Source organism: Patagioenas fasciata, chromosome 32 (genome assembly GCF_037038585.1).
Source record: "Patagioenas fasciata isolate bPatFas1 chromosome 32, bPatFas1.hap1, whole genome shotgun sequence".
NCBI classification, from domain to species: domain Eukaryota; kingdom Metazoa; phylum Chordata; class Aves; order Columbiformes; family Columbidae; genus Patagioenas; species Patagioenas fasciata.
Window position 1 is genome coordinate 2,179,679 of NC_092551.1, and position 1,084,171 is coordinate 3,263,849.

Sequence of the window (1,084,171 nt, forward strand, 5' to 3'; positions counted from 1 at the left end):
CTATGGGGATAAGGGGATAATGGGCATAATGGGGACAATGGGGACAGTGGGGACAATGGGATAATGGGGATAATGGGGACAATGTGGACAGCGGGGGCAATGGGATAAGGGGGATAATGGGACAATGGGGACTATGGGGACAATGGGATAATGGGGACTATGGAGACTATGGGGATAAGGGGATAATGGGGATAATGGGGACAATGGGGACAGTGGGGACAATGGGATAAGGGGGATAATGGGGAAAATTAATGGGATAATGGAGATAATGGGACAATGGGGACAGTGGGGACAATGGGATAATGGGGATAATGGGGACAATGTGGACAGCGGGGGCAATGGGATAAGGGGGATAATGGGGAAAATTAATGGGATAATGGAGATAATGGGACAATGGGGACAGTGGGGACAATGGGATAATGGGGACTATGGAGACTATGGGGATAAGGGGATAATGGGGATAATGGGAACAATGGGGACAGTGGGGACAATGGGATAATGGGGATAATGGGGACAATGTGGACAGCGGGGGCAATGGGATAAGGGGGATAATGGGACAATGGGGACAATGGGGACAATGGGGACAATGGGGACAATGGCGACAATGGGATAATGGGGACTATGGAGACTATGGGGATAAGGGGATAATGGGGATAATGGGGACAATGGGGACAATGGGGACAATGGGATAAGGGGATAATGGGGATAATGGGGACAGTGGGGACAGTGGGGGCAATGGGATAATGGGGATAATTAATGGGATTATGGGGATAATGGGACAATGGGACAATGGAGACAATGGGATAATGGGGACTATGGAGACTATGGGGATAAGGGGACAATGGGGACAATGGGGACAATGGGATAAAGGGATAATGGGGACAATGGGGACAGTGGGGGCAATGGGATAATGGGGATAATTAATGGGATAATGGGGATAATGGGACAATGGGACAATGGAGACAATGGGGACAAAGGGATAATGGGATAATGGGGACAATGGGGACAATGGGATAATGAGGACTATGGAGACTATGGGGATAAGGGGATAATGGGGACAATGGGGACAATGGGATAAGGGGGATAATGGGGACAATTAATGGGATAATGGGGATAATGGGACAATGGGGATAATGGATAATGGGGACAATGGGGATAATGGGGACAATGGGGGCAATGGGATAAGGGGACAATGGGGATAATGGGATAATGGGGATAATGGGGACAATGGGGACAATGGGATAAGGGGACAATGGGGATCATTAATGGGATAATGAGGGCAATGGGATAATGGAGATAATGGGGACAGTGGGATGTGCCCCACAGAGCCCCATAAGTGACCCATAGAGCCCCATAAGTGATTCATGGAGCCCCATAAGTGACTCTTAGCGACCCATAAGTGCCCCACAAGTGCCTGTTAGTGACCCCCAGGTGCCCCATAGCGACCCACAAGTTCCCCAGTACTGCTCCATAAGTGCCCCATCGAGCCCCATAAGTGACCCATAGTGCCCCATAAGTGACCCATAGAGAACCATAAGTGCCCCATAGCGTTTCCACGGTGCCCCAGTGCCCCACAAGTGACACATAGAGCCCCATAAGTTACTCTTAGCGACCCATAAGTGGCTGTTAGTGACCCCCAAGTGCCCCATAGTGACCCACAAGTTCCCCATAAGTGACCCATAGTGGTCCACAACTAAATTATGGAGCCCCATAAGTGACTCTTAGCGACCCATAAGTGCCCCATAAGTGTTTGTTAGTGACCCCCAAGTGCCCCATAGCGCCCCATAAGTGAGCTATATTGCCCCATAAGTGACCCATAGAGACCTATCACTTACTGATGGAGCCCCATAAGTGACTCTTAGCGACCCATAAGTGCCCCATAAGTGTTTGTTAGTGACCCCCACGTGCCCCATAGCGACCCACAAGTTCCCAGTACTGCTCCATAAGTGCCCCATTGACCCCATAAGTGACCCATAGTGCCCCATAAGTGACCTATAGGGCCCCATAAGTGACCTATAGTGCTCCGTTAGTGACCCATAAGTGACTCATAGTGCCCCATAAGTGACCCATAGAGACCCATAAGTGACCCCTACAGCCCCATTAGTGACCCATAGTGCCCCATAAGTGACTCATAGTGCCCCACAAGTGCCCCACAGAGCCCCATAAGTGACCAATAGTGCCCCATAAGTGACCCATATAGCCCCATAAGTCACCCATAGTGCCCCACAAGTGACTGACGGAGCCCCATAAGTGACTCTTAGTGCCCCATATGTGCGTGTTAGTGACCCCCAAGTGCCCCATAGCGACCCACAAGTCCCCCATTGGTGCCCCATAAGTACCCCATAGCGCCCCATAAGTGCCTTTTAGTGACGCCCCATAGCGTCTCCCCAGTGCCCCATGGTGCCCCATAAGTGACGCATAGTGCCCCAGAAGTTTCTCATAGAGACCCATAAGTCCCCCATACTGCCCCATAAGTGACCCATAGAGACCCACAAGTGCCCCATAGCGTTTACCTGGAGCCCCACAGTGCCCCACAAGTGACCCATAGAGCGTCATAAGTGACTCTTAGCGACCCATAACTGCCCCACAAGTGCCTCATAGTGCCCCATAAGTGACTCACAATGACCCATAAGTGACGCACAGACACTCCTAAGTGACCCATGGTGACCCATAGAGCCCCATAAGTGCCCCATAGAGACCCACAAGTGCCCCAAGGCGTCTCCCCAGTGCCCCACAAGTGCCCCACAGAGCCCCATAAGTGACTCATGCAGCCCCATAAGTGACTCTTAGTGACCCATAAGTGCCCCATAAGTGCCTGTTAGCGACCCCCGAGTGCCCCTTTGCGACCCACAAGTTCCCCATTAGTGCCCCATAAGTGCCCCATTAAGCCCCATAAGCGACCCCCAAGGTCCCAATAGCGACCCACAAGTTCCCCATAGGTGCCCCATAGAGCCCCAGAAGTGACCTCTAGTGCCCCATAAGTGACTCAGTGCCCCATAAGTGACCCAGAGAGACCCAAAAGTGCCTGTTAGAGACCCCCAAGCGACCGATATCGACCCACAAGTTCCCCACAAGTGCCTCATTGAGCCCCATAAGTGCCCCATAAGTGCCCCATAAGTGCCCCATAGAGCCCCATTACTGACCCATAGTGCCCCATAAGTGACTCATGGAGACCCACAAGTGTCCCATAGCATCTCCCCGGTGCCCCATAGTGCCCCATAAGGTACTCATGGAGCCCCATAAGTGACTCTTAGCGACCCATAAGTGCCCCATAAGTGCCTGTCAGTGACCCCCAAGCGACCAATATCGACCCACAAGTTCCGCATCGTGCCCCATAAGTGACCCAGAGAGCCCCATAAGTGTCTCGTAGAGGCCCATAAGTGACCCATAGCGACTCCCCAGTGCCGCACAGAGCCCCATAAGTGACTCTTAGCGACCCATAAGTGCCCCATAAGTGCCTGTAAGTGACCCCCACGTGCCCCATAGCGACCCATAAGTTCCCTATTAGTGCCCCATAGGTGACCCATAATGACCCATAAATGACCCATAGTGCCCCATAAGTGACCTCTAGTGCCCCATAAGTGCCTGTTTGTGACCCCCAAGTGCCTCATAGCGACCCACAAGTTCCCCATAAGTGACTCATGGAGCCCCATAAGTGACCCATAGTGCCCCATAAGTGACCATAGAGACCCATAAGTGACTCATAAAGCCCCATAAGTGCCCCATAAGTGACCCATAGAGATCCATTAGTGACCCATAGCATCTCCCCAGTGCCCCATAAGTGACTCTTAGCGACCCATAAGTGCCTGTTAGTGACCCCCAAGTGCCCCCTAGTGACCCACAAGTTCCCCATAAGTGCCCCATAGCGCCCCATAAGTGCCTTTTAGTGACGCCCCATAGCGTCTCCCCAGTGCCCCATGGTGCCCCATAAGTGACCACTAGTACCCCGTAAGTGACCCATAGCGACCCATAACTGCCCCATAAGTGCCTGTTTGTGACCCCCAAGTGCCACATAGCGACCCACAAGTTCCCCATTGTGTCCCGTAAAGCCCCATAAGTGATCAATAGTGCCCCATAAGTGACTCACGGAGCCCCATAAGTGACCTATAGTTCCCCATTAGTGCCCCATATGTGCCCCACAGAGCCCCATAAGTGACCCATAGAGCCCCATAAGTGACTCTGAGCGACCCACAAGTGCCCCATAAGCGCCTGTTTGTGACCCCTAAGTGCCCAACAGCGCCCCACAAGTTCCACATTCGTGCCCCATAGCGCCCTACAAGTGACTCATGAAGCCCCACAAGTGACCTCTAGAGCCCCATAAGTGACCATAGAGACTGGGTCCGTTGGGACTTGTGGGTCTCTATGGGTCACTGATGGGGCTCCATGAGTCACTTGTGGGTCGCTATGGGGCACTTGGGGGTCACTAACAGCCACTTATGGGTCGCTAAGAGTAACTTATGGGGCTCTATGTGTCACTTGTGGGGCACTGGGGCACCGTGGAAACGCTATGGGTCACTTATGGGGCACTATGGGTCACTTATGGGGCTCGATGGGGCACTTATGGATCAGTACTGGGAACTTGTGGGTCGCTATGGGGCACGTGGGGGTCACTAACAGACACTTATGGGGCACTTATGGGTCACTAGGAGTCACTTCTGGGGCTCCATGGGTCACTTATGGGGCACCATAGGGCACTATTGGGGAACTTGTAGGTCGCTATGGGGCACTTGTGGGTCTCTATGTGTCGTTTATGGGGCCCTATGGGTCACTTATTGGTCTCTATGAGTCACTTATGGGGCTCTATGGGGCACTTATGGGTCACTATGAGTCACTTATGGGTCTCTATGGGTCACTATGAGTCACTTATGGGGCTCTATGGGTCACTTATGGGTCACTATGAGTCACTTATGGGTCACTATGAGTCACTTATGGGGCTCTATGGGTCACTTATGGGTCACTAGGAGTCACTTATGGGGCTCTATGGGTTACTTATGGGTCTCTATGAGTCACTTATGGGGCTCTATGGGTCACTTATGGGTCACTATGAGTCACCTATGGGGCTCTATGGGTCACTTATGGGGCTCAATGAGGCACTTATGGGGCAGTAATGGAGAACTTGTGGGTCGCTATGGGGCACGTGGGGGGTCACTAACAGGCACTTGTGGGGCAGTTATGGGTCGCTAAGAGTCACTTATGACGCTCTATGGGTCACTTGTGGGGCACTGTGGGGCACCAGGTAAACGCTATGGGGCACTTGTGGGTCTCTATGGGTCACTTATGGGGCAGTATGGGGGACTTATGGGTCTCTATGAGAAACTTATGGGGCACTATGCGTCACTTATGGGGCACCATGGGGCACTGGGGAGACGCTATGGGGCGTCACTAAAAGGCACTTATGGGGCGCTATGGGGTACTTATGGGGCACCAATGGGGGACTTGTGGGTCACTATGGGGCACTTGGGGGTCACTAACACGCACTTATGGGGCACTAAGAGTCACTTATGGGGCTCCGTCAGTCACTTGTGGGGCACTATGGGTGACTTATGGGGCTATACGGGTCACTTATGGGGCACTATTGGTCACTTATGGGGCTCTGTGGGGCACTTATGGGGCACTATGGGTCACTTATGGGGCACTATGGGTCACTAATGGGGCTGTATGGGTCACTTATGGGTCTCTATGGGTCACTTATGGGGCACTATGAGTCACTTATGGGGCACTTATGGGTCACTATAGGTCACTTATGGGGTCAATGGGGCACTTATGGAGCAGTACTGGGAACTTGTGGGTCGCTATGGGGCACGTGGGGGTCACTAACAAACACTTATGGGGCACTTATGGGTCGCTAAGAGTCACTTATGGGGCTCCATCAGTAAGTGATAGGTCTCTATGGGTCACTTATGGGGCACTATAGGTCACTTATGGGGCGCTATGGGGCACATGGGAGTCACTAACAGACACTTATGGGGCACTTATGGGTCGCTAAGAGTAACTTATGGGGCTCTATGTGTCACTTGTGGGGCACTGGGGCACCGTGGAAACGCTATGGGGCACTTATGGGTCTCTATGGGTCACTTATGGGGCACTATGGGTCACTTATGGGGCTCGATGGGGCACTTATGGAGCAGTACTGGGAACTTGTGGGTCGCTATGGGGCACGTGGGGGGTCACTAACAAACACTTGTGGGGCACTTATGGGTCGCTAAGAGTCACTTATGGGGCTCCATGAATCACTTATGGGGCTCTATGGGTCACTTATGGGGCACTATGGGTCACTTATGGGGCCCTATAGGTCACTTATGGGGCACTATGGGTCACTTATGGGGTTCAATGGGGCACTTATGGAGCAGTACTGGGAACTTGTGGGTCGCTATGGGGCACGTGGGGGTCACTAACAGACACTTATGGGGCACTTATGGGGCGCTAAGAGTCACTTATGGGGCTCCATCAGTAAGTGATAGGTCTCTATGGGTCACTTATGGGGCAATATAGCTCACTTATGGGGCTTTACAGGGCACTTCTGGGGCATTAACAGCGAACTTGTGGGTCGCTATGGGTCTCATAGTGCCCCATAAGTGACTCACAATGACCCATAAGTGACGCACAGACACTCCTAAGTGACCCATGGTGACCCATAGAGCCCCATAAGTGACCCATAGAGACCCACAAGTGCCCCAAGGCGTCTCCCCAGTGCCCCACAAGTGCCCCACAGAGCCCCATAAGTGACCCATAGAGCCCCATAAGTGATTCATGGAGCCCCATAAGTGACTCTTAGCGACCCATAAGTGCCCCATAAGTGTTTGTTAGTGACCCCCACGTGCCCCATAGCGACCCACAAGTTCCCAGTACTGCTCCATAAGTGCCCCATTGAGCCCCATAAGTGACCTATAGTGACCCATAAGTGCCCCATAAGTGACTCATAGTGCCCCATAAGTGACCCATACAGCCCCATTAGTGACCCATAGTGCCCCATAAGTGACCCATAGTACCCCATAAGTGCCCCACAGAGCCCCATAAGTGACCAATAGTGCCCCATAAGTGACCCGTATAGCCCCATAAGTCACTCATAGTGCCCTACAAGTGACTGACGGAGCCCCATAAGTGACTCTTAGTGCCCCATAAGTGCGTGTTAGTGACCCCCAAGTGCCCCATAGCGACCCACAAGTCCCCCATTGGTGCCCCATAAGTACCCCATAGCGCCCCATAAGTGCCTTTTAGTGACGCCCCATAGCGTCTCCCCAGTGCCCCATGGTGCCCCATAAGTGACGCATAGTGCCCCAGAAGTTTCTCATAGAGACCCATAAGTCCCCCATACTGCCCCATAAGTGACCCATAGAGACCCACAAGTGCCCCATAGCGTTTACCTGGTGCCCCACAGTGCCCCACAAGTGACCCATAGAGCATCATAAGTGACTCTTAGCGACCCATAACTGCCCCACAAGTGCCTGTTAGTGACCCCCCACGTGCCCCATAGCGACCCACAAGTTCTCCATTACTGCCCCATAAGTGCCTCATTGAGCCCCATAAGTGAGCCATAGAGCCCCATAAGTGACTCATAGAGACCCATAAGTGACCCATAGAGCCCCATAAGTGACTCATAGTGACCCATAAGTGACCCATAGAGCCCCATAAGTGTCTCTAGAGCCCCATAAGTGACTCATAGAGACCCATAAGTGACCCATACAGCCCCATAAGCGACACATAGAGACCCACAAGTGCCCCATAGCGACCCACAAGTTTCAAATAAGTGCCCCATAAGTGGCCCATAGGGCCCCATAAGTGACCCATAGAGCCCCATAAGTGACTCATGGTGCCCTATAAGTGACCCACAGACCCCATAAGTGCCTGATAGTGACACCCAAGTGCCCCATAGCGACCCCCAAGCTCCCCATAAGCGCCCCATAGAGCCCCATAAGTGACCACTAGTACCCCGTAAGTGACCCATAGCGACCCATAACTGCCCCATAAGTGCCTGTTTGTGACCCCCACGTGCCCCATAGCGACCCACAAGTTCCCCAATATTGCCCTATAGTGCCCCATAAGTGATCAATAGTGCCCCATAAGTGACTCACGGAGCCCCATAAGTGACCTATAGTTCCCCATTAGTGCCCCATATGTGCCCCACAGAGCCCCATAAGTGACCCATAGAGCCCCATAAGTGATTCATGGAGCCCCATAAGTGACTCTTAGCGACCCATAAGTGCCCCATAAGTGTTTGTTAGTGACCCCCACGTGCCCCATAGCGACCCACAAGTTCCCAGTACTGCTCCATAAGTGCCCCATCGAGCCCCATAAGTGACCCATAGTGCCCCATAAGTGACCCATAGAGAACCATAAGTGCCCCATAGCGTTTCCACGGTGCCCCAGTGCCCCACAAGTGACACATAGAGCCCCATAAGTTACTCTTAGCGACCCATAAGTGGCTGTTAGTGACCCCCAAGTGCCCTATAGTGACCCACAAGTTCCCCATAAGTGACCCATAGTGGTCCACAACTAAGTCATGGAGCCCCATAAGTGACTCTTAGCGACCCATAAGTGCCCCATAAGTGTTTGTTAGTGACCCCCAAGTGCCCCATAGCGCCCCATAAGTGACCTATAGTGCCCCATAAGTGACCCATAGAGACCTATCACTTACTGATGGAGCCCCATAAGTGACTCTTAGGGACCCATAAGTGCCCCATAAGTGTTTGTTAGTGACCCCCACGTGCCCCATAGCGACCCACAAGTTCCCAGTACTGCTCCATAAGTGCCCCATTGAGCCCCATAAGTGACCTATAGTGACCCATAAGTGCCCCATATGTGACTCATAGTGCCCCATAAGTGACCCATAGAGACCCATAAGTGACCCATACAGCCCCATTAGTGACCCATAGTGCCCCATAAGTGACCCATAGTGCCCCATAAGTACCCCACAGAGCCCCATAAGTGACCAATAGTGCCCCATAAGTGACCCGTATAGCCCCATAAGTCACTCATAGTGCCCCACAAGTGACTGACGGAGCCCCATAAGTGACTCTTAGTGCCCCATAAGTGCGTGTTAGTGACCCCCAAGTGCCCCATAGCGACCCACAAGTCCCCCATTGGTGCCCCATAAGTACCCCATAGCGCCCCATAAGTGCCTTTTAGTGACGCCCCATAGCGTCTCCCCAGTGCCCCATGGTGCCCCATAAGTGACGCATAGTGCCCCATAAGTTTCTCATAGAGACCCATAAGTCCCCCATACTGCCCCATAAGTGACCCATAGAGACCCACAAGTGCCCCATAGCGTTTACCTGGTGCCCCACAGTGCCCCACAAGTGACCCATAGAGCGTCATAAGTGACTCTTAGCGACCCATAACTGCCCCACAAGTGCCTGTTAGTGACCCCCCCAGTGCCCCATAGCGACCCACAAGTTCTCCATTACTGCCCCATAAGTGCCTCATTGAGCCCCATAAGTGACCCACAGAGCCCCATAAGTGACTCATGGAGCCCCATAAGTGACTCCTAGTGACCCATAAGTGACTCATAGTGACCCATAAGTGACCCACAGAGCCCCATAAGTGACCCATAGAGCCCCATAAGTGACTCATAGAGACCCATAAGTGACTCATAGTGACCCATAAGTGACCCATAGAGCCCCATAAGTGACTCATAGTGACCCATAAGTGACCCACAGAGCCCCATAAGTGACCCATAAGTGACCCATAGAGCCCCATAAGTGACTCATAGAGACCCATAAGTGACTCATAAGGACCCATAAGTGACCCATAGAGACCCATAAGTGACTCATAGAGACCCATAAGTGACCCATAGGGCCCCATAAACGACACATAGAGACCCACAAGTGCCCCATAGCGACCTACAAGTTCCCCAATAGTGCCCTATGGTGCCCCATAAGTGACCCATGGAGCCCCAGAAGTGACTCCTAGTGACCCATAAGTGCCCCATAAGGGCCTCTTAGTGACCCCCAAGTGCCCCATAGCGACCCACAAGTTTCAAATAAGTGCCCCATAAGTGGCCCATAGGGCCCCATAAGTGACCCATAGAGCCCCATAAGTGACTCGTGGTGCCCTATAAGTGACCCACAGACCCCATAAGTGCCTGATAGTGACACCCAAGTGCCCCATAGCGACCCCCAAGCTCCCCATAAGCGCCCCATAGAGCCCCATAAGTGACCACTAGTACCCCGTAAGTGACCCATAGCGACCCATAACTGCCCCATAAGTGCCTGTTTGTGACCCCCACGTGCCCCATAGCAACCCACAAGTTCCCCAATATTGCCCTATAGTGCCCCATAAGTGATCAATAGTGCCCCATAAGTGACTCACGGAGCCCCATAAGTGACCTATAGTTCCCCATTAGTGCCCCATATGTGCCCCACAGAGCCCCATAAGTGACCCATAGAGCCCCACAAGTGACTCTGAGCGACCCACAAGTGCCCCATAAGCGCCTGTTTGTGACCCCTAAGTGCCCAACAGCGCCCCACAAGTTCCACATTGGTGCCCCATAGCGCCCTACAAGTGACTCATGAAGCCCCACAAGTGACCTCTAGAGCCCCATAAGTGACCATAGAGACTGGGTCCGTTGGGACTTGTGGGTCTCTATGGGTCACTGATGGGGCTCCATGAGTCACTTGTGGGTCGCTATGGGGCACTGGGGTGTTACTAACAGGAACTTATGGGGCGCTATGGGGCACTAATGCGGAACTTGTGGGTCGCCATGGGGCACTTGGGGGTCACTAACAGGCACTTATGGGTCACTAAGAGTCACTTATGGGGTTCCATGAGTCACTTATGGGGCACTATAGGTCACTTATGGGGCTTTACAGGGCACTTATGGGGCATTAACAGCGAACTTGTGGGTCGCTATGGGTCTCATAGTGCCCCATAAGTGACTCACAATGACCCATAAGTGACGCACAGACACTCCTAAGTGACCCATGGTGACCCATAGAGCCCCATAAGTGACCCATAGAGACCCACAAGTGCCCCAAGGCGTCTCCCCAGTGCCCCACAAGTGCCCCACAGAGCCCCATAAGTGACCCATAGAGCCCCATAAGTGATTCATGGAGCCCCATAAGTGACTCTTAGCGACCCATAAGTGCCCCATAAGTGTTTGTTAGTGACCCCCCACGTGCCCCATAGCGACCCACAAGTTCCCAGTACTGCTCCATAAGTGCCCCATCGAGCCCCATAAGTGACCCATAGTGCCCCATAAGTGACCCATAGAGACCCATAAGTGCCCCATAGCGTTTCCACGGTGCCCCAGTGCCCCACAAGTGACACATAGAGCCCCATAAGTTACTCTTAGCGACCCATAAGTGGCTGTTAGTGACCCCCAAGTGCCCCATAGTGACCCACAAGTTCCCCATAAGTGACCCATAGTGGCCCACAACTAAATCATGGAGCCCCATAAGTGACGCTTAGCGACCCATAAGTGCCCCATAAGTGTCTGTTAGTGACTCCCATGTGTCCCATAGCGCCCCATAAGTGACCTATAGTGCCCCATAAGTGACCCATAGAGACCTATCACTTACTGATGGAGCCCCATAAGTGACTCTTAGGGACCCATAAGTGCCCCATAAGTGTTTGTTAGTGACCCCCACGTGCCCCATAGCGACCCACAAGTTCCCAGTACTGCTCCATAAGTGCCCCATTGAGCCCCATAAGTGACCTATAGTGACCCATAAGTGCCCCATAAGTGACTCATAGTGCCCCATAAGTGACCCATAGAGACCCATAAGTGACCCATACAGCCCCATTAGTGACCCATAGTGCCCCATAAGTGACCCATAGTGCCCCATAAGTGCCCCACAGAGCCCCATAAGTGACCAATAGTGCCCCATAAGTGACCCGTATAGCCCCATAAGTCACCCATAGTGCCCCACAAGTGACTGACGGAGCCCCATAAGTGACTCTTAGTGCTCCATAAGTGCGTGTTAGTGACCCCCAAGTGCCCCATAGCGACCCACAAGTCCCCCATTGGTGCCCCATAAGTACCCCATAGCGCCCCATAAGTGCCTTTTAGTGACGCCCCATAGCGTCTCCCCAGTGCCCCATGGTGCCCCATAAGTGACGCATAGTGCCCCAGAAGTTTCTCATAGAGACCCATAAGTCCCCCATACTGCCCCATAAGTGACCCATAGAGACCCACAAGTGCCCCATAGCGTTTACCTGGTGCCCCACAGTGCCCCACAAGTGACCCATAGAGCGTCATAAGTGACTCTTAGCGACCCATAACTGCCCCACAAGTGCCTGTTAGTGACCCCCCCAGTGCCCCATAGCGACCCACAAGTTCTCCATTACTGCCCCATAAGTGCCTCATTGAGCCCCATAAGTGACCCACAGAGCCCCATAAGTGACTCATGGAGCCCCATAAGTGACTCCTAGTGACCCATAAGTGACTCATAGTGACCCATAAGTGACCCACAGAGCCCCATAAGTGACCCATAGAGCCCCATAAGTGACTCATAGAGACCCATAAGTGACTCATAGTGACCCATAAGTGACCCATAGAGCCCCATAAGTGACTCATAGTGACCCATAAGTGACCCACAGAGCCCCATAAGTGACCCATAAGTGACCCATAGAGCCCCATAAGTGACTCATAGAGACCCATAAGTGACTCATAAGGACCCATAAGTGACCCATAGAGACCCATAAGTGACTCATAGAGACCCATAAGTGACCCATAGGGCCCCATAAACGACACATAGAGACCCACAAGTGCCCCATAGCGACCTACAAGTTCCCCAATAGTGCCCTATGGTGCCCCATAAGTGACCCATGGAGCCCCAGAAGTGACTCCTAGTGACCCATAAGTGCCCCATAAGGGCCTCTTAGTGACCCCCAAGTGCCCCATAGCGACCCACAAGTTTCAAATAAGTGCCCCATAAGTGGCCCATAGGGCCCCATAAGTGACCCATAGAGCCCCATAAGTGACTCGTGGTGCCCTATAAGTGACCCACAGACCCCATAAGTGCCTGATAGTGACACCCAAGTGCCCCATAGCGACCCCCAAGCTCCCCATAAGCGCCCCCTAGAGCCCCATAAGTGACCACTAGTACCCCGTAAGTGACCCATAGCGACCCATAACTGCCCCATAAGTGCCTGTTTGTGACCCCCACGTGCCCCATAGCAACCCACAAGTTCCCCAATATTGCCCTATAGTGCCCCATAAGTGATCAATAGTGCCCCATAAGTGACTCACGGAGCCCCATAAGTGACCTATAGTTCCCCATTAGTGCCCCATATGTGCCCCACAGAGCCCCATAAGTGACCCATAGAGCCCCATAAGTGACTCTGAGCGACCCACAAGTGCCCCATAAGCGCCTGTTTGTGACCCCTAAGTGCCCAACAGCGCCCCACAAGTTCCACATTGGTGCCCCATAGCGCCCTACAAGTGACTCATGAAGCCCCACAAGTGACCTCTAGAGCCCCATAAGTGACCATAGAGACTGGGTCCGTTGGGACTTGTGGGTCTCTATGGGTCACTGATGGGGCTCCATGAGTCACTTGTGGGTCGCTATGGGGCACTGGGGTGTTACTAACAGGAACTTATGGGGCGCTATGGGGCACTAATGCGGAACTTGTGGGTCGCCATGGGGCACTTGGGGGTCACTAACAGGCACTTATGGGTCACTAAGAGGCACTTATGGGGCTCCATGAGTCACTTATGGGGCACTATAGGTCACTTATGGGGCTTTACAGGGCACTTCTGGGGCATTAACAGCGAACTTGTGGGTCGCTATGGGTCTCATAGTGCCCCATAAGTGACTCACAATGACCCATAAGTGACGCACAGACACTCCTAAGTGACCCATGGTGACCCATAGAGCCCCATAAGTGACCCATAGAGACCCACAAGTGCCCCAAGGCGTCTCCCCAGTGCCCCACAAGTGCCCCACAGAGCCCCATAAGTGACCCATAGAGCCCCATAAGTGATTCATGGAGCCCCATAAGTGACTCTTAGCGACCCATAAGTGCCCCATAAGTGTTTGTTAGTGACCCCCCAAGTGCCCCATAGCGACCCACAAGTTCCCAGTACTGATCCATAAGTGCCCCATCGAGCCCCATAAGTGACCCATAGTGCCCCATAAGTGACCCATAGAGAACCATAAGTGCCCCATAGCGTTTCCACGGTGCCCCAGTGCCCCACAAGTGACACATAGAGCCCCATAAGTTACTCTTAGCGACCCATAAGTGGCTGTTAGTGACCCCCAAGTGCCCTATAGTGACCCACAAGTTCCCCATAAGTGACCCATAGTGGTCCACAACTAAATCATGGAGCCCCATAAGTGACTCTTAGCGACCCATAAGTGCCCCATAAGTGTCTGTTAGTGACTCCCATGTGTCCCATAGCGCCCCATAAGTGAGCTATAGTGCCCCATAAGTGACCCATAGAGACCTATCACTTACTGATGGAGCCCCATAAGTGACTCTTAGAGACCCATAAGTGCCCCATAAGTGTTTGTTAGTGACCCCCACGTGCCCCATAGCGACCCACAAGTTCCCAGTACTGCTCCATAAGTGCCTCATTGAGCCCCATAAGTGACCTATAGTGACCCATAAGTGCCCCATATGTGACTCATAGTGCCCCATAAGTGACCCATAGAGACCCATAAGTGACCCATACAGCCCCATTAGTGACCCATAGTGCCCCAGAAGTGACCCATAGTGCCCCATAAGTGCCCCACAGAGCCCCATAAGTGACCAATAGTGCCCCATAAGTGACCCGTATAGCCCCATAAGTCACTCATAGTGCCCCACAAGTGACTGACGGAGCCCCATAAGTGACTCTTAGTGCCCCATAAGTGCGTGTTAGTGACCCCCAAGTGCCCCATAGCGACCCACAAGTCCCCCATTGGTGCCCCATAAGTACCCCATAGCGCCCCATAAGTGCCTTTTAGTGACGCCCCATAGCGTCTCCCCAGTGCCCCATGGTGCCCCATAAGTGACGCATAGTGCCCCAGAAGTTTCTCATAGAGACCCATAAGTCCCCCATACTGCCCCATAAGTGACCCATAGAGACCCACAAGTGCCCCATAGCGTTTACCTGGTGCCCCACAGTGCCCCACAAGTGACCCATAGAGCGTCATAAGTGACTCTTAGCGACCCATAACTGCCCCACAAGTGCCTGTTAGTGACCCCCCCAGTGCCCCATAGCGACCCACAAGTTCTCCATTACTGCCCCATAAGTGCCTCATTGAGCCCCATAAGTGACTCATAGTGACCCATAAGTGACCCATAAGTGACCCATAGAGCCCCATAAGTGACTCCTAGTGACCCATAAGTGACTCATAGTGACCCATAAGTGACCCATAGAGCCCCGTAAGTGACTCATAGTGACCCATAAGTGACTCATAGAGACCCATAAGGGACCCATAGAGCCCCATAAGTGACTCATAGTGACCCATAAGTGACCCATAGAGCCCCATAAGTGACTCATAGTGACCCATAAGTGACTCATAGAGACCCATAAGTGACCCATAGAGCCCCATAAGTGACTCATAGTGACCCATAAGTGACTCCTAGTGACCCATAAGTGACCCATAGAGCCCCATAAGTGACTCATAGTGACCCATAAGTGACCCATAGAGCCCCATAAGTGACTCATAGAGACCCATAAGTGACCCATAGAGCCCCATAAGTGACTCATAGTGACCCATAAGTGACTCCTAGTGACCCATAAGTGACCCATAGAGCCCCATAAGTGACTCATAGTGACCCATAAGTGACTCATAGAGACCCATAAGTGACCCATAGAACCCCATAAGTGACTCATAGTGACCCATAAGTGCCCCATAGAGCCCCATAAGTGTCTCTAGAGCCCCATAAGTGACTCATAGAGACCCATAAGTGACCCATAGGGCCCCATAAACGACACATAGAGACCCACAAGTGCCCCATAGCGACCTACAAGTTCCCCAATAGTGCCCTATGGTGCCCCATAAGTGACCCATGGAGCCCCAGAAGTGACTCCTAGTGACCCATAAGTGCCCCATAAGGGCCTCTTAGTGACCCCCAAGTGCCCCATAGCGACCCACAAGTTTCAAATAAGTGCCCCATAAGTGGCCCATAGGGCCCCATAAGTGACCCATAGAGCCCCATAAGTGACTCATGGTGCCCTATAAGTGACCCACAGACCCCATAAGTGCCTGATAGTGACACCCAAGTGCCCCATAGCGACCCCCAAGCTCCCCATAAGTGCCCCATAGAGCCCCATAAGTGACCACTAGTACCCCGTAAGTGACCCATAGCGACCCATAGCTGCCCCATAAGTGCCTGTTTGTGACCCCCACGTGCCCCATAGCAACCCACAAGTTCCCCAGTATTCCCCTATAGTGCCCCATAAGTGATCAATAGTGCCCCATAAGTGACTCACGGAGCCCCATAAGTGACCTATAGTTCCCCATTAGTGCCCCATATGTGCCCCACAGAGCCCCATAAGTGACCCATAGAGCCCCATAAGTGACTCTGAGCGACCCACAAGTGCCCCATAAGCGCCTGTTTGTGACCCCTAAGTGCCCAACAGCGCCCCACAAGTTCCACATTCGTACCCCATAGCGCCCTACAAGTGACTCATGAAGCCCCATAAGTGACCTCTAGAGCCCCATAAGTGACCATAGAGACTGGGTCCGTTGGGACTTGTGGGTCTCTATGGGTCACTGATGGGGCTCCATGAGTCACTTGTGGGTCGCTATGGGGCACTGGGGTGTTACTAACAGGAACTTATGGGGCGCTATGGGGCACTAATGCGGAACTTGTGGGTCGCCATGGGGCACTTGGGGGTCACAGGCACTTATGGGTCTCTTATGGGGCTCCGTGAGTCACTTATGGGGAACTTGTGGGTCATTATGGGGCACTTGGGGGTCACTAGGAGGCACTTACGGGGCACTTATGGGTCTCTTTGAGTCACTTATGGGGCTCCATGAGTCACTTGTGGGTCGCTATGAGGTACTTGGGGGGTCACTGACAGGCACTTATGGGGCACTAGAGGTCACTTATGGGGCTCTATGGATCACTTATGGGGCTCCATGAGTCACATGTGGGGCACTATGGGGCACTGGGGAGTCGCTATGGGGCACTTATGGGTCTGCATGAGTCACTTATGGGGCACAATGGGTCACTTATGGGGCACTATAGGTCACTTATGGGGAACTTGTGGGTCACCATGGGACACTTGGGGGTCACAAACAGGCACTTATGGGGCACTATAGGTCACTTATGGGGCACTATGGGTCATTTATGGGCACTATGGGTCACCTATGGGGCACTAATAGGGAACTTATGGGTCGCTATGGGGCACGTGGGGGTCACTTACAGGCACTTATGGGGCACTTATGGGTCGCTAAGAGTCACTTATGGGGCTCCCTGAGTCACTTGTGGGCCTCTATGGGGCACTGCATTGACGCTATGGGGCACTTATGTGTCTCTATGGGGCACTTATGGGGCGCTATGGCGCACTTATGGGTCTCTAAGAGTCACTTATGGGGCGCTATAGGTGACTTATGGAGGGCGAGGGGCACTTATGGGACACATATGGGGCACTTGGGGGTCACTAACAGACACTTATGGGTCGCTTAGAGTCACTTATGGGGCACTATGGGGCTCCATGAGTCACTTGTGGGGCCCTCTGGGCCACTGGCGAAACGCTATGGGGCACTTATGGGTCTCTATGGGTCACTTATGGGGCTCTAAGGGGGACGTATGGGGCGCTTGTGGGTCACTATGGGGCACTTGGGGGTCACTAACAGGCACTTGTGGGGCACTTATGGGTCGCTGAGAGTCACTTATGGGGCTCCTGGAGTCACTTGTGGGGCACTGGGGAGACGCCATGGGGCACTTATGGGGCTCTATGGGGCACTTATGGGGCTCTATGAGTCATTTAGGGGGCACTGTAGGTTACGGAGGGGACCCAGGCGTCCGGGAGGGACCCAGGAGTGCCCCAAGGGACCCATAAGTGACCTCTAGTGCCCCATAAGTGCCCCATAAGTGCCCCATAGAGACCAATAAGCGACCCATAGAGACCAATAAGTGACAACATAGTGCCCCATAAGTGACCCTGGTGCCCCACAAGTGACCCATAGAGACCCATAAGTGACCCATAGAGACCCATAAGTGACCCATAGAGACCTATCAGTTACTCATGGAGCCCCATAAGTGACTCTTAGGGACCCATAAGTGCCCCATAAGTGCCTGTTTGTGACCTCCAAGTGCCCCATTGTGACCCACAAGTTCTCCATTAGTGCCCCATAAGTGCCCCATAGCGGCCCATAAGTGTCTGATAGTGACACCCACCTGCCCCATAGCGTCTCCTCAGAGCCCCACAAGTGACTCGTGGAGCCCCATCAGTGACTCAAAGAGACCCATAAGTGTCTGTTAGTGACCCCCAAGTGCCCCATAGCGAACCTCCAGTTCCCCATTAGTCCCCCATAAGTGCCCCATAAGTGCCTCTTAGTAACACCCAAGCGCCCCATAGCGACCCACAAGTTCCCCATAAGTGACCCATAAGTTCAGGAGGGACCCAGGAGTGCCCCAAGGGACCCAGGAGTTCGGGGAATGGACCCAGGGTCCCTCTCGAACTCCTGGGTCCCTTTCCCGAACTCCTGGGTCCCTCCCGAACTCCTGGGTCCCCCCCGAACTCCTGGGTCCCTCCCCCGAACTCCTGGGTCCCTCCCGAACTCCTGGGTCCCTCCCGAACTCCCGGGTCCCTCCCCCGAACTCCTGGGTCCCTCCCGAACTCCTGGGTCCCTTTCCCGAACTCCTGGGTCCCTCCCGAACTCCTGGGTCCCTCTCCCGAACTCCTGGGTCCCATGTCCCGAACTCCTGGGTCCCTCTCCCGAACTCCTGGGTCCCTCCCGAACTCCTGGGTCCTTCTCCCGAACTCCTGGGTCCCTCTCCCGAACTCCTGGGTCCCTTTCCCGAACTCCTGGGTCCCTCCCCGAACTCCTGGGTCCTTCTCCCGAACTCCTGGGTCCCTCCCCGAACTCCTGGGTCCTTCTCCCGAACTCCTGGGTCCCTCTCCCGAACTCCTGGGTCCCTCCCCCGAACTCCTGGGTCCCTTTCCCGAACTCCTGGGTCCCTCCCGAACTCCTGGGTCCCTCCCCCGAACTCCTGGGTCCCTCTCCCGAAATCCTGGGTCCCTTTCCCGAACTCCTGGGTCCCTCCCGAACTCCTGGGTCCCTTTCCCGAACTCCTGGGTCCCTCCCGAACTCCTGGGTCCCTCTCCCGAACTCCTGGGTCCCTCCCGAACTCCTGGGTCCCTCTCCCGAACTCCTGGGTCCCCCCCGAACTCCTGGGTCCCTTTCCCGAACTCCTGGGTCCCTTTCCCGAACACCTGGGTCCCTCCCGAACTCCTGGGTCCCTCTCGAACTCCTGGGTCCCTCTCCCGAACTCCTGGGTCCCTCCCCCGAACTCCTGGGTCCCTCTCCCGCACTCCTGGGTCCCTCTCCCGAACTCCTGGGTCCCTCCCGAACTCCTGGGTCCCTCTCCCGAACTCCTGGGTCCCTCTCCCGAACTCCTGGGTCCCTCCCGAACTCCTGGGTCCCTTTCCCGAACTCCTGGGTCCCTCCCGAACTCCTGGGTCCCTCTCCCGAACTCCTGGGTCCCTCCCGAACTCCTGGGTCCCTCTCCCGAACTCCTGGGTCCCCCCCGAACTCCTGGGTCCCTCTCCCGAACTCCTGGGTCCCTTTCCCGAACACCTGGGTCCCTCCCGAACTCCTGGGTCCCTCTCGAACTCCTGGGTCCCTCTCCCGAACTCCTGGGTCCCTCTCCCGCACTCCTGGGTCCCTCCCGAACTCCTGGGTCCCTCTCGAACTCCTGGGTCCCTCTCCCGAACTCCTGGGTCCCTCTCCCGAACTCCTGGGTCCCTCCCGAACTCCTGGGTCCCTCCCCGAACTCCTGGGTCCCTCCCCGAACTCCTGGGTCCCTCTCCCGAACTCCTGGGTCCCTCTCCCGAACTCCTGGGTCCCTCTCCCGAACTCCTGGGTCCCTCCCGAACTCCTGGGTCCTTCTCCCGAACTCCTGGGTCCCTCCCGAACTCCTGGGTCCCTCTCCCGAACTCCTGGGTCCCTCTCCCGAACTCCTGGGTCCCTCTCTCGAACTCCTAAGCCCAACACGACCCCCCCCCCCCCCCCCAACCTCCCCTGTCCAGGGGACCCAGGCGTCCGGGTGCTCTGAGCCCCACAAAGTGGGGGGGGCACACGAGTTGGGGGGGGGGGAGGGGGTACGGGGTTTTTTGGGGGGTCAGGAGTACCGGGGGGTTTGGGGGTACAGGGGGGTACAGGGGGGTTTATGGGGTACAGGGGGGTTTGGGGGTACAGGGGGGTTTGGGGGAGTATGGGGGGTACATGGGGGTACAGGGGGGTTTGGGGGGGTATGAGGGGGTTTTGGGGGTACGGGGGGGTTCAATGGGGTTTGGGGGGCACAGCCCGGTTATGGGGGTACAGGGGGGTTTGGGGGTACGGGGGGGTTTTGGGGGTACGGGGGGTTCAATGGGGTTCAATGGGGTTTGGGGGGCACAGCCTGGTTATGGGGGTACAGGGGGGCTTGGGGGGTACCGGGGGGGTATGGGGGGTACATGGGGGTACGGGGGGGGTTTTGGGGTACGGGGGGGGGGGGGTCTGGGTCCCCCCCCCCAAAAAGACCCCACAGCCCCTCCCAATTTCTCTTTTATGTGAAAACCATTTCCCAGCAAAATACAAAAATAACCCCCCCCCCTTTATTTTGGGGGTCCCCCCCCCCCCAGGGACCCCCCCAAATGTGTGTGCGCCCCCCAATGTGTTCAGTGCAATGGGGGGGGGCAGTGTGTGACAAGGGGGGGGGGCAGTGTGTGACAGGGGGGGGGGGCAGTGTGTGACAAGGGGGGGGGGCAGTGTGTGACAGGCTCAGGTTGGCACCAGAATGGGGGGGTTTGGGGGGGGGGGGGGGCATATTTTGGGGTACACAGGGTTGCTCCGGTCCCCCCCCCCCCCCCAAAATTGAACCATTTGGGGGGGTCCATGGGGGACCCTCATCCCTCACCCTGCAGGGGGCGCTAAGGGACATGGGGGGGGGCTGGGGGGGGTACCCAGGGGTATGGGGGGGCCTGTAGGAAATGGGGGGGGGGACCCATATATGGGGGGGGGGGCAGGAATAAGGGGGCACCTGGTGCATTGGGGGGGCCCAGGATGTGGGGGGGTCCCCAAAGTGTAGTGGGGGGGTCCCCTAAATGTAGTGGGGGGGGACCCCAAAATGTAATGGGGGACCCCAAAATGTAATGGGGGGGGTCCCTAAAATGTAATGGGGGGGGTCCCTAAAATGTAGGGGGGGGGGGGGCTGGAGTTTTGGGGACACCCGGGTGAATTGGGGGGGGTCCCCAAAATGTAGTGGGGGGACCCCAAAATGCAATGGGGGGGTCCCCAAAATGTAATGGGGGGGTCCCCTAAATGTAGTGGGGGGGGGGGGGGGTCTGGAGTTTTGGGGACACTCGGGTTCATTGGGGGGGGGTCCCCAAAATGTAGTGGGGGGGTCCCTAAAATGTAGTGGGGAGGGGCCCAAAAATGTAATGGGGGGGTCCCCAAAATGTAATGGGGGGGGGTCCCCAAAATGTAGTGGGGGTGGGGCTGGAGTTTTGGGGACACCCGGGTGCATTGGGGGGGTCCCCAAAATGTAGGGGGGGGGCAAAAATGTAATGGGGGGGGTCCCCAAAATGTAATGGGGGGGGTCCCCAAAATGTAGTGGGGGGACCCCCAAAATGTAATGGGGGGGGTCCCTAAAATGTAGTGGGGGGGGGGCGGTCCCCAAAATTTAGTGGGGGGGTCCCTAAAATGTAGTGGGGGGGGGGGTCTGGAGTTTTGGGGACACCCGGATGCATTGGGGGGGTCCCCAAAATGTAGTGGGGGTGGGGCTGGAGTTTTGGGGACACCCGGGTGCATTGGGGGGGTCCCGGGGGGGCTGCGGTTTGGGGGATCCCTGGGGGTCCCAGGGGGTCTGGGGGGGTCTCTGGGGGGGTCCCTGGGGGGGTCCCAGGGGGGGTCCCAGGGGGGTCCCGGGGGGTCTCTGTGGTTTGGGGGTTCCAGGGGGGGTCTCTGAAGTCTGGGGGTCCTGGGGGGGTTTTGGGGGGTCTGGGGTGTCCTGGGGGGTCCTTGGGGGGGTCCTGGGGGGTCCCGGGGGGGTCCTTGGGGGTCTCAGGGGGTCTCGGGGAGTCTGGGGGGTCCTGGGGTGTCCTGGTGGGTCCGGTGGGTCTGGGGGGTCCTGGGGTCCTTGGGTGTCCTGGTGGGTCCAATGGGTCTGGGGGTGTCCTGGGGGGTCCCAGTGGCTCTGGTGGGTCTGGGGGTGTCCTGGGGGGTCCCTGGGGGTGTCCCAGGCAGTCCTGGGGTCCTGGGGGTCCCGGTGGCTCCGGTGGGTCTGGGGGGTCCTGGGGTGTCCTGGGGTCCTTGGGTGTCCTGGTGGGTCCAATGGGTCTGGGGGTGTCCTGGGGGTCTTGGTGGGTCTGGGGGCTCCTGGGGTGTCCTGGTGGGTCCAATGAATCTGGGGGTGTCCCGGGGGGTCCCGGGGTCCTTGGGGGTGTCCTGGGGTGTCCTGGAGTCCCGGGGGGTCCCGGTAGGTCTGGGGGTCCTGGGGTGTCCTGGGGGTCCCAGTTGGTCTGGGGGGGCCCCAGGGGGTCTCAGTGGGTCTGGGGGGTCCTGGGGTGTCCTGGTGGCTCTGGCGGATCTGGGGGTGTCCCGGGGGGTCCCAGTGGGTCTGGGGGGTCCTGGGGGTCCTGGTGGGTCCAGTGGATCTGGGGGTGTCCCGGGGGTCTTGGTGAGTCTGGGGTGTCCTGGGGTCCTGGTGAGTCTGGGGGTGTCCTGGTGGGTCCAGTGGGTCTGGGGGTGTCCCGGGGAGTCCTTGGGGGTGTCCAGGGGAGTCCTGGGGTCCTGAGGGTCCCAGTGGGTCTGGGGGGTCCTGGGGTGTCCTGGTGGGTCCGATGGGTCTGGGGGAGTTCCGGGGAGCCCTGGGGTCCCGCTGGGTCTGGGGGTGTCCGGGGGTCCCAGTGGGTCTGGAGGGTCCTGGGGTGTCCTGGTGGGTCCAGTGGATCTGGGGGTGTCCTGGGGGTCCTGGGGGTCCCAGTGGGTCCGGTGGGTCCTGGGGTGTCCTGGGGGGTCCCAGTGGGTCTGGGGGGTCCTGGGGGTCCCGGTGGCTCCGGTGGGTCTGGGGGTGTCCTGGGGGTCCTGGGGGTCCCGGTGGCTCCGGTGGGTCTGGGGGTGTCCGGGGGTCCCAGTGGGTCTGGGGTGTCCTGGGGTGTCCTGGGGGTCCTGGTGAGTCTGGGGGTGTCCTGGCGGGTCCAGTGGGTCTGGGGGTGTCCTGGGGGTCCTGGGGTGTCCTGGTGGCTCCGGTGGGTCTGGGGGTGTCCTGGGGGGTCCTTGGGGGTGTCCAGGGGAGTCCTGGGGGTCCTGAGGGTCCCAGTGGGTCTGGGGGGTCCTGGGGTGTCCTGGTGGCTCCGGTGGGTCTGGGGGTGTCCTGGCGGGTCCCTGGAGGTGTCCCGGGCAGTCCTGGGGTCCTGGGGGTCCCGGTGGGTCTGGAGGGTCCTGGGGTGTCCTGGGGGGTCCCAGTGGGTCTGGGGGGTCCTGGGGTGTCCTGGTGGCTCCGGTGGATCTGGGGGTGTCCTGGGGGGTCCTTGGGGGTGTCCCGGGCAGTCCTGGGGTCCTGGGGGTCCCGGTGGCTCCGGTGGGTCTGGGGGTGTCCGGGGGTCCCAGTGGGTCTGGGGTGTCCTGGGGTGTCCTGGGGGTCCTGGTGAGTCTGGGGGTGTCCTGGGGGGTCCAGTGGATCTGGGGGTGTCCTGGGGGTCCTGGGGGTCCTGGTGAGTCTGGGGGTGTCCTGGTGGGTCCAGTGGATCTCGGGGTGTCCTGGGGGTCCTGGGGTGTCCTGGTGGCTCCGGTGGGTCTGGGGGTGTCCCGGGGGGTCCTTGGGGGTGTCCAGGGGAGTCCTGGGGGTCCTGAGGGTCCCAGTGGGTCTGGGGGGTCCTGGGGTGTCCTGGGGTGTCCTGGTGGCTCCGGTGGGTCTGGGGGTGTCCTGGGGGGTCCCTGGGGGTGTCCTGGGGAGTCCTGGGGTCCTGGGGGTCCTGGTGGGTCTGGAGGGTCCTGGGGGTCCTGGTGGGTCTGGGGGGTCCTGGGGTGTCCTGGTGGGTCTGGGGGTGTCCTGGGGGGTCCTTGGGGGTGTCCCGGGCAGTCCTGGGGTGTCCTGGTGGGTCCGATGGGTCTGGGGGAGTTCCGGGGAGTCCTGGGGGTCCTGGTGAGTCTGGGGGGTCCTGGGGGTCCTGGGGGTCCTGGTGGCTCCGGTGGGTCTGGGGGTGTCCTGGGGGTCCCAGTGGGTCTGGGGGATCCTGGGGTGTCCTGGTGGGTCCAGTGGATCTGGGGGTGTCCCAGGGGTCTTGGTGTGTCCTGGGGGTCCTGGGGTGTCCCGGTGGCTCCGGTGGGTCTGGGGGTGTCCCGGGGGTGTCCCGGGGGTGCCGGGGTGCCGGGGTCTCTACCCCCGCCCGGCGCGGGCGTCCCCGATGGCGCCCCAGACGTCGAACACGAACTCGTCCGGGAAGGCGAAATCCCCGAGCTGCGAGTCCAGCGCCTGCGCCAGCGCGTCCGGGTCCCCCGCGTCACGGCCAAGGTCAACCATGGTGGCGGCTGGGGACACGGGGACGTGGGACACGGGGGGACACACAGGGGACACCCAGGGGACACCCAAGGGACACCCAGGGGACACCCAGGGGACACCCAGGGGACACCCAAGGGACACCCAGGGGACACCCAGGGGACACCCAAGGGACACCCAAGGGACACCCAAGGGACACCCAAGGGACACCCAGGGGACACCCAGGGGACACCCAGGGGATACCCAGGGGACACCCAAGGGACACCCAAGGGACACCCAGGGGACACCCAGGGGACACCCAAGGGACACCCAGGGGACACCCAGGGGACACCCAGGGGACACCCAAGGGACACCCGGGGGACACCCAAGGGACACCCAGGGGACACCCAAGGGACACCCAAGGGACACCCAAGGGACACCCGGGGGACACCCAAGGGACACCCAAGGGACACCCAGGGGACACCCAAGGGACACCCAGGGGACACCCAGGGGACACCCAGGGGACACCCAAGGGACACCCGGGGGACACCCAAGGGACACCCAGGGGACACCCAAGGGACACCCGGGGGACACCCAAGGGACACCCAGGGGACACCCAAGGGACACCCAAGGGACACCCAAGGGACACCCGGGGGACACCCAAGGGACACCCAAGGGACACCCAAGGGACACCCAAGGGACACCCAGGGGACACCCAGGGGACACCCAAGGGACACCCAGGGGACACCCAAGGGACACCCAAGGGACACCCAAGGGACACCCAGGGGACACCCAAGGGACACCCAAGGGACACCCGGGGGACACCCAAGGGACACCCAAGGGACACCCAGGGGACACCCAAGGGACACCCAGGGGACACCCAAGGGACACCCAAGGGACACCCAGGGGACACCCAAGGGACACCCAGGGGACACCCAGGGGACACCCAAGGGACACCCAAGGGACACCCATGGGACACCCAAGGGACACCCAGGGGACACCCAAGGGACACCCAGGGGACACCCAAGGGACACCCGGGGGACACCCAAGGGACACCCAGGGGACACCCAAGGGACACCCAAGGGACACCCAAGGGACACCCGGGGGACACCCAAGGGACACCCAAGGGACACCCAGGGGACACCCAAGGGACACCCAGGGGACACCCAAGGGACACCCAAGGGACACCCAGGGGACACCCAAGGGACACCCAGGGGACACCCAGGGGACACCCAAGGGACACCCAAGGGACACCCAGGGGACACCCAAGGGACACCCAAGGGACACCCAGGGGACACCCAAGGGACACCCAAGGGACACCCAGGGGACACCCAAGGGACACCCAAGGGACACCCAGGGGACACCCAGGGGACACCCAAGGGACACCCAGGGGACACCCAAGGGACACCCAAGGGACACCCAGGGGACACCCAGGGGACACCCAAGGGACACCCAGGGGACACCCAAGGGACACCCAAGGGACACCCAAGGGACACCCAGGGGACACCCAGGGGACACCCAAGGGACACCCAGGGGACACCCAAGGGACACCCAAGGGACACCCATGGGACACCCAAGGGACACCCAGGGGACACCCAAGGGACACCCAGGGGACACCCAGGGGACACCCAAGGGACACCCAGGGGACACCCAGGGGACACCCAAGGGACACCCAAGGGACACCCAGGGGACACCCAAGGGACACCCAAGGGACACCCAGGGGACACCCAAGGGACACCCAAGGGACACCCAGGGGACACCCAAGGGACACCCAGGGGACACCCAGGGGACACCCAAGGGACACCCAGGGGACACCCAAGGGACACCCAAGGGACACCCAGGGGACACCCAGGGGACACCCAAGGGACACCCAGGGGACACCCAAGGGACACCCAAGGGACACCCAGGGGACACCCAAGGGACACCCAAGGGACACCCAGGGGACACCCAAGGGACACCCAAGGGACACCCAGGGGACACCCAGGGGACACCCAAGGGACACCCAAGGGACACCCAGGGGACACCCAAGGGACACCCAAGGGACACCCAGGGGACACCCAGGGGACACCCAAGGGACACCCAAGGGACACCCAGGGGACACCCAGGGGACACCCAGGGGACACCCAAGGGACACCCAAGGGACACCCAGGGGACACCCAAGGGACACCCAGGGGACACCCAGGGGACACCCAGGGGACACCCAGGGGACACCCAAGGGACACCCAAGGGACACAGAGCTCAGGGACACACGGGGACACCCAGGGGATGTGGGGACACAGGGGCACTCAGGCCATGGGGGACACTCAGGGGACACACAGGGGACATGGGACACATGGGGACACATGGGGACACACAGGGACACACAGGGGACATGGGACACATGGGGACACATGGGGACACACAGGGACACACAGGGGACATGGGACACATGGGGACACATGGGGACACACAGGGACACACAGGGGACATGGGACACATGGGGACACATGGGGACACACAGGGACACACAGGGGACATGGGACACATGGGGACACATGGGGACACATGGGGACACACAGGGGACATGGGACACACGGGGACACATGGGGACACACAGGGGACATGGGACACATGGGGACACATGGGGACACACAGGGGACATGGGACACATGGGGACACACGGGGACACATGGGGACACACAGGGGACATGGGACACATGGGGACACATGGGGACACACAGGGACACACAGGGGACATGGGACACATGGGGACACATGGGGACACACAGGGACACACAGGGGACATGGGACACATGGGGACACATGGGGACACACAGGGGACACCCAAGGGACATGGGGCACTCAGGGACATGGGGGACAGGGACACATAAGGGCCATGGGACACAGGGACACTCGGGACATGGGGGACGCAGGGATGCTCAGGGGACACCCAAGGGACACAGGGCTCAGGGACACACGGGGACACCCAGGGGATGTGGGGACACAGGGGCACTCAGGACATGGGGGACACCCAGGAGTCATGGGGGACAGGGACACACAAGGGCCATGGGACACATGGGGACACACAGGGACACACAGGGGACATGGGACACGGGGACACTCGGGACATGGGGGGCACAGGGACGCTCAGGGGACACCCAGGGGACACCCAGGGGACACCCAGGGGTCATGGGACACAGCGTTCAGGGACACACGGGGACACACGGGGACACTCAGGGGTCATGGGACACGGGGACACTCAGGGGCACATGGGGACACAGGGACACCCAGGGGACACTCAGGGGACACTCAGGGGACACAGAGCTCAGGGACACACGGGGACACCCAGGGGATGTGGGGACACAGGGGCACTCAGGACATGGGGGACACTCAGGGGACACACAGGGGACATGGGACACATGGGGACACAGAGGGACACACAGGGGACATGGGACACATGGGGACACATGGGGACACTCAGGGGTCATGGGACACGGGGACACTCGGGACATGGGGGGCACAGGGACGCTCAGGGGACACCCAGGGGACACCCAGGGGTCATGGGACACAGGGACACACGGGGACACACGGGGACACAGGGACACTCAAGGGACATGGGACACAGCGCTCAGGGACATACGGGGACACACAGGGGCCATGGGACACAGGGGCACTCAGGGGACACGGGGGGCTCAGGGACACACGGGGACACTCAGGGGACACTCAGGGGACACCCAGGGGACATGGGGGACAGGGACAGCCAAGGGACAGCCAGGGGCCATGGGACACGGGGTGCTCAGGGACACACGGGGACACACGGAGACACTCAGGGGACACCCAGGGGATGTGGGGACACAGGGGCACTCAGGACATGGGGGACACTCAGGGGACACACAGGGGACATGGGACACATGGGGACACACAGGGACACACAGGGGACATGGGACACATGGGGACACATGGGGACACTCAGGGGTCATGGGACACATGGGGACATATGGGGACACACAGGGGACATGGGACACGGGGACGCTCAGGGGACACCCAGGGGACACCCAGGGGACACCCAGGGGTCATGGGACACAGCGTTCAGGGACACACGGGGACACACAGGGGTCATGGGACATGGGGACACTCAGGGGCACATGGGGACACAGGGACAGCCAGGGGACACTCAGGGGACACTCAGGGGACACTCAGGGGACACTCAGGGACACACGGGGACACATGGGGACACCCAGGGGATGTGGGGACACAGGGGCACTCAGGACATGGGGGACACTCAGGGGACACCCAGGGGACATGGGACACATGGGGACACACAGGGACACACAGGGGACATGGGACACATGGGGACACATGGGGACACACAGGGGACATGGGACACATGGGGACACATGGGGACACTCAGGGGACATGGGACACAGGGACACTCGGGACATGGGGGACACAGGGACACTCAGGGGACACCCAGGGGACACCCAGGGGTCATGGGACACAGCGTTCAGGGACACACGGGGACACACGGGGACACTGAGGGGACACTCAGGGGACATGGGACACACGGGGACACACGGGGACATGCAGGGACACACAGGGGACATGGGACACAGCACTCGGGGACATTCAGGGACACACAGGGACACACAGGGACACACAGGGGACATGGGACACAGGGCTCAGGGACACACGGGGACACACGGGGACACACAGGGGACATGGGACACAGGGCTCAGGGACATTCAGGGACACACAGGGACATATGGGGACATGGGGACACTCAGGGGACACAGGGCTCAGGGACACATGGGGACACACAGGGACACACGGGGACACAGGGACACTCAGGGACACACGGGGACATTGAGGGGACACTCAGGGGACACACAGGGGACACAAAGCTCAGGGACACACGGGGACACACAGGGGCCATGGGATCCAGGGACACTCAGGGGACATTCAGGGGACACTCAGGGACACCCAGGGGACATCCAGAGGTCATGGGGACACCCAGGGGTCACTCGAGGGACACTCAGGGGACACTGAGGGGACAGCCAGGGGTCAAGGGACACAGAGGATACCCAGGGGACACTCAGGAGATGTGGGGACGCGGGGACAGGGGACACTGGGACACTCAGGGGACACTCAGGGGGCAGCCAGGGGTCATTGGGACATCCAGGGGACACTCAGGGGACACCCCAGTGTCCCCATGTCCTTACCCAGCTCGCTGTCCCCGATCCCCATGGCCCCATTGTCCCCAGCGCTGTCCCCATGTCCCCAGCACTGTCCCCATGTCCCCAGCGCTGTCCCCATGTCCCCAGCTCACCCAGCTCGCTGTCCCCGATCCCCATGGCCCCATTGTCCCCAGCGCTGTCCCCGTGTCCCCAGCGCTGTCCCCATGTCCCCAGCGCTGTCCCCATGTCCCCAGCTCACCCAGCTCGCTGTCCCTGATCCCCATGGCCCCATTGTCCCCAGCGCTGTCCCCATGTCCCCAACGCTGTCCCCATGTCCCCAGCTCACCCAGCTCGCTGTCCCTGATCCCCATGGCCCCATTGTCCCCAGCGCTGTCCCCATGTCCCCAGCGCTGTCCCCATGTCCCCAGCTCACCCAGCTCGCTGTCCCTGATCCCCATGTCCCCATGTCCCCAGCGCTGTCCCCATGTCCCCAGCGCTGTCCCCGTGTCCCCAGCTCACCCAGCTCGCTGTCCCTGATCCCCATGGCCCCATTGTCCCCAGCACTGTCCCCATGTCCCCAGCTCACCCAGCTCGCTGTCCCCGATCTCCATGTCCCCATTGTCCCCAGCGCTGTCCCCATGTCCCCAGCGCTGTCCCCATGTCCCCAGCTCACCCAGCTCGCTGTCCCCGATCTCCATGTCCCCATTGTCCCCAGCGCTGTCCCCATGTCCCCAACGCTGTCCCCATGTCCCCAGCGCTGTCCCCATGTCCCCAACGCTGTCCCCATGTCCCCAGCGCTGTCCCCATGTCCCCAGCGCTGTCCCCATGTCCCCAGCTCACCCAGCTCGCTGTCCCTGATCCCCATGGCCCCATTGTCCCCAGCGCTGTCCCCATTGTCCCCAGCGCTGTCCCCATGTCCCCAGCGCTGTCCCCATGTCCCCAGCGCTGTCCCCATGTCCCCAGCTCACCCAGCTCGCTGTCCCTGATCCCCACGGCCCCATTGTCCCCAGCGCTGTCCCCATGTCCCCAACGCTGTCCCCATGTCCCCAGCGCTGTCCCCGTGTCCCCAGCTCACCCAGCTCGCTGTCCCTGATCCCCACGGCCCCATTGTCCCCAGCACTGTCCCCATGTCCCCAGCGCTGTCCCCGTGTCCCCAGCGCTGTCCCCATGTCCCCAGCTCACCCAGCTCGCTGTCCCTGATCCCCACGGCCCCATTGTCCCCAGCACTGTCCCCATGTCCCCAGCGCTGTCCCCGTGTCCCCAGCGCTGTCCCCATTGTCCCCAGCGCTGTCCCCGTGTCCCCAGCTCACCCAGCTCGCTGTCCCCGATCCCCATGGCCCCATTGTCCCCAACGCTGTCCCCATGTCCCCAGCGCTGTCCCCGTGTCCCCAGCTCACCCAGCTCGCTGTCCCTGATCCCCATGGCCCCATTGTCCCCAGCGCTGTCCCCATTGTCCCCAGCGCTGTCCCCGTGTCCCCAGCTCACCCAGCTCGCTGTCCCTGATCCCCATGGCCCCATTGTCCCCAGCGCTGTCCCCATGTCCCCAACGCTGTCCCCATGTCCCCAGCTCACCCAGCTCGCTGTCCCTGATCCCCATGTCCCCATTGTCCCCAACGCTGTCCCCATGTCCCCAGCGCTGTCCCCATGTCCCCAGCTCACCCAGCTCGCTGTCCCCGATCCCCATGGCCCCATTGTCCCCAGCGCTGTCCCCATGTCCCCAGCGCTGTCCCCATGTCCCCAGCTCACCCAGCTCGCTGTCCCTGATCCCCATGGCCCCATTGTCCCCAACGCTGTCCCCATGTCCCCAGCGCTGTCCCCATGTCCCCAGCTCACCCAGCTCGCTGTCCCCGATCCCCATGGCCCCATTGTCCCCAGCGCTGTCCCCATGTCCCCAGCGCTGTCCCCATGTCCCCAGCTCACCCAGCTCGCTGTCCCTGATCCCCATGGCCCCATTGTCCCCAGCGCTGTCCCCATGTCCCCAACGCTGTCCCCATGTCCCCAGCTCACCCAGCTCGCTGTCCCTGATCCCCATGGCCCCATTGTCCCCAGCGCTGTCCCCATGTCCCCAACGCTGTCCCCATGTCCCCAGCTCACCCAGCTCGCTGTCCCCGATCCCCATGGCCCCATTGTCCCCAACGCTGTCCCCATGTCCCCAGCGCTGTCCCCGTGTCCCCAGCTCACCCAGCTCGCTGTCCCCGATCCCCATGTCCCCATGTCCCCAACGCTGTCCCCATGTCCCCAACGCTGTCCCCATGTCCCCAGCGCTGTCCCCGTGTCCCCAGCTCACCCAGCTCGCTGTCCCCGATCCCCATGTCCCCATGTCCCCAACGCTGTCCCCATGTCCCCAGCGCTGTCCCCATGTCCCCAGCGCTGTCCCCGTGTCCCCAGCTCACCCAGCTCGCTGTCCCTGATCCCCATGGCCCCATTGTCCCCAGCGCTGTCCCCATGTCCCCAGCGCTGTCCCCGTGTCCCCAGCTCACCCAGCTCGCTGTCCCTGATCCCCATGGCCCCATTGTCCCCAGCGCTGTCCCCATGTCCCCAGCGCTGTCCCCATGTCCCCAGCGCTGTCCCCGTGTCCCCAGCTCACCCAGCTCGCTGTCCCTGATCCCCATGTAATTCTCCAGCAGATCGTCCACTTTGGCCACCGCTCGCTCCTCGAACGCCGACGGCTGGGACAGGGACAGGGGGACAGGGTCAGGGGGACAGGGACAGGGGGACAGGGACAGGGGGACAGGGACAGGGGGACAGGGACAGGGGGACAGGGACAGGGGGACAGATGGGGGGGTTCCCCCTGTCCCCCATGTCCCCCATCCCCTGTCACCCCCATCTCGCCCATCCCCAGTGTCCCCCATGTCCCCATGTCCCCCCCAACCCCCATGTCCCCCATGTCCCCCCATCTCCCCACGTCCCTGTGTCCCCCCATGACCCCCATCCCCCTGTGTCCCCCATATCACCATGTCCCCCTATGTCCCCATGTCCCCCCATGTCCCCATGTCCCCCCAATCCTCCTGTGTCCCCCATGTCCCATGTCCCCATGTCCCCATGTCCCCCACATATCCCCCCATGTCCCACATCCCCCTCTGTCCCCTCATGTCCCCATGTCCCATGTCCCCCAAGTCCCCATGTCCCTGTGTTCCCCCATGTCCCCCCGTGTCCACCCGTGTCCCCCCATGTCCTTCCCATCCCCCATGTCCCTGTGTCCCCCCATGTCCTTCCCATCCCCCATATCCCCGTGTCCCCCCATGTCCCCCATCTCCCTCTGTCCCCCCATGTCCCCCCCATCCCCCTGTGTCCCCCATGTCCCCCCAGCCCCCATGTTCCCCCATGTCCCCATGTCCCCCCAATCCCTCTGTGTCCCCCACGTCCTCTCATGTCCCCCATGTGTCCCCCATATCCCCTCATGTCCCCATGTCCCCTCATGTCCCCATCCCCCCCATCCCCCTCTGTCCCCCCATGTCCCATGTCCTCCACGTCCCCATGTCCCTGTGTTCCCCCCATCCCCCTGTGTCCCCCATGTCCCCCCAAGTCCCCATGCCCCCCATATCCCCCCATGTCCCCATGTCCCCCCAATCCCTCTGTGTCCCCCCATCCCCCATGTCCCCCCATGTCCCCCATGTCCCTCTGTCCCCCCATGTCCCTCTGTCCCCCCATGTCCCCATGTCCCCCTCATCCCCCTGTGTCCCCCATGTCCTCCATCCCCCCATATCCCCCAATGTCCCCCATGTCCCCCCCATATCCCCCAATGTCCCTCTGTCCCCCCCATATTCCCCCACGTCCCCCATCCCCCCATATCCCCCAATGTCCCCATGTCCCCCCCAGCGTCCCCATGTCCCCCCATATCCCCCAATGTCCCCATGTCCCCCCATATCCCCCAATGTCCCCATGGCCCCCATGTCCCCCCATGTCCCCCATCCCCCCATATCCCCAATGTCCCCATGTCCCCCTATATCCCCCATATCCCCCAATGTCCCCATGTCCCCCCATCCCCCCATATCCCCCAATGTCCCAAATGTCCCCAATGTCCCCATGTCCCCCCATCCCCCCATATCCCCCAATGTCCCCATGTTCCCCCCTCCCCTTATATCCCCCAATGTCCCCATGTCCCCCCATATCCCCCAATGTCCCCAATATCCCCCCATCCCCCCAATGTCCCCAATGTCCCCATATCCCCCTATATCCCCCATATCCCCCAATGTCCCCATGTCCCCCCATATCCCCCAATGTCCCCAATGTCCCCATGTCCCCCCCAATGTCCCCATATCCCCCAATGTCCCCATATCCCCCAATGTCCCCATGTCCCCCCATATCCCCCCATATCCCCCAATGTCCCCATGTCCCCCCATATCCCCCCATATCCCCCAATGTCCCCACGTTCCCCCCTCCCCTTATATCCCCCAATGTCCCCAATGTCCCCATGTCCCCCCCAATGTCCCCATGTCCCCCCATATCCCCCAATGTCCCCAATATCCCCCCATCCCCCCATATCCCCCAATGTCCCCAATGTCCCCATGTCCCCCCCAATGTCCCCATGTCCCCCCATATCCCCCATTGTCCCCAATGTCCCCATATCCCCCAATGTCCCCATGTCCCCCCATGTCCCCATGTCCCCCCCAATGTCCCCATGTCCCCCCATGTCCCCATGTCCCCCCCAATGTCCCCATGTCCCCCCATGTCCCCATGTCCCCCCATGTCCCCATGTCCCCCCCAATGTCCCCATGTCCCCAACGTCCCCACCTGCTCCTCCAGGGTGGGGGGTCCCCGTGAGCGCAGCCTCAGGGTCCCCCGGCCGCTCCCCATTTGGGGGGGGCCCCCCCCGCGCCCCCCCCCGTCCCGCGGGGCGATCCCGTCTGTGGGGACAATGGGGACAACGGGGGATTATTGGGGTCCCCCCTTGGGGTCCCCACCCCCCCTCAACCAACCGCACCCCCCCAGCACCCAAAAGGGGGAGGGAAAAGGTTTGGGGGGGGCCACATTGGTATTGGGGTCCCCCTGTGTGTGTCCCCCGCCCCCCATCAGGTTTTGGGGTCCCCCCCCATTTTGGGGGTCACGGCAGCACCGGATGCCTGGGTCCTCCCAGCTCTGGGCGGGCTCCCAGTGCTCCCAGTTCCCCCAGTTTGAGCTCCCAGCTCCCTCACTTGGTCTCCCAGTTCCCCCCGTTGGGCTCCCAGTGCTCCCAGTTCCCCCACTTGGGCTCCCAGTTCCCCTCATTGGGCTCCCAGTGCTCCCAGTTCCCCCAGTTTGAGCTCCCAGTTCCCCCAGTTTGAGCTCCCAGTTCCCTCACTTGGGCTCCCAGTGCTCCCAGTTGGGCTCCCAGTGCTCCCAGTTCCCCCACTTGGGCTCCCAGTTCCTCTCATTGGGCTCCCAGTGCTCCCAGTTCCCCCAGTTTGAGCTTCCAGTTCCCCCACTTGGGCTCCCAGTGCTCCCAGTTCCTCCACTTGGTCTCCCAGTTCCCCCAGTTGGGCTCCCAGTGCTCCCAGTTCCCCCAGTTTGGGCTCCCAATGCTTCCAGTTCCCCCAGTTTGAGCTTCCAGTTCCCCCACTTGGTCTCCCAGTTCCCCCCGTTGGGCTCCCAGTGCTCCCAGTTGGGCTCCCAGTGCTCCCAGTTCCCTCAGTTTGGGCTCCCAGTTCCCCCAGTTCCCCCACTTGGTCTCCCAGTTCCCCCAGTTTGGGCTCCCAATGCTCCCAGTTCCCCCAGTTTGAGCTCCCAGTTCCTCCACTTGGGCTCCCAGTGCTCCCAGTTGGGCTCCCAGTGCTCCCAGTTCCCCCAGTTGGAGCTCCCAGTTCCCCCACTTGGGCTCCCAGTGCTCCCAGTTGGGCTCCCAGTGCTCCCAGTTCCCCCAGTTTGAGCTCCCAGTTCCTCCACTTGGTCTCCCAGTTCCCCCAGTTGGGCTCCCAGTGCTCCCAGTTCCCCCAGTTTGGGCTCCCAATGCTTCCAGTTCCCCCAGTTTGAGCTTCCAGTTCCCTCACTTGGTCTCCCAGTTCCCCCAGTTTGTGCTCCCAGTGCCCCCAGTCGCCCCAGTGCTCCCAGTGCTCCCAGTTCCCCCAGTGCCCCCAGTCCCCCCAGACCCCCAGTGCCCCCAGTGCTCCCAGTGCCCCCAGTTCCCCCAGTGCCCCCAGTCCCCACAGTCCCTCCCAGTCCCTCCCAGTCCCCCCAGTCCCCCCAGTCCCCCCGCAGTGCTCCCAGTGCTCCCAGTCCCCCCAGTGCCCGGTGCTGACCGAACGCCCACCGGGGCTCGGTGAGCTCCCAGTCCCCCCAGTCCCTCCCAGTGCTCCCAGTCCCCCCAGTCCCTCCCAGTGCTCCCAGTGCCCGGCGCTGACCGAACGCCCTCCGGGGCTCGGTGAGGCTGAGGGCGAAGCTGCTCCCAGTCCCTCCCAGTCCCTCCCAGTCCCTCCCAGTCCCTCCCAGTCCCCCCAGTCCCTCCCAGTCCCTCCCAGTCCCCCCAGTCCCTCCCAGTCCCTCCCAGTCCCTCCCAGTCCCCCCAGTCCCTCCCAGTCCCTCCCAGTCCCCCCAGTCCCTCCCAGTGCCCCCAGTGCTCCCAGTCCCTCCCAGTCCCCCCCAGTCCCTCCCAGTCCCTCCCAGTGCTCCCAGTCCCTCCCAGTCCCCCCCAGTCCCCCCAGTCCCCCCGTGCCCGGTGCTGACCGAACGCCCTCCGGGGCTCGGTGAGGCTGAGGGCGAAGCTGCTCCCAGTCCCTCCCAGTCCCTCCCAGTCCCTCCAGTCCCTCCCAGTCCCTCCCAGTGCTCCCAGTGCCCGGTGCTGACCGAACGCCCGCCGGGGCTTGGTGAGCTCCCAGTGCTCCCAGTGCTCCCAGTGCTCCCAGTCCCCCCAGTGCTCCCAGTCCCTCCCAGTCCCTCCCAGTCCCTCCCAGTGCTCCCAGTGCTCCCAGTTCCCCCAGTCCCCCCAGTCCCCGGTGCTGACCGAACGCCCTCCGGGGCTCGGTGAGGCTGAGGGCGAAGCTGCTCCCAGTCCCTCCCAGTCCCCCCAGTCCCTCCCAGTCCCCCCAGTCCCCCCAGTCCCTCCCAGTCCCCCCAGTCCCTCCCAGTCCCTCCCAGTCCCCCCAGTCCCCCCAGTCCCTCCCAGTCCCCCCAGTCCCCCCAGTCCCCGGTGCTGACCGAACGCCCTGCGGGGCTCGGTGAGGCTGAGGGCGAAGCTGCTCCCAGTCCCTCCCAGTCCCTCCCAGTCCCTCCCAGTCCCTCCCAGTCCCTCCCAGTCCCCCCAGTGCTCCCAGTCCCCCCAGTCCCCCCAGTGCCCGGCGCTGACCGAACGCCCTGCGGGGCTCGGTGAGGCTGAGGGCGAAGCTGCTCCCGCGCGGCAGCTCCTTGAGCATCCGGGCCACCTCGAAGTGGCGCGCGCCCACCAGGCTGCGCCCGTCGATGGCCTCGATCATGTCCCCCACCGCGATCTGCGGCGTCCGCGCCACCACGCTGCCCTCGCGGATGCGCTGGGGACAACCAGGACACCACGGGCTCACCACAGTGTCACCACGGGGTCACCGTGACAACCGGGGTGTCCCCTGGTGTCCCCATGTCCCCCTATTGACCAGGAACACCCCTTGGTCTCCTCCACCCCCATCCCCACACCGATTGGCCAACGCCTGTGATGTCCCCATCCCCATGTTGACTTGGTCAACGCCTACAATGTCCCCATGTCCCCCTATTGACCAGGGACACCCCTTGGTCTCCTCCACCCCCATCCCCACGTTGACTTGGTCAACGCCTACGATGTCCCCATGTCCCCCTATTGACCAGGGACACCCCTTGGTGTCCTCCATCCCCACATTGACTTGTCCACCATCTCCAATGTCCCCACATCCCCCTATTGACCAGGGACACCCCTTGGTCTCCTCCACCGCCATCCCCACGTTGACTTGGCCAACGCCTATGATGTCCCCATGTCCCCCTATTGACCAGGGACACCCCTTGGTCTCCTCCACCCCCATCCCCATGTTGACTTGGTCAACGCCTGTGATGTCCCCATATCCCCCAAGTCACCAGGGACATCCCTTGGTGTTCTCCATCCCCACATTGACTTGTCCACCATCTTCAATGCCCCCATGTCCCCCTATTGACCAGGGACACCCCTTGGTCTCCTCCACCCCCATCCCCACATTGACTTGTCCACCATCTCCGATGTCCCCACGTCCCCCTATTGACCAGGGACACCCCTTGGTCTCCTCCGCCCCCATCCCCACGTTGACTTGGTCAACGCCTACGATGTCCCCATGTCCCCCTATTGACCAGGAACACCCCTTGGTCTCCTCCACCCCCATCCCCACATTGACTTGGCCAACGCCTGTGATGTCCCCATGTCCCCCTATTGACCAGGAACACCCCTTGGTCTCCTCCATCCCCATCCCCACGTTGACTTGGTCAACGCCTACGATGTCCCCATGTCCCCCTATTGACCAGGAACACCCCTTGGTCTCCTCCACCCCCATCCCCACATTGACTTGGCCAACGCCTGTGATGTCCCCATGTCCCCCTATTGACCAGGAACACCCCTTGGTCTCCTCCATCCCCATCCCCACGTTGACTTGGTCAACGCCTACGATGTCCCCATGACCCCATATTGACCAGGGACACCCCTTGGTGTCCTCCATCCCCACATTGACTTGGGAACCTTCTGAGATGTCCCCTCAACAACCAGGGACACCCCTTGGTGTCCTCCATCCCCACACTGATTGGTCAATGTCTGTGATGTCCCCATCCCCATGTTGACTTGGCCAATGTCTACGATGTCCCCATGTCCCCCAAGTCACCAGGGACACCCCTTGGTGTCCTCCATCCCCACATTGACTTGTCCACCATCTCCAATGTCCCCATGTCCCCCTATTGACCAGGGACATCGCTTGGTCTCCTCCACCCCCATCCCCACGTTGACTTGGTCAACGCCTACGATGTCCCCATGACCCCCTATTGACCAGGGACACCCCTTGGTGTCCTCCATCCCCACGTTGACTTGGGAACCTTCTGAGATGTCCCCTCAACAACCAGGGACACCCCTTGGTCTCCTCCACCCCCATCCCCACGTTGACTTGGTCAACGCCTACGATGTCCCCATGTCCCCCTATTGACCAGGGACACCCCTTGGTCTCCTCCGCCCCCATCCCCATGTTGACTTGGCCAACGCCTACAATGTCCCCATATCCCCCTATTGACCAGGAACCCCCCCTGGTCTCCTCCATCCCCATCCCCACGTTGACTTGGCCAACGCCTGTGATGTCCCCATCCCCATGTTGACTTGGTCAACGCCTACGGTGTCCCCATGTCCCCCTATTGACCAGGGACACCCCTTGGTCTCCTCCACCCCCATCCCCACGATGACTTGGTCAACGCCTACGATGTCCCCATGTCCCCCTATTGACCAGGGACACCCCTTGGTCTCCTCCACCCCCATCCCCACGTTGACTTGGTCAACGCCTACGATGTCCCCATGTCCCCCTATTGACCAGGGACACCCCTTGGTCTCCTCCACCCCCATCCCCACATTGACTTGGCCAACGCCTGTGATGTCCCCATCCCCATGTTGACTTGGTCAACACCTACAATGTCCCCATGTCCCCGTGTTGACCAGGGACACCCCTTGGTCTCCTCCATCCCTATTCCCACGTTGACTTGGCCAACGCCTGTGATGTCCCCATCCCCACGTTGACCTGGCCACCGCCCGCGGCGTCCCCGCGGTGTCACCTTGATGAAGGCGTATCCGGCGCCGTTGTCGGTGATGGTGAGCCCCAGCGCCTCCTCGGACTTGAGCAGCCGCACCTCCTTGCGCTGCCCGCGCGTGTGGGCGAAGATGAAATCCTCCAGCCCGATCTGCCCGCCCAGCAGCCGCTCCATGTCCACCCGGTGCGTGTTCAGCGTGCAGAACATCACCTGCGGCCACCGGGACGTCGGGGACGCCGCGGGGGACGTGGGGACATCGCGGGGGACGTGGGGACATCGGGGATATTGGGGGCATGGGGGATATTGGGGGCATGGGGGACAGGGGGATATTGGGGGCATGGGGGATATTGGGGGCATGGGGGACATGGGGATATTGGGGATATTGGGGATATTGGGGACATGGGGGATATTGGGGACATGGGGTATTGGGGATATTGGAGACATGGGGTATTGGGGATATGGGGTATTGGGGATACTGGGGACATGGGGTATTGGGGACATGGGGATATTGGGGACATGGGGATATTGGGGATATTGGGGATATGGGGTATTGGGGACATTGTGGACATGGGGACATTGGGGACATGGGGATATTGGGGATATTGGGGATACTGGGGACATGGGGGACATTGGGATATTGGGGATATTGGGGACATGGGGGACATTGGGACACCGCTGGGGATATGGGGACACTGCTGGGGATGTGGGGACATTGGGGATATTGGGGATATTGGGGATATTGGGGATATGGGGTATTGGGGACATGGGGTATTGGGGACATTGTGGACATGGGGATATTGGGGACATGGGGTATTGGGGACATTGGGGATACTGGGGACATGGGGGACATTGGGATATTGGGGACATGGGGGACATGGGGACACCGCTGGGGATATGGGGACACTGCTGGGGATGTGGGGACATTGGGGATATTGGGGACATGGGGATATTGGGGATATTGGGGACATGGGGATATTGGGGATATTGGGGACATGGGGGACATGGGGACACTGCTGGGGATGTGGGGACATTGGGGATATTTGGGACATGGGGATATTGGGGATATGGGGACATTGGAGACATTGGGACACCGCTAGGGACGTGGGGACATTGGGGATATTGGGGGCATGGGGGACATGGGGATATTGGGGACATGGGGTATTGGGGACATGGGGCATTGGGGATATTGGGGATATGGGGTATTAGGGACATTGTGGACATGGGGACATTGGGGACATGGGGATATTGGGGATACTGGGGACATGGGGGACATTGGGACACCGCTGGGGATATGGGGACACTGCTGGGGATGTGGGGACATTGGGGATATTGGGGACATGGGGATATTGGAGATATTGGGGACATTGGGGACATTGGGACACCGTTAGGGACATGGGGACATTGGGGATATTGGGGGCATGGGGGACATGGGGATATTAGGGATACTGGGGACATGGGGTATTGGGGACATTGGGGACATGGGGACATTGGGGACATTGGGACACCGCTAGGGACGTGGGGACATTGGGGATATTGGGGGCATGGGGGACATGGGGATATTGGGGACATGGGGTATTGGGGATATTGGGGATATGGGGTATTGGGGACATTGTGGACATGGGGACATTGGGGACATGGGGATATTGGGGATACTGGGGACATGGGGGACATTGGGACACCGCTGGGGATATGGGGACACTGCCGGGGATGTGGGGACATTGGGGATATTGGGGACATGGGGATATTGGGGATATTGGGGACATGGGGGACATTGGGACACCGCTGGGGATATGGGGACACTGCTGGGGATGTGGGGACATTGGGGATATTGGGGACATGGGGATATTGGGGATATGGGGTATTGGGGACATTGTGGACATGGGGACATTGGGGACATGGGGATATTGGGGATACTGGGGACATGGGGGACATGGGGACACTGCTGGGGATGTGGGGACATTGGGGATATTGGGGACATGGGGATATTGGGGATATGGGGACATTGGGGACATTGGGACACCGCTAGGGACGTGGGGACATTGGGGATATTGGGGGCATGGGGGACATGGGGATATTGGGGATACTGGGGACATGGGGATATTGGGGACATTAGGGACACGGGGACATTGGGACACCGCTGAGGACGTGGGGACAACGGGGATATTGGGGGCATGGGGGATATTGGGGATATTAGGGACGTGGGTTATTGGGGACATTGGGACACCACTGGGGACACTGGGGATATTGGGGATACGGGGGACATGGGGATATTGGGGATATTGGGGGACATGGGGATATTGGGGATATGGGGACATTGGGGACATTGGGACACCGCTAGGGACGTGGGGACATTGGGGATATTGGGGGCATGGGGGACATGGGGATATTGGGGACATGGGGTATTGGGGACATGGTGGATATGGGGACACTGGGGACAGTGGGACACTGCTGGGGATGTGGGGACACTGCTGAGGACATGGGGACACTGCTGGGGATGTGGGGACACTGCTGGGGACGTGGGGACAACGGGGATATTGGGGGCATGGGGGATATTGGGGATATTAGGGATGTGGGGACGTGGGGACACCACTGGGGACACTGGGGATGTTGGGGACATGGGGATATTGGGGATACTAGGGACACGGGGTATTGGGGACATCGTGGACATGGGGACATTGGGGACATTGGGACACTGCTGGGGACGTGGGGACATTGGGGGCATTGGGGATATTGGGGATATGGGGCACGTGGGAATGTGGGGACATGGGGACACCACTGGGGACGTGGGGACATTGGAGATATTGGGGACATGGGGACATTGGGACACTACTGGGGACATTGCGGACACTGCTGGGGACATTGCGGACACTGCTGGGGACATGGGGGCATTGGGGATATTTGGGATATTGGGGACGTGGGGATATGGGGGACATGGGGACATCACTGGGGACACGGGGACACTGGGGATATTGGGGACACGGGGATGTGGGGACATGGGGATATTGGGGACATGGGGGACATGGGGATGTGGGGACATGGGGACACCACCATGTTCTCCACGACCCCATCCCCCATGGGTGCCCCAAAGCCCTCTGCATCCCCCACCCCCCCCATCCCCATAGCACCCATGGGTGCCCCAAACCCCTCTGGGTGCCCCACCCCCCCAATCCCCCCAGCACCCCTGGGTACCCCTACCCCCCACCCCCCCATCCCCATAGCACCCATGGGTACCCCAAACCCCCCAATCCCCCCAGCACCCCAACCCCCCCACCCCCCCAATCCCCCCAGCACCCCTGGGTACCCCACCCCCCCATCCCCATAGCACCCATGCGTACCCCACCCCCCCCACCCCCCCCACCCCCCCATTCCCATAGCACCCATGGGTACCCCAACCCCCCCATCTCCCACCCCTCCCAATCCCCCCAGTACCCTGGGTACCCCACCCCCCCATCCCCATAGCACCCATGAGTACCCCAACCCCTCCACCCCCCCACCCCCCCCAACCCCCCCAACCCCCCCAATCCCCCCAGCACCCCAACCCCCCCACTCCCCCATCCCCCCAGCACCCCTGGGTACCCCAACCACCCCCACCCCCCCAATCCCCCCAGCACCCCGAGCCCCCCCCCCCAGCACCCATGGGTACCCCACCCCTCCCATCCCCATAGCACCCATGGGTACCCCAACCACCCCCACCTCCCCATCACGCCCACCCCCCCACCCCCCCAATCCCCCCAGCACCCCTGGGTACCCCACCCCCCCCATCCCCATAGCACCCATGGGTACCCCAACCCCCTCACCCCCCCATTACCCCCACCACCCCTGGGTACCCCAACCCCCCCACCTGCCCCCATCCCCCCCATCCCCATAGCACCCATGGGTACCCCAACCCCCCCACTCCCCCCAACCCCCCCAGCACCCCTGGGTACCCCCCCCCCCATCCCCATAGCACCCATGGGTACCCCAACCCTCCCCATCCCCCCATCCCCATAGCACCCATGGGTACCCCAACCCCTCCATCCCCCCACCCCCCCAACTCCCCCAAACCCCCCCGACTCCCCCCCCCAGCCCCCCCCCCAGCACCCATTTGTACCCCACGCCCCCCATCCCCATGGCACCCCTGGGTACCCCAACCCCCCCAATCCCCCCATCACCCCCACCCCCCCAATCCCCCCAGCACCCCTGGGTACCCCACCCCCCCCCCCCCCCCGGTCCCCCCCCACCTCGCTGGCGGGGATGCCGAAGGCCTGCCCGATCTTGCCGTAGAGCTGGCGCACGTTGCTGAAGCCCTCGACCCGGCCCGTGGGGCTGCCGTGCGCCAGCTGCGTGTGGAACACCAGGGGGGGCCGCAGCGCGGGGGGGGGCAGCCCCGGGGGGGGCCCCGCGGGGTCCCCGCCCCCGCCAGCGGCACCTTGGGGGTCCCCGGGGGTCCCCGAGCGCCCCCCGCCGGACTCTTCGTTCTCCACCAGGGGAGGAGGCTTCTTGCGGCGGCCCAGCCCCAGCGGCATGGGGGTGGTGGGGGCTGGGGGACACGGGGTGAGAGGGGGACACGGGGGACATGGGGGACAAGGGGGACATGGGGGACATGGGGGACATGGGGGACATGGGGGGAGTGGGGGACATGGGGGACATGGGGGACATGGGGGACATGGGGGGAGTGGGGGACATGGGGGACATGGGGGACATGGGGGACATGGGGGACACGGGGGACATGGGGGACATGGGGGGAGTGGGGGACATGGGGGACATGGGGGGAGGGGGGGACATGGGGGACACGGGGGACATGGGGGACATGGGGGAGTGGGGGACATGGGGGACACGGGGGACATGGGGGACATGGGGGACAAGGGGGACATGGGGGGAGTGGGGGACATGGGGGACATGGGGGACATGGGGGACATGGGGGACAAGGGGGACATGGGGGACATGGGGGGAGTGGGGGACATGGGGGACATGGGGGACATGGGGGACATGGGGGACAAGGGGGACATGGGGGACATGGGGGGAGTGGGGGACATGGGGGACATGGGGGACATGGGGGGAGTGGGGGACATGGGGGACATGGGGGACATGGGGGGAGTGGGGGACAATGGGGAAACTGAGGCACGGGGGTGCAGGGGGTGGTGGGTGCTGGGGGACACGGGGAGGACTGAGAGATGGGGGGACAATGGGGACAATGGGGGGAATTGAGGTACGGGGGGCTGGGGGATAATGGGGGACTGGGGGACAATGGGGGGGCTGGGGGACAATGGGGGGAGTGGGGGACAACGGAGGGCTGGGGGACAATGGGGGGAGTGGGGGACAGTGGGGGGCTGGGGGACAATGGGGGACTGGGGGACAATGGGGGAAACTGAGGCACAGGGGACTGAGGGACAATGGGGGGACTGAGGCACAGGGGGGTGGGGGATAATGGGGGGACTGGGGGACAATGGGGGGAGTGGGGGACAATGAGGGAAACTGAGGCACAGGGGACTGGGGGATAACGGGGGGACTGGGGAATAATGGGGGGAGTGGGAGATAATGGGGATACTGGGGGATAATGGGGATACTGGGGGATAATGGGGGGACTGGGAGACAATAGGGACTGGGGGATAATGGGGGGCTGAGGCACAGGGGGGACTGGGGGATAACGGGGGGACTAGGGGACAATGGGGACAATGGGGGACAATGGGGGGAGTGGGGGACAATGGGGAAACTGAGGCATGGGGGTGCAGAGGGTGGTGGGTGCTGAGGGGACATGGGGGGGAGTGAGAGATGGGGGGACAATGGGGACAATGGGGGACAATGGGGGAAACTGAGGCTCGGGGGGCTGGGGGATAATGGGGGACTGGGGGACAATGGGGGGCTGGGGGACAATGGGGGACAATGGGGAAAATGAGGCACGGGGGTGACTGGGGGATGATGGGGGGACTGGGGGACAATGGGGACAGTGGGGGACAATAGGGGACAATGGGGACACTGAGGCATGGGGGGGACAATGGGGGACAATGGGGGAAACTGAGGCATCGGGGGGTGGGGGACAATGGGGACAATGGGGGACAATGGGGGTCAATGGGGTTCAATGGGGAAACTGAGGCACGGGGGGGTGGGGGACAATGGGGGGGCTGAGGGATAATGGGGGGACTGGGAGACAATGGGGGGACTGGGAGACAATGGGGGACACTGAGGCACGGGGGGGTGGGGGACAGTGGGGGCAATGGGGGGACAATGGGGGCAATGGGGGGACCCTGAGGCCCGTGACACCACCCCGGCCCCGTTGGCCCCGCCGGCCCCACAGGGGGCGCTGCGCCCGGGACGCCCGCTCCCGCCCCTCAGGAAACACCGACGCGGGGCTCCGCTTCCCCCCCCATTCCCGGGGCCCGGGACCCCGCGTGGGTTCCCCCACCCGCCCCGGGCCCCCCCGGCCCCGCTTCCCCCCCGGATCCCCCCCGGTTCCCCCCGGTTCCCCCCGCTCACCGGCCGGACCCTCTCGCCGGGCTCTACTGCCGGAGCAGCACTTCCGGGAAGGCGGGGCCAAACCGCGGTCGGACCAATCACCGCCCCCACCCACGCAATGCCAGCCAATGGGAGACGCGAACGGGGGAAACGAGCTGAGGGGGCAGGAAAGGGCGGGGCCGCTCCCACACCCCTGCTCGGGGCATGGGGAGCGGCAGCCCGGCCGCAGCCAATCAGGAACGAGGATTCCGAGTGGCGGCGGCGTGGGGGTGTGGTCAGAAAGGGGGCGTGGCCACCCGGGGGGGCACGGTCATGCAGGGGGCGTCGCCAGACAGGGGGCGTGGCCAGGCAGGGGGCGTGGCCAGAGATGGGCAAGACCAAGAGGAGCGCGGGGGGGGTGCGGGGATTAAATATCCCCCCCTCCCACCCCGGAGTGTACCAGCCCCTCATTTTGGGGGTCACAGCCCCTAAGGCACCCCCTGGGTGGGGAGGGGTCACCCCCCGTCCCATCTCCACGGTGCCAAATGTGGGGGGAGCCCCCCCCCCCAGCACCCCCCGTCCCCCCCAAAAGACGCGGGAGCCGGCGGAGGTTTCAGCGCTTTATACAAAGCCGAACTCGTGCGCTCCTGTTGCAGGAATTGACCCTTTCCGGGTGGTTTTATCCCAAAGGATAAGAGGGTCCTGCCCCCCCCCCTCCACCCCCCCCCCACCCCCCCGAGCCGCCCGCGGCCCCGCCCCCCCCAACCCCCCCCCCCCCCCAGGGGGTCCCCCCCAGAACCTGGGGGGGGGGGGGGGCAAAATGGGGGGGAAGGGGGGGGCAGGTGGACCCCCCAAGATGATGGGGACGGGGGGGATGGGGGGGGCTGGATGGGGACACCCCGGACCCTCCCCGAACCCCAAAATGGGGGGGGAGGGAGTGAGGACAGGGGGACCCCCCAGACTCTGGGTGGGACCCCAAAATGGGGGGGGATGGGGACAGGGGGACCCCCAAGATGATGGGGACAGGGGGACCCGGGAGGGGGGGCTGGATGGGGACACCCCGGACCCCCCCAGAGCATGGGGGGGACCCCAAAATGGGGGGGGGGGGGGAGAGGATTGGGACACCCCAAGGCCACCAGAACACAGAAATGGGGACAGGGACACCAGGAGCCCCGAGTGGGGGGGACAAGGACACCCCCAGCCCCCCAAAACCTTGGGAGAGAAGGACGAGGTCACCTTGTCACCCCCAAAATGAGAGGGGGACACCCCAGGATCCCCAAAATGGGGGGGACACGGACATCCCAGGATGGGCTTGGGGACACCCCAGGACCCCAAGGTGGGGGGGACAACAAGAGGAGCTCAGGACCCCCAAGGTGGGGTTGGAGTGGGACACCCAGGACACCCCAGGGTCCCCAAGGTGGGGGGGGACACCCCAGATATTGGGGGACAAGGACACCCCAGGACCCCCAGGGTAGGGATGGGGACACCCAGGACACCCCAGGGTCCCCAAGGTGGGGGGGACACCCCAGATATTGGGGGACAAGGATACCCCAGGACCCCCAGGGTAGGGATGGGGACACCAAGGACACCCCAGGGTCCCCAAGGTGGGGGGGGACACCCAGGACACCCCAGGGTACCCAAAGACGGGGGGGGACACAACACCCAGGACACCCCAGCTAATGGGGGACAAGGACACCTCAAGACCCCCAGGGTAGGGGGGGGGACACCAAGGACACTCCAGGACCCCCAAGGAAGGGGGGGACACCCCAGATATTGGGGGACAAGGACACCCCAGGACCCCCAAAGTAGGGATGGGGACACCAAGGACACCCCAGGGTCCCCAAAGTGGGGGGGGACACCCAGGACACCCCAGGGTACCCAAAGACGGGGGGGGGACACCCAGGGTCCTCAAGGTGGGGGGGACACCCAGGACACCCCAAGGTTCCCAAAGACGGGGGGGGACACTCAGGGTCCCCAAGGTGGGGGGGACACCCAGGACACCCCAGGGTACCCAAAGACAGGGGGGGACACCCAGGGTCCTCAAGGTGGGGGGGACACCCAGGACACCCCAGGGTACCCAAAGACGGGGGGGGACACCCAGGGTCCTCAAGGTGGGGGGGACACCCAGGACACCCCAGGGTACCCAAAGACGGGGGGGGACACCCAGGGTCCTCAAGGTGGGGGGGACACCCAGGACACCCCAGAACACCCAGGGTCCCCAAGGTGGGGGGGGGGACACCCAGGACACCCCAGGACACCCAAGGTGAGGGGGGGGACACCCAGGACACCCCAGGACACCCAAGGTGGGGGGGACACCCAGGGTCCTCAAGGTGGGGGGGGACACACCCAGGACACCCCAGGACACCCAAGGTGGGGGGGGGACACCCAGGACACCCCAGGACACCCAAGGTGGCGGGGGGGGGGACACCCAGGACACCCCACACTCCAAGCCAGGGGGGACAAGGCCACCCCCAGGTCCCCATGATTTGGGGGTGGGCTGAGCTCACCCAAACCCCCCTCTATGGTCCCCAAATGGTCCCCAAATGGTCCCCAAACGGTCCCCCCAGGGTCCCGCCCCCCCCGGTGTGCTGTGGGGGGTCAGACGGGCAGGATCTGCTCCAGGAGGCTCCGCGAGGCCGGGGGGATCCTGTCGGGGAACTTGACCTCGAACTCGATGACCAGGTCCCCGCGCTGGTCGGGGCTGCGGGGCAGGGGGAGCCCCTCGCCCGGGATGCGCCGCTTCACCCCCGGCTTCAGCACGTCCTGGAACACCATGGGGATGGTGCGGCCGTCCAGCGTGGGCGTGTTCACCGTGCAGCCGCACAGCGCCTGCGGGGACGGCACGGGGGACGCCGCGCTCGCTCGGGTCACCGGGGATCGCCACGAGGCTCCTCAAGCAACCCAGGGGGTCGCCGGTAACCAGCATGGCCAGCGGTAGCGCCGGCCGTCATGGCCGCACATCAGCCATCATGGCCGCCACAGCCAGACCAACCACCCATCATGGTTGCCCATCGTCCATTATGGCCGCCCATTGTCCATCATCAGCCATCATGGCCGCCCATCATCCATCATGGCCGCCCATCATCCATCATGGCCGCCCATAAGTCACAATCATCCATCATGGCCGCCCATCATCCATCATGGCCGCCCATCAGCCACCATCATCCATCATGGCCGCCCATCAGCCAACATCATTCATCATGGCCATCCATCATCCATCATGGCCGCCCATTGTCCATCATCATCCATCATGGCCGCCCATAAGTCACAATCATCCATCATGGCCGCCCATCATCCATCATCATCCATCATGGCCGCCCATCATCCATCATGGCGGCCCATTGTCCATCATCATCCATCATGGCCGCCCATCAGCCACCAACATCCATCATGGCCGCCCATAAGTCATCATCATCCATCATGGCCACCCATCAGCCATCATGGCCGCCCATCAGCCACCATCAGCCATCACGGCCGCCCATCATCCATCATGGCCGCCCATCAGCCACCAACATCCATCATGGTCGCCCATCAGCCATCATGGCCGCCCATCATCCATCATCATCCATCGTGGCCGCCCATCATCCATCATGGCCGCCCATCATCCATCATCATCCATCGTGGCCGCCCATCGTCCACCATCAGCCATCATGGCCGCCCATCATCCATCATGGCCGCCCATCATCCATCATCATCCATCATGGCCGCCCATCATCCATCATGGCCGCCCATCAGCCACCATCATCCATCATGGCCGCCCATCATCCATCATGGCCGCCCATCAGCCACCATCATCCATCATGGCCGCCCATCATCCATCATGGCCGCCCATCAGCCACCATCATCCATCATGGCCACCATCATCCATCATGGCCGCCCATCATCCATCATCAGCCATCATGGCCACCATCATCCATCATGGCCACCCATCATCCATCATGGCCACCCATCAGCCATCATGGCCACCACAGCCAGATCAACCACCCATCATGGCCGTTCATCATCCATCATGGCCGCCCATCAACCACCATGGCTAATCATGGCCGCCCATCATCCATCATGGCCGCCCATCATCCATCATGGCCGCCAATCATCCACCATTCTCCATCATGGCCACCCATCAGCCATCATGGCCACCACAGCCAGATCAACCACCCATCATGGCCGTTCATCATCCATCATGGCCGCCCATCATCCATCATGGCCGCCAATCATCCACCATGGCCACCACAGCCAGATCAACCACCCATCATGGCCGTTCATCATCCATCATGGCCGCCCATCAACCACCATGGCCGCCAATCATCCACCATGGCCACCACAGCCAGATCAACCACCCATCATGGCCGTTCATCATCCATCATGGCCACCCATCAACCACCATGGCCGCCAATCATCCACCATTATCCATCATGGCCGCCCATCATCCATCATGGCCGCCCATCGGCCACCATCATCCATCATGGCCGCCCATCAGCCACCATCATCCATCATGGCCACCCATCATCCATCATGGCTGCCCATCAGCCACCATCATCCATCATGGCCGCCCATCATCCATCATGGCCGCCCATCAGCCACCATCATCCATCATGGCCACCAATCATCCATCATCATCCATCATGGTCGCCCATCACCCACCATGGCCACCAGCACCCACCGTTGGCCACCATCGCCCACCATTGGCCAGACCAAGACCAACCCATCCCTGACATCCCCACCACTACCACAGCCAAGCCCAACCAGCTCCCAACATCCCCACCAAGATCAAGATCAAGACCAAGACCAACCCATCCCCAACGTCCCCACCAAGACCAAGACCACAACCAACCCATCCTCAGTGTCCCCACCATGACCAGGACCAACCCATCCCCAACGTCCCCACCAAGACCACGACCACAACCAACCCATCCTCAGTGTCCCCACCATGACCAAGACCAACCCATCCTCAGTGTCCCCACCATGACCAAGACCAACCCATCCCCAACGTTCCCAACAAGACCAAGACCACGACCAACCCATCCTCAGTGTCCCCACCAAGACCAAGACCAACCCATCCCCAACGTCCCCACCATGACCAAGACCACGACCAACCCATCCTCAATGTCCCCACCATGACCAAGACCACGACCAACCCATCCCCAACGTCCCCACCATGACCAAGACCACGACCAACCCATCCTCAATGTCCCCACCAAGACCAAGACCAACCCATCCTCAGTGTCCCCACCAAGACCAAGACCAACCCATCCCCAACGTCCCCACCAAGACCAAGACCAATCCATCCTCAATGTCCCCACCATGACCAAGACCAACCCATCCCCATCGTCCCCACCAAGACCAAGACCAAACCATTCCCATCGTCCCCACCAAGACCATGACCAACCCATCCTCAATGTCCCCACCAAGACCAAGACCAACCCATCCCCAATGTCCCCACCAAGACCATGACCAACCCATCCCCATCGTCCCCACCAAGACCACGACCAACCCATCCCCATCGTCCCCACCAAGACCACGACCAACCCATCCCCATCGTCCCCACCAAGACCAAGACCAATCCATCCCCATCGTCCCCACCATGACCAAGACCAACCCATCCCCATCGTCCCCACCAAGACCACGACCAACCCATCCTCAATGTCCCCACCATGACCAAGACCAACCCATCCCCATCGTCCCCACCAAGACCAAGACCAACCCATCCCCATCGTCCCCACCAAGACCACGACCAACCCATCCTCAATGTCCCCACCAAGACCAAGACCAACCCATCCCCATCGTCCCCACCAACCCCAAGACCAACCCATCCCCATCGTCCCCACCAACCCCAACCCATCCCAAACGTCCCCACCAACCCCAACCCACCCCAAACGTCCCCACCAACCCCAACCCATCCCAAACGTCCCCACCAACCCCAACCCATCCCAAACGTCCCCACCAACCCCAACCCATCCCAAACGTCCCCACCAACCCCAAACCATCCCAAACGTCCCCACCAACCCCAACCCACCCCAAACGTCCCTACCAACCCCAACCCACCCCAAACGTCCCCGCCAACCCCAACCCACCCCAAGCCGTCCCCACCAACCCCAACCCACCCCAAACGTCCCCACCAACCCCAACCCACCCCAAACGTCCCCGCCAACCCCAACCCACCCCAAACGTCCCCGCCAACCCCAACCCATCCCAAACGTCCCCGCCAACCCCAACCCATCCCAAACGTCCCCACCAACCCCAACCCATCCCAAACGTCCCCACCAACCCCAACCCACCCCAAACGTCCCCGCCAACCCCAACCCACCCCAAACGTCCCCGCCAACCCCAACCCACCCCAAACGTCCCCGCCAACCCCAACCCATCCCCAACGTCCCCGCCAACCCCAACCCATCCCCAACGTCCCCGCCAACCCCAACCCACCCCAAACGTCCCCACCAACCCCAACCCACCCCAAACGTCCCCACCAACCCCAACCCACCCCAAACGTCCCCGCCAACCCCAACCCATCCCAAACGTCCCCGCCAACCCCAACCCATCCCCAACGTCCCCGCCAACCCCAACCCACCCCAAACGTCCCCACCAACCCCAACCCACCCCAAACGTCCCCACCAACCCCAACCCACCCCAAACGTCCCCACCAACCCCAACCCACCCCAAACGTCCCCACCAACCCCAACCCACCCCAAACGTCCCCACCAACCCCAACCCACCCCAAACGTCCCCACCAACCCCAACCCATCCCAAACGTCCCCACCAACCCCAACCCACCCCAAACGTCCCCACCAACCCCAACCCACCCCAAGCCGTCCCCACCGCCCCAAGGCGCCCGCACCCACCTCGCGCAGGCTGATCTTCGCCGGGTAGACAATGTCCGATCCCTCCCGGCGGAACACGCTGTGCGGTTTGTCCTTGAGCACGAAGACCACGTCGGCCGGGATGTTGTTGGGCGTCTGGTCGCCCTCCTTGGGGAAGGTGATCTTGGTGCCCTCCTTCCACCCCCTCTTCACCTCGATGGTCAGGATCTTGTCCTCGTTCCTCACCGTCTTCCCATCTGGGTTGAGCCGTTTGTGGGAGATCTTCATCTTCTTGGTGCACCCGGTGTAGATCTCCTCCAACGACACCTTCAGGTCGTACAGAACCGGGGGGTCCTGCTTGCGGCACCCGCCCTCGGCGCCCCCCCGGCCGCGGGGGAAGCTGACGTTGCCGAACCCCCCCATGTGGAAGGTGGTGAAGGTGTCGTCGCCGTCATCGTCGTCGCCGTTGCGTTGGACGAAGAAGGTGTCGAAGGGGTTGCGGCCGTCGAAGAACTCGGCGAACATCTGGTGGGGGTCGCCCCGGAACGTGTAGGTGAAGGTGGGGCCATTGGAACCCCCTTGGGTGGAAGTGGGGGCGCCCCCTTTCAGCCCTACAAGGAGGGGGAAGGTGGCGGTGAGGCCGTGGGTGGGGTGGGGTGAGGGGTGCGTTCCGGCGCAGGGCGTGGGGACGCGGGCGTGGGGAACCGGTTCTGCTCGGCGCCCCGGGACGCGGCGCGGCCAGACGCACCGGACGGGCCCCGACAGGCCCAGCCGGATCCGCAGCCAAACCGCGGCGCGCCCGGAGCGGCTGCGGCACCGCGGGACGGCACCCAGGGCTCTGCACCCATGGGTGCTCCCCGGACTGGGGACGGCACCCAGGGCTCTGCACCCATGGGCGACCCCCAGACTGGGGATGGCACCCAGGGCTCTGCACCCATGGGCACCCCCATGGGCACCCCAGGACTGCACCCATGGGCACCCCCTGGACCGGGGACGGCACCCAGGGCTCTGCACCCATGGGCACCCCCATGGGCACCCCGGGACTGCACCCATGGGCACCCCCTGGACCAGGGACGGCACCCAGGGCTCTGCACCCATGGGCGACCCCCAGACTGGGGACGGCACCCAGGGCTCTGCACCCATGGGTGCTCCCCGGACTGGGGACGGCACCCAGGGCTCTGCACCCATGGGCGACCCCCAGACTGGGGACAGCACCCAGGGCTCTGCACCCATGGGCACCCCCATGGGCACCCCAGGACTGCACCCACGGGCACCCCCTGGACCGGGGACGGCACCCAGGGCTCTGCACCCATGGGCACCCCCATGGGCACCCCGGGACTGCACCCATGGGCACCCCCTGGACCAGGGACGGCACCCAGGGCTCTGCACCCATGGGCGACCCCCAGACAAGGGACGGCACCCAGGGCTCTGCACCCATGGGCACCCCCATGGGCACCCCGGGACTGCACCCATGGGCACCCCCTGGACCAGGGACGGCACCCAGGGCTCTGCACCCATGGGTGCTCCACAGACCGGGGATGGCACCCAGGGTTCTGCACCCATGGGTGCTCCCAGACCGGGGATGGCACCCAGGGCTCTGCACCCATGGGCGACCCCCAGACTGGGGATGGCACCCAGGGCTCTGCACCCATGGGTGCTCCCAGACCGGGGATGGCACCCAGGGCTCTGCACCCATGGGCGACCCCCAGACTGGGGACGGCACCCAGGGCTCTGCACCCATGGGTGCTCCCAGACCGGGGATGGCACCCAGGGCTCTGCACCCATGGGCAATCCCAGATCGGGGACGGCACCCAGGGCTCTGCACCCATGGGCGACCCCCAGACCAGGGACGGCACCCAGGGCTCTGCACCCATGGGTGCTCCCAGACCGGGGATGGCACCCAGGGCTCTGCACCCATGGGCAACCCCAGATCGGGGACGGCACCCAGGGCTCTGCACCCATGGGCGACCCCCAGACCAGGGACGGCACCCAGGGCTCTGCACCCATGGGTGCTCCCAGACTGGGGACGGCACCCAGGGCACTGCAGCCATGGGCACCCCCCAGACTGGGGACGGCACCCAGGGCTCTGCACCCATGGGCGCCCCCATGGTCACCTCGGGACTGCACCCATGGGCACCCCCTGGACCGGGGACGGCACCCAGGGCTCTGCACCCATGGGCACCCCAGGATGGCACCCATGGGACTGCACCCCCAGCTGCACCCATAGGCACCCTGGGACGGCACCCATGGGCACCCTGGGATGGCACCCATGGGACTGCACCCCCAGGATGGCACCCGTGGGACTGCACCCCCAGCTGCACCCATGGGCACCCCGGGACGACACCCATCAGCACCCCCCATACTGCACCCATGGGCACCCCGGGACGGCACCCATGGGCACCTGAGACTGCACCCATGGGCACCCCCCTGGGACAGTGCCCATGGGACGGCACCCGTGGGACGGCACCCATTGGCACCCCCCACCAGACCTGGTACCCCACACCCCAAACCCCCCCAGCCCCCCATTCTCATGGCCCAGCCCCCCCCAGCCCCCCCCAGCCCCACATCACCCCAAACCCACCTGGAACTCCTCCCCAGCCCCATCCTTCTGCCCCCCCCACTGTCCATCTTCCCCCCACATCCCCCCACCTTCACCCCCTCACCCCAGCACCCCCAGACCCCCCGATCACCCTGACCCCCAACACCCCCAGCCCCCCAAACCCCCCCCACACCACCCAGCCCCCCAAACCCCGAACCCCCCAACCCTCCCCACATCACCCAGCCCCCCAAACCCCCCACATCACCCAGTCCCCCAAACCCCCAGCCCCCCAAACCCCCCACATCACCCAGCCCCCCAAACCCCCAGCTCCCCAAAACCCCCAACCCCTCAACCCCCCCACATCCCCCAGCCCCCAAAACCCCCAACCCCCCCACATCACCCCGACTCCCATCACCCCAACCCCCCCCATCCCCCAGCTCCCCAAACCCCCAACCCCCCCACATCACCCCGATCCCCCCCATCCCCCCAAAACCCCCATCCCCCCCACATCCCACAGCCCCCCAAAACCCCCAGCCCCCCAACCCCCCCACATCACCCCGACCCCCCCAGCCCCCCAACCCCCCCACACCACCCCGACCCCCCCCACCCCGTCCCCCGTCCCCCGTCCCCCGCCGCGTCCCCAGGGCTCGGCTCCGCTCACCCTCCTCCCCGTACTTGTCGAAGATCTCCCTCTTCTTGGGGTCGCTGAGCACGTCGTAGGCCTCGGCCACCTCCTTGAATCGCTCCTCGGCTCCCGGCTCCTTGTTCTTGTCGGGGTGGAAGCGCAGGGCCTGCCGGCGGTAGGCCCGCCGCACGTCCTCGGCCGAGGCGCCGCGGGGCAGCCCCAGCGTGCGGTAATAGTCCTTCCCCATCCCCCGCGCCGCCGCTCTGGGCCGCCGCACGAACCTTCCAGAGCCCGCCGACCGCAAGGACACGCCCACCGCGCCGCTCGGCCAATGGGAGAGCGCGGTGGAGGGGAGAGGGTGGGGAGATGGGGGACAGCGCCACGCCCACCGCGGAGCTACGCGAATCAGCGGGCGCGACGGGGGTGGGGAGGAGGGTGGAGCCACGCCCACCGCGGAGCTACGCGAATCAGCGGGCGCGGCGGGGAGGGGGGAGGGTGGCGCCACGCCCACCGAGCCGTTCGGCCAATGGGAGAGCGCGCTGGAGAGGAGGGGGTGGGGAGATGGAGGGTGGAGCCACGCCCACCGCGGCGCTACGCGAATCAGCGGGCGCGGCGGGGGTGGGCAGAAGGAGGGTGGAGCCACGCCCACCGTGGAGCTACGCGAATCAGCGGGAGCGGCGGGGGCGGTGGAGGGAGGAGGGTGGCGCCACGCCCACCGAGCCGCTCGGCCAATGGGAGAGGGCGTTGGAGAGGAGGGGGTGGGGGAAAAGAGGGTGGTGTCACGCCCACCGCGGCGCTATGCGAATCAGCGGGCGCGGCGGGGGGGGGGGGGGGGGGAGGAGGGTGGCGCCACGCCCACCGAGTTGCTCGGCCAGTCCGAGTGCGCGGCGGCGCGGAGGGGCGGGGAGAAAGAGGGTGGCGCCACGCCCACCGAGCCGCTCGGCCAATGGGAGAGCGCGGTGGAGAGGAGAGGGTGGGGAGAGGGAGGGTGGAGACACGCCCACCGTGGAGCTACGCGAATCAGCGGGCGCGGCGGGGGTGGGGAGAAGGAGGGTGGAGCCACGCCCACCGCGGAGCTACGCGAATCAGCGGGCGCGGCGGGGAGGGGGGAGGGTGGCGCCACGCCCACCGAGCCGTTCGGCCAATGGGAGAGCGCGCTGGAGAGGAGGGGGTGGGGAGATGGAGGGTGGAGCCACGCCCACCGCGGCGCTACGCGAATCAGCGGGCGCGGCGGGGGTGGGCAGAAGGAGGGTGGAGCCACGCCCACCGTGGAGCTACGCGAATCAGCGGGAGCGGCGGGGGCGGTGGAGGGAGGAGGGTGGCGCCACGCCCACCGAGCCGCTCGGCCAATGGGAGAGGGCGTTGGAGAGGAGGGGGTGGGGGAAAAGAGGGTGGTGTCACGCCCACCGCGGCGCTATGCGAATCAGCGGGCGCGGCGGGGGGGGGGGGGGGGGGAGGAGGGTGGCGCCACGCCCACCGAGTTGCTCGGCTAGTCCGAGTGCGCGGCGGCGCGGAGGGGCGGGGAGAAAGAGGGTGGCGCCACGCCCACCGAGCCGCTCGGCCAATGGGAGAGCGCGGTGGAGAGGAGAGGGTGGGGAGAGGGAGGGTGGAGACACGCCCACCGTGGAGCTACGCGAATCAGCGGGCGCGGCGGGGGTGGGGAGAAGGAGGGTGGAGCCACGCCCACCGCGGAGCTACGCGAATCAGCGGGCGCGGCGGGGGTTGGGAGAAGGAGGGTGGAGCCACGCCCACCGCGGAGCTACGCGAATCAGCGGGCACGGCGGGGAGGGGGGAGGGAGGAGGGTGGCGCCACGCCCACCGAGCCGCTCGGCCAATGGGAGAGCGTGGTGGAGAGGAGAGGGTGGGGAGAAGGGGGACAGGGCCACGCCCCCCGCCCACCGCGCCGCCGGGGGGAGGAGGGTGGTGCCACCCCCACCGCGCCGCTCGGCCAATGGGAGAGCGCGGTGGAGGGGAGAGGGTGGGGAGGAGGATGGTGGAGCCACGCCCACCGCGGCGCTACGCGAATCAGCGGGCGCGGCGGGGGCGGGGAGAAGGAGGGTGGAGCCACCCTGGGAGACAGCGGGTCCGTGCCACCCGGAGTGCCGCCCTGGCACCCTGTGTCACCCACAGCGACAGCCCGGCCCTGTCACCCACAGCACCTGTCACCCACAGTGACACCTTGTCCCTGTCACCCCGTGTCATCCACAGCCACCATCACCTGCAGTGACACCCTGTTCCTGTCACCCTGTGTCACCCACGGTGTCACCCTGGCCCTGTCACCAAAGTGTCACCCACAGCAACACCCTGTCCCTGTCACCCCGTGTCACCCACAGTGTCACCCTGCCCCTGTCACCCTGTCCCTGTCACCCTGTGTCACCCCCATTGTCACCCTGTACCTGTCACCAAAGCGTCACACACAGTAACACCCTGTCCCTGTCACCCAGAGCCACCATCACCCACAGTGACACCCAGTCCCTGTCACCCTGTGTCACCCCCAGTGTCACCCTGGTCCTGCCACCCTGTGTCACCATCACCTGCAGTGACACCCTGGCCCTGTCACCCCGTGTCACCCACAGCGACACCTTGTCCCTGTCACCCTGTGTCACCCCCAGTGTCACCCTGTCCCTATCACTCTGTGTCACCCACAGTGTCACCCTGTCCCTGTCACCCAGAGCCACCATCACCCGCAGCGACACCCAGTCCCTGTCACCCTGTGTCACCCCCAGTGTCACCGTGTCGCCGTCTCCCATGGCACCCGTCACCCCAGAAGGCGGTTGTCCCTAACGATGTCCCCATGGGGGTCCCCTGTTTGGGTGACACCCGGTGAGGTGACATGGGGACACTGGGACGTGGGGACACGGGGCTAAAGGGGCATGGGGGACATCTGGACACGGGGACATGAGGATGCTGGGATAGAGGGGACATGGGGACATTGGGGACATGGGGACAGGGGGGATGAGGGACAAGGGGACATGGGGGACATGGGGGTCACAGGGACAAGGGGACACGTGGCCATGGGGACAGGGGGACGGGGGACACGGGGGGGACAAGGGGGGAGGCGGGAGAGCCTGTGTGGGGACACAATCCCTGTCCCCCCGTGTCCCCTTGTCCCCCCGTGTCCCCTTGTCCCTCCGTGCCCGTCCCGCAGGCCCCGCCCCCCGAGGCCCCGCCCCTCTCCTTCCCCCGCCCAGCGCGCTGCCCGTGAGCTGCGCCGCAATCCCATTGGCTGCCGCCTCCGTCACTCCGCGCCCCGCCTCCGCACCCCCATTGGCCGCGCTTTCCCGTTACCGCAGAAACTGGGCGGGGCAAGAGCGGAGGGGTCCCCCGGGTCCTGATTGGCCACTTGCCACACCCGCGCGGCGCCGATTGGCTGCGGTGCGGGCCCCGCCCGCCAGGTGGAAACGCGTGGGTCACGTGGGGGGAGCGGGGGCGGCCGGCGGGAGCGGCGGCGGAGCAGCGGCGGCCATGAAGCACTACGAGGTGAGGCGGCCCGCCCGCCCCGGCCCCGGCCCCGGCCCCGGCCTCACCCTCACCCCGGGCCCGGCCCGGCCCCGCCACCGGCTCCTCCTCCCGGTCCGGCTCGCTTGACCCCGCTCTCCTCCCCGCGGGCCGCCGCCATCCTTCCGCGCATGCGTGCGGGGCCGCCGCTGAGGGGGGGGGAGAATATCGGTGTGCGCATGCGCAGGAGCTCAGCCCCGCCTTTGGGGGCGGGGCCGGGGCTTTCCGGCGGGAGCCGAACGCGTTCGACGGGGTTCGGGCTGGTTCGGAACGGCCCGATCGCGTTCGGCGGGGTTCGGGCTGCTTCGGAACGGCCCGATCGCGTTCGGCGGGGTTCGGGCTGGTTCGGAGCGGCCCGATCGCGTTCGGCGGGGTTCGGGCTGGTTCGGAGCGGCCCGATCGCGTTCGGCGGGGCTCGGGCTGCTTCGGAACGGTCCGATCGCGTTCGGCGGGGTTCGGGCTGCTTCGGAACGGCCCGATCGCGTTCGGAAGCAGCCCGATCCCGTTCGGAACGGCCCGATCCCGTTCGGAACGGCCCGATCCGGTCCGGCGGGGTTCGGGCTGGTTCGGAACGGCCCGATCCGGTTCGGCGGGGTTCGGGCTGGTTCGGAACGGCCCGATCCGGTTCGGCGGGGCCCGGCCGCCCCCTCGGGCTCTCCCCGCCGTGCCCGGGCCCGTCCCGGCCGCACCTCCCACGCCGGCGCGGGGGTGAGGGGGGTGACGTCACGGCAACGATGACGTCACCGGGTGTGGCACCGCCCACGGCGGGGAGAGGGAGGGGGTGACACCTCGGGGGGGTCCCCGCTTTCCCCGGGGGGAAGGACCCCCGTGTCCCGCTTTGTCGCCCCTTTGTCCCCCCATGTCCCCCAATGTCCCCCCCTTGTCCTCCCATATCCCCCCATGCCCCCCCTTATCCTCCTCTTGTCCCACTTTGTCCCCCCTTATCCCCCCAGGTCCCCCCCTTGTCCCCCATTGTCCCCCCTTGACCCCCTTATCCCCCCATGACCCCCCCATTGTCCCCCCTTGTCCCCCTATGTCCCCCTACTGTCCCCCCTTTTCCTACCCTTACCCCCCTTTGTCCCCCATTATCCCCCCCATGTCCCCCCTTTTCCCCCCATGTCCCCCTTTTTCCCCCCATGTCCCCCTCTTGTCCCCCCCCTTGTCCCCCATTGTCCCCCCCCTTGTCCCACTTTGTCCCCCCTTATCCCCCCATGTCCCCCCTTTTGTCCCCACTTTGTCCCCCTCTTATCCCCCTTTGTCCCCCCTTTATCCCCCCCTTGTCCCCCCTTCTTCCCCCTTTGTCCACCCCACTGTCCCCCCACATCCCCCCTTGTCCCCTCTTTGTCCCCGCTTTGTTCCCCCTTATCCCCCAATGTCCCCCCTTGTCCCCCAATGTCCCCCCCTTGTCCTCCCATATCCCCACATGTCCCCCACTGTCCCCCCGTGTCCCCCATTGTCCCCCCATGTCCCCCCCTTATCCTCCTCTTGTCCCACTTTGTCCCCCTTGTCCCCCCGTTATCCCCCCATTGTCCCCCCCTTGTCCCCCATTGTCCCCCCTTGTCCCCCACGTTGTGTTCCCCATTGTCCCCCCTTCTATCCCCCCAACTCCCCCTTTGTCCCCCCCCTTGCCCATCCAGAAGTCGAGGCAAGAAACACTGTGTCCCCCCCATAGTGTCCCCCCCATAGTGTCCCCCCCATAGTGTCCCCATGGTGTGGTGTCCCCCCCATAGTGTCCCCCCCATAGTGTCCCCATGGTGTGGTGTCCCCCCCATAGTGTCCCCCCCATAGTGTCCCCATGGAGTGGTGTCCCCCCCATAGTGTCCCCCATAGTGTCCCCATGGAGTGGTGTCCCCCCCATAGTGTCCCCCCCATAGTGTCCCCATGGAGTGGTGTGTCCCCCATAGTGTCCCCCCCATAGTGTCCCCATGGTGTGGTGTCCCCCCCATAGTGTCCCCCCCATAGTGTCCCCCCCATAGTGTCCCCATGGTGTGGTGTCCCCCCTATAGTGTCCCCCCCATAGTGTCCCCATGGAGTGGTGTCCCCCCCATAGTGTCCCCCCCATAGTGTCCCCATGGAGTGGTGTCCCCCCCATAGTGTCCCCCCCATAGTGTCCCCATGGTGTGGTGTCCCCCCCATAGTGTCCCCCCCATAGTGTCCCCATGGTGTGGTGTGTCCCCCATAGTGTCCCCCCCATAGTGTCCCCATGGTGTGGTGTGTCCCCCCCATAGTGTCCCCCCCATAGTGTCCCCCCCATAGCGTCCCCACACCCACGGCTGGCAGGTGGGTCCTGTCCCCCCCCCGGTGGCAGTGGGAGGGGCCAGGGGCGGATGTTTGTCGTGTTTGTCATAGCTGAGCGGTGACAGCGACGGTGACAGCGACGGTGACACCGCGCGGGACACGGTGGGGGGCGGGGGATGAGCCAAAATAAACCTCCCCCCCCAGCGGTGTCACTGTCACCGTTGTGGCGGTGTCACTGTCACTGTCACTGCGTTCGGGGCTCCTTCAGACCCCCCGGTGGTGTCACTGTCACTGTCACCGTTCTCAGGGCTCCCATAGACCCCCCGGTGGTGTCACCGTCACTGTCACCGTTCTCAGGGCTCCCATAGACCCCCGGTGGTGTCACTGTCACTGTCACCGTTCTCAGGGCTCCCATAGACCCCCCGGTGGTGTCACTGTCACCGTTCTCAGGGCTCCCATAGACCCCCCGGTGGTGTCACTGTCACCGTTCTCAGGGTTCCCATAGACCCCCCGGTGGTGTCACTGTCACTGTCACCGTTCTCAGGGCTCCCATAGACCCCCCGGTGGTGTCACTGTCACTGTCACCATTCTCAGGGTTCCCATAGACCCCCCGGTGGTGTCACTGTCACTGTCACCGTTCTCAGGGCTCCCATAGACCCCCCGGTGCTGTCACTGTCACTGTCACCGTTCTCAGGGCTCCCATAGACCCCCCGGTGGTGTCACTGTCACTGTCACCGTTCTCAGGGTTCCCATAGACCCCCCGGTGGTGTCACTGTCACTGTCACCGTTCTCAGGGCTCCCATAGACCCCCCGGTGGTGTCACTGTCACTGTCACCGTTCTCAGGGCTCCCATAGACCCCCCGGTGGTGTCACTGTCACTGTCACCGTTCTCAGGGCTCCCATAGACCCCCCGGTGGTGTCACTGTCACTGTCACCGTTCTCAGGGCTCCCGTAGACCCCCCGGTGGTGTCACTGTCACCGTTCTCAGGGCTCCCATAGACCCCCCGGTGGTGTCACTGTCACTGTCACCGTTCTCAGGGCTCCCATAGACCCCCCGGTGGTGTCACTGTCACCATCCCCTTCATGGTGTCACAGGGTGACAGTCCTCTGTCCCATGTCACAGGGTGACAATCCCATATCACAGGGTGACAGTTCCCTGTCCCCTTCAGGGTGTCACAGGGTGACCGTTCACTGTCCCATATCATAGGGTGACAGTTCCCTGTGCTATATCACAAGGTGACAGTGCCATATCACAGGGTGACAGTCCCGTGTCACAGGGTGACAGTCCCCTGTCCCCTACAGGGTGTCATGGGGGACAATTCACTGTCCCCTTCAGGGTGTCACAGGGTGACAGTCCCCTATCCCATATCACAGGGGGACAGTCCCCTGTCCTGTATCACAGGGTGACAGTGCCATATCATAGGGTGACAATCCCCTGTCCCCTTTAGGGTGTCACAGGGGGACAGTCCCATGTCACAGGGTGACAGTCCCTTGTCACTTTCAGGGTGTCACAGGGTGACAATCCTGTGTCACAGGGTGACAGTTCCCTGTCCCCTTCAGGGTGTCACGGGGTGACAGTCCCATGTCACAGGCTGATAGTCCCTGTCCCCTTCAGGGTGTCACAGGGTGACAGTCGCGTGTCATAACGTGACAGTCCCATATCACACGGTGACAGTCCCTGTCCCCTTCAGGGTGTCACAGGGGGACAGTCCCATGTCACAGGGTGACAGTTCCTTGTCCCCTTCAGGGTGTCACAGGGTGACAATCCCCTATCCCATGTCACAGGGTGACAGTCCCTTGTCCCCTTCATGGTGTCACAGGGTGACAATCCCATGTCCCATGTCACAGGGTGACAATCCCATATCACAGGGTGACAGTTCCTTGTCACTTTCAAGGTATCACAGAGTGACAGTCCCGTGTCACAGGGTGACAGTTCCCTGTCCCCTTCAGGCTGTTACAGGGTGACAGTCGCGTGTCATAACATGACAGTCCCATATCACAGGGTGACAATCCCCTATCCCATGTCACAGGGTGACAATCCCCTATCCCATATTACAAGGGGCACAGTCCCCTGTCCTGTATCACAGGGTGACAGTGCCATATCATAGGGGGACAATCCCCTGTCCCCTTCAGGGTGTCACAGGGTGACAATCCCCTGTCCAATGTCACAGGGTGACAGTCCCTTGTCCCCTTTAGGGTGTCACAGGGGGACAGTCCCATGTCACAGGGTGACAGTTCCCTGTCCCCTTCAGGGTGTCACAGGGTGACAATCCCATGTCATAGGGTGACAATTCCATGTCCCCTTCAGAGTGTCACAGGGTGGCAATCCCATGTCCCATGTCACAGGGTGACAATCCGATATCACAGGGTGACAGTTACCTGTCCCCTTCAGGGTGTCACAGGGTGACAGTCCCGTGTCATAACGTGACAGTCCCATATCACAGGGTGACAGTCCCTGTCCCCTTCAGGGTGTCACAGGGGGACAGTCCCCTATCCCATATCACAGGGGGACAGTCCCCTGTCCTGTATCACAGGGTGACAGTGCCATATCACAGGGTGACAGTTCCCTGTCCCCTTCAGGGTGTCACAGGGGGACAGTCCCATGTCACAGGGTGACAGTCCCTTGTCCCCTTCAGGGTGTCACAGGGTGACAGTCCCGTGTCATAACGTGACAGTCCCGTATCACAGGGTGACAGTCCCTGTCCCCTTCAGGGTGTCACAGGGGGACAGTCCCCTGTCCCATGTCACAGGGCGACAGTCCCGTGTCATAGGGTGACAGTCCCTGTCCCCTTCAGGCTGTCACAAGGTGACAATCCCATGTCATAGGGTGACAGTTCCCCATCCCCTTCAGGCTGTCACAGGGTGACAGTTCCCTGTCCCCTTCAGGGTGTCACAGGGTGACAATCCCCTGTCCCGTGTCACAGGGTGACAATCCCATATCACAGGGTGACAGTCCCTGTCCCCTTCATGGTGTCACAGGGGGACAGTCTCCTGTCCCATGTCACAAGGCGACAGTCCCATGTCATACGGTGACAGTCCCTGTCCCCTTCAGGCTGTCACAGGGTGACAATCCCATGTCACAGGGTGACAATCCCGTGTGACAGCGTGACAATCCCATATCACAGCCTGCCCGTCCCTGTCCCCATCCCGCTCCCTCCGGGTGACGCACACCCGTCCCCCCCTCGGTCACATTGAACCGCGTGGCCTCTTCCCAGCCCATCCCCTCCCTCGTGCCACCGAGGCCCTTGGGGACACCGTGGGGACACCCTCAGGGACACCCTTGGGGACACCCTCAGGGACACCCATAGGGTCCATCCTCACCTGCGCCGCGTCCCCGTGTCCCCCGGTCCCCAGCGACCCCGTCCCTCCCGTGGCCACCACCGGGGCCACCTCCGGGGCCACCTCCTTGGCCACCAGGGCCAAGAGCCACCCAAACCAGGCTGGGGGGTGGAAAGGCGGGGGGGGGTGTTATATTTAGCAGCTCCCCAGCACCCTATCGAATTTCGGCGTCCCCGCGCCGTCCCCGGTGCCATGGAGGGCGCGGGGGTGTCACGGGAGGGGACCCCCATGTCCCCAGCCCCCGTGTTGGCGTTGTGGCGTCAGGGCCCCCCCGCCAAGAAGCGTTACAAGGTGGTTTTGTTCTTCGAGGTGGAGATCCTGGACGCGCGGACGCGGGAGAAGCTCTGCTTCCTCGATAAGGTAGAGGGGACGCGGGGACGGGGGCGCGGGGTTGGGGACGGGGACGTGGAGGTGACACCGTGTGTGTGTCCCCCACCCCCCTGCAGGTGGAGCCCAACGCCACGATCGCCGAGATCAAGAGCCTGTTCAACAAGGCCCGTACGTGGGGGTGGGGTGGGGACACGTCGGTGGGACATGGGGACACTGCCACAGGGTGGTGGGGACCCTCATGGTGGGTGGGGATGTGTCAGTGGGACATGGGGACACTGTCACGGGGTGGTGGGGACCCTCATTGTGACCAGGGACCCATCACAAGGCCATTGTGGTCACCTGTGGGACCTGGTACAGGCCCTTGGGGACACACCGTGGGGTGATGGTGACCCTCATGGTGGGTGGGGACACATCGCAGGGTCATGGGGACGCACCATGGGGTGGTGGTGACCCTCATGGTGGTGGGGATGTGACAGTGGGACATGGGGACACTGTCATGGGGTGGTGGGGACCCTCATTGTGACCAGGGACCCGTCACAAGGCCATTGTGGTCGCCTGTGGGACCTGGCACAGGCCCTTGGGGACCCACTGTGGGGTGATGGTGACCCTCATGGTGGGTGGGGACACATCACAGGACCATGGGGACACTGCCACAGGGTGGTGTGGACCATGGTGTTGGGTGGGGACACATCACAGGGTCATGGGGACCCAGTCACAGGGTGGTGGTGACCCTCATGGTGGTGGGAATGTGTCAGTGGGACATGGGGACACTGTCACGGGGTGATGGGGACCCTCATTGTGACCAGGGACCCATCGCAAGGCCATTGTGGTCACCATTGGGACCTGGCACAGGCCCTTGGGGACACACCGTGGGGTGGTGGTGACCCTCATGGTGGGTGGGGACACATCGCAGGGTCATGGGGACGCACCATGGGGTGGTGGTGACCCTCATGGTGGTGGGGATGTGACAGTGGGACATGGGGACACTGTCATGGGGTGGTGGGGACCCTCATTGTGACCAGGGACCCGTCACAAGGCCATTGTGGTCGCCTGTGGGACCTGGCACAGGCCCTTGGGGATCCACCGTGGGGTGGTGGTGACCCTCATGGTGGGTGGGGACACATCAAAGGGCCATGGGGACCCACCATGGGGTGGTGGTGACCCTCATGGTGGGTGGGAATGTGTCAGTGGGACATGGGGACACTGTCACGGGGTGGTGGGGACCCTCATTGTGACCAGGGACCCATCGCAAGGCCATTGTGGTCACCATTGGGACCTGGCACAGGCCCTTGGGGATCCACCGTGGGGTGGTGGTGACCCTCATGGTGGGTGGGGACACATCACAGGGCCATGGGGACCCACCATGGGGTGGTGGTGACCCTCATGGTGGGTGGGAATGTGTCAGTGGGACATGGGGACACTGTCACGGGGTGGTGGGGACCCTCATTGTGACCAGGGACCCATCACAAGGCCATTGTGGTCACCTGTGGGACCTGGCACAGGCCCTTGGGGACCCGCCATGGGGTGATGGTGACCCTCATGGTGGGTGGGGACACATCACAGGGCCATGGGGACCCACCATGGGGTGGTGGTGACCCTCATGGTGGGTGGGAATGTGTCAGTGGGACATGGGGACACTGTCACGGGGTGGTGGGGACCCTCATTGTGACCAGGGACCCGTCACAAGGCCATTGTGGTCACCTGTGGGACCTGGCACAGGCCCTTAGGGACCCACTGTGGGGTGGTGGTGACCCTCATGGTGGGTGGGGACACATCACAAGGCCATGGGGACCCGCCATGGGGTGGTGGTGACCCTCATGGTGGGTGGGAATGTGTCAGTGGGACATGGGGACACTGTCACGGGGTGGTGGGGACCCTCATTGTGACCAGGGACCCGTCACAAGGCCATTGTGGTCACCTGTGGGACCTGGCACAGGCCCCTGGGGACCCACCATGGGGTGATGGTGACCCTCATGGTGGGTGGGGACGTGTCACAGGGCCATCATGGTCCCCTTGGGGACCAGGGACCTGTCACAGGCCCTTGGGAACCCTCATTGTCGTTGGGGACCCGTCATGGAGTGCTGGGGACCCTGTTGTGACAAGGGACGTGTCACAGGGTACTGGCGACTCTATTGTCACCAGGGTCCTGTCACGGGGCTGTCCCCAGGGACCCCGCTTGTCACCAGAGCCCATTGTGGCACCATGGGGACCCCCATTGTCCCCAGGGCCCATTGTGACCTTCAGGGGACCCCCTTTGTCCCCAAGGCCCATTGTGACATGGTGGGGACCCCTCTTGTCCCCAGGGCCCATTGTGGCACCATGGGGACCCCTCTTGTCCCCAGGGCCCATTGTGACATTCAGGGGACCCCCATTTGTCCCCAGGGCCCATTGTGACATCCTGGAGACCCCCTTTGTCCCCAGGGCCCATTGTGGCACCATGGGGACCCCCCTTGTCCCCACCGTCCGTGTCCCCACGGTGCCACCTCCACTGTCCCCTCTGTCCCGCAGATCCCCAGTGGTACCCAGCCCGGCAGTCCCTGCGCCTGGACCCCAGTGAGTGTCCCCCGGTGTCCCCAAGGTGTCCCCTCAATGTCCCTGGGTGTCCCATGGTGTCCCTGGGAGTCCCTGTGTGTCCCATGGTGTCCCCAGGTGTCCCTGTGGTGTCCCGTGGTGTCCCTGTGGTGTCCCCCCAGTGTCTGCTGGTGGCCCCAAGTGGCCCCGTGGTGTCCCCCGCTGTCCCCTGGTGTCCCTGTGTTCTCTCCTGCGTGTTCCTGTGGTGTCCCTTTGTTGTCCCCGAGTGTCACCGCTGTCCCTGCTCTCCCTGCTGTCCCTGGGTGTCTCTGGGTGTCCCCACTGTCCCCAGTGTCCCTGGGTGTCCCTGCTGTCCCTGGGTGTCCCTGGGTGTCCCCAGTGTCCCTGGGTGTCTCTGGGTGTCCCCACTGTCCCCGCTGTCCCTGGGTGTCCCCACTGTCCCTGCTGTCCCTGCTCTCCCCACTGTCCCTGGGTGTCCCCACTGTCCCTGGGTGTCCCTGCTCTCCCCAGTGTCCCCACTCTCCCCACTGTCCCTGGGTGTCCCCACTGTCCCCATTGTCCCCAGCATCCCTGGGTGTCCCTGCTGTCCCCACTGTCCCTGCTCTCCCTGCTGTCCCCACTGTCCCCAGTGTCCCTGGTGTCCCCACTATCCCTGGTGGCCCTGGGTGTCCCCACTGTCCCTGGGTGTCCCTGCTGTCCCCGGTGTCCCCACTGTCCCTGGGTGTCCCCACTGTCCCCACTGTCCCCACTGTCCCCAGCATCCTTGGGTGTCCCTGCTGTCCCCAGTGTCCCTGCTCTCCCCGCTGTCCCTGGGTGTCCCTGGTGTCCCTGGGTGTCCCCACTATCCCTGCTGTCCCCACAATCCCCGCTGTCCCTGGGTGTCCCCGCTGTCCCCACAGTCCCTACTTTCCCTGCTGTCCCCGGGTGTCCCCACTGTCCCTGGGTGTCCCCACTGTCACCAGTGTCCCGGGTGTCCCCACTGTCCCTGGGTGTCCCCACTGTCACCAGTGTCCCGGGTGTCCCCACTGTCCCTGGGTGTCCCTGCTCTCCCCAGTGTCCCTGGTGTCCCCAATGTCCCCACAGTCTCCGCTGTCCCCACTGCCCCCGCTGTCCCTGGGTGTCCCTGCTGTCCCCACTGTCCCTGGTGTCCCCACTACCCCCACTGTCCCTGGGTGTCCCCACTGTCTCTGGGTGTCCCTGCTGTCCCCACTGTCCCTCGGTGTCCCCGCTGTCCCCACTGTCCTTGCTCTCCCTGCTCTCCTCACTGTCCCTGGGTGTCCCTGCTGTCCCTGGGTGTCCCCACTGTCCCCACTGTCCCCACTGTCCCCACTGTCCCTGTTCTCCCCGCTGTCCCTGGGTGTCCCTGCTGTCCCTTCTCTCCCTGTTGTCCCCATTGTCCCCGAGTGTCCCTGGGTGTCCCCACTGTCCCTGCTCTCCCCGCTGTCCCCACTGTCCCTGGGTGTCCCCTCTGTCCCTGGGTGTCCACGCTGTCCCCATTGTCCCTTCTCTCCCTGCTGTCCCCACTGTCCCCAGCATCCCCGGGTGTCCCCACAGTCCCCACTGTCCCCATGTCCCTTCTCTCCTCAGTGTCCCCACTGTCCCTGGCTGTCCCTTCTCTCCCCACTGTCCCTGGCTGTCCCCGCTGTCCCTGGGTGTCCCTGCTCTCCCCGCTGTCCCCACAGTTCCCGCTGTCCCCGGGTGTCCCCGGTGTCCCCATGTCCCTGTCCCCATTGTCCCCATGTCCCTGTCCCTGCTCTCCCCGCTGTCCCGGGTGTCCCCGGTGTCCCCATGTCTGCATCCCCAGTGTCCCCATGTGCGTGTCCCTGTCTGTCCCCAGTGTCCCCATGTCCCTGTCCCCGCTCTCCCCGCTGTCCCGGGTGTCCCCGGTGTCCCCATGTCCGTGTCCCCAGTGTCCCCATGTCCCTATCCCCGCTCTCCCGGCTGTCCCAGGTGTCCCCGGTGTCCCCATGTCCGTGTCCCCATGTCCCTATCCCCGCTCTCCCGGCTGTCCTGGGTGTCCCCATTGTCCCCATGTCCCTGTCCCCGCTCTCCCCTCTGTCCCCGGGTGTCCCCAGTGTCCCCATGTCCCTGTCCCCACTCACCCCGCTGTCCCTATCTGTCCCCGGTGTCCCCATGTCCGTGTCCCCACCTCCCTATCCCTGCTCTCCCGGCTGTCCCCGGGTGTCTCTGGGTGTCCCCGGGTGTCCCCAGTGTCCCCATGTCCCTGTCCCCGCTCTCCCCGCTGTCCCGGGTGTCCCCAGTGTCCCCATGTGCACGTCCCCAGTGTCCCCATGTGCGCCTCCCCGGGTGTCCCCAGTGTCCCCATGTGCACGTCCCCAGTGTCCCCATGTGCGCCTCCCCGGGTGTCCCCAGTGTCCCCATGTGCGTGTCCCTGTCTGTCCCCGGTGTCCCCATGTGCGCGTCCCCGGGTGTCCCCAGTGTCCCCATGTCCCCGGTGTCCCCATGTGCGCGTCCCTGGGTGTCCCCGGTGTCCCCATGTCCCCGGTGTCCCCATGTCCCCGGTGTCCCCAGAGGGCCGCTCCCTGCGTGACGAGGACGTGCTGCAGTCGCTGCCCGTGGGCACCACGGCCACCTTCTACTTCCGGGACCTGGGCGCCCAGATCAGCTGGGTCACGGTCAGTCCGTCCGTCCATCCGTCCGTCCCTCTGTCCCCGTGTCCATCCCTTTGTCCCTTAGTCTCTCCATCCATCTGTCCGTCCCTCTGTCCCTGTGTCCGTCCCTCATCTGTCCGTCCCTCCGTCCCTCTGTCCCCGTGTCCGTCCCTCTGTCCCTCTGTCCATCCCTCTGTCCCTCTGTCCCTCTGTCCATCCCTCTGTCCCTCTGTCCCTGTGTCCCTCCCTCTGTCCCTCTGTCCCCGTGTCCCTCCCTCTGTCCCTCTGTCCCCGTGTCCATCCGTCTGTCCCCGTGTCCCTCCCTCTGTCCCTCTCTCCATCCCTTTGTCCCCGTGTCCATCCCTCATCTGTCCATCCATCCATCCCTCTGTCCCCGTGTCTCTCCCTCTGTCCCCGTGTCGGTCCCTCTGTCCCTCTGTCCATCCCTCTGTCCCCGTGTCTCTCCCTCTGTCCCCATGTCCCTCTGTCCCTCTGTCCCCGTGTCTGTCCCTCATCTGTCCATCCATCCGTCTGTCCCCATGTCCGTCCCTCTGTCCCTTTATCTGTCCGTCCATCCCTCTATCCCTGTGTCTCTCCCTCTGTCCCCATGTCCCTCTGTCCCCGTGTCCATCCCTCATCTGTCCATCCATCCGTCTGTCCCCGTGTCTGTCCCTCTGTCCCTTCATCTGTCCATCTGTCCGTCCCACTGTCCCTCTGTCCCCGTGTCCGTCCCTCTGTCCCTTCATCTGTCCGTCCCTCTGTCCCTCTGTCCCTGTGTCTGTCCCTCTGCCCTCTGTCTGTCCGTTCGTCCCTCTGTCCCCGTGTCCGTCCCTCATCTGTCCATCCATCCGTCTGTCCCCGTGTCCGTCCCTCTGTCCCTTTATCTGTCCGTCCATCCCTCCCTCTGTCCCCGTGTCTGTCCCTCTGTCCCTGTGTCTGTTCCTCTGTCCCTTCGTCCATCCATCCCTCTGTCCCCATGTCCATCCCTCATCTGTCCATCCATCCATCCGTCTGTCCTCATGTCCGTCCCTCTGTCCCCGTGTCAGTCCCTCTGTCCCTTCGTCTGTCCGTCCATCCGTCCCTCTGTCCCTGTGTCCGTCCCTCATCTGTCCGTCCATCCATCCGTCTGTCCCCGTGTCCATCCCTCTGTCCCTTCATCTGTCTGTCCCTCTGTCCCCGTGTCCGTCCCTCTGTCCCTTCGTCTGTCCGTCCGTCCGTCCCTCTGTCCCCGTGTCTGTCCCTTTGTCTGTCTGTCCCTCTCCCCCCCGTCACCTCTGTGCTCTGTCCAGCCGTCTGTCCCTCAGCTGGGCCCTCTGCTGTCCCTGTGTCCCTCTGTCTGTCCCTGTGTCCCTCTGGCTGTCCTTGTGTCCCTCTGGCTGTCCCTGCCTCCCTCTGCATGTCCCTCTGTCCGTCCCTGTGTCCCTCGGTGCCCGCCGCCGTCCCTCTGTCCATCCACCCGGCCCCCTGTCCGTCCCTCTGTCCATCCCTCCCTCACTGTGTGTCCCCATGTCCCCTGTGTCCCCCTGCCCCCAGTGTCCCCCCATCCCCAGTGTCCCCCATGTCCCTCCTGTCTCCCCAGTGTCCCCATGTTCCCAGTGTCCCCCCATGTCCCTCGTGTCTCCCCAGTGTCCCCATGTCCCCAGTGTCCCCCCATCCCCACTGTCCCCCTGTCCCCAGTGGCCCCAAGGCCCCCCAGTGTCCCTTGTGTCCCCACAATGTCCCCATGTCCCCTGTGTCCCCATGTCCCCAATGCCCCCATGTCCCCTCTGCCCCCCCATGTCCCCAGTGTCCCCCCATCCCCAGTGTCCCCATGTCCCCTGTGTCCCCCATGTCCCCAGTGTCCCCCCATCCCCAGTGTCCCCCTGTCTCCAGTGTCCCCATGTCCCCCCGATATCCCCAGTGTCCCCATGTCCCTCATGTCTCCCTAATGTCCCCATGTCCCCTTTGTCCCCATGTCCCCTCAATGTCACCAGTGACCCCTGTCCCCCCAGTGTCCTCCCATCCCCAGTGTCCCCCTGTCCCCCCATGTCCCTTGTGTCCCCCCGGTGTCCCCAATGTCCCCATGTCCCCTGTGTCCCCATGTCCCCTGTGACCCCCCAATGTCCCTAGTGTCCCCCTGTCCCCCCAGTGTCCCCCATGTCCCTCGTGTCTCCCCAATACCCTCAATGTCCCCAATGTCCCCAGTGTCCCCAGTGTCCCCCATGTCTCCAGTGTCCCCATGTCCCCCCGTGTCTCCCTGTGTCCCCGTGTCCCCCTGTCCCCCCACTGTCCCCCCATCCCCAGTGTCCCCATGTCCCCCCATGTCCCCAGTGTCCTCCTGTCCCCAGAGTCCCCCCAGTGTCCCCATGTCCCCCTGTGTCCCCAATGCCCCCAGTGTCCCCATGTCCCCTGTGTCCCCATGTCCCTCACCCGGTCCGTCCGTCTGTCCGCAGGTGTTCCTGACGGAGTACGCGGGGCCGCTGCTCATCTACCTGCTCTTCTACTTCCGCGTCCCCTTCCTGTACGGCCCGCGCTACGACTTCACGGCCAGCAGGCACCACGTGGTGCAGTGAGTGACGGGGGCACGTGGGGACATTGGGGACGTTGGGGGCATTGGGGGTATTGGGGACATTGGGGGCATTGGGGGCATTGGGGACATGGGGGACATTGGGGGCATTGGAGACATTGGGGGCATGGGGGGCATTGGGGACATGGGGGACATTGGGGACATTGGGGACATGGGGGGCATTGGGGACATGGGGGGCATTGGGGACATTGGGGGCATTGGGGACATTGGGGGCATTGGGGAGGTTGGGGACACTGGGGGCATTGGGTGCATTTGGGACATTTGGGACATTGGGAGCATTGGGGGCATTGGGGAGGTTGGGGACATTGGGGGCATTGGGGACGTTGGGGGCATTGGGGGTATTGGGGACATTGGCGAGATTGGGGACATTGGGGACGTTGGGGGCATTGGGGGTATTGGGGACATTGGGGGCATGGGGGGCATTGGGGACATGGGGGGCATTGGGGACATTGGGGACATGGGGGGCATTGGGGACGTGGGGGGCATTGGGGACATTGGGGACATGGGGGGCATTGGGGACATTGGAGGCATGGGGGAGGTTGGGGACACTGGGGGCATTGGGTGCATTTGGGACATTTGGGACATTGGGAGCATTGGGGGCATTGGGGAGGTTGGGGACATGGGGGGCATTGGGGACATTGGGGGAATTGGGGAGGTTGGGGACACTGGGGGCATTGGGTGCATTTGGGACATTTGGGACATTGGGAGCATTGGGGGCATTGGGGAGGTTGGGGACATTGGGGGCATTGGGGGCATTGGGGAGGTTGGGGACATTGGGGGCATTGGGGACATTGGGGACATTGGGGGCATTGGGGACATTGGGGGCATTGGGGAGGTTGGGGGCATTGGGGAGGTTGGGGGCATTGGGGACATTGGGGGCATTGGGGGCATTGGGGACATTGGGGGCATTGGGGACATGGGGGGCATTGGGGACATTGGGTGCATTGGGGACATTGGGGGCATTGGGGACATTGGGGGCATTGGGGAGGTTGGGGGCATTGGGGACATTGGGGGCATTGGGGGCATTGGGGACATTGGGGGCATTGGGGACATGGGGGGCATTGGGGACATTGGAGTCATTGGGGACATGGGGGACATTGGGGACATTGGGTGCATTGGGGACATTGGGAGCATTGGAGACATTGGGGAGGTTGAGGACATTGGGGGCATTGGGGACATTGGAGTCATTGGGGACATGGGGGACATTGGGAGCATTGGGGAGGTTGGGGACATTGGAGGCATTGGGCACGTTGGGAACATTGGGGGCACTGGGGACATGGGACGCATTGGGGACATTGGGGACATGGGGGCCATGGGGGGTATGGGGGACATTGGGGGCATTGGGGAGGTTGGGGACACTGGGGGCATTGGGTGCATTTGAGACATTGGGGACATGGGGCGCATTGGGGACATTGGGGACATTGGGGGCATTGGGGACATTGGGGACATTGGGGGCATTGGAGACATGGGGACACTGGGGGACAGGGGAGCCTGTACGGCCGCACTACGACTTCACGGCCAGCCGGCACCACGTGGTGCAGTGAGTGACGGGGGGACGTGGGGACATTGGGGACATTGGGGGCATTGGGGACATTGGGGACGCATTGGGGACATGTGGGACATAGGGGGCATTGGGGTCATTGGGGGCATTGGGGAGGTTGGGGACATTGGGGTCATTGGGGACAGGGGGGCCATTGGGGGCATTGGGGACACTGGGCACATGGGGGGCTTTGGGGAGGTTGGGGGCATTGGGGAGGTTGGGGACATTGGGGGCATTGGGTGCATTAGGGACATTGGGGTCATTGGGGACATGGAGGACATTGGGGACATTGGGGGCATTGGGGACATGGGGGACATTGGGGAGGTTGGGGACACTGGGGGCATTGGGCACGTTGGGAACATTGGGAGCACTGGGGACATGGGGCACATCGGGGACATTGGGGGCATTGGGGACATTGGGGACATTGGGGGCATTGGGGACATTGGGGACACTGGGGGACAGGGGAGCCTGTACGGCCCGCGCTACGACTTCACGGCCAACAGGCACCACGTGGTGCAGTGAGTGACGGGGGCACGTGGGGACATTGGGGACGTTGGGGGCATTGGGGACATGGGGGGCATTGGGGACATGGGGGGCATTGGGGACATTGGGGACATGGGGGGCATTGGGGACATGGGGGGCATTGGGGACATTGGGGACATTGGGGACATGGGGGGCATTGGGGACATTGGGGGCATTGGGGAGGTTGGGGACACTGGGGGCATTGGGTGCATTTGGGACATTTGGGACATTGGGAGCATTGGGGGCATTGGGGAGGTTGGGGACATTGGGGGCATTGGGGGCATTGAGGACGTTGGGGGCATTGGGGACATTGGAGGCATTGGGGAGGTTGGGGACATTGGGGGCATTGGGGACATTGGGGACATTGGGGACATTGGGGACATTGGGGGCATTGGGGACATGGGGACACTGGGGGACAGGGGAACCTGTATGGGCCGCACTACGACTTCACGGCCAGCGGGCACCACGTGGTGCAGTGAGTGACGGGGGGACATTGGGGACATTGGGGGCATTTGGGACATTGGGGACATGGGGGACATTGGGGACATGGGGGGCATTGGGGACATTGGGTGCATTTGGGACATTGCGGGCATTGGGGACGCTGAGGGCATTGGGGGCAATGAGGGCATTGGGGACATGGGGACGTTGGGGGCATTGTGGGCATTGTGGGCATTGGGGGCATTGGGGACATTGGGGACATTGGGGGCATTGAGGACATTGGGAGTATTGGGGAGGTTGGGGACATTGGGGGCATTGGGGAGGTTGGGAACATTGTGGGCACTGGGGACATGGGACGCGTTGGGGACATTGGGGACATGGGGGCCGTTGGGGGCATTGGGGGGACACAGGGGACATTGGGGGCATTGGGCACGTTGGGAACATTGGGGACATTGGGGACAGGGGGCACATTGGGAACATTGGGGGCATTGGAGGCATGGGGAACATTGGGGACATTGGGACCATTGAGGGCATTTGGGACATTGGGGACATGGGGACACTGAGGACATTGGGGGGACACAAGGGGCATGGGGACACTGGGGACACTGGGGACACTGGGGACACCAACCAGTGTGGCTGGGGACAGTGGGAAATGAGGGTGCTGGGGGGGTGTGTTGCCATGTTCCCCCCCATGTCCCCCTGTCCCCCCTGTCCCCCCGTGTCCCCATGTCCTCCCATGTCCCCACATCCCCCATGCCCCCCATGTCCCCATATCCCCCATGTCCCCAATGACCCCCATGTCCCTGTGTCCCCATGTCCCCCTGTGCCTCCATGTCCCCCCCATGTCCACCCATGTCCCTGTGTCCCCATGTGCCCATGTCCCCCTGTGTCCCCATGTCCCTCTGTGTCCCCATGTTCCCTCATGTTGCTGTGTCCCCATGTCCCCCCATGTCCCCATGACCCCCATGCCCGCCATGTCCCCATATCCCCAATGTCACCCATGTCCCCGTATCCCCCATGTCCCCAATGTCCCAAATGTCCCCCTATATAACTGTGTCCCCATGTCCTCTGTGTCCCCCTGTACTTCTGTGTCCCCATGTCTCCAATGTCCCCCATGTCCCAAATGTCCCCCCATGTCCCCCCAATGTCCTCCATTGCCCCCCATGTCCCCATATCCCCATGTCCCCCCATGTCCCTGTGTCCCCATGTCCCCCATGCCCCCCATGTCCCCATATCCCCAGTGTCCCTCATGTCCCCAATGTCCCCCATGTCCCCATATCCCCCATGTCCCCAATGTCCCCATATCCCCAATGTCCCCCATGTCCCCATATCCCCCATGTCCCCAATGTCCCAAATGTCCCCAATGTCCTCATATCCCCCATGTCCCCAATGTCCCCCATGTCCCCATATCCCCCATGTCCCCCATGTCCCCATATCCCCAATGTCCCCCATGTCCCCATATCCCCCATGTCCCCAATGTCCCAAATGTCCCCCTGTGTCCCCCCATGTCCCCCATTGCCCCCATGTGTCCCCCGTGTCCCAAATGTCCCCCCATGTCCCTGTGTCCCCATGTCCCCCTGTGCCTCCATGTTCGCCCCACATCCCCCCATGTCCCTGTGTCCCCATGTGCCCATGTCCCCTCATGTCCCTGTGTCCCCCTGTCCCTGCGTCCCCATCTTCCCCCTGTGTCCCCATGTCACCCCATGTCCATGTGTCCCCCCATGTCCCCGTGTCCCCATGTCCCCTCCATGTCCTTATGTCCCCATGTCCCCAGCCTGGCCTGCGCTTGTCACTCGTTCCACTACGTCAAGCGGCTCCTGGAGACGCTGTTCGTGCACCGGTTCTCGCACGGGACCATGCCCCTGCGCAACATCTTCAAGGTGACACCGCGACAGCCGCGTCACCCGCGAGCCGCCTGCGCCCTCCGCCTGTCCCCACCTGTCCCCAATGTGTCCCCACCGTGTCCCCACAGAACTGCACCTACTACTGGGGCTTCGCTGCCTGGATGGCGTATTACATCAACCACCCGCTCTACACCCCACCCGGTGAGTGTCACCGTCACTGTCACCGTCACTGTCACTGTCACCCCCTGTCACATCAACCACCCGCTCTACACCCCACCCGGTGAGTGTCACCGTCACTGTCACCGTCACTGTCACTGTCACCACCTGTCACATCAACCACCCGCTCTACACCCCCCCCGGTGAGTGTCACCGTCACTGTCACCGTCACTGTCACCCCCTGTCACATCAACCACCCGCTCTACACCTTCCCGGGTGAGTGTCACCGTCACTGTCACCGTCACTGTCACTGTCACCCCCTGTCACATCAACCACCCGCTCTACACCCCACCCGGTGAGTGTCACCGTCACTGTCACCGTCACTGTCACTGTCACCCCCTGTCACATCAACCACCCGCTCTACACCCCACCCGGTGAGTGTCACCGTCACTGTCACCGTCACTGTCATTGTCACCCCCTGTCACATCAACCACCCGCTCTACACCCCCCCCGGTGAGTGTCACCGTCACTGTCACCGTCACTGTCACTGTCACCCCCTGTCACATCAACCACCCGCTCTACACCCCACCCGGTGAGTGTCACCGTCACTGTCACCGTCACTGTCACTGTCACCCCCTGTCACATCAACCACCCGCTCTACACCCCCCCCGGTGAGTGTCACCGTCACTGTCACCGTCACTGTCACTGTCACCCCCTGTCACATCAACCACCCGCTCTACACCCCACCCGGTGAGTGTCACCGTCACTGTCACCGTCACTGTCACTGTCACCCCCTGTCACATCAACCACCCGCTCTACACCCCACCCGGTGAGTGTCACCGTCACTGTCACTGTCACCCCCTGTCACATCAACCACCCACTCTACACCCCCCCCACCCCCGGTGAGTGTCACCGTCACTGTCACCATCCCTGAACCCCCTCCCCGTGTCCCCATGTGTCCCCATGTCCCCAGGGACACCATGGGGGTGTCACCATCCCTGACCCCCCCATGTCCCCATGTGTCCCCATGTGTCCCCATGTCCCCGGGGACACCACGGGGGTGTCACCATCCCTGACCCCCCCCTGTGTCCCCCAGCGTACGGTGACGAGCAGGTGAAGCTGGCGCTGGGCGTCTTCCTGGTGGGTGCTGGGGGGCATTGGGGTGCGGGGGGGGGGGGGGGGGTCACATGGGTGCTGGGGGGTTTGGGGGGATCCGGGTGGGTGCTGGGGGGGTTGGGGGGGAGGTGGGTCCGGGGGGGTCCGGGTGGGTACTGGGGGGTGGGGGGGGTCCAGGTGGGTGCTGGGGGGGGGCAGGTGGGGGTGGGGGGGCTTAGGTGGGTGCTGGGGGGGGTGGGTGGGGGCACTGGGTGGGTGCTGGGGGGTGGGGGTGGGGGGGCACTGGGTGGGTGCTGGGGGGTGGGGGTGTGGGGTCGGGTGGGTGCTGGGGGGGGTGGGGGGGGGGCACTGGGTGGGTGCTGGGGGGTGGGGGTGGGGGGTCAGGTGGGTGCTGGGTGGGGGTTGGGGGGAGAGGTGGGGGGGGGATGCACTGGGTGGGTGCTGGGGGGTGGGGGGGGTCTGGTTGGGTGCTGGGGGGTTGGGGGGGGACGTGGGGGTGGGGGGCACTGGGTGGGTGCTGGGAGGGGGTGGGGGGGGCAGGTGGGTCCGGGGGGTTCAGGGTGGGTGCTGGAGGGTGGGGGTGGGGGTCCGGGTGCCACCCACAGCTCAGGGACTCAGGGACCCCCCCTTGTGTCCCCCCCCCACCACCCAGTTCTGCCAACTTGGCAACTTCTCCATCCACGTGGCCCTGAGGAACCTGCGCCCTGCGGGTGAGGGGACGGGGGACATGGGGACACGGGGGGACACGGGGGGACACGGGGGGACATGGGGGGACGTGGGGGGACGTGGGGACACAGGGGGATGTGGGGACATGGGGGGAAATGAGGGGATGTGGGGACATGGGAGACACAGGGACATGGGTGTCCCTGGGGTGTCCTATGGGTGTCCATGGGTGTCCCATGGGTGTCACACGGGTGTCACACGGTGTCACACGGGTGTCCCATGGGTGTCACATGGGTGTCACACGGGTGTCCCATGGGTGTCCCATGGGTGTCACACGGGTGTCACACGGGTGTCACATGGGTGTCCCATGGGTGTCACACGGGTGTCACACGGGTGTCCCATGGGTGTCCCATGGGTGTCACACGGGTGTCCCATGGGTGTCACATGGGTGTCACACAGGTGTCCCATGGGTGTCCCATGGGTGTCACACGGGTGTCCCATGGGTGTCCCATGGGTGTCACACGGGTGTCACACGGGTGTCCCATGGGTGTCACACGGGTGTCCCATGGGTGTCACATGGGTGTCACACGGGTGTCACACGGGTGTCACACGGGTGTCACATGGGTGTCCCATGGGTGTCACATGGGTGTCCCATGGGTGTCCCATGGGTGTCACACGGGTGTCACACGGGTGTCACATGGGTGTCCCATGGGTGTCCTATGGGTGTCCTATGGGTGTCCCTGAGGTGTCCCACAGGTGTCCCTGGGGTGTCCTATGTGTGTCCCATGGATGTCCCTGGGTGTCCCATGGATGTCACACAGATGTCCCATGGGTGTCACACGGGTGTCCCATGTTATCCCTGGGGTGTCCTATGGTTGTCCATGGGTGACCCTGGGGTGTCCCTTGGTGTCCCATGGGTGTCCCTGGGTGTCCCATGGGTGTCCCCTGAGTGTCACACGGGTGTCCCTGGGTGTCCCATGGGTGTCCCCTGGGTGTCACATGGGTGTCCCTGGGTGTCCCACGGGTGTCCCTGGGTGTCCCATGGGTGTCCCCTGGGTGTCACATGGGTGTCCCTGGGTGTCCCATGGGTGTCCCCTGGGGTGTCCATGGGTGTCCCATGTTGTCCCTGGGGTGTCCCGTGAATGTCCCATGGGTGTCCCACGGGTGTCACACATTGTCCCTGGGGTGTCCTATGGGGATCCCTGGGGTGTCCCATGGGTGTCCCACAGGTGTCCCATGGGTGTCCCACGGGTGTCACACGTTGTCCCGTGGGTGTCCCATGGGGGGTCCCTGGGTGTCCTGTGGGTGTCCCTGGGGTGTTCTGTGGGGGTCCCATGGGTGTCCCTGGGGTGTCCCATGGGGATTCCTGGGGTGTCCCATGGGTGTCCCATGGGTGTCACACGTTGTCCCTGGGGTGTCCTATGGGAATCCCTGGGGTGTCCCATGGGTGTCACACGGATGTCCCACGGTGTCCCATGGGTGTCCCATGGGGTGTCCCATGGGTGTCACACGGATGTCCCACGGGTGTCCCACGGTGTCCCATGGGAGGTCCCTGGGTGTCCTATGGGTGTCCTGTGGGGGTCCCATGGGTGTCCCTGGGGTGTCCCATGGGGATTCCTGGGCTGTCCCATGGTTGTCACACAGGTGTCCCTGGGGTGCCCTTTGTGTGTCCCATGGGTGTCCCTGGGTGTCCCACGGGTGTCCTATGGGTGTCACACGGGTGTCCCTGGGCTGTCCTATGGGGATCCCTGGGGTGTCACACGGGTGTCCCTGGGCTGTCCTATGGGGATCCCTGGGGTGTCACACAGGTGTCCCTGGGGTGTCTCTGGGTGTCCCACAGGTGTCGCACGGGTGTTGCTGGGGTGTCCTATGGGGATCTCTGGGGTGTCCCGTGGATGTCTCGTGGGTGTCCTATGGATGTCACACGGGTGTCGCACGGGTGTCCCTGGGGTGTCCCACGGATGTCCCATGGGTGTCCTATGGGTGTTGCGCGGGTGTTGCTGGGGCGTCCTATGGGGATCTTTGGGGTGTCCTATGGGTGTTCTATGGGGATCTCTGGGGTGTCCCATGGGTGTTCTATGGGGATCTATGGGGTGTCCCATGGGTGTTGCACGGGTGTCCAATGGGTGTCCCTGGGTGTCCCATGGCTGTCCCATGGGTGTCCTATGGGTGTCCCACGGGTGTCCCACGGGTGTTGCTGTGGCGTCCTATGGGGATCTCTGGGGTGTCCCATGGGTGTCCTATGGGGATCCCTGGGGTGTCCCATGGGTGTTGCACGGGTGTCCAATGGGTGTCCCTGGGTGTCCCATGGCTGTCCCTGGGTGTCCCATGGCTGTCCCATGGGTGTCCTATGGGTGTCCCACGGGTGTCACACGGGTGTTGCTGTGGCGTCCTATGGGGATCTCTGGGGTGTCCCTGGGGTGTCCTATGTGTGTCCCATGGATGTCCCTGGGTGTCCCATGGATGTCACACAGATGTCCCATGGGTGTCACACGGGTGTCCCACGGGTGTCCCACGTTGTCCCATGGGTGTCCCATGGGAGGTCCCTGGGTGTCCTGTGGGTGTCCTGTGGGGGTCCCATGGGTGTCCCTGGGGTGTCCCATGGGGATTCCTGGGGTGTCCCATGGGTGTCACACAGGTGTCCCTGGGTGTCCCATGGGTGTCCCTGGGTGTCCCACGGGTGTCCTATGGGTGTCACACGGGTGTCCCTGGGCTGTCCTATGGGGATCCCTGGGGTGTCACACAGGTGTCCCTGGGGTGTCTCTGGGTGTCCCACGGGTGTCGCACGGGTGTTGCTGGGGTGTCCTATGGGGATCTCTGGGGTGTCCCGTGGATGTCTCGTGGGTGTCCTATGGGTGTCACACGGGTGTCCCACGGGTGTCCCATGGGTGTCCTATGGGTGTTGCGCGGGTGTTGCTGGGGCGTCCTATGGGGATCTCTGGGGTGTCCTATGGGTGTTCTATGGGGATCTCTGGGGTGTCCCATGGGTGTTGCACGGGTGTCCAATGGGTGTCCCTGGGTGTCCCATTGGTGTCCCTGGGTGTCCCATGGCTGTCCCATGGGTGTCCTATGGGTGTCCCACGGGTGTCCCACGGGTGTTGCTGTGGCGTCCTATGGGGATCTCTGGGGTGTCCCATGGGTGTCCTATGGGGATCCCTGGGGTGTCCCATGGGTGTCCCATGGGTGTCCTATGGGTGTCCCACGGGTGTCCCACGGGTGTTGCTTGGCGTCCTATGGGGATCTCTGGGGTGTCCCATGGGTGTCCTATGGGGATCCCTGGGGTGTCCCACGGGTGTCCCATGGATGTCCCACGGGTGTCCCATGGGTGTCCCGGGGGGGTCCCACATTGTGGGGGTTGCAGGCTCCAAGACGCGGAAGATCCCGTACCCCACCCGCAACCCCTTCACCTGGCTGTTCCTGCTCGTGTCCTGTCCCAACTACACCTACGAGGTGACCGCGGGGACACCGCGGCGGGGACAATGCTGGGGGCACACCGCTGGGGTTGGTGACACCGCTGGGGTGACAATGCTGGGGTGACAATGCTGGGGTGACACCACTGCGGGTGACACTGCTGGGGTGACACTGCTGGGGTGACACCGCTGGGGTGGGTGACACTAATGGGGTTGGTGACACTGCTGGGGTGACACTGCTGGGGGTGACACCGCTGGGGGACAATGCTGGGGTGACACCGCTGGGGGGACAATGCTGGGGTGACACCACTGCGGGTGACACTGCTGGGGTGACACTGCTGGGGTGACACCGCTGGGGGGGGACAATGCTGGGGGGGTGACACTAGTGGGGTTGGTGACACTGCTGGGGTGACAATGCTGGAGTGACACCACTGGGGTGGGTGACACTAATGGGGTTGGTGACACTGCTGGGGTGACACCGCTGGGGTGACACTGCTGGGGTGACACTGCTGGGGGGACAGTGCTGGGGGGACAGTGCTGGGGTGACACCACTGGGGGGGACAATGCTGAGGGGGGGTGACACTAATGGGGTTGGTGACACTGCTGGGGTGACACCACTGGGGTGACACTAATGGGGGTGACACTGCTGGGGTGGCAATGCTGGGGTGACACCACTGGGGGGGACAATGCTAGGGGGGTGACATTAATGGGGTTGGTGACACTGCTGGGTGACACCACTGGGGGGGACAATGCTGAGGTGACACCGCAGGTGACACTGCTGGGGTGACATTAATGGGGGGGACAATGCTGAGGTGACACCGCAGGTGACACTGCTGGGGTGACATTAATGGGGGGGTGACACTGCTGGGGTGACACCACTGGGGGGACAATGCTAGGGGGGTGACAAGCTGGGGTGGGTGACACTACTGGGGTGACACTAATGGGGGTGACACTGCTGGGGTGACACCACTGGGGTGACACTGCTGGATGGGGTCACTACTGGGGGGGCCAATGCTGGGGTGACACTAATGGGGTTGGTGACACTGCTGGGGGTGACACTGCTGGGGTGACACTGTTGGGGGTGACACTGCTGCGGGGGACACTGCTGGGGTGACACTGCTGGGGGTGACACTGCTGGGGGGGGGACAATGCTGGAGTGACACCGCTGGGGATGGTGACACTGCTGGGGGTGACACTAATGGGGGTGACACTGCTGGGGGGGGACAATGCTGGGGTGACACCACTGGGGTTGGTGACACTGCTGGGGTGACACTGCTGGGGTGACAATGCTGGGGTGACACCACTGGGGTTGGTGACACTGCTGGGGGTGACACCGCTGGGGTTGGGGACACTGCTGGGGGTGACACTAATGGGGGTGACACTGCTGGAGGGGACAATGCTGGGGTGACACTGCTGGGGTTGGTGACACTGCTGGGGTGACACTGCTGGGGTGACAATGTTGGGGTGACAATGTTGGGGTGGCACTGCTGGGGGGGACAATGCTGGGGGATGACACTGCTGGGGTGGGTGGCACTAATGGGGTTGGTGACACCAATGGGGAGGTGACACCAATGCGGAGGTGACACCAATGGGGAGGTGACACCAATGGGGAGGTGACACCAATGCAGAGGTGACACCAATGGGGAGGTGACACCAATGGGGAGGTGACACCAATGGGGAGGTGACACCAATGGGCTGTGACCTGCGCTGCCCCCCAGGTCGGGTCCTGGATCGGCTTCACCATCATGACCCAGTGTCTGCCCGGTGAGCTCGGGGACACCGGGGGGACACCGGGGGACGTTTGTGACGGGGGGACCCTGTGGGGGGACGGGGCCACCCTGGGGTGTCCCCATGGCCCACCCTGGGGTCCCCATGTCACCCCCATGTCCCATGTCCCACCCTGGGGTCCCCACATCCCCTGTCACCCCCATGTCTCGTCTTGGTGTCCCCATGTCCCTTTCACCCCATGTCCCACCCTGGGGTCTCCATGTCACCCCCATGTCCCGTGTCCCACCCTGGGGTCCCCATGGCCCTGTCACCCCCCCATGTTCAGTCCTAGGGTCCTCCTGTGCCACCCTGGGGTCCCCATGTCACCCCCATGTCCCACCCTGGGGTCCCCATGTCCCATGTCCCACCCTGGGGTCCCCATGCCCTTGTCACCCCATGTCCCACCCTGGGGTCCCCATGTCACCCCCATGTCCCATGTCCCACCCTGGGGTCCCCATATCCCCTGTCACCCCATGTCCCACCCTGGGGTCCCCCTGTCACCCCATGTCCCACCCTAGGGTCCCCATGTCCCATGTCCCACCCTGGGGTCCCCATGTCCCCTGTCACCCCCATGTCCCATCATGGGTTCCCCATGTCCCCTCCATGTCCCACCCTGGGGTCCCCATGGCCCCTGTCACCCCACCTGTCCCACCCTGGGGTGTCCCCATGTCCCCTGTCACCCCAATTATCCCTGTTACCCCAATGTCCCCTGTTACCCCAATGTCCCCTGTTACCCCCATGTCCCACCCTGGGGTCCCCATGTCCCCTCCATGTCCCATCCTGGGGTCCCCATGACCCACCCTGGGGTCCCCACGTCCCCTGTCACCCCCGTGTCCCATCTGGGGTCCCCATGACCCACCTGGGGGTCCCCACGTCCCCTGTCACCCCCATGTCCCATCTGGGGTCCCCCGTCCCACCCTGGGGTCCCCGTGTCCCCTCCATGTCCCATATCCCACCCTGGGCTCCGTGTCCCCCCCTCCAGCTGCCCAGATGTCCCACCCCCTGGTGTCCCCATGTCCCTGACGTGTGTCCCCATGTCCCTGTGTCCCATGTCCCTGTGTCCGTGACACGTGTCCCTGTGTCCCTGTGTCCTGTGTCCCCATGTCCCTGACGTGTGTCCCCGTGTCCTTGACGTGTCCCCATGTCCCTCACATGCCCCCATGTAGCGTGTCCCGTGTCCATCACGTGTGTCCCCATGCCATGATGTGTGTCCCCATGTCCGTGACGCGTGTCCCCGTGTCCCTGACGTGTGTCCCCGTGTCCGTGACATGTGTCCCCTGTCCCCGACGTGTGTCCCCGTGTCCATGACGCGTGTCCCCGTGTCCGTGATGCGTGTCCCATGTCCCCATGTCCCTGACGTGTGTCCCCGTGTCCCTGATGCATGTCCCCATGTCCCCAACGTGTGTCCCCGTGTCCCTGTGTCCCTGATGCGTGTCCTTGTCCCTGATGTGTGTCCCCTTGTCCCCGACACATGTCCCATGTCCCCGTGCCCCTGACATGTGTCCCCATGTCCGTGACGCATGTCCCCACATCCCAGTGTCCGTGACGCGTGTCCCTGTGTCCCCATGTCCGTGACGCGTGTCTCCGTGTCCCTGACGTGTGTCCCCATGTCTGTGATGTGTGTCCTGTGTCCGTGACCCGTGTGTGTGACCCACGTCCCTGACGTGTGTCCCGTGTCCCCATGTCCCTGACGTGTGTCCCATGTCCCATGGTGACGTGGGTCCGTGTCCCATGTCCCGTGTCCATGTCCCATGTCCCGTGGTGATGGGTGTCTGTGTCCCATGTCCCATATCCATGTCCCATGTCCCATGTCCATGTCCCATGTCGCCTGTCCCGTGGTGACGCGTGTCCGTGTCCCATGTCCGTGTCCATGTCCCATGTCCAGTGTCCATGTCCTGTGTCCATGTCCCATGTCCGTGTCCCATGTCCCATATCCATGTCCCATGGTGACGTGTGTCCGTGTCCCATGTCCCATGTCCATGTCAAATGTCCCGTGTCCATGTCCCCTGTCCTGTGGTGACGCGTGTCCATGTCCCATGTCCTGTGTCCATGTCCCATGTCCGTGTCCCATGTCCCATATCCATGTCCCGTGTCCGTGTCCCGTGTCCCGTGTCCCGTAGTGACGCGTGTCCATGTCCCATGTCCCGTGTCCATGTCCCGTGTCCATGTCTCACGTCCCCTGTCCATGTCCCATGTCCCTTGTCCGTGTCCCATGTCCCGTGTCCCATGGTGACACGTGTCCATGTCCCATGTCCCGTGTCTGTGTCCCATGTCCCATATCCATGTCCCATGTCCCGTGTCCATGTCCCGTGTCCTGTGTCCATGTCCCGTGTCCCATGTCCATGTTCGTGTCCCATGTCCCGTGTCCTGTGTCCATGTCCCGTGTCCATGTCCCCTGTCCATGTCCCGTGTCCCATGTCCCGTGTCTGTGTCCATGTCCCGTGTTCATGTCCCATGTCCCATGTCCGTGTCCCGCGTCCCATGTCCGCGTCCCATGTCCCGTGGTGACGTGTGCGTGTCCCATGTCCCGTGTCCATGTCCCGTGTCCCGTGGTGATGCGTGTCCGTGTCCCGTGTCCCGAGGTGACGTGTGCGTGTCCCATGTCCTGTGTCCGTGTCCCGCGTCCCATTTCCATGTCCCGTGTCCTGAGGTGACGTGTGCGTGTCCCATGTCCCATGTCCGTGTCCCGCGTCCCATGTCCCGTGTCCCATGTCCCATGTCTGTGTCCCGTGTCCCATGTCCCGTGTCCCATGTCCGTGTCCCATGTCCCGTGGTGACATGTGTGTGTCCCATGTCCCGTGTCCGTGTCCCATGTCCCGTGGTGACGCGTGTGCGTGTCCCGTGGCAGTGGCGCTGTTCTCGCTGGTGGGCTTTGTCCAGATGGCCATCTGGGCGCAGGGGAAGCACCGCAGCTACCTCCGGGAGTTCCGCGAGTACCCCGCGCTGCGCTCGCCCATCGTCCCCTTCCTGCTGTGACACCGAGGGGACACCAAGGGGACACCCCCGACCGTCCCCTTCCTGCTGTGACACCAAGGGGACACCACAGGGACACCCCCGCATTGTCCCCTTCCTGCTGTGACACCAAGGGGACACCACGGGGACACCCCCGACCGTCCCCTTCCTGCTGTGACACCGTGGGGACACCAAGGGGACACCCCCGCATTGTCCCCTTCCTGCTGTGACACTGCAGGGACACCACAGGGACACCCCCGGTTCCCGCTGTGACACTGTGGGGACACCACGGGGACACCCCCGCATTGTCCCCTTCCTGCTGTGACACTGCAGGGACACCACGGGGACACCCCCCGATCGTCCCCTTCCTGCTGTGACACCAAGGGGACACCATGGGGACACCCCCATTCCTGCTGTGACACCCTGAGGACACCATGGGGACACCCGATTGTCCCCTTCCCCCCGCTGTGACACCACAGGGCCACCCTGGGGACACCCAGACCTGTCCCTGTCACCCTTGGGGACACCCCACAGTGACACCCTGAGCCAGCAGCAGGGCCAGGGACACGAGGACAAGGGACACGAGCGTGTTGTCCCCCCGCTGTCCCTTGTCACCCTTCCAGGGACCTGTCCCCTCTGTCCCCATCCCCAGTGTCACCCATGGGACCGCCGCGGCCACCCGGTGACACCGCGACGTGACCGGAATGACCCGTGTGTCACCCGCACGTGACCCGTCATTGTCCCCCCGCTTCCTGGTCCCCACAGGTGACAATAAACGGTGTCACCCCCCAGCACGTGAGTCCTGTCATTGTCCCACCCCATGGGGACAGTCCCTGTTGTCCCCAAGCTCGGCGGGTGTCACCGTCCCCCCCGGGTGTTGTCCCCAAGCGCGGTGACAAACCCAGCACGGAATCAACTCCATGGGTTTTATTGTGTGGTGGGTGTCTCGGTGTCACCGATGTCACCGTGTCACCAGTGTCACCTGTGTCCCGATGTCACTCGCTTGTCACCTCCTGCCGCCGGAGCCGCTTCTGGCGCTGGAGCAGCCGCCGCTCGCGCTCAAACTCCTTCATGCGCATCACGTAGCTGGGGACGTGGGGACAGGGACGTCCCCAAGTGTCCCCAAGTGTCACCGGGGCCAGCGCCGCACTGGGACACCCCGGGGGTGGGGACACAGGGAGCCCCAGGGGACACCACGATGTCCCCAAGCCCGTCCCCGCTTGTCAGCAGCCCTGTGGCCCTGTCACCTCGCAGTGACGTCCTGGTGTCCCCCATGTCCCGGTGTCCCCCCCAGGCCCCGTGTCCCTCTGACCCTCCCCTGTCCTCCTTGTCCCCATGTCCCCCATGCCCACCTGTCCCACCTTGTCCCCTCACGCCCCCGGTACCCCCACATCCCTGTGTCACTCCCAGTGTCCCCCTGTCCCTCTGACCCCCATGTCCCCTGTCCCCCATGTCCCATGTCCCCCTGTCCCCTGGGTCCCCCTGTCCCCCATGTCTCCCCTGTCCCCCATGTCCCATGTGTCCCTGTCTCCTGTGTCCTCCTGTCCCCCTTCCCCGTGTCCTGCTGACCCCCATGTCCCCTTGTCCCATGTCCCCTGGTGTCCCTGTCCCCCATGTCCCCCTGACGCTCATGTCCCCCTGCCCTTCTGACCCCCATGTCCCCCTGTTCCCCCCTGTCCCCCTGACCCCTATGTCCCCCAGCCCCCCTGACCCCCATGTCCCCATGTCCCCTGTCCCTTTCACCCCCCTGACCCCCATGTCCCCATGTCCCCTGCCCCTTCCACCCCCCTGACCCCCATGTCCCCCTGACCCCCATGTCCCCTGTCCCTTCCACCCCCTTGACCCCCATGTCCCCCTGTCCCCTGTCCCTTTCACCCCCCTGACCCCCATGTCCCCATGTCCCCTGTCCCTTTCACCCCCCTGACCCCCATGTCCCCATGTCCCCTGCCCCTTCCACCCCCCTGACCCCCATGTCCCCCTGACCCCCATGTCCCCTGCCCCTTCCACCCCCCTGACCCCCATGTCCCCATGTCCCCTGCCCCTTCCACCCCCCTGACCCCCATGTCCCCTGTCCCCATGTCCCCTGTCCCTTTCACCCCCCTGACCCCCATGTCCCCCTGTCCCCAGGTCCCCTGTCCCTTCCACCCCCTTGACCCCCATGTCCCCTGTCGCTTTCACCCCCATGTCCCCCTGACCCCCATGTCCCCTGTCCCCATGTCCCCTGTCCCTTCCACCCCCTTGACCCCCATGTCCCCTGTCGCTTTCACCCCCATGTCCCCCTGACCCCCATGTCCCCCTGTCCCCAGGTCCCCTGTCCCTTTCACCCCCCTGACCCCCATGTCCCCCTGTCCCCATGTCCCCTGTCCCTTTCACCCCCCTGACCCCCACGTCCCCCTGTCCCCATGTCCCCTGTCCCTTTCACCCCCCTGACCCCCATGTCCCCCTGTCCCCATGTCCCCCGTCCCTTTCACCCCCCTGACCCCCATGTCCCCCTGTCCCCATGTCCCCTGTCCCTTTCACCCCCCTGACCCCCACATCCCCCTGTCCCCATGTCCCCTGTCCCTTTCACCCCCCTGACCCCCATGTCCCCCTGTCCCCATGTCCCCCGTCCCTTTCACCCCCCTGACCCCCATGTCCCCCTGTCCCCATGTCCCCTGTCCCTTTCACCCCCCTGACCCCCATGTCCCCCTGTCCCCATGTCCCCCGTCCCTTTCACCCCCCTGACCCCCATGTCCCCCTGTCCCCATGTCCCCTGTCCCTTTCACCCCCCTGACCCCCATGTCCCCTGTCCCCATGTCCCCTGTCCCTTTCACCCCCCTGACCCCCATGTCCCCCTGTCCCCATGTCCCCTGTCCCTTTCACCCCCCTGACCCCCATGTCCCCCTGTCCCCATGTCCCCTGTCCCTTCCACCCCCCTGACCCCCATGTCCCCTGTCCCCATGTCCCCTGTCCCTTTCACCCCCCTGACCCCCATGTCCCCATGTCCCCTGTCCCTTTCACCCCCCTGACCCCCATGTCCCCCTGTCCCCATGTCCCCTGTCCCTTTAACCCCATGTCCCCCTGACCCCCCTGTCCCCCTGTCCCTTCCACCCCCCTGACCCCCACGTCCCCCATGTCCCCTGTCCCCATGTCCCCTGTCCCTTTCACCCCCCTGACCCCCATGTCCCCATGTCCCCTGTCCCTTCCACCCCCCTGACCCCCATGTCCCCATATCCCCTGTCCCTTCGAGCCCCCGACCCCCATGTCCCCCTGTCCCCATGTCCCCTGTCCCTTTCACCCCCCTGACCCCCATGTCCCCCTGTCCCCCACGTCCCCCTGTCCCCATGTCCCCTGCCCCTTTCACCCCCCTGACCCCCATGTCCCCCTGTCCCCCATGTCCCCTGTCCCCATGTCCCCTGTCCCTTTCACCCCCCTGACCCCCATGTCCCCCTGTCCCCCACGTCCCCCTGTCCCCATGTCCCCTGCCCCTTTCACCCCCCTGACCCCCATGTCCCCTGTCCCCATGTCCCCTGTCCCTCCCACCCCCCTGACCCCCACATCCCCCCTGACCCCCGTGTCCCCCGCGTCCCCGCGTACTCGCGGTGCTGGCAGCTGTCCCAGCGGTGGCGCAGGTGGTGACAGGCCCAGGGGACGGGGAAGGCGTCGCGGTGGCAGCGCAGCAGGCGCAGGAGGTGGTGGCCGCAGTAGTCGCGCTGCTCCAGGGGCACCCGCGCCATGGCCAACTGCTGCGCAGAGCAGCCCGGGGCTGCGGCACGGGACACGGGGACATCAGGGGACATCGGGACGTGGGGGGACATGGGGACATCGGGGGAGATGGGGACATGGGGGGAGATGGGGCCATGGGGGAGATCGGGACATGGGGGGACATGGGGACAGTGGCACCCGCGCCATGGCCAACTGCTGCGCAGAGCAGCCCGGGGCTGTGTCATGGGACACGGGGACATCAGGGGACATCGGGACGTGGGGGGACATGGGGACATTGGGGGACATGGGGACATTGGGGGAGATGGGGACATGGGGGGACATGGGGGGAGATGGGGACATGGGGGGAGATGGGGCCATGGGGACAGTGGCACCCGCGCCATGGCCAATGCTGCGCAGAGCAGCCTGGGGCTGCGGGACGGGACACGGGGACATCGGGGACATCAGGGACATGGGGGGACATGGGGACATCGGGGGACATGGGGACAGCGGGGGACATGGGGACAGCGGGGGACATGGGGACATTGGGGGACATGGGGACATCGGGGGGACACAGGGACATGAGGGGACATTGGGGGATGGGGGGACATTAGGGGGGCACAGGGAGGGGGGACATGGGGACAGGGGGGACACAGGGACAGGGGGGACATGGGGACACAGGGAGGGGGGGACATCAGGGGGACATCGGAGGGTTGGGGACACGGGGACACATGGTTGGGGACACAGGGGGTGGCCATCATGGGGACACGAGTGCCCCATGGGGACACGGCAGGGGTGGGGACACGGTTGGTGGCCATCGCGGGGACATCAGCGCATGTGTGACACGTGGGGACAACACGGCAAGGGAGGGGACATGGGGACAGGGTGGGGACCAGGGGGTGGGGACACAGGGGACAAGGAAGGGGGGACAAGTCCCCCATGAGCACCCACCCCTGTGTCCCCCATGTCACCCCATCCCCCTTGTCCCACATGTCCCCCTATCCCCTGTGTCACCCCCATGTCCCCCCTGTCCCCCCATCCCCCATGTCCCCCCTGTCCCCCCATCCCCCTTGTCCCCCCTGTCCCCCCATCCCCCTTGTCCCCTCATCCCCCCATCCCCCTTGTCCCCCATCCCCTGTGTCACCCCCATCTCCCATGCCCCCCATGTCCCCCCCATCCCTCTTATCCCCGTGTCCTCCATGTCCCCCCTGTCCCACATGTCCCGCCATCCCCCATGTCCCCTGTGTCCCACATGTCCCCTACATCCTCCCTGTCCCCCCGTGTCCCCATGTCCCTCGTGTCCTTGTACCTCATGTCCCCCCATCCCCCTTGTCCCCCATGTCCCCTACATCCCTCTTGTACCCCATGTCCCCCCCTGCCCCTCCGTGTCCCCCCCATCCCCCTTGTCCCCCATGTCCCCCCATCCCCCTTGTCCTTGTCCCCCATGTCCCCCCATCCCCCATGTCCTCCGTGTCCCCCATGTCCCTTATATCCCCCCTGTCCCCCCGTGTCCCCCCAGTCCTTGTACCCCATGTCCCCCATGTCCCCCCATCCCCCTTGTCCCTCATGTCCCCCCATCCCCCGTGTCTCTCCCATCCCCCTCGTCCCCCATGTCCCCCATGTCCCCCCATCCCCCTTGTCCCCCATGTCCCCCCATCCCCCGTGTCCTCCCCATCCCCCGTGTCCTTGTCCCCCATGTCCCCCCATCCCCCGTGTCCTTGTCCCCCATGTCCCCCCATCCCCCTTGTACCCCATGTCCCCCCATCCCCCTTGTACCCCATGTCCCCCCATCCCCCGTGTCCTCCCCATCCCCCGTGTCCTTGTACCCCATGTCCCCCCATCCCCTCTGTCCCCCCCACCCCCCTTGTCCCCCGTGTCCCCCATGTCCCCTACATCCCCCTGTCCCCCCGTGTCCCTCCATCTCCCATGTCCCCCGTGTCCTTGCGCCCCATGTCCCCCCATCTCCCTTGCCCCCCCCATCCCCCGTGTCCCCCCCATGTCCCCCTTGTCCCCCCATCCCCTGTCCCCCCGTGTCCCCCCGTGTCCGCACTGACCGCGCGGGGCCCGGCCCGGCAGCCCCAGCTCCGGGGGGAACGAGGGCATGTGCAGCGGGTCCGGTTCGACCTCCCCGTCCCCGAGGTAGCGCCGCGCCAGGTGCGCGCCCATGGCCGCCCGGAAGCACCGGCGGGGACCGGAAACACCGGCGGGGACCGGAAACCCCGGCGGGGACACGGGAAACCCCGGCGGGACGCGGGAAACCCCGGCGGGGACACCGGGAGCACAAAGCGCGACGGACCCGTGGGAACCGGAAGTTCCCCCGCACCCCTCCAGGGCTGGAGCATAGAGGCGGTGGCTAGAGCGGCGCTGGAGCGTCTGGCGCCGCCTTGTGGCGGGGAGGACTTGGGGGCTTGGCTGGGGGTTTGGGGACATTTGGGGACGCGGGGGGTGTTGCGGAGATTTGGGGACACCCGGGAGCACAGCGAGGATCTTTGGGGACATTTGGGGACAGTCTGAGGCGTCAGGGACCCTTGGGGACATTTGGGGACCATCAGGGACACTGGGGGTGTCAGGGACCTTTGGGAACATTTGGGGACCATTGGGAGTGTCAGGGACCTTTGGGGACATTTGGGGACACCAGGGACCATTGGGGATGTCAGGAACCCTTGGGGACATTTGGGGACACAGGGGAGCACGGGGGGGGGGTCAGGGGACTCTTGGGGACATTTGGGGACCATCAGGGACACTGGGGGTGTCAGGGACCTTTGGGGACATTTGGGGACACAGGGGAGCACGGGGGGGGTCAGGGGACCCTTGGGGACATTTGGGGACACAGGGGAGCGCAGGGGGGGTCAGGGGACCCTTGGGGACATTTGGGGACCATCAGGGACACTGGGGGTGTCAGGGAACATTGGGGACCCTTGGGGACATTTGGAGACACAGGGGACCACTGGAGGGGAGGTCAAGGGACCCTTGGGGACATTTGGGGACCATCAGGGACACTGAGGGTGTCAGGGACCTTTGGGGACATTTGGGGACACAGGGGACCATTGGGAGTGTCAGGAACCTTTGGGGACATTTGGGGACACCAGGGACCATTGGGGGATCATCAGGGACACTGGGGGTGTCAGGGACCTTTGGGGACCACCAGGGACAGGGGGGCTGGGGACGTTTGGGAGACTGCTGAGCACCAGCGGGACCTTTGGGGACATTTGGGGACAATCGAGCACCTCCAGAGACACCGGTGGCTGTTGAGGACTCCAGAGAGATGGGGTCACCAGGGTGGGGACAGGGACATGTGGGGGACATGGGGGCTTTTGGGGGGTCCTGGGGTCACTGGGGGGGGGTTGGGGTCCCCAACACTGGGGACAGGGACATGGGGACACAGCCACCATGGTCCCCGACACTGGGGACATGGGGACAAGGGACTCCAAGTGTCCCCATGTCCCCTGTGTCCCCCCAACACCCCCCATACCCACCTGGTCCCCTTGTCCCCATGTCACATCAGGTCCCCAGATGTTCCCCCATGTTCCTCCCTGTGCTCATGTCCCTCTACATCCCCCATGTCCCCAATGTCCTCATGTCCCAATGTCACATCATGTCCCCCACTGGCCCCAGATGTCCCCCATTGTCCCCATATCCCCCAATGTCTCCACGTCATGTTGATACCTGAGGTGATTCTGGCACCATTTTGAGCCCTGAGGGCCACCAAGGGGACAATGGGTGGTGTCCTGGGTCATGAAGGGACCCCAGTGTCACCAAGGGCCATCAGGATGACACGGGATGGGGTGAGGGACCCAAACCAGCCCCAGGATGTCCCCAAAGCTTCAAACAAGAGCCAAGAGTCACCAGGAGGGACAAGAGATGGTTTATGGTGACACCAACCAGCTCCAGTGTCCCCAAAGTCAACCAAGGGCCATCTGAATGGACAAGAGAGGGTGACACAAACCAAGTGTCCCCAGGAGACATCAAGGGTCATTGGGATGACAGGGGATGGGGTGAGGACACAAACCAGTTCCAATGTCCCCATAGGAGACCAAGGGCCACCAAAGGGACAATGGGTGGTGTCCTGGGTCATGAGGGGACCCCAGTGTCACCAATGGAGGCCAAGGGCCATCAGAATGGTCAAGAGATTGGCTGAGGGACCCAAACCACCTCCAACATCCCTACAGGAGACCAAGGGCCACCAAAGGGACAATGGGTGGTGTCCTCCAACATGAGGAGACCCCAGTGTCACCAAGGGCCATCGGGATGACACGGGATCGGGGTGAGGGACCCAAACCACCTCCAACATCCCTACAGGAGACCAAGGGCCACCAAAGGGACAATGGGTGGTGTCCTCCAACATGAAGAGACCCCAGTGTCACCAAGGGCCATCGGGAGGGACAAGAGATGGTTTATGGTGACACCAACCAGCTCCAGTGTCCCCAAAGTCAACCACGGGCCATCAGAATGGACAAGAGACGTGGTGAGAGACCCAAACCACCTCCAATGTCACCACAGGAGACCAAGGGCCACCAAAGGGACAATGGGTGGTGTCCTCCAACATGAGGAGACCCCAGTGTCACCAAGGGCCATGGGGATGACAAGGGATGGGGGTGAGGGACCCAAACCAGTTCCAATGTCCCCATAGGAGACCAAGGGCCACCAAAGAGACAATGGGTGGTGTCCAGGGATACAAAGAGACCCCAGTGTCACCAAGGGCCATCAGGAGGGACAAGAGATGGTTTATGGTGACACCAACCAACTCCAGTGTCCCCAAAGTCAACCAAGGGCCATCGGAATGGACAAGAGATTGGCTGAGGGACCCAAACCATCTCCAACGTCACCATGGGAGACCAAGGGCCACCAAAGGGACAATGGGTGGTGTCCAGGGGCATGAAGGGACCCCAGTGTCACCAAGGGCCATCAGGAGGGACAAGGGATGGGGTGAGGGACCCAAACCAGCCCCAGGATGTCCCCAAAGCTTCAAACAAGAGCCAAGAGTCACCAGGAGGGACAAGAGGTGGTTTATGGTGACACCAACCAGCTCCAGTGTCCCCAAAGTCAACCAAGGGCCATCTGAATGGACAAGAGAGGGTGACACAAACCAAGTGTCCCCAGGAGACATCAAGGGTCATTGGGATGACAGGGGATGGGGTGAGGACCCAAACCAGTTCCAATGTCCCCATAGGAGACCAAGGGCCACCAAAGAGACAATGGGTGGTGTCCAGGGATACAAAGAGACCCCAGTGTCACCAAGGGCCATCAGGAGGGACAAGAGATGGTTTATGGTGACACCAACCAGCTCCAATGTCCCCAAAGTCAACCAAGGGCCATCAGAATGGAGAAGAGATTGGCTGAGGGACCCAAACCAGCTCCAACGTCCCCATAGGAGACCAAGGGCCACCAAAGGGACAATGGGTGGTGTCCAGAGGCATGAAGGGACCCCAGTGTCACCAAGGGCCATCCGGAGGGACAAGGGATGGGGTGAGGGACCCAAACCAGCCCCAGGATGTCCCCAAAGCTTCAAACAAGAGCCAAGAGTCACCAGGAGGGACAAGAGATGGTTTATGGTGACATCAACCAGCTCCAGTGTCCCCAAAGTCAACCACGGGCCATCTGAATGGACAAGAGATGGTGACACAAACCAAGTGTCCCCAGGAGACATCAAGGGTCATTGGGATGACAGGGGATGGGGTGAGGACACAAACCAGTTCCAATGTCCCCATAGGAGACCAAGGGCCACCAAAGGGACAATGGGCGGTGTCCTGGGTCATGAGGGGACCCCAGTGTCACCAATGGAGGCCAAGGGCCATCAAAATGGTCAAGAGATTGGCTGAGGGACCCAAACCACCTCCAACATCCCCATGGGAGACCAAGGGCCACCAAAAGGACAATGGGTGGTGTCCTCCAACATGAGGAGACCCCAGTGTCACCAAGGGCCATCGGGATGACACGGGATCGGGGTGAGGGACCCAAACCACCTCCAACATCCCTACAGGAGACCAAGGGCCACCAAAGGGACAATGGGTGGTGTCCTCCAACATGAAGAAACCCCAGTGTCACCAAGGGCCATCGGGAGGGACAAGAGATGGTTTATGGTGACACCAACCAACGCCAGTGTCCCCAAAGTCAACCAAGGGCCATCTCAATGGACAAGAGATGGTTTATGGTGACACCAACCAGCTCCAGTGTCCCCAAAGTCAACCAAGGGCCATCTCAATGGACAAGAGATGGTTTATGGTGACACCAACCAGCTCCAGTGTCCCCAAAGTCAACCACGGGCCATCAGAATGGACAAGAGACGTGGTGAGAGACCCAAACCACTTCCAATGTCACCACAGGAGACCAAGGGCCACCAAAGGGACAATGGGTGGTGTCCTCCAACATGAGGAGACCCCAGTGTCACCAAGGGCCATCAGGATGACAAGAGACCCAAACCATCTCCAATGTCACCATAGGAGACCAAGGGCCACCAAAGGGACAATGGGTGGTGTCCTCCAACATGAAGAGACCCCAGTGTCACCAAGGGCCATCAGGATGACAAGAGACGTGGTGAGAGACCCAAACCATCTCCAACGTCACCATAGGAGACCAAGATGGCCAAGCACCCCCAAGGAGTCACCCACCCCACCTCCGCCATCCCCCTCAGCGTCCCTCCAGGCTCTTGTCCCTGGCGATGACGGCCTCCTCGAACTTGATCATGAGCGTGGTGCCCTTGTGCCAATGCGCGGTGACCTTGGCCGGGAAGCCGCTGGCGGTCAACACGGCCTCAACCAACCCGGCCGTGAAGGCGGCGCAGTTGAGGGTGCTGTTCTCCTTGGGCACCGAGATGAAGGTGTTGACCAAGGGCTCCTTCTCGATCACGTAGTACGTCTTGTCGTCGTCGTTGGCTTGCTCCAGCTTGTCGGCCTCCTTGCCGAACAGCGCGCGCCACACGGGGCCCTGGGGACACCACGGGAAAGGGTTTGGGTGGGGAGGATCCGCAGGGTTGAGTCCGGCGCCATTTTGAGCTCTGAGGTGGTTTGGGCGCCATTTTGAGCCCTGAGGGGATTCTGGCGCCATTTGGAGCCCTGAGGTGGTTTGGGCGCCATTTTGAGCCATGAGGCAACTCTGGCGCCATTTGGAGCCCTGAGGTGATTCTGGCGCCATTTGGAGCCCTGAGGTGATTCTGGTGCCATTTAGAGCCCCCCGAGGTGATTCTGGCGCCATTTTGGGCCCTGAGGTGGTTTGGGCGCCATTTTGAGCCCTGAGGGGATTCTGGCGCCATTTTGGGCCCTGAGGGGATTCTGGCGCCATTTTGGGCCCTGAGGGGATTCTGGCGCCATTTTGGGCCCTGAGGGGATTCTGGCGCCATTTGGACCCCGAGGCGATTTTGGGGCCATTTTGAGCCCGAGGGGATTCTGGTGCCATTTGGAGCCCTGAGGTGGTTTGGGCGCCATTTTGATCCCTGAGGGGATTCTGGCGCCATTTTGGGCCCTGAGGGGATTCTGGCGCCATTTTGGGCCCTGAAGTGGTTTGGGTGCCATTTTGAACCCTGAGGTGATTCTGGCGCCATTTGGAGCCCTGAGGTGATTTTTGGCGCCATTTTGAGCCCTGAGGTGACTTTGGCGCCATTTTGAGCCCTGAGGTGACTTTGGCGCCATTTTGAGCCCTGAGGTGACTTTGGCGCCATTTTGAGCCCTGAGGTGACTTTTGGCGCCATTTTGAGCCCTGAGGCGACTCTGGCGCCATTTGGAGCCCTGAGGTGGTTTGGGCGCCATTTGGAGCCCTGAGGTGACTCTGGCGCCATTTGGAGCCCCCCGAGGTGACTTTGGCGCCATTTTGGGCCCTGAGGTGACTTTGGCGCCATTTTGGGCCCTGAGGCGATTCTGGGGCCATTTGGAGCCCTGAGGTGATTTTTGGCATCATTTTGGGCCCTGAGGTGGTTTGGGCGCCATTTGGAGCCCTGAGGTGATCTTGGTGCCATTTTGAGCCCTGAGGGGATTCTGGCGCCATTTTGAGCCCGAGGTGATTTTGGGGCCATTTTGAGCCTGCGGTGATTGGGTGCCATTTTGGGCCCTGAGGGGATTCTGGCGCCATTTTGAACCCTGAGGTGATTTTGGGGCCATTTGGAGCCCTGAGGCGATTCTGGCGCCATTTTGGGCCCTGAGGGGATTCGGGCGCCATTTGGAGCCCTGAGGGGATTTTTGGCGCCATTTGGAGCCCTGAGGGGATTCGGGCGCCATTTGGAGCCCTGAGGGGATTCGGGCGCCATTTGGAGCCCTGAGGGGATTTTTGGCGCCATTTGGAGCCCTGAGGGGATTCGGGCGCCATTTGGAGCCCTGAGGGGATTCGGGCGCCCCTGGGGCCACTACTTCATGTTTTGAGGTGATTTTAGTACTATTTTGTGTTTTGAGGTGATTTTGCGCCCCTGGGGCCGCCATTTGGAGCCCTGAGGGGATTCTGGCGCCATTTGGAGCCCTGAGGGGATATTAAAGCCGATATTAAAGCTGACATTGGAGCCAATACTAAAGCTGATATTGGAGCTGATACTAAAGCCAACGCTAAAGCCGATACTAAAGCTGATATTGGAACCAAGAGTAAAGCCGATTCTCAAGGGGATGCTGGAGCTGATAATAAAGGGGATGCTGGAGCCAATATTAAAGCAAATGATACTAAAGCCGATGCTAAAGTTGATACTGGAGCCAATATTGGAGCTGATGCTAAAGCCCATGATACTAAAACCGATATTAAAGCCAATATTGGAGCCGATACTAAAGCCGATATTGGAGCCGATGATACTAGAACCAATACCGGAGCTGATGATAAAGCCGACGTTGGAGCTGGTATTAAAGGCGATACTAAAGACAACGTGAAGGTGACACTGGAGCTGATATTAAAGCCGATTCTAAAGCTGATGCTGGAGCCGATCCTAAAGCTGATTCTAAAGGGGATGCTGGAGCCAATCCTAAAGCCGATTCTAAAGGGGATGCTGGAGCCGATATTAAAGCCGATGATACTAAAGCTGATATTGGAGCCGATGATACTAAAACCGATATTGGAGCTGATACTAAAGCTGATATTGGAGCTGATACTAAAGATGACGTGAAGGTGACACTGGAGCTGATATTAAAGCCGATCCTAAAGCTGATACCGGAGCTGATACTAAAGCTGATATTGGAGCCGATACTAAAGCCGATTCTAAAGGGGATGCTGGAGCTGATACTAAAGCTGATATTAAAGCTGATGCCGGAGCTGATATTAAAGCCAATGCTAAAGCCAATATTGGAGCTGATATTAAAGCCGATGATATTAAAACCGATACTGGAGCTGATATTAAAGCTGATACTGGAGCCGATACTAAAGCCGATATTAAAACTGACATTGGAGCTGATACTAAAGCTGATATTGGAGCCGGTACTAAAGCTGATACCAGAGCCGATAATAAAGGGGGTGCTGGAGCCGATACTAAAGCCAATGCTAAAGTTGATATTAAAGGTAACGATGCTAAAGCTGATAGTTGAGCCAATACTAAACCCAATATTGGAGCCAATACTGGAGCTGATACTAAAACTAATGCTAAAGCTGATATTAAAGGTAACGACCCTAAAGCCGATACTGGAGCCGATATTAAAGGTAACGACCCTAAAGCCGATACTGGAGCCGATATTAAAGGTAACGACGCTAAAGCCGATACTGGAGCCGATATTAAAGGTAACGACGCTAAAGCCGATACTGGAGCCGATATTAAAGGTAACGATCCTAAAGCCGATACTGGAGCCGATATTAAAGCTAACGACCCTAAAGCCAATATCGGCGCTGATACTAAAGCCAATGCTAAAGGCGATATTAAAGCTAACGATGCTAAAGCCAGTATTGGAGCCGATGATACTAAAGCCCAGATTAAAGCCGATACTAAAGCTGATACTAAAGCCAAGATTAAAGCTGATACTAAAGCCGAGATTAAAGCCGATACTAAAGGGGATGCTGGAGCCGATATTAAAGGGGATGCTACTAAAGCCAATGCTAAAAACTTGATACTCGAGCCAATACTGGAGCTGATGCTAAAGCTGACGATACTAAAACCGATCCTAAAGCTGATACTGGAGCCGGTCCTAAAGCTGATACTGGAGCCGATCCTAAAGCTGATACTGGAGCCGGTCCTAAAGCTGATACTGGAGCCGGTCCTAAAGCTGATACTGGAGCCGGTCCTAAAGCTGATACTGGAGCCGGTCCTAAAGCTGATACTGGAGCCGGTCCTAAAGCTGATACTGGAGCCGATATTGGAGTTGATACTAAAACTGACATTGGATCCGACACTAAAACCGACCTGAAGGTGATACCGGAGCTGATATTAAAGCTGATCCCAAAGCCGATCCTAAAACCGGTACCAAAGGCACCCGGTCGTCCTCGTCCCGCCCCGGCTCACCTTGACGAAGAGCAGCACGTTGAGCACCTTGGTCTCGCGGCGGCCGCTCTTCTCGCGGGCCACCAGCGCATCCAGCACGCGTAGCCCGACCTGGTGGCCCAGGCGGGCCAGCTTGGCCTGCAGCTCGGCCACCGAGTAGACGCGGCTCTGGCAATACTGCACCAGCTCCGAGAAGAGCAGGGCGAAGGCGCTCAGCGCCACCTCGCCACGGGGTCGCGCCAGCCCCCGCTCCAGCAACGGGGATTTGCCCCGCGTGAAACGGGCGTCCATGCCTGGAAATGGGGGTACAGGGGGTTATAGGGGGGGTACAGGGGGTTATGGGGGGGTACAGGGGGTTATGGGGGGGTACAGGGGGTTATGGGGGGGTACAGGGGGTTATGGGGGGGTACAGGGGGGTACAGGGTCAGCCCAGCCCCCGCTCCAGCAACGGGGATTTGCCCCACGTGAAATGGGCGTCCATGCCTGGAAATGGGGGTACAGGGGGTTATAGGGGGGTACAGGGGGTTATGGGGGGGTACAGGGGGTTATGGGAGGGGTACAGGGGGGTACAGGGTCAGCCCAGCCCCCGCTCCAGCAATGGGGATTTGCCCCGCGTGAAATGGGCGTCCATGCCTGGAAATGGGGGTACAGGGGGTTATGGGGGGGGTACAGGGGGTTATAGGGGGGTACAGGGGGTTATAGGGGGGTACAGGGGGTTATAGGGGGGTACAGGGGGTTATAGGGGGGTACAGGACCAGCCCAGCCCCCGCTCCAGCAATGGGGACTTGCCCCGCGTGAAATGGGCGTCCATGCCTGGGAATAGGGGGAATGGGGGGGGGTACAGGGGGTTATAGGGGGGTACAGGGGGTTATGGGGGGGGGTACAGGGGGTTATGGGGGGGGGTACAGGGGGGTACAGGGTCAGCCCAGCCCCCGCTCCAGCAACGGGGATTTGCCCCGCGTGAAACGGGCGTCCATGCCTGGAAATGGGGGTACAGGGGGTTATAGGGGGGTACAGGGGGTTATGGGGGAGTACAGGGGGTTATAGGGGGGGTACAGGGGGTTATAGGGGGGGTACAGGGTCAGCCCAGCCCCCGCTCCAGCAATGGGGATTTGCCCCGCGTGAAACGGGCGTCCATGCCTGGAAATGGGGGTACAGGGGGTTATAGGGGGGCATAGGGGGGTACAGGGGGGAAAAAGGGGGAAATGGGGGCAAGAGGGGGGTCAGGGCCCCCGCTCCAGCAATGGGGACTCGTTGTGTGTGAAATGGGGGCCATGGCTGGGGGGAAATGGGGTTATAGGGGGGAAAAGGGGGGTCAGGAGGTACTAGAGGGGATGAGGGGGTTAAGCGGGGTACAGGGGGGGGAAAGGGGGTACGGGGGGGGAAAGTGGGGTACAGGACCAGCCCAGCCCCCGCTCCAGCAATGGGGACTTGACCTGTGTGAAATGGGCATCCATGCCTGGGAATGGGGGGAATGGGGGGAAAAATGGGGGAAATGGGGATTATAGGGGGTACAGGGGGGAAAAGGGGGGTGGCGAGGGGATCAGGGCCAGGGCAGCACTGGGGAGTCGTCCTGTGTGGAATGGGGGTCATGGCTGGAAATGGGGGGAAATGGGGTTATAGGGGGGAAATGGGGGGTACAGGGGGTGAAAAGGGGGGTACAGGGTCAGGCCAGCATTGGGGACTCGTCCTGGGTGAAATGGGGGCCATGGCTGGGGGTACATGGGGGGAAATGGGGTGAAAAGGGGGGTCAGGAGGCACCAGGAAGGGTTGGGGGTATTAGAGGGGATCAGGGGTACCTGGGGCAGTCAGGGGGTGAAATGGGGGGTACGGGGGTATTAGAGGGGGGTAAAAAGGGGGGGTACAGGGCCAGGGCAGCATTGGGGACTCGTCCTGGGTGAAACGGGGCCATGGCTGGGGGGACATGGGGGTTATAGGGGGAAAAGGGGGGTCAGGAGGAATTAGAGGGGATGAGGGGGTTAAAGGGGGGGACAGGGGGTGGAAAGGGGGTCAGGGTCAGGCCAGCATTGGGGACTCGTCCTGTGTGGAATGGGGGCCATGGCTGGGGGGACATGGGGGTTATAGGGGGAAAAGGGGGGTCAGGAGGAATTAGAGGGGATCAGGGAGGTAAAGGGGGGGTCAGGGGATATTAGAGGGGGGTGGAAAGGGGGGTACAGGGGGTGAAAAGGGGGGACGGGCCCGGCCAGCATTGGGGACCCGTCCTGGGTGAAACGGGGCCATGGCCGGGGGGACATGGGGGAAATGGGGGTGACAAGGGGACATCAGAGCGGGTCCGGGGCTGACAGGGGGTCCGGGGGTGACCGGAGAGGGACTCTGAGGTGGGGGGGAGACCCCACAGGGACCCCCTGGATGGGGGAGGGGTCACGGTGAGGAGGGATCGGGCCCCAACCCCGGTACCGACCGTCCGGTGCTGCTCCCGCTCCCGTTCCCGCTTCGCGGCCGGCGCTGTCGCAAAAGCGCCGCAAAGCGCAAGAAGAAGGGGAGGGGGGCGGGGCCGCGTCGCCCGGGGCAACCGGAGGGCGGGGTTAAGCAGCGGGGACGGGGTGGGATTGGGCGGCGGGGGCGGGGTCAGAGCCAGTGGAGCCACGCCCCCTCCTGCACGGCTGCGAGCGGCCACGCCTCCTCAACTGCCCCGCCCCCTCGTGGCCCCGCCCCTTTCACTACCTCCTCTCTCTATGGCCACGCCTCCCCGTGTGACCACGCCCCTCGCGGCTCCGCCCACTCCATGGCCACGTCCTCCGCGCCCACGCCCCCACCGGCAGCGCTTCAATGGCCCCGCCCCCTCCGTGACCACTCCCCCCGATGGCCCCGCCCACAGTGGGGACGAGGGGACGAGGGGGACACACGGGGGACATCTGGTGACATCTGGTGACATCTGGTGGCACGGGGGGGGTGACGGTGTCCGGGGTGGGGGGGCTTGGGGGCTCGGACGCCTGGGTTCCCCCCGCCCCTCCCCCATGGGACACCTGGGGCCGCCAGCTGGGCTGGGGGAGGGGCGGAGCCCGGACGCCTGGGTCCCCTCCCTGCCCCTCCCCCCACCGCTCGGGGCTCTTGAATGACGTCACCAGGAGCGTCATAGGGAGGGGGACTGGAAGGTGAGGGGGACCCAGGCGTCCGGGTGATTCCCCACCCCCCTACTCCCCTACCTGGGTGACCCCTCCCCACCCGGACGCCTGGGTCCCCTCCTGACCCCTGACCCCAGGTGCTGGGCACATCTGGAAGGGGTGGGAGCCCATCCCCCACCTGGGGGACGTGGGGACATTGAGGGGACAGGGGGACATGGGGATATGGGGGACATGGGGGACATGGGGATATGGGGGACAGGGGGACATGGGGATATGGGGGACATGGGGGACATGGAGGGGACAGGGGGACATGGGGGGATACGGGGGATTTGGAGGACATGGGGACCCTGAGGGGACAGAGGGACATGGGGGGGATATGGGGACATGGGGGGACATGGGGACATGGTGGGATATGGGGACATGGGGGGACATGGGGGGATATGGGGACATGGGGGGACATGGGGACATTGAGGGGACAGAGGGACATGGGGGGATATGGGGACATGGGGGGATATGGGGACATGGGGGGACATGGGGGGATATGGGGACATGGGGGGACATGGGGACATTGAGGGGACAGAGGGACATGGGGGGATATGGGGACACGGGGGGACATGGGGACATTGAGGGGACGAAGGGACATGGAGGGACATGGGGACATGGGTAGACATTGAGGGGACGGGGGACATGGGAGGATATGGGGACAGAGGAACATGGGGACATTGAGGGGACATGGGGGGACATTGAGGGGACAGAGGGACATGGGGACATTGAGGGGACATGGGGGGACATTGAGGGGACAGAGGGACATGGGGAGACATGGGAGGATATGGAGGACACAGGGACACTGAGGGGACATGGGGACATGTGGGGGACAGGGGGACATGGGGACACTGAGGGGACAGGGGGACATGTGGGGGACAGGGGGACATGGGGACACTGAGGGGACATGGGGACATGTGGGGGACAGGGGGACATGGGGGGGACAGGGGGACATGTCCCCATGTCCCTGTACCCCTCAATGTCCCCACACCGGGGGACACTGGGGAGTAACTGAGGACACTGGGTGGTAATTGGGGACAGTGGGGGGACACTGGGGGTAACTGGGGGACACTGGGGGGTAACTGGGGACAGTGGGGGGACACCAGGGGACACTGGGGGGTAACTGGGGGACACTGGGGGGTAACTGGGGACACTGGGGGGTGGGTGCCCCTTCCCCCCCCCGGGTGCTCTGGTTTCCCAGAGGCGGGAGAAGGGACCCAGGCGTCCGGGCGGCCCTTCCCGCGTGGGGGAGGTGCTGAGGGGACCCAGGCGTCCGGGCCCCCCCGTTGATGGGGTGGGGGGGATGGGAGGGGGAATTACGGTGCAATTAAAGCTCCATTTGGTTAATTGCTCGCGGCTGCCAGGGGGGGATTGGGGACACGCGGGGGCGGGGGGGGGGGGGCTCCCCATCCCCCACCCCCACCCACCCGGCACCCCCCGCTGGGAGCCGCGAGCACCCGGGGGCACCCACGGGACCCACAGACACCCATGGGACCCCACGGGGACGCCCCGGCACCCACAGGACTCCCCAGAACCCACGGGGACCCCCCCCCAGCACCCACGGGCACCCACGGGGACCCCCCAGAACCCACGGGGACTCCCCAGACCCCACGGGTCCCTCCAACACCCACAGAGCCCATAGGGACCCACTGGGACCCCCCAGAACCCACACACACACTACGGGCACCTATGGGACCCCCCCAGCACCCACGGGGACCTCCCAGACCCCCACGGGGACCCCCCAGCACCCACAGATCCCACGGACACCCACGGGGACCCCCCCCAGCACCCACAGGACCCACAGCACCCACTGGGACCCCCCAGCACCCACAGACCCTACAGACCCCACGGGCATCCATGGGACCCCCAGCACCCACTGGGACCCTCCAAACCCCACGGGGGACCCCCCAGCACCCACGGGCACCCACAGGGACCCCCTAGAACCCACAGATCCCACGGGCACCCCTGGGACCCCCCAGAACCCACGGGACCCCCCCAGAATCCACGGGACCAAAACAGCACCCACAGACCCCATGGGCACCCACGGGGATCCCCCAGACCCCACGGGGGATCCCCCAGACCCCACGGGCACCCACGGGGATCCCCAGGACCCACTGGGACCCCCCAGACCCCACGGGGGACCCCCCAGCACCCACGGGCACCCACAGGGACACCCTAGAACCCACAGATCCCACGGGCACCCCTGGGACCCCCCAGAACCCACGGGACCCCCCCAGAATCCACGAGACCAAAACAGCACCCACAGACCCCATGGGCACCCACGGGGATCCCCCAGACCCCACGGGGGACCCCCCAGCACTCACAGAACCCACGGGCACCTACGGGGACCCCCAGCACCCACTGGGACCCTCCAGACCCCACGGGGGACCCCCCAGCACCCACGGGCACCCACAGGGACCCCCTAGAACCCACAGACCCCACGGGCACCCATGGGACCCCCCAGAACCCACGGGACCCCCCCAGAATCCACGGGACCAAAACAGCACCCACAGACCCCATGGGCACCCACGGGGATCCCCCAGACCCCACGGGGGATCCCCCAGACCCCACGGGCACCCACGGGGATCCCCAGGACCCACTGGGACCCCCCAGACCCCACGGGGGACCCCCCAGCACCCACGGGCACCCACAGGGACCCCCTAAAACCCACAGGACCAAAACAGCACCCACAGACCCCATGGGTACCCACGGGGATCCCCCAGACCCCACGGGGGACCCCCCAGCACCCACAGACCCCACGGGCACCCACGGGGATCCCCAGCACCCACTGGGACCCCCCCGAATCCACGGGGACCCCCCAGAACCCACGGGCACCCACAGGGACCCCCCAGTACCCACAGGACCAAAACAGCACCCACGGGACCCTACGGGAGCACCCAGACCCCACGCGGACCCCAGAGCACCCATGGGACCCCAGAGCACCCACAGGGACCCCCCAGAACCCACTGGGACCCCTCAGCACCCACGGGCGCCCCAAACACCCACGGGGACCCCACAGCACCCACGGGGAGCCCACGACACCCACGGGCACCACAAAACACCCACGGGCACCCAGAGCACCCATGGGTGCCCCCACCCCGTGCTCCCATCGTCACCGTGTGCCCCCGTGTCACCCCTTCTTGTCCCCCCCGTGTCACCCACCCCGTGTCACCCCCCATGTCCCCCCCGTGTCACCCACCCCGTGTCACCCACGCCTTATCCCACCCCTTATCCCACCCCTTATCCCACCCCGTGTCACCCCCCGTGTCACCCCCCATGTCACCCCCATGTCACCCACCCCGTGTCACCCCCCATGTCACCCCCCATGTCACCCACCCCGTGTCACCCCCCATGTCCCTTCCCCCCATGTCCCCCCCGTGTCACCCACCCCATGTCACCCACCCCTTATCCCACCCCATGTCACCCCCCATGTCACCCCCCATGTCACCCCCCCATGTCACCCACCCCGTGCCACCCACCCCGTGTCACCCCCCATATCCCTCCCTTTGTCCCCCCCGTGTCACCCTCCCTTGTCACCCCCCGCTGGTGTCACCCACCCTGTGTCACCCCCCGTGTCCCTCCCATTGTCCCCCCCGGTGTCACCCACCCTGTGTCACCCCCCGTGTCCCTCCCATTGTCCCCCCCGGTGTCACCCACCCTGTGTCATCCCCCGTGTCCCTCCCATTGTCCCCCCCGTGTCACCCACCCTGTGTCACCCCCCGTGTCCCTCCCATTGTCCCCCCCGTGTCACCCACCCCGTGTCACCCCCCATGTCCCTTCCCCCCATGTCCCCCCCGTGTCACCCACCCCATGTCACCCACCCCTTATCCCACCCCGTGTCACCCACCCCGTGTCACCCCCCATGTCCCTTCCCCCCATGTCCCCCCCGTGTCACCCACCCCATGTCACCCACCCCTTATCCCACCCCGTGTCACCCACCCCGTGTCACCCCCCATGTCACCCCCCGTGTCATCCCCCATATCCCTCCCCTTGTCCCCCTCGTGTCACCCACCCCGTGTCACCCTCCCCTTGTCCCCCCCGTGTCACCCTCCCTTGTCCCCCCCACCCAGTGTCACCCACCCCGTGTCGCCCCCCCCACCCCCGCATCCCTTGGTTGATCCGGCCGCGAAGGGGGGGGACACGGGGGTGGGTGACACGGGGGTGGGTGACACGGGGGGGGTGACACGGGGGTGGGTGACACGGGGGGGGTGACACGGGGGGGACACGGGGGGGACACGGGGGGGTGCGGGGCTATAAGTGGCGGCGCGCGGCGGGGGCCGCACCCACCATGGCCACCCCGGGGGGGACACAGACGGAGCACGCGGCGGTGAGGGGGCACCCATGGGTGGGGGGGCACCCACGGGTGGGGGCACAAAGGGGTGGGGGCACCTATGGGTGGGGGGCACAAAGGGTTGGGGGCACCCATAGGGGTTGGGGGGCACAAAGGGGTGGGGGGAACGAAGGGGTTGGGGTGCAAAGGGGTGGAGGGAACAAAGGGGTGGGGGACACCTATGGGTGGGGGGCACCCATAGGGGTTGGGGGCACCCATAGGGGTTGAGGGGCACAAAGGGGTGGGGGGAACGAAGGGATGGAGACACCCACGGGTGGGGGGCACCTATGGGTGGGGGGCACCCATAGGGATTGGGGGCACCCATAGGGGTTGGGGGCACCCATAGGGGTTGGGGGCACAAAGGGGTGGGGGGAACGAAGGGGTTGGGGTGCAAAGGGGTGGAGGGAACAAAGGGGTGGGGGGCACCTATGGGTGGGGGGCACCCATAGGGGTTGGGGGCACCCATAGGGGTTGGGGACACAAAGGGGTGGGGGGAACGAAGGGGTTGGGGCGCAAAGGGGTGGAGGGAACAAAGGGGTGGGGGGCACCTATGGGTGGGGGGCACCTATGGGGGGGCACAAAGGGGTAGGGGTGCAAAGGGGTGGGGGCACCCATAGGGGTTGGGGGGCACAAAGGGGTGGAGGAAACAAAGGGGTGGGGGCACCTATGGGTGGGGGGAACAAAGGGGGGGCACCCATAGGGGGTGGGGTTCACCCATGGGTGGGGGGCACCTGCGGGTGGTGGGGGGCACAAAGGGGTGTGGGGGGTGTTGGGGGACACAAAATGGGGGGGGGGGGCACCTATGGGTGGGCACGCGTGGGTGGGGGGCACCCAGGGGGGGTCCCCAGAACAGGGGGAGTCCTGGATGGTGGGGTGGGGTCTCCATTAAAGGGGGTTCCCCATTTCCGGGGGGGTCCCATTTCCGGGGGGTCCCCATTACCGGGGGGGGACCCCATTTCCGGGGGGTCCCCATTAGGGGGGTTCCCCAGAACATGGGTGGACCCGTTCTAGGGGTTCCCCATTAGGGGGGTTCCCATTAGGGGGGTTCCCATTACCGGGGGGTGTCCCCATTACCGGGGGGTCCCCATTGCAGGGGGGTCCCCATTAGGGTGGTTCCCATTACCGGGGGGGGGTCCCCATTACCGGGGGGTCCCCATTGCGGATCCCCATTACTGGGGGGTCCCCACTGCGGGGGGGTCCCCATTACCGGGGGGGGTCCCCATTACAGGGGGTCCACATTGCAGAGGGGTCCCCATTACCGGGGGGTCCCCACTGCGGGGGGGTCCCCATTACCGGGGGGGCGTCCCCATTACCAAGGGGTCCCATTGCAGGGGGGGTGTCCCCATTACCGGGGGGTCCCCATTACTGGGGGGTCCCCATTGTGGGGGGTTCCCATTACTGGGGGTGCCCATTACCAGGGGGTCCCCATTACCAGGGGGGTCCCCATTACTGGGGGGGGTCCCCATTACCGGGGAGGTGTCTGCATTACCGGGGGTTCCCCATTACCGGGGGGGTCCCCATTACCAGGGGGGTCCCCATTACCGTGGGGGTCCCCATGGGGGGGTTCCCATTACCGGGGGGTCCCCCTTGTGGGGGGTCCCCATTAAGGGGGTCCCCATTACTGGGATGTCCCCATTGCAGGGGGTCCCCATTAAGGGGTCCCCATTACTGGGGTGTCCCCATTGCGGGGGGTCCCCATTAGAGGGGGTCCCTATTTCGGGGTGATGTCCCCTTGCAGGAGGGGTCCCCAGCACAGGGGGGGTCCCGATTACAGGGGGGTCCCCATTACCGGCGGGTTCCCTATTGCGGGGGGTCCCCATTACAAGGGGGGTCCCCATTACCAGTGGAGTCCCCATTAGGGGGGTCCCCAGCATGGGGGGTCCCCATTACAGGTGGTCCCTATTCGGGGGTGATGTCCCCTTGCAGGAGGGGCCCCCGGCACAGGGGGGCGCCCCGGCACAGGGGGGGTCCCCGGCACAGGGGGGGTCCCCGGAGCAGGGGGGGTCCCCGGAACAGGAAGGGTTCTTCTCGCTGCTGAGCTCGGTGCAGGGAGCGCGGATGGACGAGCAGCGCTGCAGCCTGGGGGGGGCCGGAGGTGAGGGGCCGGGGACGTGGGGACATGGGACAGGGGACATGGGGACATGGGGACAGGGGACAGGGGACATGGGACATGGGGACATGGGACATGGGGATAGGGGACATGGGGACAGGGGACACGGGGATAGGGGACATGGGGACAGGGGACATGGGACAGGGGACATGGGGACATGGGACATGGGGATAGGGGACATGGGGACATGGGGATAGGGGACATGGGGACAGGGGACATGGGACAGGGGACATGGGGACATGGGGACATGGGGACATGGGACAGGGGACATGGGACAGGGGACATGGGACAGGGGACATCGGACAGGGGGACAGGGGACATCGGACAGGGGGACATGGGGATATGGGGACATGGGGGCAGGGGACATGGGGACATGGGGACATGGGACAGGGGACAGGGGACATGGGGACATGGGGACATGGGGACATGGGACAGGGGACATCGGACAGGGGGACAGGGGGACATGGGGGCAGGGGACATGGGGGCAGGGGACACGGGGGCAGGGGAACATGGCATAGGGGACATGGGGGCAGGGGGACAGGGGACATGGGAACATGGGGACATCGGACAGGGGGACATGGGGATATGGGGACATGGGGACGGGGACATGGGGACATGGGGATATGGGGACAGGGGACATGGGATATGGGATATGGGATATGGGATATGGGACAGGGGACATGGGGGCAGGGGGACAAGGGGACATGGAGGCAGGGGACATGGGATGGGGGACATGGGACATGGGGACAGGGGAACATGGGATAGGGGACATGGGAACATGGGGACATCGGACAGGGGGACACGGGGATATGGGGACATGGGATATGGGATATGGGATATGGGACAGGGGACATGGGGGCAGGGGGACAAGGGGACATGGGACATGGGGACAGGGGAACATGGGATAGGGGACATTGGGGCAAGGGGACATGAGATGGGGACAGGGGGACATCGGAGAGGGGACATGAGACATTGGGACAGGGGACATGGGACAGGGGAGCAGGGGGACATGGGGATATGGGGGCAGGGGACAGAGGGCATGGGGACATGGGAAAGGGGACATGGGGACATGGGACAGGGGGACATGAGGGCAGGGGACATGGGGACATGGGATGGGGGGACATGGGATGGGGGACATGGGACGGGGGATGGGGGACATGGGGACATGGGACATGGAGACGGGACAGGGGTACAGGGGACGGGGGACATGGGACATGGGGGGGACACAGTGGAATATGACAGACATGGGGGGGACCCTGGCGATGCCGGGGGTGGCCGGGAGGTGGCGATGTCGCGATGTCGCGGTGTGTGGGGCGATGTCGCGGTGTGTGGGGCGATGTCGCGATGTGTGCGGGGCCGATATCGCGATGTGTGCGGGGGCGATGTCGCGATGTCGCGATCCCCTTGGGCAGCGGGCGGGGCCGCCCCCCCGGCCCCTCCCGAGCTGTCGGCGCTGCTGGAGCTGGTGGCGAACGCACAGGGCCGGCGGATGGACGAGCAGCGGCTGCCGGTGCCGCGCCTGCCCGGCTTCGGGAACGGACAGGTACGGATGGGGACACCGGGACCGATGGGGACACCGGGACCGATGGGAACACCGGGACACTGGGACCGACAGGGGGACACTGGGACCGATAGGGGGACACCGGGGTTCGGGGGACAGGGACCCGTGGCGAGCGCGCAGGGCCGGCGGATGGACGAGCAGCGGCTGCCGGTGCCGCGCCCGCCCGGCTTCGGGAACGGACAGGGACGGATGGGGACACCGGGACCGATGGGGACACCGGGACTGGGACACCGGGACAGGGACCGACAGGGGACACCGGGATAGGGGGACACCGAGGTTCGGGGGGACACCGGGACAGGGGGGACAGGGACCGATAGGGGGACACAGGGGCTTGGGGGGACAGAGACTGGGGGACAGGGACATGGGGACACCAGGGTTTTGGGGCACAGGGACCGATGTGGGACACCAGGACAGGGACAGCGGGGTTCGGGCGGACACCAGGATGGGAACAAGGACCGCTAGGGGGACACCGGGACAGGGGGACACGGACCGACAGGGGACACCGGGACAAGGGGGACAGGGACAGATAGGGGGACATGGGGACACCGGGGTTCGGGGGGGACAGGGACAACAGGGGACACCGGGACATCGGGACAGGGTGGACACCAGTGTTCGGGGGGACAGGGGGACACCAGAACAGGGGGGATAGGGACTGACAGGGGGACACCAGGACATGGGGACACTGGGGTTCAGGGGGGACAGGGTCCAAGGGACAGGGACATGGGGACACCGGCATTTGGGGGGACAGGGACCGACTGGGGGACATCGGGACAGGGGGTACAGGGACCAACTGGGGATGGGGACACCGGGGTTTGGGGGAGACAGGGACTGGGGAACAGGGACATGGGGACACCAGGACAGGGGGACAGGGACCGATAGGGGGACACAGGGGCTTGGGGGGACAGAGACTGGGGGACAGGGACATGGGGACACCAGGGTTTTGGGGCACAGGGACCGATGTGGGACACCAGGACAGGGACAGCGGGGTTCGGGCAGACACCGGGATGGGAACAAGGACCGCTAGGGGGACACCGGGACAGGGGGACACGGACCGACAGGGGACACCGGGACAAGGGGGACAGGGACAGATAGGGGGACATGGGGACACCGGGGTTCGGGGGGGACAGGGTGGACACCAGTGTTCGGGGGGACAGGGGGACACCGGGGTTCGGGGGACACCAGAACAGGGGGGTAGGGACTGACAGGGGGACACCAGGACATGGGGACACTGGGGTTCAGGGGGGACAGGGTCCAAGGGACAGGGACATGGGGACACCGGCATTTGGGGGGACAGGGACCGACTGGGGGACATCGGGACAGGGGGTACAGGGACCAACTGGGGATGGGGACACCGGGGTTTGGGGGAGACAGGGGCTGGGGAACAGGGACATGGGGACACCAGGACAGGGGGACAGGGACCAACAGGGGACACAGGGACTGGGGGACAGGGACATGGGGACACTGGGGTTTGGGGGGGACACGTATGGGGACATGGGGGGAAACTGGGGGGTCACCAGGGGACAGGGAACCAGTGTTTGGGGGATACTGGGGAAGGGGACACAGGGACACAGGGGGGACACCTGGGACCCTCCTGGTGTCACCCCCATGTTGGGGACACCCCCATTGTCACCCCCCCCTTCTCTCCACAGGACTGAGCCCCAGTCCCCGATGGTGTCACCGACCCCCAACGTCCCCAAGCTCGTGATGTCACCCCACGTGTGTCCCCCCCAAGCTGTCACCCCCCAATAAACCCCCTGAAGGCGTCACCGCGGGGCCTGGGACACGGGGGGGTGGGGACACGGGTGACATTGCCGGGGGGACAAGGAACATGGGGTGACACTAAGGGACACCCACACCAACGGGTGACACGAGGGGGTCCCAGGGCTGACACTAAGGGACACCCACACCAACGGGTGACACGAGGGGGTCCCACGAGTGACACTAAGGGACACCCACACCAACGGGTGACACGAGGGGGGTCCCATGGGTGACACTAAGGGACACCCGCACCAACAGGTGACACTAGGGGGGTCCCACGGGTGACACTAAGGGACACCCACACCAATGGGTGACATGAGGGGGGTCCCACGGGTGACACTAAGGGACACCCACACCAACGGGTGACATGAGGGGGGTCCCACGGGTGACACTAAGGGACACCCGCACCAACAGGTGACACTAGGGGGGTCCCATGGGTGACACTAAGGGACACCCGCACCAACGGGTGACACGAGGGGGGTCCCATGGGTGACACTAAGGGACACCCACACCAACGGGTGACACGAGGGGGGTCCCATGGGTGATACTAAGGGACACCCGCACCAACAGGTGACACTAGGGGGGTCCCATGGGTGACACTAAGGGACACCCACACCAACGGGTGACACGAGGGGGATCCCACGGGTGACACTAAGGGACACCCACACCAATGGGTGACACGAGGGGGGTCCCAGTGGTGACACTAAGGGACACCCACAGCACACAGGTGGCACAAAGTGACACGAGGTCCCCAGGACACCCCTGGTGGCACCAGGGGACACCAAGCCACCCCCTGTGTCACCCTCGTGTCACCGTGTCCCCCCACGCAAGCGGTGACAGTGACAATGACAACACCAGCGCTGTTTATTAGCGTTGGGGACACCGCGGGTGGCATTGTCCCCTCTGAGGACGGTGATGCCACCGGGGCAGGGACACGGGGACGGCCACGTGTCCCCGTGTCACTCACGTGGTGGCATCAGGACGCAGCCACGTGTCCCCGTGTCACTCACGTGGTGGCATCAGGACACGGACACGTGTCCCCGTGTCACGGACGCGGTGACAAGACGCGGCCAGATGTCCCCTCTGTCACGGCGGTGGCACCGGGACACAGCCGCGTGTCCCTTGTCACCAATGCGGTCCCAGTGGTGGCATCAGGACAAAGCCACATGTCCTCTCTTGTCACCTGTGTGGCCATGGCGATGGCATCAGGACGAAGCCACATGTCCCTTGTGTCCCCTCTTGTCACCTGTGTGGCCATGGCGATGGCATCAGGTGGTAGTCACTGTCCCCTTTGTCACCAACATGGTCACAGCGATGGCACGAAGACAAAGCCGCGTGTCCCCTTTGTCCCCTCTTGTCATCAACGTGGCCATGGTGATGACATCAGGACGAAGCCACATGTCCCCTGTGTCCCCTCTTGTCACCTGTGTGGCCATGGCGATGGCATCAGGTGGTAGTCACTGTCCCCTTTGTCACCAACACAGTCACAGCGATGACATCAGGATGAAGCCACATGTCCCCTTTGTCCTCTCTTGTCCCCAACGCGGCCATGGCAGTGGCGTCGGGACACGGCCACGGTGACAAATGTAGTCAGATGTCCCCTTTTGTCACTGCCACGGTGACGGTGACGGCACCAGGAGGAAGTCGCGTGTCCCCTGTGTCACCGCAAAGCCACGGTGAGCCGCCACGTGTCCCCGGTGTCACGGCCGCGGTGTCACACGCTGGGGGTGGCCGCTGTCCCCGTGTCCCCTCAGTCTCGGGTCCCCTCCCGCAGCCGCCGCTTCAGCTCGGCCAGGGCCCGGCGCTGGGGACACGGGGACAAAGGGGACACGGGGTCAGGGGAACATGGGGACAGTGGGGACATAGGGATGGGGGACAGGGGATAGTGGGGACAGGGGGACAGTGGGGACACAGGGATGGGGGACAGGGGATAGTGGGGACATGGGGACAGGAGACAGATAGTTGGGACATGGGGACAGTGGGGACATAGGGATGGAGGAGAGGGGTAGTGGGGACATGTGGACACAGGGACAGGAGACAGTGGGGACATGGGGACAAGGGGACATTGGGGACACAGGGATGGGGGACAGGGGATAGTGGGGACATGGGGACAGGAGACAGAGAGATAGTGGGGACACGGGACAGTGGGGACACAGGGATAGGGGACAGGGGATAGTGGGGACAGGGACAGTGGGGACACAGGGATGGGGGACAGGGGATAGTGGGGACACGGGGACAGTGGGGACAGAGGGACAGTGGCGACACAGGGATGGGGGACAAGGGATAGTGGGGACATGGGGACACAGGGACAGGAGACAGTGGGGACATGGGGACAAGGGGAACATGGGGACAGTGGGGACATTGGGGACACAGGGATGGGGGACAAGGGGATAGTGGGGATATGGGGACAGGGGGACGGGGGGACAGGAGACAGAGAGATAGTGGGGACATGGGACAGTGGGGACACAGGGATGGGGGACATGGGATAGTGGGGACATGGGGACAGTGGGGACAGGAGACAGTGGGGACACAGGGATGGGGGACAGTGGAGACAGGGGGACATGGGGACACAGGGACAGGAGACAGAGGGGACATAGGGACAGGGGGACAGTGGGGACATGGGGACACAGGGATAGGAAACAGTGGGCAATGGGGACAGTGGGGATAGTGGGGACAGGGGGACAGTGGGGACATGGTCACAGTGGGGACAGGGGGATGGGATAGTGGGGACAAGGGATAGGGGACAGTGGGGACATGGGGACAGGGGGACATGGTGGGTCAGAGGACAGTTGGGGACAGGGGGTCAGGGGACACAGGAGAAAGGAAACAATGGGGACAGGGGGCACATGGGGACAGTGGGGACAGTGAGGACAGTGGGGACAGGGGACAATGGAGACATGGGGACAGTGGGGACAGGGGACATGGGGGAGAGGGGACAATGGGGACATAGGACAGTGGGGACACAGGGGACATGGGGTGAGTGGACAGTGACAAACCGGGGTCAGGGGCCGGTGGGGACATGGGGTGAGGGGACAATAGGGGGTCAGGGGACAGCAGGGACATGGGGACACAGGGGAAAAGGGGACAGTGGGGACACCAGGGGGATGCTGGGGACATTGGGGACACCGCAAGGACATTGAGAGGGTTGTTGGGGACATCGTGAGGGACACTGGGGGGACATTTGGGACACAGGGGACACTGGAGAGATGTTAGGGACATGGGGTGACACAGACAGTGACACTGGGGACACAGGGGTGACACACGGGACACGGAGGTGACATTGGGGACATCGGGGTCACTCACCCGCTCAGGGTCGTCGGGTGGAAAAATCTCCCTCTGGGGACAAAGGCGGGGTCAGGGGGGACCCAGGCGTCCGGGCCCCTCCCCCACCAGGGGACCCAGGTGTCCGGGGCCCCAAACCCCTTTAGGGGACCCAGGCATCCGGGGCCCTCCCCACCAGGGGACCCAGGCGTCCGGGGCCCCAAACCTCTTTAGGGAACCCAGGCATCCGGGGCCCCAATCCCCTTTAGGGGACCCAGGCGACCGGGGCCCTCTCCCTCCAAGGGACCCAGGTGTCAGGGGCCCTCCCACCAGGGGACCCAGGCGTCCGGGGCCCCAACCCCCTTTAGTGGACCCAGGCATCCGGGGTCACTCCCCCCAGGGGACCCAGGCGTCCGGGGCTCTCCCACCAAGGGACCAAGGCATCTGGGGCCACTCCCGCCAGGGGACCCAGGCGTCCGGGGCCCCAACCCCCTTTAGTGGACCCAGGCATCCGGGGTCACTCCCCCCAGGGGACCCAGGCGTCCGGGGCTCTCCCACCAAGGGACCAAGGCATCTGGGGCCACTCCCGCCAGGGGACCCAGGCGTCCGGGGCTCTCCCGCTAAGGGACCCAGGCGTCCGGGTCCCCATGTCCCTTTAGGGGACCCAGGTGTCCAGGGCCACTCCCCCCCAAGGGACCCAGGTGTCCGGGGCCCTTATCCCCAGGGGACCCAGGCGTCCGGGTCCCGCCCACCTTGCGCTTGACCACGCCCCCCTGGAACGGCCCCGCCCGGTTGGAGACCCAGAAGACGCCGACGGGGAAGGACAAATAGAGGAACATCTGGGGACAACGACACTGTCACCTCCTGTCACCCCCCGGGGTCACAGCGGTGACACCAGCACTGCCACCTCTGCACCGGTGTCACCCGTCGTTCCCCATGTCACCCGTGTCCCGGTGTCACCTGCTGTCCCCAATGTCACCTGTATCCCAGTGTCATCCGCTGTCCCCAGTGTCACCCACTGTCCTCCACTGCCACCCGTGTCCTGGTGTCCCTCACTGTCACCTGTATCCCAGTGTCACCCGCTGTCCCCAGTGTCACCCACTGTCACCCGTGTCCTGGTGTCCCTCACTGTCACCTGTATCCCAGTGTCACCCGCTGTCCCCAGTGTCACCCACTGTCCCCCAATGTCACCTGTGTCCTGGTGTCACCCACTGTCTACAATGTCACCTCCTGTTCCCCTAATGTCACCCGTGTCCCGGTGTCACCCGCTGTTCCCCCAATATCACCTGTGTCCCGGTGCCACCCTCTGTCCCCCAATGTCACCTGTGTCCCTGTGCCACCCCCTGTCCCCTAATGTCACCTGTGTCTCGGTGTCACCCCCTGTCCCCCAATGTCACCTGTGTCTCGGTGTCACCCGCTGTCCCCCAATATCACCTGTGTCCTGGTGTCACCCACCATCCCCCAATGTCACCCGTGTCCCAGTGTCCCCTGCTGTCCCCAATGTCACCTGTGTCCCAGTGTCACCTGCTGCCCCCACTGTCACCCGTGTCCAGGTGTCGCCCGCTGTCCCCAATGTCACCTGTGTCCCAGTGTCACCTGCTGTCCCCCAATGTCACCCACATCATGGTGTCACCTGCTGTCCCCAATGTCACCTGCATCCTGGTGCCGCCCCCTGTCCCCCCATGTCACCCACTGTCCCCAGTGTCACCTGTGTCCTGGTGTCACCCACTGTCTACAGTGTCACCTCCTGTTCCCCTAATGTCACCCGTGTCCCGGTGTCACCCACTGTTCCCCCAATATCACCTGTGTCCCGGTGTCACCCAATGTCACCTGTGTCCTGGTGCCACCCTCTGTCCCCCAATGTCACCTGTGTCCCTGTGTCACCCCCTGTCCCCCAATGTCACCTGTGTCTCGGTGTCACCCGCTGTGCCCCAATATCACCCGTGTCCTGGTGTCACCCGCTGTCCCCACTACTGTCACCTGTGTCCTGGTGTCACCCACCATCCCCCAATGTCACCCGTGTCCCGGTGTCCCCTGCTGTCCCCAATGTCACCTGTGTCCCAGTGTCACCTGCTGTCCCCCAATGTCACCCACATCATGGTGTCACCTGCTGTCCCCAATGTCCCCTGTGTCCCAGTGTCACCTGCTGTCCCCCAATGTCACCCACGTCATGGTGTCACCTGCTGTCCCCAATGTCCCCTGTGTCCCAGTGTCCCCTGCTGTCCCCAATGTCACCTGTGTCCAGGTGTCACCCACATCATGGTGTCACCTGCTGTCCTCAATGTCACCTGCATCCTGGTGTCACCCCCTGTCCCCCCATGTCACCCACTGTCCCCAATGTCACCTGCATCCTGGTGTCACCCCCTGTCCCCCCGTGTCACCCACTGTCCCCAATGTCACCCATATCCCAGTGTCACCCACTGTCCCCAATGTCACCCATGTCCAGGTGTCACCCGCTGTCCCCAATGTCACCCATATCCCGGTGTCACCCGCCGTGCCCAAAGTCACCTGTGTCCCAGTGTCACCTCCTGTTTCCCCAATGTCACCCGTGTCACCCCCCGTCCCCCAACGTCACCTGTGTCCCCCGTTGTCCCCTCAATGTCCCTGTCAGGATCCCCCAATGTCACCAGCCCCAATGTCACCCCCGGGTGTCCCCAGGGGGGGATGGGCCCTTATTGCCCCCCCATCCTAACACCCGCCCACCTGCCCCCCAAGTTCTTACCCTCCCCCCCAGGTTCAACACCCCCCATTGCCCCCCCCGGTTATTACCTCCCAAACTACCCCTAAACTGCCCTCCCCCATTAATACCCCCCAATCCCCCCCATATTTGCCCTATTTACCCCCCCACGGGGTTAATACCCTTTACTTGCCCCCCCCACGTGCTGAGCCCCCTATTGCCCCCCCAAACTATCCCTAAACTGCCCCCCCATGATTAACACCCCCCCCTTATTGTCCCCACCCCCCTATTCCCCCTCGTTAACACCCCCCAAGTTATTGCCCCTAATTGCCCCCCCCACCCGGGGTTAATAACCCAAATTGCCCCCTATTACCCCCCTTGTTACCCCCCCTTATTGCCCCCCCAATCGCCCCCCCTTTTCGCCCCCCCTCCCCATTTTCCCCCCGTTTTCCCCCCCACACACCCGCAGGATCTCCAGCTTCACCCCCATGGCGCCTCCAGAGCCACTTCCACCTCCCCACCCCGCAACACGACGGCCGCCCATTGGCCGAGCATCCAGCACCGACGCCGCCTATTGGATGGAGGAGAGAGCCGGCCAATCAGAGTTGGGCGGGAGGGGCGGCGGGGCGAGGCTCGGAGGCGCTGGCCAATGGGAGTTAGGCGGGAGGGCGAAGGGAGGGCGGAAGTGGCGTCAGCGCCGGAAGTGGTGGCGGAGCGGGAAGGTATGGCGGACGCGGCGGGGATGGCGGAGCCGCCGGGGCTCGGAGCGGAACCGGGGGCAGAACCGGGAGCGGATCAGGGACCGGAACCGGGAGGAAAACCGGAGATGGAGCTGGGAGCGGCCCCTGGGCCGGAGCTGGACCCGGAGCCGGGGCCTGAAGCGGTGATGGAGTCGGAGCCGGAGCGGCCCGAGCTGAGCTTTGTGAGTGGGGATCCGGTCCCCTCCCCTTGTCCCCCCGCCGTGTCCCCCCCGCTTCCCCGTGTCCCCCCCCACGGTGTCCCCTCCCTCCCCGTGGTGTTCCCGTGTCCTTCCCCCCATGTTCCTGTCGCCCCCGTGTCTCCCGTGTCCGTCCCCCTGTCCCCCCGTGTCGCCATCCCCCCCTTGCTCTGTGTCCCTGTTGTCCCCCCTGCTCCGTGGCCCCGTTGTCCTCCCCCCCGCCATGTCCCCTACCATGTCCCCGTTGTCCCCCCTCGTTCCCCATTGTCCCCCCTCGTTCGCACTCCTTGTGTTCCCATTGTCCCCATCCCCTTACGGTGTCCCTTTTGTCCCCGATGTCCCCAGGAGGAGGTCCCCCCTCGTTCCCCGTTGTCCCCCCTCGTTCCCCGTTGTCCCCCCTCGTTCCCCACTGTCCCCCCTCGTTCTGCCTCCTCGTGTCCCCGTTGTCCCTGTCCCCTGACGGTGTCCCCTTTGTCCTCAGTGTCCCCAGGAGGAGGTTCCCCAGGAGGAGGAGCTGCTGTCCCCCTTCGTTCCCCATTGTCCCCCCTTGTTCCGACTCCTCGTGTCCCTGTTGTTCCCGCCCCCTGACGGTGTCCCCAGGAGGAGGAGGAGGTTCCCCCTTGTTCCCCGTTGTCCCCCCTTGTTCCACCTCTACGTGTCCCTGTTGTCCCCATCCCCTGATGGCGTCCCCTTTGTCCCCAATGTCTCCATGAGGAGGAGCTGCTGTCCCACCTTGTTCCGCCTCCTCATGTCCCTGTTGTCCCCATCCCCTGACGGTGTCCCTTTTGTCCCCAATGTCCCCAGAAGGAGGAGGAGGTTCCCTACGAGGAGGAGCTGCTGTCCCCCCTCGTTCCCCATTGTCCCCCCTTGTTCTGGCTCCTCGTGTCCCCTGACGGTGTCCCCTTTGTCCCCGATGTCCCCAGGAGGAGGTTCACCATGAGGAGGAGCTGCTGTCCCCCCTCATTCCCCATTGTCCCCCCTTGTTCCGCCTCCTCATGTCCCCGTTGTCCCCAATGTCCCCAGGAGAAGGAGGAGGTTCCCCATGAGGAGGAGCTGCTGTCCCCCCCTCATTCCCCATTGTCCCCCCTCGTTCCGACTCCTCGTGTCCCTGTTGTCCCCGTCCCCTGACGGTGTCCCCAATGTCCCCAGGAGGAGGAGGAGGTTCCCCCCTCACTCCCCATGTTCCCACTTGTTCCGCTTCCTCGTGTCCCTGTTGTCCCCGTCCCCTGATGGCGTCCCCTTTGTCCCCAATGTCTCCATGAGGAGGAGCTGCTGTCCCCCCTCGTTCCCCGTTGTCCCCCCTCGTTCCCCGTTGTCCCCCCTCGTTCCCCGTTGTCCCCCCTCGTTCCCCGTTGTCCCCCCTCGTTCCCCGTTGTCCCCCCTCGTTCCCCGTTGTCCCCCCTCGTTCCCCGTTGTCCCCCCTCGTTCCCCGTTGTCCCCCCTCGTTCCCCGTTGTCCCCCCTCGTTCCCCGTTGTCCCCCCTCGTTCCAGCTCCTCATGTCCCCGATGTCAGTGTCCCCGTTGTCCCCAATGTCCCCAGGAGAAGGAGGAGGTTCCCTAGGAGGAGGAGCTGCTGTCCCCCCTCATTCCCCGTTGTCCCTCCTCATTCCCTGTTGTCCCCCCTCGTTCCAGCTCCTCGTGTCCCCCTTGTCCCCGTCCCCTGACGGTGTCCCCTTTGTCCCCAATGTCCCCAGGAGGAGGAGGAGGTTCCCCACGAGGAGGAGCTGCTCCGCAACCCCTTCTCCGTGCGCTGTTGGCTCCGCTACGCGCAGGCCCGGGGGACGGGGCCGCGGCACCGCCTCAACATGCTCTACGAGAGGGCCCTGCGGCAGCTGCCCGGCAGGTGACATGGGGACACCGGGGACACTGGGGGGACATGGGGACACTGGGGACATCGGGGGGGACACGGGACAGCAGGGACATGGGGATGTTGGGGACACCAGGGGAACAGGGACAGCTCTATGAGAGAGCCCTGTGGGAGCTGCCCAGAAGGTGACATGGGGACACTGGGGGGACATGGGGACACCGGGGACATCAGGGGGCTCACGGGACAGCAGGGACATGGGGATGTTGGGGCCACCAGGGGAGCAGGGACAGCTCTGTGAGAGAGCCCTGTGGGAGCTGCCCGGAAGGTGACATGGGGACACTGGGGGGACAGCAGGGACATGGGGACGTCAGGGGGACAGGGACAGCTCTGTGAGAGGGCCCTGCAGTAGCTGCCTGGAAGGTGACATGGGGACACTGGGGGGACATGGGGACATCGGGGACATGGGGATGTTGGGGACACCAGGGGAGCAGGGACAGCTCTACGAGAGAGCCCTGTGGGAGCTGCCCAGAAGGTGACATGGGGACACTGGGGGGACAGCAGGGACATGGGGGCATTGGGGACAATGGGGGCATTGCAGGGGGACAGGGGACAGCAGGGCCATGGGGACACTGGGGACGCCAGGGGACAGGGACAGCTCTACGAGAGGGCCCTGTGGCAGCTGCCCGGAAGGTGACATGGGGACACCGGGGACAGCAGGGACATGGGGACATCGGGGGACAGGGACAGCTCTGTGAGAGGGCCCTGCAGTAGCTGCCTGGAAGGTGACATGGGGACATGGGGATGTTGGGGACACCAGGGGAGCAGGGACAGCTCTACAAGAGGGCCCTGCGGTAGCTGCCCGGAAGGTGACATGGGGACACTGGGGGGACAGCAGGGACATGGGGGCATTGGAGACAAGGGGGGCATTGCAGGGGGACAGGGGACAGCAGGGCCATGGGGACGTTGGGGCCACCAGGGGAGCAGGGACAGCTCTATGAGAGAGCCCTGTGGGAGCTGCCCGGAAGGTGACATGGGGACACCGGGGACAATGTGGGGACATGGGGACACCGGGGACATGGGGATGTTGGGGACACCAGGGGAGCAGGGACAGCTCTACGAGAGAGCCCTGTGGGAGCTGCCCGGGAGGTGACATGGGGACGTGGGGGGGCATTGGGGACAATGGGGGCATTGCAGGGGGACAGGGGACAGCAGGGACATGAGGATGTTGGGGACACCAGGGGAGCAGGGACAGCTCTATGAGAGAGCCCTGTGGGAGCTGCCCGGAAGGTGACATGGGGACACTGGGGGGACAGCAGGGACATGGGGGCATTGCAGGGGGACAGGGGACAGCAGGGACATGGGGACACTGGGGACACCAAAGGACAGGGACAGCTCTACGAGAGGACTTTGCGGCAGCTGCCCCGAAGGTGACATGGGGACAGCAGGGACATGGGGACATCAGGGGGACAGGGACAGCTCTAGGAGAGGGCCCTGCAGTAGCTGCCCGGAAGGTGACATGGGGACACCGGGGACACTGGGGGGACATGGGGACATCGGGGACATGGGGATGTTGGGGACACCAGGGGAGCAGGGACAGCTCTACGAGAGGGCCCTGCGGTAGCTGCCCGGAAGGTGACATGGGGACACTGGGGGGACAGCAGGGACATGGAGGCATTGGGGACAATGGGGCATTGCAGGGGGACAGGGGACAGCAGGGACATGGGGACACTGGGGACGCCAGGGGACAGGGACAGCTCTACGAGAGGACCTTGCAGCAGCTGCCCGGAAGGTGACATGGGGACACTGGACACACCAGGGGGACAGCAGGGCCACTGGGACATCAGGGGGACAGGGACAGCTCTGTGAGAGGGCCATGTGGCAGCTGCCCGCAGGTGTCACTGGGGACGTGGGGGGACACCGGGGACAATGCGGGGACATTGGGGACACCATGAGGACAAGGACAGCTCTATGAGAGGGCCAGGAGGAGACAGGTGACAATGACACCAGTGTCCCCATTTACAATCTGTGGTACCCGTACCTGCGACTGTGGGAAGTGCCAGGGGGTGATGTGGGGTGACAAGGGGTGACGGTGACACCGGAGGTGACGGTGACACTGGTGTCCCCATTTACAGTCTGTGGTACCAGTACCTGTGGCTGTGGGACGTGCCAGTGGGTGATGTGGGGTGACAGGAGGTGACAGGTGACACAGGAGGTGACAGTGACACCGGTGTCCCCAGTTACAAGCTGTGGTACTGGTACCTGTGGCTGTGGGACATGACAGGGGGTGATGTGGGGTGACAGGAGGTGACGGTGACACTGGTGTCCCCAGTTACAAGCTGTGGTACCGGTACCTGTGGCTGTAGGAGGTGACAGGGGATGATGTGGGGTGACAAGGGGTGACGGTGACACCGGAGGTGATGGTGACACTGGTGTCCCCATTTACAATCTGTGGTACCGGTACCTGTGGCTGTGGGACGTGCCAGGGGGTGATGTGGGGTGACAGGAGGTGACAGGTGACACCGGAGGTGACGGTGACACCGGTGTCCCCAGTTACAAGATGTAGTACCGGTACCTGTGGCTGTAGGAGGTGCCAGGGGTTGATGTGGGGTGACAGGAGGTGACGGTGACACCGGTGTCCCCAGTTACAAGCTGTGGTACTGGTACCTGTGGCTGTGGGACATGACAGGGGGTGATGTGGGGTGACAGGAGGTGATGGTGACACCGGAGGTGACGGTGACACCGGTGTCCCCAGTTACAAGCTGTGGTAGCGGTACCTGCGGCTGTGGGACATGACAGGGGGTGATGTGGGGTGACACAGGAGGTGACGGTGACACCAGAGCTGACGGTGACACCAGAGCTGACGGTGACACCAGAGCTGACGGTGACACCGGTGTCCCCAGTTACAAGCTGTGGTACTGGTACCTGTGGCTGTGGGACATGACAGGGGGTGATGTGGGGTGACAGGAGGTGACGGTGACACTGGTGTCCCCAGTTACAAGCTGTGGTACCGGTACCTGTGGCTGTAGGAGGTGACAGGGGATGATGTGGGGTGACAAGGGGTGACGGTGACACCGGAGGTGATGGTGACACTGGTGTCCCCATTTACAATCTGTGGTACCAGTACCTGTGGCTGTGGGACGTGCCAGGGGGTGATGTGGGGTGACAGGAGGTGACAGGTGACACAGGAGGTGACGGTGACACCGGTGTCCCCAGTTACAAGATGTAGTACCGGCACCTGTGGCTGTAGGAGGTGCCAGGGGTTGATGTGGGGTGACAGGAGGTGACGGTGACACCGGTGTCCCCAGTTACAAGCTGTGGTACTGGTACCTGTGGCTGTGGGACATGACAGGGGGTGATGTGGGGTGACAGGAGGTGATGGTGACACCGGAGGTGACGGTGACACCGGTGTCCCCAGTTACGAGCTGTGGTAGCGGTACCTGCGGCTGTGGGACATGACAGGGGGTGATGTGGGGTGACACAGGAGGTGACGGTGACACAGGAGGTGACGGTGACACCAGAGCTGACGGTGACACCGGTGTCCCCAGTCACAGTCTGTGATACCGGTACCTGCGGCTGTAGGAGGTGCCAGGGGGTGATGTGGGGTGACAGGAGGTGATGGTGACACCGGAGGTGACGGTGACACCGGTGTCCCCAGTTACGAGCTGTGATAGCGGTACCTGCGGCTGTGGGAGGTGCCAGGGGGTGATGTGGGGTGACAGGAGGTGACAGTGACACCGGTGTCCCCAGTTACAAGCTGTGGTACCGGTACCTGTGGCTGTGGGACATGACAGGGGGTGATGTGGGGTGACAGGAGGTGACGGTGACACTGGTGTCCCCAGTTACAAGCTGTGGTACCGGTACCTGTGGCTGTAGGAGGTGCCAGGGGGTGATGTGGGGTGACAAGGGGTGACGGTGACACTGGTGTCCCCATTTACAATCTGTGGTACCGGTGGGGGATGTGGGGTGCCAGGGGCTGATGTGGGGTGGCAGGAGGTGACAGGAGGTGACGGTGACACCGGTGTCCCCAGTTACAAGCTGTGGTACCGGTACCTGCGGCTGCGGCGGCTCCAGGTCAAAGGTCGCTGCCCCACGGACCCCGCGTTCGAAGAGGCCAACGCCGTCCACGAGAGGGCGCTCGTCTTCATGCACAAGGTGGGGACACTGGGGACATTGGGGACATTGGGGGTGGGGGGACGGGACATGGGGACACAGCCTTGGGGGCTGGAGGGGACATGGGGCCAGGGAGGTGGGGAGGGGACATGGGGATGCTAAGGGACACACAGCCCCATAACTGCCCCCCCAACCCCATGACTGCCCCATATCTGCCCCCCCCCAGCCCCACAACTGCCCCCCAGCCCCACGGCTGCCCCCCCCAACCCCATAACTGCCCCACAGCTGCCCCCCAAAACCATGACTGCCCCACAAGTGCCCCCAGCCCCACAGCTGCCCCCAAGCCCATGACTGCCCCACAGCTGCCCCCCAACCCCATGACTGCCCCACAACTGCTCCCCAGCCCCACAGCTGCTTCCCCAACCCCATGACTGCCCCACAACTGCTCCCCAGCCCCACAATTGCCCCCCCCCAGCCCCACAGCTGCTTCCCCAACCCCGTGACTGACCCACAGCTGCCCCCCCCCAGCCCACAGCTGCCCCCCAACTGCCTCCCAGGCCCACAACTACCCCACAGCTGCCCCCCCCCAACCCCATGACTGCCCCACAGCTGCCCCCCAACTGCCCCCCCAACCCCATGACTGCCCCACAGCTGCCCCCAAGACCCACAACTGCCCCCACAGCTGCCCCATAAGCCCCCCCAGCACAATTGCCCTCCAACCCCCCCAGCCCCATATTACCCCCCACAGCTGCCCCACCAACCCCACAGTGACCACTCCAGCCCCATATCTCTCTCCCCAGCCCCATAAGTGTCCCTTGTCCCCAGACGCCGCGGATCTGTTTGCACCACTGTCCATCCTGGGTGACACCGGGTCGGGTGACACCGAAGTGTCACTGTCCCCATATCTCACCCCCCAGCCCCATAACTCACCCGCAGCCCCATAACTGTCCCCAGATGCCGTGGATCTGGCTGGATCACCGGGGGACACTGGTGTCATTGTCCCCTGTGTCACTGTCCCCAGATGCAGTGGATCTGGCTGGATCACTGGGTGACACTGGTGTCATTGTCCCCTGTGTCACTGTCCCCAGATGCCGCGGATCTGGGGGAATCACTGGGTGACACTGGTGTCATTGTCCCCTGTGTCACTGTCCCCAGATGCCGCGGATCTGGCTGGATCACCAGGTGACACTGGTGTCATTGTCCTCTGTGTCACTGTCCCCAGGTGCCGCGGATCTGGGGAAATCACTGGGTGACACTGGTGTCATTGTCCCCTGTGTCACTGTCCCCAGATGCCGCGGATCTGGCTGGATCACTGGGTGACACTGGTGTCATTGTCCCCTGTGTCACTGTCCCCAGATGCAGTGGATCTGGGTGGATCACCGGGTGACACTGGTGTCATTGTCCCCTGTGTCACTGTCCCCAGATGCAGTGGATCTGGGTGGATCACCGGGTGACACTGGTGTCATTGTCCCCTGTGTCACTGTCCCCAGATGCCGCGGATCTGGGGGAATCACTGGGTGACACTGGTGTCATTGTCCCCCGTGTCATTGTCCCCAGATGCCGCGGATCTGGCTGGATCACCGGGTGACACTGGTGACACTGTTGTATTTGTCATTGTCCCCAGATGCCGCGGATCTGGTTGGATTACTGTCAGTTCCTGGTGTGACAGGGCCGGGTGACACCGGTGACACTGTTGTCATTGTCCCCAGATGCCGCGGATCTGGCTGGATTACTGCCAGTTCCTGGTGTCGCAGGGCTGGGTGACACCGATGACACTGTTGTCATTGTCATTGTCCCCAGATGCCGCGGATCTGGTTGGATTACTGTCAGTTCCTGGTGTCACAGAGCCGGGTGACACCGATGACACTGTTGTCATTGTCATTGTCCCCAGATGCCGCAGATCTGGCTGGATTACTGCCAGTTCCTGGTGTCACAGGGCCGGGTGACACCGGTCACACTGTTGTCATTGTCATTGTCCCCAGATGCCGCGGATCTGGCTGGATTACTGTCAGTTCCTGGTATCACAGGGCCGGGTGACACCGGTGACACGGTTGTCATTGTCATTGTCCCCAGATGCTGCGGATCTGGCTGGATTACTGTCAGTTCCTGGTGTCGTGAGGCCAGGTGACACTGTTGTCATTGTCCCCAGATGCCGCAGATCTGGCTGGATTACTGCCAGTTCCTGGTGTCACAGGGCCGGGTGACACCGGTGACACTGTTGTCATTGTCATTGTCCCCAGATGCCGCGGATCTGGCTGGATTACTGTCAGTTCCTGGTATGACAGGGCCGGGTGACACCGGTGACACGGTTGTCATTGTCCCCAGATGCTGCGGATCTGGCTGGATTACTGTCAGTTCCTGGTGTCGCAGGGCCGGGTGACACCGGTGACACTGTTGTCATTGTCATTGTCCCCAGATGCTGCGGATCTGGCTGGATTACTGTCAGTTCCTGGTGTCACAGGGCCGGGTGACACCGGTGACACTGTTGTCATTGTCATTGTCCCCAGATGCTGCGGATCTGGCTGGATTACTGTCAGTTCCTGGTGTCACAGGGCCGGGTGACACCGGTGACACTGTTGTCATTGTCATTGTCCCCAGATGCCGCGGATCTGGCTGGATTACTGTCAGTTCCTGGTGTCGCAGGGCCGGGTGACACCGGTGACACTGTTGTCATTGTCATTGTCCCCAGATGCCGCGGATCTGGCTGGATTACTGCCAGTTCCTGGTGTCGCAGGGCCGGGTGACACCGGTGACACTGTTGTCATTGTCATTGTCCCCAGATGCCGCGGATCTGGCTGGATTACTGTCAGTTCCTGGTGTCGCAGGGCCGGGTGACACCGGTGACACTGTTGTCATTGTCATTGTCCCCAGATGCCGCGGATCTGGCTGGATTACTGCCAGTTCCTGGTGTCGCAGGGCTGGGTGACACCGGTGACACTGTTGTCATTGTCATTGTCCCCAGATGCCGCGGATCTGGCTGGATTACTGCCAGTTCCTGGTGTCGCAGGGCCGGGTGACACCGGTGACACTGTTGTCATTGTCATTGTCCCCAGATGCCGCGGATCTGGCTGGATTACTGTCAGTTCCTGGTGTCGCAGGGCTGGGTGACACCGGTGACACTGTTGTCATTGTCATTGTCCCCAGATGCCGCGGATCTGGCTGGATTACTGCCAGTTCCTGGTGTCACAGGGCCGGGTGACACCGGTGACACTGTTTCATTGTCATTGTCCCCAGATGCCGCGAATCTGGCTGGATTACTGTCAGTTCCTGGTATCACAGGGCCGGGTGACACCGGTGACACTGTTGTCATTGTCATTGTCCCCAGATGCCGCGGATCTGGCTGGATTACTGTCAGTTCCTGGTGTCGCAGGGCCGGGTGACACCGGTGACACTGTTGTCATTGTCATTGTCCCCAGATGCCGCGGATCTGGCTGGATTACTGCCAGTTCCTGGTGTCGCAGGGCCGGGTGACACCGGTGACACTGTTGTCATTGTCATTGTCCCCAGATGCCGCGGATCTGGCTGGATTACTGTCAGTTCCTGGTATCACAGGGCCGGGTGACACCGGTGACACTGTTGTCATTGTCATTGTCCCCAGATGCCGCGGATCTGGCTGGATTACTGCCAGTTCCTGGTGTCACAGGGCCGGGTGACACCGGTGACACTGTTGTCATTGTCATTGTCCCCAGATGCCGCGGATCTGGCTGGATTACTGTCAGTTCCTGGTGTCACAGGGCCGGGTGACACCGGTGACACTGTTGTCATTGTCATTGTCCCCAGATGCCGCGGATCTGGCTGGATCACTGTCAGTTCCTGGTGTCACAGGGCTGGGTGACACCGGTGACACTGTTGTCATTGTCATTGTCCCCAGATGCCGCGGATCTGGCTGGATTACTGTCAGTTCCTGGTGTCACAGGGCCGGGTGACACCGGTGACACTGTTGTCATTGTCATTGTCCCCAGATGCCGCGGATCTGGCTGGATTACTGCCAGTTCCTGGTGTCGCAGGGCCGGGTGACACCGGTGACACTGTTGTCATTGTCCCCAGATGCCACGGATCTGGCTGGATTACTGTCAGTTCCTGGTGTCGTGAGGCCGGGTGACACTGTTGTCATTGTCCCCAGATGCCGCAGATCTGGCTGGATTACTGCCAGTTCCTGGTGTCACAGGGCCGGGTGACACTGGTGACACTGTTGTCATTGTCATTGTCCCCAGATGCCGCGGATCTGGCTGGATTACTGTCAGTTCCTGGTGTCACAGGGCCGGGTGACACCGGTGACACTGTTGTCATTGTCATTGTCCCCAGATGCCGCGGATCTGGCTGGATTACTGTCAGTTCCTGGTGTCACAGGGCCGGGTGACACGCACCCGGCGCACATTCGACCGGGCGCTGCGGGCGCTCCCCGTCACCCAGCACCACCGGCTGTGGCCCCCGTTCCTCAGCTTCGTGCGCAGTCACCCCCTGCCCGAGACCGCCCTGCGCGTCTTCCGCAGATACCTCAAGGTGACAATGGGGACAACGGGGCAACGGGGACGGTGGGGACAACGGGGACAGTGGGGGCAATGGGGACGGTGGGGGTGGGATGGGGTGTGGGTCATGGGGGGAGGATGGAGGGGACATGGGGCAGGGAGAGAGGGGACACAGGAGAGAGGGGACACAGGAGAGAGGGGACACAGGACAGGAAACAGAGGGGACACGGGACTGAGTGTAGAGGGGACACTGGGCAGAGACAGAGGGGACATGGGACAGGACAGAGGTGACATGAAGCCAGAAGTGAGGGGACGCAGGACAGGGACAGAGGGGACATGGGACAGGATATAGGTGACATGGGACAGGACATAGATGACATGAAGCAAAAAGTGAGGGGACGCAGGACAGGGACAGAGGGGACATGGGACAGGACAGAGGTGACATGAAGCAAAAAGTGAGGGGACGCAGGACAGGGACAGAGGGGACATGGGACAGGACAGAGGTGACATGAAGCAAAAAGTGAGGGGACACTGGGCAGGGACAGAGGGGACATGGGACAGGACAGAGGTGACATGTAGCAAAAAGTGAGGGGACACTGGGCAGGGACAGAGGGGACACAGGACAGGGACAGAGGGGACATGGGACAGGACAGAGGTGACATGTAGCAAAAAGTGAGGGGACACAGGACAGGGACAGAGGGGACATGGGACAGGACAGAGGTGACATGAAGCCAAAAGTGAGGGGACACTGGGCAGGGACAGAGGGGACATGGGACAGGATATAGGTGACATGGGACAGGACATAGATGACGTGAAGCAAAAAAGTGAGGGGACGCAGGACAGGGACAGAGGGGACATGGGACAGGACAGAGGTGACATGTAGCAAAAAGTGAGGGGACACTGGGCAGGGACAGAGGGGACACAGGACAGGGACAGAGGGGACATGGGACAGGACAGAGGTGACATGAAGCCAAAAGTGAGGGGACACAGGACAGGGACAGAGGGGACATGGGACAGGACAGAGGTGACATGAAGCCAAAAGTGAGGGGACACAGGTCAGGGACAGAGGGGACACTGGACAGGGACAGAGGGGACATGGGACAGGACAGAGGTGACATGAAGCAAAAAGTGAGGGGACTCTGGGCAGGGACAGAGGGGACACAGGACAGGGACAGAGGGGACATGGGACAGGACAGAGGTGACATGAAGCCAAAAGTGAAGTGACACAGGGCAGGGACAGAGGGGACACTGGGCAGGGACAGAGGGGACATGGGACAGGACAGAGGTGACATGAAGCCAAAAGTGAGGGGACTCTGGGCAGGGACAGAGGGGACACAGGACAGGGACAGAGGGGACATGGGACAGGACAGAGGTGACATGAAGCAAAAAGTGAGGGGACTCTGGGCAGGGACAGAGGGGACACGGGACAGGGACAGAGGGGACACGGGACAGGACAGAGGTGACATGAAGCCAAAAGTGAGGGGACTCTGGGCAGGGACAGAGGGGACATGGGACAGGACAGAGGTGACATGTAGCAGGAGTGAAGTGACACAGGGCAGGGACTTAGGGGACACAGGGCAGGGACTTAGGGGACACGGGACAGGGGCTGAAGTGTCACGGAGCAGGGAAAGAGGTGACACAGGTCAGGGACGGAGGGCACATGGGACAGGGACAGAGGGGACACAGGGCAGGGACGGGACAGAAGTGACATGAAGCATAAAGTGACACGGGACAGGGACAGTGGGGACATGGGACAGGGCGGAAGGGACATAAAGCATAAAGTGAAGTGACACAGGACAGGGAGAGAGGGGACACGGGGCAGGGATGGGACAAAGGTGACATGCAGCAGGGACCGAGGGGACACTGGGGGGCACTGGGGCTGTGGGAGGGGACCCTGGTGACACCGATGTCACCGTGGTGTCCCCAGCTGTGCCCCGAGGGTGCTGAGCAGTACGTGGGGTACCTGGTGTCCTTGGGGCACCCGGACAAAGGACACTGGGGATGTTGGGGACACGGAGGGACAGAGGGGACACTGGGAGGTGCTGGGGCTGTGGGAGGGGACACTGGTGACAGTGGTGGCACTGGTGACACTGTCCCTGTCCCCAGCTGTGCCCCGAGGGTGCTGAGCAATACATGGGGTACCCAGACAAAGGACACTGGGGATGCTGGGGACACAGGGGGACCGAGGGGACACTGTGGACATTAGGGCTGTGGGAGGGGACCCGGGTGACAGTGGTGGCACTGGTGACACTGTCCCTGTCCCCAGCTGTGCCACGAGGGTGCTGAGCAATACGTGAGGTACCCAGACAAAGGACACTGGCGATGTTGGGGACACGGAGGGACAGAGGGGACACTGGGAGGCGTTGGGGCTGTGGGAGGGGACACTGGTGACAGTGGTGGCACTGGTGACACTGTCCCTGTCCCCAGCTGTGCCCCGAGGGTGCTGAGCACTGCGTGGGGTACCTGGTGTCCGTGGCGGGGCTGGATAAGGGACACCGGGGATGTTGGGGACCGAGGGGACACTGGGGGGCACTGGGGCTGTGGGAGGGGACACTGGTGACAGTGGTGGCACTGGTGACACTGTCCCTGTCCCCAGCTGTGCCCCGAGGGTGCTGAGCAATACATGGGGTACCTGGAAAAGGACACCAGAGGTGTTGGGGACACGGGGGGACCGAGGGGACACTGGGGGGCGTTGGGGGGTGGGAGGGGCCACTGGTGGCACTGGTGACACTGTCCCTGTCCCCAGCTGTGCCACGAGGGTGCTGAGCAATACATGGGGTACCCAGACAAAGGACACTGGGGATGTTGGGGACACAGGGGGACCGAGGGGACACTGTGGACATTAGGGCTGTGGGAGGGGACCCGGGTGACACTGGTGGCACTGGTGACACTGTCCCTGTCCCCAGCTGTGCCACGAGGGTGCTGAGCAGTACATGAGGTACCCAGACAAAGGACACTGGGGATGTTGGGGACACAGGGGGACAGAGGGGACACTGGGAGGCGTTGGGGCTGTGGGAGGGGACACTGGTGACAGTGGTGGCACTGGTGACACTGTCCCTGTCCCCAGCTGTGCCCTGAGGGTGCTGAGTAGTACGTGGGGTACCTGGTGTCCGTGGCAGGGCTGGATAAGGGACACCGGGGATGTTGGGGACCGAGGGGACACTGGGGGGCACTGGGGCTGTGGGAGGGGACACTGGTGACAGTGGTGGCACTGGTGACACTGTCCCTGTCCCCAGCTGTGCCCCGAGGGTGCTGAGCAGTACGTGGGGTACCTGGTGTCCGTGGGGCGGCTGGATGAGGCCGCGCAGCGTCTGGCCCGGCTGGTGAACGACGAGCGCTTCGTGTCCCGCGAGGGGAAATCCAACTACCAGGTGAGGCACCCATGGGTGCCGGGGGGGCTCGGGGGCACCTATGGGTGCTGGGGGGGCTCAGGGTGTCCCTGGGGGGCTCTGGGTGACCCTGGTGCCACTGTCACCTCTATGTGTCCCCAGCTGTGGCGGGAGCTGTGTCACCTGCTGGCCCAGCACCCACAGTGGGTGTCAGGGGTCCCTGTGGGTGTCAAGGGTTCCCATGGGTTCTGGGTGACCCTGTGTGACCCTGGTGCCATGTCCCTTGTCCCCAGCTGTGGCAGGAGCTGTGTCACCTGCTGGCCCAGCACCCACAGTGGGTGTCAGGGGTCCCTATGGGTGTCAGTGGTTCCCATGGGTTCTGGGTGTCCCTGTGTGACCCTGTTGTCACTGTCCCTTGTCCCCAGCTGTGGCAGGAGCTGTGTGACCTGCTGGCCCAGCCCCTGCAGTGGGTGTCAGGGGTCCCTGTGGGTGTCAGGGGTTCCCATGGGTGCTGGGGGGCTCTGGGTGGTTTGGGGGTGTCAGGGGGGCTCTGGGTGTCCCTGGGTGACCCTGGTGCCATGTCCCTTGTCCCCAGCTGTGGCAGGAGCTGTGTGACCTGCTGGCCCAGCCCCTGCAGTGGGTGTCAGGGGTCCCTGTGGGTGTCAGGGGTTCCCATGGGTGCTGGGGGGCTCTGGGTGGTTTGGGGGTGTCAGGGGGGCTCTGGGTGTCCCTGTGTGACCCTGGTGCCATGTCCCTTGTCCCCAGCTGTGGCAGGAGCTGTGTGACCTGCTGGCCCAGCCCCTGCAGTGGGTGTCAGGGGTTCCCATGGGTGCTGGGTGTCCCTGGGTGTCTCTGGGTGTCTCTGTGTGACGCTGATGCCATTGTCCCCTTGTCCCCAGCTGTGGCAGGAGCTGTGTGACCTGCTGTCCCAGCACCCCGAGCGCATCCGCTCCCTGGACGCCGGCTCCATCATCCGGGGGGGCCTCACGCGCTTCACGGACCAGCTGGGCCGGCTCTGGGGGGCGCTGGCCGACTGCTACATCCGCAGCGGCCACTTCGAGAAGGTCAGTGTCCCCAACTGCCACCAGGACCCTGGCTCTGCACCCCAAACCTCCCCAGGGCCACCATGGTCACTGTCCCCAAACCTCCCCAGGGCCACCACAGTCACCGTTCCTTGTCCCCAGGGCCACCAAGACCCCGGTTCTGCACTCCAGACCTCCCCAGGGCCACCATGGTCACTGTCCCCAAACCTCCCCAGGGCCACCACAGTCACCGTTCCTTGTCCCCAGGGCCACCAAGACCCCGGTTCTGCACTCCAGACCTCCCCAGGGCCACCATGGTCATTGTCCCCAAACTTCCCCAGGGCCACCATGGTCATTGTCCCCAAACCTCCCCAGGGCCACCACAGTCACCGTTCCTTGTCCCCAAACCTCCTCAGGGCCACCACAACCCCGGCTCCGCACCCCAAACCTCCCCAGGGTCACCACAACCACTGTCCCTTGTCCCTAAACCTCCCCAGGGCCACCACGACCCCGGCTCCGCACCCCAAACCTCCCCAGGGCCACCGTGGTCATTGTCCCCAAACCTCCCCAGGGCCACCACGGTCACCGTTCCTTGTCCCCAGGGCCACCAAGACCCCGGTTCTGCACTTCAGACCTCCCCAGGGCCACCATGGTCATTGTCCCCAAACCTCCCCAGGGCCACCACAGTCACCGTTCCTTGTCCCCAGGGCCACCAAGACCCCGGTTCTGCACTTCAGACCTCCCCAGGGCCACCATGGTCGTTGTCCCCAAACCTCCCCAGGGCCACCACAGTCACCGTTCCTTGTCCCCAGGGCCACCAAGACCCCGGTGATGCACTCCAGACCTCCCCAGGGCCACCATGGTCGTTGTCCCCAAACCTCCCCAGGGTTACCACAGACACTGTCCCTTGTCCCCAAACCTCCCCAGGGCCACCACGACCCCAGCTCCACACCCCAAACCTCCCCAGGGACACCATGGTCCCAGGTTTCTGTCCCCAGGGCCACCATGGTCACCATCCCTTGTCCCCAAACCTCCCCAGGGTCACCATGGTCCTAGGTTCTTGTCCCTGTGTCACCCAGGAGCCACCACCACCCATGTCCCCAAACCACCCCAGGGCCACCAGGGTCCCAGGTTTTTGTCCCCGTGTCACCCGGTCCCCACAGACCGGGCCACCCCTGGAGCTCCAGCCAAGGTTGTCCCTGTCCCCAAGCCGCTGTCCCTGTCCCCAACCTGCTGTCCTCAGCCCCCTGTCCCCGTCCCACTGTCCCCAGCTCCCTGTCCCTGTCCCCACACCATGTCCCTGTCCCACTGTCCATGTCCTGTTGTCCCTTACCCCATGCTGTCCCGTTGTCCCCATGCTCTGTCCCCATGCTCTGTCCCCACACTCTGTCCTGTTCTCCCTGTCTTGTTGTCCCCATCCCTTTCCCCACGCGTTGTCCCCCTGCCGTTGTCCCCCTGCCGTTGTCCCCCTGCCGTTGTCCCCCTGCCGTTGTCCCCCTGCCGTTGTCCCCACGCTCCGTCCCTGTCCCATTGTCCCTGTCCCCACTGTGCCATGTCCCCATCCCGGTCCTCACCCTCTGCCCTGTCCCCTTGTCCCCGGCCCCACCGTCCCCTTGTCCCCATCCCCACCGTCCCGCGTCCCCGTCCCCACACCGTCCCCATCCTTGCGCCGTGTCCCCATCCCCCCTCGACCTGCGTCCCCATGCTGTCCCCACACTGCATCCCTGTCCCTCTCCCCACGCTGTCCCCGCGCCGTGTCCCCATCCCTCTCCCCACGCTGTCCCCACACCATGTCCCCGTCCCCACGCCATGTCCCTGTCCCCATCCTTGTCCCCCTTCCCACACATCCCTTATCCCTGTCCCCATCCTTGTGCTGCGTCCCCATCTGCACTCGGCCTGTGTCCCCGTGTCCCCGTCCCCGTGTCCCCGTCCCCCCGTGCTGTGTCCCCGTCCCCGTCCCCCCGTGCTGTGTCCCCGTCCCCCCGTGCTGTGTCCCCGTCCCCCCGTGTCCCTGTCCCCGCCCCCCCGTGTCCCTGTCCCCGCCCCCCCGTGTCCCTGTCCCCGTCCCCGTGTCCCCGTCCTCGTGTCCCCGTCCTCGTGTCCCCGTCCCCGTGTCCCCGTCCCCGTGTCCCCGTGTCCCCGTCCCCGTGCTGTGTCCCCGTGTCCTCGTGTCCCCGTCCTCGTGTCCCCGTCCTCGTGTCCCCGTCCCCGTGCTGTGTCCCCGTGTCCCCGTGTCCCCGTGTCCCCGTGTCCCTGTCCCCGTGTCCCTGTCCCCGTCCCCGTGCTGTGTCCCCGTGCTGTGTCCCCGTGTCCCCGTGTCCCCGTGTCCCCGTCCCCGTGTCCCCGTCCCCGTGTCCCCGTCCCCGTGTCCCCGTCCCCGTGTCCCCGTCCTTGTGTCCCTGTCCTTGTGTCCCCGTGTCCCTGTCCCCGTCCCCGTGCTGTGTCCCCGTGCTGTGTCCCCGTGCCCGTGTCCCCCCCGTGTCCCCCCCGTGTCCCCCCCGTGTCCCCCCTCGTCCCCGTCCCCCCGTGTCCCCGTCCCCGTGTCGCATCCCCGTCCCCGTGTCGCATCCCCGTCCCCGTGTCGCATCCCCGTCCCCGTGTCGCATCCCCGTCCCCATGCTGCGTCCCCGTGTCCCCGTGCCCGCCGTGTCCCCGTGCCCACGTGCCGGTGTCCCCGCAGGCGCGTGACGTGTACGAGGAGGCGGTGCAGACGGTGATGACGGTGCGGGACTTCACGCAGGTGTTCGACAGCTACGCGCAGTTCGAGGAGAGCGTCATCGCCGCACAGATGGACGGCGCCGCCGACGCCGCCCGCGGCGAGGACGGTGGGGCGGGGGGGTCCCCGAAACACGGGGGTGTGGGGTCTGTGCCGCAGTTTCCCCAAAAACAGGGAGGTTGGGGTTTGTGCCGCAGTTTCCCCCCTAAAACAGGGGATGTGGGATCTGTGCCTCAGTTTCCCCGGAGAAACAGGGAGGTTGGGGTTTGTGCCTCAGTTTCCCCCAAAAACAGGGAGGTTGGGGTTTGTGCCTCAGTTTCCCCCAAAAACATAGGGGATGGGGGCCAGGACTCAGGGTCCCCAAAACATGGGGGTCTTGGGGGTTCCTACCTCAGTGTAACCCCAAAAACAGGGAGGTTGGGGTCTGTGCCGCAGTTTCCCCTAAAACAGGGAGGTTGGGGTTTGTGCCTCAGGGTCCCCAAAACATGGGGGTCTTGGGGGTTCCTGCCTCAGTTTAACCCCAAAAACAGGGAGGTTGGGGTTTGTGCCTCAGTTTCCCCCCTAAAACAGGGGATGTGGGATCTGTGCCTCAGTTTCCCCGGAGAAACAGGGAGGTTGGGGTTTGTGCCTCAGTTTCCCCCAAAAACATGGGGGATGGGGGCCAGGACTCAGGGTCCCCGAAACATGGGGGTCTTGGGGGGTTCCTACCTCAGTGTAACCCCAAAAACAGGGAGGTTGGGGTCTGTGCCGCAGTTTCCCCTAAAACAGGGAGGTTGGGGTTTGTGCCTCAGGGTCCCCAAAACACGGGGGTCTCGGGGGTTCCTGTCTCAGTTTAACCCCAAAAACAGGGAGGTTGGGGTCTGTGCCGCAGTTTCCCCAAAAACAGGGGGGTGGGGGTCCAGCCTCAGTGTCCCCAAAACATGGGGGTCTTGGGGGGTTCCTACCTCAGTGTAACCCCAAAAACAGGGAGGTTGGGGTTTGTGCCTCAGGGTCCCCAAAACACGGGGGTCTCGGGGGTTCCTGTCTCAATTTAACCCCAAAAACAGGGAGGTTGGGGTTTGTGCCTCAGGGTCCCCAGAACATGGGGGGCTCGGGGGTTCCTGTCTCAATTTAACCCCAAAAACAGGGAGGTTGGGGTTTGTGCCCCAGTTTAACCAAAACCAGGGTGTTTGTGGTTCCTGCCTCAGTTTCCCCAAAAACAGGGAGGTTGGGGTTTGTGCCTCAGTTTCCCCCAAAAACATGGGGGATGGGGGCCAGGACTCAGGGTCCCCGAAACATGGGGGTCTTGGGGGGTTCCTACCTCAGTGTAACCCCAAAAACAGGGAGGTTGGGGTTTGTGCCTCAGTTTCCCCAAAACAGGGAGGTTGGGGTTTGTGCCTCAGGGTCCCCAAAACATGGGGGTCTCGGGGGTTCCTGTCTCAATTTAACCCCAAAACCAGGGAGGTTGGGGTTTGTGCCCCAGTTTAACCAAAACCAGGGTGTTTGTGGTTCCTGCCTCAGTTTCCCCCCAAAACCAGGGAGGTTGCGGTTTGTGCCGCAGTTTAACCAAAACCAGGGTGTTTGTGGTTCCTGCCTCAGTTTCCCCCCAAAAACAGGGAGGTTGGGGTTTGTGCCTCAGTTTCCCCAAAAAACATAGAGGATGGGGACCAGGACTCAGGGTCCCCAAAACATGGGGGTCTTGGGGGTTCCTGTCTCAGTTTCCCCCCAAAAACAGGGAGGTTGGGGTTTGTGCCTCAGGGTCCCCAAAACACGGGGGTCTCAGGGGTTCCTGTCTCAGTTTAACCCCAAAACCAGGGAGGTTGGGGTCTGTGCCGCAGTTTCCCCCAAAACAGGGAGGTTGGGGTTTGTGCCTCAGGGTCCCCAAAACATGGGGGTCTCGGGGGTTCCTGCCTCAGTTTAACCCCAAAAACAGGGAGGTTGCGGTTTGTGCCGCAGTTTAACCAAAACCAGGGTGTTTGTGGTTCCTGCCTCAGTTTCCCCCCAAAAACAGGGAGGTTGGGGTTTGTGCCTCAGTTTCCCCAAAAACAGGGGGGTGGGGGTCCAGCCTCAGGGTCCCCAAAACATGGGGTCTCGGGGGTTCCTGTCTCAGTTTAACCCCAAAAACAGGGAGGTTGGGGTTTGTGCCTCAGTTTCCCTGGTTCCCCTGATCCCCCTGTGTCCCCTGACCCCCTCATCCCCCCATGTCCCCTGACGTGTCCCCTGACGTGTCCCCCGTGTCCCCAGGGCAGCTGGAGCTACAGTTCGAGTGGCTCATGTCCCAGTGCCTGGGGGGATCCTGGTCACCCTGTGTCCCCCGTGTCCCCTGATCCCCCCGTGTCCCCTGTGTCCCTTGTGTCTCTTGATCCCCCCATGTCCCCTGATGTGTCCCCTGACGTGTCCCCTGCGTCCCCAGAGGAGCTGGAGCTGCGGTTGGAGTGGCTCATGTCCCAGTGCCCAGGGGGATACTGGTCACCCCTCATCCCCGTGTCCCCCATGTCCCCTATGTCCCCTGATCCCTCCATGTCCCCTGACGTGTCCCCTGTGTCCCCAGGGGAGGTGGAGCTGGAGCTGCACTGGCGCGGTTCGAGCGGCTGATGTCCTTGTCCCCCGTGTCCCCCATGTCCCCTGACGTGTCCCCCATGTCCCCTGTGTCCCCAGGGGAGGTGGAGCTGGAGCTGCGGCTGGCACAGTTCAAGCGGCTGATGTCCCTGTCCCCCATGTCCCCTGACCCCCCATGTCCCCCTTGTCCCCTGACATGTCCTCCGTGTCCCCTGATGTGTCCCCTGTGTCCCCTGACCCCCCGTGTCCCCCGTGTCCTTCATGTCCCCTGACGTGTCCCCTGTGTCCCCAGGAGAGGTGGAGCTGGAGCTGCGACTGGCGCAGTTCGAGCGGCTGATGTCCCTGTCCCCCGTGTCCCCTGTGTCCCCCATGTCCCCTGACGTGTCCCCCGTGTCCCCTGTGTCCCCAGGGGAGGTGGAGCTGGAGCTGCGGCTGGCGCGGTTCGAGCGGCTGATGTCCCTGTCCCCCATGTCCCCTGACCCCCCCATATCCCCCCTGTCCCCTGACGTGTCCTCTGTGTCCCCCGATGTGTCCCCCGTGTCCCCAGGGGAGGTGGAGCTGGAGCTGCAGCTGGCGCGGTTCGAGTGGCTCATGTCCCTGTCCCCCGTGTCCCCCATGTCCCCTGATGTGTCCCCCGTGTCCCCAGGGGAGGTGGAGCTGGAGCTGCGGCTGGCGCGGTTCGAGCGGCTCATGTCCCTGTCCCCCGTGTCCCCTGATGCCCCCGTGTCCCCCCTGTCCCCCGATGTGTCCCCTGTGTCCCCAGGGGAGGTGGAGCTGGAGCTGCAGCTGGCGCGGTTCGAGTGGCTCATGTCCCTGTCCCCCGTGTCCCCCATGTCCCCTGACGTGTCCCCCATGTCCCCAGGGGAGGTGGAGCTGGAGCTGCGGCTGGCGCGGTTCGAGCGGCTCATGTCCCTGTCCCCCGTGTCCCCTGATGCCCCCGTGTCCCCCCTGTCCCCCGATGTGTCCCCTGTGTCCCCAGGGGAGGTGGAGCTGGAGCTGCGACTGGCGCGGTTTGAGCGGCTGATGTCCCTGTCCCCCATGTCCCCCATGTCCCCCATGTCCCCCATGTCCCCCATGTCCCCCATGTCCCCCATGTCCCCTGACGTGTCCCCCGTGTCCCCTGATGTGTCCCCAGGGGAGATGGAGCTGGAGCTGCAGCTGGCGCGGTTCGAGCGGCTCATGTCCCTGTCCCCCATGTCCCCCGTGTCCCCATGTCCCCTGACCCCCCATGTCCCCCATGTCCCCTGACGTGTCCCCCGTGTCCCCTGATGTGTCCCCAGGGGAGATGGAGCTGGAGCTGCAGCTGGCGCGGTTCGAGCGGCTCATGTCCCTGTCCCCCATGTCCCCCGTGTCCCCCATGTCCCCTGATGTGTCCCCCGTGTCCCCAGGGGAGGTGGAGCTGGAGCTGCAGCTGGCGCGGTTCGAGCGACTCATGTCCCTGTCCCCCGTGTCCCCTGATGCCCCCATGTCCCCTGACCCCCCATGTCCCCCATGTCCCCTGACGTGTCCCCTGTGTCCCCAGGGGAGGTGGAGCTGGAGCTGCGGCTGGCGCGGTTCGAGCGGCTGATGTCGCGGCGCCCGCTGCTGCTGAACAGTGTCCTCCTGCGCCAGAACCCGCACAACGTGCACGAGTGGCACAAGCGCGTGCAGCTCTACGAGGGACAACCCCAGCAGGTGGGGACACGGGGGGTGGGGGGGCACAAGGACACTCGGGGGGCGATGGAGGCATGGGGTGTAGGGGGACATGGGGACACCAGGGACACAGGGACACTCGGGGGGTGATGGGGACCCAGGGACACGGCGGCACTCGGGGTGTGATGGGAATGTGGGGTGTATGGGGACACGAGGACACCAGGGACACTGGGGCACTCGGGGGGTGATGGGGATGTGGGGTGTAGGGGGATACAGGGACACTGAGGACGCTCGGGGGGTGATGGGGACACGGGGACACTCGAGGGGTGATGGGAGACCCAGGGACACAGTGACACTCGGGGTGTGATGGGAATGTGGGGTGTATGGGGACACGAGGACACCAGGAGGTGATGGGGACATGAGGACACCAGGGACACTGGGGACACTCGGAGGGTGATGGGGATGTGGGGTGTAGGGGGACACAGGGACACTGGGGACGCTCGGGGAGTGATGGGGACACGGGGACACTCGAGGGGTGATGGGGACCCAGGGACATGGGGACACTCAGGGGGTGATGGAGGCGTGGGGTGTAGGGGGACATGGGGACACCAGGGACACAGGGACACTCGGGGGGTGATGGGGACCCAGGGACACAGCGACACTCGGGGGGTGATGGGGATGTGGGGTGTATGGGGACACGAGGACACCAGGAGGTGATGGGGACATGAGGACACCAGGGACACTGGGGACACTCGGGGGGTGATGGGGATGTGGGGTGTAGGGGGACACAGGGACACTGGGGACGCTCGGGGAGTGATGGGGACACGGGGACACTCGAGGGGTGATGGGGACCCAGGGACATGGGGACACTCAGGGGTGATGGGGACATGGGGTGTAGGGGGACACAGGGACACCAGGTACGTGGGGACACTCGGGGGATGATGGGGACATGGGGTGTAGGGGGACACTGGCATCACAGGGACACTCGGGGGATGATGGGGATGTGGGGTGTAGGGGGACATGGGGACACCGGGGACACTCGGGGGGTGATAGGGACACGGGGACACCAAGGACACAGGGACACTCATGGGGTGATGGGGACCCAGGGACACGGCGACACTCGGGGTGTGATGGGGATGTGGGGTGTATGGGGACACGAGGACACCAGGAGGTGATGGGGACAGTCAGGGGGTGATGGGGATGTGGGGTGTAGGGGGACACTGGGGACACCAGGAGGTGATGGGGACAGTTAGGGGGTGATGGGGATGTGGGGTGTAGGGGGACACTGGGGACACCAGGGACACAGGGACACTTGGGGGGTGATGGGGACACAGGGACACGGGGACAGTCAGCGGGTTACAGGGACGTGGGGTGTAGGGAGACATGGGGACACTCAGGGGGTGACGGGGGCACTCGGGGAGTGACGGGGACATGGGGTGTAGGGGGACAGGGGTGGATGTGGGGTGACATGGAGACATAGGGGGACACAGGAACAAGGTGGGTATGGGGGATGTGGGGTGACACGGGGACAGCGTCGGTGTTGGGGGACATGGGGACAAAGGGACAGGATGGGTATAGGGGGACATGGGGACACAGGGTGACAGGATGGGTATAGGGGGACATGGGGACATAGGGGGACACAGGGGGATAGGGTGGGTAGAGGGGGACGTGGGGACATAGGTGGACAGGGTGGGTATATGGGGACACAGGGACATAGCGGGACAGGGGGTTATAGGGGGACATGGGGACACAGGGACATAGCGGGACAGGGGGGTATAGGGGGACATGGGGACATAGGGGGACAGAGGGGTATAGGGGGACATGGGGACATATGGGGACACAGGGGGATAGGGTGGGTATAGGGGGACATGGGGACATAGGGGGACAGGGTGGGTATATGGGGACACAGGGACATAGCGGGACAGGGGGGTTTAGGGGGACAGGGGGACACAGGGACATAGCAGGACAGGGTGGGTATAGGGGGACATGGGGACGTAGGGGGACAGAGGGGTATAGGGGGACATGGGGACATATGGGGACACAGGGGGATAGGGTGGGTATAGGGGGACATGGGGACATAGGGGGACAGGGTGGGTATATGGGGACACAGGGACATAGCGGGACAGGGGGGTATAGGGGGACATAGGGGGACAGAGGGGTATAGGGGGACATGGGGACATATGGGGACACAGGGGGATAGGGTGGGTATAGGGGGACATGGGGACATAGGGGGACAGGGTGGGTATATGGGGACACAGGGACATAGCGGGACAGGGGGGTATAGGGGGACATAGGGGGACAGAGGGGTATAGGGGGACATGGGGACATATGGGGACACAGGGGGATAGGGTGGGTATAGGGGGACATGGGGACATAGGGGGACAGGGTGGGTATATGGGGACACAGGGACATAGCGGGACAGGGGGGTTTAGGGGGACATGGGGACACAGGGACATAGCGGGACAGGGGGGTATAGGGGGACATGGGGACATAGGGGGACAGAGGGGTATAGGGGGACATGGGGACATATGGGGACACAGGGGGATAGGGTGGGTATAGGGGGACATGGGGACATAGGGGGACAGGGTGGGTATATGGGGACACAGGGACATAGCGGAACAGGGGGGTATAGGGGGACATGGGGACATATGGGGACACAGGGGGATAGGGTGGGTATAGGGGGACATGGGGACATAGGGGGACAGGGTGGGTATATGGGGACACAGGGACATAGCGGAACAGGGGGGTATAGGGGGACATGGGGACACAGGGACATAGGGGGACAGGGTGGGTATAGGGGGACATGGGGACAGGGTGGGTATAGGGGGACATGGGGACATGGGGACATAGGGGGACAGAGGGGTATAGGGGGACCAGGGGCAAGTACAGGGCAGGTGAAGGGGACACGTGCACCTGGGGGGTGACACTGGGGCTGTCCCCACGGCGTCCCCATTGTCCCCAGATCATCAGCACGTACACCGAGGCCGTGCACCTGGGGGGTGTCCCCATTGTCCCCTGTCCCTGCGGTGTCCCCATTGTCCCCTTTGTCCCCAGATCATCAGCACGTACACCGAGGCCGTGCGCACCGTGGACCCCCAGAAGGCCACGGGCCGGCCCCACGGGCTCTGGGTGGCATTCGCCCGCTTCTACGAGGACAACGGGCAGCTGGAGGACGTGAGTGGCACTTGTCACCCCTGGGGACACCAACTGTCACCTCCGGGGACACCCCCCCACCTGTGACCCCTGGGGACACCAAGTGTCACCTCTGGGGACACCCCCCACCTGTGACCCCTGGGGACACCAAGTGTCACCTCCTGAGACACCCACCCACCTGTGACCCCTGGGGACACCAAGTGTCACCTCCTGAGACACCCACCCACCTGTGACCTCTGGGGACACCAAGTGTCACCTCCTGAGACACCCACCCACCTGTGACCCCTGGGGACACCAAGTGTCACCTCCGGGGACACCCCCCCACCTGTGACCCCTGGGGACACCAAGTGTCACCTCTGGGGACACCCCCCACCTGTGACCCCTGGGGACACCAAGTGTCACCTCCTGAGACACCCACCCGTGACCCCTGGGGACACCAAGTGTCACCTCCTGAGACACCCACCCACCTGTGACCTCTGGGGACACCAAGTGTCACCTCCTGAGACACCCACCCACCTGTCACCTCCTGGGGACACCAAGTGTCACCTCCTGAGACACCCACCCACCTGTGACCTCTGGGGACACCAAGTGTCACCTCCTGAGACACCCACCCACCTGTGACCCCTGGGGACACCAAGTGTCACCTCCGGGGACACCCCCCCACCTGTGACCCCTGGGGACACCAAGTGTCACCTCTGGGGACACCCCCCACCTGTGACCCCTGGGGACACCAAGTGTCACCTCCTGAGACACCCACCCGTGACCCCTGGGGACACCAAGTGTCACCTCCTGAGACACCCACCCACCTGTGACCTCTGGGGACAGCAAGTGTCACCTCCTGAGACACCCACCCACCTGTGACCCCTGGGGACACCAAGTGTCACCTCCTGAGACACCCACCCACCTGTCACCTCCTGGGGACACCAAGTGTCACCTCCTGAGACACCCACCCACCTGTGACCCCTGGGGACACCAAGTGTCACCTCCTGAGACACCCACCCACCTGTGACCTCTGGGGACACCAAGTGTCACCTCCTGAGACACCCACCCACCTGTGACCCCTGGGGACACCAAGTGTCACCTCCTGAGACACCCACCCACCTGTGACCCCTGGGGACACCAAGTGTCACCTCCGGGGACACCCCCCCACCTGTGACCCCTGGGGACACCAAGTGTCACCTCTGGGGACACCCCCCACCTGTGACCCCTGGGGACACCAAGTGTCACCTCCTGAGACACCCACCCGTGACCCCTGGGGACACCAAGTGTCACCTCCTGAGACACCCACCCACCTGTGACCTCTGGGGACAGCAAGTGTCACCTCCTGAGACACCCACCCACCTGTGACCCCTGGGGACACCAAGTGTCACCTCCTGAGACACCCACCCACCTGTCACCTCCTGGGGACACCAAGTGTCACCTCCTGAGACACCCACCCACCTGTGACCCCTGGGGACACCAAGTGTCACCTCCTGAGACACCCACCCACCTGTGACCTCTGGGGACACCAAGTGTCACCTCCTGAGACACCCACCCACCTGTGACCCCTGGGGACACCAAGTGTCACCTCCTGAGACACCCACCCACCTGTCACCTCCTGGGGACAGCAACTGTCACCTCCTGAGACACCCACCCACCTGTGACCCCTGGGGACACCAAGTGTCACCTCCTGAGACACCCACCCACCTGTGACCCCTGGGGACACCAAGTGTCACCTCCTGAGACACCCACCCACCTGTGACCCCTGGGGACACCAAGTGTCACCTCCTGAGACACCCACCCACCTGGCACCTCCTGGGGACACCAACTGTCACCCCTGGGGACACCAGCTGTCCCCCTGTGTCCCCAAATCTGTCTGTTGCCCATCTCCCCAGCTCTGCGTGTCCCCCAAGTGTCCCCTGAGTGTCCCCAATCCCTAGGTGTCCCCCCATCTCCCCCAAACTGTCACTGTCCCTGTGTCCCCCAAACCTGCCCGTCCCCCATCTCCCCAGGCTCTGAGTGTCCCCCACTGTCCCCAGTGTCCCTGAGTGTCCCCAGTGTTCCTGGTGTCCCCAAACCTACCTGTCCCCCATCTCCCCAGGCTCTGAGTGTCCCCTGAGTCTCCCTGTGTCCCCAAACCCTGGGTGTCCCCCCATCTCCCCCAAACTGTCACTGTCCATATGTCCCCACAAACCTGCCTGTCCCCTGAGTGTCCCCCAAGTGTCCCCAAACCCTGGGTGTCCCCAAACCTGCCTGTCCCCCATCTCCCCAGACTCTGAGTGTCCCCTGTGTCCCCAAACCCTGCCTGTCCCCCCATCTCCCCCAAACTGTCACTGTCCCTGTGTCCCCCAAATGTACCTGTCCCCCATGTCCCCAGACTCTGAGTGTCCCCTGTGTCCCCAAACCCTGGGTGTCCCCAAACCTGCCTGTCCCCCATCTCCCCAGCTCTGTCTGTCCCCCATTGTCCCCCAAGTGTCCCCAAACCCTGGGTGTCCCCCATCTCCCCCAAACTGTCACTGTCCCTGTGTCCCCCAAACCTGCCTGTCCCCCATCTCCCCAGCTCTGAGTGTCCCCTGTGTCCCCAAACCCTGGGTGTCCCCCTATCTCCCCCAAACTGTCACTGTCCCCATGTCCCCCCAAACCTGCCTGTCCCCCGAGTGTCCCCTGTGTCCCCAAACCTGCCTGTCCCCCATCTCCCTAGCTCTGAGTGTCCCCTGAGTGTCCCCTATGTCCCCAAACCCTGAGTGTCCCCAAACCTGCCTGTCCCCCATCTCCCCAGCTCTGAGTGTCCCCTGTGTCCCCAAACCCTGGGTGTCCCCTCATCTCCCCCAAACTGTCACTGTCCCCATGTCCCCCAAACCTGCCTGTCCCATGTCCCTTGTGTCCCCAAACCTGCCTGTCCCCCATCTCCACCAGTCCCCCAGTGTCCCCCATTGTCCCCCATTGTCCCCGTGTCCCCAGGCCCGCACCATCCTGACCAAGGCCACCCGCGTGCGGTTCCGCCGCGTCGAGGACCTGGCGGCCGTTTGGTGCGAGTTCGGCGAGATGGAGCTGAGACACCACAACTACCAGGAGGCCCTGAGCATCCTGCGGGTACGGGGGGGTCCCCAAATCTATGGGGGGGGCCACAAACCTGGGGGGGGTCCCCAAATCTGGGGGGGTTCCCCTGGGGACAATGGGAATGCAGCCGGACGCCTGGGTCCCCTGGGGCTCAGGGAGATGGAGCTGAGACACCACAACTACCAGGAGGCCCTGAGCATCCTGCGGGTACGGGGGGGTCCCCAAATCTATGGGGGGGGGTCCCCAAATCTCGGGGGGTTCCCCTGGGGACAATGGGGATGCAGCCGCACGCCTGGGTCCCCTGGGGCTCAGGGGGGATGGAGCTGAGACACCACAACTACCAGGAGGCCCTGAGCATCCTGCGGGTACAGGGGGGTCCCCAAATCTATGGGGGGGGGTCCCCAAATCTCGGGGGGTTCCCCTGGGGACAATGGGGACACAGCCGGATGCCTGGGTCCCCTGAAGGGATGTTTAGGGTTCCCTAAGGGGACACCTGGGTCCCCTGTGGGCACTCCTGGGTCCCCTAAAGTGACACCTGGGTCCCTTAACAGGACATCTGGGTCCCCTAAGAGGATGCCTGGGTTCCCTAAAGTGACACCTGAGTCCCCTATGGGAACTCCTGGGTCCCTTAACAGGACATCTGAGTCCCCTGAAGTGACATCTTGGTCCCCTAAAGGGACACTTGGGTCCCCTAAGAGGATGCCTGGGTCCCCTAAAGTGACACTTGGGTCACCTAAGGGAACACCTGGGTCCCCTGTGGGCACTCCTGGGTCCCCTATGGGCACACCTGGGTCCCCTGTGGGAACACCTGGGTCCCCTAAAGGAGCTCCTGGGTTTCCTGTGGGCACTCCTGAGTCCCTTAACAGGACATCTGGGTCCCTCAAAGTGACATTTTGATCCCCTAAAGTGACACTTGGGTCCCCTAAGAGGATGCCTGGGTCCCCTAAAGTGACTCTTGGGTCCCACAAGAGGATGCCTGGGTCCCCTGTGGGAACTCCTGGGTCCCCTGAAGTGACATCTTGGTCCCCTGTGGGAACTCCTGAGTCCTCTATGGGAACTCCTGGGTCCCTTAACAGGACATCTGGGCCCCTGAAGTGACACCTGGACCCCCTAAACGGACATTTGGGTACCTTAAGAGGACACCTGGGTCCCCTGAAGTGACACCTGGGTCCCTTAAGGGAACTCCTGGGTCCCCTATGGGCACTCCTGGGTCCCCTGTAGTGACACCTGGGTCCCCCGTGGGCACACCTGGGTCCCCTATGGACACACCTGGATCCCATGTAGTGACACCTGGGTCCCCTGTGGGCACTCATGGGTCCCCTGTATTGACACCTGGGTCCCCTATGGGCACTCCTGGGTCCCCTATGGACACACCTGGATCCCATGTAGTGACACCTGGGTCCCCTGTGGGCACTCCTGGGTCCCCTGTATTGACACCTGGGTCCCCTGTGGGCACTCCTGGGTCCCCTATGGACACACCTGGATCCCATGTAGTGACTCCTGGGTCCCCTGTGGGCACTCCTGGGTCCCCTGTGGGCACTCCTGGGTCCCCTGTAGTGACTCCTGGGTCCCCTGTGGGCAATCCTGGGTCCCCTAAAGTGACACCTGGGTTCCCTATGGGAACACCTGGATCCCCTAAAAGGAACACTTGGGTCCCCAGTGGGCACTCCTGGGTCCCCTAAAGTGACACTTGGGTCCCCTGTGGGCACTCCTGGGTCCCCTGTGGTGACACCTGGGTCCCCTGTAGTGATATCTTGATCCCCTGTGGGCACTCCTGGGTCCCTTTCCCCCCACACCGGGAGGGTGAGGGGGGTTCAGCCGTGCGCTGTGGGGCTGGCAGTGCCACCGCTGTCCCTGACGTGTCCCCTGGTGTCCCCAGCGAGCCACCGCGCTGCCCGCGCGCCGCGCCGAGTACTTCGACAGCTCGGAGCCCGTGCAGAACCGCCTCTACAAGTCCCTCAAGGTCTGGGCCATGCTGGCCGACCTGGAGGAGAGCCTGGGGACCTTCCAGGTGGGTGACACCCCCGGGACCCCCCCATGGGGTCCCCAATCCACCCATGGGATCCTCAACCCACCCTGAGTGTCACCAACCCCCCATGGGGTCACCAACCCACCCCCTGGGTCTCCAACCCCACCCCAGAGCCTGGGGACCTTCCAGGTGGGTGACACCCCCGGGACCCCCCCATGGGGTCCCCAATCCACCCATGGGGTCCCCAACCCACCCTGAGTGTCACCAACCCCCCATGGGGTCACCAACCCACCCCCTGGGTCTCCAACCCCACCCCAGAGCCTGGGGACCTTCCAGGTGGGTGACACCCCCGGGACGCCCCCATGGGGTCCCCAACCCACCCATGGGGTCTCTAACCCCACCCCAGAGCCTGGGGACCTTCCAGGTGGGTGACACCCCCGGGACCCCCCCATGGGGTCCCCAATCCACCCATGGGGTCCCCAACCCACCCTGAGTGTCACCAACCCCCACATGGGGTCACCAACCCACTCCCAGGGTCTCCAACCCCACCCTAGAGCCTGGGGACCTTCCAGGTGGGTGACACCCTTGCGACCCCCCCCATGGGGTGACAGACCCCACCACAGGGTCCCCAACCCACCCTGAGTGTCACCAACCCCCCCATGGGGTCACCAACCCACCCCCAGGGTCTCCAACCCCACCCCAGAGCCTGGGGACCTTCCAGGTGGGTGACACCCCCGGGACGCCCCCATGGGGTCCCCAATCCACCCATGGGGTCCTCAACCCACCCTGAGTGTCACCAACCCCCACATGGGGTCACCAACCCACCCCCAGGGTCTCCAAACCCACCCCAGAGCCTGGGGACCTTCCAGGTGGGTGACACCCCCGGGACCCCGCCATGGGGTCCCCAATCCACCCATGGGGTCCTCAACCCACCCTGAGTGTCACCAACCCCGCCATGAGGTCCCCAATCCACCCGTGGGGTCCCCAACCCACCCTGAGTGTCACCAACCCCCCCATGGGGTCACCAACCCACCCCCAGGGTCTCCAACCCCACCCCAGAGCCTGGGGACCTTCCAGGTGGGTGACACCCCCGGGACCCCCCAATGGGGTCCCCAATCCACCCATGGGGTCCCCAACCCACCCTGAGTGTCACCAACCCCCCCATGGGGTCCCCAATCCACCCATGGGGTCCCCAACCCACCCTGAGTGTCACCAACCCCCCCATGGGGTCACCAGCCCACCCCCAGGGTCTCCAACCCACCCCCAGGGTCTCCAACCCCACCCCAGAGCCTGGGGACCTTCCAGGTGGGTGACACCCCCGGGACCCCCCCATGGGGTCCCCAATCCACCCATGGGGTCCTCAACCCACCCTGAGTGCCACCAACCTCCCCCTGGTGTCCCCATCCCATTTGTGGGTGCTGACACCCCGTTTTCCCCAGTCCACCCAGTCAGTGTACGAGGGTGCTGACCCCTGGGGTGTTTGGGGTGCCTGGTTTTGGGTGCTGACCCCTGGGGTGTTTGGGGTGCCTGGTTTTGGGTGCTGACCCCAGGGTGTCTGGGGGTGCCTGGTTTTGGGTGCTGACCCCGGGGGTGTTTGGGGTGCCTGGTTTTGGGTGCTGACCCCTGGGGTGTTTGGGGTGTCTGGTTTTGGGTGCTGACCCCAGGGGTGTTTGGGGTGCCTGGTTTTGGGTGCTGACCCCAGGGGTGTTTGGGGTGTCTGTCTTTGGGTGCTGACCCCGGGGGGTGCCTGGGGGTGTATTTTGGGGTGCTGACCCCCCTGTCCCCCCCAGTCCACCCAGTCAGTGTACGAGGGTGCGGACCCCTGGGGTGTTTGGGGTGCCTGGTTTTGGGTGCTGACCCCGGGGGGTGCCTGGGGGTGTATTTTGGGGTGCTTACCCCCCTGTACCCCCCCAGTCCATGCAGTTGGTGTACGAGGGTGCTGACCCCTGGGTGTCTGGGGGTGCCTGGTTTTGGGTGCTGACCCCAGGGGTGTTTGGGGTGCCTGGTTTTGGGTGCTGACCCCGGGGGGTGCCTGGGGGTGTATTTTGGGGTGCTGACCCCCCTGTCCCCCCTAGTCCACCCAGTCAGTGTACGAGGGTGCGGACCCCTGGGGTGTTTGGGGTGTCTGTCTTTGGGTGCTGACCCCGGGGGGTGCCTGGGGGTGTATTTTGGGGTGCTGACCCCCGTGTCCCCCCCAGTCGACCCGAGCGGTGTACGAGCGCATCCTGGACCTGCGCATCGCCACCCCCCAGATCGTCATCAACTACGGGCTCTTCCTGGAGGAGCACGGCTACTTCGAGGACAGCTTCAAGGTGGGGACACCCCCAAACCGGGGGGGGGCACCATGGGGACACCCCCAAACCGGGGGGGGACACCATGGGGACACCCCCAAACCGGGGGGGACACCATGGGGACACCCCCAAACCGGACTGGGTGGGGACACCATGGGGACACCCCCAAACCGGGGAGGGGACACCATGAGGACACCCCCAAACCGGACTGGGTGGGGACACCATGGGGACACCCCCAAACCGGGGAGGGGACACCATGAGGACACCCCCAAACCGGACTGGGTGGGGACACCATGGGGACACCCCCAAACCGGGGAGGGGACACCATGAGGACACCCCCAAACCGGGGAGGGACACCATGGGGACACCCCCAAACCGGACTGGGTGAGGACACCCCCAAACCGGGGGGGGACACCATGAGGACACCCCCAAACCGGGGAGGGGGACACCATGGGGACACCCCCAAACCGGGGGGGGACACCATGAGGACACCCCCAAACCGGGGAGGGGGACACCATGGGGACACCCCCAAACCGGGGGGGACACCCTGGGGACACCCCCAAACCGGACCGGGTGGGGACACCATGGGGACACCGCCAAACCAGGGAGGGGACACCATGGGGACACCCCCAAACCGGACTGGGTGGGGACACCATGGGGACACCCCCAAACCGGGGAGGGGACACCATGGGGACACCGCCAAACCGGACTGGGTGGGGACACCATGGGGACACCCCCAAACCAGGGAGGGGACACCATGGGGACACCGCCAAACCGGACTGGGTGGGGACACCATGGGGACACCCCCAAACCGGGGAGGGGACACCATGGGGACACCCCCAAACCGGACTGGGTGGGGACACCATGGGGACACCCCCAAACCGGGGAGGGGGACACCATGGGGACACCCCCAAACCGGGGGGGGGCACCATGAGGACACCCCCAAACCGGGGAGGGGGACACCATGGGGACACCCCCAAACCGGGGAGGGGGACACCATGGGGACACCCCCAAACCGGACTGGGTGGGGACACCATGGGGACACCGCCAAACCGGGGGGGGGACACCATGGGGACACCCCCAAACCGGACTGGGTGGGGACACCATGGGGACACCCCCAAACCGGGGAGGGGACACCATGAGGACACCCCCAAACCGGGGAGGGGGACACCATGGGGACACCCCCAAACCGGGGGGGACACCATGGGGACACCGCCAAACCGGACTGGGTGGGGACACCCCCAAACCGGGGGGGGACACCATGGGGACACCGCCAAACCGGGGGGGGACACCATGGGGACACCGCCAAACCGGACTGGGTGGGGACACCGTGGGGACACCGCCAAACCGGACTGGGTGGGGACACCATGGGGACACCCCCAAACCGGGGGGGGACACCATGGGGACACCGCCAAACCGGACTGGGTGGGGACACCGTGGGGACACCGCCAAACCAGGGAGGGGACACCATGGGGACACCGCCAAACTGGGGTGGGGGCACCTGGGGACATCCCCAGAGTTGGGGAAGGGGGATGGGGACACCCCCAGACTGGGGAGGGATGGGGACACCCCCAAACTGGGGAGGGATGGGGACACCCCCAGACCGGGCTGAGTGGGGACACCCCCAATCTGGGGCGGGGACACCTGGGGACACCCCCAAACACGGAGGGGGGGTGCCACCTGGGGACACCCCCAAAGTAGAGGGGGATGGGGATACTCTAGGGACACCCCCAAACTGGGGTGGGGACACCCCCAAACAGGGGGGGCTGGGGACACCCCCAAACTGGGGTGGGGACACCCCCAAACAGGGGGGGCTGGGGACACCCCCAAACTGGGGTGGGGACACCCCCAGACTGGGAAGGGATGTGGATACTCTAGGGACACCCCCAAACTGGGGTGGGGGCACCTGGGGCCACCCCCAAACTGGGGCAGGGACACCCCCGAACTGGGGTGTGGACACCTGGGGACACCCTCGAATGGGGGGGGGTGGGGACACCTGGGGCCACCCCCAAACTGGGGCAGGGACACCCCCAGAGCTGGGGGAGGGGGATGGGGACACTCTGGGGACACCTTGGGGACACCCCGGGAGTTGGAGGGCTGGGGACACCCCTAGAGCATGGGAAGGGAGATGGGGACACCCTGGGGACACCCTGAGAATGGAAGGGATGGGGACACCCTGGGGACACCCTGAGAATGGGGGGGCTGGGGACACCTGAGGGACACCCAGGGGGGGCTGGGAACACCCCCAGAGCATGGGAAGGGGGATGGGGGCACCCTGGGGACACCCCAAGAATGGACAGGGGGCTGGGGACACCCTGGGGACACCCTGGGCTGGGTGCAGCGGTACCGCTGCAGGTGTACGAGTGGGACATGGGGACACTGTGGGGACCCTGGGGACATTGTGGCCGTGTGTTGCAGGCGTACGAGTGGGACATGGGGACACTGGGGACACATGGGGACACGGCGCTGTTGGTTGCAGGCGTAGGAGCGGGACATGGGGACACTGTGTGGGGACCCTGGGGACACTGTGGGGACACTGTCACCGTGTGTTGCAGGTGTATGAGTGGGACATGGGGACACTGTGGACACACAGGGACATGGGGACACTGTGGGGACCCTGTGGACACTGTCACTGTGTGTTCCAGGCGTAGGAGCGGGACATGGGGACACTGTGGGGACCCTGGGGACACATGGGGACATTGTTGCTGTGTGGCAGGTGTACAAGCGGGACATGGGGACACTGTGGGGACCCTGGGGACACATGGGGACATTGTCGCTGTGTGTTTCAGGCGTACGAACAGGACATGGGGACACTGTGGGGACCCTGGGGACACTGTGGGGACGCTGGGTACATTGTCGCTGTGTGTTTCAGGCATACGAGTGGGACATGGGGACACTGTGGGGACACATGGGGACCCTGGGGACACTGTGGGGACATGGGGACACTGTCACTGTGTGTTGCAGGCGTACAAGTGGGACATGGGGACACTGGGGACATTGTCACTGTGTGTTGCAGGCGTACGAGTGGGACATGGAGACCCATGGGGACACTGTGGGGACATGGGGACACTGTGGGGACATGGGGACACTGTGGGGACACTGTCGCTGTGTTGCAGGCGTACGAGTGGGACATGGGGACCCTGTAGGGACCCTGGGGACACAGCGCTGTTGGTTGCAGGCGTACGAGCGGGACATGGGGACACTGGGGACACATGGGGACACGGTGCTGTTGGTTGCAGGCGTACGAGCGGGACATGGGGACACTGTGGGGACACTGGGGACACTGTGGGGACACTGGGTACATTGTCGCTGTGTGTTTCAGGCATACGAGTGGGACATGGGGACACTGGGGACACATGGGGACACGGTGCTGTTGGTTGCAGGTGTATGAGTGGGACATGGGAACACTGGGGGGACCCTGGGGACACTGTGGGGACCCTGAGGACACTGGGGGACATGGGGACACTGTGGGGACACTGTCACCGTGTGTTGCAGGCGTACGAGCGGGACATGAGGACACATGGGGACACAGCACTGTTGGTTGCAGGCATACGAGCGGGACATGGGGACACTGTGGGGACCCTGGGGACACTGTGAGGACACTGTGGGGACATGGGGACACTGTGGGGACACTGGGTACATTGTCGCTGTGTGTTTCAGGCATACGAGTGGGACATGGGGACACTGGGGACACATGGGGACACAATGCTGTTGGTTGCAGGCGTAGGAGCGAGACATGGGGACACTGTGGGGACCGTGGGGACACTGTGAGGACCCTGGGGACACTGTGAGGACACTGTGGGGACATGGGGACACTGTCACCGTGTGTTGCAGGCATACGAGCGGGACATGGGGACGCTGTGGGGACCCTGGGGACACTGTGAGGACCGTGGGGACACTGTGAGGACACTGTGGGGACATGGGGACACTGTGGGGACCCTGGGGACACTGTGAGGACACTGTCACCGTGTGTTGCAGGCGTACGAGCGGGACATGAGGACACATGGGGACACAGCACTGTTGGTTGCAGGCATACGAGCGGGACATGGGGACACTGGGGGGACCCTGGGGACACTGTGAGGACACTGTGGGGACATGGGGACACTGTGGGGACCCATGGGGACACTGTGGGGACCCTGTCGCTGTGTTGCAGGCGTACGAGCGCGGCATCGCGCTGTTCCGCTGGCCGCACGTGGCCGACGTGCGGTGTCGCCGTGTGTTGCAGGCGTACGAGTGGGACACGGGGACCCATGGGGACACTGTGGGGACACATGGGGACACTGTGGGGACACTGTGGGGACACTGTCGCTGTGTTGCAGGCGTACGAGCGCGGCATCGCGCTGTTCCGCTGGCCGCACGTGGCCGACGTGTGGCACACGTACCTCACCAAGTTCGTGGCGCGGTACGGCGGGCGCAAGCTGGAGCGGGCGCGGGACCTGTTCGAGCAGGCGCTGGACGGATGCCCCCCCCGATACGCCAAGAGTACGGACGTGGGGACATCGGGGACACCGGGGGGACATCGGGGATGCTGGGGGGACATGGAGACACCGGGACACCAGAGGGACATGGGGACATTGAGGATGCTGGGGGGACATGGGGGCACCGGGGACACCGGAGGGACATGGGGACAGTGGGGGGACATGGGGACATTGAGGGGACATGGGGACACCAGGGGGACATGGGGACATTGGGGGGACATGGAGACATTGGGGATGCTGGGGGGACATGGGGGCACCGGGGACACCGGGACACCGTAGGGACATGGGGGCACTGGGGGGATGTGGGGACTTGGGGACATTGAGGGAATGTGGGGACATTGGGGGGACATGTGGACACCAGGGACATTGGGGACACTGTGGGGGACATGGGGATGCTGTGGGGGACATGGGGACACTGGGGACATTGGGGATGCTGGGGGGACATGGGGACACTGGGGGGACATGGGGACATTGAGGGGACATGGGGACACCAGGGGGACTTGGGGACATTGGGGATGCTGGGGGGACATGGGGGCACCGGTACACCGTAGGGACATGGGGGCACTGGGGACACCAGGGGGACATGGGGACATTGGGGGGATGTGGGGACTTGGGGACACTGGGGGAACATGGGGACATTGTGGGGATGTTGGGGACACCACAGGGACATGGGGACATTGGGAGGACATGGGGACACCAGGGACATTGGGGATGCTGGGGGGACATGGGGGCACTGGGGACACCAGGGGGACATGGGGACATTGGGGACACCACGGGGACATGGGGACATTGGGGGGGCATGGGGACATTGGGGATGCTGGGGACACTGGGGACATTGGGGATGCTGGGGGGACATGGGGGCACCGGGGACACCGGAGGGACATGGGGACACTGGGGGGACATGGGGACATTGAGGGGACATGGGGACACCAGGGGGACATGGGGACATTGCGGGGACATGGGGACATTGGGGATGCTGGGGGGACATGGGGGCACCGGGGACACCGGGACACCGTAGGGACATGGGGACACTGGGGGGATGTGGGGACTTGGGGACATTGAGGGAATGTGGGGACATTGGGGGGACATGTGGACACCAGGGACATTGGGGACGCTGTGGGGGACTTGGGGACACTGTGGGGGACATGGGGACACCAGGGACATTGGGGATGCTGGGGGGACATAGGGACATGGGGACATTGGGGGGACATGGGGACATTGGGGGGACATGGGGACACCCATTACCCCCCCAGAACTGGGTGCTGACCCCCGCTATGACCCTGTCTGACCCCCCCATGGGTGCTGTCCCCCCCCATCCATTTTCCTGCCCTATGTGGGGCAGGAGCAGCAGTTTGTCCTGACCCATCACCCCATGGCCATATCCAACCTATAGCACCCTTGGGACACCCTGGGACACCCATTACCCCCCTGTACGCCCCTATAACCCCCCCAGAGATGGGTGCTGACCCCCCCTGCCCCCCAGCCATCTTCCTGCTGTACGCGGGGCTGGAGGAGCAGTTTGGGCTGGCTCGCCACGCCATGGCCATATCCAACCTATAGCACCCTTGGGACCCCCTGGGGCACCCATTACCCCCCCAGAACTGGGTGCTGACCCCCACTATGACCCTGTCTGACCCCCCCATGGGTGCTGTCCCCCCCCATCCATTTTTCTGCCTTATGTGAGGCTGGAGGAGCCGTTTGTCCTGACCCATCACCCCATGGCCATATCCAACCTATAGCACCCTTGAGACCCCCTGGGACCCCCATTACCCCCCTGTATCCCCCCATAACCCCCCCCAGAGGTGGGTGCTGACCCCCCCATGGGTGCTGTCCCCCTCATCCATTTTCTTATTGTATGTGGGGCTGGAGCAGCAGTTTGTCCTGACCCATCACCCCATGGCCATATCCAACCTATAGCACCCTTGAGACCCCCTGGGACCCCCATTACCCCCCTGTACCCCCCCATAACCCCCCCCAGAGGTGGGTGCTGACCCCCCCATGGGTGCTGTCCCCCTCATCCATTTTCTTATTGTATGTGGGGCTGGAGCAGCAGTTTGTCCTGACCCATCACCCCATGGCCATATCCAACCTATAGCACCCTTGGGACCCCCTGGGACACCCATTACCCCCCAGAACTGGGTGCTGACCCCCGCTATGACCCTGTCTGACCCCCCCATGGGTGCTGTCCCCCCCAGCCATCTTCCTGCTGTACGTGGGGCTGGAGGAGCCATTTGTCCTGACCCATCACCCCATGACCATATACAACCTATAGCACCCTTGGGACCCCCATTACCCCCCTGTACCCCCCCATACCCCCCCCCAGAGCTGGGTGCTGACCCCCCCATGGGTGCTGTCCCCCCCCATCCATTTTCCTGCCTTATGTGAGGCTGGAGGAGCCGTTTGTCCTGACCCATCACCCCATGGCCATATCCAACCTATAGCACCCTTGAGACCCCCATTACCCCCCCTGTACCCCTCCCAGAGCTGGGTGCTGACCCCCCCATGGGTGCTGTCCCCCCCCCCAGCCATCTTCCTGCTGTACAGGGGGCACTGGAGGAGCCGTTTGTCCTGACCCATCACCCCATGGCCATATCCAACCTATAGCACCCTTGGGACCCCCATTACCCCCCTGTACCCCCCCATAACCCCTCCCAGAGCTGGGTGCTGACCCCCCCATGGGTGCTGTCCCCCCCCCCAGCCATCTTCCTGCTGTATGCAGGGGTGGAGGAGCCATTTGTCCTGACCCATCACCCCATGGCCATATACAACCTATAGCACCCTTGGGACCCCCCTGTACCCCCTCATAACCCCCCCCAGAGCTGGGTGTTGACCCCCCCATGGGTGCTGTCCCCCCCCATCCATTTTCCTGCCTTATGTGAGACTGGAGCAGCAGTTTGTCCTGACCCATCACCCCATGGCCATATCCAACCTATAGCACCCTTGGGATACCCTGGGACACCCATTACCCCCCTGTACCCCCCCATAACCCCCCCCAGAGGTGGGTGCTGACCCCCCCATGGGTGCTGTCCCCCCCCAGCCATCTTCCTGCTGTACGCGGGGCTGGAGGAGCAGTTTGGGCTGGCTCGCCACGCCATGGCCATATCCAACCTATAGCACCCTTGGGACCCCCTGGGGCACCCATTACCCCCCCAGAACTGGGTGCTGACCCCCGCTATGACCCTGTCTGACCCCCCCATGGGTACTGTCCCCCCCATCCATCTTCTTATTGTATGTGGGACTGGAGCAGCAGTTTGTCCTGACCCATCACCCCATGGCCATATCCAACCTATAACACCCTTGGGACCCCCTGGGACCCCCATTACCCCCCTGTACCCCCTCATAACCCCCCCCAGAGCTGGGTGCTGACCCCCCCATGGGTGCTGTCCCCCCCATCCATCTTCTTATTGTACGTGGGACTGGAGCAGCAGTTTGTCCTGACCCATCACCCCATGGCCATATCCAACCTATAGCACCCTTGGGACCCCCTGGGACCCCCATTACCCCCCTGTACCCCCCCATAACCCCCCCAGAGCTGGGTGCTGACCCCCCCATGGGTGCTGTCCGCCCCCCCCAGCCATCTTCCTGCTGTATGCAGGGCTGGAGGAGCCATTTGTCCTGACCCATCACCCCATGGCCATATACAACCTATAGCACCCTTGGGACCCCCCTGTACCCCCTCATAACCCCCCCCAGAGCTGGGTGTTGACCCCCCCATGGGTGCTGTCCCCCCCCATCCATTTTCCTGCCTTATGTGAGGCTGGAGCAGCAGTTTGTCCTGACCCATCACCCCATGGCCATACCCAACCTATAGCACCCTTGGGATACCCTGGGACACCCATTACCCCCCTGTACGCCCCTATAACCCCCCCAGAGATGGGTGCTGACCCCCCCTGCCCCCCCAGCCATCTTCCTGCTGTACGCGGGGCTGGAGGAGCCATTTGTCCTGACCCATCACCCCATGGCCATATACAACCTATAGCACCCTTGGGACCCCCCCTGTACCCCCCCATAACCCCTCCCAGAGCTGGGTGCTGACCCCCCCATGGGTGCTGTCCCCCCCCCCCAGCCATCTTCCTGCTGTATGCAGGGGTGGAGGAGCCATTTGTCCTGACCCATCACCCCATGGCCATATACAACCTATAGCACCCTTGGGACCCCCCCGTTCCCCCTCATAACCCCCCCCAGAGCTGGGTGCTGACCCCCCGCATGGGTGCTGTCCCCCCCCATCCATTTTCCTGCCTTATGTGAGGCTGGAGGAGCCGTTTGTCCTGACCCATCACCCCATGGCCATATCCAACCTATAGCACCCTTGAGACCCCCTGGGACCCCCATTACCCCCCTGTACCCCCCCATAACCCCCCCCAGAGGTGGGTGCTGACCCCCCCATGGGTGCTGTCCCCCTCATCCATTTTCTTATTGTATGTGGGGCTGGAGCAGCAGTTTGTCCTGACCCATCACCTTATGGCCATATCCAACCTATAGCACCCTTGGGACCCCCCTGTACCCCCCCATAACCCCCCCCAGAGCTGGGTGCTGACCCCCCCATGGGTGCTGTCCCCCCCATCCATCTTCTTATTGTACGTGGGACTGGAGCAGCAGTTTGTCCTGACCCATCACCCCATGGCCATATCCAACCTATAACACTCTTGAGACCCCCTGGGACCCCCATTACCCCCCTGTACCCCCCCATAACTCCCCCCAGAGGTGGGTGCTGACCCCCCCATGGGTGCTGTCCCCCCCCAGCCATCTTCCTGCTGTACGCGGGGCTGGAGGAGCAGTTTGGGCTGGCTCGCCACGCCATGGCCGTGTACGACCGGGCCACGCGCGCGGTGCTGCCGGCGCAGCAGAGCGACATGTTCAACATCTACATCCGGCGAGCCGCCGAGCTCTACGGCGTCACGCACACCCGGCCCATCTACCAGAAGGCCATCGAGGTGGGGACACGGCGGGGTTGGGGACAGCACAGGGGGTTGGGGACATCCCATGGGCTTGGGGACATGGGGATACTGGGGGACATGGGGACATCCCATGGGCTTGGGGACATGAGGATACTGGGGGACATGGGGATACTGGGGGACATGGGGATACTGGGGGTCTTGGGGACATCCCATGGGCTTGGGGACATGGGGATACTGGGGGACATGGGGATACTGGGGGTCTTGGGGACATCCCATGGGCTTGGGGACATGGGGATACTGGGGACATGGGGATACTGGGGGACATGGGGATACTGGGGGACATGGGGACATCCCATGGGCTTGGGGACATGGGGATACTGGGGGACATGGGGATACTGGGGGACATGGGGACATCCCATGGGCTTGGGGACATGGGGATACTGGGGGACATGGGGATACTGGGGGTCTTGGGGACATCCCATGGGCTTGGGGACATCCCATGGGCTTGGGGACATGGGGATACTGGGGGACATGGGGATACTAGGGGACATGGGGACATCCCATGGGCTTGGGGACATGGGGATACTGGGGGACATGGGGATACTGGGGGTCTTGGGGACATCCCATGGGCTTGGGGACATCCCATGGGCTTGGGGACATGGGGATACTGGGGGACATGAGGATACTGGGGGACATGGGGATACTGGGGGACATGGGGACATCCCATGGGCTTGGGGACATGGGGATACTGGGGGACATGGGGATACTGGGGGACATGGGGACATCCCATGGGCTTGGGGACATGAGGATACTGGGGGACATGGGGATACTGGGGGTCTTGGGGACATCCCATGGGCTTGGGGACATCCCATGGGCTTGGGGACATGGGGATACTGGGGGACATGAGGATACTGGGGGACATGGGGATACTGGGGGTCTTGGGGACATCCCATGGGCTTGGGGACATGGGGATACTGGGGGTCTTGGGGACATCCCATGGGCTTGGGGACATGGGGATACTGGGGGACATGGGGATACTGGGGGTCTTGGGGACATCCCATGGGCTTGGGGACATGGGGATACTGGGGGACATGGGGATACTGGGGGTCTTGGGGACATCCCATGGGCTTGGGGACATGGGGATACTGGGGGACATGGGGATACTGGGGGGCTTGGGGACATCCCATGGGCTTGGGGACATGGGGATACTGGGGGACATGGGGATACTGGGGGACATGGGGATACTGGGAGGCCTGGGGACATCCCGTGGGCTTGGGGATATTGTGTGGGTTTGGGGACATGGGGATACTGGGGGACATGGGGATAATGAGGGGCTTAGGGACATCCCATGGGCTTGGGGACATCCCATGGGCTTGGGGACATGGGGATACTGGGGGACATGGGGATGTGCCATGGGCTTGGGGACATGGGGATACTGGGGGGCTTGGGGACATCCCATGGGGATACTGGGGGACATCCCGTGGGCTTGGGGATATTGTGTGGGTTTGGGGACATGGGGATACTGGGGGACATGGGGATAATGAGGGACTTGGGGACATCCTTTGTGCTTGGGACATCCCATGGGCTTGGGGACATCCCATGGGCTTGGGGGACAGCATTGGGGGTTGGGGACAGCACAGGGGGTTCAGGACAGCACGAGGGCTTGGGGGCATCCTGTGGGCTTGGGGACATCCTTTGTGCTTGGGGACATGCCATGGGCTTGGGGACATCCTATGGGCTTGGGGACATGCCATGGGCTTGGGGACATCCCATGGGCTTGAGGATATTGTGTGGGTTTGGGGACATGGGGATACTGGGGGGCTTGGGGACAGCATGGGGGGTTGGGGACAGTGCTAGGGTTGGGGACAGCATGGGGGGATGGGGACAGCACGGGATTGGGGACAGCACAGGGGGTTGGGGACATCCCATGGGCTTGGGGACATGGGGATACTGGGGGGCTTGGGGACAGCATGGGGGTTGAGGACATCAGGGGGGGTTGGGGACAGCATGGGGGGTTGGGGACATGGGGATGTTGGGGGATGTGGGGACAGCACAGGGATTGGGGACAGCACGGGGGGTTCAGGACAGCACGGGGGGTTGGGGACATCCCATGGACTTGGGGACATCCTTTGTGCTTGGGGACATCCCATGGGCTTGGGGACATGGGGATACTGGGGGACATGGGGATACTGGGGGACTTGGGGACATCCCATGGGCTTGGGGACATCCCATGGGCTTGGGGACATGGGGATACTGGGGGACATGGGGATAATGAGGGGCTTGGGGACATCCCATGGGCTTGGGGACATCCCATGGGCTTGGGGATATTGTGTGGGTTTGGGGACATGGGGATACTGGGGGGCTTGCGGACAGCGCTGGGGTTGGGGACATCACGTGGGCTTGGGGACATCCCATGGGCTGGGGGACATCCTGTGAGCTTGGGGACATCCCATGGGCTTGGGGACATCCCATGGGCTTGGGGACACGGGGATATCGGGGGACATAGGGACAGCACAGGGGCTTGGGGACATCCCCCTGTGGTCACCACTGTTCCCCTCTGGGTGCTGCTTTCCCCTGTGGTCACCACTGTCACCCTGTGGGTGCTGCTGTCCCCTGTGGGTGCCGCTGTCCCCCGTGTCACCGTGTCCCCCGTGTCCCCAGGTGCTGGGTGACGACGCGGCGCGGGAGCTGTGCCTGCGCTTCGCCGACATGGAGTGCAAGCTGGGCGAGGTGGATCGGGCCCGCGCCATCTACACCTACTGCGCCCAGATCTGCGACCCCCGCGTGAGCACCCACGGGTGGGGGCACCCAAGGGTGGGGGGGGGCACCCACGGGTGGGGGGGGCACCCATGGGTGGGGGGGCACCCGTGGATGGGGGGACACAGGGGGCACACGAGCTGGGCGAGGTGGATCGGGCCCGCTCCATCTACACCTACTGCGCCCAGATCTGCGACCCCCGCGTGAGCACCCACGGGTGGGGGCACCCAAGGGTGGGGGGACACAGGGGGATCACGAGCGCGTTCTGGCAGACGTGGGTGTCCCCATGTCCCCTGATGTCCCATGTCCCCACTGTCCCCTGATGTCCCCTGATGTCCCATGTCCCCACTGTCCCCTGATGTCCCCTTTTGTCCCATGTCCCCACTGTCCCCTGATGTCCCCTGTTGTCCCTGTTGTCCCCAGATCATGGACGCGTTCTGGCAGACCTGGGTGTCCCCATGTCCCCTCCTGTCCCCTGATGTCCCATGTCCCCACTGTCCCCCGATGTCCCCTTTTGTCCCATGTCCCCACTGTCCCCTGCTGTCCCCTGATGTCCCATGTCCCCGCTGTCCCCTGATGTCCCCTGTTGTCCCTGTTGTCCCCAGATCACGGGCGCGTTCTGGCAGACGTGGGTGTCCCCATGTCCCCTGATGTCCCCATGTCCCAGATCACGGGCGTGTTCTGGAAGACGTGGGTGTCCCCTGTTGTCCCCTGATGTCCCCTGATGTCCCATGTCCCAGATCACGGGCGCGTTCTGGCAGACCTGGGTGTCCTCATGTCCCTGCTGTCCCCTGATGTCCCCTGTTGTCCCATGTCCCTGCTGTCCCCTGATGTCCCCTGTTGTCCCTGTTGTCCCCAGATCATGGGCGCGTTCTGGCAGACGTGGGTGTCCCCATGTCCCTTGATATCCCCATGTCCCTTGATATCCCCATGTCCCCTGTCCCAGATCACAGCCCCATTCTGGCAGACATGGGTGGCCCCTGCTGTCCCCTGATGTCCCATGTCCCCGCTGTCCCCTGATGTCCCCTGTTGTCCCATGTCCCCACTGTCCCCTGCTGTCCCCTGATGTCCCATGTCCCCACTGTCCCCTGATGATCCCTTTTGTCCCATGTCCCCACTGTCCCCTGATGTCCCCTGTTGTCCCTGTTGTCCCCAGATCACGGGTGCATTCTGGCAGACGTGGGTGTCCCCATGTCCCCTGATGTCCCCATGTCCCAGATCACGGGCCCGTTCTGGCAGACGTGGGTGTCCCCATGTCCCCTGATGTCCCCTGTTGTCCCATATCCCCTCATGTCCCCCGCTGTCCTCTGTGTCCCCATGTCCCCAGATCACGGGCACGTTCTGGCAGACGTGGGTGTCCCCTGATGTCCCCTGATGTCCCTTGGTGTCCCCATGTCCCCTGATGTCCCCATGTCCCAGATCACGGGCATGTTCTGGAAGATGTGGGTGTCCCCTGTTGTCCCCTGATGTCCCATGTCCCCATATCCCCAGATCACAGGCGTGTTCTGGCAGACGTGGGTGTCCCCATGTCCCCTGTTGTCCCTTGATGTCCCCATGTCCCCTGTCTCAGACCACGGGTGCGTTCTGGCAGACGTGGGTGTCCTGATGTCCCCATGTCCCCTGTCCCAGATCACAGCCCCATTCTGGCAGACAGGGGTGTCCCCTGCTGTCCCCTGATGTCCCATGTCCCCGCTGTCCCCTGATGTCCCCTGTTGTCCCTGTTGTCCCCAGATCACGGGTGCATTCTGGCAGACGTGGGTGTCCCCATGTCCCCTGATGTCCCCATGTCCCAGATCACGGGCGCGTTCTGACAGACGTGGGTGTCCCCATGTCCCCTGATGTCCCCTGTTGTCCCATATCCCCTCATGTCCCCCGCTGTCCCCTGTGTCCCCATGTCCCCAGATCATGGGCACGTTCTGGCAGACGTGGGTGTCCCCATGTCCCCTGATGTCCCCTGGTGTCCCCATGTCCCCTTATGTCCCCTGATGTCCCCATGTCCCAGATCACGGGCATGTTCTGGAAGATGTGGGTGTCCCCTATTGTCCCCTGATGCCCCATGTCCCCATATCCCCAGATCACAGGCGTGTTCTGGCAGACATGGGTGTCCCCATGTCCCCTGTTGTCCCTTGATGTCCCCATGTCCCCTGTCTCAGACCACGGGTGCGTTCTGGCAGACGTGGGTGTCCTGATGTCCCCATGTCCCCTGTCCCAGATCACAGCCCCATTCTGGCAGACAGGGGTGTCCCCTGCTGTCCCCTGTTGTCCCATGTCCCCACTGTCCCCTGATGTCCCCTGTTGTCCCTGTTGTCCCCAGATCACGGGTGCATTCTGGCAGACGTGGGTGTCCCCATGTCCCCTGATGTCCCCATGTCCCAGATCACGGGCCCGTTCTGGCAGACGTGGGTGTCCCCATGTCCCCTGATGTCCCCTGTTGCCCCATATCCCCTCATGTCCCCCGCTGTCCCCTGTGTCCCCATGTCCCCAGATCATGGGCACGTTCTGGCAGACGTGTGTGTCCCCATGTCCCCTGATGTCCCCTGGTGTCCCCATGTCCCCTTATGTCCCCTGATGTCCCCATGTCCCAGATCACGGGCATGTTCTGGAAGACGTGGGTGTCCCCTGTTGTCCCCTGATGTCCCATGTCCCCATATCCCCAGATCACAGGCGTGTTCTGGCAAACGTGGGTGTCCCCATGTCCCCTGATGTCCCCGATGTCCCCATGTCCCCTGTCCCAGATCACAGCCCCATTCTGGCAGACAGGGGTGTCCCCTGCTGTCCCCTGATGTCCCATGTCCCCGCTGTCCCCTGATGTCCCCTGTTGTCCCTGTTGTCCCCAGATCACGGGTGCATTCTGGCAGACGTGGGTGTCCCCATGTCCCCTGTGTCCCCATGTCCCCAGATCACGGGCACATTCTGGCAGACGTGGGTGTCCCCATGTCCCCTGATGTCCCCTGGTGTCCCCATGTCCCCTGTCTCAGATCACGGGCGCGTTCTGGCAGACGTGGGTGTCCCCATGTCCCCATGTCCCCTGTCCCAGATCACAGCCCCATTCTGGCAGACATGGGTGGCCCCTGCTGTCCCCTGATGTCCCATGTCCCCGCTGTCCCCTGATGTCCCCTGTTGTCCCTGTTGTCCCCAGATCACGGGCGCCTTCTGGCAGACGTGGAAGGAGTTTGAGATCCGGCACGGGAACGAGGACACGATCCGGGAGCTGCTGCGGATCAAGCGCAGCGTCCAGGCCACCTACAACACCCAGGTCAACTTCATGGCCTCCCAGATGCTCCGGGCACACGCCAGCGGCGCCGGTCAGTGGCACCCATGGGTGCTGGGGGCACCCGGGGGGGCTGGGGACACCCATGGGGGCTGGGGACACCCAGGGGGGCTGGGGACACCCATGGGTGCTGGGGACACCCGGGGGGGCTGGGGACACCCATGGGTGCTGGGGCATTCATGGTACAGGGAGCAGTGATAGGTGCTGGTCTCCAGAAGAGACATTGGCTCTGGTCAGTGGCACCCATGGGTGCTGGGGGCACCCAGAGGGGGCTGGTGACGCCCATGGGTGCTGGGGGACACTTGGGAGAGGGGGCCACCCATGGGTGCTGGGGCATTCATGGTACAGGGAGCAGTGATAGGTGCTGGTCTCCAGAAGAGACATTGGCTCTGGTCAGTGGCACCCATGGGTGCTGGGGACACCTGGGGGGCTGGGGAGACCTGTGGGTGCTGGGGGACACTTGAGTGCTGGGGATCACCCATGGGTGCTGGGGACACTTTGGAGAGGGGACACCCATGGATGCTGGGGGGACACTTGGGAGAGGGGACACCCATGGGTGCTGGGACACCCAGGGGGGCTGGGGACACTTGGGAGAGAGGGACACCCAGGGGTGGGGAGCAGCCATAGGCGCTGGGAGCACCCACCAAGGTGGAGGAGCACCCATGGGTGCTGGGGGCACCCGGGGGGGGGCTGGGGACACTTGGGTGCTGGGGACACCCATGGGTGCTGGGGTAATCGTGATACAGGGAGCAGTGATAGGTGCTGGTCTCCAGAAGAGACATTGGCTCTGGTCAGTGGCACCCATGGGTTCTGGGGACACCTGGGGGGCTGGGGAGACCTGTGGGTGCTGGGGGACACTTGAGTGCTGGGGATCACCCATGGGTGCTGGGGACACTTTGGAGAGGGGACACCCATGGATGCTGGGGGGACACTTGGGAGAGGGGACACCCATGGGTGCTGGGACACCCAGGGGGGCTGGGGACACTTGGGAGAGAGGGACACCCAGGGGTGGGGAGCAGCCATAGGCGCTGGGAGCACCCACCAAGGTGGAGGAGCACCCATGGGTGCTGGGGACACCCATGGGTGCTGGGGGCACCTGGGGGGGCTGGGGACACCCATGGGTGCTGGGGCATTCATGGTACAGGGAGCAGTGATAGGTGCTGGTCTCCAGAAGAGACATTGGCTCTGGTCAGTGGCACCCATGGGTGCTGGGGGCACCCAGAGGGGGCTGGTGACGCCCATGGGTGCTGGGGGACACTTGGGAGAGGGGGCCACCCATGGGTGCTGGGGCATTCATGGTACAGGGAGCAGCTACAGGTGCTGGTCTGTAGCAACATCAGTGGCACCCATGGGTGCTGGGGACACCTGGGGGGGCTGGGGACACCCGGGGGTGCTGGGGCACCCAAGGGGCTGAGGACACTTGGGAGAGGGGGACACCCATGGGTGCTGGGGGACACTTGGGAGAGGGGACACCCATGGGTGCTGGGGGCACCTGGGGAACTGGGGACACTTGGGAGAGAGGGACACCCAGGGGTGGGGAGCAACCATAGGCACTGGGAGCACCCACCAAGGTGGAGGAGCACCCATGGGTGCTGGGGGCACCCGGGGGGGCTGGGGACACTTGGGTGCTGGGGACACCCATGGGTGCTGGGGCATTCGTGGTACAGGGAGCAGTGATAGGTGCTGGGCTCCAGAAGAGACATTGGCTCTGGTCAGTGGCACCCATGGGTTCTGGGGACACCGGGGGGGGCTGGGGACACCCATGGGTGCTGGGACACTCGTGGTACAGGGAGCAGCAACAGGTGCTGGTCTGTAGTAACATCAGTGGCACCCATGGGTGCTGGAGGCATCCAGGGGGGGCTGGGGACACCCAGGGGTGCTGGGGGCACTCACAGGGTGGGGAGCGCCCGTGGGTGCTGGGAGCACCCACCAATTTGGAGGAATAGCTACAGGTTCTGAAGGGCACCCATGGGTGCTGGGGAACTCACAGGGCCATAGGGAGCACCCATGGGTGCTGGGGACACTTGGGAGAGGGGAACACCCATGGGTGCTGGGGACACCTGGGGGTGCTGGGGACACCCATGGGTGCTGGGACACTCGTGGTACAGGGAGCAGTGATAGGTGCTGGTCTGTAGCAACATCAGTGGCACCCATGGGTGCTGGGGACAACTCAGGGATGTTGAGGGACACTTGGGGAGGTGGGAACACCCATGGGTGCTGGGGACACCCAGGGTTGCTGGGGACACCTGTGGGTGCTGGGGATGCTTGGGAGAGGGGACACCCATGGGTGCTGGGGACACCCATGGGTGCTGGGGAGCTCTCAGAGCAGCTGCAGGTGCTGGTCTGTGGCAACAGGTACAGCAGTGGCACCCATGGGTGCTGGGGGCGTGGGGAGCACCCATGGGTGTCATTGTCCCCGTCCTCAGTGTCAGAGCTGCCCAGGGCGGGGGGGCTGTGGGTGCTGTGTCCCTTGCGTCACTGTCATTGTCACTGTCATTGTCAATGTCACTGTCACTGTCACTGTCACTCTCATTGTCGTTGTCACTCTCGTTGTCAATGTCACTGTCACTCTCATTGTCATTGTCACTCTCATTGTCACTCTCATTGTCATTGTCACTCATTGTCATTGTCACTGTCATTGTCACTGTCATTGTCACTCTCTCGTTGTCACTCTCATTGTCATTGTCACTGTCATTATCACTGTCACTGTCACTCTCGTCACTGTCACTCATTGTCACTGTCACTCTCATTGTCACTGTCACTCTCATTGTCACTCTCATTGTCATTGTCATTGTCACTGTCGTTGTCATTGTCACTGTCATTGTCACTCTCATTGTCATTGTCACTCTCATTGTCATTGTCGCTGTCACTCTTATTGTCACTCTTATTGTCAATGTCACTGTCACTGTCATTGTCACTGTCGTCACTGTCACTCTCATTGTCACTGTCACTCTCATTGTCACTCTCATTGTCATTGTCACTGTCACTCTCATTGTCATTGTCACTGTCACTGTCATTGTCATTGTCACTGTCATTGTCATTGTCACTGTCACTCTCATTGTCATTGTCACTGTCATTGTCACTCTCTCATTGTCACTCTCATTGTCATTGTCACTCTCATTATCACTGTCACTCTCGTCACTGTCACTCTCGTCACTCTCACTCATTGTCACTGTCACTCTCATTGTCACTCTCATTGTCATTGTCACTGTCACTGTCATTGTCACTGTCATTGTCACTCTCATTGTCACGGTCACTCTCATTGTCATTGTCACTGTCACTGTCACTCTCATTGTCACTGTCACTCTCATTGTCATTGTCACTGTCATTGTCACTGTCATTGTCACTCTCTCATTGTCACTCTCATTGTCATTGTCACTCTCATTATCACTGTCACTGTCACTCTCGTCACTCTCACTCATTGTCACTGTCACTCTCATTGTCACTCTCATTGTCATTGTCACTGTCACTGTCATTGTCACTCTCATTGTCACTCTCATTGTCACGGTCACTCTCATTGTCATTGTCACTGTCACTGTCACTCTCATTGTCACTGTCACTCTCATTGTCACTGTCACTCTCATTGTCACTCATTGTCACTGTCATTGTCAATTCAATTGTCACTGTCATTGTCACTGTCACTCTCATTGTCATTGTCACTCTCATTGTCATTGTCACTCTCATTGTCAATGTCGTTGTCACTCTCATTGTCACTCTCATTGTCATTGTCACTCATTGTCACTGTCATTGTCACTCTCATTGTCACTGTCAATGTCAGTGTCATTGTCACTGTCACTCTGTCACTGTCACTCTGTCACTTTCACTCTGTCACTCTCTTTGTCACTGTCACTCTCTTTGTCACTCTGTCACTGTCATTGTCACTGTCACTGTCACTCTCATTGTCATTGTCACTCTCATTGTCACTGTCACTCTCATTGTCACTCTCACTCTCATTGTCATTGTCACTGTCATTGTCAATGTCACTGTCACTCTCATTGTCACTGTCACTGTCATTGTCACTGTCACTCTCATTGTCACTGTCATTGTCACTGTCACTCTCATTGTCACTGTCATTGTCACTATCACTGTTCCCAGTTTTGGATGCATCTCCTGGACAGTGCGTGTGTGTCTGTGGGTGCCATGTCCCCGCTGACGTCATTGTCATTGTCATTGTCCCCAGGTGGGGACGGCGCCCCGGCCCTGGACCGGATGCAGCAGCTGGAGCAGCGCGCGGCGCAGCTGGCGAGCGAGGAGCAGCGGGACCGGCAACCGGAGCCGCGACCGCGGGCCCGCGACGCCCTGAGATTCGTCAGGTGGGGGGGACAACACCGGGCACCCGGGGACACCCCTGGGACACCCCCGGACACCCCCCGGGGACACCCCTGGCACCCCCAACACCCATCATCCCCAACACCCGGCACCCCCCTTGGGACACCTGGCACCCCCAACACCCATCACCCCCCTGGGGACACCCCTGTCACCCTTGGGACACCCCTGTCACCCCCCACACCCATCACCCCCCTGGGGACACCCATGGCACCCCCCTGGGGACACCCCTGGGGGCACCCCTGTCACCCCCAACACCCATCACCCCCCTGGGGACACCCCTGGGGACACCCCTGTCACCTCGGGACACCCCCAGGACACCCCCGGGACACCCCTGGCACCCCCAACACCCATCATCCCCAACACCCGGCACCCCCTGGGGACACCCCTGTCACCCTTGGGACACCCCTGTCACCCCCAACACCCATCACCCCCCTGGGGACACCCCTGTCACCCTTGGGACACCCCTGTCACCCCCAACACCCATCACCCCCCTGGGGACACCCATGGCACCCCCCTGGGGACACCCCTGGGGGCACCCCTGTCACCCCCAACACCCATCACCCCCCTGGGGACACCCCTGTCACCCCTGGGACACCTGGCACCCCCCTTGGGACACCCCTGTCACCCCCAACACCCCCCTGGGGACACCCTTGGCACCTCCCTAGGGACATCCCTGGCACCCCGGGGACACCCCCCTAGGGACACCCCTAGCATGCCCTGGGGACACCCCTGTCACCCCTAACACCTGTCACCTATCTGGGACACCTGTCACCTCCCTGGGGTCACCTGTCACCTCCCCTGAGGACACCTGTCACCTCCCCTGGGGCCACTTGTCACCTCCCTGGGGTCACCTGTCACCTCCCTGGGGTCACCTGTCACCTCCCCTGGGGCCACTTGTCACCTCCCTGGGGTCACCTGTCACCTCCCCTGGGGACACCCCTGTCACCCCCTGGGGTCACCTGTCACCTCCCTGGGGTCACCTGTCACCTCCCCTGGGGTCACCCCTGTCACCTCCCTGGGGTCACTTGTCACCTCCCTGGGGTCACCCGTCACCTCCCCTGGGGACACCCCTGTCACCTCCCTGGGGTCACTTGTCACCTCCCCTGGGGTCACTTGTCACCTCCCCTGGGGACACCCCTGTCACCCCCCCGGGGTTACCCTGTCACCTCCCCTGGGGACACCCCTGTCACCCCCCCGGGGTTACCCTGTCACCTCCCTGGGGTCACCTGTCACCTCCCTGGGGTCACCCTGTCACCTCCCTGGGGTCACCTGCCACCTCCCCTGGGGACACCCCTGTCACCTCCCTGGGGTCACCTGTCACCTCCCCTGAGGACACCTGTCACCTCCCCTGGGGCCACTTGTCACCTCCCTGGGGTCATCTGTCACCTCCCTGGGGTCACCTGTCACCTCCCCTGGGGTCACTTGTCACCTCCCCTGGGGACACCCCTGTCACCCCCCGGGGTTACCCTGTCACCCCCCTGGGGACACCCCCGTCCCCCTCCTGGTGTCACCTCCCCCCACCTGCCAATGTGGTTCCCCCTCCCCTATTGCCCCTCCCCCATTGCCCCTCCCCCATGCCCCCTCCCATTGCCCCTCCCCCCTTCTCCCCTTTGCCCCTCCCCCATTGCCCCTCCCCCACCACTGACCCCTGGCCGCAGGGCGGAGGGGGGAGGGGCCCTGGCCGCCCTGTCCCAACAGGGGAACCCGGACGAGATCGACCTGGGGGACGAGGACGAGGCCGAACCCGACGGTGGGGGACAGCTTGGGGACAGGGGACATGGGACATGGGGGGGACATGGGGGCACAGGGGGGGACATGGGAGGACATGGGGACATGGGAGGACAGGGGACATGGGGGCACAGGGGACATGGGGACATGGGGGGACATGGGAGGACATGGGAGGACAGGGGACATGGGGAGAGCATGGGGACATGGGGACAGGGGACAGCATGGGGACAGGGGACAGGGGACATGGGGACAGGGGACATGGGGGGGACATGGGGACATGGGGACATGGGAGGACAGGAGACATGGGGGGACATGGTGGGACATGGGAGGACAGGAGACATGGGGACAGCATGGGGACATGGGGACAGGGGACAGCATGTGGACAGCATGGGGACAGGGGAGAACGGGGAGGGACATGGGAGGACAGGGGACATGGGGACAGCATGGGGACACGGGGACAGGGGACAGCATGGGGACAGGGGAGAACGGGGAGGGACATGGGGGGACATGGGGACAGCATGGGGACACGGGGACAGGGGACAGCATGGGGACAGGGGAGAACGGGGAGGGACATGGGAGGACAGGGGACATGGGGACATGGGGGCACATGGGAGGACAGGGGACATGGGGACAGCATGGGGACATGGGGACAGCATGGGGACAGGGGAGAACGGGGAGGGACATGGGATATGGGAGGACAGGGGACATGGGGACAGCACGGGGACAGCATGGGGACATTGGGGGACAGGGGACAGCATGGGGACAGGGGAGATGGGGACAGCATTGGGACATGGGGACAGCATGGGGACAGGGGAGAACGGGGAGGGACATGGGGGGACAGGGGAGGACAGGGGACATGGGGACAGCATGGGGACATTGGGGGACGGGACAGCATGGGGACAGGGGACATGGGGACAGCATTGGGACATGGGGACAGGGGACAGCATGGGGACAGGGGAGAACGGGGAGGGACATGGGGGGATATGGGAGGACAGGGGACATGGGGACAGCACGGGGACAGCATGGGGACATTGGGGGACAGGGGACAGCATGGGGACAGCATTGGGACATGGGGACAGGGGACAGCATGGGGACAGGGGAGAATGGGGAGGGACATGGGGGGACATGGGAGGACAGGGGACATGGGGACATTGCGGGACAGGGGACAGCATGGGGACATGGGGACAGCATGGGGACAGGGGAGAACGGGGAGGGACATGGGAGCACAGGGGACATGGGGACAGCATGGGGACAGGGGAGAATGGGGAGGGACATGGGAGGACAGGGGACATGGGGACAGGGGACAACATGGGGACAGGGGACATGGGGACAGAATTGGGACATGGGGACAGGGGACAGCATGGGGACAGCATGGGGACAGGGGAGAACGGGGAGGGACATGGGGGGACAGGGGACGTGGGGACATTGGGGGACAGGGGACACCATGGGAACATGGGGATATGGCGGGACATGGGGGAACAGGGGACAGGGGGACATGAGGGGGATATGGGGACATGGGACAGCATGGGGACATGGGGGGACAGGGGGATATAATGGGGACAGATGGGGACATGGGACAGCATGGGGACATAGGGGGACATCGGGGTACAGGGGGACATTATGGGGACGGAGCGGGACATGGGGACATCATGGAGACAGGGGCCATCATGGGGACATTGGGACATGAGGACGTGGGACATCATGGGGACGGCGGGGGGCATGGGGGACACCTGGGGACATCATGGGGACATGGGGGGACATGGGGACATCGTGGGGACGTGTGGTCAGATGGGGACGGTGCGGGACATGGGGACATCATGGGGGGGGACAGGGTGACACCTGGGGACATGGGGACAGTGGGGGATATGGGGACACGTGGGACATGGGGACAGTTGGGAACATGGGGGGACAGGGGTACACCTGGGACATGGGGGGGGGGACATATGGGGACATGGGGGGGACATGGGGACAATTGGGGACATGGGGACAGCGGCGATATGGGGGGACATGGGGAGGGACATGGGGATGGGGGGGGTGACATGGGAACATGGGAGGGTGTCCCCATGGGTGGGGGGACACCAGGGGACCCCAGTGTGTCCCTGACCCCCCCGTGTCCCCCCAGAGGTGCAGCTGGAGCAGAAACGCGTCCCGGCCTCGGTTTTTGGGGGGCTCAAGGACGACTGAGCCCCCAGGACCCCCCATGTCCCCCCTGTCCCCTCCCCACCGTCCCCACCCCGCACTGTCCCCTCCCCACATTGTCACCCCCCCCAGTAAACCCCGTTTTTATGCTGCTCTTTGGTGTCCCCGTTGGTGTTGGGGGGACCCAGGCATCCGGGTGGGGGAGGCAAAGGGGGACCCAGGCGTCCGGGTGGGGGGGAAAGGGGGACCCAGGCGTCCGGGGGGGGGGAAGCAAAGAGGGACCCAGGCGTCCGGGTGGGGGAGGCAAAGGGGGACCCAGGCGTCCGGGGGGGACCCAGGCGTCCGGGTGGGGGAAGCAAAGAGGGACCCAGGCGTCCGGGTTGGGGGGAAAGGGGGAGGCAAAGGGGAACCCAGGCGTCCGAGTCAGGGTGGTGGGGGAGGCAAAGGGGGACCCAGGCGTCCGGGGGGGACCCAGGCGTCCGGGTTGGGGAGGCAAAGGGGGACCCAGGCGTCCGGGTGGGGGGGAAAGGGGGAGGCAAAGGGGGACCCAGGCGTCCGAGTCAGGGTGGTGGGGGAGGCAAAGGGGGACCCAGGCGTCCGGGGGGGACCCAGGCGTCCGGGTGGGGGTGAAAGGGGAAGGCAAAGGAGGACCCAGGCATTCGGGTGGGGGAGGCAAAGGGGGACCCAGGCATCCGGGTGTGGGGGGGTGGGGGACCCAGGCGTCCGGAGGGAGCACCCAGCACCCACATTTCCCCCGCTTTGGGTGCCCCCAGCTCCATTGGGGGGGCAGCACCCCCATGTATGTTCTACCCCCCCCCCCCGCCAAGAACCGTCCCACAGGCACCTTTAAGTTACTTTATTAAGTGACAATGACACGGGGGGGACGCACGTGTCCCCCCCCCCAACACCCACCAGCCGTGCGACCCCTCCCCCCACCCCCCCTCCCCCATATACAGGGGGACACGACCCCCCCCCATGTCCCCATTTGGGGACATTGGCCCGGGGGGGGGGGCAGAGCCAGCAGCACCACGGGGACATTGGGGACATGGGGGGGGTGACACAGGGGACCCCAGGCACGATTTGGGGGGGGGGGGGTGACACAAAGCTCCGTGTCCCCTCTGTCCCCCCCCACTGTGTCACCCTGTCCCCAAGCACTTGGGGAGGGCACAGCCCAGGCACAATGTGGGGACCCCCCCCATGTCACCCCCACTGTCCCCAAACCCTGGGGGGGACACAGGTGGCACCACATTGGGGGACACCCCCCCCCACCCCGTAACTCTGTTCCCCCCCTCCCAATTGTCACCCTGTCCCCACCCCCCTTATGTGGCTTTTTAGGAGGTGACACCTGTGTCCCCCCCCATGTCACCAGTGTCACCTCCAATTGTCACCCAACCTGTCCCCAAACTGGGGACACACACACCCCCCCCCAAATTCCATGTTCCCCCCCCGCCCCAGTGGTGGCACCGTCCCAACCCCTTCATTGGGATGATGGTGACACTGGGACAGTTCCATTTTGGGAAAGGGGGGGGACAGAGCTGCCCTTTGTCCTTGTCCCCCATTCCCCCCCATTTGGGAGGCACCATTTCGTTTTGGGGGGGGGTTCTGGGTCAGGTCCAGCTGTGTCACCCTGTCCCCAGATTTAGGGTGGGGGGAGCCACCCCTTGTCCCCCCCACTCCCCCCTCACTTGGGAGGTACCATTTCTTTTGGGATGGGGGGGTATTTGCATTGGGGGTTCTCTGGGTGAGGTCCAGCAGTGTCACCCTGTCCCCAGGCTTGGGGGGGGGGGGGGGGGTGGGACACTGGGGTGACCCCCCCCCCAAAATGGTGCCACCATCCCAACCCCTTCACTGGGATGACGGTGACACTGGGACAGTTCCATCTTGGCTGGGGTGGGGGGGGAAACAAAGCCCCATCCCCAACCCTATCCCCAGATTCAGGGTGGGGGGAGCCACCCCTTGTCCCCCCCCGCCCCCCTCACTTGGGGGTGCCCTTCTTGGGGGTGGGGGGACCCTTTGTGTGTCCCCCCACTTGGGATGTACCATTTCTTTTGGGGGTGTGGAGGGGCCCTTTGTGTGTCCCCCTACATGGGATGTACCATTTCTTTTGGGGGGATGGAGGGGGCTTTATGTGTCCCCCCCCACACTTGGGAAGCACCATTTCTGTTGGCGGGGGGGATCCTGGGTCCAGTCCAGCTGTGTCACCCTGTCCCCAAGCTTTGGGGGGGGGGGACCATGCTGTCCCCCCCCATTTAGCTCCATGTGTGTCCCCCCCCATCAACGGTGCCACCATCCCAACCCCTTCACTGGGATGACGGTGACACTGGGACAGTCCCATCTTGGCCGGGGGGGGGAATGGGGGGAGCCACCCCTTGTCCCCCCGTCATCCCCCCCTCACTTGGGGGTGCCCTTCTTGGGGGTGGGGGGACCCTTTGTATGTCCCCCCACTTGGGATGTACCATTTCTTTTGGGGGGTGGAGGGGGCTTTGTGTGTCCCCCCCACACTTGGGAGGCACCATTTCTTTTGGCGGGGGGGTTCTGGGTCCGGTCCAGCTGTGTCACCCTGTCCCCAAGCTTTGGGGGGGGGGGGGACCATGCTGTCCCCCCCCATTTAGCTCCATGTGTGTCCCCCCCCATCAACGGTGCCACCATCCCAACCCCCTCACTGGGATGACAGTGACACTGGGACAGTCCCATCTTGGCCGGGGGGGGGAATGGGGGAAACCACCCCTTGTCCCCCCCCTCACTTGGGGGTGCCCTTCTTGGGGGTGGGGGGCTTGCGGGGGGGCCAGGGGTGGCTCTGGATGGTGAAGGCGTCCACGCTCATGGACATGGTCTTGGCCGGGATCTGGCTGAAGCGCTTCTGGTCCGAGTTGTACTTGAAGATGCCCTTGACCATGGGGAGGGGGACGGCGCGGGGCCCCCCCCCCGCCAGGCGGCGCAGCTCGGGGGGGTCCCCGGGCTCCAGGGTGTACAGCGCCCGGAACTGGCACCCGCCCTCCCGGAACAGGATCAGGAAGTGGTGGGCGCTGCTCTTCTCCACCTCCTGGAATGAATGGGGGGACACAAGGGTTAGGAGGGGGGGGCATCATGGAATGAATGGGGGGACATGGAATGAATGGGGGGACATCATGGAATGAATGGGGGGACATGGAATGAATGAGGGGACATCATGGAATGAATGGGGGGACACAAGGGTTAGGTGGGGGGGACATCATGGAATGAATGGGGGGACATGGAATTAATGGGGGGACATCATGGAATGAATGGGGGGACACAAGGGTTAGGTGGGGGGGGCATCATGGAATGAATGGGGGGACATGGAATGAATGGGGGGACATCATGGAATGAATGGGGGGACACAAGGGTTAGGTGGGGGGGGCATCATGGAATGAATGGGGGGACACAAGGGTTAGGTGGGGGGGGCATCATGGAATGAATGGGGGGACATGGAATTAATGGGGGGACATCATGGAATGAATGGGGGGACATGGAATGAATGGGAGGACATCATGGAATGAATGGGGGGACACAAGGGTTAGGTGGGGGGGGCATCATGGAATGAATGGGGGGACATGGAATTAATGGGGGGACATCATGGAATGAATGGGGGGACACAAGGGTTAGGAGGGGGGGGCATCATGGAATGAATGGGGGGACATCATGGAATGAATGGGGGGACACAAGGGTTGGGGGGGGGGCATCATGGAATGAATGGGGGGACATGGAATGAATGGGGGGACATCATGGAATGAATGGGGGGACACAAGGGTTGGGGGGGGGGCATCATGGAATGAATGGGGGGACATGGAATTAATGGGGGGGACATCATGGAATGAATGGGGGGATGACATGGAATTAATGGGGGGACATGGAATTAATGGGGGGGACATCATGGAATTAATGGGGGGACATAATGGAATTAATGGGGGACGTCATGGAATGAATGGGGGGACATGGAATGAATGGGGGGGCATCATGGAATGAATGGGGGGACACAAGGGTTAGGTGGGGGGGGACATGGAATGAATGGGGGGACACAAGGGTTAGGTGGGGGGGGCATCATGGAATGAATGGGGGGACATGGAATGAATGGGAGGACATCATGGAATGAATGGGGGGACACAAGGGTTAGGGGGGGGGGCATCATGGAATGAATGGGGGGACATGGAATGAATGGGGGGACATCATGGAATGAATGGGGGGACATCATGGAATGAATGGGGGGACATGGAATGAATGGGGGGACATCATGGAATGAATGGGGGGACATCATGGAATGAATGAGGGGACATCATGGAATGAATGGGGGGACACAAGGGTTAGGAGGGGGGGGCATCATGGAATGAATGGGGGGACGACATGGAATTAATGGGGGGACATGGAATGAATGGGGGGGACATAATGGAATGAATGGGGGGACACAAGGGTTAGGTGGGGGGGGCATCATGGAATGAATGGGGGGACATGGAATGAATGAGGGGACATCATGGAATGAATGGGGGGACATGGAATGAATGGGGGGACATCATGGAATGAATGGGGGGGCATCATGGAATGAATGGGGGGACATGGAATGAATGGGGGGACATCATGGAATGAATGGGGGGACGTCATGGAATGAATGGGGGGGCATCATGGAATGAATGGGGGGACACAAGGGTTAGGAGGGGGGGGCATCATGGAATGAATGGGGGGACATGGAATGAATGGGGGGACATCATGGAATGAATGGGGGGACGACATGGAATTAATGGGGGGACACAAGGGTTAGGTGGGGGGGGCATCATGGAATGAATGGGGGGACATGGAATGAATGGGGGGACATCATGGAATGAATGGGGGGACATGGAATTAATGGGGGGACATAATGGAATTAATGGGGGGACATAATGAAATTAATGGGGGGGACATACATCATGGAATGAATGGGGGGACGTCATGGAGTGAATGGGGGGACATGGAATTAATGTGGGGACATCATGGAATGGGGGGATGTCATGGAATTAATGGGGGGACATGGAATTAGTGGGGGGGACATGGAATTAATGGGGGACATCATGGAATGAATAGGGGGACATAATGGAATTAATGGGGGGACAGCATGGAATTAATGGGGGGACATGGAATTAATGGGGGGACATGGAATTAATGGGGGGACATCATGGAATGAATGGGGGGACGACATGGAATTAATGGGGGGACATTGAACTGGGTGGGGGGGACACCCCAACCTGCTCTTCTCAACCCCCTGGGGGGGGACATTAAATTAATGGGGGGGATGGGGGGGACACGGAATTAATAGGGGGACATCATTGAATTAATGGGGGGACATCATGGAATTAATGGGGGGACATGGAATTGATGGGGGGGGACATGGAATTAATGGGGGGACATCACTGAATTAATGGGGGGACATGGAATGAATGGGGGGGACATCATGGAATTAATGGGGGAACATGGAATTAATGGGGGGGACAATGGAATTAATGGGGGGACATCATGGAATGAATGGGGGGGGACATGGAATTAATGGGGGAACACCCCAACCTGGTCTTCTCCACCTCCTGGGGGGGACATTAAATTAATGGGGGGGGTGGGGGGGACATGGAATTAATAGGGGGACACCACTGAATTAATGGGGGGACATGGAATTAATAGGGGGACATCACTGGATTAATGGGGGGACATGGAATGAATGGGGGGACACCATGGAATTAACGGGGGGGACATGGAGTTAATCGGGGAGACATGGAATTAATGGGGGGACATGGAATTAATGGGGGGACATGGAATGAATGGGGGGACACAGTCACATTGGGGGACACCCCACCCTGCTCTTCTCCACCTCCTGGGGGGGCAAAGTGGGGGGGACATTCAATTCATGGGGGGGAGGTCTGTGGGGCACCCCAGGGTGTCCCCATGGCCCCACATGTGTCCTCCTTGTGTCCCCAGGTGTCCCCTTGGGGACATGGAGCTTCTGGGGCACCCAACCATCCCCAGGGTGTCCCCAGTGTGTCCCCATCGCCCTGTGTCCCCCTGTGTCCCCCCATGTCCCCTCGTGTCCCCCCAGGGTATGTCCCCCCATGGTCCCCTGTGTCCCATGTCCCCCCATGTCCCTGTGTCCCATGTCACCTGGAGCACGTGCAGCTTCTGGGGCTCCCAACCATCCCCAGGGTGTCCCCAGTGTGTCCCAATGTCCCCATGTACCCCCGGGGCATGTCGCCCCGTGTCCCCCCAGTGCTCCCCCACGTCCCCTGGTGTCCCTGTGGTGTCCCCCCATGTCCCCTGTGTCCCCATGTCTCCCCGTGTGCCCCTGTGTCCCCGTGTCCCCCTGTGTCCCCGTGTCCCCCATGTCCCCGTGTCTCCCCGTGTGCCCCTGTGTCCCCCCAGGGTGTGTTCCCCTGTGTCCCCCTGTGTCCCCCATGTCCCCGCGTCACCTGGAGCACGCGCAGCTTCTGGGGCTCCCAACCATCCCCATGGTGTCCCCAAGGTGTCCCCAGTGTGTCCCAATGTCCCCGTGTCCCCCATGTCCCCCTGTGTCCCCGCGTCACCTGGAGCACGCGCAGCTTCTGGGGCTCCCAATCATCCCCAGGGTGTCCCCAAGGTGTCCCCAGCGTGTCCCAATGGCCCTGTGTCCCCCGTGTCCCCCATGTCCCCCCATGTCCCCACGTCACCTGGAGCAGGCGCAGCTTCTGGGGCTCCCAACCATCCCCATGGCGTCCCGTGTGTGTCCCCAAGGTGTCCCCAGTGTGTCCCAATGTCCCCGTGTCCCCCATGTCCCCCTGTGTCCCTGCATCACCTGGAGCACGTGCAGCTTCTGGGGCTCCCAACCATCCCCAGGGTGTCCCCAAGGTGTCCCCAGTGTGTCCCAATGGCCCTGTGTCCCCCATGTCCCCCTGTGTCCCTGCATCACCTGGAGCACGCGCAGCTCCTGGGGCTCCCAACCACCCCCACGGTGTCCCGTGTGTGTCCCCAAGGTGTCCCCAGTGTGTCCCAATGGCCCTGTGTCCCCCTGGGGCGTGTCTCCCCGTGCCCCCCCGTGTCCCCCCGCCGTGTCCCCGTGTCCCCTGTCCCGTGTCACCTGGAGCACGCGCAGCTTGAGGGGCTCGTTGACGCGGCCGGCCAGGCAGCAATGGGCCAGCGCGTTGTGGATGATGTGCTTGTTGGACTTGGCGCTCGGCTCCTTGTACAGACGGGGACCTGCGGGAGGGGACATCGGGGACATTGGGGGACATGAGGACATTGGGGACATGGGACAGGGACATGGGACATGGGGACATGGGGATGGGGAACATGGGGACATGGGTACATGAGGACATGGGATATGGGGACATGGGGACAAGGGGACATGGGATATGGGGACATGGGACATGGGGACATGGGGACACTGGGGACATCGGACATGGGACAGGGACATGGGGACATGGACACTGGGACACAGGACATTGGGACATGGGACAGGGACATGGGGACACTGGGGACATGGGACATTGGGACATGGTGACATTGGGACATGGGGACATGGGGACACTGAGGACATGGGACATTGGGACATGGTGACATTGGGACATGGGACATGGCGACTGGGGACATGGGTACATGAAGACATGGGATATGGGGACATGGGGACATTGGGGACATTGGGGACATGGGTACATGAGGACATGGGACATGGGGACATTGGACATGGGACATGGGACATGAGATATGAGGACATCGGGACATGGGACATGGGGACATTGGGGACACTGGGGACATGGGGACATGGGGACATGGGGACATGGGACATTGGGACATGGGGACATAGGGACATGGAACATGGGGACATGGGTACATGAGGACATGGGATATGGGGACATGGGGACATGGGGACATTGGGGACATGGGGACATGAGGACATGGGGACATGGAGATGGGGGACATGGGGACATTGGGACATGGGATATGGGGACAAGGGGACATGGGGACATGGACATGGGGACATGGGTACATGAGGACATGGGATATGTGGACATGGGGACATTGGGGACATGGGTACATGGGGACATGGGATATGGGGACATTGGACATGGGACATGGGATATGAGATATGAGGACATCAGGACATGGGACATGGGGACATTGGGGACATTGGGGACATGGGGACATGGGACATTGGGACATGGGGACATGGGGATGGGGAACATTGGGACATGGGTACATGAGGACATGGGATACGGGGACATGGGGACATGGGACATGCGATATGAGGACATCGGGACATTGGGGACATTGGGGACATTGGGGACATTGGGGACATGGGGACATGAGAACATGGGACATGAGTACATGGGGACATGGGGACAAGGGGACATGGGGACATGGGGACATGGGACATGGACATGGTGACATGGGGACATGGGGACAAGGGGACATGGGGACATGGGGACATGGGACATGGACATGGGGACATGGGTACATGAGGACATGGGATATGTGGACACAGGACATGGGACAGGAACATAGGACATGGGGACATTGGGGACATGGGACACTGGGGACATGGGGACATGGGGACATGAGGACATAGGACATGGCAACATAGGGACACTGGGGACATGAGGACACAGACATAGGACATTGGGACATGGGACATGGAGACACTGGGGACATGGGAACACTGGGGACATGGACACGGGGGACATGGGGACATGAGGACATAAGGATAGGGGGACATGGGATATGGGGACATTGGGGACCTGCGCGAGGGGGACAGGGACATGGGGACATTGTGGGGGTAACAGAGGTGACATGAGCACACTCACCCATGTACTTGGGGACATGGAGGGTGACAGAGGTGACATGGGGGTGACAGAGATGACATGGGGACACTCACCCGTGTACTCGGGGACACAGGGGTGACAGAAGTGACGCGGGGGGTGACACAGGTGACATGGGGACACTCACCCGTGTACTCGGGGACACAGGGGTGACAGAGGTGACACGGGGGGTGACACAGGTGACATGGGGACACTCACCCGTGTACTCGGGGACACAGGGGTGACAGAAGTGACGCGGGGGGTGACACAGGTGACATGGGGACACTCACCCGTGTACTCGGGGACACAGGGGGTGACAGAGGTGACACGGGGGGTGACACAGGTGACATGGGGACACTCACCCGTGTACTCGGGGACACAGGGGGTGACAGAGGTGACACAGGGGGTGACACAGGTGACATGGGGACACTCACCCATGTGCTCGGGGACACAGGGGGTGACAGGGGTGACACGGGGGGTGACACAGGTGACATGGGGACACTCACCCGTGTACTCGGGGACACAGGGGGTGGCAGAGGTGACACGGGGGGTGACACAGGTGACATGGGGACACTCACCCGTGTACTCGGGGACACAGGGGGTGGCAGAGGTGACACGGGGGGTGACACAGGTGACATGGGGACAGTCACCCGTGTACTCGGGGACACAGGGGGTGACAGAGGTGACACGGGGGGTGCCACAGGTGACATGGGGACAGTCACCCGTGTACTCGGGGACACAGGGGGTGACAGAGGTGACACGGGGGGTGCCACAGGTGACATGGGGACAGTCACCCGTGTACTCGGGGACACAGGGGGTGACAGAGGTGACGCGGGGGGTGACACAGGTGACATGGGGACACTCACCCGTGTACTCGGGGACACGGGGTGACAAGGGTGACACGGGGGGTGACACAGGTGACATGGGGACACTCACCCGTGTACTCGGGGACACAGGGGGTGACAGAGGTGACGCGGGGGGTGCCACAGGTGACATGGGGACACTCACCCGTGTACTCGGGGACACAGGGGGTGACAGAGGTGACGCGGGGGGTGACACAGGTGACATGGGGACACTCACCCGTGTACTCGGGGACACAGGGGGTGACAGAGGTGACGCGGGGGGTGACACAGGTGACATGGGGACACTCACCCGTGTACTCGGGGACACAGGGGGTGACAGGGGTGACACGGGGGGTGACCCAGGTGACATGGGGACACTCACCCGTGTACTCGGGGACACAGGGGGTGACAGAGGTGACACGGGGGTGACCCAGGTGACATGGGGACACTCACCCGTGTACTCGGGGACACAGGGGGTGACAGAGGTGACACGGGGGGTGACCCAGGTGACACGGGGACACTCACCCGTGTACTCGGGGATACAGGGGGTGACAGAGGTGACACGGGGGGTGACACAGGTGACATGGGGACACTCACCCGTGTACTCGGGGATACAGGGGGTGACAGAGGTGACGCGGGGGGTGACACAGGTGACACGGGGACACTCACCCGTGTACTCGGGGATACAGGGGGTGACAGGGGTGACGCGGGGGGTGCCACAGGTGACATGGGGACACTCACCCGTGTACTCGGGGACACAGGGGGTGACAGGGGTGACGCGGGGGGTGCCACAGGTGACATGGGGACACTCACCCGTGTACTCGGGGACACAGGGGGTGACAGAGGTGACGCGGGGGGTGACACAGGTGACATGGGGACACTCACCCGTGTACTTGGGGACACAGGGGGTGACAAGGGTGACACGGGGGGTGCCACAGGTGACATGGGGACACTCACCCGTGTACTCGGGGACACAGGGGGTGACAGAGGTGACACGGGGGGTGCCACAGGTGACATGGGGACACTCACCCGTGTACTCGGGGACACAGGGGGTGACAGAGGTGACACGGGGGTGACACAGGTGACATGGGGACACTCACCTGTGTACTCGGGGACACAGGGGGTGACAGAGGTGACACGGGGGTGCCACAGGTGACATGGGGACACTCACCCGTGTACTCGGGACACAGGGGGTGACAGAGGTGACACGGGGGGTGACACAGGTGACATGGGGACACTCACCCGTGTACTCGGGGACACAGGGGGTGACAGAGGTGACACGGGGGGTGACACAGGTGACATGGGGACACTCACCCGTGTACTCGGGGACACAGGGGGTGACAAGGGTGACACGGGGGGTGACACAGGTGACATGGGGACACTCACCCGTGTACTCGGGGACACAGGGGGTGACAGAGGTGACACGGGGGGTGACACAGGTGACATGGGGACACTCACCTGTGTACTCGGGGACACAGGGGGTGACAGAGGTGACACGGGGGGTGACACAGGTGACATGGGGACAGTCACCCGTGTACTCGGGGACACAGGGGGTGACAGAGGTGACACAGGGGGTGACACAGGTGACACGGGGACACTCACCCGTGTACTCGGGGACACAGGGGGTGACAGAGGTGACACGGGGGGTGCCACAAGTGACATGGGGACACTCACCCGTGTACTCGGGGACACAGGGGGTGACAGGGGTGACGCGGGGGGTGCCACAAGTGACATGGGGACACTCACCCGTGTACTCGGGGACACAGGGGGTGACAGAGGTGACGCGGGGGGTGACACAGGTGACATGGGGACACTCACCCGTGTACTCGGGGACACAGGGGGTGACAGAGGTGACGCGGGGGGTGCCACAGGTGACATGGGGACACTCACCCGTGTACTCGGGGACACAGGGGGTGACAGAGGTGACACGGGGGGTGCCACAGGTGACATGGGGACACTCACCCGTGTACTTGGGGACACAGGGGGTGACAAGGGTGACACGGGGGGTGCCACAGGTGACATGGGGACACTCACCCGTGTACTTGGGGACACAGGGGGTGACAAGGGTGACACGGGGGGTGCCACAGGTGACATGGGGACACTCACCCGTGTACTTGGGGACACAGGGGGTGACAAGGGTGACACGGGGGTGCCACAGGTGACATGGGGACACTCACCCGTGTACTCGGGGACACAGGGGGTGACAGAGGTGACACGGGGGGTGACACAGGTGACATGGGGACACTCACCCGTGTACTCGGGGACACAGGGGGTGACAGAGGTGACACGGGGGGTGACACAGGTGACATGGGGACAGTCACCCGTGTACTCGGGGACACAGGGGGTGACAGAGGTGACACAGGGGGTGACACAGGTGACATGGGGACAGTCACCCGTGTACTCGGGGACACAGGGGGTGACAGAGGTGACACGGGGGGTGACACAGGTGACATGGGGACACTCACCCGTGTACTCGGGGACACAGGGGGTGACAAGGGTGACACGGGGGGTGACACAGGTGACATGGGGACACTCACCCGTGTACTTGGGGACACAGGGGGTGACAAGGGTGACACGGGGGGTGCCACAGGTGACATGGGGACACTCACCCGTGTACTCGGGGCCGGAGGCGGGGGACGAGGCGTTGGACTCGTTCTCCCACTCCCGTGTCGTGGGGACGCGCCCGGGGGACAACGGAGCCGACGGGGACACGGCCCGGCTGGGGACACGGGTCACACACCGTGACCTCTGACCCCACTGAGCCCTGACCCCACTGACCCCCCTGACCCCCTGAACCCCACTGACCCCACTGACCCCTGAACCTCCCTTGAGCCCCCTGGCCCCACTGACCCCCCCTGAACCCCCTGACCCTGACCCCCCTGACCCCCTGAACCCCACTGACCCCACTGAGCCACTGACCCCTGAACCTCCCTTGAGCCCCCTGGCCCCACTGACCCCCCCAACCCCACTGACCCCCCTAACCCCCCTGACCCCACTGACCCCCCCGAACCCACTGACCCCTCTGACCCCCCCCTGAACCCACTGACCCTCCCATCCCCACTGACCACCCTGACCCCCCCGAACCCCCTGACCCCACTGACCCACCCCTGACCCCCCCGATCTCCCTGACCCCCCTGACCCCCATCCTGACCCCTGATCCCACTGACGCCCCCCGAACCCCCGACCCCATTGACCCAACCCTGACACCACTGACCCCCCATGACCCCTTACCCCACTGACCCCACTGACCCACCCCTGACCCCACTGACCCCTGACCATCCCCGACCCCCATCCTGATCCCCACCCTGACCCTGACCCCACTGACCCACCTCTGACCCCCTGACCCCACTGACCCCCCCGACCCCACTGATCCCCCTGAACCCACTGACCCCACTGACACCCCTGACCCCAGTGACCCCCCTGACCCCCCCGACCCCACTGACCCCCTGACCCCACTGACCCCCCCAGACCCCCCCGACCCCCCCCGAACCCCCCCAAACCCCCTGACCCCACTGACCCCTCTAACCCCACTGACCCCCCTAACCCCCTCACCCCATTGACCCACCCCTGACCCCACTGACCCCCCATGACCCCTTACCCCACTGACCCCTGACGCCCCCCAAACCCCCTGACCCACCCCTGACCCCACTGACCCCTGACCATCCCCGACCCCCATCCTGATCCCCACCCTGACCCTGACCCCACTGACCCACCTCTGACCCCCTGAGCCCACTGACCCCACTGACCACCCCCAAACCCCCTGACCCACCCCTGACCCCACTGACCCCCCATGACCCCTTACCCCACTGACCCCTGACCCCCCCCAAACCCCCTGACCCACCCCTGACCCCACTGACCCCACTGACCCCCTCTGAACGCCCTGACCCCACCTGACCCCCTGACCTCACTGACCACCCCAATGACCCCACTGATCCCCTGAGCCCACTGATCCCCCCCGAACCCTCTGACCCCACTGACCCCCCCCGAACCCACTGACCCCCCTGACCCCACTGATGCCCTGAACCCCCTGAACCCCACTGACCCCCCTGACCCCACTGACCCCCTGACCCCACTGACCCCACTGACTTCCCCGAACCCACTGACCCCCCTGACCCCACTGACCTCCTGATCCCACTGACCCCCCTGAACCCACTGACCCCACTGACCTCCCCGAACCCCCCAGACCCCACTGATCCCCCTGAACCCACTGACCCCACTGAACCCCCGACCCCACTGACCCCCCTGACCCACCCCAACCCCACTGACCCCCCGACCCCACTGAACCCCCTGACCCCACTGACCCCCTGACCCCACTGATCCCCTGAACCCCCTGACCCCCCCTGAACCCCACTGACCCCCCTGACCCCACTGACCTCCTGATCCCACTGACCCCCTGAACCCACTGACCCCCCTGACCCCCCCGAACCCACTGACCCCACTGACCCCCTGACCCCTCCTGAACCCACTGACCCCACTGATCCCCCCGACCCCACTGACACCCCCGAACCCCCTGACCCCACTGACCCCTGACCACCCCCGACCCCCATCCTGATCCTGACCCCACTGACCCCCCCAAACCCCCTGACCCCACTGCCTCACACCGGACCCCACTGACCCACCCCTGACCCCCCTTGACCCAGCCCTGACCCCACTGACCCCCCGAACCCCGACCCCACTGACCCCCACCTGAACCCCCTGACCCCACTCTGACCCCATTGACCCCCATCCCAACCCCCTTGATCCCACTGAACCCCCCAAGCCCTCATCCCACTGACCCCCTGAACCCCCTGACACCCCCCAACCCCCCAACCTCCACCGTGACCCCCCCAGACCTACCCTGACCCCCCGACCCCTGAACCCCACCCTGACCCCCACCCTTACCCCCCCAACCCCCTGACCCCTCTGACCCTTGACACCCACCCTGACCCCAGACCCACCCTCACCCCTGACCCCCCTTGACCTCAGACCCCCCTGACCCCCACCCCTGACCCCCCCTCGAATGCCCCGACCCCCACCCTGACCCCCACCTCAACTTCTGGACCCCTCCTAATCACCCTGCCCCCCAACCCCCCCCACCCCAAACACCTTGACCCCCCCCAGACTCTCACCCCCCCACCCAAAAACCCTGAACCCCCCTCACCCCCCCCCATCCGGGTCCCCCCCCTCACCTGGGTGTGCCCCCCCCGGGCTCGTGTCCCACGGTGGACAGGGACAGGGAGCTCTGGGAATAGACCTTGGACAGCCGGGAGCCTGGGGGGGGGACACACGTGTCACGGGGGGACACGGGGACACACGGACCCCCCCGGACACACGGACCCCCCTCGTGTGTCCCCCAGTGTCCCCCGCCCTGGCCTAAGGAGCCACTTGGGGGTCCATGTCCCCCCCAACCATGTCCCTCCCCACATCCCCCTATGTCCCCATGTCCCCTCCCCATGTCCCCCCCCCTCCATGTCCCCCACATGCCCCCCATGTCCCCATATCCCAAATGTCCCCCCATGTCCCCTATGTCCCCATCTCCCCAATGTCCCCCCATGTCCCCAATGTCCCCCATATCTGCCCCACTTCCCCATGTCCCCCCATCCCCATGTCCCCCCAATGTCCCCATGTCACACATATCCCACATGTCCCCATATCCCCAATGTCCCCCCATGTCCCCACGTCCCCCCATGTACCCCATGACCCCATGTCCCCATATCCCCAATGCTCCCCCATGTCCTCAATGTCCCCATGTCCCCACATGCCCCCCCTGTCCCCATGTCCCCAATGTCCTCCATGTCCCCTCATATCCCCAATGTCCCCCCATACCCACACTGTCCCCATTTCCCCAATGTCCCCCCATGCCCCCCATGTCCACCTGTGTCCCAAATGCCCCCATGTTCCCCCTGTCCCCATATCCCCAGTGTCCCCATATCCCCAATGTCCCCCCATGTCCCACCATGTCCCCCATGTTCCCCCTAGTCCCCAAGTCCCACCCATCCCCTGTGTCCCCCATGTCCTCCCTGTCCCCAATGTCCCCCCATGTCCCCCCAAGTCCCCCCCCATCCTGTGTCCCCCATGTCCCCATGTCCCCCCCAAGCCCCCCATGTCCCCAGGTCCCCCCCATTCCCCTGTGTCCCCCATGTCCCCATGTCCCCCATGCCCGCCCTGTCCCCAGTGTCCTTCCCTATGGCCCCTTGTCCCGGTACCAAGCAGCCCCTTGGGGGGTCTTTGTCCCCCCATATGTCCCCATGTTCCCAATGTCCCCCCATACCCCCATATCCCCAATGTTCCTCCATGTCCCCAATGTCCCCCCCTGTCCCCATACCCCCATATCCCCAATGTCCCCCCATGCCCCCCATGTCCCCATATCCCAAATGTCCCCCCATGCCCCCATGTCCCCCATATCCCCAATGACCCCCATGTCCCCCCATATCCCCATATCCCCCATATCTCCAATGTCCCCCCATGTCCCAAATTTCCCCACGTCCCCATCTCCCCCCATATCCCCAATGTCCCTATGTCCCCATCTCCCCCCATATCCCCAATGTCCCTATGTCCCCATGCCCCCCATGTCCCCATATCTCCCATGTCCCTCCATGCCCCCCATGTCCCCCCATGCCCCCCATGTCCCCATATCCCAAATGTCCCCCATGTCCCTAATGTCCCATGTCCCCCATGCCCCTATGTCCCCATATCCCCAATGTCCCCCCATGCCCCCAATGTCCCCATATCCCCAATGTCCCCATATCCCCAATGACCCCCATGTCCCCAATGACCCCCATATCCCCATGTCCCCATATCCCCCATGTCCCCCCATATCCCCACGTCACCCATGTCCCCCACGCCCATGTCCCCCATATCCCCAGTGTCTCAATGTCCCCATGCCCCCCACGTCCCCATATCCCCATGTCCCCCCCAAGTCCCTCACGTCCCCCCCAATGTCCCCAATGTCCCCGTACCCAGCAGCCCCTTGTGTGTCCCGGCGTTGAGGGCGGAGTCGTCGCAGGCGCGGGGGCCGCGGGGCCCGCGGGGGGGCCGGGGGGCGCGGGGGGGGCCCCGGGGGGGTCTCAGCACCTTGTCCAGCTCGTCCATCAGCTTCAGCTGCTGCCGCCGCTCGTACTCCTGGCGCGTGAACCCCCCCCGGCGGGACCCCCCCTCCTCCACGGGGGGGCGCGGGGGGTCGGGGGCGTCCCTGGGTGGGGGGGGACATAGGGGTGAGACCCCCCCCCCACCTCCCTGCACCCTTTGGGGGGCACATGGGGTGAGACCCCCCCCCCCCCACCACTGCATCCTTGGAGGGGACATGGGTGATGAGACCCCCCCTCCCTGCACCCTTTGGGGGGACATGGGGTGTAGAGACCCCCCCCCCGCACCCACCCTGCACCCTTGGGTGGGACGTGGGTTGAGACCCCCCCACTGCACCCTTGGGTGGGGGGAGAAAGGGGTGAGACCCCCCCCATACCCCACACCCACCCAACACCCTTGGCGGGGGGGAACATGGTGTGAGACCCCCACCCAGCACCCTTGGGTGGGGGGACATGGGGTGAGACCCCCACACACACCCTTGGGTGGGGGGAGAAAGGGGTGAGACCACCCCACCCCCCCTTTACACCCACCATGGGTGACCCCCCTGCACCCACCAAGCACCCTGGGGGAGGATGATGGGTGAGACCCCCCCCCCCACACCCTGTCCCCTCACCCAGACCCCCCAGGGTGTCCCCAAGGTGGGGTGGGGGGGGTGTGTGTGTCCCCAGTGGGGTGTCCCCGAGACAGGGGGTGTCCCCAAGGTGGGATGTGTCCCCAGGGTGGTGTCCCCAAGCGGGGGTGTCCCCAGGGGTTGTCCCCAATGTGGGGGGGTGTCCCCAATGGGGTGTCCCCAAGCTGGGGTGTGTCCCCAAGGTTGGGGGGGGGGGTGTCCCCAAGGGGTTGTCTCCAAGGGGGGGTGTCCCCAGGTGGGGGGTGTCCCCAAAGGGGGGTGTCCCCAAAGGGGGGTGTCACCAGGGGGTGTCCCCAATGTGGGGGGGTGTCCCCAAGCTGGGGTGTGTCCCAAAGGTGGGGGGGGATGTCCCCAGGGGGTGTCCCCAATGGGGTGTCCCCAAGCTGGGGTGTGTCCCCAAGGTGGGGGGGGATGTCCCCAGGGGGTGTCCCCAATGGGGTGACCCCAAGCTGGGGTGTGTCCCCAAGGTGGGGGGGGATGTCTCCAATGGAGTGTCCCTGGGGGGTGTCCCCAAGGGGGCGTGTGTCCCCAAGGGGGTGTCCTCAAGGTGGGGGATGTCCCCAAGGCGGGGGGGGGGTGTCCCCAAGGGGGGGTGTCGCCAGGGGGTGTCCCCAATGTGGGGGGGGTGTCCCCAAGGCGGGTGTCGCCAGGGGGTGTCCCCAATGTGTGTGTGGGGGTGCCCCCAATGGGGTGTCCCCAAGCTGGGGTGTGTCCCCAAGGTGGGGGGGGGGGTGTCCCCAGAGGGTGTCCCCAAGGGGGATGTGTCCCCAAGTGTGTGTGGGGGGGATGTCTCCAATGGAGTGTCCCTGGAGGGTTGTCCCCAAGGTGGGGGTGTGTCCCCAAGGGGGGGGTGTCGCCAGGGGGTGTCCCCAAGGTTGTGGGGGGGGTGTCCCCAGGTGTGTCCCCTCACCTGGCCGGGTCCCCCCCCGACTGGTGTCGCTGTCTCGTCTCCTCCCGGTGCCGCTGGCGCTCCAGGAAACCCGCCCGGCGCGGGGACACGGGGACATCGTGGGGACACTCGTCCTGGGGACATCATGGGGACATTGGGACATGATGGGGACACGGTGACAACCAGGGGACCCTCATCATGGGGACACTGGGGACATGATGGGGACATTGGGGCACATAGGGACAAGGACAGAGGGGACCAGGGGGAGCCCAGCAATGGGGACACCGGTGGGGACCCGACCAAGCATGGGGACATCCAGGGGACATCACCCAGCAATGGGGGCACCCACCGCACCCCGTCCCCATGTCACCACCTCATTGTCCCCGTGTCACCGCGTCCATTGTGCTCCTGCCACCATGTCCCTCATCCCCATGTCCCCCCCACTGGCCCCATGTCCCCCCATTGTCCCCACATCCCATTGTCCCCACGTCCCCCATTGTCCCCATGTCCCCCCACTGTCCCCACATCCCATTATCCCCATGTCCCCCCATTGTCCCCATGTCCCCCGCATTGTCCCCACATCCCATTGTCCCCATGTTCCCCCACTGTCCCCATGTCCCCACATTGTTCCCACATCCCTCCACTGTCACCCCACTGCCCCCACATCCCCCATTGTCCCCACATCCCCCCTCTGTCCTCATGTCCCCCATTGTCCCCCTATTGTCCCCATGTCCCCCCATTGTCCCCACATTCCCCATTGTCCCCATGTCCCCCCATTGTCCCCCTGTCCCCATATCCCATTATCCCCTTGTCCCCCCATTGTCCCCACATCCCCCATTGTCCCCCTGTCCCCCCACTGTCCCCACATCCCATTATCCCCACATCCCCTCACTGTCCCCATGTCCACCCACTGTCCCCACATCCCCCTGTCCCCATGTCCCTCCATTGTCCCCATGTTCCCCCATTGTCCCCAGATCCCCCATTGTCCCCATGTCCCCCTCACTGTCTCCACATCCCATTATCCCCACATCCCCCCATTGTCCCCATGTCCCCCCAACCCATTATCCCCATGTCCCCCCATTGTCCTCCCACTGTCCCGCCATCCCATTGTCCCCACATGCCCCCACTGTCCCCATTGTCCCCATACCGTGAAGAAGAACCCCATGCTGCTCCGCGTGTCTCTGCCGCCCCCCCCTTGCGTGGGGGACCCCTCCAGCGAGTCCCCCAGCCCTTCCTCCTCCTCCTCCTCCTCCTCCTCGTCCTCGTCCCCGTGTGTCACCGTCACCTCCCGCCGCTCCCCGGGGGACGACGCGTCGCTGGTGCCATCGCCGGACACGCGCGGGGTCCCCATGGGGCGCGGGGCGTCCACCACCCCCCCGCTCCCCAACTCGGGGGGCTCAGGCGAGTCAGGGGGCGGCGGTTTGGCCACCACCGCCCCCGCTCTGTTGTCACCATCCCCACTGTCCCCATTGTCCCCAATGTCATCATCGAAGTGGATGGAGCAGCGCGTCTGCACGGGGACGCTGCTGGGGGAGAAGCGGCGCAGGTGGGGCAGCGTATCCACGTCGTGGGGGGGGGTCAGCACCCGATTTAAGGGGGGCAGCTTCAATTCAACGGGGCGCGCCCGCCGGGGGCTGCGTGGGGCCGGCGGGGGGGGCGGCGTTTTGCGTGGGGTCGTCCCCCCCGCTTTACGCGCCGGTGAGGGCGACCCCGGCGTTTTGGTAGCGGCGGGGGTCCCCCCTTTCGGCGGCGGTGGTACAGTCCCTCCTTGAGACTTCGCCACCGGGATGATCCACGCGTGGCCGGGGGGGTCGCGAAGCAACCGCTGCTGTTGGCGACTCAACCGCTCCATGTCCGACTGTAGCGAGTCAAGCGCCGAGCTCAATTTGGCAACAGCCGCTTCGTACCGAGGCGTCGGCACCGCCGGGGGGGCGAATGTCACTTGTTTCTTATCCTTGGAAGCTTCGCCCCCCCCCGCGTCGTCCTCATGGTCTCCCCCGTGCAGCTGAAGGAAGGCGCTGCGGCCCAGGCGCTGCCGGTGCTTGGCGAAAATGGCCTCGATGCGGCGCTTCTGGGCCTCGATGGCGCGGCGTTTCTCCTCCAAACGGGCCCCCAGTTGGCTCATCTCGGCGCTCAGGCCTTCAGGGGGACCCCCCGCGATGTTCTGGGGGGGGTAAGTTTGGGGGGACCCCCCGCTTAAAGCGGGGACACCCCCTATAGGGGTGACAGTAATGGCGGCCTCCTCCAGTTTCTTCTTGCGCTCGGCGAAATTGGTCATGGTGCGGGATGGGGGGGGGGCGGATATGGGGGTTTTGGGGGGGTCTGGGGGGTTTTGGGGGTCGGGGGTATCAATGAGGGGGTCGCTGCTATCGGGGGGGGGGTCCCCGATGTCGTTGGGGGGGTCTGGGGAGTGCAGGTAAAAGGCGTCGGGGGCCCCGTCGGGGAGGAGGCGCTCGGAGCTGTGGATGATCTGAAGCGCTTCCTCGATACTGGGGGGCGGCTCCGGGGGGCTGGGGGGGAACTTGTGGGGCAGCTTGTGGGGCAGGGAGTGGTGGCGGGGGTGGGGAGCGGCCAGGCTGTCGCTGCTGGCCGAGCGGGGTAAGGGGTCGCGGGACCCCCCCGAAATCAAGGGGTTCTTGCCCATGACGATGTCGACGTCGCTGTCCAGGCCGAAGGGGATGCTGAAGGACACGGCTTGGGACAGGGGGTGGCTGTGGGGCAGGGGGGGGTTATGGGGCTGCCCCACATCTTCCCCCCACCACACAAAACAGCCCCATGGTAATGGCTTTGCCCCCCCCCTCCCCGTATCCTGGTTTTGGGAGCTGTACCCACAGTTCTGCCCCATAGCACCCCAAATCTGACCCATGGCATCCAGACCCCCCACCCACCGGGACCCCCATATCTGCCCCCCCGCACCCTCAGACCCACATATCTGACCCCCCCAGAACTCCAGACCCCTGCACCCACTGGGATCCCCATATCTGCCCCTCCAGACCCCCAAGACCCCCATATCTGACCCCAGCACCCTCAGACCCCCATATCTGCCCCCCAGCACCTTCAAACCCCCATATCTGCCCCCCCCCAGACCTCCAGAATCCCCAAGCCCCCAGAACCCCAATATCTGCCCCCCTCCAGACCTCCAGACCCCCATATCTGCCCCCCAGCACCCTCAGACCCACATATCTGCCCCCTCCAGACCCCCCCACCCCCCGGGACCCCCATATCTGCCCCCCAAGCACACTCAGACCCACATATCTGCCTCCCAGACCCCCTCAGCTGCTGGGACCCCAATATCTGCCCCCCCCCAGACCTCCAGACACCCCCCACCCCCCGGGACCCCCATATCTGCCCCCCCAGACCTCCAGACCCCCCACCCCCTGGGACCCCCATATCTGCCCCCCAGCACCCTCAGACCCACATACTTGCCTCCCCTGATCTCCAGACCCCCCCCAGCCCCCCATATCTGCCCCCCAACCACCCTCAGACCCCCAGATCTGCCCCCCTCACCTGAGCGGTTTCTTGCTCCAGCCTTTGGTGAAGCTGTCGCCGTGGGGCAGGGATGGGGAGTGGGGCAGGGTGCCTGGGGGGGGCACAGGGTCACCCCATAAACCCCCCAAGACCCCCCAGTGCCCCCCTCCCCCAAACCCAGTGCCCCCCAAACCCCAATGACCGTCTAGAGCCACCCAGGGTCCCCCCAAACCCCAATGATGCCCCCAGGGTCCTCCCAGTGCCCCCCCAAACCAAATTACCCCCCACCCCAGGGTCTCCCCAAACCACCTGAGACCAAAGACCCCCCAGTACTCCCCAAACCAAACCCAGTGACCCCCCCAACCCCAATGACCCCCCAGTGCCCCCCAAACTCAGTGACCCCCAAACCCCAACAACCCCCCAGTGCCCCCCCAAACCCAGTGCCCCCTCAAACCCCAATGACTCCCCAGGGTCCCCCCAGTACCCCCCCCCAAAGCAAATGACCCCCCCAGAGACCCCAAAACCCAATGACTCCCTAGAGCCCCACAAGTGCCCCCCCATATCAAATGACCCCCCCCAGGGTTCCCCCCAAACCCCCTGAGACCAAAGACCCCCCCCAGTGCCCCCCCAAACCAAATGACCCCCTAAACCCCAATGACCCCCCCCAAACCCAGTGACATCCCAAACCCCAATGACCCCCTAAATCCCAATGACCCCCCAGTGCCCCCCCAAACCCCAATGACCCCCTAGAGCCCCCCAAGTGCCCCCCCAAACCTAATGACCCTCCAAACCCCAATGCCCCCCCAACCCCAGTGACCCCCAAACCAAATGACCCCCCAAACCCCAATGCCCCCCCATTGTTTGGGGGGGGGGCTCTCACCTGTGCTCCCCCGCAGTGAGGGGGGGCTCTGTGCCCCCCCGGCCAGCAGGGGGTGCCGGAAGTTGAAGCCAGGGGAGCTGGGGGGGCACAGGGGGGGTCAATGGGGGAGGGTGTCAATGGGGGGGGGGTCAGGGGGGTCCCTGCCCCCCCAAACCCCCCCCGCCCCCCGAACTCACCTGCTCTTGGGGGTCGGGGAGTCACTGGTAGCTGGAGACTCTGAGGGGGGGGGACACACATTGGAGGGTGACCCCCCCCCAATTTGGGGTCCCAGTGACCCCCTAGTTCCAACCTGGGCTGCCCAGTAACCCCCCCCACTTATAGTGGGGATCTCAGTGCCCTCCCCCCAGATCAGAACCCCCCCAGTGACCCCCATCCCAGTGCTCCCAGTACCCTCCATCCCAGTGCTCCCAGTGCACCATCCCAGTGCTCCCAGTGCCCCCTGATCCCAGTGCTCCCAGTGCCCCCCATCCCAGTGCCCCCAGTGCCCCATCCCACTGCCCCCACTGCCCCCAGTGCTCCCAGTGCCCCCTCATCCCAATGCTCCCAGTGCCCCCCCATTCCAGTGCCCCCAGCACCGCATTCCACTGCTCCCAGTGCTCCCAGTGCCGCCATCCCAGTGCCCCCAGTGCCCCATCCCAATGCTCCCAGTGCCCCCAACCCAGTGCTCCCATCCCAGTGCTCCCAGTGCACCCAACCCAGTGCTCCCAGCTCCCCCATCCCAGTGCTCCCAGTGACCCATCCCAGTTCTCCCAGTGCTCCCAGTGCCCCCCCATCCCGGTGCTCCCAGTGCTCCCATTGTTCCCAGTGTCCCATCCCAGTGCCCCATCCCAATTCTCCCAGTGCCCGCTCCCAGTGCCACCATCACAGTGCTCCCAGTGCCCCCCCAACCCAGTGCTCCCAGTGCCCCATCCCAGTGCTCCCAGTGCCACCATCCCAGTGCCCCCAGTTCCCCCATTCCAGTTCTCCCAGTGCCCCCCAATCCCAACGCTCCCAGTGCCCCCAACTCAGTGCTCCCAGTTCACCCCTCCCAGTGCTCCCAGTGCCCCATCCCAGTTCTCTCAGTGCTCCCATTGTTCCCAGTGCCCCATCCCAATTCTCCCAGTGTCCCCATTCCAGTGCTCCCAGTGCCCCCCCATCCCAGTGCTCCCACAACCCAGTGCTCCCAGTGCCCCATCCCAGTGACCCCAGTGCCCCATCCCAGTGCTCCCAGTGCCCCATCCCAGTGACCCCAGTGCCACCATCCCAATGTTCCCAGTGTCCCCCCAACCCAGTGCTCCCAGTGCCTCCTCCCAGTGCTCCCAGTGCCCCATCCCAGTGCTCCCAGTGCCCCATCCCAGTGACCCCAGTGCCACCATCCCAGTGCTCCCAGTGTCCCCCCAACCCAGTGCTCCCAGTGCCCCATCCCAGTGACCCCAGTGCCACCATCCCAGTGCTCCCAGTGTCCCCCCAACCCAGTGCTCCCAGTGCCCCATCCCAGCAACCCCAGTGCCTCATCCCAGTGCTCCCAGTGTCCCTCCAACCCAGTGCTCCCAGTGCCCCATCCCAGTGACCCCAGTGCCCCATCCCAGTGCTCCCAGTGCCCCATCCCAGCGACCCCAGTGCCTCATCCCAGTGCTCCCAGTGTCCCCACAAGCGAGTGCTCCCAGTGCCCCATCCCAGTGACCCCAGTGACCCATCCCAGTGCTCCCAGTGCCCCATCCCAGTGACTCCAGTGCCACCATCCCAGTGCTCCCAGTGCCCCATCCCAGTGCTCCCAGTGCCCCCCCTGTACCTGAGCCCCCTCCCTGGCGGGGCCGCACGAACGGGGGTCTCAGCACCTCAAAGCACAGGAACAGCTCGGCCAGGAATGCGCCCACGTTCAGCTGGACATGGGGACATCGGGGTCACCAGGGGATCCCCAGGGTCACCCTGTGTCCCCAAGGTCACCTCAGGGTCACCACATGGTCACCAGAGTCACCCCACATCCCAGTGTCACCACAGAGTCACCAGGGTGTCACCAGGGCCTCTCCATGTTCCCATTGTCACCTCAGGGTCACCAAAGGGTCACCAGGGCCACCTCATGTCCCCAAGGTCACCAGGGGTCACCAAAGTCACCCCATGTCCTCAGTGTCACCCCAAGGTCACCAGGGGGTCACCAGGGCCACCCCATGTCCTTAAGGTCACCACGGGGTCACCAGAGTCAACCCATGTCACCAGGGTCACCCCAGTGTCACCAGGGCCACCTCATGTCCCCAAGGTCACTGGGGGTCACCACAGTCACCCCATGTCCCCAGGGTCACCACAGGGTCACCAGGGTCACCCCACGTCCCCAGTGTCACTGGGCAGTCACCAGGGCCACCTCATGTCCCCAAGGTCACCAGGGGTCACCAAAGTCACCCCATGTCCTCAGTGTCACCCCAAGGTCACCAGGGGGTCACCAGGGCCACCCCATGTCCTTAAGGTCACCACGGGGTCACCAGAGTCAACCCATGTCACCAGGGTCACCCCAGTGTCACCAGGGCCACCTCATGTCCCCAAGGTCACTGGGGGTCACCACAGTCACCCCATGTCCCCAGGGTCACCACGGGGTCACCAGGGTCACCCCACGTCCCCAGTGTCACTGGGCAGTCACCAGGGCCACCTCATGTCCCCAAGGTCACCAGGGGGTCACCAGAGTCACCCCATGTCCCCAGTGTCACCACAGGGTCACCAGGGTCGCCCCACGTCCCAAGGGTCACCCCATGTCCCCAGTCTCTCCCCATGACCCCTCTGTGTCACCCCATGTCCCCAGTGTCCCCCATGTCCCCACTGTGTCCCTCATGTCCCCAGGGTCACCCAGTGTCACCCCCATGTCCCCAAGGTCCCCCTCATGTCCCCAGTGTGACCTTATATCCCCTGCGTCCCCCCATGTCCCCAGTGTCACCCCAGTGTCGCCAGTGTCCCATGTCCCAATGTCCCCCCATGTCCCCAGTGTGACATTATGACCCCAGTGTCCCCCATGTCCCCAGAGCCACCCCATGTCCCCAGGGTCACCATGGGGTCACCAGGGTCACCCCATGTCCTCAGTGTCCCCCCACATCTCCACTGTCACCTCGTGTCCCCCAGTGCCCTGCACTGTCCCCATCCCCCCATGTCACTGTGTCCCCCATCCCCCCATGTCCCCCATTCTCCCCCCATGTCCCCATTCCCTCTCATCCCCCAATGTCCCCCATTCCCCCCCGCCATGACCCCATTCCCTCTCATCCCCCCATGTCCCCCAATGTCCCCCTTCCCCCCCACCATGTCCCCATTCCCTCTCACCCCCCCATGTCCCTCAATGTCCTCCCATGTCCCCATTCCCTCTCATCCCCGCCGTGTCCCCCAATGTCCCCCCCAGTGTCCCCAGACCCGGTACCTTTAGGGCGGGTGGCATGTAGAGCAGGTCCTCCAACGCCAGGGGGCAGCGCGTCCCCAGGTGCCGCTGCCCGAACTCCCGCACCAGCCCCAGGTTGTGTAGCCGCTGGGCCAGCGACAGCGGCTCCGACAGCGCCACCTCTGGCCGGGAGGACCACGGGGGATACAGGGGACAAGAGTGGGACACAGGGGACACGGAGGAGACACGGGGGGGACATGGGGGTCACGGTCACCCCACAGCACCCCCAGGGAGAGGGACCCCCCCCAGAATAACCCCCCAAAAGAGACCCCCACCTCCCAAAAACACCCACTATGATTGTGCCCCCCCTCCCCTCTCTGGGACCTCCAACCAGCCCCACTCTGTGCCCCCCACCCCCTAAACCCCTATGTGCCCCCCCCAGAACCCCCCCACCCCATAAACCCCCATGTGCCCCCCCACCCCATTAACCCCTATGTGCCCCCCACCCCGTAAGCCCCCATGTGCCTCCCACCCCATAACCTATGTGACCCCCCAGAACCCCCCCCACCCCATAAACCCCGTGTGTCCCCCCCCAATCCCATAGTCCCCATACCCCCCGTGACCACTCCCAGTCCCATGTGTCCCCTCCATATGCCCCCCCCACAACCCCATGTGCCCCATCTCCCCATAACCCCCCAATGTGCCCCTCCTCACCCCATGTGCTCCCCCATAACTCCTCACAGCCCGCCCCATAATCCCATGTGCCCCCTATAGACCCCATGTGACCCCCATAAACCCCCATGTTCCCCCCCCCCCATGTCCCCCATATGCCCCCTATAGACCCCCATGTGCCCCTCCCATAAAACCCCACGTTTCCCCCCATGTGCCCCCCCATAGAGCCCCATGACCCCCCATCTGTCCCCCCATAGACCCCCATGTGCCCCCTCATAATGCCCCATGTGCCCCCCGATAGACCCCCCCATGTGCCCCCCCCATAGACCCCAGTGTGCCCCCCATAGACCCCCATGTGCCCCCCTGACCCCATGTGCCCCACCATAGACCCCCATGTGCCCCCCCCATAGACCCCAGTGTGCCCCCCATAGACCCCCATGTGCCCCCCTCACCCCATGTGCCCCACCATAGACCCCCATGTGCCCCCCCCATAGACCCCAGTGTGCCCCCCATAGACCCCCACGTGCCCCCCCTCAACCCATGTGCCCCCCTGATAGACCCCCATGTGCCCCCCCCATAGACCCCAGTGTGCCCCCATAGACCCCCATGTGCCCCCCCTCACCCCATGTGCCCCACCATAGACCCCCATGTGCCCCCCCTCACCCCATGTGCCCCACCATAGACCCCCATGTGCCCCCCCTCACCCCATGTGCCTCCCTGATAGACCCCCATGTGCACCCCCCCCATAGACCCCAGTGTGCCCCCCATAGACCCCCATGTGCCCCCCTCACCCCATGTGCCTCACCATAGACCCCCATGTGCCCCCCCCATAGACCTCAGTGTGCCCCCCATAGACCCCCACGTGCCCCCCCTCACCCCATGTGCCCCCCCCAAAGACCCCCATGTGCCTCCCCTCACCCTATGTGCCCCCCATAACCCCCCCTTGTGCTCCACATGTGCCCCCCATAGACCCCCATGCCCCCCCCATCCCCCATAACCCCCCATGTGTCCCCCATAGACCCCCATGCCCGCCCCCATGTGCCCCCCATAGACCCCCCATGTCCCCCCCCCCCGCACCCTCGATCCTCAGGGCCTGGGGGCAGTAATAGTGGATGGCGGCTGCCAGGGCCCCCCCGCTGGCCAAATCCTGCAGCGCCAGCACGGGGGGGGGGCCAGGGGGGGCTCGGGGGGGGGCCGCGTCCTTCCGGTACCGGATCTGGGGGGGCACGGGGGGGTCAGCACCAGCCGGGACCCTCAAAACCCCCCCCAAAACCCCCCAAATGGTTACATGCGGGTGAGGGGGGGGCACCCCCATAATGTGGGGTGGGCATGCAAATGGAGAGGGGGGGACAGATGCTCCTGCAGCCCCCCCCCAATATTATCCCCCCCACCCCTCATACCCCCCCCTCAATATAATGGGTCCCCAAGGGGGGGGCACTGGAAACATAATGGGGGGGCACAGATGTCAGTTCTCCCCCCCCAAATGTAGCACCCAATGAAACGGGGGGGGTACAAGATGATTTCCCCCCCCATAAGTCAGGGTGCTCATGCACCCCAATATAACGGGGGCACAGGGTGCCCCCCCCCCCAAAATAAATGGGTGCCCAAGCGACTGGGGGGGCACCCCAAATTAACCCGGGGGGGGCACAGGGGGTGTCCTTATATATGATGGGGGGGGCACCAATATCTCCCCCCCCCCCATTAAATCTGGAGGGAGACTCAAGGGGGGTCCCTATATATGATGGGGGGGGGCACGAATATCCCCCCCCCCCCCCAATAAACCACCCCTAGGGGGCCTATTTGGTGTGTGTGTGTGTCTCATTTTATTTGGGGGGGGTATTTGATGCCCCCCCCCAATTTATTTTGGGGGGGTCTACTTGGTCCTCCTCATTTATTTGGGGGGGGGGGGGAGGTGTCTATTTGGTGTCCCCCCCCATTTATTTTCCAGGTGGTATCTACTTGCTGCCCACTCCAATTTACTTTGGAGCATCCCACATTTATTTTGGGGGGGGGGAGTTGCTTATTTGGTGCCCCATTTATTTATTTTTGGGGGGGTGCATTTATTTTCGGGGGGGTGTAATTTACTGCCCCCCTCAATTTACTGCAGGGCTCTATTTCCTTTGGGGGGGGGTCCCACATTAATTTGGGGGTTCATTTGGTGCCCCCATTTATTTTCCAGTTGGTATCTACTTGCTGCCCCATCCAATTTACAATGGAGCATCCCACATTAATTTTAGGGGGGGGTGGCTTATTTGGTGCCCAATTATTCATTGGGGGGGGGGTGTGCATTTATTTTCGGGGGGGGTGTCATTTACTGCCCCCGCCCAATTTACTGTAGGGCTCTATTTCCTTTGGGGGGGTCCCACATTAATTTGGGGGTGTTATTTGGTGCCCCCCGTTTATTTTCCAGTTGGTATCTACTTGCTGCCCCATCCAATTTACTTTGGAGCATCCCACATTTATTTGGGGGGGGAGTTGCTTGGTGCCCCATTTATATATTGGGGGGGGGGGGCGCATGTATTTTTGGGGGGTGTCAATTACTAACCCCCCAATTTATTGCAGGGCTCTATTTCCTTTGGGGGATGGTCCCACCTTTATTTGGGGGGGTCATTTGGTGCCCCCATTTATTTTCCAGTTGGTATCTACTTGCTGCCCCATCCAATTTACTTTGGAGCATCCCACATTAATTTTAGAGGGGGGTGGCTTATTTGGTGCCCCATTTATTTATTTGGGGGGGGGAGTGTCAATTACTACCCCCCCAATTTACTGCAGGGCTCTATTTCCTTTGGGGGGGGGGTCCCACATTAATTTGGGGGCGTTATTTGCTGCCCCCCATTTATTTTCCAGTTGGTATCTACTTGCTGCCCCATCCAATTTACTTTGGAGCATCCCACATTAATTTTAGAGGGGGGTGGCTTATTTGGTGCCCCATTTATTTATTTGGGGGGGGGAGTGTCAATTACTACCCCCACAATTTACTGCAGGGCTCTATTTCCTTTGGGGGGGGGGTCTCACATTAATTTGGGGGCGTTATGTGCTGCCCCCCATTTATTTTCCAGTTGGTATCTACTTGCTGCCCCATCCAATTTACTTTGGAGCATCCCACATTAATTTTAGGGGGGGGTGGCTTATTTGGTGCTCCATTTATTTATTTGGGGGGGGGTGTCAATTACTGCCCCCCCAATTTACTGCAGGGCTCTATTTCCTTTGGGGGGGGTCCCACATTAATTTGGGGGCGTTATTTGCTGCCCCCCATTTATTTTCCAGTTGGTATCTACTTGCTGCCCCATCCAATTTACTTTGGAGCATCCCACATTAATTTTAGGGGGGGGTAGCTTATTTGGTGCCCCATTTATTTATTTGGGGGGGGGGGTCAATTACTGCCCCCCCAATTTACTGCAGGGCTCTATTTCCTTTGGGGGGGGTCCCACATTAATTTGGGGGCGTTATTTGGTGCCCCCCCTTTATTTTCCAGTTGGTATCTACTTGCTGCCCCATCCAATTTACTTTGGAGCATCCCACATTAATTTTAGGGGGGGGTGGCTTATTTGGTGCCCAATTATTCATTTGGGGGAGGGTGTGCATTTATTTTCGGGGGGGGTGTCATTTACTGCCCCCCCCCAATTTATTGCAGGGCTCTATTTCCTTTGGGGTGGGGTCTCACCTTTATTTGGGGGGGTCATTTGGTGCCCCCCATTTATTTTCCAGTTGGTATCTACTTGCTGCCCCATCCAATTTACTTTGGAGCATCCCACATTAATTTTAGGGGGGGGTGGCTTATTTGGTGCCCCATTTATTTATTTGGGGGGGGGGGGTGTCAACTACTACCCCCCCCAATTTACTGCAGGTCTCTATTTCCTTTGGGGGGGGTCCCACATTAATTTGGGGGCGTTATTTGGTGCCCCCATTTATTTTCCAGTTGGTATCTACTTGCTGCCCCATCCAATTTACTTTGGAGCATCCCACATTAATTTTAGGGGGGGGTGGCTTATTTGGTGCCCCATTTATTTATTTAGAAGGGGGTCCCATTTATTTTGGGGGGGTGTCAATGACCCAATTCAACCCGGGGTGGGTGGGGGAGGCACCAATATCCCCCCCCCCAAATAAACCACCCCTCTTTTTTTTTTTCGGGGGGGGGTCCCTGGGGTTTGGGGGTGTCAGGGTGGGGGGGTCAGTGGGTGCCCCCCCCCCCCCCCGCGGGGGGGTCCATACGTTACCACGGGTGGTTTATTCCCCGACTCCTTCAAGCAGAAGGCGATGGCGTGCTGCGGCAGAGAGAGCGTCAGCGGGGGGGGGCACGGGGGGGGCACCGCCGGGACCCCCCCCCGGGGCAACATGCGGGGGAAACCAAAGTGGGGGGGGGGGCAATATTTTATTTAATTATTTTATTAATTCACACACACACCCCCCCCCGAATATAATTTAATTCAGGGGGACCCTACTTTGTGCCCCCCCCCTCAATTTATTGGGGGGGGGGGGTTATATGGTGCCCCCCCCCCATTTATTTAGAGGACGTTTCTACTTGGTCCCACTCATTTATTTTTCGAGGGGGGGGGTCTATTTGGTGCCCCCCCCAATTTATTTTTGGGGGGGTATTTAGTGCCCCCCAATTTATTTTGGGGGGGGTGTATGGTGCCCCATAGATTTATTTAGTGGGCCCCCCCAATTTATTATTGGGGGGGGGTATTCAGTGCCCCTCCCCCCCCCCCAATTTATATTTGGGGGGGTATTGGATACCCCCCCAATTTATTTTTGGGGGGGTTATTTGGTGCCCCCCCCATTTAATTTTGGGGTGTATTTAGTGCCCCCCCCCAGTTTATTGGGGGGGTTATTTGGTGCCCCCCCATTTATTTTGGGGGGGGGGTCTATATGGTGCCCCCCCATTTATTTCCCAGGTGGTATCTCCTTCCTTCCCCCCCCCAATTTCATTCAGGGGGGGGTCCCACATTTATTCGGGGGGGGTCATTTGTTTTATTTTGGGGGGGGGTCTACTCAGTGCCCCCCCCCATTTATTTTGGGGGGGGTCATTTGGTGCCCCCCCCAATTTATTGCAGTGCCCTATTTCCTTTCTCATTTATTTTGGGGGGGTGGGGCATTTGGGCCCCCCTAATTTCTTTTATGGGGGGGGCTCTATTGGATGCCCCCATTATTTATGGGGGGGGTCGGGTCCATTTTATGCCCCCCCCTTACTTTGGGGGGGGTCCCATGTGTCCCCCCCATTTCATGCCCCCCCATTTCGTGCCCCCCCCCCCCCATGCAATTTCATGCCCCCCCCCCCATTCGACGCAGATGAGACAGAAAAGGGGGGGGATAAGGATGCTGGGGGTGCCCCCCCCAATTTGGGGGGGCTCGACCCCCCCATACCCACATTTATTACTTGGAGGGGGGGGGTGTTTGATGCCCCCCCAATTTATTCTTGGGGGGGTTATGGTGTCCCCCCCAAATTTATTGGGGGAGTTATTTAGTGCCCCCCCCCGATTTAGTTTGGTGCCCCCCCCCCCAATTTATTGGGGGGGGGGGTGTCTTTGTTGCCCCCCCCCCAATTTATTTTGGGGTGTCATATGATGCGCCCCTCAATCTATTTGGGGGGGGGGGAGTCTACAAGCAATACCCCCCCCCCCCCCATAAATTTGAAGGGGGGGGTCCCCACCATCACTCCCCCCCCCCCCTTTTGTTTTGGGGGGGTGCCCATTTTTGGGGGGGACCCTTTTTTGGGGGGTCCCATTTTGGGGGGGCATTCTGGGGGGGGGCATTTTGAGAGGGGTCCCCATTTTGGGGGGGGTCCCCTTTTTTGGGGGGGTCCCCATTTTTTGGGGGGGGGGTCCCCATTTTTTGGGGGGGTGGGCAGCACCCAGCATCCTTCATCCTGAAATAGGAGGTTGGGGGGGGGACCATGCTTAGCAAGCTGGGGGGGGCACAAGCAGCACCCCAAGAATTCAGGGGGGGGTCAAGCAGGGAGGGGAGAGTTTTGGGGTGCAGGGGGTTAAGATGGGGGGGGGGGGGTCACATTAATTTGGGGGGGGGGTAAAGAAAAGCGCCCACTTACAGGAACCAACTTCCAGTACCAGCGGGTGGGACACTGAGCAGGAAACAGAAGACGCGGATCAGAGGAAAAGGGGGGGCCCCAAAAAGAGGGGGGGGTCCCCAAAACCATGGGGGGGTCCCCAAAATATGGGGAGGTCCCCAAAACCATGGGGGGCGTCCCCAATATATGGGGGGGTCCCCAAGAGCAGAGGGTGAAGCAGAAAGATGGGGGGGGGGGTAAAGGTGAAGCTGCAGCAACTTGGGGGGTCCCCAAATGATCCCCCCAAAATGACCCCCCCCCCAAATTAATGAGTCCCACTAATTAAGGAGCCCCCCCCCAAAATTAATGAGGCCCCCACCATGGGGTCCCCAAGATAAGGGGGAGTTTCCCAAAACCATGGGGGGGTCCCCAAAACCATGGAGGGGTCCCCAATATATGGTGGGGGGTGGTCCCCAAGATATGGGGGGGTACCCAAAACCATGGGGGGATCCTCAAAACCATGGGGGGGTGCCCAAGATGGGGGGGGGTCCCCAAAACCATGGGGGGGTCCCCAAAACAATGGGGGGCATGGTCCCCAAGATATGGGGGGGGTACCCAAAACCATGGGGGGATCCTCAAGATATGGGAGGGGTCCCCAAAACCATTGGGCGCCCTGGAGATGTGGGGGGGTTCCCAACACTATGGGTGGGGGGGGTACACAATATATGGGGGGGTCCCCAAAAGCATGGAGGGGGTCCCCGAGATATTGGGGGGGTCCCCAAAACCATTGGGGGGTCCCCAATATATGGGGGGGTCCCCAAGAGCAGAGGGTGAAGCAGAAAGATGGGGGGGGTAAAGGTGAAGCTGCAGCAACTTGGGGGGTCCCCAAATGATCCCCCCAAAATGACCCCCCCCCCCAAATTAATGAGTCCCACAAATTAAGGAGCCCCCCCCCAAATTAATGAGGCCCCCACCATGGGGTCCTCAAGATAAGGGGGAGTTTCCCAAAACCATGGGGGGGTCCCCAAAACCATGGAGGGGTCCCCAATATATGGGGGGGGGGGTGGTCCCCAAGATATGGGGGGGTACCCAAAACCATGGGGGGATCCTCAAAACCACGGGGGGGTGCCCAAGATGGGGGGGGGGTCCCCAAAACCATGGAGGGGTCCCCAATATATGGGGGGGGGGGTCGCCAAAACAATGGGGGTGGTCCCCAAAACCATGGGGGGGTCCCCAAAACAATGGGGGGCGTGGTCCCCAAGATATGGGGGGGGTACCCGAAACCATGGGGGGATCCTCAAGATATGGGAGGGGTCCCCAAAACCATTGGGCGCCCTGGAGATGTGGGGGGGTTCCCAACACTATGGGTGGGGGGGGTACACAATATATGGGGGGGTCCCCAAAACCATGGAGGGGGTCCCCGAGATATTGGGGGGGTCCCCAAAACCATTGGGGGGTCCCCAATATATGGGGGGGTCCCCAAGAGCAGAGGGTGAAGCAGAAAGATGGGGGGGGTAAAGGTGAAGCTGCAGCAACTTGGGGGGTCCCCAAATGATCCCCCCAAAATGAACCCCCCCCCAAATTAATGAGTCCCACAAATTAAGGAGCCCCCCCCCCCCAAATTAATGAGGCCCCCACCATGGGGTCCCCAAGATAAGGGGGAGTTTCCCAAAACCATGGGGGGGTCCCCAAAAACATGGGGGGGTCCCCAAGATGGGGGGGGTCCCCAAAACCATGAGGGGTCCCCAAAATATGGGGGGGTGTCCCCAAGATCCATTGGGGGGGGGTCCCAAAAACCATGGGGTGGGGGGGGTCCTCAAAACCATGAGGGGGTCCTCAAACTATGGGGGGGATCCCCAAAACTACGGGGGGGGTCAACAAGATATGAGGGGTCCCCAAAACCATGGGGGGGTCCCCAATATATGAGGGGGGTCCCTAAAACCATGGGGGGATCCCCAAAACCATGGGGGGGGTCCTCAAGATATGGGGGGGTCCCCAAAATATGGGGGCTCCCCAAGATCCATGGAGGGGTTCCCAAAACCATGGGGGGGTCCCAAAAACCATGCAGGGGTCCCCAATATATGGAGGGGTCCCTAAAACCATGGGGGAATCCCCAAAACCATGGGGGGGTCCCCAGAACCGTGGGGGGGGCTCCCAAGAGCAGGGGGTGAAGCAGAAAGATGGGGGGGGGGGGGGGTAAAGGTGAAGCTGCAGCAACTCGGGGGGGGGGGGGGGGGGTCCCCAAATGCTCCCCCACTAAATCATGAGCGACGCACTTAATGAATTAACGACCCCCCCAATTAAGTACCCCCCCCCCCCAATTAATAACCCCCCCATGGTGCTGAACCTTGTGCGCGCAGGCGGGGGGGGCGGCGGGTCCATCGGGGTGGGGGGTCCCCTCTATTTCGGTGCTTTCCTGCAGTTTGCGGTTGACCTGCAGGAAAATAGGGGGGGGGGGTTAGGGAATATTGGGGTACCCCCCCCCAAAATAATACCCCCCCCCTCATGTATTTCTTACCGTGTCCAACCAGCAAAGGATCTTCTGCTCCCAGGAGTGGGGGCCGGGGGGGGCACCCGGGGGGGGTCCCAGCCCCCGTGTGGCCTCGGTGACAAAAGCGGCCATGAGGGAGTCGATGAGGGCCAGGTGGGCACCCTGGGGGGGTTTGGGGGGTCAGGGGGGGTTTGGGGGTGTCCTGGGGGTTTGGGGGTGTCCTGGGGCACCCTGGAGGGTTTGGGGGGTCAGGGGGCGCCTGGGGGGGGGTCCCAGCCCCCGTGTGGCCTCGGTGACAAAAGCGGCCATGAGGGAGTCGATGAGCGCCAGGTGGGCACCCTGGGGGGGTTTGGGGGGTCAGGGGGGGTTTGGGGGTGTCCTGGGGCACCCTGGAGGGTTTGGGGGGTCAGGGGGCGTCTGGGGGGGGGTCCCAGCCCCCATGTGGCCTCGGTGACAAAAGCGGCCATGAGGGATTCGATGAGCGCCAGGTGGGCACCCTGGGGGGGTTTGGGGGGTCAGGGGGGGTTTGGGGGTGTCCTGGGGGTTTTGGGGTGTCCTGGGGCACCCTGGAGGGTTTGGGGGGTCAGGGGGTGCCTGGGGGGGGGTCCCAGCCCCCGTGTGGCCTCGGTGACAAAAGCGGCCATGAGGGAGTCGATGAGGGCCAGGTGGGCACCCTGGGGGGGTTTGGGGGGTCAGGGGGGGTTTGGGGGGTCAGGGGGGTTTGGGGGTGTCCTGGGGCACCCTGGAGGGTTTGGGGGGTCAGGGGGTGCCTGGGGGGGGTCCCAGCCCCCGTGTGGCCTCGGTGACAAAAGCGGCCATGAGGGAGTCGATGAGCGCCAGGTGGGCACCCTGGGGGGGTTTGGGGGGTCAGGGGGGGTTTGGGGGTGTCCTGGGGGTTTTGGGGTGTCCTGGGGCACCCTGGGGGGGTTTGGGGGGTCAGGGGGGGGGTTTGGGGGTGTCCTGGGGATTTTGGGGTGTCCTGGGGCACCCTGGAGGGTTTGGGGGGTCAGGGGGGGTTTGGGGGTGTCCTGGGGGTTTTGGGGTGTCCTGGGGCACCCTGGAGGGTTTGGGGGGTCAGGGGGGTTTGGGGGTTCAGGGGGGGTTTGGGGGTGTCCTGGGGGACCCTGGAGGGTTTGGGGGGTCAGGGGGTGCCTGGGGGGGGGGTCCCAGCCCCCATGTGGCCTCGGTGACAAAAGCGGCCATGAGGGAGTCGATGAGGGCCAGGTGGGCACCCTGGGGGGGTTTGGGGGGTCAGGGGGGGTTTTGGGGTGTCCTGTGGCACCCTGGAGGGTTTGGGGGGTCAGGGGGCACCTGGGGGGGGTCCCAGCCCCCGTGTGGCCTCGGTGACAAAAGCGGCCATGAGGGAGTCGATGAGGGCCAGGTGGGCACCCTGGGGGGGTTTGGGGGGTCAGGGGGTGTCCTGGGTGGGGTTTGGGGGTTCAGGGGGTGTCCTGGGGGGGGTTTGGGGTCTTCGGGGGGTTTCGGGGGTCAAGGGGTTTGGGGGCACCCTGGGGGGGTTTGGGGCGTTTGGGGGTTCAGGGGGTGTCCTGGCTGGGGTTTGGGGGTTTAGGGGGTGTCCGGGGGGTAGTTTGGGGGCTTGGGGGGGTTTGGGGGGTCAGGGGGTTTGGGGGCACCCTGGGGGGGTTTGGGGAGTTTGGGGGTTCAGGGGGAGCCCTGGGGGGTGGGGGGTCAGGGGTGTCCTGGGGAATTTGGGGGGTCAGGGGGTGTCCGGGAGGGGTTTGGGGGGTTCAGGGGGGGGTTTGGGGGGTCAGGGGGTGTCCTGGGGGGGTTTGGGGGTTCAGGAAGGTTTGGGGGGTCAGGAGGTGTCTGGGGGGGGTTTGGAGGTTCAGGGGGTGCCCTGGGGGGGGTTTGGGGGGTTAGGGGGTGTCCTGGGGGAGGTTTGGGGGGGTCAGGGGGTTTGGGGGCACCCTGGGGGGGTTTGGGGCATCTGGGGGTTCAGGGGGAGCCCTGGGGGCTGGGGGGTCAGGATTGTCCTGGGGAGTTTGGGGTTCAGGGGGGTGTGGGGGGTCAGGGGGTGTCCAGGGGGGTTTGGGGGGTCAGGGGGTGTCCTGTAGGGGGTGGGGGGGTCTGGGGGTTTGGGGGTCAGGGGGTGTCTGGGGGGGAGTTTGGAGGCTTGGGGGGTTTTGGGGGTTCAGGGGGGTTTGGGGGTTCAGGAGGGTGCCCTGGGGGGGTGGGGGGGACTGCGGGTTTGGGGGTCAGGGGGTGTCTGGGGGGGAGTTTGGAGGCTTGGGGGGGTCTGGGGGTTCAGGGGGTGTCCGGGAGGGGTTTGGGGGGTTCGGGGGGGTTTGGGGGATCAGGGGGTGTCCTGGGGGGGGTGGGGGGGTCTGGGGGTTTGGGGGGTCAGGGTGTGTCCAGGGAGGGGTTTGGGGGTTCAGGGGGGGTCTGGGGATTCAGGGGGGTGTCCTGGGGGGGGTGGGGGGTGTCTGGGGGTTTGGGGGGTCAGGGGGTGTCCGGGGGGGGTTGGGGGGGTTCAGGGGGGGTTTGGGGGGTCAGGGGGTGTCCGGGGGGGGGTTGGGGGGAGCACTGGGGGGGGTGGGGGATTCAGGGGGTTTGGGGGTTCAGGAAGGTTTGGGGGGTCGGGGGGTTTAGGGGGTCAGGGGATGTCCTGAGGGGGTTGGGGCTTTGGGGGTTTAGGGGGATTTAGGGGTTCAGGGGGGCTGGGGGGTCAGGGGTGCCCTGGGGGGGGTGGGGGGTTCAGGGGGTTTGGGGGTTCAGGAAGGTTTGGGGGGGTCAGGGGGTTTGGAGGTTCAAGGGGCTTGGGGGGGTCAGGGGGCACCTTGGGGTTTTGGGGGGTCAGAGGGTGTCCTGGGGGGGGTTGGGGGGGTCAGGGCATTTGGGGGCTCAGGAGGCACCCTGGGGGGTTTGGGGGTTCAAGGGGGTTTGGGGGTTCAGGGGGTGTCCTGGGGGGTTGGGGGGTCAAGGGTTATGGGGAGTTTGGGAGGATTTGGGGGTTCAGGGGGGTTTAGGGGGTGCCCTAGGGGGGTTTGGGGTTCAGGGGCTTTGGGGGGAACCCTGGGGGGTTTGGAGGTTTGGGGGTGCCCTGGAGCTCTTTGGGGTTCAGGGGACACCCTGGGGGGGTTTAGGGAGTTTGGGGAACCCGGGGGGGGTGCTTTGGGGTGTGGGTAATGGGGGGGACATGGGGGACCCCAAAAGCCGGGGGACCCCAAAAGTTGGGACACATGGGGGACCTGAAAGCCAAGAGGGGGGGGATGGGAGGAACCCCAAAAGTGGGGGACCCCAAAATGGGTGCAGTTGGGGACCCCAAAACCAGGGGAGGGGGAGACCCCCCCAAATTAGGAGGAAGGACACCCCCAAATTAGGGGAGATGGGGGACCCCACCCCCCCCACCCCCAAACTGGGCCCCCCCAGTAGGGGTGGGGTTAATGGGATCAGTCTGAGCCAATTAACGAGGCCTCAGTGCTAACGAGCTTAATGGGGGGGTAACCCGCCCAGTGCTTCTCACTGCCGACCCAGTGCTCCCAGTACCTCCCAGTTCCCCCCAGTACCTGCCCAGGATCTCCCAGTGCCCCCCAGTGCTCCCAGTACCCCCCAGTGCTCCCAGTGCCCCCCAGTTTGATGGGGTGCATGGGGGTGTCCTGGGAAGTGGGGGGTAGCCCCAGCACCCCCAGTGCCCCCAGTCCCTTCCCAGTCCCTCCCAGTGCCTCATACTCTCTCCCCAGTATCCCCCAGTCCCTCTCCAGTATCTCCCAGTCTCTCCCAGTCTGTCCCAGTCCCCACCAGTTTGATGGGGTACACGGGGGTGTCCTGGAAGGTGAGGGGCAGCCCTGGCACCCCCAGTCCCTCCAGTTTCTCCCAGTCCCCCCCAGTACTTCCCCAGTATCTCCCAGTGCCCACCAGTTTGATGGGGTGCACAGGGGTGTCCTGGAAGGTGGGGGGCAGCCCCGGCACCCCCAGTCCCTCTCCAGTATCTCCCAGTCTCTCCCAGTTCCCCCCAGTCCCTCACACTCCCTCCCCAGTATCTCCCAGTCCCTTCCAGTGCTCCCAGTTCGATGGGGCACATGGGGGTGTCCTGGAAGGTGGGGTCAGCCCCAGTGCCCCCAATCCCCCCAGTGCCCCCCAGTCCCTCCCAGTGCCTTATACTCCTCTCCAGTATCTCCCAGTCCCTCCCAGTGCCCACCAGTCCGATGGGGCCCACGGGGGTGTCCTGGAAGGTGGGGGCAGCCCCGGCACCCCCAGTGCCCCCAGTCCCTTTGCAGTCCATTCCAGTTCCCCCAGTCCCTTCCCAGTGCCCCCAGTCGCTCCCAGTGCCTCATACTCCCGCCCAGTGCCGACCAGTGCTCCCAGTCCCCCCATTGCGCACCAGTTTGATGGGGCGCTGCTGCAGGTCGGCGGGGCGCACGGGGGTGTCCTGGAAAGTGGGGGGCAGCCCCAGCACCCCCAGTCCCCTCCAGTGCCCCCCAGTTCCTCTCCAGTATCTCCCAGTCCCTCACACTCCCTCCCCAGTATCTCCCAGTCCCTTCCAGTGCTCCCCAGTTCGATGGGGCACATAGGGGGTGTCCTGGAAAGTGGGGGGCAGCCCCAGTGCCCCCAATCCCCCCAGTCCCCCCAGTCCCTCCCAGTGCCTTATACTCCTCTCCAGTATCTCCCAGTCCCTCCCAGTGCCCACCAGTCCGATGGGGCCCACGGGGGTGTCCTGGAAGGTGGGGGCAGCCCCGGCACCCCCAGTGCCCCCAGTCCCTTTGCAGTCCATTCCAGTCCCCCCAGTGTCCCCCAGTCCCTCTCCAGTATCTCCCAGTCCCTCATACTCCCTCCCCAGTATCTCCCAGTATCTCCCAGTGCCCCCCAGTGCCTCACACTCCCCCCCAGTGCCGACCAGTGCTCCCAGTCCCCCCATTGCGCACCAGTTTGATGGGGCGCTGCTGCAGGTGGGTGGAGCGCACGGGGGTGTCCTGGAAAGTGGGGGGCAGCCCCAGCACCCCCAGTCCCTCTCCAGTATCTCCCACTCTCTCCCAGTTCCCCCCAGTCCCTCACACTCCCTCCCCAGTATCTCCCAGTCCCTTCCAGTGCGCACCAGTTTGATGGGGCACATGGGGGTGTCCTGGAAGGTGGGGGGCAGCCCCAGCACCCCAGTCCCTCCCAGTGCCTCATACTCCCGCCCAGTGCCGACCAGTGCTCCCAGTCCCCCCAGTGCGCACCAGTTTGATGGGGCGCTGCTGCAGGTCGGCGGGGCGCACGGGGGTGTCCTGGAAGGTGGGGGGCAGCCCGCGGTGCCCCAGCAGGGCCAGCAGGGCGGCGTTGTCGCTGGGCGTGGCCAGGGGCGTGGCCGGGGGCGTGGCCGGGCCCAGCGCGTGGCGCCAGGCGCGGCAGTAGATGTCTGACGTCAGCAGTAACCGGGTGACCGGTGGCTTCAGGTGCTCCTGCTCGTATTGGTCCGTGTAGAACGGGTCGCGCAGCTCCTCGGGGACATTGCCTGGGGACAGGGGGGACATGGGGGTCACCATGGGGGTCACAATGGGAGGACATTGCCTGGGACAGGGGGGACAAGGGGGTCACAATATGGGGACATTGCCTGGGACACAGGGGGAACCCGGGTCACAATGAGGGTCACAATGGGGGGACATTGTCTGGGACATGGGGGACAGGGGTCACAATGGGGGTCAAAATGGGGAGACATTGCCTGGGAGAGGGGGGACATGGGGTCACAATGGGGGTCACAATGGGGGGACATTGTCTGGGGACATGGGGGACGGGGGTCACAATGGGGGTCAAAATGGGGGGACATTGCCTGGGAGAGGGGGGACATGGGGTCACAATGGGGGTCACAATGGGGGGACGTTGCCTGGGACAGGGGGGACATGGGGTCACAATGGGGGTCACAATGGGGGGACATTGCCTGAGACAGGGGGGACATGGGGTCACAATGGGGGGACATTGCCTGGGACAGGGGGGACATGGGGTCACAATGGGGGTCACAATGGGGGGATATTGCCTGGAAGGTGGGGGACATGGGGGTCACAATAGGGGTCACAATGGGGGGACGTTGCCTGGGACAGGGGGTACATGGGGTCACAATGGGGGTCACAATGGGGGGACATTGCCTGAGACAGGGGGGACATGGGGTCACAATGGGGGTCACAATGGGGGGACATTGTCTGGAAGGGGGGGAACCCGGGTCACAATGGGGGGACATTGCTTGGGAGGGGGGGAACCAGGGTCACAATGGGGGGACATTGCCTGGGACAGGGGGGACATGGGGTCACAATGGGGGTCACAATGGGGGGATATTGCCTGGAAGGTGGGGGACATGGGGGTCACAATAGGGGTCACAATGCGGGGACATTGCCTGGGAGGGGGGGAACCCGGGTCACAATGGGGGTCACAACGGGGGGACATTGTCTGGGACATGGGGGACAGAGGTCACCATGGGGGTCACAATGGGGGTCACCATGGGGGGAACATTGCCTGGGGACATGGCGGACGTGGGGGTCACAATCGGGGTCACAATGGGGGGACATTGCCTGGGACAGGGGGGACATGGGGGTCACAATGGGGGTCACAATGGGGGGACATTGCCTGGGACAGGGGGGGCATGGGGTCACAATGGGGGTCACAATGGGGGGACATTGCCTGGGACAGGGGGGACATGGGGTCACAATGGGGGTCACAATGGGGGGACATTGCCTGGGACAGGGGGGACATGGGGTCACAATGGGGGTCACAATGGGGGTCACAATGGGGGGACATTGCCTGGGACAGGGGGGACATGGGGTCACAATGGGGGTCACAATGGGGGTCACAATGGGGGTCACAATGGGGGTCACAATGGGGGGACATTGCCTGGGACAGGGGGGACATGGGGTCACAATGGGGGTCACAATGGGGGTCACAATGGGGGGACATTGCCTGGGACAGGGGGGACATGGGGTCACAATGGGGGTCACAATGGGGGTCACAATGGGGGGACATTGCCTGGGACAGGGGGGACATGGGGTCACAATGGGGGTCACAATGGGGGGACATTGCCTGGGAGGGGGGGGACATGGGGGTCACAATGGGGGTCACAATGGGGGGACATTGCCTGGGACAGGGGGGACATGGGGTCACAATGGGGGTCACAATGGGGGGACATTGCCTGGGACAGGGGGGACATGGGGGTCACAATGGGGGTCACAATGGGGGCACGTTGCCTGGGACAGGGGGGACATGGGGTCACAATGGGGGTCACAATGGGGGGACATTGCCTGGGACAGGGGGGACATGGGGGTTACAATGGGGGGACATTGCCTGGGAGAGAGGTGACATGGGGTCACAATGGGGGTCACAATGGGGGGACATTGCCTGGGAGGGGGGGGACATGGGGGTCACAATAGGGGTCACAATGGGGGGACATTGCCTGGGAGGCGGGGGGACATGGGGTCACAATGGGGGTCACAATGGGGGGACGTTGCCTGGGACAGGGGGGACATGGGGGTTACAATGGGGGTCACAATGGGGGGACATTGCCTGGGACAGGGGGGACATGGGGGTTACAATGGGGGGACATTACCAGGGAGGTGGGGGACATGGGGGTCACAATGGGGGTCACAATGGGGGGACATTGCCTGGGACAGGGGGGACATAGGGGTCACAATGGGGGTCACCATGGGAGTCACAATGGGGGGACATTGCCTGGGAGAGGGGGGACATGGGGGTCACAATGGGGGTCACAATGGGGGGACATTGTCTGGGACAGGGGGGACATGGGGGTCACAATGGGGGTCACAATGGGGGTCACAATGGGGGGACATTGCCTGGGAGAGGGGGGACATTGGGGTCACAATAGGGGTCACAATGGGGGGACATTGCCTGGGATGGGGGGACATGGGGTCACAATGGGGGTCACAATGGGGGGACATTGCCTGGGAGAGGGGGGACATGGGGGTCACAATGGGGGTCACAATGGGGGGACATTGCCTGGGACAAAGGGGACATGGGGTCACAATGGGGGTCACAATGGGGGGATATTGCCTGGAAGGTGGGGGACATGGGGGTCACAATAGGGGGTCACAATGCGGGGACATTGCCTGGGAGGGGGGGAACCCGGGTCACAATGAGGGTCACAATGCGGGGACATTGCCTGGGACATGGGGGACAGAGGTCACCATGGGGGTCACAATGGGGGTCACCATGGGGGGAACATTGCCTGGGGACATGGGGGACATGGGGTCACAATGGGGGTCACAATGGGGGGACATTGCCTGGAGACATGGAGGACATGGGGGTCACAATGAGGGTCACAATGAGGGGACATTGCCTGAGACATGGGGGACGTGGGGTCACAATGGGGGGACATTGCCTGGGACAGGGGGGACATGGGGTCACAATGGGGGTCACAATAGGGGGACATTGCCTGGGACAAGGGGGACATGGGGTCACAATGGGGGTCACAATGGGGGTCACAATGGGGGTCACCATGGGGGTCACCATGGGGGGAACATTGCCTGGGGACATGGGGGACATGGGGTCACAATGGGGGTCACAATGGGGGTCACAATGGGGGGACATTGCCTGCGACAGGGGGGACATGGGGTCACAATGGGGGTCACAATGGGGGGACATTGCCTGGAGACATGGAGGACATGGGGGTCACAATGAGGGTCACAATGAGGGGACATTGCCTGAGACATGGGGGACGTGGGGTCACAATGGGGGGACATTGCTTGGGACAGGGGGGACATGGGGTCACAATGGGGGTCACAATAGGGGGACATTGCCTGGGACAGGGGGGACATGGGGTCACAATGGGGGTCACAATGGGGGGACATTGCCTGGGACAAGGGGGACATGGGGTCACAATGGGGGTCACAATGGGGGGGACATTGCCTGGGAGGGGGGGGACATGGATCACAATGGGGGTGACCATGGGGGTTCATTGCCTGGGACACGGGGACAGGGGTCACAATGGGGGTCACCATGGGGGGACATAGGTGTCACAATGGGGGGACATTGCCTGCGGACACGGGGGTCACAATGGAGGGACACAGGGGGGTCACATGGGGACATGGGGGCATCACCAACGTGGGGACAAAGCGGGGGTCACCAACACAGGGGACACCTGGAGCTGTCACCAACACGGGAGTGTCACCCACATGGGGACACGGGGTCACCAAGCTCTGGGGACACCTGGAGCTGTCCCCAACGCGGGAGTGTCACCAACATGGGGACATGGTATCACCACCCCCTGGGGACACCTGGAGCTGTCGCCATCCCCTGGGGGACACCCAGACTTGTCACCAACCTGGGGGATGTGGGGGTGTCACCATGGGGACACACGAGTGTCACCAGCCCCTGGGGACACCAGGACTTGTCACCCATCAGGGTGACACCCAGAGCTGTCACCTGCCCATGGGGATACCTGTCACCACCCCTGGGGACACACAGAGCTGTCACCACCCCTGGGGACACACAGAGCTGTCACTAACCCAGGGGACACGGGGATGTCACCAACCCAGAGGACGCAGGTGTCACCAGCACAAGGGACACTCAGACTTGTCAGCAACCCCAGGGGACACCTGGAATTGCCACCTGCCCATAGGGACACCCGGAGCTGTCACCAACCCCCTGGGGACACCCATACTTGTCACCAACCCAAGGGACACCCGGACTTGTCACCAACCCTGGGGACAGGGTGTGGCCTTGGGACCAGCTGTGGAGCCACCATGGGGCCACAGACCCACCATAGACCCACCATGGGGCTGTGGACCCATAGCTACGTACCCACCACAGACCCCTCATTGCCTTGGACCCATCCAGGAACCCATCACAGACCCATAGACCCATCTATGGACCCACCATGGGGCTGTGGACCCACCTATGGAACCACCACGGACCCACCATGGGGCTGTGGACCCATCTATGGACCCATCGATGGAATCACCATGGACCCACCGTGGGGCTGTGGACCCATCTACAGGCCCACCACAGACCCACCATGGGGCTACAGACCCATCTATGGACCCACCACAGACCCACCATGGGGCTGTGGACCCATCTATGGACCCACCACGGAACCCCCATAGGGCCTTGGACCCACCATGGGGCTACAGAGCCATCTATGGACCCACCACGGAACCCCCATAGGGCCTTGGACCCACCATGGGGCTACAGAGCCATCTATGGACCCACCACGGAACCCCCATGGGGCCTTGGACCCACCATAAGGCAACAACTTGTTCGTTGCCACAAGATCACTCCTGGACCCACAACTACGTACCCACCACAGCCCCATGGCTACAGGCCCTTGGACCCACCCATGGACCCACAATGACGGATCTGACCCACGGCAACAGCCACAGACCCACCATGGAATCATCATGGCCAAGACCAGAGACCCACAGCGATGGAGAACCCACAGCCAATGACCCACGGTCAAGGTCCCCCCATGAACCAATGACCACAGACCATTAAGGAGACCCCCAAGGCCACAATCCCATCATGGACCCACAAAGTCCCACCATGACTTGATGACCATGGATCCCACCATGGACCCAAAGCCATGGAGACCCCCAAGGGCCAACGAGCCAATGGACCCACAGCCAAAGCCCAACCATGAGCTGATGAACACAGACCCAACCCCACAGAGACCCCCATGGCCAATGAGCCAATGGGCCCACAGCCAAAGCTCAACCATGACCTGATGACCACGGACCCAACTCCATGGAGACCCCCATGGCCACAGCCTCACCACAGATTCATAAAGTCCCACCATGAGCTGATGACCACAGATCCCACCACAGACCCATGGCCATGGAGACCCCCCATGGCCACAACCCCATCATGGACCCACAAAGTCCCACCATGACCTGATGACCATGGATCCCACCATGAACCCACAGCCATGGAGACCCCCAAGACCCAACGAGCCAATGGACCCACAGCCAAAGCCCAACCACGAGCTGAAGACCACAAGCCCAACCCCATGGAGACCCCCAAGGGCCAATGAACCACCATGTACCCACCAACCCCACCATGAGCTGGTGACCACGGACCCAACCACAGCCGCACAGCCCCAAAATGGGCCAACAAGGGTTGGAGACCCCAGCAGCCAATGAACCACCACAGACCCACCAACCCCACCATGAGCTGATGACCATGGATCTCACCATGGATCTACGGCCATGGAGACCCCGAATGGTCAATGAGCCAATGGACCCACAGCCAAAGTCAACCATGAGCTGATGACCACAGATCCAAACCCCTGGAGACCCCCAATGGCCAATGAACCACCATGGACCCAACCATGGAGACCCCCAAGGGCCAATGAACCACCATGAACCCACCAACCCCACCATGACCTGGTGACCATGGACCCAACCATGGAGACCCCAATGGCCAATGAACCACCATGGACCCACCAACCCCACTGTGACCTGGTGACCATGGACCCAACCATGGAGATCCCCAAGGGCCAATGAACCACCATGGACCCACCAACCCCATCATGACCTGATGACCACAGATCCCACCATGGACCCACAGCCCCAACATGGGCCAACAAGGGTTGGAGACCCCAACAGCCAATAAACCAACACAGACCCACCAACCCTACCATGACCTGAAGACCATGGATCCCACCATGGACCCACAGCCATGGAGACCCTCATAGGCCAACGAGCCAATGGACCCACAGCCAAAGCCCAACCATGATCTGAAGACCATGGACCCAACCCCATGGAGACCCTCAATGGCCAACACGTCAATGGACCCACAGCCAAAGTGCAACCACGAGCTGAAGACCACAAACCCAACCCCATGGAGACCCCCATGGCCACAGCCCCACCACAGATTCACAAAGTCCCACCATGATCTGATGACCACAGATCCCACCATGGAGACCCCCAAGGGCCAACGAACCACCATGGACCCACCAACCCCACCATGAGCTGGTGACCACAGATCCCACCACAGACCTATGGCCATGGAGACTCCCAAGGCCCAACGAGCCAATGGACCCACAGCCAAAGCCCAACCACGAGCTGAAGACCACAAACCCAACCCCATGGAGACCCCCAGTGGCCAATGAACCACCATGGACCCACCAACCTCACCATGACCTGGTGACCATGGACCCAACCATGGAGACCCCCAATGGCCAATGAACCACCATGGACCCACCAACCCCACCATGACCTGGTGACCACGGACCCAACCATGGAGACCCCAATGGCCAATGAACCACCATGGACCCACCAACCCCACTGTGACCTGGTGACCATGGAGACCCCCAGTGGCCAATGAACCACCATGAACCCACCAACCCCACCATGACCTGGTGACCATGCACCCAACCATGGAGACCCCCAGTGGCCAATGAACCACCATGGACGCACCAACCCCACCACGACCTGGTGACCATGCACCCAACCATGGAGACCCCAATGGCCAATGAACCACCATGGACCCACCAACCCCACTGTGACCTGGTGACCATGGAGACCCCCAGTGGCCAATGAACCACCATGAATCCACCAACCCCACCATGACCTGGTGACCATGGACCCAACCATGGAGACCCCCAAGGGCCAATGAACCACCATGGACCCACCAACCCCACCACGACCTGGTGACCACAGACCCAACCATGGCTGGAAGGGACCCCCGGACGCCTGGGTCCCTCCAGATGGGGTGGGGACCCATTCTTGGGGGGCAGGTGGGGCCGTGGGTGCAGGTGGGTGCACCCAGCCCAGGGCCACGCCCAGTGTGGGACTGGGAACACGGCCCCACCCTGGGGACACAATGGGCATTGGGTGCACCCAGCACCCATGGGTGCACCCAGAGACACACCCAGCACCCACGGGCCCATCTGGCACTCATGGACTCATCCTGCACCCACACAGCACCCATGGGTGCACCCAGAACACAAAGACACATCCAGCACCCATGGGTGCTCCCATAGGCACACCCTGCACCCACGGGCCCACCTGGCATGCATGGACTCATCCTGCACCCCCACAGCACCCACGGGTGCACGCAGCACCCACAGACACATCCAGCACCCACAGGCCCACCTGGCACCCATACAGCACCCATGGGTGCACCCAGCACCCACAGACACATCCAGCAGCCATGGGTGCTCCCACGGGCACATCCAGCACCCACGGGCCCACCTGGCACCCATGGACTCATCCTGCACCCACACAGCACCCATGGGTGCACACAGCAACCCACAGCACGCACCAAGCACCCACAGCACTGACCCAGCACCCACAGACACACAGCACCCATCCTGCACCCATGGCACCCATAGACCCATTGTACTCACACAGCACCCACTCAGCACCCATAACACCCATCTTGCACCTACGGCACCCATGGGTGCACCCACAGACACACAGCACCCATCCTGCACCCATAACACTCATCCTGCACCTACAGCACCCATGGGTGCATCCACAGATGCACAGCAACCATGCTGCACCCATGGCACCCACGGCACCCACCTTGCACCTACAGCAGCCATGGGTACACACAGCACCCAGAGATGCACAGCACCCATAGCATCCATCCTGCACCTACAGCACCCCTGCAGCACCCATCTTGCACCTACAGCACCCACGGGTGCACCCCTTATGCCAACAGACCCACAGCACCCATAGGTGCACCCCCCAACACCAACAGACCCACAGCACCCATGGGTGCACCCTCATAGCACCCAGAGACCCACAGCACCCATCCTGCACCCCCCCAGCACCCATGGCTGCACCCCCAACACCAATAGACCCACAGCACCTATGGGTGCACCTCCATAGCACCCACAGACACACAGCACCCATGGGTGCACCCCCAACACCAACAGACACACAGCACCCATCCTGCACCCCCACAGCACCCACAGCACCTATAGGTGCACCCCCATAGCACCCACAGACCCACAGCACCCATGGGTGCACCCTCAACACCAACTGACCCACAGCACTCATGGGTGCACCCCCAGCACCAACAGACCCACAGCACCCATCCTGCACCCCCACAGCACCTATGGGTGCACCCCCCAGCACCCAAAGACACACAGCACCCATGGGTGCACCCTCATAGCACCCAGAGACACACAGTACCCATCCTGCACCCCCACAGCACCCGTGGCTGCACCCCCAACACCAACAGACCCACAGCACCTATGTGTGCACCCCCCAGCACCCACAGACACACAGCACCCATGGACCCACAGCACCCATGGGTGCACCTCCATAGCACCCACAGACACACAGCACCCATGGGTGCACCCCCAACACCAACAGACACACAGCACCCATCCTGCACCCCCACAGCACCCACAGACACACAGCACCCATGGGTGCACCCCCAACACCAACAGACACACAGCACCCATCCTGCACCCCCACAGCACCCACAGACACACAGCACCCATGGGTGCACCCCCCCAACACCCACAGACACACAGCACCCATCCTGCACCCCCACAGCACCCACAGACATACAGAACCCACGGGTGCACCCCCCCAACACCCACAGACACACAGCACCCATGGGTGCAACCCTCAGTACCCACAGACACACAGCACCCATGGGTGCACCCCCCCAACACCCACAGACACACAGCACCCATCCTGCACCCCCACAGCACCCACAGACATACAGAACCCACGGGTGCACCCCCCAACACCCACAGACACACAGCACCCATGGGTGCAACCCTCAGTACCCACAGACACACAGCACCCATGGGTGCTGGGTCCGCACAGGGGGGGTGTAAACCAGACTCCCCCGCCCCGGACGCCTGGGTCCCTCCCTCCCAGGATCGGGCCCCTCCCCGGGTCCAAAGGGCGCTGGGCTGAGGGGACTTTGACCAGGGCGGGGGAACTGGGAGAACTGGGAGGGACTGGGAAGGACTGGGAGGAGGCACAGGGAAACCCCCCCAAAATGGGATGGGGGGGGCAGGGGAGACACCCCAAAACAGGGGGGTGAAATATGGGGGGGTCAGCCCAATACTGGGGGGGGGACACACACATGGGGGGTCCCTCTATTAGGGGGGAAATTGGGGGGGGGGAATGGGGGGGTCCCCAAGAGCCAAGGGGGACATGGGGGGATCCATCTCCTTGAGGGGGGGTTCCTCTCCTGGGGGGGGCATATGGGGGATCTCCCTTTTTGGGGGGGACACATGGGGGGGGTCCATCTGCTTGGGGGGGAGGGTCACAGGGTGTCCCCCCATCACCCCTGGGCGGGGAGGGGGGGGGGGGGTTCACACCCCTCCCTCCCTCCCCCCCCCCAACACCGCATGGGCGGCGCCGCAGGGGTTCCCGCCCTGTGACGTCACACCGCGACGTCACACCCACCGCCCCCCCCCCCAACCCAGACTGCAACAAAAGCAGGGAACGGGGCGGGGAACCCCCCCAGGACCCCTCCCCCCCCCCGGTACCGGACACCCCCTACGATCCCCCCCCCCAATATAGAGCATCCCCCCCATAACCACGGTACAGCGACCCCCTCCCCAATATAGAGCATCCCCCCCATAACCACGGTACAGCGACCCCCTCCCCAATATAGAGCATCCCCCTAATTACACCGGAGCATCCTCCTCCGTGCACCGTGACCCCCCCGGTATTACATCCCCCCCCCATGCACCGTAACCGCGGTACCGGGACCACCCCCCCAATATAGAGCATCCCCCTAATTACACCCCGAGACCCCTCCCTTTACACGGTGCCCCCCCCCCCGCTGCATAACGACCCCCAGCACGCCCCCCATGCCCGGTTCACCGTAACCCCCCCCACCCCGGTACCGCCCGCCCCTCATCCCGGTACCCACCCCCCGGTGCCGGGCCTACCCGCGCCTCCGTAGCCGGTGGCGATGGCCCAGGCGAGGCTGGCGGCGCTCCGAGCCCTCGCCCCGTCGTACTGGTCGAGCGGGCGGATCTCGGGCACCAGGAAACCCCGGCGCATGGCCGCGGTGGCGGCGGGAGGAGCCGCCACCATCCCCGGGGCCGCGGCGGCCTCAGCGGCGGGGCCCGGCCCGGCCCGGTTCAGTTCGGTTCGGTTCGGTGGCGTTCGGGTCGCTTTCGGATACGTTCGGCTCCGCTTCGGGTGGGCTCGACGGGGTTTCGGGTGGAGTCGGAAAGGCTTCGGGTGGGTTCGGGGGGTTTCGGGTGGGTTCGGAGAGGGTTCGGGTGGGTTCGGCAGCGGGCGCGGCCCCGGGAGGGAGCGTGGCGCGAGCGCCAGGTGCGGGGAGGGGAGGGGGGGGGGGGGGGGCGGGGCCGGGGCACGTGACTGCAGGTGCGCCCCGCCCACTCCTGTTCCCGCGGGAAAGGGGCGGGGCCTGGGAACACTGGGGATACTGGGAGGGACTGGGGGAGCAGAGCCCCTGGGGCTACTGGGGACACTGGGGATACTGGGGATACTGGGGACACTGGGAGGGACTGGGGGAGCAGAGCCCCTGGGGGTACTGGGGATAATGGGGATACTGGGGATACTGGGGATACTGGGAGGGACTGGGGGAGCAGAGCCCCTGGGGGTACTGGGGATAATGGGGACTGGGGATAATGGGAACACTGGGGATAATGGGAGAGACTGGAGATACTGGGAACACTGGGGATACTGGGAGAGACTGGGGGAGCAGAGCCCCTAGGGATACTGGGAACACTGGGGATACTGGGAGGGACTGGGGGAGCAGAGCCCCTAGGGATACTGGGAACACTGGGGATACTGGGAGAGACTGGGGGAGCAGAGCCCCTAGGGATACTGGGAGGGACTGGGGATAATGGGAGCAACTGGGGGAGCAGAGCCCCTGGGGGCACTGGGGATACTGAGGATACTGGGAACACTGGGGATAATGGGGACTGGGGATAATGGGAACACTGGGGATACTGGGAGAGACTGGGGGAGCAGAGCCCCTGGGGGCACTGGAGGTACTGAGGATATTGGGAACACTGGGAGGGACTGGGGATACTGGGAACACTGGGGATACTGGGAGAGACTGGGGGAGCAGAGCCCCTAGAGATACTGGGAGGGACTGGGGATAATGGGAGCAACTGGGGGAGCAGAGCCCCTGGGGGCACTGGGGATACTGGAAGGGACTGGGGATACTGGGAACACTGGGAGGGACTGGGGGAGCAGAGCCCCTGGGGGTACTGGGAGGAACTGGGAGGTACTGGGGGCTCTAGTGGCACTGGGGATACTGGATGGACTGGGGATACTGGGAGTGACTGGGACAGCAGAGCCCTGTGGGGATACTGGGAGGGACTGGGAGGAACTGGGGGCTCTGAGCGGCACTGGAGTTACTGGGAATACTGGATGGACTGGCTGGGAACTGGGGATACTGGAAGCACTGGGAGAGCAGCACCTCGGGGAGGCACTGGGGATACTGGGGATACTGGGAGAGCAGAGCCCCGGGGAGGCACTGGGGATACTGGGAGCACTGGGGAGGGACTGAGGGCTCGAAGGGACATTAGGGACACTGGTTGGACTGGGGTGCAGCTCAAAGGGGCACTGGGGATACTGGGGATACTGGGGGAACTGGGAGGACAGGCTGACACTGGGGGTACTGGAGGCATCTCCCCATGTCCCAGTGTCCCCGTGTCCCCATCCCCTGTGTCCATGTCCCCCATGTCCCCCATGTCCCCCATGTCCCCATGTCCCCCATGTCCATGTCCCCCATGTCCCCCATGTCCCCCATGTCCCCCATGTCCCCCATGTCCATGTCCCCCATGTCCCCATCCCCTGTTTCCTTATCCCCCATGTCCCCCATGTCCCCTGTGTCCATGTCCCCCGATGTCCCCTATGTCCCCATCCCCTGTTTCCTCATCCCCCATGTCCCCTATGTCCCCTGTGTCCATGTCCCCCATGTCCCCTATGTCCCCATGTCACCATCCCCTGTTTCCTTATGCCCCATGTCCTCCCATGTCCATGTCCATGTCCCCATGTCCCCATCCTCCATGTCCATGTCCCCCCATGTCCCCTATGTCCCCATGTCACCATCCCCTGTCTCCTCATCCCCCGTGTCCCCCATGTCCCCTGTGTCCATGTCCCCCATGTCCCCTATGTCCCCATGTCCCCATCCCCTGTTTCCTTATTCCCCATGTCCCCCATGTCCATGTCCCCATGTCCCTGTGTCCCCATCCCCTGTTTCCCCATCCCCCGTGTCCATGTCCCCCATGTCTCCCATGTCCCCATCCCTTGTGTCCATGTCCCCTATGTCCATGTCCCCGTGTCCCCGCTCAGCCCCCTCGGGCCCCTCCCCGTGTCCTATTTTCCACCAGTGGCCATGGCAACGCGGGGACCGACACGGGACACGGGGAGGGGACACGGCGGGGACACGGGGGGGACACGGGGGGGACACGGGGGGGGGACATGGCGGGGACAGCGGCCACGGGGGGGCGGGATGGATGGGGACATGCAGGGGACACGGGAGCATTGGTGGGGGCACGGGAGGGACAGGGATGGGGACACAGAAGGGACATGGGGAGGATGGGGACACACAGGGGACACGGGAGCATCAGTGGGGACTTGGGAGGGACAGGGATGGGGACATGGGGACACGGGCATGGGGACATGGGATGGATGGGGACATGGAGGAACATTGGGACACAGGGGATGGGGACATAGGGGATGGGGACATGGGATGGATGGGGACATCGGGACATGAAGGGACGTGGGGACACAGGGGATGGGGACATGGGATGGATGGGGACATTGGGACATGAAGGGACATGGGGACACAGGGGATGGGGACACAGGGGATGGAGACATGGGGACACAGGGGATGGGGACATGGGATGGATGGGGACATTGGGACATGAAGGGACATGGGGACACAGGGGATGGGGACACAGGGGATGGAGACATGGGGACACAGGGGATGGGGACATGGGATGGATGGGGACATGGAGGAACATTGGGACACAGGGGATGGGGACATAGGGGATGGGGACATGGGATGGATGGGGACATCGGGACATGAAGGGACGTGGGGACACAGGGGATGGGGACACAGGGGATGGAGACATGGGGACACAGGGGATGGGGACATGGGATGGATGGGGACATCGGGACATGAAGGGACATGGGGACACAGGGGATGGGGACATGGGATGGATGGGGACATCGGGACATGAAGGGACATGGGGACACAGGGGATGGGGACAGGGGATGGATGGGGACATCGGGACATGAAGGGACATGGGGACATAGGGGATGGGGACAGGAGATGGATGGGGACATCGGGATATGAAGGGACATGGGGACATAGGGGATGGGGACAGGGGATGGATGGGGACATTGGGACATGAAGGGACATGGGGACACAGGGGATGGGGACATGGGATGGATGGGGACATCGGGACATGAAGGGACATGGGGACATAGGGGATGGAGACACAGGGGATGGGGACATCGGGACATGAAGGGACATGGGGACACAGGATGGGGACACAGGGACATGGAGGGGACACAGGAGCATTGGTGGGGACACGGGAGGGACAGGGATGGGGACATGGAGGGGACACAGGAGGGATGGGGACACAGTGTCATGGGTGGGGACATGAGGACACAAGGAATGGGGACATGGAGGGACATGGGGACACAGAGGGACATGGGGACACAGGGGATGGGGACATGGGGACATGGAGGGACATGGGAACACAGAGGGACATGCGGACACAGGAGATGGGGACATGGAGGGACATGGGGACACAGGGGATGGGGACATGGGGACATGGAGGGACATGGGGACACAGAGGGACATGCGGACACAGGAGATGGGGACATGGAGGGACATGGGGACACAGGGGATGGGGACACAGGGGATGGGGACATGGGGACATGGAGGGACATGGGGACACAGAGGGACATGGGGACACAGGGGATGGGGACATGGAGGGACATGGGGACACAGGGGATGGGGACATGGGGACATGGAGGGACATGGGGACACAGAGGGACATGGGGACACAGGGGATGGGGACATGGGGACATGGAGGGACATGGGGACACAGAGGGACATGGGGACACAGGGGATGGGGACATGGGGACATGGAGGGACATGGGGACACAGGGGATGGGGACACGGAGGGACATGGGGACACAGGGGATGGGGACATGAAGGGACATGGGAACATGAAGGGACATGGGGACACAGGGTTTGGGGACACAGGATGGATGGGGACATGGGGACATGGACATGAGAGGGATGTGGGGACACAGGAGTGAGACGGTGGGGACAAGGAGGGTGCACTGGGGACATGGAGGGGGGGACACAGCACAGTGTCCCTGTCCCCAAGCAGGTGACACCCTGGGGACCTCCCTGACACCCCCTCTCCCCCACCCCCAATCCCAGGGGACCCAGGCGTCCGGGACACCCTTGGGTGGGGGAGGGGCGAGGGTGTGGCCACAGGGCCCCTCCCCCCCTTCTCCCAGTTCAACCAGTTGAACCGGCTGAACTGGGACGGGAAGGGGGGGAGGGGAGGGGCCCCGGACGCCTGGGTCCCACGGGCGCTGTGGGGGAGGGGCAGCCCCGGACGCCTGGGTCCCCTCCCCACCCCCCGTTAATCCCCGGCACCGGCTGGAGCCGCCGGGGGCCCCTTAAGAGGCTTAACGGGCCGGGGGGGGAGGGGAGGGGGCACCCAAATCACCCCCGCACCCACCCCCCCATTGCACCAGCACCCACCTCTTGACCCCCCCCAGCAACCACCCCCCACCTCGTGACCCCCCCCAATTGCACCCCCAAAGCACCCAACCCCACCATGAGCACGCTGACCCCCCCATTGCACCAGCACCCACCTCCTGACCCCCCCCATGCACCCACCCCACACCTCCTGACCCCCCCATGCACCCCCCAAGCACCCAACCCCACCATGAGCACCCTGACCCCCACCCACCCCCCAGCACCCACCTCCCACCTCCTGACCCCCCCCATGCACACCCAAAGCACCCACCCCCCTATGGGCACCCAACCCCCCCATTGCACCCATCCCCCATCTCCTGACCCCCCATGCACCCCCAAAGCACCCAACCCCCCATGAGCACCTTGACCCCCCACCCACCCCCCAGCACCCAGCCCCCACTTCCTGACCCCCCCATGCACCCCCCAAGCACCCAACCCCCCCATGAGCACCCTGACCCCCCCTTTGCACCCACCCCCCACCTCCTGACCCCCCCCATTCACCCCCCAAGCACCCAACCCCCCATGAGCACCATGACCCCCCCATTGCACCAGCACCCACCTCCTGACCCCCCCATGCACCCCTAAGCACCCAGCTTTCTATGAGCACCCTGAACTCCCACCCCCCCTCAGCACCCACCCCCCACCTCCTGACCCCCCCATGCACCCCCAAAGCACCCACCCCCTATGAGCACCATGACCCCCCCATTGCACCAGCACCCACCTCCTAACCCCCCCAAGCACCCACCCCCCCTATGAGCACCCTGACCCCCCAACCCCCCATCTCCTGACACCCCCCATTTGCACCCCCCTATCCTATGAGCACCCTGACCCCCCCAGCACCCATCTCCTGACTCCCCCCTTATACCCCCCTACGGCACCCACCCCCACCATGGGCACCCTAACCCCCCCCCCATTTGCTCCCCACATCCTATGAGCACCCTGGCCCCCCCAAGCACCCTGACCCCCTCCCCCCCAGCACCCACCACCTGACCCCCCCCCGTGCACCCCCAAGCACCCCCCCATGAGCACCCTGACCCCCCCCCAGCACCCATCTCCTGACCCCCCCCTTATACCCCCCTAGGGCACCCACCCCCACCATGGGCACCCTAACCCCCCCCCATTTGCCCCCCCCATCCTATGAGCACCCTGACCCCCCCAAGCACCCTGACCCCCACCCCCAGCACCCACCACCTGACCCCCCCCCCGTGCACCCCCAAGCACCCCCCCATGAGCACCCTGACCCCCCCAGCACCCATCTCCTGACCCCCCCCTTATACCTCCCTAGGGCACCCACCCCCACCATGGGCACCCTAACCCCCCCCATTTGCCCCCGCCATCCTATGAGCACCCTGACCCCCCCAAGCACCCTGACCCCCACCCCCAGCACCCACCACCTGACCCCCGCCCCGTGCACCCCCAAGCACCCCCCCATGAGCACCCTGACCCCCCCAGCACCCATCTCCTGACCCCCCCCCTTATACCCCCCTACGGCACCCACCCCCACCATGGGCACCCTAACCCCCCCCCCATTTGCTCCCCACATCCTATGAGCACCCTGACCCCCCCAAGCACCCTGACCCCCTCCCCCCCAGCACCCACCACCTGACCCCCCCCGTGCACCCCCAAGCACCCCCCCATGAGCACCCTGACCCCCCCCCAGCACCCAGCACCCCCCACTTGGGTGCTCACGCGTGTGCAAGGGGGTGTTGGGATGTGTGCACACGTGTGCGAGGGAGCTGCACATGTGCAAGGGGGGGGGTGCGTGTGCAAGGGGGGGTGCGTGTGCAAGGGGGGGTGTGCAATGGTGCGTGTGCAAGGGTGAGTGTGCAAGGGGTCGCACGCATGTGGACACGTGTGCAAGGGACCTTTGCTTGTGCAAATGATGCTCACGCGTGTGCAAGGGTGCGTGTGCAAGAGGTGAACGCAGGTGGGGCCAACCCCAGAGCACCCTCAGCAGGTCCCACCCAGGTCCTGCACCCACCCCAGGTCCCACCCAGGTCCTGCACCCACCCCAGGTCCCACCCAGGTCCTGCACCCACCCCAGGTCCCACCCAGGTCTTACACCCACCCCAGGTCCCACATTGTCCCCAGGTCCCACCCAGGTCTTACACCCACCCCAGGTCCCACTCAGGTCCTACACCCACCCCAGGTCCCACATTGTCCCCAGGTCCCACCCAGGTCTTACACCCACCCCAGGTCCCACCCAGATGCCACCCAGGTCCTGCACCCACTCCAGGTCCCACCCAGGTCCCACATTGTCCCCAGGTCCCACCCAGGTCTTACACCCAACCCAGATCCCACCCAGGTCCCACATTGTCCCCAGGTCCCACTCAGGTCCTGTGCCCACCCCAGGTCCCACTCCAGGTCCCACATTGTCCCCAGGTCCCACTCAGGTCCCAAACCCACCCCAGGTCCCACCCAGGTCCCACATTGTCCCCAGGTCCCACCCAGGTCCGGCACCCACCTCAGGTCCCACCCGGGTCCCAAACCCACCCCAGATGCCACCCAGGTCCTGCACCCACCCCAGGTGCCACCCAGATGCCACCCAAGGTCCCACACGCACCCAGGTGCCACCCAGATGCCACCCAGGTCCCGCATCCATCTCAGGTCCCACCTGAAGACCCACCCCAGGTCCCAACCCCTCAGCAGATCCCACCCCTGGTCCCACTCAGGTCCTGCACCCACCCCAGGTCCCACATTGTCCCCAGGTCCCACCCCAGGTCCTGCACCCACCCCAGGTCCCACCCATGTCCTACACCCACCCCAGAGCACCTCTGGTCCTGGGTCCCAAACCCTCTGCAGATCCCACCCCCAGGTCCCACTCAGGTCCTGTGCCCACCCCAGGTCCCACTCCAGGTCCCACATTGTCCCCAGGTCCCACTCAGGTCCCAAACCCACCCCAGGTCCCACCCAGGTCCCACATTGTCCCCAGGTCCCACCCAGGTCCGGCACCCACCTCAGGTCCCACCCGGGTCCCAAACCCACCCCAGATGCCACCCAAGTCCCAAACCCACCCCAGGTCCCACCCAGATGCCACCCAAGGTCCCACACGCACCCAGGTGCCACCCAGATGCCACCCAAGGTCCCACACGCACCCAGGTGCCACCCAGATGCCACCCAGGTCCCGCACCCACCTCAGGTCCCACCTGAAGACCCACCCCAGGTCCCAACCCCTCAGCAGATCCCACCCCAGGTCCCACCCGGGTCCCACATTGTCCCCAGGTCCCACCCGGGTCCCAAACCCACCCCAGGTGCCACCCAAGGTGCCACACGCACCCAGATGCCACCCAGATCCTGCACCCATCCCACGTGCACCCCACATCCCCCACCCACTCCAGGTCCCACCCCAGGTCCCACATTGTCACCAGGTCCCACCCAGGTCCTGCACCCATCCCAGGTCCCACCCGAGGTGCCACCCAATCACCCCCCCTCCCACTGCAGGAGGGACCCAGGCGTCCGGGCACGGTCCTGCCCCCACCCCGTGGGTGTTCCTGGTTCTGCGACTGTCACCCTTGGGTGGCATTGGGGACACAGTGCTGGTGACACTGGGGACTGTCACTGTCACTGCCACCCATGGGTGGCACTGGGGACACAGTGCTGGTGACACTGGGGACTGTCACTGCCACCCATGGGTGGCACTGGGGACACAGTGCTGGTGACACTGGGGACTGTCATTGTCACCCATGGGTGGCACTGGGGACACAGTGCTGGTGACACTGGGGACTGTCACTGTCACCCATGGGTGGCACTGGGGACATAGTGCTGGTGACACTGGGGACTGTCACTGTCACCCATGAGTGGCACTGGGGACACAGTGCTGGTGACACTGGGGACTGTCACTGCCACCCATGGGTGGCACTGGGGACATAGTGCTGGTGACACTGGGGACTGTCACTGTCACCCATGGGTGGCACTGGGGACACAGTGCTGGTGACACTGGGGGCTGTCACTGTCACCCATGAGTGGCACTGGGGACACAGTGCTGGTGACACTGGGGACTGTCATTGTCACCCATGGGTGGCACTGGGGACACAGTGCTGGTGACATTGGGGACTGTCACTGCCACCCATGGGTGGCACTGGGGACACAGTGCTGGTGACACTGGGACTGTCACTGCCACCCATGGGTGGCACTGGGGACACAGTGCTGGTGACACTGGGGACTGTCACTGCCACCCATGGGTGGCACTGGGGACACAGTGCTGGTGACACTGGGCCTGTCACTGCCACCCATGGGTGGCACTGGGGACATAGTGCTGGTGACACTGGGGGCTGTCACTGTCACCCATGGGTGGCACTGGGGACACAGTGCTGGTGACACTGGGGGCTGTCACTGTCACCCATGGGTGGCACTGGGGACACAGTGCTGGTGACACTGGGGACTGTCACTGTCACCCATGGGTGGCGCTGGGGACACAGTGCTGGTGACACTGGGGACTGTCATTGTCACCCATGGGTGGCACTGGGGACATAGTACTGGTGACACTGGGGACTGTCATTGTCACCCATGAGTGGCACTGGGGACACAGTGCTGGTGACACTGGGGACTGTCATTGTCACCCCGGGGTGGCACTGGGGACACAGTGCTGGTGACACTGGGGGCTGTCACTGCCACCCCTGGGTGGCACTGGGGACACAGTGCTGGTGACACTGGGGGCTGTCACTGCCACCCCTGGGTGGCACTGGGGACATAGTGCTGGTGACACTGGGGACTGTCACTGTCACCCATGGGTGGCACTGGGGACGCAGTGCTGGTGACACTGGGGGCTGTCACTGCCACCCATGGGTGGCACTGGGGACATAGTGCTGGTGACACTGGGGACTGTCACTGTCACCCATGGGTGGCACTGGGGACACAGTGCTGGTGACACTGAGGGCTGTCACTGCCACCCATGGGTGGCGCTGGGGACACAGTGCTGGTGACACTGGGGACTGTCACTGTCACCCATGGGTGGTGCTGGGGACACAGTGCTGGTGACACTGGGGACTGTCACTGTCACCCATGGGTGGCAGTGGGGACATAGTGCTGGTGACACTGGGGCTGTCACTGTCACCCGTGGGTGCTGACACTGTCACACCTGGCTGGCGCTGTCACCCATGGGTGCTGGAGTGACACCCAGGGACTGTCGCTGTCACCTGTGGGTGCTGGCAGTGCCACCAAGGACCCGGTGTTGTCACCCATGGGTGCTGGGGGGGTGGCAGCGGGGACACGGTGCTGTCACCTGGGACATGGCACCGTCACCCATGGGTGCTCCACACTGCGACCCATGGGTGCCACCTCTCCCACCCAGGGCCACCCGTATCTCCCCCGGACGCCTGGGTCCCTTCCCCAGGGCTGGGGTGTCAACCACTGGTGACAACGATTTATTGAGGGCACTTGGGGACAGGAGGCACCGCCCGGACGCCGGGGTCCGTTCCAGATGTGGGGCTCAGCATCTGCACACGAGGTCACCACCCAACCAGATGTTTGGGCCCTGATCCAGATGAGCACCAACATCCATGTGCTCAAGGCACTTAACCAGATGTGGATTGACCAACCAGACAGGCTCAACATCCAGATGTGGAGAGCCCAGCCACACAGTAAGAACACATCCAGATGCTGATTCATCATCCAGATGTGGAGATCCCATCCAGATGTGATGGTCAATCCAGATATTGAGATCCCATCCAGATGATCAGATCTCATCCAGGTGTTGAGATCCCACCCAGATGCGACGATCTACCCAGATAACGAGGCCCCATCCAGATGTTCGGCACACATCCAGATGCCGGTGTCCCACCCAGATGTGACGATCAATCTAGATATTGGGATCACATCCAGATGTTCCCAGCCCCATACAAGGAACAGTGCTTGTGCTCATACGGGGTTCCACATCCAGATGTTGACACCCATCCGTGTGTGGGACCCAACCATCCATAAGCTTCATCCAGATGTTGGGAAACCTGTGCATCTGACATGGACCTAACATCCAGATGTTCACACAAACACACTCTCTCTCTCTCTCACACACACACTTTGCCCCCATCCAGATGTTCTATGATACCCATCAGCTATTTGGGGCCCTTCCCCAACAACTGAGCCTTGCCCCAGATCTTGAGCCCCACGCACCCCCAATGTCCCCACCCAGATTATTAAGCCCCATCCAGATGTTTCCTACGCGCCCTACAACCAAATCCATCTACCAGATGCTTTGACCCACACCCCTGCCCCCTTATCCACACCCCCTCCCCCACCCAGATGTGGTCCCTTCCCAATGACCCCCAATTCCCACCCCCAGGAATCACACCCCATCCAGATGTTGCTTCACCCACAATGACTGACCCCCCCCCACCTAGATACCAAGACCACAATCCAGATGTTTGATCAGCACCACCCCAATGACCCCCACCCCCATATTCACACCAACCCCACCCCCGATATTTGGTCAATCCCCAATAACCCCCATTGACACCACCACCCAGATGTTGTGCCCCCCTTCCAATGATCACCCCCCCCCCCCCATACTGACACCCCCACCCAGATGTTGGGTCCGCCTCCCACTGACACCTTCCCCCCCCCAGATTGCCCCCCCCAGATGTCGGGTCACCCCCCCCCCCCCCCAATACTGACCTCCCCAACCAGATGTTGGGTCACCACCCTATGACCTTCCCCCCCCAATAGTGACACCCCCCAACCAGATGTTGCGTCATCCCCCCCATACCACCCCATATCGACACCCCCAGATGTTGGGTCACCCCCCCCAAATACTGTCCCTCCCTCCAGACCTTGGGTCACCCCCCAATGACGTTGATTCCCCTCCCCTCCCCACCCATTTGCATCCCTAGGGATGCTCCTCCCCCCCCTCCAGGAACTGTCCAATGAGGTTTGCCAGGAGGCGGGGCTCCTCCTCGGGCAGCCAATGGCTGGCGCCGCGCAGCACGTGCAGGCGGGCCGAGGGGCGGAGCCTCCGGAAGAGGGCGGGGCCGAGGGCGGGGTCCAGGAATCGGTCCCGGGAGCCCCAGAGCAGCAGCGTGGGGGGAGGGGGCGGCTCGCGCGGCATCGGGGTGTCCCTGGGGGGAGGGGGAGGGTTGGGGGGCACCCAGTGGGGGACCCCGAGATGGGGGAACCCAATGGGAGCACCCAATGGGGACCCCGAGATGGGGGAACCCAATGGGAGCACCCAATGGGGACCCCTAGATGGGGGGATCCAATGGGAGAACCCAATGGGGACCCTGAAAAGGGGGAACCCAATGGGAGCACCCAATGGGGACACCCAAAATGGGGAACCCAATGGGGACACCCAATGGGGTCAAACAACGGGGGAACCCAATGGGAGCACCCAATGTATACTCCGAAACGGGGGAACCCAATGGGGACACCCAATGGGTACCTGAGATGGGGGAACCCAATGGGAGCACCCAATGGGGGTCAAACAATGGGGGAACCCAATTGGAGCATCCAGTGGGAGACCCTGAAATGGGGGAACCCAATGGGGACAACCAATGGGTACCCCGAGATGGGGGAACCCAATGGAGCACCCAGTGGGGACCCCGGAATGGGGGAAACCAATGGGAGCACCCAATGGGAGACCCTGAAATGGGGGAACCCAATGGGGACACCCAATGTAGACCCCAAAATGGGGGAATCCAATGGGGACACCCAATGGGGACCTCGAAATCGGGAACCCAATGGGGACACCCAATGGGGTCAAACAATGGGGGAACCCAATGGGAGCACCCAATGTAGACCCCGAAATGGGGGAACCCAATGGGGACACCCAATGGGTACCCCGAGATGGGGGAACCCAATAGGAGCACCCAATGGGGGCAATCAATGGGTGAACCCAATGGGAGCACCCAATGGGGACCCTGAAATGGGGGAACCCAATGGGGACACCCAATGGGGTCAAACAATGGGGGAACCCAATGGGAGAACCCAATGTAGACCCCGAAATGGGGGAACCCAATGGGGACACCCAATAGGGACCCCGAAATCAGGAACCCAATGGAGCACCCAATGGGGACCCCGGAATGGGGGATCCCAATAGGAGCACCCAATGGGGTCAAACAATGGGGGAACCCAATGGGAGAACCCAATGTAGACCCCGAAATGGGGGAACCCAATGGGGACCCCGAAATTGAGAACCCAATGGAGCACCCAATGGGGACCCCGGAATGGGGGATCCCAATAGGAGCACCCCATGGGGTCAAACAATGGGGGAACCCAATTGGAGCATCCAGTGGGGACCCCGAAAAGGGGGAACCCAATGGGGACACCCAATGTGGTCAAACAATGGGGGAACCCCCCCAAAACAGAGCAACCAATGGGGACAACCAATGGGGACCCCGGAATGGGGGATCCCAATAGGAGCACCCAATGGGGTCCCCCACCCATCTCTCCCCACCCATGACCCACCGATGTCCCCCACCCATGACTCCCCACCCATGTTCCCCCACCCAATACCCATCCATGATACCCCACTCATGATCTCCCACCTGTGTCCACCCACCCAATACCCACCCATGACACCCCCACTCATGATCCCCTACTCGTGTCCCCCCACCCAAGAGCCCCCACCCATGTCTCCCACCCCTGACCCCCCCACTTGTGTTCCCCACCCATGACCCCCCACCCCTGACCCCCACCTATGACCCCAATCCCATGTCCCCCTACCAATGATCCACCCATGACCCCCCCACCATTTTCCCCTCCCATGACCCTCCACCCAGGTTCCCCCACCCATGACCCCCCACCCATGTCCCCCCACCCATGACCCCCCACCCATGTCCCCCCACCCATATCCCCCATCCATGTCCCCCACCCATGACCCCCCACTCATGTCCACCCACCCATGACCCTCCATCCATGACCCGCCCATGTCGCACCACCCATGACCCCCCATCTGTGTCCCCCCACCCTTTTCCCTCACCCGTGTCCTCCCACCCATGACCCCCAAACCATGTCCCCCCACCCGTGACCCCCACCATGACCCCCACCCATGACCCCCCACCCATGACCCCCAACCCACGTCCCCCACCCATGTCCCCCCACCCATGTTCCCCCACCTGTGTCCCCCAACCAATGACCCCCCCACTCATGATCCCCACTCGTGTCCCCCACCCCTTTTCCCCACCCATGAGCCATCCATGTCCCCTCACCCATGACCCTCCCACTCATGACCCCCACTCGTGTCCCCCACCCACGACCCCCCACCCATTTTCCCCACCCATGAGCCATCCATGTCCCCTCACCCATGACCCTCCCACTCATGACCCCCACTTGTGTCCCCCACCCATGACCCCCCACCCCTTTTCCCCACCCATGAGCCATCCATGTCCCCCCAACAATGACCCCTACACTCATGACCCCCCACCCAGGTCCCCCACCCATGACCCCCAACCCACGTCCCCCACCCATGTCCCCCCACCCATGTTCCCCACCCATGTCCCCCACCCATGTCCCCCACCCATGACCCCACCGGAAGAGGTTGCGGTAGTAGTGCACGGGGGGGCTGAGCCCCCCAGGCTGTGCCAGCCCGAACAGGTAGCACTCGAGCTCGAGGTCCCCGAGGCGCCGCGCGGGGTCCCGGATCCCCGACCATGGGGACGTCAGCACCGTCCGGATCAGCTGGGGACACGGGGACACCCCAATGGAACAAGGGACACGAGGTCCCCGACCATGGGGACGTCAGCACCGTCCGGATCAGCTGGGGACACGGGGACACCCCAATGGGACAAGGGACGCGGGGTCCCCGACCACAGGGACGTCAGCACCGTCCGGATCAGCTGGGGACACGGGGACACCCCAATGGGACAAGGGACGCGGGGGGTGCTCCAAAAGAGGGCCTGGAGGAGCCGCTGGGGGGGGTGGGACGGGAGGGGACAGGGAGGGGACAAAGGGGTGAGATGGGGACCTGGGGATGAGGTGGGGACATGGGGATGAGATGGGGACTTGGGGACAAGGTGGGGACAAGGGGATGAGGTGGGGATATGGGGACAAGGTGGGGACATGGGGCTGAAGTGGGGATGAAGGGACATCTTGGGTTGGGTTGGGGCAAGAAGCGACAGGGAGTGGCCAAGGGGACAAGTTGGGGACATGGGGACAAGGGGGGGACATGGGGATGAGGGGACAAGGAGGGGACGCTGGGGATGGGGCATCTTGGGTTGGGTTGGGGCAGGAGGTGACAGGGAGTGGCCAAGGGGACAAGTTTGGGACATGGGGATGAGGTGGGGATGTGGGGATGAAGTGGGGACAAGGGGGGGACGTGGGGATGGGGCATCTTGGGTTGGGTTGGGGCAAGAAGTGACAGGGAGTGGCCAAGGGGACATGGGGGGGACATGGGGACGAGGCGGGGACAAGGTGATAAGATGAGGATGCAGAGATGAGGTTGGGACAAGGGGACAAGGTGGGGACATGGGGACAAGGGAGAGACATGGGGATGAGGTGAGGACTAGGGGACAACGGGGGGACAAGGGGACAAGATGAGGATGTAGAGATGAGGTGGGGACATGGGGTCGAGGTGGGGACATGGGGACAAGGTGGGGACATGGGGATGAGGAGTGGACATGGGGATGAGGTGGGGACCAGGGGACAAGATGAGGACGTAGAGAGGAGGTGGGGCCAAGGGAACAAGGTGGGGACATGGGACGGTGCATCTTCTTGGGTTGGGCTGGGACAGGAGGTGACAGGGGACAGCGTGGGGCCAGCGTGGGGCTGTGGGGCCAGCGTGGGGCCATGGGGACAGTGTGGGGCCAGCGTGGGGCTGTGGGGACAGCATGGGGCCAGCGTGGGACCAGCGTGGGGTCATGGGGCCAGCGTGGGGCCAGTGTGGTGACAGCGTGGGGCCAGCATGGGGCCATGGGGACAGTGTGGGGTCATGGGGCCAGCGTGGGGTCATGGGGCCAGCGTGGGGCCAGCATGTAGCTGTGGGGCCAGTGTGGGTCCATGGGGACAGCATGGGGCCAGCGTGGGGCTGTGGGGCCAGTGTGGGGCCATGGGGCCAGTGTGGGGCCAGCATGGGGCCAGCGTGGGGCTGTGGGGCCAGTGTGGGGCCATGGGGACAGTGTGGGGCCAGCGTGGGGCCGTGGGGCCAGCGTGGTGACAGCGTGGGGCCAGCATGGGGCCATGGGGACAGTGTGGGGCCAGCGTGGGGCCAGCATGTAGCTGTGGGGCCAGTGTGGGTCCATGGGGACAGCATGGGGCCAGTGTGGGGCCAGCATGGGGCCAGCGTGGGGCTGTGGGGCCAGTGTGGGGCCATGGGGACAGTGTGGGGCCAGTGTGGGGCCATGGGGCCAGTGTGGGGCCAGCATGGGGCCAGCGTGGGGCTGTGGGGCCAGTGTGGGGCCATGGGGACAGTGTGGGGCCAGCGTGGGGCCAGCGTGGGGCCATGGGGACAGTGTGGGGCCAGCGTGGGGCCGTGGGGCCAGCGTGGTGACAGCGTGGGGCCAGCATGGGGCCATGGGGACAGTGTGGGGCCAGCGTGGGGCCAGCATGTAGCTGTGGGGCCAGTGTGGGTCCATGGGGACAGCATGGGGCCAGTGTGGGGCCAGCATGGGGCCAGCGTGGGGCTGTGGGGCCAGTGTGGGGCCAGTGTGGGGCCAGCATGGGGCCAGCGTGGGGCTGTGGGGCCAGTGTGGGGCCATGGGGACAGTGTGGGGCCAGCGTGGGGCCATGGAGCCAGCGTGGTGACAGCGTGGGGCCAGTGTGGGGCCATGGGGACAGTGTGGGGCCAGCGTGGGGCCAGCGTGGGGCCATGGGGCCAGCGTGGGGCCAGTGTGGGGCCATGGGGACAGCGTGGGGCTGTGGGGCCAGCATGGGGCCAGTGTGGGGCCATGGGGCCAGCATGGGGCCAGCATGGGGCCATGGGGCCAGCGTGGGGCCAGTGTGGGGCCGTGGGGACAGCATGGGGCCAGTGTGGGGCTGTGGGGCCAGCATGGGGCCAGTGTGGGGGCACGGGGCCAGTGTGGGGCCGTGGGGCCAGCATGGGGCTGTGGGGCCAGCGTGGGGCCATGGGGACAGCATGGGGACAGCGTGGGGCTGTGGGGCCACCGTGGGGCTGTGGGGCCAGCGTGGGGCCATGGGGCCAGCGTGGGGCCAGCGTGGGGCCATGGGGCCAGCGTGGGACTGTGGGGCCAGCGTGGGACCAGCGTGGGGCCATGGGGCCAGCGTGGGGCCAGCGTGGGGCCATGGGGACAGCGTGGGGCCGTGGGGACAGCGTGGGGCTGTGGGGCCAGCATGGGGCCATGGGGACAGCATGGGGACAGCGTGGGGCTGTGGGGCCACCGTGGGGCTGTGGGGCCAGCGTGGGACCAGTGTGGGGCCGTGGGGCCAGCGTGGGGCCATGGGGACCCACCTGGAAGTCGGCGAGCGCCAGCAGCAGCTCGGGCAGCCATGGCAGCTGGAACAGGAACACGTAGCTGGAGCGCAGCAGCTGGCTGGGGTGGCAGGCGGTGAAGTCTGCGCCGGGGGACACCCGTGTCACCCGTGGGTGCCACCGCCACAGGTGACACCGCATGGCACGGCCGTGAGATTGGGAACCCAACGGTGTTGGCCACGGGAGGTGGGACCTGGTGGCATTGGCCGTGAGGTGGGATGTGATACGGCCAACTGAGGTGGCACCCAATGGCGTGGTCATTGAAGGTGGCACCCAACAATGGTGGCACCCAATGGCGTGGTCATTGGAGATGGCACCCAATGGTGGCACCCAATGGTGTGGTCAGAAGATGGCACCCAATGGTGTGGTCATTGGAGATGGCACCCAATGGCATTGGCCATGAAAGGTTGCACCCAATAGTGTGGTCATTGGAGGTGGCACCCAACAACGGTGGCACCCAATGGTGTGGTCATTGGAGATGGCACCCAATGGTGGCACCCAATGGCGTGGTCATTGAAGGTGGCACCCAACAATGGTGGCACCCAATGGTGTGGTCATTGGAGATGGCACCCAATGGTGGCACCCAATGGTGTGGTCAGAAAATGGCACCCAATGGTGTGGTCATTGGAGATGGCACCCAATGGCATTGGCCATGAAAGGTGGCACCCAATAGTGTGGTCATGGAGGTGGCACCCAACAACGGTGGCACCCAATGGTGTGGTCACTGGAGATGGCACCCAATGGTGGCACCCAATGGTGTGGTCATTGAAGGTGGCACCCTACAATGGTGGCACCCAATGGTGTGGTCATTGGAGATGGCACCCAATGGCGGCACCCAATGGCATGGTCATTGAAGGTGGCACCCAACAACGGTGGCATCCAATGGTGTGGTCACTGGAGATGGCACCCAATGGTGGCACCCAATGGTGTGGTCATTGGAGATGGCACCCAATGGCATTGGCCATGAAAGGTGGCACCCAATAGTGTGGTCATGGAGGTGGCACCCAACAACGGTGGCACCCAATGGTGTGGTCACTGGAGATGGCACCCAATGGTGGCACCCAATGGTGTGGTCATTGAAGGTGGCACCCTACAATGGTGGCACCCAATGGTGTGGTCATTGGAGATGGCACCCAATGGTGGCACCCAATGGTGTGGTCATTGGAGATGGCACCCAATGGTGGCACCCAGTGGTGTGGTCAGAAGATGGCACCCAATGGTGTGGTCATTGGAGATGGCACCCAATGGCGTGACCAAGAGAGGTGGCACCCAATGGTGTGGTCATTGGAGATGGCACCCAATGGTATTGGCCAAGAGAAGTGGCACCCAATGGTGTGGTCATTGGAGATGGCACCCAACAATGGTGGCACCCAATGGTGTGGTCATTGGAGATGGCACCCAATGGCATTGGCCATGAGAGGTGGCACCCAATGCTGTGGTCATTGGAGATGGCACCCAATGGCGTGACCAAGAGAGGTGGCACCCAATGGCGTGGTCATTGGAGGTGGCACCCAGCAATGGTGGCACCCAATGGTGTGGTCATTGGAGATGGCACCAAATGGCATTGGCCATGAGAGGTGGCACCCAATGGAGTGGTCAGAAGGTGCCACCCAATGGCACTGGCCATGAGATGTGGCACCCAACGGCATGGAGGTAACGATGGCACCCAATGGCACAGTGATGGCAGATGCCACCCAATGGCGTCACCAAGAGACGGGACCTGATGTCACGGTCACCAGAGATGGCACCCAGTGAGATGACCAGTGACAGATGGCACCCAACACATGACCAGTGACACCCAATGGTGCCACCAAGAAATGGCACCCAACGACACGACCAGTGACAGATGGCACCCAACACATGACCAGTGACAGATGGCACCCAATGGCATCACCAAGAGATGGGACCTGATGTCATGGCCACTAGAGATGGCACCCAACAACAAGACCAGTGACAGATGGCACCCAATGGCGTCACCAAGAGATGGGACCTGACGTCACAGCCACCAGAGATGGCACCCAACGACACGACCAGTGACAGATGGCACCCAACACATGACCAGTGACAGATGGCACCCAACACATGACCAGTGACACCCAATGGTGCCACCAAGAGACGGCACCCAACGACACGACCAGTGACACATGGCACCCAACACACGACCAGTGACACCCAATGGTGCCACCAAGAGATGGCACCCAACGACACGACCAGTGACAGATGGCACCCAACACATGACCAGTGACAGATGGCACCCAATGGCGTCACCAAGAGATGGGACCTGATGTCACGGCCACCAGAGATGGCACCCAACAACAAGACCAGTGACAGATGGCACCCAATGGCGTCACCAAGAGATGGCACCCAATGGCGTCACCAAGAGATGGGACCTGACGTCACAGCCACCAGAGATGGCACCCAACGACATGACCAGTGCCACATGGCACCCAACACATGACCAGTGACACCCAATGGTGCCACCAAGAGATGGCACCCAACAACACGACCAGTGACACATGGCACCCAACGCCATCACCAAGAGCTGCCACCCAATGCCACCAGAGCCACCACCACATCCCCACCCCCAGATGTCCCCAAGGCCGCGTCACCTGCCATCCACGCGCGATGCGGCGCCGCCATGATCACCAACTTGTCCACCAGCGCCGGGTGGCTCAGCGCCACCTCCCAGGCCAGGAGGCCCCCGAAGTCGTGGCCCACCAGGACGCACTTGGGTGACGCCGCGGTGTCCCCCGGCGTGGGGGGTGTCCCCAGGGTCTCGATGACCTCGCAGATGTCCCCGAGCAGCAGCTCCAGGCGGTAGCTGTCCCGGCCGCGGGGTTTGTCGGAGGCGCCGTAGCCGCGCAGGTCCAGGGCCACGGCGCGGAACCGGCCGCCCAGCTCCTGCAGCAGGAAGCGCCAGCAGAACCTGCGGGGACAATGGGGACACTGCGGGGGGGGTGGTGTCACCTCCCCTAGGGATGCTCGGTGGTGCTGGGGAGGTGGTTGTGGTGTCATCCATGGGGACAACTCAGTGGTTCTGGGGACACTCAGTGGTTCTGGGGGAGAGGACGGTGGTGACAGCCATGGGGACACCCACTGGTTCTGGGGACGTTCTGGGGACACCCAGTGGTTCTGGGGGAGGGGACAGTGGTGACACCCATGGGGACGCCCACTGGTTCTGGGGACACCCACTGGTTCTGGGGAGGTGGCTGTGGTGTCACCCATGGGGACACCCAGCGGTTCTGGGGGAGGGGACAATGGTGACACTGGGGAGGGGTCGGTGTCACCTCCCCTGGGGACACTCAGCGGTTCTGGGGAGGTGGATGTGGTGTCACCCATGGGGACACCCCCAGCCCTGGGGAGGTGACAGTGGTGACACCCCCAGCTCTGGGGAGGTGACAGCAGTGACACCCCCAGCTCGGGGAGGTGACAGCGGTGACACCATGGGGACACCCCCAGCCCTAAGGAGGTGACAGTGGTGACACCCCTAGCCCTGGGAGGTGACAGCGGTGTCACCCATGGGGACACCCCCAGCTCTGGGGAGGTGACAATGGTGACACCCCCAGCCCTGGGGAGGTGACAGTGGTGACACCTGCAGCTCTGGGAGGTGACAGCGGTGTCACCATGGGGACACCCCCAGCCCTGGGGAGGTGACAGTGGTGACACCCCCAGCTGTGGGAGGCGACAGCGGTGACACCATGGGGACACCCCCAGCCCTGGGGAGGTGACAGCGGTGTCACCCATGGGGACACCCCCAGTTCTGGGAGGTGACAGCGGTGACACCATGGGGACACCCCCAGTTCTGGGAGGTGACAGTGGTGACACCCCCAGCCCTGGGGAGGTGACAGTGGTGACACCATGGGGACACCCCCAGTTCTGGGAGGTGACAGTGGTGACACCCCCAGCTGTGGAAGGTGACAGTGGTGACACCATGGGGACACCCCCAGCCCTGGGGAGGTGACAGTGGTGACACCCCCAGCTCGGGGAGGTGACAGCGGTGACACCATGGGGACACCCCCAGCCCTAGGGAGGTGACAGTGGTGACACCTGCAGCTCTGGGAGGTGACAGCGGTGTCACCCATGGGGACACCCCCAGCTCTGGGGAGGTGACAATGGTGACACCCCCAGCCCTGGGGAGGTGACAGTGGTGACACCTGCAGCTCTGGGAGGTGACAGCGGTGTCACCCATGGGGACACCCCCAGTTCTGGGAGGTGACAGTGGTGACACCCCCAGCCCTGTGGAGGTGACAGTGGTGACACCTGCAGCTCTGGGAGGTGACAGCGGTGTCACCCATGGGGACACCCACCAGTTCTGGGAGGTGACAGTGGTGACACCCCCAGCCCTGTGGAGGTGACAGTGGTGACACCATAGGGACACCCCCAGCCCTGGGAGGTGACAGCGGTGTCACCATGGGGACACCCCCAGCCCTGGGGAGGTGACAGTGGTGACACCCCTAGCCCTGGGAGGTGACAGCGGTGTCACCCATGGGGACACCCCCAGCTCTGGGGAGGTGACAATGGTGACACCCCCAGCCCTGGGGAGGTGACAGCGGTGTCACCCATGGGGACACCCCCAGTTCTGGGAGGTGACAGTGGTGACACCCCCAGCCCTGTGGAGGTGACAGTGGTGACACCATGGGGACACCCCCAGCCCTGGGGAGGTGACAATGGTGACACCCCCAGCTCTGGGGAGGTGACAGCGGTGACACCATGGGGACACCCCCAGCCCTGGGAGGTGACAGCGGTGACACCATTGGGACACCCCCAGCCCTAGGGAGGTGACAGTGGTGACACCCCTAGCCCTGGGAGGTGACAGCGGTGTCACCCATGGGGACACCCCCAGCCCTGGGGAGGTGACAGTGGTGACACCCCCAGCCCTGGGAGGTGACAGCGGTGTCACCATGGGGACACCCCCAGTTCTGGGAGGTGACAGTGGTGACACCTGCAGCTCTGGGAGGTGACAGCGGTGTCACCCATGGGGACACCCCCAGCCCTGGGGAGGTGACAGTGGTGACACCCCCAGCCCTGGGAGGTGACAGCGGTGTCACCATGGGGACACCCCCAGTTCTGGGAGGTGACAGTGGTGACACCTGCAGCTCTGGGAGGTGACAGCGGTGTCACCCATGGGGACACCCCCAGCTCTGGGGAGGTGACAATGGTGACACCCCCAGCCCTGGGGAGGTGACAGTGGTGACACCTGCAGCTCTGGGAGGTGACAGCGGTGTCACCCATGGGGACACCCCCAGTTCTGGGAGGTGACAGTGGTGACACCCTCAGCCCTGTGGAGGTGACAGTGGTGACACCCCCAGCTCTGGGAGGTGACAGCGGTGTCACCCATGGGGACACCCCCAGCCCTGGGGAGGTGACAGTGGTGACACCCCCAGCCCTGTGGAGGTGACAGTGGTGACACCAAGGGGACACCCCCAGCCCTAGGGAGGTGACAGTGGTGACACCATGGGGACACCCCCAGTTCTGGGAGGTGACTGTGGTGACACCCCCAGCCCTGGGGAGGTGACAGCGGTGACACCATGGGGACACCCCCAGCTCTGGGAGGTGACAGCGGTGACACCCCCAGCTGTGGAAGGTGACAGTGGTGACACCAAGGGGACACCCCCAGCCCTGGGGAGGTGACAGCGGTGTCACCATGGGGACACCCCCAGCCCTGGGGAGGTGACAATGGTGACACCCCCAGCTCTGGGGAGGTGACAGCGGTGTCACCATGGGGACACCCCCAGCCCTGGGGAGGTGACAGCGGTGTCACCATGGGGACACCCACCAGTTCTGGGGGAAGCCGTGCAGCAGCAGCATCAATGGGGCGTCGGGGGGACCCCGAGTGACGTAGTGCAGACGCAGCCCCGATTCCTGGGGGGGCAATGGGGGTGTCAGTGGGTGTCCCCCCTCACCCTAAATTGTCCCCCCCCAATAACCCCCAAAATCCCCCAGAAACCCCCCAAATCTCCCCACCCCCTCCGGGGTCCCCCAAAAACCCCTGAGATCCCCCCAAGACCCCCCCCAAACCCCCAACCCCCAATTAACACTCAAGATCCCCCCAGGACCCCCCCAAAACCCCCAAGCCCCTCCAAGTCCCCTGACCTCCTCCAGACCCCCCCTTAAGCCCCAAGACCCCCCCAAGCCCCCAACTCCCAATGAACCCCCAAGACTCCCTCAAGACCCCCAACCCTCAATTAACCCCCAAGATCACCCCGGGACCCCCCCCAAAAGTTCCCAAGACCCCCCGGGATCCCCAAAAGCCCACAAGACCCCCCCCAAGTCCACAACCCCCAATTAACCCTCAAGACCCCCCAGGTCCCCCCTTAACCCCCAAGGCCCCCCCAAGCCTCCAACCCCCAATTAACCCTCAAGACCCCTCTGGGGCCCCCCAGAAGCCCCCAAGACCCCCCAACCTCCCCCAGACCCCCCATTAACCCTCAAGACGCCCCCAAGCCCCCAACCCTCAATCCCCAAGACCCCCCTTCCAGGACCCCCAAAAAGCCCCCAAGATCCCCCAAGACCCCCGACCTCCCCCAGGCCCCCCAACAACCCCCAAGACCCCCCCGGGACCCCCCCAAAAACCCTCAAGACCCCCCCCCCCGGACCCCCAAAAACCCTCAAGAACCCCCGGGACCCCCCCTTAACTCCCAAGCCCCCCAACCTCCCCCAGACCCCCCCTTTAACCCCCAAGATCCCCCCAACCCCCAATGAACCCCCAAGATCACCCCTGGACCCCCCAAAACCCCCTGGACCCCTCTGGGACCCCCAAAAACCCTCAAGACCCCCTGACCTTCCCCAGAGCCCCCATTAACCCTCCAGACCCCCCCAAGCCCCCCAACCTCCCCCAGCCCCCCTCTTTAATCCCCAAGCCCCATAACCCCCAAGCCCCATAACCCCCCATTAACCCCCAAAACCCCCTCAGGACCCCCCAAAACCCCCAAAACCCCCCCAAGCTCCCCAACCTCCCCCAGACCCCCCTTTAACCCCCAAGACCCCCCCAAGCCCCATAACCCCCAAGACCCCAGGATCCCCATTAACCCCCAAGACCCCTCTAAACCCTCAAGACCCCCCCAAGCCCCATAACCCCCCATTAACCCCCAAAACCCCCTTAGGACCCCCCAAAACCCCCCCAAACCCCCCAACCTCCCCCAGAACCCCCTTTAACCCCCAAGACCCCCCCAAGCCCCATAACCGCCAAGACCCCAGGATCCCCATTAACCCCCAAGACCCCTCAAAACCCTCAAGACCCCCCCAAGCCCCCGTAACCCCCCATTAACCCCCAAGACCCCCTCAGGACCCCCAAAAACCCCCAAGACCCCCCCAAGCCCCCCAACCTCCCCCAGACCCCCCTTTAACCCCCAAGACCCCCCAAGCCCCATAACCCCCAATGAACCCCCAAGACCCCAGGATCCCCATAAACCCCCAAGACCCCTCAAAACCCTCAAGACCCCCCCAAGCCCCATAACCCCCCATGAACCCCCAAAACCCCCTTAGGACCCCCCAAAACCCCCAAAAGCCCCCCAACCTCCCCCAGCCCCCCCCTTTGACCCCCAAGATCCCCCCAAGCCCCATAACCCCCCAAGCCCCCTAACCCCCATTAACCCCCAAAACCCCCTTAGGACCCCCCAAAACCCCCCCAAACCCCCCAACCTCCCCCAGCCCCCCCTTTAACCCCCAAGACCCCCCAAGCCCCATAACCCCCAAGACCCCAGGATCCCCATTAACCCCCAAGACCCCTCAAAACCCTCAAGACCCCCCCAAGCCCCATAACCCCCCATTATCCCCCAAAACCCCCTTAGGACCCCCCAAAACCCCCAAGACCCCCCCCCAAATCCCGCCCCCCACCTTGAGGCGCAGGTACCGGTGCTCCCCGAAGGTCCCATCGGCCAGCCCGGGGGGGGCTCTGTCCCGCAGGCGCCACCAGAAGGTGCAGCGGGGGCCGCGGCGCAGCAGCAGCAGCACCCCCCACAGCGCGTAGGCCACCCCGGCGGCCACCGCGGCCACCGCCACCCCCAGGCGGGCCAGCAGGCGCCGTAGGGCCAGCAGGAGCCGGGTGGGGGCCAGCAGGAGCCAGCACAGCGACAGCAGCATTGGGGACACCTGGGGACAGCAGCACTGGGGTGGCCCGGGGAAGTAGGGGCATGTGGCATCAGGGGGAGGTGGCATGAGGGTGGCCCCTGTGGGATGTGGCAGCAGGGGCACATGGCACCACGGTGTGACATCGCCATGGTGGCCCCATCACCAGGGTCCCATGGCACCTGGGTGGCCCATCCCCATGGTGATCGTGTCACCAAGGGCCCATCCCCATGGTGGCCCCATGTCACCAGGGTCCCATGTCACCAGGGTGTCCCATCCCCATGGTGGCTCCATCCCCATGGTGACCATGTCACCAAGGGCCCATCCCCATGGTGGCCCCATGTCACCAGGGTCCCATGTCACCAGGGTGTCCCATCCCCATGGTGGCTCCATCCCCATGGTGACCATGTCACCAAGGGCCCATCCCCATGGTGGCCCCATGTCACCAGGGTCCCATGTCACCAAGGTCCCATGTCACCAGGGTGTCCCATCCCCATGGTGGCCCCATCACCAGTGTCCCATGTCACCAGGGTGTCCCATCCCCATGGTGACCATGTCACTGGGGTCCCATGTCACCTGGGTGTCGCATCCCCATGGTGACCATGCCACCAGGGTCCCACATCACCAAGGTCCCATCTCACCAGGGTGTCCCATCCCCATGGTGACCATGTCACCAGGGTCCCATGTTGCCAGGGTTGTCCCATCCCCATGGTGACCATGTCACCGGGGTCCCACGTCACCAAGGTCCCATCTCACCAGGGTGTCCCATCCCCATGGTGGCCATGTCACCAAGGTCTCATGGCACCAGGGTATCCCCATGTCCCATGTCACCAGGTTCCCATGTCACCAAGGTCCCATGTCACCAGGGTGTCCCATCCCTATGGTGGCCCCATCATCAGTGTCCCATTTCCCCAGGGTATCCCATCCCTATGGTGACCATGTCACCGGGGTCCCATGTCACCAAGGTCCCATGTCACCAGGGTGTCCCATCCCCATGGTGGCCCCATCACCATGGTCCCATGGCACCTGGGTGTCCCATCCCCATGGTGATCATGTCACCAAGGGTCCATCCCCATGGTGGCCCCATGTCACCAGGGTCCCATGTCACCAAGGTCCCATGTCACCAGGGTGTCCCATCCCCATGGTGACCATGTCACCAGGGTCCCATGTCGCCAGGGTTGTCCCATCCCCATGGTGATCGTGTCACCAAGGGTCCATCCCCATGGTGGCCCCATGTCACCAGGGTCCCATGTCACCAAGGTCCCATGTCACCAGGATGTCCCATCCCCATGGTGATCATGTCACCAGGGTCCCATGTCGCCAGGGTTGTCCCATCCCCATGGTGATCGTGTCACCAAGGGCCCATCCCCATGGTGGCCCCATGTCACCAGGGTCCCATGTCACCAAGGTCCCATGTCACCAGGGTGTCCCATCCCCATGGTGGCTCCATCCCCATGCTGACCATGTCACCAAGGTCCCATGTCACCAGGTTGTCCCATCCCCATGGTGGCCCCATCACCATGGTCCCATGGCACCTGGGTGTCCCATCCCCATGGTGATCATGTCACCAAGGGCCCATCCCCATGGTGGCCCCATGTCACCAGGGTCCCATGTCACCAAGGTCCCATGTCACCAGGATGTCCCATCCCCATAGTGGCTCCAGCCCCATGGTGGCCATGTCACCAGGGTCCCATGTCACCTGGGTGTCCCATCACCATGGTGAACATGTCACCAGGTTCCCATGTCACCAAGGTCCCATGTCACCTGGGTGTCCCATCCCTATGGTGGCCCCATCACCAGGGTCCCATGTCCCCAGGGTGTCCCATCCCCATGGTGACCATGTCACTGGGGTCCCATGTCACCTGGGTGTCGCATCCCCATGGTGACCATGTCACCAGGGTCCCATGTCGCCAGGGTTGTCCCATCCCCATGGTGACCATGTCACCGGGGTCCCACGTCACCAAGGTCCCATCTCACCAGGGTGTCCCATCCCCATGGTGGCCATGTCACCAAGGTCTCATGGCGCCAGGGTATCCCGATGTCCCATGTCACCAAGGTCCCATGGCACCAGGGTGTCCCATCCCCATGGTGGCCCCATCATCAGTGTCCCATGTCCCCAGGGTATCCCATCCCTATGGTGACCATGTCACCGGGGTCCCATGTCACCAAGGTCCCATGTCACCTGGGTGTCCCATCCCCATGGTGGCCCCATCACCAAGGTCCCATGTCACCTGGGTGTCCCATCCCCATGGTGATCATGTCACAAAGGGCCCATCCCCATGGTGGCCCCATGTCACCAGGGTCCCATGTCACCAAGGTCCCATGTCACCTGAGTGTCCCATCCCCATGGTGATCATGTCACCAGGGTCCCATGTCGCCAGGGTTGTCCCATCCCCATGGTGATCGCGTCACCAAGGGCCCATCCCCATGGTGGCCCCATGTCACCAGGGTCCCATGTCACCAAGGTCCCATGTCACCAGGGTTGTCCCATCCCCATCCTGACCATGTCACCAGGGTCCCATGTCGCCAGGTTTGTCCCACCCCCATGGTGATCGTGTCACCAAGGGTCCATCCCCATGGTGGCCCCATGTCACCAGGGTCCCATGTCACCAAGGTCCCATGTCACCAGGGTGTCCCATCCCCATGGTGATCATGTCACCAAGGGCCCATCCCCATGGTGGCCCCATGTTACCAGGGTCCCACGTCATCAAGGTCCCATGTCACCAGGATGTCCCATCCCCATAGTGGCTCCAGCCCCATGGTGGCCATGTCACCAGGGTCCCATGTCACCTGGGTGTCCCATCACCATGGTGAACATGTCACCAGGTTCCCATGTCACCAAGGTCCCATGTCCCCTGGGTGTCCCATCCCTATGGTGGCCCCATCACCAGGGTCCCATGTCCCCAGGGTGTCCCATCCCCATGGTGACCATGTCACTGGGGTCCCATGTCACCTGGGTGTCGCATCCCCATGGTGACCATGCCACCAAGGTCCCACATCACCAAGGTCCCATCTCACCAGGGTGTCCCATCCCCATGGTGACCATGTCACCGGGGTCCCACGTCACCAAGGTCCCATCTCACCAGGGTGTCCCATCCCCATGGTGGCCATGTCACCAAGGTCTCATGGCACCAGGGTATCCCCATGTCCCATGTCACCAGGGTCCCATGTCACCAAGGTCCCATGTCACCAGGGTGTCCCATCCCCATGGTGGCCCCATCATCAGTGTCCCATGTCCCCAGGGTATCCCATCCCCATGGTGACCATGTCACCGGGGTCCCATGTCATCAAGGTCCCATGTCACCAGGTTGTCCCATCCCCATGGTGGCTCCATCCCCATGCTGACCATGTCACCAAGGTCCCATGTCACCAGGGTGTCCCATCCCCATGGTGATCGTGTCACCAAGGGCCCATCCCCATGGTGGCCCCATGTCACCAGGGTCCCATGTCACGAAGGTCCCATGTCACCAGGATGTCCCATCCCCATGGTGGCCCCATCACCAAGGTCCCATGTCACCTGGGTGTCCCATCCCCATGGTGATCATGTCACCAAGGGCCCATCCCCACGGTGGCCCCATGTCACCAGGGTCCCACGTCATCAAGGTCCCATGTCACCAGGATGTCCCATCCCCATAGTGGCTCCAGCCCCATGGTGGTCATGTCACCAGGGTCCCATGTCACCTGGGTGTCCCATCACCATGGTGAACATGTCACCAGGTTCCCATGTCACCAAGGTCCCATGTCACCTGGGTGTCCCATCCCCATGGTGGCCCCATCACCAAGGTCCCATGTCACCTGGGTGTCCCATCCCCATGGTGATCATGTCACCAAGGGCCCATCCCCATGGTGGCCCCATGTCACCAGGGTCCCACGTCATCAAGGTCCCATGTCACCAGGATGTCCCATCCCCATAGTGGCTCCAGCCCCATGGTGGTCATGTCACCAGGGTCCCATGTCCCCAGGGTGTCCCATCCCCATGGTGACCATGTCACCGGGGTCTCGTGTCACCAGGATGTCCCAACCCCATGGTGTCCCATCCCCATGGTGACCATGTCACCAGGGTCCCATGTTGCCAGGGTTGTCCCATCCCCATGGTGACCATGTCACCGGGGTCTCGTGTCACCAGGATGTCCCAACCCCATGGTGTCCCATCCCCATGGTGACCATGTCACCAAGGTCCCATGTCACCAGGATGTCCCATCCCCATAGTGGCTCCATCCCCATGGTGGCCCTGTCACCAGGGTCCCATGTCACCTGGGTGTCCCATCCCTATGGTGGCCCCATCACCAGGGTCCCATGTCACCAGGGTGTCCCCATGTCCCATGTCACCAGGGTCCCATGTCACCAGGGTGTCCCATCCCCATGGTGACCATGTCGCCAGGGTCCCATGTCACCAAGGTCCCATGTCACCAGGGTGTCTCATCCCCATGGTGGCTCCATCCCCAGGGTGGCAATGTCCCCATCTCCCATGTCACCAAGGTCCCATGTCACCAGGGTGTCCCCATGTCCCATGGCACCAGGGTCCCATGTTGCCAGGGTGTCCCATCCCCATGGTGGCTCCATCCCCATGGTGGTCATGTCACCAAGGTCCCATGCCACCAGGGTGTCCCATCCCCATGGTGGCTCCATCCACATGGTGACCATGGCACCAGGGTCCCATCTCACCAGGGTGTCCCCATCCCCATGGTGGCCCCATCACCAGGGTCCCATGTCACTAGGGTGCCCCCATCCCTATGGTGGCCCCCTCACTAAGGTGCCAGGTCCCCAGGGTTTCCCCACGTCCCCAGAGTCCTAAGTCACCAGGTGTCCCATGCCCATGGTGACCGTGTCACCAGGGTGTGATGTCACTAGTGTCCCATGTCACCAGGTGTCCCATTCCCACAGTAGCCATGTCACCATGGTGGCTGCATCATCAAGATGGCCATGTCACCAGGGTCCCATGTTACTCATGTCCCATGTCCCCAGGATGTCCCATCCCTGTGGTGGCCATGTCACCAAGGTCCCATGTCCCCATCACTAAGGTGCCATGTCCCCATGTCCCCAGGGTCCCATGTCACCAGCGTGTCCCATGCCCATGGTGACCATGTCACCAAGGTGGCCCCATCCTCATGGTAGCCCCATCGTCAAGATGACCACGTCCCCATGCCCCATGTCCCCAGGGTGTCCCCGTTGTCCCCATTCCTGGGTGCTGTGTCACTGGGCTGTCCCATTATCAGGGTGTCACCATCAGGGTGTCACCATCACCAGAGTGGCTCTGCCACCCCCGTGTCCCTCCCCCGTGGTGCCACATCACCAAGGCCACCCAATGTCCCTGTCACCGCGGTGTCCCATGTCACCAGGTGTCCCCTCACACCAGGGGGGTCCCATCATGGGGGTGTCCCTGTGCCCTCAGTGTCACCAGGGTGTCACAACAAGGGGTTTTCCCGTCACCAACGTGTCTCCGTCACCTCAGTGTCACCGTTGTCACCTCAGTGTCACCGTTGTCACCTCAGTGTCCCCGTCACCGCTTGTCACGACGTCGGGGTGTCCCTGGCACTGCGGTCCCACCACGGGGAGGTCCCTGCCCCGTGTCCCTGTCCCCATGTCCCCGTTGCAGTCCCCATCCTCCTGTCCTGATGTCCCTGTCCCTCTGTCCTGATGTCCCTGTCCCCCTGTCCTGATGTCCCTGTCCCGGTTCCTGTCCCCGGTTCCGTAGTCCCTGTCCCCCTGTCCCAATCCCTCTATCCCTGTCCCCCTGTCCCGTGTCCCTGTCCCCAAGTGTCCCTGTCCCATGTCCCTGTTCCGGGTCCCTGTCCCTGTCCGCCTGTCCTGGTGTCTCTGTCCGCATGTCCCGTGTCCCTGTCCCCCTGTCCTGGTGTCCCTGTCCCCAAGCGTCCCTGTCCCCCTGTTCCGTGTCCCTGTCCCCATGTCCCTGTCCCCATGTCTCGTGTCCCTGTCCCCCTATCCAGGTGTCCCTGTCCTTCTGTCCCAGTTCCTGTCCTCAAGTGTCCCTGTCCTGGGTCCCTGTCCCGTGTCCCTGTCCCTCTGTCCTGGTTCTTGTCCCCAGTCCCTTAGTCCCTGTCCTGGTGTCTCTGTCCCCATGTCCCCTGTCCCTGTCCCCCTGTCCTGGTGTCCCTGTCCCTCTGTCCCGGTTCCTGTCCCCAGGTGTCCCTGTCCCCCTGTCCTGTGTTCCTGTTCCCCTGTCCTGAGGTCCCTGTCCCATGTCCAGTGTCCCTGTCCCCCTGTCCTGATGTCCCTGTCCTGGTGTCCCTGTCCCCCTGTCCCTGTCCCTGTCCCCATCTCCCTGTCTCGTGTCTCTGTCCCCTGTCTCTGTCCCGGGTGTCCCCGTCCCCGAGGGTGTCCCTGTCCCCATGCCCCTGTCCCATGTCCCCGACCCCCTGTCCCATGTCCCTGTCCCCCTGTCCCGTGTGTCCCCGTCCCCGGGGGTGTCCCCGTCCCCCCTTCCCCTGTCCCGTTCCCCCTTCCCCTGTCCCCGTGTCCCGGTTCCTGTCACCGCCCCCCCCTCCCCCCCCTCCCCGACCTTCTCTCGCCGCTTCCTCCTCCCGCCCGAGCTCGGCCGCGCGCGGCCCCGCCCCCTCCCGCCCATTGGTCAGCACCGGCAGCGAGAGGGCGGAGCCGCACGGGCGACAGCCAATGGGACCGCGAGAGGCGTCACGTGAGGGGAGGGAACCACCCCCGGGGTGGGGTGGGGGAAACCGGGACCCGAACGCACCAATTTTTGTATATTTTTTTAATATTTTCCCTTTTTTTTCCCCCTTCCCCCGCTACTTTTCCCTTTTTTATTATTATTAATTAATTTTTACCCTTTTCCCCCACTTTTGTACCTTTTTTCCTTTCCTTTTGCTGCTTTTCTTCCCCTTTAAATTTCCCCGCGAAGTTTTAAAGCTTTTCAACGCCCATTTTGAATTTTAAATTCTTTTTTAAGCCTTTTTTTGTTCGATTTTAATGCGATGTTCCCCCTCTTCCCCTTCCCCCCCTCCCCTGTCGCTTGGAGGGCGGGGGGGAGCAAAGAAATGGGGCGAAACGCGGCGATTTTTGTACAAAACCCAAGAGCTGCGTTTAATTCGCGGCCGCGGCGGCGACTTCCCGGGAACGGCGGGAAACGCGGCGGCGGGAACGGCGGGAAACGCGGGAAACGCGGCGGCGGGAGCGGGGGGGGCAGTGTTGGGGGGGGGGGGGGAAGGGGAGGGGGAGGGGGGGGGTTATGGCACCGAGTGGGGACCAAACCGCCGGAGCAATAAAATAAGAGCACGGTAATAAAAGAGCGGCCGGGCGGAGGCGCCGGGGCCGCGGGAAAGGGGGGGGGGGGGATTGGTGGCGCTTTTATTTTTGGGGGGGGGGGGTGTTAAAAATCAACTTGAGGGGGAAAGGGAAAAAGAGTAAAAAATGAGCAAATGGTGGGGTTTTGGGGGAGGGGGAATGGGGGGAAAGGAGGAAAAGAAAATAGAGAAGAAAAGAAGAGGAAAAAGAGAAAAGAGGAAGAGGAAGGGAAGAGGGGGGGAAAACGGAGGGAAGAGAGGAGGAAGAGGGAGGAAGAGGGGAGGAAGAGCGGAGGAAGAGGGGGAGGAAGAGGGGGAGGAAGAGAGGGAGGAAGAGAGGGAGGAAGAGAGGAGGAAGAGAGGGAGGAAGAGAGGGAGGAAGAGAGGAGGAAGAGAGGAGGAAGAGAGGAGGAAGAGAGGAGGAAGAGAGGAGGAAGAGAGGGAGGAAGAGAGGGAGGAAGAGAGGGAGGAAGAGAAAAGAGAGGAGGAAAAGAAAAGAGAGGAGGAAAAGAAAAGAGAGGAGGAAAAGAGAGAAAAGAGGAAAAAGAAGAAAATGGAGGAAAAAAGGGGAAAAAGGAGGAAAAGGAGAAAAAAAAAAGGTGGGAAAAGGGGAAAACAAAAAAGGCGGGAAAAAGGGGAGGAACCGCCCCCAAAGGCAGAAAGGGGCGGGGCTCCGCGTGGCCCCGCCCCCTTCCCCCGCCCAACTCCCTCCCCCAGCCGCCACATGGGTGCAACCCCCCCCACCAACCCAGCCCCCCAAAAAACCCCCAAAACCGTGAGAAATCAACCCAAACCCCACCCCGGGTTATACAGTGAATATCAATATGGGGGGGGGGGCACCTTTTTTTGGGTCCGGGTCGCGATTTTGCCTTCAAGTCTGGAGGGGTTTTCTCGGCGTCTTTTGCTGCGAAATGAGGGGAAACTGAGGAAAACGGAGGAAAATGACCCAAAATAAGTCCGTGGGGGGGGGGGATAAGGCAGAGCCGCCGCTCCCTGCGCCGCCCGAGCTCCAGCCCGCAACTATTTCACCTCTTTTTTAACACTTAACGGAAAGTCCGAAGCTTTTTTTTTTCTCTTTTTCCTGCTGGGGAAAATGGGGGAAAAAAAGGAGAATTTTTGCTTTTTTTGTGTGTTTTTTTTTTCCATTTTTTCTTTTTTTTAAAGAGTCAAATCCGGAGGAAATGAGCCCAAAATCTCCAGGCGGCGCTAGAAAAGGTTTTCTTCGAATATTGCCAATAAATCGCTCTGGAAATTCATGTCGATCGTCGCCGCCATCTGCAATTCAAGGAAATTAAAGGAAATTAAAAGGAAAACGCATCAATTTGGGGGAAATTTTCAATTTTTGGCGCGTTTTGGGGGGAAATTTTCAGAATTCAATGGAATTTTTTAGAATTCAATGGAATTTTTTACAGGGGTCTTTTTGCATCCTCAAAGATTTTGTGTACTCAGCAATTTTTTAGATTTTTTTGGGAAATTCTTGGAATTTTTTGGAAATTCTTGGAATTTTTTAATTTAGCAGAAATTTTTCAGAAATTTTTCTAAATATTCCAAAATTTTTCAGCCCCAAGATTTTAATTTTGGGGGAAATTGGGGAAATTTTTTGCATCCTCAGCAATTTTTTTAAATTCTTGGGAATTTTTTTAAATTCTTGGGAGTTTTTTCATTTCTCCCAAATTTTTCAGAATTTTCAGAAATTTTTCTAAATATTCTGAAATTTTTCAGCCCCAAATTTTTATTTTTTTGGGGGCAAATTTTTTGCATCCTCAGCAATTTTAAAAAATTCTTGGAATTTTTCATTTCTCACAAAATTTTCAGAATTTTCAGAAATTTTTCTAAATATTCTAAAATTTTTCAGCCCCAATTTTTTATTTTTTTGGGGGAAATTGGGGACATTTTTTGCATCCTCAGCAATTTTTTTGAATTCTTGGGAATTTTTAAATTTTGCACAAATTTTTCAGAATTTCTAGAAATTTTTCTAAATATTCTGAAATTTTTCAGCCCCAAATTTTTACTTTTTGGGGGGAAATTGGGGAAACTTTTTGCATCCTCAGCAATTTTTTAAAATTCTTGGGAATTTTTTGCAAATTCTTGGAATTTTTAAATTTTGCACAAATTTTTCAGAATTTCCAGAAATTTTTCTAAATACTCTGAAATTTTTCAGCCCCAAATTTTTATTTTTTTGGGGGCAAATCTTCTGCACCCTCAGCGATTTTTAAAAATTCTTGGAATTTTTTGGAAATTCTTGGAATTTTTAAATTTCGCACAAATTTTTCAGAATTTTCAGAAATTTTTCTAAATATTCTGAAATTTTTCAGCCCCAAATTTTTACTTTTTGGGGGGAAATTGGGGACATTTTTTGCATCCTCATCAATTTTTTGAAATTCTTGGGAGTTTTTTCATTTCACACAAATTTTTCAGAATTTTCAGAAATTTTTCTAAACATTCTGAAGTTTTTCAGCCCCAAATTTTTATTTTTTGGGGGGAAATTGGGGAAATTTTTTGCATCCTCATCAATTTTTTGAAATTCTTGGGAGTTTTTTCATTTCTCACAAATTTTTCAGAATTTTCAGAAATTTTTCTAAATATTCTGAAATTTTTCAGCCCCAAATTTTTACTTTCGGGGGGGAAATTGGGGAAATTTTTCGCATCCTCAGCAATTTTAAAAAATTCTTTGGAATTTTTTAATTTCTCTCAAATTTTTCAGAAATTTTTCTAAATATTCTAAAATTTTTCAGCCCCAAATTTTTACTTTTTGGGGGGAAATTGGGGAAACTTTTTGCATCCTCAGCAATTTTTAAAAATTCTTGGGAATTTTTTGCAAATTCTTGGAATTTTTAAATTTCGCACAAATTTTTCAGAATTTTCAGAAATTTTTCTAAATATTCTGAAATTTTTCAGCCCCAAATTTTTACTTTTTTGGGGGAAATTGGGGACATTTTTTGCATCCTCATCAATTTTTTGAAATTCTTGGGAGTTTTTTCATTTCACACAAATTTTTCAGAATTTTCAGAAATTTTTCTAAACATTCTGAAGTTTTTCAGCCCCAAATTTTTATTTTTTGGGGGGAAATTGGGGAAATTTTTTGCATCCTCATCAATTTTTTGAAATTCTTGGGAGTTTTTTCATTTCTCACAAATTTTTCAGAATTTTCAGAAATTTTTCTAAATATTCTGAAATTTTTCAGCCCCAAATTTTTACTTTCGGGGGGGAAATTGGGGAAATTTTTCGCATCCTCAGCAATTTTAAAAAATTCTTTGGAATTTTTTAATTTCTCTCAAATTTTTCAGAAATTTTTCTAAATATTCTAAAATTTTTCAGCCCCAAATTTTTACTTTTTGGGGGGAAATTGGGGAAACTTTTTGCATCCTCAGCAATTTTTAAAAATTCTTGGAATTTTTTGGAAATTCTTGGATTTTTTAATTTCGCACAAATTTTTCAGAATTTTCAGAAATTTTTCTAAATATTCTGTAATTTTTCTAAACCCAAATTTTTACTTTTTGGGGGGGAAATTGGGGAAATTTTTTGCATCCTCAGCTATTTTTTTGAATTCTTGGGAATTTTTAAATTTTGCACAAATTTTTCAGAATTTTCAGAAATTTTTCTAAATACTCTGAAATTTTTCAGCCCCAATTTTTAATTTTTTTTGGGGGGAAATTGGGGAAATTTTATGCATCCTCAGCAAATGTTTAAAATTTTTGGGAATTTTTTAATTTTGCACAAATTTTTCAGACTTTTCAGAAATTTTGCTAAATATTCTGAAATTTTTCAGCCCCAAGATTTTAATTTGGGGGGAAATTGGGGGATTTTTTTGCATCCTCAGCAATTTTTTTTTTACATTCTTGGGATTTTTTTAAATTTTGGAAATTTTTAGATTTCTCACAAATTTTTCAGAATTCTCAGGAGTTTTTCTAAATATTCCAAAATTTTTCAGCCCCAAGATTTTAATTTTGGGGGGAAATTGGGGAATTTTTTTGCATCCTCAGCAATTTTTTTAAATTATTAAAATTCTTGCAATTTTTAAAAATTCTCACGAATTTCTCAAAATTCTCAGATATTTTCCTAAATATTCTGAAATTTTTTACCCCCAAGTTTTTATTTTTTGGGGGGAAATTGGGGATTTTTTTTGCATCCTCAGCGAATTTTTGAAATCTTGTGATTTTTTTGAAATTCTTGGAATTTTTTTGAACGTCTTGGGAATTTTTTAATTCTCACAAATTTTTCAGAATTCTGTTTTTCTAAATATTCCAAAATTTTTCAGCCCCAAGATTTTAATTTTGGGGGAAAATTGGGGCATTTTTTTGCATCCTCAGCAATTTTTTGAAATCCTTGGGATTTCTCTTAAATTCTCCAGAATGGTTCAGAATTTCCACTTTTTTTTGGTCAGCCCTGAGTGGTTTTTTTTTTTGGTGAAAATGGGGAATTTCTCAGCATCCCCAGGATTTATTTTTCGTGATCCCCATTAATTTCTCAGCATCCCCATCATTTTTTAATTATTTAATTAGTTCAGATACTATCAGGATATACTTGGGGAACATATATATATACATATATATCATATATACAGCCATAGCACCCTGAGAACGCCCCATCTGGTCTGATCTGGGAAGCTAAGCAGGGTCGGGCCCGGTCAGTGCTTGGATGGGAGACCAATGGGACCTGGGGGGGATTAGAAGGGGGTGGTCAGTGGGTCAGAGAGGTTCTCCTGCCTCTCTACTCTGCCTTTTAGTTCAGATATTATCAAGATATACTTGGGGAACATATATATGTATATGTAATACACAGCCATAGAGAATGCCCCATCTGGTCTGATCTGGGAAGCTAAGCAGGGTCGGGCCTGGTTTGTGCTTGGATGGGAGACCAATAGTACCTGGGGGGATTAGAAGGGGGTGGTCAGTGGGTCAGAGAGGTTCTCCTGCCCCTCTGCTCTGCCCTTGAAAAAAGGGTTTAGTTCAGATACTATCAGGATATACTTGGGGAACAGATATATATACATATATATAATCTATACAGCCATAGCACCCTGAGAACGCCCCATCTGGTCTGATCTGGGAAGCTAAGCAGGGTCGGGCCCGGTCAGTGCTTGGATGGGAGCCCAGCTGGGAATAGCGGGTGCTGTGGGCTGAGCCAGCACTGGGCCCTTGTGGCCAGGAAGCCAATAGGACCTGGGGGGATTAGAAGGGGGTGGTCAGTGGGTCAGAGAGGTTCCCCTGCCCCTCTGCTCTGCCCTGGGGAGGCCACATCTGGAAGTTCTCAGCATCCCCATGATTGATATTGACGCTCCCCGGGGGGTTTCCCGGCAGCCCTGTGTTCCCGTCCTCACCGCTTCCCGGCGCCTCCGTTCCTGCTCCCTCTTCCTGGCCATCTCCCGCTGCTGGTCCAGCATGGACTGGGAGGCCTGGGGCTGCGAGCTCTGGGCCTGCGGTGCCGCCGCCGCCGCCGTCACCGTCACCGTCGTCACCTGCTGCTGCTGCTGCTGCTGCTCCTGGCGCCGCCGAACCTCCTCGTGCGCCCGGCGCGCCTGCTCCATGGCGTCCTCGTCCTCCCGGCTCCTGCCCAAACAGACGCCGTCAGGCACCCAAATGGCGACGCGGGGGCTCGGGGGGTTTTGGGGCATTGGAGAGGGCGGTGGGGGTTTGTGCCGTGAGATCTGATTGGGTTTGTGCCATGAAATGGGATCAGATTTGTGCTGCAAGGTTTGATTTGGGCCATGAGATTGGATTCATGCCAGGAGATCAGATTTGGGCCATGAAATGGGATCAGATTTGTGCCAGAAGATCAGATCCGTGCCATGAAATGGGGTCAGATTTGTGCCATGAAATGGGGTCAGATCTGTGCCAGGAAATGGGATCAAATTCATGGCACAAGATCAGATTTGTGCCAGGAAATTGGATCAGATTTGTGCCACAATATCAGATTTGTGCCATGAAATTGGATCAGATTTGTGCCACGATATCAGATTTGTGCCACGAGATGGGATCAGATTTGTGCCACAAAACTGGATCAGATCTGTGCCACGAGATCAGGTTTGTGCCATGAAATGGGGTCAGATTTGTGCCATGAAATGGGATCAGGTTTGTGCCACGAGATCATGTTCGTGCCATGAAATGGGATCAGATTTGTGCCACAAGATCAGGTTTGTGCCATGAAATGGGATCAGATTCGTGCTACGAGCTCAGATTTGGGCCACGAGATGGGATCAGATTTGTGCCACAAAACTGGATCAGATCTGCGCCACAAGATCAGGTTTGTGCCACGAAATGGGATCAGATTTGTGCTACGAGATGGGATTGGATTTGTGCCATGAAATGGGATCAGATTTGTGCCACAAGATCAGGTTTGTACCATGAAATGGGATCAGATTTGTGCTACGAGATCAGGTTTGGGCCATGAGATGGGGTCAGATCTGTGCCAGGAAATGGGATCAAATTCATGGCACAAGATCAGATTTGTGCCAGGAAATTGGATCAGATTTGTGCCACGATATCAGATTTGTGCCAGGAAATGGGATCAGATTTGTGCCACGATATCAGATTTGTGTCATGAAATTGGATCAGATTTGTGCCACGATATCAGATTTGTGTCACGAGATGGGATCAGATTTGTGCCACAAAACTGGATCAGATCTGTGCCACGAGATCAGGTTTGTGCCATGAAATGGGATCAGGTTTGTGCCATGAAATGGGATCAGATTTGTGCCACGAGATCACGTTCGTGCCATGAAATGGGATCAGATTTGTGCTACGAGATGGGATTGGATTTGTGCCAAGAAATGGGATCAGATTTGTGCCACAAGATCAGGTTTGCACCATGAAATGGGATCAGATTTGTGCTACGAGATCAGATTTGGGCCACGAGATGGGATTGGATTTGTGCCATGAAATGGGATCAAATTTGTACCACGAAATGGGATCAGATTTGTGCCACAAGATCAGGTTTGTGCCATGAAATGGGATCAGATTTGTGCCACAAGACTGGATCAGATCCGCGCCACGAGATCAGGTTTGTGCCATGAAACGGGATCAGGTTTGTGCCACAAGACGGGATCAGATCTGCGCCACAGTATCAGATTTGTGCCATGAAATGGGATCAGATTTGTGCCATGAAATGGCACATCACATGAGGTGATTCTGGTGCCATTTTGAGCCCTGAGGTGATTCTGGCGCCATTTTGAGCCCTGAGGTGATCCTGGCGCCATTTTGAGCCCTGAGGTGATTCTGAGGCCATTTTGAGCCCTGAGGTGATCCTGGCGCCATTTTGAGCCCTGAGGTGATCCTGGCGCCATTTTGAGCCCTGAGGTGATTCTGGCGCCATTTGGACCCCTGAGGTGATTCTGGCGCCGCCATTTTGATCCCCGGGCTCAGTGGCCCAAACCCATCCCAAATACACACACCAGGACGCCGGTGGCCACCTCGTCGGCGATGATGGCGCCAATGTTCTCACCTCATCCTCTCCTGCTCCCGCCTCAGCCGCTCCTTCTCCCTCTCCACCTGCTCCGCCTGCGCCTTCAGCGCCTTCTCCCGCTCCTCCTTCTCCCGCGCCGCCCTCTTGAACTGCTCGAAGCTGTCACTGGAGGACTTGGCCGTGGAGGATGGCGTGGTGGGATGTTTCTGCACCAGGCTGGCCCAGGAGCCCATGTTCTTGATCTTCAGGTCCTGCGGAGAGAAGAACAGCAAGGTTCAGCAAGGCCGAACCCACCAAATCTGTTCCCCGTCATGGCGTCATCCACGCAAACGCTTCCCCAGGGTTGGAGAAGATGGTGGAGGCAACATCTCCTCCCACAAAACCCAAACGGGTGCGACCAGCTCCTTGTATTCCAAATCTTGGACCGGTTTGGGTTGGAAGGGACCATCAAATGGCACCCAGTGCCATCTTCACCAGCTCAGGTTGCTCAACACCCCGTCCAACCTTGACCTTGGTTGTCTCCAGGGATGGTTCATCCACCACCTCTCTGGTCAACCTGGGCCAGGCTCTCACCACCCTCAGCATCAAGTATTTCTTCCTTAGGTCAAGCCTAACTCTACGCTCTTCCAGGTGAAAACCGTTGGGCCTTGTTGCGACAGGTTTTTGGTTAAAAGTCTTTCTCCAAAAAGGTGAGAACCTCGAGTTCCTCAAACAAGCTCAAGATCTTCAAATAAAGGCCTTTGGGCAAAGTCTTTCTCCAAAATTTGAGACCCCTAGGTTCCTCAAAGATCTGAGAAGCTCAGGATCTTCAAATACAGGTCTTTGGTCAAAAGTCTTCCTCTAAAAACTTGAGAACGAGTTCCTCAAGGATCTGAGAAGCTCAAGATCCTCAAATAAAGGTTTATGGTCAAAGTCCTTCTCCAAAATTTGAGATTCTCGAGTTCCTCAAAGATCTGAGAAGCTCAAGATCTTCAAATAAAGGTTGGTGGTCAAAACTCTTTCTCCAAAATCTTCAGATCCTCGAGTTCCTCAAAGAAGCTCAAGATCTTCAAATAAAGGCCTTTGGTCAAAGTCTTTCTCCAAAATTTGAGACCCCTGGGTTCCTCAAAGATCTGAGAAGCTCAGGATCTTCAAATACAGGTCTTTGGTCAAAAGTCTTTCTCTAAAAAACCTCGATCATTGAGATCCTCAAGGATCTGAGAAGCTCAAGATCCTCAAATAAAGGTCTATGGTCAAAGTCTTTCTCCAAAATTTGAGATCAAGTTCCTCAAAGATCTGAGAACCTCAAGATCTTCAAATAAAGGTCTTTGGTCAAAAGTCGTTCTCCAAAATCTGAGATCCTTGAGTTCCTCAAAGCTCAAGATCCTCAAATGAAGCTCTTTGGTCAAAAGTCTCTAAAAACTTGAGAACGAGTTCCTCAAGGATCTGAGAAGCTCAAGATCCTCACATAAAGGTTTATGGTCAAAGTCTTTCTCAAAAAATTTGAGATCCTCAAGTTCCTCAAAGATCTGAGAACCTCAAGATCTTCAAATAAAGGTTTGTGGTCAAAAGTCTTTCTCCAAAACCTTGAGATCCTTGAGTTTCTCAAAGAAGCTCAAGATCCCCAAATAAAGGTCTTTGGTCAAAAGTCGTTCTACAAAATTTGAGACCCTCAAGTTCTCCAAAATCTGAGAACCTCGAGTTCCTCAAAGAAGCTCAAGATCTTCAAATAAAGGTCTTTGGCCAAAAGTCCTTCTCTAAAACTTGAGATCCTCAAGTTCCTCAAAGACCTGAGAAGCTCAAGATCTTCAAATAAAGGTTGGTGGTCAAAAGTCTTTCTCCAAAACCTTGAGATCCTCAAGTTCCTCAAAGAAGCTCAAGATCTTCAAACACAGGTTGGTGGTCAAAAGTCTTTCTCCATCTCTCTTAGAAGCCCCGTTTATAGACGGAAAGGCCACAAGAAGGTCCCCCTGGAGGCGTCTCCAGGCTGGAGAACCCCAAGTGTCCCCCCAGTCGTCCTCATGGCCTCCTCTGGACCTTCTCCAACAGCCCCATGTCCTGAGGGACCCGGAGCTGGATGTGGAACTCGAGGTCTCGTCAAAGCCCCGTGGAGATGAATCACAGAACAACGTGGGTTGGAAGAGGCCGAGAGATGGAGTCCAACCCCAACCAGCACCTGGTGAAGGTCCCAGCTCCACCAATTTTGGGGAGGTTCTATTCCCAATTTTGGAACATTCCATTCCCAATTTTAAGGAGGTTTCACTCCCAATTTTGGGAGGTTCCATTCCCAATTTTTGGGAGGTTCCATTCCCAGATTTTGGATGTTTCATTCTCACTTTGAGGAAGTTCTATTCCCAATTTTAAGGAGGTTCCATTCCCAGATTTTGGATGTTCCATTCTCAATTTTTGGGAGGTTTCACTCCCAATTTTGGGAGGTTTCACTCCCAATTTTGGAAGGTTCCATTTCCAAATTTTGGGAGGTTCCATTCCCTATTTTAAGGAGGTACCATCCTGAATTTTGGGAGGTTCCATTCTCAGTTTTGGGAGGTTTCATTCCCAATTTTTGGGAGGTTTCACTCCCAATTTTGGGAGGTTCCATTCCCAGATTTTGGATGTTCCATTCTCAATTTCCGGAGGTTCCATTCCCAATTTTTGGGAGGTTCCATTCCAAATTTTTACAAGGTTCCACTCCCAATTTTTGGGAGGTTTCACACTCAATTTTGGGAGGTTTCACACTCAATTTCGGGAGGTTCCATTCCCAATTTTTGGGAGGTTCCATTCTCAGATTTTGGATGCTCCATTCTCAATTTCCGGAGGTTCCATTCCCAATTTTTGGGAGGTTCCATTCCAAATTTTTGCAAGGTTCCACTCCCAATTTTTGGGAGGTTTCACACTCAATTTTGGGAGGTTTCACACTCAATTTCAGGAGGTTCCATTCCCAATTTTGGGCAGTTTCACTCACAATTTTGGGAGGTTCCATACCCAGATTTTGGATGTTGCATTCTCAATTTCCGGAGGTTCCATTTCCAATTTTTGGGAGGTTCCATTTCCATTTTTTGGGAGGTTCCATTTCCAATTTTTGGGAGGTTCCATTTCCATTTTTTGGGAGGTTCCATTTCCAATTTTTGGGAGGTTCCATTTCCATTTTTTGGGAGGTTCCACTCCCAATTTTTGGGAGGTTCCATTTCCATTTTTTGGGAGGTTCCACTCCCAATTTTGGGCGGTTCCACTCCCAATTCCGTGAGTTTCTTCCCCACTTTTGGGCGGTTTCACGCTCCCTTTTACATCATTTCCCCCCCATTTTTGCCCGAGCCCGTTACCTTTTTTGGGGCGACGGGCGTCTTGGGCTCCTGCTTCTGCCGCTCCTTGTCGGGCGCTCCGGGCTGGGGGGGGTTCTGCTCCGGGGGTCTGATCACGGGTCGGCCCCCCTCCAGGGGCTTCAGCTCCGGCCCTGGAACCAGCGGCTGCGTCAGACGGGGGGGGACCCCGGGACGCCAGAAATGGGGGTGACGGGGACTCAGACACCACATTTGGGGTGATGGGGGTCTAAGCAAGCAAAGTGGGGGGTGTCAGCCATCAAAATGGGGGTGATGGGGTGTCCGCCACCATTTGGGGTGTTAAGCGCCTCCACTGTTCAAATTGGGGGGTGATGGGGGTGCCAGCAAAGTTTGGAGTGATGTGGGGGGACTTGGTCAACAAAATGGGGGTGATGGGGTCTCCACCATCAAAATGGGGGTGATAGGGTCTCTGCCACCAAAACTGGGGTGTCAGACACTGAAATTTGGGGTGATGGGGGGGTCTCAGAAATCAAAATGAAGGTTCCTGGGTGGTCTCAGTAAAATTGGGGTGACGGGGGCTCAGCCACCAAAATAGGGGTGATGGAGTCTCATCAACTGAAATGGGGGTGATGGGGTCTCAGCCACCAAAACTGGGGGTCACAGGTGTCTCCACCACCAAAATGGGGGTGATGGGGGGCTCTGCAATAGAAATTGGGGGGTGATGTGGGGCTCAGCCACCAAAATTGGGGTGATGGGGTCTCAGGCACTGAAATTGGGGTGATGGAGGTGTCTCAGCCACCAAATTAGGGGGTGATGGGGGTCCCTACTACAGAAATTGGGGGGTGATGGGAGTCTCAGGCACCAAAACTTGGGTGATGGGGTCTCCACCATCAAAATGGGGGTGATGGGGTCTCAGCCACCAAAATGGGGGTGATGAGGGTCTCTACTATAGAAATCGGGGGGTGATGGGGGTGTCTCAGGCACCGAAATCGGGGTGATGGGGTCTCCACCATGAAAATTGGGGTGATGGGGTCTCCACTATCAAAACTGGGGGTGTCTCAGCCACCAAAACTGGGGGTGATGAGGGTCCCTACTATAGAAATTGGGGGGCGATGGGGGTCTCAGGCACGAAAAATTTGGGTGATGGGGTCTCAGGCACTGAAATTGGGGTGATGGGGTCTCCATCATCAAAATAGGGGTGGTGGGGTCTCGGAAACCAAAATTGGGGTGATGGGGTCTCCACCATGAAAACTGGGGTGATGGGGTCTCCACTACCAAAACTGGGGGTGATGGGGGTGTCTCAGGCACCAAAATTGGGGTGATGGGGTCTCCACCATGAAAACTGGGGGTGTCTCAGGCACCAAAATTGGGGTGATGGCGTCTCCATCATCAAAATGGGGGTGATGGGGTCTCCACCATGAAAACTGGGGATGCCTCAGCCACCAAATCTGGGGGTGATGGGGGTCTCAGCCACCAAAATGTGGGTGACGGGGTCTCAGGCACTGAAATTGGGGTGATGGCGTCTGCACCATGAAAACTTGGGTGATGGGGTCTCAGGCACCGAAACTGGAGTGATGGGGTCTCCACCATGAAAACTGGGGTGATGGCGTCTCCACAATCAAAATTGGGGGTGATGGGGGTCTCTACTATAGAAATTGGGGGGTAATGGGGGTCTCAGCCACCAAAACTTGGGTGGTGGGGTCTCAGGCACCAAGATTTGGGTGATGGGGTCTCAGGCACCAAGATTCGAGTGATGGGGTCTCAGGCACCAAAGGTGGGGTGATGGGGTCTCCACCATGAAAACTGGGGTGATGGGGTCTCCACCATCAAAATGGGGCTGATGGGGTCTCCACTATCAAAACTGGGGGTGTCTCAGCCACCAAACTCAGGGGCGATGGGGGTCTTGGGCATCGAAATGTGGGTGATGGGGTCTCAGGCACCAAAATGGGGGTGACGGGGTCTCCACTACCAAAACTGGGGGTGATGGGGGTGTCTCAGGCACCGAAATTGGGGTGATGGCGTCTTCACCATCAAAACCGGGGTGACGGGGTCTCAGACATCAAAATGGGGGTGATGGTGTCTCTACTATCAAAACTGGGGGTGTCTCAGCCACCAAATTTGGGGGTGATGGGGGCTCTCCTACAGAATTTGGGGGGTGATGGGGTCTCAGTCACCAAAATTTGAGTGATGGGGTTTCAGGCACCAAGATTTGGGTGATGGGGTCTCAGGCACTGAAACCGGGGTGATGGTGTCTCCATCATCAAAATGGGGGTGATGGGGTCTCCACTACCAAAACAGGGGGTGACAGGGGTGTCTCAGGCACCGAAATTGGGGTGATGGGGTCTCCACCATCAAAACCGGGGGCGGTGGGTTCTCAGGCACCAAAACAGGGAGAGACGGCACCGTGGACACTGCAATTTGAGGGGAATCTCAGCCACCGAACTGGGGGTGCCGGGGGGTTTCTCAGTCCCCCAAAGGGGACCGCTGGGGGTCCCAGCCCCCCCACTCACGCTGCGGGCCGTGCGCGGGCGCTTTGCCGCCCTCGGGGTGCTTGGGCGGCTCCTGCCGCAGCGGGGGGCTGAAGGTCTCGTTGCGCACGGCGGGCGAGTGCATCTTCTCCTCCTTCCCCACCAGCGGCTGCGCCTGCACCACCGAGGCGGCTCGCATCTCCTGCCGCGGGGAGAAACGCGTCAAAAAGCGGCCCGAAACTCGCAAAAACGGGCCGGAAAAAGGCGGCGGAACCCCCCGCCCCACCTCATCCCAGCTCCCCGATCCTCGGCGCGTTTCGGCGCCGGCGGCTCCGTGGTTTTGGTGGTTTTACCTGTTTTTTTGGCTGGATGGTTTGTTGAGGTGGCGACTGGTGGACCAAGCCCTGGAACGGCGGCATCTGTGGGGAATGCATCATGAGAGGGGAAGGGGCTTCCCGCAAGTGACCTGCGAACGGGTTTGGCATCCATCAGTTAAAGCGGCCGGCAGCGCCCAACGTCACCCGAAAACGCCGCGCGCCGCCGCGGGAACGGCCCCTCCTCCCGGCTCCGTATTCGGCGCCTCCGCGAGCGAACGGGGGCGTTCGTTTGGGGCCTTCTGATCGTTCTACGGCAACGTTCTTGGTGTCAAAGCGGTCCCGGTCGCATCATGGAGATTCGGGATCTCCGTGAAGGTTGAGCACCATGGGCATGTTGTTCTGGCTGGAGATGTTCTCCATTGGGAATGTTGGTGGTGGCACCATCAAGCCCGTGGACACCATGGAGATCCGGGATCTCCGAAACCAACCATGAAGGTTGAGCACCATGGGCATGTTGTTCTGGCTGGAGATGTTCTCCATTGGGAATGTTGGTGGTGGCACCATCAAGCCCATGGACATCATGGAGATCCAGGATCTACCAAGCCAATCGCGAAGGTTCATTTCCATGACTACGTAATCCTGGCTGGAGATGTTCTCCATTGGGAACGTCAGTGGTGGTACCAACAAGCCCATGGACATCATGGAGATCCGGGATCTCCGAAACCAACCATGAAGGTTGAGTACCATGGGCGTGTTGTCCTGGCTGGAGATGTTCTCCATTGGGAACGTCAGTGGTGGTACCAACAAGCCCATGGACATCATGGAGATCCAGGATCTCCAAAACCAACCATGAAGGTTGAGTACCATGGGCGTGTTGTCCTGGCTGGAGATGTTCTCCATTGGGAATGGTGGTGGTGGCACCATCAAGCCCATGGACATCATGGAGATCCAGGATCTCTCAAGCCAACCTTGAATGTTTATTCCTATGGTCACATTATCCTGGCTGGAGATGTCTCCCAAATCAACCGTGAAGGTTGAGCCCCATGGCCACGTTATCTTGGCCAGAGATGTTCTCCAATGGGAATGTTGGTGGTGGTACCAACAAGCCCATGGACATCATGGAGATCCGGGATCTACCAAGCCAATCGCGAAGGTTCATTTCCATGACTACGTAATCCTGGCTGGAGATGTTCTCCATTGGGAACGTCAGTGGTGGTACCAACAAGCCCATGGACATCATGGAGATCCGGGATCTCCAAAACCAACCGTGAAGGTTGAGCACCATGGGCGTGTTGTCCTGGCTGAAGATGTTCTCCATTGGGAATGGTGGTGGTGGCACCATCAAGCCCATGGACATCATGGAGATCCGGGATCTCCAAAACCAACCATGAAGGTTGAGCACCATGGGCATGTTGTCCTGGCTGGAGATGTTCTCCATTGGGAATGTTGGTGGTGGCACCATCAAGCCCATGGACATCATGGAGATCTGGGATCTCCAAAACCAACCGTGAAGGTTGAGCACCATGGGCATGTTGTCCTGGCTGAAGATGTTCTCCATTGGGAATGGTGGTGGTGGCACCATCAAGCCCATGGACATCATGGAGATCCAGGATCTCTCAAGGCAACCTTGAATGTTTATTCCTATGGTCACATTATCCTGGCTGGAGATGTCTCCCAAACCAACCGTGAAGGTTGAGCCCCATGGCCACGTTATCTTGGCCAGAGATGTTCTCCAATGGGAATGTTGGTGGTGGTACCAACAAGCCCATGGACATCATGGAGATCCCGAAGCTCCCGAACCAACTGTGAAGGTTGAGCCCCATGGCCACATTATCTTGGCTGGAGATGTTCTCCATTGGGAACGTCAGTGGTGGCACCACCAAGCCCATGGACATCATGGAGATTGATCCTGGATCTCCCAAACCAACCATGAAGGTTGAGCCCCATGACCACGTTATTCTGGCTGGAGATGTTCTCCATTGGGACCATCGGTGCTGGCACCACCAAGCCCATGGACATCATGGAGATCTGGGATCTCTCAAGCCAACCGTGAAGGTCGAGCCCCATGGCCACATTACCCTGGCTGGAGATGTTCTCCATTGGGAATGTCAGCGGTGGCACCACCGAGCCCATGGACATCATGGAGGTTGATCCAGGATCTCCCAAACCAACCATGAAGGTTGAGACCCATGGTCACATTATCCTGGCCAGAGATGTTCTCCATTGGGAACGTTGGTGGTGGCACCACCAAGCCCAGGGTCATCATGGAGATCCAGGATCTCCCAAACCAACCAACAAGGTCCCTGACTTCCTCAAAAACTTGAGTCCTTGAGTTCCTCAAGATCTTGAAACCTCAAGATGCTCAAAAACGAAATGGTCAAACACTCCATATTCTAAAAACTTGAGATCCTTGAGTTCCTCAAAGATCTGAGAACCTCGAGGTCCTCAAAAGCTTGATATGTTCAAAGACTTGAGATCCTGGAGCTCCTCAAGAAATTAACACCTCAAGACCCTCAAAACTGAGATATTCAAGATGCTCAGACACTTGATATTCTCAAGAACTTGAGGTCCTTGAGTTCCCCAAAGATTTAGAAACCTCAAGATCCTCAAGAACAAGATTATCCAATACTTGATATTCTAAAAGCTTGAGGTCCTGGAGTTCCTCAAGATCTTAAAGCCTCAAGATCCTCAAAGATGAAATATTCAAGATCCTCGAAAACGAGATATTCAAGATGCTCAAACGCTTGATGTTCTCAAAAACTTGAGATCCTGGAGTTCCTCAAGATCCTCAAGAACAAGATGATCGAATACTTGATATTCTAAAAACTTGAGATCCTTGGGTTCCTCAAGATATTGAAACCTCAAGATGCTCAAAAATGAAACGCTCAGACACTCGATATTCTAAAAACCTGAGATCCTTGAGTTCCTCAAGATCTTGAAACATCAAGATTCTCGAAAACAAGATCATCGAATACTTGATATTCTAAAAACTTGAGATCCTTGAGTTCCTCAAGATCTTAAAACCTCAAGACCTTCAAAACCGAGGTATTCAAGATGCTCAGACACTTGATATTCTCAAGAACTTGAGGTCCTTGAGTTCCTAAAAGATTTAGAAACATCAAGATCCTCAAGAACAAGATGATCGAACACTTGATATTCTAAAAACTTGAGTTCCTTGAGTTCACGATCTTAAAACCTCAAGATCCCCAAAAATGAGACATTCAAGATCCTCAAATGTTTGATATTCTCAAAAACTTGAGATTCTTGAGTTCCTCAAGATCGTGAAACATCAAGACCCTCAAACCGAGATATTCAAGATGTTCAGACACTTGATATTCTCCAGAACTTGAGATTCTTGAGCTCCTCAAGATCTTGAAACCTCAAGACCCTCAGAAATGAGACACTGAAGGTCCTCAGACACTTGACGTGTTCAAAAATGTGAGATCCTTGAGTTCATCCAAGATCTGAGAACCCTGAAGTCCTCAAAACTTGATGTTAAAGGACTTGAGATCCTGGAGTTCCTCAAGATCTTAAAACCTCAAGACCCTCAAAAACAAGATGATTGAAAACTTGATATTCTAAAAACTTGAGATCCTGGAGTTCCTCAAGATCTTAAGACCTCAGGATCCTTGAAAACAAGATGATCAAATACTTGATATTCAAAAAGCTTGAGATCCTGGAGTTCCTCAAGATCTTAACACCTCAAGATCCTCCACACCGAGATATTCAAGATGCTCAGACACTCGATATTCTCAAAAACCTGAGATCCTTGAGTTCCTCAAGATCCTAAAACCTCAAGATCCTCAAGAACAAGATGCTTGAACACTTGATATTCTCAAAAATGAGACATCCAAGATCCTCAAACGCTTGATATCCTCAAAAACCTGAGGTCCTTGAGTTCCTCAAGATCTTAAAACATCAAGACCCTCAAAATTGAGATACTCAAGATGCTCAGACACTTGATATTCTAAAAACCTGAGATCCTGGAGTTCCTCAAGATCTTGAAACATCAAGACCCTCAGAAATGAGACACTGAAGGTCCTCTGACACTTGACGTGTTCAAAAATGTGAGATCCTTGAGTTCATCCAAGATCTGAGAACCCTGAAGTCCTCAAAAACTTGATGTTAAAGGACTTGAGATCCTTGAGCTCCTTAAGGTCTTAAAACCTCAAGACCCTCAAAAACAAGATGATCAAAAACTTGATATTCTAAAAACTTGAGATCCTGGAGTTCCTCAAGATCTTAAGACCTCAAGATCCTTGAAAACAAGATGATCGAATACTTGATATTCTAAAAACCTGAGATCCTTGAGTTCCTGAAGATCTTGAAACATCAAGACCCTCAAAGATTAAATATTCAAGATCCTCAAAACGGAGATGTTCAAGATGCTCAGACACTTGATATTCTCAAAAACCTGAGATCCTTGAGTTCCCCAAAGATTTAGAAACCTGGAGATCCTCAAGAACAAGATGATTGAATACTTGATATTCTAAAAACTTGAGATCCTGGAGTTCCTCAAGATCTTGAAACCTCAAGACCCTCAGAAATGAGACACTGAAGGTCCTCAGACACTTGACGTGTTCAAAAATGTAAGATCCTTGAATTCATCAAAGATCTGGGAATCCTGAAGCCCTTGAAAACTTGATGTTAAAAGACTTGAGATCCTTGAGCTCCTCAAGATCTTAAAACCTCAAGACCCTCAAAAACAAGATGATTGAAAACTTGATATTCTAAAAACTTGAGATCCTGGAGTTCCTCAAGATCTTAAGACCTCAAGATCCTCGAAAACAAGATGATCAAATACTTGATATTCTAAAAACTTGAGATCCTGGAGTTCCTCAAGATCTTAAGACCTCAAGATCCTTGAAAACAAGATGATCGAATACTTGATATTCTAAAAACTTGAGATCCTGGAGTTCCTCAAGATCTTAAGACCTCAAGATCCTCGAAAACAAGATGATCAAATACTTGATATTCTAAAAACTTGAGGTCCTTGAGTTCCTGAAGATCTTGAAACATCAAGACCCTCAAACTGAGACATTCAAGATCCTCAAACGCTTGATATTATCAAAAAGCCGAGGTCCTTGAGTTCCTCAAGATCCCGAAACCTCCAGACCCCCAAAACCGAGTCGCTCAACCACTCCGTTCCCTCAAAACCCCGCGATCCGCCACGCCAACGGGCCTCGCCGCACGGTTCCCCCAGTCCCCGCTTAACCCACCGGCGCATCCCGGAGTCCACGTGTGCCCGTCCCCACCCGCGGCTCCAGCGCCGCCTCCCGCTCACCGGTCGCGTAGGGGTCGGGCTTGTGGTGCCGCGGCGACGGGTGGTGCTGGATGACCTGCTGCGGCTTGGCCGGCGGCGGCGGCGGGGGCGGCTGCGGGGGCGGGTGCTGCTGCGGCGGCGGCGGCTGCGGTTGCGGGAGGTGCGGCGGGAAGGGCAGGGGCTGCATGTGCAGGGGCCGCGGAGGCGGTTGGTGCTGCAGCTGCTGCACGGCGGGGTGAGCCGGCGGCGGCGGCGGCAGCGGCGGCGGCTGCGACTGGACCTTCACTGAAGGGAGAAGCGGAGTCTGCGGCTGCACTTTCTGCAGCTGCTGTAGGTAGAGCTGCATCTGGCTGGCGCTCAGAGGCAGGTTGTGGTGCGGCGGCGGCGGCGGCTCCTCGTCCTCCAGAAGCACCTGGGGCGGCTGCGGCAGCGGCGGTTGAGGGAGAAGGGGCTGCTGGGCCAGCGCCGGGGAGACGGCGGGAGGGCGAGACGGCTTCGGGGGCAGCGCCGCCGCGCGGTTGCTGGGCCGGGAGGGCTGCTGAGGCAGAGCGTTGTGCAAAGCTGGGGAGAGAGAGGGGGATATGGGGGGGATGTGAGGAACGGGTGGTTGATACGGGGAAGAGGACAGCAGAATTGTCTCAGGGGTCAAAATGGTGCGAGAATCGCTTCAGGGTCAAAATGGTGCCAGAATCGCCTCAGGGCTCAAAATGGCGCCAAAGTCACCTCAGGGCTCAAAATGGCGCCAAAGTCACCTCAGGGATCAAAATGGCGTCAAAGTCACCTCAGGGATCAAAATGGCGCCAGAATCACCTCAGGGCCCAAAATGGCACCAAGGGCACCAAGATCACACGAATACACAAACTGTTGGTCCCAGGGACACTGGAATCACCTCAAGGCTTAAAATGGCACCAGAATCACCTCCGGGCTCCAAATGGCACCAGAATCACCTCCGGGCTCCAAATGGCGCCAGAGTCACCTCAGGGCTCGAAATGGCGCCAGAATCACCTCAGGGCTCAAAATGGCGCCAGAATCACCTCATGGTCAAAATGGCCCCAAGATCACCTCAGGGCTCAAAATGGCGCCAGAATCGCCTCAGGGCTCAAAATGGCGCCAGAATCACCTCAGGGCTCAAAATGGCCTCCATATCACCTCGGGGATCAAAATGGCGCCAGAATCGCCTCAGGGCTCCAAATGGCGCCAGAATCCCCTCAGGGCTCAAAATGGCCTCCATATCACCTCAGGGATCAAAATGGCGCCAGAATCCCCTCAGGGCTCCAAATGGCGCCAGAATCACCTCAGGGCTCAAAATGGCCTCAAAATCACCTCAGGGCTCAAAATGGCGCCAGAATCGCCTCAGGGATCAAAATGGCGCCAGAATCACCTCAGGGCTCAAAATGGCCTCAAAATCACCTCAGGGATCAAAATGGTGCCAGAATCGCCTCAGGGATCAAAATGGCGCCAGAATCCCCTCAGGGCTCAAAATGGCCTCCATATCACCTCAGGGATCAAAATGGCGCCAGAATCCCCTCAGGGCTCCAAATGGCGCCAGAATCACCTCAGGGCTCAAAATGGCCTCAAAATCACCTCAGGGCTCAAAATGGCGCCAGAATTGCCTCAGGGATCAAAATGGCGCCAGAATCCCCTCAGGGCTCAAAATGGCCTCCATATCACCTCAGGGATCAAAATGGCGCCAGAATCCCCTCAGGGCTCCAAATGGCGCCAGAATCACCTCAGGGCTCAAAATGGCCTCAAAATCACCTCAGGGCTCAAAATGGCGCCAGAATCGCCTCAGGGATCAAAATGGCGCCAGAATCCCCTCAGGGCTCAAAATGGCCTCAAAATCACCTCAGGGCTCAAAATGGCGCCAGAATCGCCTCAGGGATCAAAATGGCGCCAGAATCCCCTCAGGGCTCAAAATGGCGCCAGAATCACCTCAGGGCTCCAAATGGCCATGGTTGGCTTAAGTTTGGACTCAACCTCGAGGGTCCTTTCCCCCCTTTTTCCCGGATTCCACCCCACGCAGACCCCCGTCGCCCACCTGGCGGGGACACCACGGCGTGCTGGCCGAGGTGCGGCGGAGTGCTGTGCTCGGGCGGCTGCGGCAGGTGCGGCGCCATGTCGGGCTGCGCGAGGTGCAGGATGGGCTGGCTGAAATGCGTCATGGTGTCGAACATGTTCCCCGGCAGCGGGTGCTCCAGGACCCCGGGGACTTGAGCGGGGACGAAGGGCGGAGGGGACGATTTCATGGGTTGAGGGGGTTGTTGTTGGGGGACGGGCGGTGGTGGCGGCGGTTGTTGCGGGGGCAGCGCTTGCGGCAGCGGTTGCGGCGGAGGCGGTTGTGGCGGCGCCGGGGGTTGTGGTGGCGGCGGTTGTTGCGCGGGTTGGTGGTGGTGGTGGTGATGCTGAGGGAGGGAGGGAGGAAACAGCCGTGAGTTGTTGGAGACACCTTTTTGGGTACTGAAACACCCCCCGGTCACCAAAATGTGCCACCGAACACCCCCCTGGTCACCGAAAAGTGTCACTGAACACCCCCCGGTCACCGAAAAGTGTCACTGAACACCCCCCGGTCACCAAAATGTGTCACTGAACAACCCCCGGTCACCAAAATGTGTCACTGAACACCCCCAGGGTCACCAAAATGTGTCACCGAACACCCCCCTGGTCACCAAAATGTGTCAATGAACACCCCGGGGTCACCAAAATGTGTCACTGAACACCCCCCTGGTCACCAAAATGTGTCACCGAACACCCCACGGTCACCAAAATGTGTCACTGAACACCCCCCGGTTACCAAAATGTGTCAATGAACACCCCCGTGGTCACCCAAATGTGTCACTGAACACCTCCCAGTCACCAAAAAGTGTCACTGAACACCCCCCTGGTCACCAAAATGTGTCAATGAACACCCCCCTGGTCACCCAAATGTGTCACTGAACACCTCCCAGTCACCAAAAAGTGTCACTGAACACCCCCCTGGTCACCAAAATGTGTCAATGAACACCCCCCGGTCACCAAAATACCATTTTGGTCACCAAAACCCCTCCTGTTCACTAAAATGAGCCACCAGAACCACTTTTTCTCATCACCAAAACACCTTCCCAGTCACCAAAATGTGTCACTCAACACCCCCTGGTCACCAAAATGTGTCACTGAACACCCCCCTGGTCACCAAAACACCTTTTTAGTCACCAAACCCCCTCTTTCTGGTCACCAAAACACCCTCTCAGTCACAAAACACCTTCTCAGTCACCAAAATGTGTCACTGAAACACCCCCACGGTCACCAAAATGTGTCACTGAACACCCCCCGGTCACCAAAATGTGTCACCGAACACCCCCCTGGTCACCAAAACGTGTCCCTGAACACCCCCCTGGTCACCAAAACACCTTTTTAGGTCAACAAAAAGCCTTTTCGGTCACAAAATGTGTCACCAAAACCCCTTTTTCCGGTCACCAAAACACCGTCCCGGTCACAACCCCCCTCCCGCCCGCTAACCGCGTCACTCACCTTTTTCTGCTCTCGCCCCGAATGCCCTTTTTTCTTCAATTTCGGTGCCATTTCTGCCGAAAAACAAGAGGGGAACAGAGCAAGCGTTAGAACCGCGGCGCTGCCACCCGGCCCCGTCGCACCCCACGCCCACACCGGCGCATTTTGGGTGGAGAAACACCCGAAAACCAACAAATTCTTGCTGGAGGAGATGAGAAACTCAGCAGGAGGGGCCGTTTTTCACACTTTGAGGCTGAAACGGTGAAAAAATCAGGGGTTTTTGGGAAAAATCATCCCAAAAAGAGAAGGGAGGGAAGAATCAGGCTCCGGTTCAACCGCCGGCAAACGTTTGGGTTTGAATACGGCGAAGGATTTGAGGGGGAAAGGGGAGTTGAGCCTGTGGAGGTGGGAACCACGGAACGTGGGGCACGGATGTGGGGGGTGTGCGTGGGTCCTGATGGGTGTCTGGGGGTCCCAATGGGTCCGGATGGGTGCCCTTGAGTCCCGATGGGTGCCCATGGATCCGGATGGGTTTCCAAGTCCAGATGGGTGTCCATGGGTCCCAATGGGTGTCTGTGGGTCCAGATGGGGGTCTGTGGGTGGGGACAGGTGTCCAAGTTCTGGATGGGTGTCTGGGGGTCAGGATGGGTGTCTCTGGGTATGGATGGGTGCTCATGGATCCAGATGGGCATCCATGTGTCTGGATGGGCGTCCGTGGGTCCCGATGGGTGCCCATGCATCCGGATGGGTGTTCATGGGTCCCGACGGGTGTCCGTGAGGCCAGACGGGTGTCCGTGGGTCCAGATGGGTGTTCATGGATCCAGATGGGTGTCCACGGGTCTGGATGGGTGTCTGTGTATCTGGATGGGTGTCCATGGGTCCAGATGGGTGTCCACGCGTCCTGATGGGCGTTCATGGATCCAGATGGGTGTCCATGGGCCAGGATGGATGTCAATGGGTCCCGATGGGTGTCTGTGGGTCAGGATGGGTGCCCATAGGTCTGGATAGGTGTTTCTGGCTCCCGATGGGTCCCAATGGGTGTCCGTGCATCTGGACCTGTCGTCTCCTCCCACCCACCAAGCCAAAGGACAAAGTTCTTCATCGTCAAAGACGTTTGTTGGGTTACGGTTGGCGTGGTGCGGTTTGGCATCTCCCCACGCAACAAGAGCGCCGAGAAGAAGCCCCGTCCCACCTCCGACCCCAGCGGCGCTTCACACCGGCTGAAGATGTCTTCGCCAAGATGAAGCCAATGGAGACCATAAGCGGGCCCACGATGGTCCCAGGGATCACCCGGTGGCACCGATGACTTTGGAGATGCAACGAGCTTGGCCAAACCAACCGAAGGATGAAGCTCTTCACCGCTGAAGATGGTTATTGGGTTGCATTTGGCCTTGAGTGGTTCAACGTCTCTACCGGCGTCTCCTCAACAATGTCAAGAAGTCCCATCCCATCTCTGACCCCAACAGCGTTTCACGTTGGTTGGAGACGTCTTCGCCAAGAAGACGAAACCAATGGAGATGATGGCAAAGCCGTGATGGTCCCAGGGATCACCTGGTGGCACCGGTGACGTCGGTTGGCCAACCCAACCGAAGGATGAAGCTCTTCACCGTTCAAGATGGTTGTTGGGTCACATTTGGCGTTGAGTGGTTCGACGTCTCTACCAGCGTCTCAACGACACCGAGAAGTCCCGTCCCATGTCCAACCTCGACAGCGTTTCATGTTGGTTGGAGACGTCTTCACCAAGAAGACAAAGCCAATGGAGATGATGGCAAAGCCGTGATGGTCCCAGGGATCACCCGGTGGCACCGGTGACTTTGGAGATGCAACGAGCCTGGCCAACCCAACCGAAGGATGAAGCTCTTCACTGCTGAAGATGGTCGGTGGGTCACATTTGGCGTTGAGCGGTTCAACGTCTCTACCGGCGTCTCCTCAATGACACCGAGAAGCCCCGTCCCATCTCCGACCCCAGCAGCGTTTCACGTTGGTTGGAGACATCTTCACCAAGAAGATGAAGCCAACGGAGACCACGGCAAAGTCAAGATGGTCCCAGGGATCACCCAGTGGCACCAGTGACTTCGGTTGGCCAACCCAACCGAAGGATGAAGCTCTTCACCGTTGAAGATGGTTGTTGGGTATCTGGGAACTAAACCCTGGTGCCTGTGATTTAAACCTGGGTATATCTGAATTAAACTCGGGTGCCTGTGATTTAAACCTGGCTATCTGGGAATTAAACCTGGGTACCTGTGATTTAAATCTGGGTACATCTGAATTAAACCTGGGTGCCTGTGATTTAAACCCGGGTATATGGAAATTAAACCTGGGTATATCCGAATTAAACCCGGCTGCCTGTGATTTAAACCTGGGTATCTGGCAATTAAACCTGAGTATCTGGGAATTAAACTTGGGTATCTGGGAATTAAACCCGGGTGTCTGTGACTTAAACCTGGGTATCTGAGAATTAAACCTGGGTATATTTGAATTAAACCCGGGTGCCTGTGATTTAAACCTGGGTATCTCCGAATTAAACCCGGGTGCCTATGATTTAAACCTGGGTATCTGGGAATTAAACCCGGGTGCCTGTGATTTAAACCTCGGTATCTGGGAATTAAACCCGGGTGCCTGTGATTTAAACCTCGGTATCTGGGAATTAAACCCGGGTGCCTGTGATTTAAACCTGGGTACCTGTGATTTAAACACGGGTGCCTGTGATTTAAACCTGGGTACCTGTGATTTAAACCCGGGGTTAAACCTTTAAGTTAAACCCAGGTGCCTGCAAATTAAACCTGAGTAACAGGTCTTAAAGTATCTTAAAAGGTCTTTAAATTGTCTTAAGGCACCTTAAAGGTCTTTAAAACTACCTGAAAGCATCTTAAAAGGTTTTTAAGAAGTCTTAAAGTCCAGCTTAAAAGCGACTGAACGCTAACGGTGCAGACAGGGGGATAGAGATATCGGGATTTGGGGTAAATTTGGGGTTTTTAATGAGAATTTATAAAGATTTTTATCAGAAAGGGGGGAAAAAATGGTTGAGGGGAGCAAAAACCCATTGTCCTTGGGAATTAATTGATTAAAGAGATTAATTGTCTTCATTAAGCCCCAAACTCAACGCTAACTTGCGCTCCTCTACATCCCCCAGCCACCTTTTGGAGAGAAACGGGCAAAAAAAGAGCATTTTGGGCAATTTTGGGGTGCTTTTTGGGGTTTTAGTTAGCGCTGGCGCATCCCATAATTCCCACTTTTGATTCCCTGAAACCCCCGCCCCGGACTTTTGGGGGAAAAACCAACGAAACTGAAACAAAATGCAATTTGGGGATTTGTAAGGGACGGGTTTAGCGGGTAGATTGGATCGGTTGGGTTTAAAGCCGAGATTAAAACTCTGTATTTGAGGTGGGCCAAGTTCAAGGCAACACGATAAGCTGGGCCGGCTAAACCCCATCACTGTGGTTTATTTTGGTTGAAATCAACCTAAATTGGCTAAAACTCATTGAAGAGCATAAATATGGCAGGTTTTGCTCTTCCCCATCAAAACCCCCCAACCTCAACGTTCGCCTAAGTTGGATAAGTTCGGCTTAACCTCAGCAGTGTGAGCTTAGCAAGCAGCTGGGAGGAAAAACCAGTTTTAAGCGGCAGCACAAACTCTGCGCCCCCAAAACCACAGAGGGAATGGTTGCAAGGAAAAGCTTAATGATTAACAAGAACATAAGCTCAGCCTAATTTGAGCCCAAGGAGGGAGAAGCAGCGAGTTTTTGCCATAGACCCCCCTTTTTTTCCTCAGTTTAAGTCTCTCCTTTGAGGAAAATACGGTGTTTTCCTAAAACCACCAATCTAGGTCATCAAGCAACCGATGAGCTCGCTGGGTTTAGGCTCCCGTGCTCAGGCCTAAGTTCAGCAAGGCAAAGCTTATGAAAAATCACCGTGTCCGGCTTAAGAACCGCCAAGGTTGTCCACGTCAAGCCCAAACGCGCGGCAAAACCGTCGGGTTTGGCTTTTCCGTTCTCGAGTAAGAATTAAAAGACCGAGACAGGAATGAAAACGTATTTATTTATACAGAAGGCAGGTCTAGGACTTAAGTCATTAAATAAGCCGCGTCTAACCTGTTTCTGAATCTTCGCTGTCGGATGAGCTGGACTCACTGGTGCTCTCGGACTCCGAGGAGGAGAATCCCTTCATCTTGGAGGAGCCGGCGATCACGTCCACCTTCTCCGCTGCAACGAGACCATAACGACATCGTTAAGGGGTAATTAATCCCCCTGATATGAGCTAAGCCGAGCTTTAAACCCATGTCTCTGCTTATTTCTATTGCTGTCCTATGCTAGGCCAGACTTAGCGGGGGTGTCTGAGGCTTTGGGGTGATGGTTTTTTAATGGGGGCGTCTGTCCCTTGGGTCACAATCCCATGGGATTTAAGCCTGTCCTAAACCCCTCTGGAGTAGAAAAGTCTGGCTTTAGACGGCGGTTTTAGTTTGGCCTAAGACCAGTGGGGTCTTCTCCTCCTTGAGCCCACCCATGTGCTTAATCCCAGCAGGTCTGGCTTTACCCAGCCACTTTAGGCCGGCCTAAAAACTGGCATATCTCCTCCTTAGGCCCAGTCAGGCCTTTAATCCGGGCCTAAAATCTCCCTTTTTTGTTTTAAGCTGCACCAACGTGTTGGTCTGAGGAGGCAGCAGAAAAATAGCAAATTGCTTATTGATATTAATTAGATAAATATGCATTTTAAATATTTTTATAATAGATGTACAACATATTGAAAGACTAAACCCGCGTTTAAGCCTGACCTACCCGGGGCTTTCCTCTTCTTGCGCAGGCAGGAGGTGACGTAGCGCTCGAGCTCGCGCAGGGTGGAGGGTTTAAGGGTCTCGAAGTCGATCTCGATCTCGTCGGGGTTGGAGTTCTTAAGCGAGGGTTCCCGGGACTGGATGATGTGCACAACCCGGCCTAACTTTTCACCGGGGAGTTTATTGATGTCCAGGCTCAGCTGCCGCTTCTCCTCGTACGACATGGGTTTGCACTTCTCCTCCTCCTCCGACTCATAGGCCGGCGCCGCTTTGTTGCTCTTGGGCACCGCCGCCTCCTTCTTGCTACTTCAAACAAGGAGCAGCGTTAAAATAAACCCGGCCTAACGTGCCCAAGCGGTCGCTCGGGTCTAAGCTCAGATTTAACCACTCGGGATTTGGTATTTTTGATTGAACAGAGCAGCTTTGGCACTGAAAGCTCAGCTGAGGGGTTGGGATGCAGTAAGCTGAGCTCAAGCTGATATCAGCCATGTGGGTCTAACTTCTGAGGCTTAATGACTAAAAACACTCAGAATCATCCTGGAAAGGTGCAGCTTAGGCACTGAAAGCTTGAGCTTAAATCATGCTCAGGCATGAGCTCAGGGTCTGGGATGCAGTAAGCTGAGCTCAAACTCATGCTGGCCACTCAGGTCTAACCTCTGAGGTTTAATGACTAAAAACACTCAGAATCATCCTGGAAAGGTGCAGCTTAGGCACTGAAAGCTTGAGCTTAATTAATGCTCAGCTGTGAAGCTGGGATGCAGTAAGCTGAGCTCAAGCTGATGTTGGCCACTCAGGTCTAACCTCTGAGGTTTTACCATTAAATCACTCGGGACTTAATATTTCTGAGTTTTTGGCCTGGAAAGGTGCAGCTTTGGCACTGAAAGCTTGAGCTTAATGCTCAACCATGAGCTCAGCAGTAAGCTGAGCTCAAGCTGATGTTGGCCACTTGGGTTTAACCTCTGAGGTTTAACTGCTAAAACACTCAGGATTTAATACTCTTCATTTTCATTCTGGAAAGGTGCAGCTTTGGCAATGAAAGCTTGAGCTTAATTAATGCTCAGCCATGCAGCTGGGATGCAGTAAGCTGAGCTCAAGCTGATGTTGGCCACTCAGGTCTAACCTCTGAGGTTTAACTGCTAAAACACACAGGATTTACTAATTTTAATTTTCATCCTGGAAAAAAGCAGCTTTGGAACTGAAAGCTCAAGCTTAATGCTCAACAGTGAGCTCAGCAGTAAGCTGAGCTCAAACTGGTGTTGGTCACTCAGGTCTAACCTCTGAGGTTTAACCACAAAAACACTGGGGATTAAGTATTTTTAGTTTTTATCCTGCAAAGGAGCAGCTTTGGCACTGAAAGCTCAACCGTGAGGCTGGGATGCAGTAAGCTGAGCTCAGTCTCATGTCAGGCAATAAATCTGAGCTCAACACGCTGTTACACACCTGAATTTGAGCTTGACCTGATGCTAGACACTCAAAACTGAGTTTAGGCTGCTGTTAAGATACTCAAAGCTGAACACGACACGCTGTCACACACTCAAAACTGAGTTCAACCTGCTGTTGAACACATAAGGCTGAGCTCAATCTGCTGCTAGACACCCAAAGTTGAATTTAAGCTGCTGTTAGACACCAAAACCTGAGTTTAAGCTGCTGTTAGATACTCAAGGCTCAGGTTAGGCTGCTGTTAGACACCCAAAGCTAAGCTCAACCTGATGCTAGACACCACAAGCTGAGTTTAAGCTGCTGTTCAACATCCAAAGCTGAGTTTAAACTGCTGTTCGACACTCAAAGCTCAGTTTAAGCCGCTCTTAAGACACTCAAAGCTCAGTTTAAGCCGCTCTTAAGACACCCAAAGTTCAATTTAAGCCGCTCTTGGACACCCAAAGTTCAGTTTAAGCTGCTGTTAGACACTCAACGCTCAGCTTAAACTGCTCTTAGACACTCAAAGCTCAATTTAAGCCGCTCTTAGACACCCAAAGCTCAATTTAAGCTGCTCTTAGACACCCAAAGTTCAGCTTAAGCTGCTCTTAGACACCCAAAGTTCAGCTTAAGCTGTTCTTAGACACTCAAAGCTCAGCTTAAGCCGCTCTTAGACACCCAAAGCTCAATTTAAACTGCTCTTAGACACCCAAAGTTCAGTTTAAGCTGCTCTTAGACACTCAAAGCTCAGCTTAAGCTGCTGTTACACAACCAAAGCTGAGCTCAAGCTGCTGTTTGACACTCAAAGCTCAGCTTAAGCTGCTGTTACACACCCAAAGCTGAGCTCAAGCTGCTGTTCGACACTCAAAACTCAGCTTAAGCCGCTCTTAGACACTCAAAGCTCAGCTTAAGCCGCTCTTAGACACTCAAAGCTCAGCTTAAGCCGCTCTTAGACACTCAAAGCTCAGCTTAAGCCGCTCTTAAGACACCCAAAGCTCAATTTAAACCCCGGCAATGGCCGATGGGCGTCCCCGCCGGTACCGGGGGCACTCGGGCTCACCTGGAGGTGCTGCTGGTGCTGTTGCTCTTCTTGGGCTTTTTGGTGGGCGGCTCCTTGGCTTTGCTCTTCTTGGCCTCCTCCAGCTCCTCCTTTTTTTTGTGCTTCTCCTTCTTTTTCTCCTTCTTGTCTTTCTCCTTTTTCTTTGGTTTGTTCTGCTGGGGCTGGGACAGAGCCGCCAGCTGCTCGTGCACGGCCTTCAGCTGCCAAACACACCCCAATTAACACCCTTTTCCTTGTATTAATTACCTTTTTTTTCTCAATCACCTAATGCTCGTTCTTTATATTAATTAATACTAATTTATCCGGCTTTTCGGCGCGTTGGTTTATGTGGATTAAAGCACCGCCCGCTGCAGCAGGGGACAAACCTCTCCGGAGCGATTCTAAGGGAGAAGCGGCTGCTCCCTTCGTCAGCGCTAATGATGCTTTAATTAGTGGTGCTAACGGGAAGGATGCAGGAAAGGCAGTTGAGGAGAGTCCGGCCTGTTTGGGATTCTCCTGCCTGCTCCGGATTCTCCTGCCCACTCTGGATTCTCCTACCTGCTCCAGATTCTCTTGCCTTCTCCTACCTGCTCCAGATTCTCCTTCCCACTCCAGATTAATCTGCCTGCTCTGGATTTATCTACCTGCTTGGGATTCTCCTGCCTTGTCCTGCCCACTCTGGATTCTTCTGCCCGCTCCAGATTCTCCTGCCTGATCCGGATTAATCTGCCTGCTTGGGATTCTCCTGCCCACTCCAGATTCTCTTGCCTTGTCCTGCCCATTCTGGATTCTTCTGCCCTCTCTGGATTCTCCTGCGTGCTCATGATTCTCCTTCCCACTCCGGACTCTCTTGCCCGCTCTGGATTAATCTGCCTGTTTGGGATCCTCCTGTCTTGTCCTGCCCACCCTGGATTCTTCTGCCTGCTCCGGATTCTCCTGCGTGCTCATGATTCATCTGCCTGCTTGGGATTCTCCTGCCTTGTCCTGCCAACTCTGGAATCTCCTGCCCGCTCCAGATTCTCCTTTCCACTCCGGACTGATCTGCCTGCTCTGGAATCTCCTGCCCACTCCAGATTCTCCTTTCCACTCCGGATTCTCCTGTCTGCTCCAGATTAATCTGCCTGCTTGGGATCCTCCTGCCTTGTCCTGCCCACTCTGGATCCTTCTGCCTGCTCCGGATTCTCCTGCGTGCTCACGATTCTCCTTCCCACTCCAGATTCTCTTACTCACTCTGGATTTATCTGCCTGCTTGGGATCCTCCTGCCTTGTCCTTCCCAGTCTGGATTCTTCTGCCCACTCCAGATTCTCCTGCGTGCTCATGATTCTCCTTCCTGCTCTGGATTAATCTGCCTGCTTGGGATTCTCCTGCCTGCTCCCAATTCTCCTACCTGCTCCAGATTAATCTGCCTGCTTCGGATTCTCCTGCCTTGTCCTGCCTGCTCTGGATTCTCCTTCCCACTTTGGATTCTCCTGCCCACTCCGGATTAATCTGCCTGCTTGGGATTCTCCTTCCTTGTCCTGCCCACTCTGGATTCTCCTGCTTGCTCCGGATTCTCCTGCCCGCTCCAGATTCTCCTTCCCGCTCCGGATTCACCACCCGATCACAGGCAGCCAATCCCCACCCTCACGAACCCCCTCACGTGTCCCCCTGGAACACAAACCCCACCGACTCCTCCGCGTTCCCCAAGCATCTCACGGCACTTCCCGCTCACCGCGGCACAACCGGAGCCAAGCTGAGCGCCGGAGCCGCGCGTACCTGCTCCTGCAGCTCGGCCAGGCGCTGGGCGCGTTCCTCCTCCGAGTCGTCGGACGAGCTGTCGCTGTCGCTGCTGCTGTCGCTGCTGCTGTCGCTGGAGGATGGGACGGTGGCCTTGGTGGGCGGGGGCAGCGTGGCCGGGGACGAGGCCGGAACCGCCGGCTCCTCGGGCTCGTCCGGCATCTTGGCGAAACGCATCTCGAATACGTCCTGGAAAACGGAGGAGAAACGGCGCCGGGGTTGGTGACACTGGGGTTGGTGACACCGGGGTCAGTGACACGGTGGTTGGTGACACCGGGGTCAGTGACACGGTGGTTGGTGACACCGGGGGTCCCACACCCTACAAAATCTCCAACTCGCTTGGAGTTTTGAGCGTCTCCAAGATGGTTTTATTTAGACCTGGTTGTGTTTAGAGCCTGGTCCTATCTAGACCTGGTTGTGTTTAAAGCCTGGTTGTGTTTAGAGCTGGCTGTGCTTAGAGCTGGTTGTATTTAGACCTGGTTTTATTTAGACCTGGTTTTATTTAGAGCCTGGTTGTGTTTAAAGCTGGTTTTATTTAGAGCCTGGTTGTGTTCAGACTTGGTTGTACTTAGACCTGGTTGTGTTTAGATCTGGTTTTATTTACAGCCTGGCTGGGTTTTAACCTGGTTGTGTTTAGATCTGGTTTTATTTACAGCCTGGTTGTGTTTTAACCTGGTTGTGTTTAGACCTGGTTTTATTTACAGCCTGGTTGTGTTTTAACCTGGTTATGTTTAGATCTGGTTTTATTTACGGCCTCGTTGTGTTTTAACCTGGTTGTGTTTAGATCTGGCTTTATTTACGGCCTCGTTGTGTTTAGACCTGGTTGTGTTTAGAGCCTGGTTGTGTTTAAAGCTGGTTTTATTTAGAGCAGGGTTGTGTTCAGACCTGGTTGTACTTACACCTGGTTGTGTTTAGACCTGGTTTTATTTACAGCCTGGAAATGTTTAGACCTGGTTGTGTTTGGAGTCTGGTTTAGAGCCTGGTCCTATTTAGACCTGGCTATGTTTAAAGCCTGGTTGTGTTTAGAGATGGTTCTATTTAGAGCTGGTTTTATTTAGAGCCTGGTTGTATTTGGACCTTGTTGTATTAAAACCTGGTTGTGTTTAGACCTGGTTTTATTTACAGCCTGGTTGGGTTTTAACCTGGTTGTGTTTAGATCTGGCTTCATTTACGGCCTCGTTGTGTTTAGACCTGGCTGTGTTTAGAGCCTGGTTGTGTTTAAAGCTGGTTTTATTTAGAGCATGATTGTGTTCAGACCTGGTTGTACTTACACCTGGTTGTGTTTAGACCTGGTTTTATTTACAGCCTGGAAATGTTTAGACCTGGTTGTGTTTGGAGTCTGGTTGTGTTTAGAGCCTGGTCCTATTTAGACCTGGCTGTGTTTAAAGCCTGGTTGTGTTTAGAGATGGTTCTATTTAGAGCTGGTTTTATTTAGAGCCTGGTTGTATTTGGACCTTGTTGTATTAAAACCTGGTTGTGTTTAGACCTGGCTGTGTTTGGAGTCTGGTTGTGTTTAGACCTGGCTTTATTTACAGCCTGGTCCTATTTAGATCTGGTTGTGTTTGGAGTCCGGTTGTGTTTAGGCCTGGCTTTATTTACAGCCTGGTCGTGTTTAGATCTGGATTTATGGCCTGGTTTAGACCTGGTTTTATTTATAGCCTGGTTGTGTTTAGACCTAGTTTTATTTACAGCCTGGTTGTGTTTAGACCTGGTTTTATTTACAGCCTGGTTGTGTTTTAACCTGGTTATGTTTAGACCTGGCTTTTTTTACGGCCTGGTCGTGTTTAGTCTGGTTTAGACCTGGTTTTATTGACAGCCTGGCTGCGTTTAGACCTGGGTTTATTGACAGCCTGGTTCTACTGACAGCCCGGCTGCCTTTAGACCCGGTTCTACTGACAGCCCGGCTGCCTTTAGACCCGGTTCTACTGACAGCCCGGCTGCCTTTAGACCCGGTTCTACCGACAGCCCGGCTGCCTTTAGACCCGGTTCTACTGACAGCCGGGCTGCCTTTAGACCCGGTTCTACTGACAGCCCGGCTGCCTTTAGACCCGGTTCTACTGACAGCCCGGCTGCCTTTAGACCCGGTTCTACTGACAGCCCGGCTGCCTTTAGACCTGGTTCTACTGACAGCCTGGCTGCATTTAGACCTGGTTCTATCTCTCAGCGCCACTGACTTCATCTCAAGGAAACGTCTTAGTGCATTTTAGCGCTGAATTCCTCGTCCTGGCCTGAGTTTGGACCTTCAGCCCACGGTATCATTTATTTTGTATATTTTCCGTCTCCTTCATTCTCCTCCCACCTTAATTCGGGTTTTTTTTTCCTTTTCCAGGTGTTGGAGATGTTTTGCTGCGTAAATTTGCTTCAAAAATGCTGTTTAATTCATTAAAAACACCATTAAATTAATTAGAAACGCCATTAAATTCATCGACGCGCTTGGGCTCAAATTTCAGTGAAAACGAGCGGAAAACAGGGGAGGAACAGACGAGATTTCCCAGGAATAGCATCAATTTCGGACACGGAGGCGCACGCTGTAATTATCACTGAATCACTGTAATTAGTGATTATTTAGAACCTAATTATTGTTTTCCGTGAATCAGAAAGTGATTATCACCAGCAAACGATGCTACTGGGAGCAGGGGGACTCGGGGGCCGTCCTGTTTGTATCACACACGTCCCAGCAAAGTTATTAAACACAAATAACTGATTTCTTTAATAAGAAAAGAGGGAATTGAGATGATTTTGTGGAGCGTGCGTTAAGTTTTGGGGCTTTTTTTATGAATTAATTCACAGAATCCCAAAATGTCAGGGGTTGAAGGGACCTCAAAGCTCATCCAGTCCAATTCCCCCCGGAGCGGGAACACCCAGCTGAGGGGACACAGGAACGTGTCCCTGTCCTGGAGCTGAGGGGCCACAACTGCACACACTATTCCAGATGTGACACACTATTCCAGATGTGGCCTCCCCAGGGCAGAGCAGAGGGGCAGGAGAACCTCTCTGACCCACTGACCACCCCCTTCTAATCCCCCCCAGGTCCCATTGGCTTCCTGGCCACAAGGGCCCAGTGCTGGCTCAGCCCACAGCACCCGCTATTCCCAGCTGGTCTCCCATCCAAGCACTGACCGGGCCCGACCCTGCTTAGCTTCCCAGATCAGACCAGATGGGGCGTTCTCAGGGTGGTACAGCTGTATATATTATATATATGTACACATATATGTTCCCCAAGTATATCCTGATAATATCTGAACTAAAGGGCAGAGCAGAGGGGCAGGAGAACCTCTCTGACCCACTGACCACCCCCTTCTAATCCCCCCCAGGTACCATTGGTCTCCCATCCAAGCACTGACCGGGCCCGACCCTGCTTAGCTTCCCACATCAGACCAGATGGGGCGTTCTCAGGGTGCTATGGCTGTATATATGATATATATGTATATATATCTGTTCCCCAAGTATATCCTGATAGTATCTGAACTAAACCCTTTTTCCAAGGGCAGAGCAGAGGGGCAGGAGAACCTCTCTGACCCACTGACCACCCCCTTCTAATCCCCCCCAGGTCCCCTTGGCTTCCTGGCCACAAGGGCCCAGTGCTGGCTCATGGTCACCCTGCTGTCCCCAGGCCCCCAGCTCCCTTTCCCCTACGCTGCTCTCTAACAGCTCATTCCCAACTCACACTGAACCTGGGCTTGTTCTGCCCAGATCCAGACTCCACACTTGTTCTATTTCACTGAATTTCTCCTCTCCAGCCTGCCCAGGTCTCGCTGGATTCATCCAGGAATGAGCGGAAAGCAGAATTCATTGTACAAACAACAAAATAAGCCATTCGAAAAGCCCAAGTGAGAATTATTGTCGTGTTTTTTCTCTCAAGGTGTTTTTTGGGAGAAAAGGTGTCATTTTGGAGCCGTGCTTTTCCTCCCTACTCCTTCAAAGGACGCAAAAAAGGATGAAACGAAGAATATAACGAGGCGAATTGGGTGGAGCGAGGCCCATCTTGCATCACTTCCACGGCAAAAAGGATCATTTTTCGCACCATTATCCACCACGTTGGCCATTTTTGGTGTTATTTGATGGATAATTAGGTGGGATCGTGGCCTTACCTGCAGTTTCCGCGCCATGGCCACCACCTCGTGGTCGGCCGGGTTGTACTTGTAGCAGTTGGAGAACATGAGTCGCACGTCGGCGGCGAATTCCTGAGCGTCTCGGTACTCCCGGTTCTCCAGTTTGGACTGAACGGGGGAGAAAAGGTGCAAATCACAGCATGGCAGGGGTTGGATTGACCACGAGAATCAGCCATTGTGGAGCAGGGACACACGAATGTGTCCCTGGCCTTGAATTGAGGGGCAGAACTGGGCACGCTATTCCAGATGTGACACCCTATTCCAGATGTGACACCCTATTCCAGATGTGGCCTCACCAGGGTAGAGAAGAGGGGAGGAGAACCAAGGAGGGACCCCCAAGCTGCCTCAAAATGGCGCCAGAATCACCTCAGGGCCCAAAATGGCGCCAAAATCACTTCAAGGGGTCAACATGGCGCCAAAATCACCTCAGGGATCAAAGTGGTGCCAGAATCACCTCAAGGATCAAAGTGGTGCCAGAATCACCTCAAGGATCAAAATGGCACCAGAATCACCTCAAGGATCAAAGTGGCCCCAAAATCACCCCAGGGCTCAAAATGGCGCCAGAATCACCCCAACTATCAAAATGGAGCCAGAATCACCCCAAGGATCAAAGCGGCACCAGAATCACCTCAGGGAGCAAAATGGCGTCAGAATCAACCCAAGGAGCAAAATGGCGCCAAAATCACCCCAAGGAGCAAAATGGCGCCAGAATCACCTCAGGGCTCAAAATGGTGCCAGAATCACCCCAAGGAGCAAAAACGCGCCAGAATCACCTCAAGGATCAAAGCGGCACCAGAATCACCTCAGGGATCAAAGTGGCGCCAAAATCACCCCAAGGAGCAAAATGGCGCCAGAGTCACCTCAGGGATCAAAATGGCCCCAAAATCACCCCAGGGATCAAAATGGCGCCAGAATCACTCCAAGGAGCAAAATGGCACCAAAATCACCTCAGGGATCAAAATGGCGCCAAAATCACCCCAAGGAGCAAAATGGCGCCAGAGTCACCTCAGGGATCAAAATGCCCCCAAAATCACCCCAAGGAGCAAAATGGCGCCAGAGTCACCTCAGGGATCAAAATGGCCCCAAAATCACCCCAAGGATCAAAATGGCACCAGAATCACTCCAAGGAGCAAAATGGTGCCAGAATCACCTCAGGGATCAAAATGCCCCCAAAATCACCCCAAGGAGCAAAATGGCGCCAGAATCACCTCAGGGCCCCAAATGGCGCCAGAATCACCTCAAGGTTCAAAGTGGAATGACAGATTTTGGTCAAAAAACCCACTAGTTTGGGTCAAAGGAACAACTAATTTTGGTCAAGGAAACGACTAATTTGGGTCAAATGAAGGATTGCCGATGGTTTATAAGAATTAGAGCGGCCTAGGGGCGTCCTTGATGCGGTTCAGAAGAGGTCGACGTGCGCTCCATGATTCATTTTGGTCAAAAGCGACTGATTTTGGGCAACAAAACAACTCATTTGGGTCAAAAGAACAACGGCACGTTTGATCAAAATGAGTTGTTTGACCAAAATGAGTCTTTTTTTGACCAAAATTGGTTGGTTTTGACCCAAACGAGTAACGCAGAACACGTCGTTTTCTCCACAGCATCAAGGGCGTGATTAAAACCAAACCCAACCTGGGCGAAGGAGTCGGAGCCGAAACGTTAACGACTTCAAAATCATCAATTAAGGTTCAATAACTAAAATATTAACGACTTCTCAATCGCAAATTTACGTTTGGTCACTAAAATATTAACGACTTCAAAATAACGAATTGAGGTTCGGTAACTAAAAAACTCACAGCTTCTAAATCACGATTTAACGTTTGGTAATTAAAAAATTAAAGGCTTCAAAATAACGAATTAATAATTGATAACTAAAAAGCCGTGGATTTCGACGTAAGGATTTAAGGTTAAGATTTGGAACCACAAACGATCATTTTGAGGGGAAACGGGGACAACGCCGCCATTTTCAAACGCAACGAGCGCGATGATTAATTAACATTTCAAGGGGAAGCGGTGATTAATTTGCGGCCGCTCATCAAAACGAAGCCATTTGGAAGTAGAGGGAACTTATGTGTGCTTAAGACCAGCACGATTTGGGTAGAAAAGCTCCAAAAATGGTGTTTTAAATCAAATCTCCGCACTCCCGTGACTTCTGCTCTCTGGGGTTTAAGTAATAACGGGGTTGTTTGTATGTATTGTGTAGTTTTGTCCGTCTGTCCGTCCCCAATGTCCGCCTTACCTTGATGGTGCTCAGATCCATGGGGTGTTTGATGATGTCGCAATAATCGTGCAGCCCCAACGCCTCCACGTCCACGGGTTTGTAGAAGGGCCAAGCGTAGGCCGCGTGTTTCTTGGCGAACATCTCCTTGATGATCCCGCCGCAGTATTTCAACTGCTCCGAGATCTTGCTGCTCTTCTCCGCCGCGTGTTGTTGGGAGTCCGGAACGTCCTTCTTGGGGGGCTTCACCGGGCGGCTGCTCTCCCGCCGCGGGCCGCATTTGGTGGCTTTGGGCTCGGTGGGGAGCGAAGAGGAGTCGTGGATCGGGTCGATGGTGGTGGGGGTTGTGGTGTCTGCTTTCCTCTTCACCCCTTTTTTTGTCTACGAAACAAAAGACCAAGGCAATTTTACCACTGAGTCGTGTTCGCCGGATTTGCCATTGCTTGGAATCCAACACTAATACTGAGATTTGTTGAGCTCTACATAAAAACCAGGAGGGAAGAAGCCAGGGAGTCGTGGTCAATGGGGCAGAGTCCAATTGGGGTCTGGATCCAGCGCAGTGCCCCAGGGGTCTGTATTATTCCATATATCCATCAATGATCTGGAGGAGGGAATAGAGTGAGTGTCACCCAGTTTGCTGGTGACACCAAGCTGGAGCAGTGGTGGCACTGGAAGCTGTGCTGCCATCAGAGACCTGGGCAGGCTGGAGAGGAGAAATTCAATGAAACAGAACAAGTGTAGAGTCTGGATCTGGGCAGAACAAGCCCAGGTTCAGTGTGAGTTGGGAATGAGCTGTTAGAGAGCAGCGTAGGGGAAAGGGAGCTGGGGGCCTGGGGACAGCAGGGTGACCATGAGCCAGCACTGGGCCCTTGTGGCCAGGAAGCCAATGGGACCTGGGGGGATTAGAAGGGGGTGGTCAGTGGGTCAGAGAGGTTCTCCTACCCCTCTGCTCTGCCCTTGAAGAAAGGGTTTAGTTCAGATACTATCAGGATATACTTGGGGAACATATATATATGTAATATATACAGCCATAGCACCCTGAGAACACCCAATCTCGTCCAATCTTGGAAGCTAAGCAGGGTCGGGCTTGGTCAGTGCTTGGATGGGAGACCAATGATACCTGGGGGGCATTAGAAGGGGGTGGTCAGTAAGTCAGAGAGGTTCTCCTGCCCCTCTGCTCTGCCCTTGAAAAAAGGGTTTAGTTCCGATACTATCAGGATATACTTGGGGAATACATATATGTACATATGTATAATATATACAGCCATAGCACCCTGGGAACGCTCCATCTTATCTGATCTGGGAAGCTAAGCAGGGTCGGGCCCGGTCAGTGCTTGGATGGGAGCCCAGCTGGGAATAGCGGGTGCTGTGGGCTGAGCCAGCACTGGGCCCTTGTGGCCAGGAAGCCAATGGGACCTGGGGGGGATTAGAAGGGGGTGGTCAGTGGGTCAGAGAGGTTCTCCTGCCCCTCTGCTCTGCCCTGGGGAGGCCACATCTGGAATAGTGTGTCCCATCTGGAATGGTGTGTCCCATCTGGAATATTGTGTCACATCTGGAATAGTGTGTCCAGCTCTGGCCCCTCAGCTCCAGGACAGGGCCACGTTCCTGTGTCCCCTCAGCTGGGTGTTCCCGCTCCGGGGGGGTTGGACTGGATGAGCTTTGAGGACCCTTCCAACCCCTAACATCCTGTGATTCTGTGATTATCTCAGCTCCACCATCAAAAGTTGATGGCGCGAGTCAGGACCGAACCCTTGAGTCGCGCAAAGCTCAAGGAAGGTTTTAGGCGGGCGCAATGAGTCGCGTTTAACTTTAGGCCGGCTCAGAGAGCCAGCGCGGGCACCTTTTCCACTCAACGCAAACAACCGTTCGCCAAACGTGAATTTGCAGAGCAAATCGCGGCCAACCAAATGCAGTTTTGGGTGATTGCGCTCACGTCGTTAAGGTAATGAAGGGAAGACTCACCTTGACGGGCTGGGCGGGCGTGGGGATGACGGGCGGATGCGGTTGGAGGGGCTGGGGGGCCGGGGCGGGCGGCGCGGGGGCCGGGGGGGCCGGCGCGGGCGGCTGCGGAGGCACCATCGTCATCACGGGCGTGGGGACGATGAGGTCGGGGGTGACGGGGGGGAACGGGTGCGGCGGCGGTGGCGCCGGGAGAGGCTGCGGTGGCGGCGGCGGCTGCGCCGGGGAGGAGGCCGGGGTGGCGTTGGGAACGGCCGATGAGCCCGGTTTGGATGTCACTGGGGGGAGAAAACACAGAGGAAATGGCTGCGCGCTTCAAACAGCGTTAATTGGAGGGGAAAAGCAATTAGTGTTTTGATGAATGTTCCGTGTTGTTTAACGGACAACCCGCGGTTCCTGCTCTCGAGGAACCGGCCGCGTTTTTGCTTCGTGAGGGTGATTTTTGTGGCTCGTTGGGAGACACGGAGCCAAAATCGGTGACAAGAGCTGCCCGGTAAAAGCCCGAGCTCAGGCCTAAGGCCCCTGCCCTCGCCCAGGAGGGTGAGTCCCTCTTTTCCTTTCCTTCCCCTTCCCTTTCCCTTTTCCCCCTTTTCCTTCTCCTTTTCTTCCTTTCCTTTTCCCTCCTTCCCTTCCTTTCCCCTCCATTTCCCTTTCCCTTCCCCTTCCTTTTCTTTTTCCTTCCTCTTCCTTCTCCTTCCCCTTCCTCTTCCTCCTCCTTCCCCTTCCTTCTCCTTCCCTTCCCCTTCCTTCTCCTTCCCTTCCCCTTCCTTCTCCTTCCCTTCCCCTTCCTTCTCCTTCCCTTCCCCTTCCTTCTCCTTCCCTTCCTTCTCCTTCCCTTTCCCTTCCCTTCCTTCTCCTTCCCTTCCCCTTCCTTCTCCTTCCCTTCCCCTTCCTTCTCCTTCCCTTCCTTTCCCTTCTCCTTCCCTTCCTTTCCTTCTCCTTCCTCTTCCTTCTCCTTCCCCTTTCCCTTCCTTCTCCTTCCCCTTCCTTTCCCTTTCCTTCTCCTTCCCCTTTCCTCTTCCTTTTCCTCCCCTTTCCCTTTTCCCTCCCTTCCCCTTCCTTTTCCTCTTAGCCGTTCAACACAACCAAACAAGGCGCTGAGAGCACCCGCGATCCCTGGAAGGACACTCAGCTTTAACCAACACCCCCGTCAAACCCCCCAGTCGAGTCCAGCTCAAACCAGGCGCCGACTTGAGCCCGGCTTAACGGCGGGACGGACGTGGGGGCCGTACCTGTTTCCTTCCTCGCGCGCCCCCTCCCCTTGGTCTGCGCGATAACGATTTCCGTCTCCTCCTGCGTCATTTCCGAGATCTTCTGCAGGAAAAGCTTCTCTAGAGCTTCCGCCATTAAGACTATGTCATCCCCTGGCTGCGGAAAGGGACACGCGGCAAGATAAGCCAGACTTATATATGGAAACGTATATCGTCATATAAAGAAAGGGGTTTGCTCCTACAGATGCTGCCTTCGGGCTTTTTAAACCTATAGAGCGCGTTTGGGTTTGATCAATCTATAGTCTGGATTAGAAATCAAATCTGCGGTAGATCAGAAGTCTAATCCGTGTTATAGATTGTGCTGGAGATCGTGTTACGCTCAGGTTTTATTAATCTACAGATTAAGATGGTGCTGTGTTCAGGCTTTCTTAATCTAATCTGTAATATAGATTAGAAACCGGCATGCGTTCCGGATTGGAAATCAAGCCGTGCTCCGGATTGGAAATCAAGCCGTGTTCCGGATTGGAAACCGGTTTGCGCTCTAGATTAGAGATCAAGCCGTGTTCTGGATTAGAAATTGAGGCATATTCTGGATTAGACATCGGTACGTGGTCTAAATTAGATATCTATGTGGTCTAGATTAAAACTAGTTTTGTGTTCACGACTAGAAATAGGTCCGTGCACTAGATTAGAAATCGAGACGTGTTCTGGATTAGAAATGGAGACATGTTCTGGATTGGAAACTGGTTTGTGGCCTAAATTAGAAAACCAGTTTGTGTTCTAGATTAGAAATGGAGACATGGTCTGGATTGGAAACCAGTTCGTGGTCTAGATTAGAAAACCGGTTCGTGGTCTAGATTAGAAATGGAGACACGGGCTGGATTGGAAACCAGTTCATGGCCTAGATTAGAAAAGCAGTTTGTGTTCTAGATTAGAAACGGAGACACGGTCTGGATTGGAAACCGGTTCGTGGCCTAGATTAGAAATGGAGACACGGGCTGGATTGGAAACCGGTTCGTGGTCTAGATTAGAAATGGAGACACGGGCTGGATTGGAAACCGGTTCATGGTCTAGATTAGAAATGGAGACACGGGCTGGATTGGAAACCGGTTCGTGGTCTAGATTAGAAAACCGGTCAGTGTTCTAGATTAGAAATGGAGACACGGGCTGGACTGGAAACCGGTTCATGGCCTAGATTAGAAAACCAGTTTGTGTTCTAGATTAGAAATGGAGACACGGGCTGGATTGGAAACCGGTTCGTGGCCTAGATTAGAAAACTGGTTCGTATCCTACATTAGAAATGGAGACATGGTCTGGATTGGAAACCGGTTCGTGGTCTAGATTAGAAATGGAGACACGGTCTGGATTGGAAACCGGTTCGTGGCCTAGATTAGAAATGGAGACACGGGCTGGATTGGAAACCGGTTCATGGTCTAGATTAGAAATGGAGACACGGGCTGGATTGGAAACCGGTTCGTGGTCTAGATTAGAAATGGAGACACGGTCTGGATTGGAAACCGGTTCATGGTCTAGATTAGAAATGGAGACACGGGCTGGATTGGAAACCGGTTCGTGGCCTAGATTAGAAAACCGGTCAGTGTTCTAGATTAGAAATGGAGACATGGGCTAGATTGGAAACCGGTTTGTGGCCTAGATTAGAAAACCGGTCAGTGTTCTAGATTAGAAATGGAGACATGGGCTAGATTGGAAACCGGTTTGTGGCCTAGATTAGAAACCCCGGCTGTGTTCTAGATTAGACAACCTGGTCGGGCTCTAGATTAGAAATTTATATGTGTTCTAGACTAGACATCTGTAGTTGTTCCAGACTAGACATCTGTAGTTGTTCCAGACTAGACATCTGTAGTTGTTCTAGACTAGACATCTAATCTCTATTAGATCGGAGATCTGATCCACATTGATCGTTACATCTGGGTTTTCTTAATCTCTAGGTTCCACACTCCGGTTTTCTTACCCCAATTCCTATCACAGATAAGAAACCTCATCCCTATCAGCTCAGAAATCTTCGCCCCCCCACCAGATCCCAGTTTCCAACCAGCCTCAAATCGCCTTCATCACAAAATAGGAAGCGCAGACCCAATTTTTAACTCTTTCTTCGATAACGTTGGTGCCTCGGGATCGTTCCGTACCTTGTTGTAGATGTAGCAGTTTGTAAACATGGTGTTAAAATCCTGGATACATTCTTGAGCGTTCCAGTAGTAGTTATTCTCCAAGCGTTTCTTTATTGTTCCCATATCCATCGGAGTTTTAATTATCTTATAATAATCCTGCAAAGGGCAAAGAGGGAGATGGGTGGTGTGGGAAGGCAAAAATCACCCTAAATATGTGGGTTTATGGAGTTTAAGGGCTGGAAAGGCCGTTGCTAGAGAACCGGCGCTCTCGTTCCTGCTGCGACGGTATTAAATAGCTTAAAGGCGAGGTAATATATTATATAATTAGAGCTGTTTTGTCTTAAAACAGCTAATTTAGAATCATTAAATGATTTGGGTTGGAAAAGACCTTTAAGATCGAGTGATTGTGGTGGCGTTTTGAGCCCTGAGGGGATTCTGGCGCCATTTTGGGCCCTGAGGGGATTCTGGCGCCATTTTGGGCCCCGAGGGGATTCTGGCGCCATTTTGGGCCCTGAGGGGATTCTGGCGCCATTTTGGGCCCTAGAGGGGATTTAGATGCCCCTGGGGCTGCCATTTTGCATTTTGAGGTGATTTTGTGCTCCATGGCCACCATTTTGAGCCCTAAGATGATCTTTGTGCCACCATTTTGATCTCTCTGTGGTGATTTTGGTGCCCCTGGGGTAGATACTTTGTGTTTTGAGGTGATTTTGTGCTCCTGGTGCCGCCATTTTGAGCCCTGAGGTGATTTTGGCGCCATTTTGTGCCCTGAGGTGATCTTGGGGCCGCCATTTTGAGCCCTGAGGTGATTTTGGTGCCCCATGTTGAGCCCTGAGGTGATTCTGATGTCCCTGGGGCCACCATTTTGTGTTTTGAGGTCATTTTAGTGGCATTTTGAGTCCTGAGGTGATCCCTCCACCCCTGGGGTCACCACTTTGATCCCTTGAGTGATTTTGGTGCCATTTTGAGCCCTGAGGCGATGCTGGCGCCACCATGTTGAGCCCTGAGGCGATGCTGGCGCCCCTGGGGCCGCCATTTTGTGTTTTGAGGTGATTTTAGCGCCATTTTGAGCTCTGAGGTGATCCCACCACCCCTTGGGCCGCCACTTTGAGCCCTGAGGTGATTCTGGCGCCGCCATTTTGAGCCCTGAGGTGATTCTGGTGCCACCATTTTGAGCCCTGAGGTGATTCTGGTGCCACCATTTTGAGCCCCGAGGTGATGCTGGGGCCATTCTGTGCCCTGAGGTGATTCTGGCGCCACCATTTTGAGCCCTGAGGTGATTCTGGCGCCACCATTTTGAGCCCTGAGGTGATTCTGGTGCCACCATTTTGAGCCGAGGTGATTCTGGCGCCCCCATTTTGAGCCCTGAGGTGATTCTGGTGCCACCATTTTGAGCCCTGAGGTGATGCTGGGGCCATTCTGTGCCCTGAGGCGATTCTGGCGCCACCATTTTGAGCCCTGAGGTGATTCTGGCGCCACCATTTTGAGCCCTGAGGCGATGCTGGTGCCACCATTTTGAGCCCTGAGGCGATGCTGGTGCCACCATTTTGAGCCCTGAGGCGATGCTGGCGCCACCATTTTGAGCCCTGAGGCGATGCTGGCGCCACCATTTTGAGCCCCGAGGTGATGCTGGGGCCATTCTGTGCCCTGAGGCGATTCTGGCGCCACCATTTTGAGCCCTGAGGCGATTTTGAGCCTCGAGATGAGCGAGGTGGTCTCCCCTCATCCGCCCCCCATCTCCATCCCCGTTGGCTCTCCCTCCGAACTCTACTCACGGGGAGGTTGAGCTTGACGGCGTCCACAGGCTGCTGGAAAGGCCACGCAAACTGGTGCTTCCATAACGTCTTCAGCACCACCTTGAGCAGATACTGCAGCTGGTTGGTCATACGCTTGGGTTTGTTGGGGTTGGAAGTCTCCGGCGGAGGGGCATTCACACCGACCACGCCGCCGGGCTGCGGTTGAGCCTGCGACTGCGCCGCGGACATCTGGGTGGTCTCCAGTCCATCCCCCATCACCGGCAGGTTCCTCAGTCTCGTTCCGGGGCCGCTTTCCGTCGACATGCTGTTGATCCCATTGCATTCCTCACCGGACACCCTGCGGAGACATGAGGGCACCTCAAGTACAGCTTTGGGGACAAAGCTCAGCTTAAATCGGTGAACCTCGCCAGAGCAGCTCGGTCAACCAGGCCTTAGCGACGGTGCTGTTTCCACAACAAATTACGTCAACGTTCCAAACGTAACGAACATTCTACCCTGGTTTAGGTCTGTTCTTGCCTAATCTACTCAACGATGCTCTCCATGAAGAGTCTACGTTCTCCATGAAGAGTCTACGTTCTCCATGAAGAGTCTTCATTAACTCTAAACGAGGCTCTAACGAGCCAAACGCCTCAGGTTGGCTTGGCCAACACCATGAGGAGTTGAGTTGGTGTTGGCCAATGCTCAGCAGCTCCTCGGTGGCAACAACCACCCCAATTTAACGCCAAAAATGCGGGGTTTAGGTGCGCGCTGAGCTGAGCTTTAGGTAGTTAATTAAGTAGATAATCTTTAGGTAGTTAATTTTAATAGATAATCTTTAGGTAGCTAATTCAGGTAGAGAATCTAGGCGGATAATAGCTTTAAGTAGATAATTTACGTAGGTAACATTAGGTAGATTGTTTAGGTAGTTAATCTTTAGGTTGATGATGTTTAGGTAGATAATTAGGTAGACAATATTGCGGTAGATACCTTTAGATATAATTTTAGATATAAATTTGGATATAATTTTTATGTAGATCACCCATAGGCGGATCACTTCAGATAGGTCACCTATAGGCGGATCACTTCAGATAGGTCACCTATAGGCGGATCACTTCAGATAGGTCACCCATAGGCGGATCACTTCAGATAGGTCACCCATAGGCGGATCACTTCAGATAGGCCACCCATAGGCGGATCACTTCAGATAGATCACCCATAGGCGGATCACTTCAGACAGGTCACCTATAGGCGGATCACTTCAGACAGGTCACCCATAGGCGGATCACTTCAGACAGGTCACCCATAGGCGGATCACTTCAGATAGGCCACCCATAGGCGGATCACTTCAGATAGGCCACCCATAGGCGGATCACTTCAGACAGGTCACCTATAGGCGGATCACTTCAGACAGGTCACCTATAGGCGGATCACTTCAGATAGGCCACCTATAGGCGGATCACTTCAGATAGGCCATCTATAGGCGGATCACTTCAGATAGGCCATCTATAGGCGGATCACTTCAGATAGGTCACCTATAGGCGGATCACTTCAGATAGGTCACCTATAGGTAGATCACTTCAGATAGGTCATCTATAGGTAGATAACTCATCTTTAGGTAGATAAATCGATAACTTAGATGGATCATTTTTAGGTAGATAACCTAAAGCACACGTAGCACGTCTTAAGCTTAAGAAATACAGCTATTAATTAGAGAAGCCACACAGCTGTTAATTAAAGACCACTCTATATTGTGTGAGAGCCTCATTAGCCACCAGTTCTGAGTGATCCGGGGGAAAAGCGAGGGGGAAGATGAGGAAGAAAACGTTTCTCATCGTGGGGTCATCGATCCGCTTTGGGCCTCCAGCGCTAATAAAACCTCAAGGCCTTAACCCTGACATCACTCAGTCTTAAACTCCCGCTTAGATTTGTTGCTGGTGCTGGTCTAAACCCAACAGCGACCGCTACCAGCGCAGATTTGGAGCTCTGGATGTTGGGTTTTAACTCTCTGGGGCTCCGCGCTGGTTTTACTAAGCCCGGTACTAAGGGCCGCGCTGGCCTGAGAAAGCGAGCGAAGGGCCGGTACCTTGTGGGATACATTGCCATAGGATTTTGCCCCAGAAGCCGATGCGCAGTCAGAGGTCGCTTGGCTTGTCCATCGATCTCCTGCGGGCGCAGGCACAGCTGCCTTCGGATCCCGGGCCTGCCGAACAACAGAGGATGGGCTGTTACGGACGGACGCTGGCAGACCCGGGGACCAACGCCGGGCACCGGGGGGACCAACGCCAGGCACCGGGGGGACCAACGCCGGGCACCGGGGGGACCAACGCCAGGCACCGGGGGGACCAACGCCGGGCGCCGGGGGGACCAACGCCGGGCACCGGGGGACCAACACCGGGCGCTGGGGGGACCAACACCGGGGGACCAACGTGGGCGCCGGGGGGACCAACACCGGGGGACCAACGCCGGGCACCGGGGGGACCAACACCGGGGGACCAACGTGGGCGCCGGGGGGACCAACACCGGGGGACCAACGTGGGCGCCGGGGGGACCAACACCGGGGGACCAACGCCGGGCACCGGGGGGACCAACACCGGGGGACCAACGTGGGCGCCGGGGGGACCGACGCCGGGCACCGGGGGGACCGACGCCAGGGGGACCAATGCCGGGCGCTGAGGGACCAGTAGGGACGGCACCGATGGGGAAGGGTTTGTGCGGGTGTTTTTCTGCTTTCAGGGTAAATTCATTCCTGAAATTCAGCCGGTGAGTTCAGGTTGGAAAAAAGGCTGGGGGGGGGGCAAAAAGGGGGACACAAAAAAGGGGGGGGACGACAAAAAAGGGGGGGGGACACGACAAAAAAGGGGGGGGACGACAAAAAAGGGGGGGGGGACACGACAAAAAAAGGGGGGGGGGACACGACAAAAAAAGGGGGGGGGGACACGACAAAAAAAGGGGGGGGGGACACGACAAAAAAAGGGGGGGGGGACACGACAAAAAAAGGGGGGGGACGACAACAAAAAAGGGGGGGACGACAACAAAAAAGGGGGGGACGACAACAAAAAAGGGGGGGGGACGACAACAAAAAAGGGGGGGGGACGACAACAAAAAAGGGGGGGGGACGACAACAAAAAAGGGGGGGGGACGACAACAAAAAAGGGGGGGGGGACGACAACAAAAAAGGGGGGGGGACGACAACAAAAAAGGGGGGGGACGACAACAAAAAAGGGGGGGGACGACAACAAAAAAGGGGGGGGACGACAACAAAAAAGGGGGGGGACGACAACAAAAAAGGGGGGGGACGACAACAAAAAAGGGGGGGGACGACAACAAAAAAGGGGGGGGACGACAACAAAAAAGGGGGGGGACGACAACAAAAAAGGGGGGGGGACGACAACAAAAAAGGGGGGGGACGACAACAAAAAAGGGGGGGGACGACAACAAAAAAGGGGGGGGACGACAACAAAAAAGGGGGGGGACGACAACAAAAAAGGGGGGGGACGACAACAAAAAAGGGGGGGGACGACAACAAAAAAGGGGGGGGACGACAACAAAAAAGGGGGGGGAGGGGACAGGGCAAAAAATGGGGGGGGGACAAAAAATGGGGGGGGGACAAAAAATGGGGGGGGACAAAAAATGGGGGGGGACAAAAAATGGGGGGGGACAAAAAATGGGGGGGGACAAAAAATGGGGGGGGACAAAAAATGGGGGGGGACAAAAAATGGGGGGGACAAAAAATGGGGGGGACAAAAAATGGGGGGGACAAAAAATGGGGGGGACAAAAAATGGGGGGGGACAAAAAAATTAAGGAGGGGGGACACAAAAATTAAGGGGGGGGGCACAAAAATTAAGGGGGGGGCACAAAAATTAAGGGGGGGGGCACAAAAATTAAGGGGGGGGACACAAAAAATAAAGGGGGGAGTGTGACCAAAAAATGGGGGTGTGACCAAAAAATAGGGGGGGGTGTGACCAAAAAATGGGGCGGAAGGAAAGGGGGTGGGGTAAAAAGGGGGGACAAAAATGGGGGGGGACAAAAAATAATGAGGGGGGACAAAAAATGGGGGAAGGGGGGCAACAAAGGGGGGGAGCATAAATGGGGGGGAAGCATAAAGGGGGGACATAAGGGGGGAGGGGGAAGCATAAAGGGGGGACATAAGGGGGGAGGGGGAAGCATAAAGAGGGGGCAAAAAAGGGGGGGAAGCATAAAGAGGGGGCATAAGGGGGAGGCAAATTGAGGGTGGGAAGGGGGTCGGGGGCGGGGGGGGGGCAAAACACGGAGCGCGGAGGCGGGAGGGGCAAAAAACGCCCATCCAGAAGCTCTCAAACCAAACCTCAGCCCACAAAGACCTCGACCCCGGCGCCATTTATCGCCGATATCGGCACGAAACGCCGTGTCTCACGCGCGGGACTCGAGGCTCAAGGTCCGTACACAACGATCACGTCCTTAGAGAACCAGGCTGACAGCCGACGGAGGTGAAACCGCCGCAAACGCGCACGGCTCCGCGCTCCAGCTCAACGCCAAACGCGCCCCGGCCACAAAACCACCCACGCCGCAAACGTTGGGATGTATTTCGGAGAATAATCGACTTTAATCAATGAATATCTTACAATATTCATTACAAAACTCTCCGCTACTGGACACACCAAGATCCCGAGGGGGTTTGATGATGCGATAAGCGGTTTATCCATCATTTTAGCACAGATATTTAAGGAGTATGGGAAACGATGTTGGGTTCAGCCTCTGAGTCGGTGAATATCTGAGCGGCTCCTTCACCCCGTTCACGAAGGGTGATTTAAACCAATGATGGAGCGTTAAGCCAGGCTTAAGGGTTGAATTGCCATCCAGTGGGATCAAGAGGTCCCCTCGTCAAGTGAGGTGAATTGGAGGCCACACCAACGCCCACCGGTATCATCCAAACCCAGAGGGTTGTGGTGGAGCAGGTTGGTTACCCTGGAACCCACAGAGTGGATGTTCTGCAGCCCATGGAGATCCATGGTGGAGAAGACATCCAGCTTGAAGCCTGTGGTGAAGACCATGGTGGAACAGAGGTTCTGCAGCCCATGGAGATCCATGGTGGAGAAGACGTCCATCCTGAAGCCTGTGGATGTTCATGGTGGACCAAGCATCCACTCTGCAGCTCACAGTGAAGAACATGATGGAACACATCCTTTCACCCCATGGGGATCCATGGTGGAGAAGACATCTACTCTGAAGCCCGTGGAGATCCACAGTGGATCAAACATCCACTCTGCAGCTCATGGTGAAGAACACGGCAGAACACATCCTTTCACCCCATGGAGGTCCATGGTGGAGCAGATGTCCACCCTGAAGCCCATGGTGAACATCATGGTGGAGCAGATGCCCTGTCAACCCATGGAGATCCACAGTGGAGAAGATGTCCATCCTGAAGCCCATGGTGAAGATCACATCCATCCTGAAGCCCATGGAGGTTCATGGTGGACCAAACATCCACTCTGCAGCCCACGGTGAAGAACATGGCGGAAGAGATGTCCCTACAGCCCATGGAGATCCATGGTGGAGAAGACGTCCATCCTGAAGCCTGTGGATGTTCATGGTGGACCAAGCATCCACTCTGCAGCTCACAGTGAAGAACATGATGGAACACATCCTTTCACCCCATGGGGATCCATGGTGGAGAAGACATCTGCTCTGAAGCCCGTGGAGATCCACAGTGGATCAAACATCCACTCTGCAGCTCATGGTGAAGAACATGGCAGAACACATCCTTTCACCCCATGGAGGTCCATGGTGGAGCAGATGTCCACCCTGAAGCCCATGGTGAACATCATGGTGGAGCAGATGCCCTGTCAACCCATGGAGATCCACAGTGGAGAAGATGTCCATCCTGAAGCCCATGGCGAAGATCACATCCATCCTGAAGCCCATGGAGGTTCATGGTGGACCAAACATCCACTCTGCAGCCCACGGTGAAGAACATGGCGGAAGAGATGTCCCTACAGCCCATGGAGATCCATGGTGGAGAAGACGTCCATCCTGAAGCCCATGGAGGTTCATGGTGGATCAAACATCCATTCTGCAGCTCACAGTGAAGAACACAGTGGAACACATCCTTTCACCCCATGGAGGTCCATGGTGGAGCAGATGTCCACCCTGAAGCCCACGGTGAACACCATGGTGGAGCAAATGTTCTTTCACCCCATGGGGATCCATGGTGGAGAAGATGTCCACCCTGAAGCCCATGGTGAAGATCACATCCATCCTGAAGCCCATGGAGGTTCATGGTGGACCAATCATCCACTATGCAACTCACAGTGAAGACCATGGTGGAGCAGATGCCCTTTCACACCATGAAGATCCATGGTGGAGCAAACATCCACTCTGCAGCCCATGGTGAAGAACGTGGTGGAAGAGTGTCCCTGCAGCCCATGGAGATCCACGGTGGAGCAGATGTCCCTGCAGCCCATGGAGACCCATGGTGGAGAAGACATCCAGCCTGAAGCCTATGGAGTTTCATGGTGGACTAAGCATCCACTCTGCAGCTCATGGTGAAGAACATGGTGGAACACATCCTCTCACCCCATAGAGATCCTTGGTGGAGCAGATGTCCACTCTGAAGCCCCTGGTAGAGGTGATGTCCCTACAGCCCATGGAGACCCATGGTGGAGCAGACGTCCATCCTGAAGCCCGAGGATGTCCATAGTGGACCAAACATCCACTCTGCAGCCCATGGTGAAGCAGATGTTCCTGCAGCCCACGGAGATCCATGGTGGAGAAGACATCCATCCTGAAAGCCCATGGAGGTCCACAATGCAGCAGATGTCTACCCTGCACCCCATGGTGAAGACCACGGTGGAGCAGATGTCCCTGCACCCATGAAGGTCCACGATGGAGCAGATGTCCCTGCACCCATGAAGGTCCATGATGGAGCACATGTCCACGTCCCCAAGGAGACCCATGGTGGAGCAGATGTCCCCATGGAGACCCATGGAGGAGCAGATGTCCACCCTGCAACCCACGGCTCCATTTTCGCTGCTGGAATTGTCTCCCTCTGGAAATCGGACTTAAATCCATCATCTAACGAACCATCGGGACCATCAAGCTGGATCCAGCCTTAACGAAGCCGGCGGCTCATTAAACCCCATCGGTAAATCCGGCCAATCCGTGGACGCGTTCACTGTGGCTCGTACGGGACCGAACTCAATCCGAAGCGCCCGAGATAATGAGCGCAGCTCTAATTAATTAATTCCCACTGACCCCCAAAAGCGCCGTTTCTGCCTCAAAACGCCGGCGATAAAGATAAATCCCACTTGTGGGCGAAGGACTAAAATGGAGAAGAATTACCTGAAATTGGAGTCGATCCTTTGGGTTCTTCACCAGCTCGACCCTCTCACCTTCATTTTCGACACGACTATCGAAAGAAAGATCTGGAAGGACAAGAAACACCCGTTAATCCAGAATTACGGCCCAAAAAGGCTCTTCCCAGCCCAGAAAGCTCTTCTTAAGTCCAGCTTAAGTTGGTTTCAAGGGTTTAACGCAGGTTTAAGTATTTCAAAGCCCGGCTTAGTGCCTTGACACCTGGAGGCCAGGGCGGCGATTGATCCATTGTTCCCGCTTTGGATTTTCAGGGAAATCGTCCAAAATTGCCCAAATCACCAAAAATTTAAGCTTGTAGAAGACAATTGTAACCACAAACGACTTCTTTTTAATATCAACGTCATTTACCGTCGTTTGCGCTCGTTAAATACCCGATAAATACCTGTTAAATACTTCAAAACCCGCTCCTCACCTATTAGAGCCAATAAATTAATTAAACCAATTAAAATAAGATCTTTAATTTCATATTCAGGGACCGTAAAGGATACGGAAGATGCGACACTTTGCCCCCTACGAAAGGAATTCGGCACGGCCAGAAAGAGGCCAGAGAAGGCCCAGCTTAACAGCTCTAACTTAAACTTTCAGCTTTAAGCTCAGCTTAAACTTCCAGTGTTTGTAGGAAAGCAAAATGGTGACTCTTCCTCCACCACAAGCTCCTGGGCTTATCTTGAGTTTCTTAATCAACAGAGGGGCCATCCACCTCCTTTAAGCTTGGTTTTAACAGGCAACGCTTAAACCTAAGCTCTTGATGGACGCCTCAGCGTATTTGATCAATAACCAGGCTTAAAACCGACACCTAAATACAATTTGCTACTAAAAAAGTCAGGATTATCACCCTATATTCAGATGCAGAGTCTAAAATTACCTGAGCTTTAAGCTGGGCTTATCAATTATTCTCCTTGGAAAAGCTCTTTTGCCTCATTTTCCTACCTACAAAAATCTTTAGAAGTGTTGAATTTTGGGATGGGATGCATATTTTAGGCTCCGAAACTTTAGTCTTGGTTTAGCGGTGACTCCCGCCCACGTTCTTCATGTGTTTTCACTATCGCACGACTCGGGGCTCCTAAAACAGCCGCTTTTCCCCCCAAAACCTGACAGGGAGCCCAGGACTGGAGGACAAGCCAAGATCACAGCCAAACCAGGTGGAAAAAAGCAAAAGGAAACCAGAAAGGTTTGCAAAGTGGGAAAAACGCGGCGTCCTCAAGCGATTAAACCCGCCCAGAGATTAAAATCAAACCAGCTGAAAGCAGGAGGATGGTTAAACCGGTTCAAAGCAAAACCGTTCGATCAGAAGTGAATGTCAAACCACATTTAAGAGTTCAAAGTCATCCCGGGTCACGTTACAATGACTATTTGTTCAGCAAAGATCTATTTTCACAACCTTTCGCTCATCTTTACATCATCTAAAAATAAGATAGTCCTAAAAAGACGCTTTGAATACCCATCCTGGGCACAATTCAACCGCTCGGAACTTTCAAAGTGACATCGGGGACACCCGAAAGCTTCGGAAATTCATCTTTTTCAGTCCGGGAGCTCTGTAAACACTTGGAATTTTCCATTCTGTGGTAAAACGCGAACCCCCCTCTCTCTCCTTGATATGGAAGGAGTAGAAACATCTCCCTCTCTCTCTGCAGCTTCGTTTGACCCCAGAGCCCTTGGCCAGGGTCGTTAAGAGAGAGGAGAAGGGAGCACTGAGGCTCCAAGGAGCCGCTGGGTACCCAAAACCAGTGTGGGGGATGTTTGGGAGCTTTGGGGGCACCCACAGCCAGTGTGGGGGTGCAGAGAAGCCTCTGGAATGCCCACAGTCAGATTTGATCAGGCTATAGAAAATGGGGTTCTCGCCGAGGCTCGGCCCCTTGCGCGGATTTCTTGGAGTTACGAGCTGAGCCGCTTCTGTGTGGGAGCAAATTAACCCTCGTGGGATTGCGAGTGCATCTACTTTCCGTGCACGTATTTCCTCGCCTAATCGTGAGTGTATTTTCCTCCCATGATTCCACATGGCTGGAGAGCAGTCAGGCAGAAAGGGACTTGGGGGACGAATGGCCAGGAAGCTCAACATGGGCCAACAGTGTGGCCAAGAAGGCCAATGGGGTCCTGTCCTGGATCCAAAACGGCGTATTCGGCAGGACAAGGGCAGTGATGCTTCCCCTGTGCTCTGCATTGGGGAGGCCACACCTGGAGTGTTGTGCTCAGTCCTGGGCCCCTCAGGTCAGGATTGAGGTGCTGGAGCGGGTCCAGAGAAGAGCAACAAGACTGGGGAAGGGACTTGAACCTATGGGGAGAGGCTAAGGGAGCTGGCCTTGTCTAGGCTGGAGAAGAGGAGGCTTAGAGCTGAGCTCAGCACTCTCCAGAATCACCTGAAGGGCCACAACTGCACACACTATTCCAGATGTGACACACTATTCCAGATGTGACACACTATTCCAGATGTGACACACTATTCCAGATGTGGCCTCCCCAGGGCAGAGCAGAGGGGCAGGAGAACCTCTCTGACCCACTGACCACCCCCTTCTAATCCCCCCCAGGTCCCATTGGCTTCCTGGCCACAAGGGCCCAGTGCTGGCTCAGCCCACAGCACCCGCTATTCCCAGCTGGGCTCCCATCCAAGCACTGACCGGGCCCGACCCTGCTTAGCTTCCCAGATCAGACCAGATGGGGCGTTCTCAGGGTGCTATGGCTGTATAGATTATATATATATATGTTCCCCAAGTATATCCTGATAGTATCTGAACTAAAGGGCAGAGCAGAGGGGCAGGAGAACCTCTCTGACCTACTCACCACCCCCTTCTAATCCCCCCAGGTCCCATTGGCTTCCTGGCCACAAGGGCCCAGTGCTGGCTCATGCTCACCCTGCTGTCCCCAGGCCCCCCAGCTCCCTTTCCCCTACGCTGCTCTCTAACAGCTCATTCCCAACTCACACTGAACCTGGGCTTGTTCTGCCCAGATCCAGACTCTACACTTGTTCTGTTTCATTGAATTTCTCCTCTCCAGCCTGTCCAGGTCTCTGATGGCAGCACAGCTTCCAGTGCCACCACTGCTCCAGCTTGGTGTCACCAGCAAACTGGGTGACACTCACTCTATTCCCTCCTCCAAATCATTGATGGATATATGGAATAATACAGACCCCTGGGGCACTGCGCTGGATCCAGGCTTCCGATCGGGGTGTCTCCATGACACCCTCAACCAACCCTGGATCCTGTAACCCCATAGGGTTTGTACAGCGGATTCTTCCATCCGGGTCGGCGGGTGAGGAGCAGCAAAGGGTCCTTTTTACCTTTATCCCACACTCTCACCTTTACTTCTGTTATAAATAGGATAATAAATGTGATTTTCACCCTTTTCCCAGTGATTCTGCAGGACAAAGAGGCGTTTAAATCAAGAAACCATGAGACTTCATCCCGTGGCGCGGCACCTTCCCCCAGGTGCCCTAATTAACCCTAATTACACCCAATTCAGCACAAATGATCCCGCCGGGGGGGGGGTTGGGAGCAGCACAACGTTGGGAATTGTCTCAGTAAATACATTAAAATAACAGCGATGGGTAGTTTAGATCTTTCTTAATTAATTCTTCTCCCCCTCACCGAATTCTTCGTTAAGCAGCGATCAAATGTGTTCAATATAACAAATTAATATGGTGCTAAATTGAAGAACATTAAGAATATATTGGTGATTCTGACAACACCAGGACTCAAAGGATTAAGTGGATTGATTGAACACAAGCGATTTTAATTGATTACTTTGTGATGCTTCTTTTTCTAAGTGGATAATTAACACCGACTTGGCAACATTGATAATTAACATTGACAATTCGTACAATTTCGAGGCACAAATTCCTCATTTTGAGGCAGAAATCTGTTGTAAACCCCACACGTTGGGGGCAGAGGTGCCTTAGGGCACTAATTACAGATCCTCGTTAAGGTGTCGCCAAATTACACAGAACTGGTCGTTCCACCCCGTGGGCGCAGGCGGGAAAGTTGATTTGCAAGGGGAAAAAGAGGAATTCAGCTCTTTGGAGGGGCCGTTTCTGTTTCCAACCACCAGCGGAGCTTCAACTGCCGCAAGAGGAACTCGAAAATGACACCAAAAAGCTCAATTCTGCCCCAAAAATTGAGGCTTTGCGTAGGAAATTTGAGGCGTCGCGTCCCAAAATTCCAACACGACCCCAAATTCTGATGCGACCCCAAATTCCGAGGCGCCGCGTCCCCAAATCCCAACTCCTCCCGTTCCCAAAACTCTGAGGTGCTGCGTCCCAAAATGCTGATGCGCCCAGTCCCCAAAATCCCAAGGCCTCATGTCCCAAAATCCCGAGGCCTCACGTCCCAAAATCCCGAGGCCTCACGTCCCAAAATCCCGAGGCGATGCGACCCCGTCCCCAAAATCCCGACGCCTCACGTCCCAAAATCCCCAGGCGCCCTGGTCCCAAAATTTTGACGCGTCCTGTCCCAAATTTCCGAGGCGATGCGTCCCAAAATTCCAATGTGCCCCATCCCAAAATTCGAGGCATCCCAAAATTTCGATGAGCCGCATCCCAAAATTCGAGGCGCTGCGTCCCAAAATTCAAACGCCTCCCATCCCAAAATTCAAGGCACTGTATCCCAAAATTTCGACGCCTCCCATCCCAAAATTTGAGGCGCCGCATCCCAAATTTCCGAGGTGCCCCGTCCCCAAATTCCAAGGCGTTCTGTCCCCAAATTGAGGCAACGTATCCCAAATTTTGAGCCGACATGCCCCATTCCCAAAATCCCGAGGCGCCCCGTCCCCAAATTCTGACACGATGTGTCCCCAAAATCCCAACGCATCCCGTCCCAAAATTCCGAGGCGCCACGTCCCCAAATTCTGAGGAGTCCCAAAGAACCAAGGCGCTGCGTCCCAAAATTGTGGATGCACCCCGTCCCAAAATTCCAAGGCGCCACGTCCTGTCCCAAATTCTGATGCGCCCCATCCCCAAAATCCCGATGCCTCGCATCCCAAAATCCTAAAGCACCACATCCCAAAATTCCGAGGTGCCCCGTCCCCAAAAACCCGATGCCTCGCGTCCCAAAATTCCGACATGCCCCGTTCCCAAAATTTTGAGGCGCTGCGTCCCAAAATCCGACGCATCCCATCCCACGTTTCAAGGCACCGTGTCTCAAAATCCCAAGACGCCCCATCCCCAAAATTCCAAGGTCATGTGTCCCAAAATCCGACGCCTCCCGTCCCAAAATTCCGAGGCGACCCATCCTAAAATTCGAGGCAACGTGCCCCGTCCTCAAAATCCAATTCACCCAGTCCCAAAATCCCGAGGCAACGTGTCCCGTTCTCAAAATCCCGAGGTGCCCCATTCCCAAAATCCTGAGGCGCCGCATCCCAAAATCCGACCCATCCCGTCCCAAAATCCTGAGGCACTGCATCCCAAATTCTGAGGCCTTCCGTCCCAAAATCCCGAGGCGCCCCATCCCAAATTTCGAGGTGATGCACCCCGTCCCCAAAATCCCGACGTGCCCTGTCCCAAATTCCGAGGCGCTGCGTCCCAAAATTCCGATGTGTCCCGTCCCAAATTTTGAGGCGGACCGTCCCCAAATCCTGACACCTCCCATCTCCAAATTCCGAGGCGCCCTGTCCCCAAAATTCCGACGCCTCCCGTCCCAAAATTTGAGGTGCCGCATCCCAAAATTTCAACGCCTCCCATCCCAAATTTTGAGGCACCCCGTCCCTAAATTCCGACGCCTCCCAGCCCCAGATTTCAAGGCGCTGCATCCCAAAGTTTCGACGTCTCCCATCCCAAATTCCTAGGCAGTTTCCCAAAATTCTGAGGCGTCCCGTCCCAAAACTGAGGCGATGTACTCCGTCCCCAAAATCCCGACGCCTCCCGTCCCAAAATCCAACGCTTGAAAAGACTTTGTAGGAAGGAAAAGGAGGCAAAAGAGCTTTCCAAGGAGAACCATTGAATTCCAGCCCTGCCGAGGGTGTTTTGGAAGCGCAGTTGTGGGGTTTCCTCATCGCCCCCCGGGTTGGGCTCCTAACTTGGTGAAAAAATGAACCACAAGTCATTTAGCATCCCAGAAGTTAGTCCTGGTTTTTACAAAGCCCACAGTCCGACCCAACTTAATTGAGTATCTTCTATTTGATTGATCAGCACTAATTAATTCAAGGCAATCTCACTGGTGTCATTTCCCATTGCTGGGGTCTTATGTAAGTAAAGGATGTAGGCGCGGACTAAAAGCACCGCAGAGCTTTAAGCTGAGCTTAAAGTTTCAGGAGGAGCAGTTGAGTAGGAAACTTCTGCCCCAAGGTGATGGTTTTTTCAGGGTTTTTTGCCTCATTTTAGTAACTCTTCGGCTCATCAAATTAACATCAAAAGGGCGAGCGGGTGATTAAGAACCAGCTCAAGAAAGGAAGGTGCTTTAGGAACCAGGCTTTGTTAGTCCTGCTTCGTGGTTTAACTTTGACACCTGGCTTTGCTAGTCCCATGTAGAAGTTAAACCACTGAGCAGGACTAACAAAGCCTGGTGTAGAAGTTAAACCACTGAGCAGGACTAGTAAAGCCCTGTGTAGAAGTTAAATCACCGAGCAGGACTAACGAAGCCTGGTGTAGAAGTTAAATCACCAAGCAAGACTAACGAAGCCTGGTGTAGAAGTTAAACCACTGAGCAGGACTAACAAAGCCAGGTGTAGAAGTTAAACCACTGAGCAAGACTAACAAAGCCTGGTGTAGAAGTTAAACCATTGAGCAGGACTAACAAAGCCAGGTGTAGAAGTTGAACCACTGAGCAGGACTAGCAAAGCCCTGTGTAGAAGTTAAATCACCGAGCAGGACTAACGAAGCCTGGTGTAGAAGTTAAATCACCGAGCAGGACTAACAAAGCCTGGTGTAGAAGTTAAACCACTGAGAAAGACTAACAAAGCCTGGTGTAGAAGTTAAACCATTGAGCAGGACTAACGAAGCCAGGTGTAGAAGTTGAACCACTGAGCAGGACTAGCAAAGCCAGGTGTAGAAGTTAAACCACTGAGCAAGACTAACGAAGCCTGGTGTAGAAGTTAAACCACTGAGCAAGACTAACAAAGCCAGGTGTAGAAGTTAAACCACTGAGCAAGACTAACGAAGCCTGGTGTAGAAGTTAAACCACTGAGCAAGACTAACAAAGCCAGGTGTAGAAGTTCAACCACTGAGCAGGACTTAGGCCTGATCCAGCGTCTCTTTTGCTTTCACAACAACAACGAGTGAAAATGAGTTATTATTCCAAATCGCTCCGGCCGGGGGAGGAATGACCCGAATTATTAACACGAAGAGCAAGGTGAGGATTTGCTTGTTCCCACCTTGATCTCACCTAACTGATCTCGCCTAAAGTTGAGATTAACAGAGTCACAGTCCCACCTCCAGGAAATGGAAGAGGATACAAAGCGACGCTCCCTCTGCACCAGTTCTGCTGCTTTTTAACCCAAAACTCTTCATTCCTCACTCTTCACCTCGCGTAATTAACCATTTATTATCAACTCCCGTATTATTCTTTAATTAACCCATAAACCGGCGGCTCCAAACACGAATCTCTGGGATAAATCAACTCCAAAAGGCTCCAATAAATTTTCCACGTTATTTTAATTAGCGGTTGTGACATAATTGACGTTTCCGAGCTTGTTTTGCTTTCGTATCTCGGTGATTAAAGCCAACGTGCTGGCAGACATTAATTAAATTAAGCCGACGCGATACTGGAAAAGACCATTTAATTGCCGAAGCGCCCAGGTTTGTTTAAACACCTAATTGCTTAATTACGCGCCGATTCATTTAACATCATTCAGATTGAAGCGCGATGCTCATCACGTTAAAAAAGAGCAAAACTGACCTATAAATCTCAGGTTTAATTTAAATACAACACCAACCGCTTCGTTAGGCCTCGTTATCCACCAGCGCTAACGAGGGCCGGCGCGGCCCGAGCGCATCTTGACCCTTTATCAGGCAAATCAATGGGGGTGATGTTCTCATCGCTGCGGTAGAATCTTGTGAAGCTTAATTAGGTTTGAAACGCGTTATAATAACGACTCAATTAACGGATATCAGCGATCGGGATCGATAAAGGAGATAAAACCGCACGTCATCGGCTCCATCGTTTTCCCAAACGGTGTGTTTTTCAACCCGAAGCACCGAACCACCGATAAATCACACCAATAATTTGGGGTAAAACCTCCCAATTTCCCTCCGGTTTCAGGACGTGCAAAGTTTGGTGGGAAAAGCCCCCAAAATGTCACAAACGAGGGAGGAAAAGTGGTGAAAACCAAGAGTTTTGGGTCTGCTTGGCTGGTTCCAAGGTGCAAATTCCCGTCTTAATCAAGGTATTTTGGGTCCTTTCGCATCCCCTCCAAGCGAAATGTGGATTTGTAGAAGTTAAATCACCCAAGAGGACTAACAAAGCCCAGTGTAGAAGTTAAATCACCGAGCAGGACTTACAAAGCCCCACGTAGAAGCTGAACCACTGAGCAGGACTAACAAAGCCAGGTGTAGAAGTTAAACCACTGAGCAGGACTAACAAAGCCCTGTGTAGAAGTTAAATCACCCAACAGGACTAACAAAGCCAGGTGTAGAAGTTAAACCACTGAACAGGACTAACAAAGCCAGGTGTAGAAGTTAAATCACTGAGCAGGACCTACAAAGCCCCATGTAGAAGTTAAACCACTGAGCAAGACTAGCAAAGCCCTGTGTAGAAGTTAAATCACCCAACAGGACTAACAAAGCCAGGTGTAGAAGTTAAACCACTGAGCAGGACTAACGAAGTCAGGTGTAGAAGTTAAACCACTGAGCAGGACTAGCAAAGCCCAGTGTAGAAGTTAAATCACCCAACAGGACTAACAAAGCCCCATGTAAAAGTTAAACCACTGAGCAGGACTGAAAAAGCCCAGTGTAGAAGTTAAATCACCAAGCAGGACTAGCAAAGCCCCACGTAGAAGTTAAACCACTGAGCAGGACTAACAAAGCCAGGTGTAAAAGTTAAATCACCCAACAGGACTAACAAAGCCAGGTGTAGCAGTTAAATCACCCAACAGGACTAGCAAAGACCGGTGTAGAAGTTAAACCACTGAGCAGGACTAACAAAGCCAGGTGTAAAAGTTAAATCACCCAACAGGACTAGCAAAGCCAGGTGTAGAAGTTAAATCACCCAACAGGACTAGCAAAGCCAGGTGTAGAAGTTAAACCACTGAGCAGGACTAACGAAGCCCGGTGTAGAAGTTAAACCACTGAGCAGGACTAACAAAGCCCTGTGTAGAAGTTAAATCACCCAACAGGACTAACAAAGCCAGGTGTAGAAGTTAAACCACTGAGCAGGACCTACAAAGCCAGGTGTAAAAGTTAAATCACCCAACAGGACTAGCAAAGCCCTGTGTAGAAGTTAAATCACCCAACAGGACTAGCAAAGCCAGGTGTAGAAGTTAAACCACTGAGCAGGACTAACGAAGCCCGGTGTAGAAGTTAAACCACTGAGCAGGACTAACAAAGCCCTGTGTAGAAGTTAAATCACCCAACAGGACTAACAAAGCCAGGTGTAGAAGTTAAACCACTGAGCAGGACTAACAAAGCCCCATGTAGAAGCTGAACCACTGAGCAGGAGTAGCAAGGCCCAGTGCAGAAGTTAAACCACTGAGCAAGACTAACAAAGCCCCGCATAGAAGTTAAATCACCCAACAGGACTAGTAAAGACTGGTGTAGAAGTTAAACCACTGAGCAAGACTAACAAAGCCAGGTGTAGAAGTTAAACCACCGAGCAGGACTTACAAAGCCCCATGTAGAAGTTGAACCACTGAGCAGGAGTAGCAAGGCCCAGTGCAGAAGTTAAACCACTGAGCAAGACTAACAAAGCCCCGCATAGAAGTTAAATCACCAAGCAGGACTAACAAAGCCCTGTGTAGAAGTCAAACCACCGAGCAGGACTAACGAAGCCCGGTGTAGAAGTTAAACCACTGAGCAGGACTAGCAAAGCCCTGGAAGAGGTTTATTCCTGACAGACATTTCCCTCCACCCAAAGGCAGAAAACAGGAATTTAAACAGCAAAAGCTCGTCGTGCGTTTGATGCTTTTCGGACAGAAACTCCATGGTGATTTTTTGACGCTTTCCCCAAACGCTGCCGAAATTCCTCAAGAAACAGGAGCAGAAAATCCCCCACGCTTGACTTTTAAACCCAAACCTTTCGGTGTTTAATGAACATCCGACTCTTCTGAGCTGTTTAACGCCACTCGGAGGTGGCCGAGCGCTTGCTTGGAGCTAAAATCAGGTGGTTTTATAACGAACATCGCTCATTTGGATAACGAACGTTCACCTTTGATGCGGATAAATCCACTGCCCGTCTTCCAGCGCTGCGAATGCTCCATTTTGGGGTGAAACGCCGCGTTCTTGGTGGTGCAAGCCGAGGTTTGGGATCCTTTGGCATCCGCTCTCTGCTCTGCGTTAATCCCGGCCTAGGAAATCCACCCACGCTGCCAATATCGCTGCGAAAGCTCGCGGATTTAGATATTAGAGAGCTTTAAAATACCTATTATTCAATTAGACCCCGATAAAATCCTCCTGAGTGCCTCGGAAGCTCACGGACGCTTCGTTTTTCTCCCTTTTCACGGCAAAAAGGGCCGGATTCCGACCCTTCCACGGGCGCTACCGGGATAGATTCATTCCCCGCTCCACGTTGAGCCGCGATTCCACCTGGGATTTAATGGGGATGGTGGCACAACTCACATTTTAGTGTTTTAAGATCATTTTTGGGTTCTAAGCGACTCAAATCCCATGGATTTCACCCCAGGATTTTGCGTGGGGGGTTATGGTAAAACACCCTCCTGCAAAGAACCCATGGACGTTCCTGAACCGGCTCCAAACGCCGGTCGATAATTACCAAGCCAAGTTGACTTAGGAGGAACGGTTCCAAACGAGCGAGGTGACCTACGGCCCGTTACCAAAGCGCCCAAGATCAAAAAGAACTTAATTAAAGGTAATTAACAGCGCGAGGGAGAGACCAACGGCTCGTTTGGCGGGGTGAGAGCGCTTCCTACCTGCATTGGTTCGCAAGCAAAGCGCGATTCCTGTTTTATCGGTAATAAAATAAGGTGGATTTACACGAACAACGGGACGCAGCTCAGCTCCCAAGTCACGCTCGGCGGATCGTCAGCGACAATTATGCCGCTGTAAGTAATTAACGCAGTTGAGAGGGGATAAAACGAGCAGGAAAGGCGCGTTTTAGTGCTTTAAAGCGAGCGATCGCCGGCTCTGCCAAGGGGCAAAGATCAGAGGCCGTGTGGGAACACCGTGGTTATTCACAGCGCTATCGCGGTTCCTCGAGTTCGGGAGTGGAGAACTCCCATGTTTTCCTTGACCTCATGGTTTAAACCGCTAAGAAAACGCATTTAATCCCAACTTTTTAAACCCAACTTTAGCTCGCGCGCCTTATGTTGAGCACCAGAACGTACTTTGATTTACGTCCGTCTCCGCAAACGCTTCTATTAGGAACAACCCCAAACAGAACCGTCCGCACCGCAGGTCACAACCACTTTTTAAGGTGAAATCCTCAACATTCCGCTTACCCAAAGCGATTTGCTTCATTTCCTCACCTAAACCAAGCTAAACTTTGCCATGAGGCGCTTAAACCGAGCTTAAAGAAATGAAATCGGCTTAAACCAAGCTCACAAACCAAACCTCTCCGCGAGCGTTTCGCTGACCCCAAAACGTCACCGGGACGACGCGAATATACAACAATACACCCCCAAACCAACCAAACGCGGTGAAGCGGGGTTGCGCAACCGAAAGCTCGTTACCATCGATCAGTTTAATTGTTTGTCGTGCAGCCCTATGAGCGCCGCCTGGTATTTGTTTTGCAAAGCACGCTGGTAGGGGAGAGGACGCCGAGCGGATAACGGCGCTTCAATGGGGAAAAGTCCTGCAAAGAGAGCGGCGAAACTTCACCGGTGGTGGGAATCAAAGCCGTTAATGGGGTTTTATAAAGCTGGGAGTATAAACCAACCGATAAAACGCGTGGCGGATGAGGACGGAGTCGTTAATAACGGCGTGAGTTTATAACCAACAGAGTTTGACTCCCTGCTGTTAATTAGGCGCATAAACTCTTCATCTCCCCCAGCCAAGGCGCGTTTGGAATCTCCGTTTTCACGCCACAAGTTAATTAGTGTTAAACAAGCTTAAGGAATGAGTGTCCGTGTGAAGCGATGTCCCAAGGGACCCCAATCCTGCGACGTTTTAACCCCAAACCCCCCGAAGAAGGCGCAGCCACCCCGACCACCCGTGTTTTTTCCCCACCCAAAAGCCCAAGAAAGCGGTTGAGGAGTTTTTGCCACGGCCCTAAATTCCAAACAACTTGCGCACAAGTAGAAAACAACGTGGAGGAAAAGCACTCAAGGGACCCACGGGCTGCGGCGCGGGGGAGCGAAGGCGTTGCGGGGTGAGAAGGGGCCCCGGGGGCCGTTAAACGAACGCGATGGCGGGAGCGGCGGGGCGGGCACTGAGGGGAAGTCAAGGGCACCACGCACCCCCCTCCCGGCCCCGCTCCCTGCGTGTCCGCCCCTCAGGCCGAGCGAGCGGCCGCAGGGCCAGGGCGGGGGCGGGCGGCCGAGGCCTAACGGCGCGGCGGGGCCTTCCCCCCGCTCAGCGCGCCCACGGCCGCTGTTCCGCAGCCCGGCCCGGGGTCCCGCGGGGTCGGGGGAGGCGGGGGAAAGGCGGAGGCGGCGTCACTCACCGCGGGCCGCGGGGCCGCTGCCTCCGCGCAGGAGCCGCCGCTTCCTCCTCCCGGCCGCTGACAAAATGGCGGCGGCAGGAAGTGGCCCCGCGCCGCCCGCCCCGCCCCGCCCCGCGCAGCGCACTCTGCGGAGCGCCGCGCCAACGGCGTAACCCGGCCCGCACCGCTGCGATTCACTAGCGGGTTTACGCTAACGGCGCAGCGGGTTACGGCGCCCGCCCCCCAGCGCATTCCCGTCGTACGCAAAGGACGGAGCGTAGCGTCGGCTTTACGCAAACGGCGTAACCCCGGGAGAGCAGGCGGGAGGGCGCTCGCCGCTCTCTCCCCGGACGCCCCGCGTACTGAGCGACCCCCCCCCGCCGCCCGCGGAGCGCCCGGTACCGGCCGCGGGGCCACGCGTCCCCCCGCCAAACAGCCGGGCGGCGATTGCGCAAAGTGCGTACGGCGCGGAGAACACCGCCCCCCCCCACCCCGCCCTCCCATTTGCGCAGCGGCCTACGCACCCGGCGCGTGACCGGCGCTACGCTACCGGCGGCCGCGCACCCCCCTCCCCGCCCCTCGCTTTACGCCGTTTGCGTAGCAGGCCTCACACCTCCGGGCGGGTTCCGCGCCGCAGTTTACGTAGGCCTCCCTGACGCAGCGGCCGCATTACGCAATGCGGGTTACGCCGGCGGGGCGACGTACGAGGCGTTGGTGAATCCCGGCACCCCCTCCCCGGCAGCGCAACGCTCCTCAGCCCACCCCGCCGCGGCGGCGCCGCTCCCCGCGCCCCGGTCGGGTCTTACCTCAGGCGGCAGCGGGAAGGGGCCGGGCCGGGCCGGGCCGGGCGAGCCGCCCTCCCGCCGGGGCCCGCGGAGGCGTCACGGAGCGGCGGGGGGAGGAGAAGGGAAGGGGAAGGGGGGGGGGAACCGGCCGCGGCGGGGGGAGGGGGACGCGGGCACCGAGGGGCAGCGGGTCCGGCAGCGGCGCCGCACTGACCTCACCGCGCTGCGCCTTGACGTCACGGCGCAGCGGGCCCCGCCCACCCCGCTCCCGCCGGAGGCCGCGGCCGTGACGTCACGGGAGGAGGGGCGGGAAAAGGGGGGACGGGTCGAGGCGGCGCGGGGGTGACGTCACGACGCGGGGGCTGACGTCACGGCGCGGGAAAGCGACGTAGAAGGAGCAGCTGAGGGGTAAACGGCGCCAAGTGGGGGTTTGGGGGCAAAACCAGAGGGTTTGGGGTTAAAAAATGGGGGGGGGAAGAGATTTTTGGGGGAAAAAGGGTTTTTTTGGGGAAAATAGAAGAGGTATTTGGGAAAATTCAGATTTTTGGGGGAAAATGATAATTTTGGGGGAAAAGATTTTGGGGGGAAAAGGAGAGATTTGAGGAAAAAAAGATTTGGGAAAAATAAAGAGATTTTGGGGAAAAAAAGTTACTTTTTGGGGAAAATATTTTGGGGCAAAAAGAGGGATTTTTGGGGAAAAAAGGGTTTTGGGAGAACAATTTTTGGGAAAAATGCGTTTTGGAAGGGTCAAAAGATTTTGTGGGGAAAAAAGGAGATTTGGGAAAAAATTTGGGGGGAATATTGGGGGGAAAAGGAGATTTTTTGGGGAAAAAAAAGATTTGGGGGGAAAATGATATTTTTTGGGAAAAATATTTGGAAGATTTTTGGGGGAAGAAAAGAGAATTTTGGCAAAAAAAGATTTGGGGGGAAGAAAAGGGATTTTTGGGGAAATAAAAGCGATTTGGGGGAATATTTGGGATAAAAGATTTGGGAAAAAAGGATTTTGGGGAAAAAGACTTTTGGGGAAATAAAAAGAGATTTGGGGGAATATTTGGGGAAAAAAGATTTGGGGAAAAAAGAGAATTTTGGGAAAAAAGAATTTTGGGAAAAAAAGGAGAATTTTTGGGAAAAAAAGGGAGAATTTCGGGGAAAAGGAGAATTTTTTGGGAAAAAAAATTTTTGGGAAAAAAAAAGAGAATTTTTTTTGGGAAAAAAAGATTTTTTTGGGAAAAAAAATAATTTTTGGGAAAAAAAGGAGAATTTTTGGGGAAAAAAAGAATTTTTGGGGAAAAAAGGAGAATTTTTGGGAAAAAAAGGAGAATTTTGAGAAAAACGGAGAATTTTAAGAAAAAAAAATTTTGGGAAAAAAGGAGAATTTTTGGGAAAAAAAAGGAGAATTTTGGGAAAAAAAAGGAGAATTTTTGGGGAACAAAAAAAGAATTTTGGGGAAAAAAGAATTTGGGGGTAAAAAGGATTTCAGGAAAAAAAAGGAGAATTTTTGGGAAAAAAAGGAGAATTTTGAGAAAAAAAGGAGAATTTTAGGAAAAAAAGGAGAAATTTGGGAAAAAAAGGAGAATTTTGGGGAAAAAGAGAATTTTGGGGAAAAAAAGAGAATTTTGGGGAAAAAAAGAGAATTTTGGCGAAAAATAAAAGATTTTGGGGAAATGATTTTGGGGAAAAAAGAGATTTTGGGTATAAAAACAGAGAATTTGGGGAAAAAAAGATTCTTGGGGAAAAAAGATTTTGGGGGAAATACACGAGATTTAGGGCAAATCAAAGCGATTTTGGGGGGAATATTTGGGAAAAAAGAGATTTGGGGAAAAAAGATTTGGGGGAAATATTTGGGGGGAAAAAGAGGTTTTTGGTGGAAAAACAAAGATTTGGGGCAAAGGGATTTTGGGGGAAAAAAGAGAATTTTGGGAAAAGATTTTGGGGAAAAAGATTTTGGGGGTAAAAAGAGATTTTTGGAGAAAAAAAGATTTTTGGGGAAAATAGAAGATTTTGGGGAATATTTTTTGGGGAAAAAAGAGATTTTGGGTATAAAAAAAGAGAAGTGGGGGAAAAAAGATTTGGGTAAAAAAAGAGATTTGGGGAAAAAGGAGATTTTTGGGGGAATAAAAAGAGATTTGGGAAAAAAGATTTTTGGGGAAAAAGGAGATTTTTGGGGGAATAAAAAGAGATTTGGGAAAAAAGATTTCAGGGAAAAAAGATTTGGAGGGAAAAGATTTGGGGGAAAAAAAGAGAATTTTGGGAAAAAGATTTGGGGACAAAAGATTTGGGAATAAAAGATTTGGGGAACAAAAAGGGATTTTGGGAGAAAATATTTTGGGGGAAAAGAAGAGATTTTGGGGAAAGAAAGGAGGTTTTTGGGGAAAAAGATTTGGGGGGGAAATGATGTTTTTTTGGGAAAAAAAGGAGATGTGGGAAAAAAGATTTTGGGGTAAAAAAGGAGAATTTTGGGAAAAAAATGGATTTGGGGAAAAAAGATTTTGGGGGAAAGAGATTTTGGGGGAAATAAAAGAGATTTAGGGAAAAAGATTTGGGGGGGAAAAACCCGATATTTTTGGGGAAAAAATGATGTTTTGGGTGAAAATTGAAGAGATTTGGGGGGAAAAAAAGGGGTTTTGGGGAAAAGGATTTTGGGGGAAATAAAAGAGATTTTGGGAAAAAAGATTTTGGGGTAAAAAAGAGATTTTGGGGGAAAAAAGAGAATTTTTTGGGGGAAATAAAGGAGATTTGGGGGGAAATAAAGGAGATTTGGGGGGAAATAAAGGAGATTTGGGGGGAAATAAAGGAGATTTTGGGGTAGAAAAAAGAGATTTTGGGGTAGAAAAAAGAGATTTTTGGGGGAAAAATGGGATTTTTGGGAACACAATTTGGGGGGAAAAATCCATTTTGGGGTGAAAAACTGATATTTGGGATAAACCACTGATATTTGGGGTAAAAAAGGCGCTTTTAGGGCAATGACCCCAAGGGTTTTGGTTCCACGTGCGGCCTCCCCAGGAAGACCCAACAAGCCCTGAGGATTTGGGGTAAATCCGCCTGGAATTGGGTTCATCCGGACGCCAAATTCTGCCAAAAATCGGCATTTTTGGGGAAAAAAACCACCTTTATTTCCTCGAAACACCCGCGCGGTGTTTAATTAATTAAGCTGAAAAGGTTAATTACCACCCCCCCAACGTGTAGATGCAAATTAATGCGTTTCCCCCTTAAAAAACCCCCCACTTTGGGGCAAAAACCGCACGTTTTCGGCGCCGTTTTTGCCGCGTTTCAACCCAAATCGGCGCCGGGATGGAGCGGATTCATTAATTACAACCTTCCCAAAGCTCAAATTGGTGTTTAATTACCTTTTTCTGTCTAAATCGCCCCAAAAAGCCGCATCCGGAGCGGGGGGGTTTTTTGGGGTAAATTCCTGCGCTTTTCGTCCTAAAACCACCAGGAATGCGGAATTGGCGGCAAACGAAGCAAAACGGGAGGGGGGGTGCTGGTCCCTAACGAAGCGGGCGCGGCCCTCCCGTTAATTAGGAGCCAAATCAGCCCCGTTTTGGGTGGTTTTGGTGGAAAACGGTGGGAAATATTCACAGTTATTCGGTGGGCGCCGCGACGCTCCCGCTCTCCTCATCCCGCCCCTCCGGTTCGTTTTGGGGAGAAATGGGTGATTTTGGGGGGTTTTCCGCATCTTCGGCGGCGCCGGCGGGCGCCGGGGCTTCCGGCGGCACCGCTGATGTCACATCTGACGTCACCTCTGATGTCACCGCTGACGTCACTTCCTCCGGTTCGTCGTCTTGCAGGAACGGGGGCATCAGGAGCTGGTTTTGCTCGCCCAGGTTCTTCAGGAATTCCTCGCGTTTTGGTGATTCCGGGGCAATTTGGGGCGGTTCGGTGGGTTCGGTGGGTTCGGTGGTCACGGTGTCACCCTCGGCGGTCACCGGCGTTTCGGTGGCGCCGCCATCCAGCCCATCATCCACGTCCTGATCGGCGATCTCGTCCGTGAACGGATCTTCCCCCTGCAGGAAACACAACGGGAAACACCACAAATCAGCGCGGCAAACCTTCCCAAATCCAACCAAATCCACCAAAATCCGGCGTGGCAAACCCCCGGAGGATTCGCGGCGAGAGAAGAAGCCGGCGTGGCGATTCGCTTATGGAACCGCGGCCGAAGCGGCGCCGGCGGCTCCGCTCCCCGGGCGGAATTTTGGGCTTAAAGGAGGCGATTTAAATCCAAAGGGCATTTCCGCGCCGCGCGGGGACGGCGCCGACGCTTCCAGCTTCTCGCTCGTCGGCAAACCGAGGAATCCAGGCGCCGGCGTCGCCTCGCCGCACAAGCCCCTCCGTGTTTTGGCCCATTTTATACTCTTTCTCGTGGTTTTTAGGTCGGTTTTTGGCCTCGTTACCTCGCTCCGGCGAATCCCGGCGCAGGAGGACGGGGTGATCTTCACCATGTTCACCATCCCCGTGCAAACCCAAACTCCTCCAAACTCCCGGTATTTTATGGTTTGTTTTCACCGCGCCGGCGCGATCGGCACCAAAACACCGGGGGGGGTTTATTTTAAAGCGGGGAGGATCAAGCGTTCCCCCCGCTTTTTGAATCCCGTGGGTCCATCTCGACCCCTCAGGTGGAGGAGAAACCTCAACGTTCGGGCGGCGCGACCCACGGAAAGGGGGTTAAGCCTGGTTTTACCGGGCGATCCGGCTGCGCCGTCCGCGCTCACGGGGCTGAGCCCCCGCGATTCGGGAGCCTCAAATCGCCTCTTGCTGCGGCCAAGTCCTGGTTTAACTTAACGCCTCGCCCCGCGGCTCCGGCGCTTCCTTGCCCAGAGCGGGTTATTTTATGGCGAAGGCGGCTCTTGGCATTACCTGAGATCCTCAGATTTTCCTCTCCACCCCTTTTCAGGCTGGTTTTGCACCCGGGAATGATACGGAGCCGGCGCCGGGATGGATCCGGAGCTCTCCTCGTGCCGCGGGGTGATTTAATTCTGCCGCCAGCCTTTGATACCGTTGCCCATGAGCTGTGGAGGCGCCTGCGGACCCTGGCAGGGGTAGACGGGAGTTGCACTTGAGCGGTTCCGGCCTTGCGGAAGGTTTATGGTTAATTGCGGTTAATTCTGCGCAGAGGGACGGCGGAGGCGCCGCCTCGCCTGCCCCCTTATTTCGCTCCTGTGGGGTACCGCAGGGTTTTAGTCTCACCCTCCTGCTCAACAGGTACGATAGGCCGGGCTTAAGGGGGAGACGCCGGGTTTAGCGGGGGGGGCGACGCCCGTCCCGCGCCGCCGTCTCAGCTCAAAGTCTCTTTGCACTGGACCCAGCGGGTGGAGTCGCAGGGGTTTAAGTTTTTAGGCTAGGTTTTAGCAGAGACCCGGCATGATGAGAGCGAGCTTAGGCCGGGCTTAGAGCGGAACTAAAGCCCGGGCGCTGGTGGGGCTCGGGGAACGCGCTGCCCCGTTTTGGGGGTGCACGGCTCCCAGCGTTCTGGGCCGGTCGCGGATTCCCAGGGAACGCACCAGTAGCCAAAAGCGCTTCTGTTCCTCTTCGCTTGCCGGAGGAGGTTCCGACCGCACCCGCGCTCACCGGGGAGGCCATTTAAGCCGCGCTTAACCCCCCGCGTGCTGAAGTCTGCGCCTTCCGGGCTTCTTTCTGTCATTCCGAACGCCGGGTTGGATTTAAAAGGAGCCCTAAGCCTGACTTTGCGTTCCGTCTGGGCTCTGAAGATCGGCCGCTTCCCGATGGGAAGAGGTGGGCCATAAAAATCAATGGGGGCCCAGGGCTATTTCCGTTTTGGAGCGTTCGGTAATCGATCTACACGTGCCGGGGGCCGACCGTAGGTACAGTCGGCGAGTCAATCAACCAACGAAACAACAAGAATACAACCAAACCGACATGAGAAACGGCAAAACGCCTACGAGAGAAGCAAGCAGAGCAAGGTTCGCAGACAAAAGGCAGCGGACGTGGCGTCGTGTGGCGGCTCCGGTGCTGCCGGCCCCTCCGTGCACTCACCTTGAGGTATTTCTCCAGCATTTTGACGATGTGTTTGTTGTTCAAGACGCTCTTGGCGACGTGTAAGCTGGTTTTCTTGAACTGCTCCGCAGCCATCTGGGAAGGGAATGAACATGGGGGTCAGTGGATCCTTGTCCGTCTCTGGTTTAGTCTCCCGGTGTGGTTTAAGACCCCGGGGGGGTTTTGGGCTCACCCTGCGGTTGCGGTTGTGGTCGGCGGATCGCAGGTGCCGCTGCAGGAGGTGGTTCTGTGCAGGGATCAACATGTCGCAGGCCAAGCAGTGAGCGGCCTCGATCTTCTTGAAGAAATGCTCCTGGCCGATCCCTGCGGCCCCCCCCCGAAAAACAGAGACGTCAGTTCACGTCCCATTCTCGCCCCTCAACAACCTCAGAGCCCACGTTCATTCCGGTTTCTGCTTCCAGACATAAAACCAATCGCTACGTTGCTCTAAGAGAGGTTTATTTCTTCCTCTAAAACAGATTCGTATGCAGCACCCGCGTATAAGAGGAACAGAGAGAACGGCCCAAGCTACAGGGGTTGAAGGGACCTCAAAGCTCATCCAGTCCAACCCCCCGGAGCGGGAACACCCGGCTGAGGGTACACAGGAACGTGTCCCTGTCCTGGAGCTGAGGGGCCACAACTGCACACACTATTCCAGATGTGACACACTATTCCAGATGTGGCCTCCCCAGGGCAGAGCAGAGGGGCAGGAGAACCTCTCTGACCCACTGATCACCCCCTTCTAATCCCCCCCAGGTCCCATTGGCTTCCTGGCCACAAGGGCCCAGTGCTGGCTCAGCCCACAGCACCCGCTATTCCCAGCTGGTCTCCCATCCAAGCACTGACCGGGCCCGACCCTGCTTAGCTTCCCAGATCAGACGAGATGGGGCATTCTCAGGGTGCTATGGCTGCATATATTATATTTATGTATATATATATATTCCCGAAACATATCCTGATAGTATCTGAACTAAAAGGCAGAGTAGAGGGGCAGGAGAACATCTCTGACCTACTGACCATCCCCCTTCTAATCTACCCCAGGTACCACTGGCCTTCTCGTGGTCTCCCATCCAAGCACTGACCGGGCCCGACCCTGCTTAGCTTCCCAGATCAGATGAGATCGGGCGTTCTCAGGGTGCTATGGCTACATATATTATATATATATACATATATATGTTCCCCGAGCATATCCTGATAGTATCTGAACTAAACCCTTTCTTCAAGGGCAGAGCAGAGGGGCAGGAGAACCTCTCTGACCTACTGACCACCCCCTTCTAATCCCCCCCAGGTCCCATTGGCTTCCTGGCCACAAGGGCCCAGTGCTGGCTCATGGTCACCCTGCTGTCCCCAGGCCCCCCAGCTCCCTTTCCCCTACGCTCTCTCTAACAGCTCATTCCCAACTCACACTGAACCTGGGCTTGTTCTGCCCAGATCCAGACTTTGCACTTGTTCTATTTCACTGAATTTCTCCTCTCCAGCCTGCCCAGGTCTCTGATGGCAGCACAGCTTCCAGTGCCACCACTGCTCCAGCTTGGTGTCACCAGCAAACTGGGTGACACTCACTCTATTCCCTCCTCCAAATCATTGATGAGCTGAGCTTGAGGCACCCAAATCCTTCACCTTTGTGCTGGTCTCTTTGGGTCACTCACCCTTAAAAGGATCCGGTTTCTGTTTCGTTCCCTCTTTCTCCGTCAGCTCCTGGCGCCGCTTCTCGATCTTCTTATTCCGGTTGACGATGTATTCCTGGAAAGGACCAGGACAAAACTCATCCTCCAAACGCATCCAAAGGGAAACGAGCTCTCCAGAGCAAACCAGGATGAGTTAGCGAGACCAGGTGTTTGTCTTCCCCTCCACATCACCGCTAATTTCGACCGAACCGGACCCAAAATGAGCCCCGTTCTTGCAGCACCATCAAATTCCACGTGGGAAAGCCCAAATCTTCGATCAACGCCCCCAAAACGTTGGTCAGCGTCTCAGTTCTCATCTCTCCTTCCTCAGCGTTAGATGTGGGGATGGTGGAAATGATCTCTTGGGTATTAATTTATGGTCTTTCCGTTCGAATTTGCACAATTAACTCCCCCCTCGTGAGCAAAGCAAGGGGGGAAGATGAGTTTGTAGCCCCTTGCGTGCTTGCGTGAGCCTAAAAATCCCAAACTGGGCCTGGAAAGCCCAAATTTCAGCCTAGATATCCCTCATTAAGCCTAAAAATCCCAAATTAAGCCTGGATGTGCCACATGGAGCCTGGAAATCCCAAACTAAGCCTGGAAATCCCCCATTAAGCCTAAATATCCCACATTAAGCCTGGATGTACCACACTATATAGATATCCCAAACTAAGCCTGGACGTCCCACGCTAAGCCTGGATGTCCCTTATTAAGATTAAGACACCCCAAACTAAGCCTGGATGTCTCTCATTAAGATGAGATAACCCACGTTAAACCTGGACGTCCCACATTAAGCCTGGATGTCACTTATTAAGACTAAGACATCCCATATTAAGCCGGGCTGCCTCATGCTAAGCCTCTACATCCCTTATTAAGCCTGCATAACCCAAACTAAGCGTGGACATCCCTTATTAAGCCTACATAACCCAAACTAAGCCTGGACGTCCCTTATTAAGCCTAGATGACCCAAACTAAGCCTGGACATCCCTTATTAAGCCTAGATGACCCAAACTAAGCCTGGACATCCCTTATTAAGCCTAGATGACCCAAACTAAGCCTGGATGCCCCTTATTAAGCCTAAATGACCCAAACTAAGCCTGGACACCCCAGACTAAGCCTGGATGCCCCTTATTAACCCTAAATGATCCAAACTACGCCTGGACATCCCTTATTAAGAAAGACTACAACACTCCAAACTATGCCTGGATGTCCCTTATTAAGCCTAGATAACCCAAACTAAGCCTGGATGCCCCATGCTAAGCCTGGATGTCCCTTATTAATCCTAGATGACCCACGCTAAGCCTGGACGTCCCACGCTAAGCCTGGACGTGCCTTATTAATCCTAAATGACCCAAACTAAGCCTGGATATCCCAGACTAAGCCTCGACACCCCATGCTAAGTCTGGATGTCACTTATTAAGCCTGGACGTCCCTTATTAAGCCTGGATGACCCAAACTAAGCCTGGATGTCCCTTGCTAAGCCTGGATGACCCAAACTACGCCTGGACATCCCTTATTAAGAAAGACTAAGACACTCCAAACTAAGCCTAAATGACCCAAACTAAGCCTGGACGTCCCATGCTAAGCCTGGATATCCCTTATTAAGCCTAGATGACCCAAACTAAGCCTGGACACCCCACGCTAAGCCTGGACATCCCACGCTAAGCCTGGACGTGCCTTATTAAGCCTAAATGACCCAAACTAAGCCTGGACGTCCCATGCTAAGCCTGGATATCCCTTATTAAGCCTAGATGACCCAAACTAAGCCTGGACACCCCACGCTAAGCCTGGACATCCCACGCTAAGCCCGGACATCCCACGCTAAGCCTGGACATCCCACGCTAAGCCTAGTTGACCCAAACTAAGCCTGGACGCCCCACGCTAAGCCTGGACGTCCCTTATTAAGCCTAGATGACCCAAACTAAGCCTGGACGTCCCTTATTAAGCCTAGATGACCCAAACTAAGCCTGGACGTCCCTTATTAAGCCTAGATGACCCAAACTAAGCCTGGACATCCCTTATCAAGCCTAGATGACCCAAACTAAGCCTGGATGCCCCACATTAGGCCTGGACATCCCTTATTAAGCCTGGATGACCCAAACTAAGCCTGGACATCCCTTATTAAGCCTGGATGACCCAAACTAAGCCTGGACATCCCTTATTAAGCCTAGATGACCCAAACTAAGCCTGGTCATCCCATACTAAGCCTAGAGCACCCAACCGAAGCCTGGAGCACCCAACCGAAGCCTGGAGCACCCAACCGAAGCCTGGAGCACCCAACCGAAGCCTGGAGCACCCAACCGAAGCCTGGAGCACCCAACCGAAGCCTGGAGCACCCAACCGAAGCCTGGAGCACCCAACCTAGGCCTGGAGCACCCAACCTAGGCCTAGAGCACCCAGCTTAAGCCTAGAGTACCCAGCCTAAGCCTGGAGCACCCAGCCTAAGCCTGGCCATCCCAGCGGCCACCGGAAGGGCTGCGTTGAAAGCGAGCAGCCCCGTACCTGCAGGAACTCGACGGTTTTGTCGGGGAGCTTGGTGCCGATGTAGCGCAGGGTCTCCTTGTGGAACTTGCTCTGGAGGTGCTTCTGGATCTCCTCCTCCTCAAAACTGCGGAACTTGCAGACGGAACAGGCAAACTGGATCCTAAACGGGCGGCGAATTAGGAACGGGCTCAGCTTAACGAGAACATCAACACAGAGACGGCACCGGCGCGTTGTAGTTTTCCACCTCTTTGTTTTCCCACCCAATTTTACTTTGTAATGGTTGTAAAACCTGCGCCTACGTCTCCGTAAAACCTGGTTTATGCTACAGGACTGGACATTAAAACCCCGCAGGAGTTTAAAAGCAACCGGAGAAATCGCAAGGGCGGGAGGTGAATTAAACTCTTGGAGATTAAAATCATCTCCTTGGGGTGGGAGAGACCCAACGTATAGAAACATCAATAATTTAGCCTTATTTTAATACTAAAGCTGCACATAACAACATTAAAACATCCTCTGAATGTATAGATTATTGCTTATAGACACCACGGTGTTCTCGTCTTAAAACAGTCGTAAAACACACGAAAACGGGGGAATTAATGGGTTGAAATCGGCAAGCGGAGCCCCAAACCGGGATCACGGGGAGGAATAACCGGGGTATATATTTGTATTATTAACATTATTCACCTGTCCATAGCGCGATCCCGCATCCGATCTCTTCTCCGCTGCTTCTCCCTCTTCTTCTTCACCTCCTCATCGTCATCTTCACAACCAGATGCTGCAATGGAAAAGGATAAATCGGAATTATTGTGGTTACAAATCGCCCACGTCGATCACCGAGGGATTTTGGGACCCAAAAGCCTTTCACGGAAAGGCAAAAGATTATTAAAGGATGGGAAGTGGCATTGGAGGGAAACCAGGATATAAAACCACCTTTTAATTAGGTTTGTCTCTCGTTAATCGTCATTTCGTCAATAAAACTTGGGGTGACGATGAGGCCTTTAGAGAAACGCAGTGATTTAATAAAACCAACCATCAGGGAATATTCTGCCTATTAAATTATTGGGTGTTTTGTAGAAATGGTTTAGAAACAACTTCTGTTGAATTCACTCAGCAACAAGTGAATATTTTAGATGGATTTTTGGGATCTGCAGCGGAAAACGCGGGGAAAAGGGACTTTCCCAACACCCCCTCGGTTTCCTCTTCATTTGAGAAGCCACGACTTGGTTTTATTCGCCTCGTATTCTTTGAATTGAGCTGAATATGGGATAAAGTGAGAATTGAACATGCAGCTCCCATAGTTTAACCCTAAAAACAACCTCAACGCGGTGAGAAAATCCCATCTGTGGTTTTGCTGTGTTGTGACCCATAAAGGACGATCCCAAAGCAGCTCAAGATGTTTCAGCTGCTTCACACAACACCTTGTTTTATATGAAGTGTTCTAATGCACCTCGATACGTCCCTATTGATTAATAAAAACGAACCAGTGATTGAAATAAACTCAATAATATCAATGAAATAATAGAAACTAAATCAAATCAATTAACAGCATCGCCTGTTTGGTATTGAAGGCCATGGGGCACGCGCGGGGTTAATCCAATAGGGGTAACGCACCAAATTCAGCCGCTAAACGGACCCGGATCTCCTGGAAAAGAGAAACACAAAAGGCACCGTGGTTATTTTGGGGGGCTTGGGGGTTCCCGGCGCGACGTTTGGGGATTAAAACCCCATTTTAATGCGAAAATAGCGCCGTTTTTAATCTATGGGGTTGTAGTCGCTGCCGATCGGCGCTTGTTGCTGTGTTTTTAATGTATAGCTTGTCGCTATACATTTAAATAGTTGGGAGATGCCCAAAGGAGCAATGAGTGAAGGCAGCGAATAAAACACGCGGCAACGAGCCCGAATGAGGAGAGGAAGCGACCGCTAATTGGAATTCGGGCCTAACGAGCCGCGCCGGGAGCACAAGCGCAGCATCCAACCATTCATTATAAGGCCAAGGAAACGATAAGGAGCAAATATTCCACAATATATAGGCTTAAAATGGCACTTATGGGGGTTAAATGTTCGGCCCCTCGGCGCGGCGGAAAGAGCGAAGGGATCGCTTGAATATTCGCCATAAAACTCATCAAAAGGAGCTACTTACACCTTTATCGGCTTCGTCTGCGGATTTGTCCTCCCCGTCGCCTTCGTCTGCTGCGGGAAGGCAAAATAATCATCGTTTATAAGATGTTGGGGGGGGGTTTGTCTCATTTAATGCTCCAAGGGGTCTAAGAAAGCATCGGGAAGTGGGATAACGGCTCAAAACGCCCGTGAGGTCACCAAGGGCTCGCTGGGTGCTCTTGGAAGTTGTCCCGATGGTCACGATGTTTTGGGCCCCGTGGGCATGAAAGACGTAGATTATAAAACCTATAGAGTGTTATAACAACGCTAAGGCCTAAAATCAGAGAATCCCAGAATGGACTGGGTTGGAAAAGCCCTCAGAGATCATCCAGTCCAAGCCTTGGTCCAACTCCAGTCCATTGACCAGATCATGGCACTAAGCGCCATGTCCAGTCTCAGTTTAAGACCCTCCAGGGCCTCCCTGGGCAGCCATTCCAATGCTGACCACTCTCTCTGCAAAGCATTGCTTCCTAATCTCCAGCCTAAGTTTAAGTTTAAGCCCCCTTGTCCTATTGCTGACTGCCTGGGAGAAGAGCCCAATCCCCACCTGGCTCTACCTTCCCTTCAGGTGGTTCTAGAGAGTGCTGAGCTCAGCTCTAAGCCTCCTCTTCTCCAGCCTAAACAAGCCCAGCTCCCTCAGCCTCTCCCCATAGGTTCAAGTCCCTTCCCCAGTCTTGTTGCTCTTCTCTGGACCCGCTCCAGCACCTCAATCCTGACCTGAGGGGCCCAGAACTGAGCACAACACTCCAGGTGTGGCCTCCCCAATGCAGAGCACAGGGGAAGCACCACTGCCCTTGTCCTGCCGACTACGCCGTTTTGGATCCAGGACAGGACCCCATTGGCCTTCTTGGCCACACTGTTGGCTCGTGTTGAGCTTCCTGGCCATTCGTCCCCCAGGTCCCTTCCAGCCACTCTGTGCCCAGCCTGGAGCACTGCAGGGGGTTGTTGTGGCCACTTGGCCTTGTTGAACTTCATCCCATTGGGATCAGCCCATTCTTCCAGTCTATCCAGATCCCTCCTGCCTTGCAGCAGCTCCACACTCCCTCCCAGCTTGGTGTCAGCATGGCGGTCTCAATCCCCTCATCTAAATCATCAATAAATATGTTAAATACCTTTGAATGGGACAATTATGGGTTAATTGAGAGATAAACCACTGAAAATTGGGGGAAAAAGGGTTGTGTTGGGGGGGGTTCTCCCATTTAATGCTCCAAGGGGCCTAAAAATTACCAGAAAGGGGGATAATGGCTCAAAACACCCGTGAGGTCATCAAGTGCTCACTGGGTGCTCTTGGAATTTGTCCTGATGTTCACGATGTTTTGGGCCCCATGGCCACGAAATACAGAGATTATAAACCCTATAGTGTGTTATAACAATGCTAAGGGTTAAAAAGCTTTGAATGGGACAATTATGGGTTAATTGAGAGATAAATCATTGAAAATTGGGGGGAAAGGGTTGTGTTGGGAGGGGGGTTTCTCCCATTTAACGCTCCAAGAGGCCTAAAAATCACCAGAAAGGGGGATAATGGCTCAAAACACCCGTGAGGTCACCAAGGGCTCACTGGGCGCTCTTGGAAATTGTTCTGATGTTCACGATGTTTTGGGCCCCATGGCCACGAAATACATAGATTATAAACCCTATAGAGTGTTATAACAATGCTAAGGGTTAAAAAGCTTTGAATGGGACAATTATGGGTTAATTGAGAGATAAATCATTGAAAATTGGGGGGAAAGGGTTGTGTTGGGAGGGGGGTTTCTCCTATTTAACGCTCCAAGGGGCCTAAAAATCACCAGAAAGGGGGATAACGGCTCAAAACACCCGTGAGGTCACCAAGGGCTCACTGGGCGCTCTTGGAAATTGTTCTGATGTTCACGATGCATTGGGCCCCATGGCCATGAAATACATAGATTATAAAACCTATAGAGTGTTATAACAACACTAAGGGCTAAAAAGCTTTGAATGGGACAATTATGGGTTAATTGAGAGATAAATCATTGAAAATTGGGGGGAAAGGGTTGTGTTGAGGGGGGTTTCTCCTATTTAATGCTCCAAGGGGCCTAAAAATCACCAGAAAGGGGGATAACGGCTCAAAACACCCGTGAGGTCACCAAGGGCTCACTGGGCGCTCTTGGAAATTGTTCTGATGGTCACGATGCTTTGGGCCCCATGGCCATGAAATACAGAGATTATAAAACCTATAGAGTGTTATAACAACGCTAAGGGCTAAAAAGCTTTGAATGGGACGATTATGGGTTAATTGAGAGATAAATCATTGAAAATTGGGGGGAAAGGGTTGTGTTGGGGGGGGTTTCTCCTATTTAACGCTCCAAGGGGCCTAAAAATCACCAGAAAGGGGGATAACGGCTCAAAACACCCGTGAGGCCACCAAAGGCTCACTGGGCGCTCTTGGAATTTGTCCCGATGTTCACGATGTTTTGGGTGTTGAATTTTGCCTGTGGCAACGAAATACGCAGATTATCAGAACGCTAAGGGCTAAAAAACCTTTGAATGGGATAATTATGGGTTAATTGAGGGATAAAGCGGTGAAGACGGAGGGGAAAGGTGAAGGTACCGTTGTCGGAGTCGTCGGCGTCGCTGTCGCTCTTGGCCTGTTTGCTGTCGGGTTCGTCGCCGCTCTGCGACTGCTTGCGCTTGCGGGCGCCGTCGCCCTCCAGCCGCCCGCCCGAGCGGCTCCGGAAGCCTCTTCTCTTGGGCTGAAATGCCAAGAAATTGGTTAACATCAAGCTTAAAATCCAAGTGTTCAGCCCCGTCGCTATGGGTGAAATTCGTGGTGTCCCGCGGGGGGATTTGGGGTGTTAAAGGATTTCTAGGGGTGTTAAAGGATGTATAGGGGGGTTGAGGCCCTGATGAGTGGGTGTGGGACACAGGGAGAGCTCAGAGGGCTTATTTTAGGTGCAGATTGGTATTTTTTATATATATATATATATTTATAGGAATGTGTGTGTGCATGTAGAGATAAATACATACATACACATATACACACACACATATATATATGTAAGTATATAAATGGCGACATTTTGCTCTATCCAGTGATATTGAAATTCTTTCCAGAGGTTCTATTTTAGGTGCAAATTGGTGTTTTTCACATATATATATATATAAATATTCGTGTGTATGTAGACATATACAGAGAAACAATACATATATATTATTTGTGTGTGTGTATATATATTTGTATGCACATATACACACACACACACACACATATATATACACGTGTGTATATATATATGGGGACATTCTGCTCTGTCCAGGGAAATGTAAATGATTTCCATAGCTTCTATTTTAGGTGCAAATGGGTGGTTTATATATATATATATATATATATATATATATATGTGTATATGTGTGTGTGTGTAGTGTGTGTGTATAGATACATTTTTTATATATATATCTATATATGAGGACATTCTGCTCTATCCAGGGAATATATTATATATATATACACACTACATGTGTATATATATATATATGGGGACATTCTGCTCTACCCAGGGAATATATATTATTTTTATATATATACATATATACACACACACACACTATATATATATATATACACACACATATATATATACACACACACACACATATATATATATATATATATATACATACATATATATATATATGGGTACATTCTGTTCTATCCAGGGAATATATAATATATATATGTAATATATATATGGGGACATTCTGCCCTATTCAGGGAATATATTTTTAAGATATATATACACATATACATACATACATACACACACACATATGTATATATAAAATATATACATACATATATAAAATATATACATATACACACGTATACATATATATACACACACACATACATACACATATATATATATACACACACATGTATATATACATATATATATATATATACACACATACATATATGGGGACATTCTGCTCTATCCAGGGAAATTTAAATGACTTTCCGAGCTTCTATTTTAGGTGTAAACGGGTGGTTTACATATATATATTTTTATATATATATATATATGTATGTGTGTATGTAGATAGATATATATATAAATATATATATAAAAATGGGGACATTCTGCTCTATCCAGGGAAATCTCCCCCGTTTCCCCCCGCCTTGTCCAACTTACAGCGAGCGTGTTGAGGTGCCAGGGCGCGCCGCCCGCGCGCTCCCGGTTGCGCTGCCGCCCCATCCCGTACGGCGCGTTCCCGTACCGGCCCATGCCCGCCATCCCCATGGCTCCGTAGTCGTAGTCGCCGTAATCGCCGTAATCTCCATAATCTCCGTAATCCCCATAATCCCCATAGTCACCGTAATCGCCGTAGTCGCCATAATCGCCGTAATCGGGGACAAGCGCTTGGGAGAAGAGGGACGGGAGGCGGTTGGAGCCGCCGCCGCCCATCCCGCGCCCGCCCATGTAGTTGAGCTCGTTCCACCGCGCCGAGAGCCGCTCGGAGCTGGACGACGGCATCAAGTGCTCGGAGCGGTTGAATCCGCCCGAGCGGCCGCGGTTCGGAGCGCGGTTCTGGCCCCGGCCGCGGATCAGCCCGTAGTTGTTCCCCCGGTTGCGGGATTGATCCCGGCGGGCGTCGAATTGGCCGCCGAAGGAGTCGCCGCGCTCGGCGGCCGCGTCGCCGTAGTCGTAGCCGGGGCGGAACACGTCGCGGTCGTTGAGCGAGGGCCGCGAGTCGTACGAGTCGAAGGATTCGAAGCGGAAGGAGCTGCGGGGGGACGACAATTGGGACCTAAATTAACACCTTATGTGTGTTTGAGTCCGTTTGTATCGCAACCTAAATGTCTTTGGCCAGAAAAATAGGGTTACAATGTTTATAAACTCAGCCTAACCATCATTTTCTGCACCTGCTCCAGCTTGATTTACTCTCCCTTAATACGTTTTTATATATACATATAAATATATATCTAAACACATATATATATATAAAATATGTGCATGTATGAGTGCGGTTAAACAATAAGAGTCAAGCCCATTTTCTAGGGAGTGAACGCTGGATCGCGCTAGAGCAACCAGAATAGCTAAATCTGGATTTATAGTCATTAGAAGACTCGGTATGTTTAATATATATATATATATATATATATATATACATATTAATAAAAAAGCTGCGCTGCGCCTGTGCAGCCAGAACAGCTTGATCTGAATTTACAGCGGTTAAAAGCCTTGATATGTTTGAGATTTAGAGATTGATATGGAGAGAGACAGACAGACAGACAAAGACACACACGCAGACGGACAGAGAGAGAGAGATATCTCTATATATAGATATAGATATATAAAGAGATAGATATCTCTAGATATAGAGAGAGATAGAGGATATAGAGAGAGATCGAGGATATAGAGAGAGAGATAGAGGATATAGAGAGAGAGATAGAGGATATAGAGAGAGAGAGGATATAGAGAGAGAGATAGAGGATATAGAGAGAGAGATAGATATCTCTACATATAGATATATATGATATAGAGATAGAGATAGATATCTCTACATATATAGATATATGATAGATAATAGATATAGATATCTCTACATATAGATATAGATAGATATAGACATATATATCTCTACATATAACTATAGATAGATAGATACAGACGTATATATCTCTACATATAGATATAGATAGACATAGACGTAGATATCTTTACATATATAGATAGATATAGATAGATATAGATGTAGATATCTCTACATATAGATATAGATATCTCTACATATAGATATAGATAGACATAGATATCTCTATATAGATATAGATAGACGGATAGATATAGACATAGATATCTCTCTATATAGGTAGAGATAGACACAGACGGATAGATATAGACATAGATATCTCTCTATATAGATAGAGATAGACATAGACGGATAGATATAGACACAGATATCTCTCTATATAGATAGAGATAGACATAGACGGATAGATATAGACATAGATATCTCTACATATAGATAGAGATAGACATAGACGGATAGATATAGACATAGATATCTCTACATATAGATAGACATAGACGGATAGATATAGACATAGATATCTCTCTATATAGGTAGAGATAGACATAGACGGATAGATATAGACATAGATATCTCTCTATATAGATAGAGATAGACATAGACGGATAGATATAGACACAGATATCTCTCTATATAGATAGAGATAGACATAGACGGATAGATATAGACATAGATATCTCTCTATATAGATAGAGATAGACATAGACGGATAGATACAGACATAGATATCTCTCTATATAGATATAGACATAGACGGATAGATATAGACATAGATATCTCTCTATATAGATAGAGATAGACATAGACGGAGACATAGATATCTCTCTATATAGATAGAGATAGACATAGACGGAGACATAGATATCTCCCTATATATGTAAAGTATGGACATATCTGCATACAGGTAAAACAATGAGAGTCAAGCTCATTTTCCAGGCAGCGAACGCTGCGTCGCGTCTGCGCAACCACAACAGCTTAATCTGGTTTTAGAGCAGTTAAAAGCCTTAATATTTGTTATATATATAGATATATATAAATATGGACATATATATGGACAGGTAAAGCCACTGTCACCTCTCCTGCTCGTCCAGCCCGTCACCGGCGGCGCTGCCCTCTTTGGACAGCATGTCCAGGCGCTGGTTGATCTTGGCGATGATGGAGTCGGAGCTCTCGGTGGGCACGGGCTCGGCGCCATAGGACGGGATGGTTGCGGCCACGCCGGCGCTCAGCCCCAGCTCCGCGCCCTTGGGCGGCTCCCAGCCGCCGGAGCCGCCGGCCGCGTAGTTGTAAGTGGCCGCGGTGTTGGTGGCTGTGGTTTGGGGGTTGTAGTAGTCGTAGCCTTCATAGCCTGAAATTAAACACAATCAAATTAATGTTAAGATTATAAAGATGGTGGAGGAGTTGTTGAGATGCAAATGGAGGGTGGCAGGGTGAGGAACATGAGGGTGAACGGTGGGCTCGGAAGGGGGGGAAAGGGATGCAGCGCTCACCTTGCCAGCTCGGAGCGTTGGCCGCGTAGGTACCTGAAGCGGAGCAAAGGAAAAGGGGTCAGCGTAAAGCAGTGGAGCGTGAGACTCAATAGGAATCATTCTGTTTAACTGAGGGGAAAGGGGGAAAAGGGGGGAAAACCGGGGCAAGAAAAAAGGGGGGGGAAAGGGAGGGGTGGGAAGGGGAAGGGGAAAAAGGGGGGGGGGAAGGGGAAGGGGAAAAAGGGGGGGGGAAGGGGAAAAAGGGGGGGGGAAGGGGAAAAAGGGGGGGGGAAGGGGAAAAAGGGGGGGGGAAGGGGAAAAAGGGGGGGGGAAGGGGAAAAAGGGGGGGGGAAGGGGAAAAAGGGGGGGGGAAGGGGAAAAAGGGGGGGGGAAGGGGAAAAAGGGGGGGGGAAGGGGAAAAAGGGGGGGGGAAGGGGAAAAAGGGGGGGGGAAGGGGAAAAAGGGGGGGGGAAGGGGAAAAAGGGGGGGGGAAGGGGAAAAAGGGGGGGGGAAGGGGAAAAAGGGGGGGGGAAGGGGAAAAAGGGGGGGGGAAGGGGAAAAAGGGGGGGGGAAGGGGAAAAAGGGGGGGGGAAGGGGAAAAAGGGGGGGGGAAGGGGAAAAAGGGGGGGGGAAGGGGAAAAAGGGGGGGGGAAGGGGAAAAAGGGGGGGGGAAGGGGAAAAAGGGGGGGGGAAGGGGAAAAAGGGGGGGGAAGGGGAAAAAGGGGGGGGAAGGGGAAAAAGGGGGGGGGAAGGGGAAAAAGGGGGGGGGAAGGGGAAAAAGGGGGGGGGAAGGGGAAAAAGGGGGGGGGAAGGGGAAAAAGGGGGGGGGAAGGGGAAAAAGGGGGGGGGAAGGGGAAAAAGGGGGGGGGAAGGGGAAAAAGGGGGGGGGAAGGGGAAAAAGGGGGGGGGAAGGGGAAAAAGGGGGGGGGAAGGGGAAAAAGGGGGGGGGAAGGGGAAAAAGGGGGGGGGAAGGGGAAGGGGAAAAAGGGGGGGGGAAGGGGAAGGGGAAAAAGGGGGGGGGAAGGGGAAGGGGAAAAAGGGGGGGGGAAGGGGAAGGGGAAAAAGGGGGGGGGAAGGGGAAGGGGAAAAAGGGGGGGGGAAGGGGAAGGGGAAAAAGGGGGGGGGAAGGGGAAGGGGAAAAAGGGGGGGGGAAGGGGAAGGGGAAAAAGGGGGGGGAAGGGGAAGGGGAAAAAGGGGGGGAAGGGGAAGGGGAAAAAGGGGGGGGAAGGGGAAGGGGAAAAAGGGAGGGGGAAGGGGAGGGGGAAAAAGGGGGGGGAAGGGGAAGGGGGAAAAAGGGGGGGGAAGGGGAAGGGGGAAAAAGGGGGGGGGAAGGGGAAGGGGGAAAAAGGGGGGAAGGGGAAGGGAAAAAGGGGAGAAGGGGAAGGGAAAAAGGGGAGAAGGGGGCAGGGAAAAAGGGGAGAAGGGGAAGGGAAAAAGGGGAGAAGGGGGCAGGGAAAAAGGGGAGAAGGGGGGGTGGGAGAAAAAGGGGGGAAAGGGGGGCAGGGAAAAAAGGGGGGGAAGAGGGTGGGGAAAAAAGGGGGGGAAGAGGGGGGCGGGGAAAAAAGGGGGACAAAGGAAGCAGAAACTCACCCTGAGCATTGGTGGCGCCGGCGTTCCAGGTGCCGTAACCTGCAAAACAGACACCGGGCGATCAGAGGGATAAACCCCAATTCCAGCCTCCCAAAGCCTGGCTTGAAACCAGAGCTCAGTTCTAAAGCTCCCTGGTTGAGCCTGAGCATGGAAATTAGGGATAAACCCCAACTGCAGCCTCCCTAAGCCTGACTTGAAACCAGAGCTCCCCGGTTGTGTCAGAGAAGAGAAATTGAGGATAAACCCCAATTCCAGCCTCTCAAGGCCTGACGTGAAACCAGAGCCCAGTTCTAAAGCTCCCCAGTTGTGTCTGAGCATGGAAATTAAGGATAAACCCCAACTGCAGCCTCCCTAAGCCTGACTTTAAACCAGAGCTCCCCAGTTGTGTCAGAGAACAGAAATTGAGGATAAACCCCAATTCCAGCCTCCCTAAGCCTGACTTTAAACCAGAGCTCCCTGGTTGTGTCAGAGAAGAGAAACTGAGGATAAACCCCAATTCCAGCCTCCCAAAGCCTGACTTGAAACCAGAGCTCCCAGGTTGAGCCTGAGCATGGAAATTAAGGATAAACCCCAACTGCAGCCTCCCTAAGCCTGACTTGAAACCAGAGCTCCCAGGTTGAGCCTGAGCATGGAAATTAAGGATAAACCCCAACTGCAGCCTCCCTAAGCCTGACTTGAAACCAGAGCTCCCCAGTTGTGTCAGAGAACAGAAATTGAGGATAAACCCCAATTCCAGCCTCCCTAAGCCTGACTTTAAACCAGAGCTCAGTTCTAAAGCTCCCTGGTTGAGCCTGAGCATGGAAATTAAGGATAAACCCCCAATTCAGCATCCCAAAGCCCAACTTGAAACAAGAGCTGCCCAGTTGAGCCTGAGCATCGAAACTGAGGATAAACTCCAACTGCAGCCTCCCAAAGCCTGGCTTGAAACCAGAGCCCAGTTCTAAAGCTCCCCAGTTGTGCCCGAGCATGGAAATTTAGGCTAAACCCCAATTCCAGCCTCCCAAAGCCTGACTTGAAACCAGAGCTCCCAGGTTGAGCCTGAGCATGGAAATTAAGGATAAACCCCAACTGCAGCCTCCCTAAGCCTGACTTGAAACCAGAGCTCCCAGGTTGAGCCTGAGCATGGAAATTAAGGATAAACCCCAACTGCAGCCTCCCTAAGCCTGACTTGAAACCACAGCTCAGTTCTAAAGCTCCCTGGTTGTGTCAGAGAACAGAAATTAAGGCTAAACCCCAATTCCAGCCTCCCAAAGCCTGACTTGAAGCCAGAGCTCCCTGGTTGTGTCAGAGAAGAGAAATTGAGGATAAACCCCAACTCCAGCCTCCCAAAGCCTGGCTTGAAACCAGAGCTCAGTTCTAAAGCTCCCTGGTTGTGTCAGAGAACAGAAATTCAGGCTAAACCCCAATTCCAGCCTCCCAAAGCCTGACTTGAAACCAGAGCCCAGTTCTAAACTCCCTCCTCCACCTCTAGAAACAAAACCCCTGAGCACAGGCCATCGTATCGAGTGACACCACGTCCCCCGTTGTCACCGGCACCCGGACACGCTCGTTGGCACCAAAAACTGGCAACACAAACCCAAATCAGCTTCTCCGTGGGTCGGTCGATCTGTTTTTCACCCATCGACACCAAAACCAGGCCCAGCCCTCGTGTTATCGTCCCCAAGCAGCTGTCAGCTCCAAACGAGCTCCTCCCCTTTGCTTCTTAATCCATCCGGTAATTCAGGCAGTAAAACCAGGTCTAACGCAAAACCTGGAGGCAAACGGAGGCTGTTTGGCCCCAAACGCCTCGTTTCCCGGCCAAACCTCCACATTCTATAGGATGAGGCTCCTCGTGGTTCATCCCCATGCGTACGCATTGGTATCGGGCTCGCTGAGACACATCGCGTTCATCCACAATTATCACATTATTTCAATAAATTAATTCATCTGCGTTAAGCCAAGACCTCGAGTTTTCAAAGCAAAGACCTCAAGCTTTCGCTCCATCTTATAACCACAATAATTAAGAGCTTGGTGGTTAATTAACTCACTCGTAAGGCTCAATTATAAAGGGCGCTCTCCTCCAAGCTGCTTCACTCTCCCCAGGTGTTTATTGGGCTTGGCAAACAAAAACCAGCACTTGTAGGATTCAACCCACGTTTTGGGTGGTTTTAATCCAATCGCAGCTTCTCACCTCATTTTTACACCTTAAGAATGGATTTAAACGCTTTAAAAGCATTTAAGAGCAGCTTGTCAAGAGGTTCGTCCTCAAGGTGATGTCTGGATGAATTATGAACGATCTCCATAGGAAAAGCGCCGCATGGGGTCTCGTGAACTTAATAAAACACCCACAGAAGCGGTTGGTGTGGGTTATAAAATCCAACCGGTGTCGTAATTATGGTCTAAAGACCAAGGAGGCGTTTTAAATAGCGAAGTAAAAGCCGTTTTTGTGCGTCTCTAAATGAGCTTCACCGAGGGGCTTGAATATCCATGCGTTCAGCGTTGATTTCCTTCCAGTTTGGTAAAAAGGTATAAAATAAACAGCCAAGGAGGACTCGGTGTTTGCTGCAGGGTTTTCCCCTCATAAATTGCATCCATAAAGGTAATAACAGTGTTTTCAGCGCTGGTTTGGTGCCAGTCGGTGGTTTCTTGGGCTCCGTTTGGTGAATCGATGTTAAACCGGAGGGAAAAGGCTCAGGGGTGAAACCACGAGTGGGTGTCTGAGCTTTCGTGGGGTGTTATTGTGGAGTTAAAGAATCATTTCGGGTGGAAAAGTCCCTCAATATTGAGTCCAATCATAATCTGTCACTAAATGTCCCCAAGAAGCTCATGGATTCGACCCCCATCCCAGGGATGGCGGCTCCACCACCGCCCTGAGCAGCCTCTTCCAACACCCAAAAACCCTTTTGGGAGGGAGTTTTTCCTCCCATCCAACCGCTGCTGCTTCCCCCGGGGGATTTTCGGCCGCCCCCGCGGTGAAGCCGCTACGGGGTGGGGGGCAGTTGATCCATGAGGAGATTCCCCCCCCTTCCCCATTAAACCCCCCGGGACCCCCCAAAAGGGACCGGGTCCCCTCAGAGGCCTCGGGGGAGGCGGGAAAGGGCCGCACGCGGCGGGGGGCGTGGCCGCGCGGCCGCCATTTTGTGTCGTCTTCAGAAATGGGACCGGCTCCATTTCCGCCCCCCCCCCACCGCCTCACACAACAACCCCGCCAGGCGGCCCCCCCCACACCCTCCCGCCCTTACTAGCACCCGCCCACCAATCAGCGACGCCCTAGCGCGGAGCGACGCGGCGTTCAACCAATCAACGGCGGCGCCCCCCCTCCTCATGGGAGGCGGGCACAACGCCTCCCGTAGGGGGTTGACTCCCCGCCGCCGCGGGGAAGCGACGCTGAGGCGGCGGGGGAAGCGAGGCGCCGACCCCGGGGAAGGGAAGGGCCGGTCCCCGAGGCGCCCCGGGACCGCCCCGCACCTACCGCCGTATCCCTGCTCCATCGCTGCCCTCCGCCTCCGGCCAGCGGCACCGCACTGCCCGCCCGCTGCGCAGGCGCACGGCGCCCGCCGCCCATTGGCCGCTGCGTCCGCTCTGGCCCGCCCACGAAGCTCTTCATTGGCCGTGCTCCAGAAGCCCGCCCCCCGCGCCTGCCATTGGCCGAGCTCGCCACTGAGCAGCCCGCCCTTTTCGTCATGCAGCCCCCGAGCCTATTGGTGGAGGCGCTGCCTCCGTGCCTGTCAATCACAGCCATTCCCTGTCCTGATTGGGCGGCGGCGCGGGGCGCGCCTGCTCAGGGTGGATCATGGCGCTGCGGGTCTGGGGCGCAGTGCGGGCCTTCACCCCGCACCTTCGCCTCTCGGCTCCTAAAGGGGCCCTTCAATGTCCCCAGAGTCCCTTGAGGCGCCGGCCATGACACCAGGGGCTGCTCCAGCTCAGCTCCAGCCCCTCAAGTTACCATGCAGTTATAATTATTAATGGACTATCAATTACCCTCAACTCCAGCCCCTCAGCGATGGTTCCTCCACCTCCTCAGTGACAGCTCCTCCATCTCCATCCCATCCCCTCAGCTATAGTTCCCCCATCCCATCCCATCCCATCCCATCCCATCCCATCCCCTCAGCAATGGCTCCCCCATCCCTCCCATCCCATCTCCTCAGTGACAGCTCCCCCATCCCATCCCATCCCATCCCATCCCCTCAGCAATGGCTCCTCCCTCCCATCCCATCAGCCACGGCTTCTCCATCCCATCTCATCCCCTTAGTGACAGCTCCCCCATCCCATCCCATCCCATCCCATCCCATCCCATCCCATCCCATCCCATCCCCATAGCAATGGCTCCTCCATCTCATCCTCAGGGACAGCTCCTCTATCTCCATCCCATCCCATCCCCTCAGCAATGGCTCCCCCATCCCATCCCATGCCATCCCATCCCATCCCATGCCATCCCATCAGCGACAGCTCCTCCATCCCATCCCATCCCCTCAGTGATGGCTCCTCCATCCCATCCCATCCCAACCCCTCAGCGATGGCTCCTCCATCCCATCCCATCAGCGATGGCTCCTCCATCCCATCCCCTCAGTGATGGTTCCTCTATCCCATTCCATTCCATCCCATCCCATCAGCAACGGCTCCTCCCTCCCACCCCCTCAGTGATGGCTCCTCCATCCCATCCCATCCCATCCCATCCCATCCCATCCCATCCCATCCCATCCCATCCGCGATGGCTCCTCCATCCCATCCCCTCAGCAACGGCTCCTCCATGTCATCCCATCCCACCCCATCCCATCAGCAATGGCTCCCCCATCCCATCCCATCCCATCCCCTCAGCAACGGCTCCTCCATGTCATCCCATCCCACCCCATCCCATCAGCAATGGCTCCCCCATCCCATCCCATCCCCTCAGCAACGGCTCCTCCATGTCATCCCATCCCACCCCATCCCATCAGCAATGGCTCCTCCATCCCATCCCATCCCATCCCGTCCCATCCCGTCCCATCAGCAATGGCTCCTCCATCCCATCCCATCAGCCATGCCTCCTCCATCCCATCCCATCCGCGACGGCTCCTCCATCTCATCCCCTCAGCGACAGCTCCTCTGTCTCCATCCCATCCCTTCAGCAATAGCTCCTCCATTCCATTCCATTCCATTCCATTCCATTCCATTCCATTCCATCAGCAATGGCTCCCCCATCCCATCCCATCCCATCCCATCCCATCCCATCCCATCCCATCCCATCCCATCCCATCCACGTTGGCTCCTCCCAGACGTTTTGGTTGACACCAGAGGTTCTACAGATGTTGGTCAATGCCAGAAGCTCTACAGATGTTTTGGTCAACACCAGAACTTCTCCAGATGTTTTCGGTTGATGTCAGAAGTTCTGCAGATGTTTTGGACAACACCAGAAGCTCTACAGATGTTTTGGTTGATGCCAGAAGTTCTGCAGCTGTTGTGCTTGATGCCAGATGTTCCTCAGCTTGTCCAACGCAACCTCCCCATGGTCCCTCTTCTCAAACGTGCATCAATTGGGAGCTGAGATCAGGTTTAGTGCATCAAAACACCCCAAAATGGGCGATCAAACCCACGGCAAAAGCAGCGAGCGGCTGATTCCCCTCGACACCCAACAACCTGCGGGCTCGACGGGGATAAACCAAATTAATTACGGCGCTGACGAGCTTTTTAGTGCCTCAGGGTATCAATTATGCCTGGAAAAGAATCCTCTGGGACGGGTTGGACACGTTCACAGGAGACGGGGTCATGGTGCAGGGAGCGAGCGGGCGACACCGAGGGAACAGTTTGGTGTTTCATGGGGAATAAACCTACCCGCATGGTTGATTTTCTGGAGGTCGTTGCATTCGTTCCAGCACAAATTGGGTGAAAAGGTTGATTTTCTGGAGGTTGTCGCATCTGTTCCAGCATAAAGTGGGTGAAATGTTCCATTTTCTAGAGGTTGTCGCACCCGTTCCCACCACAGAGTGGGTGAAATATTCAATATTCTGGAGCTCATCACATCCATCCCAGCAAAGAATGGGTGAAATATTCCATTTTCTAGAGGTTGTCGCATCCATCCCGGACACGAAGTGGGTGAAATGATTGATTTTCTGGAGCTTGTCGCATCCGTTCCCAGCACGAAATGGGTGAAATGTTCAATATTCTGGAGCTCGTTGCATCCATCCCAGCACAAAGTGGGTGAGATGTTTGATCTTCTGGAGCTCATCACATCCATCCCTGCACAAAGCGGGTGAAATGTTCAATATTCTGGAGCTCATCACATCCACAAAGTGGGTGAAATGTTCAATATTCTGGAGTTCGTTGCATTCGTTCCCAGCACAAAGGGAGTGAAATGTTTCATTTTCTGGAGCTCATCACATCCATCCCCAGCAGAAGTGGGTGAGATATTCAATATTCTGGAGCTCATCACATCCATCCCCAGCAGAAGTGGGTGAGATATTCAATATTCTGGAGCTCATCACATCCATCCCCAGCACAAAGTGGGTGAAATGTTCCATTTTCTAGAGGTCGTTGCATCCATCCTAGCACGGAGCAGGTAAAACGTTCAATATTCTGGAGCTCGTCACATCCATTCCGGACACAAAGTGGGTGAAATATTCAATATTCTGGAGCTCATCACATTCATCCCAGCACAGAATGGGTGAAATATTCCATTTTCTAGATGTTGTCGCATCCATCCCGGACACAAAATGGGTGAAATGGTTGATTTTCTGGAGCTTGTCGCATCCGTTCCCAGCACGAAATGGGTGAAATGTTCAATATTCTGGAGCTCGTTGCATCCATCCCAGCACAAAGTGGGTGAGATGTTTGATCTTCTGGAGCTCATCACATCAATCCCGGACACAAAGCGGGTGAAATGTTCAATATTCTGGAGCTCATCACATCCACAAAGTGGGTGAAATGTTCAATATTCTGGAGTTCGTTGCATTCGTTCCCAGCACAAAGGGAGTGAAATGTTTCATTTTCTGGAGCTCATCACATCCATCCCCAGCAGAAGTGGGTGAGATATTCAATATTCTGGAGCTCATCACATCCATCCCCAGCAGAAGTGGGTGAGATATTCAATATTCTGGAGCTCATCACATCCATCCCCAGCACAAAGTGGGTGAAATGTTCCATTTTCTAGAGGTCGTTGCATCCATCCTAGCACGGAGCAGGTAAAACGTTCAATATTCTGGAGCTCGTCACATCCATTCCGGACACAAAGTGGGTGAAATATTCAATATTCTGGAGCTCATCACATTCATCCCAGCACAGAATGGGTGAAATATTCCATTTTCTAGAGGTTGTCGCATCCATCCCGGACACAAAATGGGTGAAATGGTTGATTTTCTGGAGCTTGTCGCATCCGTTCCCAGCACGAAATGGGTGAAATGTTCAATATTCTGGAGCTCGTTGCATCCATCCCTGCACAAAGTGGGTGAGATATTCAATATTCTGGAGCTCATCACATCCATCCCAGCACAAAGTGGGTGAGATATTCAATATTCTGGAGCTCATCACATCCATCCCAGCACAAAGTGGGTGAGATATTCAATATTCTGGAGCTCATCACATCCATCCCAGCACAAAGTGGGTGAGATATTCAATATTCTGGAGCTCATCACATCCATCCCAGCACAAAGTGGGTGAAATGTTCAATATTATGGAGGTTGTCGCATCCATCTCGCCCAGGACGACCCGGACACATCGGACTCATCGCTGGAGGAAAAGCCACAAGTCCCAGCCATTTTATCTTCACATCAACACTTAAATCTCCTTTTCTAAGGGAAAACTTGGCTCGCACAAACAATTTTGGCCTCATAAACGCTGATTTCTCTGTTCCTCCCTCATTTCAGTCAGGAGAATCCATCCTCCAGGTGATAATTAACCAACAGCAGCTTCAATTAAGCATTTACAGCTCCATCCGCAGCGCTGCAATAAAGCTGAGCCCAACCCAAGGAACAACCCAGAGCGCGGGGTTGTAGGCCGGGTCTAAGTTGAACCTCTCCCGAGCTTTACCAGGGAATGAAGGCAGAGTCACAGGCGATCTCAGGAAGGTCCTTTTTTATCTCCACTCACCAAAACATCCACCTTTCCAACGAAAACATTTTACAAACAACACAACGTCGACACCGTTTAAGTTTCGCTCCGCGTTTAAACGAAGAATAAAACATCCGGGGGAACGTTAACGGTCGCGTGGTCGTTACGCAGAGCTTAATTAAACCCCCCGGAAGGGAATTTTGGGGTGGTTTTCAGACAGACAAGTGAAGGGGACAAACCACATTTTTGTTAAATATAGAAAATATGTCAATTTAAAGGGAAATAGGTTCCGTTGGCCGGATGAAGTCGCACAGGTTTGCACACATGCTCAAAAGGAAAATCTCCTAGTACAAAGCCATCTAAAAAAGAGACCGCACTAAACCGAGCTACGAAAAATGAAGATTTGGTAACAAAAAAGAGACAAAATTCATCTATTTTTCAAAATAAACCACTTTACAGTAAAGGCTTCAACTGCCTAAATGTGTTTAGAATGAGAACTCGGAACGTGTGCTATGAAATTCACAGATGGTTTCGAAAGGAAACAACAGGTCTTTGTCACTCGGCGGTTACTCGGTGGCGTCATCTGGCGCTGCGGTGGCTTCCTCACCTTCCTCCTCATCCTCTTCCTCGGCCGGCGCCGAATCCGGCTGCTCCGCGTCTTCCCCCGGTTGCGTTGGTGCCTCCGTTTGTGTCTCTGTCCCCGGTTCGTCTCGTTCCCCCTCGTTTTCGGCTCCTTCCGCTTCTGATTTCTCAGGATCCGTATCTTCCGATTTGTCGGGATCTTTAGTTTCATCACCCGGATTTTCCTCCTTGGGATTTTCCGCTGGGTTTTCCTCTTCAGGATTTTCCTCCTCCGGGTTTTCCTCCTCTGGGTTTTCCTCCACCGGGTTTTCCTCCTCATCCTTGTTCTCATCCGCTCCTTCCGCTGTTCCTTCCTCCGCGTTTCCGCTGGTTCCTCCTTCTCCTTCCTCGTGCTCCTCCTTTTCTTCCGGGTCATCCGTGAATGGATTCTCGCCCTAAAACCAGAAGAAAAATGTTCGTCTGCGGCCGCTTCGAGGAATCCATGCCAAAAACCCTCCCCAAAATTCAGCGTTATGGTGGCACCACAAGCGGCCGAGTGAGCGGATCCCGAACCCTAAAAATTCAAACGCTGATATTAGCAGACACAGAATCACAGGATGTCAGGGGTTGGAAGGGACCTCAAAACTCATCCAGTGCAACCCCCCAGAGCGGGAACACCCAGCTGAGGGGACACAGGAACGTGGCCCTGTCCTTGAACTGAGGGGCCAGAGCTGGACACACGATTCCAGATGTGACACACTATTCCAGATGTGGCCTCCCCAGGGCAGAGCAGAGGGGCAGGAGAACCTCTCTGACCCACTGACCACCCCCTTCTAATCCCCCCCAGGTCCCATTGGCTTCCTGGCCACAAGGGCCCAGTGCTGGCTCAGCCCCCAGCACCTGCTATTCCCAGCTGGGCTCCCATCCAAGCGCTGACCGGGCCCGACCCTGCTTAGCTTCCCAGATCAGACCAGATGGGGCATTCTTAGGGTGCTATGGCTGTATATATTATACATATGTACATATATGTATTCCCCAAGTATATCCTGATAGTATCGGAACTAAACCCTTTTTTCAAGGGCAGAGCAGAGGGGCAGGAGAACCTCTCTGACTTACTGACCACCCCCTTCTAATGCCCCCCAGGTATCATTGGTCTCCCATCCAAGCACTGACCGAGCCCGACCCTGCTTAGCTTCCAAGATTGGACGAGATTGGGTGTTCTCAGGGTGCTATGGCTGTATATATTACATATCTATATATGTTCCTCGAGCATATCCTGATAGTATCTGAACTATACCCTTTTTTCAAGGGCAGAGCAGAGGGGCAGGAGAACCTCTCTGACCCACTGACCACCCCCTTCTAATCCCCCCAGGTCCCATTGGCTTCCTGGCCACAAGGGCCCAGTGCTGGCTCATGCTCACCCTGCTGTCCCCAGGCCCCCCAGCTCCCTTTCCCCTACGCTGCTCTCTAACAGCTCATTCCCAACTCACACTGAACCTGGGCTTGTTCTGCCCAGATCCAGACTCTACACTTGTTCTGTTTCATTGAATTTCTCCTCTCCAGCCTGCCCAGGTCTCTGATGGCAGCACAGCTTCCAGTGCCACCACTGCTCCAGCTTGGTGTCACCAGCAAACTGGGTGACACTCACTCTATTCCCTCCTCCAGATCATTGATGGATATATGGAATAATACAGACCCCTGGGGCACTGCGCTGGATCCAGACCCCAACTGGACTCTGCCCCATTGATCACCACTCTCTGGCTTCTTCCCTTCACCAGTTCGCAGTCACCTCACCTCAGTTCAGCTGTGAGGATGCTGTGGGACACTGTGTCAAACACCTTACTCAAGCCAAGGTAGACCACACGCAATAGTCGGGTCTTAGGCCCAAGTTTAAGCTCATCCTAGTTGCTTAGGAGATGATGAATAAGTCAACCGCACTGTAAACTCAATAAGCAGCGACCAGGAATCCGATACGTTCTCAAAACACCCCGAATCGCCTCAAAATTGAGCTCCGGCTGTACACCCACCTTTAGGTACCGCTCCAGTTTCTTACTGATGAGTTTGTTGTTGAGGATGCTCCTCGCCACCACGAGCGATGAGCGCTTGGACTGCTCCATCATGGCCTGGACGGCGGAGGAAAGCACAAAACACGCTTAGACTTTGCCCTGAATTAACGCGAGGCCGTTAATTAGTCACAGTGACGAGACGTTTGGGTGAGAAAAGCTTGAAACAAGGTCTCGTGTTGGGAGGATTTGCGGGAGCAGGTTTAATCCTGCAAACGTCTCGATCGACGGCGTCGCAAAGGGGACGTAAAACCATCCAAATTAAGGGCAGATTGAGGTTTTGGGGAGACAAGACCATCAAAATTAACCACAAACTGCGGAAAGAAGCAGCGAAGAGGATGGTGAAAAGTGCCCCCCCGGCTTCAAGAAGTGAATTAACCAAACCCGCCCCGAATTGGTGCTCCGGCTCACCCGGCGGTTGTGGTTGTGGTCGAGCGACTTGAGGTGTTTCTGGATGAGGCCGAACTGCATGGGGATGAAGAGGTCGCAGGCGGCGCAGTGAGCGGCCTCCACCTTCTTGATGAAATGCTCCATGCCCACGTCTGCAACCCAAACCAGCGTTACGCACCGCAAAATAACCCGGGATCTGCGCCGTGCGACGGACCTCGGCACGGCCTGAATTCTACGTGTGGTTTTGGCCACCACAAGGGCTGGGTTTTGGCCACCACGAGCTCCCAGTTTGGCCACTGCAAGCTCTGGTTTTTGGTCAACGCAAACTCCCACTTTGGCCAGCATGAGCTCTGGCTTTTGGCCACCACGAGCTCCCAGTTTGGCCACTGCAAGCTCTGTTTTTTGGCCAATGCAAACTCCCAGTTTGGCCACCGTGAGTGCTGGTTTTTGGCCACCACGAGCTCCCAGTTTGGCCACTGCAAGCTCTGGTTTTTGGCCAATGCAAACTCCCAGTTTGAACACCATGAGTTCTGGCTTTTGGCCACCACGAGCTCCCAGTTTGGCGACCGTGAGCTCTGGGTTTTGGCCGCCACAAGTTCCCAGTTTGGCCACTGCAAGCTGTTTTTTGGCCAATGCAAACTCCCAGCTTGGTCACCATGAGTTCTGGCTTTTGGCCACCACGAGCTCCCAGTTTGGCCACCATGAGCTCTGGTTTTTGGCCAATGCAAACTCCCAGTTTGGCCACTGCAAGCTCTGGTTTTTGGCCAATGCAAACTCCCAGTTTGGCCACCATGAGCTCTGGCTTTTGGCCACCATGAGCTCCCAGTTTGGCCACCGTGAGCTCTGGGTTTTGGCCGCCACAAGTTCCCAGTTTGGCCACCGTGAGTGCTGGTTTTTGGCCACGACAAGCTCCCAGTTTGGCCACCATGAGCTCTGGTTTTTGGCCAATGCAAACTCCCAGTTTGGCCACCATGAGCTCTGGTTTTTGGCCACCACGAGCTCCCAGTTTGGCCACTGCAAGCTCTGGTTTTTGGCCAATGCAAACTCCCAGTTTGGCTACTGCAAGCTCTGGTTTTTGGCCAATGCAAACTCCCAGTTTGGCCACCATGAGCTCTGGTTTTTGGCCACCACGAGCTCCCAGTTTGGCCACCATGAGCTCTGGGTTTTGGCTGCCACAAGCTCCCAGTTTGGTCACCCTGAGTGCTGGTTTTTGGCCACCACGAGCTCCCAGTTTGGCCACTGCAAGCTCTGGTTTTTGGCCAATGCAAACTCCCAGTTTGGCCACCATGAGCTCTGGTTTTTGGCCACCACGAGCTCTGGGTTTTGGCCGCCACAAGTTCCCAGTTTGGCCACCGTGAGTGCTGTTTTTTGGCCACCACGAGCTCTGAGATTTGGCCACCATGTGCTCCCAGCTTGGGCACTGCAAGTGCTGGTTTGTGGCCACCACAAGGGCTGGCTTTTGGCCACCACAACCTCCTGGTTTGGCCACCATGAGCACTGTTTTTTGGCCACCATGAGCTCCTGGTTTGGCTACCATGAGTGCTGGTTTTTGGCCACCACATGCTCCCATTTTGGGCATTGTAAGTGCTGGTTTTTGGCCATCACAAGCTCTGGGTTTTGGCCACCGTGAGCTCCCAGTTTGGCCACCGTGAGCAGTGGCTTTTGGCCACCGTGAGCTCCCATTTTGAGCACTGCAAGTGCTGTTTTTTGGCCACCACGAGCTCCCAGTTTGGCCACCACAAGTGCCGTTTTTTGGCAACCACGAGCTCCCTATTAATGGGGTCGCCGCGGCAGCCGATCCGGCACAGAACTCTGACCTTGCGTGAGATCCTGGTCCCTGTAGATCTGCTGGATCACCGCGTTGATGTCGTCGATCGCTTGCCGTCGCTCTTCGGTTTTGCGGGTTTTATTGGCGACGTATTCCTGGACAACACAACATTTCCTGCTCACCCGGAGCAGCGGCTCCGGTGCTTTAACCCGAGTTTATTCCGCTTTTTGGAGCGCTTTGCAACGAGGTTGCTCAGAGGGGCAGTTTGGGAGCTTCACGGCGTCTCCAAATTAATAATAATATTAATAATAATAATTAAACAACCCTGAATTTTAAGTCGAGGGGATGGAGGTGCAACCAGCAGCTCACCTGGAGGAAATCGGCCGTTTGTTGGGGCAATTTGGTTCCCACGAACTTGAAATGCTCCTTGTGGAATTTGCTCTCCAGGTGATTGTTCATCTCGTCGTCGTAGAAGGTTCGGTATTTGCACAGCGAGCACACGAACTGGATCCTGCCGAGAGAGGCAAGGGAGCGAGGCTCAAACCAAGCTCTGCTGTGGGGGGGAAGCTAATTAAGCAATTCGGTTAATGAGGTATCCAAGCCTTTATGGATTTAGGGGATGTACTAAAAATAAAGGAAGCGGGGGGGAAGGAAGGAAGGAAGGGGAGGGGGGGGAAGGAAGGAAGGAAGGGGAGGGGGGGGAAGGAAGGAAGGAAGGGGAGGGGGGGAAGGAAGGAAGGAAGGGGAGGGGGGGAAGGAAGGAAGGAAGGGGAGGGGAGGGGGGGAAGGAAGGAAGGAAGGGGAGGGGGGGAAGGAAGGAAGGAAAGGGAGGGGGGAAGGAAGGGAAGGGGGGGAAGGAAGGAAGGAAGGGAAGGGGGGGAAGGAAGGAAGGAAGGAAGGGAAGGGGGGGAAGGAAGGAAGGAAGGGAAGGGGGGGAAGGAAGGAAGGAAGGGAAGGGGGGGAAGGAAGGAAGGAAGGAAGGAAGGGAAGGGGGGGAAGGAAGGAAGGAAGGAAGGGAAGGGGGGGAAGGAAGGAAGGAAGGAAGGAAGGAAGGGAGGGGAAGGGAGGGGAAGGGAGGGGAAGGGAGGGGAAGGGAGGGGAAGGGAGGGGAAGGGAGGGGAAGGGAGGGGAAGGGAGGGGAAGGGAGGGGAAGGGAGGGGAAGGGAGGGGAAGGGAGGGGAAGGGAGGGAGGGGAAGGGAGGGAGGGGAAGGGAGGGAGGGGAAGGGAGGGAGGGGAAGGGAGGGAGGGGAAGGGAGGGAGGGGAAGGGAGGGAGGGGAAGGGAGGGAGGGGAAGGGAGGGAGGGGAAGGGAGGGAGGGGAAGGGAAGGGAAGGGAGGGGAAGGGAAGGGAGGGGAAGGGAAGGGAAGGGAGGGGAAGGGAAGGGAAGGGAGGGGAAGGGAAGGGGGCCACAGAGGAAAATCCAAAGGAAACAATCCAAGCAAGCCGAGGCCATGAGGAGCGCCGACCTCTCCACCATGCGGTCCCGGTGCCTCTTCTTCTGCCTGTCCTGGGTCTTCCGGCCCGCCTGCAGTTTGCGCTTGATCTGGCTGATTTCCTCCTGGATGGTCAGCGCGCCTGGGGAAACAGCTCGTTAACAACGTTCCCCTAACGAGCCAAGGCCTCGGCGCGACCAACACAGAAACCACAGCATCGCCCACCCCAAATTAGCTTTTTTCCCCTAAAAAAGCCACGCCGGGACAGTTTTGGTGAGTGGGGGAAACGCAGACTCTAATGTGATTTCCCAGCTTTTGATTGTAATTACTCTTCCCTCCTAGTGGTTTGATAAGGTTTGAATAGTTCATTAATTACAGGTTTGATTAACATCACCCTGACGATGCGCTAACGCTCGGCTGAGTTGCCAGCACTGATTTTGGGGACAGAAAAGCTGTTTTCCTATGCGGCCGCATCGCTCGTCACCAAGAAGGTTTAACTCAGGTCAACAGACGCAGAAGGGCCAAAACAAAGACTCCAAGGCGCTAATTAGACTGGGATTTAATTAGAAACATCGCGTCAGAGCTCTCACGTGGAGCCCCCAACTCACCTTTCTCCGAATCTCTCCCTTCTTCATCCTCCCCCTCCTGCAAACACAACGGCGGGAGGTTAAAGTTAAACCCATTAAGAGGGTTTTCCTTAATTAAAAGGGTATTTTACCGCATTTCCGCACGGTGAAGCCGAGAAGCCACCGGTGCTTCCCTCAAGGGAGCTTTATCTTCCCATCCTCACCCCAAACTCACCCAAATCCCTTTGGGAATAAGGCGGGGATCCACCCTCACCTCCCAAAACGGCGGCTTTTCATCCCAATAAAGCGCTTTCCAATAATTACTCACGCCTCTGGAACCTTCTCTCTCTTCTCTTTCCCCCGATTCTCCTTCCGTTCCCTCGTCTGAAAGAAACGCGGCATCGCTAGAAAGACCCGGATCAACCGGTTCGTTAAACCCGCGACGGCGCCTAAAATAAAGACTCACCATTGTCCGAGTCGGAGTTGTCGGAACAGTCCGTCTTGGCCGCTTTGCTGTCGGGCTCGTCCGAGCTGTTCGTTTGCTTCCGTTTCTTCGCCGTGGGGTCTTTCCTCGTTTTCTTCCTCTGGGAGAAGAGGGAGATTGAGAAGTTAATCCTTGCGGGATTAATCCGCAATAAAAATGGCTTATTTTAGTGGGTTTTAGCGAGCGAAGCTTTGTGCGTTAAGTTTGATCGGGATGGACATAACCCACCACGGCCTACCCCAGAATATAAGGAATTAAACCAAAAAGGGCCGTAAGATTCTCCTTCCTTCAACATTTTGAGGGTTTAAACCTCTCCTGTATTAAGAGCCCCATCTAACGAGGCTCCATCATCACATCGAGCGCACGGAGAGAGGAATTGGGGGGGAATAGATGTTCTCCAGCTCCAAGGTGGGGAGAAAATCCTCTATCAATGTTGCTCCGCAACCAAACGCAGGAGAAAAGATGCTACAAAGCTTCTGGCTTCCCCGGGGTGTATTTTGGAGCCCGTCTATCAGGAAATAACCACGCGATTTGAGCGCTACGGCACAAATACTCACTCTAAAATCCGAGTCCCACATCCTCCAGTTTCTCCTCATGCGTTGCTTCATCATCCCTCCCCCGTACCGCATGTTTCCCGAAAATCCCCGCATGCCCTGGAACATGTTGAGCTCGGGGATGATGTTGTGGGAGAACAGGGATGGGAGGCGGTTGGAACCGAAGCCTCGAGAAGCAACGGAGGGAGGGGGCTCGTCCCACTGTCCCCCAGCGCGCCCGCCGTACGGGGACGAGCCGGAGCGGTTGTTCCGACCGTCGCGGCCCCAGTTCTGCCCCCGTTGAGCAAAGTTGTCCCGGTTGTAGCGGTTCTGATACTGCTCGCGACGGTTCCCGTAGAAGTTATCGTAGGGCCCCTCGTAGGCGTTGTCATTGTCGTGTTCCGATTCGGTGTAGTCGTAGTCGTAGCCGGAGCGGTACATGTTGCGGTCGTTCATGGGAGATCTGGAGTCGTAGGGGTCGTAAGAGTCGTACCTGCAAGAGACGTTGAGTAAAAAGCAATCAAAATGGGGTTTTTAGGCTTATTTTTCAATGGGGACACGTTTCGCTGCTGAGGTTTTGGTTTTGGTTTGGTCTTGGTTTTGGTGGTTTTGGTTTTGGTTCCGGTTTGGTCTTGGTTTTGGTGGTTTTGGTTTTGGTTCCGGTGGTGGAGGAACCAGAAACCTTTAGATACAGGAAAACCTGATGCCAAGGAGCCCCTTTTCTTCCAGAATGACCAAAATCCTTTAAAATCATTAAAACCCAACCCCATCGAGCAAAGGTTCATTGGCCAGCAGAGGATTTGGCCTCGCTCCCAAACGCCTGCTGCAAAGCCGGAGCGAAGCAGGAGCTGCTTGTCCTCACACCCCACAGAATCACAGAACGTCAGGGGTTGGAAGGGACCTGGAAAGCTCATCCAGTCCAACCCCCCAGAGCGGGAACACCCAGCTGAGGGGACACAGGAACGTGGCCCTGTCCTTGAACTGAGGGGCCACAGCTGGACACTATTCCAGATGTGACACACTATTCTAGATGTGGCCTCCCCAGGGCAGAGCAGAGGGGCAGGAGAACCTCTCTGACCCACTGACCACCCCCTTCTCATCCCCCCCAGGTCCCATTGGCTTCCTGGCCACAAGGGCCCAGTGCTGGCTCAGCCCACAGCACCCGCTATTCCCAGCTGGTCTCCCATCCAAGCACTGACCGGGCCCGACCCTGCTTAGCTTCCCAGATCAGACCAGATGGGGCGTTCTCAGGGTGCTATGGCTGTATAGATTATATATATGTATAAATATATGTTCCCCAAGTATATCCTGATAGTATCTGAACTAAACCCTTTTTTCAAGGGCAGAGCAGAGGGGCAGGAGAACCTCTCTGACCCACTGACCACCCCCTTCTCATCCCCACTAGGTCCTATTGGTCTCCCATCCAAGCACTGACCAGGCCCAACCCTGCTTAGCTTCCCAGATCAGACGAGGCTGGGTGTTTTCAGGGTGCTATGGCTACATATATATATATATAGATATATATATGATCCCCAAGTATATCTTCATAGTTTCTGAACTAAAGGGCAGAGCAGAGGGGCAGGAGAACCTCTCTGACCCACTGACCACCCCCTTCTAATCCCCCCAGGTCCCATTGGCTTCCTGGCCACAAGGGCCCAGTGCTGGCTCATGCTCACCCTGCTGTCCCCAGCCCCCCCAGCTCCCTTTCCCCTACGCTGCTCTCTAACAGCTCATTCCCAACTCACACTGAACCTGGGCTTGTTCTGCCCAGATCCAGACTCTACACTTGTTCTATTTCACTGAATTTCTCCTCTCCAGCCTGCCCAGGTCTCTGATGGCAGCACAGCTTCCAGTGCCACCACTGCTCCAGCTTGGTGTCACCAGCAAACTGGGTGACACTCACTCTATTCCCTCCTCCAAATCATTGATGGATATATGGAATAATATAGACCCCCGGGGCACTGCGCTGGATCCAGGCCCCAACTGGACTCTGCCCCATTGACCACAACTCCCTGGCTTCTTCCCTTCACCAGTTTGCAGTCACCTCACCCAGAAACACTCCCACAACAGCCAGATTTCCCCCCGGTTACTCAAGGGACGCTTTGGCGCAACCAAAACCCCATCCAGACCCATATTAACCTCACTCCCCACCCCTTCATAAACCACTTTCCCCAATTTGCAAGCCAACAATGATTTCAATGCATTGTTTCCCTCCTAGGAACAAAGCAGCGAAAGGTTTTTAATATCGATGATATTAAAACGTTTTGCAGCGGAATTTGGGCGCTTCGAGTGTCCCGATGCTCAAGGAAAGACCACGAGGCCAAACGAGCCCCGTCTAACGAGGCCCCATTGTCACATCGAGCACACAGAGGGAGGATTTTGAGGGGAAAACGATGTCAGGAGAAAATCTTTTACTCATTTTAGGCATTAAGAAGCGCCCACTTGGTAAAAATACCAAGTCCTGGCTCAAAATCTACAGCGTACATTAATAAATTGGAAATATATAGGGAAATAATGCCTTTTATTAGTATTTAAGCGGTGTTAATTAGTATTTAATAACGGTACTAATTAGTATTTAATAATGATCGGTGGGAGGTGGTTGAATGGCTACAAAACCCTCGCTGCGATCAACCCGTTCATCAAACTGAAATATATTGTGACTTAAGCTGAGATTAAGTATGAAATAGCGCCTTGTTTTGCTTAGATCCGCTCTAAAAGGACAGAAACAAGCTGTGAGAACATTAATAACAGTAAATTAATAAATCGTAATTATGATTTTCCTTAAGAACCCGCAATTCCGCGCCCGCACGTCCCGCATTCACTTCTATTTTTGCAAGATATTGATGAAAATTGAGGGTTCAATCCTGTTTTAGGGGTACAGGAGGATGGCGGAGCCGCCCTGTGACGCTTGAAAAGGCACAAAGAGAGGAGGAACGACCTGATGACGCTTAACGAGCTTAACGGGTTCGTTAGCGCCCACCTGTCGCCGTAGTGTCCGCCCGGCATGGCGTCGGCGTCCATGTGCGGCACCATGTCCAAGCGCTGGTTCATCTTCCCCATTTCGGCGCCGCCGGAGCCCTCGGGGTTGACGTCCACGTCCGAATTGCCCATTTCCCAGGAGTTGGAGGCGGCGACGCCGTAGCCGTAACTCCCTGAGTTATCCTGACCGTAGCCATAACCGTAACCATAACCCTCGTAACCTGGAACGACAGGAACAACTCAACGCTTCGGTTCATATCCGGCTTCGTAACACGTTTATTACCCCAAGGAAACGCCGCAGGGCGTTATAATTAAAAACACCGCTCCAATTTCTATTTAAATCACTAATAAACCTCATAAAGGTTGAACGGAACAATCGATGCCTTTAAGTCCCGTAAAACAACCACAGCTTTAGCTCCCTCCTGGAAGGTAACGAACCAATGTGCCACCAATTTCCTCCGGTTTCACCATACTTGCCTCTATTTGTCCCAGAGTTCCAGTCTCCATAACCTAGAAAAGAGCACAGAGCAATTAGAGACGAGTTCCTCGTTAGCGGGGCTGATGAAGAAACGGTCATTTTGCGGCTTCCAGAAGGAGCGACGTTGACAAGAATCCATTCATTTTACACCAAAGAGCCAAAAATGGGACCTTAACGTCACCTCAGCAACGAGACCTAAAACCCATCTTACACAAAACCGGGTTTAATTTTAAGCTGAGCTCCCGGGAATGATTTTCAGCGCTGAAATTTGGGTGAAACGCTTGGGATCCCGCGTGGAATAAAGCCCTAAAATAAACAGGATTAAGGTAATTTGAGGTATTTTAATTTAATTATCTATGTGGGCATTGACACTTTGGGGCAAAATGCACCTGGTTGGTGCCTCCGTGCTTTGCCCGTTAGTATCCCAATTAATTTCCTGTGTTAATTAATTGCAGCCTCGTTAGCCAGGGTTTGGATGCAAAACGCCTCAAGCCCTGTGGGAAGAGGCAACACCTTGAGGGTTTTATGGTGATTTCCCCCTGAATTTGAAGTTTTTCCTCCCAGAATCAAAGGAATGATGGGGAATAAAGCGGGAAATCGCTTCGCTCCACAGGTGTGGAGCCAAAAGGGTAAAACCTCACGATTAACGGGAGGAAAAGGGACAAGTGCCGCTAAACCGGGCGAGGGGAAGAACGGACGAGGGATTCGCCACAGGAACGAGGGGTAAAAGAGATAATTTTGAGTCATTTTCCTGTCAGAAACAGCGAGGGGGGGGGGCGCTCCGCGGGGACCGGGCGGGAGGCGCCTCAGGCCCTGCGGGCAGCGGGAGGCGGCAGCGCCCGCCGCCCCCCCCGTGGGGTGCGGGATCCCCCCGCCTCACAGCCACCCCCCCGGCTCCCAGCGGGGCCGCCCCCGCCGCCATCTTGCGGTGCCGCCGCCCCTCACCTGAGTAACTCATGATGGCGGCGCCGCCGGCGGCCGCCGCCTCCTCCTGCGCGACACGGTAACGGCGGCGCGCGGGCCCCGCCTCCCCGCCCCATTGGCCGCGCCGCTCCGCCTCCCCCGCTCTCATTGGTCAGCGGCCCCGCGCCCCGCCGCTGTTGGGCCAGCCTCCCCGCGTGATGCGTGGGTCTCATTGGACGACGCTCGCCGCCTCACGGGGCGGCCCCCGAGGAGATTGGTGACTGGGGTTGTCAATCAGGGTGCGGCGGGTTTCTCGCTCAATGGGAGCCGCAAAGGAGAGCGCTGATTGGTAAAGGTCGCGAGGCGCCGTGAGCGCCAGCGCTCTGATCTGTGATTGGGCAGCGAAGGGGCGGGATGTCCCTGTGCGCGCCAATGGGACAGCACACCCGCCTACCGGCGCCGCGGCGCCTGCTGGTATTGGCTGAGGCTGGGAAAGCCCCGCCCCACCAGGGACCCGCGCCGCATCATTTAAAGGGACACACCCCCCGTGGTTGTGGCCACCGTGGGCGTGGCCTCGCCCTGACCCCGGTGTCCTCATGTCACCCCAATGTCCCCATAACCCACGGCATGGAGTAATATTGGGGTCCCCATCTCCAGGAGATCCGGCCACATCCTGTCCCCAGTGTCCCCATTTCCAAGGTCAAGGTCACATCCTCACCCCAGTGTCCCCATATTTTGGGACACAACCCCATCGTGACCCTGATGTCCCCATTTCCAGGGGTCAAGGTCACATCCTCACCCCAGTGTCCCCATTTCCAAGGTCAAGGTCACATCCTGACCCCAGTGTCCCCATTTCCAAGGTCAAGGTCACATCCTCACCCCAGTGTCCCCATTTCCAGGGTCAAGGTCACATCCTGACCCCAGTGTCCCCATTTCCAAAGCCAAGGTCACATCCTGATCCAAGTGTCCCCATATTTTGGGACACAACCCCATCGTGACCCTGATGTCCCCACTTCCAAGGTCGAGGTCACATCCTCACCCCCAGTGTCCCCATTTCCAGGGGTCAAGGTCACATCCTCACCCCAGTGTCCCCATTTCCAGGGTCAAGGTCACATCCTGACCCCAGTGTCCCCATTTCCAAAGCCAAGGTCACATCCTGATCCAAGTGTCCCCATATTTTGGGACACAACCCCATCGTGACCCTGATGTCCCCACTTCCAAGGTCGAGGTCACATCCTCACCCCAGTGTCCCCATTTCCAAGGCCAAGGTCACATCCTGACCCCAGCATCCCCATATTTTGGGACACAACCCCATCGTGACCCTGATGTCCCCATTTCCACGGGTCAAGGTCACATCCTCACCCCAGTGTCCCTCCCAATTTCCAAGGTCAAGGTCACATCCTGACCCCAGTGTCCCCGTTTCCAAGGTCAAGGTCACATCCCGACCCCGGTGTCCCCTTATTTGAGGTCAGGGCCACATTGTGACCCCGGTGTCCCCGTTTCCAGGGTCAAGGCCACATCCGGACCCAGTGTCCCCATTTCCAAAGTCAAGGCCACAAGCCACCCCCCCATGCCTTAAAATGCCCTAAAACCACCCAAATCGTCCCCAAAACCACGTCCCCGCCCCCAGGGGACGTCCCCGTCCCACCATCCCGGGTACCAGAGACTCCCCCCGTGTCATTTCCAGAAGAATTTAATCCATCGTCCCATATTCCCGGGTACAAGAATCACCAGAATGTGCCCCAAAAATAATTGGAAATTAAAATAAAAAGGGGGGGGAAACAAAAATAACCATTAAAATTCCTTCGGAAATGTGGAAGTTTGGGGGTTTCCAAAGAAAAGTGAACGGTCCTCGTCTCTACACAAATCTAGAGCTTAAAAAAGTCGGGTCTAGGGACTAAACCAGGATGGGAGATTAAGAGAGGACGCGAGCGGGGGCGGAGCTGAAGGTCCCGGCGCCCACGGCTCCGTGGATGTGAAGGAATTGTCCGGGAATTTTCTGGGAATATTCTGGAAATTTCCCAGGATTTGGGGGGATTTTTTTGCTGGAAATTTTCTAGGAATTTCCTGGAAATGTCCCAGAAAATTTGGAGGAATTTTGTAGACAAAATTTGAGGGATTTTCTAGGAATTTACTGAGAATTTCGCAGAAATTTTCCAAGAATTTTTCTGGAAATTTTCTACAAATTGCCCGGGAATTTCACGTTAATTTTCCCCAAAAAATTATTAGGGAATTTTCTGGAAATTTCCTAGGAAGTTTTACGGAAATTTTCTGAGAATTTTCCATTAATTTCCCAGAAATTTTCTAGGAATTGCCTGGGAATATTTCTAGACATTTCCCAGGAGTATTTTGGAAATTTCCCAGGAATTTTTCTGGGATTTTCCCAGGAATTTCCCTGAAATTTTCTAGGAATTTTCCACAAATTTCCCAGGAATTTTTGGGGATTTTTTTCTAGGAATTTTCTGTGAATTTCCCAGAAATTTTCTAGGATTTCTCCCAGGAATTATTCTAGAAATTTCATGGGAATTTTCCATGAATTTTCCAGACATTTTCTAGAAGTTTCCCAGGATTTTTTCTGGATATTTCCTAGGAAGTTCCCAGGAATTATCTAGGAATTTCTCAGGAACTTTATGGAAATTTCCCAGAAATTTTATGGGAATTTATCAAGAACGTCCTGGGAATCTCCCAGGAAATTTCCAGAATTTTTTAAGGAATTTCCCCAGGAATTTCGTGGAAATTTCCCAAAAATTTTTTAAGGATTTTCCCAGGAATTTTCTAGAAATTTTCCAGGAATTTTCCAGGAACTTCCCACGAATTTCCCAGGAATTTTCCCGAACTTTTCTAGGGATTTTCCCAGGAATTTTCTAGAAAATTTCCAGGAATTTTCCAGGAACTTCCCACGAATTTCCCAGGAATTTTCCTGAACTTTTCTAGGAATTTTCTAGAAAATTTCCAAGAACTTACCGTGAATTTCCCAGGAATTTTCCAGAAATTTCCCAGGAATTTTCCGGAAATTTCCCGCGACCATCCCGCGAATTTCCCGGAAATTTCCCCCTCCCACCGGAGCTCTTTCATTGTCTCCGGCGCAATCCGAGGGGAATCGGCCGCGGGAGGAAACGCCGAATCCGGTGCGATCGCTTTTGCCGCGGCGGAAAAGCCACAGCAAAACGGCGGCGGCTGTTTCGGTGTGGGAAAAGGGGATTTTGGGCAACATGCAACCCCGGAACCGAGCGATTCCGACACCTACGCGACACCATCGTCGCCTATGGAAAAAACAACCGAAAAATCGAATATACATTAATCTAAGGGTCATATACAAAATCCACAGAGTTCCCCCCCGGCGGTTTCGCCCCCGGCGGCGCCGGTGAAGGCGACGCCGTTTGTTCTTTGGGTTCCAAAAACAGGGGGGCGAGGAGCGATCCCCGGTGGGATCCGTGTAGTGCTGGGGTTGCCCTCCCACCCCGCGGCCAAATTTGGGGTAAAAAGGGGGCGAAACGCAGCGATTTCCGCCCCTTTTCCCCCCCCAAAACGCAACGAACGGCGGGGAGGAAGTTTCGGCGGCGCCGTTACTGAGCCTCGGCGAGGGGAGGGGGCGGCTCGGGCGCCGGGGGAGCTTCGCCCCCCCCAAGCAACGGATCCGTTTTGGCAAAATTCATTTCGAGGATGTGGTGCTGGAGGTGCCGGACCCACTGCTCCTGGATGGACAAAGGGCCCTGGAATTCCATCTCGCAAAACCTGCGGATAAATGGGTTTCAGCGCCGGGATGGCCGCGTTTTGAGCCAGGGGGTGGTGTGGAATGGGTGATTCCGGATGGATGTTGTTCCCTACCTGCATTTGAGGGTGTAGATGTTCCCCACGAACTTGACCAGGGAGGTTTGGGGGGGTCGCGGGACCAGGGAGGGCACGGGGCGCACGCGGGGAGGGGGCGGCTGCCGCGGTTCCTCCAGCTTGGGGGGGAATTCGGCGCCGTCCTTGTCGCGGCGAAGGGGGGGGTCCAGGGAACGGGGCTGGCGCCGCTCGAACTCTGCGGGGGGAAGTGGGGGGGTTAGATTGGGGTGGGGGGGATTAATTGGGGTCGGGGGTTTAATTGGGGTGAGGGGTTAGATTGGGGTGAGGGGTTAGATTGGGGTGGGGGGTTAGATTGTGGTGGGGGGTTAGATTGGGGTGGAGGAATTAGATTGGGGTGGGGGGATTAGATTGGGGTGGGGTGGTTTAGATTGGGGTGAGGGGTTTAATTGGGGTGAAGGGTGAGATTGGGGTGAGGGGTGAGATTGGGGTGGGGGGTTAAATTGGGGTTGGGGGTTAAACTGGGGTGGGGTGGTTTAGATTGGGGTGAGGGGTTTAATCGGGGTGAGGGGTGAGATTGGCGTGGGGGGATTAGATTGGGGTGGGGGGTGAGATTGGGGTTGGGGGTTAAATTGGGGTGGGGTGGTTTAGACTGGGGTGAGGGGTTTAATTGGGGTGAAGGGTGAGATTGGGGTGGGGGGATTAGATTGGGGTGGGGGGATTAGATTGGGGTGGGGTGGTTTAGATTGGGGTGAGGGGTTTAATTGGGGTGAGGGGTTTAATTGGGGTGAGGGGTGAGATTGGGGTGGGGGGATTAGATTGGGGTGGGGGGTGAGATTGGGGTTGGGGGTTAAATTGGGGTGGGGTGGTTTAGATTGGGGTGAGGGGTTAGATTGGGGTAGGGGGCTTAGATTGGGGTGGGGGGATTAGATTGGGGCTGGGGGTTTAATTGGGGTGGGGGGTTTAATTTGGGTGGAGGCGGTTAAATTGGGGTTGGGGGTTTAATTGAGGTGGGGGGGTTTAGATTGGGGTGAGGGGATTAATTGGGGTGGAGGGCTTAGATTGGGGTGGGGGGTTAATTGGGGCTGGAGGGGTTTAGATTAGGGTGGGGGGAATTAATTGGGGTGGGGGGTTTAATTGGGGTGAAGGGCTTAGATTGGGGTGGGGATAGATTGGGGTGGGGGGGTTTAGACTGGGCTGAGGGGGTTTAGACCAGCATGGGGGGGGTTTAGATCAGTGTGGTGGAGTTTAGACAGGGGTGTGGGAGTTTAGACCAGACTGGGGGGTTTAGACAAGGGTGAAGGTGTTTAGATGAGGTTGGGAGGGTTTAAACCAGGCTGGGGGGTGGTTTTGCCCAGGCTGGGGGGCTTAGACCAGGCTTGGGGGATTTACACCAGGCTGGGGGGGGCTTAGACAGGGGTGTGGGGGTTTAGACGGGGCTGGGGGGGTTTAGACCAAGGTGAGGGTGTTTAGACCAGGGTGAGGGGGGTGTTAGACCAGGGTGAGGGGGGTGTTAGACCAGGCTGGGGGGTGTTAGAATAGGTTGGGGGGGATTTAGTCCGGGCTGGGAGGGTTTAGACTTGGCTGTGGGGGTTTAGACTGGGCTGGGGAGCGGTTTAGACCAGGTTGGGGGTTGTCAGACCAGGTTGGGGAGTTTAGACCAGGCTGGGGGGTGGTTTAGATCAGGATGAGGGGGGTTTAGACCAGGTTGGGGGAGTTTAGACCAGGCTGGGGTGGTTTAGACAAGGGTGAGGGGGGTTAGACCAGGATAAGAGGTTTTAGACCAGCATGGGGGGGTTAGACCAGGGTGAGGGGGTCTTAGATCAGGGTGGGGAGGTTTAGACTAAGCTGGGGGTGTTCAGACAAGGGTCAGGGGCTTTAGACCAGGGTGAAGGTGTTTAGACCAGGGTAGGGAGGTTTAGACCAGGGTAGGGAGGTTTAGACCAAGCTGGGGGTGTTTAGACCAGGTTGGGGGTGTTTAGACCAGGTTGGGGGTGTTTAGACCAGGTTGGGGGGGTTCAGACCAGGGTGAGGGGGCTTAGACCAGGGTGAGAGGTTTTAGACCAGGGTGAGGGGGCTTAGACCAGCGTGGGAGGGGTTTAGACTTGACTGGGAGTCTTTAGTTCCCCCCAACTCACTGCTGATGTTGGATCGTTGATGCTCCTCCAGCTTCACCAGCGACAGTGGGGACGTGACCAGGGGCCTGTCGGCGCCGCTCCCCCCGTCCAGCAGCTTCCCGGCGTCGCCGTGCGCCAAATCTCCCGGCAAACCCTTCCCCAGCAGCGCCACGGCACCGCCCTGGAGCCCCAGCGGCACCCGGCGAGCGCCTCCGGCGTGCGCCGAGTTGCGGAACTTCTTGGTGAAGGGTCGACCCCCTTGGATGTAACTCCGGTAGGCGCCGGCTTTTTGGGGGCGGTGCCGGATCCACTCGCTCAGCGTCTCGATGGGGGAACCGTTGACGCACCACTCGGTGACGCCGAATTGCCGCAGGTGGGCCCGCGCGTGGCTGGCCAGGGCTTTGCGGTTCTCGAAGTAGAGGCCGCAGAGTTCGCAACAGGCTTCGGTGGCTGTGGGGGGACATTAAATACATGGGGGTGAGCGGGGAGATGTTTCCCCCGTGCCCCCCAAGCCCGGTCTAAACCCCCCAACGCTGGTCTAAGCCCCCCAGCCCTGTCTAAACCCCCACACCGCTGTCTAAGACCCCCCAGCCCTGTCTAAACCCCCACACCCCCGTCTAAGCCCCCCCAGCCTGGTCTGAAGACACCCAGCCTGGTCTAAACCCCCCTCACCCTGGTCTAAACACTCTCACATTGGTCTAAACCCCCCTCACCCTGGTCTAAACACTCTCACCTTGGTCTAAACCCCCCCAGCCCTGTCTAAACCCCTACAGCACTGTCTAAGCCCCCCCAGCCTGGTCTAAACCCCCCTCACCCTGGTCTAAACACTCTCACCTTGGTCTAAACCCCCCCAGCCCTGTCTAAACCCCCACACCGCTGTCTAAGCCCCCCCAGTCTGGTCTAAACCCCCCTCACCCTGGTCTAAACACTCTCACCTTGGTCTAAACCCCCCCAGCCCTGTCTAATCTCCCACACCACTGTCTAAACCTCCCCCATGTTGGTCTAAACCACCCCTCACGCTGGTCTAAACCACCCCCCAGCCTGGTCTAAACCCCCCTCACCCTGGTCTAAACACTCTCACCTTGGTCTAAACCCCCCCAGCCCTGTCTAAACCCCTACACCGCTGTCTAAGCCCCCCCAGTCTGGTCTAAACCCCCCTCACCCTGGTCTAAACACTCTCATCTTAGTCTAAACCCCCCCAGCCCCATCTAATCTCCCACACCCCTGTCTAAACCTCCCCCAGCCTGGTCTAAACCCCCCCCACGCTGGTCTAAACCACCCCCCAGCCTGGTCTAAACCCCCCTCACCCTGGTCTAAACCCCCACACCCCTGTCTAAGCCCCCCTGGCCTGGTCTAAAGCCCCCCAGCCTGGTCAAAATCACCACTCAGTCTGGTCTAAAACCCCCTCACCCTGGTCTAAACCCCCCTCACCCTGGTCTAAACACTCTCACCTTGGTCTAAACCCCCCCAGCCCTGTCTAAACCCCCACACCCCCGTCTAAGCCCCCCCAGCCTGGTCTAAAGACCCCCAGCCTGGTCTAAACCACCCCCCAGCCTGGTCTAAACCACCCTCCAGCCCGGTCTAAACACCCTCACCTTGGTCTAAACCCCCCCAGCCCTGTCTAAACCCCCACACCGCTGTCTAAGCCCCCCCAGTCTGGTCTAAACCCCCCCCACGCTGGTCTAAACCACCCCCCAGCCTGGTCTAAACACTCTCACTTTGGTCTAAACCCCCCCAGCCCTGTCTAAACCCCCACACCCCCGTCTAAGCCCCGCCAGCCTGGTCTGAAGACCCCCAGCCTGGTCTAAACACCCTCACCCCTGTCTAAGCCCCCCTGGCCTGGTCTAAAGCCCCCCAGCCTGGTCAAAATCACCACTCAGTCTGGTCTAAAACCCCCTCACCCTGGTCTAAACCCCCCTCACCCTGGTCTAAACGCTCTCACCTTGGTCTAAACCCCCCCAGCCCCGTCTAAACCCCCACACCCCTGTCTAAGCCCTCCCAGCTGGGTCTAAACCCCCACAGCCCTGTCTAAGACCCTCAGCCTGGTCTAAACCCCCTCACCCTGGTCTAAACACTCTCACCTTGGTCTAAACCCCCCCAGCCCTGTCTAAACCCCCACACCGCTGTCTAAGCCCCCCCAGTCTGGTCTAAACCCCCCCCACGCTGGTCTAAACCACCCCCCAGCCTGGTCTAAACCCCCCTCACCCTGGTCTAAACACTCTCACTTTGGTCTAAACCCCCCCAGCCCTGTCTAAACCCCCACACCCCCGTCTAAGCCCCGCCAGCCTGGTCTGAAGACCCCCAGCCTGGTCTAAACACCCTCACCCCTGTCTAAGCCCCCCTGGCCTGGTCTAAAGCCCCCCAGCCTGGTCAAAATCACCACTCAGTCTGGTCTAAAACCCCCTCACCCTGGTCTAAACCCCCCTCACCCTGGTCTAAACGCTCTCACCTTGGTCTAAACCCCCCCAGCCCCGTCTAAACCCCCACACCCCTGTCTAAGCCCTCCCAGCTGGGTCTAAACCCCCACAGCCCTGTCTAAGACCCTCAGCCTGGTCTAAACCCCCTCACCCTGGTCTAAACACTCTCACCTTGGTCTAAACCCCCCCCAGCCCTGTCTAAACCCCCACACCCCTGTCTAAGCCCCCCCCAGCCTGGTCTAAACCCCCCTCACCCTGGTCTAAACACCCTCACCTTGGTCTAAACCCCCCCAGCCCTGTCTAAATCCCCACACCCCTGTCTAAGCCTCCCCAGCCTGGTCTAAGCCCCCCTACCCTAATCTACCCACCCTAATTAAACCCCTCACTCCAATCTAAGCCCCCATCCCAATTAAACCCTTCACCCCAATCTAACCCCCCACTCCAATTAACCCCCCAGACCTATCTAACCCCTCCACCCCAATTAAACCCCCCAACCTGATCTAACCCTCCACCCCAATTTAATCCCCCCCCCAAAAAATTCTCCACAATCCACAAATTGTGCAAATTCTCCTCATTTTCCAGCTCCCCCAGGGGGGGTTGGGTTGGGGAGGCCGCTCCATAAACCAAGGAGATTCGGCTCAAGGGGAAACAACACCCCCAAATCTCCACTTGGTCGCACACAGGGGGGTGACACCGCGTGTCCCCCCCACCCCCTGGTTTGGTCCCCACTCACAGGTGTGCGCGTGTTTCTCATGCGCGGCCTTGGCCTTGAAGGGCAGCTCGCTCTGGATGAACGCCTTGTGCTTCACGTCACCGGGAGGCCCCAACCGATCATCCGGCAGCGGCCGCTTGGCCGATATCGGCGTCAGGAAGCCGCCCGTGGCTTTGGCGCTCAGCGGCACCAACGTGATGTCCCGGGCGAGCGAGGCGGCGCCGGGACCCGGTTTGCCCGGTCGCCCGCTTAGCGTGGGCAAACCGAGACCCTGTAGGAGTTTGCCGGGGGATTTGGGCTCCGTCCCGTCGTCCCCGATGGATTTGGGGGGTTCGATGGTGGTGGGGTGCGGTTCTTTCTTGATAACGCACGGTTTGGTTTTCTTTTTGAGGATCTCGCGGAGGGTGTCGATGGGGGAGCCGTTGACCGACCACTCGGTCACCCCCATCTGGCGCAGGTGGGAGCGCGCGTGGCTCGACAAACCTTTGCGGTTCTCGAAGTATTCGCCGCAGAACTCGCAGCGGATGTCGCGCACCGGGTCGGCTCGGGAGGCTGCGGGGAGGAAACGGCGGCTTTGACGCCCCCCTGGGTGCTCAAAACCCACAAAACCGTGACCCACGGATGATGATGTGGCTCCCCAAGACCCCCGTGTCCCCATCCCGGTGCAAACCACGACCCATGAAAGCCAACACAGCTCTTCCAGAGCCCCGTGTCCCCATCCTGGTGCAAAACCACGACCCACAGATGATGTGGCTCCCCAAGACTCCCGTGTCCCCATGCCAGTGCAAAATCACGACCCATAGAAAACGACGTGGCTTCCCAAGACCCCCGTGTCCCCATCCCAGTGCAAACCATGACCCATGAAAGCCAACACAGCTCTCCCAGACCCCTGTATCCCCATCCCAGTGCAAAACCACGACCCACAGATGATGATGTGGCTTCCCCAGGCCCCTGTGTCCCCATCCCAGTGCAAAACCATGACCCATGGAAGGTGACGCGGCTCTCACAGAGCCCCATGTCCCCATCCCAGTGCAAACCACGACCCATGAAAGCCAACACAGCTCTCCCAGACCCCTGTATCCCCATCGTGGTGCAAAACCATGACCCACGGACGATGATGTGGCTCCCCCAGATCCCTCTGTCTGCATCCCGGTACAAAACCACGACCCACGGATGATTATGTGGCTCCCTCAAACCCCCGTGTCCCCATCCCGGTGGAAACCACGACCCATGAAAGCCAACACAGCTCTCCCAGACCCCTGTGTCCCCATCTCAGTGCAAAACCACAACCCACGGATGATGATGCAGCTCCCCCAGACCCCCGTGTCCCCATCTCGGCGCAAATCCACGACCCATGGAAGGTGACACGGCTCTCCCAGACCCCTGTATCCCCATCCCAGTGCAAAACCACGACCCACAGATGATGATGTGGCGTCCCCAGGCCCCTGTGTCCCCATCCTGGTGCAAAACCACGACCCATGGAAGGTGACAAGGCTGCCCCAGCCCCCCGTGTCTCCATCTCAGTGCAAACCACGACCCATGAAACCCAACACAGCTCTCCCAGAGCCCCGTGTCCCCATCCCGGTGCAAAACCACAATCCACAGATGATGATGTGGCTCCCTCAGACCCCAGTGTCCCCATCCCGGTGCAAAACCACGACCCACGGACGATGATGTGGCTCCCTCAAACCCCCGTGATCCCATCCCAGTGCAAAACCATGACCCATGGAAGCCAACACAGCTCCCTCAGCCCCCTGTGTCCCCATCCCGGTGCAAACCATGACCCACGGATGATGATGTGGCTCCCCAAGACCCCCATGTCCCCACCCCGGTGCAAAACCACAACCCACGGATGATGACGTGGCTCCCCAAGACTCCCATGTCCCCATCCCAGTGCAAAACCATGACCCATGGAAGCCAACACAGCTCCCTCAGCCCCCCGTGTCCCCATCCTGGTACAAAGCCACGACCCACAGAAGATGATGTGGCTCCCCAAGACCCCCGTGACCCCATCCCAGTGCAAAACCACAACCCACGGATGATGATGTGGCTCCCCAAGACCCCCATGTCCCCATCCCGGTGCAAAACCACGACCCACGGACGATGATGTGGCTCCCTCAAACCCCCGTGATCCCATCCCAGTGCAAAACCATGACCCATGGAAGCCAACACAGCTCCCTCAGCCCCCCGTGTCCCCATCCTGGTACAAAGCCACGACCCACGGATGATGATGCAGCTCCCCAAGACCCCCGTGTCCCCATCCCAGTGCAAAACCACGACCCACGGATGATGATGTGGCTCCCCAAGACCCCCATGTCCCCATCCCAGTGCAAAACCACAACCCACGGATGATGATGTGGCTCCCCAAGACCCCCATGTCCCCATCCCAGTGCAAAACCACGACCCACGGATGATGATGTGGCTCCCCCAAACCCCCATGTCCCCATCCCGGTGCAAAACCACAACCCACAGATGATGATGTGGCTCCCTCAGACCCCAGTGTCCCTACCCCGGTGCAAACCACGACCCACGGACGATGATGTGGCTCCCTCAGACCCCCATGTCCCCATCCTAGTGCAAAACCACGACCCACGGACGATGATGTGGCTCCCTCAAACCCCCGTGATCCCATCCCAGTGCAAAACCATGACCCATGGAAGCCAACACAGCTCCCTCAGCCCCCCGTGTCCCCATCCTGGTACAAAGCCACGACCCACAGATGATGATGCAGCTCCCCAAGACCCCCGTGTCCACATCCCAGTGCAAAACCATGACCCATAGAAGACGATGTGGCTCCCCTAGCACCCCGTGACCCCATCCCAGTGCAAAACCACGACCCACGGATGATGATGTGGCTCCCCAAGACGCCCATGTCCCCATCCCGGTGCAAAACCACGACCCACGGATGATGATGTGGCTCCCTCAGACCCCCATGTCCCCATCCCAGTGCAAAACCACGACCCACGGATGATGATGTGGCTCCCCCAAACCCCCATGTCCCCAGACTGGTGCAAAACTGTGACCCATGGAAGCCAACACAGCTACCTCAGCCCCCCGTGTCCCCATCCCAGTGCAAAACCACAACCCACGGATGATGACGTGGCTCCCCAAGACCCCCATGTCCCCATCCCAGTGCAAAACCACGACCCACAGATGATGATGTGGCTCCCTCAGACCCCCATGTCCCCATCCCGGTGCAAAACCACGACCCACGGATGATGATGTGGCTCCCCAAGACCCCCATGTCCCCATCCCGGTGCAAAACCACGACCCACGGATGATGATGTGGCTCCCCAAGACCCCCATGTCCCCATCCTAGTGCAAAACCACGACCCACGGATGATGATGTGGCTCCCCCAAACCCCCATGTCCTCAGACTGGTGCAAAACCACGACCCATGGAAGCCAACACGGCTACCTCAGCCCCCCGTGTCCCCATCCCAGTGCAAAACCACGACCCACGGATGATGATGTGGCTCCCCAAGACCCCCGTGTCCCCATCCCAGTGCAAAACCACGACCCACGGATGATGATGTGGCTCCCCAAGACCCCCATGTCCCCATCCCAGTGCAAAACCACGACCCACGGATGATGATGTGGCTCCCCAAGACCCCCATGTCCCCATCCCAGTGCAAAACCACAACCCACGGATGATGATGTGGCTTCCCCAGGCCCCCGTGTCCCCACCCGGTGCCACCCAGCGACTCACAGAGGTTGAGGGGCGACATGTCGTCCCGGGGGGCCCAGGCGGGGTCCGAGGGGTGCAGCTCCGCGTGGAGTCCTCCCGCCAGCATCTCCCGCTTGATTTCCATCCGCAGCTGATCTTGTTTGAGTTTCTTCTGCAAGGAGGGAGGAGAAAGGCCTGGAAACATCTTGCGGGCGGTGGGAGGTGGGGACGAGGTAGGAGAAGCCCCCACGGGGCTGCCGGGTGGCTGGACCTTCTTGCCGAGGGCGGGGATGTGAATGTCGCCGGCGCCGCGCGGTTCCAAAGGTCCCAGGAGGGTCTTGGCCATGGATTTGGGAGCGGGGGGGTTGTGCTGGGTGCGGCGTTTGAGGATCTCGCGGAGGGTGTCGATGGGGGAGCCGTTGACGTACCACTCGGTCACCCCCATCTGGCGCAGGTGGGAGCGCGCGTGGCTCGACAAACCTTTGCGGTTCTCGAAGTATTCGCCGCAGAACTCGCAGCGGATGTCGCGCACCGGCTCCGACCCCGAGGCTGCGGAGAGAGGGGGAGAACAGAGAGATGGGCGGCGGTCGGACAGACGGACGCGGTCGGAGTCGCTGGACGCACGGATGGGGAAGAGGAGGAGGAAGATGAGGCGGGAAGGGGTTTCGCCACCAAAATCAAGGCGCAACCTGAAGCCACGCGGAGGGGAAACCATCGGAGCTGGGTGGGAAGGGGAAACCGAGACGCGACCCCACTGGGAACGGGAAAACCCCACCTGCGTGGCAAAGGAGCCTCAAGGGGGTGATTTTGGGGATGTTGGCGCAGGTGGGACGTGTGCAGGCGCTCCCAGCGCCGCGCGGTGGCCCTGATGGTGATAGAGCCGAGTGGGGCGCCAGAGCGAGGATTTCCAATCAAATGGGATTCTGGGAGCTGATGGAGCGATGCTGGGAAGGGATATGGAGTGGGAGCGGCGGCACCGCAGCAGCCGGCACGGCCGTGGCTTTTTGGTTGGTGAAGGGGAAAGAGGAGATTGGCCAGATGCTCGTGCTGTGGTTTGGGATCTGTCGGTCAGATCCTTGAGCCGCGGTTTGGGATCTGTCGGTCAGATCCTTGAGCCGCGGTTTGGGATCTGTCGGTCAGATCCTTGAGCCGCGGTTTGGGATCTGTCGGTCAGATCCTTGAGCAGCGGTTTGGGATCTGTCAGCCGGTTCATTGTGCTGCAGTTTGGGACCTGTCGGCCAGATCCTCATGGCACAGTTTGGGACCTGTCAGCCGGTTCCTCATGCCATGGTTTGGGATCCATTGGCCAGATCCTTGTGCCGCGGTTTGGGATCTGTCAGTCAGATCCTTGAGGCAGGGTTTGGGATCTGTCGGCCAGATCCTTGTGCTGTGGTTTGGGATCTGTCGGCCAGATCCTCGTGCCACAGTTTGGGATCTGTCGGCCAGTTCATTGTGCTGCGGTTTGGGATCTGTCAGTTGCTTCCTTGTGCCGCCGCTTGGGATCCATCAGCCAGATCCTTGAGGCGCAGTTTGGGACCTGTCGGCTGGTTCCTCGTGCCATGGTTTGGGATCCGTCGGCCAGATCCTCGTGCTGCGGTTTGGGATCTGTTGGCCAGATCCTTGTGCTGTGGTTTGGGATCCATCAGCCAGATTCTTGAGCCATGGTTTGGGATCCATCGGCCAGATTCTTGAGCCGTGGTTTGGGACCTGTCAGCCAGATGCTCGTGCCGCGGTTTGGGACCCATCGGTCAGATCCTTGTGCTGTGGTTTGGGATCTGTCGGCCAGATCCTTGAGCCGCGGTTTGGGATCTGCCGGCTGGTTCCTTGTGCCGCGGTTTGGGATCCATTGGCCAGATCCTTGAGTCGCAGTTTGGGACCTGTTGGCTGGTTCCTCATGCCATGGTTTGGAATCTGTTGGCCAGATCCTCATGTCACGCTTTGGGATCCATTGGCCAGATCCTCATGCCATGCTTTAGGATCCATTGGCTGGTTCTTCATGCCATGATTTGGGATCCATTGGTCAGATCCTCATGCCACGGTTTGGGATCTGTCAGCCAGATCCTTGAGCCGTGGTTTGGGATCTGACGGCCGATTCCTCATGCCCCGGTTTGGGATCCATTGGCCAGATTCTTGTGCCTCAGTTTGGGATCCGTCAGCTGGTTCACTGTGCTGCAGTTTGGGATCCACCAGATCCTCATGCCGCGGTTTGGGATCCATCAGCCGCTCATCTGCTCCTACAGCTTCGTTAGCAAGCGGCCCTAACGACGCAGAATCGCGGCAGCGGCTCCGAGATGAGCACAAAGGGGTTTCCTGCCGCTCCCAGCATTTAAGGGGCTGCAAGGACACCCTGGGGCCGAACGCAGCGTCTCCCTTCACCGGTGGAGAACCGGCACCGGTTTTACCATCCCCGGCGTTTTCCGGCTTGGGAAGATTGAAGCGGCAACAATTTCACCACCCAACGGCTCCAAAACCCTCATGGGGGCAGAAAACCCCCAGAGGTGACATAATAAGCCACCGACGGAGCTTGGGGACAACAAGGGACGCGGTGAGGATGGCGTCGGGGTCCCCAGGGCTGCGATGGGGCCTCCCAAGGTGGCCAAACCCACCGTTTTGGTGCAGAGGGAAGAGACACAAAGGGCTCGGGGGGTGGGAAATCAGTGAAACGCGATGGGGCAACGCGTGTTCCCCCGGTTACCGAAGCCGCCAAAGGGTAAATAGCAAAAAAGCACAGAAACTCACTTAAATTGAGGGGTCCTTCCTCATCCTGTGGCCACTGCGCCTTCGGGGAGCTCTGCAAGGGGCTCAACGGCAACTTGGAGCTTTTCTCCTCGGGGTTTTTAGGCGACGGGGACCCCGAAAGAGCCGCCGGCACCTTCTTGAGGCCGGGAGAAGCCGGGCGGGCGAGGGTTTTGGCGAAGCCGGGCGGGGATTTAATGGCTTTGTTGAGGGGAGCGTCGGGCGGGCGCTCGGCGAGCGGCAGAAGCGGCGGGCGGGCGGCGGAGGCGTCTTTGGGGGGTTTTTTGGTGAGCGGGGGGGCGCCGTGGCCAGCGCTGTTGGGTTTGTGCTTCATGAGCTCGTAGAGGAGGTCGATGGGGGCGCCGCTGCTCTCGGACTCGGCCACGCCGAGCTGGCGCAGGTGGGAGCGAGCGTGGCTGGACAGGCCCTTGCGCGTCTCGAAGCAGGCGCCACACACCTCGCACGTCGTCAGGCTCTGGGCTGCGGGAGCCAAAGGGTAAAGGGTTAGGCAAGAGAAATGGGGGTTTGCGAAGGGAAAATGTGATGGAGAGACCAAAAAAATGGGGAAGAAGTGAAGGAAAATGAGGTTTTAAAGGGAAGTTTTGAAAGAGGCGTAAAAAGAGAAATTTTAAAAATAAAGAGAAAGGACTTTAAAGAGAAATATAACAAGGGCAAGTGTAGAGTCTTGAATCTGGGTAGGAACAACCCCAGGTTCCAGTGTGAGTTGGGAATGAGCTGTTAGAGAGCAGCGTAGGGGAAAGGGAGCTGGGGGGCCTGGGGACAGCAGGGTGACCATGAGCCAGCACTGGGCCCTTGTGGCCAGGAAGCCAATGGGACCTGGGGGGGATTAGAAGGGGGTGGTCAGTAGGTCAGAGAGGTTCTCCTGCCCCTCTGCTCTGCCCTTTAGTTCAGAAACTATCAGGATGTACTTGGGGAACATGCATATGTATATAAAATATATACAGCCATAGCACCCTGAGAATGCCCCATCTCATCTGATCTGGGAAGCTAAGCAGGGTCGGGCCCGGTCAGTGCTTGGATGGGAGACCAATGGTACCTGGGGTGGATTAGAAGGGGGTGGTCAGTGGGTCAGAGAGGTTCTCCTGCCCCTCTGCTCTGCCCTTGATAAAAGGGTTTAGTTCAGATACTACCAGGATATACTTGGGGAACATATATATACATATATATAATGTATGTAGCCATAGCACCCTGAGAACGCCCCATCTGGTCTGATCTGGGAAGCTAAGCAGGGTCGGGCCCGGTCAGTGCTTGGATGGGAGCCCAGCTGGGAATAGCGGGTGCTGTGGGCTGAGCCAGCACTGGGCCCTTGTGGCCAGGAAGCCAATGGGACCTGGGGGGGATTAGAAGGGGGTGGTCAGTGGGTCAGAGAGGTTCTCCTGCCCCTCATTAATTAGGAGAGGAACACTGTTAATTAGGAGGGGAAGGGTTGACTGGGGTGGTTTAGGATGGACACGTCGCTCCTGGTTTTAAAAGCGATCGGGGAATGAAAAGCGCCGTGAAGCAGCAATAGCGGGGGGCAACGCGCTCGCCCACCTAATTAGAGGATTAATTAAGCAAAAGGACCTGACCCCCCAACCCGGGTTGTGTTAAACAAACACCCACTGGGTTCCCCACAACAACGATTGTTGGGAATGAGGAAAAATGGGGTGAAACACTCACTTTTGGGGTCCTGGGGCTCCGGTTTGTTCCCGGGTGGCTCCGGGGAGAGTTTGGTCCCGATGCGGGGGGGGGGCGGGTCCAGCTGCCCCCCTGGGGTGGGTTTTTTGGGGAGCGGGGGGGACCCCAACTCCATGGCCACCAAGTCGTCGTCCTCCGGAGCCAGGACTGCAAGAGAAGGACATTGTCACCCCCCCGATGGGTAAATGTCACCGAGCGGGGTCACTGGGGGGGTGGGGAGGATTTAAGGTGTTGCGCATGGGGCTGGGGGGGTTAGGGGGGGACAATCGCCCCAGTGATAGGTGACGCGGTGATGGGCTTGGGGACAGAGGATGGGGGGTGGCAGGTCCCTGAGAGGGGGGGGAAGGTCCCTCAGAGGGGACGGTGGTGGTTCCAGGGGGGGACAATGATGGTGGCACCTCCCTGGGGGTGGGTACGGAAGAGGTGGCACCTCCCAACCAGGGAGGGGACAGGGAAGGTGACAGGTCTGACAGGTCCGTGTGGGGATGGGACAGGGACAGTGGCCTCCCTGAGAGGGAGGTGACACTGATGGTGGCACCTCCCTGCTGGGGAGGGACAAGGAAGGTGACACCACCCTGTGGGGAAAGGGACAGGGAAGGTGGCACCTCCCTGTGGGGAGGGGACAGGAGAGGTGGCAGCTCCCTGTGGGGAGGGGACACTGATGGTGGCACCTCTCTGTAGCAGGGAGGACAGGGACAGTGGCATTTCCCTGTGGGGAGGGGACAGGGAAGGTGGCACCTCCCCATGGGGAAAGGGACACTGATGGTGGCACCTCCCTGTGCAGAGGGGACAGGGACTGTGGCACCTCCCTACCAGGGAGGGGACAGTGATGGTGGCATCTCGTAGTGGGGAAGGGGACACTGATGGTGGCAGTTCACTGTGAGGAGGGGGACACCGATGGTGGCATCTCACTGTGGGGACACTGATGGTGGCACCTCACTGTGGGGAGTGGGACACTGATGGCGGCACCTCACTGTGAGGAAGGGGACACCGATGGTGGCACCTCGCTGTGGGAAGGGGGACACCGATGGTGGCACCTCACTGTGGGGAAGGGGACACTGATGGTGGCATCTCGCTGTGGGAAGGGGGACACTGATGGTGGCACCACGCTGTGGGGAAGGGGACACTGATGGTGACACCTTACTGTGGGGAAGGGGACACCGAAGGTGGCACCTCACTGTAGGTAGGAGGACAGGGGAGGTGGCAGCTCCCTATGGGGAGGGGACATGGATGGTGGCACCTCTCTGTGGGGAGGGGAACACTGATGGTGGCACCTCCCTGTGGAGTGGGGGACACTGATGGTGGCACCTCGCTCTGGGGAGGGGAACACTGATGGTGGCACCTCGCTGTGGGGAAGGGGACACTGATGGTGGCAGCTCCCTGTGGGGAAGGGGGACACTGATGGTGGCACCTCACTGTGGGTAAGAGGACAGGGGAGGTGGCAGCTCCCTATGGGGAGGGGACATGGATGGTGGCACCTCACTGTGGGGAAGGGGACGCTGATGGTGGCAGCTCCCTGTGGGATGGGGGACACTGATGGTGGCACCTCCCTGTGGGTAGGAGGATAGGGGAGGTGGCAGCTCCCTATGGGGAGGGGACATGGATGGTGGCACCTCGCTGTGGAGTGGGGGACACTGATGGTGGCACCTCACTCTGGGGAAGGGGACACCGATGGTGGCACCTCATTGTGGGGAGGGGGACACTGATGGTGGCACCTCGCTGTGGGGAAGGGGACACTGATGGTGGCAGCTCCCTGTGGGGTGGGAGGACACTGATGGTGGCACCTCACTGTGGAGAGGGGGACACTGATGGTGGCACCACGCTGTGGGGAAGGGGACACCGATGGTGACACCTTACTGTGGGGAGGGGACAGAGGAGGTGGCAGCTCCCTGTGGGGAAGGGGACACTGACGGTGGCAGCTCCCTGTGGGTAGGAGGACAGGGGAGGTGGCAGCTCCCTATGGGGAGGGGACATGGATGGTGGCACCTCACTGTGGGGAAGGGGACGCTGATGGTGGCAGCTCCCTGTGGGGTGGGGGACACCGATGGTGGCACCTCCCTGCCAGGGAGGGGACAAGGGAGGCGGCAGCTCCGTGGCTGGGGGGCGGATGGGGCTGTGACAGGGAAGGCGGCAGCTCCCGGCAGAGCGGGACCGTGGGGACCCTCGGCCACCCCGCCCGGGCCCGGGGCCACGTTGGGCGCTGCCCCGGCCCCACCGGCCGCCGCTTCCCAGCCCGGGGCGGTGCCGGGATTTGCATCCCCCCTCCCCGGATCGTGTCCCGTCCCCCCCGCAGCCGCTCCCAGGGGGGCGGGAAACGGGCTCCCCCTCCCCGCGCTGACACAACGAGCGGCCGCGCCGGGCCCGGGGGTCCCGCCGGGGGCCCGGGAGGGACAAAGCGAGGCGGGCGAACGGACAAAGGAGGGCGGCGGCTCCGCGACAGGCGCCTCCGCCGGGCTCCCCGCGCTGTTCCCCGGCGGGGCCCGGCCTGGAAGCGGCGGCGGCCCCGAGCCGGGCCCAGCGCTGCGGCGGGGCCTGAGGTGGGGGGGGGGGGGGATGGGGGTGAGGGCCGCGGTTGGGCCCGGCGGGGCGGGGCCGGCGGAGGAAAAGGGGCGCTCACCCGGCTCGGGCGCCGCCTCGGGCTCGGGTTCGCCGTCCCCACCCCGGTCCCGATCCCGGGGTCGCGGCGCCGCCGCCGCTTTTGTCACTTTAGGCTGCGAGGAGGTGGAGGCCGCCATCTTGGCTCCGGCACATGCGGGGCGGCCGCCAGGCGGCCAGGCCGAGCGCCGAGCGGAGCGCGCGCGCGCCCCGCCAGGCCGAGAGGTCGAGCGCCGAATTGACAGGATCAGTGTCAGGGGTTGGAAGGGACCTCAAAGCTCATCCAGTCCAACCCCCCCGGAGCGGGAACACCCAGCTGAGGGGACACAGGAACGTGTCCCTGTCCTGGAGCTGAGGGGCCACAACTGCACACACTATTCCAGATGTGACACACTATTCCAGATGTGGCCTCCCCAGGGCAGAGCAGAGGGGCAGGAGAACCTCTCTGACCCACTGACCACCCGCTTCTCATCCCCCCCAGGTCCCATTGGCTTCCTGGCCACAAGGGCCCAGTGCTGGCTCAGCCCACAGCACCCGCTATTCCCAGCTGGTCTCCCATCCAAGCACTGACCGGGCCCGACCCTGCTTAGCTTCCCAGATCAGACCAGATGGGGCATTCTCAGGGTGCTATGGCTCTATAGATTATATATATGTTTCTATATAATGTTCCCCAAGTATATTCTGATAGTATCTGAACTAAACCCTTTTATCAAGGGCAGAGTAGAGAGGCAGGAGAACCTCTCTGACCCACTGACCACCCCCTTCTAACCCACCCCAGGTCCCACTGGTCTCCCATCCAAGCACTGACCGGGCCCGACCCTGCTTAGCTTCCCAGATCAGATGAGATGGGGCATTCCCAGGGTGCTATGGCTGTATATACGATATATACATACATATGTTCCCCAAGTATATCTTGATAATATCTGAACTAAAGGGCAGAGCAGAGGGGCAGGAGAACCTCTCTGACCCACTGACCACCCCCTTCTAATCCCCCCAAGGTCCCACTGGTCTCCCATCCAAGCACTGACCGGGTCCGACCCTGCTTAGCTTCCCAGATCAGATGAGACCGGGTGTTCCCAGGGTGCCATGGCTGTATACATATTATATCCATATATATAGATCTATACATATATATATATTATACACATATACACATTCTCCAAGTATATCTGACAGTGATTAAGCGGGGACGGGGTGATCCCGATTCCCCCCATTCCAACCTCCTATCAGAGAACACCAGGTCTCCCCTCAGCCAACCTGGGGGGTTCACCCTGGAGAAATAGAGGCTAAAAACTCATCTCTGGCTTAATATTCAGGCTCAAACCCAACGTACGGGCTCCCCCACGGTGGAAACGACCCGAGAAAAGCTGATACGGGGCAAACAGGCGGCGTGGGAGGGAGAGAAGGGAAGCAGGAGGCCAACGGGAGCGTCTCCGTAACCTGGAACTTGAGAAAGGAATCAAAGAGGCTGGAAAGTAGGTCAGGCTGCGAGCACAGAAGGAACAGGCACGGAGGAACAAAAATAAGCAGAAAAAAAGGACAAAAGGAGAGCGTGACCTGAGAACCGTGACGCCAAGAGCGGCCGCTTTGACTCTGCAGCCCTCCCCGAGCTCAATGGGATCCCAAAGGGCTTGGAGGGCGACCTTGGTGGCACTTGGGGACCTCCAGAAGGTGTTTTGAACCTCTGTTCATCCGCGATTAACGCGGGAGGACGGGGAGGGCAAAAGGCCACAAAGCTTCTTGATTCCTCACCGGGGTGAAACCGCAATGAACCAGGGGAAACGGAGGTCGGGGTGGAAATCGGAGCCGCGCCGAGGTCTCCGCTCTAAGTAAAGCAGCGAGGAAGAAACAACGCGCGAAAACCCGCCGTAAAATCGATAATAAACGTCCTTTTCCAGCGCTGGTTGTGCTGGTGGAAAAGCCTTTGCTTCCTCATCTCCTCCAGCATCTCGCTGTCCCCAGCACCCCGAAATTGTGGGGTAAATGAGATGGGAGACGAACCCAAGCGGCTGCGGGGTCTCTGCTACTTGTATCTATGAGCAGGTCACCCCTAAATGGCTTTTGAAGCCTTCATGTTCAGACTTCGTGGCCAAAGGGCCACCCGTGGCCGTGGTCCCGCGTCTTGGGGTGACCGTCACCTCGAGTCCTGAGGGCACTTTGGGGTCCTGTGATCTAAGGAGGACCCCTCTCCCTCTCCTAAATATCCAGGGAATCATTCCCTGAGTTCACAGCATCCAATGGACCCTCTCCCTCCCCTAAAAACATCCAATGGACCCTCTTGCTCTCTCAAAACCCAGGGGATCGTTCCCTGAGCTCACAACACCCAGTGGACCCTCTCCATCCCCTAAAAACATCCAACCGACCCTCTCATTCTCTTAAACACCCAGGGAATCATTCCCTGAGCTCAAGGCATCCAACCAATCCTCTCCCTCCCCTAAGAACCCAGGGAATCATTCCCTGAGCTCACAACACCCAACCGACCCTCTCCCTCTCCTAAATACATCCAAACGACTCCTGTTGCTCCCTTAAACACCCAGGGAATCATTCCCTGAGCTCAGGGCATTCAACTGACCCTATCCCTCTCCTAAATATCCAGGGAATCGTTCCCCGAGCTCACAACACCCAACCAACCCTCTCCATCCCCTAAATACATCCAAACGATCCTCTCCCTCCCTTAAAACCCAGGGAATCATTCCCTGAGCTCAGGGCATCCAACCAACCCTCTCCATCCCCTAAGAACCCAGGGAATCATTCCCTGAGCTCACAACATCCAACCGACCCTCTCCCTCCCCTATAAACATCCAACCAACCTTCTCATTCTCTTAAACACCCAGGGAATCATTCCCTGAGCTCAGGGCATCCAACCGACCCTTTTGCTCCCCTAAATACATCCAAAGGACCCTCTCCCTCCCCTAAAAACCCAGGGGATTGTTCCCTGAGCTCAGGGCATCCAACCGACCCTCTCCCCTAAATATCCAGGGAATCATTCCCTGAGCTCATAATATCCAATTGACCCTCTCCCTCCCCTAAAAACATCCAATGGACCCTCTTGCTCTCTCAAAACCCAGGGGATCGTTCCCTGAGCTCACAACATCCAACCGACCCTCTCCATCCCCTATAAACATCCAACCGACCCTCTCATTCTCTTAAACACCCAGGGAATCGTTCCCTGAGCTCAAGGCATCCAACCGACCCTCTCCATCCCCTAAGAATCCAGGAACCATTGCCTGAGCTCACAGCATCCAACTGACCCTCTCCCTCCCCTATAAACATCCAACGGACCCTCTCCCTCTCCTAACAACATCCAATGGACCCTCTCGCTCCCTTAAAACCCAGGGATTCGTTCCCTGAGCTCAGGGCATCCAACCGACCCTCTCACTCCCCTAAAAACACCCAATGGACCATCTCCCTCCCCTAAAAACCCAGGGAATCGTTCCCTGAGCTCACAACATCCAACCGACCCTCTCCATCCCCTATAAACATCCAACCGACCCTCTCATTCTCTTAAACACCCAGGGAATCATTCCCTGAGCTCATAATATCCAACTGACCCTCTTCCTCTCCTAAATATCCAGGGAACTGTTCCCTGAGCTCACAGCATCCAACCGACCCTCTCTCCATCCCCTAAAATATCCAGGGAATCATTCCCTGAGCTCAGGGCATCCAACCAACCCTCTCCCTCCCCTAAATACATCCAAATGACCCTTCCCTGAGCTCAGGGCATCCAGCTGACCCTCTCCCTCTCCTAAATATCCAGGGAATCATTCCCCGAGCTCACAACATCCAACCGATCCTCCCCATCCCCTAAAAACATCCAACCGACCCTCTCATTCTCTTAAACACCCAGGGAATCATCCCCTGAGCTCATAATATCCAACTGATCCTCTCCCTCTCCTAAAAACCCAGGGAACCGTTCCATGAGTTCACAACATCCAACCGACCCTCTCCCTCCCCTAAAAACATCCAATGGACCCTCTCGCTACCTTAAAACCCAGGGAATCGTTCCCTGAGCTCACAGCATCCAACTGACTCTCTTCCTTCCCAAAAAAACGTCCAACTGATCCTCTCATTCCCTAAAGACCCAGGGAATCGTTCCCTGAGCTCACAGCATCCAACTGACCCTCTCCCTCTCCTAAATATCCAGGGAATCATTCCCTGAGCTCACAGCATCCAACCAACCCTCTCCCTCTCCTAAATATCCAGGGAATCATTCCCTGAGCTCAGGGCATCCAACCAACCCTCTCCATCCCCTAAAACCATCCAACCGACCCTCTCCCTCCCCTGAACCCCCACAATGTCCTTGCCCAGGCCCAGCCGGCCGCCACGCTCTCCGGCACCGCGTGGGGTGGAAGCCAAGCACCAAACCAACGTGGTTATCGCCGCACGGGAGCGGACACGGAGGAGAAACGCGGGTTGGGACGGTAAGAGAGGCCGCGAGGAGTTAAACCCAGAAGAAAACAGCAGGAGGATGACGGCCACGAGTCGTTCGGAGGAGGATGCGATTGCCCAATGCGTCCCGGAGCCTGCCAAGAACACCACGTGTGCTGCGGGGCGGCTGCCAAGGGCTGCGGAGCCGGGAGACGCCAACGGTTGATTTTTAAGCTCTATAAAAGCGAAGCGGAGCGAACGTCGCAACCCTCCCCACGTCAGAGCCCGTCCTGGATCAACCTCCGGCTCCGTGCGGCCGGGACGGGCCCGGCATAGAGCGCGGTGCTTCGGGGAGGGCTCAAACACATCGGGGACCATCAGGGGGCTGAAATTGGGACCAAAAAGGAGGCACCGTCGTGCCCAAAGTGTCTGCGTCCCTGTGACTTCGTTTCCTGCGGTGCCTTGATAGGAACGGCGAGCGGCTGCGACATTGGCAGCGATGGCGCTGGAGCCGGCACCGTGATAAGGAAACGGCAGCACCGCCAATGGGAACGGTGGCACCGCCAACGGGAACGCTGGCACCGTGATAAGGAAACAGCGGCACCGTGATAAGGAAACAGCGGCACCGTGATAAGGAAACAATGGCAGCATGATAAGGAAACAACGGCACCACCATACGGAGCTGCTGCCATGGCACAGGGAGCTGGTTGCAAGACATGGAGCTGCTGGCACAGTGACATGGAGCCACCGACCATGACATGGAGCCATGAGCCGAGACGTGGAGCCACTGGCGCTGTGACACGGAGCCACCAGTCAAGATGTGGAGCCACCAACCAAGACGTGGAGCCACCAGCGCTGTGACACGGAGCCACTGGCCAAGACGTGGAACTACCGACCAAGACGTGGAGCCACTGGCAACATGACATGGAGGCACCGACCCAGACATGGAATCACCAGTCAAGACACGGAGCCACCAACCAAGACACGGAGCCACCAACCAAGACACGGAGCCTCTAGCCAAGACATGGAACCACCAACCATGACATGGAGCCACCGGCCAAGATTCGGAGCCACTGGCACCATGACATGGAGACACCAGCTAAAACATGGAGCCACCGGCCAAGACATAGAGCCACCAACCATGACACGGAGCCCCCGACCAAGATATGGAGCCAGCGGCCAAGACACGGAGCCCCCGACCAAGACACGGAGCCCCCGACCAAGACACGGAGCCACCAACACCATGACATGGAGTCACTGGCCAAGACACGGAGCCTCTAGCCAAGACATGGATCACCCGGCACCATGACATGGAGCCACCAGCCAAGACACAGAGCCACCGACCAAGACACAGAGCCACCGACCAAGACACAGAGCCCCCAGCACCATGACATCGAGCCATCGACCAAGACCCGGAGCCTCTAGCCAAGACACGGAGCCACCAGCCACAACACGGAGCTCCCGGCACCACGACCCCCGGTGCGGAGCCATCGCTGACTCCTCACAAGCTCCTCCCACCATCACCGCTCGCTACCAGCCCGCATCTCGTTAACGGCGCTTCCACCCCTCTGTAATTAGCACCAACGCAAGCAGAGGCCACCCAGGCCAGGCTGGTAACGAGACCAGGAGGGTTCTGAGTTGTCACCAAGAAGCGCCGGAGCCGCTCACGATCGCGATCACCACGGCTTTGCTGCGCTCGCTCTGGTTACACCAGGTTACCGGGTTGGTGGGTTCGGAAGGGTTTTAAATTCACCCATTTTCTTAGTGTTGTGCCCCAAAGCCACACTCGTAAGGGAATACTGAGCAAGTTTAAATGTAGGAGCGCAGATTACGGGGCTCTTGTGTAGGTCACGCTCATCCCATGCCCATCCTCAACCTCACCCGGGTTTAAATACCGGAGCAGAGCACAATTCAGCTCCAATCCAACTATTTTTACCTAGAAGGACAATTCCCAACCCAATTTCACCCACTTGCATTTCAAGGCAAAGAGCGGGAGACGCTCGCGGCCCCGGGGGCTGAAAACGACTCGAGTGCCGTTGCCCGAACCGATGAGCAAGATCCTATTTCAGGATGTGACCCATTTTTCAAAGCGCCTCGTTAAGAACGGCGTTAACCTCTTCTCGCGCTTATCACCGAGACGTTTTCCACCCTTCTTAACTCCAAAATCCCCATACCATGGGTTTTAAAACAGTGGCGTGATCTAGAACGGCTCATCCCAGTGAACTTTGGGCACCTAGAACCCCAAAATCACCGCGTTGATGGTCATGGCCGGTAGGACCATCCAGCTCTTTTGGTCGCTCTTCACCATCCCCACTTTGCCGTGCCAAGGAAGATGAGTTTGGGTTTTTTCACGTGTTAATTTGCGCTCATTAAGCTCGAAGACTCGATTACCGGCTCGTTGATATTTCAATTAAATAGCTAAGAGACAATTAGGCTGAGCGGAACCCAAGGAGAAGCTGCTTTGAGGGCTTCAAGACGCCGCCAGAAGCACCAATATCAGTTGGTTTTCCTAACGCACGAGCCGGTTTTTAGCCCTTAGAAGAATTAACGTGGCCAAGTTTTTGGTGCAAACCATGGGTTTTTGGAGCCTTATAAGGAAGGGGAACCCGGGAGCTGTTTGGAACGGACTCTGGGTTGGAACAGATGATGTTGTTTGAATCGTTTGGAGCTCCAGCGATGGAGCGGGACCCAAATCCACGTGGGAATGACCCTTCACGGCAACATAAGATCGATGGAAAATACAAAACCAAGGGGTGAAAATGGACGCACGGCCGAGCACCAGCGACCACGTTCTCCTCCGGCCATGATTTGTGAAGCTTTAGGGGTTTCCCCCATGGAAAGCTTGTTCCTAAATTATAGGTTTTCCCAACGCCAAAGCCCGAAGGTGCAAAACTGGATCGTGACCCCCCTGGGAGCTCCGTCTGCCCCCAAAGCACCGTCAGATCTCGCAGGACGCAGAGGGATAAACCAACGTGGTGGTTTTGGTGCCACTCACCGTCTCTGTAGGACTGCAGGGACTCGTCGGGCCAGGCCGTGGGGAACGGGGACAGCGGGGAGCGCGGGACGCTGCCCTCGGACATGGGGGTGACGCTCTTGCGAGGGGCGAAGCCGTGAGGGTCCCTGTCGCGGTTGGGGGACGAGGGCTCGGCCGCCATGGCCGCCTGAAGCAGCGGGTGCTCCGAGGAGTTGGCCAAGAGCTCCTTGAGGATGTTGATGGGCGAGACGGTGAGTTCCCAGTTGGTGATGCCGAAATCTCGCAGGTGGGCCCTGGCGTGGCTGGAGAGCCCGGCGCGGGTGTCGAAGCCGGCGCCGCAGAACTCGCACCGCATCAGGCTGAACGTGCTCGGGTCGAAGTTGGCGACTGCGGAGAGAAGGGGAGAGCGTCAACGGCACCGCCAACACCCCGAATCCAACCTCCGGCACAACCGCGCGTCGCCATACATACCCAACACTCGGCGGGAGGAGAAAACCCCCACCGATTAAAGCAAGAAAATAGCAGAGCGAATTGAATACATACTACCTTTTTTCTTCTTCTTTTGGAAGGAAAACTTTTGCTCAATGGCTTTCACTTCTTCCGCCGAGATGAAGTGGCGCACGTTGTAGCTCACGCCCACCCTGTTGAGGTGGCCCCGCACGTGGTTCGCCAGCCCGATGCCGTTGTGGAAGCGGTCGGGGCAATAGGGACATTTCCTCTCCTCGTTCTTCAGCATGGGTGAGTCGGAGTCCAGCAGGTCATCGAGCTCCAGGGGACCCTCCAGCGGAGCATCCAGCAGGAGCACGTCCAGCGGCAGCGGTTCGTCCATCACCAACTCCCGGTACGGCAACGGCGGCGGTTTCCTCTTGGCCGGTTTCCCCCGCGGCCGCTTGGCGGCCCTGGGGTGCGGGTTCACCTTCTCCAGCAGGACGATGGGGACCATCCGGCGCAGCTGTTGCTGCTGCTCCTCCGAAGCCACCGAAGAATCGGTGGCCTTCAAGGTGGCCCTGAACGTCCTCTTGAGCTCCAGGGCGGCTTGGGGGACGGTGATGGGTTTCACGCTCCTGTTGGGGCTCCAATCCAGCTCGGCGCTCACCGCCACCTCCTCCTCGGCGCTCCCGGCGTCCGCGGTCAACACCCACTTGTGCCTGAGCTCCTCCAGCCCCCCGGGGTGACCCTTTAACCCATCCCCTTCTTCCCCCTGCTGTCCCGCTTTTATTTTCAGCTGCTGCAAAGCGAACTGCGAATAAGCTTTCGCCGAATGAAAACCGGACAAGCCGAGGTTTTTATGCGGCGCGGCGTACGGAGCCGCTTTCCTGGCGTGAAACCCCGACGCCGGGTAGTCCTTTTTCCCCCCTCCGTTGCTTTTGTCGAGTTTCGGCTGCGTGACGCCGAAACCGTGGAGCGTTTCGTAATGCGCCGCGCCGTCCCGGTGAGGCGGAGGGAAAAGCCGTTCGGTTTTGCCGAAATAATCGGTGTCGGCGAAGCGGGCGGGCCTGGCGAGGTTGTAGGTGTCTCTGCTCGTTCCCGGTTGATTCGGATCGTCCTCGTAGCCCTCGGCGTCCCAGGAGAGGTGGGAATGGGTGTATTTCATGTGCTCCTTCAGGATGGTTTCGTTGGGCGCCGGGAAGCTGCAGAGGACGCAGGTGCTGAGCCCTTTGCCGCCGGAGGGAGGCGGCGCCGGAGCCTGCGGTGCCGCGTGTTCGTTGGGTTTGAAGGGTTTGTAGACGCCATCCCGGATCTCCCCGCTGGTCGTGCTGCCAAACACACTCACGCTCTTGGCCCCTTGGTCCTTCCTCTCCTTGACGTGCATCTTGGCGTGTTGGACGAAGATCTTGGAGGAGTTGGTGCCGAAGACGCATTTGGGGCACTGGAGCCGGGCTTCGCGGCCTTCGTCGGGAAACTCGTTCAGCTTCTGGATCTCCTCGATGATTTTCTCCCTTGACTCCTGGTGGAGCCGCTTGTGCTGCTCCAGCGCCGCTGGGTCCCCGAAGGCCCAGCCGCACTCGTTGCAGCAGAACTGGCACTGCCCCCCCAAAGCGTCGCCATCTTGGTCCCTCCCGGCGCCGCGGTTGTGTTGGAGCATATGATCCATCAAGTGCTCCTTCTTCTTGAAGTAGATGCTGCACTCGATGCAGGTGTACACGGCGGGGTCCTCCTCGGCGCCCAGCTCCTCCTTGCCCGGCTCCTCCAACAACACGCTGCACACGTAGGGCCTCATCTCCATGTCGTACGAGCTGCAGGCCGCGGGCTCCAGCGCCATCGGCGGCACCCGCTCCACCGAATCCTCGGCGTTGACCGTCCACGACTGTTTGGCGACGCCGAGCTCGGCGCCAAGATGGAGGCTCGGCTTCGGGATCGTCCACTCGGTTGTGTTGATGTCGCTTGAGTCGACCATCAGCCCTTTCCTTTGTGCCGGGGGGCTCTCCAGGGCTTTGGCTTTGCCGAGGACGGGGTTGAGCGTTGTCCTGAACGCCGGCGGCGCCGCTTCACGCACAGCCTGGCCCCGAAAGCCCAAGGCGGTCGCTACATCCGCCATCTTGTCCTTGTAGTGAGGACTCGGGCTTTTGTTGGCTCTGGAAACCCAGCTGACCCTCTGGATTCCCCTCTTGCTTTTCTCTAAGTGCTCTTTGCCTTCGCCTTGCTTTGGTTCGTTCTTCGGGTGCCTCTCCTCCGCGGCGCGAGGACTCGGCGGCCGCGCCGCCATGTTGGCCGGCTCCTCGGCGTCGCTCTCCAGCCGCTCGGGATCCACCTGCGTTGGGTTTACCGTGGTGGGTTCGGCGGTGAACGCCGAATCCTTGGCGCCGGAGAGTCTCTCTAAAGTGCTTTCTCCTCTGGAGTCGCCCGCTCGCACCTCCATGGCCGCGTCGTCCCAGGTCGAGCCGCCCGACACCGTCATGTTGCGCAGCTCGAGGGAGCTCCTGCCGTCCGCTCGGTACAGAACCTTCTGGAACTCCAGGTGCTCTTCATTCGAGGAGCTGGAAATGAGTTTGGAGAGTTAATCGCCGGTTAATGGGATAATACGAATGTTTCTGTCTATTTAAGGGTTGTCCTAGAAGAGGAGCGAGCCTGTGTGGGGTTACGGCACAAGGGGCTGGGGGTTTCGTGGTTGCTGCAATGTTGACCCAAATGTTAAAGATTTGGGACAAAAGTGAGCCCGTCCCAACATCAAAATGGAGCTGGAATCACCTCGGGGTCAAAATGGCGCCAAAAATCATCCCAGGGGTCAAAATGGCGCCAGAATCACCTCAGGGATCAAAATGGTGCCAAAAATCACCTCAGGGTCAAAATGGTGCCAAAAATCACCTCAGGGATCAAAATGGCCCCAAAATCACCTCAGGGACATCAAAATGGTGCCAGAATCACCTCAGGGCTCAAAATGGCGCCAGAATCACCTCAGGGACATCAAAATGGCCCCAGGGTTACCAAGATGGGCTCAAGTTACACCAGGGGAGGTTTAGGTTGGAAAATAGGAACAAATTAATCAGGGAAAGAGCTGAGGTTCTCAGGGATGTGGGTTAATGGTTGGACTCCATGATCTTGAGGGGCTTTTCCAACCAAAGTGATTCTAAGATCAGGTCAGGGATCAAAATGGCGGCACCAGAATCACCTCAGGGATCAAAATGGTCCCAGAATCACCTCAAGGACATCAAAATGGTGCCAGAATCACCTCAGGGCTCAAAATGGCGCCGGGGATACCAAGATGGCCTCAAGTTGCATCAGGGGAGGTTGAGGTTGGAAACTTGGGGTGATTTCTTCCCCAAAGGGTTGTGGGGCATTGGAAGAGGCTGCCCATGGTAGTGCAGGAGCCACCATCACTTGGGGGGTGAACAGAGGAGCTTCTGGGGGCCATTTTAATGCCCTGGTTGGGTTATGGTTGGACTCCATGATCTTGAGGGGCTTTTCCAACCAAAGTGATTCTAAGCTCACCTCAGGGATCAAAATGGCGCCAGAATCACCTCAGGGCTCAAAATGGCGCCGAGGATACCAAGATGGCCTCAAGTTGCATCAGGGGAGGTTGAGGTTGGAAACTTGGGGTGATTTCTTCCCCAAAGGGTTGTGGGGCATTGGAAGAGGCTGCCCATGGTAGTGCAGGAGCCACCATCACTTTGGGGGTGAACAGAGGAGCTTCTGGGGGCCATTTTAGCACCGGGGTTGGGTTATGGTTGGACTCCATGATCTTGAGGGGCTTTTCCAACCAAAGTGATTCTAAGATCACCTCAGGGCTCAAAATGGCGCCAGAATCACCTCAGGGATCAAAATGGCACCAGAGTAACCTCAGGGCTCAAAATGGCGGCACCAGAATCACCTCAGGGCTCAAAATGGCCCCAGGGGTACCAAGATGGCCTCAAGTTGCATCAGGGGAGGTTGAGGTTGGAAACTTGGGGTGATTTCTTCCCCAAAGGGCTGTGGAGCATTGGAAGAGGCTGCCCATGGCAGTGCTGGAGCCGCCATCACTTGGGGGGCGAACAGAGGAGCTTCTGGGGGCCATTTTAATGCCCTGGTTGGGTTATGGTTGGACTCCATGAACCCTGAGGGTCTTTTCCACCCAAAACTCTCCGACCCTATAAACCAGGGACAGTTCGTAGGGCAGGAACCCGGAGACTCGAGGCCTCGCACGAGGAGCAGAACCCGACCCGAGCGTCACGTTGCGCTGTGGCGGAACAAAGCGCCTTTGTTGGCCGCCTGTTCAAACGCTTCTCTTTCTCCCTCCTCCTTTTTCAACCTATTTATTTCCAGCTTATCCCTGTTAAAAGTCAAGTTTCTCTCCCTATTTTTACCCGGGTTAACCGGGGGATGCGTTTGCCGGCTCCCGATCGGGGAAATGTGATTCCCAGATGCACCGTAAACCCTGGAAATGTTATTAAAAATAACCCGCTAAGGAAACCGCTGGCCCAGGAAGGAGCAGATACTAAAATAAACCCATTAAAATGTGCCGGGTATCGGTTGTGTCGCTGAATTGGATGAGATAGGGAGAGATTTTGAGGGGGAAATGGGTCCCGGTGCCACCGGGAGGGACAAGGACGCGTGTCCTGGGCTGACACCCCGAAATGGGCTTTTCCAGGGTGCTCCGGGGTTTTGGGGACACTCAACAAACCCAAATCCAGCATTGATGGCACTGGGAGCGGGGACAGGATCAGTAGTGCCCGGGGGAACTGGGATGGGGAATCGGGGGGACTGGGATAGGGAAATGGGGTGGGGAACTGGGGGGACTGGGATAGGGAAATGGGGGAACTGGGATGGGGAAATGGGGGAACTGGGATGGGGAACTAGGGTAGGGAACTGGGGTGGGGAGCCAGGGAGACTGGGACGGGGAACTGGGGGAATTGGGGGAACTGGGATGGGGAACTGGGATGGGGAACTGGGGGAAGTGGGGGAACTGGGATGAGGGACTGGGATGGGGAACTGGGGGGACTGGGATGGGGAACTGGGGGGACTGGGATGGGGAACTGGGGGAAGTGGGGGAACTGGGATGAGGGACTGGGATGGGGAACTGGGGGGACTGGGATGGGGAACTGGGGGAATTAGGGGAACTGGGATGGGGAACTGGGGGAATTAGGGGAACTGGGACGGGGGACTGGGATGGGGAACTCGGGGGACTGGGATGGGGAACTGGGGGAATTAGGGGAACTGGGATGGGGAACTAGTGGAACTGGGATGGGGAATTAGGGGAACTGGGGGGACTGGGATGGGGAACTGGCATGGGGGACTCGGATGGGGAACTGGGGGAATTGGGGGGACTGGGATGGGGATCTGGGGGAACTGGGATGGGGGAACTGGGATGAGGAACTAGTGGAACTGGGATGGGGAATTAGGGGAACTGGGATGGGGAATTGGGGGAACTGGGATGGGAAATTGGGGGAACTGGGGGGGAATGGGGATGGGGAACTGGAATGCTCCAATGGGAACTGGGATGCTCTGAGGAGAGCTGGGATGGCTCCAGTGGGAACCGGGATGGCACTGAGGGAAACTGGGATGCTCTGAGAAGAACTGGGATGGGGAACTGGGATGCTCTGAGGAGAACTGGGAGGGGTCCAAGGGGACCTGGGATGCTCCAAGACAAACTGGGATAGCACTGAGGGGACCTGGAATGCTCCAAGATGAACTGGGATAGCACTGAGGGGAACTGGAATGCTCCAAGGTGAACTGGGATGGCTCTGGGGGAACTGGAATGCTCCAAGACGAACTGGGATGCCCTGAGCGGAGCAGGGATGGGGACTGGGGGAACTGGGATGCTCCAAGATGAACTGGGAGGGCTCTGGGCGAACTGGGAGGGCACCACAGGGCGATCCAGGGTCGGCAGAACCCGGATGGTTTGTTGGGAAGGTGCAAAAATGGGCTGAATTCCCCATCAAACGCTGCTCGAGGGACCCGCTGCCATCCCCAGCGGTGACACAACCCCCTTGGGGACACCGGGGGGACATTTCAGGTCTTGGTGCACCCAGAGCATCCTTGTTCTGCGACATCACTTACCCGAGCTGGGTCCTGAGCGCCGGGACAGCACCGGCCAGGGCAGGATCCGGCTCATCTGCAACACAGAGCAAAGCTCCACGGTGAGTACCCGAGCGAGGCTTTTCCAACGCAATTTGCAATAAAATGATTGATTTTCCCTGGTAAAAAAGCTTTCCCGGTAATAAACCCCCTCTGTTCCCACCGCCCGCCCGTCCCTCCCGCGGCCGGCTCCGGATTACGGGCGGATTTCCGAGCTGCGCTTAAGAGGGTTTAATCCCACGCCCAACGATTTGATATCTCATCGTTCCCGCGGTTAAGCGGGTTAACGGGAAGACGCGGCCGGATGAGGGATGTCGTGGTTCACCCTGCGATGGAAACGGGTTCGTCAACATCATCAGTATCATCTCGGGTCATGGGATGCCCAACAGCCCGGCCTTGGGCAAGTAAACTTGTTTCTGGGGCAATGAATTGTCCCCTGTCCCTGTTCCCATCATCATCACCGTCATCATCACCATCATCAGCATCATCTTGGATCAAGGGATGCCCAACAGGCCAGCCCTGGGCAAGCAAAGTTGCTGCTGGGACAAGGAATTGTCATCATCATCAACATCATCATCATCATCTTGGGTCATGGGATGCCCAACAGCCTGGCCTTGGGCAACTAAACTTAGTGCTGGGACAGGGAATTGTCCCCTGTCCCTGTTCCCATCATCATCATCTTGGGTCAGGGGACACCCAACAGCCAAGAAAACTTGCTGCTGGGACAAGGAATTGTCACCATCATCATCATCACCAACATCTTCTTGGATCATGGGATGCCCAACAGCCCGGCCTTGGGCAAGTAAACTTGTTTCTGGGGCAAGGAATTGTCATCACCATCATCATCAACATCATCATCACCTTGGGTCATGGGATGCCCAACAACCCGGCCTTGGGCAAGCTAAATTGCTGCTGGGACAAGGAATTGTCACCATCATCATCAGCAACATCTTCTTGGGTCACGGGACACCCAACAGCCGGGCCCTGGCCAAGCAAAGTTGATGCTGGATCAAGAAATTGTCATCACCATCATCATCAACATCATCATCATCATCTCGGGTCATGGGACACCCAACAGCCCAGTCCTGGACAAACAAACTTGTTTCTGGGGCAACAAATTGTCCCCTGTCCCTATTCCCATCATCATCATCATCATCTTGGGTCATGGGACACCCAACAGCCCCATTATGGGCATGAAAACTTGCTGCTGGGACAAGGAATTGTCACCATCATCATCATCATCATCATCTTGGGTCATGGGACACCCAACAGCCCAGTCCTGGCCAAGCAAAGTTGCTTCTGGGACAAGGAATTGTCATCGCCATCATCATCATCATCATCATCTTGGGTCATGGGACACCCAACAGCCCCATCATGGGCAAGCAAACTTGTTTTTGGGGCAACGAATTGTCCCCTGTCCCTATTCCCATCATCATCATCATCACCGTAGGTCATGGGACACCCAACAGCCCCATTATGGGCATGAAAACTTGCTGCTGGGACAAGGAATTGTCACCATCATCATCATCATCATCATCTTGGGTCATGGGACACCCAACAGCCCAGTCCTGGCCAAGCAAAGTTGCTTCTGGGACAAGGAATTGTCATCGCCATCATCATCATCATCATCATCATGGGTCATGGGACACCCAACAGCCCCATCATGGGCAAGCAAACTTGTTTTTGGGGCAACGAATTGTCCCCTGTCCCTATTCCCATCATCATCATCATCACCAACATCTTCTTGGGTCACTGGACACCCAAGAGCCGGGCCCTGGCCAAGCAAAGTTGCTGCTGGGACAAGGAATTGTCATCACATCATCATCATCATCATCATCTTGGGTCATGGGACACCCAACAGCTCAGCCTTGGGCAAGCAAACTTGTTTCTGGGGCAACAAATTGTCCCCTGTCCCTGTTCCCATCATCATCATCATCATCTTGGGTCATGGGACACCCAACAGCCCCATTATGGGCATGAAAACTTGCTGCTGGGACAAGGAATTGTCACCATCATCATCATCATCATCATCTTGGGTCATGGGACACCCAACAGCCCAGTCCTGGCCAAGCAAAGTTGCTTCTGGGACAAGGAATTGTCATCGCCATCATCATCATCATCATCATCTTGGGTCATGGGACACCCAACAGCCCCATCATGGGCAAGCAAACTTGTTTTTGGGGCAACGAATTGTCCCCTGTCCCTATTCCCATCATCATCATCATCACCGTAGGTCATGGGACACCCAACAGCCCGGCCCTGGGCAATTAAACTTGCTGTTGGGACAAGGAATTGTCACCACCATCATCATCATCATCTTGGGTCATGGGCAGCCTGACCTTGGGCAAATTACCTTGCTGCTGGGACAAGGAATTGTCCCATGTCCCTGTTCCCATCATCATCATCATCACCGTGGGTCATGGGACACCCAACAGCCCCATCATGGGCAAGAAAACTTGCTGCTGGGACAAGAATTGTCACCATCATCATCATTATCTTGGGTCATGGGACACCCAACAGCCCCATCATGGGCAAGCAAACTTGTTTTTAGGGCAACGAATTGTCCCCTGTCCCTATTCCCATCATCATCATCATCACCGTGGGTCATGGGACACACAACAGTCCCGTTATGGGCAAGAAAACTTGCTGCTGGGACAAGGAATTGTCATCACCATCATCATCATCATCTTGGGTCATGGGTAGCCTGACCTTGGGCAAATTACCTTGCTGCTGGGACAAGGAATTGTCCCATGTCCCTGTTCCCATCATCATCATCATCACCTTGGGTCATGGGACACCCAACAGCCCCATCCTGGGCAAGAAAACTTGCTGCTGGGACAAGAATTGTCACCATCATCATCATTATCTTGGGTCATGGGACACCCAACAGCCCTATCATGGGCAAGCAAACTTGTTTTTGGGGCAACGAATTGTCCCCTGTCCCTATTCCCATCATCATCATCATCATCTTGGGTCATGGGACACCCAACAGCCCCATCATGGGCAAGCAAACTTGTTTTTAGGGCAACGAATTGTCCCCTGTCCCTATTCCCATCATCATCATCATCACCAACATCTTCTTGGGTCACTGGACACCCAAGAGCCGGGCCCTGGCCAAGCAAAGTTGCTGCTGGGACAAGGAATTGTCATCGCCATCATCATCAACCTCATCATAATTATCTTGGGTCATGGGATGCCCAACAGCCCAGCCCTGGGCAAGCAAAGTCACTGCTGGGACAAGGAATTGTCACCATCACCATCATCATCATCATCCATCCTGGGAACACATTGGAAACACGCGGCCAAAGCCATGGGGTTTGCTGCCACCATCTGTGGCATCCACGACCCAAACCGATGCCGTCCCCTCACCGTTCGCATTTATTCGATGGATTATTGGTTGTGTGCCGTAAAACCAGGAGCAACACGGCGTTGGTTTGGGATCTGCCCCAAAACAGGACGTGAAAAGCCGGGGTTGGCTTCTGATCTACGAGACTTTAGAGGCCGAGCATCTCCAAGGTGTGGGTGTCACGTGGAGATGATGGTGCTGGCGCTCCTTCCCCCCAACGCAGAGCTGGGACCGCACTCATCGGGGTTCACCCGGCATCAGCACCTGTCCCGGAGAGACGGCGGCACCCCCGGCTCCCAAATCACCCCCTTTTGGCACCAAAATCATTGGAAAGGCCGAGTCACCAACCAGCCCGGACGGGGATAAAACCCCAACCCTCCCAAATCGCCAGGTTTGGTTCCACAAATCCGCGACCGCGGGCGGCGCTGGAGCCTCCCGGGGACTCTTTTGTTCTCCGGAGCTCCAGCACGGCTCCTATTTTTAGCAACTGTCTCCTTTAGAGGAAAACACGCGGTGATTTATCTTTCTCCTGATGAGCACGTAACTGCGAGTCCTGGTTTCTTGGAAACGCCGAGAGACGAGGGAGTTGAACGTCTCCGGCTCCCATTTACCCTCTATGGTCATCGACCCGAGCGGCTCCTCAACCCCGGGAGCAGTGGATTCTCCCGGGAGAAGGCGGCAAAGCCAAATTAATCTCTGAGCTCACGGTCTGCGCTTCGAGGGGTTAAACATCCTCATTTCAGAGCCGTGGGTTTCCCCTCTCTGCTCCTCTGCTCTCCCCAGGGTTAACGCAGCCCTGCCAGGACATGGAGACGCTGAAAATGGAGCCATCGTGGCCAAAACACACACGAAAAGCCGGAGATAAGGGAAGAAACGCAAGCTTCCCAGTACGCGGAGAGCCCGACGCAAATTTGGCGACGGTTAATTAACGAACGCGGTTCAAAGGTCGTGGATTGAGAAACGCCGACGTCTCAAGAAGAGCCTAAAAAGTCCCGGCTCGCTGCGACGGGGCTGATAAGCTGAGGTTAATGAGACGCTCGAGAGGCTCCGTCATGGATCAGGGGGCAAAAGCTTCGCCTAAACCTTCACCACCACCACCCCAAAAATCATCGGGGTGCACCGTGAGGTGCTTCTCCATGTCACTGCTCTTGGTGTGGCAGGTGCCTCCTACACAACGGAACGGGTCCGGTTCGTTGTGCGCCAGAGCGTTTCCAGGCTTAACGACGCGCCAGATGGTAACGACGATAATTACAAAGGTCACCCCGCCACGTCAAGAGGTCATGGAGGTGTTGGTAGATCCAACAAGGTCATCGTTGGGTGGGAAGTTGGGTCATTCTGCTTCAAGATAAGACCATGAAGCCGCTAATTGGAGGGTGAAGAGAAGATGAAGCCAAATTCCATGTACAACAAGAGGCCAAGGTGGGAAACTCTTCCCCATGGGACTGGGACACACTGGAGATGGGGATCTCCATCCTTGGAGATGCTCAAAACTCAACGTGATGGGACTTAAGCAACCGGACTTTGCGCTTGGCCGCGCTTTGAGCACAGGGATGGGCTGAAGATCCCCATAGGGTCCTTCCAACCTCAATTATTCTGTGATTTTCGGATTCAAACCCCCCAAAAGCTCAAGAGTCTAAAGCCAAGAGGCGTTTTGGATGGTGGTTTCCACCAAGACCACCTCAAAACAGGGCTGGGATCTCTCTTCTGAAGAGTTCAAGCCCCAAAACCAACCAATGGTCCCCAAAAAGCCTCCGTGTTCTTCCAGTCTATCTAAACCAAGCGAAAAATGAGGCAAGAAAAGGTGTTTCAGCTCAACGGCCTGGCTGGGAGACTTGGGATTATGCAAAAGGGTGAGTTATTGCATCACCTTCCGAGTGACGCAAGACGTCACCCGACACGATTTAGCTCTGGGATTAAAGACCAGCTCCTAAAGCTCAGGTTTTAGTCTTGGGTGCTTAAGTTGAGAGCTCAAGGCACTGGAAGAATCACTCGTGCCACCCCCAACCCAACCGCGGGGATTTTTGCCGCGGCGGATGGCGCAAATTCGGGTTTGTTGTTGGTGTAACGATAAACCACGGGCTGGAAACGTTCGGTTATACAACGGCCAAGAGATGGGGGGTGTTTTCCAACGATATCCAGCTCCCCAAAGCTCGATGGAAATGCAGTTTTGTTTCACACATCCCACCCACCTCCAAATCCATCTCATGGCCCCAAACTTGGCTTTTCCAGCCCAAAACAGCCATGCAAGGATCATACAAGAAGCCCACAAGGTCATTGAGTCCAACCAAAACCCAACGCCGGCACTAAGATGTCCCCAAGACCTCATCGGTTCAACACTCAAGGATGGCGACTCCACCACTGCCCAACAACCCTTTTGGGAAGGAATGACCCCAAAATTCCAACCTAAAGAACAATCCCATCCCGCTGGGTGGGCTTTGGGACCAGCACCCATCCTTCCTTCTGGGTGGGCTTTGGGACCAGCACCCATCCTTCCTTCTGGGTGGGCTTTGGGACCAGCACCCATCCTTCCTTCTGGGTGGGCTTTGGGACCAGCACCCATCCTTCCTTCTGGGTGGGCTTTGGGACCAGCACCCATCCTTCCCACTGGGTAGATGGGCTTTGGGATCAGCATGTATCCCTCTCATTGGGTGGATGGGCTTTGGGACCAGCACACATCCTTCCTTCTGGGTGGGCTTTGGGATCAGCACCCATCCTTCCTTCTGGGTGGGCTTTGGGACCAGCACCCATCCCTCCCATTGGGTGGATGGGCTTTGGGACCAGCACCCATCCTTCCTTCTGGGTGGGCTTTGGGACCAGCACCCATCCCTCCCATTGGGTGGATGGGCTTTGGGACCAGCACCCATCCTTCCTGCTGGATGGGCTTTGGGGCCAAAACCTCCCCCATGACCGGTGGTTTTTCCTCCTCAGGTCCCAGCACAGTGACGGTCACTGTCGTGGTCCCGCTGGCCGTACCCGTGCTGGTACCACCTTGGCCCACACAGGTGGGTTTGAATGTCTGCAGAGAAGGAGACTCCACAACCCCCCAGGGCAGCCTGGGCCAGGCTCTGCCACGCTCACCATGAACAAGTTTCTTCTCAAATTTAAGTGAAACCTTTTGTGTTCCAGTTTGCACCCATTGCCTCTTGTCCTGTCACTGGTTGTCACCCAGAAGAGCCTGGCTCCATCCTCCTGACACTGCCCCTTTCCATATTGATCCCCATGAATGAGTCCCCCCTCAGTCTCCTCTTCTCCAGCTCCAGAGCCCCAGCTCCCTCAGCCTTTCCTCACACGGGAGATGCTCCACTCCCTTCAGCATCTTGGTGGCTGCGCTGGACTCTCTCCAGCAGTTCCCTGTCCTTCTGGAACTGAGGGGCCACAACTGCACACACTATTCCAGATGTGACACACTATTCCAGATGTGGCCTCCCCAGGGCAGAGCAGAGGGGCAGGAGAACCTCTCTGACCCACTGACCACCCCCTTCTAATCCCCCCCAGGTCCCATTGGCTTCCTGGCCACAAGGGCCCAGTGCTGGCTCAGCCCACAGCACCCGCTATTCCCAGCTGGGCTCCCATCCAAGCACTGACCGGGCCCGACCCTGCTTAGCTTCCCAGATCAGACGAGACGGGGCCTTCTCACGGTGCTATGGCTGTATAGATTATACATACAGATATATATATATGTTCCCCAAGTATATCCTGATAGTATCTGAACTAAAAGGCCGAGTAGAAGGACAGGAGAACCTCTCTGACCTACTGACCACCCCCTTCTAATCCACCCCAGGTACCATTGGTCTCCCATCCAAGCACTGACCGGGCCCGACCCTGCTTAGCTTCCCAGATCAGATGAGATGGGGCGTTCTCAGGGTCCTATGGCTGTATATATTTTATATATATGTTCCCCAAGTATATCCTGATAGTATCTGAACTAAAGGGCAGAGTAGAGGGGCAGGAGAACCTCTCTGACCCACTGACCACCCCCTTCTAACCCCCCCAGGTCCCATTGGCTTCCTGGCCACAAGGGCCCAGTGCTGGCTCATGCTCACCCTGCTGTCCCCAGGCCCCCCAGCTCCCTTTCCCCTACGCTGCTCTCTAACAGCTCATTCCCCAACTTATCCTCATGTTTGGCTCAGAAATAATCACCCATCCACGGGTTTTACGTCCCCCGCGGGGACAACCGTGTTTCAGCAAACCGCTGGAGAAGATAAAAATAAAGAGCTAAACTGGAGCGTTGGCCGGTGCGCACGGGCTGGCGCTCGAGCTCCCGACTCAGCAAAGCTCAGGAAACCTCCTGGAAGCCGGAGCCGGAGGAAACGTGACACGTCCCGAGACGTTGGCCGCGCTCCCCGGGATGTTTATTGCCGGTTGCGGTTCCGCCGACCGCGCACGAACAGCTGGGGGAAGGACCCGAGCGAGGTTTAAGCGGGGATGGCGATGAGCACCCATCCTTCCCACTGCCAGGACGTTGACGCAAAGAGAGGAGCGGCTCGGGGTGACTCGCTGTTGCTCCACCGGGGACCCCTTCCCACTGTTGAGCTTAATCGAGGTGGAAAATGGTAAAACTGGGGGTGAGGAGCCTCATCGCGGTGGTCACCGGGGTTGGAGAAACAAGGAGATGCCAAGTGGTCGGCCGGGAGCGCCAGCGCTTCCCTTTGACTCTCCGGGGACACCGCGGTCTCGTGGGACCCAACAGGGCCACCCATAAGACGCCGTTCACCCTTCATCTCCCCAACCTCGAGCGCTCAGGCGCCGTCGCTTTCTGAGAAGCAACTGTGTGTCTTGTTCAAGGGGTCAACCCAAGGAGCCAAGAGAGGACGAGTGGAGCCAAGAGAGGACGAGCCGCGCCGTTCCGTGACCGCCCAATTGGGACACGGCCCCACGGGGACCTCGGGGGGTCCCCACCGTGGTTTTGGACACCACAACACAACGCTGAGGGGGTTGGAGACCCAACGGGACCAACATCACGGTGGAGAAGACGCGGTGCAGCGCCCTAAAAGCCACAAGGACCTGTGGAGGTTGAGGAAGACCTAGAGAAGCTGTAAAGGCTACAAGGAGGTTGAAGAAGATCTAGAGAAGGTGTAAAAGCTACAAGGAGGATGGGGAAGATCTAGAGAAGGTCCTAAAAGCCAGAAGGAGGTTGAGGAAGATCTAGAGAAGGGCGCAAAAGCCACAAGGAGGATGAGGAAGATCTAGAGAAGGTGTAAAAGCCACAAGGAGGATGAGGAAGATCTAGAGGAGGTCCTAAAAGCCAGAAGGAGGTTGAGGAAGATCTAGAGAAGGGTGTAAAGGCCACAAGGACATGTGGAGTATGAGGAAGATCTAGAGAAGGTCCTAAAAGCCAGAAGGCAGTTGAGGAAGATCTAGAGAAGGTCCTAAAAGCCACAAGGAGGTTGAGGAAGATCTAGAGAAGGTCATAAAAGCCACAAGGAGGTTGAGGAAGATCTAGAGAAGGTGTAAAAGCCACAAGGAGGATGAGGAAGATCTAGAGGAGGTCCTAAAAGCCAGAAGGAGGTTGAGGAAGATCTAGAGAAGGGTGTAAAGGCCACAAGGACATGTGGAGTATGAGGAAGATCTAGAGAAGGTCCTAAAAGCCAGAAGGCGGTTGAGGAAGATCTAGAGAAGGCTGTAAAAGCCACAAGGGGGATGAGGAAGATCTAGAGGAGGTCCTAAAAGCCACAAAGAGGTTGAGGAAGATCTAGAGAAGGTCATAAAAGTCACAAGGACCCATGGAGGATGAGGAAGATCTAGAGAAGGTGTAAAAGCCACAAGGAGGATGAGGAAGATCTAGAGAAGGTCATAAAAGTCACAAGGACCCATGGAGGTTGAGGAAGATCTAGAGAAGGGCGCAAAAGCCACAAGGAGGATGAGGAAGATCTAGAGAAGGTGTAAAAGCCACAAGGAGTTTGAGAAAGATCTAGAGAAGGTGTAAAAGCCACAAGGAGGATGAGGAAGATCTAGAGGAGGTCCTAAAAGCCAGAAGGAGGTTGAGGAAGATCTAGAGAAGGTCATAAAAGTCACAAGGACCCATGGAGGATGAGGAAGATCTAGAGAAGGTCATAAAGCCACAAGGAGGTTGAGGAAGATCTAGAGAAGGTGTAAAAGCCACAAGGAGGATGAGGAAGATCTAGAGGAGGTCCTAAAAGCCAGAAGGAGGTTGAGGAAGATCTAGAGAAGGTGTAAAAGCCACAAGGACCTGTGGAGGATGAGGAAGATCTACAGAAGGTAGTAAAAGCCACAAGGAGGTTGAGAAAGATCTAGAGAAGGGCATAAAAGCCAGAAGGAGGTTGAGGAAGATCTAGAGAAGGTCATAAAAGGCACAAGGACCAGTGGAGGATGAGGAAGATCTAGAGAAGGTCATGAAGGAGAAATACTTGTAGGGGTAAAGACGCGAATGAGGAGGAAACATTGAAGGGTCGCAGTAAAGAGGCAGCATGGAGAGCCCGAGCGGTCACCGGTGACGTCCCCTACCTGCTCCTGACCCAAACGGGGGCCCCCGATGAGCCGGGGAGCAGCACCCCAAGGGGAAATGATGGAGATGTTGTGTCGAAAACACCACGCCAGGAATGGGAAGGGAGATGGGGCCGATCGGCCGCGACGGGATGGGAAGTTGGTTCACTGGATGACGAATGACCCGCCGGGAGCTCTGAGTCACCGACGGTGCCGTTAGGGGGGGGAATGACATAAAGAAACACCATATATAATATCATATATCCAGCTGGGTTTGCAACCTGTAGTTCACAGCCGGCTTGGGCAAAAATCCAGCTCGATGTCGGCAGCTCCAACTCGCTCCGTGTTGGAAAAACATCAGTGGATGGAACGAGGCGGAAAAACCCCCTCGTTTGTCCCCAAAATGTGGCGTGAGATGGGTCGGGGGGTCCGTGCCGAGGTCCCCGCGGTGGGGAGGGACGAACCATGCGGCAAACAGGTGCGAGCAGAGGGAAAGCGGCCCCCCCGGCGCGAGCGGCGTGGCGTGTTTGGCTTGGCACGGCGCGGGGAACCCGACACGGCCCAGCCGGGAGCTGCCGTCTCGCTTCAGCCTCCCTCTGCTCCTCGGGTGGGGGACATGGGTTAAATTTGGGTTAAACTTGGCTTAAACTCCACTCGCGCGGCTTAAACTTCACCTCACTCGCTCGGCTTAAACTTCACTCAGCTCGCCCGGCTTAAACTTCGCTTCACTCAGCTCGCTCGGCTTAAACTTCACTCAGCTCGCCCGGCTTAAACTTCGCTTCACTCAGCTCGCTCGGCTTAAACTTCACTCAGCTCGCTCGGCTTAAACTTCACCTCACTCGCTCGGCTTAAACTTCACCTCACTCGCTCGGCTTAAACTTCACCTCACTCGCTCGGCTTAAACTTCGCTTCGCTCAGCTCGCCCGGCTTAAACTTCACTCAGCTCGCTCGGCTTAAACTTCGCTCAGCTCGCTCGGCTTAAACTTCGCTCAGCTCGCCCGGCTTAAACTTCGCTCAGCTCGCCCGGCTTAAACTTCGCTCAGCTCGCTCGGCTTAAACTTCACTTCGCTCAGATCGCCCGGCTTAAACTTCACCTCGCTCTGCTCGCTCGGCTTAAACTTAACTCCACTCCACTCGCTTGGCTTAAACTTCACTCCGGTCAGCTCGCTCGGCTTAAACTTCACTTTGCTCCGCTCGCCCGGCTTAAACTTCACTTCGCTCCGCTCGCCCGGCTTAAACTTCACTCCACTCTGCTCACCCGGCTTAAACTTCACTCCACTCCGCTTGCCCGGCTTAAACTTCACTCCACTCCGCTCACCTGGCTTAAACTTCACTCCGCTCAGCTCACTCGGCTTAAACTTAACTCAACTCCACTCCGCCCGCCCGGCTTAAACTTCACTTCGCTCAGCTCGCCCAGCTTAAACTTCACCTCACTCCGCTCGCTCGGCTTAAACTTAACTCCACTCCACTCGCTCGGTTTAAACTTAGCTTCCCTCCGCTCGCTTGGCTTAAACTTCACTCCACTCGCTCAGCTTAAACTTAACTTAGCTTCACTTCGCTTGCCCGGCTTAAACTTAACTTAGCTTCACTCCACTTGCCCGGCTTAAACTTAACTCCACTCCACTCGCTCGGCTTAAACTTAACTTAACTTAACTTTGCTCACTCAGCTTAAAATTCACTCCACTCTGCCCACCCAGCCTAAACTCTTCACTCCGCTCACTCAGTTTAAGCTCCGCTCCGCTCGCCCGGCTTAAACACCCCTTGCCTGGCTTAAACAACCCTCGCTCGGCTTAAACTCAGCTTTTCTGGGCTCTCGGGGTGTTTGCAAAGCCCCAGGGTTTGGGGGGGATGGAGAGACCAAACTCACCCCCAAAACTCCACGCGCCATGAGGTTTAACCTTGGCTTAACTTTGGCTTGGGTGGGTTCTAAACTCCCCCAAAAGGCTTTTAAACCACTGTGAGGATTTTAAACCCTCCCAAAGGACTTTTAAATCCCCATGAAGCTTCTGAGCCCCCATGAGGCTTTTAAATCCCCCCAAAAGGATTCTAAACCCCCCTAAAAGGCTTCAAATCCCCCCAAAAAGACTTCAAATCCAAAGACACATTTTTCACAAGCTCTTCTTAACCACCCCCGTCTTGCACAGCCTAAATCCAGGTGTAAATACCCATTGAACGGGGTATTTTCTACCCCAAATCTGGGTGTAAATACCTATTGAACGGGGTATTTTCTACCCCAAATCTAGACACAAATACCTATTGAACTGGGGTATTTTCTACCCCAAATCTGGGCACAAACACCCATTGAACGGGGTATTTTCTAACCCCTAAATCTGGGCACAAACACCCACTGAACGGGGTATTTTTCTATCCCAAATCCAGGTGTAAATATCTATTGGACTGGGGTATTTTCTACCCCAAATCTGGGCACAAATACCTATTGAACGGGGTATTTTCTACCCCAAATCTGGGCACAAACACCTATTGAACTGGAGTATTTTCTCCCCAAACTCCAGCCACAAACACCCATTGAACTGGGGTATTTTCTCCCCCAAATCCAGCCACAAACACCCATTGAACTGGGGTATTTTCTCCCCCAAATCCAGCCACAAACACCCATTGAACTGGGGTATTTTCTCCCCCAAATCCAGCCACAAACACCCATTGAACTGGGGTATTTTCTCCCCCAAATCCAGCCACAAACACCCATTGAACTGGGGTATTTTCTCCCCCAAACCCAGCCACAAACACCCATCGATCGCCGCATTTCGAGCCCTTTCCAACCCCATTTCCAACCCCATTCCCGAGCCTTTCAAACACAAAAGCCGCGCAGCCCGAGGGCGCCGGCCCCTCCATTCAACCCTTTCACCACCCAAATTCCACCTTTTCAGCGGCCATTCCAAGCCCATCGCCCAAATCCTTTCCTCTTTCTCATTCCCCTTCAAGCCTTATCAGTCCCGGGACTAAATCTGGACCCGGCTCTGCTCCATCCATTAAGATTTACGTGATGGGCGGTAGGAAACTTTCCTCGTCAGCACTCGAGTTGCTTTCCAAGCGCCTTGAAACTCATCCAGGTTCTGTCGCAACCTCGTCTTGTTTGGATCCATCTCCGTTCCACATCCAGCACGTTCTGCTCAGGGAAAATGGGGCTGTTTTGACCCGTGATTCACACCCTCGTCCCCCTTTTTCTTTGCTCCGGGTCCCTTCGACTCCCCCATTGAATTTTCCCTCTGTCTACTGAGGGGTTTTGGCTTCGCTGTCGTTAAATTGGGGGTTTTAATCACCTTGAAAAGCAACGACGGGGGGAGCCAAGGGAAGGCACAAGCTCAGCTCTTGTGTGTCTGTAATATTAACCAGCCAGAAGGTCTCCAAAGGACATTTTGGATGCTGTAAGGACACAGAGAAGATTCCTGAGGGCCTTGGGGACACCTGGGCATGAACATGGGCCCTTGGGGACACCTGGGCATGACTGTGGGCTCCTGGGGACACCTCAGCACATGTGGGTCCTTGGGGACATCTCCGCATGAGCATGGGGTCTTGGGGACACCTTGGCATGAGAGTGGGCCCTTGGGGACACCTCAGTGTGACCATGGGCTCCTGGGGACACCTCAGCATGTGTGGGTCCTTGGGGACATCTCGGTATGAGCATGGGGTCTTGGGGACACCTTGGCGTGAGAGTGGGCCCTTGGGGACACCTCGGTGTGACCATGGGCTCCTGGGGACACTTCAGCACGTGTGGGTCCTTGGGGACATCTCGGCATGAACATGGGCCCTTGGGGACACCTGGGCATGACTGTGGGCTCCTGGGGACACCTCAGCACATGTGGGTCCTTGGGGACATCTCGGCATGAGCATGGGGTCTTGGGGACACCTTGGCATGAGAGTGGGCCCTTGGGGACACCTCAGCACATGTGGGTCCTTGGGGACATCTCGGCATGAGCATGGGCCCTTGGGGACACCTTGGCATGAGAGTGGGCCCTTGGGGACACCTCAGTGTGACCATGGGCTCCTGGGGACACCTCAGCACATGTGGGTCCTTGGGGACATCTCGGCATGAGCATGGGGTCTTGGGGACACCTTGGCATGAGAGTGGGCCCTTGGGGACACCTCGGTGTGACCATGGGCTCCTGGGGACACCTCAGCACATGTGGGTCCTTGGGGACATCTCGGCATGAACATGGGCCCTTGGGGACACCTGGGCATGAGCATGGGCCCTTGGGGACACCTCAGCACATGTGGGTCCTTGGGGACATCTCGGCATGAACATGGGCCCTTGGGGACACCTGGGCATGAGCACGGGCCCTTGGGGACACCTCAGCACATGTGGGTCCTTGGGGACATCTCGGCATGAGCATGGGGTCTTGGGGACACCTTGGCGTGAGAGTGGGCCCTTGGGGACACCTCAGTGTGACCATGGGCCCTTAGGGACACCTCAGCACATGTGGGTCCTTGGGGACATCTCAGCATGAGCATGGGGTCTTGGGGACACCTTGGCGTGAGAGTGGGCCCTTGGGGACACCTCGGTGTGACCATGGGCTCCTGGGGACACCTCAGCATGTGTGGGTCCTTGGGGACATCTCAGCATGAGCGTGGGGTCTTGGGGACACCTTGGCACATGTGTGGGTCCTTGGGGACACCTCAACACACATGTGGGCTCCTGGGGACACCTCGACACATGTGTGGGTCCTTGGGGACACCTTGGCACACAGATGGGCTCCTGGGGACACCTCAGCACGTGTGGGTCCTTGGGGACACCTCAGCATGCATGGCTCTTCAGGGACACCTCAACACGAGTGTGGGCTCCTGGGGACACTTTGGCATGAGTGCGGGTCCTTGGGGACACCTCAGTGTGAGCGAGGGCTTTGGGGACATCTTGGCATGACTGTGGGCCCTTGGGGACACTTTGGCATGAGCAGGGGCCTTGGGGACACCTCAGCATGAGTGTGGGCTCCTGGGGACACTTTGGCGTGAGTGTGGACCCTTGGAGACACCTCAGCATGAGCAGTGCACTTGGGGACACCTCAGCACATGTGGGTCCTTGGGGACACCTCAGTGCGAGCGTGGGGTCTTGGGGACACCTTGACATGTGCGTGGGCCCTTGGGGACACCTCAGAACAAGCATGGGCTCCTGGGGACATCTCAGCACATGTGTGGGCCCTTGGGGACACCTTGGCATGAACATGGACCCTTGGGGACACCACGACACACGTGTGGGCCCTTGGGGACACCTTGACACACGTGTGGGCTCCTGGGGACACCTCAGCAGATGTGGGTCCTTGGGGACACCTCAATGCGAGTGAGGGCTTTGGGGACACCTTGGTACGACTGTGGGCCCTTGGGGACACTTTGGCATGAGCAGGGGCCTCGGGGACACCTTAGCACACATGGGCTCCTGGGGACACCGCAGTGCGAGTGTGGGCCCTTGGGGACACCTCAGCACACACATGGGCTCCTGGGGACACCTCAGTGCGAGTGTGGGCCCCTGGGGACACCTCGACACAAGCATGAGCCTTGGGGACACCTCGGCACACACGTGGGCTCCTGGGGACACCTCCACATATGTGGGCCCTCGGGGACACCTTGGCACATGTGTGGGTCCTTAGGGTCACCTCCCCACATGTGTGGGTCCTTGGGGACACCTCGGCACACACGTGGGCTCCTGGGGACACCTCGGCGCAAGCGAGGGCTTTGGGGACACCTCAGTGCGAGCGAGGGGTCTTGGGGACACCTCGACATGTGCATGGGCCCCTGGGGACACCTCAGAACAAGCATGGGCTCCTGAGGACATCTCAGCACATGTGTGGGTCCTTGGGGACATCTCAGCACATGTGTGGGCTCCTGGGGACACCTCCACACACGTGCGGGTCCTTGGGGACACCTCAGTGCGAGCGAGGCCCTTGGGGACACCTCGGCACGAGCAGGGCCCTTGGGGACACCTCAACATGAACATGGGCTCCTGGGGACACCTCAGCACGTGTGGGTCCTTGGGGACACCTCAGTGCGAGCAAGGGCTTTGGGGACACCTCAGCACGCGTGTGGGCCCTTGGGGACACCTCCACACACATGTGGGCTCCTGGGGACACCTGAGCACACACGTGGGTCCTTGGGGACACCTTCACACACACGTGGGTCCTTGGGGACACCTGAGCACGCGTGGGTCCTTGTCACAAAAGGACGTTTGGCTGGGATGACTTGACTTTCCTTCATCAACCCAACGTTGGCTTTGCCCAACCACTGCGTCATCTTCCACGTGTTCTCCCATAACTCCCAGAACAACCTTCTCCATCATTTTATTGGCCACCAAAGTGACACCAACAGGTCACTTCCCTCCCTATTTCAGACCCGACCAACCGCAAGTACCGGATTGACGTTTTCTTTAGTCCTTTTTGCCGCTAAACCACTTAAAAACTCGTTATCCCCCAACAAACGAGTCGCGCTTGCTCATCGGCAACAAACCCCGGATCAACGCGGATCAACTCCAGATCATCAGGAGGGTTGTGGATCAAGCAAAACGTCCCCAAAACCCCAACCTGGCAACCACGGCACGTTTACGCCGTGCTCACCGCGATCTTGCCAAAATAACCTCAATTTGCCCCAAACGCCCAGCGGAGGAGGAGGATGGGGCCGCGTCCTACTTAGCGAGGCGACAGGAGAACCCGTGGCCGTTAAGCCCGGCTTATTTTTAACCCACGGCCCGGTTAGCGGGAGCGGGGCTGGATTGGGAGGGTTATTTATAGACGCCGATAGACAAGCACGGCAGGTGCTCCGCGGCTTGGCCAACGTATGGGAACCGCGGCCCCGCGCGCGAGGGGGACGCCGAGGGGACCCCTCCTCACCGCACACCCGGCGCGCTCACCGCCATCATTTCGGGCCAAAAAAAGACCATTTTTGGCAAGAAAACACCTCCAACAACACACCCCGTTGTGTCGGTGACGCTGCCGACTACGCCATGATATCCTGGGTGCACAACCACCCAACGCAAACCCATTAAACCCCAATTTTGGACGCGGGTGGAGAGTCGCCAACCCCAGAAGTCATCGGGAAGAGGTTGATGGGTGAGAGGGTTGTCCCTCCCTTTCCTTCGTGGAAAAATCCTCCCGCTGCTTGAGGTTTCCAACTCTCCTCCCGTTGTCTCGGACTCAAGTATTCAATTATTTATTTGCTAGGCAACAACGTGACATCTTTCCTGGCGCCGTTCGCGAGCCGGGAGGCTGACGAGGCGCTAATTAGCGAGGAAGGTTCCCAGGACTGGGAAGGAAACCTCCTGGTTGAGAGGGGTTGAAATCCAAGAGGTTAAACTCAGCCTAAGTGTGGACAGGAATTAGACGACGATGGGAAATGGTCGTGATTTTGGGGCGGCTACTTTTCGGTGTTAAATAACCCAAAAAAGGTCATGGGGGGATTATGAGGGATCCAACTAAACCCGACACCCAAATTTGGGGCCATGAGGGATCCATCCAAACCCCAACACCCAAATTTGGGGCCATGAGGGATCCGTCCAAACCCGACACCCAAATTTGGGGCCATGAGGGATCCATCCAAACCCCAACACTCAAATTTGGGGCCATGAGGGATCCATCCAAACCCGACACCCAAATTTGGGGCCATGAGGGATCCATCCAAACCCCAACACCCAAATTTGGGGCCATGAGGGATCCATCCAAACCCCAACACTCAAATTTGGGGCCATGAGGGATCCATCCAAACCCCAACACTCAAATTTGGGGCCATGAGGGATCCATCCAAACCCGACACCCAAATTTGGGGCCATGAGGGATCCATCCAAACCCCAACACTCAAATCTGGGGCCATGAGGGATCCATCCAAACCCAACACCCAAATTCGGGGGTATGAGGGATCCGTCCAAACCCCAACACCAAATTTGGGGCCGTGAGGGATCCATTCAAACCCCGATACCCATGAGGGATCCAACCAAACCCGACACCCAAATTTGGGGCCATGAAGGATCCATCCAAACCCCAACACCCAAATCTGGGGCCATGAGGGATCCATCCAAACCCGACACCCAAATTCGGGGGTATGAGAGATCCGTCCAAACCCCAACACCAAATTTGGGGCCGTGAGGGATCCATTCAAACCCCGATACCCATGAGGGATCCAACCAGACTTCGACACCCAAATTTGGGGCCATGAGGGATCCATTCAAAACCCGATACCCATGAGGGATCCAACCAAACCCCGACACCCAAATTTCAGGCCATCAGGGTTCCATTCAAACCCAACACCCAAATTTGGGGCCACGAGGGATCCATCCAAACACGACACCCAAATTTGGGGCCATGAGGGATCCGTCCAAACCCCAACACCCAAATTTGGGGCCATGAGGGATCCATCCAAACCCCAACACCCAAATTTGGGGCCATGAAGGATCTGTCCAAACCCCAACACCCAAATTTGGGGCCATGAGGGATCCCTCCAAACCCAACACCCATATTTGGGGCCATGACAGATGCGTCCAAACCTGACACCCAAATCTGGGGCCATGAGGGATCCATCCACACTGGGGGTTGGGGGGTCTCCAAAACACCACCAACTGGAGCCACCATTGGTTTGTGCACATCTGGTGGCACGACGGCATGGGGTGATGGCACGGGGACGATGGCACGGGGATGCCGGCCCAGTAGTTGTCCCCTCGCTTCTGCTTCCACCAAACCCCCGCGTTTCTCACCACGAGACGGCACCATTTGGGGAACATCAAGGCTCTGAGTGACATCAACCGCCAACCGCGCCGGCACAACCGTCAGCTGAACCACCCCAACCAACTGAACCAATGAACCCAACGAACCGAACCAATGAACTGAACCAATGAACCAAATGAAGCGAAGCAACAAACGGAACTGACCAACCCCACGAAGCGAAGCAAGGAACGGAACCGACCAACCCCACGAACCGAACCAACGAACGGAACCGCCAACCCAACGAAGCGAACCAACCCAACCAACGCACTGAACCAGCCCAACGAACTGAATCAATGAACGGAACCAACCTATGGAACCGCCAACCCAACAAAGTGAACCGAACCAACCAACCCAACAAACCGAACCAATGAACTGAACCAGCCCAACGAACCCAACCAACCAAACCAACTAATCAGCCCAACGAACCCAACGAGCCGAACCGACCAGCCCAACGAACCCAACGAGCCGAACCGACCAGCCCAACGAACCCAACGAGCCGAACCGACCAGCCCAATGAACCGAACCAACCCAACGAACTGAAACAACCCAACCAACCCAACGAACCGAACCAACCCAACGAACTGAACCAACCCAACCAACCCAACGAACCCACCCACTGAACCCAACCCAATCCACTCAACCAATTGGACCAACTCAACAGAAATGACACAACCAACGTGAGCGTCACCGGCCACGCGTGACACACCAAGAGACGTCCCCAACCCCCAAAAGCCACCGCACCAGCACTGAGCGGGGACTCACCAGCCACGTCGTGCGCTTCCAATGCAACACCGGGTTCTTGCCGGGAGAGCGACGCAAAGAATTCGGGTCCCTCCGGTAACGGACGCAGGTCAGCGCCGGGGGGTCCCGTCCCCTCCCGGCTCATCGTCACCAAATCACTCGCGGCGTAGAAAGCGTCTTCGTCCGTTTCCGGCGACGTGGCGGGTAACGCCGGGTTCTCCGGGGGGTTTTTGGCATCTTGGGGACAACCCGGGGGGGAAAATGCATCAGTGTCGGGATCTGGTGACATCAAGAGGGTTCGGCCTCCATCTCCTTGACGCTCCGAGAAATCGGGGATGGTTTTCTCCATCCCTCGCCGATTGGGTTTTGCGGCTCGGAAGAAAACGCCACGGCGGCACCGGGCGGCCGGGGAGCGCCGGAAAAACCTGCGAGAATTGGGGGGAAAAGAGGAGAAAATGAGAAAAGAGGCGAAAATAAGAGGCCGGATTTGGATAGAATGGAGGAAAAATCACAAAATCACAGAATGCCAGGGATCAGAAGGGACCTGGAAACCTCATCCAGTCCAACCCCCCTGGAGCGGGAACACCCAGCTGAGGGGACACAGGAACGTGTCCCTGTCCTTGAACTGAGGGGCCACAACTGCACACACTATTCCAGATGTGACACACTATTCCAGATGTGGCCTCCCCAGGGCAGAGCAGAGGGGCAGGAGAACCTCTCTGACCCACTGACCACCCCCTTCTAATCCCCCCAGGTCCCATTGGCTTCCTGGCCACAAGGGCCCAGTGCTGGCTCAGCCCACAGCACCCGCTATTCCCAGCTGGGCTCCCATCCAAGCACTGACCGGGCCCGACCCTGCTTAGCTTCCCAGATCAGACGAGACGGGGCCTTCTCAAGGTGCTATGGCCATGTATATTATATATATGTATACATATATGTTCCCCAAGTATATCCTGATAGTATCTGAACTAAAAGGCCGAGTAGAAGGACAGGAGAACCTCTCTGACTCACTGACCACCCCCTTTCTAATCCACTCCAGGTACCAGTGACCTTCCAGTGGTCTCCCATCCAAGCACTGACCGGGCTCGACCCTGCTTAGCTTCCAAGATTGGACGAGATTGGGTGTTCTCAGGGTGCTATGGCTGTATATATTATATATAAATATATATATATGTTCCCCAAGTATATCCTGATAGTATCTGAACTAAAGGGCAGAGCAGAGGGGCAGGAGAACCTCTCTGAGCCACTGACCACCCCCTTCTAATCCCCCCAGGTCCCATTGGCTTCCTGGCCACAAGGGCCCAGTGCTGGCTCATGCTCACCCTGCTGTCCCCAGGCCCCCCAGCTCCCTTTCCCCTACGCTGCTCTCTAACAGCTCATTCCCAACTCACACTGAACCTGGGCTTGTTCTGCCCAGATCCAGACTCTACACTTGCCCTTGTTCTATTTCATTACATTTCTCCCACCCAACTCTCCAGCCTGTTCACTTCCAATATTTCCTGCTCACCTCCCAAATTTCCTGCTCACCTCCCAAACTTTTGCTCGTTTCCCAAATTTGCCGCTTGCTCCCCAATATTCGTTCACCTCCCAAATTTCCTGCTCGCTTCCAAAATTTTCCACTCGCTTCCCAAATCTCCTGCTCACCTCCCAAATTCACCGCTCGCTTCCAAAATCTCTGCTCACCTCCCAAACCTTCTGCTCAATTCCAAATCTCCTGCTCACCTCCCAAATTCACCGCTCGCTTCCAAAATCTCTGCTCACCTCCCAAACCTTCTGCTCGATTCCAAATCTCCTGCTCACCTCCCAAATTCACCGCTCGCTTCCAAAATCTCTGCTCACCTCCCAAACCTTCTGCTCAACTCCAAATCTCCTGCTCACCTCCCAAATCCGTTGCTCGCTTCCAAAATCTCCACTCACCTCCCAAACCTTCTGCTCATCTCCCAAAATCTCCGCTCACCTCCCAAACCTTCTGCTCAACTCCAAATCTCCTGCTCACCTCCCAAATCCGTTGCTCGCTTCCAAAATCTCCACTCACCTCCCAAACCTTCTGCTCATCTCCCAAAATCTCCGCTCACCTCCCAAACCTTCTGCTCAACTCCAAATCTCCTGCTCACCTCCCAAATCCGTTGCTCGCTTCCAAAATCTCCACTCACCTCCCAAACCTTCTGCTCATCTCCCAAAATCTCTGCTCACCTCCCAAACCTTCTGCTCAATTCCAAATCTCCTGCTCACCTCCCAAATCTCCTGCTCACCTCCCAAATTTCCTGCTCACCTCCCAAATCCGTTGCTCGCTTCCAAAATCTCCGATCACCTCCCAAATCTTCTGCTCAATTCCAAATCTCCTGCTCACCTCCCAAATTCACCGCTTGCTTCCAAAATCTCCGCTCACCTCCCAAATTCGTTGCTCACTTCCAAATCTCTGCTCACCTCCAAATCTCCTGCTCACCTCCCAAATTCACCACTCGCTTCCAAAATCTCCGCTCACCTCCCAAACCTTCTGCTCACCTCCCAAAATCTCTGCTCACATGCCAAACCTTCTGCTCTATTCCAAATTTCCTGCTCACCTCCCAAATTCGTCGCTCGCTTCCCAAATCTCTGCTCACCTCCCAAACCTTCTGCTCGACTCCAAATCTCATGTTCACCTCCCAAATCTCCTGCTCACCTCCCAAATTTCCTGCTCACCTCCCAAATCCGTTGCTCGCTTCCAAAATCTCCGATCACCTCCCAAACCTTCTGCTCGATTCCAAATCTCCTGCTCACCTCCCAAATCTCCTGCTCACCTCCCAAATTCACCACTCGCTTCCAAAATCTCCGCTCACCTCCCAAACCTTCTGCTCGATTCCAAATCTCCTGCTCACCTCCCAAATCTCCTGCTCACCTCCCAAATTCACCGCTCGCTTCCAAAATCTCTGCTCACCTCCCAAACCTTCTGCTCAATTCCAAATCTCCTGCTCACCTCCCAAATCTCCTGCTCACCTCCCAAATTCACCACTCGCTTCCAAAATCTCCGCTCACCTCCCAAACCTTCTGCTCACCTCCCAAAATCTCTGCTCACATGCCAAACCTTCTGCTCTATTCCAAATTTCCTGCTCACCTCCCAAATTCGTCGCTCGCTTCCCAAATCTCTGCTCACCTCCCAAACCTTCTGCTCGACTCCAAATCTCCTGCTCACCTCCCAAATCTCCTGCTCACCTCCCAAATTCACCGCTCGCTTCCAAAATCTCCGATCACCTCCCAAACCTTCTGCTCGATTCCAAATCTCCTGCTCACCTCCCAAATTCACCGCTCGCTTCCAAAATCTCCGCTCACCTCCCAAATCTTCTGCTCGATTCCAAATCTCCTGCTCACCTCCCAAACCTTCTGCTCAACTCCCAAATTCACCGCTTGCTTCCAAAATCTCCGCTCACCTCCCAGATTCGTTGCTCACTTCCAAATCTCTGCTCACCTCCCAAATCTCCTGCTCACCTCCCAAATTCACCGCTCGCTTCCAAAATCTCTGCTCACCTCCCACATTTCCTGCTCGCTCCCCAAACATTCGTTCACCTCCCAAATTTGCTGCTCACCTCCAAATCTCCCGCTGGATCCCAACCCCGCGCTGCTTCCCGAGCTCCGTTCCCGGTGGTTTCACCCAGGACTGCGGGACCCTCCCCCAGCCCCAGCCCAGCGAAGGCAAAGGCGGAGCACATGGGCACAATTTAAATGCTAAACCGGTTAAGTGGGGACAATCGGAGCCTGGGGGACAAGGGGACAAGGGGACACGCCCGGGGGGAGGGGGGGGGACAATCAGAGCCTGGGGACAAGGGGACAGGCCACAGGTTTTGTCACAAAAGTTTCGTTCACCCCATGGTTTTGATCCAAAAAGCTTTGCCCATGGGTTTTAATCCCCAAAAGTTGCGCCCGCTGGGTTTTAACCCAAAAGCTTCAATCGTCGGGTTTTATCCCAAAAGCTTCGGTCGTTGGTTTTTAACCCAAAAGCTTCAATTGCCGGGTTTCACCCCAAAAGCTTCAGCCGATGGTTTTTAACCCAAAAGCTTCAATCGCTGGGTTTTACCCCAAAAGCTTCACCCATTGCTTTGTAACCCAAAAGCTTTGGCTGATGGTTTTTAACCCAAAAGCTTCAATCGCCAGGTTTCACCCCAAAAGCTTCAACCGCCGGGTTTCACCCCAAAAGCTTCAATCGCCGGGTTTCACCCCAAAAGCTTCAATTGCTGGGTTTCACCCCAAAAGCTTCAACCGCCGGGTTTCACCCCAAAAGCTTCACCCATTGGTTTTTAACCCAAAAGCTTTGGCTGATGGTTTTTAACCCAAAAGCTTCAATCGCCGGGTTTCACCCCAAAAGCTTCAATTGCCGGGTTTCACCCCAAAAGCTTCAATTGCCGGGTTTCACCCCAAAAGCTTCAACTGCCGGGTTTCACCCCAAAAGCTTCAGCCGATGGTTTTTAACCCAAAAGCTTCAATCGCTGGGTTTTACCCCAAAAGCTTCACCCATTGGTTTGTAACCCAAAAGCTTTGGCTGATGGTTTTTAACCCAAAAGCTTCAATCGCCAGGTTTCACCCCAAAAGCTTCAATTGCCGGGTTTCACCCCAAAAGCTTCAACCGCCGGGTTTCACCCCAAAAGCTTCAACCACCGGGTTTCACCCCAAAAGCTTCACCCATTGGTTTTTAACCCAAAAGCTTCGGCTGATGGTTTTTAACCCAAAAGCTTCAACCGCCGGGTTTCACCCCAAAAGCTTCAATTGCCGGGTTTCACCCCAAAAGCTTCAGCCGATGGTTTTTAACCCAAAAGCTTCAATCGCCGGGTTTTACCCCAAAAGCTTCACCCATTGCTTTGTAACCCAAAAGCTTTGGCTGATGGTTTTTAACCCAAAAGCTTCAATCGCCAGGTTTCACCCCAAAAGCTTCAATCGCCGGGTTTCACCCCAAAAGCTTCAACCGCCGGGTTTCACCCCAAAAGCTTCAATTGCTGGGTTTCACCCCAAAAGCTTCAACCGCCGGGTTTCACCCCAAAAGCTTCACCCATTGGTTTTTAACCCAAAAGCTTCGGCTGATGGTTTTTAACCCAAAAGCTTCAATCGCCGGGTTTCACCCCAAAAGCTTCAACCGCCGGGTTTCACCCCAAAAGCTTCAACCGCCGGGTTTCACCCCAAAAGCTTCAATCGCCGGGTTTTACCCCAAAAGCTTCACCCATTGCTTTGTAACCCAAAAGCTTTGGCTGATGGTTTTTAACCCAAAAGCTTCAATCGCCAGGTTTCACCCCAAAAGCTTCAACTGCCGGGTTTCACCCCAAAAGCTTCAATCGCCGGGTTTCACCCCAAAAGCTTCAACCGCCGGGTTTCACCCCAAAAGCTTCAATCGCCGGGTTTCACCCCAAAAGCTGCAATCGCCGGATTTTAACCCAAAACCTTCGGCCGATGGTTTTCCCGGTTCCTCAAACCACCCACATTTCCCCCGTGTTTTTGCCACGCGTGGGCCACCGGTGCTGCCGAGCGCTCCGGATCCGATCCAAAAGGGATTACGGGTGATCCGGTGAAGCCGCGATGCCGGATAACGCGATCCCAGCCGATTTCCATCCCTTTCCATCGCTCCTCTCCAGGGTTAACGAGCTCGTTTAGCAGAAAAGCGGCTTTTTCACCCCAAATCCCGCACCGAGGGGTTTTGTGGGATGCGGCGGTGCCGGATCCTCGGGGGATTCACCGCGGTGTCCGTGGGGATGAAGCGGCGGCTCCTCCGCGGTGTCGGCCGTGCCGGGATGAGCCCGGAGCTGCGCCGAGCGCCGGCAGCACCGCCAGAGCTGCTTGGGAAGAGGAAATGGTCCCGGCACACACCAAAAGGCATCACCAAACCCATTGGCGGCAGATGATGAGGTCGCTCGTTTGACCCGGTTAACGAGCTCGGCGGGATCGGTGCCATCCTGCGGTGCTGGCGGCCGAGGGAACTGGATGGTGGGGGGTGAATCCGGCATCGCTTGGTCACGGGTGTCCCCGGGCTGCTGCCAGAGCCGGACGCCTGGGTCCCCTCCCGGACACCTGGGTCCCCTCCTTGGCACAGACCCCCCTGTCCGCAAATGCCCACCCGGACGCCTGGGTCCTCTCCTCAGTATAGGAATCCCCACTTCCCCTCCACACCCACTCGGACGCCTGGGTCCCCTCCTTGGCACAGACTCCCCTGTCCACAAATGCTCACCCGGATGCCTGGGTCCCCTCCTCGGCACAGACCCCCCTGTCCACAAATGCCCACCCAGACGCCTGGGTCCTCTCCTCAGCATAGGAACCCCTACTTACCCTGCAAACCCACCCGGACGCCTGGGTCCCCTCCTCGGCACAGACCCCCCCCTCTCTTCCTATACTCACCCGGACGCCTGGGTCCTCTGCTCAGCATAGGAACCCCCACTTCCCCTCCAAACCCACCTGGACGCCTGGGTCCCCTCCCGGATGCCTGGGTCCTCTCCTTGGCACAGACCCCCCTGTCCGCAAATGCCCACCCGGACGCCTGGGTCCCCTCCTTGGCACAGACCCCCCTGTCCGCAAATGCCCACCCGGACGCCTGGGTCCCCTCCTTGGCACAGACCCCCCTGTCCGCAAATGCCCACCCGGACGCCTGGGTCCTCTCCTCAGCATAGGAACCCCCACTTCCCCTCCAAACCCACTCGGACGCCTGGGTCCTCTCCTCGGCACAGACCCCCCCCTCTCTTCCTATACTCACCCGGACGCCTGGGTCCTCTGCTCAGCATAGGAACCCCCACTTCCCCTCCAAACCCACCTGGACGCCTGGGTCCCCTCCCGGATGCCTGGGTCCTCTCCTTGGCACAGACCCCCCTGTCCGCAAATGCCCACCCGGACGCCTGGGTCCTCTCCTCAGCATAGGAACCCCCACTTCCCCTCCAAACCCACTCGGACGCCTGGGTCCTCTCCTCGGCACAGACCCCCCCCTCTCTTCCTATACTCACCCGGACGCCTGGGTCCTCTGCTCAGCATAGGAACCCCCACTTCCCCTCCAAACCCACCTGGACGCCTGGGTTCCCTCCCGGATGCCTGGGTCCTCTCCTTGGCACAGACCCCCCTGTCCACAAATGCCCACCCGGACGCCTGGGTCCCCTCCTTGGCACAGACCCCCCTGTCCGCAAATGTCCACCCGGACGCCTGGGTCCTCTCCTCAGCATAGGAACCCCCACTTCCCCTCCAAACCCACTCGGACGCCTGGGTCCTCTCCTCGGCACAGACCCCCCCCTCTCTTCCTATACTCACCCGGACGCCTGGGTCCTCTGCTCAGCATAGGAACCCCCACTTCCCCTCCAAACCCACTCGGACGCCTGGGTCCTCTCCTCGGCACAGACCCCCCCCTCTCTTCCTATACTCACCCGGACGCCTGGGTCCTCTGCTCAGCATAGGAACCCCCACTTCCCCTCCAAACCCACCTGGACGCCTGGGTCCCCTCCCGGATGCCTGGGTCCTCTCCTCAGCATAGGAACCCCCACTTCCCCTCCAAACCCATCCGGACGCCTGGGTCCTCTCCTCGGCACAGACCCCCCTGTCCGCAAATGCCCACCCGGACGCCTGGGTCCTCTCCTCAGCATAGGAACCCCTACTTACGCTCCAAACCCACCCGGATGCCTGGGTCCCCTGTTCAGCACAGACCCCCCTGTCCACAAATGCCCACCCGGACGCCTGGGTCCTCTCCTCAGCATAGGAACCCCTACTTACGCTCCAAACCCACCCGGATGCCTGGGTCCCCTGTTCAGCACAGACCCCCCTGTCCACAAATGCCCACCCGGACGCCTGGGTCCCCTGCTCAGGACAGATCCCCCGCTCCCTCCCTATATCCACCCGGACGCCTGGGTCCCCTCCCGGATACCTGGGTCCTCTCATCGGCACAGACCCCCCTGTCCACAAATGCCCACCCGGACGCCTGGGTCCCTTGCTCAGTGCAGACCCTCCTGTCCGCAAATGCCCACCCGGACACCTGGGTCCTCTCCCGGACACCTGGGTCCCCTCCCCGGAACAGACCCCCCCTCCCCTCCAGACCCACCCGGACACCTGAGTCTCCTGCTCAGCACAGACCCCCCTGTCCACAAATGCCCACCCGGATGCCTGGGTCCTCTCCCGGATGCCTGGGTCCCCTGCTCAGCACAGACCCCCTGCTCCCTCCCTATACCCCCCCGGACGCCTGGGTCCTCTCCCGGACGCCTGGGTCCCCTGCTCAGCACAGACCCCCTGCTCCCTCCCTATACCCCCCCGGACGCCTGGGTCCCCTCCCCGGCACAGACACCATCCCCTCCAGACCCACTCGGACGCCTGGGTCCCCTGCTCAGGACAGACCCCCCTGTCCACAAATGCCCACCCGGACGCCTGGGTCCTCTCCCGGACGCCTGGGTCCCCTGCTCAGGACAGACCCCCCTGTCCACAAATGCCCACCCGGACGCCTGGGTCCTCTCCCGGACGCCTGGGTCCCCTGCTCAGCACAGACCCCCCCCTGTCCACAAATGCCCACCCGGACGCCTGGGTCCCCTCCTCAGCACAGGACCCCCCCTCCCCTCCAAACCCACCCGGACGCCTGGGTCCTCTCCCGGACGCCTGGGTCCCCTGCTCAGCACAGACCCCCCTGTCCACAAATGCCCACCCGGACGCCTGGGTCCTCTCCCGGACGCCTGGGTCCCCTCCTCAGCACAGCACCCCCCCTCCCCTCCAAACCCACCCGGACGCCTGGGTCCTCTCCGGGACTTCTGGGTCCCCCCGTCACCACCCCCCCCTCACCCCCCCCCTCCCCGGGACGCCTGTTTCCCGCCCCCCCCACCCCGTCCCGAACGCCTGGGTCCCTTCCCTGCTCCCTCAGGCCCTGCCTCCCCCCCTGGACGCCTGGGTCCCCCCCGGACGCCTGGGTCCCCCCCGGACGCCTGGGTCCCTCCACTCCGCGTTTCAGCACCGGGGACGGGGTCGGGCCAGGGGGTTGGGGGGGGTCAGAACCGCCTCCCCCCACCCCACCGCGGGTCCCCCGATCCCGGCTCCGCTTTGTCCCCACCGGGTGTCCCCCCCCGCCCCGGGCACTCACCCCACCGGCCCCCCGGGGCCGGGCCCGCCGGGCTGCTGCTCCTCAGCGGCTCCCCCGCCGCCTCCTACCCGGCTCCGGCCTCCGTAGCAGCCGCCGCGCCGGGGACATGGTCCCTTTAAATCCCCCCCCGGGGGCCCGGCCGGTCCCGCCGCCACCGCCGCCGCCGCCGCCGCCTCCTGCGCCGCTCCGGCCGCTCCTCCGCCTCCCTCCCGGCGGCGGGGCCTCACTACGTCACGCCGGGCGCGACCAGGCCGCCGCCGACATCTTGGGGGCGGCGAACGGGGTCCCAGCGCCGCCTCCGCCGCCTCCGCCGCCGCCGCCGCCATGTTGGGCCGCGCCGCCCCCCGCCGCCCGCTCCCGCCCCGCCGGAGCGGCCGCTGCGCGTCGCCGCCGCCCTTCGCCCTCCGCGGGCCGCGCGGCGCGCTGCTGATGACGCGAACGGCTGCGCGGCGCCGCCATCTTGGGAGTGGCGGAGGGGGGGAAGGAGGGAGGGGAGAGGCGGCGCCGTGACCTTCCAGGAGGGAGGGGGGAGAGAGTGGCGCGGGGGTTGCGTCATCACGCAGCGACGGCGGCGCCGCGCCGCCATCTTGGGGGGGCGCAGGGGGAAGGTCCGAACTGAGGGGACCCCGGCGTCACCAAAGGGGCCACAAAGTGGCACCAAAGTGGCACCAAAGTGGCACAAAGTGGCACCACAGTGGCCCCGTGGCCTTGGCCTAAGGGTCCCCATGGCGCTTTTGTCCCCAAAGTGTCCCCATGGCCCTGACAGCCTCATGACCGTGACCCCAAGTGTCCCCATGACCGTGTCCCCAGGGGTCCCCATGGCCCTGCCATCCCCATCACTGTGTCCCCAAAGTGTCTCCATGGCCCCGCCATCCCCATGGCGATGTCCCTAAGTGTCCCCATGACCATGTCCCCAGGTGTCCCCATGTCCCTGTTGTCCCCAAGTGTCCCCATGACCGTGTCCCCAAGTGTCCCCATGGCCCCGCCATCCCCATCACTGTGTCCCCAAAGTGTCCCCATGGCCCTATCACCCCCATTACCATGTCCCCAAGCGTCCCCATGACCATGGCCCCATGTCCCTGTTGTCCCCAAAGTGTCCCCACAACCATGTCCCCAAGTGTCCCCATGGCCCTGCCATCCCTATGTCTTTGTCCCCAAGTGTCCCCATAACCGTGTCCCATGTCCCTGTTGTCCCCAAAGTGACCCCATGACCACGTCCCCAGGGGTCCCCATGGCCCTGCCACCCCCATGGCCATGTCCCTAAGTGTCGCTATGGCCCTGTCACCCCAATTATCATGTCCCCAAATGTCCCCATGGCTCTGCCACCCCATGGCCATGTCCCTGAGTGTCCCCATGACGCGTCCCCAGGGGTCCCCATGGCCCTGCCATCCCCATGACCATGTCCCCAAGTGTCCCCATGGCCCTATCACCCCCATGACCATGTCCCCAAGTGTCCCCATGGCCCTGCCATCCCCATGACTTTGTCCCCAAGTGTCCCCATGGCCATGTCCCCAAGTGTCCCCATAACCGTGTCCAATGTCCCTGTTGTTCCCAAAGTGACCCCATGACCACGTCCCCAGGGGTCCCCATGGCCCTGCCACCCCCATGACCACGTCCCCAACTGTCCCCATGGCCCTGTCACCCCCATGACCATGTCCCCAAGTGTCCCCATGGCCCCGCCATCCCCATGGCCATGTCCCCAAGAGTCCCCATGGCTCTGTCACCCCCATGGCCATGTTCCCAAGTGTCCCCGTGGCCCCACCATCCCCATCACCGTGTCCCCAAGTCTCCACATGGCCTTGTCCCCATGTCCCTGTTGTCCCCAAAGTGACCCCATGACCACGTCCCCAGGGGTCCCCATGGCCCTGTCACCCCCATGACCATGTCCCCAAATGTCCCCAAGGCTCTGCCACCTCATGACCATGTCCTTAAGTGTCCCCATGACCGCGTCCCCAGGGGTCCCCATGGCCCTGCCATCCCCATGGCCATGTCCCCAAGTGTCCCCATGCTCCTGTCATCCCCATCACTGTGTCCCTAAGTGTCCCCATGCCCCTGCCATCCCCATGACCATGTCCCCAAATGTCCCCATAGTCCTGTCATCCCCATGGCCATGTCCCCAAGTGTCCCCATGGCCCTATCCCCAAGTGTCCCCATGGCCATGTCAGCCCCATGGCCACGTCCCCAAATGTCCCTATGACCATGTCCTCATGCCCCTGTTGTCCCCAAGCGCCCCCATGGCCCTGTCACCCCCATTGCAATGTCCCCAAGTGTCCCCATGGCCATGTCCCCAGGCGGAGGGCGCTGGGGACAGGCCAACATTGGGGACACAGCCCCGCGCGGTGACAAGACCCAACCAACCACCTCCTGACGGTGCCACCAACGCTCTTTATTACCCGGGGAGGGGACACCCCACGCAACACCTTCTGGAAAGCCCAGGTGGCCACGATGACCTCGGGGACACGCTGGGGACAGCCGGTCACACACTGGTGGCATCGTCACCGCTCTCGTCCCACCCCTGGTGACGCGTCCTGGCCGGGGGACCCGCGGAGGTGACACCGCGCAGCTCCCGCTCCAGCGCCGACAGCCGCCTCTCCTGGGGGGGACAGCGTCAGGGGCCACCCCCGGCCCTCGTGGCACCCATGGGTGTCCCCAGGTGTCCCCAGGGCGTCCCCAGGCTCTCACCAGCTCCCGGTTCTTCTCCTCGCTGCTCTTCAGCCGCTCCAGGTCGGTCCTCCTGGCGCCCTCGGCCGCCGTCAGCCTTGGGGGGGACCCCGATATGGGGGGGACCCATTGGTGGGGAGCACCCAGGGGTTTGGGGACACCCAGGGGATTGGGGACACCCATGGAGTTTGGGGTACTTGGGGGTTTGGGGCACCCAGGGGGTTTGGGACACCCAGGGGATTGAGGCACCCATGGAGTTTGGGGTGCTCAGGGATGTGGGGCACCCACCGATTTGGGGCACCCGGGGGATTTGGGGCACCCATGCAGTTTGGGGTACTTGGGGGTTTGGGGCACCCAGGGAGTTTGGGACACCCAGGGGATTGGGGCACCCATGGAGTTTGGGGTGCTCAGGGGTTTGGGGCACCCGTGGGATTGCGACACCCATGGATTTGGGGCACCCACTGGTGTGGGGCACCCACAGGTTTGGGGCACCCACTGGTGTGGGGCACACAGGGGTTTGGGGTACCCATGGAGTTTGGGGTACTTAGGGGTTTGGGGCACCCACCAATTTGGGGCACCCAGGGGATTTGGGGCACCCATAGAGTTTGGGGTACTTGAGGGTTTGGGGCACCCACCAATTTGGGGCACCCAGGGGGTTGGGGTGCTCAGGGGATTGGGGCACCCATGGGGTTGGGGCACCCATGGGGTTGGGGGCACCCACTGGCGTGGGGCACCCACAAGGTTGGGGCACCCATGGGTTTGGGGCACCCACTGGTGTGGGGCACACAGGGAGTTGGGGCACTCATGGAGTTTGGGGTACTTGGGGGTTTGGGGCACCCACCAATTTGGGGCACCCATGGGGTCAGGGTGCTCAAGGGGTTTGGGGCACCCACGGGGTTGGGACACCAATGGATTTGGGGCACCCACTGGTGTGGGGCACCCATGGATTTGGGGCACCTGCAGGTTTGGGGCACCCACTGTTCAGGGGTTCCCAGATGTTTGGGGCACCCATGGGTTTGGGATCCTCAGGGTTTGGGGTCACACCAAAAGCTCCAGGGGTCTGGGTGTCACCACCCCATGGGTTCGGGTGCCACCACCCCATGGGTTTGGGTGTCACCACCCAGGGGGTTCAAGTGCCACCACCCCATGGGTTTGGGTGTCACCACCCTGAGGGTTCAGGTGCCACCACTCCATGGGTTTGGGTGTCACCACCCCAGGGGTTTGGTGTCACCACCCTGAGGGTTCAGTTGCCACCACCCCATGGGTTTGGGACACACACTGTTTGGTGTTCCCAGATGTTTGGGGCACTCTGGGGTTTGGGACCCTCAGGGACCCACTGGTGTGGGTCACCCAGAGGTTGGGGACCCCCACCCCCATACCTGGCGCCCAGATGTGCGGCCCGCGCAGTGGCCTCATCCAGCTGCAGGCACAGGCGCTGGAGAAGGTCCCGGTGCTGCCCCTGCTCCTGGCGCAGCCCCCGCTGTGTCCCCTCCAGCTCCGTCACCCGTGTCCCCGTCACCCGCAACCGCTCCCGCTGCTCCGCCACCTCCTGCCGCAGCTGCTCCAGCAGCCACCCGTGCTGGGGACAAGGACGGGACGTGGGGACAATGGGGCACCCAGAGGGGTTTGGTGGCACCGCCCCATGGGTCTGGGTGTCACCACCCCATGGGTCTGGGTGTCACCACCCTGGGGTTCGGGTGTCACCACCCCAGGGGGTTTGGTGGCACCACCCCATGGGTCTGGGTGTCACCACCCCATGAGTTTGGATGCTACCACCCTGAGGGTTCGGGTGTCACCACCCCAGGGCACTTGGGTGTCACCACCCCATGGGTCTGAGTGCCACCACCCCAGGGGGTTTGGTGTCACCACCCCATGGTTTGGGTGTCACCACCCCAGGGGTTTGGGTGTTACCACCACAGGGTGTTTGGTGTCACCACCCCATGGGTTTGGGTGCAACCACCCTGGGGGTTCAACTTCCACCACCCAGGCCTTTGGGAGTCACCACCCCACGGTTCAGATGCCACCACCCCATGGTTTGGGTGCAACCACCCTGGGGGTTCAACTGCCACCACCCCATGGGTTTGGGAGCCACCACCCCATGGTTCAGATGCCACCACCCCACGGTTCGGGTGCCACCACCCCACGGTTCACGTGCCACCCCGGCATTACCTTCTCCAGCGGGCGCATGCCGAACAGCTCCCCCGGTCCCACCGCCGCGTCCTCCGCGTACCTCTGCCATGGCACCGTGGACTTGCGCGGCAGCGACGCCGACGACCGCAGCTTCCCCCGGCCCTACGGCACCACCGGCACCCATCAGCGCCCTCATCACCCACCCTCCTCATCCCCACCGCCAGGACACCGCGGCGCCCGCCTCGACTCACCGGCGCGTCCCTGGTGACGATGGCCCGCGGTTCGTCCCCGGCCGGCGGCTCGGCCGCGTGCTCGGCGCTGCTCTGCCGGCGCGGGCGCCGCGTGGCCTTGCCCTGCGCCGGGACGCTCTGGGTGCGCTGGACGTGGCGGCGTTCCCGGCTCGGTGACGGTGACGGCTCGGGTTCCGCGGCGTCGTCCCGAGCGCGGGTGCGGCGGACGCTGGTGAGGGACTGGCTCTTGACCAGGGGACTGAGCTTGCTGAGGGCGCGCGGGGGCACAAAGCCGGGCTTAGAGCTCTCGGACGGGCTGCTGGGGGACACGGGGGACTGGGATTGCCCTGAGCTCGACCAGGAGCACGGGTGCCGTGCACCATGTTGGGATTGGACCCAGGTCCTGAGCCCGGCCTGGGCCTGAGCAACCTCAGAGCCACTGGAACTGGAACCATCCCCTAAAACCAACTGGGACCAGAACTATCCCCTAAAACCAGCTGGGACCAGAACCATCCCCTCAACCCAGCTGGGACCAGAACTATCCCCTAAATCCGATTGGGAACAGAACCATCCCATGAACTGGGACCAGAATCACCACCTAAACCCAACTGGGACCAGAATCATCCCATGAAATGGGACCAGAACTATCCCCTAAACTCAGCTGGGACCAGAACCATCCCCTCAACCCAACTGGGACCAGAACTATCCCCTAAATCCGATTGGGAACAGAACCATCCCATGAACTGGGACCAGAATCATCACCTAAACCCAACTGGGACCAGAATCATCCCATGAAATGGGACCAGAATCATCCCCTAAACTCAGCTGGGACCAGAACCATCCCATGAACTGGGACCAGAACCATCCCCTAAACCCAGCTGGAACCAGAACTATCTCCTAAACTCAACTGGGACCAGAACTATCTCCTAAATCCAACTGGGACCAGAACCAACCCCTGAACTGGGACCAGAACCAACCCCTAAACCCAACTGGGACCAGAACCATCCCATGAACTGGGACCAGAACCAACCCCTAAACCCAACTGGGACCAGAACCATCCCATGAACTGGGACCAGAACCGTCCCCCACCTGGACCTCACCCATCCGTTCAATCCATAAAGGACCAAAACCATCCCCTGAACCCAAGTGGGACCAGTCACCCCAAACTCAATCTGCACCGGAGTCCCACTGATCCCAACCAAGGCCAGAACCAACCCAACTAGGACCAGACCCAGCTCGGTGTCACCTGGCCCCACACGGCCATCTTGGTCCCACGTGTGTCCCCATCCACCCATTGGTACCTTTGTTCCGCGATGGAGCTGAGCCGGACGGACACGGGGACAGGGGTCCCGTCCCTGATGGCTGTGAGGATGGTGGGAAGGGGCTCCAGCTCCTGCTGGGTGGCCTGTCAGGGTGAGACGGGGACACGATGGGGACAACAGGGCAGGTGACATCCACGGGACAGTGGTCACCGGCTCCGTGTGTGGAGAGAAGGAGGTGGCCAAGTCTTGCTGGGGACAAACGGACAGCGGCACCTGGTCCAGGCTGGAGAAGATGTCGCAGAGGAGGAGGTGGAGGGTGGCGAGCTCCAGGGCCAGGTCCACGTAGCCGTCGTAGGTGGCCATGTGGCCGCTGCCCTCGGGGTTGGCCACGCTCTGCAGGAAGGTCGCCATGGCGCCCCAGTTGTGCTCCAGGAACTCGTTCATGAAGCCCATGTAGGCCTCCTTCTCGCCAAACCTGGGGACCACCATGGCTGGTGACATGGGGGCCAGAGGGTGGCCTGGGCCACCACTGTGGTCATGGGCAACCACCGTGGTCGTGGGCCACCACCATGGTTATGGGCCACCACCAGTCATGGGCCAGGCCACGTTGGGGACAACCCTATTGCTTCATGGTATGTTGGGGACAACCCTACTGCCCCATGGCATGTTGGGGACAACCCTACTGCCCCATGGCATGTTAGGGACAACCCTGCTTGTCCATGGCATGTTGGGGACATCCCTGCTTGTCCATGGCACATCGGGGACAACCTACTGCCCCACGGCATGTTGGGGACATGCCGGCTTGTCCATGGCGTGTTGGGGACATCCCTACTCCCCCATGACATGTTGGGGACATCCCTGCTTGTCCATGGCACGTTGGGGACAACCCTACTGCCCCATGGCATGTTGGGGACATCCCGGCTTGTCTATGGCGTGTTGGGGATGTCCTTGCTTGTCCATGGCACTTTGGGGACAACCTACTGCCCCATGGCATGTTGGGGACAACCTACTGCCCCATGGCATGTTGGGGACATCCCTGCTTGTCCATGGTACGTTGGGGACAACCTACTGCCCCATGGCATGTTGGGGACAACCTACTGCTCCATGGCATGTTGGGGACATCCCTGCTTGTCCATGGTACGTTGGGGACAACCTACTGCCCCATGGCATGTTGGGGACATTCCTGCTTGTCCATGGCACATTGGGGACAACCCTACTGCCCCATGGCATGTTGGGGACATCCCGGCTTGTCTATGGCGTGTTGGGGATGTCCTTGCTTGTCCATGGCACTTTGGGGACAACCTACTGCCCCATGGCATGTTGGGGACAACCTACTGCCCCATGGCATGTTGGGGACATCCCTGCTTGTCCATGGTACGTTGGGGACAACCTACTGCCCCATGGCATGTTGGGGACATTCCTGATTGTCCATGGCACATTGGGGACAACCCTACTGCCCCATGGCATGTTGGGGACATCCCGGCTTGTCTATGGCGTGTTGGGGATGTCCTTGCTTGTCCATGGCACTTTGGGGACAACCTACTGCCCCATGGCATGTTGGGGACAACCTACTGCCCCATGGCATGTTGGGGACATCCCTGCTTGTCCATGGTACGTTGGGGACAACCTACTGCCCCATGGCATGTTGGGGACATTCCTGATTGTCCATGGCACATTGGGGACAACCCTACTGCCCCATGGCAAGTTGGGGATGTCCTGGCTTGTCCATGGCATGTTGGGGATGTCCTTGCTTGTCCATGGCACTTTGGGGACAACCTACTGCCCCATGGCATGTTGGGGACAACCTACTGCTCCATGGCATGTTGGGGACGTCTTTGCTTGTCCATGGCACATTGGGGACAACCTGCTGCCCTATGGCAAGTTGGGGACATCCTGGCTTGTCCATGGCGTGTTGGGGACATCCCTACTCCCCCATGGCACGTTGGGGACATCCCTGCTTGTCCATGGCATGTTGGGGACAACCTACCACCCCATGGCATGTTGGGGACATCCCGGCTTGTCTATGGCGTGTTGGGGATGTCCTTGCTTGTCCATGGCACTTTGGGGACAACCTACTGCTCCATGGCATGTTGGGGACGTCTTTGCTTGTCCATGGCACATTGGGGACAACCTGCTGCCCTATGGCATGTTGGGGACATCCCTACGCCCCCGTGTCATGTTGGGGACAACCCTACTGCCCCATGGCATGTTGGGGACAACCCTACCGCCCCATAGCATGTTGGGGACAGTGCTACAGCTCCATGACATGTTGGGGACAACCCCACTGCCCCATGACCGCCCACGGCAGGTGCCACACAGCACGTCGGGGATGTCCCCACCGCCCCACAGCTTCCCCAGGGGGTCATCCCTCCCCACCGGTTCCACGCTGTGCCGTACGTGGTGAAGTTGGCCAAGTTCTGGATGACTTTGGCCACCAGCGTGAGGGTCCGGGCGGTGGCCTCGCTGGGGTACTCCTGGACCAGGCCGAAGAGGCTGGGGGACATGATGGCGGGACACAGGAAGCGCAGGAACAGGGAGGCCGAGACCAGGCGCTGCCCGATGGCCGCCTTGGCCCGTGCCGCGCAGGCCTGGCGCCAGGCCGCGAAGATCTCGCCCAGCTCGGCCGGGAAGGAGCTGCGGGGAGAGACACCCCGGGGGTGGCCCTGGAGTCACCCCCGTGGACACCGGGACGTGTTGTGGGATGTGGTGTCCACCGTGGTGGGGCTTGTCCGTAGGGTTGTCCCCAGGGCCTTCCTGGTGGCCATCCCTGTGTCCATCCAATGGATGGCGCCCATCTCTGTCCCCAGACTTGTCCCACAGTCCTTCTGGTACCTGTCTTCATGTCCATCCCATGGATGGTGCCCATCTCTGTCCCCAACCTTGTCCCCAGGTCCTCCTGGTACCTGTCCTCATGTCCATCCCAGGGGTGGTGTCTATCCCTGACCCCCATCTCTGTCCCCAAACTTGTCCCCGTGTGCTTCCAGGTGCCCGTCCCCATGTCCATCCCAGACATGGTGCCCATCTCTGCCCCAAACTTGTCCCCAGGTCCCTCCTGGTGCCCATCCCCATGTCCATACCATGGATGATGCCCATCGTGTCCCCAAGCTTGTCCCCAGGTCCTTCCTGGTGCCCATCCTCATGTCCATCCCATGGATGGTGCCCATCTCTGTCCCCAACCTTGTCCCCAGGTCCTCCTGGTACCTGTCCTCATGTCCATCCCAGGGGTGGTGTCTATCCCTGACCTCCATCTCTGTCCCCAGACTTGTCCCCATGTCCTTCCAGGTGCCCGTCCCCATGTCCATCCCAGACATGGTGCCCACCTCTGCCCCAACCTTGTCCCCAGGTCCTTCCTGGTGCCCATCCCCATGTCCATACCATGGATGATGCCCGTCTCTGTCCCCAAACTTGTCCACAGGTCCCTCCTGGTGCCCATCCTCATGTCCATCCAATGGATGGTGCCCATCTCTGTCCCCAACCTTGTCCCCAGGTCCTTCCAGGTGCCCATCCCCATGTCCATACCATGGATGATGCCCATCCCTGTCCCCAAGCTTGTCCCCATGTCTTTCCAGGTTCCCATCCCCATGTCCACCCCAGACATGGTGCCCATCCCTGTCCCCAAACTTGTCCCCAGGTCCTCCTGGTGCTGGTGCCCACCCATGGCTCTCCCATTGCCCGTCCTCGTGGAGGTGCCCACCCCCATGGCCACCCCACGGCCACCCCCGTGTCCCCGCACGTGCTCAGGGCGGTGTCTCACTCTCCGGAGCCGGCGATGCGCTGGAAGGTCTCCTCGCACACCTGCCGCAGGTTGTTCTGGTTCTCGGTGAGGTCAAGCCCGGCGCATTTACCGGGATCGACCTCGCAGCTGTCACCTGAGGTGCAGAGCCGGGCCACCACCTCGCCTGGACACCAAGGGACAACCCGTAAGGGACCAACCATGGGTGTGACAAACCCCCATAACGTCCCCATGGTGGTGTCCTACAACCCCATCATGCTCTGCTCATGTCCTGCGCCCCATGATACCCTGTGATGTCACCCCCAGGATGTCCCACACCCCGTAATGTCCCATGAAGACCTACCCAGTGTGTCCTGGAGGTACTTGCCCCCCACCAGTTTCATGTACTCGTCGATGGCCTTGGTGGCCAGCGTGTTCTCCCGGAAGATCAGCGCCTCGCGGTCGTCGAAGCGATCCAGCTCAGCCACCCCCAGGTCAATGAGGAACTCCTGTGGGGTGGTCACCGTGGGCTCGGTGGGCACCCACAGCCACAATCAGCCCACCCAGGAAGTACCAGGAGCTCCTCCAAATTGCATGTCCCATCCCACCAATCCCAACCCATTGTAACCCATCCCAACCCGAATCATCCATTCCATCTCATCCCAGCAATCCCAACTCAAGCCAACTCCTCCATCCCATCCCATCAATCCCATTCCATCCCAATCCAACTCAACTCAACCCAACCCAACTCTTCCATCCCATTCTACCAATCCCATCCCAACTCAACCCAATGCAACCCAACCCAGCTCTTCCATTCTTTCTTATCCCATCCCAACCCAACTCTTCCATCCCATCCCAACTCAACCCAATGCAACCCAACCCAGCTCTTCCATCCTGTCCTATCCCATCCCAACCCAATTCTTCCATCCCATCTCGTCCCACCAATGCCAACTCAACCCAACTCTTCCACCCCATCAATCCCATCCCAACCCAACTCAACCCAATCCAACTCTTCCATCCCATCCCACCAATCCCATCCCATCCCAACTCAACCTGATGCAACCTAACCCAGCTTTTCCATCCTGTCCTATCCCATCCCACCCCAACTCTTCCATCCCATCCCAACTCAACCTGATGCAACTCAACCCGACTCTTCCATCCTATCCCATCTTATCCCACCAACAGTAGCCCATCCCATCTCAACCCAACTCATCCATCCCATCCTCGTCCCAACACAACCCAATCCAACCCAACTCTTCCATCCCATCCCATCCCAACCCAACCCAACTCTTCCATCCCAACCCAACTCTTCCACACCACCCCACCAATCCCATGATATCCCAACCCATCCCATCTTATCCCACCAACCCCATCCCACCCCACCCCAGCTCTCCAACCACCCCCAACCCACGCCGTCCATCCCACCCCAACCACCACAACCATCTCACCCCCATACCATCCCCACAACACCCCAGCAGCACCCACCTTGCCCTCCCCACACCCCCACATCCACCTCCCACCCCACCTTGGCCTTCCCGGTGCTCTGCAGGACGCGGACCAGCGCCCCGGCCAGCTCCTCCTTGTGCCGCAGGGCGATGGCGGGTTCCAACCGGGCACACAGCTCCCGGTAGTGGAAGGTGATGAACTCAGCCAACTCCTTGTAGCGCACGATGGGCAACACCAGCACCTCCCGGTAGCGCCCGCGCACCCGCACCGAGGGCGCCCGCTCACCGGCGCCGCCACCAGCGCTCAGCTGGTACCAGCGCTCTAGGGGTTGCCCGGTGGCCGCCAGCTCGGTCAAGGGGACGGTGACGGTGGCCAACGGGGGAGCGGGGTGGTCGTCGCGGCACAGGGCGAGCGTGAGGGCGCGGGCGGGCGGGAGGGCGGCCAACTGGAAGAGTTCGCCCCAGAAGAGCTCGCCGTCGGCGCCGGCCGCCTTGGCTGTGGTGCGGGCGAACAGGGTCCCATCCAGCTGGAGGTGACAGCGCAGGCGGCGGCGCGGGGGAAGGTCCCGGCCCTCGTACACCCAGAGGCTCAGCGCCAGCTCCAGGCGCTCGCAGTTGTCCTGGTGGGGTTCGGGACGTAAGGGGACGAGGGGGAATCAGGGGGAGTATTGAGGGGTGGTGGGTGGGGAATGTTGGGGGGAGGTGGAACAGGAGGGGACGCGAGGGACAGAGGGGACATGGAGGGATAGGAGGGGACATGGGGGACAGAGGGACATGCGTGGGGTTGGAGGGGACATGGAGGGACAGGAGGGGACATGGAGGGGACACATGGGGGTGGAGGGGACATGGAGGGACAGGAGGGGACATGGAGGGACAGGAGGGGACACATGGGGGTGGAGGGGACATGGAGGGACAGGAGGGGACATGGAGGGGACAGGAGAGGACACATCGGGGTGGAGGGGACATGGAGGGACAGGAGGGGACATGGGGGACAGAGGGACACATGTGGGGTTGGAGGGCACATGGAGGGACAGGAGGGGACAGGAGAGGACACATAGAGGTGGAGGGGACATGGAAGGACAGGAGGGGACGTGGGGGACAGAGGGACACATGTAGGGTTGGAGGGAACACAGAGGGACAGGAGGGGACATGGGGGACAGAGGGACACACGTGGGGTTGGAGGGCACATGGAGGGACAGGAGAGGACACATGGGGGTGGAGGTGACATGGAAGGACAGGAGGGGCCATGGAGGGACAGAGGGACACATGTGGGGATGGAAAGGACATGGAAGGAGAGGAGGGGACATGGGGGGACAACCAAGCCCTCAGGGGACAGGAGGGGCCAACCAGGGTGTCCCAGGGGTGTCCCTGTTGTGTCTCAGGGATGTCTCAGGGGTGTCCCCTGGCTGTCCCGTGGTGTCCCCATGGTGCCCCCAGGGTGTCCCAGGGGTGTCCCTGTGGTGTCCCCGTGGTGTTTCGAGGTGTCCTAGGGGTGTCCCCATGGTGTTCTGAGGTGTCCCAGGGGTGTCCCCATGGTATTCCAGGGTGTCCCAAGGGTGTCCCCGTGGTGTCCCCATGGTGTTCCAAGGTGTTCCAGGGGTGTCCCAGGGGTGTCCCCATGGTGTTCTGAGGTCTCCCAGGGGTGTCCCCATGATGTTCAAGGGTGTCCCCGTGGTGTCCCCGTGGTGTCCCCGTGGTGTCCCCATCGTGTTCTGAGGTGTCCCCGTGCTGTCCCCACGGTGTTCCGAGGTGTCCCAGGGGTGTGTGTCCCCATAATGTTCAAGGGTGTCCCAAGGGTGTCCCCATGGTGTTCCGAGATGTCCCAGGGGTGTCCCTGGGGTGTCCCCGTGGTGTTCTGAGGTGTCCCAAGGGTGTCCCAGGGGTGTCCCCATGGTGTTCCGAGATGTCCCAGGGGTGTCCCTGGGGTGTCCCCATGGTGTTCTGAGGTGTCCCAAGGGTGTCCCTGGGGTGTCCCCATGGTGTTCTGAGGTGTCCCAGGGGTGTCCCTGGGGTGTCCCCATGGTGTTCCAGGGGTGTCCCTGGGATGTTCCTGTGGTGTTCTGAGGTGTCCCAAGAGTGTCCCAAGGGTGTCCCCGTGGTGTTCCGAGGTGTCCCCGTGGTGTCCCCGTGGTGTCCCCATGGTGTCCCCGTGGTGTCCCACCTTGTTGGGCTGTGCGGTGCGGCGCAGGTTCTCGATCCAGCGGTCGCGCTCGGCCAGGGACGCGCAGCCGAAGGAGCGGCTGCCCTCACCCGTGATCACCTGCGGGCAGCGGGGGTGGCTGCAGCACCCATGGGTGCCTGGGGGGGACTGGGGTCTCCTTTTGGGGTGCTCAGCAGGGGGGACCCAGGTGCCTGCACAGGGTGCTCTGGGTGCCTCTCCAGGGTGCCCTGAGTGACCCTTTAGGGTGCCTTAGGTGCCCCTTTAGGGTGCTCTGGGTGCCTCTCCTGAGCACTGTGGGTGCCTGTTTAGGGTGCCCTGAGTGCCCCTTTAGGGTTCCTGGGGTGCCCTGAGTGCCATGGGTGGCTATTGAAGGTGCCTTGGGTGCCCCCCCAGGATGCCATGGGTGCTATGGGTGCCTCCCTAGGGTGCCACGGGTGCCTATCGAGGGTGCCATGGGTGCCTCTCCAGGGTACTGTGGGTGCCATGGGTGCCTCTCCAGGAAACCCTGGGTGCCTCCCCAGGGTACCGTGGGTGCCGTGGGTGCCATGGGTGCCTCCCCAGGATGTCGTGGGTGCCTCCCCAGGGTACCATGGGTGCCATGGGTGCCTCTCCAGGATGCCATGGATGCCATGGGTGCCTCCCCAGGGTACCGTGGGTGCCATGGGTGCCTCTCCAGGATGCCCTGGGTGCCTCCCCAGGGTACCATGGATGCCATGGGTGCCTCCCCAGGATGTCATGGGTGCCTCCCCAGGGTACCATGGGTGCCATGGGTGCCCCCTCCGGTGTCATGGGTGCCATGGGTGCCTCCCCAGGGTACCATGGGTGCCATGGGTGCCTCCCCAGGGTACTGTGGGTGCCCTGGGTGCCTCCCCCTTGTGTCATGGGTGCCATGGGTGCCTCCCCAGGGTGTCATGGGTGCCTCCCCCTGATGTCGTGGGTGCCCTGGGTGCCTCTCCAGGATGCCCTGGGTGCCTCCCCAGGGTACCGTGGATGCCATGGGTGCCTCTCCAGGGTACCACGGATACTTCCCCAGGGTACCATGGGTGCCATAGGTGCCTCCCCCTGGTGTCATGGGTGCCACGGGTGCCTCCCCAGGCCACCCTTACCCCCACCCGCGCCGTTACCTGGAAGCAGAACCTCTCTCCCACCACGCTGCCGTGCACGGGCCGCACCACCACGTCGGGGCCACTCAGGTCCAGCTCGGCCGCGCTGGGCGCCGGCAGCAGCGACTCCCGCGACCCGCTGCGGCTGGGGACCCTGCGGGGACAGCGCCGTCACCCACCATGGCACCCCGACCCCCACCCACCCGCCCACCCGCCCACCCGCACCTCTCGTTGGCCACCGGCTCCGCTTTGGCGACACCGCGAACCTTGCGCTCCCGGAGCCTCTTCCACAGCAAACCCTGGGTGGGGAAGGGTGGAGGAGGTGGGTGCTGGAGCACCCATGGGTGGGGGCGAGCACCCTGGGAGTTGGGGGGGGACCCACCTTGACGTTGCTGAACTGGGAGGTGGGTGACGCGTCGCTCTCGGTGCTTTTCCCGGCACCGCGGTTGCTCCGCTCGTCGGGGTCTGGGGGGGCACCCGGTGTCAGGAGGAGCACCCGAGCACCCAATGCTGCGCTGGTGTTTGGGGGGGACCCGATGCACCCGTAACCCCCTCTTGGGGAAGCGCAAAGCTGGAGGAAGGACCCAGGTGCCCGGTTCTGGGTGCTGAGTCCTCCCCGTGATCCCAGCCCAGGTGTGGGTGCGTGTGGGTGCTTATGGGTGTTCATGGGTGCTTATAGGTGCTCATAGGTGCTTGTGAATGCTCACAGGTGCTCATGGGTGCTTGTGGGTGCTCATGGGTGCTTGTGAGTGCTCCTGGATGCTCCTGGGTGCTCGTGAGTGATTGTGGGGGCTCGTGGGTGCTCATGGGTGCTTGTGAGTGATTGTGGGGGCTCGTGGGTGCTCATGGGTGCTTGTGTGTGCTCGTGGGTGCTCATGGGTGTTTGTGAGTGCACGTGGGTGCTCACAGGTGACCATGGGTGCTCGTGGGTGCTCACAGGTGATCATGGGTGCTCGTGGGTGCTCATGGGTGCTCAAGGGTGCTTGTGAGTGTTCGTGGGTGCTCACAGGTGCTCATGGGTGCTTGTGGGTGCTCATGGGTGTTTGTGAGTGCACGTGGGTGCTCACAGGTGCTCGTGGGTGCTCGTGGGTGCTCACAGGTGTTCATGGATGCTCGTGGGTGTTCATGGGTGCTTGTGGGTGCTCATGGGTGCTTGTGAGTGCTCCTGGATGCTCCTGGGTGCTTGTGAGTGATTGTGGGGGCTCGTGGGTGCTCATGGGTGCTTGTGTGTGCTCGTGGGTGCTCATGGGTGTTTGTGAGTGCACGTGGGTGCTCACAGGTGACCATGGGTGCTCACAGGTGATCATGGGTGCTCGTGGGTGCTCGTGGGTGTTCATGGGTGCTTGTGGGTGCTCGTGGGTGTTCATGGGTGCTTGTGGGTGCTCATGGGTGTTTGTGAGTGCACGTGGGTGCTCACAGGTGCTCGTGGGTGCTCGTGGGTGCTCAGAGGTGATCACGGTTGCTCGTGGGTGCTCGTGGGTGTTCATGGGTGCTTGTGGGTGCTCATGGGTGCTTGTAAGTGCTCGTGAGCGCTCGTGGGTGCTCACAGGTGCTCGTGGGTGCTTGTGACTGCTCATGGGTGCTTGTGAGAGCTCGTGAGTGCTCGTGGATGCTCACAGGTGATCATGGGTGCTTGTGAGTGCACGTGGGTGCTCACAGGTGATCATGGGTGCTTGTGAGTGCTCATGGGTGCTCGTGGGTGCTTGTGAGTGCTCGTGGATGCTCATGGGTGCTTGTGAGTGCTCGTGGGTGTTCATGGGTGCTCATGGGTGCTTGTGAGTGCTTGTGAGTGCTCGTGGATGCTCACAGGTGATCATGGGTGCTTGTGGGTGCTCATGGGTGTTTGTGAGTGCACGTGGGTGCTCACAAGTGATCATGGTTGCTCGTGAGTACTCGTGAGTGCTCGTGGGTGCTCATGGGTGCTCATGGGTTCCAGGGAGGAGGGCGCAGAGGATTCATCCTGCCCTAGAGCCTGGTGCCCAGCCCGGGTGCTCACCCCGCTGAGCACCCACGGGCGTCCCGCACCTCCCTACACGGCACCCAGCGCCGGGGCCCCACGGCTGCCGGCGCCACCAGCGAGGGGCGCGGGGAGGAAGGAGCCGAACGCCGTTATCACCAGGATCAGCCGACGCAGCAGCGCGGAGGAAGCGGTGGCGGTGACGGCACCAGGCGGCTGCACACCCCGCGCTTCCTCCGGGTGACGGCTTGGTGCACAGCGCCGGGTTTGCCATGGGCTGCTGCACGGCGTGGTGCACGGTGCACAGTGCATGGTGCACGGCACACGGTGTGTGGTGCATGGTGTGTGGTGCACGGTGCACAGTGCATGGTGCACAGCACACGGTGTATGGTGCATGCTGTGCGGTGTGGTGCACAGTGCATGGTGTATGGTGCATGGTGTGCAGTATGGTGCACAGTGCATGGTGCACAGTGCGTGGTGTATGGTGCATGGTGTGTGGTGTGGTGCACAGTGCATGGTGCACAGTGCATGGTGTATGGTGCATGGGGTGTGGTGTGGTGCACAGTGCATGGTGCACAGTGCATGGTGTATGGTGCATGGTGTGCGGTGTGGTGCACAGTGCATGGTGCACAGTGCATGGTGTATGGTGCATGGTGTGCGGTATGGTGCACAGTGCATGGTGTATGGTGCATGGTGTGCGGTGTGGTGCACAGTGCATGGTGCACAGTGCATGGTGTATGGTGCATGGTGTGCGGTATGGTGCACAGTGCATGGTGCACAGTGCATGGTGTATGGTGCATGGGGTGCGGTGTGGTGCACAGTGCATGGTCCACAGTGCATGGTGTATGGTGCATGGGGTGTGGTGTGGTGCACAGTGCATGGTGCACAGTGCATGGTGTATGGTGCATGGTGTGCGGTGTGGTGCACAGTGCATGGTGTATGGTGCATGGTGTGCGGTATGGTGCACAGTGCATGGTGCACAGTGCATGGTGTATGGTGCATGGTGTGCGGTGTGGTGCACAGTGCATGGTGCACAGTGCGTGGTGTATGGTGCATGGCGTGTGGTGTGGTGCACAGTGCATGGTGTATGGTGCATGGTGTACGGTGTGGTGCACAGTGCATGGTGCACAGTGCATGGTGTATGGTGCATGGTGTGCGGTGTGGTGCACAGTGCATGGTGCACAGTGCATGGTGTATGGTGCATGGTGTGCGGTATGGTGCACAGTGCATGGTGCACAGTGCATGGTGTATGGTGCATGGTGTGCGGTATGGTGCACAGTGCATGGTGCACAGTGCATGGTGCACAGTGCGTGGTGTATGGTGCATGGTGTGCGGTGTGGTGCACAGTGCATGGTGCACAGTGCATGGTGTATGGTGCATGGTGTGCGGTGCGGTGCACAGTGCATGGTGCACAGTGCATGGTGTATGGTGTATGGTGCACGGTGTGGTGCACAGTGCATGGTGCACAGTGCATGGTGTATGGTGCATGGTGTGCGGTGTGGTGCACAGTGCATGGTGCACAGTGCGTGGTGTATGGTGCATGGTGTGCGGTGTGGTGCACAGTGCATGGTGCACAGTGCGTGGTGTATGGTGCATGGTGTGTGGTGTGGTGCACAGTGCATGGTGTATGGTGCATGGTGTGCGGTGTGGTGCACAGTGCATGGTGCACAGTGCATGGTGTATGGTGCATGGTGTGCGGTATGGTGCACAGTGCATGGTGTATGGTGCATGGTGTGCAGTATGGTGCACAGTGCATGGTGCACAGTGCGTGGTGTATGGTGCATGGTGTGTGGTGTGGTGCACAGTGCATGGTGTATGGTGCATGGTGTGCGGTGTGGTGCACAGTGCATGGTGCACAGTGCATGGTGTATGGTGCATGGTGTGCGGTATGGTGCACAGTGCATGGTGCACAGTGCATGGTGCATGGTGCATGGTGTGCGGTATGGTGCACAGTGCATGGTGCACAGTGCGTGGTGTATGGTGCATGGTGTGTGGTGTGGTGCACAGTGCATGGTGTATGGTGCATGGTGTGCGGTGTGGTGCACAGTGCATGGTGCACAGTGCATGGTGTATGGTGCATGGGGTGTGGTGTGGTGCACAGTGCATGGTGCACAGTGCATGGTGTATGGTGCATGGTGTGCGGTGTGGTGCACAGTGCATGGTGCACAGTGCATGGTGTATGGTGCATGGTGTGCGGTATGGTGCACAGTGCATGGTGTATGGTGCATGGTGTGTGGTGTGGTGCACAGTGCATGGTGTATGGTGCATGGGGTGTGGTATGGTGCACAGTGCATGGTGCACAGTGCATGGTGTATGGTGCATGGTGTGTGGTGTGGTGCACAGTGCATGGTGCACAGTGCATGGTGTATGGTGCATGGTGTGTGGTGTGGTGCACAGTGCATGGTGCACAGTGCATGGTGTATGGTGCATGGTGTGTGGTATGGTGCACAGTGCATGGTGCACAGTGCATGGTGTATGGTGCATGGTGTGTGGTGTGGTGCACAGTGCATGGTGTATGGTGCATGGGGTGTGGTATGGTGCACAGTGCATGGTGCACAGTGCATGGTGTATGGTGCATGGTGTGTGGTGTGGTGCACAGTGCATGGTGCACAGTGCATGGTGTATGGTGCATGGTGTGTGGTGTGGTGCACAGTGCATGGTGCACAGTGCGTGGTGTATGGTGCATGGTGTGTGGTGTGGTGCACAGTGCATGGTGTATGGTGCATGGTGTGCGGTGTGGTGCACAGTGCATGGTGCACAGTGCATGGTGTATGGTGTATGGTGCACGGTGTGGTGCACAGTGCATGGTGCACAGTGCATGGTGCATGTTGCATGGTGTGGTGCACGGTGCCTGGTGCACGGCATGGGACAAGGCACGGCGCACAATGCATGGTGTGTGGTGTGGTGCACAGTGCCTGGTGCACAGCGCATGGTGTATGGTGCGTGGTGCACGGCGTGGCACAAGGCACGGTGCATGGTGCACAGCGCGTGGTGTGTGGTGTGATTCATGGTGCACAGCGTGTGGTGTGTGGTGTGATTCATGGTGCACAGCGTGGCACAAGGCACGGTGCGTGGTGCATAGTGCACAGTGCATGGTGCATGGCACGGTGCACACTGCGTGGTGCGCGGCGCATGGTGCGCGGCGTGGCGCACAGCACGTGGTGCGGCGCATGGCACGGCATACCCTACGGCACGGTGTGCAGCATGGTGCGTGGTATACGGTGTGGTGCAGGGTGCGTGGTGCGGTGCACAGCACGGGGTACGGTGACGGTGCACGGTGCAAGGCGCACGACCACACGGCCCCCGGTGCACGGTACGCGGCCCACGGGCTCACACCGGCGCGTCCCACCCCCCCGTGGCACCGGCACCGGCGCGGGGCCCGCTCGCTCACCGGGGTCCCTGCGGGCGCTGTCGGACACGGAGCTGTCGGTGCGGGTGCTGTTGCTGCACAGGGTCTGCGGACACGGGGGGGTCAGGAACCGATGGCACCGGTACCCACGGGACACCCAGCACCCACAAGTCGCCCACAAGTCACCCACAGGTCACCCAGCACCCATGGGGCACCCAGAGGTCACCTAGCACCCATGGGTCAGCCAGCACGCACGGGGCATCCATGGTGCACCCATGGGGCACCCAGAACCCAAAAGTCAACCATGGGTCACCTGGCACCCACTGGGCACCCAGCACCCCCAAGACACCCACAAGTCACCCAGCACCCATGGGGCACCCAGAGGTCACCTAGCACCCATGGGTCAGCCAGCACGCACGGGGCATCCATGGGGCACCCATGGGGCACCCAGAACCCAAAAGTCAACCATGGGTCACCTGGCACCCACTGGGCACCCAGCACCCCCAAGACACCCACAAGTCACCCAGCACCCATGGGGCACCCAGAGGTCACCTAGCACCCATGGGTCAGCCAGCATGCACAGGGCATCCATGGGGCACCCATGGGGCACTCAGAACCCAAAAGTCAACCATGGGTCACCTGGCACCCACTAGGCACCCAGCACCCCCAAGACACCCACAAGTCACCCAGCACCCATGGGACACCCAGAGGTCACCCATGGGTCACCCAGTACCCACGGCACACCCAGCACTCAGGGGACATCCATGGGTCACCCACCAGGCACCCAGCACCCCCAGGGCATCCATGGGGCACCCATGGGGCACCCAGAACCCAAAAGTCAACCATGGGTCACCCACCGGGCACCCAGCACCCACAGGGCATCCATGGGGCACCCATGGGGCACCCAGAACCCAAAAGTCAACCATGGGTCACCCACCGGGCACCCAGCACGCACAGGGCATCCATGGTGCACCCATGGGGCACTCAGAACCCAAAAGTCAACCATGGGTCACCTGGCACCCACTGGGCACCCAGCACCCACAAGACACCCACAAGTCACCCAGCACCCATGGGACACCCAGAGGTCACCCAGCACCCACGGGTCAGCCAGCACCCACGGGGCACCCATGGGACACCCAGCATCCATGGGGCACCCAGGATCCATGGGGCACCCCCAGGTCACCTGGCACCCACGGATTACCCAGCACCCACAGGTCACCCACAGGTCACCCAGCATCCCCGGGGCGCCCACGGGTCACCCAGCACCCACGGGACACCCAGGGGGCACCCAGGGGACTCGTGTCCCCATGTCCTCACCTCCTCGTCCCTGCCCAGCAGCACCAGGTGTCCGTCCGTCAGCGAGCAGTGGGCGACGTCCCACACGGGGCCATTGGGTGACAGCCCATGGGTGCTGCCTGGGGGGACAGGGGGGTGTCGGGGGGCACAGGGTGCTCACGGTGCCCCTGTCACCCATGGGTGGTGATGGGACGTGTGGCTGTGGCCACTGTGGGACATGTGGCCATGGAGGTGCCACCATCAACCCTAATTCATCACCCTCGACCCATCACCCCCAATCAATCAGCCATCGTTATCACCCCCCACCCATCACCCCTAATCACTTACCCATCGTTATCACCCCCCACCCATCACCCCTAATCAATTACCCATCGTTATCGCCCCTAATCAATCACCCATCATTATCACCCCCCACCCATGACCTCTAATCAATCACCCATCGTCATCACCCCCACCCATCACCCCTAATCAATCACCCATCGTTATCAACCCCACCCATCACCCCTAATCAATCACCCATCGTTATCACCCATGACCCTCAACCCACCACCCATTGTTATCGTCTCCCACCCATCACCCCTAATCAATCACCCATCATTATCACCCCCCAGCCATCATCACCCATCACCCCCAATCAATCACCCATCACCCCAATCAATCACCCATCATTACCACCCACCACCCATCATCACCCATCACCCCCAATCAATCACCCATCACCCCAATCAATCACCCATCATTACCACCCACCACCCATCATCACCCATCACCCCCAATCAATCACCCATCACCCCAATCAATCACCCATCATTACCACCCACCACCCATCATCACCCATCACCCCTAATCAATCACCCATCACCCCTAATCAATCACCCATCATTATCACCCACCACCCATCATCACCCATCACCTCTAATCAATCACCCATCACCCCAATCAATCACCCATCATTACCACCCACCACCCATCATCACCCATCACCCCTAATCAATCACCCATCACCCCTAATCCATCACCCATCATTATCACCCCCCACCCATCATCACCCATCACCCCCAATCAATCACCCATCATTACCACCCCCCACCCATCATCACCCATCACCTCTAATCAATCACCCATCACCCCAATCAATCACCCATCATTACCACCCCCCACCCATCATCACCCATCACCTCTAATCAATCACCCATCACCCCAATCAATCACCCATCATTACCACCCACCACCCATCATCACCCATCACCCCTAATCAATCACCCATCACCCCTAATCAATCACCCATCATTATCACCCACCACCCATCATCACCCATCACCCCTGATCAATCACCCATCACCCCTAATCAATCACCCATCATTAACACCCACCACCCATCATCACCCATCACCCCTAATCAATCACCCATCACCCCAATCAATCACCCATCACCCCAATCAATCACCCATCATTATCCCCCCCCACCCATCACCCCCACCTCTCCCCCACCCATCACCCTCTCCCCCCATACCTGTCCCCTTGTCCCCTCCCCCGCTGTCCGTCTGTCCCCTCCTCCGTGCCACCGAGCGCAGGTACTTGTGCAGGGTGCTCCTGGCACCCTCGGGCGCCCGCGGCTCCGCCGGCCCCTTGTTGGGTGCCGAGAACGCCCGGCGGAACAGCGACCGCCGGGTGCTGGCCTTGGGTGCCCCCGCCGCTGTCCCCGTCCCTGTCCCCTCCTTGGGGACATCGGCCTCGGGGTGGCTGTACGAGCGTTTCCAGCCCTGCAGCCGCGTCCAGCGCCGGGACCCCGGCGACCCGGCCCGGTCACCCATGGGTGCTGCCGTGCGCCACCTGTAGGTCTTGAGCAGGGTGGGGGGATCGGGAACGAGCTGGGGGGTCTCCAGATCCATCTGGGGGTGGGGGGGATGTGTCACCTGTGGGGTGGGGAGGACACGTCACCCATGGGTGGGGTGGGCACGCTAAGATGGGCACCCACAGGTTGGTCACCCCTGTTTGGGTGGCACATCTGAGGAGGACAAATGGGGCACCCCCCATCCAGGGACCCCCCATCTGAGGGGCCCTTTGGTGGGTCCCCTATGGGTGTCATCATCCAGGGACCCATAGGGGTGCCCCAATTTGGGTGTCCCCATCCAGGGATCCACGAGCAGGGACCCCATGTGGGTGCCCCATTTTGGGTGTCCCCATTCAGGGACCCCATATGGGTGCCCCAGTTTGGGTGTCACCATCCAGGGACCCCATATGGGTGCCCCAATTTGGGTGTCACCATCCAGTGACCCATATGCGTGCCCCAGTTTGGGTGTCCCCACCCAGGGACCCCATGTGGGTGCCCCAATTTGGGTGTCACCATCCAGGCACCCATATGCGTGCCCCAATTTGGGTGTCCCCATCCAGGGACCCCATATGGGTGCCCCAATTTGGGTGTCCCCATCCTGAGACCCATATGGGTGCCCCAATTTGGGTGTCCCCATCCTGAGACCCATATGGGTGCCCCAATTTGGGTGTCCCCATCCAGGGACCCGTATGGGTGCCCCATTTTGGGTCTCCCCATCCTGAGACCCATATGGGTGCCCCAATTTGGGTGTCCCCATCCAGGGACCCATACGGGTGCCCCATTTTGGGTCTCCCCATCCAGGGACCCATACGGGTGCCCCAATTTGGGTGTCCCCATCCAGGGACCCATATGGGTGCCCCAATTTGGGTGTCCCCATCCAGGGACCCATACGGGTGCCCCAATTTGGGTGTCCCCCACCCAGGGACCCCATGTGGGTGCCCCATTTTGGGTCTCCCCATCCAGGCACCCATACGGGTGCCCCAATTTGGGTGTCCCCATCCAGGGACCCATGAGCAGGGACCCTACCTTGGCACCCCACTATAGGGCACCCCTATTTGGCACCCATATCTGGACCCCCATTCAGGGCACCCCAATCCAGGTCCCCGTATCAGGGTCATCAAGGGGTCCCCAAATTGTGGGTGTCCATGTTCCCAGGGTGCTCCTATGCACCAAGGGCTCCCCAAATTGTGGGTGCCCACACCCCCAGGGTGTCCCCCCCATCAAGGGGTCCCCAAATGTGGGTGCCCATGTTCCCAGGGTGCTCCTATGCACCAAGGGCTCCCCAAATTGTGGGTGCCCATGTCCCCAGGGTGCTCCTATGCACCAAGGGGTCCCCAAATTGTGGGTGCCCACATCTCTGGGGTGTCCCTGCCATCAAGGGGTCCCCAAATTATGGGGCCACTATGCACCAAGGGGTCCCCAAATTGTGGGTGCCCACATCCCCAGGGTGCTCTTGCCCACCACGGGGTCCCCAAATTGTGGGTGCCCATGTTCCCAGGGTGCTCCTATTCACCAAGGGGTCCCCAAATTGTGGGTGCCCATGTCCCCAGGGTGCTCCTATGCACCAAGGGGTCCCCAAATTGTGGGTGCCCACATCCCCAGGGTGTCCCCACCATCAAGGGGTCCCCAAACTGTGGGTGCCCACATCCCCAGGGTGTCCCCGCCATCAAGGGGTCCCCAAATCATGGGGCCACTGCCTACCAAGGGGTCCCCAATTTGTGGGTGCCCACATTCCCAGGGTGCTCTTGCCCACCACGGGGTCCCCAAATTGTGGGTGCCCATGTCCCCAGGGTGCTCTTGCCCACCAGGGGGTCCCCAAATTGTGGGTGTCCATGTCCCTTGGGTGCTCCTATGCACCAAGGGGTCCCCAAATTGTGGGTGCCCATGGCCCCAGGGTGTTCTTACCCACTGAGGGGTCCCCGAATTGTGGGTGCCCATGTCCCTTGGGTGCTCCTATGCACCAAGGGGTCCCCAAATTGTGGGTGTCCATGTCCCCAGGGTGCTCTTGCCCACCAGGGGGTCCCCAAATTGTGGGTGTCCATGTCCCTTGGGTGCTCCTACGCACCAAGGGGTCCCCAAATTGTGGGTGTCCCCATCCCCAGGGTGCTCTTACCCACTGAGGGGTCCCCAAATTGTGGGTGCCCATGTCCCTTGGGTGCTCCTATGCACCAAGGGGCCCCCAAATTGTGGGTACCCACATCCCCAGGGTACTCTTGCCCAACAGAGAGTCCCCAAATTGTGGGTGCCCATGTCCCCAGGGTGCTCCTATGCACCAAGGGGTCCCCAAATTGTGGGTGTTCCCATCCCCAGGGTGCTCTTACCCACTGAGGGGTCCCCAAATTGTGGGTGTCCATGTCCCTTGGGTGCTCCTATGCACCAAGGGGTCCTCAAATTGTGGGTGCCCATGGCCCCAGGGTGTTCTTGCCCACCAGGGGGGTCCCCAAATTGTGAGTGCCCACACCCCCAGGGTCCTCTTACCCACTGAGGGGTCCCCAGATAGTGGGTGCCCATGTCCCTTGGGTGCTCCTATGCACCAAGGGGTCCCCAAATTGTGGGTGTCCCCATCCCCAGGGTGCCCCCGCCCATGTCACCCCCACACCAGCCATCCCCACCCGGGCGGGGTGACACGGGGGTGCGGCAGCTGGGGGTTTGGTGACACGGGTGACACGGGTGGCAGGTGTCACGTCCCCACCCGGGCCCCGGGCGCAGGCGGGTGCCGGATGTTTCCGTCACCCCCACATTTCCCCTGGCGCCACCGTCGCGTTTCCTCCCGCCACCTGCACCCCAACCCCCACCCTGGGGACCCCCCCCCCCCCGCACCCCAGGGTGCACCCAGGAGTGCAGCACAGGGTGGGGGGTGCACCCACGCCCCATAGCACCCCGGGGTGGGGGTGAGATGTGGGTGCACGTTGCTTTGGTGCCTGATGATTTTGGGGGGGCAGCACCCTATAGCTGAGCTGCAGAGGTGCCCGGGGAGGGGTAGGGGGGTGCGGGAGCATTTTTGGGGTGCCCACCCCAACCTGCAGCACCTCACTGTGCCCCATCACCCACAGCGCCCCCTGCAGCACCCCGGAACCCTCAGGGTGCTGCTGCCCCCTTCCAATCGCCCCCCATCCCCTGTGCATCCCCGGGGTGTCGTGTGTCCCCCCGTGTGTCCCCCCGTGTGTCCCCCCGCATGTCCCCCCGTGTCCCCCCGCGTCCCCCCGTGTCCCCGCGGTACCTCGGCTCCTCCGGGCCCGGGCCGCGGTCGCCCCGGTTCCTGTGGCGGGTTCCCCATGTGACCGGGCGGGAGTTTCAGTCACACCCTCCCCTCCGCCTCTGCCCCGATGCTGTCATCGGAGCTCCCGCCCGGGCCAGGACATGGTTGGGGGCACCCCGAGAATGGTCACCCCACCATGGGACACCCCACGGGGGGAACTGAGTACCCTGGTGTCCAGTTGTGTGCATTTGGTTTAAATGCCATCATTAGGTTTCAGAGTGAACAGGTGATCTGAGCTCCCGCCCGGGCCAGGACATGGTTGGGGGCACCCCGAGAATGGTCACCCCACCCTGGGACACCCCACGGGGGGAACTGAGTACCCTGGTGTCCGGTTGTGTGCATTTGGTTTAAATGCCATCATTAGGTTTCAGAGTGAACGGGTGATCTGAGTGCCCACTTCAGCCAGACCCATGGCTGGGGACACCCCAAGAAGGGTCACCCCACCATGGGACACCCCGTGGGGGGGGACTGAGTACCCTGGTGTCCAGTTGTGCGCATTTGGTTTAAATGCCATCATTAGGTTTCAGAGTGAACGGGTGATCTGAGTGCCCACCTCAGCCAGACCCATGGCTGGGGACACCCCAAGAAGGGTCACCCCACCATGGGACACCCCACGGGGGGAACTGAGTACCCTGGTGTCCAGTTGTGTGCATTTGGTTTAAATGCCATCATTAGGTTTCAGAGTGAACGGGTGATCTGCACTCCCACCTCAGCCAGACCCATGGCTGGGGACACCCCAACAAGGGTCACCCCACCCTGGGCCACCCCTCTGTGGGGACTGAGTACCCTGGTGTCCAGTTGTGTGCATTTTGTTTAAATGGCATCATTAGGTTTCAGAGTGAACAGGGGATCTGAGAGCCCGCCTTAGCCAGATCCATGGCTGGTGACACCCCAAGAAGGGTCACCCCACCCTGGGACACCTCCCGAGTTGCACTGAGTACTCTGGTTGCTGGTTGCATGCATCTGATTTAAATACCATCATTAGGTTTCAGAATGAACGAATGATCTGAGCTCTTGCCTCAGCCAGACCCATGGCTGGGGACACGCCAAGAAGGGTCACCCCACCCTGGGACACCCACCAGGGGGCACTGAGTACCCTGGTGTCCAGTTGTGTGCATTTGGTTTAAATGCCATCATTAGGTTTCAGAGTGAACGGGGGATCTGAGCTCCCACCCAGGCCAGGACATGGCTGGGGGCACCCCAAGAATGGTCACCCCACCCTGGGACACCCCCTGGCGGGGACTGAGTACCCTGGTGTCCAGTTGTGTGCATTTGGTTTAAATGCCATCATTAGGTTTCAGAGTGAACGGGGGATCTGCACTCTCACCTCAGCCAGACCCATGACTGAGGACACCCCAACAAGGGTCACCCCACCCTGGGACACCCCCCGGGGTGCACTGAGTACTCTGGTTGCTGGTTGCATGCATCTGCTTTAAATGCCATCATTAGGTTTCAGAGTGAACGAATGATCTGAGCTCTCGCCTCAGCCCGACCCATGGCTGGGGACACCCCAACAAGGGTCACCCCACCATGGGACACCCCCCGGGGCGTGCTGAATACTCTGGTTGCCGGTTGCATGCATCTGATTTAAATGCCATCATTAGGTTTCAGAGTGAACGGGGGATCTGCACTCTCACCTGGGCTTGGTCACAGTTGGGGACACCCTGAGAAGGGTCACCCCACCCTGGGCCACCCCTCTGGGGGGACTGGGTACCCTGGTGATTGGTTGCATGCATCTGCTTTAAACACCATCATTAGGTTTCAGAGTGAACGGCTGCTGAAGGTGGCAGTTCCTGGGTGCTGTGGGGTGGGCACCTCGGGGTGCTGGGTGGCCACCTTGGGGTGCCGCAGCACCCGGCCCTGCAGCAGGTCCTGGGTGCCCGGCTCCTCTCCCATCACCCCCCAACCACCCCCACCCCGTGCCTCAGTTTCCCCCTCCAGGAACCACCCAAAACCGACGTCCTGGCACTGACTTTATTGGGGCGGAATTTTGGGTGGTCTGTGGCGACTGGGTTGGGCTGGTGGCACCCATGGGACTGGGGTCCGTCTGGCACCCGTGGGACTGGGGTCCGTCTGGCACCCATGGGACCGGGCTTCATCTGGGACCCATGGGTCTCGTGTCCATCTGACCCTGGTCCACCTGACACCCATGGGACTGGGTCTATCAGAACCAGGTCTATCTGGCACTCATGGGACTGGGTCTATCAGAACCAGGTCTATCTGGCACCCATGGGACCTGGGTCCATCTGACCAGGGTCTGTCTGGTACCATTGGGACCAGGTCTATCAGAACCAGGTCTATCTGGCACCCATGGGACTGGATCTATCAGGACTGGGGTCCATCTGGCACCCATGGGACTGGGTCTATCAGAACCAGGTCTATCTGGCACCCATGGGACTGGGTCTATCAGGACCAGGGTCTATCTGGCACCCACGGTACTGGTGTCCACCTGACCCTGGTCCACCTGGCACCCATGGGACCAGTGTTCTTCTGTCACCCATGGGACTGGGTCTATCAGAACCGGGTCCATCTGGCACCCATGGGACTGGGGTCCATCTGGACCAGGGTCCATCTGGCACCCATTGGACTGGGTCTATCAGGACCAGGGTCTATCTTGCACCCATGGTACTGGTGTCCACCTGACCCTGGTCCACCTGGCACCTATGGGACCAGTGTCCTTCTGGCACCCATGGTACTGGGGTCCATCTGGACCAGGGTCCATCTGGCACCCATGAGACTGGGTCTATCAGAACCAGGTCCATCTGGCACCCATGGGACTGGGTCTATCAGGACCAGGGTCCACCTGGCACCCATGGGACCAGTGCCCTTCTGTCACCCATGGGACTGGGTCTATCAGAACCGGGTCCATCTGGCACCCATGGGACTGGGGTCCATCTGGACCAGGGTCCATCTGGCACCCATGGGACTGGGTCTATCAGAACCAGGTCTATCTGGCACCCATGGGATTGGGGTCCATCTGGACCAGGATCCATCTGGCACCCATGGGACTGGTGTCCACCTGGCACCCATGGACCAGGTGTATCAGAACCAGGTCCATGTGGCACCCATGGGACCAGTGTCCTTCCAGCACCCATTGGACTGGTGTCCATCTGACCCTGGTCCTTCTGGCACCCATGGGACTGGGTCCATCACAACCAGGTCCATCTGGCACCCACGGGACCGGTGTCCCCTCGGTCCAACATCCCCCCAGGTTGCCATCCATCGGTGTCCACGTCAACCATCACCCACATCACCAGCACCCATCCAGCCCAGCACCTGCGGGACTGATCCTCACTGCGGCAGAGAAAAGAAACCCCCATCAATCCCAGCACCACCTCCAACCCCCGGAGATGCCACCACCAAGCCCGGTTCTCACCACGAAGCCGCGCCAGGTCTCGATCTCACGGAAGAGCGACTCCCCGGGACAATCGGTGTGACCCATCTGCCGGTGGCCGCGCACGGTGTAGTTATGGCGGAGGCGCCCGGCGCGCACGGCGCAGGGCAGGAGCTCATCCCTCACCAACGCGATGGTGTCGGCGTCCGGCGGGGCGGCCGAGAAGTCCCCGATGTAACCCACGCCGTAACCACGGCTGTTGTAGCCTTTGGTGTGGGCGCCCACCCAGTGCCACCCGCGCCCTTGGTACACGTAGCCGTCCGAGCCCACCACGAAGCTACCAAAACACCGGTGGGTCAACCGGGTGCCGCCGGCGCCGGGGAGGCGGCGAACAGGGTGGGGGTCTCACCTGTAACCGATGTCGTCCCAGCCGCGTGTGTCCTGGTGGAAGCGCTGCATGGCGCGCATGGCGCGGGCGCAGGCGGCGAAGCTGCGGCACGGAGCGCCGGGGGAGAAGGTGTGGTGGATGTAGACGGAGCCCAAGGGGAGGGACAAGGGTTTGGGGGTGCCCCGGTAGGGACGGGCGCCCCACATGCAGCGGGGGACGATGGCCGGGCACTCTGTGGGGAAGGGGAGGGAGGGGATGTGGTGATGGATGCTTGGGGACCAGCTTGGGGACACCACGGGTGGGGACAGGGGGGTGTCCTCCTGGGGTCAGCTCAGCGGGGGGATGTGGGGTGTCAGGGTGGCCCTTGGTTGGGGACAGGGGGGTGTCGACCAAGGGGACATGGTGGTGTCTGAGCAGGGACCCATCTATGGAGGACACGCCAGAGGACATGGTGGTGACCACCCAGGGGACGTATTGGTGACATCCAGGGGACAAAGCAGTGACCAGGGCGCCATTATCCAGGGGACACAGTGGTGACACCCAGGGGATGTGTGGTGGCCATCCAGGGCCACCACCCAAGGGATACAGTGGTGACACCCAGGGGACACTGGTGTCCACACAGGGGACATGGTGGTGACCACCCAGGGGACAAAACAGTGACCAGGGCCCCATTATCCAGGGGACACAGTGGTGACACCCAGAGGACACCCTGGTGTCCATCCAGGGGCCACCACCCAAGGGACACAGTGGTGACACCCAGGGACACATTGGTGACCACCCAAAGGACACAGTGGGGACACCCAGGGACACATTGGTGTCCATCCAGGGGACACATCAGTGGCCATCCAGGGGACAAAAAGATGACCAGGACCCCATTATCCAGGGGACACAGTGGTGACACCCAGGGGACACCCTGGTGTCCATCCGGGGGCCACCACCCAAAGGACACAGTGGTGACACCCAGGGACACATTGGTGTCCACCCAGGGGCCACCACCCAAGGGACACAGTGGTGACACCCAGGGGACATGGTGGTGACCACCCAAGGGACACAGTGGTGACACCCAGGGGACATGGTGGTGACCACCCAAAGGACACAGTGGTGACACCCAGGGGACACCCTGGTGTCCATCCAGGGGCCACCACCCAAAGGACACAGTGGTGACACCCAGGGACACATTGGTGTCCACCCAGGGGCCACCACCCAAGGGACACAGTGGTGACACCCAGGGGACATGGTGTTGACCACCCAAGGGACACAGTGGTGACCACCCAAAGAACACAGTGGGGACACCCAGGGACACATTGGTGTCCATCCAGGGGACACATCAGTGGCCATCCAGGGGACAAAAAGATGACCAGGACCCCATTATCCAGGGGACACAGTGGTGACACCCAGGGGACACCCTGGTGTCCATCCGGGGGCCACCACCCAAAGGACACAGTGGTGACACCCAGGGACACATTGGTGTCCACCCAGGGGCCACCACCAAGGGACACAGTGGTGACACCCAGGGACACATTGGTGTCCACCCAGGGGCCACCACCCAAGGGACACAGTGGTGACACCCAGGGGACATGGTGGTGACCACCCAAAAGACACAGTGGTGACACCCAGGGGACACCCTGGTGTCCATCCAGGGGCCACCACCCAAAGGACACAGTGGTGACACCCAGGGACACATTGGTGTCCACCCAGGGGCCACCACCCAAGGGACACAGTGGTGACACCCAGGGGACATGGTGGTGACCACCCAAAGGACACAGTGGTGACACCCAGGGGACACCCTGGTGTCCGTCCAGGGGCCACCACCCAAGGGACACAGTGGTGACACCCAGGGACACATTGGTGTCCACCCAGGGGCCACCACCCAAGGGACACAGTGGTGACACCCAGGGGACATGGTGGTGACCACCCAAAGGACACAGTGGTGACACCCAGGGGACACCCTGGTGTCCGTCCAGGGGCCACCACCCAAGGGACACAGTGGTGACACCCAGGGACACATTGGTGTCCACCCAGGGGCCACCACCCAAGGGACACAGTGGTGACACCCAGGGGACATGGTGGTGACACCCGGGGGACACAGTGGCGACACCCAAGGGACTCAGCGGTGACACCCAGGGGACACCCCGGTGTCCAAGCCACCAGTGGGTGCCCCCCCAAGGACCCTAGTGTCACCTGACCCCTCTGGGCCCCATGTCCCCAAGCAGCTCTGAGAGCTCAACTCCCTCCAGCGCCACCTCCACCGAGGTGCCCCTGGGGACCCCAGGGTTGGGGACAGACGTGACACCTCCCCCCGGCTCCGCCTCCCTACCCACGTAGCGCTCGGTGAAGTCCCGCGCCGCGCGCCGAGCGATGGCGACCTCCTCCTCGGCACCCACGTCCTCCAGCAGCTCCCGGGTGGGCGGCAGCACCCGCAGCACCCTCAGCATGGCCAGCACCTCCTCCTCCAGCTTCCCCGGCCCCGCCAGCACCCCAAAATCCCGCCGCCGGTAGCTGCTGGGCGGTCTCCCCTCCTTTGTGCCATTGCCAGTCCCGTAGTAGTCGCGGAGAAGCTTGGCGAGCCGGATAGGATCCCCAGCCAAGCGGTTGCCCAGCAGCACCCCATCCATCGCCCCGTTGGCCACGGCGTCGGGGACGAGCGACGGGGGTCCCAGCAGGGTGTAATTTTGGGGGTCATCCACGTCGTCCCAGCAGCCACCGGGGCCCAACGTGGCGCCGTCACCGCCGCGCGCCGTGAGGAACGACGTCCCCAAGGCCTCGGCGATGGTGACGGCGAAGAGCGGATCGACGGAGGCGTTGAGGATGGGTCCCTCGCCCGCCCGCCTCAACCCCACCGCGATGCCGGCCAGGAGGGGCCCCAGCGCCACGGTGGAGCCGTCGGGCGCCAGCACCGCGCCGTCGCGGTGGAGGAGCCGCGTGAGGAGCTGCCATTGATCCGGGTTGAGCGCCGGGGGCGCCGTAGGGATGTGGGGGGGTTCTCCCAGCACCGCACGGCACCCCGGGGTGCTGCAGCCACCCAGTGCTAACGCCAGATCCGCGATGGTGACGGTGACGTTGGCATGGGGTGACTCCAGGGCTTCCACCATGCGGATGATGGAGTCCATGTGGCGTGGGGGGAGGCCTGGGGGGGGACACATGGGGGTGTGAGGATGGGGGATGTGCGCCTAAAATGTGGGGGTGCGAGAAAATGGGGGGAAATTGGCCCAAAATGGGGGGGAAGCACCTAAAAATGGAGAATGCACCCGAAACTGGATGAGTGAACCAAAATGAGGGGAAATGCACCCGAACCAAGATGATTGCACCCAAAAAGGGGTGAATGCACCCGAACCAAAAGGGTTGTACCCAAAACTGGGTGAATGCACCCCAAAAAAGGGCGAGTACACCCAAAACAGGATGAATGCACCCGAAACTGGGTGAATGCACCCCAAAAAAGGGCGAGTACACCCAGAACAGGATGAATGCACCCGAAACTGGGTGAATGCACCCCAAACAGGGTGAATGCACCCAAAACTGGGTGAATGCACCCAAACCAAAATGGTTGTGCCCAAAACTGGGTGAATGCACCCCAAAAAAGGGCGAATGCACCCAGAACTGGGTGAATGCACCCAAAACTGGGTGAATGCACCCAAACCAAAATGGTTGCACCCAAAACTGGGTGAATGCACCCCAAAAAAGGGCGAATGCACCCAAAACAGGGTGAATGCACCCAGACCAAAATGATTGCACCCAAAACTGGGTGAATGCACCCAAACCAGGTTGGATGCACCCAAAACTGGGTGAATGCACCCAAAACAGGGCGAATGTACCCAAAAAAGGGTGAATGCACCCAAACCAGGATGGATGCACCCAAAAAAGGGCAAATGCACCCAAAACTAGAGCAAATGCACCCAAAACTGGGTGAATGCACCCAAACCAAAATGATTGCACCCAAAACTGGGTGAATGCACCCCAAACAGGGCAAATGCACCCAAAAAAGGGTGAAGGCACCCAAACTGGGTGAATGCACCCCCAAAAAGGGTGAATGCACCCATAATACCAGGATGAACGCACCCAAAACAGGGTGAATGCACCCAAACCAAAATTATTGCACCCAAAACTGGGTGAATGCACCCAAAAAAGGGTGAATGCACCCCAAAAAATGGTGAATGCACCCAAAACTGGGTGAGTGAACCAAAACAAGGGGAAATGCACCCAAAAAAAGGGCGAATGCACCCAAACCAGGATGGATGCACCCAAAACAAAGCGGGGGCACCCAAACCAGGGTCAAAGCACCCAGAGAAGAGCAAATGCACCCAGAAAAGGGCAAATGCACCCCCAAAATCGAGCAAATGCACCCAAAACTGGGTGAAAGCACCCAAAACAAAACGATTGCACCCAAAACTGGGTGAATGCGCCCAAACCGGGATGAAAGCACCCAAAACCGGGTGAATGTGCCCCAAACAGGGTGAATGCACCCCGAGTGGAGGAAATGCAGCCGGGAAAGGGCAAACGTACCCCAAAATGGAGCAAACGCACCCCAAAATAGGGCAAATGAACCCAAACAGGGTGTCGTGGGGTGTTGCAGCGTGTCATGGCGTGTTCTGGCGTGTCCTAGCGTGTCATGGGGTGTTGCAGCATGTTGTGGCATGTTCTAGCATGTCTTGGCATGTTGTGGTGTGTTGTTCAGTGTTGCAGCATGTCATGGCATGTTCCAGCATGTCCTAGCGTGTCGTGGGGTGTTGCAGCATGTTGTGGCATGTTCTAGTATGTCACGCCATGTTGTGGTGTGTTGTGGGGTGCTGCAGCTGCCATAGCATGTGCTGGCGTGTCCTAGCATGTCGTGGAGTGTGACAGCAACCATAGTGTGTGCTGGCGTGTCCTGACGTGTTGTGGAGTGTGACGCTACCATAGTGTGTGCTGGCGTGTCCTGGCGTGTTGTGGAGTGTGACAGCTGCCATAGTGTGTGCTGGCGTGTCCTAGCATGTCATGGAGTGTGACAGTAGCCATAGCGTGTGCTGGCGTGTCCTAGCGTGTTGTGGAGTGTGACAGCAGCCATAGCGTGTGCTGGCGTGTCCTAGCGTGTCATGGAGTGTGACAGCAGCCATAGCGTGTGCTGGCGTGTCCTAGCGTGTCATGGAGTGTGACAGCAGCCATAGCGTGTGCTGGCGTGTCCTAGCGTGTCATGGAGTGTGACAGCAGCCATAGCGTGTGCTGGCATGTCCTAGCGTGTCGTGGAGTGCGACAGCAGCCATAGCGTGTGCTGGTGTGTCCTAGCGTGTCGTGGAGTGTGACAGCTGCCATAGCGTGTGCTGGCGTGTCCTAGCGTGTCGTGGAGTGTGACAGCTGCCATAGTGTGTGCTGGCGTGTCCTAGCATGTCATGGAGTGTGACAGCAGCCATAGCGTGTGCTGGCGTGTCCTAGCATGTTGCAGAGTGCGACAGCTACCATAGCGTGTGCTGGCGTGTCCTAGCGTGTTGCGGAGTGTGACAGCAGCCATAGCGTGTGCTGGCGTGTCCTAGCATGTTGCGGAGTGTGACAGCAGCCATAGCGTGTGCTGGCGTGTCCTAGCATGTCGCGGAGTGTGACAGCAGCCATAGCGTGTGCTGGCGCGTCCTGGCGTGTCGCAGAGTGTGGCAGCAACCATAGCGTGTCCTGGCATGTCATGGAGTGTGACAGCAGCCATAGCGTGTGCTGGCGTGTCCTAGCATGTCGCGGAGTGTGACAGCAGCCATAGCGTGTGCTGGCATGTTCTAACGTGTTGTGGAGTGTGACAGCTGCCATAGCATGTGCTGGTGTGTCCTAGTGTGTTGCAGAGTGTGACAGCAGCCATAGCGTGTGCTGGCGCGTCCTGGCGTGTCGCAGAGTGTGGCAGCAACCATAGCGTGTCCTGGCATGTCATGGAGTGTGACAGCAGCCAAAGCGTGTGCTGGCATGTCCTAGCATGTTGCAGAGTGTGACAGCAGCCATAGCGTGTGTTGGCGTGTCCTAGCATGTCATGGAGTGTGACAGCAGCCATAGCATGTGTTGGCGTGTCCTAGCGTGTTGCAGAGTGTGACGCTACCATAGTGTGTGCTGGCGTGTCCTAGCATGTCATGGAGTGTGACAGCTGCCATAGCGTGTGCTGGCGTGTCCTAGCATGTCGTGGAGTGTGACAGCTGCCATAGCACCTGTTGGCGTGTCCTAGCGTGTCGCGGAGTGTGACAGCAACCATAGCGTGTGCTGGCGTGTCCTAGCATGTCATGGAGTGTGACAGCAGCCATAGCGTGTGCTGGCGTGTCCTAGCATGTCGTGGAGTGTGACAGCAGCCATAACATGTGCTGGCGTGTCCTAGCATGTTGCGGAGTGTGACAGCAACCATAGCGTGTGCTGGCGTGTCCTAGCATGTCATGGAGTGTGACGCTGCCATAGCGTGTGCTGGTGTGTCCTAGCATGTCGTGGAGTGTGACAGCAGCCATAACATGTGCTGGCGTGTCCTAGCATGTTGCGGAGTGTGACAGCAACCATAGCGTGTGCTGGCGTGTCCTAGCATGTCATGGAGTGTGACAGCTGCCATAGCGTGTGCTGGCGTGTCCTAGCGTGTTGCAGAGTGTGACAGCAGCCATAGCGTGTGCTGGCGTGTCCTAGCGTGTTGCAGAGTGTGACAGCAGCCATAGCGTGTGCTGGCGTGTCCTAGCATGTCGCGGAGTGTGACAGCTGCCATAGCGTGTGCTGGCGTGTCCTAGCGTGTCGTGGAGTGTGACAGCAACCATAGTGTGTGCTGGCGTGTCCTAGCGTGTTGCGGGGTGTTGCATCAGCCATAGCGTTTCCTGGCATGTCATGGAGTGTGACAGCTGCCATAGCGTGTGCTGGCGTGTCCTAGCATGTCGTGGAGTGTGACAGCAGCCATAGCGTGTGCTCGCATGCCCTAGCATGTCGTGGAGTGTGGCAGCAGCCATAGCGTGTGCTGGCGTGTGCCGGCGTGTCCCTACCTGTGCCGGGCGTGCAGAGGCTCAGCGCCGCCAGCAGCCAGGGGATCATGGTGCCGCGCCGCAGGGCCCGTGTGCCGCTGGACTTTGCCCGTGGGGGCGGGGACAGGGGACACGGGGACACGGGGACACGGGGACACAGGGAGGGGCAGCTCCGCAGCACACGTGTGTGTGTTTGCATGTGCGCACGTGAGGGGCTGGAAAGGGGCTATGTATGTATGTATGTGTATATACATACGTGTGTGTGCACAAGGTGTGTGTGCTTGTGCAGGGGTGCACACGTGTGTGTGCGTACATACGTGTGTGTGCACAAGGTGTGTGTGCTTGTGCAGGGGGTGCACACGTGTGTGTGAATGGGGTGTGTGCATACTTGTGTGTGTGCTCGTGCATGGGTGCACACATACGTGTGTGTGCATGTGCAGGAGGTGCAAACATACGTGTGTGTGCATGTGGTGTGTGTGCATACATATGTGTGTGTGCACAAGGTGCGTGTGCTTGTGCAGGGAGTGCACACATGTGTGTGCATGGGGTGTGTGTGCGTACATATATGTGTGTGTGCTCATGCATGGGTGCACATGCGTGTGCATACATACGTATGTGTGCGTGTGCATGGGTGCACACATATGTGGGTGTGTGCATGTGCATGGGTGCACACATATGTGTGTGTGCATATATATGTGTGTGTGCACAAGGCGCGTGTGCTTGTGCAGGAGGTGCACGTGTGTGTGTGCATGGGGTGTGTGTGCATACATACGTGTGTGTGCATGTGCAGGAGGTGCAAACATACGTGTGTGTGCACGGGGTGTGTGTGCATACGTGTGTGTGCACAAGGTGTGTGTGCTTGTGCAGGGGGTGCACACGTGTGTGTGCATGGGGTGTGTGTGCATACATATATGTGTGTGTGCATACACACGTGTGTGTGTGCGCATGGGTGCACACATATGTGTGTGTGTGCATGTGTATGGGTGCACACCTACGTGTGTGTGCACAAGGCGCGTGTGCTTGTGCAAGGGAGTGCACACGTGTGTGTGCATGGGGTGTGTGCATACATACGTGTGTGCATGTGCTCGTGCATGGGTGCACATGTACATGTGTGTGTATACATACGTGTGTGTGCACGTGCAGGAGGTGCAAACATACGTGTGTGTGTGTGCACAGGACATGAAGCCACCAGGACACACGTTGGGGACAAAGCCACCAGGATGCACATCAGTGACAAAGCCACCAGGACATGAAGCCACCAGGACACATGTTGGGGACAAAGCCACCAGGACACACAGTGACAAAGGATGGTGGCACTGAGAGGACAAGGTGGTGGCACTGGGGGGACAGTGGGGACAGGGTGGTGGCACTGGGGGGTGACAGGAACAGGACACACAGTGACAAAGCCACCAGGACACATGTTGGGGACAAAGCCACCAGGACACATGTCAGGACATGAAGCCACCAGGACACACGTTGGTGACAAAGCCACCAGGACACATCAGGACATGAAGCCACCAGGACACACATTGGTGACAAAGCCACCAGGACATGCAACCACCAGGACACATTTTGGGGACAAAGCCACCAGGACACACATCAGGGGACAAAGCCACCAGGACACATCAGGACATGAAGCCACCAGGACACACGTTGGTGACAAAGCCACCAGGACACATATCAGTGACAAAGCCACCAGGACACGAAGCCACCAGGACACATGTTGGGGACAAAACCACCAGGACACACAGTGACAAAACCACCAGGACACATATCAGGACACGAAGCCACCAGGACACACGTTGGTGACAAAGCCACCAGGACACACGTCAGGACATGAAGCCACCAGGACACATGTCAGTGACAAAGCCACCAGGTCACAAATCAGGGGACAAAGCCACCAGGACACACATCAGGGGACAAAGCCACCAGGACACATGGTGACAAAGTCACCAGGACACACGGTGACAAAGTCACCAGGACACACGTCAGGGGACAAAGCCACCAGGACACACATCAGGACATGAAGCCACCCGGACACACAGTGACAAAGCCACCAGGACATGAAACCACCAGGACACATGTTGGGGACAAAGCCACCAGGACACACAGTGACAAAGCCACCAGGACATGAAGCCACCAGGACACATGTTGGGGACAAAGCCACCAGGACACACAGTGACAAAGCCACCAGGACACACATCAGTGACAAAGCCACCAGGACATGCAACCACCAGGACACATGTTGGGGACAAAGCCACCAGGACACACATCAGGGGACCAAGCCACCAGGACACACAGTGACAAAGCCACCAGGACACATCAGGACATGAAGCCACCAGGACACAGGTTGGTGACAAAGCCACCAGCACACACAGTGACAAAGCCACCAGGATACACGTCAGTGACAAAGCCACCCGGATGTGACAGCCAGCTGCAGGGACATGTGACCCTGTGGCCACCCCCCCCAACCTTTGCCCTGTCCCCGGTGTCCCCAGCGTGCGGGGGCCATGGCGGCGACCTGGGCGCTGGGTCCCCTGGGCGCGGTGGCCGTTGCCACCCTCGTCCTGACGCTGCTGCTGCGGTGGCTTTGGGACGTCACTGTCACTGTCACCCGCTTCTGGGCCACTTGTCACCAGCTGCACCGCTTCCCCCGGCCACCCTGGCGCAATTGGCTGCTGGGGCACACCGGGATGGTGAGGGGACAAGGGACAGGGCGGTGGCACTGGGGGGGACAAGGAGGTGGCACTGGGGGGACAGTGGGGACAGGGCAATAGCACCTGGGAGGGGACAGCGGGGACAGGGCGGTGGCACGGGGGGGGTGACAGGGACAGGGTGGTGGCACTGGGGGGACAGGGTGGTGGCACTGGGGGAGTGACAGGGACAGGATGGTGGCACTGAGAGGACAGGGTGGTGGCACTGGGGGGACAGAGTGGTGGCACTGGGGGAGTGACAGGGACAGGATGGTGGCACTGAGAGGACAGGGTGGTGGCACTGGGGGGACAGTGGGAACAGGGTGGTGGCACTGGGGAGTGACAGGGACAGGGTGGTGGCACTGGGGGGACAGGGTGGTGGCACTGGGGAGTGACAGGGACAGGGTGGTGGCACTGGGGGGGTGACAGGGACAGGGTGGTGGCACTGGGGGGACAGGGTAGTGGCACTGGGAGTTGACAGGGATAGGGTGGTGGCACTGGGGGGGTGACAGGGACAGGGTGGTGGCACTGGGGGGACAGTGTGGTGGCATTGAGGGGGTGACAGGGACAGGGTGGTGGCACTGGGGGGACAGTGGGAACAGGGTGGTGGCACTGGGGGGGTAATGGTCAAGGTGGTGGCACTAAGGGGACAGGGCGGTGGCACTTGAGGGGACAGTGGGAACAGGGTGGTGGCACTGGGGGGGTGACAGGGACAGGGTGGTGGCACTGGGGGACAGGGTGGTGGCACTGGGGGGACAGTGGGGACAGGGTGGTGGCACTGGGGGGTGACAGGAACAGGGTGGTGGCACTGGGGGGACAGGGTGGTGGCACTCTGGGAGACAGTGGTGACAGGGTGGTGGCACTGGGGGGGTGACAGAAACAGGGTGGTGGCACTGGGGGGACAGTGGGGACAGGGTGGTGGCAGTGGGGGGACAGGGTGGTGGCACTGGGGGGACAGTGGGGACAGGGTGGTGGCACTGGGGGGGTAACAGTCAAGGTGGTGGCGCTAAGGGGACAGAGCGATGGGACTTGGGGGGACAGTGGGAACAGGGTGGTGGCACTGGGGAGGTGACAGAAACAGGGTGGTGGCACTGGGGAGTGACAGGAACAGGGTGGTGGCACTGGGGGGCCACTGCGGTGTCCCCAGTGCTGTCCCTGACCCCGTGGTGTCCCCAAGGCCCAGGCGACAGAGGAGGGCCTGCAGCAGGTGGCCGCGCTGGTGGCCCGGTACCGGGACGGGTGCCTGTGGTGGCTGTCACCCTGGATCCCCATCCTGCGCCTCTTCCACCCCGACACCCTGCGCCCCGTCCTCACCGCCTCAGGTAGGACAGCGGGGCCACCACCCTGTCCCCAGGGCCACCACCCTGTCCTCAGGGCCACCCAGGGGTGTCACCGTGGCCAACCCGGTTGCCTGGTCATGTCCCAGCACCTGTGGTGGCCACCAAGGGTCTCCAGAGTCACCCAGAGGTGTCACCCATGGCCAACGCAAGTGTCACCCCATAGTGACCACCAACATGTCCCCGAGGGACCCCAGAGTCACCCAGAGGTGTCACTCATGGCCAACGCAAGTGTCACCCCATAGTGACCACCAACTTGTCCTTGAAGCTCCCTGGGGCCACCCAAAGCTGTCACCCTTGGATGGTCCAGTGAGTGCCCAAGTGTCAACCCATAGTGGCCACCAACCTGTCCCTGAGGGTCCCCAGGGCCACCCAGGGGTGTCACTCATGGCCAACCCAAATGCCACCCCATAGTGACCACCAACCTGTCCCTGAGGGTCCCCAGGGCCACCCAGGGGTGTCACTGTGGCCAACCCAGTCACCTGGTCACGTCCCAGCACCTGTGGTGACCACCAAGGGTCTCCAGAGTCACCCAGAGGTGTCACCCATGGCCAACGCAAGTGTCACCCCATAGTGACCACCAACATGTCGCCAAGGGACCCCAGAGTCACCCAGAGGTGTCACCCATGGCCAACGCAAGTGTCACCCCATAGTGACCACCAACTTGTCCTTGAAGCTCCCTGGGGCCACCCAAAGCTGTCACCCTTGGATGGTCCAGTGAGTGCCCAAGTGTCACCCCATAGTGGCCACCAACCTGTCCTTGAGGGTCCCCAGGGCCACCCAGGGGTGTCACTCATGGCCAACCCAAATGCCACCCCATAGTGGCCACCAACCTGTCCCTGAGGGTCCCCAGGGCCACCCAGGGGTGTCACTCATGGCCAACCCAAATGCCACCCCATAGTGACCACCAACCTGTCCCTGAGGGTCCCCAGGGCCACCCAGGGGTGTCACTGTGGCCAACCCGGTCACCTGGTCATGTCCCAGCACCTGTGGTGGCCACCAAGGGTCTCCAGAGTCACCCAGAGGTGTCACCCATGGCCAACGCAAGTGTCACCCCATAGTGACCACCAACTTGTCCTTGAAGCTCCCTGGGGCCACCCAAAGCTGTCACCCTTGGATGGTCCAGTGAGTGCCCAAGTGTCACCCCATAGTGGCCACCAACCTGTCCTTGAGGGTCCGCAGAGTCACCCAGGGGTGTCACCCATGACCAATGCAAATGTCACCCCATAGTGGCCACCAACCTGTCCCTGAGGGTCCCCAGGGCCACCCAGGGGTGTCACTGTGGCCAACCCGGTCACCTGGTCATGTCCCAGCACCTGTGGTGGCCACCAAGGGTCTCCAGAGTCACCCAGAGGTGTCACCCATGGCCAACGCAAGTGTCACCCCATAGTGACCACCAACTTGTCCTTGAAGCTCCCTGGGGCCACCCAAAGCTGTCACCCTTGGATGGTCCAGTGAGTGCCCAAGTGTCACCCCATAGTGGCCACCAACCTGTCCTTGAGGGTCCGCAGAGTCACCCAGGGGTGTCACCCATGACCAATGCAAATGTCACCCCACAGTGGCCACCAACATGTCCCCAAGGGACCCCAAAGTCACCCAGAAGTGTCACTCATGGCCAATGCAAGTGTCACCCCATAGTGACCACCAACCTGTCCTTGAGGGTCCCCAGAGTCACCCAGAGGTGTCACCCATGACCAATGCAAATGTCACCCCATAGTGGCCACCAACCTGTCCCTGAGGGTCCCCAGGGCCACCCAGGGGTGTCACTGTGGCCGACCCGGTCACCTGGTCACGTCCCAGCACCTGTGGTGGCCACCAAGGGTCTCCAGAGTCACCCAGGGGTGTCACCCATGGCCAACGCAAGTGTCACCCCATAGTGACCACCAACATGTCCCCGAGGGACCCCAGAGTCACCCAGAGGTGTCACCCATGGCCAACGCAAGTGTCACCCCATAGTGACCACCAACTTGTCCTTGAAGCTCCCTGGGGCCACCCAAAGCTGTCACCCTTGGATGGTCCAGTGAGTGCCCAAGTGTCACCCCATAGTGGCCACCAACCTGTCCTTGAGGGTCCGCAGAGTCACCCAGGGGTGTCACCCATGACCAATGCAAATGTCACCCCATAGTGGCCACCAACCTGTCCCTGAGGGTCCCCAGGGCCACCCAGGGGTGTCACTGTGGCCAACCCGGTCACCTGGTCATGTCCCAGCACCTGTGGTGGCCACCAAGGGTCTCCAGAGTCACCCAGGGGTGTCATCCATGGCCAACGCAAGTGTCACCCCATAGTGACCACCAACTGTCCTTGAGGGTCCCTGGGGCCACCTAAAGGTGTCACCCTTGGGTGGTCCAGTGAGTGCCCAAGTGTCACCCATAGTGGCCACCAACCTGTCCCTGAGGGTCCCCAGGGCCACTCAGGGGTGTCACCCATGGCCAACACAAATGTCACCCCATTGTGGCTACCAACATGTCCCTTAGGGTCCCCAGAGTCACCCAGGGGTGTCACCAGGTCCAGTCAAGTGTCCTGGTTGCACCCAACCGCCCGCTGAGGTGCTTATGGGTGCAGACGGGTGTCTCCTCCCCTGGTGTCCCCTGGGGTCCCCGATGTCACCTCATTGTCACCGTCACCACCCCTGTCCCCTCCCGCAGCCTTCGTGGCCCCCAAGGACCAGAAGTTCTACGGCTTCCTCAGGCCCTGGCTGGGTGAGTGGGTGCTGGGGGCAGCACCCATGGGTGCCCTGGGGCCTTTGTCACCATGGGGCGGGTGTCACCATGGGATGGGTGGCACCATGGGGCTGGTGTCACCATGGGACGAGTGTCACGGAGGGTCCGGTGTCACCGTGGGACAGGTGTCATGACAGGTCCGGTATCACCATGGGGCCAGTGTCACCATGGGGCTGGTGTCACCATAGGTCAGGTGTCATGGGGGTCTGGTGTCACCATGGACTGGGTGTCACCATGGGACGGGTGTCACCGTGGGACCGGTGTCACCATGAGGCTGGTGTCACCATAGGTCAGGTGTCATGGGGGTCCGGTGTCACCATGGGCTGGGTGTCACCATGGGACGGGTGTCACCGTGGGACCAGTGTCACCATGGGGCTGGTGTCACCATAGGTCTGGTGTCATGGGGGTCCAGTGTCACCATGGACTGGGTGTCACCATGGCACGGGTGTCACCGTGGGGCCAGTGTCACCATGGGGTGGGTGTCACCATGGGGTGGGTGTCACCACGGGGCGGGTGCGGTGTCCCCACAGGGGACGGGCTGTTGCTGAGCGAGGGGCGCAAGTGGCAGCGTCACCGGCGCCTGTTGTCCCCGGCCTTCCACGGGGACGTCCTGCGGGGACACATGGACGCGTTCAACCGCTGCACCCGCCGCCTGCACGTGAGACCCGCTGCCTGCACCCCAATTCTGCCTGCACCCCAACCCTGCCTGCACCCCAATTCTGCCTGCACCCCAATCCTGCCTGCACCCACTGCCTTCACCCTGCCTGCAGCCACTGCCTGCACCCTGCCTGCACCCACTGCCTGCACCCCAACCCTGCCTGCACCCCAGCCCTGCCTGCACCCACTGCCTGCACCCCAGCCCTGCCTGCACCCACTGCCTGCACCCCAACCCTGCCTGTACCCACTGCCTGCACCCCAGCCCTGCCTGCACCCACTGCCTGCACCCCAGCCCTGCCTACACCCCAATCCTGCCTGCACCCCAACTTTGTCTGCACCCACTGCCTGCACCCCAACCCTACCTGCACCCCAACCCTGCCTGCACCCACTGCTTACACCCACTGCCTGCACCCCAACCCTGCCTGCACCCCAATCCTGCCTGCACCCACTGCCTGCACCCCAACCCTGCCTGCACTCCAACCCTGCCTGCACCCACTGCCTGCACCCACTGCCTGCACCCCAACCCTGTCTGCACTCCAGCCCTGTCTGCACCCACTGCCTGCACTCCAACCCTGCCTGCACCCCAACCCTGTCTGTACCCACTGCCTGCACCCCAATCCTGCCTGCACCCACTGCCTGCACCCCAACCCTGTCTGCACCCCAACCTTGTCTGCACCCACTGCCTGCACCCCAACCCTGCCTGCACCCACTGCCTGCACCCACTGCCTGCACTCCAACCCTACCTGCACCCCAACCCTGCCTGCACCCCAACCTTGTCTGCACCCACTGCCTGCACCCCAACCCTGCCTGCACCCACTGCCTGCACCCCAACCCTGTCTGCACCCCAATCCTGCCTGCACCCACTGCCTGCACCCCAACCCTGCCTGCACCCACTGCCTGCACCCCAACCCTACCTGCACCCACTGCCTGCACCCCAACCCTGTCTGCACCCCAACCCTACCTGCACCCACTGCCTGCACCCCAACCCTGTCTGCACCCCAATCCTGCCTGCACCCACTGCCTGCACCCCAACCCTGCCTGCACCCACTGCCTGCACCCCAACCCTGTCTGCACCCCAATCCTGCCTGCACCCACTGCCTGCACCCCAACCCTGCCTGCACCCACTGCCTGCACCCCAACCCTGTCTGCACCCCAATCCTGCCTGCACCCACTGCCTGCACCCCAACCCTGTCTGCACCCCAATCCTGCCTGCACATGAACTGCTGCCTGAACGTGAACCCCTGCCTGCACATGAACCCGCTGCCTCTACATGAACTGCTGCCTGCACATGAACTGCTGCCTGCACATGAACTGCTGCCTGCCTATGAATGGCTGCCTGCCTATGAACCCGCTGCCTGCATATGAACCTGCTACCTGTATATGAACCCCTGCCTGCACATGAACCTCCTGCCTGCACGTGAACCCCTGCCTGCACCTGCACCCGCTGCCTGCACATGAACCTCCTGCCTGCACATGAACCTCCTGCCTACACGTGAACCCCAACCTGCACATGAACCCCAACCTGCACATGAACCCACTGCCAGCATATGAACTCCTGCCTGCACCTGCACCCGCTGCCTGCACATGAACTGCTGCCTGCACATGAACCTCCTGCCTGCACATGAACCCCAACCTACACCCGCTACCTGCACCCCAACTCGGTCCTTCACCCACTGCCTGCATTGTGAGCACCTGCTGCCTGATCCCTGCCTGCACCTGCACCCGCTGCCTGCACCTGAACCTGCTGCCTGCACCTGAACCCCAACCCGCACCTGAACCCCAACCTGCACCCGAACCTCAACCTGCACCTGAACCCCAACCTGCACCTGAACCCCAACTTGCACCTGAGCCCCAACTTGCACCTGAACCCCAACCTGCACCTGAACCCCAACTTGCAGCTGAACCCCAACCTGCACCTGAACCCCAACCCGCACCTGAACCCCAACCTGCACCTGAACCCCAACTTGCACCTGAGCCCCAACTTGCACCTGAACCCCAACTTGCACCTGAACCCCAACCTGCACCTGAACCCCAACCTGCACCTGAACCCCAACTTGCACCTGAACCTCAACCTGCACCTGAACCCCAACCTGCACCTGAACCTCAACTTGCACCTGAACCTCAACCTGCACCTGAACCCCAACCTGCACCTGAACCCCAACTTGCACCTGAACCCCAACCTGCACCTGAACCCCAACCTGCACCTGAACCTCAACTTGCACCTGAACCCCAACCTGCACCTGAACCCCAACTTGCACCTGAACCTCAACCTGCACCTGAACCCCAACTTGCACCTGAACCCCAACCTGCACCCGAACCCCAACTTGCAGCTGAACCCCAACCTGCACCTGAACCCCAACCTGCACCTGAACCTCAACTTGCACCTGAACCCCAACCTGCACCTGAACCCCAACTTGCACCTGAACCTCAACCTGCACCTGAACCCCAACTTGCACCTGAACCCCAACCTGCACCTGAACCCCAACTTGCAGCTGAACCCCAACCTGCACCTGAACCCCAACCTGCACCTGAACCTCAACTTGCACCTGAACCCCAACCTGCACCTGAACCTGCTGCCTGCACCAGCCCAACCTGCACCTGAACCCCAACCCGCACCTGAACCCCAACCTGCACCTGAACCCCAAACTGCACCTGAACCCCAACCTGCACCTGAACCCCAACTTGCACCTGAGCCCCAACTTGCACCTGAACCCCAACCTGCACCTGAACCTCAACTTGCACCTGAACCCCAACCTGCACCTGAACCCCAACCTGCACCTGAAGCCCAACCTGCACCCGAACCCCAACCTGCACCCACTGCCTGCACCCAGCCCCAATCCCTGCCCCTGCCTGCAGGCGCAGTGGCGGGCAGCGGCGGAGGCAGCGGCGCAGGCAGGGACACCGTCAGGGACACCGTCAGGGACATCGACAGGGACACCGTCAGGGACATCGACAGGGACACCGGCAGGGACACCGGCAGGGACACCGGCAGGGACACCGGCAGTGGCACAGGAGGTGCTGGGCCAGCTCAGCCTCCTGACCCTGGACACGCTGCAGAGCTGCATCTTCGGCCAGCAGAACCACTGCCCGCGGTGGGGGACATCTCCCTGTCCCCAGTGACCGTCCCCGCTGGCCCCAGTGACCATCTCAGCTGTCCCCAGTGACCATCTCAGCTGTCCCCACTGTCCCCAGTGACTGTCCCCGCTGTCCCCAGTGACTGTCCCTGCTGTCCCCAGTGACTGTCCCTGCTGTCCCCACTGTCCCCAGTGACTGTTCCCACTTTCCCCAATGACCATCCCCATTGTCCCCACTGTCCCCAGTGACTGTCCCCAGTGTCCCCAGTGACTGTCCCCGCTGTCCCCACTGTCCCCCAGTGACCATCCCTGCTGCCCCTGCTGTCCCCAGTGACTGTCCCCACTATCCCCAGTGACCAACCCCAGTTGTCCCTGGTGTCCCCACTGACCATCCCCATTGTCCCCAGTGACCATCCCCGCTGTCCCCGCTGTCCCCTGGTGACCATCCCCAGTTGTCTCAGGTGTCCCCAGTGACTGTCCCCATTGTTCCCAGTGACCATCCCCGCTGTCCCTGCTGTCCCCACTGACCATCCCCAGTTGTCCCTGGTGTCCCCAGTGACTGTCCCCACTGTCCCCCAGTGACCATCCCTTCTGTCACCAGTGACCGTCCCCTCTGTCCCTGGTGTCCCCAGGGACTGTCCCTGCTGTTCCCACTGTCCCCTGGTCACCATCCCCAGTTGTCCCTGGTGTTCCCAGTGACCGTCCCCATTGTCCCCCAGTGACCATCCCGACTGTCCCCACTGTCCCCAGTGACTGACCCCAGCTGTCCCCACTGACCGTCACCACTGTCCCCACTGTCCCCAGTGACCATCCCCAGTTGTCCCTGGTGTCCCCAGTGATCGTCCCCACTGTTCCCACTGTCCCCTGGTCACCATCCCCAGTTGTCCCTGGTGTTCCCAGTGACTGTCCCCATTGTCCCCCAGTGACCATCCCAGCTGTCCCCACTGTCCCCAGTGACCATCCCCAGCTGTCCCCGCTGTCCCTGGTGACCGTCCCCTCCGTCCCCAGGCAGCACGGCGAGTACATCCAGGCCATCATGGAGCTGAGCACCCTGGTGGTGAGACGCCAGCGGCGCCTGCTCCATCACCCAACGTGGCTCTACCGCCTGTCGGGTGACGGGCGCCGCTTCTCCCGAGCCTGCACCACCGTCCACGCCTTCACGGCCGCCGTGGTGCAGCGCCGGCGCCAGGAGCTGCGCCGCATGGGCCACCAGGCCTGGCCAGAGGGCCACCAGGGGCGTAGGATGGACTTCATTGACCTGCTCCTGCTCGCTAAGGTCAGCGTGGGGTGGTGGCCATGGGTGGCTGGAGGGTGGTGGCCATGGGGATGGTTGGCCATGGGGAGGTGGTGGCCATGGGGAGGGTTGGCCATGGGGAGGTGGTGGCCATGGGGAGGGTTGGCCATGGAGATGGTGGTGGCCAAAGGGATGGTTTGCCATGGAGAAGGTGGTGGCCATGGGGAAATGGGGGTGGCCATGGGGAGGGTGGACCATGGAGATGGTGGTGGCCATAGCAGCATGGTGGTGGCCATGGGGATGGTGGTGGCCAAGGGGAGGGTTGGCCATGGAGGTGGTGGTGGCCAAAGGGATGGTTGGCCATGGGGAGGTGGTGGCCATGGGAAGATGGTGGTGGCCACGGGGAGGGTTGGCCATTGAGTGGTGGCCATAGCAGCATAGTGGTGGCCATGGGAATGGTGGTGGCCAAGGATTGGCCATGGGGAGATGGTGGTGGCCATGGGGAGGGTTGGCCATGGGGAGATGATGGTGACCATGGGGAGGGTTGGCCATGGAGAAGGTGGTGGCCATGGGGAGATGGTGGTGGCCAAGGGGAGGGTTGGCCATTGGGTGGTGGCCATAGCAGCATGGTGGTGGCCATGGGGATGGTGGTGGCCATGGGGATGGTGGTGGCCAAGGGTTGACTATGGGAAGATGATGGTGGCCATGGGGAGATGGTGGTGGCCGTGGGGATGATGGTGGCCACAGAGATGGTGGTGGTCAAGGGGATGGCGGCCATGGGGAGATGGTGGTGGCCATGGGAAGATGATGGTGGCCAAGGGGAGGGTTGGCCATTAGGTGGTGACCATAGCAGCATAGTGGTGGCCATGGGGAGGGTTGGCCATCGGGTGGTGGCCATAGTAGCATGGTGGTGGCCATGGGGATGGTGGTGGCCAAGGGGAGATGGTGGTGGCCACAGAGATGGTGGTGGCCAGGGGGATGGTGACCAACAAGATGGTGGCCAAGGGGATGGTGGCCAAGGGGATGGTGGCCATGGGGAGATGGTGATGGCCATAGGGAGATGGTGGCCATGGGAATGGTGGTGGCCAAGGGGAGATGGTGGTGGCCCAGGGGATGGTGTCCAAGGGGATGGTGGCCATGGGAAGATGGTGGTGGCCATGGGGATGGTGGTGGCCATGGGAATGGTGGTGGCCACAGAGATGGTGGTGGCCCAGGGGATGATGTCCAAAGGGATGGTGGCCACGGGAGTCTTGGCCACAGTGTGGTGGCCCTGGCTGTCCCCTTGGTTGCCACGCTGGCCCTTGCAGGACGAGGACGGCAACGCCCTGTCGGACGAGGACGTGGCGGCCGAGGCCGACACCTTCATGTTTGAGGGTGAGGACGAGCCCCCCGCTGCCACCGCCGGGAGGGGACACCCGTGTCCCCCGCTCAGCCCGTGTCCCCGCAGGCCACGACACGACGGCCAGCGGCCTGGCCTGGCTACTCTACAACCTGGCCCATCACCCCCATTACCAAGAGCGATGTCGCCAGGAGGTCCTGGAGCTCCTCCGGGGCAGGGACACCGAGGACATCGAGTGGTGAGGGGTCCCCCGGTGTCACCGCCCACCCAGGCGCCTCGGGGACGCCGGTGCCAATGTCCCTTGTCCCCAGGGAGGACTTGTCCCACCTGCCCTTCACCACCATGTGCATCAAGGAGAGTCTGCGCCTGCACCCGCCCGTCACCGCCGTCTCACGCCGCTGCGCCCGCGATGTCACGCTGCGCGACGGGCGCGTTGTCCCCAAGGGTATGGCTGGCCCCGGTGTCACCGGCACTGCTGGCCCCGATGTCACCGGCACTGCTGGCCCCTGTCCCTAAGGGGGTGTCTCTGTCCATCCAGGGGTCACCTGCCTGATGAGCATCTACGGGACCCACCACAACCCGGATGTCTGGCCCGAGCCTGAGGTAGAGCCACGCGGCACGGGTGGCATCGGTGTGGGACAGCGGGGTGTCCCTGTCACCGTGGGAAGGGATAGCAGGGTGTCCCTGTCACCACGGGACAGTGGGGTGTCCCTGTCACCATGGGAAGGGATAGCAGGGTGTCCCTGTCACCACGGGACAGCGCGGTGTCCCTGTCACCATGGGAAGGGATAGCAGGGTGTCACTGTCACCACGGGACAGCGGGGTGTCCCTGTCACCATGGGAAGGGATAGCAGGGTGTCCCTGTCACCACGGGACAGCGGGGTGTCCCTGTCACCATGGGAAGGGATAGCAGGGTGTCCCTGTCACCACGGGACAGCGGGGTATCCCTGTCACCATGGGAAGGGATAGCAGGGTGTCCCTGTCACCACGGGACAGCGGGGTGTCCCTGTCACCATGGGAAGGGATAGCAGGGTGTCCCTGTCACCACGGGACAGCGGGGTGTCCCTGTCACCATGGGCCGGGATAGTGTGGTGTCCCCATCACCATGGGACAGTGGGATGTCCCTGTCACCAGGGGCAGTGACAGCAGGATTTCCCCATCACCACAGGACAGTGGGCAGCAGGATGTCCCTGTCACCGTGGGACAGTGGGGTGTCCCTGTCACCATGGGCAGGGATAACAGGATGTCCCTGTCACCGTGGGACAGCAGGGTGTCCCCATTACTGTGGGCAGGGATAACGGGATGTCCTTGTCACCATGGGCAGGGATAACGGGATGTCCCCATCAGCTCAGGATTGTGGGTGTCCCTGTCACCATAGGCAGGGACAGAGGGATGTCCTTGTCACCTCAGGACAGCAGGATGTCCCCATCACCATGGGCAGGGACAGTGGGATGTCCCTGTCACCACGGGCAGGCCCAGCCGTGTCCCCATGATGTGACAACATCCTTGTCACTCCAGGTCTTCAACCCGCTGCGGTTCAGCCCGGAGAACAGCAAGGGACGGTCCCCGTTGGCCTTTGTCCCCTTCTCCGCCGGTCCCAGGTGAGCGTGGCAGGGACACCAGCGTCCCCACCTGTCACACCCCCAGCCCCGTTGTGTTCTGAGCGGGTGGTTGTCCCCAAACCGTGACGTTTGGGGACAACACCATCCGCACCTTTGGGGACGTTCCACCCGGGCTGGGGGGGTTCTGCTGTCCCCCGTGTCCCCGCGGAGGTGACACTGTGGCCGCGGTGGCAGGGACTGCATCGGGCAGAGCTTCGCCATGGCCGAGATGAAGGCGGTGGCGGCGCTGACGGTGGCGCGGTTCCGGATGCGGCCCGAGACGGCGCGGCCGCCGCGGCGCAAGCCCGAGCTGGTCCTGCGCGCCCAGGACGGGCTGTGGCTGCGGGTGGAGCCGCTGCCCGCGGGGGCCTGAGGGACACGGGGGGACAGGGGACACACGTGGGGACACACGTGGGGACACATGTGGGGACACCCTGCCCAGGGCAGCGGGGAATAAAGGGTGACATGTCACCGCTCGTGGATGTGTCCCCTGGGCCGTGTGACTCCACCCATGGACATGTCCCCCCATGCCATGTGTCACCATCCATGGACATGTCCCCCCATGCCATGTGTCACCACCCATGGACATGTCCCCCCATGCCACGTGTCACCATTCACAGACAGGTCCCCCCATGCCATGTGTCACCACCCATGGACATGTCCCCCCATGCCATGTGTCACTGTCCATGGATGAGTCCCCTGGGCCCCATGTCACCCCCCGTGGACGTGTCCCCTGGGCCACGTGTCACCATCCACAGCCATGTCCCACCATACCATATGTCACCACCCATGGACATGTCCCGTGGGCCACATGTGACATCTATTGACATGTCCCCTGGGCCACGTGTCACCATCCATAGACATGTCCCCCCATGCCATGTGTCACCACCCATGGACATGTCCCTCCATGCCACGTGTCACCATCCACAGACATGTCCCCCCATGCCACGTGTCACCACCCATGGACATGTCCCCCCGTGCCATGTGTCACTGTCCATGGATGAGTCCCCTGGGCCCCATGTCACCCCCCGTGGACGTGTCCCCTGGGCCACGTGTCACCATCCACAGCCATGTCCCACCATGCCATATGTCACCACCCATGGACATGTCCCGTGGGCCACATGTGACATCTATTGACATGTCCCCTGGGCCACGTGTCACCATCCATAGACATGTCCCCCCATGCCATGTGTCACCACCCATGGACATGTCCCCCCATGCCACGTGTCACCATTCACAGACAGGTCCCCCCATGCCATGTGTCACCACCCATGGACATGTCCCCCCATGCCATGTGTCACTGTCCATGGATGAGTCCCCTGGGCCACGTGTCACCCACCATGGATGTGTCCCCTGGGCCACGTGTCACCATCCATGGACATGTCTCCCCATGCCATGTGTCACCACCCATGGACATGTCCCCTGGGCCACATGTGACATCTATTGACATGTCCCCTGGGCCACATGTCACCATCCATAGACGTGTCCCCTGGGCCATGTGTCACCACCCATGGACATGTCCTCCCATGCCACGTGTCACCATCCATGGACATGTCCCCCCATGCCATGTGTCACCACCCATGGACATGTCCTCCCATGCCATGTGTCACCACCCATGGACATGTCCCCCCATGCCACGTGTCACCATTCACAGACAGGTCCCCCCATGCCATGTGTCGCCACCCATGGACATGTCCCTCCATGCCATGTGTCACTGTCCATGGATGAGTCCCCTGGGCCACGTGTCACCCACCATGGATGTGTCCCCTGGGCCACATGTCACCACCCATGGACATGGCCCCCCATGCCACGTGTCACCATCCATGGACGTGTCCCCCCATGCCATGTGTCATCATCTATGGACGTGTCCCCTGGGCCACATGTCACCATCCATGGACGTGTCCCCGAGGCCACGTGTGACATCTATTGACATGTTCCCCCATGGCCACGCCCCCACGCTCACGTCACCGCCCCTGTGGGAGCGACAGAGCTGGGTGGGCGTGGCCATCACTACCCGTGGGCGTGGCCACCTCCGGGTGGGCGGTGAAATAGGCGTGGCCACAGCCAAGCGGCGGCCGCGGGGTGGGCGTGGCCACGCCCTAAAGGGGCGGGCAGCCTGGCACTTCCGGTCATGTGAGGCGGGCAGTGAAGCCGCCATGGCGGCGGCGTCCGGTGAGCGGGAGCCGGGACGGGCCGGGGGGGTCGGGAGCGACCGAGGCCCCCGGTCCCCGCCGCTTATCGAGCTGTTTGCCCTCAGAAAGCGAGCGGCTGCTGGGCCACGGCCCCGGCTACGGCACGGCGGAGTCTCCGGTGCTGGCGGAGGAGGAGGAGCTGCGCCGCCGCCTCAAGTATTTCTTCATGAGCCCCTGCGATAAGTACCGGGCGCGGGGCCGGCGGCCCGTCAAGCTGGGGCTGCAGTTGGCCAAGATCCTGCTTGTCACCGTCCAGGTGTGGGGACAAGGGGACCGGGGCAGTGGGGAGGGGACAGTGGGACATGGGGACAGTGGGGAGGGGGATAATGGGACATGGGGACAGTGGGGAGGGGGATAATGGGACATGGGGACAGTGGGGAGGGGGGGAATGGGACATGGGGACAGTGGGGAGGGGGGGAATGGGACATGGGGACAGTGGGGAGGGGGGGAATGGGACATGGGGACAGTGGGGAGGGGGGGAATGGGACATGGGGACAGTGGGGAGGGGGGGAATGGGACATGGGGACAGTGGGGAGGGGGGGAATGGGACATGGGGACAGTGGGGAGGGGGGGAATGGGACATGGGGACAGTGGGGAGGGGGGGAATGGGACATGGGGACAGTGGGGAGAGGGGGAATGGGACATGGGGACAGTGGGGAGGGGGGGAATGGGACATGGGGACAGTGGGGAGGGGGGGAATGGGACATGGGGACAGTGGGGAGGGGGGGAATGGGACATGGGGACAGTGGGGAGGGGGGGAATGGGACATGGGGACAGTGGGGAGGGGGGGAATGGGACATGGGGACAGTGGGGAGGGGGGGAATGGGACATGGGGACAGTGGGGACCGGTGTGTGGGGACATGGGGATAATGGGACATGGGGACACTGGGGAGAGGGGGAGTGGGACATGGGGACACTGGGGACCGGTGTGTGGGGTCACTGGGGATAATGGGACATGGGGACACTGGGGAGAGGGGGAATGGGACATGGGGACACTGAGGACCAGCATGTGGGGACATGGGGATAATGGGACATGGGGGCACTGGGGAGAGGGGGAGTGGGACATGGGGACACTGGGGACCAGTGTGTGGGGACACTGGGGATAATGGGACATGGGGACATTGGGGAGGGGTATAATGGGACATGGGGACATTGGGGAGGGGGATAATGGGACATGGGGACCCTGGGGAAAGGGGGAATGGGACATGGGGACACTGGGACATGGGGACATTGGGGAGAGGGGGACTGGGACACTGGGGATGATGGGAATAGGACGTGGGGACACTGGGGAGTGGTGGCCTTTGGGGGCCACCAGCTAGAGTTGGAGACAACCTCGGGGACCTTCTCCCTACCCCTTGTCTCCTTGGGGCCACCTCCGCGTCGGCTGCTGCCACTTTGCCCCCCGCACCCCAATTTTGGGGCACAACAGCTGCTTTTTGGGCTGCACCTCGAAGATTTCCAGGCTTGACTCCTTGTCACCTTTGTCCCCTCAGCTCATCCTCTTTGGGCTCAGCAACCAGATGGTGGTGACATTCAAGGAGGAGAACACGGTGGCCTTCAAGCACCTTTTCCTCAAGGGCTACGTGGACGGCGCCGACGACTCCTACGCCGTCTACACCCAGCGCGATCTCTACGACCGCGTCTTCTACGCCGTGGAGAAGGTGATGAGGGGACACTAAGGGGACACTGAGGGGACACCGAGGTGACTCGGAGACACTGAGGGGATGTTTTCTTCCACTGCAGTACTTGGCCATTCCCAACGAGAGCATCGGGCGCTACGCCTACGCACGGGGGGACCCCGGGGGGAACCACTCGGCGCTGCTGCTCTGCCAGCAGTATTATCGCAAAGGACGCATCGACCCGGCCAACGACACCTTCAACATCGACCCCAAGGTTGTCACCGGTGGGTTGTGGGGACAACGGGGTTGAGGTCGCTCGTCCTGGGGCCAACAATGGGTTCTGGGGTGGCTTTTGGGACCTTTTATGGGGTTTGAGGGGGCTGAGGGGCCTCAGGTGTTCTTCAGTGGTGACAACCTTGGGGTCAATACTGGGTTTTGGGGACAACGGGGCCACCACTGGGTCCTGAGGGGCCTTGGACGTCCTTCAACATCAACCCCAAAATTGTCACTGGTGGGTTGTGGGGACAGTGGGGTTGAGGTCGCTTGTACTGGGGCCAACAATGGGTCCTGGGGTGGGTTTTGGGCCCTTTTATGGGGTTTGAAGGGGCTGAGGGGCCTCAGGTGTTCTTCACTGGTGACAGCCTTGGGGTCAATACTGGGTTTTGGGGACAACGGGGCCACCACTGGGTCCTGAGGGGCCTTGGACGTCCTTCAACATCAACCCCAAAATTGTCACTGGGGGGTTGTGGGGACAACGGGGTTGAGGTCGCTCGTCCTGGGGCCAACAATGGGTTCTGGGGTGGCTTTTGGGACCTTTTATGGGGTGTGAGGGGGCTGAGGGACCTCAAGTGTCCTTCAGTATTGACCCTGAGGTTGTCACTGGTGGATTTTGGGGACAATGGGGCCACCACTGGGTCCTGAGGGGGTCTGAGAAGCCTCAGACGTCCTTCAGTATTGACCCCAAGGTTGTCACTGATGGGTTTTGGGGACAACGAGGTTGAGGTCACTCATCCTGGGGCCAACAATGGGTCCTTTTATGGGTTTTGGGTCCTTTTATGGGGCTTGAGGGGCGGAGGGGCCTTGGACGTCCTTCAACATCAATCCCAAGGTTGTCACCGGTGGGTTTTGGGGACAGCGGGGTTGAGGTCGCTCGTCTTGCGGCCACCAGTGGGTCGTGGGGTGGCATTTGGGTCATTTTATGGGGTATGAGGGGGTTTGTGGGGTCAGTGTGGGGCTTGGGCATCCATTAATGTCAACCCTGAGATTGTCACCAGTGGGTTTTGGGGACAATGGGGCCACCACTGGGTCCTGAGGGTCCTTGGACATTCTTCAACATCAACCCCAAAATTGTCACTGGTGGGTTGTGGGGACAACGGGGTTGAGGTCGCTCGTCCTGGGGCCAACAATGGGTTCTGGGGTGGCTTTTGGGACCTTTTATGGGGTGTGAGGGGGCTGAGGGACCTCAAGTGTCCTTCAGTATTGACCCTGAGGTTGTCACTGGTGGATTTTGGGGACAATGGGGCCACCACTGGGTCCTGAGGGGGTCTGAGAAGCCTCAGACATCCTTCAATATTGACCCCAAGGTTGTCACTGGTGGGTTTTGGGGACAATGGGGTTGAGGTCGCTTGTCCTGCGGCCACCAGTGGGTTCTGGGGTGGGTTTTGGGTCCCTTTATGGGGTTTGAGTGGGTCTGAGTGGCCTCGAACATCCTTCAATATCAACCCTGAGGTTATCACTGGTGGGTTTTGGGGACACTAAGGCCACCGCCATGTCCTGGAGTGGCTTTTTGGGTCATTTTACTGGCTTTTTGGGGTCCGTGACGGTGTTTTTCCCTCTGCACAGACTGCCTGGGCGTGGATCCCGAGGACCCGCAGCCCCTTCCCCCCGAGCTGGAGCGCGGCTACAAGAACTTCACCCTCAAATTTCACAAGTAAAGTCACCGACGCCCCCCCAAAATCCGCAATGTGCCACAATTTGGCATCAAGAACATCCGGTCGGTGTCGGCTGAACCGAAATTGGGACGTTTAAAATCCACTCATTTCAAGTCCCAGCGCCATCCGCCCCCCCCAGGATGATGCTTCCCCCCATCTGTGCGTTGTTGGACCCCAAGGGGTGGTTTTTGGGGGGTTTATTATGCTTGACCCCCCCCCCAGAGGAGGATTGATGTGTGTCCCTTCCTGCAGGCTCATCAATGTCACCATCCAGTTCAAGTTGAAGGCCATCAACATCCAAACCATCATCAACAACGAGATCCCCGACTGTTACACCTTCACCATCACGGTGAGTGCGGCCGGGGTGACGCAACTGGGGTGACACAACGGGGGTGACGCAACCAGGGTGGCGCTGGCCCTCATGGGGACACTGGGGAGGGGTGAATGGGACACTGGGGATAATGGGACATGGGGACAGTGGGGAGGGGGAAATTGGGACATGGGGACAGTGGGGAGGGGGACCCTGGGGATAATGGGACATGGGGACAGTGGGGAGGGGGACACTGGGGATAATGGGACGTGGGGGCAGTGGGGAGGGGGGAATTGGGACATGGGGACAGTGGGGAGGAGGACACTGGGGATAATGGGACGTGGGGACAGTGGGGAGGGGGCATTGGGACATGGGGACAATGGGACATGGGGACAGTGGGGAGGAGGACACTGGGGATAATGGAACATGGGGACAGTGGGGAGGGGGACACTGGGGATGATGGGACATGGGGACACTGGGGATGATGGGACATGGGGACACTGGGGATGATGGGACATGGGGACACTGGGGATGATGGGACATGGGGACACTGGGGATAATGGGACATGAGGACAGTGGGAAGGGGGACACTGGGGTAATGGGACATGGGGACACTGGGGATAATGGGACATGGGGACAGTGGGGAGGGGGACCCTGGCGATAATGGGACATGGGGATGGTGGGGAGGGGGACCCTGGCAATAATGGGACATGAGGACACTGGGACATGAAGACACTGGGGAGGGGGGAATGAGACATGGGGACAGTGGGGAGGGGGACACTGGGGTTACTGGGACATGAGGACACTGGAGAGGGGGGAATGGGGCATGGGGACACTGGGACATGAGGACACTGGAGAGGGGGGAATGGGACGTGGGGACACTGGGACATGAGGACACTGGGGAGGCGGGAATGAGACATGGGGACAGTGGGGAGGGGGAATTGGGACATGGGGACAGTGAGATATTGGGACACTGGGGATAATGGGACATGGGACAGTGGGGAGAGGGAATAGGACATGGGGACAGCGGGGAGGGGGGAATGGGGCATGGGGACACTGGGGATAATGGGACATGGGACAGCAGGGAGGGGGAATAGGACATGGGGACACTGGGACATGAGGACACTGAGGAGGGGGAATGGGACAGTGGGGACACTGGGGACAGTGGGACATGGGGACACCAGGGAGAGGGGGAATTAGGACATGGGGACACCAGGGAGAGGGGGAATTAGGACATGGGGACAGTGGGATATTGGGACACTGGGGATAATGGAACATGGGACAGTGGGGAGGGGGAATAGGACATGGGGACACTGGGGATAATGGGACATGGGGACAGTGGGGAGGGGGGAATGGGGCATGGGGACAGTGGGGATAATGGGACAGGGGGACAGTGGGAGGGGGGAATGGGATATGGGGACAGTGGGACATGGGGATACTGGGCAGGGGCACAGTGGGGATAAAGAGGCATGGAGACACTGAGGAGGGGGAATTGGGACGTGGGGACAGTGGGGAGGGGGAATTGGGACATGGGGACACTGGGGATAATGGGACATGGGGCCACGTCAGTATAAACAAGGCTAAAAATTGACTGATGTGGACAATTGAACAACTTCCTCACTCTCTGAATTCCCGAATTCGGAGACCGATGTCAAGCGGGTGTTGTCCCTGCGACGTCCTGAAGCGATTCCTCTCTTTTAAGGTTCATGATGCGCAAACAGCGGCTTCTGAATTCCAGATGTAGCAAATAATTTATAGCGTATCCTAGAAATATAAAGAGGAATCGGTCCCCGTTTTGTCCCCAGATCACGTTTGACAACAAGGCGCACAGCGGCCGGGTGAAAATCCGCCTGGACAACCGAGCCGACATCAAGGAGTGCAAAGACCCCAGCGTCTTCGGCCGAGGTGTGACAATGGTGGCGTCTGTCCCCAAGCGGTGCCACCAGGGGACACCGGGTGACCGTCCCGCTCCCCTTGCAGGTGACAACTCGTTCCGGCTGCTCTTTGACGTCGTTGTCATCCTGGTGTGCTCGTTGTCGTTCGTCCTCTGCGCGCGCTCCATCGTCCGGGGGTTGATGCTGCAGCACGTGAGTGACGTGGGGACGGCGGGAGGTGACATTAAAACAGGATCACAGAGCGTTGGTTCAGTTCCTTGTCCTTGAGCTGAGGGGCCACAACTGCACACGCTATTCCAGATGTGACACACTATTCCAGATGTGGCCTCCCCAGGGCAGAGCAGAGGGGCAGGAGAACCTCTCTGACCCACTGACCACCCCCTTCTAATCCCCCCCAGGTCCCATTGGCTTCCTGGCCACAAGGGCCCAGTGCTGGCTCAGCCCACAGCACCCGCTATTCCCAGCTGGGCTCCCATCCAAGCACTGACCGGGCCCGACCCTGCTTAGCTTCCCAGATCAGACCAGATGGGGCGTTCTCAGGGTGCTATGGCTGTATATATTATATATATATGTATATGTTTCCCAAGTATATCCTGATAATATCTCAACTAAAGGGCAGAGTAGAGGGGCAGGAGAACCTCTCTGACCCACTGACCACCCCCTTCTAATCCCCTCCCAGGTCCCATTGGTCTCCCATCCAAGCACTGACCAGGCCTGACCCTGCTTAGCTTCCCACATCAGACAAGATGGGGCATTCTCAGGGTGCTATAGCAGTATATATTACATATATACGTGTATATATATATATATGTTTCCCAAGTATATCCTGATAGTATCTGAACTAAAGGGCAAAGCAGAGGGGCAGGAGAACCTCTCTGACCCACTGACCACCCCCTTCTAATCCCCCCCAGGTACCATTGGTCTCCCATCCAAGCACTGACCGGGCCCGACCCTGCTTAGCTTCCCAGATCAGATGAGATGGGGCATTCTCAGGGTGCTATAGCAGTATATATTACATATATACGTGTATATATATATATATGTTTCCCAAGTATATCCTGATAGTATCTGAACTAAAGGGCAAAGCAGAGGGGCAGGAGAACCTCTCTGACCCACTGACCACCCCCTTCTAATCCCCCCCAGGTACCATTGGTCTCCCATCCAAGCACTGACCGGGCCCGACCCTGCTTAGCTTCCCAGATCAGATGAGATGGGGCATTCTCAGCATGCTATGGCTGTATATATTATATATATGTATATATATATGTTCCCCAAGTATACCCTGACAGTATCTGAACTAAACCCTTTTCTCATGCTCACCCTGCTATCCCCAGGACCCCCAGCTCCCTTTTCACCGCTCCAACAGTTCATTCCCAACTTACACTGAAACCCGGGGTTGTTCCTGCCCAGATACCCCAAAAAGAAACGTCCAAATTGTTGTTTTTCTCATCATTATTCACTTTGCAACACTGAACAACAACACTATAAACTTCTGTGAGGCTACTCAGCACGTTCTCCTGTAGATAAACGCGACAACACTTGTAATTCAGGCAGTTCTGACCCTGCTGACCGTAAGTAAAACGCTGATTTTTGGGTTGGTTTTTGCTTTTCCCCGATCCCGTAGGAATTCTGCCGCTTCTTCCGGCGCCGTTACGACCGCGGCGTGGGCCTGAGTGACCGCATGGAGTTCCTCAATGGCTGGTACATCCTCCTTGTCATCAGCGACGTCCTCACCGTGCTGGGCACCATCATGAAGATCGGCATCGAGTCCAAGGTGACGGGGACACCGGGGGGTGACAACGGGGGGTGACGCGAAGCTTTGGGTGGCCCTGTGCTCCGGGGAGGGGATATTTTGCTATGGTGGGTGGCAAAGCCACACAGCGGCCACCTCTGGGTGCTTGGCTATGTGTTGTGTGCCATGGGTGTCACCAGGGCCGCGATGGTGGGTTAGGGGACAAAATGGGGACATCCTGGTCGGGGAGGGACCCCATTTTTCCCTTGGTGACAACAAAGGGACAGGCATTGCTGGAACAGCGTGGCTTGTGGCACCGCCATGACGCTTATGGCTGGCACAGGGGGTTGGGGACACCATTGGGGACACCGGGGATGGCGCCTCATGCCCGTTGTCACCTCTGTCCCCGCAGAACTTTGCCAGCTACGATGTCTGCAGCATCTTGCTGGGCACGTCCACGTTGTTGGTCTGGGTGGGCGTCATCCGCTACCTCACCTTCTTCCAGAAGTACAACGTGAGTGATGGTGACACCAGGGGACGATCTCCGTGCTCGGAGCTGACGGTTGGCACCTGGCTCCGCTCCAATGGGGACCTTGGGGTGACAATGGGCGCTTCACCCCGTTGTTTAGTGGAGTCCCTCAAGGGTCGGTGCTGGGACCGGTGCTGTTCGATAGATTCATCAATGGCTTGGATGAGGGATCAACCGGTTTGCTGGTGACACCAAACTGGGAGGAGTGGGTGACGCTGAGGGGATTCTGGTGGCGCCATTTTGAGCCCCGAGGTGATTCTGGTGCCCCCGGGGCCGCCATTTTGTGTCCTGTGGTGATTTCAGTGCCTCTGGTGCCACAGTTTTGAACCCTGAGGTGATTCTGATGCCCCTGGGCCCACATTTTGTGTTTTAAAGCCATTTTGATGTCCCTGATGCCACCATTTTGATCCCTGAGGTGATTCTGGTGCCGCCATTTTGAACCCTGGGGTGAATCTGGTGCCCCTGGGGCCGCCATTTTGTGTTTTGAGGTGATTTCAGTGCCTCTGGTGCCACAATTTTGAGCCCTGAGGTGATACGGGTGCCCCTGGACCTACATTTTGTGTTTTAAAGCCATTTTGATGTCCCTGATGCCACCATTTTGATCCCTGAGGTGATTCTGGTGCCACCATTTTGATCCCTGAGGTGATTCTGGTGCCACCATTTTGATCCCTGAGGTGATTCTGGTGCCACCGCTTTGATCCCTGAGGTGATTCTGGTGCCGCCATTTTGAGCCCCAAGGTGATTCTGGTGCCCCTGGGGCCACCATTTTGTGTCCTGAGGTGATTTCAGTGCCTCTGGTGCCACAGTTTTGAGCCCTGGGGTGATTCTGGTGCCCCTGGGCCCACATTTTGTGTTTTAAAGCCATTTTGATGTCCCTGATGCCGCCATTTTGATCCCTGAGGTGATTCTGGTGCTGCCATTTTGATCCCTGAGGTGATTCTGGTGCCCCTGGGGCCGCCATTTTGTGTCCTGAGGTGATTTCAGTGCCTCTGGTGCCACAGTTTTGAGCCCTGGGGTGATACAGGTGCCCCTGGGCCCACATTTTGTGTTTTAAAGCCATTTTGATGTCCCTGATGCCACCATTTTGAGCCCCGAGGTGATTCTGGTGCCACCATTTTGAGCCCCGAGGTGATTCTGGTGCCACCATTTTGTGTTTTGAGGTGTTTTTACTGCCTCTGATGTCACAGTTTTGAGCCCTGAGGTGATACAGGTGCCCCTGGGCCCACATTTTGTGTTTTAAAGCCAGTTTGATGTCCCTGATGCCACCATGTTGAGCCCTGAGGTGATTCTGGTGCCGCCATTTTGAGCCCCGAGGTGATTCTGGTGCCCCTGGTGCCGCCATTTTGTGTCCTGAGGTGTTTTTACTGCCTCTGGTGCCACAATTCTGAGCCCTGAGGTGATACAGGTGCCCCTGGGCCCACATTTTGTGTTTTAAAGCCATTTTGATGTCCCTGATGCCACCATTTTGAGCCTCGAGGTGATTCTGGTGCCACCATTTTGATCCCTGAGGTGATTCTGGTGCCACCATTTTGTGTTTTGAGGCGATTTTACTGCCTCTGATGTCACAGTTTTGAGCCCTGAGGTGATACAGGTGCCCCTGGGCCCACATTTTGTGTTTTAAAGCCATTTTGATGTCCCTGATGCCACCATTTTGAGCCCCGAGGTGATTCTGGTGCCACCATTTTGAGCCCCGAGGTGATTCTGGTGCCACCATTTTGTGTTTTGAGGTGTTTTTACTGCCTCTGATGTCACAGTTTTGAGCCCTGAGGTGATACAGGTGCCCCTGGGCCCACATTTTGTGTTTTAAAGCCAGTTTGATGTCCCTGATGCCACCATGTTGAGCCCTGAGGTGATTCTGGTGCCGCCATTTTGAGCCCTGAGGTGATTCTGGTGCCGCCATTTTGAGCCCTGAGGTGATTCTGGTTGGGCCATTTGGATCCCTGAGGTGACTTTTGGCACCATTTGGATCCCTGAGGTGACTTTTGGTGCCATTTCGATCCCTGAGGTGATTCTGGCACCGCCATTTCAATCCCTGAGGTGATTGCGGCGCCATTTTGACCCCTGAGGTGACTCTGCCTCCATTTTGAGGCAGCTCACAGCTCACTCAAACCCCCCCGCTCCCTTTGTAACCTCACCTGCGTGTCCCCTCTCTGGATAAGATGACTTTTCAACCTCCCTTCTAACAAATCCCATGTCATTTTCATCCCCGCAGATCCTCATCGTCACCTTACGGGTGGCGCTTCCCAACGTCATCCGCTTCTGTTGCTGCGTGGCCGTCATCTACCTGGGCTACTGCTTCTGCGGGTGGATCGTCCTGGGGCCCTATCACGTCAAGGTGACATTTTAGGGGATGTCACCCCCCCGTCCGCTTGCATTGAGGTGGCGTTTGGGGCCAAATCATCGCCATTTCGGGCCGGTGACGCTTTGTGGCCTCTCGCCGCAGTTCCGCTCGCTCTCCATGGTGTCCGAGTGTCTCTTCTCGCTCATTAATGGCGACGACATGTTTGTGACGTTCGCCGAGATGCAGCAGCACAGTTACCTGGTGTGGCTCTTCAGCCAAATCTACCTCTACACCTTCATCAGCCTCTTCATCTACATGGTGCTCAGCCTCTTCATCGCCCTCATCACCGGCTCCTACGAGACCATTAAGGTCAGGACTAAATCTTAAACTCCGCTTGGGTTTTAGGGGGGGAATGGTTTTGGCACTGGAGGGGTTTGGTGTTCCCTTTCCTATTGGAAATCCTGGGTTTGTTGTCACCAGATGGATCCAGGGTCCCTTTTTCCCACTAAAAACCCCATTTTGAGGGTCTTATTTCCCATTGAAAATCCTGGTTTTTGTCATTGGGGGATCCAAGGTCCTTTTCCCACTAAAAACCCCATTTCAGGGTCTTATTTCCCATTGAAAATCCTCTTTTTTTATCACCAGATGGATCCAGGGTCCCTTTTTCCCCACTAAAAATCCCATTTCAGGGTCTTATTTCCCATTAAAAATCCTCTTTTTTTGTTACCAGATGGATCCAGGGTCCTTTTTCCCACTAAAAACCCCATTTTCAGGGTCTTATTTCCCATTGAAAATCCTGCTTTTTGTCACCAGATGGATCCAGGGTCCCTTTTTCCCACTAAAAATCCCATTTTCAGGGTCTTATTTCCCATTGAAAATCCTGCTTTTTGTCACCAGGTTGATCCAGTGTCCTTTTTCCCACTAAAAACCCCATTTTGAGGGTCTTATTTCCCATTGAAAATCCTGCTTTTTGTCACCAGATGGATCCAAGGTCCTTTTCCCACTAAAAACCCCATTTTCAGGGTCTTATTTCCCATTGAAAATCCTGGGTTTTGTCACCAGATGGATCCAGGGTCCTTTTCCCACTAAAAACCCCATTTTGAGGGTCTTATTTCCCATTGAAAATCCTGCTTTTTGGCACCAGATGGATCCAGGGTCCTTTTCCCACTAAAAACCCCATTTTCAGGGCCTCATTTCCCATTGAAAATCCTCTTTTTTTGTCACCAGATGGATCCAGGGTCCTTTTCCCACTAAAAATCCCATTCTCAGGGTCTTATTTCCCATTGAAAATCCTGCTTTTTGTCATTGGGGGATTCAATGTCCATTTTCCCACTAAAAATCCCATTTTGAGGGTCTTATTTCCCATTGAAAATCCTGCTTTTTGTCACCAGGTTGATCCAGTGTCCTTTTTCCCACTAAAAACCCCATTTTGAGGGTCTTATTTCCCATTGAAAATCCTGCTTTTTGTCACCAGATGGATCCAGGGGCCTTTTTCCCACTAAAAACCCCATTTTCAGGGTCCTATTTCCCATTGAAAATCCTGGGTTTTGTCACCAGAGGGCGTTTCAGGATCCCTTTTCCCACTAAAAACCCCATTTTCAGCGTCTTATTTCCCATTAAAAATCCCATTTTTGTCACTGGGGGATCCAGGCTCCTTTCCCCACTAAAAACCCCATTTTCAGGGTCACTCCCCTCCCTTTATTTTGGGGTAAAACCCCCTCTTTTTCATCCCCACAGCACCAATGCGAGGGCGACGCACCCACATCCCAGCTCCAAACCTTCATCGCCCAGTGCACCGACACCCCCAAATCCGGCAAATTCCGCCGCCACAGCCCCCCCGGCTGCTCCGTCTTCTGCTGCTGCGAGCGGTGAGTTTTTGGGGACATTTGGGGACACTTGGGGACATTTGGTGACACTCATGACCCCCCCATATCCCTCCCTCTCCACACCAGGAGGGGAGAACTCCCATTGATTTTAGGGCATTTCCAGCCCATGGGGGATGTTACACGTGGGTGTCACCCCCCGTGTCCCCCCCCCACGTCACTTTTGGGGTGTCCCTTGCGCTCTCGTTCCCAAATCAACGCCATTTTTCACCAAATTTGCCCCTTTTCACCCCATTCCTGTCTCCCCGCAGGGCTCCTCTGCAGGACAACGCGCTGCTGGTCAATTGAGGGACCCCCTCCACACACCCCCCAGGTTTTAATTTATTTTATCAGCTAATTTTACCCACTTTACACCCCAAAGAGGGGGGACAGATGGTGACAGCGTCCCCTGCGCGTGGGGACACCGGACGGACACTTGTGCCCCACCCCCTGTGATCAACGTGGGGCCTCTGACCCCTTGGATGTGTTTGGGGGGGACGCTTGGAGCTCTGTGACACCCCCAGGTCTGTTGCCTTTGTCCCCAAGCCCCTGGGCCACATCAGGGACACGTCCCTGTCCTTGTCCCCATAAGGGTCGTGTCCCTGCCTGCCCTTGTCCCCAAGCCCCTTGGCTGCACCAGGGACTTGTCCCTGTCCTTGTCCCCAAGTCCCTTGTCCCCATAAGAGTCGTGTCCCTGTCCTTGTCCCCAAGCCCCTTGTCCCCATAAGGGACTCGTCCCTGTCCTTGTCCCCAAGCCCCTTGTCCCCATAAGGGACTCGTCCCTGTCCTTGTCCCCAAGCCCCTTGTCCCCATAAGAGTCGTGTTCTTGTCCCCAAGCCAAACAGCCCCTTGGCTGCACTGGGGACATGTCCCCACCTTTGTCCCCAAGCCCCTTGGCCACATCAGGGACTTCTCCCTGTCCTTGTCCCCAAGTCCTTTGTCCCCATAAGGAACTCGTCCCTGTCCTTGTCCCCAAGCCTCTTGTCCCCATAAGGGTTGTGTCCTTGTCCCCAAGCCAAACAGCCCCTTGGCTGCACTGGGGACATGTTCCTGTCCTTGTCCTCAAGCCCCTTGGTCACATCAGGGACTTGTCCCCATTCTTGTCCCCAAGCCAAACAGCCCCTCGGCTGTGCTGGGGACTTGTCCCTGTCCTTGTCCCCAAACCCCTTGGCCACACCAAGGACACGTCCCTGTCCTTGTCCCCAAGCCCCTTGTCCCCATAGGGTCGTGTCCCTGTCCTTGTCCCCAAGCCAAACAGCCCCTTGGCTGCACTGGGGACATGTCCCCACCTTTGTCCCCAAGCCCCTTGGCCACATCAGGGACTCGTCCCTGTCCTTGTCCCCAAGCTTCTTGTCCCCATAAGGGTTGTGTCCTTGTCCCCAAGCCAGTCCCACTGGGGACATGTCCCACTGGGGACATGTTCCTGTCCTTGTCCCCAAGCCCCTTGGTCACATCAGGGACATGTCCCTGTCCTTGTCCCCAAGCCCGGCTGCCCCGTGGCAACATCAGAGACTTGTCCCCATTCTTGTCCCCAAGCCAAACAGCCCCTCAGCTGTGCTGGGGACTCGTCCCTGTCCTTGTCCCCAAGCCCCTTGTCCCCATAGGGTCGTGTCCCTGTCCTTGTCCCCAAGCCAAACAGCCCCTTGGCTGCACTGGGGACATGTCCCTGTCCTTGTCCCCAAACCCCTTGGCCACACCAAGGACACGTCCCTGTCCTTGTCCCCAAGCTTCTCAGCACCTTAGCCTCATCAGGGACTTGTCCTTGTCCCCAAGCCCCTTGTCCACATCAGGGACACGTCCCTGTCCTTGTCCCCAAGCCCCTTGGCCACATCAGGGACACGTCCCTGTCCTTGTCCCCAAGCCCCTTGTCCACATCAGGGACACGTCCCTGTCCTTGTCCCCAAGCCAGGCACCCCCTTGGCTGCATCGGGGACATGTCCTCACCCTTGTCCTCAAACCCCTTGTCCCCATCGGCATCACGTCCCTGTCCTTGTCCCCAAGCCCGGCTGCCCCGTGGCACCATTTGGCACTTGTCCCCAAGCCCTGCAGCCATTTCAGCCATTTCAGGGGACACTTTGGGCACAAAGGGCCACAGCCACCCCCCTATTGTCCCCCCATGTCACCCGCCGGGGCAGGGGGGTGAGAGCCACGTGTCCCTTGTCCCCCGTGGGACAGGGGGTGGCAGCGCATCCCGGTTTGTCACCTCCTGTCACCGCGGGAGCAGCTGCTGCGGCTGGAGCGGGACCAGCGGCCACTGTGCCAGGCGCTGCCACCCCCCACCCCGCACCCAAAATGGGCCGATTTAACCCCAAATTGGGGCCCTGTCCCTGTCACTCAGCCCAGGGGGGTCGTGCCCGATGTGGGGACACTGGGGGTGTCCCCACCCCGTTGGTGTCACAGTGAAGGGGACAATAAAGCGACCTCGGAGAGCTGGGGGTCTGTGCTGCTGGGGGGACAACTGAGGGCACCATGGGGACAAACTTGGGGGTGCTGCCACCCTGAGTGGGGGCTCATGGGGACAAACATGGGGTGTTGTCACCATGGGGACAGTCTTGGGAGTGCTGTCACCCCAGGAGGGTCATGAGGACAAACTTGGGGGTGCTGTCACCCTGGGGGTGGCTCATGGGGACAAACTTGGGGGTGTTGTCACCATAGAGACAATTTTGGGCTGCTGTCACCTTGGGGTGGCCATGGGGACAAACTTGGGGTGTTGTCACCATGGGGACAAACTTGGGGGTGCTGTCACCCTGGGGGGGCCATGGGGACAAACTTGGGGGTGTTGTCACCCTAGGGTGGCCATGGGGACAAACTTGGGGTGTTGTCACCATGGGGACAAACTTGGGGGTGCTGTCACCCTGGGGGGGTCATGGGGACAATCTTGGGCTGCTGCCACCCTGGGAGGGTCATGGGGACACTCTTGGGGTGTTGTCACCCCAGGGTGGCTAGGGGGACAATCTTGGGGTGCTGTCACCGTGGGGACAAACTTGGGGGTGTTGTCACCCCAGGGGGCCATGGGGACAATCTTGGGGGTGCTGTCACCCCAGGGTGGCTACGGGGACAATCTTGGGGTGCTGTCACCCTGGGGGGGTCATGGGGACACTCTTGGGGTGCTGTCACCCCAGGGTGGCCATGGGGACAATCTTGGGGGTGCTGTCACCCCAGGGTGGCCATGGGGACAAACTTGGGGTGCTGTCACCATGGGGACAGTTTTGGGGGTGCTGTCACCCTGGGGTGGCCATGGGAACAAATTGGGGGTGTTGTCACCCCAGGGTGGCCATGGGGACAATCTTGGGGTGCTGTCACCCTGGGGGGGTCATGGGGACACTCTTGGGGTGCTGTCACCCCAGGGTGGCCATGGGGACAATCTTGGGGGTGCTGTCACCCCAGGGTGGCTATGGGGACAATCTTGGGGTGCTATCACCATGGGGACAATCTTGGGGGTGCTGTCACCCAGCTCTCAACCCCACGGGGACCCCACCGCTTCCCCCCCCCCCCCCCCCCCATTTTGGGGTGCCCTCCAACCCCGCCCGCCGCTCCCAACATGGCGCCGTCGCCTTGTGATGACATCACCCCCGCGCCACACCCAAGATGGCACCCACCCCTTCACCTTCCGCTAATCTCTCCGCGGCTTGACCTTCCCAACATGGCGGCGCCGCCGCCACGCACTCCCTGCGTCTGACGTCACACGCGAGGGGGGCGGAGCCGCCTTAAAGGGACCATGACCCCGCGGGGGCCGCCCAGGCCGGAGCGGGACGCGGGGCGGCGACCGACGGCCGGTGAGTGCGGGGGGGGCACAAAACCCCCCCGGGGGGGAGATTTGGTCTTGAGGGGGGGGACAGAACCGCTTGGGGGGGGGGTGAGGGGGAAACACCCCCCGGTGTGGGGGGAAGTTGGTCTGGGGGGGGGGATATTGGTCTGGGGGGGGAAATTGAGCCTGGAGGGGGGGGGCAGTAATGTTTTGGGGGTGTAATATTTGCCGGGGGGGGCGTAATAACTTCCTAGGGGGGGTAATAACCTTCTTGGGGGGGGGAATAATATTTTGGGGGGGGGGGTAATAGCATCCATGGGGGGGTAATAATCTCCTGGGGGGGCAGTTTTAGTGCTTCCCCCCCCCCCAAAATTACTGGGGGGTGAATATTGGGCTGGGGAGGGGGCAGGAAGGGCTGAGGGGTGTTAATCCATGGGGGGGCCGTAATATGGGGGGGGCAATATTTGCCTTGGGGGGCACTAAACCCCTGGGGGGGGGGGTAATAATCTCCTGGGGTAGCATCAACCTCCCCTAATTAACTAATTAGTGTGAGGGGGAATAGTGGGGGGGGGATAATTAGTTCAGGGGGGGTAATTATAGCCTGGGGGGGTGTTAAGGGGCACAGTTGGGGGTGTAAAGGGGGGTGGTTGTCACCATGGGGGTGTCACAACCTGGGTGTTGTGTCCCTATGTGGGGGACATTGCAGGGGGGATATTTGGGGGGGTGGGGGGGTGGGTGACACGTGCCACCCACAGTGACGTCCCCGCTCCGGTGTCACCGTCACCTCCCCGGGGGTGTCCTTGGGAAGGACGGGGGGACACACACACACATATACGGTGACAACGGTGACAACAACGGGTGGTGGCCCCAGCGCGGTGTCACAACATCGCCGCTTCCTCCCGGGGAGGTGACACCAAAGTCCACAAGCTGGGGGGTGAGGACGTGACACTGTGGTCCCCCCATGTCACCCTGGGGACACCCCACGTCCCCACCGAGCCCCACAAACTGTGTCCAACCCCCCCGCGCTGGTGGCATCTCCCCCCCACCGTGGGGACGTCACTTTGTTGTCACCGGTGACCGTGGCGTGTCCCAAACTGTGGCTTTTTGACCCGTTTTTGCCCGTTTCTGCAGGTTTTTGCATGGGCGGCCATGGGGCAGAGCGAGTCGGAGCCGCAGGAGGAGGCCGAGGTGGGAAATGTCCCCATATGGGGACAGTGACATCCCCCGGTGTCCCCAAGCCCGGGGGGTTCGCGGGGGGCTCAGTTGTCCCCTTGTCCCCGCAGGATGTGTCCCCGACGGCTGAGGAGCAGCTGCCCACGGGCGCGGTGAGCAGAGGGGACACCGGCGTGTCCCTGTGTCCCCAGGGGATGCTGTCCCCGTCCCCAGGGCTGCAGGGACCCCCAGGGGACACACACTTGTCCCCATGTCCCCAGGTGACAATGTCCTGGTCTCTAATGCTTCTGAGCACCTTGAGGTGACACAAACTCATCCCTGTGTCTCTGGGGACACAAACTGGTCCCCATCCCCAGGGCTGTGGGGACCCCCAGGGGACACACACTTGTCCCCAGATGACAATGTCCTGGTCTCTGATGCTGCTGAGCACCTTGAGGTGACACGAACTCGTCCCTGTGTCTCTGGTGTCCCCTTGTCCCTCGGGGACAGTGTCCACGTCCCTTATACTGTTTAGCAACGCCAGGGGACACAAACTTGTCCCCGTGTCCCCAGGGGATGCTGTCCCCATCTGCAGGGCTGCAGGGACCCCCAGGGGACACACACTTGTCCCCATGTCCCCAGGTGACAATGTCCTGGTCTCTAATGCTTCTGAGCACCTTGAGGTGACACAAACTCATCCCTGTGTCTCTGGGGACACAAACTTGTCCCCATCCCCAGGGCTGCGGGGACCCCCAGGGGACACACACTTGTCCCCATGTCCCCAGGTGACAATGTCCTGGTCTCTGATGCTGCTGAGCAACCTGAGGTGACACAAACTCATCCCTGTGTCTCTGGGGACACAAACTTGTCCCCATCCCCAGGGCTGTGGGGACCCCCAGGGGACACACACTTGTCCCCATGTCCCCAGATGACAACGTCCTGGTGTCTAATGCTTCTGAGCACCTTGAGGTGACACAAACTCGTCCCTGTGTCTCTGGTGTCCCCTTGTCCCTCGGGGACAGTGTCCACGTCCCTTATACTGTTTAGCAACGCCAGGGGACACAAACTTGTCCCCGTGTCCCCAGGGGATGCTGTCCCCGTCCCCAGGGCTGCGGGGACCCCCAGGGGACACACACTTGTCCCCATGTCCCCAGGTGACAATGTCCTGGTCTCTAATGCTTCTGAGCACCTTGAGGTGACACAAACTCATCCCTGTGTCTCTGGGGACACAAACTGGTCCCCATCCCCAGGGCTGTGGGGACCCCCAGGGGACACACACTTGTCCCCAGATGACAATGTCCTGGTCTCTGATGCTGCTGAGCAACCTGAGGTGGCACAAACTTGTCCCTGTGTCTCTGGGGACACAAACTTGTCCCCTTGTCCCCAGGGGACAGTGTCCCCATCCCCAGGGCTGTGGGGACCCCCAGGGGACACACACTTGTCCCCATGTCCCCAGGTGACAATGTCCTGGTGTCTAATGCTTCTGAGCACCTTGAGGTGACACAAACTCATCCCTGTGTCTCTGGGGACACAAACTTGTCCCCATCTCCAGGGCTGCGGGGACCCCCAGGGGACACACACTTGTCCCCATGTCCCCAGGTGACAATGTCCTGGTCTCTAATGCTTCTGAGCACCTTGAGGTGACACAAACTCGTCCCTGTGTCTCTGGGGACACAAACTTGTCCCCATCCCCAGGGCTGTGGGGACCCCCAGGGGACACACACTTGTCCCCATGTCCCCAGGTGACAATGTCCTGGTCTCTGATGCTGCTGAGCAACCTGAGGTGACACAAACTCATCCCTGTATCTCTGGGGACACAAACTTGTCCCCATCCCCAGGCTGCGGGGACCCCCAGGGGACACACACTTGTCCCCATGTCCCCAGGTGACAATGTCCTGGTCTCTAATGCTTCTGAGCACCTTGAGGTGACACAAACTCGTCCCTGTGTCTCTGGTGTCCCCTTGTCCCTCGGGGACAGTGTCCACGTCCCTTATACTGTTTAGCAACGCCAGGGGACACAAACTTGTCCCCGTGTCCCCAGGGGACAGTGTCCCCATCCCCAGGGCTGCAGGGACCACCAGGGGACACACACTTGTCCCCATGTCCCCAGATGACAATGTCCTGGTGTCTAATGCTTCTGAGCACCTTGAGGTGACACAAACTCGTCCCTGTGTCTCTGGGGACACAAACTTGTCCCCATCCCCAGGGCTGTGGGGACCCCCAGGGGACACAAACTTGTCCCCAGGTGACAATGTCCTGGTCTCTGATGCTGCTGAGCAACCTGAGGTGGCACAAACTCGTCCCTGTGTCTCTGGGGACACAAACTTGTCCCCTTGTCCCCAGGGGACACTGTCCCCATCCCCAGGGCTGCAGGGACCACCAGGGGACACACACTTGTCCCCATGTCCCCAGGTGACAATGTCCTGGTCTCTGATGCTGCTGAGCAACCTGAGGTGACACAAACTCGTCCCTGTGTCTCTGGTGTCCCCTTGTCCCTCGGGGACAGTGTCCACGTCCCTTATACTGTTTAGCAACGCCAGGGGACACAAACTTGTCCCCGTGTCCCCAGGGGATGCTGTCCCCATCTGCAGGGCTGCAGGGACCCCCAGGGGACACACACTTGTCCCCATGTCCCCAGGTGACAATGTCCTGGTCTCTAATGCTTCTGAGCACCTTGAGGTGACACAAACTCATCCCTGTGTCTCTGGGGACACAAACTTGTCCCCATCCCCAGGGCTGCGGGGACCCCCAGGGGACACAAACTTGTCCCCAGGTGACAATGTCCTGGTCTCTGATGCTGCTGAGCAAACTGAGGTGACACAAACTCGTCCCTGTGTCTCTGGTGTCCCCTTGTCCCTCGGGGACAGTGTCCATGTCCCTTATACTGTTTAGCAACGCCAGGGGACACAAACTTGTCCCCGTGTCCCCAGGGGACACTGTCCCCATCCCCAGGGCTGCAGGGACCCCCAGGGGACACACACTTGTCCCCATGTCCCCAGGTGACAATGTCCTGGTCTCTGATGCTGCTGAGCACCTTGAGGTGACACAAACTTGTCCCTGTGTCTCTGGTGTCCCCTTGTCCCTCGGTGACAGTGTCCATGTCCCTTATGCTGTTTAGCAACGCCAGGGGACACAAACTTGTCCCCGTGTCCCCAGGGGACGCTGTCCCCATCCCCAGGGCTGCGGGGACCCCCAGGGGACACACACTTGTCCCCATGTCCCCAGGTGACAATGTCCTGGTGTCTAATGCTTCTGAGCACCTTGAGGTGACACAAACTCGTCCCTGTGTCTCTGGTGTCCCCTTGTCCCTCGGGGACAGTGTCCATGTCCCTTATACTGTTTAGCAACGCCAGGGGACACAAACTTGTCCCCGTGTCCCCAGGGGACAGTGTCCCCATCCCCAGGGCTGCAGGGACCACCAGGGGACACACACTTGTCCCCATGTCCCCAGGTGACAATGTCCTGGTCTCTAATGCTGCTGAGCAACCTGAGGTGACACAAACTCATCCCTGTGTCTCTGGGGACACAAACTTGTCCCCTTGTCCCCAGGGGACACTGTCCCCATCCCCAGGGCTGTGGGGACCCCCAGGGGACACAAACTTGTCCCCAGGTGACAATGTCCTGGTCTCTGATGCTGCTGAGCAACCTGAGGTGGCACAAACTTGTCCCTGTGTCTCTGGGGACACAAACTTGTCCCCTTGTCCCCAGGGGACAGTGTCCCCATCCCCAGGGCTGCAGGGACCCCCAGGGGACACACACTTGTCCCCATGTCCCCAGATGACAATGTCCTGGTCTCTAATGCTTCTGAGCACCTTGAGGTGACACAAACTCGTCCCTGTGTCTCTGGGGACACAAACTTGTCCCCATCCCCAGGGCTGTGGGGACCCCCAGGGGACACAAACTTGTCCCCAGGTGACAATGTCCTGGTCTCTGATGCTGCTGAGCAACCTGAGGTGACACAAACTCGTCCCTGTGTCTCTGGTGTCCCCTTGTCCCTCGGGGACAGTGTCCACGTCCCTTATACTGTTTAGCAACGCCAGGGGACACAAACTTGTCCCCGTGTCCCCAGGGGACAGTGTCCCCATCCCCAGGGCTGCAGGGACCCCCAGGGGACACACACTTGTCCCCATGTCCCCAGGTGACAATGTCCTGGTCTCTAATGCTTCTGAGCACCTTGAGGTGACACAAACTCATCCCTGTGTCTCTGGGGACACAAACTTGTCCCCATCCCCAGGCTGCGGGGACCACCAGGGGACACACACTTGTCCCCACGTCCCCAGGTGACAATGTCCTGGTCTCTAATGCTGCTGAGCAACCTGAGGTGACACAAACTCGTCCCTGTGTCTCTGGTGTCCCCTTGTCCCTCGGGGACAGTGTCCACGTCCCTTATACTGTTTAGCAACGCCAGGGGACACAAACTTGTCCCTGTGTCCCCAGGGGATGCTGTCCCCGTCCCCAGGGCTGCGGGGACCCCCAGGGGACACACACTTGTCCCCATGTCCCCAGGTGACAATGTCCTGGTCTCTAATGCTTCTGAGCACCTTGAGGTGACACAAACTCATCCCTGTGTCTCTGGGGACACAAACTTGTCCCCATCCCCAGGGCTGCGGGGACCCCCAGGGGACACACACTTGTCCCCATGTCCCCAGGTGACAATGTCCTGGTCTCTGATGCTGCTGAGCAAACTTATGTGACACAAACTCGTCCCTGTGTCTCTGGTGTCCCCTTGTCCCTTGGGGACAGTGTCCATGTCCCTTATACTGTTTAGCAACGCCAGGGGACACAAACTTGTCCCCGTGTCCCCAGGGGATGCTGTCCCCATCCCCAGGGCTGCAGGGACCACCAGGGGACACACACTTGTCCCCATGTCCCCAGGTGACAATGTCCTGGTCTCTAATGCTGCTGAGCAACCTGAGGTGACACAAACTCATCCCTGTGCCTCTGGGGACACAAACTTGTCCCCTTGTCCCCAGGGGACACTGTCCCCATCCCCAGGGCTGTGGGGACCCCCAGGGGACACAAACTTGTCCCCAGGTGACAATGTCCTGGTCTCTGATGCTGCTGAGCAACCTGAGGTGTCACAAACTTGTCCCTGTGTCTCTGGGGACACAAACTTGTCCCCTTGTCCCCAGGGGACACTGTCCCCATCCCCAGGGCTGCAGGGACCCCCAGGGGACACACACTTGTCCCCATGTCCCCAGGTGACAATGTCCTGGTCTCTGATGCTGCTGAGCACCTTGAGGTGACACAAACTTGTCCCCATGTCCCCAGGGGACACTGTCCCCATCCCCAGGGCTGCGGGGACCCCCAGGGGACACACACTTGTCCCCATGTCCCCAGGTGACGATGTCCTGGTCTCTGATGCTGCTGAGCACCTTGAGGTGACACAAACTCGTCCCTGTGTCTCTGGGGACATAGACTTGTCCCTGTGTCCCCAGGTGACAATGTCCTGGTCCCCAACACTGTTGAGCATCCCTAGGGGACACCAACGTGTCCCCGACGCTGTTGAGCAACCTGAGGTGACACAAACACGTCCCCATGCCCCTGGGGACACTGTCCTACTCCCATCCCTCCATGTCACCAAGGTGGCAGCGCCATCGGGCACCCCCACCCCCTTGTCCCCATCCCTTTGGGGACACCGGGGACACCCCCGTCCCTCCGCAGGTGCTGGGGACCATGCTCGTCCTCGGCCTCGTCATCGTCACCGTCGCTGCCGCCATCGTCATCCTGGTCCGCCGGCTGCGCCTTAAGAGTGAGTGACAGCACCGCGGTGGCGCTTGGGGACATGGGGCGGGGGGGGTGACAGAGCTGTCACCAACCTGTCCCCATACATCCCCCCCTAGAAATCCCGGCGCAGGGGACACCCAAATATCGCTTCCGCAAAAGGGACAAGATGCTCTTCTACGGCCGCAAGATCATGCGCAAGGTGACACCGGGGGGGTGACGCGCTTGGGAGTGTCACCTGCTGTCCCTTGTCCCCTCTGTCACCTGCTGTCCCTTGTCCCCAGGGTACTGGGTCACTTAGAGAAGCTACTGTCCCTGTCCCTTGTGGGACCTGCTGTCTCTTGTCCCCTGTGTCATCTGCTGTCCCTTGTCCCTGTCCCCAGGGTGCTGGGTCACTTTGAGAAGCCGCTGTCCCTGTCCCTTGTGTCACCTGCTGTCCCTTGTCCCTGTCCCCAGGGTGCTGGGTCACTTTGGGAAGCTACTGACCCTGTCCCCTCTGTCACCTGCTGTCCCTTGTCCCCAGGGTTCTGGGTCACTTTGAGAAGCCGCTGTCCCTGTCCCCCATGTCACCTGCTCTCCCTTGTCCCCTGTGTCACCTGCTCTCCCTTGTCCCTGTCCCCCAGGTTCTGGGTCACTTTGAGAAGACACTCTCCCTTGTCCCCTGTGTCACCTGCTGTCCCTTGTCCCTGTCCCCAGGGTGCTGGGTCACTTTGAGAAGCCGCTGTCCCTGTCCCTTGTGGGACCTGCTGTCCCTTGTCCCCTGTGTCACCTGCTGTCCCTTGTCCCTGTCCCCAGGGTTCTGGGTCACTTAGAGAAGCCGCTGTCCCTGTCCCTTGTGTCACCTGCTGTCCCTTGTCCCCTGTGTCACCTGCTGTCCATTCTCTCTGTCCCCAGGGTTCTGGGGCACTTTGAGAAGCCACTGTCCCTGTTCCCTGTGTCACCTCTGTCTTTGTCACTTGTCTCTTGTCCCCAGGGTGCTGGGTCACTTTGAGAAGCTGCTGTCCTTGTCCCCTGTGTCACCAACTGTCCCTTGTCCCTGTCCCCAGGGTTCTGGGTGACTTTGAGAAGCCGCTGTCCTTGTCCCTTGTGTCACCTGCTGTCCCTTGTCCCTGTCCCCAGGGTTCTGGGTCACTTAGAGAAGCCACTGTCCCTGTCCCCTGTGTCACCTGCTCTCCCTTGTCCCTGTCCCCCAGGTTCTGGGTCACTTTGAGAAGACACTCTCCCTTGTCCCCTGTGTCACCTGCTGTCCCTTGTCCCTGTCCCCAGGGTTCTGGGTGACTTTGAGAAGCCGCTGTCCCTGTCCCCTGTGTCACCTGCTGTCCCTGTCCCCTGTGTCACCTGCTGTCCCTTGTCCCCTGTGTCACCTGCTGTCCGTTGTCCCTGTCCCTAGGGTTCTGGGTCACTTTGAGAAGCCACTGTCCTTGTCCCCTGTGTCACCTGCTGTCCCTTGTCCCTGTCCCCAGGGTTCTGGGTCACTTAGGGAAGCCACTGTCCCTGTCCCCTGTGTCACCTGCTGTCCCTTGTCCCCAGGGTTCTGGGTCACTTTGAGAAGCCACTGTCCCTGTCACCTGCTGTCCCTTGTCCCCAGGTTGCTGGGTCACTTAGAGAAGCCACTGTCCCTGTCCCCTGTGTCGCCTCTGTCCCTTGTCACTTGTCCCCAGGATTCTGGATCACTTTGAGAAGCCACTGTCCCTGTCCCTCGCGTCACCTGCTGTCCCTTGTGTCACCTTTGGGAGAACTGGCGACTCCACGGTGTCACCATTGGGTGCCAACCCCGCTCTCGGTGTCCCCAGGTGTCCCAGTCCACGTCCTCGCTGGTGGACACCACCATCTCCAGCACCTCCCGCCCGCGCATGAAGAAGAAGCTGAAGATGCTCAACATCGCCAAAAAGTGAGGAAAACGGGGTTCTAGGGGGAGAGGTGACACATGGGGGGAGCTGTCGGTGTCACCCGCCTGTCCCCAAAGGATCCTGCGCATCCCCAAGGAGGTGCCCACACTGCAGCTGAAGGAGCCGCCGCCATCGGTGCTGGAGGCCGATCTGACCGAGTTCGACGTGGCCAATTCCCACCTGCCCTCCGAGGTGCTCTACATGCTCAAGAACGTGAGGTGAGACCGCAGGATTGGGCCCTGAGGGGGCAGGATTGGGCCCTTGAGGGGGGTCCAGATCCATTGAAGGGGTCAGGATTGGGCCCGGGGGGGGGTCAGGATCGGGGCCCAGAGTCAGGGTTGGGCCCCAGGGAGGTCCAGGTCCATTGAAGGGGTCAGGATTGGGCCCCAAGGTCGGAATCGGGCCCCAGAGTCAGGATTGGGCCCGGAGGGGGTCCAGATCCATTGAAGGGGTCAGGATTGGGCCCCAAGGTCAGAATCAGGCCCCAGAGTCAGGATTGGGCCCGGAGGGGGTCCAGATCCATTGAAGGGGTCAGGATTGGGCCCCAAGGTCAGAATCGGGCCCCAGAGTCAGGATTGGGCCCGGAGGGGGTCCAGATCCATTGAAGGGGTCAGGATTGGGCCCCAAGGTCAGAATCAGGCCCCAGAGTCAGGATTGGGCCCGGAGGGGGTCCAGATCCATTGAAGGGGTCAGGATTGGGCCCCAAGGTCAGAATCGGGCCCCAGAGTCAGGATTGGGCCCGGAGGGGGTCCAGATCCATTGAAGGGGTCAGGATTGGGCCCGGGGGGGGGGTCAGGATCGGGGCCCAGAGTCAGGGTTGGGCCCCCAGAGTCAGGATTGGGCCCAGGGAGGTCCAGGTCCATTGAAGGGGTCAGGATGGGGTCCCAGAATCAGGATCAGGCCCAGGGGTTCAGGATTGTGCCCCAAGGTCAGGATTTGGCCCCAGGGGTGTCCAGATCCATTGAAGGGGTCAAGATAGGGCCCCAAGGTCAGGATCGGGCCCCAGAGTCAGGATTGGGCCCGGAGGGGGTCCAGATCCATTGAAGGGGTCAGGATTGGGCCCCAAGGTCAGAATCGGGCCCCAGAGTCAGGATTGGGCCCGGAGGGGGTCCAGATCCATTGAAGGGGTCAGGATTGGGCCCGGGGGGGGGGTCAGGATCGGGGCCCAGAGTCAGGGTTGGGCCCCCAGAGTCAGGATTGGGCCCCAGGGAGGTCCAGGTCCATTGAAGGGGTCAGGATGGGGTCCCAGAATCAGGATCAGGCCCAGGGGTTCAGGATTGTGCCCCAAGGCCAGAATTTGGCCCCAGGGGTGTCCAGATCCATTGAAGGGGTCAGGATTGGGCCCCAAGGTCAGAATCGGGCCCCAGAGTCAGGATTGGGCCCGGAGGGGGTCCAGATCCATTGAAGGGGTCAGGATTGGGCCCCAAGGTCAGAATCAGGCCCCAGAGTCAGGATTGGGCCCGGAGGGGGTCCAGATCCATTGAAGGGGTCAGGATTGGGCCCCAAGGTCAGAATCGGGCTCCAGAGTCAGGATTGGGCCCGGAGGGGGTCCAGATCCATTGAAGGGGTCAGGATTGGGCCCAGGGGGGGTTCAGGATTGGCCCCCAGAGTCAGGGTTGGGCCCCCAGAGTCAGGATTGGGCCCCAGGGAGGTCCAGATCCATTGAAGGGGTCAGGATCAGGTCCCAGAATCAGGATCAGGCCCAGGGGTTCAGGATTGTGCCCCAAGGTCAGGATTTGGCCCCAGGGGTGTCCAGATCCATTGAAGGGGTCAGGATTGGGCCCCAAGGTCAGAATCGGGCCCCAGAGTCAGGATTGGGCCCGGAGGGGGTCCAGATCCATTGAAGGGGTCAGGATTGGGCCCTGGGGTTCAGGATCAGCCCCAGGGAGTCAGGATCGGGCCCAAGGGTCAGGATCAGTCCCAGGGGTTCAGGGTCGGGCCCCAACGTCAGGATCAGGCCCCAGGGTCAGGATTTGGCCCAGGGCGTCAGGATGGGGCCCTTGAGGGGGTCCAGATCCATTGAAGGGATCAGGATCGGGCCTCAAGACCAGGATTGGACTCCAGACTCAGGATCAGGCCTGTGGAGCCAGGATCAGTCCCAATGGTCAGCATCAGTCCTGGAAGTTCAGGATCGTGCCCCAAGGTCAGGATCAGGCCCCAAAGGGGGTGTCCAGATCCTTTGAAGGGGCCAGGATTAGGTCCCAGAGCCAGGATCAGGCCCAGGGGTTCAGGATCGTGCCCCAAGGTCAGGATCAGACCCTTGGGGGGCAGGATCGGGCCCCAGGGGTGTCCAGATCCATTGAAGGGGTCAGGACCGGGCCCCAGGATCAGGCCCAAGGATCAGGATTGGGACCCAGGGGGGCCCTGTGTCACCTGCTGTCCCTTGTCCCCAGGGTGCTGGGTCACTTAGAGAAGCCACTGTCCCTTGTCCCCTGTGTCACCTGCTGTCCCTTGTCCCCAGGGTGCTGGGTCACTTTGAGAAGCTGCTGTCCCTTGTCCCCTGTGTCACCTGCTGTCCCTTGTCCCTCTCCCCAGGATTCTGGGTCACTTTGAGAAGCCACTGTCCCTGTTCCCTGTGTCACCTCTGTCCTTGTCACTTGTCCCTTGTCCCCAGGGTGCTGGGTCACTTTGAGAAACCGCTGTCCCTGTCCCCTCTGTCACCTGCTGTCCCTTGTCCCTGTCCCTGGGGTTCTGGGTCACTTTGAGAAGCCGCTGTCCCTGTCCTTTGTGTCACCTGCTGTCCCTTGTCCCCAGGATTCTGGGTCACTTTGAGAAGCCACTGTTCTGGAGCTCTGTGTCACCTGCTGTCCCTTGTCCCTTGTCCCCAGGGTGCTGGGTCACTTTGAGAAGCCGCTGTTCTGGAGCTCTGTGTCACCTGCTGTCCCTTGTCCCTTGTCCCCAGGGTGCTGGGTCACTTTGAGAAGCCACTGTTCTGGAGCTCTGTGTCACCTGCTGTCCCTTGTCACTTGTCCCTTGTCCCCAGGGTGCTGGGTCACTTTGAGAAGCCACTGTTCTGGAGCTCTGTGTCACCTGCTGTCCCTTGTCACTTGTCCCTTGTCCCCAGGGTGCTGGGTCACTTTGAGAAGCCGCTGTTCTGGAGCTCTGTGTCACCTGCTGTCCCTTGTCCCTTGTCCCCAGGGTGCTGGGTCACTTTGAGAAGCCACTGTTCTGGAGCTCTGTGTCACCTGCTGTCCCTTGTCGCTTGTCCCTTGTCCCCAGGGTGCTGGGTCACTTTGAGAAGCCACTGTTCTGGAGCTCTGTGTCACCTGCTGTCCCTTGTCGCTTGTCCCTTGTCCCCAGGGTGCTGGGTCACTTTGAGAAGCCACTGTTCTGGAGCTCTGTGTCACCTGCTGTCCCTTGTCCCTTGTCCCTTGTCCCCAGGGTGCTGGGTCACTTTGAGAAGCCACTGTTCTGGAGCTCTGTGTCACCTGCTGTCCCTTGTCGCTTGTCCCTTGTCCCCAGGGTTCTGGGTCACTTTGAGAAGCCACTGTTCCTGGAGCTCTGTGTCACCTGCTGTCCCTTGTCGCTTGTCCCTTGTCCCCAGGGTGCTGGGTCACTTTGAGAAGCCACTGTTCCTGGAGCTCTGCCGTCACATGGTGTCCCTCCAGTGCCACCAAGGTGACTACGTGTTCCGGCCCGGCCAGCCCGACACCAGCATCTACGTCCTGCAGGACGGCAAGTTGGAGCTGTTCCTCACCGAGCCGGTGCGGGGACATCGGGGACACGGGGGGGACACGGGGCTTGGGGACACCCTGGGGGGTGTTGGGGACACGGCGGGGTTGGGGACAGCGGGTTTGTTGTCACAGGACGGGCAGGAGACGGTGATGAAGGAGGTGTTCCCCGGGGACAGCGTGCACAGCCTGCTCAGCATCCTCGATGTCATCACGGTACCGCTGTGTCCCCAACCCCTGGGACTGTCCCCAACCCCACCTGGGACTGTCCCCAACCCCACCTGGGACTGTCCCCAACCCCCCCTGAGATTGTCTCCAATCCCACCTGGGACACCTGGGACTGTCCCCAACCTCACCTGGGACAAGTGAGACTGTGCCCAACCCCACCTGGGACTGTCCCCAAGCCCCTTGGACAACTGGGACTGTCCCCAACACCACCTGGGACTGTCCCCAAGCCCCTTGGACAATTGGGACTGTCCCCAACACCACCTGGGACTGTCCCCAAGCCCCTTGGACAACTGGGACTGTCCCCAACACCACCTGGGACTGTCCCCAAGCCCCTTGGACACCTGGGACTGTCCCCAACACCACCTGGGACTGTCCCCAAGCCCCTTGGACACCTGGGACTGTCCCCAACACCACCTGGGACTGTCCCCAAGCCCCTTGGACAACTGGGACTGTCCCCAACACCACCTGGGACATCTGGGACTGTCCCCAACCCCCAAGCCCATCTGTGACTGTCCCCAGTCCACAGCACCTGTCCCCAAACCCAACCATGACTGTCCCCAAGCCCCACCAGCTGTCCCCAGCCTCCTCCAACCCAACCACAACTGTCCCCAAGCCCATCTGTGACTGTCCCCAACTGAACCACAACTGTCCCCAAGCCCCACCACTTGTCCCCCAACCCAACCATGACCGTCCCCAACCCAACCATGACCGTCCCCAAGCCCCACCATGGCCGTCCCCAAGTCCCACCATGACTGTCCCCAAGCCCCGCCAGCTGTCCCCAACCTCCTCCAACCCAACCACAACTGTCCCCAAGCCCATCTGTGACTGTCCCCAAGCTCCACCACTTGTCCCCAAACCCAACCATGACCGTCCCCAACCCAACCATGACCATCCCCAAGTCCCACATGACTGTCCCCAAGCCCTGCCAGCTGTCCCCAACCTCCTCCAACCCAACCACAACTGTCCCCAAGCCCGCCTGTGACTGTCCCCAACTGAACCACAACTGTCCCCAAGCTCCACCACTTGTTCCCAAACCCAACCATGACCGTCCCCAACCCAACTATGACCGTCCCCAAGTCCCACCATGACTGTCCCCAAACCCCACCATCTGTCCCCAGCCTCCTCCAACCCAACCACAGCTGTCCCCAAGCCCATCTGTGACTGTCCCCAAGCCCCACCACTTGTCCCCAAACCCAACCATGACCGTCCCCAACCCAACCATGACCGTCCCCAAGCCCCACCACGACCGTCCCCAAGCCCCACCATGACTGTCCCCAAACCCAACCATATCTGTCCCCAATCCCCACCACCCCAACCCCAACCCACCCCACCAAACCCCTGGTGCCACCAACCTCCTCCCCAAAGCGCCACTGTCCCCAGCCCTTGACCGGGATACCCCCCCTTCCTTATCATCCCCACGAGGCCACCGGCCACCTCTCCGTGTCCCCAGGGCCACCAGCGGCCGTACCGCACGGTGTGCGCCCGCGCGGCCGAGGACTCCACGGTGCTGCGGCTACCGGTCGAGGCTTTTTCAGCCGTGTTCGAGAAGTACCCGGAGAGCCTGGTGCGGGTGGTGCAGGTGAATATCGGGGTCCTGGGGACCACAGCGGGGTCCCTACGGGTGACAAGTGACAACTGGCGGCGTCTTGTCCCCTCCTCAGATCATCATGGTGCGTCTGCAGCGCGTCACCTTCTTGGCCTTGCACAATTATTTGGGGTTGACCAACGAGCTCTTCAGCCACGTGAGTTTGTGGGGGGAATTTTGGGGGGGTTGGGGTGGGTTGGACGCCCCCGCCCCACCCAGGTGGCACTGATGTCACAGAATCACAATGTCAGGGGGTGGAAGGGACCTCAAAAGAGCATCCAGAGGCACCTCAGGGTCAAAATGGCACCAGTGATGTCCCCCAAAGCCACGGTGATGTCCCCCCAAAGCCACATTGGGGTCCCCTTAAAACCACATTGGTGTTCCCCAAAGCCAAATTGATGTCCCCTTAAAACCACATTGATGTCCCCCAAAGCCAAATTGATGTCCCCCAAAGCCACGGTGATGTCCCCCCAAAGCCACATTGGGGTCCCCTTAAAACCACATTGATGTCCCCCAAAGCCACATTGATGTCCCCCAAAGCCACAGTGATGTTCCCCAAAGCCAAATTGATGTCCCCTTAAAACCACATTGATGTCCCCCAAGCCATAGTGATGTCCCCTTAAAACCACATTGGTGTCCCCCAAGCCATAGTGATGTCCCCTAAAAACCACATTAATGTCCCCCAAACCACAGTGATGTCCCCTTAAGACCACATTGATGTCCCCCAAGCTCTAGTGATGTCCCCTTAAAACCACATTAATGTCCCCCAAACCACAGTGATGTCCCCCAAGCCACACTGGTATCCCCCAAGCCACAGGGGTATCCCCCCCAAGCCACAGAGATGTCCCCAAAGCCACAATGATGTCCCCCAAGCCATAGTGATGTCCCCCCAAAGCCACAGGGATATCCTCCCCAAGCCACGGAGATGTCCCCAAAGCCACGATGATGTCCCCCAAGCCATAGTGATGTCCCCCTGAACCACACTGGTGTCCCCTCAGTCCACACTGGTGTCCCCCCAAGCCACAGTGATGTCCCCTTAAGACCACATTGATGTCTCCCCAAGCCACAGTGATGTCCCCAAAGCCACAGTGATGTCCCCCCAAGACACACTGATGTCCCCCAAAGCCACAGTGATGTCCCCTTAAGACCACATTGATGTCCCCCCAAGCCACAGTGATGTCCCCTTAAAACCACATTAATGTCCCCCAAACCACAGTGATGTCCCCCAAGCCACACTGGTGTCCCCCAAGCCACAGGGGTATCCCCCCCAAGCCACAGAGATGTCCCCAAAGCCACAATGATGTCCCCCAAGCCATAGTGATGTCCCCCCAAAGCCACAGGGATATCCCCCCCAAGCCACAGAGATGTCCCCAAAGCCACGATGATGTCCCCCAAGCCACAGTGATGTCCCCCAAGCCATAGTGATGTCCCCCCGAACCACATTGGTGTCCCCTCAGTCCGTACTGGTGTCCCCCCAAGCCACAGTGATGTCCCCAAAGCCACGGTGATGTCCCCACAAGACACACTGATGTCCCCCAAAGCCACAGTGATGTTCCCCAAAGCCAAATTGATGTCCCCTTAAAACCACATTGATGTCCCCCCAAGCCACGATGATGTCCCCAAAGCCACAGTGATGTCCCCCCAAGACACACTGATGTCCCCCAAGCCACACTGGTGTCCCCCCAAAGCCATACTCATGTCCCCAAAGCCACATTGATGTCCCCCAAACCACGCTGGTGTCCCCTTAAAACCACATTGATGGCCCCCCAAAGCCACACTCCTGTCCCCAAAGCTACAGTGATGTCCCCCTGAACCACACTGGTGTCCCCTCAGTCCACACTGGTGTCCCCCAAAGCCACAGTGATGTCCCCAAAGCCACAGTGATGTCCCCTTAAGACCACATTGGTGTCCCCAAAGCCACAGTGATGTCCCCCAAACCACACTGGTGTCCCCTCAGTCCACACTGGTGTCCCCCAAAGCCACACTGGTGTCCCCTTAAAACCACATTGATGTCCCCCCAAAACCACAGTGATGTCCCCAAAGCCACAGCGATGTCCCCCAAGCCACACTGGTGTCCCCTTAAAACCCCAGAGATGTCCCCCCAAGCCACAGGAGTGTCCTGTCAGTCCACACTGGTGTCCCCCAAGCCACACTGGTGTCCCATTAAAACCATATTGATGGCCCCCAAAGCCACACTCATGTCCCCAAAACCACATTGGTGTCCCCTCAGTCCACAGTGGTGTCCCCCAAAGCCACACTGATGTCCCCTTAAAACCACACAGATGTCCCCCCAAGCTACAGGAATGTCCCATCAGTCCACACTGATGTCCCCCCAAAGCCACACTGATGTCCCTCTAGGCCACAGTGATGTCCCCAAAGCCACACTGATGTGTCCCCCCCCCATTTTTCAGGACATGCAGCCGCTGCGGTTGTTCCCCCAACCCGGCCACGCCGCCCGCACCAGCCCCGTGCGCCACGGCAAGCGGGGGCTCGGGGGGGCCGAGGAGCCAGGTAAGAACCGGGGAGGCGGAAACCGGGGATCCCCCCCCAATTTTGGGGGTGTCTCTCGGCTTCTGGTGCTCAGGGGGGGTCTCATTCCACAGGGGACGCACTGAAAAGCGGGGGGCTGGAGACGCCCCCCCCGGCGCCACAACTGAGCCGCTGCATCTCCATGCCCGTGGACATCTCCGGTGGGTCGGGGGCTGCAGGAAAAAAGGGGGGGTCCTGGGGTTCTGTGATCCCCCCCTGGGGTTGTGCAGACCCCCCAGGGTTGTATAGTGCCCCCCCAAGGTTGGGTGTCCCCCCAAAAATGTACCCCAAAGACTCATGTCCCCCCCAGACTCATGTGTTCACCCTCAGGCTCATGTGTCCCCCCCAAATTCATGTCCCCCCAGGCTCATGTCCCCCCCAAATCCGTGTCCCCCAGACTCATGTCCCTGCCCAAACTCATGTCCCCCCCAGGCTCATGACCCCCAGACTCATGTGCCCCCAAACTCATGTCCCTCTTAGGCTCATGTCCCCCCCAAATTCATGTCCCCCCAGGCTCATGACCCCCAAATTCATGTCCCCCCCAGGCTCATGTCCCCCCAAAACTCATGTCCCCCCAGACTCATATCCCTCCCCAGACTCATGTCACCCCCAAACTCATGTCCCCCAGGCTCATGTCCCCCCCAGACTTATGTCCCCCCAAAACTCAGGTCCCCCCCCAGACTCATGTCCCCCCAAACTCATGTCCCTCTTAGACTTATGTCCCCCCAAATTAATGTGCCCCCCGAGGCTCATGTCCCCCCCAAACTCATGTCCCCCCCAAACTCATGTCCCCCCCAGGCTCATGTCCCTGCCCAAACTCATGTCCCCTCCAAACTCATGTCCCCCTCAGACTTATGTCCCCCCCAAACTCATGTCCCCCCTCAAACTCATGTCCCCCCCAAACTCATGTCCCCCCCAGACTCATGTCACCGCCAAACTCATGTCCCCCAGGCTCATGTCCCCCCCAGACTTATGTCCCCCCAAAACTCAGGTCCCCCCCCAGACTCATGTCCCCCCAAACTCATGTCCCTCTTAGACTTATGTCCCCCCAAATTAATGTGCCCCCCGAGGCTCATGTCCCCCCCAGACTCATGTCCCCCCAGACTCATGTCCCCCCCCAAACTTATGTCCCCCCCCAAATTCATGTCCTCCTCAGGCTCATGACCCCCAAACTCATGTTCCCCCCCAAATCCATGTGCCCCCCCAGACTCATGTGCCCCCAAACTCATGTCCCCCCCCAAACTCAAGTCCCCCCCAAATTCATGTTCCCCCCAGTCTCATGACCCCCAAACTCATGTGCCCCCCCCAAACTCATGTCCCCACAGACTCATGCACCCCCAGACTCTTGTGTCCCCCCACCCCCACCCCAATGACCCCCATCTCCTCCTTTCCCCCCCCAGGCATCCAGAGGGGCCCCCGCTCCGACTTCGACATGGCGTACGAGCGCGGGCGCATCTCCGTGTCGCTGCAGGAGGACGGCGCTGCCGCCGCCATGGCCGCCTTCGCGCGGGTGAGCCCTGCGCTGGCCCCGCTGCACCCCAAACCCTCCTCACTGGGCTTTGGGGCCAAGTCCAGCACCCCCAAACCCTCCCCATTGTGTTGGGGTCACCACTGTCCCCCAAACCCTCCCCATGGCGGTGAGCCCTGGTCCAACATGGCCGCCATGTCCCCTTGGCCTGGGTGAGGCCTGATCCACTTCTGCCACCCCAAAACCCTCTCCACTGGGTTTTGGGGCCATGTCCAGCACCCCCAAACCCTCCCCATTGTGTTGGGGGCACCGCTGCCCCCCAAAACCTTCCCCATCATGTTGGGGGCACCACTGACCCCCAAACCTTCCCCATGGCGGTGAGGCCTGGTCCAACATGGCTGCCATGTCCCCTTAGCCTTGGTGAGACCTGGTCCACTTCTCCCACCCCCAAACTCTCTCCACCAGGTTTTGGGGCCATGTCCAACACCCCCAAACCCTCCCCATTGTGTTGGGGTCACCACTGCCCCCCAAAACCTTCCCCATCATGTTGGGGTCACCACTGACCCCCAAACCTTCCCCATGGCACTGAGGCCTGGTCCAACATGGCCGCCTTGGTGTGGGTGAGGCCTGGTCCAGTTCTCCCACCCCCAAACTCTCTCCACCGGGTTTTGGGGCCATGTCCAACACTCCCAAACCCTCCCCATTGTGTTGGGGTCACCACTGCCCCCCAAAACCTTCCCCATCATGTTGGGGTCACCACTGCCCCCCAAACCCTCCCCATGGCGGTGAGGCCTGGTCCAACATGGCCACCATGTCACCTTGGCCTGGGTGAGGCCTGGTCCGGCTCTCCCACCCCAAAACTGTCCCCACTGGGGCGGGTGGCCATGGCTGCGTGTCCCCTGTCCCCAGTCGATGTCCCACGAGCCCAAGGATCGCCGGTCGGGGCCGGCGGAGGAGCAACCGTCAGGCGTCCACCATTCCAGCGAGGACGAGCTGGCCGGCGGGGACTGTCCCTTCGGGCCCTACCAGGGCCGCCAGCCCGGCGCCATCTTCGAGGCGGCCAAGCGGGAGCTGGTCAAGCTGATGAAGGTGGAGGTGAGGACGGGGACGGCGTGAGGGCGGCGCGGCTTCGTGGCGGTTCTCAAGTTCTGGGGGGTCCCCGTGTCCCCGTTGCCGTGTGGTGGGTGTCCGTTGATTCATGGTGGTCCCCAATGTCTTGTGGTGGTCCCCATTGCTTCATGGGGGTCCTCATCACCTCGTGGTGGTCCCCAATGTCTTGTGGTAGTCCCCAGTGCTTCATGGTGGTCCCTATTGCCTCGTGGTGGTCCCCATTACCTCATGGTGGTCCCCATTGTTTCATGGTGGTCCCCATTGCTTCATGGTGGTCCCCATTGCTTCGTGGTGGCCCCATTGCCTCATGGTGGTCCCCATTGTTTCATGGTGGTCCCCATTGCTTCATGGTGGTCCCCAATGTCTTGTGGTAGTCCCCAGTGCTTCATGGTAGTCCCCATTGCCTCGTGGTGGTCCCATTGTTTCGTGGTGGTCCCCATTGCTTTGTGGTGGTCCCCATTGCTTTGTGGTGGTTCCCATTACCTCGTGGTGATCCCCATTGCTTCATGGGGGTTTCCATTGCCTCGTGGTGGTCCCCTTTGCCTCGTGGTGGTCCCGATTGCCTTGTGGTGGTCCCCATTGCTTCATGGTGGTTCCTGTTGCCTCGTGGTGGTTCCCATTACCTCGTGGTGGTCCCCATTGCTTCGTGGTGTTCCTCATTGGCTCATGGTGGTCCCCATTGCCTCATGGTGGTCCCCATTGTTTCATGGTGGTCCCCAATGTCTTGTGGTAGTCCCCAGTGCTTCATGGTGGTCCCTATTGCCTCGTGGTGGTCCCATTGTTTCGTGGTGTTCCTCATTGCCTCATGGTGGTCCCCATTGCCTCGTGGTGGTCCCCATTGCTTCATGGTGACCTCAATTGCTTCACGGTGGTCCCTGTTGCCTCGTGGTGGTCCCCATTGCTTCATGGTGGTCCCCATTGCCTCGTGGTGGTCCCCATTGCTTCATGGTGGTTCCTGTTGCCTCGTGGTGGTCCCCATTGTTTCATGGGGGTCCCCATTGCTTCACGGGTGTTCCCCATTGCTTCATGGTGGTTCCTGTTGCCCTGTGGTGGTCCCCATTGTTTCATGGGGGTCCCCATTGCTTCACGGGTGTTCCCATTGCTTCATGGTGGTCCTCATTGCTTCATGGGCATTCCCATTACCTCATGGTGGTCCCCATTGCTCCATGGTGGTCCCCATTGCTTCATGATCGTCATTGCTTCATGGTGGTCCCCATTGTCTCATGGTGGTCCCTGTTGTTTCATGGTGATCCTCACTGCTTCATGGGGGTTCCCATGGCCTCCTGGTAGTCCTGATCTCCTCCTGGTAGTCCCCATTGCCTCATGTTGATCCATGTTACCTCATGGTGATCCCCACTGTTTCATGGGGGTCCCCATGGCCTCCTGGTGGTCCCCATCACCTCACGCGATGCCGTTCTTCCCTCTAGGACCCATCTCTCCTCAACAACCGTGTCTTGCTCCATCATGCCAAAGCCGGGACTGTCATTGCCCGTCAAGGGGACCAGGTGGGTCAAGGGCTTAGGGACCCGGTGTGACACCTCGCTCCCCCTTCCCTACATTTCCATGGGGCGCGACTCTTCCTTCTCCTACCCTACGGGTGACGGGGGGTCAGCAACGATCCCCAGAACCATCTGGAGGGCATGAAGAAGACCAGAAGCGCTACCGGCGTCACCCAAGGGTGACGAGGTGCCGTTTCGGCAGGACGTGAGCCTCCACTTCGTGCTCTGGGGCTGCCTCCACGTCTACCAACGCATGATCGACAAGGCCGAGGACGTCTGCCTGTTCTTGACGCAGCCCGGCGAGATGGTGGGACAGCTCGCCGTGCTCACCGGAGAGCCCCTCATCTTCACCATCAAAGCCAACCGCGACTGCACCTTCCTCAAGATCTCCAAGTCAGATTTCTACGAGTGAGTCGCAGCCGCGGAGCTTTTGGGGCGAAGGGTTGATGCCCAAGGGGGTTCTGCTGCGGTGGCACCTCCCGGAGCCACCACCGTGTCTCCCCTGTCCCATCCCGATGGATGGGATGAGGATGAATTCACACAGATGAGATCAGGTGTGAGTTCACCTGCATGAAATGAATGATAATCACTCCAGGACTCCAATTCAATGATTAATTTACTAAAAGCACACAGTGGGATACAAATTACAGCAATTAGCAACTCGCCAAAAGTATAATATCACAAAACTTATGAATACATTGACAGCAAAAGGCCTAAAAAACGGTGGATTGCAAAAATTAGTAACTATAATGTAAAACTTTACTTTAGCAGCAGAATTTAGCTTAATATTTGTGTTCAAGAGAAAGGAAAAGAACGAGAGAGAAGGAAAACTAAGATATAAGAGAGAGTGAGATATCACCAGTCCATGGGTTATTGATCCAGTGACGGTCGGTGGTCGCGTTGGAGACTTGGAAAGAAGGACAGAGAGAAGAGAGTTGGGATAATTAACAATGTTTTACTAATGCTACTGATAAAAATAGAGAAAATAACACAAAATATACAAAACCGATATTGAAAGTCGTGGCAACTGCAGGGCAGGCACCCAAAATCCTGGAGTGGACTTTGCAGCCAAGTGGAACTGGATTCAGTCTGTCTCTAGGCCTCAGTTCGCAGGGACGACTCGCAAAGTCCTCTCTGAATTTCGACCATAATAAGAAGAAGGTTTTAGCTGACAGGTAAATTCATTAAAAGAGAGACTCGTTTATTTAACCGTTGGCCCGTAGGATCATGCGGGAGCAGCCCAGCGTGGTGCTGAGCGTCGCCCACACCGTGGCCGCCCGCATGTCGCCGTTCGTGCGCCAAATGGACTTCGCCATCGACTGGATGGCGGTGGAAGCCGGGCGGGCGCTCTACAGGTACCGACGGGTGGGTTCCCACCTCCGCTTGGTGACACCCACCTCAATGTGGGGTCGTTGAGGTGCCACCGGCGCTGTCCCCTGTCCCCCAGGCAGGGTGACAAGTCGGACTGCACCTACATCGCGCTCAACGGGCGCCTCCGCTCCGTCATCCAGAAGGGCAGCGGCAAGAAGGAGCTGATCGGGGAGTACGGCCGCGGGGACCTCATCGGCGTGGTGAGAGCCGCGGTGGCGCGCGAGAGCGGGCACCGCGTATGTCTTGTCCGTCTGTCCTGCCCACATGTCTCTTTGTCCAGGTGGAGGCGTTGACTCGGCAGCCCCGGGCCACCACGGTCCACGCGGTTCGGGACACCGAGTTGGCCAAGCTGCCCGAGGGCACCTTGAACAACATCAAGCGCAGATACCCCCAGGTATCACCATCCCGGTGTCCCCATGTCCCCTCCCGCTGGTGACACTCATTAAAACCACCTTAAATGAAGGAATTAAAGACATAATTCGAGCTGTTGGAGGAGAAGGGCTGATAGGCTCAAGGGTTGTCCCTCTCTGAGGCCCCCAAGGGTGGGTGGTGGCACCCACAAAGACATGTGGAACACCGATTGGGTGTGTTGATGAATCTCCAGCTTGGGAAGCCCTCCCAGGTCTGGTGGCCACCACTGTCCTCGTCCCTGCAGGTTGTCACCCGCCTCATCCACCTCCTGAGCCAGAAGATCTTGGGAAACCTTCAGCAGCTCCGTGGCCCCTTCGCAAGTAGGTCCCAAAGGGGTTGGGGACAACGGGGTGGCCTCGCTGGGGCTGGTGGCACAGGGGAGGTGGCCACCATGCTGTGGTCTCTGTCCTCGCAGGCTCCGGCTTGGGTATGGCCTCCAGCTCGGAGCCCACCAACCCCACCAGCAACCTGTCCACTGTGGCGGTGCTGCCGGTGTGTGACGATGTCCCCACGGCCGCCTTCACGCTGGAGCTCAAGCACGCGCTCAATGCCATCGGTGAGTGACAGTGCCGCAGTGGCAACCATAGCATGGTGACCATAGCCCCGTGGCATGATGGTGGCCACAGCATGGTGGTGACCACAGCATGGTGGTGACAACAGCCCCACTACTTGGTGGTGACCAAAGCGTGGTGGTGATCATGCTATGGTGTTGACCATGGTGTCATGGCATGGTGGCAACCGTGATGTGGTGATGACTGGAGCCCACAGCATCGTGATGACCACGCCATGGCGGTGACCACAGCCTTGTGGCATGATGGTGACCACAGCATGGTGTTGACCACAGTGTCATGGCATGGTAGCAACCGTGACATGGTGACCACAGCCCTGTGGCATGATGGTGGCCACAGCATGGTGGTGATCACGCCATGGTGGTGACAACAGCCCCAGGGCTTGGTGGTAGCCAAAGCGTGGTGGTGATCATGCTATAGTGTTGACCATGGTGTCATGGCATGGTGGCAACCATGATGTGGTGAGGACTGGAGCCCACAGCGTGGTGGTGATCACGCCATGGTGGTGACCACAGTGTCATGGCATGGTGACCATAGCCCCATAGCATGATGGTGACCACAGCATGGTGGTAACCTTACCACGGTGGTGACCACAGCATGGTGGTGACCATGCTATAGTGGTGACAACAGCCCCAGGGCATGGTGGTGACCACAGCATGGTGGTGACCACAGTGTCATGGCATGGTGGTGGCCACAGCATGGTGGTGATCGTGCTATGGTGTTGATTATGGTGGCAACCACGGCATGGTGACCACAGCATGGTGGTCACCACAGCATGGTGGTGACCATTCTATAGTGGTGACAACAGCCCCAGGACTTGGTGGTGACCACACCGTGGTGGTGACCACATCATGGTGGTGACCATGCTATGGTGGTGACCACAGCGTCATGGCATGGTGGTGGCCACAACATGGTGGTGACCACGCCATGGTGGTGACCACGGTGTCATGGCATGGCGGTGACCACAGCATGGTGGTAACCCAGCCATGGTGGTGACCACGCCGTGGTGGTGACCACAGCCCCATGGCGCAATGTTGACCAGATCCCCACCTCCCCCAGGTCCCACGCTGCTCCTCACCAGCGACATCATCCGCGCCCGTCTCGGCTCCTCGGCCCTGGACAGGTAACTCCCGTTGGTCGAAACGTCCCCATTGTGTCACCACCGCTGTACCACCGCTTGACCCCTCCATCCGGGCAGCATCCACGAGTACCGGCTGTCGGGGTGGCTGGCGCAGCAGGAGGACATCCACCGCATCGTCCTCTACCAAACCGACTGCACCCTCACGCCGTGGACCGTGCGCTGCATCCGCCAAGCCGACTGCATCCTCATCGTGGGCTTGGGCGACCAAGAGCCGGCGTTGGGAGAGGTGAGACGGGTCGGGCTTGGCCGTGGTGGGACAACCACGGCCACGCCGGGTGGCTGACGCCTTCCACAGCTGGAGCAGATGTTGGAGAACACGGCGGTGCGGGCGCTGAAGCAACTGGTTCTCCTGCACCGTGAGGATGGGCCCAGCCCGTCACGCACCGTCGAGTGGCTCAACATGCGCAGCTGGTGCTCGGGCCACCTCCACATCAAGTGTCCCCGGCGCGTCTTCTCCCGCCGCAGCCCCACCAAACTGGTACGTTCATGGGTGTCCTCCCCACCTCGGGTGACTTTGGTGCCGCACCGTTGTCATCGTCACCCGTCGTCCGTCCCGCCCGCAGCGGGAGATGTACGAGAAGGTGTTTGAGAAGAACGCCGACCGGCACAGCGACTTCTCCCGCTTGGCGCGTGTCCTCACCGGCAACACCATCGCTCTGGTCCTGGGGGGCGGCGGAGCCAGGTGGGTGACGCGCCGCGGTGGGACCCATGGGGATGGGGGGTCCCCAATCTTCTCCATCCTCCCCTTGGTGTCGTCCCCCATGCAGGGGCTGCTCCCACATCGGGGTGATCAAGGCGATGGAGGAGTCGGGGATCCCCATCGACATGGTGGGCGGCACGTCCATCGGCGCCTTCATCGGCGCGCTCTACGCCGAGGAGCGCAGCGCCGTGCGCACCAAGCAGCGGGCGCGTGAGTGGGCCAAGGTGGGTGTGGTGACACCGGCCAAGGTCACCCCGGCCCTGGCTGTTCCGCTTTTGGGGAGGACACCCGCTGGGATGTTGCTAAAGTGTCTCCTTCCTCCTTCTCTTGTTCCTCTTCTTCCTCTTCTTCGTTCTTCTCCTTGCCTCCTCCTCTTCCTCCTTCTCTCCTTCCTTTTTCTTTCTCTTCTTCCTCCTCTTCTGCTGCTGCTTCTTCTCTTTTATTCTCTCCTTTTCTTTCTCCTTCTTCATATTCCTCCTCCTCCTTCTTCCTCCTCCTGTTCTTATTCTTCTCCCTCTTCTCTACTTATTCTTTCTCCCACCTCTCCTTCTTCTCTCCTTCTTCCTCATCCTCCTCCTCCTTCTCTCCTTCATATTGAACCTTCTGCTTCTTGTTCTCCTTCTTCATCCTTCTCCTCCTCCTCCTTCATCATTCTCCTCTTCTTCTTCTTCTTTGTTTTCTTCTTTTTCTTCTTCTTCTTCTTCCTCCTCCTCTCCCTTCTTCCTTCTCCTTCTCTCCTTATTCATCCTTCCTTCTCCTTCTCCTTCTCCTTCTCCTTCTCCTTCTCCTTCTCCTTCTCCTTCTCCTTCTCCTTCTCCTTCTCCTTCTCCTTCTCCTTCTCCTTCTCCTTCTCCTTCTCCTTCTCCTTCTCCTTCTCCTTCTCCTTCTCCTTCTCCTTCTCCTTCTCCTTCTCCTTCTCCTTCTCCTTCTCCTTCTTCTCCTTCCTCCTTCCTCCTTCTCCTTCTCCTTCTTTCTCCTTCTCCTTTCTCCTTCTCCTTCTCCTTTCTCCTTTCTCCCTTCTCCTTCTCCTTTCTCCTTCTTTCTCCTCCTGTCCTCTTCCTCCTCCTCCTCCTCCTCCAGTGCATGAACTCGGTGTTCGAGACCGTCCTGGACCTCACCTACCCCATCACCTCCATGTTCTCGGGCTCGGCCTTCAACACCAGCATCAACAAGGTTTTCCAGGACAAGCAGATCGAGGTGCGTTGCGTGGACCACCCGCGGTGGGCCCCACATACCCCTCGATGTCCCCATGGTGTCACCCGCCCCGTCTTGTCCACACAGGACCTATGGCTGCCCTACTTCAACGTCACCACTGACATCACGGCCTCGGCCATGCGGGTGCACACGGATGGTAAGAGCCACCCCAGGGACACTTTTGGTGTCACCACGTCCCACCTTGTGGGGACCCTCCTCACCAGCACCCCAAAATGGTGCTGCTGTCCCATGGGGGAAGGTTTGTCACATGCCATGGGGAGGGGACACCTGGCACAGCAAGGAAATGGCTTGGAGGGCTCGTGGTGAGACCAGGTGGTGGTGGCTTCCCAGAGCCACCTGCTGTTGGTGACACCAGCAGGCTCAGGTCCCCGTGGGGGTGTGGGGTGGGGATGGGGACGTGCTGGGGGTGTCCCCACGTCTCAGCGCCCTGGGGACATGTGTCCCGTCTAACGTCTGCTCACCACTAACCCCAGTAACCCACGCTCACAGCATGTGGAGCACGGGGACACGGTGGCGTGGTGGTGATGGTGGAGACAACATGGTGGTGGTGAAGACCATGTGGTGGTGGTGGAGACTACGTGGTGGTGGAAAAAACATGGGGGTGATGGAAACAACATGGTGGTGGTGGAGACCACGTGGTGGTGGTGGAGACCACGTGGTGGTGGTGAAGACCACGTGGTGGTGGTGGAGACCATGTGGTGGTGGTGGAGACTACATGGTGCTGATGAAGACCATGTGGTGGTGGAGAAAACATGGTGGTGCTGGAGACCCTGTGGTGGTGGAGGAAACATGGTGGTGGTGGAGACCCTGTAGTGGTGATGGTGGAAAAAATATGGTGGTGGTGGAGACTCTGTGGTGGTGGTGGATACCATGTGGAGGTGGAGAAAACATGGTGGTGATGGAGACAACATGGTGGTGATGGAGACCACGTGGTGGTGGTGGAGAAAACGTGGTGGTGAAGACCATGTGGTGGTGGTGGAGACCACATGATGGTGGAGAAAATGTGGTGGTGGAGAAAACATGGTGGTGTCAGAGACTACATGGTGGTGCTGAAAACAACGTGGTGGTGGAGACAACATGGTGGTAGTGGAGATTATGTGGTGGTGGTGGTGGAGACCACGTGGTGGTGGTGGAGACTATGTGGTCATGGGGATGATTCCGTGATGGTGGTGGAGACAACATAGTGGTGGTGGAGACCATGTGGTGGTGGTGGTGGAGACCATGTGGTGGTGGTGGTGGAGACCACGTGGTGGTGGAGACAACGTGGTGGTGGAGACAACGTGGTGGTGGAGATCCTGTGGTGGTGGTGGTGGAGACAACATGGTGGTGGCAAAGACCATGTGGTGATGATGGAGACTACATGGTGGTGGTGGAGACCACGTGGTGGTGGAGACAACGTGGTGGTGGTAGACACAACGTGGTGGTGGTAGAGACTATGTGGTGGTCATTGTGGAAACAATATGGTGGTGTTGGTGGAGACAACATGGTCATGGGGATGGTGCTCTGGTGGTGGTGGAGACCATGTGGTGCTGGGGATGATGCTCTGGTGGTGGAGACTATGTGGTGGTGGGAATGGTGCTGTGGTGATGGTGGAGACCACGCGGTGGTGGTGGTGGAGACTACGTGATCATGGGGATGATGTCGTGGTGATGGTGGATACGTGATGGTGGGGACCGTGTGGTGGTGGGGATGATGTGGTAGTGGTGGTGGAAACAATCTGGTCATGGGGATGGTGCTGCGGTGGTGGTGGAGACTCTGGCAGTGGCCACGTGGTGATGGGGATGAATCTCTGGTGGAGGTGTTGGACATGTGGTTGTGGCCGTGGTAGCGGTGGACACGTCATGGTGTGGATGATGCTGTGGTGCTGGTGGAAACCATGTGGTGGGGAAGACAACATGATGTTGGTGGAGACTACGTCACGGTGGGGATGATGCTGTGATGGTGGTGGAGACAACGTGGTGGTGGGGATGATGCTGTGATGGTGGTGGAGATGATGCTGTGATGGTGGTGGAGACAATGTGGTGGTGGGGATGATGCTGTGATGGTGGTGGAGACCTCGTGATGGTGGGGATGAATCTGTGGCGGTGGTGTTGGACGTGTGGTGGTGGCCATGGTGGCGGTGGCCACGTGGTGGTGGGGATGATGCCATGGTGGTGGTGGAGACAACGTGGTTGTGGAGATGATGATATGGTGGTGGTGCTGGACAAGTGGTAGGGACGACGTGGTGGTGGGGACATTGCAGTGGTGGGGACGTCGCAGTGGTGAGAACATCACAATGGTAGGGACATCGTGGTGATGGGGACATCATGGTGGTGGGGACATCGTGGTGGTGGGGATGTTGCGGTGGTGAGAACATCACAGTGGTGGGGACATCATGGTGATGGGGATGTTGTGGTGGTGGGGACGTTGCGGTGGTGGGGACGTTGCTGTGGTGGGGACGTGGTGGTGATGGGGATGTTGCGGTGGTGGGGATGTTGCGGTGGTGGGGACATCGCGGTGGTGGGGACGTTGCGGTGGCTGCCCCTCCTCCTTGCCTGGTGTCGGCGCTCACCTGGGACATTGAGCCGTCCACGGGGCGCAGGTGGTGGCTCGGTGGCAGCCTGGCTCTCGCTCTGCCTGTTCCTCTGGCTTCTAACGCCAACTAACCCCCCTCACCTCCTCCTAACATCCCCCCGAGGGGCTTCCCCTTGGTCCATGGGGCTCCAAAGGTCCCACCGGCGCGATGCCGGCAGCCTCGGTCACCTCCGTGGCCGTGACCGTGTCCTCTCCCTCCGGCAGGCAGCCTTTGGCGCTACGTCCGAGCCAGCGCTTCTTACACCCCCTACCTGCCACCGCTCTGCGACCCCAAGGACAGCCACTTGCTGGTGGATGGCTGCTATGTTAACAATGTCCCAGGTCAGCATCTCGCCCACCGGGGTCAAAAGCCCCACCACAAAAAAAATCCCATCCCAAACAGCTCCAAAAAAACCAATGTCCCAACCCAAAAACCACCTTGCAACCCCAAAAATACATTGCAACCCAAAAAAATATGTCGCAAATCAGGTTGAACCACGTCCCAACTCACGTTGACCAAGGACCCAGCTGAGGTTGACCCAAGAATGCAACCCAGGTTGAGCAAGAACCCAACCGAGGTTGGGCAGGAACCCAACTGAGGTTGAGGAAGAACCCAACCCAGTTGACGAAGAACTCAACTGAGGTTGAGCAAGAGCCCAACCCAGGTTGACCAAGAACTCAACCCATGTTGACCAAGAACCCAACCCAGATTGAGCAAGAACCTAACCAAGGTTGGCCAGGAACCCAACTGAGGTTGAGGAGGAAGCCAACCCAGTTGACCAAGAACTCAACCAAGGTTGAGCAAGAGCCCAACCCAGGTTGACCAAGAACCCAACCCAGGTTGACCAAGAGCCCAACCCAGGTTGAACAATAACCCAACCCACGTTGAACAATAACCCAACCCAGGTTGACCAAGAACTCAACCGAGGTTGACCAAGAACTCAACTGAGGTTGGCCAAGAGCCCCACCTGGGTTGAACAAGAGCCCAACCCAGGCTGACCAAGAACTCAACTGAGATTGACCAAGAACTCAACTGAGGTTGACCAAGAACCCAACCCAGATTGACCAAGAACCCAACCCACGTTGACCAAGAGCCCAACCCAGGTTGACCAGGTGGCCGGTCAGAGCGCGCAATGGGTTCCTCTGCCACCTGTGGTTGCCCCGTTGGACAACCATGGGCTGTAGACATCCCCGGGCGCGGGCAAGGCCGAGGGGCAGCCCCCGCCACGCGTGGGGTGTGGGGTGGACCGTGCTGATTGCGTTTGTTCCCGCCGGCGCAGGCTCGCTCTGGCGGTACGTGCGAGCCAGCATGACCCTTTCTGGCTACCTACCGCCACTCTGCGACCCCAAGGACGGCAACTTGCTGATGGACGGGGGTTACATCAACAACCTGCCAGGCAAGTCAACGCCGGCACCGGCACCGCCCAACCGGGGCGGCCGCCCATGCGGCAGTTGGGTGGGAGCTGCGTGGCCACCACGAGATGGGTTCTCGATGAGGTTTGAGGTTGGATTTGGGACATCCGGCTTGGCTTGGCATCTTCTTGGTGGCTTCGTTGTTGGGCGTCTTCATCTTTCACATGCAAAACAATGTTCATCCATCTTGTGTCATCTCGTGGTGTCCTCAGCACCAGGTGGCCTCCAAGACATCGCCATCGTCCTCCATGTGGAAGATCCATCCCTTCATCTTGCATCATCTCTTGGTGGCTTCGTTGTTGGGCGTCTTCATTTGTCCATCTTGTGTCATCTCGTGGTGTCCTGAGCACCAGGTGGCCTCCAAGACATCGCCATCGTCCTCCGTGTGGAAGATCCATCCCTTCATCTTGTGTCATCTCTTGGTGGCTTCGTTGTTGGGCATCTTCATCCTCTTTCACTTGCAAAACAACTTTCGTCCATCTTGTGTCATCTCGTGGTGTCCTGAGCACCAGGTGGCCTCCAAGACATCGCCATCGTCCTCCATGTGGAAGATCCATCCCTTCATCTTGCATCTTCTCTTGGTGGCTTCGTTGTTGGGCGTCTTCATTTGTCCATCTTGTGTCATCTCGTGGTGTCCTGAGCACCAGGTGGCTTCCAAACATCATCGTCCTCCTCCATTTGGAAGATTCATCCCTTCATCTTGCATCATCTCTTGGTGGCTTCATTGTTGGGCATCTTCATCCTCTTTCACGTGCAAAACAATGTTCATCCATCTTGTGTCATCTCGTGGTGTCCTCAGCACCAGGTGGCCTCCAAGACATCGCCATCGTCCTCCATGTGGAAGATCCATCCCTTCATCTTGCATCATCTCTTGGTGGCTTCGTTGTTGGGCGTCTTCATTTGTCCATCTTGTGTCATCTTGTGGTGTCCTCAGCACCAGGTGGCCTCCAAGACATCATCATCCTCCTCTGTGTGGAAGATCCATCCCTTCTTCTTGAGTCATCTCTTGGTGGCTTCGTTGTTGGGTGTCCCCTCAGGGCATCTTCATGGTCCTTCACGTCCCAAATAAGCCACATCTCTTGGTGGCTTCCCAGATCATCTTCATCCTTCAAAAATGTCTCTCCATCTTGTGTCATCTCTGGGTCACCTTATGTCACCTCTGGGTGTCCTTAGCACCCCCCTAGAGGATCTCCATGCTCCTTAGGTTCCCACCTCCACCTTCCTCCATCCTGCATCATCTTCTCGGCATTGGGTGTCCTCCTGGGACATCTTCACACTTCACCATCTGCAAGACACCTTGGTTTTGATCTCCTGGTGCCCTCCTTGGGCCTCTTCATCCTCCTTCACATGGAAACCACCTTCCTCCATGTTGCACCATCATCTCTTGATGTCCTCACCACTGAGTGTCCTCCTGGGGCATCTCCATCCTCCTCAATGTGCAAACCACCTTCTTCTGTGTTGCATCATCATCTCTTGATGTCCTCAGCACCATGTTCCCTCCTGGAGCATCTCCAGCCTCCATGTTCAACCTGTCTCTATCCACCTTGCATCATCTCCTGGTGTCCCACCATCAACTGTCCTCCTGGGGCATCTCCATCCTTCTTCACATGGAAACCACCTTCTTCCACATTGCATCTCTTGATGTCCTCAGCACCTTGTTCCCTCCTGGAGCATCTTCACCCTCTTCTATGTTCAAGCCGTCTCCGTCCACCTCGCGTCATCTCCTGGTGTCCCACCACCAAGTGTCCTCCTGGTGCATCTCCATCCTCCTTCACATGGAAACCACCTTCTTCCGTGTTGCACCATCATCTCTTGATGTCCTCACTCCCAAATGTCCTCCTGGGACATCTCCATCCTCCTTCATATGGAAACCACCTTCTTCCACATTGCATCTCTTGATGTCCTCGCTCCCAAATGTCCTCCTGGGACATCTCCATCCTCCTTCACATGGAAACCACCTTCTTCCACATTGCATCTCTTGATGTCCTCAGCACCTTGTTCCCTCCTGGAGCATCTCCACCCTCCTCCATGTTTGAGTAATTTCTATCCACCTCGCGTCATCTCCTGGTGTCCCACCACCAAGCGTCCTCCTGGGGCATCTCCATCCTCCTTCACATGGAAACCAACTTCCTTCATGTTGCACCATCATCTCCTGGTGTCCCACCACCAAGTGTCCTCCTGGGGCACCTCCACGCTCCTCATTCCCCAGCGCCGCTGCACCTCTCCCATGCCCGTGTTGCGTCACCATCCTGCCACCGGGCTCCTGCACCCATGGGACACCGTCCCACCACCCAACCCAACCTCTTCCCTTCCCACCCCACAGCCGACATCGCCCGCAACATGGGCGCCAAGACGGTGATCGCCATCGACGTGGGCAGCCAGGACGAGACCGACCTCTGCAACTATGGGGACAGCCTGTCCGGCTGGTGGCTCCTCTGGAAACGGCTCAACCCTTGGGCTGAGAAAGTCAAGGTGAGGCCCAGTGGGACGTGGGGGACACCGGTGAGGTGGTGGGGACGAGGTGTGAAGCTCCTGGTCCACGTAGGTGCCCGACATGGCGGAGATCCAGTCCCGCTTGGCCTACGTGTCCTGCGTGCGGCAGCTGGAGGTGGTCAAGTCCAGCTCCTACTGCGAGTACATCCGCCCGCCCATCGACCGCTTCAAGACCATGGATTTCGGCAAGTTCGACGAGATCTATGTGAGTTGGGGGGCACGGGGAGGCCCGTGGGGTGTCTCAGAGGGCCCCAAACCATTGATGAGGCACCCTAAGCCATGGGTTGAGGTTCTCCAGCCATCAGTTGGGTGGCTTGGGTCATCAGTTGGGTGTCCTGGGCCATCAGTTGGGTCTCTTGAGCCATCAGTTGGGTGTCCTGGGCCATTGGTTGGGTGTCTTGGGCCATCAGTTGGGTGTCTCGGACCATCACTTGGGTGTCTTGGGCCATTGGTTGGGTGCCTCAACCATCAATGGGGTGTCCTGGGCCATCAGCTGGGTGTCCTGGCCCATCAGTTGGGTGCCTCAACCATCTATGGGGTGTCCTGGACCACCAGTTGGGTCTCTCGAGCCATCAGTTGGGTGTCCTGGGCCATCAGTTGGGTGCCCCAACCATCAGTTGGGTGTCTTGGACCATCAGTTGGGTGTCTAGGGCCATTGGTTGGGTGTCCTGAGTCATCAGTTGGGTGCCCCAGGCCATTGCTTGGGTGTCTTGGGTCATCAATTGGGTGTCCTGAGCCATCAGTTGGGTCTCTTGGGCCATCAGTTGGGTCTCTTGGGCCATCAGTGGGGTGTTCTGGGCCATCAGTTGCGTGTCCTGGGCCATCAGTTGCGTGTCCTGGGCCATCAGTTGGGTGCCTCAGCCATCTGTGGGCTGTCTTGGACCATCAGTTGGGTCTCTTGAGCCATCAGTTGGGTGTCCTGGGTCATTAGTTGGGTGTCCTGAGCCACCAGTTGGGTCTTTTGGGCCATCAGTTGAGTGTCCTGGGCCATCAGTTGGGTGTCTTGGGCCACTGGTTTGGTGTCTTGGGCCATCACTTGGGTGCCTCAACCATCAGTTGGGTGTCCTGGGCCATCAATGGGGTGTCCTGGACCATCAGTTGGGTGTCTTGGACAATCAGTGGATGTCCTGGGCCATCAGTTGGGTGTCTTGGGCCACTGGTTTGGTGTCTTGGGCCATCACTTGGGTGCCTCAACCATCAGTTGGGTGTCCTGGGCCATCACTTGGGTGTCCTGGGCCATCAGTTGGGTGCCTCAACCATCAGTTGGGTCTCTTGAGCCATCACTTGGGTGTCCTGGGCCATCAGTTGGGTGTCTTGGACAATCAATGGGTGTCCTGGGCCATCAGTTGGGTCTTTTGGGCCATCAGTTGGGTGTCTTGGGCCACTGGTTTGGTGTCTTGGGCCATCACTTGGGTGCCTCAACCATCAGTTGGGTGTCCTGGGCCATCACTTGGGTGTCCTGGGCCATCAGTTGGGTGCCTCAACCATCAGTTGGGTCTCTTGAGCCATCACTTGGGTGTCCTGGGCCATCAGTTGGGTGTCTTGGACAATCAATGGGTGTCCTGGGCCATCAGTTGGGTCTCTTGGGCCATTGCTTGGGTGTCTTGGGCCATTGCTTGGGTGCCTCAACCATCAGTTGGGTGCCCTGGGCCATCAGTTGACATGTCCAACCCATCCCTTGGGTGCCCCAGGCCATTGTTTGAGGTGGCCCAGTCCATTGGTTGGGGTGCCCTGGCCATTGTTTGGGGTGCCCTGGCCATTGGTTGGGTGCCCTGTCCCCCGATGTGGCCTTGGCCGCCTGTCCCCGCAGGACGTGGGCTACGGGCACGGCAAAGTGGTGTTCGAGGGCTGGAGCCGCGGGGACGTCATCGAGCAGATGGTGAAGGACCGGCGCTCGGCCGACTTCTACGAGAGCAAGCGCATGGACGTGAGCACGGGTGACACCGGGGACACCTCCAGAACGCCTCTGTCCCTTGTCCCTTGTCCCTTGTTTTGTCCCCGCTCTCCCCCGTGTCCTTCCAGCCGTCCTGGTGCAGGTTGTGCCCCCCAGTGTCCTCCTGTCCCCCCCAGTGTCCTCCTGTCCCCCCTGGTGTCTTGTCCCTCCCAGTGTCCTCCTGTCCCCCCCGGTGTCCTTCTGTCACTCACCTCCTGTCCTCTGGGTCCATCTCCTGTCCCACTCCCCTTCATCCCTTTGTCCCCTTGTCCCATCTCCTTGTCCCCTTGTCCCATCTCCTGTCCCCTCCTTTGTCCCTTTGTCCCCTTATTCCATCTCCTGTCCCCTCCTTTGTCCCCTTGTCCCCTTGTCTCATCTCCTGTCCCCTTGTCCCATCTTCTGTCCCCTTCCTTTGTCCCCTTGTCCCATCTCCTGTCCCCTTGTCCCTTTGTGCCCTTGTCCTATCTCCTGTCCCCTCCTTTGTCCCCTTGTCCCCTTGTCTCATCTCCAGTTCCCTTGTCCCCTTGTCCCATCTCCTGTCCCCTCCTTGGTCCATCCTTTGTCCCTTTGTCCATTTGTCCCGTCTCCTGTCCCCTTGTCCCCTTGTCCCATCTCCTGTCCCCTCCCTGGTCCATCCTTTGTCCCTTTGTCCCGTGTCCCATCTCCTGTCCCCTTGTCCCATTTACTGTCCTCTCCTTTGTCCCTTTGTCCCATCTCGTGTCCTGTTGTCCCCTTATCCCATCTCCTGTCCCCTCCTTGGTCCCTTTGTCCCATCTCCTGTCCCCTTGTCCCATCTCCTGTCCCCTTCTCTCCGTATCCCATCTCTTGTCCCCTCCTTTGTCCTCTGTCCCATCTCCTGTCCCTTCCCTGGCCCATCCTTTGTCCCCTTGTCCCATCTCCTGTCCCCTCCTTGGTCCCTTTGTCCCATCTCCTGTCCCCTTGTCCCATCTCCTGTCCATTCCCTGGCCCATCCTTTGTCCCCTTATCCCATCTCCTGTCCCCTCCTTGGTCCCTTTGTCCCATCTCCTGTCCCCTTGTCCCATCTCCTGTCCCCTTCTCTCCGTATCCCATCTCTTGTCCCCTCCTTTGTCCTCTGTCCCATCTCCTGTCCCTTCCCTGGCCCATCCTTTGTCCCCTTGTCCCATCTCCTGTCCCCTCCTTGGTCCCTTTGTCCCATCTCCTGTCCCCTTGTCCCATCTCCTGTCCCCTTGTCCCATCTCCTGTCCATTCCCTGGCCCATCCTTTGTCCCCTTATCCCATCTCCTGTCCCCTCCTTGGTCCCTTTGTCCCATCTCCTGTCCCCTTGTCCCATCTCCTGTCCCCTCTCTGGTCCATCCTTTGTCCCCTTGTCCCACCTCCTGTCCCCTCCCTTGTCCCTTTGTCCCCTTGTCCCATCTCCTGTTCCCTTGTACCCTTGTCCTATCTCTTCTCCGCCACTTTGTCCCCTTGTCCCATCTCCTGTCCCCTTTGTCCCATTGTCCCCTTGTCCCATCTCCTGTCCCCTTTGTCCCCTTGTCCCATCTCCTGTCCCCTTTGTCCCATTGTCCCCTTGTCCCATCTCCTGTCCCCTTTGTCCCCTTGTCCCACCTCCTGTCCCCCCCATTTCCTTTTGTCCCTCTCGTCGCATCCCCTCCCCAACCTCCCACTTTGGGGGTGTCACTCGGTGTCCCCCTTTGTCCCCCACCCAGGTGCTGACGTGTCCCAGCGCCGGTTTCACCGATTTGGCCGAAATCGTCTCCCGCATCGAACCCGCCAAACCCCCCCTGTCCGACGGTTACGCCGACGGTGAGTGGGGGGGACCCACATTTTGGGGGTGGGGGGGGGCTGCTCCAAACACGGGGCCACATCCTGACCCCCCAATTTTGTGTGTGTCCCCCCCCAGAGGAATCCGACTACCTGACCGAGTACGAGGACGAGGGGCCCGATCCGGCGCGGGGGGAGGACGACGCCTGCGCCCCCCCCGAGTGGGCCAGCGCCCCCGAGGCCGTGAGTGTGGCCCCCCCAACATGGGGACACCCCAAAATGGGGGGGACTGGGGTTTGGGGGGTCCTGAGTTCCTCTGTGGGGTGTCCCTGGGATCCTGAGCCCCCCATGGGGTGTCTCTGGGTTTGGGGGGGTCCTGATCTCCCCCATGGGGTGTCTCTGGGTTTGGGGGGGTCCTGATCTCCCCCATGGGGTGTCACTGGGTTTGGAGGGACCCTGAGCCCCCCATGGGGTGTCACTGGGTTTGGAGGGACCCTGAGCCCCCCATGGGGTGTCACTGGGTTTTGGGGTGTCCTGACCCCCCCATGGGATATATCTGGGTTTTGGGGGGACCCTGAGCCCGCCATGGGATGTCCCTCGATTTGGGGGAGTCCTGAGCTCCTCATGGGGTGTCACTGGGTTTTGGGGGACCCTGAGCTCCCCATGGGGTGTCTCTGGGTTTTGGGGGGGTCCTGATCTCCCCCATGGGGTGTCACTGGGTTTGGGGGGACCTTGAGCCCCCCATGGGGTGTCACTGGGTTTGGGGGGGTCCTAAGCCCCCCATGGGGTGTCACTGGGTTTGGGGGGACCTTGAGCCCCCCATGGGGTGTCACTGGGTTTGGGGGGGTCCTAAGCCCCCCATGGGGTGTCACTGGGTTTGGGGGGTTCCCCAGGATGCTCTGAGCCCCCCATGGGGTGTCCCTGGGTTTTGGGGTGTCCTGGCCACTCCATGGGATGTATCTGGGTTTGGGGGGGTCCTGAACCCCCATGGGGTGTCTCTGGGTTTGGGGGTGTCCTGACCCCTCCATGGGATGTATCTGGGTTTGGGGGGGTCCTGATCTCCCCCATGGGGTGTCACTGGGTTTGGAGGGACCCTGAGCCCCCCATGGGGTGTCACTGGGTTTGGAGGGACCCTGAGCCCCCCATGGGGTGTCACTGGGTTTGGGGGTGTCCTGACCCCCCCATGGGACGTGTCTGGGTTTTGGGGGGACCCTGAGCACGCCATGGGATGTCCCTCGATTTGGGGGAGTCCTGAGCTCCTCATGGGGTGTCACTGGGTTTGGGGGGACCTTGAGCCCCCCATGGGGTGTCACTGGGTTTGGGGGGGTCCTAAGCCCCCCATGGGGTGTCACTGGGTTTGGGGGGACCTTGAGCCCCCCATGGGGTGTCACTGAGTTTGGGGGGGTCCTAAGCCCCCCATGGGGTGTCACTGGGTTTGGGGGGTTCCCCAGGATGCTCTGAGCCCCCCATGGGGTGTCCCTGGGTTTGGGGGGACCTTGAGCCCCCCATGGGGTGTCACTGAGTTTGGGGGGGTCCTAAGCCCCCCATGGGGTGTCACTGGGTTTGGGGGGTTCCCCAGGATGCTCTGAGCCCCCCACGGGGTGTCCCTGGGTTTTGGGGTGTCCTGGCCACTCCATGGGATGTATCTGGGTTTGGGGGGGTCCTGAACCCCCATGGGGTGTCTCTGGGTTTGGGGGTGTCCTGACCCCTCCATGGGATGTATCTGGGTTTGGGGGGGTCCTGATCTCCCCCATGGGGTGTCACTGGGTTTGGAGGGACCCTGAGCCCCCCATGGGGTGTCACTGGGTTTTGGGGTGTCCTGACCCCCCCATGGGATATATCTGGGTTTTGGGGGGACCCTGAGCACACCATGGGATGTCCCTCGATTTGGGGGAGTCCTGAGCTCCTCATGGGGTGTCACTGGGTTTGGGGGGTTCCCCAGGATGCTCTGAGCCCCCCACAGGGTGTCCCTGGGTTTTGGGGTGTCCTGGCCACTCCATGGGATGTACCTGGGTTTTGGGGGGGTCCTGAACCCCCATGGGGTGTCTCTGGGTTTTGAGGGGGTCCTCCCTCCCCCATGGGGTGTCCCTGGGTTTGGGGGGTCCCCAGGACGCTCTGACCCCCCTGTGGGGCATCCCTGGGTTTGGGGGTCCTGAGGACTCCCCAACCATGGGCTGTCCCCCCCGTGTCCCCGTCCCGCTGTCCCCACCGTGTCCCTGTGTCCCCAGGAGGAGGAGCAGACCCTTCGGCACCGCCCGGCCCGGGACCCCCCCGGCCCCCCCACCTGAACCCCAAACCCTCCAGGAGCCGCCTCTACCTCCCTCAGGTGTCCCCGCGTTCCCCCCTCCGGCACCGGCCCTTGGCCCCATTTGTCCCCAAGCTGGGGGGACACGGGGGGGGCTCCAGGGACCCCCATTTCTTCCCCCCCCTGCACTGTTGCACTGGCCCAGTTCCCCCCCCAGGCCCTGCTGGGTGGGGAGGGGACGAGACTGCTGTAAATGGTCTTTTTTTTAATTATTATTATTATTCTAATTATTATTTAAAACAAACCAGTTGGATATTTATTTCTTTTTATTTCTTTTTATTTCTTTGTATTTTTATACCAACTCCCCGCTCCCCCCCCCGTCCCGGTTTCCCTCCTCTCAGCCACGCCCCCCGGAGGCTCCGCCCCCCAGTGACTCCGCCCCCTGCATGACTCCACCACCCGGTGGTGACGGCGGCTCTGCCCCCTCGGCAGCTCCGCCCACCTCTTGGGCTCCGCCCACCTCCTGGGCTCCGCCCCTACGTGGCTCCGCCCCCTGTGCGTCTCTGCCCCTTGCTCGGCTCCGCCCCCTCTTGGGCTCCGCCCTCTGTGCGTCTCTACCCGCCCCCCCCACGATGTGCTCCTCTCCCTCTGTGGCTCCGCCCCTCCCCGGTAGCTCCGCCCCCTGCATCGCTCCACCCCCTGTGCGTCTCTGCCCTCCATCTCTGCTCCGCCCCCTCCGTGGCTCCGCCCCCTCCGCGGCTCCGCCCCCTCGTTGGCCCCGCCCCGTTGCTGCACCGCGGGTCAGCGGTTCACATCTGGGGACCCTGGGGGACAGGGAGGGGCGGGGGACCCGTGAGGGGACAACTGGTGTCACCACAAGACAGCTGTCACCGTGAGGGGACAACGGGTGTCACCACAAGTCAACTGTCACCCTGAGGGGCCAGCGGCGTGGTGGCCGGGGCTGGCGGGGGCTGATAACAGCGAGCCCTTCCTGTCCCCTTCCTGGGGACAGCACGGGGACAGGAACCCGCCTTGGGGACACTGTGGGTGCTGGGGTGGGCATGGGTGCACCCTGGTGATGGGGACAGCAGGGTGTGATGGGTGTGGGGACAATGTGGGCATGGGGACGCTCTGGACATTGGGACACACTGAGCATGGGGACACTGGACATGGGGACACTGGGCATGGGGACACTGGGCATGGGGACACACTGGACATAGGGACACTGGACATAGGGACACTGGTCATGGGGACATCCCAGATGTGGGGACACTGGACATGGGGACACACTGGACATGGGGACATCCCAGTCATGGGGACATCCCGGTCATGGGGACATCCTGGTCATGGGGACACACTGGACATGGGGACTCACTAAGCATGGGGACACTGGGCATGGGGACACTGGACATGGGGACACACTGGACATAGGGACACTGGTCATGGGGACATCCCAGATGTGGGGACACTGGACATGGGGACACACTGGACATGGGGACACACTGGACATGGGGACATCCCGGTCATGGGGACATCCTGGTCATGGGGACACACTGGACATGGGGACACTGGGTGGGGACACACTGGTCATGGGGACATGGGGACACCCTGGACATGGGGACACCGCAGACACTGTCCCACTGTCACCCTCTGGGGACACCCCGGTGACACCGGGCTCTTCGCCACAACCCTTGGGGACTGTCACTGGTGTCACCAAGGGACAGACCCGCTGGGGCTCGGGGGCCTCTTTGTGGCTTGTCCCCAAGTGGGGGACATCCGGAACTGTCACCCCCCCCGGCTTCCCGCTGGCTTTATCAGTGGGGACACTTTGGGGACGCGTTGGGGACAGCTCGGCGTGTGACAAGGACAATGTACGGCAACCTCGAGGACACCCAGGGGCAGGGACAAGCGTGGCCACAGGGACCCGGTGGCACGGAAGGTGGGTGACATCCCGGGGGGGGTGACACAGGTGTCCCCATGGCCCTAATGCACCACCCAGTGTCACTTTGGGGTGTCACAGTGCTGGGGGACCCCCATGGCCATTTTTTGTCCCCAAGGGTGTCCCCAGGGTGGGTGGTGGCACCAAAGGGGCCCCCTGTGTCCATTTGTTGTCCCCAAGGTGGGTGGTGACACCAAAGGGACCCCATGTCCATCTATTGTCCCCAAGGGTGTCCCCAGGGTGGTGACACCAAAGAGACCCCCATGTCCATCTATTGTCCCCAAGGGTGTCCCCAATGTGGGTGGTCGCACCAAAGGGACCCCCATGTTCATCTATTGTCCCCAAGGGTGTCGCCAATGTGGGTGGTGGCACCAAAGGGACCCCCGTGTCCATTTACTGTCCCCAATGTGGGTGGTGGCACCAAAGGGACCCCCATGTCCATCTGTTGTCCCCAAGGGTGTCCCTAGGGCATATGGTGACACCAAAGGGGTGTCCCCAGCGCTGTCACCTCTGTCCCCTCCCCAGCCTGCGGTGACACGTCCCCCCCGGACGAGAACCCCTACGAGCCCCTGGACCCCCCTGTCACCGTCCCCAACCTCAAGTGCGTCCCCGACCCCCCGGCACCGAGGACACCGGTGTCACCGCGTCACGGTCAGTGTCACCGAGGTGGGGAGGGGGGCTTTTTGTCACTTTTGTGTCACCTTTGTGTCACTTTCGTCACTCACCTCCCTCGTTTCCAGTCCGCTGCTCCAGGTCGTGGCTGCTGCTGGTGACACTGGTGGCACTGGGGGTGTCGGTGCTGCTCAATGTCACCGTCCTCGTTGGTGGCCTCCGGCACGGTGAGCACGGTGGGGTCGTTGTCACCGGGGGGGTGACAATGTGGGGGCTGCAGGGGGACAGAGGGACAGTTGTGGGGCTGCCCAGGGGGGACGTGCGGGCTCAGCAACACCAGGACCTTGTGGTGACACCTGTGTCCCCAATGTCCCCCCCAATCCCAACCCCAGCCCTGGGACACCCTGAGTGGTGACACGCGTGTCCCCAATGTCCCCAACACCAGCCCCTCGCCCCCCACCTCCAAGGGACATTGTGGTGACACGTGTGTCCCCAATGTCCCCACCAAACCCAACACCAGCCCCTTGGCCCCTCCTGGGGACATTGCGGTGACACGGTGACACTTGTGTCCCCAATGTCCCCACCCAGTGGCAGCCCTGACAGCGGCGCTGGAAGCGGAGAAGGCGAAGGAGCCACCGAGCGCGGGTGCGTGTCCCTGTCACCTGTCCCCTGTCCCCTCCCTGCCCCACAGTGTCACCCATAGACCTGTCCCCAAGTGTCCCCAACTCACTGGGAATGTCCCCAACTCACCAGGAATGTCCCCAACTCACCAGGAATGTCCCCAACTCACCGTCAATGTCCCCGCAGCCTCCGCCTCCTTCCAGCTCTACAATGAAGCTCAAGCTGTCTGTGTGTCCCTGTCCCTGTCCCCAAGTGTCACCTATGGCCATGGTCTCAATCCCCACGTGTGTCCCTTGTCCCCACGTGTCCCCAACTCACCAGGAATGTCCCCAACTCACCAGGAATGTCCCCGCAGCCTCCAGCTCCTTCCAGCTCTACAACGAAGTCCTGTCCCTGTCCCACAGTGTCACCTATGGCCATGTCCTCAATCCCCACATTTGTCCCCAATCCCCACGTGTGTCCCCTGTCCCCAAGTGTCCCCAACTCATCGGGAATGTCCCCAACTCACCGTCAATGTCCCCGCAGCCTCTGCCTCCTTCCAGCTCTACAATGAAGCCCAAGTCCTGTCCCTGTCCCACAGTGTCACCTATGGCCATGTCCTCAATCCCCACGTGTGTCCCTTGTCCCCAAGTGTCCCCAACTCATCGGGAATGTCCCCAACTCACCGCCAATGTCCCTGCAGCCTCTGCCTCCTTCCAGCTCTACAATGAAGCCCTGTTCCCTGTCCCTGTCCCCAGGTGTCACCTATGGCCATGTCCTCAATCCCCATGGGTGTCCCTTGTCCCCACGTGTCCCCAACTCACCGGGAATGTCCCCATCTCACCAGGAATGTCCCCGCAGCCTCCGCCTCCTTCCAGCTCTACAATGAAGCTCAAGCTGTCTGTGTGTCCCTGTCCCACAGTGTCACCTATGGCCATGTCCTCAATCCCCACGTGTGTCCCTTGTCCCCACGTGTCCCCAACTGACCAGGAATGTCCCCAACTCACCGGGAATGTCCCCAACTCACCGGGAATGTCCCCGCAGCCTCCAGCTCCTTCCAGCTCTACAACGAAGTCCTGTCCCTGTCCCACAGTGTCACCTATGGCCATGTCCTCAATCCCCACATTTGTCCCCAATCCCCACGTGTGTCCCCTGTCCCCAAGTGTCCCCAACTCATCGGGAATGTCCCCAACTCACCGCCAATGTCCCTGCAGCCTCTGCCTCCTTCCAGCTCTACAATGAAGCCCTGTTCCCTGTCCATGTCCCCAGGTGTCACCTATGGCCATGTCCTCAATCCCCACGTGTGTCCCTTGTCCCCATGTGTCCCCAACTCACTGGGAATGTCCCCAACTCACCGTCAATGTCCTCACAGCCTCCACCTCCTTCCAGCTCTACAACAAAGCCCTGTTCCCTGTCCCTGTCCCCAGGTGTCACCTATGGCCATGTCCTCAATCCCCACGTGTGTCCCTTGTCCCCACGTGTCCCCAGCTCATGGGGAATGTCCCCAACTCACCGTCAATGTCCCCGCAGCCTCCACCTCCTTCCAGCTCTACAACAAAGCCCTGTTCCCTGTCCCTGTCCCCAAGTGTCACCTATGGCCATGTCTTCAATCCCCACGTGTGTCCCTTGTCCCCATGTGTCCCCAACTCACTGGGAATGTCCCCAACTCACCGTCAATGTCCCCGCAGCCTCCAGCTCCTTCCAGCTCTACAGTGAAGCTCAAGCTTTCTGTGTGTCCCTGTCCCACAGTGTCACCTATGGCCATGTCCTCAGTCCCCACGTGTGTCCCTTGTCCCCACGTGTCCCCAACTGACCAGGAATGTCCCCAACTCACCGCCAATGTCCCTGCAGCCTCTGCCTCCTTCCAGCTCTACAATGAAGCCCAAGTCCTCTCCCTGTCCCCAGGTGTCACCTATGGCCATGTCCTCAATCCCCACATATGTCCCTTGTCCCCACGTGTCCCCAACTCACCGGGAATGTCCCCAACTCACCAGGAATGTCCCCGCAGCCTCCAGCTCCTTCCAGCTCTACAACGAAGCCCTGTCCCTGTCCCACAGTGTCACCTATGGCAATGTCCTCAGTCCCCACATATGTCCCTTGTCCCCACGTGTCCCCAGCTCACCGGGAATGTCCCCAACTCACCAAGAATGTCCCCGCAGCCTCCAGCTCCTTCCAGCTCTACAATGAAGCCCTGTTCCCTGTCCCTGTCCCCAGGTGTCACCTATGGCCATGTCCTCAATCCCCACATATGTCCCTTGTCCCCACGTGTCCCCAACTCACCAGGAATGTCCCCAACTCACCAGGAATGTCCCCGCAGCCTCCAGCTCCTTCCAGCTCTACAACGAAGCCCAATCCGTGTGCGTCGAAGCCTCGGGGCAGCTCCTGACGGCGTCACCGTGTCGTCCCCAAGCCCCATCCCAGCGCTTCCGGTGGCTCCCCGGTGGCCGCTTACAATCCTGGGGGACCCAACGCTGCGTCACCGCCACACGGAGCCAAAACCTGGCGCTGGTGCGGCTGGAGCCGTGCCGGGACCCGGCGGCGCCGCTGCAGCGCTGGGAGTGCCGCGCCGGGGGGCTGCTGGCGCTGGCCGGTAACGAGCTCTTCTTTAATTACGGCAACAACCGGCAGTCGGTGGTGATGCTCTACGCCGGGGACCGCGAGTGGAGCCGCTGGGTCGTGCACGGCACCAAGGACGACGTTTGCTCCCGCGCCTGTCAGTCCTAGAACCCGTATTTCGAATAGTTAAGCCTGGCTTAACTTGTGTTGGCTGCAATCGAGAGCTTACCTGGCAGGGATGCAGCTTAAGTGAAGCTTGCACTGCAATAGGGCACTAAGCCTGATCTAACCATGTATTCAAGGTGATTTAGAGGGCTTAAGGTAACTATAGAACTGATTTCAAGTATTTAAGCTTGACTTAACCTACATCACCTGAAATTCATTGCTAACCTGCAGGGATGTGGCTTAAGCGAAGCTTGCGCTGCAGTAGGGCACTAAGCCTGATCTAACCATGTGCTTAGGGTGATTTAGGAGGCTTAAGCTAACTGTAGAACTGATTTCAAGTATTTAAGCCTGGCTCAACTTGCACTGTCTGAAATAGAGCGCTTACCTGGCAGGGATGCGGCTTAAGCGAAGCTTGCGCTGCGATAGGGCACTAAGCCTGATCTAACAATTTATTTCGGGTGATTTAGAGGGCTTAAGCTAACCCTAGAACCAATACTTCAAGTATTTAAGCTTGGCTTAACTTGCACTGTCTGAAATAGAGCGCTTACCTGGCAGGGATGCAGCTTAAGTGAAGCTTGCACTGCAATAGGGTACTAAGCCTGATCTAACCATGTATTCAGGGTGATTTAGAGGGCTTAAGATAACTATAAAACTGATTTCAAGTATTTAAGCTTGACTTAACCTACATCACCTGAAATTCATTGCTAACCTGCAGGGATGTGGCTTAAGCGAAGCTTGCGCTGCGATAGGGCACTAAGCCTGATCTAACCATGTATTTAGGGTGATTTAGGGGGCTTAAGCTAACTCTAGAACTGATTCCAAGTATTTAAGCCTGGCTTAACTTGCATTGGCTGCAATCGAGCGCTTACCTGGCAGGGATGCGGCTTAAGCGAAGCTCGTGCTGCAATAGGGCACTAAGCCTGATCTAACCATGTATTTAGGGTGATTTAGAGGGCTTAAGCTAACCCTAGAACTGATTTCAAGTATTTAAGCTTGGCTTTACCTACATCACCTCAAATTCGTTGCTAACCTGCAGGGATGTGGCTTAAGCGAAGCTCAATATGAGATGAAACTTAAGCTAATCCTAAGGGAGGTCAAACCCCATTGGCGTCCTAACCCTGAGGCAAACTTAGGCCTGACGAAGGCCTAAAATTCAACCCTAACGTGTGGCTTAAGCAAAGCTCCAACTGCCTTCTTTTGTGTCCCCTTGTCCCCAGGTTGTCCCCCCTGCTCCAAAGGCTGGACTTATTTCCAGAATTCTTGCTATTTTTACTCAAAAATGGCCAATTCCTGGGAAAACGCCCAAAATTTCTGCTCGCTCCTGGGCTCGCAGCTCCTGGAGGTGGACGGGCCCGAGGAGAAGGTGACATGGGGGGGGACAGGGGACGGGGGACGGGGACAGGGGACACTGTGGTGCCTAAGCTGAGCTTTGTGGGGAGGGGGCTATTTTCTGTGGGACAGGAAGCATCTGGAACCCCATAAAGCCTTGTCATAAACCCCACACCCCGCTTTTCCCCCAGGTTGCTGAGCGCTCACCCTAAGCTTGGCCTAAATTTTGTCCTTTTAAGCCTAAATTTACAGCCTAATGTTCCTACAATTAAACCTGACATCATTCCTACCAGAGGTGTAGCCTTAATACTGAGCCAAATCCAGCCAAAACCTGCCCCTAATTCTATGCCTAACGCTAAAACTGACCGTAAGCCTGTTCCTAAGCCTCGTCCTAAGCTTGGCTCTAACCCTAAGCCTGACCCTAAGCCTGTCCCTAATGGTAAAACTGGCCTTAACTCTAACCCTAATCCAATTATGCATAACTGTAATCCCAGGCCTATCCTAAACCTAATTCTACATGTATTTATAGGACTTAAGCTAATCCTAAAATAGCCCAGACCCCAACACGGCCTTAATTCAGCCCTAACCCTAAACATATGAAATTTAAACCAGCCCTAAAATACTCCAGAACCCAACGAGTCTCTAATCCAGCCCTAATCCTAAACATATAGGATTTAAACTAGCCCTAAGCTAGTCCAGAGCCCAGCAAGGCTCTAACCCAGCCCTAACCCTAAATATATAGCACTTAAGCCTGATATAGTCCTGATCCCACTGAGGCTCTAGCCCAGCCCTAACCCTAAATACATGGGACTTAAACTAGTCCTAAACTAGTCCAGACTCCAGTAAGACTATAACGCAGCCCTAACTCTAAACATATAGGACTTAAACTAGCCCTAAGATACTCCAGACCCCAATAAGGCTCTAACCCAGCCCTAATCCTAAATATATAGGACTTAAGCCTACGCTAGTCCAGACCCCAACAAGGCCCTAACCCTAAACATACAGTATCTAAGCCTAAGCTAGTCCTGGCCCCAATAAGGCTCTAACCTAGTCCTAATCTTAAACATATGAGACTTAAACTAGTCCTAAGCTAGTCTAGACCCCAATAAGGCTCTAACCCAGTCCTAATCCTAAACATATGAGACTTAACCTAGTCCTAAACTAGTCCAGAGCCTAACGAGTCTCTAACTTGAACCCCACCCCTCATTTTTCACAACGTTGACCCCAAACCCCCAGATAAGCCGTCTTTAAGCCCAGCTTAGATTCTGAGTGCCCCTCACGCTGCGACCCCTGACCCCCAAACCTCCTCTGAACTGCCCCCCCCGGCACCAAAACCCCACCTAGAGAGCTGGGGGGTGTGGAGGGCGTCAGGTCCTACCTGCCACCACCCCCTGTTGTCCCCTCGCTGTCCCCAAGGGCGGGTGACACCGGTTTTGTCCCCAGGATCACATCCGGAAGATGCTGGAAGGTTCGTCCTGGCTCGGAATCCGCGACTCAGAGGTCGAGGGCACCTGGAAGAGAACGAACGGGACCGTGGTGACCCCCGAGAGCAGGTACGGGGGGGACAACGGTACGGGGGGGGGTCTCTTCTTTGGGGGGGGTCCCTTCTTTGGGGGGGTCCCTTCTTTTGGGGGGACACAGGAGGGACACTGGGGCTATGGAGGGGTCCCTTCTTTTGGGGGGACACAGGTGGGACACTGGGGTTATGGAGGGAATCTCTTATTTGGGGTACAGGACACCAGGGTGATGGGGGGGTCCCTTCTTTTTTGGGGGGGACAGGAGGGACCCCAGGGTGACACCCGGGCTTCTTATTTGGGGTACAGGATGTCAGGGTGATTGGGGGGGGTCATTTCTTTGGGGGGGTCCCTTCTTTGGTGTGCAGGACCCCAGGGTGATTGGGGGCGTCCCTTCTTTTGGGGGGGGACAGAAGGGACCCCAGGGTGACGTGGGGGGGTCTTATTTGGGGTACAGGATGCCAGGATGATTGGGGGGGTCCCTTCCTTGGGGGGTTCGCTTCTTTGCGGGGGGACAGGAGGGACCCTGGGGTTATGGGGGGGGTCCCTTCTTTGGGGGGGTCCCTTCTTTGGTGTACAGGACCCCAGGGTGATTGGGGGCTCCCTTCTTTTAGGGGGGGACAGAAGGGACCCCAGGGTGACGGGGGGGGGTCTTATTTGGGGTACAGGATGCCAGGGTGATTGGGGGGTCCCTTGTTTGGGGGGGTCCCTTCTTTGGTGCACAGGACCCCAGGGTTATTGGGGGGGGTCCCTTCTTTGGGGGGGGCACACAGGAGGGACCCCAGGGTGATTTGGGGGGGGTGTCCCTTTTTTGGGGGGGTCCCCAGGGCACCCTGTGGTTCTGGGGGGGGGGTCCCCTCCTTTGTTGGGGGGTAGGAGGGACCCAGGGGTTATGGGGGGGTCCCCTACTTAGGGGGGGTCTATTCCTTAGTTGAGGGGACAGGTGGGACCCTATGGTGACAGGGGGACCCTTCTTTAGGGGGGTCTCCTCCTCATTGGGGGACAGGAGGGACCCAGGCGTTCTGGGGGGGGTTAAAGGAACAACGGGGACACTTGGGGACACCCCCAAGATGTCGTGTCCCCCCCTCTTTGTCACAGCTGGTGGCACCGGAACGAGCCCAACGGGGGCCAACAGGAAAACTGTGGGGCCGTGGGGGGGGACGGCGAGTGGTTCGATTACCCCTGTGGGGGCCACCTGCCCTGGGTGTGCGAGGGACCCCCCTGAACGCAAAGTGACACCCCAAAAGTGACCCGAGCACTCTGGGGGGGTCCCCATGACCCCCCTCTACTCACCTCTGTGTCCATTTGGGTGAAAATTCGGGGTCCGGGGGGGGGGGTTTTGGGGGGTTCCTGTGTAGGAATAAAGATGTGTGTGGAGTGACACCCCCCGCCGGTGACATTTGGGGGGGCTGGGTGGGGTTGGGGACACCCGGTGATGTGGGGTGGGAGGTTTATGGGGGTCTTGGACCCTCAGGGATCTCCCAAAATCCCTTTAATTATCCTTTGGGTTCCCCCAAAATACCCCCCAGACCCCCCAAGTATCCACCCAGGGCTCCCCCAAAATACCCCCCAGACCCACAATTACACCCCAGACCCCCCAGATATGCACCCAGGGATCCCCCAAAATACCCCCCAGACCCATAATTACACCTCAGACCCCCTAAATATCCCCCCAGGGCTCCCCAAAATACCCCCCAGACCCATAATTACACTTCAAACCCCCCAAATATCCACCCAGGGCTCCCCCAAAATACCCCCCAGACCCACAATTACACCCCAGACCCCCCAGATATGCACCCAGGGATCCCCCAAAATACCCCCCAGACCTATAATTACACTTCAAACCCCCCCAAATATCCCCCCAGGGCTCCCCAAAATACCCCCCAGACCCACAATTACACCCCAGACCCCCCAAATATCCCCCCAGGGCTCCCCCAAAATACCCCCCAGACCCACAATTACACCCCAGACCCCCCCAAATATCCCCCCAGGGCTCCCCCAAATAACCCCCAGACACCCCAGGGCTTCCCCAAATCCCCCCCAGGACCCCTAAATCCCCCCGCAGGACCCCGAAATCCCCCTCTAGACCCCCAAATACCCCCAGACCCCCCTCTAAATCCCTCCCAGACCCCCAAATACTCCCCGAATTGACTGAGGGAACTGAGGTGTCCCCGATACGGGGCGAGGGGGGGGGTCCCCGTTCCAAGGCGGTTTCCCAGTCCCAGGGGGGGTGTCCCGGCTCCAAGGGGGTTTCTCAGCCTCAAGGGGGGTTGTCTCTGTCTGGGGGGGGGGGTGTTTTAGTCTGGGGGTGTCTCGTTTTTTGGCGGGGAGGGGGTTAAATTCCGGACTACAGCTCCCGGCATCCCAGGAATTGGCGGCGCCGCGATGGCGGATCCGGCGCTTCGGGCCCGGCCGCGCTGAGGGGACCACAACGACAACTGAGGGGACTTGAGGGGACAAGAACGAGCTGAGGGGACTTAAGGGGACCTGAGGGGACTTGTGGGGACCGGGAGGGGCTGAGGGGATCTGTGGGGATCGAGGGGACCCGGGGGGAACGAGGGGATCGGGGGGCGATGGAGGATCCGGCGCTTTGGGCCCGGGCGCGCTGAGGGGAAGGAGCTGAGGGGGCCTGAGGGGACCTGAGGGGACCTGAGGGGACCTGGGGGGACCTGAGGGGACCTGAGGGGACAAGGGTGGGCTGAGGGGACCTGAGGGGACCTGGGGGGACAAGGGCGGGCTGAGGGGACCGGGAGGGACCGAGGGGACCTGTGGGGACTTGAAGGGACCTGGGGGGACCAAGGGGACCAAGCTGAGGGGACAAGAACCGACTGAGGGGACCTGGGGGACCTGAGGGTCCCGAGGGGACCAAGGGGACTGAGCTGAGGGGACAGGAACGGGCTGAGGGGACCTGAGGGGACAAGAACCGGCTGAGGGGACCCGAGGGACCTGAGGGGACCAAGGGGACCGAGCTGAGGGGACAAGAACTGGCTGAGGGGACCTGGGGGGACCTGAGGGGACAAGGACGGGCTGAGGGGACCTGGAGGGACCTGAGGGGACAAGAACGGGCTGAGGGGACCTGAGGGGCTGAGGGGACAGGAACGGGCTGAGGGGACCTGGGGGACCTGAGGGGGCCTGAGGGGACCTGAGGGGACAAGGACAGACTGAGGGGACCTGAGGGGACCAAACTGAGGGGACAAGAACAGGCTGAGGGGACCAAGGGGACCTGAGGGGACAAGAACCGGCTGAGGGGACTTGTGGGGACCTAAGGGTACCTGGGGGGACCTGAGGGGACAAGAACGGGCTGAGGGGACCTGAGGGGCTGAGGGGACAGGAACGGGCTGAGGGGACCTGAGGGGAATTGTGGGGACCTGGGGGGACCTGAGGGGACCTGGAGGGACCTGAGGGGACCAAGGGGACCTGAGGGGCCTGGGGGGCGATGGCGGAGCCACTGCTGCGCCGAACGTTCTCCCGCCTGAGGGGCCGCGACCGCCCGAAGAAACTGGAGGCCAAGGACAGAGGTACGGACACCCCCTCCCCCAAAAAAGGGACCCCCTGAAACACAGGGGACCCCCCCCAGAACCACAGGATTCCAAGGGGACCCTCACTGAGGAGGGGACCCCCACTGAGGAGGGGACACCCCCGGACGCCTGGGTCCCTCCTGCCTTCCCTCCAAAGAAGGGACCCCCCCAAAAGAAGGGACCCCCCCGCAAAGAAGGGTCCCCCTGTCACCATGGGGTCCCTCCCGCCCCCTTCTGTCAGGAGGGGACCCCCCCCAGAACCATGGGGTCCTTTCTGTCCCCACACTGGGGAGGGGACCCCCCGGATGCCTGGGTCCCTCCTGCCTCCCATCCAAAGAAGGGACCCCCCCAAAAGAAGGGATCCCCCGGATGCCTGGGTCCCTCCTGCTTCCCATCCAAAGAAGGGACCCCCCCCCAAAAGAAGGGATCCCCCGGATGCCTGGGTCCCTCCTGCCTCCCATCCAAAGAAGGGACCCCCCCCCCAAAAGAAGGGATCCCCCGGATGCCTGGGTCCCTCCTGCCTCCCATCCAAAGAAGGGACCCCCCCAAAAGAAGAGATCCCCGGGATGCCTGGGTCCTTCCTACTTCCCATCCAAAGAAGGGACCCCCCCAAAAAAAGGGATCCCCCGGATGCCTGGGTCCTTCCTGCTTCCCATCCAAAGAAGGGACCCCCCCAAAAGAAGGGATCCCCCGGATGCCTGGGTCCTTCCTGCCTCCCATCCAAAGAAGGGACCCCCCCAAAAGAAGGGACCCCCCTGAAACACAGGGGACCCCCACTGAGGAGGGGAAGCCCCCCAGAACCACAGGGTCCTTTGGGCCCCCCCCATAACCATGGGGTCCCCCCCACTCGGGATGGGACCCCACCGAACACCTGGGTCCCTCCTGACTTCCCTCCAAAGAAGGGAAACCCCCAAAAGAAGGGAACCCCCAAAGAAAGGTCCCCCTATCACCCCAGGGTCCCTCCTGTACCCCCCAACTAAGGAAGAGACCCCCCCCCCAAGGAAAAGACCCCCATGAGGAGGGAACCCCTGAATGCCTGGGTCCCTCGTATCTTCCGTCCAAAGAAGGGACCCCCCCCAAAAGAAGGGATCCCCCCATCACCCTGGGGTCCCTCCAGTCCCCCCACTGAGGAGGGACCCCCCCAGACCCCCGAACATCTGGGTCCCTCATGCACCCCACCCTGAGAAGGGGACCCCCCCAAAGAAGGGACCTCCCCCATCATCCTGGGGTCCCTCCTTCCCCCCCAAAAAAGAAGGGACCCCCCCATCACCCTGGGGTCCTGTACCCCAAAGAAGAGATCCCCCCATCACCTGGGGTCCCTCCTGAGCCCCCTAAAAGAAGGGACCCCCCCATCACCCTGGGGTTCTGTACCCCAAATAAGAAACCCCCCCAACACTCTGGGGTCCTGTACCCTAAATAAGAGATCTCCCCATCACCTGGGGTCCCTCCTGAGCCCCCCCAAATAAGAGACCCCCCCCATCACCCTGGGCTCCCTCCACCCACGTCCCCAAACCCCAGTGGGGTCCCCATTCGCATTTTGGGGACCCCCCCCTCACCTCGCCCCCCCTGCACCCCACAGAGACCTCCCCCCCGAGCCCCGACTCCCCAACATCCCTGGAGGTGCCAGCGCCGGATCCGCCATCACCCCGCAAACAAAACCACCCCCCGAAACCCCCCCGGGACACGAGTGACATCGGTGACACCGACGATGACGATCCAGGGGACGACGTGGCGAATGGCCCCGGTGATTTTGGGGGGGGCGGCAAGAGCCCCCCGCATGGTTCCTACCTGCAGAGCCTGGAGCGGAGCAGCCGGCGCTGGGTGTTGGGACACGAGGAACCGGGAGGTGACACCGATGGCGGTGCCACCGCCACCGGGGACATCTGGTACAACCCCATCCCCGAAGACTACGACCCCCGGGGGGGTCACGGCAAAGAGTCCCCCCCCCATATAAGCTGGGAAGAGCCCCCCCGGAGCGCGATGGGGACTTTGGGGACAGGGGACATCAGTGGCACTCGAGAGGAGCCGGGAGCTGGGAGGACCCAGGCGTTCGGTGAGTGGTGGCTGTGGGTTGGGGACAGTGGTGGCCGCCACAGCCTTTGTCGCTTTGTCACCCCCCCCAGGAGTGTCCTCACGGTCCCCTCTTCACCCCCCAGCGCCCTGAGTTCTTTGGTCTTTGTCACCCTCCCCAGGACCCCACAGTCCCTGTGCCCCCCCATTACAATGTCCCCAAGACCCCACAGTCCCTGTCCCCCCTCCAAGATCCCCAGTCCCTGTCCCCCCATTACAGTGTCCCCAGACCTCACAGTCCCTGTCCCCCCCCTCCTCACAATGTCCCCAGACCCCACAGTCCCTGTCTCCCCCATTACAATGTCCCCAAGACCCCCAGTCCCTGTCCCCCGCCTCCCAGGACCCCACAGTCCCTGTCCCCCCATTACAGTGTCCCCAGACCTCCCAGTCCCTGTCCCCCCCTCCTCACAATGTCCCCAGACCCCACAGTCCCTGTCCCCCCCATTACAATGTCCCCAAGACCCCCAGTCCCTGTCCCCCTCCTCCCAGGACCCCACAGTCCCTGTCCCCCCATTACAGTGTCCCTAAGACCCCCAGTCCCTGTCATCCGCCCCCCAGGACCTCACAGTCCGTGTCCCCCCCATTACAGTGTCCCCAAGACCCCCAGTCCCTGTCCCCCGCCTCCCAGGACCCCACAGTCCCTGTCCCCCCCATTACAGTCTCCCCAAGACCCCACAGTCCCTGTCCCCCCATTACAGTGTCCCCAAGATCCCCAGTCCCTGTGTCCGTTCCCCCCCTGCCAGGACCCCACAGTCCCTGTCCCCCCCCCTCAAGACCCCACAGTCCCTGTCCTCCCCATTACAGTGTCCCCAAGACCCCCAGTCCCTGTCCCCGCCTCCCAGGACCCCACAGTCCCTGTCCCCGCCCCCAAGACCCCACAGTCCCTGTCCCCCCCATTACAGTGTCCCCAAGACCCCCAGTCCCTGTCCCCCCCATTACAGTGTCCCCAAGACCCCCAGTCCCTGTCCCCCCCCATTACAATGTCCCCAAGACCCCCGGTCCCTGTCCCCCCCACCAGGATCCCACAGTCCCTGTCCCCCCCCATTACAGTGTCCCCAGGACCCCCAGTCCCTGTCCCCCCCATTACAATGTCCCCAAGACCCCACAGTCCCTGTCCCCCCATTACAATGTCTCCAGAATTGTCCCCAACCACCCTCCCCATCCTTCCCCCCTATTCCCCCCCCAGTCCCCCCTAGTCCCCACTCACCCCCTTTGTCCCCCCCCAGGCAGGACACCTCTCCCCTGCGTCACCACGGGGACCCCCCCGTCCCCTCCCGCCAGCCCCAAAAAGAGCCGTTCTCTCCCCAAAACCAAATCCCCCGGCACCGTCCGCCGCCTCTCGCTCAAGATGAAGAAACTCCCGGAGCTTCGGCGCAAACTGAGCTTACGGAGCCCCCGCCCTCGGGGACACGATGACAACGGGGGACACTCCGGTGCCACCTCCCCGCGTGGCGTCATCACCCGCTACCACCTGGACACCTCCGTGGCTTCTCCGGCGCCGCCGCCGCGACCCAAACCAACCGGTTACCTGAGCGACGGTGACTCCCCGGAGCTCCCGGTGAAAACACGCGGGGACGACACCGACGGTGACGCCGCCTTGGATGTCACCGCGTTCCGTCCCTACAGCTGCGATGACGACGCTTCGGCGCTTGGCCCCGTGTCGGGTTTGGTCGCCGTTCACCTCCGCGGCGTCCGGGATCTGAAACCGGCGGCGCCGAGCGCCGAACCGCGGGATTATTTCTGCGTCTTGCAGGTGGATTCGGCCAAACGGGCGCGGACGGCGCTGGTGCCGGCGCGGGGGGCGGCGCTGGGGCTCAACCATAACTTCAACCTGGAGCTGGAGGCCGCGCGGGACCTCAAGGTTATGGTGTTCGCGTGGGACGCGGCGGCGCGGCGCAACCGGCTCTGCGGCCACGGCACCGTGGGGTTGCCGCATGTCTTCCGAGGTGACTTTTTGGGGGGTTTTGGGGACGTTTGGGGACACGAAACCATGTTGGTGGCACCACCATGATGCCACATGGTCTCTGAGGTGATACCCGGGTTGGTTTTTGGGACATTTGGGGACACAAAACCATGATGGTGGTGGCACCGACGTGATGGCTCATGGTCTCTGAGGTGATAGCTGGGTTGGTTTTGGGGACATTTGGGGACACAAAAGCATCTTGGTGGCACCTTCTGTGGGTGGTTTTGAGGAGTTTGGGGACACGAAATGATGTTGGTGGCACCGTGGTGCTGCCACACGTCCCCAGAGGTGACAGTTTGGGGGGTTTTGGGGGCGTTTGGGGACACAAAACAATGTTGGTGGCACCGTGGTGCTGCCCCATGTTCTCTGAGGTGACACTTGGGTGCCATCTTGGGGGGGTTTGGGGACACAAAACCATGGTGGTGGCACCGGCGTGATGCCACGTGGTCTCTGAGGTGGTAGCTGGGTTGGTTTTGGGGACATTTGGGGACACAAAACCATCTTGGTGGCACCTTCTGGGGTTGGTTTTGAAGAGTTTGGGGACACAAAATGATGTTGGTGGCATCGTGGTGCTGTCACACGTGCCCAGAGGTGACAGCTTGGGGCGGTTTGGGGACACAAAACAATGTTGGTGGCACCATGGTGCTGCCTCATGGTCTCTGAGGTGATACATGGGTTGGTTTTGGGGACATTTGGGGACACAAAAGCATCTTGGTGGCACCTTCTGTGGGTGGTTTTGAGGAGTTTGGGGACACGAAATGATGTTGGTGGCACCGTGGTGCTGCCACACGTCCCCAGAGGTGACAGTTTGGGGGGTTTTGGGGACGTTTGGGGACACAAAACAATGTTGGTGGCACCGTGGTGCTGCCCCATGTTCTCTGAGGTGACGCTTGGGTGCCATCTTGGGGGGGGTTTGGGGACACAAAACCATGGTGGTGGCACCAGCGTGATGCCACGTGGTCTCTGAGGTGGTAGCTGGGTTGGTTTTGGGGACATTTGGGGACACAAAACCATCTTGATGGCACCTTCTGGGGTTGGTTTTGAAGAGTTTGGGGGGACAAAATGATGATGGTGGCACCTTCTGGGGTTGGTTTTGAAGAGTTTGGGGGGACAAAATGATGTTGGTGGCACTGTGGTGCTGTCACACGTGCCCAGAGGTGACAGCTTGGGGGGGGTTTGGGGACACAAAACAATGTTGGTGGCACCATGGTGCTGCCCAGTGTTCTCTGAGGTGACACTTGGGTGACATCTTGGGGGTATTTGGGGACACAAAACCATCTTGGTGGCACTGTGGTGATGCCCCATGTCTGTGCCAAGGTGATGGACTGGGGGGCGGTTTGGGGACATTTGGGGACACAAAACCTCATTGGTGGCACCGTGGTGATGCCCCATGTCCTCTGAGGTGACACTTGGGTGACACCCGGGTTGATCTTTGGGACATTTGGGGACACAAAACCTCATTGGTGGCACCATGGTGTTGCCACACGTCCTCTAAGGTGACACCCGGCTTGGTTTTGGGGACCTTTGGGGACACAAAACCATCTTGGTGGCACCAAGGTCGGTTTTGGAGGCATTTGGCACCTCATTGGTGTCACCGTGATCCTTCCCCACGTCCTCTACGGTGACACTCGCGTCAGTTTTGGGGACATTGGGGGACACAAAACCCTGCTGACACCCCCCTGGACCCCTCAGGTGACACCCCCATCACTTTTGGTGACATTTAATGACACCATTTATCCCCCATAGATCACCGAACGCAACAACTCGCCGTGCGGCTCCAACCCCGCGGGATCCTCTACACCAAACTCACCTTGGTGCGGCAAAACCCCCAACCCGGTGCTCCACACCCCCCTTTTGGCTCGGAACCCCCCAATTTTGGCTCGGAACCCCCCATTTTTGGCTCGGAACCTCGCGGTTTTGGCTCGGAACCCCGCGTTTTCGGCTCGGAACCCCGCGTTTTCGGCGTGGAGCTCCGACGCCTCGTGGAGCGGGAGAACTCGCCCACCAAAGTGCCACTTCTCATCCAAAAATGCGTCGCCGAGATCGAGCGGCGCGGGTTGAAGGTGAGGGGGACGTCACGGGGGGGGCGTTTTTTGGGGACGCGGTGACACCGGTGACGCTGTCACCGTGTCCCCAAGGTGGTGGGGTTGTACCGGCTCTGCGGTTCGGCCGCTGTCAAGAAGGAGCTTCGGGACGCGTTCGAGAGGGACAGCGCGGCTGTGACGCTGTCGGAGCGGCGCTACCCGGACATCAATGTTGTCACCGGTGAGTGGCTCCGTGTCCCCTCTGGTGTCCCCATGTCCTCTCGGATGTCCCCGCGGTGTCACTTTGTCCCAGGGATCCATAAGGGTTTCCTGGGGCGTCCCGGTGTGTCCCTTCTGATGTCCCCGTGTCCTCTCGGATGTCTCGTGTCTCTTCCAGTGTCCCCTGTGTCTTCTCCAATGTCCCCTGTGTCCCCTCTGCTGTCCCCTGTGTCCTCTGTGATGTCCCCATGTGTCCCCTCTGATGTCCCCGTGGTGTCACTTTGTCCCAGGGATCCATAAGGGTTTCCTGGGGCGTCCCGGTGTGTCCCTTCTGATGTCCCCCATGTCCTCTCTGCTGTCTCATGTGTCCCTTCCAATGTCCCCCTGTGTCCCCTCCGATGTCCCCTGTGTCTTCTTCAATGTCCCCTCTGATGTCCCTGTGTCCCCTCTGATGTCCCCATGGTGTCACTTTGTCCCGCTGTGTCCCCTTTGCTGTCCCCTGTGTCTTCTCTCATGTCCCCATATCCCATCTGATGTCCCCTGTCCTCTCTGATGTCCCCATGTCCCCTCTGCTGTCTCATGTGTCCCTTCCAATGTCCCCTGTGTCCCCTCCAGTGTCCCCTCTGATGTCTTCTGTGGCTCCTCTGATATCCCCATGTGTCCCCTCTGATGTCCCCATGGTGTCACTTTGTCCCCGTGTCCCCTTTGTTGTCCCCTGTGTCCTCTCTCATGTCCCCATATCCCATCTGATGTCCCCATGTCCCCTTTGGTGTCCTCAGAGTGTCAGTTTGTCCCCCTGTGTCCTCTCTGATGTCCCCATGTCCTCTCTGCTGTCTCATGTGTCCCTTCCAATGTCCCCTGTGTCCCCTCCAATGTCCCATGTCCCCTCTGCTGTCTCATGTGTCCCTTCCAATGTCCCCTGTGTCCCCTCCAATGTCCCCTGTGTCCCCTCCAATGTCTCATGTGTCCCCTCCAATGTCTGCTGTGTCCCTCTGATGTCCCCTGTGGCTCCTCTGATGTCCCCATGGTGGCACTTTGTCCCCCTGTGTCCCCTCTGCTGTGCCCATGTGTCCCCTCCAATGTCCCCATGTGTCCCCTCTGATGTCCCCTCTGATGTCCTCTGTGTCCCCTCCAATGTCCCCATGTCCTTTCTGATGTCCCCTCTGCTGTCCCGTGTCCCCTTTGATGTCCCCATGTCCCCTCTGATGTCCCCTCTGCTGTCCCCATGTGTCCCCTCTGATGTCCCCATGTTGCCTCTGATGTCCCCTCTGCTGTCCCGTGTCCCCTTTGATGTCCCCATGTCCCCTCTCATGTCCCCTCTGCTGTCCCCATGTGTCCACTCTGATGTCCCCATGTCCCCTCTGCTGTCTCGTGTCCCCTCCAATGTCCCCTCTGTCCCCTGTGTCTCCTCTGATATCCCCATGTGTCCCCTCTGATGTCCCCTCTGCTGTCCCCATGTGTCCCCTCTGATGTCCCCTCTGATGTCCCCTCTGCTGTCCCCATATGTCCCCTCTGATGTCCCTGCAGTGTCACTTTGTCACTATGTCCGTCTGTCCAGGCGTCCTGAAAGATTTCCTGGGGCTGTCCCTGTGTGTCCCCTTGGTGTCACTTTGTCCCTTTGTCCCTCTGTCCATCCAGGGGTCCTGAAGGATTTCCCGGGGGTGTCCCTGTGTCCCCTCTGATGTCCCCTCAGTGTCACCTTGTCCGTCCGTCTGTCCGTGTAGGTGTCCTGAAGGATTTCCTGCGGGAGCTGCCGTCCCCGCTCATCCCCCCCGGGTTGTACCGGGCGGTGTTGGGGACAATGGGGACATCGGGGACAACCGGGAGCCACCGCGAGGCCACAACGCTGCTGGACGGGCTGCCCGAGCCTGAGAAGGTGGGGATGGAAATGGGGTTCACGGCCCCAAAATGGGGTTCACAGCCCCAAAAATGGGGTTCACAGCCCCAAAAATTAGGGGGCAGGGGACAAAAAGGGGGTGTTGGGTGCCAAAAACTGGGTGTCCAGACCCAAAAATAGGGTGTCCAGACCCCCCAAAATGGGTGCACAGGCCCAAAATGGGGTGTCAGGTGCCAAAAACGGGGTGTCCAGGTCAAATACTGGGGTGTCAGGACCCAAAAATGGGGGGAACATGGGACAAAAATGGGGTGTCCAGACCCAAAAATGGGGTGTCCAGACCCCCCAAAATGGGTGCACAGCCCCAAAAACAGGGTGTCCAGACCCAAAAATGGGGTTTCCAGACCCAATAATGGGGTGTCTGGACCCCAAAAATGGGGTGTCTGGACCCCCCAAAATGGGTGCACAGGCCCAAAAATGGGGTGTCAGGACCCAAAAATGGGGTGTTCAGACCCAAAAATGGGGTGTTCGGACCCCCAAAAATGGGTGCACAGCCCCAAAACTGGGGTGTCAGGACCCAAAAATGGGGGGACAGGGGACAAAAATGGGGTGTCCAGACCCAAAAATGGGGTGTCCGGACCCCCAAAATGGGTGCACAGCCCCAAACTGGGGTGTCCGGACCCAAAAATGGGGTTTCAAGTGCCAAAAATGGGGTGTCAGGGGACAAAAATGGTGGGGAGGTTTGTGACAATGGTTGTGACACCCAAAGATGTCCCCAACCATGTCCCTTTGTCCCCAAGGCCACCGTAACCACCTGAGCCCAGTGGCCTCACTCCCCTGTTGTCACCCCATGTGTCACATCCCGGTGACAACTCCCTTTGGGTGGGGGGGGTTTGTGACAATGGTTGTGACACCTGGTGACATCCCCAACCATGTCCCTTTGTCCCCAAAGCCACCATAACCACCTGAGCCCGGTGGCCTCGTTCCCCTCTTGTCACCTCGTGTGACATCAAGTCCCAAATCCCTTTGAGCGGGGGGTTTGTGACAATGATTGTGACACCCGAGGGTGTCCCCAACAATGTCCCCTTGTCCCCAAGGCCACCCTGACGTGTCTCCTGGACCACCTGAGCCCAGTGGCCTCATTCCCCTCTTGTCACCTCGTGTGACATCAAGTCCCAAATCCCTTTGAGCAGGGGGTTTGTGACAATGATTGTGACACCCGAGGGTGTCCCCAACAATGTCCTCTTGTCCCCAAGGCCACCCTGACGTGTCTCCTGGACCACCTGAGCCTGGTGGCCTCGTTCCCCTATTGTCACCTCGTGTGACATCAAGTCCCAAATCCCTTTGAGCAGGGGGTTTGTGACAATGATTGTGACACCCGAGGGTGTCCCCAACAATGTCCCCTTGTCCCCAAGGCCACCCTGACGTGTCTCCTGGACCACCTGAGCCCGGTGGCCTCGTTCCCCTCTTGTCACCTCGTGTGACATCAAGTCCCAAATCCCTTTGAGCACGGGGTTTGTGACAATGATTGTGACACCTGGAGGTGTCCCCAACAATGTCCTCTTGTCCCCAAGGCCACCCTGACGTGTCTCCTGGACCACCTGAGCCTGATGGCCTCGTTCCCCTCTTGTCACCTCGTGTGACATCAAGTCCCAAATCCCTTTGAGCGGGGGGCTTTGTGACAATGATTGTGACACCCGAGGGTGTCCCCAACAATGTCCCCTTGTCCCCAAGGCCACCCTGACGTGTCTCCTGGACCACCTGAGCCCAGTGGCCTCATTCCCCTCTTGTCACCTCGTGTGACATCAAGTCCCAAATCCCTTTGAGCAGGGGGTTTGTGACAATGGTTGTGACACCCGAGGGTGTCCCCAACAATGTCCCCTTGTCCCCAAGGCCACCCTGACGTGTCTCCTGGACCACCTGAGCCTGGTGGCCTCGTTCCGCGACTGCAACCGCATGACCCCGCAGAACCTGGCCGTCTGTTTCGGGCCCGTCCTGCTCGCCCGTCCCCCCGTCCCCGATGTCCCCGATGTCACCGACGTCACCGCCGCCCGTCCCCGATGTCCCCGAGGTCCCCAAGGTGACGTCCCCGTCGACTTCAAGCGTCACCTGGAGGTTCTGCACTACCTGCTGCAGGCCTGGCCCGGTGAGCTGGGGACATTTTGGGGACATTTGGAGGGGGGGTGACATTTGCTGGGGGGGTTTGGGACTCTCCTTGGTGGCTTTCTTGTGTGTCATTGTCACCAGGGGTCTGTGACCCCCACAATGTGTCACTGGCTCCACTTTGTGACCCCCTCCCCCACAGTGACACCCCCAAACCCCCCATGATCCTCCCCACGTGTCACCAAGACCCCCCCCCCCCCCATGTGTCACCATGACCATCCCCCAAGTGTCACCGTGACCCGCCCCCCCCCCCCCCCCAAGTGTCACCATGATCCCCCCACATGTCACCATGACCCTCCCCAAGTGTCACCATGACCCCCCCACATGTCACCATGACCCCCCCCACATCCCGGTGACCCCCCCCAAGTGTCACCGTGACCCCCTTCATGTGTCACCATGACCCTCCCCAAGTGTCACCATGACCCCCCCACATGTCACCATGACCCTCCCCAAGTGTCACCATGACCCCCCAACGTCACCATGACCCCCCCCCATGTGTCACTGTGACCCCCCCCCCCAAGTGTCGCCATGACCCCCCCCACATCCTGGTGACCCCCCCCACAAGTGTCACCGTGACCCCCTTCATGTGTCACCATGACCCTCCCCAAGTGTCACCATGACCCCCCCCATGTGTCACTGTGACCCCCCCTGCCACCAAGTGTCACCACGACCCCCTCCAAGTGCCACCATGACCCCCCCCACATCCCGGTGACCCTCCCCAAGTGTCACCATGACCCCCTCACATGTCACCATGCCCCCGCCAAGTGCCACCATGACCCCCTCACATGTCACCATGACCCCCCCAAGTGCCACCATGACCCCCCCCCCAGTGCCACCATGACCCCCCCACATGTCACCATGACCCCCCCCCAAGTGTCACTGTGACCCCTCCCATGTCATCATGACCCACCCCCAAAATCCTGGTGACCCCCCTCAAGTGTCACTGTGACTCCTCCAAGTGTCACCGTGACCCCCCCAAGTGTCCCCATGTCCCCGCACCCCCTGACACCTCCCCCTTTCCACAGCCCCTCCCCCCCGCGCCGTCCCCACCCCGCTGCGCCTGGACCTGCCGCCGGTGACACCGGTGACAACACCAGTGCCACCGTTGGTGACACCACGGCCACGTCCCCGCGGCCCCGAGAGCCCCCCCAGCAACCGCTACGCCGGAGACTGGAGCATCTGTGACCCCCCCGGTCCCCAGGGGACAGCGGGTGACACGGGTGACGCGGGTGACACCGCCATGGGGACGCATTTTGGGGACATCGGGGACGGGCCCCGGCTCAGCCTGAGGGACTTTGACGCTTTGATCCGGGAGCTGGAGCGGGAGCTGGCGCAGCCCATCGATGTGTGTCTGTGACACTGGGGACATCGGGGACACCGGGGACACCGGGGACGGTGACGGGAGGCCGTGGCGCTTGGTGGCCTTGGGTTTGAATGGAAGGGAGAGGAGGGATGGTGGGGACAACACAGGGATCTTAGTGACACCACAGGGACCTGGTGACAATACAGGGACCCCAGTGACACCAGTGGAACTCTGGTGACACCACAGGGACCTTAGTGACAACACAGGGACCTGGTGACACCACAGGGACCTTAGTGACACAATAGGGACCTGGTGACACCACAGGGACCCCGGTGACACAACAGGGACATCAATGACACAACAGGGACCTTGGTGACAACACAGGGACCTTGGTGACACAACAGGGACCTGGTGACACCACAGGGACCCAAGTGACACTGGTGGGACCCTGGGGACAACACAGGGACCTTGGTGACACCACAGGGACCCAAGTGACACCGGTGGGACCCTGGGGACAACACAGGGACCTTAGTGACACAACAGGGACCTTGGTGACAATACAGGGACCCCGGTGACACCACAGGGACATCAATGACACAACAGGGACCTGGTGACAACACAGGGACCCAAGTGATACCGGTGGGACCCTGGGGACAACACAGGGACCTTAGTGACACAACAGGGACCCAAGTGACACCGGTGGGACCCTGGGGACAACACAGGGACCTTGGTGACACCACAGGGACCCAAGTGACACCGGTGGGACCCTGGGGACAACACAGGGACCTTGGTGACACCACAGGGACCCAAGTGACACCGGTGGGACCCTGGGGACAACACAGGGACCTTAGTGACACAAGAGGGACATCAGTGACACAACAGGGACCTTAGTGACAATACAGGGACCCCGGTGACACCACAGGGACCCCGGTGACACAACAGGGACCCTGGTGACACAACAGGGACCTGGTGACACCACAGGGACCCCGGTGACACAACAGGGACCTGGTGACAACACAGGGACCTTGGTGACACCACAGGGACCCAAGTGACACCGGTGGGACCCTGGGGACAACACAGGGACCTTAGTGACACAAGAGGGACATCAGTGACACAACAGGGACCTTAGTGACAATACAGGGACCCCGGTGACACCACAGGGACCCCGGTGACACAACAGGGACCCTGGTGACACCACAGGAACCTGGTGACACCACAGGGACCCCGGTGACACCACAGGGACATCAATGACACAACAGGGACCTGGTGACAACACAGGGACCTTGGTGACAACACAGGGACCCAAGTGATACCGGTGGGACCCTGGGGACAACACAGGGACCTTAGTGACACAACAGGGACATCAGTGACACAACAGGGACCTTAGTGACACCAGTGGGACCTGGTGACACAACAGGGACCCTGGTGACACCAGTGGGACCCTGGTGACAACACAGGGACTTTGGTGACACCATAGGTACCTGGTGACAACACAGGGACCTGGTGACACCAGTAGGACAGTCCCCAAATTGTCACTTGATGGTCCCCAAAGTGGTGACACCCACATTGATGTTACAGGACGTGGGAGGTACACAGTGACACTTACGGCCATGGGGACACATTCATCCCCTGGCTTGGGGACCAATGGACAAACAGTGTAGGTGACAATGGTGTCACTTGTCCCCAAGGGTCCCTGACCCCCCCCAGGGTGATGTGACCCCCCCCGGCGCTGCCACCGCTTTGTCATTGTCACCAGCAATAAACGACACTCACTGCCAGGTCTGTGCGTGTGTTGGTGTGACAGGGGGTGACTGTCCCCAAATGGCACTTGAATGTCCCCAAATTGTCACTCAATAGTCCTCAAATGCCACTTGACCGTCCCCAAATTGTCACTTGACCATCCCCAAATGCCACTTGACAGTCCCCAAATTGTCACTCAGTAGTCCCCAAATTGTCACTTGACCATCCCCAAAATGTCACCTGATGGTCCCCAAAATGTCACTTGACCATCCCCAAAATGTCACCTGACAGTCCCCAAATTGCCACTTGACCATTCCCAAAATGTCACTTGACCATCCCCAAAATGTCACCTGATGGTCCCCAAATTGTCCCTTGACCATCCCCAAATTGCCACTTGCCCGTCCCCAAAATGCCACTTGACTGTCCCCAAATGCCACAGGGGGTGTCCCCAAGCTGCTGCCACCCACACTGACACCACAAGCCACAGCGGTGGGGACACAGTGACACTTTACTGCCCTGGGGACACCACTGAGCTGGGGACATCACCAGCGTCTCCCGCCCCACGTTGGTGACACTTTGGTGACAACCGGTGACACTTGGGGACGTCAGACGGAGATGGCGCCGTCGCGGAAGCTGGAGCGGCCGATGAGGGCGTTGAGCAGCACGGGGTGGCCTTGGTGACACGTGTCCTGTGCCACCCGCAGCAGCTGCTCCAGGCGCTCCCGCTCGGGCCGGCCCAGCTGCCACCCCCGGGCGCCCAGCGCCGCGGCCACCGCGCCGTAGTCTGGGGACAACGGGGACAGTGTCACCCGGGGGGGGACAGGGGGATGGGGGAGAGGGGGGTGGAGGTGGGGTGATGTGGGGACACTGATGTGGGGACATGGGGACACGGATGTGGGGACACCAACAAGGGGACATGGACATGGGGACACCAGGTGTGACCTGATCCAAGGTGACATGGGGACACCAACATGGGATGATCTGGGGTGACATGGGGACACCAACGTGGGTGACATGGGGACACCGATGTGGGCTGATCTGGGGTGACATGAGGACACCAACATGGGTGACATGGGGACACCAACGTGGGATGATCTGGGGTGACATGGGGACACTGACAGGGGTGGCATGGGGACAGGGATGTGGGATGATCTGGGGTGACATGGGGACATCAATGTGGGATGATCTGGGGTGACATGGGGACACCAACATGGGTGACATGGGGACAGCAACGTGGGCTGATCTGGGGTGACATGGGGACACCAAACATGGGATGATCTGGGGTGACATGGGGACACCAATGTGGGTGACATGGGGACACCAACATGGGTGACATGGGGACACCGATGTGGGATGATCTGGGGTGACATGGGGACACCAACGTGGGGTGATCTGGGGTGACATGGGGACATCAACGTGGGTGACATGGGGACACCAACATGGGCTGATCCGGGGTGACATGGGGACACCAGCATGGGTGACATGGGGACACCAACGTGGGTGACATGGGGACACCAACGTGGGCTGATCTGGGGTGACATGGGGACACCAGCGTGGGTGACATGGGGACACCAACGTGGGCTGATCTGGGGTGACATGAGGACACCAACATGGGTGACATGGGGACACCAACGTGGGCTGATCTGGGGTGACATGAGGACACCAACATGGGTGACATGGGGACACCAACGTGGGCTGATATGGGGTGACATGGGGACACCAGCATGGGTGACATGGGGACACCAACGTGGGCTGATCTGGGGTGACATGAGGACACCAACATGGGTGACATGGGGACACCAACGTGGGCTGATCTGGGGTGACATGAGGACACCAACATGGGTGACATGGGGACACCAACGTGGGCTGATCTGGGGTGACATGGGGACACCAACATGGGTGACATGGGGACACCAACGTGGGCTGATCTGGGGTGACATGAGGACACCAACATGGGTGACATGGGGACACCGATGTGGGCTGATCTGGGGTGACATGAGGACACCAACATGGGTGACATGGGGACACCAACGTGGGCTGATCTGGGGTGACATGAGGACACCAACATGGGTGACATGGGGACACCAACGTGGGCTGATCTGGGGTGACATGGGGACACCAACATGGGTGACATGGGGACACCAACGTGGGCTGATCTGGGGTGACATGGGGACACCAACATGGGTGACATGGGGACACCGATGTGGGCTGATCTGGGGTGACATGAGGACACCAACATGGGTGACATGGGGACACCAACGTGGGCTGATCTGGGGTGACATGGGGACACCAAACATGGCTGACACGGGGGTTCCATCCCCGGTGCCAAGATGCCACCGGTCCCCTCTCCATGTCCCCTGGTGCCACCTCAAACCCCCCTGAGCTCCCACACCCGTGTGTCCCCAACCCCGGTGCCAAGAGGTGACAAAGGGGTGACAAAGGGGTGACAAAGGTGACATTACCCAGGTAGGCCAGGCCACATGCCACGTTGCTCCCCAGCAGCGCCACCTGTTCCCGCGCGATCTGGCTCCAACACGCGTCGTTCCCCACCAGCGCGATCACCGGCGTCTGTGGGGACAAGAATTAATGTCACCACCCCCCCGGTGACACCGCCGAGCGTCCCCTCCGCGTCCCTTATCATGTCACCCACCTTGTGCCGCACGAAGGTGTCGAACTCCATCAAGCTGTAGCCCAAGGAGCCATCGCCGTAAATGACCCAAACCTGGCGGGAAATGTCCCCAAGTGTCCCCGCGTGTCCCCCGTTGTCCCCAAATGTCCCCATTGTCCCCAAGCGCCACCTCCTCGTACCTCGGCGTCGGGCCGGCACAGCTTGGCGCCGAGAGCGAACCCTCCGCCGACTCCCAACGTGCCGAAAGGTCCTGGTTGGGGACATAAAGATGTCACCGAATGTCACCGAATGGCTTCGGGTGGAAGAGCCACTCGAGGTTGAGGACAATGGTGACGCAACATGGCGCCAAAATGGGCCCAAGAAGCTCAAAATGGCCCCAAGATTGCGATCCTTGAGGTGATTCTGGCGCCATTTTGAACCCTGAGGGGATTTTGGCGCCATTTTGAACCCTGAGGTGATTTTGGTGCCATTTTGATCCCTGAGGTGATTCGGGCGCCATTTTGATCCCTGAGGTGATTTTGGGGCCATTTTGACCCCTGAGGCGATTCTGGCGCCATTTTGAACCCTGAGGTGATTTTGGCGCCATTTTGACCTTGAGGTGATTTTGGCACCATTTTGAGCCCTGAGGTGATTCTGGCGCCATTTTGAACCCTGAGGTGATTTTGGCGCCACTTTGACCCTGAGGTGATTTTGGTGCCATTTTGATCCCTGAGGGGATTCGGGCGCCATTTTGATCCCTGAGGTGATTTTGGGGCCATTTTGACCCCTGAGGCGATTCTGGCGCCATTTTGAACCCTGAGGTGATTTTGGCGCCATTTTGACCCCTGAGGGGATTCTGGCGCCATTTTGAGCCCTGAGGGGATTTTGGGGCCATTTTGGGCCCTGAGGTGATTCTGGCGCCATTTTGAGCCCTGAGGTGATTTTGGCGCCACTTTGAGCCCTGAGGTGACTCTGGCGCCATTTTGACCCTGCGGTGATTTTGGGGCCATCTTTACCCACCACACCGCCCCGTCCAGGCCCCGTGGTCGCTCACCGGGGTCCAGCCAGGCCAGGGGCTGCCGTGGCCGCAGGATGTAGGCGGCGGTGGCCACGAAATCGCCCCCGTCGGCCACCAGGATGCAGTTTTGGGGCAGCAGCTGGTCCAGACACAGCAGCAGATCCAGGGGGTTCAGGTGGGGGGGAGCGGGGGCGGTCGCTTTGTCCCTTAGGGATATGGGGAACAACCAAAAATGGGGTGGGGACACCCAAAATGGGGACCCCACGCAGGTGGAAAGGGGGTAAGGTGACCCAAAATGGGGTGAGGACACCTCAAAAATGGGGGTGGGATACCCCAAAATGGATGGTCTTTGTCCCCATCCACATCCCAACCCTTGTCCCCATCTCCGTCCCAGTCTTTGTCCCCATCCCCATCCTTGTCCCCATCCCTGTCCCACCATTGTCCCCATTCCCATCCCCAATCTTGTCCCCATCATTGTCCCCATCCCCACTTCTGTTCTTGTTCCCATCCTTGTCTCCATCTTGTCCCCGTCCCTGTCCCAATCCTTGTCCCCATTTCTGTCCCCATCCCTGTCCCACCATTGTCCCCATTCCCATCCCCAATCTTGTCCCCATCCCCACTTCTGTTCTTGTTCCCATCCTTGTCTCCATCTTGTCCCCATTCCTATCCCTGTCCTTGTCCCAATCCTTGTCCCCATTTCTGTCCCCATCCCTTCCCAACCCTTGTCCCCATTCCTGTCCCATCCTTGTCCCCATCCCCATCCTTGTCCCCATCCCTGTCCCACCACTGTCCCCATTCCCATCCCCAATCTTGTCCCCATCATTGTCCCCATTCCCATCCCATCCCTATTCCTGTCACTGTCCTTGTCTCCATTCTTGTCCCCATCCCGATCTCTGTCCCCATCCCAACCTTTGTCCCCATTCCTGTCCCTATTCCTGTCCTTGTCTCCATCCTTGTCCCAATCCTTGTCCCCATCCCTGTCCCTGTCCCATCCTTGTCCCCATCCCCATCCCAACCCTTGTCCCCATCCCCCCTGTCCCCATTCCCATTCCTGTCCCTATTCCTGTCCTTGTCTCCATCCTTGTCCCAATCCTTGTCCCCATCCCTGTCCCATCCTTGTCCCCATCCCTGTCCCCATTCCCGTCCCTATTCCTGTCCTTGTCTCCATCCTTGTCCCAGTCCTTGTCCCCATCTCTGTCCCTGTCCCATCCTTGTCCCTGTCCCCATCCCCATCCCAACCCTTGTCCCCATCCCTGTCCCCACACCCATTCCTGTCCCATCATTGTCCCCATTCCTGTCCCTCTTCCTGTCCTTGTCTCCATCCTTGTCCCAATCCTTGTCCCCATCCCTGTCCCCATCCCCATCCCAACCCTTGTCCCCATCCCTGTCCCCACACCCATTCCTGTCCCATCATTGTCCCCATTCCTGTCCCTCTTCCTGTCCTTGTCTCCATCCTTGTCCCAATCCTTGTCCCCATCCCTGTCCCTGTCCCCATCCCAACCCTTGTCCCCATCCCTGTCCCCACACCCATTCCTGTCCCATCATTGTCCCCATTCCTGTCCCTCTTCCTGTCCTTGTCTCCATCCTTGTCCCAATCCTTGTCCCCATCCTTGTCCCCATCCCTGTCCCCATCCCCATCCCAACCCTTGTCCCCATCCCTGTCCCCACACCCATTCCTGTCCCATCATTGTCCCCATCCCTGTCCCATCCTTGTCCCTGTCCCATCATTGTCCCTATTCCTGTCCTTGTCTCCATCCTTGTCCCAATCCTTGTCCCCATCCCTGTCCCATCCTTGTCCCTGTCCCATCCCCATCCCTGTCCCCATCCTCATCCTCGTCCCTGTCCCATCCTGATCCCTGTCCCCATCCCCACAACCTTGTCCCCATCTCCAGCCCCATCCGTGTCCCAGTCTTTGTCCCCATCCCCTTCCTTGTCCCCATCCCTGTCCCCTGTCCCGTCCCCTCACCGGATCTCTTTCTCCTTCCTCCTCTCCGCCTCCCGCAGCTGCTCTCCCCATTCCTTGGGACAGCTGAACCCGCTCAGGCTCTGCGCCAACCGCACCACGAACGACGCCACGTCCCCTGCCAAAAATGCCTCCTTGTCCTTCTGGAACCGAGAGGCCACAACTGGACACACTATTCCAGATGGGACACACTATTCCAGGTGTGACACACTATTCCAGATGTGACACACTATTCCAGATGTGACACACTATTCCAGATGTGGCCTCCCCAGGGCAGAGCAGAGGGGCAGGAGAACCTCTCTGACCCACTGACCACCCCCTTCTAATCCCCCCCAGGTCCCATTGGCTTCCTGGCCACAAGGGCCCAGTGCTGGCTCAGCCCCCAGCACCCACTGTTCCCAGCTGGGCTCCCATCCAAGCGCTGACCGGGCCCGACCCTGCTTAGCTTCCCAGATCAGACCAGATGGGGCGTTCTCAGGGTGCTATGGCTACATATATTATATATATGTATATATATATGTTCCCCAAGTATATCCTGATAGTATCTGAACTAAACCCTTTTTCCAAGGGCAGAGTAGAGAGGCAGGAGAACCTCTCTGACCCACTGACCACCCCCTTCTAATCCCCCCAGGTCCCACTGGTCTCCCATCCAAGCACTGACCGGGCCCGACCCTGCTTAGCTTCCCAGATCAGATGAGATGGGGCATTCCCAGGGTGCTATGGCTGTATATATGATATATACATACATATGTTCCCCAAGTATATCCTGATAATATCAGAACTAAAGGGCAGAGCAGAGGGGCAGGAGAACCTCTCAGACCCACTGACCACCCCCTTCTAATCCCCCCCCAGGTCCCATTGGTCTCCCATCCAAGCACTGACCGGGCCCGACCCTGCTTAGCTTCCCAGATCAGGCATTCTCAGGGTGCTACGGCTCTATATATTATATATACGTACACATATATGCTCCCTAAGTATATCCTGATAATATCTGAACTAAACCCTTTTTTCACGCTCATCCTGCTGTCCCCAGGACCCCCAAAGGTCCCTTTCCCACTCCCCGGGTTACCCCTCACCCTGCACCGCCAACCGCGGCTTCCAAAAAACGTCCGAATTCCTCAACAGCTGCTCCCGGTCTCGGTTGACGGCGACGATGGCGGCGCCGCGGTTGAACAGTCGCCCGTAGGACAGGCGGAAATCACAGACGGCGCCTTGGGGACATGGACAGTGTCACTGTGGGGGCGTCGGTGACATCATGGGGGTGTCACCGACCCGATTTGGGGACGCGGTACCTGCCAGCAGCACCAGGTCGGCGTCACGAAGGGCGTCGCGGCGGTTTTGGCGCAGGAGGATGGGGCTGTCGGGGGGAAGGAGCCCCCGCGATGCCCCCCCCAGGTAACAGGGGATGCCGAGGGACTCCAGCGCCGAACTGGGGGACAAAATGCAGCAGTTTGGCCCCAAAATTGGCTCAATCAGGACCCCAAACTGGCTCCATTTGGCCCCCAAAACTGGCTGGGTTGGAGACCCAAACTGGCCCAGTTTGGCCCCAAAATTGGCTCAATCATGGCCCCAAACTGGCTCAGTTTGGCCCTAAAACCAGCTCAGTCCGAGGCCCAAACTGGCTTAGTTTGGCCTTAAAACCAGCTCAGTCAGGACCCCAAACTGGCTCAGTTTGCCTTAAAACCAGCTCAGTCAGGACCCCAAACTGGCTTAGTTTGGCCTTAAAACCAGCTCAGTTGAGGCCCCAAACTGGCTCCTTTTGGCCTTAAAACCAGTTTGGTCAGGGCCCCAAACTGGCTCCATTTGGCCCCCAAAACTGGCTGCGTTGGAGACCCAAACTGGCCCAGTTTGGCCCCAAAATTGGCTCAATCATGGCCCTAAACTGGCTCAGTTTGGCCCTAAAACCAGCTCAGTCAGGACTCCAAACTGGCTCCATTTGGCCCCCAAAACTGGCTGCGTTGGAGACCCAAACTGGCCCAGTTTGGCCCCAAAATTGGCTCAATCAGGGCCCTAAACTGGCTCAGTTTGGCCTTAAAACCAGCTCAGGTGGAGACCCAAACTGTCTTGGTTTGGCCTTAAAACCAGTTTGGTCAGGGCCCCAAACTGGTTCCATTTGGCCCCAAAAATGGGCTGGGTTGGGGCCCTAAATTGGCTCAATTTGGCCCCAAACCAGTTAATCTGTCCCCAAACCAGTTAATGTGTCCCCAAACCAGTTCAGTTGACCCCAAACCCTCTCATAGACCCCAAACCGGCTGATCTGCCCCCAAACCAGTTCAACTGTCCCCAAACCAGTTACTTCATCCCCAAACCAGTTCAGCCACCCCAAACCAGTTAACCCAGCCCCAAACCAGTTCAGCCACCCTCAAACCAGTTTGAGTGTCCCCAAACCATCTCATAGACCCCAAATGGGCTGATTTGCCCCCCAAATCAGTTCAATTGTCCCAAACCCAGCTCAACTGTCCCGAACCAGTTCAGCCACCCCCAAACCAGTTCAACTGTCCCAAACCAGTTCAGCCACCCCCAAACCAGTTCAACTGTCCCCAAACCAGTTACTTCATCCCCAAACCAGTTCAGCCACCCCCAAACCAGTTTGAGTGTCCCCAAACCATCTCATAGACCCCAAATGGGCTGATTTGCCCCCAAACCCAGCTCAACTGTCCCCAAACCAGTTCAACCGTCCCCAAACCAGTTCAACCGTCCCCAAACCAGTTCAACCGTCCCCAAACCATCTCATAGACCCCAAATGGGCTGATTTGCCCCCAAACCCAGTTCAACTGTCCCAAACCAGTTCAGCCACCCCCAAACCAGTTCAGCCACCCCCAAACCAGTTCGAGTGTCCCCAAACCAGTTCATAGGCCCCAAATGGGTTGATTTGCCCCCAAACCCAGCTCAACTGTCCCCAAACCAGTTCAACCGTCCCCAAACCAGTTCAACCATCCCCAAAGCATCTCATAGACCCCAAATGGGCTGATTTGCCCCCAAACCCAGTTCAACTGTCCCAAACCAGTTCAGCCACCCCCAAACCAGTTCGAGTGTCCCCAAACCAGTTCAAGTGTCCCCAAATCATCTCATAGACCCCAAATGGGCTGATTTGCCCCCAAACCAGTTCAACTGTCCCGAACCAGTTCAGCCACCCCCAAACCAGTACGAGTGTCCCCAAACCAGTTCATAGACCCCAAACCGGCTGATTTGCCCCCAAACCCAGTTCAACTGCCCCAAACCAGTTCAGCCACCCTCACACCAGTTCAACTGTCCCCAAACCAGTTACTTAATCCCCAAACCAGTTCAGCCACCCCCAAACCAGTTTGAGTGTCCCCAAACCATCTCATAGACCCCAAATGGGCTGATTTGCCCCCCAAATCAGTTCAATTGTCCCAAACCCAGCTCAACTGTCCCGCACCAGTTCAGCCACCCCCAAACCAGTTCAACTGTCCCCAAACCAGTTCACCCATCCCCAAAACAGTTTGAGTGTCCCCAAACCATCTCATAGACCCCAAATGGGCTGATTTGCCCCCAAACCCAGCTCAACTGTCCCCAAACCAGTTCAACCGTCCCCAAACCATCTCATAGACCCCAAATGGGCTGATTTGCCCTCAAACCCAGTTCAACTGCCCCAAACCAGTTCAGCCACCCCCAAACCAGTTCGAGTGTCCCCAAACCAGTTCATAGACCCCAAATGGGCTGATCTGCCCCCAAACCCAGTTCAACTGCCCCGAACCAGATCAGCCACCCTCAAACCAGTTCAACTGTCCCCAAACCAGTTACTTAATCCCCAAACCAGTTCAGCCACCCCCAAACCAGTTTGAGTGTCCCCAAACCATCTCATAGACCCCAAATGGGCTGATTTGCCCCCCAAACCAGTTCAACTGTCCCAAACCCAGCTCAACTGTCCCGAACCAGTTCAGCCACCCCCAAACCAGTTCAACTGTCCCCAAACCAGTTACTTCATCCCCAAACCAGTTCAGCCACCCCAAACCAGTTAACCCAGCCCCAAACCAGTTCAGCCACCCTCAAACCAGTTTGAGTGTCCCCAAACCATCTCATAGACCCCAAATGGGCTGATTTGCCCCCCAAACCAGTTCAACTGTCCCAAACCCAGCTCAACTGTCCCGAACCAGTTCAGCCACCCCCAAACCAGTTTGAGTGTCCCCAAACCATCTCATAGACCCCAAATGGGCTGATTTGCCCCCAAACCCAGCTCAACTGTCCCCAAACCAGTTCAACCGTCCCCAAACCAGTTCAACCATCCCCAAAGCATCTCATAGACCCCAAATGGGCTGATTTGCCCCCAAACCCAGTTCAACTGTCCCAAACCAGTTCAGCCACCCCCAAACCAGTTCGAGTGTCCCCAAACCAGTTCAAGTGTCCCCAAATCATCTCATAGACCCCAAATGGGCTGATTTGCCCCCAAACCCAGTTCAACTGTCCCAAACCAGTTCAGCCACCCCCAAACCAGTTCGAGTGTCCCCAAACCAGTTCAAGTGTCCCCAAATCATCTCATAGACCCCAAATGGGCTGATTTGCCCCCAAACCAGTTCAACTGTCCCGAACCAGTTCAGCCACCCCCAAACCAGTACGAGTGTCCCCAAACCAGTTCATAGACCCCAAACCGGCTGATTTGCCCCCAAACCCAGTTCAACTGCCCCAAACCAGATCAGCCACCCTCAAACCAGTTCAACTGTCCCCAAACCAGTTACTTAATCCCCAAACCAGTTCAGCCACCCCCAAACCAGTTTGAGTGTCCCCAAACCATCTCATAGACCCCAAATGGGCTGATTTGCCCCCAAACCCAGCTCAACTGTCCCCAAACCAGTTCAACCGTCCCCAAACCAGTTCAACCGTCCCCAAACCATCTCATAGACCCCAAATGGGCTGATTTGCCCCCAAACCCAGTTCAACTGCCCCAAACCAGTTCAGCCACCCCCAAACCAGTTCGAGTGTCCCCAAACCAGTTCATAGACCCCAAATGGGTTGATTTGCCCCCAAACCCAGTTCAACTGTCCCGAACCAGTTCAGCCACCCCCAAACCAGTTCGAGTGTCCCCAAACCAGTTGCTGGGGGTCTCACCACAGCTGTGTTGGGGTCGTGGGGGGCAGCATGGCCTGGCTGCCCAGCAGCACCAGTGGCTTCTTGGCCCGGCTCAGCAGCTCCGCACAGCGCTGCACCTGCACCCAGAACACACCTTGCACCCCAAAACCGCCTTGCACCCCAAAACCGCCTTGCACCCCAAAACTGCCGCGTTTGGGCCCAAAACCGCCGCGTTTGGGCCCAAAAACGACCCCAGTCAGGGCCATACCACCTCATTTCACCCAAAACCCACCCCAGTCAGGCCCAAAACCGCCTCGTTTGACCCCAAATCCCACCCCAGTCAGCCCAAAACTGCATGGTTTCACCCCAAAACTACCTCATTTGACCCCCAAACCCACCCAAGTCAGGCCCAAAACTGCGTTACACCCCAAAACCGCGTTTCACCCCAAAACCGCCTAATTTCACCCCAAAAACGACCCAAATCAGGCCCAAAACCACCTCATTTGACCCAAAAACCACCCCAGTCAGCCCCAAATTGTCTCATTTGACCCCAAAACTGCCTCGTTTGACCCCAAAACCCACCCCAGTCAGGCCCAAAACCACCTCATTTGACCCAAAAACCACCCCAGTCAGGCCCAAAACCGCCTCTTTTGACCCCAAAACTGCCTCATTTGAGCCCCAAAATCATGCCAATCAGGCCCAAAACCACCTCGTTTGACCCCAAATCCCACCCCAGTCAGCCCAAAACTGCCTGGTTTCACCCCAAAACCACCTCATTTGACCCCAAAACCCACCCAAGTCAGGCCCAAAACCACCTGGCTTGACCCCAAAACTGCCTCGTTTGACCCCAAATCCCACCCCAGTCAGGCCCAAAACCACCTTGTTTGACCCCAAAAACGCCTCATTTCACCCCAAAAACGACCCCAATCAGGCCCAAAACCACCTCATTTGACCCAAAAACCACCCCAGTCAGGCCCCAAATCGTCTCATTTGACCCCAAAACCGCCTTGTTTGACCCCAAAACCCACCCCAGTCAGGCCCAAAACCACCTTGTTTGACCCCAAAAAGCATCCCAGTCAGGCCCAAAACCACCTCGTTTGACCCCAAAAACGACCCCAATCAGGCCCAAAACCACCTCATTTGATCCCAAAACCACCCCAGTCAGGCCCAAAACTGCCTGGTTTCACCCCAAAACTGCCTGGTTTCACCCCAAAACCCACCCAAGTCAGGCCCAAAACTGCGTTTCACCCCAAAACCGCCTAATTTCACCCCAAAAACTATTCCAGTCAGGCCCAAAACCACCTCATTTGACCCAAAAACCACTCCAGTCAGGCCCAAAACCACCTCATCTGACCCCAAACCTGCCTCATTTGAGCCCCAAAATCATCCCGGTCAGGCCCCAAACCACCTTGTTTGACCCCCAAAACGCCTCATTTCACCCCAAAAAAGACCCCAATCAGGCCCAAAACCACCTCATTTGACCCAAAAACCACCCCAGTCAGGCCCAAAACTGCCTGGTTTCACCCCAAAACCCACCCAACTCAGGCCCAAAACTGCCTGGTTTCACCCCAAAACCCACCCAAGTCAGGCCCAAAACTGCGTTTCACCCCAAAACCGCCTAATTTCACCCCAAAAACTATTCCAGTCAGGCCCAAAACCACCTCATTTGACCCAAAAACCACTCCAGTCAGGCCCAAAACCACCTCATCTGACCCCAAACCTGCCTCATTTGAGCCCCAAAATCATCCCGGTCAGGCCCCAAACCACCTTGTTTGACCCCCAAAACGCCTCATTTCACCCCAAAAAAGACCCCAATCAGGCCCAAAACCACCTCATTTGACCCAAAAACCACCCCAGTCAGGCCCAAAACTGCCTGGTTTCACCCCAAAACCCACCCAACTCAGGCCCAAAACTGCCTGGTTTCACCCCAAAACCCACCCAAGTCAGGCCCAAAACTGCGTTTCACCCCAAAACCGCCTAATTTCACCCCAAAAACTATTCCAGTCAGGCCCAAAACCACCTCATTTGACCCAAAAACCACTCCAGTCAGGCCCAAAACCACCTCATCTGACCCCAAACCTGCCTCATTTGAGCCCCAAAATCATCCCGGTCAGGCCCCAAACCACCTTGTTTGACCCCCAAAACGCCTCATTTCACCCCAAAAAAGACCCCAATCAGGCCCAAAACCACCTCATTTGACCCAAAAACCACCCCAGTCAGGCCCAAAACTGCCTGGTTTCACCCCAAAACCCACCCAACTCAGGCCCAAAACTGCCTGGTTTCACCCCAAAACCCACCCAAGTCAGGCCCAAAACTGCGTTTCACCCCAAAACCGCCTAATTTCACCCCAAAAACTATTCCAGTCAGGCCCAAAACCACCTCATTTGACCCAAAAACCACTCCAGTCAGGCCCAAAACCACCTCATCTGACCCCAAACCTGCCTCATTTGAGCCCCAAAATCATCCCGGTCAGGCCCCAAACCACCTTGTTTGACCCCCAAAACGCCTCATTTCACCCCAAAAAAGACCCCAATCAGGCCCAAAACCACCTCATTTGACCCAAAAACCACCCCAGTCAGGCCCAAAACTGCCTGGTTTCACCCCAAAACCCACCCAACTCAGGCCCAAAACTGCCTGGTTTCACCCCAAAACCCACCCAAGTCAGGCCCAAAACTGCGTTTCACCCCAAAACCGCCTAATTTCACCCCAAAAACTATTCCAGTCAGGCCCAAAACCACCTCATTTGACCCAAAAACCACTCCAGTCAGGCCCAAAACCACCTCATCTGACCCCAAACCTGCCTCATTTGAGCCCCAAAATCATCCCGGTCAGGCCCCAAACCACCTTGTTTGACCCCCAAAACGCCTCATTTCACCCCAAAAAAGACCCCAATCAGGCCCAAAACCACCTCATTTGACCCAAAAACCACCCCAGTCAGGCCCAAAACTGCCTGGTTTCACCCCAAAACCCACCCAACTCAGGCCCAAAACTGCCTGGTTTCACCCCAAAACCCACCCAAGTCAGGCCCAAAACTGCGTTTCACCCCAAAACCGCCTAATTTCACCCCAAAAACTATTCCAGTCAGGCCCAAAACCACCTCATTTGACCCAAAAACCACTCCAGTCAGGCCCAAAACCACCTCATCTGACCCCAAACCTGCCTCATTTGAGCCCCAAAATCATCCCGGTCAGGCCCCAAACCACCTTGTTTGACCCCCAAAACGCCTCATTTCACCCCAAAAAAGACCCCAATCAGGCCCAAAACCACCTCATTTGACCCAAAAACCACCCCAGTCAGGCCCAAAACTGCCTGGTTTCACCCCAAAACCCACCCAACTCAGGCCCAAAACTGCCTGGTTTCACCCCAAAACCCACCCAAGTCAGGCCCAAAACTGCGTTTCAGCCCAAAACCGCCTCATTTCACCCCAAAAACGACACCAATCAGGCCCCAAAACACCTCATTTGACCCAAAAACCACCCCAGTCAGGCCCAAAACCGCCTCTTTTGACCCCAAAACTGCCTCATTTGAGCCCCAAAAATTCCCTATCAGGCCCAAAACCACCTCATCTGACCCCAAAACCGCCTCGTTTGATCCCAAAACCCACTCAAGTCAGGCCCAAAACCACGTTTGATCCCAAAACCCACTCAAGTCAGGCCCAAAACCGCCTCGTTTGATCCCAAAACCCACTCAAGTCAGGCCCAAAACCACGTTTGATCCCAAAACCCACCCAAGTCAGGCCTAAAACCGCGTTTGATCCCAAAACCCACTCAAGTCAGGCCCAAAACCGCCTCGTTTGATCCCAAAACCCACCCAAGTCAGGCCCAAACCCACATCATTTCACCCCAAAACCAGCTGATTTCATCCCCAAACCAGCTTAGTTGGGCCCAGCTTAACCCTAAAACTGGCTCAGCTGATCCCTAAAACCAGCTTAGTTGGGTCCCAACAACTGGCTCAACTGAGCCCCAAAACCAGCTTAGCTGGGCCCCAAACCCACCCAAGCTTAACCCTAAACCTGGCTCAGCTGATCCCTAAAACCAGCTTAGTTGGGTCCCAACAACTGGCTCAACTGAGCCCCAAAACCAGCTTAGCTGGGCCCCAAACCCACCCAAGCTTAACCCTAAACCTGGCTCAGCTGATCCCTAAAACCAGCTTAGTTGGGCCCCAAAAACTGGCTCAACTAAGCCCTAAAGTCAGCCCAGATCAGCCCCAAAATTGGCTCAGCTAATCCCCAAAACCAGCTCAGCTGAGGTCTAAAACCAGCTTAACTGGGCCCTAAACCCAGCCCAGTTTAACCCTAAAACCACCTCAGCCGAACCCAGTTTAGCCCCAAAATTGGCTTAGTTGGGCCCCAAAATTGGCTCAGTTATGCCCTAAAGCCAGCTTAGATGGGCCCCAAACCCACCAAAGCTTAATTCTAAACCTGGCTCAGCTGATCCCTAAAACCAGCTTAGTTGGGACCCAAAAACTGGCTCAACTGAGCATTAAAGTCAGCCCAGTTCAGCCCCAAAACTGGCTCTGCTAATCCCCAAAACCGGCTTAATTGGGCCCTAAACCCAGCCCAGTTTAACCCTAAAACCACCTCAGCCAAACCCTAAAGTCACCCCACTTTAGCCCCAAAATTGGCTTAGTTGGGCCCCAAAATTGGCTCAGTTGGGCCCCAAAATTGGCTCAGTTATGCCCTAAAACCAGCTCAGCTGAGCCCTAAAACCAGCTTAGATGGGCCCTAAACCCAGCTTAGATGGGCCCTAAACCCAGCTTAGATGGGCCCTAAAACCGGCTCAGCTGACCCCTAAAACCAGCTTATTTGGGCCCCAATAAGTGGCTCAACTGAGCCCTAAAGTCAGCCCAGTTTATCCCCAAAAGCTGAGGCCTAAAACCAGCTTAATTGGGCCCTAAACCCAGCCCAGCTTAACCCTAAAACCAGCTCAGCCAATCCCTAAAATCACCCCAGTTTAACCCCCAAACCAGTTGATTCAACTCCCAAACCCACTGATTTAACCCCCAAACCAGCTGATTTAACCCCAACCCCCCCATGTACCAACACCCCCAAACCCCACTTAAGCCAGGCTTAAACCCACCTCCTCCTGCGTGGCCTGTGGCACATGAATGGGCAACGGTGACAAATCCTGGGGCTTCCAGGCCCCCGCAAAAAGGTTCCGGATGTAATTTCGAAGGTACCTATGGGGTTAATTTTGGGGTGCGGGGGGTGAATTTTGGGGGTGCTGGGGATTTTTGGGGTGCTGGGGGGGGGGTTCTTACCATGTCACCAACATCCCCCGAAGTCCCCGGGGGGTTCGGGTGGCCCCAATTTCCTTCTCCACCACATGGAAGGGATAGAGAACGTCAATGGGCAGCTCCACAAAAACGGGACCTGTAAGAAATTTGGGGGTGCAAAGAGGGGGGGACACCCCAAAATCAGATTAAAAGAGGTTGGGGGGTGGGGAGAGCAAGTTTTGGGGGGTTAAAAGCTCTTTATTTGGGTTAAAAGTCACTTTTTGGGGGGGTAAAAGGGATCTTAATTCAAATAGCAGCGCCCCAAAAAGGGACTTTTGGGGGGGTATAAAGGACTTTTGGGGGTAAAATGCAATTTTGGGGTGTTTTGGGGGGTAAAACACCCTCCAATTTGCAATGTCACCCCAAAAATGACACTTTTGGGGGGGTAAAACCTGTCCCCAAATCCCAATGTCACCCCCAAAAAAAGATGCTTTGGGGGCTAAAATCTGGGGGGGGTTGGGGCGTTTCCCCCCCCATCTTTTGGTGTGTGTGTCCCCCATAATTTGGGGGTGTCCCCCCATGTTTTGTGTGTGTTTCCCCCCACATTTTGGGGTGTGCCCCCCACATTTTGGGGTCCCATACTGGGGGTCCTGGACCTGGTGGTGGCCATGGCTTGGCAGATGCTGGGGACAATGTCCCCCATGTTTTGTGTGTGTTGCCCCCCCATGATTTGGGGTGTCCCCCACCACATTTTGGGGTGTCCCCCCCACTTTGGGGTCCCATACTGGGGGTCCCAAACCTGTTGGTGGCCATGGCCTGGCAGATGCTGGGGACAATGTCCCCCATGTTTTGTGTGTGTTGCCCCCCCATGATTTGGGGTGTCCCCCACCACATTTTGGGGTGTCCCCCCGCCAGGTTCTGGGGTCCTGTACTGGGGGTCCCAGACCTGTTGGTGGCCATGGCCTGGTGGATTCTGGGGACAATGTCCCCCATGTTTTGTGTGCGTTTCCCGTCCATTTCTGACGTGTTTCTCCCCCGTGTTTCGTGTGCGTTTCCCGCCCATTTCTGACGTGTTTCCCCCCCATGTTTTGGGGTGCCCCCCATACTTTGGGGTCCCGTACCGGGGGTCCCGGACCTGGCGGTGGCCATGGCCTGGCGGATGCAGGGGACGAGGTCGCGCACGGTGCGGACGGACAGGCAGGACTTGCAGAGCGTCCTGAAGAGCGGGAGCTGCTCCACGTCCTGCAGCGCCCCGCGGCCCTGGGGACACGAAATGGGGCAAAAACAGTGAAAAATGAGCCCGAAATGGGGGGAAACGCGTTGGGAATGGGGGGACGGGGCGGAAATGGGGGGGGATGGGGAGGAAATGGAGGGAAAATGGCTGAAAAATGGCGGGAAGTGCCTCAAAAATGGAGGGGAAAATGGGTTGGAAATGGGGTGGGGAAATGGCTGAAAAATGGGTCGGAAATGGTGGGGGGAAATGGCTGAAAAATGGCGGGAAATACCCCAAAAATGGAGGGGAAAATGAGCCCAAAATGGAGGGAAATGGGTCAGAAATGAGGGGGAAAAACAGCCCTAAAATGGAGGGGAAAACGCCCCCAAAATGGAGGGAGGGAAAATGGGTCAGAAATGGGGGGCAAAAACAGCCCCAAAATGGAGGGGAAATGGGTCGGAAATGGTGGGGGAAATGCCTCAAAAATGGAGGGGAACAACACCCCAAAAATGGAGGGGAAAATGGGTCAGAAATGGAGGGGAAACGGGTCAGAAATGGAGGGGAAAAACAGCCCCAAAATGGGTCGGAAATCGGGGGAAGATGGGGAGGAAATGGGGGGAAAATGGCTGAAAAATGGCGGGAAGTGCCTCAAAAATGGAGGGGAAAAAGAGGGCCCAAAAATGGAAGGAAATGGGTTGGAAATGGGGGGGGAAATGGCTGAAAAATGGCTGAAAAATGGGTCGGAAACGGTGGGGGGAAAATGGCTGAAAAATGGCGGGAAATACCCCAAAAATGGAGGGGAAAATGAGCCCAAAATGGAGGGAAATGGGTCAGAAATGAGGGGGAAAAACAGCCCTAAAATGGAGGGGAAAACGCCCCCAAAATGGAGGGAGGGAAAATGGGTCAGAAATGGGGGGCAAAAACAGCCCCAAAATGCAGGGGGAATGGGTCGGAAATGGTGGGGGAAATGCCTCAAAAATGGAGGGGAACAACACCCCAAAAATGGAGGGGAAAATGGGTCAGAAATGGAGGGGAAACGGGTCAGAAATGGAGGGGAAACGGGTCAGAAATGGAGGGGAAAAACAGCCCCAAAATGGGTCGGAAATCGGGGGAAGATGGGGAGGAAATGGGGGGAAAATGGCTGAAAAATGGCGGGAAGTGCCTCAAAAATGGAGGGGAAAAAGAGGGCCCAAAAATGGAAGGAAATGGGTTGGAAATGGGGTTGGAAATGGCTGAAAAATGGCTGAAAAATGGGTCGGAAACGGTGGGGGGAAAATGGCTGAAAAATGGCGGGAAATACCCCAAAAATGGAGGGGAAAATGAGCCCAAAATGGAGGGAAATGGGTCAGAAATGAGGGGGAAAAACAGCCCTAAAATGGAGGGGAAAACGCCCCCAAAATGGAGGGAGGGAAAATGGGTCAGAAATGGGGGGCAAAAACAGCCCCAAAATGCAGGGGAAATGGGTCGGAAATGGTGGGGGAAATGCCTCAAAAATGGAGGGGAATAACACCCCAAAAATGGAGGGGAAAATGGGTCAGAAATGGAGGGGAAACGGGTCAGAAATGGAGGGGAAAAACAGCCCCAAAATGGGTCGGAAATCGGGGGAAGATGGGGAGGAAATGGGGGGAAAATGGCTGAAAAATGGCGGGAAGTGCCTCAAAAATGGAGGGGAAAAAGAGGGCCCAAAAATGGAAGGAAATGGGTTGGAAATGGGGGGGGAAATGGCTGAAAAATGGCTGAAAAATGGGTCGGAAACGGTGGGGGGAAAATGGCTGAAAAATGGCGGGAAATACCCCAAAAATGGAGGGGAAAATGAGCCCAAAATGGAGGGAAATGGGTCAGAAATGAGGGGGAAAAACAGCCCCAAAACGGAGGGGAAATGGGTCGGAAATGGTGGGGGAAATGCCTCAAAAATGGAGGGGAACAACACCCCAAAAACGGAGGGGAAAATGAGCCCAAAATGGAGGGAAAGGGGTCAGAAATGAGGGGGAAAAACAGTCCCAAAATGGAGGGGAAAACCAGCCCCAAAATGGAGGGGAAAACCAACCCCAAAATGGAGGGGAAATGGGTCAGAAATGGGGGGGGGAAATGGCCGAAAAATGGTGGGAAATGCCCCAAAAATGGAGGGGAACAACACCCCTAAAATGGAGGGGAAAATGGGTCAGAAATGGAGGGGAAAATGAGCCCGAAATGGGGAGAAACGGGTCAGAAATAGGGGGGTAAAACAGCCCCAAAATGGAGGGGAAAACGCCCCCAAAATGGAGGGAGGGAAAATGGGTCAGAAATGGGGGGCAAAAACAGCCCCAAAATGGAGCAGAAATGGGGGGGGAAATGGCCGAAAAATGGCTGGAAATGCCTCAAAAATGGAGGGGAACAACACCCCAAAAACGGAGGGAAAAACGGCCCAAAAAAAGGAGGGAAAACACACCCCAAAAATGGAGGGGAAATGCCTCAAAAATGGAGGGGAACAACAACCCAAAAATGGAGGGGAAAATGAGCCCAAAATGGAGAAAAATGAGCCCAGAATGGAGAAAAAATGAGCCCAAAATGGAGAAAAACAGGTCAGAAATGGGGGGAGAAAACAGCCCCAAAATGGAGGGGAAAACCCCCCCAAAATGGAGGGGGAAAATGAGCCCCAAAATGGAGGAGGAAATGGGGGGGGAATGGGTCAGAAATGGGGGGGGAAATGGCTGAAAAATAGAGGGGAAAAACAGCCCCAAAATGGAGGAGAAATGGGTCAGAAATGGGGGGGGAAATGGCCGAAAAATGGCTGGAAATGCCTCAAAAATGGAGGGGAACAACACCCCAAAAATGGAGGGAAAAACGACCCAAAAAAAGGAGGGGAAACACCCCCAAAAAAGAGGGGGAAATGGGTCAGAAATGGGGGGGAAATGGGTCAGAAATGGGGGGGAAATGGGTCAGAAATGGGGGGGAACAATACCCCAAAAATGGAGAGAAAAATGCCCCAAAATGGGAGGGAAAATGAGCCCCAAAATGGGAGGGGAATGGGTCAGAAATGGGTGGGAAAATGGTTGAAAAATGGAGGGAAAACCACCCCCAAAAATGGAGGGAAAGAAACACCAAATGGAGGGGAAAATAAAAGGGCAGGAAACACCTCAAAAATGAAGGAAAAACCCCCAAAACTGAGGAGAAAAACCAAACAAAAAGGCGGGAAACTCCCCAAAATGGAGGAAAAAACCCTAAAATGGAGGAAACCCCCCCAAAATGTGCCGGAAAAGGGATTTCTTTACCTTTTGTAAGGTGGCGGCCGCTCCCCCGATGAGCAGCAATGGGGACTCGGCCAACTGGGCGTTCTTGACCGCGGTGATCGTGTTGGTGACACCGGGGCCCGCGGTGACAACGGCGACACCGACACCACCTGGGGATGGGATGGGGGGGACAAATGGGGACAAAAGCCACCACAGAAGGTCCCTGGACACCCCCAAAGTCTTTGAACCCTTCACAAATCAATGGGGACCCAACCAAGTTGGGACAACCCAAAATTCTCCATCTGTTGACCCAAGAGAAGGTGGTGGCCATGGAGTCACCTTCTCTTGGGCCTGTAGGTGACAAATGGGAACAAAAGCCACCACAGATGGACCCTGGAAACCCCCAAAAACTTTGAAACCTCCTCAGGTCAATGGGGAACCAACCAAGTTGGGACACCCCAAAATTCTCCATCCATTGAGCCAAGAGAACATGGTGGCCGTGGTGCCACCTTCTCCTGGGCCTGTAGGTGACAAATGGGGACAAAAGCCACCGCAGAAAGTCCCTGGACACCCCCAAAGTCTTTGAACCTTCCTCAAGTCAACAGGGCCCCAACCAAGTTGGGACACCCCAAAATTCTCCATCCATTGAGCCAAGAGAACATGGTGGTCATGGAGTCACCTCATGGTCTGTCCCCACCAGAGATGACAAATCACCTTTGGGGGGTGACAAATAGGGACAAAAGCCACCACAGAAGGTCCCTGGACACCCCCAAAGTCTTTGAACCCTCCTCAAGTCAACAGGGACCCAACCAACTTGGGACACCCCAAAACCTTGGAACAGAAGAACATGGTGGCCTTGGTGTTGCCTCCTTGGCCTGTAGGTGACAAATGGGGACAAAAGCCACCACAGAAGGTCCCTGGACACCCCCAAAGTCTTTGAACCCTCCTCAAGTCAACAGGGACCCAACCAACTTGGGACACCCCAAAACCTTGGAACAGAAGAACATGGTGGCCTTGGTGTTGCCTCCTTGGCCTGTAGGTGACAAATGGGGACAAAAGCCACCACAGAAGGTCCCTGGACACCCCCAAAGTCTTTGAACCCTCCTCAAGTCAACAGGGACCCAACCAACTTGGGACACCCCAAAACCTTGGAACAGAAGAACATGGTGGCCTTGGTGTCACCTCCTTGCCCTGTAGGTGCCAAATGGGGAAAAAAGCCACCACAGAAGGTCCCTGGACACCCCCAAAGTCTTTGAACCCTTCACAGATCAATGGGGACCCAACCAAGTTGGGCCACCCCAAAACCTTGGAACAGAAGAACACGGTGGTCTTGGTGTCACCTTCTTGGCCTGTAGGTGACAAATGGGGACAAAAGCCACCACAGAAGGTCCCTGGACACCCCCAAAGTCTTTGAACCCTCCTCAAGTCAACAGGGACCCAACCAACTTGGGACACCCCAAAACCTTGGAACAGAAGAACGTGGTGGCCTTGGTGTCACCTCCTTGCCCTGTAGGTGCCAAATGGGGACAGAAGCCACCACAGAAGGTCCCTGGAAACCCCCAAAGTCTTTGAACCCTTCACAGATCAATGGGGACCCAACCAAGTTGGGACACCCCAAAACCCTGGAACAGAAGAACATGGTGGCCTTGGTGTCACCTCCTTGGCCTGTAGGTGACAAATGGGGACAAAAGCCACCACAGAAGGTCCCTGGACACCCCCAAAGTCTTTGAACCCTCCTCAAGTCAACAGGGACCCAACCAAGTTGGGCCACCCCAAAACCTTGGAACAGAAGAACATGGTGGCCTTGGTGTCACCTCCTTGGCCTGTAGGTGACAAATGGGGACAAAAGCCACCACAGAAGGTCCCTGGACACCTCCAAAGTCTTTGAACCCTTCACAGATCACTGGGGACCCAACCAAGTTGGGCCACCCCAAAACCTTGGAACAGAAGAACACGGTGGTCTTGGTGTCACCTTCTTGGCCTGTAGGTGACAAATGGGGACAAAAGCCACCACAGAAGGTCCCTGGACACCCCCAAAGTCTTTGAACCCTCCTCAAGTCAACAGGGACCCAACCAAGTTGAGCCACCCCAAAACCTTGGAACAGAAGAACACGGTGGTCTTGGTGTCACCTCCTTGGCCTGTAGGTGCCAAATGGGGACAAAAGCCACCAGGAGGTGACCCCGGCTCTCACCGGAGAGGCGGGAGACGGCGTCGGCGGCGAATACGGCGGTGGCCTCGTGCCGCGTGTCCACCACGCGCACCCCGATCTTCTCGCAGGCCACCAGGATGGGCGAGATGTGCCCGCCGGCCAAGGCGAAGACGAACCGCACGCCGTGGGCCTTCAAGACGGCGGCCACCAACTCCCCGCCGTGCCGGGGACTCCGCGGGTCCACCTGTGACACCGGGGGGACGTCACCGGCGTCACCTCGGCCCGAACGATGCGGGGTTTGGGGTGAAAAAGGGTGGTTTTGGGGAAAAAATTGGGGGTGCGGCCTACCGGGTGGAGGAGTTGGTGGAGGAGGCCCAAGCGATGGGCCAGCGCGGCCAGCGCCGCGGCCACCGCCAGCAGGAGGGTGACAAGGGACACGGTGACAGCGCTCAGGGCGTCCATGGGGACGGCGGGAGAGGCCTGGGGGGACAGGTGAGACTGGGTTAGGTGAGCTGGGTTTAGTTGAGTCTGGATTAACTGAGCTGGGATTAGGTGAACCAGGATTAGTTGAATTTGGTGAACTGAACTCAGATTAATTGAACCCAGATTAATTGAATTAAGTGAGTTGAACCCAGATGAATTGAACACCGATTAATTTAATTGGGTGAATTGAACCCCGATTAATTAAATTGGGTGAATTGAACCCAGATGAATTGAACCCCGATTAATTAAATTGGGTGAATTGAACCCAGATGAATTGAACCCCGATTAATTAAATTGGGTGAATTGAACCCAGATGAATTGAACCCCGATTAATTAAATTGGGTGAATTGAACCCCGATTAATTGAACCCAGATTAATTAATTGGGTGAATTGAACCCCAATTAATTGAGCCCAGATTAATTGAACCCAGATGAAACATATTGGATGAATTGAACCTGGATTAGTTGAACCAGGATTAATTAAATTTGGTGAAATGAACATGGATCAATTAACCCAGATTAATTGAACCCAGATTAATTGAACCCAGATTAATTGAATTCGGTGAATCAAACACAGATTAATTAATTAACTTTGGTGAATTGAGACCAGATGAACTGAACCCAGATTAATTAAATTGGGTGAACTGAACCCATCTTAATTGAACCTGGATGAATTAAATTGGGTGAAATGAACCCAGGCGAATTGAACCCAGATTAACTGAACCCGGATTAATTGAATTTGGTGAACTGAACCCGGATGAATTGAACCCAGATTAACTGAACCCGGATTAATTGAACTCGGATTAAACAAACCCGATTCACTGCATCTGGTTTAACCAAACCCAGTTTAAGTGAGACAGATGAATTGAACCCAATGGACTCTAACCCAAGGAATTAAACCCGGTTTAACTGAAGCCGGTCTAACTCAACCCAGTTTAACTCAACCCAGCACTTCTCCAGCTCAACCCCAACACTAAACCAAGCCCAACCGCAGCTCATTTGCTTAATTACCCTAACGAACTTGTCCGTCTTCTCCAACTCTCGGTGCCCACGCAAAGACCTGCTTGGGATGGGGTGGAGGGGGGGGAAGGGGCAGAAAATCCCAAACCCGGCCTAACCCCCCCCCTTCCCAAAATTAATCCCGGTTTTAGCCCATTCCCACCCCCCCGGAGCTGATCCAGACGCCAGATTTTTCTCCTTAAACCCCCAAATTTGCCTCTTTTTAGGCTTAAAAGATGCGATGGGGGGGGGGGGTGGGGTGGGTAAGGATTCCCCCCACCCGCGGTGTCCCCTGGTTCTGTGACCCCCCCCAGGGTCACCCCTCCCAGGGTCACCCCCAATCCCGCGTTGTCCCCCCCGCCACCCGGTTCCCATGGCAACCCCCAGAGGGTGGGGCCAACCCGCCCTGGGTGTCCCCCGGTCCCATGACCCCCCCAGATCCAAGGGCACCCCCCGTGTCCCCCCAAATCGGGATCCCCGCCCCCCCACCGGCCGCCACCTGCTCGTCCCGGAAGCCCCTAGGCCCCGCCCACCCCAGCAAACCCCGCCCACCCACGTGGCCACGCCCCCTCACCGACTCCGCGGCCGCCGGAGCTGCCGCCTGAATCACATAACGCCGACTGAATCACGTGACACTGCCTTCCGGCTCCGCCCCTTTCGCGTCATTCACCCGCCGGACCTTTACTTTTCCCCTCAGCGGAGCGCGCTGATTGGCTGAGGGGCGGGGCGGAGTCCAGGGGGCGGGGCCATGGAAGGGGCTGGGCCAGGGCTGGGCAGAGTCTAAACGGCGAGGGTCGGAGCGAGGGGCGTGGCCAAGAGAAGGGGCGTGGCCTGCTGGGGGAGTCCACCATGGGGATTCCCCTGGGGGGAGTTTACGTGGAGATCTCGCGTGGGGGTGGGGGGGGGGTTCTGTTGGGGTTTACATGGAGGGCTCGATTGAGGGGGGTCTCCCATTATGGGGGATCAATTGGGGGGGGTCTCCCATGGATTTTCGGGGGGGAGGGTGGGGAGCAGAAACTGCTCAGGGGGACCCAGGCGTCCGGGAAGGTGCCACCCCCCCCGCGGCGGGGCGGGGGCTGGGAAACTCCGTCCCGATCGGAGGAGACGAAATCCCCGAGGGGGGGACGGGGGGAGACACTTCCCGTCCACGGTGACGTCACCAGCCGGAGGGACCCAGGCGTCCGGGTCTCCCCCCCAATGTCTTCCAGTGGACCCAGGCGTCCGGGTACCCCCATATCAGCTTTCAAGGGACCCAGGCGTCCGGGTACCCCCCACAATGTCTTTTAGGGGACCCAGGCGTCCGGGTACCCACCCCCCAATGTCTTCCAGAGGACCCAGGCGTCCGGGTCCCCCCGCCAATATCTTTCAGGGGACCCAGGCGTCCGGGCCCCCCCTAAAGGTTCCCAGGGGACCCAGGCGTCCGGGTATCCCCCAATGTCTTCCAGAGGACCCAGGCGTCCGGACACCCAATGATGGGGAGGGGGGAGCAGCCCCCGGACGCCTGGGTCCCCTGGAAGCCGTTGTGGGAGGGGTTTTGGGTGCCCGGACGCCTGGGTCCCCGTCCCAGCACTCTCCGCCTCCCAGCCGTGTCCCCCCCGGGGTTCCCCCCGCCTCCGGTGTCGCCGGTTCCTCCCCGGTTTGTCCCCACCCCCGGGGCCACTTTGTCCCCAGCCCTAATCGCCCCCTCCTTGCCCCTCCCCGGTGTCACCGTTGTCCCCCCGCTCCCACCGGGGTCCTTTCGGTCCCTCCCCAGTGTCCCCAACCCCTCCCCAGTGTCCCCATCCCCTGTATCCCCAACCCCTCCCGGTCCCTCCCCAGTGTCCCCATCCCATCCCCGATGTCCCCAAGCCCTCCCCAGTGTCCCCATTCCCTGCATCCCAAACCCCTCCCCGGTCCCTCCCAATGTCCCCCCGGTGTCCCCATCCCCTCCCCATTGTCCCCATCCCCTGTATCCCCATCGGATTCCCGGTCCCACCCCGATGTCCCCAACCCCTCTCTTGTCCCTCCCCATTGTCCCCGGTCCCTCCCTTGTCCCTCCCATCCCCTTCCTGTCCCCTCCCCGATGTCCCCAACCCCTCCTGGTCCCTCCCCGCGATGTCCCCATCCCCTCCCCAGTGTCCCCATCCCCTCCCCTGTCCCTCCCCGGTCCCTCCCTTGTCCCTCCCATCCCCTCCCTGTCCCCTCCCCGTTGTCCCCGATCCTTCCCTTGTCCCTCCCATTCCCTCCCGGTCCCCCCCGCGGTGTCCCCATCCCCTCCCCATTGTTCCCATCCCCTCCTCATTGTCCCCATCCCATTCCCGCTCCCTCTCGGTCCCCCCGCGATGTCCCCAACCCTTCCCCTTCTCCCCCACAGTGTCCCCAACCCCTCCCTTGTCCCTCCCGGTCCCTATTCAGTGTCCCCAACCCCTCCCCGGTCCCTCCCTTGTCCCTCCCATCCCCTCCCTGTCCCCTCCCCGATGTCCCCAACCCCTCCCCGGTCCCTCCCGTCCCCTCCCCGATGTCGCTGTCCCCTCCCCGTCCCCTCCGCTCCCTGTATAACGCGGCTCCTCCGCCGCGTCCCCACCGCGATGTCGCCTCTCGCCGGTCCCGCGTGTCCCTGCGGGGTCCCCCCCGCGTCCCCCCCGGGTCCCCCAGGGACCCGCTGCTGCTGCTGCCGGTTCCGCTCCGGGTCCCGCTCCGGGTCCCGCTCCGGGTCCCGCTCCCGTCGCCTCCTCCCGGTTGTCGCCGCCGCCGTCGGAGCCGCCGCGCTCGGAGCCGCCGCTGCGGTGCTGGGGCTGCTGCGGGGCACGGAGCGGCCGCGGGTGAGCGCGGGGAACGGGCTCTGTCCGGGGGGCTGTCTGTCCGTCCATGTGGCTGTCTGTCCGTCCATGTGGCTGTCTGTCCGTCCGGGGATCTGTCTGTCCGGTTGTCCGTCCATGTGTCTGTGTGTCCATCCATCCGGGGGTCTGTCCGCTGCGGTGCTGCGGGGCACGGAGTGGCTGCGGGTGAGAGCGGGGAACGGGCTCTGTCCGTCCGTGTGTCTGTCTGTCCGCCCAGGGGTCTGTCTGTCCGGTTGTGCGTCCATGTGTCTATCTGTCCGCCCAGGGGTCTGTCTGTCCGGTTGTCCGTCCATGTGTCTGTCTGTCCGTCCGTGGGTCTGTCCGCTGCGGTGCTGCAAGGCACAGAGCGGCCGCAGGTGAGAGCTGGCAAGGGGCTCTGTCCGTGTGTCTGTCTGTCCGTCTGGGGGTCTATCTGTTCGGGTGTCTGTCTGTCTGTCCAGGGGTCTATCTGTCCATGCGTCTGTCCGGCCGGGGGTCTATCTGTCCGGTTGTCCATCCATGTGTCTGTCTGTCTGTCTGTCCGGGGGGTCTGTCCACTGTGGTGCTGTGGGGAATGGGCTCTGCCCGTCCATGTGTCTGTCCGGGGCTCTGGCTGTCTGTCCGGGGCTCTGTCTGTGGGTCTGTCCGTCCAGGGGTCTGTCCATCTGTCCGTGTGTCTGTCTGTACGTCCGGGTATCTGTCTGTCCAGGTGTCTGTCTGTCCATCTCAGTGTGTCCGTCCATGTGTCCACCTGGGTGTCCTTCCGCCTGGGGCTCATGCCTGTCCGTGTGTCTGTCTGGGGTGGGGGTCCGTCCGTCCGTCCATGTGTCTGTCCAGGTGTCCATCCAGGTGTCAGTCTCTCCAACCATATGTCTGTCTGTCCGTCTGGGCGTGTGTCTGTCTGTCTGTCCAGGTGTCCATCTGGGTGTCCATTCATCCGCATGTCTGTCTGTCCAGGGGTCTGTTGGGCCATTTTTCCAGGTGTTTGTCCAAGTGTCCATTCGTCCGTCAGTCTCTCTGTCTGGGGCTCTGTCTGTCCAGTTTTCCAGGTGTCCGTCCATCTGTCCGGGGCGAGCTGGGTGTCCGTCCATCCGTCTGCCCGTCTGGGTGTTCATCCCGGTGTCTGTCTGTTTGTCCAGGTGTCCGTCCATCTGTCTGGGAGCTCTGGGTGTCCGTCCGTCTGGTTGTCCGGCTGTCCATTAGTTCCAGGTGTCCGTCTGCCTGTCCGTCCATCTGTCTGCTCATCCAGGTGTCCATTAGGGTCTGGGTGTCCGTCTGTCCTGGTGTCCAATGTCCCATTGTCCATCTGTATCCCCACCCCCGTGCCCCAGTTTCCCCAATGTCCCCAAATCCCTCCCAATGGAAAGTCCCCAAATCCCGCCGTGACACCAACTTCCCCTTGGGGGTGGGTGTAGGGGGGGGAGGTGACACTTGGGGACAAGGACACTCGGGTCCCCCTGACACTCCCTTTCCCCTCCCCCACAGGCTGCGACCGCCGCCCACGTCCTGCTGAGCGCTGGTGAGTGACATTGGGGACATTGGGGACATGAGGATATGGGGGGGTCATGGGGACAAGGGATATATGGGGAGACATGGGGATGTGGGGACATTGGGGACATGTAGGGAGCAGGGGGACATGGGGGGACTTGGGGACAAGGGACATATCAGGGGACATGGGGGACATGGGGATATGGCAGGACAGAGGGGACATGGAGGGACTTGGGGACACTGGGGACATGGAGACAGGGGACATGAGGACAAGGGGACATGGGGACTTGGGGACAAGGGATATATGGGGGGTCATTGGGGACATAGGGGACATTGGGGACGTGGGGGACTTGGGGACATGGAGGGACATGGAGGGACTTGGGGACACTGGGGACATGGAGACAGGGGACATGAGGACGAGGGGACATGGGGGGATATGGGGGGACATGGGGACTTGGGGACAAGGGATATATGGGGGGTCATTGGGGACGTAGGGGACATTGGGGACGTGGGGGACTTGGGGACATGGAGGAACAAGGAGGGACATGGGGACATGGGGGGATGTGGGGGGACATGGGGACTTGGGGACAAGGGACATATGGGGGGACATGGGGGCACATGGGGACATTGGGGAGATGGGGGACATGGGGGGACAAGGAGGGACATGGGGACATTGAGGACATGGGGGGACATAGGGACTTGGGGACAAGGGACATATGGGGGGACATGGGGGCACATGGGGACATTGGGGAGATGGGGGACATGGGGGGACTTGGGGACATTGAGGGATGTGGGGATATAGGAGGACAGGGGACATGGGACATATGAGGGGACATGGGGACATGGGGGGACATGGGGACATCAGACAGGGGACGGGGACATGGGGACATTGGAGACATGGGACCAGGGGACATGGAGACGAGGAAAGGGGGGACATAGGGACATCAGACAGGGGCCAGGGGACATGGGGACATGTGGACATGGGGATATTGGGGACATGGGGACATCAGACAGGGGCCAGGGGACATGGGGACATGGGGACTGTGGCTTCTGCTCCGTCACGTCGCGGTTCCTCCTTCCGCCCGCGCTGAGGAAATGTCACCGGGGAGCGTCCGGGGGCGGCACCGGGCGTCACGGAGCGTCCCCAAGTGTCACGGAGTGTCCCCAAGTGTCATGGAGTGTCCCCAGGATGTCACAGAGCATCCTCTGTCCCCAAGGTGTCACAGAGTGTCCCCAAGTGTCACGGAGTGTCCCCAGGATGTCACAGAGCATCCTCTGTCCCCAAGGTGTCACAGAGTGTCCCCAAGTGTCATGGAGTGTCCCCAGGATGTCACAGAGCATCCTCTGTCCCCAAGGTGTCACAGAGTGTCCCCAAGTGTCACGGAGTGTCCCCAGGATGTCACAGAGCATCCTCTGTCCCCAAGGTGTCACAGAGCATCCTCTGTCCCCAGGATGTCACGGAGTGTCCCCAAGTGTCACGGAGTGTCCCCAAGTGTCATGGAGTGTCCCCAGGGTGTCACAGACTGTCCTTTGTCCCCAGGGTCTCCAAGGATGTCACAGAGTATCCTCTGTCCCCAAGGCATCATAGAATGTCCCCACAGCATCACAGGGTGTCCCCAGGGATGTCAGAGTGTCCTCTGTCCCCAAGGTGTCACAGAGTGTCCCCAAAGGGTCACAGGGTGTCATGGAGCATCCTCTATCCCCAAGGTGTCATAGGGTGTCACAGAGTGTCCCCAAGATGCCACAGAGCATCCTCTGTCCCCAGGATGTCACCGAATGTCCCAAGGATGTCACCGAGTCTCCTCTGTCCACACGGTGTCACAGGGTGTCCCCAAATTGTCACAGAGCATCCCCTGTTCCTGCAGTCACCCCTCTCCCCTTGGGGACACCCATGTCCCCCTAGCAACACCTTTCTCCCCTTGGGGACACCCACATCCATCTCTGTCACCCCCTTGGGGACACCCATAACCCCCTTGTTCCCTTTTGTCCCCCCCAGGCTCCTTGTCTCCCTCGGGTCCCCTCCTGCGCTACGAGACCGGAATCAACGGCGCCTTCCTGAGCGGTGACATCCAAGTGACGTCCCCGCGGGAGCTGCTGGTGACATCGGGGGGGCTCTACCTGCTCTACGGCCAATTCGCCCTCAGCTGCGCGGCCACCGAGTGTCCCCAAGGGACCGTCACCCTCCAGCTGCGCCGCCGAGGGTCCCAACAACCGCTGCTGGCGGTGACGGTGACAATGACACCGGGGACAGGATCGGGCCCCGCACGCTCCGGGTTGTCACAAGCGGTGGGACAATTGGAGCCTGGGGACGTCCTGAGCCTGGCGCTGGTTGGGGACACAATTGGGGACAATGGGGACAATGATGGGGACGGGTGGCAGTTGGAGCAGGACGAGCGGGAGGGGAATTTCGTGGGGTTGTTGCGAATTGCCGGGGGGTGACATGGGGGGACATTTGGGGACATGGGGGGTGGAGATGTGGGGACATTGGTGATGTCCCACCTGGAGATTTTGGGTCCCAAAACCCCCATGTCCAAGGATTTGGGGACATTAAGTGACATCAAGAGACATCAGTGACGTCCCTGCCAGGAGACCAAGGGACATCAAGGGACATCTGGGGACATTGGTGACGTCCCACCTGGAGATTTTGGGTCCCAAAATCCCCCTGTTCAAGGATTTGGGGACATCAAGTGACATCAAGGGACATCAGTGACGTCCCTGCCAAGAGATCAAGGGACATCAGGGGACATCAAGGGACATCAATGACTTCCCTACCTGGAGATTTGGGGACATCTGGGGACATTGGTGACTTCCCACCTGGACATTTTGGGTCCCAAAACCCCCATGTTCAAGAATTTGGGGACATCAAGGGACATTGAGGGACATCAAAGGACATCAGTGACCTCCATGCCTGGACATTGGGGACACCAAGTGACATCACAGAGCGCATTTTGGGGACATCGGGGTCCCCTTCCCGCCCCCCCCAGCCGGCCTGGGGGTCCCTCCCCCTCCCCTAAATTATTCGCCGCTTAATTTATTTATTAATTAATAAATCTATTTATGGTGCCCGGTGTCCTAAAAGGGCTTTAATTGTCCCCAAAAACAGGGGACGACCCCCCTGGGGTGTCACCGACCCGGACGCCGGGGTCCTCACGGGTGTGTTTGGGGTCCCCACCACCCCGGTTTGTTCGGTAGGGGGCGCTCTGCAAAGGGAACCCAGGCGTCCGGGTGAGGGACCCACAGAGCCCCATAGAGCCCGACAGAGCCAAACAGACCCCAATAGAGCTCGACAGAGCCCAATAGAGTCCGATAGGGCCCAACGGAGCTCAACGGAGCCCAATAGAGCCGAATGGAGCCCAATAGAGGCCAACAGAGGCCAACAGAGCCTGATAGAGCCTGATAGAGCCCGATAGAAGCCAAAAAGAGCCCGATAGAGCCCAACGGATCCCAACAGAGCCCAATAGGGCCCAACAAAGCCCAACAGAGACCAACAAAGCTTCAACAAAGCCCAGTAGAGCCCAATAGGGCCTAAGAGAGCCCAACAAACCCAATAGGGCCAAACAGAGCCCAACAAAGCCTGACAGAGCCCAATAGGGGCCAACAAAGCCTGACAGAGCCCAACAGAGCCCAACAAAGCTTCAACAAAGCCCAATAGAGCCCAATAGGGCCTAAGAGAGCCCAACAAAGCCCAACAGAGCCTGATAGGGCCCAACAAAGCCCAACAGAGTCCAACAAAGCCCAATAGGGCCAAACAGAGCCAAACTAAGCCTGACAGAGCCCAACAGAGCCCAACAAAGCTTCAACAGAGCCCAATAGAGCCCAATAGGGCCTAAGAGAGCCCAACAAAGCCCAACAGAGCCCAGTAGGGCCTAAGAGAGCCCAACAAAGCCCAACAGAGCCTGATAGGGCCCAACAAAGCCCAACAGAGTCCAACAAAGCCCAATAGGGCCAAACAGAGCCAAACTAAGCCTGACAGAGCCCAATAGAGCCCAACAAAGCTTCAACAAAGCCCAATAGAGCCCAATCGGGCCTAAGAGAGCCCAACAAAGCCCAACAGAGCCCAGCAAGGCCTAAGAGAGCCCAACAAAACCCAACAGAGCCCAATAGGGCCCAACAGAGCCCAATAGGGCCCAACAAAGCCCAATAGGACCCAACAGAGCCCAACAAAGCCTGACAGATCCCCCCAGCAGTCGGTTCAGGAGGTGACACAGCACTCGGCGGGGGGACATAGGGTTTGATATCAGGACCCCCCCGTCGAGATGTGACCCCTAGACCCACCCCCCAAAGGGCTCGACCCCCATTTTGGGGGTAAAAACGTGATTTGGGGGGTTATAACCCCAATATTGATGCTCACAAGCCCCTTTTTGGGGTCAAGTTTTCATTTGCGGGGTCAAATGTCCAGTTTGGGGCATCAAAGTTTAATCACCCACACCCGGACACCTGGGTCCCTTCCAAGAGATGTTGTCCCCATGGTCTTGTCCCCACCCGGACGCCTGGGTCCCTTCCCAGAGATGTTGTCCCCATGGTCTTGTCCCCACCTGGACGCCTGGGTCCCTTCCCAGAGATGTTGTCCCCATGGTCTTGTCCCCACCCGGATGCCTGGGTTCCTTCTTGGGGAAATCAACCCCATGGCCACCTCCACCCGGATGCCTGGGTCCCTTCTTAGGGACATCGACCCTGGGGTGTCACCTCTACCCAGACGCCTGGGTCCCTTCCCACAGAACTTGACCCCATGACTCGTCCTCGTCCTCGTCCTCGTTTATTGTCCCTCCTGGGGGACGGGATGGGATGGGATGGGATGGGATGGGATGGGATGGGATGGGGGGTCTGTGGTCAGCAATACTCCGAGTAATCTTCATCCACATAGTTGGCGGGGAACCATCCGACCTGGGGGAGAAGGACACAGTGGGAGATGAAGGACACGATGGGACATGTTGGGACAAGGAGGACACAATGGGAGATGAAGGACACGATGGAAGGAGAAGGAACACGATGGGACAAGAAGGACACGTTGGCACAAGAAGGACACGTTGGAAGAAGGACACAATGGTACAAGAAGGACATGTTGGGACAAGGACACGATGGTATAAGAAGAACACATTGGGAGAAGAAGGACATGATGGGACAATAAGGACACAATGGGACAAGAAGGACACGTTGGGAGTAGGAGGACATGTTGGGACAAGGAGGACATGATGGGACAAGGAGGACATGATGGGACAAGGAAGACATGATGGGACAATAAGGACACATTGGGACAAGGAGGACATGTTGGGACAAGAAGGACACATTGGGAGAAGAAGGACACGATGGGAGAGGGACATGGGAGAAGGACACAATGGGTGAAGGACACATGGGGAGCAGAAGAACACGATGGGGCAAGGAGGACACGATGGGACAAGAAGGACATGTTGGGACAAGGAGGACACATTGGGAGCAGGAGGACAAAATGGGACAAGGAGGACACGATGGAAGAAGGACACATTGGGAGAAGATGGACATGTTGGGAGAAGGATATGGGAGAAGAAGGACATGATGGGTCAAGGACACATGGGAGCAGGTGCTGGAGCTCGGGCGCCACACGTGGGGGTCCTACCCGTCCGTAGATCTCCCCCTTCCACCAGCCCGGGTGGCCCTTCTTGCTGAGGACACGGATCACGTCGCCCTCCCGCAGCGTCAGCTCCGTGCGGTCGCGGGCGCTGAAGTCGTACCGGGCCTTGGCCGAGCCGAAGCTGCGCACGGCGCCTGGGGACAAGGACATGGGGTCCCTCGGGGCCACCTCGGGGCCACCACGGTCCCTCCATCTCCTTCTCGTGGTTGTTGTGTCCCATCGACCCTCCCATGGTACTTGGTCACTCAACCCAACCTTGGCCATCACCAATGAGGCGACTCCATGATCCAACTGTCCCCTTGGTGCCTCTTGGCTGTTGGTCACTCAACCCAACCTTGGCCATCACCAATGAGGCGACTCCATGATCCAACTGTCCCCTTGGTGCCTCTTGGCCGTTGGTCACGCAACCCAACCGTGGCCATCGCCAATGAGGTGACTCCATGACCCAAATGTCCCCTTGTCCCACGTGCCCCACTTGGTCCCTCTTGACCATTGGTCCCTCAACCCAACCCATCACGCCCATCCCACCACGACCCCAATGGTGGGACCCCCATCATCTCCACCCCACCCTGACCCCAATGGTCAGACCCCATCATCTCCACCCCATCCTGACCCCAATGGTAGGATCCCATCATCTCCACCCCACCACGACCCCAATGGTGGGACCCCCATTATCTCCACCCCACCCTGACCCCAATAGCAGGACCCCATAATCTCCACCCCACCCTGACCCCAATGGTCAGACCCCACCACCTCCATCCCCCCACAACCCCAATGGTGGGACCCCATCACCTCCATCCCACCCTGACCCCAACGGTGGGACTCCATCATCTCCACCCCACAACGATGGACCCCACCACCTCCATCCCACCCTCATCATGGTGGTGGGACCCCATCACCTCCACCCCACCTCACCCCTCCTCTGGGACCCCCCCGTGTCCCCGCTTTGTCCCCATGTCCCACCGTGCGCCCATGGCCCCACACGCCTCTCGGGCTCCTTGAAGGCCACAGTCAACGTTGTGTCCAGCGCCTTGAAGCAATCCCGGAGCGAATGGCGCTGGTAGAACTCCACCAACTCCTGGAGACCATCTGGGGGTCACCACCAGCCCCTCAACCCACAGAGGGGTCCCCAAACATCTGGGTTGTCCCCAAACATCTGGAGGGGTCCCCAAGACTCACCACCAACCCCTTGAACGCCTTTTTGTCGGTGACGCGGAACAACCCTTCCCCGGTCATCACCTTGATGTGCTTCACCTCCCCACGGAACCTGGGGGTGGGACGCGGTGGGGCGACCCCTCAGGGTGTCCCCCACCCTTGTGACACCCCAAAAAACATGTGTGTCCCCCCATTACTTGATGCTGATGGCGTATTCGCCGCCGTCCTTCGCCCGTTGCCGCACCAGGAACGCGCCGTCCGAACGTGGGGCCAGCGCCTCCTCGGCCTCCCCGCGCTCCATGGGGCCGGCGAACCTATAGATGTGGGGGGCATGGGGTCCTGAACCCCCCAAAATGGCACCCCAGGGGATTTGGGGGGGGGTTGGGGGGCTGGGGGACACATGGATGGAGAATTTGGGGGGGAAAACAGGAGAGTTTGGGGTGACCGTGTGGAGGGTTGATGGGGTTTTGGGGTCTCCAGAGCCCACAGGAGGATTTGGGGGCCCACAGGAAGATTTGGGGACCCAGGGGAGGATTTAGGCTCCCAGAGGGGAATTTGGAGGCTCAGGGAAGGATTTGGGGGCCAGGGGAGGATTTGGGGAACCAGGAGAGGATTTGGAGGGATCCCCAGGGGTTGTGGGGGCTCAGGGAAGGATTTGGGGTCCCCAGGGGCCCCAGGAGGATTTGGGGGCCAATGGGAAGATTTGGGGACCCAGAGGAGGATTTGGGGTCCCAGAGGAGGATTTGGGGTCCCCAGAGCCCACAGGAGGATTTGGGGGCAACAGGAAGATTTGGGGACCCAGAAGAGGATTTGGGGGTCCCAGGAAAGGATTTGGGGTCCCAGGAAAGGATTTGGGGCCCATGGGAGGATTTGGGGGTCCCAGGAGAGGATTTGGGGGTCCCCAGGGCCCCCGACACCAACCAGGGGTAGACGGACAGATCCGGCAGCGGCACCTGGGGACAGAAGCAGATTTGGGGACAAGAAGGTGACACCCCCAGAGCCCAGGACACCCCCAGATCTCAGGGGCTCCTCGAGGACATTTCTGGGGGTCCCCGGGGACAGTTTTGGGGTCCCCACAACTCACGGGGACGAAGGGTCTGACGGTGGCGCAGGGGAACCAGCCCAGGTCACCGGTGGCCAAGTTCCTGCCCTAGGGACAAAGGGATGTGGGGACATTGTGGGGGGGACTTGGGGACACTGGGGGGACATGGGGACACTGGGGGGACATAGGGACACTGGGGGGACGTGGGGGGGACATCAGGGGACATGGTGGGGGCGTAGGGAGGACATGGGGACACTGGGTGGACGTGAGGACATGAGGGGACGTGGGGACACGAGGGGACGTGGGGATACGAGGGGACACTGGGGGGATGTGGGGACACTGGGGGGATGTGGGGGGGACATCAGGGGACGTGGGGACAACATGAGGGGACATTGGGGACAATAGGGTGATGTGGGGACATGAGGGGACTTGAGAATGATGTAGGGACACTGGGGGGTTATGGGGACATGAGGGGACATAGGGGGACATCAGGAGACCTGGGGAGGGGGGGACACTGGGAGGACTTGGGAGGGGGGACGTAGGGACATTGGGGACACTGGAGTGACACAAGGACTTCAGGGGACATGGGGGGGACATCAGGGGATATGGGGGGACATTGGGAGGGATGTGGGGACATCGGGGTGACAGGAGGACATCAGGGGACATCAGGGGACATGGCGGGGATACGGGGTTAGGGGGACATTGTGGGGACTTGGGAGGGACATTGGGGACACTGGGGTGACACAAGAAGATCAGGGGACATTGGGGGGACATGGGGAGACATGAGAACATCATGGGGGGACATGGGGGGGACATGGGGGATATGGAGGAGACATGGGGGGGCGCACAGCGCTCTGTCCCCACCTGCCACCAGAGCTGCTCGGCCTCGGCCACCGTCACCTCCAGGACGTCCCCAGGGCTGAGGCGCAGGGGGTTCCCCAGGGACCCCGGTGGGGGGGGGACACCCCCGTATGGCTGCGTGGCCTCCATCTTGGGGAGCCCTGGGGGGGGACAGTCCATAGGGAGGGACCCAGGCGTCCGGGGAACCCAGGCGTCCGGGTCTGACACCCCCTGAACATGAGGACCCAGGCATCTGGGACATGGACACCCCCCTGAACATGAGGACCCAGGTGTCCGGGTGGACCCAGGCGTCCGGGCGTGGACCTCCCCTCCCCAATATTGGGACCCAGGCATCTGGGTGTGGACCCTCCCCTTTGCCCCTCACACAAGGACCCAGGCGTCCGGGGGACCCAGACACCCCAGTGTGGACCCTTCCCTTTGCCCCTCCCAATGAGGACCCAGGCGTCCGGGGGACCCAGGCGTCCGGGTCGTGTCCTCACCCAGGTGTCCTGGCTCAGGCTGCGGCCGCGGCGACTTGTTCTGGGGACAACGAGACCCGGTCAGGACCCATTTCCACCCATTTTGAACAATTTTTGCCCATTTTGACCTGTTTTCCGCCCATTTTGACCAGTTCCCTCCCATTTTGACCAGTTCCTGCCCATTTTGACCCATTTTTGCCCATTTCCCTCCATTCCCGCCCATTTGGACCCATTCCTGCCCATTTGGACCAGTTCCCTCCCATTTTTACCAGTTCCCGCCCATTTTGACCAATTCCCGCCCATTCTGCCCCGTTTCCCCCATTTTGATCCCATTTCCCCCCATTTTGACCCATTCCTGCCCATTTCCCACCCATTTTGACCCGTTCCCGCCCATTTTGACCAGTTCCCGCCCATTTTGACCAATTCCCGCCCATTCTGCCCCGTTTCCCCCATTTTGATCCCATTTCCCCCCATTTTGACCCATTCCTGCCCATTTCCCACCCATTTTGACTCGTTCCCGCCCATTTTGACCCATTCCCGCACATTTTGACCCATTTCCGACCCGTTTCCCGCCCATTTCGACCCATTTCCCGCCAATTTCGACCCATTTCCCGCCAATTTCGACCCGTTTCCCGCCCATTTTGACCCATCCCCGCCCATTTTGCCCCATTTTCCCAGTTCCCGCCGGTACCTTCCGGGTTCCGGGGTCTGTGGAAAAGAGGAAACGCTCGTTACCGGGCTAATTAGCACTAATTAACACTCATTAACGTTCATTAACACCCATTATCGCCCATTAACACCCATGATGCTTGCGTCAGCCATCTTGGATCCCACAATCCCCTACTCTGTGTTCGCCATCTTGGATCCCACAGTGCACTGTGCCTTGTCGGCCATCTTGGATCCCACAATGCCCTGCTCATGGCGGCCATCTTGGATCCCCTGCTGCTCATGTCGGCCATCTTGGATCCCACAATCCCTGGCTCTGTGTCCGCCATCTTGGATCCCATAATTGCCCAGTTGGCCATTTCATATCCCACAATCCCCTGCTCACATCAGCCATCTTGGATCCCACAATCCCCTGCACCATATCAGCCATCTTGGATCCCAATAATGCTCACATCAGCCATCTTATATCCCACAATCCCTGGCTCTGTGTCCGCCATATTGTATCCCACAATGCACTGTACCATGTCAGCCACCTTGTACCCCACAATCCCCTGCTCACATCAGACATCTTGCATCCCAAAATGCCCTGCTCATGTCAGCCATCTTGTATCCCATAATGCTCATGTAGGCCATCTTGGCTCCCACAATCCCTGGCTCTGAGTCTGCCATCTTGTATCCCACAATCCCCTGCTCACATCAGCCATCTTGGATCCCACAATCCCCAGCTCAGCGTCCACCATCTTGTACCCCAAAATCCCCTGCCCATGTCGGCCATCTTGTATCCCAATATGTCCTGCTCACATCAGCCATCTTGTACCCCACAATCCCTGGCTCTGTGTCGGCCATCTTGTCTCCCACAACCCCCTGCTCACGTCAGCCATCTCATACCCCATAACACTCAGGTCAGCCATCTCGTACCCCCACAATCCCCGGCTCTGCGTCCACCATCTTGTATCCCACAAGGCCCCGCTCCCCCAAACCTCTCTCCCCGTCCCCCCATCCCATGATGCCGCTCACCTGCCCCGCCCTTCCCGCAGGGCCCCATCCTGCCCAGACACTCCTTGTGCGCGGGGGCACGGCAGCGGCTGCAGCGATAGCCCTGGTAGAACGTGCCCCTGGGGACACAGGGGGACACGGTGAGCGGGAGGGGACGCCCCCGCGCCCCACAGCCAATCCCAGGCCTCGAGCCCCCGTGTTGGCCTGGGGCCCACCAGGATCAACCACCTCGGGTTTGATCCGGCCTGGGATTGGCCCATGGTGGCTTTGGCCCACCCGGGACTCCACCCACCCAACCTTTGACCCCACCCAACCATCGACCCCCACCCAACCCTTGACCAACCTTTGACCTCCACCCAACCTTTGACCCCACTCAACCCTTGACCAACCTTTGACCTCCACCCAACCCTTGACCCCACCCAACCATTGACCCCACCCAACCATCGACCCCCACCCAACCCTTGACCCCCACCCAACCCTTGACCAACCTTCGACCTCCACCCAACCTTTGACCCCACCCAAACATTGATCAACCTTTGACCTCCACCCAACCATTGACCCCACCCAACCCTTGACACCCACCCAACCATCAACTCCCACCCAACCATCGACCCCCTTTGACCGCACCCAACCATTGACCCCACCCAACCCTTGACACCCACCCAACCATCGACTCCCACCCAACCCTTGACCCCCACCCAATCCTTGACCCCCACCCAACCATCGACTCCCACCCAACCATCGACCCCCTTTGACCCCACCCAACCCTTGACCCCACCCAACCCTTGACACCCACCCAACCATCAACTCCCACCCAACCATCAACCCCCTTTGACCCCACCCAACCATTGACCAACCTTGAACTCCACCCCCCAAATCCCCTTCTTCATATCACCCTGTCCCCCCCAAACGGGCCATAATTTTGGGGGTCCCACCTCAACAACATCTGGCAGGCCCTGCAGGACGTGGTGTCCTCGAAGGAGAACATCTGGAACTCGTGCCCGTCGGCCAATGCGTGTTCGGGGAAGATGTTGGAGCTACCAAGAGACGTGGGGGATATGGGGCTACTGGGGGGCAAATGGTTTCACCCCCCAGGGCCACCAATGAGGACGGGACCCCCACCCATGGGTGCTGGGCACCTACAGGGCCATCTCAAACTGTTCCAGCCACTTCTTCTTCAGCTCGTGGGTCTTGAAGAAGAGCTCATAGCCCTGGAGCCCGGCGGTGGCGATGAGCAGGAACGTGTGGCTCCACTGCGGGGAATGGGGCTCAGCGGTGCCCGGACGCCTGGGTTCCTCACCCCCGGACGCCTGGGTTCCTCACCACATGGATCCCTGGGTTCCCCACCCCCAGACACCTGCAGCCACCAGGGACCCCATTCCTGGGGCCACCAGGATTTGTCCACGTCCACCAAGGACATGGACACCTGGGACACCAAGGATCTGGATGTTGAGGTCCACCAGATGTGGACACTTGGACCACCAAGGATTTGGACACCTGGGCCACCAGACCTGGACCTTTGGGTCACCTGATGTGGACACTTGGGGCCACCAAGGACTTGGACACTTGGGGCCACCAGATGTGGACACTTGGGTCACCAAGGACTGGGATACTTGGGCCACCAGATGTGGGCACTTGGACCACCAAGGACTGGGATACTTGGGCCACCAGATGTGGACACTTGAGGCCACCAAGGACTTGGATACTTGGGCCACCAGATGTGGACACTTGGGTCACCGAAGACTTTGGGCCAACCAGACCTGGCTTTTGGGCCACCAGACCTGCCCTTTGGGCCACCACCTGTTCCCTGTGGTACCTTCTTGCCGTCACGGGGCCCGAGGCCACCGTCGCGCAGCTGGTGGCTCTGCAGGTCCACCACGTCCTTGGCCTCGTAGTTGTCCCCACGGCGCTTGCAGATGATCAGGGCCTTGTCCAGGAGGAACCCGTACCTGGGGACATGGACATGGGTGACATCACGGCCACCAAACGCCACGGGGTGTCACCAGGGCCACCGCGTGCCTTGGGGTGTCCCCAGGGTGTCCTTGTGTTCCCATCTGTCTGTCCCTGTGGGTGTCCCGTGGGTCTCCTTGTGCTGTCCCCATGGTGTCCCCATGGCCCTGTGGTGTCCCCAAGGGTGTCCCCAAGGGTGTCCCCAGGTTCTGGTGGTGTCCCCATTCTCCTTGTGGTATCTCCATGGTGTCCCAGTGTCCCTGTGGGTCTCCCTGTGGTGTCCCCATGGAGTCCCCTAGGGTGTCCCCATGTCCCTATGGGTCTCCCTGTGGTGTGCCCATGAGTGTCCCCATGTTCTTGTGGTGTCCCCATTCTCTTTGTGTTGTTTCCATGGTGTCCCCATGTCCTTGTGGGTCTCCCTGTGGTGTCCCCATGGGTGTCCCCATGTTCTTGTGGTGTCCCCATGGGTCACCCTGTGGTGTCCCCATGTTCTCCCCATGATGTCCCCATGGGTGTCCCCATGTCCCTGTGGTATCCCCATGGTGTCTTTGTGGTGTCCTCATGTTCTTGTCTTGTCCCCATGTGTCTCCCCATGGCGTCCCCGTGTCCCCATGGGTCTCCCCACCGTGTCCCCACGGTGTCCCCATGTCCCCGTCCCACCTGTCCACCTTGGAGCGCCTCTCGGTGCTGGAGACCTTCAGCTCCCCATCGATTTTGGGGCGACCGAACTGAGCCAGGGACTGCGGCTGCATGGGGACATGGGGACAATGCAGGGACATGGGGTGACATGGGGACATGGGAAGACATGGGGAGACATGGGGACAGGGGGATATGGGGGGATGTGGGGGGACATGGGGGGACATTGGGGACAGAGGGACATGGTGGGAATATGGGGGACAGAGGGGCATGGGGGGGATATGGGGGATATGGGGGACATGGGGGGACATGAGGATATGGGGACATGGGGACATGTGTCCCGTGGGGGACATTAGGATATGGGGGGACATGGGGATATGGGGACATGGGGACATGGGGGGACATGGGGGGACATGGGGTTTTGGGGATAAGGGGGATATGGGGACATGGGGGAACATGGGGACACGAGGGACATGGAGGGGACACAGGGACATGGGGGCGGTCCCCACCATGTTGTGCAGGCAGAGCTGGACACTGGGGGTGTTTGGAGGTGCAGGGGAAGTTTTGGGGGGGTCCCAGGGGATTTGGGGGGCTTTGGGGGGGTCCCGGCGGGCATTTTGGGGTCCCCACCATGTTGTGCAGACAGAGCTGGACGCTCGTCAGCTGTTTGAGGGTCTCGTTGTCCCGTTTCACCTCGTTCACACATTGAGCCAAATCCTGGGGGGCACAGTCAGACCTCCCCAAAAAAAACAACACCCCCAGGGACCCCCAGGACACCCCAAACCCCCCCCGGACACCCCAACCAACCCCAGACACCCAAGGACACCCCAAAACCCCCCCAGAACTCCCCCAAACCTCACCAGGGACCCCCCAGACACCCCAAAACCCCCCCAGACACCCCCAAATTCCCCAGACAACCCCAAACCCCCAGGACCCCCCAGACATCCCAAGATCCCCCTGAGACCCCCCAAAACCCACCAGGATCCCCTAAGATAGCCCAGGACCCCCAAAACCCACCAGGACCCCCCAAGTAACCCCAGGACTCCCAAGACCCCCTGGGACTCACCCAAAATCTCCCAAGACCCCCCCAAAACCCATCAGGACCCCCTAAGACACTCCCAAACCTCCCCAAGACCCCTCAGGACCCTCTGGGACCCCCAAAACCCCCCAATATCCCCCAGTACACCCAAATACCCGCCCGGGTCCCCCCAAACTCCCTCAGGACCCCCTAAGACTCCCCCAAGATGTCTCCAGGACCCCCCAATAACCCCCCAAACTTCCCCAAGATGCCTCCAGGATCCTCCCCTGGACCCCCCAAAATCCCCCAGGACCCCCCCAAACCCCCCCCAACCACCTCCAGGACCTCCCAAACCCCCCCCAGGACCCCCCAAAACCCACCAGGACCCCCCAAACCCCCCCAAGGACCCCCCAAATCCACCCTCATGGCGTCCAGCGCCCCCCGCAGGTTCTCCCGCTCCGTTGGCTCCGGGGTCAACTTCACCAGCTCCTGGGGGTCAGAGGTCAGAGGTCTCGGCAGGGACCCAGGCATCCGGGCCCCCCCTGAGGGATAACGGGTAGAACCCCCCTGGAATGGGACCCAGGCGTGCCCCAAGGGACCCAGGTGTGCCCACACATCCCTGAGGGACCCAGGTGTGCCCCAAGGGACCCAAGCATGCCCCAGAGGACCCAGGCATCCCTTTTCTTCCCCAAGGGACCCAGGCATGCCCCAAGGGACCCAGGTGTGCCCCCACATCCCCAAGGGACCCAGGCATGCCCCAGAGGACCCAGGTATGCACCAGGTGTGTCCCTCTCTCCCTGAGGGACCCAGGTGTGCCCCAAGGGACCCAGGCATGCCCCCACATCCCCAAGGAACCCGGGCATACCCCTTCCTCCCCAAGGGACCCAGACATGTCCCAAGGGACCCAGGTATGCCCCACAGGACCCAGGCATGCCCCTTCCTCCCCAAGGAGCCCAGGAGTGCCCCAGAGAACCCAGGGGACCCAGGTGTACCCCTCCCGCTCCAAGGGACCCAGGCATGCCCCAGGGGACCCAGGCATGTCTCAGAGGACCCAGGCATGCCTCAAGTGTACCCCTCCCTCCCCAGGGGACCCAGGCATGCCCCAGGGGACCCAGGCATGCCCCCAGGGCCAGACCTGCAGCAGCAGGTGGTACTTGAGCACTCGCTGCATGGGCACCATCAGCAGATCCCGCAGGGAGAAGCGCCCGTTGTTGGCTCTTTGGGAGCACTCCTGGGGTCATGGGGGGTCACAGGGGTCACGAGGGGTCAAGGGGATCATGGAGGTCATGTGGGGTCAAGGGGGGTCACAGGGGTCAAGGGTGTCATGTGGGGTCACGGGGTCATGTGGGTTACAGGGGTCAAGGGGATCACAGGAGTCATGTGGAGTCACAGGGGTCAAGGGGGTAATGGGAGGTCATGTGGGGTCACAGGGGTCAAGGGGGGTCACGGGGGTCAAGGGGGTTATGGGGGTCACAAAAGTCAAAGGGATCACAGGGGTCATGTGGGGTCACAGGGGTCAAGGGAGGTCACAGGGGTCAAGGGGGGTCATGGGAGGTCATGTGGGGTCACAAGGGTCGAAGGGGTCACAGAGGTCATGTGGGATCATGTAGGGTCAAGGGCGTCACAGGGGTCATGGGGGTGTCCCATGGAAGGGACCCAGGCGTCCGGGCGTACCCGCAGCTTCATGGGGAGCTTGTGGGTGGGGGGATTTGGGGGTTCAGGGGGGACTTGGAGGTTCAAGGGGGTCCAAGGGGGGTTTGGGGGGGTCCCATAGAAGGACCCAGGCGTCCGGGCGCACCCGCAGTTTCATGCGCAGGTCGGTGTTGGTGGCCAACTGGTCCAGGCGCCGGGCGGCCGACTCCACTTGGCTGCAGTAGCGGCCATAGAGCAGGAACCTGCGGGCAAAAATCACCCCAAATCCACCCAAATCCACCCAAAACGCCACCAAATTGAACCCAAAATGGCCTTGAGGTTGGACCTGAAATGGCCCTGAAGTTGGGCCCAAAATGAAGAGAACTGGGCCCAAAAAATCAGCCCTGGAATAGACACAAATGGACCCCAAAATTGGGTGCAAAATGGTTGGGGTTGGAGTTGGTAACAGGCCCAAGATGGAGAGAAATGGACTCAAATGGATCCAGAATTGGACCTGAAATGGACAGAATTGTCCCCAAAATGGGCCTGAAGTTGGGCCCAAAATGGAGAGAATTGGGCCCAAAAATCAGCTCTGGAATAGACTCAAATGGGCCCAAAATTGGGCCCAAAATGGGTGGGATTGGAACTGGTATCAGGCCAAAAATGGATCCAGAACTGGACCTAAAATGGACAGAATTGTGCCCAAAATGGGCTTGAAGTTGGACCTAAAATGGGCTTGAAGTTGGACCTAAAATGGCCCTGAAGCTGGGCCCAAAATGGAGGGAATTTGGCCCAAATATCAGCCATGAAATAGCCCCAAATTGACCCCAAAATGGACCCAATATTGGGTCCAAAATGCTTGGGATTGGAGTTGGTAACAGACCCAAATTGACCCCAAAACAGACCCAAAATTTGGCCCAAAATGGGTGGGATTGGAACTGGTATCAGGCCCAAAATGGATCCAGAATTGGACCTAAAATGGACAGAATTGTCCCCAAAATGGGCTTGAAGTTGGACCTAAAATGGCCCTGAAGCTGGACCCAAAATGTAGGGAATTTGGCCCAAAAATCAGCCCTGAAATAGCCCCAAATTGACCCCAAAATGGACCCAAAATTGGGCCCAAAATGGGTGGGATTGGAACTGGTATCAGGCCCAAAATGGATCCAGAACTGGACCTAAAATGGACAGAATTGTGCCCAAAATGGGCTTGAAGTTGGACCTAAAATGGCCCTGAAGCTGGACCCAAAATGGAGGGAATTTGGCCCAAATATCAGCCATGAAATAGCCCCAAATTGACCCCAAAACGGACCCAATATTGGGTCCAAAATGCTTGGGATTGGAGTTGGTAACAGACCCAAAAAGGATCCAAAATTGGACCCAAAATGGATCCAAAATTGGACCTAAAATTGACAGAATTGTCCTCAAAATGAGCTTGAAGTTGGACCTGAAATGGCTCTGAGGTTGGGCCCAAAATGGTGACAATTTGGCCCAAAAATCAGCCATGAAATAGCCCCAAATTGACCCCAAAATGGACCCAAAATTGGGCCCAAAATAGGCCATAAAATGGGCCTCTCCCCGCTCCCAGTGCCCCCAGTTCCTCCCAGTATATCCCAGTCTCCCCAGTTCCCCCAGCACTCCCAGTAAGCCCCCCCACTTCCCCCCAGTACATCCCAGTCTCCCCAGTTCCCACAGCACTCCCAGTAACCCCCCTCAGTTCCTCCCAGTACCCCCAGCACTCCCAGTAACCTCCCCCCAGTTCCTCCCAGTTCCCCCAGTACCTCTTCTTGTAGCTCAGGAACAGGGGGGGCAGCCCGCGGGCCCCCCCAGTGCTCCCAGTTGCTCCCAGTATCCCCCGCAGCTCCCCCAGAAACTGCTGGTGCAGCTGCAGCAGCTCCTGGGGGGGGACACCCCAAAAAAGAGTTACTGGGAGCACTGGGATGCTACTGGGAGCACTGGGATGTAACTGAGTTGTTACTGGGATGTTACTGGGAGGACTGGGAAGAGTTACAGGGAGCACTGGGATGTTACTGGGAGCACTGGGATGTTACTGAGATGTTACTGGGATGTTAATGGGAAGACTGGGAAGGGTTACTGGGAGCACTGGGATGTTACTGGGATGTTACTGAGCATTTCCAGAGGAAGTGGGGGGCATTACTGGGAGCACTGGGGTGGGTTACTGGGGGTTACTGGGAGCACTGGAAAGGATTATCTGGAGCACTAGGGGGTCACTGGGAGGAGTGGGACAGGTTACTGTGTGTGACTGGTTGGTACTGGGAGCACTGGGAAGGGTTACTGGGTGTTACTGGTCAGTATTGGGAGCACTGGGAAGGGTTACTGGGAGCACTGGGAAGGACTAGTGGTCAGTACTGGAAGCACTGGGAGGGTTACTGGGTGTTACTGGTCAGTACTGGGAGCACTGGGAGGGTTACTGGGAGCACTGAGGGGTCACTGGTCGGTACTGGGAGCACTGGAAGGGTTACTGGGAGAACTGGGAGGGTTGCTGCTTGGCACTGGGAGCACTGGGAAGGTTACTGGGAGCACTGGGAAGGTTACTGGTATTACTGAGAGCACCGGGAGGGGTTACTGGGAGCACTGGAAGGGGTTACTGGGAGCACTGGAAGGGGTTACTGGTCGGCACTGGGAGCGCTGGGAGGGTTACTGGGAGCACTGAGGGGTCACTGGTCGGTACTGGGAGCACTGGAAGGGTTACTGGGAGAACTGGGAGGGTTACTGCTTGGCACTGGGAGCACTGGGAAGGTTACTGGTGTTACTGAGAGCACCGGGAGGGGTTACTGGGAGCACTGGAAGGGGTTACTGGGAGCACTGGGAGGGGTTACTGGTCGGCACTGGGAGCGCTGGGAGGGTTACTGGGAGCACTGGGAGGGTTACTGGTGTTACTGGGAGCACTGGGAGGGTTACTGGGAGGGGTTACTGGTGTGACTGGTGTGCCAGGGTCACCTCGGTATTGATGAACACGCTCTCCAGGTCCTGGGGTGACAGGAAGTGCTGAGGGAACTGGGACTTACTGGGAACACTGGGAGGGGTTACTGGGGGCACTGGGAGGTTACTGGGAGCACTGGTGTGCCGGGGTCACCTCGGTGTTGATGAACACGCTCTCCAGGTCCTGGGGTGGCAGGAAGTGCCGCAGCGGCCGCAGGAAGTGCTGGGGAACTGGGACTTACTGGGAGCACTGGGATAGGCACTGGGGAGCCCCGGGGCCGTGTCCCCAATGTCCCCGTGTCCCCATGGCCCCAGTGTCCCCATGGCCCCAGTGTCCCCAGTGTCCTCATGTCCCCAATGGCCCCATGTCCCCATGTCCCAAGTGTCCACAATGTCCCAAATGTCCCCAACATCCCCAATGTCCTCATTGTTCCCCATGTCCCCAATGTTCCCCATGTCCCCATTGTCCCCAATGTCCCCAGTGTCACCCCTTGTCCCCCATGTCCCCAATATCTCCATAACCTCTCTGTCCTCAATGTCTCCATGTCCCCAATGTCCCCATTTCACCCATGTCCCCAATGTCCCCAGTGTCCCCCCTTACCCCCATGGCCCCCAATGTCCCCCGTGTCCCCATGTCCCCATTGTCCCCAACGTCCCCAATGTCACCCCTTGTCTCCCATGTCCCCCTTGTCCCCAATGTCTCCATGTCCCCAATGTCCCCATTTCACCCATGTCCCCAATGTCCCAAATGTCCCCCCATGTCCCCAATGTCCCCTTATTTCCCTGATGTCCCCAATGTCCCTCATGTCCTCAATGTCCCCAACAATCCCAATGTCCCCAACATCCCTGTTGTTCCCATTGTCCCTGTTGTCCCCAACATCCCCATTGCCCCCAACGTCCCCCATGTCCCCAACGTCCCCCATGTCCCCAACGTCCCAAACATCCCCATTGTCCCTATTGTCCCCAACGTCCCCCACATCTCCATATCCCCCTTGTCCCCATTGTCCCCAACATTCCCATTGTCTCCAATGTCCCCCACATCTCCATATCCCCCTTGTCCCCATTGTCCCCCAACGTCCCCATTGTTCCCAACATCCCCAATGCCCTCAATGTCCCCCACATCTCCATGTCCCACTGTCCCCAATGTCTCCATGTCCCCAATGTCCCCATTGTCCCCAACATCCCCATTGTCCCCAACATCCGAATTGTTCCCGTTATCCCCCAATGTCCCCAGTGTCCCCGATGTCCCCAATGTCCCCACCTGGCAGATGCTCTCCAGGGTCTGTGTGTACTTCTCCTCCGTTTGCCGCAGCTCCTGGAGGCAGCAAAGCCTCCGATCCAGTTCCTTCTGCAAACACAGGGGACCCAGGCGTCCGGGAGAGGGACCCAGGCATCCGGGAAGCGGACCCAGGTGTCCGGGAAGGGGAGGTGACACCCACGGTGGCCGTCGGTGGCTCCGATCGCATCAGGTCCTCGTAGATGTCGTCCCCATCCTCCCCTTCGGCCTCCACGCAGTCGTACAGCTCGTCATCCTCCTCGGCCGTGTCACTGTGCTCCCAGTATGGACCAGTATGGACCAGTGTGCCCCACAAGCCCCCATAGAGCCCCCCAACCTATCCCCAGTATGGACCAGTATGGACCAGTATGGACCAGTGTGCCCTGCGAGCCCCCATAGAGCCCCCCAACCTATCCCCAGTATGGCCCAGTATGGCCCAGTATGTCCCGCAAGCCCCCATAGAGCCCCCCAACCTATCCCCACTATGGACCAGTATGGACCAGTATCCCCCTAGAGCCCCCAAACCTATCCCCAGTATGGACCAGTATGGACCAGTGTGCACCACGAGCCCCCATAGAGCCCCCCAACCTATCCCCACTATGGACCAGTATCCCCTTAGAGCCCCCAAACCTATCCCCAGTATGGACCAGTACGAACCAGTGTACACCGCGAGCCCCCATAGAGCCCACCAACCTATCCCCACTATGGACCAGTATGGACCAGTATCCCCCTAGAGCCCCCAAACCTATCCCCACTGTGGCCCAGTATGGCCCAGTATCCCTGTCAAATCCCCTCTGGAGTCCCCCAATCTATCCCCAGTATGGACCACTGTGACCCACAAGCCCCCATAGACCCCCAAATCTATCCCCAGTATGGACCCATATGGCCCAGTATGCCCCTCAAACCCCCTAGAGCCCCTTAAGCTGCCCCCAGTATGGCCCAGTATCCCCATAGAGCCCCCCAACCTATCCCCAGTATGGACCAGTGTGCCCCAGGAGCCCCCCTAGAGCCCCTTAAGCTGCTCCCAGTATGGACCAGTATGGACCAGTACGTCCCACTCACTCGATGAGGTCGGACAGGCCGCTGTAGATGTCATCGTCCCCAATGCAGTCTTCGGTGGGGAAGGGCCTGGGTAGGGGGGACACAACCCGGACGCCTGGGTCCCTTGGGCCCCGGACACCTGGGTCCTTCAAGGCCCTGAACGCCTGGGTCCCTCAAGGCCCGGACGCCTGGGTCCCTCAGGAAGGGGTCCTGGATGCTTGAGTCCCTCAAGGCCCGGACGCCTGGGTCCCTTGAGCCCTGGACACCTGGGTCCCTCAAGGCCCGGACACCTGAGTCCCTCAAGGCCCGGACACCTGGGTCCCGGATGCCTGGGTCCCTCAAGATCCGGACACCTGGGTCCCTTGAGCCCTGGACGCCTGGGTCCCTCAATCCCCGGACGCCTGGGTCCCTCGAGTCCCCGGATGCCTGGGTCCCTCGGGAAGGGGTCCCGGATGCCTGAGTCCCTCAAGGCCCAGACACCTGGGTCCCTCGAGCCCGGACGCCTGGGTCCCCTCCACTCACGTGAGGCCTTTGCTCTGAGCGATGGGCGTCCAGGAGATGGTCGAGAGGGTGTCAATGACCTGGGGACACACAGGGGACATCGAGAGTCGGATGACTGGGTCCTTCCCGGACGCCTGGGTCCCCCCCGGACGCCTGGGTCCCTACCTTGCCGAAGTCCTGGACGTCGAAGAGGTCGAAGGCCCCGAAGAGCCGGTGCTTGGGGAGCCCCAACTTGTCGGTGCAGGCGCTCAGGAACGTGCGGATGTTCCTCAGGCACAGGAACTGCGGTGGCACCGTCACCGTGTCACCCCCGTGTCACCACCGTGTCACCCTGACCCCCATCGGCACCCCCCTTGGCACCGTCATGGCCATCGGCACCGTCATCCCATCGGCACCACCGTTGGTGGCATCTCTGTCATTGTCACCATCATCCCATCATTGTCACCCCCATCACCACCATCTGTCATTGTCACCATCGACCCTCTTGTCACCACTGTCACCCCCATCACCACCATTATCCCCATTGTCACCATCAACCCTCTTGTCACCATTGTCACCCCCATTCCCACCATTGACCCTCTTGTCACCATTCCCACCACCTGTCCTTGTCACCATCAACCCTCTTGTCACCATTGCCAAACATCTACCATTGTCACCATCAACCTTCTTGTCACCCTTGTCACCCCCATTCCCACCATCTGTCATTGTCACCATTGACCCTCTTGTCACCCCCATTGCCACCATGATCCTCATTGTCACCATCAAGCCTCTTGTCACCATTGTCACCCCCATCACCACCACTGACCCTCTTGTCACCCTTGTCACTGCTATTCCCACCATCTCTCATTGTCACCATTGACCTTCTTGTCACTCTTGTCACCCCCATTCCCACCATCTGTCATTGTCACCATTGACCCTCTTGTCACCCCCATTGCCACCATGATCCTCATTGTCACCATCAAGCCTCTTGTCACCATTGTCACCCCCATCACCACCACTGACCCTCTTGTCACCCTTGTCACTGCTATTCCCACCATCTCTCATTGTCACCATTGACCTTCTTGTCACTTTTGTCACCCCCATTCCCACCATCTGTCATTGTCACCATTGACCCTCTTGTCACCCCCATCACCACCATTACCCCCATTGTCACCATCGACCCTCTTGTCACCATTGTCACCCCCATCACCACCACTGACCCTCTTGTCACCCTCATCGCCACCACTGACCCTCTTGTCACCCTCATCACCACCACTGACCCTCTTGTCACCCTCATCGCCACCATGATCCTCTTGTCACCCTCATCGCCACCATGATCCTCATTGTCACCATCGACCCTCTTGTCACCATTGCCACCCCCATCACCACCATTGACCCTCTTGTCACCCTTGTCACTGCCATTCCCACCATCTTTCATTGTCACCATTGCCCCTCTTGTCACCATTGCCACCATCCGCCCTTGTCACCATTGATCCTCTTGTCACCTCCATTCCCACCATCTGTCATTGTCACCATTGACCCTCTTGTCACCCCCATCACCACCATTATCCCCATTATCACCATCAACCCTCTTGTCACCATTGTCATCCCCATTCCCACCATGTCCTTGTCAACATTGACCCTCTTGTCACCCCCATCACCACCATTATCCCCATTGTCACCCCCATCACCACCATTATCCCCATTGTCACCATCAACCCTCTTGTCACCATTGTCATCCCCATTCCCACCATCTGTCATTGTCACCATTGACCCTCTTGTCACCCCCATCACCACCATTATCCCCATTGTCACCATCAACCCTCTTGTCACCATTGTCATCCCCATTCCCACCATCTGTCATTGTCACCATTGACCCTCTTGTCACCCCCATCACCACCATTACCCCCACTGTCACCATCAACCCTCTTATCACCATCACCCCCATTCCCACCACAGTCCCCATCCCCGCATTGTCCCCATATTGTCCCCATCCCCCGGGCCGGGTCTCACCTGTGACATCTGTGGGCGGGGACAGATGTCATGCGGGGACACAGCGCGGGGCAGCAAGGCATTGAGGAGGTGACACAGCAGGACCCCGTCCCGCAGCGCCTGCGCCAGGTCCCACACGTGGCCCTCGGGGCCGCTGGCGCGGTGAGCGGCCGGGAGCACCCGTGCGGCCACCAGCCACCGCGCGCACTGCCGCCACGCCTCCATGGCGCCCGCCGCTCCGGCGGGACGCGCGCTGGGGTCTGGGCGGCGGCCAATGGGGACGGGGCTCGGTGGGTCCCCTCTAGGATGGAGCCAATGGAAATGGGGCTTGGTGGGACCACCCAGAAGAAGTTGGTGGAGATGGAGCCTGGTGTGACTGCTCTAGGAAGGAGCCAATGGAGATGGGTCCTGGTGGGGTGGTGTCCAAGTAGCCAGTGGAGATGGGTCCTGGTGGGGTGGAGTCTGGGGAGAAACCAATAGAGATGGGTCTTGGTGGGACCACCCGAGGAAGAAGCCAATGGAGATGGGTCCTGGTGGGATGGGGTCCAGGAAGGAGCCAATGGAGATGGGTCCTGGTGGGGTGGTGTCCAAGTAGCCAGTGGAGATGGGTCCTGGTGGGATGGAGTCTGGGGAGGAACCAATAGAGATGGGTCTTGGTGGGACCACCCGAGGAAGAAGCCAATGGAGATGGGTCCTGGTGGGATGGGGTCCAGGAAGGAGCCAATGGAGATGGGTCCTGGTGGGGTGGTGTTCAAGTAGCCAGTGGAGATGGGTCCTGGTGGGATGGAGTCTGGGGAGGAACCAATAGAGATGGGTCTTGGTGGGGCCACCCGAGGAAGAAGCCAATGGAGATGGGTCCTGTTGGGATGGGGTCCAGGAAGGAGCCGATGGAGATGGGTCCTGGTGGGGTGGTGTTCAAGTAGCCAGTGGAGATGGGTCCTGGTAGGATGGAGTCTGGGGAGGAACCAATAGAGATGGGTCTTGGTGGGACCACCCTTGGAAGAAGCCAATGGAGATGGGTCCTGGTGGGATGGGGTCCAGGAAGGAGCCAATGGAGATGGGTCCTGGTGGGGTGGTGTCCAAGTAGCCAGTGGAGATGGGTCCTGATAGGATGGAGTCTGGGGAGGAACCAATAGAGATGGGTCTTGGTGGGACCACCCTTGGAAGAAGCCAATGGAGATGGGTCCTGGTGGGATGGGGTCCAGGAAGGAGCCGATGGAGATGGGTCCAGGTGGGACCACTCTAGGGTGGAGCCAATGGAGATGGGGCTTGGTGGGAACACCCAGAAGAAGCTGGTGGAGATGGGGTTTGGTGAGATGAGGTCCAAGTAGCCAATGGAGGTGGGTCCTGGTGGTAGCACTCTAGGAAGAAGCCGATGGAAATGGGTCTTGGTGGGATGGGGTCCAGGAAGAAGCCAGTGGAGATGGGTCCTGGTGGGATGGGGTCCAAGTAGCCAATGGAGATGGGTCCTGGTGGGATAGGGTCCAGGAAGAAGCCAATGTAGATGGGTCCAGGTGGGACCACTCAAGGATGGAGCCAATGGAGATGGGGCTTGGTGAGATGGGGTCCAAATAGCCAGTGGAGATGGGTCCTGGTAGGATGGAGTCTGAGGAGGAACCAATAGAGATGGGTCTTGGTGGGGCCACCCTAGGAAGAAGCCAATGGAGATGGGTCTTCAATCACTTTTGGGCAGGGTCCTACAACTGGGGGGTCCTTCCCCCCCAAACCACCACGTCTGGTGAGGAACCAACAGAGATGAGGCCCTGGTGGGATGTTGTCCACGTACCTGCTGGAGTTGGGTCCAGGTGGGACCACTTGGAGGATGAACCCAATGGAGATGAGACCTTGTGGGGTGTTCTCTAGGGAGCTGATGGAGATGAGGTCCAGGTGGAACCACTTCTGGTGAGGAACCAATGGAGATGGGTCTTCAATCACTTCTGGGGAGTGTCCCACAGCCAGGAAGTCCTTCCCCCCCTACAAAACCCACCACAATTGGAGAGATGGGGCCTTGGGGGGATGTTCTTCAAGTAGCTGATGAAGATGAGGAACCAGTGGAGACAGAGGAACCAATAGAGATGAGGCCTTGGTGGGATGTTCTCCAAGCAGTTGATGGAGATGAGGTCCAGGTGGAACCACTTCTGGTGAGGAACCAATGGAGATGGGTCTTCAGTCACTTCTGGGGAGGGTCCCACAGCTGGGGGGTCCTTCCCCCCCAAAACCCACCACAATTGGAGAGGAACCAATAGAGATGAGGTCTTGGTGGGATGTTCTCCAAGCAGCTGATGGAGATGGGGTCCAGGTGGGATGATTTCTTCTGAGGAACTAATGGAGATGGGTCTTCAATCACTTCTGGGGAGGGTCCCACAGCCGGGGGGTTCTTCCCCCCCAAAACCCACCACGTTTGAGGAGGAACCGCTGGAGATGAGGCCTTGGTGGCCCCGTTGAGGAACCGGAGCCGGAAGGTGATGGTGCTGGTGCTTCCGCGCCTGCGCCCGCGGGGGCCAATGGGAGCCCCGAGGCGGTGGCCGGATGCCGGGGTCCCTCCCGCGGCCAGGGAGGAGCCACCGCTCCCCGGGGGGCCCCAGTGTGGTGACGGCTTGTGGGGGAATGGGGGGCCCGTGGGTGGACCCAGGCGTCCGGGAGTTGTGGGGACCCAGGCGTTTGGGGCATGTTGGGGGCTCCAGGGGGACCCAGGCGTCCGGGAGTAATAGGGGACCCAGGCATCTGGGAGTTGTGGGGACCCAGGCGTTCAGGGCCTGTTGGGGGTCCCAGTGAGGACCCAGGCGTCCGGGAGTCGTGGGGGACCCAGGCGTCCTGGAATAATAGGGGACCCAGGCATTCGGGGACTGTTGGGGGCCCCAGGGGGGACCCAGGCGTTCGGGAGTAATAGGGAACCCAGGCACCCAGGAGTTGTGAGGGACCCAGGCATTCGGGGCGTGTTGGAGGCCCCAGGGGGGACCCAGATGTCCAGGTGTTATGGGGACCCAGGCGTTCGGGGCCAGTTGGGGGCCCCCAGGGGGGCCCCAGGCGTCCGGAAGTCGTGGGGGACCCAGGCATCCGGGAGTTGTGGGAACCCAAGCATTTGGGGTGTGTTGGGGGACCCCGGGGGGGACTCAGGCGTCCGGGACTCGTGGGGGGACCCAGGCATCCGGGTCCTGCTAAGGGTCCAGGAAGGGACCCAGGCGTCCGGGGCCTGCACCCACACTGAGGGTCTCATGGAGGACCCTGGTGTCCGGGTGTGGTGACCCAATAGATCCCAGGAGGGACCCAGGCATCCGGGTCCTACCGAGGGTTATGGAGGGGACCCAGGCGTCCGGGATCTGTCAAGGGTCTTTGGGGGGACCCAGGAGTTCGGGTCCAGGGGGACCCAGGCGTCCGGGTCCTGCCAGGTGTTCAGGGGGGGTTCTGGGTTTCAGGAGGGACCCAGGAGTTCGGGTCCAGGGGGGACCCAGGCGTCCGGGTCCTGCCAAGTGCTCAGGGGGGCCCTGGGTGCCAGGAGGGACCCAGGCGTCCGGGTCTTTCCCACCCCCACCCACCCAACCCAGGAGGATCCCCGGTGTCCCCTGATGTCCCCTGACGTCCCCCCATTCCCGTCACGTCCCTCCCTGTCCCCCCCCGCCCCGTGCGGTGTCGCAACCCCCGTGGCCCCCGGCCAACCACTTTCCCCGAAATGAGGAAGGACCCAGGCGTCCGGGCAGCCCCTCCCCCACGCCGCTGTGGGTGGACCCAGGAGCCCTTGGGCTCCCAACCCCCACCCAGCTGCATCCAGAAACCTGTGGACCCCCCCAAAAAGTGGGTCCCGCACCCCCTCGCCATGGGTGGACCCAGGCGTCCGGGTGGACCCCCACCCAAGTGGACCCAGGCGTCCGGGCTTCACCCATTGCCTCCCAACCCCCACCCGGGTAGACCCAGGCAACCGGGGGGTGCCCCCCCCCCCGCTACATCTATGGGTGGACCCAGGCGTCCGGGCTTGGTTGGTGTGGGTGGACCCAGCCGTCCGAGCGCTGGTTACCCATTAACTGCTGGTGCCACCATAAAGGGACCCCCGGGACCCCCCCGGTGTCACTGTCACCCCCCACTACGACCATGGGGGCTCCGGCGCTGCCCCCCCCGCTCGTCCTGGGGCTCCTGCTGCTGCCATTGGCCACCGCCCAGCTGTGAGTCACCCATGGGACCCCTCCTGCACCCATGGGACCCCCCTGTCCCAGGACCCCCTATGGGACCCCCCCCACCAATTGGACCCCCACCCATGGGACCCCCTATGGGACCCCCCCCTTCACCCCTGGGACTCCCCTGTGCCCATGGGACCCTCCCTGTCCCAGGACCCCCCATGGGATCCCCAACCCATGGGACCCCCTATGGGACCCCTCCTGCACCCATTGAACCCCCCCCCACCTCCCAGGACCCCCTATGGGATCCCCAACCCATAGGACCCCCTATAGGACCCCCCTGCAGCCATGGGACCCCCCTGTCCCAGGACCCCCATGGGACCCCCCACCCATGGGACCCCCCAGCTCACCCAAGACCCCCCTGAACACGACCCCCCCTCCCCAAGATGGGATCCCTCCCATAGGGTGTGTGCTGGGGGGCAATGGGGGATATTGAAGTGAAATGGGGGGATTTGGGGTGTCATGGGGTCCCCAAGGGGTGTTCCCAGGGTCCTGTGGGGTCCCCAAGGTGCCATGGGGACAGGTTGGTGTGTCCCCAATGTGCCACCACTGTGTTGTCCCCAGGGTGACCAATGTGTCATGGGGACAGATTAGGGTGTCCCCAGGGTCCTGTGAGGTCCCCAAGGTGCCACTGGGACAGATTTGGGTGTCCCCAGGGTCCTGTGAGGTCCCCAAGGTGCCATTGGGACTGGTCAGGGTGTCCCCAGGATCCTGTGGGGTCCCCCAGGTGCCACTGGGACAGGTCAGGGTGTCCCCAGGATCCTGTGAGGTCCCCCAGGTGCCACTGGGACAGGTCAGGGTGTCCCCAGGATCCTGTGGGGTCCCCCAGGTGCCACTGGGACAGGTCAGGGTGTCCCCAGGATCCTGTGAGGTCCCCCAGGTGCCACTGGGACAGGTCAGGGTGTCCCCAGGGTCCTGTGGGGTGCCCAAGGTGTCATGGGGACAGGTCAGGGTGTCCCCAGGGTCCTGTGGGGTGCCCAAGGTGTCATGGGGACAGGTCAGGGTGTCCCCAGGATCCTGTGGGGTTCCCAAGGTGCCATTGGGACAGGTCAGGGTGTCCCCAGGATCCTGTGGGTCCCCAAGGTGCCACTGGGACAGGTCAGAGTGTCCCCAGGATCCTGTGAGGTCCCCCAGGTGCCACTGGGACAGGTCAGGGTGTCCCCAGGATCCTGTGAGGTCCCCCAGGTGCCACTGGGACAGGTCAGGGTGTCCCCAGGGTCCTGTGGGGTGCCCAAGGTGTCATGGGAACAGGTCAGGGTGTCCCCAATGTGTCATGGGGACAGGTCAGGGTGTCCCCAGGGTCCTGTGGGGTGCCCAAGGTGTCATGGGGACAGGTCAGGGTGTCCCCAGGATCCTGTGGGGTTCCCAAGGTGCCATTGGGACAGGTCAGGGTGTCCCCAGGATCCTGTGGGTCCCCAAGGTGCCACTGGGACAGGTCAGGGTGTCCCCAGGATCCTGTGGGGTCCCCAAGGTGCCATTGGGACTGGTCAGGGTGTCCCCAGGGTCCTGTGAGGTCCCCAAGGTGCCACTGGGACAGGTCAGGGTGTCCCCAGGATCCTGTGGGGTCCCCCAGGTGCCACTGGGACAGGTCAGGGTGTCCCCAGGGTCCTGTGGGGTCCCCAAGGTGTCATGGGAACAGGTCAGGGTGTCCCCAATGTGTCATGGGGACAGGTCAGGGTGTCCCCAGGGTCCTGTGGGGTGCCCAAGGTGTCATGGGGACAGGTCAGGGTGTCCCCAGGATCCTGTGGGTCCCCCAGGTGCCATTGGACAGGTCAAGATGTCCCTAGGATTCTGTGGGTCCCCAAGGTGCCATTGGGACAGGTCAGGGTGTCCCCAGGATCCTGTGGGGTCCCCAAGGTGTCATTGGGACAGGTCAGGGTGTCCCCAGGATCCTGTGGGGTCCCCAAGGTGTCATTGGGACAGGTCAGGGTGTCCCCAGGGTCCTGTGAGGTCTCCAAGGTGCCATGGGGACCTGGTGCCACCTCCACGCTGTCCCCAGGGTGACCATGGTGGCCCCAGCCGTGCTGCGGTTGGACACGGAGGAGCAGGTGGTGCTGGAGGCCCCGGGTTTAACAGTGGCCACCGAGGCCACCCTGCTGGTGCAGGACTTTCCCGGCAAGCGCCAGGTTCTCTATCAGGTCCGGGTCCCCATCAACCCGGCACAGGGCATGATGGCCACGGCCACCATCAAGGTACGGATGTCACCTCCCGCTGTGTCCATCCCAGGTGTCACCTCCCCCCGTGTCACCTCCCTGTGTGTCCATCCCATGTGTCCCCTCCCCCCGTGTCACCTCCCCATGTGTCCGTTCCATATGTCACCACCCCACCGGTCACCGACCCCTCCTGACTCAACGAGGTGACACAAACCCACGGGAGGGGGTGGGGAAGCTCCATGGGGGTGGTGGCATCTGGGGGGGGGATGGTCACCATGGGGTCCTTGGGGACAATCACCATGGGGTCCTTGGGGCTGGTCATCATGGGGTCTTTGGGGACAGTGACCCCAGGTCCTTGGAGATGGTGACCCCAGGTCCTTGGGGACAGTGGTGACCATGGGGTCCTTGGGGATGGTGACCATGGGGTCCTTGGGGACAGTGGTGACCATGGGGTCCTTGGGGGTGGTGACCATGGGGTCCTTGGGGACAATGATCCCCGGTTCTTGGGGACAGTGACCATGGGGTCTTGGGGATGGTGACCCCAAGTCTTTGGAGATGGTCACCCCAGGTCCTTGGGGACAAGTGACCATGGGGTCCTTGGGGCTGGTCACCATGGGGTCTTTGGGGACAGGGACCCCAGGTCCTTGGAGATGGTGACCCCAGGTCCTTGGGGACAGTGGTGACCATGGGGTCCTTGGGGACAGTGGTGACCATGGGGTCCTTGGGGATGGTGACCATGGGGTCCTTGGGGACAATGATCCCCGGTTCTTGGGGACAGTGACCATGGGGTCTTGGGGATGGTGACCCCAAGTCTTTGGAGATGGTCACCCCAGGTCCTTGGGGACAAGTGACCATGGGGTCCTTGGGGATGGTGACCGGGGGTCCTTGGGGACAACGACCCCTAGTCTTTGGAGGCAGTGACCATGGGGTCCTTGGGGATGATGACCCTATATCCTTGGGGATGGTGACCATGGGGTCCTTGGAGATGGTGACCCTGGGGACTTTGGTGACCGTCACCTAACACCCTCACCCCACTGCCATCCCATGGTCCCCATGGTGCGGGTGCCACCGGTGTCCCCTGTCCCCGCAGGTGTCGGCCAAGACGCTGCCGCCAGCCCAGGGGAAGCGCTTTGTGTCGGTGACGGCGCGGGTGGCCCAGGTGACGCTGGAGAAGGTGCTGCTGGTGTCACTGCAGAGCGGCCACATCTTCGTGCAGACGGACAAGCCCATCTACACCCCCAGCTCCACCGGTGGGTCCCCTCGGTGACACCACGGGCTCTTCTTCGTGGCATCTTGGGGTCCCTTCTATGGCATCTTGGGGTCTTCTTGGTGGCATCTTGGGGTCTTGGGTCCCTTCTATGACATCTTGGGGTCTTCTTGGTGGCATCTTGGGGTCTTGGGTCCCTTCTATGGAATCCTGGGGTCTTCTTGGTGGCATCTTGGGGTCTTGGTGGCATCTGGGAGTCTTGGGTCCCTTCTATAGCATCTTGGGGTCTTGGTGGCATCTTGGGGTCTTGGGTCCCTTCTATGGCATCTTCGGCTCTTCTTGGTGGCATCTTCGGCTCTTCTTGGTGACATCTTGGGGTCTTGGGTCCCTTCCATGGCACCTTGGGGTCTTGGTGGCATCTTGGAGTCTTGGGTCCCTTCCATGACACCTTGGGGTCTTGGTGACATCTTGGGATGTTGGGTCCCCTCCAGGGCACCTTGAGGTCTTGGTGGTATCATGGGCGCCCTCCATGGTATCTCGTGATCTTCTTGGTGGTACCTTGGGGTCTTGGGTCCCCTCCATGACATCTTGCCATCCTGGTGTGACCTTGGGTTGCCGGGGACCAGCTCCTATTTGGGGACATCCCCCCAGGGACCCAACCCCCATTTGTGGGTGTCCCCACCCTGTCCCTTCTCACCGTGTCCCCATGTCCCCTCCCAGTCCTTTGCCGCATCTTCGCCCTGGACCACCGCATGGAACCAGTGTCCAAGACGGTGGTCGTGGAGTTCAAGGTGGGTTCCCATTGGTGACAGAGGGACACGGGGACCCCATTATCACCATCCCCAACGGCTCCATGTCCCCCTAGACCCCCGACAACATCATCGTCAAACAAGTGTCCGTGTCCTCGCCCATGAAAACCGGCATCTTCTCGGTCAACCATTACCTGCCCGAGGTCATCAGGTGGGTGTCACCTCCCCGGGGGACATGGGGACATGGGTGGCCACCACTTTGTCCCCTCACCTTGTCCCCTCGGTCTTTCCCAGCTTGGGGACGTGGACGATTATGGTCAAATTTGAAGATTCGCCAGAACAGGTCTTCTCCACCCAATTTGAAGTCAAGGAGTACGGTAAGGTCCCTGGACGCCTGGGTCCCTCGGGCCTCTCCCGGACGCCTGGGTCCCTCGGGCCTCTCCCGGACGCCTGGGTCCCTCGGGCCTCTCCCGGACGCCTGGGTCCCTCGGGCCTCTCCCGGACGCCTGGGTCCCTCGGGCCTCTCCCGGACGCCTGGGTCCCTCAGTCTTTGACACATACCTGGGTCCCTCGGGCCTCTCTTGGACGCCTGGGTCCCTCGGTCTCTCCCGGACGCCTGGGTCCCTCAGTCTTTGACACATACCTGGGTCCCTCGGTCTCTCCCGGACGCCTGGGTCCCTCGGTCTCTCCCGGACGCCTGGGTCCCTCGGTCTCTCCCGGACGCCTGGGTCCCTCAGTCTTTGACACATACCTGGGTCCCTCGGGCCTCTCTTGGACGCCTGGGTCCCTCGGTCTCTCCCGGACGCCTGGGTCCCTCAGTCTTTGACCCATACCTGGGTCCCTCGGGCCTCTCCCAAACACCTGGGTCCCTTGGGCATCTCCAGAATGCCTGGGTCCCTTGGGCATCTCCCAGACCCCTGGGTCCCTTGGTCTCTCCTGAACGCCTGGGTCCCTTGGACCTCTCCCGAACGCCTGGGTCCACTGGATGCCCATCCCCCACAGTGCTGCCGAGCTTCGAGGTGCTCCTGGAGCCAGAGGAGAAGTTCCTGTACATCGACCGGCAGGAGGATTTCCGGGTGACCATCACCGCCAGGTGGGACGGGGACACCCAAATCCTGCAGCTTTGGGGTCGAAATCCCACCCGAGGGACAGTGGGGGGTGACATTGATCCTGTGGGATGTCCCCAGGGATGGGGGTGGCACCGGTGGGAGGTGACGGAGTGAGCGTGGTGGGGACAAGGGGATGGACGTGACAGGAGGTGAGGGGACATGGGGTGATGTCCCCAGGGGTGACACAGGGGGACATGGGCAGGTGGAGTGACAGGGACACTGATGGGGATGTGGGGCAATGGGGTGAGAGGGTGACATGACATGGATGTGGGGACATGCGGTAGCAGTGACAGGGCCATGATGGGGACATGGTGACAGTGACAGTGACGGGGATGTGATTGGGATGCGGTGACAGTGACGGGGATGTGATGGGGACATGGTGACAGTGACAGGGACGCGATGGGGACATGGTGACAAGGATGGGGATGTAATGGGGATGCAGTGACAGTGATGGGGATACAGTGACGGGGCTGTGACGGGGATGCGGTGACAGTGACGGGGATGTTATGGGGACATGGTGACAGTGACAGGGACGGGATGGGGACACGGTGACAATGATGGGGATGTAATGGGGATGCAGTGATAGTGATGTGGATGCAGTGACAGTGATGGGGCCACGATGGGGATGCAGTGACTGTGACAGGGATGCGATGGGGACACGATGACAGTGATGGGGATGCAATGGGGACATGGTGACAGTGATGGGGACGCGGTGACAATGACAGGGCCGTGATGGGGATGCAGTGACAGTGACTGGGGTGTGATGGGGATGCAGTGACAGTGATGGGGATGTGATGGGGACACGGTGACAGTGGCGGGGATGTCATGGGGCCACGGTGACAGTGATGGGGACGCGGTGACAGCGGCTCGTCCCCAGGTACCTGTACGGGAAGCGCCTGCAGGGCTCGGCGTTCGTCCTCTTCGGCGTCATGGTGGACGATGAGAAGAAGAGCATCCCCCAGTCCCTGCAGCGCATCCAGGTGACACCGGCAGTGTCCCCGTCCCCATCCCTTGTCCCCATTCCCATTTCATGTCCCTGTCCTGTGTCCCCATCCCCATCCTGTGTCCCTGTCCCCATACCATGTCCTTATTCCTGTCCCATGTCCCCATCCTGTGTCCCCATCCCCTGTTCCTATCCCCATCCCATGTCCTTGTCCCTTGTCCCTGTCCCAAGCCCCCATCCCCATTTCATGTCCCAGTCCTGTGTCCCCATCCCACAGCCCCATCCCTATTCTGTGTCCCTGTCCCCACCCTATGTCCTTATTCCCGTCCCTGTCCTGTGTCCCTATGTCCCCATCCCATGTCCCCATCCTGCGTCCCCACCCCGTGTCCCTGTTCCCATTCCCTGTTCAGCTCTGTCCCTTGTTGTCACTGTCATCCCTCCCCCTGTCCTCATCTCAGTCCCCGTGTTTGTCCCCAGCCTGGTCCCCATGGCTGTCCCCTGTCACCACCCCTGTCCCCAATCTGGTCCCAATGGTTGTCCCCCGTCCTTGTTGTTGTCCCCTGTTCCCATCCCTGTCCCCACCCCAGTTCCTGTGATTGTCCCCATCCTTGTTGTTGTCCCCTGTTTCCCATCCCTGTCCCCTGTTCCTATCCCTGTCCCCACGCTTGTCCCCTGTCCCCGTTGTTGTCCCCTCTCCCACTGACCCTGTCCCGCAGGTGACCGATGGGGATGGGGAGGCCACGCTGTCCATGGCCAACCTGCGGCAGCGGTTCAAGAACCCCCAGGAGCTGGTGGGACATTCGCTCTACGTGTCCGTCACCGTCCTCACCGACTCAGGTGTGCGGGGGACACGGGAGGACATGAGGGGACATTGGGGGACATGGGGGGACAGGGACAGTGGGGACACATGAGGCCACTGGCTCTGTCTGTGTCACAGCCCTCAGCAAGTTGGGTGGGTGGGGGACATGTGGGGACATAGGGGGATGGGGGCAGCAGTGACACATTGGCTGGGGACACATTGGGGTTGGGGACACCAAAGGATGGAGAGACAAGGGGTTGGGGACACACGCGTTGGGGACACCAAAGGATGGAGAGATGAGAGGTTGGGGACAAAGGCATTGGGGACACCAAAGGACGGAGAGACGAGGGGTTGGGGACACCAAAGGACGGAGAGACGAGGGGTTGGGGACACAGGGGTTGGGGACACCAAAGGATGGAGAGATGAGGGGTTGGGGACACCAAAGGATGGAGAGACAAGGGGTTGGGGACACGTTGGAGTTGGGAACACAGTGGTTGGGGACACCAAAGGATGGAGAGACAAGGGGTTGGGGACAAAGGTGTTGGGGACACCAAAGGATGGAGAGACAAGGGGTTGGGGACACCAAAGGATGGAGAGACAAGGGGTTGGGGACACCAAAGGATGGAGAGATGAGGGGTTGGGGACACACAGGTTGGGAACACCAAAGGATGGAGAGACAAGGGGTTGGGCACAGCGAGGATGGAGTTGGGGACAGTGAGGATGGGGCCACCTGGGGCCACCCAGGTCCCCTGGTGGGCACTGTGGGTGACATGTCCGTCCCCGTGGCCGCCGCAGGCAGTGACATGGTGGAGACGCAGCGCAGTGGCATCCGCATCGTGACGTCCCCCTACACCATCCACTTCACCCACACCCCCAAATACTTCAAGCCGGGGATGCCCTTTGACCTGACGGTAATGACACCTGGGGACAGCGTTGGGGACAGTTGGTCCAGGACCCCCATGTGTCACCAGCGTTGTGGTGGGGACAGGACAAACCTGGGGGGGTTGTGGGTGGAGGAGACGTGGGGACCAGAGTTTGTCCCTATGTCCTGTCCCTGCGTCACCTGGATGGCACCGGGTGACGTGTCCCTTATGCCGTGTCCCAATGTCAGGTCTATGTCACCAACCCCGATGGGTCCCCGGCTCCGCGTGTCACCGTCAAGGCTGATGGCTTCCAGGGGATCGTCTCCACCCAACGTGATGGCACGGCCAAGCTGGTCCTCAATATGCCGGCCAATAAGGACACTGTCCCCATCACTGTGAGTGACAATCGGGACCGGGGTGGCCAAGGTGGGGACAGGGGCGACCTGGGGCTTGGGGTTGCTGTGACAACACTGGTGGTGGAGATGTTCAGGTGAGCGAGAACTGTGGGCAACATGGTCACCTTTGACCAAGGGCCAGGACAGCAGGATCAGGGGACCAGGGTGGCCTTGACATCAATGGTGGCCAAGGGATGGGGCCACCCTGGTCACTGTTGACCAAAGACCGGGATGGCCAAGGTCAGGGGGACAGGAGTGGCCAAGGGCCAGGAGGGCAAATGTCAGGAGGACCAGGGTGGTTGAGTTGACTGGAGTGACCAAGATGCCCAGGGAAGCAGAGATCATGGGGTTGACCAAGGAGCTGATGACCCTTGACCAAGGAGATGTTCAGGTTGACAAAGGGAGATGACCAGCTTGACCTAAGACTTGACCAGGTTGACCAAAGAGTTGATGATCGTTGATCAAGGAGGTGATCAGGTTGACCAAAGAGTTGATGACCGTTGATCAAGGAGGTGATCAGGTTGACCAAAGAGTTGATGACCGTTGATCAAGGAGGTGATCAGGTTGATCAAAGAGTTGATGACCGTTGATCAAGGAGGCGATCAGGTTGATCAAAGAGTTGATGACCGTTGATCAAGGAGGTGATCAGGTTGGTCAAGGAAGTGGTGATCATTGACCAAGGGAGATGACCAGATTGACCAAGATGACCAGGTTGACCAAGGAGTTCATGACCAGGTTGACCAAGGGAGTTGATCAGCTTGATCAAGATGATCATGTTGACCAAGGAGATGATGACGATTGACCATGGCAGGGAACACCAGCACAACCAAGACCTCTACAGCGGCCCAGACCTCCATATTGACCCCACCCAGGTCCACGCCTCTCCCTGTTGACCCAATGTCACCGTGTCCCCCATGTCGCAGGTGCGGACGGACCAGCCAGGGCTGCCGGCCGAGCGCCAGGCCTCGCGGCAGATGACGGCAGAAGCGTACCGCAGCCAGGGCTCCTCCGGCAACTTCCTCCACCTGGCCGTGGGGGCCACCGAGGTGAAGCCCGGGGACAACCTCGTCGTCAACTTCCACCTCAAGAGCAACAGCAACGCCGTCCGCGACGCCGTGCGGTTCTTCACCTACCTGGTGAGGGCGCGTGGGCCGACCGATTGTCCCCCGTCTTAATCCCAGAGTGTTGGGGTTGGAAGGGACCTCAAAGCTCATCCAGTCCAACCCCCCAGAGCAGGGACACCCAGTTGAAGTGACACAGGAACGTGTCCCTGTCCTTGAGCTGAGGGGCCACAACTGGACACACTATTCCAGATGTGACCTCAAGTCTTGGTGACTTCGGTGACCGCGTGGCCACCAACCGCGTCCTCTCCTCGCCCACCCGCAGGTCATGAGCAAGGGCCGCATCGTGCGTGTGGGACGGCAGGCGCATGAGGCCGGGCAGAGCCTGGTCACCATGTCACTGCCGGTGACAGCCGAGCTCATCCCCTCCTTCCGCATCGTGGCCTACTACTACGTGATGCCCAGCGAGATCGTGGCCGACTCCGTCTGGGTGGACGTCAAGGACACGTGCATGGGCAGCGTGAGTGGGACCTCCAGGGGTGTTGGCTGGGCCTTGGAGGTGGCTTGGGTGACTATTGAGGGGTCTTGGGTGACCCTTGAGGTGGCCTTTGGGGAACTTGGGGGACACTTAGAGGGGCCTGGGTGACCCTTGAGGTGGCCCTTGGGGGACACTTGGAAGGACTTGGGTGACCATTGAAAGGGTTTGGGTGACTCTTGAGGGGTGTAGGTGACCATTGGAAGGGTTTGGGTGACTCTTGAAGGGATTGAGTGACCCTTGAGGTGGCCCTTGGGGGACTTGGGGGACACTTGGAAGGGCTTGGATGGCCCTTGAGGAGCTTGGGTGACCCTTGGGGGACATTTGGAAGGGCTTGGGTGATCCTTGAGGGGCTTGGGTGATCCTTGAAGGGCTTGGGTGACCCTTGAGGTGGCCCTTGGGGGACAGTTGGAAGGGTTTGGGTGACTCTTGAGGGGTTTTGGTGACCACTGGAAGGGTTTGGGTGACCCTTGAGGTGGCCCTTGGGGGACTTGGGGGACACTTGGAAGGGCTTGAGTGACCCTTGAGGTGGCCCTTGGGTGACCACTGGAAGGGTCTTGGGTGACTCTTGAGGGTCTTGAGTGACCCTTGAAGGGCTTGGGTGACTATTTGAAGAGTTGGGTGACCCTTGAAGGGCTTGGGTGACCCTTGAGGTGGCCCTTGAGGGACTTGAGTGACCCTCGAGGGGTTTGTGTGACCACTGGAAGAGTTTGGGTGACCCTTGAAGGCTTTGAGTGGCCCATGATGGGGACTGGGTGTCACTTGGTTGCTTTGGATAGTCCATGAGTGACCTGAGCAGCCCATTGATGGTCCAGATGTTCTACCATGAGGAACATCAACCACCCCTGGTGGTCCTCACCACCCCCTGGGTTCACTGCAGCTCCTGGAGAAGTGGTGAAGGTTCTTTTGGGGTGTCTCGTGGACATCACTCAATGCCACCTCATGTCCCCAACCCAACGTCACCCCATGTCCCCCCCAGCTGGTGGTGAAGGGCGCGTCGGAGGCCGACAACCGCGTCCACGAGCCGGGGACGCCCATGCGGCTGCGCATCGAGGGTGACCACAAGGCCCACGTGGGGCTGGTGGCCGTGGACAAGGGCGTCTTCGTCCTCAACAAGAAGCACAAGATCACCCAGACCAAGGTGGGTGAGCGCGTCCCCGCTGTCCCCACTTGTCCCGGTGGCCGTCACCATTGTCCCCAACTCGGCCGCAGGTGTGGGACACGGTGGAGAAGAGCGACATCGGCTGCACCGCGGGCAGCGGGAGGGACAACGTGGGCGTCTTCGCCGATGCCGGGCTGAGCATTGTCACCAGCGAGAAGGTCACCACGCCACAGCGAGCGGGTAGGGGACACGCTGGGGACAACCTGGGGTGGCATCTCAAGGGTGACACCTTGGGGATGTGGTACTTCAAGGATGGGGCTCAAGGATGGGTAGGGGACATGTTGGGGACAACCTGGGGTGGCACTTCAAGGATGGGGCTCAAAGATGGGTAGGGGACATGTTGGGGACAACCCGGGGTGGCATCTCAAGGGTGACACCTTGGGGATGTGGTACTTCAAGGATGGGGCTCAAGGATGGGTAGGGGACATGTTGGGGACCACATGGGGTGGCATCTCAAGGGTGACACCTTGGGGATGTGGTACTTCAAGAATGGGCTCAAAGATGGGTAGAGGACATGTTGGGGACAACCTGGGCTGGCATCTCAAGGGTTGATCAAGGAGGCGATCAGGTGGGAACATGGTACTTCAAGAATGGGCTCAAAGATGGGTAGGGGACATGTTGGGGACAACATGGGGTGACACTTCAAGTGTGACACATTGGGGATGTGGCACGTCAAGGGTTGGGGAATGTGACACCTGGAGGTGTCCCCTGAGCTTTGGGATGTGACAACTGATGCCTGGGGGAGGTGACACTTGTGTTCGGGGTCACATCCTGATGTCACGGGGTGGTGACACCTCTGTCCCCTCCCTCCTCAGAGGTCCAGTGTCCCCAACCTGCCAAGCGCAAGCGCCGCTCCCTGCAGCTCATGGAGTACAAGGGCACCAAGGGTAGGTGGCACCGGAGTGTCCCTTGTCCCCAAGAACACCAGGATGACCCGTACCCCTGGGGACACCATGGTGTCCCATGTCCTTGAGGGACATCAGATTGTCCCATGTCTGAATTCACACTGGTGTCCCAAGCCCTTGAGGGACACCACAGTGTCCCATGTCCCAAAGGCCACCAGCGTGTCCCATGTCCCTGGTCCCACCACAACATTCCACACCCTACAGGCCACCAGAGTGTCCCAAAGGCCACCAGAGTGTCCCACATCCCCGAAGGCCATCAGATCATTCCATATCCCCATCAATAGCAATGTCCCATGTCCCAAAGGCCACCAGAATGTCCCAGAGGCCACCAGAGTGTCCCAGGTCCCCAGTGACACCATAGCACCTCAAACCCCAAAGGCCACCAGAGTGTCCCATGTCCCTGAGGGACACCAGCTCATTCCATATCCCCATCAATACCAGTGTCCCATGTCCCAAAGGCCACCAGAGTGTCCCAGGTCCCTGGTGACACCACAGATTCCATGACTCAAAGACCATCAGCATGTCCCATGTCCCTGGGGACACCGGATGCCATTTGGGTCCCTTGGTCCCATCAGCGGCCGAGTACACAGACAAGGCCCAACGCAAGTGCTGCGAGGACGGGATGAAGGACAACCCCATGGGACACAGCTGCGAGCGCCGGGCCACCTACATCCAGGACGGGGACACCTGCGTCCAGGCCTTCCTGACCTGCTGCAACTACATCAAGGGCATCCGGGAGCAGAAGCAGCGCGTGCTCCACCTCCAGCTGGCGCGAAGCAAGTCCTGGGTCATGGGGGTGGGAGAAGGTTGGGTGGACCTTGGGGGAAAGTTGGGTGAAGGTCAAGAGAACATCAAGTGAAGGTTGGGAGATGGTTGGGTGAAGGTTGGGAGATGGTTGGGTGAAGGTTGGGAGATGGTTGGGTGAAGGTTGGGAGATGGTTGGGTGAAGGTTGGGAGATGGTTGGGTGAAGGTTGGGAGATGGTTGGGTGAAGATCAAGAGAACCTCAAACGATGGTTGGGTGAAGGTTGACTGATTGTTGGGGGAAGGTTGGGTAAGCCTTGGGGGAAAGTTGGGTGAAGGTCAAGTGAACCTCAAGCAATGGTTGGGTGAAGGTCAAGAGAACCTCAAGTGATGGGTGGGAGATGGGTGGGGGAAGGTCAAGAGAACCTCAAACGATGGTTGGGTGAAGGTTGGGAGAAGGTTGGGTGAACCTTGGGTGAAGGTCAAGAGAACCTCAAGCAATGGTTGGGAGATGGTTGGAGGAAGGTTGGGAGATGGTTGGGTGAACCTTGGGTGAAGGTCAAGAGAACCTCAAGCAATGGTTGGGAGATGGTTGGCTGAAGGTTGGGAGATGGTTGGGTGAACCTTGGGTGAAGGTCAAGAGAACCTCAAACAATGGTTGGGAGATGGTTGGCTGAAGGTTGGGAGATGGTTGGGGGATGGTTGGGTGAAGGTTGGGAGATGATTGGGGGAAGGTTGAGTGATGGTTGGGGGAAGGTTGGGTGAACCTTGGGGGAAAGTTGGGTGAAGGTCAAGTGAACCTCAAGTGATGGTTGGGAAAGGGTTGGCTGAAGGTTGGGTGCTGCCCACACACCTCTCGGGCGGCGCTCGGACGATGCTGGGGGTGCTACCGGCTCCGCCCAGGGGTTGCTCTCCTGAGGCCACGGTCGAGGGGGATGGTGCCGCCCCCAGGCGAGGTGGACGATGGGTTCCTGGATGACGACGACATCCCCTCGCGGAGCCTCTTCCCGGAGAGCTGGTTGTGGCAGGAGGAGACGCTGACGGAGCCGCCCAACGATCTGGGGTGAGTGTGCGACCCCGTCCCACCACCCCGTGGCTCAACCTGGGGATCAACACCTCCTCCTTGGCCAGCTCTGGAGGCTGGAGATCAGTTATGAACCCCACAAGTCCATCAAGGGCCACCTTGGACCTCCTGGGTCAACCTGGGGACCAACTGTGACAGCCTGGTCCAGCTCAGGTGCCGTTTACACCCCCCTGGTCCACCTTGGGGACCAAGTGTGACAGGCTGGTCAAGCTCAGGGACCATCTACACCCCCCTGGTCCACCTTGGGGACAAAGTGTGACACCTTGGTCAAGCTCAGGGACAATCTACACCCCCCTGGTCCACCTTGGGGACCAGCTTTGAGCCCCTACTCCAGCGTGGTGGCTGGTGCCACCTCCCAAGCCTGGCTTAGGGTCGGTTTTGACCTCTTTGGTCCTTCCCATCTTCACCAGCATCTCCGGGAAGACTCTGCCCATCTACCTGAAGGACTCCATCACCACCTGGGAGGTCTTGGCTGTCAGCCTCTCCCCAAACAAGGGTACGTGATGGAGGAGGAAGGTGCCCCCTGGGGATTGGAGGAGTTCCCCAAACCTTGGGGGTGGTTCCTTGGGACTTGAGGGATCTCCTGAACCGTGGGAAGATCTGTGGGACTTAAGGGATCTCCTGAACCTTGGGAAGATCTGTGGGACTTGAGGGATCTTCTGAACCTTGGGAGTCTCCATAGGACCTGAGGGGTCTCCTGAACCTTTGGGGGGACTCCATGGGACTTGAGGGATCATCTTGGGGACATCCCTGTGACGCAAGGAGCCCCTAAACCTGAGCCCTGTGTCCCCATGGGCCACCCGGCAGGGCTGTGCGTGGCCGACCCATATGAGATCACGGTGATGAAGGAGTTCTTCATCGACCTGCGCCTGCCCTACTCCGTGGTGAGGAACGAGCAGGTGGAGATCCGCGCCATCCTCTACAACTACTGGACCCACGAGATCACGGTTGGTAGGAGACCCCCATGGGTATCTAGGGGGGCTTTGGTGGCCACCTGGACCCCACGGCCAACTCGGTGTCCATCAGGTTCGCGTGGAGCTGGTCCACAACCCGGCCATCTGCAGTGCGTCCACCTCCAAGATGCGCTACCAGCAGATCCTCAAGCTGAAGCCACAGTCGTCCTGGGCTGTCCCCTTTGTCATTGTCCCCTTGCAGCTGGGACAACATGACGTGGAGGTCAAGGCCGCTGTCCGGGGCAGTTTTGTGGCCGATGGCGTCAAGAAGAAGCTCAAAGTTGTGGTGAGTAGACATTGTTGTTTGTGGTGTCTCCACCATGTGGTGCCACCTCCATTGCTGAGGTGTCCCCACTGTGGTGGCCCTGTAACATCCACATCTCTGGTTCCATCCTGGTGTTGGCATCCAAGGATCCTCCATCCAGGATGGTCAAACGTGGTCTCCTGGGGTTTTCCCAGTTTGGCCCATGACCTGGGGATGCTGGTTTGTACTGGGACATCTTTCCTGGACAACCCTGGTGGTGGCATCTTGGGGTCTTGGTGGCATCTTGGGCTATTGGGTCGCCTCCATGGCACCTTGAGGTCTTCTTGGTGGCATTTTGGGGTCTTAGTGGCATCTTAGACTATTGGGTCCCCTCCATAGCACCTTGAGGTCTTCTTGGTGGCATCTTGGGGTCTTGGGTCCTCTCCATGGCACCTTGAGGTCTTCTTGGTGGCATCTTGGGGTCTTGGTGGCATCTTGGAGTCTTAGGTCCCCTCCATATCACCTTGAGGTCTTCTTGGTGGCATCTTGGGTTCTTGAGTCCCCTCCATGGCACCTTGAGTTCTTGGTGGCGTCTTGGGGTGGGACAACTTTCCTGGACAACCCAGAGGGAGGTTGGGAAGGGGAGGAACCCAAACCCAACCCAACCTGTAGCCTTGGACTCTCCCCTCTGCAGCCCGAAGGGATAAGGTTGGAGAAGACGGTGAAGATCGTTGAGTTGGACCCGAAAACGAAGGGAATCAGTGAGTGGCCCCGGGTGGTCTTGGGGATGACCCAGCCCCATGGGGATGTCCCTGTCTCATGGGAATGTCCCGTGCGGGATCAAGGGCATCTCAGGGGACAAGGGAAGCCCCACCATGGGCCTGGGACATCTTGAGGGATGATGGATGTGCCACCAAGGGTGGGACTGGGACATCCTGGGGACAAGGGACATCTTACTATGGAGATGAGGCATCTCAGGGAATCTGGGACATCCTGTGGTGGGTCTGGGACATCCCTGGGGACAAGGGACATCCTTGGGGACAAGGGACATCCTGCTATGGAACTGGGGCATCTCAAGGAATGAGGGACATCCTGCTGCAGGTCTGGGACACCCTTGGGGACAATGGGGCATCTTAAGGGAGAAGGGACACCCTGGTCCAGCTCTGGAACATCTCAAGGGACAAGGGACATCCTGCTGCAGGTCACCACAGGGTGGTGGGGACATGAAGGGTCACCCGTGTCCACCTTGACCTCCCTTGCCCCACAGATGGTGTCCAAGAAGAGCGGGTGAGGGCAGCCAACCTCTCCGACATCGTCCCCAACACCGAATCAGAGACCAAAGTCAGCATCCAAGGTGGGACCACAGGGGACACCCCTGGGGACAAACCGGGAGGGGACAGGACGCTCCCCGCCTTGACGTGTCCCCTTCTTCTGGTCCAGGCAACCCCGTGTCCATCCTGGTGGAGAAGGCCATCGACGGGGACAAGCTGAAGCACCTCATCGTGACGCCGGCGGGCTGCGGCGAGCAGAACATGATCGGGATGACACCCACGGTCATCGCCACCCACTACCTGGACAGCACCCAGCAGTGGGAGAGCTTCGGCATCGACCGGCGCGCCGAGGCCGTCAACTTGATCAAAAAGGGTGGGGACATCTGCTGCGGCGTGGGGGCATCATCTCCCAAAGGGTGGGGGCATCATCTTCCAAAGGGTGGGAACATCATCTCACGTAGGGTGGAGTCATCCCCTAAATTGGTGGTGGCATCTCCCGAAGAAAGGGTGGGAGCATCATCTCCCATAGGGTGAAGTCATCATCTCCTGTAGCGTGGTGGCATCTCCCATAGGGTGAAGTCATCATCTCCCAAAGGGTGGGAGAATGATCTCCCAAAGGGTGGGAGAATGATCTCCCATAGGGTGGAGTCATGATCTCCTAAATGGGTGGGGGCGTCATCTCCCGTAGGGTGGAGTCATGATCTCCCATAGGGTGGAGTCATGATCTCCTAAATGGGTGGGGGCGTCTCCTAAATGGGTGGGAGCATCATCTTCTGTAGGATGGAGGTATCATCTCCCATAGGGTGGAGTCATGATCTCCTAAATGGGTGGGGTCATCATCTCCCAAAGGGTGGTGGCATCTCCTGTAGGATGGTGGTATCATCTCCCATAGGGTGGAGTCATGATCTCCTAAATGGGTGGGAGCATCTCCTAAATGGGTGGGGTCATCATCTCCCAAAGGGTGGTGGCATCTCCTGTAAGGTGGTGGCATCATCTCCCAAAGCATGGTGGCATCTCCCAAAGGAAGGGTGGTGGCATCATCTCCCATAGGGTGGAGTCATCCCCTAAATCGGTGGTGGCATCATCTCCCATAGGGTGGGGGCATCATCTCCCATAGGGTGGCCAATGGCTGAAGGATCTTTATGGCCTGAAGCCACCCTTGCGTGCTCCTTGCATTGGCCAATGGTTGAAGGACCTTTATGACCTGACAGCACCTTTGGGTGCCCCTTGCGTTGGCCAACCCACATCTCCTCCGCAGGTTACACCCAACAACTCGCTTTCCGCAAGCCCGACAACTCCTACGCCGCCTTCAAGGACCGGCCATCGAGCACCTGGTGAGGGTCCCGTTGCCACCACCGCCACGTGGGTCCAGGTGACGGGGTCGAACGTGCCACTGAGGTCCCCCCTGTCCCCCAGGTTGACAGCCTATGTGGCCAAAGTCTTCTCCTTGGCCATCACGTTGGTGGACATCGAGCCCGAGGTGGTTTGTGGGGCCGTCAAGTGGCTCATCCTGGAGAAGCAGAAGCCCGATGGCATCTTCCAAGAAGACGCTCCCGTCATCCACAAGGAGATGGTGGTATGGGGGGTCCCAATGCTGGTGGCCAAGGTTTAGGAGATCCCTCAGGTCCTATGGAGTCCCCCCAAGGTTCAGGAGATCCCTCAAGTCCCATGGAGTCCCCCCAAGGTTCAGGAGATCCCTCAAGTCCCATGGAGTTCCCCCAAGGTTCAGGAGATCCCTCAAGTCCCATGGAGTTCCCCCAAGGTTCAGGAGATCCCTCAAGTCCCATGCAGTCCCCCCAAGGTTCAGGAGATCCCTCAAGTCCCATGCAGTCCCCCCAAGGTTCAGGAGATCCCTCAAGTCCCATGCAGTCCCCCCAAGGTTCAGGAGATCCCTCAAGTCCAATAGGGATCTCCAAGGTTCAGGAGATCCCTCAAGTCCCATGGAGTCCCCCCAAGGTTCAGGAGATCCCTCAAGTCCCATGGAACCTCCCAAGGTTCAGGAGATGCTGACTGAGCTATGGGGACAGGATGACATTGGGTGACATGGACAAGCATCGGGTGGCCCCACGTCACCATCCTGAGGTGGTTTCCCCCCATTTTGTCCCCCAGGGCGGGTACCACGGTGCCGAACCCGAGGTGTCCCTCACGGCCTTCGTCCTCATCGCGCTGCAGGAGTCCCGGGAGATCTGCAAGGACCGCGTCAACGTGAGTGGCCTTGTCCCCAACCCCACGCTGGGGACAATTGGCTCTTGTCATGTAGACCCAACCCTTCTCGAAGCCACCTGAGACCCCAAAATTGGCCTTTTCCCCCAGAGCTTGGAGAGGAGCATCACCAAGGCCGCCGAGTATCTCACCAAGAGGTACCAATCTCTGGCCCGACCCTACACGGTGGCCTTGACCTCCTACGCGCTGGCCCTGACCGGCCACCTCAAGAGCGAGAAGGTTCTCATGAAGTTCTCCAAAGGTGACATTTTGCCCATGGGGGACATGGGGACAACACCAGGGTGCAGGGGAGACGTAGTTATGGGTTATCTGGGGTGGGGCTATGTGTCCCCTGACCGACCACCTCAATACCCCGGACCAACCACCTCAAGAACCAGGAGGTTCTCATGAAGTTCTCCAAAGGTGACGTTTTCCCCATGGGGGACATGGGGACAACACCAGGGTGTGGGGGACATGTAGATATGGGTTATCTGGGGTGGGGACAACATGTCCCCTGACCGGCCACCTCAAGAACCAGGAGGTTCTCATGAAGTTCTCCAAAGGTGATGTTTTGCCCTGGGGGGACATGGGGACAACACTGGGGTGTGGGGGACACGTAGTTATGGGTTATGTGGGGTGGGGACAATGTGTCCCCAAGGGGTGCTGACCCACCGGTGTCCCCTCAGGGGGGAAGAGCTGGGAGGAACGTAACGCCCGCACCTACAACATGGAGGGGACGTCCTACGCGCTGCTGGCCCTGCTGCAGATGGAGAAGGCGGAGCTGACGGGGCCGGTGGCCCGGTGGTTGGCCCAGCAGAACTACTTCGGTGGTGGCTATGGGTCCACTCAGGTGGGCTACGGGTCCCCCAGCACCCATGGGTGCTGCCGTGGGGTTGAGGGGTCACCTTGTGGCCCTGGGGACTCCAGGGATGGCGAGTGGCTCTTGGGGACATGTCTGGGACCTCAAGGGTGTTGAGGGATCCATCAGGGCATGGGGTCCTCCTCAAGGCCACCCCAGGGTGCTTTGGGGACACTCCAGGTGTTGTCCCCAAGCCCTGGTGACCCCGGTGTCCCTGCAGGCCACCATGCTGGTGTTCCAAGGGTCACCTTGTTGTCACTTGAGGTCACCCAGGGGTTCTTTGGGGACACTCCAGATGGTGTTCCCAAGCCCTGGTGACACCAGATGTCCCTTCAAGCCACCATGCTGGTGTTCCAAGGGTCGTTGTGTTGTAACTCAGGGTCCCCCAGGGGTCTCTGGGGACAGTCCAGATGGTGTCCCCAAGCCCTGGTGACCCCAGTGTCCCCGCAGGCCACCATGCTGGTGTTCCAAGGGTCACCTTGTTGTCACTTGAGGTCACCCAGGGGTTCTTTGGGGGCACTCCAGATGGTGTCCCCAAGCCCTGGTGGCACCAGATGTCCCTTCAAGCCACCATGCTGGTGTTCCAAGGGTCATTGTGTTGTAACTCAGGGTCCCCCAGGGGTCTCTGGGGACACTCCAGATGGTGTCCCCAAGCCCTGGTGACCCCGCTGTCCCTTCAAGCCACCATGCTGGTGTTCCAAGGGTCATTGTGTTGTAACTCAGGGTCACCCAGGGGTCTCTGGGGACACTCCAGATGGTGTCCCCAAGCCCTGGTGACCCCGGTGTCCCCGCAGGCCACCATGCTGGTGTTCCAAGGGTCACCTTGTTGTCACTTGAGGTCACCAGGGGTTCTTTGGGGACACTCCAGGTGTTGTCCCCAAGCCCTGGTGACCCCGGTGTCCCCGCAGGCCACCATGCTGGTGTTCCAAGGGTCATTGTGTTGTAACTCAGGGTCACCCAGGGGTCTCTGGGGACACTCCAGATGGTGTCCCCAAGCCCTGGTGACCCCGGTGTCCCCGCAGGCCACCATGCTGGTGTTCCAGGCGCTGGCCCAGTACCAGCTGGCGTCCCCGCGGGAGCTGGAGCTCAACCTGGACGTGTCGCTGCTGCTGCCGCGCCGCGCCAAACCCGTCACCTACCGCTTCGAGAACACCAACGCGCTGGTGGCGCGCTCCGAAGAGGTACGGACACCGGGTCACCCGCGTCACCCGCGTCACCGTCACCGGGTGTCCCCGTCCTCTCCCTGTCCCCCAATGTCCCTGTTCACTTTGTAGCCTTCAGTGTTCCTGTTCTCTTTGTGTTTTGTTGTCCCCTCAATGTCCTGGAATGTCCCTGTCCCATCCATATCCTTCAGTGTCCCTGTCCCCTTTGTGTCTTGGTTGTCCCCTCAATGTCCTTTAATGTCCTTGTCCCCTTTGTGTCTTGGTTGTCCCCTCCATGTCCTTTAATGTCCCTGTCCCCTTCATGTCCTTCAGTGTCCCTGTCCCCTTTGTGTCTTGGTTGTCCCCTCCATGTCCTTCAGTGCCCCTGTCCCCTTCATGTCCTTCAGTGCCCCTGTCCCCTTTGTGTCTTGGTTGTCCCCTCAATGTCCTTTAATGTCCCTGTCCTCTTCATGTCCTGGAATGTCCCTGTCCCCTCCATGTCCTCCAGTGTCCCTGTCCCCTTTGTGTCTTTGTTGTCCCATCCGTGTCCTTTAATGTCCCTGTCCCCTTCATGTCCTTCAGTGTCCCTGTCCCCTTTGTGTCTTGGTTGTCCTCTTCATGTCCTGGAATGTCCCTGTCCCCTCCATGTCCTGGGATGTCCCTGTCCCCTGTGTCCTTTACTGTCCCTGTTCTCTCCATGTCCTTCAGTGTCCCTGTCCCCTTTGTGTCCTTGTTGTCCCCTTCATGTCCTGGGATGTCCCTGTCCCCTTTGTGTCCCTGTTGTCCTCTCCATGTCGGGGGATGTCCCCATTGTCCCTGTCCCCACAGACCAAGCTGAACGAGGACTTCACAGTGAAAGCCAAGGGCACGGGCAAGGGGACAATGACAGTGGTGACCGTCTACAACGCCAAGGTCCCCGAGAAGGACAACAAGTGTGACAACTTCGACCTGCGGGTGCAGGTGGAGGACGTCAAGACAGGTGAGTCCCTGATGTCCCTACGGTGTCCCCTGTACCCCTCCCCGTGGCCTCTGTGTGTATCCCCCATGTCCCCTTCAATGTCCCCTCATTGTCCCCACACAGGCAAGGAAGAGGACGGCGTCGTCCGCTCCGTCAAGATCACCATCTGCACCAGGTTGGGGACATTGGGGACAATGGAGATAAGGAGGGGAGTGGGGACACTGGGGACAGGGACATCGGGGATGGGGGTGTTGGGGACAAGAGGGGACAAGCGTGTGGCCTCAGCGCTGTCCCCACAGGCACCTGGACAACGTGGATGCCACCATGTCCATCCTGGATGTGTCCATGCTCACCGGCTTCTCACCCGACCTGCAGGACCTGAAGAGGGTGAGCGTGGGGACATGGGGACATGCGGGGACACAGGGACATGGGGAGGACGTGGGGACATGGAGAGGGGACACAGCACCCTACTGTTGTGTGCCACCATGTCCTTGTGTCCCCACATGTGTCACCGTGTCCTCGTATTCCCCTGTGCTGCTGGGTCCCTGTCCCTGTCCACATGTCCCCTGGTGTCACTGTGTCCTTGTGTCCCCATGTCCCCCTGTGGTTCCATATACCCCATGTGGTCCCATGTCCCCACATCCTCCCTGCATTCAACCATCCCCCCATGTCCCCACATCCTCCCCACATGCCCTCGTGTCCCCACATCCTCCCCGTGTCCCCTTGTCCCAACACGTCCCCCTGTGTCCCCATGTCCCCCTACATCCCCCCAGTGTCCCCACTGGGGGGACGTGGGAGGACTTGTCCCCACGTCCCCTCATGTCCCCACATCCCCCTGTGCCCCTACGTCTCCTTGTGTCCCCCAGTGTCCCCACATCCCCGTGTCCCCACATCCCCACGTGTCCTCATGTCCCTGTGTCCCCACGTTCCTCCGTGTCCCCACGTCCCTGCATCCTGCCACGTTCCCCACGTGTCCCCACGTGCCCGGTGTCACCATGTCCCTGTCCCCAGCTCACGGGGGGGGTGGACAGGTACATCTCCAAGTTCGAGATCGACAAAGCACTGGCGGAGCGCAGCAACCTCGTCATCTACCTGGACAAGGTGGGGACAATGGGGACGTGGGGATGGGGACAAGGATGGGACAGGGCTGGGGGAGCGATGGGACAGGGGTGGGGACAACGACAAGGATGGGACAAGGATGCGGACAAGGACATGGGGGACAATGGGGACATGAGGATGGGGACACAGGTGGGGTTGGGGACAGGAAAAGGTTCTCGGGGTGGGGACAAGGCCATGGGTGGCTTCACATGGTGGATGGGGACATGGCGGTGACACAGCTGGGGACAGGGCCAGGCTGGGGGTTGTGGCACTAGATGCCGTCCCCATGTCCCCACGAGCACGTCACGCTCGTGATGTGACATGACATGATGGAACACGTCATGGCCATGATGGGACATGTCATGGTTGCAATGGGACATGTGATGGCCATTGATGGGACATGTCATGGTTGTGATGGGACCTGTCATTGACATGATGTGACACGTGAAGGTCATGATGGGACATGTCGTGGTCGCGATGGGACCTGTCATTGACATGATGTGACATGTGAAGGTCATGATGGGACATGTCGTGGTCACGATGGGACCTGTCATGACCACAATGGGACAATCCATTGACATAATGGGACACGTCATGGTCATGATGGGATGTGTCATTGACCTGGTGGGACATGTCATAGTCATAATGGTGTCCCCACAATGTCCCCGTGTCCCCAGATCTCCCACAAGGCCGAGGAGTGTTTCGCCTTCAAGGCCCATCAGCGGTTCCGTGTGGGCCTGATCCAACCAGCGGCCGTCACCGTCTACAGCTACTACAAGATTGGTGCGTCCCCATGTCCCCTCCTGTCACCCTCGGGTCCCCTCTGTCCTCCACAAAGTCCCCTCCTGTCCCTTTGTCCCACCTGGTCTTCTCCCTGTGTCCCCTTGTGTCCCTTGTGTCCTCTGCTGTCCCTTCCTCCACGTGTCTCCCAATCATGTCCCCCCTCACCTCATGTCCCCTTGTGTCCCTTTGTGTCCCCACAGATGACCGTTGCACCCGTTTCTACCACCCGGACAAGGACGGGGGACAGCTGAGCAAGATCTGCTATGGGGACGTCTGCCGATGCGCCGAAGGTGACGCGGGGACATGGGGACAATGGTGTGACCGTGATGGGACACGTCATGGTGGTGATGGGACAAGTCATTGATGTGATGGAACATGTCATGGCGGTGACAGGTTGTGACATGGTGGTGGTGGGACCTCGTGGTCATGGTGGGACACCTCATGGCCATGGTGGGACACCTCGTGGTCATGATGGGACCTTATGGCCATGATAGGACATGTCATGGTTGCAATGGGACAAATCATGGCCGTGATGGGAGCTGTCATTGATATGATGGGACACGTCATGATTGCAATGGGACACCTCATGGCCATGATAGGACCTCATGGCCATGATGGGACAAGTCATAGCCGTGACGGGACCTCGTGGCCACAATGGGATGTGTCATTGACATAATGGGACATGTCATGGTCGTGATGGGACACATGAAGGTCACGAAGGGACATATCAATGACATGATGGAATATGTCATGCTCGCGATGTGATGTATCATGGCCATGATGGGACACATCATGGTTGCAATGGGGTGCGTCATGGGCACGATGGGACACGTCATGGCCATGATAGGACCTCATGGCCATGGTGGGACACGTCATGGTCATGATGGGACACGTCATGGCCACGATGGGACAATCCATTGACATAATGGGACACATCATGGTCATGATGGCCTCTATCATCGACATGATGGGACACATGAAGGTCATGATGGGACACATCAGTGACATGATGGAACACATCATGCTCATGATGGGACACGTCGTGACCATGATGGGACACATCATGGTTGTGATGGGGCCACGTCCCTGCCGTGATGCGACATGTCACTGCCACCCCAGACCGCGTCATGGCCGTGTCCCCATGTCCCCACAGAAAACTGCTTCGTGCAGCACAAGGACGACGTCGCCATCACTGTCAACCAGCGCATCGAGCGTGCCTGCGAGGCCGGGGTCGACTATGGTGGGACATGGGGACAATGAGGGGTGTGACGTCATTGAGGGACAATGGGGGACGTGGCATCATGGAGGGACAATGAGGGGTGTGACATCATGGAGGGACAATGGGGGGTGTGACATCATGGAGGGACAATGAGGGATGTGACATCATGGAGGGACAATAGGGGACACAAAGGATTTGGATGGGGAGATGAAGGGGCCATAGAAGGACATTGGGGGGCAATGAGGACACAGGAGGTGATGGGGACATGGAGGGACAAAAAGGACAGGAGGGGACATGGGGGGACACGGGGCAGCATTGTGGGTGCTGTGATGGGGTGGGGGTGACATGGTGATGTCCCCTCCCCAGTGTACAAGGTGAAGCTGGTGGCCACGGAGCAGTCGCCGTCACACGACAACTACATCATGACCATCCTCTCCGTCATCAAGATGGGTATGACCGTGGTTTGGGGACAAGGCCACCGTGGGAGTCACCTCAGGCTGGGGACAGCCAGGGAGGGGGGGGTTGGTGGCACTAAGGTGGCCTGGGGACACCCAAGTAGGTTGCGGACACTCAGTGGTGATGGGGACACTCATTGGGAAGGGCCACCAGGTGTGTTAGTGGCACCAGGGTGGCTTGGGGACACCCAAGTGGGTTGGGGGCACCCAACAGTGATGGGGACACCATTGGGAAGGGCCACCAGGGGGCTTGGTGGCACTAGGGTGGCTTGGGGACACCCAACAGTAATGGGGACACTCATTAGGAAGGGCCACCAGGGCTGTTGATGGCACTCAAGGGTGTTGGGGACACCCAAGTGGGTTGGGGGCACCCAACAGTGATGGGGACACTCATTGGAAAGAGCCACCAGGGCTGTTGGTGGCACCAGGGTGGCTTGGGGACACCCAACAGTAATGGGGACACTCATTAGGAAGGGCCACCAGGGCTGTTGGTGGCACCCAAATGGGTTGGGGACACCCAGCAGTGATGGGGACACTCATTGGAAAGAGCCACCAGGGCTGTTGGTGGCACCAGGGTGGCTTGGGGACACCCAACAGTAATGGGGACACTCATTGGGTAGGGCCACCAGGGCTGTTGGTGGCACCCAAATGGGTTGGGGACACCCAGCAGTGATGGGGACACTCATTGGAAAAGGCCACCAGGGCTGTTGGTGGCACTCAAGGGTGTTGGGGACACCCGTGAAGGCTGTTGTCACCCAGTTGAGGTGGGGACACCCATGGGTGCTGGGGAAGGCTGGAGGGGGCTGGTGTCACCCACAGCTGGTGACAACAGTCCCTGTGGACTGAGTGTCCCCATTGCGGGACGTCCCCAAGCGGCCGTCCCCATTGCGTTGGGTGGAGGTGACGTGTCACCCGCGTGTCCCCTTGGTGACAGGGACCGATGAGGACCCGGCCAGGAGCAACCGGACCTTCGTGAGCCACCGGCAGTGCCGGGACGCGCTGCAGCTGCGGCTCGGGCAGGAATACCTGGTGTGGGGCCTGGCCAGCGATATGTGGGTCACCAACGGCCGGTAGGGACATGGGGACACACTGGGGACGTGGGGACACTGGGGATGTGGGTGGGATATGGGGATGTGGAAATACAGGGACATGAGACACTGGGGATGTGGGTGGATGGGACATGGGGACACGTGTAGGGATACACATGGGGATGTGGGGACATGGGGACATAAGACATGAGACGCTGGGGACATGGGGACACAAGACATGAGACATTGGGGATGTGGGTAGATGGGACATGGGGACACGTGTGGGGACACGTGTGGGGACACACGTGGGGATGTGGGGACATAAGACATGAGACACTGGGGACATGGAGACACATGTGGGGACATGGGGGCACAAGACATGAGGCATTGGGGCTGTGGGTAGATTGGACATGGGGACACACGTGGGGATGTGGGGACATGGGGACACAAGACATGAGACACTGAGGACATGGGGACATAAGACATGAGACATTGGGGGCATGGGGACACAAGACATGAGACATTGGGGACACATGTGGGGGCATGGCGACACAAGACATGAGACACTGGGGACATGGTGATGCATGTGGGGACATGGCGACACAAGACATGAGACACTGGGGACATGGGGACGCATGTGGGGACATGGCGACACAAGACATGAGACATGGGGGATGTGGATGGGTGGGATATGGGGACGTGGAAATACAGGGACACAGAACACTGGGGACATGGGTAGATGGGACGTGGGGACACGTGTGGTGACACAGGGACACGCGTGTGGACACAATGACATGGGACATTTGGGACGTGGGTAGATGGAACACAGAGACATGGGGACACAAGGACATGGGACATTTGGTACGTGGGTAGATGGGACATGGGGACATCGAATGACAGGGACATGGGGACATTGTGGACAGAGGTAGATAGGACATGGGGACATGTGTGGGGGACATGGGGACACAAGACTTGAGACATTGGGGATGTGGGTAGTGGGGACATGAGGACACAGGGACGCAAGACATGGGACGTTGGGGACATGGAAACACAGGGACATAAGACACGGGGACATTGGGAACAGGTAGATGGGACATGGGGACATGTGTGGGGACACAGGACATGGGACACTGGGGATGTGGGTAGACGAGACATGTGGGGACATGGGAACACAGGGACACGGGGACACATGCGGGGACACTGGGGATGCAAGTAGATGGGACAGAGGGACACAGGAACACAGGGACATGGGAACACGTGTGGAGACACTGGTGACGTGGGCAGGTGGGACATGAGTGGGCGGGACATGGGGACACAAGCCACAGGACATTGGGAACACAGGGACACAACCCGGGGACCCTGGGGCCGTGGGCAGAGGGGACATGGGGTCCCAGAGCCACACGGTGACAATGGTGACAAGGCCTGTCCCCATTCTCCACTATCTCACATGGGGTTGTGCTCCCACCCACACGTCCCCCCATCTGTCCCCCATTATAACCCGTGTCCCCTCTGTGTCCCCCCTGTCCCCAGCTTCTCGTACCTGGTGGGGAAGGACACGTGGCTGGAGCTGTGGCCCTCGGAGGACAAGTGTCAGGAGCCAGACCTCATGTCCCTGTGCCAGGACCTACTGGAGTTCGCCGAGGCCATGACCATGTTCGGGTGCCCATCCTGAGCCCCCCACCCATGGGTGCCGTCTATGGGTGCCCCCCTACCCTCCCGTCCCCCCACCACCACTTTTTTAGGGTTAAATAAAGGCCTTACTGACAGTCCGGCTCTGGGTTTGTGTGGGGGGGATGTGGGGACGCAGTTGGGGACAATGGGGTGGTGAGGCCTTTGCTGGTGTCATGGGGACTCTGTAGGGGACATCGGGGTGGTGGGGACACCATAGGGGGTGATGGTGTCATCACAGTGGGTGATGGGCTCTGTTGGGCTCTGTTGGGCTCTGTCGGGCTCTGTCGGGCTCTGTCGGGCTCTGTCGGGCTCTGTCGGGCTCTGTCGGGCTCTGTCGGGCTCTGTCGGGCTCTGTCGGGCTCTGTCGGGCTCTGTCGGGCTCTGTTGGGCTCTCTTGAGCTCTGTCGAGCTCTGTTGGACCCTACTGGGCTTTGCTGAGCTCTGTCGGGCTTTGTTGGGCTCTGTCGGGCTTTGTTGGGCTCTGTCGGGCTTTGTTGGGCTCTGTCGGGCCCTACTGGGCTTTGCTGAGCTCTGTTGGGCTCTATTGGGCTTTGCTGAGCTCTGTTGGGCTCTGTCGGGCTTTGTTGAGCTCTGTTGGGCCCTACTGGGCTTTGCTGAGCTCTGTTGGGCTCTGTTGGGCTTTGCTGAGCTCTGCTGGGCTCTATTGGGCTTTGTTGAGCTCTGTTGGACCCTGTTGGGCTTTGTTGACCTCTGCTGGGCTCTATTGGGCTTTGTTGAGCTCTGTCAGGCTTTGTTGGGCTCTGTTGAGCTCTGTCGGGTTTTGTTGAGCTCTGTTGGGCCCTGTCAGGCTTTGTTGAGCTTTGCTGTGCTCTATTGGACTTTGTTGAGCTCTGTTGGGCTCTGTTGAGCTCCATTGGGCTCTGTTGGGTTTTGTTGAGCTCTGTTGGGCTCTATTGGGCTTTGTTGAGTTCCACAAAGGAGAAATTCAGAGATGAATTCACTCTTTATTTAATTAATGACTTATTGAAGGATTTGCCCCAATCTGTATGTAATTAATGATTCGTTTAAGGATTTGCCCCATGATATAATTTTGAAATCTGCTTTTTTTTTTTGGAAAATTGCATGAAAACGGGGAAAACTAAGCGGAAAATCAGCAATTCCAGGCCTTCTCGCAGATCCAGCGGTGGGCGTGGGAGCAGCGCTCGTCGCTCCAGACGCCGCCAGCCCCGATGACGCCGCAATCCTCCTGCTCCTTGTCCGTGTTCTCCGTCCATGTGTCCCAATAACTGTGAAAACGGGGCCAAAATGATTAAAAACGCAACAAGTCTATGCACAACTACCAAAAAGGTGAATTTTTGGTGCATCAACTTTGCCGTTTTCCTTTGATTTCCTGATTATTCCCCATTTTTAGGGGTGTTACCTGATGCTGGTGCGGTCGCCGTTGGTCCAGACCCAGTTTCCCTCCTGCAGCTGGTCCGTCACCCCCAACCAGTACAGGCTGCTGCTGTTCATGTTCTCCACTAAAAATCCCTAAAACGAGGCAAAATTGGTTAAAAAAGTCCCCAAAATTCAGCTCGGCTCAACTCGCTCAACCCAGCTCAACTCAGCTCAGCTCAACTTGCTCAGCTCAACTCAACTCAACTCAGCTCAGCTCAATTTAACTCACTCAGCTCAACCCAGCTCAACTCAGCTCAGCTCAACTCGCTCAGCTCAACTCAACTCAACTCAGCTCAGCTCAACTTAACTCACTCAACTCAACCCAGCTCAACTCAGCTCAACTTGTTCAGCTCAGCTCAGCTCAACTCGCTCAACCCAGCTCAACTCAGCTCAGCTCAACTTAACTCACTCAGCTCAACTCAGCTCAACTCGCTCAACCCAGCTCAACTCAGCTCAGCTCAACTTAACTCACTCAGCTCAGCTCAGCTCAACTCGCTCAACCCAGCTCAACTCAGCTCAGCTCAACTTAACTCACTCAGCTCAACTCAGCTCAACTCAGCTCAACCCAACTCAACCCAACTCAACTCAGCTCAACTCAGCTCAGCTCGGTTCAACTCAACTCACTCAGCTCAACTCAGCTCAACTTGTTCAGCTCAGCTCATTTCGTCTCAACTCAGCTCAACTCGACTCAACTCGTTTCAACTCAGCTCAACTAATCTCAACTCATCTCAGCTCAACTCAGCTCACCTCAACTCAGCTCACCTCGACTCAACTCGTTTCAACTCAGCTCAACTAATCTCAACTCATCTCAGCTCAACTCATCTCAACATCTCAGCTCAACTCAGCTCAACTCAACTCAGCTCAGCTCAACTAATCTCAACTCAGCTCAGCTCATTCAGCTCAACTCAGCTCAGCTCAACTCAGCTCAGCTCAACTCACCTCAACTCAGCTCACCTCAACTCAGCTCAACTCAGCTCACCTCAACTCATCTCATTTCACCTCAACTCAACTCAGCTCAGCTCAACTCAGCTCACCTCAACTCATCTCATTTCACCTCGACTCAACTCAGCTCAACTAATCTCAACTCATCTCAGCTCAACTCATCTCATCTCAGCTCAACTCATCTCATCTCAGCTCAACTCAGTTCAACTCACCTCAACTCATCTCATTTCACCTCAACTCAACTCATTTCAACTCAGCTCAACTAATCTCAACTCATCTCAGCTCAACTCATCTCAACTCATCTCATCTCAGCTCAACTCACCTCAACTCACCTCAACTCATCTCAGCTCAACTCAGCTCACCTCAACTCATCTCAGCTCACCTCAACTCAGCTCATTTCACCTCGACTCAACTCAACTCAACTCAGGTCAACTCAGCTCACTCAACTCAACCCAACTCAGCTCAACTCGTCCAGCACAGCTCACCTCACCTCATCTCATTTCACCTCGACTCAACTCAACTCAGGTCAACTCACTCAACTCATCTCGCTCAACTCCCTCAACTCAACCCAACCCAACCCAACCCTCCAGGCGCACCTGTTCTTTCTCGGAGTCGACGATGACGAGATGCCCGTCCTGGTCGGCGCAGAGCTCGCCGGCGTCCTCCCAGTTCGCCCGTTCCGACGAGAAGAAGTAGCAGCTCTTCTCGAAGATTTGCCACCCGGCCGAGCACTTTTTGCCGTCGGGGACGGACCTGCAGATCAGCGCTGGTTGGTGGGGAGGGAGATGATGAGAAACGGCCGCAGAAAGGGAGGGAATTTGGTTATTTTGGGGGGAAATGCGGTGTGTTCGTACCGGCGATGTCCTGCAGCTCCTGGTGCTGCCGCTGCATCCCGCTCCGCAGCCGCGTCTGCTCGCGCCGCCGCTCCCGCAGCTCCCGCCGCACTGCGCGACCCCCAAATGCCCCCGTTTACCCCATTTCCAGCCTTTTCCCCCCAAGATTTACCACTTTTCCATGTGCAGGAACCCCAATAGGGGCCATGGGTTTGGGGGACATTTTGCTGCTCTATGCTCGTTATATAGTTTAATGAATGACTTATTTAAGCATTTAGCCCATGATATAATTTAATTAACAACTTACAGAATGGGGCGAATCCTTCAATATTTAATGATTCATTTAAGCATTTGGCCTACAATATAATTTAATTAATGACTTATTGAAGGATTGGGCCCATTCTGTATTTAATTAATGACTCCTTTAAGCATTTGGCCCATAATATAATATAATTAATGACTTATTGAAATATTTGGCCCATAATATAATTGAACTAATAAGTTATTGAAGGATTGGGCCCATTATGTATTTAATTAATGACTCCATTAAGTATTTAGCCCATGATATAATTTAATTAATGACTTATTGAAATATTTGGCCCATAATATAATTGAACTAATAAGTTATTGAAGGATTGGGTCTATTATGTATTTAATTAATGACTCATTGAACGATTTGGCCCAGTATATATTTTAATTAAGGATTTATTGAAGGATTTGCCCCATTCTGTACTTAATTAACGACTCATTTAAGCCTTTAGCCCATGATATAATTTAATAATGATATATTGAAGGATTGGGCCCATTCTGCATTTAATTAATGACTCATTTAAGCATTTGGCCCATGATATCATTTAATTAATCACTTACTGAAGGATTTGCCCCATTCTGTATTTAATTAATGGCCTCTTTAAGGATTTGCCCCATGATATAATTTAATTAATGATTTATCAAAGGATTAGGCCCATTCTGTATTTAATTAATGACTCCATTATGCATTTGGCCCATAATATAATTGAACTAATGACTTATTGAAGGATTCACCCCATTCTGTATTTAATTAATGACTCCTTTAAGGATTTGGCCCACGATAATAATTGAACTAACGACTTATTGAAGAATTGGGCCCATTCTGTATTTAATTAATGACTCCATTAAGGCTTTAGCCCATGATATAACTTAATTAATGACTTCTTGAAGGATTGGGCCCATTATATATCTAATTAAAGACTCATTGAACTATTTGGCCCACAATATATTTTAATTAAGGGTTTATTGAAGGATTTGCCCCATTCTATTTTTAATTAATGGCTCCTTCAAGCATTTGGCCCATGATATAATTTAATTACTGACTTATTGAAGGATTTGCCCCATTCTATATTTAATTAACAACTCCTTTAAGCATTTGGCCCATGATATAATGTAATTAATGACTCATTGAAGGATTTGGCCCATGTTATTATCCCATGTTATTATCCCCAAATGGGATCCTCATGGGCATGAATCCCGTGGGCCAAATCGCTCCTTTTTGGGGCTAATTCCTCCAGAATTGGTTCACAGGTGGGTGATTTGACACCAACCAGTGCCACAAAATGACCCAAACGCCCCCAAAATCGACGCCGCTCACCGTCTGCTTGGCTCTCCGAGAAGTTCGAGCGCAGGAGCTTCAGTTCGGCCGACATTTCCATCTCTGGGGTGAAAAGGAAGGAAAATAGGGCTGGGTGAGGGTGAAGAATGGCGAATGGTGTCCAAATCTGCCCAAATTTGGGCTTTTTTGGGGCTGAGCGGGGAATTAAGGGGCAGATTTAGTCTGGGTTTATAGCCCGCGGAAGGTTCCAGGATGGGGGAAATTTGGGGCTAAACCCCTAAAGTTTTTTTAACATATTTATTGATTTTTTTATTAATATTATTAAGTATTATTGATTTGGTTTATTTAATTTTTGAAGGAAAATATTTTTAAAAGAAAATTTAAAAAATATTTTTTCATTTAAATGATGATAATGACTTCTTCTTGTTTCTTCTTACTTGTTCTTTCTTCTTGTTCTTCTTGTTATTTCTTGTTCTTCTTGTTCTTCTTGTTCTTCTTGTTCTTCTTGTTCTTCTTGTTCTTCTTGTTCTTCTTGTTCTTCTTGTTCTTCTTGTTCTTCTTTCTTGTTCTTTCTTGTTCTTTCTTGTTCTTCTTGTTCTTCTTGTTCTTCTTGTTCTTCTTGTTATTTCTTGTTATTTCTTGTTATTTCTTGTTCTTCTTGTTCTTCTTGTTCTTCTTGTTCTTCTTGTTCTTCTTGTTCTTCTTGTTCTTCTTGTTCTTCTTGTTCTTCTTGTTCTTCTTGTTCTTCTTGTTCTTCTTGTTCTTTCTTGTTCTTCTTCTTGTTCTTCTTCTTGTTCTTTCTTGTTCTTTCTTGTTCTTCTTCTTGTTCTTCTTCTTGTTCTTCCTGTTCTTCCTGTTCTTCCTGTTCTTCCTGTTCTTTCTTGTTCTTCTTGTTCTTTCTTGTTCTTCTTGTTCTTCTTGTTCTTCTTGTTCTTTCTTGTTCTTTCTTGTTCTTTCTTGTTCTTTCTTGTTCTTTCTTGTTCTTTCTTGTTCTTTCTTGTTCTTTTTGTTCTTGTTCTTCTTGTTCTTTCTTTTTCTTTCTTGTTCTTTCTTGTTCTTGTTCTTGTTCTTTCTTGTTCTTTCTTGTTCTTTCTTGTTCTTTCTTCTTGTTCTTTCTTCTTGTTCTTTCTTCTTGTTCTTTCTTCTTGTTCTTTCTTCTTGTTCTCCTTGTTGTTCTTCTTGTTCTTCTTGTTCTTCTTGTTCTTCTTGTTCTTCTTGTTCTTCTTGTTCTTCTTGTTCTTCTTGTTCTTTCTTGTTCTTCTTGTTCTTTCTTGTTCTTTTTCTTGTTGTTCTTCTTCTTGTTCTTGTTCTTCTTGTTCTTTTTATTCTTTCTTCTTGTTCTTTCTTCTTGTTCTTGTTCTTGTTTTTTCTTCTTCTTGTTCTTGTTCTTCTTCTTGTTGTTATTTCCATTCCGAGGTGGAATTCAACCCAAATTGTGCTGCCGAACGCCTTTTAGCCCCATTCCCCACCCCACCGGACACCCGATTCCCAGCAGGCTGAGCCACATTTTAACAGCAAAACCGCCTCTTTTTGGTTGTTTTTTCACCATTTTAACCAAACCGGCCTCTTTTTCACCCAACGCAGACCCCCCCAGTGGCCACTCACGTTTCACCAGCCCCACGGCGAACAGCAGGACCCACGCGACAAAGCTCAGCGCCACCAAGAAGTAGAGAATGGCCACCGACGTCGCCCCACGGCTCCGGCCCCCGGGGCCTCCGTGCTCCAGGTCACCTACAGGAAGAAATTGGGGCGAAATCGCAGGTTTTTGGGTGAGGACGCAGCCAAGGGCTCCGCCATGGCATGGGGGGGGTAGTAGAGGGCGACTCACCATTTTGGGGAGGGTCTGGAGACATCGGTTTCCCCGCCAAGGTGTAAACTCCTGTTTGGAGGAGTGTTAGAGTCACGGGGTGGTGTTTTGGGGGGATTTTAGGGCATTTTGGGGGCAAATTTACCCCAGTTTCCCCACCAGGGTCTAAACCCCTGTTGGGAGGAGCTTTAGAGTCACGGGGTGGTGTTTTGGGGGGGATTTTAGGGCATTTTGGGGGCAAATCTGCCCCAGTTTCCCCACCAGGGTCTAAACCCCTGTTGGGAGGAGCTTTAGAGTCACGGGGTGGTGTTTTGGGGGAATTTTAGGGCATTTTGGGGGCAAATCTGCCCTGGTTTCCCCACCAGGGTCTAAACTCCTGTTGGGAGGAGTTTTAGAGTCACGGGGTGGTGTTTTGGGGGGATTTTAGGGCATTTTGGGAGCAAATCTGCCCCATTTCCCCACCAGGGTCTAAACCCCTGTTGGGAGGAGCTTTAGAGTCACGAGGTGGTGTTTTGGGGGGGATTTTAGGGCATTTTGGGGGCAAATTTGCCCCAGTTTCCCCACCAGGGTCTAAACCCCTGTTGGGAGGAGCTTTAGAGTCACGGGGTGGTGTTTTGGGGGGGATTTTAGGGCATTTTGGGGGCAAATTTGCCCCAGTTTCCCCACCAGGGTCTAAACCCCTGTTGGGAGGAGCTTTAGAGTCACGGGGTGGTGTTTTGGGGGGGATTTTAGGGCATTTTGGGGGCAAATTTGCCCCAGTTTCCCCACCAGGGTCTAAACCCCTGTTGGGAGGAGCTTTAGAGTCACGGGGTGGTGTTTTGGGGGGGATTTTAGGGCATTTTGGGGGGATTTTGGGGGCAAATCAGCCCCAGCATGATCCACCTGTTCCACTTTTGCTCCTCGGCGGATCCTCGGGGGTCGCGGGTAATTTGGGGCCCCGATTCGACTCCGATAAGGACACGTCGTCGTAATCATCGTCGAAACTGTCGGGAGACGCTACAAAACGGGGAAAAATGGGGGAAAATCAGTGGTTTTTGCGTTTCACCCCCTTTCCCACCCCCTTTCCCACCTTCGTCGCGAGGTTTTTACACCTTTTGCTCAAAATCGGTGGATTTTTAGGGAGTTTTATAGAGTTTTAGGCCGTCGCTCCACCCTTTGAATTTTGGCCACAATCCAAGTGATTCGAATGAATTTTTAAGCGAAAAGAGACGAATTTTAGCAAATTGAGGATGGATAAATTCCCTCTAAATCCACCCCAGAGTGGAATTTTGGGGATATTTAGGGGGTAATTTGACCTCATTTGACACAAGGAGCCAAATTCGGAGCGAAACGCGGGACACGTTTGAGTGGCCAAGCTCCGAATAAAGCACAAGGGGGGACCTTGGGGAGTTCTGCTTTCCATTTATACAGCAAAAAGAGCCCAAAAAGGTGAAATTAGGACAAATTACCTGGTCTGAAGTCACCCACGGGTGTCATTTTCCCAGCGACGGAGTAAATTCCTGCCCAAAAAAGAAAGGAGAAGAGCGTTGGGATAGGGGGAGGAAAGCGAAACCGCGTTGGTCAAACCACAGGGTGGAAGTTCCGGTGGTTTCTTAAGGCCCGATGTGGAATTTAGTGCTGAAATCGGGGTGAAAACGGGAGGTTTGGGGTTTTTTGGGTGCAAACAGAGGTTTGTGTGACATCGCGAGGATGTCATCGCTGTCCTTTATGGTTTAAATTAGGAGGATGTTGCGTGTTGTCCCTATGAACTGAGGCTTAGTGGCTGAATCCAGATCCATTGGCCGCGGAGTCCAGTCCGGGATTGAACCAGAATCCACGCAAACGGCCCAAAATCTCCCTAAATTGCCCCAAAACGTACCTGTTTGCCTCGGCGGGCGCTTGCCGGGGGGTCCCAACCAATTGCCGTAGGTCTCCATGGCACCGCCGTTTCGCTTCCTCCTCGCTCGCCCCAAAAAGGCGCCGTTTTGGGCCAATTCGCCCACGGCGGGTTGGGTTTTGGGGTGGGAACCGGTGAATTAGGGGATTTAAGGGTGTTCGGAGCGATAGTTGGGGGGTTTTTAGGGGTCGGTGTTGACGGCGGTGCCGGTGACGCCCAAATGGAGCCGGCGCGGTTCGGCAAAACAGGCGCCGCGCTCCGGCGCCCGCGAGTCGCCGATTTGCATGTTTGGCCCCAAAAACGCCCTTCGGTGCTTTCTCTTCCCTTTTTCGGGGTGTTTTGGTGCGCGGGTCATGGGAAAAAAGGTGCGGGCGGCGCTGGGTTTGGGGGCAAAACGGTGATTTAAGGGGGTGGGTTGTTAATTGGGGTTTTGGCTCTGATTAGGTGGTGGTGTGTGGAGTTTTGGTGTTGATGAACGCCACCAAAATTGGTCAATTTGCGCCCAAAAAGTGACTCGGTGAAGAAGAAGTGAAATGATAATGAATGGCCCCCAAAATCGCTCGGTTTCCCCCCAAAAAGCGACCTGGCGAACGCCCCCCAAATCACTCAATTTCCCCCCAAAAAGTGACTCAGCGAAGAGCAAATGAAACGTTAATGAACGCCCCCAAAATCGCTCAGTTTCCCCCCAAAAAGCGACTCCGCAAGGAACAAGTAAAACGTCAATGAACGCCCCCAAAATCACTCAGTTTCTCCCCAAAATCGCTCGATTTCACCCCAAAAAGTGACTCCACAAAGAACAAATGGAACGTTAATGAATGCCCCCAAAATCGCTCAATTTTCCCCCAAAAAAGTGACCCCTCAAGGAACAAACAAAACGTTAACGAACGGTCCCAAAATCGCTCAATTTCCCCCCAAAAAGTGACCCCTATAAGGAACAAACAAATTGTTAATGAACGCCCCCAAAATCGCCCAATTTCACCCCAAACCACCGGCTCCCACCACTAAACTTCCCACGTTTTTATGTCTTTAAGCTCTTTTAGGGTTTTATACATTTTTATTCTTTAACTACTGAAAGCAGAGTGGTTGAAAATGCCCTAAAGCCCCTAAAAAAGCCACTTTGCAGCATCCAGGACCCCCCCAGTGTCCCCATGTTCCTGGGGACCCCCCATCGCATCAGCTACTCGACGTCCCATAGGTGGATGTGACTGCCTATCATCGTCCGCCAGCCAATAAGAGCCGCAAATCTCCCTGGGGATCATCCACCTGTGCTGGAGGAGTGAACGCCTCCTGCTCTCCACGCTCCCATAGGTTGTCTCCCCTTCTCCTGCACCAGCCATTGGTGAGTTCTTCTGTCAATCAAATCCAAACCCCTCCGGCTGAAGGGGGGGGGCCTGTTGTCCTCTCCTGTCATCCAGGTGCCACTCCAGCGAGATGTGGCAGCTGATTGGTCACTCCACCTATCCATCATCCCTCCTGCGCCTGCCATTCGCCTCTCAGCAGCACGCTGCCCACCCCCCCAGTGGAAGCATCTCCTTGAATCTCATTGGAACGCCGGCTTGCCCATCACCCACCGGCTAGCCACCCCCATTGGCTCGCCGCTCAGCAAGGCGCCGTTGATAGCGGCGGCTCGTTCCCGGGTGGGCCGCGCCGATTGGCGGAGGCGCCGCGGGAGGGCGGGCGGAGGCGCAAAAACCGCGCGGTGATTGGCTGCGGGGTGGAGCCGCCTGTCAGTCGCTGTCAGTCGGTGTCGGGGCGGCGGCGGTGGGTCCCCCCATGGCCGCGGCGGGGTCCGCGGCGGCCGCGGCTCCCGCTCGGCTCCAAGCGGCGGTGGCGGCCGGGGGAAGCCGCGGGGCCCCCCCTCGGAAGCAGCCGGTGGTCGCTATGGCAGCGTCTCGCAGGTAGGAGGGGCCGGGAGGGGCGCCCCGCCCCCTGGGGGGGGGTCCTGCCCTCAGGAATGGGGGTGCCCCCCCTCCTTTGGGGCGTAATTAACCCTCTGGGGGGGGTAATTAGACCTAAAACCCCCCGCTAATGAACATGGGGGATTGCGGGTCAACCCCAATCACCCCCTTACCCTGGGGAGGGGGTTGACCCCTCTTTGGAGGGGGGGATTGGGGCAAACCCCCCTTAGGATACAAAGAGGGGGTGTCTATGGGTGACCCCCCCATAGGCTGTGGGGGGTAATTTGGGGTAAATACCCCTCTCCCCCTCCCCCCAAATCTATAGGGGAGGTGATTGAGGTTCCCTCCCCCCACCTGAGGGTGCTTTTGGGGTCCCCCCCATATGGGGGAGGGGGGAAAGGGGGTAATTCCCCCCTCACTATGAGGGTAACACCCCCCCACCCAACACTGGGGGTTAATTGGGGGTGTCCCCCCCCTCCACAAAAGGCTGAGGGGGTCAATAGGGTCACCCCACTAATTGGGGAAGGGGGGGGTAATTAGGGGTGTTTGCCCCCCAAGGAATGGGGGGGAATTAGGGGCTATTGGGGGGTGCCCCCCATTCTCTAGAGGCTGATTTTGGGGGGGTGTCCCCTTCCCCCCCCCCCATTACAACCTATGTGCAAAGAGGGTGTTGCCCTCATCTCCTTTTCCCTTCAAAACCCCGAGATTTTGGTTAAAATGCCCCCAAAACCTCCCCCCACCCCCATTCCCACACCCTTTGTGCCCCCCCCCCCTCATTTTGGCTTCAAACGCCGCAATTTTACCCAATTCCAGGGCTTTTCCCCCCCAAAAAAAACCCCTCCCTTTACCATTTCCCCCCTTTTTTTGCTGCTTTTCCATCAAAAAATCACCACCCGAGTGGCATTTGGGGTCGTTTCACCCTCAAAATCCACGTTTTTTCCTCAAAAAAAGCCATTTTAGGCCATTTTCGCCACCCTTTCAATCCAAATAGTTCGTGCCACGGCCTCTGTTTAACCAATAACTTCCAATTTTGCAGCAAAACTCTTATTTTTAATGATTAAACTCAGCGTTTTGGGGCACGATCAACCAGCAAAGCCTTGCAGGGAGGTACTAATTATTACCAAAAATATATTATTTTCAAAATTAATTGAATTAATTTAAATTAACGGCGGTCTTGGACACGCGGCCGCCACCAGACGGGGCCAAATTAAATAAAATTAAGGCTTTTTTTTAATAATTTTATACAATTGCCTCCTTAATAATGTGTTAACCATTGAGCCCATTTTTCCCCAAACCCACTCTGTTAAATTTTACCGCTTTTAGAAATAAAACATTAACCAAAAAGGCCAGAATTTTCCCCATTTCGCTCACCCGGCTCCTCTTCCTTTTTCTTCTCTCATTTTACTCTTTTTCCCCAAAAAAAACCAGTTAAAATGACAGATTTTTGGTTTAAACACAACAAATTGGGCAAATCTGTCACCCCCCCCCCCAAAGCCAAACCAAGCGGGTTTTGTTGGTTCCATCTTCCCCATTCTGGCCCCAAAATGAGGCTCCGTTGGGTTTAATTATGGCTTTATGTCTAATTTAATGCAATGATTTAATGAATTTTATTCAGATTATAGAATCGTTAAAGTTGGAACAGCCGCTATTTTGATCCCTGAGGTGATTTTGGCGCCATTTTGACCCTGAGGTGATTTTGGCGCCATTTTGATCCCTGAGGTGATTTTGGCGCCATTTTGATCCCTGAGGTGATTTTGGCACCACTTTGAGCCCCAAGAAGAGCACAATGTCCCCTATTGTGCTCCCGTTCTCCAGGATGAACCCCCCAGAGGAGGAATTTAATGAAATATAAGAAGTGTAGGGTGTTGTGTGTGGGCAGAACAACCCCAGGTTCCAGTGGGAGTTGGGAAGGAGCTGTTGGAGAGCGGGGAAAAGGGAGCTGGGGGTTCTGGGGACAGCAGGGTGAGCATGAGGAAAGGGTTTAGTTGCGATACTATCAGGATATACTTTAAAAACATATATATATACATATATATAATATATACAGCCATGGCATCCTGAGAATGCCTGGTCTCATCTGACCTGGGAAGCTAAGCAGGGTCGGGCCCGGTCAGTGCTTGGATGGGAGACCAATGGTGCCTGGGGAGGATTAGAAGAGGGTGATCGATAGGTCAGAGAGGTTCTCCTGCCCCTTTGTTCTGCCCTTTAGTTCTGATATTATCAGGATATACTTGGGAAACATATATATATACATATATATATGTAATATATACAGCCATAGCACCCTGAGAATGCCTGGTCTCATCTGATCTGGGAAGCTAAGCAGGGTCGGGCCCGGTCAGTGCTTGGATGGGAGACCAATGGGACCTGGGGGGGATTAGAAGGGGGTGGTCAGTGGGTCAGAGAGGTTCTCCTGCCCCTCTGCCCTTGATAAAAGGGTTTAGTTCAGATACTATCAGGATATCCTTGGGGAACATATATATATACATATATATAATCTATACAGCCATAGCACCCTGAGAATGCCCCATCTGGTCTGATCTGGGAAGCTAAGCAGGGTCGGGCCCGGTCAGCGCTTGGATGGGAGACCAATGAGACCTGGGGTAGATTAGAAGGGGATGCTCAGTAGGTCAGAGAGGTTCTTCTGCCCCTCTACCATCCCCTTTAGTTCAGATACTATCAGGATATACTTGGGGAACATATATATATACATATATGTAATATATACAGCCATAGCACCCTGAGAACGCCCCATCTGGTCTGATCTGGGAAGCTAAGCAGGGTCGGGCCCGGTCAGCGCTTGGATGGGAGCCCAGCTGGGAATAGCGGGTGCTGGGGGCTGAGCCAGCACTGGGCCCTTGTGGCCAGGAAGCCAATGGGACCTGGGGGGGATTAGAAGGGGGTGGTCAGTGGGTCAGAGAGGTTCTCCTGCCCCTCTGCTCTGCCCTGGGGAGGCCACATCTGGAATAGTGTGTCACATCTGGAATGGTGTGTCCAGTTGTGGCCCCTCAGCTCAAGGACAGGAAACTGTTGAGAGAGTCCATGCAGATGACGCTGCTGTTGGGTTTGGAGAGTGAAGGCCTGAATTTTCATAGGGAATTCAATGAATATCTCAGCCAAGTCCTGTTTTCAGTCCCCTCGACTAAAACATTGCTTTTTCCACTAAATATTGTGTTTTTATCACAGGTGAGGCCCCGAAATCGCCACCTTCGGCCCCACGATGGCGTCTCCGGCCGCCAGCCCCGACTCGTCCGTCCCCTCGGGACCGACGTCCGATTCGGAAAACCTGAGTCCCGATGAACTGGAGCTACTGGCCAAACTGGAGGAGCAGAACCGGTGCGAGATTTGGGGGGTTTGTTGGATTTGCTAAAAGATATTTCACTTAAAAATGAAAGGAAACGCACGACGAGGAGCTGGTGCCACCAAGGGGGGTGAAATGGCGAAAATATGGGGAAAAATAAGTGGAAAAAAATAGAAATAATAGAAATATTTATGTGTGTAGAATATTAAAATGTATCTTGAATATAAAATAAATTATGCGTATAGTATCTATATAAATATAGGGGGGAATATCTCTGGTTTTGGGCCAGTTTAGGGGCAACATCTCCTTGTTTGGGTCTTTATTTGGGGGAGGATCTCCTCGTTTGGGGCTATTTTGGGTGAATATCGCCTCTTTTGGACCAGTTTTGGGGCAACATCTCCTCTTTTGGGCCAGTTTTGGGGCAACATCTCCTCTTTCGGGTGAGTTTTGGGGGAAGATCTTGTTCGGTTCCTTATTTGGGGGAAGATCTCATTTGGGGCTATTTTGGGTTAATATCTCCTTTTCTAGGGGCTATTTTGGATGAATATCTCCTTTTCTAGGGGCTATTTTGGATGAATATCTCTGGTTTTGGGCCAATTTTGGGGCAACATCTCCTCTTTTGGGCCAGTTTTGGGGGAAGGTCTCCTTGTTTGGTTCCTTATTTGGGGGAAGATCTCCTCATTTGGGGCTATTTTGGGTTAATATCTCCTTTTCTAGGGGCTAGTTTGGATGAATATCTCTGGTTTTGAGCCAGTTTTGGGGCAACATCTCCTCTTTGGGGCCAGTTTTGGGGGAATATGTCTGGTTTTGGAGCAGTTTTGGGGCAATATCTCCTTGTTCGGTTCCTTATTTGGGGGAAGATCTCCTCATTTGGGGCTATTTTGGGTTAATATCTCCTTTCCTAGGGTCTGTTTTGGGGGAATATCTCTGGTTTTGGGGCAACATCTCCTCTTTTGGGCCAGTTTTGGGGGAAGATCTCCTCATTTGGGGCTATTTTGGATGAATATCTCCTTTTCTAGGGGCTATTTTGGATGAATATCTCTGGTTTTGGGCCAGTTTTGGGGGAAGATCTCCTGGTTTGGTTCCTTATTTGAGGGAAGATCTCCTTGTTTGGTTCCTTATCTGGGGGAAGATCTCCTCATTTGGGGCTATTTGGGTTAATATCCCCTTTTCTAGGGGCTATTTTGGATGAATATCTCCTTTTCTAGGGGCTGTTTTGGGGGAATATCTCTGGTTTTGGGCCAGTTTTGGGGCAACATCTCCTCTTTTGGGCCAGTTTTGGGGGAAGATCTCATTGTTTGGTTCCTTATTTGAGGGAAGATCTCGTTTGGGGCTATTTTGGGTTAATATCTCCTTTTCTAGGGGCTATTTGGATTAATATCTCCTTTCCTAGGGACCGTTTTGGGGGAATATCTCTGGTTTTGGGCCAGTTTTGGGGCAACATCTCCTCTTTTGGGCCAGTTTTGGGGGAAGGTCTCCTTGTTCGGTTCCTTATTTGGGGGAAGATCTCCTCATTTGGGGCTATTTGGATGAATATCTCCTTTTCTAGGGGCTATTTTGGATGAATATCTCTGGTTTTGAGCCAGTTTTGGGGCAACATCTCCTGTTTGGGCTCAGCTTTGGGGGAATATGTGTGGTTTTGGAGCAGTTTTGGGGCAATATCTCCTTGTTCAGTTCCTTATTTGGGGGAAGATCTCCTCATTTGGGGCTATTTTGGGTTAATATCTCCTTTCCTAGGGTCTGTTTTGGGGGAATATCTCTGGTTTTGGGGCAACATCTCCTCTTTTGGGCCAGTTTTGGGGGAAGATCTCCTCATTTGGGGCTATTTTGGATGAATATCTCCTTTTCTAGGGGCTATTTTGGATTAATATCTCTGGTTTTGGGCCAGTTTTGGGGGAAGATCTCCTGGTTTGGTTCCTTATTTGAGGGAAGATCTCCTTGTTTGGTTCCTTATCTGGGGGAAGATCTCCTCATTTGGGGCTATTTGGGTTAATATCCCCTTTTCTAGGGGCTGTTTTGGATGAATATCTCCTTTTCTAGGGGCTGTTTTGGGGGAATATCTCTGGTTTTGGGCCAGTTTTGGGGCAACATCTCCTCTTTGGGGCCAGTTTTGGAGCAATATCTCCTCTTTTGGGCTCGTTTTAGAGCAACATCTCCTCTTCGGGGCCAATTTTGGGGCAATATCTCCATTTTTGGGTGGGTTTCTCCGCAGGCTGCTGGAGGCCGACTCCAAGTCGATGCGGTCGGTGAACGGGTCGCGTCGCAACAGCGGCTCCTCGCTGGTGTCCAGCTCCTCGGCCTCGTCCAACCTCGGCCACCTGGAGGAGGACACCTGGATCCTCTGGGGCCGCGTCGTCAACGAGTGGGACGAGTGGCGCAAGAAGAAGGAAAAGCTGCTCAAAGTAAGGCCCCAAATTCGGTTTTTCCCAGCGTGTTTTAAGCCAGGTGGGGGGAGTGGGGATGGGGGGTGATGGGGACAGTGGGGACAAGGACAATGGGAGGGATTGGGGGGGTGATGGGGATGCGGGGGATGGAGGGGACATGGTGGGTGAACAAAGACACAGGGTGATGGGGACAGTAGGGACAGGGATCAGGGGATGGAGGGGACACAGCGGGGGGACAATGGAGGATGATGGGGACTGGGGGGACAGGGACAATGGGAGGGACTGGGGGGTGATGGGGACCCAGGGGGGACAGGGACCGGGTGATGGGGGGGACAAGGATGGGGGGTGATGGGGACAGTGGGGACAGGGGCAATGGGAGGGACTGGGGGGTGATGGGGACCTGGGGGTCACCAGGGGGAACAGGGACCGGGGATGGAGGGGACATGGTGGGGGCACAATGGAGGGCGATGGGGACCAGGGGGCAGGGGCAGTGGGAGGGACTGGAGGGTGATGGGGACCCGGGGGTCACCATGGGGGGACAGGGGACAGGGGATGGAGGGGACATGGGGGGGGACAATGGAGGACTATGGGGACCAGGGAGGACAGGGACAATGGGAGGGACTGGGGGGTGATGGGGACCCAGGGGGGACAGGGAGCAGGTGATGGGGGGGACAAGGATGGGGGGTGATGGGGTCACCGGGGGAGACAGGGAACAGGGGATGGAGGTGACACAGGGGTGGAGAATGGAGGGTGATGGCGACCAGGGGTGACAGGGATAATGGAAGGTACTGGGGGTGATGGGGACCCGGGGGGGACAGGGACCAGCTGATGGGAGGGACAAGGATGGGGGGTGATGGGGTCACCGGGGGGGACAAGGACCAGGGGATGGAGGGGACACGGTGGGGGAACAAAGACAGGGGGTGATGGGGACAGTGGGGACAGGGACACCTGTGATGGGGATCTGGGGTCACCGGGAGGGAGCAGGGGGGCACTGGGGACACTGTGAGGTCTTGGGGGCTCTGGGGACACCACAGTGGGGGGAAACGGGAGGGTTGTGGGGGGGAATTGGTGATGGGGGACACAGCGAGACCTGGGGGACACTGGGGTGTCAGCAAGGGTGTCCCAGGGGGAAGCAAAAACCCGCACACGGGGACGGGATGTTGTTCCCCCATCCCCAAAGAGCTTCCATCTTGTCATGAAACCCGGTGAGTTTTGGGGTGTCTCGCCCCGTTTCTCCGCAGGAGCTCATCCGCAAAGGGATCCCCCACCACTTCCGCGCCATCGTGTGGCAGCTGCTCTGCAGCGCCACCGACATGCCCGTCAAAAACCAATACTCCGAGCTGCTCAAGATGTCGTCGCCCTGCGAGAAGCTGATCCGCCGCGACATCGCCCGCACCTACCCCGAGCATGAGTTCTTCAAGGGCCAGGACAGCCTGGGCCAGGAGGTTCTTTTCAACGTCATGAAGGTCACGTCCCGTCCCCAAACCTCAACCCATCGCGGCCGCAAACCCACGCGCCGCTTCGGCTTTTTTCATTGATTTTTGGTGGGTTCGGTTTCCACCACAAGTGCCCAGAACCATCGATTCTTTCCTGGCGAAGGGACCTTGTTCCCCATCCATCCCAAACCTCGTTTTTCCTGTTGTTTGAATTAAGAAATAGATACTTGGAGTATTTCAAGGCCTGCAACATCATGCTCGCAGGAGGTGTCGTCAGCCCCCCAAAAAACGCGATTTTGGGGTGTTTCTCCCCACAGAACACAGGGCGGGGGGCCCGGCCAATCCCCCTCCTTACATTTATCTTTATTTTGAATTGTTTTCTCCCTTCCAGGCCTATTCGCTGGTGGACCGGGAGGTCGGGTACTGCCAGGGCAGTGCCTTCATCGTGGGGCTGCTGCTCATGCAGGTTCGTGACGACCCCGGGGGGGTTCGCACCCTTTTGAGACACGGGGTTGCGGAACGGGAACATTTTTCTCCATCCTCAGGGCCAAAACGTGCTCGTTCCCACCATCCCACCTACTCCTAGTGGGTTTCAACCCCCCCGTTTACCTTCCCCTTCACCCGGGGATGGTTCCCACCCCCATCCCAACAGCTTCCAGCGGAGTTTTGGGGGGGAATTCACGTGGTTTTGGGTCTCCAGATGCCCGAGGAAGAGGCGTTCTGCGTGTTCGTGCGGCTGATGCAGGAGTATCGCTTGCGGGAGCTCTTCAAACCCAGCATGGCCGAGCTGGGGCTCTGCATCTACCAGTTCGAGTACCTGCTGCAGGTGGGGACCCCCAGAGCCCCCAGGGAGGTGACAGGGACTGGGAGGTGACAGGGACAGGGAGGTGACAGCTCTTGGGAGGAACCAGTTCCTCTGTGGAGCTCGTGTCCAGCGGCACGATCCCGGGGACATCAGGGAGGGATCTGGGAACCAGGTGTGGTTTATTGAGGGGGACATGAGTGAGAGCCCAAGGGTGTCCCCAAGATACCTGGGGACATGAATGAGAGCCCAAGGGTGTCCGCAAAGTACCTGGGGACACGAGTGAGAGCCCAAGCGTGTCCGCAAGGTACCTGGGGACATGAGTGAGAGCCCAAGGGTGTCCCCAAGATACCTGGGGACACGAGTGAGAACCCAAGGGTGTCCACAAGGTACCTGGGGACATGAGTGAGAGCCCAGAGGTGTCCCCAAGATACCCTGGGGACACGAGTGAGGGCCCAAGGGTGTCTCCAAGATACCTGGGGACACGAGTGAGAGCCCAAGGGTGTCCCCAAGGTACCTGGGGACATGAATGAGAGCCTAAAGGTGTCCCCAAGATACCTGGGGACACGAGTGAGAGCCCAAGGGTGTCCACAAGGTACCTGGGGACATGAGTGAGAGCCCAGAGGTGTCCCCAAGATACCCTGGGGACATGAGTGAGAGCCCAAGGGCATCTCCAAGATACCCGGGGGCATGAGCGAGACCCCAAGGATGTTTGGGACATCAGTGAGACCCCAAGGGTTTCCAGGATGTCCCCAGGAAACCTCGTGGACATCCGTAAGACCCCATGGCACCTCCATAAGGTACCTCAGGGACCACCTGTGAGGCACCCAAAGGGACCATCCATGTGACACCATCCAGGAGGTGCCCTGAGGGACATCCAGGAGACCTTGGGGACCATCCACAACCTTCTCCCCACCAAGGGACCTTCCAGGAGCCCCCTGAGGAACCTTGTGGGCCAGTCCCAACCTCACCAGCCACGAGCGACCCCTAAACCCATCCCCCCGCTCGCCGTTTCTCTTCATTTCCCCCAATTTTTCACATCCAGGAGCAGCTGCCGGAGCTGAACGTCCACTTCCGCTCACAGAGCTTCCTCACCTCCATGTACGCGTCCTCCTGGTTCCTCACCCTCTTCCTCACCACCTTCCCGCTCCCCGTGGCCACGCGTGTCTTCGACATCTTCATGTACGAGGTAACGCGCCCGCAACCGACCACGAAAACCACATGTGGGTGCAGAAATGTTCTCCTCATGCCAACCGGGCTGGTTCTGGGGAAGAAGGCCCCCCAAACCTTGAGGTGATGGTGTTGGGCTCAAGGGTTGGGTCAACCGTGGGGTCAAGCGCTGGGATCAAGCGTTGGGTCAAGCGTTGAATGAAGAGCTGGGTCAAGCATTGGGATCAAGCATTGGGTCAAGTGTTGGGTCAAGGGTTGGCTCAAGCATTGGCTCAAGCGTTGGGATCAACGTTGGGTCAAGTGTTGGGATCAAGGGTTGGGATCAAGTGTTGGGATCAAGTGTTGGGGTCAAGGGTTGGGTCAAGCATTGGGATCAAGCGTTGTATCAAGGGTTGGGTCAAGTGTTGGGTCAAGTGTCGGGTTAAGCCTTGAGTCAAGAGTTGGGTCAAGTGTTGGGTTAAGCATTGGAATCAAGCGCTGGAGTCAAGCGTTGGGTCAAGGGTTGGGTCAAGCGTTGGGTCAAGTGTTGGGTCAAGCATTGGGGTCAAACACTGGGTGTAGCATTGTGCCAAGCGTCGGGTCAAGGGTCGGATCAAGGGTTGGGTCAAGCATTGGGATCAAGGGTTGGGTCAAGCGTTGGGGTCAAGCATTGGGATCAAGCATTGGCTCATGCACTGGGTCAAGCGTTGGGTCAAGCGTTGGGATCAACATTGGGTCAAGCGTTGGGATCAACATTGGCATCAAGCGTTGGGTCAAGTGTTGGGTCAAGCGTTGGGATCAACGCTGGGATCAAGCATTGGGATCAAGGGTTGGGTCAAGCGTTGGGATCAAGTGTTGGTTCAAGCATTGGGGTCAAACACTGGGTGTAGCATTGTGCCAAGCATCGGGTCAAGGGTCGGATCAAGGGTTGGGTCAAGCATTGGGATCAAGGGTTGGGTCAAGCATTGGGGTCAAGCATTGGGATCAAGCGTTGGCTCATGCACTGGGTCAAGCGTTGGGTCAAGCGTTGGGATCAACATTGGGATCAAGCGTTGGGTCAAGTGTTGGGTCAAGCGTTGGGATCAACGCTGGGATCAAGCATTGGGATCAAGGGTTGGGTCAAGTGTTGGGATCAACATTGGGTCAAGTATTGGGATCAACGTTGGGTCAAGCGTTGGGATCAAGTGTTGGGTCAAGGGTTGGGATCAACGTTGGGTCAAGCGTTGGGATCAAGTGTTGGGTCAAGGGTTGGGATCAACATTGGATCAAACATTGGGATCAAGGGTTGGGCTAAGCATTGGAGTCAAGCATTGGAGTCAAGTGTTAGCTCAACCATTGGCTCAAGCATTAGGTCCTTCCGGCAGGGGCTGGAGATCGTGTTCCGCGTGGGGTTGGCTCTGCTGCAGTTCAACCAGGCCGAGCTCGTCCAGCTGGACATGGAGGGGATGTCCCAGGTACGCAATGGTGCTTTGGGCTCGGCTCCGTCTATTTAGAGCTGGTTTCACCCACCAACTCCTATTTAGGAGCTGGTTTTACCCACCAACCCCTATTTAGAGCTGGTTTTACCCACCAACCCCAATTTAGAGCTGGTTTCACCCACCAACCCCTATTTGGAGCTGGTTTTACCCACCAAACCCCATTTTGAAGCTGGTTTTACCCACCAACCCCTATTTAGAGCTGGTTTTACCCACCAAACCCCATTTTTGAAGCTGGTTTTACCCACCAACCCCACTCTGGGATTAATTTTACCCCCCAAACCCTATTTTGGAGCTGGTTTTACCCCCCAGACCTGACTTTAGGCCCAGTTTACAACCCGGCCTGGCTCTCAGGGCCACATTTACCGTCCCCCCCATGTCCCCATAGTTCTTCCAGAAGGTGATTCCGCACCAGTTCGACAGCTGCCCCGACAAGCTCATCCTCAAGGCCTCGCAGGTCAAGTTCAACGCCAAGAAGATGAAGAGGTGACCGGGGGGACACGCTGGGCGCATGGAGAGGGACGCATGGGGCCCATGGGGGCGCAGGGACCGTCCGCAGCGCGCGTCCCAGCCCGGCCCGTGTCCCCGTGTCCCCACAGGCTGGAGAAGGAGTACGCGGCCATCAAGAACAAGGAGATGGAGGAGCAGATCGAGATCAAGGTGACTTGGGGCCACCTGGTCCATCTCTGGGACCACCTAAGGTGTCCTGGGGCCACCTTGTCCCATCCTGGAGTCACCTAAGATGTCCTGGGGCCACTTTGTTCCATCATTGGGCCACCTTGTCCATCCCCGGCACCATCTAACGTGTCCTGAGGTCACTTTGTCCCATCCCTAGGGTCACTTTGTCCCATCCTGGGGCCACTTGGTCCATGGCTGGGGCCACCTGAGCTGGTCTGGGGCCACTTTGTCCCATCCTGGGGCCACCTAAGGTGTCCTGGGGTCACTTTGTCCCATCCAGGGGTCACCTAAGGTGTCCTGGGGCCACTTTGTCCCTTCCCTGGGGTCACCTAAGGTGCCCTGGGGCCACCTTGTCCCATCCTGGGGCCACCTAAGCTGTCCTAGGGTGACCTAAGCCACCCTGGGGCCACCTTGTCCCATCCCTGGGGCCACCTAAGCTGTCCTAGGGCCACCTAAGCCACCCTGTGGCCACTTGAGGTGTCCTGGGGTCACTTTATCCCATCCTGGGGTCACCTAAGGTGTCCTGGGGCCACTTCATCCCATCCTGGGACCACTTCATTCCTTCCCTGGGGCCACCTAAGGTGTCCTGGGGCCACTTTGTCCCATTCTGGGGCCACCTAAGGTGTCCTGGGGCCACTTTGTCCCATCGTTGGGGCCACATAAGGTGTCCTGGGGCCACTTTGTCCCATCCTGGGGTCACCTAAGCTGTCCTAGGGTGACCTAAGCCACCCTGGGGCCACCTTGTCCCATCCTTGGGGCCACCTGAGCCATTCTTGGGGCCACCTAAGCTGTCCTAGGGCCACCTAAGCCACCCTGGGGCCACTTGAGGTGTCCTGGGGCCACTTTGTATCATCCCTGGGGTCACTTTGTCCCATCCCACGGTCACCTAAGCTGTCCTAGGGCCACCTAAGCCACCCTGGGGCCACCTGAGGTGTCCTAGGGCCACATTGTCCCATCCCTGGGGCCACTTTGTCCCATCATGGGGCCACTTGGTCCATCCCTGGGACCATCTAAGGTGTCCTGGGGCCACCTTGTCCCATTTCTGGGGCCACCTAAGCTGTCCTGGGGCCACCATGACCCATCCCACAGCCACTTAATGTGTCCCCATGGCCACTTTGTCCCCAGCTTGGGCTCGTTTGACTCTTTCCTCCCCATTTTTGGCCCCTCCAGCGGCTCCGCACCGAGAACCGACTGCTCAAGCAGCGAATTGAGACCCTGGAGAAGGTAAAACCCCCCCTGGGAACCCCAAAAACACAGCAGGGCACCCCAAAAAAACATGGGGGCACCCAACCCCCCCCCGAGATCACCCAAAACCCCCCCAGGTGCACCCAAAATCCCCCCAGGCCTCCCCAAAAACTCACTGGGTGCACCCAAAAATCCCCCGGGGGACCCAAAAAACATACCGGGGCACCCCAAAAAATACAAGGGCACCCCTAAAACCCACTTGGGGACCCCAAAAAACCCCCAGGTAACCCCAGAAACCACTGGGGCACCCCAAAAAAGACCATTGGGTGACCCCAAAAATCCACTGGGTGCACCCAAAACCACTCCAGGATAACCCCAAAAAACCCTGGGGGACCCCAAAAACCCACCAGGGGACCCCAAAGCCTCCAGGGTACCCAAAAATACACCAGGAGCCCCCAAAAACCCACCCAGGGCACCCTTAAAACCTCTTTGGGTGCACCCAGAGGGGCACCCAAACCCCACCCGGGGGACCCCAAAACCCCCCGGGGGGACCTCAAAACCCCCCCGGTCACCCCCAAACCTCCCAGCTCACCCCAAAACCCCACTGATTGCACCCAAAACCACCCCAGGGCACCCAAAAACCAACTGGGTGCACCCAAAATATCCCCCGGGGGGGACACCCATGGGTGCAACCCCAACCCCCTTTTGCACCCCCAAACTCCCGGCGCCGCTTTGGGGCAAAAAAAGACGATTTTGGTCCAACAAGCGGCTGCTTCATTTCCCACCCCCAGGAGGTGGAAAACGCTCAATTTGGGGGGGAAAAAGGGGGGGAAAGTGCCCAAATCCTGGGAAATCCCCCCAAAACGGGGGCACGGGAAGGTCCTCGGGTGCCTCCGTGGCTCCTCGTTAAGCTGGTTCCTCGTTAAGCTCGTTAAGCTGGTTCCTCTTGCTCTCTCCTCTCTCTGGCCGCAGGAGAGCGCGGCCCTGGCCGACCGCCTCATCCAGGTAGCGTCAAAAAGCACTATTTTGCCCTTTTCCGCTTCATTTTAACCCTTTTCTGCTTCGTTTTAACCCTTTTCCGCTTCGTTTTCACATTTTCCGGTACTTTTTAACCTTTTCCGGTTCATTTTCACCCATTTCCGCCACTTTTGAACCTTTTTCCTCTTCATTTTAACCCATTTCCGTTTCATTCGAACCTTTTCCTGCTTCGTTTTAACCCTTTTCCGCTTCATTTTCACCCATTTCCGCCACTTTTGAACCTTTTTCCTCTTCATTTTAACCCATTTCCGTTTCATTCGAACCTTTTCCTGCTTCGTTTTAACCCTTTTCCGCTTCGTTTTCACCCATTTCCACCACTTTTTAACCCTTTTCATTTTAACCCATTTCCGTTTCATTCGAACCTTTTCCTGCTTCGTTTTAACCCTTTTCCGCTTCATTTTCACCCATTTCCACCACTTTTTAACCCTTTTCATTTTAACCCATTTCCGTTTCATTCGAACCTTTTCCTGCTTCGTTTTAACCCTTTTCCGCTTCATTTTCACCCATTTCTACCACTTTTGAACCTTTTTCCTCTTCATTTTAACCCATTTCCGTTTCATTCGAACCTTTTCCTGCTTCGTTTTAACCCTTTACCGCTTCATTTTCCCCCATTTCCGCCACTTTTGAACCTTTTTCCTCTTCATTTTAACCCATTTCAGTTTCATTCGAACCTTTTCCTGCTTCGTTTTAACCCTTTTCCGCTTCGTTTTCACCCATTTCCACCACTTTTTAACCCTTTTCATTTTAACCCATTTCCGTTTCATTCGAACCTTTTCCTGCTTCGTTTTAACCCTTTACCGCTTCATTTTCACCCATTTCCGCCACTTTTGAACCTTTTTCCTCTTCATTTTAACCCATTTCCGTTTCATTCGAACCTTTTCCTGCTTCGTTTTAACCCTTTACCGCTTCATTTTCACCCATTTCCGCCACTTTTGAACCTTTTTCCTCTTCATTTTAACCCATTTCCGTTTCATTCGAACCTTTTCCTGCTTCGTTTTAACCCTTTACCGCTTCATTTTCCCCCATTTCCGCCACTTTTGAACCTTTTTCCTCTTCATTTTAACCCATTTCAGTTTCATTCGAACCTTTTCCTGCTTCGTTTTAACCCTTTTCCGCTTCATTTTCCCCCATTTCCGCCACTTTTGAACCCTTTTCCTCTTCATTTTAACCCATTTCCGTTTCATTCGAACCTTTTCCTGCTTCGTTTTAACCCTTTTCCGCTTCATTTTCCCCCATTTCCGCCACTTTTGAACCCTTTTCCTCTTCATTTTAACCCATTTCCGTTTCATTCGAACCTTTTCCTGCTTCGTTTTAACCCTTTTCCGCTTCATTTTCACCTATTTCCTCTTCATTTTAACCCTTTTCCTCTTCATTTTAACCCATTTCTGTTTCATTCGAACCTTTTCCTGCTTCGTTTTAACCCTTTTCCGCTTCATTTTCACCCATTTCCACCACTTTTTAACCCTTTTCCTCTTCATTTTAACCCATTTCCGTTTCATTCGAACCTTTTCCTGCTTCGTTTTAACCCTTTTCCACTTCATTTTCACCCATTTCCATTTCATTTTAACCCTTTTCCTCTTCATTTTAACCCATTTCTGTTTCATTCGAACCTTTTCCTGCTTCGTTTTAACCCTTTTCCGCTTCATTTTCACCCATTTCCACCACTTTTTAACCCTTTTCCTCTTCATTTTAACCCATTTCCGTTTCATTCGAACCTTTTCCTGCTTCGTTTTAACCCTTTTCCGCTTCATTTTCCCCCATTTCCGCCACTTTTGAACCCTTTTCCTCTTCATTTTAACCCATTTCCGTTTCATTCGAACCTTTTCCTGCTTCGTTTTAACCCTTTTCCGCTTCATTTTCACCCATTTCCGCCACTTTTGAACCCTTTTCCTCTTCATTTTAACCCATTTCCGTTTCATTCGAACCTTTTCCTGCTTCGTTTTAACCCTTTACCGCTTCATTTTCACCCATTTCCTCTTCATTTTAACCCTTTTCCTCTTCATTTTAACCCATTTCTGTTTCATTCGAACCTTTTCCTGCTTCGTTTTAACCCGTTTCCGCTTCATTTTCACCCATTTCCACCACTTTTTAACCCTTTTCCTCTTCATTTTAACCCATTTCCGTTTCATTCGAACCTTTTCCTGCTTCGTTTTAACCCTTTTCCACTTCATTTTCACCCATTTCCGCCACTTTTGAACCTTTTCCTGCTTCATTTTCACCCATTTCTGATTCATTTGAACCTTTTTCCGCTTCATTTTAACCCATTTCCGTTTCCATTTGACCCTTTTCCGCTTCATTTTAACCCATTTCCGTTTCCATTTGACCCTTTTCCACTTCATTTTAACCCATTTCCGTTTCAATTTGACCCTTTTCCGCTTCACTTTAACCCATTTCCGCCACTTTTTAACCCTTTTCTGCTTCATTTTAACCCTTTTCCGCTTCATTTTAACCCATTTCCGCCACTTTTTAACCTTTTCCCGCTTCATTTCCACCCATTTCTGATTCATTTTCACCCTTTTCCGCCTCATTTTAACCCTTTTCTGCTTCATTTTCACCCATTTCTGATTCATTTGAACCTTTTTCCGCTTCATTTTAACCCATTTCCGTGTCAATTTAACCCTTTTCTGCTTCATTTTAACCCATTTCCACCACTTTTTAACCCATTTCCACCACTTTTTAACCCATTTCCACTTCAATTTAACCCATTTCCGCTTCATTTTAACCCATTTCCACTTCATTTTAACCCATTTCCATTTCATTTTCACCCTTTTCCGCTTCCTTTTACCCTTTTGCTGCTTTTCCGGAGGCTCCCGCGTCCCTTCCCCCCCTTAGGGGGTGGGGAAAATGGGGCTTTGGGGCCCATTTTTGGCGTCACCCCCATGTCCCCATTGTCACCCCCTTGTCCCCAGCATCACCCAGTGTCACCCCATGTCCCCCCACAGTGACACAGGGGCTCAGAACCAGGTACCGGGTGGATCCCATGATGTGTCCCCAACTGTCCCCAGTGTCACCCCCTTGTCCCCAGTGTCACCTTCATGTCCCCATCGTCACCCAGTGTCACCTCATGTCCCCCCCCCCAGTGACCTGGGGGCTCAGAACCAGGTGCCGGATGGATTCGGTGACGTGTCCCCAGTGTCACCTCTTTGTCCCCAGTGTCACCTCTTTGTCCCCAGTGTCACCCCCTTGTCCCCAGTGTCACCTGATGTCCCCCCCCAGTGACCCAGAGGCTCAGACCAACATGTCAGGTGGCTGTGGTGACATGTCCCCAACTGTCCCCAGTGTCACCCTGTTGTCCTCAATGTCACTCCCTTGTCCCCACCTTCACCCGCTATGCGACTGGTGTCACCCTCACATCCCCAACATCACTCAGTGTCATCCCCTTGTCCCCAATGTCACCCACTGTGTGACTGGTGTCACTCCTCATCCTTGGTGTCACCCTCATGTCCCCAGCATCACCCCATGTCACCCCATGTCCACCGCCGGTGCCCTGGGTAGCTGTGATGCCACATCCCCAGTGGTGTCCCCACGTCCCCGGCAGCGTCCCCATGTCCCCAGTGGCGTCCCCATGTCCCTGATGGTGTCCCCATGTCCCCGGATGTGTCCCCATGTCCCCAGTTTCCCTGGCAGTGTCCCCATGTCCGCAGTGGTGTCCCCGGCGGTGTCCCTGGCAGTGTCCCCATGTCCCCAGTGGTGTCCCCGGCGGTGTCCCCGGCGGTGTCCCCATGTCCCCAGTGGTGTCCCCAGCGGTGTCCACATGTCCCCGGTGGTGTCCCCGTGTCCGCAGCAGTGTCCCCATGTTCCTGGTGGTGTGCCTGGCAGTGTCCCTATGTCCCCATGTCCCCAGTGGTGTCCCCGTGTCCCCGGCGGTGTCCGCATGTCTCCGGTGATGTCCCCGTGTCCGCGGTGGTGTCCCCATGTTCCTGGTGGTGTGCCTGGCAGTGTCCCTATGTCCCCATGTCCCCAGTGGTGTCCCCGTGTCCCCGGCGGTGTCCGCATGTCCCTGGTGGTGTCCTGGCAGTGTCCCTATGCCCCCAGTGGTGTCCCCGTGTCCCCGGTGGTGTCCCTGGTGGTGTCCCCACGTCCCCATGTCACCGGCTGTGTCCCCATGTCCTCATGTCCCTGGCGGTGTCCTCAGTGTCCCCGGCGGTGTCCCCGTGTCCCCAGGGCCAGGTGACACGTGCGCAGGAGGCGGAGCAGAACGACGTGATCCGGCGGGAGCTGGCGGTGGCCAAGCAGAAGTGCAGCTCGGCCACCCAGAACCTGCAGCGCGCACAGAGCACCATCCGCCAGCTGCAGGGACAGCAGGTGCGGCCCACACGTCCCCTCCTGTCCCCTCATGTCCCCTGGGGTCTCCAGGCGTCCCCAGGCATCCTCTGATGTCCTCAGGCATCCCCAGGCATCCTCTGATGTCCCCTGATGTCCCCAGGTATCCCCAGGCGTCCCCTGATGTCCCCTGGTGTCCCCTGATGTCCTCAGGCATCCCCAGGCATCCCCTGGTGTCCCCTGATGTCCTCAGGCATCCCCAGGCATCCCCTGATGTCCCCTGGTGTCCCCTGATGTCCTCAGGCATCCCCTGGTGTCGCCAGGCATCCCCTGATGTCCCCAGGTGTCCCCTGATGTCCCCAGGCATCCCCAGGCATCCCCTGATGTCCCCTGGTGTCCCCTGATGTCCTCAGGCATCCCCAGGCATCCCCTGGTGTCCCCTGATGTCCTCAGGCATCCCCAGGCATCCCCTGATGTCCCCTGGTGTCCCCTGATGTCCTCAGGCATCCCCTGGTGTCGCCAGGCATCCCCTGGTGTCCCCAGGTGTCCCCTGATGTCCCCAGGCATCCCCAGGCATCCCCTGATGTCCCCTGGTGTCTCCTGATGTCCTCAGCCATCCCCAGGCATCCCCTGATGTCCGTTGGTGTCCCCTGATGGCCGAGGGCATCCCCAGGCATCCCCAAGTGTCCCAGCTGTCCCCAGGTGTCCCCGATGTCCCCTGATGTCCCCAGATGTTCCAGGTGTCCCTAAGTATCCCCAGATGTTCCAGGTGTCCCCAGGCATCCTCAGGTGTCCCCAGATATTCCTGGTGTTCCCTAATGTCCTCAGGTGTCTCCTGGTGTCCACAAGTGTCCCCAGGCATCCCCAGGTGTCCCCTGGTGTCTCCTGATGTCCTCATGTGTCCCCAGGCATCCCCAGCTGTCCCCTGATGTCCTCAGGGTTGACCCAGGCATCCCCAGGCATCCCCTCGTGTCCCAGGTGTCCCCAGCTGTCCCCAGGTGTCCCCAAGTGCCTGAGGTGTCCCCCTGCTGTCCCCAGGTGTCCCAGCTGTCGCCTGATATCCCAGCTGTCCCCAAGTGTCTGAGGTGTCCCCAGGCATCCCCAGCTGTCCCAAGCTGTCCCCTTGTGTCCCCAGGCATCCCCTCATGTCCCAGGAGTCCCCAGGCATCCCCTCATGTCCCAGGTGTCCCCAAGTGTCCCCAGGTGTCCCCAGGAGTCCCCAAGTATCCCCTCATGTCCCAGGTGTCCCCAAGTGTCCGAAGGTGTCCCCAACTGTCCCCTGGCATTCCCCCTGCTGTCCCCAAGCATCCCCAGCTTTCCCCTGGTGTCCCCACCTGCCTCGGGGACAGTGACCCTCGGTGACAATGCTGTGTTCTGGTGACAGGGTGACGCGGAGCTGGTGTCGCGGCTGCAGTCGGAGCTGCAGCGCTCGCGGCTGCGGGAGAGCGAGAGCCGGGGGCAGCTGCGGCAGCTCCAGCACCGCCTGGGGCTGCTCGAGAAGGTGACACACGGGGACATGGGGACCGGGAGGGACCCACCAGTGGCCCTGGGGACAGGGAGGGTCACACGAGGGGGTTTGGGGACAGGGAGGGACTCATGAGTGGCCCTGGGGACAGAGAGGGTCACACGAGGGGGTCTGGGGATGGGCAAGGACCCACTGGTGGCCCTGGGGACAGGGAGGGTCACACGAGGGGCTTTGGGGACAGGGAGGGACCCATGAGTGGCCTTGGGGACGGGGAGGGTCACACGAGGAGGTTTGGGGACAGGAACGGACCCATGAGTGGCCCTGGGGACAGGGAGGGTCACACAACGGGGTTTGGGGACAGGAACGGACCCATGAGTGGCCCTGGGGACAGGGAGGATCACACGAGGGGCTTTGGGGACAGGGAGGGACCCACGAGTGGCCTTAGGGACAGGGAGGGACCCATGAGTGGCCTTGGGGATGGGGCTGGGGGGATGACCCACGAGTGGCCCTGGGGACAGGGAGTGTCATACAAGTGGGTTTGGGGACAGGGAGGGACCCACAAGTGGCCCTGGGGATGGTCACACAGGTGGCCCTGGGGATGGGGACAGTTCTGATGTCCCCTGCTGTCCCCAATGTCCTCGCAGCAGAACACACTGCTTGGGGAGGTTCCAATGCTGGGGGTGCCCTGGGTGTCCCCTGGTGTCCCTGTGTCCCCTGTCCCCATGTCCCCTGCTGTCCCCAGCCGTTCCCGATCTCCCTGTGTCCCTGCTGTCCCTGTGTCCCCTGTCCCTGCTGTCCCCTGATCTCCCTGTGTCCCCTGCTGTCCCCTGTGTCCCCATGTCCCCTGCTGTCCCTGTGTCCCCTGTCCCCTGCTGTGTCCTGATCTCCCTGTGTCCCCTGCTGTCCCCGTGTCCCCTGTCCCGGCTGTCCCCTGATGTCCCCACTGTCCCCGCAGCAGAGCGCGCTGCCCGGGGAGGCTCCGCTGCTGCGGCTGCAGGAGGAGCTGCAGGCGCTGGGGCTGCGTGAGGCCGAGGCCGCCCAGTCACTGGCGCAGCTGCAGCAGCAGCTCAGGGACCTCAGTGACACCTGGCAGGTACGCCCGGACGCCTGGGTCCCCTGTGGACGCCTGGGTTCCCTCCCGGATGCCTGGGTCCCCTCCACATGCCTGGGTCCCCTCCACATGCCTGGGTCACTCCCGGACACCTGGGTTCCTTCCCGGACGCCTGGGTCCCCTCCACATGCCTTGGTCCCCCCCAGATGCTTGGGTCCCCTCCTGGACACCTGGGTCCCTCCCGGATGCCTGGGTCCCCTGTGGACACTGGGTCCCCTCCACATGCCTGGGTGTCCCCCCGCAACACCTGGGTCCCCTCCTGGATGCCTGGGTCCCCTCCACATGCCTGGGTGTCCCCCCCCAACACCTGGGTCCCCTCCCGGATGCCTGGGTCCCCTCCCGGATACCTGGGTCCCTCCTGGATGCCTGGGTCCCCTCCACATGCCTGGGTGTCCCCCCGCAACACCTGGGTCCCCTCCCGGATGCCTGGGTCCCCTCCACATGCCTGGGTGTCCCCCCCCAACACCTGGGTCCCCTCCCGGATGCCTGGGTCCCCTCCCGGATACCTGGGTCCCTCCTGGATGCCTGGGTCCCCTCCACATGCCTGGGTGTCCCCCCGCGACACCTGGGTCCCCTCCTGGATGCCTGGGTCCCCTCCACATGCCTGGGTGTCCCCCCGCAACACCTGGGTCCCCTCCTGGATGCCTGGGTCCCCTCCACATGCCTGGGTGTCCCCCCCCAACACCTGGGTCCCCTCCCGGATGCCTGGGTCCCCTCCCAGATGCCTGGGTCCCTCCTGGATGCCTGGGTCCCCTTCACATGCCTGGGTGTCCCCCCGCAACACTTGGGTCCCCTCCTGGATGCCTGGGTCCCCTCCACGTGCCTGGGTGTCCCCCCCCAACACCTGGGTCCCCTCCCAGATGCCTGGCTCCCCTGCCGGATGCCTGGGTCCCCTCCTGGATGCCTGGGTCCCCTTCACATGCCTGGATGTCCCCCCCCAGCACCTGGATCCCCTCCCGGACGCCTGGGTCCCCTCCTGGCCACCTTGTCCCCTCCTGGCCACCTGCATCCCTTGTCCCAACACCTGGGTCCCCTCCCATCCCCTGGGTCCCCTCCCTGCCACCCATGTCCCCCCCACATCCCCTCCGGTGGGCACTGACACTGGGGTGGCAAAGCCACCAGGGCGCTGTGGGACGTCACCGCGTCCCAGGACGTCACCGAGTCGCATGGTGTCACCGTACTGCGGGACGTAACCGCGTCGCAGGATGTCACCACGCTGCGGGACGTCACCGCGTCACAGGGTGTCACCACCCTGCGGGATGTCGCTGTGTTTCAGGACGTCACCGAGCTGCGGGACGTCCCGGCGCTGCAGGGGGACCCGGCGCTGCAGGACGTCACCGAGCTGCAGGATGTCACGGCGCTGCGGGACGTCACCGCGCTGCAGCGGGCGCTGGTGGCCGCGCGGCTGCGGGAGGCGCAGGCCCAGGGGCAGCTGCGGGCGCTGCGCGTGCGGCTGCTGCAGCTGGAGACGCAGGTGGGCGAACTGGGAGGGACTGGGAGCACTGGGAGGGACTGGAAGCTCAGTTGGGGGGCCTGGGAGCACTGGGAGGGACTGGGGGCTCAGCTGGGGAACTGGGAGGGACTGGGTGAACCAGGAGGGACTGATATCTCAGCTGGGGTGACTGGGAGCGCTGGGAGGGACTGGGGGCTCAGCTGGGGGAACTGGGAGGGACTGGGAGCACTGGGAGGGACTGGGGAAACTGGGAGGGACTGGGATCTCAGTTGGGGGGCCTGGGAGCACTGGGAGGGACTGGGGGCTCAGCTGGGGAACTGGGAGGGACTGGGTGAACCAGGAGGGACTGATATCTCAGCTGGGGGGACTGGGAGCGCTGGGAGGGACTGGGGGCTCAGCTGGGGGAACTGGGAGGGACTGGGAGCACTGGGAGGGACTGGGGAAACTGGGAGGGACTGAGAGCTCAGCTGGGAGCACTGGGAGGGACTGGGAGCTCAGCTGGGGGGACTGGGAGCACTGTGAGAGACTGGGTGAACTGGGAGGGACTGGGATCTCAGCTGGGGGGACTGGGAGGGACTGGGAGCACTGGAAGGGACTGGGGAAACTGGGAGGGACTGGGAGCTCAGCTGGGAGCACTGGGAGGGACTGGGATCTCAGCTGGGGGGACTGGGAGCACCGTGAGAGACTGGGTGAACTGGGAGGGACTGGGATCTCAGCTGGGGGGACTGGGAGGGACTGGGAGCACTGGAAGGGACTGGGGAAACTGGGAGGGACTGGGAGCTCAGCTGGGAGCACTGGGAGGGACTGGGGGCTCAGCTAGGGGGACTGGGGGCTACTGGGAGCACTGGGAGGGACTGGGAGCTCAGCTGGGGGGACTGGGAGGGAACTGGGAGCACTGGGAGGGACTGGTCAGGGGGTGCCAGGGAGTGCCAGTGACTTCGGTGTCCCCACAGGGTCACCTCCTGCAGGAGCAGCTGCGGGTGACTGTGGCACAGTGACAGGGTGACAGTGACACAGTGACACAGTGACGGTGTCACCGGTGTCCCCACAGGGTCACCTCTTGCAGGAGCAGCTGTGGGTGATGGTGACACCGTGACAGGGTGATGGTGACACAGTGACAGGGTGATGGTGACACAGTGATAGGGTGACAGTGTCTCCGGTGTCCCCACAGGGTCATCTCCTGCAGGAGCAGCTGCGGGTGACAGTGACACAGGCGCAGGGGCTACAGGCGCAGCTCAGCGAGAGCCACCGCAAACACGCTGAGGCCCAATGCAAGGTGGGACACTCGGGGACATCTGGGGACACGCAGGTACACCCACAGGGTCTCCTCTGGCACCTCACTGGGGACACACAGACCATCCCCTGGTGTCACCGTTGTGCCCTCCATGGGGACACCCTGTCCCCTCCTGTGGGGACATCACTGTCCCCAGACACAGCCCTTCCCACAGTGTCCCCATGTCCCCTTCCATGGGGTCCCAGTGTCCCCATGTCCCCTCTAGGGTGTCCTCATGTCCCTTCCCACAGTGTCCCCATGTCCTCTCTATAGAGTCCCCTCCCATGAGGTCCCAGTGTCCCCATGTCCCCTCTAGGGTGTCCTCATGTCCCTTCCCACAGTGTCCCCATGTCCCCTCTGTAGCGTCCCCATGTCCCCTCTGTAATGCCTCCTTGTCCCCTCCTATGGATCTCACTGTCACCTCCCAGTGTCCCCTCCATTGGGGTCCCCATGTCCCCTCCATGTCCCCACGTCCCCTCCACCACTGTCCCCCTACATCCCCTTGTCCCCAGGGTTGGCTGGGGAGGTGGGCAGGAGGTGACACCAGTGACACAGGTGACACCGGTGACACATGCGTCCCCAACGCAAGGAGGAGGTCCTGGCTGTGTGGGGGGGTGGGCAGGGAGGTGACACCAGTGACGTAGGTGACACTCGTGTCCCCAGAGCAAGGAGGAGGTCCTGGCCGTGCGGCTGCGCGAGGCCGAGAGTCTGGCGGCCGTGGCCGAACTGCGGCAGAGAGTGGCCGAGCTGGAGATCCAGGTGACAGGGGACATGGGGGGACGCAGGGGGGGACAAGGGGACACGGGGGGACAGGAAGACATGGGAGGACAGGGAACAGGGGACAAGGTGGGACAGGAAGACATGGGGGAACAAGGGGACACGGAGACAGACTGGCAGCCCTGGCTGAGCTGAAGATCCAGGTGACACAGGGGGACATGGGGGACACCAGGGAGCACATGGAGGTGACGGGGGACACAGGGGTACAGGGGGATGACAGGGGGGACAGGGAGACATGGGGGGACACGGGGGCATAGGGAGGTGACAGGGGACTGTCTGGTGGCCCTGGCTGAGCTGGAAATCCAGGTGACACAGGGGGACATGGAGGACACCCATGGGGACACATGGAGGTGACAGGGGGACACAGGGGGTACCGTACAGGTGACAGGGGAGCAAGGGGGGACAGAGGGGGACACAGGGGCACAGAGAGGGGACAGGGGACGATCTGGTGGCCCTGGCCAAGCTGGAGATCCAGGTGTCATGGGGATACAGGGGGTGACAGAGGGTGCTGAGGTGACAGGGAGGTGACAAGGGGACCGTGTCCCTTGTCCCCAGCGTGAGGAGGGGCTGCTCCAGGGCCAGCTTGACCACTCAGACATGGGGACAGGGGGTGATGGGAGGTGACATGGGGACAGGAGGTGACAGGAGGACCCTGTCCCTTGTCCCCAGCGTGAGGAGGGGCTGCTCCAGGGCCAGCTCGACCACTCGGATGCCGCCCAGTACATCCGGCAGCTCAAGGGCCACATTGAGGAGCTCAAGGCCGAGGTGAGGGGACAACACGGTGTCACCTGGGCCTGTCACATTGCCCACAGCGTCACCTGCGCCTGTCCCATCACCCCTGATGTCCCTTTGTCCCCATGTCCCTTGGCCCCTTGTCCCATGACCCCCAGTGGCCCCTTGTCCCCATCCCCCTGTCCCACCACCAATGTCCCCACATCCCATCACCCCTGGTGTCCCCGATGTCCCTTGTCCCCTTGTCCCACCACCCCCAGTGTCCCCATGTCCCCATTCCCTTGTCCCACCACCTCCGGTGTCCTCATGTCCCTGTCCCCTTGTCCCATCACCCCTGGTTTCCCTTTGTCCCCATGTCCTTGTCCCTTTGTCCCATCACCCCCGGTGTCCCCATGTCCCCTTGTCCCCATCCCCTTGCCCCACCACCCATCATGTCCCTGTGTCACATCACCCATTGTGTCCCCATGTCCCCTTGTCTCATCACCCATTGTGTCCCCATGTCCTTTGTCCCCTGTCCCTTTGTCCCATCACCCCCGGTGTCCCCTTGCCCCACCACCCCCGGTGTCCCCATGTCCCCTTGTCCCATCACCCATTGTGTCCCCATGTCCTTTGTCCCATCATTCCTGGTGTCCCCATGTCCTTTGTCCCCCTGTGCCACCACCCCCTCTGTCCCCATGTCCCTTGTCCCCCCATCCCACCACCCCCATTGTCCCCATTGTCCCCATGTCCCTGTCCCTGCAGATCCGGCTGCTGCGGGGCCCGCTGCCCTTCGGGGCAGTGGCCTTGGGGACACGGCTTGGGGACGAGGACTCGCTGGGCTCCTCGGATGATGAGCTGCCACCCTTCGCCCACGGGGACATCAGGGACCTCGGGGACATGGGGGACATCGGCGACAGCAGCGACAGCGAGACCGAGGGGACACCTGCAGCACCGTGACCCTTGGGGACATTGGGGACATCAAGACCAAGGGGACGTCGAGGACATCGGGGACATCCAGACCGAGGGGACACACAGCACCGTGACCCTTGGGGACATCAGGGGACAGCGAGACTGAGGGACATCGGGGACAGTGAGGCTGAGAGGACACCCGCAGCACTGTGACCCTTGGGGACATCAGGGGACAGCAAGACTGAGGGGACACCTGTGGCGCCGTGACCCTTGGGGACATCGGGGGACAGCAGCCACCAGCAAGACCAAGGGGACATCAGGGACATCAGGGGACAGCGGTGACAGCCCAAGGGGCCACCCCTGACCCATGGGGGACCTGCCAGCCCCATGGCAACCAGGGGACACCCTGGGGACACTGAGGAACATGAGGGGACACTGAGGACACCCATGGCTCCCAGGGGACATTAGGGGACACCCATGGGCCCTGTGGCACCCAGGGGACCCTGAGGACCCTCAGGGGTCATGAGGGGACACTGAGGGTCACCCAAGGTCAAGGTCACAGCTGCCCCGAACACTGGATCAATCCCTGGGGGGTCCCAGGACCCGCTGGATCCAAAACAGCTGCATCGATCCCATGGAAGGGTCCCGAGGACCCAGTGGATCTCTGTGAGGGATCCTGAACCCCTGGGGGACTCTGAGAGCCACTGGATCCCAAACAGCCGCATCGATCCCACTGGGGATCTCTGGGCCCACTGGATCCCTGAGATGGATCCTGCACCCGCAGTGGATCCCAAGGACCCACTGGATCCCTGGGAGGGATCCTGCGCCCCCCAGGGGATCCTAGGGACTCGCTGGATCCCCGAGGTGGATCCTACCCTCCCACTGGATCCCAAGGACCCACTGGATCCCTGCGCCAGATCCTGTGCCCCCAGTGGATCCCAAGGACCAAGTAGATCCCAATGGGTGGATCCGGTGCCCCTGTGGATCCTGAGACCCGCTGGATCCCCAGGAGATGGATCGATCCTGTAGGGGATCCCAAGAGCCACTGGATCCCTGAGCAGCAAATCTGACACCCCCAGGGGGGGGGCCGAGATCCACTAGATCCCAATCAGTGCATCGATCCCATGGGGGATCTCCAGGCCCCACTGGATCCCTGTGGTGGGTCCTGCAACCCTGGGAGGGTCCCAAGGGCCCAGTGGATCCCTGTGGTGGATCCTGGAACCCTGAGAGCCGCTGGATCCCAAACAGCTGCATCAATCCCACTGGGGATCTCCAGGCCCCACTGGATCCCTGTGATGGATCCTGTACCCCCAGGGGGATCCCAGCGGCCCAGTGGATCCCTCTGATGGATCCTGTACTGGGGGGATCCCAAGGGCCGACTGCATCGATCCCTGTGATGGGTCCCGTACCTGGGGGGGATCCCAAGGGCCCACTGGATCCCTGTGATGGATCCTGTACCCCCAGGGGGATCCCAAGGCCCAAGCGGATCCCAACAGGCAGATTCTTCGCCCCAGTGGATCCCGAGCCCCAGTGGATCCCTGAGCAGTGGATTCTGCACCCCTAGGGGGCCCCAAGATCCCCCCGGATCCCAAGGAGCCGCTGGATCCCTGAGCGGTGGATCCTGCCCCCCCGGATCCCCCCCGATCCCCACGGAGGGGCCCGATCCTGGGCTTTCAGGGGGGGTCCCGACACCTGGAGTGGATCCCACCCACCCCCCCCCCCAACCCGCTGTTTGTACCAGGACAGAAATACAGACGGCGGGACAGACAGACCCAAAGCGCCTCCCATTCACCCCAAAAACACCCGTGCTCCGGAAATCCCTGCGATTGCCCCCAAAACACAGGAATTCACCCCAAAATAGCGCCCCCCCCCCCCCCCCCGTGGGGACCCCAATAACCACATGGGGGGGGGGATGGCAACACCTTTATTGCCCCCCCCGGGGAAGAGGGGGCTGGGGACCCAGGAGTTCGGGGGGGACCCAGGCGTCCTGGGGGTACCCAGGCATGTGGGGGGGACCCAGGCGTCCAGGGAGGGACCCAGGCGTCCGGGGAGGGACCCAGGCGTCCGGGGGCTCAGGGCGCAGCCGGGGGGGTCACAGCCAGAAGCGGCTTCGGGTCAATGGTTCTGAGCTGGGGGGAGGGGGTTTGGTGCCCCCCAGTGTTCCCAGTATCACCAGTGACCCCCTCCCCATCCCTCCCAGTGCCCCCCAGTATCACCAGTGACCCCCCAATACCTCCCAGTTCCCCCCAGTATCACCAGTTACCTCTCCCCAACCCTCTCAGTACCCCCATTATCACCAGTTCCCCCCCATCCCTCCCAGTGCCCCCCAGTATCACCAGTTACCCCACCCATCCCTCCCAGTGACCCCCAGTATCACCAGTGACCCTCCCATCCCTCCCAGTGCCCCCCAGTATCACCAGTGACCCCCCCCATCCCTCCCAGTGCCCCCCAGTATCACCAGTGACCCCCTCCCCATCCCTCCCAGTGCCCCCAGTATCACCAGTTACCCCCTCCCTATCCCTCCCATTTCCTCCCCATCCCTCCCAGTGCCCCCCAATATCACCAGTGACCCCCTCCCCATCCCTCCCAGTGCCCCCAGTATCACCAGTTCCCCCCCATCCTTCCCAGTGCCCCCCAGTATCACCAGTGACCCCCTCCCCATCCCTCCCAGTGCCCCCCAATATCACCAGTTACCCCCTCCCCATCCCTCCCAGTGCCTCCCAGTATCACCAGTGACCCCCCCATCCCTCCCAGTGCCCCCCAGTATCACCAGTGACCCCCTCCCTATCCCTCCCAGTTCCCTCCCATCCCTCCCAGTGCCCCCCAGTATCACCAGTGACCCCCCCCAACACCTCCCAGTTCCACCCCAGTGCTCCCAGTATCCCCAGTCCGTACCTGGGGGGCAGCGCTGGAGCTGGGGGGGGGTCGGGGGGCGGCTGGGGGGGCAAAAATTAGGGAGGGGGAATGGGGAGGGTGGGGGGGACACAGTTTGGGGGGGGGGGGTCACAGTTTGGTGGGGGGGGGGTACATTTTGGGGGGGATCACATTTTGGGGGGTAATAAATTTGGGGGGTCACGGTTTGGGGGGGGTGACAGTTTGGGGGGGTTACAAGATTGGGGGGGGGTCACAGTTTTGGGGGGGGTCAGTTTTTGGGGAGGGGTCACAGGGGGAAATCAGATTGGGGGTCCCAGTTTTTGAGTGGGGGGTCCCCAGTTTTGGAGGGGGGGGGGTCCCAGTTTTGGGGGGGGGTCCCAGTTTTGGGGTGGGGTGTCACAGTTTGGGGGGGGTCGCAGTTTTGGGGGGGTCGTGGGGGATCACAGTTTGGGGGGGGTCCCCAGTTTGTGGGGATGGGGGTCCCAGTTTTGGGGGGGGTGTCACAGTTTGGGGGGGAGGTCCCAGTTTTGGGGGGGGGTCCCAGTTTGTGGGGATGGGGGGTCCCAGTTTTGGGGGGGGTGTCGCAGTTTAAGAGGGGACCCCAGTTTTTGGGGATGGGGTCTCAGTTGGGGGTGTCACAGTTTGGGGGGGGGTCCCAGTTTTTGGGGGGGGGGGGCTCCCCACTTTTGGGGTGGGGTGACACAGTTTGGGGAGGGGGTGAGTTGGAGGGGGGGGGTGTCTCAGTTTGGGGGGGTTGACATTTTGGGGGGGTGGGGTAACAAATTTGGGGGGGGGTGTCACAGATTTGGAGGGGGTAATGAATTTGGGGGGGGTCACAGATTTGGGGGGGAGGTCGCAGTTTTGGAGGGGGAGTCAGTTTTTGGGGAGGGGTCACGGAGGGATCACAGTTTGGGGGGGGTCCCCAGTTTGTGGGGATGGGGGTCCCAGTTTTGGGGGGGGGTGTCACAGTTTGGGGGGGAGGTCCCAGTTTTGGGGGGGGTGTCGCAGTTTAAGAGGGGATCCCAGTTTTTGGGGGGGGGGCTCTCAGTTGGGGGTGTCACAGTTTGGGGGGGGGTCCCAGTTTTGGGGGGGGGGGGGGCTCCCCACTTTTGGGGTGGGGTGACACAGTTTGGGGAGGGGGTGAGTTGGAGGGGGGGGGGGGTGTCTCAGTTTGGGGGGGGTTGACATTTTGGGGGGGGGTAACAAATTTGGGGGGGGGGGTCACAGATTTGGAGGGGGTAATGAATTTGGGGGGGGTCACAGATTTGGGGGGGAGGTCGCAGTTTTGGAGGGGGAGTCAGTTTTTGGGGAGGGGTCACGGAGGGATCACAGTTTGGGGGGGTCCCAGATTTGGGGGGGGGGGGTCCCATTTTTTGGGGGGGGGGGGGGGGTCCTCACCTGTGCGGCCGTGGAGCCACCACAGCCCCCCCGCCAGCGCCGCCCCCACCACGAAGGCCCCGAAGGAAACGGCGGCGACGGCCGGGGGGGGCACAGCGGGGGCTGGGGGGGCACAGTTAGGGGGACCCAGGCGTCCGGGGACCCCAAAACCACCCCACCCCCCCCCCAGAAGGACCCAGGCGTTCGGGAGCCCCAAAACCTCCCCACCCCCCCACAAAGGGACCCAGGCATCCGGGTACCCCCCCCTAAAACTTCCCCACCCCTCCAAAGGGACCCAGGCGTTCGGGAGCCCCAAAACCACCCCACCCCCCCACAAAGGGACCCAGGCGTCCGGGTACCCCCAAAACCACCCCACCCCTTCCCAAAGGGACCCAGGCGTTCGGGAGCCCCAAAACCTCCCTACCCCCCCACAAAGGGACCCAGGCGTCCGGAGACCCCCCAAACCACCTCACCCCCCCACAAAGGGACCCAGGTGTCCGGGTACCCCAAAACCATCCCACCCGCCCCCGCAAAGGGACCCAGGCGTCCGGGTACCCCCCCCCAAAACTTCCCCACCCCTCCAAAGGGACCCAAGCGTCTGGGGACCCCAAAACTTCCCCACCCCTCCAAAGGGACCCAGGCATCCGGGTACCCCCTCAAACCGCCCCACCCCCCAAAAAAGGACCCAGGCGTCCGGGTCCCCCCCCACTCACCCGCGGGGGGGCTCCGGGGCGGGGCCCGCGGGGGGGGCGGGGGGGGCGGGGGGCGGTGCAGCACAGGGGGGAGGGGCGGGAACGGCAGCGGGGGGGCACCTGGGGGGGGGAGGGGATAGAAATTGGGGGGAGGGTCCCGGTTTGGGGGGTTGGGAGGGTCCCGGTTTGGGGGGTTGGGGGTTCCCGGGGGGTCCCGGTTTGGGGGATTGGGGGTTCCCGGGGGGTCCCGGTTTGGGGGGATTGGGGGTTCCCGGGGGGTCCTGGTTTGGGGGTCCCGGGTTTGGGATCGCGGTTTGGGGTCCCAGTTTTGAGGGTCCCGGGGGGGGGTCCCGGTATTGGGGGTCCCATTGTGGGGCTCCCAGTTTGGGGGTCCCGGAGTGGGGGGGGGGGGGGGGTCTCGGTTTGGGGTCCCGTTTCTGGGGTCCTGGTTTGGGGGTCCTGTTTCTGGGGTCCCGGTTTGGGGGTTCCCGGTTGGGGGGGTCCCGGTTTGGGGGTCCCAGTTCTGGGGTCCCGGTTTGGGGTTTCCCAGTTTGGGGTCCCGGTTTGGGGTCCCGGTTCTGGGGTCCCGGTTTGGGGTCCAGGTTTGGGGGGGTTCCCGGTTGGGGGGGGTCCCGGTTTGGGGGTCCCAGTTCTGGGGTCCCGGTTTGGGGTTTCCCAGTTTGGGGTCCCGGTTTGGGGTCCCGGTTTGGGGTCCAGGTTTGGGGGTCCAGTTTCTGGGGTCCCGGTTTGGGGGTTCCCGGTTTGAGGTCCCGGTTTGAGGTCCCGGTTTGGGGTCCGTTTTTGGGGTCCCGGGGGGTCCGGACCTGGCGCGGCGGTCCCGGGGGGTCCCAGAGTCACCACTATGGGGCGCGTGACGGTGCGGAGCGCGCGGCCGTGGGCGGGGCCGGGGCGGGGCCGGGGGGCGGAGCCTGAGCCGGAGGCCCCGCCCTCCCGGGAGTCACATGACTCCGCCCGGCACTGGTTGTTGGGGAGGAGGCACCAGTTCACCCCAGTGCCCCCCAGTTCACCCCAGTGCCCCCCAGTTCACCCCAGTGCCCCCCAGTTCACCCCCCGCTCCCAGTGCCCCCCCCACACTGGGGGTGGCTCCGCCCCACTCCCGGTGTCCCCCCCCATCCCGTTCTTGTCCCGGTCCCGTGTCCGCAATCCCGGGGTGTCCCCCTGGTCCCCGTGTCCCCTTTGTCCCCAACGTGTCCCCCCGTCCCTCCCCAGTCCCGGTGTCCCCTGTTCCCGGTGCTTCCCCCCCGTGTCCCCTCCTCCCGGTGTCCCCATGTCCCCCCGTGTCCCTCTCCCTCCTGTCCTCCGTGTCCCCCCTCTCCAGTGTCCCCAACCCTGTCCCCCGTGTCCCCCCATGTCCCCCCGTGTCCTCTCATCCCCGTGTCCCCCATGTCCCCCTGTGTCCCTCATCTCCCCCATGTCCCACTGTGCCCCCCCATGTCCCATTCCCCCGTGTCCCCACCCCTGTCCCTCGTGTCCCTCCCTGTCCCCCAATATCCCCTCATCCCCGTGTCCCCCTCCCTCCTGTCCCCCGTGTCCCCCCATCCCCAGTGTCCCCCCGTGTCCCACCCATGTTCCCCCTCCCCTTGTCCCCATACCGGGGGCAGCCCGTGTCCCCCAGTGTCCTCCCGTGTCCCCTCATGTCCCCCCATGTCCGCCCCATGTCCCCTCGTGTCCCCGTACCCGGGGCAGCCCGTGTCCCCCCATGTCCCCGTACCCGTGTCCCCCATGTCCCCCCGTGTCCCCCCGTGTCCATTCATGTCCCCCGTGTCCCCTCATGTCCCCCGTGTCCCCGTACCCGGGGCAGCCCGTGTCCCCCATGTCCCCCCGTGTCCCCCCGTGTCCCCCCGTGTCCCCGTACCCTGGGCAGCCCGTGTCCCCCGTGTTCCCCCCACGTCCCCCGTGTCCCCTCCATGTCCCCCCATGTCCCCGTACCCGTGTACCCCATGTCCTCCCGTGTCCCCCGTGTCCCCCATGTCCCCCCGTGTCCCCTGTGTCCCCCCATGTCCCCCGTGTCCCCGTACCCGGGGCAGCCTGTGTCCCCTCCATGTCCCTCCGTGTCCCCCCATGTCCCCGTACCCGTGTCCCCCATGTCCCCCCGTGTCCCCCATGTCCCCCGTGTCCCCCATGTCCCCCCGTGTCCCCTGTGTCCCCCCATGTCCCCCGTGTCCCTGTACCCGGGACAGCCCGTGTCCCCCCCATGTCCCCCCGTGTCCCCCCATATCCCCCGTGTCCCCGTACCCGGGGCAGCCCGTGTCCCCCCGTGTCCCCTCCATGTCCCCCCGTGTCCCCCATGTCCCCCCGTGTCCCCCCATATCCCCCGTGTCCCCGTACCCGGGGCAGCCCGTGTCCCCCCGTGTCCCCTCCATGTCCCCCCATGTCCCGCCGTGTCCCTCCGTGTCCCCCCATGTCCCCCGTGTCCCCGTACCCGTGTCCCCCCCGTCCCCCCATGTCCCCCCATGTCCCCGTACCCGTGTCCCCCCCCTGTCCCCCCCGTGTCCCCCGTGTCCCGTACCCGTGGCAGCCCGTGTCCCCACCATGTCCCCCCGTGTCCCCCCCCGGCCCGGCAGAGCCGCAGGTGACAATGCAGGAACTGCAGCGGCTCCGGGAAGCGCGGGGGGAGCAGGAAGGAGCGGAGCAGCCGCCGCGCCCCCCCCGCGCCCCCCCCCCGCCCCGCAGCCCCCCCGCAGAACCACGAGCGGCCGCGGGGGGGGGGAGCGGGGGGGGACCGGGCGGGGGGGGCGAAGAGCGGGGGGACACGAAACAGCGGCGGAGGGAGAAGCTCAGAGCGGGGGGGGCCCGGGACAGGGAGATCTGGGGAGAAAGGGGGGGTCAGTGGGGGGGGGGGGACGGGGGGGACAGGGACAGTGCGGGGGTGATGGGGACAGGGGGGACAGGGACAATGGGGGGGTGATGGGGACAGGGGGGACAGGGGGGACAGGGACAATGGGGGGGACTGGGGGGTGATGGGGACCCGGGGGGACAGGGACAGTGGGGGGGTGATGGGGACAGGGGGGACAGGGACAATGGGGGGGACTGGGGGGTGATGGGGACCCGGGGGGACAGGGACAGTGGGGGGGTGATGGTGACCCGGGCGGGACAGGGGGGACAGGGACAATGGGGGGGACTGGGGGGTGATGGGGACCCGGGGGGACAGGGACAGTGGGGGGGTGATGGTGACCCGGGCGGGACAGGGGGGACAGGGACAATGGGGGCGTGATGGGGACCCGGGGGGACAGGGACAGTGGGGGGGTGATGGGGACAGGGGGGATAGGGACAATGGGGGGGACTGGGGGGTGGTGGGGACCCGGGGGGACAGGGACAATGGGGGCGTGATGGGGACCCGGGGGGACAGGGACAATGGGGGGGTGATGGGGACCCGGGGGGGACAGGGGGGACAGGGACAATGGGGGGGGTGATGGGGACAGGGCGGACAGGGACAATGTGGGGGTGATGGGGACCCGGGGGGACAGGGACAATGGGGGGGTGATGGGGACAGGAGGGACAGGGACAATGGGGGGGACTGGGGGGTGATGGGGACCCGGGGGGACAGGGACAATGCGGGGGTGATGGGGACCCGGGCGGGACAGGGGGGACAGGGACAATGTGGGGGGTGATAGGGACAGGGGGGACAGGGACAATGGGGGAGTGATGGGGACAGGGGGCACAAGGACAATGGGGGGCACTGGGGGGTGGTGGGGACCCGGGGGGACAGGGACAGTGGGGGGGTGATGAGGACAGGGGGGACAGGGACAATGGGGGGGGTGATGGGGACAGGGGGGACAGGGACAATGAGGGGGACTGGGGGGTGATGGGGACCCAGGGGGGACAGGGACCGGGTGATGGGGGGGACACGGGAGGGGACAATGGGGGTGATGGGGACCCGAGGCGGGGCGATGGGGACCGGGACAATGGGAGGGACCGGGGGGGGTGATGGGGACCCGGGGGTCACCGGGGGGGACCGGGGGGCACTGGGGATGCTGTGAGGTCTTGGGGGGTGTCCCAGGGGGGGTCCCATGGGTGTCACGGGGGGTGTCCCGGGGGTGTCACAGGGGGGGTCCCCGGGGGGTGTCACGGGGGGTGTCCCATGGGGTGTCACAGGGGGTGTCACAGTGGGTGTCCCCGGGGGGGGGTCCCATGGGGTGTCCCCAGGGGTGTCACAGGGGGGGTCCCATGGGGTGTCACAGGGGGTGTTACAGGGGGGTCCCCGGGGGGTGTCACAGGAGGGGTCCCATGGGGTGTCCCCAGGGGTGTCCCAGGGGGTGTCACAGAGGGGGTGTCACGGGGGGTGTCACAGGGGGTGTCCCCGGGGGGTGTCACAGGGGGTGTCCCCGGGGGGTGTCACGGGGGGTGTCCCATGGGGTGTCACAGGGGGGTCCCCAGGGGTGTCCCAGGGGGTGTCACAGGGGGTGTCCCGGGGTGTCCCATGGGGTGTCACGTGGGTGTCCCCGGGCTGTCACGTGGGTGTCCCCCCCGCACCTGCACGAACACGCGCCCCCCAGCGGGCACGGCGCGCGGTCCCGGCGCGGGGGGAAACTCGGGGGTGGCGGAAACGTCCAAACGGAGGCGGGGGGGGCGGGGGGGGCGGGGGGGGCAGCGGGGCTGCGGCACCGACGGGGGCTCCGCTCAGCCCAGTGACCCCCCCAGTGACCCCCCACTGACCCCCAGTGCTCCCAGTGCCCCCCCAGTGACCCCCCACTGACCCCCAGTGCTCCCAGTGCCCCCCCAGTGACCCCCAGTGCTCCCAGTGCCCCCCCAGTGACCCCCAGTGCTCCCAGTGCCCCCCCAGTGACCCCCCCAGTGACCCCCAGTGCTCCCAGTGCCCCTCCAGTGCCCCCCCAGTGACCCCCAGTGACCCCCAGTGCTCCTAGTGCCCCCCCGTGCCCCCCCAGTGACCCCCAGTGCTCCCAGTGCCCCCCCAGTGACCCCCAGTGCTCCCAGTACCCCCCCAGTGACCCCCAGTGACCCCCAGTGCTCTCAGTGCCCCCAGTGACCCCCCAGTGCTCCCAGTGCCCCCCAGTGCCTCCAGTGACCCCCAGTGCTCCTAGTGCCCCCCCAGTGCCCCCCCCGTGACCCCCAGTGCTCTCAGTGCCCCCAGTGACCCCCCAGTGTTCCCAGTGCCCCCCAGTGCCCCCAGTGACCCCCAATGCTCCCAGTGCCCCCCCAGTGTCCCCCGTGCCCCCCAGTGCTCCCGGTGCCCCCCACACTGACCCCAGTGACCCCCAGTGCCCCCCCTGAGTGTCCCCAGTGCCCCCCCAGTGCCCCCCAGTGGACACCCGGTGCCCCCCAGTGACCCCCAGTGCTCCCAGCGCCCCCAGTGCCCCCCCAGTGCTCCCAGTGATCCCCCGTGCTCCCAGTGCCCCCCCAGTGCTCTCAGTGCCCCACTGACCCCCCCAGTGCCCCCAGTGCCCCCAGTGCTCCCAGTGCCCCTCCCCAGTGCTCCCACTGACCCCCAGTGCCCCCCAGTGACCCCCCAGTGCCCCCCAGTGCCCCCCCAGTGACCCCAGTGCCCCCCAGTGCCCCCCAGTGCCCCTTTCAGTTACCACCCAGTCACCAAGTACCCCCCCTCCCAGTGACCCCCCCCTCAGCCTTCCCAGTGCACCCAGTGACCTCCCCAGTTACCACCCAGTGACCCCCAGTGCCCCCCCCAGTGCCCCCCCCACTCACCCCGGGCCGGTTCCCGCTGCATCGCGGCCTCTGGGGGCTCGGGGTCCCCCCCGTGTCCCCAGTGTCACCCCACGGCCAGCCCGGGGGGGGCCCTGCGGGCGGTGCCACCTCTGGGTCCCCCCATGAACCCCCAGGCACCTGGGACCCCCCATCCCCTGTCCACCCCTCCCCGGACGCCTGGGTCCCCCCCATCCCCTGTCCCCCACCCCGGACGCCTGGGTCCCCCAGTGATCCCCCGGACGCCTGGGTCCCCCCTCATCCCCTGTCCCCCCCCGAACGCCTGGGTCCCCCATCTCCCCTCCCGGACGCCTGGGTCGCCCCCCATCCCCTGTCCCCCACCCCGAACGCCTGGGTCCCCCCCATCCCCTGTCCCCCCCCGAACGCCTGGGTCCCCCCACCTCCCCTCCCGGACGCCTGGGTCCCCCCGCCATCCCCTGTCCCCCACCCCGGACGCCTGGGTCCCCCATCTCCCCTCCCGGACGCCTGGGTCCCCCCCATCCCCTGTCCCCTGTCCCGGACGCCTGGGTCCCCCCGTGAACCCCCGGACGCCTGGGTCCCCCTCACCCCCTGTCCCCCCCTCGAACGCCTGGGTCCCCCACCTCCCCTCCCGGACGCCTGGGTCCCCCCCCATCCCCTGTCCCCTGCCCCGGACGCCTGGGTCCCCCCCATCCCCTGTCCCCCACCCCGGACGCCTGGGTCCCCCCCATCCCCTGTCCCCCACCCCGGATGCCTGGGTCCCCCTGTGAACACCCGGACGCCTGGGTCCCTCCCCATCCCTTGTCCCACGTCCAGGACGCCTGGGTCCCCCCATGAACCCCCGGACGCCTGGGTCCCCCCCCATCCCCTGTCCACCCCTCCCCGGACGCCTGGGTCCCCCCCATCCCCTGTCCCCCACCCCGGACGCCTGGGTCCCCCAGTGATCCCCCGGACGCCTGGGTCCCCCCTCATCCCCTGTCCCCCCTCCCGAACGCCTGGGTCCCCCATCTCCCCACCCGGACGCCTGGGTCCCCCCCATCCCCTGTCCACCCCTCCCCGGACGCCTGGGTCCCCCCCATCCCCTGTCCCCCACCCCGGACGCCTGGGTCCCCCCGTGCCCCCCCCAACCTGCGGGTCCCCCCCCGGGCAGCAGCAGCAGCAGCAGGAGGGGGAGGGGGCGGCTCCCGCGCGGCGCCATCGAGGGGTCCCCGCGCGTGTCCCCGATGTCCCCGAGGTCCCCACGCGTGTCCCGATGTCCCCAGCGGCGGCTCAAGGTCCCGCCCACGCGTGATGGGGGGCGGGGGGTCCCCCCGAGGTCACCGTCTCCCCAGTGACACCCGCCTGGCCTTGGGCTGCAGGGACGTCACCCGGGGAGGGACCCAGGCGTCCGGGAGGGGACCCAGGCGTCCGGGAGGGGACCCAGGCATCCGGGAGGGGACCCAGGCGTCCGGGAGGGGACCCAGGTATCCGGGAGGGGACCCAGGCGTCCGAGAGGGGACCCAGGCATCCGGGAGGGGACCCAGGCATCCAGGGACAACCTCCCCCGATGTCCCCATGTGTCCCTTCCATGTCCCCAGTGTCCCATGTTCTCCATGTCTCTGATGTCCCCAACTCCCTCCATGACCCCCCCCATTTCTGTGTCCCCAATACCCCCCAACAATGTCCCCATCCTTGTCCCCATGTCCCTCCATGTCCCTGTGTCCCCAATGTCCCCTCTCCCTGTGTCCCCCCACATCTTCCTGTGTCCCAAATGTCCTCCCCATCCCCATGTCCCCCCCGTCCCCATCCCCATGTCCCCCAGGTCCCCATGTCCCAATGTCCCCCTCTGTCCCCATCCCCATGTCACCCAGGTCCCTATGTCCCAATGTCACCCCCTGTCCCCCCCTGTCCCCAATGTCCCCTCTCCCCATGTCCCCCACATCTTCCTGTGTCCCCAATCTCCCCCATACCCATCCCCATCTCCACCACATCCATGGTCCCCATGTCCCAAAGTCACCCCCCATCCCTGATGTCCCCAATGTCCCCCCCATCCCCATGTCCCACATGTCCCCATGTCCCAGTGTCCCCAATGTCCCCCCCATCCCCATGTCCCCCCACATCTTCCTGTGTCCCCCATGTCCCCCCCATCTCCCTCACAATGTCCCCCAGGTCCATGGTCCCCATGTCCCAATGTCCCCCCCATCCCCATGTCCCCCATGTCACCCCATCCCCAATGTCCCCACCATGTCCCCATGTCCCCACTGTCCCACCCCTGTCCCCAATGTCCCCCCCATCCCCATGTCCCCCATGTCCCCTCTCATGTCCCCCCCGTCCCCATCACAATGTCCCCCACGTCCATGGTCCCCATGTCCCAATGTGACCCCGTCTCCCATGTCCCAATGTCCCCTCCTGTCCCCGATGTCCCCAATATCCCCCCCATACCCATCCCCATGTCCCCTGTCCCCAATGTCCCCCCACATCTTCCTGTGTGCCCAATGTCCCCCACATCCCCATGTCCCAATATCACCCCATCCCCAATGTCCCCCCCGTCCCCATCGCAATGTCCCCCACATCCATGGTCCCCATGTCACCCCCTGCCCCCAATGTCCCCAATGTCCCCTCTCCCCGTGTCCTCCCACGCCTTCCTGTGTCCCCAATGTCCCCCCCATCCCCAGGTCCCCATGTCCCAATGTCACCCCATCCCCGATGTCCCCAATGTCCCCTCTCCCCATGTCCCCCCCACATCTTCCTGTGTGCCCAATGTCCCCCACATCCATGGTCCCCATGTCACCCCCTGCCCCCAATGTCCCCACTGTCCCCTCTCCCCGTGTCCTCCCACGTCTTCCTGTGTCCCCAATGTCCCCCCCCATCCCCAGGTCCCCACGTCCCCCCCTTGTCCCCGATGTCCCCCATGTCCCCAGATCCTGAGCAACGCGGCCCCTCGGGTTCCACATGCGCATTTATAATAATAATAATAATTATAATAATAATAATAACAATAATAATAATTAATAATGACGACGCTAACGAGGGGGGAGGAGCCGCCGTGCCCGCAATGCACTAAAACTGCACCTGCTGCCACCCGGGGACACGCGGGGACACCTGGGGACACACGGGGACGGCGCCACCGTCCCCACGGCCCCGGCCCTGATTGTCACCGTGTCACCGGCCCCACGGGGCGCCCGCGGTGTCCCCACGGGTCACATCCCCACGTTGTCCCTCTGTGTCACATCCCCGTGACGTGTCCGGCTGTCACATCCACGCCGTGTCCCTCCGTGTCACATCCCCGAGCCATCTGCCACCGCTCCGTGTCACCGGTGCCACCTCTGCATTGTCCTTCGGCGCTTTGTCCCTGTGTCACATCCCGGTGCCACCTCTTCATGTCCCCATGTCACATCCCGGTGCCACCTCTTCATGTCCCCATGTCACATCCCGGTGCCACCTCTTCATGTCCCGATGTCACATCCCGGTGCCACCTCTTCATGTCCCCAAGTCACATCCTGGTGCCACCTCTTCATGTCCCAGTGTCACATCCCGGTGCCACCTCTTCATGTCCCGATGTCACATCCCGGTGCCACCTCTTCACCATGTCCCCATGTCACCTCCGTGTCTTGTCCCCATGTCACATCCCGGTGCCACCTCCGTGTCTTGTCCCGATGTCACATCCCGGTGCCACCTCTTCATGTCCCCATGTCACATCCTGGTGCCACCTCTTCACCATGTCCCCATGTCACATCCTGGTGCCACCTCCGTGTCTTGTCCCCATGTCACATCCCGGTGCCACCTCCGTGTCTTGTCCCGATGTCACATCCCGGTGCCACCTCTTCATGTCCCCAAGTCACATCCCGGTGCCACCTCTTCACCATGTCCCCATGTCACCTTCGCATCTTGTCCTCGTGTCACATCCTGGTGCCACCTCTTCATGTCCCCATGTCACATCGCAGTGCCACCTCTTCACCATGTCCCCATGTCACCTCCACATCTTGTCCTCATGTCACATCCTGGTGCCACCTCTTCATCGTGTCCCCATGTCACATGCTGGTGTCACCTCCGCGTCGTGTCACATCCTGGTGCCACCTCTTCGTGTCCCCATGTCACATCCTGGTGCCACCTCTTCATGTCCCCATGTCACATAGTGGTGCCACCTCTTTGCCATGTCCCCGTGCCACATCCTGGTGCCACCTCTTTGCAGTGTCCCCATGTCACATCCTGGTGCCACCTCTTCGTGTCCCCACGTCCCATCCCTCCTCGTGCCACCCATGTCACCTGCTGTGTCCCCACGCTGTCCGTGCGACGTCCTCGTGCCACCCCCGTGCCACCCGCTCTTGTCACGTCACCCGCTGTGTCCCCTCGGTGCCACCTCCGCGTTGGCCTCGCGCCGTGTCCCCATTGTCCCCAGTGTCCCCGGCACATCCCCGTGTCACCTCCGTGTCCCCATCCCCATGTCACATCCCTGTGCCGTGTCCCCATGTCCCATGTCATGTCCCGGTGTCGTGTCCCCATGTCACGTCCTGGTGTCACATCCACGTCCCCCACAGCCGTGTCCTGTCCCCGTGTCCCCAGTGGGCTTGGGGACAGTGGTGGCCATAGGAACAGCTGCTGGCCCTGGGGAAACTGAGGCACGGGCCACCCTGGGGGGGACAAGGAGGGGACAGGGAGGGGACAGGGGCGTCCCCATGGCCCAGTGCTGGGACTGGGGTGGGGACAGCAGGAGGGGACACGCTGGGATGTGCTGGGACAGGTGGGGACATGGGACAGACCAGGACATGAGGGGACACACGAGGACACATGGAGACAAAGGGACATGTGGGGACACACGAGGGTGTCCAGGGACACACAGGGACACATGGGGACAGATCAAGATGTCCTGGGATGTATGGGGACAGACCAGGACACCCTGGGACACATAGGGACATGGGACAGGCCAGGACACCCTGGGATATGTGGGGACACACGAGGGTGTCCAGGGACACACAGGGACACATGGGGACAGACCAGGACAGCCTAGGACATGTGGGGACACACGAGGGTGTCTAGGGACACGTGGGGACAGATCAACATGTCCTGGGACACATCAAGGCATCCTGGGACATGTGGGGACACATGGGGACACCCTGGGACACACAGGGACATGGGACAGACCAGGACACCCTGGGACATGTGGGGACATGGGAGAGCCCAGGATGCCCCAGGACAGGGGGGGACATCCTGGGACACAAAGGGACACATGGGGACACATCAAGATGTCCTGGGACATGTTGGGACAGACCAGGACACCCTGGGACATGTGGGGACACACGAGGGTGTCCTGGGACACACAGGGACACATGGGGACAGATCAAGATGTCCTGGGATGTATGGGGACGTGGGAGAGACCAGGACACCCTGGGACACGTGGGGACACACAAGGACACATGGGGACAGAGTAAGATGTCCTGGGATATGTGGGGACACATGAGGATGTCCAGGGACACACAGGGACATGTGGGGACAGATCAACATGTCCTGGGACGTGTGGGGACACATGAGGGTGTCCAGGGACACACAGGGACACATGGGGACAGACCAGGACAGCCTGGGACATGTGGGGACACATGAGGGTGTCCAGGGACACACGGGGACAGATCAACATGTCCTGGGACAGACCAGGACACCCTGGGACATGTGGGGACATGGGAGAGCCCAGGGTGCCCCAGGACAGGGGGGGACATCCTGGGACACACAGGGACACATCAAGATGTCCTGGGACATGTGGGGACAGACCAGGACAGCCTGGGACATGTAGGGACACATCAAGATGTCCTGGGACGTGTGGGGACAGACCAGGACAGCCTGGGACTTGTGGGGACACATGAGGACGTCCTGGGACACGTGGTGACACATCAAGACGTCCTGGGACATGTGGGGACACACAGGGACAGATCAACATGTCCTGGGATACGTGGGGACACACAAGGATGTCCAGGGACACATGGGGACACGGGAGAGACCAGGACACCCTGGGACATGTGGGGACACATGGGGACACGGGGGGACGTCCTGGGACACCCCATGACACGCTGTGACACCCCACGCCGCGCTGGGACACGTGGGGACGCAGCAGGACACGTTGCGGTGGCCGCGGTGGGTGTCACCGTGCCGGCGGGTGTCATTGGGTGTCACCGGGTGTCACTGCGGGGGTGTCACCGGGTGTCACCGGGGGTGGCGGCGGGCGCTACCTGGTGAAGAAGGGCAGGTGGTGCTGGCTGAGGCCACCGCCCGGGCGAGGGGACTCTGTCCTGGCCATGACGTCCTTGAACCAGGTGGCCACGTCCACCTCCAGCGTCTCGTAGCGCTTGATGAAGTTGTGTTCCTGCAGGGGACACGGATGGGGACACAGGGACATGGGGACAGGATGTGGGTGTTGGCACCGGGACACACGTGGGGACAGGGATGGGGACATGGGGACACGAGGGTCAGGATGCGGGTGTGGGCACCAGGACACGCATGGGGACAGGGATGGGGACACATATGGGGACACAGGGACATGGGGGTCAGGATGTGGGTGTGGGCACCGGGACACACGTGGGGACAGGGATGGGGGGATGGGGACATGGGGACACGAGGACCAGGATGTGGGTGTGGGCACCAGGACACACGTGGGGACAGGGATGGGGACACAGGGACATGGGGACACGGAGACCAGGATGTGGGCATGGGCACCGGGACACACGTGGGGACAGGGATGGGGACATGGGGACATGGGAGTCAGGATGTGGACACCGGGACACACGTGGGGACAGGGATGGGGACACATATGGGGACACAGGGACATGGGGGCCAGGATGTGGGTGTGGGCACCGGGACAGACGTGGGGACAGGGATGGGGACACAGGGACATGGGGACACGGGGACCAGGATGTGGGCGTGGGCAGCGGGACACACGTGGGGACAGGGATGGGGACACATATGGGGACACGGGGACATGGGGGTCAGGATGTGGGTGTGGGCACCAGGACACACGTGGGGACAGGGATGGGGACATGGGGACATGGGGACACGAGGACCAGGATGTGGGTGTGGGCACCAGGACACACGTGGGGACAGGGATGGGGACACGGGGACACGGGGACCAGGATGTGGGTGTGGGCACCGGGACAGACGTGGGGACAGGGATGGGGACACAGGGACATGGGGACACGGAGACCAGGATGTGGGCATGGGCACCGGGACACACGTGGGGACAGGGATGGGGACATGGGGACATGGGAGTCAGGATGTGGACACCGGGACACACGTGGGGACAGGGATGGGGACATGAAGACACGGGGACCAGGATGTGGGCGTGGGCACCGGGACACACGTGGGGACAGGGATGGGGACACATATGGGGACACAGGGACATGGGGGTCAGGATGTGGGTGTGGGCACCAGGACACACGTGGGGACAGGGATGGGGACACAGGGACATGGGGACACGGAGACCAGGATGTGGGTGTGGGCACCGGGACAGACGTGGGGACAGGGATGGGGACACGGGGACATGGGAGTCAGGATGTGGACACCAGGACACACGTGGGGACAGGGATGGGGACATGGGGACACGGGGACATGGGGACATGGGAGTCAGGATGTGGACACCGGGACACACGTGGGGACAGGGATGGGGACATGGGGACACGGGGACATGGGGACCAGGATGTGGGTGTGGGCACCGGGACACACGTGGGGACAGGGATGGGGACACATATGGGGACACAGGGACATGGGGGTCAGGATGTGGGTGTGGGCACCAGGACACACGTGGGGACAGGGATGGGGACACGGGGACATGGGGACACGGGGACCAGGATGTGGGCGTGGGCACAGGGATGGGGACACGGGAACATGGGGACACGGGGGTCAGGATGTGGGTGTGGGCACCGGGACACACGTGGGGACAGGGATGGGGACACATATGGGGACACGGGGACAGGGACGATGACATGGGGACACAGACGTGGGCACAAGGACATGGGTGTGGGGACACATATGGGGACACAGACGTGGGCATCAAGACACAGATATGGGGACAGGAACGGGGACACAGACATGGGCACGAGGACACAGATATGGGGACAGGGCTGGGGACAGGGAGGCCAAGGACACCCCCAGGGCCACCAGGTACCACATGCACCCTCGGCCCCCTCCCTGGGGACACGTGTGACAATGACAAGGGGACTCACCAGTAACTTGTTGTACTTTGGTCTCTTCCTGTGGTCCTTGGTGAGGCTGCGGGAGAGCGGGGGGTCAGTGGGGCAGGGACATGGGGACACCCTGGGGACACCCCGGGGACACCCTGGGGACACCCTGGGGACACCCTGGGGACACCCTGGGGACAGCGGGGTGGCCCTGTCACCCACCAGTCCCTGACGAAGGCCTGGAAGTCCCCGGAGAAGCCCATGGCGGGGGGCAGCAAGGGGGGGTCCTCCTGCAGCACCTTCGTCAGCACCTCGAAGTCCGTCTTGCAGTTCTGGTACGGGAACTGCCCCGTGGCCAGCTCCACCTGGGGACATGGGGACAATGGGGACAATGGGGACAATGGGGACACCGACCTGCTGGGACACACAGGGAACTGCCCCATGACAGCTCCACCTGGGCACATGGGGACAATGGGGACAATGGGGACAATGGGGACACCGACCCGCTGGGACACACAGGGAACTGCCCCATGACAGCTCCACCTGGGCACATGGGGACAATGGGGACAATGGGGACACCGACCCGCTGGGACACACAGGGAACTGCCCCATGACAGCTCCACCTGGGGACATGGGGACAGTGGGGACAATGGGGACACCGACCCGCTGGGACACACAGGGAACTGCCCCATGACAGCTCCACCTGGGGACATGGGGACAATGGGGACAATGGGGACACCGACCCGCTGGGACACCCAGGGAACTGCCCCATGACAGCTCCACCTGGGGACATGGGGACAGTGGGGACACCGTGGGGACAATGGGGACAATAGGGACACACAGGGAACTGCCCCGTGGCCAGTTCCACCTGGGGACAATGGGGACACCGTGGGGACAATGGGGACACCATAGGGACAATAGGGACAATGGGGACATGGGGACAAATGGGACACACAAGGAACTACCCTGTGGCAGCTCCACCTGGGGACATGGGGACATGGGGACAATGGGGACACCAACTCGCTGGGACACCCAGGGAACTGCCCCATGACAGCTCCACCTGGGGACATGGGGACAGTGGGGACACCGTGGGGACAATGGGACACACAGGGAACTGCCTCATGACAGCTCCACCTGGGGACATGGGGACAATTGGGACACCATAGGGACAATAGGGACAATGGGGACATGGGGACAATGGGACACACAGGGAACTGCCCTGTGGCAGCTCCACCTGGGGACATGGGCACAATGGGGACAATGGGGACACCACAGGGACAATGGGGACATGGGGACAATGGGACACACAGGGAACTGCCCTGTGGCAGCTCCACCTGGGGACATGGGCACAATGGGGACACTGGGGACACTTGGGGACACTGGGGACACTTGGGGACACTGGGGACACTTGGGGACACTCGTGGCCGGCTCACCAGGGAGATGCCGAGGCTCCAGACGTCGGCGCGGATGTCGTAGTCGGGTTTGGTGGGGTCGGGGGGGTCGATGCGCTCGGGCTGTTGGAGGTGACACAAGGGGGCTGTGGGACACTGCGGGGGACACTGGGGACCCCCAGCACCCACAAACCAGGGGGACACAGAGCACCCACCTTTGGGGCGCCCCCCCCGAGCTCATGTTGGTGACACTGCCCCCTGTGTGCTCCCCCCAAGTCACAGCCCCCCACGTCCCATTCTCCCCCAGTTACTCACAGCCATGCAGGTGGCGTAGTGGGCACTGCAGTTCTTGCCCTTGGACTTGACCAGGGGGCCGCGGATGTACCAGACACCCCATGTACCCCCAAAATACACCCCCTTGTGCCCCCCTCACTCACAGCCCCCCGTGTGCCCCCCCTGCCTCACAGCCCCCCCACGTCCCATTGTCCCCCAGTTACTCACAGCCATGCAGGTGGCGTAGTGGGCACTGCAGTTCTTGCCCTTGGACTTGACCAGGGGGCCGCTGATGTACCAAACACCCCATGTACCCCCAAAATACACCCCTTCGTGCCCCCCCCTCACTCACAGCCCCCCATGTGCCCCCCCTGTGCCCCCCCTGCCTCACAGCCCCCCCACATCCCATTGTCCCCCAGTTACTCACAGCCATGCAGGTGGCGTAGTGGGCACTGCAGTTCTTGCCCTTGGACTTGACCAGGCGGCCGCTGATGTACCAGACACCCCACGTACCCCCAAAATACGCCCCCTTGTGCCCCCCCCGGTGCCCCCCCGGTGACTCACGGCCATGTATGCGGCGCAGCCGGCGCTGCGGGTCTTGGCCTTGGAGTCGACCAGGCGGCCGCTGATGCCGAAGTCGCAGAGCTTGACCTGTCCCCGCTCGTCCAGGAGGATGTTGGAGGGCTTCACGTCGCGGTGGATCACCCCGTGCTTCTCCTTCAGGTACAGCAGCGCCTTCACGATCTGCGGGGCAGGGGGGGGGACGGGACATCAGCGCTGGGACCCCCCCCAACCCCCCGGGTGTCCCCAAGTGTCCCCCTCGCTCACCGCCACTGTCATCTTGCCCAGGATGCGCTCGGGGATGGGCCCTTGGATCCGCTTCTTGAGCTTCTCGGCGCAGGTGCCCATGAGCTCCATGGCGATGAACACGTCGGTCTGGGGGGGCAAGGGGGGGTCAGGGCTCCTGGGGACATTGGGGACAGTGGGGACATGTCCCCAGCTTGGTTGGGGTCATGGGGACAATGTGGGGGGGGACAAGGGCTGGGGGAGGCCTGTGGCCATGGTCAGAACGTGGGGGGCTGTATCCTGATCTGGGGGGCTACATATAGACCTGGGGGGCTGTATCCTGATTGGGGGGGGGCATGGACGGATTCAGACCCTGGGGGGGCCGTATCTTGATCTGGGGGGGCCAGGTATGGATCCAGACCCTGGTGGGGGGGCGTTATCCTCGTCTGGGGGGACCATGGATGAATCCTGATCCTGGGGGGGCCATATTCTGATTTAGGGGGTCCCATGACCATATACAGACCTGGGGGGGCCATGGATGGATCCCAACCCTGGGGGGGTCATATCCTGATCTGGGGGGGCTGATGGTCACATACACACTTCGGGGTGTCGTATCCTGATCTGGGGGGGCCACAGATGGATCCTGATCCTGGGGGGGGCGTATCCTGATTTGGGGAGGCCCATGACCACATACAGACCTGGGGGGGCCTTATCCTGATCTGGGGGGGCCATGGATGGATCCAGACCCTGGGGGGGCTGTATCTTGATCTGGGGGGGCCAGAGATGGACCCAGACCCTGGGGGGGTCGTATACTGATTTGGGGGGGCTGATGGCCACATACAGAGCTGGGGGGGCCGTATCCTGGGCCCATGACCACATACAGACCTGGGGGGGCCGTATCCTGATCTGGGGGGGTTGTATCCTGATCTGGGGGGGCCATGACCACATCCAGACCTGGGGGGGCCATAACTTGATCTGCGGGTGCCATGGATGGATCCAGAGCCTGGGGGGGCCGTACCCTGATCTGGGGGGTCCATGGCCACATACAGACCTGGGAGGGGCCCTATCCTGATCTGGGGGGAGCATGGATGGATCCAGACCCTGGGGGGGCCATATCCTGGTCTGGGGGGGGCATGGATGGATCCAGACCCTGGAGGGGTCATATCTTGATCTGGGCGGCCATGGATGGATCCCAACCCTGGGGGGGCCGTATCCTGGTCTGGGGGGGCTGATGACCACACACAGACCTGGGGGGGCCATATCTTGATCTGGGGGGAGCATGGATGGATCCAGACCACGGGGGGATCATATCTTGATCTGGGGGGGCCATGGATGAATCCAGACCATGGGGGGGGCCTTATCCTGATCTGGAGGGGTCCACGGTCACATACACATCTTGGGGGGGGTCTATGACCATATCCCAACCTGGGGGGTCCCCACAACCCTCTCCACCCCGGGGGGGCTCACGTTGGTGATGAAGGTGCCGAAGCACTGCACGATGTAGGGGCAGTCGTGGCTCTTGAGCACCACGTCCAGGTCCATCAGGATGCGTTTGTTCTCCTCCCGGTTCCCCGAGCGCCGCATTTGCTGGGGGGGGGGGGAACATACACACAAAGTGGGGGTTCAGAAAGGGGGGGACACACGCCGGGATCGGGGGGGGCGGGGTGATTTGGGGGTCCCCACCTTGACGGCGATGACGTGGCCGGTCTTGCGGAAGCGCATCTTCCAGACCTGCCCGCAGGTGCCGCTGCCGATCTCCCCCAGGTTCTCCAGGTCGTTGATCTCCGCCTGGTAGCGCTGGGGGGTGGAAACGGGGGGTCAGGGTCCCCCCGTGTCCCCCCCGGTCCCCCGTGTCCCCACCGTGTCCCCTGTGTCCCCCGCTCACCTGCCCCCCCACGGTCAGGTACCCCGTCTGCTTCATGATCTCCTGCAGCTTCTGGTCGATCTCGATGCTGCGGACAAGGGGGAGAATGGGCCAATCAGGATGGGGCGCTGGAGGCTGCGGCCAATCAGCATGGGGCAAAGGAGAGGTGGGGTAGATCACCCAAGAGGGAGCCTGGCCAATCGGAATAGTGTAAAGGACAAGCCCTAGCGAATCAGAATAGGGTAAAGGGGGACACGCCCAATAGGGATGGAGATGCCTAGCAATCAGGATGGGGAGCCCCTGGCCAATCAGAACAGGGCAAGGGCAACCGGCCAATCAGCACCCATGGGCTCCTAAACATCTGGCCAATCAGCACACAACTGATCTCCTGCCCAGCCAATCAGTGCACATGATACCCCAGGCTGCTGGCCAATCAGTGCGTGAGATTTCCTGAGCCAATGGTCAATCAGTGCGTGAGATTTCCTGAGCCAATGGCCAATCAGTGCAGGTGATCCCGTGCACCTCTGGCCAATCACTGCGCACGACCACCCTGGACCTCTGGCCAATCAGCACACAACAGATCTCCACCTGGCCAATCAGCACACAGCATTCCCTGGGCTGCTGGCCAATCAGCGCAAGTGATCCCCTGAACCTCTGGCCAATCAGTGCATGTGATTCCCTGAACCTCTGGCCAATCAGTGCATGTGATTCCCTGGGCTGCCAGCCAATCAGTGCACATGATTCCTCTGGACTTTTGGCCAATCAGCACAAACGATCCCTTGCACCTCTGGCCAATCAGTGCACACAATCTCTTGGACCTCTGGCCAATCAGGGCGTGTGATCCCTTAGACCTCTGGTCAATCAGTGCACACGATCCCTTGGACCTCTGGCCAATCAGCACACACGATCCCTTGGACCTCTGGCCAATCAGCGCACACGATCCTTGAGTTGCCACCCAATCAATGCATGTGATTCCACCCCCCCCACCCCGCCCCACATCTAGCCAATCAGGGCACGCCAACCCGCCCCTCCATAGCCCCCAGCCAATCAGCGAGCGCCCCCGGGCGTCCCGGCCAATGGGGTCTCACCTCTCGACGCTGCGCGGCAGCAGGAAGGGCGGGGGGGGCAGCCCCAGCATGTGGCGGGGCCGCGAGGGGGGGGGCGGGTGCTGGGCGGCCTCGGGGAGCGCGGCCCGACCCCCCCCCCTCGCTCACCAGCGGCAGCTGCAGAGCTGGGGGAGAGAGGCGCGTCACACACCCGGGAACGGGGACCCCCACCCCGAAATGGGGGGGGACACACACCCCGAAATGGGGGGGACACACACCCCAAAATGGGGGGGACACACACCCCAAAATGGGGGGGACACACACCCCCAAAGTGGGGGACACACACCCTGAAATGGGGGGACACACACCCCGAAATGGGGGGGACACACACCCCGAAATGCGGGGACACACACCCTGAAATGGGGGGGACACACACCCTGAAATGGGGGGACACACACCCTGAAACGGGGGGGGACACACCCCGAAATGGGGGGGGGGACATACCCCAAAACAGGGACCCACACTCCGAAATGGGGGGGACCCACACCCCGAAATGGGGGGGACCCACACCCCGAAATGGGGGGACAGCCCAACATGGGGGTGACAGACACCCTGAAATGGGGGGGACAGACACCCTGAAACTGGGGGGGGGGGGGTCAGACACCCTGAAATAGGGGAATTGGACACCCCAAAATGGGGGGGCAGACACCCCGAAATGGGGGAATCAGATACCCCAAAATGGGGGGGGAGAAGGCCTGAAATGGGGGGACACCCCAAAATGGGTGGGGGGGCAGACAGCCTGAAATGGGGGGCAGACACCCCAAAATGGGGGGGCAGACACCCCAAAATAAGGGGGATCTGACACCCCAAACTGGGGGGGATCTGACACCCCAAACTGGGAGAGACACACGCGTCAGACACCAAAAAGGGGGGGTCAGAGAGACCTGTCAGACCCCCCCCAAAATGGGGAGGACACGTCATAACCCAAAAATGGGGGGGACACACAGAGCCCCCCCAAAATGGGGGAACACACAGGGCACAGCCCCAAAAATGGGGGGCTCAGAGAAACGCGCCAACCCCCCCAAAATGGGGAGGGACGCACGTCGGAGCCCCTGAAATGGGGGGGACACATCAGACCCCCCCCAAAAATAGGGGGGGAAACATGGTAGAGCCCCAAAATGGGGGGAGAGACACATCAGTCCCCCCCAGAATGGGGACACACACACACAAGTCGGACCCCAAAAATGGTGCGGACCCATCAGACCCCCCCAAAAAAATGGGTGGGGGAAACAGAGACCCATCAGCCCTCCCCCAGCCCCATTTGGATCATTCCTGCCCCATTTTCACCCCATTTCCCCCCCAACCCCATTTGGACCATTCCCAGCCTCATTTTCACCCCATTTCCCCCCCTCCCAGCTCCATTTGGACCATTCCTGGCCCCATTTTCACCCCACTTTCCCCCCAGCTCCATTTGGACCATTCCTGCCCCATTCCCCCCCCTCCCCATTTGGACCATTCCTGCCCTATTCCCCCCCAGCCCTACTTGGATCATTCCTGCCCCATTCCCCCCCTCCCCACTTGGACCATTCCTGCCCCATTTGGACCATTCCTGCTCCATTCCCCCCCAGCCCCATTTGGACCATTCCTGTCCTATTCCCCCCCAGCCCCACTTGGACCATTCCTGCCCCATTCCCCCTCCTGCCCCCAGCCCTATTTAGACCATTCCTGCCCCATTTCCCCCCCCAGCCCCACTTGGATCATTCCTGCCCTATTCTCCCCCAGCCCCATTTGGACCATTCCTGCCCTATTCCCCCCCCCTCCCCATTTGGACCATTCCTGCCCTATTCCCCCCCCCTCCCCATTTGGACCATTCCTGCCCTATTCCCCCCAGCCCCATTTGGACCATTCCTGCCCTATTCCCCCCCCCTCCCCATTTGAACCATTCCTACCCCATTCCCCACCCCCACCCCAGCCCCATTTGACCCATTCCTGCCCCATTTCACCCCAATTCACCCCATTCCCCCCTCCATGCCGCGCCGCGGCCGCATGCGGGGCCGGGCCGGGGGCCACACGCCATGCGACAGGCAGGACAGCCAAGGTGGGGGGGGGGACACAGGGGACATTCAGGTGACATTCTGGGGTGGGGGGGGGGGACACACAGGGTGAGTTGTGGGGGGGGGGGGGAGAAGCCGCTGGGGTAAAAGCTGAGAGATTGAGTGGGGAAACTGAGGCACGGGTGGGTGTGCTGGGGGGGGACACACGGGGATGTCCCCAAGGAAGGGGACAAAGGGGGGGGGTCAGCGATGGCGGGGGGAGCGTTAGAAGTGGGGGGGGGCCCAAGCGGCGGGATGTGGAGGTACCTGCTCGCTGGGACGGAGCGGGAGCGGGGCTTAGGGTGATGACGATAACTGGATGGGGGGGGGGACACGGGGGGGGGTGGGGGGAGAGGTAAATAAATAAAATGATGGGGGGGGAGACAAAGAAATAGGGGAAAAAAAAATTGAAAATGGGGGGGGGGAAATGGGGGAGAAAAAAAAGAAAAGGGGGGAAAAATGAAAAGAAAGAAAAACACCATAAATCACAATAGGAACAAATTGGTGGTGTTGGGGTGGGGGGTGGGGGGACCAGAATGAACTTAAATTGGGGGGGTGGGAGGGGAAAAGGGGGTGGGGGGGGTAAGGGGGGGCTACAGTGGCTCCGGACACCCCCGGCCCGGAAATGGGGGGGTTTTCAATCCATAAAATTGGAGGGAAATGATGGGAAGGTTTGGGGGGGCCTGTGTGTGCCCCCCCCCCCCCCCAATAAACTCCTACCTGGTGGGGGGGTTGGGGGGTTGGGTGTCCCCCCACCCCCCAAATGGTTCCTTAGGGTGATAATTGTAGCGCTTACCCCCCAAATAATCCCCCCCCGGCACCCCCAAAAGGTTCCCAATACAGCCCCAGGAAACCCCTGTGCCCCCCCCCATTTCACCCAATAAACCCTTGTGCCCCCCAACCCCCACCACCCACGTCCCCCCAAATACCCCCCCCCCCGTTTCACCCCATATGACCTCAAGAGCCCCCCCCCCCCAATATGGCTCCAGTCCCACAAGAGCCCCCCAAGGGCCCCCCCAGCACCTCAACTGCCCCAACACCCCTAAACCAGCTGGAACTGCCCCCCAATACCCCAAAATCAGCCCCAACCGCCCCCTAAACTGCCCCAGATACCCCAAAACCAGCCCAAACTGCCCCCAATAACACGGGTGTCCCCCCATCCTCCCCATGTCCCCCCCCCAGTCCCAAACCCCTCACTGAACCCCAATAACGTGGGTGCCCCTCCAACCCCAAACCCCTCACTGAACCCCAATAACACGGGTGCCCCCCCAGCCTCCCCATGCCCCCCGCCAACCTCAAACCCCTCACTGAACCCCAATAACACGGGTGCCCCCCCATCCTCCCCATGTCCCCCCCAACCTCCTCATGTCCCCCCAAACCCCTCACTGAACCCCAATAACACAGGTGCCCCCCAACCTCCTCATGTCCCCCCCAACCTCCTCATGTCCCCCCAAACCCCTCACTGAACCCCAATAACACAGGTGCCCCCCAACCTCCTCATGTCCCCCCCAACCTCCTCATGTCCCCCCCAACCTCCTCATGTCCCCCCCAGCCCCAAACTCCTCACTGAACCCAAACAACATGGGTGCCCCCCCCGAGATCCAAATCCCTCACTGAACCCCAATAAGACAGACGCCCCCCAACCTCCCCATGTGCCCCCAGCCCCAAACCCCTCACTGAACCCCAATAACATGGGTTCCCCCCCAACCTCCTCATGTCCCCCCCAACCTCCCCACGTCCCCCAGCCCCAAACCCCTCACTGAACCCCAATAACGTGGGTGCCCCCCCCAGCCCCAAACCTCTCACTGAACCCCAATAACGTGGGTGCCCCCCCCAGCCCCAAACCTCTCACTGAACCCCAATAACACGGGTTCCCCCCCAACCTCCTCATGTCCCCCCCAACCTCCCCATGTCCCCCAGCCCCAAACCCCTCACTAAACCCCCATACCTCGGGTGTCCCCCAACCTCCTCATGTCCCCCCCAACCTCCCCATGTCCCCCCAGCCCCAAACCCCCCACTGAACCCCAACAACGCGGGTGCTCTCCCAGCCCCAAACCCCTCACTGAACCCCAATAACGTGGGTGCCCCCCCCAGCCCCAAACCTCTCACTGAGCCCCAATAACACGGGTGCCCCCCAACCTCCCCATGTCCCTCAGCCCCAAACCCCTCACTGAACCCCAATAACACGGGTGCCCCCCAACCTCCTCATGTCCCCCCCAACCTCCCCATGTCCCCCCAGCCCCAAACCCCTCACTGAACCCCAATAACACGGGTGCCCCCCCATCCTCCCCATGTCCCCCCAGCCCCAAACCCCCCACTGAACCCCAACAACGCGGGTGCTCTCCCAGCCCCAAACCCCTCACTGAACCCCAATAACGTGGGTGCCCCCCCCAGCCCCAAACCTCTCACTGAGCCCCAATAACACGGGTGCCCCCCCCATCCTCCCCATGTCCCCCAGCCCCAAACCCCTCACTGAACCCCAATAACATGGGTTCCCCCCCAACCTCCTCATGTCCCCCCCAACCTCCCCATGTCCCCCAGCCCCAAACCCCTCACTGAACCCCAATAACGCAGGTGCCCCTCCAACCCCAAACCCCTCACTGAACCCCAATAACGCGGGTGCTCCCCCAGCCCCAAACCCCTCACTGAACCCCCATCCCTCGGGTGCCCCCCCATCCTCCTCCCCGCCGCCGCCCGGCCCGGGCCCGGGCCCTGTCCCCCCCCGTTCCCCCCCGTTCCCCCCGCTGCCCCGGGCGCTCCCTTACTGGGCCGGGCGCGGGCCGGGCTGATGTCGAGGTTGAGGTCGATGCGGCGGCGGGCCTCCCGGTTCTCCTGCTTCAGCTTGGCCTCCAGCCGGGACAGCTTCTGCTCCAGCGAGGACGCCGCCATCTTCCCCGCCGCCGCGCAGCCAGTGCACAAACACGGCGCTGCGCATGCGCCGCCTGACCCCGCCGGGCCGCCGTCCGCAAGCCGCGAAGTGAGTGTGGGGTTTTCTGAGTGCTGCCGGCCACCGTAGCCCCCGTACTTATAAGTAGGGCGTTGAGACCAAATGTATAGAACTATAGAATTACAGCATATCGGGGGTTGAAGGGATGCAAAGCTCATCCATACAACCCCCCGGAGCGGGAATACCCATCGCCCGTTGTTCTGTTGTCGTCGATGCGGCCTCAGCGCGGCACTGGAAAGGGCAAAACCCCGCTTGCCCTCACCCGCTGTGGCTTCGGGAGGGCAAGTGCGCATGCGCAAAGCGTGGGGGCCAATCAGCGAGCGCCCAGCTGGGGTGCGGGAGGGCGGACTCATGCGCCACCGATCAGCGTGCGCCCCCTAGAGTGCGGGAGGGCGCATGCGCGAAGCCGCAATTAGGGGAACATAGAGACCCCCCCCCATTTAAACTGCCCCACCTCCTACTTTGGGGACCCCCCTTTGAACCCCCACACCCCCCATAACACCCCAAACACCCTCCCCCCTCCCCAGGGGTGACTTATGGACCCCCCAAAATGCGGGGGCATCACCCCCTGCCCCCCCCCCATCTATTTTTGTGGGTTTTGGCTTTTTTTTTGCATTTTTATTTAAAAAAACCCCAAAACAAGCCAGGCCCGGGGAAGGGGGGAGGGGCACAAACCACAAGGGGGGGGGGGGGGGAAGGGTGGGACCCCCCCCTCGTGGCAAAGTTGGGGGGTGCACCCCAATTTGGGTAAATGGGGGGGGGGGCACAGGCTGGGGCAGGTTAAAACATCTCTGGGCAGCGCCCCCCAACCCGACCCCTCCCTCCCCATAAAAATCCCCCCCCTCGAAGAAAAGGGGGCCCCCCCCCTTAAAAAGGGGTGACCCCCCCCAAAAAAAGGGTGACCCCCCCCAAAAAAAGGGTGATCCCCCTAAAAGTGGGTAACCCCCCCCAAAAAAGAGGACACCCCTCAAAAGAGAGGTGAACCTCCCAAAAGAGAGGGTGACGCCCCCCCCAAAAGAGAGGGTGACCCCCCCCAAAAAGAGGGGGTGACCCCCCCAAAAGAGAGTGGCCAGGCCCCAAGAAGAGGGGATGACCCCCCAAAAGAGAACCCCCCCAAAGAGAGGGTGCCCCCAAAAAGAGGGGGTGGCCCCCCCTAAAAGGAGTGGCCCCCAAAACAGAGGTGACCCCCAAAAGAGACAGTGACCCCCCCAAAAAGGGGGTGACCCCCCCAAAAGAGAGCACCCCCTTAAAGAGAGTGGTCAGGCCCCCAGAAGAGGGGGTGACCCCCCAAAAGAGACCCCCCCCAAGGAGAGGGTGACCCCCCAAAAAGAGGGGGTGACCCCCAAAAAGAGGGGGTGACCCCCCCCAAAAGAGAGGGTAACCCCCCCAAAAGAGAGGAGTCAGGCCCCCAGAAGAGGAGGTGACCCCCTAAAAGAGACCCCCCCCCCCAAAGAGAGGGCGACCCCCCAAAAAGAGGGGGTGACCCACCCCAAAAGAGTGGCCAGGCCCCCAGAAGAGGAGGGTGACCCCTCCAAAAGAGACCCCCCCCAAAGAGAAGGTGACACCCCCAAAAAGAGGGGGTGCCCCCCCAAAAAGAAGGGGGTGCCCCCCTTGACCCCCAACCACCCCCCACAGTCTCTCTGCGCAGCAGCCGGGGGGGGGTCACAACCATTCCCCACTTTGGGGTGGGGGAGCCCTCCCGGATACCGGGGTGGCCCCCCCCAAAGATGTAGGGGTGTCCCCCCCTGGATTTGGGGGTGCCCCCCCCGGATTCTGGGGGTGCCCCCCCTGGATTTTGGGGGTGCTGTCAGGCGGGGAAGGGCTCCGGGGGGGGCTCGTCCTCCTGGAAGTGGCTGCGCTGCAGCAGCTTGACGTGGTACTCGTAGATCTTGAGCGCGGGGCCCAGGCGGATGGACAGACCCGTCAGCACGTCCGCCCGCTGCATCAGCAGCAGGGACTTCCCGTCGATCTCCTGGGGGGGGGACGGGACGGGGAGAGTGAGGGGGGGGGGCTGGGACACCCCCCGGGGACAAGGGGACAGCTCGGAGAGTGGGGGGACACGGGGAGTGTGGGGACACCCATGGGGATGGGGAGGCTGGATGTCAACGTCCTGCATCAGCAGCTGAGATGTCCCATTAGGATTTGGGGGGGACACACAGATTGGGGGGGACACAGGGATAGGGGGGGACACACACGGACTGGGGGGGGTCTTGGGGACACTCCCTGGGACAAGGGGACAACTCGGAGAATGGGGGGACACGGAGTGTGGGGACACCCATGGGGATGGGGAGGCTGGATGTCAATGTCCTGCATCAGCAGCTGAGATGTCCCATTAGGATATGGAGGGGACACACGGATTGGGGGGGACACACAGAGTGGGGGGGGACACACAGAGTGGGGGGGGACACACACGGACTGGGGGGGACTCTTGGGGTCACCCCCAGGGACAAGGGGACAGCTCGGAGAGTGGGGGGACACGGGGAGTGTGGGGACACCCATGGGGATGGGGAGGCTGGATGTCAACGTCCTGCATCAGCAGCTGAGATGTCCCATTAGGATTTGGGGGGGACACAGGGATAGGGGGGGACACACGAGGACTGGGGGGGGTCTTGGGGACACTCCCTGGGACAAGGGGACAGCTCGGGGAGTGGGGGGACACGGGGAGGGTGGGGACACCCATGGGGATGGGGAGGCTGGATGTCAATGTCCTGCATCAGCAGCTGAGATGTCCCATTAAGATTTGGGGGGGACAAACAGAATAGGGGGGACACACAGAGTGGGGGGGACACACACGGACTGGGGGGGGTCTTGGGGACACCCCCTGGGACAAAGGGACAGCTCAGAGAGTGGGGGGACACAGGGAGTGTGGGGACACCCATGGGGATGGGGAGGTTGGATGTCAACCTGCTACATCAGCAGCTGAGATGTCCCATTAGGATTTGGGGGGGACACACGGATTGGGGGGGACACACAGAGTGGGGGGGACACACACGGACTGGGGGGGACTCTTGGGGACACCCCCTGGGACAAAGGGACAGCTCGGGGAGTGGGGGGACACGGGGAGTGTGGGGACACCCATGGGGATGGGGAGGCTGGATGTCAACCTGCTACATCAGCAGCTGAGATGTCCCATTAGGATTTGGGGGGGACACATGGATTGGGGGGGACTCAGGGGACACACAGGGTGGGGGGGGACACACACGGACTGGGGGGGGTCTTGGGGACACCCCCTGGGATAAAGGGACAGCTCAGAGAGTGGGGGGACACGGGGAGTGTGGGGACACCCATGGGGATGGGGAGGCTGGATGTCAATGTCCTGCATCAGCAGCTGAGATGTCCCATTAGGATTTGGGGGGGACACATGGATTGGGGGGGACACAGGGATAGGGGGGGACACACATGGACTTGGGGGGGTCTTGGGGACACCCCCAAGGACAAGGGGACAGCTCGGAGAATGGGGGAACACGGGGAGTGGGGGGACACCCATGGGGATGGGGAGGCTGGATGTCAATGTCCTGCATCAGCAGCTGAGATGTCCCATTAGGATATGGGGGGGACACATGGATTGGGGGGGACACACAGAGTGGGGGGAGACACACAGGGTGGGGGGGACACACATGGACTGGGGGGGCTCTTGGGGACACCCCCTGGGACAAGGGGACAGCTTGGAGAGTGGGGGGACACGGGGAGTGTGGGGACACCCATGGGGATGGGGAGGCTGGATGTCAACGTCCTGCATCAGCAGCTGAGACTTCCCATTGATCTTTGGGGGGATCACATGGATTGGGGGGCACACACGGACTAGGGGGGACACCCACAGACTGGGGGGGTCTTGGGGACACCCCCTGGGACAAGGGGACAGCTCGGAGAGTGGGGGGACACGGGGAGTGTGGGGACACCCATGGGGATGGAGAGGCTGGATGTCAACGTCCTGCATCAGCAGCTGAGATGTCCCATTAGGATTTGGGGGTGACACATGGATTGGGGGGGACACACGGACTGGGGGGGCTCTTGGGGACACCCCTGGGGACAAGGGGACACCTCTGGGGACAAAGGGACACCTCTGGGGACAAAGGGACACTCACAAGCACAGGGTGACCCTCTGGGGACAGAGGGTGCAGGGGTGGCCACCCCAGGGAGCGTGGGTGCATGCAGTGAGCAGGGACACCTTGGGGACACCTTGGGGACACCCGGGCGGGGGGAGGTGACACGGGGGGGGTGACAGGGCCACACCTGCTCCTGGAAGGCGGTGGCTTGCTCGGGGAAGCCGGCCTCGGTGAAATAATCCACGACGTCCCGCACCGACCACTCCACGGGGTCCGACGCCTTCTCCTTCCTCCTGGGGACAGGGGACGGTGACACCGGGGGACGGTGACACCGGGGGGGGGGGGGACACGGTGACACTGGGGGGGGACTCACGCGCAGCCGAAGGGGGTCCCGTCGGCCGCCTGTGGCCCCGGCCGGCCTGGGGACAGTGGCACCGAGGGCTCGGCCCCCGCCAGCGCTGGGGACACTGTGGGGACATGGAGGGGGGGGGTCACACTGGGGTCCCCAAACTGTCCCCAAGTCACCTCAAATTGTCACCAAGTCTCTGCATCCCCCAAAAGTGTCCCCAAGTTTCCTGGATCCCCCTCCCAAGTTGTCCCCAAGTTCCTCCAAACTGTCCCCAAGTCCCCACTGTCACAAAGTCCCTGAACCCCCCAAATTGTCCCCAAGTCCCCCCAATTGCCCCACACATCCTGATCCCCCCCACAACTGCCCCATTGCCCCATAACTGCCCCCCAGCACCCCATAAATACCCCCCAGAACCCCAAACTGCCCCATAACTACCCCCAGCACCCCATAAATACCCCCCAGGACCCCAAACTGCCCCACAACTGCCCCCCAGCACCCCATAAATACCCCCTAGACCCCCAAACTGCCCCATAACTGCCCCCCAACACCCCATAAATACCCCCTAGAACCCCAAACTGCCCCATAACTACCCCCAGCACCCCATAAATACCCCCTAGACCCCCAAACTGCCCCATAACTGCCCCCCAACACCCCATAAATACCCCCTAGAACCCCAAACTGCCCCATAACTACCCCCAGCACCCCATAAATACCCCCTAGACCCCCAAACTGCCCCATAACTGCCCCCAACACCCCATAAATACCCCCTAGAACCCCAAACTGCCCCATAACTACCCCCAGCACCCCATAAATACCCCCCTAGAATCCCAAACTGCTCCCCCTGGGCCCCCAAACTGCCCCATAACTGCCCCCAGCACCCCATAAATACCCCCCTAGAACCCCAAACTGCCCCCCAGCACCCCATAAATACCCCCTAGAACCCCAAACTGCCCCATACCTGCCCCCCCAGCACCCCCCCAATAACCCAAACCCCCCCGTCCCCATGCAGCCCAAGTGCCCCCCAGTTTCCCCCGTGGCGGGGGGGTCACCTGCTCTGTCGGGCTGCCCGAACGCCCCCTCTTTTTTGAGGGGGGCCATGTGCTGGCAGGCGCTCTCCCCCGGCGAGCAGGCCTTGGGCTGGGGGGGCCGCTCGGGGGGGGGCTGCCCGGGGTGGCGACTTTGGGGAGGGGGGGGGCCCCCCCGGGCCTCGCCGTTCAGTTGCCGGGGGGCCCCCCCATCTTCCGAGGCCTCCGAGCCCGTCCCGTCCTCCTCTTCATCCTCCTCTTCCTCCTCCTCCTCCTCTCGCGCCGTCTCGGTGCTGCCGCGGGGGGGCTGGAAAGAAATGGGGGGGGGTCACCCCAAAAGTGTGAGGCCCTACCCTGATCTTGCAGGGTCCCCAATAAATCTCAGCCCCCCCCCCCCCCCCCAATCTGGGACCCCCCCCTAAATATCAGACCCCCTCCCCCAGAATCCGGGACCCCCCCCATAGCCTCAGACCCACCCCCCCCCTAAATCTCAGACACCTCCCCTTAAAATATGGGGACCCCCCTTACCTCTCAGACATCCCCCCCCAAAATCTGGGATCCCCCCCCTAAATCACAGACACCTCCCCTTAAAATATGGGACCCCCGTAAATATCAGACACCTCCGCCCCCCAAAATCTGGGACCCCCCACCCCCCAAAATCTGCGCCCCCCCCAAAGCCTCAGACCCCCCCACCTAAATCTCAGACACCTCCCCCCAAAATCTGGGACCCCCCTAAATATCAGACCCCACCTCCAAATCTGGGACCCCCCCATAATCTCAGACACACCCCCCCCCCCAAATCTGGGCCCCCCCCATAATCTCAGACACTCCCCCGCAAAATCTCAGACACTCCCCCCCAAAATCAAGACCCCCCCCCCCCCATCCCACTCACCCCCTCAGGGCCTGGGGACCCCCCTTGTCCCCCCCTTTCAGGGGTCCCTGTTCCCCTCACAGCCCCCCCAGGTCCCCTATGTCCCCCCCAGGTCCCCCCTGTCCCCTCAGGGTCCCCCTTAGGGGTCCCCTCATGGCACCCACAGGCCCCCTGTCACCTCAGGGGTCCCCACCATCCCCTCAGGGGTCCCCAGTCCCTCATGTCCCCCCCCCGGTCCCCTCAGGGGTCCCCAGTCCCTCATGTCCCCCCTGGTCCCCTCAGGGGTCCCCGGTCTCCTCAGCCCCTGGGTCTCTCATGTCCCCCCATGTCCCCTCAGGGGTCCCCAGTCCCTCATGTCCCCCCCCCGGTCCCCTCAGGGGTCCCCAGTACCTCATGTCCCCCCATGTCCCCTCAGGGGTCCCCAGTCCCCTCAGCCCCCAGGTCTCTCATGTCCCCCCAGGGGTCCTTGATCCCCTCACACCCCCTGGCCCCTCATGTCCCCCCGATCCCCTCAGGGGTCCCCTGACACCCCCCGGGTGCTCCCTGATCCCTCACGGTCCCCTCAGCTCCCCCGGTGCCCTCACAACCCCGGGTCCCTCATGTCCCCCCATGTCCCTGGTCCCCTCACACCCCCGGGTCCCTCATGTCCCCTCAGGGGTCCCCAATCCCCTCACATCCCCGGGTCCCTCACGTCCCCCCATGTCCCCTCAGGGGTCCCTGGTCCCTTCACCCTCCCTGGCCCCTCATGTCCCGCCGTCCCCTCACACCCTCAGGTCCCTCATGTCCCCCCATGTCCCCTCATGTCCCTCCGATCCCCTCAGGGGTCCCCGGTCCCTCATGTCCCCTCAGGGGTCCCCCTGTCCCTTCACCCTCCCTGGCCCCTCATGTCCCGCCGTCCCCTCACACCCCCGGGTCCCTCATGTCCCCTCATGTCCCCGATCCCCTCACACCCCCGGTCCCCCCGGTGCCCCCGATCCCCTCACACCCCCGGGTCCTTCATGTCCCCTCAGGGGTCCCCGATCCCCTCACACCCCCGGGTCCCTCATGTCCCCCCATGTCCCCTCAGGGGTCCCCGATCCCCTCACACCCCCGGGTCCCTCCCGTCCCCTCACCGCGCTCCTCCCCTCACCTTCCGGGCCCTCCCTGCGGCCCCTCTCCCCCTCTCCGCGCGGGCCATGGCGATGGTGGCGAGCCGGGTGCGCTCCAGCCGCCCTCCGCCGCTCCCTCCTCCGGCGCCGGGCCCGGGCCCGGACCCGCTCCCTCCTCCTCCTCCTCCTCCTCCTCCTCCGCCGCACGGCCCGCCCGTGGCTCCCAGCCCGCCGCCGTCGGCCGGCAGCGCCGAGCCCTGCAAGCGGCCGCGGGTCAGGCGGCCGTCGCCGCCGAGGTAGCGGGCGGTGTCGCGGAGGCTGACGGGCGGCTCGGCGCGGCGGGCGGGCGGCGGCGGCGGCGGGCGGCGCGGCGGTTGGACGCGGGCGGCGTTGCGGTAGGAGATGCTGCCCTTGTAGCTGACGCGGAGCACGGCCCGTTGCTGGATGAGCTTCTCCAGCTCGGCCCGCGTCCGCTCGGGCTCGGGGCCGTGCCGCCGCCGCACCATGCGGCAGATCCGCTCCAGGTCGGGCCGCGCCTTCCGAGAGCGTAACGAATCGATCGTGTCCAGGATCCACTCCTGGTACCGCGGTGCCTCCGGGCCCGGCGGCGGCGGCGGCGGCCCCGCCATGGCCCCCGCCCTCCTCCTCCTCCTCCTGTTCCTCCTCCCCCCTCCGCCCGCCCCCCCGCCCGCCCCGCCGCGGCCTCGCACCGGCGGCCGCCGCCGCCCGCCCGCCCGCGCCTTAAGGAGGAGGAGGAGCCGCCGCTGCCGCCGCCGCCGCCGCGCGCCCCTTAAGGCGGAGCCGCCCGCTCGCCCGCTCGCCACGCCCACTCCCGCCGCGCGCGGTACCGGACGCCACGCCCACTCCCGCCCTCTAGCACCGCCCACCGCTGTAAGCCACGCCCCTCCACTGCAAGCCGTGCCCTCCAGGGCAAGCCACGCCCAGCGCGGGAAAGCCCCCGCCCAGCGCTGCAAGCCACGCCCATCCAATAAGCCACGCCCGCCGCTGCAAGTCACGCCCGTCACATAAGCCACGCCCAGCGCGGGAAGCCACGCCCACCCCCCTGAGCCATGGGACCCTCCCACAGCCATTGGGTTCCCCCCAAGGGCCCCCCCAAACCCCCATGGGGTCTCCCCACTTTTCTTAGTGCCCCCCCCACACCCATTGGGTTCCCCCCAAGGGCCCCCCCAAACCCCCATGGGGTCTCCCCACTTTTCTTGGTGCCCCCCCTCCCATCCATTGGGTTCCCCCCAAGGGCCCCCCCAACCCCCCATGGGGTCTCCCCACTTTTCTTAGTGCCCCCCCCACACCCATGAGATCCCCCCAAGGGCCCCCCCAACCCCCATGGGGTCTCCCCACTTTTCTTAGTGCCCCCCCCCACACCCATGGGTTCCCCCCAAGGGCCCCCCCAAACCCCCATGGGGTCTCCCCACTTTTCTTGGTGCCCCCCCTCCCATCCATTGGGTTCCCCCCAAGGGCCCCCCCAACCCCCCATGGGGTCTCCCCACTTTTCTTAGTGCCCCCCCCACACCCATGAGATCCCCCCAAGGGCCCCCCCAACCCCCATGGGGTCTCCCCACTTTTCTTAGTGCCCCCCCCCACACCCATGGGTTCCCCCCAAGGGCCCCCCAAACCCCCATGGGGTCTCCCCACTTTTCTTGGTGCCCCTCCAAACCCATGGGATCCCCCCCAGCCCCATGGGGGAACTGGAAACCCCCAGGGTCCCCCCCAAACCCCCATGGGGTCTCCCCACTTTTCTTGGTGCCCCCCCAAACCCATGGGATCCCCCCCAGCCCCATGGGGGACCTGAAACCCCCAGGGTCCCCCCCACCCCAAAACCAACAGGCCCCCCTAAACCCAAGCCCCCCCCCAATCCCATAGGACCCCCCCCAAACCCACAGAACCCCCCTAATTCCATTGATTCCCCCCTACATTTAGAGCCCCCCAACTCCCTCCATCCCTCTCCCACCAATCCCTTTAAGTTTAGGCACCCACCCCAATACTTCCTTCTCATAATAAACAAACACTTAATATTTTAATATCATTAAATAAAACTTCATCAGATTCACCCCAAATACATTAATTAGGGTGGTCCCCCTCCTTCTCCAGCCCCTTCCCCAACCCTGAGGTGATCTTGGCGCCATTTTGATCCCTGAGGTGATTTTGGCGCCATTTTGACCCTGAGGTGATTTTGGCGCCATTTTGACCCTGAGGTGATTTTGGCGCCATTTTGAACCCTGAGGTGATTCCGGCGCCATTTTGATCCCCAAAGAGAGCACAATGTCCCCCCTTGGGCTCCCGTTCTCCAGGATGAACCCCCCAGAGGAGGAATTTAATGAAATATAAGAAGTGTAGGGTGTTGTGTGTGGGCAGAACAACCCCAGGTTCCAGTGGGAGTTGGGAAGGAGCTGTTGGAGAGCGGGGAAAAGGGAGCTGGGGGTTCTGGGGACAGCAGGGTGAGCATGAGGAAAGGGTTTAGTTGCGATACTATCAGGATATACTTTAAAAACATATATATATATAACGTACATATGCCCATAGCACCCTGAGAACGCCCAATCTCATCTGATCTGGGAAGCTAAGCAGGGTCGGGCCCGGTCAGTGCTTGGATGGGAGACCAATGGTACCTGGGGGGGATTAGAAGGGGATGCTCAGTGGGTCAGAGAGGTTCTCCTGCCCCTCTGCTCTGCCCTTTAGTTCAAACATCATCAGAACATACTTGTGAAATGTATATATATACGTACACATGTATGTATGGCCCCCCATGGGCATAGGGGAGACCCCAAAGGGACTCAGGGGGATGGGAGGGACCAGGAAGCCCCCATGGGCAGAGGGGACCTAAGGGACCCAGAGGGATGGGAGGGGACCAGGAACCCCCCCAAAGGGACAAGGGACACCCCAAAGGGACCCAGAGGGATGGGAGGGGACCAGGAACCCCAATGAGCATAGGGAACACCCCAAAGGGACCCAGAGGACCAGGAACCCCCCCAAAGGGACCCAGAGGGATGGGAGGGGACCAGGACCCCCAATGAGCATAGGGGACACCCCAAAGGGACCCAGAGGACCAGGAACCCCCCCAAAGGGACCCAGAGGACCAGGAACCCCCAAAGGGACAAGGGACACCCCAAAGGGACCAGAGGACCAGGAACCCCCCAAAGGGACAAGGGACACCCCAAAGGGACCCAGAGGACCAGGAACCCCCCAAAGGGACAAGGGACACCCCAAAGGGACCCAGAGGACCAGGAACCCCCCCAAAGGGACAAGGGACACCCCAAAGGGACCCAGAGGACCAGGAACCCCCCAAAGGGACAAGGGACACCCCAAAGGGACCCAGAGGACCAGGAACCCCCCCAAAGGGACAAGGGACACCCCAAAGGGACCCAGAGGACCAGGAACCCCCCAAAGGGACAAGGGACACCCCAAAGGGACCCAGAGGACCAGGAACCCCCCCAAAGGGACAATGGACACCCCAAAGGGACCCAGAGGACCAGGAACCCCCCAAAGGGACAAGGGACACCCCAAAGGGACCCAGAGGACCAGGAACCCCCCCAAAGGGACAAGGGACACCCCAAAGGGACCCAGAGGACCAGGAACCCCCCCAAAGGGACAAGGGACACCCCAAAGGGACCCAGAGGACCAGGAACCCCCCCAAAGGGACAAGGGACACCCCAAAGGGACCCAGAGGACAAGGAACCCCCCAAAGGGACAAGGGACACCCCAAAGGGACCCAGAGGACCAGGAACCCCCCAAAGGGACAAGGGACACCCCAAAGGGACCCAGAGGACCAGGAACCCCCCCAAAGGGATAAGGGACACCCCAAAGGGACCCAGAGGACCAGGAACCCCCGCAAAGGGACAACAGACCCCTCAAACCCTTTGAGAGTGACATAGTGTCCCCTTGGGAGGGGACATGGGCCCCCCCAGGTTCAAGGGACTCTCCAGTCACCCAGGAGGGGACATGGGACCCCCCTGGTCATTTGGGGGGGGGGGGACAGGGCACCCCCAGGAGGGGATGGGGGGGACATAGGGACACACATACCTGGGTTGGCTTCTTCCACTGAGAACATCCCGCTTGGTCCAGGCCAAAAACTCCTTCGCTAAGGGGGGGGACAGGAGGGGGTGGGGGTATCAGCACCACCAAGGGACCCAGGCGTCCGGGCGCCATGTCCCCCACCCCCCCAGGATGGTCTGAACCTCCCAGTACCTGGGGTGTGGGGGGGGAAATACCACCCCCCCCCCCTTTAAACAAGGGAAACTGAGGCAGAGAGGAGCTGAGCGGCCAGAGGACCCAGGCGTCCGGGGGTGACCCCACCCCCCATTTGCGGACCCCCCAAACACCCCTGGGTGGGGGAGGGCAGGGGGACCCAGGCGTCCGGGGGTGACCCCCCCCCCCCCAACTTGGGGACCCCCCAAACACCCTTGGGTGGGCGAGGACAGGGGGACCCAGGCGTCCGGGGGTGACCCCCCAACTTGGGGACCCCCCCAAACACCCCTGGGTGGGGAAGGGCAGGGGGACCCAGGCGTCCGGGGCAGACCCCAAAGTGTGTAGGGGGATGGATCCCTTTGCCCCCCCCCCACCCCAAGTCAGGGCTGGCCCTGGGGGGGCCCCTCCCGCCCCCTTCTTTTGGGGTCCCCTGGCCTGTTCCCGGGGGGGTGCCCCCGCTCTTGGCCCCCCCAGACCCCCCCGTAGCGGAGGAGCCGCCCCAGCAGCAGCCCCCACAGCAGCAGCTGCACCCAGAGCTGGAAGTGGGGGTCCCAGCCCCACTGTGCCCCCCCGGGGTCCATCGACCCCCCTCTCAGGGCCGGGGTCCCAATGCCCCCCCCTCCGGGGTCCCCCTGCTCCCTCAATAACGCCCCCAGCACCCCAATACCCGCTAGTGCCCCCCAAGTAACCTAATGACCCTTTGGCGTCCCTCAGCCCCCCAGCGTCCCCAAACAGACCCCGCGTTGGGACAGGGTCCCCAATACCCCCTCAGTGTCCACTCGATGTCCCCTCGGTTGCTCCCAGGTCCTCTAAACCCCCCGGGGGCCCCCCCAGTCCCCCAACACCCCTTGGTGTCCCCCCAGCTATTGTTCACGAAGCCCCCGGGGGAACCCAGGCGTCCGGGCCCCGCACCCTCCCTCTAGGACCCAGGAGACACCCCAGCCCTGCACCTGCACAAGCCCCGCCCCTTCCCGTGCAGACCCCGCCCCGATCCCCATGGCAACGCGCAGCTTACCCCACCCCTTTCCACTAGACCCCGCCCCATCCCCATGGCAACCCAGCCATGCCCCGCCTCTTCCCCCAGGCACCCCTCTCGTCCCCATGGCAACCACAGCGCCCCGCCCCTTTCCCTCAAGCCCCGCCCTGTCGCCACGGCAACCACACAGGCCCCGCCCCTTCGTTCAAGCTCCACCCCCGCGCTCCCCGCCCTGGGCGGGGTGGGGGAGACAGCGGCTTGTCCGGTGCCTTCCCCGGTTAGCACGGCCCCCCTCGCCACGTTCAGCGAGGTGCCCCCCCCTTCCCGTCCCGGTTCCTCCGGTCCCAGCCCAGCTTAGTCCGACCCCGCCCCCTCGGTCCGGTGCACCGAACGCGGTCCCGCCTCCACCCGCCCCCCCGCTCACCGCTCTCCAGCTCCCGCCCTTCCCGTGTCCGCCCCGCACCGCCCGGCCACTCGCCCCGCCCCTCGGCGCCCATTGGTACCCGGCCTAGAGGTGGGCGGGGCTCACTCCCCTAGCCCCGCCCCATCACTACTCTGCCAATGGGGAGGGCGAAGGGGCGGGACGAAAGCAGCGGCCCCGCCCAGCGGCGCCGGGGCGCGCATGCGCAGCGCCCGGCCACGCGCGGCCTCGTGCCGGCGCCTCGCGCGAGACGCGCCCCGAGCCCCGTTAATTAACCTAATGAGGCCACACCCCCCTCCCTTAATCAGGCCACGCTCATCAGCGCGGGCCCTGTCCCCTGTGCCTTGACGAGCCCTGTAATTAATTACCTCCCCTTCAATTAATGAGCTCATCACCAACCTGCTGCTTAATTACCCCAGCTCATTAACATATGCTAAGTAGCACTAGTAATAATCACACTTACTACCGGTGCTCCCGCTGCAGTGCCTGCTCTTAATTACTCATTAACGGGGGGTGCCCCGCACTCACTAATTAACCCAATGAGCCCAGGTCCGACGCGCGCTTCACCCCGGGGGCGGGGCCTCGCTGTTGCCCCGCCCACTTCCGGTGTCCCCGTTTCGGGGCGGGGGGGACAGGCGACCCCCGGTCCCCGTTGTCACCGGGACCCCAACTCACGGCCAACAGGTACCGATCCCGCCCCCCCCCCCCGCCATTCCCGTCCCCTCACAGCGTTCCCGCCCTTTTCCGGTCCCCTCACAGCGTTCCCGCCCTTTTCCGGTCCCCTCATCCCCCCCGTTAGCGGCTTCTCAGGCTGCTCCCCAACCCCTAGGAAACCCTAAACTCACTTTCCGCTCTATTCTTTTATTCGTTTAACGTATTACTCTAATTTATTGGCGTTTTAGACGCTTCCCGCCCGTTTCTGGGGGTGAGGAACCGGCCCCTCACGCGTTCCCGCCTTTTTCGCTCCCTCAGACTCGCGCTCCCGGTACCTCAGGCGCTTCCCGCCCTTTTTGCTCCCTCACACCTTGTGCCCCCCCCCCAATTAACACCTTTAACCGTTAACCCCCACCAATTAATGACTCTTTACATGGTGCCCCCCCCCAATTAATGCTTTTTACCCTTTAGAGGGTGCTCCCCCCCTTTATAGTTTCACATCCCGTTATTTAACAGCCCTTTACATGGTGCCCCCCCTCAGTTAATGGCTCTTTACCTGGTGCCCCCCCTCAATTAATGGCTTTTTACCTCATATACCCCCCCAATTAATGGCTTTTACATGGTGCCCCCCCTCAATTAATGGCTTTTTACCTCATACCCCCCCAATTAATGACTTTTACATGGTGCCCCCCCCACACTTAATGCCTCTTTACTTGGTGCCCCCCCCATTAATGACTTTTTACCTGGTACCCCCACTAATTAACGGCTTTTAGTGCCCCCCCCAAGTTAACACCTTTTACATGGTGCCCCCCCCCCCATTTAACGACTTTTTAACCTGGTACCCCCACCAATTAATGGCTTTTGGTGCCCCCCCCCCCAAGTTAGTGGCTCTTTACCTGGTGCCCCCCCACCCAACCTGGTACCCCCACTAATTAGTGGCTTTTACATGCCCCCCCCCCCCCCCCACTTAATGGCTTTTTACCTGGTACCCCCCCCAATTAATGGCTTTTACATGGTGCCCCCCCCAACTTGGTCCCCCCCCAATTAATGGCTTTTAGATGGTGCCCCCCCCAACTTGGTACCCCCCCCCAATTAATGGCTTTTACATGGTGCCCCCCCAACTTGGTACCCCCCCCCAATTAATGGCTTTTACATGGTGCCCCCCCACACTTAATGGCTCTTTACTTGGTGCCCCCCCCTCCCCAATTAATCACTTTTTACCTGATACCCCCCCCCCAATTAATGGCTTTTACATGGTGCCCCCCCCCATTAATGGCTTTTTACCTGGTACCCCCCCAATTAATGATTTTTACCTGCCCCCCCCCCCCCCATTTAACGACTTTTTACCTGGTACCCCCACCAATTAACGGCTTTTGGTGCCCCCCCCCCCATTTAACGACTTTTTACATGGTGCTCCCTCTAATTAATGACGCTTTATCTATTCCCCCCCCCCATTTAATTACCCTTTACGTGCTTCCCCCCCTCCTATTTAACGGCTCTTTACACTCTGCCCCCCCCCACCCTGCCCCTTTTTCCCGCCCCCGCGTTGATTGACAGGCGGGGGGGCGTGGCGGGCGCGCGCCACGGGGGGGCGCTGTCGGCGGTGGCCGCCGGGTTTTGGGGGGGGGGGGGGGGGGAAGAAGGGGGGGGGTTGGGGGGGGGGGGCTCGCGCCGCCCGCACCGCCCGCGCCGCGCGCCGCATGGAGCTGCCCCCCCGGGCCCGCGCGCCCCCGCAGGTACGGGGGGGGGGGGGATGGATGTGCCCCCCGGGGGGGGCCCTTTGCAAAATGGGGGGGGCTGTGCAATGCGGGGGGGGCGTGCGAAGTGGTGGGGGGGGCTGTGTAAACCGAAAAGGGGGGGGGGGGGTGTGCAAATCGGCGAGGGATCCTTTGCAAAAGAGGGGGGGGTGTGCAAGCCGGGGGGGGGCTCTTTGCAAAAGGGGGCGCGGTGTGCAAACCGAGGGGGGCCCTTTGCAAAATGGGGGGGGCCTGCGAACCAGGGGTGCTGTGCAGACCGGGGGGGCTGCGTGTAAACCAGGGGTGCTGTGCAAACCGGGGGGGACCCTTTGCAAAATGGGGGGGGCCTGCGAACCAGGGGTGCTGTGCAAACCGGGGGGGACCCTTTGCAAAATGGGGGGGCCTGCGAACCAGTGGTGCTGTGCAAACCGGGGGGGGCCCTTAGCAAAATGGGGGGGGCCTGCAAACCAGGGGTGCTGTGCAAACCAGGGGGGGCTGTGTGCAAAATGGGGGGGCCTGCGAACCAGGGGTGCTGTGCAAACCGGGGGGGGCCCTTTGCAAAATGGGGGGGGGTGTGCAAACCAGGGGTGCTGCGTGTAAACCAGGGGTGCTGTGCAAACCGGGGGGGGCTCTTTGCAAAATGGGGGGGCCTGCAAACCATGGGGGCTGTGCAAACCGAGGGGGCCCTTTGCAAAATGGGGGGGGCCCTTTGCAAAAGGGGGGGGGTTTGCAGACCAGGGATGCTGTACAAACGGGGGGGAGCCCTTTGGAAAAGGGGGGGGCCTGCAAACCAGGGGGGACCCTTTGCAAAATGGGGGGGGCCCCTTTGTAAAATGGGGGGTGGCATGCAAACCAGGGGGACTGTGTAAATGGGGGGGGGGCCTTTCCAAAAGGGGGGGGGGGGGCATGCAAACCAGGGGTGCTGTATAAACCGGGGGGGGGCCCTTTGTAAAATGGGGGGTGGCCGTGCAAACCAGGGGGGCTGTGTGCAAACCAGGGGTGCTATGCAAACTGGGGGGGGCCCTTTGCAAAATGGGGGGGTTGTGCAAGCTTGGGGGGGGTCGTGCAAGCTGGGGGGGGCTGTACAATGCGAGGAGACCCTTTGCAAAAGGGAGGGGACTGTGCTATGTGGGGGGGCCCTTTGCAAAATGGGGGGGGGAGCTGTGAAAACTGCAGAGGTGCTGTGCAAAAGGGGGGGGGGGGCGTACAATGCTGGGGGGTTGTTGTGCAAGATGGGGGGGTCCTTGTGATGGGGGGGGCTGTGCAATGGGGGGGGGTCTGTGTAAAAATGGGGGGGGCCCATGTAGTGTGGGGGAGCTGGAGGGGGGGTTGTGCAATGTGGGGGGTGCTGTGCAAAGGGGGGGAAGGGGGGTGTGCAATAAGGGGGGGCTGTGGAATGGGGGGGGGGCATGAGAATCGCAGAGGTGCACTGTGCAAAAAAAGGGGGGTCTGTTCAGTGGGGGGGGGTTGGAAGAATTTGGGGGGGCACTGTCAGCACCGTACTGTGACCACCCCCTCGTTGTTGGGGACATCGGGCCCCCCCAAATCAACCCCCCCCCAACTGGGGGGCTGTTGGGAGGGGCAGCTCCGCCTTTATTATTTTGGGGGGTCGATCTGGTACCCCCCCCCCCTCCACAGGGATACTGAGGCACGGGGGGGCATGCCTGGGTCCCTGGCGAGGACCCAGGCATCCGGCGGGTGGAGGGGGGGGCGATGTGGAGCAGGCCCCCCCTCTTTGTGCCTCAGTTTCCCCATGGGCTGGGGCGGCTCCCCCTGGGTCCTCTGGGGTGGGGGGGCAGTTGGGGGGGGCCCTTGGCCACCCGGGTCCCCCGGGGGGGGGCGGTGTGCAAGGCATCCTGGGAAGGTGGTGCGGCCCCCCCCCCCCCCCCGCGCCTTGGTTCCCACAATGCCCCGCGGCCTCCCCCATCACTTTGCGGGGGGGGGGGGGTGTCTGGTGAGTTTCCCACAATGCACCGCGGCGCCGTCTCCCTGGCAACGCGCCGGATGGGAGCTGCCCGGCCGGGGCTGAGCTTCCCACAATGCACCGCGGCCCCATCCCCCGCACCGGGTGAGCGCGGTGGGGCGGGGGGGGGGCGGGGGGCCCGAACGCCTGGGTCCCCTGTGCGGGGCGGGGGGGGCATAATCGGCTTTATTCCCCCCTCCAGGGGCTGCTGAGCTGCGGATTAGGCGGGGGGGGGGGGAGGGCGGCACTCGGATGCCTGGGTCCCTTCTGGATGGGGGGGATGGTCCAGATGCTCCGGGGGGGGGCCCGGATGCCTGGGTCCCCCCTCTGTTAAATCCCCCCCATTAATCACTAGGATGCCCCCAATGGCGTCTTGATTCCCCCTCCCTCCCCCAGCTGCACCGGATGCCTGGGTCCCTTCGTGATTTTAGAGGGGGGAACACACAGCCCCGGACGCCTGGGTCCATCCCCTCCTTTGACCCCCCCCTCTCTCTCCCGCAGGTCGGTGCCCGGTGAGGCCGTGGGGGGCTGGCCGCGCCCCTCCCCCGCCATGGCCCGCCCCGCCCCCGCCCTGCGCAGCCTCCTCGTCACCGCCGTCCTCGTCACCTCCGCCACCCAAGGTACGAACCCCGGGGGGATGGGGGGCACCCGGACGCCTGGGTCCATTCGGGGTTTGAGGGGGGGCACCAGGATGCTGGGGGCCAATGGGGAGAGGGGGGTACCCGGATGCCTGGGTCCATTATGGGGTGGGGGTGGGAGGTGCCTGGATGCCTGGGTCCCTTGGGTGTGCAAGGGGCGTGCAAGGGATGTGCAGGGCCTGTGCGAGGGGTCTTTGAGGCTTGTGCAAGGCGTGTGCATGCTGGCCCGTGCAAGGGGTGTGCAGGGCTCGTGCAGGGGTGTGCAAGACTTGTGCAAAGGATATGCAGGGCTTGTGCAAGACCCATGCAAGGGGTGTGCAAGGCTCGTGCAAGGGGTGTGCAAGACCCGTGCAAGGGGTGTGCAGGGCCCGTGCAAGGGGTGTGCAAGGCCCATGCAAGGGGTGTGCAAGGCTCGTGCAAGGGGTGTGCAAGACCCGTGCAAGGGGTGTGCAGGGCCCGTGCAAGGGGTGTGCAAGGCCCATGCAAGGGGTGTGCAAGGCTCGTGCAAGGGGTGTGCAGGGCCCGTGCAAGGGGTGTGCAAGACCCATGCAAGGGGTGTGCAAGGCTCGTGCAAAGGATGTGCAGGGCCCGTGCAAGACCCATGCAAGGATTGTGCAAGACCCATGCAAGGGGTGTGCAGGTCCCGTGCAAATGGTGTGCAAGGCTCGTGCAAAGGATGTGCAGGGCCCGTGCAAGGGGTGTGCAAGGCTCGTGCAGGGCATGTGCACGCTGGCTCGTGCGAGGCCTGTATAACGCCCAAGAGATGCATGGGCTTGTGCAAGGCCGAAGCGAGGAGCACGCGTGTGTGCAAGGCTCGTGCAAGGGGGGTGTGAGGCTCGTGCAAGGTCTCTGGGAGCCCAGCTGAGGGGTCTGCGACGCTTGTGCGAGCTCTGGGCAGAGCTTGTGCGATGCTCGTGCAAAGGGGGACCCAGGCGTCTGGGATGGGGGGACCCAGGTGTGCAGAGGACCCAGGCATCCGGGACAGGAGGGACCCTGAAGCAGGGGGGACCCAGGCATCCGGGATGGGGGGACCCAGGTGTGCAAAGGACCCAGGCGTCCGGGAGCACAGGGGACCCAGATGTCCTGAACAAGGGTGACCCAGACATGCAAGTTAGGGGGGGACCCAGGCGTGTGGGGCATAAGGGACCCAGGTGTCCGGGGCAAGGGGGACCCAGGGGTGCAGGGCAAAGACCCAGGTGGGTGGGATGTGGGGGACCCAGGCGTCCGGGGCAAGGGGGACCCAGGGTTGCGGGATGTAGGGGACCCAGGGGTGTGGGACATAGGGGACCTGGGCACCCAGAACAAGGGTGACTCAGACATGCAAGTTAGGGGGGACCCAGGCATGTGGGACGTAAGGGACCCAGGCGTCTGGGGCAAAGGGGACTCAGGGGTGTGGGACATATGGGACCCAGGGGTGCAGGACATAGGGGACCTGGGCACCCAGAACAAGGGTGACCCAGACATGCAAGTTAGATGGGGACCCAGGGGTGTGGGACATAGGGGACCCAGTTGTCCAGGGCAAGGGTGAGCCAGACATGCAAGTTAGGGGGGGACCCAGGCTTGTGGGGCATAAGGGACCCAGGTGTCCGGGGCAAAGGGGACTCAGGGGTGTGAGACATAGAGGACCCAGGGGTGCAGAATGTAGGGGACCCAGGCGTCCAGAACAAGGGTGACCCAGACATGCAAGTTAGATGGGGACCCAGGGGTGTGGGACATAGGGGACCCAGGAGTGCAGGACATAGGGGACCCAGGTGTGTGGGACGTAGGGGACCCAGGTGTGTAGGTCAAAGACCCAAGGGTGCGGGGCATAGGGGACCCAGGGGTGCGGGATGTAAGGGACCCAGGTGTGTAGGTCAAAGACCCAGGGGTGCGGGGACGTAGGGGACCCAGGGGTGCAGGATGTAGGGGACCCAGGTGTGTAGGTCAGACCCAGGGGTGCGGGATGTAGGGGACCCAGGGGTGCAGGACGTAGGGGACCCAGGTGTGTAGGTCAGACCCAGGGGTGCGGGATGTAGGGGACCCAGGGGTGCGGGACGTAGGGGACCCAGGTGTGTAGGTCAAAGACCCAGGGGTGCGGGACGTAGGGGACCCAGGGGTGCGGGACGTAAGGGACCCAGGTGTGTAGGTCAAAGACCCAGGGGTGCGGGGACGTAGGGGACCCAGGGGTGCAAGATGTAGGGGACCCAGGTGTGTAGGTCAGACCCAGGGGTGCGGGATGTAGGGGACCCAGGGGTGCGGGACGTAGGGGACCCAGGTGTGTAGGTCAAAGACCCAGGGGTGCGGGACGTAGGGGACCCAGAGGTGCGGGACATAGGGGACCCAGGTGTGAAGGTCAAAGACCCAGGGGTGCGGGACGTAGGGGACCCAGGGGTGCGGGACATAGGGGACCCAGGTGTGTAGGTCAAAGACCCAGGGGTGCGGGATGTAGGGGACCCAGGGGTGCAGGATGTAGGGGACCCAGGCGTGTGGGACGTAGGGGACCCAGGTGTGTAGGTCAAAGACCCAGGGGTGCGGGACATAGGGGACCCAGGGGTGCGGGACATAGGGGACCCAGGTGTGTAGGTCAAAGACCCAGGGGTGTGGGACGTAGGGGACCCAGGGGTGTAGGTCAAAGACCCAGGGGTGTGGGACATAGGGGACCCAGGCGTGCGGGGGGCGCGGGGGCGCGGGTGTGGGGCGTGCAGGGACCCAGGCGTCCCCCCCGCAGGGCTGAGCCGGGCCGGGCTGCCCTTCGGTCTGGTGCGGCGGGAGCTGGCGTGCGAGGGCTACCCCATCGAGCTGCGGTGCCCGGGCAGCGACGTGGTCATGGTGGAGAACGCCAACTACGGGCGCACCGACGACAAGATCTGCGACGCCGACCCCTTCCAGATGGAGAACGTCCAGTGCTACCTGCCCGACGCCTTCAAGATCATGGCCCAGAGGTACCGGGGGGACAGCCGGGGACGCCGCGGGGACGTGGGGATGGGGACGAGGTGTGGGGACAGGTAGGGGACATGGGCACATGTAGGACCTTTTGGAGATATGGGCACACGTAGGGGATATAGGGACATGGAGACACATGGGAGGCTTGGGGACATGTAGGATGTATGGGGACATGTATGGGATATAGGGACATGGAGATAATGGGGGACACATGGGGACATGGAGACACATGGGGGGCTTGGGGACATGTAGGATGTATGGGGACATGTAGGGGATATAGGGACATGGAGATAATGGAGGACACATGGGGACATGGAGACACATGGGGGGCTTGGGGACATGTAGGATGTATGGGGACAAGTAGATATGGGGACATGTATGGGATATAGGGACATGGAGGTAATGGGGGACACATGGGGACATGGAGACACATGGGGGGCTTGGGGACATGTAGGATGTATGGGGATAAGTAGATATGGGGACATGTAGGGGCTATAGGGACATGGAGGTAATGGGGGACATGGAAGAGACGTGGAGACACATGGGAGGATGGGGACACGTTGGGGACAAGTGGGAGGCTTGGGGACATAGGGACAAGTAGATATGGGTACGTGTAGGGGACATAGGGACACGGAGATAATGGGGGACATGTAGGAGACATGGAGACACATGAGAGGATGGGGACATGTAGGATGTGTGGGGACATGGGGACATGTAGGGGACATAGGGACATGGAGGTAATGGGGGACACATGGGGCAGGTAGGAGACAAGTAGATATGGGGACATGTAAGGGACATAGGGACATGGAGATAATGGGGGACACGTGGGGACATGGAGACGATGGGAGGATGGGGACATGTAGGATGTGTGGGGACATGGGGACAAGTAGATATGGGGACATGTAGGGGACATAGGGACATGGAGATAAGGGGGGACATGTTGGAGACGTGGAGACACATGGGAGGGTGGGGACAAGTGGGAGGCTTGGGGACATGTAGGATGTCTGAGGACATGGGGACAAGTAGATATGGGGACATAGGGACATGGAGATAATGGGGGACACATGGGGCAGATAGGAGACATGGAGACACATGGGAGGATGGGGACATGTTGGGGACAAGTGGGAGGCTTGGGGACATGGAGGATGTGTGGGGGGCATGGGGATGTGTAGGAGCTGTAGGGACATGGGGGACTCAAGGGGACGTGCAGGAGGACAAGGACCTGTGGGGACATGGGGACAGGCAGGAGCCATGAGCACACATTGTGTCCCCGTGCCAGCGCTGTCCCCTATCCCTGCTGTCCCCTGTCCCCAGTGTCCCCAGCGCCGTGTCCCCTGTCCCTGCTGTCCCCAGTGTCCCCAGCACTGTGTCCCCTGTCCCTGCTGTCCCCAGTGTCCCCAGTGCTGTGTCCCCTGTCCCTGCTGTCCCTACTGTCCCCAGTGTCCCCAGCACCATGTCCCCTGTCCCTGCTGTCCCCAGTGTCCCCAGTGCTGTGTCCCCTGTCCCTGCTGTCCCTACTGTCCCCAGTGTCCCCAGCGCCGTGTCCCCTGTCCCTGCTGTCCCCAGTGTCCCCAGTGCTGTGTCCCCTGTCCCTGCTGTCCCTACTGTCCCCAGTGTCCCCAGCACCATGTCCCCTCTCCCTGCTGTCCCCTGTGTCCCCAGTGCTGTGTCCCCTGTCCCTGCTGTCCCTACTGTCCCCAGTGTCCCCAGCACCATGTCCCCTGTCCCTGCTGTCCCCAGTGTCCCCAGTGCTGTGTCCCCTGTCCCTACTGTCCCCAGTGTCTCCAGCACCGTGTCCCCTGTCCCTGCTGTCCCCAGTGTCCCCAGTGCTGTGTCCCCTGTCCCTACTGTCCCCAGTGTCTCCAGCACCGTGTCCCCTGTCCCTGCTGTCCCCACTGTCCCCAGTGCTGTGTCCCCTGTCCCTGCTGTTCCCAGTGTCCCCAACACTGTGTCCCCACCGTCCCCACTGTGCCCAGCGCTGTGTCCCCACTGTGCCCAGCGCTGTGTCCCCTGTCCCTGCTGTCCCCACTGTCCCCAGCACTGTGTCCCCTGTCCCTGCTGTCCCCACTGTCCCCAGCGCTGTGTCCCCAGTGTCCCCAGCACCATGTCCCCTGTCCTTGCTGTCCCCACTGTCCCCAGCACTGTGTCCCCAGTGTCCCCACTGTCCCCAGTGCTGTGTCCCCAGTGTCCCCAATGTCCCCTGTGTCCCCAGTGTCCCTAGCGCCGTGTCCCCTGTCCTCACTGTCCCCAGTGTCCCCAGTGTCCCCATTGTCCCCAGTGTCCCCAGCGCCGTGTCCCCTGTCCCTGCTGTCCCCAGTGTCCCAAGCGCTGTGTCCGCTGTCCCGTGCTGTGTCCCCTGTCCTTGCTGTCCCTACTGTCCCCATTGTCCCCAGCGCCGTGTCCCCATTGTCCCCAGCGCCGTGTCCCCATTGTCCCCAGCGCCGTGTCCCGTCCCCGCAGGTGCAACAACAGGACGCAGTGTGTGGTGGTGGCCGGCTCCGACGCCTTCCCCGACCCCTGCCCGGGCACCTACAAGTACCTGGAGGTGCAGTACGACTGCGTGCCCTACAGTGAGTGCTGCCGCGGCCCTGCCCCATGGCCCTGCCCCACAGCACCCCCTGCCCCACAGCACCCCCTGCCCCACAGCACCCTCTGCCCCACAGCAACCCCTGTCTGGGCACCTACAAGTACCTGGAGGTGCAGGGAGTCCTGCCCCATGGCACCCATAGAACCCACAGCACCCTATAGTGCCCACAGCATCCTGCCCCAGAGCACCCATGGCACCCAGACCCACAGAACCACACGGTACCCACGGGGTCCTGCCCCACAGCACCCAGACCCACAGGGTCCTGCCCTATGGCACCCACAGCACCCAGACCCACAGGGTCCTGCCCCATGGCACCCACAGCACCCAGACCCACAGGGTCCTGCCCTATAGCACCCAGACCCACAGCACCCACAGGGTCGTGCCCTACGGCACCCACAGCACCCAGACCCACAGGGTCCTGCCCTACAGCACCCACAGCACCCAGACCCACAGCACCCAGACTCACAGCACCCACAGGGTCCTGCCCTACGGCACCCACAGCACCCAGACCCACAGGGTCCTGCCCCACAGCACCCACAGCACCCACAGGGTCCTGCCCTATGGCACCCACAGCACCCAGACCCATAGGGTCCTGCCCCACAGCACCCAGACCCATAGGGTTGTGCCCCACAGTACCCATGGCACACAGACCCACAGCACTCAGACCCACAGCACCCACAGGGTCCTACCTTATAGCACCCAGCCCCACAGCACCTGTACCCACAGCACTTGCATCATCCAGCCCCACAGCGTCCTGCCCCATAGCGCTTGCAGCACCCACAGCACCCATAATACCCACCCCACAGTGCCCAGCCCCCCAGGGCCCCCTCCCTTGTGCCCCCCACCCCTGGGGGCACCCGGACGCCTGGGTCCTCACCTGGGGGGAGGGGCGATGAAGGGTGACCTGAGAGGGGGGTGTGGGGACCCCCCAGACAGGGCGAGCCAGGAAGTCACACCCCCCAATGGGCCTCCCAGAAGTGGGGGGGCAGCCATGCCCCCCCCATGCCCCAAGGCATTGTGGGAGCCCCCAAGTGGCATTGGGGGGGTGGGGGCGCTGTGGGGTCCCCTGTAGCCCCCCCAGACATGGGGGGCTGCCACATCCCCCCCCCCATGGACTTGGGGGTGCAGCCCCCTCCCCTCTTGGAGTCCCCAAACCCTTTGTGTCCCCCCCCCCAGATTTGGGGCCAATACCCTATTTGTGGAGCCCCCCCGTGTGTCCCACCCCCGAGTTGGGGTCTGACCCCCCGTGTCCCCTCGGTTTGGGCGGGGTCGGTCCCATCTCTCCCCTCAGGCGCCGTCGCGGGGACCCCCCCTCACCCCCCTTTGCTTTGCAGCCGCCGCTGGAGCCGCCGGAGGGAAAAGCGCCGGGACCCCCGGCACCGGGACACGCGGCACCGCACGGGGACACGGCTGGGACACGCTGGGCACGCACTGACACGCTAAGAACACGCCAAGCTCACGCTGGGCACACACACGTTAAGCACACGCCAAGCTCACGCTGGGCGCGCACACACACGCTAAGCGCACACCAAGCTCACGCTGGGCACACACACGCTAAGCACACGCCAAGCACGCATTGGGCATGAACACAGACACACTAAGCACACACCAAGCTCACGCTGGCCGTGCACATGCTAAGCACACACTGGGCACGGACACAGACACGCTAAGCACACGCCAAGCTCATGCTGGGCACACACATGCTAAGCACACACGAAGCGCACACTGGGCATGGACACAGACACCCTGAGCACATGCCAAGGTCACGCCGGGCATGCACACAGACACACTAAGCACACGCCAAGCTCATGCTGGGCACACACACACTAAGCACACGCTAAGCACATGCTGGACAAGCACATACCAAGGGCACTCACATGCCAAGCACACACTGGGCACACACGTGCACACGCTAAGCACACGCCAGGCACGCACACACTGGGCACGCACGTGTACATGTTAAGTACACGCCAAGCACGTACTGGGCGTGCACAGGTACGTGTTAAATACATGGCAAGCATGCACATGCCAAGCACACACCAAGGACATGTTGGGCACACACAAGCACACGCCAAGCACACGCTGGGTCTGCACATACACGTGTTGAGTGCACACTCAGCACACACCAAGTACACGCTGGGCACACACATGCACACACTAAGCCCACGCCAAGCACACATGTGCTGGGCACACACACGTAGATGCTAAACACACACCAAGCATATGCTGGACACACATGCACAAGCACATGCTAAGCGCACGCAGCACACACTGAGCACACGTGAGCACACGCCAAGCACACAGCACATGCTAAGCACTGAGTACATGCTAAGCACTGAGTACATGCAAAGCACACACGGGCACATGCAAGCACGCAGCACATGCTAAGCACATGCCGAGCACATGCAAGCACACAGTACGTGCCAAGCACATGCTAAGCACTAAGTACATGCTAAGCACACACAAGCACATGCATGCACACAGCACATAGTAAGCACACACTAAGCACACATGAGCACACACTAAGCACACACGAGCACGTGCAAGCACACAGCACATGCTAAGGACGCAGAAGCACATGCTAAGGATGCAGAAGCACACGCTAAGCACATGCTAAGCACACATGAGCAGATGCCAAACACACAGCACATGCTAAGCACTGAGTACATGCTAAGTACTGAGTACATGCTAAGCACACACGGGCACATGCAAGCACACAGCACATGCTAAGGACACAGAAGCACATGCTGAGGACACAGAAGCACATGCTGAGGACACAGAAGCACACGCTAAGTGCATGCTAAGCACACATAAGCACATGCCAAGCACACAGCACACACTAAGCACACACGAGCACACACCAAGCACACAGCACATGCCAAGCACATGCAAGCACACAGCACATGCTACGCACTAAGTACATGCTGAGCACCCACGAGGACATGCAAGCACACAGCACACACTAAGCACATGCTAAGCGCACACCAAGCACACAGCACATGCCAAGCACACACTGAGCACATGCTAACCACACACCAAGCACATGCCAAGCACACACTAAGCACATGCTAAGCGCACACCAAGCACACAGCACATGCCAAGCACACAGCACATACCAAGCACATGCTAAGCACACACCAAGCACACAGCACATGCCAAGCACATGCTAAGCACACACCAAGCACACAGCACATGCCAAGCACATGCTAAGCGCACACCAAGCACACAGCACATGCCAAGCACATGCTAAGCGCACACCAAGCACACAGCACATGCCAAGCACATGCTAAGCACACGCCAAGCACACAGCACATGCCAAGACCAGCGCCAGCGCACCCAGCGCCCGTTTCCCGTGGCGGTGCCGCGCTCGCGGTGCCGTGGGGCGGGGGCCGTGGGGCGGGGGCCGTGGGGCGGGGTTGTGGGGCGGGGTGGGTGTGGGGCACGGGCGCCCTCTTCCTTTGCAGGTGTGCGCCGTGGGGCAGAGCCCCCCATCCGTGGGGCAGAGCCCCCGTCCATGGGGCTGAGCCCCCCCCGCCGCCGCCGTCTCTCTCTCTCCTTCCTTCTTCCTCCAGGGGGGGTGGAGGGGGGGCCTGGGGGGACCCAGGCGTCCGGGTGCTGCCCAACCCCCGCCCCTCAGAGCTGAGGGGGGAGCCCTGTCCGTCCGTCTGTCCGGCCACCACTGTCTGTCGTGTCATCTGTCCTGGCTGTCTCTCTGTCCATCCACCTGTCCGTCCCTCCATCTGTCCCCCTGTCTGTCCCCCTGTCTGTTCCTCCATCCGTCCCCCTGTCCGTCCGTCCCTCCATCCGTCCCCCTGTCCATCCCTCCATCCGTCCCCCTGTCCATCCCTCCATCTGTCCCTCCATCAGTCCCTCTGTCCGTCCCCCTGTCCATCCCCCTGTCTGTCCCCGTCCGTCCCCCCTCTGTCTCTCTGTCCGTCCCCCCTCTGTCCGTCCGTCCCTCCATCAGTCCCTCTGTCCGTCCCCGTCTGTCCCTCTGTCCATCCCTCCATTAGTCCCCCCTGTCCGTCCCTCTGTCCGTCCTTCCCTCAGTCCCCCTGTCTCTCCCCCCTCTGTCCGTCTGTCCATCCACCCATCTGTCGCTTCTGTCCCTCTGTCCATCCCTTCACCCACCCCTGTGCGCCGTGCCCATCCTCCCCTGTCCGTCTGTCCGTCCTCTCACCCACCCACCTGCCCGTGCATCTGTCCGTCTGTCCCTCTCCCCGCCCTCCCGCTGGGCCTTCCCAGTGTGTGTCTGTCTGTCCGTCCGGCTTTTACCTCTATGTCCATTTGTCCGTCTGTCCATCCTGTTACCCGTCCCTTCACTCCCCATCTGTCTGTCTGTCCATCCTGTTACCCGTCCCTTCACTCCCCCATTTGTCCGTCTGTCTGTCCATCCTGTTACCCGTCCTTTCACCCCCCATCCGTCTGTCTGTCCATCCTGTTACCTGTCCTTTCACCCCCCATCCGTCTGTCTGTCCATCCTGTTACCCGTCCTTTCACCCCCCATCCGTCTGTCTGTCCATCCTGTTACCCGTCCTTTCACCCCCCATCCGTCTGTCTGTCCATCCTGTTACCTGTCCTTTCACCCCCCATCTGTCCGTCTGTCCATCCTGTTACCTGTCCTTTCACCCCCCATCCGTCTGTCTGTCCATCCCGTTACCCATCCCTTCACTCCCCCATCTGTCTGTCCATCCTGCCTTTGTCCGTCTGTCCATCCCTTCACCCCCACCCACCCCTCCATGTGTCCATCTGTCCATCCATCCCCCCCCCCCTCCATGTCCATCCCCCCCAACCCCTCCCATGGGGGAGGGGGCACAGGGCCCCCCCCCCCCCCAAAGGGCTCAGGGACCCCCCCCAAAAAAAGGGGGGCACAGGGTCCCCGGCTGCCCCATCATGGGGACGGGGGGGGTGGGGGGCACAGGGGCCCCCAATGTCCCCAAGCGGGGGGGGTCACCCCCAGGGCCCCCCCACAGTGGGGCCGGGGGGGCCGAAGCCGTTTAATCTCTTTTCTCTTTGTCTCCTCTCTCGCCCCCCACCCCCACCCCCACCCCCCCCTTCCCCCCCCCCCCCGCCCGTGTGTCCCCACCCCCCATCCCCCCCCCACCCCCATCCCCCCCCCGCACCCCCCGACCCCCCCGTGTCCCCCCCTCCCCCCCGCTCTCTCCTCTGCCTTTTCTTCCGGTGCTAAAAGTAGAAGTGGAACAAAAAGGTAACACAAGACCCTTCGCTCCGGCCCCTGGGACCCCCAGACCCCCCTGAACCCCCCCCAAATCCCCCAGACCCCCACAACCCCCCCAAACACCCCCTTGACCCCCACACCCCCCCTGAACCTCCCTGAACCCCCCCCAGACCCCTCTGACCCCCCCTGAACACCCAGACCCCCACAACCCCCCTGAACACCCCCCCAAGTCCCCCAGACCCACACAAGCCCCCCAGACCCCCACAAGCCCCCCAGACCCCCACACCCCCCTTGAACCCCCCCCACAACCCCCCCAAACACCCCCTTGACCCCCCCAAACACCCCTTTGACCCCCCCACCCCCCCAGACCCCCACAACCCCCCTGAACCCCCAGACCCCCCAACCCCCCCTGAACCCCCCCAGACCCCCCAACCCCCCCCAGACCCCCCTGACCCCCTGAGCCTGGTCCCGTACCCCAAATCCCTCATTTTCACCCCAAATCCCGACCCCCCCCCCCCTTGATCCTGCACCCCCAAACCCCTCACCCCAAGCTCTGCCCCCCACCCTATTGACCCTGCACCCCAAATCCTGACCCCCCCACCCTGCCCCCCCAAACCCCCCATTTCACCCCAAAATCCCTTCCCCCCCAATTCCCCCCTGACCCCCCCACCCTCCCAGAATCCCCAAATCCTCCCAGTTTTGCCCCAAACCCCCCCTGAACCCCCAAATCTCCCTTCATCCCCCCCTTAGCGCAGGGGCAGGAGGGGGTTAATTGCCCCCCCCCATCTTAATTAGCTCTAATTAGTGTCCCTGGGCCCCTCCCAGCGTCCCCTTGGGGGTCCCCAGGACCCTCTGGGACCCCCCCAGGTACCCCCAGACCCCCCCAGAATCTTAGGGGACCCCCCAGGGGACAATGACCCCCCCCCAGGGGACAGTGACCCCCAAGTCCCCTTGAGGGACCCCCCCCACAACCCCATGGGGACCCCAAAGTGTCCCCAGGACCCCCCCAAAGTGTCCCCAACCCCCCCCTCTGGGGTCCCCCCAAGTCCCCTTAAAGGACCCATGGGGACCCCCCCAAAATATCCCCTCCCCCATCCCCTCTGTCCCCCCCTTTCTGTCCCCGCCCCCCCCCCCCCCACCCAGGGCCGGGGGGGCCCCCCCGGGGGTGACACCGTAAGTACGGGGGGGGGGGGCGGGGGGAGGGGCCGGGGGGGCACCCAGGAGCCCCGCGACCCCCCCTTGTCCCTCCACCCCCCCCCCCATGGACCCCCCCAGGTGCTGCACTGACACCCCAAAAATCACCCCCCCCCCCCCAAATAAACCAGCGTCCCCCCCACTGAGCACAGGGGCAGCTCGGGGGGGCCCTGGGGCAGCCTGGGGGCACTTAGGGGGCACTTAGAGCAGTTGGGGGGCAGGTTGGGGAGACAGGACAGTGGGGGGGGGCAGGCAGGGCAGTTGGGGGGCTGGGGGGGTCAGTCAGGCCAGTTGTGGGGCAGCTGTGGGTCACTGGGGGGGGGGTCAGTCAGGCCAGTTGTGGGGCACAGAGGGGATCAGTCAGGCCAGTTGTGGGGCAGCTGTGGGCCTGGGGGGGTCAGTCAGGCCAGTTGTGGGGCAGCTGTGGGTCCAGGGAGTCAGTTGTGGGTCACGGGGGGGTCAGTCAGGCCAATTGTGGGGCAGCTGTGGGTCACTGGGGGGTGTCAGTCAGGCCAGTTGTGGGGCATGGGGGGGTCAGTCAGGCCAGTTGTGGGGCAGCTGTGGGTCTGGGGGGATCAGTCAGGCCAGTTGTGGGGCACAGAGGGGGTCAGTCAGGCCAGTTGTGGGGCAGCTGTGGGTCTGAGGGGTCAGTCAGGCCAGTTGTGGGGCACAGAGGGGGTCAATCAAGCCAGTTGTGGGTCACTGGGGGGGTCAGTCAGGCCAGCTGTGGGTCCGCTATGGGTCCTCTGTGGGTCGGGGGTCCCGGGGGCACAGCCAGGGTTGCCCCCTCCCCTCCATGTCTCTGTGTGTGTGCGTGCGGGGGGGGGAGGGGGCGTGGCCTCGGGGAGGAGGGGGGGGAAGTCGGGGGCGTGGCCTCGGGGGAGGGGGCGGGGCCGGCGGCTTCTTCCCACAGGTGCCCAGGACGGCCCAGTGCCGCGGGGGGGCCCCATGGGCGGGGGGGCCCCCGAAGGGCGGGGGGGCCCCTAACGTGTCTCTCTCCTCCTCCTCCTCCCGCAGGGCCGCGGTCCCTCCCGCCTCTGCCCCCCGGACCGCGGGGCCCCCCCGAGCCTGTGAGTCTCCCCTCCCCCCCCCACCCCGGCCCCCTCCCCCAGCGGGGACCCCCCGACCCTCCCCCCTTCATTCCCCCACCCCCCCCTCCCCTACCCCGGGGCAGCAGAAATTGGGGGGGGGGCACAGTGGGGGCTCGTGCGGGGGACCCGGTGTGTTCAGGGCTCACGAGGGTCCTCGTGCACATGGGGGTCCTGGTGTGTTCACAGCCCTCGTGCACATGGGGGTCCTGGTGCACACACGGATCCTCGTGCACATGGGGGTCCTGGTGTGTTCACAGCCCTCGTGCACATGGGGGTCCTGGTGCACACACGGATCCTCGTGCACATGGGGGTCCTGGTGTGTTTACAACCCTCGTGCACATGGGGGTCCTGGTGTGTTCACAGCCCTTGTGCACATGGGGGTCCTGGTGTGTTCACAACCCTCGTGCACATGGGGGTCCTGGTGTGTTCACAACCCTCGTGCACATGGGGGTCCTGGTGTGGTCACAGCCCTCGTGCACATGGGGGTCCTGGTGCACACACGGATCCTCGTGCACATGGGGGTCCTGGTGTGTTCACAACCCTCGTGCACATGGGGGTCCTGGTGTGTTCACAGCCCTCGTGCACATGGGGGTCCTGGTGTGTTCACAGCCCTCGTGCACATGGGGGTCCTGGTGTGTTCACAACCCTCGTGCACATGGGGGTCCTGGTGTGTTCACAGCCCTCGTGCACATGGGGGTCCTGGTGTGTTCACAGCCCTCGTGCACGTGGGGGTCCTGGTGCACACACGGATCCTCGTGCACATGGGGGTCCTGGTGCACACACGGATCCTCGTGCACATGGGGGTCCTGGTGTGTTCACAGCCCTCGTGCACATGGGGGTCCTGGTGTGTTCACAACCCTCGTGCACATGGGGGTCCTGGTGTGTTCACAGCCCTTGTGCACACGAGGGTCCTGGTGCACACAGAGATCCTCGTGCACATTGAGGTCCTGGTGCACACACAGATCCTCGTGCACATGGGGGTCCTGGTGCACACAGAGATCCTCGTGCACATTGAGGTCCTGGTGCACACACAGATCCTCGTGCACATCAGGGTCCTGGTGCACACACCAATCCTCGTGCACACACTGATCCTCGTGCACACGGGGGTCCTGGTGTGTTCACAGCCCTTGTGCACACGAGGGTCCTTGTGCACATGGGGGTCCTGGTGCATACAACAGGTCCTTGTGTACATGGGGATCCTGGTGCACAGACAGATCCTTGTGCACATGGGGGTCCTGGTGTGTTCACAGCCCTCGTGCACATGGGGATCCTGGTGCATTCACAACCCCCGTGCTCACGGGGGTCCCAGTGCATTCACAACCCTCATGCTCACGAGGGTCCTTGTGCACGTGGGGGTCCTGATGCACACACGGATCCTCGTGCACATGGGGGTCCTCGTGCATTCACAGCCCTTGTGCACATGGGGGTCCTGGTGTGTTCACAGCACTCATGCCCATGGAGGTCCTGGTGCACACACAGATCCTTGTGCACATGGGGGTCCCAGTGCATTCCCAACCCTCATGCTCACGAGGATCCTTGTGCACATGGGGGTCCTGGTGCACACACGGATCCTCGTGCACAAGTGGGTCCTCACGCACACACGGGTTCTCACACACACGAATGCTCGTGCACACGCGGGTCCTCGTGCATTTGTGGGGCCTTGTGCACGTGTGGCTCATGCACACGTGGGTCCTTGTGCACGCACGAGGCCTCGTGCACGCACAAGTTCTCGTGCACATGTGGTTTCTTGTGCACGCGTGGGTTCTCATGCGTGCACAAGCCCTCGTGCACACCTGGGTCCTGGTGCGTTCACAGCCCTTGTGCACACAGGGGTCCTCGTGCACACGTGGGTCCTCGTGTCTTCACGGCCCTCGTGCACGTTTGGTTCCCCATGTACAGGTGGGTCCTTGTGCATTCGCGATCCTCGTGCACATCCGGGTCCTCACGGCCACGTGGGCTCTCGTGCACACACGAGTCCTCATCTAAACGTGGGTCCTCGTGCACTTGTGAGCACTTGTGCATTCGCAACCCCTGGTGCGCACCCGGGTCCTCGTGCACACGCGGGTCCTGGTGCATTCACGGCCCTCGTGCACACCTGGGATCCCACAGCCGCGCACACGCGTGTGCAAGGGGACACGAGTGGGCGAGCGTGCTGGGAGGTGCGCGCACACGAGCGTGCAAGCCCCGTGCAAACAGCCGCGTGCACGTGGGAGGGCTCTTGCACACGCATGGGGGCGTTGCCGTTGCACGAACACGCGTGTTCACGCGTGTGCTCACGTGCACGGCGGGGGGGGCGGGCGGTGCCACGTGGACACCGAGGTCACGTGCGAGGGCTCACACGCGTGTGCACCCCCAGCTCGCACACGCATGCACAACCCCACGCCCCCTTGCACACGCGTGTGCGACGCACGAGCCCCCCCTCCCCTTCTGGTTCCATCACACACGCGTGTGCCCCCCGGGGAGGGGGTCGGGTCAGGATGGAGCCCCCCCCCGCTAGAGATGGGGGGTTGGGGGGGGCCCGGACGCCTGGGTCCCCCTATTGAGGTTCAGTGTAGGGGGGGGGACCCGGACGCCTGGGTCCCCCAAGAGGGTGTCAATGCAGGGGGGGGGGGCCCGGACGCCTGGGTCCCCCCAGGGGGGTGTCAATGCAGGAAGGGGGGGCCCGGATGCCTGGGTCCCCCTGTTGAGGTTCAGTGTAGGGGGGGGGACCCGGACGCCTGGGTCCCCCAAGAGGGTGTCAATGCAGGGGGGGGGGGCCCGGACGCCTGGGTCCCCCAAGAGGGTGTCAATGCAGGGGGGGGGGGCCCGGACGCCTGGGTCCCCCAAGGGGGGGTGTCAATGCAGGGGGGGGGGCCCGGACGCCTGGGTCCCCCTGTTGAGGTTCAATGTAGGGAGAACCTAATAAGGTTCAGTGTAGGGGGGACCCGGACACCTGGGTCCCCCAGTGTGACACCCCCACCATGGGGGGGTCCCCAACCTGGCCCGGCCACCGTGTCCCCCCATTCCCCACCCCCCCCCAGGCGCAGAGACCCGCGGTGTGCAGGGGGGACATTTAGGGGGTGTCTCTGCCCTGGGGTGGGGGGGTCACCCCCTTACCTTCCCCCCATGTCCCCCCCCCGTGTCCCCCGTCCCCCCCCCCCCCCGTGTCCCCCCCTTTCTCTCCCCGCAGCGCTAACCCCCCCGTTTCTCTCCCCCAGCCTCTCTGCAGCGGCGCCGGACAGCGGGACCACGCGCACCCCCCGCACCCCCAAACCGGGGGGGTCCCCCCCATCCCCTCCCATCCCCCACCACACCGGGGGGGTCCCCCCGTTCCCCCATCCCCCCCCCCTCCCCCCCAATGTCTCCGTTGCGCTCGATCAACCCTGGCTGTGGGCCCGGGGCGGGGGGGGGGGTGGGAACAGCCCCCCCACCCCACCCCCAGTTTAGGGCCCCCCCAATTTAAGGTCCCTTCAGTTTAGGGTCCCCCCCAGCCACCCAGGGAGAGCTGCCCCCCCTCAGGGTGCTGCCCGCCCCCCCCATAAAAGAGGGGCCCGGATGCCTGGGTTCACTGGGGGGGGGGACAGACGGGGTGTCCCCCCCATCACCCCCGTCCCCCCCCATTGTGTCCTTCCCTTTGTCCCCTCCCTGGATAAGGGACACCCCCCCCCCCCAACCCCATGTCTTCCCCCCCCCCCCCCCCCCCCCGGGGTCCCCAATATCCCCTCCCGGGGTTGGGGTCCCCCCGTCCCCCCCCCCCACCCATGGGGCCCCCCCGGCCACTGATGAACCGCTTCTCTTTTCTCTCCTGCTTCTGCTGTCCCCCCATCCCCCCTCTGTCCCCCCCTGTCCCCCCCATCCCCCCTCTGTCCCCCCCTGTCCCCCCCATCCCCCCTCTGTCCCACCCCCGTCCCCCCCCGTCCCCCCCTGTCCCCATGGCTGCCCCTGTGTCCGTCTGTCCCCACCTGCCCCCTGTCCCTCTGTCTGGCCCCGTGTCCCTCCGTGTCCCCATGGCCCTGTGTTTGCTGCTGGCTCCCTCTGTCTGTCCCCATGTCCCTCTCTCTGTCTCTGTGTCCCTCTGTCTGTCCCTCTGTGTCCCTCTGTGTCCCTCTGTCTGTCCCTGTGTCCATCCTTATCTCCCACTTACCCCCCTTTTCCCCCCATCCCCCTGTCCCTGTGTCCATCCTTCTGTCCCCACGTCTGTCCCCATGTCCGCCTCCTGCCCCCCCCCCCCATTCTCCCATCTGTCCCCATGTCTGTCCTCATGTCCCCGTGTCTGTCCCTGTGTCCATTCCCCCGCTCCCCCCCCCACATGTCCCCACATCTGTCCCCGTGTCCATCCCCATCTTCCTCCTCCCCGTGTCTCCATGTCTGTCTCCGTGTCCCCCTGTCTGTCCCCATGTCTGTCCCTGTGTCCATCCCCATATTCCCCCTCCCCATGTCCCCCTGTCTGTCCCCATGTCTGTCCCTGTGTCCATCCCCATATTCCCCCTCCCCGTGTCCCCCTGTCTGTCCCCACATCCCTCCCTGTCCCCATGTCTGTCTCTGTGTCCACCGCCGTGTCCCCCTGTCTGTCCCCCCCTCCCCATGTCTGTCCCCCTGTCTGTCCCCACACCCCTCTCTGTCCCCTTGTCTGTCCCCATGTCCTTCTCTGTGTCCCCATGTCCCCCTGTCTGTCCCCATGTCCATCCCCCTGTCCCCACATCGCTCTGTGTCCCCATGTCCGTCCCCCTGTCCGTCCCCACGTCCCCATGTCCATCCCCCTGTTCCCCTGTCTGTCCCCACATCTCTGTGTCCCCGTGTCCATCCCCCTGTCACCCTGTCTGTCCCCCTGTCTGTCTCCATGTCCCTCTCTGTGCCCCATGTCTGTCCCCCTGTCTGTCCCCCTGTCCATCCCCCTGTCCCCCTGTCTGTCCCCACATCCCTCTCTGTCCCCGTGTCCGTCCCCCTGTCCGTCCCCCTGTCCCCATGTCCGTCCCCCGTCACCCTGGCTGTCCCCATGTCCCTCTCTGTTCCCCATGTCTGTCACCCTGTCTGTCCCCCTGTCCCCTGTCTGTCCCCACATCTCTCTCTGTCCCCATGTCCATCCCCCTGTCTGTCCCCACATCCCCCTGTCCATCCCCCTGTCTGTCCCCACATCCCCCTGTCCATCCCCCTGTCCCCCTGTCTGTCCCCCTCTCTGTCCCCCTGTCTGTCCCCTCTATCCCCACATCCCCCTGTCCATCCCCCTGTCTGTCCCCCTGTCTGTCCCCACATCCCCCTGTCCATCCCCCTGTCCCCCTCTCTGTCCCCCTGTCTGTCCCCTCTATCCCCACATCCCCCTGTCTGTCCCCCTGTCTGTCCCCACATCCCCCTGTCCATCCCCCTGTCCATCCCCCTGTCTGTCCCCACATCCCCCTGTCCATCCCCCTGTCTGTCCCCCTGTCTGTCCCCACATCCCCCTGTCCATCCCCCTGTCCCCCTGTCCATCCCCACATCCACCCCCCCCTTACCCCCCGCAGTCTTCGTGTGCCCGGGCACCCTGCAGCGCATCGGCTCCCCCACCTCCAGCCACGAATCCCAGCACCAAGCGGGCGCCTGGTGCCGCGACCCCCTGCAGGCGGGCGACCGGCTCTACGTCATGCCCTGGGTGCCCTACCGCACCGACACCCTCACCGAGTACGCGTCCTGGGACGACTTCGTGGGCGCCCGCCACACCACCACCTACCGCCTCCCCAACCGCGTCGACGGCACCGGCTTCGTCGTCTACGACGGCGCCGTCTTCTACAACAAAGAGCGCACCCGCAACATCGTCAAGTACGACCTGCGCACCCGCATCAAGAGCGGGGAGACCGTGGTGGGCGCCGCCAACTACCACGACACCTCCCCTTACCGCTGGGGCGGCAAAACCGACCTGGACCTGGCGGTGGACGAGGACGGCTTGTGGGTGATTTACGCCACCGAAGGCAACGGCGGGCGCTTGGTGCTGAGCCAGCTCAACCCTTACACGCTGCGCTTCGAGGGGACGTGGGAGACGGGTTACGACAAGCGGGCGGCGTCCAACGCCTTCATGGCGTGCGGGACGCTCTACGTGGTGCGCAGCGTCTACGTGGACGACGACAGCGAGGCGGCCGGGAACCGCGTGGCCTACGCCTTCGACACGCGCGCCAACCGCGGCCGCGCCGTGGAGATGCCCTTCCCCAACCCCTACCAGTACGTGTCGTCCGTGGGCTACAACCCCCGCGACAACCAGCTCTACGTCTGGAACAACCACTTCCTCGTCAGATACGGGCTGGAGTTCGGGCCGCTCGAGCACGGGGACGGTGAGTTATGGGGGGTTTGGGGGGCCCTCCTGGCTTTGGGGGTGCTCCAGACACCTTAGGAGAGCTCAGGGGGTCCCATTTTACTTTGGGGTGCCCCAGGCACCTGGGGGTCCCTCTTTACTTTGGGGGTGCCCCAGATACCTTAGAAGGAGCCCTGGGTCCCTCTTTAGTTTGGGGGTGCCCCAGATACCTTAGGGGAGACCTGGGGGTCCAGGTTACTGTGGGGGTGCCTCAGACACCTTAGGAGAGCTCAGGGGGTCCCATTTTACTGTGGGGGTACCCCAGATACCTGGGGGGTCCCTCCTGTCTTTGGAGGTGCTCCAGATGCCTTAGGAGAGACCCAGGGGTCCCATTTTACTTTGGGGGTGCCCCAGGCACCTGGGGGTCCCTCTTTACTTTGGGGGTGCCCCAGATACCTTAGAAGGAGCCCTGGGTCTCTCTTTAGTTTGGGGGTGCCCCAGATACCTTAGGAGAGACCTGGGGGTCCAGGTTACTGTGGGGGTGCCTCAGATACCTTAGGGGAGACCTGGGGGTCCCATTTTACTTTGGGGGTGCTCCAGACACCTTAGGAGAGACCTGGGGGTCCAGGTTACTGTGGGGGTGCCTCAGACACCTTAGGAGAGCTCAGGGGGTCCCATTTTACTTTGGGGGTGCCCCAGGCACCTGGGGGTCCCTCTTTACTTTGGGGGTGCCCCAGATACCTTAGAAGGAGCCCTGGGTCCCTCTTTAGTTTGGGGGTGCCCCAGATACCTTAGGAGAGCTCAGGGGGTCCCATTTTAATTTGGGGGTGCTCCAGACACCTTAGGAGAGACCTGGGGGTCCAGGTTACTGTGGGGGTGCTCCAGACACCTTAGGAGAGCTCAGGGGGTCCCATTTTACTGTGGGGGTGCCCCAGATACCTGGGGGGTCCCTCCTGTCTTTGGAGGTGCCCCAGACACCTTAGGAGAGCTCAGGGGTCCCATTTTACTTTGGGGATGCCCCAGACACCTGGGGGGTCCTTTCTGTCTTTGGGGATCCCTCCTGTCTTTGGGGGTACCCCAGACACCTTAGAAGAGCCCTGGGGGTCCAGGTTACTTTGGGGGTGCTCCAGACACCTGGTGTCCCTCTTTACTTTGGGGGTGCCCCAGATACCTTAGGGGGAGCTCTGGGGGTCCCATTTTAGTTTGGGGGAGCCCTGGTGTTCCTCTTTACTTTGGGGGTGCCCCAGACACCTTAGGAGAGCCCTGGGGGTCCAGGCTACTTTGGGGGTGCCCCAGACACTGGGGGGGAGCCCTAAGTGCTTGAGGGCAACCCTTGGGGTCCCGTTTAACTTGGGGGGTGCCCCAGTCACTTGGGGGGAGCCCTGGGCTCACTTAGGGGGTGCCCCCACACCTGGGCTCAGGAGGCTGACGGGGGGGGGCACCCCAATGCTGCATTCCCCCTGTTGGGGGTCGGGAGGGCTCTGCCACTCCCTGACCCCCCATTTCCCCCCCCAGGTGCGGTGACGACGCTGCCCCCCAGCGCGCCCCCCCCGCGCCCCACAGCCCCCCAGAGCTCCCCAGCCCCCGGCCCCACCCCCACGGCACGACGGGGACCCCTCACCCCCCGCCCCGGCCCCCCCCCGGGGGCCCCCCCTGGCCCAGGCCCCGCCCACAGCGCCGCCACCCCCGGGGGTCCCCCTGGTTCCCCAGGACCCCCCAATAGCGGGGTGGGGGTCCTGCCGCCCCCGCCCCCCCCCGCCGCGTCCCGCCGCCCACCGGGGGCGCCCGGGGGGGGGTCCGGGGGGGTCCCGGGGGGGCCGGCGCGGCTGTGCGAGGCCAGGGAGGTGCGCAGGGTGCAGTGGCCGGCGGCGCAGCAGGGGGTGCTGGTGGAGAGACCCTGCCCCAAGGGCACCCGCGGTACGGGGGGCTGTGGGGGTTTGGGGGGGCTATGGGGGGCTATGGGGGTACTGAGGGCATGAGGGATGGGGGTTATGGGAGTACTGGGGGGCTATGGGGATGGGGGTTATGGGGGCTTTGGTGGGGGTCCTGGGGGGCTATGGGGATGGGGGGACATGGGGGCACTGGGAGGGCTATGGGGATGGGGGTTATGGGGGGACCTGGGGGTACTGGGGGCGCTATGGGGATGGGGGGACATGGGGGTACTGGGGGCTATGGGGATGGGGAGACATGGGGGTACTGGGGGCTATGGGGATGGGGATTACGGGGGGACATGGGGGTACTGGGGGCTATGGGGATGGGGGGACATGGGGGTACTGGGGGCTATGGGGATGGGGATTATGGGGGGACATTGGGGTACTGGGGGCTATGAGCATGGGGGGCCATGTGGATACTGGGGGGCTATGGGGTTGTGGGTTATGGGGGGCTATGGGGGTACTGGGGGCTATGGGGATAAGGGTTATGGGAGGCTATGGGGCTCCTGGGGGAGACTAGGAGGATGGGGGGCTATGGGGGACATGAGGGGCATGAGGGTACTGGGGGCTATGGGGATTTGGGGACTGGGGGGCTTATGGGGGACTATGGGGGTACGGGGGGGCATGAGGATACTGGGGGCCTATGGGGATGGGGGTTACGGGAGTCCTGGGGCGCTCTGGGGGTACTGGGGAGGGTCCTGTGGGGCTGGGGAGCGGTGGGGGGCCCAGGGGATGGAGGGTCCTGGGGGCAGGTTACGGGATGGGGGGCTGGTTACGGGGTGGGGAGGGCTGGTTATGGGATGGGGGGCTGGTTACGGGATGATGGGGGCTGGTTATGGGATGGGGGGCTGGTTATGGGATGATGGGGGCTGGTTATGGGATGGGGGAGGCTGGTTACGGGATGGGGGGGGCTGGTTACGGGGTGGGGAGGGCTGGTTATGGGATGGGGGGCTGGTTATGGGATGGGGAGGGCTGGTTATGGGATGGGGGGCTGGTTATGGGATGGGGGGGGGCTGGTTACGGGGTGGGGGGCCGGACGCCCCATGGGGTGCCCTGACCCCCCCATCCCCCCAGGCATCGCGTCCTTCCAGTGCCTGCTGGGGCTGGGGGTCTGGAACCCGCGGGGGCCCGACCTCAGCAACTGCACCAGCCCCTGGGTCAACCAGGTGGCGCAGAAGGTACGGGGGGGCCCCAAAAACACAGACACACCCCCCCACACCCCGAAACGGGGATGATCCCCCAAAATGGGGATCACCCCCAAAAAATGGGGATGCTCCCCCAGGTCAGGGACCATATTGTAACCCTCCCCCCAACCCCAGGGACCCCATGCTTGCGACCCCCACCCACACCCCAACACCCCGACCCACCCAGAGAGCCCCCAAAATCCCCTGTGTCCCCCAAAATCCCCTGACCCCCCCCAAAATCCCCTGTGTCCCCCAAAATCCCCTGTGCCCCCCAATTTCCTTCAATGGACCATCAGAGCATCCCCATCCCACAGGGACCCAATGGGGTGGGGGATTCTTATTCAAGGGGTTACCCCAAGACCCCCCCACCCCCATATCCCCCCGAGGGGGATATCGGGGTACCCCCGTTGACCCCCCCAAGTCCCCTGTGTCCCCCCAAGTCCCCTGTGCCCCCCAAATTCCCTGTACCCCCCCAAAATTCCCTGTGCCCCCCCAACATCCTTCAATGGACCATCAGAGCATCCCCATCCCACAGGGACCCATTGTGGGGGGTTCCCCCAAGACCCCCACACCCCCATATCCCCCCGGGGGGGATATCAGGGTACCCCCTTGACCCCCCCAAGTCCCCTGTCCCCCCCCTAGTCCCCTGTGTCCCCCCAAAATCCTCTGTGCCCCCCAAATCCTGTGCCCCCCCAACATCCTTCAATGGACCATCAGAGCATCCCCATCCCACAGGGACCCAATGGGGTGGGGGATTCTTATTCAAGGGGTTACCCCAAGACACCCCCACCCCCATATCCCCCCGGGGGCATATCGGGGTACCCCCCTTGACCCCCCCAAGTCCCCTGTGTCCCCCCAAGTCCCCTGTGCCTCCCAAATCCCCTGTGCCCCCCCAAAATCCCCTGTGTCCCCCAAATCCCCTGTGCCCCCCAACATCCTTCTGTGGACCATCAGAGCATCCCCATCCCACAAGGACCCATTGTGGGGGGTTCCCCCAAGACCCCCACACCCCCATATCCCCCCGGGGGGGATATCGGGGTACCCCCCCAAGTCCCCTGTGTCCCCCCCTAGTCCCCTGTGTCCCCCCAAAATCCCCTGTGTCCCCCAAATCCCCTGTGCCCCCCTAACATCCTTCAATGGACCATCAGAGCATCCCCATCCCACCGGGACCCAATGGGGTAGGGGATCCTTATTCAAGGGGTTACCCCAAGACCCCCCCACCCCCATATCCTCCCGGGGGGAATATCGGGGTACCCCCCTTGACCCCCCCAAGTCCCCTGTGTCCCCCCAAGTCCCCTGTGCCCCCCAAATCCCCTGTGCCCCCCAAATTCCCTGTACCCCCCAAAATTCCCTGTGCCCCCCCAACATCCTTCAATGGACCATCAGAGCATCCCCATCCCACAGGGGCCCATTGTGGGGGGTTCCCCCAAGACCCCCACACCCCCATATCCCCCCGGGGGGGATATCAGGGTACCCCCTTGACCCCCCCCAAGTCCCCTGTCCCCCCCCTAGTCCCCTGTGTCCCCCCAAAATCCTCTGTGCCCCCCAAATCCTGTGCCCCCCCAACATCCTTCAATGGACCATCAGAGCATCCCCATCCCACTGGGACCCAATGGGGTGGGGGATTCTTATTCAAGGGGTTACCCCAAGACCCCCCCACCCCCATATCCCCCCGGGGGGAATATCGGGGTACCCCCCCCGACCCCCCCACGCCCCCCCCCAGATCAAGAGCGGGGAGAACGCGGCCAACATCGCGAGCGAGCTGGCGCGGCACACGCGGGGCCCGGTGTACGCGGGGGACGTGAGCTCGGCCGTGCGGCTGCTGGAGCAGCTGCTGGACATCCTGGACGCGCAGCTGCAGGCCCTGCGGCCCGTGGAGCGCGAGTCGGCCGGCAAGAACTACAACAAGGTGGGGACACCCCCAAAATCGCCCCCCGAAACGCACCCTGAAACCCGCCCCGAGTGGGGGGACCCCGAACACGACCCGAGGGGGGGACCCCAACGCAACCCGGCCCCGACGTGGAGAAGCGGAGTGGGGAGGATGGGGGGACTGCGGGGACTAAATGTGTGGGGTTTGTGGTCAAATGTTGGGGTGATTCTGCCACAAGTGTTGGGGTGTTTGTACCCCAAGTCTTGGGGTGCTTCTGCCCCAAATTTTGGGGTGTTTGTGGTCAAATGTTGGGGTTCTCGTTCCCTGAATGTTGGGGTTCTCCTGCCCCAAATGTTGGGGTGTTTGTGGTCAAATGTTGGGGTTCTCCTTCGCTAAATGTTGCGGTTCTCCTACCCCAAATGTTGGGCTACTTGTGCCCCAAATGTTGGGGTGTTTGCACCCCAAATGTTGGGGTTCTCCTTCCCTAAATGTTGGGGTGCTTGTACCCCAAATGTTGGGGTTCTCCTGCCCCAAATGTTGGGGTGTTTGTGGTCAAATGTTGGGGTTCTCGTTCCCTAAATGTTGGGGTGCTTGTACCCCAAATGTTGGGGTTCTCCTGCCCCAGATGTTGGGGTGTTTGTGGTCAAATGTTGGGGTTCTCGTTCCCTAAATGTTGGGGTGCTTGTACCCCAAATGTTGGGGTTCTCCTGCCCCAGATGTTGGGGTGTTTGTGGTCAAATGTTGGGGTTCTCGTTCCCTAAATGTTGGGGTGTTTGTACCCCAAATGTTGGGGTTCTCCTTCCCCAAATATTGGGGTCCTCGCCCCACACATGGGGGTCTGGCAGCCCCACACGTGGGGTCCCTGCGCCATATGTTGGGGTCCCTACCTGATGCTGTTGGTTCCCTCCAGATGCACAAGCGGGAACGCACCTGTAAGGATTACATCAAGGTGAGGGGGCGGGGCCTGGAAGTGGGTGGAGCCTGTTAGGGGGCGGGGCCTGGGGGGGTCAGACCATTGTGCCTAGTGCAGGCGGGGGGGGTGGGGTGTCAGTGGGCGTGGCCTGTGGGTAGTGGGTGGGCACACATGGTGGGAGGGGCTTGAAGCAGTGGGTGTGGCCACTGGGAGGGGCAGTTCCGCCCTATGGGGGGTGGTGCCAGTGGGTGGGGCCTGGGGGTGTGGTCTCTGCATGGGCGTGGCTTGTGATAGGCAGGGGCATGTGTGGTGGGTGTGGCCTGGAGGTGGGCGGGGCCTGAGTGGGTGTGTTGGGTGGGTGGGGTCTCTGGGCGTGGCCTGTGATGGGGCTTGGCTGGTGGGTGTGGCCTGAGTTTGTGGGTGTGTCGGGGGGCGGGGCCTGAGTGTGTGGGCGTGGCAGGGGTGGGACCTGAATGCATGGGTGTGTCAGGGGGCAGGGCCTGAGTGTGTGGGCGTGTCAGTGGGTGTGGCCTGAGTGTGTGGGTGTGGCGGGGGCGGGGCCTGAATTCATGGGCATCTCAGGGGGCGGGGACTGAGACTGGGGGTGGGGCCTTAGTGTGTGGGTGTGTCAGTGGGTGTGGCCTGAGTGTGTGGGTGTGTTGGGGGCGGGGCCTGAGTGTGTGAGTGTGTCCAGGGGTGGGACCTGAATTCATGGGCGTCTCAGGGGGCGGGGACTGAGACTGGGGGCGGGGCCTGCATATGTGGGCATGTCAGGGGGCAGGGTCTGAGACTGGGGGTGTGTCCAGGGGCGGGGCCTGTGGCTGAGCAGGGCCCATAGCAGCTGGGGGGGGGGGTGAGGGGGCGGTACCTGTCCCAGCGGGCGTGGCAGTGGGCGTGTCCTGACCCGGGCGTGGCCGCCCCCCGCAGGCGGTGGTGGAGGCGGTGGACAACCTGCTGCGCCCCGAGGCGCTGGAGTCGTGGCGGGACATGAACGGGTCGGAGCAGGCGCACACGGCCACCATGCTGCTGGACGTGCTGGAGGAGGGCGCCTTCCTGCTGGCCGACAACGTCAAGGAGCCCGCGCGCTTCCTGGCCGCCCGACAGAACCTGGGTGAGACCCCCTCCCGAAACCCGGCCTCGCCGGGGGGCCCTGGGTCCCCAAAGTTGTCCCCCAAACCCCTGTCCCCACCCTGTGGTCCCCATAGGGTGGGGGAGACCCTGACCTGTATGTCTGGGGCCTCAGGGGACAGCTGGTTCCTCAAGGTTGTCCCCCAAGGTTGTCCCCCAAACCCTTGTCCCTTCCCCGTGGTCTCCAGGAGGGTGTGGGAAACCTGGACCCACATGTGTGGGTGCTCGGGGAACACCTGGGTCCCCAAGGCTGTCCCCTAAGGTTGTCCCCCATACCCCTGTCCCCACCCTGTGGTCCCCATAGGGTCAGGGAGACCCTGACCCATATGTTTGGGGCCTCAGGGACACCTGGGTCCTTGTCCCCTTCCCCAGACCCCTCTGTCCCATCCCCATCACACTCACGGGGCCTCAGGGACACCTGGGTCCCCAAGGTTGGCCCCCAAATCCCTGTCTCCTCCCCATGGTCCCCATAGGGTGGGGGAGACCCTGACCCATATGTCTGGGGCCTCAGGGGACACCTGTGTCCTTGTCCACTTCCCCAAACCCCTGCTCCATCCCCATCCCACTTACGGGGCTTCAGGGGACACCTGGGTCCCCAAGGTTGTCCCCCAAGGTTGTCCCCCAAACCTCTGTCCCCACCCTGTGGTCCCCATAGGGTGAGGGAGACCTTCACCCGCTTGTGTGGGTGCTCAGGGGACTCCTGGGTCCCCAAGGTTGGCCCCCAAATCCCTGTCTCCTCCCCATAGGGTGGGGGAGACCCTGACCCATATGTCTGGGGCCTCAGGGACACCTGGGTCCCCAGCGTTGTCGCCCAAACCGCTGTCCCCACCCTATGGGCCCCAGGAGGGTGGGGGGAGACCCTGACCCATACGTCTGGGGCCTCAGGGGACACCTGGGTCCCCGTCCCCTTCCCCATCACCACCCCACATACCCTGAAGTCCCCAGGGTCCTTCCCCAAACCCCTGTCCCGTCCCTATGGTCCCCATGGCGGGGGGGAGACCCCAACCCTTGGGTCCCCAGGGGACGCCCCCATCTGTGTGCGGTGACACGTGTGCGGGGACACGTGTGCAACGACACATGTGCGGTGACACGCATGTGCGGCGACATGTGTGCGGTGACACCTATGCGGTGATGCGTGCGTGGTGACACGCGTGGGGTGAAACGTGTGCGGCGACATGTGTGCAGTGACATGCATACGGTGACACGCGTACGGTGACACATGCACGGTGACACGCATGTGGTGACACGCATGCGGCGATGTGTGCGTGGTGACACGTGTGCGGTGGCACGCGTGCGGTGACATGCGTGCACGGTGACACACGTGTGGCAACAGGCGTGCGGCGACACGCGTGCGCGGTGACACACGTGTACGGTGACACACATGTGGCAACAGGCGTGCGGCAACACGCGTGCGCGGTGACACGTGCACGGTGACACGCGCGTGCGGCGATACCTTTGCGGTGACGCGTGTGCGGTGACGCGTGTGCGGTGACACGCGTGTGCTGTCCCCAGTGCTGGAGGTGACGGTGCTGAACACGGAGGGGCAGGTGCAGGAGCTGGTGTTCCCCCAGGAGTTTGGGGGTGAAAGTTTCATCCAGCTCTCGGCCAACACCCTGAAACAGAACAGCCGCAACGGTGAGGGGGGGGCACCGGGGGGGCTCTCAAGGGTCCTGGGGTGACACGGTGGCACCTGGGGGGGTGTTTCAGTGGTCCTGGGGGGGTCTCAGGGGGATGTGGTGGCACCTGGGGGGGTTTCAAGGGTCCTGGGGGTCTGGAGGGTCCTTGGGGGTCTCAGGGGGAGGGTACATGGTGGCACCTGGGGGGATTCAAGGGTCCCAGGTCTCTTGTGGGGGTCCTGGGGGTCTGGGGGAGTCCCAGGGACCTGGGGGGGTTCAAGGGTCCTGGGGGGTCTGGAGGGTCCTTGGGGGTCTCAGGGGGAGGGGACATGGTGGCACCTGGGGGGATTCAAGGGTCCCAGGTCTCTTGTGGGGGTCCTGGGGGTCTGGGGGAGTCCCAGGGACCTGGGGGGGTTCAAGGGTCCTGGAGGGTCCTGGGGGGTCTCAGGGGGACATGGTGGCACCTGGAGGGGGGGTTTCAAGGGTCCTGGGGGGTCTGCAGGGTCCTGGGGGGGTCTTAGGGGGACATGATGGCACCTGGCGGAGTTTCAAGGGTCCTCGGGGGTCTGGAGGGTCCTTGGGGGTCTCAGGTGGAGGGGACATGGTGGTACCTGCGGGGTTCAAGGGTCCTGGGGATCTGGGGGGGTCCTGGGGGTGTCCCAGGTCTCTGAGGGGGGTCCTGGGGGTCTGGGGGAGTCCCAGGGACCTGGGGGGCATTCAAGGGTCCGGAGGGGTCTTAGGGGGATGTGGTGGCACCTGGGGGGGTTTCAAGGGTCCTGGGGGTCTGGAGGGTCCTTGGGGGTCTCAGGGGGAGGGGACATGGTGGCACCTGGGGGGATTCAAGGGTCCCAGGTCTCTTGTGGGGGTCCTGGGGGTCTGGGGGAGTCCCAGGGACCTGGGGGGGTTCAAGGGTCCTGGGGGGTCTGGAGAGTCCTGGGGGGTCTCAGGGGGACATGGTGGCACCTGGGGGGGGTTTCAAGGGTCCTGGGGGGTCTGCAGGGTCCTGGGGGGGTCTTAGGGGGACATGATGGCACCTGGGGGAGTTTCAAGGGTCCTGGGGGGTCTGGAGGGTCCTTGGGGGTCTCAGGTGGAGGGGACATGGTGGTACCTGCGGGGTTCAAGGGTCCTGGGGATCTGGGGGGGGTCCTAGGGGTGTCCCAGGTCTCTGAGGGGGGTCCTGGGGGTCTGGGGGAGTCCCAGGGACCTGGGGGGCATTCAAGGGTCCGGAGGGGTCTTAGGGAGACATGGTGGCACCTGGGGGGGGTTTCAAGGGTCCTGGGGGGTCTGGAGGGTCCTTGGGGGTCTCAGGGGGAGGGGACATGGTGGTACCTGGAGGGATTCAAGGGTCCCAGGTCTCTTGTGGGGGTCCTGGGGGTCTGGGGGAGTCCCAGGGACCTGGGGGGTGTTCAAGGGTCCTGGGGGGTCTCAGGGGGACATGGTGGCACCTGGTGGGGGGGTTCAAGGGTCCTGGGGGTCTGGGGGGTCCCAGGGACCTGGGGGGGGTTCAAGGGTCCTGGGGGGTCTCAGGGGGACATGGTGGCACCTGGGGGGGGTTTCAAGGGTCCTGGGGGTCTGGGGGGTCCCAGGGACCTGCTGGGGGTTCAAGGGTCCTGGGGGGTCTGGAGGGTCCTGGGGGGTCTCAGGGGGACATGGTGGCACCTGGGGGGGGGGTTTCAAGGGTCCTGGGGCATCTGGAGGGTCCTGGGGACTCTAGGGGGTCACCCAGGGGGGTCTTGAGGGTCCGGGGGGTGTTGGGGGCTCAGGGGGTCTCATTGTTCCCAGGGCAGAGGTGTTAGGGGTCTTGGGGAGACTTTGGGGGTCCCAGGAGGGTCTGGGGAGATCTTGGGGGTATTTGGGGCAGTTCAGAAGGGTTTTGGGGAGCTCCAAGGAGTCAGAGGGTTCTAGAGGGGCATGGGGGGATTTGGGGAGACTTTGGGGGTCCCAGGAGTGTCTGGAGAGATCTTGGGGTATTTGGGGTGGGCCAGAGGGGTTTGGAGGGTTCCATGGGGTGTCTGGGGGGAACCAGGGGGCGTTGGAGTGGGGTTTTGGGGGGGTCTCTGACAGGCGGCTCCCCCAGGGGTGGTGAAGGTGGTGTTCATCCTGTACAACAACCTGGGGCTGTTCCTGTCGACGGAGAACGCGACGGTGCGGCTGGGGGGGGAGCTGGGCGCCCGCGCCCCCCCGCTGGTGGTCAACTCGCAGGTCATCGCCGCCTCCATCAACAAGGAGTCCAGCCGCGTCTTCCTCATGGACCCCGTGGTCTTCACCCTGCCGCACCTCGAGGTGAGACCCCGGACCCCCCCAGGACCCCCCATGACCCTTGGGACCCCCCTGAGACCCTTGGGAACCCCCCCCAAACCCTTGGGACCACCCTAGACCCCCCAGGACCCCCCCGGGCCCCTGGGACCCCCCCAGGCCCCTGGGTTCCTCCAGGACCCACCCGACCCTTGGAACCCCCCCAGAACCTTGGGACCCACCCCAAGACCGCCCCCAGGACCCCCCTGAACCCTTGGGACCACCCCCCCAGACCCCCAGGACCCCCCTGACCCTTGGGACCCCCCCCCCAGGACCCCCCTGAACCCTTGGGACCTCCCCCAGACCCCCAGGACCCCCCTGAACCCTTGGGACCCCCAGCAGACCCCCAAGACCCCCCAGGAACCCCCAGGACCCCCCTGACCCTTGGGACCCCTCCCAGAACCTTGGGACCCACCCCAGACCCCCAGGACCCCCCCCAGGACCCCCCTGAACCCTTGGGACCTCCCCCAGACCCCCAGGACCCCCCTGAACCCTTGGGACCCCCCCCAGACCCCCAGGACACCCCTGACCCTTGGGACCCCTCCCAGAACCTTGGGACCCACCCCAGACCTCCAGGACCCTCCCCAGGACCCCCCTGAATCCTTGGGATCCGCCCCCATACACCCAGGACCCCCCTGACCCTTGGGAACCCCCCCAGACCCTTGGGACTGCCCCAGACCACGAGGACCCCCCTCAGGCCCCTGGGACCCCCCCAGACCCCTGGGTTCCCCCAGGACCCCCCATGACCCTTGGGACCACCCTGGCACTGCCCCAGGCCCCTGGGTTCCCCCAGGACCCCCCCTGGCCCTTGGGACCCCTCAGGACCCCCCCAGACCCCCATGACCTTCCCCAGACCCACAGGACCCCCCCAGACCCTTGGGACCCCCCGGCACCCTCCCAGGCCCCTGGGTTCCCCCAGGACCCCCCCAGAACCTCAGGATACCCCCCCAGGCCCCTGGGTCCCCCCCAGACTCCCATCCAGGTCCCCAATACATCCCCCAGATCCCTGGGACCCTCACCCCATCTTTGGGACCCTCCCAACCCCAGGGACCCTCCTGGGACCCTCACCCCATCTTTGGGACCCTCACCCCACCCTTGGGACCCCCTAAGACCCTCACCCCATCTTTGGGACCCCCCAACCCCATAGACCCTCCTGGGACCCTCACCCCACCCTTGGGACCCCCCTAGGACCCTCACCCCATCTTTGGGACCCCCCCAACCCCAGGGACCCCCCTAGGACCCTCACCCCACCCTTGGGACCCCCCTAGGACCCTCACCCCATCTTTGGGACCCCCCCAACCCCAGGGACCCCCCTGGGACCCTCACCCCATCTTTGGGACCCCCCCAACCCCATAGACACTCCTGGGACCCTCACCCCACCCTTGGGACGCCCTAGGACCCTCACCCCATCTTTGGGACCCCCCCAACCCCAGGGACCCCCCTAGGACCCTCACCCCACCCTTGGGACCCCCCTAGGACCCTCACCCCATCTTTGGGACCCCCCCAACCCCAGGGACCCCCCTAGGACCCTCACCCCACCCTTGGGACCCCCCTAGGACCCTCACCCCATCTTTGGGACCCCCCCAACCCCATAGACCCTCCTGGGACCCTCACCCCATCTTTGGGACCCCCCCAACCCCAGGGACCCCCCTAGGACCCTCACCCCACCCTTGGGACCCCCCTAGGACCCTCACCCCACCCTTGGGACCCCCCCCCAACCCCATAGACCCCCATTAACCCCCCAATCCCCCCTTCCCGGCAGGCCAAGAACCACTTCAACGCCAACTGCTCGTTCTGGAACTACTCGGAGCGCTCCATGACGGGGCACTGGTCCACGCAGGGCTGCCGGCTGCTGGACACCAACGCCACGCACACCTCCTGCGCCTGCAGCCACCTCACCAACTTCGCCGTGCTCATGGCGCACCGCGAGAGCGTGAGGGACACGGGGGACACGGGGGACATGGGGGACATGGGGGGACATGGGGGACACGGGGGGACGCGGCGCAGGGGGCTGCGGGTGGCATCGGGGAGCTGCGCTCAGGGGAAAAATGGGGGTGCTGGAATCACCTCAGGGGCAAAATGGCGCCAGAATCACCTCAGGGGTCAAAATGGCGCCAGAGTCACCTCAGGGGCAAAATGGCACCGGAATCACCTCAAAACAAAATGGCGCCAAAATCACCTCAGGGTGAAAATGACCCCAAAGTCACCTCAGGGGCAAAATGGCGCCAAAGTCACCTCAGGCGCAAAATGGCGCCAAAATCACCTCAGGGTGCAAATGGCACCGGAATCACCTCAGGGTGACTCTGGCGCCAAAGTCACCTCAGGGATCAAAATGGCGCCAAAATCACCTCAGGGATCAAAATGGCCCCAAAATCACCTCAGGGCTCAAAATGGCGCCAGAATCACCTCAGGGGCAAAATGGCACTGGAATCACCTCAAAACAAAATGGCGCCAAAATCACCTCAGGGTGAAAATGGCACCAAAATCACCTCAGGGGTCAAAATGGCACCGGAATCACCTCAGGGATTAAAGTGGCCCCAAATCACTTCAAAACAAAATGGCATCAGAATCACCTCAGGGATCAAAATGGCACCAAAATCACCTCAGGGTGAAAATGGCCCCAAAGTCACCTCAGGGATCAAAATGGTCCGAAAATCACCTTAAAACAAAATAGCACCAAAATCACCTCAGAGATCAAAATGAACCAAAGTCACCTCAAAACAAAGTGGCGCCTGAATCACCTCAGGGATCAAAATCATGCCAAAATCACCTCAGGGTGAAAATGGCGCCAGAATCACCTCAGGGATCAAAATGGCCCCAAAATCACCTCAAAACAAAATAGTGCTAAAATCACCTCAGGACCCAAAATGGCGCCAAGATCACCTCAGGGTTCAAAATGAACCAAAGTCACCTCAAAACAAAATAGCGCTAAAATCACCTCAGGGATCAAAATGGCCCCAAAATCACCTCAGGGTTCAAAATGAACCCAAGTCACCTCAAAACAAAATAGCGCTAAAATCACCTCAGGGATCAAAATGGCCTCAAAGTCACCTCAAAACAAAATGGTGCCAGAATCACCTCAGGGCTCAAAATGGCCCCAAAATCACCTCAAAACAAAATAGCGCCAAGATCACCTCAGGGTTCAAAATGGCCCCAAAATCACCTCAGGGATCAAAATAGCCCCAAAATCACCTCAAAACAAAATAGCGCTAAAATCACCTCAGGGATCAAAATGGCACCGGAATCACCTCAAAACAAAATGGCGCCAAAATCACCTCAGGGATCAAAATGAACCAAAGTCACCTCAAAACAAAATAGCGCTAAAATCACCTCAGGGATCAAAATGGCCTCAAAGTTACCTCAAATCAAAATGGTGCCAGAATCACCTCAGGGCTCAAAATGGCCCCAAAATCACCTCAAAACAAAATAGCGCCAAGATCACCTCAGGGTTCAAAATGGCCCCAAAATCACCTCAGGGATCAAAATAGCCCCAGAATCACCTCAAAACAAAATAGCGCTAAAATCACCTCAGGGCTCAAAATGAACCAAAGTCACCTCAAAACAAAATGGCGCCAGAATCACCTCAGGGCTCAAAATGGCACCAAAATCACCTCAGGGCTCAAAATGGCACCAGAATCACCTCAGGGATCAAAATGGCGCCAGAATCACCTCAGGGCTCAAAATGGCACCAAAATCACCTCAGGGCTCAAAATGGCACCAGAATCACCTCAGGGATCAAAATGGCGCCAGAATCACCTCAGGGCTCAAAATGGCACCAAAATCACCTCAGGGCTCAAAATGGCACCAGAATCACCTCAGGGATCAAAATGGCGCCAGAATCACCTCAGGGATCAAAATGGCACCAAAATCACCTCAGGGCTCAAAATGGCACCAAAATCACCTCAGGGCTCAAAATGGCACCAGAATCACCTCAGGGCTCAAAATGGCACCAAAATCACCTCAGGGCTCAAAATGGCACCAGAATCACCTCAGGGATCAAAATGGCGCCAAAATCACCTCAGGGCTCAAAATGGCACCAGAATCACCTCAGGCTCAAAATGGCGCCAGAATCCCCTCACGGCTCAAAATGGCGCCAAAATCACCTTTCCCTTTCCCACGCGGACCGGGTGGTTTATTTTGTCGCGTTTGGCAGTACCAGGGCCGCCTGAACGAGGTGCTGCTGTCGGTGATCTCGTGGGTGGGCATCGTGGTGGCCATGGTGTGCCTGGGCGTGTGCATCTCGGCCTTCTGCTGCCTGCGGGGGCTCCCGTCCGACCGCACCACCATCCACAAGAACCTCTGCATCAGCCTCTTCCTCGCCGAGCTCGTCTTCCTCGTCGGCATCGATAAGACGCAGTACCAGGTTTGGGGGATGCTGGGGACCCCCCCCTGTGGCACCTCTGGGACCTCCCTGTACCCTCCCCGCTCCCACCATGGCATCCATGGGACCCCCTGTGCCCCCCATGGCACCCCTGGGACCCCCTCATTCCCCACATGGGACCCCCTGTGCCCCCATGGTACCCTGGGATGCCCTCGTTCCCCACCGGGGACCCCCTGTGCCCCCCATGGCACCCCTGGGACCCCCTCGTTCCCCACATGGGACCCCCTGTGCCCCCCATGGCACCCTTGGGACCCCCTTGTTCCCCACCTGGGACCCCCTGTGCCCCCCATGGCACCCTTGGGACCCCCTCGTTCCCCACCTGGGACCCCCTGTGCCCCCCATGGCACCCCTGGGACCCCCTCGTTCCCCACCGGGGACCCCCTGTGCCCCCCATGGCACCCCTGGGACCCCCTCGTTCCCCACCTGGGACCCCCTGTGCCCCCCATGGCACCCCTGGGACCCCCTTGTTCCCCACCGTGGACCCCCTGTGCCCCCCATGGCACCCTTGAGACCCATGGGACCTCCCTGTGCTCCCCATGGCACCCTTGGGACCCCCTCGTTCCCCACATGGGACCCCCTGTGCCCCCCATGGCACCCTTGAGACCCTAGGACCTCCCTGTGTCCCCCATGGCATCCTGGGACCCCCTGTGCCCCCATGGGACCCCCTGTGTCCCCCATGGCAGCCCTGGGACCCCCTGTGCTCCCCATGGCACCCCTGGGACCCCCTCGTTCCCAACATGGGACCCCCTGTGCCCCCCATGGCAGCCCTGGGACCCCCTCATTTCCTCCATGGCACCCCTGGGACCTCCGTGTGCCCCCATGGCACCCTGGGACCCCTTCGTTCCCCGCCTGGGACCCCCCTGTGCCTCCCATGGCATCCTGAGACCCCTAGGACCTCCCTGTGCCCCCCATGGCACTCCTGGGACCCCCTCGTTCCCCACCTGGGACCCCCTGTGCCCCCCGTGGCTCCCTGGGACCCCCTCATTTTCCCCCATGGCACCTGTGGGACCTCCATGTGCCCCCATGGCACCCCTGGGACCCCCTCATTCCCCCCATGGCACCCCTGGGACCCTCTGTGCCCCCCATGGCACCCCTGGGACCTCCATGTGCCCCCATGGTATCCTGGGACCTCCCTGTGCCCCCCATGGCACCCCTGGGACCTACATGTGCCCCCATAGCACCCTAGGACCCCCTGTGCCCCCCATGGCACCCTGGGACCCACTCGTTCCCCACCTGGGACCCCTGGGACTTCCATGTGCCCCCCATGGAACCGTGGGACCCCCTCATTCCCCCCATGGCACCCCTGGGACCCACTGTGCCCCCCTTGGCACCCGTGGGACCCCTTAGACCCCCCTGTCCCATCACTGCAGGGTCCCCTCACCATCCTGTGTCCCTGTCCCCACAGGTGACCTGTCCCATCACTAGGGGTCCCCTCACCATCCTGTCACCCCCATGCTGTCCCTGTCCCCACAGGTGACCTGTCCCATTATTAGGGAGTCCCCTCACCACCTTGTCCCCCCTGTCCCCCTGACGCTGTCCCTGTCCCCCCCACGCTGTCCCTGTCCCCACAGGTGGCCTGTCCCATCACTAGGGGGTCCCCACACCATCCTGTCCCATCACTAGGGGCTCCCCTCACCATCCTGTCCCCCCCATGCTGTCCCTGTCCCCACAGGTGACCTGTCCCATCACTGGGGGTCCCCTCACCACCTTGTGTCCCTGTCCCTGTCCCCGCAGGTGGCCTGTCCCATCACTAGGGGTCCCCTCACCACCTTGTGTCCCTGTCCCTGTCCCCACAGGTGACCTGTCCCATCACTAGGGGTCCCCTCACCACCTTGTGTCCCTGTCCCCACAGGTGACCTGTCCCATCACTAGGGGTCCCCTCACCACCTTGTGTCCCTGTCCCCACAGGTGACCTGTCCCATCACTAGGGGTCCCCTCACCACCTTGTGTCCCTGTCCCTGTCCCCGCAGGTGGCCTGTCCCATCACTAGGGGTCCCCTCACCACCTTGTGTCCCTGTCCCTGTCCCCGCAGGTGGCCTGTCCCATCACTAGGGGTCCCCTCACCACCTTGTGTCCCTGTCCCTGTCCCCGCAGGTGACCTGTCCCATCACTAGGGGTCCCCTCACCACCTTGTGTCCCTGTCCCTGTCCCCGCAGGTGACCTGTCCCATCACTGGGGGTCCCCTCACCACCTTGTGTCCCTGTCCCTGTCCCCACAGGTGACCTGTCCCATCACTAGGGGTCCCCTCACCACCTTGTGTCCCTGTCCCTGTCCCCGCAGGTGACCTGTCCCATCACTAGGGGTCCCCTCACCACCTTGTGTCCCTGTCCCTGTCCCCGCAGGTGACCTGTCCCATCACTAGGGGTCCGCTCACCACCTTGTGTCCCTGTCCCTGTCCCCACAGGTGACCTGTCCCATCACTAGGGGTCCCCTCACCACCTTCTGTCCCTGTCCCTGTCCCCGCAGGTGACCTGTCCCATCACTAGGGGTCCCCTCACCACCTTGTGTCCCTGTCCCTGTCCCCGCAGGTGACCTGTCCCATCACTAGGGGTCCCCTCACCACCTTGTGTCCCTGTCCCCACAGGTGACCTGTCCCATCACTAGGGGTCCCCTCACCACCTTGTGTCCCTGTCCCTGTCCCCACAGGTGGCCTGTCCCATCACTAGGGGTCCCCTCACCACCTTCTGTCCCTGTCCCTGTCCCCGCAGGTGACCTGTCCCATCACTAGGGGTCCCCTCACCACCTTGTGTCCCTGTCCCCACAGGTGACCTGTCCCATCACTAGGGGTCCCCTCACCACCTTCTGTCCCTGTCCCTGTCCCCGCAGGTGACCTGTCCCATCACTAGGGGTCCCCTCACCACCTTGTGTCCCTGTCCCCACAGGTGACCTGTCCCATCACTAGGGGTCCCCTCACCACCTTGTGTCCCTGTCCCTGTCCCCACAGGTGGCCTGTCCCATCACTAGGGGTCCCCTCACCACCTTCTGTCCCTGTCCCTGTCCCCGCAGGTGACCTGTCCCATCACTAGGGGTCCCCTCACCACCTTGTGTCCCTGTCCCTGTCCCCGCAGGTGACCTGTCCCATCACTAGGGGTCCCCTCACCACCTTGTGTCCCTGTCCCCACAGGTGACCTGTCCCATCACTAGGGGTCCCCTCACCACCTTGTGTCCCTGTCCCTGTCCCCACAGGTGACCTGTCCCATCACTAGGGGTCCCCTCACCACCTTGTGTCCCTGTCCCTGTCCCCGCAGGTGGCCTGTCCCATCACTAGGGGTCCCCTCACCACCTTGTGTCCCTGTCCCTGTCCCCGCAGGTGGCCTGTCCCATCACTAGGGGTCCCCTCACCACCTTGTGTCCCTGTCCCTGTCCCCGCAGGTGACCTGTCCCATCACTAGGGGTCCCCTCACCACCTTGTGTCCCTGTCCCTGTCCCCGCAGGTGACCTGTCCCATCACTAGGGGTCCCCTCACCACCTTGTGTCCCTGTCCCTGTCCCCGCAGGTGGCCTGTCCCATCACTAGGGGTCCCCTCACCACCTTGTGTCCCTGTCCCTGTCCCCGCAGGTGGCCTGTCCCATCACTAGGGGTCCCCTCACCACCTTGTGTCCCTGTCCCCACAGGTGACCTGTCCCATCACTAGGGGTCCCCTCACCACCTTGTGTCCCTGTCCCTGTCCCCGCAGGTGGCCTGTCCCATCACTAGGGGTCCCCTTACCACCTTGTGTCCCTGTCCCCACAGGTGACCTGTCCCATCACTAGGGGTCCCCTCACCACCTTGTGTCCCTGTCCCTGTCCCCGCAGGTGGCCTGTCCCATCACTAGGGGTCCCCTCACCACCTTGTGTCCCTGTCCCTGTCCCCGCAGGTGACCTGTCCCATCACTAGGGGTCCCCTCACCACCTTGTGTCCCTGTCCCTGTCCCCGCAGGTGACCTGTCCCATCACTAGGGGTCCGCTCACCACCTTGTGTCCCTGTCCCTGTCCCCACAGGTGACCTGTCCCATCACTAGGGGTCCCCTCACCACCTTGTGTCCCTGTCCCTGTCCCCGCAGGTGACCTGTCCCATCACTAGGGGTCCCCTCACCACCTTGTGTCCCTGTCCCTGTCCCCGCAGGTGGCCTGTCCCATCACTAGGGGTCCCCTCACCACCTTGTGTCCCTGTCCCTGTCCCCGCAGGTGGCCTGTCCCATCACTAGGGGTCCCCTCACCACCTTGTGTCCCTGTCCCCACAGGTGACCTGTCCCATCACTAGGGGTCCCCTCACCACCTTGTGTCCCTGTCCCTGTCCCCGCAGGTGGCCTGTCCCATCACTAGGGGTCCCCTTACCACCTTGTGTCCCTGTCCCCACAGGTGACCTGTCCCATCACTAGGGGTCCCCTCACCACCTTGTGTCCCTGTCCCTGTCCCCGCAGGTGGCCTGTCCCATCACTAGGGGTCCCCTCACCACCTTGTGTCCCTGTCCCTGTCCCCGCAGGTGACCTGTCCCATCACTAGGGGTCCCCTCACCACCTTGTGTCCCTGTCCCTGTCCCCGCAGGTGACCTGTCCCATCACTAGGGGTCCGCTCACCACCTTGTGTCCCTGTCCCTGTCCCCACAGGTGACCTGTCCCATCACTAGGGGTCCCCTCACCACCTTCTGTCCCTGTCCCTGTCCCCGCAGGTGACCTGTCCCATCACTAGGGGTCCCCTCACCACCTTGTGTCCCTGTCCCTGTCCCCACAGGTGACCTGTCCCATCACTAGGGGTCCCCTCACCACCTTGTGTCCCTGTCCCCACAGGTGACCTGTCCCATCACTGGGGGTCCCCTCACCACCTTGTGTCCCTGTCCCTGTCCCCGCAGGTGGCCTGTCCCATCACTAGGGGTCCCCTCACCACCTTGTGTCCCTGTCCCTGTCCCCGCAGGTGACCTGTCCCATCACTAGGGGTCCCCTCACCACCTTGTGTCCCTGTCCCTGTCCCCGCAGGTGACCTGTCCCATCACTAGGGGTCCGCTCACCACCTTGTGTCCCTGTCCCTGTCCCCACAGGTGGCCTGTCCCATCACTAGGGGTCCCCTCACCACCTTGTGTCCCTGTCCCTGTCCCCACAGGTGGCCTGTCCCATCACTAGGGGTCCCCTCACCACCTTGTGTCCCTGTCCCTGTCCCTGCAGGTGACCTGTCCCATCACTGGGGGTCCCCTCACCACCTTGTGTCCCTGTCCCTGTCCCCGCAGGTGACCTGTCCCATCACTAGGGGTCCCCTCACCACCTTGTATCCCTGTCCCTGTCCCCACAGGTGACCTGTCCCATCACTGGGGGTCCCCTCACCACCTTGTGTCCCTGTCCCTGTCCCCGCAGGTGGCCTGTCCCATCACTAGGGGTCCCCTCACCACCTTGTGTCCCTGTCCCCGCAGGTGACCTGTCCCATCACTGGGGGTCCCCTCACCACCTTGTGTCCCTGTCCCTGTCCCCGCAGGTGACCTGTCCCATCACTGGGGGTCCCCTCACCACCTTGTGTCCCTGTCCCTGTCCCCGCAGGTGACCTGTCCCATCACTGGGGGTCCCCTCACCACCTTGTGTCCCTGTCCCCGCAGGTGGCCTGTCCCATCTTCGCGGGGCTGCTGCACTACTTCTTCCTGGCGTCGTTCTCGTGGCTGTGCCTGGAGGGCGTCCACCTCTACCTGCTGCTGCTCGAGGTGTTCGAGAGCGACCTGTCCCGACGCAAGTACTACTACGCCGGCGGCTACTGCTTCCCCGCCGTCGTGGTGGCCGTGGCCGCCGCCGTGGACCACCGCAGCTACGGCACCGACCAGGCGTGAGCGGGGGCGGGGCCTGGCCGGGGGGGCGGGGCCTGAGCCCAAGGGGTGGGGCCTGAGCGCTGTCATGGTGGCCATGGGAGTAGCTGTGGGTGTTGACTGGTGTCAATGGACGGACCTGGGGGCGTGGCCAGAGCACTGGGGGTGGAGCTTGAGCCCTGTGGGCGTGGCTTGTTCCTGGGGGTGTGGCTTGAGCCCTGGGGGCGGGGCCTGAGCACTGTCATGGTGGCCATGGGAGTAGCTGTGGGTGTTGACTGGTGTCAATGGAGGGACCTTGGGGCGTGGCTTGTTCCCTGGGGGTGGAGCTTGAGCCCTGGGGGCGTGGCCTGAGCCCTAGGGGTGGGGCTTGGTCCCTGGGGGTGGAGTTTGAGCCCTGGGGGCGTGGCTTTTCCCTCTCATGGTGGCCCTGGAGGCATTGACTGGGTATAAATGGAAGGGTCTGGGGGTGGAGCCTGAGCCCTGGGGGTGGAGCTTGATTCCCTGTGGGCGTGGCCTGATCCATGGGGGTGTGGCCTGAGCCCTAGGGGCGGGGCTTTTCCCACTGTCATGGTGGTCCTGAGTGCAGCTGTGGGTTTTGGGTGTGAATGGAGGGATCTGGGGGGCAGCGCTTGGGCCCTGGGGGTGGAGCTTGGGCCCTGGGGGCGGGGCCTGAGCTGCAGGGGCGGAGCTTTTCCCTCTTATGGTGGGCATGGGTGCAGCTTTGGGCATTGATTGGTGTGCATGGATGAGTCTTGGGGTGGGGCCTGAGCCATAGGGGCGGGGCCTAGCCCAGGGGGTGTGGCCTAATCCAAGCCCTGAGGAGATCACCTGGTTGCTGGGGGCGTGGCCTCCCGGCAGGGAGGGGCGTGGCTCCCTGATGCCCCGCCCACTGCAGGTGCTGGCTGCGTGTGGACAACTATTTCATCTGGAGCTTCATTGGGCCCGTGGCCTTTGTCATTCTGGTACGGGGGTCCCGCCGTGGGGTGGGGGGTCCTGGGGGTCCTGCTGTGGGGTGCGGGATCCTGGGGGTCCCGCCGTGGGATGGGGAGTCCAGGTGTTTCTGCTGTGGGTCTGGGAGTCCTGTTGTGGGTCTTAGGGTCCCACTGTGGGTCTGGGGGGGTCTCGTCTGGGTCTGAGGGTCCCACCATGGGGCTGGGGGTGCTACTGTGGGTCCTTCCATGGGTCTGGGGACCCACTGTGGGTCCCACCATGGGTCTGGGGTCCTGCTGTAGGTCCCCCTGAGGGTCCCACCATGGGGCTGGGGGTGCTGCTGTGGGTCCCTCCATGGGTCTGGACTTCCATTGTAGGTCTGGGGGTCTTTCTGGGGGTCCCATCTCGGTCTGGGGGTCCCACCGTGGGTCTGGGGTCCCACCATGGGTCTGGGGGTCCTGCTGTGGGTCCGAGTGCCCCACTGTGGGTTTGTGGGTCCCGCCTGGGCCTGGGTGTCCACCACGGGGCTGGGGGTGCTGTTGAGGGTCCCTTTGTGGGTCTGTGGGTCCCTCCACGTGTCTGGGGGTCCCGCCTGGGTCTGGGGGTCCAGCCGTGGGTCTGGGGGGACAGGGGGTGCCGCCGTGGGGCTGAGGCCGCTCCCCGCAGGTCACGCTGACGTTCCTGCTGGTGACGCTGCACAAGATGCTGCGCAGCTCGGCCGCCCTCAAACCCGACTCCAGCCGCCTCGACAGCATCAAGTGAGGCCCCAAAACGGGGGGAACCCCAACACCGGCACCCCAAAACACAACCCTGGGACCCCCCCTCCTAAATGACGAGGGAGCCCCGAAACCCGCCCCCACCTCATGAAGCCCCAAAACCCACCCCGGGGTGTAGAACTGCACCGCGGAATGGGGAGAGATCCCCCAAATTTGGGGCTCCCTGGGGCACCCCAAAACACAGACATGACCCCCCCATTCCCCAAATCCTGTAGCCCCCCCAGCTTGGGAGTGCTGGGGGGTTCCTGTGTCCCCCAACCCGCCCCAGGGTGTGGGTGTTGGGGGACCCTGTGCACCCCCCAACTCCTATGGCTCCCTAAAATGTGGGTCCTGGGGATTGCTGACCCCCCCATTTTCCCCATTCACGAGTCCTGGAGGTCCCCGCCCCCCATTCATGAGTCCTGAGGGTCCCTGCCCCTCATTCACGGGTTCTGGGGGTCCCTGTCCCCATTCATGAGTCCAGGGGGTCCTTGTTCCCCATTCACAGGTTCTGGGGGTCCTTGTTCCCCATTCACAGGTTCTGGGGGTCCCTGTCCCCCATTCACGGGCATTGGTGTTCCCTGTCCCCCCCTTTCACAAGTCCTGTGTCCCTGTTCCCCATTCACGAGTCCTGGGGGTCCCCGTCTCCCATTCATGGGTTCTGGGGGTCTCTGTTTCCCATTCACAGGGTCTGGGGGTCCCTGTCCCCCATTCATGGGCATTGAGGGTCCCTGTCCCCCCCATTCATGAGTCCAGGGGTCCCTGCCACCCCATTCACGGGTCCTGGGGGTCCCTGTGTCCATTCACGAGTCTTGGGGGTCTCTGTCCCGCATTCACGAGTCCTGAGGGTCCCTGTCCCCATTCACAAGTCCTGAGGGTCTCTGGTCCCCATTCACGAGTCTGGGGATCCCTGTCCCCCATTCACGGGTGCTGGGGGTCCCTGTCCCCCATTCATGAGTCCTGGGGGTCTCTGCCCCCCATTCACAGGTTCTGGGGGTCCCTGTCTCCATTCACAAGTTCTGGGGGTCCATGTCCCCCAGAACGGGCATTGGTGTTCCCTGCCCCCCCTTTCACAAGTCCTGTGTCCCTGTTCCCCATTCAGGAGTCCTGGGGGTCCCCGTCTCCCATTCATGGGTCCTGGGGGTCTCTGTCTCCCATTCATGGGTTCTGGGGGTCTCTGTTTCCCATTCACAGGGTCTGGGGGTCCCTGTCTCCATTCATGGGCATTGAGGGTCCCTGTCCCCCCCATTCATGAGTCCAGGGGTCCCTGACACCCCATTCATGGGTCCTGGGGGTCCCTGTGTCCATTCACAAGTCTTGGGGGTCCCTACCCCCCATTCACGAGTCCTGGGGGTCCCCGCCCCCCATTCACGAGTCCTGGGGGTCCCCCCCCGCATTACCCTCCAGGTCGTGGGCGCTCGGGGCCATTGCGCTGCTGCTGCTGCTGGGTCTGACCTGGGCCTTCGGCCTCCTCTTCGTCACCCGCGAGTCGGTGCTGACGGCCTCGCTGTTCACGGCCTGCAACGCACTGCAGGGCACCTTCATCTTCGTCTTCCACTGCGCCCTCCAGAAGAAGGTGGGGGGGCACCCTGGGGTGGGGGGGGGCACCCAAGGGTGTGGGGGGACACCCTAGGGGGCACCCAGGGGTGGGGGGGACACCATGGGGTGGACAGAGGGGTTGGTGGGGGGCACCTTCATCTTGATCTTCCACTGCGCTCTCTGGAGAAATAGGTGGGTGGGGGGCACCCAAGGGTGGGGGGGGCACCCAAGGGTGGGGGGGGACACCCTAGGGGGCACCCTGGGGTGGGGGGGCACCCAAGGGTGGGGGATGTGGAGTAGGGGGTCAGCGTGGGCACCTTCATCTTGCTCTGAGTCCCATGGAAAAAGGTGGGTGGGGGGCACCCTGGGGTGGGGGAGGCACCCAAGGGTTGGGGGGGGGGGCACCCAGGGGTTGGGGATAAGGGGTAGGGGGTCAGTGTGGGCACCTTCATCTTGCTCTGAGTCCCCTGATAAAAGGTGGGTGGGGGGCACCCAGGGGTGGGGGGTACATGGGGTAGGGGGCTCAGGATGGGTAGGGGGTCAAGGGGGGGTCTCAGGGATATGGGGGGCCCTGGGTGGGGGGTGCAGTGCTGGGGGGGCCTCAGCGGAACAGGGGGGTGACCCTTGGGGGGGTCCCGGGGAGGGGGACGAGTCCTCCATTGGGGGTCCCCAGGGTGGGGGGTGTCCCCTTTGGGGTGTCCTCAGGTCCCTGACCCCCCTGCCCCCCCCCTCCAGGTGCACCGGGAGCTGAGCAAGTGCCTGCGGCACACATCCTGCTGCCTGCGCAGCCCCCCCGGCACCTCCCTGGGCGCCCTCAAGACCTCGGCCATCCGCACCAACACCCGCTACTACACCGGCACCCAGGTGGGACCCCCGGGACCCCCCCTGAACCCTCCAGAACCCCCACAGCACCCCCTGAACCCCCACAGCACCCTCTGAACCCCCTGAACCCCTCAGAACCCCCACGGCACCCCCTGACCCCCACAGAACCCCCACAGCACCCCCTGACCCCCTCAGAACCCCTTGAACCCCCACAAGCCCTCTGAACTCCACAGCACCCCCTGACCCCCCCAGAACCTCCACAGCACCCCCAGAACCCTCTGAACCCCCACAGAACCCCCTGAACCCCCACGGCACCCCCTGACCCCCCCAGAACCCCCACAGCACTCCCTGAACTCCCCAGACCCCCCTGAACCCCATGGTACCCACAGAACCCCCTGAACCCCCTCAGAACCCCCTGGACCCCCAAAGCACCCCCTGAACCCCATGGCACCCCCTGAACCCCCCAGAATCCCCTGAACCCCCACAGCACCCTCTGAACCGCCCCCAGACCCCCCTGAACCCCCCAGAACCCCCACAGCACCCCCTGAACCCAATGGTACCCCCTGAGCCCCACGGCACCTTCTGACCCCCCCAGAAGCACCTGAACCCCCACAGAATCCCCACAGCACCCCCTGAACCCCCCCACAACCCTCTGAAACCCCCTGAACCCCCACGGCACCGCCTGACCCCCCCAGATCCCCCTGAACCCCTCAGAATCCCCACAGCCCCTCTGAACTCCATGGCACCCCCTGAACCGCCCAGAACCCCCACAGCACCCCCTGAACCCCCACAGCACCCCTTGACCCCCTAGAACCCCCTGAACCCCCACAGCACCCCCTGAACCCCATGGCACCCTCTGAGCCCTCCCAGAACCCCCTGAACCCCCCACAGAATCCCCACAGCACCACCTGACCCCCCCGATCCCCTTGAACCCCTCAGAACCCCCATGGCACCCCCTGAACCTCCATGGCACCCCCTGAACCCCCAGAACCCCCTGAACCCCCACAGCACCCCCTGAACCCCACAGAACCCCCACAGCACCCCCTGACCCCCCCTGAACCCCATGGCACCTCCATCCCCCCCAGCACCCCCCCAGCACCCTCTGACTCCCCACAGCACCCCCTGAACCCCCCAACACCCTTTGGCACCCCCAGCCCCCCCCAGAGTTGGGGACCCCATGGGCTGAACCGTGACGGGGGCTGGGGGGTGGGTCCCCACGGTGGGGGTCCCCACGGTGGGGGTTCCCTGGGGTTGTTTTTGGGGGGGGTCCCAGCTGTGCCCCCTCCCCAGAGCCGGATCCGGAGGATGTGGAACGACACCGTGCGGAAGCAAACAGAGTCGAGCTTCATGGGGGGGGACCTGAACAGCACCCCCACCCTCAACAGAGGTGAGAGACCCCCCCTGACACCCCCTGACCCCCCCTGACACCCCCAATTCCCCCACCCTCAACAGAGGGGAGAGACCCCCCTTGACACCCCCTGACCTTCCTAATGCCCCCACCCTCCACAGAGGGGAGAGACCCCCCCCTGACCCCCAGACTCTCAACAGAGGGGAGACCCCCCCAAGACCCCCCCAAGCACCCCAAAGACCCCCGAGACCCCCCCTGATCACCCCCGAGACCCCCCCTGAGCACCCCCAACCTCAACAGAGGGGAGACCCCCCCCCAGGGATCCCCCACCCTCAACTGAGGGGAAACCCCCATGACCCCCCCAGAACGCCCTCAGACCCCCTTTGACCCCCCCCCCAGACACCCTGAGCCCCCCCGGGGCCCCCTTCAGGAACCCCAAAACCTCCTTGGGACCCCCCCAGGACCCCCCCAGATCCCCCCAGGATCCCCCAGGATCCCCCCAGGACCCCCCCCAGACCTCCCCCAGATGCCCCCAGGACCCCCCAGACCCCTCTGTGAGCCCCCCAAACCCCCCTGACCCCCCCCCTCCACAGGTCCCATGGGGAACCACCTGCTGCCCAACCCGGTGCTGCAGCCGCGGGGGGGGTCCAGCCCCTACAACACCCTGATCGCCGAATCCGGGGGCTTCGCCCCCGCATCGCCCCCCCCCTTCACCTCCCCAGGTGGGTACAACCCCCCCAAACCCCCCCGGGTCCCCCCAAACCCCCCTGCACCAAACAAGGGGGGTACGACCCCCCCAAACCCCCCTGCACCAAACAAGAGGGGTACAAACCCCCCAAACCCCCCCAGGACCCCCAAACCCCCCTGCACCAAACAAGGGGGGTACGACCCCCCCAAACCAACCTGGGACCCCCCAAACCCCCCTGCACCAAACAAGAGGGGTACAAACCCCCCAAACCCCCCCAGGACCCCCAAACCCCCCTGCACCAAACAAGGGGGGTACGACCCCCCCAAACCAACCTGGGACCCCCCAAACCCCCCTGCACCAAACAAGAGGGGTACAAACCCCCCAAACCCCCCCAGGACCCCCAAACCCCCCTGCACCAAACAAGGGGGGTACGACCCCCCCAAACCACCCCGGGCCCCCCAAACCCCCCTGCACCAAACAAGGGGGGTACGACCCCCCCAAACCACCCCGGGACCCCCAAACCCCCCTGCACCAAACAAGGGGGATACGACCCCCCCAAACCACCCCGGGTCCCCCCAAACCCCCCTGCACCAAACAAGGGGGGTATGACCCCCCCAAACCAACCTGGGACCCCCCAAACCCCCCTGCACCAAACAAGGGGGGTATGACCCCCCCAAACCCCCCCAGGACCCCCCAAACCCCCCTGCACCAAACAAGGGGGGTATGACCCCCCCAAACCACCCCGGGACCCCCCAAACCCCACACACCAGCACGGGGTGGGGGGTACATGGTAGGTTTGGGGGGGTCCTGGCCCTACCACCCCCCATACCCCCCAATTTCAGCTCCCCCAGGGGGGTACGGGGGGGTCTGACTCCCCAAAACCCCCCTGGACCCCAAATCCCCCCCCACTCAGAGGCTGGGGGGGCCATGGGGGGGCTGGGGAGGTTGATGGGGGGGTCAGGGGTTTGGGGGACCCTGGGGGGGTTGGGGTCCCCCCCTAATTGCCACCTTTGTCCCCAGGGAGCTTCCGCGACACCAGTAAGTGCCCCCCCAGCTCTGCCCCCCCCACTGTCCCCTTTGCACCCCCTGTGTCCCCCCCAGTCCTTTCGGGACCCCCATCGTGACCCCCCCCATCCCCTTAGCCCCCCCACGTCCCCTTGTGCTTCCCCCTTGTCCCCCCAACTCCTCATGACCCCCCTATTCCCTTTGTGCCCCCCCTCCCCTTGTGCCCCCCCATTGTGCCCCCCCACTCTTATGAGCCCCCCCTTGTGCCCCCCAAACCCATGTGCCCCCCTATCCTGTGCCCCCCATGTCCCCCACTCCCCTTGTGCCCCCCCCACTCTTGTGCCCCCCGGGTCCCATTGCTCCCCCACTTCGTTCCCCCCCTTGTGTCCCCCCATATTTTGCCCCCCAAGTCTCCTCGTGCCCCACCTTGTGCCCCCCCAACTCTTGTGCCCCCCCCATTGTGCCCCCCAGTCTTATGAGCCCCACCTTGTGCCCCCTAAACCCATGTGCCCCCCCAACTCTTGTGGTCCCCCCCACCCTTATGCCCCCCCATGTCCCCCACTCCCATTGTTGCCCCCCCCACTCTTGTGCCCCCCAGGTCCCCTTGCTCCCCCACTTCATTCCCCACCTTGCGCCCCCTCCACTGTGCCCCCCCACTCTTATGACCCCCCCTTGTGCCCCCCAAACCCATGTGCCCCCCTATCTTGTGCCCCCCATGTCCCCAACTCCCCTTGTTGCCCCCCCCACTCTTGTGCCCCCCCACTCTTATGAGCCCCCCCTTATGCCCCCAAACCCATGTGCCCCCCTAGTCTTCTTCTGCCCCCCCAACTCTTGTGCCCCCCCCCCACCCTTATGCCCCCCCATGTCCCCCACTCCCCTTGCACCCCCCCACTCTTGTGCCCCCCGGGTCCCCTTGCTCCCCCACTTCATTCCCCCCCTTGTGCCCCCCCATATTTTGCCCCCCAAGTCTCCTCGTGCCCCCCCACTCTTGTGCCCCCCCACTCTTATGAGCCCCTCCTTGTGCCCCCCAAACCCATGTGCCCCCCCAGTCTTCTTGTGCCCCCCGAACTCTTGTGCCCCCCCCCACCCTTATGTCCCCCACTGCCCTTGTTGCCTCCCCCACTCTTGTGCCCCCAGGGTCCCCTTGCTCCCCCACTTCATTCCCCACCCCTTTGTGCCCCCCCCCCCCAATTTCCCCCCCACTGACCCCCCCTCCCCGCAGAGCCCCCCCCGGGCGGCCCCCGCGACCCCCCGGAGCCTCTTCCCCTCAACGGCAACTTCAACAACAGCTACAGCCTGCGGGGGGGGCCCGAGGGCGGGGGGGGCGGCCGGGGGGGGGCGGGGGGTGCGGGCCCCCCCCCCGATGGCCGCCGGGGCCCCCCCCCGGACGCGGCGGCCCTGGAGAAGATGATCATCTCGGAGCTGGTGCACAACAACCTGCGCGGGGGGGGCGCCCACGCCGGGGGGGGCACCCACGGCGGGGGGGCCCCCACGCACCCCCCGCCCCCCCCGCCCCCTCCACCCCCCGCCGAGCCCCCCCCCGGCGCCCCCGAGCTGGGACTCCTGTACCAAGAGCTGACGCGAGCGCAGGGGGGGCTGGGACCCCCCCCCGACCCCCCCCGGCACCCCCCCCCGCCGCGGGACTATCCCGACAGCAGCCCCGAGCTGCCCCCCCCCGCCCCCCCTTATCTCGGGGGGGGCCCCCCCCGTGTGCCCCCCCCCCGCCCGGCGCCACAGCCCCGAGGCCTTTGGGGGGGGCGCCGAGGGGCCGGGGGGGGCCGAGCCCGACGGGCAGATGCAGTTGGTGACCAGCCTGTGACCCCCCCTCCTCGCACGAGGCTTTGCACGAGGGACCCGCCCCGGGGGGGGGAGCGGCCTCGGAAGGGGGTTCGGCCATGCGGGGGGGGGCGGCGGCCTCGCACGAGGACCCGGCCTTGCACGAGGATCCAGCCCGAAGCAAAGACCCGGCCTCGCACGAGGATCCCGCCTTGCACGAGGACCTGGCCTTGCACGAGGAGCCGGAAGAAAGCAAAGACCCGGCCTTGCACGAGGATCCGGCCTTGCACGAGGACCTGGCCTTGCACGAGGATCTGGAGTAAAGCAAAGACCAGGCCTTGCACGAGGATCTGGCCTTGCACAAGGAGCCGGAGTAAAGCAAAGACCAGGCCTTGCACGAGGATCCAGCCTAAAGCAAAGACCTGGCCTTGCACGAGGATCCGGCCTTGCACGAGGACCTGGCCTTGCACGAGGAGCCGGAGTAAAGCAAAGACCAGGCCTTGCACAAGGACCCGGCCTTGCACGAGGATCCAGCCTGAAGCAAAGACCCGGCCTTGCACGAGGACCGGGCTTTGCACGAGGAGCTGGAGGAAAGCAAGGATCTGGCCTTGCACGAGGATCCAGCCCGAAACAAAGCCCCAGACTTGTGCAAGAACCCGGCTTCGCGTGAGGACCCGGCCTTGCACGAGGACCCGGCCTTGCACGAGGATCCAGCCTGAGGCAAAAACCCGACCTTGCACGAGGACCCGGCCTCGCACGAGGGCTCGGCCTCGCACCGGGGGCCGTTCTCACACAAGGACCTCACTTCGCATGGGGCCTCAGCCTCGCACGTCGTCCTCCCCTCACACGAGGACCCGGCCTTGCACGAGGACCCGGCCTTGCACGGGGGCTCAACCTCACCCGGAGACCGAGCTTTGCACGAGGACCCGGCCTTGCACGAGGATCCCGCCTCCAGCAAAGACCCGGCCTCGCACGAGGACTCGGTGTCGCACGAGGACCCGCCCTCCCACGTCACCCCGGCCTTGCACGAGGACCCGGCCTTGCACGAGGACGCAGCCTCGCACGAGGGCCCCTCCTTGCCCCCCCCAGCCGGACACGGGCCCCTCGTGCCCCCCCACCCCCCGTGTCGACACGAGGGTCCTCGTGCCCCCCCCCCCCAAAAAAAACACTGGACCTGGGGGGGGTGGGGGCTCCTCGTGCCCCCCACCCTGGACGTGTGGGGGTGGGGGGGACACGGCCCCATTTTGAGGGGGGGGGCCCCCACCAAAAGCCATCGGGGGGGGGCCCCCGTGTCCTTGGCAGCACCGAGCTGGGGTGAAGGGGGGGGGGGGGGGAGTGGGGCTGAACCCCCCCCCCAAAATGGGGACCCCCCCCTCCCCTGGCCGACACTTTTGTTGCCAAAAACCCCCACATTCCCCCCCAAAAAGAGACACATTGTCCTTGTAATATAGATGTAAATGGACCAGCCCCCCCCACCCGTGGAAACTGAGGCACGGGGGGGGCCCCCCCCCCCCCCAAAAATACCCAACCCCCCCCCGGGGGTCCCCCCATCCCGGCGGGGCCCCCCCTGCAAGCACAAGCGCCCCCCCCCCCCCCCCAAGCTTGGGGGGGCCTCGCCGCGCTGTACATAGGGATGGGGGGACCCCCGGGAATGAACCCCAAAAATGGAGGGGGGGGGGGAGCAAAGGGACAAGGACCCCCCCCTCCCCCAGGGCTTGGGGACCCCCCTCTGGGATTTGGGGACCCTCCCCCAAGTTTTGGGACCCCCCCCTGTATTTTGGGGACCCCCAGGGCTTGGGGACCCCCCTGGAATCTGGGGACCCCCCCAAGTTTTGGGGACCCACCTCAGAGTCTGGGGACCCCCATTCAATTTGGGAGCCCCCCAGTATTTAGGGGCCCCACTCCCCCAATATTTTGGGGACCCCCCCCTCCCAGGGCTTCAGGATCCCCCCCTGGGATCTGGGGATCCCTCCCCAAGTTTTGGGGACCCCCCTGGACTCTGCAAACCCCCCCGAATTTGGGGACCCCCCCTCAAAGGTTTGAGGGAACCCCCCAGGGCTTTGGGATCTGGGGAACCCCCCAAATTTTGGGGAACCCCCCTCAGACTTTGGGGGACCCTCCCAGTATTTACACCCCCCCCCATATTTTGGGGACCCCTTCAAGCTCCCATTTGGGGGGGACACGGGGTCCAGCCCCCCCCCCAGGTTTTGGGGTGTCCCCCCCTTATCCCAGGGCAGGGGGGACACCCCACAACCCACCGGCCAATGGGGACCCCACATTTGGGGGGGACGGGAATTTCCCCCCCCCCACCCCCCCTAGATCTTGGGGTCCCTCCCCTCCCCCCCCCAGGTTTGGGGGTCCCCCTCCCCACCCCCCCCCCAAAATTCTGCCAAACCAACTTTGGGTCGAGTGCGTCAAACCAACGAAACCGGAGGAAGCGCAGGGGACAACGGGGCCACCAAAGGCCACCATGGGGCCACCGAGGCCACCATGGGGCCACCACAGGGCCACCAAGGCCACCATGGGGCCACCACAGGGATGGTGACATCAGGGGCCAACCAGGGCCACCATGGGGACACCAGGGCCACCGAAGGGACAGCCAGGGCCACCAGGGTCACCGCAGGGGTGGCCGTGGCCACTGGGGACATGAGCAGGGTCACCGTGGGGTCAGGGTCACCGCGGGGTCAAGGGCACCGTGCGGTCAAGGGCACCACGGGGTCAGGGTCACCACGGGGTCAAGGGCACCGTGGGGACGGTCACGGATGGGAACCAATAAAGGTGACACCAGTTCTTGGAGCCAGGTCGGAGCCACCAACTCTGTATGGGGGGGAACATGGGGACAGGGGGTGGGGGGACATGGGGGACCTGGAGGGGACATGGGGGTGGAGGGGACACAGGGGACATGGGGGGTGACACGGGGGTGGGGGGGACATAGGGGACATGGGGGGTGACACGGGGGTGGGGGGGGACACAGGGGACCTGGAGGGGTCATGAGGGGTGACACAGGATGGGGGGGACATGGGGGACGTGGGGGGACACAGGGGACATGGAGGGTGACACGGGGCTGGGGGGATACAGGTGACATGGGGGGTGACACGGGGGTGGGGGGACACAGGAGACCTGGAGGGGACATGGGGGGTGACACAGGGTCGGGGGGACACAGGGGACATGGGGGGGGACACAGGGGACATGGGGGGTGACACGGGGGTGGGGGGACACAGGGGACATGGGGGGGGACACAGGGGACATGGAGGGTGACACGGGGGTGGGGGGACACAGGGGACATGGGGGGTGACACGGAGGTGGGGGGACACAGGGGACATGGGGGGGGACACAGGGGACATGGAGGGTGACACGGGGGTGGGGGGACACAGGGGACATGGGGGGTGACACGGGGGTGGGGGGACACAGGGGACATGGGGGGTGACACGGGGGTGGGGGAACACAGGGGACATGGGGGGGGACACAGGGGACATGGGGGGTGACACGGGGGTGGGGGGACACAGGGGACATGGGGGGTGACACGGAGGTGGGGGGGACACAGGGGACCTGGAGGGGACATGGGGGTGACATGGGGATAGGGGACACGGGGGACATGGGGGGTGACACGGGGGTAGGGGACACAGGAGACCTGGAGGGGACATGGAGGGTGACACGGGGCTGGGGGGACACAGGGGACATGGGAGGTGACATGGGGGTGGGGGGACACAGAGGACGTGGAGGGGACATGGGGGTGACACGGGAGTGGGGGGACACAGGGGACATGGGGGTGACACGGGGGTGGGGGACACAGGGGACATGGGGGGTGACACGGGGGTCACGGGGGGGGAATCGAAGAATAAAAGAATCAGAGAATCGAGGAATCACTTCGAACCAAGCGATCGCTCTTAGCCACGCCCCCTCTTGGCTCCGCCCCTCTTGGCTCCGCCCCCTCTTGGGCCCGCCCCCGAACCCTGGGGTCCCGTCACCTGGGGGCCTGGGCCTCTGTTCCCTTGGCCACGCCCCCTCTGATCCAGGACACGCCCCCTCTTCTGGCCACGCCCCCTCCCCTATAAATGGCCCCTCCGCCCCCGCCCCCGCAGCCGCAATGGGACCTGTTGGGTGCTTCGGTGAGACCGGGAACCCCCTGGGACCCCCAAACCCCCCCCCCAAGGGTGGGGACCCCCCCTCAGACCCCCTCCCCCCAGGCGTGGACCCCCCCCTCCCTTAACCCGCCCTTCCCGCCCCCCACCCCCCCCGCGATAACGGTTTCTGTCGGGTCTCTCCATGCCTCAGTTTCCCCATTACATTTTGGGGGGGGGGGGGGGGTACTTGGACGCCTGGGTCCCTCCCCCCCCCCACCCCAGGACGCCTGGGTCCCTCTCTTAGAGAGGAGGTGGCTGTGGGAACCCCCCGAACGCCTGGGTCCTCTCCCACATGCGTGGTGGGGGGGGCGGCCCGTGGGAGCCCGGACGCCTGGGTCCCTTTTCCCATGGTTGGAAGGGGAAGTTGGCGGGGGGGCGGGGACCCGAACTCCTGGGTTCCTCTTGACCCCACCCTTGGGTGTTGGGGGGTCCCCCCCCACCTTGGGGTGGGGGGGGCGCAGGACGCCTGGGTCCCCTTTGGGGAGGTGGGGGGGGGCGGCCACACCCAGTAGCTCCCGCGCTCCCAGTACCGGGTGGTTACTGGGAGTACTGGGGGAGGGGGGGGGCGTGACAACTTTGGGATGGGGGGGAACAACTTTGGGGGGTCCCTGAGGCCCCGCACCCCCCTGGGGGGCGGAATTGGGGGCGCCCGGACGCCTGGGTCCCCCCCCAGTACCCCCCCAATGCTGTTGGGGGGGGGGGGCGTTTCCCAGTATCCTCCCAGTATGTCCCAGTTTGGGTTGGGGGGGGGACACAAAGGACCCTTGGGACACCCCCCCCCCACCCTAAATTTACACCCCCCCCCCCAATTTAACCTCCCCAGCGCTTTACCTGGTACTGAGCACGGTGGCCCCACCTGCCCTGGGGGGTGAGTTTGGGGGGGGGGGGGGGTGGAATTATGGGGGGGTTTGGGGACCATTGGGGGTCCATGGGATGTTTGGGGGGCTCTGGGGGGGAACTGGGGGGTCTTGGGGGGTCCGGGGGGGTGGGGGGTACATGGGATGTTGGGGGGTTTGGGTGGTCTTGGGGGGCTCTGGAGGTGAATTGGGGGTCTTGGGGGGCTCTGGGGTGGTTGGGGGTCTTGGGGGGCTATGGGATGCTGGGGGGGCTCTGGGGGTGAATTGGGGGTCTTGGGGGGATCATGGGAAGTTGGGGGTGAATTGGGGGTCTTGGGGGGCAATGGGATGCTGGGGGGGCTCTGGGGGTGAATTGGGGGTCTTGGGGGGCCATGGGATGCTGGGGGGGCTCTGGGGGTGAATTGGGGGTCTTGGGGGGCTATGGGATGTTGGGGGGGCTTTGGGGGTCTTGGGGGAGTCTTGGGATGTTGGGGGTGAATTGGGGGTCTTGGGGGGCTCTGGGGTGGTTGGGGGTCTTGGGGGGCTATGGGATCTTGGGGGCATCTGGGGTGAATTGGGGGGGGTCTTTGGGGGCCATGAGATGTTGGGGGGGCCTTGGGGGGCTGTGGGATGTTGGGGGGCTCTGGGGGTAAATGGGGGTCTTGGGGAGCTCTGGGGTGGTTGGGGGTCATGGGGGGCCATGGGATGTTTGGGGGGGCTCTGGGGTGGAATTGGGGTTCTTGGGGGGCTGGGGGGCCATGGGATGTTTGGGGGGGCTCTAGGGGTGAATTGGGAGTCATGGGATGTTGGGGGGGCTCTGGGGGTGAATTGGGGGTCTTGGGGGGCTGGGGGGCCATGGGATGTTTGGGGGGGCTCTTGATGGGCTCTGGGACCTTTGGGGGGGCATGGGGGGTGCTGGGGGGGTTATGGGTGTTTGGGGGGGGGTCCTGAGGGCAGTTTTGGGGGGTTCTGGGGGTTCAGCCCCCCCCGTGCCCCCCAGAACTGTTGGACTGTGACGACTGCCCCATGGCCAAGTGTCTGAACTCCACCCACTGCGGGTGCCCCCCCGGGCACAAACCCCCCCCCTGGCCACGGGACCCCGGGAGGCTGGAGCCCTGCGATGGTGGGGACACTGGGGACATGGGGGGACACAAAGGGGTGGGGGGGCATGGGGGGGCATGGGGACCAGGGGGGATCTGGGGAGATATGGGGGGCATGGGGGGATGTAGGGACATAAGGGGGGATATGGGACATGGGGATGGGGGGACATGGGGGGATATAGGGACATAAGGACATATGGGGGGATATAGGGGCATAAGGATATATGGGGGGGATTGGGAGGCATGGGGGGATATGGGAACATGGGGGGACGGGGGGGATGTGGGGGGATATAGGGACATAAGGACATATGGGACATGGGGGGATATAGGGGCATAAGGACATATGGGGGGATATGGGACATGGGGGGATATAGGGACATAAGGACATATGGGGGGATATGGGACATGGGGGGATATAGGGACATAAGGACATATGGGGGGATATAGGGGCATAAGGACATATGGGGGGGATTGGGGGGCGTGGGGGGATATGGGAACATGGGGGGATATAGGGGCATAAGGACATATGGGGGGGATCAGGGGGCATATGGGGGGGTATGGGGACGTGGGGGGATATGGGAACATGGAGGGATGGGTGGGACATGAGGGGATATGGGGACATGGGGATGGGGGGGACATGGGGGGGTATGGGGACATTCGGGGATATAGGGACATAAGGACATATGGGGATGGGGGGGACATGGGGACCAGGGGGGGATTGGGGGACATATGGGGACATGGGGATTTGGGGACATGGGGGGATATGGGACATGGGGGGATATAGGGACATAAGGACATATGGGGGGATATGGGACATGGGGATGGGGGGGACATGGGGACCAAGGAGGGATTGGGGGGGACATGGGAGGATATAGGGACATAAGGACATATGGGGACAGGGGGACAAAGGGGGAGATATGGGGATGGGGGGGGGAAAGGGGGGCAAAGGAGGAAATATGGGGGGGGGGACATATGGGGATGTATGGAGGGACATGGGGGGACATGGGGGGGCACAGTGGGGACATGGGGACAGAGCAAGGGAGCCCATAGGGGACGGGGGCAGTTTGGGAGGGGGGGCTGTGTGTGACCCCCCCCAACCCGCAGACATCAACGAGTGCCTGGAGCTGCCCCCCCCGTGCGGGCCCGGCCAGAGCTGCAACAACACCCCGGGGGGGTTCAGCTGCTACTGCAACCCCGGCTACCGGGAGGGGACCCCCCCGGGACCCCCCCCGCCCGGGACACCCCCCCCGGGGCCCCCCCCGCTCAACTGCGTGGGTGAGGAACCCCCAACCCCCCCTGAACCCCCAAAACCGCCCTGAAACCCCAACCCCCCCCCGGGACCCCCAACCCCCCCTGAACCCCCAAAACCGCCCTGAACCCCCAACCCCTCCGGGACCCCCAACCCCCCCTGAACCCCCAAAACCGCCCTGAAACCCCAACCCCTCCGGGACCCCCAACCCCCCCTGAACCCCCAAAACTGCCCTGAATCCCCAAACCCCCCCGGGATCCCCAAACCCCCCCTGAACCCCCAAACCCCCCCGGGACCCCCTGAACCCCCCAAAACTGCCCTGAAACCCCAACCCCCTGGGACCCCCAAACCCTCCCTGAACCCCCCAAAACCGCCCTGGAACCCCCAAAACCCCCCTGAACTCCCAAAACTGCCCTGAACCCCCAAACCCCCCCGGGACCCCCTGAACCCCCCAAAACCACCCTGAAACCCCAACCCCCTGGGACCCCCAAACCCCCCCTGAACCCCCAAAACCGCCCTGAAACCCCAACCCCCCCGGGACCCCCCAAACCCCCCCCTGAACCCCCAACCCCCCCTGAAACCCCGACCCCCCCGGGACCCCCAAACCCCCCCTGAACCCCCAAACCCCCCCGGGACCCCCTGAATCCCCCAAAACTGCCCTGAAACCCCAACCCTCCTGGGACCCCCAAACCCCCCCTGAACCCCCAAAACCTCCCTGGAACCCCCAAAACCCCCCTGAACTCCCAAAACTGCCCTGAAACCCCAAACCCCCCTGAACCCCCAACCCCCCCGGGACCCCCCCAAAACCCCCCTGAACCCCCCAAAACTGCCCTGAAACCCCAAAACCCCCAGGTACCCTGAACCCCACTGGGACCCTCCCCCCCAAATTCCCCCTGGGACCCCCCAAATGGGGGGGGTAGTCCCGGATGCCTGGGTCCCCACTGGGTTGGAGTGGGGGGGTTTCCCATGGGGGTCGGGGGGTCCTCGGACGCCTGGGTCCCTTCTGGGTAGGGGGTGGGGGGGGTCCCGGACGCCTGGGTCCCATCTGGATGGGAGTTGGGGGTCCCGGACGCCTGGGTCCCCTCTGAGTGGGGGGGTCCCGGACGCCTGGGTCCCCATGGGGAGGGGCCCGGATGCCTGGGTCCCATCTGAATGGGAATGGGGGGGTCCCGGACGCCTGGGTCCACTCTGGGTGGGTAGTGGGGGGGTCCCGGACGCCTGGGTCCCCATGGGGAGGGTCCCGGACGCCTGGGTCCCCTCTGGGTGGGTAGTGGGGGGGTCCCGGACGCCTGGGTCCCCATGGTGGTGGGGGGGTCCCGGACGCCTGGGTCCCCTCTGAGTGGGGGGGTCCCGGACGCCTGGGTCCCCATGGTGGGGGGGGTCCCGGACGCCTGGGTCCACTCTGGGTGGGTAGTGGGGGGGTCCCGGATGCCTGGGTCCCCATGGTGGGGGGGGAGAGGTCCCGGACGCCTGGGTCCCCCCACTGATGTTTGTCACGTGTGTCCCGTCCCCCCCTGTCCCCCCCCCCCCCCCCAGATGTGGACGAGTGCGAGGAGGAGGGGGAGGGGCTGTGTGGGGGGGGCTCCCGCTGCCTCAACACCCCCGGCAGCTTCGAGTGTCACTGTCCCCACGGCCACGTCACCGGGTCCCCCCGCGGCTGCGCGCGTGAGTCACCCCAGCCCCCCCAAACCCCCCGGGACCCCCCCCGGGAACCCCAAATACCCCTGGGACCCCCAAACCCCCCCCGGGACCAACCCGGGAACCCCAAATACCCCTGGGACTTCCCCTGGAACCCCAAATATTCCTGGGACCCCCAAAACCCCCCGGGACCCACCCAGACCCCTCCCAAGTCCCCTTGGGACGCCCCCCAAATCCCCTGGGACCCCCAAACCCCCCGGAACCCCAAATACCCCAGGGACCCCCAAACCCCTCGGGACCCACCCAGACCCCCCCCTCAAATCCCCTTGGGACCCCAAAACCCCCTGGGACCCCAAACATCCCCCCCCGGGACCCCAAAACCACCCCGGAACCCCAAATACCCCAGGGACCCCCAAACCCCCCGGGACCCACCCAGACCCCCCCTCAAATCCCCTTGGGACCCCAAAACACCCTGGGACCCCAAACACCCCCCCCCCGGGACCCCAAAACCACCCCGGAACCCCAAATACCCCAGGGACCCCCAAACCCTCCGGGACCCACCCAGACCCCCCCAAATCCCCTGGGACCCCCCCAAACACCCCACCCCGGGACCCCAAAACCCCCCCGGAACCCCAAATACCCCTGGGACCCCCAAACCCCCCGGGACCCACCCGGACCCCCCCCAAATCCCTTTGGGAACCCCCAGACCCCCCTGGGACCCCCAAATATCCCCCTGGGACCCCTCCCAGCCCCCCAAATCCCCTTGGGATCCCCCAAATCCCCTGGGACCCCCCCAAAACCCTCTAGGACCCCCCAAACTCCCGAGGGGACCCCAAAACCCCCTCTGGGGACCCCAAATACCCCTGGGGACCCCAACCCCCCCCCTCGGGACCCCAAATACTCCTTAGGAACCCCCAAAACCCCTTGGGTCCCCCAAACCCCATGGGACCCCCCAAATATCCCCTTGGGACCCCTGGTGACCCCAAATACCCCCTTGCCCCCCCCCCCCAACCTGAGGACCCCCAAATACCCCCCAGGGACCCCAAATACCCCCCTGGGACCCCCCCTCGGGATCCCCCAAAACCCCCTTGGGACCCCAAAACCCTTTGGGATCCCCCAGAAATCAGGGGGTGCCCCCCCCCCCCCGTTTCCTTTGGCAGGAGGAAGTGGGGGGTGGGGGGGGCCCCGGACGCCTGGGTTCCCGCGGGGGGGGGGAGGGGGGGGGGGAAGTGACAGCCCCGCCCATTTCCTGTGGGTTTTGCTGCCCCCCCCTCCCCCCCCGCTTTTGCAAGCGCTGTTTATATGGGGGGGGAGGGGAGGGGGTGACCCCCCCCCCCCCCCCCCTTGCACGAGGATTTGGGGGTTCGCATGGGGGGGGGAGGGGCTGATACCCCCCTGCCCCCCCCCCCCCAGCTGTGCTGGTGCCCCCCCCGCTGTGCGCTGAGAACCAGGTGAGGGGGGGGGTCCCCAAATCCTAAGGGGGGGTCATTTGGGGACATGGGGGGGGATATGGGGACACTGGGGGGTCCCCAAATCAAGGGGGGGTCCCCGAGTCCTGGGGTGGGTGTTGGGGATATGGGGGGGGGGGACATGGGGCACTGGGGGTCCCCAAATCAAGGGGGGGTCCCCGAGTCCTGGGGTGGGTGTTGGGGATATGGGGGGGGGGACATGGGGCACTGGGGGTCCCCAAATCCTGGGGGGGGGGTCCCCGAGTCCTGGGGTGGGTGTTGGGGATATGGGGGGGGGGACATGGGGCACTGGGGGTCCCCAAATCAAGGGGGGGTCCCCAAGTCCCGGGGTGGGTGTTGGGGATATGGGGGGGGGTACATGGGGCACTGGGGGTCCCCAAATCAAGGGGGGGTCCCCAAGTCCCGGGGTGGGTGTTGGGGATATGGGGGGGGGGGGGACATGGGGCACTGGGGGTCCCCAAGACCTGGGGGGGTTCGTTGTCACTTGGGGGGTCCTTGGGGCTATTGAGGGGGGGACATGGGGACACTGGGGGGGGTCCCCAGATTTGGGGGGTGGGACTTGGGGGGGGAGGGGCATGGGGTCATTGGGGGTCCCCAAATCCTGGGGGGGGGGGGGGGGTGGAGGTGGTCATTGGGGACATGGAGGGGGGGGACATGGAGTCACTGGGGGGGGTCCCCAAGTCTTGGGGGGTCCTTGGGGACTTGGGGGGGGTCCCATCCCAATGTCCCCCCCCAGAGTGACTGCGTGGAGCTGGAGCCCCTCCCCCACCTGTACCGGCTGCTGCTTGAGGGGGGGGACCCCCAAACCATCCTGCAGGTCTGGGGGGGCCCTGGGGGTTTTGGGGGGTCCTTGGGGGTCTCTGGGAGGTTGGGGGGGTCCTTGGGTGATTTTGGGGGGGGGTTCTGGGTGTTTTAGGGGTCCCAGGGGTTTTTTGGGGGGGGGACCCTGGGGGTGCATTTGGGGGTCCCTGGGGAGTGTTGGGGGGGTCCTGGGGGGTTTTGGGGGGCCCTGAGGGTGCATTTTGGGGTCCTGGGGGTGCATTTGGGGGTCCCTGGGGGGTTTTGGGGGGAGGATCCTGGGGGTGCATTTGGGGGACCTGAGGGGTTTTGGGGGGCCCTGGGGGGGCATTGGGGAGTTCGGGGGGGGTTTTAGGGTTCCTGGGGGGTTTTGGGGTCCCTGGGGGTGCATTGGGGGGTCCCATGGGGTTTTGGGGGTCTTGGGTGTTTTGGGGGCCCTGGGGGTGCATTGAGGGCACTGGGGGTGCATTTGGGGGGTGCTGGGTGTTTTGGGGGTCCCAGGGGTTTTGGGGGGGTCCTGGGGGTGCATTTTGGGGTCCCTAGAGTGTTGGGGGGTTCTGGGCTTTGGGGGTCCCTTGGGGGGGCATTGGGGGGTCCCAGAGGGTTTTGGGGGGCCCTGGAGTGTTGGGGGTCCCTGGGGGTGCGTTTGGGGGTCCCTGGGGGGGCATTGGGGAGTTCTGGGGGGGGTTTTAGGGTTCCTGGGGGGTTTTGGGGTCCCTGGGGGTGCATTGGGGGGTCCCATGGGGTTTTGGGGGTCTTGGGTATTTTGGGGGCCCTGGGGGGGTATTGGGGGGTTCTGGGGGTCCCTGGGGGTGCATTGGGGGCCCTGGGGGTCTTGGGGATCCTGGGGGTGCATTTGGGGGTCCCTGGAGTATTGGGGGGTTCTGGGCTTTTGGGGGTGCATTTGGGGGGCCCTGGGGGGGCATTGGGGGGTTTGGGGGGGGGGGGGGGGGGGGAGAGGTCCCTGGGAGTGCATTGGGGGGGTCCCTGGGGTGCACTGGGGGGTCCCTTGGGGTTTTGGGGGTCCTGGGGTGTTTTGGGGGGGGCAGAGGTCCCTGGGGTGCACTGGGGGGTCCCTTGGGGTTTTGGGGGTCCTGGGGTGTTTTGGGGGGGCAGAGGTCCCTGGGGTGCACTGGGGGGTCCCTTGGGGTTTTGGGGGTCCCGGGGTGTTTTGGGGGGGCAGAGGTCCCTGGGGTGCACTGGGGGGTCCCTTGGGGTTTTGGGGGTCCCGGGGTGTTTTGGGGGTGCTGTCAGTGACCCCCCCACTTCCCCCGCCCCCCCAGGAGCTGCTGTGGGCCCTGGAGGGGGCGCTGTGGCGCGGGGGGGGCGCCGGGGGGGTCCCTGTCCCCGTCCCCGAGCGTCACCGCCGGCTGTCGGCGCTGCTGGCGGCCACCGAGGGGCTGATCCGGGCGCTGGGGACACGCGCGGCTCCGGGGGACGGCAGCGCGGCCACCAACCGCACAGGTACCCGTGTCACCCCCTGTGTCACCAACCGCACAGGTACCCGTGTCACCCCCCTGTGTCACCCCCCGTGTCACCCCAGTGTCACCAACCGCACAGGTACCCCTGTCACCCCCCTGTGTCACCCCAGTGTCACCAACCGCACAGGTACCCCTGTGTCACCCCCTGTGTCACCAACCGCACAGGTACCCCCGAAACCCCCCTGTGTCACCAACCGCACAGGTACCCCTGTGTCACCCCCCTGTGTCACCCCCCAGTGTCACCCCAGTGTCACCAACCGCACAGGTACCCATGTCACCCCCCTGTGTCACCCCCCTGTGTCACCCCAGTGTCACCAACCGCACAGGTACCCCCGAAACCCCCCTGTGTCACCCCCCTGTGTCACCCCAGTGTCACCAACCGCACAGGTACCCCCGAAACCCCCCTGTGTCACCCCAATGTCACCAACCACACAGGTACCCCCGAAACCCCCCTGTGTCACCCCAGTGTCACCAACCGCACAGGTACCCGTGTCACCCCCCAGTGTCACCCCCCAGTGTCACCCCAGTGTCACCAACCGCACAGGTACCCCGGCACCCCAATGTCACCCCAGTGTCACCCCAATGTCACCAACCAGGCAGGTACCCCTGGCACCCCCCCCATGTCACCCTGTGTCACCCTAATGTCACCAACCAAACAGGTACCCCTGTCACCCCCCATCACCCCAATGGCACCCCAGTGTCATCCCAATGTCACCAACCAGACAGGTACCAGTGTCACCCCCCCATGTCACCCTAATGTCACCAACCAAACAGGTACCAGTGTCACCCCCCCATGTCACCCTAATGTCACCAACCAGACAGGTACCCCTGGCACCCCCCAGTGTCACCCCGGCCACCAACCAAACAGGCACCCCCAGTGTCACCCTCAGTGTCACCGCAATGTCACCATGGCCACCAACCCGGCACCCAGTGTCACCCCCAGTGTCACCGTGACCACCAACCGCACTGATTCCCGTCACCCCCACTGTGTCACCAAGGGGGGTGACACCTCCCTGTCCCCATTCACGGTGACATCCCTGTGTCGTTGGGTGTCCCCAGGGGGGTGACACCTCCCTGGGGGTGACACGTGTCCCTGTCCCCATTCATGGTGACATCTCTGTGTCATTGGGTGTCCCCAGGAGGGTGACACATCCTTGTTCCCATTCATGGTGACATCCTTGTGTCATTGGGTGTCCCTAGGAGGGTGACACGTCCCTGTCCCCATTCATGGTGACATCCCTGTGTCATTGGGTGTCCCCAGGGGGGTGACACCTCCCTGTCCCCATTCATGGTGACATCCCTGTGTTGTTGGGTGTCTGGGGGGTGTCCCTGTCCCCGGTGTCCCCAGGGTGGGTGACACGTCCCTGTCCCCAGTGCTGCGTGTGACCGTGCACCAGGGTCCCCCCCCCGGCCCCGTGCGCCTGCGCGTCCCCGGGCTGGAGCTCGATGTCCCCAAGGAGGTGGCCTGGGACAGGGACACCGGTACGGACAGGGGGGGTCATTTGGGGTCACTGGGGGGTGTTGGGGACACTGGGTGACACTGGGGGAAATGGGGGTCACTGGGGACTGTTGGGGGACACGGGGTGTACTGGGGGGGCCTGGGGATCACTGGGGGCTATTGGGGGACACTGGGTGACACCATAGGGGTCTGGGGGACACTTGGGGACACTGGGAGTCACTGGGGGGGTCTGGGTAACACTGGGGGGGTCTGGGGGACACTGGGGGTCACTGGGCACTATTGGGGGACATTGGGGGTCACTGGGGGGGCTGGGGGACACTGGGGGTCACTGGGCACTATTGGGGGACACTGGGCGTCACTGGGGGGGCTGGGGGACACTGGGGGTCACTGGGCACTATTGGGGGACACTGGGGGTCACTGGGGGGCTGGGGCCTGTTGGGGGACACTGGGTCACACTGGGGGGGTCTGGGGACTATTGGGGGTCATTGGGGACTATTGGGAGTCTGGGGGCTATTGGGGGTCACTGGGGGCTATTGGGGGTCACTGGGGGCTATTGGGGGTCTGGGGGACACTGTGGGGTCTGGGGGTCGCTGGGGATTATTTGGGGTCACTGGGGGGGCTGTGGCTCTTGGGGGGCACTGGGTGACACTGGGAGGGTCTGGGGGTCACTGGGGACTATTGGGGATCATTGGGGGTCACAGGGGGGGATCTGGGGGTCACTGAGGACTATTGAGGTCTCTGGGAGGACTGGGGGTCACTGGGGGCTATTGGGGGACACTGGGTGACACTGAGGGTCACTGGGGACTATTGGGGGTCACTATGGGTCACTGGGGGGTTCTGGGGGTCACTGGGGACACTGAGGGTCACTGGGGACACTGGGGGTTACTGGGGACTATTGGGGATCATTGGGGACACTGTGTGACACTGGGAGTCACTGGGGACTATTGGGGATCATTGGGGGTCACTGGGGGTTCTGAGGGACACTGGGGGTTCTGGGGGACAGTGAGGACTATTGGGGGTCACTGGGGCACTGTGTGACACTGGGGGTCACTGGGGACTATTGGGGATCATTATGGGTCACAGGGGGGATCTGGGGGTCACTGGGGACACTGTGTGACACTGGGGGTCACTGGGGACTATTGGGGGTCACTGAGGACTATTGGGGGTCACTGGGGACACTGAGGGTCACTGGGGATACTGGGGGTCACTGGGGACTATTGGGGATTATTGGGGGACACTGGGGGTTCTGGGGGACACTGAGGACTATTGGGGGTCACTGGGGACACTGTGTGACATTGGGGGTCACTGGGGACTATTGGGGGTCGCTGAGGACTATTGGGGGTCACTGGGGGTTCTGGGGACACTGGGGGTCACTGGGGACTATTGGGGATCATTATGGGTCACAGGGGGGATCTGGGGGACACTGGGGGTCACTGGGGGTTCTGGGGGTCACTGGGGACACTGGGGGTCACTGGGGACTATTGGGGGTCACTGGGGGTTCTGGGGTCACTGGGGACTATTGGAGGTCACTGGGGGTTCTGGGGTCACTGGGGACTATTGGAGGTCACTGGGGGTTCTGGGGTCACTGGGGACACTGGGGGTCACTGGGGACTATTGGGGGTCACTGGGGGGTCTGGGGTCACTGGGGACACTGGGGGTCACTGGGGACTATTGGAGGTCACTGGGGGGTCTGGGGGTCCCCAAGTGCCACCGCGTGTCCCCCAGGGCTGTCCCTGGTGGCGCTGCTGTCCCTGGGGGGCCTGGACCGGGCCCTGGAAGGGGCCCCCCCGGTGAAGTGGGGGGGCTGGGGGGACCTGTCCCCCCCGAGCGGGGGCAGGGGTCGCCCCTCCTACCGCCTCCTGTCCCCCGTGGCCACCGCCATTGTCACCCGGCCCCGCCCCCCCGGCACCCCCGAGGTCACCCTGCGCTTCCAGCACCCCCCCCCGGTGAGTGGGCACCCCCAAAGGGACATGGGGACCCCCCAGTAGGGGTGGGGGGCAATGGGGGGGGGGACACAGGGACCCCCACCAATAGGGGCTGGGGGGACAGTGGGGGGGGGGGACACAAGGACCCCCCCCAATAGGGGTGGGGGGACAATGGGGGGGTGGGGACACAGGGACCCCCCCCAATAGAGATGGGGGGACAGTGTGGGGGGTGGGGACACAAGGACCCCCCAATAGGAGTATGGGGACAGTGGGGGGGTGGGGACACAGGGACCCCCCCCAACAGAGGTGGGGGGACTGTGTGGGGGGTGGGGACACAGGGACCCCCCAATAGGGATTGGGGGGTTTGGTGACAGGGACCCCCCCAATAGGGGTGGGGGGACAATGGGGGGGACGGGACACAGGGACCCCCACCAATAGGGGCTGGGGGGACAATGGGGGGGGGCGGGGAGACAGGGGCCTCCCAATAGGGATTGGGGGGGTTTGGTGACAGGGACCCCCCCAATAGGGGCTGGGGGGACAATGGGGGGGGGGGGACACAGGGACCCCCCCAATAGAGGTTGGGGGACAATGCGGGGGGGGGGGACACAGGGACCCCCCCCAATAGGGACATGGCAGGGATGGGGAGAGGGGGAGGGGACAGGGACCCCCCCAATAAAGTTGGGGGGAGAATGGGGGGGTGGGGACCCCAATAAGGGACAGGGACATTGGGGGGGGTTGGAGAACCCCATGAGGATTTTGGGGACCCCCCTTTGGTTTTGGGACCCCCCCCAGATCAATGGGGACTCCTCAAGGGTTTTGGGGACCCCCAAAGTCTGTGGGACCCCCTCAGATTAATGGGGAATGGGGACCCCCCCATTGGTTTTGGGGACCCCCCATATCAATGGGCCCCCCGCCAAGGGTTTTGGAGACCCTTAAAAATGGTACCCCCCCCCACCCTATGGGTGGCCCTGGGGGGGTGTCACCCATGTCCCCCTGTGTCCCCATGTCCCCCCTTGTCCCCCCCAGGACCCCAAATTGGGGGGGCAGCTCCTCTGCGCCTTCTGGCACCCCCAGGAGCGGCGCTGGGACACCGGGGGGTGTCGCTTGGTGTCCCCCCCGGTGTCACCGCCCCCGGTGTCACCGCCCCCTGGGGCCACCGTTGTCACCACCTGCGCCTGTGACCACCTCACCAGCTTCGCCGTGCTCATGGCCTTTCAGGAGATGGAGGTGGGGACCCCCCAACACCCCCTGGGACCCCCAAGACCCCTCAGGGTCCCCCCAACTCCCCCTGGAACCCCCCAAACCCCTCAGGGTCCCCCAACTTCCCTGGGACCCCCCAAACCTCCCTGGACCCCCAAGACCCCCTAGGGTCCCACAAACCCCCCAAGACCCCTCAGGGACCCCCAACTCCCCTGGGACCCCCCAAACCCCCCTGGACCCCCAAGATCCCCCAGGGTCCCCCCAACCCCCTCTGGAACCCCCCAAACCCCTCAGGGTCCCCCAAACCCCCTGGGACCCCCAAGACCCCTCAGGGTCCCACAAACCCCCCAAGACCCCTCAGGGACCCCCAGAACCCCCTGGGACCCCCCAAACTCCCCAGGACCCCCAAACATTCCTGGGACCCCCAAGACCCCTCAGGGTCCCCCCAACCCCCCTGGAACCCCCCAAACCCCTCAGGGTCCCCCAACTCCCCTGGGACCCCCCAAACCCCCTGGGACCCCCAAGACCCCTCAGGGTCCCACAAACCCCCCAAGACCCCTCAGGGTCCCCCAAAACCCCCTGGGACCCCCCAAACCCCCCAGGACCCCCAAACATTCCTGGGACCCCCAAGACCCCCCAGGACACCCCAAATCCCCCAAAACCACCTGGGACCCCCAAAACTCTCCCCAGGGACTCTCAAAAGCCTAAGGACCCCCAACCCCTCCTGGGACCCCCAAAACCCTCTGGGGTCCCACAAACCACCCCTGGGACCCCCAGAACCCCCTGGGATCCCCAGGGACCCCCCAACATTTCCCATGTCCCTGGTTCACCCCATGGGGAAACTGAGGCACAGGGGGGGCTGCCTGACATATGTGTCCACCCCCCAGGATACTTTTGGGGTCCCCCAGGACCCTTGGGACCCCCAAACTCCTCCAGAATCCCCCAGGTCTCTGGTTCACCCCATGGGGAAACTGAGGCACGGGGGGGGTTCTGACGTTTCCCACCCCCCCAGGAGCACTGGGTGCTGGACCTGGTGACACAGGTGGCCCTGGGGGTGTCCCTGGTGGCCCTGGTGGCCGCGGTGGCCACGTTCCTGCTGTGCCGGGCGCTGAAGGGGCTTCGCACGACGCTGCACCTGCACCTGAGCCTCTGCCTGCTGCTGGCACAGGGAACCTTCCTGCTGGGCATCGACCGCACCGAGCCCCCGGTGAGCGGGGTGGGGGGCACGGGGGGGATGCAGGGGACATGGGGGGGGGCCGGGGAGGGATGTGGGGGGGTTTGCACGGAAGTGGCGGTGACAGGGAGGGCGGGGAGGGCACTTGTGCAAGGACGTGCAAACCAGGGGGGAGCCTGAAGGAGCAGGGAAGGGTATGGGGGGGTCTGGGGAGGGATATGGGGGGGTTGCACGGAAGTGGAGGTGAGGGGGAGGGTGTTGTGGGCACTTGTGCAAGGGTGTGGAAGGGGTGGGAAGGCTGGGCAGGGTATGGGGGGGTCTGGGGAGGGATGTGGGGGGGTTTGCACGGAAGTGGCGGTGAGGGGGAGGGTGCTGTGGGCACTTGTGCAAGGACCAGGGGTGTGCAGAGGGGGTTGGGGGGGTTCCAGGGAGGGATGTGGGGGGGGGTTGCACGGAAGTGGCGGTGAGGGGGAGGGTGTTGTGGGCACTTGTGCAAGGTTGTGGAAGGGGTGGGAAGGCTGGGCAGGGTATGGGGGGGTCTGGGGAGGGATGGGGGGGGGTTTGCACGGAAGTGGCGGTGAGGGGGAGGGTGCTGTGGGCACTTGTGCAAGGTTGTGCAAAGCAGGGGGGAGCCTGAGGGAGCATGGCAGGGTATGGGGAGGTCTGGGGAGGGATGTGGGGGGGTTTGCACGGAAGTGGCGGTGAGGGGGAGGGCAGGGGGGGCACTTGTGCAAGGACATGCACGAGGCAGTGAGTGGGGGGGGCTGGGGAGGGGCAGGGTGGGGTGTGGAGGCTGCGGGGGAAGGGTGTGGGGGCCCTTGCACGTGACTGGCGGCGAGTGGGAGGGTGTTGCGGGCACTTGTGCAAGGACGTGCAAGGCTCAGGGGAGCACTGGGGAGGGCTCAGCAGTGAGCGGGGGGGTCTGTCAAGCAGCAGGGGGCCCCTTGCACGTGGCTGGCAGCGAGTTGGGGTGGGTTGGGGGCACTTGTGCAAGGACGTGCACGGGGCAGCAGGTGCTGAGTGCGGTGTTGGATAAAGTGGGGGGGGGGGCTGGGCAGGGACGTGGGGTCCTTTGCACGTGGCTGGCGGCGAATGGAGAGTGGGTGACACCCCCCCCCCTCGTGCGAACCCTCGTGCGACCCCCTCGTGCAGCTCTTGTGCGCCGCGGTGGCCGGGCTGTTGCACTTTTCACTACTGGCGGCGTTCGCCTGGATGTGCCTGGAGGGGCTGCACCTCCACCTGCTCCTCGTGCGCGTGTTCCCCCCCAAGTGGCTGCGGCGCCGGCACCTCCTGCTGGGGGGGTACGGCCCCCCCGCTCTGCTGCTGCTCTGCGCCGCCCCCGCCTTCCCGGGGGGGTACGGGACCCCCCGATAGTGAGTGCACGAGGGCCTCGCACGAGGAACTCGTATCTTGTATCTTTCCCTTGCACTATTCCTTCGTGCATCCCCTTGCACAATTATCTTGCTCTGCACCACCACTCCTTTCTTGGCGGGGGGGGGGGGGGGGGAGTGTATAGGACCCCCCAATAGTGAGTGCACGAGGGCCTTGCACGAGGAACTCGTATCTTGCTTTCTCCTCTATCTTTCCCTTGCACTATTCCCTTGTGTGGCCCCTTGCACAAGTGTGCAAGTCCCCCCAGTGCTCCCAGTTTCCCCCCAGTGCTCCCAGTCCCTCCCAGTTTCCCCACTAGGGTGCTCCCAGTTCCCCGCCCCAGTCCTTCCCAGTTCCCCCCACCCAGTCCTTCCCAGTTCCCCCAGTGCTCCCAGTTCCCTCCCAGTTCCCCTCCCAGTGCTCCCACTGTCCCCCAGTGCCCTGGGTCCCCCCAGTGCTCCCAATTCCCTCCCAGTTCCCCCAGTTGCTCCCAGTTCCCTCCCAGTTTCCCCCCAGTGCTCCCAGTCCCTCCCCAGGGTGCTCCCAGTTCCCCCTCCCAGTGCTCCCAGTTTCCCCAGTTCCCCCAATTCTCTCCCAGTGCTCCCAGTCCCCTCACTTGCTCCCAGTTCCCCCTCCCCAGTTTCCCCCAGTGCTCCCAGTTCCCCCAGTGCTCCCAATTCCCTCCCAGTTTCCCCCCAGTGCTTCCAGTCGCTCCCAGTTCCTCCTCTCACTCCCCCCAGTGCTCCCAATTCCCTCCCAGTTGCTCCCAGTGCTCCCACTGTCCCCAGTGCTCTGAGTCTCCCCAGTCCCTCCCAGTGCCCCCCCCAGTGCTCCCAGTCATTCCCAGTTCCCCTTCCAGTCCTCCCAGTGCTCCCAGTCTCCCCAGTCCCTCCCAGTCCCCCCTCCCCAGCGCTCCCAGTCACTCCCAGTTCCCCCAGTTCCTCCCACACCAGTGTCCCCCAGTCCCTCCCAGTTCCCCTTCCAGTCCTCCCAGTGCTCCAAGTCTCCCCAGTCCCTCCCAGTCCCCCCCACAACGCTCCCAGTCGCTCCCAGTTCCCCCAGTTCCTCCCACACCAGTGTCCCCCAGTCACTCCCAGTCCCTCCCAGTTCCTCCCACACCAGTGTCCCCCAGTCCCTCCCAGTCCCCCCCACAGCGCTCCCAGTCACTCCCAGTTCCCCCAGTTCCTCCCACACCAGTGTCCCCCAGTGCTCCCAGTCCCTCCCAGTTCCCCTCCCAGTGCTCCCAGTGCTCCCAGTGCCCCCAGTCCCCACTGTCGGTGTCCCCACCGTCGGTGTCCCCACAGCTGCTGGCTGTCCCTGGAGCGCGGGTTCCGCTGGAGCTTCCTGGCGCCCGTTTGCCTCGTCCTGGCGGTGAGACCCGCTCACCGTGTCCCCTCCTGTCCCCACTGTCACCTCCTGTCACCCCCATGTCACCAGTGTCACCCCGTGTCACCTCCATGTCACCCCCATGTCCCCAATGTCACCTCCATGTCACCCCATGTCACCAGTGTCACCCCAGTGTCCCCAATGTCACCTCCTGTCACCCCAGTGTCCCCATGTCCCCAGTGTCGCCTCCATGTCACCCCATGTCCCCAGTGTCACCTCCTGTCACCCCCATGTCACCAGTGTCACCCCAGTGTCACCAGTGTCACCTCCTGTCACCCCCGTGTCCCCAGTGTCACCTCCATGTCACCCCCATGTCACCAGTGTCACCCCAGTGTCCCCGTGTCCCCAGTGTCACCTCCTGTCACCCCATGTCCCAAGTGTCACCTCCATGTCACCTCCATGTCACCAGTGTCACCAGTGTCACCCCAGTGTCCCCATGTCCCCAGTGTCGCCACCATGTCACCCCATGTCCCCAGTGTCACCTCCTGTCACCCCCATGTCACCAGTGTCACCTCCTGTCACCCCCATGTCCCCAGTGTCACCTCCTGTCACCCCTATGTCACCAGTGTCACCCCAGTGTCCCCATGTCCCCAGTGTCGCCTCCATGTCACCCCATGTCCCCAGTGTCACCTCCTGTCACCCCCATGTCCCCAGTGTCACCTCCTGTCACCCCCATGTCACCAGTGTCACCCCAGTGTCACCTCCTGTCATCCCAGTGTCCCCGTGTCCCCAGTGTCACTTCCTGTCACCCCCATGTCACCAGTGTCACACCAGTGTCCCCAGTGTCACCCCTGTATGACCTCCTGTCACCCCAGTGTCATCAGTGTCACCCATGTCCCCAGTGTCCCCTCCTATCACCCCCGTGTCCCCAGTGTCACCTCCATGTCACCAGTGTCACACCAGTGTCACCCCCATGTCCCTAGTGTCACCTCCTGTCACCTCTATGTCCCTAGTGTCACCTCCTGTCACCCCCATGTCCCCAGTGTCACCCCCGTGTCCCCAGTGTCACCTCCTGTCCCCCCCTTTCACCAGTGTCACCCCATGTCCCCAGTGTCCCCTCCTGTCACCCCCATGTCCCTAGTGTCCCCAGTGTCCCCCCATGTCCCCAGTGTCACTTCCTGTCACCCTCTTTCACCAGTGTCACCCCCATGTCCCCAGTGTCCCCTCCTGTCACCCCCATGTCCCTAGTGTCCCCAGTGTCCCCCCATGTCCCCAGTGTCACTTCCTGTCACCCTCTTTCACCAGTGTCACCCCAATGTCCCCTTCTGTCCCCAATGTCACCCCCATGTCCCCACCTGTGTCCCCTCCTGTCAGCCTCCACCCCCAAGGCCACCCCCATGTCCCCAGTGTCACCCTGTCCCCCCATGTCCCTATGTCCCCCCCATTCCTATATCTGTCCCCATTCCACCTTGTCCCACATGTCCCCCGCTGTCCCTATGTCTGTCCCCATGTCACCCTGTCCATTCCTATCCCCATGTACCCCTGTCCCCCTGTGTGTCCCAGTGTCACCCGTCCGTGTCCCCGTGTCACCCGTCCGTGTCCCCAGGTCAACGCCGTCATCCTGGTTGTCACCATCTGGAAGCTGGTGCAGAAATTCAACGACGTCAACCCCGACATGGGACACCTGAGGAAGATGAGGTGGGGACATTGGGGACAACGGGGGGACAATGGGGACACTGGGGGACATGGTGGGTGGGGGAGACAAGGGGACATGGTGGATATTGGAGGGACAGGGGGGACATGGAGGGGACATGGGTGATATTGGGGGGTCGTGGGGGTGACACAGGGACGAGGGGACATGGGGGATATTGGGGGGACATGGGGGTCATGGGGTGACACAGGGACAAGGGGACATGGGGGATACTGGGGGGACATGGGGGTTATGGGGGGTGACACAGGGACAAAGGGACATGGGGGATATTGGGGGACATGGGGGTTATGGGGGGTGACACAGGGACAAGGGGACATGGGGGATATTGGGGGGACATGGGGGTCATGGGGGTGACACAGGGACAAGGGGACATGGGAGATATTGGGGGGACATGGGGGTGACACAGGGACAAGGGGACATGGGGGATATTGGGGGGACATGGGGTGACACAGGGACAAGGGGACATGGGGGATATTGGGGGGACATGGGGGTTATGGGGGGTGACACAGGGACAAAGGGACATGGGGGATATTGGGGGGACATGGGGGTGACACAGGGACAAGGGGACATGGGGGATATTGGGGGACATGGGGGTCATGGGGGTGACACAGGGACAAGGGGACATGGGAGATATTGGGGGGACATGGGGGTGACACAGGGACAAGGGGACATGGGGGATATTGGGGGGACATGGGAGTCATGGGGGTGACACAGGGACAAGGGGACATGGGAGATATTGGGGGGACATGGGGGTCATGGGGGTGACACAGGGACAAGGGGACATGTGGGATATTGGGGGGACATGGGAGTCATGGGGGTGACACAGGGACAAGGGGATATTGGGGGGTCATGGGGGTCATGGGGGTGACACAGGGACAAGGGGACACGGGGGATATTGGGGGGACATGGGGGTGACACAGGGACAAGGGGATGTGGGGGATATTGGGGGGATATGGGGGGACAAAGGGACAAGGGGACATGGGGGGACAGGGAGAGAATATGGGAGGGGACACTGGGGATATTGGGGGGATATGGGGGGGACAGGGAGGGGATATTGGGGGGGACACAGGATATTGGGGGACACAGGAGGGGATATGGGGGGACACAGGGGACACAGGAGGGGACATGAGGGGATCTGGGGGGGCCCATGGGGGGTCATGGGGGACAGGGAGGGGATGTGGGGGACGCAGGAATGGGGGTGACATGGGAGGGGACACAGGGGACATGGGGGGACAGGGAGAGGAGATGGGGGCGGACACAGGGGACGTGGGAGGGGACACTGGGGATATTGGGGGGGACACGGAGGGGATATTGGGGGGGGGCACAGGAGGGGATCTGGGGGGGTCATGGGGGACACAGGAATGGGGGTGACATGGGAGGGGACAAGGGGACATGGGAGGGGACACGGGGGATGTTGGGGGCGCAGGAGGGGATCTGGGGGGGTCATGGGGGAGACAGGGAGGGGATATTGGGGGGGACACTTGGGGGGGACATGGGGGGCACAGGGGACATTGGGACGGTGGGGGTTGGGGGGTCCTGGTGCAAAGGTCCTGGTGCGAGGTGATTTTTGGGGGGGGGTCCCCAGGGTGCTGCTGCTGACGGGGGTGGGGCAGCTGTGCCTGCTGGGGACGGGCTGGGGGCTGGGGCTGGGCATGGGGGAGGGGCTGCCCCGCCCGGGGGGGCCCCCCCCGCCCCTCCCCCTCCTCTTCTGCGCCCTCAATGGATCCCAAGGGCTCTTCATCCTCCTCTGCCACTGCGTGGGGCACCCCCAGGTGAGACCCCCCAAAAACACCCCCAAAATACCCCCCAAAACACCCCAAATGTACCCCCATGGTCTCTTCATCCTCCTGTGCCATTGTGTGGGGCACCCCCAGGTGAGACCCCAAAATACCCCCCAAAACACCCCAAAAACACCCCCATGGTCTCTTCATCCTCCTGTGCCATTGTGTGGGGCACCCTAGGTGAGACCCCAAAAAACACCCCAAAAAACACCCCCAAAACACCCCCAAAACACCCCCATGGCCTCTTCATCCTCCTCTGCCATTGTGTGGGGCACCCCCAGGTGAGACCCCCAAAAACCACCCCAAAACACCCCAAATGTACCCCCATGGGCTCTTCATCCTCCTCTGCCATTGTGTGGAGCACCCCCAGGTGAGACCCCCCAAAAAACACCCCAAAACCACCCCAAAATACACCCCAAACCCCCCCCCCCGGTGCTCTTCATCCTCCTGGGGCACCCCCAGGTGAGACCCCCCCCAAAACCACCCCAAAACACCCCAAAAACACCCCCTGACCCCTCAACCCCCCCCATGTCCCCAACACCCCCGCCGTGTCCCCAATTCCCCCCCAACCCCCAAATGCCACCCCCCAGGGACCCCAAAATCACCAGGAGGATCCTGGTGAGAGGGAATCCTCGTGCAAGGGGATGTACTTGTGCAAGGGGGGGGGTCCTTGTGCAATTGGGTCCTCTCATGCAATGGGGTCCTTGTGCAAGGAGGATCCTCGTGCAATGGGGTCCTTGTGCAAGGAGGATCCTCGTGCAAGGGGGTCCTTGTGCAAGGAGGATCCTCGTGCAATGGGATCCTTGTGCAAGGAGGATCCTCGTGCAATGGGGTCCTTGTGCAAGGAGGATCCTCGTGCAATGGGGTCCTTGTGCAAGGAGGATCCTCGTGCAATGGGGTCCTTGTGCAAGGAGGATCCTCGTGCAATGGGGTCCTTGTGCAAGGAGGATCCTCGTGCAAGGAGGATCCTCGTGCAAGGGGGTCCTTGTGCAAGGAGGATCCTCGTGCAATGGGATCCTTGTGCAAGGAGGATCCTCGTGCAATGGGGTCCTTGTGCAAGGAGGATCCTCGTGCAAGGGGGTCCTTGTGCAAGGAGGATCCTCGTGCAAGGGGGTCCTTGTGCAAGGAGGATCCTCGTGCAATGGGATCCTTGTGCAAGGAGGATCCTCGTGCAATGGGGTCCTTGTGCAAGGAGGATCCTCGTGCAAGGGGGTCCTTGTGCAAGGAGGATCCTCGTGCAAGGGGGTCCTTGTGCAAGGAGGATCCTCGTGCAAGGGGGTCCTTGTGCAAGGAGGATCCTCGTGCAAGGGGTTCCCTGGGCAATGGTTCCTTAAGGTGGGGAGGGCTTCTCGTGCAAGAGGGGGTGTCCTCGTGCAAGGGGGGGATGTCCTCGTGCAAGCCCCGCCCCCTCGTGCGCAGGTCCGCGAGTGGTACCGCTCCATCCTGTGCCCCAGCGCCAAGCGCTACTCCGAGTTCACCAGTAACACCAGTAACACCAGTAACACCAGGGTGAGTGTGACCACCTCCCCCGGATGCCTGGGTCCCCCCGGATGCCTGGGTCCCAATGATGTGAGGGGGTGGGTTGGGGGGGGTTCAGCCCGCGGACGCCTGGGTCCCCCTGATGGGGGGGGGTGGGATTGCGGGGGTTCAGCCCCCGGACGCCTGGGTCCCCCTGATGGGGGGGGGTGGGATGGGGGGGTTCAGCCCCCGGACACCTGGGTCCCCCTTATGTGGGGGGTAATGGGATGGGGGGGTTCAGCCCCCGGACGCCTGGGTCCCCCTGATGTGGGGGGGGATGGGATGGGGGGGTTCAGGCCCCGGACGCCTGGGTCCCCCTGATGTGGGGGGGGATGGGATGGGGGGGTTCAGGCCCCGGACGCCTGGGTCCCCCTGATGTGGGAGGGAGGGATTGGGGGGGTTCAGCCCCCGGACGCCTGGGTCCCCCTGATGTGGGGGGATGGGATGGGGGGGTTCAGCCCCCGGACGCCTGGGTCCCCCTTATGTGGGGGGGGATGGGATGGGGGGGGTTCAGCCCCCGGACGCCTGGGTCCCCTTGATGTGGGGGGGTGGGATGGGGGGGGGGTTCAGCCCCCGGACGCCTGGGTCCCCCTGATGGGGGGGGGTGGGATTGGGGGGGTTCAGCCCCCGGACGCCTGGGTCCCCCTTATGTGGGGTGGGATGGGATGTGGGGGTTCAGCCCCCGGACGCCTGGGTCCCCTTGATGTGGGAGGGGGTGGGATGGGGGGGGTTCAGCCCCCGGACGCCTGGGTCCCCCTGATCTGGGGGGATTGGGATGGGGGGGGTTCAGCCCCCGGACGCCTGGGTCCCCCTGATGGGGGGGGGTGGGATTGGGGGGGGGTTCAGGCCCCGGACGCCTGGGTCCCCAACCCCGTGTCCTCCCCCACAGGTCTCGCACAGACCGACGTGCACGTAGTCGTGCGAAGCCCTTGCACGAGGATTTGGGGGGGGGGGGCACCCCCAAATAATCCTCCCCCCACCCCCCCACACCCCCCCAGGGTTGTTTATGCAAATAAATCCAATTATTGGTGTTTTTTCCCCGTTTTAACGACCAAAGCGGCTCAAAACTTAAAAACAAAATTAAAAATTTCAAATTGGAAATTTGGGAAATTTGGAAAATTTGGAAACGCGCTGGGGGGGGCGGGAAATTCAATCAATTTCTGGTAGAGGTGGAAATGGAACCAATTCCCATCGTTATGCCCCTAATTAATTAACCTTCGGTTCGTTATGTACATTGCACTTTTTACCCTTTTACCCTTCATTTTAACCCTTAATTTTTAGCTTTTTCCCCTAATTTTTACCTTTTTGGCCTTAATTTTCACCCTTAATTTTTACCTTTTTCCCCCTAATTTTTCCCCCTAATTTTTCCCCCAAATTTTTCCCCTTAATTTTTCCCCTTAATTTTTCCCTTTTTACCCCTAATTTTTACCCTTTTACCTTTAATTTTTCCCTTTAATTTTTACTTTTTTACCCTTAATTTTTACCATTTTTACCCTTAAATTTATCCCTAATTTTTACCTTTCACCCCTAATTTTTACCCTTTATTTTTACCCCTTTAACCCTTAATTTTAACCCTTAATTTTCACCTTTTTACCTTTAATTTCTACCTTGAATTTTTCCATTTTACCCTCTAATTTTTCCCCTTATTTTTTACCTTTTTACCCCTAATTTTTACCTTAAATTTTTACCCTTTACCCTTAACGTTTACCCTTAAATTTTACCCCTAATTTTCCCTTTTTACCCTTAATTTTCACCCCTAATTTCTACCTTTTTGCCCTTATTTTAACCCCTAATTTTTACCTTTTTTACCCTTAATTTTTACCCTTTTTACCCTTATTTTTTAACCTTTAATTTTTTAACCTTTTTTACCCTTAATTTTTACCTTTTTGGCCTTAATCTTTACCTTTAATTTTTTTCTTTTCACCCTTAATTTTTACCCTTAATTATCACCCTTAATTTTTACCTTTTTGCCCTTATTTTAACCCTTAATTTTTACCTTTTTACCCTTAATTTTTACCCCTAAATTTTACCTTTTTTACCCTTAATTTTTACCCTTTTCCCCTTAATTTTTACCTTTTTTACTCTTATTTTTTAACCTTTAATTTTTTACCTTTTTTATCCTTAATTTTTACCTTTTTGGCCTTAATCTTTACCCTTAATTTTTATCTTTTCGCCCTTAATTTTTATCCTTAACTATCACCCTTAATTTTTACCTTTTTACCCTTAATTTTTCGCCTTAATTTTTCCCCTTAATTTTCCCTTCTTCCCTTTAATTCCCCTTTCCCCATTAATTATTTGACCTCATTAAACCTCCACCCAGACACACAAAAAAGCTCAAAAAACCACAATTCAGAAAAATTGCATTTTTGTTTTTTTTTTTTTTTTTTAATTATTCCAGGTCAATTTCCCCAAATCCACCCAAAAATAACACAGAAATAAACCAAAATATCAACTACGGAGCAAAAACCAACCAGAAAACTGCAAAATATACAAAACCCCCCCAAAATTGGGGCCTTTTAGGCCTATTGGGCCTATCGGGGCCTTTTAGGCCTAATGGGGCCTATTGGGGCCTCTTGGGCCTATTGGGACCTTTGAGCCCCCCCCATAAAAAAACCCCAAAATCTGAAAATCCAGCTAAAAAACTTTACAAAAATCCTTAAAGATTAATCAAAATCTATAAAAAATAATAAGCAAAATAGATAATTAATGCTAATTAAACCTTTGCAGGGCGCGAAATCCTTGTCCGAAGCCTCAGCGCCTTTATTTTTAAGCAAAAAAAGCCCAAAAAAGGCCAATTTCAGCTGAGGGGAGGGCAAACAAACCCAACCCAATAATATATATATATATGTACATATATATATATGTAATTAATGATTATTTTGGGGTCGCAACTATAAAGAAATCAAGGTGCTGCTTAAGCCCCCAAAATTGTCACAACACGGCCGAAAAATTGACATTTTTGGGCATAAAATCAAATAATTAAAGCGAATTAAAGCAGTTTTGGGTCCATCGAACGCCCCACTGAAAATTCCACCTTGAATTTTCGTGGTTAAATAGTTAAAAATCGCCGATTTTAATGAATTTAACGGGTCTCTCCCCGCAGGAAAGGGGAGGCCGTTCGTTCGGGTTGATTATTGCGTCTAATTGATTAATTAGTGATTTAATTAACGAAGGGGGTTAGGCCGAGGGGTTTTAGGCGTCCGCCGGAGCTTTATTCTTCTTTTTCAGGAGCTTTTTCAGGTCGGGTGACATAAAATAGGGTTTTTCGGCCGAACCGTCGTTGCGCTCCAAATCTTCCACTGCAAAGAGAAACCCCCGCGGCGTTTTTGGGGGGAAAAGCACACGTTTTGGTGCCCGAAAGCCCCAACAAGGCAATTAAACTAAAAATTAAACCCAAATTAAACGAACCCACAAAGCAGAGGCTTTAGAAAGGGAGATAAAGGCCCCAGGATGGGTTTAAAAGGGGCCTATTGGGGGCTTTTGGGTTCTTTTTGGGCCTATTGGGGCCTTTTTGGGGCCATTTTGGGGCCTTTGGGGACCTTTTGGACCTTTTGGGGGCCTTTTTGGGAGCTTTTGGGGCCCTCTGGGCCTATTTGACCCTATTGGGACCTTTTGGGTCCTTTGGGCCTATTGGGACCTTTTGGGGACCTTTTGGGGCCTTTGGGGCCTATTTGAGCCTATTGGGGCCTATTGGGACCTTTTTAGGCCTATTGGGGCCTTTTTGGGACCTTTTTAGGCCTATTGGGGCCTTTTTGGGACCTTTTTGGGGCTATTGGGGCCTTTTTGGGGACCTTTTGGGGGCCTTTGGGGACCTTTTGGACCTTTTGGGGGCCTTTTTGGGAGCTTTTGGGGCCCTCTGGGCCTATTTGACCCTATTGGGACCTTTTGGGTCCTTTGGGCCTATTGGGACCTTTTTGGGACCTTTTGGGCCTATTTGAGCCTATTGGGACCTTTTTAGGCCTATTGGGGCCTTTTTGGGACCTTTTGGGGCCTTTTTGGGACCTTTTGGGGCCTTTTTGGGCATATTTGACCCTATTGGGACCTTTTGGGTCCTTTGGGGCCTATTGGGACCTTTTGGGACCTTTTTAGGCCTATTGGGGCCTATTTGGGGCCTTTTTGGGCCTTTTGGGGCCCTTTGGGACCTTTTGGGCTTATTTGGGCCTATTGGGCCTTTTTGGGACCTTTTGGGGCCCTCTGGGCCTATTGGGGCATATTGGGACCTTTTTGGGGACCTTTTTGGGGCCTTTGGGGACCTTTTGGGGCCCTTTGGGCCAATTTGACCCTATTGGGACCTTTTTGGGACCTTTTGGGGCTATTTGAGGCCTTTTCGGGGCCTTTTGGGCCTATTTGAGCCTATTGGGGCCTATTGGGACCTTTTGGGACCTTTTTAGGCCTATTGGGGCCTATTTGGGGCCCTTTTGGGGCTATTGGGGCCTATTTTGGGCCTTTTTGGGACCTTTTGAGCCTATTGGGGCCTATTGGGACCTTTTTGGGGGCCTTTTTGGGCCTTTTGGGGCCTATTGGGCTTATTTGGGCCTTTTTGGGGCCTTTTGGGCCTATTTGAGCCTATTGGGGCCTTTTGGGGGCCTTTTTGGGGCCTATTGGGGCCTTTTTGAGGCCTTTTGGGGCCTTTTGAGGCCCAGGCCGAGCAGAACTCAAAACTATTAAAAGCAGATAAACTATTTTAACCAATAATCCAATATTTTAACCAGTGAGTTAAAATATTTTAACCCCGCGAGTCAAAAATGTGGAGTTTTAACCCTCCACAAGCCACTTTTTTCCCCAGTTTCCCTAAATCATCAGAAAAGGAGATTTATGAGCGAGAATCAGACTTAAAAGGCGAAATAGCTGCGATTTCACCCCGAAAAAAGAGGTTTTATGCACACAAAAGTGGGGGTTGCATAGAAAGAGTGGGGGAGGGGAGGAGGGAAGCGTCTCCTGGTGTTTTGTGGGGTAGAAACGCGTGGTTTTGGGGCATTTTGGGTGCAAAATGGACTCGTTTTGGCCTAAACCACCGTCCTGCGATGCAAAACGTCCCCCATGAGCACAATTGTGGTGGGGGGTGATGAACCCCCCCCCGGTTTGGCGCCGGAATCGCCCGGCACCGCCATCGCCCTCGAGGCGGCGCCCCGGGCTCGTTGTCTCGTTAAGATGGTGTTAATTTTGAGGTGAAAAAGGCGGTTTTGGGGCCCCTCGGGGGGCGCGATGTGTGGTCGTTAGCCGTGGCTACCGGCGGGTTTGGGGGGCTCGGGGTGGCCCCGGAGGAGGATGTCGCGGAGCGCGGGGGACATGAAGTATGGCCGCTCGGGGGATCCGTCGTTGCGCTCCAGGTCTTCGCCTTTTTGGGGGGGTTTTGGGGGGTTTTTGGGGTGTGAAACCCCCCCGGGAGGAGGCGGAGAGGGTGAGAAATGGTGGAGAGGATGTGGAGGGGAAGGTGGGGGGTGTGGGGAGAACAAGGGGAATGGGGGGCAAGGGGAAATGAAGGGGAACAAGAAGAGGAAATGAAGGGGAACAAGAAGAGGAAATGAAGGGGAACAAGAAGAGGAAATGAAGGGGGATAAAGGGAAGAAATAAAGGGGGGAAAAAGGAGAAATAAAGGGGAAATAAAGGGGGAAAAGGGGAAGGAGTAAAGGGGGAAAAGGGGAAATAAAGGGGGAAAAAGGAAGAAATAAATGGGGGAAAAGGGGAAATAAAGGGGGAAAAAGGAAGAAATAAAGGGGGAAAAAGGAGAAATAAAGGGGAAATAAAGGGGGAAAGGGGAAGGAGTAAAGGGGGAAAAGGGGAAATAAAGGGGGAAAAAAGGAAGAAATAAACGGGGGAAAAGGGGAAATAAAGGGGAAAAAAAGGAAGAAATAAAGGGGGAGAAAGGAGAAATAAAGGGGAAATAAAGGAGGAAAAGGGGAAGGAGTAAAGGGGGAAAAGGGGAAATAAAGGGGGAAAAAAGGAAGAAATAAATGGGGGAAAAGGGGAAATAAAGGGGGAAAAAAGGAAGAAATAAACGGGGGGAAAGGGGAAATAAAGGGGAAAAAAGGAAGAAATAAAGGGGGAGAAAGGAGAAATAAAGGGGAAATAAAGGGGGAAAAGGGGAAGGAGTAAAGGGGGAAAAAGGGAAGGAGTAAAGGGGGAAAAAGAGAGGGGAAATGAAGGGGGGAAAAGGGAAGGAGTAAAGGGGGAAAAAGAGGGGAAATGAAGGGGGGAAAAGGGAGGGGAAATGAAGGGGGAAAAAGGGAGGGGAAATGAAGGGGGGAAAAGGGAGGGGAAATGAAGGGGAAAAGGGAGGAAAAGAAGGGGGAAAAGGGGAAAAGGGGGGAAAAAGGGAGGAAACGGAGGGGGAAAAGGGGAAAAAGGGAGGGGAAAGGGGGAGGAAATGGAGGGGGAGAAGGGGAGGAAATGGAGGGGGAAAAGGGGAGGAAACAGAGGGGGAAAAGGGGAGAAATAAAGGGAAAAAAGAGAGGAAAACTGAAGTTAGTCGCAGTCAAGATCCACCAAGCCCAAAGCACCAAGCCCAAGGGCGCCATTTTGATCCAAAGCACCAAGCCCAAGGGGGAAGAAGAAGGCAGGAAAGAGGGGGAAAAAGTGGGAGCAAAGCGCACGGAATTCGAAGCGAACCCCCAAATCCGGACCAATCTGGGGTGCGGGGAGCGACTTACAGAAGCAGAGGAACAGCGTGTCCACGCACATGCCGTAGACGCTGAGGAAGCCGTGGGCGATGAGGTAGGAGCCCACGATCACCGTCTGGAAGAGAAACGCCATTGTGAGGGAGTTGGATTGGGTAGGAAGGACCTCGGGATCATGGAGTCCAACCACAACCCAACCCCGGCGCTAAAATGGCCCCCAGAAGCTCCTCTGTTCACCCTCCAGGGCTGGCGAGGGGATCCCTGAGGAGATTCAGGCGCCATTTTGATCCCTGAGGGGATTCAGGTGCCATTTTGATCCCTGAGGGGATTCAGGCGCCATTTTGAGCCCTGAGGTGATTTTGGTGCCATTTTGTTTTGAGGTGATTTTGGCGCCATTTTGTTTCGAGGTGATTTTGGTGCCATATTGACCCCTGAGGTGATTTTGGGGCCATGTTGATCCCTGAGGTGATTCTGAGGCCATTTTGTTTTGAGGTGATTTTGGTGCCATTTTGTTTTGAGGTGATTTTGGTGCCATTTTGAGCCCTGAGGTGATTTTGGGGCCATTTTGTTTTGAGGTGATTTTGGTGCCATTTTGAGCCCTGAGGTGATTTTGGGGCCATTTTGTTTTGAGGTGATTTTGGTGCCATTTTGAGCCCTGAGGTGATTTTGGGGCCATTTTGTTTTGAGGTGATTTTGGTGCCATTTTGAGCCCTGAGGTGATTTTGGGGCCGTTTTGTTTTGAGGTGATTTTGGGGCCATTTTGAGCCCTGAGGTGATTTTGGGGCCATTTTGTTTTGAGGTGATTTTGGTGCCATTTTGACCCTGAGGTGATTCTGGCGCCATTTTGTTTTGAGGTGATTTTTGGGGCCATGTTGATTCCTGAGTTGAGTTTGGTGCCATTTTGAACCCAGAGGTGATTTTGGGGCCATTTTGAGCCTTCAGGTGATTCTGTCTCCCCCACTTTGAGCCCTGAGGTGATTTCGTTTCCCCCATTTTGAGCCCTGAGGTGATCTTGGCACCGCCATTTTGAGCTCTCCGATGCAGGGCCCAAAACCACCCCCAATATTTGCAGTTTGGCCTCTCCGGTGCCCACCCCATGAGGAAATAACTCTGCGGCCACACCACAACCTGGCTCCTTGTCAAAGGCGGGGAGGAGGAAACTGCTGAATCCCAAATTCCCGGGGGGTGAAACAAACAGGGCAGGACTGTTCACAACAGCCCAATTTGGGACAAAACACCCTCAGCGAGGCCGGTGGACGGAGGCCAACGTGGGAAGGGCGAGACGCCTCTTCATGGCGGCCGAAACAAAGGGCTCATTTCAACATGGAAGGAGAACACCCCTTCAACAAAAAGGCCCTTGAGAAGCAGCGAGCGGAGGGGGCGGTTTTTGTGGTGTTTGTGCTATAAATCTCTTCCCGCCGCTTCTAAATCGACCCGAAGACGAGGAGGCCGCTCACCAGGATGGGGATCCAGTAGTAATTGAGGGATGGTGCCGTGTCCTGGACCAGCTTGATGCGGTTGGTGAAGAAGAAGAAGGCGAGGACGCCTGGAAAAGCAAAAAGGGTGGAAATCGCTGTGAAATCGGATCATTAAATCGAGAATTTTGGTTGGAAGAGAGCATCGAGTTGGGTTAAGGGGGATGAGATGTAAAATGGGCCAGAAAGGAGCAGTTTAGTGGGAAGAGCGAAGCAAAATGGAGGTTGCAAGAGACCCTCAAGTTGGGTTAAGGGGGGTGAGGTGTAAAATGGGTCAGAAAGGAGCAGTTTAATGAGAAGAGTGAAGCAAAATGGAGGTTGGAAGAGACCCTCAAGTTGGGTTAAGGGGGATGAGATGTAAAATGGGCCAGAAAGGAGCAGTTTAATGAGAAGAGTGAAGCAAAATGGAGGTTGGAAGAGACCCTCAAGTTGGGTTAAGGGGGGTGAGGTGTAAAATGGACCAGAAAGGAGCAGTTGAATGGGAAGAGCAAACAAAGATGGAGGTTGGAAGAGACCCTCAAGTTGGGTTAAGGGGGATGAGGTGTAAAATGGGTCAGAAAGGAGCAGTTTAATGAGAAGAGTGAAGCAAAATGGAGGTTGGAAGAGACTCTCAAGTTGGGTTAAGGGGGGTGAGGTGTAAAATGGACCAGAAAGGAGCAGTTTAGTGGGAAGAGTGAAGCAAAATGGAGGTTGGAAGAGACCCTCAAGTTGGGTTAAGGGGGGTGAGGTGTAAAATGGGCCAGAAAGGAGCAGTTTAATGGGAAGAGTGAAGCAAAATGGAGGTTGGAAGAGACTCTCAAGTTGGGTTAAGGGGGGTGAGGTGTAAAATGGGCCAGAAAGGAGCAGTTGAATGGGAAGAGCAAACAAAGATGGAGGTTGGAAGAGACCCTCAAGTTGGGTTAAGGGGGGTGAGGTGTAAAATGGACCAGAAAGGAGCAGCTGAATGGGAAGAGCAAACAAACATGGAGGTTGGGAGAGACCCTCAAGTTGGGTTAAGGGGGGTGAGGTGTAAAATGGGTCAGAAAGGAGCAGTTTAGTGGGAAGAGTGAAGCAAAATGGAGGTTGGAAGAGACCCTCAAGTTGGGTTAAGGGGGGTGAGGTGTAAAATGGGCCGGAAAGGAGCAGTTTAGTGGGAAGAGCAAAGAAAAATGGAGGTTGGAAGAGACTCTCAAGTTGGGTTAAGGGGGATGAGATGTAAAATGGGCCAGAAAGGAGCAGTTTAATGAGAAGAGTGAAGCAAAATGGAGGTTGGAAGAGACCCTCAAGTTGGGTTAAGGGGGGTGAGGTGTAAAATGGGCCAGAAAGGAGCAGTTTAATGAGAAGAGTGAAGCAAAATGGAGGTTGGAAGAGACCCTCAGGTTGGGTTAAGGGGGGTGAGGTGTAAAATGGGCCAGAAAGGAGCAGTTTAGTGGGAAGAGCGAAGAAAAGTGGAGGTTTTAGGAAAGCGGAAGCAGCTACACGAACCGGACACACCGAGGAGAATCTTCCGGTCACTGGCACTTACCGACGCCCCCCACGATGAGGAGTTTCCCCAGGAAGAAGAGGAAATCGGTGACTTTATCCAACACGGCCACCCTGGAATGAAGAGAAAGATGAGCAGCCCACCCCAGTTCACAGAATCCCAGAATGGACTGGGCTGGAAAAGCCCTCAGAGATCATCCAGTCCAACCCTTGGTCCAACTCCAGCCCGTTCACCAGATCATGGCACTAAGCGCCATGTCCAATCTCAGCTTAAAACCCTCCAGGGCCAGTGAGTCCAGCACCTCCCTGGGCAGCCATTCCAATGCCCGACCACTCTCTCTGCAAAGCATTGCTTCCTAATCTCCAGCCTTAGTTTAAGTTTAAGCCCCCTTGTCCTATTGCTGACTGCCTGGGAGAAGAGCCCAATCCCCACCTGGCTCTAACTCCCCTTCAGGTGGTTCTAGAGAGTGCTGAGCTCAGCTCTAAGCCTCCTCTTCTCCAGCCTAAACAAGCCCAGCTCCCCCAGCCTCTCCCCATAGGTTCAAGTCCCTTCCCCAGTCTTGTTGCTCTTCTCTGGACCCGCTCCAGCACCTCAATCCTGACCTGAGGGGCCCAGAACTGAGCACAACACTCCAGGTGTGGCCTCCCCAATGCAGAGCACAGGGGAAGCACCACTGCCCTTGTCCTGCCGACTACGCCGTTTTGGATCCAGGACAGGACCCCATTGGCCTTCTTGGCCACACTGTTGGCCCATGTTGAGCTTCCTGGCCATTAGTCCCCATTCAGAAAGAAGTAGCCGATGTGCCCATGCATCCCAAAACAACACACCGGGAGAGCCCAAAACCAAAATGGCCGCTCGAGGGGTTGGAAGTGACCGAATGGCGGCTCCTCACCGGATGATGTTCCTCATCAGCAGCGAGAAGGCGTTCCTGGCCGAGGTGCAGAAGTTGGTGCCGTAGACGGCGATCTGGGGCAGGGGAGAGAGAAATGGGGCGGCGCTGAATTCAGCGCTAACGAGAGGGTGTAATTAAGCCCGTCTTTGGGTAAAACATGGATGAATTATCGCCCTGGAAGGGTTTACTCGTCCGGCGTTGAGCAGAACCCCATACTGGGTTGTCTCCGGGTCAAGTCCAACGTCAAGACTTGGCAGCAAAACGGCTGGGAAACGCTAAAAAGCTTCATTTTGTGGCGAGAAACGGTTCTCAACAGCCCCCCAAAAAACGTGGGGACCCCCCCGTGGCTCACCATGATGTACGCGTTCCTGTTGAGGAACTTGATGAACTTCTCCAGGCACCAGAAGCAGCACTTGAGGCAGCTCAGCAGGAACTTGGCCAGTTTGTTGTTGGCGGCTGGTGGGACAACATGGGGACAACAGAGATGACCAAGATGGCACCCGTCCCCCCAATACACCCCTGGGGGTCAGTGTTGCTGCAGACAGAGGGATGAGCGCCATGTTTCTCATGGTACCTTTTAACCTGTGGTCCAGATACTCCAGAATGACCCTGATGACCTGGATGATGGCGAGGATCAAGGAGCCGAAGGCCAGCGAGCCCGTGTGGTACCTGCGCAATTCGGGCGGGAAAGACCTCAGGATCATGGAGTCCAACCGCAACCCAACCCCGGCGCTAAAATGGCCCCCAGAAGCTCCTCTGTTCACCCCCCAGGGCTGGAGAGGGGAGCCCTGAGGGGATTCTGGCGCCATTTTGAGCCCTGAGGGGATTCTGGCGCCATTTTGATCCCTGAGGTGATTTTGGCGCCATTTTGAGCCCTGAGGTGATTCTGCTGCCCCTGGGGCCACCATTTTGTTTTTGAGGTGATTTTGGGGCCATTTTGAGCCCTGAGGTGACTCTGGCGCCATTTTGAGCCCTGAGGTGATTTTGGAGCCATTTTGGGCCTGGATGTGATGCTGGCGCCATTTTGAGCCCTGAGGTGATTTTGGGGCCATTTTGGGCCTGGAGGTGATTCTGGCGCCATTTTGAGCCGAGGGGATTCAGGCGCCATTTGGATCCCTGAGGTGATTCTGGCACCATTTTGAGCCCTGAGGTGATTTGGGTGCCATTTTGATCCCTGAGGGGATTCTGCCGCCATTTGGGGCCCTGAGGTGATTTTGGGGCCATTTTGAGCCCTGAGGTGATTTTGGAGCCATTTTGGGCCTGGAGGTGATTCTGGCGCCATTTTGAGCCCTGAGGTGATTTTGGGGCCATTTTGGGCCTGGAGGTGATTCTGGCGCCATTTGGATCCCTGAGGTGATTTGGGCACCATTTTGAGCCCTGAGGTGATTTTGGGGCCATTTTGAGCCCTGAGGTGATTCTGGCGCCATTTTGGGCCCTGAGGTGATTTTGGGGCCATTTTGAGCCCTGAGGCGATTCTGGCGCCATTTTGAGCCCTGAGCTGAGGACCCCAAAACCACCCCCAGGATTCACAGATTTTCCTCCCCAGTGCCCAGTTCAGGTCACTACCCCATCCCACTGGCCACACTGGTGGTAACACAAGCCAGGACACTGGTGGCCTCTTGGCCGGCTCCCGTTCAACACCCCCATGTCCTCCGGCGCGGGCCGTACCGCAGCGCGCGGCCGAAGGCGGAGAAGAGCGGGAAGGCCGGCACGTCGTCGGGTTTCTTGAAGGCCCAGTAGTAGGAGGCGAAGGCTCCGGCCAACGTGACCTGGCCCAGCGCGATGACGAAGTTGGCCAACCAGAAGAACATGAAGAGGTTGAAGAACTGGAGGGCGATGATGTACTTGTGGTACGCCGTCTCGCCCCCATAGAAGGCGAAGAGGCACTGGGCGTCGGGGCACAACTTGGTGATGTTGGTGGTGTTGAAGGTCTAGAGAGAAACGGGAGATGGAGACGGGCACCAAAATGAACCGACGGCGTCTTTGGCTCAACCCAAATCAACCGTGACTTGCAGAAGACGCCATCATGATTCATTTTTCACTTTGCCAAGCTTGAACAAGCCAGGCTTTGTGCCCAGAACTTGAAGAAGAATAACACCATGATGGAAACGAGCTCGGAAAGGCAGAATTCACCTGGAAGAGCTCGCACTGGAATGTTTATCATGTAATAAACCACCTTATCTTGGACCAAGTGAAGCATTTGGATGCGTTTCCTGACGTCCTCACCTCCGGATCGCAGGTCTGCCCGGAAAACTGGCACGCGGACTCGTTAAACACTTTATAAATGGCCTCGTTGGAGGTGGAGAGGAAGCTGCGGAACAATGGTTAAGGAGACTTTGCGACCCCAGATCCGAATCCTCAGCGTTCCTCATTCGTTTTCCTCCTGCTCTTGGTTTTTCTAGGCTGGGTTTTATGTGAAGTTAAACCCAGGGAGATTTAAGCTGGTGTTTTTGTGAATGGATGTGTGGCTAAATCTGTGAGGTGTCGGTGCCCAGGGGGACCTTTGGTGTCTGAGCAGCTTCCCCTCCTGGGAGGAAAGGGGTGGGGAGGAGGAGGAAGTGGAAGAGGAAGGTGGAGGAAGAAAGGGAAGAAGAGGAGGAGGAAGAAAAGGAAGGAAAGGAAGACGAAGAAAAGGAAGAGTAGGAAGAAAAGGAAAAGGAGAAAGAAGAGGAGGAAGTGGAGGAAGAGAAAGAAGAGGAAGAAAAGGAAGAAGAAGAGGAGGAAGAAAAGGAGGAAGAGGAGGAAGAAAAGGAAGGGGAAGAGGAAGAAAAGGAGGAGGAAGAGGAAGAAAAGGAGGAGGAAGAGGAAGAAAAGGAGGAGGAAGAGGAGGAAGAGGAGGAAGGAAAGGAAGAGGAGGAAGGAAAGGAAGAGGAGGAAGGAAAGGAAGAGGAGGAAGGAAAGGAAGAGGAGGAAGGAAAGGAAGAGGAGGAAGGAGAGGAAGGAGAGGAAGAGGAGGAAGAAGAGGAAGGAGAGAAAGAGGAGGAAGAAAAGGAAGAGAAAGAGGAGGAAGAAAAGGAAGAGAAAGAGGAGGAAGAAGAGGAAGAGAAAGAGGAGGAAGAAGAGGAAGAAAAGGAAGAGAAAGAAGAAGAGGAGGAAGAACAGGTAGAGAAGGAAGAAGAGGAAGAACAGGGAGAGGAAGAGAGGAGGAAGAAAAGGAAGAGGAGGAGAAGAGGAAGAAAAGGAAGAGGAGGACGAAAAGGATACACAGCCGTGCAGGCCCAGTAGGCGATGCAGAGACACAGCAAGAAGAAGGTGCACAACGGGTAGAGCAGCGACATCATGATGTGACCAACAGCCCTGCGGGAACATGGTCAGAAAGCCATTAAAACCCCCACCGCGCTGGCGGGACCTCGGTGGCTCAAGGTCCCCGAGTCCCTCCCGGTGCTGCGGTGACAATGGGGGACACCACGGTGACAACGGGGGATGCCACGGTGCCAACCAGGGCCACCACGGACCTGCTGGCCTCCTTGATGAGCGCGATGGCGATGAGGATCCTCTTGCGGAGGAAGATGAGCAGCAGGACGATCAGCACCTCCACGATGCACAGGATGATCACTGCAGAGGAGGAGGAGCTCTGGGCCTTGTTGGTGACAAGAGCCACCTCTATTGTCCCCAACATGGCCCCCAACGCTCCTCAGGGGACGTCCAGCACCATGGAGAAGCAGCATGGTTGGGATGCTCAATCCCTCCCCAAGCAAAACTCTTTGCCAATGACCACAAGACGAACCAGAAGACCACAAGATGACCCAGAAGACCCCAAAATGTCCCCCGAAGATGGCGGACACTCACTGAAGGCCAACCAGGTCTGGCGTAGGTGCAGGTAGACGCGCAGGTCGGTCTGGAAGCCCAGGTCGGTCAGGGACACGTCGGAACCGGCCTCCCCTTTGAGTTTGGCGTATTCCAGGTAACAATGGAAGATCCCTGCGGCGAACGGCACAAAACGGCCACGTTAGCGCCGAGAAGCCAACAGCGCCACCTCGGCGAGGATCCATCGATGTCTGCGCGTGGACCTTTTTAGCGCAAAGCGCGCTTAAAATCAGGATAAAACCACATGGAGGAGGCTCCCGAGCGCTCACCGTAGCCCAGCACCAAGATGACCATGACGATCATCACCCAGACCATGATCCCGGCCAAGAAGCGGAGCAGGACGATGAAGATCAAACTGCCCACCATGGCGATGGCGAGGCCTCTGCGGGAGGAAGGCGGAGAGGCGTCACAACCCAACCTTCCCACCCCTCCGCGCTCCGTCCGCCATCTTGAGCCATAAAAATGGCCTGAAGAATGGGAATTATCCACGGGGAAAACGCCCTCTGTTCGATTCGAGTGGGAATTATGGATACGGGTGAACTTTGCCGTAGGTTCGGGCTCCGTAACGCGGCGCCGCTCACATGATTATCCAGTACCAGGAAACCGTGAAGTCTTCAAAGATCTTCATGGCCAGTTGTCTGGCTTCCAGGACCACGTTGGCTTGTCTGCGAGACAAAAACCATAAAGATGCGCAAAATGACACAAATATGGCGCTTGGTGAAGAATTTGTTGCAAAGATGGGGGATTTCAAGGCTTTTCCGTGATGTAAATTGTGGGGTGGAAGCGCCAGCGGAGGAGAGGGGAGGAGAACAAGGGAGTGAACCCAAACTGCCTCAAAATGGCGGCAACAAAATCACCTCAAGGGTCAAAATGGCGCTGGAATCGCCTCAGGGCTCAAAATGGTGCCGGAATCACCTTAGGGATCAATCTGGTGCCATTTGGAGCCCTGAGGTGATTCTGGTGCCATTTTGAGCCCTGAGGTGATTTTGGTGCCATTTTGAGCCCTGAAGTGACTCTGGCGCCATTTTGGGCCCTGAGGTGACTCTGGCGCCATTTTGGGCCCTGGGGTGATTCTGGCACCGTTTTGGTCCCTGAGGTGATTCCGACGCCATTTTGATCCCTGAGGTGATTTTGGTGCCATTTTGAACCCTGAGGTGATTCAGGCGCCATTTTGATCCCTGAGGTGATTCTGGCGCCATTTTGATCCCTGAGGTGATTCTGGCACCATTTTGAGCCCTGAGGTGATTTTGGTGCCATTTTGATCCCTGAGGTGATTCTGGCGCCATTTTGGGCCCTGAGGTGATTCTGGTGCCATTTTGAGCCCTGAGGTGATTCTGGCGCCATTTTGATCCCTGAGGTGATTCTGGTGCCATTTTGATCCCTGAGGTGATTCTGGCGCCATTTTGGGCCCTGAGGTGATTTGGGCGCCATTTTGAGCCCTGAGGTGATTCTGGCGCCATTTTGATCCCTGAGGTGATTCTGGTGCCATTTTGATCCCTGAGGTGATTCTGGCACCATTTTGGGCCCTGAGGTGATTTGGGCGCCATTTTGAGCCCTGAGGTGATTCTGGCGCCATTTTGATCCCTGAGGTGATTTTGGGGCCATTTTGAGCCCTGAGGTGATTTTGGTGCCATTTTGGTCCCTGAGGTGATTCTGGCGCCATTTTGAGCCCTGAGGTGATTCCGGCGCCATTTTGAGCCCTGGGGTGACTCTGGCGCCATTTTGATCCCTGAGGTGTCCCCCGCTGCTCCCAGCCCGGTGTCACCAGCCCCGGGTGACGCGGGGACTCACTTGGCGCCCTCGAGCAGGTCGGTGACGTTGCGGCGCTGCCCCTGCCCGTCGTCGTACGTGGTCTCGTTGCCCACCATGATGACGCCGCCGGAGGCGTGGATGGCCGGGAAGCACCGACGGACAACTGGATGGGGACAGAAATGGCGTGGGGGACAGAACCCGCTCCCCGGAGCCATCAACCTGCACCCCAAAACCCCCGAACCCCGAAACCCCAACGGGGAGGTTCCAGCCCTCCAAAACATCCCCATGTCCAGCACATGAAGCGGCTGCAGGGGGTGTTTTGGGGTGCTCAGAGCAGCCCAGGTTGGGGACACATCTATTTTGGGGGTGTTTTGGGGTGCTCAGAGCAACCCCGTGCCAGGAACACCTCTATTTTGGGGGTGTCTTTTTGGGGTGCTCAGAGCAACCCAATGGCAATGACACATCTATATTGGGGTGCATTTTGGGGTGCTCAGAGCAGCCCCATGCTGAGGACACCTCTATTTTGGGGGTGCACTTTGGGGGTGCATTTTGGGGTACCCAGAGCAGCCCCATGATGAGGACACCTCTATTTTGGGGGTGCACTTTGGGGGTGCACTTTAGGGTGCTCAGAGCAACCCAATGGCAATAACACCTCTATTTTGGGGGTGCATTTTGGGGTGCTCAGAGGAGCCCCATGCTGGGGTCACATCTATTCTAGGGGTGCATTTTGGGGTGCTCAGAGCAACCCCATGGCAATGACACCTCCATTTTGGGGTGCACTTTGGGGGTGCATTTTGGGGTACCCAGAGCAACCCCATGGTAGGGACCCATGTATTTTGGGGTGCACTTTGGGGGTGCATTTTGGGGTGCTCAGAGCAACCCCATGCTGGGGTCACATCTGTTCTAGGGGTGCATTTTGGGGTGCTCAGAGCAACCCCATGGCAATGACATCTCTATTTTGGGGGTGCACTTAGGGGGGTGCATTTTGGGGGTGCTCAGAGAAGCCCCATGGCAATGACACCTCTATTTTGGGGTGCACTTTGGGGGTGCATTTTGGGGTACCCAGAGCAACCCCATGGTAGGGACCCATGTATTTTGGGGTGCACTTTGGGGGTGCATTTTGGGGTGCTCAGAGCAACCCCATGCTGGGGTCACATCTGTTCTAGGGGTGCATTTTGGGGTGCTCAGAGCAACCCCATGGCAATGACATCTCTATTTTGGGGGTGCACTTAGGGGGGTGCATTTTGGGGGTGCTCAGAGAAGCCCCATGGCAATGACACCACTATTTTGGGGTGCACTTTGGGGGTGCATTTTGGGGTGCACATAGCAACCCCATGGCAATGACACCTCCATTTTGGGGTGCACTTTTGGGGTGCATTTTAGGGTGCTCAGAGCAACCCAATGGCAATAACACCTCCATTTTGGGGTGCACTTTGGGGTGCTCAGAGCAACCCCATGGCAATGACACCTCTATTTTGGGGTGCACTTTGGGGGTGCATTTTGGGGTACCCAGAGCAACCCCCTGGCAGGGACCCATGTATTTTGGGGTGCACTTTGGGGGTGCATTTTGGGGGTGCTCAGAGCAGCCCCATGGCAATGACACCTCTATTTTGGGGGTGCATTTTGGGGTGCTCAGAGCAGCCCCATGGCAATGACACCTCTATTTTGGGGGTGCATTTTGGGCTGCTCAGAGCAGCCCCATGCTGGGGTCACATCTACTTTGGGGTGCACTTTGGGGTGCATTTTGGGGTACCCAGAGCAACCCCATGCTGGGGTCACATCTATTCTGGGGGTGCATTTTGGGGTGCTCAGAGCAACCCCATGGCAATGCCACCTCTATTTTGGGGTGCACTTTGGGGTACCCAGAGCAGCCCCATGCTGAGGACTCCTCCATTTTGGGGGTGCACTTTGGGGTACTCAGCACAACCCCATGGCAATACCACCCCCCCCCAATTACATCTCCACCCCTCCCCGCATTAATTACCCCCCATATTAATTAATTACCCCCCTCATTAATTAATTACCCCCCTCTAACGACCTCGTCCCCGCACATACGTGGGGTGCTGGGGATGATCATGGCCGGGCACTCCCTGTCCCTCAGCACCTCAATGGCCGCCTGCATGGGGACAAACCATCACTTTCCCGCCATTTTGGGCCAAACCGCCACCCCGGTTGGGGGGACATCGGTGTCACCGCGATGTCACCGACCCCCCTCCCCACCTTCTGTGTGTTGTTGAAGCCGGGGATGCAGAATTGGCGATAATAATCCATATCTCCGGAGGTTTGAGACACCAATGCGCCCAGGTAGGTCATGTAGCGGTTGGGACATTGGTTGACGCAGATCTGGGTGGAGGGGACAAGGACATAAAGAGGGGGGGGTTGGGGACACTGAAAGCACCCCAATGGTGGCTCTGACCCCCCCAAAAAATAAGGGGGTACCTGTGTGGTCGGGCACTGCAATTGCAGCAGCACCATTGGGCTGGCGCACTTGACGATGTCGAAGTAGAAGAGGAAGGGTTTGTTCCTGGGCAAAAATGGCACCGAAATACGTCGGGGACGTTGGGGACGATGTTGGGGACGTCGTTTGGGATGTTGTTTGGGACATTGGGGATGTTCTTGGGGACACTGGGGATGTTGGGGATGTTGTTTGGGACATTGGGGATGTTCTTGGGGACATTGGGGACACTGGGGATGTTGGGGATGTTGTTTGGGACATTGGGGACATTGGGGATGTTGGGGATGTTTGGGACATTTGGGATGTTCTTGGGGACATTGGGGATGTTGGGGATGTTGTTGGGGACATTGGGGATGTTGTTTGGGACATTGGGGATGTTGTTTGGGACATTGGGGATGTTGGGGACATTGGGGATGTTGGGGATGTTGTTTGGGACATTGGGGATGTTCTTGGGGACATTGGGGATGTTTGGGACATTGCTGGGGACATTGGGGATGTTCTCGGGGACACTGGGGATGTTGGGGACATTGGGGATGTTGTTTGGGACATTGGGGATGTTCTTGGGGACATTGGGGATGTTGTTTGGGACATTGGGGATGTTCTTGGGGACACTGGGGATGTTGGGGATGTTGTTTGGGACATTGGGGATGTTCTTGGGGACATTGGGGACACTGGGGATGTTGGGGATGTTGTTTGGGACATTGGGGACATTGGGGATGTTGGGGATGTTTGGGACATTGGGGATGTTCTTGGGGACATTGGGGATGTTGGGGATGTTGTTGGGGACATTGGGGATGTTCTTGGGGACATTGGGGATGTTGTTTGGGACATTGGGGATGTTGGGGACATTGGGGATGTTGGGGATGTTGTTTGGGACATTGGGGATGTTCTTGGGGACATTGGGGATGTTGTTTGGGACATTGGGGATGTTGGGGACATTGGGCATGTTGGGGATGTTGTTTGGGACATTGGGGATGTTCTTGGGGACATTGGGGATGTTGGGGATGTTGTTTGGGACATTGGGGATGTTCTTGGGGACATTGGGGATGTTGGGGATGTTCTTGGGGACATTGGGGATGTTCTTGGGGACATTGGGGACACTGGGGATGTTGGGGATGTTGTTTGGGACATTGGGGACACTGGGGATGTTGGGGATGTTGTTGGGGACATTCGGGATGTTCTTGGGGACATTGGGGACACTGGGGATGTTGGGGATGTTGTTTGGGACATTGGGGACATTGGGGATGTTGGGGATGTTGTTGGGGATGTTGGGGACATTGGGGATGTTGGGGATGTTGTTTGGGACATTGGGGATGTTGGGGACATTGGTTGGGGATGTTGTTTGGGACACTGTTGGGGACATTGGGGATGTTGGGCACGTTGTTAGGGATGTTGGGGACATTTGGGATGTTTGGGACACTGGGGACATTGGGGATGTTGTTTGGGACGTTGGGGACATTGTTTGGGACACTGGGGACATTTGGGATGTTGTTTGGGACACTGGGGACATTGGGGATGTTGGGGACATTGGGGATGTTTGGGATGTTGTTTGGGACACTGTTGGGGACATTCAGGATGTTGTTGGGGACATTGTTTGGACATTGCTGGGGACGTTGTTGGGGACATTGGGGACGTTGGGGATGTTGTTTGGGACATCGGGGATGTTGTTGGGGACATTGGGGATGTTGGGGACACTGTTGGGGACGTTGTTGGGGACATTGGGACGTTGTTGGGGACATTGGGACGTTGTTGGGGATGTTGGAGACTTTGTTGGGGACATTGTTGGGGATGTTGAGGACGTTGTTTGAACACTGGGGACATTGGAGACATTGTTTTGGGCTTTGGGGACATTGGGGATGTTGTTTAGGACATTGGGGATGTGGTTTGGGACATTGTTTGGGACATTGGGGACACTGTTTGGGACATTGGGGATGTTGTTGGGGACACTGGGGATGTTGTTTGGGACATTTGGGACATTAGGGACGTTGTTTGGGACATTGGGGATGTTGTTTGGGACATTGGGGACATTGGGGATGTTGTTTGGGACACTGGGGACATTGAGGGCATTGTTGGGGACATTGGGGATGTTGGGGACATTGGGGATGTTGATGGGGACATTGTTTGGGACGTTGGGGACGTTGGGGACATTGTCGGGGACGTTGTTTGGGACACTGGGGACATTGGGGATGTTGTTTGGGACACTGCTGGGGACATTCTGGGTATTGTTGGGGACATTCTGGTTATTGTTGGGGACATTGGGGATGTTGTTTGGGACGCTGGGGACATTGAGGGCATTGTTGGGGACATTGGGGATGTTGTTTGGGACACTGGGGACATTTGGGTTGTTGTTGGGGACATTGGGGATGTTGTAGATGTTGTTTGGGACACTGTGGACGTTGGGGACGTTGTTGGGGACATTGGGACATTAGGGATGTTGTTGGGGCCATTAGGGACATTGGGCACGTTGTTTGGGACGCTGGGGACATTGGGGATGTTGTTTGGGACGCTGGGGACATTGGGGATGTTGTTTGGGACACTGCTGGGGACATTCTGGGTATTGTTGGGGACATTGGGGGTGTTGTTTGGGTCATTGGGGATGTTGTTGGGGACATTGGGGATGTTGTTGGGGATATTGGGGATGTTGTTTGGGTCATTGGGGCCGTTGTTTGGGACACTGGGGACGTTGGGGACGTTGTTGGGGACACGGGGACACCCCCCCACCCCCACCCCCCCCACGTACTGGTTTGGGGTCCCCTGCTGCCCGCAGAACTGCCCGTGGCTGTCGGTCGGGTACAGAACCTTGCGGGGGTCCCCGTGCGTCCAGGCTGCGCGACAGGGGCTGGTACCCGAACACCCCAAAACCCTGACCCCCCCAAACCCTGGACCCCCAAAACCCCTGACCCCCGAAGCCCTGACCCCCTGAACCCTTGAGCCCCCCCGAACCCCTGACCCCAGAACCCCTGACCCCCAAAACCCCTGACCCCCAAACCCCTGACCCCAGAACCCCTGACCCCAGAACCCCTGAGCCCCCCAAACTCCTGACCCCAGAACCCCTGAGCCCCCCAAACCCTTGAGCCCAGAACCCCTGACCCCCCAAAACCCCTGACCCCCAAACCCCTGACTCCACAAACCCCTGACCCCAAAACCCCTGACCCCAAAACCCCTGACCCCAAAACCCCTGAGCCCCCCAAAACCCGACCCCAAAACCCCTGATCCCCCCAAACCCCCCAAACCCCTGAGCCCCCCAAACCCTTGACCCCAGAACCCCTGACCCCCCAAAACCCCTGACCCCCAAATCCCTGATACCAGAACCCCTGACCCCAGAACCCCTGACCCCCCAAACCCCTGAGCCCCCCAAAACCCGACCCCAAAACCCCTGATCCCCCCAAACCCCCCAAACCCCTGAGCCCCCCAAACCCCTGACCCCCCCAAACCCCTGACCCCCCAAAACCCCTGACCCCAGAACCCCTGAGCCCCTCGAACCCCTGAGCCCCCCAAACCCCTGACCCCAGAACCCCTGACCCCCAAACCCCTGACCCCAAACCCACACCCCTGGCCCCAAAACCCCTGACCCCCCAAAACCCCACACCCCCAAAACCCCTGAACCCACACCCCGACCCCCCAAAACCCCTGAGCCCACACCCCTGACCCCAAAGCCCCTCATCCCCAAAACCCACACTCCCTGATCCCCAAAACCCCTGAGCCCCCTGACCCCCCACCCCCTGACCCCCCTCCACAAACCCACACTCCCTGATCCCCAAAACCCCTGAGCCCCCTCCCCACGCCCCCTTACCCCAAAACCCACACCCCTGACCCCAAAGCCCCTCATCCCCATACCCCCAAGCCCAAACGCCTGATCCCAAAACCCCTGAGCCCCCTCCCCAAACCCACACCCTTGACCCCAAAACCTCTGGCCCCCAAACTCCTGACCCCAAAACCCACACTCCCTGAGCCCCCTCCCCAAACCCCCTGATCCCCAAACCCCCTGATCCCCCTCCTCACACCCCCAATCCCCCCTCCCCAAACCTCTTTATCCCCCTCCCCAAACCCCTCATCCCCCTCCCCACCCCCTTTCCCCCCACGGGGACACCCCCGTCCCCACCCACACGTGTCACCCCCATCAGGTGGTTCTACCGGCACCCACATTTCCCCTCTTGCCCCATATGTACCCAGGACCCCCCCCATACGTACCCACGACCCCCCCCATACGTACCCACGACCCCCCCCATACGTACCCACGACCCCCACCACGACATAGCCCACGATGGCCACCAGCAGCAGGACACAGCAAATGATGTCGGTGCAGCCCCTGCGGGGGGGACAGGGGACATGGGGGATGTGGGGGATGTTGGGGACATGGGGGATGTTGGGGACATGGGGGATGTGGGGGATGTTGGGGACATGCGGGATGTGGGGGATGTTGGGGACATGGGGGACATGAGGGATGTTGGGGACATGGGGATGTTGGGGACATGGGGGACATTGGGGATGTTGGGGACATGAGGGATGTTGGGGACATGGGGGATGTGGGGGATGTTGGGGACATGGGGGACATGGGGGATGTGGGGGATGTTGGGGACATGGGGGATGTTGGGGACATGGGGACATGGGGAATGTTGGGGACATGGGGGATGTTGGGGACATGGGGGATGTTGGGGACATGGGGACATGGGGAATGTTGGGGACATGGGGGATGTTGGGGACATGGGGGATATGGGGGATGTTGGGGACATGGGGGATGTTGGGGACATGGGGGACATGGGGGATGTTGGGGACATGGGGGACATGAGGATGTTGGGGACATGTGGGATATGGGGGATGTTGGGGACATGGGGGACATGAGGGATGTTGAGGACATGGGGGATGTTGGGGACATGGGGGACATGAGGATGTTGGGGACATGGGGGATGTTGGGGACATGGGGGACATGTGGAATGTTGGGGACATTTGGGACATGGGGGATGTTGGGGACATGGGGGACATGGGGATGTTGGGGACATGGGGGATATGGGGGATGTTGGGGACATGGGGGACATGGGGATGTTGGGGACATGAGGGATGTTGGGGACATGAGGGATGTTGGGGACATGGGGGACATGAGGGATGTTGGGGACATGGGGGACATGAGGATGTTGGGGACATGTGGGATATGGGGGATGTTGGGGACATGGGGGATGTTGGGGACATGAGGGATGTTGGGGACATGGGGGATGTTGGGGACATGGGGGACATGTGGAATGTTGGGGACATTTGGGACATGGGGGATGTTGGGGACATGGGGGATATGGGGGATGTTGGGGACATGGGGGACATGAGGGATGCTGGGGACATGAGGGATGTTGGGGACATGGGGGACGTTGGGGACATGGGGGACATGGGGATGTTGGGGACATTGGGGACATGGGGAATGTTGGGGACATTTGGGACATGGGAATGTTGGGGACATGGGGGACATTGGGGATGTTGGGGACATTGAGGTCATGGGAGATGCTGGGGACGTTGGGGACATTGGGATGTGGGGGAAATGGAGATATTGGGGACATTGGGATGCTGGGGACATGGGGATGTTGGGGACATTGAGGTCATGGGGGATGCTGGGGATGTTGGGGACATTGGGATGTGGGGGACATGGGGATGTTGGGGACATGGGGGACATTGGGGGATGTTGGGGACATGGGGATGTTGGGTATGTTGGGGACATGGGGGACATTGGGGAATGTTGGGGACACTGGGGACATTTGGGATGTGGGGTACATGGGGGACATAGGGGAATGTTGGGGACATTGGGATGTTGGGACATGGGGAATGTTTGGGGTATGGGGACATTGGGGGGACATTTGTGCCGTTGTTGGGGACATTGGGGCTGTTGGGGCCATTGGGGCCATTGTTGGGGACATTGGGGACATTGTGGCTGTTGTTGGGGACAAGGGCTCCGCTCACCTGTTGTAAATGGGTCCCCTGAAAGTCGGGTCGTATTTTTGGGGTGTCCCTGCGGAGGCGGAAAAATACAAACCAATCATAATTCGGGGGGCGGGGAGGAAGGGGGGTTTGGGGTCCTGGGGGGTTTGGGGTCCCCGTGGGGTTTTGGGGTCCCCAGGGGGTTTAGGTCCCCAGAGGTTTGGGGTCCCTGTGGGGTCTTGAGGTCCCATGGGGTTTTGGGATCCCAGGGGTTTTGGGGTCCCTGGGGTGGGGTCCCAAGGGGCGTTGGGGTCCTGGGGGGGTCTTGGGGTCCCTGGGGTGGGGTCCCAAGGGGTGTTGGGGTCCCAGGGAGTTTTGGGGTCCCAGGGGTTTTAGGGTCCCCACGTGGTCTTGGGGTCCCCAGGGGGTTTGGGGTCCCCAGGGGTTTGGGGTCCCTGTGGGATCTTGAGGTCCCATGGGGTTTTGGGGTCTCGGGGGTTTTTGGGGTCCTAGTGATTTGGGGTCCCCGGGGGCTTTGTGGTCACTGGGGGTGTTTGGGGTCCCCATGGGCAGTTGCTTCCCCAGGGGGTTTTTGGGGTCCTCGGGGGTTTTGGGGTTCCTGGGGGGGTTTTGGGGTCCTGAGGGTTTTTGGGGTCCCTGAGGGGTTTTGGGATTCCAGGGGGTTTTGGGGGTCCCCAGGAGTTTTGGGGTTCCAGGGGGTGTTTGGGGTCCCCAGAGGTTTGGGGTCCCTGTGGGGTCTTGAGGTCCCATGGGGTTTTGGGGTCCTGGGGGATTTTGGGGTCCCCAGGGGGTTTTGGGTCCCAGTGGGGTCTTGAGGTCCCATGGGGTTTTGGGGTCCTCGGGGGTTTTGAGGTCACTGGAGGGGTTTGGGGTCCTGGGGGGTCTTGGAGCAACCCCATGGCAATGACACCTTTATTTTGGGGGTGCACTTATGGGGTGCATTTTGGGGTGCTCAGAGCAACCCCATAGCAATGCCACCTCTATTTTGGGGGTGCATTTTGGGGGTGCTCAGAGCAGCCCCACGCTGGGGTCACCTCTATTTTGGGGTGCACTTTGGGGGCTCCCCCATACTGATGCTTGGGGGTCACATTCCCTCCCGGGTACCTTTGTGGGCACTCCACACCATTCCCACGACCCCGCACCCCAAACCCCTCCCACAGGGGGGGTCATTTCAGGCTGGGGGGGTCACAATGACCCCCCCCGAGGGCCCCCCCCCCCCAAAGGGCCCCCCCAAACAACCCGCGGCGGCGGGAACCAGTTTGTCCCAGTCGCTCCCATTAAAACCGCGGGCGCCAGCGACGCCGTCCCGCTGGTTCAACCGGTGCCAAACGAGGGCGGCCCCCCCCCCAGCACCAAACCCCACCCCCCCGCCCCCCAGCACCAACCCCCCCCCCCACTTTTCCTTTTGTTTCGCCTTCCCCCCCCCCCCCCCATTTCCCGTTTGTTTTGAGGTTTCTTTTGCTGCTTTATCTACTGCACTTGAACTTCCTGGTGCCGGGGGGGGGCTCCCCCATTTCCCCCCCCACCCTGTGCCCCCCCACCTCGGGTACCCCCCTCCCACCCCGGGTGTCCCCCCCCCCCCATCGGACCAAACTATCCCCACTCCCCCCCCACCCCGGACCAAACTATCCCCGCTCCCCCCCGCCCCAAATGGTTCCCCCCACCCCGGACCGACCCATTTCCACTCCCCCCCCCCCATATCCACTCCCCCCCCCCCCAACCAACCCCCCCCCCCCCCATCTTACCGTGCTTCCCGTAGTAATTCTCCCGCTGCCCCCCCATCCCGGTGAGCGCTCCGCTTCCCCCCCCCACTTTACGTCCCGTAACAAACCACGGGGACAACCCCGCCCCCCCCCCCTCAGGCCCCGCCCCCGGGGTGTTCCCACGCCCCGCCCCCCCCCGTTAAACACCCCAATAATCCCCCCCCCCGCGTTGCTAAAGACGCAACCGCTTTAAACCCCCGCTTTTCTGCACAAGCACCGAATGGCGCTGGTAGTGGGGGGGGGTTTAGGGGACAGGGGGGGGTTTAACGGGGCGGGGGGGGGGACATGCGACAAGTGGCAGGAGGTGGCGGTTCCCAGCACTCCCGGCCCCACCCTGGGTGATATTTAAGGCAATAAAATGAAATAAGAGGCCGGGAATAGCGCGGGGGGGGTCGAGGGTCGAGGCCGAGCGCTCATAGGCTGCCGGTGATGTCAGGGAACAAAAAGGGGGGGGGGACACATTGGGCGGACCCCCCCCCCCCCAACCGGGAAACGGGGGGGACACGGTGTGACCCCCCCCACCCCCACCGTGGGAAACGGGGGGGATGCGGTGTCACCCATGGGTGGGGGGAGCTGGTGAGCGATGGGTCCCATGGGGATGGGGACAGGGGGTGGGTTCTGTGTCCCCCCCCCCCACCTTGCTCTGTCCCCTCCCGAGTTTTGGGGACACAAAGACCCCCCCGCCCCCCCGATACAAGTGAAGCCCCCAACCCTGTGGGATTCCCCCCAGGTCTGCTCAGGGGTCCCCAAAATTGAGGTCCCCAAACCCTGGGGGTCCCCAAACCTTGGGGGTCCCCGAGCCCAGTGGTTGCAAAACTTGGGGGGTCCCCAAGGCTGGGGGACCCCAAAATCTGGGGTCCCCAAACCCTACGGTCGCTAAGTGCCGGGATGTCACCTAACCCTGGGGGTCCCCAAAACCTGAGGGTCCCCAAACCCTGAGGGTCCCCAAGTCTGGGGTGTCCCCAAACCCTGGGGCGTCCCCGAACCCTGGGGTCCCCAAACCCTGGGGGTCCCCAAACCTGGGTGTCCCCAAACTCTGGGGGTTCCCAAGCTCTGGGTGTCCCCAAGCTCTGGGGCGTCCCCGAACCCTGGGGTCTCCAAACCCTGGAGGTCCCCAAGCCTGGGGTGTCCTCGAACCCTGGGGGTCCCCAAGCCCTGGGAGTCCCCAAGCCCTGGGTGTCCCCAAACCCTGGGGGTCCCCAAGCTCTGGGGGTCCCCAAACCCTGGGGGTCCCCAAGTCTGGGGTGTCCCCAAACCTTGGGGGTCCCCAAACCTGGGGTCCCCTCAAACTCTGGGTGTCCCCAAGCCCTGGGGGTCCCCAAACCCTGGAGGTCCCCAAGTCTAGGGCGTCCCCCAAGCCTGGGGGGTCCCCAAACCCTGGGGGTCCCCGAACCCTGGGGCGTCCCCAAGCCTGGGGTCCCCAAGCCCGGTGTCCCCAAGCCCTGAGGGTTCCCAAACCCTGGAGGTCCCCAAACCCTGGGTGTCCCCAAACCCTGGGGTGTCCCCAAGCCCTGAGGGTCCCCAAACCCTGGGGATCCCAAGCCTGGGGTGTCCCCAAATCCTGGATGTCCCCAAGCCAGGGGTGTCCCCAAACCCTGGAGTCCCCAAGCCTGGTGGCTCCCAAACCAGGGGGTCTCCCAGCACCGCCCCACCGGGACCCCCAATCCACCGGGGGACCCCGAGCAGGGTTGGGGTCGGTGGCTCGGAGACCCCCGGAGTCCCGGCCGCGGGGAGCCCCGGGGAAGCGGAGGGTGCCCGCCCCGGTACCGTAAGCGCCGTCCGGGTCCCTCCTGCCCGCGGCTCGGTGCTCCATGGCGGGGCGGAGGCTCCGGATGCTCCGGGATGCTCCGGATCCTCCGGGATGCTCCGGGCCGCTCCGGGCGGCGCCTCCCGCCGCCGGTTCCCGCGGGGGCTGCGGCTGTGGGCGGGGCGAAGGCTCCGGGACCGCCCACCGGGACCGCCCCTGGGCGTGGTCTGGGCGTTCACTCCGCCCCGAGGCCACGCCCCGTAATTCTCGGTTACGCCCCTCCACTCCGCGGCCACGCCCCTCCACGCCGTGGTCACGCCCCCAGCTCCGTGACCACGCCCCCAGCCCCGAGGCGATGCCCTTCGCGCCATGGCCACGCCCCCAGCTCTTTGGCCACGCCCCGTATTCCCGGGCGGGGAACCGGGAATTGGGGGGTGCAGGGACCCCCCCGAGGTGTCGGAACCGGGACCTGGGGGTGCAGGGACCCCCTTGGGATGGGATGAGTGACCTCGGGACCCCGGGACCCCCCATGAGATGGGTGGAGGGTCTTGGGATGCAGGACCCCCCATGGTGGGGGGCGGGCGTGCAGGGACCCCCCCCGCCCGGGGTGTCAGAACCGGGATCTGGGGGTGCAGGGACCCACTTGGGATGGGATGAGCGACCCCGGGACCCCCCCTGAGATGGGCGGAGGGCCTTGGGATGCAGGACCCCCCCATGGTGGGGAACTGGGGGTGCAGGGACCCCCCCATGGTCAGGGTGAGGGTCCCACGCCCCCCGGGGTGCACCCCCCCCCACCAAGGTGCTGCAGGGATCCCCCCCAGGTTGAAGGTGCCACCCCACGTGTTGCAGAGAACGAAGAACCCAGGCGTCCGGGGGTTACCCCAAGCACAGTGCAGGGGGTCCCAGGGCGGGGGGGGGGGGGTGCGGTGAAGCCACCCCCCCCAGCCCCCCCCCATAATGGGTGTCCGTCCCCTTTAAGGCCCCCACGCCCCTGGGCGCAGCCGCTCACCTGGCGCAGGTGCCGCGGTGGCTGCCGGGGCCATGGCCGCCTCCGCCCTCTTCATCCTGGACCTCAAGGGGAAGGTGAGACCCCCCCACACTCCCTAACCCCCCCCCACCCCAAACAACCCCCCCCCCCAGGTGGGGACCCACCTGCGTGGGGGGGGGACCCCATTCCCCCCTTTACCTTGAAGGTCACCCAAGGTGACCGGCGGTGACCTTGTGACCCCGAGGGGGTGTTGCAGGTGATTTGGCTTGGGGGGGGTCTCCCTAATTTTTGCCCCCCCCCCTTTAATTCTTACAGCCCCTGATCAGCCGCAACTACAAAGGGGACGTGGGGCTGGGGGACATCGAGCAGTTCCTGGGGCTGCTGGTGCGGCGGGAGGAGGAGGGGGCGCTGGCGCCGCTGCTGCCGCTCGGCCCCGTCCACTTCCTATGGATCAAACACGCCAACCTCTACCGTATCCACGGACCCCCCCACGCCGTGGGGACCCCCCCCCGAAACCATGGACCCCTCCCCAAAACCATGGACCCCCCCATCGCCCCTTTTCCTTAACCCCCCCACACAGTGGTGGCCACTACCAAGAAGAACGGCAATGCCGCCTTGGTCTACGCCTTCCTCTACAAGGTGGTGGAGGTGAGGTCAAGGGGGGGTTTTGGGGGGTTTTGGGGGGGGTTTGGGGGTCGTGGGGGTTTTGGGGGGGTGGTGACTTCATATAGGAGCTAACCCCCCCCCCCAAAGGTTTTCTGTGAGTACTTCAAGGAGTTGGAGGAGGAGAGCATCCGTGATAACTTCGTTATCATCTACGAGCTGTTGGATGAGCTGATGGACTTCGGGTTCCCCCAAACCACGGACAGCAGGATCCTGCAGGAGTGAGTGGGGTTTTTTGGGGGGGGGTCTGGAGTGTGGGGACCCCTCCCCTCAGCACCTCGGACCCCCCCCTCCACCCCCAGGTACATCACGCAGGAGGGGAGGAAGCTGGAGACGGGCAAGTCGCGGGTGCCCAGCACGGTGACCAACGCGGTGTCCTGGAGATCCGAGGGCATCAAGTACAAGAAGAACGAGGTGTTCATCGATGTCATCGAGTCCGTCAACCTGCTGGTGAGGGGGGGGCGGGGAGGGGGAGGGCGATGGGGATGAGGGTGATGATGGGGATGAAGATGATGGGGGTAAAGATGGGGGTGGGAGCAGCGATGGGGATGGGGATGAAGATGGTGATGGGAGTGAAGATGGTGATGGGGATGAAGATGGGGATGGGACCAGCGATGGAGATGGGGATGAGGATGGGGATGAAGATGGGGATGGGACCAGTGATGGGGATGGGAACGGTGGTGGGACCAGTGATAGGGATGGGGATGAAGATGGTGATGGGAGTGAAGATGGTGATGGGGATGAAGATGGTGATGGGAATGAAGATGGTGATGGGGATGAAGATGGGGATGGGACCAGCGATGGAGATGGGGATGTGGATGAAGATGGTGATGGGAGTGAAGATGGTGATGGGGATGAAGATGGGGATGGGACCAGCGATGGAGATGGGGATGAGGATGGGGATGAAGATGGGGATGGGACCAGTGATGGGGATGGGAATGGTGGTGGGACCAGTGATAGGGATGGGGATGAAGATGGGGATGGGAATGAAGATGGTGATGGGGATGAAGATGGGGACGGGACCAGTGATGGGGATGGGAACGGTGGTGGGACCAGTGATAGGGATGGGGATGAAGATGGTGATGGGGATGAAGACGGTGATGGGGATGAAAATGGTGATGGGGATGAAGATGGGAATGGGACCAGCGATGGAGATGGGGATGGGGATGGGAGTGAAGATGGTGATGGAAATGAAGATGGTGATGGAGATGAAGATGGGGATGGGACCAGCGATGGGGATGGGGATGAGGATGGGGATGAAGATGGGGATGGAACCAGCGATGGGGATGGGAACGGTGGTGGGACCAGTGATAGGGATGGGGATGAAGATGGTGATGGGAGTGAAGATGGGGATGGGGATGGGGCTGGGGATGGTGATGGGGATGAAGATGGTGACAGGGATGAAGATGGGGATGGGACCAGTGATGGGGATGGGAATGGTGGTGGGACCAGTGATGGGGATGATGATGGGATGGGGATGAAGATGGGGATGGGGATGAAGATGGTGATAGGGATGAGGATGGGGCTGGGGATGAAGATGGTGATAGGGATGAGGATGGTGATGGGACCAGTGATGGGGATGGGATTCAAGATGGGGATGGGGATGAAGACAGGGATGGGACCAGTGATGGGGGTGATGATGATGATGATGACAATGACGATGATGATGTCACAGGTGAGCGCCACGGGCAGCGTGCTGCTGAGCGAGGTGGTGGGGATGTGGATGGGGGTGATGTTGATGACATTGATGATGATGACGTTGATGTTGATGATGATGTTGACGATGATGATGATGATGATGTTGATGATGACGTTGATGTTGATGATGACATTGACGTTGATGATGACGTTGATGTTGATGATGACGTTGATGTTGATGATGATGTTGATGATGACGATGACGTTGATGATGATGACGATGACGTTGATGATGATGATGATGACGTTGATGATGATGATGATGTTGACGATGACGATGATGATGTTGATGATGATGATGTTGACGATGACGATGACGTTGATGATGATGATTATGATGATGTTGATGATGACGTTGATGATGATGATGTCGACGATGACGATGATGATGATGTTGACGATGATGATGATGTTGATGATGATGATGTTGATGATGATGATGTTGATGATGATGATATTGATGATGTTGATGATGATGTTGATGATGATGATGATGATGATGGTGTCGCAGGTGAGCGCCACGGGCAGCGTGCTGCTGAGCGAGGTGGTGGGGATGCGGATGGGGGTGATGTTGATGATGATGTTGATGATGATGTTGACGATGATGTTGACGATGATGATGATGATGTTGATGATGACGATGATGATGTTGATGATGATGTTGATGATGATGATGATGTTGACGATGACGATGATGACGTTGATGATGATGATGATGTTGACGATGACAATGATGATGATGATGTTGATGATGATGATGACGTTGATGATGATGATGTCGACGATGACGATGATGATGATGTTGACGATGATGATGGTGTTGATGATGATGATGTTGATGATGATGATATTGATGATGTTGATGATGATTATGATGATGATGACGATGATGTCGATGATGATGATATTGATGATGTCGATGTCGATGTCGATGTTGATGTCGATGATGATGACGTTGGTGATGACATTGATGATGACGATGACGATGACGTTGATGATGATGATATTGATGATGTCGATGATGATGACGATGATGATGACGACGATGTCGATGATGATGATATTGATGATGTCGATGATGATGTCGATGATGATGACGTTGATGATGATGTTGATGATGACATTGATGATGACGATGACGATGACGTTGATGACGATGTTGATGATGACGATGACGTTGATGATGATGACAATGATATTGATGTTGATGATGATGTTGATGACGATGATGATGATGATGGTGTCGCAGGTGAGCGCCACGGGCAGCGTGCTGCTGAGCGAGGTGGTGGGCAGCATCAAGCTGAAGGTGTTCCTGTCGGGGATGCCCGAGCTGCGCCTCGGCCTCAACGACCGCGTCCTGTTCGAGCTGACGGGCCGTGAGTGTCACCAATGGGGCGGGGGGGGTGGGGACACCTCCCTGTCCCCTCGCATCCCCCCGGTGACATCCCCCCCCGCCACCAGGGGGCAGGAACAAGTCGGTGGAGCTGGAGGACGTCAAGTTCCACCAGTGCGTCCGTCTGTCCCGCTTCGACAACGACCGCACCATCTCCTTCATCCCGCCCGACGGGGACTTCGAGCTCATGGCCTACCGCCTGCACACCCAGGTGGGGACACCGGGGACATTGGGGACATGTAGGGGATGTTGGGGACATGTAGGGGATGTTGGGGACGCGTAGGGGATGTTGGGGACACGTAGGGGATGTTGGGGACATGTAGGGGACATTGGGACATGTAGGGGATATTGGGGACATGCAGGGGACATTGGGGACGTGTAGGGGATGTTGGGGACGCGTAGAGGACATTGGGACATGCAGGGGATGTTGGGGACGCGTAGGGGATGTTGGGGACACGTAGGGGATGTTGGGGACATGCAAGGGATGCTGGGGACACGTAGGGGATGCTGGGGACACATGGGGACACTGGGGACATTGGGGCTGTGTAGGGGATGTTGGGGACACATGGGATGCTGGGGACATGCAGGGGATGCTGGGAACACTGGGGACACAGAGGGGACATTGGGGACACAGTGGCAATGCTGGGAACATGGTGGTGACATTGGGGACATGGTGGTGATGCTGGGGACATGCTGGTGACACTGGGGACATGCTGGTGACATTGGGGACACGGTGGTGATGCTAGGGACATGCTGGTGACATTGGGGACATGTTCGTGACACTGAGGACACTCAGGGGACATTGGGGACATGCTGGTGACATTGGGGACATGGCGGTGACACTGGGGACACTCAGGGGACATTGGGGACATGCTGGTGACATTGGGGACACGTTAGTGGCGCTGGGACACACAGGGGACATTGGGGACATGCTGGTGACGCTGGGGAAATGGCGGTGACACTGGGGACATGCTCGTGACAATGGGGACACATCGGTGATTCTGGGACACTCAGGGGACATTGGGGACATGCTGGTGACACTGGGGATATGCTGGTGACGTTGGGGACATGCTGGTGACATTGGGGACACATCGGTGACACTGGGACACTCAGGGGACATTGGGGACATGCTGGTGACAATGGGGACACGTCGGTGATGCTGGGACACACAGGGGACATTGGGGACATGCTGGTGACACTGGGGACATGGTGGTGACACTGGGGACACGTCGGTGACGCTGGGACACACAGGGGACATTGGGGACATGCTGGTGACAATGGGGAAATGGCGGTGATGCTGGGGACATGGTGGTGACGCTGGGGACATGGTGGTGACGCTGGGGACATGGTGGTGACACTGGGGACACATCAGTGACGCTGGGACACACAGGGGACATTGGGGGCATGCTGGTGACAATGGGGACACGTCGGTGGCGCTGGGACACACAGGGGACATTGGGGACATGCTGGTGATGCTGGGGACATGGTGGTGACGCTGGGGACATGGTGGTGACAATGGGGACACATCAGTGACGCTGGGACACACAGGGGACATTGGGGGCATGCTGGTGACAATGGGGACACGTCGGTGGCGCTGGGACACACAGGGGACATTGGGGACATGCTGGTGATGCTGGGGAAATGGCGGTGACACTGGGGACATGCTGGTGACAATGGGGACACATCGGTGACCCCCCCAGGTGAAGCCGCTGATCTGGATCGAGTCGGTCATCGAGAAGTTCTCCCACAGCCGCCTGGAGATCATGGTCAAGGTGACACACAGGGGACACCACACAGGGACCCACCCCGCTATCCCCTGCCCACCCCCCCACCCTCACCCCCAATGTCCCCAACTGTCCCCAAGGCCAAGGGCCAGTTCAAGAAGCAATCGGTGGCCAACGCGGTGGAGATCGCGGTGCCCGTGCCCAGCGACGCCGACTCCCCCAAGTTCAAGACCAGCGTGGGGTCCGCCCGGTACCTCCCCGAGAAGAACCTGCTCATCTGGAGCATCAAATCCTTCCCGGTGGGTGTCCCCGAGGGGGTCCCCGAGTGTCCCCAAGTGTCCCCGTGTCCCCTGACCGCCACTGTGTGACAGGGTGGCCGGGAACATCTGCTCCGTGCGCATTTCGGGCTGCCCAGTGTGGACAGAGAGGAGGAGGAGGGGCGGCCGCCCATCCGCGTGCGCTTCGAGATCCCCTACTTCACCGTGTCCGGCATCCAGGTGACAAAGGGGACACGGGGGACACGGGGGACAAAGGGGACACGGGGGACACGGGGGACAAAGGGGACAAAGGGGGTGATGGGGTGGGAGGGAAGGATGTGGTGGGATAAGGGATGCGGGGGCATGGGGTGTCCCCTGTGATTTGGGGAGAAGGTGGAGGGGACACGCTGGGGACAAGGGCCGTGGGGACCTGGGGGTGTCCCCTGTGATTTGGGGACAAGATGGACGATACACTTTGGGGACAAGGGCTGTGGGGACCTGGGGGTGTCCCCTGTGATTTGGGGATGGGGTGGAGGGGACACAGTGAGGACAAGGATCATGGGGTCCCTGGGGGTGTCTCCTGTGATTTGGGGACAAGATGGAGGGGACGCGCTGGGGACAAGGGCCATGGGGACCTGGGGGTGTCCCCTGTGATTTGGGGACAAGATGGAGGGGATGGGCTGGGGACAAGGACTGTGGGGTCATGGGGGTGTCCCCTGTGATTTGGGGATGGGGTGGAGGGGACACAGTGAGGACAAGGATCATGGGGTCCCTGGGGGTGTCTCCTGTGATTTGGGGAGAAGATGGGGGGGACACTTTGGGGACAAGGGCCATGGGGACCTGGGGATGTCTCCTGTGATTTGGGGACAGGGTGGAGGGGACACTTTGGGGACAAGGGCCATGAGGTCATGGGGATGTCTCCTGTGATTTGGGGATGGGGTGGAGGGGACACACTGGGGACAAGGGCCGTGGGGCCCCTGGGGGTGTCCCCTGTGTTTTGGGGACAGGGTGGAGGGGCCACTTTGGGGACCTGTCCCATGGGGTCCCTGGGGGTGTCCCCTGTATTTCAGGGCCGGGGGCCACGCTGGGACGTCCCCCGCAGTGTCCCCATGGTGGTGGCTTTGGGGGGGGGTGCGGTGTCCCCTGCGCAGGGGGGCAGAGATGGGGTTTGGGGTGTTCGGGGGGGGGTGTTTGGGGTTCCCAGGGGGGGTCCATCCCCGTTCCCCCCTCCAGGTGCGGTACATGAAGATCATCGAGAAGAGCGGGTACCAGGCGCTGCCCTGGGTGCGCTACATCACCCAGAGCGGGGGTGAGTGCGGGACCCCCGGGACCCCCCCAGGACCCCCCGTGACCCCCAGAACCCTCTGGGACCCCCAGAACCCCCCAGAACCCCCCCCCCAGGACCTCCGGGACCCCCAGAACCTCCCAGGACCCCCAGAACCCCCCAGGACCCTCCGGGACCCCTGGGACCCCCAGAACCCCCCAGGACCTCCAGAACCTCCCAGGACCTCCAGGAACACCCAGGACCCTCAGAACCCCCCAGGACCCCCCGGGACCCCCAGAACCCCCCAGGACCTCCAGAACCCCCCAGGACCTCCAGGAACCCCCGGGACCCCCCCAGGACCCCCCGGGACCCTCAGAACCCCCTGGGACCTCCAGAATCCCCCAGGACCTCCAGAACCCCCCAGGACTCCTGGGACCCCCAGAACCTCCCAGGAACTCCAGGAACACCCAGGACCCCCCAGGACCTCCAGAACCCCTCAGGACCTCCAGGACCCCCAGAACCTCCCCAGGACTTCCAAGACCCCTTGGGACCCCCAGGACCCCCAGAGACCCCCAGAACCCCCCCAGGACCTCCAGAACCCCCCAGGACCTCCAGAACCCCCCAGGACCTCCAGGACCCCCCGGGACCCCCATCCCTGACCCCCCCCTCTCCCTCTTGCAGATTACCAGCTCCGCACCAGCTAGGGGGCGCTCCCCGGACCCCCCCGGATCCCCAGACCCCCCCCAGATTTCGGGGTCCCCCCCTCCACCCCCTCTCCTCTCCTATTACTATAAAGACACAGCTGAGATCAGCGGCCCCTGGATCTTTTGGGGGGGCCTATGGACAGTGGGGGGGGGCTGGGGAAGGAGATGGGGGCGCTCTGGGGGTCCCGGGGAGCGCGGGGGAGGAGATTGGGGGCGCGGCGAGAGCGGGTGGGCCCCACCCGTAGCGCCGTTTCCCTTTTAAGAATGGCGAGTGGGCGGGGCCATTGGGGAGCGCGGCGGGCGGGGCCATGGGGAGCGGGGGTGGGCGTGGCCACCGCCACGTGATGACGGCGGCGGAAGTGACGTCAAAGCGGCGGCACGATGGCGGAGCTGCGGGTGAACGCGGCGTTCGCGGAGCGCTACGGGCGGTACCGGCGGCGCGAGGAGCTGCAGCGGCGTGAGCGGGGCGGGGCTCGGGGGGGCGGGGCCTCGGGGGGACGGACCGGGGGGTAACGGGGACCGGGGGGGTTTTCCCGCCTTCCCCTCCCCGCTCGCCGGTGGCGGTGGCTGAGGGGTCCCCGCAGTGCAGGACCGGTACGGGGACACCGGCGACACCGGGGACTCCAGCTCCGAGTCCGAGTCCAGCGGCGATGATGTGGTGAGTGGGGGGGTGTCACCTCCCCGGACGCCTGGGTCCCCCCTCCCGCACTCCTGGGTCCCCCCTCCCGCACTCCTGGGTCCCCCCTCCCGCACTCCTGGGTCCCTCCCAGACACCTCTGTGTTCCCTCCGTTGCACTCCTGGGTCCCCCCTCCCGCACTCCTGGGTCCCCCCTCCCGCACTCCTGGGACCCCCTCTGCACTCCTGGGTCCCCCCCGGGATGCCTGGGTCCCCCCTCCCGCCCTCCTGGGTCCCCCCCTGGACGCCTGGGTCCCCCCTCCCGCACTCCTGGGTCCCCCCTCCCGCACTCCTGGGACCCCCTCTGCACTCCTGGGTCCCCCCTCCCGCACTCCTGGGTCCCCCCTCCCGCACTCCTGGGTCCCCCCCCAGACTCCTGAGTCCCCCCCTCACTCCTGAGTCCCCCCCTGCACACCTGGGTTCCTCCCGAACTCCCCGGTTCCCCCTCCCGGACGCCTGGGTCCCTCCCGGACGCCTGGGTCCCTCCCGAACACCTGGGTCCCCCGCAGCCCCAGGACCCCCGCCTGGAGCGGGATTTCTACCGCACACTGGCGCTGCTCAAGAGCCGCGACCCCCGCATCTACCGGCCGGACGCCACCTTCTACACCCAACCAGGTACCCAAAGGGGGGTCCCCAAAACCCATGGGGGGGTCCCCAAATTCAGGGGGGTCCCCACAACCCCCCCTGCCCCATAGACTCATCAGAGAGCGAGGAGGAGGAGGAGGAGGAGGAGGATGAAGAGCGCCCAGCCAAGCCCATGTACCTGAAGGACTATGAGAGAAAAGTGGTGCTGGAGAAGGAGGGGTGAGGATTATTGGGGGGGGGGGGGGGCACATTTTGGGGGGGACATTTAGTTACTGGGGGGCTCTGACCCTCCCGCCTTCCCCCCAGTAAATACGTGGATGAGGAAGATGAGGAGGATGAGGAGGCAGCGGCCGAGCGGAGGAAGGTGGGTCTGGGGTGGGGGGCTTGTGTGGGACCCCCCGCGGATTCCTCTGCCCCCCCAAATCTCTATGTCCCCCCCAAATCCCTGTCCCCCCATCTCTCTGACACCCCCAGATCTCTATGCTCTCCTAATCCCCTCCAAATCTGCCCCCCCAAAATGCTCTGAGCCCCCAAATCTTTGTCCCCCAATCTCTGACACCCCCAGATGTCCCTTCCCAGTCCTCCCCAAATGTCTCTGACCCCCCCAGATCTCCATCCTCCCAGCCCCCCCAAAAGTCTCTGCACCCCCAGATCTCCATCCCCTCCCAATCCCCCCAAATCTGCCCCCCAAAGTGCTCTGAGCCCCAAAATCTCTGTCTCCCCCAAATCTGCCCCTCTGATCCTTCTGCCCCCCCAAACCTCTATGTCCCCCCCAAATCCCTGCCCCCCCAATCTCTGACACCCCCAGATCTGTTCCCTTCCAGTCCCTCCAGTCCTTCTGCCCCCCCAAATCCCTTTGCCTCCCAAATGTCTCTGACCCCCCAGATCTCCATCCCCCCAACTCTCCCCAAATCTGCCCCCCCAGATGTCTCAGGTCCCCCTAAATCCCTGTCCCCCCAAACTCTCAGCCCCCAAATCTGTCCCCCCCAAATCTGCCCCCCAAACCTCTATGTCCCCCCCAAACCCCTGCCCCCCCAGTCTCTGACACCCCCAGATCTCTGTCCTCTCCCAATCCCCCCCAAATCCCTCTGTCCCCCAATCTCCTCCCAACCCCCCCCAAATCTGCCCCCCCAGCTATCTCTGTCCTCTTCAATCTCTGACCCCCCCAGATTTCCATCCCCTCCCAATTCCCCAAATCCGCCCCAAAAATCTCTTTACCCCCTAAATCTCTCTATCCCCCCCAAATCCACCCCCCCAAACCTCTCTGACCCCCCCCCAATTTCTCCGACCCCCCCCAATTTCTCTGACCCCCCCATTTCTCCGCAGCGAGTGGCTTCCCGGAGCTACGCAGAGGAGCAGCGGGAGCTGAAGGAGAGGTGGGGGGGGAACACATTTTTGGGGGGCTGGGACTCTTTGGGAGGGGGGGGTAGCACTTTGGGGGGGGGTCCCCCAGATTGGGGGGTAACCTGGTGTGCCCCCCCCCTCCAGTTTTCGAGCCTTCGTGGCCGATAGCGATGAGGAGGAGGAGCCCGGGGGGGGGTCGGCGCTGCTGCGGCCACGGAACCGCACGGAGGAGGAGAAGGTGAGGGGGCAGATTGGGGGTCCTGGGGGGGGTTTGGGGTGCTGGGAGGGGGTCCTGGGGGGGTTTTGGGGTGCAGGGGGATCACGGGGGTGTCACTGTGTGTGTGTCCCCAGGAGCGGGAGGAGGAGGAGTACGTGCGATGGCTCAAGGGCCAGGGGGGGCCCCCCCCGGAGCAGCTGCAGGACCTGGTGAGCTCGGGGACCCCCCCGTTGTCACTGTGTCCCCCATTGTCACTGTGTCCCCCATTGTCACTGTGCCCTATCCCCCATGCCCCCTCGTGTCCCCAGTGTTCCCCTGTATCCCTCCATGTCCCCAAGGTTCCCCAGTGTCCCCCTCTGCCCCCCCCGATATGCCCCCCATGTCCCCAGTGTCTCTCAGGTCCCCCATGTCCCCGATGTCACCCCCAGGTCCCCAAAGTCCCCAACATCCCCCCCCATGTCCCCAATGTCACCCCCATGTCCCACCAAGGTCCCCAGTGTCTCCTCTGTGTCCCATGTCCCCAGCCTTCCCTCATGTCCCCTGTGTCCCCCATGTCCCTGATGCCCCCCAGTGTCCCCCAGATCCCCAACATGTCCCCCATGTGCCCGACATCCCCCCCATGTCCCCAGTGTCATCCCCTGTGTCCCCCCAGGTCCCCACTGTCCCTCCTTTGTCCCCCCCGTGTCCCCAACCTTCTCCCATGTCCCCCTGTACCCCAATGTCCCCCGTGTCCCCCATGTCCCTGATGTCCCCCCAGGTCCATAATGTCCCCAATGTCCCCCCTATGTCTCTGAAGTCTCCCGTGTCCCCAATGTCCCCAAAGTCCCTGATGTCTCCCCAGGTCCCCGATGTCCCCCCCATGTCCCCAACATCTCCCCAGTGTCCCCCGTGTCCCCCAGGTCTCCGATGTCCCCTGTGTCCCCAACATCCCTCTATGTCCCCAAAGTCCCCGATATCTCCCCAGTGTCCCCCAGATCTCCCAGGTCCCCGATGTCCCCAACGTCCCCAAAGTCCCCAACATCCCCCCATGTTCCCCAGGTCCCCCATGTCCCCAAAGTCCCCTGTGTCCCCGATGTCCCCCCATGTCCCCAAAGTCCCCAACGTCCCTGATGTCCCCCCATGTCCCCAAAGTCCCATGTGTCCCCAAAGTCCCCGATGTCCCCACCATGTCCCTAAAGTCCCCTGTGTCCCCCATGTCCTCGATGTGTCCCCGATGTCTCCCGATGTCCCCAGTGTCCCCCAGATCTCCCAGGTCCCTGATGTCCCCCATGTCCCCAACATCCCCCACATGTCGTGGATGTCCCCATGTCCCCCATATCCCCAATGTCCCCAGGTCCCCCTACAGCAGTTCTGGTCCGACCCAGCCCTGGACCCGGGCGAGCGCTTCCTACGCGATTACGTCCTGAACCAGCGCTACCGGCACGAGGACGAATCCGACGACAACGAGGGGTGAGCGGGGACCCCAAAACCCCCCCATAACCCCCCTGTGTCCCCCCCTGACCCCCCATGTCCCCCCATTTTCCCCCTCCAGCGCATCCCCCCCACACTTGGGCTCCGACTCCTCGGACGAGGGGGAACTTTTCCTGGCCAAGCAGGAGGATTTTGAGCGACGCTACAACTTCCGCTTCGAGGAGCCCAACGCCGAGCAGGTGGGGGCAAAATTGGGGGGGGGACACACAATTTAGGGTGGGGGGGGTTGGAATTTGGGGGGATGCAGAAATTGGGGCTAACGCAGGATGTTTTGGGGAGGAATCAACAGAAACGCTCAGTCCCAGATTCCTGCTCGTTGGCCCCGTTTCTCTGCCCGCTTTGCATGTGGAACCATTTGGGGTGGGGGGGGCACAATTTGGGGTGGGGGTAGAATTTGGGGTGGGGGGGTAGAATTTGGGGTGCAGGATGTGGAATTTGGGGCTAACAAAGGATTTTTGGGGGTCAAATTAATCCCCCATTCCTCCTCATTAACCCCTCGTTTCCCTCCCCCCTTTACACGTTGCACAATTTGGGGTGGGGGGGGTAGAATTTGGGGTTGGGGGGGTCAGAATTTGGGGCTAACACAGGATTTTGGGGGTCAAATTAATCCCCGATCCCTCCTCATTAACCCCTCGTTTCCCTCCCTCCGTTGCACAATTTGGGGTGGGGGAGCTCAGAATTTGGGGTGCAGGGGCCACAGTTTTATCGGGGGGTTAATCCGGGGGGTGCAGGACGTGGGGCGCTGACCCGACCCCCCCCAGGTGCAGACGTACCCCCGGATCATCCCCAACTCCGTGCGGCGCCGCGACGAGCGGAGGAAGGAGAAGAGGGAGCAGATTCGGGAGAGGAAGAGGAAGGTGAGGGGGGCGGTCACGGAGCCGTGGAACCATAGAGTGGTGGAACCATAGAGTGGTGGAACCATAGAGTGTCAGAGATTGGAAGGGACCGACCATGTTATGGAACCATCCATGGAGTGGTGGAACCATCCATGGAGTGGTGGAACCATCCATGGAGTGGTGGAACCATCCATGGAGTGGTGGAACCATCCATGGAGTGGTGGAACCAACCATAGAGTGGTGGAACCAACCATAGAGTGGTGGAACCATAGAGTGTCAGAGATTGGAAGGGACCGACCTTGTTATGGAACCAACCATGGAGTGGTGGAACCAACCATAGAGTGGTGGAACCATAGAGTGTCAGAGATTGGAAGGGACTGACCATGTTATGGAACCAGCCATGGAGTGGTGGAACCAGCCATGGAGTGGTGGAACCAGCCGTAGAGTGGTGGAACCAGCCGTAGAGTGGTGGAACCATAGAGTGTCAGAGATTGGAAGGGACCGACCTTGTTATAGAGCCATAGGGTGGTGGAGCCAACCATAGAGTGGAGTGTTGGAACCGACCATAGAGTGGAGTGTTGGAACCGACCATAGAGTGGAGTGTTGGAACCGACCATAGAGTGGAGTGGTGGAACCGACCATAGAGTTGTAGAACCTTAGAATGTCAGGGATTGGAAGGGACTGACCTTGTTCCAGGATCATAGAGTTCCAGGACCATAGAATGTCAGGGATTGGAAGGGACCGACCTTCTGGGATCATAGAGTTCTGGGATCATAGAGTTCTAGAGTGTCAGAGGTTGGAAGGGACGGACCTTATAGAATCATAGAATGTTAGGGTTTGGAAGGGACCGACCTTCCAGGACCATAGAGTTGCAGGACCATAGAGTTCCAGGACCATAGAACATCAGGAATTGGAAGGGACCGACCTTATAGAATCATAGAGTTCTAGAATTAATGTCACCCCACAGTCTCCTCCATCCCCCAGCTCTTTGTCCCTTCCCCACACGGGGTCCCGCAGCGTCCCCATGTCCCCATGTCCGTCTGTCCGTCCGCAGGAGAAGGCGGCGCGCCGGGAGGAGCTGAAGCAGCTCAAGAACCTGAAGCGGGAGGAGGTGGCGGCGCGGCTGCGGCGGCTCCGCGAGGCCACCGGGAACGGCGCCGTCGGCTTCACCGCGGCCGCGCTGGACGGGGACTTCGACCCCGCGGAGCACGACCGCCTCATGGCCGTGGGTGTCCCCAGTGTCCCTGCAGTGTCCCCATGGTGTCCCCTCGGTGCCCCCAGTGTCCCCATGGTATCCCTACAGTGTCCCCACAGTGTTCTCATGGTGTCCCCACGGTGTCCCTAATGTCCCCACGGTGTCCCTAATGTCCCCACAGTGTCCTCACGGTATCCTCAGTATCCCAATGGTGTCCCCACAGTGTCCCTAATGTCCCCACGGTGTCCTCACGGTGTCCCCATGGTGTCCCCAGTATCCCCATGGTGTCCCCACAGTGTCCCTAATGTCCCCACAGTGTTCTCATGGTGTCCCCACGGTGTCACCATGGTGTTCCAAGTATCCCCACCGTGTCCCCAATATCCCTACAGTGTCCCCATGGTGTTCCCAATGTCCCCATGGTGTCACCACACTGTTCCCGTGGTATCCCCATGGTGTCCCCACAGTGTCCCTAATGTCCTCACGGTGTCCCCATGGTGTCCCCAGTGTCCCCATGATGTCCCCATGGTGTCCCCACAGTGTCCCCATGGTGTCTCCAATGTCCCCATGGTATCCCCACGCTGTCCCCAATGTCCCCACAGTGTTCTCATGATGTCCCCAGTATCCCTACCGTGTTCTCATAGCGTCCCCAATGTCCCCACAGTGTCCCCATGTCCCCTTTATCCCCATGGTGTCCCCACAGCGTCCCCATGGTGTTCTCATGATGTCCCCACAGTGTTCTCATGTCCCCTGTATCCCCACAGTGTCCCCAATGTCCTCATGGTGTCCACAGTGTCCCCACAGCCCCCACGGTGTCCCCAGTGTCCCCGTGGTGTCCTCAGGGTGTCCCCAATGTCCCCCCGGTGTCCCCAGGAGTGCTTTGGTGACGATTACTACGGCTGTGGGGAGGAGGAGAAGCCGCAGTTCGAGGAGGAGGAGGAGGAAGAGCTGGAGGGTGAGTGGGGGACAGGGGACGTCTCTGTGTCCCCATCCTCCTTGTGTCTCCCCCATTGTCCCTTTGTGTCCCCCATAATCCTTGTGTGTCCCCAACCTTGTCCCTTTGTGTCCCCCCACATCGTCTCTGTGTCCCCATTGTCCCTTTGTGTCCCCATCATCTGTGTCCCCATCATCCTTGTGTCCCCCCTCATTGTCTGTGTCCCCATTTTCCCTTGGTGTCCCCCCCCATTGTCCCTGTGTCCCCGCATTGTCCCTATGTCCCCATTGTCCTTTTGTGCCCCCTATTGTCCCTATGTCCCCTCATTGTCCCTGTGACCCCATCATCCCTGTCCCCCCCCCATTGTCCCTTTGTCTCCCCATCATCCCTGTCCCCCCATTGTCCTCGTGTCCCTTCCCTCATCCCTGTGTCCCCATCATCCCTGTGTCCCCCCCGCATTGTCCCTGTGTCCCCATCATTTGTGTCCCCCCGCATCGTCCCTGTGTCCCCCCCCCATCATCCCTGTGTCCCCCCCATCATCCCTGTGTCCCCATTATCCCTGTGTGTCCCCCCACATTGTCCCTGTGTCCCCATCATCCCCATTGTCCCCAGAATAACGTCCCTGTGTGTCCCCCCCATTGTCCCTGTGTCCCCATCATCCCCCTTGTCCCCAGAATAACGTCCCTGTGTGTCCCCCCCCAGACAACTGGAACTGGGACTCATGGCCAGGCCGGGCGGAGCCGGGGGGGAGCGAGCGGGAGCCCCACTGCGAGGACCCCGACTTCGTGGTACGTGGGTGACCCCCCCGGGGTGACACAACTGGGGGGGTGTCACCCCCTCCCTCCTGACCCCCCCCACCCTCCCTCCTGACCCCCCACCCTCAACCTCCTGACCCCCCTCAACCTCCTGACCCCCCCAACCTCCTGATCCCCCTCAACCTCCTGACCCCCCCCACCTCCTGACCCCCCCCCCCCACCTCCTGACCCCCCCGCTCCCCACGTCCTGACCCCCCTCCTCGCGGCCCCGCCCCCCCTCCTCGCGGCCCCGCTCCCCCTCCTCGCGGCCCCGCCCCCCCCTCTTCCTGACCCCCCCCTTCCTGACCCCGCCCCCCTCCTCCTATTGGCCCAACCCCCTCCTCCTCCTGGCCCCCTGGCCCCGCCCCCCCTTCTGACCCCGCCCCCCCAATGTCCCCCTGACCCTGCCCCCCAACTCCTGACCCCGCCCCCCAATGTCCCCCGACCCCGCCCCCCAACTCCTGACCCCGCCCCCCAATGTCCCACCGACCCCGCCCCCCAACTCCTGACCCCGCCCCCCAATGTCCCCCGACCCCGCCCCCCAACTCCTGACCCCGCCCCCCAACTCCTGACCCCGCCCCCAACTCCTGACCCCGCCCCCCAACTCCTGACCCCGCCCCCCAACTCCTGACCCCGCCCCCCAACTCCTGACCCCGCCCCCCAACTCCTGACCCCGCCCCCCAACTCCTGACCCCGCCCCCCCAACTCCTGACCCCGCCCCCCCAACTCCTGACCCCGCCCCCCCAACTCCTGACCCCGCCCCCCCAACTCCTGACCCCGCCCCCCCAACTCCTGACCCCGCCCCCCCAACTCCTGACCCCGCCCCCCCAACTCCTGACCCCGCCCCCCCAACTCCTGACCCCGCCCCCCCAACTCCTGACCCCGCCCCCCCAACTCCTGACCCCGCCCCCCCAACTCCTGACCCCGCCCCCCCAACTCCTGACCCCGCCCCCCCAACTCCTGACCCCGCCCCCCCAACTCCTGACCCCGCCCCCCCAACTCCTGACCCCGCCCCCACCTCTCTCTGACCCGTCCTGGCCCCACCCCCCCAACCCCACCCCCCAGCACCTTACACCGCCCCCACCTCTTGACACCCCCCCCAACCTCCTGCCCCTCCCCACCACTTCTTGACCCCCCCCACCTCCCGCCCCCCCATTACAGATGGACGCCGACTACGACCCCACCGCCCCCCCCAAGAACCGGGCCCCCCCGCCGGCGCTGGGCAAGAAGCGCCGCAAGACGCGGTTCCGGGAAGCTCTGGAGCGCCAAAAACCCCCCTTTGACCCCGGTGAGCGTGGGGGGAGGGCACCTGGGACCCCCCCAAACCTCCCAGACCCCCCCCAAATAAACCCCGTGCCCCCCCCGCAGCCAACGGCCCCTTCGAGCGGTACCTGGAGGAGTTTTACAGCCTGGACTATGAGGATCTCATAGGGGACCTCCCCTGTCGCTTCAAGTACCGCAGCGTCCTCCCCTGCGACTTCGGCCTCACCACCGATGAGGTAGAGTCTGGGGGACCCCCCCGTGGTGTGGGACCCCCCCCAGGGGTGCTGAACCCCCAAATTGATCCCATATCCCCCCCACAAAGATCCTGGCGGCCGACGACAAGGAGCTGAACCGCTGGTGCTCGCTGCGCAAAACCTGCATGTACCGGTAAGCAAGGGGGGGATATGGGGTGGGCGGGGGGGTTAAAAGGGGTGTGTGGGGGTCCTGTGTGTGTGCCCCCCCCCCCTTGTTGTTGGGGGGCTCAGCACCCCCTGTGTGATACAGCTCGGAGCAGGAGGAGCGGCAGGATCAGGCCAACTACACCCGGCGGGCGCAAAACGCATGGAAAAAGCAGCAAATCTTCAAATCCCTCACGGCTGAGTATGTGGGGGGGTCTTATGGGGGGGGGGCACACCCCCCCGAACCCCTATTTTCATCCACACCCCCATTTTTGACCGGTTTGTACCACCCCCCCCCCCCAGGCCGGAGGAGCCGCAACCAGCGCCAAAGCCCAAAGTGGGGAAGAAACGTCGGGACAAGCGGAAACGTTTGGAGGAAACGGGGGGCAAAAACCCCCCGGGACCCCCCCCCAGCGGCGTGGGGGGGACCCTGGGAAGCGGGGGGCGGCCCTGGGGGGGGCGGTGAGGTTGGGGGGGCGCGATTTCAGCGGGAAGAGGTTGGAAGCCTTCGGGCTCAACCCCAAGCGCCTGCGCTATCGGCAGCTGCTGAGGCACAAACGGGGGGGGGGCAAGGACCCCAAAAAGACCCCCTGACCCCCCCATCTTATGGTTCAAATTCATCTTTATTAATAGAGGGGGGGACATGGGATGATGGACAAGGGGGGGTCCTGAGTGGAGCAATAAATAATCCCCCCCCCACCCACCATGAGCAGCCAAAAAACACCTTGATGGGGATTGGGGTGTGGGGGGGAACGTGGCCCCCACCACTTAAATTGGGGGGGGGGGGGGGGGGGTGCTGCAGTAGTGACCAAATCCCTGAGGGGGGGACACCCCGCGGCCCCCCCGAACCGCGGGGGTTGTTCCAGTGTTGTTTGGGGGGGGTCACAGGAAAACAAACTCCTCAGTGTTGGGTTTTTTGGGGCGTTTTCCAGCGCGGGGGGGGCAGAGGGGGGGGGCAAAGGGCTCCGGGCCGGGCCCCTCGGCCAGAGTGAAGATGGGGTGACATGGAGAGGGGGGGGCCAGGACCTGCGGGGGGGGGCAGGGGGTCATGGGGGGGAGGGGGGCAAGGGGGGCGGCCCCAATAGCCACGCCCACACCCCCACTCCCCAATGGTCCCGCCCAATCCCAATGGCTACGCCTACCCCCCCCCCCCCCCCGGCTCCTCAATGGCCCCGCCCACCGCGTTCCTGATGACCACGCCCACTCCCTGTTTGCCATGGCCACGCCCACCCCTTCGCCGTGTTCCCGCCCACCGTGCTCCCCAATTGCCCCGCCCACTCCCCGTTCCTTATGGCCCCGCCCACCCAGCTCCCCATGGCCGCACCCACCCTGCTCCAAAATGGCCACGCCCGCTCCCCAATGGCCCCGCCCACCAAGCTCCCAATGACCACGCCCACCCCATTCCCCAGTGGCCCCGCCCACTCCCTGATCCCCATGGCCCCGACCACTCCCCGCGGCCACGCCCACACCCTCGCCCCACCCACTCCCCGCTCTTAAAAGGGAAACAGCACCGCGGGTGGGGCCCACCTGCTCTCACTGTGCCCCCAAATCCCCCCCATGCGCTCCCCGGGACCCCCAGAGCGCCCCCATCTCCTTCCCCAGCCCCCCCACTGCCCATACCCCCCGGACCCACCCTCTCCAGGTCCCGGCAGAAGGCGTCGGGGTCGCGGCCGCTGTAGAAGCCGATGGTGCAGCTGGGATCCATCTTCCCAAAGGGCATTTTCCGGGGGGAACCGCAATGGAACGACTTGGGGGGGCAAGAAAACAATAGGGGGGGGGCAGGACAATATTTAAAGGGGGTGGACCCCCCCGTACCCCCCGTTTTGCCCCCACCTGCAAAGGGAAGTTCTCCCGGGACGTGTCCACCACAGGCTGGCAATAGTGGGGGTCCAGATACAGCAAGAAATCATCTGCGGGGGGGGGGGAAAGGGGTTGGTGACCCCCCCAAGTTGTCCTCAAGGTCCCCCCGCTTGTCCCCAAGGTGTCCCCCCCCCACTTGTCCCCAAGGCCCCCCCGGGTACCTTGGAATCCAACGAAATAAAGCGAGTGCCGGGGTTTGCCGCCGATGATGCCCACGCAGGATTGGAGCTTCAGCAGCTCCTGGGGGGGACACGGGGGGCGGTGACACCGCGGGGGGGTTGGTGACATTGGGGGGGGGGGGGGCAGTGACACCGGGGGGCATTGGTGACATTGGGGGGGGGCAGGGCGGGGGGGACACACAGGGGGTTGGGGGGGGGTTTGGTGACATTGGGGGTGGACACAGGGGTGGTGGTGACACTGGTGGGGGGGGATTGGTGACATTGGGGGGGGAACACGGAGGGGTTGGTGACACCAGGGGGAGGGTTGGTGACATTGGGGGGGAGAAACGGGGGGGCAGTGACACTGGGGGGGGGGGGGGGTGGTGACACCGGGTGGGGGAATTGGTGACATTGGGGGGGGAGGGAATGAGGGGGAGACATGGGGGGGGTTGGTGACACCGGGGGTAGGGGGTCCTGTGTGGTCCTGGGGGTCCCGTGTGCATCCAGGGGGGTCCTGGGGGCTCCCCTGGGGGTCCTGTGGCCATCCGGGGGGTCCTGGGGACACCCCTGGGGGTCCCATGTGCATCCAGGGGGGTCCTGGGGGCTCCCCTGGGGGTCTCGTGGCCATCAGGGGGGGTCTTGGGGATACCCCGGGGGGGTCTCAGGGACACCCCTGGGGGTCTTGGGGATACCCCTGGGGGTCCCATGACCATCCAGGGGGGTCCCGTGTGCAACCCTGGCCCCCCCCCCCCCAATTCACCTTGAGACAATCCACGTAAATGGGGTTCAGGGTGTCCCCCCCCAGCCGCACGGGGACCAGGACGATGACAGCGCGGGGGGGGCTGCCAGAATCACCCCCCCGCGCCAGCGCCGCCACGTCCCCCTTGTAAACTGCATTCGGAACAAAGTGGGGGGGTTAAATAGGGTCAAATAAAGGGGGGGGGTGGGATGAGGGTGAGGGGGGGGATGATCCAAATCATACCGGTGCAATCCTGGGACACATAAACCGCCAGCCCGGGGGGGTCTGCGGACGTTTCCACCGCCCTCCTGCCATGGGGGGGTGCACAGTGAGTCTGGGGGGGGTCACACCGGGGTATCCCCAGGACCCCCTGGGATGAACATGGGACCCCCAGAGGTATCCACAGGGCCCCCCAGAGAGTCCCCAGGACCCCCCTGGATGGCCACGGGACCCCCAGGGGAGTGAAAGGGCACCCTGTGGATGGACATGGGACCCCAGGGGTATCCCCAGGGGTATCCCCAGGACCCCCCGAGATGACCACAGAACCCCCTCCTCTGTATCCCCAGGACCCCCCGGATGGCCATGGGACCCCCAGGGCTATCCCCAGGACCCCCTGAGCTGACCACAGAACCCCCCCCCCTCTGTATCCCCAGGACCCCCCGGATGGCCGCGGGACCCCCAGGGGAGTGAAAGGGCACCCTGTGGATGGACACGGGACCCCAGGGCTATCCCCAGGACCCCCTGGATGGCCACGGGACCCCCAGGGCTATCCCCAGGACCCCCCGAGATGACCACAGAACCCCCACCCCATATCCCCAGGACCCCCCGGATGGCCACGGGACCCCCAGGGCTATCCCCAGGACCCCCTGAGCTGACCACAGAACCCCCCCCTCTGTATCCCCAGGACCCCCCGGATGGCCATGGGACCCCCAGGGGAGTGAAAGGGCACCCTGTGGATGGACATGGGACCCCAGGGGTATCCCCAGGACCCCCCGAGATGACCACAGAACCCCCCCCCTGTATCCCCAGGACCCCCCGGATGGCCATGGGACCCCCAGGGGAGTGAAAGGGCTCCCTGTGGATGGACATGGGACCCCAGGGGTATCCCCAGGACCCCCTGGATGGCCACGGGACCCCCAGGGCTATCCCCAGGACCCCCTGAGATGACCACAGAACCCCCCCCTCTGCATCCCCAGGACCCCCCTGGATGGCCACGGGACCCCCAGGGGAGTGAAAGGGCACCCTGTGGATGGACATGGGACCCCAGGGGTATCCCCAGGGGTATCCCCAGGGGTATCCCCAGGACCCCCGGAGATGACCACAGAACCCCCCCCTCTGTATCCCCAGGACCCCCCGGATGGCCACGGGACCCCCAGGGGAGTGAAAGGGCACCCTGTGGATGGACATGGGACCCCAGGGGTATCCCCAGGGGTATCCCCAGGGGTATCCCCAGGACCCCCGGAGATGACCACAGAACCCCCCCCTCTGTATCCCCAGGACCCCCCGGATGGCCATGGGACCCCCAGGGGAGTGAAAGGGCACCCTGCGGATGGACATGGGACCCCAGGGGTATCCCCAGGGGTATCCCCAGGACCCCCCGGATGGCGACAGGACCCCCAGGGCTATCCCCAGGACCCCCCGAGATGACCACAGAACCCCCCCCTCTGTATCCCCAGGACCCCCCGGATGGCGACGGGACCCCCAGGGCTATCCCCAGGACCCCCCGAGATGACCCCCGCCCCGCTCACCGCAGGATGTGCGCGGCCAGCGCGGGGCCGTACCAGTCCCCGGCCCTTTTCCCTGCGCTCTGCCCCAGCTGCACCAGCCGGTGGAGCCCGAACGGCGCCCGGGGGTGGTCGCCGAACCACGAGGCGATGGCGCGGTGACGGCGCTCGGTGGCACCCGGGGGGCGGCGGTGACAGGGGGGGTCCTGCGGATGGCCGGGGGCGTCCTGGGGATACAGAGGAGGGGGTTCTGTGGTTATCTCGGGGGTCCTGGGGATACCCCTGGGGATACCCCCGGGGTCCCATGTCCATCCACAGGGTGCCCTTTCACTCCCGTGGGGGTCCCGTGGCCATCCGGGGGGTCCTGGGGATACCCCTGGGGGTCCCATGTGCATCCAGAGGGTTCCCGGGGACTATCTGGGGGGTCCTGGGGATGCCCCTGGGGGTCCCATGGCCATCTGGGGGGGTCCTGGGGATAGCCCGGGAGGTCCTGTGACCATCCCAGGGGGTCCCAGGGACTCTCTGGGGGGTCCTGGGGATACCCCTGGGGATACCCCTGGGGTCCCGTGTCCATCCACAGGGTGCCCTTTCACTCCCCTGGGGGTCCCGTGGCCATCCAGGGGGGTCCTGGGGACTCTCTGGGGGGCCCTGTGGATACCTCTGGGGGTCCCATGTTCATCCCAGGGGGTCCTGGGGATACCCCTGGGGGTCTCGTGTCCATCCAGGGGGATCCCCAGGCGGGGGTCCCAGGGACAGTCCTGGGTGTCCTGGGGATACCCCTGGGGGTCTCATGTGCATCCAGAGGGGTCCCGGGGACTATCTGGGGGGTCCTGGGGATGCCCCTGGGGGTCCTGCGGCCATCCAGGGGGGTCCTGGGGATAGCCCTGGGGGTCCCATGACCATTCCAGGGGGTCCCGTGGCCATCTCAGGGGGTCCTGTTTACACCCCTGGGGGTCCCGTGTCCATCCCAGGGGGTCCCAGGGACTCTCCGGGGGGCGCTGGGGATACCCCTGGGGGTCCCGTGGCCATCCTGGGGGGGTCCTGAGGATACCCCTGGGAGTTCCGTGTGCATCCAGGGGGGTCCTGGGGGCTCCCCTTGGGGGTCTCGTGGCCATCCGGGGGGGTCCTGGGGATACCCCGGGGGGTCTCAGGGACACCCCTGGGGTTCTTGGGGATACCCCTGGGGGTCCCATGACCATCCAGGGGGGTCCCGGGTGCATCCGGGGGGGTCCCGGGTGCTCCCCTGGGGGTCCCGGGGACTCTCCAGAGGGTCCCATGTCCATTTGGGGGGGGGTCCAGGGGACTCACCTGGGGGTCCCGTGTCCATCCTGGGGGGTCCCGGGGACTCTTCCCAGGGTCCTGTGTCCACCCAAGGGAATCCCGAGGACTCCCCTGGGGGTCCCGTGACCATCCCGGGGGGTCCTGGGGATCCTGTGTCCATCCGGGGGGGTCCAGGGGACACCCCTGGGGGTCCCGTGTCCGTCCGGGGGGGTCCCGGGCTCTCCGGGTCCCCATCACCGGCTCCGGCTCCAGCGGCGCCTCCGGCCACGTCCAGTCTGGAATGGATATGGGGGGTTTGTGGGGTCGCAGTGATGGAATTGGGGGGGGGGGGTCCGGGGGTACAAGGGGGGGTCCTGGGTCATTCCTCCCCAGGTTCTGGGGTTCCCCCCCAAGGTTCTAGGGTCCCCCCGTTTGTGGGTTCCCCCCCTAGTTTTGGGGTCCACCCAGGTTTTGTTATCCAAGTTTTTGGGGTCCCCCCCGGTTTTGGGGTCCCTCCCCAGGTTTTGGTATCCCCCAAGGTTATGGGGTCCCCCCCCCCCCAGGTTTTGTGGTCCCTTCCCCAGGTTTTTGGGGTTCCCCCCCCCAGGTTTTGGGGTATCCCCCAGTTTTTGGGTGCCCCCCCCCAGGTTATGGGGTCCCCTCCAGTTTTGGGGTTTCCCCCAGGTTTTGGGGTGTGTCCCCCCCAGGTTTTGAGGTATCCCCCAGTTTTTGGGGTATCTCCCAGTTTTTGGGTCACCCCCCAGGTTATGTGGTCCCTCCCCAGGTTTTGGGGTCCCCCCCAGGTTCTGGGGTCCCTCTCCAGGTTATGGGGTCCCCCCCCGTTTTGGGGTCCCCCGTACCCCGTCCCAGCAGGTGCAGCACGAGCCCCTGTGCCAGCAGCATCTGGGCGCTGCGCAGGGTGCACCCCCAGTTTATGGGGTCCCCCCCAGGTTTTGGGGTCCCCCCCAGGTTTTAGGGTCCCTCCCCAGGTTCTGGGGTCCCTCCCCAGGTTTTAGGGTCCCCCCCCAGGTTTTAGGGTCCCTCCCCAGGTTCTGGGGTCCCCCCCCGGTTTTAGGGTCCCCCCCAAGTTTTGGGGACCCTCCCCAGGTTCTGGGGTCCCCCCCAGGTTTTAGGGTCCCCCCCCGGTTTTGAGGTCCCCCGTACCCCGTCCCAGCAGGTGCAGCACGAGCCCCTGTGCCAGCAGCATCTGGGCGCTGTGCAGGGTGCACCCCCAGTTTATGGGGTCCCCCCCAGGTTTTGGGGTCCCCCCCAGGTTCTGGGGTCCCCCCCCATGTTCTGGGGTTCCCCCCCCCGGTTTTGGGGTCCCCCGTACCCCGTCCCAGCAGGTGCAGCACGAGCCCCTGTGCCAGCAGCATCTGGGCGCTGCGCAGGGTGCACCCCCACCCGCAGTCCGTGCTCCAGGGGGGCGCCCCCAGACCCGGGAACCCCCTCCGGTACGTGAGCCACAGCCGAGAGCAGAAGTCCCGGTGGAACCGCTGCAGCTCCTCTGGGGGGGGGAAACAGGGGGTCAGAGACCCCCCCGGGACCCCCTGACCCCCCCCCCTGATCACCCTGAGTGCCCACAGAGCCCCCAAAATCCCCCTGAGCCCCCCAAATCCCCCTGAGCCCCCCACTGGTTCATCAGCCAGAGCTGGGAGCTGAAATCCCAATGGAAACACTGCAGCTCCTATGGGGGGGGAAACAGGGGGTCAGAGACCCCCCCCGGGACCCCCTGACCGCCCCAGAGCTCCCCAAATCCCTCAGAGCCCCCCAGATCCCCATGAACCCCCCCGGAGCCCCCCAAATCCCCCTGAGCCCCCCAAATCCCCCAGACCCCCATTGGTTCATCAGCCAGAGCTGGGAGTTGAAATCCCAATGGAAACACCGTGGATCCTCTTGGGGCGGGGGGGTGCAGGGGGTAAGACCCCCCCCCCCCCAGATTCCCCTGAACCCCCCCAGATTCCCCTGAACCCCCCAAATCCCCCAGAGGCCCCCAGAACCCCTGACCCCCCCAGACCCCCATTCTACATCAGCCAGAGCTGGGAGCTGAAATCCCAGTGGAAACGCTGCAGCTCCTCTGGGGGGGGCACAGGGGGTCAGAGACCCCCCCAGAACCCCCCCAGAGCCCCCCCGGACCCCTCTGACCCCCCCGGACCCCTCTGCCCCCCCGTTCTCACCCTCGGTCCCCGCGCTGTACACCCGGCCCAGCAGGTGCAGGGGGGACCCTTTGCTGAAATGGGTCTTGGGGCGCACGGACCAGCCTGGGGGGGACAATGGGGGGGGTCACCAAGGAGCACCCCCCGTCCCCCCAAACCGGGACCCCGAGGACCCCCCATTCCCAGGACCCCCTTCCCCACCCTGTGCTGGTCCCGCTGCTCCGGGACCCCCTGGGACGTCCCAGTCCCCCTGGAACCCCAGGGACCCCCCAGGGAGCCCCTGAGACCCCCCCCAGTGCCCCTGGAACCCCCTGGACCCCCAGGGACCCCCTGAGAACCCCCCCGAGTCCCCCTGGAACCCCCTGGACCCCCAGGGACCCCCTGAGAACCCCCCCGAGTCCCCCTGGAACCCCCTGGACCCCCCAGTCCTGCTGAAACCCCCGGGACCCCCAGGGACCCCCTGGGATTCCCCAGTCCCCCTGGAACCCCCTGGACCCCCAGGGACCCCCTGAGAACCCCCCCCAGTCCCCCTGGAACCCCCTGGACCCCCCAGTCCTGCTGAAACCCCCGGGACCCCCAGGGACCCCCTGGGATTCCCCAGTCCCCCTGGAACCCCCGGGATCCCCTGGGACCCCCCAGTCCCCCTGGAACCCCAGGGACCCCCTAGGGACCCCCTGAGATCCCCCAATTCCCCTGGGACCCCTCAGGGACCCCCCAGGACCCCCAAGGGACCCCCCCAGTCCCCCTGGAACCCCAGGGGCCCCCCAGGGACCCCCTGAGAACCCCCCCCAGTCCCCCTGGAACCCGCCTGGACATCCCAGTCCTCCTGGAACCCCCGGGACCCCCAGGGACCCCCTGGGATCCCCCAGTCCCCCTGGAACCCCCAGGACCCCCCCAGTTCCCCTGGAACCCCTCAGGGACCCCCTGAGACCCCCCCCAGTCCCCCTGGACCCCCCAGTCCTCCTGGAACCCCCGGGACCCCCCCAGTCCCCCTGTGACCCCCAAGGGACCCCCCAAGGACCCCATGGGACCCCACAGTCCCCCTGGGACCCCTCAGGGACCCCCTAGGACCCCCAAGGGACCCCCCCAGTCCCCCTGGAAACCTCGGGACCCCCACGGACCCCTTGGGACCCCCCAGTCCCCCTGGAACCCCTGGGACCCCCCAGGGACCACCTGAGATCCCCCAGTCCCCCTGGGACCCCTCAGGGACCCCCTAGGACCCCCACAGGACTCCCCCAGTCCCCCTGGAACCCCAGGGACCCCCTGAGACCCCCCCAGTCCCCCTGGAACCCCCAAGTGACCCCCCCAGTCCCCCTGGAACCCCCGGGACCCCCAGTCCCCCCGGGACCCCCCAGGACCCCCCAGGGACCCCCCGGGACCCCCCAGTCCCCCTGGATCCCCTGGAACCCCCAGTCCCCCTGGATCCCCTGGAACCCCCGGGACCCCCAGGGGTCCCCTGAGCCCCCCCCCTCCCCAGTCCCCCTGGGACCCCCGGGACCCCCCAATCCCCCTGGAACCCCCAGTTGCCCCCAGACCCCCCCGGGACCCCCAGTTGCCCCCAGACCCATCCCGGTCCTACTGACCCGGGACCCCCCTTGTGCCCCTGGGGATCCCCCCAGTTCCCCCCGGGCCCCCCAATCCCATCCCGCCCCCCCAAGCGTGTCCTGAGACCCCATCCCCAGGTCCCCCCATCCAGGGACCCCCTCCCCCCGACTCCGGGACCCCCCACACCCTCGTGTCCCGGTTCCCCCTACTCAGAGACCCCCCGACCCGGGTCCCCCCGCCCCCCCCGGTGTCCCGGTCCCCCCCGGTGTCCCCCGGTCCCCCGCACCGTATCGGACGCTGTTCCAGGCCGACAGGACCCGGCCCCGCACCCTCGTTCCGTCCGCAGCCCCGGGGACCCCCCCGGGGGCCCCCCCCGCGCTCATGGCGGCGGCGCGCGGGGCGGGGCGGGGCCCGGGGGGGCGGGGCCCCGGGGGGGCGGGGCCAGGCTCGGGCGGTACCGGTGGTGTCGCCGCCATCTTGGTGACGGGCGGCAACGGCGGCAACGCCGGAAGCGGCGACGAGGGCCGGGCGGAAGTGGCGTTGAACGGAGGGCGGGGCGAAAGGGGTGGGAACAGAGACCCTGTTGGGGGCCAGAGACCCCATAGAGTGACAGAGACCCCATAGAGGGACAGAGACCCCATAGAGGGACACTGGGGGCACAGGGACCCCATAGAGTGACATTGGGGGGACAGGGACCCCATAGGGGGACAGGGACCCCACAGGGGGACACTGAGGGGTGGGGACAGAGAACCTGTGGGGGGGATAGGGGCCCCATAGAGGGACAGGGACCCCATAAGGGGACACTGGGGGTGGCACAGAGACCCTATAAGGGGGACATGGACCCCACAGAGGGATAGGGACCCCATAGAGTGACACTGGGGGGACACAGGGACCCCATAGAGGGACAGGGACCCCATCGAGTGACACTGGGGGGAGACAGAGACCCCATAGAGTGACAGGGACCCCATAGGGGGACACTGTGGGGGGGGGGACAGAGGACCTGTGGGGGAGACAGGGACCCCATAGAGTGACAGGGACCCCATAGGGGGACACTGGGGGTGACACAGAGACCCTATAGGGGGGACATGGACCCCATAGAGAGACAGGAACCCCATAAAGTGACACTGGGGGGGGACAGAGGACCTGTGGGGGAGACAGGGACCCCATAGAGGGACAGGGACCCCATAGGGGGACACTGGGGGTGACACAGAGACCCTATAGGGGGGACATGGACCCCATAGAGAGACCGGAACCCCACAGGGCGACACTGGGGGGGGGGACAGAGACTCTGGGGGGGGAACAGGGGCCCCATAGAGGGACAGGCACGCCATAGAGTGACACTGGGGGGGGACAGGGACCCCATAGAGTGACAGGGACCCCATAGAGGGACATTGAGAGGACAGGGACCCCATAGAGTGACATTGCGGGGGGGGGGGGGGAGAGACCCCACAGATTGACATTGGGGGGACAGGGATCCCATAGGGGGACACTAGGGGGGACAGAGACCCTGTGGGGGGGACAGGGACCCCATAGAGTGACATGGGGGGGGACACAGGGACCCCCGTGGTGACACTGGGGGTGCCCCCGGTGCAGCCACCACCATCATTTTTGAGGGTTTTATTTCAAAAATAGAATATTATAGAAATTCTGTGTGTGTCCCAATGTCCCCCCCACCCCCCCAGCACAGTCTGGGCGCCGTGCGAGAGTCCTCGTGCAAGAGCCTCGTGCAAGGGGGGGGGGGGGGGGACAACACACCCCTCGTGCGAGACGCTCCTGGCTGTTGTGCAAGACCCTTGTGCAAGAGCCTCGTGCAAGAGCCTCGTGCGAGGCCGTGGTTCGAGTCTCGTGTGAGGTCCTCGTGCGAGGCCCTCGTGCAAAGCAGGGAGGGATGTACAACGTGCCCCTCGGGTGAGCTGCTCCCGGCTGGCGTGCAAGAGCCTCGTGCGAGATCCTCGTGCGAGGCGGGGGGGGGGGGGACGTGCGACACGGTCCTTGTGCGAGATGCTCCTGACTGTTGTGCAAGAGCCTCGTGCAAGAGCCTTGTGCAAAGCCTCAGTTTGAGTCTCATGGGAGTCCTTATGCAAGACCCTTGTGCAAGAGCCTGGTGCAAGACCCTTGTGCAAAAGCCTCACGTGAGGCCACAGTTCAAGTCTTGTGCGAGGCCCTTGTGTGAGGCCCTTGTGCAAGAGCCTCGTGCGAGGCCGCGGTTCGAGTCCCATGTGCGCTCCTCGTGCAAGACCCTTGTGCAAGAGCCTCGTGCGAGGCCGCGGTTCTCTCCTTGGGGGGCAGGCGCCGGTTCTGGGGTTCAGCTGAGTCCTTGGGGGGCTGGCGCTGGTTTTGGGGTTCAGATGAGGCGCAGGTTTTGGGGTTCAGATGAGTTGCTGGTTTTGGGGTTCAGATGAGCTGCTGGTTTTGGGGTTCAGACGAGCTGCAGGTTTTGGGGTTCAGATGAGGCGCAGGTTTTGGGGTTCAGATGAGGCGCAGGTTTTGGGGTTCAGATGAGCTGCTGGTTTTGGGGTTCAGATGAGCTGCCGATTTTGGGGTTCAGATGAGGCGCAGGTTTCAGGGTTCAGATGAGCCCCAGGTTTTGGGGTTCAGATGAGTTGCCGATTTTGGGGTTCAGATGAGTCGCTGGTTTCGGGGTTCAGATGAGCTGCAGGTTTTGGGGTTCAGATGAGCTGCTGGTTTTGGGGTTCAGATGAGCCCCAGGTTTTGGGGTTCAGATGAGTTGCCGATTTTGGGGTTCAGATGAGCTGCTGGTTTTGGGGTTCAGATGAGTCGCTGGTTTTGGGGTTCAGATGAGCCTCAGGTTTTGGGGTTCAGATGAGCCTCAGGTTTTGGGGTTCAGATGAGCTGCTGGTTTTGGGGTTCAGATGAGCCTCAGGTTTTGGGGTTCAGATGAGCCTCAGGTTTTGGGGTTCAGATGAGCCTCTCCTTGGGGGGCAGGTGCCAATTTTGGGGTTCAGATGAGTTGCTGGTTTTGGGGTTCTGATGAGCCGCAGGTTTCAGGGTTCAGATGAGCCCCAGGTTTTGGGGTTCAGCTGAGCCTCTCCTTGGGGGGCAGTCCCGGTTTAGGGGTTCAGATGAGCCTCTCCTCGGGGGGCAGGCGCTGGTTTCGGGGTTCAGATGAGCCTCAGGTTTTGGGGTTCAGCTGAGCCTCTCCTCGGGGGTCAGTGCTGGTTTTGGGGTTCAGCTGAGCCTCTCCTCGAGGGGCAGTCCCGGTTTAGGGGTTCAGCTGAGCCTCTCCTCGGGGGGCAGTCCCGGTTTTGGGATTCAGATGAGCCTCTCCTCGGGGGGCAGTCCCGGTTTTGGGGTTCAGATGAGCCTCTCCTCGGGGGGCAGTCCCGGTTTAGGGGTTCAGCTGAGCCTCTCCTCGGGGGGCAGTCCCGGTTTTGGGATTCAGCTGAGCCTCTCCTCGGGGGGCAGTCCCAGTTTTGGGGTTCAGATGAGCCTCTCCTCGGGGGGCAGGCGCAGGGGCGGGTTCTGGGGGCCCCCCCGTGCCCCCGCCTGCTCCTCGCGGCTGGGCCGGTAGGAGCCCTCGGTTCGGCGCCGCTCGCGCAGCCGCAGCCCCAGCAGCACCAGCAGCACCAGCAGCGCCAGCACCGCCAGCGCCCCCAGCGCCCCCAGCGCCGCCTGCACCGGCACCTGCGGGGGACCCCAAGAGTCAGGGGGGAGCCCCGAAGGTCATGGGGAATCCCCAAAGGTCATGGGGAAACCCCAAAACCCTTGGGGACTCCCTGGGGATGCCCCAAGGATCAGGGGAAGCCCCAAAGGTCAGGGGGAAGCCCCAAAGGTCAGGGGAACCCCCAAAGGTCATGGGGAAACCCCAAAACCCTGTGGGACTCCCTGGGGATGCCCCAAGGATCAGGTGAAGCCCCAAAGGTCAGGGGGAAGCCCCAAAGGTCAGGGGGAAGCCCAAGGGTTGGGGGGACTCCAAGGGTCAGGGGGGAGCCCCAAAGGCCATGGGGACACCCCAAAGGTCATTGGGGACCCCAAGGGTCAGGTGGGAGCCCCAAAGGTCAGGGGGGACCCCAAGGGTCAGGGGGAGCCCCAAAGGTCATGGGGGAGCCCCAAAGGTCAGGGGGGACCCCAAGGGTCAGGGGGGAGCCCCAAAGGCCATGAGGACACCCCAAAGGTCATTGGGGACCCCAAGGGTCAGGGGGGAGCCCCAAAGGTCATGGGGGAGCCCCAAAGGCCATGGGGACACCCCAAAGATCAGGGGAAGCCCCAGAGGTCATGGGGAGACCCTAAAGGTCAGGGGGGAGCCCCAAAGGTCAGGGGGAAACCCCAAAGCCCTTGGGGACACCCTGGGGACACCCCAAATATCAGGGGAAACCCCAGGGGTCATGGGGAACCCCCAAATGTCAGGGGGGACTCCCAAAGGTCAGGGGAACCCCCAGCACCCTAGGACACCCTGGGGACACCCCAAAGGTCAGGGGAACCCCCAAAGCCCTTGGGGACACCATTGGGACACCCCAAAGATCAGAGGAAGCCCCAAAGGTCATGGGGAACCCCCAGAGGTCAGGGGGACACCCCAAAGGCCGTGGGGAACCCCCAAAGATCAGGGGAACACCCCAAAGATCGGGGGGACACCCCAAACTCCCCGAACACCTTGGGGATCCCCCAAACCCCAAGGAACACCCTGGGAACCCCCCCAAACCCCTGGGGACCCCCCAAAACCCCCAGGATATCTTGGGGACCCCCCAAACCTCAAGGAATGCCCTGGGGAACCCCCGAACCCCCCCAGGACCCCACCAAGACCCCAAGAAACACCCTGGGGACCCCCCCAGACTTCCTGGGGACAATTTGGGGACCCCCCCCCAAAGCCTCTGGAGACCCCCCAATAGTCTCAAGGACACCCTGGCTCCCCCCCCCCAACCTCCTGGGGACCCTCAGGGACCCCCCAAATGGCCCAGGGACACCCCCTAAACTTGGGGGACCCCCACGGACCCCCCCCCCATCCCCACTCACCGAGAGGCCGCCCCCCCCAGTGGGGTCTGTGCTGTTACTGGGGTTGCTACTGGTCACACTGGGAGAGGCTGGGGACAAATTGGGGGGGTCATGGGGGAACCCAGGCGTCCGGGCCCCCCCCCCCTCCATCCACCTGTTGACGCCCAATGTTGAGTCACAGCCCCACCCTGTGCCGGGCACCCCAAACCGGCCCCATACCCCCCCGGGAGGGACCCAGGAGTCCGGGGACACCCCAACACCCCCCAGGAGGGACCCAGGAGTCTGGGGACACCCCAACCACCCCACCCCCCCGCCCCCCAAAACCGCATGTAAATAACCCCCGTGGGAAAGGGACCCAGGCGTTCGGGCCCCGTGACAACCCCAGTGGAGGGACCCAGGCGTTCGGGTCCCATAGGGTACATGTAACCGAGGGGACCCAGGCGTCCGGGCCCCACAAATGCCACCCCCCCATGAGGGACCCAGACATCCGAGCCCCATAGGACACCTGTAACTGAGGGGACCCAGGCGTCCGGGCCCCATATATGTCCCCTCCTCCAAGGGACACAGGCGTCTGGGCCCCCATGTGGCCCCCCCCATGAGGGACCCAGGCGTCCGGGCCCCACGTAACACACCCTGGGATGGACCCAGGAGTCCGGGCCCCACATGTCCCCCTCCCCCACCCCTCCAAGAGGGACCCAGGCGTCCGGGCCCCCCAGGTACGTACTCTGCGCCAGGGCCAGGCAGGGCAGGGCCAGGGTCAGGGCGAGGTGGGGGGCGCCCGCCATGGTGGGGTTTCGGCGGGGGGGCCCCGGGGCTCCTGCGGCTGTGGGGACACGGTCAGGACCCCCCGAGACCCCCAGAGTCCCATAGGAGCCCCCTAAACCCACGAGCCCCAAAAAACCCCCTGGACCCCCTCAAAACCCCCCAGACACCCCTGGGATCCCCACCTGGAAACCCCAAGACCCCCTCAAAAGCTCCCAGACACCCCTGGGACCCCCCCGACTTCCATGGGACCCCCAAACCCCCCAGGGGCCCCTCAGATACCCCATGGGACCTCCCGCAGTCACCCCTGGGACTCCCCCCAAAAGCCCCTGGAAACCCCCCCGGGACCCCCAAACTCCCCTGGGACCCCCCCAGGCTACCCCCAACCCCCTCAGGACACCCCCAGCCCCTCCCCGTGCCCCCCAACCTGCCCCACCCCACGGGGGACCCAGGAGTTCTGTCCCCCCTCCCCCTCTCGGAAGGGACCCAGGCGTCCGGGCCGGGGTCAAGGTCCGCGGGGGGAGGAGGGGAGGGTGTGGGGTCCCTGGGGGGGTCCCCGGTGCGGGGGAGGGGTCGCGCTCACCCGTTCCGCTCCCGTCGGTTCCGGCCGCTCCGGCCCCACCCCCGCCCACGTGACCCGGGCCCCGCCCTCCCGCACCTGGGCGCGCGGCGGCCCCGCCCACACCTGGCGGGCGGTGAGGGGTGGGCGGAGCTTGGGAGCTGGGGTGGAGTTTGAGGCGGAGGGGGCCGGGCTTGGAGTGAGGGGGCGGGGTTTGATGATGAGGGGGCGGAGTTTGTGGCTGAGGGGGCGGAGCGCGCACCTGCTGTTGCCCCGCCCCCTCAGGCACCTGCTGCGCCCCGCCCCTCGCGCGTGCGCGCTGCTCGGACGCCTGGGTCCCTCTGCTGCGCACCCCCCCCGCTAAAAAAAACAGAGGGGACCCAGGCGTCCGAGAGGGACCCAGGTGTCCCGGGGGAGACCCAGGTGTCCGGGACCCCCCTCATCCCCCCGGCCACATTGACCCCCTCCCCCCCAAAGCAAAGGCCCCGCACGCCTGGGTCCCTTGGGGGGTGTCCCGGACGCCTGGGTCCCTTATTCCGGGGGGGGGTTTTCCCGGACGCCTGGGTCCCCCCATTGCCGCAGAGAGGGGAGGGGCACGCCCGGACGCCTGGGTCCCGACGACATCCAATCAGCGGCCACCGCCCCCGCTTCTCCCTCCCCCCCCCCCCCCCCCCGCAATATCGCGATGTCTCTGTCGCGACAGCGGCCCCGCCTCCCTGCAGCCCCCCCGGCCATGGCGGCGGCGTGAAGGAGGCGGGTGAGCCCGGGGGGACCTAGGCGTCCGGGGGACCCAGGCGTTCGGGGGCGGGGTCATGGGGGGGACCTTTATTTGGAGGGGGGGAGTCACAGAGGGGACCCAGGAGTCCGAGGGATGGGCGAGGTCGAGGGGGGAAAGGGGACCCAGGCGTCCGGGAGAATGGGGAGGTCATGGGGGGGCACAAAGGGAACCCTGGCGTCCGGGGGAAGGATATGGGGGGGTCCTTGGGGGGGGGGTCGCGGATAAGATGGGGTTCGGGGGGGTGGGTGTGGCACTGACACCCCCGCCCCCCCCCCCCGCAGCGTGTGCTTGGACCACCCCCCCCCGCAGCCCGAGGGTCCCTGGGTGACCCCCCGTGTCCCCCCCCCGGCCATGGCGACCCCCCGGCGGGAGAAACGCGGCGGCTCCATCGTCCCCTGTTGCCTGTTCGTGGAGGTACGGGGGGGTCACAGCGGGTACCCCCCCCGGGGAACCCCCCCACCCCCCCGAACGCCTGGGTCCCCTGCCTGTCCCTGAAAGGAGGGGCAGTTGGGTCCCCCCAGTGATATCGGGGGAGTCCCATGAGGTCCCCCCCCAAGGTGGGGTTTGGGGGGTCCCAGTGTGTCCCCCCCCCCTCCAGTTAAGCATGAGGGGGGGGCAGAGTCCCTGGGATCCCTATGCTGGGATTTGGGGGGTCTGGGGGGGGGGTCCCACCGGTCCCCCCACCCGTTCAGGTCCAGCGGGGTCCCAGCTTTCTGCACCCCCAGTTGGAGTTCGGGGGGGTCCCAGTTGGGGCATTAGGGGGGGGTCACAGTCCCTGGGGTCCCATCGCTTGTGTCCCCATCACTGAGTTTGGGGGGGTCCCATCCCTTGTGTCCCCATCCCTGGGGTCCTATCACTTGTGTCCTTATCACTGGGGTCTGGGGGGGTCCCATCCCTTGTGTCCCCATCACTGGGTCTGGGGGGGTCCCATCGCTTGTGTCCCCATCCCTGGGGTCCCATCACTTGTGTCCCCATCCCTGGGTCTGGGGGGGTCCCATCCCTTGTGTCCCCATCCCTGGGGTCCCATCACTTGTGTCCCCATCCGTGGGTCTGGGGGGGGTCCCATCCCTTGTGTCCCCATCCCTGGGGTCCCATCACTTGTGTCCCCATCCCTGGGTCTGGGGGGGTCCCATCCCTTGTGTCCCCATCCCTGGGGTCCCATCACTTGTGTCCCCATCACTGGGTCTGGGGGGGTCCCATCGCTTGTGTCCCCATCCCTGGGTCTGGGGGGGTCCCATCCCTTGTGTCCCCATCCCTGGGGTCCCATCACTTGTGTCCCCATCCCTGGGGTCCCATCGCTTGTGTCCCCATCCCTGGGTCTGGGGGGGTCCCATCCCTTGTGTCCCCATCCCTGGGGTCCCATCCCTTGTGTCCCCATCCCTGGGGTCCCATCACTTGTGTCCCCATCCCTGGGTCTGGGGGGGGTCCCATCACTTGTGTCCCCATCCCTGGGGTCCCATCACTTGTGTCCCCATCCCTGGGGTCTGGGGGGGTCCCATCCCTTGTGTCCCCATCCCCGGGGTCCGGGGGGGTCCCAGCGGTGCCCGGGGGGGTCTGTCCCCCCCAGCTGTCCATCCTGGGGGGCACGGCGGCCCTCGCGTACCAGCTGGAGTTCACGGACGCGTTCCCGGTGCACGACGGGGGGTTCTTCTGCCGCGACCCCGCCTACGGCCGCCCCTACCCCGGCCCCCCCGCCGCCAGCCGCGCCCCCCCCGCGCTGGTCTACGCGCTGGTCACCGCGGTGCCCGTCCTCACCGTGAGGGGCCGGGGGGGGGACCTGGGTGGGGGCTAAGGCGTCCATTGAGGGGCTGGGGGGTCCTAAGGGGGCTGGGGAGTGGTACAGGGGGTCCCTGGGGGGTCTTAAGGGAGTCACTGAGGGGGCGTGTAAGAGAAGTCTGGGGGGTCACTAAGGGGGCTGAGGGGGTGTAAGGGGAGTCGGGGGGGTCCTAAGGGGGCTGAGGGGGGGTAAGGGGAGTCTGGGGGGTACTAAAGTGTCCCTTGGGGGTCATAAGAGGGCTGGGGGGTGACACAGGGGGTCCCTGGGGCATCTGGGGGGTCCTAAGGGGGTCACTAAGGGGGTGAGGGGGTCCCCAAGGGATCCTAAGGGGTCTGGGGGGGTAAGCGGAGTCTGAGGGGTCCTAAGGGGGTCACTAAGGGGGCTGGGGGGGGTGTAAGGGGAGTCAGGGGGGTCCTAAGGGGGTCACTAAGGGGGCTGAGGGGGGTAAGGGGAGTCTGGGGGGGCCTAAGGGGGTCACTAAGGGGGGTGGGGGGGGTGTAAGGGGAGTCTGGGGGATCCTAAGGGGGTCACTAAGGGGGCTGAGGGGGGTAAGGGGAGTCTGGGGGGTCCTAAGGGGGTCACTAAGGGGGCTGAGGGGGGTAAGGGGAGTCTGGGGGGTCCTAAGGGGGTCACTAAGGGGGCTGAGGGGGGTAAGGGGAGTCTGGGGGGTCCTAAGGGGGTCACTAAGGGGGCTGAGGGGGGGTAAGGGGAGTCTGGGGGGTCCTAAGGGGGTCACTAAGGGGGCTGAGGGGGGTAAGGGGAGTCTGGGGGGTCCTAAGGGGGTCACTAAGGGGGCTGAGGGGGGGTAAGGGGAGTCTGGGGGGTCCTAAGGGGGTCACTAAGGGGGCTGAGGGGGGGTAAGGGGAGTCTGGGGGGTCCTAAGGGGGTCACTAAGGGGGCTGAGGGGGGTAAGGGGTGTCTGGGGGATCCTAAGGGGGTCACTAAGGGGGCTGGGGGGGGGTAAGGGGTGTCTGGGGGATCCTAAGGGGGTCACTAAGGGGGCTGAGGGGGGGTAAGGGGAGTCTGGGGGATCCTAAGGGGGTCACTAAGGGGGCTGAGGGGGGGTAAGGGGAGTCTGGGGGATCCTAAGGGGGTCACTAAGGGGGCTGGGGGGGGTAAGGGGAGTCTGGGAGGTCCTAAAGAGCCCCTTGGGGGATCCTAAGGGATCTTGGGGGGGGTAAAGGGGGTCCCTGGGGAGTCTGGGGGGCTCCTAAGGGGGTCACTAAGGGAGCTGAGGGGGTCCTAAGGGGTCTGAGGGGGTCCCTGTGGGGATCCTGAGGGGGCTGGGGAGGGTAAGGGGAGTCTGGGGGGTCCTAAAGTGTCCCTTGGGGTGTCCTAAGGGATCTTGGGGGGGTAAAGGGGGTTCCTGGGGCGTATGGGGGTGTCCTAAGGGCTGGGGGTGCAAAGGGGGTCCTAAGGGGGTCACTAAGGGGTTGAGGGGATCCCTTGGGGGGGCCTATGGGATCTGGGGAGGGTAAGGGGAGTCTGGGGGTTCCTAAAGGGTCCCTGGGGGGGATCAGGGGGGTCCTAAGGGGGTTGGGGGGCACAAAGGAGGCACCTGGGGGGATCCTAAGGGGTCATTTGGGGGTCTGGAGGGATAAAGGGGGTCCCTGGGGGGAGTAAAGGGGGCTCCTGAAGGGAGATCAGGGGGGTCCTAAGGGGGCTGGGGGGGTCCTAAGGGGTCCCTTGGGGTTCTAAGGGGGCTGGGGGGGGGGCTCAAGGTGGACTTTGAGGGACTGGGGTGTCCCTGGGGGGGTCCTAAGTAGGCGAGGGGGGACGACAAGGGATCTTGGGGGGGTCCCTTGGGGGTCTGGGGGGTCCCTGGGGGTGTTGGGGGTCCCAGCACTGTTGTGTCTGTGCAGATGACGTTGGGGGAGCTGCTGGGGGGGCCCCGGGGGGGCCGCGCCCCCCCCGCCCTGTGGGGCCAGCGCTGCTGCCGGGGGGGGGCCCTGCGGCGCCTGCTGCGCTTCCTGGGTGAGGGGGGCAAAGGGGGCGGGGGGGTAAGCGGGGGGGGCAAATGACAGGTGGGGGGGGCTGGGGGCAAATGGGGGGGGCTGGGGGAGGGGGGAAATGGGGGGGGCTGGGGGAGGGGGGCAAAGGGGGCAGGGGGCAAACAGGGGGGGGCAAATGACAGGTGGGGGGGCAGATGATGGGGGCTGGGGGGGGCAAATGGGCGGGGGGGGCTGGGGGTAAAGGGGGGGGCTGGGGGTAAATATGGGTGGGCAGAGGGCAAATGGGGGGGCATGGGCAAAAAGGGGGGGCAATAAGGGTGGGGGCACCTTGTTTTGCCCCACATAACTCCCGATTTCCCCCCTCCCTCCCCATTTCCCCCCTCTTTTCGCCCTCCTCCCCAATTTGCCCCCCCCACTTGCCCCCTACCTCCCCAATTCACCCATTGTTTTGCCCCTCTCTCCCCTAATTTTCCCCCTTTTGCCCCCCCAATTTGCCCCCCCCTCATTTTTTGCCCCCCCCCCCCAGGGGTGTTCTCCTTCGGCCTCCTGGCCACCGCCATCTTCGCCAACGCGGGGCAGGTGGTGACGGGGGCCCCCGCCCCCCACTTTCTGTCCGTGTGTCGCCCCAACTACAGCGCCTTGGGTTGCACCCCCCCCGCCGCCCCCCCCCGCTTCGTGCCCCCCGGGGGGGCGCCCTGCGCCGGGGACCCCCCCTTGGTGGCGGCCGCCAGACGGGCCTTTCCCTGCAAGGAGGCGGCGCTGGGCGCCTACGCGGGGGCCTTTGCCGGGGTGGGGGTCTGGGGGAAATTGGGGGGGTCATGGGGGGGAATGGGGGGGGTTATAGGGGGGTTTGGGGGGGCTACAGGGGGGTTATGGGGGGCTATAGGGGGTTATGGGGGGACAACAGGGGGATTGGGGGTCTATGCAGGGGCCATCACTGGGGTGGGGAACCGGGCAAATTGGGGGGGAGTGAGTAAATTGGGGGGGTTATAGGGGGGTATGGGGGGGTACAGGGGGGTTATGGGGGGCTATAGGGGGTTATAGGGGGCTATAGGGGGTTATGGGGGGACAACAGGGGTATTGGGGGTCTATGAGGGGCCTTTGCTGGGGTGGGGGTCTGGGGGAAATTGGGGGGGTCATGGGGGGAAATGGGGGGGTCTGGGGGGGCTACAGGGGGGTTATGGGGGGCTATAGGGGGTTATAGGGGGCTATAGGGGGTTATGGGGGGACAACAGGGGGATTGGGGGTCTATGCGGAGCCTTTGCTGAGATGGGGGTCTGGGGGAAATTGGGGGGGTCATGGAGGGAAATGGGGGGGGCTATAGGGGGGGTTGGGGGGGCTACAGGGGGGTTATGGGGGGCTGTAGGGGATTATGGGGGGACAACAGGGGGATTGGGGGTCTATGCGGAGCCTTTGCTGGGGTGGGGGTCTGGGGGAAATTGGGGGGGAATGGGCAAATTGGGGGGGTTATAGGGGGGTTTGGGGGCATACAGGGGGGTTATGGGGGGCTATAGGGGGTTATAGGGGGCTATAGGGGGTTATGGGGGGGCAACAGGGGGATTGAGGGTCTATGCGAGGGCCTTTGCTGGGATGGGGGTCTGGGGGAAATTGGGGGGGAATGGGCAAGTTGGGGGGGTTATAGGGGGGTTGGGGGCATACAGGGGGGTTATGGGGCGCTATAGGGGGTTATAGGGGGCTATAGGGGGTTATGGGGGGACAACAGGGGGATTGGGGGTCTATGCGGAGCCTTTGCTGAGATGGGGGTCTGGGGGAAATTGGGGGGGTCATGGAGGGAAATGGGGGGGGCTATAGGGGGGGTTGGGGGGGCTACAGGGGGGTTATGGGGGGCTGTAGGGGATTATGGGGGGACAACAGGGGGATTGGGGGTCTATGCGGAGCCTTTGCTGGGGTGGGGGTCTGGGGGAAATTGGGGGGGAATGGGCAAATTGGGGGGGTTATAGGGGGGTTTGGGGGCATACAGGGGGGTTATGGGGGGCTATAGGGGGTTATAGGGGGCTATAGGGGGTTATGGGGGGGCAACAGGGGGATTGAGGGTCTATGCGAGGGCCTTTGCTGGGATGGGGGTCTGGGGGAAATTGGGGGGGAATGGGCAAGTTGGGGGGGTTATAGGGGGGTTGGGGGCATACAGGGGGGTTATGGGGCGCTATAGGGGGTTATAGGGGGCTATAGGGGGTTATGGGGGGGCAACGGGGGGATTGGGGGTCTATGCGGGGCCTTTGCTGAGGTGGGGGTCTGGGGGAAATTGGGGGGATCATGGAGGGAAATGGGGGGGTTTGGGGGGGCTACAGGGGGGTTATGGGGGGCTATAGGGGGTTATAGGGGGTTTATGGGGGATTATGGGGGGACAATAGGGGGGATTGGGGGGTCTATGTGGGGGCCTTAGCCGGGGTGGGGGTCTGGGGGAAACTGGGGGGGTCATGGGGGGGTTACAGGGGGGTTTGGGGGCGATACAGGGGTTTATGGGGGGCTATAGGGGGTTATAGGGGGTTATAGGGGGTGGGGGTCTGGGGGAAACTGGGGGGAAATGGGCAAACTGGGGGGGCCCAGGGGGTCTATGGGGGGGAGTGGATCATTTGGGAGCACCCAGGGGGTGTTCAGGGGGTCCCTGGGGGGCTTGAGGGGTCCATGGGGACTTAGAGTTGCTCAGGGAGTTTGGGGGGTCCCTGTGGGCTTGCGGGGGTTCCCTGTGGGTTTGGGGGTGCCCAGGGGGTATTGGGGGGTCCCTTTGGGGTTGAGGGGGTCCCTGTGGGTTTGTGGGTGCCCAGGGGGTATTGGGGGGTCCCTTTGGGGTTGGGGGTGTCCAGGGGGTATTGGGAGGTCCCTGTGAGTTTGAGGGTGCCCAGGGGGTGTTGGGGGGTCCCTGTGGGTTTGGGGTTACTGGGGGGTGTTGGGGGGTCCCTTTGGGGTTGGGGGGGTCTCCGTGGGTTTGTGGGTGCCTGGGGGGTATTGGGGGGTCCCTGTGAGTTTGGGGGTGCCCAGGGGGTATTGGGAAGTCCCTGTGAGTTTGGGGGTGCCCGGGGGGTGTTGGGGGTCCCTTTGGGTTTGGGGGGGTCCCTGTGGATTTGTGGGTGCCCAGGGGGTATTGGGGGGTCCCTTTGGGGTTGGGGGTGTCCAGGGGGTATTGGGAGGTCCCTGTGAGTTTGGGGGTGCCCAGGGGGTGTTGGGGCTTCCCTGTGGGTTTGGGGTTACTGGGGGGTGTTGGGGGGTCCCTTTGGGGTTGGGGGGGTCTCTGTGGGTTTGTGGGTGCCCAGGGGGTATTGGGGGGTCCCTGTGAGTTTGGGGGTGCCCAGGGGGTATTGGGAAGTCCCTGTGAGTTTGGGGGTGCCCGGGGGGTGTTGGGGGTCCCTTTGGGTTTGGGGGGGTCCCTGTGGATTTGTGGGTGCCCAGGGGGTATTGGGTGGTCCCTGTGAGTTTGGGGGTGCCCAGGGGGTGTTGGGGGGTCTCTATGGGTTTGGGGTTACTGGGGGGTGTTGGGGGGTCCCTTTGGGGTTGGGGGGGTCCCTGTGGATTTGTGGGTGCCCGGGGGGTATTGGGTGGTCCCTGTGAGTTTGGGGGTGCCCAGGGGGTGTTGGGGGGTCTCTATGGGTTTGGGGTTACCAGGGGGGTGTTGGGGGGTCCCTGTGGGTTTGGGGGTGTTTTGGGGTGCCCGTGGGGTGACACTGCCCCCCCCAGCTGTACGTGACGCTGGCCTGGCGGGGGGGGGGCTCCCGGCTGGCCAAGCCGGCGGCGGTTTTGGGGTTCGCGGCCCCCCCGTTCCTGCTGGGCGCCCTGCGGGTGGCCGAGCACCGTAACCACTGGGGGGACGTGCTGGCCGGATTCCTCACCGGCACCGCCATCGCCGCCTTCCTGGTGAGCACCCCAGAAACGGGGGGGTGGTCCCCCAAAACCCCCCTGGGACCCTCACACTCCCCCAGGCACCCTGGACCCTTCTGGGGGTCCCCAAAACCTGCCCCCAGGCCCCAAACATGCCCCTAAATCCGCTCTCTGGCCCCTGTGACCCCCCTAAGCAGCTCCAGGAACCCCAGGACCCCCCCAGAACCTCCATCCCCCCCCAACACCCCAAAACCTCCCTCAGGGTGCCCCCAAACTCACCCAGAGCCCCCAACCCCGCTGTGACCCTGTTTCCCCCTCAAGGATGCCTTGACCCCCCCATAACCCCCAGGGCCCCCCCAAAATCCTACTGCCCCCCTCCCCAGGTGATCTGCGTGGTTGGGAAGTTCCAGAGCACAGGGGGGTCAGGGAAGGGGGGTGGGGGGGGCCCCCCGAGGGCCCCCCAAGAGCTGCCCCCCTCCCAGCCCCCCCTGGAGGAGATCAGCGTCACCCAGGTGAGGGGGGGTCACCCCAAAAGTGGGGGGGGGGCACCCCAGCCCCATAGGGGGGGCATGGAGGGCAATGCAAAACTGGGGGGGTTATGGGGAGGTCATGAGCTCTCTGGGGGGACCCCAACCCAATGGGTGGGGACACTGAGCCCCATAGGGGGGTGGGGACCCCAATAATCTGGGGGTGCTGGGAGGGCACAGGGGGTCGTGCAGTCCCCAGACCCCCCCCATGTCCCCCCCAGGCGCGTCGTGCTGAGTTCCCAGCTGTCACCTGAGTGTCCCCAACACCTGGGGGGGACCCCGAGAATGCGGGGGGGGCGGGAATTGTCACCCCCCTTGCACGAGTGTCACGAGCATGGGGGGGGACACAAAGGGGACAGTCCCCACGGGGGGGGCGGGGGGGACACACACGCTGTGACATGGAGGGGGGGAATAAAGTGGCTGCGTGTGACATCCCCGTGTCCCTGCGTCTGTATTGGGGGGGGCTATAAGGGACATGGGGGGGCTATAGGGAATATGGGGAGGGGTTATGGGGGATAGGGGTTGTCCATAGGGCTGTGGGGTATCTATAAAGGCTGGGGGGGATCTATAGGGCTGTAGGGGATCTATAGGGGCTGGGAGTGCCAGCCTATAGGGCGGGAAGGGCGTGTCCGCAGCCCACGTACCCGCAGGGCACCTATAGGATCCCCATAAGGCCCCTATGGGGGCGCGGGAGGGGTCCAGGGGGCGTGGCCATGTGAAGAGGCGGAGCGTTTCAGGGGGCGGGGCTTGTTGCGGGCGTCTCCCGCTCCCCCCAGGCCCCGCCCCCCGGACTGCGGCGGGGCGGAGCCAGGAGAAGGGGCGGAGCGTCAGTGGGCGGGGCTTTTGCTGGGGGCGTGTCCTGCTCCAGGCTCCGCCCCCCCGGACTGCGGCGGGGCGGGCGGCGGCTCCGGCAGCGGCGGCGGCGGTGAGTGGGGCGGGGGGGCCGGGGGCTATAGGAGGGACCTATGGCCGGGCTGGACGGGGCGGGGGGGAGCCTGTGCACGGGGCCTATAGGAGCGACCTATAGCTGGGGCCTGTGGGAAGCCTATAGGAGGGGCCCTATGGCCGGGCCGTGGGGCTGCATGGCGCCGTGTGGGGCCGCACACCCTATAGCGGAGCCCCTGGGCACGGGCAGCACCTATGGAGCCCCTATAGAGCAGGGCTGGGAGGGGGGAGCTGACCGCGGTGCTGAAAGGGGCGGGGCAGCCCCAGACGCCTGGGTTCCCCCCGGACGCCTGGGTTCCCCCGGATGCCTGAGTCCCCTCCCGGATGCCTGGGTTCCTTCCCCCCACCCCGGACGCCGGGGTCCCCCCAGTCGCCGGCCCCCCGCTCCCTTCGGCGACGGGTATTCTCGGGCGGATAATACGGACGCGCTGTTATTGCTTGAGAATACGCGTAGCCGAGGGGACGCCCCGCCCCGGCCCTCGTGAGCCCTCGTGAACCCTCGTGCATCCCGGCCCCCGCCGCCTCGTGCATCCCGGTGAGGCCTCGTGCGACCCCTGCGCATCCTCATGTGACCCCCGTGCAACCTTGTGTGACCCCCCGCGCACCCTCATGTGACCCTCGTGCATGCTCATGTGATCCTTGTGCAATCCTCGTGCAGCCCTGTGCACCCTCGCGGTCTCCGGGGAAGCCCCGATCGTGACCTTGCACGTGCGTGTGCGCAGGTGCAGAGCACAACGGGTGCGCACGAGTCCGTGTGTGCCCCGCGCCGGGGCTGTGCGTGAGGCCGTGCACGACGGGACGAGTGTGCATGTGCGTGTGAACAGGGCCAGCGTGAGCAGCGGGGTGTGCACGACTGCGTGTGCGCGTGCACGTGGGGCGAGCGCGTGCACGAGGGTGCGCGTGCACGAGGGTGCGTGCACGTGCATCGGGGTGTGCACGAGCTGAGGGCGGGTGCGTGCACGTGGGGGTTGGGGGGGGTCAGCGTGTGCACGGGCGCCTTTGCACAAGCAGGGGTGGTGCACGAGGCTTTGCACACGCGTGTGCGCGCGCGTGTCTCACTCACTCCCCCTCCCACCCGCCCCCTCCTCGTCCCGCCCCCGTCTCCCGGCAACCGCCAGCCGTCGCCTGGCAACGCGTTGCCTGGCAGCGCTGGGGTGACTGACAGCCACGGACACCGCCCCACCGCCTGGCCACGCCCCCGGCGCACAGCGCCTTCCCATTGGCCAAGCGGCGCGTAAAGGGGGGGAGCGCCGAATCTCATTAGGAGACGGGTCAGCGCTGGATTGGCGGCCCGAGCGGCCAATAGAAGCCGGGGGAGGGCGGGACCGCGGGGAGGGCATCGCGTCACGCCTCCGGTTGGCCGAGGCGCCCGCGCGAAACAGCTGCGATCGGCGGGACCGACGCTGAGGGAATCTCCCCTCTGATTGGCTACGGCGCTCGCTCGCCGCGGTGGGCGGGAGCGGCGCTGAGGGAATCTCCGTTCTGATTGGCTGGGGCGCCACGGCGGGACTTTCACCTGACTCACCGCCATCCGCGGAGCGGGAGAGGTGATTCCGGCCGGGGATGCGATGGCGGCGGCGCTGGAGCGGGCGCTGGGCTCGGTGACAGCGGGGGAGGCAGCGGCGCCGGTGCCGGTGCTGGTGCTGGGCCCGGCGGGCTCGGGCCGGACGGCGCTGCTACTGCGGGCTGCGCTGGCGGGCGGCGGCGATGGGCCCCGCGCACTATTCCTGGCGCCCAGCGCGCTCCCGCGGCTCCCGGGAGGCGGCGACGGTGACGACGGCGGCAACGACCCGCGGGCGCTGCAGGTGAGGGGGGCGCCGGGGATGGGGGCGGCCCGGGAGGGGCGGGGCTGGCGGCGAGTGGGCGGGGTATGCGAGGGGGAGGCGTGGCTTCCTGCAGGGGGTGGGGCTTGCTGCAAGCGCGATGTTGGTGGGCGGGGCGTAGTGCGTGTGGGCGTGGCTTACGGCAGGGGGCGGGCTCTGGGTGAGCATGCCGTGTTGGCTTAGGGGGTGGTGCATGTAGCGAGTGGGTGGGGCCTGCGGCAGAAGGCGGAGCTTTGCATGCTGGAGAGGGCGGGGCGTCGTGTCGGTGCAATGGAAGTGGACGGAGTATAGTGCATATGGGCGGGGCCAGCAGCGGGGGCGGGGCTTTTGCTGAGCATGGCTGGAGGGCGGCAGCGCTCGTGGGCGGGGCCTGCTGCAGGGGCGTGGCTCCGCGTGTGGGCGGGGCTCAGGGTTACACTTGTGTATGCCGCGGGGGGCGTGGCCTCCCGCCGCCGAGGGGCGTGTCCCGCCGCCGAGGGGCGTGGCCTGACGCCCCCTCCGTGCCCCCCAGCGGCTGGAGCTCCGGTACCCGCCGTCCCCGGCGGCGCTGGCCCGGGAGCTGGCGGCGCTGCCGGCGCGGCCGCGGCCCCCGGGGTTGCTGCTGCTGGACGGGCTGGAGCGGTACCTGGGGGGGGCCCCGGGGGCGCCCGCCCGCTTGGCCGCCCTCCTTCTGGAAGCCGCCCGCTCCCCCGGGCCCCCCCGGCCCCCCGCGCAGGTTGTGGCCTCGCTGCGCCTGCCCCCCCCCGGCCCGCACGTCCTGCCCGCCCTGCGCCGCTACTTCCCCGCCGAGTGCCGCCTGCGGCCCGGGGGCCGCCTCCGCGCCTGCCTCACCCGCCCCGGCGCCCCCCCCCGCCGCTGGCGCCTCCGCTTCGGCCCCCAGGGGCAGCTCCGTGTGACCCCCGGGGACGGGGACAGCGAGGAGGACGAGGACACCGAGCCTGAGCAGGACGGCGGCGGGGACCAGGCGTGGGGCTGAGCTCGGTGTCACCCACCCCCCCAGGGTGTTGGGGGAGACACGGACCCCAGGAGGCTGCGGTGACATCGAGGTGACGCACGCCGCATGGGTGACGGGGACACTGGCCGCCGCCCAAGGGTGACGCACGTCCCGGACCTTGGGGACACAGACGGTGACACGGCCCCCTCCCGATGGCCCCGCCCGGCACCTGGGGGGTCCTGATAAGCCTTATCAGCCCCCCCTGAGCGGCACAGGACCCAGGCGTCCGGCCCAGCACCCCAACCCCGCCGGGAGGGACCCAGGCGTCCGGCAGAGCCAAAGCTGCTTTATTGTATAAAACGGAATTAAAAAAAACCCAAAGCCAAGAAAATTCAGTGCCCCCCACCAAGGGACGGGGACGGTCCCCATGTGTCGTGCAAGGTGGCACAAACGTGACACGGGTGACGCGTCCCTGCGAGGTGTCCCCTCTGCCTCCCCGTGTCCTGTGGTGATGTCACGGGGTGTGCGTGTGACATCGGTGTGACACGTCCCCCCCGTGGGGGTGTCACGGCGTGTCCGTGTGACGTGTCCCCTCCGCGTCGCTGCGTCACAAGGCGTCGTGTCCCCTCTGTGTCTGTGTGTCACATGGTGACATCAGTGTGACACGTCCCCTCCATCATGATGTCATAGCGTGTCCGTGTGACATCCCTGTGACACGTCCCCTTCATCATGATGTCATAGCGTGTCCGTGTGACATCCCAGTGACGTGTCCGCTCCATAGCGGTGTCACAGCGTCTCCATGTGACATCCCTGTGACGTGTGTCCCCTCCATGGTGGTGTCACAGCGTCTCCATGTGACATCCCAGTGACGTGTGTCCCCTCCATGGCGGTGTCACAGCGTCTCCATGTGACATCCCTGTGACGTGTGTCCCCTCCATGACGGTGTCACAGCGTCTCCATGTGACATCCCAGTGACGTGTGTCCCCTCCATGGCGGTGTCACAGCGTCTCCATGTGACATCCCTGTGACGTGTGTCCCCTCCATGACGGTGTCACAGCGTCTCCATGTGACATCCCTGTGACGTGTGTCCCCTCCATGGCGGTGTCACAGCGTCTCCATGTGACATCCCAGTGACGTGTGTCCCCTCCATGGCGGTGTCACATCATCTCTGTGTGACATCCTTGTGACGTGTGTCCCCTCCATGGTGGTGTCACAGCGTCTCCATGTGACATCCCAGTGACGTGTGTCCCCTCCATGGCGGTGTCACAGCGTCTCTGTGTGACATCCCTGTGACGTGTGTCCCCTCCATGGTGGTGTCACAGCGTCTCCATGTGACATCCCTGTGACGTGTGTCCCCTCCATGGCGGTGTCACAGCGTCTCCGTGTGACATCCCAGTGACGTGTCCCCTCCATGGCGGTGTCACAGCGTCTCCATGTGACATCCCTGTGACGTGTGTCCCCTCCATGGCGGTGTCACAGCGTCTCCATGTGACATCCCTGTGACGTGTGTCCCCTCCATGGCGGTGTCACAGCGTCTCCGTGTGACATCCCTGTGACGTGTCCCCTCCATGGCGGTGTCACAGCGTCTCTGTGTGACATCCTTGTGACGTGTGTCCCCTCCATAGCGGTGTCACAGCGTCTCCATGTGACATCCCTGTGACGTGTGTCCCCTCCGTGGCGGTGTCACAGCGTCTCCATGTGACATCCCTGTGACGTGTGTCCCCTCCATGGCGGTGTCACAGCGTCTCCATGTGACATCCTTGTGATGTGTGTCCCCTCCATAGCGGTGTCACAGCGTCTCCATGTGACATCCATGTGACGTGTCCCCTCTGTCACCACATCACGGTGTCTCCGCATGACATCGGCGTGTGACACATCCCGTCCATCGTGACATCGCGGTGTCCCCGTGTGACATCACGGCAACGCGTCCCCTCTTCCGGGGTGTCCTGGGGACCCCCCCGCCTTGTCCTCGCTGTGGGGGTGTCCCCAACCCCCCCCCTTTAGGAGCAGAGCACGTAGGGGGGGGACAGAATGGGGGGTCCCAGCCCAGGGGGGTCCCCATCCCCAGGGAGGGCCCCGTCCTCAGGGACCCATTTGGGGGTGTCAGCGTCCGGGGGGGGCCCTTTTTGGGGGGCCAGGTTGGCGTAGGGGCTGTCGGGGGGGCGGCGCGGGGGGGGGCACAGCAGGGCTGATGTGGGGTCGAACAGTGTGTACTCAAAGCTGGGGGAGGGGGACGGGCCGGCGGGGGGGGCGCTGGGGGGGGGCGCCTCGGCGGGGGGACCCTTGGATGGGGGGGGGCCCAGCACCTCCTCCACGGCGCTGGGCAGCTCCTCGGCATCGGCCACCGCGGGGGGGGCCCAGGGTGCCCCAACCCCCTGGCACAGCCAGAGCTGGGGGGGGGGACACAGGGCGTCAGGGACCCCAAAAGATCCCCCCAAGACCCACCAGACACCCCCAAACATCCCTCCAGACACCCCCAAACATCCCCCCCCAGACACCCCAAACCCCCCCGCCTCCCCAAACCCCCAGACACCCCCAAACATCCCCCCAAGCATCCCCCCAAGACACCCCCAAAATCCCCCAGACACCCCCAAACATCCCCCTGACCCCCCCCAAACACCCCCCGGACCCCCCCAAACATCCCCCGACCTCCCCCAAACATCCCCCCCAGACACCCCCAAACCACCCCAACACCCCCAAACATTCCCCTGACCCCCCCCAAACATCCCCCCCAGACACCCCCAAACCCCCCCGACACCCCCAAACATCCCCCTGACCCTCCCCAAACATCTCTGACCCCCCAAACCCCCAGACACCCCCAAACATCCCCTCAACCCCCCCAGACACCCCCAAATACCCCCCCAGTGGGATAACACCCCCCTAAACCCCCTTAACCACCCCCCTTTAGCATAGCAACCCCCAATCCCCCCCCAGGCACCCCAAAACCCCCATGTTGGGTAACACCCCCTCTAACCCCCCCCAGGCACCCCAAACTCCTCCCCAATAAGGGAACCCCCCCTCCTTTTGGGGTATCCCTGAACCCCCCCTAAACCCCCTGCATTAGGGTAGGACCTACAATAACATCCCAGCCCTTCCACCTTAGCCCCCCCAAACCCCCTTAATTAGCGCAGGGCCCCCCCCAAACACCTCCCCCCCCTTTCCCCTTTATTGTAGGTCCTACAATAACCCCCCCCACCTGGAAGTTGCCCCCATAGGCGCTGAAGAGCCCCTCGAACTCCCGCTCGGGCCCCGGCACCGCCGGCCACAGCTTCTCCCGCAGCGCCCTGGGGACAGCACGGTGTCACCTCCTGGCCCCCCCCGGGTCCCCAGGGTCCCCCCAGGACCCCCAAGCCCCCCCCCCCAATACCTGCGATGGCCCAGCAGCGCCAGCAGCCCCAGCCCCAGCAGCAGCAGGGCCAGCAGGCAGGACAGTCCCAGCGTCACCGGGTCCATGTCTGGGGACACATGGGGGACGTCACTCAGGGCTCCCCCCACGGACCCCACAACCACAGGGGGGGCGCTGTGCGTCCCCATGGCCCCCCATGTGTCCCCATGGCCCCCCATCCGTCCCTGTCCCCCACATCCCACTCACCCCCATCCCCCCCCTGCTCCCATATCCCTCCATGTCCCTTGTGTCCCCCCATGTCCCCACTCACTTTGGGGGATGACAACTGTGTGTCCCCCATCCCTGTGTCCCCACAACCCCCATGTCCCCAAGTCCCCCCATCCCTCCCTGTCCCCCCCGATCCCACTCACCCCCATCCCCTTCCATCCCCCCCATATTCCCATGTCCCTCATGTCCCCTGTGTCCCCACTCACTTGGGGGGGTGACAACTGTGTGTCCCTCATCCCTGTGTCCCCACAACCCCCATGTCCCCAAGTCCCCCCCATCCCTCCCTGTCCCCCCCCCATCCCACTCACCCCCATCCCCCTGCTCCCATATCCCTCCATGTCCCTTGTGCTGCCCCCCATGTCCCCACTCATTTTGGGGGGTGACAACTCTGTGTCCCCTCATCCCTGTGTCCCTACATCCCCCCTGTGTCCCCAAGTCCCCCCATGTCCCCCTCACCCCCAACACCCCCATGTTCCCATGTCCCCCATGTCCCCGCTCACTTGGGGCGGTGACAACTGTGTGTCCCCCATCCCTGTGTCCCCACAACCCCCATGTCCCCAAGTCCCCCCATCCCCCCATGTCCCCCCATGTCCCCCTGTGTCCCCGCTCACCAGGGGGGGTGACGGCGGTGGCCGGGGGGGACCAGGGGCTCCAGTAGCCGCCGTAGCTGAGGCCGTCGGGGCGGGCGCGGGCGCGGACGCTGTAGCGGGTGCTGCCGCGCAGGGCCCCCACCCGCTGCTCCCGCCGCCCCGCGCCCACCCCCACCTGCACACGGGCGTCAGGGGGGGCCCGGATCCCTCCGGGACCCCCCCGGATTCCCCCAGATCCCCCCCAGGACCCTCTGGATCCCCAACACCCCCCCCTGACCCAGCACTGGAGGGCTGGGGCCTTGTTGGGTGATGGCACCCAGGAGGCACCCGGGCACCTCCTGGGACCCACACGATCCCCCTGGGACCCACTGGATCCCCCCATGACTCACCTGACCCCCCCAGGACCCACTGGATCCCCCAGCACCCCCTCAATCCCCCTGGGACCCACTGGATCCCCCCAGGACTGCCTCAGTCCCCCTGGGACCCACTGGATCCCCCAGGACCCCCTCAATCCCCCTGAGATGCACTTGATCCCCCAGGACCCACTGAATCCCCCTGCGACCCACCGGATCCCCCAGGACCCACCCAATCCCCCTGGGACCCACCAGATCCCCCAGGACCCACCCAACGCCCCTGGGACCCACTGGATCCCCCAGGACCCACTCCAGCCCCCTGGGACCCGCTGGATCCCCCAGGACCCCCCCACCCCCCCGCGACCCACTGGATCCTCCAGGACCCACTCGATCCCCGTAGGACCCACTGGATCCCCCAGGACCCCCTCAATCCTCCTGGGACCCACTGGATCCCCCCAGGACTCACCTGACCCCCCCAGGACCCACTGGATCCCCCAGCACCCCCTCAATCCCCCTGGGACCCACTGGATCCCCCCAGGACTGCCTCAGTCCCCCTGGGACCCACTGGATCCCCCAGGACCCCCTCAATCCCCCTGAGATGCACTTGATCCCCCAGGACCCACTGAATCCCCCTGCGACCCACCGGATCCCCCAGGACCCACCCAATCCCCCTGGGACCCACCAGATCCCCCAGGACCCACCCAACGCCCCTGGGACCCACTGGATCCCCCAGGACCCACTCCAGCCCCCTGGGACCCGCTGGATCCCCCAGGACCCCCCCACCCCCCCGCGACCCACTGGATCCTCCAGGACCCACTCGATCCCCGTAGGACCCACTGGATCCCCCAGGACCCCCTCAATCCTCCTGGGACCCACTGGATCCCCCAGGACCCCCTCAATCCCCCTGGGACCCACTGGATCCCCCAGGACCCACCGATTACCCCGGGACCTACCCATTTCCCCTGGGACCCACCGGATCCCCCAGGACCCCCTCAATCTCCCTGGGATGCACTTGATCCCCCGGGACCCACTGGATCCCCCCGGATCCACTTGATCCCACCGAGACCCACTGGATCACACACAGCCTCCCACATCCCCCGGGCCCTCTGGATTCACCACCCGCCTCCCTTGGATCCCCAGTGGACCCCCTGATCCCCCTTCAGAGGCACCAGATCCCCCCCACAGGATCCCTCACCCACCCCCCTGGGACCCACTGGCTCCCACCTGGATCCCCCTCCCCACTTCGCCCCCCCATCGGTGGATCCCCAGGGCCCATCACCCAGTGAGGCTCCCCCGTCCCCACATTCTGAGACCCCCCCCGCGATCCCCTGGGTCCCCCCAGATCCCCCCGGATCCCCCATCGCACCGTGCGGGGGGGCAGCCCCGGGGCGCGCAGCACCAGCTCGAACACCAGGCTGGACTCCAGGTAGGGGCTGGGGGGGGGCACCCAGCGCACGCAGAGCTGCCCCCGCGCCCCCCCCGGCTCCGCCGACACGTTCTGGGGGGGGCCCAGCAGCACTGGGGGGGACACAGAAGTGAGGAGGGGGTTGAGGGGCCCCTCCCAGACCCCCCAATCCCCTCTGCTCCCCCCACGACCCTCTGGGTCCCCCAAGTGCCCATGTCCCCCCAGACCCCCCCAGGGATTCCCCCTGATCCCCTGAACCCACACAGACCCCCCACCCAAATCCCCCAAAGTCCTTTGGCCCCCCAATCCCCTGGGTCTCCCTGGGACCCCCCCCAGGGATTCCCCCTGATCCCCTGGGACCCCCCCAGCCCCCCTGGTCCCCTCAGGACCTTCCCTGGGTCCCCCAACATCCCCCCCCGCAGCCCCCACAGCCCCTCCTGGGACTCCCTGGGACCCCCCCAAGCCCCCCCGGTCCCCTCAGGTCCTTCCCTGGGTCCCCCAACGCCCCCCACACAGCCCCCTCAGCCCCCCCTGGGAATCCCTGGGACCCCCCCAGCCCCCTCAGGGCCTTCCCTGGGTCCCTCAACACCACCCACCCCCAGCCCCCCCTGGGACTCCCTGGGACCCCCCCAAGCCCCCCCGGTCCCCTCAGGTCCTTCCCTGGGTCCCCCAAAGCCCCCCACACAGCCCCCCCTGGGAATCCCTGGGACCCTCAAGCCCCCTCAGGGACTTCCCTGGGTCCCCCAACACCCCCCCTGCAGCCCCCCCAGCCACCTCTGGGACTCCCTGGGACCCCCCCAAGCCCCCCCGGTCCCCTCAGGTCCTTCCCTGGGTCCCCCAAACCCCCCCACACAGCCCCCCCAGCCCCCCCTGGTGCTCCCCAGGTCCCCCCAATCCCCACCCCAACCCCCCCCGTACCGACTCGCTCGATGTAGAGGGTGCGGTGGTGCAGGGGGGGCGCGGGGGGGGGGCGGCAGCACGCGCAGCTCCAGCGGCAGGAACGCCACGGCCGCCGCGGGGGGCAGCGAGCACCAGAACCGGGACCGGTTCCGCGGCAGCGGGACGGCGGCCAGGGAGCAGTTCTGCCACGGCTCCTGCCTGGGGACACGGGGACGAGGGTCAAGGGCACGGCCCTGCCTGGGGTCAAGGGGAAAGAGGGGGCACCAGGGTCAAAGGGGGGTCAAGGGCACAGGTGTCAAAGGGGTCAAGGGCACAGCCCTGCTGGGGTCAAGGGCACAGGTGTCAAGGGGTCAAGGGCACAACCCTGCCTGGGGCCAAGGGGGCACTGCGGTCAAGGGGGTCAAGGGCATAGCCCTGCTTGGTGTCAAGGGGGTACCAGGGTCAAGGGGGGTCAAGGGCACAGGGGTCAGGGGGTCAAGGGCACAGCCCTGCCTGGGGCCAAAGGGGCACTGCGGTCAAGAGGGTCAAGGGCACAGCCCTGCCTGGGGTCAAGGGGACACTGGGGGGCACCAGGGTCAAGGGGGCACCGGGGTCAAGGGCACAGCCCTGCCTGGGGCCAAGGGGGCACTGAGGTCAAGGGGGTCAAGGGCACAGCCCTGCCTGGGGCCAAGGGGGCGGGGGGGGCACCAGGGTCAAGGGGGCACTGGGGTCAAGGGCACAGGGGTCAGGGGGTCAGGGCTACAGCCCTGCCTGGGATCAAGGGGGCAGGGGGGGTACCGAGGTCAAGTGGGGTCAAGGGCACAGCCCTGCCTGGGGCCAAGGGGGCACTGGGGTCAAGGGGGTCAAGGGCACAGCCCTGCCTGGGGTCAAGGGGGCACTGGGGTCAAGTGGGGTCAAGGGCACAGGGGTCAGGGGGTCAAGGGCACAGCCCTACCTGGGGTCAAGGGGACATGGGGGGTACCAGGGTCAAGGGGGCACCAGGATCAAGAGGGCACAGGTGGCACTGGGGTCAAGGGCATGGCCCTGCTTGGGGTCAAGGGGACACGAGGGTCACATGGGGGGCACTGGGGTCAAGGGGCCATGGGGGGCACCAGGGTCAAGGGGGTCACATGGGGGGTACTGGGGTCAAAGGCACAGCCCTGCCTGGGGTCAAGGGGTGACAGGGGGCACTGGGGTCAGGGGCCATTGCACATCGAGGGCACTGGGGTCAGGGGTTACCGGGACGTGGCCCACAGGCCATTGGGGTCAAGGGCACCCAGGGCGGGGGTTACGAGGGGCAAAGGTCAGGGTGGGGGTCAGGGTGGGGGTCAGAGGTCACGCACTCCAGGCGGTACTGCAGGCGGAAGGGCCAGGGGTCGGGGGGGGCGTCGCTGTCCCAGAAGCAGGTCAGGTCGTGCAGGAGCCGCGAGAAGCACTTGGGGTCCAGGGGCTCCTCGGCCAGCAGCACCCCCGCTGGGGGGGGGCAGGGGGTCAGCGCCCACCGAGGGGGGGCGAGCCCAGCCCAGGGCCCCCCAGCTGCTCCCGGTACCCTCGGTGTCCCTCCACACCCCCCCAAGTTGACCCTCAGTATCTCCCAGTGTCCCCCCAGTATCCCTTGGTGTCCCTCCGTACCCCCCAATTTGACCCCCAGTTGCTCCCAGTATCTCCCAGTGTCCCCCCAGTATCCCTCAGGGTCCCTCCGTACCCCCCAATTTGACCCCCAGTTGCTCCCAGTATCTTCCAGTGTCCCCCCAGTATCCCTCAGTGCCCCCCCGTACCCCCCAAGTTGACCCCCCGTTGCTCCCAGTGTCCCTTCAGTATCCCTCAGGGTCCCTCCATACCCCCAAGTTGACCCCCGGTTGCCCCCAGTATCTCCCAGTGTCCCCCCAGTATCCCTTGGTGTCCCTCCATAGCCCCTAAGTTGACCCCCAGTATCTCCCAGTGTCCCCCCAGTATCCCTCAGGGTCCCTCCGTACCCGCCCAGTTTGATCCCCGGTTGCCCCCAGTATCTCCCAGTGTCTCCCCAGTATCCTTCGGTGTCCCTCCATACCCCCCCAATTAGACTCCCAGTTGCTCCCCAGTGCCCCCAGTTGCTCCCAGTGCCCCACAGTTGCCCCCCTGTTGCTCCCAGTGCCCCCACCACCTCCCCAGTTGCTCCCAGTGCCCCCCAAGTTGCTCCCCAGTTGCTCCCAGTGCCCCCCAGTTGCCCCCGTTGCTCCCAGTGCTCCCCAGTTGCTCCCCAGTTGCTCCCAGTGCCCCCAGTTGCCCCCCAGTTGCTCCCAGTGCTCCCCATACCTCCCCAGTTGCTCCCAGTGCCTCCCAGTTGCTCCCAGTGCCCCCAGTTGCCCCCCTGTTGCTCCCAGTGCTCCCCATACCTCCCCAGTTGCTCCCAGTGCCTCCCACTTGCCCCCAGTGCCCCCCATAGCTCCCCAGCTGCTCCCAATGTCCCCCAATACCTCCCCAGTTGCTCCCAGTCACCCCCAAGTTGCTCCCAGTGCCCCCCAGTTGCTCCCAGTGCCCCCAGTTGCCCCCTTGTTGCTCCCAGTGCTCCCTATACCTCCCCAGTTGCTCCCAGTGCCTCCCAGTTGCCCCCCTGTTGCTCCCAGTGCTCCCCATACCTCCCCAGTTGCTCCCAGTGCCTCCCACTTGCCCCCAGTGCCCCCCATAGCTCCCCAGCTGCTCCCAATGTCCCCAATACCTCCCCAGTTGCTCCCAGTGCCTCCCAGTTGCTCCCAGTGCCCCCCAGTTGCCCCCTTGTTGCTCCCAGTGCTCCCTGTACCTCCCCAGTTGCTCCCAGTGCCTCCCAGTTGCCCCCCTGTTGCTCCCAGTGCTCCCCATACCTCCCCAGTTGCCCCCAGTGCCCCCCACACCTCCCCAGTTGCTCCCAGTCCCCCCGTTCACCCCCATTCCCCCCTCCCCTCCCCCCCCCTTACCTTCCACCTCGAAGTCGGGGGGTGCAGCCGTGCCCCCCCCCGCACCCCCCCGGGCCCAGGCCAGGAGCCCCCCCAGGGCCAGCAGCCCCCCAGGGCCCTGCATGGCGGGTGCAGCTGCGGGCGCTGCCGGGGTGGCAATGGGGGCCCTGACCCCCCCCCACCTGCTGATAAGCCCTGACCCGCCCCCTCCCCCCCACTCCATGGGGACCCAGGCGTCCGGGTGGGGCCCTGGCCCAGCGCCAGCCCCCCCCGGGCTGTGGGGGGCAGATAAGGCCCGCGGGGGGGGGAGGGGTTGTTTATGGAGTGAAGGGGGGAATGGGGTGGCCCGGATGCCTGGGTCCTCCCACAGGGGCCCCCCCAAATGATCCTCTCACCCCCCATGACCCCCAAAGACCAAGCACAGGCGGGTGGGTTGGGGGGGCTTTAATGGGCCACACATGGCACTGGGGGGGACTGGGAGTAACTGGGGGCACTGGGAGCAAGTGGGGAGGTGTGGGGGGCACTGGGAGCAAGTGGGGGGCACTGGGAGCAAGTGGGGAGGTGTGGGGGGCACTGGGAGCAACTGGGGGGCACTGGGAGCAAGTGGGGAGGTGTGGGGGGCACTGGGAGCAAGTGGGGAGGTGTGGGGGGCACTGGGAGCAACTGGGGGGCACTGGGAGCAAGTGGGGAGGTGTGGGGGGCACTGGGAGCAACTGGGGGACACTGGGAGCAAGTGGGGGGCACTGGGAGCAACTGGGGAGGTGTGGGGGGCACTGGGGAGGTATGGGGGGCACTGGGAGCAAGTGGGGAGGTGTGGGGGGCACTGGGGAGCTATGGGGGGCACTGGGAGCAACTGGGGGGGTGGGGGGGGCACTGGGGGCAACTGGGGAGCACTGGGAGCAACTGGGGAGGTATGGGGGGCACTGGGAGCAAGTGGGGAGGTGTGGGGGGCACTGGGAGCAAGTGGGGAGGTGTGGGGGGCACTGGGAGCAAGTGGGGAGGTGTGGGGGGCACTGGGAGCAACAGGGGGGCAACTGTGGGGCACTGGGAGGACTGGGAGCAACTTGGGGGGCATTGGGAGATACTGGGAACAACTGGGGGGGACACTGGGAGCTCTGCGGTGATACTGGGGGATACTGGAAGCAACTGGGGGGGGGTACGGGGAGAAAGGAGGGGGCACTGGGAGCAACTTGGGGGGGACACAGGGACACTGGGGGGCCACTGGGAGATACTGGGAGCAATTGGGGGGGTACAGAGGGACAGCGAGGGGCACTGGGAGCAGCTGGGGGGTACTGGGGGGCACTGGGATCACGGGGGGGGGCCCCGCCCCCCCCGCCCCCCCCGCCGCCCCTCCAGGATCAGCCGGGACTGGCGCTTGATGGCGGCGCGGGACGGGGGGGCCATGGCGGGGGGGGCGTCCTCTGGGGCACCCGTGTCAGCCCCACGGCTGCCCCATGGCCCCCAGACCCCCCCAAATACCCTACAGCCCCCCCAGTCCCCCCCAAACCCCTACAGCCCCCCCAAACCCCTACAGCCCCCCCCATCCTCCCGAAATCCCTATGCCCCCCCCCCAAGAACCTCAGAACCCCCATCAACCACTCAACCCCCCCTCAAAGACCCCCCAGCCCCCCCAAGGCTCCCTTGGCCCCCCCCTCACCATCAGAGCTGTGGGATGGGGTCTCCTCAGGGGGGGTGCGGCTGAGATGCTGCAGGGGGGGCCCCAAAATGGGTCAGGGCCCCCCCCAGTTCATCCCAAGGCCCCTTAGACCGTCTCCCTCCCCCCTTCCAGACCCCCCCCAAACCCCCTCAGAGCCCCCCAAGACTCCCCCAGATGGGCTCAGGGGTCCCCAACCCAGCTCATTGACCCCCCCCAGACCCCCTTAGATGGGCTTGGGCCCCCCAAACCCCCTCAGAGCCCCCCCACGATTCCCCAGATGGGCTCAGAGCCCCCCAACCCAGCTCATTGACCCCCCCCAGACCCCCTTAGATGGGTTGGGCCCCCCAAACCCCCGCAGAGCCCCCACAAGACTCCCCCAAATGGGCTCAGGACCCCCCCAAACCCCCTCAGAGCCCCCCAAGATTCCCCCAAATGGACTCAGGGCCCCCCCAAATCCCCTCAGAGCCCCCCCAAGATTCCCCCAAATGGACTCAGGGCCCCCCCAGACCCCCTCAGAGCCCCCCAAGATTCCCCCAAATGGACTCAGGGCCCCCCAAACCCCCTCAGAGCCCCCACAAGATTCCCCCAAATGGGCTCAGGACCCCCCCAAATCCCCTCAGAGCCCCCCCAAGATTCCCCCAAATGGACTCAGGACCCCCCCAAACCCCCTCAGAGCCCCCCCAAGTTTCCCCAAATGGACTCAGGGCCCCCCCAAACCCCCTCAGAGCCCCCCCAAGATTCCCCCAAATGGACTCAGGGCCCCCCCAAACCCCCTCAGAGCCTCCCAAAGCTTCCCCAAATGGGCTCAGGGCCCCCCAACCCAGCTCATTGACCCCCCCCCGACCCCCTTAGATGGGGTTGGGCCCCCCCAAACCATCAGAGCCCCCCAAGTCAGCTCATCAACCTCCCCCCCACACCCCCTTAGATGGGGTTGGGCCCCCCAAACCCCCTCAGAGCCCCCCCAAGTTTCCCCAAAGGGACTCAGGGCCCCCCCAAACCCCCTCAGAGCCCCCCCAAGACTCCCCCAAATGGACTCTGGACCACCCCAAACCCCCTCAGAGCCCCCCAAAGTTTCCCCAGATGGGCTCAGGGCCCCCCAGCCCAGCTCATTGACCCCCCCCAGACCTCCTTAGATAGGGTTGGGCCCCCCAAACCATCTCAGTTCCCCCCTCCAGACCCCCCTCAGGGCCCCCCCATTTCTCCCACCTGCCATGGGGCGCTGGGTGGGGGGCGCAGGGCCCGTGGGGGCCCCCTTTGCAGAGCTGCCAGCCCAGCCCGGGTCTGCTCCAGCAGGGCCAGCGGGTCCCCCCGTGGGTCCCCCCGTGGGTCCCCCAGCCCCAGGTGGCCCAGTTGCCCAACCAGGTGGCCCAGGCCGGCGGTGGCCGAGCCCAGAGCCCGGGTGACATCGGCCAGGGCCCGGCGGGCGCTGTCCCTGCGCTGCCGCTGCTCGCTCAGCCGCTGGGCACGGTCGGCAGCGCGGCGCCGGGACCTGGGGACAGGGACATGGGGACACAGGGTCAGCCACACCACCCTGGGGACAGGGACGGGGACACAGGGTCAGCCTGGGGACGGGGGACAGGGACATAGGGTCACCCTGGGGACAGGGGACAGGGTCACCCACACTGCCCTGGGGACAGGGATGGGGACACAGGGACACCCACACCACCCTGGGGACAGGGACACAGGGTCACCCTGGGGACGGGGGACAGGGACACCCACACCACCCTGGGGACAGGGATGGGGACACAGGGTCACCCTGGGGACAGGGGACAGGGACACCTCATTGCCCTGGGGACAGGGGACAGGGTCACCCACACTGCCCTGGGGACAGGGGACAGGGACACAGGGTCAGCCTGGGGACAGGGGACAGGGTCACCCACACCACCCGGGGGACAGGGATGGGGACACAGGGACACCCACACCACCCTGGGGACAGGGACACAGGGTCACCCTGGGGACGGGGGACAGGGACACCCACACCACCCTGGGGACAGGGGACAGGGACACCCACACCACCCTGGGGACAGGGACACAGGGTCACCCTGGGGACGGGGGACAGGGACACCCACACCACCCTGGGGACAGGGGACAGGGACACCCACACCACCCTGGGGACAGGGATGGGGACACAGGGTCACCCTGGGGACAGGGGACAGGGACACAGGGTCACCCTGGGGACAGGGGTACAGGGTCACCCACACTGCCCTGGGGACAGGGGACAGGGACACAGGGTCACCCTGGGGACAGGGGACAGGGTCACCCACACTGCCCTGGGGACAGGGATGGGGACACAGGGACACCCACACCACCCTGGGGACAGGGACACAGAGTCACCCTGGGGACAGGGGACAGAGACACCTCAGTGCCCTGGGGACAGGGACACCACACCACCCTGGGGACAGGGATGGGGACACAGGGTCACCCACACCACCCTGGGGACAGGGGACAGGGACACAGGGTCAGCCTAGGAACAGGGGTACAGGGTCACCCACACTGCCCTGGGGACAGGGGACAGGGACACAGGGTCAGCCTGGGGACAGGGGACAGGGTCACCCACACTGCCCTGGGGACAGGGATGGGGACAGAGGGTCACCCTGGGGACAGGGGTACAGGGTCACCCACACTGCCCTGGGGACAGGGATGGGGACACAGGGTCACCCTGGGGACAGGGGTACAGGGTCACCCACACCAACCTGGGGACAGGGACACAGGGTCACCCTAGGGATGGGGGTACAGGGTCACCCACACCACCCTGGGGACAGGGACACAGGGTCACCCTAGGGATGGGGGTACAGGGTCACCCACACCACCCTGGGGACAGGGACATGGGACAGGGACAGGGTCACCCTGGGAATAGTGTCACCCACACCACCCTGGGGACAGGGACACAGGGTCACCCACACCACCCTGGGGACAGGGTCACCCCATTGCCCTGGGAACAGGGTCACCCCAGGACAGGGGCACAGTGTCACAGTGTCACAGTGTCACAGTGTCACAGTGTCACAGTGTCACAGTGTCACCCCCACTGCCCTGGGGACAGGGACAGGGTCACCCCCACCATCCTGCAACCCCAGGGGACAGTGTCATCCCCACCACCCCCACACCCCCGTGTGGGGACAATGTCACCCCCCGCTGGGACCCCCACATGGGGACAGTGCCACCCCCATGTCCCCCAGCACCCCAGTGTCCCACCCCAGGGGACCCCAGTGTCCCAACGTTGTCCCACCCACAGGAACCCAGGCGTCCGGGCCCTATGGGACCCAAGTGTCCCATCCACGGGGACGCAGGGGACCCCACTGTCCCCGCTGCTGTCCCCACCCTGTCCCCACTGACCCCTCCCGCTGCCGCTCCCCGCCATAGCGCAGCCACTGCAGCTGCTCCTCCAGCGCTGTCACCTCTGCCCGCAGCTGTCCCAGGGCCACCGCCTGTCCCTGCGCCAGCGCCGCCAGCGCCGGGGACACCGAGCGCTGCGGGACACGGGACACGGGCCGGGTGTGGGGACAGGGGACATGGGACATGGGGCACGGGGTGTGGGGACAGGGGACACGGGACATGGGCCGGGTGTGGGGACAGGGGACATGGGACATGGGGCACGGGGTGTGGGGACAGGGGACACGGATGTGGGGACAGGGGACACGGGACACGGGCCGGGTGTGGGGACATGGGGATGTGGGGATAGGGGACACGGGGCACGGGCAGGGGGATGTGGGGACAGGGGACGTAGGTGTGGGGACATGGGGATGTGGGGACAGGGGACACAGGGACACGGGTGTGGGGACAGGGGACACGGGGACATGGGCAGGGGGGTTTGGGGATAGGAGACATGAGTGTGGGGACACGGGACACAGGGACACGGGCAGGGGGACATGGGGACAGGGGACGTGGGTGTGGGGACATGGGGATGTGGGGACAGGGGACACAGGGACACGGGTGTGGGGACAGGGGACACGGGGACACGGGCAGGGGGATGTGGGGACAGGGGACATGGGTGTGGGGACATGGGGATGTAGGGACAGGGGACACAGGGACACGGGTGTGGGGACAGGGGACACGGGGACATGGGCGGGGGGGTTTGGGGATAGGGGACATGGGTGTGGGGGCAGGGGACACGGGGACACGGGCAGGGGGATGTGGGGACAGGGGACGTGGGTGTGGGGACATGGGGATGTAGGGACAGGGGACACAGGGACACGGGTGTGGGGACAGGGGACACGGGGACATGGGCGGGGGGGTTTGGGGATAGTGGACGTGGGTGTGGGGACAGGGGACACAGGGACACGGGCAGGGGGATGTGGGGACAGTGGATGTGGGTGTGGGGACATGGGGATGTGGGGACAGGGGACACAGGGACATGGGTGTGGGGGCAGGGGACACGGGGTCATGGGCAGGGGGATGTGGGGACAGGGGACACGGGGACACGGGTGTGGGGACAGGGGACGTGGGGACACGGGCAGGGGGATGTGGGGACAGGGGACGTGGGTGTGGGGACATGGGGATGTGGGGACAGGGGACACAGGGACACGGGTGTGGGGACAGGGGACACGGGGACATGGGCAGGGGGATGTGGGGACAGGGGACACGGGTGTGAGGACATGGGGATGTGGGGACAAGGTCGTGGGGACAGGGGACATAGGGATGGGGGGACATGGGGAGGCGGGCTTGGGGACAGGGGGACATGGGAACAGGAGGATGTGGGGACAGGGGGACATGAGGATGTGGGGACATGGGGACACAGGGCCATGGGGCAGAGTCCCCCCACCCCTGGGGTTCCCGGACGCCTGGGTCCTCACCTGGGGGCTGGTGCTGCCGGGGGGGTCGGGCAGGCAGGGGGGAGGCGAGGGGGGGGCGCTGGAGGGGGGTGTCGGGGGGACACTGGGGGGGTCCCCCCCTTCCTGCCCCTGCTCCGGGGTCTCCTGGGGGGGGTCGGGCTGGGGGACAGAGGGACAGCACAGTCTGGTTGGGGACAGGGACCCCCAGGTCCCCCCAGCCCCCCCCTTACCCCCGAACCACCCCATGTCCCCCCCCACCCCCGTGTGCCCCCCATATGTCCCAAGACCCCTCCAGACACCCCCCAACTCCTCCCCGACCCCCCCGGTCTCCCCGCTCCCCCCCCAAACCGGGGACACCGGGACCCCCCAGCCCCACGGGACCCCCCCGTACCCTGTCCAGGCCGGGCCCCCCCCGGCGCCCCCCGTGTCGGGGACCGGGTGTCCGCGGTTGCCGCCGCTCCGGCCGCTGCCCCCGGTCCCGGGGCTGCTCCCCCCACTCCCGGGGCTGCTCCCCGCGGTCCGGTCGCTCTCCCAGGCCCCGGGGCTGCTCCCCCCGGTCCCGGAGCTGCTCTCCCCGGTCCGGTCGCTCTCCCCGGTCCCGGTGCCGCTCTCCCAGGTCCCGGAGCTGCTCGCCCCGGTCCCCGAGCTGCTGCCCCCGGTCCGATCGCTCTCCCAGGTCCCGGAGCTGCTCCACCCGGTCCGATCGCTCTCCCCGGTCCCGGTGCCGCTCTCCCAGGTCCCGGAACTGCTCGCCCCGGTCCCCGAGCTGCTGCCCCCCGTCCGATCGCTCTCCCAGGTCCCGGTGCTGCTCGCCCCGGTCCCGGCGCTGCTTCCCCCGGTCCGGTCGCTCTTCCAGGTCCCGGAGATGCTCCCCCCGGTCCCGGGGCTGCTTCCCCCGGTCCGATCGCTCTCCCAGGTCCCGGTGTCGCTTCCCCCGGTCCCGGGGCTGCTCCCCCGGCACCGGCCGATCCCGGTGCCCCCGGGCCCGCAGGTCCCGCAGCTGCCGCCGCCGCCGTTCCAGCTCCGCCTCCAGCTGCTCCAGGCGGACCCGGGCGGCCCCGGTCTCCTCCTGCCCGGCCCGTCAGCACCGGCACCGGGGGGACAACCGGGGGACACCCAGGGGACACCCGGGGGACGCCCAGGGGACACCCGGGGGACTCGGGACCCCCACCCGCGGGACACACACGGTGACCCCGCCCCCCCGGGGGGACACAGCTGGGGATCCCCCCTCCCCACCAAGGGGATCCCCGCCCAGGGGGGACACACCGAGGGACCCCGGTGGTGCCACCCAGGGGTGACAAAGCCCGGTCAGGGTCCTGGCCCCACGTGGGTGCAGGGAGGGGCTGGGGGCGGGGCTGGGGGCGGAGCTGTGACCATACTGGGCGGGGCTGTGACCAGACTGGGCGGGACTGTGAACAGATTGGGTGGGACTGTAATCAGGCTGTGGGTGGAGCTGTGAGCAGACTGTGGGCGGGGCTGTAGTCAGGCTGTGGGCGGGGCTGTGACCAGACTGGGCGGGGCTGTGAGCAGATTGGGGGCGGGGCTGTGAGCAGATTGGGGGCGTGGCTGTGACCAGACTGTGGGTGGGGCTGTAACCAGATTGGGCGGGGCTGTGAACAGATTGGGCGGGGCTGTGAGCAGACTGTGGGCGGGGCTGTGAGCATATTGGGTGGGGTTGTGACCAGACTGGGCGGAGCTCTGACCAGAGTGGGCGGGGCTGTGAACAGATTGGGCGGGACTGTGAACAGATTGGGCGGGACTGTGAACAGATTGGGCGGGACTGTAATCAGGCTGTGGGCGGAGTTGTGAGCAGATTGTGGGCGGGGCTGTAATCAGGCTGTGGGCGGAGCTGTGACCAGACTGGGCGGGGCTGTGACCAGGATGTGGGCGGGGCTGTGACCAGGATGTGGGCGGGGCTGTGACCAGACTGAGCGGGGCTGTGACCAGACTGGGCGGGGCTGTTAACAGATTGGGCGGGGCTGTTAACAGATTGGGCGGGGTTGTAATCAGGCTGTGGGCGGAGCTGTGACCAGACTGGGCGGGGCTGTGACCAGACTGGGCGGGGCTGTGACCAGACTGGGCGGGGTTGTAATCAGGCTGTGGGCGGAGCTGTGACCAGACTGGGCGGGGCTGTGACCAGACTGTGGGCGGAGGTGCGATCAGACTGTGGGCGGGGCTGTGGGCGGAGCTTCGGGGCGGTGGGCGGGGCGTGCGGCGCTCACCTGCAGGTGCACCCCCAGGCGGCGATAAAGCGCAGTCACCCGCGCCACCTCCTCCGCGCGAAGCCGCAGCCGCTCCAGCCCCCCCCGCAGCGCCTGGGGACACGGGGACACGGGGGTGACAGCGCGGGGAGGGGGGGGGGGGATGGTTAAGGTTAACACTGCGGGGATGGGGGGGTCGCACCTACCTGCTCCCGGTCGAGGTCCCGGTGCTGGGGAGCGGCGGGGGGGCGCGGGGGAGGTGGGGGGCGGGGCACCGCCACGGGGTGGGAGGGGCCCAGCGCGTCCAATCGGCGGCGCTGCAGCCACAGGCGCGCGCACAGCAGCGAACGCGCGCGCTGGGGGGGGCGAGGGGATGAGGAGGGGGTGGGCACCCCCTCCCCCCCGAGACCCCCAGGTCCCCTCTGACCCCCACGACCCCTGTGACCCACTGACCCCTGTGATCCCTGGCCCATGTGACCCCTCGAATCCCTCCCGCCCGTGACCCCCTGACCCCTGTGACCCCCCCCCGGCCCATGTGACCCCCCGGTCCCCCCACTCCCTCCCCCCCCGTGACCCCCTGACCCCTGTGATCCCCTTGACTCCCCCCCCGTGACCCCCCCCGTGACCCCTGACCCCTCACCCCGCGCTCCTGCAGGCGCAGCAGCTCCCGGCCCTCGGGGCGCCGCCGCAGCAGCTCCAGCAGGGTCCCCTCGTCACCCTGCGGGGTCAAGGGGGGAGTCACCCGGGGGGGGTCACCCAGGGGGTCTGGGCGTCCCGGGGGGGTCTCACCCACCGTCAGCGCCTGCGCCAGGTCCCGCTGCAGCTGCCGGTGCTGGGCCCGCAGCTCCCGGGCGGAGAGGGGAGCTGGGGGGGCAAAAACTCAGACCCCCCCGCACCCCCCAGACGCCCCCCGGCCCCCCAAATCCCTCCCCATACCTGCGCCCTGGCCCGTCCCTCGGGGGGGCAGCGGCGGCCGGGGGGGGCAGCGAGGGGCCGCCATGGGGTCAGAGAGGGGGTCCGCACCCCCCAGGGGTCCTTTGGTACCCCCCAAGTTCTCCCCCGCCCCGCACACACGTGTTGGCCCAGCTCCCGCCGCACCCTTGTCTCTATGGCAACCGGACGCGCTGCGGCCCATTGGCTGCGTCGCCACACTCAAGATGGCGGCGCCCAGCAGGGCAAGACCAGCGGGGGCCGCCACACTCAAGATGGCAGCGGCGGCCGTACGCGGCCACCGCGCGTGGCGCGACAGGAAGTTCCTCCCCCGGCGCTTCCGGTTCCGCCGTGTGGACCCTGGACCGGCCGCGCGGTACCGGGGGGTCCTATAGGGGACCGGGGGGATCTATAGGGGACCTGGGGGGGTCTATAGGGAACCTGGGGGGGCCTATGGGTGATTTGGAGGGGGCTAATGGGGACTGGGGCGGCCTATAGGGGGGCGTGGCGGACATGTGGGGGGTCCTGGGGGGTCTATAGGGGACCCTTGCGGGGGGCTCTGGGGTCCTATAGGGTGTAGGGGGGTGTATGGGGGACTCGGGGAGGGGCAGCAGGGGAGCTGAGGGGGTCTATAGGGGACCTGGGGGGGCTTATAGGGAACCTGGGGGTGTCTATAGGGGACATGGGGATGTCTATAGGAGACTTGGGGGTGTCTATAGGGGATGTGGGGGTGCCAGTAGGTGACCTTGGGGTGCTTCTATGGACCCTGAGGGGATCTATAGGGACCCTGGTGGGGGCTATAGGGAGCCCAGGGGGGTCTATAGAGGATCTGGGGGGTCTATAGAGTTCCCTGGGGGGATGCAGGAGATGCTGGGGCGGGAAGAACCCCCAGGGGGCGTAGCCAAGCTCTATATGGGGATCTCTGGGGAGGTCTATAGGAGATCTATAGGGTCTCTGCCCCCCAGCCCCCCCGCCATGCTGCCCCTGGTGATGATGCTGCTGGTGCCGCCGGTGCTGCCGGGCACTGTGGAGGTGACGCGGCCCCGCGGGGTGTCCCTGTCCAGTGAGTCCCCATACACCCCCTGACCCGCCATACACCCCCTGACCCCCCATACACCCCCTGACCCGCCATACACCCCCTGACCCGCCATACACCCCCTGACCCCCCATACACCCCCTGACCCGCCATACACCCCCTGACCCCCCCATACACCCCCTGACCCCCCATACACCCCATGACCCGCCATACATCCCCTGATCCTCCATACACCCCATGACCCCCCCATACACCCCATGACCCGCCATACACCCCCTGACCCCCCATACACCCCCTGACCCCCCAGACACCCCATGACCCCCCATACACCCCCTGACCCCCCATACACCCCATGACCCGCCATACATCCCCTGATCCTCCATACACCCCATGACCCCCCCATACACCCCATGACCCGCCATACACCCCCTGACCCCCCAGACACCCCATGACCCCCCATACACCCCATGACCCCCCCAGACACCCCCTGACCCCCCATACACCCCCTGACCCCCCCATACACCCCATGACCCGCCATACACCCCCTGACCCCCCATACACCCCCTGACCCCCCAGACACCCCATGACCCCCCATACACCCCCTGACCCCCCATACACCCCATGACCCCCCCAGACACCCCCTGACCCCCCATACACCCCCTGACCCCCCCATACACCCCCTGACCTTCCCATACATCCCCTGACCCCCCATACATCCCCTGACCCCCCCCGACCCCCTTATACATCCCCTGACCTTCCCATACATCCCCTGACCCCCCCATAGACCCCATGACTGCCCCCATACATCCCCTGACCCCCCATACATCACTCCCCACCTTGCTCCCCCGTACATCCCCCAACCCTTCTATACATCCCCTGCCCCCCCATAGATCCCATACCCCAGCCCCCTATAGATCCCATAACCCCCCAGACCTCTATAGATCCCTTGCCCCCCTCATACGTCCCATGCCCCTCTCAGCCCCCTATAGATCCCATACCCCTTCAGCCCCCTATAGATCCCATACCCTCTCAGCCCCCTATATATTTCCTGCGCCCCCACGCCCCTATAGATCCCATAACCCCCCCCAACCCCCTATAGATGCCATACCTCCCCCAGACCTTTATAGATCCCGTGCCCCCCCATACATCCCATATCCCCCTCAGCCACCTATAGATCCCATACCCCCTAGCCCCCCATAAATGCCATACCCCCCCATACCTCCCATACCCTTCTCAGCCCCCTATTGGTCCCATACCCCCCAGTCCCCTATAGGTCCCATACCTCCCAGCCCCCTCTAGGTCACATACCCCCCCAGCCCCCTATAGATCCTATACCCCCCCCAGACCTCTATAGATCCCTTGCCCCCCCCATACATCCCATATCCTCCTCAGCTTCCTATAGACTGCATACACCCCCAACCCTCTATAGATCCTATACCCCCCCAGACCTCTATAGATCGCTTGCCTCCCCATACATCCCGTACCCCCCTCAGCCCCCTATAGATCCCATACCCCCTCAGCCCCCTATAGATCCCATACCCCCTCAGCCCCCCATAGGTCCCATACCCCCCCAGACCTCTATAGATCCCTTGCCTCCCCATGCATCCCATACCCCCCCCAGCCCCCCATGCATCCCATACCCCCCCCAGCCCCCTATACATCCCATACCCCCCCAGCCCCCTATAGATCCCATACCCCCCCAGACCTCCACTTCTACGAGCCCTCGGGTCCCTTCACCTGCCTGGATGGCTCGGCCACCATCTCCTTCTCCTGGGTCAACGACGACTATTGCGACTGTCGCGACGGCTCCGACGAGCCCGGTGAGGCCCCCCCCGGATCGCGGGGACCCCCCCAGGGGACCCCGATATCCAGGTGACCCCCCCGGTGTGTCCCGTGTCCCCCCCAGGGACGGCCGCGTGTCCCAACGGCCACTTCCACTGCACCAACGCCGGGTACCGGCCCCACAGCATCCCCTCTGCACACGTCAACGACGGCATCTGCGGTGGGTCCGGGGGGGTCACGGTGGCACTTTTGGGGGGGGCTTGGCTTCCTGGGGGGGTCTGGGGGCCCCCCAATGGTTTGGGGGTTCATGGGGGACACAGGAAGGACCCTGAGGGGACTTGGGGGAGGTTTTGGGGTCCCAAGGGTGGGTGGGGGCTCTGGGGTGCAGTGAGGTCCTGGGGGGGTCATGGTGGCACTGGGGGGGTCTTGGATTCCTGGGGGGGTCTGGGGGCCCCCCAACGGTTTGGGGGTTCATGGGGGATACAAGAAGGTCCCTGAGGGGACTTTGGGGAGGTTTTGGGGTCCCCAGGGGGGGACTTTGGGGAGGTTTTGGGGTCCTGGGGGGGCTCAAAGGGTGGGTCGGGGGGGGTCACGGTGGCACTTCTGGGGGGGTCTTGGCTTCCTGGGGGGGTCTGGGGGCCCCCAAAGGTTTGTGGGGTCGTGGGGGACACAGGAAGGACCCTGAGGGAATTTTGGGGGAGGTTTTGGGGTCCTGGTGGGGTCTTGGGGGCAATGAGGTCCTGGGGGAGCCAGGGTGGCACTGGGGGGGGGGTCTTGGATTCCTGGGGGGGTCTGGGGGCCCCCCAAAGGTTTGTGGGGTCATGGGGGACACAGGAAGGACCCTGAGGGGACTTTGGGGGAGGTTTTGGGGTCCCTGGGGGGGGACTTTTGGGGTCCTGGGGGGGTCTCAAAGGGTGGGTCCGGGGGAGTCACGGTGGCACTTCTGGGGGGGTCTTGGCTTCCTGGGGGGGTCTGGGGGCCCCCAAAACTGTGGGGTGAGGGGGGGACACAGGAAGGTGCCTGAGGGGACTTTGGGGGAGGTTTTGGGGTCCCCACGGGGGGACTTTGGGGAGGTTTTGGGGTTCCTGAGGGGTCTCAAAGGGTGGGTCCGGGGGGGTCACGGTGGCACTTCTGGGGGGGTCTTGGCTTCCTGGGGGGGTCTGGGGGCCCCCAAAGGTTTGTGGGGTCGTGGGGGACACAGGAAGAACCCTGAGGGAATTTTGGGGGAGGTTTTGGGGTCCTGGTGGGGTCTTGGGGGCAATGAGGTCCTGGGGGAGCCAGGGTGGCACTGGGGGGGGGGTCTTGGATTCCTGGGGGGGTCTGGGGGCCCCCCAAAGGTTTGTGGGGTCATGGGGGACACAGGAAGGACCCTGAGGGGACTTTGGGGGAGGTTTTGGGGTCCCTGGGGGGGGACTTTTGGGGTCCTGGGGGTGTCTCAAAGGGTGGGTCCGGGGGAGTCACGGTGGCACTTCTGGGGGGTTCTTGGCTTCCTGGGGGGGTCTGGGGGCCCCCAAAACTCTGTGGGGTGAGGGGGGGACACAGGAAGGTGCCTGAGGGGACTTTGGGGAGGTTTTGGGGTTCCTGAGGGGTCTCAAAGGGTGGGTCTGGGGGGGTTGGGGTGGCACTGGGGGGGGTCTCAGCTTCCTGAGGGGGTCTGGGGGCCCCCCAATGGTTTGGGGGTTCATGGGGGACACAGGAAGGACCCTGAGGGGACTTTGGGGAGGTTTTGGGGTCCTGGGGGGGTCTCAAAGGGTGGGGCTGTGGGGGGAAATGGGGTTGAGGGGGGTCAGGGTGGCACTGGGGGGGTCTCAGGCTCCTGGGGGGGTCTGAGGGCCCCCCAAAGGTTTTTAAGGTCAGGGTGGGGGGCAGAAAGGTCCCTTAGGGGCCTTGGGGGGAGGTTTTGGGGTCACCGGGGGTTTTCTAGGGGTGTCCATGAGGTTTTGGGGTCCCAGAGGGGGTTATTGGGGCCCTGGGGGGGTTATTGGGGTGCTGACCCCCCCCGGCCCCCCCAGATTGCTGTGATGGCACCGACGAATACGACAGCGGCACCAACTGCGAGAACACCTGCAGGTAAACTGGGGGGACTGGGGGGGACTGGGAGCACTGGGGGGGTTGTTGGGGTCTGGGGGGGTTGTTGGGGTCTGGGGGGTTTTGTTGTGGGTCTGGGGAGGTTGTTGTGGGTCTGGGGGGGTTTTTGGGGGTCTGGGGGGGTTGTTGGGGGTCTGGGGGATTGTTGGGGGTCTGGGGGGGGTTGTTTGGGTCTGGGGGTTTTGTTGGGGGTCTGGGGGGGGTTGTTTGGGTCTGGGGGTTTTGTTGGGGGTCTGGGGGAGGTTGTTTCGATCTGGGGGTTTTGTTGGGGGTCTGGGGAGGTTGTTGGGGTCTGGGGGGGGGGGTTGGGGGTCCAGAGGGGTTGTTGTGGGTCTGGGGGGGGTGTTATGAGTCTGGGGGGGTTGTTGTGGGTCTGGGGGTTTTGTTGGGGTCTGGGGGGGGTTGTTGAGGGTCTGGGGGATTTGTTGAGGTCTGGGGGGTTGTTGTGGGTCTGGGGGGGTTTTTGGGGGTCTGGGGGGGTTGTTGGGATCTGGGGGTTTTGTTGGGGGTCCAGGGGGCGTTGTTGGGGGTCTGGGGGGGAGGGGTGGGGGTCTGGGGGGGTTGTTGGGGTCTGGGAACTTGTTGGGGGTCCAGGGGGTTTGTTGGGGCTTTTGGGGGTTGTTGGGTCTGGGGGGGGGGGGTGTCAGTGTTTGGGGGAGGTTGTTGTGGGTCTGGGGGGGTTGCTGGGGTCCGGGGGGGTTGTTGTGGGTCTGGGGACTTATTGGGGGTCCAGGGGGGTTGTTGGGGCTTTTGGGGGGTTGTTGGGTCTGGGGGGGGTGTCAGTGTTTGGGGGGTGTTGTTGTGAGTCTGGAGGGGTTGTTGCAGTCTGGGGGGGTTGTTGGGTGTTTGGGGGGGGTGTTGGGGGTCTGGGGAGCGTTGTTGGGGTCTGGGGGGGTTGTTGGCTGTTTGGGGGGGTTGTTGGGGTCTGGGGGGGTTGTTGGGGTCTGGGGGGGTTGTTGGCTGTTTGGGGGGGTTGTTGGTGTCCAGGGGGGGTGTCAGTGTTTGAGGGGGTATATTGGTGTCTGGAGGGGGGGTGTCAGTGTTTGGGGGGTATATTGGTGTCTGGGGAGGGTATATTGGTGTCTGGGGGGGGTGTCACTATTTGGGGACCCCCCCCGCCCAGGGAGCGGGGCCGGCGGGAGCGGGAGCAGCAGCAGCGCCTGGCGCAGGTGGCCCAGGAGGGGTTCGCGCTGCGGGAGCAGCTGGTGCGGGAGGCAGCGGCCGCCAGGAAGGACAAGGAGGTAATGGGGCCGGGGGGGGTCCTGGAGGGGTTTAGGGGGGTCCTGGAGGGGTTTGGGGGGGTCCTGGAGGGGTTTGGGGGGGATTTAGGGGGGTCCTGGAGGGGTTTGGGGGGGTCCTGGAGGGGTTTGAGGGGGATTTAGGGGGATCCTGGGGGGCTTTAGGGGGGTCCTGAGGAGCCTTGAGGGTCCTGGGGGGCAGTTTAGGGGAGTCCTGGGAGGATCTAGAGGGGTCCTGGAGGGGTTTAGGGGGGTCTTGGGGGGCATCTAGGGGGGTACTGGAGGGGTTTGGTGGGGTCCTGAGGAGCCTTGAGGGTCCTGGGGGGGGGTCTAGGGGGGTCCTGGGGGGCTTTAGGGGGGTCCTAAGGAGCCTTGAGGGTCCTGGGGGGCAGTTTAGGGGGGTCCTGGGAGGATCTAAGGGGGTCCTGTGGGGGTATAGGGGGGTCCTGGAGGGGTTTGGGGGGGATTTAGGGGGGTCCTGGAGGGATTTAGGGGGGTCCTGAGGAGCCTTGAGGGTCCTGGGTGGGGGGTTAGGGGGGTCCTGGGGTGGTTTAGGGGGGTCCTGGAGGGGTTTAGGGGGGTCTTGGGGGGGATTTAGGGGGGTCCTGGAGGGGTCTAGGGGGTCCTGTGGGGGTATAGGGGGCTCCTGGAGGGGTTTGGGGTTCTCAGGGAGGTTTGGGGGTCCCAGGGGGGTTTGGGGGTTCCAGGAGGGTTTGAGGGTCCCTGGTGGGGTTCAGGGTTCCCAGGGAGGGTTTGGGGGTCCCGGGAGGGTATGGGGGTACCAGGGGGGATTTGAGGGTACCAGGGGGGTTTGGGGGTCCATGCGGGGATTTAGGGGTCCCGAGGGGGTTCAGGGTTCTCAGGGAGATTTGGGGGTCCCAGGGGGATTCAGGGGCTCCATGGGGGGATTTAGGTGTCCTAGGGAGGGTTTGGGGGTCCCAGGGGGGTTTGGGGGTTCTAGGGGGGGCTTTGGGGGTCCCAGGGGGGGTTGGGGTTCCCAGGGGGGATTCAGGGGTCCCAGGGGGGTTTGGGGGTCCCAGGGGGGTTCGGGGGTTCCCGGAGGGGTTCAAGGGTCCCTGGTGGGGTTTGGGGGTCCCAGGGGGAATTTGGGGGTCCCTGGGGTCATTTAGGGGTCCATGGGGGGGTTCGGGGGTTCCAGTGGGGGTTTGGGGGTCCCAGGGGGGTTTGGGGGTTCCAGGGGGGGTTCTGGGCTCCATGGGGGGATTTGGGGATCCCAGGGAGGTTTGGGGTTACCAGGGAGGGTTTGGGGGTTCCAGTGGGGGTTTGGGGGTCCCAGGGGGGGTTTGGGGGTTCCAGGGAGGTTCGGGGGTCCCAGGGGGGTTCGAGGGTCCCTGGTGGGGTTTGAGGATCCCAGGGGGATTTGGGGGTCCCTGGGGGGTTTGGAGTTCCCAGGGGGGATTCAGAGATTCCAGGGGGAAATTGGGGGTCCCAGGGGGGTTCGGGGGTCCCCGAGGGGGGGGTGACAGTGTTGTCCCCCGCAGGAGCGCCTGGGGGGGCTGCAGGAGGCGCGGGGGGGGCTGGAGCAGCGCGTGGGGACCCTGCGGGCGGCCAAGGAGGCGGCGGAGGGACCCGAGAGAGAGGCCCGGGAGGAGCAGCGGCGCCGGGGAGAGGGTACGGCCGGACGCCTGGGTCCCCCGGACGCCTGGGTCCCCCCAAGACGGGTGGGGGACCCCTGGATGCCTGGGTCTTCCCCGTGGGGGGTGGGGGACCCCTGGATGCCTGGGTCCTCCCCGTGGGGGGTGGGGGGCTTCTCCTGGATGCCTGGGTCCCCCCCAAGAGGGGTGGGGGGCCCCCGGATGCCTGGGTCCCCCCAAGAGGGGTGGGGGGCTCTCCCGGACGCCTGGGTCCCCCCAGGAGGGGTGGGGGTACCCCTGGATACCTGGGTCGTCTTGATGGCCGGACGCCTGGGTCCCCTGGACGCCTGGGTCCCCCCAAGAGGGGTGGGGGTCCCTCCTGGATGCCTGGGTCCCCCAGAAGGGGGTTGGGGGGGACCCCTGGATACCTGGGTCATCTTGGGGTGTATGCAGGGGTTCCCGGACACCTGGGTCCCCCAAGAGGGGGTTGGGGTCTCTCCTGGACGCCTGGGTCCCCCCTAATGGGGGTGGGGGTGTCTCTCCCGGACGCCTGGGTCCCCCCCGCCAAGAGGGGGTGGGGGGCTCTCCCAGACACCTGGGTCCCCCCAAGAGGGGGTGGGGGGTCCCTCCCGGACGCCTGGGTCCCTCCCGAACGCCTGGGTCCCCCAGCAGAGCAGCGGGCGGCGGCGGAGGCCGCGCGGGCGGACGAGGCCTTTGCCGAGCTGGACAGCGACGGGGACGGGCAGTGAGTGTTCGGGAAGGGGGGTCCCCAATTTGGGGAGGGGGGGGTGCAGCACGGGGACCCCCCCCTCACCCCATGTCCCCCCCAGGGTGACAGTGGCCGAGCTGCGGCTGCGCCCCGAGCTGGACACCGACGGCGATGGCGCCGTCTCGGAGGATGAGGCCCAGGTGGGACCCCCCCGAACACCCCCCTGGGGCTTTTGGGGACCCAGGCGTCCGGGAGGGTGACCCCCCCCACCCTGTGTCCCCCCCCAGGCGTTGATGGGGGACACGACCCCCCTGGACGCTGCTGCTTTCCGGGACCGGCTCTGGGCCACACTCAGGGAGCGCTACCGGCCACAGGTGGGTTTTGGGGGTCCCTTGGCTTTGGGGGGGGTCCCCTGACCTTTGGGGGGGTCTTTGACCTCTAGGAGGGTCCCCAGTTTTATTTAGGGGGGGCAGGAGCTGTCACTTTGTCGCTAACCCCCCCATATCTGGGTAGGACCTACGTGAAGTTTTTAAGGGGAAACTGAGGCATGGGAGGGAGGGAGGGACCCAGGCATCCGGGGTGGGGGGGACCCAGGCGTCCGGGTAACCTGACCCCCCCCCCTAACCACCCATAGGGTCAAACTGAACCCCCCCCACCCCCCCCGGAGCCCCCCCTTGAAGAAAACCCCCCCGAGGAGGAGGAGGATGAGGATGAGGCCGAAGAGGAGGAGGAGGAAGAGGAGGAGAGCGAAGGCCCCGAGGAGGAGCTGAAGGTTTGGGGGGGGGACACACACACAACTGGGGGCCCCCCAACATTGTACCCCCCCCCCCCCCCGCCATGGGGGGGTTGGTGACCCCGCTGTCCCCACAGGTGCCCCCCCCGCAGCCCCCCGAGGAAAAGGGGGGGGCTGAGGAGCTGCCCCCCCTCGACGCGGCCGCCCAGGCCCTGGTGGATGGTACGGGGGGGTTTGGGGGTCCTGGGGGGTTTGGGGGGGGGAGGGTTGGGGGGGCCTGAAGGTCTTGGGGGGATCCTGGGGGGGTTTTTGGGGGGTTGGGGGGGCCTTGAAGGTCTTGAGGGGGCCCTGAGGGTCCTGGAGGGGTTTGGAGGGTCCTGGGGGGGTTTGGGGGGTCCTGGGGGTGCCCTGAGGGTCCTGGGGGGGGGTTTGGGGGGTTTGGGGGCGCCTGAAGGTCTTGGGGGGCCCTGAGGGTCCTGGGGGGGTTTGGGGGGTCCTGGGGGCGGTTTTGGGGGGTTGGGGGGGCCTGAAGGTCTTAGGGGGGCCCTGAGGGTCCTGGGGGTTTTTTGGGGGTTGGGGGGGCCTGAAGGTCTTGGGGGGCCCTGAGGGTCCTGGGGAGATTTGGGGGTTCCTGGGGGTGCCTTGAGGGTCCTGGGGGGGGTTTTGGTGGGTTGGGGGGGCCTGAAGGTCTTGGGGGGCCCTGAGGGTCCTGGGAGTGCCCTGGGGGGGCCTGAAGGTCTTAGGGGGGCCCTGAGGGTCCTGGGGGGGTTTGGGGGGGTTGGGGGGCCCTGAAGGTCTTGGGGGGCACTGAGGGTCCTGGGGGGGGTTTGGGGGGTCCTGGGGGTGCTCTGAGGGTCCGGGGGGCGGTTTTGGGGGTTTGGGGGATCCTGAAGGTCTTGGGGGGCCCTGAGGGTCCTGGGGGTGCCCTGAGGGCCCTGGGGGGGTTTTGGGGGGACCTGAAGGTCTTGGGGGGGCCCTGAGGGTCCTGGGGGGGGTTGGGGGGGCCCTGAGGGTCCTGGGGGAGTTGGGGGGGTTTGAGGGGCCTGAAGATCTTGGGGGGGCCCTGAGGGTCCTGGGGGGGGGTTGGGGGGGGTTGGGAGTGCTCTGAGGGTCCTGGGGGGAGTTTGGGGGGGTTGGGGGGCCCTGAAGGTCTTGGGGGGCTTGAGGGTCCAGGGGGGGTTTGGGGGGTCCTGGGAGTGCTCTGAGGGTCCTGGGGGGCTTTGGAGGGGGTTGGGGGGGCCTGAAGGTCTTGGGGGGCCCTGAGGGTTCTGGGGGGATTTGGGGGGTCCTGGGGGTGCCCTGAGGGTCCTGGGGGAGGTTTGGGGGGGTTGGGGGGGCCTGAAGGTCTTGGGGGCCCCTGAGGGTCCTGGGGGGATTTGCGGGGTCCTGGGGGTGCCCTGAGGGTCCTGGGGGGGGGTTGGGGGGGCCTGAAGGTCTTGGGGGGGCCCTGAGGGGGTTTGGGGGGTCTTGGGGGGGCCTTGAGGGTCCTGGGGGGGTTTTGGGGGGTTGGGGGGGTCTGAAGGTCTTGGGGGGGCCCTGGGGGGGTTTGGGGGGGGTCCTTTGGGATTTGTGGGGGGCTTGATGGTGACTGAGGGTCCTGGGGGGACACTGGGAGCATTTTGGGGGCTGGGGGGTCACTGGGGAGATTTGGGGGTCCCGGGGCGGGGGGTAATTTATGAACACTGGGAGAATGGGGATCTCTGGTTTTTGGGGGGGTGTGAGGGGCTGTTTGCAATCGGGGGGGGCTGTTTGCAATCTGGGGGGGCTGTTCCCAATTTGGGGACCCCCCCTGCCCCCCCCCAGCCGCCCAACGCGCCCGCCAGGAGCTGGAAGAGGCCGAACGAGCCCTCAAAGAGACCGAGGAGTCCATCAGGTTGGGGGGGGGGGGCACCCCAAAATCCTCCCTCCCCTCCCACTGAGTGGGGCGGGGACACCCCAAAACCATCCTGGGGGGGGGGCAGACACCCCAAAACCTCTAATTGGGGGGGAAACACCCCCCAAACCCCTTTATTTTGAGGTGGGGGGGTGAGCACCTTTACATCCCCCTCTGTGCCTCAGTTTCCCCTTTAATGCCTCAGTTTCCCCTTTGGTGCCTCAGTTCCCCCCCAGGTTGGGGTGTTGGGGGGACCTGGGGGTGTGGGGGGGTCTGGAGGTGCAGGGGGGGATCTGGGGGGGTCCCCCTATGTTTGTGACCCCCCCACCCACCCATTTTGCAGGGCCCTGGAGCAGGAATTGGCCTTTGATTTCGGGCCCGAGGGGGAGTTCTCGTATCTCTACAACCAGTGCTATGAACTGGGGACCAGCGAGTGAGGGGGGGCCCGGGGGATTTGGGGGGGCCGGGGGGGTCAGGGGGACAGGGGACATAGTGGGGGACACCAGGGGACTTGGGGATGGGGGTACAGGGGGATGTGGGGGGTAATGGGGACATACGGGGGCTCTGGGGTGGGGGGGATATGGGGGGGTCACAGGGAGTAATGGGGACACTGGGGAACATGTGGGGGTCATAGGGGACCAGGTATGGGGACATTGGGGTTTTGGGGGGGGTGGTATGGGGGTCATGGGGGGGTAATGGGGATAGTGGGGGACATGGGGGGGTCATAGGGGACCAGGTATGGGGACATTGGGGTTTTGGGGGGGGTGGTATGGGGGTCATGGGGGGGTAATGGGGATAGTGGGGGACATGGGGGGGTCATAGAGGACCAGGTATGGAGATATTGGGGTGCTTGGGGGGGTATGGGTGACATGGGGGGATCACAGTGGGGGTCATGGGAACATGGGGGGCTCTGGGTGGGGGGGGACATAGTGGGGGTCACAGGGGGGGTAATGGGGAGATTGGGGGGCTCTGGGGTCAGGGGGGGACTTGGGGGGTCACAAGGGGGTAATGGGGACATTGGGTGCCTCTGGGGTCAGGGGTGGACTTGGGGGGATCACGGGGTGGGTAATGGGGACATTGGGGGGCTCTGGGGTGGGGGGGACATGAAGGGGTCACTGGGGGTTATGGGGACATTGGGGGGCTCTGGGGTCAGGGGGGGACTTGGGGGGATCATGGGGGGGGTAATGGGGACATTGGGGGGCTCTGGGTGGGGGGGATATGGGGGGGGTCACAAGGGGGGTAATGGGGACATTGGGTGGCTCTGGGGTCAGGGGAGGTCATGGGGGGGTTATGGGGACATTGGGGGGCTCTGGGGCCAGGGGAGGTCATGGGGGGGTTATGGGGACATTGGGGGGCACTGGGGTCAGGGGAGGACATGGGGGGGGTCACAAGGGGAGTAATGGGGACATGGGTGGGTTTGGGGTGGGGGGGGTTACAAGGGGGTAATGGGGATATTGGGGGGGTATGGGGGGCATGTGGGGACATTGGGGACACTGGGGACAGGCGGGGCCATGGGGCTGGTTCTGGGGGACACGGGGGGTGTTGGGGGTCCCGTGTCCCCCCCCGTCACCGTGTGTCCCCCCCAGGTACATCTACCGCCTCTGCCCCTTCAAACGCGTCTCCCAGAAACCCAAACACGGCGGCGCCGAAACCAACCTGGGGTGAGGGGACACGGGGACCCCCTGGGGACCCCGCGGGGACTCTGTGTCCCCAATGTCCCCCCAAATGTCCCCGTGTGTCCCCCCCCCCTCCCAGGACGTGGGGCGCCTGGGCCGGCCCCGAGCACGATCGGTTCAGCACCATGAAGTACGAGCATGGGACGGGATGCTGGCAGGGACCCAACCGCGCCACCACGGTGACTGTCCCCAAGTGTCCCCAAGTGTCCCCTGGGCTGTCCCCAACACCCCCGTGTTGTGTTCTTGGCCCTGGGTGCCCCAGAGTCCCCGCAACCCCTGCAAAGGGGGTGGCCCTGTCCCCCAGCGGTGTCACCCAACCCTCCCGCAGTGTCACTGTCCCCTTGGGGTGTCCTTGTCCCCTTTGGGTGTCCTCATCCCATGGGGTGTCCCTGTCCCCTTTGGGGTCCCCCCCATCTTCCCACAGTGTTGTTGCCCCCTGGGGTGGTGTCCCCATCCTCCTGGGATGTCCCTGTCCCCTTGGGGTCCCCTGAGGTGTCCCCATCCTATGGGGTGTCCCTGTCCCCTTAGGAATCCACTAGGGTGTCCCCATCCTCATGGGGTGTCCTTGTCACCTTTGGGGTCCCCTGGGGTGTCCTTGTCCTCTTAGGAGTCCCCTGGGGTGTCCCCATCTTCATGGGGTGTCCTTGTCCCCTTTGGGGTCCCCTGGGGTGTCCCCATCCCATGGGGTGTCCCTGTCCCCTTAGGAATCCACTAGGGTGTCCCCATCCTCATGGGGTGTCCTTGTCACCTTTGGGGTCCCCTGGGGTGTCCTTGTCCCCTTTGGGGTCCCCTGGGGTGTCCCCATCCCATGGGGTGTCCCTGTCCCCTTAGGAATCCACTAGGGTGTCCCCATCCTCATGGGGTGTCCTTGTCCCCTTTGGGGTCCCCTGGGGTGTCCCCATCTTCATGGGGTGTCCTTGTCCCCTTTGGGGTCCCCTGAGGTGTCCCCATCCTATGGGGTGTCCCTGTCCCCTTAGGAATCCACTAGGGTGTCCCCATCCTCATGGGGTGTCCTTGTCACCTTTGGGGTCCCCTGGGGTGTCCTTGTCCTCTTAGGAGTCCCCTGGGGTCCCCTGGGGTGTCCCCATCCCATGGGGTGTCCCTGTCCCCTTAGGAATCCACTAGGGTGTCCCCATCCTCATGGGGTGTCCTTGTCCCCTTTGGGGTCCCCTGAAGTGTCCCCATCCCATGGGGTGTCCCTGTCCCCTTAGGAATCCACTAAGGTGTCCCCATCCTCATGGGGTGTCCTTGTCACCTTTGGGGTCCCCTGGGGTGTCCCCATCCTTGGGGGTGGTGCCCCCATGTCCCCTGGGGGGTGTCCTATGTCCCTTGGTTGGGGGGCGCCCCCATCCCCTTGGGGTGCCCCATGTCCCCTGGGGGGTGTCCCCCTCCCTGGGCTATGTCCCATGTCCCCGGGGGGTGTCCCCATCCCTGGGGGGTGCCCCATGTCCCCTGGTGGGATGTCCCCATCCCCTTGGGGTGCCTCATGTCCCTGGGGGGTATCCCCATCCCTGGGCTATGTCCCATGTCCCCGGGGTGTGTCCCATGTCCCCTAGGGGGTGTCCCCATCCCGGGGGGTGCCCCCATGTCCCCGGGGGGTATCCCCATCCCTCGGGTATGTCCCATGTCCCCGGGGTGTGTCCCTGTCCCTTGCGGGGGTATCCCCATGTCCCCTGGCGGGATGTCCCCATCCCTGGGGTACATCCCATGCCCTCGGGGGTGTCCCTATGTCCCTGGGGGGTGTCCCCATCCCTGGGCTATGTCCCATGTGCCCCAGGGGGGTGTCCCATGTCCCTGGGGTATGTCCAATGTCCCCAGGGGGCATCCCCATGTCCCCTGGCGGGATGTCCCCATCCCTGGGGTACGTCCCATGTCCCCATCCCTGGGGTATGTCCCATGTCCCCGGGGTATGTCCCATGTCCCCTAGGGGGTATCCCCATCCCTGGGCTATGTCCCATGTCCCCCGTGGGGGTGTCCCCCCCATCCCCGGGGGATGTTGGTGTCCCCCTCCCCACTGACCCCCCCGTGGCTCAGGTGAAGCTGTCGTGCGGGACGGAGACGGCGGTGACGGCCACCACGGAGCCGAGCCGCTGCGAGTACCTGATGGAGCTGGTGACGCCGGCCGCCTGCCGCGCGCCCCCCCCCGCGCACGACGACCACGACGAGCTCTGACCCCGGGGACCCCCGCCCGGCCCCCCCCACCCCCACAGGACCCCCCCCAACCTCCCACGGACCCCCCCGATCCACACGTGCCTCAGTTTCCCCATTGGGGGGGTCGAACCGTTCGCTCAAGGGGTCCATCCCCATTGCTGTGGTCCCCAAGGGGGGTCCCTCTTTTTGGGGGTGTGGAGGGGGGGTCCCTCTTTTTGGGGGGGTGACAACACCGTCCCTGCCTCAGTTTCCCTACCAGGACCTCAAGGGACCACAAGCAGGACCCTGGGGGGGTGTTTTTTAGGGGGGGGGGACACATATGTGATGGGATATTGTGACTGAGCCGGGGGGGGAAGACAATGTGCCCCCCCCCCCAAAATGGGGTCCCTGTGGGGGGGAGATGGGGTGGGGGGAAGAAGTGAACCCTGAGAAATAAAACCTAAGAGACCCCCCCAGAAATGGACTTGAAATGAACCTGAAATGGACCCAAAATTAACCCCAAATGAACCTGAAATGAGCCCTGAGAAATGAACTCAAAATGAACTTGAAATGAACCCAAAATACACCCCAAGAAATGAACCTGAAATGAACCCAAAATGAATCTGAAATGAACCCAAAATGAGCCTGAAATCAACCCGAAATGAACCCCAATAAATGAACTCAAACCCAAAATGAACCCGAAATGAACCCAAAATGAGCCCGAAATGAACCCAAATAAATGAACTCGAACCCAAAATGAACCATAAATGAACCCAAAATTAACCCAAAATTAACCTGAAATGAACCCAAAATTAACCCGAAATGAACCCAAAATTAACCCAAAATGAACCTGAAATTAACCCGAAATGAGCCCAAAATTAACCCAAAATGAACCCAAAATTAACCCGAAATTAACCCAAAATGAGCCCGAAATGAACCCAAAATTAACCTGAAATGAACCCAAAATTAACCCGAAATGAACCCAAAATTAACCTGAAATGAGCCCCAAATGAACCCCGATAAATGAACTCGAACCCAAAATGAACCCAAAATGAACCTGAAATGAACCCAAAATTAACCCGAAATGAGCCCGAAATGAACCCAAAATGAACCCAAAATGAACCTGAAATGAACCCAAAATTAACCCGAAATGAACCCAAAAATGAACCTGAAATGAGCCTGAAATTAACCCCGATAAATGAACTCGAACCCAAAATGAACCTGAAATGAACCCAAAATTAACCCGAAATGAGCCCAAAATGAACCCAAAATTAACCCGAAATGAACCCAAAATTAACCCAAAATGAACCTGAAATGAACCCAAAATTAACCCGAAATGAGCCCGAAATTAACCTGAAATGAACCCAAAATTAACCCGAAATGAACCTGAAATGAACCCAACAAATGAACCCCAAGAAATGAACCTGAAATGAACCCCAAGAACCGACCCCCCACAAACAACCCCACCAACCCCCCCCCAAACCCCCCCTTCCCCAAACCCCCCTTATAAATAAACCTCACAGACCAAAAATAAACGTTGACTTTAAAGAGTCGGGGGGGGGGGGGGGGGTCAGAGCTCGTCCCGCAGCGCCCCCGTGTCCGTGTCCGCATCCACGTCCCGCAGCGCGTCCGTGTCCGCGTCCCCCAGCGCCCCCGAGTCCCCGCCCCCCCGCGCCCCTGAGTCCCCGCCCCCCAGCGCCCCCGAGTCCCCGCCCCCCAGCGCCCCTGCGTGCGCGCCCCCGTCCCGCCGCGCCCCCCGCGCGCGCGCGCGGTCCCAGTCGGTGGGCGTGGCCTCGTCGTCCCACAGCACCGAGGTCTCGGTGTCGCTGACGTACCCGGCGTCCCCCGTGTAGTGCGTGGGGAACACGAGCAGCGGCTCGGCCGAGAACGCGGCCAGGTCCCGGCGGGGAAACTGCCGACGGTACTCCGGGCTGGGGAAAGTGGGGGGAGTGAGGGGAAATTGGGGGGAAATAGGGGGGAAATGGGGGGGGAACTGCCGACGGTACTCCGGGCTGGGGAAAATGGGGGGAGTGAGGGGAAATTGGGGGGAAATGGGGGGGAAATGGGGGGGGAACTGCCGACGGTACTCCGGGCTGGGAATGGGGGAAATGGGGGTGAAAGTGGAGAAAATGAGGAGAAATGGGGGGGAAAATGAGGAGAAATGGGGGGGAAAATGAGGGGAAATGGGGGGGAAAATGAGGGGAAATGGGGGGGAAAATGAGGGGAAATGGGGGGGAAAATGAGGGGAAATGGGGGGGAAAATGAGGAGAAATGGGGGTAAAAGTGGGGAAAATGAGGGGAAATGGGGGTGAAAATGAGGAGAAATGGGGGTGAAAGTGGGGAAAATGAGAAATGGGGGTAAAAATGAGGAGAAATGGGGTAAAAATGAGAAATGGGGGTGAAAGTGGGGGAAATTAGGAGAAATGGGGGTAAAAATGAGGAGAAATGGGGGTGAAAGTGGGGGAAATTAGGAGAAATGGGGGTGAAAGTGGGGGAAATTAGGAGAAATGGGGGTAAAAATGAGAAATGGGGGTGAAAGTGGGGGAAATTAGGAGAAATGGGGGTGAAAGTGGGGAAAATGAGGGGAAATGGGGATAAAAAACGAGGAGAAATGGGGGTAAAAATGAGGAGAAATGGGGGTAAAAGTGGGGGAAATGAGGAGAAATGGGGGTGAAAATGAGGAGAAATTGGGGTAAAAGTGGGGAAAATGAGGGGAAATGGGGGTGAAAATGAGGAGAAATGGGGGTAAAAGTGGGGAAAATGAGGGGAAATGGGGGTAAAATGAGGAGAAATGGGGGTAAAAATGAGGATAAATCGGGGTAAAAATGGGGAAAATGAGGGGAAATGGGGGGAGAACAGGGCAGGGGAACTGCCGCTGGTAATCTGGGCTGGGAAATGGGGGTAAAAGTGGGGGAAATGAGGGGAAATGGTGGTAAAAACGAGGAGAAATAGAGACAGAAATGGGGGGAAATGGGGAGAGAAATGGGGGGAAATGGGGGGGAAAATGGGGGGAAAAATGGGGAGAAATAGGGGGCAAAATGGGAGAAATGGAGATAGAAATGGGGAAGAAATCAGGAAAAATGGGAGAAATGGGGGTAAAATGGGGAGAAATGGGGAGAAGTGGAGATAGAAATGGGGGGGAAATGGGGATAGAAATCAGGAGAAATGGGGTAAGAATGGGGGTAAAAATGGGGATAGAAATGAGGGTAAAAATGGAGAGAAATGGGGATAGAAATGGGGGTAAAAATGGGAAAAATGGGGGTAAAAATGGGAAAAATGGGGAGAAATACGCAGAGAATGCAGTCAAGAGGATGAGGAAGATGGGACAAGGGGACACAGAACGGGCTGAGCGGGGACACAGAACCAAAGGGACATGGGAAACCTTCTCTGGAGGGAAACGCAGACACGAAGCCAATAAAAACACCTCCAAAGGGACACAAAACTGTCCCCAAAGGGAAAGGGCTTCAAGAGGATGAGGAAGATGGCCCAAGGGGACCCAGAATGGGTTGGGATGGGACATGGAGACACAGTGACACAAAACTGTCCCCCAGGGGACAAGCGACTGTCACCAATGTCTCCAGAGAGATAAAAAACAGGCTGAGAGTGGCCACAGAACCAAAGGGACACAATCAAACTTTGGAGGGAAACACAGCCACGAGCCCAATAACCACCCCCAAAATGACACTAAACCACCCCCCAAGTGTCCCCCAGCCCCCCCAAACTCACATGGGGTGCTTGTCGAACATCACAGGCAGGAACTCGTCGACCGGCAGCATCTTCCCCAGCGGCCGCGCCGCCAGCAGCTTGCGGGCCCCACGCAGCGAGAGCGCGTAGCCCAGCGTCCAGTACGAGTAGCCGGCCTCCACCAGGTTCCGCACGCCCGGCACCGGCCGCTCGGGCCGCTCCGCCTGCAGCCGCTTCCTCCCGATGTAGCTGCGGGGGCGTCGTTAGCGCGGGTGAGTTAACGAGGGGGTTAATTAAAGGGGAGGTAGGGGCGGGGGGTGCTTACATGAGGTCCCAGGGCAGCGCGGCCGCCTCCAGCTCGCGCATCAGGGTGGTGAGGCGGCGCTTGAAGAAGATCTCGAAGCGCAGGTCGTCCTCGAACACCAGCGAGCGGGACAGGCCCCGCGCCGAGATCTGCGCCGGGACGGTTAACGGGAGGTAATTCGTTAACGGGAGGTAATTCGTTAACGGGAGGTAATTCGTTAACGGGAAATGGGGGTTCATGGGGAATGGGGGGTTAATGGGTTCATGGGAAACAAGGGGTTAATGGGACCCCATATCTGGGGTCTCCCCCCATTCCCATGGGGATCAGGGCCCTGCCCCTCATGTCTGGGGTCCCCCCCCCATTCCCATGGAAATTGGGGTCTTGCCCCCCCCCTATGTCTGGGGTTCCCCCACCCCCGTTCTCATGGGGAGTGGGGTCCTGCTCCCCCGTGTCGCCCTATGTCTGGGGTCCCCGCCCCCCCATTCCCATGAGGATTAGGTTCCTGTACCCCCCTTCCCATGGGGATTGGGGTTCTGGCCCCCATCTCTGGGTCTCCCCCGCCCCGATTCCCATGGGGACCGGGGTCCTGCCCCCCGTGTCTGGGGTCCCCTCCTCATTCCCACGAAGACTGAGGTCCTGCCCCCCATGTCTAGGGTCCCATTCCCATGGGGATCGGAGTCCTGCCCCCCATGTCTGGGGTCCCCTTCTCATTCCCACGAGGACTGGGGTCCTGCCCCCCATGTCCCCCCATGCCCCCCATGTCTAGGGTCCCATTCCCATGGGGATCGGGGCCCTGCCCCCCATGTCTGGGGTCCCCTTCTCATTCCCACGAGGACTGAGGTCCTGCCCCCCATGTCCCCCCATGTCTAGGGTCCCATTCCCATGGGGATCGGGGTCCTGCCCCCCATGTCTGGGGTCCGCTCCTCATTCCCACGAGGACTGGGGTCCTGCCCCCCATGTCCCCCCATGCCCCCCATGTCTAGGGTCCCATTCCCATGGGGCCCGGGCTCCTGCCCCCCAGGCGTGGGTCCCCTCACCTCCTCCCAGACGCGGTGGTGGCTGAGGAAGCAGCCGAGCTCCCCCCGCGTCAGGGGCCGCCCGTGGTAGGGGTCGCGGTACCCGGGCAGCATCCGCACGCCCAGCGCCTCCACCTGGCTGCTGTTCAGCGCCCTGCGCACGGCGACACCGGGGGGTCACACACGTGGACCCCCCCGCAGAGGGACATGGAGCCCCCCGGGTGGGACACGGACCCCCTGAGACAGGACAGACCCACCTGCCATCCACGGCCTCCACCAGCTTGGCCGCGATCTCCTGCTCGTGCAGCGTCCGCAGCATCCGCGCCCGGCGGTCGGCTCGGCGGGGCAGGTTGATCAGGAAAACCTGGGGGGAAACGGCAGGAAAAGGGGGGGGAAACGGCAGGAAAAGGGGGGGGAAACGGCAGGAAAAGGGGGGGGAAACGGCAGGAAAAGGGGGGGGAAACGGCAGGAAAATCAGGGGGGAAATGGCAGGAAAATCAGGGGGGAAATGGCAGGAAAATCAGGGGGGAAATGGCAGGAAAATGGGGGGGAAATGGCATGAAAATCGGGGGGGAAATGGCATGAAAATCGGGGGGGAAATGGCACAAAAATCAGGGGGGAAATGGCAGGAAAATGGGGAGGAAATGGCAGGAAAATGGGGGGGAAACAGCAGGAAAATTGGGGGAAAACAGCAGGAAAATGGGGGGGAGAAATAGCAGGAAAATAGGGGGGAAAACAGCAGGAAAATGGGGGGAGAAATAGCAGGAAAATAGAGGGGAAAACAGCAAGAAAATGGGGGGGAAACAGCATGAAAATGGGGGGGAAATGGCAGGAAAATGGGGGGTAAACAGCAGGAAAATGGGGGGGGAATGGCATGAAAATCCCCCAATGGGGCTCCACCCACTGAGCCCCCGCCCATTTCAGCCCCGCCCACCAAGACCCCACCCGTTTCAGCCCCGCCCACCGAGACCTCGCCCATTTCAGCCACGCCCACAGAGGCCCCGCCCATTTCTCACCTCGTCAAATCCCATCTTGTCGGGGACTTTGGGGGGGACCCAGATGTGGGGGGTCGGCTCCGCCGGGGGGTTCTTCACTGGGGGGGGGACACAGCGCCAGGTGGGGATGGGGTGACGGTGACACCGCGGGGTGCGTGTCCCCGCTGGCCCCCCAGGTCCCCTGTGTCCTCACCCATGATCTCCAGGGTGACCTGGAGGTGTCCCCATGTCCTCACCCATGATCTCCAGGGTCAGGGGGTGACCTTGGGGGTGTCCCCATGTCCCCCTATGTCCCCATGTCCCCTCACCCACGATCTCCAGGGTGACCTGGGGTTGTCCCCATGTCCTCACCCATTATCTCCAGGGTCAGGGGGTGACCCTGGGGGTGTCCCCATGTCCCCCTATGTCCCCATGTCTTCACCCATGATCTGCAGGGTGACCTGGGGGTGTCCCCACGACCCCTCACCCATGATCTCCAGGGTGACCTGGGGCTGTCCCCATGTCCTCACCCATTATCTCCAGGGTCAGGGGGTGACCCTGGCGGTGTCCCCATGTCCCCCTATGTCCCCTCCAGGGTGACCTGGGGGTGTCCCCATGTGCCCCCATGTCCCTTCACCCATGATCTCCAGGGTGACCTGGGGTTGTCCCCATGTCCTCACCCATTATCTCCAGGGTCAGGGGGTGACCCTGGGGGTGTCCCCATGTTCCCCTGTGTCCCCATGTCCTCACCCATGATCTCCAGGGTCAGGGGGTGATGTGGGGGTGTCCCCATGTCCCCCCATGTCCCCATGTCCTCACCCATGATCTCCAGGGTGACGTGCAGGAAGTTCTCGGCCTCGTCGCGCAGGGAGCTCTGCGAGCGCAGCGGCACCGGCAGGAACCCGAACGGCACCCGGTTGGACACGAACATCTGCACCCCTGGGGAGCGGGACCCGTTAGGCCAGGCTGGAGCCGCAGTTAAGCCGGGCTGGAGTTGTTAAACTGGGCTGGAGTTAAGGTTAAGGGAGGCTAAAACAAAGTTAAGCAAAGGGAGGGTGAAGTTAAGCCAAGCTAACGTTAAAGCTGAAGTTAGGCCAGGCTAAAGCTGAAGTTAAGCTGGGCTGGAGTTAAAACCAGGCTGGAGCTGAACTTAAGCCAGGCTTAAGTTAAAACCAAGATGGAATTATGGTTAAGCTGGGTTGAAGTTAACACCGCGCTGAAGCTGAAGTTAAGCAAAGCTAAAATTGATGTTGAGGGGGATGTTAAAGTTAAGCCAGGCTAAACTTAATGCCAGGCTGAAGTAAAAGTTAAGCTGCGGTGAACTCAATGCTGAGCTGGAGTTAAAGTGAAGTCCAGCCTAAAGCCAAGGTTAAAGCCAGCCCAAACCCACAGCTCCGGCCAGCCCCAAGCCAAGGATAAGCCCAGCCCAAGATGAGGCTAAAGCCAAGGTCAAGTCCAGCTCAAGCCAAGGCTAAACCCAGCCCAAGACCAGGCCCAGCCCAGCCCAAGCCACTGCCAGCCTGAGCCAAGTCTAAGCCAAGCCCAAAGCCAAGTCTAAGCCCAGACCAAGCCAAATCTAAGCCCCAGGCCAAGCCAAATCTAAGCCCAGCCTAAGCCAAGCCCAGCCCAAAGCCAAGCCTAAGCCCAGCCCAAAGCCAAGCCAAGTCTAAGCCCAGGCCAAAGCCAAGTCTAAGCCCAGGCCAAAGCCAAGTCTAAGCCCAGGCCAAAGCCAAGCCTAAGCCTGACCCAAAGCCAAGTCTAAGACCAGACCAAGCCAAGTCTAAGCCGAGCCCAAAGCCAAGTCTAAGCCCAGCCCAAAACCAAGTCTAAGCCCCAGGCCAAGCCAAATCTAAGCCCAGCCCAAAGCCAAGTCTAAGCCCAGGCCAAAGCCAAGTCTAAGCCCCAGGCCAAGCCAAATCTAAGCCCAGCCTGAGCCAAGCCCGACCCAAAGCCAAGTCTAAGCCCAGCCCAAAGCCAAGTCTAAGCCCAGCCCAAAGCCAAGTCTAAGCCTGACCCAAAGCCAAGTCTAAGCCCAGCCCAAAGCCAAGTCTAAGCCCAGCCCAAAGCCAAGTCTAAGGCCAGGCCAACCCAAGTCTAAGCCCAGCCCAAAGCCAAGGCCAAGCGGCCCCTCACCGGCCTGGCGGCAGGAGAAGGCGAAGACGATGATGTCATCGAAGGCGCCGGTGTAGTGGGGGTGGGGCGGGTAGAAGGCCAGCGCCCGCGTGGCCTCGCGCCGCAGGTCCAGCAGGAAGGTGGAGTGCACCATGGGCACCGCGAAGCAGCCGCGCCGCTCGCGCCGCCGCAGCGGCAGGTACGCCGGGGTGCGCCGGTAATAGCCCTGGGGACACCGGACCACACGCGGGGACGTGGCACCCGGGGACGTGGAACCCAAGGGACACAGCGACCAGAGGACGTGGCACTCAGGGATGTGGAGAACGTGGCACCCAGGGACGTGGAGGACATGGCACCCAAGGGACACAGCGACCAGAGGATGTGGCACCCAGGGATGTGGAGAACATGGCACCCAAGGGACACAGCGACCAGAGGATGTGGCACCCGGTGATGTAGAGAACGTGGCACCCAAGGGACGCAGCGACCAGAGGACGTGGCACCGAGGGACGTGGAGGACATGGCACCCAAGGGACACAGCAACCAGAGGATGTGGCACCCAGGGATGTGGAGAACATGGCACCCAAGGGACACAGCGACCAGAGGATGTGGCACCCAGGGATGTGGAGGACATGGCACCCAAGGGACACAGTGACCAGAGGACGTGGCACCCAAGGGACGCAGCGACCAGAGGACGTGGCACCCAGGGACGTGGAGGACATGGCACCCAAGGGACACAGCGACCAGAGGATGTGGCACCCGTGGATGTGGAGAACATGGCACCCAAGGGACACAGCGACCAGAGGATGTGGCACCCAGGGACGTGGAGAATGTGGCACCCAAGGGACGCAGTGACCAGGGGAAGTGGCACTCAGGGAACATGGAGTCAGCACCCAGGGGACCCAGCACCCACGGGACATGGCACCCAAGGGACCCAGCAGCCAGGGGACATGGACTCAGCACCCAGGGGACCCAGCAGCCAGGGGACATGGACATAGCACCCGAGGGAGCCGGCACCCAGGGGTCATGGACCAAGCACCCAGGGGACCCAGCACCCAAGGGACCCAGCACCCAGGAGATTCGGCACCCAGGGGACCCGGCACCCAGGGGACCCAGCACCCAGGGCCCCGGGGCCGCATCCCCACCTGCGCCGTCATCCCGCACCAGAAGTTGGAGTAGGCGGCGCGCGAGTCCAGCATGGGCGCCACCACCGTCTTGTTCTCGGCCATCAGCAGCGCCAGCGTGTCGGGGTTGGTCAGCACGTTGTCGGCGTCCATGAACTGCCCGGCGTCACCGTCACTGTCACCGTCATCGTCACCGCGGGGCCCTGTGTCCCCCGCCCCGGCCCCCCGCCCCCCCTCACCAGCAGGTAATCGGCCCACATGGCGCGGGCCGAGTCCAGCGCCGCCTGCCGCAGCTTCATCACGTGCTCGTAGCGGGACGGGGACCAGTGCTTGGGACCCTCCTCATCGGGGTACGACCTGGGGGGCACGGCACCCAGGACCCTCAGCTGCACCCCCAACCCCCCCACAGCCCTCCTGACCACCCCAAAACCACCCATGGCCCTCCTGACCCCCAAAACCTTCCCACTGCCCTCCCGACCCCCCAAACCTCCCCAATGCCCTCCTGACCCCACCCAAGCCCCTCAGTGCCCTCCTGCCCCCCCAAAGCCCTCAAGACCCTGAGCTGCACCCCCAAACCCCCCAATGCCCTCCTGCTCCCCAAAACCTCCCCACTGCCCTCCTGCCCTCCCCAAACCACTCACAGCCCTCAGGACCCTGAGCTGCGCCCCCAAACACCCCCAAACCCCCCACTGCCCTCCTGCCCCCCCAAAGCCCTCAAGACCCTGAGCTGCACCCCCAAACCCCCCAATGCCCTCCTGCCCCCCCCAAACCTCCCCACTGCCCTCCTGACCCCCCAAAACCACCCATGGCTCTCAGGACCCTCAGCTGCTCCCCCAAGCCCTTCAATGCCCTCCTGCCCCCACAAAGCCCTCAAGACCCTGAGCTGCACCCCCAAACCCCCCAATGCCCTCCTGCCCCCCAAAAACCACCCACGGCCCTCAGGACCCTGAGCTGTACCCCCAAACACCCCACTGCCTTCCTGCCCCCCCCCAAACCACTCACAGCTCTCTTGCTCCCTCAAACCACCCACAGCCCTCAGGACCCTGAGCTGCACCCCCAAATCCCCCACTGCCCTCCTGACCCCCCAAAACCACCCACAGCCCTCAGGACCCTGAGCTGCACCCCCAAACCCCCCACTGCCCTCCTGACCCCCCAAAACCACCCACGGCCCTCAGGACCCTCAGCTGCTCCCCCAAGCCCCTCAATGCCCTCCTGCCCCCCCAAAGCCCTCAAGACCCTGAGCTGCACCCCCAAACACCCCCCAATGCCCTCCTGCCCCCCCCAAAACCACCCATGGCCCTCAGGACCCTGAGCTGCACCCCCAAACACCCCACTGCCCTCCTGCCCCCCCCAAACCACCCACAGCTCTCTTGCCCCCCCAAAACCACCCATGGCCCTCAGGACCCTGAGCTGCACCCCCAAACACCCCACTGCCCTCCTGCCCCCCCCAAACCACCCACAGCTCTCTTGCCCCCCCAAAACCACCCATGGCCCTCAGGACCCTGAGCTGCACCCCCAAACACCCCACTGCCTTCCTGCCCCCCCCCAAACCACCCACAGCTCTCTTGCCCCCCCAAAACCACCCACAGCCCTCAGGACCCTGAGCTGCACCCCCAAACCTTCCCAAACCCCCCACTGCCCTCCTGACCCCCAAACCTCCCCCCCAGCCCTCAGGACCCTCAGCTGCCCCCCCAAACCCCCACATTGTCCCCCCACAGTGTCCCCCCCCGTGTCCCCGCTCACCGCGGCTCCTCCTGCGGCCGCCACTCCACGCGGTGGTAAAGGCCCCGCACCCGGCCCAGCCACTCCCGCAGCATCGCGGTCGTGTTGTCCACGCTGTGATCGGTGGCCACCCTGTGGGGACACCCCCGGGTCACCCCCTGTCCCCATGTCACCGGGTCACCCCCCCCCCGGTGTCCCTGTCCCTCCCCCACCACAGCGCCGGCTGGTCCTTGGGGTCCCCACGGGGACATCAGACCCGTCAGCCCCGGGTCCCCCCTCGGTGTCCCCCTCCATCACCCCAGTGTCATCGTCCCCATTGTCCCAGTGTCCCCCCAAAACTAAAGCGCCATCCGCTCCTTTGGGTGCCTGCGGGGACACCGGACTCTTCAGCCCCAGGTCCCTCCGGTGTCCCCCCCTTGTCCCGGTGCCCCCTTGTCCCCGTGTCCCCCCTTGTCCCGGTGTCCCCCCCTTGTCCCCGTGTCCCCCCCATGTCCCCATTGTCCCGTCCCCCATCACAGCGCCGTCCGCTCTTCGGGTGCCCGCGGGGACACCGGACTCCTCAGCCCCGGGTCCCCCCGGTGTCCCCGCCTTGTCCCGGTGTCCCCCCTTATCCCCGTGTCCCCCCTTGTCCCCGTGTCCCCCCCTTGTCGCCGTGTTCCCCCCACCACAGCGCCACCCGCTCTCCGGGTGCCCGCGGGGACACCGCACCCCTCAATGTCCCGGTGTCCCCCTTTACCCCACGTCCCCCCCGCTTGTCCCAGTGTGCCCCCCTGTCCCGGTGTCCCCCCTCCCTTGCCCCCGTGTCCCGCCCCCCCCCACCACAGCGCCGTCCGCTCCTTCGGGTGCCGCAGCCGCTCCAGCGCCCCCAGCGCCACCGGCAGAGCGTGCGCCGCGTTCCGCGCCAGCAGCGCGATCGCCACCCGCGGCGGCCGCAGCGGCGACTCAGGGCTCCAGCGCTCCTCGGGGAAATACCCGCCGACCGGCAGCGGCCCCGGGGCTGCCCCCGGCCCCGGCCCCGGCCCCGGCCCCGCCGCCAGCGCCAGCAGCAGCAGCGGCCACGGCCGCGCCGCCGCCATGCTGCGCCCTGGGACACGCCCATGGCCACGCCCCACCCCCTTGCTGGCCACGCCCACAGCGTGACCACGCCCCCGCCCCGGGGAGAGCCCGCTATGGGCAGAGCGCGCGTTGGCCACGCCCCTCGCTAGGGGCGGGCGCTGCACTGGCCACGCCCCTTCCTCTGCTTCCATCGCCCCCGCCCTGCCCCGTCGCCAAATCTCTGTCCCCAAATCTGTGTCCCCTAATCTCTGGCCCCAAATCTCTGTCCCCTGCCCCATCCTGGCCGCTCCTTGTCCCCAAATCTCTGTACCCGCATCCCTGTCTCCAAATCTGTGTCCCCAATTCTCCATCCCCTGCCCCATTCTGGCCCCTCTGTGTCCCCAAATCTCTGTCCCCTGCCCCATCCTGGCTGCTCCCTGTCCCCAAATCTCTGTACCTGCATCCCTGTCCCCAAATCTCTGTCCCCAAATCTCCATCCCCAAATCTCTGTCCCCAAATCTCCATCCCCTGTCCCATTCTGACCCCTCTGTGTCCCCAAATCTCTGTCCCCTGCCATATCCTGTCCCCAAATCTCTGTTCCCAAAGCTCTGTCCCCTGCCCCATCCCAGCCCTTCCATGGCCCCAAATCTCTGTCCCCAAAGCTCTGTCCCCTGCCCCATCTTGGCCCCTCCCTGTCCCCAAATCTCTGTCCCCAAACCTCTGTCCCTGGCCCCTCCCTGTCCCCAAACCTCTGCCCCCTGCCCCATCCTGGCCCTTTCCTGTCCCCAAATCTCTGGCCCTTCTGGGTCCCCAAATCTCTGTCCCCAAATCTGTGTCTCCTGCCCCATCTCGGCCTCTCATTGTCCCCAAATCTCTGTCCCCTGCCCCATCCTGTCCCCACATCTCTGTCCCCAAATCTCTGTCCCCTGCCCCATCCTGTCCCCAAATCTTCGTCCCCTGCCCCATTTCCCTCCCCACCTCAGCTCCATCCCCCCCATCTCATTTTCACCCCCAGGAGAACAAACAACAACCAAAAAAGACCCAGAATCCTCCCATTTACTGTCCCCCCCCTTCAGCATCACAGCGATGGGGACGAACCGTTTGTCCCCGCAGGAACCGCCAGGCGGGAACTGGCGCTCAGCGCCGCCCCGTTTGGTCCAGAACCGGTTGAACACGAGCGTTTGGAGCCACGGGGTGGACGTCACCGGTCCCCGTCCCCATCCCCATCCCCGTCGTGCTTCTCCACCACCGGCACCGTCAGCGCCGCGGCCGCCGCCGCATCCAGGAGCCACCGGAGCTGCCCCGAGCGCGGCCGCACCAGCGCAGCCGGGAGGGGCTCATCCTGCTCCTGCCCCCCCTCCAGAACACGCTGCGGGGAGAGGGGACGGTGACAGGGACCCCGAACCCTCCGTGTCCCCCAACACCCCTTGTGGGGGTGTCAGAATGGTTTTAGGTACCTTCAGGACGTCGGCTTTGCCCGCCCCCGTGGCCACGAACAGCACCGTGCGCGCCGCGTTCAGCACCGGCAGCGTCAGCGTCACCCGCGCCGGCGGTGGCTTCGGGGAGTCGGTGATGGCGGCCACGATTTTCTGCGTCTCCTGGAACGGCAGAAAGGTCAAAAAGCGGGGTTTGTTGGGGTTTTGGGGTGGTTGGTAACACCGACACGCGGTGTTGGTTTGGGGGTTCTGGGGGGGGTCCCGCTCACCCGCAGCAGCCGGTGTCCCGGGAACAGGGAGCCTGTGTGTCCGTCCGGCCCCACGCCCAGCAGCACCAGGTCGAACACCGGCACGTCCTGGCCTGGGAACGCCTGCGGGAGAGAGGGGAGCGGGACATGGGAATGGGGAGTGGGATATGGGAGTGGGGAGTGGGATATGGGAATGGGGAGTGGGACATGGGAATGGGGAGTGGGATATGGGAATGGGGAGTGGGACATGGGAATGGGGAGTGGGACACGGGAATGGGGAACGGGATATGGGAATGGGGAGTGGGACATGGGAATGGGGAGTGGGACATGGGAATGGGACATGGGAATGGGGAACAGGATATCGGAATGGGGAGTGGGACACGGGAATGGGGACTGGGATATGGGAATGGGGAGTGGGACATGGGAATGGGGAGTGGGACATGGGAATGGGACATGGGAATGGGGAACAGGATATCGGAATGGGGAGTGGGACACGGGAATGGGGACTGGGATATGGGAATGGGGAGTGGGACATGGGAATGGGGAATGGGATACGGGAATGGGGAGTGGGACATGGGAATGGGGAGTGGGACATGGGAATGGGGAATGGGACAGGGGAATGGGGAATGGGACAGGGGAATGGGGAGTGGGACACGGGAATGGGGAATGGGACATGGGAATGGGGAATGGGATACGGGAATGGGGAGTGGGACACGGGAATGGGGAGTGGGACATGGGAATGGGGAATGGGACACGGGAATGGGGAATGGGATATGGGAATGGGGAGTGGGACATGGGAATGGGGAATGGGACAGGGGAATGGGGAGTGGGATATGGGAATGGGGAGTGGGACATGGGAATGGGGAATGGGACAGGGGAATGGGGAATGGGATACGGGAATGGGGAGTGGGATACGGGAATGGGGAGTGGGACATGGGAATGGGGAATGGGACATGGGAATGGGGAAGGGGACATGGGAATGGGGAGTGGGACACGGGAATGGGGAATGGGACATGGGAATGGGGAATGGGATATGGGAATGGGGAGTGGGACATGGGAATGGGGAGTGGGACATGGGAATGGGGAGTGGGACACGGGAATGGGGAATGGGACATGGAACCAGGGGAATGGGCCATGGAACTGGGAGGGAAATGGGACACGGAACCAGGGAATGGGACACAGAATTGGGGGAATGGGACATGGGAATGGGGGGGAAATGGGACATGGAACTGGGGGAATGGGACACAGAACTGGGTGGGGAACGGGACACGGAACCAGGGAGGAAACAGGACACAGAACCGGGGGGAAAACGGGACACAGGACCAGGGAACAGGACATGGAACTGGGAGAGTAACGGGACACAGAACAGGACCGGGACACGGAACTGGGAAATGGGACATGGAACCGGGGAGCAAATAAAACATGGAACTGGGGAATGGGACACGGAATTGGGGGAACGGGACATGGAATTGGGGGGGAAATGGGACACGGGACGGGGGGGAAAATGGGACACGGAACCAGGGAATGGGACACGGAAGTGGGAGGGGGAGAACAGGACATGGAACCAGGGAGCAAATAAAACATGGAACTGGGGGAACGGGACACGGAACCGGGGGGGAAATGGGACGTGGAACCAAGGGGAGAAACGGGACACGGAACCAGGGAAACGGGACATGGAACTGGGAGGGCAAAAGAGACGTGGAACCGGGGAACGGGACATGGAACCGGGGAGGAACAGGACACAGAACCGGGGGGAAAACGGGACATGGAACCAGGGAAAGGGACACGGAACTGGGGGGGGAAACGGGACACGGAACTGGGGGTGGGAAACGGGACCGGAGGGAGAACGGGCCATGGAACCGCGGGGGAAACGGGCCACGGAACCAGGGGAACGGGCCACGGCACCGGGGAACGGGCCACGGCACCGGGGAACGGGCGCTGGAGCCGGGGCGGGGCGGTACCTTCCGCAGCTGCTCCGCGTAGTCATCGGCGGCGGCTTCGGGGCCCAGCCCGGGGGTGACGCTCAGGACGCGCGGGCCCGGGCCCGGCAGCCGCGGCAGCAGCTGCGCCTGCGGGGAGCGGCCGGTGAGCGGAACCGGGGCGGCGGGACCGGGGGGGAACCCGGGCAGGGACCGGGGGGGGGGACTCACCTGGTACGCCCCCCACGTGCTCTCCGGGTGCTCGGGGGGCACGAGGCGCTCGTCACAAAACGCCACGAGCCAGCGCTCGGGAGCGGCGGGACCGGTGGCGGAAACGGCGGCGGGGAGGTCCCGGGATAGCAACCCCACCAAGCTCCCGCCCGACAGCGCCACCGAGAAGCGTCCGCCCGCCTCCGCCACCGCCGCCGCCCGCTCGGCCACCAGCGCCGCCAGCGCCCGGCTCAGCTCCTCCGGGGACGGGAACACCGAGACGCTGCCCGCCATAGCAACGGCGCGGCCAGAGAGCCACTTCCGGCGTGCCGCTCTGGCCGCGCCGGAAGTAGCGCTCCTCCCCCCCCCCCACACACGCTGTTGCCTAGCAACGCGCGGCCTACTCCTCCCCAACAATCCCCGGCCTCGCGTAAAGCCCCCGTCGGACAAAGGGAGACGGAGGCCGGCTGAGCTCACACAGCTTTACCCGGTGCTCGCTTGTCCAAGCACAAACGCCTTGCTGGGCTGGGTGAGGCCTCAACCAGCAGCCCCCGGGCTGCCAACACCCTCCACAGTCATTTATTTGTGTTTTAAACGCCCTCAGAGGGTTAAAACGTGACCTAACGCGAGTGAGGTTAAAAACCGGCTAAGTCGGTGAGTGGAGCCGGTGAATCACTCCGGCTGCAGCGGTTATGAAAACACTCTCTAGAGGTTAACGGGACGTCGGGTTAATGCGCTCGAGGGGGAGACGCGCGTCCCGTCCCTGCGATTAATCGTCGTTTTCAACCAAAAAAGCCGAATGGCCCGGCTCATAAAGCGGCTTTTCCAGCGCAGATCCTCTCGTAGAGGCGTTCGTCCAGCGGGACGTATTTCCCCAGCTTGACGTCCAGGAAATACAAGCGGTCCGAGGTCTGGTGGGGGTCGAAGCCTTCCCTCTGCAAGCGGGTTTTCTGGATCTTGAACGTGCCTTCCAAAGAGAAGAAACAGCGCTGAACGGGGTGGAAGGGGAGGCCGCGGGGGGTTTGTGTCTGTTCTGGTTTTGGGTGGGCGCTCGGGCGACGCGAAGCTGGTGAAGGCGATGGGGACCGGGGTCGTGGAGGAACGCGGGGGGGGTTTTTTAAGCCTCCTCGCGCAGGGGGTGGTGAAACCCGGAAAACGCGGCGGCCGGAGAGGGGCTGATTTGGCTGGGGTTGTTCCCACAGCATCGCTAGATCCTCTCTGCATCTCTCTCTGTCCTCTCTAGATCTCTACATCATCGTCATCTCCATCATCTATCATCTCCATCATCATCATCTCTCTACCATCTCTCATCATCCCTACATCTCTCATCTATCATCTCTCTATCATCCCTACATCTCTCATCTATCATCCCTACATCCCTCTACCATCTCTCTCTCATCCCTATATTCATCTATCATCCCTACATTTCTCTATCATCTCTCTATCATCCCTACATCTCTCATCTATCACCCCTACATTTCTCTATCATCTCTCTGTCATCCCTACATCTCTCATCTATCATCCCTACATCCCTCTATCATCTCTCTATCATCCCGACATCTATCATCCCTACATCTCTCATCTATCACCCCTACATTTCTCTATCATCTCTCTGTCATCCCTACATCTATCACCCCTACATTTCTCTATCATCTCTCTATCATCCCTACATCTCTCTATCATCTATCATCCCTACATCTATCATCCCTACATCTCTTTATGATCCCTACATCTCTCTATCATCCCTACATCTCTCTATCATCTCTCTATCATCCCTACATCTATCATCCCTACATCTCTCTATGATCCCTACATCTCTCTATCATCTATCATCCCTACATCCGTCATCCCTCCATCTCTCTACCATCCCTCCATCATCCCTCCATCTCTCCATCATCTCTCTATCATCCATCCATCTATCATCTATCATCCATCCCTACATCTCTATCATCTCTCCCTACATCCCTCCATCATCCCTCCCTACATCCCTCCATCATCCCTCCCTACATCCCTCCATCACCCCTACATCCCTCCATCATCCCTCCCTACATCCCTCCATCATCCCTCCCTACATCCCTCCATCACCCCTCCATGTCTCCATCACCCCTCCCTACATCTCTCCATCATCTCTCTATCGTCCCTACATCTATCATCCCTCCCTCCATCTCTCTATCATCCCTCCCTCCATCTCTCTATCATCCCTCCCTCCATCTCTCTATCATCCCTCCCTCCATCTCTCTATCATCCCTCCCTCCACCTCTCTATCAATCTAAACGTCAGATTTTGTTTTAATAAGCGGCTGCAGGCGCAGTTTCCTCGCCCGCTGTCCCGGTACCTGTGGTGTCGACCTGTGGCAGCAGCCGGAGGAAGACGGGCCGGGCGTAGGGCGGCAAAACCTTCTGCAGCTCCTGGTACAGGACCTTGGGGTTCAGCTTGGCCTCGGGGTCGGCGATGGCCGCCATCCCCGCTTTGCCCTCCACGCCTGCAACGAGACGGCGGAGCTGGGGACGCACGCATTTCCCCCCCGCCCTCCTCAACGTGCGTCTCCATCGTTGTTTTACCTGGCACTTCCACCCCGTACACGGCGACGTCCGTCTGGTCGAGGATGCGGCTCAGCGTCCCCTCCACCTCGGTGGTGGAGACGTTCTCCCCGCGCCAGCGGAACGTGTCGCCACTGCGGTCCTTGAAGTACATGTAACCCAGCTCGTCCATCACCAACACGTCTCCTGGGACGGGGAAAACACCCAAAAACACCGCAGGGTTCACGTTGGGTGGCGCTCGGGGTCGCGTCTGCTCGATGTCACCCCATTTCGTCCCAGTGACATCCCACCCTCATTATGGGAGACGGCAGGAAAAGCGGGGAAAAATAAATCTCTTCCTCTTTAAAACGCTGATTTCTTTAAAACCCGAAACAGGCGGTGACTTCTAAACCCTAAGGAGTTGTTATTTTGGTTGGGAAAGGAGCTAAAGAGGGTGGGTTTGCCTCAAAAGCGCAGCGGGAGGTACCTGAGAGGTAGGCCTGGTCGCCCTTGCGCAGGACGTCGCGGGCGATCTTCTTGCTGGTGGCGCTGGGGCTGACGTAGCCGTCGAAGCGGCGCAGCGGGTCCCGCTGGTCGATCTGCCCCACCAGCAGCCCCGGTTCTCCTGCAGGGAATGGGACCAGCACGGGACCATCAGCACGGGACCATCATCACGGGACCATCATCGCGGGACCACCATCGCGGGACCACCATCGCGGGACCACCATCGCGGGACCATCATCGCGGGACCACCATCACGGGACCACCATCACAGGACCATCAGCACGGGACCATCATCATGGGACCATCAGCACAGGATGATCATCACGGGACCATCATCACAGGGTGATCGTCACGGGACAATCATGGGACCATCGATCCCCATGGGACCATTGTCATGGGACGATCCTCATGGGACCATCAAACCTCACAGGACCATCATCACGGGACAATCGATCCTCACGGGACCATCGTCACAGGCCGATAATCACAGGATGATCATCACAAGACCATCATCACTGGATGATCGTCATGGGACCATCGTCATGGGATGATTGTCACGGGACGATCATGGGACCAGTGATCCTCACGGGACCATTGTCACGGGATGATCATCATGGGACCATCAAACCTCAAGGGACCGTTGATCATCACAGGACCATCATCACGGGCCAATCGATCCTCACGGGACCATCGTCACGGGACGATAATCACAGGATGATCGTCACAGGATCATTGTCACTGGATGATCATCACGGGACCATCGTCACGGGATGATTGTCACAGGATCATCATCACAGGATGATTGTCAAGGGACAATCATGGGACCATCGATCCCCATAGGACCATTGTCACGGGATGATCATCATGGGACCATCAAACCTCAAGGGACCGTTGATCATCATGGGATGATAATCACGGGACGATCATTCCTCACGGGACCATCGTCATGGGCTGATAATCACAGGATGATAGTCACGAGACCATCGTCACTGGATGATCATCATGGGACCATCGTCACGGGATGATCGTCACAGGACGATCATCGCGGGACAATCATGGGACCATCGATCCCCATGGGACCATTGTCACTGGATGATCATCATGGGACCATCAATCCTCATGGGACCGTTGATCATCACAGGACGATCAGTTGTCACGGGATGATAATCACGGGATGATTGTCACAGGACCATCATCATGGGATGATCAGTTGTCACGGGATCATCATCACAGGACCATCGATCCTCATGGGACCGTTGATCATCGCGGGACGATAATCACAGGACAATCAATTGTCACGGGAGGATAATCACGCGATGATTGTCACAGGACCATCGTCACGGGATGATCAATTGTCACAGGATCATCGATCATCATGGGACCATCATCACAGGATGATCAGTTGTCACAGGATCATCGTCACGGGACCATTGATCACGGGATAATCATCACAGGACGATCCATCCTCATGGGACAATAATCACAGGATGATTGTCACAGGACCATCGTCACGGGATGATCATCACGGGACCATCATCACAGGATGATTGTCACGGGACAGTCATGGGACCATCGATCTTCATGGGACCATTGTCACGGGATGATCATCACGGGACCATCGATCATCACGGGACAATAATCACAGGATGATTGTCACAGGACCATCATCACGGGATGATCGATTGTCATGGGATCATCGTCAAGGGACCATCAATCGTCACGGGACGATAATCACAGGACCATCATCATGGGAATATCGATCATCACGGGACAATAGTCACAGGATGACAGTCATGGGACGATCATCACCCGCACCGCGAGCTCCGCGTTGTGCACACAACACGATGTTCAGTCACTGAACTGAGCCATCCTCAGAAGCAAAAAACCCATCAAACGACCCAGCAAGCCCCTAAACAAGCCAGAACTTCTAAAATGTATATTTTAGAACCAAATTCCACGATCAGAGTGTGGTTTAACGCTCACCCGGGCCGCAGGGGATGCACAACCCGCTGGAATCCCGGATCGGCTCCATCGTGTCCTCATTCACCTTCACCAAACGGATGGGGTAGAAGTTGGGCAAAATGCGGCTGTTGAAACCGCAGGCACCAACCTTCCAAAAGACAGAGAAAAGAACCAAATGGAACGCTTTTCCCCCTGTTTTTTATGCGTTTCACCCCAAACTCCCACCCCGGATGGGGATTCGGAGAAGCCGGTGGAGCTTTTCCCCGTCGTGGCCTTCGTGGCTCCTCCTCCTCCTCACCTTCCCGTCCAGGTTGGCGATGCTGCAGTTACACTCGGTGGCTCCGTAGAACTCGCCGATCTGCTTGATTCGGAAGCGCTTGGTAAAATCCTCCCATATGGTGGGTCGCAGGCCGTTGCCCACCGCCAGCCGCACGCAGTGCCGCGTTTCGCACTCTCGCACCGGCTGGTTCAGAAGGTACCTGCAGATTTCCCCGATATACTGAATAATCTGAAGCAGCAAACACAAAAACACCGCTCAGGCTTCGGGAGACGCTTCCGGCGCCTCGGAAAAGCTGAGCACCAAACACCGCGGGGGTTTTGCACATCGAGGTGGGGGCTTTTTGGCTACAAAATGTAGGTGAAGGTCCAAGTGCCCGCTGGAAGCCACCAGAGAAAAGGAGGAGGGATTTGAGTGAGGCATTTGATACAGCGTCCCAGAGCATCCTCACAGCTCAACTGAGTCTGGATGAGCGGGTGGTGAGGTGACTGCGAACTGGTGAAGGGAAGAAGCCAGGGAGTCGTGGGCAATGGGGCAGAGTCCAGTTGAGCCCTGGATCCAGTGCAGTGCCCCAGGGGTCTATATTATTCAATCTATTCATCAATGATTTGGTGGAGGGAATAGAGTGAGTGTCACCCAGTTTGCTGGTGACACCAAGCTGGAGCAGTGGTGGCACTGGAAGCTGTGCTGCCATCAGAGACCTGGGCAGGCTGGAGAGGAGAAATTCAATGGAACAGAACAAGTGTAGAGTCTGGATCTGGGCAGAACAAGCCCAGGTTCAGTGTGAGTTGGGAATGAGCTGTTAGAGAGCAGCGTAGGGGAAAGGGAGCTGGGGGGCCTGGGGACAGCAGGGTGAGCATGAGCCAGCACTGGGCCCTTGTGGCCAGGAAGCCAATGGGAGCTGGGGGGATTAGAAGGGGGTGGTCAGTGGGTCAGAGAGGTTCTCCTGCCCCTCTGCTCTGCCCTTTACTTCAGATACTATCAGGATATACTTGGGGAACATATATATATATACATATATATAATATATACAGCCATAGCACCCTGAGAACGCCCCATCTGGTCTGATGTGGGAAGCTAAGCAGGGTCGGGCCCTGTCAGTGCTTGGATGGGAGCCCAGCTGGGAATGGCGGGTGCTGGGGGCTGAGCCAGCACTGGGTCCTTGTGGCCAGGAAGCCAATGGGACCTGGGGGGGATTAGAAGGGGGTGGTCAGTGGGTCAGAGAGGTTCTCCTGCCCCTCTGCTCTGCCCTGGGGAGGCCACACCTGGAATAGTGTGTCACATCTGGAATAGTGTGTCCCATCTGGAATAGTGTGTCCAGCTGTGGCCCCTCAGTTCAAGGACAGGGCCACCTTCCTGTGTCACCTCAGCTGGGTGTTCCCGCTTTGGGGGGGGTTGCACTGGATGAGCTTTGAGGTCCCTTCAACCCCTGATATCCTGTGAGTCCGTGATCGGTGTGAATAAAGATATCATACAAATCAAAACCCCTCGCGCTTTAATCGGCGACGAAAAGACCTTGAGGAAGGTTATGGGGTGGTCAGTTGTAAACTAAGAGTTGGACAAGGCGGTCGGAGCAAAGATCCAGTTACCGGCTCTAAGTAAATAAATACTGCCAGGGGATTGGGAAGGGCAGGAAAACCCCGGGGAGGAGAAAGAGCTGCTTAAATTAGAAGGTAAGCGCTGATATAAACACAAATGGACGTTCACGGGTTGTGAAACACCAGGAGGGTAAATCTGCAGCGGGTAAACCCTGGCAGAGCTTTCCCGCAGCGGGACGGGAGGGAGTTTTGTGTTTTGCAAGCTGACAATGATACAAAGAGGAAGCAGGAGATGGAGAAAACACTTGAGAAAACGTCCCGTGCGCCTAAAGCGCTGGGGGCAGTTTGAAGGCGCCGCGCGTGCTTTGATATCCGAGCGGGGAGCGGTGTGGAGGTGGATAATGAAAGATGGGATGCGATACGGCGGCGCAGCCCTCACCGTGCAGCGGTATTTGGCGCAGTCGTCCCAGAAGCGGCTGGCCGAGAACTTCTTCCTGATGACCACGGTGAGGCCGTGGAGCAGACACTGCCCGACTCCCATGATGTTCCCTGCAAAACACGGCGCGGTGTCACCACCTCGAACCACCGCCCCCATCCCACTGAGAACAAAGAACATGTTACGCCTTAAACGCCTCGTTTTTGATGCTTCGGGCTTCTCAGACACCTCAGCTTCTATTTCACGAGGTTTTGTGAATTATTTTTGAGACAGAGGTAATTAACAGCGTCGCTGTGAAGGCCTCGTGGCCTAATTGGGATGATGGAGATGAACAACCCATTGGACAACCAAGAAACCACGAACCCAACGGGCAAAACAACTCCCTTCTGGTCAGGACCGTGAACGTTCCCCTTGTCTGAAGGTTTTGTGACATATTTTTAAGACAGAGGTAATTAACAGCGTCACTGTGAAGGCCTCGTGGCCTAATTGGGATGATGGAGATGAACAACCCATTGGACAACCAAGAAACCACGAGTCTTTCCTAATTAGCACAAAGAGCAAACCAAGGGAGGAGATGAAACACCCTCTCCTGTCTTGCACGTCGACGAACCGGGTTATGAATCAACCTCATGCATGACACGAGGTGGTGGCGTGTAAATGGTCACCAAGGACGTCTCGTTAATTATAGTTACTAATTGCTGCCAGTTTTGCGGTATTATATTTTCGGCGAGTCACTAATTGCTGTAATTTGCGTGCTTTTAGTAAATTCGCCATCGAATTGGAGCCCTGGAGCGATCGTTTGTCATTCACTTTGCAGAAATACCCGGAGTTAATTCAGGGTGTGTTGCGTTCAGAGCAAACTCATCCCTAATCCCACCCGCTGGGATGGGGCAATGAGGTCTGTCCGTCCATCCCGCGGCCGGGACAGACGGACGAGTGAGGAGGAGGGTGAAGCCGCTCACCTGCGGAGTGGTAGAGCGGGAGGCAGTCGTAGACGATGTCCTCCGGTCGCATCCTGTAGGCGTAGTAGCCGAAGGCGGCGATGCGGTAATACCTGCGAGGACATGGCGGTGACGGGCGGAACGAGGGGCCCGGGGGCCGGGGCCGCGTGTGCCCTCACCTGCTGTGCACCACGATGGCGGCTTTGGGCATCCCCGTGGTCCCCGACGTGTAGATGTAGAAGAGCCGGTCTGGAGGGGAAGGTGGCGTCAGATGGCCCTTCAGACACCTGGGAAACCCCCGCGGGGTTCGGTTCTGGGCTTTGGGTTGGGTTTGGGGCTTCGGTTTGGATCTTCGGTTTGTGTTCTAGGCTTTGGGTTGAATCTTGAGCTTGGGTTTGGGGCTTTGGGTTGTGTTCTAGGCTTTGGGTTTAGGTTCTGGGCTTTGGTTTGTGTTCTAGGCTTTGGTTTGAATCTTGAGCTTGGGTTTGGGGCTTTGGGTTGGGGCTTTGGTTTCTGTTCTAGGCTGGGGTTTGGTTTGGATCTTGGGTTCTGGGCTTTGGTTTGGATCTTGGGCTTGGATTTGTGTTCTAGGCTTTGGGTTGGATCTTGGGCTTGGGTTTGTGTTCTAGGCTTTGGGTTGGATCTTGGGCTTGGGTTTGTGTTCTAGGCTTTGGGTTGGATCTTGGGCTCGGGTTTGTGTTCTAGGCTTTGGGTTGGATCTTGGGCTTGGGTTTGTGTTCTAGGCTTTGGGTTGAATCCTGGGCTTGGATTTGTGTTCTAGGCTTTGGGTTGAATCCTGGGCTTGGATTTGTGTTCTAGGCTTGGGTTTGGATCTTAGACTTGGGTTTGTGTTCTAGGCTTTGGTTTGGATCTTGGGCTTGGGTGTTCTAGGCTTTGGTTTGGGTTCTAGGCTTGGATTTTAAGGCTACAGACAAACCAGGTGGATTTGCCAAGGGAGGGGTAACTTCCCATTGCCTTTGGGAAGGCACCAATCTCTCTCCTCCAGGCCTCAAACAAACCAATTACATAAAGCTTGGAAATCTCAGCCAACGAGGAACTTAACCCAAAAAAACCCCAAACCGGGCCCTTATATTTTTTTAATCTCTTTTTTCCTCCTTTTTTCTATTTGTGACCCCAAACTGGGTCGATTCAACCCCTCCCTCTCACTTCACCTCGTCCAGCTCCGCACCCATCGCACCGAGAAGTAAATCCACGGATAAAATTACCGTCTAAACCTTTGAGCGGAACCTGAGCCGGGGGCGACGTCGCCGTGGCGCTCAGGAGGGGATCGAGGTGCCGCGTCTCCGTGGGAACCACGTCGGGGTTGTATTCGCCGGAGCAGAACTTGGCCATGTTCTTCCCCAGCATCCCGTTCACTTCACATATGGCTGCAAGACAACGCGAGTCGCTTTGCAACAAACAGAGCGCTTTAGGTGGTAATACGTGAAACATCTTATTGTACCCCAAAATCAGGGCTGATCAGAGAAATGGGGATGTGTTTAAAACCAGCAGCCGCGGTAGAACATGCAAAGAGTATTCACAGAGCAAATGAAAAACGAGCCTTGCAGCAGAAAACTGAGCTTTGGGGCAGAAAACGGAGCCTTGGGGTGGAAAAAGTAGCCTTGTAAACGGAGCTTTGGGGCAGAAAACGCAGCCTCGGGGCAGAAAACGGAGCCTCGTAAACGGAGCTTTGGGGCGGAAAAAGGAGCCTCGGGGCGGAAAAAGGAGCCTTGTAAACGGAGCTTTGGGGCAGAAAACAGAGCCTTGGGGCGGAAAATGGAGCTTTTGGGGCAGAAAATGGAGCCTTGTAAATGGAGCTTTGGGGCAGGAAACGGAGCCTCATAAACAGAGCTTTGGGGCAAAAAATGGAGGCTCGGGGCAGAAAAAGGAGCCTTGTAAATGGAGCTTTGGGGCAGAAAAAGGAGCCTCGGGGCAGAAAACGGAGCTTTGGGGTGGAAAAAGGAGCCTCGGGGCGGAAAAAGGAGCCTTGTAAATGGAGCTTTGGGGCAGAAAACGGAGCATTGGGGCAGACAAAGGAGCCTCGGGGCAGAAAATGGAGCCTCATAAACGGAGTTTTGGGGCAGAAAACGGAGCATCGGGGCAGAAAAAGGAGCTTTGGGGCAGAAAAAGGAGCCTCGGGGCAGAAAACAGAGCCTCGTAAATGAAGCTTTGGGGCAGAAAAAGGAGCCTCGGGGCAGAAAACAGAGCCTCGGGGCATGCACCACCACTTCTCAATTCAATTTCCAGATCAAACAAAGCAACGCGGTCAGTTTGGGCACCACAAAATCAGGAAGACGCCGGCAGATAAAACCAAACTCCCCTCGAAATGCCCCATGGATACTCACTGAACGCTTCTGCCTTTTGTAACCGGGGCATTTACCGCCCTCTTGAGCTTTTCATACAGCTGGCTGTGATTTTTTTAGTTTGGTTGATCGCTGATTTCCTGAAGCCCGAGTGAGCACAAATCGCGCCTCACCTGCCGACAGCTCCCCGCCGAAAATCACGGCCTTGGCGCCCGACGTGGTCACGCAGTAAACCAGAGAGTCCAGCCGCAGGTTGAAGTTGATCAGAGCGGCCTCCACGCCGATTTTCGCCATCCCCAGCCACAACCCGACGAACTCGGGCCGGCTCTCCATGAACACAGCGATCACGTCGCCGGGGAGGAAGCCTTGCTGCTGGAAATAGTTACCCACGGCGTTGGAATACTCGTCCAGCCTCCGGAAGGTCCAGCGCTCCCCGGTCGCCTCGTAAATCAGGGCTGTTTTGTCCGGGTGCCTGCGGACGACGTCCTGGAACATCTTGGGGACGGTGTTTTTGGCTTTTTGGTGCCTTCGCAACTCGTATTTGACTCGGAGCAGAACCGTGAGGCCGCTGCGGCAAAGAGAGCGCAATGAGTTAATTTTTGGGGTTAGAATTGATGTGGGAAGGACACACGTGGGAGTCCCACGGAACCGGGGCTTCGAATCGCTGCTGCTCTATAGAAAACAACAATTTTAGCATTAAAGAAACAGCATAGAGCAACCATTCGGTGCTTTCCACGCTGTAAACCACAGGAAATCTACCTTCACCTTGACAGTAACTCAAACAGGGTTTACACACAGTGGTGCCGCATCAAGGAAAGAATCGCAGCCTCTATGGGTATTTGGCACCATGAAGAGCAACTCCTCAGTAAAAGGACGAACCAAACTGCTATAATAGGACTTTGTTTCTTTCTCTTCTGTAATTTACATAACTATTTTAAGTCTCCGAGGCAGCAGCTGCGGGTTAAACCTTGACACACTTCAAGCAGCGAAAGTTGTTTGAACTTCAACTTATGTTGTCCCTATTTTGCGAGGCGAATTGGCTTTTTCTATCAGCTATAACTTAAATATGAAAATAAACTTAGCACTAGAATGAGGACAGACAACACAACACAACACAACAGACCCCGTTTCCTTCCCGGAGGGAGATGGAGGGCGGTGTTTTTCCACCCTTCCAACACGAAATGGTTGTGCAACAAGGGGTTTGGAAGGATCCCCAGAAACTTGAAAGGTCGTTTAATATTAGCGCTGGCAAAGCCCGGTGTGGGGGGGCCGGGAGCGCTGCCCGAAGGAGCCGCTGGCGCAGGCCGAGCGGGGCTGTCCCGGTAACCTTACGCTGGCTGTGCCAAAGGCAGAACAGAGGAGCCTTTGAAGCGCAGAGTCGCGTTTTGCAAAGCCTTCAAGGGCTTTATTCCGGCCGGTTTCTTTCCTTCCATTATTCCCAGCTGGCCAGGCCATGGGAGGAAACAGCTCTTGACAGCCCAGCTGGCAGGAGCCCCGAGCCCTTAGCAATAAAGGCAAACTCCCCCCCGAGGCCTAAAAAAACCAGGGAATTAACTGCAATGGGCTCCCAGGAGACACAGAGGCCAATGGGGACTTTGCGGCGCTTCACGCCATGAAGGTTTAGTCCAGACTAAGTGTTTTAGGATGGGTTTATCCCCTCTCTGAGCTCAGGGGGTGCCAGGGGTGGTATCGCCCCCCACCTCCTTCCACAGGGGAGGGTCCCACATCCCTGCGCTCGCTGCCTGAGGGGCCGAGCAGGTAAAGCCCAGCCTAGGTCGGGCTTAACGGCAGCGCAGCCGGCTCGACACCCCCCCCCGGGGGGCGGTTGGAGGCGCCCCGCGGGCAGCACTTACAAGAGGTCCCGCGGAGCCGTCCTGAAGAGCAGGCGCAGCAGCCGCCATCCCCCGCCGCCCAGGCACACGCCGAGGGTGGCAGCCAAGCTCCAGGGCCAGGGAGCGCCCAGGAAGCGCAGCAGCCCCAGGGAGCCCAGCGAGGCGGCGCAGACCCCCGCCGGGTGCATGCTGCGGAGGGAAGGGCCGGCGGGCAGCGCTCGGGAGGGCGGCAGGGCCGCCCCGGCCCCGTTACCTCAGCGGCCCCGGCAGCACCTGCTCCCGCTCCCGCCTCAGCCGCCGCCTCAGCTGCGGCCCCGCCCCTCGCGCACACGCCACCGCCCCCCCCGAGGGGCGGGACTGCGGGGAAACGCGATGCGCTATTGGCCAGTAGTGCGGCTGCTGGCTTCGGATTGGGCGAGGCGGAGGGGCGTGGGGAACGCCCACGAGGGGTTACGGCGGAGGGGCGGGGCAACGGTCCCCCCTCTGCGCCCCACCCATCCTGGTGTTTTCCCGCCCCTGACGGTATCGCCCCGCCCCTCCTGGTATCGCCCCGCCCCTCTCGGTGCCGCCCCGCCCCTCCCGGTATCGCCCCGCCCCTCCCGGTGCCGCCCCCGCCTCCCGGTGTCACCCCGGCCGGACGCTTCTGTGGCCCCGGGACTGACGGAACCTTGGGGGTGGTCTCTGTCCTCCCGGGGTTTAACGGGCGGTTGAGAACCGGTCATTCGTGTCCGTACCGGCACCGCGTGGCGCCCGCACACTCGCCACCGGCGCTGCCCACGTTCCGGGACCGGAGCTGCCCACGTTCCGGCCGGGACCGGAGCTGCCCATGTTCCCACGGCCCACAACACGCACACCCGCGGGGTCCCGGACCGGCACTACCCGGCACGCACACCCGGTTTACGCACGGCCTGGGGTCGGCACCGACCGGGACCCCCCAGCCCTGGGATCCGCACCCCACGGCTTCCGGACCGGCACCGACTGGGACCGCACGGCCCCGGGAACGACACACCCGGGTTCCCATAGCCCGGCACCGGCGCTGCCCACGTTTCCCCGGCCCCGAACACTCCCCCCCGGGACCGGCACCGACGGGACCCCCCCAGCCCCGGGACCGGCACCGACCGGACCCCACGTCCCCAGGACCGACACCGACCGGACCCCACGGCCCCGGGACCACGCGGGACGGACGCAGCCGGATTCCCACAGCCCGTGACCGGCACCGCCCACGTTCCCCCGGCCCCGCACACTCCCCCCGCGGCCCCGGGATGGGCACCGACCGGACCCCACGGCCCCGGGACCGGCACCAACGGGACCCCCCAGCGCCAAGGCCGGCACCAACCGGACCCCACGGCCCCAGGACCGGTACCAACGAGACCCAACGGCCCCGGGCCCGGCACCGATGGGACCCCACGATCCCGGGACCACGCGGGACGGACGCAGCCGGGTTCCCAGAGCCCGTGACCGGCATTGCCCACGTTCCCTCGGCCCCAAACGTCCCCCCCCGGGGATCCCGAGCCCGGCACCGACCGGGACCCGCACACCCGTGACCGGCGCCGCCCACGTTCCCCCGGCCCTGCACACTTCCCCCGGTGACCCCGGGACCGGCACCGACGGGGACCCCACGGCCCCGGGACCGGAACCAACGGGACCCCCCAGCGCCAGGACCGGCACCGACCGGACCCCACGGCCCCGGGACCGGCACCGACGGGACCCCACGGCCCCGGGCCCGGCACCAACCGGACCCCACGGCCCCGGGCCCGGCACCGACCGGGCCCGGCGCTGCCCACGTTCCCCCGGCCCCGCACATCCCCCAAACGCCCCCCGGGGGACTCCGGCGCCGCCCCCGAGCGCTGCCGTCCCTGTTTAAGCCGATTACCGGCTGCTCCAGGCAAATCCGCGCTCATTAACCCCGGATCGGAGCCTCCCAGGCGGGGACTCCAGGGGGCTCCGCACCCCTTCCCACCACTGAGCACCCCCGTAGCCCCCCACCCATGGCCGCCTTATTCACCGGGAAGGTCCTGCTGGCCAACCGGGAGCAGGACGAGCTGGACACGGAGCGGGAGCTGCAGCGGGCGCTGGACAACAAGGTGCTGCTGCTGTTCTTCGGGTCGGCGCGGTGCCCGCGCTGCCGCCGCTTCGCCCCCCTGCTCCGCGACTTCTTCCTGCGCCTCACCGACCAGTTCTACGTGGAACGGGCGGCCCAGCTGGGCCTGGTCTACGTGTCCCGGGATGACACCGAGGAGCAGCAGAGCCGCTTCCTCAGGACCATGCCCAAGCGCTGGTTGGCGCTGCCCTTTGGGGACGACTTCAACAGGTACCGCAAAACACCTCTCTGGGCGTCCGAACCCTTTTCCAGACGTTTTCCCCTCATTTTCAGCCCCGCGCGGTGTGTTAACGCTCCTTGTCCGCACTGATTTATAAAGCAAAACCACTTTATCTTCCTTCCATCCATCTTTTTGCTGATAAAGTTTGCATTCTGCTTTCCTAGTGCATTATTTATAACCCTAAAAGCCGCCCCGTCTGGCCCCGCGGGCTGAACGGAGCGCGGATGATGGACGCAGGCGGACGGATTGGACACACGGACCTCATTAGCCCGCAATTAATGCCGAGAGTTATCCCGGCTGTGAACATTCCGGGTGTGCTGTTGGTTATAAGAACCCAGCAGTGTTGTGTGTCTTGCACACCCCAAATCCGTGCAGAGATGCTCATCTAATTACCAGCCAAATGAGGCTCTAATTAGCAGCCAAATGAGTGGGTTAAGCTCAGTAAATAGGCTTGGTGTAACTGGGCATCCCTCCGGATGGGGAGGATGAGGAGCGGCGGGGATGGGGAGGAGGAGCAGGGGGGATGGGGAGGAGGAGCAGGGGGGATGGGGAGGAGGAGCAGGGGGGATGGGGAGCAGGGGGCAGGGAGGATGGGGAGCAGGGGGGATGGGGATGAGGAACAGGGAGGATGAGGAGCCGTGGGGAGGAGGATGAGGAGTGGGGAGGGTGAGGATGAGGAGCGGGGAGGGTGAGGAGCAGTGGGGAGGATGAGAAGCGAGGAAGATGAGGAGGACAAGGAGTGGGAGGATGAGGAGTGGGAGGATGCAGAGCGGTGGGGAGGATGAGGAGCCGTGGGGAGGAGGATGAGGAGTGGGGAGGGTGAGGATGAGGAGCGGGGAGGGTGAGGAGCAGTGGGGAGGATGAGAAGCGAGGAAGATGAGGAGGACAAGGAGTGGGAGGATGAGGAGTGGGAGGATGCAGAGCGGTGGGGAGGATGAGGATGAGGAGCGGGGAGGATGAGGATGAGGAACGGTGGGGAGGATGAGGGGCGGTGGGGAGGGTGAGGATGAGGGGCGGGGAGGACGAGGATGGGGAGCGGGGAGGACGAGGATGGGGAGCGGGGAGGACGAGGATGGGGAGCGGGGAGGACGAGGATGAGAAGCAGGGGGAGATGAGGAGCGGGGAGGATGAGGATGAGGAGCGGTGGGGAGGGTGAGGATGAGGAGCGGGGAGGGTGAGGATGAGGAGCTGTGGGGATGAGGATGAGGAGCGGTAGGACAAGGATGAGGAGCGGTGGGGAGGATGAGGAGCAGTGGGGAGGATGAGGAGCAGTGGGGAGGATGAGGAGCAAGGAGGACGAGGAGTGGGAGGATGAGGATGGGGAGCGGGGAGGGTGAGGAGCGGTGGGGAAGATAAGGATGAGGAGCGGGAGGATGAGCTGGGGAGGATGAGGATGAGGAGTGGTGGGGAGGATGAGGATGAGGAGCAGTGGGGAGGATGAGGAGCGAGGAGGACGAGGAGCGGGAGGATGAGGATGGGGAGCGGGGAGGGTGAGGAGCGGTGGGGAAGATAAGGATGAGGAGCGGGAGGATGAGGTGGGGAGGATGAAGATGAGGAGTGGTGGGGAGGATGAGGATGAGGAGCAGTGGGGAGGATGAGGAGCGAGGAGGACGAGGAGCGGGAGGATGAGGATGGGGAGCGGGGAGGGTGAGGAGCGGTGGGGAAGATAAGGATGAGGAGCGGGAGGATGAGGATGAGGTGGGGAGGATGAGGATGAGGAGCAGTGGGGAGGATGAGGATGAGGAGCCGTGGGGATGAGGATGAGGAGCGGGGAGGACGAGGAGCGGGAGGACGAGGATGAGGAGCAGGGGGAGATGAGGAGCGGGGAGCATGAGGAGCGAGGAGGATGAGGAGCGAGGAGGATGAGGATGAGGAGTGGGGATGAGGAGCCGGGGGGATGAGGATGAGGAGTGGGAGGACGAGGATGAGGAGCAGGGGGAGATGAGGAGAGGGGAGGATGAGGAGCGGGAGGACGAGGATGAGGAGCAGGGAGGATGAGGAGCGGGAGGACGAGGATGAGGAGCAGGGGGAGATGAGGAGCGGGGAGGATGAGGAGCAAGGAGGACGAGGTGCGGGGAAGATGAGGAGCGGTGGGGATGAGGATGAGGAGCGGTGGGGATGAGGATGAGGAGCGGTGGGGATGCGGATGAGGAGCAGGGGTGACGAGCAGCATCGAGGATCGCTCCCCGCTCCCCAGTCTGAGCTGTTCCCCCTTCTTTCGCCGCGCAGGGAGCTGGCGCTGCGCTTCGCCGTGTCCGAGCTGCCGGCCGTGGTGGTGCTGAAACCCAACGGGGACGTGATCGCCGCGAACGCCGTGGACGAGATCCGCGGTGCGGGTCCCGCGTGCTTCCGAAACTGGCAGGAGGCGGCCGAGCTGGTGGATCGGAACTTCCTGCTGGCCGAGGATCAAGAGGGATGGAGCAGGAGAAGCCTCACCGACCCCTTGCGCCGCATCAAGTACAAGGAGATGAAGCAAGATGAGGAAGAGGAGGATGATGAGGCGGCGTAGGCGCTCGGGGGGTCGTCCCCGAATACCAACGTTGTGTAATTCCGCTGAAAACCTCGTTAGTTTTACAACAGTGAATTGTTTTACGTTCTACTCCCACACACGGCTTTCAGGTCTGGAGGCTGCGGTGGATAATGAGGATCTTCCCATCCTGACCGAGTTACGTTCGCGTTTTAGCTCCGTAGCGTCGTGAAAACCTCGCGGTTGTTGTTTCTTGACCAAAAAGCGAGTAGAAAAATAACCTATGGGGACTGTAGTTCAGTAAATTACTTGCTGAACAGTCTTAGGAATGGGGATTGTGGTAAAAAAACCCATGGAAGGTGCCGTGGGGCTACAAGGCAGCTGTGACAATGACAACAGGGCCAGAGACCCTATGAGAAGCCGATAAAGTGAACGGACACTAAGCCTTGAGACATTTCTCACGTTACGCCGCCAAAAATGCCCATTTTGGACAAAAATCTCATTTATGGATCCTGATGTGCGCATCCCGCGCTCCCCGTGACCAAGGGGATGGGAAAAGGGGGGAAAAGGGGGGAAAAGGACCAATAATTGGCTGTTTTCTGGTCCCCCCCGTTCTGCACTGTCCACCAGGGGATGAGCAGAGGATCCGGGCAGGATCTACTGAGGACAGACAGAGCTGTCTGTCCGGCTTGTTCGACTTGTTTCCTCCCTTAATCCTCTCTGTATTCACCTGGTAGGTCCAACAGGCTGAGGAGGGAAGGAGGAGGCACACAAAGAGCAGAATGAATCCATCAGGACGGTCCATAGCACACGGACACCGCGCAGAACGGCACGAATCAAACCCAAAAGCGCCTTCGGGTGCTGCAGCTGCCGGAGGAGCGGTCGCTAACGAGGCAATATTGCATTTCGAGGCGATATCGCGTTTTGAGATGTTATCACCTTTCCCTGGTGCAACGGCAGCGGTCGGCACAGCCGTGTTTAATTAAAACAGCCAGAAATCACAAATTAGGAGCGATGGGAGGGAGGGAAAAGGTGACATTTTCACCCATCATTAATGGTTGGCCGGGTGCTGCTTCTCCCCACGGAATTTTGATGCTCGATAAAAGGAAACTCTCCATCGCATTTATGTCTTTGATTATTAATTGTGGACTTTCACCAGCCTTACCTTTATTTTAATTTGGTTTTAACCATCATATTCTTCTCCGTTCAAAACTCTTCCCTTATGATTAATGAAGCAAATTAAGGAGCTGTGCGTGAGCAGGAGACACTTGGGGGACACGGGAGGTGAATAATCCTCCGAACATCATTTCTCCATCCCTAGTTCCATCGGAGATGAAAATCCTCATGACGCATCCATCGTTAAGACGTTCAGCTCTGCCTTCCTGCATGGCGCTTATTAATTATTATTTATAGGACATTTGGCTGCTTAGGGTGGTATCTATTTCTCTATTATGCAAATAATACGTTTATAATATATTTAATTTTCCAAACACGCTGCCTGGCAGTTGTTCTGCGTCGTTCCCGCTTTACTTTGTCCCATAATCAACTCGTTCTGTAAATGCCAATTAAACCGATGCGCGTGGAAGCACGAAGCCCGGTGTCACGGGGACACACCGAGGTTAATTTAAGGGACAACAGGGTCCAAAACAACTTGTATTAAACCGGTTTTAGCACTCCAAAAGTGACTTAATACAGGATATCGGATATGATTAAGGGGCAACAACTAATGCAACAGGAGGTCCATAGCGTGCATGCACGTGGCTTCACCAAAACGATGCCGGAGCTGTCGTATTGAGTATGGAAAGCGCACACTCGCAATCGTGCGAGGAGAAATACACGTGCAAATGTGCACGGAAGGTTACACGTGCTTACGTGGAAGCACGGGAGGAAAACACACTCGCGATTGTGCGAGGATTAATTTATATTGAGCACGGAAAGTACGCGTGCAAACGTGCACGGGAAGTAGATACACTCGCAATCCTGCGAGGGTTGATTTACTCACACCCGTGGTGGCAAAGCAAGCGGAGTCTCCATCCCGGGGGGGTCTCGGCAGCATCTGGCTCGTGCTCCGATAGATCCGCGACAAAGGACGGAGCCTCGGCGAGAGTCCTGTTTTTATAGCCTGATCAATCGGAATGTGGGCATTCCAGAAGCTTCTCTGCACCCCCATACTGGCTGTGGGTGCCCTTGAAGCTTCCAAACATCCCCCACACTGGTTGTGGGTGCCCAGTGGCTCCTTGGTGCCTCGGTGCTCCCTTCTTCTCTCTCTTAATGGCCAGCGGGCTCTGGGATCAAACGAAGCTGCAGGGAGAGAGGGAGATGTGTCTGCTCCTTCCATAATGGATGGAGGGGGGTTTGCATTCTGCCACCCATGGGGAGAACAAGGAACCACCATCCCACCCAAAATGATCATTTTTTCCCTTCCTCTGGCCCCAATTTCAACCCAACGCCCCTTTTCCCTCACCCTGGTTTTCCAGCGCCTTGCTCGGTACACTTGGAAACGCGGGTGGTTCTTGGGAAGATGAGAAGCCCCCCAGGTAGAAAATCACCACTGCGCCGAGGCCGGGAGACTCAAACCCCATCGTTTCTTCACCAATTACCACATCTCTGAGTTACGCAAATCGCACACCAAACGAACGAACGCGATTTCCTCCCGCGGAAGTGCGGCTGCAGGAAGCAGATTTGGTGGCTCGCCGAATTTCCACCGGTTATTCGGGGCAGGTGGGCTTCACCCACATGGGCCTCCGGACGAGTTCTTCACGTCCCGTCTGACCGAGGAATTTGGGATCTCGGTAATTCGGGATTCTGCTGCTTTCGGGGCGAAACCCTCACGATTCGGCCATGGGAGACCCAGAAGCGAGTGGTACGTGGTGGCATTAAAACAACCTTTTCTGCTCATCCTGTGAGCTTTCGGGGCAGGATTTACCCCAGGCCTGTGCGCCGTGGAGGAAACACGGGTGTTAGAAAATAGCTTTTAAGTTCCTCTAAGCGGGGTTTGCATTGAAAACACGACTGTTCAGTCTCTTCCGCTGACAGATGGAGTTGTTCGATGCATTTGTGCGCTTGTGCAAGAGGAAAGGGCGCAAACCCCCTTTTTTGGGAAGCAGAGGGTGCAGCGCTTCTTCCTACATGATCTGGGGTTGGAAAATACTTGCTTTAAGTCCTTGTTCTCAAAGGAAACTCAATGGTGAGTGTGACCGGTTGGAATCGGAGCGGTTCTGCTCCACGTCCCCTTCGCTCCGTACCCGTGGATCCTCTTTTCCGCTTACGGCCTCTGAAACAAAGAGCTGGTTCAGTTCTTGCTCTGCAAATCTTTACCGGGAGAGGTGATAACACGAGTCAAATTACTTAATAAACTCACCAAAAAGCAGCAATCTGCTCTGAGACCCCTCTAGAAACAACCCCATGTGTTCATTAAAGATGCATTTTGAGGTTGGTCCGTAAAACCCATAACACGATGTGACCATAAAAGCCAAATGCCCTCGAGAAATCAGCCCAATCGCATCCACTACGGAGGTTTATTTGCCAGCTCTTGCAAAACCAAGGTGACCGGTATAAATTATTTTGTTCAGGCTTATATTTTGGCCTTTAAATGTCCTAAATTCATCCTTTTGTTGTTAACTGGGAGGTGGTTTTACTGCTTTCCAGTACGAGATCTGCTGAGCTTCGCTCTCAGTCTAAATTCTTCTTACCATCGCTACCTTTTCCTTATTCTTAACATTCAACAAACAGCCAGAAGTGTAATGAACTGTACTTTCCTTATTTAATAAGCAAGGTTAATTAACAAAGAGCTGCGGGGGGCTGCTATCTATCAAGTTTTACCAGTATTTTCCCCCAAAGCTGGCAATCACCTCACTTTTCTCTTGCAAACCAACGCGCCCGCGCTCAGTTTCTGCCATCAGATGCATTTGCAGCACGCAAACTTCCTCCTTTTAATGAAGTGCAAAGTTTCCATTAAGCGGCAACTCTCCTCCTCCCCACAGCGCCTTTCATTAACCCCCTCGTTAATACGTACGGCTAATTCGGGACGCCTGACCCCGACGGTGTTTCCTGTTGGTTACGGGTGATGCTGCTCGGTAGCTGTTCCAACCTCCTCAAAATGAGATGATTTGTACATTCAGCTCTTGTTCCACTGAAGTGGGGAGAGAAGTTGCGCTCTTGGTTTTGCAAAATGGTTGCGAAGGGATTTGGATTATATTATACTGGATTATATTATATTTGGGTGATTATTACACTGTTATTCCTCAGCCGGATGCTGATCTAAGCGCCCGAGCTGTAACCGCAGTCTCGCTGAGGAATACCTTGGATTTCACGCAATTTGGGGGTTTTCAGGCTTATTTGGCCCAGTTCGCTCCGAGCGGCTCAGCAAGGGGAGGGTTTGACCCACACGCCGCTAAGAAGCACGAATCCTTTTCTGCAGAAAAGGGAGACATTGCGTTGCGAAACACGAGCGCGGAGAAGAGGAAGGCGCTACCATATATCGAGCTTTAGCAACGGCGCCCCCGCCGAGGCCGGGTTTGCCATGCTTACCCCATTTCGCGGTAACCGCAGCTGAAAGGGAAGTGTTGCTTCTGCTGAAGGGCACAACAAGAGCTTCTCCTGCTAAAACACCCCCTGGGCTCTGCGTACCAACCATTACGGGAGCTCCATCTCCATGGAGAAGAGCGAGGAGCCTTCCAGAAGGTCCATGATACCGATGAGATGAGTCTCGTCCATCCAGAACTCAACAGCCGGTTCATCACATCGCGGTTTCCTTTGGGTCTAGTGCCAAAACTGAACAATTTCTGCGGGGATTGCCTAAGATAAGAAGAATAAGAGTCCACCACCAGCAAATATAGATGGTTTTCAATCCCCAGAAGAGTTAGGTTGTAGATCAGCCATCCAGTTGGCTTACCCAGCACGATAACTGGTTTTAAACCGCATCTTGCGCTTATAAACGAGGCTGCGGAGTGGACGGGCAATGGGCAGAGCGCGAGCGTCCTGCTCCGATATCCCAACAGTGGATGCTTTGCAAAGGGCTTTAAAGATCAATTAATTTACGGACAGGAATCGTTTGGCACGTGCCAAAAAGCCGCTCAGAATATTTCAATAGGCAGATCGGCGCCGTCGCTCCCCCGTGTTTAAATTTGTGCGAACGCAGTGGATAACAAGGGGAACCTTTTCTTTCCTGTTTTTCCACTTTCCAGTTGTTTATTACATTTATTACCTTAGTGAGGTGGAACAAAAGACTCGTGAGAAGCTGAGGTTCTGCTTTCAGAAGGAGGTTTCGCTTCGCCCCTTGGCAGTGCCGCTCCGGTTGAGTCACGTCTTCCTGTTGTACAATCCCCCGCTCGTGTTAAACGAGAAATTAAAGCTCACGTGAATTAATAAGGATGGTTAAGATTCAAATTTGTTCGTTACGGATCGGATTAGGAGCAATTTGCGTCTCCTACAGAAAAAGCGGGATGAGGTGTTGGATGAATCGCCCGTCTCGGGTCACCCGGCGGGTGGGAAATGTTGAGCAGGTTAACCTGGGTACAAGTTATAGTTACCCAGCTAGAAAAAGAGAGAAAATCAGTGTTTTTCAGGACCAAAACAAGGCCCGGGGGCCTCTAGAACTGAATGAGACACAAACCGACTTCTCACTTGAGTAACATCTGCAAGAATGTGCGCCCCGTCAAAACCAGTGAAGAAACTCTAGATTTAGGTCAATCGACCACATCCTGTTTCCTGGAATGTCAAAAGGACAAAGAAGAGTGAAGTTTTCTTTTGTTTTTACCAATTGCGCCCAGTTTCGGATTCGAATTGGATTTTTCTTTCCCCTTTTTCTTTCCAGCAGCTTCCGGCCTGAGTTGATTTGAGTTTCAGGACACAATGACAGCGGAAAGCGAGACGAACGGCATCAATAAAAGGCGTGTGTAGGGTTTACAGAGCCACGTGGGGACAAACCCGCTCTATATTTTGCATCATAATAATTTGTACCCGCCGGGGACCACGCGAGATGCAGCATTTCGCAATGTATATCATCCCCATAAATAAACGCGTGTAATATTGAGATGGATATGCAACAAACATTGCGACATACACGCGGAACGAGCCATTTTCTGGGGACGTTACCGCCTGTCGATCTCCGGGTCGGACAATCCCATGAACCAATTTCTTCTCCATCCCCAGGTCTTGAGAACGAGGAGAGGACGCCTGAACATAGGAAGCGGTACAGCGAGATATTCCGGAGCCTGGATGCCATCGAGATCTCCATCGGGAACGCGTGCGTAGGGAAATGGGGCAGAGATGGTTTCCTGGGTCGCTACAACCTTCGTTTAGTTAATTGCGCTCTTCTTCGTTATCCAGGGCGGTTGATATGTTCATTGGCGATGCTGCCAGCGCCGACACAGACCTGATCGCAGATAAAGAGAGCGTTCCGGTAGGAAAAGGCTGAAATCAGTGACCGAGCAGATAATATTAGTGAAAACACTCCGGCATTTACTGCTTGGATTGATATTTTTGTGAGAAATATGTGGATTTTTTTCCAGCAGTTTCCTCTTCTTTTTGCTTTTCTACCCACAGTCGAATGAAAGTTCCTGCAAGAGCAAAACCAGTTCAGAGAGGCAAGTGCCAGCGGATATAACAGGTAACCTTGCTGTGACACTGGGTGACACTGGAGGCTGTGCTGCCATCAGAGACACGGACAGGATGGAGAGTTGGGCAGGGAATAATTAATGAAATATAACAAGGGCAAGTGTAGAGTCTTGATCTGGGCAGAACAAGCCCAGGTTCAGTGTGAGTTGGGAATGAGCTGTTAGAGAGCAGCGTAGGGGAAAGGGAGCTGGGGGGCCTGGGGACAGCAGGGTGAGCATGAGGCAGCACTGGGCCCTTGTGGCCAGGAAGCCAATGGGACCTGGGGGGGATTAGAAGGGGGTGGTCAGTGGGTCAGAGAGGTTCTCCTGCCCCTCTGCTCTGCCCTTTAGTTCAGATACTATCAGGATATACTTGGGGAACATCTATATATACATATATATACAGCCATAGCACCCTAAGAATGCCTGATCTGGGAAGCTAAGCAGGGTCAGGCCCGATTAGCGTCTGGATGGGAGACCAATGGTACCTGGGGTGGGTTAGAAGGGGGTGGTCAGTAGGTCAGAGAGGTTCTCCTGCCCCTCTACTCTGCCCTTTAGTTCAGATATTATCAGGATATACTTGGGGAACATATATATACACATATATATAATATTTACAGCCATAGCACCCTGAGAACGCCCCATCTCATCTGATCTGGGAAGCTAAGCAGGGTCGGGCCCGGTCAGTGCTTGGATGGGAGCCCAGCTGGGAATAGCGGGTGCTGTGGGCTGAGCCAGCACTGGGCCCTTGTAGCCAGGAAGCCAATGGGACCTTCAGCTTCGCGCTGTTCTAACCCGAATTTATCCCGTTGCAGTTCAGGAGGCGGATGAAATGCTGATCAAATGCGAAGGCGGCATCGACGCCGCCCTGGAATACGCCAAAATGTGGTGTAAATACGTCAAAGAGCTGCTCAGCTGGATGGAGAAACGCCTGAGCTACGGTGAGTCCAGCTTTAAAAACGCATCACGGCCGAGAACACACAGACACGAGCAAAACAGTGAGAAACGGGCCAAACACCAACCCTTTTAGCTGCTTTTTCATGAAGATAAAGCCACAGAATTACAATTTCTCCCTCCCTGAATGGTTCTAACTGACCGGAACGGCCTCCGGATTGGACAAAACCGACCTGGATCTGGAGTCTAATCCGCTCTGCCCCTTTTCCAGAGACCGAGTTCGCCAAAGGGATGGTGAAGATCGCGGAGTCGGGGCGCAACGCCATCTGCCAACAGGTACAACCGAGTCTTTTTGCACAAGGGCCCAGTGCTGGCTCAGCCCACAGCACCCGCTACTCCCAGCTGGGCTCCCATCCAAGCACTGACCGGGCCCGACCCTGCTTAGCTTCCCAGATCAGACCAGATGGGGCGTTCTCAGGGTGCTATGGCTGTATATGTATATATATATGTTCCCCAAGTATATCCTGATAGTATCTGAACTAAAGGGCAGAGCAGAGGGGCAGGAGAACCTCTCTGACCTACTGACCACCCCCTTCTAACCCACCCCAGGTACCATTGGTCTCCCATCCAAGCACTGACCAGGCCCGACCCTGCTTAGCTTCCCACATCAGACAAGATGGGGCATTCTCAGGGTGCTACGGCTGTATATATTATATATATATATATATATGTTCCCCAAGTATATACTGATAGTATCTGAACTAAAAGGCAGAGTAGAGGGGCAGGAGAACCTCTCTGATAATTTAAAGCCCGGCTTAAATCCAAATACGCCCCCAAAACCTTCCTAAAAGTCCCAGTGTTGGACCAGTTCCTTCCTCTACGGGCTTATTGTTCAGAAATTAGATAGAAGGACATCGATGCTGCAATAAAGCTTTTCTGCTTCCAGTCGCCACGTTGGCCAAAATAACTCCATGTTTAACAAGCGCAAACTCTCCCGATACCAAAATGTCTTTGATTTAGACAAGTGGCGGTGATTACCTGTTATTTAAACCTGGCTTTTCTTGGTTGGTGCAGCACAACATGCCCCTGCGAGCGCTCTACACGCTGGTCCTGGAACACGACATCAAGGTGGGCAGTTCTGCGAGTGAGACGGTGGGCTTGCTGCAGCAGAAGGAGTTTTATCAGGTATTTCTGGACAATTTTGTGGAAAAATGAGGTGGGAGCATCATGGAGACCTAATAAAGTGATTCCTGCTGGTCTGTGGGGTAGGGGGGACAAGGGAAGGCAACACGGGCCGAGTTTAAGGGAGGGCAACGCAGGCCGAGTTTAAGGGAGAATGAAGTGTTTTGCAGGGTTTTTGCTTTCCGATGCTGTGCCCTCACCTGCCAGATGCTTTTCCTCACAAGGAACTGTGCCTGTCTTAACTCTTCTTCCTCCGTAGCCTCTGTCGGCCAAGAAAAACGAAATCGAGAAATGGAGGAAGGAGTTCAAAGATCAGTGGACGAAGGAGCAAAAGAGGATGGTAAGATGGGCCTGCTCTTTGTGCCGGTCGCGGGTCAAAAGACTGAAAATAGATGTTTATGGACAAGTGGTATTAAATAATAACCCCAGACAACAGAACAGGTTGGGGAGGAAGAACCTGGAGCATCTTTTTGATGAGGAAGGACAGAGTTGCGTCTGTTCAGCCCAGAGGGACCTTATCGATGTGATTGATATCTCAGGGTGGGGGTCACGAGGATGGACCAGACTTTTCTCCACGGTGCCCAGTGATGGGACTGGAGGTTCCATCTGAAAATGAGGAGAAACCACTTTAGTTTGAGGACAAACACATCCATTTAAACCCCCTTTCCCCACCCGGCTTCCCAAAAGGTCTTTTCAAACCTCAACCTGTTTCTTTCCCACCCCAAACCTGTTTGTTTTTCTACCCGAGAACGAATCCTTGGCGTCCCTGCGCAAGTCGCGCCTGCAGTACGCGCAGCGCTGCGAGGAGCTGGAGAAAGCCAAGCTGCTGAGCGCCAGGGCGGAGGATGAGCACCAGAACACAGCCGGTGCCAACCCCGGCAGTGCCAACAAGCAGCTGGAGAAGCGCCGTCGGTCCTGCGAGGAGGCACAAGCCAAGGTGACGCGTTTGGTGCTGTTGAGGTTTGATTTGGGGTGACAATAAACCATGGCAGATGTTTCGTTAACCCCTCTTCACACTAATTACAGGAGGGAAAGAAGGACAGACAGAAGAGAGTTGGGAAAATTAAAGATGTTATACTAATGCTACTGATAAGAATAGAGAAAATAACACAAAATATACAAAAGCGATATTGAAAGTCCTGGCAGCTGCAGGGCAGGCACCCGAAGTCCCGGACTGGACTCTGCAGCCAAGCAGAGCTGGATTCAGTCTGTCACTTGGCCTCAGTTCACAGGGACGATTCGCAAGGTCCTCTCCTAATGTCGGCCATAGGGAAAAGGGATGAGATCCTCGTGATCTCCCACTTTTATATGAAATATTAATGTGAATGGGATGTTTTATTCCATTGGTTAGTTTTTTGGTCGCATGTTTCTTGTCGCCCCTCTTGCGGGATGTGCATCAATCTTTATCGATAACCTCGCATTCCATTGTTATGGCTACCAAAACATGTATCTGGTTCTCCAGGAAAATGCAGCTAACATGAAAGCTTTAGCTGACAGGCATCTTTCCGCCCATTCCGGTGACGTTTATCCCTCTTTGGCTCCGGTTCAGGTTCAGGAGGCCGAGGCGTTGTACAAGACGTGCATCGGCGACGCCAACTTTCGGCGGCAGGAGCTGGAGAAGGTGCGAGCGCGGATCGTCTCCCACGTCCGGAAGCTCATTTACCAAGGGGACGAGGTGCTGACATGGGTACGTGTGGCCCCCGAATTTCTCTTCTCATCCTCCAGGCTCTTTGCTATTCCAGCGCCCCATCGCTGGCCATTCTCAAGCGGTTGGAATGAGGGAACTGCTTCGGACGTTGCTACCAAATAAATCTCAGCTATATAATCACTTTTTCAATTACAACAGCTTTGAGGACACAAATATCCAGCGAAAAGGTCTAGTGGACAAAATCCTAGAGCAAGACACAGCGCCATTCATCTGATGTGTTAAGTAGAACTATGAAGATAACGAGTTTGGATAACGAAAAACTGAAGACACGTGAAGATCCAAGGGAGGAAAAAGCTCCCGGGCTTTGCCTAACAATGATGATTTTCTATTCCTTTCCCTACCAGGTCACTTTGAGGATGTTCAAGCAGCGGCAGACGCAGTCGGAACAGATTCCGCTGGGCTACCAGTACCTGTCTGAGGTCTGCAAGCCGTACAAAGCGGGCGAGAAGTACCTGGAGTTCATCCAGGCCCTGCAGAAGAAAGACGTTCACGTGGAGGTGTTCGAGTTCGAGCCGCTCGCTCCCGGCGGGCAGAGGTAGGGGAGAGCAGAGAACTTCCATCCTAGCTGGAAGGTCAGGAATATACAACAACAAAACAACGAAAGGGTTTAAAACACACTTACAAAGCCTCGAGCAGCGTTGCGGTGGCTGATTTCAGAACAGCAGTGATTCCGTACCACAGCCCTTCAGTTCTTTCTGTCATTTGCTGAGGATTTGGCGCTCTCTCTTCTCACATGAGTGCTGGTTTCTAGATCTTTCCTGCAAATAGAAGAGGTGAAATCACACCGAACTAATTTGTTTTCCCGCTTTTGCCCAAGTGTTTGTTATAAAAGCTTCTACCTGGAATGGAGGCTTTGTCGCAGCTGCCCCTAAGGCACCTCGGCGATGCGATATCACCTGTTGTTCTTAAACGCTGCCAAATCCTTTGCAATCTCTTCTCAGGTCCCCTCCCAGCGGTAGAAAGAAGATGGTGCTGCATTCCAGCGGTGCCTCTCCCGCAGCAAAGGACGCGAATGTGCCAGAAGATCGGCCCAGAAAGCAGCTCCACGCCAACGATGAGCAGAGTAGGTCGAATTTCATCAACACGACCCCATTTGCTCTCGAGTCTCGGGATTCGTAGCCAACGAAAAGGGGAGGTTCTCAAATTCTTAAGGCTTTGCTGAGAAAATCTCGACAATATTGATGGATTTTGTTGGGGGGAGCTGGGGGTGCTCGGGATGGTCTGTAAGTGTCTCCACCCCCCGCAGGTGTGAACAAATCCCTGTGCAGTGACACCGAAAGTCTCGGGGGCAGCTGTGAATCCCGGTCCCTGGACTCTCCCGGTTCCAGCCCAGGTGGGAGCCACAGAATTTCTTCCCTAATATCACCCCGAAGCCTGAAACGGGGAATAAACTACACAGCCCCACTTTGTGCATCACGAGGACAAGAACAACGGTTTGTATTTTCTCTCCTCTCAAGGAAACTCTAATAGGAAGTTGCTGAAAGCTCCGTCCACCAGCACCGTGTCCTCCTCGGATGATTTTGAAGAGAGGGATTCCCTGCAAACTCTTGAAAGCGGTGAGCCGTCTTGTATCTGGGCAGAACAACCCCAGGTTCCAGTGTGAGTTGGGGAATGAGCTGTTAGAGGGCAGCGTAGGGGAAAGGGACCTGGGGGGCCTGGGGACAGCAGGGTGAGCATGAGCCAGCACTGGGCCCTTGTGGCCAGGAAGCCAATGGGACCTGGGGGGGATTAGAAGGGGGTGGTCAGTGGGTCAGAGAGGTTCTCCTGCCCCTCTGCTCTGCCCTGGGGAGGCCACACCTGGAATATTGTGTCACATCTGGAATAGTGTGTCCAGTTGTGGCCCCTCAGTTCAAGGACAGGGAACTGTTGAGAGTCCAGCGCAGCCACCAAGATGCTGGAGGGAGTGGAGCATCTCCCGTGTGAGGAAAGGGATAAAGAGCTGGGGCTCTGGAGCTGGAGAAGAGGAGACTGAGGGGGGACTCATTCATGGGGATCAATATGGAAAGGGAGAGTGTCAGGAGGATGAAGCCAGGCTCTTCTCGGTGACAAACAACGGTAGGACAAAGGGTAATGGGTTTAAAGTGGAACACAGGAGGTTCCACTTCAACTTGAGAAGAAACTTCTCAGTGAGGGTAACAGAGCCTGGCCCAGGCTGCCCAGGGGGGTTGTGGAGTCTCCTTCTCTGCAGACACTCAAACCCACCTGTTCCTGTGTCACCTCAGCTGGGTGTTCCTGCTCTGGTGGGGGGGTTGGACTGCATGAGCTTTCGAGGTCCCTTCCAATCCCTAGCATTCTATGATTCTTCGAGTCACGGGGTGGTAACCGTGTTTGCGTATCGGTGCATTTTAACGCTATTTCTGCAGAAAACGGTACATCCCAGCAGCAGTTTAAGAACATCCCGCTCTCCGGCGCGGCGCAGACCCACCGGCTGCGGAAACTGCGGGGCCCATCCAAGTGCAGGGAGTGCGACAACTTCATGGTCAGCGGCTTCGAGTGCGAGGAGGTGAGGGCTGGAAAACGCCGTCACACCATCGCCTCCGCGCAAAGGAGCGACCTCTGCAAAGTTCTGGGGTTTTTAATGCACCTCTGCATTACAAAAAAGCACATTTTTCGGTGTTTGAGTAAAGCTGCTCACCTGGAACAACCCTCTTGGGGTTGGTGGGATGTTGGTGGTTGAGTGGACAGGAGGAATCCTCCCAGTTCACCACAACCAGCCCGTAACTGGGGCAATCCTGTTGTTCCAGTGCTGCCTGGCTTGCCACAAGAAGTGCCTGGAGAACCTGCTCATCACCTGCGGCCACAAGAAGCTGCCCAACCGAGTCCCCCTGTTCGGCGTCCACTTCACGCAGGTGCCGCGAGATTTCCCAGAAGAAGTTCCCTTCATCGTGGTGAAATGCACCTCGGAAATCGAAGCCCGTGCCCTCGGAGTGCAGGTGAGTGGGTTATTCTCGCTTGGGTTTTCTCCTCTCCGTATCCCAAACTCCTGACCCGTCGCCATCCGGACCACGCAGGGGATCTATCGGATAAGCGGCTCCAAAGCGCGGGTGGAAAAGCTGTGCCAGGCGTTCGAGAACGGCCGGAGCCTGGTGGAGCTCTCTGATCACTCCCCTCACGACATCACGGGGGTCCTGAAGCATTTTCTGAAGGAGGTGGGTGCCAAACCTCATCTCACCGCGTTCCCCGCGTCAACGGGATGAAGCAAAGCGCCCTTTTCCTCCCCTTTCTCTGCAGCTTTCGGCACCGGTGCTGCTGTCCCAGCTCTACAACGACCTCATCGCGCTCGCCAAGGAGCTGCAGAAACCTGGGGATGAGAAACCGGAGCGCTCGGGTTTCCCCACCGATCCCATCCAGAGCATGAAGGACTTGCTGAGCAAATTGCCCGGGAGCAACTACAACACCCTGCGGCACCTGATCGCACACTTGTACAGGTGAGGAGCGCGGTGGTTGTCGCGCCAGTTGTTCCTGGAGGTCCCCGTTGAGATCTCCTCCTGAGAAAAGAGTCGGGGTTTCCGTGACAGCCAAGAAATGCAGATGAGGAGGGTAAAACATGATCCTGCAGCAATTCTGAGCGACTGAGAAGGAGCAGAAGGTCCTTAGTGACAATGGTTCATAGAGTACAAAGTAAGAGGTCAAGGAATAGGAGGGATCAAGCCTCTTGCATCAAACTCTGAACAGATCCAGCCAACTTCTGAGGTTTTCCTTGGGAGTTTTGCTGCACAGAGCAGAGCTCTGTTGCCCAGAAAAGATGGGGGTTCCCTCCCAGAAAATGGGGGGTTTGGTGCGTTCCATCCGGGTTGAGAACCAGAAGTCCCTCATGGTCCTATTTCCCCCCTCCAGGGTGGCAGAGAAATACGAAGAGAACAAGATGTCCCCAAACAACCTGGGCATAGTGTTCGGGCCGACTCTGCTCCGGCCGGGCGCTGGGAGCGACGGCTCCATGTCCTGCCTTGTCGACTCCGGCTACCAAGCCCAGATTGTGGAGTTCCTCATTCAGAACTACGAGAGGGTGTTCGGGATGGATGACCTGCCGTCCCCCTTGTCCCTCGGCTGCGAAAATCCCTCGCAAGAAGCGTCGATGGAGAAGGATGAAGGACCTCCTGACACCGCCCAGAACGCGAGCTTAGAGGTAGAGCTCCCAGACACCGAGCTGGGTTTACTCACCCTGTTGTAGAGCCGGGAAGGCGGACGAGCAATTAAAGAGAACTTCTTTCGCAGAGAACAAAACCCATTTGATCTCAGAGAGTTATTCCCAAGGGAAAGAGCAAGAGCCTGTTGCACACGGAGCAGGAACCGGTGATAAGCTGCAGGTCGCTCCACAGCTGCTCGAACCGCGCTGGGTGGTGGTTTTGCTCCATGTGTTTTAGATCCCGTGTAGGTTTCTCCACGCTAAATTGCTTGGGATGCTGCTGTTTCTCTCTGCCAACAGCTCCACGGCTTTGGAAGCGGCGACGTGTGTTTAAGAGCCAGTGGGTGCTTTGGTGACACCACCGGTTCTGTCCCCAAGCAGCCACAGACCCTGTGGCTGCGTGTTCTGCCTTCTCCCCAAAATTCACAGCTTTCCTCACCATATTTCACTTTAAAAACACCAATAGGCAGAGCTGGGATATGTGGGGTGTTTTTTCCCCTTCTTACAGTTGTTTGATGAGCAAGAAAGAAGAAATGACTTACCTAAATAAACTGGGTTTGGGGGTTCTTTGCCTCCTCCTTTTGAGCCGGGGGTGTTTCTATGCAAGAGCAGGTGTCCGCAGGGGCCGTATCCGCAGCCACACGCAGCAACGCCGCTTTCTTTACGGCTCCAGTTCACTGAGGAAGCAGAAATTAGAATTATCGTGATTAGAGTCGAAATCAAACCACCAGGGCAGGCACAACTCACTCCCTACAGGATCAATAAACCTTCGCAGAAGGAACTTGGAGATACAACTATTTCTGTGACCATTTCCAAAGCTGTTTTACCCACGTTCTGCAGCGTGACCCGATTCCATAGGAGGCATTGCAAACCGTGACAAAGTGAAGTCGTTTCCATGGGCAAACTCTCATTTTGCCGTTAATAAACCCAACCTGTGCCCGGGCGACCTGATCCTTGTGCAAACTCACACCGGCTCCATCCCACCTGTGACTCCCCTTTACTCACCCTTTACTCATCACAGTTTGCTTGATGTTCCCCCTTTTTGCTCTGAAACGGGTGCCTTCAGCATCCGGTGGGACGCGGGAATCGATTCCAGCACACGGCCGCGTTTTGGGGTGAATTCTGTGGCGTTTGGGTCTGCAGTTGGCACTTCTCAAGCCGTATTTTCCCTCTGCGAGCTCCCTCCCTCTTCCCCAACCATTACGCACCATCTCAGACAAACTGAGGCGTTTCAGCTCAAGCGTCTCCCTCCTTCAACAGCATTTCGGGTAAAGTGGGAGCTGACGGTGTCTTCGCGCCGAATAAGAGTCTTATATAACCACTTTTCCCAACAGAATCTCTCCTCCGAGCGCTGTTTAAACGCCGACCGTGACAACTCGTCTTGCGGGGGAGCTGTGGACGAGCTGACTCTGGAGGGAGCCCACATCCCATCGAGCCCAGATGCTTTAGGTGAACGAAGCGACGCTGTTACGGGGACGCTGTTTGGGTTGTTTGATGCCGTTTTTGCAGAGCTGGGTTCTCCTCGGCATCGTTGCTTTGCAGAGCAACCACATGGAAGCACGAGTGTGTTGTCCGCTGTTCTTGGGAAGGGTTTTCCCTCTCCTGGTTTCAACACAATGAGGGCAGCTTTAAGAATATAAACCTGATTAATACCTTACACCTCTTGCGATTAATTAAGCTGTTAGAGGGAGGCCTTTTAGCCCCTTAACGCAGGTTTTCAATGTCCTTTCTAACAGGAAAAGAGGTTGTTGGCTAAAATAGTTTGCTGTAGTAAACTTGTCTCGGTGCTTAAAGATAACTGCCTGTATTTTGGTCCAGAGATGAACACAAGCGTCGGCTCTGAGCTGGAGGAGCTGCAGGAAAGGACAGACGGCGATTCAGACACGGTCCCAGAGACCCAGCCCAGGTGCCATTTCACCCGGCAACCTGTAAAATACATCCGGCCACAGGCGAAAATAAAAGCGGTCATCCCCAGGGCTACCGCGTTAACCAACCTGGCAACCGAGTCCAGCGCAGAAAGCGGCACCACCGGCGGCTCCGCGGCAACGGGCGTCCTGGAGGAGAGCGGGAGCGGGGATGGCGACACCAAGGTGCTGTGGCAGCGCTCGGGAGGGCGGCAGCAGCTCAAGCGCTTCGAGATCACACAGGAAACCGCGCGGATCGTCTCCAAGTTCAGAGGCGACGAGGCTTCGGTGCCCGCCGAGAATCCTCCGGAGAGCGCGGGGGCTGTGGGGAGAGAAGAGATCAACCAGGGGACGTATCTGTAGGGAAACCCCCAGGGGAACAGAAAATAGACATGGAAAGGGAGAGGTGACTGAAATCCCGAGTCTGCTGGCCAAAGGAATAGCGATGGGGTGAGAAAAGCGACCTGTTTGTATTCCCCACGCAGACCGATGGGCTTGGAGTTAACCCGAGGTTGGGGTTTTATTCATGAACAAACCCAGGGGAGCGATGCCGGGTCCTGCACTGTGGCCACAACAACCCCTGTAGCGCTCCAGGCTGGGCACAGAGTGGCTGAAAGGGACCTGGGGTCTAATGGCCAGGAAGCTCAACATGAGCCAACAGTGTGGCCAAGAAGGCCAATGGGGTCCTGTCCTGGATCCAAAACGGCGTAGTCGGCAGGACAAGGGCAGTGATGCTTCCCCTGTGCTCTGCATTGGGGAGGCTGCACCTGGAGTATTGTGCTCAGTTCTGGGCCCCTCAGGTCAGGATTGAGGTGCTGGAGCGGGTCCAGAGAAGAGCAACAAGACTGGGGAAGGGACTTGAACCTATGGGGAGAGGCTGGGGGAGCTGGGCTTGTTTAGGCTGGAGAAGAGGAGGCTTAGAGCTGAGCTCAGCACTCTCTAGAACCACCTGAAGGGGAGTTAGAGCCAGGTGGGGATTGGGCTCTTCTCCCAGGCAGTCAGCAATAGGACAAGGGGGCTTAAACTTAAACTTAGGCTGGATATTAGGAAGCAATTCTTCACAAAGAGAGTGGTCAGGCATTGGAATGGCTGCCCAGGGAGGTGCTGGACTCACTGGCCCTGGAGGGTTTTAAGCTGAGATTGGACATGGCACTTAGTGCCACGATCTGGTGAACGGGCTGGAGTTGGACCAAGGGTTGGGCTGGATGATCTCTGAGGGCTTTTCCAGCCCAGTCCATTCTGGGATTCTGTGATGAGAAGCAAAGCAAAGAGAACGTGCCCCTCTCGGCATGAAGGACGACGCAAGAAGCCGGAGAAACACGGGTTGAAAGGTGGAGGCAGCTGGAATAGAGGACATCGGACAGAAAACATGCTGAAACGGGTCATTTTCTGGCAGCGCAACAAGCACCAATGAATTTAAAAGAGAAAACATGACGCTTACCCCAAGAGGTTAAACAATCCACACGTTTCCTTTGTCCCATCACCAGGCTGTTAGGAAACCGGACCAAAACGTAAAGCTGTAGAAGAAACGCTAAGCATCCGTTCTTAGTCTTCATACAGTTCAGACTTGAGAGGGTTTGCATCGCCAGAGCAATATGTATTTGTTAATAGAATGCTTTGAATTCTTCAGTCCTAAATTATCTTGTACTGTAGATCTTCTGTGAATAAACTACGGGGTGGTTTATTATAAGCGTTTGTTCTGTGTGAATAGGGAAGGTTCTATTGCGAACAGTGCCAGGTGCACTCAGGTCTCTGCAAAACCAAGGTAACAAGAGTTTATAATTCAAGGAACCAGCAGAGCTGGAATAAGAACCCTGCTAACAAAGTTTAGTGCTGTTATTTCTTATTATCTACTTGGAGGAGATAAATGGAGATTAAAACATACCTGCTATTTCTTGAAATTACCCCCAGAAAGAGAGTCTGGGGGAAAAAAAGGGCAATTCAGGCCATTTGTGAGCTGGAAATTGCTTCATTCACAGCTGCTCCTTTTGAGCCGTTAACACTTCTTCAGCCTTCACAGCAGCACCCTGGGGTATAAAGGGAGGACAAAGGGCTTGTTGGGGGCTTGAGGCTTTGGGGGGAACATGGGAGGTGAGTGGGCTTTAGTCCCAGCTTCTTTGAGCTTTAGGCCTGGCTCCTTTTGAGCTTTAGTCCCAGTCTCATTTGGGGCTTTAGTCCTGGCCTCCTTGGGCTTCTCTGCTTTGCAGGACCCACCCTCTGAGTGTGAGATGAGTTTGGTTATCAGGCTGTGCCTCTCGAAACGTGGAATGCTAGGGAGACTTTGTTACTCCTAAAACTCACCCCTCAAAATATGAGATGCTATGGAGCTGTTGGCACCTCTTAAACCCTCAGCTGGGATCGGGGTGGGAGGTTTTGTTCCCATTACCCTCAGCTTAAGCCTTAATGTTCCGCTTAGCTAACCCAGCGCTTACCACTATGTACTGAACTCACTTTCATTTCTCTTTCGAAGCTGTTTTGTTGTCTCACGCTATAGCGGGTGGTTTAGCAACAGGAGTGGGTGAACACGTTGCCGTTTAGAGTCAAATCCAACTCTTCCTCCCTGCACCTTGGCTGTTAACGCATCTGGAAAGCTGCAGGGCAGGAGATAGGTCGGTATTATTGCCTTCTTGCTTTATTTTCCTCTTGAGATGATGTAGTGAAAAGCGAGCTCTGTGTCCCCCGCCGAGAGCCCCCGCTGCTGGGGGCAAACAGCTTTTGTTTGCTTCTCCCCACCCGGTGTATTTCGTGATAGTCTCGGCTTTGTGAACATAAAGAGCGGTGGTACCTATCGCCGTATAGAAGATGGGAGAGAAAGTCAACCAGGCGTATGAATCATCAATCCAACAAACGCTTTGCTTGGGGAGGATTTGCTGAAGGAGCTGAGTTAGGAAGCGGTTCCGTCCTTAATCCATACGCGTGTCTGTCTGTCCATCCATCCAGGCCCAACACTTGCGGCTGGGAGCCTCTCAGGCCGCTGGCTCCTCTCCTCTATCATTTACTTTCAAAAGAGACGCGTAGAGCTGTAATTCAAGCTTTGCTAAGACAGCAATCTTCGTATATTTGGCATCCAGGGACCCGGTTTTGTTGGTATCTTATGGGCTGGTTTCAAGTAAGTTGTATTTTTCAGTCTAAATCTCTTTAATAAATGAACATTCAGACTTCCTGTGCCCTTTACAAGAATAACTTAATTAAGGGAGTATTATTCTTCAAAGGAGAGAAAGATTTCTTGTTTGCAAGAGCAGAAAGCATCCGAAGCGATGATTCTCCCTATTATAAAAGTGCTTAAAAGCTCAAGGTTTTAGGAAACTGGAAAACATCACTAGAAATGATCAGGAATTAAGAGTAGAAAAGACTGATTAATTTGTAATGGAAACATTAAGCGTTCCGGGCCTGGATCTATGAAAATAGCGACAGAAAGCGCGTCGGTCCCCGATGCGCTTTGCAAGATGGAGCTGCGGTTGTGCCGCATCTGCTCGTCCGGCCGCTGGAGGCTTTTCCTGCCTTGGTTTTGTTTTTGCTTGCGAGACTTAAGCAGAAAGGCATGTTAAACGCTCTTTATGACTCCCTGGCCCCAAGCTGCAGGCGGCCGGCTCGAAACCAAAGCGGAGACGCGGGGGGAAGCGGCTTATGAGGAGTGATCCCTGTAAAAGCCAAAGCGCGAGCGGTTGCGTTTGGAGGAGCTCAGAGCCGCGGCGTGTGGTTCCCAACAAGGGCGATTTCCACCCCGTTTCGGTTTGTGTTGACAACAGCGCCAGATGGGGTTGGCTTTGGGTGAGGATGAGGCCGACGGCGCTCGGTAAACGCGGCGTCCCGACTCGGTTTGAACCTCGCCGTGGCTCCTCGTGATGTGATATCGCACAGGGGGGCCGAGCTTTGCTTCCTCGGCTCTCTGCGTAGGGTAATCTCCTCCTTCCTGTGTGAATTAGGGGCCCCTGGACCATCCCGGCTCCAAACAAAACACCCCGGCGTCCTCCCCTCCACAACAAATGTTTTCATCTCGGAGAGCCAACAACTGCACAGAAGGGACTTAACCCCCCAAATCCCCATTTCCAGGACAGTTACCTGGGGAAGGAAGGACGTTGTTCCACCGGGATTCGAGGAAACATCCCCGTTGTTCTTCCCCAGCTGTTTTCCCATCTTGTCCACCACGGTGAAGGTGACAAGACGTAACGTGAGGCTTTGTTACCGTGGTCTCCCCGCTTCGATCGAAGGTGTTGTCCACAAGATGGAAACGCCTCGATTCTAAGTGTCCAAACCTCAAAGGTGAAAGGTGGAGAGGAGTTTTCCATGTTCTTTGTGCTCATAAACGGCTGTGAACTCACTGGAGGGAAAGAAGATTCCTATCGTAGGCAAGGCTGCAGTGGGCACCGATTTCTCCCCCGTGTCTTTGTTGGGAAGCGTTTTGTGATGCTTCGGGCTCACAAACAACAGCTCCGCTCCACCTCGGGCTTGGCGCCGATTCAGCAGCAGTGGGTGTTTTGGAATTCCTGCATTTTAACGCCGGTGTTGACGCCGTTTCCATCCAGAGCTCCGGCTGCTCGGGGTCGGGAGAACCGCGGTGTTGTGTCCTCGCTCTGGGGGTCTCCAGGGGCTTGGGGAGTATTAATTGGTCTCTGCAGGGATCTGCTGGGGGTGATGATGACACCGTTCGGTCCTGAAGGTTTTTAACATTCCTGGGATTCCAGGAGAAGGGTCTCAGCGAAACAAAATCATTCAGCATCCAATACTCACTCCCAGAAGTGTCATTGTTGGAATGCAATTGAGTTTGGTCTTTTACAAAGCGGTTATGTGGTTGCGAAAGGTGATGTGAGGTCTATGTTAGTTTGTGCAGGTGCCAACCTGGATGGGTGAAGCCGCATGGGCCCAAATTTGGGCAGCGTGTGCCTGGAGAAATGAACTCACCGGCTCTTGATTCCTGCAGATATCCCCCTAAATCTGAAGATGAATGCACTCCCAAACTCCTATGCAGAGAAGTAAAGCAGCTTCTGACCCGAATTCCACTCTTGTGCTCCAGCGCGGAGAAGATCAAACCCAGGGAAAAGGGAGGGCTGTTGTTCAATTGCAGCTTGGAGTCCAATCTCTTCGCTTTTCAACTTAATTGTGGTGCTAAAAGGGTAATAAAGGCTCGGGGGATGGTGAAGGATCTGCCCTGTGTTACCTGAGCAAGGTGCTTCCAATTTGAAATGACTTCTTGTAAGGTTGTTGTAACTCTGCAGGAAGGATTTCTGGCTCTCTGGACTTCTTGCTAAGTTGGTTGTTCTTTGCTATGAGAAAACAAGTTTGTTAAAATATATATATACAGTATTATTCTGAAAAAGGACTCTGAGATACCTGTTAGCGCAACTTTTGCTTCTCCTACGAACGCACCCGGAACCCCATTCCTGGTACCGCTTTGCGTGCGGCGTCGCGGCCCGAAGGTGCAGAATTCATAAGCGGGTTCTTCCAGAGGTTTTATCGCCATCCTGAGCTTCCTGGTGCAATTTCACCCTTTGCAGGGGTAGAATTTCAGGAGCCTGGTGCACCGCTGAGCCCTTGCAGGACCATAATCACCGCTCTGCTCTCCCAGCGTGTCCTGTTCGTCCTTTTCTCCTGCGGGTGACACGACTGCTCTGTTAACGTGTCCTTGGGTCTCCAGCCCTATCTCCTTCCCCTTTGTGTTGCTTTGTATTTTACATCACAGCCCTGGCTCTGCCAAACTCCCCCGGTGTCAGATTAGGGCTGAGCCGGTGATAACATTGTTCCTGGGGATGGCAGGAGGAGGAAATTGGAGCCGAACAGAAATGACTGGGGCCTTTGCGAGAGCGAGGGGCATAAATCAACCTGGATGGGTGCTGTAAACTCGGTGTTGTGGTTATTTTGTTTTGCCCTTTGTAATTTATATGCTGTGGCTTGTTGAGTGGTATCTATGAGATACCTTACAAGTGCTGTTATAAGCAGCTCAGATGTGTTAAGGGCTCGCTAGGCTGGCATGGCAGAAATGTGAGCTCCTTTGCTAGTTATACATAGACTTTCACCAAGTTACAGCGGGAAACTCCTCCCCGGGCTGTGCCTCAGTTTCCCCGTGTCCCACCACTTCTTTTCCCTGCTCCTTCCCCATTTCAAGGCTTTTCGTGTTGTGATGCAGTGGACACGGGGGGCTGGATCCTTACAGACATAGGGGGCTGGATCCTTGCAGACGTAGGGGGCTGGATCCTTACAGATGGGGGGGGACTGCATCCTTGCGGGCATGGCGGGCTGGATCCTTACAGACATAGGGGGCTGGATCCTTGCGGACACGGGGGCTGGATCCTTACAGATATGGGGGGCTTCATCCTTGCGGGTGCGGGGGGCTGGATCCTTGTGGGCGCAGGGCGCTGGATCCTTGCGGGCACGGGGGGGCTGGATCCTTGTGGGCGCAGGGCGCTGGATCCTTACAGATGTGGGGGGCTGCATCCTTGCGGGCACGGGGGGGCTGGATCCCTGCAGGCGCAGGGGGCTGGATCCTTGCGGGCATGGGGGGCTGGATCCTTACAGATGTGGGGGGCTGATCCTTATGGACATGGGGGCTGGATCATTACAGATGCGGGGGGGCTGGATCCTTGTGGGGGCTGCATCCTTACAGATATGGGGGGTTGGATCCTTACAGATATGGGGGGCTGCATCCTTACAGATGTGGGGGGTTGGATCCTTACAGATGGGGCAGGGGGGGCTGGATCCTTGTGGGGGCTGTATCCTTACAGATATGGGGGTTGGATCCTTACAGATGTGGAGGGCTGGATCCTTACAGATGGGGCAGGGGGGGCTGGATCCTTGTGGGGGCTGTATCCTTACAGATATGGGGGTTGGATCCTTACAGATGTGGAGGGCTGGATCCTTACGGACACGGGGCTGGATCCTTACACCCCTCGAGATGCGGGTGTTGCAGTTGTGAACCGGGCAAACAGCCTTTGGGAGCCGCGGTGATCACACCTGGTTCTCGGGAGGAAGATCCCGTGTTGGGGTGAAGGTTGCGGAGCAGCAGGAGCGAATCCCCCCCGTGGGAACGTCGGGGCCGAGCTTTGCCGGGGCGATGGCGGCGGATCGGGGCTCACGCGTTCCAGTCGCAACCGGAGGAGCCGGGAAAGCGGCTCTTGGGCTCCATGGAGGCGGCGAGGACTCGGGTTACAGCTCCTGGGGCTCCTGGAAGGACCCGCCTATGGGAGGACTCAAGGAGGGCCGGGCTCATCGCAAGCTCTTGCAAACTTGCCTCCCAGGAGCGCTGCGGGATGGACTCTGGATCGCTGGGCTAAAACTTCCCTGCCAGGCGTTTGGTTCTTGTTTAACCCTTGGAAAACCCCTTTGGAGATGGGGATCCCCCGGCTGGATCGCTGCCCACGGCGGGGGGATCGATGCTGATCGATGCTCGGATGCGGTGGTTGTGCTTCCAGGTAAGGACGCTGCTCGTCGGGGTGAAACGGGGCACTGTTCAGGGCTTAAAAACAGCAGAGGTTTGAGTGTTTGGCTGCGTAAATGTGCAGGACGTGGGTAGAACAGGTGGGGTGTGAGTCCCTGCGAGCATTTAGATCCATTGTTCTGCCTCAATTGTGGTTATTAGGGGAGAAAAGCCTCAGCCGTTCGTCCCCTTCGCTTCCCCACCAGGCTGGGGGTTGTTCCCAAGTGCTGAACGCCTTCCCAGCTCTCAATTTGCTCAGCAGCGCTTTCCCCTTTTGCAAGCGGGAGGAAATGGAGAAGGGAGGGCACTTAACACCTTTTTTCTCCGTGCAAAACCCGCTGAACTCGCTGTGAACCCGGGGGGGGCGATGAGCGGAGCAAGAACGGAGCCGGCGAACGCGTTTTTGGGGAGGAGAAAGGACGCGTTCTTCCCTCATTTTGTGTGCGGCTCCCTACCAAACCGCAAGAGCCGCACTGGGTGTTGAGGGGGAGAGGCAGCGTGATCGGAGCTGTTTGCTCAAGGACAGGGGCAGCTCCATCGCTGCTGCGCTCGTTTTACCCATTAAACACGGGAAAAGCTTGGAAGATCGCGCTGAGCGGCGTAAGGTTGCTCGGACACCGAACAATAGACCAGTCCAGCTCCTTTGTGCATCATGGCACCGGCCCCACTCGCTCTCCGTCGGGTGTTCCACGCTGGGTGTTTCTCTTCACCCCGCAAATTGGGGTTTGTGGCCTTGCCCGCCCTTGACGCTGCGCTCCAAGGGCACTTTTCTAATTGCAGGGTGGTGGCAAAGCGGCCCGGGGACCAGCGTTAACCTGTCAGTGCCTCCTGTCCCCACCCAGCTCAGGGGATCGCCCGTGTTTCGTTTCCAACCCACGCACCTTTCCCAGGGATTTGCAGCTCCGACTCTTCTCCCAACCGGCTCTTCCATAGAGAAGCGTTCTGGGCGTTGTCTGTTTCTAGATGGGGTTATTCCACACCACACGGCTCCTTTGGGGGTTCGTACAGCTCCAGCCCCCCCTATAAAGAGACCATCGAACCTGTAAAACGCTCGTTAAACGGCTCCCGTTTCACCAGCGAGTGTGAGACCCTAATGGAGGAAGTTTGTGGGGCCCGTCATGGCTGTGGAATCCTTAATATTCGCAGCAAAATAACACGGGGCGCTGTAATTTAGTGGTAATTTTAAAGCTGGTCTTATCTGGATTTAATTTGTCTTGGTGTCAGCTTAAGAATGACTGAGAATACAACCTAGATCCATTATTCCACTGTAGTGTTTTTGATGTTTCTGAAGAATTAAAGCATAGTGTGAGCTCTGTGCTGCCCTGTTATGGTCTTCATTGTATCTGATTAATTTTATAACACATTCTATTACTCAGTGAAAATGTGGAGGGGATGAAATGGCATTTGAAACCTGCCAGATTGCACATGGGGTGCTCAGGACCACGATGCTGCTTCCCCCCCTTTTTCCCTGGGCATCCACATGTGTGATATTAAATGTCTCATCTAACTTTAACAGCAATTTCCATTTTGATTTGGGATTGAAGCTTTCAAACATATTTAGCAGAAGCTGTTTCATGTAGGAATGGCCGAGCCTTGAATTTGGTGCCTTGGGTGCCTCCCCAGTGCCCCCGGTGCAGGTCAAGACCCACCCACCCACACTTCACAGCGGTTTGTGGTTCTTATTCCCAACCCTTCCCTGTTTTTCCACCAATTCCCCCCTATTCAAGCCAAAACACCCCATTACCTGCCAAGCCTGCACGTGGTGTCTCTGCAGGACCCACTCGGTCGTGTTCGGACCACGCGGCTCCTCAACAACTCCACGTGGACATCCCAGAGCCTGGAAAGAGAGCAGAGATGGAGCTGTTTGGTGGTACCAGCCCACCAATCCACCCCCTGGGGGCAGGTTGATTCCTTCCCTCCCTCCTTTTCCTCTTCCCCACCAATGTTTGTAGAAATATTTCCCGATACGGAGCCCATTAGATAGCGGAGATGAAAAGTTCAGTTGTAGGTGCGATAAGGTTTCCTTGTTTGCATAACTTAGTGACAAACCCACGGCGATGTCACCTCCCTCAGCACCGGGAGCTTTGCCACCGGAGCATCCTGGAAAGCCCTGGAGAGCAGGGGAATGTGCAACTAATTAGGGCCCCTGAGCTGTGTTATGAGTTTTGGGGTGATTAAAGGGAACCGTGAGTCAGGCACTTGGTTTGTTTCCCTGCCCGAAGAGGACGGCGCTCGTGCTGCGTTAAGCTTGGATTAAGTTTAAGCTTGGATTAAGTTAGGATGATGGTTGAGCTCGTGAGGATGGGGAGAAGCGGTGACTTCACGCACAGGACGCACCAGGGAAGGAAAAACAGGGTCATTTGTCAGCACCTCGGTGCCGCGAGGCTCCAAACCGGGTCTGCCCGTCCCAGCGGGGCCAAAACCCACCCGAGTTGACATTTCCACGCTCTCCATTGGGAACGTGAACGTCTGAGGGGGGTTTAACATCTTCTCCTCTCTGGGTTTCCTGCAGATTGCAATACGTTTGGAATCGCAGCCTTGGGGAAGGAGGGAGCTGCTCCCCATGTTGCATGGGTGATACGGTGCTGACCCACACCCTGGGTAGATGACGCAGCCCCACGGTTTTATGTGCTGAGAGTTTGTTTCTACCCAGCTCTACCTGCTCTTTGCCTCTTGGGAAGTGCCTGTTTTGGGCAGGATGGGTGCTTGGAAGCAGCTGTGTGTGCCAGTGGCCTTTGAGCAATAAAACCACCCAGGAAAAGACCAACCGTGTGTGTTTGATGCAGAAGCCGCAGTCCTGGGGATGCAACAACTCATCAGAGCGGTGTTTAGTGATTGAGTGATAAAGCTCTGCTGCTGTTTTGTTTTGACTGTTGTGATGTGGGACATCTGGGATGACAAGAATAGTTTTGTCTGTCATCCCCGCGAAGCCGCGTGGGCCGGACGGGGAGAATCTCTTATCAGATCTGGCAAAGCTTATCTCCTCCCATGAGCGTTCAAGGATTCGCTGCGTCCTCAATGTGCTTTTGAGGACTCGGGGTTTGAGACGTGTAGCTCTTGTCTGGAGCACAGAAGTGGTTTCCTGTTGCTTGTGCGATTGTTTCCGTGTGTTTGAAGCTCCTCCATGTGTGTCAAAGGTGTTATCGTGGCGCTCAGTGTCTCCCCAGCTCGTGTGTGTGTGTGTACACGCAGCTAACGATGCTCTCATCCCCCTCCAGGACAGCAGCGATGAAGCACTGTTTCTACAATGAGACCGTGGGCTTCTTCTACAACAACAGCCGCAAAGAGCTGACAACGTACTGGAGGACCAAGGACGTTCTGGTGGTGGCCCTGGGCCTGACGGTGAGCGTCATCGTGCTCCTCACCAACCTGCTGGTCATCACCGCCATCATCATCAACCGGCGCTTCCACTACCCCATCTACTACCTGCTGGGGAACCTGGCGGCCGCCGACCTCTTCGCCGGCATCGCCTACATGTTCCTCATGTTCCACACGGGGCCGCGGACCGCGGAGCTCTCCCTCAAGACCTGGTTCATCCGGCAGAGCCTGCTGGACACCAGCCTGACGGCCTCCGTGGTCAACCTGCTGGCCATCGCCGTCGAGAGGCACCAGACTGTGTTCACCATGCAGTTGCACAGCAAGATGTCCAACCAGCGCGTGATGATCCTCATCTTGTGCATCTGGGTCACGGCTCTGCTGCTGGGGCTCATCCCCTCCTACGGCTGGCACTGCCTCTGCGCCCTGGACAAGTGCTCCAGCATGGCCCCGCTCTACAGCAGGAGCTACCTGACCTTCTGGGCCATCTCCAACCTCGTCATCTTCCTCATCATGGTGGTCGTGTACACGCACATCTTCATCTACGTCAAGAGGAAGATGACGCGCATGTCCAAGCACACCAGCTTCCACCCCCGCTACAAGGAGACCATGATCAGCCTTGTCAAGACGGTCACGATCATCCTAAGTAAGTCCTTGTGCTGTAGTCGGTCCAAATGATGCTTTGATCCCACTACCAACCCCACACAACCCAAGACAGGGGATCCTCCATAAGTCCTTGTGCTGCAGTTGGTCCAAATGATGCTTTGATCCCATCACCAACCCAAGATGGGGGACCCTACAGAAGTCCTTGTGCTGTAGTCGATCCAAATGATGCTTTGATCCCATCACCAACCCAAAATGGGGGATCCTATGTAAGTCCTTGTGCCGTAGTCGATTCAAATGATGCTTTGATCCCACCACCAACCCCACACAACCCAAGATGGGATCCTACATAAGTTCTCTTGCCAGAGTCAATCCAAATGATGCTTTGATCCCATCACCAACCCAAGATGGGGGATCCTATGTAAGTCCTTGTGCCGTAGTTGATCCAAATGATGCTTTGATCCCATCACCAACCCAAGACAGGGGATCCTACGTAAGTCCTTGTGCCGTAGTTGATCCAAACGACGCTTTGATCCCATCACCAACCCAAGATGGGGGATCCTATGTAAGTCCTTGTGCCGTAGTCGATCTAAACAATGCTTTGATCCCATCACCAGCCCCACACAACCCAAGACAGGGGATCCTACATAAGTCCTTGTGCCGTAGTTGATCCAAATGATGCTTCGATCCCATCACCAGCCCCACACAACCGAGGATGGGGATCCTATGTAAGTCCTTGTGCCATAGTTGATCCAAACGATGCTTTGATCCCATCACCAACCCAAGATGGGGGATGCTATGTAAGTCCTTGTGCCGTAGTCGATCCAAATGATGTTTGATCCCCATCTTGGGTTGTGTGGGGCTGGTGAGGTGAATCTCACTATTAACACCGGCCCAGATTGCCCGAAAAGGTGGTGGAAGCCGCATCCCTGGAGAAGCAGCAGCACTTGGTGCATCATTTATTAAAGGACAGAGAGGGGCTTGGGGCAGATATAAGGAGATAACCGAGGGGGTTGTGTCCAAATTCCTTCCTGTTTGCCAGAACAAAGCACCGAACAATTAGATTTATTGTTTTTTGAGCCAGGTCTTGCTCTGCTGGGGTGAGTATTTCTGGAAACTGTTTGACCTGCTCTCTGTGAGCACAGGAACCCCGCAGAGCGCTAACGGTGTCCGTCTGTCTGTCCGCATTCAGCTCGGTCACCGAGGCGGCTCAGGCGCTGCCTCTCCAGGGTATTGAGCTTTATTCGGGTGCATCCCTTCAGCAGCCGTGATTCCTTTAATCTGCTTTTTCACGACGCTTTAAGGGTCTAACGAAGTGAACCAAACCTTCCGCAACCCATCTCGACTCCACACCGACCGCCACAACCCCCTCGCTTGCAAATCCTTCCTGATAAGCGCAGAATTTGCTCCGTCAGGGAAACCTCGGAGCCGCAAACAAAGGCTCCGGTGAACTCCCTGCTCGGGGGCGCACGCCGGCTCCTGTCGCAACTTGTGAGCGGTGAAACTGGAGTTTTCTGCCTGTTCCTGCCTTTGCTGGGGTGTCTCCTTCCCCTGGCAATCTCTCCATCTCGTGTGTGTGGTTGAGTTCGTGTTACCGCCTCGGAGCCCATCAGATGCAGCTCAACGGGGCCGAGGAGTTACTTATTACTTACTTCATGTATTTTCGCACAATCCAGAGCAGAGAAAACGGCTTTATTGCGCTTTTCCTCCCCAAATAACATCGGGGGGTCAACCAGTGGTGTCAGCAGGACTCGTGAATCTTATGGGGCTTCACAGCATCGAATGGGGCTGCCCGGCAGCAATTCACATTTGCTGCATCACCTTGTTTTGGGGGATCCTTTCCTGTGTCTTGTAACCCAAGAGCGTTTCTCTCCCTCCGCGGAACGGTGTCAGAAGCGGCATCAGTTCCATGCAGGTCCCTTGAACGGGGGAAATCGCTTGATTTGGGGTAAAACCCTTTCTGTTTGGAGTCGGTGTGCAGAAAGCAAAGTCTGTGGAGGGTTTGCTCCCTCCACACTGTAATTGCTTCCCCACCCTCGCTCCCCTGCAAACTTGGACTGTGCGCAGAGGAATGTTTGCGCCTGATGCATCAGAGGGTGTAGCCGCTCGAGGAAGCGTTGGGTGCGGTAGGAACAGTCGGCGCGAGCCAAGGGCGATAATCCCGCTGGTCCTGGGCGTTGGGAACGGGCCTACGACCAGGCCTGGAAACTGGTAATGAGTCCAAGCCTCACCTGGAAACCAGTAGCGAGTTTTCCCGCAGACCAGTTGAGCGCGATGGTGATGAAACCATTAGTGGCCACGCTGGGTAGATTGAGTTTGGGCTTTGTTATGAATACCTCGCATTAAGGAGCGAGGAAATCAGCTGGATTTGGAGGCAAAGCCCCAAAACTTTTCAGGTAGCTCTTTTTTCCCTTCCTTCTCATCTTTAATATTCCTCTGGTTTTAATTTGTGCTGCTGGGAGCCGGTCTTAAAATAATGTGGCTTTCCTTGTGGATGCTAAAACCTGCCTTAAAGAGTCGTGTTGCTACACATGGAGGTCCCTTCCCTGCAGGCTCCCTTGAGATAGAACTATTGGACCTTCCTGCAAGTCAACCAGGGGTTAATTCCATGTATTTGCTAAATTAAAGGGGTAAAGTCGTTAAGTGCAGGGAGAGCTGCGCTGACCTGGGTGTGCAATTGGCTTTAAATCAAGAAGTCGTGGCCTGAGCTCTGCGGGGAACACACCCAGGAACCCAGAACATCCCTCGCCGTGTTCTTTCGACTTCTCCCCAGCGCAGCATTAAAATACAGCTTTAAATTGAGCCCGCGGGTTGTGCCGCGGCTCCTCTGGCCCTCGTTCTCCCCCGCCAGCTGGTTTTCGGTAAAGGGCGGTGTCGTTTTTGGTGTCGCTTTCTCCCGCCCTTTCCCAGAAGGCGCAGCTCCTGCAACCCGAGCTGCAGCCATGGGCGAGCGCTGGGTTTACGTCAGCCTGAAAATCACAGCCATAAAAAAGGGCTTGAAGAGCCGCGGGCGCCTCCTTCCTCGTCATGCAAAGCAGCAATTACCCTTTTGCCCAAGAGCTTTGCAGGTGGTGGCAAGAACATAATACAAACCCGATTGAGTTGGTGCTGGAGTCTGTTTGGCTCCGTCCCGGTGTTGTTCTGAACTCCGGTTGTTAACTCAGACTGTTTTATTCAAGATGCATCACTCTGACTCTTCTTTCCTGGCCTGTTCCCCTATTTGGAGGGAGTTGCACATAAATAGGAAATAAATCACTTTATCTGTAGATGCAGAGGGGTGGGGAGAGAAAAGCACTTGGAAGTTTTCTCAATGAAAAGAGTAGGGGGTAAAAAATTGTGTCTTAATTTTTAATATTTGCTCGTTGAATCCTTGATCAAAGCAAAAATAGAGTGGAACTATTTCCCCCTTGCTTCCCTCCGTGTTTAAGTTTTGAGGTAAACCAATTGCATTGAGCATCTTCACGGTGGCGTGGCCAGGAACCTGGTTTTGGGGTATTTTGGGGGTCTTTTTGAACGTTCTAATGGGGTTTCTTCTCTCCACAGGTGCTTTTGTCATCTGCTGGACCCCAGGCCAAGTCGTGCTCCTCCTGGACGGCCTGGGCTGCAAGAGCTGCAACGTCCTGGCCGTGGAGAAATACGTCCTGTTGCTGGCGGAGATCAACTCGCTCATCAACGCCATCGTCTACTCGTACAGGGACAGCGAGATGCGCAGCACCTTCCGGAGGATCCTCTGCTTCGTGTGCTACAGGAATTCCAAATACACCCCCACGGTGGTGAAGCTGAACACCACGGACCGCAGGACACTTTCGCAGAACGGCCACTTCACTGTGGATTCCTCCATTTAGCTCTTGGTGGAGCGGAAGAGCGACGTGGTCCTGAAGCAGAGGCTCAAGCCGAAGTATTTCAAGCGATGCTTCTCAGCGGGAAAGGACAAGACGCTTTTAAGGACGGGGTGTTGTTTAGGACGGACACACTGAGTAGTATTCTTATTAAAGACCGCTGTTTCTAACGCCGAGTTGATTTAATTTAGCAGCGTCTAGCGCGCGGCGCGCAACAGGAATCTCGTGTGCTCTCTCAACAAGCAAAGTGTTCTCATGGTACTTCAGTATTAATACCGGCGGAAATGGTTGTTCGGTGGGAGCGTGTTCCAAAGAGTTTGTGTTGCTTCCCAAGCAGAGCTGCTCAGAGTGTGACCTGGGTCGTGTTCCACCACCTTCAGCCCTCACATTCTTCTTGCGGCCTCTTCCGAGAGGAACCTGTTGGTTGAGCAGCAGATTCCGGCTTTCCCAAGTGTCTCTTGTTGAATTTCCATGCGTTCTGGGCTTTTGGAGCACCTAATTCTTTCCTAAAATGGTGCTGGAACTACCTGTGGGTGTTGGTGTTCTAAGCGGTACCGCACGGTGTTCGAGTTCATTGCCTGTTGGTACATGTGGAGCGAGTCGTGTTCCTGTTAAACCATCTTTCCACTCACCCAACCCCTTTGGGATGGGCTCAGGTCTCATTCCAAGGCAACCAGAGGTTTTAAAGTGAAGGTTGTACCTTAATACTCCACTGCCAAAACCTCTTTCTCTCAGCAAAGCGCCGTGAGGAATTAGCGATATTAATATCGGTGCGCGTAGGATCTATTTCGAGTCCGTTTGATGTGCGATGAACACTCTCGGTTGTGCGGGCAGAGGGTGATTTTACAGCTGAGAAACCTTAAATACTTCGCCTTCATGGTGTTAAACTTTTAATGGTGTGAACGTGCCCGTGTCAGCCCAAAATCCAAAGTTAGGAACTTAGTGATGACTAAGTTGTGAGAGCAGGCCGAGCTTAGCAGGTTTGAAGTGTCGTCTAAATTAATAACTCCAGGATATTTTACAATAAACCAACCCTGTTCCATTGGACAATCAGCTTCCCGACACCACCTTGCTGGCTTTGCAGAGATAATTAACCAGAGGCTTTGTTACTCGGGTGTGTGTCTTGCAGACCGCGGTCAGGTTAAGCCTGGCTTGACTAAACCAGCCTTGGAATGCAGTTCCCACCTCGGTGTCCCAGAGACTTTTGGAATAAATGTGTTGTCCTGGGTTTTAGAAGAGATTGGGTGTTTTTCCCCCCCTCAAGCCCTTGGGGAAGGAGCATCCGTTGTGTCGTGATGTTAACACCAGCCTTGGGTTGCTTGCAAATACTTGGCCATTTTTGGGGAGTTTCACACCATTAAAGCGTAGAGGGTGGTGGGGTTAAGAGAAGACACTTTTATTTTCATTGCCAAAGAATTATAGCTATTTTCCTTGGAAAATGCTGGTTTTGGGATGCGGTGCGGGCTGTAGAGGGAGCGGGTGGGGAATCAGCAGGAGCCGGAGGAAGAGTCTGGAAAGCTGGTACCGGAGGGATGGGCTGGATCTCGATGTCTTCTGGCATGGTGAGTGTAACACAGCTCTCGGTGCTGGAGCCGCTTGGTTGAGCTGTAACGGGCACCTCAGCTCACGGCTCGAATCAAAGGGGAACCCACCGGTGCTTGGAAACCCGGGCAGGGCACAGCGAGTCCGGGTGATGCTGCAATAAATGTGAATGATGGTGCTCTCCGGAGCCCATGGAAACATCCACAAAATGCTTTGGAAATGAAATGGTGAGTGCACGAGGCCCTTTGGAAGTGAATCTTGAGTCCTCTTGATGGCAGGAGGGGATGAGCGGCCACCAGGAGGCAATGTAGGCCCAGCTTTAGGCCACGCTTTTCCTTCCTCTGCCGGGAGGCAATGTAGGCCAAGCTTTAGGCCAGGCTTTTCCTTCCTCTGCTGGGAGGCAATGTAGGCCAAGCTTTAGGCCACGCTTTTCCTTCCTCTGCTGGGAGGCAATGTAGGCCAAGCTTTAGGCCAGGCTTTTCCTTCCTCTGCTGGGAGGCAATGTAGGCCAAGCTTTAGGCCACGCTTTTCCTTCCTCTGCTGGGAGGCAATGTAGGCCAAGCTTTAGGCCTGGCTTTTCCTTCCTCTGCTGGGAGGGTAATGTAGGCCAAGCTTTAGGCCAGGCTTTTCCTTCCTTCACTGGGAGGCAATGCAGGCCAAGCTTTAGGCCAGGCTTTTCCTTCCTCTGCCAGGAGACAATGCAGGCCAAGCTTTAGGCCAGGCTTTTCCTTCCTCTGCTGGGAGGCAATATAGGCCAAGCTTTAGGCCACGCTTTTTCTTCCTCTGCTGGGAGGCAATGTAGGCCAAGCTTTAGGCTTGGCTTTTCCACCAGGAGACAATGCAGGCCAAGCTTTAGGCTTGGCTTTTCCTTCCTTTTCCGTTCTCTGCCTCAGCTTTGGAGATTTGGGGCTGAGCGAAGCCTCTGATTGATCCACTAAACTCCAACTTCCAGAACACAACAGCAAGCGACAGTCAGAGCTGTAAGGATACGAACAGCCTGCAGACATAGGCAGGTGTCTTCACATATATACGTATAATTTACATATCCGGAGGAGCGTTTTGGCTTCTTGACGGCGAGATCGCAGGTCTAGTGCTTAATTTAATCCCAACACAAGCATTTCTTTGAGCTGCAGCTCTCACTGTGGAAATGCCCAGAGATAAAGCAGAGACTACAGTGGGGGCGAATCTCCCTGGCAATTCGTGCGCTGCGGGCTGTTTATAACTCAGCTGGCATCTCAAGTCCTGGCTTTAGTTTTAAATTGGACTCTTCTACCCCCACTTCTTTTTTTTGTGCTGACAGGAGGGAATTCACTTGCTAATTACACCCCAGTCCATTTCCAATCGACGTGCACGGGGCGATTTATCAGCGGGCTGGAGACAGCTCTGCCCGCTCCCTTGGCTGCATCAGCAAGAACTTGCGCAAGACAATTTAATTTCTTGTCATCTTTTAATCCGGCTCCCTCTCGCCCTATAGTCAGGCTGTGAATGCAGAGAGATGGTTTATTAATCATTTTAGCAGATACAGGGTGTTTTTCAGCGGTGTCTGCTCCGTATTTCATTTGTCAGCGTTCTCAGAGCCACAGGGTCATAAACATTCCGCCCCGTGACAGGGGAAAATGGGTGAAAACCTGACAATGTGAATGCGTGGAGCTGGGTTTTGCTTTCTTTGGGGTCTCAAAGTGTGGTACTCACAAGTGGATTTGGCCCCGGCATTTTATTCAAGAACCTGATTAAAATTAAGCCTGAAAAAGGATTATATGTGCACAGCGTCACAACTGAGGGTGACTGTGCCAGGGCTAAATCTGCGGTGTATGTTGGGATAAGTAAATACGGGATGCTGTGGAGCTTTTCCACTCAAAAGTAATGTGCTGGAATCCCTCAAGCTGTAGTTGTGCCTGAGGGCAACAACGGGCCAAGAAGGACAATGGTACCTGGGGGGGATTGGAAGTGAGGTGGTCAGTAGGTCAGAGAGGTTCTCCTGCCCCTCTGCTCTGCACTTGAAAAAAGGGTTTAGTTCAGATACTATCAGGATATACTTGGGGAACATATATATATACATATATATAAAATATATAGCCATACCACCCTGAGAACGCCCCATCTGGTCTGATCTGGGAAGCTAAGCAGGGTCGGGCCCGGTCAGTGCTTGGATGGGAGACCAGCTGGGAATAGCGGGTGCTGGGGGCTGAGCCAGCACTGGGCCCTTGTGGCCAGGAAGCCAATGGGACCTGGGGGGGATTAGAAGGGGGTGGTCAGTGGGTCAGAGAGGTTCTCCTGCCCCTCTGCTCTGCCCTGGGGAGGCCACATCTGGACTAGTGTGTCACATCTGGAATAGTGTGTCCAGTTGTGGCCCCTCAGTTCAAGGACAGGGAACTGTTGAGAGTCCCGTGCAGCCACCAAGATGCTGGAGGGAGTGGAGCATCTCCCGTGTGAGGAAAGGGATAAAGAGCTGGGGCTTTGGAGCTGGAGAAGAAGAGACTGAGGGGTGACATTAATGGTGATCAATATGGGAAGGGGGAGTGTCAGGAGGATGGAGCCATCGGTGACAATAGGACAAGGGGCAATGGGTGCGAGCTGGAACACAGGAGGTTCTGCTTAAATAGGAGAAGGAACTTGTTTGGGGTGAGGGTGGCAGAGCCTGGCCCAGGCTGCCCAACGGGGTTGTGGAGTCTCCTTCTCTGCAGACATTCAAACCGCCTGTTCCTGTCTCACCTCAGCTGGGTGTTCGTGCTCCGGTGGGGGGGTTGGACTGGATGAGCTTTCCAGGTCCCTTCCAATCCCTGACACTCTATGATTCTATAACTCTCGGATTCTATAAGTGCGGTCCCTTCCACTCCCTGACATTCTGTGATTCTAGGATTCTATAAATCTATAAGGGCGGTCCTTTCCAATCCCCCCCACTCTGTGCGAACAGGGAAAAGAGCGGGCAGCGCTAGGACCCAGCGCGGCGCTTCCGGCGGCTCCGCCCCCCGCAGCGTCCAGGGGCGTGGCCTGCAAGGGGGCGTGGCACATCGGGGGCGGGGCCCCGCTGTGCGCAGTCGCTGCCTGTCCGCAGCGGAGCGGCCCCGCCCACAGCGTGCATGGGCGTGGCCAGCGGGGGGCGTGGCACGTCGGGGGGCGGGGCCGCGGGCGCTGGGCCCTGTTGTGCGGAGCCGCTGCCCGTTCCCGGCGGAGCGGTCCCGCCGTTCCCGCCCCGTCCCCGCCATGGAGGACCCGGCGCGGCTGCTGGCGGCGGCGCACGGGGCTGGGGTGACCGTACCGGCTGGGATCCCGCCGCCCCCTCCGCCCGCCGCCGGGGATCCGGCCGCAGCGGGGCCGCCGCCGCCCGCGCATCACGATACGGGCGACGTCCTGCAGCAGATCATGGCCATCACCGACCAGAGCCTGGACGAGGCCCAGGCCAGGTACCGGCACCGGCGCCTTCCCGCGCCGTGACTCAGCGGGTGTGCGGGGGGGGAGACCCTCGGTACCGGCGCTGCGGGGCGGGGGGTTTAGCGGGGACATCACCCCCCGAATTCCCCGCTCGGTTCCCGGTTCCCGTTCCCAGCGGGAGCGATCGCTCCTCCCCGAACACCCGGGGGGATGCTCGGGCTCCTCGGCACCAATTTTCCGACCCTTATTTTAGCTTCTAACCGTGTTATCAACCGGCCGGGTGATGTAAATACCGGTAGCACAGCCATCAGCCCGGTGGTGACGGGGTCGTCCCGGTGGTGACGGGGTAGTTCTGGTGGTGACGGGGTCGTCCCAGTGGAAACGCGGTTGTCCTGGTGTTGACGGGGTTGTCCCGGTGTTGACGGGGTTGTCCCGGTGTTGACGCGGTTGTCCTGGTGTTGACAGGGTTCTCCCGGTGGTGACGGGGTTCTCCCGGTGGTGATGGGGTTGTCCTGGTGTTGACGCGGTTGTCCCGGTGGAAACACAGTTGTTCCATTTACCATCTCCATTTTTCACCCCTAAGGGTGAAGTTTGTTCAGGAGACAAAGCAGAGGAGCTGGGGGGGTTGTCACCCCCATCACCAAGTCTCCTTATAACAACATTTAAAGCAAAACCAATTAAGGTGGTTTTTTCCCCCTTCTTGTTGACTTCATCATGATGTCAATAATTCTAAGGCAAAACCAGCCCAGAATCAACCGAATTCAGCATCTTTTGGTGCGTTCTCCACAATCCGCAGCTGCATCTTTGCTGTGGAATTCCATGGGATTCTGTGCAATTCCACATAATTCCAGACTTTGCTTCTTGGGTGAGCAGCTTTGGGAACCAAACACTTATAAAAACCAGCAAAATTAGTTCCTTGCCTTTTTTCCCCCAATTAACGCGGTGCCGCTGCTCCAGCTTTTCCCTCGTTTCCCCGCCTGTGTCAAAAAGATCCATCCAGGGCCGGATTTGTGTTGAATTCACCCAAAGTTTAGGCGGTTTTGGGTCTGCCTGTTGCTTCTGTGCTCCCAAGGCCAAGTCGCAGGTTCCCGATGGTCGAGTTTTCCTAAGGAAAAGCCACATGTTCTAAAAACATCCTAATTTGGGTTTAAAGTCAACTCTTCCATGTAACTTGTAAGGTCCAAAATCTGCGAGCGGCGCTTGCAGGACCCAAAACTTAGGGTTTTTGTGTCTTAGAAATAACCACCCGCAGCTCCCGTATGGATTCCATAGGTGCGGATTTGCCCGTGTGCTGCGTTAGAGCCGCGTTTTTCTCTCCCAACATCGTATTTATGGTGATTTTGAGCAGAAGAAATTTGCCAGGAACTCCAGTTTCAAGCAAGAGTTGAGCTTTGAGTTTGCTGGGTTTACTTAGTCCTCCTTAAGTAAAGCTGAGCCTGGTTAAACCCATCGCACGGGGGATTTGGGGATGTGGGGGGACCTGGGGCTTCTCCCCCTCGGTGATGCTGCGTTAACGGGGATTCCTTTGATTCCTTTGTATTAAAACCGCACGCGACGCGCTTTTCACGCTCGTTATTTTAACGCCTATGGAACCTCGGCGGCTTCGCTCGGCGCAGCCAACGAGAATATTTAAAACCCAACTTGCAAACTTGGCTGACGAGCATCACCGAAAGGGAATTAATCCGCCAGGACGAGTCGAACGCCGCTACGTTATCCCCTTCATCCTCTTCGCAAGAATGTGTTAATTAAGCAATTATCTCCGCGCTGTCTCTGCCCCTAAATTGCGCTTTTTGGAGCGGGGTGGAGTGTGGAATTCCTGCTCTCTCCCCCCGTTTTTCCCTCGGCAAACAAGGACAATAGGGCTGCACCGTCCCCGGCTCAGCTGCCTTTGTTCTCAGCCTGTTTGTCTCGGGCTCGGTGTCACCCGGCGGCTCCGGAGCTGAGCAGGTTCCATCCTTCCCTGGGCGGCCGATGGGGTTCAGGTCGCGTGGTTTTGGTGACAAAGGTGCGTTCTCAGCGTCGCGCCGTCCAATTCGCGCCATGGCCAGACAGAAGCCTAACGCGTATCTATATAAGAAACACGTTGAAAATTAGCGATGAAGGCGGTTGAAATGTCATTTCCGAGTGACAAAAAGGGTCACAACGGGGAAAAGAGACTTTCCGCAAGGCCTGCGTTGCAGTTACAGACTCGTATCTGCAATGGGTGCTTTGCTGCCCTTGAAAATGGGTGATAATTGGGTGAAAACCCTGGCCACGCACCACGGGAAGCCTCACCTCCCGCTTTTCCACCTTCTGACCACGCTTCACGTGTGTTTTCAACCCCGAGATGTAATTATCTGCTTTAATTAGCCGTCAGGATGGATTTGGAGCGAACGGTGTGGCGGACGTTGGCGTTTCCTGGGGAGAAGTGGGAGGAAAAGCTTCAGAAAGGCAAAATGAGCACATAGGGTTGTGTTAAAACTGTTAAACACGATCTCGGCCGTTCATGGTGTAAACCAGACCTGTGTTCCCTCGTCCTCCTGCTGGTCAGGATCAATATGATCTAAAAACACCCTTTTTGGTAGAACTGATGGCACTGGCAGCTCCTACAAGCGACACAGAATTAGAATTCTAAGGACGGCGTGTTTCTCTGACCGAGTAGGGTCATGTATATCAAATATACAACCTGAATTCAGGCCTTTCTTTCTTAATCCCGGAATGAACGGGGCTGGAAAAGCCCTCAGAGATCATCCAGTCCAACCCTTGGTCCAACTCCAGCCCGTTCACCAGATCATGGCACTAAGCGCCATGTCCAATCTCAGTTTAAAACCCTCCAGGGCGGGTAAGTCCAGCTCCTCCCTGGGCAGCCATTCCAATGCCTGACCACTCTCTTTGTGAAGAATTGCTTCCTAATCTCCAGCCTAAGTTTAAGTTTAAGCCCCCTTGTCCTATTGCTGACTGCCTGGGAGAAGAGCCCAATCACCACCTGGCTCTAACTCCCCTTCAGGTGGTTCTAGAGAGTGCTGAGCTCAGCTCTAAGCCTCCTCTTCTCCAGCCTAAACAAGCCCAGCTCCCCCAGCCTCTCCCCATAGGTTCAAGTCCCTTCCCCAGTCTTGTTGCTCTTCTCTGGACCCGCTCCAGCACCTCAATCCTGACCTGAGGGGCCCAGAACTGAGCACAACACTCCAGGTGTGGCCTCCCCAGTGCAGAGCACAGGGGAAGCACCACTGCCCTTGTCCTGCCGACTACGCCGTTTTGGATCCAGGACAGGACCCCATTGGCCTTCTTGGCCACACTGTTGGCTCGTGTTGAGCTTCCTGGCCATTAGACCCCCAGGTCCCTTTCAGCCACTCTGTGCCCAGCCTGTAGCGCTGCAGGGGGTTGTTGTGGCCACTTGGCCTTGTTGAACTTCATCCCATTGGGATTGGCCCATTCCTCCAGTCTATCCAGATCCCTCCTGCCTTCCAGCAGCTCCACACTCCCTCCCAACTTGGTGCCATCAGCAAACTTGCTGCTGCTGGTCTCATCTGATGCACTAACCCGGTCCTGGAGCGCGATGCAGTTCTCAGCGTCTTTTCCTCTCGGTGTCGCTCATTTGTTCTCATTTCGTTTCAGAAAACACGCCCTGAACTGCCATAGAATGAAACCGGCGCTCTTCAGCGTGCTCTGCGAGATCAAGGAGAAAACAGGTGCGTTGGCCTCACAAAAACCCATGTTCAGTCATCACCTTGCCCTCATTTAACCTGCCCACTATTTTCCCCCATAGATTCGCCAATTTAAGGCCAATTTGGGGGGCTTAATAGTTTTCCGTAAGCTGGAAAACGGCTTGATGTGGTTTCTATAATGCCGGCTGCGTGCAGGTTTGGGGAGTGTTTGCAGGTATGGTTTTGGTTGTATGTGAAGAATCTATAGGTTAATATATCTCATTTCTATAAACCATAGAGAATTCTGACCTTTGTTTAGGGAACAACCACGTTCGTTATCCAGAACTAAACTGCTGTGGGTTGGTTGGTTTGTTAACTTGAAGCTGTATTAACGTCTATTTGATCACTCTCATGGTTGGTTTTGGAACGTCTTCCGCTCTGTCTATCCCTTATTTAAATGATGGGAGCAGATGTTGCGGCTCCAGGCGAACAAAAGCCCGGCCGGGCCATAATGTGAGGTTTTGGGCGTCTTTTCCAGCTCAGAAATGGGGTTCGAAGGTGTTTCTCCCCTTCCAATGTTTCTCTCTTTGTGTCATTCACAATAGCTCCAAATAAACCGTCCAGCGTCGCAACCACTCAAAGGTGCTGGCAAATTCTCCCTCTAATTAAAAAGGAATTACAATAGATTGGGCCAGATTTAATATTGATTTTCAGGTCTTAAATACGCACAGTATTTAACAGTAAATAGGAAATATTGGGCACTATTTAACTATTGGAAGAGGCGTCTAATCCAATAAAACTCCATAGGGTTTTTGGGGCTCACAGAAGCACTTGGAGTGTTTTTCATCGATACAACAAGTGTAACCCAACCAGCAAAACCTCAATTTCGGATACAATTCAACCATAATTCTGTCTTAAAACACTTTGTCGCTGACTTTGCTCAAACTCGGTGTATTCTATACCAAATAAATGCGTTTATCGCGCTGTTCTGCTTTACGAAGGAAGAGCTGGAAAGGAAAGCAAAGTGTTCATCGCTTCTTTCGGTTCCAGGGACTTCATTGCAGAACCACAAATCTCTAATTAATGAGATGTAAATATATTGCGATGATTGCATTTGCATACGGAGCGAGGCTTCAGCACCATAGGTTGCGATGCGTTTTAATGAGAGATTAATTAGAAACGACGCGGGTTTCATTTTGCTGGGTGTAATTATTGGATGTATTTGATGAACGTGCGGGAGGTGACGTGGTGGTAACTTATGCTCTATCCTGATATTATGGAGATACTAGGAGTAAAACTAAAGGTAAAGCAGAAGGTGCCGTTGCAGGAGACGCTGGGTTTGATTTCTGGGTAATATATAAAGCTGCGGTTACGCCAAAAGCCGAAAATCAACCCAAAGAGCAAGACAAACAGACCCAACCTCTCGCACCCATCAGTTCATAGTTCCCTTCACCTTCGGGAGAGTTTATGGAGTAAAAGTGTGACCCCCGAGGTTGAAATGCAGTTTATGATATGTGGTTGGCTTATTACAACCAGAGTCTTCCCTGGAAGGAGCTTCACACACGCTCCTCAGCACCAACTTGAGCCGAGCTTATGTGTAATTGATGATAACTAATGGCTAATTACTGTCGTTAGACAAGTGACAGAAAATGAAGCTGCAGCTGGGAGCTCGAGGCGCCCTGATGTGCATCCTAATGTGCATTAAAAGGTGTTTAGCTGAACAACGTTTGGATGAGAAGGTGACGCCAAAATAGTGGTTTCTGCTGAATTTACACTCGCTGGCCCGAGGGGTTGAGTGTGAGTTCGAGCAAAAACCTTGAGGAGCAGATTGCTGGAAAAAAAGAACCAGCTTTTTTCAATAACCACAGAATCCCAGGATATCAGGGGTTGGAGGGACCTCAAAGCTCATCCAGTGCAACCCCCCGGAGCGGGAACACCCAGCTGAGGGGACACAGGAAGGTGGCCCTGTCCTTGAACTGAGGGGCCACAACTGGACACACTATTCCAGATGTGACACACTATTCCAGATGTGACACACTATTCCAGATGTGGCCTCCCCAGGGCAGAGCAGAGGGGCAGGAGAACCTCTCTGACCCACTGACCACCCCCTTCTAATCCCCCCCAGGTCCCATTGGCTTCCTGGCCACAAGGGCCCAGTGCTGGCTCAGCCCACAGCACCCACTATTCCCAGCTGGGCTCCCATCCAAGCACTGACCGGGCCCGACCCTGCTTAGCTTCCCAGATCAGACCAGATGGGGCGTTCTCAGAGTGCTATGGCTGTATTATATATATGTGTATATATATGTTCCCCAAGTATATCCTGATAGTATCTGAACTAAAAGGCAGAGCAGAGGGGCAGGAGAACCTCTCTGACCTACCAACCACCTCCCTTTTAATCCCCTCCAGGTACCATTGGCCTTCCAGTTGGTCTCCCATCCAAGCACTGACCGGGCCCGACCCTGCTTAGCTTCCCACATCAGACCAGATGGGGCATTCTCAGAGTGCTATGGCTGTATATATTATATATATGTGTATATATATGTTCCCCAAGTATATCCTGATAGTATCTGAACTAAAAGGCAGAGCAGAGGGGCAGGAGAACCTCTCTGACCTACTGACCACCCCCTTCTAATCCCCCCCAGGTCCCATTGGCTTCCTGGCCACAAGGGCCCAGTGCTGGCTCATGCTCACCCTGCTGTCCCCAGGCCCCCCAGCTCCCTTTCCCCTACGCTGCTCTCTATCAGCTCATTCCCAACTCACACTGGAACCTGGGCTTGTTCTGCCCAGATACAAGACTCTGCACTCTCCAAATCATTGATGAATAGATTGAATAATATAGACCCCCGGGGCACTGCACTGGATCCAGGGCTCAACTGGACTCTGCCCCATCGCCCACGACTCCCTGGCTTCTTCTCTTCACCACTTCGCAGTCACCTCACCACCCGCTCATCCAGACTCAGCTGAGCTGTGAGGATGCTCTGGGACACTGTGTCAAGTGCCTCAAGGCAAGGTGGACCACGTCCACCGCTCTGCCCTCACCCATCCACCTCGTTATGTCCTCATAGAAGCCAATGAGGTTGGTCAAGCACAACTTCCCCTTGGTGAAGCCGTGTTGACCACCCCTAATGTCCCTCTTATCCTTGATATGTTGAGATGGCACCAAGGAGAAGTCGCTCCATCAGTTCCCAGGGATGGAGGTGAGGTTGATGGGTCTGTAGTCACCCGAATCCTCCTTCCCGCCCATTTGCTTCCCTCCAATCCTCAACCAACACCAGCACATTGAATAAACCACCTATTTTCCCTGTGTGTGTTTCATTTCTTGTAATGCTCGCTGATTAAAGGGTGTACGCGGTGTGCTGGTTTTAAAAAGGTATTAATTTGAAGCCCATAATGAGTTGACTTTTAAAATACCCCTTTCCTCGTTTAAAACAACCCATTCCTCAGCACTTCCCCGCTTTTCCTGCTCATTTCCTACCTTTTCCGCTTGCAAAGACCCCGGGGATGCTCTGGATGTTCCACAGCCGCTTCAAAACCCCCTTTATTATGTTGTTTCTATCAAGCCTGCAAAATATGTCTCTGCACATTGTTCGCTTGCTCTCACACTCAAACCTTTGCGTAACAAGAGGCCCTTTGCGTTTCTCTTTGGTGGGGAAACAACATCCCCATAACCCGTTACCATTGGGGAAAAGGCCGTTTGCGTTTTGTAGCCTCACGAGGTCGAGAACAAACCATTCGCGCAGCTCGAATCGCCATCCAAAGGCAAAAAGCTGTCGGCGTTTTTTGGCGTGGAATCAATATTTCCTGTGTTTCAATGGTCACCATGATGATCCATGTGGGTCCCATCCAGCTCGGGACGTCCATAAGTTTCCGAAAGGCGTCGAAAGGCTTGGCTGGAATCCGAAGCCACCGCTCGGCTGCTCTTTCCCGCCTCGGAAATAACGCTTTGCTTCCTTTTTTGTGTTGATCCAGTGTTAAGTATTCGCGGTATTCAGGAAGAAGATCCCCCCGACGCTCAGCTAATGAGACTTGATAACATGTTGCTGGCCGAGGGCGTCTCCGGGCCCGAGAAAAGAGGAAGAGGAGGATCGGTGGCCGTAGCAGCAGCATCAGGTGGCTGTCCAAATGACAATAGCATTGAGCACTCTGACTACAGGGCCAAGCTGTCACAGATCCGACAGATTTACCACTCTGAGCTAGAGAAATATGAACAGGTGATCTTTCTGCATGGAAGAGTTTTTATCATCTCCATTACAAATAACCCTTTTTTCCCCCCTTTTGGTGTCGGTTTTGAGAACAGGAGAGGAGGGAGAATGAATTCAGGTGATAGCGAGTCCCGTTGCAAACGTATCTCAGCGTTGTAGGTGAAGACAGAGGGGCTGGACATGAAAGATAATAAATGTCTTGCTTATCGTTGTTGCCTTTTTAAAGAGTAAATAGACATGGAAGCTCCTTTAAAGTGTATTTTTTGGATATACTCGTTGGGGGAAAAACTCGCGGGTGTTTTGTGGTTCGTGGAGACCAACGTGTGTGTTTTCAGGCCTGCAGCGAGTTCACCACGCACGTGATGAACCTGCTGAGGGAGCAGAGCCGGACGCGGCCCATCTCGCCCAAGGAGATCGAGCGCATGGTGAACATCATCCACGGCAAGTTCAGCACCATCCAGATGCAGCTGAAGCAGAGCACGTGCGAGGCCGTCATGATCCTGCGGTCGCGCTTCCTCGACGCCAGGTACCGCCAAACACCGGCAGACGTTGAGGCCTGAGCTCGTTTGGTCGCTTGAGCGCGTTGAACATCAAGTCTGTGGCTCCCGAGTTTAAATGGGGAGGATTCGCCACCCACTTTGCTTGGGTGTTGACATCGACGTCTTTAATTCCACTCGGTTCTTGTGTTCTCCTGGCAACCAAATGTAATTTAGAGGCAAAAAGAGCCCAAAACATAAGACATCTCAAGTCTGTCGCTCCCAGTGTTGATTGAGTTTAAGTATTAAGGATTCACCACCCATTTTCCTTGATGTTCTTTGACATCAGTGTCTTTAATTCCACCCAAATTCTCCTTGTAACCAAATGTATTTGATGGTAAAAAACCCAAAGCTTAAGGAATCTCAAGTCTGTCGCTCCCAAAGTCGAACAAGTTTAAATATTAAGAACTCACCACCTGTTTTACTTGGGTGTTGACATCGACGTCTTTAATTCCACTTGGTTCTTGTGTTCTTCTGGCAACCAAATGTAATTTAGAGGCAAAAAGAGCCCAAAACATAAGACATCTCAAGTCTGTCGCTCCCAGTGTTGATTGAGTTTAAACATTAAGGATCCACCACTTGATGTTCATCGACATCAACGTCTCTAATTCGCCTCCATTTCTCCTCGTAACCAAATGCATTTTAGAGGTTAAAAAACCCCAAAGCGCAGCGTTCAACACCATTTAAACAGCAACAACTTGTATTTTATAGGCGGAAACGACGCAACTTCAGCAAACAGGCCACGGAAGTGCTGAACGAGTATTTTTATTCGCATCTGAGTAATCCTTACCCCAGCGAAGAGGCCAAAGAAGAGCTCGCGAAGAAAGGTGGCATCACCGTCTCACAGGTAACCGGGGGTTATCTGCAATTAAGGGATGTTTTTATCCATTAAAGATGAATTTTCTCCATATAGTTGTCAACAAGCTTCATTTTCTGCTACTTTAAGTAAGATTTAGGTTCTTCTGAAGGGTTTAGTAGTTTGAAACGTCGCCTTTGCTGGTGGCTTCAAATAGAGTAGAAAACGTAACAATTCGATGCGGTGTCACCAGGTTTCCAACTGGTTCGGGAACAAAAGGATCCGGTACAAAAAGAACATGGGGAAGTTCCAAGAAGAAGCCAATATTTACGCGGCAAAAACAGCCGTGGACGCAACCAACGCGGCTCAAGGCAACCAGGCCAATTCTCCCCCGACGCCAAATTCAGGTGAGCGGCAATGAGCGTTTGTGGGTTCGTGAGTTTGGCTTTGTGGGGGTTTTATTCCTCGTTAAAAGGTGGATTTTGGTTTGGTTTTCCAGCCTCCTCCGGCTCTTTCAAGATGACGAATTCAGGAGATTCGTTTCTAAACTTGCAATCGCTGGGTTCCTATCAGAGCTCCCCGGTGGGAGCCAACGTGCAGCCCCAGGTCAGTAACGGGGAAAAACACATCATTAATACCTAAATTAATACCATAATTAATACCTAAATTAACATACCACTCTATCCATAGAAATGTATAGAAATCCAGTGGTGTTTTCGCATTTTAGAGTCAATTTTTCTATACGAGCAGAACTTTGCGTGGGATTTCTGGTTAATGGCCACACTTTGAGCTTTATGCTGAGTTTCTAAATCCATCTGAACGGCGTAAAATCCACTCCCGCCATAAAGCTTTAAGCGATAAGCTCTATAAGCAACTGGGTATCGCTGAGTTAATAGCAGGAAAACACGCTCTCCGTGAGAAATCTGGCGGGATTTAAGGCATTTGGGGTCGATAGATGATGCACAACACACCTTTAGCTCGATTTGTGTCCCCGTTCCAGCTGGATTCCTTACACCACGTCATCCACCAGGCGGGGAGATACGACGCCATCGTGGGGAACCCTTTGTACACGACGCAGCGCATCGACGTAAGAACTGCAATTTAAACCTTTGCTTTGCTCACCAGAACGTTGGAGCGTTTGACACGGTCCCCCACAGCATCCTGGTTGCTAAGTTGAGGAGGTGTGGTCTGGACGATAGAGTAGTGGGGTGGGTTGCAAACTGGCTTAAGGAGAGAAGCCAGAGAGTGGTGGGCAAAGGGGCAGAGTCCAGTTGAGGCCTGGATCCAGTGCAGCGCCCCAGGGGTCAGTACTGGGGCCAATATTATTCAATATATTAATTAAGGATTTAGGTGAGGGAATTGAGTGCACTATCAGCAAGTTTGCTGGTGACACCAAGCTGGAGCAGTGGTGACACTGGAGGCTGTGCTGCCATCAGAGACCTGGACAGGATGGAGAGTTGGGTGGGGAATAACCTGATGAAATTTAACAAGGGCAAGTGTAGGGTCTTGATCTGGGCAGAACAAGCCCAGGTTCAGTGTGAGTTGGGGAATGAGCTGTTAGAGAGCAGCGTAGGGGAAAGGGAGCTGGGGGGCCTGGGGACAGCAGGGTGACCATGAGCCAGCACTGGGCCCTTGTGGCCAGGAAGCCAATGGGTCTGGGGTGGGTTAGAAGGGGGTGGTCAGTAGGTCAGAGAGGTTCTCCTGCCTCTCTACTCTGCCCTTTAGTTCAGATACTATCAGGATATACTTGGGGAACATATATATATACATATATATAATGTATGTAGCCATAGCACCCTGAGAACGCCCCATCTGGTCTGATCTGGGAAGCTAAGCAGGGTCGGGCCCGGTCAGTGCTTGGATGGGAGACCAGTGGTACCTGGGGTGGGTTAGAAGGGGGTGGTCAGTGGGTCAGAGAGGTTCTCCTGCCCCTCTGCTCTGCCCTTGAGAAAAGGGTTTAGTTCAGATACTATCAGGATATACTTGGGGAACATATATATATACATATATATCATATATACAGCCATAGCACCCTGAGAATGCCCCATCTGGTCTGATGTGGGAAGCTAAGCAGGGTCGGGCCCGGTCAGTGCTTGGATGGGAGCCCAGCTGGGAATAGCGGGTGCTGTGGGCTGAGCCAGCACTGGGCCCTTGTGGCCAGGAAGCCAATGGGACCTGGGGGGGATTAGAAGGGGGTGGTCAGTGGGTCAGAGAGGTTCTCCTGCCCCTCTGCTCTGCCCTGGGGAGGCCACATCTGGAATAGTGTGTCCCATCTGGAATAGTGTGTCCCATCTGGAATAGTGTGTCCAGTTGTGGCCCCTCAGCTCAAGGACAGGGCCACGTTCCTGTGTCACCTCAGCTGGGTGTTCCTGGGGGGGGGGTTGTACTGGATGAGCTTTGAGGTCCCTTCCAATCCCAAACATACTGTGTGTGATAAAATCACCATAAAATCAGGGCGGGGAGGAGGTTTCACGCAGTATTTACAAACCATACTTTGGCAGAGAAACACGTATACATCCTTATAGAGGTTTTAAGTATATAAAGCCCCACTTTGCTGCCTTCAGGTTGATTTTTAAAGGCTTAATGACTCTATTTCCCCCCCCACAGGCCAATGGCAGCTGGCAGGACGCTCCCACCCCTTCATCCATCACCTCACCCGCCGGAGACCCCGGGAGCGTTAATTCGGACGCGTCTAATTAAGCTTTTAGGACCTGTTGATGAGAGGAAAGAGGTCATTAGTGTAATTTGTCCTTTACTGTCGGTTTGTATGAGTTGAGACACAGCAAATTACCTCAGCAAAGCCCAGAACCAATAGAAGATTGTGATTATAACAATACCTCTCTACCTCTCAACCCGCTTCTTTTGACTTATTCCCATGAACTCGCTTCATTTTCCTGACCAAATTCATTTTGTTTAGATGCGGATTTTCTGGTGAGAATGGGGAAGCGTCTCTTGTAGAACTTGTCTCGAGTTTTAATGACTTATTTTAATTTCCACGAGGTTTTTTTTTTGTACGATGGAGTTTCTGTTCTAGTCGATAGCTCCTAAGAGTTCAACCCCCTGTATCGTAATTGTACGCGTTCTCTGTATTGTAATTTTGTATAGGGAAATAAGCTTTTCTTACCTAGAATCCATTCTGAGCTAATTAATCAGAACGTGGCTTTACCAAAACTCTCGTGGACTTCGTTCTCGGGTAGGACCTTCCATCCTGTGTTATTCCGTGTATTTCTGAGTTAATGTTTAGTGAAACAAACAGAAAAAACACCACAAGGAAAAGAAAACGCCACAAGGGAAAGAAAACGCCACAAGGGAGACAAAGCCCCCGGACCTCTCCACAGACAACGAGCTTTTGTGCATTTCTGCCGCTGTTAGCACAGAGTCCACCCCTTTCCGTTGAGATTTTATCAAAGATAATAAACGTCCAAAGCCTTTTTTTGCTCTTTTTTTATGGGGATTGTTCCCTCTGCGTTTGCCTCAGTTTGGGCGGGAAGCGGGAGAGGCCCCCCCCCCGCCCCGCCTCCTCCAGGTGGGCGGGGCCTTCCCGCCCTGCCCCGCGCAGGGTGGGCGGGGCCTCCGCGCTTCCCGCCCAGCGGCGCCGCCATGGCGGAGGGAGCGCAGCGGGCGGGAAACGGCGGGCATGGGAGCAACGCTTCCCCGCTATCGTCCGGAGGGGCTGAGGGGGACGGGAGCGCTGGAAAGGAGCTGGGGGGGGGTCGTTTTCAAGCTCCGAAGCGCTTTTCTCCTCAGCGCTGCCCCGGCGGAGCCCGCGCTGCGGTGTCAGGTGAGGGGGGGGCGGCTGGAAAGGGACCCCGGGGGGGCGTTGTTGAAGGTGGCCACCAGCATCCTGGGTTGTGTCACCAGCGCTGTGGGCAGTGGGACCAGGGTGGTGACGTGAAGTGGACACTGGGAGGGGGGGGGGGACTGCGAATCCTGGGGGGTGGTTTTGGGACCCTCAGCTCGGGGGGCAAAATGGCGCCAAAATCACCTCAGAGCGCAACGTGGGGGAACCAAAATCACCTCAGGGCTCAAATGGCACCAGAATCACCTCAGGGCTCAATGTGGGGGAACCAAAATCACCTCAGGGCTCAATGTGGGGGAACCAGAATCACCTCAGGGTTCAAATGGCACCAAAATCACCTCAGGGCTCAATGTGGCGGAACCAAAATCACCTCAGGGCTCAAATGGCACCAAAATCACCTCAAGACTCAACTGGCGGCCCCAGAGGTGTTGGGGTCACCTCACGCCATTAAAACCCTTGAGGAGCTGGAGCGGGTTGGGAGGAGGGAACGGAGCTGGGGAAGGGGCTGGAGAAGGAGGGTGAGGTGGAAATTGGGGGTGATTCCTTCCCCAAAGGGCTGTGGGGCGTTGAACGGGCTGCCCAGGGCAGAGCTGGAGCCGCCATCACTGGGGGGTGAACAGAGGAGCTTCCTGGGGCCATTTTAGCGCCGGGGGTGGGTTATGGGTGCACTCCATGAGCTTTTCCAACTAAAACAACCCTACAGTTCAAAGGAGGGGAAGGGGCTGCAGCACAAGGGTGATGGGAGCGAAGCAAAGAAAGAACAATTCACTGCTTTTAAATCCCTGGGGAAGACCCTATTTCTCTGCTTCATGTCCATTATGTCTGTTATTCCTCAGAACGCACCCCTGATGAGCAACAAGCGGATCCCGAGCAATTCCGGAAGCCGCCTGACGTATCCACTATCAACAAGAACAACACTCCCTGTGCAACAAGCAGAGCGGCCCCGAGGAAAAGACCCCACAGCAACACCAGGAAAAGCCCCAGTCCCGGGCGACTGTCACCCTGGAAAAGCAGCTCCAGCAAAGAGCACACCATGAATTCCTTTAATTTGTCCCCCAAACCCGTGGTCGGCGCGGCGCGAGCCAAACGCTGCTCCTGGCGCCGCTCCAGCCTCAAGGGGACTAAACGCCGCAAATCTCTCCCTCCCGTTCACCACGACGTCTCCGGTACGCGCTCCGCTTCGGCTCTTTCGCTATGAAATGTAATCCCATAGCCTGACGTTTGGGGTAATTAAGCCTAATTGCGTTATTCCCGCTGTCGGTGGTCTCAGAGATGGGTGTTAACGGTTTATTTTCATGGTTGGCTTTTCCTTGTTGGGAACCCCGTTCCTCCCTCTTTTCGCTGCTCTTTGTATCCCCGCTCTGTTAAAACAGCTCTTAGTGCCTTTCAGCCCCATCCCAGCCCTTTGCAGCTCAGCGCTGGATTTAATTGTCCTGAAACCGTTTTGTTGTGGCTTTTCAGAATTAAGCAAACCAATCAGGCTGAATTTAATTGTCCTGAAATAGTTTTGTTATGACTTTTCAGAATTAAGCAAATCAATCAGCCTGGATCTACCGGAGCCAGACCGGCTTTCCCTGCTCCTATTGTCCAGCTTCCAGGTAACGTTCTTGATTTAAAACAAAACCGCATCATTTTTCTCTTCTCTTTTACCACTAAACATTCTGATTTCTGCTAACGAATCCTCCCCTCAAACTTTGTTGGAAAGGGCACTAAGAGGTTCTTTTTCCCCTTTAGTTTTCAGCACAGAAATTCGAAGCCACCTTGAAGGAAACCGACGGCTTCAGCCCCGAGCTTTTCAAAGCCAACGGTCAGTGCGATACCCCCAAAAAATCCCCCCAAATCCTCTCAAATTAAACCCAACGCAACCAAAAAACGCGCTAATTACCTTTTTAAAGGATGAGAAACCACCACCTGTGCTCACGGGGGTGAATTATCCCTTTAAAACATTAATAATAACAACCGGAATTACCTCCTGACGAGGAATCGCGGCGTTTTCTGCACATTTGGGCTCCGTTTCTTGTGTTTAACCATTCCCAATGTCCCACTTTTGTCCCATTTTATCCCCTATCTCCAGCGCACTCGGTTTCCGAAGAGCTGAAGCGCTACGTGCAGAAGCTGCACCGAGACGGGACCTTAACGAACTGCGTAGACGACCCTAAAAGGTCAAAACGTGAGCAGCCTGTGATATACGTGCGGGACGTATAGATCTGCCCGTCTATAGATGGTTTATCGCTGCTTTAGGGCTTCGCTTGACCCGGCTTTGGATGAGTCCGTGGCGCAAATTAAGGAGCACATCGCCAGGTAGGATCGGATGCCGGCGTGAGCTGAAACTCTTTGGATCAATACAGGTTTAGACGCCCCTTCCGAGAGGGTTTTTTGGGTGGGTTTTGGTGATTTTGGTGTTTTCTGAGCTTTCTGGTGAGTACAAATGTGTTGTCTCCGCAGGTTCGCGGCCGAGAGTCAATCGTGGGATGAGCTCTTGTTGCACTACCAGGAGAGCGCGGAGGAAAGCTCCAGGTGGGGGTTGTCCCCCCAGATCCCTCTGTTTTGGGGTGTTTTGGGGAGAAAAGGGGTGTAAACGCTGTTTCCACAGGCGGCTGGAGGAGCACAAGCAGAACCAGGGGGCGGCTGAGCGCCCGAGTCCCCTCCAGCCGTCTCAAGCGCACGTCCTGGGCACCAAACCCAACTACCAGCAGATCCTGGATGAGCAGGGGGAGGTCCTGAGCTTCATGGAGCTGGTGGTGAGCAGCTCGCGGTCGTTTTGGGCGGAAAACACTGAGATTTGGGGGGTTTATCTCAGTCTTTTCAATGGGGTTTTGGTTTTGCAGCTGGACGAGCTGCAGCAAGCGGTGCAGCTGCTGCAGGGGTTCAGCGACGACAGCCAGCGCTACCTCCGGAGCCTCTCGGAGCAGCTCGGTGAGCGGGACGGTCCCGGTTTGGGGGTGGAGGCCTCCGGGGGGGTCGTTACCGGGGGTTAATGGGGTTTTTTCCCCCCCGTTCCAGCCGCCAGGACCTTCCGGAAGCTGGAGGGCTCCCCCGTGCGCAAGCTCATCACCACCCCGCCTAGGAAGCCGCCGCTGCCGGAGGGTTGAGGGGTGGGAGCCGGTGCTGCTCTCAATAAAGGCGGCGGGACCCGGTAGCGGCTCCGGTTCCCGGTTTCTTCGCATTTCAACGCGCCTTAGGGGTCTTGGCCGCCGTTTATTGGTCGGCGCGAACGTCGCTCAGAACTCACCAGCCAATCGCTGCAGCTGTAGGCGGTGCCGCCCAATGGTTGCTTAGCAGCGGAGAGGGGGGCGGGGTCTTCCCGTGTTTGGTCTCCGGTACCGCCCAATCGTTGCTTAGCAGCGAAGAGGGGGTGGAGTCTTCGTGGTGTTTGGTCTCCAGCACTTCCGCGTTTCAACGCGCTTTGTGGGGGAGTCGCTCGCCGCTTAGTGGTCGATGCGAACGCCGCTCAGAACTCGCCAGCCAATCGCCGCAGCTGTAGTGCACACCAGTCCAATGGTTGCTCAGCAGCGGGGAGGGGGCGGGGCTCCGCCACTCCCGGCGCGGAAGCAGCGGCCATGGCGGCGGCGGAAGGTTCCGCGCTCACCGGGGTGGCCTGGAGCGTCTCCCCCGAGGCCGCTCCCGCCGGCTGGACCGTGGTGGGCGCGGGGGCCGGCGGGGAAGGGGCCGAGCGGGCAGCGCTGCCCGGTTCCGGGCCGTTCTGACGCTCCCCGTGCCCGCAGATCACCGCTACCGTGGAGGGAACGCCGGCCAACCTGGGCAAGGGCTTCGGGAACAAGGGCGGCGGGTACCTGTGCGTGAGCACCGGCGGAGCCCAGGTGCGGGGCGGGGGGAGGACGGGGGGGTTGTGCCGTGGGCCGGTACCGGGGTCTCGTCTCGGTGCCCATCCCGGTACCGGTTCCAGGCCTCCCCCGGCTCGGTGGTGACCGACGTGCAGGTGCTGAGTGACCGGACCCCCCACCCCCCCGGTTACATCCGCGTCCCCGAGTTCCCGGAGTCCCGTAAGTATCGTGGGGGTTGGGGGAGGAGGGAGAGACCCCGGGAACGGTTCCCGGTCCCCCCTCCCGGTCCTGTCCTCCCGTGTCCCCCCCCGCCCCCCGCAGGAGCTGCCGCCTCCCGGAAGAAGCGGGTGTACGTGAAGCTGCTGCCGGCGGGAGCGGCCGAGACGGCTGTGACCGACCTGAGAGTGAGCGGGAAGAGCAGGACGCTGCCCGGGTACCTCAGGATAGGGTACGGGACCCCCTGAGCACCCCAAAATGGGGTACAGGGCCCCCCTTGTACCTCAGGATAGGGTACGGGACCCCCTGAGCACCCCAAAATGGGGTATGGGACCCCCCCCTTGTACCTCAGGATAGGGTACGGGACCCCCCTTGTACCTCAGGATAGGGTACGGGACCCCCTGAGCACCCCAAAATGGGGTACGGGACCCCCCCTTGTACCTCAGGATAGGGTATGGGACCCCCTGAACATCCCAAAATAGGGTATGGGACCCCCCTTGTACCTCAAAATAGGGTACAGGACCCCCTGAATACCTCTGAATAGGGTATGGGACACCCTCACGGGATCCCCAAAATACCTGAAAATGGGGTACGGGACCCCCCTAAATACCCCAAAATAGGATATGGGACCCCCTGAATACTTGAAAATGGGGTACAGGACCCCCTTTGTGTGTCAAAATAGGGTACGGGAGCCCCCTAAATACCTCAAAGTAGGGTACAGGATCCCCCCAATACCTCTAAATAGGGTATGGGACCCCCCTTGTACCTCAGAATAGGGTACAGGACCCCCTGAGTACCCCAGAATAGGGTATGGAACCCCCCTAAATACCTCAAAATAGGGTCTGGGACCCCCAAAATTACCTCAAAACGGGGTACGGGAGCACGTGGGACCCCAAACCTGGGGTTTTGGGGTTGTTTTCTCTTTGTTTTTCCAGGGAAATGGGCAGTTTTGCCATTTGGTGCAAGAAGGCGCCGTTTTCGCGACCCATGGCGCCCCCCTCCCCCACCCCCCGGCCCCCCAGCCCCCCCCTGCATCCCCCCCAACGCCAGCTCCCCCCAGAGCCCCCCAACAGGTACAAACCCCCCATTGTGCACCCCCCGCTTACCTAAACCGGCCCCAAACGGGGACCAAACCCCGCGGGCGCTGCTGCTGCTGCTGCCGCCGCGTGGTTCCCCTCCCCGATGTGCGGCTCGTTAATTGATTACATATTAATTAATCCCCGCTCCAGGTCTCTGACGAGCAGCAAACGCGAATCTCCCTACGACGCCTCCGGCATCTACGGCCTCTCGGGTAAATCATTTCCTCGAGGGAGCCGCGTAAAGCAACAATACTTAGAGTATTTAAAATACTAAGCCAGGCTTAGCGCTTGTTCACCCACCAGTTTTGCTAAGCCTGGAGTTGAGCTCGGTTTTTAAGACAAAGGTTGTTCTGTGCTTGGATCATCTTGCTCTGACTCTTCTCTATAGGTTTCCCATCCGCTCGTCTACGCAGCGATTAATTAATTAGGTCTTTTTGGATGTATTTTCATGAGGTTTTTATGTATTCAAGCGTCTCCGCTTCTCTCCCCAGCGATGGACGGCGTCCCCTTCACCCTGCACCCCAAATTCGAAGCCAAGCTCAACTCTGGCACCAACGTGAGTTCTTCCTTAAGCTCCCGTTTAATCCATCACCACCAGGCTTCGTTTTGACCATTTCCCCCCTTTTTTCCAGGCTCTCCTCGCCGATCTGAGCGTCAAATCGCTCGCCGACATCGACAGAGAGGTGATGGGCACTTCCGGGGCGGCGAAACGGGTCATTCCGCTCATTATCTTATCCCCACTGATTAATTGTGGTCGTTTGCAGTACAATTACACGTTCGTGGTGGAGAGGACGGCGGCCGCTCGGCTCCCACCGGGCGTCTCTTAGCGCCGACCTCCAGGGGTTAAACCACAGCTTAACGAGCTCCTAAGGATCGATATTTGATTACAGGAATCGCCGAGGAATCGAATAAATGTGTTGATTTTCTCACCTCGAGTGGTTTGGGGGTTGAAATTCAGGGTGTTGGTTCTACGCGCTGCTTTGTCTCTTTATTCCGAGCGTCGGGGGTTTATTGGGGTGTAACCCACCCCGCTATAAACACCCCGGCGCTCTCCCCGCCCCCCCGCAAAGGATGTTGCAAACACCGTTCAAAACACAGCGATTCTCCCTTTAGTTACCAAATTCTGTGTGTTTCCTCGAAACGTTTAGGGCGGTTGGTACAAAACCCCCGTGCGGCGTCCCGGGGGTGTTAAAAAGGGGTTGTTTGTAGAGGTGGTTCCGTGGGTTGGTGTCAGAACGATGGGGGTGGCCAAACGCGGCCTCCCCCCGGTGTCGCGTTGATGTGGATCCCGCTCATGAAGGCACTTTGAGTTTGGCGCTGCCCAGCAGGAGCTGGAGGATCCGGTCGACCAGCAAAGCCAAGAAGAAGTCGGCCAGGAGCACCTCGGTGATCACCACCTTGAACTGGGGACACCAAAACGCAACCCATTAATCCCCTTTTCCTCCCCGTTTTGGTGATTCAGCCAAGTTTAAACACTAAGAAGCCACCACTTGATGTTCGTTGACATCAACGTCTCTAATCCCACCCAAATTCTCCTTGAAACCAAAGGTATTTGATGGTAAAAAGCCCAAAACTTAAGGAATCTTGCTCCTGGTGTCGCTCGAGTTTAAACATTAAGAACCCATCACTTGATGCTCTTTGACATCAACGTCTCTAATCCCACCCAAATTCTCCTTGAAACCAAAGGTATTTGATGGTAAAAAGCCCAAAGCTTAAGGAATCAAGTCTGTCACCCCCAATGTTGATTGAGCTTAAACATTAAGAACTCACCACCTGTTTTGTTTGGGTGTTCATTGACATCAACACCTTTAATCCCGCTCGGTTCTTATGTTCTGCTTGTAACCAAATGTAATTTAGAGGTAAAAAAGCCCAAAGCTTAAGGGATCTTGAGGCTGTTGCTCCCGGTTTCAATCGAGTTTAAGCACTAAGAACCCATCACTTGATGCTCTTTGACATCAACGTCTCTAATCCCACCCAAATTCTCCTTGAAACCAAATGTATTTGATGGTAAAAAGCCCAAAGCTTAAGTTATCGAGTCTGTCACCCCCAATGTTGATTGAGCTTAAACATTAAGAACTCACCACCTGTTTTGTCTGGGTGTTCATTGACATCAACACCTTTAATCCCGCTCGGTTCTTATGTTCTGCTTGTAACCAAATGTAATTTAGAGGTAAAAAAGCCCAAAGCTTAAGGAATCTCAAGGCTGTTGCTCCCGGTTTCAATCGAGTTTAAACACTAAGAACCCATCACTTGATGCTCTTTGACATCAACGTCTCTAATCCTACCCAAATTCTCCTTGAAACCAAAGGTATTTGATGGTAAAAAGCCCAAAGCTTAAGGAATCGAGTCTGTCACCCCCAATGTTGATTGAGCTTAAACATTAAGAACTCACCACCTGTTTTGTCTGGGTGTTCATTGACATCAACACCTTTAATCCCGCTCGGTTCTTATGTTCTGCTTGTAACCAAATGTATTTTAGAGGCAAAAAGAGCCCAAACATAAGACATCTCAAGTTTGACATCAATTCCACTCAAGTTCTCCTTGCAACTAAATGTATTTTAGAGGGGAAAAAAGCCCAATATAAGGAATCTCGAGGCTGTTTTCAGCCTCTGCTGAACTAGAGCTTGAAGCTCTTCCTATCACCCAAATCACTAAATCATCCAAGATTTCACAGCAAATAAACCCAGCGCTTCAGCGGGATCGCGGCGCCACGCTCGCACTCTGAGATCCTTCCTAATTAGCGCTGCTGCGAGTTATTAGTGCCCGACGCTGCGCTAACAGCCGGTTTCTCTGGGGCTGCGCCGTCACGCTCACCTCGGCGGGGATCTCCACCAGGCCGAACTGCGCGTTGAACTCCGGGGAGGAGCCGCTGAGCAGCCCCACGATGGTGAGGCCGGACAGGACGATGCTCCAGAGCAGTGGTTTGTTCTCCCGCAGGCTCTCCATGAACGGGTGGCCCTGAAACGGCACCGAGAAAACCTCACAAGACTCTCACCAAGCACTTCGGGACACGCGGCTCCTTCCAAAATGAGAGCGTTACCCCCGCAGAGCGTTGACAAAGCGATTTGTTTCATATTATTGCAGTTTAATCACAAAAAGCGCTTCTGCGGTGCTGCTGGAGATGGGATTTAAGGGGTTTAAGCGCGACTTGCCTTGTAGTTGATGGCGAAGGTGGCCATCTGCATGGCCATGGACATGATGTAGACGGTGCTGTTGACCAGGCTGGGCTCAAACTCCTTGTACAGGTCCACAAACTCCTCCTGCCTGCAGGAGAATGGGGAGAGATCAGGGGGTGAGGGGAAATGGGGGGACAAGGCCAAAATGGGGGGACAAGGGGGAGATTGGGGGGACAAAGCAAGATCGAAGGACAAGGAGAGATATGGGGACAAGACAAGGGGAGATGGGGGGACAAGACAAGATGGGGGGACAAGACAAGGCTGAAATGGGGGGACAAGACAAGGCTGAAATGGGGGGACAAGGGCAAAATGGGGGCACGGGACAAGGCGAGATGGGGGCACAAGACTGAAATGGGGGGACAAGACAAGGAGAGATGGGGGACAAGGCTGAAATGGGGGGACAAGACAAGAAGAGATGGGGGGACAAGGCCAAAATGAGGGGGGACAAGACAAAGAGAGATGGGGGGACAAGACAAAGAGAGATGGGGGGACAAGACAAGAAGAGATGGGGGGACAAGGCCAAAATGAGGGGGGACAAGACAAAGAGAGATGGGGGGACAAGGCCGAGATTGGGGGGACAAGGTGAGGGGAGAGAGGGGGACAAGGCAGAGGGAGATGGGGGGACAAGGCAGAGAGGGATGGGGGGACAAGGCCAAAATGGGGGGGACAAAGCGAGTGGAGATAGGGGGACAAGGCCAAAATAGGGGGGACAAGACAAAGAGAAATGGGGGGACAAGACATAGAGAGATGGGGGGGACAAGGCCAAAATGGGGGGACAAGACAAGGGGAGATGGGGGGGGACAAGACAAGGAGAAATGAGGGGGACCAGGCTCAGAAGGACCCAGACCACGGAGCCTCCCTGGCACCAACCACAGTTTCTTTAAGTCTTGTGTAAACCCAGTTTGTTGGGCAAAACCCAGTTTGCTCCCCAACACCCGTACTGGTACAGCTCAGAGCGGCACCACAGGCGCTGCAAACACCGCTCATCACCGGTTTCTCTTTCCCAAACCAGAAACGAGATGTGTTCCGATGGGTTTTATGGCGTTTGCCGGCTGACCTGGCGCCGCTGCGCGCCTGGGCGCCGCGGTACAGGAACACCAGGCTGAGGAAGTGCACCAGGAACTGCAGCAGCACCGTCAGCACCGTGTACAGGTTGAAGATGTTGGGCAGCGGCCGCTCCTTGGAAAGCGTCTTCAAGGGCTGCGAAAGGAAAGCGGGTTCGAGCGTCTCCACTCGAATTTGTGTTACACGGGAAACGCCGGGGTGAGTTTTGCTTTGGGTGGATGTGAGACCCCCCCAAAGCTTCGTTAAGCCCCCCAATTAAACTGAGCGAAGGTTCAGGAATGAGCCTGAAATCATGAGATGCTCCTTTGTTCAAACCCAAATCCAAACTAAACCCCCAAGAGAACCCCAAAACAAACCCCAAATCCAAACTAAACCCCCAAGAAAACCCCGACACAAAACCCAAACCCAAATCTAAACTAAACCCCCAAGAAAACCCCAACACAAAACCTAAACCCAAATCCAAACTAAACCTGGCAAGAAAACCCCGACACAAAACCTAAACCCAAATCCAAACTAAACCCCCAAGAAAACCCCGACAACAAAACCTAAACCCAAATCCAAACCAAACCCCCAAGAAAACCCCGAAACAAAAGCCAAACCCAAATCCAGACTAAACCCCCTCACCAGCGCTGCAGAGCGTTTGCTTATTAAAATAAATGGGTCTTTATAAAGAGGGATTCTTGGGCGATGCTGCCTATTGGGGAGCAGTGCAGGGGAAAGGGACCTCGGGGGCCTGGGGACAGCAGGGTGACCATGAGCCAGCACTGGGCCCTTGTGGCCAGGAAGCCAATGGGACCTGGGGGGGATTAGAAGGGGGTGGTCAGTGGGTCAGAGAGGTTCTCCTGCCCCTCTGCTCTGCCTTTTAGATCAGATACTATCAGGATATACTTGGGGAACATATATATATATATATGTATTTATACAGCCATAGCACCCTGAGAACGCCCCATCTGGTCTGATCTGGGAAGCTAAGCAGGGTCGGGCCCAGTCAGCGCTTGGATGGGAGCCCAGCTGGGAATAGCGGGTGCTGGGGGCTGAGCCAGCACTGGGCCCTTGTGGCCAGGAAGCCAATGGGACCTGGGGGGGATTAGAAGGGGGTGGTCAGTGGGTCAGAGAGGTTCTCCTGCCCCTCTGCTCTGCCCTTTAGTTCAGATACTATCAGGATATACTTGGGGAACATATATATATACATATATATAATATATATAGCCATAGCACCCTGAGAACGCCCCATCTGGTCTGATCTGCGAAGCTAAGCAGGGTCGGGCCCGGTCAGTGCTTGGATGGGAGCCCAGCTGGGAACAGCGGGTGCTGTGGGCTGAGCCAGCACTGGGCCCTTGTGGCCAGGAAGCCAATGGGACCTGGGGGGGATTAGAAGGGGGTGGTCAGTGGGTCAGAGAGGTTCTCCTGCCCCTCTGCTCTGCCCTGGGGAGGCCACATCTGGAATAGTGTGTCCAGTTGTGGCCCCTCAGCTCAAGGACAGGGCCACGTTCCTGTGTCACCTCAGCTGGGTGTTCCCGCTTGGGGGGTTGCACTGGATGAGCTTTGAGGTCCCTTCAACCCCTGACACCCTGTGACTCTGTGCCCTGCGCTCACCTTGGAACGGGAGATGAAGAGGAAGCAGCCGGCCAGGAGCAGCCCCTGCAGCGTGGCCTGGAAGTCGCTGAACTTCACGCCCTCCAGGTAGAGGACGCTCTGGCTGTAGGCCAGGATCAGCGCGTTGAGCGCCAGGATCTTGAACATCTGCAGCGTCGTCACCAGCGTGCAGCGCCCTTGCTTGATAACGTGGCAGACTGAGGAGCGAGAGGGAACACAGACGGGTTTTGGGGCTTCATCCCTGTCTAAGAAACATCCCTAGGGCTCCTTGGAAACACAGCAGGTGATGCTGCAGCTTTGGGGGTGTTTCTCCCCTCCGTTTTGGGTTATTAGACGCAGGAAAGGTGCGGATGGGTTGTTCGGCGCCCGGCGCAAACTTACTGCACTGAATGGACGAGAGCTTGGAGGTGAAGGGGGCGGCGATGCTGGCGTCACCGAGTTTCACCACCGGCACACGCTCCTCCTCCAGATCCCTCAGGACCTGGCTGATGCGCTCCTGCGGGGAATAAGAGCGAGATCAATGTGGTTACAGCACCTGGGATCCATTGGGATCTCGCACCATCCTCTCCCACAACCTGAGAAACCTCCATGAATTGGAGGATTGGCTGGAAAAGCTCGTTTTGCTCATTCCGGCCACGCAAATCCAGTCTTTTCCCAGCACATCCCGTTATTTCCAGCTCTCCGGTAAACCAGAGGAGGAACGGAGAGGAAGGAGAAGCAAACCACATGGTTACCAACCCTCTGGATGGCCAACTGCTCCTCCCGTTGGGACAGGACCCGGTGCTTGGCGCCGCGGGACGTGGGTTTGACGGCGCCGCTCGCCGTGGTCGGCAACGCGGATCTGGCGTCGCTGGCACCGTCCCGAGGCCGCTTCTTCCGCTCCGGGAGCCGCTCGGGAGCGTTGGCCAGCAGGGCCACCCCTGTGAGGGCAGAGAAACGGGAGCTGAGGGGAAATGGGGTGTAATGGGGGTTAAAATGTGAGCTGTGGGGGAAATGGGGTGTAATGGGGGTTAAAACGTGAGCTGCGGGGGAAATGGGGTGTAATGGGGGTTAAAACGTGAACTGCGGGGGAAATGGGGTGTAATGGGGGTTAAAATGTGAGCTGTGGGGGAAATGGGGTGTAATGGGGGTTAAAACGTGAGCTGTGGGGGAAATGGGGTGTAATGGGGGTTAAAATGTGAGCTGTGGGGGAAATGGGGTGTAATGGGGGTTAAAACGTGAGCTGCAGGAGAAATGGGGTGAAATGGGGGTTAAAATGTGAGCCGGAAGGAAAAAGGGGTATAATAAGAGGGTAAAAACGTGAGCTGTGAGGAAAATGGGGTGTAATGGGGGTACAAACATGAGCTGGAGGAGATATGGGGTGTAATGGGGGTTAAAACGTGAGCTGTGGGGGAAATGGGGTGTAATGGGGGTTAAATACGAGCTGGAGGGAAAATGGGGTGTAATCCCTTCACCGGCAGAGCATTTTCACCAAGCAGGAGTCCCAATCGCTGTTTCTACCCAGAGATTGGCGGGCAGGGACTTGAGCCACGTTCTGTTTGCTGAGGTAAAGCTTAGGGGGGAGAAACCGAGGAGGAATGGACCGCAACCCTCCAAAGAGCAGAGGAATGAGGAGCGTGAGCCCCGAGTGGGTGCGGACTCACCTACGTCCGCGTGTTTCAGGGCCCCCACGTCGTTGGTGCCGTCGCCACACATGAGGGTCACGTAGCCCAGGCTCTTCAGAGCCGTGATGACGAACTCCTGCGGGATGGAAATGTGTGGGGAGAATCGGTTCCGAGGCCCCGGCTGGGCCAAGCGTTTCGGGTCTAAGGAACTCGCTGGATTCATAGAATCCCAGGATATCAGGGGTTGGAGGGACCTCAAAGCTCATCCAGTGCAACACCCCCCGGAGCGGGAACACCCAGCTGAGGGGACACAGGAAGGTGGCCCTGTCCTTGAACTGAGGAGTCACAACTGGACACACTATTCCAGATGGGACACACTATTCCAGATGTGGCCTCCCCAGGGCAGAGCAGAGGGGCAGGAGAACAAGGGAGCGACCCCCAAGTGCCTCCAAATGGCACCAAAAATCACCTCAGGGCCTAAAGCGGCGCCAGAATCACCTCAGGGATCAAAATGGTGGCACCAGAATCACCTCAGGGATCAAAATGGTGGCACCAGAATCACCTCAAGGCTCAAAATGGCGCCAGAATCACGTCAGGGATCAAAATGGCGGCACCAGAATCACCTCAGGGATCAAAATGGCGGCACCAGAATCACCTCAGGGATCAAAATGGCGCCAAAATCACCTCAGGGATCAAAATGGCGGCACCAGAATCACCTCAGGGATCAAAATGGTGGCACCAGAATCCCCTCAGGACTCGACATGGAGCCCAGAATCCCCTCAGGGCCCGACATGGAGCCCAGAATCCCCTCAGGGCCCGACATGGAGCCCAGAATCCCCTCAGGGCCCAACATGGAGCCCAGAATCCCCTCAGGGCCCGACGTGGGGCCCAGAATCACCTCAGGATTTAAAATGGCGCCAGAATCCCCTCAGGGCCCAAAGCGGCGCCAGAAGCGCCTCAGGGCCCAAAGCGGCGCCCAAAGTCGCCTCAGGGCCCAAAATAGCGGCCCCAGGGGAGCCAATTTTGGGTTTTTTGGCCTCGATACAAGACTCTCCACTTGCCCTTTGTATCCAGCCGAAACCTCTCACCTTCTGCTTCGGCACCACCCGCGCGAACACCTGCACGTGCGGGATGAGCTCCAGCAGGCGCTGCCTGTCCAGAGCCTGCAGGTGCGCGAGCCCCTCGCCGGTCACGCACAGGTCGTAGCGCCGCGTCAGCTCCCGCAGGGACGCCGGCAGGACCGGCAGCGCCACGGCGCCGTCCACCGACCGCCATTGCCAGCCGGAGCCTGCAGAGAGACGCCTGAGCTCCGGCCAACCTGCACGGCCGCCAGAAACGCGCCCAAAAGACACCAAACCCCGGCGGTCGCGGGCGCTCGGTGCGCGGGACGCGAGACGTTTCGCTTCTTGCTACAGCGCCACGTCCGCATCGCAACTCAAAACGGCCTTCACGTGGCTTCTCTGCCTCCGAGCTCCCTCAGAACCCGCACAGCAAGGAGCTGAGCTGCTATTATTTCGGTGATTCGGTGCTCAGCCGGCTCCATTTTGGAGCACGGCGCCCTCCAAGCCGCAAAACAGAGCGAGGAGGACAGGAGGATTGGTTTCCTCCATCGGCGTCGCCACGCGGATGGCTTTGGTTGTTGAACCCCGGAACGCGGAGCTGTTTTCAACACGGGATGGGTTACCTGTGCTCCCAGGAGGCTGCAGGACCAGCGTGTGCTCCCGCTGGAGGAAATGCAGCTCCCGCGCCACGTGGCAGGCGGTGAGCGGATTGTCCCCCGTTATCATCACTACCTGAGGGGAAAGCGAGAAGGGTCAAATAATCAGTTTAAAGGAGGGCGAGCGGCATTTCGCAGCGAGTTCTCTTTGGGATGGAAAGATCTCTGCGTAGCGTGGGTGCTGTGGGTTCCCTGCAGGTTATTCCTCCGGGTCAAAGCAAATCGCAAAGCGACACCATCATACCCACGCGATCTTTCACCACGGGGAAACCGTCGCCTTCGCAAAGGTTTTCAGCCCCAAAATCCCAAAGCGTTGCTTACACGGTGCGACGCGTTCTGGATCTCCCTGATGACCGATTTGGAGTCGGCTTTGAGAGGACAGGAGACCACCATGAATCCCACGAACCTCAGGTCGCACTCCAGAGCTTCGCGCTTCATCTCTCTCACCTGCCGAAGCAAATTGGTGAACAAAGCATTACCTGCCGCTCTGTTTTCTCGCCCGACGGCGCTTGATCGCAATTAAAGCGCCGCCAGAAACGCAACCGCCGCTCCGAGATGCGCAAAGCGACCCTGGAGCATCCGCCGCTGCTTTGAAAAGCTCCACAGAAAACACTTCCAAGCGCCCATCCACGTAAAACCGCGTTTGCAGCTAAAATTTCAGCCGTTATAAGGAAAGAATTGACGCCGCTTTACAAAAGAAACCGAGGTTTTGACGGGTAATGTGCAGGAATTCAAAGCTGGGAGCGCAAAGCGACACCGAGAAGATCCAGATGCTCAAAACCAACGCGGTTAGAGCAGCTTTAGGCAACCGCATCCCCCAAAGAGCCCCAACCGCTCTTAGAAATCCCCGTTTCCTTTAGCAGGACTTGGATTTGAAGGCTGAACGAGATGGAAATACCTGCTGGTGAGTGAGGTGTCCCAGCTCTTTGTAGCCCAGGGCCAACACTCTCGCCCCTTCATGTGAGATTTCAGTGTGGACCGCGTGGTAGTTGCTCGGGCACTGAGATAACTGGGAAAGAAGCATGGAAAACACCACGTTAATACAGCTCCAAAGGTGGTTTTGTAGCATATTTCAGCGTTTCTCGTTAAAAAGGCCCTTCCTGTCGCAGGGAGATGCTCTCACCATCTTATGCAGCGTCTCCGGGGCCCCTTTCACAGCTGCAATGTAACAGAGCTCAGTGGAGCCGATCTTCTCGTACGACGCCAGCACAGACATTCTCTTCAGGGCACTGGCAAAATGAAAGCGCTGGTGAATTTTCAGTCCCTGAGTTTTAATACTTCTGGGGAAAACTTTCTCATCTGGAAACAAACAGATCAGGAAATCCTGAAAGGTCTCTCGGTATCAAAAGCAACATCCCTCCCTTTGGGTCCCAGAGGAGCCCACAGGTCACCGAGATCATACGAATTTCGGGTCCCAGAGGAACACACAGGTCACCAAGACCATAGGAATTTCCTCTTTTAGACACAAGAACAGAGCTGGAAAGTCTCGTGTGCACAAGGAGGGGGTAGAAGTGATGGGGACGCCCCTGTGTGTCACTACAAACAGCTACGTGGCGGGTGAAGGTGCATTTGTAGCGTGTATTATTATCACAGGTAAAAATCCAGACGCAAAACCCACAATGACACAGGGTTCAGCGGGATGTGCACATTGTGCTTGTGGCAGATTTCTCCTCTAGCTCCCCAGGAACGCGAAATACAAGAGCTCAGAGCAAAAAGCCTCCAGAACGACGCTAAAACCCACATTGTGTTCACACTGTGGTTGTGCCGCTCACGCTCTGATTTTAGCGAGGACAAGGAGGGCTAAGAGGCACCAAAGAGCCGCAGATTTGCAGCGCTGAGAGTGGATTTCTGCTGTTTGCTGCCCTGTAGACGCACAGGGTGGGGATTTCTATTGCCCCCACCCACCTCCTGGCATCGCACCAGCTGCAATTCACTCCTCGAACCTCCATAAACCACATAACGTCCCGCTCGGAGCTGCCAAACCAACGTTATCGGCGTCGCCTCCCCAAGAACCCGGCGCGGTGTGAATGGGGCTCGGGTGGAGCGGAAAGGGGTTTTACCTTTGGTTAAGGTCCAGTCCACGGCCATCAGCATGGCCTTCTCCAGGGGATCTCCCACCAGCGTCCCGTCGTCCAGCTGCACCAGCGAGTGGCACGTGGCGATGGCTCGGTGCGTTTCCACAGGGATGTCGGACACCGGCGTCACCTCCTTCCCATCCCTGCCGGCGTTCAAGATGGGGACAACGTCAATAAACAGAGCCCATTCACGTTATCTCGGCCAAATTCCTGCTGTAAGGCGGTAAACAGTGGAGCTTCTCATGGGGAGATCAAAGGCGGAAGAAACCTGGCGCTGGCTCAAAACAAGCGGTGCCAAACCCCCTAATTTTTGCCCGGCGTCCAAAGCAAACTGGGTTGGAGCAGAAAACCAGAAACAGGGGCCTGAATTAACGCACTGAAGTAGGTTTAGAAGCAAAGGGCTCGGACGGCTCTGCTGCGGCGTTGAGTCGTCAAGGACGGCTCGTTATGGGCGTGGAATGAGGACGCAGGATGTTACTGCATGGAGGAGCCACAAAGGTCTCGGCGACAGTGCCCATAGCCCAGAACAAGGGAAATAAAGTGATAGGAGGAGAGGAAACGGCCTCAAGTTGCACCAGGGGAGGTTGAGGGTGGAAATTGGGGGTGATTTCTTCCCCAAAGGGCTGTGGGGCGTTCAACAGGCTGCCCAGGGCAGAGCTGGAGCCGCCATCACTGGGGGGTGAACAGAGGAGCTTCTTGGGGCCATTTTAGTGCTGGGGGTGGGTTGTGGGTGGACACCATGATCTTAAAGGGCTTTTCCAACCAAAATGAGGCGATGATACTAAAAATCAGGTAGCAAAACCCCCGCAGGACCTACCTGAGCCCGGCTACTCCTCTCACTACGAGGTGGTCGCTGGTTAACGTGCCGGTTTTGTCAAAACAGCAAACTTGCACTTTGCCGGCAAAGGGGATGCGGAAGGGCTCCGTGCAGTACACGTCTGAGGGAGGGGAGAGGGAGGGGAGAGGGAGGGGAGAGGGAGGGGAGAGGGAGGGGAGAGGGAGGGGAGAGGGAGGGGAGAGGGAGGGGAGAGGGAGGGGAGAGGGAGGGGAGAGGGAGGGGAGAGGGAGGGGAGAGGGAGGGGAGAGGGAGGGGAGAGGGAGGGGAGAGGGAGGGGAGAGGGAGGGGAGAGGGAGGGGAGAGGGAGGGGAGAGGGAGGGGAGAGGGAGGGGAGAGGGAGGGGAGAGGGAGGGGAGAGGGAGGGGAGAGGGAGGGGAGAGGGAGGGGAGAGGGAGGGGAGAGGGAGGGGAGAGGGAGGGGAGAGGGAGGGGAGAGGGAGGGGAGAGGGAGGGGAGAGGGAGGGAGAGGAGATTCCCTGATCAGCTCCAAAAAAGCCACGACGGGATGCTCACAGCTGTCATTTCACCCTCATTCCCTCCCCGACGTGACAAGTCGCTCCTATCTTTGTGCGTTTTAGGCTCGGTACTTACAAAGCTTGGCCAAGGCGATGAGGGAGGTGTTGACGGCCAGCGAGAGCTCAATGGGAAGCTCAGGGGGAACGACCGATGTCAGGATCAACGTGCACTCCAGGAAGAGCTTGTAGCGGTTCCTGCTGGGATCCTTGGTGCCTATGGAACGAGACAGAGGCCTGAACCCCTTGTTCTCAACCCGTGTGCCCCCCAGAACTACAACGAGAAGCTCATCTACCTCAGAAGGGTGAGAAAAGCACCCAGAACGCTGAACCACTTATACAGCCCAACCCATATATCCTTAACTCCCAGAAATAACATCGATCGCCCTAAATGTTTTGGTACAAATCCCACGTAGAGACCCAGAAAGGGGCAAGAAACCTCACCTTCGATCCAGACGTAGGCGGCAGCGGCCACGGCGAAGACCAACAGGAACAGGATGAAAATGAAGGTCTCTAAGTTATTGGCCGTCACTCTCTTCACCCCAAAGAGGATGGTACGGAGCAGCTTTCCCTGCGGAAAGGGTGCTCAGTGTGAGAAGCGCGCTCCGCACCACGCAGCGGGTCGGTAAATATAGCGGTGGAAGCCAAGCTTAAAAGCACATTGTGGTGTTTTGGTGCCAGAGCCTGAAAATTATGCCCATTTCTGTGATTCTCTTCATACTCACTGATAATTAAGCCGTTAAAAAATGCTCAAACTCGTGCTGCGTCACTTTGGTCGATGATTTCTTTAATGCAGCCTTTAATTTTCAATTGGAAAAGCTCAGGTTCACATCTCCAATCTCCACACACACACTCAAATGCCTTTTCCTAACTATTATAACCACAGAAACAGGGATAACCAGGAGCTGTAGCCTCTCACAAACAAACCCTTGTATCAAACTATTTCACCACCTTTATTTATTCCTCTTGCAAACAAGTTAATTTCATGCCCTGATTTCTATTTCCCATTGCTGTACGTTAAGGATTCGAGCGCTAGAGACGCAACCAGCACCACCGAGGCGAGAAGGCGCGTTCACACCTTACCTGGGATGTGTTGAAGCCGGTTCGCAGAGCGTACGCCACGCACCCGTTATCGACGGCTGCAACGGGAACGAGGGTTATAAATCTAACGCAAATCTTTTATAGCCTTGCAACGGGGAACACGCGCTCAAAGCTGCACCCTCCTCTCGCTCGCAAGGGGAAGGAGTCAACTTTAATATTGTAGAATATCATGGTAGTCAAATAATAAGTGATAGGAAAATGAGTCAATAACACCCTCCAGAAGTCGCGTTGAGCTGTCGGAATAAATCTGTGAGCGCACAATGCGCCGTCTCCGAGGGAATTGGGGTAGGTACATACGTTTCAGGCCGGTGCTGGCTTTTTGGGGAGGGATGTGCTGCACCACTTTGGTTCCCCCGAAGATGATGTGTAACCGGGAATCTGTCTGCATGTCCAGGACGTGTTCCGGGTTCAGATCCTCCACGGGCTCCTGCGGGACAGCGCTCAGGCTCAGAATCACAGCTCTAAACAAGCATATTTAAAGGATTATATTCTGGTTTTATCCCACGTGATGCTCTCAGCTTCAGCCGAAGCGACCTGAGCTGAATCTAGATCATAACAGACCGTTCGGCTCCTGGGTTTAGTGCCTGGCATCTGCGGAAATGCCGCTTTTGGGGGACTCGTTCACGCTCACCACGCTGAATTTGGCAAGAGAGGCTCTGCACGTACTACTTAAGCCACAAAAAGGAGGATTCGGGGCTTTGAAGCGCTCTGCACTTGTTCCTCCTCCCACCTTTACCCAGCCAAAGGAATCCAGAGCAGGGAATGCGTGGGAGATGGCAGAGCCCGAGTTCAGACCCACGGGCTGGATTCAGCGCCAGCCAAACCAGCCGTTGCTGTTTCTCATTTACCGGCGCCCATTAATCACTGATAGGGAGCCGGTAACAAATGGAGCGGGTCGCTCAGGCCAGCGCTCGCACCAAGAGATCATTCGCCCTTGGAAATGCCGCAGCGGCTCGAATAGGCTCGGATATTCCTCCTTGGGCGGGTTGCAACAAGGGGGGGACGCAGAGGATATTGCACAGACCTTCATCTGCGGCACGGACTCGCCCGTCAGCATCGCCTCGTCCACGATGCACCTCCCGCGCAGCAGCAGAACGTCGCACGGCACCAGGTTTTCATGGGGGGACCGGCCTGCGATTCAGATTAAAACCAAGAAGCGTTTGGCCATGGTGCAGCAGAGCTCTCCCACTGTTTAGGTGAGAGACGGGAGACCCCTAAAGCTTCAAACCTGCCAAGTCTGCCCCGGTGTGGCTGAGAAATGAAAAGGTTTGAATGTTATTTGGTCTCTGTTGAGATCAGGGAAGTATAAAATCAAATCGCTTTGTTCTTATTGTCGTTCAGGCACCACAATTGGGGGTGAAAGCGCTTTAAAAGGGTCAAGAGACAGATCCGCCCGTCCCCTTCCAGGAAAATCATCAGCAGGAAGGGAATTCTTCACCTTCACGCTCTGCAGAATCTGAGACTGATTTAATCTCGGTATTTGCCTTTAAGACGGGCAGCAGGTCCAAGAGATCCAGCCCCCAATTAATCTCTTGGACCCTTGAGCTGTGACGCCTACAAATCAAAGTCCCCGAAGCGCCCGAGCGAGACCGTCGGGATTTTGCACCTAATTCAATTCACCACACAACCGAACGCGCCGCAAAGAACCCGGTTTTTAAACAACCATCAAGCAAACCGTTACCAATGGAAACGATGTCCCCGGGAATAATCTCGTCACTGGAAATCGGGCGCCACTTGCGGTTTCTGTAAACCTGTAGGAAATGAAATAAAACCACTTTAGGAAACAGGATTGGAGGGAAAAGATGGGAAATGGGAACAACAAGCCAAAAACTTCATGCACAATCCGCTGCGGGTCTGATTACCTGGATCATATAGGGCTTGTTGCCCATTTTTCGGATCTCCGACATGTTCCTCATTTGCTGCTGGACCAGAGAAGCTTCGAACGCCACCAGCATGGAGAGGGTGAAAACGCTGTAGTACCAATACTCATCCAGGCACCACAGGCCCACGCAGAACACCTGGCGGGGAACGCGACGCTGGAATTACTCCAATGTCCCCGAGAAAACAAAGGTCTTTTGTTGCTGGGGTTTATTTGCAAGCAATTTTAGCAGGGAGAAGTAATCACATCTCTTTTTGTTGGGTTATTTTACCTGAAAGACGAAGAACGGAGCTGTCGCTCTTTCTTTGAAGAGTTCCAAGAACTCCGGCACCACCATCTCAGCCCTGGGAAAGGATTGAACCCTTATCAACCAAAACTTTGCAGATTCACAGCAAAATCCCAACGCAAAACCTCAGCTGTCGGACCCGAACACCCACAATCTCCCTATTTTCAATCCCTTTGGTTCAGTTAATTTATCATATGCAATTAATCCCCATTTACAGCCCCCCTGGAGGAAACCGCTTGGACCAACACAATTCTCTGTCCTTAAAGAAATTTGAAGTACTGGGAATAATTGAAGTTTAAAAGAAACAAGAGTGGAATTGTGGTTTAACGCTGTTTTTCCCAACACACCGGGATACTTGCTGGAAAACCTACTTGTTTGTGCCATATTTCTTCTCTGCCGCTCGGATTTCTTTGTCCTCCTGGTACCCACGGGCGTTCTGGTAATAACACAGTGGGTGTTCCACGGGAAAAGCCACAGGAAGAAACTGTTTCTTGCCGTCTGTCTCATAGGAGTATTTGATCTTCTGAAACTCAAAAGAAAGAGCCTCCCGCCCATCCTCACCCTGCGGAGAGGGGGAAAACCAACCAAACAAGGTGAGCGCACCCCAAAGGCTTCAAAAGGTGAAAAAAGGATCACAGAGTCACAGGATGTCAGGGGTTGGAAGGGACCTCAAAGCTCATCCAGTGCAACCCCCCCAGAGCAGGGACACCCAGCTGAGGTGACACAGGAAGGTGTCCAGGCGGGTCCCCAGCACCCGCTATTCCCAGCTGGTCTCCCATCCAAGCATTGACCGGGCCCAACCCTGCTTAGCTACCCAGATCAGACCAGATGGGGCGTTCTCAGGGTGCTATGGCTGTATATATTATGTATATGTATATATATATATGTTCCCCAAGTACATCCTGATAGTATCTGAACTAAAGGGCAGAGCAGAGGGGTAGGAGAACCTCTCTGACCCACTGACCACCCCCTTCTAATCCCCCCAGGTCCCATTGGCTTCCTGGCCACAAGGGCCCAGTGCTGGCTCATGGTCACCCTGCTGTCCCCAGGCCCCCCAGCTCCCTTTCCCCTACGCTGCTCTCTAACAGCTCATTCCCAACTCACACTGAACCTGGGCTTGTTCTGCCCAGATCCAGACTCTACACTTGTTCTGTTTCATTGAATTTCTCCTCTCCAGCCTGTCCAGGTCTCTGATGGCAGCACAGCTTCCAGTGCCACCACTGCTCCAGCTTGGTGTCACCAGCAAACTGGGTGACACTCACTCTACTCCCTCCTCCAAATCATTGATGAATAGATTGAATAATATAGACCCCTGGGGCACTGCACTGGATCCAGGGCTCAACTGGACTCTGCCCCATTGCCCACGACTCTCTGGCTTCTTCCCTTCACCAGTTCGCAGTCACCTCACTCAGTTGAGCTGTGAGGATGCTGTGGGACATTGTGTCAAATGCCTCACTCAAGTCACGAAGAAACCTCAACCCCCTTAAATCTTTACTGTAGGATTCTGCTCGGCGTACACGCACCAGAAAACACCACGCGACCCTGAACGTCCCCGCTTTTGGCTGATTTTTCCCTGATTATCGAAGTTAAAGCCGCTAAACCGAGCAGCGGTTGAAGGGACGAGGGTCCATTCCCGTGACAGCCGCGTCCTCACCTGGTCTCTGTGCAGCGGCACCAGCTCCACCGACCCATTGTTCGGGGTGGGCACGACTTTGGCCAGCGTGGCTTTCTTAGCGCAAGGCTCCTGCAACGCAAATGAGAGACGCTTCGTTACGCGGATTCGTTTAACGAAGCCCGAGGAATCCGTGTAGGATCGCAACGAGAGACGTGGAGAAAACAGCTCTGCACAGTCGGATGCTTTTGCTGTTGTTGGCATAAAAAACGTTTCGGTTAGCACAATCCACCCCCAAAATGGTACGGTGCAACCACAGGAAACAGATTCAGCGCTTCGGAGCCCCAGTGAGACACGGTTACAACAGCAACCGGCTGGGCCAGCGTCAAAAGGCAGAACAACCAACACCGGCAAAAGCCGCTGGGTCCTGCCCTGAACGCTCAGTTCCCCCCAGAGAATCATCACAGAATGTCCTGAGGTGGAGAGACCCGCACGGACCATCGAGTCCAACTCCTGTCCCTGCGACAGCCCCGAAATTCACACCATGAGTCCCAGGGCGTTGGGCAAACGCGTCTTGAATGCTGTCAGGTTGGGGCTGCGACAACTCCCTGGGGAGCCTGGTCCCCAGCACCTTTCCTAAAGGTTTTGTTTAGCTGCCCGAGGGAGAAGCGTCGCTGTGCAAAGCGTTTCATAGAACCATTTCAGTTGGAACAGCCCCTCGGGATCACAACCCAACTCCAGCACTAAACCGCGTCCCTCAGAACCTCCAAACACCTTTGAAACCCCTCCAGGGATGGCGACTCCACCACTGCCCCACAGCCCTTTCCACGAAGGATTTTTCCCTAATATCCAATCTAAACCTCCCTTGGCACAACCTGAGGCGTTTCCTCTCGTCCTGTCACTTGGGAGAAGAGCCCAACGCGCTCCACCCGCCTCTCAGGTAGCTGTAGACAGTGAGGTCTCCCCTCAGCTCCTGTTCCTCAGGCTGAACCCCCAGTTCCCTCAGTCGCTCCCATCACGTTTGTGTCTTATCGGCCCTCATGGCTCTACCACGCTACAAGAAACACCCTCCCCATGAAGCCCGAGCGCCTCCGCGCCCTCAGCAGCTCCCACCCACCAAAGGAGCCCGGGGGCAGCGGAAGGAACCGCCCGGCCCCGCAGGCCTCTTGGTGCGGCCGGTCCCGCAGCCCCAGGACTCACCCGGACGCAGGTGAGGGCGCAGTGAGCGTGCACCGACCACAGCCCCGAGAGCGCCGTGAGCAGGTGAACGACGCCGATCGCGGCGAGCGCCAGCAGCGCGGCCTCGGGGAGCGCGGGGCGCGGGCCCGCTCCCGGCCCTTCCTCCTCCTCCGCTTCTCCCCACGCCGCCCACACGCGCGGGCCCCACAGCCACAGCCACGCCGGGTAGAGCCCCGCCACGAACGGCAAGACGGTGCCGTGGAGGAGCCGCGGCCGCCGCCGGTACAGAGTGACCGACGAGACCAGCTCGTCCACCGGAGCCGGCGCGGCCGCCGCCATCTTCCGAGAAAGCCGCAACCTGTCCACTTCCGCTTCCGGCGGGGAGGGAGAGGGGGGGTGGCTCCCGGGGCGTCCGGCGCTTGAGCAGCGACCAATCAGAGCGCTGCACCGCCGAGGCCGCGCATGCGCGCAGCCGTACGGCGGAAACCGCGCAGCTGTACGGCGGAAACGGCGCGTACGTACGGCGGCGTTTTACCGGCGGCATGTGAGTTGTGAGCGGCGGCGGGGGTCGGGCTCGGTTGGGCCCTGTTAACGGTGCTGTGTCCCCGCAGGCAGGCGGCTCTGGAGATCACGGCGCGTTACTGCCGCGACGAGATGGAGCAGTACGGGCGGTGCGTGGCCGCCAGCCCGGCATCGTGGCAGCGCGACTGTCACGGGCTGCGCCTCAGCATTTCCCGCTGCGCCGCCGCGCAGTGAGTGCGGGGGTAACGAGGGTAACGGGACCGGGCTGGGCTGGGCCGTGGGACCGGGCTGGGCTGGGCCGTGGGACCGGGCTGGGCTGAGCCGTGGGGCCGCTCGCGTTCCGGAGCTGAGGCTCCGCGGTTCTCCCGCAGCCCCATCGTGCAGCAGATCCGGCGGGACTGCGCGGGGCCGTTCGCCGCCTTCGAGCAGTGTCTGAAGGAGAACGAAGCCACCGTCACCAACTGCAGCGACCACGTCAACGCCTTCCTGCTCTGCGCTGACCGGGTGAAGGGCTCGGCCTGAGGTGGGTGATGGGCTGCAGGTCGTTTTCATAGAATAATAGGGGTTGAGGAGACTTTTGAAGCTCATCCAGCGCAGTCCCCACCATCTTCAGGAACTCAGGTTGCTCAGAGCCCCATCCAGCCTGGGGTGTCTCCACTTCTCTGGGCAACCTGGGCCAGGATCTCACCACCCACAGCGTAAAAATGTGAATAAAGGGATAAAGAGCTGGGGCTCTGGAGCTGGAGAACAGGGGTGACATCAATGGTGATCAATATGGAAAGGGGGAGTGTCAGGAGGATGGAGCCCTCTACTCTGCCCTTGAAAAAAGGGTTTAGTTCAGACATTATCAGGATATGATTGGGGAACATATATTTATACATATACATAATATATACAGCTGTACCACCCTGAGAACGCCCCATCTGGTCTGATCTGGGAAGCTAAGCAGGGTCGGGCCCGGTCAGTGCTTGGATGGGAGACCAGCTGGGAATAGCGGGTGCTGTGGGCTGAGCCAGCACTGGGCCCTTGTGGCCAGGAAGCCAATGGGACCTGGGGGGGATTAGAAGGGGGTGGTCAGTGGGTCAGAGAGGTTCTCCTGCCCCTCTGCTCTGCCCTAGGGAGGCCACATCTGGACTAGTGTGTGTCACATCTGGAATAGTGTGTCCAGCTGTGGCCCCTCAGTTCAAGGACAGGGAACTGTTGAGAGTCCAGCGCAGCCACCAAGATGCTGGAGGGAGTGGAGCATCTCCCGTGTGAGGAAAGGGATAAAGAGCTGGGGCTCTGGAGCTGGAGAAGAGGAGACTGAGGGGTGACATTAATGGTGATCAATATGGAAAGGGGGGGTGTCAGGAGGATGGAGCCATCGGTGACAATAGGACAAGGGGCAATGGGTGCAAACTGGGACGCGGGAGGTTCTGCTTAAATAGGAGAAGGAACTTGTTTGGGGTGAGGGTGGCAGAGCCTGGCCCAGGCTGCCCAGGGGGTTGTGGAGTCTCCTTCTCTGCGACATCCAACCCCTCCCTGTTCCTGTGTCACCTCAGCCTGGTGTTCCTGCTCTTGGGGGGTTGCACTGGATGAGCTTTGAGGTCCCTTCCAACCCCTGTGATTCTTTGAAACCATCACCCCTTGTCCTGTCACAACAAGCCCATCCCCATCTTTATTATCGGCCCCTTTTAAGCACTGAAGGGCTGTGATCTGAATCCTGACAACCGTGTGCACCGGGGAGCTGCGCGTTTAACCAGCTGGAGTGGAACAGTCCAGCCTAAAATACACAGAGACCCCTATTTATCTCCCACCCACCTTCCCATCTTGTCTTAGAAAAACAGAGAGCGCGGCCAGGCAGTTGATCTGGCCTAAAAGTGGTAATTTTTTGGATTATTGGGGTGTACGTGATGCGCACGGGGCCGTTGTGGTTGTGAACGCAACAGCGTCTTTCTCTGAATGTGCTTTTGTTTCGGTGTCGGATTAAATCTGTGGCGAAAGGCTCCGGGGTGAAAGCACCTTGGGGAGGTCAAATAATGCTCTTTGTCCAAATCTGTTAATTAGTTTAGTAGAGGAATTAAAGGGATTGGTTTCGTTGGCGTAGGTCAGCTCGCGGCTCTGCTGAAGATCTTGTGAATGCCTACGGAGCGATATTAAAACAAATAGCGTGTTACCGAACGTATAGAAACGGCCGCGTGGGTTAAATGTCCCTCATACCGAGCGCGCTGCGTCCGCACGGACCTCCCTGATGCTTTTATTTGTGGTGTTTTATTCATAGGAGTTAAAGTTCATCCTGAGGAGCGAATGAACAACCTTCCTGTGCTCTGAGCGTCGTCCCAGGGCTGGGTTTTACCCTCTGGGAAATGAACTTGTGGTTGTCTTGGTTTTCTGGACTCTGAGCGGCTGTTCCTGACCCATCAGCATCCGCGTGCCTGCAACGCTGGATTTTGGCTGCCCAAGTTGCCTCTAAAAACCTTAGGAGTAAATAAACAACACAACCATCTCGGAGCGACACACAAGGATCAGCAGCAGATGCTTTGAATAAGAACCAAAAGCTAAAACCAGCCCTTCCGTCTATTTTCGCGGTCTGTTCGTTGACGCTTCCTTCGGTAATTAAGCACAATATTAAAAAACAAACACCCCCACAACACTTTTCAAGATCCAAAACCACCCGTGGCTTTTCCCACTGGTGACAGGAGCTGCTCCTTGAGCTGGACTAACATTTTTTTGACTAAATCTGCTTGAAAACATCCTACGCAGGTCCTGGTTTTGGGGAGGCCGTGTGGGGTTGTAGCCCTGGTTCGTCTGCTGATTTAGGACAGCAGAGGGAGTCTTGGAGACAGCAGGAAACCCACGGATCCCTGAGCAGCAACCGCTCCATCCACATGCGACCGAGACTTTCCTAAGCGGAGGGGGCGCCCACCTTGTCCTAACAAAGCCCAGCTCTAAGGAGAGGCGGTTTGTGGGCTGGAACTGCTGGAAAACAGAATTAAAACAACGCAAGAAAACAACAGCGGGTCTAACGAACGGATTGAGATTTGGGGGTTGTGAGGCAGTGGTTTGTGTCTGAAAATCCCTGTGGGTTATTGAATATCGGTGACGTGGGGCTGAGAATCGTCCCCCAGCAAAAGGTTTAAACCTCACAAAGTCCTTTGGGGCACTTGAGCTGGGTTTGAGGGAGGAGAAGCAAACCGCCGTGGCTTAATTGGACCAGTGCAGCTTCCAGGAGCAGCTTTGCCTCTTTCTGCAGTCAGAACTTGGTTTTCCGGAAGAATTCCAGGGAACCAAAGCCCCCCTGGTTTCCAGAAGCACCAGCAGAGCGTTTCTTGGAGCGTTCAGTAGAGTTTTGCCACGTTCGTGAGGGTTTTTTGTACCTCTAAGAGAGGGTGAGGTGTGGATGGGGAAACTTGGCTTGACTCAGTTCCCATTGGTTCGAACCCCCTCCCTGGGGTGCGTTAGTCCTGACTTTAAGCCAGGCCTAAGTCCAGCGGTTGGCAAACACCACTCGGCATTTTGCAGTTGGGCAGAGTTTTAAGTCCTCTTGGGGGGTGGACAACAGATTGGAGTCGATCTCTTCCAGCTTTACAAGGGCGGCGCTTTGGCCATCTCAGCAGCGACGGAAACGTAAGGAAAGCGCTTGGGTCTGGTCTAAAAACATCGATACACACTTGTAGAAAACTCCTTTTATCAAATAACCTGCGTTTGAAATGCAACGGCAGAAATTTGGGAGGAAAAAGACGAAAATGAATGTAGGGAGAGGGCAAACGCTACCAGAAAAGGAGGAGAAATGGGTTTTTAGGGAGTCTTTTGGCAGCAGCACCCCGTTGGTGGCGGAGGCCCGTGCTGCGAATGGCTCTATTAAGGATGTAGAGAGCGAAGGTGCTTTCTGTGTTGTTGACTTTGTATTGAAATGTCAGCCTGGCAGCAGCAAAGCCATTTTTCATTATGTTGAAGGTGCGCTGGGCCCCCTCCTAAGCCCAGTTCTACCTCCTCCGGAGCCTGAGCCGCTCTATTACTTCTCGCTTTAACACATTAATAACCACCGAGCTGCTGGTGTCACCCATGAGCCAAATTCTCCGGGGTTTTCATCACTTGGTGCTGCAGAGAGGGGGAAGAAGCTGCTCCGTCGCTTTTCCATCTGCGGTCGGGAAACGCTGAGGAAATACGAATGAAGAATGTGCATCTCTCACTGCTGATCCATGGGGAAAACCATGATTCCCACACCCAGCCCTTGGGCTGTCGCTGGAAACGAGGCCAGAAATTAAAGCTAAAAGGAGCGTTGGTTGCTCCGGTATCTTTTACAAGGTGTAAACTGGGTAATTAAACAAATTAGGAACGCAATAAGCATTCTCTTCATTTCTTGTGCTTCATTTGAGGAGGACAAACTCATGGAAGCAAGTGCATGAAGCTTCTCTGCTTGGTTCCCATCTCCCGGCTCTGTGTTCTCCATTTTTAACTCTTCTCTGCTCTGGTTTGGGGTCCAATGCTCATTTTGCCATTAAGCAAACTGGATATCAGGTGTTTTCTGTTTTAATTCACCCCCCGTTTATCCGAGTGGCCCTGGAAGCCAATTGTAACGTGTTCTGTGTCTCTGGTTACTCATCAATAACACCTGGGCTGGTGGGCAACGAGAGATAATTAATTAACACATGCAAGGAGTCCTGAGGTCCTTAACTAAGAGAAAACCAAGGATCATTAGGTCAGTTAATTCTCTGCTTTGTTTCTCCTCCATTTACATCTCTCTGAATGAGAAGTTAAGCGCAACAGGGCATTTTTCAGCCTGTTGCTTTAACTCCCGTTGATGTCGCTTCTCCTTTGGAGTGGAACTTTCCAACCGCTAAGGCAAACGCCACCCTGTCGCTGCCAGAACGAGGAACTAACACAACCACCTCTTTTAATTTTTCACCCAGAAAATATTCTCGTTTTCCACTCCGCTTCTCTCGCTTAAAGGAACCATAAATCAGCGTGTTCCTTTGGTGGCCGCGGCCGCGGGGAGAGATTTAGTGCTGCTGGCGGACCCGCGTTCCCCTCTCGCACACGTTTGCTTGCCTTGGCTGCTGTCCAGTTGATTTAAACGCTGTGGGCAGAGGGAGCGTTTGATCCCCATCACCTCGCCGGGGTCCTCATTCACCTTTATTCACCCGTTTGCAAAGCGGGAGAGAAACAGCGTCCCCAAACTCCCCCCAGATCGTGTCCTGCTCATTCCGTGCTATCTCTTGACTCCACAGAGATGCCCAAACCCGCGGGTGTTGCCCAAGGTGTGTGTGGTTCTGTTCCTCGCTCCGCTGCGGCTCTTTCTACTCTTTCCTCTTGAATATTCACATTCCCCAAGCCCCACGATGGCCATGAGACTGAATTCCCACTTGGAGCAGCTTCCCCCGTGGTCACCGAGCTCCGATAACTGGCTCTGGGTGCTAAAACCGTTTGATAAGAGCAGCAGCAGGACTCGCGTGGCAACGTTTGGGCTGTGGCAGCGTCAACGGTGGCGCTCGGTGTCCACCTTCCTGCTCATTTGAGGCAGAATCCGACCTCCAAACTGGAAGGGAGCTGCAATTTAACAAGTGGAGAAGTGTTCTCTTCATTTCTTGTACCTCATTTGAGAAGGGTAAACTCATGGAAGCAAGTGCACGAAGCTTCTCTGCTTGGTTTCCATCTCCCGGCTCCGTTTTCTCCACTTTTAACTCTTCTCCGCTCTGGTTTTGGGTCCGATGTGCGTTTTGTTGTTAAGCAAACCGGGTGTCAGGGTGTTTTCTGGTTTATTTTATTTATTTTTCTTTTATTTTTCCTAGATTATGGGGTATAAATTTCACCCCTGGCTCTTGAGTTTGTGTCGCATCAGACTCCACCTCAGCAGCTCCAGGTTTAGCACAGCTCCCCATAATATTTATCATTTGGGGTTGTAGTTCCTCCTGTAACCCCCTGCGGCTCCGGCTGTTGCGTTCGCCGCCTGTGACGGTACAAACAGCACCACTTCTCCTTTGCTCCAGGATCAACGGCTCCTGGGAAAGGCGAGAAGCGCAGGCTGACCACGGGGAGCCGGCCGAGCGCTCGTGCGCGCGACCCGCAGCTTTCCGCCTTGCGTTCTTTTCTGCTTTGCCTTTTATTTTCGAACGTACATGCAATTAAAAAAAAAAACCATCGGCACATCACAGCACGAGATCACAAAGAAGAAAGAGAGGGGGGTGAAGGCGGCTCTGGTAGTTGGGAGCAACACCAATTTGCACATAGTTCACTGTAACATTCTCTTAAAATTTAAGCTAAACTGAGAGCGTCTCTAGTGCAAGAGGCTCTAAAAGTAACACACGGCTCGAGGGGGTTTTCTGGTTCGCTTCTTAGGGGTGGGTGAGCACACAGTCGCAGCAGTTTGGTCAAGAACTTGTCCGTTTGGGCAAACAGAGGATAAATATTCTGTCATTTCTCGAAGCGGCTGCCCCAGCGTCGTCATTTCGATCAACGGCCAAGCTACTGAGCGTTTCGGTAACGTCAAACGTTCCAACACCGTCCTGGGCCGACCGATGCGTAGCAAATCTCCGAAGCAGCAGCGGTGACCCTGAGATGCCTCAGGAGCTTGGATTTTGCTGTTGAAAATGAACCTGGTCCCACCAAATCTGCAGGTGGATGGGCAAACCAGCACAGCGAGCAGCTCGGCCGCAAGCCAGGCTTAAATAAAGCGGGTTTTTGTGGGAAGGGCACCTCCTACGGTCATGGGCAGCTCTGCTTAGCTGGGCCAGGCTTTGTTGGCGGGACAGAACGCTCGAAAGCTTAAACACTGGACAAACTGCTAAAGTTACAGCTAAACATGATACCATCGATCTACTCGTGGCTAGGAAAAGAGGAGAGAGGCGATGCGAAGTCCTTCAGGCTGCGAAAGGTCTCCGTAGATGTGTTGCCTCCTCCGTTGTGCTCAAGGAATGTCTGTGAAGGTCTCAGTCTTGTTTCTGTTCCCTCCTCCTCGTGAATTCGGAGCAGCATCCCCCCCCGAGATCCTCGTGAAGAACTGGGAGCTTGTCCATGGTCAGGAGGTGAAGTAGGAGCTCTGCATGGAGTAGAGTCGGTCGATGGGGTTGCCCACGCGAGCCTGGAGCAGGTTGGCGTCGGCCGTGGACAGCAGGCAGTCGCCAAGGTGGCCGATGCTGTCGCTGTCCATGTCGTGAAAAACTCCTTCCGAGTCTGGAAGAGGGAGGAGAAGGGAATGGGGGCGGCAGCGCTGGATGAGCGGGACAGGGCAGTGACCTGAACGGGACACTGGGGAGGAAAAGCACGAAGCCTGGGGGCGGTTGTGGGCCCCTCAGCTCTGGGTCAAAATGGCGGCAGGATCACCTCAGGGTCCAAAATGGCACCAGAATCACCTCAGGGTCAAAATGGCGCCAAGATCACCTCAGGGTCAAAATGGCACCAGAATCACCTCAGAGCTCAAAATGGCGCCAGAATCACCTCAGGGTCAAAATGGCACCAGAATCACCTCAGGGTCAAAATGGCGGCAGGATCACCTCAGGGTCCAAAATGGCGCCCGAATCACTTCAGGGTCAAAATGGTGCCAGAATCACCTCAGGGATCAAAATGGCACCAAAATCACCTCAGGGGTCAAAATGGCGCCAAGACCACCTCAGGGATCAAAATGGCACCAGAATCACCTCAGGGTCAAAATGGCACCAGAATCACCTCAGGGTCCAAAATGGCGCCAAGATCACCTCAGGAATCAAAATGGTGCCAGAATCACCTCAGGGGTCAAAATGGCGCCAAGATCACCTCAGGGTCAAAATGGCACCAGAATCACCTCAGGGCTCAAAATGGCGCCAGAATCACCTCAGGGCTCAAAATGGCACCAGAATCACCTCAGGGGTCAAAATGGCGCCAAGATCACCCCAGGGATCAAAATGGCACCAGAATCACCTCAGGGTCCAAAATGGTGCCAGAATCACCTCAGGGCTCAAAATGGTGGCACCAGAATCACCTCAGGGTTCAAAATGGCGCCAGAATCACTTCAGGACTCAAAATGGCACCGAAATCACCTCAGGGTCAAAATGGCTTAAAGCCCAAGGTCTATGGAGCACTCGCTGCCTTCATCAGCAGCCCCAGTAGGCTCAGCTTTGTCACGATTTGTGCTGCTACAGTCGGTTTTAATGCAAAGAGAGGGCGGTTTCCTACCGTAGGGGTGCAGGTGGTCCCCGGGCAGCTGGGGCGGCGTCAGCCCTTGTCGGTACAAATCGGTGCTGTAGCCGTTCTGGTCCAGGGGCAGAAGCTGCTGCTGGGGGATCCTGGGGTAGGGAACCATGAGGCCATCCAGGCCGTGGACGCTTCCGCCATCTAAAAACACAACGAGTGGGGCAACGTCGCGATAACGTTATTCACATCATTCAACCCCCCCGGAGCGGGGACACCCAGCTGAGGTGACACAGGAAGGTGGCCCTGTCCTTGAACTGAGGGGCCACAACTGGACACACTATTCCAGATGGGACACACTATTCCAGATGTGGCCTCCCCAGGGCAGAGCAGAGGGGCAGGAGAACCTCTCTGACCCACTGACCACCCCCTTCTAATCCCCCCCAGGTCCCATTGGCTTCCTGGCCACAAGGGCCCAGTGCTGGCTCAGCCCACAGCACCCGCTATTCCCAGCTGGGCTCCCATCCAAGCGCTGACCGGGCCCGACCCTGCTTAGCTTCCCAGATCAGACCAGATGGGGCGTTCTCAGGGTGCTATGGCTGTATATATTACATATATGTATATATATATGTTCCCCAAGTATATCCTGATAGTATCTGAACTAAAGGGGAGAGTAGAGGGGCAGAAGAACCTCTCTGACCTACTGAGCATCCCCTTCTAATCTACCCCAGGTCCCTTTAGTCTCCCATCCAAGCACTGACCGGGCCTGACCCTGCTTAGCTTCCCAGATCAGACCAGATGGGGCATTCTCAGGGTGCTATGGCTGTATATATTATATATATGTATATATATATGTTCCCCAAGTATATCCTGATAGTATCTGAACTAAAGGGGAGAGTAGAGGGGCAGGAGAACCTCTCTGACCCACTGACCACCCCCTTCTAATCTACCCCAGGTACCATTGGTCTCCCATCCAAGCACTGACCAGGCCTGACCCTGCTTAGCTTCCCAGATCAGACAAGATCAGGCGTTCTCAGGGTGGTACAGTTGTATATATTACATATATATATATGCGTACATATATATATATATGTTTCCCAAGTATATCCTGGTAGTATCTGAACTAAACCCTTTATTCAAGGGCAGAGCAGAGTGGCAGGAGAACCCCTCTGACCCACTGACCACTCGAGCGGACCCCGTGCTCCCCAACCGCAGCCCCCGAGCGCCTCCTCACCCTCGCTGTCATCGTTGCTCTGCCGGCTGCTGCGCCCGGTCCCTCTCCCCGTGCCCAGGCGAGGGTTCCCCAGCTGCTCCTGCTCCTGCTGCTGCTGCTGCTGCTGCTGCCTGCGCGCGATCTTCTTCATCTGCAAGGACAGCGAGACGCCGGGGCTGAGGTTCTGAGCGAGGTTGTGTTGAACACAACATGAGAAATGGAGCTGACACTTTATCTTTGTGGGAGATGCCGTTTAGAAAACAAAGGACTTTGTTTTACTACAAAACGAGGTTGCCAGAGCCACGTATTTTCTGTTTTCACCCTTAAATTCTTGCAAAATTAGATGTGTTTTCAACTTCTAGAAGTGGGAAATCCTTCTAGTCTTTCTATAGCGAGAGGGAAAAAGCAAGGAGAAAAACAGTAATAACAAAAAAATGGGTGAAATATGTTAAGCCCTGCAAATATCTATAATTAATCAATTCTTGTATTTCTCTTTAAGCTTTTCCTACTACTAGATACGTGTTGTAGGACGAGGTGGGTCTGTGGGGATCTGTTCTTTTAACCATTTTCTCTGTTTCTGTGCTATTCTACGTTCCTTTTGAACCGAACGAGCGTGTGTGATGCCCCACAGGTCCACAAAACCCAACGGTGGCACAGGAACCGTCACTCACCTTGGCTCTTTGGTTCTGGAACCACACCTGCACCACCCGCACCGTCAAGCCCGTCTCGGCCGCCAGGGTCTCTCTTACCTGCCCACAAAACCCGGAGAGCTGGATCAGAACTTAAGCTGCGCTTAAGAGGATCCGAGCCAGCACTTGTGCTGAGCGGCCTCGTACCTTCCTGCAGGGCTTTGAGGAGACCTCGAAGGAGGCCTTGAACGCCCGCCGCTGCTGCGTGGTCAGGATGGTGCGCGGGCGCTTGGAGCGCTTGTGGTCTTTGGTCTCCTCGCCGCCTTTGCCGTGCGAGTGGGCGCCGTCTTCGTCCTCGCTTTTCACTGCAAGGAGAGACCCGTCGTGGTGATCCAACCACCTCCCCAGGTGAGGATTTGGGAGAAATGCTATTCAGTTTTGCTCTTTCCGAGGTGGGATTTAGGGCAGGATGAAGCCAGCGAAGCTCCCGGACTGAGCGGTGGCTCGGGGGAACATGGGTGGCTCAGAGATGGGGCTGATGGGCCACGCTGGTGATCATCCCTTCCTAATATCTCAGAGCCTCAAACCTTGGCAGCCTCATACTCTTGTCTGCCTTTTCAAGGAGAAAAGATGCTCCAACCCCAACCTACCTACATCTCTTCCCACGGAAGCTTTCGCTATAATTAATTAGGAACCAAGCGTTACCTGCCCTGCCCAAGGTTCCCCACCCTCACCGGACTCGGTGGGCGCCGGGCTGATGGCGCTCAGCATCTCCTTCTCCTTCTCGTAGTCGCTGCGGCAGAGCAGCTGCCCCTCCTTGAGCACAAACTCGTCCCCTCGCTGCAGGCGCCGCTCGCACTCGCAGCAGTAGAAGCAGTGGACGTGGTAGACGTTCTCCAGCACCCGCATGATGAGCTCGGAGGGGGCGATGGCCTTCAAGCAGCTGCTGCACTTGGTCTGGAACAGCCTGTAAAGAAGGTTCTGGGGGTTAAACGCGTTGGGGGGGAGGATCGGCCGTGGGTTGGGGCTTGGGAAGCTGATGGAAGAACGGGGTGGGTGTTTAGAGCACGTCCCAGCAAGAGTCATAGAGTCAGCGAATCATTTTGGTTGGAAAAGCACCTCAAGATCATTGAGTCCGACTGTTAACCCAACCCTGGAGACCTCCTGCATCTTGGAGTTGGGACCTGGGCAGCAAGGGAGAGACGGCGTGAGAATCGGGGAATCAGAGAATCAGGGAGTCATTGAATCATTGAATCATGGAGTCATTGAATCACAGAATCATTGACTTGGGGAATCATTGAATCAGGGAATCATGGAATCATTGAATCACAGAGTCATTGACTCAGGGAATCATTGAATCATTGACTCATGGAATCATTGAATCAGGGAATCATGGAATCATGGAATCATTGAATCATGGAATCATTGAATCGAGAATCAGGGAATCATTGAATCATGGAATCATTGAATCATGGAATCATTGAATTATTGAATCGTGGAATCATTGAATCAGGGAATCATGGAATCATGGAATCATTGAATCATGGAATCATTGAATCGAGAATCAGGGAATCATTGAATCATGGAATCATTGAATCATTGAATCATGGAATCATTGAATTATTGAATCGTGGAATCATTGAATCATTGAATCATGGAACCATGGAATCATTGAACCATAGAATCATTGAATCATGGAATCATTGAACCATAGAATCATTGAATCATGGAATCATTGAATCATGGAATCACTGAACCATAGAATCATGGAATCATTGAATCACAGAATCATCGAATCATAGAATCATCAAATCACAGCCTCATAGAACCCCAGAATAACCGAATCATCAACTCATTTTGGTTGGAAAACCTTGAGATCATCAAGTCCAACCATAACCCACCCCCAGCACTAAAATGTCCCCAAGAAGCTCCTCTGTTCACCTCCAGGGCTGGCGGCTCCAGCTCTGCCCTGGGCAGCCTGTTCAACGCCCCACAGCCCTTTGGGGAAGAAATCACCCCCAATTTCCAATCTAAACTTCCCCTTGTGCAACCTGAGTCCATCCCACCCGGGCTCTGGGGTTTTCTGAGCCTCCTCAGCCCCAGGGAGGAACACGAACCTGCCCGGCCCAGCATACAGAGCTCTGTGTCCCCTCCTCAAGCTGTTCAAAGCCCGGCTTTGTTAGGCTGCTCCTAGCGAGAGGGCTTTGTGGAGCCCTCCAGGCCCATCCCCAGGGACTGTCCCCTTACACAGGGCGTCCCACGGGGGGGATGTTTGTGCCCCACGCCGTGTCCAGAGAGAGAAACAAACAACTGCTGAGCGCCCCGCGTACGGAGCAGATGGTTCTGATGAAGTAATTTGGGATCTAAACAAATGTGAGCAGCGGTGGCTGCCGGCTGACAGCTTCTATTTAGCCACTTGACAAGAGAAAGTAATAAAATAGGGATTAATTAGGCTGTTGTTTAAACACACAGGATCTTCCCCACCAGCAGGGAACTCATAAACTGGGATTGAGAACAAGACTGGGTTAATCCTCCTGGCAAACTCTGCGGAGCGGGATGAAGAGGCTTTACAGGGGTGGGCTCAGCCCTTCCAAATACCACCGTGGATTTGTGCTGCGCGGTGGCTTTGGGCTGAAGTGGCCGGGACATTCCGGCTGGAATGGGCTGGGATTTCTCCCTCCTTTGTGTGAACGCGTTCGCCTGCGTGTTCCTGTCCCTCCGTCTTTCTCCCCTTTCCCTCTTTGTAATTCACGCTTGAAAATAATAATAACGAGCGAATCTGAGTTGATAAAGCTGGGAGTAAAGAGCAGCCCTTTAACCACGGCCTCTCGCTGTCTGACGAAGGCACAAGCTCAGTCTAAATCTGAGCTGAGTCCCAATCTGTGCCTTTCCTAACACCAACATCCTTCTGTTGCAGCAGAAGGGCAAGAGTAAAAAGAATAAAACCAACCCGAAAATGGAGCCAGCGGTGGGATCAGTGACATATTATTAAACATTAAGTTATTAATGTTTCGGGACTTTAAGCCCAGCTGGAAGAGAACACTGATGTAGATTCATCGCAACCCGGAGGATCTCGGACAGGGATTCCCAGATCTGTCCGCATCCCTTGGGATGATGTTCTAGGGACCGATTACCTCCTCATCCCTTATTTCCAACTGGAATTGTTCTCCGCTCCATGCCCAGCAACGAGACCTTGTCACGGCTTTATCTTCTAATTAGTCCTGCGCGTTGTGGGAACCTAACGACACAAACACCGTTTGACTCGGGGTCTTTCGGAGCCGCGTTTGCTCCTGTTGAACACCCAGGTTCCACCACGGAGCCCAAATCCAGGGACAGACACACTCAAAACATGGAGCTGCCAAACCAGAAGCTTTACTTCACTATCCCAACCCATCTCCAAGCAAGAAACTGGATGGTTTAGGGAAAAAACTGATGGAAAACTCTCTGTCTTGTTCCACATTTTTATCTGTATAGATGCTGGAGCATTCCCTGCGTCCTTTGATGTTTCTAACCTCAGTGGTTTTGCCGGTTGCTTGGGGAAAACACCCAGAATATTGTTTAACCAAAGCAAGCTTGGAGCACGATGGATGGAGCGGGACATGGAGACATGGAACCAAACGTCCAAGCTGGGAAAAGTGATTTATTCACCTGCAAATCACCCTCCCGCCGCTCTTGGGACAGGGCAGTTAGCAAACCTGGTTAAAGACGCTGTCATGCGCCACATTTCACAGAATCCCAGGATATCAGGGGTTGAAGGGACCTCAAAGCTCATCCAGTGTAACCCCCCGGAGCGGGAACACCCAGCTGAGGTGACACAGGAAGGTGGCCCTGTCCTTGAGCTGAGGGGCCACAGCTGGACACACTATTCCAGATGTGACACACTATTCCAGATGTGGCCTCCCCAGGGCAGAGCAGAGGGGCAGGAGAACCTCTCTGATCCACTGACCACCCCCTTCTAATCCCCCCCAGGTCCCATTGGCTTCCTGGCCACAAGGGCCCAGTGCTGGCTCAGCCCACAGCACCCGCTATTCCCACTTGGTCTCCCATCCAAGCACTGACCGGGCCCGACCCTGCTTAGCTTCCCAGATCAGACCAGATGGGGCGTTCTCAGGGTGCTATGGTTGTATATATTACATATATGTATATATAGATGTTCCCCAAGTATATCCTGATAGTATCTGAACTAAAAGGCAGAGTAGAGGGGCAGGAGAACCTCTCTGACCCACTGACCACCCCCTTCTAATCCCCTCAGGTCCCATTGGCTTCCTGGCCACAAGGGCCCAGTGCTGGCTCAGCCCACAGCACCCGCTATTCCCACTTGGTCTCCCATCCAAGCACTGACCGGGCCCGACCCTGCTTAGCTTCCCACATCAGACCAGATGGGGCGTTCTCAGGGTACTATGGCTGTATATATTACATATATGTATATATATATGTTCCCCAAGTATATCCTGATAGTATCTGAACTAAAAGGCAGAGCAGAGGGGCAGGAGAACCTCTCTGACCCACTGACCACCCCCTTCTAATCCCCCCAGGTCCCATTGGCTTCCTGGCCACAAGGGCCCAGTGCTGGCTCATGCTCACCCTGCTGTCCCCAGGCGCCCCAGCTCCCTTTCCCCTACGCTGCTCTCTATCAGCTCATTCCCAACTCACACTGAAACCTGGAAAAGGGCTTCTTTTTGCAGCCATGGGATGAGGGAAGCGCCGGTACCGCAGGGTAACTCAATAACCCTCTTGTCTCCCCGCTAAGCCCCGCAAACAAATCCGCTCCGCTTTGTACTAATTGAAGAAAACATCCAGCAAGCAGCTCATAAACACGGTGTCAGCTCGCATTACACAAAATTAAAATTCTCAGCCCCCTCCAACACCGGGAATTCCTAAAGAGCCTGGTTTTAATATTGCCCGAATCCGTTTAAGTCGAGGTAATATTGTTTGGGTTGCCATAGGAACGCAACTCGTCTCGGCGGCCGGGTTTGGGAGGCTGCGCCGTGGATGGGGACACACACCGTCCGCCCAAAAAGCGGCGGGTTCTTGGGTCTGTAATGCAAAATGTGGTTGGGAACAAGCGGGACAGGGTGACAACAACAACCTCGGCAACAACCGGAGCGATTCCAAGCACCCGGAACCCCCGACAACCACATCCCGCTGGTTTTGGAGGGACCCTTGTGCTCCATAGGCCTCAAATCCGCACCCCTCCACTTGTATTTGACCCCATGTCCTTGTTTAACCCGCTCGTTTCCTCAATATCCCATCAGAGTTTAATTTCTGTTCACAAATTCCTCACGGGATGTAGGGATGGGGAGTTTTGGAGCTATAGGAATGGGGATTTGGAGCCACAGGGACAGTTTTGGGGCTACAAGGATGGTTTGGGGTCTACAATGATGGTTTGGGGGGCTACAATGACAGTTTTGGGGGCAACACAGACAGGTTTTGGGGCCACAAGGATGGGTTGTGAGGCTACAGGGAGGGGTTTTGGGGTTACAGGGGCAATGTTTTGAGCTACAAGGACAGTTTTGGAGCCACAGAGACAGGTTTGGGGGTATAAGGGTGATTTTGGGGCTACAGAGACAGCTTTTGGGGCTACAAGGATGGGTTTGGGGGCTACAGAGACAGATTTTGGGTCTACAAGGGCAGTTTTGGGGGCCACAGAGACAGTTTTTGGGGCTACAAGGATGGTTTTGGTGCTACAGAGACAGTTTTTGGGGTTACAGGGACAATGTTTTGAGCTACAAGGACAGTTTTGAGGTCTACAAGGATGGTTTTGGAGCCACAGGGACAGTTTTTGGGGCTACAAGGATGGTTTTGGTGCTACAGAGACAGTTTTTGGGGCTACAGGGACAATGTTTTGAGCTACAAGGACAGTTTTGAGGTCTACAAGGATGGTTGTGGGGCTACAGAGACAGGTTTTGGGTCTACAAGGATGGTTTTGGGGCTACAGGGACAGGTTTTGGGTCTACAAGGATGGTTTTGGGGCTACAGAGACAGTTTTTGGGTCTACAAGGATGGTTTTGGGGCTACAGGGACAGGTTTTGGGTCTACAAGGGTGGTTTTGGGGCTACAGGGACAGTTTTTGGGGTTACAGGGACAATTTTTTGAGCTACAAGGACAGTTTTTGGGTCTACAAGGATGGTTTTGGGGCTACAGAGACAGTTTTTGGGTCTACAAGGGTGGTTTTGGGGGCCACAGAGACAGTTTTGGGGACTACAATGACAGTTTGGGGGGCTACAGAGACAGTTTTTGGGTCTACAAGGATGGTTTTGGGGCTACAGGGACAATATTTTGAGCTACAAGGACAGTTTTTGGGTCCACAAGGATTGTTTTGGGGCTACAGAGATAGGTTTGGGGGCTACAAGGACGGTTTTGGGGGCCACAGAGACAGTTTTGGGGACTACAATGACAGCTTTGGGGCTACAGGGACAGTTTTTGGGGTTACAGGGGCAATTTTTTGAGCTACAGAGACAGTTTTGGGCAGCTGATGGCCACTCACCCTATAACAAGGAGCTACATCCTCCATGAAAAACAGTTCCACCGCTTGATTCCTTCACCCTACCCATGGCTTCGCCGTCTCCTTTTTACCACGTTGAGGAGGGCCCAGCGCGTCACCGATTTCCCCCTTGAGAAGCTCAGCGACCGTATCCATCCAGCTGTGGAGCTCCTGGATCTTTCGACGGCTTTTCAGACACTTCTTGGACTTGATTTAATAGATTTTAGTCCCGGTAGCCTCGTTAATCCTTGCGGAGCACCCGTGTTGTGGCTCCGGAGGAGCTCGAGCTCTCCAGATGGGGACGAGCAAATGATTTGACCGACCTGCCATGACACTTCCCCAGGCCTGGGAAGGGTAATTTGGGGGGCACCCGATTGTCTGGATGGGATTAAAAGGTGTTAATGAAGCAAGGAATAAGCCGGGAGGCCCGCGCTTCGTGGAGCGAGCTTATTTAGTTAGGGTTTAGGCAAAATGAAGCAGTCCGGGCTTAAGCAAGGTCTGTTTGCTTAACACTGAGCTGCAAAATCCATTGTAGCCGTCTGAAATATTGAAGTGGAACTTGCAAAGGGCCTTTCCAGACCTCGATGGGGACGGGGATGGGGACGCACAAGGGGGAGAAGGAGGCGGCGGCACAATCTGCCCCTTCATTCAACAGCGTTTCCCCCCCTGGTTCAGCCACACCGAGCAATTAAAGGGGGGAAATTCCCTTCTGCTTGGTTTTCCGGCAGCGTTTGGGTTGGGGAGGGAAGGGGTGATTTGGGGACAGCAATCACCTTTGCTTTGCGCTCCCTCCAAAGCTCTTTGTGGGTTGTGTGAATAGATTCACCCCCAGAAAATAACTTAATTGTGTCGTTATGTCGTTGTGTCTCTTGGAAACGGCCGAGACCCAAATGCGGCCGAACCTCCTCTACGTCAGAACGTAAATCAAAGCCAAACCGCCTTCAAAGTTCTTGCTCAAGGAGCAGAAAAAGAACCAGCTTTAAAATAACAGGTGTTAGTTATGGCGCTTAAACGTTTCACTAAAAGGCAAGAGGGGAAAAGGCACCATCACGCTATTGATGTTGGGTCTTCGTGGTCGCACAGAGGGAACGACCCAACCTTCTCGATCCATGGTTGGGAATGTGGTTTATAAGGCTGAGGGTGGCGTGTAGAACAGGAATTTGGAGACCTCCCCGAAGTTTTACATCGAGGAGGGGTTAACGTTATAAAAAATAACCCCAAAAAGCTGCGTCTCACAAGCACGGCCCTGGAAACACCATCAGCGTCCCCTATGAGGTTCATGTCGACGCTTGACTAAGATAGCGAATGGAACGAAACCACCGCGGCTACCGAAAACCTAAACCGCAAAAGCAAAACAACACCAAAGAGGTTCCCCAAAAGCCGGAGAGATTCATAAATATTAAAGCGACACGAGTGAAACGCCGCTGAAAGATTTAATACTGCGTTGCCGTTGTGTCCCTCAAGGGGTTAAACCCCCCCGCTGCGAGGATATTGCTGCCAGCGCGGTGGCACCGAGCCATCACCATATAATCTGATGAACTCTTTTATTAAATTTCACAGGCCTGTCTTCTTTATTAAAATCTCCCAGAATTCATAGGGCGCCTGTCATATCGCTGCTGAATGCTAACAAAAAAGTGTCGGGGTGGTGGTTTTTTTTGGGGGGGGGTTTTTTAGTCCTTTTCTCCGCAAAGGAGGGGTTGTTTGAGGTGTCGCTATGCGGGTGGATTGGGGGGACGGCGCTATGGTGGGAAAAGGGGGGTTAAATGCGTTTGAAAGCGCGTGCCCCCCCAAAAAACCAACCTCCCTTCACGCCCCCTCCCTGCAGGTGATGGAGAAATGGGTCCCAATAATGAGTTTTACCCATTTCTGGTGCTTTCTTTGGTGGCAGTGGGATGCTCCAGTGATACAGGGACCGCACAGGACCACGAGCCACCAAAAAACACCATTTCCAAGGTCAAAAAGGAGGAGAATCATTCCAAACACATCCCAAATGGGGAGATGGTGGGACACCAAAATGGCTTTAATCCCACTTTAGGCCGGCTCAGAGCCGCGAGCCGGCGGGATTCAGCCATTGAGTCTCTCCAGGCCTGCGTTAGGCTGGAAATTAAGGCTGAAGCTTTGGTTTTATGCTCTTCAGGGCACACTTAAAGGGGTTATGGTGAGCAAGTGTGGCATCGGTTTCTCTGCAAAGCCCCTCAGGATCATGGAGTCCCCCCATAACCCACCCCAGGGCTAAAATGGCCCCAAGAAGCTCCTCTGTTCACCCCCCAGTGATGGCGGCTCCAGCTCTGCCCTGGGCAGCCCGTTCAACGCCCCACAGCCCTTTGGGGAAGGAATCACCCCCAATTTCCACCTCAACCTCCTTCTCCAGCCCCTTCCCCAGCTCCGTTCCCTCCTCCCAACCCGCTCCAGCTCCTCAAGGGTTTTAATGGCGTGAGGTGACCCCAACACCTCTGGGGCCACCAGTTGAGCCTTGAGGTGATTTGGGTGCCATTTTGAGCCCTGAGGAGATTTTGGTGCCTCTGCGGCCACCATTTGGATCCCTGAGGTGATTTTGGCGCCATTTTGAGCCCTGAGGTGATTCTGGCGCCATTTTGAGCCCTGAGGTGATTTTGGCGCCATTTTGAGCCCTGAGGTGATTCTGGCGCCATTTTGAACCCTGAGGTGATTTTGGTGCCATTTTGAGCCCTGAGGTGATTCTGGCGCCATTTTGGACCCTGAGGTGATTTTGGTGCCATTTTGAGCCCTGAGGTGATTCTGGCGCCATTTTGAGCCCTGAGGTGATTCTGGCGCTGCCATTTTGATCCCTGAGGTGATTTTGGCGCCATTTTGATCCCTGAGGTGATTCTGGCGCCATTTTGGACCCTGAGGTGATTCTGGTGCCGCCATTTTGATCCCTGAGGTGATTGAGGCACCATTTTGAGCCCTGAGGTGATCTTCGAATCATTTTGTTTGGAAAAGCCCCTCAACATCATGAAGTCCAACCACAACCCAACCCCAGCATTAAAATGTCCCCAAGAACCTCATTTGTTCACCCTCCAGGGCTGGCGGCTCCAGCACTGCCAACGCCCTTTGGGGAAGAAATTGTTCCTAATTTCTCCTAATATCCAATCACAATCTTATTGTAATGCTTTTATTCTCCAAACACAAAGCTGGGGTGGTCCCTTGGTTGGGCCGAGCTCTTAGGAAACTTCAATCCCTGCTTTAAAACAACGAGAACTTATTTACGGCGATTCTCCCTTGTTGAGAAGAGGCCGAGTTCCTGCTCCTGTCCACCATTCTGAGACGTCAACCACCACCTCCTTTCCCTTTCCTCTTGTTTCCCCGCTTTCTCCTCAACCAAGCGCAACCCAAGAGCTCATTTTGGGTTGAAAACCCCGCGTTATCCATCCCGATCGTCCATTTTCGCCCCGGCGCGCTGAAAGGCTCCGCGTCCCCATTAGTATGCCTGGCAGCAGAAGGGCTCCCTCGCTCAGTAGCTAGGGGTGATATTACCCATCCAGATAGTATCCCAGCTCAATATCCTGTTTCTCCTTTTCTCATATCCTGTTTGCAGGGCTGAAAGCCGCCGTTGTCACCGCGAGAGGGGGGGACGGCAGGGGAACAAGGGAGACAGCAGGACCCCGCGTACCGGAGCCGGGGGGGAGGGAGGGAGAAGGACCGCAGACACTTTTATTACAGATTTAATAATGACAAAAGAACATCATTAAACATTCATTAGAATTATTTAATTAAATTTTACTTCGGGGAGGGGGGGGTGGGGGGGGTGGGAAGCGGGGGGGGAGCGAAGGACTAAAAGAGATTAGATATGATGTAAAAAGCAATATTGATTGAGGAAAGAACAAGCTTGGGAGATGCGGTTTAAATTGAACTCGGCGCTGTTCTAAAGGGCTGTTTGGTGGCAGGTGATGGGACAAGGACGCTGCCACCCCCAGGAACGATATTTTAGCTCCAAATGGGGATAAATTCGCTGTTAAAATTCCCCTGGTGCCCCCAATGGGTTTCAGAGCTCAGCACCCAAGGCTCGGTTTAGAAAGGATTCAAATGCTCGCACAAAGCAGCCACAGCCTAAGAGGCATCCAGGACGCTACTTCAGCACAAAACTGAGGGTTTATTATAGAAAAGGTGCATTTTTGCTAATAGCGACCTTAGGAAAAAAAGAAAACTATTGAATGTAAAGTTGCCGCGATGTTTAACTCGAGAAACTGGGTGAATTAAGAGCGAGGGAGATACAGCCGCACCTGCCTTGTGATGGAGGAACGAAGAGAAAGGGAGTTAAGGACTAAGCGGGGTTGTAGCTTGAGCTTGAGTCCAGTTTAACTAAGCAGGAGCCTAGCAAAGGCTCATTAAACAAGCCACACGGCCTCTCGTTTCTCCGCTTAAACCCAGGCCCTAAATTAAACTTAACGCTGCGAGTGAATTACGCCGCTCTTTGGGGTTAACGCAACCGCTTGAAAAACATATTGGTAATTAAAGTTGTGCACCTTATTTGTTGTTTTTTACAGGCTTTATAGTTTCAACTTCCTCCTGGTAGCGGTGAAACCACATCCAGGAATCAGGGCAGGGATTTGGGATGCAGGACTGACCGATATCACCATTATTGGCAAGATCACGGCAAAAAAGCCACGTGGGCACTCCAAGACGTGTGAAGCTGCCACCCGGATAGTGAGGATGAACCGTAATTAACCACCGTTAAGCTTAATTGCATTACGAGGGAGAGCTGGAAGCAGATTATGGATCGGGCCGATAATTCAATTTGGAAAGAAGGGGCCGCGTTCTCCAGGTTGGGCGAGTTTAGAAATTGATGCGACAATCCAGCGTTAATTAAGGATCCTTGCAAATCAAGATGTTTTGGTTAAAAAGAAAATTGGTCTCGTTTTAACCAAAACCAGGACACGGCCGCACCAGCTGTGGGGTCTCTGATGCAAATTCCGCCTGTAAATACCTCCCAGTGCATCCTCTGTTTAGATTATAAGAGAGAAAAACAGGCTCCAGGAATCCCTGCGTCTGGGAAAAAGCTGAATTTTAAAGCATTGAGAGCCCAGGGCTCCGCTTTGCCCACCAGGAGCAGCTCCCGGCGCCGCAGCCCCTGGCACCGCCGCGAACCGAGTTCATTTCTGGCACCGTTTCCTCCACGGCCGCCCTCTGCTGGTCCCTGGCTCCGCACCGAGATGCTGGATCCACACCCCCGGGACCCTCCGTCCACATCCAGGGCCGTTCCCTGGAGGAGCCGGCGCTGGGAAAGTCGATGAGGGGGGAATATCCACGGGGCTCGGTGCCCGTGCGGGACGTCCAGCTGGGACAGACGGACAGGACGGGAATGGCACCGGCGCCCAAGCTCGCTGCTTCACACCCCATCTCGCAGGAACCCACAGACCCCGACGGGGTTGTGCTGCCTCTTAACACAATTAATCCGCGGGAAACACGCTTAGAACGCAGCGTATCCGGGTCCGGTGCAAACCCCTCCCAGCCAAACTTCCCCCATCCTTCCCCAACTGAACTCAGGGGAGACGGCAGGGAATGGCGGAGCTGTCGCGCATCTCTCAGCACCGTGCTAATGAACTTGGCCCTAACGAGCTCCCTGTGGAAGCCTGGGCTGCCCTGAGGCCTCTTGCCCGCTGGCCCGTGTCCCCCAGCATCCCCAATGGCTCCCAGTGCCACAAAGTCACCTGCAGCCCAGGAGGGACAAGAAACATCTTTCGGTGGCCGTGCCAAGGATCCAAACCCTTTGCAACACTTTGGGGGGGCAAAACCTTCAATTAGACTTTGATATCTAAATCTTTTTGGGTTCATATTTTCCTCATCAGAAGAGAAAGCAAATTAATTTGAAAATAAGGCATAACTGATATTAAACTCTGGCCACAGGGCCCCAGGGGTAAGAAAGTTGGTGACTTGGGTCCAGGAGAGACTCAAAGCCACGGGACACAAAACACAGAAGGCAAAATAAAACCAGCCCAAAAGAGTATCTATCAAAGTAAATTACATTTAATTAAACTAAAAAAAATAAGGGATGAAACAAAGTTCTTCCTCCCCCACAACGTGTTCCCCCCGCTCGAAAAACAACCCGCGAGCGCCGGGGAACAGACAGCACGTGGCGGCTGGTTCCTTAATGGCGCTCAAGGCGCATCTGCATATTTCTTTCATTTCGCAGTGATTAGAGAGTTTAGTGTTTAATTTCCTGGGCCCTGCGAACAAACCCATGCGAGGGAACGGCGAGAAGCGGGGTAGGAATAGCTGCGTGTAATTAACGCCATTAATCATCAGTCGGGCTTCGCTATCGGTGGGAGCCGGGGCTCAGCCGCCCGATGAGGACGGAGGAGAAATTTGGGATGGGGGGAAAAAGGCAATAGATTTGTTGTTTGCTGGAGCTTTGGGGAACCGGCCCCGCTCCAGGGTGGTGGTTATGGAGATTAAAAGCTCCGAACCCAGCGGGATTGCCCTAAAAAACAGGGCGCTGGGCTCCTTGCCAGGCTCAAACTGCCCCATTTCTGCCCTCCTAGGGTCCCACTGCTCCTCACCATGGAGGTTATGCTCACCCCCCACTTTGGAGGAGCAAAGTAGCTCAAGATACACCAGCGAGAAGCACAATTTGCCCTGGTGATGGTGCCACCGATGGGTGTTTGTCCCTGGTCACATCACCCAGCCTGGAGGGGCTGCAAGGAGCTGCAGGTTTGTCCCTTCCCGCCTCCCTCGTCCCTGCGGGTCCGGCCATTTGTCACCGCCTCGTCAAGGGGGCTCGTTATCTGGTTTATTTGCTGAGCGCTGTCACTTCTCGTTACCTCCCCCTGGCCCAATGTGACTCAATGGGGACCCCGTTGCTCAACGGATGGAAAAGCTGCCGGTGGACGGGGGGACAGATCCCCCCAAAACAACTGGGATCCCCACTTGGTAAAGCAAAGCCGAACCCCCTTTTTAAGTCCAGTAGCATCAGCCCTTAGAATAACCCATCACGTTTTGACACTGTTTTGCCCTCGAATCCCCATTTCTTGGGGTTATAAAGACATCTCAAGCACCACTTTTTAACACCCTCATGCTCGGGAAGCTCTTCGGTAGCTCATGGCGGGGGGGTCGGACTAAAATGAGCTTCGAAAGCCCCTTCCAACCCCAACTATTCCACGGTTCGATGTCCCAAGTGCAGCGCAGGAGACGGGGAAACTTCTTTATTTAAAAGCCAAACAGAAATCCCACCACAAGGCGAAATTAAAACAAAGAATCCTAGTTTCGACACCGATTTAATCATTTTTAGGGCCTGACTCCTGCTCCTGGAATGCGCTGGTTGCACACAGCTTGGGCTCCCTATGTCCAACTCCTGTCCCGGGAGATCTTTGCTGGGGGGGGAGCCCTCCCACAGATTTAAACATTAACCAGCTCGCTCAGAATTGCTGCCAAGGCACCGGCTCGGGGTCAGCCCCCCATATTCCAACAGGGAGGGTCAGATTTGGCTGCACGAGAGCCTTTCGGTCCCCTCCGCCCTCCCTCCACGTCCCAACCGCTGCTTCAACCTGTTTACTCCACTCGATGAGTAAAATCAGGTTCTATTTCCCATTTCTCCAGCAGCTCCATTCGGATTGTTCTGCTCACCCCTCTGCTGGTGAGGTGATTCGGGCACCATTTTGAGCCCTGAGGTGATTCTGGCACCATTTTGATCCCTGAGGTGATTCTGGCGCCATTTTGACCCTGAGGTGATTTTGGTGCCATTTTGAGCCCTGAGGTGATTCTGGCACCATTTTGATCCCTGAGGTGATTCTGGGGCCATTTTGAGCCCTGAGGTGATTCGGGCGCCATTTTGATCCCTGAGGTGATTTTGGCGCCATTTGGATCCCTGAGGTGATCCTGGCGCCATTTTGAGCCCTGAGGTGATTTTGGCGCCATTTTGATCCCTGAGGTGATTCTGGCGCCATTTTGGACCCTGAGGTGATTTTGGGGCCATTTTGATCCCTGAGGTGATCTTGGCACCATTTTGATCCCTGAGGTGATTCTGCCACCATTTTTGACCCTGAGGTGATTTTGGGGCCATTTTGAGCCCTGAGGTGATTCTGGCGCCATTTTGACCCTGAGGTGATTCTGGTGCCACTTTGATCCCTGAGGTGATTCTGACGCCATTTTGATCCCTGAGGTGATTCTGACGCCATTTTGATCCCTGAGGTGATCCTGGCACCATTTTGGACCCTGAGGTGATCTTAGAATCATTTTGGTTGGAAACCCTCCGCACATCCCACCCAGCGATGACAAGAAGAGCCCCTGGAGGGGGGACCCCAAAAAGAGATGCAGCTCAAATCCCCCTCAACCCTCTCGCTTCTACAACCAGCTGGGGAAAAAAAGGCCAATTTGGGCAAAAAGCGCAGAGCAGCCGCCGGGCGATGGAGAAGCTGCAAAGTTCAGGTTCGAGCCGAGTTCAGCCCGTATCTGTGTGAGGACGAGCAAATCATCTCCACATGGGCCGAAGGAGCGCGCGGAGGAGCCGGGAACGGCCGCCAGCGCCCGGTTCAGATCCCTCCCGGCTGCCCCCGCACCGCCCGCCATCCCGCTCAGCAAACTTCAAAGTCAACAAGGACGCGGCCGGTGCAGCCGCTCGATCATCGGCCATGAGGATCTTCCCTTCCTCCCCCCTCAGAGCTGGATTTACAGGGCAGGTGCTTGAGCAACCGCGGCAGAGCCGGCGGGGCCCCCGGTGTAAGGGGAAGAGGAGAATCTCACAAAAAACCCCCTTCATATTGCGGTTTTATAGGATAGGGACTGCAGAACAACATCCATCTTCGGGCTTAACATTTCATCTCCAGATCAACAGTTCCTTCCCCCGCGCTCAGCTGCAGCTGCTGGCTTATCTCTCCATTAAAGCATTTTCCTCTCATCGCGCGGCTTCACGTGGGGAGGGATCCATGCCAGACGGGTCTCCCCGCCGGGTCACGGCGCTGCGAGCCCCGGGCGACACGGCGTGGGATTCATCGCCGGCCAAAAACGCGGGCTTGGGGAAGTCAAGGCCAAGAACGAACCCTCTGGGGGGACAAGATTTGCAAACGGGAGGACTGAGAGTTCGCCTCCCTGAAAATTCCCATGCTGGGAGCACAAAGGTGCTGAGCACAGACGCCTTCAGAAGGGCCTGAAGCACCAACTTTTGAGGAGCTGGAGACCCCAAGGGGTGTTTTTGAGATCACCCGAGATACTTTAGAGAGGGATGGAGCGGAGCCCGGCGCTAAGAAAAACACCACAGCCATGCTACCCTGCCCGAAAATCAATAGAAAAATAAGCAATTTTAGCATTCAAGACCTCTCCACATGGAAACGCCACCCTTGGCCTCAGCTCAGCCCAGAGGAGAAGACAACGCTCCTTCCAGACCCATTTTGCAAATGTGTTTAGCTGGTTCCTCTTAACCACGGCGGCCAAACCCGCTGCAGCGCTTGGCTCTTGTCCACCCGCCCCACAGCCAAATCCAGGACCTTCCAGGACCTTCCAGAGGTCCTTTTCCTTCAAACAGCCCCGTCCTGCCTCTCCCAGCCACCCGGGGAAGCGGGCAAGCCCTGGTATTTTTATTACCATCCCCATCGCTGCCAAGCACTTGCGTCAGCGGCCGGGAGGAGGCTGCGCTGGGTTTATGAAGCACAGGGAAGATAAGATTGGGCTGTTAAGTCTTTAGAGGATGCTGCCAAACTTCAAGGGGATTGATGGAGCGTCTTCCCGGCATCCCCGGGTGTCGGTGTGTCACCGGTTCTTCCCGGAGGCAGGAGGGTCACAACGGGGCATGGGGCTCAGGGGTGACAACCGCGGGCTTGGAGGTGACAACCAAGACCGTGAGGAGCTGGAGTGAGTTCAAAGGAGGGAATGGAGCTGGGGAAGGGGCTGGAGAAGGAGGATGAGGATGGAAATTGGGGGTGATTTCTTCCCCAAAGGGCTGTGGGGCGTTGGAACAGACTGCCCAGGGCAGTGCTGGAGCTGCCATCACTGAGGGGTGAACAGAAGAGCTTCTTGGGGACATTTTAGTGCTGGGGTTGGGTTAATGGATGGAGCTGATGATCTCGAGGGGCTTTTCCAACCAAATTTCTCTGATTGAATAAGGTGGATGGACCCAGCAGCCGGTAAGGGAGCAACTCCACTTTTTATGCCATAATCAAAGTGTTCAGTCTCTTATTTCTTGCAGACCATCCCACCAGCCACCAGCTCCTTCCTCCTCTTCATCCACCAAATCAGCCCTTCCTCTTCTTCATCCACCAACTCCTCCTTCCTCCTCTTCATCCACCAACTCAACCATTCCTCCTCTTCATCCACCAACTCAGCCCTTCCTCCTCTTCATCCACCAGCTCCTCCTCTCTTCTTCATCCTCCAACTCAACCCTTCCGCTTCATCCACCAGCTCCTCCTTCCTCCTCTTCATCCACCAACTCAGCCCTTCCTCCTCTTTATCCACCAGCCCAGCCCTTCCTCTTCATCCCCACCAGATCACCACATTCAATCAAAACCAACCTCTCCTGTCCCTCTGTTTGGACAACGTCCCTTCGCAGGACACCCCTGTGGTCCTCATCATCTCACCAACTTCCGTGACACCAACACCGCGACACCATGACACCAACACCTCCTTCCAGAGCCCCACCTCATGATGGAACCCATCCCAACTTCACCAAACCGAGCCGAGAGGGACGGAAAACCAGGAAAACCCCGGAGGGCACTTACTTCTCGTAGTCGTGTTTGCAGTAGAGCTGCCGGTTGCGGCAGTAGCAGGTCCCGGCCAGCGGCTGCAGGCACACGGCGCACTTCACGCAGCCCTCGTGCCACGAGCGCTCGTTGACCCGCAGGAGGAACCGGTCGGAGATGGGGGTGTCGCAGCCGGCGCACACCTCCCGCATCTTGGAGTCGGAGCCTGGGGAGAGACGGCGTGAGGGTCAGGGAATCGTGGAACCATTGAATCATCGAGTCATCAAATCATTGAATCATCGAATCTTCAAATCATTGAATCATCAAATCATCGAATCATTGAATCATCGAATCATCAAATCATCGAATCATTGAATCATCAAATCATTGAATCATCGAATCATCAAATCATCGAATCATCAAATCATTGAATCATCAAATCATTGAATCATCGAATCATCAAATCATTGAATCATCGAATCATCAAATCATCGAATCATCAAATCATTGAATCATCGAATCATCAAATCATCGAATCATCAAATCATTGAATCATCAAATCATTGAATCATCGAATCATCAAATCATTGAATCATCAAATCATCGAATCATTGAATCATCGAATCATCAAATCATCGAATCATCAAATCATTGAATCATAGAATCATCAAATCATAGAATCATCGAATCACAGACTCATAGAACCCTAGAATAACCGAATCATCAACTCATTTTGGTTGGGAAACCTCAAGCTCATCGAGTCCAACCATAAACCAACCCTAGTAACCTCCCGCATCTTGGAGTCGGGGCCTGGGCAGCAAGGGAGAGACGGTGTGAGAATCGGGGAAGTAGAGAGTCATGGAATCATGGAATCATTGAACCATGGAAACATTGAATCACAGACTCATAGAACCCTAGAATAACCGAATCATCAACTCATTTTGGTTGGAAAACCTTAAGCTCACTGAGTCCAACTCTGACAACTCTCCCACATCTTGGAGTCTGAACCTGGGCAGCAAGGGAGAGACGGTGTGAGAATCAGGGAATCATAGAATTACTGAATCATAGAATCATCAAATCATAGAATCATTGAGTTGTAGACTCACAGAACCCTAGAATAACCAAATCATCAACTCATTTTGGTTGGGGAACCTCAAGTCCAACCATCACCCAACCCTGTCACTAAAATGTCCCCAAGAACCTCATCAGTTCACCCTCCAGGGCTGGCGACTCCAGCACTGCCCTGGGCAGCCTGTTCCAACACCCAAAAACCCTTTTGTAAAGAAATTGTTCTCAATTTCCAACCTAAACCAGCGCCCAGTAAGGGGGAAGGGGTTCCCTTTGCTGGGGGGATCATGTCCTGCAGTCTCTGCCTTTTGATGGGGGTGATATTTAGCGTCACATAACTCCTCGCACTCATCTCCTGTTGTTTTTTCAACAGCCACGCGGTGTTGCTGGAGCGGAGGGAGAAGGGCATGGAGGTTTTGTGGGACAACCCTGAAAAGAAACGTCCAAGTCGGGTCTGCAAAAGCAGCAGGTTCTGGGCTTCCCCGCAGGTGGGCAATTCAAGGTGAGCCCCATTTCCACCGCTCTGGCACCATAAATCGCAGAGGACGCGGAGAACTCGCCTTTGGGAACCAGAGACACAGAAGACTTGTTGGAAACCTCAGCCCAGGCCAGAGGACAGAGCCGGCTCTGAGTTTTGTCCACTTTCACCCCAGATTTGCTGCCGAGAGCCTCTTAAAAAGGCTCCAGAGCTTTGGGATTTTTCTCTCCTTAGTGTTATCAACTCGTAAATCTATGGCTGCTCTTCAAAGGCTTTGTCACGATAACTTCAAGGTGAAGGAGTAAGTAATAAATCCATTCTCTGCTGCGCTGGAGCTGGGTCACGGCGGCACCGTCTCCAATGGCCACCACCGAGCTCCTTGGGTTTTATGAGCCCTTCTCTCCGTCCTCTCCAGCTTCCCGATGCTCTTGGAAACTCATAGATCCTGGGGTAACACCCGCCTGGGCCCCTCAAAGGGCTGTGGGGACGATGAAGCTTGTGGCGCTTGAGCTGCGCCTTGGAGGAACAAGAGGTTGAGAGGGAGCGCTAAGCCCAGCTCGAATTTGGAGGTGGCAGCATCAGCTGGAGGGGACCAGCCCCTGAGAGCCATCCTGCCAACGGGGATCCAGCAAATCAGGAGGGGAAATGGGGATTTTTACCCCAAGAAGAGGAAAACCGAGCAATAACGGTGCCTGGAGGGTAGCGTGAACGGCCAAGGCACCGAGCAGCCACATCCAGAGGCCACGGGCATGTGCAGAGGTTCACTGGGGATATTTAATCCACACTGAGCCTCCACTTCTCATTTTCCTCCTTTTTGGAGTCAAATATTTCCACCCTTCTTGACTTTGGCCCCAAGGGCTCCGTGTCACCGCGGGACCAGTGGGTCGGAGGCACCCGGGGCTCAAAATCCCCAGCTCCTCTTAATTTAGGGGTTAAAAATCCAACAGGGAGTAATCTAATAGTAAATGAGCCTGAGAGCAAAATGCCGGGGAGATTTGGGAAGGTGGGATCAGCGTGAAAGGGAGAGAGACCAAAACTTGCGTCTGTCCCTCCGTGTCGCCCAGGGAGAGGACAGGAGGACGCCGGGGATTCGGGTCCTGCCGTGGGGTGCAGAGCAGAGGTTACCCAGCGATAATTCACACCCAAGTCTTGTTGCGATGCCGCAACACAACGGGAAGGAGCGAGCGATCCCGAGCTCCGCAGGGACGCGAAAAACCCCGAGAAAAGCGTCGGCTTCCCCGAATCCCCCGCAGCCACAAAACTGAAAGTAAAGGAGATTCTGCCTGCGCTGCCCTAAAGTCATCGGCTCCTAAAAACGCAACAGTTTGGACCAGCAGATGCGTTAAGGAGGAGCGAACCCCCACGCGCTGCGTTGCGGGTCTCTGAGCAAGGGAAAAGGGACAACGCGGGGACACAACCTGGTGAGACGCAGCTCCGGTGCTTAATCCCGGTATTATCCCAAATTAACCCCCTGCGTCCAGACCCTCCCTCCCACAGCACCCAAACTCCCCGCTGGCTCTCGGGCGGATATTTTGGCTATAATTTAAATTTTAGGTTGGCAAAGTCGGGTATGGCCGGGTGACGGCCACGCAATCACGGCCGGGCCCTGCAGGGGATGCTCCCAAAAATCAGCGGAGGTTCCAAAGGGGTTTATCCAGGAGTTGGGGACAGACAAGGGACAGACGCGGTGTCCCTGTCCCTTCCAGGCTCCGTTGCAACGCCTGCTAAGGACAAACCTCAGCCCACGGAGCCGCGGCCGCTTTGGGCTCGCAGGACGGCATTTTGCGGCGTGGCAACGTCTCGCCGCGGCTTTCACCGCCGCCAAATTGGCAAACGGCAAAGCCGGGCTGAGCCGGGGGGTGCTCCGTGGTCACCCCGACAATTTGGGGGGGAAGGAATCTCCTTCCCGAGTGGGGAATAAACGCGGCGGGGAATGCGGGATCGTAGGGCTGGGGGAAAACGGGCAGCACAGGCAGGGCTGGCGGGTCCCGCTGCAACTTGGGGACACGGCGAGACCCCCAGAGCAGCCGGGGAGGATGAGGATGGGGAAGGCAGGGAGGGTGCTGCCCGGGCTGGGGGTGCCGAGGGTCTCCCCGGTGCGTGGCGCCCGTTCCCGGTCTCTCGGGCACTCACCGAAGCCCAGGACCGGCGTCGCCTGCTGCAGGCAGGACGGAGCCTCTTCCGTCTTCATACCGGCGGCCGGCGGGGGGGCTGCGGGCGGAGAGGAGCAGTGAGACCGGGACCGGTCACCCCCCCACTGCCTCGGGGCTCCCCGGTGCCTCCCGATCGTTTTCTGCGACCCGGAGCTTCCGTTAAACGAACGTTAACGAAATCACGGAGGCGGCTCCGTCTACCCGCCCCGCTCCCCCCGTTCCCGTTGCGGTTCGGACCGATCTTCCCCCCGGTATCCCCGGAGCCCCCAGCGGGGGCTGCACCGGGGGATGCGGCCGCGGTGATTCATCCCTCCCACTCCCGTCCTGTCGGGACACGGCGGCCCGACGGGTCCCTGCGCTGCCGGTGCCGGTCCCGGTGCCGGTCCCGGTCTCTCCGCTCACAGACGGGGCGCACAGCCGTGTTTCCCCCCACTTCCCCGCCCTACGGGGCATCCCCGCTGCCCCGCATCCCCGCCCGCCCCGTCCACTCGCGGCCACTTACCGGGACAACGATCCCGGCGGCGACACCGGCGGGGAGGGGAAGGGAGCGGAGCGGAGCGGGGAGCGACCGAGCGCGGGGCAGAGCGCGCAGCCCCCGCGCGTGTCCGCGCCCGCGCCCGTGAGCGCCGCCGCCCCCCGCCTCCCCCGGGAGCGCGCCTGAGCCGGGAGCGCGCCGGGGGCCCCATCAAGGCGGGGACCCCCCCTCCGGAACACCCGCTTCGGACCCTCCCGTTCCCCCGAGGGCTCAGCCCGGGGCGCCCACGGGGCGATACCGACGGCGCTCCGGGCAGCGGCTGTCGCGACAGAGGCAGCGCTGCTCACGACAGGGGCTGTCGCAGGCACGGGGGAGGCTCCGCGGGGTTCTCGTTAATCCGCTCACCGCGGGGCGGTGTCACGACAGCCGTGTCGCCGACAGGGCAGCAGGAGCCGCGTCCTCCCGCCGTCGGGGCGACTGTCGCCGCTGTGGGATCTGGGGACGGGCCCACCGGGGCGGCACCGGCCCCGGCCCCGTGCGGCGGTCGCTGGGGGTCGGGGATGCGTAGGGTCGGGGTTCGCGTCCCCTCCGCGGCTCCTCGGACGGATCCGCCGGGGGAAACGGGGGAGAACTGGGGGGAGCCGGGGAGAACCGGGCACCGGGCAGGACCCCGGGGCTGCGGCCGGGGGGTGTCCCGGTGCTGCCCCCACCCGGGTCCCGGCTCCGAGCTGCCCCCGGGTTGGGGGGACACGACCGGGGGCACCCACGGTACCGGGCGATTGAGGGCGGCGACAACGCGCTCCCGGCAGCGCAGACACGGACACGAGTGTGCACGGACACTCACTGCAACACATACGCACTTTGCAGTGTATGTGTGTGCACGCCCGCTGCTTGCAGCGCACACACCTTCAGTGTGCACAGACTCCTTGAAGTGCACACACACTCATGCACACCCTCTCCGTGCAGCACGCACAGCTTGTAGTGCATGCACACGTGTGCACACCCATGTGCATCACACGCACGCCTTGCAGTGTGCACACACGCCTTGCAGTGCACACACACCTTGCAGTGCACACACACACCTTGCAGTGCATGCACACGCGTGTGCACAGCCATGTGCATCGCAAGCACACCTTGCAGTGTGCACACACACCCTGCAGTGCACACACACTTTGCATTGCACACACACACCTTGCAGTGCACACACACGCTCCTGTGCACACACGTGTGTGCACACGCTCTCCCTGAACTGCACACACACCTTGCAGTGCATGCACACGGGTGTGCACACCCATGTGCATCACATGCACACTTTGCATTGTGCACACACACGCTCCTGTGCTCACACACTCATGTGCACACACACGCTCATGTGCACACACACGCGTGTGCACACGCTCTCCCTGCACTGCACACACACGTTGCATTGCACACACACTTTGCATTGCACACACACTTTGCATTGCACACCCCCTTGCAGTGCACACACACGCTCCCGTGCACACACACGTGTGCACACGCTCTCCCTGAACTGCACACACACCTTGCAGTGCATGCACACGGGTGTGCACACCCATGTGCATCACATGCACACTTTGCAGTGTGCACACACAAGCTCCTGTGCACACACACTCCTGTGCACACACATGCTCATGTGCACACACGCGTGTGCACACGCTCTCCCTGAACTGCACACACACCTTGCAGTGCATGCACACGGGTGTGCACACCCATGTGCATCACATGCACACTTTGCATTGTGCACACACACGCTCCTGTGCTCACACACTCATGTGCACACACACGCTCATGTGCACACACACGCGTGTGCACACGCTCTCCCTGCACTGCACACACACGTTGCATTGCACACACACTTTGCATTGCACACACACTTTGCATTGCACACCCCCTTGCAGTGCACACACACGCTCCCGTGCACACACACGTGTGCACACGCTCTCCCTGAACTGCACACACACCTTGCAGTGCATGCACACGGGTGTGCACACCCATGTGCATCACATGCACACTTTGCAGTGTGCACACACAAGCTCCTGTGCTCACACACTCCTGTGCACACACATGCTCATGTGCACACACGTGTGTGCACACGCTCTCCCTGAACTGCACACACCTTGCAGTGCATGCACATGTGTGCACACCCACGTGCATTACACGCACACTCTGCAGTGTGCACACACGCGCTCCTGTGCTCACACACTCCTGTGCACACACATGCTCATGTGCACACACATGTGTGCACACGCTCTCCCTGAACTGCACACACCTTGCAGTGCATGCACATGTGTGCACACCCACGTGCATCACATGCACACTTTGCAGTGTGCACACATACGCTCATTTGCACACACATGCTCATGTGCACACACGCGTGTGCACACGCTCTCCCTGCACTGCACACACACTTTGCATTGCACACACACGTTGCATTGCACACCCCCTTGCAGTGCACACACACGCTCATGTGCACACACCCGTGTGTGCACACGCTCTCCCTGCATTGCACACACACTTTGCAGTGTGCACACACACTTTGCATTGCACACCCACTTTGCATTGCACACTCCCTTGCAGTGCACACACACGCTCATGTGCACACACACATGTGTGCACACGCTCTCCGTGCACTGCACACACACTTTGCAGTGCACACACACACACTTTGCATTGCACACACACCTTGCAGTGCACACACACGCTCCTGTGCACACACGTGTGTGCACACGCTCTCCCTGAACTGCACACACACCTTGCAGTGCATGCACACGGGTGTGCACACCCATGTGCATCACATGCACACTTTGCAGTGTGCACACACACGCTCCTGTGCTCACACACTCATGTGCACACACACGCTCATGTGCACACACACGCGTGTGCACACGCTCTCCCTGCACTGCACACACACGTTGCATTGCACACACACTTTGCATTGCACACACACTTTGCATTGCACACCCCCTTGCAGTGCACACTCACGCTCCCGTGCACACACACGTGTGCACACGCTCTCCCTGAACTGCACCCACACCTTGCAGTGCATGCACACGGGTGTGCACACCCATGTGCATCACATGCACACTTTGCAGTGTGCACACACACGCTCCTGTGCACACACATGCTCATGTGCACACACATGTGTGCACACCTCTCCCTGCACTGCACACACACCTTGCAGTGCACACACACTTTGCATTGCACACTCCCTTGCAGTGCACACACACGCTCATGTGCACACACACGTGTGTGCACACGCTCTCCCTGCACTGCACACACACGTTGCATTGCACACCCACTTTGCATTGCACACCCACTTTGCATTGCACACCTCTATGCACACACCTGGTGACACCGCGCACCATCCGGCTGCCATCAGCAGCTTCTCACACACAGGTGAGAGGTGTGAGCCGACTCCCACCTGAAACCAGCATTGAAACCCCAGTTTTCTGGCCCAAAACCAGGGTTATTTTGCAGAAGGATGGAAAACAGGGGAGGGACCTCAAACCCTGCAGGATCCTGGAGCCCAATGACCCCTCGGTGACCGGTGACACGGAGCTGAACCATCACCAAGTTCCACATTAGAACCAACAAGCACCAGGTGATTTTGCCACATGGAATCCAAACCTCGCCGGGTGACGCCACCGTCCCACTCCTAGGACCCCAATCCCATATTGTGCCCCATTTGTCCCCAGCTCGCTCCCGGTGTCACCGCTGACCCACCCCTCCAACACTCGCCTAGAAACAGAGAAGCTTCATTAACCAGAGCAATAATCGTCCTTTATTAGGCTGAGCTCCCCACGGAGAACCCGGATTCCTGGCTTTATTGCTTAGGACCATCCAAATCCATCTCTGCTCTTCCTCGGGACAACGCGGTGGGGAGGAAGAGCGGGGACTGGCCCGGCGGATCGTATAAATTAAGAAGGAAAAGGAACATTCGCGGTGCCGGAGCGTGGGACGGTGGCTCCGGACGGGGCTCCGCTCAGTTGGGCAGAGGCTTCTCGCACACGTAGTAGCACTCGTAGGTGCAATAAACGTCGTTCCACTTCCCGGACACCCAGACGTGGGCACAATCCTCGTTGCTGTTGCTGTTGTTGGGCTCGCCCTCCTTCCAAAATCTGGGGGGAGAAGGGGCAAAGTGAAACGGGGCAAGAGCGCCCGAGCGGAGCCGCTGTCCCCGGGGCAGGGCTGAGCTAAACCTGGCTGATTTAAGACAGGTTTAGGTGCTAATTCTTGCCTCTGCTGCTGTTAGAAAGCTGGTTTAATGGCAAAATGGGGTACGCCTGCTCTTTTGGGGCGACGGGCATGAAAATGCAGGGCAGCACTCACGTGAATGTGGTTTTATAGTCGGTCCCGTCGATCCATTCCCATTCCCCTTCCGAGTTCTCGTCCGTCAGCCCGATCCAAAAGCGCTCGTTCCGTGTCCTGAACATGACAAAATTCTGCAGCGGGGAGAGGGATCAGGAGGGAAAAGCGCCAGGAAACGGCTCCTCGGGGCGGCCTCAGCACCCATGGAGGAGCCGGAGGGCGCGATTCTGAGCGGGGTTTTACGAGGTGGAGGAGCGGGATGGGTGCTGGAGCATCCCAAGCATCCCATGCATGTACCGGAGCATCCCAAGCATCCCGTGCGTGTACCGGAGCAGCGGGACGCGCGGGTTCCGCCTGCTCTCTGCTGGCTGATGCAAAGGATAACAGCACCCAGCGAGCAGGTGTGGGTAGCACAAAATGTAAAGGGATCCTAAGCTTAGACCGCGTGTTTTAGGCTGTGATGCATTTCTAAACTCATCCACTAACGTTTCGCAAAAGGGAAATGGTTCCCCAGGCACCAGTCCAGGTCTGGAGGGCCCTTTGCCATCCCTCAATGTCCCCAAATGTCCCTCTCAGAAACACCCTCAGCTTCCAAAGGGCAATCCTAGGGGGTCCACATGGGCGCTGGGACGCATGGTTTGGTGAGCTCAGCTTTGCAAAGCTCCAGGAAGAGCTTAATTGTGCTCTGGTCCGTGCTCTGGTCCGGGCCTCCCCAAGGCTGGACCCTCTCAGGTGTTGCTGGTTGAGCAACCACCAGTTTGACACCAGCACCAAAGCTTCACCAGGGCAACAGCCCCGGGATTTAGGCAAACCCCGACTTTCCTGCCTAGAACTGTGGGGGTGGTTCCTTTGGCTTTGTGGTTTGGTTATTTTATTGTTATTTTATTGTTATTTTATTGTTATTTTATTGTTCTATTTACCTGCTTGGCGTAGCTGTTGATGACGGCCAACTGCGAGTGCATCTCTTCACACTGAGCCTTCGCCTTGTGCCAGCTCGTCCGGGCCAGGGAGAAATAATAACATTTGCCATCGAAATATTCCCATTCCCTGGAGCCGGGGCCACACGGAAACACTGCGAGGACAAGGGGACATTGCGGTGACATTGCGGGGACAACGGGCTTCCCAGTGCCAAACTGCGGCGAACACGGCGGCAAACAGAAAGGGATGGGTGCCCAACACCACCCCAGCGCAACAACCCAAAGGATGAACATTTTGGCGACGGTTTAGGGTAAATTGAGAGGGGAAGGAAAACCGGTGGGTCGTGGCAGCAAGCAGGACTCACACAGCGAATCCCGGCCGGAAAAGTTGTGTCTCGGTTCCGGCTGCACCTCGTTGAGTTTGGATGAAATGGCCGAAACTATGGAGAGAGAGGGAGAGACGTCGGTCGCGTTGCGTTGCTACCCGGTGCGTTTTGTTCTGGGTTCTTTATTCTGCTGAGCATGCAAAGAAACCCCAGGAAACTTCACTTAGAGCTTGGATTACCCAGGATTTTATATCTTTCTATATATTTCTATATAATTATACATATAGACGGTAGCGCGGTCTCTAGGTGGGACAGCCAAGCTCCTCTTGGTCACCACCACACGGAATTAGGACCTATTGATTCTCCTAGAGCGGGATCGTGCGCTTCGACCTCGTGTATCTCATGCTCCCACCTGCCTAATTAATCAATTAAAAGATACCCCGGTACCTCTGGAGAGCGACACGGCGAACAGGGTGATGATGAGCAGGAAGGAGAGGGCCAGGAGCAAGTAGACGGTGAGAAACGATCTCAGCTTCTGCTGCAAGAAGTTTCTGTCTTCAAAAAGCAAAGCAGAGAGACGTGAAAATCATCCCCTGGGGTCGGCGGGATGTTTTCGGAGCTTCCATTTATAAACGGGTTAATTAATAACCCGGAATGGTTAACTAGTGGGTGCAGAAGCTGGAATTTTGGTGGTAATCCCTATTGGGGACAAGCTGGGGGGCTGGAAGGACCCCAGAAGTTTACACCATGTGTTTAGGGCCGTGACGCATTTCCGAAGCCTTTGCAAAAGGGAAACGGTTCCCCAAGCGCCAGTCCAGGCCTGGAGGGCTCTTTGCTGTCCCTCAATGTCCCCAAATGTCCTTCTTGGAGGGGACGAACCTCAGAAACACCCTCAGCTTCCAAGGGGCAACCTTGGGGGGTCCACATGGGCGCTGGGCCGCGCGGTTTGGTGAGCTCGGCTTTGCAAAGCTCTAGGAAGAGCCTAATTGTGCTCTGGCCCAGGCCGAGCCCAGCGCCGCCATGATGTGGGTGACACCCCAAACCTGCAGCAATGTCCCCTCCATCGTCGCCCACCCAAACCCCACAACAAGCTCATCAGGGTGGGGTCCCCCTCCCAACTAATCAACCACATTAGAGCTAATTAGCTCGAGTGACTAATTAGAGGAGGAAGGGGAGCAGAGGCCTTTGTCTCCCTCAGAAAGCAGCGGTGGGGAAAGACCACGGCCGTGCTCCTCAAGACCAATAAAGCACCCATGTTTTACCTTTAAAAACATGCAGATCGTCATTCAGATGCTCCTCGTCCATCCCGGTGGCGCCGATGTGACCGAGGGAGACGGTTTTCCCAGCGGGATCAACGTTGGAAAGACCGTGGGACGTCGCTAGGGCCGTTCCATGCCAAGGTTATAATTTAACCAGCGCATTTTCGGGTTGTGCCCTATCGGTTCGTCCCCTCAAAATAGCAATTTGGCTCGCGGCAATAATTGATCTATCCGGAGGTTTTTGACCGGCCGAGCGGGGTGTCCTTTGTCTTCATAATTCCATCCTTTTGGAGTTTAAAAGGGCAAATTCTCAAGGTTTTGAAGGTATTTCCTCCAAGTGTGGCTGCGAAATAGGAAATGGTTTGGAAACGAAGCCGGAGGCACAAGCTCACCCAAGAAAATTAAGCAGATTTGGGTGTGATGAGCACCCGGGTGAAGGTGCCGTCTAAACCTACACATGATGGGGGTTTAGGAGCAGCTTTAAGGTGATGGTGACCAAGAATAGGGAAAGCTTGGGCCTTTCTTAAGTTTGGTTGCCAACTTTCACCTCTCTCAGCCCCGAGAGCCGTTTCACTGACTCCTCTAAGCCTTTTAGTCCGGATTTTGCCCCAAAATTGGGCTTTGGTGCCACCATATTTGGGGCAGTTCAACCAAAAGCCACAATGGGGTTCAACAGGGTAAAAACCCCCCCAGGGTGGCAATGGGGAGCGAGAAGGGGCTGGAACAGCCCTGCAGAAGCTGCTGCTGGGGTGGAAACACAACGGTGACTCAAGAAGAGCCTTTTTGGTCCTTTATTGCTGCAATTTGCCCCGTGCTCATGAGGTATTTACAGCCCCATGGCCACTTTGGGCCACGGCAACTTGGGATTTCTGTTGGGTGTCTAAAAGTTGGGACCGTCGGATATAAAATGATATAATTTTATATAATATAAAATCATTGCCGTCGCGCTCGCACACACCCGGAGAACATTTGGCTTCAAGCTGCACTTTGACTGTCGGATGTGTTCGGTTTTAATTTTCCCTTTTGCTGCTTTACCTCCATTCTCCCAGCCCTGAGACAGAGCAATTTGAGTTTTAATAACGCTAATTACTCCGGCGCGATGAACGCGTCGCGGTGCTCATTAAACCAGCAGCCTTGGGACGCTTTCCAAAGCGGAGCCGGGGCGTTTAACCGTTGTTTATTTGCCCCAACAGGACCGGGGCACAAAGACCGGTTGCTAACGAGATGCGCGGCAACGAGGATTTCGCCATCCAGGTCCGGCTGGATCCAAGCGACTTATTGCATAAGGTTGGAGGGCAGGGGGGGAATAGTCGGGTTGTGAGATTGAGCCCCAAAATAAGCTCGACTGGGAGGACCCCTCCCCATATGAGCCCCTGCCCATAGTGGGGTGACCCCCAAACTCTCTGCCTGTAATGGGAGGGATCACCCCAGTTGCAGGCAGGGGCTGAGATGGGGCAGGGGGGAGTAATGGGATGACCCCCCCAGACACCCTTGCTCCATCTCAGCCCCTGCCCATAGTGGGGTGACCCCCCCATCTGAGGGCCCTGCCCATAATGGGGTGACCCCCCCACACACCCCCTGCCTGTAATGGGGTGACCCCCCCGCCCCATCTCAGCCCCTACTCACAACTGGGGGGACCCCTCCCCATAATGGGATGACCCCCCCAGACACCCTTGCCCCATCTGAGCCCCCTGCCCATAGTGGGGTGACCCCCCCACACCCCCTGCCTGCAATGGGGTGACCCCCTGCACCCCATCTCAGCCCCTGCTTCCAACCGGGGGGACCCCTCCCCATCTGAGCCCCTGCCCATAGTGGGGTGACCTCCCCCAAACCCCCTGCCTGTAATGGGGTGACCCCCCCACCCCATCTCAGCCCCTGCTCCCAACCGGGGGGACCACTCCCCATGTGAGTCCCTGCCCATAGTGGGGTGACCCCCCCACCCCATCTCAGCCCCTGCTCCCAACTGGGGGGACCCCTCCCCATCTGAGCCCCTGCCCATAGTGGGGTGACCCCCCCATCTGAGCCCCCTGCCCATAGTGGGGTGACCCCCCCACACCCCCTGCCTGTAATGGGGTGACCCCCCAACCCCATCTCAGCCCCTGCTTGCAACTGGGGGGACCCCTCCCCATCTGAGCCCCTGCCCATAGTGGGGTGACCTCCCCCAAACCCCCTGCCTGTAATGGGGTGACCCCCCCACCCCATCTCAGCCCCTGCTCCCAACTGGGGGGACCCCTCCCCATCTGAGCCCCTGCCCACAGTGGGGTGACCCCCCACACACCCCCTGCCTGTAATGGCGTGACCCCCCCCACCCCATCTCAGCCCCTGCTCCCAACTGGGGGGACCCCTCCCCATATGAATCCCTGCCCACAGTGGGGTGACCCCCCCCACACCCCCTGCCTGTAATGGGGTGACCCCCCCACCCCATCTCAGCCCCTGCTCCCAACTGGGGGGACCCCTCCCCATATGAATCCCTGCCCATAGTGGGGTGACCCCCCCCATCTGAGCCCTCTGCCCATTGTGGGTGACGCCCCCACACCCCCTGCCTGCAATGGGGTGAACTCCCCTGCCCATAATTAGGTGACCCCCCCTGCCCCATCTCAGCAGGCACTGGGCTTCCTTAAAGGGGATTGAACCTCCCAGCACCCAAAGCGGGGGGAAAAGAGCAAATAATATGGGGGGGGAAATATCAGTTCAAATATCTCAGTGGAAGAAAATCACAGGGAGGGGATCGGGGCGTTGAGAGGAGCTGAGATTTGGGGTTTTGGGCTCTTGGTGCTTCCCCGCTGGAGGGGAAAAGGGGTGAAGGGACACGAATCGATGATCCCACTCGTACCCGCAGCTCCGAGGGCACCGTTCGGTGCCAAAAGCTGTTTATTTTCACAAAGACTTCGCTTCGGCGACAACACGGCAGCGCGAGAAGCCATCAACCAAAAGCAGCTTTATTTAATAAGTGCAATATTTGAATTAAAAACACTCCAGGGCTGACGCGGCCACCTGAGAGCAGAACATCGCGATCTTCCATGTCACGTTGTGACGTTGCAGGGAGGAGGAGGATAAAAGGTGATGAAGCACGAGCTCTTCCAAGAAACCGGTGCGTGTTGCTGAGGCGTTTTTAAGCCGGGGGGGTTTGGAGCGCGCGGTTAAGTGGAGTTGGATATTAACTGCAAGTCTGGGGGTTGGGCTGCTAGATAATGAGTTTTTAGTAGCGGGAGGGCACCTTGGTTTAGTCCCTGAATTCTACACTGCAGCAGCAGGGAGAGAGGATAAGGCAGAGGTTAAACTTGTAAGCTCAGCCTAACTTCAGTCAGTGCGGTTCCCAAAGGCTGGGGGCTCCCTGTTCCCCCCATCTCTGCAAAACGGGGGGAATCCCCCCCAAAACCAGGTACCCAACAAACCATTTTACATCACGCGCTTGTTGTTTCAGCTCCAACGAAAACCTTTATCATAAAAATACGTGCGGCGGCTCCCAGGAAAACGAGCTTCACCCGAAAAGAAGCACTCGGGGTGTAGAAATCATACAATAATTTGGGTTGGATTGGACCCTCCACGCGCATCCAGTGCCCCCATTGCTATGAGTGGGGATGTTTTGCCAGCTCAGGTTGCTCAGACCCCATCCAGCGTGGCCTGGGGTGTCTCCACATCTCTGGGCAACCTGGGCCAGTGTTTCACCGCCCTCATTCTGTAAAATAGATTGACGTATGCTCTCTGTAAGGTATTAGATGTAAAGCTACATTGGGTAAACTCTCCTGAATTCTGGCTCTTACTTCATCCGCGCAGTGAGGGATGGTTAACCTGAGGTTCCGCAGCCGCGGCAGCGCTTGGCACAGAGCAATAACGGCCCCAGGAGAAACGCGGTCGCTGAGATCAAGGCCCAGCGTCTCCAGGTCCCGCAGGCTCGTTAAGCGCTCCAGCCCCGCGCTCGTCAGCGACCCGGCGCTGCGGATCTCCAGGAACCGCAGCCGAATCATGTGGCGCCCGATGAACTCCACGGCCCAGTCACTGATAAAGGAGCCGCGCAGCACGAAGCGCTCCAGCTCCTCCAGATCCGGAGCCGCTTGCTCGATATCCGCATCGTGGATCTTCAAGAAGCCGGAAACGCTCAGCGTCTTCAGGGAGTAATGGGAGGCGACATTGAGCAGATGGTGACTTTCAAAGGTGTTGATGCTGTGGACAACGAGGTGCTGAAGTCGCGGCACGGCCCAGCAGCACAACCAGGAGCCGGGGATCAGGCAGCGGCGCAGCTCCAGCCTGGTGAGGGAGGGCGGGAGGCTGTCGTAGGGGACGTTGCGGAGATCGGCGTCGTCCACGCTCAGGCAGAGGAGCTGGGGACAGCGCATGCTGAGCTCGCGGAGCAGCGCCGGGGTGAGGAGCCGCCGGTTGATGCCGGAGTCGACCAGGCCACGCAGCCGCAGCACCCGCAGGTTGTCGTGGAACCAGCGCCGCACCAAGCACTGCAGGGACCGGGCGCTGAGCTGGGGGGGAGAGAGAAAAGGGCCCACTCCAGGGGGTGGGAAACCCCAGATCCTTGGACACAGTGGGGTGACCCCCTCACACCCCCGTCTGCAGTGGGGTGACCCCCCCTGCCCCATCTCAGCCCCTGCCTGCAACTGGGGTGATCCCATAGTGGGGTGACCCCCCACCATTTGAGCCCCCTGCCCATAGTGGGGTGACCCCCCCGCCCCATCTCAGCCCCTGCCTGCAACGGGGGTGATCCCATAGTGGGGTGACCCCCCCAGTCTCAGCCCCTGCCCATAGAGGGGTGACCCCCCCCCATCTGATCCCCTGCTCACAGTGGGGCGACCCCCCATCTGATCCCCTGCCTATAGTGGGGTGACCCCCCCATCTGACCCCCTGCCTATAGCGGGGTGATGCCCCCCAGTCTCAGCCCCTGCCCATAGTGGGGTGACCTCCCCCAATCTGACCCCCTGCCCGTAGTGGGGTGATGCCCCCCAGTTTCAGCCCGGGCCCACAGTGGGGTGAACCCCCCCATCTGACCCCCCACCCATAGTGGGGTGACCCCCCCCAGTCTCAGCCCCTGCCCATAGAGGGGTGACCGCCCCCCCCATCTGACCCCCTGCCCATAGTGGGGCGACCCCCCCATCTGACCCCCTGCCTATACTGGGGTGATGCCCCCCAGTCTCAGCCCCTGCTCATAGTGGGGTGAACCCCCGCCCGCCCTGGGGTGACCCCGGTGCGGAGATGCCGCCCGCACCTCGTCCGGTCTCACATCCACATCTCTCCACAGCGCTCGGTCCCGCACCAGATCGCGCCACAGCCGGCAGACGCTGCAGGGAGGCGGAGGAAGCGCTCAGCGGCGCAGCCGAGGCGGGGAGCGGCCGCTCCCGGGGCCGTTGGCAGCGGGGGGATCCCATCTGGCCGCCCGCAGCCGGTCCCGCACCGGCAGCAGCTCCAGGATGCGGATCCACACCAGCACGGGCAGCACCGCGTCCGCCATGCTACCCGCTTCACTCGCGTTGATGACGCCACTTCCGCCCACACTCCCCTAACGTCCGGTTCCGGCGTCGCAGCGGCTGCGGGGAGTGACGCAGAGCTCGGTGGGTACCGGGGGGCACCGGGCGGGCTCCGCTGGGGCCGGGACCCCCCTGTTCACCCCCAGGATCCCCTTCGTTAACGATACATCCCCTCTCGGTGTCTCTTTCCCCCTCTCCGTGCCTCTTGGCCTCTTCCCGGTGCCTCTTTCCCCTTCCCGGCATCTCTTGACCCCTCCCCGGTGCCTCGTCCCGTCCCCCCCACCCCGGTAACCGCTCTCATCCCTCAGGCAACGATGATCGAAGTCGTGTGCAACGACCGTCTGGGCAAGAAAGTGCGGGTGAAATGCAAGTATCCCCAGGAAGCGGGGCGGGAGGGTCGCCCGGGGTTGGGGGGGGGGTGGGGGGGGGGGTGATCTACCCGGTTTCTCCCCCGGTTCCCGCCGCCTTTTCCTTAACGGCCCCGCCAGCACCGAGGACTCGATCCGCGACCTGAAGAAACTGATCGCTGCGCAGACCGGGACCCGCTGGGACAAGATCGTGCTCAAGAAGTGGTGAGTGGGGGCGGCGGGAACAAGCGGAGCCCACCCCCCCATCCCAGTCCCGATCCCTGACCCGTGTGTCCCGTCCCCGCAGGTACACGATCTTCAAGGATCACGTCACGCTGGGCGACTGTATCCTTCTCCTGCCCCTCTGCTCTGCCCCGGTGGGGCCACATCCAGAATAGCGTGTGGAACCCCAGGTTCCAGTGTGAGTTGGGAATGAGCTGTTAGAGAGCAGCGTAGGGGAAAGGGAGCTGGGGGGCCTGGGGACAGCAGGGTGAGCATGAGCCAGCACTGGGCCCTTGTGGCCAGGAAGCCAATGGGACCTGGGGGGGATTGGAAGGGGGTGGTCAGTGGGTCAGAGAGGTTCTCCTGCCCCTCTGCTCTGCCCTTTAGTTCAGATACTATCAGGATATACTTGGGGAACATACATATATATATATATATATTTATACTGCCATAGCACCCTGAGAATGCCCCGTCTGGTCTGATGTGGGAAGCTAAGCAGGGTCGGGCCCGATCAGTGCTTGGATGGGAGACCAGTGGTGCCTGGGGTAGATTAGAAGGGGGTGGTCAGTGGGTCAGAGAGGTTCTCCTGCCCCTCTACTCTCCCCTTTAGTTCAGATACTATCAGGGTATACTTGGGGAACATATATGTATACATATATATATATAGCCATAGCACCCTGAGAATGCCCCATCTGGTCTGATCTGGGAAGCTAAGCAGGGTCGGGCCCGGTCAGTGCTTGGATGGGAGCCCAGCGGGGAATAGCGGGTGCTGGGGGCTGAGCCAGCACTGGGCCCTTGTGGCCAGGAAGCCAATGGGACCTGGGGGGGATTAGAAGGGGGTGGTCAGTGGGTCAGAGAGGTTCTCCTGCCCCTCTGCTCTGCCCTGGGGAGGCCACATCTGGAATAGTGTGTCCAGTTGTGTCCCCTCAGTTCAAGGACAGGGCCACCTTCCTGTGTCACCTCAGCTGGGTGTTCCCGCTCCGGGGGGTTGCACTGGATGAGCTTTGAGGTCCCTTCAACCCCTGATATCCTGGGGTTCTGTGTGTTTGAGGGTTTTAACGGGGGTGGGCGGTATCCGCAGCTTCCCCAGCCCCACCGATCTCCACCCTTCTCCTTAACCCTCCTCTCCAGATGAGATCCACGATGGGATGAACCTGGAGCTCTACTACCAGTAGAGCCATCCCCACCAATTCCCCCCCCGGTTCACCCTTCCCGCTGTTCTCTTCCCCCCACTCCCCAAAATCCCCATCTCCCCCCGGTATCACCGAGCAGGAGCCATGTTGAGGCTCTAAACCCTTCCCTGAAGTGTTTAAGTGATTTATAATAAACGTGTTTCTCGAGTTTCTGGTTGCCGTGTGGCTCCGGGGGGGGAACCGGGAGCGGCTGAACGGGGACCGAACGGTCCGCTGCCGTTTCTTTCCTCCTTCCTGCCACTCTTGTCCGCCCGCGGCCACCGTCTGCGCCTCCGTCACGTGACCAAGACCCCGTTCCGGCTTCAACGCAGCCTCCCGCCTACCGCCGACGAGCGCAAGACGGACGGGTGCACCCACCAATGGCAGCGCGGGGAGGTTGGGCACCGCCTTCCCTCAGGCCAATAAGAGCGGGGAAAGGCTGTGTTAGCCCCGCCCCCTCGCCGCGCCAATGGGGCCGTGCCGGGCGCGGGCGGTGCGGGAGGCGCAACGGAGGGAAGATGGCGGAGGAGGAGAAGCTGCCCGCGGGTTGGGAGAAGCGCATGAGCCGCAGCTCCGGTACGGCCAGCGGCGCCGGGAGCGGAGGGGCTGGCGGGTTGGGGCTCCCGGGACAACGGGGGTGCGGCCCGGTGGGTCCGGCGGGTGTGAGGGGCCGGAGCGGGGCCTGGGCCCGGCGGCTGTGAGGGGCCGGGGTGCGGGGTTCGTGCCCCTGAGGGGCGTGAAGCGGCTCCTGGGCCCGTGGGGCTGGGCGGGAAGCGGTTCCGTGCGTGGGGAACGGGACAGCGCGGCAGAACCGGAGCAGCCTCTGGTGAAAAGGGCGGGTTCGAGCCCCCTGAGCCGCTTCGCTCTGTGAGGGGTTGCGGGGGGCCCATCACCCTCTGCTTGATGAGTCTGGGGGGGCTGAGGGAGAACCGGGGTCTGTTTGAACTGTTTGGGGTCACAATGGTGAATTCAGACCCTTTGGAATCACCTGAGTGTGTTGAGAGGCGACTCCACCGGAGCTTCGTTTGCTGCTGGGGGAAACCACCCAGGAAGGTCTTATTTTCTGATAGAAAAGAGGTGATTTTGGGGAAGGCAAGAGCGATGACCTGAAGGTGTGAGCGCCACAAACACCTTTGCTGCAGGATGGGCTCCATAGTGGAGCTTTGATAGCGTTTTGGGCTGGAGTGCATAGGGAACGATGTGGCCTTGGGAAGTTTGGGTTAAAACGTTGATTCCTGGCATCAGAAACTGATTCTTGGGGCTTAAAACTTGATGCTTGGGTCTGGAAGGTGGGTCCTTGGGGCTCTGGAAGGTGGCTCCTTGGGGCTCTGGAAGGTGGCTCCTTAGGGGCTCTGGAAGGTGGCTCCTTAGGGGCTCTGGAAGGTGGCTCCTTAGGGGCTCTGGAAGGTGGCTCCTTAGGGGCTCTGGAAGGTGGCTCCTTAGGGGCTCTGGAAGGTGGCTCCTTAGGGGCTCTGGAAGGTGGCTCCTTAGGGGCTCTGGAAGGTGGCTCCTTAGGGGCTCTGGAAGGTGGCTCCTTAGGGGCCTGGAAGGTGGCTCCTTAGGGGCCTGGAAGGTGGCTCCTTAGGGGCCTGGAAGGTGGGTCCTTAGGGGCCTGGAAGGTGGCTCCTTGGGGCTCTGGAAGGTGGCGCCTTGGGGCTCTGGAAGGTGGCGCCTTAGGGGTGAAAACTTGATTATTTGGGCTAAAAACTGATTCTTTGGGGCTCCAAGGAGCTGGGTTCTTTGGTTAAAAACTCAATTCTCTGGGTCAGAAACTGATTCTTGGGGCTAAAAACTTTGGTTCTTTGGGGTCCAGAAGCCGATTCTTGGGCTCTACAAACAGATCCTTTGGTTAAAAACTTGATTCTCTGGGTTCGGGGGGCCGATTCTCTGGGTTCCGGGGGCCGATTCTCTGGTTAAAAACTCAATTCTTGGGGGTCTAAGGAGCCGGTTCTTGGGGGTCTAAGGAGCCGGTTCTTGGGGGTCTAAGGAGCCGGTTCTTGGGGGTCTAAGGAGCCGGTTCTTGGAGGTCTAAGAAGCCGATTCTTGGGGGTCTAAGAAGCTGATTCTTTGGTTAAAAACTCAGTTCTTTGGGGATCCAGAAACCGCTTCTTTGGGGTCTAGAAGCTGCTTTTTGGGGTCCAAAACTGATTCTTGGGGCGCAGCAGCTCCTTCCCGGGTTTATTTTGCTAAGCTCGACCTCTCTGTCCCGCAGGCCGGGTCTATTACTTCAACCACCTCACCAACGCCAGCCAGTGGGAGCGGCCGAGCGGCGGGCGGCCCAACGGGCACGGGGAGCCCAGCCGGGTGCGCTGCTCGCACCTCCTGGTCAAGCACAACCAGTCGCGCCGACCCTCCTCCTGGCGCCAGGACAGGATCACGCGCACCAAGGACGAGGCGCTGGAGCTGATAAACGGCAAGTGAACGACGCAGGGTGTCGGGGATCTGGGAACGGGAGCACCCGGCTGAGGTGACACAGGAACAGGGGGGTTTGGATGTCACGGAGACTCCGCAACCCCCCTGGGCAGCCTGGGCCAGGCTCTACCACCCTCACCCCAAACAAGTTCCTTCTCCTATTTAAGCAGAACCTCCCATGTTCCAGTTTGCACCCATTGCCCCTTGTCCTATTGTCACCGATGGCTCCATCCTCCTGACACCCCCCCTTTCCATATTGATCACCATTAATGTCACCCCTCAGTCTCCTCTTCTCCAGCTCCAGAGCCCCAGCTCTTTATCCCTTTCCTCACACGGGAGATGCTCCACTCCCTCCAGCATCTTGGTGGCTGCGCTGGACTCTCAACAGTTCCCTGTCCTTGAACTGAGGGGCCACAACTGGACACACTATTCCAGATGTGACACACTAGTCCAGATGTGGCCTCCCCAGGGCAGAGCAGAGGGGCAGGAGAACAAGGGAGAGACCCCCAAGTGCCTCCGAATGGCGCCGGAATCACCTCAGGGCTCCAAATGGTGCCAAGATCACCTCAGGGCTCAAAATGGCAGCCCCAGGGGAACCAATTTTGGGTTTTTTGGCCTTGATACAAGACTCTCCACTTGCCCTTATTCTATTTCATTACATTTCTCCCGCCCAGGTCTCTGATGGCAGCACAGCTTCCAGTGTCACTGCTACTCCCAGTTTGGTGTCACCAGCAAACTGGGTGACACTCACTCTATTCCCTGATCCAAATCATTGATGAATAGATTGATTAATACCAGTCCCAAATGAAGCAGAGAGAGAGAATTATACCATTAAAGGGGCAAAAAAGGGCATTTTAAGGCTAGAACCAGGCCCTTAGATGCGGTTGGGTGTGTGGCGAACCTGCTAAAGCGAAGCTTTTCTAAGCCAAGTGGGTTAAACCTGCGCTTAGAACCGGTTTTGCTGTTTAAATCACGCAACGCCAGGTTCTAAGCCACCCGGTTTGTCGTTATTTTGTGACGTTATTTCCGAGTTTTGTTTGTATTTCGGTTGTCAATGTGTATTTTATACATATACGAATAATAAAATTATCTCAAGCTAAACCAAACGGCTTTTAAACATTTTCTTTTCGCTTCTTAGGGTCAACTTGAGTCAGTTCTAATTAAGCTCGGCTTAAAATCCAGTTGATTGCAGGAGGGAATCGACCGTGCGGATCCCAAAACGATCTGGCCTGTAACTCCGTGTGTATTCATCAACGACCTTAATTTATCTTATATTCTATTTTTCTATTAATCGTTGAAAGCCTGGCTGTTAATTGTGGCTTTTCCCCCCTCTTAGGGTGAGGGATTTGAGGGCTTAAGGTGAGGTTTAAATCACTCCTGCTGATTAATTGATGCCGCCGGGCCTAAATTAGCGTCAGCCATGAGGGCAGGGAGGGTGCTTTGGCCTCTGCCCAACCATAAATTTAAGGTCTTTCCTAACCCAAAGCCCTTTATGTGCTGAACAACCAGCGGCCGTTGCTGGGGGGGTTAAATCAGTGAACCCGGAGCTTTGTCATGGGAATCATTTCCACTTTTAGGGCGGGAAGTCGTCTTTTTGCATCTCGAGGTGTTTCGGGAGCTTGTGGCCAGGGCGGCTTTTTGATCCATAGATGTTCTGCAAAATGGTGACTTCTAGAAGCCCAAATAGCATCATTTAGACTCAATTATCGCTCTTCCTTTGCACTGGGCAGGGGAGAATTAAATGAAACATAACAAGGGCAAGTGTAGAGTCTTGATATGGGCAGAACAAGCCCAGGTTTCAGTGTGAGTTGGGAATGAGCTGTTAGAGAGCAGCGTAGGGGAAAGGGAGCTGGGGGCCTGGGGACAGCAGGGTGAGCATGAGCCAGCACTGGGCCCTTGTGGCCAGGAAGCCAATGGGACCTGGGGGGGATTAGAAGGGGGTGGTCAGTGGGTCAGAGAGGTTCTCCTGTCCTTCTACTCTGCCTTTTAGTTCAGATACTGTCAGGATATACTTGGGGAACATATATATATACATATATATATAATATATATAGCCACAGCACCCTGAGAATGCCCCATCTGGTCTGATCTGGGAAGCTAAGCAGGGTCGGGCCCGGTCAGTGCTTGGATGGGAGCCCAGCTGGGAATAGCGGGTGCTGTGGGCTGAGCCAGCACTGGGCCCTTGTGGCCAGGAAGCCAATGGGACCTGGGGTGGGTTAGAAGGGGGTGGTCAGTGGGTCAGAGAGGTTCTCCTGCCCCTCTGCTCTGCCCTGGGGAGGCCACATCTGGAATAGTGTGTCCCATCTGGAATAGTGTGTCCAGCTGTGGCCCCTCAGTTCAAGGACAGGGCCACCTTCCTGTGTCACCTCAGCTGGGTGTTCCTGCTCTGGGGGGTTGCACTGGATGAGCTTTGAGGTCCCTTCAAGCCCTGATATCCTGGGATTCTGTGAAGGGGACGGAAAGGAACAGCCTCAACTTTCTTTAGCACAAAATGAGAGTAACCAATTAACCTTGAGAACCAGCATCTCGCTATCCTACCAATGCTTCCTTCTCAATCTGCTTTTCTCAGTAGATTTTCTTGTTAGGGGTTAAAACCCATCCAGAAAGACCCAGAGCGCTTGGTTAAGGGAACGAGTGTTACTTAACTGACCTTTTAATACGAAGAATTCACTCCTTGGGGGTTCTTGGTGCTTGGTCACAAAATCCAAAGCTCATTTATTCGCGATAAACTCCTGCGATTCGGGGGGAGCAGGAGGCGGAATCATCTTTTTAGGCTTTAATTTACCAGTTTAAACAGAAAGGCTGCGGCGTAACGGAAAACCAGCACCAAGGGAGGTTTAGTTCTGGCTCCAGGAGGTTTGAGAACCTTTTTGTTGTGGGATTTTGGCCTTTTTCCCCCTTTTCTGACTGAATAATTCGCTGTATTTCCAGGCTACATCCAGAAGATCAAATCGGGAGAGGAAGACTTTGAATCCCTCGCTTCCCAATTCAGCGACTGCAGCTCGGCCAAGGCGGGAGGCGACCTGGGCGCGTTCGGAAGGGGTAAGTCCAGCTTAACCCAGCACCTTAAGCCCAGGATCAAGATTAAACCCTGACATTCTTCACAGGGGGTTGGGTTTAATAACACACCGGGAAAAGGAGCAGGAAATGCGTTTACACCCCAGGAAATGTCGTTTGATGCCTTGAAGTTAAACCGATAGGAACAAAACCACAATGCCACTCGAGGTAGGGACGGGATGCGCTTCCAACCCCAAACTGCTCCCCCCACCAGCCAAAAACTTATTGTTCCCCCTAGAAATGCGCTTAATTGTTTCAATCCCTCTTACCCATTGGCTTTTTGAACCCGTTTTCCACCCATAAAGTGAGAGGGAGCTGATTAATGGAAAAATCAAGAGGAAACGTTGGGTTTTTTTCCCCCCCCCTTGAAGCTTTTAAATCTGGTTTAAATGACCAAAATTCATGTTTGATTTTCCCACCCATCCTTTTGGGTGGAAATCGGGTTGTGGAGTGGAACGAGAAGCGGATAAGTGGATAAATCCAATCGTTGGTGAGCAAGCGGTTAAGAAATGGTGGCAATAGGACAATTATGGCGTTGCCACCGAGGGAATCTGTCCCGTGATCACCAATCACACCAAAATCTCGCTAACGAGAAGGAATCCTTGGAACAGCGGAGCCTCTTTGGATTTATCATGGGAGGAAAATACAAAGCGATGATGTATGGCTACAATATTCAACGAACAAATTCGTAGCGAGGGTCTCTATGGTGTAAAGAACCACCGCACGAGGTGGTTTTCCACTAGATGGCAATGGAGCCACGCGCGGCGCCCGAACCCCGCGGCTCTCCCTCTTTGCCTTTGATTCCACCAGGCTGGAAATGTGATTTGGTAGAACTGGTTGCTTCTGGGTGACGTTATTTCCATGTATCTTCCCGAAACCCTTTGGATGAGTTGTGTTGGTGGAGCGGGGCGGCCGGGCCCGCACCCCATGGCAAGGTTTCTGAGTCCTGGTGGAAAATAACCCCCAAAATTGAGGTGATAGGGCAGATGTGGCACCGGTGGGTGATGCCGGATTTGGCACCGGGTGAGCTGCTCATCCCAAGTGGCGCGTCCTGCACTGTGGCCACAACAACCCCTGTAGCGCTCCAGGCTGGGCACAGAGTGGCCGAAAGGGACCTGGGGGTCTAATGGCCAGGAAGCTCAACATGAACCAACAGTGTGGCCAAGAAGGCCAATGGGGTCCTGTCCTGGATCCAAAACGGCGTAGTCGGCAGGACAAGGGCAGTGATGCTTCCCCTGTGCTCTGCACTGGGGTGGCCACGTCTGGAGTGTTGTGCTCAGTTCTGGGCCCCTCAGGTCAGGATTGAGGTGCTGGAGTGGGTCCAGAGAAGAGCAACAAGACTGGGGAAGGGACTTGAACCTATGGGGAGAGGCTGGGGGAGCTGGGCTTGTTTAGGCTGGAGAAGAGGAGGCTTAGAGCTGAGCTCAGCACTCTCTAGAACCACCTGAAGGGGAGTTAGAGCCAGGTGGGGATTGGGCTCTTCTCCCAGGCAGTCAGCAATAGGACAAGGGGGCTTAAACTTAAACTTAGGCTGGAGATTAGGAAGCAATGCTTTGCAGAGAGAGTGGTCAGGCATTGGAATGGCTGCCCAGGGAGGAGCTGGACTCACCCGCCCTGGAGGGTTTTAAGCTGAGATTGGACTTAGTGCCATGATCTGGTCAATGGACTGGAGTTGGACCAAGGCTTGGACTTGATGATCTCTGAGGGCTTTTCCAACCCAGTCCATTCTGGGATTAAGTGGAGCCGCATGCATCCAGGAACCAAAACCCCTTGTTGTTTTAATGTAGAAGGGGGAAATTGAAGCTGAAGTCATTACTAATCCCAAAAGGGAAGAATTGAGCAATTTTTGGTGGCGTCTAAGAGCAGGGGGGACGAATGGTGGCCAAGAGTAAGGGGGATGAATGGTGACCTAGAGAAGGGGGGATGAATGGTGGCCGAGAGCATGGGGGACGAATGGTGGCCTAGAGAAAGGGGAACGAATGGCCTAGAGAAAGGGGAACGAATGGCCTAGAGAAAGGGGAACGAATGGCCTAGAGCAAGGGGGACAAACGGTTGAAGATCCTGCAATATAACCCAAAATCCCATCACTCTTGAACCCTTTTGTAGGAGAGCGGTGGCTCCTCTTGGCCGGGTATTGTGGCCAATTATTATTCCTCCTGCTCGTGAATCCTCGAGCGCTTCTGCCTTATCCCAATCACTAAACCTCCTGCAACTCAGGGACGTAGAGACCAGAGCGATTCTCATCTAGGTCGTGACATTACCCATGTACCTTATAAATTATTGAGCGCAGCTCATAACTCGCACCATATCCAAACCCGGAGGGCGCTTGAGCTGGGAAGGCAAAAACCCACTCGCGCCAACGCTTTTCCTCGTGTTTTTCGGTTCTGAGCATCAGAGCAAAACCCCCTTGTTTAAAACAGGCGAAAATCCCCGTGAACGAGCCGTTTCGATTCATCTCGCGACGCCACATGAAACAAACACCCCCCTGCGAGTCATTAATTGATTTGCCTGGTGGCTGCCCCGGTTCGCTCGCTCGTCGCGGGTTTAATTGCGCTCTCCGGTGTCTGCTCCCCGCAGGTCAGATGCAGAAGCCGTTCGAAGACGCCTCGTTCGCCCTGAGGGCCGGCGAGATGAGCGGCCCCGTGTTCACGGACTCGGGGATCCACATCATCCTCCGCACGGAGTGAAGTGCCTTGGCCGGGTAGGAAAGCGAAAGAGAAAGCAAACCCACCTCCAAACGCTCTCCCCAAACGAACTTCATAGCCAGTCGATTTAAAGCTCATTTCACACCAACCTCTCGGCGATGGCGCCCGACACGACGGTTCGCACCTCGCCAAGGGTGAGGGCTCAACCGCCATCCCGTAGCGTCGTTGCGAAGCGGAGAGGACGCCCAACGCGCCGCAGCCGCTCGAGTCCTCTCGACGCTCCGGTCGCGCTCCGGAGCTTCCCACACCCACCCCGGTAGAGTATTTATTGCGGCGCCGGAGCCGGCGTCAAACCCTCTGCATGTTCACCGCACCCCGACCAGGGCTGCGCTTGGCTCGTAGCTCCGGCTCCCAAAGCCATTCCCCGATCAACCATCGGGTAGCGACGGATGAGCCGGCTCAGCATCCGTCCGTCCATCCATCCATCCCGCCTTTTAGGGTGGATCGGGGCCATCGTTGCGCTGCGGTTGGCGTCGCGGTGCCGGGGTCGCTCCCCCTCGTCGGCGCCGTTCGTTAGGCCGGCTTTCCTTAATTCTTCGTCCCTTTTAGCTAGAAAACCCTTTTCTTCTTCCATTTCTCCGCCCGTCGTGGTTTGAACGCTGGGAGTCGTCTCCCGCGTAGCGAAAACGGCACCAGGAAGATCAAACGAACGGCAAATTAATAACCCGGCGCAAACCGGCTGCGCGGTCGCGGGTCTGAGCAGGAAATAAAGCCCTCTCCAATTAACCGTAGTGATTAATTCTCCTCCTTTGCCTGCGCGTCGCTCCTATGGGAACAAAACCCTCTGCCAAATGTGCTGAGTCGGCTCTTTTAAACCCCAAAATGGAAACGTGGTTTGGTTTGCGCGGTGTTAAGAGAGAAAAACTCCCATTATAAGCTCTACGTGAATGTTCCTTATCCGTTATTCCTTATCCGTTATTCCTTATCCGTTATTCCTTATCCGTTATTCCTTATCCGTTATTCCTTATCCGTTATTCCTTATCCGTTATTCCTTATCCTTTATTCCTTATCCTTTATTCCTTATCCTTTATTCCTTATCCTTTATTCCTTATCCTTTATTCCTTATCCTTTATTCCTTATCCTTTATTCCTTATCCTTTATTCCTTATTGTGGGTTTTGTTTTGTCGACGTCTTGTTTGGTGAGAACTGATGAACCCGTACGAGCCGCGACTCCAGATAAGGTTTAATCAGTATTTAATAACTATTAATCAGTACTTAATGATAAGGCATATTTGGGCCTTAGAAGGGCGTATTTGGGCCTTAGAAGGGCGTATTTGGGCCTTAGAAGGGCGTATTTGGGCCTTAGAAGGGCGAATTTGGGCCTTAAAAAGGCAAATTTGGGCCTTAGAAGGGCGAATTTGGGCCTTAAAAAGGCGAATTTGGGCCTTAGAAGGGCGAATTTGGGCCTTAGAAGGGCGAATTTGGGCCTTAAAAAGGCCTGCTTGGGCCTTAAAAAGGCGAATTTCTGCCTTAAAAAGGCGAATTTGGGCCTTAGGAGGGCGTATTTGGGCCTTAGAAGGGCGTATTTGGGCCTTAGAAGGGCGTATTTGGGCCTTGAAAAGGTCAATTTGGGCTTTGAAAAGGTCAATTTGGGCTTTAAAAAGGTCAATTTGGGCTTCGAAGGGACATAGTTGGGCCTTACGAAGGCGGGTTTTTGCTTTCCAAAGGCGCCTTTCTGCTTTCAAAAGGCATATTTGGGCTTTAAAAAGACATAGTTTTGCCTCCAAAGGTGACTTTTTGCCTCCAAAGGTGACTTTTTGCCTCCAAAGGTGACTTTTTGCCTCCAAATGTGTATTTTTTTGCCTCCAGAGGCCTAGTCCTGCACTCCAGGCCCAGGCACCACCCCTCATCCCGACATCCACATTTGTCCCAACATCCACATTTATCCCAACATCCACATTTATCCCAACATCCACATTTATCCCGCCGTTCATATTTAACGCGTTATTCGCATTTATCGACGCGGGGGTGTCTGTGCCTCTAGATGTAGCTCGCGAGCCACCACACGGAGCCGGGCTCAGACGCTTCCCCCCCGCGGGGCCATTTTGTGCGAGCGCCGTCTCCATCCCCAAACCTCAATTACGCCATCAACTCCAAACCAAACCCCCCCAAACCTTCATCACATCATCATTTCCATCTAATTCCCCGCATTTCATTCCCCCCCCTGCTCCACGGGGGCCGAGCATCCGAGCTCGAGGATGGAGCTGGAGCCATAATGAATCGCCACGCTGCTAATTAGGCATTCCCAGCCTAACGAAGCGCCCTGGAGGGCCGTGGGGGGGGGATGTGATGCTTTATGCGACATCATTCCAACAGAACGAGGCTGGATTATTAACATTTTCGCTTAATTTTAGCGGTTTTCCTCAGTCCGCGTGTGTTTGCAAACAGGGTCGCGATCGCCCCCGTTTTGTCGCCAAATACGGCTCCGAAATGCGGCTCAAGGTTCCACACACAAAGGGGTCCCTTCCCTGTTGGGTTTGTGACTCGTTTGTCTTATTTTACCCCAATTTTCCGCCGTTTTCCACCGTTTTCCGCCGTTTGGTGCTTCAGGCTCCGTTCCCGGCTCCGTTCTCCTCTCCCATGGTGAATTATGCGCTCGGAAAGCGAAACATGGAGGGAAATTATGCCCCAAATCCCCCGCGAACGGCACCGAGGGTGCTGGATCCTCCATAATAGATTCAGGAACGTGATTTATTAATCCTTGGGTCGTTATAAAGGGCTCCGAGAACGTTTGAACGCGACAAAGACTCCGCTGGTCTTGGTTCGGCTTGAGCGACGTCCCCTTGGCCCCGCTCCTGGGTCGCTAAGCTTGGGTTTAAGTGCTCATTTGGGTCACTAAACTTGGGTTTAAGTGCTCATTTGGGTCACTAAACTTGGGTTTAAGTGTTTGTTTGGATCACTAAGCTTGAGTTTAAGTGTTTGGGTCACTAAGCTTGGGTTTAAGTGCTCATTTGGGTCACTAAACTTGGGTTTAAGTGTTTGTTTGGGTCACTAAACTTGGGTTTAAGTGTTTGGGTCACTAAGCTTGGGTTTAAGTGCTCATTTGGGTCACTAAACTTGGGTCTAAGTGTTTGTTTGGGTCACTAAACTTGGGTTTAAGTGTTTGTTTGGGTCACTAAACTTGGGTCTAAGTGTTTGTTTGGGTCACTAAACTTGGGTTTAAGTGTTTGGGTCACTAAGCTTGGGTTTAAGTGCTCATTTGGGTCACTAAACTTGGGTTTAAGTGTTTGTTTGGGTCACTAAACTTGGGTTTAAGTGTTTGGGTCACTAAGCTTGGGTTTAAGTGCTCATTTGGGTCACTAAACTTGGGTTTAAGTGCTTATTTGGGTCACTAAACTTGGGTTTAAGTGTTTGTTTGGATCAGTAAGCTTGGGTTTAAGTGTTTGGGTCACTAAACTTGGGTTTAAGTGTTTGTTTGGGTCACTAAGCTTGGGTTTAAGTGTTTGTTTGGATCACTAAGCTTGGGTCTAAGTGTTTGGGTCACTAAACTTGGGTTTAAGTGTTCGTTTGGGTATTTGGGTTTGTGATGATGATGATTATGATGATTATTATTTAATATTATCTTAAACCACCTGCTTTTCTTTCCCGAACGAGCCGCAGCATCCGGCGCTTCATGGGGTCGTTGTGACCTGAGGCCTAAGAGTCACAAACCATAGAGCCAGCTGCTAACGAGCCTGCTGGGGTAATTAAGCCGGGACTGGTTTGGATCAGTGACACGGTGACATCAATGGCTTTGAGGGCCCCTCCTTCACTGAGCTTCGGGGGGATAAACGAGGAGCTGCCCTGGTTTTGGCCCCCAAGTGATGGTGGGTTTGGCCCCCTAATGATGGTGGGTTTGGCCCCCTAATGATGGTGGGTTTGGCCCCCAAATGATGACATTTTGGCCCCCAAATGATGGTGGTTTTGGCCCCCGAGTGATGGTGGTTTTGGCCCCCGAGTGATGGTGGTTTTGGCCCCCAAGTGATGGTGGTTTTGGCCCCCTAATGATGGTGGTTTTGGCCCCCAAGTGATGGTGGTTTTGACCCCCGAGTGATGGTGGTTTTGGCCCCCGAGTGATGGTGGTTTTGGCCCCCGAGTGATGGTGGTTTTGGCCCCCGAGTGATGGTGGTTTTGGCCACCAAGTGATGGTGTTTTGGCCCCTGAGTGATGACATTTTGGCCCCCAAACAATGGCGTTTTGGCCCCCAAACGGTGGCATTTTGGCCCCCAAATGATGATGTTTTGACCCCCAAATGATGGTGTTTTGGCCTCCAAGTAATGATATTTTGACCCCAAACGATGACGTTTTGGCCCCAAACAATGGTATTTTGGCCCCCAAATGTTTTGTCCCCCAAACAATGACATTTTGTCCCCCAAATTATGATGTTTTGAGCCCCAAGTGATGGTGGTTTTGGCCCCCAAACGGTGACGTTTTCGTCCCCAAACGATGACATTTTGACCCCCAAATGATGACGTTTTGGCCCCCAAATGATGGTATTTTGGCCCCCAAGTAACGATATTTTGACCCCAAACGAGGACTTTTGGGCCCCAAACGATGATGTTTTGTCCCCAAGCCGATGATGTTTTGTCCCCCAGGTGATGACATTTTGGCCCCCGAATGATGACGTTTTGGGCCCCAAGTGATGGTGTTTTGGCCCCCAAACGATGACTTTTGGCCCCCGTGATGCCGTAGCCAGGTCTTTTCCAACCCAACCGCTTCTCCGATCCGGCTCAATGTTCTCTCCCTGACAGCAGAGCCGCCTTCTCATAATTAACTTAAGTCTCCGATACCTCGTTTGGCTCCACCGCGCCGGCAAAGCTCAAGATCCCATTACTCCCATCCCATGGCCCCCACTGTGCGTCTCTGCCCCCCGGGGACTCCAAATCCCATCAGGTACCGATGCCATTTGGGGGTGTCCTGATGTGGGGACGCCAATAAGACGCCAAATTAGCGCGGAGTGTTTAATTCCCCTTAACGAGGTAAATAAATCCATGGGGTGGGTGAGGGGACCCGGCTGCACCGTCCCAGCCCCCGGCGATGCTCAGCTGCATCCTAAGGCTCCCCGGTTGCCATGGCAACACCCTGAGCATCCCAACCGCTGCTGCTGCTTAGAGCCGGGCGGGGGGGACCACAACACATCCCTGGATTCCGGAGGGGGCGCTCAGCACCTTGGCGACGCACCCAGACCTTTGGGCGCTATTTTAAAGTTTATATATATATTTAAAATATCTCTATTATTCCTATATTCTGCGCAACCCTCTAGGAAGGTGAACGAGGGGGGGATTTGGGTGTCGCGCTCAAAGACACCCCAATAATCCCCCAGTTGGTGGGGGACGCCAGGGTCCCTTTTGCGTCGCTCGTCCCCACCACTCGTGGGTAGTGGACGGGGTTTTGTGCACATTCGTTGCCCCCCTTTGGTTCTTTGGCACAAACTCCCGGTGTTTCTGCCCCTTTTTGAAGGTGATAAATAAGAGGAATTTGGCGCTGAGCTCGCCGGGGGTTTCATCCGGATCTACAAGCGCCAACAAGACTCTTCTGGCTCAATAACTTCAACCAGCACCTGGTTTTGGCGACGGAGCCGCGCTCCTCTCTCCGAACGGCTCTCCAAGGCAGATGATGACCATTATCCCCAAATGATGCATTTCCAGCCCTCCAAAAGCGCAGCCGCAATTAATCAGAGCCTATTTACGGCAGGCTATTCATCAAAAAGAAGGGAAGAAATCAGCCGCATTGTGACGGGAGATTGAGCGCCCGCGCGTTCGGAGCCGTCTCAGCAAGCTGCAAACATCTCGCTGCGTGGAGCGGGGTTGCGTTTCCATATTAATGACTTGGGGGGGGTGATTAACGTGCTGCTCATGCAGAATGAGGGCGCTGGTTTGGTCAGGGGTGCACAAGTTTGGGATTTGGGCTCCGCCGTCCCCTTCGTTGGGTGGATTTAATGAGTTTTAGCAAAGCCCGCGGGACGTTTTCCATTGGGGGTGTTGGTCCGGTCCATAATCTGATCCCGTTGGACTCGTGGATGGGGGAAATGTGTCATAAATGTCCCAATCTTTGCTGTGTGGCCACAGCCTGGGTTTGGTGACGTTGCGGTGGCTTCGGCGCTTTCCGAATCCTCCACCCGCTTCTCATCTCCCCCTTTCAGCAGCGAAATAACCCAGTGAGATGAGAGGGTTCATCCCCCCCTCAAATCACACCCAAACCCTTCATTTGCAAAGGCAGCCTGCCATTAATCGTTAATAAACGAGCCGAGATCCCTGGGAGGTTTCTCTTCATAACGAGCAGCAATTAACAAAGTTAATGGCGTGAGCTTGGGTGAAGGGATCGCACTGACAGCTCCTGGACACCGAGCTCAAGGAGGAACCAGCATCTCCACCCGAGCCCCTCGTTTGCTCCAGACCCTCGTTAGTGCTCCTCCTGGGACCCCGAACCCCTCAGGTAATTAACCCCCATGCTTAAAATACTTATCTTTGCTCGTTAGCCGCACGTCTAATTGCCCAATGGATGCAAAGCGAGTCATCCCCAAGCTGGTCCATTGGCAAACCAAGACCTTGGGTTTTCAATGGGGATCCTGGGGACGCGTTGTTGGCTCCGAGCCCCTCGTGGTGTCAACGTGGGACCCTTCCCACCCTCCCCAGCCCGCTCTGGTCCAATATTCCCTCTTTTGGGCCATAATTAGTGCGAGATGTGATTGCGAGCGAAGCCGCTTTTCATATAGAGTCATGAGAAGAGGAGCGACGTGGGCAGGAAATATCAGGATCAACCTGGAATTAAACCAAGCCCTGGGGGTGAGTAAAGGCGAACAAATGACTCCAAAAAGGAGAGGTTGGCCAGGCCAGGCTTAAAAACAAGGCTGGCTGCTGTTTGTGGGGATAGTCGGGCCCTTTGGAGGTGAGTTCCTGCCCCTAAACACGTTAAAATGTGCTATAATCAACTATATTGTGCTGCAAGGGGGTGCTTGGCGTTGTGTTGGCCATTGGGTGATGCTCATTGTGGAGCCTGAGCAGGTGAGGTTGGGCTTGGGCTCCATCGGCGTCCAAGAGCTGGGCTTAGGCTCAGGAGGTGCCTTGAGCCACATCTCAGTGTCCGTTTTGGGGTTGTTAGTCGTGGGCAATGGGGCAGAGTCCAGTTGGGGCCTGGATCCAGTGCAGTGCCCCAGGGGTCTATATTATTCAATCTATTCATCAATGATTTGGAGGAGGGAATAGAGTGAGTGTCACCCAGTTTGCTGGTGACACCAAGCTGGAGCAGTGGTGGCACTGGAAGCTGTGCTGCCATCAGAGACCTGGACAGGCTGGAGAGGAGAAATTCAATGAAAGAGAACAAGTGTAGAGTCTGGATCTGGGCAGAACAAGCCCAGGTTCAGTGTGAGTTGGGAATGAGCTGTTAGAGAGCAGCGTAGGGGAAAGGGAGCTGGGGGGCCTGGGGACAGCAGGGTGAGCATGAGCCAGCACTGGGCCCTTGTGGCCAGGAAGCCAATGGGACCTGGGGGGATTAGAAGGGGGTGGTCAGTGGGTCAGAGAGGTTCTCCTGCCCCTCTACTCTGCCCTTTAGTTCAGATGCTATCAGGATATACTTGGGGAACATATATATATACATATATATAATATATACAGCCATAGCACCCTGAGAACGCCCCATCTGGTCTGATCTGGGAAGCTAAGCAGGGTCGGGCCCGGTCAGTGCTTGGATGGGAGACCACGAGAAGGCCAGTGGTGCCTGGGGTAGATTAGAAGGGGGTGGTCAGTGGGTCAGAGAGGTTCTCCTGCCCCTCTGCTCTGTCCTATAGTTCAGATACTATCAGGAAATACTTGGGGAACATATATATATACATATATATAATATATACGGCCATAGCACCCTGAGAATGCCCCATCTGGTCTGATCTGGGAAGCTAAGCAGGGTCGGGCCCGGTCAGGGCTTGGATGGGAGACCAGCTGGGAATAGCGGGTGCTGTGGGCTGAGCCAGCACTGGGCCCTTGTGGCCAGGAAGCCAATGGGACCTGGGGGGGATTAGAAGGGGGTGGTCAGTGGGTCAGAGAGGTTCTCCTGCCCCTCTGCTCTGCCCTGGGGAGGCCACATCTGGACTAGTGTGTCACATCTGGAATAGTGTGTCCAGTTGTGGCCCCTCAGCTCAAGGACAGGGAACTGTTGAGAGTCCAGCGCATGCACCAAGATGCTGGAGGGAGTGGAGCATCTCCCGTGTGAACTGAGCCTTATCAGGAGCCAGCGTGTGGAGCCGCGTTTTCCCCACCAACAGCACCTTCCGAGATGAAAGAACAATTAACAAAGGCCGACAATAGATATTTACCCACTAACGAACGCACCGGACGGCGCGGAGGGAACTGGTGGGAAATCTCGGTGCAACATCTGGATCCCGCACCAACCGGTCCCGTTTGGCGCTTCCATAGACGACCAGAGCGACACCGCGGTGTGTTGAAGGAACGCGCTCGCAATCCCAGCTTTACACCCAAATATTGCAAGCCCCTGCTGAGAAAATTAGTCGCCGTGTAATTAACTCGGAGTTATATTGGCGGTAAATATGTAATTAGGGTTGCGGCGCTTAGCCCGGCAAACGGAGCGGCGCGGAGTCCTGTGAAGCGCCGGTTGGGTTTGATGCTATTGAAGCTGATTTCCCAGGGAAAAGGAGGCATGTGCAGCATCCTCACATCTGGATGGTGTTGGGATGCATCAGCATCCCCACATCTGGATGGCGCTGGGATGCACCAGCGTGACCACATCTGGATGGCGCTGGGATGTACCAGCATCCCCCACATCTGGATGGTGCTGGCATGCACCAGCCTCCGCACATCTGGATGGCGCTGGGATGCACCAGCGTAACCACATCTGGATGGCGCTGGGATGCACCAGCGTAACCACATCTGTATGGAGCTGGGATGTACCAGCATCCCCCACATCTGGATGGTGCTGGCATGCACCAGCCTCTGCATATCTGGATGGTGCTGGGATGCACCAGCGTGACCACATCTGGATGGAGCTGGGATGTACCACCATCCACACATCTGGATGGAGCTGGGAGGCATCGGAATCCCTACATCTGGATGGTGTTGGGATGCATCAGCATATCACATCTGGATGGAGGCTGTGATGCATCGGTATACCACAACTGGATGGTGCTGGGATGCACTGGAATCCCTACATCTGGATGGCACTGGGGATGTGCCTGTGCCCCCACATCTGGATGGGGCTGGGGTGCATCGGCACCTCCATATCTTGATGGGGCAGGGGTGCATCGGCGCCTCCACATCTGGATGGCGCTGGGATGCGTCAGCGTCTCCATGTCTGGATGGGGCGAGAATGCATCAGCGACTCCACATCTGGTTGGGGCTGGGTGCATTTACCTCCCCACATCTGGATGGCGCTGGGGTGCATCGGCACCCCCACATCTGCATGGGGCTGGGATGTGTCAGCATCCCCACATCTGGATGGGGCTGGGGGTGCATTGGTATCCCCACATCTGGATGGGACTGGGATGTGTCAGCATCCCCACATCTGGATGGTGTTGGGGGTGCATTGGTATCCCCACATCTGGATGGGGCTGGGATGCTTCGGCATCCCCACATCTGGATGGGGCTGGGTCGCCCCTTGGGATGCATGCAGGAAACAATGGGAAAACAGCAGGAAAATAGGTGGGGGGGGGGACATTTCCAAAAGCTCTTTCCCATTGGAAATCGTGAGCCTTTAACCCCCCTCTGCTCCAACCCCTTTTATTTCCTTAATCATTCCTCGCTGCCAATTAATTAATGAATCAAACCTGCAAAGTGATCTTAGAGCTCGGGGAGCCTTTGGTGTTAATTCAACCTATAATTAATGCTTTTTAGGGGCAGGACGAGCCGCCCCGCCTTGGGCGCGATGCTCCGAGCTGCGTTATCTTTTTGGGGGGCGGGGGGGAGCGCAATTTGGGGGTGAATTGAGCTCTTCCCCCTCCTCCTCCCCGATGCAGCCGCTTTTTGGGAAGCAATTCTCCATTTCTAGTGAAAAATGCGCTTCCATTTAATAAATGCCAGCCCCATCCATCCTGCGCTGACACCGGCGGGGATGGATGGATGGAGGTTGCCCCCGTCCCCTTCCCTATAATAAATGTTCCATCTCTTTATTGCTTGCGTACCAGGTGGTTTTTCAGTTATTGGGTGGGAAATTAATGTATATGTAATAATAATAGCAAGGGATTAATATAAACCCTGCCCTAACGAGCTCCCGGTTTTAATTACAGGGTGGCTGGGGTAATAGCACCGGGCTGCGTCTGTGTGTGCAAACACGGCGAGCGACGCCGCTCGTTGGGTTTGACGAGTTAAATATGGGTTTGGTATAAAAGAGAAAGGGAGATCGATGGGATAAATCTGCGCTGCCTCCCGTGGACGAAAACGCTGGGTTTGGGGTGAAAACCGGGGAAAAAGGCTCAAGTTTGGGGGAAGGGATGGGGAGCGCTGTCCCCCACCCCCTTAGCATTGAGTGCATTGGTCTGGAGCTCTGCAAAATGTTATAAATATAGATTTTTGAGCGGTTTTCCTGGGGGAAATCAGGTCTATGGATGCTCAACCCCCTACAAGGGTTGCAGTGCTATGAGCATCAATGACCCCCCCCCCCAAATTAATACCTTTTGTCCCCCAGCTCTGCCCTAATCCAGCCCCAAACCCCAAGCAAAACCCTGCTGTAAATTGGGGGCTGCATCACATTGAGGGGCACAGCTCCCCATCTCCATCCCTGCACATGGAGTGGGGGGGGGGATCATCTCAACCCCCCCACCCCAACCCAGCAGGGAAGAGGCTCCCGGTGCTATAACAGCTGATTTTAGAGCTTATTTATTACCATTTCCCTCTGAAACGTGCATGAAATATTCACCCGGCGTGACCGTGCGCTTTACAGCAAGGGAAGCCTTCAATATTGAAGAGGCGTTTTGCAGCATCACGCTGGGAGGAAGCGCCTGGGTCTGACTCATCGCTTTAAGCCCGGCTTAAGCCACGTGCCCCTACATTGGGGGAGCTTTGGGGGGGGGGTCAGCCCCCCATTCTGCCCAGGGGAAGCATTGGGAGCTGCTTTTGCAATGGTGGCAGCAAAGTCCTCTCCCCTCTTTGCTCTTGCTCCCCTGATCCCCCCCCAGCGCAGCCAAACCAGGGTCAAAACCTCAAGGTTAAGCCTGGCTTTACATATTTAGCTAAGCAGAGGCATC

The 1,084,171-nt window shown here is 59.7% G+C and overlaps 58 protein-coding genes, 5 long non-coding RNA genes and 13 pseudogenes across 118 annotated transcripts; 36 read left to right on the top strand and 40 right to left on the bottom strand.

Moving 5' to 3' along the window:
• Positions 1 to 24,374: 24,374 nt before the first annotated feature.
• On the bottom strand, positions 24,375 to 45,933 carry GIPC1 (GIPC PDZ domain containing family member 1). The gene is made up of 7 exons (XM_071800679.1): positions 45,831 to 45,933; positions 43,598 to 43,896; positions 39,402 to 39,587; positions 36,976 to 37,156; positions 34,452 to 34,564; positions 32,305 to 32,386; positions 24,375 to 24,617 (listed from the first exon to the last, which is right to left on the bottom strand). The coding sequence occupies exons 2-7, from the start codon at positions 43,880 to 43,882 to the stop codon at positions 24,466 to 24,468; spliced, it is 999 nt and encodes a 332-aa protein (XP_071656780.1). The 5' UTR covers positions 43,883 to 43,896; positions 45,831 to 45,933; the 3' UTR covers positions 24,375 to 24,465.
• Positions 45,934 to 48,382: 2,449 nt separating this feature from the next.
• DNAJB1 (DnaJ heat shock protein family (Hsp40) member B1) lies at positions 48,383 to 56,205 on the bottom strand. 2 transcript variants are annotated; one of them, XM_071800674.1, is made up of 3 exons: positions 55,783 to 56,205; positions 52,625 to 53,193; positions 48,383 to 48,551 (listed from the first exon to the last, which is right to left on the bottom strand). In XM_071800674.1, exons 1-3 carry the CDS (start codon positions 55,991 to 55,993, stop codon positions 48,387 to 48,389), a joined length of 945 nt encoding a protein of 314 aa, XP_071656775.1. In that variant the 5' UTR covers positions 55,994 to 56,205; the 3' UTR covers positions 48,383 to 48,386. The 2 variants fall into 2 exon arrangements, with proteins under 2 accessions (XP_071656775.1, XP_065715310.2); XM_065859238.2 differs by having other exon boundaries at positions 48,383 to 48,617; positions 55,783 to 56,197.
• A 2,895-nt stretch (positions 56,206 to 59,100) lies between these two features.
• On the top strand, positions 59,101 to 88,060 carry TECR (trans-2,3-enoyl-CoA reductase). 4 transcript variants are annotated; one of them, XM_071800601.1, is made up of 13 exons: positions 59,102 to 59,226; positions 65,131 to 65,181; positions 65,268 to 65,319; positions 67,660 to 67,704; positions 70,216 to 70,319; positions 72,728 to 72,843; positions 77,136 to 77,241; positions 77,334 to 77,406; positions 78,458 to 78,501; positions 79,130 to 79,187; positions 82,502 to 82,590; positions 84,269 to 84,319; positions 87,144 to 88,060. In XM_071800601.1, the coding sequence occupies exons 1-13, from the start codon at positions 59,212 to 59,214 to the stop codon at positions 87,291 to 87,293; spliced, it is 954 nt and encodes a 317-aa protein (XP_071656702.1). In that variant the 5' UTR covers positions 59,102 to 59,211; the 3' UTR covers positions 87,294 to 88,060. The 4 variants fall into 4 exon arrangements, with proteins under 4 accessions (XP_071656703.1, XP_071656702.1, XP_065715305.1 ...); XM_065859232.2 differs by having other exon boundaries at positions 59,103 to 59,226; positions 84,269 to 84,314; positions 87,166 to 88,060; XM_071800602.1 differs by lacking the exon at positions 67,660 to 67,704 and having other exon boundaries at positions 59,101 to 59,226.
• A 121-nt stretch (positions 88,061 to 88,181) lies between these two features.
• NDUFB7 (NADH:ubiquinone oxidoreductase subunit B7) lies at positions 88,182 to 93,282 on the bottom strand. Its single transcript, XM_065859281.2, has 3 exons — positions 93,005 to 93,282; positions 90,846 to 91,014; positions 88,182 to 88,355 (listed from the first exon to the last, which is right to left on the bottom strand). The coding sequence occupies exons 1-3, from the start codon at positions 93,114 to 93,116 to the stop codon at positions 88,265 to 88,267; spliced, it is 372 nt and encodes a 123-aa protein (XP_065715353.2). The 5' UTR covers positions 93,117 to 93,282; the 3' UTR covers positions 88,182 to 88,264.
• A 3,198-nt stretch (positions 93,283 to 96,480) lies between these two features.
• On the bottom strand, positions 96,481 to 103,812 carry TRAPPC5 (trafficking protein particle complex subunit 5). The gene is made up of 3 exons (XM_065859151.2): positions 103,742 to 103,812; positions 101,341 to 101,612; positions 96,481 to 97,874 (listed from the first exon to the last, which is right to left on the bottom strand). The coding sequence occupies exons 2-3, from the start codon at positions 101,608 to 101,610 to the stop codon at positions 97,578 to 97,580; spliced, it is 567 nt and encodes a 188-aa protein (XP_065715223.2). The 5' UTR covers positions 101,611 to 101,612; positions 103,742 to 103,812; the 3' UTR covers positions 96,481 to 97,577.
• Positions 103,813 to 108,718: 4,906 nt separating this feature from the next.
• On the top strand, positions 108,719 to 114,212 carry PCP2 (Purkinje cell protein 2). 2 transcript variants are annotated; one of them, XM_071800708.1, is made up of 4 exons: positions 108,719 to 108,774; positions 110,704 to 110,872; positions 112,300 to 112,430; positions 114,098 to 114,212. In XM_071800708.1, the coding sequence occupies exons 1-4, from the start codon at positions 108,736 to 108,738 to the stop codon at positions 114,101 to 114,103; spliced, it is 345 nt and encodes a 114-aa protein (XP_071656809.1). In that variant the 5' UTR covers positions 108,719 to 108,735; the 3' UTR covers positions 114,104 to 114,212. The 2 variants fall into 2 exon arrangements, with proteins under 2 accessions (XP_071656809.1, XP_071656810.1); XM_071800709.1 differs by having other exon boundaries at positions 112,368 to 112,430.
• An 840-nt stretch (positions 114,213 to 115,052) lies between these two features.
• Positions 115,053 to 120,688, bottom strand: PET100 (PET100 cytochrome c oxidase chaperone). Its single transcript, XM_065859261.2, has 4 exons — positions 120,608 to 120,688; positions 118,220 to 118,306; positions 117,510 to 117,542; positions 115,053 to 116,010 (listed from the first exon to the last, which is right to left on the bottom strand). The coding sequence occupies exons 1-4, from the start codon at positions 120,686 to 120,688 to the stop codon at positions 115,957 to 115,959; spliced, it is 255 nt and encodes an 84-aa protein (XP_065715333.2). The 3' UTR covers positions 115,053 to 115,956.
• A 152-nt stretch (positions 120,689 to 120,840) lies between these two features.
• XAB2 (XPA binding protein 2) lies at positions 120,841 to 176,909 on the top strand. Its single transcript, XM_065859312.2, has 19 exons — positions 120,841 to 121,066; positions 122,776 to 122,924; positions 126,917 to 127,040; positions 131,304 to 131,501; positions 134,704 to 134,838; positions 135,696 to 135,860; positions 138,499 to 138,643; positions 142,595 to 142,746; positions 145,759 to 145,878; positions 148,798 to 148,929; positions 150,776 to 150,907; positions 153,064 to 153,177; positions 157,476 to 157,638; positions 162,378 to 162,568; positions 165,194 to 165,316; positions 168,429 to 168,594; positions 172,741 to 172,873; positions 174,548 to 174,639; positions 176,740 to 176,909. Exons 1-19 carry the CDS (start codon positions 120,869 to 120,871, stop codon positions 176,799 to 176,801), a joined length of 2,694 nt encoding a protein of 897 aa, XP_065715384.1. The 5' UTR covers positions 120,841 to 120,868; the 3' UTR covers positions 176,802 to 176,909.
• LOC139825969 (uncharacterized) lies at positions 138,685 to 141,058 on the top strand. The gene is made up of 3 exons (XR_011736105.1): positions 138,685 to 139,424; positions 139,741 to 139,860; positions 139,898 to 141,058. It is a non-coding gene; the product is annotated as an uncharacterized lncRNA (long non-coding RNA).
• Positions 176,910 to 178,078: 1,169 nt separating the features above from the next.
• Positions 178,079 to 228,029, bottom strand: CAMSAP3 (calmodulin regulated spectrin associated protein family member 3). The gene is made up of 20 exons (XM_071800630.1): positions 227,633 to 228,029; positions 217,005 to 217,279; positions 212,590 to 212,676; positions 211,855 to 211,998; positions 211,684 to 211,770; positions 209,379 to 209,411; positions 207,550 to 207,597; positions 204,410 to 204,548; positions 202,703 to 202,842; positions 201,101 to 201,191; positions 199,506 to 199,545; positions 199,330 to 199,406; positions 198,489 to 198,561; positions 196,129 to 197,692; positions 195,003 to 195,115; positions 193,335 to 193,567; positions 191,565 to 191,646; positions 189,006 to 189,115; positions 183,838 to 183,956; positions 178,079 to 179,799 (listed from the first exon to the last, which is right to left on the bottom strand). Exons 1-20 carry the CDS (start codon positions 227,778 to 227,780, stop codon positions 179,497 to 179,499), a joined length of 3,906 nt encoding a protein of 1,301 aa, XP_071656731.1. The 5' UTR covers positions 227,781 to 228,029; the 3' UTR covers positions 178,079 to 179,496.
• An 11,252-nt stretch (positions 228,030 to 239,281) lies between these two features.
• On the bottom strand, positions 239,282 to 259,449 carry EPHX3 (epoxide hydrolase 3). The gene is made up of 7 exons (XM_071800707.1): positions 259,401 to 259,449; positions 252,650 to 252,904; positions 250,590 to 250,675; positions 247,423 to 247,739; positions 244,793 to 244,896; positions 241,919 to 242,067; positions 239,282 to 239,510 (listed from the first exon to the last, which is right to left on the bottom strand). Exons 2-7 carry the CDS (start codon positions 252,893 to 252,895, stop codon positions 239,282 to 239,284), a joined length of 1,131 nt encoding a protein of 376 aa, XP_071656808.1. The 5' UTR covers positions 252,896 to 252,904; positions 259,401 to 259,449.
• Positions 259,450 to 259,912: 463 nt separating this feature from the next.
• On the bottom strand, positions 259,913 to 325,738 carry BRD4 (bromodomain containing 4). 4 transcript variants are annotated; one of them, XM_071800719.1, is made up of 22 exons: positions 325,528 to 325,738; positions 312,015 to 312,097; positions 306,780 to 306,896; positions 304,736 to 305,054; positions 302,982 to 303,119; positions 300,856 to 300,991; positions 299,627 to 299,901; positions 297,686 to 298,045; positions 295,426 to 295,554; positions 291,314 to 291,523; positions 289,579 to 289,778; positions 287,107 to 287,408; positions 286,423 to 286,533; positions 282,353 to 282,405; positions 280,884 to 281,247; positions 278,867 to 279,406; positions 273,619 to 273,731; positions 273,308 to 273,467; positions 270,840 to 270,970; positions 267,580 to 267,791; positions 265,460 to 265,688; positions 259,913 to 261,414 (listed from the first exon to the last, which is right to left on the bottom strand). In XM_071800719.1, the coding sequence occupies exons 3-22, from the start codon at positions 306,797 to 306,799 to the stop codon at positions 261,346 to 261,348; spliced, it is 4,071 nt and encodes a 1,356-aa protein (XP_071656820.1). In that variant the 5' UTR covers positions 306,800 to 306,896; positions 312,015 to 312,097; positions 325,528 to 325,738; the 3' UTR covers positions 259,913 to 261,345. The 4 variants fall into 4 exon arrangements, with proteins under 4 accessions (XP_071656820.1, XP_071656822.1, XP_071656819.1 ...); XM_071800721.1 differs by lacking the exon at positions 325,528 to 325,738 and adding an exon at positions 324,743 to 324,827 and having other exon boundaries at positions 287,107 to 287,405; XM_071800718.1 differs by lacking the exon at positions 325,528 to 325,738 and adding an exon at positions 324,743 to 324,827.
• LOC139826007 (5S ribosomal RNA) lies at positions 265,142 to 265,260 on the top strand (annotated as a pseudogene).
• On the bottom strand, positions 294,406 to 294,524 carry LOC139826009 (5S ribosomal RNA; annotated as a pseudogene).
• LOC136114030 (5S ribosomal RNA) lies at positions 298,921 to 299,039 on the top strand (annotated as a pseudogene).
• On the bottom strand, positions 314,614 to 314,732 carry LOC136114021 (5S ribosomal RNA; annotated as a pseudogene).
• A 3,085-nt stretch (positions 325,739 to 328,823) lies between the features above and the next one.
• AKAP8 (A-kinase anchoring protein 8) lies at positions 328,824 to 349,975 on the bottom strand. 2 transcript variants are annotated; one of them, XR_010653055.2, is made up of 14 exons: positions 349,869 to 349,975; positions 346,418 to 346,456; positions 344,849 to 344,881; positions 344,433 to 344,706; positions 341,957 to 342,548; positions 340,375 to 340,516; positions 337,791 to 337,838; positions 336,333 to 336,423; positions 335,667 to 335,808; positions 333,150 to 333,243; positions 331,694 to 331,824; positions 331,501 to 331,596; positions 330,364 to 330,536; positions 329,383 to 329,513 (listed from the first exon to the last, which is right to left on the bottom strand). XR_010653055.2 is itself a non-coding variant. In XM_065859250.2 (13 exons), exons 1-13 carry the CDS (start codon positions 349,885 to 349,887, stop codon positions 329,091 to 329,093), a joined length of 2,124 nt encoding a protein of 707 aa, XP_065715322.2. In that variant the 5' UTR covers positions 349,888 to 349,975; the 3' UTR covers positions 328,824 to 329,090. The 2 variants fall into 2 exon arrangements, 1 of the variants encoding a protein (XP_065715322.2); XM_065859250.2 differs by lacking the exon at positions 330,364 to 330,536 and having other exon boundaries at positions 328,824 to 329,513.
• LOC136114029 (5S ribosomal RNA) lies at positions 332,298 to 332,416 on the bottom strand (annotated as a pseudogene).
• A 4,452-nt stretch (positions 349,976 to 354,427) lies between the features above and the next one.
• On the bottom strand, positions 354,428 to 366,761 carry AKAP8L (A-kinase anchoring protein 8 like). The gene is made up of 13 exons (XM_071800723.1): positions 366,620 to 366,761; positions 365,674 to 365,706; positions 365,198 to 365,417; positions 362,242 to 362,710; positions 361,667 to 361,784; positions 361,529 to 361,584; positions 361,243 to 361,279; positions 360,668 to 360,776; positions 359,570 to 359,711; positions 359,250 to 359,355; positions 357,454 to 357,584; positions 357,007 to 357,102; positions 354,428 to 355,434 (listed from the first exon to the last, which is right to left on the bottom strand). Exons 1-13 carry the CDS (start codon positions 366,744 to 366,746, stop codon positions 354,985 to 354,987), a joined length of 2,094 nt encoding a protein of 697 aa, XP_071656824.1. The 5' UTR covers positions 366,747 to 366,761; the 3' UTR covers positions 354,428 to 354,984.
• On the bottom strand, positions 363,368 to 363,486 carry LOC136114022 (5S ribosomal RNA; annotated as a pseudogene).
• Positions 366,762 to 368,254: 1,493 nt separating the features above from the next.
• Positions 368,255 to 428,864, bottom strand: WIZ (WIZ zinc finger). Of its 7 annotated transcripts, XM_065859187.2 has the most exons (13): positions 428,412 to 428,864; positions 419,387 to 419,790; positions 400,121 to 400,175; positions 394,190 to 396,624; positions 393,668 to 394,033; positions 383,692 to 383,856; positions 382,015 to 382,491; positions 379,547 to 379,824; positions 379,318 to 379,447; positions 375,631 to 376,194; positions 372,502 to 372,930; positions 370,406 to 370,601; positions 368,255 to 370,312 (listed from the first exon to the last, which is right to left on the bottom strand). In XM_065859187.2, exons 1-13 carry the CDS (start codon positions 428,735 to 428,737, stop codon positions 370,144 to 370,146), a joined length of 5,994 nt encoding a protein of 1,997 aa, XP_065715259.2. In that variant the 5' UTR covers positions 428,738 to 428,864; the 3' UTR covers positions 368,255 to 370,143. The 7 variants fall into 7 exon arrangements, with proteins under 7 accessions (XP_065715259.2, XP_065715260.2, XP_065715257.2 ...); XM_065859188.2 differs by having other exon boundaries at positions 375,631 to 376,161; positions 379,318 to 379,824; positions 394,193 to 396,624; XM_065859185.2 differs by having other exon boundaries at positions 379,318 to 379,824; positions 394,193 to 396,624.
• Positions 383,203 to 383,321, top strand: LOC139826005 (5S ribosomal RNA; annotated as a pseudogene).
• Positions 428,865 to 430,791: 1,927 nt separating the features above from the next.
• RASAL3 (RAS protein activator like 3) lies at positions 430,792 to 451,610 on the bottom strand. The gene is made up of 18 exons (XM_065859253.1): positions 451,231 to 451,610; positions 449,739 to 449,836; positions 448,464 to 448,527; positions 443,498 to 443,580; positions 443,341 to 443,414; positions 443,137 to 443,269; positions 442,013 to 442,111; positions 439,932 to 440,471; positions 438,771 to 438,915; positions 438,449 to 438,593; positions 437,092 to 437,328; positions 434,968 to 435,169; positions 434,734 to 434,837; positions 433,454 to 433,751; positions 433,242 to 433,364; positions 432,452 to 432,651; positions 431,094 to 431,169; positions 430,792 to 431,004 (listed from the first exon to the last, which is right to left on the bottom strand). Exons 1-18 carry the CDS (start codon positions 451,607 to 451,609, stop codon positions 430,888 to 430,890), a joined length of 3,117 nt encoding a protein of 1,038 aa, XP_065715325.1. The 5' UTR covers position 451,610; the 3' UTR covers positions 430,792 to 430,887.
• A 5,160-nt stretch (positions 451,611 to 456,770) lies between these two features.
• Positions 456,771 to 465,572, bottom strand: PGLYRP2 (peptidoglycan recognition protein 2). Its single transcript, XM_065859260.2, has 5 exons — positions 465,486 to 465,572; positions 460,850 to 461,659; positions 458,554 to 458,764; positions 458,187 to 458,481; positions 456,771 to 458,104 (listed from the first exon to the last, which is right to left on the bottom strand). Exons 1-5 carry the CDS (start codon positions 465,532 to 465,534, stop codon positions 458,102 to 458,104), a joined length of 1,368 nt encoding a protein of 455 aa, XP_065715332.1. The 5' UTR covers positions 465,535 to 465,572; the 3' UTR covers positions 456,771 to 458,101.
• Positions 465,573 to 467,939: 2,367 nt separating this feature from the next.
• Positions 467,940 to 480,599, top strand: CYP4F22 (cytochrome P450 family 4 subfamily F member 22). Of its 2 annotated transcripts, XM_071800700.1 has the most exons (13): positions 467,940 to 468,160; positions 469,335 to 469,479; positions 472,140 to 472,193; positions 472,745 to 472,872; positions 475,728 to 475,764; positions 475,801 to 475,963; positions 476,954 to 477,221; positions 478,487 to 478,553; positions 478,627 to 478,756; positions 478,830 to 478,963; positions 479,057 to 479,121; positions 480,037 to 480,119; positions 480,315 to 480,599. In XM_071800700.1, exons 1-13 carry the CDS (start codon positions 467,975 to 467,977, stop codon positions 480,490 to 480,492), a joined length of 1,638 nt encoding a protein of 545 aa, XP_071656801.1. In that variant the 5' UTR covers positions 467,940 to 467,974; the 3' UTR covers positions 480,493 to 480,599. The 2 variants fall into 2 exon arrangements, with proteins under 2 accessions (XP_071656801.1, XP_065715312.1); XM_065859240.2 differs by having other exon boundaries at positions 475,728 to 475,963.
• Positions 480,600 to 482,218: 1,619 nt separating this feature from the next.
• On the top strand, positions 482,219 to 496,899 carry MCOLN1 (mucolipin TRP cation channel 1). 3 transcript variants are annotated; one of them, XM_065859297.2, is made up of 14 exons: positions 482,219 to 482,291; positions 482,377 to 482,567; positions 483,805 to 483,972; positions 484,055 to 484,214; positions 485,773 to 485,860; positions 486,114 to 486,210; positions 487,977 to 488,076; positions 488,152 to 488,258; positions 489,691 to 489,840; positions 490,211 to 490,312; positions 492,540 to 492,662; positions 492,771 to 492,977; positions 494,346 to 494,476; positions 494,743 to 496,899. In XM_065859297.2, the coding sequence occupies exons 1-14, from the start codon at positions 482,276 to 482,278 to the stop codon at positions 494,777 to 494,779; spliced, it is 1,677 nt and encodes a 558-aa protein (XP_065715369.1). In that variant the 5' UTR covers positions 482,219 to 482,275; the 3' UTR covers positions 494,780 to 496,899. The 3 variants fall into 3 exon arrangements, with proteins under 3 accessions (XP_065715369.1, XP_065715367.1, XP_065715368.1); XM_065859295.2 differs by having other exon boundaries at positions 487,977 to 488,258; XM_065859296.2 differs by lacking the exon at positions 494,743 to 496,899 and having other exon boundaries at positions 487,977 to 488,258; positions 494,346 to 494,480.
• On the bottom strand, positions 488,506 to 488,624 carry LOC136114019 (5S ribosomal RNA; annotated as a pseudogene).
• Positions 496,900 to 498,147: 1,248 nt separating the features above from the next.
• PNPLA6 (patatin like domain 6, lysophospholipase) lies at positions 498,148 to 537,179 on the top strand. 8 transcript variants are annotated; one of them, XM_065859273.2, is made up of 37 exons: positions 498,148 to 498,246; positions 499,350 to 499,406; positions 499,502 to 499,543; positions 505,035 to 505,122; positions 505,214 to 505,296; positions 506,888 to 506,985; positions 507,061 to 507,201; positions 510,528 to 510,687; positions 510,790 to 510,870; positions 512,333 to 512,461; positions 512,544 to 512,624; positions 514,879 to 514,978; positions 515,071 to 515,157; positions 516,397 to 516,506; positions 517,374 to 517,559; positions 519,002 to 519,079; positions 519,276 to 519,481; positions 520,297 to 520,428; positions 520,521 to 520,644; positions 520,725 to 520,838; positions 521,100 to 521,175; positions 521,271 to 521,411; positions 522,484 to 522,547; positions 522,623 to 522,791; positions 522,861 to 523,043; positions 523,129 to 523,247; positions 523,333 to 523,489; positions 524,346 to 524,462; positions 524,547 to 524,616; positions 527,259 to 527,375; positions 528,314 to 528,430; positions 530,770 to 530,918; positions 530,992 to 531,144; positions 532,750 to 532,866; positions 534,561 to 534,657; positions 534,755 to 534,858; positions 536,844 to 537,179. In XM_065859273.2, exons 2-37 carry the CDS (start codon positions 499,368 to 499,370, stop codon positions 536,901 to 536,903), a joined length of 4,089 nt encoding a protein of 1,362 aa, XP_065715345.1. In that variant the 5' UTR covers positions 498,148 to 498,246; positions 499,350 to 499,367; the 3' UTR covers positions 536,904 to 537,179. The 8 variants fall into 8 exon arrangements, with proteins under 8 accessions (XP_065715345.1, XP_065715346.1, XP_065715344.1 ...); XM_065859274.2 differs by lacking the exon at positions 499,502 to 499,543; XM_065859272.2 differs by lacking the exons at positions 498,148 to 498,246; positions 499,350 to 499,406 and having other exon boundaries at positions 499,413 to 499,543.
• A 766-nt stretch (positions 537,180 to 537,945) lies between these two features.
• On the top strand, positions 537,946 to 546,913 carry LOC136113994 (macrophage mannose receptor 1-like). Of its 2 annotated transcripts, none has more exons than XM_065859283.2 (8): positions 537,946 to 538,799; positions 539,325 to 539,450; positions 539,540 to 539,638; positions 540,000 to 540,056; positions 542,329 to 542,724; positions 543,950 to 544,095; positions 545,505 to 545,614; positions 546,674 to 546,913. In XM_065859283.2, the coding sequence occupies exons 1-8, from the start codon at positions 538,730 to 538,732 to the stop codon at positions 546,798 to 546,800; spliced, it is 1,131 nt and encodes a 376-aa protein (XP_065715355.1). In that variant the 5' UTR covers positions 537,946 to 538,729; the 3' UTR covers positions 546,801 to 546,913. The 2 variants fall into 2 exon arrangements, with proteins under 2 accessions (XP_065715355.1, XP_065715356.1); XM_065859284.2 differs by having other exon boundaries at positions 542,329 to 542,601.
• Positions 546,914 to 548,933: 2,020 nt separating this feature from the next.
• On the top strand, positions 548,934 to 562,447 carry SYDE1 (synapse defective Rho GTPase homolog 1). Its single transcript, XM_065859305.2, has 8 exons — positions 548,934 to 549,093; positions 550,673 to 551,146; positions 552,390 to 553,109; positions 554,873 to 555,189; positions 555,265 to 555,391; positions 557,094 to 557,245; positions 559,097 to 559,349; positions 560,392 to 562,447. Exons 1-8 carry the CDS (start codon positions 549,012 to 549,014, stop codon positions 560,721 to 560,723), a joined length of 2,457 nt encoding a protein of 818 aa, XP_065715377.1. The 5' UTR covers positions 548,934 to 549,011; the 3' UTR covers positions 560,724 to 562,447.
• A 271-nt stretch (positions 562,448 to 562,718) lies between these two features.
• On the bottom strand, positions 562,719 to 586,971 carry ILVBL (ilvB acetolactate synthase like). Of its 4 annotated transcripts, none has more exons than XM_071800685.1 (17): positions 586,868 to 586,943; positions 586,306 to 586,354; positions 585,161 to 585,292; positions 584,855 to 585,056; positions 582,705 to 582,832; positions 579,362 to 579,500; positions 578,286 to 578,397; positions 578,105 to 578,204; positions 573,066 to 573,163; positions 569,291 to 569,427; positions 569,075 to 569,209; positions 568,002 to 568,141; positions 566,072 to 566,241; positions 565,218 to 565,288; positions 565,060 to 565,131; positions 564,872 to 564,977; positions 562,719 to 563,193 (listed from the first exon to the last, which is right to left on the bottom strand). In XM_071800685.1, exons 3-17 carry the CDS (start codon positions 585,272 to 585,274, stop codon positions 562,734 to 562,736), a joined length of 2,184 nt encoding a protein of 727 aa, XP_071656786.1. In that variant the 5' UTR covers positions 585,275 to 585,292; positions 586,306 to 586,354; positions 586,868 to 586,943; the 3' UTR covers positions 562,719 to 562,733. The 4 variants fall into 4 exon arrangements, with proteins under 4 accessions (XP_071656786.1, XP_071656787.1, XP_071656789.1 ...); XM_071800686.1 differs by having other exon boundaries at positions 586,306 to 586,357; positions 586,868 to 586,883; XM_065859237.2 differs by having other exon boundaries at positions 562,900 to 563,193; positions 568,002 to 568,116; positions 586,868 to 586,971.
• A 1,477-nt stretch (positions 586,972 to 588,448) lies between these two features.
• LOC136113911 (uncharacterized) lies at positions 588,449 to 593,018 on the top strand. The gene is made up of 4 exons (XM_065859156.2): positions 588,449 to 589,094; positions 590,231 to 590,340; positions 590,577 to 590,610; positions 592,576 to 593,018. The coding sequence occupies exons 1-4, from the start codon at positions 588,791 to 588,793 to the stop codon at positions 593,016 to 593,018; spliced, it is 891 nt and encodes a 296-aa protein (XP_065715228.1). The 5' UTR covers positions 588,449 to 588,790.
• A 2,333-nt stretch (positions 593,019 to 595,351) lies between these two features.
• Positions 595,352 to 614,557, bottom strand: VAV1 (vav guanine nucleotide exchange factor 1). Of its 2 annotated transcripts, none has more exons than XM_071800689.1 (27): positions 614,352 to 614,557; positions 612,525 to 612,641; positions 612,381 to 612,439; positions 611,880 to 611,945; positions 610,981 to 611,089; positions 610,803 to 610,889; positions 609,696 to 609,764; positions 608,380 to 608,495; positions 606,768 to 606,864; positions 606,105 to 606,200; positions 605,390 to 605,458; positions 604,582 to 604,668; positions 603,976 to 604,061; positions 603,182 to 603,314; positions 602,509 to 602,618; positions 602,301 to 602,402; positions 601,387 to 601,484; positions 600,395 to 600,411; positions 599,725 to 599,764; positions 599,249 to 599,385; positions 598,427 to 598,492; positions 598,264 to 598,295; positions 597,540 to 597,656; positions 597,367 to 597,454; positions 597,151 to 597,262; positions 596,173 to 596,321; positions 595,352 to 595,463 (listed from the first exon to the last, which is right to left on the bottom strand). In XM_071800689.1, exons 1-27 carry the CDS (start codon positions 614,553 to 614,555, stop codon positions 595,410 to 595,412), a joined length of 2,517 nt encoding a protein of 838 aa, XP_071656790.1. In that variant the 5' UTR covers positions 614,556 to 614,557; the 3' UTR covers positions 595,352 to 595,409. The 2 variants fall into 2 exon arrangements, with proteins under 2 accessions (XP_071656790.1, XP_065715371.1); XM_065859299.1 differs by having other exon boundaries at positions 597,151 to 597,265.
• Positions 614,558 to 618,332: 3,775 nt separating this feature from the next.
• Positions 618,333 to 646,185, top strand: C3 (complement C3). 2 transcript variants are annotated; one of them, XM_065859247.2, is made up of 40 exons: positions 618,333 to 618,487; positions 620,499 to 620,691; positions 621,743 to 621,902; positions 622,580 to 622,650; positions 622,725 to 622,819; positions 622,903 to 622,985; positions 623,611 to 623,701; positions 624,595 to 624,697; positions 625,377 to 625,497; positions 626,255 to 626,370; positions 626,571 to 626,717; positions 627,641 to 627,853; positions 628,104 to 628,298; positions 629,293 to 629,454; positions 629,526 to 629,655; positions 630,291 to 630,362; positions 630,956 to 631,156; positions 632,027 to 632,186; positions 632,618 to 632,703; positions 633,015 to 633,154; positions 633,234 to 633,446; positions 634,099 to 634,165; positions 634,672 to 634,758; positions 634,845 to 635,048; positions 635,934 to 636,009; positions 636,092 to 636,251; positions 636,785 to 636,880; positions 636,989 to 637,139; positions 637,564 to 637,727; positions 638,759 to 638,917; positions 639,707 to 639,857; positions 639,960 to 640,011; positions 640,136 to 640,223; positions 640,848 to 640,937; positions 641,612 to 641,717; positions 641,918 to 642,007; positions 642,871 to 642,957; positions 643,303 to 643,386; positions 644,326 to 644,461; positions 645,950 to 646,185. In XM_065859247.2, exons 1-40 carry the CDS (start codon positions 618,417 to 618,419, stop codon positions 646,089 to 646,091), a joined length of 5,013 nt encoding a protein of 1,670 aa, XP_065715319.1. In that variant the 5' UTR covers positions 618,333 to 618,416; the 3' UTR covers positions 646,092 to 646,185. The 2 variants fall into 2 exon arrangements, with proteins under 2 accessions (XP_065715319.1, XP_065715320.1); XM_065859248.2 differs by having other exon boundaries at positions 632,075 to 632,186.
• An 880-nt stretch (positions 646,186 to 647,065) lies between these two features.
• Positions 647,066 to 654,750, bottom strand: LOC136114014 (hepatic lectin-like). 2 transcript variants are annotated; one of them, XM_065859308.2, is made up of 10 exons: positions 654,517 to 654,750; positions 654,107 to 654,157; positions 653,541 to 653,654; positions 652,680 to 652,730; positions 652,457 to 652,582; positions 650,891 to 650,953; positions 649,285 to 649,374; positions 649,027 to 649,196; positions 647,472 to 647,581; positions 647,066 to 647,337 (listed from the first exon to the last, which is right to left on the bottom strand). In XM_065859308.2, exons 1-10 carry the CDS (start codon positions 654,572 to 654,574, stop codon positions 647,202 to 647,204), a joined length of 969 nt encoding a protein of 322 aa, XP_065715380.2. In that variant the 5' UTR covers positions 654,575 to 654,750; the 3' UTR covers positions 647,066 to 647,201. The 2 variants fall into 2 exon arrangements, with proteins under 2 accessions (XP_065715380.2, XP_071656794.1); XM_071800693.1 differs by lacking the exons at positions 649,285 to 649,374; positions 654,517 to 654,750 and having other exon boundaries at positions 654,107 to 654,175.
• Positions 654,751 to 656,271: 1,521 nt separating this feature from the next.
• On the top strand, positions 656,272 to 683,613 carry LOC136113985 (EVI5-like protein). 5 transcript variants are annotated; one of them, XM_065859265.2, is made up of 20 exons: positions 656,273 to 656,432; positions 659,619 to 659,768; positions 661,946 to 662,135; positions 663,359 to 663,583; positions 663,945 to 664,019; positions 664,254 to 664,379; positions 665,401 to 665,544; positions 666,869 to 666,958; positions 667,368 to 667,465; positions 667,579 to 667,639; positions 668,828 to 668,881; positions 669,815 to 669,847; positions 674,045 to 674,185; positions 675,528 to 675,644; positions 676,564 to 676,701; positions 677,996 to 678,193; positions 679,344 to 679,448; positions 680,109 to 680,204; positions 680,892 to 680,987; positions 681,696 to 683,613. In XM_065859265.2, exons 2-20 carry the CDS (start codon positions 659,653 to 659,655, stop codon positions 681,888 to 681,890), a joined length of 2,298 nt encoding a protein of 765 aa, XP_065715337.1. In that variant the 5' UTR covers positions 656,273 to 656,432; positions 659,619 to 659,652; the 3' UTR covers positions 681,891 to 683,613. The 5 variants fall into 5 exon arrangements, with proteins under 5 accessions (XP_071656825.1, XP_065715337.1, XP_065715339.1 ...); XM_065859267.2 differs by having other exon boundaries at positions 676,567 to 676,701; XM_065859268.2 differs by lacking the exon at positions 669,815 to 669,847.
• Positions 683,614 to 689,553: 5,940 nt separating this feature from the next.
• On the bottom strand, positions 689,554 to 711,100 carry MAP2K7 (mitogen-activated protein kinase kinase 7). Its single transcript, XM_071800727.1, is given in 14 exon segments — positions 689,554 to 689,614; positions 698,641 to 698,774; positions 700,627 to 700,672; positions 700,804 to 700,946; positions 702,015 to 702,095; positions 702,810 to 702,989; positions 703,074 to 703,181; positions 704,499 to 704,618; positions 704,715 to 704,828; positions 704,917 to 704,983; positions 705,984 to 706,076; positions 706,078 to 706,126; positions 708,302 to 708,349; positions 710,800 to 711,100. Coding segments are annotated over 14 exon segments (1,338 nt in total). The 5' UTR covers positions 710,924 to 711,100; the 3' UTR covers positions 689,554 to 689,583.
• Positions 695,364 to 697,471, bottom strand: LOC136113969 (uncharacterized). Its single transcript, XR_011736123.1, has 2 exons — positions 696,278 to 697,471; positions 695,364 to 696,243 (listed from the first exon to the last, which is right to left on the bottom strand). It is a non-coding gene; the product is annotated as an uncharacterized lncRNA (long non-coding RNA).
• A 1,360-nt stretch (positions 711,101 to 712,460) lies between the features above and the next one.
• SAMD1 (sterile alpha motif domain containing 1) lies at positions 712,461 to 719,024 on the bottom strand. Its single transcript, XM_071800704.1, has 5 exons — positions 718,402 to 719,024; positions 716,426 to 716,708; positions 715,401 to 715,494; positions 715,215 to 715,320; positions 712,461 to 712,953 (listed from the first exon to the last, which is right to left on the bottom strand). Exons 1-5 carry the CDS (start codon positions 718,987 to 718,989, stop codon positions 712,789 to 712,791), a joined length of 1,236 nt encoding a protein of 411 aa, XP_071656805.1. The 5' UTR covers positions 718,990 to 719,024; the 3' UTR covers positions 712,461 to 712,788.
• A 1,360-nt stretch (positions 719,025 to 720,384) lies between these two features.
• Positions 720,385 to 724,007, bottom strand: LOC139825996 (uncharacterized). Of its 2 annotated transcripts, none has more exons than XR_011736124.1 (3): positions 723,964 to 724,007; positions 722,399 to 722,456; positions 720,385 to 720,987 (listed from the first exon to the last, which is right to left on the bottom strand). It is a non-coding gene; the product is annotated as an uncharacterized lncRNA (long non-coding RNA). The 2 variants fall into 2 exon arrangements; XR_011736125.1 differs by lacking the exon at positions 723,964 to 724,007 and adding an exon at positions 722,564 to 722,925.
• Positions 724,008 to 726,297: 2,290 nt separating this feature from the next.
• On the top strand, positions 726,298 to 780,902 carry LOC136113912 (adhesion G protein-coupled receptor L1-like). 5 transcript variants are annotated; one of them, XM_071800610.1, is made up of 25 exons: positions 728,336 to 728,418; positions 728,815 to 728,933; positions 731,659 to 731,872; positions 734,334 to 734,443; positions 739,652 to 739,669; positions 747,402 to 748,202; positions 749,678 to 750,079; positions 751,168 to 751,271; positions 753,001 to 753,186; positions 754,058 to 754,096; positions 754,988 to 755,171; positions 756,701 to 756,823; positions 758,882 to 759,087; positions 760,862 to 761,032; positions 763,253 to 763,462; positions 769,043 to 769,263; positions 770,139 to 770,205; positions 770,840 to 770,931; positions 772,336 to 772,504; positions 773,203 to 773,331; positions 774,580 to 774,676; positions 775,231 to 775,359; positions 776,346 to 776,363; positions 777,553 to 778,803; positions 778,966 to 780,902. In XM_071800610.1, the coding sequence occupies exons 1-25, from the start codon at positions 728,390 to 728,392 to the stop codon at positions 779,352 to 779,354; spliced, it is 5,478 nt and encodes a 1,825-aa protein (XP_071656711.1). In that variant the 5' UTR covers positions 728,336 to 728,389; the 3' UTR covers positions 779,355 to 780,902. The 5 variants fall into 5 exon arrangements, with proteins under 5 accessions (XP_071656710.1, XP_071656711.1, XP_071656707.1 ...); XM_071800609.1 differs by lacking the exon at positions 728,336 to 728,418 and adding an exon at positions 726,298 to 726,350 and having other exon boundaries at positions 777,553 to 780,902; XM_071800606.1 differs by having other exon boundaries at positions 777,553 to 780,902.
• A 1,227-nt stretch (positions 780,903 to 782,129) lies between these two features.
• LOC136113986 (adhesion G protein-coupled receptor E5-like) lies at positions 782,130 to 805,322 on the top strand. Of its 4 annotated transcripts, none has more exons than XM_071800730.1 (18): positions 782,130 to 782,215; positions 783,054 to 783,098; positions 784,067 to 784,189; positions 785,271 to 785,441; positions 786,952 to 787,080; positions 788,467 to 788,504; positions 789,259 to 789,339; positions 790,604 to 790,784; positions 792,176 to 792,283; positions 793,986 to 794,206; positions 795,212 to 795,412; positions 796,398 to 796,592; positions 797,712 to 797,932; positions 799,235 to 799,301; positions 800,863 to 800,954; positions 802,553 to 802,739; positions 804,168 to 804,257; positions 805,156 to 805,322. In XM_071800730.1, exons 1-18 carry the CDS (start codon positions 782,194 to 782,196, stop codon positions 805,180 to 805,182), a joined length of 2,199 nt encoding a protein of 732 aa, XP_071656831.1. In that variant the 5' UTR covers positions 782,130 to 782,193; the 3' UTR covers positions 805,183 to 805,322. The 4 variants fall into 4 exon arrangements, with proteins under 4 accessions (XP_071656831.1, XP_071656832.1, XP_071656833.1 ...); XM_071800731.1 differs by having other exon boundaries at positions 804,168 to 804,247; positions 805,155 to 805,322; XM_071800732.1 differs by lacking the exon at positions 802,553 to 802,739.
• A 1,298-nt stretch (positions 805,323 to 806,620) lies between these two features.
• SLC44A2 (solute carrier family 44 member 2 (CTL2 blood group)) lies at positions 806,621 to 832,343 on the bottom strand. 6 transcript variants are annotated; one of them, XR_011736129.1, is made up of 23 exons: positions 832,176 to 832,343; positions 828,667 to 828,715; positions 826,962 to 827,035; positions 825,467 to 825,551; positions 822,711 to 822,795; positions 822,492 to 822,614; positions 822,327 to 822,387; positions 820,311 to 820,434; positions 819,101 to 819,184; positions 818,789 to 818,901; positions 818,502 to 818,633; positions 818,168 to 818,267; positions 817,917 to 818,009; positions 816,939 to 817,023; positions 816,381 to 816,643; positions 815,287 to 815,381; positions 815,065 to 815,168; positions 814,713 to 814,786; positions 813,863 to 813,933; positions 812,341 to 812,429; positions 810,917 to 811,001; positions 808,701 to 809,604; positions 806,621 to 808,669 (listed from the first exon to the last, which is right to left on the bottom strand). XR_011736129.1 is itself a non-coding variant. In XM_071800735.1 (22 exons), the coding sequence occupies exons 1-22, from the start codon at positions 832,219 to 832,221 to the stop codon at positions 807,459 to 807,461; spliced, it is 2,142 nt and encodes a 713-aa protein (XP_071656836.1). In that variant the 5' UTR covers positions 832,222 to 832,343; the 3' UTR covers positions 806,621 to 807,458. The 6 variants fall into 6 exon arrangements, 4 of the variants coding, with proteins under 4 accessions (XP_071656836.1, XP_071656835.1, XP_065715265.2 ...); XR_011736128.1 differs by having other exon boundaries at positions 806,621 to 807,963; positions 807,995 to 809,604; XM_071800735.1 differs by lacking the exon at positions 808,701 to 809,604 and having other exon boundaries at positions 806,621 to 807,565.
• A 791-nt stretch (positions 832,344 to 833,134) lies between these two features.
• AP1M2 (adaptor related protein complex 1 subunit mu 2) lies at positions 833,135 to 840,977 on the top strand. The gene is made up of 12 exons (XM_065859194.2): positions 833,135 to 833,238; positions 833,459 to 833,615; positions 833,724 to 833,791; positions 833,897 to 834,027; positions 834,109 to 834,256; positions 836,754 to 836,880; positions 836,966 to 837,108; positions 838,598 to 838,669; positions 838,762 to 838,920; positions 838,993 to 839,118; positions 840,112 to 840,187; positions 840,824 to 840,977. The coding sequence occupies exons 1-12, from the start codon at positions 833,197 to 833,199 to the stop codon at positions 840,844 to 840,846; spliced, it is 1,272 nt and encodes a 423-aa protein (XP_065715266.2). The 5' UTR covers positions 833,135 to 833,196; the 3' UTR covers positions 840,847 to 840,977.
• Positions 840,978 to 841,199: 222 nt separating this feature from the next.
• KRI1 (KRI1 homolog) lies at positions 841,200 to 851,259 on the top strand. Its single transcript, XM_071800675.1, is given in 20 exon segments — positions 841,200 to 841,303; positions 841,431 to 841,504; positions 842,032 to 842,137; positions 842,218 to 842,326; positions 842,414 to 842,471; positions 843,434 to 843,483; positions 843,596 to 843,689; positions 843,803 to 843,877; positions 845,002 to 845,117; positions 845,200 to 845,317; positions 845,900 to 845,995; positions 847,029 to 847,199; positions 848,040 to 848,121; positions 848,803 to 848,888; positions 850,056 to 850,182; positions 850,263 to 850,393; positions 850,480 to 850,544; positions 850,662 to 850,757; positions 850,859 to 850,935; positions 850,938 to 851,259. Coding segments are annotated over 20 exon segments (2,019 nt in total). The 5' UTR covers positions 841,200 to 841,227; the 3' UTR covers positions 851,150 to 851,259.
• ATG4D (autophagy related 4D cysteine peptidase) lies at positions 851,160 to 860,430 on the bottom strand. Of its 2 annotated transcripts, XM_071800676.1 has the most exons (11): positions 860,284 to 860,430; positions 858,474 to 858,557; positions 857,630 to 857,803; positions 856,345 to 856,592; positions 855,061 to 855,263; positions 853,556 to 853,620; positions 853,334 to 853,464; positions 852,577 to 852,655; positions 852,389 to 852,465; positions 852,189 to 852,302; positions 851,160 to 851,581 (listed from the first exon to the last, which is right to left on the bottom strand). In XM_071800676.1, the coding sequence occupies exons 1-11, from the start codon at positions 860,378 to 860,380 to the stop codon at positions 851,438 to 851,440; spliced, it is 1,416 nt and encodes a 471-aa protein (XP_071656777.1). In that variant the 5' UTR covers positions 860,381 to 860,430; the 3' UTR covers positions 851,160 to 851,437. The 2 variants fall into 2 exon arrangements, with proteins under 2 accessions (XP_071656777.1, XP_071656778.1); XM_071800677.1 differs by lacking the exon at positions 852,389 to 852,465.
• Positions 860,431 to 861,599: 1,169 nt separating this feature from the next.
• CRB3 (crumbs cell polarity complex component 3) lies at positions 861,600 to 866,525 on the bottom strand. Its single transcript, XM_071800642.1, has 4 exons — positions 866,293 to 866,525; positions 865,672 to 865,770; positions 864,969 to 865,036; positions 861,600 to 863,642 (listed from the first exon to the last, which is right to left on the bottom strand). The coding sequence occupies exons 2-4, from the start codon at positions 865,730 to 865,732 to the stop codon at positions 863,439 to 863,441; spliced, it is 333 nt and encodes a 110-aa protein (XP_071656743.1). The 5' UTR covers positions 865,733 to 865,770; positions 866,293 to 866,525; the 3' UTR covers positions 861,600 to 863,438.
• PLPPR2 (phospholipid phosphatase related 2) lies at positions 865,639 to 875,393 on the top strand. 2 transcript variants are annotated; one of them, XM_071800639.1, is made up of 9 exons: positions 865,639 to 865,663; positions 866,972 to 867,025; positions 867,328 to 867,460; positions 868,614 to 868,802; positions 870,686 to 870,797; positions 871,302 to 871,564; positions 874,469 to 874,645; positions 874,993 to 875,121; positions 875,358 to 875,393. In XM_071800639.1, the coding sequence occupies exons 3-9, from the start codon at positions 867,398 to 867,400 to the stop codon at positions 875,388 to 875,390; spliced, it is 966 nt and encodes a 321-aa protein (XP_071656740.1). In that variant the 5' UTR covers positions 865,639 to 865,663; positions 866,972 to 867,025; positions 867,328 to 867,397; the 3' UTR covers positions 875,391 to 875,393. The 2 variants fall into 2 exon arrangements, with proteins under 2 accessions (XP_071656740.1, XP_071656741.1); XM_071800640.1 differs by lacking the exon at positions 865,639 to 865,663 and having other exon boundaries at positions 866,973 to 867,025; positions 867,356 to 867,460.
• A 696-nt stretch (positions 875,394 to 876,089) lies between these two features.
• SWSAP1 (SWIM-type zinc finger 7 associated protein 1) lies at positions 876,090 to 879,229 on the top strand. Its single transcript, XM_071800641.1, has 2 exons — positions 876,090 to 877,886; positions 878,416 to 879,229. The coding sequence occupies exons 1-2, from the start codon at positions 877,650 to 877,652 to the stop codon at positions 878,878 to 878,880; spliced, it is 702 nt and encodes a 233-aa protein (XP_071656742.1). The 5' UTR covers positions 876,090 to 877,649; the 3' UTR covers positions 878,881 to 879,229.
• On the bottom strand, positions 879,165 to 888,744 carry EPOR (erythropoietin receptor). Of its 2 annotated transcripts, none has more exons than XM_071800638.1 (7): positions 888,612 to 888,744; positions 887,022 to 887,151; positions 885,718 to 885,897; positions 884,761 to 884,912; positions 882,206 to 882,293; positions 882,035 to 882,122; positions 879,165 to 881,228 (listed from the first exon to the last, which is right to left on the bottom strand). In XM_071800638.1, the coding sequence occupies exons 1-7, from the start codon at positions 888,712 to 888,714 to the stop codon at positions 880,839 to 880,841; spliced, it is 1,131 nt and encodes a 376-aa protein (XP_071656739.1). In that variant the 5' UTR covers positions 888,715 to 888,744; the 3' UTR covers positions 879,165 to 880,838. The 2 variants fall into 2 exon arrangements, with proteins under 2 accessions (XP_071656739.1, XP_071656738.1); XM_071800637.1 differs by having other exon boundaries at positions 885,718 to 885,936.
• A 302-nt stretch (positions 888,745 to 889,046) lies between these two features.
• Positions 889,047 to 896,393, bottom strand: LOC139825962 (uncharacterized). Its single transcript, XM_071800631.1, has 7 exons — positions 896,343 to 896,393; positions 895,408 to 896,085; positions 895,038 to 895,175; positions 893,581 to 893,714; positions 891,454 to 891,736; positions 890,248 to 890,296; positions 889,047 to 890,011 (listed from the first exon to the last, which is right to left on the bottom strand). Exons 1-7 carry the CDS (start codon positions 896,391 to 896,393, stop codon positions 889,899 to 889,901), a joined length of 1,446 nt encoding a protein of 481 aa, XP_071656732.1. The 3' UTR covers positions 889,047 to 889,898.
• A 1,966-nt stretch (positions 896,394 to 898,359) lies between these two features.
• Positions 898,360 to 913,764, top strand: PRKCSH (PRKCSH beta subunit of glucosidase II). 2 transcript variants are annotated; one of them, XM_071800712.1, is made up of 17 exons: positions 898,360 to 898,523; positions 899,113 to 899,210; positions 900,887 to 901,003; positions 901,090 to 901,185; positions 902,978 to 903,035; positions 904,177 to 904,294; positions 905,794 to 905,923; positions 906,556 to 906,631; positions 906,717 to 906,795; positions 906,883 to 906,969; positions 907,230 to 907,367; positions 907,466 to 907,550; positions 909,132 to 909,201; positions 909,545 to 909,634; positions 910,788 to 910,862; positions 910,957 to 911,056; positions 912,912 to 913,764. In XM_071800712.1, the coding sequence occupies exons 1-17, from the start codon at positions 898,375 to 898,377 to the stop codon at positions 913,047 to 913,049; spliced, it is 1,704 nt and encodes a 567-aa protein (XP_071656813.1). In that variant the 5' UTR covers positions 898,360 to 898,374; the 3' UTR covers positions 913,050 to 913,764. The 2 variants fall into 2 exon arrangements, with proteins under 2 accessions (XP_071656813.1, XP_071656814.1); XM_071800713.1 differs by having other exon boundaries at positions 906,559 to 906,631.
• Positions 913,765 to 914,577: 813 nt separating this feature from the next.
• Positions 914,578 to 925,016, bottom strand: COLGALT1 (collagen beta(1-O)galactosyltransferase 1). The gene is made up of 12 exons (XM_071800632.1): positions 924,760 to 925,016; positions 923,962 to 924,072; positions 922,458 to 922,575; positions 922,240 to 922,374; positions 921,119 to 921,323; positions 919,805 to 919,924; positions 919,028 to 919,104; positions 918,269 to 918,375; positions 918,033 to 918,165; positions 917,017 to 917,144; positions 916,734 to 916,940; positions 914,578 to 914,938 (listed from the first exon to the last, which is right to left on the bottom strand). Exons 1-12 carry the CDS (start codon positions 925,014 to 925,016, stop codon positions 914,578 to 914,580), a joined length of 1,959 nt encoding a protein of 652 aa, XP_071656733.1.
• Positions 925,017 to 926,013: 997 nt separating this feature from the next.
• PGLS (6-phosphogluconolactonase) lies at positions 926,014 to 929,119 on the bottom strand. Its single transcript, XM_065859263.2, has 5 exons — positions 928,810 to 929,119; positions 928,621 to 928,728; positions 926,681 to 926,782; positions 926,433 to 926,573; positions 926,014 to 926,344 (listed from the first exon to the last, which is right to left on the bottom strand). The coding sequence occupies exons 1-5, from the start codon at positions 929,080 to 929,082 to the stop codon at positions 926,177 to 926,179; spliced, it is 792 nt and encodes a 263-aa protein (XP_065715335.2). The 5' UTR covers positions 929,083 to 929,119; the 3' UTR covers positions 926,014 to 926,176.
• Positions 929,120 to 929,256: 137 nt separating this feature from the next.
• On the bottom strand, positions 929,257 to 941,413 carry SLC27A1 (solute carrier family 27 member 1). The gene is made up of 12 exons (XM_065859307.2): positions 941,122 to 941,413; positions 939,442 to 939,836; positions 938,192 to 938,353; positions 937,145 to 937,214; positions 936,987 to 937,078; positions 936,028 to 936,137; positions 934,072 to 934,281; positions 933,795 to 933,921; positions 931,795 to 931,932; positions 931,350 to 931,514; positions 931,124 to 931,270; positions 929,257 to 929,755 (listed from the first exon to the last, which is right to left on the bottom strand). The coding sequence occupies exons 1-12, from the start codon at positions 941,286 to 941,288 to the stop codon at positions 929,598 to 929,600; spliced, it is 1,941 nt and encodes a 646-aa protein (XP_065715379.2). The 5' UTR covers positions 941,289 to 941,413; the 3' UTR covers positions 929,257 to 929,597.
• Positions 941,414 to 942,963: 1,550 nt separating this feature from the next.
• On the top strand, positions 942,964 to 947,378 carry NXNL1 (nucleoredoxin like 1). Its single transcript, XM_065859304.2, has 2 exons — positions 942,964 to 943,411; positions 945,651 to 947,378. Exons 1-2 carry the CDS (start codon positions 943,089 to 943,091, stop codon positions 945,928 to 945,930), a joined length of 603 nt encoding a protein of 200 aa, XP_065715376.2. The 5' UTR covers positions 942,964 to 943,088; the 3' UTR covers positions 945,931 to 947,378.
• A 1,248-nt stretch (positions 947,379 to 948,626) lies between these two features.
• Positions 948,627 to 963,746, top strand: GMIP (GEM interacting protein). Its single transcript, XM_065859310.2, has 21 exons — positions 948,627 to 948,751; positions 952,042 to 952,135; positions 952,219 to 952,291; positions 952,435 to 952,498; positions 953,300 to 953,425; positions 953,650 to 953,714; positions 954,453 to 954,563; positions 954,820 to 954,900; positions 955,309 to 955,497; positions 956,110 to 956,247; positions 956,613 to 956,803; positions 957,210 to 957,331; positions 957,515 to 957,601; positions 957,726 to 957,824; positions 958,632 to 958,771; positions 959,013 to 959,201; positions 959,280 to 959,417; positions 959,500 to 959,696; positions 960,106 to 960,394; positions 961,729 to 961,843; positions 962,213 to 963,746. Exons 1-21 carry the CDS (start codon positions 948,730 to 948,732, stop codon positions 962,659 to 962,661), a joined length of 2,979 nt encoding a protein of 992 aa, XP_065715382.2. The 5' UTR covers positions 948,627 to 948,729; the 3' UTR covers positions 962,662 to 963,746.
• C32H13orf46 (chromosome 32 C13orf46 homolog) lies at positions 950,522 to 994,259 on the bottom strand. The gene is made up of 19 exons (XM_071800717.1): positions 994,194 to 994,259; positions 985,900 to 986,025; positions 984,655 to 984,777; positions 982,674 to 984,447; positions 971,454 to 971,546; positions 970,591 to 970,729; positions 969,247 to 969,748; positions 964,750 to 967,887; positions 964,184 to 964,325; positions 963,740 to 964,050; positions 962,389 to 962,620; positions 961,400 to 962,247; positions 960,937 to 961,071; positions 957,108 to 957,426; positions 956,891 to 957,026; positions 955,304 to 956,738; positions 954,761 to 955,166; positions 954,417 to 954,539; positions 950,522 to 952,448 (listed from the first exon to the last, which is right to left on the bottom strand). Exons 4-6 carry the CDS (start codon positions 982,947 to 982,949, stop codon positions 970,679 to 970,681), a joined length of 420 nt encoding a protein of 139 aa, XP_071656818.1. The 5' UTR covers positions 982,950 to 984,447; positions 984,655 to 984,777; positions 985,900 to 986,025; positions 994,194 to 994,259; the 3' UTR covers positions 950,522 to 952,448; positions 954,417 to 954,539; positions 954,761 to 955,166; positions 955,304 to 956,738; positions 956,891 to 957,026; positions 957,108 to 957,426; positions 960,937 to 961,071; positions 961,400 to 962,247; positions 962,389 to 962,620; positions 963,740 to 964,050; positions 964,184 to 964,325; positions 964,750 to 967,887; positions 969,247 to 969,748; positions 970,591 to 970,678.
• LOC136114018 (5S ribosomal RNA) lies at positions 953,097 to 953,215 on the top strand (annotated as a pseudogene).
• LOC136114020 (5S ribosomal RNA) lies at positions 953,756 to 953,874 on the bottom strand (annotated as a pseudogene).
• On the top strand, positions 969,574 to 977,636 carry LPAR2 (lysophosphatidic acid receptor 2). Its single transcript, XM_065859254.2, has 3 exons — positions 969,574 to 969,704; positions 972,928 to 973,670; positions 977,171 to 977,636. The coding sequence occupies exons 1-3, from the start codon at positions 969,676 to 969,678 to the stop codon at positions 977,470 to 977,472; spliced, it is 1,074 nt and encodes a 357-aa protein (XP_065715326.2). The 5' UTR covers positions 969,574 to 969,675; the 3' UTR covers positions 977,473 to 977,636.
• Positions 981,077 to 981,195, top strand: LOC136114026 (5S ribosomal RNA; annotated as a pseudogene).
• PBX4 (PBX homeobox 4) lies at positions 982,213 to 994,968 on the top strand. Of its 2 annotated transcripts, none has more exons than XM_065859208.2 (9): positions 982,213 to 982,412; positions 985,975 to 986,048; positions 989,973 to 990,214; positions 990,541 to 990,731; positions 991,453 to 991,588; positions 991,791 to 991,944; positions 992,013 to 992,143; positions 992,538 to 992,624; positions 994,145 to 994,968. In XM_065859208.2, the coding sequence occupies exons 1-9, from the start codon at positions 982,213 to 982,215 to the stop codon at positions 994,235 to 994,237; spliced, it is 1,308 nt and encodes a 435-aa protein (XP_065715280.1). In that variant the 3' UTR covers positions 994,238 to 994,968. The 2 variants fall into 2 exon arrangements, with proteins under 2 accessions (XP_065715280.1, XP_065715281.1); XM_065859209.2 differs by having other exon boundaries at positions 992,037 to 992,143.
• Positions 994,969 to 995,117: 149 nt separating this feature from the next.
• Positions 995,118 to 998,475, top strand: DSN1 (DSN1 component of MIS12 kinetochore complex). The gene is made up of 10 exons (XM_065859213.2): positions 995,118 to 995,318; positions 996,173 to 996,502; positions 996,861 to 996,934; positions 997,071 to 997,143; positions 997,411 to 997,498; positions 997,578 to 997,637; positions 997,782 to 997,853; positions 997,930 to 998,077; positions 998,165 to 998,252; positions 998,340 to 998,475. The coding sequence occupies exons 1-10, from the start codon at positions 995,138 to 995,140 to the stop codon at positions 998,426 to 998,428; spliced, it is 1,203 nt and encodes a 400-aa protein (XP_065715285.2). The 5' UTR covers positions 995,118 to 995,137; the 3' UTR covers positions 998,429 to 998,475.
• A 294-nt stretch (positions 998,476 to 998,769) lies between these two features.
• Positions 998,770 to 1,001,345, top strand: MVB12A (multivesicular body subunit 12A). Of its 2 annotated transcripts, XM_065859221.2 has the most exons (9): positions 998,770 to 998,977; positions 999,062 to 999,157; positions 999,244 to 999,340; positions 999,443 to 999,569; positions 1,000,273 to 1,000,410; positions 1,000,567 to 1,000,628; positions 1,000,908 to 1,000,972; positions 1,001,049 to 1,001,099; positions 1,001,181 to 1,001,345. In XM_065859221.2, exons 1-9 carry the CDS (start codon positions 998,897 to 998,899, stop codon positions 1,001,241 to 1,001,243), a joined length of 780 nt encoding a protein of 259 aa, XP_065715293.2. In that variant the 5' UTR covers positions 998,770 to 998,896; the 3' UTR covers positions 1,001,244 to 1,001,345. The 2 variants fall into 2 exon arrangements, with proteins under 2 accessions (XP_065715293.2, XP_071656816.1); XM_071800715.1 differs by having other exon boundaries at positions 1,001,049 to 1,001,345.
• Positions 1,001,346 to 1,001,502: 157 nt separating this feature from the next.
• On the bottom strand, positions 1,001,503 to 1,019,422 carry ATP13A1 (ATPase 13A1). The gene is made up of 26 exons (XM_065859202.2): positions 1,019,077 to 1,019,422; positions 1,017,919 to 1,018,008; positions 1,016,636 to 1,016,826; positions 1,016,250 to 1,016,322; positions 1,015,962 to 1,016,117; positions 1,015,781 to 1,015,850; positions 1,015,124 to 1,015,230; positions 1,014,397 to 1,014,526; positions 1,014,082 to 1,014,137; positions 1,013,443 to 1,013,569; positions 1,013,078 to 1,013,215; positions 1,012,467 to 1,012,587; positions 1,011,635 to 1,011,792; positions 1,010,698 to 1,010,873; positions 1,010,473 to 1,010,583; positions 1,009,896 to 1,010,021; positions 1,009,542 to 1,009,650; positions 1,008,946 to 1,009,145; positions 1,007,897 to 1,007,993; positions 1,006,992 to 1,007,173; positions 1,006,635 to 1,006,749; positions 1,006,254 to 1,006,450; positions 1,004,650 to 1,004,792; positions 1,003,569 to 1,003,680; positions 1,003,231 to 1,003,374; positions 1,001,503 to 1,001,819 (listed from the first exon to the last, which is right to left on the bottom strand). The coding sequence occupies exons 1-26, from the start codon at positions 1,019,392 to 1,019,394 to the stop codon at positions 1,001,709 to 1,001,711; spliced, it is 3,558 nt and encodes a 1,185-aa protein (XP_065715274.2). The 5' UTR covers positions 1,019,395 to 1,019,422; the 3' UTR covers positions 1,001,503 to 1,001,708.
• A 44-nt stretch (positions 1,019,423 to 1,019,466) lies between these two features.
• CHCHD5 (coiled-coil-helix-coiled-coil-helix domain containing 5) lies at positions 1,019,467 to 1,023,903 on the top strand. The gene is made up of 4 exons (XM_065859226.2): positions 1,019,467 to 1,019,599; positions 1,019,667 to 1,019,807; positions 1,019,949 to 1,020,100; positions 1,021,838 to 1,023,903. Coding segments are annotated over exons 1-3 (294 nt in total). The 5' UTR covers positions 1,019,467 to 1,019,597; the 3' UTR covers position 1,020,100; positions 1,021,838 to 1,023,903.
• On the top strand, positions 1,020,468 to 1,020,586 carry LOC136114023 (5S ribosomal RNA; annotated as a pseudogene).
• On the bottom strand, positions 1,021,204 to 1,051,302 carry LOC136113941 (LIM homeobox transcription factor 1-alpha-like). The gene is made up of 9 exons (XM_065859210.2): positions 1,050,815 to 1,051,302; positions 1,050,293 to 1,050,370; positions 1,046,653 to 1,046,839; positions 1,030,239 to 1,030,471; positions 1,029,712 to 1,029,869; positions 1,029,547 to 1,029,624; positions 1,028,897 to 1,029,026; positions 1,027,708 to 1,027,866; positions 1,021,204 to 1,026,729 (listed from the first exon to the last, which is right to left on the bottom strand). The coding sequence occupies exons 1-9, from the start codon at positions 1,050,996 to 1,050,998 to the stop codon at positions 1,026,575 to 1,026,577; spliced, it is 1,362 nt and encodes a 453-aa protein (XP_065715282.1). The 5' UTR covers positions 1,050,999 to 1,051,302; the 3' UTR covers positions 1,021,204 to 1,026,574.
• LOC139825998 (uncharacterized) lies at positions 1,029,733 to 1,033,441 on the top strand. The gene is made up of 3 exons (XR_011736127.1): positions 1,029,733 to 1,029,912; positions 1,030,295 to 1,030,482; positions 1,032,422 to 1,033,441. It is a non-coding gene; the product is annotated as an uncharacterized lncRNA (long non-coding RNA).
• On the bottom strand, positions 1,033,515 to 1,033,633 carry LOC139826006 (5S ribosomal RNA; annotated as a pseudogene).
• Positions 1,051,303 to 1,054,566: 3,264 nt separating the features above from the next.
• Positions 1,054,567 to 1,057,762, bottom strand: LOC136113949 (hepatic lectin-like). Its single transcript, XM_065859222.2, has 6 exons — positions 1,057,622 to 1,057,762; positions 1,056,807 to 1,056,914; positions 1,056,399 to 1,056,473; positions 1,056,037 to 1,056,188; positions 1,055,138 to 1,055,250; positions 1,054,567 to 1,054,926 (listed from the first exon to the last, which is right to left on the bottom strand). The coding sequence occupies exons 1-6, from the start codon at positions 1,057,662 to 1,057,664 to the stop codon at positions 1,054,791 to 1,054,793; spliced, it is 627 nt and encodes a 208-aa protein (XP_065715294.1). The 5' UTR covers positions 1,057,665 to 1,057,762; the 3' UTR covers positions 1,054,567 to 1,054,790.
• On the top strand, positions 1,057,150 to 1,060,698 carry LOC139825997 (uncharacterized). The gene is made up of 3 exons (XR_011736126.1): positions 1,057,150 to 1,057,759; positions 1,058,812 to 1,058,905; positions 1,060,598 to 1,060,698. It is a non-coding gene; the product is annotated as an uncharacterized lncRNA (long non-coding RNA).
• Positions 1,060,542 to 1,063,093, bottom strand: LOC136113914 (F-box/LRR-repeat protein 12). Its single transcript, XM_071800729.1, has 2 exons — positions 1,062,831 to 1,063,093; positions 1,060,542 to 1,062,090 (listed from the first exon to the last, which is right to left on the bottom strand). Exon 2 carries the CDS (start codon positions 1,061,953 to 1,061,955, stop codon positions 1,061,293 to 1,061,295), a length of 663 nt encoding a protein of 220 aa, XP_071656830.1. The 5' UTR covers positions 1,061,956 to 1,062,090; positions 1,062,831 to 1,063,093; the 3' UTR covers positions 1,060,542 to 1,061,292.
• On the top strand, positions 1,063,079 to 1,064,998 carry UBL5 (ubiquitin like 5). The gene is made up of 5 exons (XM_065859227.2): positions 1,063,079 to 1,063,173; positions 1,063,398 to 1,063,459; positions 1,063,578 to 1,063,661; positions 1,063,744 to 1,063,781; positions 1,064,790 to 1,064,998. The coding sequence occupies exons 2-5, from the start codon at positions 1,063,404 to 1,063,406 to the stop codon at positions 1,064,831 to 1,064,833; spliced, it is 222 nt and encodes a 73-aa protein (XP_065715299.1). The 5' UTR covers positions 1,063,079 to 1,063,173; positions 1,063,398 to 1,063,403; the 3' UTR covers positions 1,064,834 to 1,064,998.
• Positions 1,064,999 to 1,065,262: 264 nt separating this feature from the next.
• Positions 1,065,263 to 1,073,730, top strand: PIN1 (peptidylprolyl cis/trans isomerase, NIMA-interacting 1). Its single transcript, XM_065859223.2, has 4 exons — positions 1,065,263 to 1,065,406; positions 1,067,043 to 1,067,243; positions 1,070,174 to 1,070,284; positions 1,072,877 to 1,073,730. The coding sequence occupies exons 1-4, from the start codon at positions 1,065,349 to 1,065,351 to the stop codon at positions 1,072,984 to 1,072,986; spliced, it is 480 nt and encodes a 159-aa protein (XP_065715295.1). The 5' UTR covers positions 1,065,263 to 1,065,348; the 3' UTR covers positions 1,072,987 to 1,073,730.
• The last annotated feature ends 10,441 nt before the right edge of the window (positions 1,073,731 to 1,084,171 follow it).

What these genes read in the sequence shown, in the direction of transcription:
- GIPC1 (XM_071800679.1), bottom strand. Translation starts at nt 43,882, where the DNA reads ATGCCGCTGGGGCTGGGCCGCCGCAAGAAGCCTCCTCCCCTGGTGGAG. An exon ending in TCGGCATCCCCGCCAGCGAG is followed by an intron (nt 39,588 to 43,597) that starts GTGGGGGGGGAC and finishes CGGTGGCCGCAG; the next exon opens with GTGATGTTCTGCACGCTGAA. An exon ending in CGAGCCCCGCAGGGCGTTCG is followed by an intron (nt 34,565 to 36,975) that starts GTCAGCGCCGGG and finishes TTGTCCCCACAG; the next exon opens with ACGGGATCGCCCCGCGGGAC.
- DNAJB1 (XM_065859238.2), bottom strand. Translation starts at nt 55,993, where the DNA reads ATGGGGAAGGACTATTACCGCACGCTGGGGCTGCCCCGCGGCGCCTCG. An exon ending in CGACAAGTACGGGGAGGAGG is followed by an intron (nt 53,194 to 55,782) that starts GTGAGCGGAGCC and finishes CCCTCCTTGTAG; the next exon opens with GGCTGAAAGGGGGCGCCCCC. An exon ending in CGAAGATCAGCCTGCGCGAG is followed by an intron (nt 48,618 to 52,624) that starts GTGGGTGCGGGC and finishes CCGTCCCCGCAG; the next exon opens with GCGCTGTGCGGCTGCACGGT.
- TECR (XM_071800601.1), top strand. An exon ending in CCCAGATCAGCTGGGTCACG is followed by an intron (nt 70,320 to 72,727) that starts GTCAGTCCGTCC and finishes GTCTGTCCGCAG; the next exon opens with GTGTTCCTGACGGAGTACGC. An exon ending in CCCTGCGCAACATCTTCAAG is followed by an intron (nt 77,242 to 77,333) that starts GTGACACCGCGA and finishes GTGTCCCCACAG; the next exon opens with AACTGCACCTACTACTGGGG.
- NDUFB7 (XM_065859281.2), bottom strand. Translation starts at nt 93,116, where the DNA reads ATGGGCGCGCACCTGGCGCGGCGCTACCTCGGGGACGGGGAGGTCGAA. An exon ending in GCCGGGCCGGGCCCCGCGCG is followed by an intron (nt 91,015 to 93,004) that starts GTCAGTGCGGAC and finishes CCCGTGCCGCAG; the next exon opens with CCCCGGGCTGCTCTGCGCAG. An exon ending in GACAGCTGCCAGCACCGCGA is followed by an intron (nt 88,356 to 90,845) that starts GTACGCGGGGAC and finishes CCACGTCCCCAG; the next exon opens with CTACGTGATGCGCATGAAGG.
- TRAPPC5 (XM_065859151.2), bottom strand. Translation starts at nt 101,610, where the DNA reads ATGGACGCCCGTTTCACGCGGGGCAAATCCCCGTTGCTGGAGCGGGGG. An exon ending in ACGTGCTGCTCTTCGTCAAG is followed by an intron (nt 97,875 to 101,340) that starts GTGAGCCGGGGC and finishes TGGTGTCCCCAG; the next exon opens with GGCCCCGTGTGGCGCGCGCT.
- PCP2 (XM_071800708.1), top strand. Translation starts at nt 108,736, where the DNA reads ATGGCCACCCCGGGGGGGACACAGACGGAGCACGCGGCG. An exon ending in CACAGACGGAGCACGCGGCG is followed by an intron (nt 108,775 to 110,703) that starts GTGAGGGGGCAC and finishes GTCCCCTTGCAG; the next exon opens with GAGGGGCCCCCGGCACAGGG. An exon ending in CAGCCTGGGGGGGGCCGGAG is followed by an intron (nt 110,873 to 112,299) that starts GTGAGGGGCCGG and finishes CCCCTTGGGCAG; the next exon opens with CGGGCGGGGCCGCCCCCCCG.
- PET100 (XM_065859261.2), bottom strand. Translation starts at nt 120,688, where the DNA reads ATGGGCGGCCGTCGTGTTGCGGGGTGGGGAGGTGGAAGTGGCTCTGGA. An exon ending in TGAAGCTGGAGATCCTGCGG is followed by an intron (nt 118,307 to 120,607) that starts GTGTGTGGGGGG and finishes CGTTGTCCCCAG; the next exon opens with ATGTTCCTCTATTTGTCCTT. An exon ending in CACCCGACGACCCTGAGCGG is followed by an intron (nt 116,011 to 117,509) that starts GTGAGTGACCCC and finishes CCGTGTCCCCAG; the next exon opens with CGCCGGGCCCTGGCCGAGCT.
- XAB2 (XM_065859312.2), top strand. Translation starts at nt 120,869, where the DNA reads ATGGCGGACGCGGCGGGGATGGCGGAGCCGCCGGGGCTCGGAGCGGAA. An exon ending in AGAGCCTGGGGACCTTCCAG is followed by an intron (nt 150,908 to 153,063) that starts GTGGGTGACACC and finishes TGTCCCCCCCAG; the next exon opens with TCGACCCGAGCGGTGTACGA. An exon ending in ACTTCGAGGACAGCTTCAAG is followed by an intron (nt 153,178 to 157,475) that starts GTGGGGACACCC and finishes GCTGTGTTGCAG; the next exon opens with GCGTACGAGCGCGGCATCGC.
- CAMSAP3 (XM_071800630.1), bottom strand. Translation starts at nt 227,780, where the DNA reads ATGGTGGCGGCTCCTCCCGCCGCCACCGCGGCCATGCGCCGGGGTTTC. An exon ending in TCCCCGACCCCCAAGAGCAG is followed by an intron (nt 199,407 to 199,505) that starts GTGAGTTCGGGG and finishes GTGCCCCCCCAG; the next exon opens with CTCCCCTGGCTTCAACTTCC. An exon ending in GCATGGGGTTCTTCTTCACG is followed by an intron (nt 195,116 to 196,128) that starts GTATGGGGACAA and finishes TGATGTCCCCAG; the next exon opens with GACGAGTGTCCCCACGATGT.
- EPHX3 (XM_071800707.1), bottom strand. Translation starts at nt 252,895, where the DNA reads ATGCTGCTGTCGCTGTGCTGGCTCCTGCTGGCCCCCACCCGGCTCCTG. An exon ending in ACCGGTACCTGCGCCTCAAG is followed by an intron (nt 250,676 to 252,649) that starts GTGGGGGGCGGG and finishes TTGCCCCCCCAG; the next exon opens with GAATCGGGGCTGCGTCTGCA. An exon ending in GCATCGCGCGTGGATGGCAG is followed by an intron (nt 244,897 to 247,422) that starts GTGACGCGGCCT and finishes CCCCCGGCGCAG; the next exon opens with ACTTCACCGCCTGCCACCCC.
- BRD4 (XM_071800719.1), bottom strand. Translation starts at nt 306,799, where the DNA reads ATGGCAATGTATCCCACAAG. An exon ending in GCGCGCGAGGAAGGAAACAG is followed by an intron (nt 299,902 to 300,855) that starts GTACGGCCCCCA and finishes TTCTCCCCCCAG; the next exon opens with TGACATCCAAACCGGGCTCA. An exon ending in CAAGAAGAGGAAAGCCCCGG is followed by an intron (nt 286,534 to 287,106) that starts GTAGGTCAGGCT and finishes GTCTCGTTGCAG; the next exon opens with CGGAGAAGGTGGACGTGATC.
- AKAP8 (XM_065859250.2), bottom strand. An exon ending in CAACGCTCCGAGCTGGCAAG is followed by an intron (nt 344,707 to 344,848) that starts GTGAGCGCTGCA and finishes GTTTAATTTCAG; the next exon opens with GCTATGAAGGCTACGACTAC. An exon ending in GAAACCGGATCCTTTTAAGG is followed by an intron (nt 331,825 to 333,149) that starts GTGAGTGACCCA and finishes GGGGGGCCGCAG; the next exon opens with GGATCGGCCAGGAGCATTTC.
- AKAP8L (XM_071800723.1), bottom strand. Translation starts at nt 366,746, where the DNA reads ATGAGAGCGGGGGAGGCGGAGCGGCGCGGCCAATGGGGCGGGGAGGCG. An exon ending in AAACGGCCGATTTCCTCCAG is followed by an intron (nt 359,356 to 359,569) that starts GTGAGCTGCTGG and finishes TGTGTTGTCCAG; the next exon opens with GAATACGTCGCCAATAAAAC. An exon ending in GGACCAGGATCTCACGCAAG is followed by an intron (nt 357,585 to 359,249) that starts GTCAGAGTTCTG and finishes TTTGGGTTGCAG; the next exon opens with ACGTGGGCATGGAGCATTTC.
- WIZ (XM_065859184.2), bottom strand. Translation starts at nt 428,737, where the DNA reads ATGGCGGCGGCGGCGGCGGAGGCGGCGGAGGCGGCGCTGGGACCCCGT. An exon ending in TGAGAAACACGCGCACACCT is followed by an intron (nt 372,931 to 375,630) that starts GTGAGTGGGGAC and finishes GTCCCCCCACAG; the next exon opens with CCACCGAAGCCTGTTGCGAA. An exon ending in TCAACGATCCAACATCAGCA is followed by an intron (nt 370,602 to 372,501) that starts GTGAGTTGGGGG and finishes TTCCCCCCGCAG; the next exon opens with AGTTCGAGCGGCGCCAGCCC.
- RASAL3 (XM_065859253.1), bottom strand. Translation starts at nt 451,609, where the DNA reads ATGGATCTGGAGACCCCCCAGCTCGTTCCCGATCCCCCCACCCTGCTC. An exon ending in CGCATCGCCGGCTCCGGAGA is followed by an intron (nt 437,329 to 438,448) that starts GTGAGACACCGC and finishes CTCTCCCCGCAG; the next exon opens with CTCCTTCCCGGCCGAGCTGG. An exon ending in AGGAGAAGAACCGGGAGCTG is followed by an intron (nt 431,005 to 431,093) that starts GTGAGAGCCTGG and finishes TGTCCCCCCCAG; the next exon opens with GAGAGGCGGCTGTCGGCGCT.
- PGLYRP2 (XM_065859260.2), bottom strand. Translation starts at nt 465,534, where the DNA reads ATGATCCCCTGGCTGCTGGCGGCGCTGAGCCTCTGCACGCCCGGCACA. An exon ending in CTTCACCGAGCGCTACGTGG is followed by an intron (nt 458,765 to 460,849) that starts GTAGGGAGGCGG and finishes CCTTCCCCACAG; the next exon opens with AGTGCCCGGCCATCGTCCCC. An exon ending in TGGGACGACATCGGTTACAG is followed by an intron (nt 458,482 to 458,553) that starts GTGAGACCCCCA and finishes GTGTTTTGGTAG; the next exon opens with CTTCGTGGTGGGCTCGGACG.
- CYP4F22 (XM_065859240.2), top strand. Translation starts at nt 467,975, where the DNA reads ATGGCGGCGACCTGGGCGCTGGGTCCCCTGGGCGCGGTGGCCGTTGCC. An exon ending in CAGCAGAACCACTGCCCGCG is followed by an intron (nt 475,964 to 476,953) that starts GTGGGGGACATC and finishes CTCCGTCCCCAG; the next exon opens with GCAGCACGGCGAGTACATCC. An exon ending in CCCTTCTCCGCCGGTCCCAG is followed by an intron (nt 480,120 to 480,314) that starts GTGAGCGTGGCA and finishes CCGCGGTGGCAG; the next exon opens with GGACTGCATCGGGCAGAGCT.
- MCOLN1 (XM_065859295.2), top strand. An exon ending in CGACCCCAAGGTTGTCACCG is followed by an intron (nt 484,215 to 485,772) that starts GTGGGTTGTGGG and finishes CCCTCTGCACAG; the next exon opens with ACTGCCTGGGCGTGGATCCC. An exon ending in AGATCGGCATCGAGTCCAAG is followed by an intron (nt 489,841 to 490,210) that starts GTGACGGGGACA and finishes CTGTCCCCGCAG; the next exon opens with AACTTTGCCAGCTACGATGT.
- PNPLA6 (XM_065859272.2), top strand. Translation starts at nt 499,424, where the DNA reads ATGGGGACAGTGACATCCCCCGGTGTCCCCAAGCCCGGGGGGTTCGCG. An exon ending in CCATGGCCGCCTTCGCGCGG is followed by an intron (nt 516,507 to 517,373) that starts GTGAGCCCTGCG and finishes CCCTGTCCCCAG; the next exon opens with TCGATGTCCCACGAGCCCAA. An exon ending in GCAAGTTCGACGAGATCTAT is followed by an intron (nt 531,145 to 532,749) that starts GTGAGTTGGGGG and finishes CTGTCCCCGCAG; the next exon opens with GACGTGGGCTACGGGCACGG.
- LOC136113994 (XM_065859283.2), top strand. Translation starts at nt 538,730, where the DNA reads ATGTACGGCAACCTCGAGGACACCCAGGGGCAGGGACAAGCGTGGCCA. An exon ending in GGGACCCGGTGGCACGGAAG is followed by an intron (nt 538,800 to 539,324) that starts GTGGGTGACATC and finishes TCCCCTCCCCAG; the next exon opens with CCTGCGGTGACACGTCCCCC. An exon ending in GAAGGAGCCACCGAGCGCGG is followed by an intron (nt 540,057 to 542,328) that starts GTGCGTGTCCCT and finishes ATGTCCCCGCAG; the next exon opens with CCTCCAGCTCCTTCCAGCTC.
- SYDE1 (XM_065859305.2), top strand. Translation starts at nt 549,012, where the DNA reads ATGGCGGAGCCACTGCTGCGCCGAACGTTCTCCCGCCTGAGGGGCCGC. An exon ending in GTTGCCGCATGTCTTCCGAG is followed by an intron (nt 553,110 to 554,872) that starts GTGACTTTTTGG and finishes TATCCCCCATAG; the next exon opens with ATCACCGAACGCAACAACTC. An exon ending in GGCTGCCCGAGCCTGAGAAG is followed by an intron (nt 557,246 to 559,096) that starts GTGGGGATGGAA and finishes CTTGTCCCCAAG; the next exon opens with GCCACCCTGACGTGTCTCCT.
- ILVBL (XM_071800685.1), bottom strand. Translation starts at nt 585,274, where the DNA reads ATGGACGCCCTGAGCGCTGTCACCGTGTCCCTTGTCACCCTCCTGCTG. An exon ending in ACGACCCCAACACAGCTGTG is followed by an intron (nt 569,428 to 573,065) that starts GTGAGACCCCCA and finishes TTTGTCCCCCAG; the next exon opens with TTCGGCGCTGGAGTCCCTCG. An exon ending in TGTGCCGGCCCGACGCCGAG is followed by an intron (nt 565,132 to 565,217) that starts GTACGAGGAGGT and finishes ATTTCCCGCCAG; the next exon opens with GTTTGGGTCATTTACGGCGA.
- LOC136113911 (XM_065859156.2), top strand. Translation starts at nt 588,791, where the DNA reads ATGTCGCTGTCCCCTCCCCGTCCCCTCCGCTCCCTGTATAACGCGGCT. An exon ending in GGGGCACGGAGCGGCCGCGG is followed by an intron (nt 589,095 to 590,230) that starts GTGAGCGCGGGG and finishes CTGTTTGTCCAG; the next exon opens with GTGTCCGTCCATCTGTCTGG. An exon ending in CCATCTGTCTGCTCATCCAG is followed by an intron (nt 590,341 to 590,576) that starts GTGTCCATTAGG and finishes CCTCCCCCACAG; the next exon opens with GCTGCGACCGCCGCCCACGT.
- VAV1 (XM_065859299.1), bottom strand. Translation starts at nt 614,555, where the DNA reads ATGGAGGCGTGGCGGCAGTGCGCGCGGTGGCTGGTGGCCGCACGGGTG. An exon ending in GCGTGTTCATCAACACCGAG is followed by an intron (nt 608,496 to 609,695) that starts GTGACCCCGGCA and finishes GTCCCCCCCCAG; the next exon opens with GAGCTGCTGCAGCTGCACCA. An exon ending in CCGTCAGACCCTTCGTCCCC is followed by an intron (nt 598,296 to 598,426) that starts GTGAGTTGTGGG and finishes TTCTGTCCCCAG; the next exon opens with GTGCCGCTGCCGGATCTGTC.
- C3 (XM_065859247.2), top strand. Translation starts at nt 618,417, where the DNA reads ATGGGGGCTCCGGCGCTGCCCCCCCCGCTCGTCCTGGGGCTCCTGCTG. An exon ending in TCTCATGAAGTTCTCCAAAG is followed by an intron (nt 637,140 to 637,563) that starts GTGACATTTTGC and finishes GTGTCCCCTCAG; the next exon opens with GGGGGAAGAGCTGGGAGGAA. An exon ending in GTGGCTATGGGTCCACTCAG is followed by an intron (nt 637,728 to 638,758) that starts GTGGGCTACGGG and finishes GTGTCCCCGCAG; the next exon opens with GCCACCATGCTGGTGTTCCA.
- LOC136114014 (XM_065859308.2), bottom strand. Translation starts at nt 654,574, where the DNA reads ATGGAGACCTACGGCAATTGGTTGGGACCCCCCGGCAAGCGCCCGCCG. An exon ending in CGTGGGTGACTTCAGACCAG is followed by an intron (nt 653,655 to 654,106) that starts GTAATTTGTCCT and finishes CCCGTTTTGTAG; the next exon opens with CGTCTCCCGACAGTTTCGAC. An exon ending in GGCGACCGCACCAGCATCAG is followed by an intron (nt 647,338 to 647,471) that starts GTAACACCCCTA and finishes CCGTTTTCACAG; the next exon opens with TTATTGGGACACATGGACGG.
- LOC136113985 (XM_065859265.2), top strand. Translation starts at nt 659,653, where the DNA reads ATGGCGTCTCCGGCCGCCAGCCCCGACTCGTCCGTCCCCTCGGGACCG. An exon ending in AGTTCGAGTACCTGCTGCAG is followed by an intron (nt 664,380 to 665,400) that starts GTGGGGACCCCC and finishes TTTCACATCCAG; the next exon opens with GAGCAGCTGCCGGAGCTGAA. An exon ending in TTGAGGAGCTCAAGGCCGAG is followed by an intron (nt 680,988 to 681,695) that starts GTGAGGGGACAA and finishes CTGTCCCTGCAG; the next exon opens with ATCCGGCTGCTGCGGGGCCC.
- SAMD1 (XM_071800704.1), bottom strand. Translation starts at nt 718,989, where the DNA reads ATGGCGGGGCCGCCGCCGCCGCCGCCGGGCCCGGAGGCACCGCGGTAC. An exon ending in CCGCAGGGAGGGCCCGGAAG is followed by an intron (nt 716,709 to 718,401) that starts GTGAGGGGAGGA and finishes ATTTCTTTCCAG; the next exon opens with CCCCCCCGCGGCAGCACCGA. An exon ending in GGGACCCCCTTCGGCTGCGC is followed by an intron (nt 715,321 to 715,400) that starts GTGAGTCCCCCC and finishes CCCTGTCCCCAG; the next exon opens with GAGGAAGGAGAAGGCGTCGG.
- LOC136113912 (XM_071800606.1), top strand. Translation starts at nt 728,390, where the DNA reads ATGCACCGCGGCCCCATCCCCCGCACCGG. An exon ending in TCAACCAGGTGGCGCAGAAG is followed by an intron (nt 751,272 to 753,000) that starts GTACGGGGGGGC and finishes GCCCCCCCCCAG; the next exon opens with ATCAAGAGCGGGGAGAACGC. An exon ending in CACCCCCACCCTCAACAGAG is followed by an intron (nt 774,677 to 775,230) that starts GTGAGAGACCCC and finishes CCCCCTCCACAG; the next exon opens with GTCCCATGGGGAACCACCTG.
- LOC136113986 (XM_071800730.1), top strand. Translation starts at nt 782,194, where the DNA reads ATGGGACCTGTTGGGTGCTTCG. An exon ending in GTCCCCCCGCGGCTGCGCGC is followed by an intron (nt 787,081 to 788,466) that starts GTGAGTCACCCC and finishes CCCCCCCCCCAG; the next exon opens with CTGTGCTGGTGCCCCCCCCG. An exon ending in CGCGGCCACCAACCGCACAG is followed by an intron (nt 790,785 to 792,175) that starts GTACCCGTGTCA and finishes CCCTGTCCCCAG; the next exon opens with TGCTGCGTGTGACCGTGCAC.
- SLC44A2 (XM_071800734.1), bottom strand. Translation starts at nt 832,221, where the DNA reads ATGGAGCACCGAGCCGCGGGCAGGAGGGACCCGGACGGCGCTTACG. An exon ending in CTCATCAAGGAGGCCAGCAG is followed by an intron (nt 818,010 to 818,167) that starts GTCCGTGGTGGC and finishes ATGTTCCCGCAG; the next exon opens with GGCTGTTGGTCACATCATGA. An exon ending in TCTGGACCACAGGTTAAAAG is followed by an intron (nt 815,169 to 815,286) that starts GTACCATGAGAA and finishes TTGTCCCACCAG; the next exon opens with CCGCCAACAACAAACTGGCC.
- AP1M2 (XM_065859194.2), top strand. Translation starts at nt 833,197, where the DNA reads ATGGCCGCCTCCGCCCTCTTCATCCTGGACCTCAAGGGGAAG. An exon ending in GGAGCATCAAATCCTTCCCG is followed by an intron (nt 838,921 to 838,992) that starts GTGGGTGTCCCC and finishes ACTGTGTGACAG; the next exon opens with GGTGGCCGGGAACATCTGCT. An exon ending in TCACCGTGTCCGGCATCCAG is followed by an intron (nt 839,119 to 840,111) that starts GTGACAAAGGGG and finishes TCCCCCCTCCAG; the next exon opens with GTGCGGTACATGAAGATCAT.
- ATG4D (XM_071800676.1), bottom strand. Translation starts at nt 860,380, where the DNA reads ATGAGCGCGGGGGGGGCCCCCGGGGGGGTCCCCGGGGCTGCGGACGGA. An exon ending in TTATTTCGTTGGATTCCAAG is followed by an intron (nt 852,466 to 852,576) that starts GTACCCGGGGGG and finishes CCCCCCCCGCAG; the next exon opens with ATGATTTCTTGCTGTATCTG. An exon ending in GGGAGAACTTCCCTTTGCAG is followed by an intron (nt 852,303 to 852,388) that starts GTGGGGGCAAAA and finishes TGCCCCCCCAAG; the next exon opens with TCGTTCCATTGCGGTTCCCC.
- CRB3 (XM_071800642.1), bottom strand. Translation starts at nt 865,732, where the DNA reads ATGGCGGGCGCCCCCCACCTCGCCCTGACCCTGGCCCTGCCCTGCCTG. An exon ending in CTGCCTGGCCCTGGCGCAGA is followed by an intron (nt 865,037 to 865,671) that starts GTACGTACCTGG and finishes ATTTGTCCCCAG; the next exon opens with CCTCTCCCAGTGTGACCAGT. An exon ending in CTGGGGGGGGCGGCCTCTCG is followed by an intron (nt 863,643 to 864,968) that starts GTGAGTGGGGAT and finishes GGTCCCCCGCAG; the next exon opens with GTGCCGGTGCAGGCGGCGCT.
- PLPPR2 (XM_071800639.1), top strand. Translation starts at nt 867,398, where the DNA reads ATGGCGACCCCCCGGCGGGAGAAACGCGGCGGCTCCATCGTCCCCTGT. An exon ending in CCTGTTGCCTGTTCGTGGAG is followed by an intron (nt 867,461 to 868,613) that starts GTACGGGGGGGT and finishes TGTCCCCCCCAG; the next exon opens with CTGTCCATCCTGGGGGGCAC. An exon ending in CCGCGGTGCCCGTCCTCACC is followed by an intron (nt 868,803 to 870,685) that starts GTGAGGGGCCGG and finishes GTGTCTGTGCAG; the next exon opens with ATGACGTTGGGGGAGCTGCT.
- SWSAP1 (XM_071800641.1), top strand. Translation starts at nt 877,650, where the DNA reads ATGGCGGCGGCGCTGGAGCGGGCGCTGGGCTCGGTGACAGCGGGGGAG. An exon ending in ACGACCCGCGGGCGCTGCAG is followed by an intron (nt 877,887 to 878,415) that starts GTGAGGGGGGCG and finishes CGTGCCCCCCAG; the next exon opens with CGGCTGGAGCTCCGGTACCC.
- EPOR (XM_071800637.1), bottom strand. Translation starts at nt 888,714, where the DNA reads ATGCAGGGCCCTGGGGGGCTGCTGGCCCTGGGGGGGCTCCTGGCCTGG. An exon ending in CGCCTGCAGTACCGCCTGGA is followed by an intron (nt 885,937 to 887,021) that starts GTGCGTGACCTC and finishes CCTTGACCCCAG; the next exon opens with GCAGGGCCGTGCCCTTGACC. An exon ending in CGGGGCTGCCCCCCCGCACG is followed by an intron (nt 882,294 to 884,760) that starts GTGCGATGGGGG and finishes ATGTGTCCCCAG; the next exon opens with ACATGGACCCGGTGACGCTG.
- LOC139825962 (XM_071800631.1), bottom strand. Translation starts at nt 896,393, where the DNA reads ATGGTCACAGCTCCGCCCCCAGCCCCGCCCCCAGCCCCTCCCTGCACC. An exon ending in CAGCCCCTCCCTGCACCCAC is followed by an intron (nt 896,086 to 896,342) that starts GTGGGGCCAGGA and finishes CGGGCCGGGCAG; the next exon opens with GAGGAGACCGGGGCCGCCCG. An exon ending in GGGGAGCGGCAGCGGGAGGG is followed by an intron (nt 891,737 to 893,580) that starts GTCAGTGGGGAC and finishes CCCTGTCCCCAG; the next exon opens with GTCCCGGCGCCGCGCTGCCG.
- PRKCSH (XM_071800712.1), top strand. Translation starts at nt 898,375, where the DNA reads ATGGCGGCGCCCAGCAGGGCAAGACCAGCGGGGGCCGCCACACTCAAG. An exon ending in GACAGCGACGGGGACGGGCA is followed by an intron (nt 906,632 to 906,716) that starts GTGAGTGTTCGG and finishes TGTCCCCCCCAG; the next exon opens with GGTGACAGTGGCCGAGCTGC. An exon ending in CGCCCAGGCCCTGGTGGATG is followed by an intron (nt 907,551 to 909,131) that starts GTACGGGGGGGT and finishes GCCCCCCCCCAG; the next exon opens with CCGCCCAACGCGCCCGCCAG.
- COLGALT1 (XM_071800632.1), bottom strand. Translation starts at nt 925,016, where the DNA reads ATGGCGGCGGCGCGGCCGTGGCCGCTGCTGCTGCTGGCGCTGGCGGCG. An exon ending in TGTGGGCCGATTACCTGCTG is followed by an intron (nt 922,375 to 922,457) that starts GTGAGGGGGGGC and finishes GACGCCGGGCAG; the next exon opens with TTCATGGACGCCGACAACGT. An exon ending in GCGCTGCCCTGGGACCTCAT is followed by an intron (nt 916,941 to 917,016) that starts GTAAGCACCCCC and finishes ACGCCCCCGCAG; the next exon opens with CTACATCGGGAGGAAGCGGC.
- PGLS (XM_065859263.2), bottom strand. Translation starts at nt 929,082, where the DNA reads ATGGCGGGCAGCGTCTCGGTGTTCCCGTCCCCGGAGGAGCTGAGCCGG. An exon ending in CGGGACACCGGCTGCTGCGG is followed by an intron (nt 926,574 to 926,680) that starts GTGAGCGGGACC and finishes CTGCCGTTCCAG; the next exon opens with GAGACGCAGAAAATCGTGGC. An exon ending in GCAAAGCCGACGTCCTGAAG is followed by an intron (nt 926,345 to 926,432) that starts GTACCTAAAACC and finishes CTCTCCCCGCAG; the next exon opens with CGTGTTCTGGAGGGGGGGCA.
- SLC27A1 (XM_065859307.2), bottom strand. Translation starts at nt 941,288, where the DNA reads ATGCACCCGGCGGGGGTCTGCGCCGCCTCGCTGGGCTCCCTGGGGCTG. An exon ending in TCCGCTCAAAGGTTTAGACG is followed by an intron (nt 937,215 to 938,191) that starts GTAATTTTATCC and finishes CTTCCCCTCCAG; the next exon opens with ACCGGCTCTTCTACATCTAC. An exon ending in GTACGGGGTGGAAGTGCCAG is followed by an intron (nt 931,271 to 931,349) that starts GTAAAACAACGA and finishes GTCTCGTTGCAG; the next exon opens with GCGTGGAGGGCAAAGCGGGG.
- NXNL1 (XM_065859304.2), top strand. Translation starts at nt 943,089, where the DNA reads ATGGCCGCCTTATTCACCGGGAAGGTCCTGCTGGCCAACCGGGAGCAG. An exon ending in TTTGGGGACGACTTCAACAG is followed by an intron (nt 943,412 to 945,650) that starts GTACCGCAAAAC and finishes TTCGCCGCGCAG; the next exon opens with GGAGCTGGCGCTGCGCTTCG.
- GMIP (XM_065859310.2), top strand. Translation starts at nt 948,730, where the DNA reads ATGGGAGACCCAGAAGCGAGTG. An exon ending in CAGATAAAGAGAGCGTTCCG is followed by an intron (nt 952,292 to 952,434) that starts GTAGGAAAAGGC and finishes TTCTACCCACAG; the next exon opens with TCGAATGAAAGTTCCTGCAA. An exon ending in CTCGCTCCCGGCGGGCAGAG is followed by an intron (nt 956,804 to 957,209) that starts GTAGGGGAGAGC and finishes ATCTCTTCTCAG; the next exon opens with GTCCCCTCCCAGCGGTAGAA.
- LPAR2 (XM_065859254.2), top strand. Translation starts at nt 969,676, where the DNA reads ATGCTCGGATGCGGTGGTTGTGCTTCCAG. An exon ending in TGCGGTGGTTGTGCTTCCAG is followed by an intron (nt 969,705 to 972,927) that starts GTAAGGACGCTG and finishes ATCCCCCTCCAG; the next exon opens with GACAGCAGCGATGAAGCACT. An exon ending in GACGGTCACGATCATCCTAA is followed by an intron (nt 973,671 to 977,170) that starts GTAAGTCCTTGT and finishes TTCTCTCCACAG; the next exon opens with GTGCTTTTGTCATCTGCTGG.
- PBX4 (XM_065859208.2), top strand. Translation starts at nt 982,213, where the DNA reads ATGGAGGACCCGGCGCGGCTGCTGGCGGCGGCGCACGGGGCTGGGGTG. An exon ending in CGAGATCAAGGAGAAAACAG is followed by an intron (nt 986,049 to 989,972) that starts GTGCGTTGGCCT and finishes GTGTTGATCCAG; the next exon opens with TGTTAAGTATTCGCGGTATT. An exon ending in AGCTAGAGAAATATGAACAG is followed by an intron (nt 990,215 to 990,540) that starts GTGATCTTTCTG and finishes GTGTGTTTTCAG; the next exon opens with GCCTGCAGCGAGTTCACCAC.
- C32H13orf46 (XM_071800717.1), bottom strand. Translation starts at nt 982,949, where the DNA reads ATGGAGATGGTAAATGGAACAACTGTGTTTCCACCGGGACAACCGCGT. An exon ending in GGCTGATGGCTGTGCTACCG is followed by an intron (nt 971,547 to 982,673) that starts GTATTTACATCA and finishes CTCTCTTTCCAG; the next exon opens with GCTCTGGGATGTCCACGTGG. An exon ending in ACCACGTGCAGGCTTGGCAG is followed by an intron (nt 970,730 to 971,453) that starts GTAATGGGGTGT and finishes GTCTCTTTATAG; the next exon opens with GGGGGGCTGGAGCTGTACGA.
- DSN1 (XM_065859213.2), top strand. Translation starts at nt 995,138, where the DNA reads ATGGCGGAGGGAGCGCAGCGGGCGGGAAACGGCGGGCATGGGAGCAAC. An exon ending in AGCCCGCGCTGCGGTGTCAG is followed by an intron (nt 995,319 to 996,172) that starts GTGAGGGGGGGG and finishes GTTATTCCTCAG; the next exon opens with AACGCACCCCTGATGAGCAA. An exon ending in TGAGCTTCATGGAGCTGGTG is followed by an intron (nt 998,078 to 998,164) that starts GTGAGCAGCTCG and finishes TTGGTTTTGCAG; the next exon opens with CTGGACGAGCTGCAGCAAGC.
- MVB12A (XM_071800715.1), top strand. Translation starts at nt 998,897, where the DNA reads ATGGCGGCGGCGGAAGGTTCCGCGCTCACCGGGGTGGCCTGGAGCGTC. An exon ending in CTCCCGCCGGCTGGACCGTG is followed by an intron (nt 998,978 to 999,061) that starts GTGGGCGCGGGG and finishes CCGTGCCCGCAG; the next exon opens with ATCACCGCTACCGTGGAGGG. An exon ending in CCCCCAGAGCCCCCCAACAG is followed by an intron (nt 1,000,411 to 1,000,566) that starts GTACAAACCCCC and finishes TCCCCGCTCCAG; the next exon opens with GTCTCTGACGAGCAGCAAAC.
- ATP13A1 (XM_065859202.2), bottom strand. Translation starts at nt 1,019,394, where the DNA reads ATGGCGGCGGCCGCGCCGGCTCCGGTGGACGAGCTGGTCTCGTCGGTC. An exon ending in GGACTGGACCTTAACCAAAG is followed by an intron (nt 1,010,874 to 1,011,634) that starts GTAAAACCCCTT and finishes GTTTGTTTCCAG; the next exon opens with ATGAGAAAGTTTTCCCCAGA. An exon ending in GACACCTCACTCACCAGCAG is followed by an intron (nt 1,010,022 to 1,010,472) that starts GTATTTCCATCT and finishes TTGCTTCGGCAG; the next exon opens with GTGAGAGAGATGAAGCGCGA.
- CHCHD5 (XM_065859226.2), top strand. An exon ending in TCCCGCTGCGCCGCCGCGCA is followed by an intron (nt 1,019,808 to 1,019,948) that starts GTGAGTGCGGGG and finishes GTTCTCCCGCAG; the next exon opens with CCCCATCGTGCAGCAGATCC.
- LOC136113941 (XM_065859210.2), bottom strand. Translation starts at nt 1,050,998, where the DNA reads ATGGGGCCCCCGGCGCGCTCCCGGCTCAGGCGCGCTCCCGGGGGAGGC. An exon ending in TGCAAACACGACTACGAGAA is followed by an intron (nt 1,030,472 to 1,046,652) that starts GTAAGTGCCCTC and finishes CCTTCTTTACAG; the next exon opens with GCTGTTCCAGACCAAGTGCA. An exon ending in CCTCAAAGCCCTGCAGGAAG is followed by an intron (nt 1,029,625 to 1,029,711) that starts GTACGAGGCCGC and finishes TTTTGTGGGCAG; the next exon opens with GTAAGAGAGACCCTGGCGGC.
- LOC136113949 (XM_065859222.2), bottom strand. Translation starts at nt 1,057,664, where the DNA reads ATGGACGAGGAGCATCTGAATGACGATCTGCATGTTTTTAAAG. An exon ending in CGCCGTGTCGCTCTCCAGAG is followed by an intron (nt 1,056,474 to 1,056,806) that starts GTACCGGGGTAT and finishes CTCTCTCCATAG; the next exon opens with TTTCGGCCATTTCATCCAAA. An exon ending in GACTATAAAACCACATTCAC is followed by an intron (nt 1,054,927 to 1,055,137) that starts GTGAGTGCTGCC and finishes TTCTCCCCCCAG; the next exon opens with ATTTTGGAAGGAGGGCGAGC.
- LOC136113914 (XM_071800729.1), bottom strand. Translation starts at nt 1,061,955, where the DNA reads ATGCGCTGTCCCCAGCTCCTCTGCCTGAGCGTGGACGACGCCGATCTC.
- UBL5 (XM_065859227.2), top strand. Translation starts at nt 1,063,404, where the DNA reads ATGATCGAAGTCGTGTGCAACGACCGTCTGGGCAAGAAAGTGCGGGTG. An exon ending in AAAGTGCGGGTGAAATGCAA is followed by an intron (nt 1,063,460 to 1,063,577) that starts GTATCCCCAGGA and finishes CGGCCCCGCCAG; the next exon opens with CACCGAGGACTCGATCCGCG. An exon ending in TCACGTCACGCTGGGCGACT is followed by an intron (nt 1,063,782 to 1,064,789) that starts GTATCCTTCTCC and finishes CCTCCTCTCCAG; the next exon opens with ATGAGATCCACGATGGGATG.
- PIN1 (XM_065859223.2), top strand. Translation starts at nt 1,065,349, where the DNA reads ATGGCGGAGGAGGAGAAGCTGCCCGCGGGTTGGGAGAAGCGCATGAGC. An exon ending in GGCGCTGGAGCTGATAAACG is followed by an intron (nt 1,067,244 to 1,070,173) that starts GCAAGTGAACGA and finishes CTGTATTTCCAG; the next exon opens with GCTACATCCAGAAGATCAAA. An exon ending in CCTGGGCGCGTTCGGAAGGG is followed by an intron (nt 1,070,285 to 1,072,876) that starts GTAAGTCCAGCT and finishes TGCTCCCCGCAG; the next exon opens with GTCAGATGCAGAAGCCGTTC.